The following is a 1,153,433-nucleotide window of genomic DNA, read 5'->3' on the forward strand; positions in this document are numbered from 1 at the left end:
AGGGCAGGTGATCTCGAAGCACAGCGGGAGTCCCTCAGAAGCTTGGTGGGTGTTGGACAAACCTCCCTGAGCCCTGTCACCGCGCCCCGTGCACAGTCCTTGCCCCCATCCTCTCTAGCTCCTGGCTGATGGCTCCGCTCTCGGACTTCTCAGACTCACTCTTGGCAATTTCAGACTCATCTATTTCTCAGGACGGCATCCTCAGAAAAGGGAAAGGATCCCGCCAAATAGCGCAGACAGTGTTGGGACGGTTCCATTGGCTCTACTGGGCTGTGGCAGGTGCTCGTTTTAAATCGTCTCTGTGGAGTGTGGGTGAAGGGGCAGGTCTCAGCTTGGTCCTGGAGACAGGTCTGGTGGGCAACATCAGAAACACTTCCAAGGTGGGGGGTTGATGGAAAAGGGGGAAAAGAGGGCCGTTGCTGGGTCGTAAGGTAATTGAAGGTTTGATTTTATAAGAAACTGCTTATAAAGGGGGGGAATGCAGGGGCAGGAGGGACAAAGGTACAAACTGCCAGTTATCGATAAATAAGATCTGGGGACGTAACGTCCAGCATGGTGACCGGTGTGAACCATGCCACGTTCTACATTTGAATGTTGGTAAGAGAGTAACACTTAGAATTCCCCATTGCAAAGAAAAATAACTCTAACTACACGAGGGGAGGGATGTTAAATAAAGATATTGTGGTGATCACTTTGCAGTTTATACACATATCAAGTCATTATGTTATACTCTTCAGTACAATGTTATAACTCAGTGATATTCAGTAAAACGGATAAAAGAAACTGCTAAATGACATTCCAGAATGGCTGCACCACTTTCGGTCCCCTCTCCAAGGCTGAGGGACGAAGTACATGCACATCCTTATCAGGTGAGGTCACGACTCTATTTTACCCGATCTAGTAGTAGCATTTCACTAACGGCTAGTCCTGATGAGCATTTCCTCCCATGCTGATCGCCGTCTGCGTGTCTTCCTCGGTGAAGATAAGAAGTTTCCAGCACTCCCCTTCATGCCCGCAGTGTGCATATGTCAGGAGCTATTTCAGCGACAAATGGGAGGGCAGCTGCTCTTGTCTGTGTTCTGTCCGGGGCTCACGCACAGACCCCGTGCTGACCACGGCTCGTATACGCGGTCTGCCCGTGAACATGGGATGGTCGGCAGTGCATCCGATTGAGAAGGGTGGCGAGTCTCCTTTCTCTCCGAATCTTCGTCGGGACCCTCGTGGATACTTTGAGGAGCTCCTCAGAACCAGTGTGCACTGCGGTCGTCTCGTGCAGAGAGACTGTCTCTGCATCTCTGCAGTCGTGGCTCTCCTTTGCACTTAGTGACAGGAGGCACTGAGCTTGATATCCTAAACACATGCCTTTTTTTTTTTCCTGAACAAGAACATATAACTGGTTATTGGTTATTAACCCCCTAGTGATATATCCAGGAATCAGACTGTCAGCAAGAACTCCAGATCTGTGGGCAGCAATGAGAGTCACAGGAAGACCAGAGGGAGTGGATGCTGGTGGCTGAGAAAAGCTTTGGTTCAACACAGCAGCCCCCAGTTAGCTTCGTGTCGGTCACACAGTCTCCATCCCCTTCCCGGATCCTGGAAATGGAGCCTGAAGAGAACGAGGGGGTCTGGGGGGCAGTCAGCTGGGTCATCAAGACCCCAGGGAGCTGGAATGGAGGCAGCAGATGGTGCCGGCTTCTCCTGCCCGTTTATCACATCATAAGCATCTGTCTGTCCCTGTTGAGCAAAACTTTTGTGAGTTCATGTGACCCTGACCCTAAATGTGTGCCCTGGGGCAGGAGGGCTCCTGAAATAGGAGGCAAGGGAGGAAACATGGAAAGCTGGTGAAGGCTGTGCAGGTGAACAAGGTCAGAGCCAAATAGCCCTGGGTCCTGAAGATTTGAGACCAGATTTGTCCTGTGTATCCTACGCTTTAGAGACGAATCCTGAACACTAAAAGCCTCTAGGGCAGGACTTCTTAATCTGCAGTCCACTGACCGCTTGGGTTCATGGATACACTTCAAGCAGCCTTTATTAGTCAGGGTTCTCCAGAGAAGCAGAACCAACAGGATATATAGAGAGAGAATAAGATTTTTTTTAAAGATTTTATTTATTTATTTGATAGACAGAGATCACAAGTAGGCAGAGAGGCAGGCAGAGAGAGAGAGCAGGGGAAGCAGACTCTCTGCCTAAGCAGAGAGCCCGATGCGGGACTCAATCCCAGGACCCTGGGATCATGACTTGAGCCGAAGGCAAAGCCTTTAACCCACTGAGCTACCCAGATGCCCCTAGAGAGAATGAGATTTATGATAAAGAATTGGTTCCCATGATCATGAAGGCTGAGAAGTCTCAAGATCTGCAGTCAACAAGTCAACAAGCTGGAGACACAAAGGAACCCAAGGTGAAGTTCAGTCCCAATGGGAGTACCCAAGGACCAGGGGTTAGACCTACATCACCAATGGTCCAAGTTCCAGGCAGGCCCCAGGCCCAAGATGAGCCAAAGTTTCAGTTCCAGTCCAAGGTCGGGAAAAGACAGTTGTCCCAACTAGAAGTCAGTCAGGCAAGAGGAGTTCTCTGTTATTCAGAAGAGGGCCAGTGGTTTGGTTTGGTTTTGTTTTTACCTATATAGGCCTTCAGCTGGCTGGATGAGGGCTGCCCTCATCCAGGGAGGGAGGACAAGCTGCCTTACTTTGTTTACCAGTTCAAATGTTAATCTCACTCCAAATCACTCCCACAGACACACTGAGAACATGTGAACATGTGTTTGAGTATTTCCTGACGTAGTCAAGTTGACACAGAAATTTAACCATCACAACTCAAGTCCTTGTCCACTTGGCATAGGTACACATCCTCTCAAACCATAATTTCCAATTAAAGACAGTAACAATGTCAGAATTCTGCCTAACATGATCCAACTAAGCTGACACAACCAAGAATGCACTAAGGCCTTGTCCAAAGAGGAAATAAGGTTCTTGAGTGGTATTTATCCTCTTCTTGATACCCCATGACTAAAATACTATGACATAAAATCGACAATACCTAAATACTATGACAAAAGTAGTACATCTTATGTTACACGGTAAAGAAATAGGAGAGGGGACAAGACAAAAGATATCTTACACACAAACACATACGTATTCATGACAGAATAGGAAGGAAATGCTCATGATAATGGCAACCCTCATTTCTGGAACTGGTGACGTGGTCTGACATATCTGGTATTTACAACTGCTTCCTTCCACAAGCTCTATCCCCTTCCCCAGTACTGGAGATGGACCATTCTGCATCCTCGTGGACCTCAGCAAACACCTCAGCTGGTCATGATTCTTTACCAGGTGTGGTGACCCAAACCTTCATCTCTTCAGCAGCTTGGGCCATTACCAGTCTGCTGGAATATGTCACTGTAATTTTCTGTTGACCTTAATCACAGATGCCCTAGGTATCTCTTATATTCCAAACATACTCTCCTTTACCTTCATTGTGGAGTAGCAGCCCATTTCTTCTTGGTAGTAAGGATCAGTCACCATAGCCAGCACCATAACTCCCTTCTTTGCTTGTTGACTCAAAAGTGTGAAGAACGTACATGGCTAGGCAGCAGTCTTAACTTCCAGGTCAATGGAATCGTTTTGTATATTCTGGTGGAAGCATTTCTCCTTCTGGAACTAGGACATCCAAGGCAGGAGAGAATAAGGCGATAAGAACAGGAACCATAAATTTTATTAGTGGAGTACTGGGGGTAGTAGTGAGTAGTGACACTCCTGTGTCCACTGTTGAATTTTGGAAGCTTTGAATTTTGGTTATTGGAGAAATAGCACCATACTGAATGCTGATTCAGTCCACATACAGCCTCCTAGACAGCCTTGCCTCAGTCCTGCGAGATACTGCCACCAAGCTGGTGCTGTTACTCGAGTCTTCAAAGTCCATTCCACCATTCTATCCAGCCAGCTGTTTTGCATGTTAGGGAACGTAATAGGACCAGTGAATTCCATGAGCATGGGACAATTGTTGCACTTCATTGACTGTAAAGTGAAAGTCCTTGAACATAGCAAGGATTCCACAATAGACAAAGCATTCTGTAGTGCATGGATGGTAGTTTTGGCAAAAGCATTGAATGCAGGGAAGGCAGGTCTGTACCAAGACTGTCCGTTTCAAGAAGAGCAAAAGGCTTCCCCTTCCATGATGGAAGTCGTTCAATGTAATCAACCTACACCAGGTAGCTTGCTTATCACTCTGGAGAACGGTGTCGGGAACCCATTGTCGATCTTTGATGCTGGCAGATGGGGCACTAAACAGTGGCCATTACCAGGGTACCCTTGTGAATAGAAGTCTGTGTTGCTGAGCCCATGCATAACCTCCATCCCTGCCACCATGGTCACTTGGTCCACGAACCCATCAGGCCATGGGGGTGGGGTGGCTGTGCAAAGAGGCTGACTGCTATGCACAAAATGGGTCATTCTACCCACTTGATTACTAAAATCCTCCTCTGCTGAGCTCTCCCCTTGGCGAGCATTCACACAGTACACAAATTCAGAAAGGTTTTTTCGCATACTTTCCCCCCATATTTCCCTGGACCAGTTATCCAGTCACGGTCCTCCTGTCTTTAGTCATCTTGCCAAACCATGGGACACAGCTCGTGAATCAGAATATAATACCAAGTTCGGCCATATCTCCTTCCAAGCAAAGTGAACCACCAGCTGTGCAACTAGATGTTCTGCCCCTGGGGAGACTCTCCCTTTTCCACTGTCTTTTAGAGATGTCCCAGATAGGACTGTAGGGGTGTAGCTGTCCACTTTCAGGTGAACCCTGTCTGTTGTGCAGAGCCCGCTGTAAACCAGGCTTGAGTCTTATCTTTCTTTGTCAATAGACTGCAGAGAACTCCCAGTGAGGCCATAGGAGCAGGCTGGGTGAGACAAGGCAAGGCTGGGAGCCATGACATTTGGGCTGTTCCCTAAGGTAAACTACTCACACCTTCAGGGCCTGCGTAGGACTAATTGTGCACATACCAATTCCATCTGATGGAGGAGTGCTGCTGTGCATGTCCAACTTTATGGCTTGGTGCATCAGATAACATTCATGCATGATGGGCCGCCCAAGTCACACTGTAACCTGATGGCCTGGGGTTAATTGTTCAGTCTCTACGAAGACTCAGGAGCAGGGAAAGACCTCTTTCTCAAAAGGAGTATAGAGCTTTCCCTCGAAATCCTCAGTGTCTGTGCCGTGACTCCTCTACAGGGGCCTGCCAAAGGCTCCAACCTGCCCCTGCCCTTCGAGCACCACTGACTGTGACCTGAGTGGCAGAGGAGCCACACAGCTATTGCACCTGCGGCAGAGCTCCTCCTGTTTCTGAACCTCAGTCAAAACCAGCCTTATTTTTGGTTACTTGGGAAATAGGTGGGACATGATATTCACAGGAGGACTATGTTGTTTCCAAAATCCAAAGATGCCAAAACCCAAAGGAGACCTTGTGCCTCTTTTTTCGTTTGGGGGGTGAGGGGGAGCAGATGCAATACCATATCCTTCTCCTTAGAAAAGATCTCTTGACCAACCCTGTAACATTGGGTCCCTAGAAGTTTCTCAGAAATAGAAGGCCCTTGAATTTTTGTCTGATTTATTTCTCACCCTCTAACACAAAAATGTCTTGCCAACAAATTTAGAGTCATTGTTATTTCTTGCTCACTAGAACCAATCAGCATAAAGTCATCAATATAGTAAACCACTGTAATATCTTCTGGAAGGGAGGGGCAATCATGATCCCTCTGAACTGAATTATGACATAGGGCTGGAAAGTTGATATATCCCTGACATAGACCAGGGAAAGTGTGCTGCTGGCCTTGCCAGCTGAGGAGTAGACTTTTGGCTTTATGGCATTTTTCTTTAATAAAACAGAAAACTGGGCCATATTCTTCAGGTTATGGGGGGTTTCTGACAATTCCATGGTCCCTACCTGAGGTATGGAAGTGATGGCCTTGCCAGCTGAAAGCAAGCTGCTTCTGGTTGGTCTTATGGCAGATATGGAAAAAGAGGCATTCGCAGAGACCAAAGGTATAAACCCGTACCAGGGGTGTGTTAATTTCTTTAAGCATGACAACCACGTCTGGTCCAACACTGTGATTGAAGTGACCACCTGCTTAAGCTTATGATGGTCCACTGTTAGTCTCCAGGGTCAGTCTGTCTTCTGCACAGGCCAAATGGGAGAGGTGAATGGGGATGCGGAGACCATCACCACTCCTGTGTCTTTCAAGGCCTTGATGGTGGCACTAATAACAGCACCTTCTCCAGGAATGTGGCATCACTTCTGGATTACTACTTTCCTGGGGAGAGACAGTGCTAGTGGCTTCAGCATCGCTTTCCCACTGTGATATCCCTCACTTCATAGGTCCGGGAAGCAATACGAGGATTCTGCCAAACACAGGGCTCAGTTTATCTATTCCAATTATGCATTCCAGATCAGAATGGGGTTGGGGATCCACTGGGCCCACTGGAAGATGGATTTGTGCTAAAACTCCATCAGTGACTTGGTTTCATCCAATGACTTGGACAACAGTGACATTTTGGGTCTCTTGGAATCAGTGTTGATTAAGAGCGAGTGTCTGATTATTTCCAATGTGGTTACCCTGATCAAAGTCAAAGGTACCTTTAGGAAAGGCTGGAGAAAGATTAATAGGATTAATCTTTTGCTGGTTACCAAGATCCTTCCTCTAGGGGAACTGGACTCTCCTTCATTCAAGGGTCCTGGGTCTATAAACTTGCTGAAGTCTGGGAATTGATGAAGGGATGCAATTCTCTTTTATGGCTCAGATTGGACTTTTGTTCATTCTACCTGGAACTTCTATGCTTAGTTAACATTTAGGAGGCTTCCAATTTATTTCACATCCAGGAAAACTGTGACCAACCAGCCAGCGCCACAGGTCTTCATGAGTCAGACTCTTCTCACTGGTGCTTTGACTCTGCTGACCATTACAATGAGCATGCCCTCCCTGCCTAGGGCTGTTGAGTGCAGCACTTGGCCCCTCACAAATTCATTTCTCACAGAGTGGTCCAAAGTATGTCTTCTGCATCCTCCCAGTGTGGGTGAGACAATGACAAGTTGCAATGACAAGTCCAATCTAACATTCCAATTGCCCTTGCCTGTAAATCCCTTCCTCTACATTAAACCAGGGCAGCCTGGCATTTCCAGCTGGCTCTCTGTGAGCCACCTTTTAGTCCATGTTTCATGACCAAACAACCACACCATTAGACCCTTTCTGAGTCCCCAGGATGCAGCATTAAATGCAGAACCTCTTCTTAGGGAGCCCATATCTACCAATCCATCCTAATCCAAGTTCATGTTCTCCTTCCCACTGTCTCATACCTTAATATCCATTCTCATGCACGTTCCCCAGAGCTGTTTGTATAAGTTAGAAAACTCAAATAGTTCCTTTGGAGTGTAGTGTACCTCCGTGTGGGTCTCACTTTGAGCCTCAGCCTCTACGGGCCTGTTGAGAACTGAGTTTAGCTTTAGCAAGGAGGGGAGGTTGGGGTCCTGTCTTTGTCCACGTGGGCTGCCTTAACAAAATACCATAGACTGGGGGGCTTAAGGAACAGAAATTTATCTCTCCCAGGTCTGGAGGCTGGGAGTTCAAGATCAATGTGATGGTTGATTAGGTTTCTGGTGAAACATCCCTTTCTGTCTTACACATGGCTACCTTCCTGTTATATCTTAAAAATGGGCTTTCCTTGTGTGCATGGGGAGAGACAGAGATCAGTTTCTCTATATCTTCTTATAATGCTACTAGTCTTATTAGATTAGGCCCTCCCCCCTCCCCGCGATGATCTCATTTAACATTAATTACCTCTTAAATGCTCTATATCCAAACACAGTTACACTGAGAGTTAGAACTTTCATACTGAATGGTGGGTGGTACACCATTCCCGGCAGAGTCTATGACTTTATAAAATGGAAAACATCTTTCTTTTATTTTCTAAACTTTAACCAAAAATTTGCATTCCTTTCAAGTATGTATGTCACTAACAGACAGAATATTAGCAGTACTCATGACTTTGTCATCATGAGAAATCAGTTGTTTCTTATCACATTACAGTTGGTCCATGTATCTTAGGAAATCGCTTACGCTTGTCACTATTTCAAAATTATAACATTCGAAGATCCACCACTGCAGACACACATATTATCATGTTACCAATATATTTGTATTTTGGTAAATGTATTTCAATATCCGATCACCTTGTAATTTCCTGTATTGCAAACATTTAACAGCATTATCATGGGACAGGGTCTGTGGGCATCATCAGATTGCCAGAGGTGTCAGGGCTGAACGTCTCCCGTAGAGGGAAACCTGTATATTTAGGTTTTTGGACTCCGGGTTGTGCTCCACTGGTTACGAGTTCTTCAGGATCACCCAGGATTGTCTCAGAACTGAGAGGTGGACAGCTGAGCTGACATGTCAACCAAGAGGTCCCTTTGACAAGAAAGGAGTTTAGTGACCAGACTGTTAAATTCAAACTTGTAGGGCACTATGCAATCATGGCCAAGAATTCTGCAACTACGCTGAGGATTATTGAAGCCTTGAAAAGAAGGCTAAGTTTGACCAATCTTTAGCTAGAATTATCAGCAACCAACTTTTCTGATAGAACCCATGCTCTGTGGCATAGTTTTACATTCACCTCACTTAACAGAAACCTGTCCTAAAATAAACAGGCGATTTTTTTCTGGATTGTGGATCAAAGGCTAAAATGTGTCCTCTTTTGAACGGATACTTCTCAAAAATGGCCACTAAACACATGACAAGTTACCCAGTATCATTAGTCATTAAAGAAATACAGACTAAAATCACACTGAGAGCCCTCATTCTACCCACTAAGATAGCTAACATTAAGAGGACTGACAAGATCAGATGGTGGGGATACGAGAAACTGGAAATCTTACGTTGCTGGTGGGAGTTAAAAACAATATGTCCACTTTGGAACACCGGCTGTTTCTTAGAAAATTAAATTATAGGTGTCCCTCATGACTGAGCAATTCACTCCTGGGTATTTCTTCAAGAGAAATGAAAGCAGGTTTCCACGGGACAGATTACTCTAGAACGTTAATAGCAGCTTTATTTGTAAGCGCCCAAAGGAGGAAAGAATCCCAACGGCCATCAACAGGAGAATGCCTGGATGAGTGTGGATATCCGTGCCCTGGAGAACCATCCAGTCACGAGGAGAGGGAATGGCTGACAAGAGCAACACCGTGGGTGATTCTCATTGACGTTATGTTGAGTGTGAGAGCAAGACACACACAAGAGAGCCTACAGTGTGATTCCACTGATGGGAATGACTAAACATGCTCCAGAGATCTGTGGTGGAAGAATCCAGCAGTGCTTGCCTCAGAAGGTGTGGTGGGTGGACATGGACTGGAAGAGCAGCTCGATGGATGGTGCTGGTTGGCTTGGACGTTCTACCATCTGAGCTTGATGTTGTTCATACAAGTAAATGTGTTTATTAAGACTCATCCACGTGTAACATAGACCATTAAACGTGTAGCACAACTAAAACAAAATGGCACCTGGATTCTCCCATATAGTAAACATATGGGAACATTTCTCATGCCAAAATTTTTTTTCTCTCTGTAAAATTAGAATTAATATACATGCATAAATAAAAGACATGTCTATCTGGTCATTATGGCCAGAGTGTCAGCCCCGAAAATGTGCTTGATGGACAGAGGGAAAGAGAAGTGCTAGGTGGGGAAAGGGAGGAAGGCAGGAGGAAGGGCGTTCTCCAGGAAACCTGCCCCAACTTAGAAGAAAGGATTAAATCAAAAAGCACACAGGCTGATGTGTGGAAGGTTGTTGAGATGGGTCAGAAAGAAATCACTTTATGTCATTAAAAATGAAAACTGATATTAATTTTTTGCAGGAGAAATAGTCGTAGCCATATTTTTCAGACATATTTTGCCCAAGAAATTTCCCCTATGAGGTGCGAGTTATTTTCTCCTAAGGAAAAATGTTTTGTTCGTGTTTTCTTCTTAATTTAGTCTTCCCAGCTTTAGAACATCTAAAGATGACTGATTTAGCATGTAAAATATTAAAAAAAAAAAAAGAATAATGGAATCCTATAAAAGTCTCGGCATGAAGTGTTTCTGGAATGCAAGGAGGAATTCACACTTCTCCTCCAGGGAACCACAGAGTTGACTGGGGCCAGAGGCAATTCTGATATTTCCATAAACTACTACAAAACAAAACAATGACATTCCACCATTCTGCCCTGTTCCTTAGGTGTGGATGGGTGATAGCATTCATTCATTCAACAAATATTTATGTAAGACTCATTAAATGCCATGTGAGTGGTGGACACGATGGCTCCAGGCAAGGGCAGACAATAATCAAATGAATAAATATGTAGTAATTCAGGCCACTGATGGAGGAATTAAACAATTCTGGGTTCAAATCTTGATTCTGCTTCTTCACAGCCATATGACCATGGGCAAGACCCTTCACCTCCCAGAGACTCCATTTATTTCCTCTGTGAAAGGAGATTAAAATTGCCTACTTCTGAGGGGATGGTGAGGGTCGTAGAGGATACGTTATACCTTGGTGAGCATACAGTCCCTCGCATGTGGCTACTACTGTTATTCCTAATGATGTTCTGGAATTTATGAGGGCCCTTAAACCATCAGAACACCCTAGCTGGGGTCATACTTTAGATCAATTACTGAAGATTATAGAATTATCAGACAACACAGAAAAATAATGGAACATGTGACAAGGCCTTGAGGTCTGGAGACGGCCAAGCACGTGAGGTCACAGGACCAGCAGAGACCAACAGAGGATTAAGAACACGAGACCACAACTCTCAGCTGGAGCCTCATGGGTGCTCTGTGCTCCAAGTCCGATGGAGAGTCAAGAACTAACGTGATCGTGGAGTCTCTCAACCAAACAAGCTTCCATCATCATGGCTTCGCCCCCGGCATCCCCTCCCCGCTGAACTCCCAAATAAACATGATGCACTGAAATAGGTCATGTGGGAAGACTGTTGGCAGAACCAATGCTGTGTCCAGGCCTAGCCCCAGTGAACTCTGCTAATCCGTGATCCATCTGGGAAGCTGGTGTTCTTCCCGCTCTTCTCTTGCACGTTCTCAGAAATCCAAGCCAAAAGCAACTTTGGAGACTTCCAGTGGCTTCACTCTCCAAATGGTCCTGGCATATCGGACTTGCCAGAAAACATGACTTAAATGATTATCTTAAAACTTCAGTCTCTATGTCCTGGGCCTATCCATAATCTAAAGGGAATGCAGTGGTTTGTTGTAAAGGTGGAGAGTGTGAATGTTTCTCTACCAGAGGAACAATGAACCAAACCAGTTACCTGGCTCGTGAGCAACAGGGTCACACTTTCCCGTGTCATGCTCCTGGGGATGGGACAATGATGCACCATTGCCCTGACTTGCCTCCTCCCCTTAGAGTTTTCCTGAATGACTTAGTAGTAGCTGCATTCAAGGATTCTCAGAGGATGATGGCCATTGTCCTTCCAGCAGTTTCTTCTGTTCCTTTTTCTTATTTTTTTAAAAAACAAAACAAGTGATCATTATGAAAACTTTAGAAAGTATGAGTAAGTAAAATGGAAAAAAACATGCAGCCAACCTCCCATCCACCTCCTTGTGGGCTCTTGAAGCCAGTGGACAGCTGGGACATAGTCACAAACACTCTGCTTTGGGTGATGGCCTTTGTGCACCATAACAGCCCTTATCCCATGTTCCAGATGAATGAACCGAAGCTTCGAGGGGCCTGGCAGCTTCCCCAGCTGGGGAGCAGGGAGCAAGGGTTTGATCTCAGGAGTTGTTACTCCAGACAAGGCAGCACACAGGGCTGGACCAGACCTGGGATGGAAGCCTGGCCATCAGCAAAGATCATTAAAGAGAACTGCAGAGGACAACAGCTAATGTTTCATGCTTCCGTCCTGGGGACAGCAACCAAGGGAACACACTCCTCCCTGGGGCCCCACGTCATTACCCCAGGCACCATTGCCAACCCTCTGCCACTGTTCAACACTTCTGGAAAATTCTTCCTGTGCTCTGTGACTGTGCACTGATTTCTGGGGATACTGGGGATTCCTTCTCTCTTCTCCCTGCCGGAACCACCACCCCTGGCAGAAGACACCCCACTCCTGAGTTATTTCCTCTAGAGTAGGTTGGGGTGCAGTTGGCAGGGCTGTGGGGAGACTGTATTTAGATGCTGAGGGGGCCCTATAGCCACCTGCAGACCTGTGCCATGTGTGAGGCAAGGGGAGTGATACTTTCTGAATATGTCTGAGTTCTTCTCCTGTTTGTGCTCCATTTCTAGGGACTTGTCCACTACTTAGCCAGGGACATCCTTGTCTCAGGGATCATCAGGATTTCAGCAGCAGGAATGCAAAGAGAAATAAGAGTCACTGTTTAGCACCTGACAACCCAGTTAGAATTCCTGAGTCCACAAGGACCCTGAAAGCCAAACTGAGAAGAAAAAAAAAAAGATTTCCTAATCCCAGGAAGAGAGAATTCCTCCCACTAGTCCATTGCCTGGAGGAGTGGGGGGAAGAGGGAGAAGGGTCTCCCCGACACTGGGAGAGGAGCAGGGGTTTCTCAAAGGCTGAGGGCCATAGCCTGCTCTAACTCAAGCTTTGTGAGGCTGGTCTGGGGGCAGAGGGAAGGATCCTGAGGCTCTGGAGGCTCAACCAAGCACAACCATTGGCAAGGAAGGGAGAGATCACACATCCTGGGGTGACTAAGGGCTGCAAAAACACAAATTGTTATAAAACCCCAGGACCCTTGCACAGCCCTGGGGTGAAAGAGAAGCTCATGAATGAAAGAGACTAAGCTTGCATTGGGGGGGCTCCTAATCACAATTATTTTAAGAAGAATAAAGGAATATGACAGTCATCGGTGTCATGGAGAGTGTGGAGAGTAATTGTGCCCAAAGTCTGGGTTACAGTCATGGTTGAGTATGAAAAAGTCTGATTAGCTCACAGAAAATGGAAGGAAGTGGCGGACGGTTGATGCACTCTGGGGAACTGAGGTTTATATAGGTTCTCCTTAGGCTTGTCCTATGATCCAGGGGCATCACCTTAACTTCCAGTCCTTCTCAGATGCTAGCAAGGATTAGGGTTAACAAACATTAAAGTCAGAGTCTCTCTAATAGTTTAGGACATTTGTCTGCATCAGCCACGTGCCCTCAGATGTTAGTTTCTCAGTCCTGGCTGGGGAACTGCTTCCCCGCGCCCCACTCTCCTCCACCTGAGCTGTGTGCACTCCTGCAGCAAAAGACAGGAATGTTCTAGGTTGAGGACCCCTGATTTGCTTAGTACAGAGTTCACTGAACTCAAAATCCAAGCCGTCTGGGCATGAATCCAGCCCAGGCCGTGCCAAACGGTGTTACTAGAATGGTCGGGCTTGGTGCCAAGGATCACTGGTGCAGGAGAGGAGCCTGGCCCCAGGAGCACAGGTCTTGGGTTGGACGCAGGTGAGACGTGAGTCCACGGCCTCTCCTCCAGGCACCTAGGGCAGTCTGCACAGCGCTCAAGCTGCCGCAGGTAAGATACTCAGCCCGCTCCACCTCTGCTTGCTGGAGCGCAGGGGGAGGACAGGCGGGGCCAGCAGAAGGTCCTGGCTGGCTGGTCACACTCACAGACTAAGGGCATGGACAACGGGGATATCCCAGGGGAAGGAGAAGAGCGGGAACGCTTATTCTCTAATGTACTTTTTTCTCTGATTATGAAAGTGGGACACTTGCAAACAGGAATGTAAGACAGACAACGTAGTCAGTCGGCTTTTCGGTGTATTTCTTTGCAGACTGTTAGTCCAGCCTGACAGAGGCTGCGAGGTTGCAGAAGAACGAGCTTGTCTGCTTTGCCGTGAAGCCTATCAGAGCGACCATGGTCAGGAAGAGACTTCCCTAGTGACCGTGGGCTCCTGCTCGCCGAGAGCAGACCAGATTGCGCATGACAGGTCTTCCTACACCGCCCGGAGTTTTCACCGTGAGACTGAGGATTAGAAGAGATTTATGTGCAGCACCGTGAAAACAGTCATCTCGCCGGGAAGCCAAGTCTCAGAGGGAAACCATTCATCGTTGCTAACTGCTGACCCCTAGTGGTGGGAAGCGGCAGGCCGGGTGGAGCAGCCCCCTGGGCACCCTGAGCAGAGACAGAGCGCCCCTGTGCTCCTCTCTGGGGACCGCAGGCCGCCTCCCCTGCAGCCTCCTCCTGGACACCCGCTCCCCCTCTGCTCTGGGTATATCTTTCCTGCTGCAGCCCCACAAGGCCACAGCCAAGACCCTCGCTGGCCGCAGAGCGAGTCTGGGTGTGGCCGCCAGACAAGCCACGTGGGGAAGACCCAGGGGCCCCAAGCAGGTGCACACTGAGCAGCCGGAATCCACACGTGCCCCCGCTCCTGCGTCCCACCGGGTGGCTCGGCCCTTTTCCCCCTGCACCTTCAGGAGCCGACAGTGCCAAGGGCCAGGCGTCTAAGGCAAACCCGCAGCCTCTGTCTGAGTGATCTGTGTGTGGGCCTTTCTCCTGGGGATATGAAATAGTCCTGGCCCTTCTGGAGGGGTTGGGGTGGGGAGGGACCAGGACTGTGGCCTGGGAGGGAGCAGAGCACGGCCCCCCAGGCACAGCAAAGCCTCTGTGCACTGACAGAGCTGCTGTGTCCATAACCACACCTCCTTCCTCAGAGCCCACAGTCAATCCAAGGAGCTTGTCCCCTCCTCCAACCCGGTCTCCCCGAGGCGGCCCTCCTAGCCTGCCCATTTCCCTCTCTCGCTCTCTCTTAGGGCCCCCAGATGTCTCCAGGGGACAGGGGAAGCCCTATAGTTTGCTTTGGGGTGAATCGGGGATCTTGTCAGTCAACACACCCCAACCAGGAATTCGTGCCAAACAGCCTAGGTCCTTGCTGACATGATGAGCAAAGGCCTCAGGGTAACGGTTCCCATACTTCCCTGCACACTGGAACCCTGGGGTGTTTAAGAACTCCAGCGGGCTGCACGCACCCACCCCCTTCTGGACGTTCTGCTTCCCTCAGTCTGCATGCGACCTGGACACTGCGGTTGTAAGCGCTCCCCGTGATTCCGACGTGTAGCCACGTTTGGGGACCCCTGTCTTTTTGGAAGAAATCTGAGCCTTGACTAAAGTTGTCTGATTTGGGCCACAACACTGCTGTCAGAGACCCAGGATCTGCTCGGTACACAGGCAGAGGACCTTCAGTGACAAAGGTTCCTGTCCATCACGGAGCCTCTGCAGTGACAAGTAAACCACCAGCAACCAAATGCCCCCCGTTTGCCCAGCACTTTACAGTTTGCCAAACACAACTCAAAGAGACACTCTTCAGGCTCCCAAAAGAAAGTCTTGCCAGTGTCGTGGAAAGTTTGACCTTTGGCATCAGAAGGATGAGGTTTACGTCCTGAATCTGCGCCCCCACCAGCTGTGTGGTCTTCACTGGGCCTCCTGGAACCTGGGCTTCTTCATCTGCAAGGCGGACACGGGGACCCTCACCGCACAGGCACTTGAGCGGATCAGAGAAAACCAAATGGAAAGAACCAACAAAGCGGCAGGCACAGAAAAACCAAGCAGCGGTTATTATGAATAGAGCGCTGAGAATTTCCCGGAACTCGCTGGCTTTCAGTCCAAGAGGGAACTGGCTGGGAGCTGGATGTTTACATTCTGGCCTTGCCCGACCCTGTGCCCCTGAGCCAGGTGCTAACTCCCCGGTAGCTTGTCACAAGGAGAAGGAAGGACCTGCAGAGAAGGCCAAGACAATGGATTTGTGGGGAATTGTAACTCATGTCATCTGGAGGAAACCACCAGAGTGAAATTCATACTTTGGGGCGGGTAAGACTTCCCATCCTTGTGAAACATGAGAACCCCAAGCAGCTCATGTCATCGCCTCCTCTACCCCCCATTCATTGTGAAATTTAAAAAACCACCTCTACCCATTTCCTGACACTCCGGGGGGAGCCACCCTCTATTAGACCCCCTCATGTGGAGCCTGAATACATTCTTGGGGAGAAATCTGTGTCTGCACAGCAGGGGGGAGGGGGCTTAAATTGCCTTGTCAGTCCATACGTTTGCACGCAGGCCAGATTCTCAACAGAAGCACCACCTTGTTTTCACCTCCACTCAGTTGACAGGTCTAGGAGCATAATTTTAAAGAAAGTTTTCTAGGGAAGCCATGGGCTTCCTGTTCCAGAAACACAACCACAGTCCCTCTGGGGACAGCTCACCTCCTGGGGCCACAGTGAGATTCCATCAGTGCAAGGTCCCGGGAGCCTCAAAGACAAGCCTCGTGGGACATTTTTCTTAGTGTCACAGCGAAGGGCACTGGGGAACAGGCTCCTCACCCGCTCTGGGCGGTGCTGTCCTTGGTACAAAGCCCCCTCCTCGGCTGCCCTGTGGGTCCCGAGGTCTCCATATGGACAGGAGCTTCCCAAGGTCCAAAGCCTCTGTGGAATGTGCTGGAGGCCACCATGGGAATTCTGATTGGATCCAACTCTGGACGGCACATTTTGAAAAGGAATCAAACTATAGGTGGAGATTCTGGAGGACAGTTTGCAGAAGAGGTTTAATTACAACTTAGGAGTCCCTGAAGTAACAAAACCACATTTGGCCCCATCGATGTCGAGAGTCCACATGGGTTTTACTAAACCTTAATGGTGTGGCCCTAGAAAAGCCCCTCCAAAGTGAAGGGCTGAGTTCACTCTTCCTACATGCACAGCAGCGACGTGCCTGTCAGGTGGGAAACTTGAGAGTGTGGTCAGGAGAGCTGAGCTTCAAGAGGAAGGCCTTAGTGAAGGGGAAAAGATAGTTCAGTTTGGAAGATGAAAACGATCTGGGGACTGATGGTGAGGATGGTGCCCAGAGCTGGGCGTGTGCTCGCTGCCCATGTGCCGCACAGGGAAATGCGGCTCAAATGAACAATGTTTTTTTTTTTTTTTAAAAGATTTTATTTATTTGACAGAGAGAGATCACAAGCGGGCAGAGAGGCAAGCAGAGAGAGAGAGAGAGAGAGGAGGAAGCAGGTTCCCTGCAGAGCAGAGAGCCCGATGCAGGACTCGATCCCAGGACCCCGAGATCATGACCTGAGCTGAAGGCAGAGGCTTAACCACTGAGCCACCCAGGTGCCCCCGAACAATGTTTTTTAATTTAAATAAAATTAAGGGGTGCCTGGGTGGCTCAGTCAGTTAAGCGGCTGTCTTCGGCTCAGATCATGATCTCAGGGTCCCCAGATTGAGCCCCTCATCGGGCTCCCTGCTCAGCAGGAAGCCTGCTTCTCCCTCTCCCTCTACCTCTCCCCATGCTTGTGCGCTCGTTCTCTCTGTCTCTCAAATAAAATCTTTAAAAATAATAATAATTAATAAGTAAATACATTTAATTAACATATAGTGTATTAGTAGTTTCAGAGATAGAATTCATTGATTCATCCATTCTATATAACGCCCAGTGCTCATCACATCACGTGCTCTCCTTAATGTCCACCACCCAGTTACCCCATCCCCCTGCCCACCTCTCCTCCAGCAACCCTCAGTTGGTTTCCAATGATTAAGAGTCTCTTATGGTTTGTCTCCCTCTGTGATTTCGTCTTGTTTCATTTTTACTTCCCTTCCTCCATGCTCCTCTGTTTTGTTTCTTTAATTCCACATATGAGTAAAATTATTTTTCTCTGATCACCTTATTTTGCTTAGCATAATGCCCTCTAGTTCCTTCTACAACCTAGCAAATGGCAAGATTTCATTTTTGATGGCTGCATAATATTCTTTTTAAAAAACTTATAATTTTTTTATATTTTTTTGCTTCAGGGGTACAGGCCTGTGAATCGTCAGTCTGGCACAATTCAGAGCACTCAGCATAGCACATACCCTCCCCAATGTCCATAAAACAACCACCCTCTCCCTCCCTACCTCCCCCCAGTAACCCCCAGTTTGTTTGTGAGATTAAGAGTCTCTTAGGGTCTGTTTCCCTCTCTGGTGCCATATTCTTTCATTTTTTCCCTCCCTCCCCCCATGGCCCCTGGCCCTGCATCTCAAATTCCTCATATCAGTGAGATCACATAATAATTGTCTTTCTCTGATTGATTTATTTCACTTAGTGTAATACCCTCTAGTTCTATCTATGTCATTGCAAATGGCAAGATTTGGGGGATTTGATGGCTGCATAGTATTCCATTATATGTATACATCACATCTTCTTTATCCATTCATCTGTCGATGGACATCTGGGCTCTTTCCATAGTTTGGCTATTGTGGACATTGCTGCTATAAACATTCAGGTGCACGTGCCCTTCGGATCACTACATTTGTATCTTTAGGGTAAATATCCAGTAGTGCAATTGCTGGGCCATAGGGTAGCTCTATTTTCAACTTTCTGAGGAACCTCCAGTTTGCATTCAGTGTAGGAGGGTTCCCCTTTCTTCGCATCCTCGCCAACATTTGTCTTTTCCTGACTTGTTAATTTTAGCCATTCTGACTGGTGTGAGGTGGTGTCTCACTGTGGTTTTGATTTGTATTTCCCAGATGCCAAATGATGTGGAGCACTTTGTCATGTGTCTGTTGGTCATTTGGATGTCTGCTTTACCAAAATGTCTGTTCATGACCTCTGCCCATTTCTTGATTGGATTATTTGTTCTTTGGTGTTGACTTTGATAAGGTCTTTATAGATTTGGGATACTAGCCCTTTATCTGATATGTCATTTGCAAATGTCTTCTCCCATTCTGCCAGTTGTCTTTTGGTTTTGTTGACTGTTTCCTTTGTTGTGCAAAAGTTTTGATTTTGATGAAGTCCTGATAGTTCATTTTTGCCCTTGCTTCCCTTGGCTTTGGCGATGTTTCTAGGAAGAAATTGCTGCGGCTGAGGTCAAGGAGGTTGCTGCCTGTGTTCTCCTCTAGGATTTTGACAGATTCCTGTCTCATCAGTTTTGATTCTATTTTTGTGTGTGGTGTAAGGAAATGGTCCAGTTTCATTCTTCTGCATGTGGCTGTCCAATTTTCCCAACATCAATTATTGAAGAGACTGTCTTTTTTCCATTGGACATTCTTTTCTGCTTTGTCAAAGATTAGTTGACCATAGAGTTAAGAGTCCATTTCTGGGCTCTCTATTCTGTTCCATTGATCTATGTGTCTGATTTTGTGCCAGTACCATACTGTCTTGATGATGACAGCTTTGTAATAGAGCTTGAAGTCTGGAATTGTGATATCACCAACTTTGGTTTTCTTTTCCAACATTCCTCTGACTATTCGGGATCTTTTCTGGTTCCATATAAATTTTAGGATTATTTGTTCCATTTCTTTGGGAAAAAACTGAGGTATTTTGATAGGGATTGCATTAAATGTGTAGATTGCTTCAGGTAGCATAGACATTTTCACAATATTTTGTTCTTCCAATCCATGAGCATGGAACGTTTTTCCATTTCTTTGAATCTTCTTCAATTTCTTTCATAAGTGTTCTATAGTTTTCTGAGTTCAGATTCCTTTGCCTCTTTGGTTAGGTTTATTCCTAGGTATCTTATGGTTTTGGATGCAATTGTAAATGGAATCGACTCCTTAATTTCTCTTTCTTCTGTCTCATTGTTAGTGTATAGGAACACAACAGATTTCTGTGCATTGATTTTATATCCTGCCACTTTGCTGAATTCCTGTATAAGTTTTAGCAATTTGGGAGGTAAAGTCTTTTGGGTTTTCCACATGGAGTATCATGTCATCTGCAAATATTGAGAGTTTGAATTCTTCTTTGATGATTTGGATGCCTTTTATTTCTTTTTGTTGTCTGATTGTTGAGGCCAGGACTTCTAGTAAAATGTTGAACAACAGCACTGATAGTGGACATCCTTGCCATATTCCTGGCCTTGGGGAATAGCTCTCAGTTTTTTTTTCCATTGATAATGCTATTCCCTATTGGCTTTTCATATATGGCTTTTATGATATTGAGGTGTGTCCCTTCTATCACTATACTGTGAAGAGTTTTAATCAAGAAAGGATACTGTACTTTGTCAAATGCTTTTTCTGCATATATTGAGAGGATCATATGGTTCTTGTCCTTTCCTTTATTAATGTATTATACCACATTGATTGATTTGCAGATGTTGATCCAAACTTGGATCCCAGGAATAAATTCTACTTGGTCATGGTGAATAATCCTTTAATGCACTGTTGGATCCTATTGGTTAATACCTTGCAGCTTTTGAGGATGAGAATGAAAATGGCAACCTCCCAATCTCTGGCCCCCAAGTCAAAATCTCAGGGCCCCACTCCTCAGTGTGCCCTCCAAGAAAAGCAGTCATCCATCCACTCCTGTCTCCCTGGTCTCCAACTGCACTCTGTGTTCACCAGCCTGTGATTGAACGCTTCCCTGTGAAGCACACAACCCCATTTTGAGTCTCCATACCCTGAAGGTGATGCACTCCTGTGCCACTCCTCCCAGGGAAAGAGGGGGATGTCGCCGGTTCCACACTTGTTGGTCCCCAGCTCATAGAGCAGTGGGCCATCTATGCCACAGTTCACAGTTTGTTACAACCCGGAGCTGAGAGCCCACTCCTGGACTCACTCTTTGAAGGTTCTCCACTCCGTTGCCTGAGAGCTCTGCCACACTCAAGCATCCCTGATGCTTGACATTCCTGTAACCCCAAGGATCCTGAGACCACAATGTCCCAGCTAGGGTTCCACCTCCTGCTTAGCAGCCTGAGCCATGTCCCTCACCAGAGCAGACTTCTAAAAGTTCTGATTTTGTGCTCTGCTGCTTTATCACTTGCCAGTAGCCGGCTGACAGAGGCTCCCTTCTCCTGCGGTCTATCTTCCCATATATTGCTTCCAATTCACTTCACCACACTTCCTAACTTGCTGACAGTGGTCACTTTTCATTGAGTTTCACAGTTATACTTTTCTTAGGTGTCTGGTTGAGTTTGCAGGTGGTCAGAATAATTTGATTGCTATCTAGCTGAATTCCTGGGACCAGACAAAATTAAGGTCTCCTATTCCTCCACCATCTTGGACTCTCCTTCTCAAATGCTTTTTCTACATCAGTTGAGAAGATCATAAGATTTTTGTCCTTTCTTTTATTAATGCAGAGTATCCCATTCATTGATTTGTGAATATTGAACCAAACTTGCAGCCCAGGAATAAATCCCACTTGGTCGTAATGAATAATCCTTTTACTGTACTGTTGGATCCCATTGGCTAGTATTGTGGTGAGAATTTTGGCATCCATGTTCATCATGGATATTGGTCTGTAATTCTGCTTTTTGGTGAGGTCTTTGTCTGGTTTTTCAGATAAAGGTAATGCTGGCCTCATGGAATATGTTTTCCAAACATATTTTTTTTAAACAGTTTCAGAAGACTAGGTATTAATTCTTCTTTAAATGTTTCGTAGAAATCCCCTGGGAAGCCATCTGGCTATGCGCACTTGTTTTTGGGGAGATTTTCGATTACTGCTTCACTTTCCTTGCTGGTTATGGGTCTGTTCTGGTTTTCTATTTCTTCCTGGTTCAGTTTTGATAGTTTATAGGTCTCTAGGAATGCATCTGTTTCTTCCAGATTGCCTAACTCATTGGCATATAGTTGCTTATAATATGTTCTTATAATTGTTTGTATTTCTTTGGTGTTGTTTGTGATCTCTCCTCTTTCATTCATGTTTTTATTTATTTAGGTCCTTTCTTTTTTCCTTTTGATTAGTCTGGCCAGGAGTTTATCAATCATATTTATTCTTTCAAAGAACCAGCTCCTAATTACATTGATCACTTCTACTGTTCTTTTGGCTTCTGTTTCATTGATTTCTGCTCTAATCTTTATTAATTCTCTTCTCCTGCTGGGTTTAGGCTTTATTTGTTTCTCTAGCTCCTTAAGGTGTAGGGATAGGTTGTGTACTTGAGACTTTTCTTGTTTCTTGAGAAAGACTTGTATTGCTATGTACTTCCCTCTTAGGACTGCCTTTGCTGCATCCCAAAGGTTTTGAACAGTTGTGTTTTCATTTTCATTTGTTTCCATGAATTTTTTAAATTCTTCTGATTTTACTAGTTGACTCATTTGTTCTTTATTAGGATGCTCTTTGGCCTCCATGTATTTGGGTTCTTCCCCAAGTTCCTCTTGTGATTGATTGAGTTCCAGTTTCAAAACACTGTGGTCTGAAAATATGCAGGGAATGATCCCAAACTTTTGGTATCTGTTGGGACCTGATTTTGTGACCCAGTATGTGACCTGTTCTGGAGAATGTTCCATGTGCACTTGAAAAGAACATGTATTCTGTTGCTTTAGGCTGGACATGTATTCTGTTGCTTTAGGCTGGAATATTCTGAATGTATCTGTGAAATCCATCTGGTCCAGTGTGTCATTCAAAGTCCTTGTTTCCTTGTTGGTCTTTGGCTTAGATGGTCTGTACATTGCAGTGAGGAGGGTTTTAAGTCCCCTGCTATCATTGTATTATTATCAATGCGCTTCTTTACTTTTGTTATCTCCCTGGTCTCCAATTATAGATTGGACAATACTATATAACTATATAGTTATATATCTAACAATTATAGATACTTATAAATTGGTTTATAAATTGGCTGCTCCCACGTTAGAGGCATAAGTATCTATAATTGTTAGATCTTCCTGATAGACTCTTTAAGTATGATATAGTGTCCTTCCTCATGTCTTATTACAGTCTTTGGTTTAAAATCTAATTTGTCTGCTATCATGATTGCCCCCTAGCTTTCTTTTGATGTCCATTAGCATGATAAACAGTTTTCTACCCTCTTATTGTCAATCTGGAGGTGTCTTTGGGTCTAAAATATGTCTTTTGCAAATAGCATATCGATGGTCTTGCTTTTTTATTCAATCTGATACCCTGTGTCTTTTGACTGGAGCATTTAGGCCATTTACATTCAGAGTAACTATTGAAAGATGTGAATTGAGTGCCACTGTATTACCTGTGAAGTCGCTGTTTCTGTATAATGTCTCTGCTTCTTTCTGGTCTATGTTACATTTAGGCTCTCTCTTTGTTCACCGGATCCCTTTTAATATTTCTTGAAGGGCTGGTTTAGTGATCAAATTCTTTTAGTTTCTGTTTGTCCTGGAAGCTCTTTATCTCTCCTTCCATTCTGAATGACAGCCTTGGTGGATAAAGTATTCTTGGCTGCATGTTTTTTTCTCATTTAGCACCCTGTATATATCATGGCAGTCCTTTCTGACCAGCCATGTCTCTGTGGATAGGTCTGCTGCCATCTAATGTTTCTACCCTAGTAGGTTAAGGAGCTCTCATCTATAGCTGCTTTCAGGATTTTATCTCTGAAATTTGCAAGCTTCACTATTTTATGTCAGAGTATTGAATGATTTTTATTGATTGGGGGGTGGTTCTCTGGGCCTCCTGGACTTGAATGCTTGTTTCTTTCTCCAGATTAGGGAAGTTCTCAGCTGTAATTTGTTCAAATAAACCTTCTGTCCCTCTCTCTCTTTTCTCATCTTCTGGGATCCCTATTATTCAAATACTATTGAACTTTATGGTATCAATAATTTCTCAAAGCCTCTCCTCGTGACCTAGTAGTTTTTTCTCTTTTTCTCAGCTTCTTTATTTTCCCTCATTTTGTCTCCTATATCACTGACTCTTTTCTGCCTCATTTACCCTAACAGTTAGAGCCTCCATTTTTTACTGATCTTAGTAATAGCATTTTTAGTTTTGACCTGATTGGATTTTAGTTCTGTTATTTCTACACTAAGGGATTCTCTAGTGTCTTTTATGCTTTTTTCAACCCAAGCTAGTATCTTTATAATCATTACTCTGAGTTATAGCTCTGACATCTTATTTACATCCATATCTGTTAAATCCATGGCAGAGAGTATTACCTCTGCTTCTTTCTTCTGTTGTGAATTTCTCCTTCTAGTAATTTTGTCCAGAAAGGAAAAGAGGAAAGAATGAGAAAGAAAAAGAAGGGGGACAAAAGGGAAAAAAAAGCAGCAATAATCAACAACATCTTCAGGAAGTGATTCTGGTGTACACTGTGTACACTCTGCTATTGTGTTTTGGCTGCCCTTTCCCACTGGTCCTTCCTCTACAGAGTTCCTCCTTGTTTTGGGGGGAGGTACCTTTAAGTAGGGATGCTTTGTTTTTTTGTGTGTTTTTATTTGTGTGTGTGTGTGTGTGTGTGTGTGTGTGTGTGTGTGAGGTTAAGCCAGAAGCTGATGTTTTAGAGTTTTCTTTAATTAGTAGACCTGGTATATGCTGGGGTTTGTGTTTGTCTTCTTTGGGAAAGGCCTGCTGTGCTGGCGTACAAGCTGACTTGCCCTTAGAACTAGCTCCTGCCAGGTCCAGGGGTGGGGTTTAGTGTAAGGGATTCAAGCGTCTACCAGAGGTGCTGTGTTTCTCTCTGGAATCTGTGCTGGTGGACAGGAAGAGGGCGTCATGTGGAGAAGGTAGAATACGGTGTCACCTCATCCTTTGTCCCCGGGGGGAGGGGCAGAATCCTCAGCAGCTGTTGCTCAGGAGGCCCTCCCAGAAAATCCAACAATCTCCTGTGGCCTAGGCTTCATCAGTTTCCTGCCCTAACCTATCTATGTCCAGGTCATTAGCATGCCCAGAGCCACAGATCTACTGTATTTTATCTCAGCCAGTGGTTGGGATTCAAAACTCTAAGTTTTAAAGTGCCTGGTAAGGTGTGCATACCCAATGCTGTCCCCAGGCAGGGAGGATCGGGCTGTGTCCAGCACGATTCCATCCATGAAAAGCCTTCATACAGTATGTGTGCAGAGGCTAGAGTTTATCATAACACTGATGGAAAGCTGGGGCCAGGCTATCAGCCATCTGCACTACTCCCTATTCCCTTTTTCCTAGAAAAGCCATCACAGAGGCTTGGATCTATTGTGGCAGACAGTAAAGCAACAGCCATGTTACCTGTCATTGGCTCCAGCCTCCGCACTGTCCACAGACAGTCCAAGAAAAGTGACTACTGGCACATGCACGCAGAGGTTCAAGCCTATTGTGGCTCAGAGCAAAAACTTAAGAGGTTTTCTCTCCTCTGTGCACCCCTCTGACCCTGCTGGAGAGCTCCCCTCAGTGGCTCCTTGGCTGTCCCTTTGGCTCTGGAGAGGACAAATAATCCTCAAATGCCCTCTGGAAAGGGGAGCAATTTTTCCCTGAGCAACCCAGGGATCCACTCAACAGCTTCTTAGGGGGTCACAAACTGCTGCAATCTTTCCGATTTCCTCTCTCTTCCTGACTTTGTTCTGCAAACCGGGCTTACACCACTTCCCCACTCCACGGCTTCCCAATCCCCCAGTTCAGAGCTGTGAACCACACTTAGGCCAAATTCCCTCACCCCATACTCCTCCCATCCTGTTCCTAGTTTTTCAAAAACTTCAAGGCTAGTCTAGTTGTATTCAAAACAAAACAAGTTCAGGGTCTGCCTAGTACTCTGCCATCTTGGAACCAGCCTCCACTAGGTTCAAATTTTAAGCCAACCAAGATAAATTCTTAATTGATCTCTAAACCTTTTGCCCAAAAAATCCATAGATGCGAATTCGCTGGCTGGCAGACTTGGAACTCTAACCCTATTAGCTGTTGTGCTTGAGAGAAGATAGATCAAATTTGTTCTTTTCCAAATGTGGGTTTTTACTTTGAGCCCTTCACATGGAGCACAGAATCGCCTCTGGCTTCTGGAGCCCAGAGGAGCCCTTCACTGCTGCTCTTCTGGGGCTGACTCAGGGGTTTGTCTTTTGTGACTCATCACCACTGTTTACAATGATCGTTTATTTAGGGCCCTTAATAGAAGGGACATGACAAAGAAAAGGCAGCATTCCGGGTGAAACCCACTACCTGCCTGCCTGGCTTTTCTGTACACAGGTGAGGTACTCCTTCACATCATCTGGGGACCCCAGAATGAGGGGGACTCGCTGGTGGATGGACTCCGGCTTCACGTCCAGCACGGGCTGGGTGCCTGTGGTCGCCAGGCCTCCAGCCTGCTCTATGATAAAGGCCATAGGATTGCACTCGTACAGGAGCCGGAGCTGTGGGAGAAAGAGAGTCAGGTGGACAAGTTCTGCAAGTGGCCCCAAAATCCCAAAGCCACACCCCTAAAGCTTGATGGGGAATTCCAGCAGCTGAACTTCTGTGTCTTGTTAGCACGACTACGCCAGGTTCATGGCCATGTCTTTGGGGCACTGCTGGTCAGTCTCTACCTGTCTTGTGACCTTTGTGCTTATGAGAGGCCTGCCTCCCCCCTTAGGAGATGAGACCTAGATCCTTGCTTGTGCTGTTGGTTCAGCAGGGGGCCAAACTGATGCTGAGCGCTGGACAGGAGCCCGCATATGTGAGGCCTTATGGCAAGGGAGCCATCCAGCTTGGGTGAGATGGAAGGTCACCTAGAGAATGCTAGGTGGTCTCTCAGGATAACTTCAGTGTTCGGGATCATGGGGAAGAACCCCACATCATCGACCTGACTAGGTAGTTTGCTGGGGTTTAAATGGCCTTTTCTCTTGGCCCCCAAGACAGAGTTAATGTCCCCTGCTTGCATTCCCACAGTATCCTGCACATTCCTCTTCCTATATTTGTCACACAGAGGTGTGTTTCATATCTGTCTTCCTCCTTACACGCTCGCCCTTGAGGGTAGGGACAGAATCTGTCTGGGTTGGACATTGTGGCATCTCCCTTCCCAGTAATGTCTGACCCAAGGGAAGTGTCCAAACAAGGCTACTGTGTCCCTTGCCCAAGGGCTCCCAGTGGAAGGCAGAAATGGGCAGGGTGGGGGAGGGTAAAGTCAGCTTGTGCCCTGCTTTCCAAGTCATGCCCGTGGACCCAGGCCTGAGCTTATCCTGAGCAAGGACTGCTTCTTCTAACAGGCACTACAGGAACCAACAGGTGTCTGCCCTGCGTCCTAATGAGTGCCTGGGGAATTGAATAGAAATGGGCTGGACCCACTGCCTTTTTTAGGCTTATTTCTGTGATTGTGTTGTGATGCACTCCTCACCAACCCACCCCCTGCGAAAACACACACACACATCCCATTAGATTCAGGGTGACAGGCTAGCTGCATGTTCCAGCCCAGTATCATACTATCTTTTCCTTCCTTCCCGATAGGTGCAAACCCTATATTTAAAAGATAACAAGTTCCTTCCTGTAATCAGCTTACAGAGTGGTTGTGCCAGCTTTCTATAGCCTTTTCTTTCCCATTCTTTTCTTCAAACCCTTTCTGAAGATCATCTGAAACTCTTTGAGAAGCAGTCATAGCTTGTGCTGATTTTTGAATCATTGTTATTTCATGGTGAGAAGCAAAACATCTCTGGTCTAGGTTAGAGAGCCAGGCATTCAGGAGAGAGTAAGTTAAGATTCTGGGGGCATTTACTGGCCCTTTGGTAAAATAGTATACACTGCCCTCCGCCCTAGACCTCCAGGGTCCAAAGAAGCCTCAATGGGTGTGGACACACTTGGATCCACTAGTTTGGTCCCTGTTCACCCCGAGGAGGGACACTGGTAGCCAGCTGGTCCTGCACAGCTACCTTTCAGCTTCTAGAGTTTGGTTCTTTCTTCCCCCTTTCCTTGCTCTGGGTGCTTGAGGATGAGGGATTTGGGATGTCAAAGTCTCAGACTTTGTTAGCCATGTTAGCCATGTTGGTTCAGATGTTTAAAAGAAAAAGAAAAAAGCACAACATCCTCATATAAAGTTTGTCTTTGAGCCAAGGCTGCCCTTCACCTAAAGTTGTCCTTATAGTAAATTCATCTTAAAACACAATGTGCAGGTCTTCATGTTGCTTTGACCTGCAGCCCATGTGATCTACTTTTTTCTGCAGTTAAAATCTAAACAGACACACAGAGAAAAGCACACACAGGAGAAAAGGTGTACGCATCTACCCCACCACCAAAGCACATACCAATGCACTCACAGGGACCACCAAAGCTAAAACACAGAGATCAGAAACCAATGGTATTTTCAATAAGGATGGTGATGGTGTCATGAATATAGATCTATACATGGAATTATATGTCTTTACAGAAATGTCTCATAATTCCACGTGCATATTTTCTGACTCATTATAAATCATTTTCAATAATTGGTAAGAAATAGACTAATGTTTTCTGTGTTGGAACTGAGTAGTCAGCAAGCATGGTTCTATGCAAGCATTCCACAGGTTATAATATACCTGAGCTCAACACTCACATGAAGAGAAATTCCTGACACACTAATCTGCATATTAAAAATCTTCCCACTGGTCTCATGTGCTCTTAGATTTCTTTTTTTTTTTTTTAGTTTTAATTTTTTTTTTGACAGACAGAGATCACAAATAGGCAGAGAGGCAGATAGAGAGAGAGAGAGAGAGGGAAGCAGGCCCCCTGCCGAGCAGAGACTCAATCCCAGGATCCTGAGACCATGACCTGAGCCTAAGGCAGAGGCTTTAACCCACTGAGCCACCCAGGCGCCCAGATTTCTTATCATGGCTTTGAATCTGGGATTCCAAAAATTCAAATTGCACACCCTGGGAGACAAATACACACACAGCCAGTTGTGGGTATGTCTGAGAATACAGTAGATCTTTGTTTTGATTTGTCTACTTACCTACGATTTCTGTGGTTAGCTAAAAAATCAGACACGTTTCCATGGGAGGGTCTATTCAGGATAGATGCATTTGGATCTTACGATTCCCATCTGATCATACAAGTATTTTGGGGTTTGTGTCATAAAGTTGCAGTAAGATCACCCAGAGGCTACCTTTCCAGAAGTATTAAATAAGTTCTGAGCAGAAGTTCTTACTCTGAAGTTTGGGAACTCTCTGGAGGATTCATGGGTAGACTTCAGGTCATCTGTGAACCCCTAAAAACATACGTAATGTCTGCTTATGTGTATTTATGTGCATATGGAAGTGGATCCATAGCTTTCATTAGATTCTCGAAGGGTCTCTCATCCAGAATTAGGCGTTGCTGAAGCTACAAGTCAGGCACAGCACGTAGAAAGTGGCAGATGAACACAGCTGACTCATGGTGAATGACAGGCATGAGACCAGGGAATGCAAAGACCAGTGAAAATGGCCATTAACATCTTCAGCCTCTACCACAACCTCAAAATCCATTAATGGGAAATACACCTCTTTTTTCTTCCACCTGCACACTCACAAACAGTTGTGAAAAGGACAGAGCAGTAGCCAAAAAGCAGGCACGAAGAGAAAGGGAACTCCAACTGGCTTACTGACCAATACAGCCAGGGGACAAACGAGAATTACCTTGCCCTTCGGACTTTTCTGATTCGCGGGGTACAGGAAGATCCCTCCGTAGACCAGGGTGCGGTGCACATCGGCCACCATGGAGCCCACGTACCGGGCCCCATAGGGAGCACTGCCATCCTAGGAGGCGGAGAGAGAGGAGACAAGATGCTTGCCTGGATTAGATACTCTGTTACCCACGTACCCTGCCTTAGGAGGTTTACAGAACAAAGCAAAGTAACTGTTAAACCCTTCTAGGGAAAGACAGTGACATCAGCAGCATTTAGGCTTGCATTAGACAAGCTGGAAATAGTCACCTCCCACCAAAATGAATTGAATTGCAATAAAAGCAGGCACTACCAGTGATCCCAAACTCTGAATATTAGGTGGAATGCAAAATGTGCCAATTACTCTCCTAGTTAAAAACATGAGTAGGACTGTTCACAAATCACGTGTAAACTCATCCCAATAAGTAATTTTTCAGCATCTTATTTATGCCTGGCACCAGGCCAGGCCCTGAGGATGCCAAAAACAGGAAGATAGTCTCTGCCCCTAAGGAACTCCCAACTGAAGGGAGGGACTAACATACATAAATGAATAAAAATAAATGAATTTACAATTTTATGATAAAAAGAGGAATAACCCAATTTTAAAGATAGACCAAAAACTTAACCTACACCACATGACAAGTTAACTCAAAGTGGTTGGAAGACCAGCACATAAAGAGCTAAGGCTATAAAACTCTTAGAAAATATCAACAGACTTTTTGGGGAAGAAACTTGAAAGAATTGGTATTAAAATTCTCTGACAAAGAAAACAAGAACATTTGTGAAAATGAAGAACAAGGAAAAAATTATCTCTACCAAATCTAAGAGCACACAGTGAACAATATTTACATATGCAAGGAAGAAATGCAAACACTGACCAGAGCTCAGAATAGAGCCCAGTTATGGGCCTAAAGATAGATAAGAATTTCATTTATGCTGAACAGGACCTTTCAATCAGTGTGGGAGAGGACTACTGGGGAACAAAGAGCACTGTGCTAACTCCTTAGAGAAGAGGTGTGTAGGATCCCTACCTCATTTTTTACAGCCAAATTATTTCAAGATGGGGAGAGACTTAAAAAGGAGAAAATAACAAATAATTTAGAACAAGGCTGTCCAGTGAAATTCTTTGTGGTGATGAAAACACTTTTTTTTTAAGCTTTTATTTATTCATTTGAGAGAGAAAGAGAGACAGAGATATCAACAGAGCGTAAGCAGGGAGGAAAAGGAGAAGCCGGCTCCTGGCTGAGCAGGGAACCAGATGTGGAACTTGATCCCCGGACTCTGGGATCATGACCTGAGCTGAAGGCAGATGCTTAACCACCTGAGCCACCCAGGCGCCCCAGGAAAACACTTTTTATCACCAATGTCCCACTCAGCAGCCACTCACCACTGCTGAGCTCTGGTAACAAGACAAGTGTAGATGAAAATAGGATGATTTACATGTTATTTACTGGCAATTAATTTAAATTTAAATAACCACATGTGGCAATTAGCTATTTATTGGACAGCACTTCTATAGGATCCAAAGCTGAAAGTGTATACATATTTCTAACATGAATAACAGACAAAAGCTAGTTTCCTTCATTTACTAAGTGCCTATCCAAAGCAACAAGAAAAAGATAAATAACACTAAGTAAGTATTTGCTAAGGATAGAATTAGGCAATTTACTAAGACAAAAGTAGGTGCTTGATAAATACATAAATATGCTTTATGACATAAAGCATAATTAAACATGTGCAAATTGAGCCACAAGGTTCACCTTTTCACCATCAAATGGACAAAAATTTTAGAAGATTCACCGTATCTCACACTGGCAAGGACATAGGGAAATGGGTACTCTTTCATATGGTGCCGGAGACTAGAAATTGATGCAACTTTTCTGAAAGACTATTTGGTAAAAAAAGCCCGTGAAATGCTCATATCCTTTGACCCAGCACCTTCAGTAAGACATGTGCCCTACAGATACACTTGCAAAAGGTCATGAGTGTATACATTTGGGATCTCCATGGCAATTATGTCAATCTCTAAATCATGAAAAAGAAAATCAGGTGAAACTAATATGGTCTACCTAATGTTCTAAAAGGGTAGTGGTATAGATATGGAGATGAATGTGCACAATCCTTCCCCCCATCCCAGCTCAAAGAATAAAAGCAACACTTGGCAGTGGTCATCCATGCAAAAAGCTCCTTGGATAAGGGAAGGAGGAAGGTTTCACATTTAATTTTGTATATTTCTGTATGTTTTACATTTCCTAATCCTAGATTATATTTTTTTAACTGAAGTAAAATCTACATCAGATAAAATTAACAATTTTAAAATATACAGTTCGGTGGCATTTAGTACATTCATAATATGGTGCAACCATGACCTCTATCTGATTACAGAACATTTCCATCGTCCAAAGGAAAACATCATACCCATTCAGTAGTCTCTGTCCTCCCTTCCCCCAGACCCTGGCAACCACTAATCTGCCTATGTCTCTACACTTTGACCTAATCTTAGCAAATGGCTTTTTCCACTTAGCATAAATGTTTTTGAAATCATGATATCGATCAACATTTCTTTCCTTCTTATGGCTTGTAATACTCCCTTGTATGGATGTACCATCTTTTATTCATCCACTCATCAGTTGATGGACATTTGAGTTGTTCCCACCTCTGGTTATTGTAAATAATGCTGCTGTAAGCATCTGTGTGCAAGTTTTTTCTGAATATATTGTTTTGAGTTATTTGGGGTATATACTGAGGAGTGGAATTGCTGGGTCATACGGTAACTCTATGTTCAACTTTTGAGATATATTACTTGTTAAATTTTGTTAACAAGAAAAGATACTAGTTTCAATCAAGTGGAAATATTACAGACTATTTATTGACTTCTTCTTTGGGCCTTTCTTTATTTAAAAAGAATTAAAAGTACTTAATAAAAGAAAGCAATGGCTTCATGCCAATATCCCCCAAGCTAGCCTCTCCTGCTGTCATCTCTGTCCTTCTCTCTTCTCAGAGAATTGCTGAGGGAAGGGCACACAGATTCTTTTCCCTAATTTCCTTTTAATCTTTCTAAGGGATCACTGCCAACCTCCACCATAGCCAGGAGGATGCCCACCACTCTGTTGAGGATATCCCCCTTTGTCCAAAGTCAAAATTCCTTTTTGTATCTATAGGAGGAAATTCTGGAATCCAACTTAGGGTTTCACTATAGCTCTGTTTGTCTTATCAGTGAGAATTGGAAATTCCCAATACAATCCAGCACTTCCATCAAAATGATCATTGTTTTTTTACCTCAAGAAGAAAGTCCCTCCCTGGACTATGAAGCGTGGCCTGAGGAAATTATCAAGCATTCACACCAGTGTCCTGCTGTTACATGTAGACTAAACTTTCTGGGCCAGAACCAACTAATACCTAGTTTTCAGTTTATGGAAATTGTAAGGGATTTTATGTAAAAAGTAAGCAAAACCAAAATCTTCTAGAGACAGAACAACTCCTTTTATGCTAGGGGAAGATGTATATTAAATCTGTAGTTACACATTAAAAAACAACTGTAGGATTCTGGAGCCTTGCTTTATGTGGGGAATATGTGTCCTCCTTTGCTGTTGAAAAAGGTCTCATCTTTGAATCGATACGGAAATACTGATTAATACATTGTGCTCAATAGTCTATCATTTCCATGATGAGTGAACACTGACTTTCTGTTTTCTAGGAGGGATTGCTCCACTGAACAGCTGTTACAGAGCAAGGAGGAGATCAGAATAACCTGCTGTTTAGATCCTACTGCACGAGTCCTACCCATTTGCATACTGGATGCAATAATGGGCAGCCATCCATGGGCTATTTGAGTGACATTAACCTGTTCTGTATGCAATGCACACACTCCCCTTTATTTTATTTTTGTCTCACTGTCTCCATTCTGAGAATCTGTAGATTACTTTTATGATCAAGTGAGATTTCTTTTTTTTTTTTTAAGATTTTATTTATTTATTTGACAGAGAGAGATCACAAGTAGATGGAGAGGCAGGCAGAGAGAGAGAGAGAGGGAAGCAGGGTCCCTGCTGAGCAGAGAGCCCAATGCGGGCCTCAATCCCAGGACCCTGAGATCATGACCTGAGGCGAAGGCAGCGGCTTAACCCACTGAGCCACCCAGGCACCCTCAAGTGAGATTTCTAAGAAGCTGCCCAGCACAGTACACTTTTTCAAGTGTGGATGAAAATCCATTCATGGATCATAAAATCCATTTAATGGGTCATTGCTAAACATGTTTTTGAAAGGAATGAAATGCAATCCAAACAAATGGACTGGAACAGAACAGACCAGATCCGATCAGAACAGAATAGAATTGAATAAAAAGCAAAAACAAAAAAAAATGAAAACATATCTTAGAGCACAGTAGACAGTAAGGCAGTTTACTTCTGTTTCAGTGTGCGCGTGCATGCTTGCACAAGTGTGCTCTGAATTAGACATAAAATGCATTTGTTATTAATGGTCACAGTCAAAAATTCTTCAGAACCTCTGGCCTGATGAACTTCTCTTACTCCTGGGACATCTCTTGGGAAACTGTATAGATCCTCTTAAGGTTATTTACTCCATTTTGCAAAATTACAGTAGGTAGCTTTACCTTAGAACCTAGTGTCTTTCTTCTAGCTGTAATCAAACCATCTAAGCTGGACTGTGAGAAAGGAGACAAGAGAAACCCCTTTTTTTTTTTTTTTCTTTTAAAGAGCAGAGAGCATTTCCTGAGAGGAGAAAAAGTTAAAATGGAATTGAGAAAGGTCTTAAATATCTCCTAAGAGTTCTGGTTTTACTGAGAGGGTGAGGGATTCATGTTTTCTCCCTGACTAGCATAATAATCATGCCCTTTGAGTGGATTTCCACTTGGGAGCTCATCCTGTGGTAAGATTTACAAGGGATCTTCGTGTGTTCAGACTGTTGACCAGCTGTCAGTCATTCATGGGCTGATGCCTTTTTTTCCTCACCTGAAACCCCTCCTTCAAAGAGACATATGATATTTTTCGTGCAGGACTTGTATTTTTTAGTGGTACTTGTATTTTTTATGGGCTCTAGAGGAGGCACCTTTTAGCTTAGAATGGGGGCCACTTTGAAACATCTCCAAGACCAGAAACATGTAAATAATTTTGAATTTATCACCTTACAATTCACATATTGCGACTCTTGCCCTCAAGACATTGGATGGGTTTGTGAGTGTTGGCAAAATACAACCCTATGAAGGAGAGGTACAGGAAATGGCACTTTTGAGAATTTCACTTAAAAAATAAATGAAGGGGCGCCTGGGTGGCTCAGTGGGTTAAGCCGCTGCCTTCGGCTCAGGTCATGATCTCAGGGTCCTGGGATCGAGTCCCGCATTGGGCTCTTTGCTCGGCAGGGAGCCTGCTTCCCTCTCTCCCTCTCTGCCTGCCTCTTTGTCTACTTGTGATCTCTCTCTGTCAAATAAATAAATAAAATCTTTTAAAAAAACAAAAAAATTAAAAAAATAAAAATAAATGAAAAAAAGTAGAAAGTTCTCTATAGCTTCACCTTGGGCCTGCAAACGCAGGTCCCAGGATCCTGTTAACTGACTGCCTCTTAGTCCTGTGGCATCACAAGCTCTTTTTCCAAGGAGTTCATGAGGACTTCCAGGGACAGCCAGGCTGGCCCACCACACCACTGCCTTCCCACCACAGGACAAAGGGAGTCTCTTATGGAATTCCCCAGAATTCGGTGAAAGATAGTCCCACTTGTAGACAAGCTTGCATTCCTCTTCCAGTTTAGACCAGACTTTATACAGTTGACCTGGAAATTCTTTGACTCTACCCTCACACCTGTCTTAAAAGTTCTCTTAGAATGATGGACATGTTGAATGGATCTTGAGGACTTCATTACACATGAAGTCCAGAACTTGGTAATCCCGTTGAGAGAAAAAAAACATCCTAAAGCTTGGGGCAAACACAAGGTCTTGATATTAGGGCATATGAATGGGACTTTCAAATATAATTACTCCACCTAAAAGCAAATAAAAGTGAGTGAGCAGAATCTATACACGGTAGCTCAGCAAACAAATGACCTTACAGGTTCTGGCCTGAATCCCGAATTTTGAAAATGTGGTCTGTTTCCTAGAAAAACTAAACTAGGGAAATAAACTAGGGAGTATTATCTTGAGTAGGTAACTTTTAGCTATAAAAGACGTTGCTTGTTTATGAAGAAAGGCAGAGCCCATCATTCTCATACTGATCAGATCCATAAACAGTGGCATCAACCTCTTTCAGCCAGACCCCCAAAGCCGCCACCCAAACAGGAACCCACTGGGGCAGCATTCTCCCTGCTACTGCCTTAAGCTTTCTTCACTCACCTCAGGAAATTTCTTTTTCTGCACATATTCTGTGGTGGCAGCATCAAAATATTTGGCATAGCCCTCATTGAGACTGTAAATCTTCCCTTTCTGTTTTATCTTGACATCTTTTTCCACCAGGACAAATTCACCAAGAGCCTAGAAAGATGAACAGAAACACCAGGAAGGAGAGAGATACCAGGAAACAGAAGCCAACAGCGCTGCCCCCAACAGAGAGTATCAGAAGGTGTGGGCCTCCTCGAGGACCCAGCTGGTCCCTGTCCTTCGGCAGCTCCAGTCGTGCTCCAGCAAGAGATGAAATAATTCAAAGGAAAGAGGGAATGTTTCCTTGGTAATTTTCACTGCCTGTCAGGTCACTCTTTCATTGGGAACTTCGAAGTATTAATACCCCCCAAGTTCTCATCCCTAGTTAATTCCTAATGTTTCCAGGAAGATTTGGGCCATTGACAATGAGAGGAAGAAGTTCCATGGAAGGGATTCGTCATAAAGTTGGGGGATGTAGTTACCCTACTAATGTGTGGTCCATTGATTTTAATGACTCGGTCTTAGAAATCATGAAAAATTCCCAGTATCCCAGTGACATTTATACAGGGTAATGAGGAAATCCCTTCGATCAGAAACTGTATTCACTTGGCATAAAGAATAAAAAGGATAAAAATGAAAGAAATCCTCAGAATTATTTAATCAGATTATACCCATGGCCCCCACTGTGGTCACTCCGCAGGACACCCCTCAGGTACCATTTATCTGAGTGTTTATGGGCGTGATCAGCTGGCTGCAGGCATCGCCTGAAAGGCTGGATGTCTAAGTCACTAGGATAAAAACCAGGCTTGGAATGTAATCAGTTTTAATGAACTTTGAAGACTAAGAAAATGAAATCCCCCGGGACAAGAGCTCACAGCAGGCGGCTAGACTGGAAGGTTCCAAATAAGCAAAGCAATTTATAATCCCAGAATATAAAGAGGCAAGACCATGCTGACCATGTCTGAAGTAAGACAGTGATGAGAATACTCAGCAACCACAAATGTAGCTAAGCATCCTTCCCCTCTGCTGCATGTGAGGGACGACTTCTTCTTTACCAATGAATCTCTACCTTCACTTTAATCTTCCTACCTCCTAGATAAAAATTACTGATACACAATCATTTATGGTATCCACTCTCAAGCCAGAACGGACCCTCTCTTTCTTGAATCCTCCTGAGATTATCAAGCAAAAGCCCATTTGCTGTAGACTAAGTCCATCCCAGCTCCCTCCTGGCAGGACTCTCTACTGTCCTTCTAGAGCACAGCCATCCTTGTTCATTAAGCCCAACTTCTTTTTGTTATAGGAAAGTTCCTGATAGTCTCTGGCTCCTGAGCTTTAAGAGCTTGCTGTGGACATTTGTGGAGTAACACTTCTTAAAAGCAGCCTAACTCCCTTTGAAGAAGTAACTCTTCTCATTGGATGCCAATCTAGGAAGACTAAGCTAAGCCTCCTCCAGCCCAAGGTCAGGCATGTGACTTAGCTTGGCAAATGAGATACTCCTCTTTGGCACTTGAAACCTGAGTGAGAGACACAGAATCGGGGGTAGGGTCCAGGCCAGACTGGCCATGCTGCAAGCCCGTTCCTGGGACTCCTGCATCCCGGTCCTCAAGACCTGCCCATCCCCAACCTATGTCTTGAGCTTTACCATTAATATGGTAACATCTTTTACTTAATTGGGAAGAACATGTACATTAGCAGCAGTCCCACAAATCCATGCTGTCCAAGAGGGTAGCCACGAGTCACATGTGGCAATTTAAGTTAATTAAAATGAGACAAATTTGGGTTTTTTTTTAAAGGATTTTATCTATTTATTTGACAGAAACAGCAAGAGAGGGATCACAAGCAGGGGGAGTGGGAGAAGGAGAAAGTTTCCCACCAAGCAGGGAACCCAATGTGGGGCTTGATCCCAGGACCTGGGATCATGACCTGAACCGAAGACAGATGCTCAACGACTGAGCCACCCAGGTGCCCCAAGACAAAGTTTTGAAACCAAGTTTCTTGTCACACTAACCACATTGCAAGTGTTCAGTAGCCACAAGAGGCTAGTGTCTGCCATATTGGACAGCACAGATAACAGAACATATGCTGGGTCGTAGAGAGTTCTATTGGAACGTGCTACTCTAAAAAAATCCATGTTTCTGTCTAGACATTAGGCTTTTTAAAGTGATTGTATTTCCATAAGCCAAAGAGGTTGAATGCATTTTTGGATTAGGAAACTCCTCGGGCGCCTGGGTGGCTCAGTGGGTTGGGCCTCTGCCTTCAGCTCGGGTCATGGTCTCAGGGTCCTGGGATCAAGTCCCGCGTCGGGCTCTCTGCTTGGCGGGGAGCCTGCTTCCTCCTCTCTCTCTCTCTCTGCCTGCCTCTCTGCCTACTTGTGAGCTCTCTCTCTCAAATAAATAAATAAAAATCCAAATATATATACATATATATATATTTTTTAAAGAAAACTCCTTAAAATAAAAAAATAAAATCTTTATAAAAAAAGGGGGGGGGCGCCTGGGTGGCTCAGTGGGTTGAGCCGCTGCCTTCGGCTCAGGTCATGATCCCAGATCCTGGGTTCGAGCCCCACATTGGGCTTACTGCTCAGCAGGGAGCCTGCTTCCTCCTCTCTCTCTGCCTGCCTCTCTGCTTACTTTTGATTTCTCTCTGTCAAATAAATAAATAAAATCTTTAAAAAAAAAAAAAAAGGGACGCCTGGGTGGCTCAGTTGGTAGGACGACTGCCTTCAGCTCAGGTCATGATCCTGGAGTCCCGGGATCGAGTCCCGCATTGGGCTCCCAGCTCCATGGGGAGTCTGCTTCTCTCTCTGACCTTCTCCCCGCTCATGCTCTCTCTCACTGTCTCTCTCTCAAATAAATAAAAATAAAATAAAATAAAATAAAATAAAATCTTTAAAGAAAACTCCTTAAGGGCAGAGCCTGGGCTGATACGACAGACCCCACAGAACCCTTCAAATGCCCTCTTGGGGGGGACATAGGTCATTAATGTTTATTGATGTCGGTGTTGATTCCCCAACCAGATTCCCTTGTCCCAAAAGCAGGTATTAAGTATGAAATTATCCCAGCCAACTGGAATTAAAGCACAGAGATACAGGGAGTCCTCAGTACTGACATGAACACACTGGCACCTACTGGATCAAGCATGAAGAGGTCCACTCCTTGCCCAGTGGAAAGAGCCACCAAGGTTGCACTACCATAGAGGGCATAGCCCGCAGCCACGATATTTCGGCCTGGCTGCAGAGCATCCTTTTCAGAAGGCTCGTCCTCTGAAGTCTGTGGAAGAGAAAAGAGAAACATAGGGTGTTATCGTCTCTGGACAGAACACTCTACCAGAGGCCTGGGCTTCAGATCTCCTTGAACCACTGAAGGAAATGCACTCCTTAGAATTTTGAGCTGAGGCCAATGCATCTGGAGGGAACGCATTGCCATGGTAACAAACGGTTCGAGCCAAGCCATTGCAGAGACCATTCTTGGACTCCTTGCTGTTTTCTGAGCACATCCATCAGCATCCTGCCAAAAAGCACCCCAAAATGCTAAAACCACAGGCCCTCTTAAAAATTATAAGCCAGGTCGCACTGCATGGTATCTGCCCTCAGCAGCTCATTCCTGCTGAGTGTTCAAAGGACAGTGCCATAGAAACTCAGTATCTGGCATCGTTGGTTTTCTTGGCTTCGTGCATGTTAAACCTGGTATTTTTATTGAAACAGTATTCTTACAGTTTTTCATACTGTTCAGCTTGAGATAATTTTCAAGAGGAAGTAATGCTTCTCTTTTTCTAGGATGTTTGAAATTGAGAACCAGGCAGATCCACACTCAGACCCTAAACAGGGCCCTGAAGTAAAGACATTGGATACCAAAGATTACAGGTGGGGAGTTCTTAAAGTATGTCCATATTCAAATGGAGAAGCAAGAAACCCAGCTGAAAGAACTCTGGAGTGACAGTGACAACTGTGGATTGATCAAGTTCTTTTTAAAAGGGCTGTTTTGAAGATTATGATTCTAACTTTGGAGGAACTATGGTGATGAGCAGTGACTGGCAGTGGAAGAATCACATGTAAAAACTCCTTAAATAAAAATTTATTGGCTTTAAATAAAAAAAAAAAAAAAAAAAAATTATAAGCCAGGCTCCTTAACTGTTACAGCAACCAAGGTCGTGAAGCTCTGATCTTGTGCCCTATCCCATTGTATGTGCTCAACAGCCCTTGGAGGGAAACATCTTTATCATCTGGATTGTGTAGATGCAACACTCAGGCCTGAATGTTTGAACAACTCACCTGATTACTTTGGAAAAACGAGTAGCACACTGTTGGGCTCTGCTGTGAGAGCTGAGTTGGGGAGCGGGAAGGAGAGGAGGCATGCCCTGCTCTTTCCTCACCTTCATCCGGGCTTCTGGCTTCACAGCAAAGCCTTCAGGGATGGGGGAGAATTCTGGACTAGCTCTGGGGCTGGCCCTGGCCCCTAACATCCCTGTGGTGGCAGATGTGACAGGAGCTTGGAAGGAGAGGCGAATGGGCAGACTTCGATCAACTCTTCAAATCAGAAGACCCAGATGGATTCAGCTCACATAGCAAATAGCTGTGACAAATGTGACAAGCTGAGGCTCCAAACTCACTTTCCCAGAGCCTGTCATACCCAAGGAGCGTGGTGCTCGGTGTGCAAGGCTTAAATACGAACGGTTGGCCTCGCTGCTTCTGAGCCGTTCTATTCCCCACTTTCTGTTTTCCAGCACAGCTTCCTCTGCTGTTTAATTAGATGCTCTGTTCTCTCTAGATGCAAGTGGATTTAGGCTAAAAGGCCAGTCCAGAAATACTGCCTGGAGATTCCCTGCTGAGCAGAAAATTCCAGAGAATTGCAAAGCGGTGGAGGTGAAGGAAATACCATTGAAGTTATGAAGACACACTGGTGATTATGTAAATAGGAACCAGAACAACAATATTGAGCCAGAATATTAGACACACATCAAAAATATGTCAATTATGCTAATATTTAGCATAAATATTATGCTGAAGAACAACTTCTTCAGGGTAAAATAGTAATTTATATTTATATGGGGCTTTATCTTTTTCAGAGTACTTTCCCATCCTCATGCTTTTGTGAAACAATGGAGACTCTCCCTAGTCCTCATTTAAAAGTGAAGGGATGGAGGTCAGGAGGGGTACCCACACATTTTGAAACAATTGAGTGATAAAGCTGGGATGGACCCACATCTCCCAATGCTAAACCAGAATCCTTCTCCACACTGTCATGGAATATGGGTGGCTCAATCTGTTAAGTGTCCTACTCTTGGTTTCTTTTTTTTTTTTTTTTAATATTATGTTATGTTAGTCACCATCTAGTACATCATTAGTTTTTGATGTAGTGTTCCATGATTCATTATTTACATTTAATACTCAGTGCTCATTACACTACGTGCCCTCCTTAATACCCATCACTGGGCTACCACATCCCCCATTCCCCATCCCTCTCCCCTCTGAAACCCTCAGATTGTTTCCCAGAGTCCATAGTCTCTCACGGTTTATATCTCCCTCTGATTTTTCCCCGTCTGTTTTCCCTCCCTTCCCCTAATATCTTCCATGCCATTCCTTATGTGTCACATATGAGTGAAACCATATGATAATTATCTTTCCCTGCTTGACTTATTTCACTTAGCATAATCCCCTCCAGCCCCATCCATATCGAAGCAAATGGTGGGTGTTCATTCCTTCTGATGGCTCAGTAATATTCCATTCTATATATAAGCCAACTTCTGATTTCTGCTCAGGTCATGATCTCAGAGTCATGAGATCGAGCTCCACATCATGCTCTGCACTGAGCACAGAGCCTGCTTAAGATTCTCCCTCCCTCCCTCTCTCTCTCGTGTGCAGTCTCTATCTCAAAAAAAAAAAAAAAGCTAATTTCCTTTTTTTTAAAGATTTTATTTATTTATTTGACAGACAGAGATCGCAAGCAGGCAGAGAGGCAGGCAGAGAGAGAGGGAGAAGCAGGCTCCCCGCTGAGCAGAGAGCCCAATGCGGGGCTCGATCCCAGGACCCTGGGATCATGACCTAAGCCAAAGGCAGAGACTTAACCTACTGAGCCACCCAGGTGCCCCAAAGCTAATTTCCTTTTAATAGTCTTTATCTTCCCATCTTACATTCTTTCAAATAACTTTTTTTCTTGCAACTAATTACATTTCCACCTGACTTTCTCATGTGTTCAATAAATTGGCCTTGTTTTTAATTCCTGGCCATGTACGCATTCTGAGAACCAGGCCCTGGAGCAGACTCTCAGAGAAGAACAGCAGCATCAGCATCCCCTGCGATCTTGTTAGAAGTATAAATACTAGTCCCCCCACCGCTCCCCCAACCAGGCTATGGAGTCAGAAACTCTGGGCCTCCGGAAAGCTTGCAGGTGATTCTGGGGCATGCCAGTTTGGGAACCACAGCTCTAAAGCATGAGCTCTCAAGAATCTTTAGAAAAGTGGAAGGTTTGTTTTTTTTTTACTAAAATCTTTAGTCTTCACCATCGAAGCTTCTGAAACACCTTCACTCGGCCACCAGAATGACCACATTTTCTGTGTAGGAAACCAGAGTTCTGTCCTGCTGATTTCTCCCTGACCACAGGCTATCCTTCCTCTGAGCTGGGGTCTTGCAGTCCCCACACAGCCTAGCACCCTCCCTGTGGCCCTCTGGGCTCTGTGCTGGGGCTTGAAGGGAACCACGCCTTTCCCACTGGCTTCACTGGCTTCTAATAACAGGTGGAACCCTCTGGCCCACAGAAATAAGAAAAATACTTTCTAGATCTCAAGACTTCCCTCTAGCCATTGCCCTATCTCTATTTTCATCTAGGTCTGTGAGTCTAGAATGCCTGTCTACACTAGCTATCTGTCTTCTGCCCCCACTGCAGCCTCCCAGATATGACCCATCTACCACTTCAGGAGCACAAGGTCCAGTCCTCCTTACCCTACCTCTGGGCAATGTGGGGTCTCTTGGCTGCTGTCTCCATCTTGATATGGGTCTCTCCTGAGCATCTGTCCACCTCCCTCTTTTCCGACTTCCAATTTTGTGATTTATAAGAAATATCTATTTGCACATTCAGATGACTGAAATGCATTTCTCCTATATATTTCGTTTTCACCCACAGTTCCTGGCTCACAGTTTCCAAAACCCTCAGACTTCCCTAAGTGTTGAGAATGATAAAATGTCTTTGTCATGCTGATGAATGACTTTCCGACGCCACTGGAAGGAAGCTGGCTTGTTGCCAGGAGAACCAAGCTCTGTAATTATTAGAAAATTGGAACTTTCGACCTCACCCCCTGCAAAGGTGGTAAGGGATGGAGATTGAATCTATTGCCAGTGGCCAATGATTTAATCAGTCAAGCCTATGTAATGAAGCCTCCATAAACCTGAAAAGGACAGAGTTGGAAGAATTTCTGGACTGGTAAACACCCAGAGGTTCAGGGAAAGTGGTGTGCCTAGAGAGGGCAGGGATACTCTGCACCCTTTCCCCATACCCTCCCCTAGGCATTTCTTCCATCTGGCTCTTCCTGAGTTATATCCCTTAATAATAAACTGGTGATCTAGCAACATATTTCTCTGAGTTCTGTGAGCTACTCTAGCAAATTAATCAGACCTGAGGAGAGGGTCTTGGGAACCTCTGATTTCTAGCTAGTTGGTCAGAAGCACACATAATAACAGGGCTTGCAACTGGCATCTGGATTGAGTGGCAGGGGGGTGGATGAGGCGGAGGGCGGTCATTAGGACTTCCAATCTATAGCACGTTGGTCAGAAATACAATACAGATAATAGCCTGGGGTTGCCTTGTAAGAATGAGCCCTTCGCCCCTGGAATCTGATGCTATCTCTGGGTAGATAGTGTCAGAAAAGAGTTGAGTTCTTGGACACCTGCCAGTGTCTGAGAATTGCTTGGTGCAGTGTGGGGACCCTACCTCACCCCCATGTTGGAATTGCATCCAGGAACCTTTCATGGCCTTTCGAACTCTCTAGCTGTGCCTTCTTTTTTTTTTTTTTTTAAAGATTTTATTTATTTATTTGTCAGAGAGAGAGAGAGAGAGTGAGCACAGGCAGATAGAGTGGCAGGCAGAGGCAGAGGGAGAAGCAAGCTCCCCGCCGAGCAAGGAGCCCAATGTGGGACTCGATCCCAGGACCCTGGGATCATGACCTGAGCCGAAAGCAGCTGCTTAACCAACTGAGTCACCCAGGTGTCTCTAGCTGTGCCTTCTTACTTGCTTTTGCTACCTCCTATTTCTCTGATCCCTTAAATGTAGGGGCTCCTCCTGATTCCTGCCCACCCTTGGGGTATCTAACCAGTGCAAGACACACTTTCTTATCCAAAGTGGGTACTCTAAGTTGCTGTGAGACAAATTCAATGAGGGCTGGGATGAATGTCTGACTCAACCTGGCCCAATCAGAGTCTGCTCCAGAAATCCAGACTTGGGGCTAGAACACTCTGGTTCATGTCAACCTGGTGTAGCTGTGGGCTCCCATTAGCCAGAGAACCAGAGAAAATTTGATTCACAGAGAGAGGAAAGAGTAAAGTGGCCACATGGCAGGAAGGCAAGATAAGAGACTCTTTTCTGGTCCCAGCCTTCTCTGAAGCTGCCATATTCCTGCCTTAGAGTTTCCTAATCCACTCCTGCCATTTATACCAGAACCCTAATCAATGAAGCTCTCTTCTCAGTCTATGCACTCCTTGGAGATCTCACCCACAACCAGAGTTCAAAGCCCTATGCACCTACCGATGATCCCTGAGAGCACAGCCTTGGAGTCACTGCCCACCAGACAACCCTAGTCAGTATCCCGTAAATACCTCCAACTCAAGATGGAATTTGCCTGTCCCATCTCACCCCCCAAATCTCTGCTCTGCTCTCATTACTTCTTGTCTCAGCAAATGGCACTGTCATTTGCTCAGTAGAAACCCAAGAGTCGCCAGCCCCTCCCTTTCGCTGACCATCCTCCTTGCCCTCACCCATGCCTTCCTCTCAAGTCACGAAGACCAGTCATTCCTAGCACCTCCCTTCTCAGCTCCATGGCCCTCTCTCCATCCTCCCACCACCACTTCACCCCAAGTGACCTTCACCTCCTGCCTGGTCCCCCAACTCCACCCTTGCCCCATCTGGACCCATGTCACTTCTCTGACTGTCTTGTTCATGCCTGTTTTCCTACCACTAGGTACAATCTGGCCCATGGTTTTTGCACTCAGTTGAGAGACACACACAAATACACATGCAAGTTTATACACATGCATATATATAATATATGTACCTATATATACATACACACATATATATATAAATATATGTAAAATATATATATAAATATAAAAAATATATATAAAATATACATTTTTAAAAGTATGCATACATACTTTTTCAGGAGCAGGCTGGGCAGGCAATTGCATAGGCATTTCTAAATTTAATCAACCTCTTATTTAAAATTTAGATTTTTTTTTCCTGAAATTTTTTAAACTTTGTTTTAAAATGATGATAGATTCGCAGGAAGTTGTGTAGATAGTACAGAGAGCCCCGGTACCTTTCACCCAATTTCCCTCAGTAGTTTCATGGCATACATTTTACTACGGTACAATATCAAAACTGGGAAACTGACATTGGTATTAAGTCCATGTGTCACTCTTTGCCATTTTATCACATATGTAGATACAGATACAGATACAGATACAGATACAGAACTATCCCACCACGCAGAGAAATCTCCCTCATGCTACTCCTTTACGGTCACACCCAACCTCCTCACCCTGCCATTCCTAACCCCTGTTAGCCACTGATCTTACTCCAGCTGTACAAGTATGTATTTTTTTAAAGATTTGTTTATTTATTATTAGAGATAGAGGGAGCATGGGGGACGTGGGGAGTGGGACAGAGGGAGAGAATCTTTCAAGCAGACTCCCTGCTGAGCCTGAGCCAGATGCAGGAGATGATCCCACAACCCATGAGATCACTACCTGAGCCAAAAAGGAGGGCTGGATGCTCAACAGACTGAGCCACCCAGGTGCCCCTGTGCAAATATGTCTTTTAGAGAAGGTTACATAAATAGGATCATACATTTTGTGAACTTTCAAAATTACCTTTTTTCACTCAGCATGATACCCTTGAGATCCACCCAAGTTGTTACATGTATGGATAGTTTATCCCATTTTATTGCTGAATGCTTCCTCATGGTAGAGATGTATCATTGCTCAACCACTCACCTATGGTAGGATGTTTGGGCTATTTCTGGTTGTGGGCGATTACAAATAAAGCTGTCACGAACATGCAGGTTTGTATGTGGACATAAGTCTTCATTTCTCTGGAATAAATGAAGAAACTGCCAAATTTTTCCCAAGTGGCAGTGTCACTTACATTTCCACTAACAACACATGAGGGACAGCATTTCTCTGCATCCTTGCCAACATTTGGTATTGTCACTATTTTATATTTTATGGGTTCTATTGGGTGTGTAGTGATGTCTCATCATGGTCTCACTTCACATTTCCCTAATAGCTAGCGATGTTGAACATCCTTTTATGTGCTTATTTGCCAAAAGACTCATTTTCACCTGCTTGGTGATATGTCTCTTCATGTCTCATGTTCTAATTGGATTGTTCAGAGTTTTTTACTATTGAGTTTTGAGAGCACTTTTATGTTCTAAAAAGGAGTCCTTTGTCAGACTGGTTTACAAATATCTTCTCTCATGCTGTAGCTTGTGTGTTCATTCTCTTAACAGAGTGTGATTTTTGAGGAATTGCTCCATTTCATCTGAGTTGTCAGATTTATGTGTGTGCAGGTGTTTACAGTATTCCTTTATTTTTCTTTTGATGTCTCCTCATTTTTTAAAATACCAAAACAACTTTGAGATGAACAATCTAGTATACAAATATGTGTTTCCCTAAAAAAAAATTTAAAAATTTGAAAATTTAAAATAAATTTTAAAAATGTGTTTCTCTGATTATTCTTTGAAGAGAAATTCCAAATAATGAAACTATTGGGTAGAAGACTATTAATACATATTGAAGAGTTGACCCTCAGAAAGGTTGCATTAACTTGCAACTTTACGATCAGTGATAAAAGCATTTGTTGTTTTTTTTGTTTCTTTGTGGTTTTTTTTTTTTTTTTTTTTAGAGAGAGAGAGAGAGCACATGCACATGCACCAGTGGGAGTGTGTTGGGGTTGGAGGAGGGGCAGAGGAAGAGGGAGAGACAGAATCTTTAGTAAGCTCCACGCTCAGCACTTATGACCCGAGCCAAAATCAAGAGTCAGATACTTGGGGCACCTGGGTAGTCCAGTGGGTTAAGCCTCTGCCTTTGGCTCAGGTCGTAATCTCAGAGTCCTGGGATCGAGCCCCACAACAGCCTCTCTGCTCTGCAGGGAGCCTGCCTCCCCTCCGCTCTCTGCCTGCCTCTCTGCCTACTTGTGATCTCTCTCTCTCTCTCTCTCTGTCAAATAAATAAAATTTTAAAATCTTAAAAAAAAAAAAAAGAGTCAGATACTTAATTGACGGGCCATCCAGGCAACCCAAAGCATTTGCTTTAATCCAGTCTGATGACTATAAGAGAACACTATCTTTTCAACTTGGTCAATTCGATGGCTAAAAAAAATTACATTTCTTTTGTTTAATTTCCATTTTTTTATAGTTAACAATGTAAACTCATAGGCTTCTTAGCCATTTTTATTTCTTATTTTGTAAGTTGCCCTTTTCATGTATTCGTGCATTTTTCTCCCAGTGTAGTTGTCTTTGTGTTGATTATTGTAATACATTTTTACATATGAGAGGTAGTAATGCCTTATATGTGTTAAATCTATTTTCCTCAAGTGCCATCTGTCTTTTAATTTTACTTACAGTGCCCTTTTCTTTTGCAGTGCAATTTTTTGGTAATTAAAATTATTCAGGCACCTGGGTGGCTCAATCAGTTAAGCATCTGCCTTTGGCTCAGGTCACGATCCCAGGGTCCTGGGATTAAGTCCCACATTGGGTTCCCTGCTTAGTGGGGAGCCTGATTCTCCCTTGCCCTTTTTCCCTCCCCCACTGCTCGTGCATCCTCTCTCTCTCAAATAAATAAATAAAATTTTTATAAATAAATAAATATATGTATATATATTATTCATTACAGCCCAAATTATTTTCTTCTCTATCTTTTTTTTTTAATATTTTATTTATTTATTTATTTGACAGAGAGAGAGATCACAAGTAGACAGAGAGGCAGGCCGAGAGAAAGAGAGAGAGAGAGGGAAGCAGGCTCCCTGCTGAGCAGAGAGCCGGATGCGGGACTCGATCCCAGGACCCTGAGATCATGACCTGAGCCGAAGGCAGCGGCTTAACCCACTGAGCCACCCAGGTGCCCCTTCTTCTCTATCTTTATGGTTAGATAGGATTTCTCCTACATCAAGACAAAGCCAGTCAAATAGTCTTCTATGTTTTATTTCTCCATGAAATTTGTTAACCCATCTATAATTTATTTAAGCTCATGAAAAAAAGAAAGACTCATTTTTTTTTCTGGCTTTGAGACTTCAAAGATCTACTTCACATTAGTCATCTCTATTGCTATGACACTCTTCTCAGGAAATCTCGGAGTAGTTGGCAAACAATTTAGTGTTATCTTTCTCTGACCTTTTTATTTCTATCCCAATAAAACATCTAAATCTGTCACATGTAAAGGAAGGGATGCATCCTATGGCCACTTACCAGTAAAGTTAATGGGAATTGCAAAGGTTCACTCTGTTTGGTGGTAGTGGGTATGGAAAAGTAGGCCATTTTTCTTTTTATTGAGGTACAACTTACACATAGCAAAGCACACACATCTGATTGTATAGTTCAATGAGTTTTTACATACATGTAATATACACTTATGCAACTACCAAGATCAATTTACAGAACATTTCTTTTTTTTTAAGATTTTATTTATCCATTTGATAGAGAAAGCAAGAGCATGCACAAGAAGGGGGAGCCACAGGCAGAGGGAGAGGGAGAAGCAGGTTCCCCATGGAGCAGGGAGGATCCTGGGATCATGACCTGAGCCAAAGGCAGACAACTAACTGACTGAGCCTCCCAGGTGCCCCATTACAGAACATTTCTAACAACCTAGAGAGACTCTTGCACTCTCCTCAATCACAATCCAAAGGTAACCTCTACCCTGCCCTTTATCCTGTGGATATCAAAAGAATAATCACCTTTGCCTGTTTTGGAATTTCATTTAATGAAATCCTAAAGCAAGTGTTCTTTTGTATCTGGCTTGCTTCACAACATTATGTCTTTGTAATTTTATCTGTGTTTTTGCACATGTCAGTGTTCTGTTCTTTTTCATTGCTATGTAGTTTTCTGTTGTATGAATACATCACAATTCATTTATCCGTTCTAATGCTGATACACAGTTTGGCTCTGTTTGCCCACCAGGGGCTATTACGGATTACTTATCCGTGTCTTTGGGTGGACACGAGCACTCACTTATCTTGGGTGCGTACCAGGAGCGGATTTGTTGGACCATAAGGTATGACTCTACGTTAATCATCAGCAGGTACCATCCCAACTTTCTAAAGTGTTTGTGCTATTTTTGCTCCCACCAACAATGTACGATTCCCAGTTTCTTCATCAACGCTTGGTACGCACTTTTCATTTTAGCCATTCTTGTGGAGTGAATGATGTCTCACTGTTTTAATGTTCATTTCCCTGATGACCAATGATGTCGAGTATCTCTCTTGTGCTTATTATTAATCAGTTGTGGAAAAAACTCTCTTCAGTGAAGTGCCTGTTCGAATCTTTGCCCAGCACTTTGATGAGATAATGGTATATTTAATTCATTTGTAGAAGTTCTTTACTTATTCTACATAGAGGTCTCTTTTTGGAATGATGTCTTGAAAATCTTTTCTGCCAGTCTGTGGTTACCTTTTCACTCTCTTAATTTTGTCTTCTGATGAACAAAAGTCCTTAATTTTAATGAAGTACAGTTAATTAGCCTTTTCTTTCATGGTTATTGCTTTCTATCTCTTGTTTAAGAAATATTTACCTTCCCCAAAAGCATGAAGATATTCTCCTGTGGTTTTTTTCTAGAAACACTGGTAGTTTCCAGAGGCAGGGGCAGAATGGTGAGGGGCAGAGGGTTGAAGGTGACTAAAAGATACAAACTTCCGGTTTTTCGATGCATAAGTCCTAAGGATGTAGCGTACAGCATGGTCACTATAGTTAACAATAGTGATTGTATATTTGAAAGTTGCTATGAGAGTGGATCATAAAAGTTCTCATGACCAGAAAAAAATACATATTTATTTTATGTATATGTATGTATGTATATATGTATCTGTATGTATATGGACATATATACATACAGATCTCAAATCACTATGTCGTTCACCGATTCTAATACAGTGTTATATGTCAACTGTATCTCAGTGAAGCTGGAGGGGGGTGAGAAGCTATGTAAAGCCTGATGGGAGGAGCTGGAGAGCCCGTTTGAACACCTGACTTGCTGAGTCCCGACTGGCGATTCTCTCTGTGCTTCAGTTTGTTCACCAGTAAGAAAGTGATGGCAGTATGTGCACCTGCCTCACGGGCTGAGGCGAGGGCTGAGCCAGGGGCTCGGTGCTTATAGGTGGGCAGAACGTGGCCAACTCATGATCTGTAGTCCATAGTATTCGCCATAATGAAAAAGTCAACGCTTAAAACCACCTCAAAGGTACAACTGGTATCTTTTTTTGGCATCTCATGAAGATCACACCACCCATCCCTTTATTTTTCTCTCTAAGCTGTACCTTAAAGGGAGAAGCAAAGCTCCTTTATTCACCAGCTCATTTTTGCTTGACCTCAAAACATCACCTTAGTCTTTCACTCTCTCAAATGCCAGAGAAAGTGTCTGTGGTCATTCTTGCCTGCCCCCTCAACAAAAGTCTCCTTTGCTCTCTTTGCAGGAAAAAAAGAGAGAAGCACCAAGTGGGAAAACAAAATTCTCAGAGGTTCCCTCCAGTCCAGGCTGGCTTGGCCTCCATTTGGTTCTCCAAGACAGGAGTAGCAGAGCCCACTCATGCTCCTCGACGTACTCCTCAGAAAGAAGCTTAGACTAATTCACATATCCTGCTAAGGTTAGTTTTCTGCTAAGTGTTTGCCCCTTGAAAATCAAATTCTGGCCTCTTTCTTTGAACAACCATCGGCCAAGTAGAAATATCTTCAAATAGCAGTATCTACAGACAACACATTAGATGACATGGGACAGACCCAATCTTTCCCCCACGTTTATCATCAAGAGCAGTAAGGAAAACACTCAGAGAAAGTGAATCACATGCACATTACAGAATTAGAGCCGAATCGTAGCACAGAAAGTCAGTGATGCCCGCGATTTGATCACAAGTAGTTTAGTGGACAGAATGTGTGCTGTGGAGACAGCGGCATGGGTGGGGGCCTCCACAACCAGCCTGGGGGGAAGATTACCCAAAAGAACAATCCTTAAGACCATCCAGCAGCCTTGGTCTCCCTTCTGCCTGAAAGCCCCCAGGGCAGAGCCCAGCCATCCTGACTGGAGTGAGGACTGATCCTCAAATTGTGATCCGGTGTGGGTTATGCGGGTCGCTGTGAAGTCTCTGGTGATACAGGATGGTCACAAACCAAGCCATCAAATCCTCTCTGTTGTTGGGTATGTGCAGTAGGCAAAGGCCCCAAAGAGATCCTAATCCCCAGAATCTGTGACCGTGTTGCATTATTTGGCACAAGGGACTTCCAGATATAATTAGGGCCACCAATTTAAAATAAATCATAATGGATTACCTAGATGGGCCCAATCTAATCTTTTTTTTTTAAAGATTTTATTTATTTATTTGACAGACAGAGATCACAAGCAGGCAGAGAGGCAGGCAGAGAGAGAGGAGGAAGCAGGCTCCCTGCTGAGCAGAGAGCCCGATGCAGGGCTCGATCCCAGGACCTTGGGATTATGACCTGAGCTGAAGGCAGAGGCTTTAACCCACTGAGCCACCCAGGCACCCCAGCCCAATCTAATCTAATAAGCCTTTTTTTTTAAAAGATTTTTTATTTATTTATTTGACAGACAGAGATCACAAGTAGGCAGAGAGGCAGGCAGAGAGAGAGAGAGAGGAGGAAGCAGGCTCCCGGCTGAGCAGAGAGCCCAATGTGGGGCTCGATCCCAGGACTCTGGGATCATGACCTGAGCCGAAGGCAGAGGCTTTAACCCACTGAGCCACCCAGGCGCCCCTCTAATAAGCCTTTAAAAGCAGGGAACTTTCTGTGGCTGAGGCCAGGGGAGATGAAGCAAAGTGGGGATATCAGAGAGATTTGAAGTCTGAGTAAGACTTGGCCTGCCTTTGCTACCTTTAAGGACACAAGAGTCATAAAACACAGAATCTAAGAAGCTTCTAGAAGCTGAGAATGGCCCCAGCATCAGCCAGCCAAAAAAAAAGCTGGGGACTTCCATCCTACCACAGAATGGAACTGAATTCTGACAACAGGCTAACCAAACCTGAGAGCAAACTGCCCCACTCCCAGCTTCTCAGGAGGAGCCCAGGCTGGCTGACACACAGATCTTGGCCTTATAAGATGCGAGCAGAGAACCCAGCCATGCCCGTCAGACAGCTGACCTACAGAACAGTAGACAATAAGTGGGCGCTGTTTTAAGCCTCTAAACATGTGGCCAATTGTTACAGCAGCAATAGAAAATCAATACAATAAGATTTGAGAAACATAACGAAGAAGCAGAGTAGTCCTCAAATGCCACCAAGAACCTAATACCACGTCTGATATTTGTGTCACAACCAGATTTTCAAAACCAGGCCCCATCTGTCCTCTGATGTTACCATCCCACCGAGGCGGTGAAGAGGGTAGTAGGAAAGTACCAGCTCAGTTCTTCCAGTGAGGATCCCAAGACCGAGTGAGCTATGGTTTGCCTACAGTGGCCTGACTGGTTAGTGGGAGGACAGAGACTAGAACTCCAAACTCGTGGCTCCCAGCCCAGCAACCTTCCAGAAACTCCTAGAGGGAGGAGACATTAAAGATCAGACCAACTACTCACCTTCCTGTAGATGGCAAAAATGGTTCCAATGGAGGCCAGGCAGTCGATGTTAGAAGATCCATCCAGTGGGTCAAAGCAGACCACATACTTCCCCTAAATGCACAGAGAGAAGAACCACCTGATTGGTCCCCTTTCAAACAACACACTCCATGTAAATGACTGTAAATGGCAGGTAACACTACATCAAAAAGTGATTGAGAGCAAAGGGTTATCCTTACCAAAAAAATGCAATTACTAAGGGTGGCAAAATATATCGGCATCTATGAATCCTAAGCCCAGGACCAACCTTCCCGTAGACCAATGCGTTGATGCCCATATGGGGCGATCCAGGTCCCATCCACCTCCTCGCTTCCTCTGGCTCTGCCCTCCCCGGCCCCCTGGAGACTCAGGGCTGCCAAGGGTGTAACAGGAAACCTAGTCTGAAACTGACAACTGGCCCAGAGGGGTAGAGAAGTGGAAGGTGAACCCCGGGCCAGCTCTATCCATAGCCGTGGTAAGGTCGGTTATAGATTTATTCATGACTCTTTCTGAACCTCTCTGCAGAAAGGCTTTCCTCCTTTTGGAGCATTTTTGCCAAAAGACTTTGGAAAACCTCAGAACAACATTCCAGAGCCTCTGGATCTGTCTAAGAGAACTAGTATCCATAAATAGTCATAGGAATGAAAATACTGTCCCAGGTTTTGCTGCAGCCGACCCACCTGACCTACGTGAAGACCAGAAGACAGAGTGGGTGGGATCTTTGTAGCTCACCCCACTGCTGCACAGGCTGCTCCAGCTGTCACTCCATAGAAAGAAATCACCAGATACTTTTTACAGGCCTCCTATGTGCAAGGTTCCAGGGGAGCTGTAGTGATAGGGATCGGAGTCTCCTGGCTAATTCCACATGGATAGTAGAACATCAAGGAAGATGGGAGTCATTTCTCTCACCACTAAAATTACTTCTCCCTGACTTTCTGCTGAGTAATGCCTTAGCTTAAGCTGACCTTTATTTCTTTTTTATTCCTTGCTCAGTGGGGGTGAGGGTGGGTAAAAAGTGGGATAATCCATAAATTTGGAAATTCCCCATTCTCCCTGTACATAATTCAAGTGAGCCCATTCATTCAGGCACGCATGCTTTCCACAAATATCTGCTGAACGTCTGGAACATGCTGGAAAATGCTCAAGGAGCTGGCATGGAAGTAGGCATGGAATATTCAAGAACTAGCACTAAGACCTGTATGGCTTGGGTCAACTGGTGGGGAAAATGATGAATTAGATTGGAGAGATCATTGGGGGGGTTTCAGTGGGAGCTGAACATTGAAAATGATCGGCGTGGTTTAGTTTAAATTGTGTGACACAGGGGCGCCTGGGTGGCTCAGTGGGTTAAGGCCTCTGCCTTCTGCTCGGGTCATGATCCCAGGGTCCTGGGATCAAGCCCCACTTCGGGCTCTCTGCTCGGCAGGGAGCCTGCTTCCCTTCCTCTCTCTCTGCCTGCCTCTCTGCCTACTGTGATCTCTGTCTGTCAAATGAATAAATAAAATCTTTAAAAAAAATAAAAATAAAAATAAATTGTGTGACACAGTGAGAGTAAAATACTTTGCACAGTCCCTGGTATACAGCAGGTATTTAATAAATTTGGCTTTACCTGCTCTGTCCTCTCAGCTAATTATGAAGAAATGTTCTCCAACACCCAATGTATAAAACGAGGACCAGTCCCAGTATTTATTTTGTTTAATAGCTGAGCATAAGTTGAATTTTTGGCCACCAGCAAACCTCTATCTTTAATGAACTGTTTGTGAAACCAGAATGACTACAGACCCTCCCCAGTCATGTCCTGCACTGACCAGGTTTGCCATTGTATTAAGGCAAGAGCACACAATCCTTATGATTTCTTTCCTACATGAATCTAACGGTTTGTCAGGCGCAAAGAGATCTCTGCCGAACCCAGAGCTCCCTTGGAGAAGAAGTGTGTGTTGGGGTAATGGGTCATAGAAGTGGGATGGGTGCTCTTCCCAGGAACTCTACTTTTTATTGGACTTAATGACTCTGAAGCCACAAAAAAAAATGCAACACTTGTTCCGGGCACATGAAAATACATGAACCCCACCCACTGAGGCATTTCCAGTAAATTACTGTTTTACTTCCTGAATGAATCACCCCCTGTCATAGAATTTTTTCACTAGACAGTGTAAGACTTCTAGCTAAAGAAGTATGCAATCCTTTTTTTTTTTTCAGAAAACAGAATTTAAGAAATCAAGGAAAATCCCAGAAACTAAAGAAAAGCAAAGCAACAAGATTCTTCCCGACTCGGTAGTGCCATCTGCTGGTGAAGAGGGGAACTGCATTCCAGCCCCGCACTCACCCTCTTCTCCTTGGCGGTGATAATCGCGTCTTTATTCTCCTCTGAAACCAGGACGCAGGTGCTGTAGGAGGACTGGAGCATATTGATCACCAAAGAATTGGATAACACGTCCAATTTCTTCACCTCATCCCCGGTCACATTCACGCTTCCTGCAATTCCATACCTAAAAAGAGGAAAGCCTGAATTAAATCACTAAAGGAATCCAAACTCCAGCAGAGAAGCCCAGAAGCCATTGTATCCCAGCTTTTCCCCTCATGGCTGCAGAGTCTCCAAATTATACAGATTATACAGACCAAGTGTAACATGACTCACAGTGGGGATTCTCAATTTTGCTTCCTTTACACCTCGGGGATATATGGTCCTATCCACTTATTTTTACAAAAACCCTACCCAGAACTCAGTCTTAATAAAACACAAACCAGCATTCGGCAGTGGGAGGAGAAGGGAAAGGGCTAGTTCATAAACTCAGACACATTGCTGTCATTACTGACTCCAACAAATAAAGGCTCATGGCTTTCCAGCCCGGAAATTTCAAGTATCTGTTGATTACCCCAAATAGTGGACCAGTGAGTTGAATGAAAAATAGCCCCGTGACAGCTCTGTGTTCCTTAAGAAGGAAAGTCGGGGACACAATTAACTAGTTTAATTTTGTTCTTCATTGCCATTTCAAGCAATGTAAGAAAAATTCTATCTAGCTTTTTATTTTAGAATATCCATATGCAAGGTCTCCCAGTTCCCACCCTCATGGACAGGATTCTTCTAAAATACCAACCAGATAACTCTGGTCTCACCCTGAGTTCCCAGGTTCCCCACGGTGGACTTGAGGTCCCACCAAGGAAGCCCTGTCCCACTCACCTCATTCAGCCAGTCTCGCCTCCAGAATCCACCAGACACACACTTGCCTTACAGGTACCCCTGAGTTTGCCCTCCTACCCCCACACTCTTCCACACTCATCCCTCTAAAAGTGGAATGGCTATTACCCCGCTCAAGCCTTTTTCATCTCAACAGTGCAAAAGTCCTGTGGCCACCAGCACCCAGCAAACTGTTCCTCTCCTTTTCACCTTCACTCATGGTGTTTCTCCACAGGAATGCTCTCTGCCAACCATCAGCTTCTCACTAGTCTCCCTCCTGATCCCTTCTGGAAGCTTCCTTGGTCCCCCTACATCCCTATCATCTCTCCCTCCCACAACAGTTCATGACCTATTCATGCAAAAACCTTTCCTACTGGACTGTCTGTTTACTGAATGCTAGACTGCTGGCCTACTGTACTGGTTTCCATAGTGCTCAAGGACATAGTAGATGCTCAATACACATTCAATGAATTATGAAGAAGGCATGGCAGGAAAGTAACTTCCCTACTTCTCCTTTATTTAATGCCATTTATTTGTTGAAGGAACCTCAAGTGGTTCTAACAGGTAGCCAGGGTTGAGAACCACTGATCTACCCTCAGCAGGAGACAACTCATTTCCCACCCTCCTTGACTGACAGCCTTCCTCCAGATGCCGTCTACCCTTAACCACCAACAACACCCCTCCTTCCAGAAAGAATGAAAGCTCATTCATACTGAGATCTAATTGTCTGACAACTGCTCCAAGTTAGGTCACAGATGCAAGAGAGCTTTATAACCCACAGGACAATATCTTTTACCATTTTAACTAATACTAAAACTTTACTGACAATTTTGGGGGCACCTGGGTGGCTCAGTTGGTAAGCATCTGCCTTTGGCTCAGGTCATGATCCCAGGGTCTTGGATTTGAACCCCACATTGGGCTCTTTGCTCAGCGGGAAGCCTGCTTCTCCCTCTCCCACTCACCCTGCTTGTGTTCCCTCTCTCACTGCGTCTTTCTCTGTCAAATAAACAAATAAAATCTTTAAGAAAAACGTTACTGACAATTTTTAAATGGGATATTCCACCACTGACAGTAGAAAACCATGAAGATGTTTCCAGAAGAAGCATTCTAGCATTCCCTTCTTCTTACACCCATGAGAGGACCAAAAAAGAAGAAAAAAACCATGAAAATTTCTGATCCCTTTGGCATTCACTAAGTTTGTGCCTAAAAATGTCTTCCCAGAAAAATGAAGCAAAAGAATGAGGGGCTTGAGGTCCCCTAAGTGGGAAGGGACAGAAATATATGGAAGTCTCATTTTCATGAGCAGAATTGCTCCAGGACAGAGTAACCCCCTAGCAATATGAGAAGCAATTCCCTTGCTGTTCCATTGTCCTGTTAATTAATCTCAGCATTTCGTTAGAAAGAAGGAATTTCCAGACAATGGGCTTCTCACACTGCCACTTTGGTGTTTCTTACTGAGGGGCTAGGGAAGGATGTCGTCTGAATTAGCAAGATGTGGGGCTCCTGCCAGCCTGAGGACCCCTGTCTCACCGCCTCTGAGAAAAAGGTGGAGCCTGACATCTTGATTCGGTGGTCTGCACCTGCCACCTAGTGGACAGTCAGCAGCATGGCCCAGCCAGCCGCAAATTTCCTCAAATCTGCACTTGGAACCACTGTAATCATGAGAATTTACTGAGCATTTATTATGGATCTGGCCTTTTTGAAATCTTCATCCCATGGATCCACTAAGCCTTACAACAACCCTGTAAGTTAGGGGCTGTTAGCATCCCCTCCAGTTTACAAATGAGAAACTGAGGTCCCAGCAAGTGTAGATAATCACATGGAAGGAAGAGCCAAGTTCAATGAACCCCCTATTCCTCAGTTCCTGAGTCTACTTCATCTGGACGCTCAACAGCCACAAAGCTAAGAGTTCTGAAGCCGATTAGTACAACCCTACCACAGCCGCCATTGCCTAGCTAAGCATCCTGCAAAGAGGAGAAGCGCATTAAGGTGGGTAGAAAATACAGAAATGTCAGCAAGCAGCGGAGATGCCCAGAAAATGGCTCTAAGCATAGCAGGGCCCATATGCAGGGACAGGTAAAGTCCCTATTTAGTGTCACTCAGCATAGCCCATCACCTCATAGGAGCAGGACAGAGGCAAATGTCTTCACCTCGCATTCAAGAAAGTTCTTAATTGTAGAGCCTGGCCATTATTGCTGGATGACACAATAATACAGTTATAACAATACACAGAGAGTGGGGAAAGGCGATCATAATACATCTTTTATTATTATTATTATTATTTAAGCAGGCTCCACTCCCAGTGTGGAGGCCGATGAGGGTTTGAACTCATGATCCTGAGATCAAGACCTGAACTGAGATCAAGAGTCAGATGCTTAACTGAACGAGACACTCAGGTGCCCCATAACGCTATCAATTTTTTTTTCTGTATTATAAGTACTAAATTGTTAAGAATTAATATTTTAAATTATTAGATTTTGTTATTTCTTTCTGTTATTTCATTTTTGGAATAATAATAATGGGTCCTTTCAACTTTGAGAAGACCTCCAATGGACTTGCTACAAAGAAGATGGAACCCCAGAGAAAGTCAGCTTCTTTTTACCACAGACTTAAACTGGACCCTTGGCTGTGTGGAATTTTATTAAATAAAGGGAAACCTCACTAAAATTGAGTCAGAGGCCAGAAGGGGGAGCCCTCACACCGGACCACTGGAGGTCATTGCCGGAAGTGTCAATTCCAAACCCCAACAGAAGAATCCTCCAGGAAATCATCAATTAATTACAGACTCCTACAAGAAAAGATGTAGGTGGTATCTCCTCCAAGAAATTGACTAGCCCAGCAACTCAGCCAGTAAAAAACCACGTTGGCCCTGAACTCTTGTTTGTCACCAATGGGCTTTCGTTCAAAACAACCCCTGCCAATTTCCTCCTCTGTAAAATAACCTTCTTCTCCTTTGTTAGACCAGCCTATGGTTTTTGGCAGAGCTTACTTGTCCCAGATTGCAAGTCTCTACTATTCCCTAATAAACTCATTTTTGCTGGCAAAATAAACAACTTATTTTTAAGGTCAGCAGCTATGACAGTCAGCAGCTGTAGCATGAACTTGGCCTCATTCTGTGCTTGGAAGGAGTACAGAAGAGAATAAAGTGGAAGAGCGCTCTGCATTCCCTCCTCCTCGACCCAGAACATCCCAGCTTCCTGCACACCACGCAGAGAAGATAAAGAGTCACAGAGAAGAAACAAAAGATTGTCTTAAAAGCAAAAAAGACTCCTTGCCAAAATAAGACTGAAGCTTCAGGGCAGGGAGTTATTTTGTAAATGATTCTTAGCTCCTAGCACGTTGGCAAAGTTCATGGCAATAAAATGCTCTTATCTGCTAAGAGCTAAAGCGAAATCTCAAGTCTTTCTCACTGTTTCTTTGCGCAGCAAGAAACAAATCATGATAATTCAACCTATATTAAATGCAACAAGCCCCTGAGCTGGTCATCATTATAATACATGGCAACTGGAAAAATTACACATTTTTTTTAAAAGAAAAATTCTTTTTTTTTTCCCTCCATACCATCTCTCCCAGTATTTTGTTCCTTTCTTGAAACAAGTCAAGAGCCCTTCATCAGAGACAGAAACTTTAAAAGCACCTTCCCTCCAGACACAGAGGTAGCTTCCCCGAGCACCTGCAGGTTTGCGCATGCCCCCCCCCCCCCATGCCTGAATCCCTGCGTGTCAAGGGCGGGTCTGAGCACCCGCACCTGCTCCCCCCGGACTCACAGGTGGGCCAGGCCGGCCTTGCGCACAGCCGAGGATATGGCTTTGATGGCCGTCAGCATGGAGTTCAGCAGTTGTGTGAGCTCCCCAGTCCCTTTGGCCTGACGCCCCTTTTCCATAACGTAGCGGGTCAGGGTGAGCATGTCCGTTTCAAAGGGGCTTCTGTCCGACATCGTGGCGGGGAACTTTGCAAATCCTTCTTTTCTCCCAGGAAGCCCTGTTTATCTCGAAAGGCTATAGCTCAGTCGGTATCAGAGCTGGTTCCTGCGAGCCCTGCCAGGACCTTTAAGGAAAAAGTGCCCCGACCCACGTGGTTAAGACAACTGGGCAAGCCCTCAAGGAAATCTCTCTTGGCAGGCTGATTTGGAAGGCTGCCAAAGCACCATAAGCGGCTGCAAATAAAATCAGGCAGCCCAGAAACACACACCTCATTTTTCTTGATGATCCCAGGAAGCAACGCTTCAGTAACTGGTGGGAGAAGAGAAATCTAGCCACTTAAAAAAAAAAAAAAAAAAAAATCCATAAAACCCTCTCCTTCCAGGACTCAGGATGCTTTGCATACATCTACTGCAGAACCCAATTCCCCTGTGCCTATGGGAGGCACGCTGGCAGGTAACTTATCTGGGTTATAGGTCAGATGATGAAATAATCCTGGTTCCGCTTAGCCAGGGGTTTGCAAAGGGGGCTTCTTATTTCCAAAAGCACGTGTGACTGAAGGGGTATCCATGATAGATAACCAAATCTAGAAGAAGAAAATTACCCTCCTAGCGCAGTGTCTCACATCAGGGTTGTTTTATCAATTCCTCTAGATTTGCAGTTTCAATTCAAAAATGCTATTTGCTTACTGAAAGGAAACATTACGGAAATATATAAAAAAAAAAGTGAGGGGCACCTGGGTGGCTCAGTCAGTTAAGCGTCTGCCTTCGACTTGGGTCATGATCATAGGGTCCCTGAGATCGAGCCCTGGGATCAAGTCCCCCATGGGGCTCCCTGCTCCGAGGAGGGTCTTCTGCTCCTCTCCCTGCTCGTGCTCTCTCTCAAATAAATAAAATCTTGAAAGAATGAATAAAGAAAAGAAAGAAAGAAAGAGAAACCTCACCACCAGCCCAGCCCCCAACCCACTCTGTAGGACTAACTGGGTTGGTGGGGGGTCTATATGGGTCATAGGCACTGGTGGGGGCCTGCCTAGGGTGGACCAAGAAGGTTCTGTAGGGGCACACACACCTGGCACTGAGTCCCAAGCTAGTTAGTTACCTGCTAGATGTCCCCGGGAAGTTTCCTGAATCCTGTTTTCTCTCTTATAAGTGGGAATAGCAGTAAAACATCTACCTTATAGAGTCATTGTCAGGGTTAAAAACAAAAAGATGAGCCTGGCACATAGTAGATACTTAGTACCTCTGAGCTATTATAGATATATATAACTATTTTAGATGTATATTTTTTAGATGTGTATTTAATAATTACGTGTACCTATGGTTTAGATGTATATATGACTATTGTTAGAGTTTTTATTTTATTTTTGTTGTTGTTAGAGTTTTTAGATGTATATTAACTATTATGTATATATAACTATTTTAGATGTATATGAACTATTATGTGTACATATATAACTCCATTTTGCAAAATAGAATATGCACATTGCTCTGTCGAATATACATGAAGACGCTGCAATGGAATTTTTTTCTGACAATTAATTCAGTCAGAATGTGTTTAGCTGTAAGCAAGAGAAAACTCAGACGACTTGGATATGCGGGAGTTTATTTTTCTCATGTTTTCTCATGAGTTCACTAGGAGGTGGCTGCTGGCATTTATTTAGCTACTCAGAGTTTCCATGAGGAGCCCCTCTGTCTCTTCTGTTGTCCTTGGTCAGCTGGCTTCTGCCACCAAGCTAAGACACCTCAAGAGCACAAAATGGCAGCCACCGTTCTGAACATCTAGCCCACACTGAAGACCCAAAGAGGGGAGAAGGGCGCTCCCATCACATCGGTTGCCTTTTATTAGAAAAGAAGTATTTCCCCAGAACACTCTCCCCCGCCCTCTCCCTACACACACACCAGTGGACTTCTGCCTACATAGCTTTGACCAGATTTGTGTCATATGAGGACCCCTTGCTATGGAGGTTGAGCACTGGTATTCCATGGACCAGCCAATCTCAAGTGGCTGCCATAGCAAAACATCTCAGAAATACACATCCATGTTGGTACACAGAGATATACTGCAATCCAATGTGTGGACTGTTTGATGATTCTGGAAATGTTCACTCTCGAAACAATGTTTCAACGAGCTTCCATATCTTTGTGCACCTGCTTGTGTGAGCCTTTAGTAAGATACAGCTGTGGATACCTGCTCTGTCAGAACACTTTAATTTTGACACCACCATCTAAACCAGAAAGCTCTCTTTTTTTTCTGCGAGCTTCGGGAAATGGTGAGAACTATGGAGGGAACCTTCTTTACTTGCCGTGTCATGTTGCCATTAACGAATAACAAGTTTTGTCTGATCAACAATAATTCTTCTGACACGTCTATAGGAGGAGATGTAGCCGGGTGTAAGGAGTCCTGGGCCAGTAAGTGAGTACAAGAGAAAAGAGTATCCTGGTTATTGGTTTCCAGATCTCCTTTGAAGTACAACATTGTCATCAGAGGATTTCCCACGTGACGGTGCGAAAGGATGCCAAGTCAGCGGGCCTTCACATCTTCCCTGGAGAAAGGATTATGTCTATGCACACTAACACCGCTTCATGAATATTTATAGCAGCTCTATTTATAATGGCAGAGACTGCAAACCCAAGTGCCCCTCAGTGAATGGATAAACAAACTGGGGTAGAGCCGTAAAATAGACTAGAGTTCAGCAATAAAAAGGAACAAACCTATTGCATGCAGCCCCAGGACGAATCTCAAAGACACTGTACTAAGTGAAGGAAACCAGTCTCAAAGATTACATGTGGTATGATTCCACTTACATTTTTAGAAAACAAAATTAAGTATAAAGAGAACAATTCCATAGTTGCCAGGGCCTACAGGTGTGGGGAGTGTCAAGACAAGGACTGTTGCCTGATGGGACTGTTCCTATCCGAATTATGGTGATGGCAATTTGGTTTTTTTGTTTTGTTTCATTTTGTTTTTTAAGATTTTATTTATTTATTTGACAGACAAGTAGGCAGAGAGGCAGGCAGAGAGAGAGCCAGGGAAACAGGCTCCCTGCTGAGCAGACAGCCTGATGTAGGGCTCGGTCCCAGGACCCTGGGATCATGACCTGTGCCGAAGGCAGAGGCTTCAATCCACTGAGCCACCCAGGTGCCCCAGTGACGGCAATTTGAATCTATACGTGTGTTAATCTCAAATAGCTGTACACTTTTTAAAAAATTCATATTACTATAGAACAAATACAAAATGGATCATGGACAGTCTGCAAACTGTACCAGTCCATGACAAAGTTAGTAGAAAAATTGAAAGTATTTAGAAATTTCTATAGCAATTGTCCTATGTTGTATTTGCTCTGTCTGTATTAAAATATTATTTAAATCTAGCAATAAGGGGCGCCTGGGTGACTCGGTCAGTTAATCATCTGCCTTTGGCTCAGGTCATGATCTCAGGGTCCTGGAATCAAGCCCTGCATCAGGCTCCCTGCTCAGTATGGAACCTGCTCTTCCCTCTCCCTCTGCTTCTCTCCCTTGCTCTCTCTCTCTCTCTGGCTCTCCATCTATCTCTCAAAAAAATAGTGAAATCTTTAAAAATAATAATAAATCTAATAATAAAATGTAATTTAAATTTAAATGAAATTACAATCGAATACTAAACAATCAGGGACTGCATTTTATATGTAATTGTTTTTTATTTCATTTTTCCAGGTTTTGGGGTTTGTTTTTTTTTTACCACTATAACAATTTTTTAAGCACACAGTGCAGTGGCATCAAATACATTCACAGTCTGCTGCTGTGACCTCAGCTGAAACTCTGCTTAAAGAATAACTCTCTTCTTTGGCCTTTCCTGTAATTCTTTCTGTTTTATAAAAGTATATGTTAGTTGGGGCGCCTGGGTGGCTCAGTGGGTTAAGCCGCTGCCTTCGGCTCAGGTCATGATCCCAGAGTCCTGGGATCGAGTCCCGCATCGGGCTCGCTGCTCAGCAGGAAGCCTGTTTCCCTTCCTCTCTCTCTGCCTGCCTCTCTGCCTACTTGTGATCTCTCTCTGTCAAATAAATAAATAAAATCTTTAAAAAAAAAAAAAAAGTATATGTTAGCAAGATTGGAAGTGAAACCAACCAACCAGTACCTCGAGGCAAACTCCCAGAGAAGCTCTGCGCCCAGGCACACGCCCATGTTAAGAATACGCAGAAGACTGGAGACCTTGGAGATGGAGGAGGGAGTGGTATTGGCTAGTGTCGTTTGTAAGCGGTCAGTGACTCATCCACAAAGGGAACAGGGGAGGGTCTGCTATTTGTGCCACCACCTGGCCCTGGCTGATAGCTGGATGCAGCGATCACACCCCTTTTGCAGCTACACTTAAATGTTACAAGTTCGAGTTACCCAGCGGTCTAAAATTGCAACTGATGACCTTTCAGCAAATGCCAGAGTTCCTTCAGGGCACACAACAGGGTGGAAACAGAGCAGCCATGGTGGAAGCTGGCAGAGAGGGAGAGCGGTACCCAGCTCTCATTTAGCTCAGTGCCACTGATCTGCCAGTGACCCCAAAGCTGCCTGGAGCCTCGCTCTGCTTGATGGTGGATGCTCACAGCCCTGAGTCTGAGTACGGACAAGCAGACCCTCCTGACAGTCGAGGCAATCTCGCTCTTGCATCAGGATCTGAAGACAAGGATCTGGAATGTGACTCTAGAGGATCAACCAAGGGACACTTCTTCGTTAGCAAAACCCTGCTAAGAAGATTTCCATTCATTCCCCATGTAATCCCAACATATGGGGTTGCTTTTTAAGGTGTCAATCAGAGAAGATTTTATTATAAGAAACAGTGCCATCAGGCAAAAAAGAAGAAAAAAAAAAACACGATTGTGGCAAAATGTTTAAAAATGTGCACACATTTGCCCCTGTAGGACTGTAGTGTTTGCTGTGTATCCGAGTGGAACACCAAGGCCGTTGTAAGCTGTTCCACATGGAGAATCTGGTTGTTTTTTTAAGATTTGAATTTATTTATTTATTTGTTTGTTTGTTTGACAGAGAGAGACATAGGGAGAGAGAGAACATAAGCAGGGGGAGTGGGAGAGGGAGAAGGAGACTCCTGGCTGAGGGGGGAGCCTGATGCAGGCTCTATCCCAGGATCCCGGGATCACAACCTGAGCCAAAGGCAGAAGCCTAACGACTGAGCCACCCAGGCACCTCGGAAATCTGATTGTTTGGGGGATCACCCTATTTTTTCTCACACACCAGTGAAATCAGCTTAAGCTTTAACTTTGCAGGATAAAAGAAAACAAAGATGGGAAATCAAGAATCCAATTTCTACTCTTCTGTAATATACTAAGTCCATTTTTCAGTGCATAAAAACTATATGGGAAAGTGCTATATACATTCTTCAAGTGGAAAAAACAAAGTTAAAGTGGAACGAGCCCATGTTAGAGCTATTTTTTAATTCAGTGGTAACTGCTGTGCTTTTTACTCTTATTCTCATCATGCTATGCATTTTTTAAAAAACATTTTAAGACTTGGGATGCCTGGGTGGCTCAGTCAGTTAAGCATCTGCCTTCAGTTCAGGCCATGATCCCAGAGTCCTGGGATCGAATCCGACATGGGACTCCCTGCTCAGTGGCAAGCCTGCCTGCTTCTCCCTCTGCTGGTTCTCCCTCTGCTGGTTCTCTCTCTCTCTCTTTCTCTCTCTCTCTCTGACAAATAAATAAATAAAATCTTAAAAAATTAATTTTAATGAACTATTGGGACTTCATCAAGATCAAAAGCTTTAGCACAGCAAAGGAAACAGTTAACAAAACCAAAAGACAATGGACCGGATGGGAGAAAATATCTGCAAACGACGTATCAGATAAAGGGCTAGTGTCCAAAATCTATAAAGAGCTTAGCAAACTCAACACCCAAAGAACAAATAATCCAATCAAGAAATGGGCAGAAGACATGAACAGACCTTTCTGCAAAGAAGACATCCAGATGGGTGCCTGGGTGGCTCAGTTGGTTAAGCATCTGACTTCAGCTCAGGTCATGATCCGGGAATCCCGGGATCAAATCTCACATCGGGCTCCCTGCCCAGCAGGGAGTCTGCTTCTCTTGCTGACCTCTCTCCTCTCATTCTCTCTCTCGCTCTCTAATAAATAAGTAAGAAAAATATTTGGGAAAAAGAAAAAAGAAGACATCCAGATGGCCAACAGACACATGAAAAAGTGCTCCACATCACTCGGCATCAGGGAAATACAAATCAAAACCACAATGAGATACCACCTCACACCAGTCAGAATGGCTAAAATTAACAAGTCAGGAAATGACAGATGCTGGCGAGGATGCGGAGAAAGGGGAACCCTCCTACACTGTTGGTGGGAATGCAGCTGGTGCAACCACTCTGGAAAACAGTATGGAGGTTCCTCAAAAAGTTGAAAATAGAGCTACCTTATGGCCCAGCAATTGCACTACTGGGTATTTACCCTAAAGATACAAACGTAGTGATCCGAAGGGGCACGTGCACCCGAATGTTTACAGCAGCAATGTCCACAATAGCCAAACTATGGAAAGAACCTAGATGTCCATCAACAGATGAATGGATAAAGAAGATGTGGTATATATCTACAATGGAATACTATGCAGCCATCAAAAGAAATGAAATGTTGCCATTTGCAGTGATGTGGATGGAACTAGAGGGTATTGTGCTTAGTGAAATAAGTCAATCAGAAAAAGACAACTATCATATGATCTCCCTGATATGAGAAAGTGGAGATGCAATGTGGGGGGTTTGGGGGGTAGGAAGGGAGGGAGACAAACCATGAGAGACTCTTAATCTCACAAAACAAACTGAGGGTTGCCAGGGGAAGGGGGTAGGGAGAGGGTGGTGGGGTTATGGACATTGGGGAGGGTACCTGTACCCCTGGGGCTAATAATACATTATATGTTTATTAAAAAATTAAAAATAAAAATAATTAATTAATTGATTGATTAATTGATTTTAAGACTTTGGGGGTTTTTTTCTTAAAGATTTTATTTATTATTTGACAGACAGAGATCACAAGTAGGCAGAGAGGCAGGCAGAGAGAGGAGAGAAAGCAGGCTCCCCGCGGAGCAGAAAGCCCGATACGGGGCTCGATCCCAGGACCCTGGGATCATGACCTGAGCCGAAGGCAGAGGCTTTAATCCACTGAGCCGCCCAGGCGCCCCCAAGACTTTGGGTTTTGGGGGGTTTTTTAGAGCAGTTTAGGTTTACAATAAAGTCAAGAGGAGATGCGGAGATTTCCCTTTTCTCGCTGCACCCTACACATGCACCGCCCCTGTTACCAACATCACTCACCAGAGTGATACATTTTTTCTTTCTTTCTTTTTTTTTTTTTAAAGATTTTATTTATTTATTTGTCAGAGAGAGAGAGAGGGAGAGAGAGCAAGCACAGGCAGACAGAATGGCAGGCAGAGGCAGAGGGAGAAGCAGGCTCCCTTATGAGCAAGGAGCCCGATGTGGGACTCGATCCCAGGACGCTGGGATCTTGACCTGAGCCAAAGGCAGCTGCTTAACCAACTGAGCCACCCAGGCATCCCAGAGTGATACATTTTTTTACAAAGAATGACCTTCATTGACACATCACAATCACCCAAGGCCCGTAGTTTGCCTTAGGGTTCACTCCTGGTGTTGCATATTTTATGGGTTTAGACAAACATATAATGACATAGATCTATCATCATGATATCATACAGAGTATTCTCACTGCCCCAGAAATCCTCTTTGCTCCGCCTGTTCCTCTCTCTCCCCATCCCCCTCCCCCACCCCTCACCCCCCCCACGCTGACCTCTGCCAACCACTGATCTTTTTACTACTCCCATTGTTTTGCTTTTTCCAGAATATCATATAGTTAGAATCATACACCATGCAGCCTTTTCATTTTGGCTTCTTTCTCTTAGAAATACACATCTAATTTTCTTCCATGTCCTTTCATGGTTTGATAGTCCATTTCTTTTAATCACCGAATAATATTCCATTTTCTGGGTGGACCACAGTGTGTTTATCCATTCACCCACTGAAGGGCATCTTGGTTGCTTCCAGGTTTTGGCAATGATGAATTAAGCTGCTCTAAATGAATTTCTGCAGATTTTTGTATGATTTTTGTATGATGTATGATGATTTTGTATGATGTAAGCTCCCTTGGGTAAGTATCAGGTCCTGTGATGGCCGGGTCATACGGTGAGCGTGTTCAGTTTTTCAAGAAAACTGCCAAGCTGACTCTCAGAGTGGCTGTACCACTTGGCATTCCCACCAGCAGTTAAAGCTCCTGTTTCTTCACATCCTCATCAGCATTTGGTGTTGTCAGTGTTCTGAATTTGGCCATTCTAAAAAGTATGTAGAGGTGTTCCTTTAATTTGCATTTCCCTGATGACATATGACGTGGAGCATATTTTTGTATGCTTATTTGCCATCTGAGTATTTTCTTTGGCGAGATGTTTGTTAAGGTCTTTGGCCCTTTTTTAAGCAGTCATTTCCTTATTGGGTTTTTAAGAGTTCTTTGTATGTTTTTGGGTAACGATGCTTTATTAGATGTGTCTTTTGCAAACATTTTCTCCCAGACTGTGACCTGTCTTCTCATCCTCTTGACACTGTCTTTCACAGAGCAGTTCTTCCTCTGCATGAATCCTGCCTTATCAATTACTTCTTTCATGGATCAGGTCTTTGGTGTTGTATCTAAAAAGTCATTACCATACCCAAGCTCATCAGGTTTTCTCCTATATTATCTTCTAAGAGTTTTGGGGTTTATATTTTGCCCTACGATGCATTTTGAGTTAGTATTTGTACTGGGTATAAGATCTGTGTCTAGATTCACTTTGTGCATGTGGATGTCTGGTTGTTCTAACATCGTTTGTTCAAGAGACTATCTTTGCTCCATTGTATTCCCTTTGCTCCTTGGTCAAAGATCAGTTGACGATATTTATGAGGGTCTATTTCTGGACTCTCTATCCTGTTCCATTGATCTCTTTGTCTGGTCTTTCACCAATACCACACTGTCTTACTCTAGATTTTAAAAAATACCTTATTTACTTGTTCATTTATTAGAAAGAGAGAGCAAACAAGAGCAGGGTGAGGAGCAAAGGGAGAGGGACAAGCAGACTCCACACTGAGCATGGAGCCCAATGGGGAGCTTGATCCCACAACCCCAAGACCATGACCCGACCAGAAATCAAGTTGGCCGCCCAATTGACTGAGCCACCCAGGCTCCGTTAATTTCTGTAGACTTATAGAAGTCTTGTAGTTGGGTAGCTAAGTCCTCCAACTATGTTTTTCTCCTTCAATATTGTGTTGGCTATTCTTTTTTTATTTTATTTTATTTATTTATTTGACAGACAGAGATCACAAGCAGGCAGAGAGGCAGACAGAGAGAGAGGAGGAAGCAGGCTCCCTGCCGAGCCCTGTGTTGGCTATTCTTTTGTCTGCCCATATAAACTTTAGAACTAGTTTGTCAATATCCATAAAATAACTTTCAGAATTTTGTTTTGGTTGCATTGAATCTATAAATCAAGTTGGGAAGAACTGACATTTGACAATATTGAGTCTTCCTATCCATGAACATAGAGTAATTCTCCATTGATTTAATTCTTTGATTTCATGCATCAGAGTTTTGTAGATCTTGTATTTTGTTAGATTTGTATGAGTTTCATTTTGTTGGGTGCTCCCTCTGGAGCTCTGGGATGAATCGTCTAGCTTCTGGTGGCTGTTGGCATTCCTTTGTTTCTTTGGCTTGTGGACACATCAGTCTAGTCTCTGCTTCCATCTTCACACTGCATTCTCTGTGTCTCTTAGAAAATCGCGTTATCGGGGCGCCTGGGTGGCTCAGTGGGTTAAGCCGCTGCCTTCGGCTCAGGTCATGATCTCAGGGTCCTGGGATCGAGCCCCGCATCGGGCTCTCTGCTCAGCAGGGAGCCTGCTTCCTCCTCTCTCTCTGCCTGCCTCTCTGCCTGCTTATGATCTCTGTCTGTCAAATAAATAAATAAATAAAATCTTTAAAAAAAAAAAAAAAGAAAGAAAATCGCGTTATCATTCGATTATGGACCCACCCAGGTAATCCAGGATAATCTCACCTCAAATTCCTTAATTCAGTCTGCAGAAGATCCTCTAAGTAAGGTAATGTTCATAGGCTCTAAGGATTTGGATATGGACATGGCATTGGCGGGTTAGGGTGGAGGGAGTAGCAACAGGTTGCCACAATAATCATTCTGAAATTTTGAGAACCAATGATGCTCATCTGGAGTTTCTACCCCCTTCCTGGTCACAGGGTGTCCCATTACCCAGTGGCTTAGTATGGTGGCAAAGCCAGGCCAGCCAGGTGCTTCAGGTCAAACTGGACTTAGCTTTTGGTGACAAACGAAACAGCAAGCATGTCATTGTGTAGAAACTCCTCTGCTGATATACTTTAAAATATTTAGAATTTAAGGGGTGCCTGGGTGGCTCAGTGGGTTAAAATATTTAGAATTTAGGCTTATGTCCTGGCATGATTTTAACTTGGAACTTGAGCTATGGAACCTCTAGGAACCAAAGTGAGACCTGTAGCTGGCAGCAGGGAGGCCTGGGGAAACTTTACAAACCCTGCTGATGCTGTTACTGAGGAATCTAATAGAAAATCCCGATGAATGGTGAAAAGGGGGTGTTTTCCTTTGCAAAGAGAATACTATGTGTTTTAATAGTAGGACTGAGCTTCCATTTTAGGGACAGCAGGACACATGGAGCCTTAGATCCAGCAGACCTGAGTTCCCGCCACACCACCTTGTAATGCTCAGTGAACACTCTCCCTTAGTCCTCATCTGTGAAGGGCATCTCAGCATTTCCAAGGTCAAATCCAGATTTGAGATTCCACAAATCATCAGAGAATTACTGTTCATGCTGCTGATTCTTTAAGTCTCTGACTATCTTCCTCAGTGTTAAAAAAGACTGGATGCATCCATCCACAGCGAACACCAACAAATACCAGTTGAAAACTCTGAAACCAATGGCCTCATCCAAAGTCACCACATAGAACATACGAACGGTACAGCAAAGTTATCTGTGATTTTGGTTTCATTGTGGCACTGAGTAAGGGAGTATCATTTCCCATCCAGCTCTCTTAACAGTAAGAAATGGCTCCCAGACCACCACATCTCCCCCACTGCTTTTAGAACCAGGAGTTACAACAAAGCTACAAGGTGGTTAAAAATCCAAAGGTGCGGGCGCCTGGGTGGCTCAGTGGGTTAAGCCTCTGCCTTCAGTTCAGGTCATGGTGTTAAGGACCTAGGATCAAGGCCCACATTGGGCTCTCTGCTCAGCGGGGAGCCTGCTTCCCCTCCCCTCCCACTCTGCCTGCCTCTCTCTGCCTCCTTGTGATCTGTCAAATAAAAAAAAAAAAAAAAATCCTAAAAAAAATATATATATATATTGTAAAAGAGCTACTTTAAAAAAATCCAAAGGTCCTTTTTGAGTTCTGGAGACTTGAGGCCTAGACATAGGTAGAGTTGGAAAAATATTGGCTTTAGGTGCAGTCACTGGACAAAAGCCCATCCAATGCTTAACATCAAACCAAGTTTCCCATTAGAAAACACTAAATTAGCAGGGACTGGAGGAAAGAAAGATTTACACATATACATATTTAAACTCACTATATAAACATACTGATACATTAAATATACTTGATTTAAAATATTGTTAAACCTGATTAATGTATTAATTTGTATTTCCTATCTATGTAGATATATATGTATGTATCATTTGTCCAAATCTAGAGCTCAAAAAATTCCAGATGCTTAACATGTAACCTGCTTGGCCATTTTAGCCCAGGGTAGGCTGAGAGAGAAACTGCTTATATGGAGACTCTAGCGAGAACTATACTAGCTTGCAACGAATTTCCTTGAATCTTGTTTTTATGCGCTTTTTCCTTATGGTCATTAGGCCTTAGGAATGCCTAGGCTTTGCAGTCAACCACTGAGTAAGCAAGGCTTCCCTTGCGACTCAGAGGGTTGCACCCACATGTGAGGCCAACAGGCCATAAATGGGCAGCCCTTTACTTCTCACTGTCCAGTGCCCAGGAAGGTGTGAACATCTCCGCCCAGGTTAGCTCTGCGTGCTGACCTCAACAGCAACACGCAGCAGACGCAATACAGTAACTGTTCCCTGGCCAGAGGCCGCTCGCTGGCTGGAGACCTTGGGCAAGTAACTCCCCCTCTCCATCTTTGGGGGAGATAGTACCCAATTCCGAAGGTTCTTGTAAGAATTAACCGCGTTATCTAATGGGTGGGGCATTCGCTGTTGTTATCCTTACTGCTATTTGACACCAAGCAGGATTTTTTTTTTTTTTTTTTTTTTTTTTTTTTTTTTTAGGAAAAGAAATGTTTGTTTCTCCCCATCCACTCAAAATACGCCCTCAGCAGCATTACTGGGATAGGAAGACAGCACCAGGCACGACACTGCATTTGATAGTGAAAATACCCATGCTTTTTATTTCTGCTGTCTAGGACTGTGGATGTAGTCAGAAAGGGGCAGCACTGTGCAAGACGAGAGGTCCAAGATAAATGGCGATTCTTTTTTGTGCTGGCAAGGCCAGGTCTTCATCTGGCAGCGTGCTTCTTACAGATCTCCAGGAACTCCTTCACGTCTTCAGGCGACCCCAAGATGACTGGCGCCCTCTGGTGGATGTCAGTGGGAACAATATCCAGTATAGCTTCCTTCCCAGTGGTAGCCAATCCTCCCGCCTTCTCCATGACGTAGGCCATTGGGTTACCTTCGTATAGCAGTCTCAACTGGGGGGAAAAAACAAGCAAACAAACAAAAAGCCAAGAGCAACACGCTCACACCAGCAATTACTAAATAGAATAAGGGATGCACTCTGTAGCCAACTAGTACAGAGCTGGTCGGAGTTTCCAAGGTAACCGATATTCTCCCTTTCCGTCTTTGAGGTTCTAACAGTCCTCACCCTCACTCTGAAGGCTGCCTCTTAAGACCTAATGCTTAATTTAACCACTTGGTTGAATTAAGCCATTCATCAAGCCATAGCCAACAATAGAATGTCTTATGCAAACGTTGAGAAAGACCACCTGGACTCAGGACTGAATGACATTTTGGCAGAACTAATGGTTCCCTTCTCTTTATAGCACGGAAACTGGACCTAATGAGTGACTGTGTGTTTTGGATGGAGCTTTGCCTATTCTAAAAGCATTAAACGTCCATGGTAGTGTCTGGCTGCAGACATCTGGAATGCAGATTGGCTCCTCCAAACAGTGTAATATTGTTTGCAAACCTGTACACATTCATTTTACAATTCTCCGAAGGCTTCAGGGTTGGGATTTAGTTTGTTATCCATCTTGGCATTTACTTTAAATATTAACTTTTTTATTATCTGCATTTTCATGCAGTCTGCCTACTGAGGAGACAGCTTCTCACAGGTGTTTCCTGGCTGTATTTGCATACAGGTGTCATGGCCAGATTTGCAAAATAGGGCGGAAAAAAGGAGGAACCTCAGTATGTGCGTTAAAACAATTTTTTGAGGCATTAAGGAAAGCACTATAGAGTAGGCTAATCACACAGCTTGAGAGTCCCGAGGTGGTGATGGCAAGAGCAGTGGTTTAAGTAAATAAGACGGCCTTCAATGACCTTCCAACGACTGTACACAGACACGTGAATGTTATCTGGAATATACACATTTCTATCTGTATCTTGAAGGGATTATTGTTCCCATTCCTTCTCTCACATACTAAAAAAAATAAAAGACAATCTATTGGGGAAAGCAAAGGGACAGTATTTGGGAAGGAAAGACTCTATCACAGAGAAGACGAAGTGGGCTGTCCCTTAGCCAGCGTACGCAAGCAGAGCCCCCAACCCCAGCCTCCACCCCAGCTCCCACGGCTTCACGACACAGTGGGCATTTATCAGCGCAGTTGCTGGTGAACAGCTCACCTGGAAGCTCTAGGTTTCCCCAGAGATTCTTTCCTTCCCTAGGAAGGTATCGTTTCCAAGCAGCCCATGTCAGCTCATTAGTTATTTCTATTTAACGCCTTTTGAAAGCTATCAAAGGAAACCTCTATTTAGATACATACTTTATTTTCTGCCTTGGTAATGAAGCTGAACGGTTTCATTTCACACTGTGAATGGCATTCCTTTTGCCCAAGCCCCCCAGTGGAAGCATCCATCCTGACCATAACACTGTGATGTGGCTTTAGTGATGGAAGGGCTCTCCCCGGACCATTTCCCACTGATTATCACCTGCCTTTAAGACAACCTCCAATCTAGAAATGATGCCCCAGACATCCTCCGCATCGTACTACCGAGTTTAACAGCAATGTCACAGCTCCTCTCTCTCTCTTTCCAAGTCAAATCCCCTATGCTACAAAATGGACCCCACTGCTTCTCAACCACTCTTCAGGGTATCTGATTACCTTTCCATTGGGGCTCTTCTTGTTCGCGGGGTACAGAAAGATCCCTCCATAGACCAGGGTGCGGTGGACATCAGCCACCATGGAGCCCACGTACCTGGCACCGTAAGGGGCTGTGTTGTCCTGCAAGGTGAAGACCAGCAATAATTAGGGGTATGGAAGAAAGTGTGTGTGTCCTCTCTGTTCATCCAGTTCAACGATCATTTAAAGAGCACCTACCATGTGCGCGTTTGGAGCTGTGCCAGGAAATGTGATGAAAATCCTGAGCCCCACATGCAGAGACAGATAGCCTCTTACACATCTAATATGCTCAAATTAACATGCAGAAGCCTCCAGGAGGTGGTTGATTCTGACTACCGGGTGAGGACAGACATCACAAACCCTGCCGGCTGAGGAGGACTTTGCCAAGCTAAGGAGCTGGGCCAGGGGGTGGAACTGTCTGAGCAAAGCCTGCAACCCACAGGCACCCGCTGTCTACCTGGGACCTGGGGCCTGGGGAGGAAGCTGGTGCACTGCATGGGCCCAGGTTCAGGGGCAATGCAGGCCAAGGTAGGAGAAGAGAGAAGCAAGAGGGAGAGCGTGCCTCGGGCCAGCCCAGAGGCCCCGAATGTCATCCTAACAAGGTCTGGGCTTCCTCCTCGTCACACAGTGGCTTTCAATGGCCTTGAGTAGTAGAACAATGAATCAGATGTTCCTACAAAGAACAGGCTCTGTGAACAACAATTTCCTCTCTTTGTATTCGGTGATTTGTAACCTCTTCAGAAAGTACCAAGATGGACACGCTCAGTCTTGAGACAGCTGCTAGAAATCCATCGGCCACCCCGGGGAAGGAACCTCGGTTCAAGAACTATGTTCTGTACCATCTGAAATCAGGGACCACAGAAATGGAAATGTTTTACTGCCATGGGTTCATTCATCTGGCTGACCTCGTTTTCTGATTTTCTTCTGCCAGGAGAAAGCAGTAGAAGCTGCAACAGACCCTCTTGACTTTTGACATCCAAGAGCAGGAGTTCCAGTCCCCAGGACAAGGTGGAAACCTCACCATGGGGTCAGTGCACAGCGGACTCCAAGCTCTGGCCATTCCTGCCACCTGTAGCCTCCAGGGTAAATCATGAACCAACAGATTCCTACGTAACTTACCGGGGCCTTCCACACAGCCCTCACTTACCGAGGGAAACTTCTTCCTCTGGACATACTCCATGACAGCAGGATCAAATTCCCTGGCATAACCCTCATTGATGCTGTAGATGTTCCCTTTCTTCTTGATTTTCACATCTTTGTCCACCAAAATAAACTCTCCAATAGCCTGAAAAAAGGAAGGAGATGGAGGTGATGAGCCAGGCCTGTGTGGGGGCGGGGCAGGTGCCCCCGAGGCTGCAGGCAGAGGGTGTGGCTTCTCCGGACCCTGGGACACTATCCCTGGCCTGCCACTCCACAACTGTGAACAGGCCCAAGGAAGAGACAGCGGGCAAAAAAGGAAAACAGGAGGAGAAAAGAGGCTCCGCAGATGTTGTCAAGTGATGGAAACCTTTTGACTTGCCTTTCAAATGTGAAACGAGAAAGAAAACAGATGAAGGGGGGGGCAGAAATACATAAACAGCAGAAATACATGAACAGCAGCAAAACCTGAGGAAGAATAAGCATTGTGTCCACTCATGTGGAATTTAAGAAGCAAATGAGCGAAGGAAAAAAAAGAGACAAACCAAGAAACTCTCTTAAGTGCAGAGAGCTGCTGGTGACCAGATGTGGGGGGGGCATGGTGGGGGGAGGACGGGACAGGAGCAGGGATTAAAAAGTACACTCATCATGAGGAGAAAATAATAATAATAAAATAACAGAAAATAAACAGCTGTGCCCTCAAGGCGGGGAAGGGGGAGAAAATGTGTGTGCAAAGCAATAGACCATTTTGCAAAAACAAAACAAAACAAAACGAACCAACTGTGGTGGGCACGGGAGTCACACCAGCGTTTCCCTTCTGTGTGCTACCACAGGAAAGAATCCGGAGTGTGGACTCACAGCCTCTCTTAACTCCATCCAGGTGCTCTTGCTCGGGATCTGCAAAACATCTCTCAGAACTCAGTCCTGCCACCAAGTTCCGCCGAGCTGATGCCTTCAGGGCTGAGGGGCTTTAGAGGAGACTGGAATCTGGGGAGAGTGTGTCACCTAACTCCTGCTGCTCTGGACTGAGGACAGTTTGGGGTTCCCATGTGCCCTTGAAGCTCTGCCTTGGTTGGGAGGGGGCTGCACCCAGCAAACAAGAGTTAAGAAGAAAGAGGTGCCACACACCTCTCCTGAGCCATTTACCCCCATCGCAGAGAGTGCTTCCTGCAGGTTGGGACTATGATCTAGAGAGGGAGGGAGAGGGGACAGACAGGAGGAGGACAAGGAGGGTAGGAAGGAGGATGGAGGAGGAGGAGAAAAAGGACACTAGAATTAACAGCAGCCCTTGAAAGGTTTCACATGAGTAATTTTTTTTTTTTTATTTCTAAATATTCTGACCGCAGTTCTGTAGAAACGTTTTTTTATAATCAGAAAACTAGGTATCTTTACAAAAGTAGTGTCGAAAGCCAACCATCGCACAATGGGTGCTGCAGGGGTCCCAAAACTGTGCTCCCCCAAGACGGCCCACCCTGGCACCCAGCCAGAGCATCCAAGATGTGAAGGAGCAGAGTCTCCTGCACATGCAGACAAGAGCCTGAAAGCCTTCTGAGAGTTCAAGCCTGCTGGAGATGCAGAGAGCTGCCTCCGTCTTTGGAGCAGAAACCGCCAGCCAAAATTAAAAGAAAGTGCTGAGGGGGTCCAAGGTTCGCCCCCAGGCAGGGGCCAGCGGTGGGCTAATGAGCAGTGGCCCCAGCAGGGGACTATTACAGCAGACCTGCGCTGTTCTTCCAAAACACTGTGGAGCCATTACGTCTCAGGACGGCCAAAGCCCATTATGTACACAGAAACAAACGGACTCCCAGACACACCAGTCTACGACCTGGAAAAGATTTCATTTCTTCTACACGTCTACCAACTCGAAGGGAACAGAGAAGTCACCAGAAGAATGCCTGGGGAAGCAGTAAATCTTCGGCAAACCAGTACATCTACAGACTTCAGTGATTCCAGAAACAGTACACTGGACTCAGGGTGAACTTTGCTCTGGTGCTACCACTGTGTTCCCCTGAGGTAGCTCCATTTGGAGGCTTAATCTAGTGTTGTTCCCCTACCCTTGTTTATTTATTAAACGCTGGTACTTCCAAGGAGCCAAAGTCCAGTTGTGCAAGAGTACAGGGGGCCAAGGCAGCCTACATCCTCATCGCTATGACCTGCCACATACGCAAAGCCTAGAGCTACCTGTCTCCTGCCAACTCCTGCCGTTGTCTGTCTCCCGCCAGCTCTGTGTACCCTATGTTCAGTGTGTCCACAAAAAGCACCCCGTTAAGGTCTCATTACTGTCCTAGGAGGACATGTCTAAAACTAAAATTGTTTATAAACCCAGTTCTTTTCCCTTTGGGGCATTGAATCAAGTTCATGATGAACATGCCCATGTACTGAATTCTATGTTCAATGGGAGGTTGACTTGGGCCAAATAGTCAAAGTGTTTCTGCAATTCATTGGCTCCGCTGAAATTATCATCTACCTGAGTAACTCCAAGTAACAGACACATGGGAAGAAATTGCCCATAAATTCCAGCTGTTAATGAAGATTGTTCACGGCACCCTGGGCTCCTCTCCACTAAGTAGCTTTTCTCTATCACGGGAAATGAGGACTTATCCTCATTTCCTTTATTTTCTCTTCCTTGAGTTTATCAGAGCCTCATCAGGCGTTCACAGAGCCTTCATGGCGTACCCACAACAGCCACTGATCTGGTAGCTCTGTCTGAAGGAACAATGCAATCCACTCCCTCAGCTGGGTCACCCATTCACCTCTGCAAAACGAGCTAGTCCTGGACACAGTGGGTGGCACAGACACCATCTACAGGCCTCATCTGGTCCATAAATGCGTTTTAGTTGGCTAGCACTATGTTTTACAAATCTAGAAATACTTTTTTTTTAAATCCAGTGTTTCTCGAGCCATTGGAAGCCTTGGCTAGACTGGGCCCCCTATTACCCAATAGTAACAACTGCTAGACCTCTCCAGGTTACCCTGTCCCCACCATTGCATTTGGCCTTCCTTACCCCCATCCCCCACACCTCACTGATTTACATGGCCTGCCTGGACTCAATGGGAATTTCAGTCATTTTAATAATGTCTGTTTTAAAGAATTAATCGTGGAACAAAGACTCCCTCTTATGCTATGGAGTATTATTCTTCCACATTATTGTATTATTTCTCACCTCAGTCATCTTCTCATGATATACACATGGTTCCTCCATCTCCTTCAGCCCCTTGCCCACTCCATCTCTGGCCTTCTGTGGGCCTCATTTCCCACCTCTACATACCGCCCCCCCACCCTTCCACACAAGTTAACAGACAACCTTGCAAACAGTCACCAGCCAAACACTCAAACTCCCACAGGTCTCTCACCGGGTCCAGCATGAAGCAGTTGACGCCATTCACCATGGCCAGGACCAACATGGTGGCACTGCCATACAGGGCATAGCCAGCAGCTACCAGGTTCCTGCCAGGCTGCAAAGCGTCCTTCTCAGAAGGCTCATCAGTTGAACTCTGGGACAAGAAAGAAAACAAAATAATGTTTTTTTATTTTGTGTCCTTTTTCCAGTTCAGAGATTATCAAGGTGCCCTCTCCTAATGCCACAGGCCATCTTCCCAGATGCGGCCTTTCTCCACACATCAATAATATCCTGATTGTATTTACCATGGCAGCCACCTCCCGCCCCCGCCCCCTGTCCTCCCCCGCCACCTCGCCCCCTGCCTCCACCGCAGACTTCCTGCATCTGGATCCTTCTTTCCAATCAGGGTCCTCCTCCAGTTTTACTAATTTGATGATTCCTTCATTTCTCCATTATCACTTCCAAAAAAAAAAAAAAAAAGCACTCCTTTTGCCAGGTCCCGCTAATTAAATCTTATTACAGGCATCAATGTCTTCCATCTGCCTACCCCATCTTTGTTTAAGCATATTAACACTGGGGCTGCAGGACTGCTCTTGTCTGGCCAGGAAATCCGTTTTATGAGCTCTCACCAGCAGTGGCACGTGCCACAGTGGGCACTCCCACATCCAGCCATTCTCAGAAATGCAGGGACTTGGAATTCTCTCTCTGGTGTCAGAGTACAGGGTAGGGCAGTTGCTTTCCATTTTTTTGGCAACACCCACGGTAAAAAAAAAATACATGCACACCACAAACGAGTACCAATACACACACACACACACAACTATACCAACAGGAGAAAGCAACGCTTACACATAGAACATAACACGCACTGTCATCTTTCCTGCTTCATTAAAAACACAGCCCAGTGGGTCATGTGACCATAGTTTCACACTAAGGAAGGGGACACTTTAAGAGGATGACTCCTAAGCAACGTTTACTTGATTGACTTGTCAAGCCTCAAAACAAGCCCAAATACATCTTTCAGCTCAAATACTCTCTACTTGAACTTAAACAGAAATGAAAATGGGCAACTTCTGCCAATTTCATTTATTCTTCTCCCCAGCCAGAGATTCCAGTGGCCGAAAGTACGTACGGGAATCTGTATCACAGCCCTGGGGATGGAGGTCATCCCCAGCAAAAACATTCCTGGTAATTTCTTCCTGCAACTTCTGAACACGTATCCTAGGAACAGAGCCTAGGTTTACTGAGCCTGACTTTGTGAGGAGGGGGATGTTCCTGCGAATCTGCATTTTACTGTACCCCACCCTGACTCTAGCACTAAAGTTTATATAAAAAGCAGAATCCTAAGGACCTTTCTCTCCTTTCCCCCCTCATCCCCACTCCTCGGTTTGATAAATGGTTTTCACATAAGGTGGCTGGCTGGTTGGGTTAGGTCAAGTTATTTGATTTAGTTTGCATTCATGAACAGGGCACTGCCTCTGAATACAGACTACACGTAGTATCAAAAATGAGTTGTTACCCGAACTCCAAATTTTACCAATGCCCAGCCTGAAAAAAAAAGAACCAGCTTCATTCAAAGCTGGTGACATACGGGATGACTCGGGCTTCCAACTAACTATCCCCTCTATCCGCAACTACTTAACCCTGCCAGGGCGCTGAGCAATCAGACCAGCAATATGTAGACCAAGTTGACTGGGAGCCACTAACGACTCGGAATATCACTTCTCCACTAAGAAAATCCCCCAGGAGGTCCACCTCACCTAGAACCATCCATGCCTGCCTCTGTCAAAGATGCCAAGAGTTAACAGGCTCTCCTGAAATGTTGTCATGTAGTCATTTTATCCTCTGACTTTTAAAAGAAATGGTACCATAGTCTAGGATCCACACACTCAAGAGAAAAACAATGCCATGGAATCATGGATGAGGCAGCAAATTCTTTCCTAGCCTGGTTTTTCTAATCCATGAACTCCTTCCTTCAAACCCCAGCAGGGAAGGCCTTTGCTCCAAAGGATCCATCACATGCCCATGCAGAGGCTCACGGGATGACCAAGTCACATAAAGCCCTTGGCCAAAATTAGAAAGCTCCCAGATCCCGCCTTTCTCTGCCTTTCCCAGGCCACAACCCACTGGAGATTATTGGTTTGTCTTACTCCCCACCAAAGGGTCTACAGGTAGACACCATGGATCCTGGAGACCTGAGGTGGTGGCGGTGGAGTGTTATCTGGCAATGTGGGGACAGGCTGTCACTGTCACCAGATGGTCTTTCCCCAGAGTAGCCAACCCTCCTTGGAAGGGCTCATAGAGCATTCCAAGTGTCCCCATAACTCAGCCAATACTGTTCACCAATCATCATGCTACGCAATTAGCCTACAAAAAGTATACATATAACGGGATAGGGTCCCTGCATTTATGATCAGCGGTGAAGATGGGTTGGCTTTTGCCTGGCCAGCATCCACTACTCTTCGCCACACATCGGCACATTCATCTCCTGAGATACTGCCTCCCTTGCCTCTCAGGTGGCCACATGACCCCTTGGCCAACCAAATCATTGCATGTCTCAGGCCACAGTGATTGGCTATGGCATGGCCACATGACCTAAGCTAAGCCAAGCCAATCAACTCCACTGAGATGACACTCCTATTGGAATTGTGGGGAGAGAGGCTTGCATCTTCCACTGAACTCACTGAGAGCTGGGTGTGAGCCTGGACCTGCTCCACCTGAAGGGAGGAACATAGTGGACAGAAGTGTCTCCTGATGGTGTGGTCTGAGTCCCTGAATGCAGCAGCACCTGAAGCACATCTATCCACTGGGCTTCCTAATTATGAAAACCAGTAGTTTTTAGGGCATTATTTCTCATTTTCAGTACCTCCCCTTTACAGATAAGGAAACAAGAGGCAGAGTTACTTTGCCCGGGGTCCCATAGAACTGTGTCAGGGTCAAGTAACAACATTCCATATGGTTATTAATTAATAACTCTCCTTTCAGTTAAAGGACTTGGATTCTGAAACTGCTAAAGCACTTTTGCCCTAAACTAAACTGTGTTTACTTGTGGGGACTGGATATATTTAAAGGATGTTGCAAATCAGAGTATGTCCAGTATAGGCTGACCACACTAGGGAGAGATCTAGAATCTCATAGGTGACAGATGTTGACCTTAAAAAATGTTTTAAAGGGTGGGAAGTCAGGGCAGGAAAGCCAATTCCGAACACTTAAAACAAACACAAGACCTTATTTTCAGATGCTCTAAAAGGCCAAATGTGCATTAGGGAGATAGGTTGATTCAATATATGAACGAACATTCTAACCATGATGTTCACTCAACCTCAGGAGAATTCTCCCTCGTTCTTGGTGTCTCCACAGCAGAACTACCTGGGACACTGAACCATGTGCCTTTTGAGATACCTTTGGAACCAGTTTCCAGGCATCACGTAGGCAAGACCTGATCACTAGTGCCAGGTTCAGTTACCAATGCTGTGGCCCACGGAGATGACCTCTAGCCCAGAACCAGAACTGCAGAAAGCATGAAATGTGTCCTCTGAAGCATCAGACAGAACAATCGTTTATGCCCCATAAGCCCTCAAAATGGTTTCAAACAACCAGTAACGTTTAAAAACTGCGATGGCATAAACGTGGGGGTCATACTCTAAATGTTTCAGAGAGCCACTTCAGGTTTCTTAAGATAGCACGAAGACTTGAGTTCTAGCATTCGTAACTCAAGCTTCTATTGCAAGCTGGTTTGATTTTTTTTTTAGTTGACAGCTAGTTTTCTGGTCCAGATCCAGGTCTTTATTGAGGAGGCTTAGGGGTAGAGACGGGGGCCAGCCAACATCAGCAGCCCTGTAGTTTTTGGTTAAGTCATTAACGAGGAAGGCGGCTTCCCTCACAGAAGCATTTTGCTAGAAACCTCTCTTGCACTACTATGGATCTGAAACTTCGTAGGGAAAATGACCTCCCTCCGTGTCTGTTAACACGAATGGTATGTTTCATGGTCTGACCTGGAAAGTAAGCTGAGTTGTTGGCTTTGCCTTTTTGTTTCGAGCCCTAGAACCTTCTATGACTCGACCTGTCTTGATGTGGATCTGCCTCTTGGCCAAGACAAAAAAGCAAAATGCACTTTTTGTGAGTGCAGAGGGAAGAGAAGCATCCCGTGGTGGACCATGTGTCTAGAAGGAGATTCCGTGCCACACTGGACAACAGATCACTCTGGAAAAGGAAGGTAGAACTGCGGTCTCAAGCTGTGGCCTCCATCTGAAGAAGAGGGCTGGGAGGAAATGCACAGGCCCGCTGAACTAAGCTGCCTCATACACTGAGATGAAGAAACGGGGTCCGGCTCAACCTCATCTGTGAGGTTTTATTTCTAAAATACACAAGGGCTGAAGCCGGGATGACGGACTTTAGATTTCAATGTTTACGATGGGCCCATGGGCCTTCATTCTGTTTTTCACTTATCTGTGTACCTGAGTTGTTCCAAATGCACACGCACTGGGCGCACAAGGAAAAGGCAGGCAGGAGGCGAGGCGCTCACACACAAGAAATACCCGGGGCCGGAGTCCCGTCCCCATACTGCACCACCGCACAGCAAGCTCTCCAGAGGACAGACAGTAAAACCTTCAAGGCTTTGCCGTCACCATTCTACCACAGCTACTTTACCTGGCACGGCGCAGCCCAAAAGCAGCCAAGGGCAGTCTGTGAACAAGTGGGTGGACCATGCGCCATTAAAACTGTATTTGTGGACAGTGAAAATTAAGTTTTATATAAATGTCATGCGTCATAAAACTTCGTCTTTAGACTTTTTTTCAGCCATTTCAAAATAAAAGGGGGTATTTTCTGCTCCCAGGCCATACAAACCAGGCAGGAAGCTGGATTTGGCCCCAGGGAGTCTTCGTTTCCAGACCCGATTCAGAGGATTTAAAGGACAATTTTGACAATCTCTTGTTAATAGTCATAAGTCGCAGTTTATACAGTATGATCACTATAACTGATCTATACTTGACTCTCTTAAGAAAAAGCAACAGAGTTAAAAAGGTGAAATATTGGGCGCTTGGGTGGCTCAGTGGGTTAAAGCCTCTGCTTTCCGCTCAGGTCACGATCCCGGAAGTCTTGGGATTCATCCCTGCATCAGGCTCTCTCTGCTCAGCAGGGAGCCTGCTTCCTCCTCTCTCCCCACCAGAACTCTCTGCCTATTTGTGATCTCTGTCTGTCAAATAAATAAATAAAATCTTAAAAACAAAAAAAGGTGAAGTATCTTTCTCTTCCCACCCATGTTTTACTGTATTTTCTTTTAAACCACTTAATGGATCATCAAGCAAGCTGGAAAAGTCAGAACCTGAGATACAAACCTATGTCAAGCCTCAGAGTTTCATGACATACGTTCTGCTTACTCCACCAAGAGTGAGAGAGTACTGCATGTCAGCCTTAACTTTTTATCTCAAACCAGGGCTTGATTATTATTACATTTCACCTTTTTGTAGATGCCAAAAATTGTTCCGATGGACGCAAGGCAGTCGATATTGGAAGATCCATCAAGGGGATCAAAACAGACCACGTATTTACCCTGAGCAAAGGAAAAGGAAACAACTTTACAATATAGAACTTTTCAAATTATAACAAAGCAATGTATATACAAAGATGATAAAACAAGGGAATCTAGGAGAAAGTTCAAGAAATAGTCTGATTTATACTCTGTAATGGAAGGTGGCATACAGAACATGAACAGTTTATTTATCCCAAAGGATCACTAGGCAGAGAAAACATAATAGAATAGCAGATACAAATGAAGATGATGAAATACAGAAAAGTCAGTCAGAATTTCCTACACTGTTGATATAGATGAATCATGATTTTGGTTTGAGTTTCCTGGCAGCCAAAGGAAAAAAAGAAACAAGCCTGGTCACTAATTTCTCTTTATTCATAAAAGAAAAAAAAAAAAAAAACATGAAATACTTTAGCTGAAGCAAAGGTGACATTAAGGCTATTTAAAAGAACTTCTTTCATGCACGTCTTACAGATGCCATGAGGTTGCAGCAGTGCAGAGTTCCCAACAATAGCCCTACTGCAATTCCCAAATGGATCCCAGTGTCTTGGTGGGACTACCAAAATTTCATTCTTCAAACCAGATTTTCAGTGACATGCTGGAGCTGGTTTCTATAGTGTCCAAGTACTAATGTGCACATCTCTTCCCAAAACTCTGCCTTTAGGGGTGCCTGGCTGGCTCAGTGGGTTAAAGCGTCTGCCTTTGGCTCAGGTCATGATCCCAGAGTCCTGGGATCAAGCCCCACATCAGGCTCTCTGCTCAGCAGGGAGCCTGCTTCCCTTCCTCTCTCTCTGCCTGCTCTCTGCCTACTTGTGATCTCTGTCAAAAAAAAAAAAAAAAAAAAAAAAATTCTGCCTTCAGTGTGATGTCATGTTGGCAGCTTGAAATACTATGGGGCTCATTCACATGGCTGAAATTGTCAGAACAAGTTTTTTTTTTGAGAGCAAATGCACAGATTTGGATGGAAGGAGAGGCAAAGAAGCAGGTTCCACACTCAGCGCACAGTGAGATCAATCTCAAAACCTGGAGATCAGGACATAAGGAGTCCCCTTTTTAACTGAGCCACACAGGCACCCCAGAGGATTTTATGGTTTTGGGTTTTTTGTTTTTGGTTTTGGGGTTTTTTTTTTCGTTTGGGTTTTTTTTTTTGTTTTTTTTTTTTTTTTTTGGAGAATTAACCAGTACACCACTGGGGATTTTCCATCTCCAGATTAGCCACTATAAGATGTGGTTTTTAGATCTTCTGCATCAAATTAAGAGGTTTCCCTGATTCCCTGACCTATAGCTCTTAACAAATCACCCTCCCCATGCAGAAGAAACTGTCATCTGGAAAACAGAAACATGCCTATTATCAAGGCGCATTCTAGTCAGGGAAGTTTGGGGTAACTGATAGAGGATATTAAACAAAATTCAATCCACATGCCTAAAACTGCCAACTGCCTTGAGAAACCCAGCAGAGAAAAACATGAACTTTAAATCATGAAGTGGTATTTTAGGAATGATGTAAAACAAGCTCATCAGATGTGGCTCCCTACCCCTCTTACAAAGGTCAAAACTGGGTTACCAGGCAACCTCTTTAAATTCATCTTCCAATTGGTGTTTTTTTTTTTTTCCCCCTAATGCTCCTCCTTCCTGTCCCCATTCATCTCGAACAGGGAAAGATGGTAAGCCCATAGAACTGCACATCCCATCTCCAACTTTTTTAGTTGTAATTGTTTTTCTTCAAAAGCTGACTATACTTTCACTTTTTCCACACTTTATTGTCAAGCCCATACAAGCAGCCACATACATGCTAGATGCTAGGATGCAGAGAGAATATAATCCATACCTGTCTTCAAGAAGCAATCAAGCTAATGGGATCCCAACAGACTGTAATGAATGAATCAGTGACGAACTGAAAGTTTAGACTTGGCAGGAAAGGTGAATGGAAGGCTGACTATTTGGTGGGCAGAGATGAAGAAGAGGCAGTTAACAGAAGTCAGACTTTGAAGAACCTTGAACATGAACACAAAAATTTAGGGGTGGGGAGGAGTATGAGTGTATGAGTCTAACTAATGCGTGAGTATACAGGGGGCAGGGCGATAATGCACTTAACTATAGTGGTAGCGTGGACAGTAGAGGACAGACCTGAGATATGGTAGTAAGGTAGAATCTGTGAAAAGGTAACTGATGGACGTAGGATGATTCCTAGGTCTGAGCTTGGCTGAGCTGAGTCATTTACAAAACTAGTGCAATGATTACATTAAAACCCCCACCCCCAGGAGACATTCAGACCCACCCTTTTCTCTGGCTCCACTATAATGGCGTGCTTATCTTCTTCTGACACAAGTACGCAAGTGGCAAATGATGACTTTAACATGTTAATAACCAGGTCATTGGAAAGGACATCTAGCTTCTTCACTTGATCACCAGTCACATTGGTAGAGCCAGCAATTCCATAGCTAGAGGGAAGAAAGTCACAAACATGTAAGCCATGACCAACCGAATAGACACCAATGCACCTAACAAACCCACTGAAAGCAGGTGTTTAGCAGGATTTAGGAAACAGGATGACGAGGGGTCTGGGAGACACAGAAAAAGAATGGTCATCCCCCCGACTGACTCCTAATTTCAAGAGCAGGTATTTACCTGTCAAGTACCTGTCAAGTACCCAGCACACCTTTGTGGGTAAATCCACGCTTCTCAACCTTATCTTCAATGGCCTCTGAGAAGACTTTTTGGCTATTGTTCCCTAATCACACTCCTCCATGAAATTTTAGTTTTACCACAAATATAGTGTCGATTTGTACTTCATTATAAAAGACTGATTCCTTTTTCACCAACCCCCAAAACCAGTTTTTCCCCTGAATGCACAGGTTAGCCCAGAATCAATCAGCTGAGAGGTACAGCAAGCAAGGAAACTACTGGATAGGGCGGCACCGGACATGTGAGCTAAGCCAAGGGATGCTATGATTTTACAGCTTGGAAAGTTCATAAGAGACAATACAGACTGGCCCCACCACCTCATTCTATAGAGGAAAACAGGAGGCTCATCTGCAGATCTAACAGGCTTGTCCAAACCAGAGAAGCAGAGCAGAGGTGAGAAGCCCGCTAGACTTCCAGGCCAGGCCTCCCTCGCTGGTGTGCTACCACCCCTGGCAGGAGTCCTTGGGCTGCCAGAGAGAAGACTCTGGAGTCTCGATTCTACTTTCAAGGCATCTGTACCTCAGCTGTGATTCCCAGAACTGGAGTGGCTTGGGCAAACAAAATGCAGCCTAGTTTGTGAGAATGGAGAAGATGCAGGTTGTCCTAGCCAGGCTTGAACAGAACACTGGAAGGAGGGTGAAGGTTTAGAGAAAAGAAGCACAGGCCAGGAAGAGAGACTGGGTGTGGGAAGGGAAGGTAGGAAGTGAAGATACCGCCTGACAGCTAGCTGAGGGTGGCTGGCAAGGGAGGTTCCAGAGGCCTTGGCTGAGATGGCCAGGAGCACTCGCCTGAGAACTGGCAGTCCCAGTAGCCCCCGCTTCAGCTCCTGCAAGCACTCACAGACAGAACTCGCTTGTCTCTGGCTGAACGAAAACGCAGCCAACACCAGAGACTGTCCCATCCCAAACACCTCGCCTGGCCTGACTGGCTCCAGAAGGTAAATCCGGCATCACAGCAAGCCCACCTCCGGTGTCGCCTTCACATCGTTCCCTAGCCCACCTGGAAACCGCATCTCCTGCACCCCACCAGCCCTCAGCCCACTGCTCCTCTTCCCACCCTGTCGCTCCTCGTTCCTGAGTAAATGACCAAGCCATCGGCCACACTTGCAGCTGTAGCCCAGTCCCCTTTACACATTATCTTTTTCTCACTCAACTGTGAGGCCGATGCTGGTGGACAAAGACAGGCAATTCTAGGTGGAGAGTGAGCTTGGCAAGGTCACCAACCCAAACAAATCTCCCTCGCTGGCCCCAGAGGCCCTAACTGTCACTCCTTCTTAGCCTGAGATGTCTTCACTGAAGTCACTACTAATTCAGGCAGGCAGACAGGCTGATGGAAAGGACCCTGAGCTTTCTGACAGGGACCTGTCTCAGACCTCACCACTGCCAAGCTGCTTGTCCTTTGTCTCCTCTGACACGTGTGCCCACTGAGGCAAGGATACTTTGTGCTGTGCTAGAGGATTCCATGAAGCGACCCATGCAAGCGGTCAGCACAGCCTTTGGCACCTACCAGGGGAGGGTAAACATGCATCACCTTGTCTGCTCTCTCAAGGGAGCCCTTATTAGGATGCTGCACCTGCTGCGGGAGGGGAGGGTGGGTCTCGGAAGACCCCTAAGCTTCATCCCCACCCCACCCCCATCATGTCAGCATGGCTGGTTGATCTTTCATTCCCATGAGGAAGACAGAGGCTATGCTTTCTTCCATTGTGTCCCAGGACATAGAGGCCCTCAATAAATTACTCACAGCATGAATGAAGGCCATTCACCGAGGAAAGCAAAACCCTGAGTCCAGAGGAATGAATATAGAAGCAACCAACTTTAAGTCATTCCACAACTTGGAGAGCTGGGAGAAGCTACTGGCATGGTCCCCAGAGGGGCAGGCCTATGGAGCCTGCCAGGCCTGGGAGGCTGGGGCAGAGGGACAGGGCACCAGAATCAGGCATGGAAAGGCCTATTTCACACTTCCGCCCATGTCCCGCCTGCTCATGTTAAGTGTCTCGTCCAGCAAGATGGGCGAAGAGGAGACAGGCCACAGCGCCTTTTCTCAAAGGCTTCCTAGAGGTCTGTGTTGAGCTTTCCTTCATTTCCCGGTATCTATCATCCTCCAGAACTGTTCTCAGGACTGGGCTTACAGTGCAGAGCAAGACAGCTGAGATCCCTGCCCTCCCAGAGCTGGATCCTGGTGAGCAGACAAACCAGGATGTGCTGCAGAACAGTGGAGACCACCAGCCAGGTTCCTCACTGCTGCTCCAGGGTCCTGAGCTCCTGTTCTGGGTCACAGAGGGTGGCACCCTGTGTGCCATCGAGGTCAAGTGCACGATTTAACACACTGCGGATGAATACTCTGGGGACCTCGCTACACCTAGCACCGGAACAGCCACTTTCCCTGCCCAGCTGCTACGGATCTCTAGCCACTTCTCCCATTCAAGTCCCCTGCAAGGCCAGGCAGTTACCTCTCGCTCCTCCTCCTGACCCCATGGAAGATCCCTCCTGTTCTAACCAAAAGGACCCTTTCCCAACTATCCTCCAGTTGCTTGTGAAGCATTTAAAAAAAAAAAGGGGGGGGGGTGCCTGGGTGGCTCAGTGGGTTAAGCCTCTGCCTTCGGCTCAGATCATGATCTCAGGGTCCTGGAATCGAGACCCGCATCAGGCTCTCTGCTCAGCAAAAAACCTGCTTCCCCCTCTCTTGGCCTGTCTATCTGCCTACTTGTGATCTCTGTCAAATGAATAACTAAAACCTTGGGAGAAAAAAAAAAAAAAAAAAACCACAGGAGAGAATATTCTGGGCCCCTCAAACTCAAAATTCAGTCACTTTGTAACTTTCCTGGGATATCTGGTGGGAGGCTTTCCCCTGGTGAGACCTGGTGTTAAAAAAAAGTCTTCAAGGCACAGGAAAGGAATGCCAGGTAGAATCAGGGTTCAGGAGAAAGAGTTCCCAGATGCCATGTCCTTATAATTACAACCTAGTATATTCCTTGCATTTCGTCTTGGGACGAGAAGTCAGCCATGACTCGTGTCTGTCCCCTGTGTTACTTGCTTAGGGATGAGGAGCCAGACAAGGCCATGCTCAGTCAGGCTTCTCCAACACGCTCCAGGAGGGGCCGGCGGAAGAGCTGTACAGCGGCCCTGAGGAACAGGTTTCCACAGCTCAGTGAACAGCTGGATGCCAGCAAGTCTCCAGCAACTCTGACAAGAGGAGCAAAACCTCCAGAAACACCCTCCAGGAACTAATTAGCTGAAGAGCACATGGAGTTTGTTTTCTCCCCGAGTTCTCAGAAACCCCCTTGAAACAAGAAATTTCTTCATTCTCAGTCACTGTTACTCAAAGGCTGCAAAGGATAGATGACAAGGGCCTTCGTTATGTATTCTGATGGCCACGAGGGGAGAGCAGTTTTCACCTGCCGACAGACTGGTCGCAGATATGGCCCTTGGCTTCCAAGCAGGCAGCCCAAGCGTGTGCCCGCGCCTGTGTCCGGCCACTTGAACTAGGGCTTGCAAGGCAGATCAGCTGGAATCCCGAAAATGGAATTCTAGGCAGACCTACAGGATGGCCCAGCCGAGGCCAGAAGCCTGGCCTGGTTTAGAAGCAACTTCTGTGCCAGCTGCTGTGGCACCAACCACCCTTTCACACACCATCAGGCTCTTTCTCAGATCGGTTCCCAATGTCTGTTCCCTGGGGTCCGAATCAGGCAGCAACGGAGGCTGCAGGGCTGTGGGGAAACCATCACACCACTCTGTCCAAAAAGCCTTCCAGAGGCCAACCCTGCCTTACGGTCAGTGGGGAAAGAAACACTCCAAAGAGTGAAGGAAATGGGTTGACTCAAGCAAGTTGTAAACTTTAAAGCTTCCTCCTCCACACCACCCAGGAGGACGACAGAGTACCAGCTGGGCCCTGATCACACAGGGACAGACATTCCTTTGCTAACTTGATCAGCTGAATCAAGTGACTCGATTTACCAAGGAAGCTTTTCCTAAGTTCAAGTTATCCCAGAAGGAAAGGGAATATTACTGGCTTTACTCCAGAGGCTGGGACACTCCGTCATTAAGTTCAAATCCTAGCTCTGTCACATGCTAAGCCAGCCTGGAAAAGCCACTTACCATCTCTGACCGTAAAACGGGAATTAAGTTAACTGTATCTACTTCGTAGTATATGGGGAGGCAGGGCTTAGAACAGAGCCTGGCATATATAGGCCAGTGAGCAAAAAATGTAATCATCCCACTCCCAATCCAATTTTCCTTGGCAACAAGACAACCATGCTAAGAAGCAAGGCGGGTCCTAGCAAGGACAGACAGCTGGGTCCAGTCTGCCTTTCCCTCTTACGGATTCTGTATCAAGGTGTCTCAACTACCTGGTTCTTTCTGCTTCCAGATCTTTAAGGATGAGGTTAGTCTCTGATGCCACCGAACAGCAGCCCTGTTGTCCCCAACAGAGCCCCACAGGCATCCACTAAGTAAACTCTGGTTGATATAGGGGAGAGAGAAACCACGACCTCTAGACTAGTTTGACAGGAAACTTCTGGAAGTCACCCAGGGCAGAACCGTGTCACAGGTAACTTCACAAAGAAAAGTACCTGAAGTTTACTTTTGAGCCTAGTCCTACTGAGGAGGTCTTTCATTTGAAATGCCTAAACTTTCACTTCATTTTTATTCAAATTAGTTGGCCGGGCAATCCCAGCGGTTCAAGGGTGGGAAGCATTCCTGTGAGGGTTTGAGCCCTTTTGAGTGTTCCCTTTCATGCCCCTTTCTGAAGGCTGGGAGCAAAAATCAGTTTGAAGACCTGCTACCACAGTATCTCTTCTTTCCTTTGTATTTCATAAACCTCACCGAAAATTTGAAAAAGCTACACTGCTTTTAATTCATACACAATAGGGAACTCCTAAATGAATAAAAAGCCTAGGTTAAATTTGACCAGTGTTTTTAAAAGCCTTAGAAATCTGGATGAAATTATTGGCATTGTTTCAAATTTGCACATTATTTCTATGATGGATGAGCCATCGAGTTTGCAATTTCATGGTATCAGGGGAAAGCCACCTTGAGCAACATTTCCAAAGACTCAACAAGGGTTGGAGGCAGGCAGCGCTCCTCCCAAGGAAGAAAGCTCCCTTTGCATTTCCTCCCAGCATCAACAAGGTAGCGTGAAGCAGGCAGCACACCACCAGCCACCAGGCAAACAGAAGAACCAGAGATGGAGCTCACTTTCAGAACACCCAACTGAAGAGAAAGGAAGGTAGATTATTATGTAATCCTTATCACAAATGTCAAGGGTAACATGACCTGTTATTGATTCCGAGGTAAATAACCAACCGTTCACCCAGACAGAAATATCCAAGGGTCGGAGCAGAAATTCCTTGAGGAAGAGATGCCAACCAGAGCAGCTTTCAAAGGTCACAAACCCCAACCTTTGCTTGTGTTCATGCCAGCTCGAGGTGGGCAAAGGATGCCCTGGGGCAGGCTGTGCTTCTGGCATGGAAAGGAAATTACAAGTCACTCTTTGGTAATATAGAGAAGATAATTCAAGATTATATATAAAACATCTGATGACGTTCCAAGAGTTTAATGTCAAACTCGGCAAATTTGGAAATAAACATGTTACCCGATCTGCTAATTCCAAAATTAAAACTGAAGTGATTATTCCCTTCCATCAGACCACTAGGAGAGCCCCATACATAAAAGCAACTTTTCTGGACACATACAGGAGGAGGTTTCCTGTAATTAATCTGATGGTACAACATTGCTTTTATATGTAACATTCTATTCTGGAAATTAGGCCTGGAGATGTACAGGGCTGTATGGGGCAACTACTAAGGACTAAAAAGCAAACAAAGATGTATCAATTTACAAAAATATAATCATAATCCTGGGGCGCCTGGGTGGCTCAGTGGGTTAAGCCGCTGCCTTCGGCTCAGGTCATGATCTCAGAGTCCTGGGATCGAGCCCCGCATCGGGCTCTCTGCTCAGCAGGGAGCCTGCTTCCTCCTCTCTCTGCCTGCCTCTCTGCCTGCTTGTGATCTCTCTGTCAAATAAATAAATAAAATCTTTAAAAAAAAAATATATATATATAATCATAATCTTCACCCTAGGAAAATGACAACCCTATGGGCACCTGTTTAACGAACTCGGTTCATCCTCACCCAACTCTGAGGTTGAAAACAAACAGTGGTCTCCATCTCACAAGTGAGGACACACTGAGGTTCAGAGCTAGGACATCCATCGCCAAAATCCTCACAGAATTCAATGGCAGAGCCAGGACTCTGAGCCTGGCTCCACTACTCCCTAAAATGTGCTCTGAAAACCCTGTGTGTACCTGTTCTACAAAATCCGGTCCTGATTTTTTCTTCTCTTCCTCTCCTGCCTCAGGGCGAAGGTACCAAAAGCTTGTGTCCCAATCTTGAGGCAGGGCTTCATGGCCTAATTCCCCCAACTGCAGGCTGGACGTGATACCTTGGACTGGGCAGAGCTCCAGCAACCCCTCAAGTTCACCATTTCCAAAATGTCGGGATCTTGCCATCCATCCCCAGCCTCTAAAACCAGCTTCTGCTTTGGAATTCTGTTTTTGGTTTTTGTGTTGCTTCATGTTTTAATGGTGTCCTTGCCCTTCTCAGTCCACACTCTAGACTTCCCCTAGGCTCTCTTTCCCCTAGGCTATCGCCTCCAATTCCTCACCCCTCCACCCTGAATGAGTTCACCCCATGTTTCAGCTTTGTCTCCCAATTTTGTACTTCAGCCATATGCTCCCCAGATTAGTCACTAATCATACCAATGACCTACTCAGAAACTTGTACTCTGCCCCCTATGTGTACCCCCCAAAATATCTTCACCCCAGCCACTGGATGCTCCCCAATGCACTCACAATTTGACACACACACACACACACACACACACTCTAGGCTTGAGTCCAACCAAATAAGCATATTTTCCAGGAATGTTTTCCCACCCACCACTTTCCCTTGCACAACTTGCCCAGCTCAAAACACTCCAGAGCCACCAGGCCTTAGGACTGTTGCCCACTGCCAATGCTTACTTATCTCGATGCCCCACAATCCTTTGCATCCATCCACACTGCATTTTTGGAACCTCTGTGAAAGCACCTTTCAAGATCTTTACTGTGTTTTGTAACAAATTCCATCCTGGTCTAATAGCATAAGCTGTTCTCATCTCCATTCTAGAATTTTGTACATTGCGGGTGTTCAACACATTTTGTTTAAGTAAAAAGAACCAGTGAATTCTTCAAGCAGTGATTTGGTGACACGTACAAAGCAAAAGCCTAAGCCACTGGAGAACCACGTTCTCCCCCGAAGGAGTGAAGACGAAGATATAAGCAACAACTTCATTTGAACCAGGAATTCATCAGATCCACTTAACAAGCTGCTGTCCGTTCTCCTGGGAGAACAAAATGCTGGTCGCCCATTGTAGGCATCAGCATCCCTTCCCTCTGGGGAGTGGGTAGAGGGGAACCAGAAACAAAGAAATAATAAGGCTTCAAGAACAAGTTTTCTAGGTCAATTGCTCCTTGAGGTTTAATTCTGAATTTACCTCAAAAATAAAATAGGTGACGGGGCGCCTGGGTGGCTCAGTGGGTTAAGCCTCTGCCTTAAGCTCCGGTCATGATCTCAGGGTCCTGGGATCAAGCCCCGCATCGGGCTCTCTGCTCAGCCGGGAGCCCGCTTCCTCCTCTCTCTCTCTGCCTGCCTCTCTGCCTACTTGTGATCTCTGTCAAATAAATAAATAAAATCTTTTTTAAAAAAATAAAGAAAAATAAAATAGGTGAGATTTAGAGTTGTATGAATTTAAGTGACTTCTGAAAAATATGTGTAGTATGTCCCCAGCCTGGGCAATAGGCCCACTCACCTCATCTCCCCTGCCCTCAGGGTCCTAGGCTGTACAAAGGAGGGCTGGACAGGGTGACTTCTCAGTCTTTCGGCTTAAACTCTAGGATTCCATGCCTGTATTTTTTTTTTTAAAGATTTTATTTATTTATTTGACAGAGAGAAATCACAAGTAAGCAGAGAGGCAGGCAGAGAGAGAGGAGGAAGCAGGCTCCCCGCTGAGCAGAAAGCCCGATGTGGGGCTCGAACCCAGGACCTGGGATCATGACCTGAGCCGAAGGCAGCGGCCCAACCCACTGAGCCACCCAGGCGCCCCTCCATGCCTGTATTAACAAGAAAAACTGGCTACAATATCAACTGTTGGTTGACAGAGAGCTAGCGAGCAAGAGCAAGAAAGCGAAAGGATACTCCAGGCTCTACTCTCAAACTGCTGATGCTGTGGTCCCTGGTTGAGACTTCATGGCTGAGCTCCCTAAGCAGGTCCCTGTGAGCTTCCTGCAAACCTGCAACCTTCTTTTGCCATCTGGATATGTGGCCTTCCAGTGCAAGCCTCCAGGCGTAGTTGCCAAGTCACTTGCAGGCACACTGGCCTTTTCCAATAATGAATGTGATCTGGAGCCCTGGCTTGAGATCTTGTCTTACTGCTATCTGCCCAACTTACTACACATCATACGAAGATAGACGAATTTCCCACAGGAGTATGGAAGGGTCCAGATGCTGGGCCATACCCTGTCACTACCCACACAACCAGGCATCGAGCCCTGTTTCATAGGTACATTACTGGAAACAAAGATCCGCAAACAGCCAAACCTAGAGAAGAGTTGAATAGATCATGTAACCCTACAGAACCCTTACAGAAAAGGAAATGGATTTAAGTCCCGACACTGAAATGTTCACGATTTCAATGCTGTTATGTTACTGAATGATGAAAGTGAAGTGCAAATGTATTACATGCAATGCCATTTGTTTGTTATTTACATGTAGGCCTATGTAATAACATACCCATATGTAAGTTTAGATTGAGTATGAAGTAGTAGATGGGAAAATGGCCAACAAATTAAAAGTTGGTACCCCAGCAAACAGAAATGAGGGGGTGCTTTCCCTTTTTCCTTTGTGTTCCTTTGAGTGGTTGGAACTTTCACCAAGGACTGCAACTTTTTAAGTAAAGTTAACAGCAGCACCAGTATTTTTTTTTAAACCTGGTATTTACAACTATCTAGCCTAAAAATACGCATTTTATTTAGCCAAAATTGGCCCTCTTTGTCCAGATCCCTGTACACAAAATCCCCATATCTGAAGTTACTTAAAAGGTGGGGAAGTGGGGCGCCTGGGTGGCTCAGTCTTAAGCATCTGCCTTCATTTTGGATCATGGTCCCAGGGTCCTGGGATCGGGGTCCCTGCTCAGTGAAGTCTGCTTCTCCCTCTCCCACTTCACCCTGCTTATGTTCCCTCTCTCACTCTGTCTTTGTCAAGTAAGATCTTTCCCAACAGCAAAAAAAAAAACAAAAAACAAAACAAAACAAACAAAACAAAAAAGAAAGAAAGAAAAAAGTGGGGAAGATACACCTCAGACCAGATCTTGTTATGTCTGAGTCCTTTGGGGATGGTGAAAGGTACTGACAGTTTTTAAATAGAAGAAATGCCAAGCGCTCACTATAACAAAGCTCCCTGATTCTCCAAGGCAAGGAAATCAATGAAACACCTATAATCCTTTTGAATTAAATCTGAACTCAGATTTTAACCCAGTGTACTTCCTAAAGCCCAATCTCCATAGGAATGTATTACTAAGAAGGGCTCTAGACGAAATAGTAACGTAGCCACCACCTTCCTAACATACTCATCCCAATCCCAGCAAGGCCTGTCTGTGCTTGACATCTGTAAATAAATGTCATCAATACTCCTTTAAGGGTTAGCTCCACCAACCCACAGCGTGGGGCTGAAGCAGAACGGCTTTCCAGAAAAGCAATCTAGGTTGTGTGGGTCATCCTTCTCCAGATCAGCTGAGCATCGCAGACTTTTCCGTAGTGTTCAAGAGCAGGAAATGTTAGGAAGCTGTGTGGGCAGTCAAACTCCTTTAGCTTCAACTAAAACGAAGATCAGTCTAAGTGTTAAAATACACGTGCACATCAAAGTGAACCAAAATGTATGGTGTTACCTACAAAAAGCCTTATAAGATGCCCACTGAATCCCCACATCCCACAACTCCTTTACTACTCACAACGTGATCTGCAAAACCTGAGCATCTGCTCCACCTACCACAGAAGGTGGAATTCTGCATTCATAGAAATGCAGAATCCAGGCCCCACCCCAGACCTACCGCAGCCCTTTGCACATGAACACCGCTGTTCCTGATCGCTCTGGGCGTGCAGGCTTCCTCCCGGCTTGACTTAGGTTTCCTTTGCTCCTAACGGGACTTGTTTAGGGTCAAGGAGGTACTAAATAACAAACCCGACTTGGAAGCCCAATTCCAGAGGGAGTGAAGGAGGTCAAGGCAGAGAAAGGGAAAGGAAGCACCGCTGCAGGCACTTTTGGGGCTGGAGGGGGGGGGGGGCTCCCCACAATGTTTCACCAGGCGGCGGCTGAGAACGGGTGCAAAAGCAGCTTGCTCAGCCCAGGAGCGAGGACTGCAGAATGGAGGCAGGTATCAACCGTGAGCCAGGTGCCGCCCCCCGCCCCGGCCGTGAGAGCACTCCCAAACTCAAGGGCGGGGGAACCAGGACTTGGGTGCAATTGGGAAAACTTTGTCAGAGAAGCCACCAAAAGAGAGAAAGTTAGATTCCCATCGGACAGGCAGGCTGACAGCAGGACCAGGAGACCACACGGACTCCCAAGACAAATCCCCAACTAGACAGACAGGACGTGGTCCAATGGCCTGGAGGCCTGACTCACAGGTGCGCAATGCCCGCCTTGCGCACGGCCGTGGAAATGGCTTTGACCGCCGTGCAGAGCGAGTTGAGCAGCTGGGTCATCTCGCCCGTGCCGCGGGCCTTCCTGCCCTCCTCCATGACGAAGCGGGTCAGGGTGACGATATTCGTGTCGAAAGCCGCCTGGTCCGTCATTCTAAGGCCGGGCTGCGGCGCGCTGGGCGGCGAGTGCGGGGCACAGGTGCGGGACACAAGTGGTAGCGCCTGAACACAGGCAGCGGCGGGGGAACGCAGCGGAAGAACAGAAAGACAGCGACCAACCTCCCTACGGCTCACAGGCTCACCGGCCAAGGCCAGGTTCCTCCGCCCTCCCCGGGAGCTTATAGGCGCGGGTCGCCGCCCACCCCCGCCCTCCGGAACACCTCCGCGCCGGGGCCTCGTCCCGGCTGTCCGAGTGCGGCTCCGCCCACGCCGATCCCCGCCGCAGGCATTGCCCCCGGCCGCCCCCTTCGCCCCCCTCGCCGCTTCCTGCTCTGCGCTGTCGCCCTGCCACGCCTCGGCGCCGGCTGCCCACGGCCCCCGGCTCGGCGGACTGGTGCTCAGGGTCACCTGCACGACCTCCTTCAGTGCCCACCGGGACCCCGCCTCGGAGGGTCGGCCCTCACCCCTCGCCACGAGTTGTAAGACCGAAGTTCGGCAGGTTACGGCAGGTTTCCCAGCGGCGCGGGGTGCTGGGAGGCCCGCACTCCAGCCTGCCCCCAGGGTCTCAGAGCTCGCGCTTCTGGCCGCCGACCACCGTCCCCGCGGCCCCTAAGACCCGTCGCCGCCTACCCCTGCTCTCTGCTCCCCGCCAACCCCCGTGGCCTGCCACCGGTCTCTTCTCATCAACCTCGGGAGAAGTGGCTTCCCTTTGCCTCACTGGTCTGATGGCCTGTGGCTGGAGTCTTCATTCAGGCCTCCTCTTTTCATGATTCCTAGAAATCCAGAACTATTGGAGACCACAGTTTTCTGTATCTGTGTTGGGCAAAACACACACACACACAAACAGTCGCAGAGACAGGGAACTGTCCCCAGAATGCCACATTGAGACCAGAGACTCCGTAGACTACATCCTGATCTCTTCACAGTCACCACACCGTTGTCTTAAGCCGGTTAATACAATGATTCGTGGAACCACATTTATTGAAGACCTACCATGTGCCAGGCACTGTCCTGTGCTGCACTAGGGACAGAGCCTGAACAAAACAGATAAAATGGACTTTGGGGCCCTGGGTGGCTCAGTCATTGGGTGTCTGCCTTCAGCAGGTCGTGATCCCAGCATCCTGGGATCAAGCCTCACATAGGACTGACTCCCTGCTCAGCAGGAAGCCTGTTTCTCCCTCTCCCATTCCCCCTGCTTGTGTTCCCTCTCTTGCTGTCTCTCTGTCAAGTAAATAAAATCTTAACACACACACACACACACAACTCCTGCCTTCTTTGACCTTACATTTTAACAGAGACAATAAAAAAATAATAATAATAAACCAAGCACAGATTTGTATGTTAAATGAGCTGTAAGAGCTGTAGAGGAAAATGAAATAGGAAATGGGGACAGGGAACATTGGGGCGAGGGGTTAAAAACTAGAATAGTGAAGGAAACCCTCACTGAGGACAAAAGTCTCCGAAGCAAAATATTTCCTTAAATATAACATCTGAAATGTAATGACGGCTACTCTGGCCTAGAAACCAGTAATAGTAGCTCCAGTCAAGAGTTTGCCCTTTCATGTGTCAGACATGTAGTGCCTAAGGATCTCAGACGAGCTAGGACCCTGAAGGCTGCCTCCTCCAGTTCAGTCTCCCTGAAGTGTAATCCCTTGGAAAACAGCCCTGGTAACCTTGCAAGAGCTCAGGATTAGAGTTAGGCAGGCCTGCTGGATTCCCAGCTCCAGCCTCACTGGCCCAGAGACCTAGGCCAGTTACCCAGTCTCTCTAATTCCAGTTTTTCTGTACAGTGAGATGATTATTCTAGCTGGGTGTCATGGGTGCACCATGAGATGATGTGGGCAGAGCGCTCATTTCCAAGCCAGGCACAGAGGACACATTGAACAGATGCTGGAGACCTCTGTATGGCTCTGTTATTGATCCCTGTCACCCCCCAGCGATGGAAAGCCCACAGCCTACAAGGCAAACCAGACACCTTACACGTAGGCCGCTTTGCCTGGATAGGGCAATGAGGTAGGAACTCGTCAAGGGAATATTTCTTAGGAACTGACCTTTCCTTCCAGACTGAAGAAAAAAAGGAATGGGGTAGGTGAAGAACTCACAGAAGTATAGGCAAAGAGAGCAGCAGGTGCAAAGGCCCCGAGGAAGCAATGGGCTGGTGTATTCAAGGAATAGCAAGAAGATGGCCAGTGCAGCTAGAAGGGTGGGTGAGGGGAAGACACATAAAAGATGAGGGGAGAAAGTGAAGCGAGGACCAGATAATGAAAGACCTCCGGATCATTAATAAGATACATGTGTTCCATAAATAGTATGGTGAGGAGCGACTGGAGGGTTTTAAGCTGGAGTGATATGACCTGATCTAAATGCATGGGAATGAACTGCAGGGATCAAGTGGGAAACTCAGCTGGAGTTTGACCCAGCCTCTACTTGATTGCCTGTCAAAGATGAAGAATGCCATCGTAATCCTCGTAAATCTTTCCGTCTCCAGTAAGTATTTTCACTTCCTTTAACTGTTCCTCATAGGGTATATCCTGCTTTGGGCCCATTGACTTCTCGGAGCTCCTTCCCACACCATGTTCTATTTTTGTGATTCCTTCTCTACTCCATCAGCCCCACCCCATGCCCCAGTGGTCTGCTCTTATATGAAAAATTAATCCTATTTTCTTTCCCCTGCTGATAATCTTAGCAACAGGCTGGTTATTACAGTAGCAGGAGGGGGCAGAGGGGGAAGCTGAGCCAAGGTACCATAGCAGTAGAGAGCTTACCCAGCCCTGCCAGGAGCTCTAAGCCGGGATGGTCCTTCAGAGTTGTCCTGAGTTGGGGCAAGGGGGTCAGCCTTCATACCCCCATATCAACCCGGCATTAGCTATAGGCAGCCCTGGAAAGGGGCATGACACAGGATAGGTGGCTCTCTTCTGCTAGGACAATTGTCCCAGGAGCTGGAGAACAAGGCTTTTGTTCTCAGTGAAGAACTAAGTGGCCTACCTCAGCATCCACCATAATAAGCAAAGAGGACTGGAGCTGTCCCTACATCTCTTGGCTTTCCTCTCCTCTATGCATCATCACTTTCAGACATCCCTCCTCTCTCAGGAGCAGGTATGACCACAGGCATTTCCAGACCTTTGTTCCACTGGCTCTGCTCTTCCCCCTGGTCCCAGCAAAAATCCAGGGTTGAGCTCTTACTGGCCTAGATCGATGACCTTTCCTCTGCCAATAATTGTTATAGCGGTAACGGGATCTGCTCTAATGTAGAGAAGGCGTTACAAATGTTAGTACTTAGCTGTTACTCAGAACCAATGCAATCGTGAATAAAAGCGTAGTGCCTGAAAATTGGTGGATGCTCAGTCTACAGGGTTGCTGGGGCTGCTGTTAAGAATTAGATGGGTATTCAGGGTTGGTAGCTGAGATGGAACATTCTGGGGCCAGGGGAACATAAAATAGCATGAGAAAGACAAAGATGAGTTGAGGGACAGTGAGCAAATCAGGTTGACAACTTGGAGTGTTTCAATGACAGACCAAGAGCCGGCAAGTAGGTTGGCAGAGACTACAGAGGGTTTGAATAGGAGAACGAGGAGTCTGCAGATTGTCCTGCCGGCCACTGGCACTCTGCTCTGCAAAATCACCTGTCCACGAAAAATACCAAAACAGGAGAAAAGAAAAAAAAAAGCTATAGCAATTGGACAGAACAAATGTATGCCTGTTGACTCGAACAATAAATCTTTGGGAACTGTATTTTTCATCTTTTCTATTCCATTTTTTAGAAATTAATTTTTATAAAAACAATGGTCCATGATGGATTGGAAATGTTTTTGTTGTTTTTTTTTAATTAGTCCTTCCCCCCAGAGAGTTTGAAAAGCACCACTGAGGCCCACGGAGGGCCATCCGAGTTTTATGACAAATGACATGTACGGGATACCACTTTTCCTAGATTGAAGTCGAGAAGAAACAGAGCTCCCATGACCTTCTGGGGGAGCATCTCTATAGGCCAGTGGCAGCAGAGACCTTGGCAAGGAAGGAATCAGGACAGGGGTTCCGTTTCTACTGGGGGCTGGACTCCACAGGGTGTCCATGTGCAGGGAGAACTGTGATGCAGGTGGGTACCAACCTACCAAGAGGCCCCCACGCTCAGACACCACAGGGAATCAATCTGGGACTCCAAACACAGTACTCGGGCAAGACGACGTTGCCACCTGTCTGATCACACAGACCGCCATCTCGGTGTAGCCTTGGCCCTGCTGCGTTCCTGGGCCCCACCCCCAATCAGGTCACATTGGTTCTGCTTCTGAAACAGCTCTACCATCCCCCCACTTCTTGCCGGCCCCATTTCTCTCACCTCCCATCTCTGCCCTGAATGCCTTATCTCCCCTGAAAGCACTTAGATTTTGTTACTCCCTAACTCTAGAACCTCTTCTGGCTCCCCACAATCTGGGGAAAACACCCAACTCTTGAGTGGGGCATTTAAGATCACCACCACCTGTCTCCAAACCCCAACTTTCTACCGAAATGCCCTCTTCTCCCTCTCCTAATGTTCCAGCTGCTTCCCACAACCCCTTGCCCTTTTGCCTTTCCTCCCACATCATGCTATACCATGAATTAGTAACTACTACAAGGAACAAACTCTCCAAGGCCACTCCCTGAACCAAAAGATGTAAGGGACAGGGGACCCTCCCATGGTCACCTGGGGGCTCATCCAAGACCTGACTGCCCTGTGATGCCCTCTCATTTTAGCAAATGGGAGGAAAGATCAGAAAGCAGGCATAAGGAAGTGACCTTGGCGGAGTTTTGTGCTGGTGTCCCAGGGGCTAGCTTAATCCCTTCTTGAAAAGAAAAGGATCAGGGTGAGGCTCCTTTTTCACCTGGGTTTTGGCTACGTAAGAGCCTGGATGTGTAAGGGGAATTACAGTGACTTGGGTACACAGGTACTGATCCACTCAGTAGGTACCCACAACCTACTGGGGTGTTCAACCCCGTTTGTAGCAGAAGTTAGACAAGTTTACTCAGGTGTCCAACGCCACAGAGTAGTCAGTAGCAGTGTGGGAATCTAGACCCCAGCACTAGACAGGGGTCTAGATTGCTTCTTAATCTCAGATAAGACCAAAAATGGAAACACCCAGAAGCCAGGACGAGGTGAAAGCTGGGGCCAGATGAAAACCAGCCCACTTGAGGAATGTCACTTAATCTCTTCTAGCAGACTGGGGATTTGAACCCTGGCACTGAACGCAATTGTTTCTTTATCGATAAGACCGAGAAAGTGAACACCCAGATCCCAGACCCGCTCTTCTAGAAACCTGCTCACCTTAGGAAGGTCACTGAATCTCTTTGAAAAATGTGGTAGAACTAGATGTTTTTGCAAGGTTCCTCCCTTCTCTTAAGTTCTTTAACCCTGAGTAGTAATAACAGCTGATATTTGTTGAGTGCTCGTTGCACGCGCTGCTATCATGCTAAGTGCGCTTTTAAGCCAATTATCTCATTTGATCCCACGTGCCCTTATGAATAAGTGCCGCTGTGATTGCCCTTTGACAAAGGAGGAGGCTGGGGTCTGGAGAAGTTAAGTTGCTTTTCCCACAGTTCCTTAAGCAGGGGAGCAAGTTTCTGGCTTCGACGAGCTGACTTGAGAGTCCACAAGCGGCCTATCGGGCTTCCAGAATCGCCAAATCCAGGTCTTCTGTGAGGCCTGGCTCTCTCCAGCCTCAAGCCTGGGCCACCAGCTGCTTCCTCACCGAAACAGTCCACCCACCTCCCTCAAGTTCACTTGTCCTTGGTAATTTCTGGCCACCAGACAAGTCTCTGGAGGGCCAGCCCCCTGCGTCAGGCCAGCTAGCCTCCCCCAAGGCCTTCCTGCTGCCCTGAACTTCTCCCATCATCTCCCTGCTCTTTACTTTCCCAATTACTTTTCTGCTGTCCACACTGGGCTATAAGCTCTAAGAAGGCCAGGAACACCCCCGCCAGCCCCAGCCGCCTACTTCCCGAGGGCATAGAACAAGGCCCTGCACCCTGAAAGGAAAATGTGTTCACTCAGAGCAGCACTCGCTGAGGAGACGCCAAATGTGAATGCTGCCTCACCTCAACCGGTTCTAACCGGCTGAAGCAACACTGGTTGCTAGGCCCATCCCAGAAGCCACTAAAGACTCTTTCGCGACAAAGAACAATGGGACTGTTTTAAACCATCCTGTCCAGGGTGCCTGTTGTCAGTCCTTAATTAGGATAGCCACCGTGAAACCTGTTTTTTCTAATTCTTAAAAACACAAACCCTGAGTTTCTTTCTCCCAGAAAACATGTCAGTGAATTACTTCACTGGCATGTTCGCCCTCACCCGGCAAGTAAAAATCACAGCATTATTATTATCATTTTATTTGTCAATGGCTCTGATAACTCTGTCTTATTCTTCGACAGCACATAGTGGATTCAACGAAGTTTTTGTTGAGCAACATAAATACATAAATACATCATAAATACAAATACCCGGTGAGGGAGGATATGTCCATGGCTGCCTGAGGAACCAGGAGGAAGGCAAAATCACTTCTCCCCAAGATAACAAGGGGGACGTTCATAGAGCAAATGACCTGGGTTTTGGTGGTCATCATTACTTTTTTCTAATCCAGTGCCTTCTTAGTTCCAGCCTGCCTTTTCCAGCACAGATCCCACAAGGCATCAGTTCAATGTCATTCTTAGCAATTGTCTCAATGCCTTGCCCTTCTGGCTTCCATCACCTCCCCACTAGACGTACCCAACCATCTGCTCTCACCCCCAGACACTGCTGGAGAAAGTCACATCAACTGGATACATGGGGCCCTCCACAAATTCATAAAGTCGTGCTTTGTTCTCAACACTGTTGGACCTTTCTCCACTCAATTCATTCCCCTATTCTAAAACTTCCAGACGCTCACCTCCTCCTTCACTGATTAACTAAAAGCCTCAGGTAGGAGCTCTTCAACTTCTCCTGCCTCAGCTAGAAATCTAGCTACATCGGTCCCAACCAATTCTCCTTGCCTTCTCCTAAAGCCAATCCCGTATCTGAGCTTGGAGACCATCCACCTGCCTTTTCAGCAGAATGCCCTAACTTCCCCGTGTCCTTCTGGCTCATTCAGCTACCCTCCTCTCAAATGGATCCATCCCATTATCGGTTAAAAATATTCAAATCCTTCATATCTTAAAAGGAAACCAAATCCTTCTCTCTCTCTTGCTCTTTCGTTCTTTCACTCTCTTGCTTCTCTTTCTCTTTGTTTTAGTCATCTCTACACTCGATGTGGAGCTCACACTCACAAACCCGAGTTCAAGAGTCACATACTCTACTGACTGAGCCAGTCAGGCATCCCTTAAAATCCTTCTCTTAACTGTCTTACTCGTCTCCAGCTACAGCCTCACAGTCAAACCTCCTGAGAAGATGGAAGAAGGGTCATTGAGTATAATAACTCCCTTCATTTCATCACCCTACTGGAGGTTAGCTTTCACTTCCATTTGCTCTTAGAAAGAACCCTTGCCAGGGTCACTGATGACTTCCATGTTGCTAAACTTAACAGATAATTCTCAGTTCTCCTCTTGACTTCTTAGGAACATGTATTCGACCGCTCCCTTTTTCTTGCAACACTCTGGGTTTCTTTGTCACACTCTTCTCCTGCTCTGCCTGTTACCTCTTGAGTTCTTCATGGACCCTCTCCGTGGGTAGTCTCCCAAGACCAGCTCATGATTTTAATTACCATCTGCTTTCTAATGGTTTCTAAATCCAATCTCCATCTTAGATCATCCCTTAGAGTTCCAGACCCATATATCAAATTCCTTCCTTTTTTGTTAAGCCTATTTTAAGAGCAGTTTTAGGATCATAACACAATTGACAGAAAGGTATAGAAATTTCCCATATACCTCATGCCCCACACATGCCTAGCCTACCCCATTATCAGCATCGTTCACCACTTGTCACTAAGGATGAACCTACATAATCACTTAGTTTACATCAGGTTTTACTTTTGGTGTTGTACACTTCCTAGGTTTGGACAAATGTTTAATGACATATGCCCGTCATTACAATATCACGTAGAGTATTCTCACTACCCTAAAAATCCTCTGTGCTCTGCCTATTCATCCTTCTCCCCAACCCCATTGCTGACAACAACTGATCTTTTTTAGGGTCTCCATAGTTTTGCTTTTTCCAGAATGTCATAGTGGAGTCTACAGGATGTAGCCTCTTCAGATCAGCTTCTTTACTTAGTAATATTCATAGAAGTTTCCTCCATGTCATTTCATGACTTGATAGCTCTTTTCTTTTTAGTGCTGAGTAATACTGCATTGCCTGGAAGTAGCACAGTTTATTTACCCATTCACCTACGGAAGGACAACTTGATTGCTTTCAAGTTTTGACAATTGTGAATAAAGCTGCTAGAAAGTCCTTGTGTAGATTTTTGGGTGAATGTAAGTTTTCAGCTCCTCTGAGTAAACACCAAGAATCCTAACCGCTAAGTTATATGGTATGAGTATGGACAGTTTTGGGATGCCTGGGTGGCTCAGTCGGATAAGCATCTGTCTTTGGCTCAGGTTGTGATCCCAGGGTCCTGGGATCGAGCCCTATATCAGGCTCCCTGCTCAGTGGGGCCTCTGCTTCTCCTGCTCCCTCTGCCTCCCTCCACCCCCACCACCCGTTCATGCTCTCTCTATCTTTCACAAATGAATAAATAAAATCTTTTTAAAAAAGAGAGAGAAACCACTAAACTGCCCTCCAAAGTGGCTGTGCCATTTTGCATTCCCACCAGCTATATATGAGAGTTCCTATGGTTTTACATCTTGTCAGCATTTGGTGGTGTCAGCTGCAATTGCTTCTTGACGTCCCTACCTAGATGCCTCAAAAGGCATACCAAACTCAAGACTCGTGGTCTTCCCACCCCCTCCACACCAAACCAAATCTTCGGCCAATATTTTATCTTTTGGATGATAACATCACCAACCAGACAGAAACCTAGGATTCTTCTTTGATACCCTCTTCCCTCATTCTCTATATTCACCTCACACTCGACTTTCGTGTTCATTTTATCTTCCTAATGCCTTCTGGATTGGTGTGGTTCTCTTCAGCTCCTCTGGTGCCGGTCCAGCTCAAGTTTTCATCTTTCACCCAGACTATGGCAAAAGCCCCTAACTCTCCTACCTACCTTATTCCCTGTGTTGCAGCCAAAGTAATGTTTCCAAAACCTTGAAATGATCATGGATCCCCTTGTTTCTTCGTCTGTTTTAAATAAAGACCTAGCCTTCAGAGCCCAGGCCATCTGATCCCCCCACCTCTCAGGTATTGTTTTCCATATTCCATCACTAGTCCCTCCTTCCCTCTTTCCAGTTCAGACACATTGTGCCTCTCCCTCCACAAGACCTTCACACACAGGGTTGCTTCTGAATAGGATGCCCTTCTTCCCCTGCTCTTTGTCTGGCTGGATCCTACTCACCTTTTTTTTTTTTTTTTTTTTTTTTTTAAGATTTTATTTATTTATTTGATGGGACGCCTGGGTGGCTCAGTTGGTTAAGCCGCTGCCTTCGGCTCAGGTCATGATCCCAGCGTCCTGGGATCGAGTCCCACATCGGGCTCCTTGTTCTGTGGGGAGCCTGCTTCTCCCTCTGCCTCTGCCTGCCACTCTGTCTGCCTGTGCTCGCTCTCTCTCTCTCTCTCTCTCTCTGACAAATAAATAAAATCTTTAAAAAAAAAAAAGATTTTATTTATTTATTTGAGAGAGAGCACAAGAGGGGGGAAGGTCAGAGGGAGAAGCACACCCCCCACCAAGCAGGGAGCCCAATGTGGGACTCGATCCTGGGACTCCAGGATCATGACCTGAGCCAAAGGCAGTCGTCCAACCAATGGAGCCACCTGGGCACCCCACCTACTCACCCTTTTACATCAATAGTATCAGGTCCTCAGCAAAGCCGTCCCTGACCTGGCTCAGACCAGGTTTTTAGACATTATGGAAACAAGTGTTCCCTTCAGAGCTTTCCTATCAGTTTGTAAAACATACACACTGATGTAATTATATGACGGATGCCTCTTTCCTCCCAGTAGCCTGTCCTCTTGCTGAGAACAAGGGTATGTCTATTTTACTCATTGTTTGATCCCCACGTGTTATTAATATAGGGCCAGAAAGACTGTAAACCCTTAATAAATATTTGTTAATTATGACTGAATGTGGGGGGAAAAGCTGCTGGTTGTGAGTTTTCTGAAGGAGTGGACTGTGATGAATTCACTAGTGTACCTTTGGAACCTGGTAAATGACTGACTCTGGGCCTTGCAACTAGTAGGAGCTTAATAAATGCTGGTAGGACTGAATTGAATTGAATTGAATTGATGCTCCATATCATCCATCAGAGTGCCATCCCAGCTCCCCTCTGAAATAAGTCTTGAGCTATCATTTACTGAGCAGAAAACTATGTGCTCATTATTACGCTGAGTGCTTTTTGTGTGTTATCCCATTTAATCCCAAAGACATCATGAGATGGATATCAGTTTTTTTTTAATTTTTATAAATGAAGGAGCCACATCGGTTAAGATCTCTATCGGAAACAGATGACACACCCAGCTCAGGATGATTTCAGAAGAACTGCGTGACGGTTCTCTTAACAAGGCTTTGTGCAGGGGGAGAGTAAGACACAGGAGAGGATGTAATACTCCAGAACAAGTAAGGGCTGAGAGGAGTTCATTACTATTTCTAGCCTTGAAGGTTACCAGAGCCCATATACATACACAGGGAGCAGGGAGGAAGGGGCAGCCAGCCAGGACCTGAGACCATGGATGGAAGGATGTGGCCAGCCATTGATGGCCCTGAAGGAACATGAATAAAATGCCCCGACCTCACTTTTCTCCCTCATTCTGCAGCACTGTACTGGCTGAATCCAACGGGGAGCCAGAGAGCAAGGGAATCCTTGATGCCATCCCAGAGTCCAGCTTCCCAAGGCCTACAGCAGCTGGGGAAGGATGGAGAACAGAGATAGAGATGCAAACTAGAAACACCCAGCATGAGTCCCAAGACCACCGCACTCAGAGACAGAGCTCTCTTCCCCAAGGTCCCCACTGCCCACCTCTAAAATCCTCATAAAACATAGACTTGCTGTGCATGTAAACACTTTCTTGGAACGGAGATCGAGAAGTTAGGGTTCTTCTACTTGCCAAGCACTGATGACTAGATATTCCAAGACTGAGTCATTGGCTGGGACAGCATGGGGCGGTGGCCCAGGGGATATTGGAAATACAGAGAGGACACAACAGGGTCGTCACCAGTCCAACATCTTCCCACTATCCATGCCCAGGAGGATCCAGAAGAAGGGAGAGTCTGTCCTGAACTTAATTCATGCACAGGGTGAAGAGAATATAAAATCCAGCCACCTTTAAGTCTCATGGTTTGCATCTACTCCTATACTTTAAAACAGATCATCTGAGGGGCATCTGGGTGGCTCAGTGGGTTAAACCTCTGCCTTCAGCTCAGGTCATGATCCCAGGGTCCTGATATCTAGCCCTGAGTCGGGCTTTCTGCTCAGCAGGAGGCCTGTTTCCCCCTCCCCCTCTGCCTGTCTCTCTGCCTACTAGTGATCTCTCTCTCTCTGTCAAATAAATAAATAAATCTTTAAAAAAAAATAAAATAAAACAGATCATCTGAGAACAGGCTAACTCAACTAACATCCACTTCACCCTGATTTAAATCTGGTGGTTATAGCTCTAATGACACATTCCGTGTTCTTAGACTTCCTCAGTGGCTCAGTCTCTAAAATGAGGACCAGAGGACATGGAGACATCCCACACTTGCATAATTTTAATGACTATCTGCAAAGGAAGTACAATGAGCTACTGTTATCTATTATGAACATTCTTTCGAACATCTTCCCCTTTCTATCTTCAACTGAAGCTTTAGACTAGTAGATATCTACCAGCTGAAGGAGAAATCCAAAAGTCATTACCCAAGAAGCACCAATTCTAGCAAACTTGACTCAGCAGGGACAGATGTTCCTCCTGCTTCCTTAATAATTAAATCCAGTTCCTGCTGGCCAAGCATTTTGTTGTTGTTATTACGGTACCACAGGCTGCTTGAATTTTATTATTTCTTTGTCCAGTTTGCATGAATTTGACTTCAATAAACTTTTATTCTCTATAAAACCCCTATTCCCACCATACAGAGCAAATTATTGGATGCGTTTTTTACATGGAAATGCTGAAAAAACACATTTTAAGACAATATGAACATGTCAAAATTGGTCATAGCTTTTATACTACTCAATAACAACTCAAGCTTTTTTTTTTTTTTTTTTTAGAGAGGCATGGAGCCCAACATGGGGCTCGATCTCTCAACCCTGAGCTAAAATCAAGAGTCAGACACTTAACTGACAGAACCACCCAGATGCCCCTCAAACTTGTTTAAGTTTGGCCAAAAGTTGACATCGAGAGCAAGATAGAAGGAGGACAAAGGTAAATGTAGTGAGTTGAATGGTGGCCCCTTCCAAAACATATGTCTGCCCAGAACCTCCGAATGTGACCTTCTTTGGAAAAGGTTCTCTGCAGATGTAATGCTGAGATGAGATCACTCAAGATTACCCAGGGATGTCCTAAATCCAAGGACAAGTGCCCTTTAAGGGAAAGACAGAGAGAAATGTGAGACACACAGAAGGGCCAAGGTGATGTGAAGAAAGGAGGCAAAACTGGAATGATGCAGCCACCAAACCGAGGACCGCCCAGAGCCACGAGGAGCGGAATCCTTCAAGGAAGGATTCTTCCGTAGAGCCATCAAAGCAAGCACAGCCTTGCTGACACCGTGATTTCAGGTTTGATCTACAAAAATGTGAAGGAATGCATTTCTGTTGGTTTAAGTCATTCAGGTCATGGTACCTTGTGATGGCAGCCACGGGAAACTGACATAAGGACCATTCAAATCCCCTAATTGAATTCCTTCATTACAGATGAGGGAAATAATAGCATTTGCAAGTATGAGATGCTTCATACAGCTGACCATGTTCACTCTTTATCGCAGCTCTGTGAAGTGACTGTTACAGCTCAAGGGAACGGAACTTAAGTCCAAGGAAGTTCAATGATTTGTTCAAAAAGTCTTTGAGCAATGGTAGTGTTGGTGGCTTCTTCTTGCACAACTGGTCTTTTCCCACAGATCCTCCCTGTCTGTGGCGTGGAGAGCTCCAGCAACTTGTCCACATCACACAGGGGATGAGAAGCAGTCTAGAACGCGGATCGTTGTTTTTTGTTTTTTTTTTTTTGTTTTTTCCCCTCCCCATGTCCGCTGTGGGAGTCTACCCTGTACAGCAGGTTGAATCATAAAGTCAAAACCGTTGAACAGTTAACCTTCAATTGATAAACAGGATGACCTCAAAGCCCATCACCTAGATCCCGGGACTAAATAAATATTGATGTCTCCAAACACAGGGGTAGTAAGCTGTGGGTTATTTGAATGGGCGGTACAGGCTGTTCATTTGTTCATGAAATATCCTTTAAGATTCTCCAAACACTCAGAAAATCAACATAATCAACAGCTCCCCAAGGCCAAGCTGGTTTGGGGACCCTCCTTTCTGGCCTACCTTGTAAAATGCTTTATTTATAGGCTGCAAGGGCCCCACTTCAAAGTCCCAGTGGTTCCAATGGTAATGAGTGAATAATCCAGTTGAGCAAGTAATCAAAGAACAATAACAATTGTTCTTACCATAAAGCCCCCTAGTTTGCAATTACTTAGCCATTTAAATTCACTTCATTTAGAAAATTTTGCCTCTGAGGCAGACTGAGGCTCTGTCAGAGGCTAATTAGATTAAATTAGGAGTGACACATTAGCTGAGGAGACTTAATTCATGTGGGGTTCTGTGCAGCTTTAATTATAATCCAGATACAGCCAGAACCACACTTTGGAACATTTTCTCACCTCTGCCGGTGCTGGAGGTGATTGGATCCCGGGAAAGATGATCTGGGTGGTGGGTGGCCAGCCAAGTGACCCAAAGCTACTTCATCACCAGATTCTGCTCTAGACTTCCTCTCTCAGCTGCCACTGAAGAGTCACAGGAAGTGACTTCAACAGATCTTCCTTTTTAAAAAGTAGCTTTATTAAGATGCAATGAACAAACAGCCCACATTTAAAATACACAATTTGATAAGTTTTGACTGTATGTATACACCTGTTTAACTACCCTCACAATCAAATAAGCAACATATCCATTGCCCTCCTCAATTTCCCCATGTCCCTTTATAATCTCTCCAACCTGGACCCCACACAAACTCAGGCCAATCACTCGTTTGCTCTTGTTACTATAATTCGTATTTTCTAGGATTTCATATAAACAGAATCATACAATATGTACTCTTATTCTTTCACACAGCATAATGATTTTGACATCCATGTTGTTTCTAGTATCAGTAATTAATCCCTTTTTATTGTTCAGTAGCATTCCATCGAAGGGATGTACCACAATCTGTCTATCTATTCAGATATTGAGAATTGTGGGCTGTTCCCCATTTGGCGTTGATACAAATAAAGCTGCTACAAACTTTATGTGCATATGTCTTCATTTTTCTTGGGAAGACACCTAGGAATAAAAAGGCTAGCTTACATGGGAGTTACATGGTTTGCTTTTTCAGAAACCACCAAACTGTTTTCCAAAGCCTTGTACCATTTTACATTCCCATCAGCAGTGTATGAAAATTCCAGCTGATCCATATTCTTTCCAGCACTTGATATGGTTAATTATTTTAATTTTAGTCCTTCTGATAAGAGGGTAGTGGTATCTCATTGTAATTTTAACTCACATTTCCATTATGACCATGATATTGAGCATCTTTTCATATGCTTATTTGTCAACATGTGTCTTCCTCTGTGAAGTGTCTGTTCAAATCTTTTGCCCATTTTTTCTTCTGCCCATTTTAGAAATTTAGTTGGTTGTGTTCTTACTGAATTTTGGAAGTTTTTTATATATTATGCATGCAAGTTTTTTATCAAATATATGATCTGCAAATATTTTCTCCCAGACTGTGGTTTGCCCTTTCTCTTAATAGTCTCTTTTGAAAAGTTGAAATTTCTAATTTTGATGAAATTCTGTTGACCATCTTTTTATGGATTATGGTTCGGTGTCATATCTAAGAAAATCTTTGCCTAACATAAGCTCACGAAATTTTCTCCAGTTTTCTTCTATATGTTTTACAGTTTGAGGTTTGACTTTAGGCCCCATTATAGTTTGAGTGCATTTTTCTTTGTGGTGCAAGTTATAGATCCAAGTTGAATTTTTGGCGTGTGGAAATTCAGCAGTTCAGCACCTTCCTTTCTCTATTGAATTGCCTTTGCAACTTTGTCAAAAATCAATTGTCCATGTATGTGTACATCTCATTTCTGGACTCCATATTCTGTTCCACTGATCTATTTGTCTGTTACATCAATACCATATATTTTGACTATTATAGTTTTAAAGATTTTATTTATTTTATTTGAGAGAGAGCTTGAGCAAGGCGGGGGAGGGCAGAGGGGGAGGGGAAGGGTGGGGCAGAGGGAGAAGCAGACTCCCCAGGGAGGTGAGGGGAGGAGAGGGAGGAGGGCGGGGCAGAGGGAGAGGGAGAAGCAGACTCTCTGTTTAGCAATGATCCCAGGACTCCAGGATGGTGTCCTGCGTCAAAGACAGACGCTTAACTGACAGCCAGCCAGGTGCCCCTGAATACTGTAACTTTAAAATAAGTCTTAAAATCAGGTAGCATTAGTCGTCTGACTTTGTTCTTGATCGTAAAAGTTTGGCTTTTCTAGGTTTTTACATTTCCATATGAATTTTATCAGCTTCTACAAAATCCCACAAGAATTTTATTTGGCATTTTGACCCACGAATACAGCATGTTTCTCACTTTATTTAGATATTCCTTTATTTTTGCCAGCAATGTTTTGTTTTTTTCAGATGTACCTATCTTGCTCATCTTTCATCAGATGTAGTTCTCAGTATTCTATAATGATGTTGTAATAAATAGCATGTTTTTTGAAGTTCAACCTCTGTTAGTTCATTGCTAGTATGTGTAGAGAGAAAAACTGTTGTGATCTTGTATCTGACACCTTGTTATTTTGTCCAGCTTTTTCCAGGTATTTCAGATGGAACGGCAAACCTAGTCCCTGTTACGCCTGTTGGCTTAGAAGTCCTAAGGCTCTCTGAAAATTCCTAATTAGAAAATCCAAATTAGAATTTGGATTCCTGGGCGCCTGGGTGGCTCAGTGGGTTAAAGCCTCTGCCTTTAGCTCGGGTCATGATCCGGAGTCCTGGGATGGAGCCCCAAGTCAGGCTCTCTGCTCAGCAGGGAGCCTGCTTCCCATCTCTCTTTGCCTACTTGTGATCCTTCTCTCTTTGTCAAATAAATAAATAAAATCTTTTTTTAAAAAATTTCTTATTTGTTATAATCACGCCCCAGAGTCAGGGCAATTGGTAGGCACCTTGAGAAGGAATTTTCTGACCAGGAAAGAGCCTTGACTTTTCTAGCCTCTAAATTCTCCTCTTACTGAAAATTCCTATAGGGTAGTTTTTCTCAAATTCTGATGTGCATTAGAATCATCAGAGGAGCATATATTTATATATATATGTATATATGTACATATATATATATTTAAATGTTTTATTTATTTATTTGAGAGAGAGAGAGAGTGAGCAAGCAAGGGAGAGAGAGCAAGTGAGTGAGAGAGCAGGAGCCGTGGGGGTGGGGGGAGCAGCAGAGGGAGAGGAAGAAGCAGACTCCCTGCTGAGCAGGGAGCCTGATGCAGGGCTCGATCCCAGGACTCTGGGAGCATGACTCGAGCTGAAGCCAGACGCCCAACCTACTGAGCCACCCATGTGCTCCCAGAAGAGCATATTTTTAAAAATATAGATTCCCAGCATTCCCTCTACTCAGCCCAAGGAAGCTGAATCCAGGAAATCTGTAGCATATTTTTAAGCCACTCCACAGGAGATTCTGTTATATACCTAAATTTAGACACCTCTGTTATAACCAAGTCTTGTGAACCACCCAGTTCAGCCACTTGGAAAATCCCAAAGCTGTAAAACTTGCCTTCTCAGTGTTGCTATTCATTGTTTTCTCTACTCAGGCTCTTAGGTTCTACAGATCTCTCCCTAGCAAAGCAAGTTGGGCAAATTATTGTCAAGTTGTTCTAGGGATATCATATTGGCATGCTTTCTCATACTTCCTTCCAAGAGAAATTGCACAGTCAACAGCCTGTCCTTCCTGGGAGGCCCTGTGATCCTGCCTCAGTGCCGTCCCCCGGCCACCACAGCTTACTGGTCCAGGGTCAAGCTCACTGGAGCGGTAAGAGCAGGGTATATGCTGGGGCAGTGCAATTCCTTCATTCTCTGCCCACATGTCCAGAATGGGTAAATCTATAGAGACAACAATCAGGTGGTGGTTGCCAGGGGATGTGGGGAGAGGGGATGGAGTGGGGCTGCTTAGGGTAATGGGGTTTCTTTTGGGGGAATGAAATCCTTTGGGACTAGATAGGGGTGGTGGATGCACATTATAATTGTACTAAATGCCACTTTCAAATAGTGACTTTCCACTAAAGAACAAAAATTTCTGAGAAGTGGGTGCTGCGGTGATGTGAGGCCCTCAGAGCCCCCAGAAAATGGTGTTCCTCAGGAGATCCTAAGGGACACACTTTCTGTGTCAGGAATGGGCTGGTGAGGGGACACCAGTATCACTCCAAGTTCTATGTGGGCACCTCTGCAGGCAGGCCAATGGTAGAGAGACAGTCGCAGAGCTCAGCTCTCTGAGAGCAGTGGGGATTGCCTCTCATCCTGGAAGCAGGAAGTCAAATGGCAGGCCCCAAGTGAATGGGAGAGGGAAATTCTCTGTGTCCTCTTTTCCTTGGCCTGGATTTTGAAGAGTTAGCCTACTTAAGGACATCCCTGGATGACAAGGGGTATGATCCCAGCCATATATGGGCAAACTAGCAGCCAGACCCAGAGACTTCCCTGTGAGGCAGGAGGTCCCGAATGTGGTGTGGGTCCAAATCTCCTGGAAGCTTTAAAATATTACACCTGCTCCCGGGCATGGCCCCCAGAAAAGTTCCATGTCAGAAGGTAGAGGAGAGGAAGGGCAGGTGGGAATCATATTTTCAAACATCAGTTCAGGGGATTTCAAGGTACACTAACCAGATGAGAGCAACTGCAGTAGGGAATCCTCTGGTGCATAGAAGAAGAGTCAAATATAGACCAGCATGAATGGAGTCCTCGGTGGTGAGGGGGAACCAATGCAGAGCCACGATAAAGGGTTTGGATTTATCCTATTTGCAAAAGACAGCATTGGAGCATTAAAACTGGGAAGTGATGGGATCTGACTCACATTTCAAAAATTATCATCTCAGAGCAGTTCAAATACCATAATACTAAAGGGGTCCTCTACCCTCATAAGAGAAAATCAAATTGTCAGCTTTTAGGGTCCTGCAGGGTCTCTTCCCTTCCTATCTCTACCGTCTTTTGAGTTTTTTCTTAAAGCAGGTGTGAGTTAGTCTCTCTAATATTTTGCCATGGAATTAGAAAACTATTGTCTTGGCAAAGGCCTCAAGAGAACATCCAGCCCAACCTGCAGACTTCTAGGCAGGTGCATACGTAAATCATCTCAGAGAGATAAAAGTCCAAATTACATGCCAATGCTGACCCTGAGAGCCTGTTTCCCATCTTCTCTAGTGTGCCAAGAGCACTCACCACTACCGATGAGAGGCTTGAAAATATTCTGGTTGTTCTAAAGAAATGAAACAATTACACAGGAAATTGAAAAGGTGTGGGGTACCTCTGCATACTCAGAATCTAGTTTCCTTATATTCTTATCCCCCCCCCCCGACTATTCCAGTCTACCATTTGACTTTTTCCATTGAATGCATCAATTCAATTCGTGTCCATTCCTCCAGTGTTGGCAGAGCACCTAGTAACTGCATGGCATTCTGCAGGACACAGGGGAGTCAATGACACCTACAACAGTGTTAAAAAGGAAACTTGGATCTCTTTTTTTTTTTTTTAAAGATTTTATTTATTTGTCAGAGAGAGAGGAGAGCGAGCGAGCACAGGCAGACAGAATGGCAGGCAGAGGGAGAAGCAGGCTCCCCGCCAAACAAGGAGCCCGATGTGGGACTCGATCCCAGGACGCTGGGATCATGACCTGAGCCGAAGGCAGCTGCTTAACCAACTGAGCCACCCAGGCGTCCCAGAAACTTGGATCTCTTAAAAATCACTTTAAAGGCAACACAAGCACGGAAGCATGATCACAATATATTGCTAAGTGAAAATAGTAATAACACTATCTAACACTGTTTTTGTAAAATAAAAAAAAAACAGAGAGAAGGACTGGAATAATTTTCAAGTTACAAGTTAATATATTATTTTAAGATTTTATTTATTTACTTGAGAGAGAGAGCAAGTTAGAGAGAAGACGAAAGGGGGAGAGGAGTAAAGGGAGAGGGAGAAGCAGGCTCCCCACCAAGCAAGGAATCTGATGTGGGGCTCGATCCCAAGACCCCAGAACCATGACCTGAGCCAAAGGTAGACACTTAACCGACTGAGGCACCCGGACACTCCTCAAGTTACAACTTTAAATGAAAAACAAATAATAAAACGTACAACAGTATGCACAGCATCCTTCAATTTGTGTTTAAAGGATAGTATATATAACTGATTGGAAAAATCATATCACAGAACTTCTAATTTAAATCACTTGCTTTTATAAGAAAAGGCAACATAATAAGGAGAGAATAAAATAGAATAAGGAAGCCTGTTTGTGGAGGAGAAAAGAAACATTGGAAAAAATCTGCCAAGATCCACAACATCCTGCTCTTCTCAGCCATTTTCAAATTATCCTCCGAGTAGTTTTGCTGTCTGGGCACAAATCGACACATGCCGGTAATGGGAGCGTATTAGAGCAATAGGACTCTGAGGAATCCGCCCGGTTTTTAAATGTGGTTCCATTATGGGATTACGCGGCGCCTCCAAGTCCAATAGCCACGCACAGAGGATGGGAGACGTGACCCAGGGAACCAGAGCAAAATGACAAAGGAGACCATTCGGGCTCTATGACAGCGAATAACTTTTTCTCCTTCCAAGGAACCACACAGCCTTTTAAAAAACAAATGGAAGAAAAATGTGGGCAGAAGTACCCCTCCCTGGGGTAAACAGATGGGGAGGAAGAAAGTAGAAAGCAGGTGAATTGCCAAAGAAAAGGCAGGAAAGTGAAAAACATCAAAATTTCCGAGTTAATTATATATCACTGCTCAAGAAATGAGAGATAAAAAACCAGAAAAACAGTAATTTAGGGAAGGTTGAACAACAATTCTTTTCCCAGTGGCAAAGAAAGGGAGAAGCAAGCGTCTCAAACGCCGGCAATTATGCAGATGGCGGAAAGAAAGAGGATGAAATGTCATTGACGTTGCAAGCCCACATAATAAGGGAGAGTATTAGGAAGACAATAGCAGTCTGAAGTGTTTACTCTCGGCCGGAGCCAGCCGCTCAGCCCGCACTTAGAAGGCATTATCTGAGTTGTGAAAAATTACCCTCAGAAATCATGGAAATTAATGGAGAAGTTAAACATTGATTAAAAACAAGATTAGAGATTACAGGAGAAAGGTCGAGGCTGCCGGGGCAAAGAAAGCTGCATCAGCTTCTTTTCTGCACCACCCACTGAGCCGGTCGTGTTTGATTTGGAACCTCGAGGTCCAGATGTAAGTGGAGCTTCCGGACACCCCGTCCTCTTTGGGGACCTCAAGTCTGCACGGAGGGAAACAGCCGGTGGTGTCAGCTGTTCTTGCAAAAAGCCAATGATGTAACCGTTGAACGACGAGGACCCCTGACCCCTCCCTGACGTGGGGACCCAGGGAAGCGAAGCCAGCTTTTGTTTGTGTCCAGGTAACTGGTTGGCTTCAACAGTGGCCAGCATTCCAAACGGAACCCAGCCCCTCTCAGCACCCGGTTTGCGAGGCGTGGACTCCAACGCGCGGGTGAATGAGGCACCTTGCTGTGGACGGCAGTTTTGCCTCCCACCCTTTTTGCCAGAAACGTCGAGCAAACAGGAAAGCACTGGAATAGACAAAGGAGGGGCTGCTGTGTTTCTTGGCAGGGAGCTGGAGATGAGGGAGGTTGCCAGAATATGCACAGAACCACTTTGGGGGTGCAGGTGAGGAAGATGGCTTTTCTTGATGACTCATGAGTTTGTACCAGGTACCCGTCTGTGTGTGAGTCCTTTTCACACCAAGACTGAGATCCAGCTAGTGTCAGATCCTCACGAAACTTCGTGAAAATATGAATCCTCAGGCAGTCGAGAGAGAGACAGAAAGGAAAATTTCCTGTCCTCCTCCTTTGATCTGATTTTTTTTTTTTTGTGTGGGTACGCGTGACTGGCTCCCTTCCCTAGAACGCCATGAATTAAGACATATATAAAAATTGTACATGACAAAAATTTTCACCAGATTTCACTAAAATATTCTCATGTGTCTTAATTCATGACGTTCTAGGGAAGGGAGCCAGTCACACGTATCCACAAGAAAATCAACTAGACCACAGGAGGAGGACAGGAATTTTTACCAGGAAGAAGATTAAAATTTTTGAAATAAATTTTTTCTCTAAATGGTTAACTTCAAACCTTTATACGGGCTGTAATACATACCACCTTCTGGGCCAAATGTTCCATATGGATAAATGCATGCTTTCCTGTGACAAAGCAAGAAAGTACTCAGCATCAGAAATGTCTCATACACATGTTAAGAAGAAAAAAATAAAATGTTCCTTTGCCCAGCAACTCTCGAGTCAGTTGCGTTCATTCCTGTAGCCAGCACCCCAATTTCAAATTGAATGAAACCTCTGGCATTTGTCCTGATGCCCAGAGTTTTGAGGTATGACAGCGTTGATACTCTAGTACCCCATAGTTCCAGGAAGTCAGGTGATGACATAATATAAATTCCAAAATGAGAATAAGCTGTGAAAAATATTTGTGTTTCAGATCACATGCATTAGTATTCAGAGAGAAAAGAGCAAAAATGGCTCTTCCCAGAGCTCTCCCAGAACGTGACTGACTGTAAATTTATGCCTCGCACTTAGGAGAGTGAAATGTATCAGTCAGCAGCAGAAAATAGAAGGGCCCTAGGGACTTAAAGCACAAAAGGGTTTAATAGTACGTGAGTTTCGTGCTTACAAAATCATCAGAAAGGTTGGAGGGATCGCCCTCTAAGCTGTTGGTCTGACTCCCTTGTCATCAGAGAGCTGGGGAATCGAGAAGCTGTCCAGGAACAATTGCTTTCTGCTTCAGTGCAGGTCAGGGATCAGAAAGCCTCGTGGTCTCAGCTATTCCCGCAGAAGCCCATCTCTTGTCCTGCATGTGCACTGGCAAAACTGAGTGTCCTTTCCTGCCTCCTGACTCCAGGGGGCTGTGCTGCCTGTAGACATTCTCAATTTCGTCCCCAGGTCTGCCTGCAGAAAGAGCAGAAACATGGTTCGTGGTCATTTCCACCTCCCAATGTCTCGGGAAATGCAAATCATATCCAGACCCCAAAGGTGAGAGTCTGGAAAGGAGCTCTCTTACTTCTTTTTTTTTTTTTTAAGTTTTTTTATTTATTTATCTAACAGACAGAGATGACAAGTAGGCAGAGAGGCAGGCGGTGGGGGGATGGGGAGCAGGCTCCCTGCTGAGCAGAGAGCCCGACGTAGGATTCGATCCCAGAACCCTGAGATCATGACCTGAAGCGAAGGCAGAGGCTTAACCCACTGAGCCACCCAGGTGTCCCAGGAGCTCTCCTACTGCTGAGGCGGGTGCCAGAAGGCACCCTGGGGGCAGCTGGAAATGATGGCAGCAAACCATCCTGGCATCACAGGTGGAGTGAATCAGGACCGGGCCTAGAAGCTAAAGAGCCGAATGGGATCACTGACTCTCCCCTTGCCAGTAGCTATGTGATGGCCATGAAAGCTCTTGGTTCCCTCATGTGCAAAACAAGGAAGTTGGACTACACCCTTTCTAAGAAACCTCTCAGTTCCTGAAATAAAAGTGCACTTCGATAAACTGGATGAGGAGAGACCATCTCCTGTCACTATCCTCCTGCCCTTTGTTCCCAAATGTAGCATCGTTTTGTCTTTGTGGTTCTCATCCTTTCTTGGAGGATTACTGTGGCAGCTGGAGCTGAGCTGTTTTCTGTTTAGAGGATTCCTCTAGAAGCCCTCCAACAGCCCACCTTGGAACCTGACAGTCCAGTGGAGTTGGGTGTAGTTAGAAGTAGGAACAGAGCGGGAAAGAGAAGTTGGCAGAGCTGAAGTTCTCTGATCCCACGTCTGAATTTCCAAGAGTCCCTGGGGGCCTCTACCATCCACCCACATTCCTCGAGTAACTGTTGTGAACAGAACTGAGCTGGAAGACCCATTTTGTGGCCCATTGGTGCTGCATTGGGCTTCTACACAACCTGAGAAAAATCCCTTCTTCTTAAGAGACTTCAGAGCAGTGCTTCTCAGACTTTGATGTGCATGCAGAGCCCCAGGATCTTTGCAAAAATGCAGATCCTGAGTCAGTGGGTCTGAGGAGGGGTCTGAGATTCTGCATGTCTGACAAACTCAGGGGCCATTCCCATTGCTTGGTACCCTGCACTTGGAGTAGCCAGGTCTGCACTTGGAGACACCACACTCCGACCCAACTTCACCCCAAATGGATTGAGACAAGAAATAGAACATCACCATTACCTTAGCATCTCACTTGGTATCCTTTTCTCATCATATTTCCCTTCTACCTTTCTACCCTGGAGATTTTTTTTTTTTAAGTGCTCTACAGATTCAACACAATTCCTATCAAAACCTCAGCTTTTTGCAGAAAGTGATGTTGATCCTAAAATATATGTAGAAATGCAAGAGATCCAAAATAGCCAAAGCAAACCTGAAAAAGTGCAAAGTAGAAGCACTCACATTTCCACTATGATGCTATAACAATCAATACAGTATAATACCAGCATAAGGATAGATACATAGATCAATATAATAGAATTGAGAGTCCAGAAATAACCATTCATTTATGTCCAACTGGTTTCCAACAAGTGACAATAAAATTCAATAAAGAAAGGGTAATTTTTTCCCAACACAAATGATGTTGGGACAACCAGATATCCAAATGCAAAAGAATGAAGTTGGACCCGTACCTCACACCACATATGAAAACTAATTCAAAATTGATGAAAGACCTAAATATAAGAGCTAAAACTACAAAACTCTTAGAAAACATAAGTGCAAATTTTCATGACTTTAAATTAGGCAATAGTTTCTTAGCTATTACATCAAAACACAAGCAATTTTTTTAAAAAAATGACAAATTCGACTTCATCAAAATCTTAATGTTCTTTTGCTGTAAAGGATACTACTTAAAAAGTAAAAATATGATGCACAGAATAGGAGAAAATATTTGTAGATCGTATATTTGATAAGGACTTTGTATTAAGAGTATGTAAAAAATTCCTACAACTCAACAGGAACAAGGTGAATATCCCACATAGACAAATAGGCAAAGATTTGAAAGATATTTCACCAAAGAAGACATAAAAATGGCCTATAAGTACAAGAAAAGGTGCTCAACATCATTAAACACTAGGGGAACAGCAACTTAAAACCACAAAGGGACACCACTTTACTCAAGTCATGATAATTATAATAATGAAAAAAAAAGGCTGACAATAATAAGTGTCGGCAAGGTCAGGAGCTTTCATGCACTACTAGGGGATATGTAAAATGGTATAGCCTCTTTGGAAAACAGTATGACAGTTACTCAAAAGGTTAAACAGAGTTACCATATGACTCAGTAACTCCACTCTATATATCCAAAAGAATTGAAAACATATATCTACTTAAAAACTTGTACACAGGGTGCCTGGGTGGCTCAGTAGGTTAAAGCCTCTGCCTTCAGCTTGGGTCATGATCCCACAGTCCTGGGATTGAGCCCTGCATCGTGCTGTCTGCTCAGCAGGGAGCCTGCTTCCCTGTCTCTCTCTGCCTGCCTCTCTGCCTACTTGTGATCTGTCTGCCAAATAAATCAATAAATTCTTTTTTTTTTTAAAGATTTTATTGATTTATTTGACAGAGAGATCACAAGTAGGCAGAGAGGCAGGCAGAGAGAGGCGGGGAAGCAGGCTCGCTGCTGAGCAGAGAGACCGATGTGGGGCTCGATCCCAGGACCCTGAGACATGACCTGAGCCGAAGGCAGAGGCTTAACCCACTGAGCCACCCAGGCGCCCCAATAAATAAATTCTTTAAAAAAAATTTTTTTCTCTCTCAGTGGTCTTAGCAGCACTGTGCATTCCCAAGGTTTGTGTGTTGACCCCAACCGTCTCCACCTCTGGGGTCCCCTAGACCATGTTAAAACATCTTTGTTGGTGCTGTGTGCCGTGAGCTTGGTGGATTGTGGTATTTTATAGAACTACAAACTCTCTATTTGTAACCCTCTTTCTGACGAAGAGCAGCCCTGCCCTTGCTCATCTCTCTGCCAGGATTCCTACATCTGTGTTTCCATCCCTGACCTTGGAGTCTTCTCCGGCCCCCAGGAGCATTCACAGTTAGCTGTTCTGTCACTTTCTCTACCCACACAGATTTGGCATACTTCATAAAACCACGTGGTGAACAGAGCTTCTCTTCCTTCTGTCACTGCTAACAGCCGGTATTTCCTCCTTGCTGCAAGTTTAGTAGGCACTCACACAACCTCACTTCATTCCCACAAGACCTTTGTGAATTGCTCTTACTGCTATTTTCCATTTTACACACACATTTGAGTCTTTGAGACTCAAAGAGTGAAGGGTGTGGCATAGCCAGGACTCAAACCCAGGTCTATAGCCTCCAAGCCTCTAAGGAAACATTGTGTCCTCTGTTTCTTCTGTTCCTCCACAGCCAGTCAGTTACCAAGGTGCAGGCTGTGTGAAGGACTGAGCTGCTGGAAAGTTTAGCACTGATAAGGCTCTTCTGCTAAATCATCCTTCATAACATTTCACCATGTGGCTCTCACCATGCCCACTTCCACAGCTAGGTGATTCTCCGGTTCCATCATGATCTGGAGGGTCTGTTAAAACACAGAATGTTGGGCTGCGTCCCCGCACTCCATCCTGCATACCACCATTCTATTAATTGGCCATCTTTTTTAAATTAAATTATTTTTATTAACATATAATGTATTATTTACCCCAGGGGTACAGGTCTGTGAATCATCAGGCTTACACACTTCACAGCACTCACCATATCACATACCCTCCCCAATGTCCATAACCCAACCACCTTCTCCATAACCCCCTTTCCCCCAGCAACCCTGGGTTTGTTTGTGAGATTAAGAGTCTCTTCTGGTTTGTCTTCCTCCTAATACCATCTTGTTTCATTTTTTCCTTCCCTACCCTCCAAACCCCACACTCTGCCTCTGAAATTCCTCATTTGATCGGCCATCTCGTTTCTTTCTTCCAACTAGCTTATGAGTCTGAGGAATGAAGCTCATCCCTCCTTGTAATTTTTCTGCCTCACCCATCACCCTACTCTGGCCTAGCATGCTCCTCCGGGTCTCACCTGAGCCCTCATCCTGAATTCTAATCCCTGCCTGTGGCTAATATCATGACCTTGGATAGTCACTCAGCCTTTTCAAAGGCAGTTTCTTTCTTTTTTTTTTTTTTTAAAGATTTTATTTATTTATTATTAGACAGAGAGAAATCACAAGTAGGCAGAGAGGCAGGCAGAGAGAGAGGAGGAAGCAGGCTCCCTGCTGAGCAGAAAGCCCGATGTGGGGCTTGAACCCAGGACCTGGGATCATGACCTGAGCCGAAGGCAGCGGCTTAACCCACTGAGCCACCCAGGCGCCCCTCAAAGGCAGTTTCTAACTCTCTAAATGGTATGATGGGAATGCGTGTATGTGGGGTTACTGAGAGAGCATTGAATGAGAATGATGTTGACAGGCTTAGCACAACAAGTGGACAGTAGGTGTTCAATAAACCCTTACTATTATTATTTCCCACTCTGCCCCTTGACCACATTATCCATCTTTGCCTTTACTCATAACTGCCCTCTAGCCTAGAATATTAACTGTCTTCTGCCCCTTCTCTCCATCTAAGCCGCTCCCATCCTTTCCAAGTCTACCTCTCCTCTATACCTCCATTGATTTGTCCAGCCTGTGGGGACTCTTTCTCTTAAATTTGGAGTGCTTAGCTACCTTTGTCACTTGTTAGTCCAGACTCTCAGACTGCCTTATAACATCCTTTTCACAATTGTATTAGTTAATTGTCACATATCTGCAAATAAATTGTAAGAAGCTCATGTAATGTTTGCATATTAATGTCCATAGCCCCAACCCAAATCTTGAGGAGCATTTGCTGAATGAGAATTTCTGTTCTTAACAAACTCAACAGAGAATTAAGGTATTGAGTAACAAGGAACATGAGAATACCGATTTTTAAAAGTCTTGGCTTCAGGGTTTAATTTGGCTGTGTTAGCACTGGATCTCTTTTCATTGGGGCTTAGAATATTGTTTCTTAAATGTGAGTTTCTTGGCTAAAATGCAGGGGGTTGCCAGTCTGTAGTGAAGCTTTTAACCCTTCAAAATAAGTGAGTACCATGTGGGGGAAGTCAAGAGCCAACTCTGGGAACTTTGATTTCCTTCCCTCCCAGATTTAAAGAAACAACCCTGCCCAGTCAGACAACAGATGGAGATACAAAATTTGCTCTTAGTCTACATGATACTTTAAAAAAAAAAAAAAAGGTAGAAACAAGGTGGAATAAAGATTTTCACCATTCTCTGGATTCCTGAAATAATGTTGAAATAGACCTTTTCCTAAGGAGCTATTATGAGCTATTGTGTTTGGCCACTACAGAGTGGGTCTTTTCCATTCAGAGTTATTCAATTTTTGCTTATTATTATTCTGCAGAAGTGTTTTTGGATCCCATCCTTTCTCTCCACTCTCATGCTACAGTCAAATTAGCAGCACATCACCGTTGGACCAGGTTTCAAGTCTCTCACTGCACCCAGCTGTCTCCAGTGTCTCTCCTTGTGGCCAGCTGATGGCAAGTTCTCATCATTTCATAGATGAATACAGATCTCTGGCCAATGGCTGAGCACTGCGGATTCCCCATCACGTTTTCCTTTAGCAATCATTTATTTGAATACCTGTGATTGCTAAGGTTTTAAATTCGTTATCCTGTTTAATCCTCACAAAACCTTATAAGGAGGTTGTATAATCTCCCTCTTCTTCATCAAAGAGCTGGAAGCCACAAGCCAGAAGCAATGGGAATTTGGCCAACCAGGGGGTGTACACTGACCACTGAGATACGGGAAACAGGAAGGAGGTGGGCAGTGGATAGATACCTCCTCTGCCATGGAGTTGAAACCCTTCCAGAGTTGTTCCCCTTGGACACTGGATATGCCAGCTGTACAGTCTGCTGTTTCTCTTCATGGATCACTGTTAATGCCATTATATCTTCTCTTGCCTCACAGTGCCCCCCTTCTTTGCCCCCACTGCCCTGGGTTTGCACCTTGCAAATAAGATTTCAACAACTCAACTTGCCTCAGCCTCCACTTTCTTTCTTTCTTTTTTTTTTTAAGATTTTATTTATTTATTTGACAGAGCTCACAAGTAGGCAGAGAAAGAGGAGGAAGCAGGCTCCCTGCGGAGCAGAGAGCCTGATATGGGGCTCGATCCCAGGACCCTGGGACCATGACCCAAGCCAAAGGCAGAGGCTCAACCCACTGAGCCACCCAGGTGCCCCTCAGCCTCCACTTTCTTGAGGACCTGGGTTAAGGCAATTATGTTCTATTCCCAATTTGCAAAATTAGGTTATTATTTTTTTAAGATTTTATTTATTTATTTGTCAGAGAGAGAGAGGGAACACAAGCAGGAGGAGTAGGAGAGAGAGAAGCAGGCTCTCTGCTGAATGGGGAGCCTGACTCGGGGCTCAATCCAGGACCCTGGGATCATGACCTGAGCTGAAGGCAGATGCTTAACAACTGAGCCACCCAGGTGCCCCTAGGTTATTGTTTTAAAATGGTTCACTGAGGCACAGAAAGAAAAATGAACACAGTAACATAAACCACAATTCAGAAAAAGCATTCCACATATAAGCAGTGGGCAGGATTCTCTTGTGAATACAGAATATAAGTCTGTGTGGATCAAACAAGTGATTACTTCACGTAAGAGAAAACTAAAAGTCAAGTTGAACATGTATTGTATTCTTTGAAGCTTTGTTAAACTTCCACTTTATTTTCACATAAAACACTCTGAGCTCTCCAGCAGAACAACTGAATTTTTCTAGGATGACTTTAAGACAATGCTTTCCAGTATGCAATGTCGTTGCTAAGGTCTAAGAGGAGACAAAAACTATAAAGACATCCTTCGAACTCCTACCCCTTTTAGTAAAAACAAGTAGTTTACTTTGCTGCCAGGATGCTTATAAAACCAGTCCGAATTTACAAATGTTATGCAGGAGAAAAAGCAGAAAAATTGATTCACAAAATTCCTGTATAAAACATCTCCGTGGACATCACATAAATCCAATGGCATAAAATGTGGAAAAGCCATTACTATCATATGTATATGAGCAGATATCTTACTTTATAGCTGGAGAAAAATGCTCATGTCCAAAGTATGAATCAACTTTTGGCCTATATATAGAACAAGTTAGGCTGGACTACATAGCACAACAAATAAACCCAGAAACCACACCTTTGTGAAGTTTGATGCAGCTGGGTGAGCCCCTCCTGCATTATACTCGGCCCCTGTAGAACAAGGGCCTTCCAAGATCATTGCAGCATAGAAAGAGTTGGCAAAGGCGCATCAGCTCTTAAGTACATTGGCCTGGAAGTGACACCGTGGGAAATGCTGGGAGGAAACAATGCGGTGACATCATAACACTGTTCCTGCCATTCTACTTGTAGGAGGGAGAAGAATTAATGACTTTGTTACAGCTAACTACCAAGAAGAACCCATGCTATCCGAAAATGATGTGTGTGTGTGTGCGTGCGTGCGTGCGTGTGAGTTTGATTAAATAACCTGAGCAGTATCAGGGGACCTGGAAGAGCAGTCACGTGATCACTACTGAAGAAGGGTTAGCTTTGTGTCCACAAGAGGGGGCATAGCTAGGTAAAGAAAAGAGAAATGGATAAATGCCTAGAGACATACAATTTCCCACAACTGAAGCAGGAAGAAATGGATTATTTGAACAGACCAATTACCAGCAATGAAATTGAATCAGTAATCAAAAAACTCCCAACAAACTTAAGTCCAGGATCAGATGGCTTCACAGGTGAATTCTACCAAACATCTAAAAAAGAGCTAATTAACACCTATTCTTCTCAAGCTCCTCCAAAAACACAAAAGAGGAAGGAAAACTTCGAAATTCATTCTGTTAGGCCAGTACCACCCTGATACTAAAACCAGATAAAGACACCACACACACACACAAAAAAATGTGAACCACAAGCCAATATATCTGATGAACATAGATGCAAAAATCCTCAACAAAACATTAGCAAACCAAATCCAACAATACATTTAAAATATCATATACCGGGGCGCCTGGGTGGCTCAGTGGGTTAAAGCCTCTGCCTTCGGCTCAGGTCATGATCTCAGGGTCCTGGGATCGAGCCCCGCATCGGGCTCTCTGCTCAGCAGCGAGCCTGCTTCCTCCTCCCTCTCTCTCTGCCTGCCTCTCTGACTATTTGTGATCTCTGCCTGTCAAATAAATAAATAAAATCTTTAAAAAAATAAAATAAAATAAAATAAAATAAAATAAAATAAAATATCATATACCATGATCAAGCAGGATTTATTCCCAGGACGCAAGAGTGGTTCGGTATTCACAAAACAATGAATGTAATACATCACATCAATAAGAGAAAGGATAAAAACCATATGATCATATCAGTAGATACAGAAAAAGCACTTGACAAAGTTCAACATCCATTCATAATAAAAAATCCAACAGCATATTTCACAGACCTAGAACAAACAATTCTAACATTTGTATGAAGCCAAAAAAGACCCTGAATAGCCAAAGCAATCTTGAAAAAGAAAAACAAAACAGCAGGTATCACAGTTTCAGACTTCAAGTTAAATCACAAAGCAATTAGTTACATAGTAATTAAAACAGTATCATTCTGGCATAAATATAGATAGGTCAATGGAACAGAATAGAGAACCCAGAAACAAACCCACAATTCTATGGTCAATTAATCTTCGACCAAGGAGGAATGAATATACAAGGGGGCAAAAGATAGTCTCTTCAACAAAATGGGAAAACCGGGCAGCTACATGCCAAAGAATGAAACCAGACTACTTTCTTACACCATACATAAAATTAAACTCAAAATGGACTAAGGACCTAAAATGAGACCTAAAATCATAAAAATCCTTGAAGAGAGCATAGGCGGTAATTTCTCTGACATGGACCATAACATTTTTTTTAGACATGTCTCCGAGGCAAGGAAAATAAAAGCAAAAATAAACTATTGGGAATACATCAAAATAAAAAGCTTCTGCACAGTGAAGGAAACAATCAACAAAACGAAAAGGCAACTTATGGAGTGGGAGATGACATTTGCAAATGATATATCCAATAAAGGGTTAGTAACCAAAATATATGAAGAACTTATGAAACTCAACACCAAAAAACCCAAATAACCAAATTAAAAAATGGGCAGAAGATATGAGCCTTTTCCAGAGAAGACATCCAGATGGCCAAGGGACACATGAAAAGATGCTCAGTGTCAGTAGTCATCAGGGAAATGCAAATCAAATCCACAATGGGACATCACCTCACACCTGTCAGAATGGCTAAAATTAAAAAACACAAGAAACAACAAGTGTTGGCAAGGCTGTGGAGAAAAAGGAACCTTCATGCACTGTTGGTAAGAATGCAAACTGGGGCAGCGACTGTGGAACACAGTATGGAGGTTCCTCAAAAAATTAAAAATAGAACTACCCTACAATCCAAGAATTGCACTACTGGATATTTACCCCCAAAATACAAAAACACCAATTCAAAGGGATACATGTACCTGTATGTTTATTGCAACATCATTCACAATAGCCAAGACATGGAAGCAGCCCAAGTGTCCATCAATAGATGAATGGATAAAGAAGACGTGATATATATATATATGTATATATATAATGGAATATTACTTAACCATGAAAAAGAACAAAATCTTGCCATTTGCAATGACATGGATAGAGCTAGAGAGTATAACGCTAAGTGAAATAAGTCTATCAGAGGAAGATAAATACCATATAATTTCACTCAGATGTAGAATTTAGGAAACGAAACAAATGAGCAAAGGAAAAAAGAGAGAGACAAACCAAGAACTAGACTCTTAATTATGGAGAACAAATTGCTGGTTACCAGAAGGGAGGTGGGTGGAAGGATGGGGGAAATAGGTGATGGGGATTGAAGAGCACACTTTTCATGATGAAAAAAACAATAAAATAAAACAGGCCACATCTGAAATTCAACCTACACTCGGATTTATCCCCAGAGAATAGCCAGTAGTCGATAGCATATTCCTGATCTTGAATCAGTATTTAAAATGGAGAAAATGGCACCTGTAATCCAAATCCACATACTTTCTTTCCCCGTACCTGCTTTTGGATTACAGGTGTCATTTTCGTGGTGACGAGAAAAGAGCAACAAATACAAGACATTGCTTTTCCAAAAAGAATTATGACAGCTGTCAAAGTGAAGAATGCTCACACGGGGTTTTTGAAATGAAGAATGATAATTTCAGTAAAGGTCATTGCTATGATTTCAAGATGATTGTTCAAGGGACATCTGACAGCAATATTTTCAGTCTCTTGAAAGACCTGAATCAATCACTTCAGGCCCAAACTATAAAAATGTTTAGCGTTGAGAATAGGTTATCCAAACTTGGTGAGGATGGCCAAGCTCGGGTGCCTGAGTGGCTCAGTTGGTTGGGCGACTGCTTTCAGCTCAGGTCATGATCCTGGAGTCCCAGGATCGAATCCCACATTGGGCTCCAAGCTCCATGGGGAGTCTGCTTCTCCCTCTGAACTTCTCCCCTCTCATGCTCTCTCTCATTCTCTCTCTCTCAAATAAATAAATAAAATCTTAAAAAAAAAAAAAGGCCGGGGCGCCTGGGTGGCTCAGTAGGTTAAAGCCTCTGACTTCAGCTCAGGTCATGATCTCAGGGTCCTGGGATCGAGCCCCGCATCGGGCTCTGCTTCCCTCTCTCTCTGCCTGCCTCTCTGCCTACTTGTGATCTCTCTCTGTCAAATAAATAAATAAAATCTTAAAAAAAAAAAAATGGCCAAGCTCTGTTGCAAACAGCTTAGTTCCTGAGAGCTGGACGCTCCTAACTGTAGGTGACTTCCTTCGCTCATTGGTGGAATAGCTGATGGCATACTGTTAGGCATACATAAAAACTCAAGCTCCAAAGTTGCAACAGAACATGAAGAAGTTATTTCCAGGAATCTACGCAACCCAAGAATGCATTAGACACCCATGCATTCAAGGCTACCTCCAAGAAGAAAATTCCATCTTTCAGCTTTCAAGCAGGACAAGCCCATCCTAGCCGCAGCTGCAGGATGCTAAGAGGTGTCCCTAAGGAGAAATCTCCGCCCAGAGAAACTATTTGGAAAGGTTCCCCATACTTGTCATTGGTAATGACCTATGCCTTTGAGGTAGGATACTCTCAAAATAAGGAATAAAAAAATAACGAATGAGGAGCCTCATCTATGCATCAATCCATTTACTTTCTAGCCAGATACATATTTTTGGTGAAATATCATAAACATAGTATCCTTGTCACTAACATGAAATGTATTATTTAAAATATTAAACAAATATTTTTAGTTAAAATTGTGATGAATCTTTTAAGTTCTCCTGAAATTGCCCGAGTGCACACTGCACATCATTGAACAGCTCATAAATGAAAAAATGTTCCAGGAACATCCTTAGCTGCTCCTGTGAATGGCCACTGGGGAGCTGGGGGACTGAGGGCTTGTCTCCTGGCTTCTGTTGGCTTCTAGGCCCCAGGGGGTGCTGGGAGGAGGAATGTGATGCCACAGTCCCTGAGCCCCTTGTGATCCCTTTACCTGCCTCTCTTCCCTTTGTTTCCTGGTCTGCAGGTCTGAGCAAGGAAAGCCAAACACTTAGGGTCCAGATGGTGAATTTCTATCCAGATATGAAGAGACAGTCATTAATTAAAGGTCTGGAGAACAATAGCAACTATTGGCCAATGCAAAAGATCTCTACACAGTGACTTCTAGCACCTGGAAGGCAGGAAGATTTTGCTGGTGTTGCAGGTTGTCTAATATCATGGTGTTTCTTAATTTTTTTGCCTATATGTCTCAGTAAATAATATATACTTATATTTATAAAGGTGGGCATGTAATATATAATATATTAATATACAAATTCACATACAAATATATGAGATATATATAATGGAAACAAAAGTTTCCCAGATCAGTATTTTCCCTTCTCCTTTGAAATACACTCTGATAGGGACACATGGGTGACAGCCAGTTAAGTGGTAAGCATCTGCCTTTGTCTCGGGTCATGATCCTGGGGTCCTGGAATCGAGCCCCACGTTGGGCTCCCTCCTCAGTGGGGAGCCTGCTTTTCCCTCTTCCCAATTGTCATGTATGCACTCTCTCTCTCTCTCTCTCTCTCTCTCGCTCAAATAAATAAAATAAATAAAACCTTAAAAAAATACGCTCATATTTTCTCTTCTCTCATTTTCCATTCTGCTCTATTCTACTTCATTTTTAAAATGCTGTTCAAACGGAAAACAGGTCTGTGGTTTCCAAGGGTAATGAACAGGATGACAAGGAGGGAGACAGATGACTATAAAAAGGTGACACTGACTTCCGGGGTGAGGGAGAGTTCTGTATCTTGATTATGGTGGTAGTGGTCACACAAATATATACATGTAACTGAATTATACACACACACAGATAGGCAAGCATGTAATCATTTGAAATCTGAGTCAGGTCACTAGTCTCTAGTAGTTAAATGTGTGGTGTCAGTGTCAGCCTCCTGTTTTGGATAAGGTGCCATTGTCAGGGAAGGTGCTTCCACTGGGTGAAGCTTGGCGATGGGTACATGGACCTTCTCTGAACTATTTTTGCAACTTCTTCTGCATGCCTCATTATTTAAAAGCAAAAATATTTTATTTTTTATTGTTGATTTTTTAAAGGTTTCATATATTTATTTTATTATTTATTTATTTATTTCTTTGACACAGAGAGAGAGATCACAAGTAGGCAGAGAGGCAGGCAGAGAGAGAGGGGGATGCAGGGGGAGGAGCAGAGGGAGAAGGAGAAGGAAGGGGAAAGAATCTCAAGCAGACTCCAAGCTCAGTGAGACTTGGGGCTCGATTTCATGACCCTGAGGTCATGACCTAAGCCAAAACCAAGAGATGGACACCCAACCAATTGAGCACCCCCAGGCACCCCCAAAACAAGAATGTTTTCAATGTTACTCAAGATGCATTAAAATCATTTCATGAGGTCACAATCCATAGCTTGAAAGCGAAGCCCTCGTTCACCGAGAGTGGATATTAGATCAGTAAGTGGCTGTGGCACATGAACTTGTCCATCCAAAGCGGGGCATCAGCCTGCACAGACCCGTGTATCTGAACAGGCTGGAACTCTACAGCCTCAGCTTTATTGGGAGGCTTGAGAAATTTGCTGAAACTAGACATGTGACTATGTGGGACGTCAATTAAAACACTGGACGTGGATTTGAGTTAAAAAGCTCCTTTTGGGGCGCCTGGGTGGCTCAGTGGGTTAAGCCGCTGCCTTCAGCTCAGGTCATGATCTCAGGATCCTGGAATCGAGCCCCGCATCGGGCTCTCTGCTCAGCAGGGAGCCTGCTTCCTCCTCTCTCTCTGTCTGCCTCTCTGCCTGCTTGTGATCTCTCTCTGTCAGATAAATAAATAAAATCTTTAAAAAATAAATAAATAAATAAATAAATAAATAAATAAAAAGCTCCTTTGTTGGCATGGAGGTTTCTTTCACCTTTCTCTTAGTCCTATGAGAATTTCTCATTTATCAGTAAATACAGAGTTTAGGTCAGTGAGAACTGTGGATACTTAGATTGTTGCCATAAATTAATCTGTTAAAGGTTATATCTTTGTTTTAATTATAGTATCTATTTCATCAGTGTATGAACAGAATAAATTAAGGTTTCTGGGAAAAAAAAAAAACTCCTTTGTTGTGAAGATAGGATTTCTGAGGGTAGCTCTCTCTTTCCAACTTACATGATCCTTGAGCAATAAAGTTTCCAATGTTGACACATAAGTCATGTTTCCTGCCCTTTTTTTGACATAAACACTACTTTAGTGACTCAGTTTCTCCAAATGTGAGGACTAAAATTCCAGTAATCTCCCTAATTCATAACACTTCCGGAGATAATGACCGTTTGTTCTCAGATGGAAGTAATTTCATTAGCATAACTGGATGCATATTTTATAAACACAGGCCCATGTGTTTCATATTCTTCTCATATTTATTTACACATTCTGTAAACACATGTATACACAGAGCCACATGGACATTTTTAGAAGAGCACATGGAACATTTTGCACATGTAAATACCACAGTTGATGCCTCGGGGGCTTTTTTTCTCAGGTGGCAAATCAGTTACCACTCAGAGGCTCTCGGTTACTACCTTTTCCCAAGTAAGAATGTACCCTGCAGTGCGTCAGCCTCTTGGTTTCTTCAACCTCCTTCCTCCCCTCAGGATATCCCGGCCTCTAGAGCTTCTAATTTATAGGGAAACTGATGTATCCTGAAATGGTAATGATTTCTAGTAAGTCAATATCATGGTGTTCCCAGATAACGTCTCCAAATATATCCAGCCTTAAAGAAGAGTTTAATCAGATTGACAAGGTGGCGACTTTTCCCTGAGTAGATCTCATAGCTCCCTTCTATGAACACCAAAAGTCTCCGACATACTTGGAGTCAACTTAAAGTGAGCCTCATTCTGGAAAGTTAGGCCTGCCCACAGCTGGGTGGGGAAGCTCGTGGGATGGCAAAGGTAGCAAAAAGCAACTCTTAGATTTTATTATTATTTTTTTATTATTATTTTTTTAAGATTTTATTTATTTATTTGTCAGGGACAGAGGGAGAGAGAGCGAGCGAGCACAGGCAGACAGAGAGGCAGGCAGAGGCAGAGGGAGAAGCAGGTTCCCCGCTGAGCAAGGAGCCCGATGTGGGACTCGATCCCAGGACACTGGGATCATGACCTGAGCCGAAGGCAGCCGCTTAACCAACTGAGCCACCCAGGCGTCCCGCAACTCTTAGATTTTAAAATATTTTCTTTCGGGGACCCTGGCTGGCTCATTGGCAAGAACATGTGACTCTTGATCTTAGGGTTGTAAGTCTGAGCCCCAGGACAGGTGTGGAGATTACTTAAAATGAATATATAAATTAAAACTTAAAAAACAAAAATAGTTTATCTCTACTGAGCCTCCCACATGAGGCTGAAACAGACCCAAATGTTATCTCTCGCATCAGAAACAATCAGTTAACTATAACCCAATGTCTCTTGAGCTCAATTTGATTCTTTACTAGATACTAAATATGTGGGCAGGAAAAGAATGTTAGGTAGAGAAGGTACTACTCCAATAATCTCTTGATTTATTTTTTTATTTTATTTTATTTTTTTTTAAGATTTTTTTTTTAAAGATTTTATTTATTTATTTGACAGAGAGAGATCACAAGTAGACAGAGAGGAAGGCAGAGAGAGAGAGAGGGAAGCAGGCTTCCTGCTGAGCAGAGAGCCCGATGTGGGACTCGATCCCAGGACCCTGAGATCATGACCTGAGCCGAAGGCAGTGGCTTAACCCACTGAGCCACCCAGGCGCCCTTTTTTTTAAGATTTTTATTTATTTTTTTGACAGAAGGAGAGAGATCACAAGTAGGCAGAGAGGCAGGCAGAGAGAGGAGGAAGCAGGCTCCCTGCTGAGCAGAGAGCCCGATGTGGGACTCGATCCCAGGACCCTGAGATCATGACCTGAGCCGAAGGCAGTGGCTTAACCCACTGAGCCACCCAGGCGCCCTTTTTTTTAAGATTTTTATTTATTTTTTTGACAGAAGGAGAGAGATCACAAGTAGGCAGAGAGGCAGGCAGAGAGAGGAGGAAGCAGGCTCCCTGCTGAGCAGAGAGCCCCATGCGGGGCTCGATCCCAGGACACCGAGATCATGACCCGAGCTGAAGGCAGTAGCTTAATCCACTGAGCCACCCAGGCGCCCCAATCTCTTGATTTAAATGGCATGTTTTGGTCCCAAGATGGTGTGATCCCCCCCCGACCCTTTAAATTTGTTAAGGTTTTGTTTTTGGCTTTTTTTTCTGATAGTGAAAGCAAAAGTAATAGCTCTTTCCTGTTAAAGACTTATGTTGCACCAGAAACATGCTAAGCTCTTTTACATTCATCCTTACAAAAGGGCAATGGGGTTGGTATTCTTTTCTTTTTTAAAGATTTATTTATTTGTCAGAGAGAAAGAGACACAGAGCACAAGCAGGGGGAGTGAGTGGCATGCAGAGGGAGAAGCAGACTTCCTGCTGAGCAAGGAGCCCGATGCCTGACTTGATCCAAGGACCCTGCGATCATGACCCTTTACCCAATGAACTGAGCCACCCAGGCACCCCTGGGGTTGGTATTCATGTTATAGATGAAAAAATTGATGCTCAGAAAGAGCCAATAGCTTGCTCAAGATTAAACAGCTAATTAGTAGCTACGATGTGGAGCTAACGCCCATGGGCTGGGTTGGATAGTGTCCCCCCAAAGTCATGTACTCCCCAGAACCTCAGAATGTTACCTTACTAGGAAATAGGGTCATCCCAAACATAATTAGTTAAGGGCATAAGAAAGTAGGATGGGCCCCTGCTCCAATACGACTGGTGTCTATAAGAGAAGAAACGCAGAGCTCAGGGAGAATTCTGCCTGACAACAGATGAGACAGAGATGGGGGCCATGAGGATGGCGGGTAACGCCTGAAGCTCAGAGAGAGACACAGACCAGATTCTTTCCGAGAGTCTTTGGAGAGGGGACGGCCCTACTGACAACTTGCTTTCAGACTCCCGGCCTCCAACATTGTTGTTGAAAATTCGTTGTTTCAAGCCACCTGTTGTGTGGTACCTTGGCCCTAGGAAACTCACACTGCCCACGATACACCCTACAACCTGTTTACTGTGAAATTTTGGAAAACAAAGAAGAAAAATTACAACGTGCTTTTGATCTCAAGTCCCAGAGCCAACCACTGTGGATTGTTACATTTCCAGGTTCCCGTCGCTTCTTCCCCAAGGCTATTCCATCCATTTCTACCTTTTAAAAAATGGTACCTTCACTTTGTGCCTTTTGTGTGTTTTCTTCTCTTTTGTTGTTTCATCAGCTGTACTCTCTATAGGATATGCTTTTAAAGTAGTGAGAACAGCTGTAAACCCCAGCATTCTTTGTATTTTATCATCATCATGAACAACCTCGTTCTCGTCCTCATTTCAGCTCACTGGGATGGGTCCCATTGAGAAAGAAGATGGTCGGACCCATCTTTGACTTCGAACGTTGGCCCTAAAAAAGGAAAAGCTGGCAATGCGCGAGATCCCCAGAAGATGGCAGTGTGGATCACAAAAACCACACCATCCACGGGGCCCCTCAGCCACCAGCCTGATAGGTGGCAGGTGACAGGCTTCAGGCGACGGGAGGGGCCTTTGTGAAAAACACTGGAAAGAAACAGCAGCCACACCACTAACTGGCATGAGGCCCCTTGGAGTGAATGTTTTCCAGCCTTGCGGGGTCCTTTCTTCTTGTTAAAGAGAGACATTGAACTGCCACTCTAAGCCTTTCACCTGAAGAAACTTCCAGTTCTGACATTGGGGATTGTTGTCACCAATAGTTTGATGTATCGACTACAACCTCTAATTTCTGTCCCTTACTGATCTGAGGGTTTAAGGCAATCATCTCAGTTCCCCTATATAGAGACTGTGCCTAAAAGAAGGGAGGACTGAGAAAGAATGAAGCAGAGAGAGCTTGGGAGGAGCGAGGAGACAAAACACCTGAACAACGCCTACTAGCTGTGTGATTCTGGCATACTCACATAACCTGTCTGAGCCTAAGTATCCTCTCGTTTTATTTGTTTTGCTTTGTTTTGTTTTGTTTTGTTTTTCATGGGGATAATGTCTGCTCTGCTGACCCTCCACTGCCAGAGCACAGCTCAAATGAGAAATGACTACTAAAGCTACAAAATATTTCTATCAGCAATTATTTTCATAACTATAGTCTAGCAGTAATTCTCAAGCATTATCTTGGATCAGAATCACCCGCAGAGCTTATTAAACCACGGAATGCTGGGCCCTGTCCCAGAGTTTCTGATTCAGTAAATCTGGGGTGAGTCAGAGAATTTGCAGCCCGGGCAGATCGTGTGATGCTGGTGTTGCTTGCAAGGAAGGTATCTCGAGAGTCACTGGCTAGAGCGAGGGTACAAGCAATTTGGTACTCTGGAGGCCTTGTACATTTCTTGGAACTTCCTAGGCTACTACTTAACGCAAAATTAAAGAAACCCTTTTCAAAATATTAGGAAATGTTGTCCTAGTCTTTATACTGTGCATATGGGTGGTCAGTAGCCAATGATGTAACTGTCTTTTAGATTGTGTCACTTTCGCTGGTCTGTGGTTTGCAGGAGCAGGTGTTTTCTGCCTTATGGTGACTGCCATAGTCCACTCACCATGGCTGCCACTGTGAGCTGGTGGCTGCCACATGCATGGTGGAATTGATGTGGCCCAGGGTATTCCCCTCAAAGGCCAGAAGGGAAGCTCAGTGAGGACCAGGATGTGTCTGGGGAAGGCTTCGAGGAGTGGCTGGAAGTGTTTGGGTTACTGATGGCTTTCCGGCCCCTTACCCTGCTCTATTTTTGCTGTAGTGCCCAGTGTCTTCTAAATATATTTTTCTTTCATTTATTTCTTGTTTGCTGTCCTTCTCTCTGCCCACAAATGTAAGGAGCAGCAGTTTTGTTTAGTTCAGGATATAAGTACAGGCACACAAACATTGCACTGAAGGAAGAGAAGATAAATGCTGGCCATTTCCTGCCTTTCCCAGCTGCTCATGATTCCTCCTAGCACACACGAGTCTAGTTACCTCCTTCCAGAATGACGGGAGGCCTGCAGCACTGTTGTTTGGAAACATACCAACCATAAGGAACCATAAAACCCAGGTACTCAGTTCACTCTCAGAGCATGAGGTAGGGCTTACCTACCGTGCTCTTGCATGTTCTATACCTCATGGATGCCAAGGTCGAGACTGGGTAGCTATTCTCGCAGTCTGATGTTCTGGTTTTTTCAATCCTGTAACTCGTGACTTGGGCTTTTGAATGAGACCAGTCGTGAGTTCAGAAACATTGGTTCAGGATGATGATCAAGGTTCTGCCTTGAGAGAGACTAGAAAGGTATACAGAGAAGGCTCAGGGGAACTAGAAACTCAGAAAAGGTGTAATCTGAAGAAAACAGATATGCACGCCTGAATAAGTGCTCCCAGAGTACTACCAGCTAAAAGGGCCTTAGTAGAACCAACATCCACTGAACACTGACAACATGCAGGTGGCAAGCCTAGTGCTTCATCTTCAGGACCATCTCATTCCCTAGCAACCCTATAAAATATATGCCGGGCTGTGCCACATGAAATTGGCATCCTTAGAAGTCAAAAAAGGTTGAGTGCAGCAATACCATTGGACTTGAACTAAAAGTTATCAATCCCATTTTATAGATAAGGAAAATGAGCCTCAGAGGGGTTAAATAAGCTATCATCAGTCATTTGGGTAGAAAATGATGGAGTAAAAAGATTTTGAACCCAGATCTGGTAGGCCCCAAAGACCATTCTCTCTCCACTCTATTATAAGGCTCTTGGAAGAAGGTTAAGCTTAGGAAAAGCCCTACAAAGTCAGTTTGTATAGTGCTGGTCAACATTTCTTTTAGTAACTTACAGTTCTTTACTCTTCCTTCATAGTCATAAATAATGCACTTTAGGAGAACTGTAAGTACTATGTTGAAGGAGCCCTGGGTACTGAACGAACCACAAATGGGTGTTTTCAGGTTATCAAATTTTAATAACATTATTTTGTTGCAATGCTGCATCTAGCCTTTTAAAGAGAACGTTCCAAGAACTCATTACATGATTATAAAATAATAAGACTCTTTTCACAGAGTGAGCAACAAAAGCCAGTCCCTCCTTGTGGCAACACTCAGAATGCCCTGAAACTTTTTTTAAATCCTAAGCATATAATTCTCAAACAAGAGTAGGTAAAGCACAAAGTAAGGATAAGGGGGGAACTAAATAGAACAAGATCAAAATTAATCTGGCACCTAATGATGACATTCATGATCATATCTCCAAATGGTAATAGTCCAGGGGTTGGTGATTTCTCAAGCAACTGTGATGGGAATGACTTTTACACATGACAAGTTGAGTCTTTGGGGTTTTCTCTTCTTTAGTGTTCTGGCCTCATTGTTGAAAGTTTTCCCTTATTGTGGGTTGTTTAATCTTAAATGTATACACTTGCATCACACAAGTAGAAGCTTAATAAATGTGGAACAAATAAATGATATTGAAAGATGAACATCTTTATATCATTTTATCAAACAGTTTGGTTACCACTGATGAAAATCAAGCAGTGGGGCACCTGGGTGCCTCAGTTGGTTGGGTGTCTGCCTTTGGCTCAGGTCATGATCTCAGGTCCTGGGATGGAACCCCACATCGGGCTCCTGAATCAGTGGGGAGTCTGCTTCTCCCTCTCCCTCTGCCCCTCCCCCGGCTCCTGCTCTCTCTTTCTCTCCAATAAATAAATAAAATCTTAAAAAAAAAAAAAGGCAGTTTCTGGTTGCTTACATTGGATGTCTTGAGATGAAATTTTTGTGATCTGACACTGATTGGTAGATGATGTATAAACAGACCAGAAACAGTTCCTGAGTTCATGAGCTTTTGCCACTACAGCATTAAGAGGGGTAAAAACGCGAGGGTGGCACTTTAGCTTTCCTCACTTATGCACAATCGGTAGAAAATATTATTTCCACAGTAGAGACAGCCACTCTCCTATAACTGGATTTTTTCTATTGTAACAAGTTGTAACAAGACATAATATAGACACACAAGTGGCTGTACCAGAGGTTTAAATTTATAAAGATTGTGGTAAACTGGGGGTGCCTGGGTGGCTCAGTCAGTTAAGTGTCTGACTCTTGATTTCTGTTCATGTTATGATCTCAAGGTCTTGAGATGGGGCCCTGAGTCAGGCTTGACCCTGGGCGTGGAGTCTGGTTAAGATTCTCCCTCTGCTCTTCCCCCCAAAACAATCCTTCCTGCATGTGTTATTTCTCTCTCTCTTAAAAAAAAGAAAGAGAGAGAGAGAGAAAGAAAGAAGAGAAGAGAAAAGAATGGGAAAAACTGATTATATGAGGATTCTTATGTCCAACTTCACTTAATTAAAGATCTTGATAAGAATCCAATATATATGATGCTCCATGGTATCTGTGATATCTGGCATCACCTTGTTTAAGAGGAAACTTGTTTCCTAGAATCTCCCCCTATGTGGTTACAGGTTAGAGTTGTCCAAAAGAGGGATTTGCATGAGGAATTGAAGCAAGAGCCATACATTTTGGAAGATCATGGCAGTTAGACGCAGTGACAGACATTCTTACAGGTGCTGGAAGGTTCCAGGTTGTTCCATCTCCTATACTCCCTATCTCACTCTTCTTTCTGACTTCTGGCCCTGCTGACTAATGGCAACTCTCAGGCCCCTCACCTGTTGCCCAGCTGTGGAGCCCCAAAGACAACAGTTTCTCCCCGAGCTGCTTCTTGGTGGTCCTACTTGAGGGACTGGATGTGCTTGGCTTCTGGGCCTGATGATGCTGACTCCTTGATCCCTGAACCCTCCTTTTAAGTCTTCACTTTCCAACACCTCCCACCATTTTGTAAGGTCTACTTCCTATAACAGATCCTGTCTTTCATAACTCAAGGTGATTCTGTTTTCCCAATTGGACCCTGAAAGAAACAGTAACAATTTAATTTGTAATAGTTTTATTGTTTTTTTTAAAGGTTTTATTTATTTATTTGACAGAGAGAGTGAGAGAGAGGGAACACAAGCAGGGGGAGTGGGAGAGGGAGAGGGAGAAGCAGGCTTCCTGCTGAGCAGGGAGCCCGATGTGGGGCTTAATGTGGGGCTGGATCCCAGGACCCCGGGATCAGGACCCAAGCCGAAGGCAAACACCTAACAACTGAGCCACCCAGGCTCCCAGTTTTGTTGTTTGAAACTGAATACATACTCATAATTTTAAAAATAGAGCAATACCGAAAAGTGTAAGGAAGAAAGCCAAGAAACAACCCCAAATCCCATTTACTTAGTCTCACTAACCAGAAATAGATGCAGTGTTAATTTTTCACAAATTTGTCTTTGGGGTTCTACTCATGCACAGAGAGACGGAGAAAATCATTGTAATGGATCTGGTAAATAATTAAGTTTCATGCCATTGCCACCTTGAGTTCTATTTGTGGTTTATTGCTTGAATTAAAAAATAGATGTGTTTACTTCCCATTCCACAAGCCTGATTCACAAACATATATGTAGAAAATTTAAAGTGGCATTTCTGCCTCAGTTTAGCTAGGGTCCATATAAAATGTTTTTGCTCCATTTATAACTATAACTGCCCTTCTTCAACCAAAGAAGCAGAGTTGAGTGTCATTTGTGGCACACTCCATTTCTAACTTGAGTATCGTTGCATTTTTTCCCAGAAGAGCAATCTCTTGGGAAAAGAGTCAGGGTACTTTGGGTAAAATGTCATAGCAACAGCTTAAATGGGGAAAAGATTGTGGAAATATATCTTCCCACACTTTCCAAACCCAGACTTATGCTCCATTCATGCTTTTAACCATGAAAGACCCAAATACAGCATGAGAAATTGACATCATTTGTTTTTTTTCTAAAGCATCCCTGAATTTCTTCTCCTGAAAACATGTTGCAAGAGGAAAGTTTGGCCCTTGGCCTTTTGCCATAGATAGATCTCAAGATCTTCCAACTCTGCAAACCCTCCAGCATGGAGGGATGGAACAATGGAAATGAGCTGAGCTGTGGTTGCTGGACAAGTGGTCAGGATCGCGCAATAGCTTGAGGGCTCCCTCCTGCAGACCAGCCTCCCAGAACAGAGGATTGGAGTCTGCGCCCAGGCATAATGGTCAAGTTACTTGAGCTCAGGTATTGAATCTGCAGCCTCCTGGACTAATGCAGTAATGCATTTGACTTTCAGTCTGAAGATTCATAGTTGAGCTCTAGCTCTGACACACACGTGATCTTGGCTAAATTACCCAACCTCTCTGTCATACAAGGTGAAGATCAAAATGACATAGTGTCTGAAAATGTTTTGGGAATTATAGAATGCCATATGTATACAGTGTATTACTGCAATCCAAGTGACTGGGGTGCAGAGTTCGCTCCAAAGCATTTCCCGAATTTCCTACAAATTCTCAGGGCTCTGTATTCTCAGGGTCATTCCTGGCCCCATCCTTCTACTTTCTCTGAGTCTTATTTCTGGATCACCTCAGGTTCCCTACTTGCTGTCCCTGTGCCATATGTGGCAACCCATATGTAGAATTCGGGTCCTTTCCTCAATTTCCCTCCCCAAAACTTCACACAGCGCTGTGCTTGTAGCAGACTTTGCTCAAGTTCGTAAGGAAACAGAGTGGGTTTTTCAGACGCTCCAAACACCATAAAACTCGCGTTGGTGGTATAGTGGTGAGCATAGCTGCCTTCCAAACACCATAAAACTGAGTCATTGAATGAAGTTTCCCTCCCTGCTCTTTGATCTATTTCCCTCAGAAAACCAACATTGCCTGCACTCCCCCTTGTCTCTTGCTACAACCCCCTAACAGGCCACCTTCTGCATATTTAACAGTGCTCCCTGCGCTGGGTCCAAGCAAGCTGCCATCACCAGGTGTCTCCCTTTCTTCTTCTCCACTCCCAGTCTCTGGGGGGGAAAGGGAGTGATAAAAACATTTTATCTTCTCCTGGAGAATAAATTGTGTTACCATCACCCTTCTGCCTTAAAAGGCAGAAACAGCTATAGTCCACTTGCGTTTAACAATTTTTTCAATTATTCATTCATTCAACGAGTATTGATGTCCTAGATGCTGAGATGAAGCTACTAAAGACAAAAACCCTGCCATTGTATTCTTTTTTTTTTAAGATTTTATTTATTTATTTGACAGAGAGAGAGAGAGATCACAAATAGGCAGAGAGGCAGGCAGAGAGAGAGGGAAAGGGAAGGAGGCTCCCCACTGAGCAGAGAGCCCGATGCAGGGCTTGATCCCAGGACTCTGAGATCATGACCTGAGTTGAAGGCAGAGGCTTAACCCACTGAGACACCCAGGTGCCCCCTGCCATTGTATTCTTGAGACAGGGGGTGGGGAAGACAATAAACAAATGCACAATTAAAATGAATGTATATCCAAGTACAAGAAGTAGAGAAAGATAAAGCAGGATAGGGCAATAGGGAGAAAGGATACGGGAAGCTAGCTTGCAATTTTATACTAAGCAGTCAGGGAAGGCCTCTTTGAGAAGGGGCCATTTAGCAAAATCCTGCAACATCCTGGGGAGTGGGTCATGAGATTGGGGGAGGAAGGGAGATGTTGCAGGCAGAGAAAGGGCCTGTGCAAAGGCCCTGAGGCAGCTTGCGATCACATCTGTATTCTATCTGCCCGAAAGAGATTTCACTTTTAGTTTAGTTCAGTGTTAGGAGTTCCTTTAGGGTTAGGAGTTCCTTTAGGGTCCCAGAAATTCCTCAAATTTATCCTTACCTTCCTTCTGTATTTCCTTTTGGTTCTACCATCTAAATACATCTTGAATCCATCCCTTCCTCACCATCTGACATACCATTGCACGTGTTTGTGCATTCATGAGTTCTCCCTGGGTTACAGACACAGCTTCCTAACTGGAGAGTCCAGCTGCCTTCAGTTCCTCTCACAGTAATTTATAATTCCAATACAAACCCGGTGCTCTGTGACATTAAATAGCTCAATCAACCCCTTCCCACCCCCACACACTTAGAACAAAATTCTACCTCCTCAGCATTGCTGTAGCAAAGATTACCAGTGCCCCCACTCATATCCTCTAGCACTGGCTGTTCCAGGACATGCCCAAAGCATGCTATTGTAAGCACCTGCTTAGCTCTTCACTTGAGGGATTTCTTTGTTATGAGCAATGGGCCATAAGTGCCAGGAAATTAATGCTCCTGGGGAGGAACCCTCAGTCAGTGATAAATGGGAATTGAAGGATAAATTCTCCATCTTCCTGGCCCCTGGGGCAGAGAAGCAAGGGGAAGAAGGAGAGAATAACTTTGAGATATTTTCCATAGTATCGCCCAGATTTTCCCAATGGAATTGACCTCAACTGCCCACAGTAGCAATCTGTTCCATAATGCATATTATTTTTGCTTCCTTCCTTTCCCCATCTTGCTTCTCCACGCCTCTACCAATGCTTCCTAGAATCACCCTCCCCCGCCCCAGATAAACTACTTGTACTCAGATCTTTGTCATTTTGTTATTGTTGCAAATTGAATTGTGTTTCCCAAATGATATGGTGAATTCTTAATCTGCAGGTACCTGCATATGTGACCTTATTTCCTGATGGATGTAATTAAGTTAAGATGAGGTCCCACTTGATTAGGGTGGGCCCTAATCCATCCAATATGACTTTTTTTTTTTTTTTTTTTTTTTTTTAAGAAGAGAGGAGAAGGCCATGTGATGATAAGAGCAGAGATCGGAGGGATATTTCTGCAAAGCAAGGGCTCCAAGGGTTGCCAGCAACGTCACAGGCTAAGAGCAAAGCATGGAACAGATTCTCCCATAGAGCTGTCAAAGAAAGCAGGCCCACACACTGGTTTCAGATTTCTGGCCTCCAGAACTGCAAGTCAGTAAATTTCTGTTGTTTGAAGCCTCCCAGTCTGGGGTCCTTGGTTACGGCCACCCTAGGAAATTAATGCTGCTAGCTCTTGCTATGCATGACTACTGCCTCAAAACCTAGTGACAAAAACAACAGCCATTTTCTTTAATCTCCCAACTTTCTGGGTGAGGGATTTGGGAAGAGCTTAATGAAGTTTTCTGTCCCATGTGCCACTGACTAAAGTTACTCACTGTGATTCAAGGCCAGAGTACCTGAGACAGCTTCTCACTGTGTCTGAGATCACTGTGGAGGGGCTTCGGGGATGGCTAGAAGGCTGGCCTCAGCTGGGACTGTTGTCCAGAGGGCCTCCATGTTGTCTCTCTAACATGGCAGGTCTAGACGTGGCAGCTCAAGGCTCCCAGAGAGGATGTCCCATGAGACTCAGGCAGAAGTCCAAAGGCTTCTTGGGACTTAGTCTCAGAAGTCCTGAAGGTCACGGGTGAATAAACAAACAAACAAAAACCAGCATCAGACCCATAAATACAGAGAACAAACAGATGGTTACCAGAGGGGAGGGGGTTGGAGAGATGGGGAAAATAGGTGAAGGGGAGTAGGAGATACAGGCCTCCAGTTGTAGAACGAATAAATCACAGGGATAAAAGGTACAGCATAGGGAATACAGTAAATGGTATTGTAACAGCGTTGTATCGTGACAGATGGTAGCTACGCTTGTGGTGAGCGTAGCACAACGTATCCCCTTGTGGAATCACTATGTTGTATGCCTGAAACTAATGTGACATAATGTGTCAACTACACTAAAAAAAAAAATTTTTAATGATACTTCTACCACATTCTGTTGGTCCAGTGAATCACTAAACTCATCGTAGGTTTAAAGCATTGGGAATAAGACACCACATGTCTCAAGAGAAGTAGCAAAGAGTTACATTATCTCTAATCTACATCATATTGTCTCAAGGTCAGCTGTTGGAGGAACCCAACCTAAAACAGCAGCCTATAAGGGTCTTGGCCCTGACTGTCTCCAGGGGCATCTCTTGCCCTGACATTCAGCTTTGCTACCTGATATGCCAGATTCCTCTCTATTTTCTAACACCCCATGTTCTGTCTTGCTTCCATGCCTTCATATACTTTATTTTTTTAGACACAAAGTAAAAAACAAACAAACAAACAAACAAAAACCTATCTTTCTATCTACAATTGATGTTTATGCTCTTCCCTGCCTAGAACGTCCTTCCTCTGATCTTTGCTTACCAGGCAGGTGGACTCGTCCTTCAAGACATAAACTACTGGAAGGCTCCACCTTCTCTAATCCCAGCAAGGTCACATGCTTCTCCTCTCACTTCTGTCTCAACTGCTGGCTAAACATCTGTTTGCTTGTCACTAAGTTCCTCAGGAGAGTGGACTAGTCTGTTCTCTATCTGTGTATGCTCTCGTCTATTGATGGATGAATGGGGGGGAGACATAGGTGAGAAGATAATCAGATGCAGTTATTTGATTTAAAACGATGGGGCTGGGCCCTGGGTGGCTCAGTTGGTTAAGCGACTGCCTTCAGCTCAGGTCATGATCCTGGAGTCTCAAGATTGAGTCCCGCATTGGGCTCCCAGCCCAACGGGGAGTCTGCTTCTCTCTCTGATCTTCTCCTCGCTCATACTCTCTCTCACTGTCTCTCTCTCAAATAAATAAATAAAATATTTTAAAAAAATAAATAAAACGGTGGGGCAGGTTACCAGAGGGCAGGTGGGTGGGGAACAGGGTAAAGCAGTGCTGGGGATGAAGGAGGGCACCTGTCATGATGAGCACCAGGTGATGCACTGAAGTGTTCAATCATCATATCATACACCTGAAACTAGTATTCCACTGTATGTTAACTACACTGGAGTTAAAACTTTAAAAAATAAAAATCAAACAATGATTTTTATTTTAAAAAATAAAAAATCAAACAATGAGACAATATATGTGCTTGATGTCTCTGTACCACCATTTAACTCTCCTTGTTCCCTAATAGGCTTGACTGATATCTTAATGGAGTAGATCTCTTTCTTGTCCCATGTCCTGTTCTTGCAGCTTTTATAAGAAGTTACAAGGGCTCCCAACAGGGGAGCTTTTGTTCATAGACTCTGTCAGAGTTCTACTGCATATAAGCTGGAACAAAGCATAAAGGCAAGTGCAGGGGTCGGTAAAATCTTTCTACAAAGGGACCATCAGTAAATATTTTAGACTTTGTGGGCCAAGAGGCAAAAAAGAGGATATTTTGTATGGATGCTTATATAACCAATTTCAAGGTAACCTTTGAAATACTTTTTTTTCAAACATCCTTGAGCTGCCAGACAGTGGGCCAGATTTGGACCACAGGCCATGGTTTGTCAACCCAGGGTGTAGCAGATGGAGAGCTAGAGTTGAGGCAAGGAGAGCTGGTCTCAAGCCTCACCTTGTCTCATGTGATCTTCAGCAGCCTCCTCCAGTGCAGAAGGCCCCGCAGAGATTCTGAGAGGATGGAGCAGAGTCAGGGATCCTGGCTAACCTCCTGTGTTCCAAAGCCAAAGGGAATGCTAGATACTTAATCCTTGTGGAGCAGTGTTCAGAAAGGAACATGCTTAGTGCACTGGGAACAACTGTGAGCGCAAGCCCCACCCTAACACCACACAGATGGCCTTGTGATGCTGGACCATGAATAATGTGAAGGGACCTGTGTGGCGGACCTCAAGCCAATGCAGAGACAGTAGATCTAACTGGAGGCCCCTGTCCAACACCCCATCCATTTGCATGAGTGCCCCAAAAAACATGTCTCTCACCATCAGGGTTCCAGTTCCTCATACTCAAGTCCCATTATCCAGGAATGAAATAAGCCTAGGGTTCTCAGCCAAGGGCTACAGTGTGTTCCTAGGACATCTAAAAATATATAAAGCTATTTCCTCTCAGCCCACTGAGCATATTTATGGAAGGGCATTTTCCAGAGAGGGTACAGGTTCTGCAATTCCTGGAACAGACCCACAATGAAGACGTGTCCTGACCAAATGCCATCAGTGCCTCCATTGAGAAACTTTGCTACTGAGGCACTCTGGTGTCCCTGGGTTATTGGAATGGGGACAGAAAAGACATGCTCCTCCTTACCTTCTTCATCTAAACACAAAGGTGCTTGCAAGAATCAAGAGATAATGGGGCCGGCGCACCTGGGTGGCTCAGTGGGTTAAAGCCTCTGCCTTCGGCTCAAATCATGATCCCAGGGTCCTGGGATCAAGCCCCTCATCGGGCTCTCGGCTCAGCAGGGAACCTGCTCCCTCCTCTCTCTCTGCCTGCTGCTCTGCCTACTTGTGATCTCTGTCAAGTAAATAAATAAAATCTTTTAAAAAGAGAGAGAGTTAATGGGGCAGCTGGATGGCTCAGTCGGTTGGGTGTCTGTCTTTGGCTTGGGTCGTGGTCTTGGTCACGTCAGGCCCCCTGCTCAGGGGGGTGTCTGCTTGTCCTTTTCCCTCTGCCCCTTGCTCTGTTCATTCTCTCTCACTCAAATAGATAAATAAAAATCTTTTAAAAATTATTAAGAGTCAAGAAATAATGCATATGTAACTTTTTTGTAGACTGTCAAATGTTAAAAATCTGTTACTGTTACAAACAAAAGTGTCCTCAGGTGGCTCCAAAATGTGATGCCTTTTTGAAAAAGTAAATGGGATATAACTTGCATTCAGTAAAGGGGACAACTCTTAAGGCACAGTTCAATGACTTCACATGTGTGTATATACTTCTCCACCACCCAGATCATGCCCCTTTCTAGTCAATACTCCCTTCCCAGAGGCAACCTGTCTTCTGAACTCCCCATAGATTAATTTTGCATATTCTTGAACTTTGTATAAATGGAATCATACCATATATGCTCTTTTGTGCTTTCTTTTGAGATTCAGTCATATTATTGCTCCTATCAGCAGTTTATCTCTTTTTATTTTTTTTAAAGATATTATTTATTTGTTGGAGAGAGAAAGCACAGAGAGAGAATGAGAGGGAGAAGCAGACTCCCTGCTGAGCTGGGAGCCCAGTGTGAGGCCCAATCCCATAACCCTGAGATCATGCCCCGAGCCAAAGGCAGATGTCCAACTGATTGAGCCATCCAGGTGCCCCAGTCTATCCTTTTTATTGTTGTGTCATGACATAAGTCTTTTTGGGGTCAAAATAAAATTTTTCTTCTCACACTTATAGCAGAAGCAACAAAAAAATCATTTCATTCCCCTCATGACTTCTGATCCTGGTCTCTTTACCAGCCTCACTCCCATACTTGGGGAATTACAAAGTCAATTAGCTTTCAGCTGTGTTGGGTTCAGACCAGACTGTCATCCCTAACAAGGACAAGATCTTAGAGGAGAAATGGATCTGTTAGCTGAACATTCATTCATCTACTTATCTGTCCTTCCAATCAAAATTTGATTGTTTCATAATTAACCATTTTATTTACATAGATATAAGAAAGACAGACTAGTCTCTCAACTTGGGAACATGGTGCTTTAAGACAAAAAGTACACATTCTTCAAACAAGACGTGGAGAATGGAATGGAAAACTCCACTGAGTGCTTTCCTGGCTTCTTGCCATTCTGTGAATACTTAATGATATATATTTTTTTAAAGCCAACTGTTCTCACATTTAGGCCAATTTTTCTTTTGCTAATATGGTCTTTTCTTGTCTTCGATCCAAAACAGATTGAGAATCTAGGAAGATATATTCTATCTACACTTTGATTTCACCAATAGTCTGTTCAGTTTCTACTAAGGACAATTATTCATATGTCTTTAAATATTAATATTGGTGCTAAAGAACACAAGGCGATGCACACTCAGAGCCCAAATCGAGTAAGAATTCCCGCAGAGATGCAGGTGAGGTGGCGTTTTATAAAATTGGTCAGTTGATCTGGTAATGCCCATTGCTGGAGGTGATGTGCCCCTCAAGAAAATGAATGAGCCCACAGGGACCAGTGTCTGTCACCAATCTGTGGGTTTTGGTATATGGTGTCCAAAGCATTTTCTGAAATTGTCAATGGTGCTATATTAAGTTGAATCTGGACTTCCTTAGAAGCTGAAAAGAAACTCAGGGAGAAGGGTGGGGTACTCCCCACCCCTGCTTCTTGTCACTGGCATCACTGTACCAGTCAACATTCTCAATATGAGCCTTTGTATTTCGGTCCCAGAGTTCACCCAAGTTTCGTTCTTAGATTAACCAAAGAGGTAGTTAGGAAAGTGTTATTGCCACCCTGAGGAGTTTATGAGGCTAAATGAATTCTGTAAGTAATGCAGTTAGTAAGTGGAGGCTCTGCCTCTTCTCTTCTTCTGCCTCCAGGTCATTTTAAACGCTGCCCTAGAAGGAACATCAGAATAAGCCCTTCAGAATATTTCATAAAGGCTAATTAAAAGGTAGGATCCTGGTTGCCTGGGTGGCTCAGTTGGTTGGGTGACTGCCTTCAGCTCAGGTCATGGTCCCGGAGTCTTAGGATTGAGTCCCACATCGGGCTCCCGGCTCCATGGGGAGTCTGCTTCTCCCTCTGACCTTCTTCTCTCTCATGCTGTCTCTCACTCTCTCTCAAATAAATAAATAAATAAATAAATAAAATCTTAAAAAAAAAAAGGTAGGCTCCCTATTTGCATTCGATTAAATATAAATCTTGTCTATAGAATCAGAATTAAGTTGCTTCATTTGTCCCACTGAACTGACTAAAAATAGTCAGGTATTATGGCTTCTTGTCTGTCTCTATTCTGCTCTCCCCCCATCAAAAACTGCTCCCTGAGGGCAGTGACTTTGTTTAGTTCACCTTCACATCCCTGGCACCTAGACCAGCACCTGACACACAGAAGATAGTCTACAAATCCTTGTTGAATAAACAAGGGGATATAGAAAGGAATGATGGAAGGAAGGAAAGAATAAAACTCAGATAAGTGGCTTGCCCAATGCCTCACAACCACAGTATCGTGGATATTCAAGAGATCGATCATAAATACCACCCCTTTGTTACATCTTTTTACTTTTTTTTCATATCTGTTGGCAGTATTCATGGTCTTTATGAGGGCAAAGGGGATGAAAGGGGTGAGAGGTTGCCATTTCTCTAGATGGACACTCGTAACAAGTCATCAGTTACTGCATATCCTACATGAGGAAAAGAGCAACAAAGATGCTTTGGGAGTGGATGCTGGTGACTGGGTAGGACCACCAACCAGCCAGGAGTAACTTGCTGACTTACAGCATATGATTCCAATCCACAGATGACAACATATCAGAGAACTTAGCGAGGCTGTGACATTCTAATTCCACAAATATTAAAGGTCTGGACAGTTAGTTGCCCCACAGGCCTTCTAGCCAATCTTTTTTTTTTTTTTTTTTTGAAACCACATCACCTAAGATCCTTGTGTATCACAAGACATATCCATAGAAAAGGGAGAGTTGATACCTGATGCTCTTTTCCTTCATGCTTAGGGCATACTAGAGAAATATATCTGCTCATGAATATGCAAATAATTGATTTAAAGTCTAACTGAGTCGTAAGAAAATTCTTGAATAACCTCCTGGTGTTCTAGGAATTCAGTATTTCTCAGTGCAAATATCAGACTCCTACTCAGATACACCAAATGGAGACTTGGCTGCTTTTGAAGCATCTATTTGCTTAGGAGAATAAAACCCACACTTAGGAGAAAATGTGCCTTATTCTATTTGATGTTCCAAATGCTTCTTTGCCTAAGGATTACTCCACAGGGATGCCAACACAGACAATGCAGCTTCATAGTGAAAGGGGGATCCCATCCAGCTCAGTATTACCTATTGATGTTTCACAAAATTGTAAGGCTCACGGCAAGAAGGAGGAACCAACGCAGAGAGACAGTGGCTCATGCTCTCTAAAAAAGAGATGTCAAAACGGGGTGGTACCACATAGCACACCGGATGCCTTTTAAAAAAATTTATGCGTGTACCTTTCTTTCTCCTTCTAGTCTGTATTTTCCAGACAGAGAGCCAATCTGCGGCTTAACAATGTTTTCTACCAGCAGAAAAATCACAGTAACCAAGCATACCTGAAAGCTCATAATTTTCCTGGCCGGCCATCTTGAGGTTTATTCCTTTCATTACATTAGAAATGGAGGCTAATTAAGGCACTGTGGCTAGAGCAAGCCAAATTGGATTTTTCTTATAGCTCTCCCTTCATCTTACAAAATGATGTCATTGAATGTTCAGACTATGAAATGCTAGGGACAGCCTGTTTCCACTGCACGATGGGTCCTGCTGGAACGCCAGGGAAATATGCCACAGAATGTCATAAAGCTTTACAGAAGTACAATAAAAACCTACATGGAGGCCAAGCAGAACACGGGCATTTACTTCTCTTTGTAAATAGACTCCACGAAGCCAGCAGGAACCTAGGCGGGAAGCCATGCAGGAAACGGTGGAGTGGACCGCATCACAGAGCCACTCTGCGGGCTGTTTGGTCTGGGGGCCTCCTGAATGACCAGTCATCACTCAAAGGCTTTCCGTAGAACACAGGACCAGGACTGCCAAATCACATGCCTTCTTGGCAGATCTGCCGGACCACAGGCAGCTCTTGGGTTATAGGGCTATATTACAAGGCCACCTGATACCTGTTTATAATTGAGCAAGCTCCAGTGGGCTTTCATAAGAGAGATATATTAGTCAAATCAGTTTACCTCATTTGTTTGCATGAACCCTGTGACTTGAAGAATTAAGTGTTACGTTATAGTCCCCTTACCCAGTGTGTTCCATATAAATGGTTTTCTTAAATTGGAGTAGCCCTATTTCACTCTGAAGTGAAAATTATTTTGTCAGACTCCTCTGGTGTTATTCTTTTCATGTGTCTAAGTGGTATTTGAGTCCTTAACCTTACCCAGACATAACCATTTATGCTGACGTTGATCAAAACATGTGACTATTACCAACTATCCAGAACATACTACTAATGCCTACTCTGGGTAAGGCATGGTTCTCGGCACTGGGAGGTGGCCATTGATCAGAAAGGTATTATACCTGCTCTCAAAAAGATAAGCTAAACACACAGTAAGAGGATTAACAACATAAGACAGCATATGAAAAGGGCAGAGAAATACAGCAGTTGAAATTAATAACTGAAAGAATATGAGGGAAAACAAGGTCAAAAGAGATTAATATAGCTTAAGAAGATTGGGGAAGGTGTAAAATTTAAGAGCAGTGACCTTTAAGGATGGGTAAACAGAGAAAAGCAACAAATAAGTGGGAATTGTTACGAGCCGTCCGATTAGAATAAAAGGTTGGCCATGCTCCACTTATGGACTATCTTAAATGAAAAGCTTAGGAACTTGTTTTTATAGACAATGGGGGAAATACAGAATTTTCTTAGTAAGGGACTTACACGACTTGGGACTGTTTTATTACAAGCAACAGAGAAGCCAACTTGACCTGGCCCAAGCAATAGAGTGAGTTTCTTAGCTTACATAACGGAAATACCTACAGGTGATGCTGGCCTCCGGTGAGGTTTGATCTAGCTGTCCCAACAAGGACACCATGGGACTGGACCTTCTCTATGTCAGCTCCATCCTCAGATGCCATATTGTCCCTCCTTCCCAGCCCATCCTCCCCTTTGGGAGCTCCAGGCTCTCCACCTACAGTAGCAAAATGGCTGTAGCGATCCCAGACCCCAGATCTCCTCCTCCTTCCAGAGGAAGAGTGAACATCTTTCCTGGTAGCATCCATGGAAGAAAGAGGATGTTTTCTTTTTCAGCGGTTTCGAGCTCTCCTTGTGTCTTGATGGATCTGACTGGGTTACTGGCTTATCTGGGAACCAGTGGAGGAAGTGAGTCAGTAAATGAAAAAAGCTGATGGGTTTAAGTAAACCAGGGTCCACACCAGGAGAGAAGGTGGGGAGTGAAGGGTGCAGTCAATCCCTTTTTAAACCACAGAGCTCAGAATGAGGAAGAAGAGATTTTCTTGAAGGAATATACAAGTACTGTTAGAACAGAGAACGGCCACTGGGTGGCCAGAAACTGACCGATGGCCACTAGAAGGAAAAGCATGATAAAAGTAGGATTATATGATAGGCAAGACCCATCTATCACGTTATAATATTGAAGAGGTATGATTTAACTACCTAGCTAGCCATCTCTCCCACTTTTGCCTAACCCATGTGTGCACACCTTGCCCTTTCATTTCAGAAAGTCTTAGAAAGGCATCATCTTGTTCCATATAGACCCAAGGGTATTTCTCAAATAGAAAGAATTCTTAAATTTTTATTGGAAATAAAAAAATATCTCTCTAGAAACACCAACATTTTTCAGAAATCACATCTGTGGTTGTCAAGTTTGTTCTGTATACTGACCAGCCAAGAGAAGATAGTAGGCATTCAGAATTCATGAGAAAAGTGTGGTCGGCCTTGAATGCTGTCTTTTTGTGTGTGTGTTCCTTTTTTAAACCACTGGGCTCAGCCCTTTGGCCCTGACAAAAGCAAATTTTGACACTGACTTCAATGGAGAGAAGGAAGCCACATTTTCAATAGAAGGGCATTTTTTTGTCTGGCTTCAGTCACTGCAGCCGGAACCCATTGTGAACTACAAAGCTATCTGTGCACAAATTAGGAGCACACCCACTGGCCTTGCCAGCTGTTCTGCCTTCTTCAATGAAGTCACAACTGTCATTGCCACCACAGTTCAATGCCACAGCAACAATTGTAAGGGCTTAGTGTCTGTATTGCTCAAAGTTTCCGGGGGTGGGAGAGAGAGACAGGTGTCCCCCACCTGGCTTCCTCCATCACAGGTTCACACCTCCCCCTGCCCCACCCCAACACTTACTTCTCTGCCCTTTGCAAATGAATGCAGTTCCAGAACGTGTGAAACTAGGCAGTGCTGGGAGGAAATCCTTGAATGAGAAGGAAAGACAGAGAATTCAAAAGAAGGCCATTTGACAGTGACTCCAGACATCCCCTTATCAAGCGCATCTGAACTTGGCATGATTCTCTAACCCTAAGAGGGACTCTTTTATGCATGGAAGACTTTGAATTCACATGAGCTGGCAGAACCATTACAGCTCTCGATGGGGAAGGAAAATGCAAGTTCAAGTCAGATAGAAAAATGAAGAGCAAAGCAGAAGTCTTCCATTCCCAGCCCATGCTTATTTGTACTCACCCAACAGCTGGACAAAGAGGGATTTATTCTTATCCTCTCTGGCAGTGAACTTACTCAGAATGCGAACGTTAATTTGATGCTGAGACCTAAGGCTCCAGGTTTTAAGAAAAAAAAAAAATCATCTCCCCCATGGGGTGGGGATGGCACACCCTTTCTTAAATGCAGCAGCTGATGAATGGCCCATGGGAGATAATACTGCATGACTGGAAAAATTTGATACAGATGAAAAGTGAAGAGAAATGAAACACTGCAAATTGCTTCGTACTGAGTAGACAGGGCCTTGGTATAGAGAGTCAGAGAAGGAGAACGCAGGAAGCCACAGGGCTGGGGTGGGGAGACACCGTAGGATGTTTTCCCCTCCCGGGGGAAGCATTTGGGTCACTACTAAGGTTCTTGGCATTTAAAGCTGGTGGGATCTATTTCTGCTACTGATGGCACCAAGGAAGTGACCTTGGACCCGCTTTTTTCCTTCTCTTTCTCCTCCTCCTTCCCTTTTCTAAAATACCTCTTTGCAATGTAAGTAGTTTGGACTTTGCCAAGTAGTTTCTAAGGCCCTTGAGCACAAAACAGAGGTAAACAACTCTAATTCAGTTTTTTTTTCTTTTTTTTTTCAAAGGTTTTTATTTATTTATTTGACAGAGAGAGACAGAAAGAGAGAGGGAACACAAGCAGGGGCAGTGGGAGAGGGAGAAGCAGGCTTCCCGTCAAGCAGGGAGCCTGATGTGGGACTCGATCCCAGGACCCTGGGATCATGACTTGAGCGGAAGGCAGATGCTTAACGACTGAGTCACCCAGGCATCCCTTTAATTCAGTTTTCTGAAAGCTCACCAAATAAGTAATACTGAGGATATTGCTCACTTTTGCAAAAAAAAACCCAGGAGGACCATATCTTTGTGCCACAATAACCCCATCTTCTTCTCAGCTTTTTTTTTTTTTTTAAGATTTTATTTATTTGACAGACAGAGGTCACAAGTAGGCAGAGAGGCAGGCAGAGGGAGAGGAAGGGAAGCAGGCTCCCTGCTGAGCAGAGAGCCCAATTCGGGACTCGATCCCAAGACCCTGGGATCATGACCTGAACCAAAGGTAGAGGCTTTAACCCACTGAGCCACCCAGGCACCCTTCTTCTCAGCTTTTTATCAGTCTGTGTTCACAACAGGGAGTGACATAGACCAGCTCCTGATGAAATCAGTAGTCTTCCCCACAGTCCCTGCACTGCCCACGTGCCGCCCCGTTTCAGCCATTGAAAAAATAAGATTTCTGTGTTTAGTTCTTCTGGAGGTTTCCATCACAACTCTTTATTTTATGCTTATTTCTCAATTTCTTGACTTAACATTAGACTATTTTCTACCTCTGATAAGAAAGATGATGTTTTAGTTGACTTTGGTCTCTCCCATCTCTTCCTTCTGCTTCTTTAGCACTTGAGAGTTAGATGATGATTATTAGATTTTGCTACGGTTGGCTGCTTAATTATAAATAATACACTATACTTAAATATTATGTCATAATACTTATGTACTATGTTAAATATTATACTTAAATGTTATAATATTATATAATATAAATAGCATACTTGAATCTCTAGTTGTTCTTCCAGCAATTCCTCCTTTCATAAGATGAAGATGTTACCTAATTGGATGGGGTTTATTTCCTTCTCTCCCTCCTCCCTGCTCCCCACCTTCTGTTGGCTACGCCCTTTCCATTACATCCTAAGATGCAGCCTAAACCTCCAAGTCCTCCATGCTTTTGACTGAGACGAGCTCTTGAAGTGGAAATCCAACGCACAGAGATAACCACTCACTTACCCTAGGTCACTGCCAAAGGGATGTATTCCTTTCCAAAGTCAACTACATTACCAAGCACCAGCTCAGAGAGGCACCTATTTGATTGGGAGACATAATCCTAACAGAGGGTTTTAGCCTCCTACTCATTTTCTTGGCCTAAGAAATTTAAGATATAACCTCCTTGAAGCTTGCTGCTTCAATCACTGTATTTGCGTAATTTAACACTTCAACCTGTGAAGCAAGTGATTTCTTAACAGCCTTTTTTGATGCAGAGAACAAAGGACCCAACTACAAATGTACAGAACTTTTGGCAGCCAAATGCCCCATTTGGATTGTTAATGGTTTCAAAGTGTATTCATCCGCAATTAATGGTCCCCTTGAGTGGGCTTCTAAACATGTAGAACTCAAACACCCTTCTTTCCAGTAATGGAGATCGAAATGTAACTAGGGTTAATAGGAATAACTTTGCTTCTTGAAATATAAACTGGAAAAATTTCCATAGCAACCATATTTCTTCATAATTGACAGAAAACAATCCCCATATACAACTTAAAGCTTAAAGTAAGGGCAGTAGTATAGCCATACTTAACTTTCTCTGAGCAGCCACTAAGATGTCCAACTGTCCTAGTTTGCTTGGAACTTCCTCATGTTTAGCACTGAAAGCCCCACATCCCAGAAGATCCATCCCACAGTCCTGGAAAAATCTGAGATGACTGATGACCCTACATATGGTAACAATGATGACAGTAATATTATTTGTGCTCATTACGGGCCAGGTACTATATTAAGTGATTTAGATGGCTTAAAATTTAACCTTCATAGTAACCATACAGAGTGGGTATTATTAGTATCCCCATTTTAAAGATGGGAAAACTACCGCTTGACAAAGTCAAATTACTTCCCTAAGTTCATTTAACTAATAAGTGGCTGAGCTAAGAGATTCAAACACGGGTTATCTGACTCCGCATTTTTTTCCTGCATTAAAAAAATTCCATCACATTTCGGATTAAGGTTGTCAGGTAAAACACAGGGCCCCAAATCAAATTCAAATTTTAGAAAAGCAAAAAATAATTTTTTAGTATATTCCCAATTGCATGGGACATACTGACACTAAAAAATTATTCATTCATCAGAAATTCAAATTTAACTGGGCAGTTTGTAATTCATTTGCTAAATATGACAGCCTTAATTTGGGGCAATCACCTTTTCCAGTAAAAATAAATTTTTAGGGGTGCTTGTGTGGCTCAGTCGGTTAAGCATCTGACTTCAGCTCAGGTCATGATCTCAGGGTCCTGGGATGGGGCCCGACTTTATGCCCCACCCCTCAGTTGGGAGTCTGCTTCTCCCTCTCCTGCTGCCGTTCTCCCCTGCTCATCCCCGCCAAGCCCATGAAAAAATAAAATCCTTTTAAAAGTAAAATAAAATAAAAATAAATATTTATCAGGGCACCTGTGTGGTACAGTTGGTTAAGTAGTTTCAGCTCAGGTTGTGATCTCAGGGTCGTGAGATTGAGCGCCATGTTGGGCTCTACGCTCAGTGAAGAATCTACTTGAGTTTCTGTCTCCCTCTCACCCTGCCCACCCACCGCTCTCTATTTCTCTCTCTTCTTCCCTCTCTCTCTCCCCCTCTCAAAAACGAATAAATAAATAAACAAATAAATAATTTTTTATTGGTGTTTTATGTGGCCCAATATATTTATGGGCTGGTGAGATCTAGGGAAATAGGTTCAAATTAAAGGAAACCAAATAAATTAGAGCAAAAATACATCCATGTGTTGTTTTATTTGAGAAATCTGGTTGATCTAAATAGGCTCTTTCTGAGCTAGGGTAGTAATTCTGATATATTTGACTCTGAGAATGGAATGAAAGTAGGGGACATTTACTCGTTCATTTAGTCATTCATTATGTATTGAGTGCCTACTGTGTTCCAGGCACTATTCCAGATACTAGGTTACAGCCAAACAAAAGAAACCCCTAGTCCTCCTAGAACTCACATTTTCTCGGGGGGAAGTGGGCACTAAGTCGATATACTAGCAAGTAACATAGCTTCTGGGAGTGCTATATGCCATGAAAAAGAATATAGCAGGGAAAGTGGTCGAAATAAAGGAGGATGTTGTAATCGATATAGTCAAGAGAAGGTACCCAGTGAGGGGTAAAATCCTAAACGAAGAGAGCAGAGCCACGTGGATGTGTGGGAGGAAAGAGGCCAAGTAGAAGAAACAGCGAGAGCTAGGGCCCAGAGGTGAGAGTGTGCGGGCTGTGTCAAAGGCATAGCACAGAGGCTGCAGGCAATTAAGTAAATTGCAGAGTAGGAGGCAATGAAGCCAGAGAGAAAGAGGCAGGGGTTAGTCGCTTAGGGCTGATTGGCTGTGGTCATAACCTTGGATTTTATTCTAAGTGTGAAAGTTTATGAGCAGGATGATAAATGATCAGGTTTATACTTCAAAGGCTCCCGGTGGGTACTGTGCAAAGGAAATAGTACTGCAGAAGTAGAGGCGAGAGATGCTTGTGGCCTGAAGTGAGACGGGAGCAGGAAAGAAGGGAAGTGTTGCATTTGGGATATATGCAGACAGTGTGGCCCAGCCAAATCTCTACTCGTGTTGTCTCAAGTGACTCTCCAAGATTAAGGAGCACAGCTACTTTACATTATGATCAGCTATGTGGACCATCACTTCCGTGCTTTTCAACGTGGCTGCACTTAGTAACCACCCAGGGCACTTGAACAATACTAATGCTTTGGTCCCACCCTCAGAGAATCTAGAAGTACAAGCGCGGACGTTGGGGTTTTTGAAATCTCCTTGGATGAGTCTCACATCAGCCACGGTGAACATGTCTGATCTAAGAATGGTGGGAAGGCTGGGGTGTGAGGTAGATGACGTTTCCAGGCATGGGGCAGGAAAGGAAGGAGGGTAGATAAATGAGGGCCAAGAATTCATCAACAGTGCTTTCCTTTTAAACAAGTTCTATTAAAAGCCCTCAGAGATGGCCAATAACATGTGTGGTTGCAAATGCCTCTGGCTCCGGAGAGATCGCAGAAGTTCTTCGTGATTACATGCGTTGGGGCTGCCATGGCCTCCCACGCTTCCGGCTTCCCTCTCCCATGTGCACTCAGAAGCTGGGCCGCTTGACAGTCCTATGGTTGCCTAGCCCTCAGGGCTTGCCATGGCCTCGGTAGGGACCTAAGCTGCTAGTGTCATCTCCTTCATCCATTTCTGCCTAAGACAGCTCAATTTCCAAGGCACTTCAAGGTCTTAGAGATTGCAAGATAAATTGGGAGGTGACCAGAGAGCAGCTCTCTTTTGTTCCTTTCCAGGGAAGGCATATGGCGAACATTCCCCTCTGCTCAGGAGCAGCCCTGAAATTCTCTTGCAACAAAAATCAAAGTAATAATCAATGTCACTTAGTGAATTAGTGATGGAGACAGGAACAGAATCCAGACTTTCTAACTTGGGGATCCCCTGCTTTTAAGTCTAAATGTTTTTTATTTTAATCCAGCTGTGCTGAGTTAATAAGACTTTGACGAAATCCAGCCCTGTATTTTGTAGAGTTAACATATTTGATATTTACCTCAGCTATTTGTTGTCTGTTTAATAAGTTTTGTTTGTCTTCCCAGATGCACATTATTCGGCAGTGTATAATCACATACAATTGTTTACACCATTTACTGTTTGCTTTCAAGTCTTGCCAAGAAGGACTTCGTGTAAACTAGCTGTCTGCAGCAGCCACACTAAGTTCAGCCTTTAAAAGGGTCTAATCGAGCCTATGTAAATAAACAAAATGATATGGAAAATAACCCTGTACAAATTTACTACACGGCTGCCCAGGTGGTAAATATGCAGACCTTTTCTCCTAGGGAACAGATCAGATTAAATCTTACTCAGGACAGCACGGTCCCTGTAATGATTACAGAGCTATTTAAGTTTTAATTCAGAACTCCATTCAAACCCTGCACACACGCATGTGCACACACACACACACACACACTCCTTTCAGTGGCAATAAATTTCAGGCATGTGGTTAGCAAAGTTTCACTCTTTCATTTTCAGAGAAAATGCTCAGTGAAGGAAATTTCATATCTGACCATTAGAAGGTCATGATAGCTAGGGGGAGCACAGGTGGTTTGCTCATCTTTTAAACTAATAAAGGAGATCAGCAAAATTCACCCACTAACTACTTAGGCTTACAAAAGAAACTAGAGTATAAGGAAAGTGATCTCTTTCTGAAAATGTCCAGTATGATCCATCTGGCTGAGAGTTAATATTTATAGTCACTTGGGTAAAAAGTGAATTTGACATTCATTTCCTCAGTAAATGTTCGTTGGATAGGCACCGTGTGTCAGGCAGAGGGTAGGCGTCACAGCCAAGGCAGCAGACTGGCAAAGATGGAAGATCTAGTCTTTGCTCTTGAAGAATAACTAATATAGGAGATTCTGTCTTCTTTATGCCTTTGTTCATGCTCATTCCTCCAGTAAAAAGGCCTCTTCTGACACTTCAGAAGAGGCACACATCCTTCAGATTCTAAGGAATCATACTACCTGTACCCTTCCTTATTTGTGCCCGATTCCTCCTGCTTTGAATCCCGTGTACTTATAGAGACACCCACACTCCAGAAGGCCTCATCTCCTCGGTCTTTGTATCCCGTGCCTAACAAGACAGGCATTCAAGAAAACACCTGTTGAATCAATGAGTGAGTGAATGATGGTAATGTTTCTTTGAACGATGGCAAGCTCTTTGAATACTTGATTGGAGCATTTAAATTTACCTTCTCTGAAGTGGTAACAGAACAGTATTTGAATTTGTCCACATTGTTTAATTAATAGCAGAAAGGTTTCTGTTCACTAACATCCTGGGAGAGCATTTCTGTTTCATCTAGCAAATTTTATTTAAAGCACCTTTTTTGAAATTATTGTTGATTTTGGAGCGTGTGTGATGAGGGCATTGTGGTTATGTTTAAAGGGGAGAGTCCTTGTGTGTCAGAAATACATACTGAAGTATTTAGGGATGAAATTAGGTGAGGTCTGGAATGTGTTTCACAATAACTGGGGAGGGATAAAGAGTAGGAATTAAGATGAAGAAAGACCAGCCTTGAGGTGATCCTTGTTGGAATGACGGATACGTGGAGGTTCATTCAACTATTCCCTTTACTTTTGTATATTCACTTTACTTTACTTCTGTTTAAAATTTTCCATATGTAATTAAAATAATTTTTCATTTACAGAAGAGAACAATCAGACGTGAGGGTCACAACTGGACAATAAAATGTAAAACTGTAGGCCAAAATTGCTTCTGTTCAGAATGCCCACAACACTATACTTTTTGGACAAAGTAGAAAATCACAGACTGATACAACCGTAAATATTCTCACTACAGAGCCAAAGACATTATGACAATCTTTCTTTCTTTTATTCATTTTTCTAGACTTAAGAATTTCTTTGTTTTTCTAGTTGAATATCCTTAATTATTTGCATATGTTCTATTATAGTGCAACTCAAAGTATGGCCCCATAGACCAACGATATCAACATCATGTTGGAAACTTACCTAAAACTCTAAAAAAAAACTGGATTTCCATACACACACAAAAAAGTAAAGAAATTGCCAAACTTTTTCCAAGTATTGCACCACTTTAAATACCACCAATACTGTGTAAGAATTCTAGTAGCTCTACAACCTTGCTAACATTTGCTGTGGTCAGTTTTCTTTTAAATTTTAGCCATTCCAGTAAATTTGTAGTGGTATAATGTTGTGATTTTAATTGCATGTTCCTAATGACTAATGATGTCAAACATATTTTCATGTGTGCATTTGCCATCCCTATATCTTCTTTAGAAGATTCTGTTGAAATCTTTTGCCCATCTTCTACTGGGTTGTTTCCTTTTTATTGAGAATTCTTCATATATTCTTTCATAAGTCTTCATTGCATATATTCTTTGAAAATATTTCTCCTAGTGTGTGGCTTGTCCTTCATTATTGTAAAATTTTTCAAAGAGCATAAGTTCTTAATTTTGATAAATTCAAATTTTTCCATTTTATTTTCTTCTATGAATCATGTTTTTGAGCTCAATTCTTAAAAAAAACAAAAAAATTAAACGTATGAGCCAGGCATTCCTTCCCAGTATTTACCCAAGAGAAATGAGAGGGTATATCTACATAAAGATTTGTACATGAATCCTTGTAACAGCCTTATTTAGCAATACTAAAAACTGGAAACAACCCAATGTCCTTAACAGATGAATGAATAAATAAATTGTGGTATGTCCATATAATGGAATTCTACACAGCAATAAAAGAAATCATTACAGTTGACCCTTGAATGACATGGGTTTGAACTATGCTGGTCCACTTAAATGTGGATTTTTTTTTTTCAATAATACAGTACTATACCATAAGTGTATTTTCTCTTCCTCATGACTTTATTTTTTTTTAAAGATTTTATTTATTTATTTGACAGACAGAGTACAAGTAGGCAGAGAGGCAGGCAGAGGGGAAGGAGGAAGCAGGCCCCCTGCTGAGCAGAGAGCCCGATGTGGGGCTCTATCCCAGGACCCTGAGATCATGACCCAAGCTGAAGGCAGAGGCTTAACCCACTGAGCCAACCAGGCGCCCCTTTATTTATTTATTTATTTATTTAATTTTAAAAAAGATTTTATTTACCTCATGACTTTCTTAATAACATTGTCTTTTCTCTACCTTGCTTTATTGGAAGAACATAGCATATAATACATAAAATATACAAAATATGTGTGAATCAAATGTTTATGTTATCAATAATGCTTCCAGTCAATGGTAGGCTATTAGTAGTTCAGTTTTGGGGGAGTTAGTGCCCATAACCCCTGAACCACTACTGACACACACTACAACATGGCAGAATCTCAAAATAATTATGCTGTCAAAGAAACCAGACCAAGAAAGAATACATATTGTAGGATTCCATTTATGTGAAATTCTAGAAAATGTGCACAATCTATACTGACGAAAAACGATCAGTGGTTGCCTAGGGAGGGGGATGAGTGTGAGAGAAGAAAGCATTACAAAGGGACAAGAGGAACTTTCTGGGATGATGTTATGACGTCACAGGTGTAAAATTATCAAAAACTACCAGATTTTACACTTTAAATTATGTGCATCTACATATGTCAATTATCTCATGCTACAGTTGTTAAAAAATACTGACATAATCATGGTGTTATGTGTGTTGAGGGGAATGTTGGGGAGTGCTTCTCTTAGGCAATTTCACAGCAAGGGAGATGGCTTTTACATCTATTAGAAGCATGCTGGTACCATCAAGAAACTAAAATATCAAAATAAGTTCATAGAAAGGGCAGTGTACATTGAGAACGGTTAGGTACTGATTTAGTTGGTCTGCAGCAATGCAAAATTGCAAATTTTTCATCAAGATAGAAAAATAATGCTGTGAGCTATTTGTGTGTTCAGTTGGTGGTGACTGTCTTGCTGTCTATGTGGCCTGATCCACTCCTCCTTTCACGTTGATCTGTTGCAGCATTTTGTCAGTTTTTCATCCCCCAGTGCATGGTTTTCATCCTTCTTTGGTTGTTTCAAAGTGTCATCATGATCAGTTCGTTTTTCTTGGAAATGTCAACCAGTTGAGTAGGATATCAACAGAGAAATTATTCCTTGCAATCTCTCACTGCCTTCACCTTTCCATGAGTTATCTCTGTCTTTCCTCTTTTCTACCATTACCTCTTCCCTCAAATGATCTAGGATATCTAGAATGGTTGCATTGGCTGGTTGAGGACACTGAACCTGTGACTTTGTGCCCTTGTCCCCATGCCACCTTTCATGCTATGCTTTTCCTGTGACTCCAGAATACTTAGTTTTACCAGAGATTTGCTGCAATATAAACTGATTTCAGAAAAACTCTCCCTGGGGTGATCATAAGTGATCTGGATCCTCATGGGACATTAAACACTCCGAGGACACTTATAATTGGTATTTTGGGCTATTTCAAGGTGACAACAGTTTTGGAGTAGCTTGAGGTGACAACAGTTTTCCTCTGCTTCTGGGCACCTCAAAAACCCTGCCCTACATCAGAGAATTCCCTAGGACCACCACACGCTAGGAATGTTGACAATATGCCGGGACATTCTAGATCTCTGTGTGTTCACACACAGACAGAATTATGCAGATGCCGCTTTAATTAAAGCCATGGGGCTTATTTGAATAAAGTTCAGAAATCAGTAGAAATTCAGGACTGGAATAGTCAACATGTCTTCGATCAACTGTGAAGTAAACTCTACTCGTTTCTGGAAGCTGGCAGGGCTCAAGCCAAGCCATCTGGTGTTCCCTCCAAGAACGGCTAAGGCCACCCTCACTGCATCTGCAGAAGTTAAAGCAGATTTGCAAACCTTACAAATGATTTAAGTAGGATACTACATTGTGTCACTGGGTAGGTACTTTTAGAAAAGCCATGAAGTGTGTGCCACTTTTAAAGACTGGAGCTCATGCTCAAAATATAGTTTGAGGCATAAAGCCCACCCATGACAAGTTTGCCAATATACGGTCTTTTAAACAGAAAATGTGAAATAAAAAGTGGTGAAATTATTTATGACTGTAGCTAGAGATTTGGCAAACTTTACTTCATATCTTGATAAATCATCCAAACACTGAACAGCATTTGTGTTCAACTGAGATAGAACTGGAATTAATAGGGTAATGTCATCCGAGAGTGTATATTATTAATTCTTAATGGCATGACATTATTTTCCCTGATGGAGACATTTAATGTCCTGGAATCAGAGTGAAGGGTAATGTGTTAGGAAGCAAGTATTGTTGCTCCATCACACCCCTACACGGGGCTACCTACATCCAAGATTGTCATCTTTCTTTTTTATCATTTGTTCCTGTTTCCCTCTTTGAAGTTGTCACCTCTATCTGAAGTAATGGACCAAATAGGAGTCATAAATGGCTCCTTTGTACCCATTGGTACGGGGCCATGTACTCATTAAATGCTCATTAAATTGATCTCAGAATAAGAGAAGTTTTTGGAAATTCTCCAACTGTTATTCAGGGAGGCAGTAGACTGTACTGGTGAAGAGTTGTCCTAGTTTGGGTTCCCCCAACCGCAGACTCTGAGACAAGGATTTGGGTGCAAGTAATTTATACCAAAGTTGATCTCAAGAGCTACTGAGGGAGAATTAGGGAGGGAGGAAGGCCAATAAGGGCTAGATGAAGGATGGAGTTGCCTCTGTGGGCAAGTGAGGTTAATTTCTGCCAAGGACTCTCTGAGAGACTTTACACAGCATATCTCAGCACCATGAGTGAGGGATGAGGAAACTGGCCTCTTCATTTACCAACTCTTGTCCTCACTGGTAAGTATAACTTCTATGAGTTAAATCTCTGGGCACAGGTCAAATGGATGCCAGAGAAGACCCTCACACAGAGATATCCAAGAAGTGTGGACATAGAGGGAGACTATTTGCAAGTGACCTCACAGGTGGGCATGTGGAGGGCTGTCTGCAGGTGACCTTGCAGGTGGACATGAGGGGGATTATCTGCAGGTGCCCTCCTGGATGGGCCAAGGGGATATAGGTGCAGAATTAATCACCTCTGCTACAAGAACTCCAGTGTGGCAGACCTCAATTCAAATCCTCACTCTAACACTGACTAGATGTTTGGTCTTGGACACAATCTCTCTAATCTCTCTAAGCCCTGATTTCTTCCTCTGGGAGAATAGTAATAATAATAGTGCACACCTAGTGGCAGTTCCAGATTGAGGCATGTTAGGAAGGAGTGCTTAAGGACTTGTCTAGAAGCTGCATTTCCACAGTAAGCACACTGTTGTATTAGAAGAATACATGTTTCTTTGCAGTGCCTGATAAAGATTATAAGTTTGTTAAACTTCCCTAAGCTAGTCCCCTGAGGTTGCCATTGTACTTACCATAGAGAAATATTATAAAGATAAAATGCCTATAAGGCAAATGTGATTACATCACTCCCCTCCTTAAAACTCCTCAATGGCTTTGCACAACCTTCAGGAAAAAGACCAACATCTTTTAACACAAGATGTAAACCCTGATACCTCCCTATTACTCAAATCTTTCCAACTTTTCTCCTTTCTTCTGTAAGTTTCTTGGGTGTACCATGTACGTGTTTGCCACCGGACCTTTGCATGTACCATCCCTCCTGGGATGCGACTCAGCCCTCATGTCCACAGGCTAACCTGACCTTCCACCTTTTAACTCTTTAGGTTAAGGCTCCCATTCTTCTCCTTGCTTGGGCCAGCTCTGCCTCCACCCTACGCTACTCCCACTCTCCATTATCTTCACTGGATGGCAGGGAGTTGATTCCCAGGTGACTTAAACTTTAGCTTCCTGAAAGAAAAGCTCTTCCGAGGCTAGGGAAATAAAATGCAGAACACAAAGACTTCTTGGGACAAGGAAAGACAGCCACTCCCCCTTCTCTCCCACAGCACTAAGAACAAACCCCAAATTAATATCCTACCATATATTTTCTCATCAAAAGCTGGTTTCATATTTCACCCATATCCATTCATTATTAATATAGGAAAGCATTGCTTAATGCTTGAAATTCCTCACATACACATAGTATCTTTTCAAGATATTACTACATTTCCGTTAATGAAAAACTTCGCAGTCAACAACTGTTTTGACTATCTGCCTTTTCTGAGTACAATTCTTTCTTTCTTTCTTTCTTTCTTTCTTTCTTTCTTTCTTTCTCTCTTTCTTTTTTAAAGATTTTAGCCATTTTTTGACAGAGAGAGAGACAGCGAGAGAGGGAAGAGAGAGGGAATACAAGCAGGGGGAATAGGAGAGGGAGAAACAGGCTTCCCGCTGAGCAGGGCTCAATCCCAGGACCCTGGGATCATGACCCCAGCCGAAGGCAGATGCTTAACGACTGAGCCACCCAGGCGCCCCTTCTGAGTTCATTTCAATGAATGAAACTAATTACTAATGTCTGCTCTTCTTTTAATTCAACCAAACAGAAAATATTGAATTATCAGTTTCTCTGAATGAAAACCAAAAACACTGATGGAGAACAGGAGACATTATGGTGGAACATATTAATGTTTTTTCCTGTGTTCAAAAGAATCTCCCAGGGGATTCTGAGCTATGACTCCACCCTGACTCACGCTCTCTAAAACTTAGTTGGCAATAGGAAGCTACCTTTTTTTTTTTTTTAAATACATAAACACTGGCGACCCAAACAGTGAGGAATGGTCAGGTTGTCCCACATGCAACTTCATCATAGAGTATCTTCCTCTGAAAAGTTAAAGATGGATAAAGAAAGAGAGAATGGTTAGGATTCTCCTCTACTGATTTCATCTTTTCTGTTCTTGAGAATTAAAAAAAAAGTTTTCTCTGAAATTAGGTCTTAATAACTTAAAAGAGACTGCAGTTCATGAGAAGGAACATTAAAAATAGGCCAGACTGTATCATCTCAATGGATCTCCATGATGTGATTAATCACATTAATTTTCTGGCAGCAGAAGTAAACCTTACTGAAATGGTTGTGCTGTCGTCATTCTTATAGACCAACAATTACCCAGAGCCAGGTGTCTAATTTCATCTAAAATTTTGCATGATTAGCATAGAAATTTGCTTCATCTGCTGTGAGGGGTACTTATACACTCTTGGCAATAAAACACGAGACTCGGGGACCAGCTCTCCCCTCATCCTCTTCTAGAGAAGGCTACTGGCAGCCATGTTTGTGTCACATGACTTGTTCTACGGCCAGAGATGACTGGATTAGGGGTGGACACTTGACCTAAAATGGTTTTAATCATGTTCCTTCTTTCAGTGATTTGGAATTGGAATTAGGAGATCTGCTATCTTTTAGAAGGAAGAGATATAAACCTGAGTCTTCTGAGATAACCATCTTTGCTTATTGCATATCTACAGACTTAGACAAAATAGATCTAGGAAGAGAAAAAAGAATAGTGCAGAAATACTTTTTAAGAGAAGGGAGAAGAAGAGAGAGTTCTGCAGGCTTCCCATGGTTCCTCTGACCCAGCTGCAGTCACTACTGTGTTTTTATAATAAATTCCCTTACAGGATACTTGAAACCAGAGTCACAACTAACACAAGCAACCAGCCAGTGGTAACCTTTTGTTATAAGACAAGAGATTAATGTTTATCAATCCTTTTATGGAAGTGTTTGTATTTTAAGTGGGTTTAAAAACCAGATTCCTTAAAACATTGTTATTACTGACAGTAATGGAGCTAGAAAAATTCAGTGACTTTTGAAGGACTTTCAATCAAGTTGAATCCCACAGATTCTTAGAAATATCTCTGTAGGTTGAGACAAATAGCACATTTTTGCTACTGCTTGTGAAATCGTTGTGTGTGGTTTTTGTTTTTTGTTTTTTTTTTTTTTGGTGGGTAAGTGGCCCCTGATCCTGCCTGTTTCCAACCCTATCATCGGTGAGCAGTGAAACTCACTACCAACTGCATAAACATGACTAGTATGAGGGGACCTCCTATAGGGTGATTTCCTGGGTTGCCAGGGCCCAACCCCTGGTGAGAAGGCCCCACCAGGCAGAGCTTTATTGGTGTCTTCCCAGAGCTATATCCCTGGGTTTGTGCCTGGATAAAGTATTACCTTGTGCTGTGTTGACTCCATGTCTGTATATAGATAGAATATGCCTTTTTTCAGTCCCACATAGAGAATGTTTATCTTGTGTCCACTTCCCTGCCTCCCAAAAACGTGGCACAAAAGTCATATGAATCTTTTCTTGAACTCACCCAATTCTTTTAATAAATAAACATCCTGAGCACCTTCTGGACCAGTCAGAGCTGGGTGTTGAGACCAGCTGCCCACACTAATCTGAGGCTGGCAAACCACTTAGGGTTTCCCATTCTGTTAACCACAATGACCATCCTAGGGACACCCCATGCTATATCCGTTTGACCTGTTGCACTCAATCTTGTCTTCAGCTTTCTTGGTTTCTCAAACCTCCACTCCTCTCCCCAACTTTTTCCTTGTTTGTCTTTTCTCATCATCCTGGCTTTGCTATCTGGGACCCACCTAGGATACAGTTCCAGAGCTCTGACCTGTAATGGAATAAGCCACTTTTATCTCTACAATAGCCTGAAAGTAGTTTGATGTCAGGGACATATTTGTTCATCTTTGTATCCTCAGAGCCCAGAAATGTACCTATAAATGGCAGTGCTCAGGAAGTGTTAAAAGAGAAACAATGAACGTAATGCTCTGTCTCACATACCCCCTTTTCCACTGAACGTGCTCCTGCGTTAGAGAAGAAAAGAGAAACCAGACATGAGTGTAGAGGGGCTTTCTTTTCTAGAAGCCAGAGGCTCTATGTAGTCCATGGCTGAACCCCTAAAGGGATTCTCTGGAATCCTTTGAAAACTGTTGTTTCCTCCTCTAGTTAAAATGGGTATGTTATCATGAATGCCACTCTCTTTCTTTCTAGATGTTCCCATATCCCATTCTCTTTGGCAACAATACTTTGATGGTTCCCTGTGCCTCTTACTTATTTTTAGTAAAAGGAGCATCATTTTCAGTTTCATTGCCCTTGGAAATGACCCTGTTGCTTTAAGCCACAGACACCCTTCTCCATTTACTTCTGGCATGAACCACCAGTATGGTGATAAGATCTGTGGCTCAAACTGCTATATGACTAGACAGTTAACCCTTAAACAGCAAGGGAGTTAGGGGCGTTGATCCCCTCCCCACACTGTGCAGTAAAAAATACACATATAACTTGGGACACCTGGGTGGCTCAGTCTGTTAAGCATCAGACTTTTGATTTCAGCTCAGGTCATCATCTCAGGGTCATGAGATTGAGCCCTTACTGGGCTTTGCACTCAGTGTGGAGTCTGCTCGAGATTCTTTCCCTTTGCCCCTCCCCCTGCTCTCTTGCTTTCTCTCTCTCTCTCAAATAAAAAAATTGAATCTTTAAAAAAAATAATAAATAGGGACGCCTGGGTGGCTCAGTGGGTTAAGCCGCTGCCTTCGGCTCAGGTCATGATCCCAGGGTCCTAGGATCGAGTCCCGCATCGGGCTCTCTGCTCAGCAGGGAGCCTGCTTCCTCCTCTCTCTCTGCCTGCCTCTCTGCCTGCTTGTGATCTCTGTCTGTCAAATAAATAAATAAATAAAATCTTAAAAAAATAATAATAATAATAAATAAATCTTAAAAAATACACATATAACTTTTGACTCCCCCAAAACGTAGCTATTAATAGTCTACTGTTGGCCAGAAGCCTTACCAATAACATAAATGTATTACAAACTGTATTCTTACAATAAAGTAAGCTAGAGAAAAGAAAATGTTATCAAGAAAATCGTAAGGAAGACAAAATACATCTACAGTCCTGTACTGTATTTATAAAAAAAAAAAAATCCATGTGTCAGTGGACCCACACAGTTTAACATCATATTGTTCAAGAGTTGACTGTATATAAAATCTATGAAAATCTCTTCAACCCATGTTGACCAAGTCATTGAGATGACTTGTGGCTCATGGCTGTCAGGCCAGTCATTACATTCAACTTTCATTTACCAACCACCCTACTCTGGTATGATTTTTCTTTTAGAAACTTGCAAATATTTCAAATCCTATGTTTACATTTTGACACATTCATTCCACCTGTCTCTCATCAATCCACAAGGAGTTTTGTTTTATTTTATTTTATTTTTTTAAAGATTTTATTTATTTATTTGACAGAGAGAGAGATCACAAGTAGGCAGAGAAGCAGACAGAGAGAGAAGGGGAAGCAGGCTCCCTGCTGAGCAGAAAGCCCGATGCTGGGCTCCATCCCAGGACCCTGAGATCATGAACTGAACCAAAGGCAGAGGCTTAGCCCACTGAGCCACCCAGGCACCCCCACAAGGAGTTTTAGACAGATTTTTTTTTTTTTTTTTCCCCCGTAACTCCTGCCTTAGGAAATCATGGCATGCAACCCATACTGGGTTCTAACATACTCACTCCCTTTGGTGTGACATGTGGGTGGATTATGGTGACATCAAATGGGCCAGAGACAAGCAGACAGGCTTTAGGCTAATTTCCTTATTCTTAAGGAAATTCTATTAAGAGCTGAGGGGCTTATGTAACTATGTTTGGTATTTACACTTAAGTTCTTATGGGAACTTAGAAAAGTAGAAATTTGAAATTTTTTTTAAAAAGGCCATCATAAAATCATTTAGTGACATTCTCTCATTATATAATGAGAAAAATGTGAGCTCAGAGAAATTGAGTGAGTTGCTAGGGCCATGTAAATAGTGACAGAATCAGGAACAATTATGGGCTTTCCTATAGTGGATGGGGGTTTAGCAGACCACTCATACCCAGAAATCCTGGGGCCTCTTGTTAACAAGGCAAGGCACAACTTTATTTTCTAGGGAACACGAAGACTCATTTCCTTGCTGTGAACTCATTACAATTCAGCCTAAAACAATGGTAATGGCATACCCCAAATGGCACTGGTTAGAGGTAGGCAAAGGATCATTTAAATCTACTGTACAGTAGGGTAAATCGTGGAGAAGGGATTATTAGCACATTTGAAAGAATAAGAGAGTAGCAGTGACAAAAACAAGAACAGGAGTAAGAACAGAAGCCTCAGCAGTGAGTAATATTTAAATATGGGAAGAAGGCTTGGTACAGAAAAGAGTGAAGAGAGAAATCCACGTTGCCCAAAATGCTGGGATTCTTTTTTTCCTTTTTTAAAAAAATTGCACGCAACAAAAATTAATTAGCATCAGCAATAACAACAAGCCTTACTAATGGGCAAAAACCAGAAGCAGTATTGTTTACTAAGAAGTCCAGAGATAGCTATCAGGGTCAGCATCTCAAAAATGTCAGCAATGACTCAGGATCCCACGCTCCTTCTCCCCCTCCTTTCTCAGCATGTTGATTTTTCATCCTTATGCTTACCATCCATGGTCAAGATGGCTGCCGAACTCCAAGTATCTTTTCCCTCATGCCAGCTAGCTCTTCTTTTATGACGTTTTTTAAAATTCCCTTTCTATATTTTATTTATTCATGAGAGAGAGACAGAGAGCGAGAGAGAGCGAGCATATGCAGGGGGAGGGGCAGAAGGAGAGTTGCCATGTGTCCTGCATATGTAGGATATTCTATTATCTAAAATTTGATAGCTTGGGGAGCCTGAGTGGCTCAATTGGTTAATCATATGACTCTTGGTTTCAGCTCAGGTCATGATCTCAGGATTGTGAGATGAAGCCCCTCATCAGGCTCTGTGTTCAGCAGGAAGTCTGCTTGAGATTCTCTGCCTCCCCGTTTCCCTGTGCCCCCCCCCAACTCGTGCCCTCACGCGCGCTCTCTTTCTTTCTCATAAAATAAATAAAATCTTTAAAAAATAAAATTTGGGGGGTGCCTGGGTGGCTCAGTGGGTTAAAGCCTCAGGTTTGGCTTTGGCTCAGGTCATGATCCCAGGGTCCTGGGATCAAGCCCTGCGTTGGGCTCTCTGCTCAGCCGGGAGCCTGCTTCCTTCCCTCTCTGCCCACCTCTCTGCCTACTGTCTGTCAAATCTGTCTGTCAAATAAATAAAATCTTAAAAAAAATAAATAAAAATAAATAAAATTTGAGGATTCTATTACTATGAAGAAAAGAGACTGGATATTGGGGGTAACCAGTAGTCTCTGTCTTCCCCTCCTCTATCATATGTAGTTCACCTAAGTCAACTCAGAAAGGCTCTTGAAAATGTTCCAATGCACTAAATCTCAGTGGGGATATGAGCAGATTTCATGGGCTGATAGCATCAAGGGGAAAAACAGTCATTAATTAAAGCATATCTCATGCATGCACTCCAGTTACACCAGAACTTAGGAAATACCTCTGCTTGTGGCATGAATAAATAAATACTCACAAGTAAGAGTTTTAGAAGTGAAAGACAAGCTAAAGATTTTCAGGAGTTACTGAGTAAATATAAGATGTTGACTCTGTCATTTTGATTCTGTGGTGTGATGATTTTGTGTATATGAACATAAACATTTAAATCAAAATTATACCTACATCAACCATTTTCATAAAACAACAGTATTTTCTAGAATTTTTTTTTTAAGAGAAAGAGCACATGCCTCATGTGGGGGTGGGGAGGAGCAGAGGGAGAGGGAGAGACAATCTCCAGTGGACTCCACACTGAGCATGGAGCCCAACAGGGGGCTTGATCCCACCACACTGAGATCATGACCTGAGCTGAAATCAAGAGTCAGATGCTCAACCAACTAAGCCACCCAGGTGCCCCTTAGAAAACTATTTTTTAAATGTATGATGGCAGCATTAGAAATAAAATTCCCAAACACTCTTGGACCCAATCAAAATACTTTCCTTCTGTGAAAAATTTCTTTAAGAAATTATCTTTGATATACCTTTGAGATTTATCCTTAAGAAGTAACACACAAGTTAAGGTAAACCAAAAGCATGGGTCAGGTAGACTTTACCTTCAATTTGGTGGCCTGGATATTTCTTTCTTTCTTTTTTTTTTAATTTTTTTTTTTTTAAGATTTTATTTATTTGACAGAGAGAGAGAGAGACATCACAAGTAGGCAGAGAGGCAGGCAGAGAGAGAGGGGGGAGGAAGCAGGCTTCCTGCAGAGCAGAGAGCCTGACGTGGGGCTCGATCCCAGGACCCTGGGATCACGACCTGAGCCGAAGGCAGAGGCTTTAACCCACTGAGCCACCCAGGCGCCCCTGGATATTTCTGATTTAAAAGCTGAGGGATTCTTTTCCACTGATAGACAAATAGTATATTTAAAAATGTCTAAAGGCTGAAGCTACAGATGTATAACTAAAGATAGGGAGTTTTTAAAAAAACAGCAGTGGAGTGCCTGGATGGCTCAGGCAGTTAAGCATCTGACTTTACACATCACGATCAAGGTGTCCTAGGATTGAGCCTCACATTTGGCTCCACACTTGGTGGGGAGTCTCCTTGTCCCTCTCCCTCTGCCTTTCCCCGCTTGTGCTCTCTCTCACTCTCTCTCAAAGAAGTAAATAAAATCTTAAAAAAAAAAACAATGAGTTTTAAATTCTTTAAATTCAAATTTTCATTTTTAATCTGTATTTCTATAAAGAGTGAAAGTGTTGACATTTGCAAAATTGTATTTGAAAGAAAACATGTATGATATTGCTGTTTTGTGAACAAGGAATAGAAAATGACTTAAAATTTTTCTATGTTTTTGTGATACAAGAAACTGATGTAAAAGTATCAGGAATTTTTAATATTTCAGATTTAAACCAAAGCATCTCCTCTGTAGGAAAGATGGCACTCAAATAATTATAGTTTTAACTGTTGTGCAAAAAGTCTTCACAGAACATACACCGTATTTGACATAAGCCAGAGCAAATCCTAGAAATCTACTCCTTTAAAAAAAAACAAAAACATGTTTTTCATTATTATCCAAATAACTGAGAAACAAGTGGAAAGAGAAAAAGACAAGGGAAGGGGATCTTTATCCTTATGAGTAACAAACATAACAATATAAAGTGTCAGCTAAAGTATGAGCGTGATCCGTAATGAATGAATAACTCAGAAAAACAAGATAGCTCTTACCAAGTGTTGTTGTCTTTGCTTGAGTGGCTGTTTAATTGCCATATATAGAGTTTCAAGTGTGTACTTTTCCAGTTTTCCAAGTTCTTTTTACCCATTTATCATCAAAATGAAAAAACTCTTGCATGTAAACTAACTTTCAATAACTGTTAATATGAGAAATCACCATACTCTTAACTTCAAATCCAGGTTTTAAAATTCTACTTGAAATTTTTTAAATATATATTAAATTCTTAAAAAAAAAAAAAAAAAGCATGGGGCACCTGCCTTCAGCTCAGGTCATGATCCTGGAGTCCTGGGATCCAGTCCCACATCAGGCTGTCTGCTCAGCCGAGAAGCCTGCTTCTCCCTCTCCATTTCCCTGCCGCTCCCCCTGCTTGTGTTCTCTCTCTCTCTGTCAAATCAACAAATAAAATCTTAAAGAAAAAAAGAAAATGAAATAATAAGAAAAGCAAATTTCATTATGCCAATGAAATGTCATGTTTGATTTTATATTATAGTTAAACTGTTACTTGCTTTTCCATTTTACTAAAATTATTTTCACTGGAATCAGTTCCAGTTATTCTACATAAAAACTTCACACTGAAGTGATATAATTCAGTGTTACTTTTTTCTTCATGAAAAATTAAAGCTATTAGAGCTTCTGATATTATGAGCTTTCTTTTCTGGTTAATTAACCAAGACCAATTTTTTTTTTTTGGTGCACAAACCTTGTAAGTTTTATTTTGTCAAGCAAATTTGATTCTCCCATCAGTTTTCAATAAATAACAACTTCACCATGTCTTTCTCAATTTTTCCAGTTTTCAATGTTACCAACCAGTAGTTCTTTCTCATTTTTTATTCTATAGCAAAACTGTGCCTAGTTTGAGCCATTGCTAATTTCATTTTGTATTGATTATTTTTTATCAAGTCCAGTTTTTCCTGTTAACCTAGTCACAGTATCCTTGGTATTAAAACAACCATGCAAGAACCCCCCCAAAATTTGAGAGAATAATTGTGGTAAGTTTGGTGGCTTTAGAAAACAGAATTTTACAAATGGAACAGATCTTAGAAATCAACTAGCTCAATTCTCTCATTTTACAAGTGAAAAAACTGAGGTGCAGAAAGGTTATGTGACTTTCCTAAAGAGAGATACAAATGCTTCATCAAAGGCAGTGGTTAGTTAAGAATGGAGGTGATTAAAAAAAAAAAAAAGAATGGAGGTGATTAAAAAAAAATGGAGATGATGGGCAAATGTGATAAATATTGAGGAAATCAAGGTCAGGACGTGTTTGGTTGGACTGTGAGATAAGGGAGAGAGATGAGCCTGGGATCATTCTGGGTTTCAGGCTTGGGTGCCTGGGTGGATGTTGATACTGTTAACTGAGACAGAGAATAAATGAGTGGGTTAGGTTTGAGGGTGGGGGCAGATGATGAGTTCAGTTTTATTTACTTAAATTCAATTTAATTAACATATACTGTATTATTACTTTCAGAGGCGAAAATTCAGGGCTTAATCAGTTGCATACAACAGCCAGTGCTCATTACATCACGTGCCCTCCTTTGTGTCCATCACCCAGTTACCCCATCTCCCCACCTACCTCCCCTCTGGCAACCCTCAGTTTGTTCCTATAGTTAAGAGTCTCTGATGAGTTCAGTTTTAAAGGTCAAGCCTGAGATGCCAGCTGGACATCAGGTGAAGTTTGAGTATTTCAATAGGAAATTTTGAAAAGGTTTGGGTGGAGAGGCAGAATTGGGAGTTATCAACTTACTGGTGGTAGTCACATGAAAGTGGATGAAGTCACTGTGTGGGGAAAATACCCACCACGGAGGCAAACTTGGGGCCTGCAGATGTGTTTTGTTTGGTCTAAAATAAAAGTTTAACAAAGTTCAAATTAGTGACCAACATTTAAAATTTAAGAAATTTTATGTAAGTATTGATTTATCTTTGAAAATGAGGGTCTGACAGCACCAAGCCAGCACTCTTGGTTGGCAAAAATCTTCCAGAGCTGAGTAGGGACCATGAACTCCAGTTCTCCATAGTCTCTAATCATGAGCTTCACTCTTTTGTGTTCAGTGCCTGAGAAGGTCTAGGCTTTTGGGTTTCCAGCTTGATGCAGCATAACAAGATCAAGGAAGAAAGAGTTAAGGAAAAGGGAAAGAAAGAGGATCCCCTCGAAAACTGAGAGATAAGAAAAGAACCGAGAGGGCTTGGTAACAAAGAGGCAAAGGAATCAGGGTGGAAGGAAGGAGAAGCAAATCTTGCAAAACATTTGAAATTGTTTCAGCTGCATTATCTGTTTTTTTTCTAGGCCCAAAATTGAGGAGTAATTTTTGACATCTTTCCTTTCCTTTATTGCCTTACATAATCCATCTCCAAGTCTGTCATCTCTAGCTCCAAATTATTCTTTAAATTCATTTCTCTCCATCATTTCTTACAGCATCAGTGCAAAAGCAACTTGCTCTCTTTGCATCCTTTGTCTCCCAATAGTTCATTGTATACACATCTAGGGCGGTTTTACAAAAACAGATCCTGTCACTTGCATGTCTAACTCTTCACTGGCTACCCATCACTGGCTACCCACTACAGTTCAGATGAAACCCATGCCGTTTATGATGACGCAGAAAAGCTCTACAAGATCAGGATTCTACTTGCCTTGCCGATCTCATCTTCTATTCTTTCCCTAGCCTCCTTTCTCACTTTCTTTCATACCCTCCCCATAGCTTTCAAACATGTTGATCCTTCTCTTCGTTGTTCTTCCTCCATCTCTTGACAGAGCTGACTTCTCTGTTCAACAGGCCTCTTCATAGTTACTTCCTTAACATCTCAAACTAATGGGGCACCCTCCTTCCTTTAGTTTCTGAGCAACTTTTCTCCTTCCACACACTTCTGATCTCTGGGAACGCATGTAGATTTGTTGAGTTATTCACCGTTTACTTTCTTAACTAGAAAGTAATCTTCAGAAGATAACTGTTTTGTTCACTGCTGTACACCGCCCCCCCTCCTCCTTCCGTTAACACTGCTTGCCGGGCACACAATAGGACTTTAATAAATTGTGGAATGCATATGCACACTACAGTTATATATACCAGGTACAGGGTAAAATAAGGAATAAAAAGTGCACTATTGTTAATTCAGTAATTTTTTTTTTTTCTTAAATGCCTATAAGATTTTGCAGTTAGAAATAACCCGGTAAAAAGGTAATCCTGCAAGGAAAACCCAAACCGCCCCCATCAGACCACGCTCGCCCGCCGCAGCTCCGCGTTTGCGCAGACCTCTCCAGGGCGACTCCGCCCAGCTTTTCCGGAGGGGGCGGGCCGGACAGGCTGCGGTCCAGGCGCGCTTGGATGACGTCACTAGGCGCGGCCCGGGTAGCCCTTGGTAACCCGGAGTCTGCGGAAGTGGAGACCGGTGGGCAGGCGGCTAAGACAGGTAACCTGTACGCTCCCTGTTGGGTCCATGTCTTCGTCTTCTCTGGCTTCTTGATGGCGGCCAGCACAGCAGCTTCCCATTTGAAGGCGACCGGGAACCCTCTTCAGTCCTCATCTTCCTTCGGTGGGGTCCCCTTTCCCTCTCAGTCCTCCCAGACTGCTGAGGCTGAACCCGTCCTGGGGACTTCGGCTGAGCGGCCACTTTTTTCCGCCTCAGCACTCCCGGTGCCGATGGACACTGACTTTCCTCTCCCCCGTAGCACAGACCATTCTTCAGCCTGCATTTGCCTCGTTCTTGCTCTCTTGCCTCCAGGCCCACTTCGCCCACCCCTCTCCGGTTCTTGCCCCACAAGACTCCTATCCAGGCTTGTTTAAGGAGATACAGTTTACGATTCTCTTAAATTCCAGTTGGAGTGAAACCCAGCCGCCTTCCCTGCCCCCGCAACTGTCTACTTCCCAGCTCCTAGGATCCTTACTGAGAACACCAAGCTTTGAGTTTTGGTGTCCCTAAAGAGCATTCGTACTGGCGGAGTTTTGTCCTTAACGCATGTATTTGTTGAGTAAGGAAGTAGCGTAGTAATGTGAAAATCTGTTGTAATAATAAATGATACACATGGGATCCAATCAGCTGTTGAGATGGATGAAACTGCTACAGCATTTCATTAAAATGTTCCTTGTTTCTGGCTTTCAAGCAGTGGTAACAAGTACCTTTGCAAAAAGCCGTCAAAATAAATAAGCAACAGAACCCCACTAGGAATGTTTAGACAGAAAAAAAAAATTCATCTTGTTGTTAAAGGAATGTGGGTTATTACAAAACCAACCAGGATCGATATGGGAGGAAAGGAAGGGTTCTGAAATCTTCGGTCCATTGAAGGTTTGGTTTTGTATTTTTTTGTATTTTGTGTTCCATTTTTGAATAAAGCATATCTTCCTATAATTTTGAGAAGCCTGCTAATGACTTGCTAATTGGTAAGATTAGATTCTTCTAATATTAGGGGGACAAAGTAGAGTAAGATTAGGGAATAACAGTCACTTATTGTTAACCATATTCTGTATCTCAGGGATTGTGTTTGACACTTTGCATATGTTTTCTTCTTAGCTCACACAACAGTCTTGTGAGTTAGGAATCTTTATCCTCAATTTACAGAGAAGAAAACTGAGGCTCAGGTATGTGAAGATAGCTTGCCAAAAACTCATAGTTACTGAATGGTGGAGGCTTTAAGTTCAGGTCTGCATGTGACTTAAGTGCCTATACCTTTTCTTTCTTTCTTTCTTTCTTTCTTTTTTAAATAACTCTACTATAAATGATCAAATTCTAGGCTTTTCTCAATAGTCACACATAATTCTCTGAGTTTATTAAGTGATCAGTCTAAGTGATGAGTTTATTCTCTTGATCACTCTAAATGATTTGTATTATCTTCAGTATACTAAAGTTCTTACATACCTGGAATTAGAACGCCCAGAAAGCTTAATTTATGATCCTCCCCACCCACCCACACACTATCCTTATCTTTAAGATTGAGATAAGAGGCAAGCACCATTGCTCAGTACAACCCTTTTTAGACCCCTCAGGGAATGAGTAATTCTGTATTGTTGAAAGTTTTACCCTTTTAGAAATGAAAATCATACTGATTGTTTTGGATGGAAAAATTTTTAATGCCCTAAAAAATTCCTTGCCTTCTTAAATACTAAGTATACTGACATATTTTAACCTTTTTTATATCTCAGAGCAGTCATTCTAAATATCACTTACTGTCCTGTGTTGTGATATAGTGATTTTCTCAGAGCTTTTATTGTATTTGACTGCCCAGACTGCTTTGTTTCTTGAGTTTGCCTGTACTTTTATGTATTCCATTCCTCAGTGTCACCAAAGGTTAGTAAACCACAGTGATTAAAAGCAGCGTTTGGAGATCCACACTTCCATTATTCAGGTTCTAGCTTTCCCGGTTACTAGCAGCTCAGTGAGCCCGGACAAGGTAGTTGACCCCTCATTTGTAAAATGTAAATAATAATTTTTTTTTTCAGAAGATTGTTGTGAGGTAAGGTGAGTTAGTGTCTGTAACAAATCAGGCATATTGGAAGAACCATGTAAGTGTTTGCTAATATTGTTAGTCTGGTTTTGGCCTTATGTATCATTCCTTGAGTGATATTTGATATATGGTATTTATGAGTTTACTGGAGAATTAAATTATCCCAACTAGAGTGCCTTAACCTTAGCCATTCTGGGAAAATGCTAATTTATTAAATTAACTTTTGTTGTGCCTTTGAAATGCAATATGCCTTTTGGTTGTGGTGTTTGGAATGGAGACTTCAAATATTTCATGTTTTTATGTGTCAAAATAACTGACTTTTTTTTTTAAAGTTATTTCTTAAGATCTGAGCCAGTGGTTTTTTTTTTTTTTTTTTTTTTAAGATTTTATTTATTTATTTGACAGACCGAGATCACAAGTAGGCACAGAGGCAGGCAGAGAGGGAGGGAAGCAAGCTCCCTGCTGAGCAGAGAGCCCGATGTGGGACTCGATCCCAGGACCCTGGGATCACGACCCGAGCCGAAAGCAGAGGCTTTAACCCACTGAGCCACCCAGGCGCCCCAAAATAACAGACTTTTAATTTCTGTTTTGAATTTGGAGGATATTTCAGTGGTTAAATTATGGTTTACCAGTATATGGGAACCCCCTCTACTTTTGAATTGAACACGGGTTGATTTACACATCCATTTATGGTGCCCTGCACAGGTATACTGTTGCACTGGTGTTATTATTCTGTGTGGATAGATGCCTCATCATAAAACCACCATTGTGCATTGGCCACATATAAAGGCATTTTCTCATACAATCGTCTTTTTTCCTTTTCAACGAGCTAAAAAAATGACTATCATCAAAATGAAATAATGTTCCTTTTTGAATTTGCGAAGTATGTACCCATTTTCAAGCATGTGTTTTAAACCAAGTACAGCTAAGAGTTGATATTGACTCCTTTGGTGTCCATAGTCAGGAACTTGAAAATAAGTGATCTTTTTTTGTTTTTTTTTTAATGTTATGTTAGTCACTAAGTGATCTTTTTTGAAAAATTTTAGTACCATTAAGACTGATGCTTATGTTGAAGGTTACTGTTGAAAATACAGGTTGTATTTTTAGAAGAAACTTTTTTTTTTTTTTTTTTAGAAGATACTTTTTGATTGTGGTAAAATACTCATAAGATTTACTATTTTAACCATTTTTAAGTGTATAATTCATTGGATTAAGCACATTTGCACTATTGATTTAATTATCACCATTATCCATTTCCAGAATTTTTTCATCTTTTCCAAACAGAAAACTCTTCACCCATTAAAAAGTAATTCCCTATTCCCTTCCTTCCCTATCCCAGCCCCTAGTAACCTCTGTTCTACTTTCTGTTTTTCTGAATTCGGCTATTCTAGGTGGAGTCCTGCACTATGCTTTTGTATCTATTTGATTTGGTAGATTTTCAGGGTTCATCTGTAGTAGAGTTCATTCATGTGGTAGCATAGATCAGAATTTCATTCCTCTTTATGGCTGAATAACATTCCATTGCATACATATAGCATATGCTATACTTCCAACGCATATTGAATTATGCTTCTATATACTCACTTCATATGGTATGAACTTAATACTTGGTGATTTGATTTGTGAAATTCTAGAGGATGGGGATGGAAATATCAGTTGAAATAATGTTATTGAACAGTGAACAAAATACCTGGTAACAGCGTTAAACTGGAGCTTGAGCCTGTATTACAGTGTGATTATTCTTCTCACCTAATATTTAGTCTCAATATAGTAAGAAAATAATAATCATGATAACATCACCTGGTATTTCAGTAGTGTTTACACTGTGCCAGACATTAATCCAAGCACTTTACCTGTGAAGTAGGTACTATCACCGTTCTCTTTTACAGATGAAGAAACTAGGCACAGAGAACTTAAATTAATTGAATTGTTAAATTTACAAGGCTGGTGGGTGGTGAAATTGGGATCTGACCCCAGGCTGGGTGGCTCTAGAGTTGATTTATCCTATGTTTGATGTTGACACTTGGCTCAGTATCAATTTTGCAATGTAAATTGTTTTGCCTGCCACATTCTTCCTCTACCCTCTCTTTTTTATACTGTTTTAAAAATAAAACATTACTTCCGAGCTTAGTTAGCAGTGGAAGAATATCTGAACTCAAATTGTCAAAAGGGTGACAGGTGCTTCTCATTTGGTTGGGGCGATAACATTTGAATGGCATTCAAACTGCATTTTCACAGCTTGGTTCATATTTCTTTCTCTTTCTCTGAGAGCCTGTGTTTGAAAAAGCAGAGCCTGAAATGTTTTAAGATCTCATATTGCATATCGTGTTGGTGTTTGACTTTAGATATTGTACAATTCCCACATCCTATTTCTGTGGGTAAAAAGAGCTTTTTGTTTATAATCCTGTTTCTGACTGTCAGAATGGGTTATGGTTTATGGCACATTTATTTTGTTGCTAACTCATTACTCTGTATCGCTTGATTCCTGAAGAAATTATCTTGAGATAGCATTTTTAGATACATAATCAATTTCACTCTCATTTTTTCTTGGCTTTTTCCTTTGCTTACATTTTATTTCTTTGACACTTGCAATTGAAGGTTTAGTTTCTGAAACTGATGGGAATTGGGATATGCTTGATAGTTTTGGCAGCAAAGGAGAGACATCTCAGCCTATTTCTTTTGCACTCATGATATTTTGTGTGTGTAGCAAGCATGGTGCATATTTGGAGGTGTGAACCGTCTGAGTAATGTCTGGCAGAAATCAAACTATAGAATGAATGTTGAGGATGCAAAGGGGCCTTAGGTATTTCTCTCATACCCTTCACTCAGCAGTCGGGAATCTGAAGCCTGTGATGATTAAATGATTTGCTTATATTCAAACAGAATCCATTTAAAAAAAAAAGAAATCCAGCATTCGCTGTTCTTTTGAATCATACCTCATTGTGTTTGTGTAGCATCTCTATTTGTAAGAGGAGACTCCCTTTTTTTACTCTTAGGTACTTAATATTATATATGTTTTAGGTGAGAGAGAATGCCCAGAATTGGCTAGGTCGCCAAGAGAATGAACCAATATGATGGATCCAAGTGATTTGTAGGTTAAGTCAGTAGGGCTTTGCAATTGTTCCTTTGTGGGTGAGAGTAAGAAATCTGGGGTATTTGGGTACCGGAGAAGATGGTGGTGTCGTTCATTAGGAAAACTTAGAAGAGGTTGGGATTGGTGTATGCGTTCAAAGTGACCAGAGGATGGATTTCATGACATGTTAGAAAAATTGAAGCTAGAGCTGGGGGGCACATCAGCATCTAGGAAGGGGGAGATGAAGCACCAAATCAGTAGGAGGAGATGGAGTGGTATCACAAATATCAAAAGAAGAGAGAATTTTAAGGAGGGTATAGTCATGTATGTTCATACTCTGAAATTCAGAACTGGAAGAATCTGCTAAAGTTGATATATAGGGAGTCATTTGCTTCCACTGTGGAGTTTTCGTGGCATGGGAGGGGTGTGCAGTGGCCTGGGCAGGAGATGGAGTGACAGGGATAGGGAGTGAAGACAATTCTTGTAAGGAATTTGGCTGTGTGGGGAGAGAGAAGAGTTAGAGAAAGATGTGGAAGTAAGGAAGGGTTTTTGTTCAGTTGTGTTTTTTCCCTGTAAGAAGAAATTGGAATAATCACTTGTTTCTGAGGTGAAAAGGGCTGAGAAAGAGGAAGAGGAGGTTGAGGGAAGGAATTTAGGGGATGGATGAAGCAGGGTCCCAGATGTCAGTGGAAGATGATAGAGCACAGGCCACGATCAGGGAGTGCTGGGACAGGAATGATACCCACTGCACCTCTCTGGGAGGGCTGGCTTGAGGAAGGGTGTGGAGAGATATGGGTAAGTTTATAGGATGGGGAAGGAATATGTGCAAGTTCTTGTCTGATGGTGGCAAGATTTCTTAAGCAGGTAAATTTGCTGATATTGAGTGCTGATTTGGTGAGGTGAGGGAGAGGTAGAAGCTCAGAATAGTCACTGAGGGGAAAGAACAGGAGTTAAGGGGGCAACTAGAGAGAGACACGAAAGGTTACCTGCCTGGTAATGCGGGAGGTCCCGTTGAGGTTGGAATCTGTGAATATGTAGTGTCTGCCTTTTTCATGGTCATGTGATATTTATTTAACTTTTTTTTTTTTTTTAAGCTTTGATGAGTTCAGTACACTGAGTTTAGAAGTAGAAAACTTGGGTGGTTCAATTGTTGAAAGTTAGGTTTTATAGAACAGGTGTCAGAAGGATGAAAGAGCAAGAGAATTAAGGTTAAAATGTTCTAAGAGTGATTGAGAAAATGAATCACGTTATCCAAAGAAGGCCACAGAGAGATTCTCAACTTAAGAAACATTATAATTCTCCCTCATAGGGGCTGCCCTGTGCATGGTAGAGGTTTAGCGTCCTTGGCCTCTACCTACCAGATGCCAGTAGGCAACCTCTCCAGTTGAGACAATCAAAAATGTCTCCAGACATTGCAAAATGTCCTCTGAGGGGCAAAATCATCCCCCAACTGGAACTTCTACCCTAGGGCCAGAGGGAGCAGATGCATTGAAGATCATGGAAAAGTCGAGGGACTGGAGTTCCAATGTAGTAAGAGTTGGTGAGTAAGCAAGAGAAAGAGTAGGAAGAACAGGAGGGCATGCTCTGATATTAGATTATTAGATTATGGAAGTATTTCAGTGATGGAGCTGTTCCAAGTAATGAAAATGTCAAGAACGGACCATTGGTTTGCTGAGTGGAGTGAAGGCAAAGGTTGTTGGCACTGAGTGTAGGTAATTTTGGGAGAGGGAAAATAGCCAGCAGATAGTGATGGAGCAAGCTGGGGAAGCAGCTGAGTAACAGCCTGAGTTTCTGAAATGAGAACAGAACTAAGATTTTCTGAATGCTTGTTTCCTTACTCTATCCATTCAGTGTTTCTCAGCTCCTTTTGTAATGTTATCAATTCCCAGATCTTGAACCTCCCTTCTGTAATGTTTTAAAGGTGTGGAATTTATCCAGTTTAGTTTCTGTAGTACTTTTTTTTTTTTTTAGGTGAGGAGTTCTTTTTTGTTTCTTTTTCCATATTCTCTTTTTTTTTTTTTTAAAGATTTTATTTATTTATTTGACAGAGAGAGATCACAAGCAGATGGAGAGGCAGGCAGAGAAAGAGAGAGAGGGAAGCAGGCTCCCTGCTGAGCAGAGAGCCCGATGCGGGCCTCGATCCCAGGACCCTGAGATCATGACCTGAGCCGAAGGCAGCGGCTTAACCCACTGAGCCACCCAGGCGCCCTCTTTTTCCATATTCTCTTGATCTGATTTTGTGGTCCTTTACCTCTAAATATAATACTGTCCAAAAGGCCCTGGTTCTGGGCTCTGTGACGTATTTTCAGGGTATTTCTTTTGCATTTGGGGATCTCGTTATGAAGTCTGCATTTTGGCAGAAGTGTCAACGTATCCTTAAGTCTTACAGCCTCTTAGAGCTATTCTTTTCCCTTGCTTTCCCCGAGCCCCATTGTCTTCTCTTTTGTTCCTTATTGTTTCATATTTGTTTTTAAACTGTAATTATATGTATGTACAGTGTTGATTGAGAAGTAATTTCAGTGGACTCGGTAAGCTGGACCATAAACTACTTGTAGAATATGCCTTTGACTGCTTTCTCTTGTGTTCAATAAATCCATACTTCAGTGGAACGTTTTTTGTGTGTTGTTTTTTTTTTGTTTTTTTTTTTTTACTTTATTTAATGAACTTACCTTGTGTTATTCATCAAGAAAGACTGGGCACTAACTCCTACCTCTTTTACAAAGCATTGAAAAAAAGATCTTAATCTACAGATACAAGCTAATGTAGGTTTTTTATTATATCATAAGTGCTGTCATTGCAAAATAGGAAGTAAGTAGGTGGCATTAAAAGCCTTGACGTTTTTACTTGATTCTTATGTGAATTATTTTTTGTGGATGCTGATCTATTTGATCAATATGTTATACTATATTTGGTAAGGAATAATAAGTAGCTCTATTAAGGAATATGTTGTGATGGCTAAATCCTCTAATGGTGATTAAGAAATGATATTTTATGACTTTATTTCCATACTTAACTATGAGGATTTCCAAGAAAAAGATTAATTGGTTACCTCAGTAAAAAGTGATGACCATTTTTTCATAAGGATTTGATCTGTCTTGGTGTATAGGAGAAATGAATTGTTCTCACCAAACCGCAAAGACGGACTTTCATCCGAAATAAAAAAGCATGCCAGAAGACAACATATTATCACAGAAGCTGTGCTTTAAAAAGCAATTGCATCCATCCCATCCATTGTTCTCTAGTGGCAAATGACAGTAAACGATTTTTGTGCTCAGTCTGCAACCACACTCAGTATGTGGACAGATACAGGATTCTTTACGGGTCACATTGGAGCACACGTATGCCCAAGGACTTTGACTGTTGTTCGTGACAAATCATTCTGATTGTGAACATGGTTAAAGACTTTTTTAATAAAGAGAGTGTTTTAGGTTCTGGAAATCCAATGATTATGTTGTGTTTCGTCATGTTCTTACAATAATTTAAGAAAGTCATATTTTTCACACTTCTTGGTAAATTGTTAATGTTATGCAGTATTTGCAACATTTAACCAGCTTACGGCTAACACTTTAAAAACACATTTCCCTGTTGGTGTTGTTCTGTATCATTCGCCAGGTTTATTCTGTTTCCTTACGTGTATATAGGAAAGTCTCAAAGAAAAATAAACTGTTTAACCTTACTTTTTAATCTTCCTAATTAATTTTAACATGCGTCCCAATTACATATGTTCAGTTGTATATTCAAGTTGGAAAGGTAATGGTGACTGTGAAGATCTTCTAAAGATAACTGAAGCTGTATCAAATGCATTTTTTATCTTGCTCCCAAATACTATTCAATTTCTAGGAATTACTTTAAATCTCTTCTCTTGGAAGGAATAACTGCATACATGTTCAGTTCACCACTTAGAACCTGATGCTAGAGTATATTTAAAATCTAATGGGATGGATTTGAAAGCTATTTATAGGGAGTGGAGCACCCATTTGTAGTGTGTAAATTCCAGACCTATCTCTCAGTGGAGAAATCTGTTATATATTTATTCCCATGGAGGACCAGAATGTAAGTTATGAGATCTGAATGTTGCCAATATTTCTATTGAATCTAATTTTGCCTTTAGACACAGTACTCCTCACCAGAGTTGTCTGTAGCTATAGCCCTGTGACAGTCACCAAATAAATCACTAAATGGAGGGAGCCTGTCTTGATTTCTGGCTAAAGGAAATGCAGTTTCCTAAGACAGGAACAGAGGGACCTCTTGCCCTTCCTACAGCTTTCCTGCTATAGGAAGTATGGTTTCCTATAGAGGAAAGAAAGGTTATCCATGCAGGGTAGGATGTGGGGGCTATAGGTTCAGACAGAGTTCAGGAATTAGGAGAGGGATGGGAAAGGTGTTCATCTCTGCAGTTGCCAAGAAAGAACAAGTTTTTCACCCGTACTGCAAGTTTTGAATGACAGGAATTTCTTGAAGAAACTGAGCCGAGCCCTACACAACAAGCCCTGTAGAAAGTGGTTAGAGAGTTTGCCAGATGGAGGCTTTTTTTTTTTTCCTTCTTCCAGCCTCATTGAACTTCACAGTGAATTTTTTTTTTTTTTAATTTGACAGACAGAGATCACAAGTAGGCAGAGAGGCAGGCAGAAGGAGAGAGAGGGGGAAACAGGCTCCCTGCTGAGCAGAGAGCCTGATGCGGGGCTCGATCCCAGGACCCTGGGATCATGACCTGAGCCGAAAGCAGAGGCTTAACCCACTGAGCCACCCAGGCGCCCCTTCACAGTGAATCTTAATAATGCTGGTTGTGAGGAGACCCGAGTTAGCTTAAACCACTGGTTCTCAAAGTCTAGTTGCTAGACCAGCAGTGTTAGTATCACCTGGAACTTGTTAGAAATACAAATTCTTAGAGGCCACTAGTTAGTATTTTAATAGGATCTTCAGATGATTCAAGTTTGAAAACCACTGGCTCAGGCAACTCAAAGTGGTTCAGAACCACTTTGCCTAATTGTGGTGTCAAAGTGACAGTGTTGAGAAAGAATGAGTAAAAACTGCATTGCATACTGACTGGAACATCCTTTAATCTTTATTAGGGATGAAGTTCTTTTTACAGAGTATGCTTTTCAAGTTGTATGTGTTTTCTAGTTGAAGGGCAGAAGAGATGTGGTTATCTACACTATAGATTTAACAGGCTTGTTCGTGGAGAATATTCCCTGTTCATGGCTGCAGTTCATGCTGGAATCTAAATTCTCCCAGACCGCAGTAGAAGACAACTTTTCACTTTGCTTCCTTTTTCATTTTAAATATTTATCCCTTGATTTCCTTTTTGTACTTTGTGTAGGCAGTGACCTGTGAGAATCTTATTTTCATGGCTTTTTGATAACAAGAGTTCAAGTAGCTAAATGGATCAGAAGCATTAAAGTAGAATTGGCCCCGTCCCTAGAGATTCTGATTTAAAACATCTGACACAGTGTCCAAGAATCTGTACTTTTTTAAAATTAGACTTTTTTTTTTTTTTTTTTTTGAGAGGGAAGGATTGGAGGGAGAGGAGGAGAAGAGAGAGAGAATCTTAAGCAGGCTCCACACCCAGCGAGGAGCCTAACGCAGGGCTTGATCCAATGACCCTGAGGTCATGACCAGAACTGAAATCAAGAGTTTGATGCTTACCTGACTGAGCCACCCAGGCGCCCCAAGAATCTGTATTTTTAACAAGCACCACTCTCATTAGCCTGCCCCTCACCGGTTCATTCTCAGGCACATGATCTTCAGACCACACTTTAAGAAACACTTTTTGGATTACAGTTTTACCCTTGGGGAGTTCTGAAATATGGATGTTTTCCCAAGTTTCTGAAGATACTCACAGATATGAATCTCTTAACTGCTAGTAATGAAGCTATCTGCATGTTTAATATCCACTGGGAAAGTGTACAGAGATGCTTGGGGTAAAATTCTAGAACTCATGAGTATTCTTCCTGGGTTACAAATGCCCCTAAAAGACCAGTTTGAGGGACACCTGGGTGGCTCAGTCGGTTAAGTGGTTGCCTTTAGCTCAGGTCATGATCCCAGCATCCTGGGATCGAGTCCCACATCGGGCTCCTTGTAGGGAGTCTGCTTCTCCCTCTGCCTCTGCCTGCCACTCTGCCTGTGCTCTCTCTCTCTCTATGACAGATAAATAGTCTTAAAAAAAAAAACAACAGTTTGTAACGTTATAACACAAAACCAGTCAGATTTAAAAATTTGTTGTTCTGTAATTCATGTTTTCTAAATAATCCTAATGAAGCCTACGTTTACATTTATGGGGCTGCATATTAAAACTTCACACAGAAAAGGAATGAACTAAATTGAGAAAATATTGGAAAAGTATATCTTTTCAGTCTCCAAGCCATATGCTAGAAGTCCACAAGGCATCAAGAGTGTTAAGAAAATACTATGTCAGTGAGCCTACAGGCTAATACCCTAAGTTCACTCTGAGGGGATGGCAGAGATTTGTCTAAAATGATTTAAGATTTTTTTTTCCTGCATAGAATGATATAAAAAAATATTTTATCTGGCATCCAGGAAAATGATTCAAGACCAGGAATTGGGGCAAGAAGCATTTCTCTCTCTCTCTCCTTTCCCCCTTACCCCCCAGTTGTCTTTGGAGAGAGCCTCTCCTTACTGTCTTTCTCTATGCCTCACTATCCAGGATTCAGCTAGGGCCTCTTGGAATGGATAAGAATAAAGGCAGTGTCATGTAATTGTTTCACCTATTTAGGATGGATAACTACAAAAAGAGGTAGTCCCCTTTGCAGTGAGAAAAGGAAGTTTTTAAAAAAGAAGTGATTAAATATTTCAGTGTCTTCAGTGTGGTTTTGTGGAGAGGTGTGGGGGTGTTGTATCATGACATTCTCCATCAGGAATGGGGGTAAGCTGCTCTTAGGAAGCTGTTTCAAAGCATCCACAGTACTAATATTTTAAAGTGAAATCTAACCCGTATTTCTTTTTAGAAGGGAGGAACAGGTGTGGTAGAGCCCAGACCCTCTCTACCCCAGAGTACTACTTTAGAAGTGGGCCCTTTTGCTGGCTTTCAGTACTGGTGTTGGCAGGAAGGAAGCAGGGTCAATAAGAAGCCTTCCCCACCTGTCCATTAGGAAGTTGGCCTTCAGCCAAGTTCAGCTCTGTTTGACAAGCAGAGCATGGCAGTAGCACCTGAACTGTACCACTCCATGCCCAAGAACTTGTAGAGAAGACCTAGCATCCTTGTTCTTTCAGCTGCTTCCCTTATGGAGACCTATTGCCAGTCATTTTCTCTACCATCCATTCCAGTATTACTCTCAAATACCTTTTCTTGGCTGAATGCCAGCCCTGTGGTGCCCACTGCTAATGGACCTTTATAGAGTAGGATAGTCCTAAATTTTGCTGTAAAGTGGCTTTCTGAACATTCTGATTTCCTTCCTTATCATTTTTTAAAGTGTAGCTATAGATATGTTACCAGGCTCAGCTGTTGTTTTTTTTTTTTAACCAGTGTTTTCTGGATTTGTATGCAAGATAATTTAAAGTGGTACATGGATAAGCATCTTTGAATTTTAATAGTTATGTATCTCTTTTAATATATGTGGGGAGATGCAAGTTAGCCATTTAAACTCATGTTTTCATGGATTTTATAAAAGGTGAGGCAATGGTCAAGTGGATTGAAGAAAAAGTATTTAATAAATAGTAAGATGATGGTATGAGGATGGCAAAAATATGGTGGTACATATATGACTGAAGTTTGCGAGGTAACTCGGGGCTTACACTTTTTGTAATAGTCTTTAAAATAATGTACAAGAGGGCGCCTGGGTGGCTCAGTTGTTAAACATCTGCCTTCAGCTCAGGTCATGATCCCAGGGTCCTGGGATCGAGCCCCACATCAGACTCCCTGCTAGGCGGAAGCCTGTTTCTCCCTCTCCCACCCCCCGTGCTTGTGTTCCTGCTTTCATTGTCACTCTCTCTCTCTCCCTCTCTCTGTCAAATAAATAAATAAATAAATAAATAAATAAATAAATAAAATAAAATAAAATATAAGAGGTGGGTGGGAGGATGGGGTAATTGGGTGAGGGGGTTAAGGAGGGCACATGATATGATGAGCATTGGGTGTTATATGAGACTGATAAATTATTGAACACTATATCTGAAACTAATGATGTACTATATGTGGGCTAATTGAATTTAAATAAACATTAAAAAAGAAAAAAATAATATACAAAGTAAATTCTAAGGTGGAAATGCCTTGCCACATTGGAAGATGTGTACTTGGCGTAGCATAGTTCTTTAAAAATTCCTATTCATATCGATGTGCATCTCTTTTAAATAGCCCTTTTAAAACACTAAGCTTGGGTGCCTGCGACTGCCTTTGGCTCAGGTCATGATCCTGGAGTCCCAGTATCGAGTCCCACATTGGGCTCCCTGCTCACCGGGGAGTCTGCTTCTCCCTCTGACCCTCTCCTCTCTCGTGCTGTCTCTCACTTTCTCTCTCAAAAACAAAACAAAGCAAAACAAAAAAACTAAGCTTAAAATAATCCTTGCTAATATGTTTTTACTGAATCTTTTGTTGTAAATTATATGAGATTTTCTATCCTCTATGGGACGTGGGTAAGAAAACGACTATAAAGCTTTGTTTAAATGGTTTGGTGTTCTTTATTTTTATTTTTATTTTTTGCCACTTTTAAAAGTAATAGCTTTGGGGCATGGGGCTGGCTCAGTCAGTAGGGCATGCGACTTTTAATCTCAGGGTTGTGAGTTCATGCCCCATGTTGGGTACAGAGCCTACTTAATAAATAGCTTTATTGAGATATAATTTACATACCATAAAACTCACCCTTTAAACCGTATAATTCAGTGGTTTTTAGTATATTCAGAGTTGAACAACCATCCCCTGTGTCCTATTTTCGGGTATGATCACTCCAAGAGGAGCCATGGGCAGTCACTCCCCATTCTATCCTTTCCTCAGCCCCTGGCAACCACCTCTGTCCCTGTGGGTTTGTCTACTGTGGACAATGGAATGGTATATTATGTAGCCTTTTGTGTCTTCCTTTCACTTATCATGATGTCTGCAGGGTTCATCCACATTACAGTATAGAGCATGCTTCATTCCTTTTCATGACCATATAATATCCCATTGTATGAATATATCACATTTTATTTGTCCATTCAACATTTGATGGATATTTGGGTTGTTTTGCAGTTTTCTTTCTTTCTTTTGTTTGTTTTTTTCTTAAACAATACTTGAAAATCCCTGGGGTCTTTGAAGCCATTACTGAATGACTTTCTGGGTGTGTTGTAGAGGAGACTCATGCAGTGAGTGGGAACAGGATTTTGAGTACTTTGTTATCATGGATTCAAGGAGTCTATTTTTTTGCTAGTAAAATATATTTTCCTGTGAGCTGGAGCAGTGACTATGTTTCCATAGCAGAACATTCATTAATAAAGAAACTATTTTCATAATACCTCTTTAAGGACTGAATTTTCAAAATAGCTTCTATTTAAAAATAGTGTTTTTCAACAATTTTAGAAGAGGAAATGTTACTGAAAAAGCTGATATTTTTGTCTATATTTTCTTTTCCGATTTCTTTATTTTTACCCGACTGAACTCTGTAACCTAGCTCTATTAATCCAGATCCTGTTTCCGGTATATGAATATTTATAGACAATAATAAATTATATTCTCTTAATGGTGTTTGAAAAGTTTTGTTAACTTTTATCCCAGCACAAGAATTCCTGGGTGGTCTGATTAAACCCTCATCTTTAAATATTAACTATCAAGTCAGTTCTTTTTATTTTTAAAGGTTGTATTGACTGAATTATATCCATGAAAGTGTACAGTAGTTATTTTTCTTGGGCCTGTGGTGTGCAAAGCACTTCATAGAGTAATAACCCTACCTTTTGCATCTGCTGAAGTCATACCTGATTTCAACATTGTATCAAATTCTGCAGTGAGGACAGTTGGTGAACTTGAATGTGAACTGAGATAATGAAGGTTCTAGAAACTTTGTCGTGTGAGAATCAGGTGAAAGAACTGAGGTTGGGAGAGAAGACTCAGGCAAGTGTGTCATTACGGCTCTCCCAGACACTCAGAGCTTGTTTCGTTCTGGAGAGTTTGGGTGAAAGAAGCATACATATGTCATCAGGGCTGGTACTCCTGCCAGCTGAGGAGGCCTAAAACAGGAGTTTGTGTTCTAATTTTCCATCCTCATACACCTTTCCACCATCTTCCAGTTCTGGGCATGTCTTGTCCAGTGTCTGAGGGTGAGAATGATTTCTGGACAGTATCTTGCCTACTCAAGAATATGTGGCATGTTATATTATTACATGAATACACGACTTTATCTTAAACACATAGAATACAAACATGTAGTGTTGTTTAGTATAATGTGGTTTTATTAGGTCAGGATTTAAATTTACCTTCCATTTGGTGTATGTGGAAGGTTTTGCCACTCCTTAAAATGCAGGGACTTGTTAAATAGTAGCAGCAGAATATGGTGTTGTTTAAGAGTGGTGGGGAAGACTGGTGATGTTGGGGGTCCATGTTTGTATGGGGATGCGGGGGGTAGTTCTTGAGCTTTTTCAGTGTTGCTGGTCTCATTCAACTTATGATTTCGAATATAATGCACTTTGCTGTACTTTAAATGAGCATTTTTGATTGAGGCTTGGACTGTACTTGAAGCAGTAGACTGTAGTGCTGAGTCTAGGGTCTGGAGGCAGAGCCTATGAATCTAAATTTCATAATATCAAATAATTATATCAAATATCAGATAATCAAATTCTGCCATCTAATAACTGTGAACTTGGAGAAACATCTTAACCTCTCTACGCTTTAATTTATTCATCTGTAAAATGGAGATGATAGACCTACCTCACTGGGTAGTGAGGAGTAAATGAAATGTACTGATTGTGCCTTGCCTGTCTGATAACAAGCACCCAATAGATGTCGGATGCTGTTGCTAATTATTGCTCATGGTTGCTAATTATTGCTCCAAGTATATAAAGGTCCAGTACTTTCTTGAAGATTTCTCAGTAGTCCAGAGGAGTTCTGAATTGACTGAATCTCTGAAGGGGAAAGACTCTGGTCTCCCTGCTCTCACCAAGGCATTCTAGGTTCATGATGCTTGCTTGGGACCAGCACATTCTAGGGAGGTTTGGGGTGAATGGCATTTTCCTGGCTGGCCATAGTCTGGATCTCTTCCACACTTTGTTCCCGGAACCTCTGAAACGTGGAATGTTTGTGGAATGGGTGTTTCTCTGGCATTTTTTCAGAAGTTCATGGCTGAATGTGCAGATATTCCATAGAAGCACTGGAATGTCAGAGGACTTTGAAAAATTGTACCACCTTATGTTATAGGAGAAAAACAGTATATTTGTCTCAAGGGAGATACGGTAAAGGACACGAAAAAAGAGTTTAAGTTAATAGGATGACGGAGTGTATTATATCTAAGTCTTCATGAGTGTCATAAAACTATATTCAGTTTTCTATGATTGAGGCATCCATTCAACTAGTGTCTTTTAAACATTTATTCATACTGCCTAGTTTTGTCCAGGAGAGAGAGTATTACAAAACCCCTTGGTTTTTGTTCCCGACACTGCTTCTCAAATCCAGATAGGATCTTCATCCTCTTTTCCTGGTGGCAGATTTCCAGGGCTCATCCTGGTTTTCTCTCCTCTCCACCCAGTCCTTTCCTGGGATTTTATTTTTCCCAAGACTGGCTGCAAATTGGCTACACTTGCTTTAGCTTTTACCTTTCCTTGTTGTCCCCGTGGTTATCTTCAGATCCTTTTGGGATTCAGGATTTTACTGTGAATCCTTATGGAAAAAAATAGAAAAAGGCTAATAAATGCAGGGTCATTTAAAGATTTGGAGTTTTTACAATGACAGTTACCAATTCTGTGCTAAGACAGTAACTGCTAAAATTGTAACGGAAAGACAATGAACAACTGGGGCTTCTGTCTTCCTTGTGCTGAACACGAAGCTACCATATTCTGTCTCTGATTCACCTTGTATCTCCCCCTATGCCCCCTAAAAGTCCTCTCCAACACTAGTAGAGATTGATGAAATCAAGAAAGAGCCATCATGATCTTCGGTGACACCAAGTAGGTAGTTTGCATTTCCGAGGACCTCCTGCAAGGATGATAGTCAGTTTTAATATGTACCCAGGATTTGCTTTATTAGATGACAGACATAGAGACAAACTGCCTTTGAAAGAAGAGTTTAAGGGCACCTGGGTGGCTCAGTGGGTTAAAGCCTCTGCCTTTGGCTTGGGTCATGATCCCAGGGTCCTGGGATCAAGCCCCGCATCAGACTCTGCTCAGCGGGGAGCCTGCTCCCCTTCCTCTCCCTCTGCCTGCCTCTCTGCCTACTTGTGATCTCTGTCAAATAAATAAATAAAATCTTAAAAAAAAAAAAGAAAAAAAGAAGAGCTTATTATTTACAGTTCCCAAGAGGAGGGGGCACACCAGCAAGGAAGCACCAGGGTTGGTTGGGAGGCAGAAGGAGCAAGGGGAAAGCATGAGCCTGAGTCTTTATTGTGGTTTCTGGGGGATGACAAGGCAGGGCGAAGTATGCAGACTAGGACTGGCTAGTTTGAGTGATTTTGGAGGGCTCTGGGCTATAATGATGGTCCCTAGTCCTTGGTATCTTGTCCTGGGAGGGATTAGGGTAGGGGAATATTGGCTTGGTGTTTGAGAATTAGAGGAGGGGTTGAGGGTATGAGCTCTGGATTGGCTGGTTTGTTCATTAGGTGGCCCTGGTAGGGCTTGTCTGGGATCAGCAAGGCCCCAAGATGTCAAAGCATCATCAAATACAGAAAGTAAACATGGTGAACAGACATTCTATCCAATGGAGCTGTATTTATCACAAAAGGGTTCTTTCAGCAGCATTTTTTTATTGAATGATACAAAGAATAGTAAGCTGGCTGCCTGCACTCTAGGAGTTTATAGTCTGCTTAGTAGATAAAGCTATCACATATAAAATAGTGACTACTCACGCAGGGCACAAGACTATGTGCCAGAAAGATCTACAGAGTGCAATGGAAGTTCAGTGGAAGGAGAGACGGAGTATCCTAGAAGCAGTAGACGGTAGTGGTTAAGAGCACAGACTGCTGGGCTCATCTGGCTTCATCATTCGTTTGCTGTGTGGTTTTGAACAAGTTATTTAATCCCTGTGTTTTAGTTTCCTCATCTATAAAATGAGTTTAATAATAATAGTCCTCATCTCGTAGAGTTACCTGAGGAGTAAATGAGTTAATACACAAGAAGTGCTTAGAACAAAGCCTAGCACTTAGTATTCAGTGTTCACTGTTAGAACTGTGGAGAAAAGTTCGGTGCAGTGGATAGAATTGACTTTTACCTTCAAGAGAAGAGAGAGGGGCAATGTTCCCTTTCTGGGGCCTGGGTCGGTGGGTGGCTGGAAGTGGCCTGACAAAGTCAGGAAGTGGGAGGTTATTCTGGTAGGATGAGACCGAAGAAATAGTTGGTAAGAGTTTTGAATGCTGAGGAGTTTACATTTTCCTTTAAACAATAGACATTCATTTGAAGTGCTTTTTTTTTTTTTTTAAAATAACAAAGACAGGATGTTAAATTTGTGCTTCCAGGAATCAGTCTTGGTAAGCAAGGTTTTGGAGAGAGGTGAGGCTTGGTACAGAGTGTTTTAGTCAGGGTAGGTTAAGTTAGCATAGTAACAAACAACTCTAAAACCTTTGTGTCTTTAAAAAAGTAAAGGCATGTTTCCTGCTTATGCTGCATGTCTGTCGCAGCTCAACTAGGGGCTCTACTTACAATCATTCAGAGGCGCCCCGGCTGATAGAATAGCTACCTAGCCACCATTTCATATTTGTTTGCTTTAGAGAGGAGAGAGCACTCTGGAAAGACATGTACTACCAGTTAAATATTAGGCAATCACAGGCTTCTGAAATTGCCATCCTCCCATGTTTGAGGGTTAGAGACCCAGGAAGAACTGGAAATATCTGTAAATAGCATGAATGACTGCTCACCACATGGGAGACTCATTTCGAAGGCAGTATCGTAGTTCAAGTACATGGTCTTGGTTTCTGGATCCAGGTTGTTTTAGGCAATGTGGAGAAGAGCTGGATAAAAGAAAGAATTTGAAGGAATAGAATTTAAAGGTTCACAATTGGGTAGAGTTATAAAGGTGGGAAGAGACAAGATGAGACAGAACTTTTAGACCCAGTGGAAGGTGATGCTTCCATGACAGAAATCGGGAAGCCGCTGTGTGTTAGGGAGTGATAGGGGGTCAGTTGGATGCCCTGCAGGCCACCAGAGCCGTGCTCCCCAAGGACGAGTCGGCCGTCCAGTGTCACGACACACTGTGGTTGGTCTACAAGGAGATAAGGACAAAAATAGAGAGTCATCATTCATAAACTACCATAGTAATTATTTTTTTCCCTCGTTATGGTTTATTCTTTTTGTGCTTATGTTAAATCTGATAATAAAATTATCAAGCTTGTATTTTGTATGTTTTTTTTTTCCTTTTCTTTTGTGATTTGTTTTGGTTATGTTTTACAAAAGTGTTGACCTGTAACAGGGTCAAAATAACCAGCCCTTCACCACAGAGAGTTTGAGACACATTGCTTTGGAAGTGACAGGGACTGCTGGAGGTCAGGAGGTAAGTCCTTTCCATAAGGAGATTAGTTGAGTACGGGACATGTGAGCACAAGACAGACTCCAAAATGAGAAGACGGCGCAGGACTGGGCTTTGGGGGAACGTCCATTGTTTGGGGGCAGATAGGTAAGATGGGGTATAGACTGTACAGTCTCCCAGGAATCATCACAGGTGATGGGAGATTAGTAGTGACAGATGCCACAGAGAGTCAAGGAAAAGAACTGAGGTCAACCTAGATTTGGCAAGAAGGAAGTCACTGTGGATGTTTAAAAATAAACTTCTAGTGAAGTGGTGTGGTCAGATACCAGATTTCAACTGTTGTAAGAAATGTGTGTTCATAAAATAGAAGAGGGTATGAATTGTTGGCTGGAAAAGTTTGATAGCAAAACAAAGGCAAAAGCTGGAATAGTAGCTGTTGGGCCAAGGACAGGAAAGCACATTTTGCTGATACTGGATTTTTGGTTTTTTTGTTTTTGCTGTAGGAGAACCTGAGTAGCTTTAAAGGCTCCTGTCAGCTGGGAAGTGGGGACATAGATATAGGAAGGAAGGAGAAGGTGGCAGTGGAGAACAGGAGGAGTGGAGGAGTGGAGAACAGAGGCATGGAGGGAACCTGGGGGGGTGGGAATGGGCACTGCCTGAAGAGGAATGGTGCCCTGACCCTGGTAACTGCTGGGAGGTAGCAGACTCTGGTTAGTAGGGGAGATGGATGAGAATTTGGAAATCTCAGTGGATTCAAAACAGGAAAATGAATGGCGGGGCATTACTGGGGTGGAGCACTGATGCGGTCCGAGTTCAGTTAGCAGGGACTTGGAAACCCTAGTAAGAGCATCGGTGAAATGGCGCCCAGCCTGGGAGATTCAGCTTCTTACTCTAATCAACACTCAGTAAATACCAGTACTGAGTGACAGAGTAATGGGGGGAGAGTAGGGAGGTCATATAATCCCCAATTGTGGTTAAAAGAAGAAGAAAACTATGGTAATAAATGGACTTAAGATAAAATTTAATTAAACATCTAATATTTAGAAACAATCATTATTTAAAGTATGAAAAGAATACAAGTATGATGTTTTAGTTACTCTAAACTTTGTAAAATTTGAAATGTCTCTCAAAACTCCTACCTGTCAAAATCATCTGTTAACCAATTTCTCATTTTCATTGAGTACTCTCTTCTAAATATTAGAATGGGAGAAGAGCTGGGCAGAGATGCAGTGTCTCTTGTTTGTGCCCGCTCGTCCCTTCCCTGACTGGATTATTCTCCCTCCACAGTCCTGACCCAGCCCTCAGTTACCCCCTCACCTTTGCTCTTGTCTGTGATGGGCCTCTGGTTTTCCACACATCATTGATACAAGGCAGCATGTTTTGGTTACTCTGTAGGATTGCCATGCAGTAGAGGCCATAAGATAATAGTTAAGAACACTCTTCAGTAGAGCTACTTGAATTCAAATCTTAGTAATAATCTTGAGGGGCACCTGGGTGGCTCAGTTGGCTAAGCATCTGCCTTTGGCTCAGGTCATGATCTTGGGGTCCCAGGATCAAGCCTTGCATTGGGCTCTCTGCTCAGCTACCTTTCCCTTTCTTCCTTTCCTTCTGCCTCTTCCCGTTTGTGCAAATGCTTTCTCTCTCTCAAATAAATAACATCTTAAAAAAAAAAAACTTGGTAATCTTGTATACTTAGCCTCTCTGAATATCATTTTCCTATCTGTAGAAGGAGATAGTAAGAATAAAAAACATTGCCAGGGATTAGGAGAGTTTCAGATACATAAGTAAGCCCTCAATAAGTATCAATTATTTCTTCTTCTAGATAAAGTATCTCTAACAGATGTTTTCACTAGCTTTTAGTTTTTCATAAAACCGATAAATCAAGTTATTTGCCTCTGGATAATGGAGAGTTGTTAGTTAGTAGGTCTTGTGCCTTAAACAAGATGGCAAAGAGGGAAGGATAAAGGGAATCCGTGAGGACAAATCCTCTGGAGAGGTATACCCACAGCAGTGTTAAAATTGTTGAGTTCTTTCTTGCGCACTATTGACATATCAAATGGTTTTGATACAGATACGTTGTTTTCTAGTTTATGAAACCTTTTTTTTTTAAGATTTTATTTATATATTTGACAGAGACACAACGAGAGAGGGAACACAAGTGGGGGAGGGGGCATGGGGCGTGTGGGAGAGGGAGAAGCAGGCTCCCTGCTGAGCAGACACTGAGGCGGGACTCTATCCCAGGATGACCTGAGCTGAAGGCAGATGCTTAAGGACTGAGCCACCCAGGCGCCCCTAGTTTATGAACCTTTAATTGTTGAGAGTGCCAGGAAGCAAAACAGTGTTGATGAAGACACATTTAAGGAGGAATCAGACCTGTAGTTCACCAAGTAAATAACCTTTCCAGTGCCTTCGCTGGTCAGCTGCCATGGGGGCAAGAATGACTTCTTGAGAAAGGGGTAGAAAAGTGAAATTTCCCATTTTCTATAACTGTAATGCATTCTCCCAGGAATCCTTTTGCGATCACTCTGCTATAATTTAGTTTAAGTGGTACTCTGTAGAAAACTGAAAAGCTCTACTTTGCAAGCAAGTAGCAATCAAAGGGATAAATTCTTTTCTCTTTGAAAATAGAGTGAAATCACTTCCAATCTGATCTTTGCAACCCAATGCCTGCTGATAATGGGAGCATAAACACATTAGGCACCAAAGAAGAATGGCATCTGGATGCTGAGATGGGATCAGAAGAGCCAGAATAAACACAAGCTGCCATCAGGGAGGCTGAATTCCATCATATCACATCACGTTCAAGCATAATTCAGGCTAGTCATACACTGATGTGAGTAAAATCAGTTTTTGTTTGCAGTTTTCACATTTTAGACCTGCCCCCCCTTCACCCCCACCCTTGACTGGTTATAATATATAAATCAAGCCACAGCTGATAGTGATTTGCTTTCTTTATCTGGAAAAGGCCTTTGACTCTGGTTCTGACTTGGCTTCATTGGCCTGATCTTCATCACAAGCACTTTCTATAATTCCCACAACAACATTAACTCCAGTTGTTGTGTGTGTGTGTTTTTTCCCCTGTGTGTTCTTTCATTACATGATCACAAATTATATGCAGTCACCCGTCTATGCTTCATGAAAGCAATACATTTTAAAGAAAAGAGAGGCTATTTAAAGCAAGATCAGAGGCTACAGTTTATCTTATTTACAGTTTGGCTTAAAGATTGGTATTTAAGTTAATATCATACCACATGTGGTAATCCTGCAAAGTGCTACATATTTTTATTTATACTTAAGGGACTACAGCAAAATCCCCCTTTCAGTATGTTATCTTGCATTATTTACTCAGTGATAAATGACATTGCCTCGCAGGTATGAGTTTTGCAATGAAAGACCCTATTGTAGCATATATTTGTACTGGAAGGGGGGGCAGTGCAGGCTGTTAGAATTAGGGTTCCAGAGGGAATTTAAACTCTGAATATTCTGGTACCTGTTCAGTTAAAACATATAGCTTAATGTTGTTTTAACACTGCATTTTTACTCAAAGTAGAACAAAAATAAATAGAAATGAACAAAAGTTAAAATGCTAGAAACCAAATAAAATGAAGGCATGTTGGCATAGCCTAAACTCAAAGATCAAAACTGTAGCAGAGATAAAGGTGATTATCTGATTGGCTTGTTTCTGCTGTTTAAAAATAACTTCAACCTTGTCTGTTACCTGTTTCAGACACTGGTGAACCATTTCTATCAAATTGGTGACATATAAAAATGAGGAGCCGAAAGAAAGTTCTGAGGGGCCAGTTTAATAATCACTCAAACCTTTGAGTAGAAAACCTGTTCCGTGCTATGTCAGTGGCTCCATGAGTCATGAGGATTTCTACTGAGTAGGGAAAGAGCCATTTATTTTGGAGAGTGTTAATCTTTTAGAGTTTGTATTTGTTTTGAAATATAAATAAAAATTTAAAAATAAATAAGAGGAAATAACCAATTTTGAATCAAGTGGAAATTACTTCAGGCTCCGCTCATTCAGAAATTTGGAGAATTTAAGCAGCTGCTGTTTTACTAAGTACAAAAATATAAGGAGACTTTATAGCAAATTATTATAAAATAAATAATATCTTAGGACTAATATATTTGAGGCCAATGTGCTCCCCCAAATTCACTTAACACTTAAAAGATAACCATTCCATTATTTTCTGGGCCTCCATTATTTCTGATTAGAAATTTAGTGTTATTCTGATGAGAATCCAGCTGTTATTTGTATCTTTTTCTTCCTGCATGTAATGTCATTTTGTACTTGCTATTTTCAGGTTTTTATCCTTATTTTTGGTTTTTGGCAGTTTGACTGTTGTACCTAGGTGTGGTTTCCTTTGCATTTATCTTGCTTGGGTTTGTTCTCAGAGTCTTGGATCTTTACATTTGTATCTCTCACATTTGAAAAATCTTAGCTATTCTAAAAACAGGTAGTTTCTTTTCCAATATGTTCAGATTTACCAAGAGATTTGCAAAGGTAGTATAGAGTTCCCATATATGTATGACCCAGCCTCCCCCAGTATTAACATGTTACATAATCATGTCATAGTCGTGAAATTATAGAAGTAAATTGGCAAAATGCTACTAAGAACAGTTTTTCCACTAGTGCCACCCCCCTTTTTTTCCCCTGTTTTAGGATCCAGTCTACGATACCACATTACATTTTATCATACCCCAAATCTCCCTCAATCTGTAACAGTTTTTCAGATTTTACTTGCTTTTCATTGACTTGACATTTTTGAAGAGTACTGGCCAAATATTTTTTAGAATGACCCTCAATGTGGGTTTGTCAGATGTTTTCTAAACCTTAAACTGAGGTTATGGATTTGGGGAAGAATACTACAGAGGTAAGCTGCCTTTCTCATTGATGGAATCACATCAGGGGATAACAATACCAACATGGTTTATCCCTGGTGATAGTAACCTTGATAATGTGGTTAAGTTTATGTCTGCCAGATTTCACTACTCTAAACTTAGTATTTTTCCTTTCTTTTCTCTATTCTTTGGAAGCAAGTTACTAAGTACAGCTCATACTCAAAGGGAAGGAAATTAAGCCCTACCTGCCTTTTGGAAGAGGTCATATCTACTTATTATTTGGAATTCTTGAAGGAAGGTGTACCCTCCTTCCCCATTTATCAATCATTTTTTTTTTATCAGAATAGAGTTATAAGTTATTTATTTCATTCTTTAATTCTAATCCAATGCCATCATTATTTTCTAGCTCAGATTGTTCGTCTTTGGCCATTAGAAGCTCCTACAGTTAGTTCTTGTATCTTTTTTAGATGCCCAGTCCCCACACCTCACCTGTTCTTTTGTTTTGTTTTTGTTTTTTGTTTTTTAACTTTCTTCTTTTGGGGCCTATCTGATGCTCTGGGCTCATCTTGCATTTTCCCTGCCACACTCCTAGAATCAGCCCTTTCTCCAAGGAGGCCTGGTTCCTTTCATTGGAAAATGGTATTTAGGAACCATTATCTCGGTGCTGGTTGTTCTCAGTCTCGTTATTTTTTAACATATTTTTTGCTGCAGCATTCTTGCTCATCTGAGCTTCTTGGATTTAAATTCTGTGTATGTTAAACCTTTGTTGCTTAGGTACCTGCAGCTTTGTTCATTGATTTCACACTTTTTCTCTCTGTTCTTCAGATTGTGTAATTGCTATATAAATATTTTCAAGATCACTTACTCTTTCTTCTGTAATGTCTAGTTTGCTAGTAATGTCAGTGAATTTTTAATTTCAGATATAGTATTTTTCAGTTCTTAGAATTTCCCTTATTTTTTTTTTGGCAATTTCTGTTTCTCTGCTGAGTTTTCCTTAGTTCATTCATTATAGCATTTATGTCCTTAATTATAATACTAATATACTATATTAAATTCCTTGTTTACTAATTCTGATATTTGGGTCCACTCAAGTCAGTTTCCATTGATTGCTTTTTCTTTAAGTATGGGTCATATTTTCTTATTTCTTTTTATATCTAGTAATTTTTTACTTTATCATAGACATTGTTATTGCTACTTTAATAGAACCTGGATTTATGTTCCTGTGAAGAGTATTAATGTCGTTCATTAGCAGACATTTAATTCCAGTGAACTCAAACTTCCACCTTTACCTTCCCTGCAGTGGGCAGCAACAGGAATCCTATTTCAGTATATTTAGCCATACTTGGACTATTTGGTCTCCCCCATGGTTCAGGGTTTCATTAGAAAATTGGGCAGTATAGGGGCGCCTGGGTGGCTCAGTGGGTTGAGCCGCTGCCTTCGGCTCAGGTCATGATCTCAGGGTCCTGGGATTGAGTCCCGCATCTGGCTCTCTGCTCAGCAGGGAGCCTGCTTCCCTTCCTCTCTCTCTGCCTGCCTCTCTACCTACTTGTGATCTCTGTCTGTCAAATAAATAAATAAAATCTTTAAAAAAAAAAAAAAAAAAAAAAAAAAGAAAATTGGGCAGTATATATGCAGAATATGGGGCTCATAACTTCTGAAGTTTTCCTTCTTTACCATCCAGGTGCTGAGTCAGTCCTGAACTCTGTTCTCTGATTTTTTAGCCACTAAGATTGTAGGTTTCAGTCTGAATTTTAGCCGCACATGTCCTACTAGAGCATGCCCTCAGATGAAAAGCTATGACACAGGAAACTCAGTGCCATTCCCTTCTCCCAAGTGTCAACTCCCTACAGTTTTTGTCAGCTTTTTGCCCACTCTCATGTGCCTTCAGATTTTTGTTGTTGTCTGGAGTTTATAAGTGCTGCCAGTAGGAGAATTGGTCTGATATAAGTTACTCTGCTATTACCAGAAGTGGTATTCTCCTTCATTTAAGAGGAAGAATAATACTAATTAAGTGATCAAACAAAAAATGTAAAATGAAAACTATTGTACTGTGAAAAAGTACTCAATGCTATGAGATCTAATGATAGGGAAATTGACTTAATGAGGTCAGGAAAGATTTCCTCGAGGACATGGTCAAGGGAGAGAGAGTTAATAAAGAGAATAGAAGAGGATTCCACATATTTGTTGAATGAATGGGTAATATGGTCCAGCTTTCTCTGCATCTTGGCTTCTTTCTTTGCCAGTATTCTTATCCTCTCCATCTTTTTTTTTTTTTTTAAAGATTTTTATTTATTTATTTGACAGACAGAGATCACAAGTAGGCAGAGAGGCAGGCAGAGAGAGAGTAGGAAACAGGCTCACCGCCAAGCAAAGAGCCCGATGCGGGGCTCGATCCCAGAACCCTGGGATCATGACCTGAGCCAAGGGCAGAGGCTTTAACCCACTGCGCCACCCAGGTGCCCCCTTTTTTTTTTTTAAGGTTTTATTTATTTAGGGCGCCTGGGTGGCTCAGTTGGCCAAGCAACTACCTTTGGCTCAGATCATGATTCTGGAGTCCCGGGATCAAGCCCCACATTGGGCTCCCTGCTCGGCGAGGAGTCTGCTTCTTCTTCTGACCTCTCCCCTCTCATGATCTCTCTCTCTCTCTCAGATAAATAAAATAAATCTTAAAAGAAAAAAGATTTTATTTATTTATTAGAGAGAGAGATCACAAGCTGGGGAGAGGGGTAAAGGGAGAAGCAGACTTCCCGCCGAGCAGGGAGCCTGATGCAGGACTCGATCCCAGGACCCCAGGATCATGACCTGAGCGGAAGGCAGACACTTAACTGACTGAGCCACCCAGGTGCCCCCTCTCAGTCTTTTTTTTTTTTTTTAAAGATTTTATTTATTTGAGAGAGAGAGAGAATGAGAGAGAGAGCATGAGAGGAGAGAGGTTAGCGGGAGAAGCAGACTCCCTGCTGAGCAGGGAGCCTGATGTGGGACTCGATCCTGGGACTCCAGGATCATGACCTGAGCCGAAGGCAGTTGCTTAACCAACTGAGCCACCCAGGCACCCCCCCCCCCCTCAGTCTTTAATCATCTCTCTAGGCTTTTGTGATGATGAAAGGGAGTGTACCTATGGTGCCTATATAGTGATACAGCAAAGTATGTCCTACATGAACGCTGTTTAAGCCAGGGGACTTGTGAGTGTGGACCAAGTGTGGACCATTTAATTGGTAAAGCAGAGTTCGTGGGTTTCTGGTCAGTATGATTAACTGAATTATAAGGAAATCCCCCTTCCCACTTCAAGTATTTAGAAATGCTGGATAAAGTACAACAACATACACACACACCTATGAACACATACACAAATTCGCAACAGGGAGGAGTTATCCTACTTGACCAAAATGGAGGTCAATCCTGACCAAAGTCAGGATGATGAACAGGAGCCTAACCTGAGAGGTTGTGACAGAGGAATGAGAACAGGTTTAAATAGCTGGGCGCCCCGGGGGTGGGAAGTGTTGGGGAGGGGTCAGGGCCCTGATATCTATTCAAGGAAGAGGTACCTGGCTGTAGACCTAGCATATGTGGAGACTGAAACTGAGTTATCTGTGTAAAGCTAGAGGCCATGAAGGGGTGACTGGAGAAAGATAATTCCGTCACACTGTTTCAGTAGAGAGGCAAGGAGATTTGCTATGTCCTCAGAGTTATACACAGAAAGAATTCCTCAGGCTGAAGGAGCACACTGAATCTTGAGCAAGCCAAATAAAAATAAATCCACATTTAGATACATTGAAACAATAGACCATCAAAGATAATGAAAAAATATAAATGCTATCGGGGAAAAAAAAACATACTTATCAAGAAATGCAGATTGATACCAAACTTCTTATCAGGAAAAAGAGATGTGAGAATATAGTCATGGATTCGAGGTACTAAATGAAAATAACCATCAGCCTAAAAATCTGCTTAAGTAAAAAGGAAATTATATTTTCCCTAAATGACCGTAATAGTATCTGCCATCTCACAGGCTACTCTCCAGTGCAACCTAGTGACTCCCCCATTAAGACGTGAACTTGAGTTCCCTGTCCTTGAATCTGGACTAGCTAGCTGTACAACTCTTTTGAAACCAATAGAATGTAGTTGACTTTTGAGGCTAGGTTAGAAGTCCTTTGGGACACTTGCTTTGGGATCCACCAGTTGCCATATAAAGTGTCCAACTATTCTTAGGCTTCCATGTTAGAGGGGCTTTGTGTAGCTACTCTAGTCATCAGAACCCCCAGATAAGCCCATCTTCTAGCTGAGTACCACTGAGTGCCATAGTCATATTCATAAGATGGCACAGCTGAGTGTTACCCAAATTCCTGACCCACAGAATATAATCAAATGGTTGCTGTTTGAAGCCACAAAGTTTTGGACTAATATGTCAGGTAGCAGTAGTTAACTAGAACAGAATCAAACCCTGATAGAAGGAATGGACTGGATGAATCAGTCATGAGAAAGGAAGCTGGTAAATAAATATACATAAGTATTGACTTTGTTTTTTCTAAGTTGGGTGAGGGTTGTTAAAAACAATGTGATACTGAGACATTGGCAACAATAATCTGGATGCGGATGACGGGAAAAGGCGAAACTGGTAATAAAACTTTCTAGGGTCTTTGTATTATTCAGAAGTCTACTAGAGATTGACCTGAAGTAGACATGTCAAAGAAAATAAGTGGATTGTTTAACTGATGAAACAGTACAGGGAAAATACAACTTGGAAAAAATGTAACAAAAAGCAGAAAAAGTAAAAGCTAAGTAGCAAAGAAAATCATAGTAGATGGAAAACACAAAATAATTGGCTGAGAGATCAGTGCTATTACAACAGCAATCATGATAAATTAAATAAATTTACTTCAGTTATTAAAAATGATAATTATATTTTTAAAATGCAGCCAAATGTTTCTTTAAAAAGATATCCAAGGCAAAACAACCCAGAGAAGTTAATACTAAAAACAAAGGGATAGAAAAGATATCAGGAACAAAATAAACCAAAAGAAAGCAGGTGTGTGACAATACCAATCTTAGGCCAAATGGAATTTCTAGGTGTTTCATCCAGCAAACACTTGTCCATGTGCACCAGGAGACATATATAAGGGTGTTCATTGCAGCATGGTTTGTAATAATGAAAAAATTAAAAGAATTTAAATATTAGCAGGGAAATGCATAGACAAATTGTAGTAGAATATTCGTATAGGGACACTAAGCAGCAGTTAAAGGAAACGAACTAGATTTATGTGCATCTGTATGGCTGTATTTCAAAACCATTGCTTGAAAGAAGTAAGTTACAGAATAATATGTCAGTGTGACACTTCTAAATACAAAAGAACACATTTGTACTTCTAAGATTCCTTCTAGTTCTGAAATTATTTTATCAGATTTCACAGTAATAAGCTATGTTCCTATGATTATATGGATTTGAATGTCTGAGGAACTATGCCCAGAAACAGTGTACTTTTCAGTAAGTGAACTGGCTGTCATTAAGAGCAATCACGGTATCCTACAGAGTGAATACACTTGGAATAGCAGAAAGCTATCTTTCTCTGGACAAGCAGTCTGTAAAATTAAATATTTTGTAACTACTCATAGTGTGCTCAGTACTATATAGTAAACTTATGTGCAGAATTTCTCCTTTTCCCTTGAGCTGCTTATAGAGAAAGAGATGTGGCTTAGAGTAACAGGTGAAGACATGAGAAGAAAAAATGAGAGCTATTTGGAGGAAGATGTTGGTTAAGCTTGATTTTTCACTAGACCTGTGCAAGTCAGAACCCCTATTCTGTGGATAACTAGAAATTATAAAGGCCCTCAGGTCATGTCAATTCCACAGATAATTACTGAGAACCTGCTATGGATAGGGCATTCTGCTCACTGTGGTCATGCACACAAAGGTGAATCAGGAATCCCTTGTTGGTTACAGACCATTGGAAGGTACAGGTAGCTGCAAAATGAAGCAGATTAAGTTGAGGGTCATGAGAATGATACACATGGCTTCGTAGCTTGAAAGGAGAATGAAATTGTTCTCTTTAGAGGGATCTGGAATGGCTCTCCAGGGGCTGTTTTACACATTTGTAGATGTGTACATTTCTGTCTGGGTGATTGAAAGTGGCAGGGCGGTTTCTTCACCATGCCCTAACTCTGTTTAGTATTTGATCCTCTCTTCTCCCGCCTCCTCCTGCCTTTCTCAAGAAAAATACTGCTGTACATTAATTCTTTTGAAGCCTTTAATGGTATTGCTGAGACAATCATTTAAGCATTTAAAATACATACCACGTAGTACACTTATTTTAGAGGCAGCAGTGGTTAGCCACTGGAAACTAACCATTGGCTTTGATAAAGGGAGGGATTTTATATGTTATGGCTTATGACAGAGAATGGAAAAATGCTTCAGCGAGACAGGCTGGCATTTTAAATTGGAGCACAATAATAGCAAAAAGTGCTGAAGTCAACAGACTGCTCAGAAATATGGTTACTATTTGCTGAGAGAGGCCTTACAAGATGGCCACGTACAAGCATTTGGAACCACAGTTAGTTCAGTTCTTCCTTAAATGTGGGATTGTGACCCTGACTGAGGTCAGTGACAGTTGTATACTTGCAGAGAAAGGAGATTCAGGTCATCCAAGAATCCAAGGCAAGGAGGAAATGGGTATAATAAGCAGCGAGTTGTGACAGACGTTCACGTTATACATAACTTAGGCTGGAAGCCATGCGAGGTGGCCGTGATCTGAATCTCCTGGGGCTGGCCTAAAAATTCTCCTCCCCCCCCAAAACTATTAGAATATGAATTGAGTCTTGTCCACACAACTTGAAGACAGTAGACAAGGTAGAATGAGAATATAGAAGACAGTCTTATGAGGTGACATTTGATGTATGACTTGGACAGTATGAGGAAAATGGCCCCAAGAGCTGGAGGATGAGAATTCTCCTCCTCCTCCTCCTCTTTTTTAAGATTTTATTTATTTGACAGAGAGAGAGAGACAGGGAGAGAGGGAATACAAGCAGGGGGAGTGGGAGAGGGAGAAGCAGGCTCCCTGCTGAGCAGGGAGCCCAGTGCAGAGCTCAGTCCCAAGACCCTGGGATCAGGACCTTAGCCAAAGGCAGATGCTTAACTAACTGAGCCACCCAGGAGCCCCTGGAGGATGAGAATTCTAAGGGAAGAACCCGCAAGGAGGAAAGCATCAGAAATGAGTGACCTTGCCAAATTGCTTTACCTCTCTGGTCCTCTTTGTCATCATTGGTAAAAGTAGAGAGTTGGACTAAGTGAGCCCTAAGGAATTTGTGAGCTCCAAAATGCAAAGAAATAAGACTTAGTTAACATGGGCAACAGGGCTAATGTTTTTGTTTGTTTTCTCCTGGTTTAATTGAGATATAATTGACATATAACCTTGTATTAGTTTAAGGTATATAACATAATGCTTTAATAGATGGATGTACTGCAGTGTTTGTTTTGGAAGATGGTAGCCCTGGGGGGTGTTTGAAACATTAGGAGCAGGACGGAAACGTTGAGAGGAAGTAAATGTTGGCAAGACAAACATCTGTCAGATGCAACAAGATTCCAAATTAGTGGGAGAAGATAGTGTTTGGGGGAACAGCTCTTTCTTCTTTCTGATGTTTCCTGTCTTGTGAGGGGAGCTTAATTACTGTAACATTGCTGATCACTTTATTTCTTCTGCCCTAAGGGAGGTGGAGTGGGAAGAAGAAATTGAGCATGTTCTACTCCTTTCAGCTCTTCCCTTTTGCTTTTGGGCAGCAATCCTGACCTTAGAGGGCTTTTCTCCTTACTTCTCCAGGCCCTAATTCTTGGCCAGGAATGGTACCTTCTCCTCTGGGAGCTTTGACCTGATCCAGTGTTTCTTGTGATCCTGTGGGTAAATCTTTTGAATTTGGGGATTCAATTTTCATGTACCTTTGGCTGCCACGCTGAATCATACTGTCCAATTTAGCCTTCGTCAGTAATGATGGTGATATTTTGGTATCTTTCTGCCACATCCTCGTCTTAGTTTTTGGTTATGTTCAGAATTTGGATGGGCAAGAAGAGGGCCATTCGTTTGGCCCTTTCAGACCCCCAAAGCTAGGATTCAACAGGAAAGGAATTAGCTTTGTTGAGAAGGGATATTGTTTCCTTTGAATCCGATGGGAGAAGGCAGTAGTTGTGAAGAACTACAGATACTTGAGCTGTGATGGAGTTTCAGAGATTTGAAATCATCTCAGTAAAGTAGGAGGGCAAATAATCAATGGAGAATGAGTCAGCAGGCGTGGAACTGGAAAGTTAAGAGAAGAAAAGAGTGTGGGGGGTGTATTTAAGAATCTACTGAAGAGAAGAAAACTGTTGCCAGTTAGGGCAACATGGTGATGTTAACAGGCTTGGATATGGTTGGGGCTTGAAGGCCACCTCATTATCTGCCACCAGTCACAAAAGGGGTGAAAACTGGTCTGTAGAATATGTTTTAGTCTTAAATTATATTAATTTTCACAAACAAATGAAAAGATCTATTAGGGTTAGACAATGAACAGTTATATTGTTACAGAAGCTAAATAGTTCTTCAGACATGGTTTACACAGCCACTAAGTTAACCCTTGTCTCAATGGATTCAGATTTTCTTCTTGTCTGTGTGTGTGTATGTGTGTGTATATACTCAGGTTTAAAAAAAAAAATACTAAGTAAGGTATTTTTAACCTTACTTTCAACAAAGACTGCATATTAGCAGTGCCCAGCATCAACAGGATGATGTTTTAACATCCGTTGTTTTTCATTACGTAGATATACCCAGTGGCTTTATTGAAGGTTACTGTTCCTTACACGACAAGTTCAATTGCTTTCATGCAGAAAAGAAAATACTCTGCTTTCTTCCCTTTGCCCATTGATTCTTCTAGAACCAAGGGGAGTGCCAGCTTCTTTATAAAGTAATCTCAAAGTATTCTTTGCATCCCTGATTTCTCTCAATTCCTATTACTTTAAAAATCAGATTGTGTATTCCCACATGCAGTTTGGTGGAGGGTGGGAGAATAGGGAGTAAGGAAGGATTGCGGGAGGTGACTGCACTTGAACTGGGCGTGGAGAAAGAATAGAATTTGGCAGGTGATTATGGGTGCATGCCAAGTATGGCACATAGCTTAGTCCAAAGAGTGTGGAGGCCTGGGGTCAGATCGTCTTTAGGGAGCAGAGTGTTGAGCAGGCCCTTTGGCTAGAGGACAAGGATGCAAAAGGTGTATGGTCTCTACAGTTGGGAAAGTAGCATGAAACAGGATTGGACAAGGCTGTAAGAAGCCAGATCCCCCCCCCCCCCATTAGGGTAGGTAAGATTTTTCTGAGAAAATAGGCGATGGAGGTGTAGAAAGTGAAAATTCAGTAGGTTTGATTTCTAGAATTAGATTCTAAAAGGAAGAGAAATAAGAGTCTAGCAGATGGACAGATAAAATCTGAGCGGAGGGGAGGAGGAGTTAAACAGAATGAAAAGGGAGAGTTCAGTTCTACTTGAAAAGCAGGTGATACTGTTTTGTAGTTGATACAAGAATACCTCCTGTTACTTAGAAATACAAAAATTATTTTAAATATATCTACTCTCTCAGGGGCGCCTGGGTGGCTCAGTGGGTTGGGCCGCTGCCTTCGGCTCAGGTCATGATCCCAGAGTCCTGGGATCGAGTCCCGCATCGGGCTCTCTGCTCAGCGGGAAGCCTGCTTCCCTTCCTCTCTCTCTGCCTGCCTCTCTGCCTACTTGTGATCTCTCTCTGTCAAATAAATAAATAAAATCTTTAAAAAATATATATATATATCTACTCTCTCAGCGTTGTTATTCCCCTCCCCTTTTTCATTTTTGGTAAAAGAATAAAAAATAAAGAACAGCATATGCTGAAAGAAATCAGGTACACAACAGAGACTGAAATAATTTCAAATAATTTTTCTTTTAGGCAGATTGCTATTATAAAATAAGAATACATTTTGATTCAGAACTTTTATGAAGAACTTGGGCATTTTATTACAACATCTGTTTCTACATTTTAATTTCTCCTTTTCCTTTTATAGATATTTGCATACTTTTTTTTTTCCAAATGAGAAGACCTTTTTGTTTGCCACAAGAAGGCTATTATCCAGAATGTTAATGGGTTTTCAGCTATTAAGATGTAATGATATACCTTGAGTATTTAACTATAAATTTGAAAAATCTCCATGAACAATCTCAAAGGAATACTTAGAATGCACTCCTGGTAAATTGGCTCATTTTCCTGTAATTTACTGGAAGTGCTGATATGAGAGCAGTCCTAATGTGAAAAGTACATTAATCCCTGGAGTTACATTTTATGTATTAAATTATTACTCTCAAAGAATAAAACGTATGAGGCCATTTAGCCTTCATTCACATTTGTTACTTAGAATCACAGTAGAGAAACAGTCACTTATCTCTGATGCACAAAATTAGAAATGATGCATTTAATATCTTTTAAAACAAGAGGCACAGTGATGCTCAGTTATGCCTTTGCATAACAATTGCTCTTTTCCCAAACAAGGGCTGTTCTAGTTAAGAGCAGGATTCTTCAGGCTTTGTGGAGGCCCCTTTCATTCCATTGGTAATTGAAATATTTTTAGAAACCCATAATGCAGCTTTCTCTGATGTCAGTCAGAAAGATTAGTCTGCCTTCTAGCCCTGAGCTTCTACCACATTGGGGGTTATTGAAGGAGGTAGTCAGTTTGCTGAAGCAGTGGTTGTAGGAACACTTAGGGTCTTATTTGGAATTTTGTCTAATTGTGTTTTTCTTCTTTGCCAGGGGACTGAAAGTTGTGGAACCACAATTTGTGACATCAGGTGTTTTTTGGGTAAGCAGCCATTTATGATTCTGGAAGATTAAGGCAGATAGGAAGCCCCTTCTGAGACTGTAACAAAGCTCTCGAACAACAGCCGGCACCATGGACCTAAAGCTGGACCCTTCCCGGGATGACCTGCCTCTCATGGCCAACACCAGCCACATACTGGTGAAGCACTATGTACTGGATTTAAATGTGGATTTCGAAAGTCAAATCATTGAGGGCAACATAGTGCTTTTCTTTGAGTCTGGGAACAGATTCGAGAAACAGAGTGGTTCTACCAAGGAAACCTGCCAGTCAGAGTCCAGCGAAGCCTGCAGATTTAGGATGCCTGAACCCTGCCATAGTCCTGGGACAGATACAAGGACCTTCTCACCTAAAACAGGATATAATGATTTTGCAATCTGTGGTAAAGGTGAAAAAGATACTTCTGGTAAAGATGGTAACCATGACAACCCGAAACAGGCTTCTGGGATTTCTAGCTCAAAGTACTGCTGTGACACAGGGAATCACAGAAATGAGGAGTTTTTGCTGGTGTTGGACTGCTGTGATTTATCTGTGCTAAAGGTTGAGGAGGTGGATGTTGCTGCCGTGCCAGGTATTGAAAAATTTACAAGGTCTCCCAAGCTCACAGTTGTTTCTGAGGAGCTCAGGAATCAGATTGTACATGAACTTGTGACTCTGCCGGCAGATCGTTGGAGGGAGCAGTTAGACTATTATGCTGGCTGCAGCCAGGCTCCTGGCTGTGGGGAACTCCTGTTTGACACTGACACTTGGAGCTTACAGATCAGGAAGACAGGGGCTCACACAGCTACTGACTTTCCTCACGCCATAAGGATATGGTACAGCACCAAACCTCAGGGGCGATCAGTTACATGGACCTCAGACCAGAACGGCAGGTAGGTTATCTGGGCGCTCCACGGCCCCCTGCCTGGTAATCGGCCACACTGGGAGGTGAGCCTTTGTAGGGATGCTCTTCCACAGGGGACAGTCCCGGGGCAAAGATGCTCCTCTTTCTTCTGTGGCATTACCCATGTAGCCTCAAATCCCTAGGCCCACAGTGAAGCAGGTCAATTCCCAGGCCTGCTCAACTCTTAATAGGATTATTTCCCTTAAGTCAGGGTGAAAGGATTACTTTGTCAAGCCCCTGTATTTCTGAGTTAGGAGATTGAAATGCAAGCCTAATAATGAAATCCCGAGCCTAGCTCTCCATTGGGATCTCTGCTGGCGACTTCAGTGCGGTAGATGAGAGTGATACTGGTCTCTGAGCAAATCCTTTCTCGAAGTTCCTTCCTATTCCTCCTGAGGGAATCAACTGCCACCACGTTGGGTGGGTCTGAAGCCTGGCCAGGTCCTTCTTCCAGATAAACTCAGCTCTGCTTTGTGACTTTCTTGCCGTACCTGTCCCTTGGCAGCCATGCTTCCCTGGACTTTGTCAGTTGTCATATAGTGCGAATCCTGAAAATACTGGGAAGGACTGGTTCTGAGGAACGTGGCACGTCCTGCCAAGGCTACACACTTGCTCCTTTGGCCGCTGTTCTTCCTATTTGACACCAGGAGACTCCGTTTTTTGTTTTTTGTTTTTTTTTTTAATTCTATTTAGTTACTTGAGAGCGAGCACATGAGCCCGGAGTTGGGGGCACAGAGGGAGAAGCAGACTCCCTGCAGAGCGGGGAGCCTGATGTGGGACTCGATCCCAGGACCCTGGGATCATGCCCTGAGCTGAAGGCAGCCGCTTAACCGACTGAGCCACCCAGCTGGAGGTGCCAGGTTTTGAGTGTGGAGAGAATTGATGAGGCATCGATTGCCAGGGGAGGTGTTAGCGCAGCCCTTTGTGCTTTTCTTCTTGCCCTTCCTCCAACAGTTGTTCAGGGTTCTTGGAATTTGAGAATTTTAAAATCAGACTTCATTGATTCGTCATTATTTTACCTGTTTGTGCTAATATACTGCAGGTCGGTACAGTAATTATTGTAGAGCTTGGCTAGAGAAATGTTGATCTCAATGACCTTTTTTTTTTTTTTTCACAGTCATATGCCCATTTATTACATATTAACTGGGACTGTTTTTGCATAACAATGATAGAGTCAGGTAGCCGTACAGAAACTCTGTGGCCCACAAAGCTAAAAATACTTTCTATCTAGCCTTTACAGAAGAAGTTTGCCAACTGTCAATGACCTTATTCTGAGTGACTCCCTTGACAGAGTGGTGGTCTTAGCAAATTGCTTGGATCTCTTCCCCAACTTATCTCCAAAAACCTTTTAGTTGTTTTTTTTTTTTTTTTTTTAAGCATCACTTTGACTTTGAGCTCTAATTATACTTTTCCTTCCCTCCAGTCTTGCCTCTCTGCTCTGGTCTTCCACCCCACTGAGAATGAGTTCACTTCTTATTTCTGTTGGAGTCTGAGGCAGCCTTTGAGAAATTGCAGGATTGGTGCAAACTTACACTAGTACAAAAGCATACTGATTTATATATAGAATAACATTGGATATTCTTGTGAAAACAGGAAAAGAAACAGGTGTTCTTACTGTATCTTTAAATTTTTTTGAAATTATTAAGGGTACGGTTTCAATCAGATCTAACAAAATACGGCTTCTGAATACTTAATTTAGGAAATCATAGTTTTTAACACTCCCAGGTATTTCATTTTTGAATTAGAATATTGGGGAAGAAGAATCTGTTGACAGTAGTTGGAAGAAATACTCATTAATGGCTTCAAACATGGCTTTCTTCTCAGTGCTCATTACATAGAAAGAGATTAGACTTGTGAATTACATTACATGTCAGGTGTTGAGTAGGAATGAGTTATGGATAAATGCTGATTTTCATTAAGAAACCAAAGAGGTGCTTGGGCACATCTTGTTCCTGCAAAGGTTGACTTGGCAAAATTACTTGTGATGTCTTTTTTTCTGATAATTCAATAAAATGCTTGATCACAGTAAGAGTTTAAACTGTATCCTTGGAAGTTTGTGATTATATGTTAGTAAATAAATGGCGTATATGCAGCCTTACAAGAATAATAAATTTTGTTTTAAAAAAGAAACCCTTAAAAGATATTTTCTCTCCCTTTTGCCTTTTTTGGGGGTAATTTTATTACACTCAGGATACTTTTCCATGAATGGCCACCAAATCTTTCTAAACTCTCCCACATGCTTACAAATAAATCTAGGTTTATATTGGTAACCGTTTGGATATTTTAAGGACTTTTTTTTTTTTTTAAGATTTTATTTATTTGTTTGAGAGAGACAGAGTGAGAGAGGGAACACAAGTAGGGGAGTGGGAGTGGGAGATGCAGGCTTCCCACTGAGCAGGAGCCCGATGCAGGGCTCGATCCCAGGACCCTGGGACCATGACCTGAGCTGAAGGCAGACGCTTAACGACTGAGCTACCCAGGCGCCCCAACTTTAAGGACTTTAAGATGCCAAAAGATCCCAAGTTGCTAGACAGAAAAAAATTCCTTAGTGATAAGAGCAGATAATAATTATTAGGGCTCCAGGGGTTTATGAATATTATTATGTGAAAATATATAAAATTTTACAATTGTGTGAAAAATATAATTGGGTAGAGCTTATTTTCTCCATGGGATAGAGCCTGCATTTACTAAGACCAACATTTTATTCTTGAGTGACAGAATACCGTCAGCATACCTACATTCTTAATACTGGATACAAAACATTTTATTCTCATTTTACAACTAGGAGAAGTGAATGAAGTTACTGAAAGTGCCTTGGAAAAAATCCATGTTTCAGTTGTAAAAGGGAGCCACATTTCTTATTTTTGATCTTCAGCATGTCCCTTATTGTATGCAGAGATTTCAGTACATTTTAAAAATATATTAGCTTTCAATAAATATCTATTTTTAAGGAGTTATTAGATGCAAACTTAAGAAAATCTCTAAATTGGTACCTTCCAAGTTCCATCAGTGGCTTCTCCCCTTGTGACCTTCACCTGACCCTGTCTTGAAAATAAAACTTAAATTATTTAGTTTGATAATAAATAAGAGATCAAAGGGTCCCAGGATGAAAAGCAAATTGTGACAAAACAATCTAATTGTATTAAAAATGTACGAAACTGGGGCGCCTGGGTGGCTCAGTGGGTTAAAGCCTCTGCCTTTGGCTCAGGTCATGATTCCAGGGTCCTGGGATCGAATCCTGCATTGGGTTTTCTGCTCGGCGGGGAGCCTGCTTCCTCCTCTCTCTCTGCCTGCCTCTCTGCCTACTTGTGATCTCTGTCTGTCAAAAAAAAAAAAATCTTAAAAAAAAATGTATGAAACAACCTCATTGTAGGGGCTTGGGGGGCAAAGGTGCCTAGCTAAGTCGCTTTGGAAATGTGTGGAGTTTGTAAGACTGAAGGCAGAAGGAACTGCACCTAAATACTGTGCTGTAGTTGATAAAATTATTTCCTATGGGAGTACAGGTTAACAATTCTAGTACCACTATACGTGTATACTGAAACTGAGCAATTAAGTAAATTAAGTAAATCTGGGAGCCAGGTTTCTCACTGTTGAAGTGGGAGGTTACAGATGAGCAAGAGGAAGAGGCTAGAATGATCTCTGTGGTAACAGAATTGGAGACATCACTATAAACTCATGTTTAATGTTTAGTTTAAGATGGTTACAGGGGGTTGCATATAGAAATAATTATAAATAGGTGTTTCCCAAGGATCAGTATGCACATGTAGATTTCCTTGCTTGTCATCTGGGAAGGTCTAGAAGCACAGTGCCTGGGTCTTGATTTCTAATACCATCCTCCAATAATGAAACCAGGGCTTCTTAGAGGAATGGCTAGGACTACGGGAAGTGCACAAGATGAGCCTGGAGCATCTTGTAGTGCCAGAAAATAAGGAAGTACTCAAACAATAGGAATAGTAGCCGGCAACTGAAGGCATATGCCCAAGGTCCAAGGAACCATTGGAAAGAATTCCTAATGACCAAAGCTGAGCAACAATATGAAATGGTCTGGGATGATGACCTAAAGTATAAAATAAATAGTCATGAGCTCACATTGCTATAAATAAACACATGGAGAATTGACCTATCTAAGGTACAGAAGTTGTCCAAGTTATTTAAATACTCCATCCTCAAGGAGGTGAAACATGACTCTGCTCCTTACTAAGTAATGGGCTAAGAAATAAGAGTAACTTTACATCGTAGAAACCCGACAAACATGACCTCAGTGAGGAGATCAAGGTTAGCATCAAAGTGAGGAGTCATGTTGATAGTGTGTACCCTTAGTATGATGTGATGAAATGACATCTTTGTGATTGTCCTCCCCCAAGCCCATAACCCCAGTCTAACCAAGAGAAAAACATCAATAAATCCCGACTGAGGGACATTCAACAAAATACTTGACCAGTACCCCTCAAAACTCTCAAGGTCAGGGCTCTCAGGTAGCTCAGTCGGTTAAGCATCTGCCCATCTCGGGTGGTGATCCCAGAGTCCTGGGATTGAGCACTGCATTAGGCTCCCTGCCCAGTGGGGAATCTGCCTTTCTCTCTGGCCCTCTCCTAGCTCATGTCCTCTCTCACATAAATAAATAAAATCTTTAAAAAAAAAACAACTCTCAAGGTCGACATAAACTAAGTCTTAAGAAACAGTCTCAGTGAGGAGAAGCCTAAGGAGACATGACGATTAGACATTAGCAGTAATGTCGTGTCGACGTGGATGGAACTAGAGGGTATTATGCTTAGTGAAATAAGGCAATCGGAGAAAGACAACGATCATATGATCTCCCTGATATGAGGAAGTGGAGATGCAATATGGGGCGTTTGGGGGGTGGGAAAAGAAAAAATGAAAGAAGATGGGATTGGGAGGGAGACAAACCGTAAAAGACTCAATGTCAAAAAACAGACTGAGGGTTGCTGGGGAGAGGGGGGACGGGAGAGGGTGGTGGGGATATGGACATTGGGGAGGGTATGTGCTATGATGAGTGCTGAGAAATGTGTAAACCTGGTGATTCACAGACCTGTACCCCTGGGGATAAAAATACATTATATGTTTATTTTTTAAAATTAAAAAAAAAAAAAAGAAGAAGTAATGTCGTGTCCTGGAACAGAAAAAGGACATTAGGGAGAATGAAAGAAATCTGAATAAAATACAGACTTTAATAATGTATCCATACTAGTTTATCAGTTGTGACAAATATACTGACAAAAGGTGTTAATAACAGTGGGTATGGGGTAAATGGGAAATCTGTGTATTATCTTTGCACATAAAAGTAAATCTAGGGGCACCTGGTTGCTTGGTGGGTTGGGCCTCTACCTTTGGCTCGGGTCTTGGTCTTCGGGTCCTGGGATGGAACCCCATAACGGTCTCCCTGCTCTGCGGGGAGCCTGCTCCCCCCTCTCTCTCTGCCTACTTGTGATCTCTCTGTCAAATAAATAAATAAAATCTTAAAAAAAAAAAAGTAAATCTAAGACTAACCAAAAATAATGTTTATTAAAAAAAATAAACTTCAAATCTGGAAAACAGTCACCATCTTTCTACCTTGAAATCCCTTACAAAAGTTAGGACTACCTTGTCAGTAATTTCTTTCTCCCCATTATTATTCTCCCCCCCCCTTTATTATTCTAGTTCTAAAGTGATGTGTCTGATCTTATAAAAGCTATCTTTTCCTACTGGGGCTTAGCCATTTTGGGATTATGGAAGTTCTTGAACTGAAAAGATTTTTTTTTTTTTTTTTTAAGATTTTAGTTATTTATTTGACAGAGAGAGATCACAGGTAGAAAGGCAGGCAGAGAGAGAGGAGGAAGCAGGCTCCCCGCTGAGCAGAGAGCCCGATGCAGGGCTTGATCCCAGGACCCTGGGATCATGACCTGAGCCGAAGGCAGAGGCTTAACCCACTGAGCCACCCAGGCGCCCCTGAAAAGATCTTTCTTTCCTCTATCGTGTAGATACTGGATTACAGGTAACATTTAAAAAGGACCACCAAAACAGGGCCCCTGGGTGGCTCAGTGGATTAAGCTTCTGCCTTCACTCAGGTCATGATCTCAGGGTCCTTGGGATTGAGGCCGCATTGGGCTCCCTGCTCAGCGAGGAGTCTGCTCCCCACCCCACTGCCTCTCTGCCTACTTGTGATCTCTCTCTCTGTGTCAAACAAATAAATAAATAAAAATCTTAAAAAATTCTTAAAAAAGAAAAAAAAGGACGACAAAAACAGACACATATATGATAGTCTGATACAACAGGCTTCTTGGAAAGCCTGTTTACTTCGTGTAGTGTGATTCTTTTTTCTGCCCTCTAAAAATATTTTGAGAACTATTTGAGAACATGGATAGAGTCAAGAATGTGTTAAGGGGTTGTTGCAAACCTAGGAAGGGAGGGGACTTAATATCTTTTTGGTTCTAGATCTTCAGTATGCTTAAGAAAAAAACTTTTAGAAATGAAAATCTTTAATTCAAAATTTATGTACTTTTCTCTTCCAATGAATAAAATGTTATTTAAAACCAAGAGCATTCTCCTGTTCCCTTTTCCCTTAGGATCATTATAATAGTTGTGGAACCAGCCCAGTGGTCTAGGGAACCTGGGTTTAAGCTAATGACATCACTGAACATGAGCTGAATGGGGTGGAAATTCAGTTAAATATAGGAAACTTATTTTTGAAACTCCACTTACTTGGATCATCATTAAAGATAAGGAAACTGACTAGGAAAATACATTATAATTTAAGGTAATACTAAAAATTTTAAATTCCTTAAATCAGTATGATATTGTTTTGGACAAGACCAGGATGAAGTTGGCAAAATACTAAAGAAAATCATTTTCTCTATCATGTTTCTTACTTAGCTGTTGGACCAAGGAAGATGTAGACTTTTGGAGTATTTTTAGTTTGACATCAAAACCAGATGTTAAAACATGTCTTTTTTCTTCCTCCATGAAATTAGTTTCATTGTTTAATATCTCACTATAAAGGAAAGTTTGAAAAGAATAAGCAAAGAGATTCTCTTTGGGAAGAGAGTCCAGGTCTAAAAGGAACATTTCTACAGTTAATCCTTTTTTTTTTTCCTTTCCTGCTTCAAGAAACCAACACAAAATTCCTGAGAACTGAAGTGGAAATACACATTAATGCTATAATATCATTTTAAGATTACAGGAGGAATTGATAATCCCAAACTTGAAGCTGTTTGGAAGGATTCTATTTTAACCTGTTTCTCCCCTTGATTATAAATCTGCCTCTATTACCAGAATCCCAGGTGAATCCTAGTAGAAAAGGTAATAATGATGGACAGTCTTAATTTACACAAGTAACCCAAATGACTAACCAACCAAATAGAAAAACCCTGAATAACTAAACATCAACAGAAAATAACAAATCACAATTTTGGAAAGAACCTGGAAAGTGAGAGCCAGGTGACCAGAATACTTGTCTGAGCTGTGCTGCCCATTAGCTGTGTGACTTCAGATAAGGCCTTTTATATCTCTGGAGCTCAATTTTCTCATGTGTTAAAAAGAGGTTTCATCTTAGGATCTCCAGATGAGACTTCCAAATGAGAAATACTGTCTTTGCCTTTATAAACAGCTTGCCTGTGTGGTTTTTTTTTTTTTTTTTTTTAAAGATTTGTTTATTTATTTGGCAGACACACACACACACACACACACACACCCCACCACCACCACCACCACCACCCCCACCTCCCCACAAGTAGTGGGAGCCGGAGAGGGAGAAGCAGGCTTCCTGCTGAGCAGGGAGCCTGATGTAGGCCTCTATCCCAGGACTCTGGGATCATGACTTGAGCCGAAGGCAGATGCTTAACGACTGAGCCACCCAGGCGCCCAACAGCTTGCCTGTTTTGCACCCAAAACACTTGTGCTGAAAAGTGGTGAATTTCTGACTCAAAGCCACTTTCATTCAGTCTTGTGCATTTTGTACACAAAATCTGAGTCAAAGCAGCATTCTCCTTTGCACCTGCCATATGTCCAGTATGATTAAGAGGGATCCCAGTTTTGGTAATTGTGCCATGAAGGAGAATTTATTAAGGAAGGTGTGTGTGTGTAAAGTAAAGTTGGGAGGAGAGAGTGAGTCATAGTTGACATTTCCTGCTTTAGTAGCCTGCCTCTTGGTTTTTGTGGCGCAAGAAAGCAAGAGGGTTGCTTGCTTATAATTCAGGTTTAATGAGAACATGGAGTCTTACAAAAGATCAGGTGCAGGAAGAAGAGATGATAAGGAATTGGAGGAGGCCTGAAGACTTTGTAACCCTGGCCAGTTTTCTAAAAGAATCGGACTCATGGAAATGTCCCATCTGTGGCCTCCTGGCCTCCAGAGACCAGATCAGTACTTCACTGTGGGAAAACATCCCAACAAGCCACACCATGGCAACTCTGGGCTCATCTTATCACCTGCTGCCCGCTTCTCCTAAGGCAGCCCTCTCCCAGGTCACTGAATGGTGGTACCAAATATCTGAAAATGAGCGGTTTTATGGAAAGTGGTGGGACCTCAAAGATTTTTTTTTTTTAAAGATTTTATTTATTTATTTGACAGACAGAGATCACAATCAAGCAGAGAAGCAGGCAGATAGAGAGGAAGGGAAGCAGGCTCCCTGCTGGGCAGAGAGCCGACATGGGGCTCGATCCCAGGAACTCAGGACCATGACCTGAGCCGAAGGCAGAGGCTTTAACCCACTGAGCCACCCAGGCATCCCTCAAACATTTTTTAAATTAAGAATAACCCCCTTTTGGGCGCCTGGGTGGCTCAGTGGGTTAAGCCGCTGCCTTCGGCTCAGGTCATGATCTCAGCGTCCTGGGATCGAGTCCCGCATCGGGTTCTCTGCTCGGCAGAGATCCTGCTTCCCTCTCTCTCTCTCTGCCTGCCTCTCCATCTACTTGTGATCTCTCTCTGTCAAATAAATAAATAAAATCTTTAAAAAAAAAAAAAAAAGAAGAACCCCCTTTTCACACTGACTACAAAAAGACAAATGCATGTAGTTGTCAACTAAAGAGATAATATGTATATAATGTGTGTGTGTATATATATATATATATACACACATATATATATATTTAATATTTTATTTATTTATTTGAGAGAGAGAAAGCATTAGAGGAGGGAGGGTCAGAGGGAGAAGCAGACTCGCCACTGAGCAGGGAGCCCTATGCGGTACTCTGTCCCGGAACTCCAGGATTATGACCTGAGCCAAGGCAAGTCACTTAACCAATTGAACCACCCAGGCGCCTGCCCAAATAAAATACATTTTGGATTAATCCCCTGCAAGTTTTCCTTTACGGATGGCTCCTTAAGAAAATGAGCAAGCATGTGAGAGTTGACCAACCCCTAACCTTGGAAGGTGTATGTTTTAGTCCATTTGGACTATGATGACAAAGTACCACAGATTTATCTCTTAGTGTTCTGGAGGCTGGAAGTCTAAGATCAGGGTGCCAGTGTGGTCAGGCTCTCATGAGAGCCCTCTTCTGGGTTGTAGACTGCTGACTTTTGGCTGCGTCCTTAACGTGGAGGAAGGGGCTAAGGAGCTCTGTTGGGCTTCTTTTATAAGGGCGTCAATCTCCTTTATAAAATCCTTGTCCTCATGTGACCTAAGAACCTCCCAATGGGTCTACCTCCTAATCCCAACAGTCAGATGGGCATTAAGATTTCATCATAGGAATCTGAGGGGGACACATTCAGCCATAGCAGCATAGTTAGTGTGTCTCATCCTTGTTTAACCCACGGCACAACACACAAACATGTATGAAGCTGAGGGAGTAGCCATTCTGGCAAGTTCTTCCTCAGTTTAGAAGTTCCGTAATGGCAGCAAATCATGATAGGTCTGCTTTCATGCTCTCTTTCGATCTTCTTACTGATTTTCAGTGTCCTTCTCCCCACCCCCACAACTCCTGTGCAGTTTAACTGGACTCCCCAGGGAGCCTTTCACTGGGTGGCTATCCCAGTGCATGTGGGATGAGCCCTGGTGTGAGAGAGTTTTCCTGCTGGAAGGAATTATTGAGTCTGGAAATAAAGTTCTGCGCATTGGAGGCTGGCGCCTTCACATCTGTCCCGTGAGCGTTTTAGCAACATGGCCAAGGTGCAAGGCTGTGCGTGTTGAATAAACACAGCTGCATTTACTTCATGATTACACATCCAGATAGCTGCAGAGCATATTTATAAATGTGCATAGATTTTCCTCCCCTCTTGGGGCACAGGGTATGGGGACAGGAAATCAACTCTCTGTAGTTGTCATTTATAGGTGAGTGTGGTGGGAGCCATCTTGATTCTTGAATCACCATGTGGGCAGTATGATTTTCATGACTCCCCCCCATGCCCCAATTTTTGTCACATGCCCCAAATTCCATCACTAGAGTTTTATCCAGGGGTTAAGTTTTCATCTCTTTTAAAAATATACTCACTTGAGATGCCTGGGTAGCTCAGTACAGTTGAGCCTCTGCCTATGACTTGGGTCATGATCCCTGTGTCCTGGGATGGAGTCCCATATTGGGCTCCTTGTTCAGGAAGGAGCCTGCTTCTCCCTCTGCCTCTGCTCCCCCTGCTTCTGCTCTCTTTCTCTCTCTCTCTCACACACACACATAAATAAAATAAAAAAATAAAAATAAAAAAAAATATATATATAGTCACTTAACTTTACATTGTGTTAGATGTTTGTGCTAGGATGTGTGACATGCATAAGGATATCAGGTTGTAAAAGCTCCAAAGGCTATTGCTTATGAAGTCATTGGTGCTTGGTGTGGGCTCATTGGGAAGGAAGGGGGGAGGCTGCATCTGAGAAAGAAGAAAAGTCCAAGAATGGAATAGGCTGGGAGCACAAAGATAATCTGTGTTTTCAAGAAATTTTGCCTAGATGATGGTTTCCCCATTTGTGAAAACATTCCAATAAGAAAGCGATTGTGTCTTGTATCAGATGTGGCTGTATTTATAGATAGGGCTTTTACACGTTCAGAGTTACAGCTCTGGAGACCAGAAGGAAGTGTGGTGTCTCTCCCATTTGGATGGGGACCCCCAAATGTGGGACACCCCTTTCAGATGGGGGCTGGCAGCACAGGCGGTGCAGAATTCTCTGGAAGCACAACAAAGGAGCAAGAAGTTTATTGAATATACTGCAGGGGTGAGGCAGGCAAGACCACAAAGGAGAGCCTGTCTGCCAGGAGGTGGTGGTAGTGGTGGTGGTGGGGGGGGTTGTACTTAAAAGGGGAAGGTGAGCAGGTATGGGATGTATGGAATTTTCCATTTTGGGGTACCTGTGCCTCATTGTAAAGTAGCCCATTGGTTTGTTAGGGCTTATGTGTATTTTGAGGTGGGTGGCCTGATGGGTCAGATGGTCACTGTGGGCCCTTTTGCCTTGCTCCATTGCTCCAGCCTGTTGCCTAAAAGTGCCTCTGCGGAAAGCAAGAAAGAAAACACAGATTTTAGCAGCAAGGTTGCCTCAGTGTAAAGAGGAGGTAGCAGAAGAGACTTGTGAGGACAGTAGGGGGGTGGTAGGCAACAGCTTCTTGGGAGCCTGGCCAGGTAACTAATCCCCACGGTGGGAGAATTCAGGTGCCCAGGAACAGTCTGGTAGAAAGAGCCTTTGAGAGGATGCCAGGGGGCGGGGTCAGGACAGAACTCTAGAATGAAATATCTAGAGCTAGACCACTTAGAGGGGAAAAATTGAGAATGAGAGAGGAAAGGATGGTGATAACTTGCTTTTCAAATATCCAGCCAAAGGGAGGATTTCCTTCCACACACACTCCCGGATTTATGGGTGGCACCCAGACTCAAATCTGCCGGCAACATCAATACTTAGTTCATAAACCTCCCTTTCCTCAATGTTCTGTGATCGGCCCAATTTCAGACACAGTCCCATTGCTGAATGCTCTACTGTTTGTGCTTTAGAAAAATCATGATCTCTGTGTCCATACAAGTGTCCTCTGCCATAGTGTGTGCAAAGAAAGCCCTGTATGTGCAAATTAAATAGGGACTCTCCTTCTCCCTTGTCCTTTCCTATGATCTTGCTTGTCATCTTGACGCTCCTGTTTAATTGCTTTGCAAGCCCTCTTATCGCCTGAGCCAGAAACCTGAGAAAATTCTGTTATCTACTGCTGCATACAAATCACCCCAAACTTAATAGTTTAAAAGAATGAACATTTATTATCTCACGTGGTTTCTGAGGGTTAAGAATCCAGGAATAGTTTAACTGGGTGGTTCTGGCTCAGGATCTCTTACAAGGTTGCAGTCAGCTATCTGTCAGGGCCACAGGCCTCTCAGGGCTTGACTCTAGATGGAAAATTCTTTTCCAGATGCATTTGCATGGTTGTTGACAGCCTCAGGTCCTCACTGCCTGTGGGCCAGGTCTCTCTTTCTGCTGCATGGGCCCCTCCATAGCCTGTTTGAGTACTGTCTTGACATGGCAGCTGGATTCCCCCCAGAGCAAGTGATAGAAGAACCCCTAAAAACCAGATTTTAAAATTCTCAGTTCTCAGGAATAACATCTCTTCTGCCACATCTTATTGGTCATATAGACCAACCCTAGTACAGTGTGGGAGGGTACTTCGTAAGAAAATGAATACCAGGAGGCAGGAGGCATTGGAGGCCCACTTAGAAGCCAGCTGCCTGAGAGAGGCTTTCCTTCTCCCCCTTCTTCAGCAACTAACTCGGTCCATCTGATTCTTCCTCTGCAGTCTTTCTCAGATGTGACCTCATCTTAAGTCTGATTGTTTCTTCAGGGAACAGGTGTGGAGGCTGATGGGGAAGCCTTGGGGACCACATACCTAAGGGCACAGACCAAATGCACTTCAGAGGGCGAAGGAGAGCAAACCTCTTGGCAAGCCAGTCTTTTGGGGAGGATTCATTCCCTGTGCGGGGAAGGGGATATCTATAACATCAGAGTCTCCCTACAGAAACCAGGTGCTGAGCACAATAGCAAGAGAGCACAGTTGCTTTCAGACTTGACCTAATCTGGAAATGTTGGGGTTCAGGGCCAACTGCCAAGGAAGAATTCTGACCTCTTTCGTGCAAAAAGGTGGTTTCATTAAAGTACAGGTACAGGGGCCATCTGGGTGGCACAGTTGGTTAAGTGTCCAACTTTTGGTTTCAGCCCAGGTCTGATTTCGGGGTTGTGGGATCAAGCCCTGTGTCAGGGCTCAGTGTGGAGTCTGCTTGAGTTTCTCTCCCTCTCCATCACCCCCCTCCAATAAATAAATTGATTTAAAAAAATAAATAAAACACAGAGATAAAACCCTGGGCAGAAAGGGCTGCACTTGAGTAGTGAGGACCGGCTGATTATATACTTGGAGTTGGGGTTATTAAAGACAAAGGGAAGTTTCCAAAAGGACTTTCATATGCTAGAGAAGACTCACAGGATCCTGGAGGCCTAGCTGGTGTCAAGCTAAGGTTGTTTTTCCCTCTAGCAAAGCATTAACATTAAGACGGTTGGGAGTTTCTGGAGGAATGTCATACTCCGCCTGTTTCAAGTATTTGTCAATGGGCTGCAGGTTATAAGGACACTTAATTTTATCTATATTTCCTTCTGTCTTTGTTCTCCACATCACTAGGACTTAAGACCATGATATGAGGTCAGCTCCCCTTTTTTGCCTGAAAGTCTTAGGAAATCTCTATCTAGGCAAGGGTCTGCAGCTTCCTTGTAAGTATCACAAATAGTTTAACTCCACAAGTCTACTTAGATCAGAAGTGGCTACTTAGATTGGAAGAAGGCTCTTGAACTGACGAAAGTTGTGGGATCCATTCTGCTTCAGTGAGAAAGAAAGCCTTGAGTCTCAGCATCTGCCATTGTCAGAGGAAGCAGGAGTTATACCCGCCATTTGGCCAGTGGGAATACACCCTGTTTCCACTGGGTGAGACCTTCTCTAAGGTGGGCTTCTGGGGAGAAAGCAAAACACTTAATAGGTAGGATTTTCAGAAGTAGGCCTATCTTCATTACTTGAGCTGCTACGGCACTCTTCCCATCGGGTGCACCCACCACTACCAGCCCCACCTGGGAGGAATCAACCCTAAGTAGGCTTCCTCATTAGGTTCTTCAACAGCCTGAGGCTGCGTGGTTAACCAAGATTAAGTCAATTGACCAAGGCCCCAGGGGACCAAGGTGGGCATTGAGAACTCATTGGTGGGAGATTCTGAGCCTTCTATGAAAATTTGCTTTTGTTCTTAGATTTATCATCTTGGGATCAGAGGGATAGTTTTATGGCCCAGAATAGGGGTCTGCTGTCTGCCCCCCACTGCCATTTGACATGTGACTCAGAGAGGTCAAGTCATTTAACAAGTTGGCCAGGACTACAGTCTCCTGAATCTTTCCTTGCCCCGTGTTAGACCTGCGAGTTATTATAGCGCGCACACTACTAGGATAGGTAGGCTGCAACAGCCTGTTTGCTCTGAGGTCCAGTTTTCTGCTCTTGTTGTGATCTCTGGATGATAAGGAACCTCATTTCCCAGGATCCCCTGTCTTCTGCTTCCTACTAAGTTTGGCCCTTGTAGGGCAGTGGGAGAAAATTTGAGAGCAGGAGTCAGTGGAGAAACAAGGTATTTCTTCCTCCCTCCCTGTTTCCTTTCGCATCTCCAGCAGTGACTGAGTCTTCTCTGATCGCAGCACCCATGGGACAGTCCCTACTGTGACTCTGGCTTCTGTCAGATGACCCCTGCTGCTGCAGCCCCTTAGCTCCCAGTAATGCCAGCTCCTTCAACCAGAGGACTCACAGCAGCTACTTACCACTGTGGCTAATCCCTGGGTTGCCTCACTTTTCCCTGTTTGGCTTCTCACCTCTTCTATCACTTAGATCACCTGTCCCCTATGTTAAATCACCTCTACTTGTTAAGATCCAGACTGGTGTGTCTTTTCCTTACTGGGCCCTGACTGATGAAGTTGGACCAGCATTCTGGATATTTGGGCACTTTGTAGGAACACAGTAAGTGTTGAGTCATAATGATGCTAATGAAAAAGGAAAATCAGTTTACCCAAGAGAGTTAGTGCTCTGCTCTGTTGATTTACTCTGTAAGTCAGGCAGATTAAAACTATATCATATTTATCATAGTTCCTGAAAAGCAAAAGGTGGAGACGTTTTCTTAAGACATTTTCCTGGGGTCACTCTTGTGCCTTCAGCTCTGTGGCATCAAAAGAATGGATTCTTTCAATCTCAGATCTTTTCCATTGCTGCCCTCTGACTTAATCACAGAAAGCATCATTCTTGGTATGGGTGGGTTTGTAATTTTTAATTATAGCAGAATGAGACTTAATGTCATACCATTTGGTTTCCTACACTCGCTTTGTAATGACTCTACACTTGGCCTTCCCATCACAAGCCCCGTTGTTGTGACCTACAGTCCTGTTTATATGCCAACCCCAGTTCTTGGCCTCCACACAAGGATTCCCACAAGGGTTCCATTTGAGATGGTGGTTTCCAAGATTGGGGATATCTGCCCGCCAGCAACTGGATTTGAGACCACCAGCTTGTTTTTCCAAACATTAATATCTCGGTGATCTCCAAACATATTTTCTTTTCCAGAATGTTTTCCAAAAGGTTTGTAAGAATGTCTCTAAAACTTTTTTTCTTTTGAAGGTGTAAGGGCCTAAGGGGAAGGACAAAGTTTGTATAAATTTTAAATTGGCAGACTAGCATTTAAAACTTTATCCAAAAAAATATTTTTCCCTTTTAAAAAAAAACCCTCTCTTTACATATTTAAGTAATTCATTCGGGAGAAATTACTACTCGGCTGTTCACATAGCCAGCCCTTGGCAGTTTCAGTTCAAAATGCATTGAAACCAGTCAGCTACAAAGCTTTAAATGTTTTCTCTTTGAAAGCTCAACTTAACCTTCACTACCATAGTGGTGAGAAAAGTGACAACTCATTTAAAGATTCCCCTGTTTTGTTTCTTTGTCTTTCTTCTGCAGGCCATGTGTTTATACTATGGGATCTCCCATAAACAACAGGGCCCTTTTTCCATGCCAGGAGCCACCCGTTGCCATGTCAACATGGCAGGCTACGGTTCGAGCAGCTGCATCTTTTGTTGTTTTAATGAGTGGGGAAAATTCTGCCAAGCCAACACAGCTTCAGGAAGGTACTGTACATGTGTTCTGTGCTTCTTTCTGTAGTGTGCGCATGCTGGACCCAGGGATCTAATACGCGATGTTTTCTCAACTTTAAAAGAGCTCCTTTATGAGTTGGGTTGAAATGAACATACTAGAAACATTTTGCCAGAGAAAATAGCAGGGGATGGGGAGGGGCCCTTGGGAGACTGGACAGGGGATGGGGGGCTCTTCATGCCCGAGTTATCAATGCCTAAATTATTTTAGGGGTTGCTTTCACCTGGTGGTTTGTGGGCCTTAAGTGGGTGGTCCTGGTTGAAGACTTTGGGACAGGCAAGTGTGTCACGGAAATGCCGTTCATTACAGTTCACTTGTCTGTAGTTCAGTAAGGTTATTCAGTATGCGGGGTGATAGAGCTACTGTTGGCTGGCCCGCTGGAGTTGTCCTGCTAAGGCATGTCTTCTGCACACCACTGGCCCATTTGGCTCTTAAGTAAAGGTGTGTAAAAAAGATGGAAGGCAAGTGCTAATGCATCGAGGTTTTGTCTTGCTTATGGCAATAATTAACTTTTTCAGTTGAGATCTGGAGCGTGTTAGTGCCAGGTAAATTCTTATTGTGTTATTTCTTCGTTTAAAATATTGTGTCTTCTCCCACGTACTTATTGTCGAAACTTTAACATTTATAGAAAAGCAAAAATAATAAAAAAATTATTTTTGAGAAAATGGTTGTTAACATTTGCTTCCTTTCCTGCCAGTATTTAAAATCTATATGTATACTACATGCTACCAACTACATGTTACCATTTCAAAATGTTCATCCTGGCATAGAACAGTTTTATATTCCATTTATTTCATTCTAGTATATCTTGAATGTTTTCCACATCACTATGTATTTTTCAAAAATATGATTTTATTTTCTGCGTAATAATTTTGTTGTATGAGCATATCAGCTTTTATGTAATGTTCCCATATTATTAGACATTTTTATTGTTTTCAGGGCTTTTTTCCCTCTATTTTATTGCATTAAATTCCTGAGAAGATAGTTTGTTTAAAATGAGAATTAATGAGTCAAAGAGTTTTGAACATGTTTAAGGGTGTTGGTACATTTCTCAAGTTATTTTCCAGAAAGGTACCAATTTACACTCCTATGAGGGTCCCAGTTACTGAGAGTGTCCCATGTCTGTTGGGAAAGAGAAAGTCTCTCTTTAATTGGATTATTTCGATTATCAGTAGGTCCCACTTGTCCTCCAAGGATTCTTAACCATTGTCATTATCTCTTCACTTCCTTTGCCCATTTTTATTCTGAGGCCTTAGGGAGGCTTTCAAAAGTTTGTTTCATCTTTTAATTTGATTGGCTCTTTAAAAAATAAAGATCTTGGAGCTTCTAGGTTGCTAAACATGAAGATGCTGGGAGAAAGTGCAGAAGCTCTGAGCCCTTCCCCACATACCTTCTCCCCACATCTCTTCCCTCTGGCTGCTTTTGAGTTGACTCTCCACTGTTCATAAAGGCAGTAGAAAAGTGCACTGGCGAATGGTTTCTTTGGGGTTCGTTTCCTTCCAGGGGCTCCCCTGGTCACAGACTTACATTAAGTAAATCTATAAGCTAGTCTCATATATAAAACAATAAAATAAAATAAAGATATTAATCTCTTAATGATGTTTGTGGAAAGTATTGTTCCCAGTTTATAGTATACCTTTTAATTTCATATAATGTTTTTGATTTATAGGAGATTTTAATTTTTATGTAATCAAATCTGTCAAGTTTCTTTTAGAAAGTTTTGCTGCTCTGAGATTCACCATTTTGTTCTGATATTTTTATTTAAGTTTTAGTTTAATTTTTGTAATTTGTTGGTTAATTTGTTGGTCATTTATTCTGGTCAGTGTTGCAAAATGAGAACTAAACTCCGCCCCCCCCATAGGAAACCAGTTGTTCCAAGATCATTTATTAGATCTTTGCTAACTTGTAATATCTCCTTTTTTTTTTTTTAAGATTTTATTTATTTATTTGACAGATAGAGATCACAAGTAGGCCCAGAGGCAAGCAGAGAGAGAGGAAGGGAAGCAGGCTACCCGCCGAGCAGAGAGCCTGATGTGGGGCTCCATCCCAAGACCCTGGGATCATGACCTGAGCCAAAGGCAGAGGCTTTAACCCACTGAGCCACCCAGGTGCCCCTCTCCTTTTTTAAAATTAAGTTTTTTATTTTAATTCCAGTATGGTTAATATATACTGTTATGTTAGTTTCAGGTGTATAGTCTAGTAATTCAGCAATTCTGTACATTACCCAGTTCTCTTCATAAGTATACTCTTTTGATTTGTGATATCTCCTTTGTCGGAAACTAGATTTATGCATGTACTAGAGTCTTCAGTGAGTGTTAACTTGATTCTCAAAAGTCAAAACAAAACAAGACAAGTAATATATTTAAAAAAAATTTTTTTTAAAATAGGTCACTAATACATGGCTCCTTTTTTTTTTAATAAAGATTTTTATTTATTTATTTGACAGAGAGAGAGAGATCACAAGTAGGCAGAGAGACAGGCAGAGAGAGAGGAGGAAGCAGGCTCCCCGCCGAACAGAGAGCCCAATGTGGAGGTGGATCCCAGGACCCTGAGATCATGACCCAAGCTGAAGGCAGAGACTTAACCACTGAGCCACCCAGGTGCCCCAATATGTGGCTTCTTTACACATGAGCAAAGGCCAAGAAAATTGCAATAAAGTCTTCTTTTCACTCCTTATTTCCAGCTACCCAGGAACTGCCCCCTAAGGCAATCAAGGTGACCAACTTCTTATGTATATAGTATAGTCTTTCCTTTTTGTTACACAAATCATCACATGCTATGCGCATTGTTTTGTATTTTGCTTCCTTCTTTAGAATAAATTTATCTTATAGCAGATTTCATAACTGAACATAACGAAAAGCTTCCTCATTATTTTTATGACTACAGAGTATTCCATAAATGGCTGTTTCACAGTTTAGTTAACCATTAGCTCTTGACTTCGCTCTAAATTAAATAATAAATTTAATGGGCATTTACTTCTCTCATCTTCCCTCACTCACATTCCCCAGTTTTAATTAATACTCACAGATATTATCTTTATACTTTTTTTTGTCTCCTGTCTTCTCTTCTAGGAATTATAATTACTGTTTTATATTTTCGTTCAGTTTCAAACCATATTTGTAATAAGTATTTAGACTTTCTTTATTTTTGAGCTCTTAAGTTTGAATTATCTCTCACTTGGGAAATGACATATATACACACACACACACATATATTTTTATCATATATATATATATTATTTTTTTTTAGGGGGGGAAGGGGCAGAAGGAAAGGGGGCAGAAAGAATCCCAAGCAGCCTCCATGCCCAGCAAGGAACCCAACATGGGGTTTGATCTCACAATTCTGAAATCATGACCTGATCCAAAATCAAGAGTCAGATGCTCAATCAACTGAGGCACCAAGGAACCCCAGTATTTTTTTCTAGAAGCGTGGATATTTCTGAGCCCTCCCATACTTAGGTTGGCTTTTTATTGTATTCAGTTATGAGCAATCCTTGGCTAGGTATTCTTTTTTTTTTTTTTTTTAAAGATTTTATTTATTTGACAGAGAGAGAGAGATCACAAGTAGGTGGAGAGGCAGGCAGAGAGAGAGAGAGAGGAGGAAGCAGGCTCCCCACTGAGCAGAGAGCCCGATACGGGGCTCGATCCCAAGACCCTGGGATCACGACCCGAGCTGAAGGCAGAGGCTTTAACCCACTGAGCCACCCAGGTGCCCCATTGGCTAGGTATTCTTAGGATTTTTTTTCCCTCCTAAATTGACTCTAAACCTTTTCATTATTATCCCTTAGTATTTCTGAGGAGAAATCTGATATCATTTTTTAAAAATTCTTTAAAAGTAGTCTGATTTTCCTGCCTAGAGACTCACAGATTAAATTTTTTAATTTATGTAATTCAAAACTTCCTAGAATGTAGCTAGTTGTGGGGTACCATTTTTAAAAAATCAAATTTATTAAAGTATGACTTAAATATAATAATGTACACACAGTTTAAGTTTTGTTCATGAGGTTTGGCAAATATATACACCTATGTAATTAATCAGCACTCCTATGAAGATGTAGACTATGTTTGGTACCCTGGAAACTGCCCGTGCCTCCACCATCTGTCTAGTCAACCACTGATCTGAGTTCCATATCTGTAGATTACTTTTACCTCTTCTATGGATTCATATAAATGGAGTTATTCCGTTCATATAAATGGAGTTATACTTTTTTGTGTCAGCCTTCTTTGGCTCTACATGTTTGTGACATTTATCCATATTGTTATAGGTAGCAATAGTTAATTCTCTTTTAAAAGAAATTGATGGGGGCATGTAGCTGGCTCAGCATATGACCCTGATTTCAGTGTTGTAAGTTTGAGCCCCATGTTGGGGTAGAGTTTACTTAAAAATTTTTTTTTTAAGAAATTGATGAATAGTTGCCCATTAGATGAATAAACTGCAAGTTTTTGTTGTTGTTGTTGTTTGTTTTTTAATCTGCTCACCTGTTGAGGGAAATTTGCATTATTTTTGGCCATCGCAGAATATATGCTGTGGATATTCATGTATAAGTCTTTTTGTGGATATCGATTTTCATTTCTCTTGGGTAAATACCCAACAGTGCAATTGCTGGATCATATATGTATATTTTAACTCTGTAAGTATCTGCCAAACTAGTTTCAAAGTGATCGAATCATTTTTTATTCCACTAGCAATGTATGAGAGTTTAGCTGCTGTGTGTCCTTGCAAACACTTGGTGTTGTCAGTCCTTTTAATTTTAGCCCTTCAACTGGGTGTAAAATGCTATCTCCTTGTGTTTTGATTGCATTTCTCTGATGGCTAATGATCCTGAGCAACTTTTCATGTACTTATTGTACATTCGTAGATCTTCCTTTAAAAGCATCTCTTCAAGTCACTTATTCATTTACTTAAAGTGGATTTTCAAGTTGTTCTGTTATTAGATTGTATATACTGTATATATATTGTACTTTATATGCTCTAGATACAAACCCTCTGTTGGATGTGTGTATTGCAAATATGTTCTCCCAGTCTGTATAGTTGGTCTTTTCATTTTTTTTTTTAAGATTTTATTTATTTATTTGACAGACAGAGATCACAAGTAGGCAGAGAGGGAGGCAGAGAGAGAGGAGGAAGCAGGCTCCCCGCTGAGCAGAGAGCCCGATGTGGGACTCGATCCCAGGACTGGGATCATGACCTGAGCCGAAGGCAGAGGCTTTAACCCACTGAGCCACCCAGGCGCCCCGGTCTTTTCATTTTTTACTTATACTCTCTACCACTGATTTTCTAGACATTCTGTTCTTTAGTAATTACGGTACAGATTTAAGTTGTTACTCTAACGGTTTCTTGTAATTCTTCCTCATCCTTTTTATCATGTTGCTTTGTTGTCTTTTGATCTTACTCTGTTACACTGTCTCAGACTGATGTCTTCTCATGGCTTTTTACTATTTTTTCATAGAAGTCATGTCTTCTTGTATGATAATGGGAATGCGAGTTTCCTAAGCTCATTTTCATTTCTGTAGTAAATTGATTTCTGAGGCTTGGAGAAAGTCTATGGATTTCCCTTCTTTCCGTTCACTGCCCACTTTCACTGCATTCACTGCGGCCTGAAGCCCTCTCTCTGTTCATCACATGCGAGGCTACTGAAGTGCATGGCTCCTTTATCCAGGCTCTGGTGTCTCCTTACCAGTTGTCTAATGAAGTTCTGCTGGACTCCCATAGGATCTTTTTCTACCCTCCCTACTAGGTTTCATGACATGCTGACTTCATTGAGTACGTCAAACACTACAGTCTCAAACAGGCACTGATACCCAGACTCCGCCACCAGACTCCATTGCTGTTATTGTGGTTTACTTGTGATGACTGCATCTCCCAGGATGCTGTGTGGCTCTCCCTACCCCCACCTCACCAAGGCTACATACTTCCTCATTCATGATTTGGCCCTGCAGTTATGAAGTAAAGGTTTAGCAGTGTTTCTCAAAGTTGAGCATTATTTATCTTTGCGGGGGGGGGGGGTATCTCCAGATTCACTGGAGTTCACTTAAATTATTTGTATTAGAATGATATTTTAGAAAGTATAGATATAAGACCAGGCATAAACTCTTATATATTATATGTGTAATATTACACATTATAATATTATATAATAACTCTTATACATCTCTAAAGCCAAAATTAAATATAAATTAAACATAGACCAAACTATTAAATCAATAAAATTCAAATAAGCAACTCAGTTTTAATGTAGAGATGAATATTTTGCTGCGATAAAATTGTCCCTCACGATATGAATGTAGAGCTGGCAGCTTCATGAAGGTTCTTTTGAGATTATTGTGCCTCTTCTACCCTGAGCCATATTATGATATTTTTCTCCACCACTTTTTTCTTTCATGTGTTGTCAAGCTTTTGTTTACACAGCATACTGTGATGTCATCTAACCTTTACTCACCAAAACGACATCGTTATGTTCTTTTCTCATTATCTCTCAATAGTTAAAGCAGCACTGCATGTCCCTGTGCAGTCATTTGCACTAATGCAGATGTGAACTCTGAAATTGTTTGGTAGTACCCAGTTATATCTGCATGATCCAACCTGCTTGCGAAATCTGGCCCACTGCCTGTTTTTGTAAATAAAGTTTTATTGGAACATGGCCATTGCCTATGGCTGCTTTCATGCTGCAGTGGCAGAGCTGAACTGCAGCAATAAAGACTGTATGGCCTGCAAAGTCTAAAATATTTATTAACTAGCCCTTTACAGAAAAAAAAAGCCTTCTGACCTCTTTGATATCTGTCATTGTCTGTCTCTTTGAAGATTATAAAAAAATCAATACAAGAGTTGACGTTAAAATTTCCATGGAAAATGTTCATACTTGCAGAAATATGTCTGTGGATCTCTTTTTCAGAATTAGCAATTCAGGGCAGAGTTGTAACAAAGCAGATGCTAAATTGTGATTTGCTTATGTTCATACCACTTACGCTTATGTGATAACATGGGCTTCCATTCATACTACTGACACTTACGCGGTACGGAGCAGACTTTACCAATTTAAATGGAGGGAGGATTGAGCTAGATGAGGAAAAAACTCTATGCCTAATACTGCAGTTCCCCTGCAGTCCACAGCTGGGGTTTTTCAAAGGACAACCAGGAAAGAGTACTAACAGAGCTCTTTGCCAGACCCAAAATGGCTGTCCTGACGATGGAATAATGTCTCCAAATGTCTCTGCACTCCTTAGAGAAAAAGGGTATGTGGCTACAAGATGATACTACTTCCTTTCCAAGTTATGTTTTCTAGATTGTAGATTGGTCTCCTAGGACCTCCACTCTGTTGTGCACAATGCCCTTTAAAACGATGAGCCCTCCTTGAAAACACTAGCGGAAAACCCAACCCACAAGTCACAGTTTCCATCACAATGACACATCAACGTGATTAGCACATTTGCCAGGCCCCAGCTGATTTCTCGGAAGAAGCAAAGCACCTGGGAGCAGCATAATGTGATGAAGAAGATACCAGCTACAGAAATGACAGCAGCCCTTGGGTAGGGGACAAAAATCAGAAGACGGACCTCCGAGTCCTTGCTACATGGGGAAATCCTTCCTCCTAGCTGTTTATAAAAAGAAGGCTGATGGTTTAGATTGTAGCTTGATGACCATCATAAGAATTTTATTAGCTCAGAAGTCACCCACCTTTTTTTCAAGAAGGCTACGTCAAAGCTATAGATTTAGATTGACTTGTTTGGCTCCTTTATTATTTAACTTCCTTAGCATAATTGAATTCTGGCAGGCAGCAATGTTAGCCTGTGTGTTGTCATCGGCCTCTATTCCCTGCCGAAGTGTAGCTCAACTATTAAGCACAGAGACCCCATGCCCAAAAAAGTGCTCTGTATGTAATAGGTGCTTGATACTTGGTTGAATAAATGTGTTCTGTATGATCGGGTAGAAGTAATATGTTCATGGAAGGAACATTTAGAAGCACTATTGAATAGTAACAAAAATGATTTCGGGGTCATTTCTGTAGTTAGGCTTCTGCTTAGAGTTTATGCCTTTTCTCTATGCTCAATAAATAGATTTTAAGAGAAAAAACTGGCGTACTACATTCCTGTTTTTCCCTGTTTGGCAATTCTTTTGTTTAGTTTTATTTATTTTTTTCAGGGTCTAATTTAGTATATTCCTACTTCCTAGAAAAATAAAACATTCCACTTGTTTTTCATGGAAAGCCTCAAGTAAATAAACAAAATTAACTTAAGCTCCTTACAAATGTAAGAAAAGAAGCATATGAACAAGTGAAAGGTGGTAAAAACTATATGTGCCCTCACAAAGTATCTGATTTCATTTTTGTGCAAAAGTAAGAGACTGTAGACATTACTTCATCCTGGGCAAAATGCTACTCTGGCCTGCCCAAGACTAACTCTCTGACATTCTCTCTCTTGACTCTGTGTGGGAAATTCCAGGAAAAAGCCAAGATTTCAAGATCCAGACCCTCCTGTGTGCAATTGAAAGCCAACTTTCTTCCCTCTTAATGGTTCAACATGAGCAATACTATTTAGACTGCTCCCACAGTATGCGAGCAGGAATTACGTAGAAGGAAATGGTAAAGTAAAAGACATTTAGGAATGGTTATGATTAAGAGTTTTCACCACAAAGAGAGAATGCAAAGTAGAGAAAGCTTCTTGTTTCAGAACTGAGGAAACTTTATTCTGGGCACAAACATTATATTTCATGGGGTAGGAGTATAGAGTGAATGCATTCATCTTTTCTCTTTGGAAAGCTACTGGTGATTGAGACAGTGTTCTGCTCTGTTAACCTCCCTCATAAAGTCTCAAATTAGGCCCTGGCACTTTCCAAATCTTTGTCAGTTTGTGATTTGCTTTTGACTAGTTCTTGCTTGCCCTCTTCCTGTTGCACTTAACCATATTTGCCATCCAGGAAGGTCATCATGATTTCTTTTGGATAATGATGATTCCGGCAGGCGTGTTCCACTTCTTTTTGCTATGGATTTTTGTCTTGGGCTTGGCATTCATGGATTTTCTCCCGTGAGTGAAGTTCGAAAGTGTACCTGTGACCATCTGGAGCAGTAGGATTTGGTGTCTGGTTTGCTGACCCACTTGGTACTTAAGGTTAAGGGGAACCAGGTAATTTGTGTCACAGGTCAGAATGGTGCGTGAGATTTGGAAGAACAATCTCGGAGCTGCATATGCCTTTAGGAATTCATTAGCCACGAGGGAAAACCTCCAAATTTATGGAGGTGCTTGTGCTCTCAGCTCGGTAGGTGGCGCTCTTTTACCTGGTTCACAAGAACGATCTTGAAGGTCATTCTCTTCTGGGTCTCCTGTGCCGCAGGCGGTACCATGTTGCCGGGAAGGAAAGCTGAAGCCCTGCTGGGTGGCATCGGTGCTTGAGAAGCAGTGGCATGACCTGGCACATGGCCTCGGTTAGGCAGTCCCGGCACATACCAGTCCAGAGCATTCTTACTGTCTCCTTTGTTCTGGTGCCAGTTCCCGCCCTTGAGCAACAGCAGAGAAGAACTAACGAAAGACAGTCACGCCATGGGTATTCAAGAGGGTGGCACTAACTCATAAAACCAGAACGTGTAGACTCAGCAACTACAAAGTAGTGAAAGAGAAAGGACTGGGGTTTGCTGAAAGACCCGAGCACTGGGCTAGGAAGCCAAGGGAAGAAGAGCAACCCAAATTGGGACCTTTACCTCTTTTTTGTGTGTCTGTTATTATAAGAAATACATAAGATGTATAAAACGTGCACATTGTGAATGGTGCGACTATCTACATTTATTTATTAATACACATTTTCTTATATACATATGTTCCTGTACATATTAAACATCTTGAATATGTGATACAAAGATATGCCAGAATCATGAAATAGCTTGTTGTATGGAATGGTTTGGGCTGCAAACTCAAATTAAGAAGAGTGGCGAGAGAAGGATTCAGTGTTGAGGTAGGAAACAAGCAGTGACTACAGAAGAATTGAGGAAAGAAATCTGATATGTTAAGTAAAAGCATGTATCAATTCGATGTTTCCAAATGCTTCATGTTATTTGTCTAACCTACAGTGCAAGAGTTTAAAAGATAAAGTGAATGCTTTTAGTAGGAAGAATTTAAGAGCCTGTCTCAATTTTCAGTGAAAACAATAACTCTTTACATACAGAAAATTATGTGAGATGTTTAACTTTGCAAAGATAAATAATCTGCTTTTGCCCCTTGCAGAAGCAGAACGGTTATGGGTGCTGTGGCTATATTTTTGCAATGTGTTTTGTGAGTATTTCCAAGACTCCCCTAGAAACAGGACAGTGACTTTACATACATTTTGTATTTCCTTTATTATTCGTAAATAGTTAAAATATATATATATATATTTTTTCTTTTTATAAGAATGATACTCCCAAATAATTGGCAAAGTTTTTCACAGAAAGTTTTTTCTTTTTTTGGCAGAAAAAGTTCTCGCTCCCTGCTGTGGACTGATTCCATCATGTTCTTCCTTTTTCCTCTTCAGTCTTCCTCCCTTAGAAGATAGAATCTTCAAAACTATTCATAGGGCAGTTTTGTTTTTTTTTTAAATGTGATACATAAGAAAATAATTACGGCAATTGTTTTAACACTGTCTGGTTAGAAGAATTTTTCAGAGCTAAATTTTAAACTGCTCTTGTGATTGGAAAAGTAACCCATTTCAAATCCTTAACCTACCCTACAAAAAATACAGTGATCTTGTGTTTTTTCTGAAGAAAATTTCAGGCCCGTTTTGGTCATGAACATGTCTATTTGGATCTTGTAGCAGCTGTTATTGTGATTATAAGAACAATCCTTGATACGATGTATCTCTGTCTTTCTAGTGAGGCAATCAGAGTATAAGAATTTTCCACCCTAGGGGCGCCTGGGTGGCTCAGTGGGTTAAGCCGCTGCCTTCGGCTCAGGTCATGATCCCAGGTCCTGGGTTTGAGCCCCACATCGGGCTTTCTGCTCAGCAGGGAGCCTGCTTCCTCCTCTCTCTCTCTGCCTGCCTCTCTGCTTACTTGTGATTTCTCTCTGTCAAATAAATAAATAAATAAAATCTTTATTAAAAAAAAAAAAGAATTTTCCACCCTAAATAAGTTCCAATTTGAGAAGGTGGTGTAGGGGTATTCAGGAACTTTCTGAGGCCCAGAAGGGAGGCGAGATGGGTGGCTGCTCAAGCCTGTTGGGTTAGGGAGTGCCACTTCCTTTAGGCCCCTTCCTCCCTCACCCCTCCCTGTTAGTCTTGCTAATGAATCCGGCCTGGCAGTGAAATCATCCAGTGGTGTGATGGGCTTCTGGCCTTTGCAGAGGAAAAACTCTGGGTTAATTCAAGTACAGCGTGTTCTCTTTGTTTTGCAGCTGGTGTAGCAAGGGAGTCTAGGGCAAGTGGATTGAATCAAAAAGGAAAATGAAGGCATTCACTGTCTATTTCATCGAGGATGGCTCATTTAAAGTAAACACCATTTAAATAGTCTCCAAATGGCCCATTCTATATGAAGTCATACAGGATGCCCCCTTTGGGCTGTCATTCTCCTTTAAATGGATCGCTTTGTGTGCACTGCGTTTTAATGCCATTCAACCTTAAACCCCATATGTGGGCCTCATCAGGCCACAGGCTTCAGTGCACATGTGGCAGCCATACCTTCAACATTCTTTGTCTCTGCCTCCAGACAGTCAGCCCAAGCAACAGGGGGAGGGAGTTGTAAAGACAACAGCAGTTAACATTTCTTCAACACTTATTATGTGCCAATTACTGTGTCTAGTGATTTCTCTGTATATTATCTAATTTAATCCTCACATAACCCTAGGGGGCAGGTACTACAATGATTCCCTTGTTACAGGTGAGGGGATTGATGCACAGAGGGATTAAGCAGTGTGCCCACACTGGTAAGTGTGGCTCTAGGAATTGAACCCCAGCAGTCAGATTCCAGAGCTGGAGCTCAATCAGTGGACACATTCAGGAGAAATAAGCTCTCATCAATTCTCTTCTCAGGGTAGGCTTATCCCAAACAATAGCTAATCCAGAAATTATTTCTCTTTGTCTTTGGAATGCATGCTCTGCTTTCTGCGGGCAGAAGTTCTACCTTGTTACTTGCCTTTTTTGCAGTCGGGTTTGAGGATGAGATCAGGTATTCCTTGAGCACCCAGCTCTCGGTGGCAGTGGGCGGTCTTCATACAAGATTGGGCTCAGTGGAATAATCCATCAACAGACAACCCAAATGAGGCTTTCCTACCAGACATGCCCTCATAGTAAGAAACTAGTAAAAACCTCCCCCAGAGAACTGGAAGCATTCAGTTGTCACAGCAGTGGCTCCAAATGTTCACCCAGGGTTGGGCAAAAAGCCCAGGGCTGGACAGCTTTGGGGAACTTCTGTGAAGGGTCCAAATAGGGTCTCTGGGAAGTGTGTTCCTGGCCAGTTCCTTTTGGGTGGCACCCCCCCCCCCCATGGGCCCGTCCCTGTTTAACTGGCCTTGGTAACCTAGAAAACCTTTTTTTTTTTTTTTTTTTTGCTGTGAAAGCTTCAAGTATAAAACAGTTTACTCCACATGAGCTCTACTAAGTAGAGGAGCTTCAAGAATCTTAAAAAATAGGGCGCCTGGGTGGCTCAGTGGGCTAAGCCGCTGCCTTCAGCTCAGGTCATGATCTCAGGGTCCTGGGATCGAGTCCCGCATCGGGCTCTCTGCTCAGCAGGGAGCCTGCTTCTCTCTCTCTCTCTCTCTCTGCCTGCCTCTCTGTCTACTTGTGATCTCTCTGTCAAATAAACAAATAAAATCTTTAAAAAAAAAAAAAAAAGAATCTTAAAAAATAAAAAAGTCTTGAGGGTGGTATAGAAGAAAATCATCTTGAACATTTAAAATACGGGTTTGGGTGATGTTTTCCATACGTGCCCCCCACCCCCATCCTTTTCTTTCCATTGTTTAAATTCAGAAAAGACAACAAGGGAGCAGTGGGAGTTCTGAAATATTTTTGTTGGACCTAACTGAGGTTCTGCTACCACTTTTGCTATCTTACTCCTAAACTTCAGGTCATTTAAGGTTTCTGCCTTGAAAAGAAAAGAGAATAGAATAGAAGAGAAAATTAATGTCATTAATTTCTTTATGGCATCTTCTTCTTCTTCTTCTTTTTTTAAAAAGATTTTATTTATTTATTTGACAGAGAGAGACACAGTGAGAGAGGAAACACAAGCAGGGGGAGTAGGAGAGGGAGAAGCAGGCTCCCTGCTGAGTAGGGAGCCTGATTTCGGGGCTCGATCCCAGAACCCTGGGATCATGACCTGAGCCGAAGGCAGAAGTTTAACAACTGAGCCTCCCAGGCGCCCCTCTTTATGGCTTCTAATGCCCTCCCCACATCTCCTCTAGGATACAGATATTCTGATAAAGGCCCTGGGACAAGATATGATTTGGGCACTCTGTGACCTTGTGCAGGCATCTAACAGATACCCCTTATTCCATTAGCACTGTCCACTCTGGAAAGCAGTTCTGGTTCCTGCTGTTTCCACAAATCTCTTCTTGCCCATGTGCCAGATGTACGGTACAAGAACTGGAGGACAGCAAAAATCAGATCAACACTTTTGATGCAAACTGTAGGGAGAAAGCCTACTGTGTACACGCTTTCATTCTTTTCCCTCCCAGCTTTTTTGAGATATAATTGACATATAGCATTGTTTAGGGGATACAGTGTCATGATCTGGTGTGTATATGTTGCAAAATGATTAGCACAATAAAGTCGGTTAACACATCCATCACCTCATGTAATTATAATTTTTTTGTTTTGTTTTGAGAACTTTTAAGATCTAGTCTCTTAGCAACTTGCAAATCCATGATACAGTATTATTAACTAGAGTCACCTGGCAGCATATTACATCCCTAGAACTTATTTATCATATAACTGGAAGTCTGCACCCTTGGACCCCCTTCACCCATTTCTCTGCCACATCCCCTGTTGTCAGTCACCAGTAATCTGTTTCTATGAGTCTGATGGGTTTTTAGATTCCACAAATATGTGAGATCATTCACTATTTGTCTCTCTCTGACATATTTCACTTAGCGTAATGCCTTCAGTGTCCTTCCATGTTGTCCAAGTGGCAGGATTTCCTTTCCTTTTTTTTAAAAGATTTTATTTATTTATTTGTCAGAGAGAGAGAGAGCGAGTGAGCACGAGTACAGGCAGACAGAGTAGCAGGCAGAGGGAGAAGCAGGCTCCCTGCCAAGCAAGGAGCCTGATGTGGGAGTTGATTCCAGAACGCTGGGATCATGACCTGAGCAGAAGGCAGCAGCTTAACCAACTGAGCCACCCAGGTGTCCCAGGATTTCCTTTCTTTACGGCTGAGTAGTATTCCATTGTGCATATATACTGCACTTCCTTTATCCATTCTTCCGCTGATGGACACGTTGGTTGTTTCCATGTCTTGGCCATTGTGAATAATGTTGCAGTGAGCATAGGAATGTCGAAATCGCTTTGAGAGAGTGATTTCATTTCCTTCGGGTGTATACCCAGAAGAGTCATTGCTGGATCATATGGTAGTTTTATTTTTAATTTTTTGAGGAACTTTTGTACTGTTTTCCATAGTGGCTGTACCAGTTTACATTCCTAACAACGGTGCACAAGGGTTCCTTTGCTCCACATTCTCACCAGCGCTTGTTTCTTGTCTTTTTGATACCAGCCATTCTGACAGGTGGGAGGCAATATCTCCCTGTGGTTCTGATTTGCATTTCCCTGATATAATAAGTGATATTGAGCACCCTTTCATGTACCTGTTGGCAACTTGAATATCTCCTTTGGTAAAATGTCTGTTCAGGTTCTTTACTCATTTTTAATCATATCTTTTGCTATTGAGGTGTATGAGTTCTTTATATATTTTGGATATTAATTCCATATCAGATATGTGGTTTACAAATATTTTCTCCCATTCTGTAGGTTGCCCTTTCATTTTTTAAAAAATATTTTATTTATTTATTTGACAGACAGAGATCACAAGTAGGCAGAGAGGCAGGCAGAGAGAGAGGGGGGAAGCAGGCTCCCCGCTGAGCAGAGAGCCTGATGTGGGGCTCGATCACAGGACCCCGAGACCATGACCTGAGCCGCAGGCAGAGGCTTAACCCACTGAGCCACCCAGGCGCCCCGCCAGCGTTTTATTCTTTTTTTTTTTAAATATTTTTATTTATTTTATTTGAGAGAGAGACTGAGAGAGAGCATGAGCGAGGAGAAGATCAGAGAGAGAAGCAGACTCCCCGTGGAGCTGGGAGCCCGATTCGGGACTCGATCCCGGGACTCTGGGATCACGACCTGAGCCGAAGGCAGTGGTCCAACCAACTGAGCCACCCAGGCGTCCCCAGTGTTTTATTCTTAAAAGGGTTTTTTAATAGGCTGTTGTCTCTTACTTATCTCTAAATTGTCTCTTTCTTCTGAGGTATATTTTATCATTTTCATATTACCTCAGGACCAAAAATATTATTCTTTTTTTCTTAAGATGAACTTAAGAAATTAATTGACTGATTATTTTAAATTTTTTATACTAGAAAGGCACATGTTCAAAGAGTCAGTTCTATTGGGTTTATTTTAATTTAATTTAATTTTTAAAAAGATTTTATTTATTTACTTGAGAGAGAGATTGGGAGAGAGCGCAAGCAGGGAAGAGTGGCAGGCAGACAGAGAGGGAGAGAGAGAAACAGGCTCCCTGGCCAGATGCGGGGCTCGATCCCAGGACCCTGAGATCATGACCTGAGCCGAAGGCAGATGCTTAACCCACTGAGCCGCCCAGGAGCCCCAGTTCTATTGGGTTTATTATACTCCTCCCCAAAATAGCAGTCCTCAGTACCTCTATTGTATTTCTTCTGTTTCAGAAGTAACCACTTTTACCTGTTTTATTTAGCTAATTATCTGGTGTATATGTCCATGTTGTTCAGTAAGATGCATGATGTTTGCATCATGCAAGTAAGTAAGATGTTTGGGGATAATAAGGCTTTAGCTCTCTCCACCCTACCATCACACACATACCCCTTCCCAAATCCCATCATCCTGATATAATTAATATCATAACCTTGATTAGATCAGTATTCTTTTTTTTTTTAAAGATTTTATTTATTTATTTGACAGAGAGAGATCACAAGTAGAGAGAGAGGCAGGTGGAGAGAGAGGAGGGAGCAGGCTCCCTGCTGAGCAGAGAGCCCGATGCGGGACTCGATCCCAGGACCCTGAGATCATGACCTGAGCCGAAGGCAGCGGTTTAACCCACTGAGCCACCCAGGCGCCCCAGATCAGTATTCTTTATATTATTGTATCTATGCTGTTAAAAGTTGAGTCTTGTACAACTTTGATTAATTACTTACAACTTTGATTACTTTGATTACAACCTTATTATTTCTGTACATGTTCTTTTTTCATGGGGGTTACTCATTGTGTTATTATTTGTTTTTCCTATTTGCATGGTTTTCTAAGTATTTACCAACCCCAGAGGCTTTGACAGTTGTTTAAATCTGCTAAGATGCTCAAATACATCAAGTTTTCTATCAGTTTGCTCCTCCTAAAAAAAAAAAAAAAATTTGCTCCTCCTGAAGCAGCCTCTCCCCAGGCTCTGGAAGGTCCTCTGAAGAGTAGGGTTGCCCTCTCTGCTGGGCTGTAGCTGGCTCCTGGGATCTCGTTTCTCCATTATTCTACAGGTTCCCTTTGCTTCTCTCCTGTGTTGGCTTGTCCGCCTTCCTCTTGGTTTACTATATCTTTTTGAAGCATATTTTACATACTTAAGTAGCTTCCAGAGAATAGAATACGTGGGAGGTGAATTTTTGTGAAACTGCATGTCTGAAAGTGTCCTTATTATATGTGATTTTCCCCCCCTCTTTCTGGAAGCTTGTGGAATCTTGTCTTTGTCCCTAGGGTTCTAAATTTCATAACGATACATCTCAATGTGGATTGATTTGTATCCAGTGTCCTGGGTGTTATGTGCCCTTTTGAAGTTGGAAGCTCGTGGCCCCTTAAATTGGGGGAAATTTTCTCAATTTTTTTAACTGACGCTTTCCCCCCTTCTATTTTCTCTGTTGTCTTTTTCTAGTACTTCTATTACTTGGATATTGGACCTGCGGAGCTTTTCTACTTTTCCCTCTTTTTTTTTTTTTTTTTCTTCTTTTGCTCTACTTTCTGGGAGACTTCTCCAACTTTATAGTCCATCTCACACCTTTATTGAGTTTTTCTTTTCTTCTGTCACGTGTTTCATTCTCTTTACTTTGGAATGCTCCTTTTGTAAATTATACTATTTTTATTTCAGCACGGCAATATTCAGCTCCTACTGGGTATGTGTTTGGTGTTCTCTGAAATTTTCTTCTCCTTGCGTGACCAGTGACCTTTAACTTGCTTGTTTCTGTTTGTTTTGGTCTCTCAGTGTCACAGCAGCGGCTTTCTAGAGGTCCTGGAAGTGCTTGATTTGTCTGTAGGCAATTAGGAACGGGGACTAAAATGCTGATGGGAAGCTCTGAGTGCCCGTGTAGGGCTTCTCAACTGTGAGTTTCACCACAGGCTGATCATAGGACACCTCGGAAGTGAGTCTCCTTAGTTGTCTTCTCAAGGACTATTTAGCGTTTTTTCGTTCCTCTGCCTGGAGGGCAAAAGCCTGATTGCCTGCATTCAGGGAACCAAATAAGAGAAGATGGCTGGTGGTCTCAGCATCTGATATGCATATGTTCATCTAATCCCATTCATTTGCCGTCCACTGTGCTGTTTTCCCCGCTCCTCCCCCTCGCACCGCCCCCAGTCTGGAGGCTCTCTCTCTTACTCTCTTTAGAAAATGAGTCTCCAGTTATTTGCTGGGGCTTTGGGGGATGGGGAAATAGGCCATGTTAGCGGTAGAGATTACTTAAAAATAAAAATATTTTAAAAATCCCTTTACTATCCTTTAATTGGGTTTGGGGAAGAAGCAAACATAGCCTCATGTGTGCAATCTTCCATTTATACCTGAAAGCCTCACCATTGCTGTTTAGTTACTGATGCCCAAGTGACCAAAGCTTTTAAAAGGGAAATTCAATGGCCCATGGTAAACACTCCAAAATATCCTTCAGAGAAGGAATGACCAGACCACAGCGCTTTGAGTAAGAGAATTCGGTTAGTCAAGATTTTTTCTTTTAAACCGAGGCTGCTCAGAAGGTTTAGTTCCTCACCCACAGCTCCTTTCTTCTTCCATCTGCACCCTCCCCTCAGACCTCTCATTGTGTTGTCCGGTCCAGACTGAAGTTCTTGTGGGACAACCGTCGAGAGGCATCAGGCTGCAGAGGATGAGGTCCTGAAGGGAAGGTGGAAAAACTGAGGGAGGGGGGCTCGGGGCAGTGCGTCCTGTGGGATCCACGTCACGCTTTTATCAAGACTGCTGTGACTGTCTCTGTGCCCTTCATACTGGCTGGGGATCAGAGCGGCAGTGCTCTCTATGGCTTTCTTTCAAGCTCCGGAGAAACTACACACATCACTGGACTGGCTCCAACATCACCGGATTTGGTTGTCTCTTTAAAAAGGAGCGTGCCTTCAGCTTCTTAGTTGTGGTGAGAGGGATCTTAAGTGTGGGGGCTCTGACTCCAGAAACAGGATGACCTCACAAGCAAGCTGGAGAGCATGGCTGCCTCTGGGATGGGTGTTCAGTAGTTTCGAGCCTGCCCTTCTATAGTCCTTCAAATATCTCCTCTAGTGACTTCAAACTTGATGTCATGTCGTATTGATTCAAACTTGATATCATGTTTTTTCCCTTATGTTTAAAACTTCGTTTCCTATTGAAAATTTTGTTTTTCCTTTCTTTTCTTTTCTTTTCTTTTTCCCTTCCTCCTTTCCCTTTAATCTTTCTTTCTTTCTTTCTTTCTTTCTTTCTTTCTTTCTTTCTTTCTTTCCAACAAATATTTATTGAGGAGCCATATCTGCTAGGTCTGGGGATCGACATAGTCCCTGCCCATGTGGGCTTAGGTCCTGGCAGAGGCCCAGTGGAAAGTCTTGGGGTGGTGAGATGCAGCAGTGGGAGGTACAAAGGGTGTCGGATGCTTCCTAGTTTTGGGCGAAGAGGCCTGGGGATGTGAGGGGTGATGGCCCGAATCACAGTCATGCCCTTTCCGGCTGACGTCTCCCTGCTGTGTCCATGCAGCCATTAAAATTTTGTTTTTCATTGGAGGAGTTCTGTAATGTATTTCTTTGGATCTAAGTTAGTATAATTTCAGGAGATAATAAATAATGACCCCTCCACCTTCCTGAGTTCAGAATTAGTTGTGAGACAAAGAAGATAAGCATAAGGAGATAAAAACCTAACCTTTATTATTGATTTTTACTGCTAAAAGATTTTGAAAAATGTCACGTTAGGTCTGTTGGCCAGTATGGGCATGTTATTATTTCGACCCTGTGTTTGACCTCTTATCTACTCACTGACCAAATTGGCAATCATCCATGAGTGTCAGACACTCACTCCATGAGTGTCTGACCATCTAAAACTTTTTAACAAGAATAAGAGGAATAGCTCCTGTAAAGGAGTTAGTAAGAAGCTGAAAGAGAGGCTTGAGGTATTTGTGTAATAGAAGTTCCCTCCATGGAAAGTTCCTTCCCTCCATGAGGAGAGGAGAAGTATGTTCCATAACACGTGGTGATACCAGTTTCCCTGAAGGCATACCATCAATTTATAGCAGATGCTCAGGAAGAAAAAAAAATACTGTATTAGATCAGGTTGTATGACACATTTAGATTTCAGAAACATTAAAAGCATTTTCCCATCTTCGAAGTCCGGAAGGGTAGTGTTATAAGCAATCAATCATTTGTTCTTTTGGTAAACACCTTCACTCCGTTTGGCCTGAGTGGTGTGCACACCCTCGGCTGGGGCGGGGAGCTCCTGATGAAATTCCAGGCCTGTTACAAACGAGCTGGGAGTCCTTGGCTCCCCTGAACCTCTCTAGGCCTGGTTTTCATCTGCTTAGTGAGGAATGGGGGACCAGCCCAAAACATGAACAGAGAAAAAGAATAAAAGATAAACCTGAGCTTCCACAGGTAATTAGTTTCAGAGTTGGGACCAAAATCCAGGTATCTTCCTTTTCTAGTCTCATTGTTCTCTACCATGTCCAGTTGAGACTGATTCTTAAATCGAATGTATACAAAACAGTTTAGCACCACAGAAGTGATCGCTCTTTTGTTCATTCATTCATTCATTTACTTATTCATTCAACAGAGCATCTCTTTTGGTGCCAAATACTGTGCTAGGCAATAAGTATGAAGAAAACATGGTCTTGGGGCGCCTGGGAGGCTCAGTCAGTTAAGCTTCTGCCTTCACCTCAGGTCATGATCCCAGGGTCTTCGGATCGAGCCCCGCATTGGGCTCCCTGCTTCTCCTGCTCGCTCTGCCTGCTGCTCCCCCTGCTTGTGCACACACACTCTCTGTCAAATAAATAAATAAAATCTTAAAAAAAAAAAAAAAGAAAATATGTTCTTGTCTCTATAGCAGCATACAGCCTCTGCCTTTACATGTTTGTAGCCCTTAGGTGACCACCTCAAGTACCACATTTTACTTATAGCCTCACTTGAAGCACTTCAAACTGATCCCAGGTCTTCGAGGAGTTACAGACCTTGTTGGCTGCCCCGAAATAGTCAGCCCTTTGTGCTATCCCCAAGACCTGCAGTGATGCTACTGCCGTAGATAAGACCCACCCCCAAGAATAGCTCGTACCATCATAGCACACAAGTTCAAGTGCCTAAAGAGAAAAACTATAGAGTGAGGTTCAGAACCCTTCCTTGGCCTCATTATGGTTGTTTCTCTCCTTCTGCTTCTAGGGTGCACAAGCTGGCATTACTACGTCACCATGCCAATGCCAGCCTCCACCTTCACAATCGCAGTGGGCTCCTGGACAGAAATGAAGCCAGAGATCTGCTCGCCCAAGGATCTGGCAGCAGAGCGATCCCTCTCACCTTCTGAGACTGACTCCAGGTTGGTATTTGGGATCTTGCTGAAAAACAAACACTTAAGGGACCAGTATGATGCATTTATTCCAAGCACTGGGAACGTGAGTCATCCCTGCTGAGAAGCTAGACAAAAATATGATTAAGCAAAGCAGGAAAAACCCTACTGGGAGGGAAAGAGTTGAGAGGCAGAAACATGGACATATTATTCATGCAGAAAGAAAGAGAAAAGAAGGACATATGAAGTCCTCTGTGAAGTCAAGTGACATAATTTTATGTGTTGGGGTAGGTCAACAGAATCCTCAGACTCAACATTTTACCTCCTTTATTTTTTAACTTTGGTCTTTAGTGCTTAGTTGGTCAAAAACACAACTTAATGAAAAGGGGGTGCTTGTCTGTTGGATCACTTTGTGGGCCACCTGCTGTTTAGGTTCCCGGGACTGCTGTTAGCTGTTCATTCGTAGGGATGCCCGCTTCCCCCACCGCCCAGTGGGGCTAGTCAGCCTGCTTTGGGGCACCAGACACACGGTAGCTGTTGCAAGGTCATGGGGCTACGAGTAACCTACTGGCTCAGGACCTTTACCTTTGGTAGCGATTTCTTCTTTTTTCAGACTGATCAGAGCAAAATCTGTTTCAAGTTTTTTTTTTTTTTTTTTTTTTTTTGTTTCAAGTTTTTAAAAAGCAACACTGGCTACTGGGTATTCACTTGCAGCCTCCCCACGCGTCTAACTATTTCTAACTTCGAAAGCCAGAAGAGAGGAGGGGAATGTCTGTAGGAGGTACGAAGTGTTCAAAGTGTGCGGCGTTGCCTCATATTCATCTCTAGGACTTTTATACCCAGCTCAGTTTAATCACTTTTCCTGTTTACACAGAGTCACTAGGTCCAGTACCTTCTGGAGGAGAAAGCCCAGAGTAATGGTACAGATGGCTAGCTCATCCTGGAAGACCAACTAAGACATGCTTTGTAGCTCAAATTCCTTCTGTGCCAGCTGTGTTTTGCCATGTTGCTTTCCCTCCTCTCGCAATGGCTGCAGTGGCCAGTTGGTACTGTGAGGACAGAAAGCCATTAAGCCCCCTCCTGGGACAGGCATGTCTTACTGCTTGCATTTTGCTTTTTGGAGGAAGAGAGGTAGTTTCCACTTCCTGCTTAGTAACTTGGCTATTTTGGACTATCTTCCCTGAGCCATATAGAGTATCCTAGGGTTTTATTAAAATCCTTGGATTTTATTTATGCACACTTGAGAGAAGAGGAGAGTTGTGGACAGAAGTGATACATGTTACTTTCACATGGAAATATTTAATTGCATGTAAGACCCTAAGTGATCCTTCCCCTGCCACTGAGCTCAGAATAGGCCTCATTTTGCAATTTCGGGTAGCCCAAATTTCTGTGTGGGGAGGACAGGTGCCCTGGAGAGTTACTTGGATCCTCAGCGGACTTGTTATGAGCAAGAAATAAACTTTTTTTTGTTAAGCCACTGAAACACTAGGGATGTTTGTTATTCAACATATCCTAGCCCATCCTGAATTGATACCAAAATCACTGGATGTTTGAAGTCAGGGAAAGTCTTTTTTTTTTGTTTTAAGATTTTATTTATTTATTTGACGAACAGAGATCACAAGTAGGCAGAGAAGCAGGCACAGAGAGAGAGAGGAGGAAGCAGGCCCCCCACTGAGCAGAGAACCCGATGTAGGGCTCGATCCCAGGACCCTAGGATCATGACCTGAGCCGAAGGCAGAGGCTTTAACCCACTGAGCCACCCAGGCACCCCTCTTTTTTTTTTTTTTAAAGATTTTATTTATTTGACAGAGATCACAAGTAGGCAGAGAGGCAGGCGGGGGTGGGGGGAGCAGGCTCCCTGCTGAGCAGAGAGCTCGATGTGGGGCTGGATCCAAGGACCCTGGGATCATGACCCAAGCTGAAGGCAGAGGCTTAACCCACTGAGCCACCCAGGTGCCCCAAAGTCAGGGAAAGTCTTGATCTAAGTGTCATCTTGGTTAGTCCTGAGGGTATGCCTATAAGATAGATAAGTTTTATGTTCTGTGTTTATAGATAAAGGTACTGAGGCTTTAGACAGCAATGTGTCCGGTTTCATAGCTCTACTGAGTTATAACACCTGGATTCCTATCTGGGCTTAACTCCTTACAGAGGTGATTCAGAATCTTACCTGGGGACATTCTTTTTTTTTTTTTTTTAAAGATATATTTATTTATTTTAGAGAGGGCAAGCAGGAGCAGCAGAGGGGGAGGGAGAGAGAATCTTAAGCAGACTCTACGTGGAGTCCCATGTGGTTCTTGATCCCAGGACCCCAAGATCATGGCTTGGGCCAAAACCCAGACTCAGACGCTTAGCTGACTGCGTCACCCTGGTGCCCCTATCTGGGGACTTTTAAAAACTGTGTATAATGTCCACGCCTTGCCTGGAGTCCAATCCAGCTTCCTATCTGGACAGTCAGTCCCACGACTGAGTCACTGTTACTGATTGTAATGTGTTGCGCTGGTACAGAGGACAGAAGTTGAAAGTTCTGCCTTTGAGTGTGAAGGTGCCGTCCGTGCTGCTTGGGTAGGTTTCTTGGGGCAAAGCTATACTTTCCTGCTCTGTGGAATAAAGATAAATAATTTTAAATTTTATTTAAATTGTAAGATTTATTTAAAGATAAATAAAGATAAACAATAAAAAATTGGCTTGTGGGTCTCCAATTCTTCATGGTAAAGAAGCAGCTTCGGGGCTGCTTGACCATCAGAGGACGTGTGCCGTTGAAGTCCGTGCGCCTCAGGGGAAGGCAGAGGAAGAAATGTGTTCTTTTGTCTTTCTAGCTGTATTCCCAGGGATACGAGATTGGGGAGTAGGCAGCAAGCATTTCTTATGTGTTCCCTCTGCTGCCCAGAGGCCACTGAGGTGGCTTTTCATGTTATTTGCATCCATAATTCTGAAGGAGGAGGCCATGGCCCCTTCACGTTGGCATTCTGGGAATTCTGAAATTCTGAAATTCTGGTTGGGTTTTAGGAGAAGAGGTCCAGTATGACTCTTTTCATGTCCTTTTGAGTTGACAACCAGCTGTGACACAGGCAAAAGGAGAGCATAGGAAGTTTCATAACTGACAGAAGGTGAATTCGGGACAACTCAGGGGTACGGCCTCAGTGGGCTTTCTGATACTCTGTTCCCAAGCTAGACGGACTCACCCATCCAGTTACCTCCACAACCCAGGCCCACACAGCCTGCCTCATGTCCAAAACGTCCCCTGTCTGTGGGCAAGCAGATTAGAAAAGAGGAAGCCCTGTGTGGCCAACCCGATCAGAGCAACTCAAGCCAGGTCAAAGGTGCCAGTCCAGGGAGGCACGTTCTCATGTGGGAACGCGAGGCCTAGGGCATGGAGTCCTTCCCACACACTCTTCCATGTCTGACATGCTATGACTAAGTTTTCCCTTCATTTATCACCGTGCTTGTCCATCAGAAATGTACTGCTGATAAAATAATAGCTTGCATTTGCTTAATCCTCCCCCGGCTGTGCGCTTCATGTGCGCTGTCTTTAGTCATCAGAGGGTAGCTTTGTGCTTTTATCCATTAAATCTCTGGCTCTGTGCTCAGTTTGCCAACAAAGGTACTCTGAAGTGCCAACTACAGTCGTGTTTTTGGTTATGTTCACATCTGGTCCCCTTGCCTTCCCCACCCCCCTCTTCCACTTCAAACCTTCCTGAGACCACCAGTTCAATTCACGTAAATGTAACTTTTATAGGGGCCTTATATACCACAGGCTTTCGTTTGCCTAAAGTGTTCATCTGGGTCCCAGAAATTTGGCCAAAGTACTGGTCACTGAACTTTTGAGCATTGTTCATGCGGGCTAAATTATAGGAAGAACATTCCCTCTTCCAGCTCCAATTCCACATGTGCTCCGGCCCACTCTGGGGGAACGTTTTGGTAAATATGTTAATTAGAAGGCACTTAGGTAAACCGTTGAAAGTTTATTAATTTTCTTCGGCTGCAGCATAACCATCTCTAGCCACAGAGGAATCTTTGTATTATGTTTAACCTCTGGAGACCTTTGGTAAAGCATTTTATTACTTTGGGCCCATACAGTTTAAGCACGACAAGGAAACTTGGATAAAGTCCAGAGGAACTCAGCAAAAATGATTAAAAGGGTGGAAAATACATACCATGAAGAAGAAGAGGCACTGAGGTTGCTCATCCTAAAGAAGGGAACGGCTTGGTGGGAGAAGCAGTCTTCTTGAGCGTTGTGAAGTCTATGGAAAGTGGCCTGTGGACCTTGCAGGATGAGGCCCTATTTCTGTACTTTGAAAGGCTAGGAAAGAAGGAATGATTTTAAATCATGAGGGAAAAACTGCCAATTTCCAGTACACCCTTTGCTATGAGAGAAGCCTTTCCAAATCTTCCTGGCTTGGTGTGATTTCTCCAGCCCTGGCTCCCTGGTGTAGTTCAGCCTTCTGGTTTTTATAGCACATACTGCATTTTGCTTTATAATATCCTAGAATGCCCTAAGGAAACCCATCCAACTTTCAGACACGACCACATCATTGTATATGTTGACATCATTGTCAACGACTCATTGGGGACTGGTGGTGGCATTTTGAACACTTGTGATTTTTACGGTATCCAAGCATCTACTCTGCTTGCTAAAATATGTTAAGAAATTGTCTAACCATCTTACTGTGTCACTGTACTCATCAGAATTTTAAATTTTTTCTTCCAACCAAAATATAAACTCCTCAAAGGTAGGGTTGGAAATTTATTCATATGTGTGTCCGCGGCATACCTTGGGGTGCCTTGAGTAGAGCATGAATACAGGAAGTAATTACAAAAGTGTCAGGTAGAACTATGAAAAATGGACATGCATTCCCAGGGGAAACTTCCAGTGATTCCTTTTGAGCCTATGACAGGGAAATGTCTGTGTCAGCTACTTTCAATACATCTCGTTCTTGAAACAAGAGGAGGACTGAAGGAGAGAACCTCTTTAGGCAATTTCCAGCCTTGTGATTCTGAGTAAAACGTGGTCAACCCTTCTTCCATGGAGAGATCTCTTATAAAAAATTTCAGCCCAGCAATCATAGGAGAGGGAACCAGTGATCTGGTTCCCATCATTTACCAGCCTAATATTTATTTTACCAGTTCTTCCCACTCTTGGCAGTGTTAATGGGCAACATTGACAAGGAAGAACAGGAAACCAGAGAACCACAGAGCTGAGCTAGCTTCTAGAAAAATCCAGGACCTAAATTTACTCAAGAAGATTAATGCAGTACTTGGGAAAGGAAGGTTGGGAGGGAGGAGCTTATGATGACTCACGATGTGATGAAAAGAATAGTTCTTATTCCTTAGGAATGTTGTGTGGATTAATTGGGATAATGCACGTGAAGTGTTCAGAACAGTTCTTGGCACGTAATAAATATTCAGTAGCATTTGTGGGAGGAGTTATTGTTTATTATTCTCATCCCCAGTGCAGATTATTTATAAATAACAATCAAGCATTATTATTAATCTTAACTATTACAATATTTACCCTGATTATGAGTGTAGGCATAGGGAATAGTGATTTACAAAGGTCTGATTTGCTGATGATACTGCGAGTAGGTTGGAGTGGGCACAGATACAGAAATGAACAGCTGAAGGTTAGTGGGAAAGGAAGCATCTTTGAGTTAATTCTGGCTTCATGGGGGACTATTCATGACATTATAAATGTACAGTATTCCCTCACCACTTCAGGAACAAGGCTGTTGGCATGGAGAGGCGACGGCCTCATGTGGAGAGCTGCCATAGAGTCACAGTGCCAGAAGAAACCTTAGAAACCATTTTTTTGGTTTGTTTTTAATTAAAGTATAATTAACATACACTAAAATGCACAGATCTTAAGCATTTGGCTTGATGAGTTTTTGACCATTGTTTACACCCTAAACTGACAGAGAACATTCTAGCACCTAGTAAGTACCCTCTAATCAATTCCTCCCCTGCCCCTGCAGCCTTTTTTGTGAGACCACGTTAGACAAGAAAGAGACTGCAAGTAGTGGGGGGCTTGCCTCATATCACAGTTAGCCTGCCTGAGAATAGCACTAAGCCCAGCTTTCCTGATCCTGACGTCAGAACCTTTGTGTCATCTTTCCTGATGCCACTTCCATTTTTTAAAAGATTTTATTTATTTATTTATTTATTTATTTATTTATTTGAGAGAGAGAGAGAGAGAGATCACATGCACGTGAGCTGGTGGAGGGGAGGGGCAGAGGGCAAGAAAGAGATCTCAAGCAGACTCCCTGCTGAGTGCAGAGCCTGATGCTGGGATCCATCTCAGGACCCTGAGATCATGAACTGAGCCGAAATCAAGAGTCTGATGCTTAATTGACTGAGCCACCTGGGTGCCACTTCCATTTTATTGGGAGCCTTAATGGTCTCACTTATTTATAGCTTGATTACATTAAAACCCCGCATTTTCTCCCAGGCTTTGATCATGAAAAACGGTGCTAATACACCTAGCTGGAGTAAACTTCTTTCCCCTAGCTAGAGCCGTTCATGTCCAGAGAGAATTTAACTCACCTTTTCTCTTCCACAAATTGGCTTTTTTTTGGGAGAGAGAGTGTGAGCACTTGAGCTGGGGAGGGGAGAGGGGCAGAGGGAGAAGGAGAGAGAGAATCCCAAACAGGCCCCATGCCCAGTGCAACCCTGATATCATGACCCAAGCTGAAATCAAGAGCCAGGTGCTCAACAGACTGAGCCACGCAGTGCCCCTCAAACTGACTTTTTGTTATACCTCCAACTATTCTCTGACCTCTCTTGGCTGCAAGAAATAGTGGCCCCGTGATGCATTTCTAGATAGGCCCATGGAATGCCTCTTTGCGAAATTGTGCTTTGATAGAATTTAAACTTAAGCCTCAACTTTGTTCTGAAGATGCCTCCATACCTGCAGTCTCTCTGTTATTTCATGTGCTATGGAAGTTTTTTAGTAGAGTGTGAGCTTAAATTATTATCGCCCATTATACACCTATGTAAATATATTAGGTGGTTAACTCAATAAATGGCTTTGTGAGACCTTTGAGTACTTGTCATGGGGTAGACATTTGCAACACTTTCAGTTAAATGTTTACCAGCAGGCACCTTGCCTCAACTTGAGAAAGTTGCTTTATGGAGACATAAAGCAAGGGTATCAGTCCAGGGGTATTGGCTAGCATTCAATGTCAGTCATTACCATTGAATGGTCAGTTTATTACCATTTTTCTTACACTCACTGGGGGTGAAATGTCTCTGTGCTAGAAGCCATTGTTCTACACACCAGGCTGGGGGAGGGCAAAGCTAATCTCCATAGCTGTGTGGATCTCCTTGGGCAGTGCCGGCCTTGGATGAGTGAAAGGCACTTCAGAAATCTGGAGAGGAGTTATTGTTGTGGTGCGTCCCTCTTGGGACATGCCAGCATTTTAAGGTTTTTCGTTATTCACTGTGCTGTGACTCCAACAAGCACTGGTAGTTAGAATTATAATTTGTAAATTAAAATTAGAGGGGCTTTCCATTGTGTTTGAATAAAGGATGTGTTAACAGGCCAAAAAAGAGGGTTCCCTTTGATGTGGGTTTCTGCGGGTAGATAAGTTCTCTGGAGGCCTATGAGTCAGGTTCTAGGAATTCTTGTTCAGCTCCACCTTTGACAGAATAACTGGTGGCTCTGATGGTACCTGCTGGGCTCTGATCTGTTTCTTAAAAGGTTGATTCAGTTCCATTTGTACCGAAAGAGCACTGGGAAAAGTGTCATTTCAAGAATGCCTCCATATTATTCCCTAAGAACACAACTTCTGATGGCCTTTAGTAAGAGCGCCTAGATAACTTTTTAGTAAAATGGGTTGTGTTCTTTTGAAAAGTTGAAACCTGTCCTGTCATTTGGTTCATTATTCTTCCTGAGTCCACATCTTTTATTCTAGGATATTCCAGAATGGGATCCCAAATTTGGCTTTGTACCATCCTTAATGTTCTGAGTTATGAATTGTTTCTGATTTGGAGATTTTTTTTTCCATGTGATATTTGAAAAGCCCATTTCTGAGGGCAGAAATTTTACTTTTTATTTTCAGGAGGGGGTTGTTTTCGTTGTTTTGAGTATTGAAGGGTTTTCCCCTGTTATTCTAAAAATAAGTAGTAAAATCTACTTTCACTTAGCTTAGATTGAAGCTACTCAGAATTTCAGCCCGTCAATAAGTATTTTGACCAATAGGTTTTCACTGCTGCACAGAAACAGACAAGCCAAGAATTCAATTGAACTGCCTGGATTGTGAGCCCATCTGAGCCACTGTTTCTTAGAAGTTGTGCACATCTGTGAGAGTTGCTCACCTCAATGGCAACAAGAATAAACCTGATTTACCATACAGCGCATCTCTTTATTTCATGTCGTTCTCAGGTATGTTGGCATTTGTGGTCACGTGGAGTACCCCTGCCGCTTCCAGAATCCTTCTGCTACCACCCAGGAAATTATTCCTCATCGGGTCTTTGCCCCACTGTGCCTCCAAGGTGCCTGTCGAGAGACCCTCCTGCATCTGATCCCTCTTTGCCTCTCGGCAGCATACTCGGTCCTGGGAACACACCCGTTCTCCCGGCTGGACATCCTCATCGTTCCTGCCAACTTCCCGAGTCTGGGGATGGCCAGGTATGTTGTGCCATGGCGGCACTTGGACTACACGCTTCGAAATTTCTTTGATGATTTTCTGCTTTCCCTGAGCACTGTCAGAGCTGCCATTTGACTAGGGTGGTCATGCTTGGACATCTCTTCGCTACCTTGAGAGGTGGTTTGTGTGTGGACTCCACCACATGGGAGGGGGCCGTTAGGCGTCATGGGCTCCATCAACTGCCTTGAAAATAAAAAGCTCATGTTGTTGCCCGGATTGAAAACACATTGTGCCCGCAGAGTGATGTATGTTGGATCGTGGCTGACGAGTGGCTGGTTAGCTTGGGTGGTGAGAGCATAATGCTAATGAGCCCAAGGTCATAGCTCTGGGCAGAGTATACAACTTAGTTCCAGGGCCACAGGCTGCTCACCGAATCCTGACCAGCTGTCTCATCCATTCTTGCCATTGGTCACAAGGGCAATGACTTGAGAGCCCCTGTGTCAGAGAGACTGTGGATGGATCAGTGTAAATCCATCACCACTGCTGGAAAAACAGCTCAAAGCAGATGGCTTACTTGGGGGGGGGGTGAGAGGAGTCACTTGTCTTGCTACTATTTTTTAATATAATAAATGCATTAGTCTTACTGTGACCTCAGTTTGGCTCTCATGGAAGATCAAGACATGCAAGTTGAACCGTTCCCTCTATATTATTTTCATCTAAAACTCATTTGTTAATGCTGTTGTTTATTCAGTAATAGATACCTGCGTTTCCCCTCAGCATTTTACTTGTTATGTACTCAGGATTTTACTCAGTTATATTTCTGTTTGAAAATCTTAATCATTAACAGCGAATATGCTTGACTAAGGATAGGAAAAATAAGCTCATCAAAACATGTGACTTTAAGTTTTTCCCTATTAGTCAAGGAAATTCCTGCTGCCAGTTAATCTCCATGCTTTCGAACAGCTGTCATTTGTGGTGTTTTCCCTGAAAACTGCATACATTCTTCGTAAAACCCATGAGTAGAAAAGAACTGACCAGAACATTTGCTTTTGATCTTTACTACATACGTATGCTTTTTAAAGCTGGCTGGCTATTCTTAATCCTTGAGGAGGTCTGAGAAAGTCATTTAGGCTGATTTTTTATCCTGTATTTATGAAGATAATGGGAATGTAGAAACTAAGATAATTATATATATTTGGTAATGTGCATCAGTATTGTTTGGGATGTCTATAAATAGAATTTGTCTTAACAAGGGGGCTTCTTTGGTCCCTTTGAAGAGTCTGCTGGACTTAATTTAAGCAGAATTATTGGCGAAGAAAGGGTTGTTCATTAAATGTTTCTCATTTGTACCAAGTTTTGAAGGGCTGTGTTTATTTGGGAGTTTTTAACACTTGATGAGAGTCGTAGTTTTTCAGGGCATGTTTACTAAGAGTTCTAAGTTCTGACCTGAGGGAACCAGAGGCAGAGTATTTTTCATACAGAGGACCTCATTTTCTGTAGCTCCTTCCCGAGAGCAGTCTGCCAAAACCAGAATTTGTTGACCTGCGGGCCATTCTGCAAAGCCTCTCTTTGCAGCTTTGCGTGCCCAAGCAGGTAGGCAGTGGGTTTGCTGCTTTTTGAGATATTTAAAGTGACTTAAACATGCTTAACTCTGTATTTTGAAAGTAAGAAGCCTAAGAACCCTAAGGCCAAATGGTACTGGGCACCAATGTCAGAAAATATGGTGATAATAACTCAGCAGCAACAAGACTGCTTTTATGCTTAAAAACAGAAGAACCGTACATTTAAAAATTTGTGGTTGGTTGTCAAATATCATTTTCCTCCCATTTTTTTCTTCCGTTTTAGACTGTGGAGTAGTCTGCCCTGGTCTAGATGTTTTCCTGGGCTTAGTTACTGTTCCCCGTATTTGAGCTGCAGAGGGGGATTGTGGTATCTTCCACTGCGGAGGGGGGACTGTCGGTGGTGGGGGGGAAGCGCTCTGTTTTTCCTAACTCGGGCCTAAATTGATTCCACTTGCTTGGCTTGACTCTCGTGGGATCCCAACACCTTGAGCCACATGCGATTGAGTGAGGTTTATGACTCAGCTGGCTCCCGGGGCCCTTATTTATGGTCAGGGTTTTGCTTAGGGCTCTGTAAAAGCAAAGCTGGAACAAAAATTGACAGTCTTGTAGGTCAGCTCTGTCCCCTAAACAGGAACAGAGAAATCCCAAGTCTAGTAGGAGCCATCCCAAAAGACCTCCATACTGAAACTTGTCATTGTTTTGTTCATTGTAATGCACTAGAGATCAAAGGATTTCTTGGTAGATTAAATGGTTCTTTGCCGAGTCCACATTTTATAAACATGTATGCAAGATCATAAATTCCATACCTCTGGACTTCTTTAGTGATTAGTTCTTAATCATAATGAATACCATTTTATACCAGTGTAGTATTCATTTTTGGTGAATGGCATTAAACATTCCCACATGAACTAAAGTGGGTAAATTGTTAGTGACCATTTTGAAGAATTTTTTAAATTTTTAGATGACATCCGTAAAGATTTCACTGTATTTTAAATATTACACATCAGAGTTTGTATGGCTAAGCATAAAACTCTCCTCTCTCTTTGGAGCCCAATTCTGATATTTCAATAAAGTGGGGAGAAACACACTTGTATAATTTGAATGTATGATAATGACCAATCAGTTTATCAGAAGGTAAATGACAAAAAGACAGCGTTTTAGAACTTGGAATGCTTTTCCAACATAACAGTAACTAGACTGGGGCGCCTGGGTGGCTCAGTGGGTTAAGCCGCTGCCTTCGGCTCAGGTCATGATCCCAGGTCCTGGGTTCGAGCCCCATATCGGGCTTTCTGCTCAGCAGGGAGCCTGCTTCCTCCTCTCTCTCTGCCTGCCTCTCTGCCTACTTGTGATTTCTCTCTGTCAAATAAATAAATAAAATCTTTAAAACAAAAACAACAACAACAAAAAAACAGTAACTAGACTATCTTTCAAGACTGCATGTTGTGGTTTTTGGTCACCTTTTTGTATAAGAGGAACCATAACTTATCAACCTCACCCTTCCTTTTTTTAGTCACTGTTCCAGGGGAGAGATACTTTCATTCCGTTCTGATTCTGAGAAAAATCCCTAGTTTGGCTTTAAGACACTACCGACTAGTTCTGGTCTGTAATTTTCTCATTTAGTGCATGTAGGCTCTTTGTTTTTGTTTCGTTTTGTTTGTACCTTCCATGGAGGCCGAGTCTGCCATATAAGGAGCTGTGGAGTGTACCTTTTTTCAATTGGGTAATATGGTGTCGAGCCAAAGATATGAATGCATCTTATGTGAATCTCCAGAACATATAGACACACTCTCTTCATATTGGTATAATCAGCATTCTGCCATTTTCATTGTGTTCTCATAGTTTCTCAGGTGTCTCAGCTAGGGATGGACGAGTAAGCCTCATTTCCCAGGTATTGAGAAATACATGAAAGGAGCTCATCATCATGCTTACGTTCTTTGTTATAATAATAATAATGTTAATGGAATAATATCCTGGAACCAGATTTATGACAGTTGCTTAAAAATTAACACCTCAGTCTTACCTCTTTCGTGTTTATAATAAATGCTTTGCTTCGCCATTTGTCTTTCAGCAGCTCACAATTACATGTCACGGGGCATAATTAGGTTGGCAGAACTACTTTGCTGACATCCAAATACATTCTTTTTTTTTTTCCCTTCCTCTGTTTGAATTTCAAGAATCTCCTGCAAATCATTTCAGAGCAGTTTTATGTCTAGAGCACTGACTAAAAAAAAGCTGTGTTTTCTGTGACTCTACTTCCCAACTCTACCATTCACCGGTAGCTTCACCCCTGGTTCCACTTGGAAAATAGGGGGGAAAAAAAAAAAGTGGCAGCGTGGCAGACATTAGGCGACAGTTCTGCTTTGACTCGTTTTTCCACTGGTTTCATACCAGATTGTCTTGTTCGTCTGTTCATTGTTTGTTTATTTATTCATCTATTCATCCGTCCAGTAAATTTCTATTAAGCCCATACTGTGTGTGCCAGGTAGGATTTAAGATGCCGAGTCTGCAGGGGAGAACAAGATTGATGCGATCTCTGTCACCAGGGAACTTGTGTACTAGTCAGGGGAGAGAATTGTGTACTTAAAAATCAGGAACTAAGATGTATGCTTTGAACAACAAAAACGAAGTCAGTGACAGAGTGGTTTTTAGGGTCTGGGGTGGTGGCGGGCAAAGGCTTCTTTAAAGAGTGGCAGGTACCGTGAGACTTGAAGAACAGAAAGGATCCAGCCTCATGAACAATCTCGGGGAAAAGAAAACCCAGGCTGAGGGAGTTCAGGTCCAAAGGCCTCTAAGTGGGAACCCCTGAGATGGGCCGGAGGAGCAGAAAGAAGGGCAGCGTGGCTGGTGGGCAACGAGCTTTTAGCGTGGCTTTTCTTAGTTCCTTCCTTACACTCATTTTGGGTGCCAGGAGGTCCCACAGTCCCTCAGGTCTTAAGTCACCGAGCCACCTGTGCACCAGCACGAGGAGAGTGAGACATGGCAGCGGTTCAGCGAGGATTGGTGGTTCCAGGCCATCAGGTGTTATGGGGAGAGGGTCGCAAGAGAGGCCAAGTCTTTTCTCAGTTAGAGGACCAGTGGTGCCATACCATCTTGTGATTGGCTGGTGAGAACCTGCCTTGGCTTAGCAACTGCTGTCCTTGAGCAGAATTCGCCACTGCAGGAGCCTCAGAGCTCCTGGTGCAAGGACCAGCAGCTCTCCATTTGGGGAGCAGGGAGAAAGCAGGCCCAGGGCTCCATGTTTTCCTTCCCCGCTAGCGGCTGATGGATTCCTTCCCAGCTTTGCTGACATGGCGGGTCACGGGGAGGGAGGCAGTGTTTCCATGATTGCTCATCCTAATTTTTAAGTTTCTCAAAGACTGAGCACAAATAGGATTGATAGGGAGCAGAGAGAAATCATCATCAATTACTTAAATACCTTCTGTGGGCTTCGCAGCGGAGAAAGACTGTGAAGCTCCCTATTATACATGGCTTGTTCTAAAAGATGTGATTGTGCAATAAAAGGCTTCTGGGTGCTTATACTAGTTCCTGACTGTTGTAGGCACAGTTTTCTCAAGTACCTCAATTTGGGAATGAACGGTGTGCACATACACGCCCAAGAATGACGGTCACCAGCTTTCCCTCCGCCCCCTCCTCCTGGGGTTAGACAGGGTGTTGTCCTGTTTATTCTTATCTCCCAGCCAATGTGTAATAGAATAAGCAAAACATAACATGCTGGTACAAAAGGCCTGTTGTTTGCAGCCTTCTAATTGTGTTCCTTTCTGCCGGGAAAGGAAGCAGTCATAAATTTCTGTCATTATCTTAAGTAGTAAGGTTTCACAGCTTTGGAAATTTTTCTGTGCTTGTTCTTTGTTGGCTTCTACGTGAATTTTTTGTCCCCCACCCCCAACAGACTGAAAATGCCATATTTTTAAACAGTCCTTTACTTTCGGGGGGCTGTGACTTCATGGTTTCAATGCAGGATGCAACCAAAAGTGATTCTCTCCTTTGGGAATCTGATTTGAGCCATGAACAAGTGTACCTTTCTCTTTGCAAGGGTTGCCAGCTCTTCTCTCTCTGACGTGCTAAGGATTTGGGGTGGGGGTGGGGAGTTGTCTACATGTGGGTTTTGTTTCTTTGTGATTGCTCTTTGTCTCCCAAACTCTCAAATTCTAAATTTCTTTCCGAATGGATTGTTTTCAGAAATATTTTGAAGGGGCATTTCGTTCTGCTGTTTTCGAGAGTAATTCTCCTCTGTTTTTTCAAGTAGGTGGGGTGAATGCTGGAAAGCAGCTCATACCATCCTTTTCTTTTTCCTGCAAGATTCTTGTTCTTTGTTTATTGGCATCCCTGCCACTGCCATAGTGATGAACACCATACCAGGAGGCTGAACTCACAAGCATCCCCTTTGTCACTTTGTTTGGGTTCATGTCTCCATTTTGGTTTTGGTCTCTATTTTTCTTCTTGGGAAAATTATCTGACTTATCTTACAGAGAAGGTTCTCGTGTGTCTCCTATCTTATAGAGAAGGTTCTTGTGTTTTTCTTTCTTTAAACAGAAACTAGTATTCCTAAGGTCACCTTCTTCTGGGACCCTGAGAGTACCTGGCTTTAGTTTTGACAATACCAGTTTATACTGAGCGAGGCAGGTAGCGCGAAGGTGGACGTATGCTCCATTCTTTGTGGTGCAGGGGCAGGAGGGTCTATGATGTCCCCACGTCACGTAGAGCCAGCAACATGGAGAAAGATGTAGAAGGGCCTCATCCTGGGATGGCTCTTGGTATCTGGGGTTCAGACTTAAGCGAGTGTTTTCTGTAACCCTCTCTGAGGTTTATGTGTTTACTTCAGGGTCTGTCCATGGAAATCAGAGTGTCATGGAGTCTACATGAAGATCAGCATTCACCACGGGCTCATTAGGAGGCAGCCACAGAATCTGGGTACCAGGCAAATTCTTGGATCACATGAATATGCTGGGGCCAGGTTCAGTCTCTCTCTCTATTCTGTTGGAACAACAGCAGAGTGAACTCACAGCTTTTGGCTTAGCCATAATCTTCTTCTTGCCATCTAACAGCTGCGCTGCTTGTCAGACCCAGAAGTAGCATTTTATCATCATTACGCCATGATTCCTCATGCTCTGAAAGATTATGCTTAAGTGTTTTGTTTTCTTTGAACTGTTCTCCACACACATAGACTGACAGTCCTACCTTCACAGAACACTGCTGGGGCCATCCTTCAAGAGAAGTTGTCAGGCCTTTGAAAGGCCTTCCTGAAGCAATCATCCCTCTGCCTACATTTGTAATCTTCTTCTCTCCATAGGCCCCTAATCTCTTCCAGCCCTTGAGCCTGAGATGGCCAGTTGGCACTACCTTTCCCTTTTTCCATTGCAAAGAAAAGCCTTTTATTCCCCCCCCCGCCACTTATTTCTCCACAGAAGCATTATTACTGAGTAGAACATCCACTCTGTGGGTGAGAAAGAACAATGGAATTCAATGTGCAAAGTTGCCTGAGTTGGAATATTCCCAATCTTGTGGGTTCTCACTCTTCAGGCCACTACGCAGAGGGAGAAAATGCTACCAGCTTCTGGACCGTGTTATGTATATACGTGGGCATGGAGCTGTGTACGTATTTCTTTGGAAGCTAGACTCCTTTGGGGGAAAACGCCAACTCTGGAAACAGTCCTCAAGCAAGGTACAGTGTATGAATAGCTCTGCTCGGTGGAAACATTGCCTCTGTTGTATCACAGCCCATATGCACCTGGAACCCACTGACATCTGAGCCACAGAGGCCTGTGGGCATAAAGTGGGTGAGAAATTGCCTTGTCACTTGACCCCACCTCTGAAATTTAACTGGAAGAGGGTAGCAGCTACCTTTTGTTAAAAAGTAATGTTCACCTTAAAAGGCCATAGATGTAAGGAAGCACGCCTTAAAAAAATGGATTACTTTTTAAGAAATTGATTACTTTGTGGGATTTGCAGGTATAATGCAAAAGTTCACCCTAACTTAACCCGAGTGGAGCTCAGAGGAGAATGTGTTCTATTTCTTGGTTAACTAACCATGCTATTTATAGAGGTGACTCCTCAGAAAGTCTAGACATTGTTCCGGGAAGACAGAATGCCAAATCTGCCCTTCACTTTCCCAGTTAGCTTGCTGAAAATAACCACCTCCCCTTCTCAACATAAAATGGAAATCTTAGAATTCCCTTTCAGGAGAGTGTGAATGATACTAGGGCTCCCCGACCAGGACTTGGGGTGGGCGAGGAGGAGAGGGTGCTCTTGTGATCCTGGGGACCCACTCCCGCCTTTGCTCGCTAGAGGCCAGCTTGATGAGTTGTGGGGACTGTGGTTGGCAGATCCTTATTTTTGAGGTGGTCTCCTCTCAGAAGAGACCCTGAGGACCTACTCTGAGAGTGAGCCAGGTGCAGTTTCTGGCTTTTACCACACATGTGCCATTTCTGAACGTGCTATGGAAAGCTGGCAGTTGGAAGGGGCTGGATAGGCAAAGCCAAGAATTCATTCGGTAGACGCGTATCAGTGGGCAGGTGTGATGAGTGCTGATGATTCTGTGGCTGCAAGGAAATAGGAGACCTTTAGTCTGAATTAGGGTTTTCTGCAGCAGGTTCCAAGGAAGACTAGTTTTGTGGAATGTTAATAATGTGGGAAAAGGAACTGTGACTTAATTAATTCAGGAAATGAATGGATTAAGCAGAGTTAAAATGGAGTCTTTGCTGGAGAACTTCTAAGAAAGCCTTTAATATCCTTATTATCCTGATTTAATATCCTGGTGTATATGTGCCTTTTGAGGACAGGGCCAGAAGAAGGTGCACTATTCCTCTGTATGCCATGTCCAGGGATCCCCCCTTGGCAGTGTGGCTTCCATGGGACCATCATGGTCTTGAAGAAACCAACCCTTAAAACAAACTTTGAGAAATAATTCTATTCCAAAATAGCCTGGAGTCTGCTGTACAGCCGACCGTGGAGTCCGCTGTACAGCCGACCGTGGAGTCCACCTTTCATGGTATCAGTGTTACTTGAAGGGCTGTCGTGTGTCAGGCCTGGCAAGGGCCTACCTTTATCACAGTGAGGAAGGTGAGCCCACAGTGCAGGAGGCCCCACGTTTTTCTGATTATACATCTCTTTTTGAATAGTCACCCCTTCCAGATAGTTCTATGTGTTCATAAGTTGTATACATTTAGTACAGTGTTAATATCCTGGGCACACTACAAAATACACACAAAAATAGAAATTTAGAAGGATGAGAAAAAATATTTTTTAAAGAACATGTTGAATGTTATGTTGAACAGGGGTGGAGGTGATTGAATTTCATTTGGCAATTTTGAGAGAGAGAGAGAGAGAGAGAGCATGATCGGAAGGGGCAGAGGGAGAAGGAGAGAGAGACTCTCAAGCAGTTGCCTCACCAAGCCCAGAGCCTAACACAGGGCTCAATCCCATGAGCCCAAGATCACAACCTGAGCTGAAACCAAGGGTCGGACACGTAATCAACTGTGTCACCAAGGCACCCGGAGGGGAAAAAAAATTTTAAGAATTTCTACCTCTTCTTATACCCCAATGGATGTGCTAGAACCCGGGGATCCCTTGAACCTGTGTCCCACTGTGGAGACTCTGATTCGGTGGGTGAGCAGCAGGATCTTGGTATCTGCAATGTTAACATTTCCATGCCAGTGCTTCTGCTCAGGTGTTAGAGGGCAGTGTGTTTGGTGGTGACTTTGTGGAGGGCGCACCTCTGAACGGGTTAACTATCTTCCTGGGGACTCTCAGACTCTGTACCCTGCCATCTTCTCTCAGGTGAGACTGTCAGATTGAGGAAAGAGGATGGTGTGGAAGCTCCGTGGTGATGCTCCTTGCATGTCTGTTACTCTGAAGGAAGATGTGTTCCTGAAGGGCTGGGCCCAGTGACAGGCGGGGACCCCAGGCAAGTTTTCCTCCCTGGCCCAGTTTTCTCCTTTGAAAAAGTAAGGGGCTGATTTGGAATTGCCTGTGAGTGTCTTAGAGCTTTAACATTCTTTGATTTAATTAAACTGAGTTTTTTATGTTGAACAGGGGTGGAGGTGATTCAGTTTCATTTGGCAATTTACATCCACGTATATTTTCTTTTTGATGTAAGGGCTAGTTAGATCATAAGCCTGGGATTTTCTTGTACTCCTTGGGCAGTGTACTCCGCCTAGGCAGTGGGCGTTTAAATTTTAGGCCCGCAAGCAGAAGGTTCAGAAGGGGCCTCTCTTCCTCCTGGTTAATTGCAAAATAAACAGATCTCAAGGGCAAGGGCCCCTTCCTTTCATAATAACCGCCTCTGCTCAGTGCCCCATCCGTGCAAAACAGCATTTCCAAATACCACATCGGGAGCACGCTCCGTGGATGAAGGCCTTCATCCTCCAGCCCAGCCATTCACAGCCAACACCCCCTCCCCTTACCCCCTCCCCTTGCCCCCTCGGAAATGGCAGCTAACTTGGCCCCCCACCCCCCACCCCCGTTTTTAGCCTCCAGATACCTCCATTTGCAAGCTAATAAGTTGCACGTACATATGTTTGAACAGTTGTCAGGCTTGTCTGTGGCTCAGACTGTGCCTTGGTTTAAAAGAAACAACAGAGAGCCCAAAGGAGGGCATGGATGAAGATATTTTAGTTGTACCTGCAGGTGGTGTTGTTTTGACCTTGACAGTCAGTTTTAAACGACCTGTCAAGCACCTTTGTGTGCTCCTGGGCACACCCACCTGGAAGATATTATATCCCCTAAGCTTTATGTGCCCCTGCAGGCAGGCACCAGGTCCCTGGATTTTGTTTTCATCGTTGGAAGGTTAATGCATGCATGGCAGGACTTTACGGAGGGGGCCCAGCTACAAGCGCTGTTTTCATTTAATTCTGATTTCTCTTCTTGCTGGGCCTAACCCTCCCTGCCCTCAGGCCCTTCCCACCACCACCCCCTCCATCCCCTCCAGACTCCCTCCATCCCCCAATCAACCTTCCCTGCTCTCTCATCCCTCTGTTTGCCTTCAAACCATTTCTTCCTGGCTTTGATATCTTCTTGCAGAGCTGTAAGCAATCAGGAAGTTATGGGCCCCAGAGCTCAGCAGGGCACATTGCCTGGTAGGGGGCTCAGGCCCCAGGCCACCGTAGAAAACCGGGCCCAGAAAGCCTGCCAGCCTCCAGGACCCTCCCTCCCAGCCCCTTGCCCCTTCTGGTAACCAGTTTCCCTGGGGTAGGGGGCAGGAACACCTCCTCAGCCTCAGTGCTGTCTGGGGAGACAGGTTTGGGAATGATTTTGACCTTACCTATGTGGTCCAGGGTCACCTCTGTTGCAGCTGTTTGAAATCTTTTTCAAGCTTGAGTGTCCCCTCTGCTCTCTAAGCCATACATGGTGGTGCTGGAAAGTTGGGGTGAGAAGAGTGAATGGACAAACGCAAGGAGTCCTTTGGGTTCAGCCAGTGCCAGGATAGTTCAAATTCTTCGAGAATAGAGATGATGGCTCTTTACTTTCAAGTTATTCGAGGATACAGATGACGGATTTACAGGCAGTGCCTCTTCCTCGGCATCCATGTCTAAGGCCTCAAGTTGCTGAAGGAAGTCTGTTCTGTATTTCTAAGAGAAGAGATGACAGAGAAGGTGCTTGTTCTCGTGACCAAATGTATATCTTACACTCTTATAAGACTTCCTTCAAGGTCTGAAAGAAATAGGCCCAGATCTAGCGACTTAACCGACATTGCCACGGGCGCCTGTGTTCACAGAGGTGGCGGGAGGAAGCAGGGGAGGGAGTCTCAACCGAGATCTGACTCAGGATCCAAGAGGAGACCAGTGCTTGTCAGCCTGTCCTCCTCAGACCCCGGGAACCTTCCCAGGCCATGGCAGTGCATCACACCGTTTCCCTCCTGGGGATGCACGCCACACACACTTCCCGCACACTGCCACAGGGGCACCTGTTTACCAGGACCCTGTTACTTAAGATTGGCACAAGTCCCAGGTGGGAATGAGGGGTAGAAGAAGCTGAGGATTGTGTGGTGTGGGAGACTGGACTGGGTCTCTGAGAATGGAAGAGAAGCAGAAATATGGGTGAGGAATGACATTCACGTCCCCTTCTCTTCCCATGGGTCTGTGAACCTTCATGGTCCAAGCTGGTTGAGTTGGGTTTCTGTCATTAAAATCCAGGGTCCTGACAAATGTACAAGGGCTCCTTCTTTTTCACCTGTACAAAGAAAAGCAGCATTAGACCTAGGATTGGAAAAAGGAGTCATGGGGCACCTGGGTGGCTCAGTCGTTAAGCATCTGCCTTTGGCTCCAGTCATGACCGCAGAGCCCTGGGCTTGAGCCCTACATCAGGCTCCCCGCTCAGCAGGAGGCCTGCTTCTCCTTCTCCCACTCCTCCTGCTTTTGTTCCCTTTCTCTCTGTCTCTCTCTCTCTCTCTCTGTCAAATAAATAAATAAAATCTAAAAAAAAAAAAAAAAAAAGGAAATTGAACAGTGGCTTTGAGCTTCTCAGGATCCTTTTCCTCCCAGTTCGTTAGTGGTGATGCGACCTGAGCAACTCTTCACAGCTTAGACAGTCTTCATGTATGTTCTCCCTCATCTGAACCTCCCAGACAAGCTCTCAGCCCGGCCATGGCCCAGCTTCCTTCAAGCCCAGCCTAGCCTTGGCTCTCCCTGTGGAATCCCTCCTACCCAGAGAGGCACTCCGCTTAGGCCCTGCCTCGATTTTCCATTGCCCAAGCAGGGCAAGCTCTGCTTTCTGTTCAGCCCCCTAGTTTATCTTGTGGGAAGATGAGTCTCAGCAGATGTTGACAGCCAGGATCAGGGTCGAGGCCTCTGACTCTTGCCCTTGGAGGCATAGGGCAAGTGGATTCTAATGACGGATTGTTTGCTGGAGTTGAGGAGTAGAAACATGTAGACCCGAGCATGCATGGGTTATGAGCGAAGCAAGGGCAAGCCCCAGCCAAGGGAGTGCACTTACTAGCCTTTCCTTTGGTTTTTTCCTCCTTAGTTAGCCTTTTGAACCATCGTGCTGTTGCCGCTTTTCAGACCCTCTATCCGTCCTTCCTCCCGTCGGGATGCCATGTGAGATGATAGGAAGAGGCACAGGTTTCAGAGTGAGAAAGACTGGGTGTTGTGCAGCTGGGCCATGGACTTGTGAAAACTCAGCCCAGTTACTCATTTGTGAAAATCTCTGGGACCGCTCACCACCGAGACTCATGTTTGCATTAGATATGATCATGTGAAACATACCTGCTCCATCATAGGCTCTTGGCAGATACTGGTCTCCTGCTTCAGCAGCTTGGAGAAAAGTGGTCATTTTGTGAGTCCAGAACCACCCGAGATTGGCTGCTTATTAGCGTGGGTCACAAACTCTGAGGTCCCTACCAACCCAGAATGTCCAAGATTCTCTGAAATAATAGCTCCAGGGAGAAAATAAAAATAGGTATGACAGGTTACTATGGTAGCATGAAAACATGAATGGTTTCTTCGAAAAGTCAGTGAGTCCAGATCACTCAGATTGTACAAATGGAATTTCTCAATTCAGTGAAGGTGCATTTTAGAGTAGCACCTACATTCCTGTTGGCTCTTCCTTTAAGGATGTAGGTTGAACTTTAGTAGTTTACATACGAACTTTACCAACCCCTCCCCCACCTCCTCCATTAAAAAATTGAAGAAGGCAGCAGAGTAAAACTACTGGACATCTTTGGTTCATGTCAGATGCCTTTTGTAGTTCCTTTTCTACATGTAAAAGAGTTCCTAGTCATCTGGGGATTTGGGATACCACCTGGAATCACCTGGACTCTCCAAGCCCCCCGGAACTCTGCGTCTGTGACCTTGACCTCCTTCCCTGTCATGTATGGGTCAGAGATGGAGCCCTGTCCGCTCCTGAGGCAGCTGTGTCTGATCTGTTCTTGGTGGTTTCAGAGGCATTGTCTGACATGTGCTTAAAAGGACTGGGTGATGGAAGCTTCCAAAGAAACCCAGTGTCACCACACCTGCCGCTTCCAAATGGAGCCAGACAGGCTCCACATCAGGAGGAAGGCCAGAATGGAGGGGCACGAGCCGTGGCGGGGGTGGGGTGGGGGGGTGGGGGGGCAGGGTGACGTCCTGCTCCGCTCTGATTTGAATGCCAGCCCTGCTCAGGCTGCCTTCCCAGGGGCTCTCTTCCAGAAGCACACATAGTGTGTTGTAAATAGTACACACCTGTGTTGGTTCAGATGCTCCTGTAGGCCAGAATGGGAATGGCTTGAGACACTTGGGCAGAGCAATCAACCTTAAAGGGCCTTTGAATTGTAAGTTTCTTTAGTGAAATTGTTTTCCTATTTTTGTTCCTTACCTCTGTTCCCATCTACCCTACTCTTCATTCCTTAGGTACTTTTATTAGATTTTTATATAACTTCCTATGTCTCCTCATGCAAATGCAATAATAAATATCTCATAAAACTATATAGATTTTACTCCTCCTCCCTTTTCTTATACAAAAGGAGGCAGAGCACAGACGCTGTTTACTCTGTGTCTTTCATCACGTAACATTACAGCCTGGGCTTCTTTTTACTAAGTCTTAGTGAATTCTCTTTCTATTTCTCTCTCCCCCACCCCCTTTCTTTTTAATTTAGTGGCATGGTGTTCTGTTCTGAGGATGTTTTGAGTTTATTTTTCCAAAATATGGATCTTTGAGTTTTTTCGCCCAGTGTTTTACTGTTGGCAACAATACTGCATGGAGGGCTTTGCGCATCTTGAGTCCGTAAATGCACAAAACTTCTGTTAATATACCTGCCAGGTCATGGGAATTAGGGAGGTGCCTGTCTCTTGCTTATCCCCCACTAGTGCTGTAACTGCAGGTGGAGCCCCAGGACTTCTCTGTTTGGAGAAATTTCACGAGCAGTCGAGTATCAGCCCTTCCCTATGGCTCACCACAACGTGGAGGAACCACCATGCTGAAAAGCGGGGATGGAAATAAGAGTAGTCAGTCTTCACCCCAAACCGAGCATTTCGTTGTGAGGCTCTTGCTCACTTAGATCCCAGTCTTGCCAAAGTCACAATGGATGATCCTCTTCTCGGGGTTTGGTAATGATGTTTTTCTTCAGATTTCTTAATTTCAGCAATTGTGAAGTTGTGTTCTTCCTGTTCTCAGTAACTTCAGAAATTTAGAGAGAGCCTCTTCTTTCCAAATGAATGTACGTATTTGACATTTTTAAATAGCATTAAGAAATGCCATTTATTTTTCTGGTTAAGAGAAAGAACTAAATATTATTGATAACGGTTTGGGCTGTTGGTTTTATTTATTTGGGTTGCGCCGTGGTGTCGAGTGAGCGGTTGTAGCTGGTGGAGGGACCCGCAGCCCAGTGTTTACTCCGGAGATTTGGAGGTAGGGAGGCAAGCATCGGGGCTGAGCCCAGGCCAAAAGGTCAGCAACCAGTCTTACAAAATAATGCCGCTGTGCAGGTTTCAAATCAGAAGGTTTGAAAGAGGAAAAGGGAAAATATTCTTTAACCTCTGTAGAGAAAACAAGTGAAGGGGGAGAACTAATGCCGTGTCTTTTTTTAAATAGGAGGATGTTGAGAAGACAGAGATTTTTAATGGTTTTAATCTTCAGACTTGGGCAGAAGGCCAGGCATGATCTGAAAACAGAAAAAGTGGAATGAAATGCCAGAAAGGGAGGTGGGAAGTAGTGGGATATGGAAACAACCAAACGTGACCAAATTTCCAGTCTTCTCAAGGAATGGGTTGGATTGTGGCAGAGTTACTGAAAACATTTTTTTCTTTTTAAGTTCAGATGAATGTCCATGTGCCTCCCCCACCCCATAATTCTAGAGCATATCACCCAAAACTCAATTTTAAACAGTAAGCAGAGCCTAGGCTGCTACCCCATTATGGTTTCATGTTGGCTACAATAATCAAATTTATTTTTCGGTGACATCAATGGGAGGTAAGCAGGGGATGTGATTTATCTCAGCTTTAATAAGGCATGACACTAAAGAACAAATTCGGAAAATGTTCTTTATCAGCATAGCAAATAATTTTTTTTAATCTCTAAAGGGTAACCATTTTAGTGGATACAAAATTTATAGAAGCTGTAGGCCTTGGCACTGTGTGTGTGCAACCCCACACACATACACATACACACAGACAAGCATTCAGCCTGTTGACCTCCCTGGTATGGAATTACCAGAGATACACACACAAAATACAGTGATCCTGGTTTAGCAGGACAGTCATCACTTAGGGGGAACAAAGAGAACTATCGCAGAAAGGCTCAGGGGCTCAGGGAGTGCCATGGGGGAGCTGCTGGTTATTTGCGTCACTTCCCCTACCTGGCAAGACCCTTGAACCCCTTTAAGGATGTGGTGATCTTGTTAGAAACTGAAGCAGCAACTGGAAGGTCATTTTTCCTATGCTTTCGAATGGATGCCTGATCTGATGGAAAATAGACTTGTGCTTTTCTGACTCTAAGGCCAAGGGAAATGGCTCTTCATAAAAAGAAAATTATAAGGAAGTCCTTTTTTATAGCTAACCCTTGCTCCTCTTGCTGCAGCAACATACCTTCTCCCATGGCCCCAGTCCAGCAACAAAAGAGCTGGTCACCTCATGCTGAAGAATGGGGTGCTTTCTCGCTTATTTGCTCTGTTGCTAAACCTTCCAGCTTTTCCTTTTCCAGGCTAGATAGTCCCGACAGTTTTGAGCTTGTTTTTGTGGTTTCTGTTGGCCTTTTCTTTAATCATGTCACTTGCTTCTTCCGGATCACTTTCTAATCCTCTTCATTGTCCGGAAATGGAAAAGTCCAAAGCAGGCACGGGAAGATACAAAGTGTATGTCCTGGGTGACTAGAGGCTTCGTTTATGGAGCACTTCATTCTAGGCCCAGCACTGGGCTGGGACACTCCATGGGTTGTCCCTTGTAAACCCTACAGCTGCCATAGGGTGGAGGTGAACATTACTGGTATTTTGTAGATGAGGAAGCCGAAAAGAGTAGTCATATCTTGCTCAATCTCCCAAGTGACACAGCTGAAACTCAAGCAGGGTCTCGGACTGTGGAACCCCCAGCCTGAACCATGTCTCCCTGGTGCCATGATTTCATTCACCAATTCCAAGTTCTTGTATTTCATAACTGTGCTGGACCACTGACTCGTTTTCCATTTAAGGACTATTACGGCTCCCTTTTGCTACTTACTGACGCACGGTTAGTCATTCCTTACTTCAGACTGGTCTGCGTGTGTTCCTGGAAATTCATTTTATTTAACCGCTTTTCTGAGTTCTTTGATTCTCCTCGAATTCGAATTCAAGCCCTTCGAGAAACTGTTAGCCCTCTTAGCTCAATGCCCTGGAGGATCTAATGAGGTGTCTTACCTGGTAAGCCCAACCCCGACTCCCCGTGGGAATCTTGGGTGTCCAGTGCCCACCCTGAGGTCATCCCCAACACTTCCCTTGGGCCTTCCCTGGGTTTCCATGGTAAACAGAATGGAAGGAGGTGTGGAGTGAGCCACAGTGTTGGCTGCCCAGTGGCTGTGAATTTTTAGGTATTGTCTATTTATTCAAATTTGGAGAATTTCACAGTAACTTCAGAACTGGGGAAATCTAACTTGGATTTTGTTTCAGGGCCCGGGTTATTGTGCGCTCATGGCTCTCACGGAGAATCCAGGACACTGCCAAGATGTCAGTTTGTGCAAGCCATGCCTTTGGAATAAAAAAATAAATAATAAATAATAAAATAAAATAATATAAATGTATAAATATGTATATAAAATAAATAAATAAATAAATAAATAAATAAATAAATAAAAATCTCACCTGATGTTGAGTTGTAACCCAGCATGCTACACAGTACCAGGCGTGTAGATGACATTCAGCTTATTTACTGATTATTTATAAAGTGAGGGAAAGAGGGCATGTAGGGATAGCTACAGTGATGAAGGTAATTGGTGATTGCCCCGGTGTCTGGACACCAGTTTAAGCGAGAGATGGTAAGACAGGAATCACCATTCCAGTTGTCCTCCAAATTACAGTTAAAGTTCTCTCATGACACATTTTTTTGGAATCGCAGCAACAACAACAGCAGGGGCGCCTGGGTGGCTCAGTCCGTTGAAGCCTCGACTCTTGATTTCCCCTCAGGTCATGATCTCAGGGTCCTGCGACCACGCCCTGGGTGGGGCTCTGGCTCATCCGGGAGTCTGCTTTTCTCCCTCTCCCTCTACCCTCCCCCCTCCTCGAGCTCCTGCTCTCTCTTTCTCTCTCTCTCAAATGAGTTAAAACAAAACACCCAGCAAAGCAATGTTGCAGAATCTCACGCCCCTAAAACAAGGATTTCAAGAGTCTTTGGTCTTTAGCTTTCCTTTCCTTCTCTCCTTTTCTGGTTCTTGCTCAAAGATGTTAAAACCAGCCAAGGATGGTCTCCTGCGAGTTGCTTGCAATTATACCCATCATTACAAGTGTAGTTTGGCATCCAGTGCATTTAAAAACTCAGAACTACTTGGATACACTGCTGAGAATAGTCGCTAACTTTCAGGTGGAACCAGAAAATAAATTATTTCTGCCTCTACGGTGATGCTCCTTCAGCCGTTTGTCAAATTCAGCTCAAAACAGGATCTTGAGTACAGAATATTTTTTCTGGTTGCCGTGTAGCTCAGCGAGTCTGTGAACCATGGGAGTGTTATTGAGAGCATTTGCAGAAGGGTGGGATGGGGAGCTTCAGCAAGAAAAATGTTTCATTATTTACAGAGCAAGGCAGTGAACCCCAGACACTTGAGTTCCCTATCTCCTCAAGGGAATTGGTGATGCATTCCTTCACCTTGACGGAGGAAAAGAATTAAACAGAGAAACAACCATTCTTTTACATTTCTTTTCCCACTTTCGGTTTTGCTCTCGAGTTTTCGCAATGTACCCTTCTCAAGTCTTGAAAATACAACTGCTTCCCATTTGGTAAGCTCTTTTTTTCCCCCTTTCCATTTGGCAACAGCATTTTCCTGTGTTTTCAATGGCACCAAAATTAATATGGCTGTTTTTATTTAACAGGAACAACTTCAAGTTTTCTATTACACGCCCAACCAAAGAATCTTTGATTTTGCCCTGGCATTTCCCAAGATGTTAGCATGGCTTTGAAAACAGGGCTGCTCCACTGCTGTTGCAAAGACAGGCAGGGGCAGCGGGGCAGATTGGCGAGGCAGGAGTGAGAGGGAGAAGGGAGGAGGTGAGGGGAAATTTGCCTCCCCCAACTTGCTATTTTTAAAGTGTGCTTGCCTACTGAATAACTCAATTTACAAATCCTACTGGATATCATTTTGACCTTCCCCAGTTTTCTTCCCTGTTGAAAGCGTGATGGATGCGTGGGTGGGACACAAACCATTTGCTCTGTAGATTTTGCCATGTGCACGCTCCCTGATGAGCACCAGACCCTCCACTCCCCTCAATAGGGGATACCCACATGGTCAAAGGCATCGTGAGTGCCGGAGGTATCCAAGCCCAGAATTTCTTAGGAGGTGGGATCTCAAACCCCAATTAGAAACACTCCAGGAAACACACATCTTTATTTGTTAAACAAATAGTCTTATGTGAGCCTTGGCAAAGACACTCACTTATTTTAAATAAGCGAAGTAAACATTACCCATGCAGGGGAGTGCCTCCTTATTTTAGACTGTAACTTTGAAGCCGAGTTTTAAGGTTTTATGTTGGAACATGCACTGTTCTTTTTTCCTTGGCTTGGGTTCTAGAGAATGTTGTTTCCTCATTTAGTAATTGGAGAGTTAATGGGGTTCTTTGTGATGCTACTGTAGAAGAGAGACTGTTTTATTCCATTATGGGGCTGTAATTAAAGTGGCGCCCATCGGCGTGCTTAGAGTTAAGGTTGCTTCAGCTTTTCCAGTATAAACTCATATTTCAGGGGTTTATAACCAGCTATAAAAATTTGCTTCTAGCTACAGACCTGGCATATTCCTTGTCAGCCTAGGAATAACCTTTACTTTTGAAAAAATCTTTTACAAAGGATAATTAACAATTCAGTTTACCTGCTTGTAACTGTTACAAGGATACACGGAAGTAAAAACAGCTTCTTCTTCTTCTTCTTTTTTTTTTTTTAGCAAAAAGGTGTGACCCATTTTTTTAAAATATGGGCAGGGTTCTTAGATATTTGTTACTCCTTCAAAGGAAAATACAGCAAAATCTCTGTGAAAGCTATTTTAAAAGGATATTGTTTCGGTGTTCCTCATGGCGACAGGCAGGGCACTAGTAAATGCCCGCCTTGTTCTTCCAAGACATGAACCTCCCATAGGAATACTGGCAAAGCTGTTTGTCAGTGAGCTTCAAGTCATTGTAACAGAACTCCTAGCCAAGGAGCACAGAGCAGCCTCTTCCTGGCAGATGGAAATATGGCCAGCCCTTCCGGTGATGAGGCCACGGCTACTCATTTATCCCACCCAGCCCTAGCCTTCTGGGCCCTAGCCTTCTGTCCCAACTAGCATGTTGGGACATAGTGAGCAGCCCAGGGACAAAGCCATGTTAGACACCCACCTGGGAGGCTTAGAACCTTCTCACAGCTCTTGCTCTGAGTCTCACAAGAGTAGGGAAGGAAAAGAGGGAGTTGGCCTCTCCAGGAATCTCTCTCCCTTCAGCCCAGTGGCAGCTGCTGCCTCAAGGAGATTTTGGTGAGGCCATTTTTGTACCTGCTGAGGGATGGGTGTGACACTGTTTGCACCCGTGATTCAGAAGGTCTCCAACTAAACCTTCTTTAAGGCTTCAGGTAAAGCAGATTTATCTGCAGCTGTTCCTTCTCTAGCAGCTGGAGTTTTGATTGAGGCCATGTGGTGATACTGATGGTAGCGGTGGTTGGGATGGTGGGAGGCGAAAAGGTATTCGTAGTCCTGATGATGGTGTTGATGATGTAGCTGGTGGAGGTGGGGGTAGCCGCAGTGGTGATCATGGCGGCACCCACTGTGCAAGTGGAGGAAGTCATAGCGGTGCTGGCTGGTGAGGGTGGTGATGGCAGCCCTGGGGGGGTTACAAACTTCTGCCTGCCCAAGCTCTTTGCAAAAGCCATTCTTCATCTTCGCAGAAGCAGCTGCTTTAAGAATCTGCTTGTTGTGGCTTCCCAACACACAGTATGCCAGGGGAGCTAACAATTGGCTTTTGATAGATCTTGCCTTCCACTGAACTGGTATGGTTTGCAGGCGAGGTGGGTACCTGTCCTTTTTAAGAGGCAGGTCTCCATTTGAGAGCTGGAGAACAGCCTGTCTTCTTTTCTATGTCTTCCAGTTTAGGACCAAGGAACATGGTGCTGACCTGAAGCTCTAGAACCCTAGAGCCATTAGTAGAGACAGAGTGGGACATACCTAATGTTTTTACCAAAGTTGAATTGCTGGTATGTCCCAGAAACTGTGCTCTGAGCTTTACGTATATGATGTCTGTAAATCCTCTCAACACCTCTGTAAGGCAGGTTTTTATCATCTTTGTTCTGCAATTTAGGAAAGTGAGGCTTGCCTCAGAGGGAGCAAAACTAGGGTTTGAAAATCATGGTCTTTGTGACCTCAGACGCTTTTTACTTCTTCCTCCACGGTGGCCACTGAGCTTTTCAGTCCTCCTAGAACATTCCTGGAAGGTTTCTTGTCTTTACTTAGGTAAGGGTATGGGAAGAAATTTATAAGAGAATATTCTATATTTGGTTTTCTGCTCTAACTTAGCATGAGTGCAGAGAATGTCCTTTCTCCCTACATATTTCCTTACACTCATAGTGTACTTGGATGACCCTGTTAAAATTCATATGGGAACTGTTTGGAGGCTCTTCCCGCATGTTTTCAAGGCTGGAACTGTGGAGTGATCTTTTCCTGACCTGGCTGGTCTTTGGCCAAATAGGACATTGAGCAAGCCAGAAACCAGGCCCCAACAGAAAAAAAGTAAATAGAGATAAATATTTATCCTCATCCCAGTGGGATCCCTACGTCTTGAGGATCAAAGGCCTACTTTGTGTGTGTCTGTTCGTAAGCCTTGGATAAGTATACAGAAGCAGGCGACCTGTAGTATAGCAAAGACTCTATGGTACCCAGGCTCTTTCACCTTCAAATAAATTCCCTGGTGATGTTTGAAAACAAAACAGAACAAAAAAACCCAGAATCCCATTTACATAAATAAAAATATAAATTGTATTCCCTAGACTCAGAATAAGGAAAAGGAGAAACAGAGTGGGAACCAAAAGAGAAAAAAAAAAGAGGAGGAGACAGAAAGTAAGCAAAGAAGGGGTGGAGAGCCATGGTTCGGGGCTTGATGCTGAGGGATCTTTTTTATAGGAAGCATGGAAGCAGATGATAGATGTGTATTCCTCTTACTGTGTGAGTCTTCTCAGCTTTCTTGATAGTGTCTTTTGAAGCATAAACATTTTGTTTGGATGAAGCCCAATTTATCTGTTTCTTCTTTGGTTGCTTGCTCCTTCGGTGTCGTATCTGAGAGACTGTTGCCTAATCCAAGGTCATGAAGATGTGCACCTATGTTTTCTAATAGTTTGATGGCTTTAGCTCTTATGTTTAGGTCCTTAATCCATTCTGAGTTGAGTTCTGTGTGTGGCATGAGAATGTCATCCTTTGCATGTAGATATCCATTTGCCCCAGATTTTTATTCCTTAATTCAGCAAACATGTGTGATACACATGTTGCATGCCAGGCATTGTGATAGATGCCAAGGATACAAGTGTCAACCCAACAGTCATTGGTTTCAGAGTGTTTCAGAACCTGGGGACAAAAAAAGCAATTTAAGAAATTTGGGGCTAAGATTGACTTTCTGAGAATTTAGACTTTTGAACAGCATTTGTTTTTGTTTTGTTTAATCTTCTTTTCCCCAAGGAAAACTGGGAAATGAGGAAACCTGCGTGAGGATTACCTAGAATGCTCGTTAAGAGGGCAAACGGAGTGATTTTCTACGTATGTGATTCTTGTATAACTAAGATAGACTGCTTTATATCAAAAGCCAGGTAGGCCTGGTTATTGTTTCCTCTAGGATTATTATCAAATATCTGAACAACACTGATTTATATTTTTTAACATTACAAAAATCAGACCTCTTCTGTGGTCCTATTTTGAAATCCAAAGAAGTGAGGCCATTGTCTAACCACATACCAGACTGCAGTTGTGGAAGTCATTCTTCCAGAAGCCTATTGAGGAAGAAATGTTTTAGATGGGAAACATGATATATGTCTGGAAAGGGATGTTAGAAACTGTTCCCCATTGCTAAATTGGATGCGCTTCACAAAATAGGCCATGCCCATGATGCCAGGGCATTGGGCAGAGTTTCCCTGAGCAGCTGGCTGCAGCTGCTCTCACAACCAAAATTCTTCTTTCTTTCTCAAAAAAACACCCACAGAATGACTGTGTGAGTAACCCCCGACTCGCCCTGGCCGCATGGCAGGTGCCAGCTGGCCCTAGGTAGCATCCATTACTCCCTTGAGCCTAGATTTCCTTTGCTGTTTGTCCTCTGAATAGAGAGGGAACAAAATGACTTGACTCTAGTTCCCTCTGGGCATTTGAGGTGGTTGGTGGGTTGGCGCTCACCTGACACTATGACTGCAGATGGCACAGGGGAGTTCTGGAAGGAGAAACACGACGATGCATTCACATGCTTGTCTAGCTGCTTTGCCTGTACCGTCCAGGGGTTCATGTGTGTGCAAGAACAGCGTTAGCAGAGTGACTACATGAACTGCATCTGATGATTGACTTTTTTTTTTTTTAAGATTTTATTTATTTATTTGACAGAGAGAGAGAGAACAAGTAGGCAGAGAGGCAGGCAGAGAGAGGGGCGGAAGCAGACCTCCTGCTGAGCAGATGCTGGGCTCCATCCCAGGACCCTGAGGTCATGACCTGAGCCGAAGGCAGAGGCTTTAACCCACTGAGCCACCCAGGTGCCCCTCATGTTTGACTTTTAAAATGGGAAATGAGGGGCGCCTGGGTGGCTCAGTGGGTTAAAGCCTCTGCCTTCGGCTCAGGTCTTGATCCCAGGGTCCTGGGATGGAGCCCCCCATCAGGCTCCCTGCTGAGCAGAGAGCCTGCTTCCCTTCCTCTCTCTCTGCCTGCCTCTCTGCCTACTTGTGATCTCTGTCAAATAAATAAAATCTTTAAAAACAAACAAACAAACAAATAAATAAGATGGGAAATGAGCTGCTTTCAGCACGTTAATTGACTGGACCTAAGACTTTTTCTGTATACTTAAAGGGACTGACAGGGCCAAGGTGAAGATCATTAAAATTATTACGTTAAGTTCTAGAAGAAAATATGAGTGAGTTCCTAGTTTAGCCTCAAACTGAAGAAAACTTCTGGATTCAAAATCTAGAACCAAGAAAATTAAAGTTTGATAAATTAGGGCACATGAAAGCAAAATACTTTCTGCATGTAAAAAAAATAAGCAAAACAAATGACTCATGGGAAAAAAAATATCTGCACTTTATGCCATAGACAAATAAATAATGAGCTTCTAAAAATGAAAGAGGAAAAAAAAACCCCAATAACCATATAGAAAACTGAGCTACAGATAAAAACAGTTCACAGAGAAGAAATGCAAATATCTCTTAAAGCGTGAGAAGACGCTCAGTTTTGTTCATCAGGAGAAATGTAAAGTAAAACCACTGTCATTTCTTACCTATCAGAATGGCAAAGATCCCAGAGTCTGACAACATACTTTGTTGATGGAGCTGCAGGGAAATAGGCAATGTACATTGCTCATAGAAATGCAAAATAGTTTAACCTCCATGGAGGGAAATTTACATATCTAACAAAATTAGGTGGTTCTTTTATTCGACAGTCCAGCTTCTAAGATCCTATCCTAAAGAAACATTGGCAAACACAGGAAAATACTCATGTATAAGGTTATTTGTTAGCACAGCAAGAGACTGGAAATAGCCCAAATGTCCATCAGTTAGGGCTGATTTAGAGAAACTATAGTGCATTCACATAATGGAGCTCTATGTAGCTGTAAAAGTGCACACTGTCTCTAAGGCCGTGTATTCTTTTTTTTTTTTTTTAAAGATTTTATTTATTTGACAGAGAGAGAGATCACAAGTAGAGAGAGAGAGAGAGAGGAGGAAGCAGGCTCCCTGCCTAGCAGAGAGCCCGATGTGGGACTCCATCCCAGAACCCTGAGATCAGGACCTGAGCCGAAGGCAGAGGCTTAACCCACTGAGCCACCCAGGCAGCCCAAGGCCGTGTATTCTTTAGGATGTATTGTTACGTGAAAAGAGCGAGGTGGAGAAAATGTGTGTAGTATGAATTGTTAAATTGATACTAAACATCAGTTCCTTTGGTGTTTAACAAAAACAATGGAAATAGAAATGAGAAAACTTTTTAAGGTGATTACCTATAGTGGAAGAGAGTAGGGTGACAGAGACAGAGATCGGAGCTATACTTCTTTTAACTATACCTTGTGTTGTAGATTTGCCTTTGGAACCAAGAAAATGTTCTACATGATTATAAAACTAGGTATTTTTTTAAGCAATACCTAAAAATTAAAAGCAAAACAAAACAAATGAACTTAACTGTGTTTCAGATTGGCAGCCTCACTATATACAGTAACTATTCCAAGTGCTTTAAAGTACAGTAATTTGATTGCCTACTTCTAGTGGAAATACTGTGGTCTATCATAACATGAGTGGTAGTGATGCTATTATTAATATGAGGTTTTGTCTATTTTAAGATAAAGCAAATGAGTAATTAGGCTGGGATTTGGGGGGACAAAGATTTAAGCCATGGAAGAAAGAAGATCCAGATGTAAAATTAAGTAAATGAAATTAAGTAAAAACTCTGTAGTCATGAATTTGACATCATGTAGTTCATCCTGAGAAAAACTATCTCCTGTTTGTGTCAACTGAAAAACTGAGGGATAGTGTAGCAATGCATCTCTAGCACAGTTTTGTGGTTTCTAAATACCATTTCTGACTAAAAGGAACTAGGACTCCGTAAAGAAATGATTGTTTCCAAATCTGGCGCAGAAATTGCACCACTTGTGTTGGAGGTTTTTTTGTTGTTTTTGTTTTTGTTTTTGTTTTCTTTTTGGTCATACTAGAAAACAAAGAAACTGTCAAAGACTGCTGGAGCCACAACCAAAGGACTCAAGAACCAAACTAAAGAGGTTTCCTGGCTGGGCTCGGAGGCCCAGCCACTCCAACATCCTCATGGGCGCCTGGGTGGCTCAGTCGGTTAAGCCTGTGCCCTTGGCTCAGGTCATGATCCCCGGGTCCTGGGATCGCGTCCTGCGTCGGGCTCTCTGCTCAGTGAGGAACCTGCTTCCCCCTCTCTCTCTGCCTGCTGCTCTGCCTACTTGTGATCTCTCTCTGCATGTCAAATAAATAAATAAAATCTTTTTTAAAAAATTAAAAAATAAAGAGGTTTTCCACTGGGGCAGTGTGTCAATAGGATAGTAACTGCAATGGTTTAAAATACATCAAACATGTTTAAATCCCTGAGTTAATAATAATAAAAATAAACTTACATAATTGCTCACCTTCTAATGGTGCCAGAGAATGAATTCATTATTTTGAAAACAGATAAATAAAGAGAAAGAGTCAAGCACTTATCCTGTCTTTCCTGTGTACATTGTCTCACAGTGTAATCAAATTGTTAAGAAGGGGAGTCTCTCTTTATAGAAGAATTCCAGCTAATAAATTAAGAAGTGATGATAGAATGGAGTATTAGCATTTTGCAGCCCCTAGTTAATTAATGGGTCTAGGCAACGATCGTTTGTGTCTACCAAGGGTTGGGGGGCGGGGTACACAGCTCATCTCTGTTGAAATTTTCTTGGCCATCTAAAACCAAACAACCTGAATCTGATCCAGCCTCTGGAGCTGATTATCAATTTACAGGAAATACAGAGGACAGGGGCGCCTGGGTGGCTCAGTGGGTTAAAGCCTCTGCCTTCGGCTCGGGTCATGATCCCAGGGTGCTGGGATCGAGCCCCGCATCGGGCTCTCTGCTCCGCGGGGAGCCTGCTTCCTCCCGTCTCTCTCTCTCTCTGCCTGCCTCTCCGCCTACCTGTGATCTCTGTCTGTTAAATAAATAAATAAAATCTTTAAAAAAAAAAAAAAAGGAAACATAGAGGACAGAGAAACAAGTTAAATGACTCTACAGACCTATAATGAGCAAAATCCGGGCAATCTTATAGACCAAAACCCTGTCTTTTGCAAATAAATTGCAAGGAAGGAGGAGCATTGGAATCTAAAAGAAATTTAGAGAAATACCAACCAATTCTAATTACGGGCCTTATTTGGATTTCAATGTGGACAAAATAACTATAGATAAACATTTATGAGAAAATCAAGGAAATTTTAATACTAGATAGTTGATTATATTGAAGAATTATTATAACATTTAAGATATAATAGTATTGTGGTTTTGTTTTATTTTATTTTTTTAAAGATTTTATTTATTTATTTGACAGAGAGAGATCACAAGCAGGCAGAGAGGCAGGTAGAGAGAGAGGAGGAAGCAGGCTCCCTGCTGAGCAGAGAGCCCAACGCGGGGCTTGATCCCAGGACCCCGAGATCATGACCTGAGCTGAAGGCAGAGGCTTAACCCACTGAGCCACCCAGGCGCCCCTGTGGTTTTGTTTTAAAAAGAGTCCTTTTAGAGCTATATTGCAGTTATTTGAGGGATACAAGATGTACATCATGAAACCGTTACAACATGTTATAGTGAATCATCTAAGAAAATATATATTGAATTATTTTTGTCTATTTACGTGATTCTTTCCTTAATAGTCTCTAAGTCTCTGGGCAATGACCCTTTATTTTCATTTCTCTATTCTCAGTGCCTACTGCCATGCCTTGACACTGTAGAGCCTCAGTAGCTCTTTGTTGAATGAATATTGAATCACATTTAAGGATTAAAGGGTATGATAGTGGCATGTATTTAAGTATAATGAGAGCTCTAGACTGAGAGAAGAAAGAGATCTTTGACATATACAATTATCAAAGAATGCTTCATGGATGAGGAAGGATAGACGATGTTTTAAGGATGGTAGGAAGAGCATCCTAGCATGACAGGAAGAATGGCATGAGTCCCCAGGATGATAGGGCAGCACTGATAATGGTGTATTCAGGGAATACACCTGGGAGGAGGGGGGAAGTTGAAGTAGGTCCAGCTGAACTAGGAAGTTGTTGAAGTAGTTTGAATGTTAGAATAGAAATTTTATACTTGTTGTAATGGGCAGTGAGGAGCCATTACAGATTCTTTAAAAAGGAACAGGCATGGGGTGCCTGGCTGGCTCAGTGGGTTAAAGCCTCTGCCTTCGGCTCAGGTCATGATCCCAGGGTCCTGGGATCCGAGCCCCACATCGGGCTCTCTGCTCCACGGGGAGCCTGCTTCCTCCTCTCTCTCTCTTTGCCTGCCTTTCTGCCTACTTGTGATCTCTGTCTGTGAAATAAATAAATAAAATCTTAAAAAAAAAAAAAAAAAGGAACAGGCATGATAAAGAATACAGATTCTATAAGAAGATCCACAAATATACGGTCAATTCATTTTTTACAGAGGCGAGGTTAGTTCATGGGGAAGGGACAGTCTTTTCAACAAATAGTTCTGGAACAACTAGATAGCCATTTATTTATTTATTTATTTATTTATTTATTTATTTAATTTGACAGAGATCACAAGTAGGCAGAGAGGCAGGCAGAGAGAGAGGAGGAAGCAGGCTCCCTGCAGAGCAGAAAGCCCGATGTGGGGCTCGATCCCAGGACCCAGAGATCATGACCTGAGCTGAAGGCAGAGGCTTTTACCCACTGAGCCACCCAGGCGCCCCTAGATAGCCTTTTTTTTTTTTTTTTTAAGATTTTTATTTATTTATTTGACAGACAGAGATCACAAGTAGGCAGAGAGGGGGGGGGGCAGCAGACTCCCCGCCGAGCAGAGAGCCCGATGCGAGGCTCCATCCCAGGACCCTGGGATTATGACCCGAGCTGAAGGCAGAGGCTTTAACCCACTGAGCCACCCAGGCGTCCCTCTAGATAGCCTTTTTAAAAAAAATTAATATTTTGGGGGCGCCTGGGTGGCTCAGTGGATTAAAGTCTTTGCCTTTGGCTCAGGTCATGATCCCAGGATCCTGGGATCGAGCCCCGCATCGGGCTCTCTGCTCTGCAGGGAGCCTGCTTCCCATGCTCTCTCTCTGCCTGTCTCTCTGCCTACTTGTGATCTCTGTCTGTCAAATAAATAAATAAAATCTTTAAAAAAAAATTAATATTTTGGGCACCTGGGTGGCTCAGTTGGTTAAGCGTCTGCCTTTGGCTCAGGTTATGATCTCAGGGCCCTGGGATTGAGCCCTCTGTTGGGCTCCCTGCTCACTGGGGAGTCTGCTTGCCTCTCTTCCTCTGCCCCTTTTCCTGCTCAAGCTCTCTCTCGCTCTCAAATCAATAACATATTTTTAAAAAATTAAAAATCTTTCCTATTTGAAAGATGAGTGAAGAAAATTAAAAAGGGAAGCCAACAGAGTGGGAAAAAATATTCATAATATATGTCTTACAAAATACTTTCATTCATAATAAATAATTCTTATAATTCAATAAGAAGACAGTCCAATAAATAAGCAACAAAGATTTTTTAACAGATACTTTAGAAAAGTGAATATGCAGATTGCCAACAAATAATTGAAAAGTGATCAACATCCTTTGTCATTTTGACCCTCAGTGACACCTCAGTTGACCTCTACATATTAGAGGAGATACGATTAAAAAGACTGACTGGCAATATCAAGTTTGGCAAGTATATAGAGCAACTGAAACACTCATACATTGCTGGTGGGGATACAAAATTGTACAATAATTCTGGAAAATGGTTTGGCAGTTTGTAAGTTCAATATACATTTTCCAAATGACTCAACCATTACACTCCTAGTTAGTCCCCCAGCAAAAATTAAAATTGTGCATATGTCCACACAATAACTTATACACAAATATTCGTTGCCGCTTAAACTAGAAACAGCCAAATGTATGCCATTATGTGCATGGTTAAACAAATTGTGGTATATCTGTGCTGTCCATATAATGAAATCCTACTCAACAATAAAAAGAAATGATACGCCTAGCAACATAGTTGAATCTCAAAAACATTATGCTGAAAGAAGCCAGACATGTAAGAGTACATATGGTATAATTCCATTCATATGAAACTCTAGAAAAAATAAATCTTTGGTGACAGCAGATGAGATTAACTGAGTTGGAGCACAAGTGAACTTTTTGGCAAGATGGAAAATATTCTGTACCTTGACCATAGTGGTGGTCACGTGGGTGTACGGATTTTTTAAAACTCATCAAAATAGACCCTTTAAACCAGTGTGTTTTATTATATGTAAATGAAGCAAGGGGAAGGCCCCCGCAGCACATACAAGAGTGATTTTCCCCCCAGCAGGGCTGATGTAGTCCAGGTTTTGCTTTGGCTCAACTCTTGTCTGCTCTGTGGTCATCCCTGGTGTGTGCCTTCCTGACTTTGGCCAGTATTTTCCTTTAGTCTCTACATCACTAGAAACAGCAAGAGCATTGGAGAAAATACTGGTTGATGGAAGAGGGTGCAGAAGATACTCAACCATCCAATAAGCCTCTATTTTTTTTCCTTTAAAGGAAATCTAACTACTCTCATGGTCTCTAACTTGCTTTCCTGCATCCCCCAGTGACTCAATTTAGAGGTGTAAAGCCTCCTAAGAAAATGCATTGAGACTCCTGTTTATTTTTAAATTTTGCTCTGTTAACCAGACAAGAGCAAAGACTTTAACAGAGTTTGTAGACCAGTGCTTGAACTTTTTTTTTTCTTTCTGCTTCAGTTGAAACTCTGTGTAAAAATCAATAAAGCAGGTGAGTGGAGGGAGTGGAGGGCCGAGGCAATTCTGTGTTTATGGCTAGTCCCAGTGTCTCTTCCGGGCAATGAGTTCAAAGGCTCCTTTGATTGTTTGATGTTTTAGTGGGATTTTCTGGATTCTTCTGTCTTTCTTTGTTTTTGTCTTTGTTCTCTTTTCACCCCCAAATCAGTCAATCCCAGATGAGGGGCTCTTGAGGTCAGAGATATAGGGTACAGAGTAGATAGAGGTGTGTAGCTGGGTGTGTTTATCCACAGGAGAAAGTGCCTTGATAAGACTGCATACATTTGGATGACTTTTTCTCCCCCGGCTAGTTTGTGTACTTGTGCACATGCGTCTATGCATGCAGCCATATTTGCAAGTGTGCACTTGCACTTTTTCCAAGGAAAATGTAATTGCCACGTAACTTTAGACATGTATAGAACTCCTACAAACATTCATATACAGGTTTTGGTAGGAACATAAGTTATCGTTTCTCTAGGGTAAACATCTAAAAGGGCTACTGGTCATATGTTAAGAGTATGTTTAACATTAAAAGAAACCCAACTATTCTCTCAAAGTGGCTTTACAGTATTACATTCCCATCAGCAATGAACACGAGTTCCCCTTGCTCCACATCCCAGCCAACCCTTGGTATTGTTAGTTTCAAAATGATTAATCATTCTGTTAGGTATGTAGTGGTATCTTATTGTGGATTCTCATTGCATTTCCCTAGTTAATGATGTTAAACATTTTTTCATATGCTTATTTTCTTTTGTGTAGTATGTAGTCACATATTTTGCCTATTATAAATTGGGTTGTTTGTTTTCCTACTGTTGAGTTTTGAGATTTCATTACTTATTTTAGATGTCAGTCCTTTGTCAGATATGTGATGTGCTAATATTTTCTCCAGCCTGTAGCTTGTCTTTTCATTCCCTGATATTTTTCAAGATACTGTTAAAGTCTCTCTCAAAGACCAAGTGATTTTAATTTTGATGGAGTCCCAATTTGTCAATCTTTTCTTTATATATTGTATTTTTGTGTTATGTCTAGGAATTCTTTGCCTAGTTCCAGGTCATGGAAATATTCTATTATGGTTTTTTCTTTTTTGGAAGTTAATAGTTTTAATGTCTTATATTAGATCTGTGATCAATATTAAGAAAAATTTTAGGTCAAGGTTCATTTTTTGTCTATGGATACCCATAGACATGCACATCATTTGTTGAAACACTACCCTTTTTCCATTGCATCTTAGCCCAAAAATCAGTGACCATATTTTTGTGCCTCTGTTTCTGGACTTTCTCATCTCTTCCACTGATCTATGTGATTTTCCCTTCTCCAATAGCATACCTGTTTTGATTACTGAAGATTTTATAATCTTAAAATTGGGTAGTGAATGAATCTTCCAACTTTCTTTTTTGTTTTGACTAGTTTGATTCTTTCAGCTTTCCATATAAACTTTAGAATTAACTTATCTACCAAAAAAATACTGGAATTTATATTAGATTTGCATTAATCTAGAGATATATTTGGAAAGCTGACATCTTTACTGTAAGTCCTTACTTTCAGTCTTCCAGTTCATGAACATGGCATGTCTCTCCATTTATTTAGGTCTTCTTTGATTGCTTTCATCAGTGTCTTGTAGTTTGCAGCATGCAGATCCTATACTTGTTTTATTAGATCAAAATCTAAGTATTTAATTTTTTTTAGAGTTACTATAACTGGTATTCTTTTTAAATTTTGTTTTTTGGTTTTCAAAGCTAGTATATATACATATGATTTATTTTTGTAGGTTGACCTTCTATTTTGATCTTATTTCTCATTTATTAGTTCTAGGAGTCAGAAAAAAAAAGGACAGTTTTATTTCTCCTTTTGTAATTTGTTTGACTTTTTCGTTTTCTTGCCTTATGTGCACATTGATGTTGAATAGGACTGGTATGAGTAAACATCCTTGCCATGTTCCTGATCTTAAGGAAAATGCATTTAGTCTTTCACCATTAGGTAGAATGTTATCTGTAGGTTTTTGTAAATGTCCTCCCCAGATTGACTATACTCTCTTCTATTCCTAGTTTGCTGGGAAATTTTAACATGAATGGATGTTCAACTTTGTCAGATGATTTTTCTGTATTAGCCGATATGATTATGTGGGGTTTTTTCTTTAGATTGTCAATATAGTGGATTACATTGATTTTCAAATACTGAACCACCTTTTCATTTCCAGGATAAACCATACTGATTGTGGTGTATGATCCTTTTTTCTTAATTCTTCATTTAATTTACTAATATATTTTGAGGATTTTTTTATCTGTTTATGAGGTATATTGGCATAGTTTTTTTTTTTTTTTTTCTTTTATAATCTTTGACTGTTTTTGACATCAGGGTTATTCTGGCCTTAGCAAACTGAGTTGGGGAGGGTTGTTGTTTTGTTTGGTTTTTTTTTTTTTTTTTGGTTTTTGTCTGTTCTGTTTTCTGCAAGAGATTGTGGAGATTTGGTGTTATTTGTTTTGTATACATTTGGTAGAAACCACCAGTGAAACCATCCGGGCCTGGAGAATTTTCCTTTTTATTTTTTTATTTTTTGATGGAATTATCTGATAAATGTCTTATTTTTTTTCTCTGCACCTTTTATTTTTTATTTTTCAATAGATAAAATATATAGCTTTATATTTTTGGTTTAGTGATTCATCCCTTACTTATAACACCCCATGCTCATCATAACAAGTGCCTTGCCTTGCTTATTACCCATCATCCATTTAGCCCAACCCTCCACCCACCTCCCTCCATCAACCCTCAGTTTGTCCTTTGTTGTTAAGTCTCTTATGGTTTGCCTCCCTCTTTCTTTTTTTCCCCTTCCCATATGTTCATCTGTTGTTTCTTAAATTCCACAAATATGTGAAATCATGTGGTATTTGTCTTTTCTCTGACTGACTTATTTTGCTTAGCATAATACACTCTAGCTCCATCCATGTTATTGCAAATGGCAAGATTTCATTCTTTTTGATGGCTGAGTAATATTCCATTATGTATATATACCACACCCTCTTCATTCATTAGTCAATGGCCATTTGGGCTCTTTCCTTAGTTCGGCTATTGTTGATGGTGCTGTGATAAACATCAGGGTGCATGTACCGCTTCAAATCTGTAGTTTTGTATTCCTTTGGATAAATACCTAGTAGTGCAATTGCTGGTCATAGGGTGGTTCTATTTTTAACTTTTTGAGGAATCTCCATACTGTTCTCCAGAGTGGCTGCACCAATCTGCATTTCTCTGGGACTTTAAATGACACAGTGTTAACTCTTTTAGTGGTATTACATAAGAACCTGAAGCTTTAAGCATTAAAAAAATTTTTTTTCTTCTCTCTGCTGTTCATCCTAGATTCTGTCACTATATCTTCAAGTTTATTGAGTCTTTGTCACTTTTAATCTGCTACTGAGCCTATCCAGTGAGGACTTTTTTTTTATCTTGGTTCTTATACTTTCCAGTTTTAAAATTTTCATTTGGCTCTGCTTTGTATCTTCTGCTTCTTTGCTGAAATTTTCTATTTATTTCAAGAGTGTTCACTGTTACTTCCTTGAACGTTTTTATAACTGCTTTAAAGTCTTAGATCATTTCAACATCTCTGTCATCTCTTGGTTGTCATCCATTGACAGTCTTTTCGCTTGTGACTAACAATTTCTTGATTCTTTTTGTGCCAACTAATTTTGGATTATATTTGGGACATTTTAAATTTTATGAGATTTGCGTCTTATTTAAATCTATGACTAATTTTTTTTTTTTTTTTAAGCAGGTAATCAGTGCAATTGGGTTCAGGCTAGAAATTTTGACCAGTCTTCTGTAGACTATGGTTTTAGTGTCTGCTTTGTTTTAAAAATCTTTGTATTGCTATTTGGATTTGTCCCTTCTGTGTACCACTCTATGGGAAACCTAGTGGTCTTTCCCTTAGGGCAGTTCTCAAACTCTTCGGAATGCTGTTTATGATCAGATCGCCATATGCATGGCTTGGGAGGGAGCTTGAGAGTTTTTAAACAATGTTGCTGGATCCTGAGTGCCAGCCTTCCCCCCACTCCCTCCACCCCTTTGCCCTGTCTCCCTGTTACTATCCGGTTCCCTGACTCTCCTCTTTTTTGGTCTTCTTGCCAGAAAGCTGGGGCTTTAGTTGCCCCCTCTGTCATACACTAACCACATCCATGTTCTTGTCCAGGGCCAAGCAGCAGAAGTACTGACGGGGGAGGGGGGGAGCATGCGTATTTACCCTAGCCTTTTGGGACCACAGCTTCAAGTGAAAAAGAAGTTTCCCTCCCTCAGTTTTAGGTGCTTTCCATCTGACTGTCTGCACTGCCTGTCACCGCAGCCACTCAGGATTGCCTGGGCCTGGGGTGTGAGCAAATAGAAAAGAAAAGAAGAGGAAGTAGGGGATTTCTCTCTGCTCTTTCTCTCTCCCCCCACTTCCCTTTCCTCCCTCTCCCCTTTCTCAGAGCTTTAGGTATTCTCCTTCTGCATCCCATTCCCCCTTTGAATTAGAGGATTTCTTCTGGAGTTCTCTTTTTCTTTGCCTTAGTACCTATCATTGTTTTGAGTCCAGTCTGGGCAATATTGCAGGGAAAATGGGGATTTCACTGATTCCATAGTATTTTGAGTTCTGGTCTTTATCTATAACTTTTTTGTCACTATTTATTTTTCAGTCTTCAAACACTTGTTCCATGTATCTGCCAGTATTTCAGGTTTGCCTTCATTGAGAGACAGAGGGTGAAGTGGGCTTATTCTGTCTTACTCACAGCCAGAACTCCCCTGGACCTTTATTCTTTTAATTGACATTTGGTGCCCCTGCATGGACCAAGAGTTTTTCTCAAAGGACTTTACAGTATTCTTAATTTTTGCTCATAGCCTGCATTATAATGACACTAATAAAAGTTTACTGAAATTTTTATAGTGGTAGTTTAAAAAGTTAAAAACTCATCAATACATTTTTATTCACCAAAACTGGATAAAGTTCAAAAACATTTTCATAGTGTAACTGGAATGCTTATCTTATATGGAAGTAATAATAAGGAAAAATAACCAGAAGTAGTAAGACAATGTTCAAGCCTTCAAAAATGCCCATGCTTGCCTTCCCAAAACTTATTCATGTGCCAGTAAACTTACTGTATTGTTTGAAGGCTGTGGGGAGCCAAGTCCTGTGGTTTTTCATTTTCTGTCAGCGGGTGAAGTCAGTTGTGTCCCCTCTGCTTTTATATACTGTGGCCTTTGTGTGGTCCAACAAGTAGAGGGCCACAGTGCCAGGGAAGCGACGCCCTTGACCCTGCAATACCTAGTCTCTCCAGAGAGGCCAGAAAGGCAGGGCTCTAGTGCCTGATTTCTCCTCAGGCTGGCTTTGGAAGTTCCAAGAACAACCCGAGTGTAATGGAAGCCCTGCTGCCGCATTCTGGCCCAGGTAAAGTGCACAGATGCAGCCGATTTCTTCCTAGTCGTCACCCTCCTCCCTCCCTACCTCCCCACTTCACTCTGTGTTAGTGGCACTGCCACTCATTCAGTGACTTAAGACACAAACCTTCACATCAGTCTGCCCTCTTGCTGACTTCCCACTCACTCCATCCATCACCAGGCACTGCCTGTTTTTCCTCCAAAGTATCTGTGAGTCCTCTCTTCTCCCTTCTGAGGGTACGTCCTGATTAGAGTCCCTGTCATTTCAGTGGGCTTTTGAGAAGGCCTCCTCCTGGGTGCTCCTACCTCTGGCTCTGCTCCCCTCAGATTTGTTTTCTGCACTGCTGTGAGAACCATCCTCCTAAAATACAAACCTGATTATCCAGCCTGCCTGAAAAGCAGCTAGAACTGGCTGCTTATCACCTCAGCACAGCACACAAGGCCCTTTCCTGCCTGGCCCTGCCCCAGTCTCAACATGGTGCGCCTCAGCAACACAGATTTCTTCTCAGTTCAGAATCTTCCACCACTGGAGCTTTTTTGTGCCTCTGCACCTTTTCTCATCTTGTTTCTTTTGCCAACCTTGTCCTCCCTATTCCCCCACATCCCCCCTCCTTTGCTGCCTGGCCAGCTTGTACTCTGACAACTCACTTCAGGAGTGTCATCTCTGGTGGTCCATCTTCGATCCCCCAGCGTAGTTCATCCCATCCTCTACTTTTCTCATGGTACATTCCGTATATTTCTCTCTTGTACTTTGTGTTCTCTCTTGTGATGGTCTGTGCATGTTTCCTTCTCTTAGACCCAGTTCTCAGGGAACTCACAGTCTACTGTGTCTGATTCGGACTTCTGTCCCCAGCACCTGACACTGCATCTGGCGTCTAGAAGAGGTTAAACCATGAATGGCTAGTTTGTTATTATGACCATTCTTGCTCCTGTAGCTTCCTGGGTGAGTTGAATGCCAGACATAGAATGCCTATGAGCCTTTGAAACCATGTTTTTTAATGGAAATCATAGGTAAAATTCATTCTGTTTAACCAGGACTCTCCTTTTATCTTATCTAGTATTACTAGACAAGTAATTACTAATGACTCTGGCTTTTGAATACTCTTACTTTTCAGAACAGAGAAGATTATATTTACACAAGCCAAACTATAGATTTTGCACTTGGCTCTTTGTTTCCCTCTAATATACCTTCCCATCTATTTTTATATACGTCTCAGTGTTATTTTTTCAATTATTGTGATCTCAGTGTTGGTAAGATCTATGCTATGGAAAATAATGTCTGATAAATCTAGGTATAGTTATTGCTTTATCTAACTATAGGTGGGCTGTTATAGCTTTCCTCCACACAGTTGCTCAGTTATACCTGGCATACATACTCCTTACATCCATAAGCACACTGCCACTTTGTGCCAGAAGCCCTTAACATGGGGGATGCAAGTTAATCCAGAAAATGTGTCCTGGAAGAACTCATGGACCCAGAGGGCAGGCAAGCCCTCAGGTAGGAGCAGCCCAGCTGGGGACTGCCTCTGGGAGTGTCATGTGAAGCCTGTTAGGCTAGGGCATAAGTTACCAGAGCCAGTCGGTGAATACCATGTGGAAATTAAAAAAAAAAAAAAAAAGTCCATTTTAGGGGCACCTGGGTGTGTAGTCGGTTAAGTGTCTGACTCTTGGCTCACATCACCATCTCAGGGTCGTGAGATCAAGCCCTGTGTTGAGCCTTGTGTTGGGCTCCATGCTCAGCGGGGAGTTTGCTTGAGACTCTCTCTCTCCTTCTTTCTCTGCCCCTACCCCCTGCTCTCTCTCTGTCTCCCTCTCTGAAATAAATAAATAAATCTTTAAAAAAAAAAAAGATAGTGTCCATTTCAGGAAAAAGTGAAGAAGCCCAAGAATTTTTTTTTAAATTTTATTTATTTATTTGACAGACGGAGATCATAAGTAGGCAGAGAAGCAGGTAGAGAGAGAGGAGGAAGCAGGCTCCCTGCTGAGCAGACAGCCTGACATGGGGCTCGATCCCAGGACCCTGGGATCATGACCTGAGCCGAAGGCAGAGGCTTTAACCCACTGAGCCACCCAGGCGCCCCAAAGCCCAAGAATTTAATCACTCACGCAGTCTGTCAATTAATAAATATTTCTTGAAATCTTACTATGTACCAAGTACTATTTTAGATATTCCAAACAGACAAAGTCCATTCCATTATAGAGCTTAAGTTCTGTTGGGGAGACATAATACATGTGTGTCATAATGTGTGGCAAGATAATGAAAGTGCTATATAGAGTCAAGAAGGGTAAGGGAACTAAGAGCATAGAAGCTTGCTATTGTGCAAATGGTGATGGTCTGACGTCTTCCTTCACTACTTGGATACCTTTTATTTCTTTTCTTCCCTAATTGCTCTGGCTAGGACTTCGTTTGTTGAACATGGTGCTGTGAATGGGCATCCTTATGTCTGATCTTTGAAGAGGAGCTTTTAGCTTTTCACCATTGAGTATAATGCTAGCTATGGGGGGAACTTGCTATTTAATATGGCCAATTCAGGTGGGACTTTCTAATAATGTGATACTTGAGCACAAACCTGATTGAATCGGGGAGTGGGCCAGATGAGGCAGAGCCACTGAAGTAGGAATGTATTTAGCAAGTTGGAAGAGCTGTAGGAAGGCCAGGCTGCTTATGTTGAATGAACAAAGGAAGAGTGGTAGGAAGTGTACATAGAGAAGTTGCTAAACACCCAGTTGTGTAAGGCCTTCTAGGTTTTTTATTTTGAATGGTATGGGGAACCACCTGAAGGTTTTGTGTGGCTAGTAAGAGGATTTGATTTATATCTTGAAATGGTCATTCTGGAAGGATGCCTGATATTTTGGTATAGGGGATTTGGACAGGTAAAAGCGGAAGCAGGCATATAAATTAGAAAGCAAATGAACAAATTAATGTGAGAAAAAAAGGTAGCTTGGTTTGGTAGTAGTGGGGTAGTAGTAGCGAATGAGGTAAGAAGTGTTCACATTTGGGATATTTTGAAAATAGAGCTGACGAGATTTTGGAGCGGGCTGTGTGTAAGATGTGAAAGAAAGAAGAACCACTTCAAGATTTGTGGCTTGAATAAAATGTTGGTGCCATTTTATTGAGATGGAAACAGCAGGAGAAGATAAGGTTGTAGGAGAAAATCAAGATAGGTTTTAAATTAACTGATTTTGAAACATCTAAGAGTAACTGTAGCTGAAATTCAAAGGGAAACCTGTGGCTAGAGATAGAAATCTGGAGTCTTTAGGATACAGATGGTATTTAAAGTCATGGGACTGAAAAAGCACATTGTGGAAGGAGATAGAAAGAGAGGATAAAAGGTGTGAGGACTGACACCCGGTGGGCAAGCGTGTGAGCCACTGAGAAGTGGGTTATATGAGGACTGATAATGGACTGTGGGATTTGGTCCAGTGGAGGTCACTGATGACCTTGAAAAGAACAGTGGTGGTGGAATGGTTGAAAAGGAAGCTTACTTGGAGTGAATTCAGAAGAAAATGGGACAGGAAGTTGAGACATCAAGTACAGGAAGCTCTTTAAAGGAGCTCTATTGTAAAGGAAAGGAGGGGAATAGGGAAGTTGCTGGACAAGCTGTAAAGTCAAGTGAGCATGTTTTAAGGACAGACTATATGAGAGCACATGTCTAATGCTGATGAGAATGATCTGAGTAAAGATGCAGAAGTGATGAGAAGGGACAGGTGATGATGGCGCATGTGTCGCCATGGCCAGAGATTTGGGGATCTAGAGTTTAGAGCAAAGTGGGTCTTTGATGGGAGCAGCAAAAGTTCACCCCACTGCCAGTGCAGGTGACATGCACACATGGAGGTGGGTGCAGGTAATGTGGTAGATTTGGGGGTGGAAGAACTGGGGAATTCCATGTTGGTTGTTTCCCACACTGGACAAGGTGGAGAAAGCCTTGGGTGAGGAGGACATTCAGGGACTATTGCTTGGAACGGGTGACATCTCTCTTTGGTTCTTTATGCTGGTGGTTTCTTGTTAACATCTACTTTTTTTTTTTTTTTTGGAAATTGACTAGATTCTTTTAGAAGATTGAAGAAAATGAAATTCATTCAAGAAGTAATGAAGCAGAACAGTGTTATTAGGTGCCAGGCGAGTAGCTGATTTCCTTAATAGGTTGAATCATTAATGGGGTGGGAGATTGGGCCCTTCTGTGTGGTAAAAGAGGAAACAGATATGAGTGGGAGAAAATTTGAGTTATGTTGAAACCGAAACAATCTCATTAGTTACTCTTAATATCCTTAGACATTCTGTAGGGACAGTTGATACCTTTTAGCAGATGAAGAATGAGAGCACAGGGCATTTCAATAACTGCTCATAGCACCCAGCAAAGTCGTGGTAGATTGAGGATTTAAATGGTTTCCATGAATTCCCAGTTCTTCATTTGGTCCCTGGACTAAAGTGAAGTGCTAAATCTTGACTGTAAGCCACCTGCAGGATGAGGGACATAGCTTTAGTCTTTAATGTTCAGGCCCTCACTACTTCTTGTAATTTCTACAATTAAAGTGGGAATTATTTGGCTACTGGCTCCAGGAGAAACGTAATACTGCAATTAGTTGTTTAGTTCCCAATTTAAGGCTCTCTGTGGAAGAGAGCATCTCATCAGCATACATTTGGTTAATGAGGGTTAATGAGTAAAACATGGAGCCTGCCTCCGTGATGGCTGTAACTGCTGTGCTTCCTGCCTTCTGCAAATGCATTTCAAAGTTCATGACTGGGGACGTGCACACACACATTATTACAGTAAACATGAACATCCAGTCTAAGATGCATCCTGATTTCAGCAGGGGTAGGAAAGTTAGGCAGAGGAGAAAACATGTGTTAGAACTAGAAATGAGATAGGTCACATTTTCACTTGACATTGTATTTTGGAAACATTTACACATTGAAGGTAAATCTGTTTTGTTTGAAATTAGTTTTAAGAGTGTTTCACTGCTAAGCCTGACTCCATAGACTGGTTTTAGGATTAAAGGAGACAATGCATGTAAGGCATTGATAGCAGTCTCCAGCACATAGTAAAGGTTCAGGAAATATTCATTTCAAGTAATAATAGTCGTAATTGTATTTCTCTGAGTATATTTTCTGGGGAGCAATAGATTTTCTGAAGTATTTCTAATGATAAAATGTTACCTTTTAGTCAGGACCATCTTTTTGCTAGCAATAAGAAGAAATGGACCTTTTAATTAAGTTATTAATATGCAAAAACCCCGCAAATGAACTTATTGAACACCTAATTGAGCATGGCAGTGGCTCAGTGCTAATCAGAGAGAGCCCTTCACCCCCACAATCTGGTCCCTGCCCATTAGCTGTTTATAACCTATGACAGATGTCATGGAGATGAAGATGATCACTAACATTGACTAAGCCTTACTGTGAGCCAGAGTCTGTTCTAAGCACTAGGCATTTACTCCTCCCAGCAGTCCTTCTTAGCTAGGGAGTCTGGTCATTCCTTTATCAGAGAGACGATTGAAGCCAGCACACCCAGTTAGTTGAGGATATAGTGGGATTTCAGCCCACTGCCCGGCTCTCTTAAGCACTCTGCTCTACAGACTGTTTCTAAGATGAAGTAAACTGAAGTGGACCCCATTGCTTGCCATTAGGCCAGTGGGACTGGACTAAAATCCAGTCCCACTCTCTTGCTTGCCGGAAGAGCCTTGATTTTGTTTGGTTGTTTACCCTGCCCTGTGTTTCTCAGAGAAGGCGAATCCTGTCTGCATTTTCCTTAGTTAATCCTGGTTCATCTGACCCCTTCATGGTGTCCATTTCCCCTTGCCAAGACTCTGGTTAGGCAAGGGCATTTGACACGATTCTGGCCACGGTAATATGAGGGATAACGTTTTGCAGACTTCTGAGAAAGAGAAATGGGTTTCTTCACTGAGAGAAGTAGGCACATAAGGAAGAACATCTCTCTTTTTTCTCTTGATCTTCCCTGATCACATTTGGATAGGAAGCCTAGCAACGTGGCAGCCATCTTGACACGGACGTAAAAAGGAAGCCAGTACTCAGAATAAGGCACTATAGAGACAGTGGTGAACAAGTAGGCTAGGACCCAACGTAATATGCCTGGAGGCACTTAGCTCCTGCATGTGTAGGAGAGAATACAACTCCTCAGTATTTAAGCTAGCTTGAGTTGGGCTTTCTGCCACCAATAGCTAATGGTATCCCCATTTGGAGCATCCCCACACGTGTGCCTTGGCATGCCAGTTCTGCAGATGTGTTGCAGAGATACTGAGATATAGATGCCCTCTGCCTTCAGGTGTTTGGGAGGGACCAGGGACACCCAGAGTCCCAGGCCTGTTATCTTTAGCCACAGGCAGGCTTGATGTTTAATCCAGAAAATTTACAGATCTTTTCTATGTGTGTTACGGCAAGGAGAAGGTTGGGAAGATGAAAAGAAGCTCCATATCATATGTCACCAGGAAATGCATATTATAACAAAGACAAGGCCTCACTATGTGTCCCTAATGCCTAAATCCTAATGGCCAAAATCCAGGATGCTAACACCAAATGCTGGTGAGGATGGGGAGCAACAGGAACTCTCATTCATTGCTGGTGGGAATGCAAAAGTGTGCAGCCATTCGGGAAGTCATTTTGGCAGTTTTCTTCCAAAACTAAACACACTCTTACCATGTGATCCACAATCATGCTCCTTGATATTATCCAAAGTTGAAAACTTATGTCCACACAAAAACCCGCACACTGATGTTTATAAAGGCTTTATTTGTAATTGTCAAAAGTTGGAAGCAACGAAGATAGCCTTCAGTGGGCAAGTGGATAAATAAACTGTGGTCTCTCCAGACAGTGGAATGCCATTCGTCACCAAGAAGAAATGAGCTTTCAAGCCCTGAAAAGATGACAGAGAAACCTTAAGTGCATATTACTAAGTGAAAGAAGCCAATCTACATACTGTATGATTTCAACTCCATGACATTCTGAAAAGAACTATGAAGACAGTAGAAAGATCTGTGGTTAGCAGGGATTGAGGTAAGGAGGGCTGAACAGGAAAAGCACAGAGGACTTTTTAGGGCAGTGAAACCACCATGTATGGTACTGCAGTGGTGGGTACATATCATTTTACATTTGTCCAGACCCATAGAGTGTAACACCGAGAGTGAGCCCTAATATGAACTGTAGACTCTGGGTTGTAGTAATAAATCACTGTCATTGCAATAATGCGATGTTCACAGTCATCACTTCTAACAACCATCCCACTCTGGTTGGGGAGGCTGATAGTGGGGGAGGCTATGCATGTGTAGGGGCAAGAGGTATAGGGGAATCTCTGCCTTCCATTTAATTTTGCTGTGGACCTAACTCTGCTCCTAAAAAGTCTATTTTAAAAAGTCAAAATACACGAAAAGCCCTATGAGTAAGATGAAAATGTACCCAGGGCTGTTACAGTTAGCTCTGTTGGCTGGCAAAAAAGGTTGGGAAACACTGTCCTAAGTGATCAAAAATACATAATAGAGACATTATGTGTCAGTGTGTGTCAATAATAAGAATATTTTAAAAGGGAAGTGTAGGTTCCTAAGAAAACATCCTTTTTCCCGTCACTCTTTCAGTCTGATGACCCTCATGACCCTGTTGAAGTATAATTTCCTCTGAGAAGCCTTCCCCAACTTCACAGGTCATTAATTGCTCCCTCCTCTGTGTCCTATAGAAAATTTTTCATATTTCCATTATAGTACTTACATCACTGTGATTTAAAGTTTGGCTTTTCAGGTCTGTCTCTGCCAGTAGACTCTAAGTTCTTGAGTGAAAAAGAGTTCCCTATTGAGAATGGCTGTCAGGAGGCCAGAACTGAGCTCACTAGCAGTAGCTAAATGAAGCTACATGTGGTGGTCATAGAAAAGTAGGTCCCAGAGTATTGATTCTCAATCTTGACTGCTTTTTAGCAACATTCCTGCCTGGTTCCCATCTCCAGAGGTGATGATTTATCAGGGGTGGGTTGTGGCTTGGATGCTAGTACTTTAAAGGACCCTGTGATTCCAAAGTGCAGTTAAGTTGAGAACCACTGTCTTGGAGGGAGAGAAGAACAGAGCCAGAGGGAAGGATGACAGAGACCATTTGAGAGCTGTGATGACAGTAGATGTAAAAGGCACCAGCATCAGAAGATCTACTGGATCCAAAAAATCCAACAGGGAGCTTGTCACCATAGCCCTGATGAGAGGTGGTGATCCTAGCAGGTAGGTGGGAACCCACCTGGGACTACCTAGGAACTACCATGCCAGATCCCTTCTAGCAATGCCACCTTATGGCAGTGATTCTCATCCTGCCTACATGTTAGAATCACTGGGGAAGCTTTGTAAAACCATAAGTACTCAGACCCCATCCCAGAGATTTTAGTTAAACTGATGTGGAATGGAGTCTAGGAAGTCCTACTTCTTAATTTTTTTAAAGCTCTCCAGGTGATTCTAATGAGTTGCCAATATTGAAAACTACTGCCTTTAAGAAGAGCGGTAGAACTTGACCCTACTTCAGTAGGAGAAGTTGAGCAGAGGTTATCCTAAGCTTCTGGGCTTGAGATGTTGGGGGTAAGTTTGCATAGACCAGGGGTGGTGAGAGGCCTGGCTGGAAGTTGCACATAGGGTCACGGATGAGGGGGAAAGATAAGAAGATAACTTTTTCATGAGGTTTGGCTTGAGTGGACAGTGGGGTCCGAAATCAATGACAGTTTTTGGCTGGGTGTTACACCAACCGCTGGGAGGCTGGGAGCAGTTCCTCAGTGTGGCTCATATGGATTCTACCACCACCATTTTCCTATCAGGTGGTCTGCAGGTACGTTGGCAGTTTTGGGGGCTAAATCAATGAAGTCATTTTCTTCATACACATTTTACTTATTAGAAATAATATTATCTTCACAGGAATCCTGTTATTAATAATCTTTATCCTCTTAAAGTTGGTGTATGTGCTAGAAAGACTGTCAGTCACTTCGTCTCGGATAACACTTGGTCAGCTGAAGGAAGTTCATCTCAGCTGACATGTTTTTACACCATCCACCATTATTGTTCACATAAATTTTCATGTATCATAGCTATACGCCAATTTGAAAGTATAGCTCAGTGGTGAAGGGAAAAACTAGAATGGAATGAGTCAGGAGATATTAGCACTCAGAGTAATGTTAGAACTATTAACAGTGAACAGGACACCAGTGAAAATATAGAATATGTATCTGTCACTGGTGGGACAAATGATTCCTTGATAGGATGATTTAATATAAGCAGCCAAATAAAAAAGGAAGAACAGGTGAATATCTAAAATTAGATTTCATTGAATCAGGAATCCACTCAACCCCACCTCACTTGATACTGTCCTTTTATCAGATAGTGGCATTGAAGTCATTGAAGCTTTTCTGTCACTTTTAAAAAATATTTTATTTATTTGACACAAAGAGAGAGAGAGCACAGCAGGGGAGTGGCAGGCAGAGGGAGAGAGAGAAGCAGACTCCCCACCAAGCAAGGAGCCGGAGGTGGGGCTTGATCCCAGGACCCTGGTATCATGACCTGAGCCAAAGGCAGATGCTTAACCAACTGAGCCACCCACGTGCCCCTCTGTCACTTTTAAACACAACAGAGATAAACCTATTACATTTCTCTAGAACAAATCCATAATTGTGCTTTTCAAAATGAGATTGATGAATTCTACAGTGAAATCAGAGGACAAGCCAAAATGAAATAGTATTCAGCGGTATACTCCACAAAGAGGTACTGTCAAAGGGTTCCTAAGACTGTCTCCAAAGTTAGTGACAAGCAGAATTCTCCAAGAAGGCAGGCTCGGAGATTTGGCAAAATTCTCTCATGGATGGGAATTGCGTAATATCCATGGTACAAGTACGGAAAAGCAGTTACTGTGGATGTATATGCTAGCAGATCTTTTACTTTGCATTGGGCCAAATCAGTGATGTGCAGGTTAAGCATCAACTCTTGGCATGTATGCAGTCCTTCTATGAAAAGAATTGCTTGAAGAATTTTTGTTCAGGAAAACCCCTGTCATCAGAAAAGGTGGCTTGGTTTGGTGTGGTTAGGTTTGGTTAATGATTATGTTGTGACCCGTGAAGGAGAATGCAAAAGGTAAGGTGGGACCAGTAGTGACAGATAAGGAAGGAGAAAGAACATTGCTACATGAATAAAAGAAATTGACACTAGATGAGTAACAACATTATTCTCAGAGAACGGTTTGTGGTCTGTCAGGTGCCTCTTGATCCTGGTTATAGTCGAATGAGTAAAAAGTATGACAATTTCTCATAAATGAAGAAAAAGGGGAGCACATAGCATAGTGGAGGCAAAGGTGCCTCACAAAAGAATTTGGAACGTGGTATCTTCATATCTTCATGACACTGATTAGTGTCTGTAAAGGCCATTTCTATTGTTTAGGTGGCTTTCTCAAATGATAGGCTATTTGGGGGCTGAACATTAAGATATTTACTGTTACGTACAAGAAATCCTGTTATTGTGTGTGTGTGTGAGGACAGAGACCCTATCTCGTTTCCTACTGTATCCCTAGTACCCGGCAGTGTCCACAGTTGCTCAATAAATAGTTGCTGAATGAATGGATCTTCATTCCTAAGAGAAAGAACTGATGATGTATTTTTTTTTTAACAAATTTTTTTTTTAAGATTTTATTTATTTATTTGTCAGAGAGAGAGAGAGAGAGATCACAAGTAGGCAGAGAGGCAGACAGAGACAGAGGGAGAAGCAGGTTCCCCGCCGAGCAAGGAGCCCGATATGGGACTCGATCCCAGGACGCTGGGATCATGACCTGAGCCGAAGGCAGCCGCTTAACCCACTGAGCCACCCAGGCGTCCCCTGATGATGTATTTTAACTTATGTTTTATTATCTTTTTTAAAAAAAGATTTTATTTATTTATTTATTTATTTGACAGAGATCACAGGCAGGCAGAGAGGCAGGCAGAGGGGAGGAAGGGAAGCAGGCCCCCTGCTGAACAGAAATTCCAATGCAGGGCTTGATCCCAGGACCCTGGGATCACGACCTGAGCCAAACACAGAGGCTTTAACCCACTGAGCCACCCAGGCGCCCCAAGTTATGTTTTATTATTTTTTAAGGATTTATTTATTTGTTTTAGAGAGGAAGGGAGAGAGCACTTGTGAGCGGGGGTGGGGAGCAGAGGGGGAGAGACAAAGAAAATCTCTAGCAGACTCTGCACCAAGCGTGGAGCCCGAAGTGGGGCTCAGTCTCATAACCCTGAGTCAAAACCAAGAGTCAGACATTTAACACTTAACGGACTGATCCTCTCAGGGACCCTGTAAGTTATGTTTTAAAACCACACCCAAATGCTGTTACATGGTTGCCAAGTGCAACCACAAAAAAAGATTTCGCATCTATGGGTTGCTTTCTGCCCTGATGGAAGGAACATGCAGTTCTTGGATCTAACCAAGCCCCATTTATGTTTCCTCGGTGAGAAATCACCCCATAATCACCAAACACTTACAGCCCTTTCTGACAATCTCTACATGTAAGGTTTCTAGTTTAGTAGAAATAAAGACTAAGAAATTACCTAGAAGACAGCTCCAACTATTTGTCATTATATGTATGACAAATTAGTTTGTTGTTACAGATAGGAAGTCCGATATACATTAGCTAAATACTATAACACCAGATCATCCCTCTCACTGATATGAACTTATTTAAAATAATAACTTTGTAATATGTTTTAGTTTATCACTTAAAAATTGTGAGGAATCTTTTTATTAAAATGTGCCTGGAATTGTTGGTTGACGTGTGGGTCAGATGCCCGTTATGTTTGACGAATAATGGCCTAGAGATAGACAGAATGTATTTGCAAATTATCCTTATAAAAACTATATTATATAAAGTCCCAGGCATCCTCTTCTTGGACTTTGGGGTGAGACGCAAAGAACATATGACAAAGGAGAGGCACGCTCCTGTCATCAGATGTTCACAGGTCACCACTGAGGAAGCATTAGAATATAAACCTGGCAACATGGGGTTCATATCTTACCTGTACATGGGGTTCATATCTTAGGACCTACTCACATCCTGAGAATTCTCTCTACCAACGGCCAAGAAGCAACCTCTTGCAGGGGAGGCTGATATTCTGGGCATTAGCTCTGGGGTTGAGGGGTGTGCAGAGCAGCAGGGAGGTTAGTGCCCCTGAGTGCCATGGCTGGGCACCCATCACATCTGGTGCCTTTGACTCAGGCTACATGCTCACAGATGAGCCCGCACGAGCACACCCACCCGACACCTGCTCTCAGCAGAAGTACAGCGTCATCATGGGCTGCTGTCTTCACGGTGGCTGATAACGATTGAGGTGTAAAAATAGGGTGGGCTCTGTGAAAACAAATTCTTTGGCCAAATAGCTATTTACCACCAGGGACATTAAGGGGAGGAAAAGGGGAAGGGAAGAGGCAGGAAGATGATGGGATGCTACATCTGTTTGAATATCATATCAAAAGAACTGATAAAGGGGCGCCTTAGGTGGCTCAGTCGTTAAGGGCTTGCCTTCCACTCAGGTCGTGATCTCAGGATCCTGAGATCGAGAGCCTCATCTGGCTCCCTGCTGGGTGGGAAGCCTGCTTCTCCGTCTCCCACTCCCCCTCCTTATGTTCCCTCTCTTGCTGTCTCTGTCAAATAAATAAATAAATAAAATCTTTAAGAACAAAAAGAACTGATAAAAAAAAATCAGCTTGAAATAGCTCATCATGGAATAGGTTTACAGTGCTTAAAAATGAATTTGCCTCTAAGAAATACAAGGTAACTTATTTTTTAAGCTAGCAGATGCACCTCTCACGTCTGAAATCAGTGTGGAGAGGCAGAGCACATAGCGCCAGAGGAGGGCCTCACAGTTTGAGTCCCAGCTTGGCCCCTTGTTGGTTGACGGTTCTTGGGGAAGTGACCTCACCCCTGCTGGCCTCAGTTTCTCAGGTATAAAATGGGGCAGTTGAGCTAAATGATCTCCAGAGTTCTTTTCTACTGTCAAAATATTCTGACAAGTGATATGCTTTTTTCATATATCTGACTATTTCTCAAATATGCTCTGGGCTCTGTGAGAAGCATCTTTGCTCAGGAGATTTTCTTACATTGAAACGTCCTCACCTTCCTGCCTTGCCCTCTGTCAAGACTCAGCAAACTTGAATCACTGCACCTAATTGCCTCAACCGTATTTTCTCGCTCCCTCTCATCTGGAGCTTTCTTTATGCTCTCTTACAGCAGTTCTTATGATCGTCATTTCTTCAACCAGATTTTAACTGCTGTGAATTCACCTCATGTATGTTCATCTTAAACTGCAGAGCCATATTGACAACAGCTTTGAAAATTTCCGATTTCCTTTGGCAGGATTAATTTCCAACGACTTAATATCCTTTTCGCATCTGGAAGCTCTGAATGGAATAATAGCAAGATGGCTGCTCCAGCAAGAGGGCTATTATTCCTGTCCTCTGGGTGGGAATACTGAGGGTGTGTTAAAATGTATTTCTTCACAGTGTGTCTCACCTCATAAATATTATTTGACTTCTTATGATGTTAAAATGAGTCATTGGAAATTTATATTTCTAAGCATCTTGTCTTATAAAATTATAGATGGTCTTAAAGTGGAGTGCATTATCAGTCTGCCAAATCCAGACCTTAATATGTGAGGCAGAACTAAGACCAAGAGGTAGGCTAAAAGATGAACTTGAAAGTACAATTCCTTTAATTTCGTGGAATATGATTCTTTAGCTATTCTAAAGCAGTTCTTTACCTCTTACAAATTATTTCCTTTATCATGGAAGTGAAAACAGAAGATCTTCGTGGATCCAAAAACATTTTGGAAGCAAGGTGAAGACATTGTTGCTTTGGTTTTTATATAAGTCCTGAGCTTTGAAACGTTTTTACCTCTACTGGTCAGTGGTTTCTTTTGTCTTGCCTTATAATTTTCTCATTCCTCATTGCTGATTCTTGACTTGGGGAATGCGTGGCAGGAGTGGTGCTGAGAATGAAGACATGATGGTCACCTGTGGCCGAACAACGTATGGCAGAGTAGAGATGGGGAATGTTGGGAAGGAGTAAAACTTTTCCAGATGTAAACCACTATGTTTTAGCAAAATAATGTTGTGGACTCTATATTAGTTTCCTATGTCTGCTGTAACAAATTACCCCAAACGTAGTGGCTTGAAACAATGGAAATTGATTCTTTCACGGTTTTGGAAGCCAGAAGTCTGAAATCAGTATGACTGGGCTGAAATCAAGGTGCTGGTAGGGTTAGACCCTCTCCCAAGGCTATAGGGAGAATCTGTTCCTTGTCTCTTCCAGCTTCTGTTGAATGCATCTAGGACCTGTCTGGGTAATCCAAGATCATTTCCCCATCTCAAGATTCATAGCTTAATCACTTTCCAAAAGATCTTCCTTCCTTCCTTCCTTCCTTCCTTTCTCTCTTTCTCTTTCTTTCTTTCTTTTTTCTTTTCTATCCTTTTCCTTCTTTCACTTCCTTTCTTCCCTCCCTCCTTCCTTTCCTTTCCTTGCCTTCCTTCTTTTTTTGCCATATAAGGTAACATCCACAGGCTTCAGGAATTAGGACATGGATATCTTCTGGGGGACCATTTTTTAACCTATCCTAGGCTCTAGGTTCCTATATCTTCTATCTTCTGATATAATCTGGTAAGTGTTAAGAGGATACATGTATTAATATATTAATTCAACACATATTTATTTAGGACTTAACTATGTGCCTGTCACTAAATTCTGTGGCTATAGGGATGAACAGATAGACATAGTCCCTTGTCCTCATGGGGCTTATAGTCTGGTTGGGGAGACGATCATTAAATACTTGAAAAAAAATACTACAAATTGGTAAATGCTACACAGAAGAGGTGGCTTCAAGCAGGGTCTTGAGGAAGGTCCATCTGGAGAAGTAATGTTTAAGCTGAGATTTGAAAGACAGTGGGACATGAACCAGGCTAGGAACAGAAAGGAGAGCATTTCATGCAGAGGGCCAGCCTATGGCTGGAAGGAACTTGGAGTTTGGAGGAACTGAAAGAAGTGTTGGAGAATTTATAGAACTTTGGGCAGACTGGGGTAAAACAAGACTGGAGATGTCATCAGGGGCCAAAAAAGGCAGGGCCTTCTAGAATTGTGCGCTTCATCCCAAGTGTACTGGAAAGACCGGGGGCTTCAGCAGTGGCAAGATGGGAACAGAGGTGGGTCTGACATGATCTGGTTTATGTCTTTACAGAATTATTCTGGCTTCTGGTTGGAAGGATGGGTTGACAGGAACAGAGTGGTAACAATGGCTTGGTGAGGTCCAAGGTGTGACCATAGTCCAGACAAGAAGCAGAGTTGGTTTGGATCAGGATTGAAGATTCTGCTGGTGGAGAAAATTGGAGAGAGGCAAGATAGGCTCTGGAGAAATGACAGGAAGTTCTCAGAAATCAAGAACTTTATGTGAGGGAGTCATGAGGAAAGTAGGAGGACGAGAGGAGGAGCAGATTTGAAGAAAAGATCCTGAATTCAAGTTTGTACATGCTAACCTTTGAGAAGTCAACGGGCACCGTGCCTGGCACAGACACACCATAAATAGTAGCTTCTGTTTTAGTCATTTCAGAATCATAACTGGCCTTTGAGTCTGTACATTTAGGTTCTAGTTCTGGCTAGGCCACTTTAGGTAAGTAAACGTCTTGGGGCATTAGCGTCCTCCTCTGAAAATTGGAGGCAGTTGAAGTGGATGCGTTTTGTGGTCCCTTTCAGGTTTAATATGCCTACGATGCTATGAAATTCTTTCGTCTTGACCACCTGGAATGCTCCTCCGGCCAGCTGGGTCTGCTTCAGAGAAGCTGATGAACTAGAACTCTGCATATGGGTGGCAGTTTCTGGTGGAAGCTGACGCAGAGGGAGCTCTGGCCAAGGCAAACTGTGGCTAGCGAGGAGGCCTCATGACGAAGGGAAGGATGTGGTTTGAGGAGAGCAGCAGCTGCTGCTGTCACCAGACAAGCATGAAATTCGCTGAGCTGCAGAGGAGAGTGCAGCCGAGGATGGCTGTTTATTAATTGACGAATTAATGTGATTTGGGGCATATGGAGAAATGGCAACGGGCAGAAAAGAAGACGAAGTTAGGAAATCTTATTTCCTTCTTTCCTGGGTGCTCATCTGTTACCGGCAGAGTCATTGTTGGAGCCAGAGTGGGTTTCGGGGATAGATCATCTCCAGTCCAGCCCCTCATCACTGACAGATACAGAAACCCAAGGTCAACGACAAGTTCCACAGCAGCAGAGTTATGCTAGCCCTCAAGTCTTTTCACCGCCTGGCCCGTGCTTTCCTGTTCCACCAGGCTGCCAGGAAGGGTTCTTGGGAGCCATCTTAGGCCCCATTTTGGAAAAAGAATCAAGTTTGGTTTCATTTGCCTTAGAGCAGACCCCCAGAGAGATGGTTCATTCCTCCTCACCTCTAGACATAAAAATACCATGAGGTAATTCGTTACATTTTGGGCCCTCTCCTCAGTCTGTGCTTTATTACTCAAGGTAAAGCTGCCTGGACCCTGATTCCATCAAAATCCCTCTGTTCACCTGATTTCATCTGGGCTCCTCAGTGGAATAATGACACTCGCTCTTCCAAAACACATTCTGCCTGTGCCCAAGTCTCTCCTTAGCGTAGACAGCGCCGTCCTTTTCCTCAGGTGTTGATTGGTTGATTTTTAGAACCTGAACAATGGCTTTGTTTATGAGGAACAGCTGAAAGGGAACTTATGAGAAAAGTTGCTCCTTCATCCTGTGACTGTGGTTAGCTTGTGAGTAATCCAATTCCCTGGCCTCTTCTTTGGAAGCAGTGACTGCTCAGTCTGTGGCTTTGCTGTTGTTTCACAACGTAGGAGGCAGAACACCCTACCTCTGCCTAACAGTTGAACTTAGAACACCTCATCGGGGAGGTGAGCAAGACTTCACATGTGTCCGTTGCCCAGTAAGAAGCACAGTTCTCTAGAAGTCAGTCGGGCTGAGCGTGGAGCAGGATCCCTGAAGAAAAGCAGGATGCTGGGCCTGAGGCATCTCGGAGAGTAGGCTCAGGGAGGTCGTCTGCAGTATCAGGCATGTGCTGTGTGTAAGGCAGGGACAATCTGGAGCAGAGGTTCCTCTCCTGAATGGGGGTGTGAATGGTGAGGTGAGCCATCCTTTATGAGACTCTCTTCAAGGCAGAGAGACCACATTCTGAGAAAAGGGAGGGCTTGATTTCCAGAGGCCACACATCTGGTTGACCTCCTTCCAGTCTCCTTGAACATGCTGTGCTCATTACTGAAACAGAGGTTTCCCTGCTGTCCATCCCCACCCTGGGGACACCCAACCAGTTTCTACGGCTGCTGTGGGTTCAGCCCCTTTTGTGAAGCTCACCTCAAGGGCCAGATCCTCCCTGGAACTTTACCCAAGAACCTAGTCCTCATTGGCCCTTTGGTTTCTGCATTCCTTCCACAATTGCAATCTCATTGCACACTCTTACTCTTTGTTCTTTGCTGCTGTGTGTTGTTTCCTCTGGGTGGGTGTGTTGGGAGGGAGGATGGACAGTTTTTTCACTGGCTAAATCACTAACTTCTTAAGGATAAGAACTCAGTCTTAAATTTCTCTATATTCTCTCATAGTATCAGACTTAATTCTGAGGATAAAATATGTGCTGACAAATACTTCCCTCTTGTTGGAAAGAGTCTCAGTGTGTTTGTCAAATAATGGATTTTTGAAAGACACATGTTAAGTCTACCTGTGCCTATTTTTCAGATTATTTTCAAAATCATATCACTAAAATTTAATGTGGCTTCACAAGACAGAAAACTCAAAATATAATGACTTAATTATGGTTGGACTTTCTTGGGGTTCCTGGGTGGCTCAGTTGGTTGAGTGTACAACTCTTGATTTCAGCTCAGGTCATGATCTCAGGGTCATGAGATCAAGCCCCATGTCAGGGTCTGTGCTGAGTGTGGATGGAGCCTGCTAGGGGGATTCTCCCCACCCCCGCCCCCCATTCCCCTCTCTCTCAAAAAAAAAGAAAAAAAGATAGGACTTTCTTTCTCGATGGGACCAAAGGGAAGAGGGAGATTGTCCAGGGTGGGTGGGTCTCCACAGGGCAAGCACCCAGCCTTAGCGTTCTTTCTCTCTTGCTGCTCTGCCGTCCTAACAGCTGATGTTCATTCTCAAGTTCAACACATACTCTACAGTGGCTGTTTGAGCTCTAGCCATTACATGCACAATTTAGGCAGCAAGACGGAGAGTGGGAGGAGGAGGAAGAAAGGACACAGGGCTTGCATCAGCTATCTCTCAAGGAGCTTTCTCAGAAGCTGCTGCAAAATGCTTTTGTTTGCATTTTATTTATACCTCCTGACACCTAGCTGCAGGGGAGGCTGGGAAATGTAGTCTTTATTCTAGGCGGCCATGTATTCAGTGGAAACTTGGGGGTATTCAAGAAGAAGGGGGAAAACAGCTGGAGATTTGGACACATGGGATCAACTGGATAAAGTGAGGTACACTGGAATAACTGAGTCTTTTTTTTTTTAAGATTTTATTTATTTATTTGACAGAGATCACAAGTAGGCAGAGAGGAGGGTAGAGAGAGAGGGGTGGGGTGGGGGGAAGCAGGCTCCCTGCTGTGCAGAGAGCCCGATGATGCAGGGCTCCATCCCAGGACCCTGGGATCATGACCTGAGCGGAAAGCAGAGGCTTAACCCACTGAGCCACACAGGCGCCCCTATAACTGAGTCTTTTTAGCTTTGTCTCATCAGACCATTCGTGAATTCTCCAGTGAGCCACTCTTTGCGTCTACTATGTGCCTGGTACTATGGTATGTGTTAACAATAGAGCAGAGAACAAGACAGATGTGGTCTTTACTTTCAGGAAGTTTACAGTTCAGGTTGGGGAGACAACAATAAACAGGAAAGCAAATAAGTGTGCAAGATGATATGAGATAATAGTAAGTACTAAAAAGAAAATAAAATCACATGGCCTTAGTTGGTTTCAAAAACTATCCATCTACTGGGTGTGCTTAGACTTGTTTACTACATCAATGAAACATTGGGTCTTCCTTAAAGCTATTTTGGTTTCTCTCTTGGATTGTGCTTCTAAATCTCTGTGAGCTTTTTAGGTGAAGAAATGCATTAACAATTGCTTTGCTACATCAGTCCTAAGAGGATTTATTTAGACTGGATAGTTTTAAGCTGACATTTCTAAAAAGTTTATATCTGAGTATGTTTATATTAATTAAGGTTTTGTTTATATAATGTAAATGCACATTTTCAGGAGCCATTTATTTAAACATGTAAAGACCATTAAGAAAAGTGTTGTCAGTTATAGGAGAGACTTCTAATGGTATGTGTTTAATAAAGCTGTGTAATTTATATAATACTTAGAAAAATGTTAATGTTTTAAACTTTTTTCCCAAGGGAGGAATTTTTATTTCCCTACATTCCAGACACAATGGTATGATTCAGTTATTTAAATTTTATAATAGGTTGCTATTGGAGTCAGATATGTCTTTGCGAAGTAGTTTTTGGGTTTTTTTTTTTTTTTTTAAGTGAATAAAACCAGCAACACTTCTGTGGCTTTGATTTGATATGCTTTGTCCCAGTCCAAGCTGATTTCTGGAATTCTGGAGTAAAATTGCTGAGGCTGAAAGAGACATTTCATGAAACTTTCATTTTGTGACTCTCATTAACCCATACCCGAATGACTTTCTACTTTCTAGTGTTAATTTTCAGCTATTTCAGGCCATGGCTTATCATCTCTCAGTTATGGTGGAGACCACAATCTGGAGAAGAAAGAGAGCATCCACGTTGTTTGGAGTATGTTTAAGTAAGAAGGTCCTGGAGAGCAGTTCTGGACTGGCCAAGCAGGAATGTTACTCAGCAGCAGAAAACTGTGCGCTGAAGACGTGTTGAAAACAAACCAGGGCTTAGGGAAAAACAGGATATTTGACCAAACAGCTCTTCCTAGTAACAGGTTTTGTGTGTCTTTGTTAAGATCTTCACAGCTTCTTTTAATTCTTGTTTAACTTCCTTTCCAAAATTGGGTGTTGTGTTTCTTTGCAATTTTATACACAGCTTTCATTTCATAAAGCACTCCTCCCTTCAGACCAACCACGTTCCGATAACCGGAATTGCACACAAGAGAACTCCGTAATGAAATTGTGATGCTGCGTATTCGTCCATAGGCAAATTGGTTTTAGAGACTACTAACTAGTGGGGCTTTTGCTAGCATGGTGCTTAAACAGCCTTCCAGTCCAATTTACAAGTGGTGATATTATCTTGCATTTGGAAGAATGGACATATGTTTTGATTACCATTCTTAGCCTTATTCTTATACTCTGAATTTTAAACTTGACCCTTCGTTGTCATCGTAATGCAAGAAACCATTCCCATTTAATCTGGGACAGCTGCAGATGTTCAGAGACTGTAATGCGTAAGTTCTCACCGAAATCTGACCTAAAACGGACAGATGTTTGAACTCCTATGTAAAAATCTATTCTAAACATTCTGGGCTACTGCTAGACAGGAATGCCAAACATTCCCAACCACAAATTATGCTTGATAATAACCACCTTGATAACAGAGCAGCAGACCCCCAGTTCCATTCCATGATCTGGAAGAAGATAACAGGTCATTGGCATTTCAGCTCAGCTCTGCTGTATTTACTGATGATTATGGCCAGTGCAAATTGCATCGTTGTGAAACTGTTAATTCATACACAAAAATTCTCCGAGCACAAAGACGTAGACTCTCTTCTCCGTGTAACTGGGCGGGAGCCGAGAATTGCTAACAGTGAAGCAGGAGCCAGCTGAAAACCAGGGAGGCTGAGTACACAAAAAGCCATATGGCTCACGGGAGGAAATGGCCACGCGTTCCCTTTTCAAGGTTCTGAAATCAACGTATTCCTGAAGAACCATTTGAATAAGCTCACCAGCATGTTTTATTTTATAAACCGTGGGGAGGGCTGGTTATGAAACGGGAAGCCTGAAATGTGATACATCCATCTTAACCAGCTCAGGGTTTGATTCAATTCTTCAAGCTTTAATCCTATTAACTTTCAGGCACAAAGGAAATGCAGGGCTCCTCTCAGCCCAGGCCTCATGGCATTTGTAAACCAAGTCTTGAATTTTACAAATAAAGCTCCTTGGTTGACCGAAAATATAACAAGCATCAGTGGAGCCACCTTTCAAAAAGAATATTTTAGATTGTTTACTTTAAGAAAAGCCCTTACAAGGGATTGATAACTTCAATCTGTGTACAGATTTTGAGTTTTTGTTTTGTTTTGTTTTAAGAACAGCTCACTTGGATATGCAGATTTTTGGTGTGAAGCACACTGAATATGTGGCTTTTTTAAACCAAATCTCTGGTTTTACGACCAAAGCTCATTGGTTGATTAAAAATATAAGCAGCATCAATGTAACCACTGTTCAAAAGAATGTTTTTTTAGACTGTTTGCTTAAGGGGTTTTGGAGGGTTTGGTGATTCACCATCAGTTTATAAAATCGAGGATTTTTTTTTTTTAAAGCATCTTTACTTAAGTAAGTCAAAATTTTGGTGTGAAATGCATCACAGTTATTTCCGGCCGTATGTCCTTTGGACCCAGAGCTAACCCAGCAAAATACCAAGATCTGATTATGATGTTGTTGGGAGTTAATCTCATTGTAGTGAACATGAGCTAATAACACATTAGTCCATATTATATTATACCCTTTTCAGCCTGTGGCCTGCTGTTTTGATTAAATTTGGTTCCTGCCATTCAGATTTGAAACCGCAAAGTCTCCCTGTTACCACCTATCCCCTTTACAAAGCCTTTCTCTAAAATTTTGAACTATTTTAGATCTCCATTACTTACAGAATTGTGGCCAATGTAAAATGTTATCGCTAATGTAAAATCAGAGAGGATGTTTCCCTCCATCCCCTTTCTGTTCAGAAAAACTTGCTATTTACAGGTGGCGGGCTGTCATTAGCACAGCCTGCTCTGTGCTGTGGTGGCCTGGAATGGCTAGTCATTTTGGTTTACATAACAGTTTCCCTGGGGTGTTTGCTTTCAGAGGTCATGTCAGTGTCAACCTCAGCAGCACACACACAAGTCTGCCTGTTCCATGCAGTTGGCCAAGGAAAAGAAAATATTCTATCCAAGCATTCCCCCCCTACTTTGTTTCCTTAGCCGAAATTATTTGAATATACATTGAAAGAGTGGTAAAATTCACTTCATATTCTGAAGAACAGGTTTATTTTTCTGTCTGACTTCCTATCCTGTCTGACTCTCTTCCTGCCTGAGAGGCACCTGGCCTATTAGCTGGGACGGCTGACTGCTCCCTTTCCAAACACCTTGGCCTGAGTTAGGAATGACACTGGGTCAGTAGCCCTGCAGACCCTCACCAGAGTCCTCCCCGCTCTGAGAGGATGCAGTCTGATTCAGAACATCAAGGAGCATTTCCTTGGTGAATGAAGTTGGCTTCTTATGTCCTAGTGCGTTGACTTCCCTAGAGCTGAGTAATTTAAGCCAGTTGCCTTTTATTTCAACCATGTCAAAGTATCAAATAAAGGTATAAAATCAGACCAGCTAGGAAAATGAGAGTAACATGTTTATAATATAATATAATATAAATCTAAAGTAACATGTTTATATAAATCCTTCCTGTTTTCTCAACCCTTGCTCCCCTGGCTGTTTTCCATTCTGACAGTCAGAACACTCTGGAGATTTGCCTACAGACAGTGGCCACCAATTTAAGGATTTGTTGATTATTTATTAAGGAAAATTGCAAAGCTCAAATAAACAAACCCAGTGCTGGGTAAAACGGTTGACCAAAATTAGCAATTCCCAAGATTCATTAGCATTAATGACCCTGAACCACCAGGTTGGGCAGGCCTTTGTGTCGCTCAGTCCCCAGGAAAGCAGTTTGGAGGTCTTCTTCTTTCCAGACCCAGATACCCAAGAGGTAGCACTGTTCTCCAAGTGGGGAGGCCAGTCTGCTGCGAATGAGAACACCCGCCCGTCCCTTGATCTCTGGGATTGTGCTTTCTGACCTTGGAGAAAATCTGTTTCAAAACTTTGATCTTTCCAGCTATTGCAGTTACACATCACATGTCTCCTGGGCTTTTGAGCCATTTGAGGAATGCTCGTGAAATGGTTTAAAGGTAAAACTAAAGTCCCTGGTCCCTAACGGGAAAACTCAGGGGGAGCCCTAAGGAGTTACCAGCAGCCCAGAACTAGGCCTCTAAGCTGTAGTCTGTTGAGTGTGTAATGATGAGCTTTCTTCCTCTCTCTTTCTCTATTTCTCTCCTTCTCTCTCTGTCACACATACACACACACACAGGTATTCAAGGCACCTTCACCAAAAAGTATGACCATATCTACCTAATGATATTTGGGGAAAGGGCGGTTCCAGAAGAGAATGTGGTTAACATTACCAAATAACATTAGGAAAAGAAGTATATATTCCAATTAGATTCTCACCTTCTCTTTAAAATGGCAGACTTGAGGCACCTGTCTGGCTCAGTTGATGGAACACGTGACTCATGGTCACGGGGTTGTAGGTTCAAGCCCCACGCTGGGTGTAGAGATCACTTAAAAAAATAAATAAATAAATCTTGGGGCGCCTGGGTGGCTCAGTGGGTTAAGCCGCTGCCTTCGGCTCAGGTCATGATCTCAGGATCCTGGGATCGAGCCCCGCATCGGGCTCTCTGCTCGGCAGGGAGCCTGCTTCCTCCTCTCTCTGCCTACCTCTCTGCCTGCTTGTGATCTCTCTCTGTCAGATAAATAAATAAAATCTTTAATAAATAAATAAATAAATCTTTAAAAAAGTAATAATATGGGGAAAAAAAAGAAAACAAAACTAGTAAAATGGTAGACACTTCAATCTTGCTTTCTTTCAAAGCATGTATTTGAAACTTATGCAATTCAAGATGCTATTCAGGAGATGAACCTAAATACACATACTGTCAATTAATTGAACACTCATTTCAGACTACTGGAAACCATACCTCGTTGGGAGAGAACTCAGTAGTTAACTTTTCCCCGGACTGGCTACATAATTGGCTGGGCTCAGTACAGAATCAAAATTTGGGGCCCCTTATTCAAAGGCAAGGAAAAAGGTATTAATATAGAGGGCTTTACCTTTTATTAATCAGTCTCTCTCTCTCAACTTGTTATGATATGTTTTATTTACCATCTAATGTTATTTTTATGTAAAGAAAAATTTTAAAATTAAATTATTAGTGTGAATTTTACAACTCATCTTTATATTATGCCAAGGCTTTTTTTTTTTTTTTTTAAGATTTTATTTATTTATTTGACAGAGAGATCACAAGCAGGCAGAGAGGCAGGCAGAGAGAGGAGGAAGCAGGCTCCCCGCTGAGCAGAGAGCCCGATGCGGGACTCGATCCCAGGACTCTGAGATCATGACCTGAGCCGAAGGCAGCGGCTTAACCCACTGAGCCACCCAGGCGCCCCATGCCAAGGCTATTTTAAATGCAAATATAAGAACATTTAACTCACATCCAGAATCATTGAAATTACACAGTTCTTTGTAGCACATACATACCTGTTTTTTGGTTTTTTGTTTTTTTCCTTACTGGAAGTAGCAAGGTTGTAGAAAACTAGCTCACTGTTTTTATTTCACTTCTTGATACATGCCCATTCTACCAACACTCTCTACTTTTGACTTCCTGATGACTGAGGGAGAACTAAAAAGAAAATGAGCTATAATCACTCTGTCCTTCCCTTTCCTTCTGTCCCATCATTTTCAGCATATGTGGGTGACTAGTATAGAGAAGTAACAGCAGTAAGAAATGATTGTTAGTGTTTCTTAGAACTCTTTTGCCTTCTTTCTGCATTTGAAGAAAATTCTGGTTCAAATGGAAAGCAGAGCCTCTTGGGCTGTCTGTTGGCAAGCCTGCTTACTCAGTTTCAGACATTACACAGCTATCTCATGCCACTTTGAGTTTTCCTGAACTCCCATGCAGTGTGGATCCACCAGAATTCTTTGTTCATGGGCATTGCGACTGCTATGTATGGGTAGGGTGGCAAGGACCATTGGCTGACACATGTGATGCACATTAATAGCTTCTCTGCTCATGTGTGTGCTCCATTGTCCCATCCATCTTTCCTTACAAAACACAAGTTCAAAGATAACATTATGAATTTCAAGATTGAGACATTAAACTGGAGCACCAGGAACTCAGGGTCCTGCTGTGACTGCATAGGTTACATGCCAGTGAAGTTGGCCCTGAGTACTCCTGGGCTTTAGCTGACTTCCAGTGTAGACTAAGATCCGAAAAGGTGTAGGGCTTCAAGCTTCACTGGTATGATCTCCTTTGGCCTGCTGGGAAGGTCTTGAGAGCGGGAATTAGCCACAGACTGATGCTCTTCCCTGACCCAGGTTGGCTTTAAATCCTCTTGTCCTATCAACAAGTGGTCCAAAGGGCAGGAGTGGGTCTTCTTACCTTTAGCTCAGCTCCCTCTTATCAAACCCTCTTCCAGTCCTTCCTCCCACCCAACCCAATGAAATGGAAATAAGAGTTGCTGGGGTCCATTTCATTATCACTTAAGGGTTCACAAATATCATCAGACTTTATTTCTCTCACAGATCAACAGTTTTCCATCAAGGAATAATAATAATAATAGTATTTTTATAATAATATAATATAATAGGATTATATTATATCATTATTATTATTATTATTTAGAGAGAGAGAGAGCCAGGGGGAGGGGCAGAGGGAGAGAGAGAGGGCCAAGCGGGCTCCATGTCTAGTGCAGAGAGCCCAACACAGAGCTCGATCTCACAAGCCCAAGATCATGACCTGAGCTGAAATCAAGGGCCAGATGCTTAACCGACTGAGCCACCCAGGGCCCCCATCATGGAATTATTTTTATTTTTTATATTTTCTTAGTGCGAAATATTTCAGACATGTAAGAAGATTTAGAGAGGTACATCAGTATCACCCAAACAAGACCTAAAACGTTACAAATATAATGGCAGTTCCCTGTGTTCCCTCCCCGCCCCTCCCTCCAGCAACCACTGTTATTTTTAATCTTCTGCATTTCTTTATAATTTTATTTTGTATTTTTAGACTCTCAAAACACTTACTTAGTATTTCTGGTCATGTTTTAAAGCTAATGTGAATGTGACTTCAGTCCGTATCCGGCAGCTTGTTTTTTAGCCTCCACTGTATGTTTTTGAAATGTGCCCATGTTTTGTGGCAGGAGCCTTTGTGTCCAGTTTAATTTTCTGTTTCCGAAGTTCCAAGTGTTTGATCTTGTACAGAATTGTTGATTGTTAGTGAATGCCCCCTTTCTAGCTTGGGTGGATTGCATCTAGTGATTAGCCTTTGAGGCTTTATTTAACCAAAAATTTGTTTGGAGACTTGAGTCATCAACCCTTATCTATTTCATTGAGTTTCCATTCAGCCCATTGTCTGGGCAAAATATGTGTTGGAAAAGTTTACTAGTGTTTCTTGGCAATCATTAGCTGTGGGATGGCACAGCCATGCAGAATGAGTTGGGTATTGTTTTTTTTTTTTTTTTTTTTTTTTTTTTTTTTGGTTACACCATTTACCTTTAAATTAGACTGAATCAGTGTAAAAGGAAGCCTGTAGAGATATAGAATCCAAGCCAGGTTAGACTCATCTTACCCAGAAGCAGAATGAATGATTACTCATCTATAGAACACCATTTGGGGACAGCCTATTTGCTGTGAATATTTCTCCAAAGGTTACTCCTTTATGTAACCATTGCCCAATACCATTATATTCATTGCTTTTTAGAGTCTGTAGTATTAAGCATCGCAGGTTGATATGAGTCACATTATCAAATTGATTCCTCTCTTGATAGGAACGATGGGGTACATTAAGGACACTTTGCACTTGGGCAGGGGAAAGCTATAAATTTTTTTTTAAAGGAAGAGGAAATGGCCAAAACATGATTTTTTTTTTTAAAGGAGAAGAGTATAAAGAATTAATAATAACCATTTCCATTTCTAGAATACCAATTACATGCCCAGCACATACTAAGTACTTTGCATACATTCAAATCCCACTCAGTCGTCAGCAATAACCCTGCGGAACCAATGTCTGTTTTATCATTTTATAAATGAAAGAAGTTCAAAGCCATGAAGACAGTCCCCTCACAGTCCCAGAATTGCTAAAGGAAGGGCCAGGATTGGACCCAGATGTGGCCACGGAGGCAGGGCTCTTACACACTCCGGGAGACCCGGCTTGCTGATGCCACAGTTGAGCTGACAAACCAGCCCCTCCCTGGCCGGAATCGCCACTGAGCTTGGCACAGCGTGACGACGCATGCGTGCTGTGCCTCTTGTGGCTAGGGGATCTAGAAGTTGGATGTGGGTCTGCTCAGTGGGAAAAGCAGTAGAATGTTAGTGGTTATGTGGTTTCTAAGGAAGAGCCAGAAAAACTAAAAAGTCACCGTGATTTGGGTTTTTACAGACCCGCCTTTGGCCTTGAAGGATCCCTGCCCTACTTGAGGTCTGTCTGTGGCCGGCTGGCTTCTGAGGGGTGGTCAGGCCATCACCCGCCTCCCTCTGCATGGATTGGGTTAGACCAGAGGCCACGGCTCTGGCGCAAGTAATTTTCTTTTCTCAGTGCACGTGGCTGCCTGTTCCTCTTTCTCTCCATCACTCTCTCGGCCTTCTGCCCCAGCTCTTCTGAAACATGGGCGTAACTCCGAATTCCTTTCTCTAAAAAGGTCTGTGCCCTGGAGTGCATTCTGATGCCCCACCCTGACACCATATTTTGGAACCTGTGTCAGCAACTTTTCTACTCACTCTCATTAGAGCCCTTTCAGATGACCTTGATTCATCTTGCTATCTTTAGCTTTTCTCTCTTAACCATAGGCACAGGTAATGCTAGGGCCCAGGCTATCACAGTATCTCTGCGCCTTGGTTGCTTTTCAGCCTTTCTGTTTTAAACGTGTCTTTTATTTATCATCCACCCAGGAACCTCTCTGGGTTGATGGCATAATTTTCAGACTTCCTGACATCTGAATGCAGCACATACACTCCTTCCTTAATGTTGGCTGATTTTAATCTTCTCGGCCACAATAAATCTGACACATACCTCAAGCCAATGGCATGCTTGTCTTGATATTTTGATCCTTTTTCCTTTACCACAGTGATTGCTTGATTTAAGAAAGTAGCTCTGGCATGTACTGTTTTTACTAACACTGAAGTGTCAGGTCGGCCTTGACTTTATGCAACCCGTTACCAACCTGATCCTTCCAGACTTAAAAGTATTTTGCTTATCTGGTATTTGCTGGTATGGAGAGCAATTAGGGTTTTGTTTTGTTTTGTTTTGTTTTCTTTCCTGTCTTGTATCTCATAGAATCAGAAGAAATATGACAAAGACTTTTTTTTTTTACTAGTTTTTTTAATAGTCCAACAAGATACCTATTGGAAGTGAGTGGTCCTGCGACAGGAAAAGTAGGACCTAGAATTTTCGTATCACTTCCCCTCTTTTCTTCTCCAGGTCTTATTTAGGTGGCATTTCTTTGCATATCTGAAAAACCGGTCCTCCAAGTGGGGCATTGTTTAGATAAATATCAGTGTATGCTGGTAAAGATCTAAACGAGGGTACTGATTCTTTAGTCTTGTTTTTGTTTGGCTTGTTTAGTTTTTTTTTTTTTTTTAAGATTTTATTTATTTATTTGACAGAGAGAGAGAGAGAGAGATCACAAGTAGGCAGAGAGGCAGGGGGAAGCAGGCTCCCCACTGAGCAGAGAGCCCGATGTGGGACTCGATCCCAGGACCCTGAGATCATGACCTGAGCCGAAGGCAGTGGCTTAACCCACTGAGCCACCCAGGCGCCCCGGGCTTGTTTAGTTTTTAAAGGTCATTATCCAAGTGAAACCTCACTTCCACGCAATACTGGGTCTCTAACTGATGAAGCAATAGAAACGCCTCTTTGAGGCCAAAGTTCTGTGTTGTATTATTTTGCCTCTTGAAGCCATGTGTTTGCTGTACTCTTGAGTAAACTTAAATATCTAAAATTCGTTTAACCTCAAATCCTATTATCCCCCAAGAGGCTATCCCTTATTTCCATGAGCTATTATGTCCACCACCCAAACTCAATCAGTAACTATTTGTCGAAGTTATACTGCATGTTTTCTGAGGCTTAGCTGTACTATTCCCGGTGCTTGAGTAAGCTGCCTGCTCAGCTGGGAAAAAAGGCAAAAAGATTATCTCACAGTAATAAATGCTAATTGTGTGGTACCGATCATTAGTGCTATGGAACTTTAAGGGAAATGAAAATCGCTGGAAGTTGGAGCAGTCGGGCGGCTCCTGGAGAGGTTTCTCAACTTGCAACATTAGTTAAGCTTTCCGCGAATTAAGTAGCAAGACAGGAGGACTCATCAAAGAGGAACCCAGAGGTCAGGAGAGGCGACAAGAACAGAAAATAGATCCAGGGGCAGTGAGTTAGAACACAAATAAATAGATCAAGAAGGCTTGTAGAGCTATGGATGATCCAAAGAAAAACCAACAAGGAAAGGGTGGGAAAAGGAAACAGGAAAAAAATGGGGAGGGAAAAAAAGATGAAAATGAATCACCTAATTAATGGGTGGGAATGCCGGATGATGGTTTCCAGGGGCACTGTTTCCAGGCCAATTATCTGTCAAAAATGCTTTGGCGTCCTGGCCAAAGGAAACCGAGGCGAAAAACTCCCTGCTAAAATACTGGAATGCCTTCCCCAAAGCTCGACTTTTATTTCTCTTATTTGAAAGAAGGCATTATACTATTTGCCCCAGAATATGCTTTTAAAGCCCTGATTCTAGAATTCTTTGGAATTAACATACATGTGGTGTGGTCTTTATCTCATCACTTTGGGAAACACCTGACATCTTTGGAGCCAAATCATAACTTAATAAATTACAGTCGCCTGGGTGGTTAGGAGGTAACTCCGAGAAGCAGCTCGGGACTTCGGCCAAGTTGGAAGAAGGAACAAAGAGGAGGGGAAATTGCTGCTCTTCATTTCACTTTTCTCTACCATATTTGGTTTGTTCATCAGAATTCATCAACTTGCAGAATCCAAGCCATTATTTAGGGACCCTAACATTTTTGTTTGTTTTCTTCATTCTATTTTTTTTTAAGATTTTATTTATTTATTTGACTGACAGAGATCACAAATAGGCAGAGAGGCAGGCAAAGAGAGAGAGGCTCCCCACTGAACAGAGAGCCTGATGCGGGGCTCCATCCCAGGACCCTGAGATCGTGACCTGAGCCAAAGGCAGAGGCCTAACCCACTGAGTCACCCAGGCACCCCTCTTCATTCTATCTTTTTACTTCCATGTTTAATACACTGACTTAATAAAGTGTGAGACAATGCTTAGTATAATTTTTTTTTTCAAAACGCTTCTTTAAAACAGTAAAAACTTCTCTGTCTCATCAGCAGGGCTTTAAAAAGTTGTAGGTAGTGGGGCACCTGGGTGGCTCAGTGGGTTAAAGCCTCTGCCTTCGGCTCAGGTCATGATCCCAGAGTCCTGGGATCCAGCCCCACATCAGGCTCTGTGCTCCGTGGGGAGCCTGCTTTCTCCTCTCTCTCTCTGCCTGCCTCTCTGCCTACTCGTGATCTCTATCTGTCAAGTAAATAAATAAAATCTTAAAAAAAAAAAGTTGTAGGTAGTAAATGATAAATTCCCGATGTAATTCAGTAGAGTCACAGCCACTGTGCTCCGTGAAGTGAGAAGATGACATGTCCTACTTTCTGTGGGGGTTGAGTCCATTCTTAGTAGGAGACTAGGTACATTCCATCTTATGTGCCACCTGGATGTGAGACACAGCCTCTCGTCAATAAAAAAAGAGGGAATAAGCCAGAGCGTGTAAAGAATATGAGAGAATTATGTTTGATTTTGTGATCATGGAGAAATACAGGTTCTCTTTAAAACTAAATAGAAAAAGGTGGAAACTGTGATTAGAAAATTGCCTGTTATAGGTCGTTAATACGATTATTTAAAAATTTTTAAGTATATTATACAGTTCTCCTGTGTCACCATCCAGGCAGAACCCTGAGTGTTCTCAAAGGCATGGCTCAACCACCTACTCCCTTTTTTTAATCCTAGAAAAGTACTGATGATTTAATGTTCTTCTGCAAGGATAGCTTCCTTTTGGTGGTTTTTTTTTTTTTTTTTAATTGGTTACGGACAGCAACCAAAAGAACATTCCCTTTTTAAAAAAATAACCACAGGAAAATAGCGTTATTTTTATAATGATAATACTTTATACAGATCTGTGGTCTTTCAACTCAGAACTTTCAAGCACTTTTCAAATGTTGACTCATCAATCCATGACACACTTAGAAGATTGGGCAATAATTCTGCTTCCATTTGATTTCAAAGAACTCCCTGTGTCCTAAGACATGTGGACTCTCTCTTTACTTTTTTTTCTTCCTTCCTCCCTTTCTTCCTTCCCTTCCTTCTCTCTTTCTTTCCCCTTCCTTTCCCCCTTTCCTTTCCTTCTCTTTCCTATCCCTCCCTTCCTTCCTACTTCCTTCCTTCTTTCCTTCCTTCCTTCCCTCCCTCCCTCCTTCCTTTTTTTTTTTTTGTTTGTTTGTTTGTTTAAGGCCAGAAGAAAAGTGGCTTTATCCCAACCCACTAGGAACTCAGTGTGATGAAGGAAGGAACTGCGGAAAAGCTCTACAGATTCTCAGTAACACATGCTACAACTTAAAAACCAGAGACGGAAGTCTCTACATATTTTTGAAGGTCCTGAAAGGCGTTCAGAAGATTTCGAGCCCTAAATTATTCCAAGATACAGAAGGCAGACTTACTTTGCTGAGTTGACATTTTAATCAGTATTTTTCTTATTTATTTTTTTAACAGAGCAACTATGTTATTTCTAATGTCCTTGCCGAATATGAAGTTATGATTTTCACCTATGTAGGGAAAGATGAACAAGGATGGATTGAGTCTTGGCTGAATTCACAATTAAAAATTTCTCAGGCCAAGAATAGGAAAGTAGGCTGTCAGTAATTAAATGTTTTATGAAGTATCCATTAAGATTTTGTTGATTAATGGTCTCAAGATTTAGCCTTTATTGTCTTACTGACTTCCTGTGGTAGGTCGAGTTCAATGGCCTTTCTAGCTACCTTTGAGTTGTTAAAGTAGAAGACTGTATTAAGGGTTTTTTATTTTTTATTTTTTTCAACTCAAGGGCCGTAAATTCTCACCCACATGCTTTTTAACTCCTCTACTTCCAGTTCAAGAATGCTATAAAAATATTTTTAATGAGGGGCGCCTGAGTGGCTCAGAGGGTTAAAGCCTCTGCCTTCGGCTCAGGTCATGATTCCAGGGTCCTAGGATCGAGCCCTGCATCGGGCCCTCTCCTTGGTGGGGAGCCTGCTTCCTCCTCTCTCTCTCTCTGCCTGCCTCTCTGCCTACCTGTGATCTCTCTCTGTTGAATAAATAAATAAAATCTTTAAAAAAAAATACTTTTAATGAGTATGGATCATTATGCACAAAAATAATAAAGTTATGGGAATAACGTAGCTGCTTCTAAGTATTGGAAAAATATGTTTCTCTGTCTCTCATGTATGTATCTAGCATAAGTGTACTCCTATGAAACAATTTGGGTTGATCACAGAAGATATTAGTTAAAACTTTTAAATGTGAATTGAGGGTTGAGAAAGAGATACTAGAGACCGTATGGAGAAGGTGAGAGAGAAGACCCATAGAAAGATGGGTATTTGGGACCTCCAGCCCAGGCAGAGTTTCTGAAAGCTGGGACCAAGGGCAGACCTCTGGCTACCACTTTATTTCTCAGAACTACACCTCAAGATGGAGTCACTTCCTTGAGTGTCTCCATTTTAGGATTTCATGAGGCGCATCCCTAGCTCATGCTCTTCTGCTCTGGGATGCGAATTGCTATCTGGATCTCCTTTGGGGAACTCTGTCTTCAACAGCCCCAAGCAGGCCCCAAGCCTAGGGGGACTTCCTGCCCCTCTTGGTCTGGAGAGAGATGGAGAAAAGAAGACATCATGAAATTCCTTTTACTGCTGCTCTTTACTTCTTCTTTTGTCTCAGATTTCCCCCATATGTTAGCAGGTAAATTGTTAATGAAGAATAATTAGAGATGCTTCAGTGAGGCTTTGAAACCCAAACCCCCACGATAGCTGTTCTACCAGCTAAAGAATGAATTCATAAAGAATTGGCTGTGATACCCCAACCTGACTGCTAAGAAAGCTGAAGGTGAGATTCTGTTAGGCAGTTAGAACTTTCTGACTGGACCCATAGTTAGGCTAACCTTGAATTAGCATAAAATATGAAACACATGTCACCAGCCCCAAAAGAATCAGACTGTGATGGCCTCAGTATTGCAGAGAACACACACTCTAGAGCTGGGACCGCAGGGTGCTGACCCCAGCCCTGCCACTTGTGATCTCGGGCAAACTGCTTAACCTCCCTGCACCTCAGTTTCTTCATCTGAAAAATGGGAACGATATTATTATAGTATCTCACAGGGTTGTTAAGTTGAAGTAAATTAATAATACATCAGTAGCTCTGTAATCAGGGACTGGCACAAATATGCTACGGTAATATTTGCTGCTATTATTGTTGTCATTGTTCTGTGCTAAAAAATATAAAAATAGCTTATACTGTCTAACATTCAGATGGTTGAAGGGGAAAAAGCATGGAGGAGTACACATTAACGGGAAGTATTTATGAGCCTGGGCCTGGTCATGGCTAATATCACCCCATCCACGTTCCATTGGCTAGAACTCAGTCACATGGCCACACCTAACTACCCAGGAAGCTAGAAAATATAGCCTAACATTGGGAGTCCAATAGCAAGAGGAGAATGTGGATTTTGGAGAAGAGAACCCTCTACCCCAACCCTGAAACCCATCAGTAATCCCCTAGCTTTTTCCTTCTTTCGAGAGATCAAGTGGGCAAAACACATGTGATACATGTAATAAAATACATATTTTGCTAGCTGAACAATGAAATATGTGGCCCGAAGTTTTATTTTCTGACTTGTGAAACCTTTTTATTTACTGTGAAAGTCTTACAAAATCATCAAAGTTCAGTTAGTTTGGTTGTATATTTTAAAAGTTATCTTAATTGAAAAGGATATTGCTGTGTGAAATCCAAGCAGTGCTCAGTGACAAACAACTGACCCGTTGTTATAGAATCTACATTCATTTCATTGGTTCGGCGGCCCGGGCCAGTGCCAATATAATCCCGAGGTTAGTCCAGATGAAACCAGAAAGCGTTGGTGAAAATTAAAACCACAGAGCATTGTGGAAAATTGAGAGGTTTGGATGGGATACAAGGGTGAGAACAATAGAAAATTATCTGATGAAAAAGTTAACCCAAAGGAAAAGCAAAAGTAATATGCATCTATCAGGTGGTGGGCACTGGAATTTCCTTGGCATTTTTTAAAGTATACAAATAAAGTATAGCCAAGGGTCAGATGTGCTTTGCTGGATTGTATAAACGCTCTTGAGAACTGAGTCTGTAGAAATTCAATTTTAATGCTTTAAAAAAGATACCTTTGTAATCTAGCCCTATAGAAAAGGCTTAAACTCCCTTTTAATTACATGGTCTGTAAGCCTAAGTAGTTATTCTTTTTTTTTTTTTTTTTTTTTTTTTTTTTAAAGTAGATCATCCCACCAGGTCACATTATATATGTATGAAAGCAAACTTGTGATAATTTTAAAAATCCAGGATCAAGGGATGCCTGGGTGGCTCAGTTGGTTAGGCGTCTGCCTTTGGCTCAGGTCATGATCCCAGAGTCCTGGGGTCGAGTCCCACATTGGGCTCCCTGCTCACCCGGGAGCCTGCTTCTCCCTCTGCCTGCTGCTTACCCTGCTTGTGCTCGCTCTTTCTCTCCCTCTCTGACAAATATATAAATAATTAAAAATCTTTTTAAAAAATCCAGAATAGAAATGGGCTAACTTTATGCTTTCCCCACCCCCAAATGTATTTCTTCTAAGGGAAAAGTGAAACAATGATATCATGCAAGGGTTTTTTAGAAAAGGGGTTTAGGGGCACCTGGGTGGCTCAGTGGGTTAAAGCCTCTGCCTTTGGCTCGGGTCATGATCCCAGGGTCCTGGGATCGAGCCCTGTGTTGGGTTCTCTGCTCAGTGGGGAGCCTGCTTCCACCTCTCTCTCTGCCTGCCTCTCTGCCTGTGATCTCTGCCTGTCAAATAAGTGAATAAAATCTTTAAAATAAAGAAAAAGAAAAGAAAAGGGGTTTAGACTGATTTCCTACAGTGGGATTGTTCTTTGTTCCTTAGTATTGTTGAAATGTGGGGCAGTGAGGTTCAGTTTTATACAGGGTTATTGCAACATTTTAAATGAAGTGCCTAAGTCCCAATAGTTGAAATTATCTTTAAAATGCCTTAAAGCATTCACAAAATATACTATATGTGGATTTGTTAATACAACCTATTATGTAATATGAATGTATAGCATAGATTAGTGTACAGCCGTGATGAAATATACATACAAGTATTGTCTTATGGCACTATTTAAATTATTATTCTCTGTTTTTTTCTTATGAGTGGGTTTGGTTTAGTCCATGCAAGTTAAATCCATGGACGATGGCATTCCCTGATAGGAACAAACACTGGACTTGAGCTGGAAGTCCTGGCATTTTATGACCTTGGGCATCATTTGATCTTTCTAAGCCTTACCTCTGTTGCGCATAAGATGAAGCTACTACTTATTTCATAAGTTTTAGTCAAGATCAAATGAAATGATGTGTAAACTCTAACATGCTGTAAATATCAAGAGGTTCCCACTAGATTGAGAGTACCAAGAGGACAGGCACCATATCAGTCTTATTGCTAGTGAATTTTCATGAGTCTCTATAGGAAGTCCTGTTGGATGACCAAACCAGGGAAGAAGTGCAGTCCTATGTTTTCTGCCCAGAGGCAGACACACTCAGATGGACTTATGCACAGAGTAGTGTTAACATATCTGAAGTAATGAAGGCAAATTGGCTCTCTCTTACACTTAAGCCTGTATAAAAGAGAAGCTAGTGCTATTCATGTTTAAGTGAAATAAGCCCATAGTGAAATCTAGTATAAACACTAGAAGTTTCCCTCATTAGGCAGTGAGCAGTGAGTTTTATTGGGAACGGATTTGTCATACTGAATTTTTTCTAATTATAAGGCCATTGTTTGCTTTGACTATCGAAAATATGTCTGTTCACCAGACTTTTTCCTTTTTTCCAATATTACATCTTAAAAAGAGAATTATTTTAATTACAGTAGCATATAAATAATTTAATGACAATGAAAGGAGTAAAAATGAAACTGTACAAAAAAATCCATTCTTAACAGCTGAGGTGACAGCGTCAACCAATTAGAATTTTATTCCCTTCTCCATAAAAGTGAGACTTTAAGCATGTTCGACCATAGTGCTCCTATAACGTTAATCCATCATAGAATAAATTGAGACTGTGCATGTGTGAGCATGCATGTGCGTGTGTGTGTGTGTGTGTGTGTGTGTATTTTTTATTTTGGAATAATTATGGAGTCACAGAAAGTTGCAAAGAAATGTACAGGGAGGTTCCATGTACTTACCAGTGTTAACATCTTGCCTAACTGTAGTAGGATATCAAAACCAGGACATCAACATTGGTACAATAAACAGAGTTTATTCAGATTTCAGCATTTTACAGTTGACCCTTGAACAATGTGGGAGTTGAGGGCACCGACCTTGCACAGTCAAAACCCACATGTAACTTTTGATTCACTCAAAAGTTTACTAATAGCCTTCGGTTGACTGGCAGCCTTGCTGATAACATAAATAGATTAGATAATTAACACATATGTTGTATGTTATATATATTATATACTGTATTCTTACAATAAAGTAAGCTAGAGAAAGAAAGTGTTATTAAGAAAATCACAAGAGAAAATACATTTACAGTACTGTAATGTATTTACTGGAAAAAATCCACATGTAAGTGGACCCACACAGTTCAAACCACTGTTGTTCAAGGGTCAGCTGTACATACATTTATTTCTCTCAGCATTTTACATGTGTGTAGCTCTCTGCAATTATATTCTGTATGTAGCTGCTCTTCAGAAGTTTAATTATGATGTGTCTAGGTATGGAGTTCTTTGGTTTTATCTTATTTGGAATTTATTTAGCTTCTTGAAACTATAGGCTTATGTCTTTTTGCCACGTTTGGGAAGACTCCTATCATTATTTCTTTGAATACTTTTTAAAAAAATATTTTGTCAGTCCCACACTCTTTCTCTTCTTCTGAGACTTTGATGATAAGAATGTCAGATCTTTTGTAATTTTCCCACAGAGCCCTAAAGTTCTGTTTATTTTACTGTTGTTCAAATTGAGTAAATTTTATTGCTCTGCCTTCAAGTTCACTGATTCTGTCCTCCATTATCTCCAACTACTGTCAAGTCCATCCAGTAAGTTGTTGTGTTATTGTGTTTAACATTTTAGGTATTGTGTTTTACAGCTCTATAATTTCCATTTGTTTCTTTTTTAAAACTCCCTTTCTTTGCTCAGATTTTCTATTTTTTTCCATTTATTTCAAAAGAATTTTTAAAAAAGATTTTATTTATTTGTCAGAGAAAGAGAGCACAAGCAGGCAGAGTGGCCAACAGAGGCAGAGAGAGAAGTAGGCTCCCCGCTGAGCAAGGAGCCCGATGCGGGACTCGATCCCAGGACCCTGAGATCATAACCTGGGCCAAAGGCAGCGGCTTAACCAACTGAGCCACCCAGGCGTCCCTCAAGAGAATTTTTAATTGATTGTCTAAGCACTATTTTATGATACCTGCTTTAAAATCCTCGTGATTAATAAATATTAATCTCACGATAATAATAATATTATATTATTACAATAATATAATATTATATAATAATAATAATAATAAATATCATCTCACGATAATAAAATTAGCGTGAGATAATTCCAGCATCTAGTTTTTCTTGGAATTGGCTCTCTTGGAGGGAAATTAATAATCCCAACCTCAAAACATTTTAAAGTCAGTGATGACCTGAATCAAACTAAAACAGCAACAAAACAAAGCCACTGTTAGACTACAGGTTGTTATTGAGTTGGCCTGACAAAGGAAAGGACATATCTTTTCCTAGAATAAATATTATCTACTTAAGTCTTTACTTTTCTTATACTCTCAGGTGAACATGCAGTAATAAACAAAAATTGAAGGAGGGAAGGAAGGAAAAAAGATAGAAAGAAAAAAAAGAAAGGCAGACACATGAAGAAAGTGGAATATGTGACCCAAAATCAAGAAGAAAATCAGTCATTAGGAACAGACCACAGAACAGCCAGATGTCAGATTAATAGACAAGACCGTTAAAATGACTATGATAAATATGTTAAAGGATCTCATAGAAAAGGTAGACAGCATGTATGAATAGATGGGGAATATCAACAACAATAACAACAAAGGACACTTTAAGAAAGAAGTAAATGGAAACTCCCAAAATGAAAAAGATCATAAATGACACATTTATATAATGGGATAAAGAACAGAATAGACACAGAGGAAAAAAGGATTCAGTGAACTTAAAACAAATCAATAGATTTTATCTGAAATAAAATGAAGCATTTTTTCATTTTATGAATGGGGCATCTTAGAACTGTAGAACATTAGCAACTGGTCTGACACATATGTAGTTGGAACTACAGAATGAGAAAAGAGAGAGAATACAGAAGCAAAATACTTGAAGTGATAAGGGCTAAAAATTTTATAAAATTTACTAAGAAATCAATCCACAGATTAAAGATTCTCAGCAAATCCCAAGCAGGATAAGAAACTACAAAAAAAGTACATCTAAGCATATGATGTCAAAATGCTAAATATCAAAGATAAATAGAAAATCTAAAATGCAGCCAGATTAGAAAGAATCATTACAATCAGAGAAACAACATTGAAAATGATGACAGGGCGCCTGGGTGGATCAGTAGGTTAAGTGTCTGCCTTCAGCTCCGGTCATGATCTCAGGTCCTGGGATCAAGCCCCTCATCGGGCTCTCTGCTCAGCGGAGTCTGCTTCTCCCTCTCCCTCTGACCCTCCTCCCCAATTGGGCTTATTCTCTCTGTCTCAAAAAAAAAAAAAAAAAAAAAAAAAAATGACAAACCTCTTCTTAGAAACAATGGAAGCTGAACACAAGGTAGTTTTGCCATAAGCATGACAGATCAGCAGAGCAAAATACAGAATCTAAAAACTGACCTGTACACATACAGTCAAATTGTTTTTCACAAAAATGCTGGGGAAATCAGTGGGGAAATGGGACTGAGAAAACTAGATGACACTGTAGAAACAAATGAATCTAGACCCCTACATCACTCTATAAACAAATATTAATTTGAGATGGATCGTAGAGCTAGATATGAAAACTAGAGTCCTAAATCTTCTAGAAGAAAATATAAAATATTAGCTGGAGGGGCGCCTGGGTGGATCAGTGGGTTAAAGCTTCTGCCTTCAGCTCGGGTCATGATCCCAGGGTCCTGGGATGGAGCCCCACATTGGGCTTTCTGCTCTGCAGGAAGCCTGCTTCCCTCCCCTCCTCTGCCTGCCTCTCTGCCTACTTGTGATCTCTGTATGTCAAATAAATAAATAAAATCTTGAAAAAAAAATATTCCCTTGACCTCTTAGTGCAAACAGATTTCTTAGGACATAAAAAACACTAATCATCAATGATAAAATGAATAAACTTAAAAATTCTGATTATGAATTTTTGGAAATGAACAAGTTAGCCATAGACTGGGACAAAATTATTCACCTTATAATGGACTTATATTCAGATATATAAGGAAGACAAATAACTCACTTTGATAAAAGGCTTGAGTAGTCACCACACACACACACATACATGAATTAGAAATGGTCAATAAAAACATGAAAAGAGAGGCGCCTGGGTGGCTCAGTGGGTTAAGCCGCTGCCTTCGGCTCAGGTCATGATCTCAGGGTCCTGGGATCGAGTCCCACATCAGGCTCTCTGCTCAGCAGGGAGCCTGCTTCTCTCTCTCTCTGCCTGCCTCTCTGTCTACTCGTGATCTCTCTCTGTCAAATAAATAAATAAAATCTTTAAAAAAAAATAAAAACATGAAAAGATAAAAAATCATCAGTCATCAAGAAAATGCAAATTCAGACCATTCTGAGATAACATTTATACCCACAAGAATGGCTAATGGGTGGATAGGATTATGTTAGCAAGTATGTGGAGCATCTGGATCTCTTGTGTATTGTCTGTGGAGCTGTAACATTGGAAAGCCACTTTGAAAAACTTTTTGGTATTTTCTTATAAAGTTAAAAATACACCTACCGTATGACTTAGCAGTCCTGCTCTGAAGAACTTATCTAAGAGAAATAAGAATATATCTATATCTATAAAAAGACTTGTACAAAAATACTTATAGTAGCCTAATACTTAATAGCCCCAAACAGAAGCAACTTGAATGTCTCCTAACATCAGAATGAATAAACAAGTTGCTGTCTATTAGTACAAAGTCAATCAGTACTTATCAAGACAACACAGATGTCAAAAACACTATGTTGAGCAAAATCCAGGTACTAAAGAATACATATGATGTGATTTCATTTATATGAAATTCAAGAACATGGAAAATTAATCTATGTCCTGGAACTCAGTGGTGGTCTTTGGGGTAGGGTAACTGGAACAAGGCATGAAGGAACTGTTTGGGCAGTGGAAATATTCTGTATCTTGATTTGGGTGGTGGTCACTTGTGTGTATTCAATTATCAAAACCTATCAAGCTGTTTAAGATCCATTCATTCTATTGTATATAAATTTTAATTCAATGAAGAAAAAAGAAATCTCACCAAATATCTTAGAGAGAATGGAGTTCTAGGCCTCAGCACTACCATTTACTAGTAGTTGCACCTTCAGGAAGGTGTTTAACCTTTTTGAGGTTTGTGTCCTCATCTGAAAAGTGAGCATCAAAGCAGTATCTACCCTATGGGGATGCTTGAGGTTTAAAGTAGTTTAATACATATAAATAACTTAGCATAGTGCCTGGCATATAAAAAAATATTCATTAAGTATTAGCCATTATTTTTTATTGTCCTTTTTTTTTTTTTCAATCGGAGAAACAGAATGGTTTACTACTTTGCCCAGGGACACTGGTAGTATTTAACAGAGGTGGAAAATTAATACAAACAGTCTCACTCCAGAGTGAAATTTGTATATCAAATTGTTTTAGAAGGACATGGAGAATTACTTGTGATTGATTGATTCTTTGGTTGGTTGATTGGTTAATTAAGCCAACACAGAAACATGATAGGCAGCTAATCAATCTTGTAGTATTGAACCATACTGTAGGAAGATTAATCTGGCAGTGTTTTCCAGGATTGACTGGGTCATACAGAAACTGGTTAGTTATGAAGCAGTTAGAGTTGTCCTGAGGAGTGGGTTGATGCAAGCCTCAGTAGGGTAGTAGAAATGGGAATAGAAATGAAAGAATGGATTCTAGATGGTAGGTAGGTGGATTCTTGATGACATGACAACGTTGAATATGGACGTTGGGGGATAGGATGGAACTGAAGATGACTCTGAGAAGAATGGTAGGGCCAAGTAAACAAGTAGGAACATCACAGGAAGGAATTGGTTATGGGATCAAGGGTAGGGGAGTCAAGGTCTGAGCAAATGAATGTGAACAACCAGTACAACACCCAAAAGATACATTGTGGGTCTGTCAGCATAATGTCTGATAGATAGTTGGATCTCTGTAGCTGCTCTGGAGAAGTGGGCCCGGAGGCTCTCTCAGAGCAGATCTAAGAGACACATGTTAGTGACAGTTGGCCTTCTCTGAGTGAGCAAAGCAAGGAGAAGTGAGAGCTAAGGATGGCAGCAGTTGAAGAGTGGGGAAGAAACAAACTATGGAGCTAGGTGGTTGTTGATGGCTGTGTATAATGACAGTGCTGTTGTTGCCTGACCAACAGATACATGTTTTGTGCTATTTCTTAATGTGGTTGTTTCCCTTTCTCCTTCATAGAATCAAAATATTATAAAAATTATTGCATTTCTTAAATTTTGAAAGACCTTGGTGTGCCCTTTTAGAAAATTGAGCTCCAGGGGCGCCTAGGTGGCTCAGTGGGTTAAAGCCTCTACCTTCAGCTTGGGTCATGATCCCAAGGTCCTGGGATCAAGCCCCACATCGAGCTCTCTGCTCAGTGGGGAGCCTGCTTCCTCCTCTCTCTCTCTCTCTCTGCCTGCCTCTCTGCCTACTTGTGATCTCTGCCAAAAAATAAATAAAATCTTTAAAAAAAGAAAAGAAAAGAAAAGAAAAAAGAAAACTGAGCTCCAGAGATTTAAAATTATAGCTAAGATCACAGGACCATGATGAGGTAGAATGTCAACCAAAGTACTAGCTTTTCTTAATTTTCCTTTTGTTGATACAGCAGGTGTCTACTGAACATTCTTCTGGGTACTCTCTAGGATAGAAACGAATGTAAGATTCTCAAGGACCTTATTGTTTTACTAGGAAGACAAGAGATATATTAAACAACTGGGTTACAGTATAAGACCCTTTAGATAACATGCCAAAACACATCTGTCTAGTCAATGAAGGTCACAAAAGTAGAGACACTCCAAGAACTCAGCCCGATTTTATATGTGTCAAGACTTGAGCCTTAAAAGATGGGTATAACATGAGCCAAGGAGAAGACATTTAAGAAAAGAGAAGAAGGGTCATCTGGGTGGCTCAGTTGGTTGAGTGTCCAGCTCTTGGTTTCAGCTCAGGTCATGATCTCAGGGTTGTGGGTTTGAGCCCGGAGTTGGGCTCCATGCTTGGCACAGAGTTTGCTTGAGATTCTTTCTCCCTTTCTCTCCCCCTCTGTTCCTTCCCCTGCTACATGCTCTCTCTTTCTCTCTTTAAAATAAAAATAAATAAATAAAATCTTAAAAATAAATAGAGGTTTTTAACAGCCTATATATCAAATCCTGTTTTAACCTTTTTATTGACTCATTTTACCATGGATAGCTATGAAGTGAATGGCTTATTATCAATTAGTCTTCTGTCAGTGTGAGGAGAAACTGCCTAGGGCCAGTTAACCCCAGAAAAATAAACCCATTGAATACAGGCAGCATTTATTCATGAATTCATTCATTCAGCAGCCGCTTACTGAACAACTCTGTCCCGAGCATAGTACCGAGGTGTTAGAGATACAAACACAGATCACATAGGTCTCCTTCTCTGAAGAAACCAGTCATGCAGAAACAACTCTATACTATTCTTAGACAGAAAAACGTAAAGTGTGTAATTGCCTGCTTTAAAAAATATTCCTAGTTAATGGATCATTTATAGAAATTAATCACATCAGGACCTACTAAAAATGTTATCCAGTTCCTCAAAAGAAATAAGATTATCTCTGAACCCAGTGGAGTAAAATAATAAATTAGGAAATAAGAAAAGACCAATATCCCTCTCCCCCAAAGTCTTCTCTCTTCATCTTTACATCAAAGAAGAAATTAAACCTAAACTGGGAGAATATCTAGAGAAAACATAAAACACCATCTAGCCCGATCTATGGGGTGCCACTAAAATTGTTCTTGATGAAAAATTCATAGCCCAAATCAGTTCTTAAGCAGTTGGAAAACAATGATAAAATCAACCTCAAGAACACAGAAAAGGTAGAGATCAAAGCAGACATGAATTAATTAGAAAGCACGAAAAAGAAAACCAGAATTTATAAATGCATCCAAAAGTTGATTTTTTGCCAGCAGCAATAAAACAGAGATAGCTTAATTAGGAGGGAAAGGGAAGAACTCATACAGAAGATTAGAAACTAAAAATGGCAAACAACAGCAGATGGCAATGAAATTTTTTTAAAAAATCATAAATACTACTTTGTGAACTTTTCAGCAAATAATTTTGACAATCTGAGTGAAATAAGTGATTTTCTAAGAACAAATGAATCAACAAAAATTGATACCAAAAGAACTGTTACTAGACAACTGAAATAAACAATACCCACAGAAGAAATGGAAAAGGTTACTTGAAATTCTCCTAGGGAAAACACCAGACCCTCGTGGTTTTATAGATGAATTTGCTCAGATTCTCAATAAACAGATAAGTCCTAGCTATAAAAATATTCCCATAGAAAAGAAGTCTTTCAAATTATATATACGAAGCCAACAAAATACTAATTCCATAATCTGACAATTTAAAATAATAACATACAAGCTATTCTTATTTGTGAATATCAATGTAGAACATAACACAGACTATTGACAAAAATAATGGAAATACTTAACATATCACAAGCATGATAAACCAAAACCAGGTGAGTTTTTTACCAAAAGTATAAGAATGGTTACATCTTTTTTTTTTTTTTTAAGATTTTATTTATTTGAGAGAGCAAATTGAGAGAGAGAGAGAGCATGAGCAGGGGGCAAAAGCAGAGGGAGAGGGAGAAGCAGACTCCCTGCTGAGCATGGAGCCTGATGCGGGGCTCGATCCCAGGACCCTAGGACAACTACCTGAGCCGAAGGTAGATGCCCTATCAACTGAGCCACCCAGATGCCCCTAGAATGGTTACATCTTTTTTTTTTTAAAGATTTTATTTATTTATTTGACAGAGGTTGCAAGTAGGCAGAGAGGCAGGCAGAGAGAGAGGTGGAAGCAGGCTCCCTGCTGAGCAGAGAGCCCGATGTGGGGCTCGATCCCAGGACCCTGGGATCATGCCCTGAGCCGGAGGCAGAGGCTTTTACCCACTGAGCCACCCAGGCGCCCCTAGAATGGTTACATCTTAAGAAATGTATCAACAGGGGCGCCTGGGTGGCTTAGTGGGTTAAAGCCTCTGCCTTCAGCTCAGGTCATGGTCTCAGAGTCCTGGGATCGAGCCCCGCATCGGGCTCTCTGTTCAGCAGGGAGCCTGCTTCCTCCTCTCTCTCTGCCTGCCTCTCTGCCTACTTGTGATTTCTGTCTGTCAAATAAATAAGATCTTAAGAGAAAGAAAGAAAGAAAGAAAGAAAGAAAGAAAGAAAGAAAGAAAGAAAGAAAGAAATGTAGTAACAGGGGCACCTGGATGGCTCAGTGAGTTAAGCCTTTGCTTTTGGCTCAGGTCGTGGTCTCAGGGTCCTGGCATTGAGCTCCGCTTCGGGCTCTCTGCTGGGCGGGAGCCTGCTTCCCCCGCCCCGGCCTGCTGCTCTGCCTACTTGTGATCTCTCTCTGTCAAATTAATAAATAAAATCTTAAAAAAAAAAAAAAAAAGAGGAGCACCTGGGTGGCTCAGTGGGTTAAGCCTCTGCCTTCGGCTCGGGTCATGATCTCAGGGTCCTGGCATTGAGCCCCCAGTCCAGTCAGGTTCTCTGCTCAGTGGGGAGTCTGCTACCTGACCCCCCCACTGCCTACCTTTCTATCTACTTGTGATTTATGTCAAATAAATAAAATATTTTAAAAATTAAAAAAAAAGAAAAAGAAATGTATTAATATAACTTACTATATTTATAGGTCAAAGATATCAAAACTCAGTAGTTAATAAAATTCAACAATATTCCTATAAATGCTCTTAGAGAAAATAAGGAAAGGTGGATTTTTTTAACATTATTTAAACTGTGTGTGTGTGATATCAAACACTGGCATTATGCTTAATAGTGAAACAGAATAGCATTCTGTTTAAAATGAAGATTAAAACAAGGCAAGGTACCCACCAGCATCATCATTATGTAACATAATTTGGATTCCAGAACAGTGGGCCATCTGCCTGTTTTTGTAAATAAAGTTTTATTGGTAAACAGTATCTCCCATTCATTAAAATTTTGTCTCTGGCCACCTACCCACTACAATGGTAGAACTGAGTAGTTGTGACAGAGGCTGTATGTGATAAACCCATAATACTTACTGTTCGGCTCTTTAAAGAAAAAATTGCTCATCTCTGTTCTAAATAATACAAATAGACAAGACAAAGAAATAAGATCTATAGATATTGAAAGGAGGGAGCAAAATTATCATTATTTGTAAAATTCAGATAGGAAACCCAAGACAACTGAACAGAAAATAAAAATAATAGGAGAATTCAACAGGATGGGTGGTTACAAAATACATTTCTTAAAAATCATTAATTTTCTACTTTAGAAGCCATAAAAAGTTATAGTGGAAGAAGAGCTTTAAAAAATCATAAAACAAGGGACACCTGGGTGGCTCAGTCCGTTAAATCTGCCTTTGGCTTGGGTCATGATCCCAGCGTCCTAGGACTGAGTCCTGTATTAGACTCCCTGCCCAGCGGGGAGTCTGCTTTTCCCTCTACCCTTCCCTCCTCCTATGCTTTCTCTCTCTCTCAGAAATAAATAAAGTCTTTATTTAAAAAAAAAAAGGGGGGGGGAGCCTGGGTGGCTCAGCCGTTAAGCGTCTGCCTTTGTCTGAAGTCATGATCCCAAGGTCCTGATCCTTCCTGTTCTGTGGGACGCCTGCTTCTCCCTCTCCCACTCCCCCTGCTTGTATTCCCTCTCTCGCTGTGCCTCTGTCAAATAAATAAATAAAATCTTTTAAAAAAAAACACAGAAAATTTTTTTTCTTGAAATTTGGAAACATCTGAAGCAAAACCTAAACTTTCTTGAGGATCGTAACAGAAGAAAAATGATAGAAAGTCTTACAAAAATATTTCTCATTATCACTTACTTTACATTAAGCTCTTGCAGAAAGACTCACCAGCTCTAAGTAATCTTTAAATTCAATTTGATACCAATTAAAGTATCAGTAGGATATGGGTTGAAATGGTGCGGGAAGAGCGACTTAAAAATGGTATTAAGTAATGTAAATACAGATGATTGCATACAGAAAATGTATAAATATGTGTATATACATGGGTTAGTATACACACTTCTATTTCATTATTCTGTTAGCTCCCAAGACCTAGAAGCCAAGAAACCCTGGCAGCAAAGATCATACCCAGCACCCAGAGTTTGACATTAGTAGTAATATTTTCCAGTAAAGGAAACCAAGATTCCTTGGAGGAAATGGCTGATTCTAGGACTTGGGCAGGGAATATACAAGGTAAACCTGTAGAACCTTCTAATACCAGAAAGTGAAGAAGTACTGAAAACAAAACCCCCGACAGTGATGTGGTAACCAGTCAGTGGGATGCAGGAACCAACTGAAAGAATTCTCACTGGCCAAACCTGGAGCAGTTTGGGCGATAAACAAATAATGCAGTATTAGAGAGTAACCCTGGTCATGATCCCACATAAGTGCCTATGAATCTGCACTAAGTAAACGATTGAGTAAAGAAATAAATGAGGGAGAAGAGACAGGTCTCCTGTGCAAAATTCCAAATACTGTATGTAGAAATTTCCCACTGAAGTAGCTGGATCATAACGCCCAACCTCTTAAGTGTAGGCTATGCATAGTGACTTCCTTCCAAAGGATACGGTGTGGAAAGGGGCAGAAGTAACTTTACAGATGAGAAACCTGACAGGTACTCCTACCACTTTAACCCGATGATCAAGGTCATTGTCAACAGTGATAAGTCATGTTGATAGCATATTCTTCAATGTGATGAGAATAGCACTTTACAGCTGTGGTCTTTTTCCCCAAAACCTGTTAACACCTCACTATGAGGAAAACATTACACAAATCCACATTGAAGGACATTCTGTAATATAACCTGACCAGTACTCCTCAAAATTGTCAAGTTCATCAAAACTGAGGAAAGTCTGAGAAACTCTCACAACAAAGGAAGATGAGAAGACACGACAACTAAATGTAATTATGGTCTTGAATCAGATCTTGGGACAAAAAAGGGGGACATTTGGTCAGACTGAATAAACTATGGACTTTAGTAATGCTGTGTTAAGGTTGGTTCGTCATATAAGTATACATTTGGACAAATGCATTTACCTCTACATAGACATTTTGACAGATGAATCATACTGATATAGGATGTTAACAATAGGGGAACCTGGATGTAGGTTACACCATCTTCACAACTTTTCCATAAATCAAGCAATTCTAAAATTAAAAGTTTAAGTAAAAAAGAATACAAATTGAATGTAAAATATAATAAGGTATAGAACTCAGCCTCAATAAATTTCCCATATAAATATATATTTTTAAAAAGTAGAAGAAAAAAGCCCCAAAATATCATCTAAAAAAAAAAAAGTGAGAATGGATTGAAAAACATCTTTTAAAGATTAATAACAGGTAACGGGTTCTAGTTCTATCATACATGAAAACCCGTTATGAAGATACATTAATCAGAGCAGTCTGTTACTAGGAAGGAATGAAGCCCTTGAAATGGAATAGAATAGCCCTAGGAACTAGATTCAAATACATTTAGAATTTTTCATATGAGAAAGGTAGTGTGTCAAGTCAGCAAGGAAAAAATGGATAAGTAAATGTTATTGAAATAACTTACAAGCAGTTTGGGGGGTACCTGGTGGCTTGTCAGTTAAGCGTCTGACTGACTCTGGTTTCAGCTTGGGTCATGATCTCAGGGTGTGGGATTGGGACCCACGTTAGGCTCTGTGCCCAGCAGGGAGTCTGCTTGAGATTCTCTCTCCCATTCCATTTGCCCCTTCCTGGTTCTCTCTCTGTCTCTCTAAAATAAATAAATAAAATATTAAACACACACACGCACACACACACACACACACACAAACTTACAAGCAATTTGGAAATTTAGCTGCAAACCATATTTCTTTCACAAAAATCCAGATCAAACATTAAATGTAAACAAATGAACAAACCACAGCAGTAAACAAATATGAATATTTATACTCTTAAGATGTGGGGATTCTTTTGTAGACAATAAAACCCAGAAACCATAAAGAGAAATGGTGATAAATGGGTTTACGCTAAAATTTTAAACTTCTTTATTGAATGAAATGCCATAAACAAGACCAAAAGCAGTAAAACAAATGGGGGAGCAGAATATTCATAACACATGACAAATATGGGGCTTGATTCCTTATTTTATAAAGTGTTCTAACAAGTATTTTTTTTTAAATCTCTCTCCTCAAAATGAAGATATAATGTAACCCAACAGAAAACTGGGCAAATGAATCTGGCATTCTCACTTTTTTTTTTTCTTTTTTTGTGGGAGGAGAAATTGCTTTTAAGGCAATTTGGCAATATTTACCAAACTTTTAAAAGCGTGTTCTCTTTGACTCAGCACTTCCACTGCTGGGAATGTCACCAAAGTATGGGTGGATGAATGGGCAAGAATGTTCTAGAATTGCCGGTAAAAACAAAACTCCAGAAACCATCTAGGGCCAGGTGGGTGCAGTTGGCCACAACAGTCAATGGATTTCTCTGTGGCCTTCAAATGGAATAAAGTAGAAGAACTACATGTGGGAGGTACAGTATCATCTTAAGAAACAAGACGCAGGGGCACCTGGGTGGCTCAGTCGTTAAGTGTCTGCCTTCAGCCCAGGTCATGATCCCAGCCTCCTGGCACAGAGCCCCGAGTCAGGTTCCTTGCTCTGTGGGGAGCCTGCTTTTCCCTCTCCCACTCCCCCTGCTTGTGTTCCCTCTCTTGCTCTCTTTCTCTCTATCAAATAAATAAAATTAAATCTTTAAAAAAGGAAAAAAAAAAAAAACCAAGATGCAGTGGGCATCACGCTTTTGTCCTCTATACCTGAAAATATTTTCTGGAAAGATTCATAATAAGCTTTTAACACTTCATCTTGGCAAAGAAAGGCTCAAAGTGGAGGACCAATGAGAAGAGCATTTTCCTCATCATTTGCTTGTTTTTACACTGAGATCTTTTCACTGCACATGTTTTTAATTATTAAAATTACAAAAACAGAAAAGGAACAAAGTAAAGACAACCTTTTTCGATAAGCATCACAAGATTTTAGAGCTGACATTGCTTGAGTCCCAAATTACCATCTAACTAGAATTAACAGAATTATAATAAATTTAACCAAAAGCAGAGACTTGGCGCTTGAATCTGTGTTGCCTTTTTTTCCCCCAGCAAATATGTAGATTGATTTGAACTTTCTGAAATACTGAATATAGGAGGCGCCTGGGTGGCTTAATCAGTTAAGCAGCTGCCTTGGGCTCAGGTCATGATCCCAGGGTCCTGGGATCGAACCCCATATGGGGCTCCCCGCTCAGTGGGAAACCTGCTTCTCCCTCTCCCAATCCCCCTGCTTGTGTTCTGCTTGTTGCTTGAGTCTGATTCTGCCCCTCCCCCCCGTTCATGCTCTCTCTCTCTCAGTCTCTCTCTCCCTGTCTTAAATAAATAGATAAAATCTTTAAAAAAAAAAAAAAAAAAAGAAAGAAAGAAATACTGACCAATAGTTCATTCCCATGGACTTACAGGACTCAGAGGGGTCCAGGGTACCCAGGGTTGCTATTATAATACAAAGAGCACTGGACTGGGAGTTAGAGCATGGATGTCGCCACTAACTTGCTCACTGTGGGACTTTCCCTTACCCTTTCTGAGCCTCTTTTCTCCTTTGTAAAATGAAACTACTGGGTAAAATGTGGTGGCAACAGTCCCTTGTTATCAAAGTCTGTGATTTATGAACATTCTACTCTGTAAACTCCTAGTGCCACCAAAGCAATTGTGATAACCACAGTAGCTAGCTAATGTAAATGTTATTCTTCAAAATACATCTTTAAGGACCCAACAATACTATCCCTGGGTCCTGCCAATATCTTACTGAGGGCTGGTGGTTCTCCACCCCTTATGGAGCTGAGTGCAGAGCTGCTTTTTCTCACCATTTCTGAGCCTTTCAGATCTTCCGTGTGCTTCCCTCTCTGTCTAGAGAATCTCTTGCATTATCATCATTATCTTCCCTATTTCTCACTGCTCCTGCCCCCAGACTGCACTAAGAAAATGTTTGATGGTACTTGGATAGGAGATATCATGGGACATGAGCTATCCCTTCTGGAATAGTATTCAATACTAATAATTCTCTTTGAAACATTTTTCTCTGCATGTCTGTATCTTTGTCAACTTTCAGGTTTCTCCCTGAGGGAGGAGAATGGGGAGTGTTGATAATCCAAATGTCATCTATATTTGGCTTCAGCGTGTTTTCTACTTAGCTTTCGGTTCTGGATATATCTGGGATTCTGGGAACTGACTTTTAAAAAAATCACGAAGCTTTGCGGTGAGGATACATCTGACTCACAAGTTAAGTGGGATGCTTCCCTGGTGCCCCATTTCTTAGACCTTGCTCAAGTCTTTCCTACAGTAAGTCTATGCTTGGATTAGCTCACTTTCTCTCAGATCTTGGCAAAACTGACCTTTCCATATTCCCTAAAGTCAGGAGTGGTTACCATTTGGGTTTCTGTTTCTAATCCATGCAAAGTAGAGTAAATAGTGTGAAACATCATTGCAGTAAGTAATTAGATGGGAGATTTACCAAAATAAGTAGAATGTGATACCCACTATCAATAACCAGGAAATCAAATGCTCATAATCTCCCCCCTGACTCGTGTGGACTTGACTTACACTTATGGCAACTTCCACCTTTTAATGGGGAATGACAATGAATAGAGTATTGGGATTTGTTCAAATTAAAAAATAATTGATTGCTTCTTTCTGTGCCCCCATACCTCCCAATATGTTCTTTCACTGTGGCAATTTTAATAAACTAGTATAGTAAAGTGTAGTTTATTTTTATATTACATTTTTAACAGATATAACTGACGTAACATTTTGTTAGTTTTAAGTGTGTGATCTAATAATTACATATTTGTATATATTGTGAAATGATCACCACAATAAGTCTAATAAATGACCATCACCATAAATAGTTTAGCATTTTTTTTCTTGTGATGAGAACTTTTAAATAAAATCTAAATAAAATAAAATAAAATCTAAATAAAATATTTATTTATAATAAAATAAAAATGGGCAGAAGACATGGACAGACATTTCTCCAAAGAAGACGTCCAGATAGGTGACATATGGTCATCATCACTCATCATCAAGGAAGTGCAAATCAAAACTACAGTGACGTATCACCTCACACCTCTCACAACAGCTAAAATCAAAAACACAAGAAAGACAAGTGTTGGCAAAGATGTAGAGAAAAAGAAACCGTCATGCACTGTTGATGAGACTGCAAATTGATGCAGCTATTGTGGAAAACAGTATGGAGGTTCCTCAAAAAATTAAAAATAGAACTGCCCTGTGATCCAGTAATCACACTACTGGGTATTTACTCCCAAAATACAAATACACTAATTCAAAGGGATTCATGCACCCTGTGTTTATTGCAGCATCATTTACAATAGCCAAAGTGAAAGCACCCCAAGTGTCCATTAATAAAGAATGGATAATTGCCATTTTCAACAACATGGATGGAGCTAGAGAGTATAATGCTAAGTGAAATAAGTCAGGCAGAGAAAGAGAAATACCATATGATCTCACTCATACATGAAATTTAAGAACCAGAACAAATGAGCAAAGGAAAAAAAGAGAGAGAGAGAGACAAACCAAGTAACATACTCTTAACTATAGAGAATAAACTAATGGTTACCAGAGGGGAAGTGGGGGCAGGGGGGTGGGGATTAAAGAGTACACTTTTTATGATAATAAAGTGAAATGATTTAAAAACATTTTTATTTTATTTGTTTTATTAGGTGTTTTATTCTTTTTGATATAGTTGTAAATGGGGATTGTTTTCTTAATTTCTCTAAGAGTTTGTTATTAGTATCTAGAAATGCAGTTGATTTTTGTATATTGATTTAGTATCCTGCAACTGTACTGAGTTTATTGATGAGCTCTACTAGTTTTTTGGTGGAGTCTTGGATTTTCTTCATATAATATCATGCCATCTGCAAATATTGACTGTTTTGCTTCTTCCTGTCCAATTTGGATGCTTTTTTTTTTTTTAATAAATTTTTTTTTTAAAGATTTTATTTATTTATTTGACAGAGAGAAATCACAAGTAGGCAGAGAGGCAGGCAGAGAGAGAGGAGGAAGCAGGCTCCCCGCTGAGCAGAAAGCCCGATGTGGGGCTCGAACCCAGGACCTGGGATCATGACCTGAGCCGAAGGCAGCGGCTTAACCCACTGAGCCACCCAGGCGCCCCAATTTGGATGCTTTTAATTTCTTTTTCTTACGTGATTGCTTTGGCTAGGACTTCTAATATTATGTTGACTAAAAGTTGTGAGAGTAGGCATCTTTGTCTTTTTCCTGATCTCAGAGATAGAGTATGATACTGTAGAGTATGATTTAGCTGTGGGCTTGTCATATATGGCCTTTATTATGTTGAGGGAATAGTGAGTGTTTTAAATGGGAAAAGGCCCTATGCTTGTCATCCTTGAACCCCCTCCACTTGGCTCAGTGTTCCACATATGGCCAGTGTTCATCCGATAACTGTGGCTTTTATCTTTTGAATGTGGGATTAACCCCGATTCCTTAGGACTACCCTCTGCTTCTCAGTGTCCCACACACATTTTGCAGTTCACAAGAGGATAAAAAAAAAAATTCTGACTTTTTCCATCATTTTCACTTAAACACAGGAAAGTGCTTCTGAAACTTTAACGTGCATATGAATCAACTGGGGATCTTATTTCAAATTCAGATTCTGATTTGGCAGTGCTAGATGAGTCCAACAGTCTTCGTTTCTTGTAAGCTCCCAAGAGATGTTGATGGTCCTGGTCCCAGACCACATTTTGAGTATCAAGAACTTAGAGTTGACTTATGTGTGCTGTTAATTGACTGTTTAAGTAGGGAAGAAAGTCATGTTTCCAGTGAATATGTTATTTTGTGTTTCTTACTCACACATGTAGAAAGGGGTGAATAGGGTTTAGTGTGAATGATGTTGAGAAAATGAGAAGGAATATAATGAAGCTGGTTGGATCTTACTTGGTGTTCTGTGCTTCAGCTCAGCAAATGAATCCAGAGTAGGGTGAGCAGGTCAACTGTTAAAACAAAGGTTACTGTGTAGGTGAAACTCAGCTGCTCAATGTTTTACCCTCCTGCATGCCCCTTTTTAGGACTGGAAGCATAAGCAGGTCATGTATCCAAAAGAAATGACAAGGACTGGCATTTTAGATAGGTGGGTGGCAATTGCCCAATTGGGAATTTACCCAAGATAGCAGTGGTGTGATTTGTGTGACGTATCTTCTACAAAGTTGTGTTTGACTACCTCCATCACAATTTAGGTGCATTTTCTGGCGCTCGGTTTCCTACCATTTTCTTAATGTGTATTGTACGTGCACACACCATTTAAAGAAGAAAATTGGAAGCTCGTTTTTATCTTTCTGGGATAACTTTTGGCATTTCCATTCCTTGAAGTAGTTCTGCTTGTTTGCTTCTGCTGTAAAGATTGTAACAGGGCAGCAGACCCCGTGCTGGGGGAAAATGGTAGCAAATGGATCTATAGTCAGACGCAGCAGGTGTCGTCCTCACCCTCTCTTTATGGTAATTGAATTGATTGAAGATACATGGAAATCCAAACTAGATACACTTTTAAAAAATATCACTTAAATACTTGTGATTACCATTTGATTGCCATTTGATGCTATTTGACTGTGCACCACAACTACACTATTTGGCCTTCTTCTTGTCTGAAATGGTGCTCTTTGCTACATCTTCAGCTGAGTGCCCACAAGCCTGACTAAATTAATCTCTCTGAAAATATAGAGGGTGAAATCAAATGATTTGAGGGAAGTCTGGCTGAGACATTCATGTATCAAAATTGTACATGACAGGGGCGCCTGGGTGGCTCAGTGGGTTGAAGCCTCTGCCTTCAGCTCAGGTCATGATCCCGGTGTCCTGGGATCGAGCCCCACATTGGGCTCTCTGCTCTGCGGGGAGCCTGCTTCCTCCTCTCTCCCTCTGCCTGCCTCTCTGTCTACTTGTGATTTCTGTCTGTCAAATAAATAAAATCTTTAAAAAAAAAAATTGTACATGACATTGGAAATCCTTACAGCTTCCCTGCCAGAGTAGGTATGATGTCTGTGTTAGAGATAAGAAACTGCAGCCCAGAGAGGCAATGAACTTGGCCTAAAGTCACACAGTTATTGTGCACTCAGGCCAGGATTCGCACTCAAGTTATGTCTGGCCTTGAAGCTTGTCAGACTTGCTAACCCTCTGACTATTGCACTACTTGGGTGGCTCAGTTGGTTAAGTATTTGCCTTCAGCTCAGGTCATGATCCTGGAGTCCTGAGATCGAGTCCTGCATCGGGCTCCCTGCTCATTGGAGAGCCTGCTTCTTCCTCTGCCTGCTGCTTCCCCCTGCTTGTGCACTCGCTCTCTCTCTCACTCTATCTCAAATAAATAAATAAATCTTTAAAAAAAAAATCACAGGAAACATCAATGGCTCTCCCTCTCACACTGCAGATAGAGCCCTCAAAATCACCCGTCCTCCTGTTTCCTTCAGGCTTCTCTTTTTAAAGCCTGCCATGATGTGAAATATGACAGCTTCAGTTAAAATATCCTTCTCATCATGATCAACAATGAAAATCAGAAAGATCCTTTCATTGTACATTTCATACCCTGAAGAGTTTCGTTTTGCTCTAAGTGGTCTTTTTAAACTGAGTTCTTAGTCTTCCTGAGGACGTCAATTTTATTTTCCAATATTCTTTTTTTTTTAATCTACCTGAAATCCATGTATTTGGGTCATTTAGACCACCAGTCTTTATTAGAAATAGGTGTCTTCGCATAAATTCTGGTAGTTTGGAAACAGTTGAATGTACTAGAATCATAGCACGGATTTCAGCTGCACTGTTAGCATCCTTGCTAAGGCGAGTTTATTGTTCCAGTTTTAGTCATTGTAATACAGTCCTGTTTAATATTGCATGATCCGTGGGTTGCTATAAACTTGGTACAAATTGGAGTGCTGATAGAACATGAAATGAAGCGCCTTGTCTGAATGTTGCTTTTGTTTTGCATTTAACAAATTAGTATGTTGACATTTGTCACTGATGGATTTCATTATTTGCTGAAAGGGTTTTAGGGGGTTTGACAGCATGAATGGTTGGTCCTACAGACTTTTGAGAATTGATAAAAGCATCTTTGTTCTTTGTACAAAAGCACAACAGATATCTTATTGATGGATACACAAAAAGGGATGGCTTGTGTAGCTGCAACATAAAATAAACCAAGAAAATAATTTTTGAGTTGCTACTTATGCTTTTATGTGATTTTTTTCCCCCCTTGTCCTTTTTTTCCTGATTAAAGAATGCATTTCATTCATCTCGGTACCAAGCTCAAGAGCAGTCAGTGATCTTTTGGTAAATTTAAAATATTGGTTTCTTTATGCTCCACTTACATTTTGTTTAAGAAAGTGGTTGTAAAATGTTATAAAAACAGAGACGCCTGGGAGGCTCAGTGGGTTGAGCCTCTGCCTTTGGCTCAGGTCATGGTCTCAGGGTCCTGGGATCGAGCCCCGCATCCGGCTTTCTGCTGGCAGGGAGCCTGCTTCCCCCGCCCCCTCTCTGCCTGCCTCTCTGCCTTGTGATCTCTCTCTCTGTCAAATAAATAAATAAAATCTTTTTAAAAATATTATAAAAGCAATTATTGTGTAGGGATTGCATTAAATAATGGTCCTAGGCCCTCAGATAGCAGAGAGGTGAGATGGAGTCTGCTTGTGGATCAAGAAACTAAGAGTTATAGGGGTGCTTGGGTGGCTCAGTGGGTTAAAGCCTCTGCCTTCGGCTCAGGTCATGATCCCAGGGTCCTGGGATCGTCCTGGGATCGTCCTGGGATCATCCTGGGATCAAGTCCCGCATCAGGCTTTCTGCTCAGCAGGGAGCCTGCTTCCCTTCCTCTCCTTGCCTGCCTCTCTGTCTACTTGTAATCTCTGTCTGTCAAATAAATAAATAAATAAATAAATAAAATCTTAAAAAAAAAAAAGAATCTAAGAGTTACATACGGAAAAGAAAAAAAAGACAAAAATTTAATTTCAAAGTCTAGTTTAATCAAAACAGTAAAAATTTATGTTCTGTCATTTCTTGCCTATCATTATATTTATGGGGATAGCCTTGTCATTCAAATGTACCTTCCTTCTACATGTCATTGAGCACTTATTGGAAAGTTGCTCACCTCACTCTTTTGCCCCAACCGTCTTAAAACCTACCATAAAATATATTCTGGAAAGCACACATACACACATGCACACACATGTGCGCATGCACACACGCGCACACACACAGGCTTCCAGTAAACGCCATGATAGAAAGCTACGCATAATGAAATCTATCAAGGATCAGATAATAACGCCCATCACTAACAACTGACAACACTCAGACTAACTCAGTCAGACACTGTGCAGAACCATCCATCACCGCTGTCATTTCAGCAGGGAGTAGAGATCAGGGCCCGGGAGGGAAGGGCTGCAGAAGCCCTTGAGTGAGCAGAGCACCAAGCAGGTTGAGGGTGGGGGGAGGATGTGCAGATCTGAATTCGTAAACAAAAACACAGGAACCAAGAGAGGGAGAGAAGTGAGTAACTGAGCACAGAAGTAGAGTTGAACTTCTGGCATGTTGCCCCCTGCTAGACTGTCATCTCTCCGACCACCTTAGTTAGTCTCTGCCCCTTTTGTTTGTGAATGTATCCTGAGCACCAAGCACAGAAGCCTGGCACTTAGCAGGCTCTCAGTAAATGTCTGCTGAATGAATGGATGGTTCAGCTCCAGTATCTACTCTCTGTGTCCTTTTTGTCCAACCAAGTCTTGTACCAAGAATTTACATTCTCAGAATGAATTCACTTTGTGAACCATGGAACCGAAGCTGGCCCCGCTGTGCGTGTGTCCAGAGTCCCGTTTGAAGAGGGCCTGGAACACAAGCCTGCTACACACGAGCTTGATGGCCCAGGTCCGTCTTTCCCTCTTTCTGAGTCTTCATTTAATCAGCCGAACGGGGAAAAAAATCCACAGCCCTCAAAAAGCTGTTGAGGTTCAGTTAAAAAGAGAAAGAACAGCTGGATGAGAAGGGCCTTTTAAAGTTATAAGGTTATTACTATTTATTAATTGAAGAATTTCTCTTTTGGGAGGTCACCGATGGGAGATTTAATTTACTGAAGGAAATACAAACACATTTGTGAGTGGTGTAAATCACTCTGATATATGAGTGATTTAAGAGCTGAACCTGCTAGCCACGTGTGGAACGTGTGGACAACCCTGCTGGGTGACTTCTGCATGCTGCTTCTCAGTTGTCCCTTAGCGGTCACCTCAGGGTCCTCTCTGCAAAGGAGAAAGCTGAAGATCTGAGAAGTCTAGTGGTTGGCCCCAGGCCCCCAAGCAGTGTGGTTTCCCAGAGTCCCAGGGGGCAGGGTCAGCTGCAAAGTGCGTTCGACCCTACACATCAGGTTGTTATGGGCAAAGGCGTAGGGGGAAGGGCCTATTGTGTGCCCCTTACACACACACACACACACACACGCACACGCACACACATACATACACACATATCCCAGCCTCTCCAGGGCTTCCTCTCCAGCAAGATCTTGGGCCTCAGAGCATCAGTAGACAGGACATCTCTCCTTTCGGCCAACCATGGACCTCCGTTGTAATAACCCCTCTGCAAACTAGAATGCAAGGTATTTTCTCCTTTGAGCTGCTGATAAAGGTGTAGGTTCTGTGACAGTCTAGAAAGTGAGCTACCCTGGCCAGCCAGGGACCGAGACGCAGTCCTCAGCCTGTTCGGAGCCTCAGTTTCCTTCCTTGCTGTTTGGAAGTGTCGGTTACACCGAATGACCATTAAGTGCCTTTCCAGCTCTGAAACTCTTTGAACTCTGGGCCTCTTCCTTTCCAACTTATGGAAATTATTTTCCCCACTTTTCCTGAGAGGGGAAGTATAAGACCCCAGGCTGTCTCTAACGACTGCCAAAGCGGCTGGTTTTTAATGGAAAGTCAGCTTCCTTCTCAGGTTGCTTAACATAGCAGAAGCTTCTCGAGAACAGAGAAGCCCAATGTTTCCCCCTAGCTTTTTGACGTCATTTGCCTGTGGGTGGGTTCCCGTCCGCCGCCACCTCTCCAACCACACCAAATTTTATTGCACAGATTTAAAGAACACACCTCGGTGTGGCAGGCCACCTAAAGAAGCAGTTTAGCTCGGGAGCCCTGCTGCTAAGCTGTGGCCAGGAGAGCTAGTTTCGGTCCAGCCGAGGACTGTGCCAGCATCCCGTCTGGAGGAGTAAATTAGCCATCCTCTCCCTCTGGGCCCCCCGCCAATACAAGCGGACTGTTCCCTTTACACTATCTCATGGGGGATTTGAAGAATCAATTCTAAACACAGACTTGAAAGCACTTAGCAGTCTAAGAGAGAGCATAAGAAGGAGGGACTCACATTTGTGTTTTTCCCGTGTGCTGGTACAAGTCAAGGCACTTGACTTGTATTCTTTATTTAACTCAGCTAGGTAATCATCACATGCAAAACTGTCAAACAGTTGCTTTTGAGGCCACTGAGAACCTAAAGCTTATCAAGAAGAGAGTGGACAGAGGGAGAAAAGGAGAAACCAGACCTACCCTAAGCCCCTAAGAAGCTACAGGTCTTTGCCATAGTTACACCGTGCATATGGAATTTAAAAATCAAATTATGTTCATTTGCAACTCGTAATTCTGAGGCCTTAGAAGTACATCCGTAAACATAAATACTTTGCCCTTTTGGTGCTTTCAGATGTCAGAGAGTTCAGCCAAGTGATTGCATCTCTAGCTGCTGATAAATAACCTAGAGATGTTCATCTTCTTCCAGTATTTTCCTTTTTAAGCTGAAACTAATTTTGCCAACCCTCCTAGTATGTGTTTAGGTGATTCGTCTTAAATGTGCACTAGGTGGTAAATCCAGGAGAACTGAACTCGGTCGCCAAAATAAGCAGCGTTGCCCATGACATTATGGAATAAAAACACACACTTGGCTTGGTCTCGCCTGCTTTGAGGTTTCTATGGCCTGGTAACGTGAGCAGTGTTCACGGTGAGGCACATGTGTGGAGATCACGCCACACGGATGATGTGAGTCAGGTCTGTTCTCAGAAGGACTGAGGTAATGGCTATTAATATTTTATTTCATACATTACAGTGTTTGCTTTTGCAAACACTGTAGTTAAGGTTACCTGCATTGACGCTCCCGTATAACCTAGTTTTTCTTTATGCCAGGTTTTCTTTCCAGAGATGTGTTCAACCCAAAGGTCAATTTGCAGAGCCTTAAAAAAAAAAAAAATGAATGAAAGAACAAGAGAGAAAATTCTAAAACAGGTATACTGTTAGAGTGATGCAGTGAAGATGTGACACTTTTTCTACTTAGAAAATAGTGTGGAATGTTTCCTTTCTCTGCTTTGTTATTTTCCTCCCATGTGAAACCGGTGAACGATGGGGGGAAAAAAGGGGGTAATGTGGTTGAAGCTCTCGTTTGGGGTAGCCTTCTGTCAGTGGGAGAAAAGGCCAGATCTCCCCAGAGGGAGCATCCCAGTAAGCAGCTGCTGTTACGGCGTAATGTTCATCTCAGAAGCATTTTGTGGCAGTGGCTGTGGAGGGTGGCATACAGGGATTTCTGCCCTCAGTCGCCACAAGCTTTTAGCTTTGCCTCAGCCACCAGTTTTAGGCATGGGGCATGTGCTGGTTCTGCTGTGACTGGGATTTCGTGAAACGGTTTTGAACAAAATGTCTGTCAGACCTGGGTCTGATGTGAATTTGCTGTGGCACAGAGGCAGCTCCCAAAACGGGGAATGAATGAGCTAGCTCTCTGGGTCATTGTTTTCTCATATGTAGAATGAGGAGGGGTGAGTCTCTAAGATCCCTTTTGGATGAACTGTCCAGGGATTCCAGAACCAGTCTCTTACCTAACCCACTTTGGTGTTAGCTTATCTCCCTGGCCCAGCCCATCTCCCACCTATAAGCCAGATTCTACATAGGCCTTTGAACCCCATGTCCCTGCCCAAGATCCACTCTTCTTACCCCACCCCACCCCCAATCCCCATGGGCTAATTTCTTTTCCTTGACAGAGCTCCCTACGCTCATCTTTTCCTCCTCACCTCTAATCCTCCATCAAAATGAACCCGTTCTCTTTCCCAGCGCCCTTCCTGGCAGCTGGCTAAACAAATGTGGCACGCATGTTCCTCTTGTGGGCAGTGGCTGTTATCTCCCTCTGGGCCCTGGGACCATATAGTACCCAAGTCTAATGGGGGTTGACTCTGTTATGGAAGGGTCAGGCATCTATGCGAGACTGGGTTGCTGAAATCACACCATCCGACTGGGGTTCCAGCTTCTCTGCTGTGATGTTCTAGGCTCATTCCCTCTGGCTTGCAGGTGCAGACATGGGTCTTATGTGGTCACAAGCTATGTGGCACGTCAGCTGCACATCAGCTCGGCCTCCCTCCAGTCTCCCTGCTCTGGCCACACCTGCTGCTGCTTTTGACTTCAGGATCTGTTCCTGACCTGAGACACCTGGCTGCACACTGATCCGGTGCAGGCCAGGATACGGGGGGTGGAGGGGGGCACTGATCAGGGGCACCACTTTCTGAGGACAACACACTGTCATTGGCCCTGGACCTATCTTCTGTACTTCGAGGGTGGGATGCAACGGTGTTTCTAATTCTCTGCTGTTTAAGAAGTATGGAAATTTTCAAAGATCTTGTGGCAGCTCCCGACATCTCTGCACAGAAGGATCTTGGGTCGGGGAGGGACAGTCTATAGGACGAGCCATATGGGATTGCCCATTTTGGGGTGTCGAAAATGCTTAAGTATCAGCAGTTTCATATGGGTCATTTCAAAAGTGGAAAAGTTGGAGGAGAGTCAGGGCCTTGTCCTAATGTATTTGCTTAATCAGCATGCTGGATTTTGCTTAGAGGACGTCAGTATTCTACATCAAAGAACATTATTGTAGATGCTATTATTACTACTACTGCTTATGCTATTATTATGACTACTACCACTTGAGGCTCCTTTAGAAACAACTGATAGTAGTAGAGGGACGGTTAACCCACCCCCATCCCCCAGGAGGCACTGCTGCCCCGGCCCCAGACCCTGGTTTTCTGCCTTTGGAACTAGTTCTTTAAAACAAGCTTTCCGTTTCATGTGTGTTGAGTTTGAGGAGTTCTTTATAGATCCTGGATATCAGCCCTTTGTCTGTAGTGTCATCTGTGAATATCTTCTCCCATTCCATGGGTTGCCTCTTTGTTTTGTTGACTGTTTCCTTTGCTGCGCAGAAGTTTTGATCTTGATGAGTCCCAAAAGTTCATTTTGCTTTTGTTTCCTTTGCCTTTGGAGACATATCTTGAAAGAAGTTGCTGTGGCCAATGTCAAGGATCTATAAAGAACTCCTCAAACTCAACACACATAAAACAGATAATCATGTCAAAAAATGGGCAGAAGACATGAACAGACACTTCTCCAATGAAGACATACAAATGGCTAACAGACACATGGAAAAATGTTCATCACCACTAGCCATCAGGGATATTCAAATCAAAACTACATTGAAATACCACCTTAACACCAGTTAGAATGGCTAAAATTAACGAGACAGTAAACAACGTGTGTTGGAGAGGATGTGGAGAAAGGGGAACCCTCTTACACTGTTGGTGGCAATGCAAGTTGGTACAGCCACTTGGGAAACAGTGTGGAGATTCCTTAAGAAATTAAAAATAGAGCTACGCTATTACCCTGCAATTGCACTATTGGGTATTTACCCCAAAGATACAGATGTAGTGAAAAGAAGGGCCATCTGTACCCCAATGTTCAGAGCAGCAGTGGCCACAGTCACCAAACTGTGGCAAGAGCCAAGATGCCCTTCAACAGACGAATGGATAAGGAAGATATGGCCCATATATACAATGGAGTATTATGCCTCCATCAGAAAGTAATGAATACCCAACGTTTGTATCACATGGACGGACTGGAAGAGATTATGCTGAGTGAAATAAGTCAAGCAGAGAGAGTCAATTATCATATGGTTTCACTTATTTTGTGGCATAAGAAATAACACGGCGGACATGGGGAGATGGAGAGGAGAAAGGTGTTGGGGGAAATCAGAGAGGGAGACAAACATGAGAGGCTGTGGACTCTGAAAAACAATCTGAGGGTTTGGAGGGGAGGCGGGGTGGCAGGTTTGAGTGAGCCTGGTAGTGGATTATGATGGAGGGCACATATTGCATACGAGCAATGGGTGTGGTACATAAACAATGAATTCTGGAACACTGAAAAGAAATTTAAAAAAAATAAACTAACATTAAAAAAAAAAGTAAAACAGCTTTCTCCTCCTCCCTGTCTCATCTTGTGGGCCACATGGTTAGTTTCAGCGATAAGGGAAGTTAAGTGATCAATGGGCCTCCAACAATGTGGCTGCCACAGTTTCATTTTTGAAATGTCATGGCAATAAAAAAGCCATTTGCTAATAAAAGGTGGGATTCATTGCCGAGTGGCGTTCTGGCCCATGCTGTCACTGCCTCACCCAGATTTCTCAGAGCTGCCGCTGGCTCGGTGTCATAGTTGTATGATGTCATTCAGTCATAACGTAATTTTCCAGCTGGCCAGGATAGAAAGGGGGGTTTGTTATAGTGGCATGTTTTCCACTATGTCTGAAGGAAAAATGAAGCCGCATGGATATATGACAATATCAGTTCTGTTTTTACAGGTGTCTGGAGGGTACAAGGTACCTTTCACTTGCAATAGAAATGTGACTCTAAGGCAAAAGAATTAAAAAAAAAACACACCTTTTCCTCAAGAGATTAAAATTTAAAATACACACGTAATTAGTGTTGGAAACTGGCCTGGAGTCACTCAGCTTTAGGGACTAGGGGAAGGCTGCCCTATCTCTGGTCTCCTTCCTGTCCCTACCAATGGGGCTCTGGCTGAATCTTGCCTTGATTTTTCCAAGAAGAAATGACCACCTCCCAACGTGCTTGTTTGTCTCTCTCTTTTTTTACTTTTCACTGAAGTTCACTACCTTGCAGAAGAGTACGCAACTTAAGTGTACAGCTTTGTTGAATGTTCATAAATTGAATATACCTTTGTAACTAGCACCCTGATCATGAAGCAGAAAGTGGGGCACCTGGGTGGCTTAGTCGTTAAGCGTCTGCCTTGGGTTCAGGTTATGATCCAGAGTCCTGGGATCGCCGCATCAGGCTCCCTGCTCAGTGGGAAGCCTGCTTCTCCCTCTCCTCCTGCTTGTGTTCCCTCTCTCGCTGTGTCTCTCTTTGTCAAATAAATAAAATCTTTAAAAAAGAAGAAGAAGAAGAAGAAGAAGAAGAAGAGGAGGAGGAGGAGGAGGAGGAGGGGGAGGGGAGGGGGAGGGGGGGGGGGGGGGGGGGAGGAGGAGGAGGAGGAGGAGGAGGAGGAAGAAGAGGAAGAAGAAGAAGAAGAAGAAGAAGAAAGAAAGGAAGAAACAAAATGTGACCTATGCCCAGAAGACCCCCTTTCTGCCCCTTTCTGGTCACCTCCCACCTGACACCACACGAGACCCAGTGTCCTGACTTCTAAAAGCAGTGAGACCGGGTGTCAAACTTCTGACCTGCAGAACTGTGAAATGATAGATTTGTGGTCGTTTTAAAGGCACTGCATTTGTGTCATTTGTTAGAGCAGCACTAGTAAACACCGATGCAGTTGTTAATGGGAGAGCCACGAGTCAAACCCAGGGCCTCTGTCCCTAAAGCCTGAGTTCTTAAAAACAACCATAACATAACAGCATTGCCTTTAGCTTTAATGGGTTTTCAGTCTTTCCTGGAGGCCAAGAAGGTAAAAAGAAAAAGCCCAAATGTCAACCAGCATCAGGTTAAGTTGGGAATAGGTAGACTGTATCCTTGAAGGACATCAGCTTGCCCATCCTACAAGTCCCCATCTTCAAATTGCCTCCAGCTAGAAAAATACGAGATACATTACTAAAACTTCCATGTGAATTCTTTTTAGTACATTATTTCTTCTGAAAGAATTTGCATTCTAAGACCCTCTCCGCAGTGCTGCCTTACAGCTTGGGGTAACCAGTGAGAGGGAGTCTGCTATAGACTTTCTAGGGCACATTTTGCTTTCTTGATTAAAGGGATAGGTATTGCTGGCACAGCACCCCTTTTCTCCCACCTTTTTGTTCTATGTTAAACATGAACGTGGTTTCTGGAGCTGTGGTAGCCAACTTGGGACCAAGAGGTGGCAGGCCTGAGGATGAGAGTGAACACAGTAAGAAAGGCTGACAGAGTGGGATGATAGAAAGACCCAGAGCTGTGATGGCATGGCTGAGTCACTGAGCCAACCCCAGCAACCACCCTCTCCTGGGGTCTTGTTATAGAAGGACGAGAAACCTCCCCTTGCGTTTGCCAGCCTGCATTGTCTTTTCTGTTGCTTGCAGCTAAACATACTAACCGAACAGATCCATGGTGTCTTTTCACAAGACCAGAAGGTAACCGCCCAGGAATGGGCCCATGGGCACCAAGAATTACTTAGGAGAGGAACTCTTGTGACCCTCCCCTACACTTCCAGCATGGTGAACACATCGGAGAGAAATGGGAACATTAACTATAGATATCCAGTAAACACAAAAACTTCCATTTGGAAAGAAGAAAGGGAAAGACTAGGAATTTTAAACGAAAAGCATAGTTAAAAATCAGGAGACTGGAGAGGGAAACCTTTTATTTGTTATTATTTTGTTTCTGGTGCAGTTTATTACCTTTTAAGGGAAATGCTGTTAAGTTCAGTACTTTTTTTTTTTTTTTAAGATTTTATTTATTTATTTGACAGAAATCACAAGTAGGCGAGAGGCAGGCAGAGAGAGAGGAGGAAGCAGGCTCCCTGCTGAGCAGAAAGCCCGATTGTGGGGCTCGAACCCAGGACCTGGGATCATGACCTGAGCCGAAGGCAGCGGCTTAACCCACTGAGCCACCCAGGCGCCCCACGTTCAGTACTTCTGAGAAGGACTGCCCCATACTTCTGAGAAGGACTGCCCCATACTTTCTAGGACCACCCTGGAAAATATGAGACAATTGTCCCTTTATATCCTTAGGCATGCTGTGTTAGTCTATTGTGGAGTCAAACTAAAGATGAAGGGATGTGGCTATTGTTCTTAAAGGCACAAGTTATTTATGAAACACCCCCCCAGCAGGTGATCCCTTATCCTTATGGCACTTATTGATGCAGATGAGTACTTTCAAAAATTCAGAGAGCCATTGACTCTGTAAGCGACCACCAAGAAGATCTCTGACTGGATACAAGATAACTCAGGCAGGCTAATCCTTTCAGCAAAGTGGTGATATATATTGTGGCAGCTGAATGCTTCTTGACAGCCTAGCAAGAACAATCAGCAAATTCATTCATTTAATTCATGAATTTCCCTTCTATTTACACTTTCAACAAAACATGCCAGCTGTTTGCTTAGCTAACAAGCTCTGCCTTCATTATAAGCCATTAGTGACTAGTAATAATTGAAACTGTGTTTGGATTTCAAAAATACAATAAACCTAATTAATGCCATGCTTAGTAGTATGGAATTTGTAGTGACTGACTTGAGGGGGGCTGAAATTTGGTTTTGACTTGGCCCCTCTGTGGAGCAAGAGTTTGCTAAACTGTTTTCTAGACATGAACCAGGTTGATAGACTTTTTCATAAGGAAACTAAATAAGAGATTAAGTCTATAGCTTCTAAGGAGTCAGGCCAGCAAATTTAAATGAGCACGTGGCAGAGCATCTCTTAGAACACTTGGCCTCTCTGCCCACTTTTAATGGAGACACGGGTAGGAGAAATATTTTTGCGGGACCCCTGGGTGGCTCAGTCGTTAAGCATCTGCCTTTTGCTCAGGTCATGATCCTAGGGTCCTCGGATCAAGCCCCAGTTGGGCTCTCTGCTCTGTGGGGAGCCTGCTTCTCCCTCTCTCACTCCCCTGCTTGTGTTCCCTCTTCGATGTCTCTCTGTCAAATAAAATCAAATCTTAGAAAAAAAGAAATATATTGCTTTTCTCTTAATCCTGCTAATAAGAAGGAGGAGAAGAAAACACACCTGATTATAAATAAGTGACTGAGCCAGTGGTGAGGAGACAGAAAGGGGTGGGGAGATGGAGTCTGAGGGCCTGGGGCCCCCTCTGAAAGGGGCCAGCTGCTAATCAGCTGCAGCCTCTGACCCAGACTCTGCAGGTGGGGACCCAGTGATCTGTTCTAACAAGCCCTCCAGGTAGGGTTGCCAGGTTTAGCACGTATTGCATGGGACAGGACATACACTAAGAAGTTATTCATTTTTATGTAAATCCGGATTAACTGGGTGTCCTGTATTTATCTAGCAACCCCGCCTCTAAGTGATTCGGAAACACACTGATATTGATCAAGGGAAACACATAGATGAGCCAGGCTGCCTGCGTTTGATCCGCTTCGTCGCGGATAACCGGATTAACCGTGGTATCTTTGGACAAGGATGGACTTCTGTAGCTTAGTTTATTTGTGTATAAAATGGGGTTGATGATAATAACAATACTGGTGCATCTTGGCCTTGTTGTAGAAACTGAATGCTTAGTCAAGGTGGAGTAAGCAGAATGGTGCCTGGAGAGATGAGCTGTCTTAAGAGTTTATTGGCATCGTAATAGTTGTTTTTCCCTCTTCTTCCCTCCCCCCACCCTCCTTTTTCACCACCATCGGACAACCATTAGAGACAACATGAACTCTGCTTCCTCTAATTCTGTCTTCCTGGATCTACCTTTGGTCGTTAGAGATCTGATTCTGTTAAGCCATGCCCAAGGCAGCTCGGCTTTGAAAGCTAGCTGACGGTGGGCGTCTAGAAGGAGGACCCTGTCTTCTGCATGGACCTCTGCTTCCAGGACTCACCCTCGCCCGTCTGTCTGCGGTGCCCTGCCATGCCTGGGCCTCTGACCGTCCAGACCCGCCTTTCTGCCTCGGTGTGCTCTCAGCAGTCCCCGGCACAGTACTTAGATATCTTTTCCGGCCACATCTTGAGATTTCAGATTCCGGAGTGCCTCTCGGTTGTGGAAGCAACGGGTGACCTCCCCACCCCAACACCCACCAGTTAACATTTCTGTGTATTCTTTGGGAAATCCCCACCTTTCTTTTTCTAGACAAGGAACATGGAAGACATGATTGTGGACCTAAAGAGTGTTCACACCGTATTTCAAAGGAAACCCGTGACCACACACTTCTTATGGGGGTTTGGCAAGCCGCCTGAACATGTTCCTTCATGAAGCAGCTTCCCATCCTTCCACATGGCCACAAATGACAGACTTTATCTGCACAGCGAAAACCAACCAGATGAGCTATTATGGTTCTCAAGCGCGCCATTTTGTTGCTATTCTGGGAATGAAGCAAAATGCGTTATTTTATTAAATAAAGATTTCCCCTGTATCACAGGGAAAGCTAATTTTATTAGCTCTTTTTATGAGAACAAACAACATCACCCTGGTGGGGAGGACGGGAGCAGGAGGGGGACGAGGGAGTGGAGGGAATCACATTTTGTCATCCGTGTGCTCCAGTGGAGGCTGCCAACGTGTTTTCATTGGTAATTATTTACCAGAAGAGTTCTCCAGATCCTGCAGATAGTGCACAGCTCTCGGTTCTTAAGTAATTTTGTGATTCAAAAGACATGCTCGGCTGCGGTAAATACTGTTCTTATAGTTTTGATATGGGTGGGTCCGTGGTGTCCAACACCCCGTGTTTGGTAACTTCAAAAAAAGTTGTCTCTGTGTTCTCCTCTGTGAGAAGCAGAGACCGCTTTGGTGCATGCTATGACTCAGAAGGAAGAAGTCCAAATACAGTTGGATCATTCGAAAACTAGCCTCTGATACCTTAGCTTTAAAGCCTGAGACATCCACTTGTAGCTTTATTTCGCTTTTTAGAAGAGCTGAACCACTGGATACCTATGACTACCACCATCCTCAGGCCGGGTGGCCCGAGCTAGAGGTAGCCGATTCTTAATAATGGGGTGCTAGTGCTGCCCGCATTTAGCATTGCAGGGCTGAGGTCTAGATAGCGTTCGCAATGGCGATTTGCCCGGTGGGGTGGAAGGGCAGTGTCCATGCTCTGCTTTTTGATTAGCGAAGCACTCTGCAAAGATGGCCTGTTTTCTTGAGTCAGAAGTGGTCTCTGTTTTGTCGCCGCTGTGCTATTATTTTCCCCATTAGCAATAGGCCTAAGGTCAATGCTAAACCAAATTATGAAGCAGGCAAAAATGTTTTGGTGTCACCGAGTGCCACCCCTTCTTCCCTCCTTGTGCCTCACTAGGAGCCCCCTCTCTCCTAGCTGTCATCTGTGCTCAGCTTTTGAGCATTTCCCCATTTTCCATGAGCATCCATCCTGAACCCTGGTAGGATGCAGATCTCAGTCATTACCACCTCCGTGTGCAATGAAAGCATAAGCTTCTTCCCTACGATAACTGCTTTAAACCAGAGATGAGAAAATTGTAGCCCCTGTCCATAGGTTGGTTTGTTTTGACATGGTGTTTGTAAAAATTGCTGCGCATTTCCTCTATTGTTTTCTACTTCCCTGTTATAGTTACCTGTTGCCCTACATCCTTATCACTCCCTAATCTACTTCCTTCATCTTGTTATTCACCTCCCAACTTGTTGTCTACTTCCTCCTTCCTTTTGTTATCTGTTTTATGTTTCCTACCTTTCCATGTCTCCTTCCCCATTTCCATGTCCCTTTCCTCTTCTCCTTGTCTCCTTCCCTACCATCTCCTTGTCTCCTTCCCCCCTCCTTATCTACTTCCCCCATCTCCTTGACTCCTTTTCCCTCTCCGTGTCTATTTCCCCCTCTCCTTGTGTTTCCCCCTCTTCTTGTATTTTTCCTCCTCTCCTTGTCTGTTTCCCTCATCTCCATGATTCCTTTTCCCTCTCCTTGTTTATTTCCCGCTCCCCTTTTCCTTCTTCTATTTCCTCATCTCCTTGTCTACTTCCCTCATCTTTTTATCCACTTCCCCCATCTCCCACATCCCTCATTTTATTATGTTCTTGACTCCTGTCAACCCTGAGTTTGTGATCTGCTTTAAACCAGAAAAAATCAGAGGATTGTTCAGGGCAGTGAAACTACTCCCTGTGCTGTGTGATACTGTAATGGTGTTCACATTCATACATTTGTCCAAACCAATAGAATATAGCACACAACAGTGATCCTCAATGTAAACTGTAGACTGTGATAATGATGCATCAGTGTAAGTTCATCAATTGCAGTAACAAATGCGCCATTTTGGTGGGGCATGTTGATAGTAGGGGAGGTTAGAAATGTGTGGGTAGAGGGAGTGTATAGGAACTCTCTGTATCCTCTGCTAGTTTTGCTGTAAACCTAACACTGCTCTAAAAAATAATGTCTTTTAGGAAAAAGAAACGTTCGGCTTTTAGTAAAAATGGGTGGGAGATAGAGGCCAGGGAAAGTCTGGTTCGTTGCTCTTCTTAGACTCCTGGGGAATAGCCTCAGCACCTTTGCACCTGCTTGTCTATCTAAGCATCCCCTTGAGGTGATCCATGAGGAACTCCTGGCCTAGGACAGAGTTTGGGGGAATGAGGTGTTACTTCAGGAATTTAGGTCCTTTGAGGACATCAGAAGTGGAGTAGTGAGGTTTTGCTTGCTTTGTCCCCTATCCCTTCCATCATCACTCTCCTTCCCACAAGGAAGAGGCTGAAGCTCTGTGATCAAAAGGTCTGGTAACCTTGGGCCAGTCTGGCTCTGACGTAGATATAGGGAACAGAGGTCCCAGGGCATGGCTGGTGGCTTCCCTTGGGTGGACCGTGAAGATGTAGTTCCAACAAGGGCCTCATTGCATCACTGGGCTTGAGCTGGCACAGAAGGATGGGAGCCCAGAAGTTACAGGTCTAAACGCAATGACCCTGGGCCACTGGATCAGAGTAAGGCTTCAGGGTCAAGACCTTATGAGTAGAAAAACTCCATTACTTGCCAGCTATGTGACCTTGAGCTAGTCACCTTTCTCTACCTCACTTTTATAATCTGTAAAATGATGATAATAAAATCTATCTCCTGAGGTCATGAGGTAGGTCAAATGGGATGATGTGTGTTACAGACTGTGCTCAAACCCAGCAAATGCTCAAGTGATAGGAGTCTTTAGAAGGAAAGTGCATTTTTGGTAGAAATCTCTGGAATGTGGCCCTGGGCGTTCTCTTAGTCACTCTCTGCTGGGTTTATGTTGGCAGTTTCAGCCAAAATCCATTTAGGTAAATGAGTCGATGTTTTACTGCCTATTTGCCATTCAGAATTTTTAAAGGAAAACTTATACTTAATGCTACCCTTTTCTTTCAAACCTAGATCTCACTGTTGATTAGATATAGTGAGTTTTCTTCCGAGTTTTTAGAGCTGGTTTCTACCTCAAACTCCTCAAAGTCCCTGTCCCCGAAAGAACATTCCCTCATCTTACATAGCTCCAGTTTGAAGACAACCCTGTGCAGCCCCAGTGGGATGCCAGATGGGGCAAATGGAACGAAACTAGTTCCTACTGAGCCATCTCGGAGCCAAGTGGGAGCAGGGGCCTCTCGAGGTCATCTGGGGCACCCCTTTGCCTTTGGGACCACAGATGCATCCCCTACATTAGGTTGCATGTCGGAGTGGGAGACTACAGGAATTCACTGCAGAGAAGAGGGGCCCCAAGTTGAGCATTTTGGTTTGTAAACACATTGGTTGAAGTGCTTGACACGTATCACAGCACAGCTTGAGAAGAGAAAACCCATTCTGAATCTTAGGGAGTGGTACCTAACTAAGATTTGTCCTCCCTTGCCGATTGCCCCAGGCTACCATAAGTCCTACTTTGAATTTTCCAAATTAGATTAGCAAGTAATTAAGTCATGCAATCAAAAGTTGCTTTCACAGGATCAGGAGACACTTTAAGCTCTCCAGTTTGACTCTGGGGGAGCGGAAAGGAGCCCGTTCCCCTTGTTTCCTGATTCATCTTTCCTCTCCATAATGGGATATGGGAGTCCGTGTATTGTTGAGATTGTGAAAAAGTTTGAATCACTAAAAAGTTCAAGCTTGAGGAGCGTAAAAGTCCTGGATGCACTTCCCAGAGATCTGTACAAAAAGTGAATCTGCACTCCCCCAGGGAAATTGGGACCAGCTCCAGTATCATGGGAGGGGTGGCCTGGGGCTCTTTTTGTCCTCAACCAAAAGCCCTTTCCTGTCCTCCTGGTTGCACCCGCCGGCTGAGGCAGCAACACGGAGCTGGAATCAGTAAGTGCTGGATCTCTCCCTGGGCAGCAGGATGGGCCGCGCTGGTCGCATCTCCCTGGACAAAGCTGAAATAAATCACAGAACAGCCCCTGCTTAAGATCTGATGAAATTCTCCATTTCCGCTCCAAATTGAATTCCTCCCAAAGGATTGGAGCGGCTCTTGAGAGTAATGAAGGCACTCCTTCCTCCTCTGCTAGAAGCATGTTTTAAATTAACAGACACAGCCTTCTAATCTGGGTGGGGAGGTAGCTTTAGGAACAGTCTTGAGAAGCTGTTTCAGGCCAGAAATGATATTTTTTAATCTCGAGGGGCGAGGCAGCAGACATCCAACACCACGTGTACTCCTCTGGAAGGAGCAGCCCTGTTGGTGGTCTCCTGGGAAAGAATGAGAACACGTGTCCTGCTCTGTCCCGCTGTCCTCCTCGACCACTTGTAGCAAGAGGGAATTTATGATGGACAATACGAACTCCGGGGGCTGGTGCTTTCTGCGAGTTGAAAGTCCATCTCTTATTTGGGAAAAGTGATAAATTCTGTGAATTTAAAAAAAGAAACCTGTTTTTAGGATGAAGATATCATTGAAGTGATTATCTTCTATCCTCTGCAATGATGAATCGACAATTTGACATTTGTAGAGGCAGCCGTCACAGGCCCTTTCAGGGGAAAACAAGAAAACCTGTTTTCCAATGGGTCTTGTCAGAGTGAAGACGGATGACCTGCTGGCTGATTAGGACCATGAATAAGGCTCTGAGAACTCGAGAATGTGTGAGGAACCCAGGGGTGAAACTTATAAATCAAGGTTAAGGTAGAAGTAGAAAATTCTAAACATCCATTCTATCTTGAAGGTGGGCAGGAAGTAGATTATCTGTTCGTAAAGGAATATTTAATATTACTCCTTGAAATGAGCTTAAGAGCATTATCCTTTTCCCCACTCACTGTTGAAAAAAGGCAGTGTAAAAAATCCTACTTGACAGGAGAAATTCTGACTTTTAGGGTCGAAAGGAGAGGAGGAAATTCTCCTTGAAAATAAATTCTATTGGTTCTTTTATGTCAGAATTTTGTTAATAGCCCTCGAGAAAGGTTATCAAAACCTGACTCCATGTTTTTAATTTAGTTTTAAGAAGGAAGCCATTTCCTTCATAGGGAAATACGACCCCAGAGTAGCCCACAGGTAAAACCCAGCCTCAGAGGGCGGACTCCACTGAAGGAGGATTTAGGGTCTGGTTCTCAACTGGAAAATTGCTTTTCAGGGAGAAGGCCGTGTTTTCCACTGATAATAGGGTCCCTTATATCAAGTGAAACACCCTTCCTTCCGACCCAGGAGGACATTTCAGCTTTGATCTTTCTTAGAAGACAGTAGGAAGTACAGTTATTCCCTGCTAGAAAGAAGGGACTGGGGATGGGAAGTGAGAGTATGGGATTCCAGCCGTGCGGGTCCATCCTGAGCCCAGCCAAGACGCACTGGGGCACGGGACCTGGTGGCGTCCAGGCAGGTGGGGAGAGAGGTCTGATGGAGACAACAAAGGCCGTTGGAGGGAAAAGATTAAAGGGCAGGAAAATGCACAGCCACCCCCCCCACCACCACCACCACCACGCAGCTGCTTTCGTGCATCCCTTCAGGCTCTCTAGACTTTGATATTTGCATAAATGGGCCTTGGCTAGGTTTTCACTCTGGGACAGAACAGCAAGCAGTCACCGCGGATACGGGAGGCTTTCTCTTGGTGATCAGTCTGGCTGTGATTTCAGCCAGCAGCTTGTGTAACCTGTGTAACCTCCCTGGGTTGAGCGGACGGGTCAGCCCTCCAGTCCTGTCACTGGGTGCCACCATCTGTGTCTCTGGCCTGGAGACCCTTCGGCCGCAGGCAGGTCTCGGAGCCTGTTTACAAGGCCTGCAGTTACTTCTGTTTTGTTTTAGCCAAAAAGGGTGAAGTGCTGCCAGCAGTATGTCTGGAATGTTATTTACTTGGTACATTTCTGTGGCTTTTCTTTGTAGCGCTGCACAGGCCAGAGCGAGGGGTCATTGACTTGCAAATGCCAGGTTTCGCAGTTTGTCTTCTCCGCAGTTTGTCTTCTCCGTGGGGTGACTTTCTCAGTAAGAAGGAGGTTAGCTCCTTTATCTCTCTGGTCCTTCCTCCCCACCTGCCTTCTTCCATCTGTCCTTCCTTCCACCAGTGCTCCCTCCTGTCCTCCCCTCTTTCCTGCCTCCCCTTTTTTGAGTGAGTGCGCTGAACTACTGTACTTCTCCCCTCTCCCCGTGTCCTAAATGCCCCTAGTGCACTTTTAATTCCTGGGGTTTCTGGTGGACTGCTGAGGGCCTGGCAGGCGCATTTCATTTGCGTGCCTGCCCTGTTATTATTTCACATGAAAGCTGTCTCTTTTGGCACGCGTGGCTCCTGTGATTTCAGGGGAGCTTTTGGAGCTGAATGGGCGATGTTGTGCAAGGGAAGTACAGGTGGGGCATTCTCTACTGGTGGCCGTGGGGGCGGATGATAGATCCACGCGAGGTCCTGGCTTGTGCCGAGCCAAGGTGAGAGCAAACAAATGGCTTCTAAAGGAAGGAACCAGGGTGCGTGGTTTCTTAATTCGGGAGGTTTCACAACTGTTTGAGTTCAATTGATAGAGGAGAGGTTTGTTTTTGTTTTTGTTTTTGTTTTTAAGAGCAAATCTTCATTTAGTCAAACTGTAAACAAGTCCCAGATCAATGAGCAATGTGGAAGGGGGACGCACGGAAGGTTTTCTGTCCGCCTCTTATTTTCAGCCTCCCTTTCTCCCACTTTTATGCAGTTCTAATCGTGGTATTTGGGGCTTTAAAACAAGGTATGGAAAATGAGATTAGATAAATCTCTCCAGCTGGTACCAGCCCTGGGGCCGTTTGCACACCTGGGTGGGTTACCTTCCCCCTACCCCCTGCCCAAATTTTCTTATGTCATATGAATGTATAAGCATCTACAGAGAGATGAGACCTTTGAAAGCTTTGCCTTACGGAGACTCGGACTTTCTCCGAGTCTCTGGGACACCTCGCCCATCCACGACACCTGTTAGCATGTTTACTCCGCAGCCAGCCCCAGTCTGCCATGGAAAATTTTGGTCCCATTCTTCTCGGCCTTTCCTGTCCTTCTGCATGACTTCTCCATTTGCTTGTAAGCTGCCCGGATTTTTGGCTGAAGGGGCTTCTTTGATCACTCTCTTGACAGTATGGGCTTCACATTCTCACACCTGCTCTTCTTTTACAGTCCAGATTTCAGGGTAAATGCTTCCATCGCCTTGTCATTTCTTGGGTATAAAACTTGGGTGCAGGTTACTGATTACGGGTAATAGCCGTTGGATGACGGAGACGACTGTTTGGCACAAACAGCCCCCTGAACCGCTGCCAGAAACGTAAACTGCCACTTTATTTATTTCTGAAAGCATCTAAGCTGTGAGCCGATCGGTCATGATCTAGCATGCACATGATAATAACAGGCTCGCGGGGCTGAGAAAGCCGCCCCATGGGGCAGCCACGAGGGCAGGCTCTAACAAGACTCCCGTGTGTTTTCTCCCCCATTATCCACAGCCCACACATCATCTTCCTCTCTCAGAGCGTCTTGACAGGAACGAGCCATCTGTGTGGGACCCGGCTGTGCCATGAAATCGCTCACGCCTGGTTCGGCCTAGCCATCGGGGCCCGGGACTGGACGGAGGAGTGGCTGAGTGAAGGGTTCGCCACTCACTTGGAGGACGTGTTCTGGGCCGCAGCACAGCAGGTGGGTTTACAGTGACCCTAAGCATTTCCCGACCCGGAGTCAGAGTCTGTTCACAGGCATCTGTTCATATTCCACAGATTAGGAGAGGGCTTCTTGTGTACTAGGACTATGCTGGATGCTGAGCCACCGGGGGTGGGGGGGTGGGGGGAGGTTTCTCCCTGTAGGGATGGGTGAGAGGTCAGCAAAGCAGACAAACACGTCCCTACCACGTGGGTGATGAGCGCTGTAAAGGCCAGTGAGGCTGGACAGAGAGTCGGGGGTGATCTCAGTTTTAGAAGGCACCATGAGAAGGCCCCTCTGAGGGTGGACATTTGAACAAAGACTAGAATAGAAGGTCATCCCGTGGCCTGACCACTGGTTATGGTTGTGGTGACACCACCAACTTGTGTCTAGTTTGTTGGTTTTTTGTTCTGTTTTTTTTTTTTTTAAGATGAAAATTTACATCAGGAGGCATAATCTCAGATGTCTTCCGGCATGTAATGAAGAATAAAGTGGCTGGTGTCATAGGTTAAGGCGTGCCTAGGGCTGAGATGAGCTGGCAGTCTCCTCCGAGCTCGGACCAAGGGTGGCGGGGCTGGCGGGAGGGCGCGGTGGAGCCTGGACTCCTGGTTGTTTAAGAGGAAGTTCTAAATCTGGATTTTTACATGAAATTTAGTAATTTAAAAAATCCTATGCCAACTGAACAAACAACCTCTACTTTTAAAGAACTGACTGCCAGTTCTAATGAGGATAAATGAGGAGGCTAAACCGCCACCTGCTTATTTTTCTGTTCCTAATATTTGATCAGTCTTTTCCCTGCCATCCCCACTGTTTCCATGCTGGATTCGTTAACATTCTCTGAAATCCTCAAGTTTGTGCATACCTGTATGCTTCTGTTCAAGCTCCTCCTGCCTGTTGAAATCCTGTTTCTTTCTCACCAACCAGCTCAAGGTCACCTTCTCTGGGTAGCCCAGGCCGATCATTCCACTCGCAATACTTACTCTTCTAGAAGCTTTGAACTCCCACGGTATCTAGTACTTACCTCTCTTGCCTCACTTCTTCCTTCTCCCTCCTGTCCTCACATAGACTGTGACCTCTTCCAGAGGGGAGCTGCAGTTTTACTCATCCTCTCACCGTGCCCCTCTGCACCTTGGCCGGCAGCACGCGCACCTGTGTCCCCTGCCACACAGTGAAGAGAGGCCATGTGGCAGATTTAGGCAAGGTGGTGGGGTTTGGTGTCGAACCAGGCTGGGAAGCCCAGGCCTGCTGTGGACCAGCTCTGCAGGTTTGGGTGGGTTACATAGCCTCCCTGGCCCTCGGTTTCCTCATTTGAAAAAACACTTGTAAGAATGTGCAAACTGGCACAGCGAATGGGATAATGATGAATGACACATGGAGCTTGTGCAGGAAATGCCGGTTCTCTTTTTCTCCTCTTTCTTTTCGCATTTTCCACCACCTGACTGATGCACAATAGGCATTGAGCAAGGGTTAAATAGGCCAATATAAGCAAGCCCCTATCGTCATCCCTTCTCTGGGATGCTTCTGTCCTGAGACAATCCGATTTGTGCTGTTCTTGGTAATCGTGAGTATTTTTCAGGCATCTAACGATGATCTCTCTGTCCTTTACCTGCCGTCTCCCCAAAAAGCACTCCTTGTCGCCTTGGCCCCTGCCCACATTTCCAGAGGGTCAGTCCTGAGTCTCATTGCTTAGGTCCTTCTTCTTACTGCCCTGAATATGGCCATCTTCACTAATAGAGGCATGAAGCTGGTCTGGCTTCATCCCACAGCTGCATACCTTCGATGTGTCTGGTTCCGTGCCAGACCTGTAGGGATAAAAGGATGAGTGAGACCCAGCCCTGCTCTGAAAGAGGTCAGAGTTTAACTGTGAAGATAAGAAAAGCACACAGCAGAAGGAAGAAGAAAATAAGTTGGGAGAGAGAGGTAAATACCGAATATTGTATGAGTTCAAAGGTGGGAGAGCTCAGGCCTGAGCAGATCCAGAAAGTCTTCTGGGAGAAGGTGACTTCTGACATGGGCCTCAAAGGTAAAGTAGGAATTGAGGTCTCTCTGCTGCTCCTTTTCCCTTAACCTGGCATAGGGGACAAGCCACCTCACTATCCTTTAGGGTATAGGCAGTATCTCTTCAAGACGTGAAAGCACTTTGGTCTGAAGTCAAGTGGCCATTCTGGATTCCAGCACAAAGTTTGGAAGCCTTTCCAGAGCACGTCAATCACTCTAGCCCCTTCCTTGAAGGGTGAAACTGAGATGCTGTTGGTTCCTGATGAGTGTCTGCAGCAGACCTTCCAAGCTGGACAGAAGGGCTCTTCGGGGCAGGAGAGTGTGGGCTGGCTCACGAGACTCTCCTGGTCAGTGGCGAATACCACCAGGGAAGAGGGAGTGACGCACATCCGACACTGGGCAGCCCAGACAGACTGTGCTCCGTAGCACTGAATGGTAGCGAGCACAGCAAAGTGAGGGAGTGGGAAACCGCTGAACGAGGATAGAGAGTGGCGTTCCATAGGGAGAAGGGAATTGAGTTCATTGCAAGATTACATCACATAACTTGTCATCAACCTGGGTAAGGTCTGACCTCCTTCACAGGTGTCTTAGCTCAGGCTGCTGTAACATAATACCACAGACCGGGCAGGCTTAAACAACACTTGTTTTCCCCTAGTTCTGAAGGCCGGAAGTCCAAGATCAAGGTGCTGACAGGCTTGGATTCCCGTGACACCTTCTTCCCTTGGCGTGGTGGTGGTCACCTCCTCTCTTTGTTCTCCCATGGCCATTCCTCTGTGCACATATAGAGAGCTCTGGTGTCTTTTCCTTTTCTTGTAAGGCCACCTGTCCTATTGGACGAGGGCCCACAATAATAACCTCATCAATCTTAATTACCCCCTTAAAGGTCCCATCTCCAAATACAGTCACATTCGGGGTTAGGGCTTCAACATACGAATTTTCCACTCATGATTCGTTCCCTAGCAACAGGGAACACAGAACCTGTGGCTCATCTGGCCGCTGCTGGCTACTTGGCACCTGTCTCTCCCGAGATAATAGCTTCTCCCTGCCTGACTACATCCCTCACCATCCTCTAAACACAGCACGCTCTTTCCAGGCCCCTTGAACCTTGCACATGCTTTCCTTCTTCCTGAAATTCCTCCTCCCCGGGCTGACTCCTGCTTCCCTTGGGGGGACCGGTACAGGCCCCACCACCTCCTCAGGGAAGCCTTCTGACTCACCTGGCTGGCCAGAGAGCATCTCTTCCTTAACCTCTACCACCGTTGCACTCTGATGGCCTGTGTTCTGACAGGCTCTGTCCATAATGGACCCAGGGTCTGGCAGAGACTCAGTAAAAACCTGTTGAATCAACTCTTAAGGATCGTTCATTTCCCAGAAATGCTTGTTGAGACTGACATGTCCCTCCCAGGTGGCTGTTCTGCTGTCCTCCCTTACGGAGACTTGAGCTGCGGGGCCTCATGAGCCCGGCTGCCGTGGGCCATTCTCGCCAGCAGGCCAGGGTGCGATGGCGTCCCCCTCCCCCAGAGTGAATCCAGGCTGTACACTTGGGTTATATGCAAACAGAATCATCTGGGCCGCATTAGCAGGCTCCACTGTAAACAGCCCTTAACCAAACTGAGGGCTGGGAAAAGTAGGAGGTAAATGGAGGAGCCAGTCCCCACCCTGTGCAGCAAGACAGAGCGGGAAAGGGCTGGAGGGACTCAGTGGAAACGATCCTCTAGGGAAGCCTGCCTTTTCTGGGCCCCCCGGGTGTGTGAGGCAGACAACCCGGCCCAGAGCCATCACCGGCAGAGCGAGGGGCTGAGTCTTCGTGTGAGGACCTCCCAGACCTCCCTTGCCCCCTCTGACTTTTCTGATGGGGTGCCAGGCACAGTGGGGAGGCCGCCGGTGTTGTCACCCTGAAACTGAGCAAGCTGCTCTGTTGGGCGGCTGCGACCCTGCACGAGGACAACAGTGACTGTGTTCTGTGCGCATGTGTTTGTGTGTCTGTGGCCCCCGAGCAGCTGGCCCCCCACGAGGCACAGGAGCAGCAGGAGCTGAAGGCGTGTCTGCGCTGGCTTCGCCTCCAGGACGAAGTGCGGAACTCCCCCCAGGAGATGCAGGTGCTGAGGTAAAGCGCCATGAGCTCTCTTCCCCTTCTCCCCCTCTGTCCCCCACCTCTTTTCCTTCAAGACGGGCATCCGGGCCATCTATTAAATCTTCTGTGTTTCCTTCTTAAATCACGTTGTGTTAGGTCACCCATCCTCCCAGGGACGTGATTGCCATGTTTGAAGTCCTTCAGGGCGGGCTTTTGGATTTGCCTTCTGAAGTTTCCTGGTGTCTCTGCTGAGGAAAAACGGACACAAGGCCATTTCCAGAACCAGGACTTGTTTGAAGTTCTTTTTTTTTTTTTTTTTTTTAAAGATTTTATTTATCCATTCGACAGACAGAGATCACAAGCAGACAGAGAGGCAGGCAGAGAGAGAGAGAGGGAAGCAGGCTCCCCGCTGAGCAGAGAGCCCGATGCGGGACTCGATCCCAGGACCCCGAGATCATGACCTGAGCCGAAGGCAGTGGCTTAACCCACTGAGCCACCCAGGCGCCCCCTTGTTTGAAGTTCTAATAGTCACTTGGTGTGGTGACTGAGGACTTGGACAAGGCGGGGGTTTGGTAGCCTGACAGACAATAACCCTTTAAAGCCAAAAGAAACAACAGCAACAGCTACAACAGCCCTTTAGGAAAATACTGATTCGAAAGTGTTTAGTAGTAACAGATGTCGGTGTCAGTGGGCCCTTTTGTTTCGGGTTCTCCCAGCAGGAGGCCACTCCTGTGTGCGGGGAAGCTTCTACTCCTGGCTCCTGTGTGTGGTGTCCACGTGTGTCTTACTGCACTTACTTGTAGAGTTGCTTCTTGCCGTTTTTTCCAGTTCTGCCCCTCTGCTTTGCTTGTTTTCTTCATTTCTCTAAATAGTTACTTATCTGCCAGCCCAAGCCTAGGCCCCAGGAATACTACGATTGTTGTGACAATAGAAGCTTTGGTCCTGCCCCCTCTCCACAACAGGCAGGGGTGTGGAATCTGCCCTCAGACAGGTGGGGAGACAGCCATCTAGCAGTGGCCCCCCCAGTGTAGATGTCAAGGCCTGTCTATCTTTGGGGCAGAAGCCAGCCTGAACCGGTTCGGTTGTTTGTTTTTATTTTTATTTATTTAGTTAGTTAGTTAGTTTTTGTAAAGATTTTATTTAGTTGCTTGTCAGAGAGAAAGAGCACAAGCAGGCAGAGTGGCAGGCAGAGGCAGAGGGAGAAGCAGGCTCCCCACTGAGCAAGGAGCCCGATGTGGGACTCGATCCCAGGACCCTGGGATCACGACTCGAGCTGAAGGGAGACGCTTAACTGACTGAGCCACCCAGGCGTCCCAGTTGTTTATTTTTAAATAAGCACCCCCCACCCCCGTTCACAGGGACTGCCCACTGAGACTGAAGTCTGAGGACAATGCACGGAGCCCAGCCTGACTCCAGGGACGCTGGCTGGTGCTTTTGTGCAGCATGGCTGCGTGGGGTGTGGCCACTCTGGTGGGTCTTTGGTCATCGAGTGTGGCGAAGAGGGAGATGAGAGCATCCGGAATAATTCTAGGCTTTTGACTTGAGCCGCTGCATAGATGGTGAGGCCATTTGGTGAGACCACCAAGACATCGGAAGGAAAAGTGAAAGTCCCAGTTTTGTTAGACGTTAAGTTTGGGGAGCTCGGGAAATCGGTGTGGCGAGAGGGTGGGGTGTCGCCGTGAACGTTAGTTGATGAAATGTGCTCTCGGGTTATAAGCAGGCCAGCCGCACACGGGGAAGTCAGTGTGCACATGCCGAGAGCCTTCTCTGTGGACTGGGTGGAGCTGTGATCAACCCGGCCGGCCTCTGATGGCCAGGAGCTTTTCCTGTGTGTGTAGAGCTGGGAGAAGAATATGCTATTTTTAGACCCTTGTGCTGGAAAGCTTATTATGGCATTTGTTTTTCTTTTTCTTAGTATTCAGAAATTGTGTTTGCCTAAATTTAGGCTAACCATGAAATGACTGCATTTGGAAGATTTGTTGCACATCGGTATGGAAACTCTTGTTATCGGCTGCGCTTACAATGAAGAGGAAATGCTTCTGAACCTGCACCGAATTATATAGTCAAGGTTTAGTTTACTCCCATCCTTTAGAATTCTCCCTTAAATGGGCATAGAGAGCCTAGAAATTAATGAAAGTGAGAGAAAAAAAAAAGAATGAGAGTTATAAAAATTTATCCTCAGATTTTATTTTGGCATAATATGCAAATAAGACCTTGGGAAAGAAGTCACTTATAACAAGACAGTAAAAGATGCTGTTTTCCCCCCCTCCTCTTAAGATAGCCCATGGCCTTGAAAGGATGGACCAAGAACAATTTACAAGTCTTGGTTTCTGTCTTGATATGCTCCTCATTCCTTGGTGTTGACAGAGAAAATAGAAACTTCTCTTACTCATCTTTGTAGCAGCTTTCAACATGGTCGACCACTCCCTCCTTCTAAAAACACTTTCTTCTTTGGGCTTCTGTGTCACACTCTCCTGGATTTCCTTCTGCTCTGCTGCCAGTCCTTCCCCATCCCTCCTGCTGGCTAGTCAGCATCTTCACTTAGATGACTCATAGCTCAGAAAGAGGGATTAAGGGGTCCAGCATCATGCAGCCGATCTAGAACAGAACAGAAATTGGAATCCAGGGATGGAAACGACCTTCTTTTCCCTACACACTTTCTCTCTGCCTTTAAGGAACTCCGTTAAAAACAAAAACAAAAACCCACTGCAGGTATCTTGAACGGTGGAAGGATGTGAAAGCCAAGGTTAATGAAAAGTATCCTTGGACCAAGTATCTTTGTCTTTTGACACATGAGTGCATGTGTCTGATTATTTTGCTAGCTATCAGGGAAAAAAGAAACCTGACATTGTGTTGATTACAGATATTGGAGTATTAACAAAGTGAGAAGAGGAAAAACTAAAATTGCACTTGGCTCTGGCTTGCTAATTTTAGTCATTTACAAGAACTGTTTCCCAGTCGTGTCTTCCATATATCCAGTGTTGAACATGGCTCTCATCAGATGTGTCCTGGATTGACTTGGTTGTGAGATTCATTTGGTTACAACAGTTCCTGTGTTTTCCTTCTCAGCCTTTCTTGGTTGGGAAGCCTTTAACGTGGCTGCAGGCTCTTGAGGCCTGGCGATTTGCTCAGAAGGTTAGGGGGTCACATTACTGACTCCACGCCTTTTCTCATTTGTTAATTATTAAAGATGCTTTTCCCGTAGATCAGACCCTAGTGGCTCTCCTCCGACTCTCCCTCACTTGTCCACTGACCCTGGGCACAACTGTGTGCCAGGCGAAGCTGATCTTGCTGCTATCCTACTCTGCCTGGCTGCCACCACTCTGCTCTCCTCTTGTTTCCACCCCCACCCCACCCTTGACCTTGCAGCAGTGGTGACTCTTGCCCGGGAAGATGCGAAGGGCCTTCTGCAAGGCTCTCGTGCCTCTGGTCCCCGGGGCACTGTAGGATTCCTGTGTTCTCTCTCTAAAGTGCTTTACTCTGTGTTAGCTAGCTTTACTCTGACAGGCCTGTGGTCTGGAAGAGCTACCGTGGCAGGGTCAGAAGAAATTGCTGTTGGTTTTTTATTGTTTGTGATTTATTATCACTTCCCCGGGCTCATGCTGACAAAAATGTGAAAATACATCACGTTGAGGGGCACTGACAGGCCCCAAATCCAGTGTGGCTCTTTCTCCTAGCTACTGCTTTCATAAGACGACAGAACTCTGGAGAAGCGCAGAAAGCTTCTCCTGCCTTCCTCATAAGTGCCTCATTCCCTGGTCATATTATGATTCCCAGGGAAGCCCCAAGTAGGCAAGTCTCCACGGACAAAATGTGATGTGCATGCCACAGGCTCTGTGAGTTTGCATGATGCCTAAGCACTGTATGTTCCACTTAAAACTGTAAGACTTTAGGGGCGCCAGGGTGGTCCAGTCATCTGCCTTGGCTCAGGTCATGAACCCAAGGTCTGGGGATCGAGCCCTGTTTTGGGCTCCCTGCTCGGTGTGGAGCCTGCTTCTCCCTCTGCTCCTCCCCCTGCTCATGCTCTGCACCCCCTGCCCACTCTCTCAAATCTTTAAAAATAAACAATAAGACTTTTGAAATTAGTCTACGTGTATACCTCTAGTATACATGAAGCTTTCACCTTGGAAGTTTTTCTCAAAATTTTTATTTCTGATACTTGAAAAACACAGCAGTATTTTCCCACCCACATATGGGAACTCATCCACTCGCAGCCACCCAAACCTTCCTCGTGGGAAAGCTCCTCTCCTTTGAGAGTCCCTTGTCGCTGCCACACACCCACCTCTAGCCCAGAGGCTCAGGCCCTGCTGCTCCTCCATCCTGGGGTCCAAGAGTCCCAGTATGCCCACTTCGGGCTCCACCGGCCCTGCAGGCTGGGAACAAATCCTTTCCCTCTTCCCTAGGCAGCTCCCTTCCCCATGGCCTTTAGTATCCATCCTCCCTTCCCCGCTCTTCCTTCCCTCACTTGCCTCTCGTCCCCCAGGGAAAACCAGAGGCCATCAGCCATGTTCTTCCTTCAATTCTATAAACACATCAACATCCACAGCTCTCTGACTTCTCAGAAGCCCGAGAGACAACTTGTAGGTCTCAGTATAACTAGAGACACATTTCTAGTTCCAGAGGTGGCAGTGGAAATGTGCACACATTGACGCAAATCTAGAACTTATATATATCTAAGTGAGCTTTAAACCCTCTGCTCATGAGGAAGAAGGGAAGGAGGGATCCATATATGAAGGGAGAAGGAAGTTCCCATCATTTTGGACCAGGGGCCAGGGTCATGAGTCTAGGGAAACTACTTTTTTCCTGAGGTCATTTTGCCCTTCTGATCACCAGGTTCTGTAAACATATTCCAGTCTTTATATTACTGGAACTCCTCTGCTTTGTTTGGTACTATTCATGACTCTTCTGTTCTGGGAATCTCTGTCACCTGGCTTTCCTGAGCAGGGAGAGAAGCAAAGGGAGAAGCAGGCTCCCCACCAAGCAGAGAGCCTGAAGCAGGGCTCGATCCCCAGACCCCGGGATCATCTCTCTTGCCATCGTTTGCTTTCACCCCCTAGCTGCCTACAGTATCGGTTTTCCAGGGCTTCTGTAACAAACTACCACAGGCCAGTATGTACAAATATACTTGGTACACTTCTGGAGGTTAAAAGTCCAAGATCGAGGGGTCAACAGGCTTGCCTTCTTCTGTAGCCTCTCTCCTTGCCCCTTCTCACTGAGTCCTCATGCAGTAACCTCTCGGTGTGTCTACATTCCTGGTGTCCCTTTGTACATCTGCATCACCTCTTCTTGTAAAGGGTACCAAGGAAATGCCTCATTTTAACTGACCTCACTCTTTTAAAGGCCTGTCCCTAAATGGAGTCACTTTCTAAGTACTCAGCATTAGGGCTTTCACGTAAAAATGTTGAAGAACTGTAATGCAGCCCGTAACATCTATTGTCTAACCTGTTCTTTCTTACCCCCTTGTCTTGTCTTCAAGTTGTCTCTATTAGAATAGCCTCCCCTTGTCACATGACTCCGAATCATCACAATTCAGCACACATATCACTGTGTTCCGGAAGTCTCAGGCTCTCGCCTGACAAGATAAGCACATGACCCTCATCTCTACTTCCTAAATGCTCTGGTTATACCTCCATCCCCGATCGTACTATGTCATTAGACAATTATATTTAGAAAGAATCACGTTATGTTGCCAATATTTGACCATTTTTAACCTACGGAAACAGCAGTTTCATATGATCTAACCTAATGCATCTTTCTTCTGGGTCATGAGCCTTTTGAACCCAGGGACTATGTCTTCCTTACCTTTGTTTACCACAGGGTTGGGCACTGAATGGGTACTTGATACATGTTGAAGAAATGAATGTCATAGATGACACAGCCTCTGTCCCTGAGATTTCTATATTATTTACATAGAGTTGAAATACTGGTCACAAGACAGTGGATAGAAAAACCTTAGGCTGTGTCCTCAGAGTTCTTAGGACCGAGAGGTTACTATTGGTAGGCATAGCTAGAAAGGGCAACTGGGAAGGTGTGAGGTTTGAGCTGGGATGGTAAGAAGGGCTAACATTGAGACTGGGAAAGAGCTGGAAGGAAGAAAATTCAAGGAGCAAAGCCTGGCAGGCATATACAATAGATTATTTGTGGAAATGCGCCATTAGTGAGAATGAACTTCCTGGAGAGGATAAACGTCAGGAACCCGTGAGACCGAAGGAGCCAGGGAAGGACAGGCTAAGTAATGGAGTTCCCTAGAGGCCAGATTCAAGATTTTGCATGTGACCGTCCAGGCATTGAGGAGCTATTTTCAGTTCCAGGAATGACATAATGAAATGGGAGTTCTGGGAAGATTACCGAGCCTGTGAGATCATGCATGATCAGAGATACAGAGTCTCCAAGCCAGATGGAATTGGGTGGCCATTTCAGGAAGCCACACCTGGGTTTAGAAGAGCTTGGGATGCTCTTCCCAATTGGCTCATTTGGTGATATTCAAAACTGGTTGAAGTGTCAATACAGCTTCAAAGAAGGCTTCTAATAATATGATGTAAAGCATTCTCTGATGGCAGATAAGGACTGACCCATGAAAGGAAGTGGTTGTATTTGTGGGCTTTGTGAAGTTTGTTATGTGTGACTATAACAGAGTGGAAGGCAACAGTCCCAGTTCCTTCTTGGCCAAAGCCTGATCTGTCCTGCCTCATTTTAGAGAAAAACCGTCTGAGAATGCAGACCTGGGCTCTCTCCAGAGCTTGTTGGTCTTCAGATCTCAAGCCAGGAGGGTAGTCTAGGGTTTAGAGACCAAGCTTGGAAGCCGGAGTGCCTGGATTTGAGTGCCATCTTGACACCTCAACTTGCTGTGTGACCTTTGGAAGTTCCACAAGCACAATGAGCTTTGGTGTCCTCACTATAACAGGGGAATTATAACACAACAGTCTTCTTCAGAGGTGAGTGTGGAGGATAATGTGATGAATACACACAAATCAGAATACATGTATTGGGTTGAATCACAGAGAAATGCCTTTTTGGTGGATCCAAAATGGGTCAGTACTGTCCATTTCCAGTGGTTCATCCTATAGTAAATACTCAACACGTGTTAGGGGCTGGCATCTAGACCCTCCGACACCTGGTCAATGTTTGCTGAGTGAAAGAGGTCACAAGGACCCAGCCCCCGCAGCCAGCCCCGATCTCTCTTCCGGTTTATTCTGGTTTCTATTTCTTCTTTCGATGTTGCTACCCTCCCCTGGCGACCACACAGGCACCCTGCTCCTCTCTCTTTACCCACCAGAGCCTGGAAACACCTACCTTTCCTCTTGACAAGCTTGCAATTCACTAGACTGCCCAAAAAGGTAGTTTTCTTAAGAAGGTAAGAGGATGTTTAAAAAGGGAGAGGGTAAGGGAGGCAAGAGTGCCTGGTTACAAATGAAAAGATGGGATTAAAAGCAAAAACAAACAAACAAAAAGTTTGAACATTAAACAAAGATGCTCAAACTAATAGCTTGAAGTAAGAATTAACTTGGCAATGCTTCTGAGACAAATGGAATCTTCATACCTTCCTGGAACGTACTTCTGGTCTAATCTCTACATTAGGGCCCTGCTGGTGTCCAGTCTGGCTCCACTCCATACAATTTCCCCGGCATTCTATACAGAATCTGACCATGACCCTGAGAAGAAAACACTCCTTACCTCCTCTATGGCTTCTAGAGTTCTTACCTGGGTTCCAGCCACTGAAACTGGCCTGCGTGGTTCCTGATGTCTCTCCATGTGTATCTGGCACTTCTAACCTCCACTCTCCATCCCTCAGGCCCGGGATCCCCTTCACCCTCATTGTTTCTGTCTAGTTCTCTTTTTTAGAACTACACTCACTAGCAAACTAGTTATGTAGTATGCTCATTGTGCTTGTGGAACTTCCAAAGTTCACACAGTATGTAGCTATGTTCTACCCTTTCGTGACAGGACAGGGCTGTAGCTGTGCCAGCATTTTCTGAAAAACTTGAAGGCTCTCAGCTAGCCAGAAACAGAATCTGCGCTTTCCTGTTGTTTCGAAGACCAGCTCTATCCCCCTGAGCTGCCCACTCAATTCCTGTTTCCTGTTGGAGGGACTCCCTCAGTTCTCACTTCTTTTACCTGGCAAGGATGACAGACATGTCCTGAATATTTGAACTCAAATAACACTCCCTGTTCATTTTTCTAGACCATTCCCTGGTTACTCATCACTCAGGTATTTCTAAGGGAGGGATGGAATTCTCCTTGATAGGCCTTTAATTACATATTTACTATACACAGTGTTTCATTTTTGCGATTATATTTGGTAGGGTTTTTTAAGTCTAAAAAAAATAAAAAATAAAACAGTTCATAATCACTGCTTAGTTAAAAGCACATAATAGGAAAATCCAAACAAGTTTAGAAAGATGTAAAATCTCATCCCCACCATTGGAGTCTTTGCCCTAAGATAATCCCTGCTAGCATTTTCTTGTGAATCCTTCTGAAAATTATTTTGTAAGTATATATGCAAACTTCTGTATTGCCCTGTGTGGCACTGATTCATTATAACCCCACTTGCCTGTGAAATATTTTCCTTAAAAAATAATTCAAATACATAAGCTGATCTATAATAATTCACTCTTATTTTGCCCGTTCTCTGAGGACATTTCATTCACCAGCCGGTCCTAGCATGATATACATTACATTCTTGGCTAATGAATGTTAGTTTCCCATTGAGAAAAACTCTCATCCTCAATGAATCCTTCCCCCTAACGTGGCCATTTTGTTTGTGTTTTGGCCAATAGTTCTGAACCAGAATGGCTGACCAAAAAATAATGCAGGTATTTGCCTGGACCTGCTGCAAAGACCCAAAAGAAGAATATTCTGCTACACGTTAAAATGTACTCTTTTTTTTTTTCCTCTTTGCAATATATCTTAATTTTATTTTTATAAACATATATTTTTATCCCCAGGGGTACAGGTCTGCGAATCACCAGGTTTACACACTTCACAGCACTCACCATAGCACATACCCTCCCCAATGTCCATAATCCCACCCCCCCTCTCCCAACCCCCCTCCCCCCATCAACCCTCAGTTTGTTTTGTGAGATTAAGAATCACTTATGGTTTGTCTCCCTCCCAATCCCATCTTGTTTCATTTACTCTTCTCCTACCCCCTTAACCCCCCATGTTGCATCTCCTCTCCCTCATATCAGGGAGATCATATGATAGTTGTCTTTCTCCGATTGACTTATTTCGCTAAGCATGATACCCTCTAGTTCCATCCACGTTGTCGCAAATGGCAAGATTTCATTTCTTTTGATGGCTGCATAGTATTCCATTGTGTATATATACAACATCTTCTTTATCCATTCGTCTGTTGATGGACATCTAGGTTCTTTCCATAGTTTGGCTATTGTAGACATTGCTGCTGTAAACATTAGGGTGCATGTGCCCCTTCGGATCACTACGTTTGTATCTTTAGGGTAAATACCCAGCAGTGCAATTGCTGGGTCATAGGGTAGTTCTATTTTCAACATTTTGAGGAACCTCCATGCTGTTTTCCAGAGTGGTTGCACCAGCTTGCATTCCCACCAACAGTGTAGGAGGGTTCCCCTTTCTCCGCATCCTGGCCAGCATCTGTCATTTCCTGACTTGTTAATTTTAGCCATTCTGACTGGTGTGAGGTGATATCTCATTGTGGTTTTGATTTGTATTTCCCTGATGCCGAGTGATGTGGAGCACTTTTTCATGTGTCTGTTGGCCATCTGGATGTCTTCTTTGCAGAAATGTCTGTTCATGTCCTCTGCCCATTTCTTGATTGGATTATTTGTTCTTTGGGTGTTGAGTTTGCTAAGTTCTTTATAGATTTTGGACACTAGCCCTTTATCTGATATGTCATTTGCAAATATCTTCTCCCATTCTGTCCGTTGTCTTTTGGTTTTGGTAACTGTTTCCTTTGCTGTGCAAAAGCTTTTGATCTTGATAAAATCCCAATAGTTGATTTTTGCTCTTGCTTCCCTTGCCTTTGGCGATATTCCTAGGAAGATGTTGCTGTGGCTGAGGTCAAAGAGGTTGCTGCCTGTGTTCTCCTCAAGGATTTTGATAGATTCCTTTCTCACATTGAGATCCTTCATCCATTTTGAGTCTATTTTCGTGTGTGGTGTAAGGAAATGATCCAATTTCATTTTTCTGCATGTGGCTGTCCAATTTCCCCAACACCATTTATTGAAGAGTCTGTCTTTTTTCCATTGGACATTCTTTCCTGCTTTGTCGAAGATCAGTTGACCATAGAGTTGAGGGTCTATTTCTGGGCTCTCTATTCTGTTCCATTGATCTATGTGTCTGTTTTTGTGCCAGTACCATGCTGTCTTGATGATGACAGCTTTGTAATAGAGCTTGAAGTCCGGAATTGTGATGCCACCGACTTTGGCTTTCTTTTTCAATATTCCTTTGGCTACTCAAGGTCTTTTCTGGTTCCATATAAATTTTAGGATTATTTGTTCCATTTCTTTGAAAAAAATGGATGGTACTTTGATAGGAATTGCATTAAATGTGTAGATTGCTTTAGGTAGCATAGACATTTTCACAATATTTATTCTTCCAATCCAGGAGCATGGAACATTTTTCCATTACTTTGTGTCTTCCTCAATTTCTTTCATGAGTACTTTATAGTTTTCTGTGTATAGATTCTTAGTCTCTTTGGTTAGGTTTATTCCTAGGTATCTTATAGTTTTGGGTGCAATTGTAAATGGGATGGACTCCTTAATTTCTCTTCTGTCTTGTTGTTGGTGTAGAGAAATGCAACTGATTTCTGTGCATTGATTTTATATCCTGACACTTTACTGAATTCCTGTACAAGTTCTAGCAGTTTTGGAGTGGAGTCTTTTGGGTTTTCCACATATAGTATCATATCATCTGCAAAGAGTGATAGTTTGACTTCTTCTTTGCCGATTTGGATGCCTTTAATTTCCTTTTGTTGTCTGATTGCTGAGGCTAGGACTTCTAGTACTATGTTGAATAGCAGTGGTGATAACGGACATCCCTGCCGTGTTCCTGACCTTAGCGGAAAAGCTTTCAGTTTTTCTCCATTGAGAATGATATTTGCGGTGGGTTTTTCATAGATGGCTTTGATAATATTGAGGTATGTGCCGTCTATCCCTACACTTTGAAGAGTTTTGATCAGGAAGGGATGCTGTACTTTGTCAAATGCTTTTTCAGCATCTATGGAGAGTATCATATGGTTCTTGTTCTTTCTTTTATTAATGTGTTGTATCACATTGATTGATTTGCGGATGTTGAACCAGCCTTGCAGCCCTGGAATAAATCCCACTTGGTCGTGGTGAATAATCCTTTTAATGTACTGTTGAATCCTATTGGCTAGTATTTTGGCGAGAATTTTTGCATCTGTGTTCATCAAGGATATTGGTCTGTAGTTCTCTTTTTTGATGGGATCCTTGTCTAGTTTTAGGATCAAGGTGATGCTGGCCTCATAAAATTAGTTTGGAAGTTTTCCTTCCATTTCTATTTTTTGGAACAGTTTCAGGAGAATAGGAATTAGTTCTTCTTTAAATGTTTGGTAGAATTCCCCTAAAATGTACTCTTTTATAATGACTTCTTCCTCTTCCATGTCAGCAGTTGAGGAGAGAAAGAATTGAAAAGAGGGATTATGCTTCCACTCAAGATTGCACTGGAGGTTCTAGCCAAGGCAGTTAGGCAAGAAAGTGAGATAGAAGGCATCCAGGTTGGAAAGGAAGAAGTAAAACTGTCTCTTTTCGTAGATAACATTATATTATATACAGGAAATCCTAAGAATCATCCCTGCAAAAAACTCTTAGAACTAATCACAAGTTCAGTAAGGTTACAGGATACAAGATCAATAAATAAAAGTCCATTGTGTTTGGACAGCTATAAATAATCTGAAAACGAAATCAGGAAAACAAATTCATTTATAATAACATAAAAAATAATTAAATACTTAGGAATAAATTTAACACAGAAGTGTAACACATATATTGGAAACTACAAAACATTGCTAAAAGAAATTAAAGAAGAACCAAATAAATGGAAAAACATCTTGTAGTTCATGAGTTGGAAGACTGAAGATTGATAAAATGGCAGTACTCCCTATACTGACCTATGGAGCCAGTGTCAGAATTTCAGCTGCCTATTTTTTTTGCAGAAATGGACAAGCTGGGACGCCTGGGTGGCTCAGTTGGTTGAGCTGCTGCCTTCGGCTCAGGTCATGATCCCAGGGTCCTGGGATCGAGTCCCACATCGGGCTACTTGCTTGGCGGGGAGCCTGCTTCTCCCTCTGCCTCTGCCTGACACTCTGTCTGCCTCTGCTCCCACGTGCTCTCTCTCTCTAACAAATAAATAAAATCTTAAAAAAAAAAAAAATAGAAATGGACAAGCTGATCCTGAAGATCATACGGAAATTCAAGGGATCCAGAACGAATAGCTAAAACAGTCTTGAAGAATAACAAAGGGTGAGGACTCACCCTTCCCAATTCCAATACTTAGCACAGAGCTACAGTAATCACCACAGTGTGATACTGGCATAAGGACAGACATGTAGGCCAATGGAAGAAAATTGAAAGCCTAGAAACAAACTCTTCTTTCTTTTATGGTCAGTTGTTTTTGACGAGTGCCAAGACCATTCAATGAATGAAAGAATAGTCTTTTCAACAAATGGCCATGGGACAACTGGATATCCACATACAGAAGAATGAAATTAGAGCTTCTGCTTCATGCCACATACAAAAACCAACTCAACATGGATCAAAGACCCAAATGTAAGAGCGGAAACTATAAAATTATTAGACAAAAATCATAGGTATGCGTCTTCATGGCCTTTGGATTAGGCACCAGTTTCTTAAACTAAAGTACAAATGACCAAAAGGGGGGAAAAAAATCAATAAATTGGCCTTCATCAAAATTAAAAACTTTCATTTTTTCATTGTTTTTCATGTCTTTCATTGTTTTCATGTCTTTCATTGTTTCAAAGGGTTCCATCAAGAAAGTGAAAAGACAGCCCACAGAATGGGGGAAAATATTTGCAAATCATATATCTGAGGGGACTTGTATCTAGGATATATAAGAGACTCTTAGAGTTCTGTAATAAACAGACAAATAACTCAATTGGGCAAGGGGAGAAAAAATGGGAAAAGGATCTAAATAGACGTTGGAAAAAATGAATGGAATTGAATGTCAGGGGTGTGGGATCTTTTTTCTGGGGTGATGAAAATGTTCTGCAGTTGGGTACTGCTGATGGTTACACAGCCTTATGAGTATACTAAAACCAGTGAATTGTACTTTTTAAAAAAATGGCGAATTTTATGATATGTGAATTGTATCTTAATTTTTTTAAAAAAGAGGGATCTATGGAAATCATTGGATATTTTATAACATCTCATAACATCATCGCAGCTTTAGCAGGGTCGGTTAGCAATGCCTGAAGGAGAGATGGAAGGTGAAATTATGGCAGGAGGCAGCTGGTGTCCTCAAGGCACTGGGTGGGACCCAAGGCGCCACTTCTAGCACTGGAGGCCTGGAAGACATCTCCACTGTGTCTGTGGTGTAACCACGCACCTAGAGATGATTCACTTCCAAGAAAGCATCCCTCAAGCACAAGTATATATGCATGAGTGTGTGTGTGTGTGTATGTGAATTTGTTTCCACTAAATGCTCTACCTTCCATTTTTCTCTTAATAATACAATCCTCAGTGTTGTTCTGTTATCAACACATGTAGGTTTTTTCTAAATGTTCCACAACTCACTATGTAACTACCTGTTAACCATTGGACATCTTGGCGATTTCTATGTTTAGCTTTTCCAAACAATGCTCTGGTGAATGGTCTTCCTGTTACTGCACAGCCTGTTAAATAGAAGACCTAAATCGTACACTGTTGCCTGTGAGACTGGGTAGAGAGCTGTTCTCCCAACTACTCACCCTGTTTTCTATCCTGGTAGGTGTGGGACTGCAAAGCCAGGCAAGGCTCCACCCCCTGTGGCTTCCAGTCCCCAGCACCATGCCATCCTCCGCCCAGGAGGGAAAAGTCCTTCCTCAGCTCTCACAGACCCATTTGCTCCTCTTGGATTCATGAGATGAGCCCTTCCGCTGCCTCGGCACACAGCACCACACGTGCTGTTGGTGTTCAAAAAGTGCCTCTGGCCTCCGTTACAAGATGAAGCTGGTGTTTGTCTCATTTGCCTCCTTCCAGGAGGAATCATGGGGTTTTTTCAGGGAAGTACCAAAAGGTTTTCTCTTGCTCCCTTTTCTCCAAGTTCTTTGTATTCCTGTGTTCTGAAAGTGTGTGGCCGACTGACAGCTTGAGATTCGTTATGATCCCCCTTGCCTTTTTAACCTGGCTTATGAGGATGCGCACTCTGGCTTACCACATATGCACCTCTCCTTCACCCTCCCCCCCAGATTACAACACTGGAAACAGGATAAAGGAAGCAGTAAGAACTGCTTTAATCCTATATACTTGGGCTCAATCTCCCTTCGGTTATATGTGGTTGAGTAAACTTCAGTTAAGTTTCCTCTAGTTCATTTAGGTATTTGTTGGTTGGTTGGTTTTAATCAGAGTCACCCTTGATGCTCATTTGGCATGACCAAGGCTGCAGGGCAAACCTACTGACTCCATTGCAGGGAATAATGCTGGCTTACATCTAAATGCTGCAGCTGAGGGGCACCTGGGTGGCTCAGTTGATTAAGTGGCTGCCTTTGGCTTGGGTCATTATCTCAGGGTCCTGGGATCGAGGCCCTGCTCAGTGGAGAGCCTGCTTCTCCCTCTCCCTCTGCCTGCCACTATGCCTATTTGTGGTCTCTCTCTCTGTCAAAAAATAAATAAAATCTTTAAAAAAAAAATGCTGCAGCTGAAATTACTCTGGGCCATTTTATCTTCTAAAATCATAGAATATTAGGGTCAGAAATGACCTTTAAAGTGATTTCACCTAACCTCCCATATCCCTGAAAGCCAGCCACCCAGGTTCTACTGAAGATTTCCAGGCCAGTTCTCCCTATTCTAGAAAGCAGCAGTTTCCCTGTTGGGTACACTCATCTTACAGGGGCTTTCCTTGGACCGGGCTGGAACCTGCCAGCCTGTAAGACCCTTCAGGTCATCTCCTTTACCTCCCGAGTTGCATGGGATTTGCCTTGTTCTGCCCGAAACAAATCCACATATTTGAAGACCATGGTCTTTCCTTTCCTGGTCACTAGGTCACAAGTTTTGAAAATTCACCGTACATAACACAAGGTTGGGAGAACCCTTGCCTCCTTGGGTTTGGTCCTTTGTTGTCTTTGTTGACAGTAGCCTTCTCCAAATGTGACACCTGGACTGAACACAGCACTCAGTTTGAGGTTCAGCCTGTGAAGAATGCAATGGGACTGTTACTGCTTCTCTTATATGGCTGGGCCGGAAAAGAATGGACCAGCACCATTCAAGTTGGGTTCGCTCACACATACACCATATTTCATTTTTTAAACCACTATGATCTACCTTCTCATTGTGGTCTTACTGTCCCAACCCCCTCGCCTTTTTCTTTCTTTAGTAACATTCACTGAGTGGTTCCAATGTGCCAAACACTGTTCCAAGCACTCTATATATGTTATCTCATTTAGTCCTCAAAATGGCCCCATGAGACTGCTATTGGCTATCTTCCTTCCCGTGTGATAGATGAGGAGACCGATGCGTAGAGGTGTTAAGCTTTGGGCCACGTTTCCACAGCTAGTAAGTGGCAAGCCGGGATGAAAATAGAGGAAAGTATGGCTCCAGAGCCCAGTCTTGACCTCTGCTCCACACGTTGTCTGACCCCCTCCCAGCAGTCCTTCCCGCTACATTCTCATTGCTCCTGTTGAGCCCATCTACCAGTGTGGTTGTTATTTTGGAAGCCACATAAATCACCTCTGGCTGTATGATGAGTTTACAGACAATTTAATATACTAAGTCTTCTACATAGGCCAAGGCTTAATATTTTTAAGACCTCTGTCCTTATTAACAATTGTCATATTAATTTTCGATCTTCATTGCAGCCTGTGCTTGCTATTCTTGACCATGGATGCTTCAACCAGCTAGACTCCCAGCTTGGACTGAAATGCAAATCTGTTACACCAGAACATCATGATTCTTTGGGCTCAGCCCTAAGTACTGCTCCGTCCTGGTTCTAGCAAGTAATTAATGAACAGCCTTGAGTTCTGTTTTTTAACCTACAAACCATGAAACAACCACCGTACACTTACCACTTATACATCCATTCTGCCAGCTGCCCTGTAAAAGTCTGGGTGCATGATGCCCGCAGTGAATTTCTGCATGTGGCCTTCTAGATCTTATGCTAACTCCTGTAGTTCATCATCTTGTGTTCTAAGCACTCATGAACTGTTTGTTCAATAACTCAGTCTCAAATTTTGCCTTCCTTCCTCTTATCCTCTCTTCCTTGGCAAATCAGAAGAGCATTGGTCTGTCCCCACCAGTCCCTTCCCCATTCATTGTCTCCATGATGGTACTCCCAGAGGTTTGTATTGCCTGTGGAAGCTTTCAGAGCTATGGCAGGTCAGAACTCTGGAAGGGAGTCCCCTTCCCCTGTCCTAGGCATCAGTTCCCACAGAACAATGCTCACTCCGCCATGTACATCATTCTCCCTAGCGGGAAGGTTGGAGCAAAGTCGGAGTCAGGTAGTTATGTTGGTTCTATCACCTCTTAACAGCTGGTCTTCTTTATGTTCTGAACATGATTTCTAAAGCCCCTTTCGTTGTCCTGGACATTCTCCATTAGCATCAGTTCATTTTGACTTTTTACCTTCTTGGCAAGGATTTTACAGCTTCTCGGCTCTTGTATTTATCTTTGGGTTTTTGTTTTTTGTTTTTTTTTCTTTCTCCAGCATAACCCCCTCGCCCCCCCGCTTCCATCTTTTGAACATATCCTCTGAAAATTCACCTTAGGGAAACATCCTGCGCAGTCATAGTGGGGTCTGTGCCCTCTATTTTCTTCTCATCTCCTTTGAAAACATGTCCAGATTCTCCCTTGCTATGTTGAATATGGTAATATATAGCTCAGACCATTATATTCATCTGTTCTTTGTTTTTTCTCTGGGATTATGTTTCTTAGGAATATCTTATTTATGACCACTCAAAACCTGAGGACTGTTTTGGTTTTGTACTGATGCTCATTACCTCCTACTTTTCTGAATTTCATCTTTCACGTTCCTACGCTGCTTATCAAAATTTGTGGACTGTTCGTGTTTTCTACAGTTCTGCTAACTACAGAATCTTTCCTTGTCACCTTCTTCAGCAGCTGACATCTCCAACCACTGGCTCCTTTCACCGTCAGGGGACAGAATATACCGTTGTCACTTTCCTCTGGCTCCTCAGAGGGAAGCCTCCTTCTGTCTTATATCATCTCAGCAATTGCCTTTTTCAACACCAGAGCAATACCTGCTGTGTCGGTGACAGGATAATGGTCCCTGACGGGGAAGAAGTTTCAGGCTGGATAACTGTTAAATCCATTGTGAAAAGCACACAGATAATCAAACTTGCCAAACAGTAGCCCTGACACGATACAATGTCATTTATTAAAGATGTGCATGACTATCTCTCCTTCTCTCTGGTAGTCAGGTCAGTGGCAAGGAGGCATATTTTACAGAGGGGAACATTGTTGCAAGAACTAATGGAGGATATAATTGATTCCTGTACTTCGAATCATTCCGCCTTCCTTTTCCTTTTTTTTTTTTTTTTTTTTATACCTGGAAATGTAGTATAATCTTCTCACAGAGTGGTGTGGACTGTGGGCATGGGTGTCAGGAATCTGCCCACGCCTCGCTCTCTAGAACTTTAGGCAACACCTGAAATTTGTTCTTTCTTTCTGTTTGTTTTCTGATGATTCAGCAGGGAGCAGCTTAAAAGACCAACCCCTGAAGGGTTTAAACTCAAAGTTCGGTTTCACAAAGAAGGGCACAAGGGCTCATGTATATGCCACGTCTTCTTTAAAATACTTATTTTGGAATGATTTTAGGCTAACAAGAAATTACTAAAATAAGAGGTCCTGTATACTCTTCACCCAGCTTCCCGTGAGAATAGGTAGCGCTGCAGAGTGAGGTCTTGTGCATGGTTTCTCCTGTCAGAGGCAGGGTCAGCGGCATTCCCTGAACTCCACTCAGAACGTGTGATGATCAAAACAGCAGCATATTCATGCTGTGCTTACAAAATGCTAACAGGAGCTCTGGCAAAGTGCTGTTGGGTGCTACGGCAGCCTGATGAGGTGTCATGGTCACGACCACTATCCCCTTTCCACAGACGAAGGATCGGGCTTCATGAAGTTGTGTGTTTCATATGGTACTTAAGTGGCAGAGTCAAGATTCACCCCAAACTCTTTTTTTTTTTAAAGATTTTATTTATTTATTTGAGAGAGAGACAGTGAGAGAGAGCGTGAGTGAGGAGAAGGTCAGAGGGAGAAGCAGACTCCCCGTGGAGCTGGGAGCCCGATGTGGGACTCGATCCTGGGACTCTGGGATCATCACCTGAGCCGAAGGCAGTCGTCCAACCAACTGAGCCACCCAGGCGTCCCAAGATTCACCCCAAACTCTTAACCGGGGTGTCGGATTGCTTTCCCCATAGGTCTCACCTGTGTACTTAGGGCTCAGCTAAGTACCGTGAGACCCGTTTCTGCACAAGGGTACTATTGAACTTCCTCCGTCGTGGTGGGGTGAGTGAGGACCTGCTCTTGGCCCTTCACGCCGTGTGCTTCAGCCATGATTGAGAGACAGACAAGTGTGTTGAATCACAGAAAGGATATTGTCTCGTTTCTTTCTGTCTCATGTCCGGGATGCTTAGTCTCTGGCTCAGGCACTAGAGTAGCGAATTTATAGATGAAGATATCTTGTGGCTCTCGCTTCTGCTGACAAGAGGTAGGAGATTCAGAATGCTGGCAGACGGCCCGTTGGGGCTGTGGCAGAGCCAAAGGTGTTCGGACCCAAGCGGACACACCTGAGCACCTTCCTGAGGCATTTTCCCAAATCCCACCTTTGGTGACCCTCCTGCAGAATCAGTCCTTTCTTCGGGAGGTTTGATTCTAAGTCAGATCACTGTGTATCAAATACCACTGCTATCTGACAGCTCTTTCGATGTCCATATTGCTTCTGAGCACAGTGGAAGAGTAAGAAGGCAGGAAGGGAAAGGTCATGCTAATCTTGGTTGTTAGAGTTGGTGCCAGGTACAACAGAAACCAGGGGCATTTAAGCACAAACGACCTTGGTAACTTGATCTCTCACATTCCATGTATTCCAGCCACAGGAATAAACACTGGTGTGTAAGTTCAAGAGATGCTTAACACTTTTGTGTTTACAGAGTGCTTCCAAATGATCTGAGCCTCCTCACACTCTCTGTAGGTAAGGAGCTGAGCTTTGGGGAGGGTAAACAACTTTTCTCAGTTTCTCCACTTCTCTCTGGCACAGCCACTCTGGGGGCTGGGGTCTTGGGGAGGTCTCGGTGTTCAGCAAGGACTTCGGTGTTCCATGAACTTGGGTTCCAGCCTCAACTCTGCCACTAATTAGCTTTGTGGTCTTTTCCAGGTCTCACTTTCCAGTGCTTTAAATGGGCATAATCATAGTACCTGCCCCAGCAGGTTCTTCGGAGGGTAGGACAGGATATATGTAGGAAGAGCTTGGCAGAGTACCTGGCACTGGGGAATAACAGGAAGTGGGAGCTGATAGTAATAGTTCAGTTCTTCATCCATTAGGAATGAATCTGGCTATAATTAATAGACTAGTAAAGCAATCTTGACTTAAACAAATGAGAGTTCCTTTACTTAGACAATAAAAGGTTTGAAGGTAGTCAGTCTTGGGCTGGCCAACAGCTGAATGATCATTAAAGACTTTACTTTCTTTCGTTTGATGGATTCTGGTCTCCATAGCGTAGTGACTTACTGTCTCCTGGTTGCAAGGTGGCTGCTGTGCCTCCATTTACCAATCATACTTCTGTCTATTGTAAGGAAAGCAAAAGCTTTCCCAGAACCCCATCTCAACTACAGTAGATGTCTGCTTTTGTCTCATTGGCCTGGACCATGCCTTTTGACTATTCATAGCTGCCGAGACACTTGGAAATTGAGCATTTTGCTTTTCAGATTTAATTGTATAAGAGGCAAGAAAGAAGGTAGATGAGAATGGGGCTGGGCCAGGTGTCTGTGTCTGCCACAGTTCTTTCTGCCTCTCCTGGCATCATTTAAAATACATACTGAAAAAAAAAAACCATACTTCACTAGTGCTCAGGTGCTCAGAGGGCTTAGTTAATCCTCGTCTTATGTTCATGGTACGTGAACAGCAAAGCTCCTTTCCTAGACTAATTCTCTTTCATTCTTCACAAAACATGTACTGCTTTGCATGCATCTATTTTTTCTTAACTTTCTGATCTAAATGTTACGTACATAAAGTACATAGGTATTTCTAGATGGCTCAGCAGATTTTTATTCTGTATCCTTGTGAAAGCAGCACTGAGATCAATATATAGAACATTCCCAGTATCTCAGAAACCTTCCTCTTTTTCCCTGCTCTGTCAGTACTCACCCCCAAGGATAACCATTATTCTGGTTATTCTGGTCTCTGTCCCCATCAGTCTCTTTTGCCTGTTCCTTGACCATAATTATTTAAATGGAGTCATACATTGGCATGTTGTCTTTCTGGGCAAGTCATCTGTTTTTGCATGAAGGGGGAATTGATTTGTTTCCTGCTTTGTGTCCGTGCTTTGTCTCTCTGCCTAGACCTGGAATGAGAGGCATCACGAGAGATGGAGTAGCACAGAAATGGAAGTCACCTTTTTCCCATTCACGGAGTATTTTTCCTTGTAAAAACCACTCCCTTAGATTTCTTATAAAGCTTCCCTGCACACTGCTCTCTCCAGCTCGACGCCTACTTTAAAAGGAATCTTTTGGGGACTTGTATATTTGCCTTGGATGCTGTCAGCCTTAAAGAATTTTCTTGAGCACTTCTTCATTTGGAGAAGGTGAAAGAAGAAAGAGAGGGACGCTTTCTGGAAGGACATATTTAGGCAAAGGGGAAAAAAGCACCAGCAACAGGCGTCACTAGGAACTTGAGCTAGAAGCCAACCTTTGGAGCCGAGATTTACGTCGGTCCTCTGTGTCCCTCCCCTTCTGATGGTCTCAGTACAAAGCTTAAGGCATAAGAGGCTCACAGCAAGTCTGTTCCTCTTGGGGCTGGGAAAGCTGGTTTGGATTTAGGCTGACTGAGAAGCCGTCCTTCTGCCAGGGCTGTGGGTGGTGGACTTTGCCTGTCAACGCCAGGGTGGTTTTCTTCAGAAAAACCCTTAGTCCCAGGACACACTGGAGAGCAGGAATAAAGCTGGTGCTTTTCAATGGAGTCTTAAATGAAGATGAAAGAGACTAGTTATCGTTGCAAGTATGGTCATGTATGTAAGTCAGGGATCAAGCACAAAAATGGAAACTATGCAGTTAGCTCTGGTGGCCGGTTGTTGTCTCTGCTTTAGGAATCTGCTGGTCCCGTGCCTTCTTTCTGGTGAGATAACCTAGAATACTCTGCAGAGACCTAATCAGAGGTTCTGGCTAGAACACACTGCAGAGGTCCTGACTGGCAAGGTGGGCCATCTTCAGGCACTTCCATTTGGGTCCAGCATTGCCACACGTTGGTATCTGTGACCATATGGAATTAAGTGGATGGGCCACTGAAACCCATTGCCTCTAACATCGGATGAACAACCTTGAATTTAGCAGTATTAATTGCTAACAAATTTAGACTATCCTATTAAGTTTATTGAGTAATTTTTGTAGCTCTGGCCCTTGCTAGGGGCTTTGTATAGTATCTCAGTTATTCCCCACAGGAACAGGGGAGTTGGGTGGGATTATTCCCCATTTGCACATGAGTCAATTGAGGATAAGATAATTTAAGTAATCTGCCAGTGGGGTTGAGATTCAGCACCGGTTCTCTTGGATTCTGAAGGCCACGTACCTTGTGACACCACACTACTTTTGAAAAATAAGCTCCCGCCCTTTCTGACGTGCCGCTCCGCTGGTCAGCTCTTGCCTCTCCTCACCCCAAATCATACTCTTCAGTCTGTCTGTCCAGTTAACGACTGGTTTTAGAACAGCTGAAAGCTGTAAACACCTTGTCGCTCATTTAGATTTTCACTAGTTGTTGAAGCTTCATTATTACCCAATTATATTTTTTAAAGGAATTTTTAAAAAATACTTAAAGTGATAGGGTCACCTGGGTGGTGCAGTTGGTTAAACGTCCGACTCTTGGTTTTGGTTCAGGTCACGATCTCAGGGTCATGAGATCGAGCCCCGCAATCGTGCTCTGTGCTCAGCCGGGAGTCTGCTTAAGACTCTCACCTTCTCCCTCTGCCCCTTACCCCCAGCTCTTCTCTCTCTCTCAAATAAAAAGATAAATCTTAAAAAAGAATACTTAAAGCTATAGAGCAAAATGGAAAGCACCCTGATAGGTAAAAGTAGACATTGGTTACAATGCTGATGTCACCATGACTCAAAACAAGCTATGAGACTTGGGTTGCAGACTTATTTCTGTGTGCCTCAGTTCCCCTCATTTGTGAAAGGAACAGGTTAAAGTGTATGCTGTTAATGCCTCTACCTGTTCTGAAAACATGGGCTGCTATGACTTTTGTTTTTGCTTTTGATATTCTAAAATGGCTTCAGGGGCACCTGGGTGGCTCAGTGGGTTAAGCCTCTGCCTTCAGCTCAGGTCAAGATCACAGGGTCCTGGGATCAAGTCCCACATCGGGCTTTCTGCTCAGCGGGGGGCCTGCTTCCCCCTCTCTCTCTCTGCCTGCCTTTCTGCCTACTTGTGATCTGTCAAATAAATAAATAAAATCTTTAAAAAAAATAAAATAAAAAATAAAATAAAATGGCTTCAGAGTACAAATATTTCTTAAACTTTAACTGCTTAAATGCAAATTGAGAGAAGTGGATAACATTGGGGCTTTCAGAAATTTTTTTTTAAAGATATTAGTTCCTTGCCCTTCTGAGTAAAGCTGTGTTTTCCATTGCATTTCCCAGTCCATCAGTCCCACTAAAAGAAAAGCCCTTAGGTTCTTAAATAATTCATATTGGGACTCAGATTCCTTGAGGGTCTGGAAAGCTTTCATCTTGGATAAGATGATGTAAAATATTGCCAATAGTCAACCTCAGGTTGCCAACCCAAATATAAATCCCTCCTTGTTTAATATATGAATTTATAATATAAACTGTTTTAAATTATACCTGGTACAATTGAATAGACCTCAGACACTGTTGACCAACTTTGAAAATAAGAAATAAGATGATATTAGGATCTAATTATGAAAAATGTGCATACTGAAACAAAATTTTAACCGCATCATTTTAGACCCAATAAAGAGAAAACTGGCCATGTGAGTGACTCAGGATCTTCTGTCATCAAACACGGGCTCAATCCCGAGAAGGTCTTCATGCAGGTTCATTACCTAAAGGTAAGTGCATCAAAGGGGCAGAAGCCAGTTGTTATGGGAGAATACTGTTCAGGTTATACATATAAACATATAAATAGGGCTGGGGCACAACAAAGAGGCTTTCCACATTGTAATGTCATTTGACTGGGCAGGTATCTGAGAGTCCAGAATTTAAAACACTCCATACCCCCAAAATGATGCATGAATACAGTTTCCCAGCCCTGTACTTCCCTTCTCTCTGTTTCATGTCAGTTTTGAAGAGCAGAATCTTGAAATTGCTGTTAGGTTCCAAGTGGACAACAGAAGGAATAAGGAAATATTTTATGTTGCGAAGGCTTTTCCTGCTAGCTGAGGGAGACAGGAGCTGGGCCCCTCCTCACTTTTGGTCCACGATAGACATCAGGCTTCATGTAAACTGAGGAAAACTGAGATGGTGATACCATTAACAGAAGGGTTGAAAGCAAAATAGTCATTCCCTAATTTCCAGGTCCAGCCTTACTGGGAAGAATCTGAAGGGCAGCCCCTTACAGGTCAGGCAGAACATTCTCTATGTGCAAAAAGCACTGGTGGGAGGTTAGAGTTGGCTGCATAGTAAGTAGCTTTCTCATGAACCCATGATAGACATCCTTTTTTTCCCTTCCTTTCTTCTAGGGCTATTTCCTTCTCCGGTTCCTTGCCCAAAGACTTGGAGATGAGACCTATTTTGCATTTTTAAGAAAATATGTGCACACATTTCATGGGCAGTTGATCCTTTCCCAGGTAATTTGTGAGTCGTCATGAGTCCATGATATATAATTGGGGGGTATGTGGCGAGTGGGGACTAGTATCAAAAAGTATCAAAAGTATCAAAAAGTAGGGAGAAGATTTACAATTTAATGCACTAAGAAAAGTATGGAGTTAATGAGGTGAATACAGGGAAGTGTTGTTTCGGGGAGGGGGATCTCCCTATAGCTTTGGGACAGACTGTAACCCAAAGCTGTCCTGTGCACAGGGATGTGGATAGTCTCACCTTACGTGACCTTAAAAACAAAAACAATGCAAGCCTGCTCTTCCCTCTATCTGGAATGATTTTTGCAAGGTTGGCTTCTTCTTATCCTTTTGTCTTAGCTTGAATACCATAATCTCAGAGTCACCCCTGCTGAACAGATAATGTACCCGCCATGTTATTTTTGCCCTTTGCCCTTTTCATTGCCTTCATTGTCATTGCCATGATTCATAATTATATTGTCATTGGTGGATCCATTTGTTCTTTTTCTATCTCCTCCATTCTGTGCATGAGCTCAACAAGGTCAGACCATGCTCTTTATCTCACCACCAATATACAATTGGCATACCGTATGTGTGGCGTACATATTCAGTGAACGAATTGATTAATAACAAGATACACTGAAATATTCAGACAGCCTGGCCCCCAAACTATCAGAGAGAGACAGTCAGCTTATACTGATGTCGGGCCAAGCTGCACATAGCGAGAAAGTTCGCAAAGAGAGAGAGGCTCTGAAAACAGTGCTCATAACTGACAGAATAGAGGATGCAGCCTCAACACAGATTGGTCCACTGGGTGTTCTTGACATTTGACAGTGGTGCTCATACAGTTTTGAAGTCGTGTTGTCCACAGTGTTAGATGTGACATATGGGTGTGTACAGCCTGAACACATACGGTGGGAGTAGCATGAGTGTAACAAGACTATTCCTTGCCCCTACATTCTTTTTTTCTTTTGGCTGGGGGGAAAGGGGGACCTTCCTAAACATATATTTGGAAAGGCATTTTGAAAATAGGCTCAGAAGTTTTACATGCTTGGTAGACCAATTAGCCCAAACTCCCACTGGCTAAAACCACTGTGCACTGAACTACTGCAGTGTTAAATGAGCACGTTGCCCATCCCTTGACTTCTGAGGTGCTGATGTCAACTTCCCGTTGGAACACTTAGTGCCCTGTCTACCAGGTCGCTCAGGTTTTCTTTTGTTTATCTTTTCTGAACAGCAGATTTATTTGTTTTTCATGACAGCTTTATAGAGATAAAATCCATATGCCATAAATTTCACCCTTTTAAAGTGTACAAGTCAGTGGTTTCAGTATATGCATGAGGTTGTGCAACCCTCACCACTTTGCCATTTTCAGAATATTTTCATCAGCCCCACAAGAAGCCTCATATCCATTAGTTGTCACTGCCCCATTTCCACCCCCCGCCCCCACCCCCGCCCCAGCTCCAGACAACTGCAAACCTAATATCTGTGTCTCTGGGTTCGCCTCTTCTGGACATTCCACATAAGTGGAATCATAGAATACGTGACCTTCCGTGATGGATTCTCTTATGTAGCACAGTGTGCTCTGGGTTCATGTGGTAGCACGGAGCAACACTTCATTCCTTTATTTTGAATTTTACTTTTTAAACTTTGGTAAAACATATGTAACAAAACTTACCATTTTAACCACTGTAAAATGTAAAGGTCAGCACATTAACTACATTCACATTGTTGTGCAACCATCAGCACGAGGCATCTCTAGAATGTTTTAATCTTCCCAGACTGAAACTCAGATCCATTAAACAATAACTCCACCTTGTTTCCTTCTCTCCCAGCCCCTGGCAACCATCACTCTACTTTCTGTCTCTAGGAGTTTGACTGCTCCAGATACCTCATATAAGTGGAATCGAACAATATTTGTCCTTTTGTGACTACTGGCTTATTTCACTGAGCATAATGTATTCAAGGTTCATCCATGGTGCAGCACATGTCAGAATTGCCTTCCTTTTTAAGATTGAATATTCCGGTCCTCTCTGTACTGGGAACAGCTCTCCTGCTACAGCCCTTCATTACCTGAAAATGTCAACCTGTGCAATGCTCTTCTCCACCTCTTCTTGGTCAGGAGCACCTCTCAGCTATTGAGCTGATAACTGTCTGCAGTGGTGCTAAAACCACCGGGGACACTGACAAATGAGAGGCTCAGCAGCCTGGCAGCCCCACATTCCCTGACCTCACTTATTTCTAGCTGCAACTTCCGCATTTCAAGGGACATCTGCTGCGGCCAAGTTTTTTGGGGCTGGAGCTGCCATGGTAGGGGTGGCTAGCTCTGGGGCTGGAATTGGGACTGTGTTTGAGAGCTTCATCATTGGTTATGCCAGAAATCTTTCTCTGAAGTAACAGATCTTCTACACCATTCTTGGCTTTTCCCTCTCGGACACTATGGGGCTCTTTGGCCTGATGGTGGCCTTTCTCATCCTCTTCGCCATGTTAAGGAGCCGTGTCCACCTCCCGTAGGTCTTTCTCCTGTGTCTCATCTGCCCTGTATGTTCCTTTTCCTATACCTCTCCAGACAGCCTGGGGAAAGTGGTTGGCTCAGGGTTGGACAGATAAAAGACAAATAAATACTGTATTAATAAGAAAAGAAAAGAAAAACTGAATATTCCATTGTCTTTATGGACATTGCCACATTTTTTTTTGTGTGTTTATCCATTCATCCATTGATGAATGCTTGGGTAATTTACACCTTCTGGCTGTTGTCAGTAATGCTGCTCTGAACATTTGTGTACAAATACCTGTTTGAGTTCCTGCATTCTAGTCTTTTAATTGTATTTGAGGAACTGCCATACTGTTTTCCACAGTGACTGCACCATTTCACATTCTCACCAGCAGTGCACAAGTGTTCCTATTTTTTCACATCCTTACCAGCAGTTGTTTTTTTAATAGTAGCCATCCTTGTGGGTGTGAAGCGGTATCTCACTGTGGTTTTAATTTGCATTTCTCTGATAGCTAATGATGTGGAGAATTTTTTTTTTTAAGTAGGCTCCATGCCCAATACTTGAACTCATGACCCTGAGATCAAAGAGACTCAGGTTCCACCGACCTACCAAGCCAACCAGGCGCCTGGATGTTGAACATCTCTTCGTGTGTTCATTGGCTTTTTATATATCTTCTTTGGAGAAATGTCTGCTTAGCTCCTTTACCAATTTTTTATTTGGGTTGTCTTTTGTTTTTGAGTTGTAAGAGTACTTTATATATTGCAGATTCAGGTCCCCTATCAAATATATGATTTGCAAATATTTTTTCTCATTTTATGGGTTGCCTTTTCACTTGATAATGCCCTTTGTGGCACAAAAGTTTTTAATTTTGATAAAGTTCAATTTATCTTTTTTTATCCTTGGTTGCTTATATGTTAGCTATCTTATGTAAGAAAACATTGCCTAATTGAAAGTTATGAAGATTTACTCCTGTTTTCTTCTAAGTGTTTTATAGCTTTAGCTCTTATATTTAGGTCTCTTATCCATTTGAGTTCATTTTTGTATATGATGTGAGGTAGGGATCTAACTCCATTCATTCATGTGAATGAATATTCAGTTGTCTCATGACCACTTGTTGAAAGATTATTCTTTCCTTCCATTGAATTGTCTTGGAATTATTGTTGAAAATCAATTGACCATAAATGTAAGAGTTTATTTCTGGACTATTAATTCTGTTCCATTAATCTGTATTTTTGCAGGTACCACAGTAAGTTTGGAAATTATTGCTTTTCAACTGACACATACTCATTATAAAAAAAAATTCAAGCAATACATAAAAGTACAAAGAAGAATATGAAATGCTACTTAAAATCCCACCACCTATAAATACCCATAATTAATGTTAGGTGAACTTCATTCCAGAAATTACACTATTCTCTCTCTTCCTGTATGTTTCATGATAGGTATACATGCATCTGTATGTATTTGTGTACATACATGTAAAGATACAAAGGTATATGTAGAAGTAATTTTATAAAGGTAGGATTATATTATATGTGCTTTTTAATTAAGTGTTTTCAATTTTATTTTACCTGAATTTTAACAAATGAAAAAGAAACTAATGTGAATGCAAAGAACTTTTCTGAACTTCGGATAAACGTAAGAGAAATCACTTTCTAGAAGATTCTTCCATAGTCAAAAAGGATGATTACAAAAAAAACTTTTATTTTTTTTTTCCTCTTTAGCTATTTATTCCATTTTTAGAAAGCATTAGTTTTATTCACTTCTGCAAAAGTTTGGGAAATTAGCAGTTATGTACTTCTACTACTTCTCCCCCAATTCAAAATTTTTCATAATTAAATATTTTTACATAGTTAAGGTTTATATCATTTGTTGTATGTGCTGTAATCATATTTTTCATACTTGTATAGACTTAGCTCCAGATTTAAAGGACTTTGGTTCACCACCAGTCATTTTGCCATGCTTCTATATTAATGAATGCCTTATTTTGATTCCACTTTTTGTTGGCCGAGTTTTGTTATCAAACTGATGTTCAAGTTGCAGACTCACTGCTTTTGTGATTTTTGAATTCTTAGGTGCTTGAGAATGTTTATCGGTTGCCTTTATATTTGAATCACAGACTGGCTAGGTATAATATTCTTTGGTCACATTTTCATTTCCTCGGAACTTTGTGGCTATTGCTTAACTGCCTTCTGATTAATAATGATGTAGAAACATTTTTTAGAAACATCTTATTTATTTATTTAAGAGAGGGAGAGAGGGAGACAGTGGGGGAGAGAGGATTAGAGAGAGAGGAGCAAGCAGACTCCAAGCCAAGAGTGCAGCCCGACTTAGAGCTCTGTCTCTAAATCTGGAGATCATGACTAGAACCAAAATCAAGTCAGATGCTTAAGTGACTCAGCCACCCTGGTGCTGCTCTGTAGAAACTTTTGAAGTCAGCCTAATTTTTCCTCTTTATGCTACTCAGATGACAGAAGAATTCTTTATCTTTGACATTTAATAGTTGACTTAGAAAATAGCTTGGTATTATGATTCTGCATCAATTTTTTTTTTTTCCTGCAAAGGAGTATGCCCTTCCAGTCTTAACTTCTGTTCTTCCTTCTTTCAGCAAAATTGTCTTAACTGTATGTTTGAACACATTCAGGTTTTTCTCCCTTGCAGGTCTCTGGATTTCAAGATTGCCAGTTATCCTTATGTTATATCATCTTTGTCCCCCATACCTTTCACTTTCTAATTGCTTTCATCTTTTTCTTCTTCGTGGCATGTGTTTATCTCAAGTGACATTATTTTTATTCTTAATGTTATTATAACATTATTATTAATTTTTTTCTTTAATGTCTATATTTTTCTTCCTTTTTTGTTATTAATTGTCCTGCACTGGTATTATTTTGGTCCTTAATTTATTTTCTTGGCTTTGAAATCTCTCTCTTCATCTCATTTTGTTGTTTTGTCATCCAGTCTCTGAGCTTTCATTTTATTGACTTTATGTTCTTATATGATCTTTTGTTAATATATTTTATAGTGCAAAACATTCATAGAAAATTTTCATCTGTTCCTTGGGTTACGTTTTCTTCAAGACTGGAGTCTTTGTCTTTTGTCCTATGCTTCTGAGTTCTGTCTCTCTCTTTATGTGGGTTTTTGTTACATTAATTTGCATAGTTGCCATACTTTCCTTCTTGCTCTCTCTCAGCATGAGTAGCCTGACCTTCTATTTATTCTCATGTGTGTTGGAACTTGAGTCTTGATTTCTATCCCAACTCATTATAGACATGTTTTCTTTTCCTCTGAGCTACAGTTCGAAGCTTGGATGTTGTGCAGGAGGGGGTGGAGGGGAAGAGCTCCACTGGAGCTGCATACAGCTCTTGTTGCAAGGATTCAGCTCCCCTGACTCTTGAATTCTGTTAAATATTCTAGCCATTCTTCTCACCTAATTTGGGTGCAGCTTTTTCCCCACTGCAGGTACTCTCTCAATTAATATTCTTTCTCCTGTTTAGCATGGAGCTTTAGAAGCTCTACAGCTCATTAAAGAGCATCTTTCTTCCTTGTTTATTTCCCAGCTTTTGCTCATCTCTCTCCAGTAAACATTTCTAGTCCCTTCACAGTCAAAAAAAAAAAAAAAAAAAGGAGGAAAGATATTCCTGTTTCTTTCCAAATGTGTGGGTATTCATGAGAATTTGCAGGGTTTGGGCAATTCACCAGTCCCACTACTGCTAAGCATGAGGTTGGGGGTGGTGCAGAGGGAGGGCTGGAGGCTGTTGGAATCTTATGTTTCTTTCCTTAGTTGTCTCCTTTTGAAGTTTATGCCATGAGGCTGTCCTTCTTTCCTTTTTTGGATGTGTCTGGTGACATTTCTGCCCCCCCCCTTTTTTTAGTGGATTGGGTTTTTGTTTATATTTCTTGTTAGTGATGAGGAAGGCTGTGATCCAGTTTCTTTGCTCAGAAGTCCTTCAGTTTCTTCTTTTTCCAGTTTGCTTCTTAATCTTTTCCCATGTGAATACCCCACCCCCCCAACATTCTGGTTTATCACTGTCCCCATCCCCACTGCAGGTTAACAATGGCTTCTTGCTGGACAGTTCATGTCTCGGTTCTTATCCTGCCAAAACTGTCCTTGCTTAAATTATTTGGTTATTTGTTTTGCCTCTTCTACCTCTTCCTCCCCATGACCATGGTAATTACTAAACCTGTGCAATTATTAAGCCATTGCCAGTTTATCCCATAAATCTATGTGTACCTCCTTTTTATTGAATATTTTTACCAAGACTAAAAAACAATTACCAAATTAGCCATGTGCCAAAAACCAGTGTAGTTTTTAAAAAAATTATGTTTAATTTAGTGTCGTTAGGTATTAATCAAAATAAACTGTCTGGGACTGACCTGATTGGTGTATAGATTATTAAGAGAGTAGGAAATGGAAAAATTTTCTCAAGGAATGTATTTTTTGATTCGGGTGAGGGCTTGTAATAATTTCTAAGGATCCAGATAAAATTTTACCCTAGCCCATTGTCAAAACAGCAGGAGGCCTTTTTTGGTTTTTGGGGTTTTTTTGTTGTTGTTTTTTGTTTTTTTAATCTTATTTGCCTTTGGTTTTAATCTCTTTTCAGACATACTGTGGAGGTGACAAACTGGGGCTCTGGCATTTATTGCTAGCTAACTTTGTCTATGATCCTAGAATCGGCCTTGAAGGAAAGCCCTCCTTGTCCATTTAAGATTTATAAATTGCCTTTACAAAATTGCCAACATGCTGAAGGGAAGAGGAAGGTGGATGAAAGAATTGAAAAGAGGTGGTGAGGGAAGGAATAATAATGGGAGGCATTTTTCTTTTTAAAGATTTTATTTATTTATTTGACAGAGAGATCACAAGCAGGCAGAGAGGCAGGCAGAGAGAGAGGAGGAAGCAGGCTCCCCGCTGAGCAGAGAGCCCGACGCAGGGCTCGATCCCAGGACTCTGAGATCATGACCTGAGCCGAAGGCAGCGGCCTAACCCACTGAGCCACCCAGGCGCCCCCTTAAATTAGTTTTATATGTCTAATTAACACTCCCATCAAAACATATCATATATAATAGGAGTTTTCAGGTTGACTTACAGAAAATTTTGTAGAAAGGTTTTGCTACTCTTTTGTAGAAAGAAAGAAAAATCTTTTCCTAGAATAACAGAGCCTGTCCTTGATCCCCTACTCTCTTTGACCTTCACCTGGGCATTTTTCTTTTAATGTCCTGTTGTGGAGGGTGGGCAAAAGCTTCTATCATGAGTCCACTCCAGGGGTGTATGCCAGTTTACAAAAAGAGCCAGGAAAACTAGCATGTCATGGTAAATGATTAGGTCTATGAAAGGAGTAAGAAAGGCCAGTAGGGTTGAATCCACTGAGAGCTGGTACAGCAATGGGGCCAAGAATCTCTTTGGATTGGATGGAGCCTGGACAGAACATCTAGCACTGTGGATGGGCATTCACATAGCCTCTGAGAATACAGGCACCATGACTTAGAGGTGCTTGAGGTGTTGGGGTTTTGTGATCCATTGTGATCCTCTAGACTCATTGTTCCCAGCATTGGTTGAGAGCCTCCATCAAGCTGCTGGGTGGCCTCCAGGTCTCAGCTCTAAGTCAGGAGAGGCAGATGGCCACCTACTAAGAGGCAGGACATGCTTTCTTAAAAATGAAGCAAGGTTTCTTGGGGACCTCCTGTACTTTTCCTATATTGACACAAAATTCTGGAACATTGTGCTCTGCAGTCCTATAAAGAAAGATCCATTTGTAATTGGAAAATGCAACAGGGCAGAATTAAGGTTAACTCTGAATTTCCAGTTTCTCCTACAATTCAATTCTCCCCCTTGTCATTGAGTTAAAATCATTCCCCCCCAACACACACACATAATTGAGCATAAATTGCTGGACAAATATGGGATAAGTTGATATGGACTATAAAGAGATAATGAAGCAAATTTAGTAAGAAATTATCAGTGCAGCACTCAGATTTTTTTTTAAAGATTTTAATTTATTTGACAGAAAGAGAGAGAGAGAAAGCATACAAGCTGGGAGAGCTGCAGACAGAGGGAGACGGAGAAGCAGGGAGCCCGATGTAGGGCTCAATCCCAGGACCCTGGGATCATGACCTGAACAGAAGGCAGACGGTTAACTGACTGAGCCACTCAGGCGCCCCAGCACTCAGATTTCTAAGAAGCAGGAATACTGTCAGTAAGCCAGTGAAATATTTGCAAAGTCATCAACATATCAGATTGCGATAAAGTAATTTCTAATTTAGCCTTTTTGCAAAATAAGTGTCAAAATAATAAAAATCATGACTTTAAGAATGTCAAACAAAAATAATTCTTCACATTCTAGATATTACTCATTTCCCTTTTTTCTCCGTATACCCACTGCAGGTGCTAGAAAGAACTCTAGATGTGAGACATTATTCTATCTGGAGTTGTCCCTTTCCATTTTGACTGCATGATCCATGTTTTTAATATTAGTTTTGTTACTCTTTGTATCATTTATTGTAGGTGAAGCAACAGTAGACAAATAATGACTTAAAAGGAGAAAAAAGGTTAGGAGAAATAAATCTTTCATTAGCAGTCCTAACAGGGAGACTTCGCCTCCAGAAGACCCGGCCCTAGCCACGTGTAAGCACACAGAAAGGGACGGTGGCTCCGCCCAGTGCCATGATAGGGCGAGAACACCTCATCATACAAATTGTTTGCAGATTCCCATTCCTCTCTAATTCCGGCTGTTTGTAATAGGGGGTTGGTGCTGCTGCTTCCATCTTGCATTGGGTCCTCACTGGATCTCATCAGATCCCCTTGCTGGGGCTGACCCTGGATCTGCAGACCTGGGTCTTGGGGGTGGGGCAGAGGGTGTGGCTTCTTTCTGTAGGGATTCTGGCTTGGTAGCATCTTGTTTGGTTATCTGGGCTTAATGCACAGGCCCCTCTTTAAAGGACTTGTTTTAAAAGATTATTTTCAGCTTATTAAAAGGAAAACTTCAATTGTAGATCTTATTGAATGTCCAGCATCAAGTCCAGAAAGTTAAATGTTGTTCTTCTCCGTCTCATGTTCTGTATTTGTCCATAAAGCTTCTTCTCAAACCCTTCAGATAACTTAGGGTTAACACTGGCCTTCGGTCACTTGGCAAATGAAAATGGACAACTCCCACTTAAATTCAAATTTCAGATAAACAACAAATAATTTTTTAGTGTAAGTATGCCTCCAATTTAACTGGGCATCCTGTAATTTATCTGACAAATCTGGTTGACACCAAATCAAGATTCCAGAATTAGATGGGGTAAAAAGATTGGTCACAATACTCAAGGTGCCGATTAAATATAAATGTGAACTTGAACATTCATATGTGAATATTTTAGGCCTATGGTATTGTGGTTATGTTTTTAAACGGTCCTTATCTTTTAGAGATATTTATTGAAACATTGATGGTGTTATATAATATTTGGGATTCACTTCTTTTTTTTTTTTTTTTTTTTTGGTATTCACTTCTGAATAATACAGGAGACAGGTAAGAGGTTAGGACAGATTGGCTGTGGGTTGATGGGTAGATGAAGGTTAATTATATGCTTCTCTACTTTTGAGTGTGTTTGAAATTTTCCATAGTACAGGAAAAAAAATAGGTGTGTCTGAGTTATACAGTTTAGGTTGAAAAAAATCTATTATTGAAAGATCCTAAATGTGGACCAATAGGAGATGGCGGTATCACTAGAAGCAGCTTCACACTGAGGCAGGGGTCCACGAACCATTTTGTAATTGTGACATCTTTGTTCCTACACTGGGATATGAATTGTCTTGATTTTTGTCTTCATCTTTAGTTGTTGTTGTTTTAGGGGTTTTTTTTTAGGGATTTTATTTATTTTTTCGACAGAGAGAGATCACAAGTAGAGAAGCAGGCAGAGGGGGAGAGGGAAACAGGCTCCCTGCTGAGCAGAGAGCCTAATGCTGGGCTGGATCTCAGGACCCTGAGATCACGACCCAAGCTGAAGGCAGAGTCCCAACCCACTGAGCCACCCAGGAGCCCCTAATTTTTTTTTTTTTTAAGAATCTGTATACCCAACGCAGGCCTCAAACTCACAACCCTGAGATCAAGAGTCACAGGCTCTACTGACTGAAGGAGCTAGGCACCCCTGTCTTTATCTTTCCATAGAACAGTGCAAGAATGTTGCAAGGTAGTTCCTAGCCTTTTGGAGTTGAGAGTGTTCAGGTGTCCCAGGATCTCTAGGGAAAGCTTGGGAGGTGGAAAACCTGATTAAGTAGAAAGGAGATAGTGCTTTATGCTATGGGCAGCCTTTTGAAAATAGTTAAACATGAAATAAACTGTTGGTTTAGGTCAAAACAACAAATAGTACATTTTTCAATTTGTTTGCTGTTTTTACAAAACAAATCTCTTTAACTGATTGGATTGAAGCCCTGGTAAATTAATAAATAAGGTATATAGTCTAATAAGTCAACACAGGCCTAGCTTCCCTAGCAGGTAAGCTGTCAGCAGCTGGGAGCACTCGGGCTCTGGCAGGATTCCGGACAGTTATTTATTGATGGACATCTTTAATGGTTTGCTTTTTTCTTATTCCAGGATTTCCTTCAACTGCTGTTGGAGAATATCCCAGAAGAAGAAAGGTGAGGACCAATTTAGGAATTAAGAGCTCGGTTTTACTTTTCATGTTAAAAAGGACCCTGCCATTGTTTGGCTTGTTACAATCTAGAAAGTTCAGTCTTCATCTCTTGACAGAAATAGGGACCTGGCCCAGGACAATGAACCAGACCTAGAGTTAGGCCCCTGTGGATATTGGGAGCCAGGGGGCATGCAGCCTTGAGAGGACCCAGAGTCAAAAGTCCTGAAAGTAACGTGAGAGACAAGCCAAGGACACTTTGTGGCCTCAGATGCTGTAAAAAAAGATTGGAGGAGAGGAAAATTCTAAGTGAGGGTTCTTTAGTTAACATGGCTTAATATAAGGAAGTACTGTTTCATTGAAGGTCAAAGTGTCATGTAGTAATAAGAGCCTGGGATTTGAAGTCAGACTCTCCTAGGTTCTTACCCCAGCGGGGCTCCTTTCCAGCTCTGAGATTCGGAGCAAGTTACTTCATCCTTCCGAATTTCAGTGTTTCAGTCTTGGGAGGAGTGCAGGAGATAACATCTGTGTAAAGTAGGTGTTCAATCAATGACTGATATGGTTATAACAATAGTCATCTTCTGGGCCTTAGGCCATGTATACAGGGTCTATATACAGTAAATCACTTAATCCTTATTACGGTGCCACCCCCCAACTACCACTGTCTTCATAGTGGGTATTGGAAGCCCGCACTTTCTATATGCAAGCCGCCAGTTAATCCTTCAACCAACACTATTTAACGCATGCCATGTCTGTCCCTATTTTACTGGTAAGAGCACTGAGGTTCTGGGGGCTGACCACGTACAGGAGGAGGAGGTTTAGGACCTACATCAAACTTTACACTGGATTCGTTCCAACCCTCTCCTTCTCATTTCTTATCTTAATTTAGACACTAAAAAGAATACCCTGAAATATAATTCCCAGTAGCAAAATTGGTATGTAATGTTAAAGGGGGGCATCTTGAGAAATTAAATATTACTTTGAAGAAGAGCCAATTTTCTTCTCTTTTCTGATCCACAGGTTTAACTATGTTTTTATGCTCACAGTAGGTTTCCAAATGTGGAAGTGAATTCTTTCATGCAGACACTGGCTTGGACCTGGGCAAGGCCATCCTCCGTGTAGGTGGGCCAGCATCCTGGGCAGTCCAAATGGAGTGTCTTCTAGCGAAGGTGGCAGGGTTCATGCCACCAGGAAATGACATGCAAATTCAGGATAGGGGGAATCCAGGGGCCATGAAGACACGAAGATTTTTTCCCAAGTGTTGGATTTTTGCCTGGCCTTTTCTTTCAACTCCTCCTCTTCCACCTTCTACTTCCAATTCTTGCTCCAACAGTTAGAAGTGTTATTGTTAGCCACTTGTTTTTTAAAATTAGATGTGAACACACACACGTAAAGCAAGCCAGTGCATCATACAGAACGAACATACCCATCTTATTTGATAAATTCCTTCATTTCTACCTCTTTGTGTTCATGCCTTTTGATGCCGAAGGCAGTCTTATACAGGGAGATTGCGTGGGGGCATTAGTAATCGCCCGAGATAACTAGCTTTTCAGGAGGCTGCTTGAAGGAAGTGTGGCTTGTTTTGGAAAGTCTGAAGTGTTTCAGATTTACCATCCTTTCTTTTTAAGCAGACATATGGGTTTTTTTTTCACATGCAAAGATCATATCAGATGTGGCTATTATTCCTAAGGTCAGGAACAACAATTTACCTGCAAGGTTTGTTTGTTTGTTTGTTTTTTTTCCCCTTTTTCTTCTGTACCTGCCCTGGAATAACTTGTGAGGTTCTCTGATAAAATGGAGCAGTTTCCTTAGAAACTAATGCAAGGGGAAAAAAAGACAAGACAATTATTAGAAATAGCATATTCCTATTACGAAAGTTTGTTACTATACGTTCTTTTGGAAGAACTTCTTAGGGTACAAGTATAGCAAATTTCAGGGAAGCTACAAAGTGCATTTTTCGTTTAGGAGGGCTTCTTTCTTTTTATCCACTTCCTAAGAAAGTTATGAAGTTCATGGGGATGGCCCTGAGCCCCCTGGCTCCAGGGAGCCTGGATCTTATAATTGTGAATATTTATCGAGGGACACACTATTAGGCCCACAAAGAGACTTCTGTTGCAATGATGGCAGAGCAGAGTCAGTCTCTGTTTAAGGGTGGCCACTGACCACCAACCTTCACCCCCTGAGAGGACGGCTTTCCCAGTTAGGGTCATGTTTTGGCTAGCAGGTTTAAGCTTCCTTTTAAAATTCCCCTTAAAAGTTAAGGCGATTTCCTTCCTGCAATGCATCTATTTCAGCAAGCACACCAGAACCTTTTTTGAAACTCAAACATCTTCTTTCCTGCTAACTAATGTCAGAATCGAATTCAGCTATTAAAACAGATCGTTTGCCCTTTTACCTATGCAGCATATTGTACCAATTTTATCTGGGTCTCCAAAGGCCCCACACCTACCCCCGGAGCCTCTAATCTGTGGCCTGGCTGCAAACTGATCCTTGGGCACATCTGTCAGGCACGTGAGCCATTGTTAGTGGGGCAAGGTTCTTCACATTAGACCAGGCACTTAGTGTTCAGGGGCCGGTATCCTCCATGTCACACTGCTTTGCGTTGTTCTCTTGCTTCGATTAATTTAACATTATCTATTGAGCCCCTCCCCTAGCAGGCTTTATGCTGGACGCTGGGGGACAGAAAGGAGTAGGTTCCATGTCCAGTCTGGAGAGAGCTCCTCGTCAAAATGAAGATATGTGTGAAAACAGATCATTATGTCTCAGTGTTGGAAGCGCTCTGGGGAGTTTCAGAGTCCTCGGTACCAAAGAAAAGGCCCATGTGTCCTAGCCACGAGCCTTCAGGCAGAGAGGTACCCCTCAAGGTTCTCAGTAGGAGAGTGCCATCAGCAGATTGGAAGGCTGCTCCGGGGGACGCTGTGGAAGATCCATGTGGGCTGGGAGGACTAGAAGTCATGAGACCAATGAGAAACCAAGAGAGCTGTTCACTCACGAGATCTAGAGCCCCCCGCCCCCCTGAGGCGGGAGTGTGGCAGGGGCAGGAGGGTTTGGGAGTAATGAACAGATCCAAGGAATGTTCCAGAGGGGCCACGGTTTAAGACTTGGTTGGTTGGTTTTGAAAGGTACATGGAGGAGTGCAGCACAGCCTGGCCTTCCTTCTGCACCACTCAAGGGACACTCTGGAGTAGCACCGGAAGCAGAGCAGGCCGGGAATTTGTCTTGGGAATCCCTACGGGGCAGAAGGAGTGGGAGGGAGAGCATTTGGAGGTAGAGGGGAGGGAGGTGAAGAGCTGTGTTTTAGACCTCTTCAGTGTGAGGTTTCTGTTTACATGTTGATGTTTTATGAGACCAAGGGAAGGAAAGCTAAAAGTGCTTAGAAGGAAATCCAAACAGACCCTGGGTGCCAGCCGGCCCTGCCCACCTCATACCTCCACCCTGTAAACAGTGGCTTGCTCTTTCTTTCCTTTTTAAAGATTTATTTATTTGAGAGGGGGGAGGGAGAGCAGGGGGAGGAGCAGAGGGAAAGGGAGAGAGAGTCTTAAGCAAATTCCTCTCTGAGCATGGAGCCCGATGTGGGGCTCAATCTCACGACCCTGAGATCACGACCTGAGCCAAAACCAAGAGTCGAACTCTTAACTAGCTGTGCCACCCAGGTGCCCCAACAGTGGCTTTTTCTTTGCTCATCAGTTATTGTGTCTGTGTGCACATCCCTGTGTTTGGTGTCATTCACTGCCTTCCTTCCCCCCCCCCCCCCCCGGGGAGCTAGGGAGTGTTTGCTCAGTGACCTCAGCCATCTTCATTATCTGCCCGAACACAAATGACCCCTTTTGATTGAGAAACAAGTAACCCTGGGCACAGTTCTGAGATGCTCACTATTTGTATCCACATGTAGAGAGGGAGCTTAAAAACCTAAACAATGAAAATTTTAAAAATCTGTGAAGAATGTCGGTGGCACTGCCGAACGAGGGTCTTTCCCTTTCAGACCCTGAGTGTCGAGGCCCCCAATGCTTGAGCTCATCCAGTACCTGCACCTGCAGAGTTCCTTCCATCTGTGGTTTAGTTCACGTGGCAGTTGTGGGGGGGGCTTTAGGAAGTTGCGCTTTCCTTCAGAGGCGTGGACAGAACGTGATGCTTAGAGTCTCCAGGGGAGCAGGTGGGAGCCGAGATGGTGAAGACCTTTCTTCTGATCGGCTGCAAGGTGATAGGCACAGGTGGCAGACACATCTGAGAGTCAGCCCCGCATCCTCATCCCTCTGCCCTCGGAAATCAACTGAGCAGGTAATACAGCAAGTATAATACCATTTTCGCAGGAGCCTGAGTCTGTCCCTAGGCATGCTAACATCACAAAAGGAAGAGCCCCCGCCTTGCAACTTTCTCAGCTTTAAACACAGCTTATCTCTCTCACCAGCGTCATGCCACGGTGTCCAGCGTGTTCTGTCCCCTGAGGTGTTAACTATGTGTGACTAGGTTTATAGCTCAGGGGACCTGGAGACAGACGCCTGAAACTCAGAGTTGCCTTACAGGATGTAGGAGTGCCGAGAGGGAATTCTGCAGCCAGCGGGTAAAACAACCTGCTGTTCCAGATGCCCAGGAGGCTTGGGTAATGAGGCGGAAGTACTGCTCACGAGTACAAATGGGGGGCATGCAGTTATGGGTCTGTGTACTTTTAGCTATCTGTATAAAATCAATTTCCATAGTGATCAGACATGCAGAAGAGTAATTTCCTGTAAGTCCTGGGTCCCAGCGAAGTGGAAATGCTTCTGCTTGTCATTGTGATTATTTAAGCCACATGATCTCAGAGGGGAAACATTCACCATTGGCTTAGACCCTGAGTGTCTTGATTTGGAAAAGTCAGCTTTTGCTTTCCCCTGGCTATCTATCCAAGTCCAGACCTAAAAATTCACCTGCACCGTCATCTCAGTTATTATGATCAAAATAGCAAAAACTACATAATTGTACTTATTCCCTCCAAACTTGAAGCTCATTTCTTCCTTGCAGATTAAGAATTACTGGGGCACCTGGCTGGCTCAGTAGAGCATACAACTCTTGATCTTGAGGTTGTGAGCTTGAGGCCCATGTTGGGCATGGACCCTACTTTTAAAAAAAATTCGGCATATCACACATCTCTCATAATTTCCTTGGGAAGTAAGGTCACTTACAGTACCTTAAAAAATTTTTTTTTCCAGTAGCAGCTTAAGTTATTGTTTTTATCATCCTCTCATAGTTTAAAATCTCATTCCCTGTTAGCAATCCCCAGATAGGCGTCAGTACAGTTCAATTCCAGCAGTGGTACTGGGAGTCTAGAAACCTGGGTCTTTCTTTAGCTTTTTGTCTGGCCTGACTTTGGCCAGTCTTCTTATGCTACAGGGTCTCCATCTGCTCAAAGCCAGACAACAATTGACACCCACTTCATGAGGATATTATGAGAAATGAAGTGATAATGGTTATAAGATGCTTTGAACCTTTCCAAAGGAAAGTGATCTGAAAACACATGTTCTTTTCATTCACGAGAGACTGTCTTTTGCTCCTGAATGCAGCTGAATGATGAACTCTCCTGCCCTCACACTTTTGCCCCTCCCAAGGGTCTCCACATCTCTTCAGAACTATAATCGAAGGGCAGACAAACCGGGCCACCACAGCAGGGGCCAGGACACCTTCAGCAGGAGAGATGTGATCAAGAAGGAGAAGGCAGGGCTGTTTGGAGCAAGCACAAGCCCTCCTTTTCCACAGGCTCGCCTGCTCCCCAAAAGCACAGCCAATGTATCATGATGCCTGAATTCAGCATAGGAGGAAAAGTGGGGGCTTTGCAGGCAGGCAACATAGACTTGGATCTGTGTCGCCTTCCCGGAACCTGCATTTGCTTCTCTCTGACATGGGGATAGTGCCAATATCGTAAAGTTTAAATGAGACTTTCTCTCTAGTGCCTGGTACACAGTAGGTACTAAGCAATAGCTACTACTTTTATGCCTTTACTTGGAAATGGGCAGAGGGGTCTTGGTTTGCTTTGGTTTTGGTGCCACTCTATAACAGTACCCATGTGTGCAAATACTAAATATGGCAAAGCAAAATTTGCCTTACTACTTTGCAAAGCAATAACCGCACAGGTGGCCCGGCCAGCTGTTCAGGTCGTAGACTGTAGCACAAATTGTTTATAGCCTCCACTTTGGTCTCCCTGCCTCCGGCCTCATTTCCCTCAGTTACTCTTCCTCGACCCCCTTTCTCCTTTGCGCCATTCTGCAGCCATACTCAGAGCCTCCTCAGTGAGGCCAAGGCTCAGTGGCAGGATGTCAGGGTTCTCACAGAACACCCCTTTTTTCCCCCTCACCTCATTCTGTGTGCCAGCCCAGTTGACCATGGCTTTGGACTTGCCTGCTTCTGCTCCCTTTGCCCTGCATGCACTTTCCTTCCATTTTGCTGGCCCTGCCCCATCACTGGGGACAGCACGGCCTTCCTCCATGACATGGTTCAAGCTTTGCTTCCTTTAAGAAGATTCCCCTGACACACCTCCCACTGTCCTTCTAGCTGAGCCACCTGAGGCAGCCCGTGCCTCTTGCACATGTAGTCCCACAGCTCTGCATTAGCGCTAGTGGCACTGTGGGCATGCCTATCATGTGTCCCTGTCAGACAGTCACGTCCTGGGGGTTCCCAGCTCAGCCCTCCACAGAACCTCGTGCCCTGTAGGCACCCACTGAACCGATGCCACAGGGAGAATCGTGGCCTGTTCTTCAGTTTTCCAGGGCTCAACTCCCCGGCCCCTCCTCATGCCACCCTTAAAGTTGTCGTATTTCAGCTAAGATTCCCTGAAGGAAATTTATGTCCGCGTCCTCTTACTCGCTCCTCCATGGCTCTGCACAACAGCTGTTGGTCCTCCTTTGTAAAATCACTCAAAAATGGCCGTGAGGTCATCCCAGACTTCTCTTGTTCAGGACATTGAACCCCGGTTCCCTCAACCCCCATCATGGACCCAGGGCACTCGCCCCTTTGATCCTCACTATGACTCTTGTCTAAATCCTTTCTTAATCCCCTGTCTTCCTCTCGAGTTGTGCAAGCTTTAAGAATGCCTGTTTTCCTAGAACCACAGCACAACAAAGCTCTGGTCAGAGTCTGCCTCTTGCTTTGGCTTTTCTGAGTTCGCGGGAAGGAGGGTGACGGGAGCCCTTGGCCCCAGGGCTCTGGACACCCAGAGTGTCCCTCTCTGGCTGGAAAGGAAGCAGATGAATGGGCGGCTTAGGAAAAGCTTCAGGGAAGGAAGGACCTGGAAGAAAGGCATGCCTCTCAATCAGGACAGACAGCTCAGAGCACCAGCTGATCCCCCCAAGCTGTTGAGGCCCCAGGGCAGGAACCCAGCACCACCAGGTGAACCCCCCTCCTGGGTGCCAGACAGCAAGGTGGGGATGGTCTGCGTCCTTCCCATCAAGAGCGGGCCTTCCAGGGAGCCTCTTATGTTCGGTGGAAATCGTACAGTCTGTCTGCCCCTGCAGCCTTGCACATTTCATTACAAAGTGAAACAACTTTGAGTTCTTCAGACACTTCTGTAAGGGCCGCCTTCAGCCCCGCTCTCCTCCTCCTCCCAGCCTGTGAAGGGCATTGCCCGCACCTCTCCGTGCAGCCGACTGGGCTCAAAAAACAACAGTGCTCTGGATCTAAGGTGCTCTGAGAGCCACCTCCTCCCCTCCAGTCACCCACCCACCCCTGCCCCACGTGCTGCACATGCACTCACGCAGGTCCACGAGTGCACACGTACACACACACGCATGCCTCACGCTCTGTGTTTCAGCAGGAACCAGGCTGCTTACACCTGGGTTGATGCTGTTAAGTGGCCACAGAGAAGTAGTGGGGCGAGGCAGGGGGATGGTGACACCTGTGAGCACCTGCATACAAGGCATGCCCAGTAATTCCACCGAGTTGGGGAACCCAAGGAGCCCAGTGCAAGCGTCTTTGGGAGGTCATCATTCTCCCCTTTTCTACTTCTGGCCTCTCCCACACAGGGGCATCATCTTGAAATGAATCCAAACCATTTACTCTGCTTAGTCCCTCCGGCCCCCCGCCGCCCCGTTTTCTCTGGAAATACTGACAGTTGCTCCCTTCTGCAACCTTTGCTTCTCCTCTGGCCCAGGAAGACTAAGGCCCATTGGTGACTGGCTTCTCACTGGGGAAGAAAAGGTCGCAAAAATATTGGTCAGCCCCTACTTCCCCAACCCCATACAGGCCTACTTCTCCCTCCTCCCTTTCTCACTATTGCCCAGCCTGGAGCAGAGCCCAGGAGGTGAGGGAGCACTGGGTTCGGCACCTTAACAATGCTGATGGACAGAATTTTATCTTTCCATAGCTTCTCTGCAGCCCCTAAAGGGAGGGGGTGTTAGGGAAGGGATACGATTTATATATGTTTGTTTATTTGTTTATTTATGATGTAGTATGTAATATATAAAATTTTTATAGGTTTGGAGCTTAACACATTGGGAATCTCTTGCTGGGAAAGGTGATTTTTTTTTAAGATTTTATTTATTTATTTGACAGATCACAAGTAGGCAGAGAGGCAGGCAGAGAGAGAAAAGGGAGGAAGCAGGCTCCCCGTTGAGCAGAGACCCCAATGATGCAGGGCTCAATCCCAGGACCCTGGGATCATGACCTGAGCCAAAGGCAGAGGCTTTAACCCACTGAGCCACCCAGATGCCCGGGAAAGGTGATTTTAAATTTAAAGGGAATACTTCTTATTGAAACAAAAGTAAAATGTGTTTTCATTCATTCAAGTAAAAAATATCTATGGGAATCATCTTTTATACCAGGAACTGTTCTCTCTTCTGGATTTAGAGAAGCAAGTCGAACAGCCATAGACCCTGATCTCAGTTTCAGACCAGTGGGGGAGACAGTTAAAGGGCCAGTAATGGAATAAACGGCAGGCACACACTGCTGGATGCTGTGGCACAAAGGACAGGGAGTGAGGTGAATGCCACCCACACAGCCTGGGAGAGGGCTCAGGAGAGGCCTCTGGGGGCGGGGATATGAAGCAGGAGCTGGGGTTATCTAGAAATGGGCTGGGGTCGCTTTAAACGTCATTAGCCCAGGAAGACAGGAAGACCCAACCTGAGGTCAGCTGACCCCAAACAGACTGGATACTTAAGGAATGTAAGGAGTATTCAAATCAGCAGGCCACGAAACCAAAAGAATTTCAGCTGACTTTGGGTCAGACTTAACGAGCAACTGTCATATTTCAAACAAAGCAGCCCATGGGCCTGCTTCAGAGGCGTGCAAACCATGCGTGGTCCCTGCTGCCGGGTCCCTCTGCGCTCTCACAGTGGGTCGCGCCATTTGTGCCCATCGCAGCCCCTCGTCACGACCAATTTCATTTTGGTGTATTAAATGCTGGGGCCTTCCGACTTCACTCTGCTGCCTACTGCAAGGAAGCAGTTGTGCCTGATGTGTCCTGTGGACATGCTTTGTCCTCCCTGAATTGTCCAACCCAGCAGCCCCCTCGGGGCCTTAAGAGCACCTACTGTGGTGTGCCTCTGGTTCTTAGATTCCACCCTGCACATTCCTGTTGACTGAAGTGGTGCTGTGTGACTGAGCGCCTTCTGCACTTGAACCTGGGACAGCCTTGCTTTTTCCAGAGAGTGGCTACCTCTCTGGAAGATCCGTGCTGTGATGTACCTGAATGTTTAGAGGAAAAGATGCTGTGTATGCAGTAGGTGCTCTGTAACGTTTTGATGCTTGCCTTTTTGTTTTATTTTTAAAGGCTTGAGTTGTCTGTGGAAAACATCTTCCGAGACTGGCTGGAGAGTTCTGGAATACCACAGGTACGCTCAACAGAACTGCTCGGGAGGGTCTGTGGGGGATCGTGGAGCTTGCTGCTTAGCAGCTCGATTTTGACAATCATTTGTTTGTAGGTGTAGATACTAAAGTAATCATTTTACTGAGTTGGAGTATCCGTACATCAGGAAAATGATGGTCTCCCACCCTTTACATCTGCGATCACGGTATATGCCTCCGGCCTCTGCCTCAAGGGACTGTGGTGCCGTAGTGGGCGTGCTGGTTGACCTCGAACTATGTGTTAAGCAAGGTCTTGAAAAGTGTGGTGTGTATTTTAGGTGGTGTCATCAGGCAACACTTCAGGCCATCAGTGGGTTGAGCAGGTGCCTCTGGCTTTGGAGACAGCCAGATGAGTGAGTGAGCTGGCTTGCCTGTGGCTCTCCTCTGACCTGTCATGCCCTTAGTTCTCTATCATTTCCCTGCTGCAGCTGCCCCTCAATGTCCTCCCCTGCTTCTGCATCCCTGCCTCTAGCTGGTCTTACTGAATGAGCCACGTAGATTCATTTCTCCATCCTACAGACCAGGACCTGTCCCCGCTGGAGGTGGTTCTACTGTCTCCCGCCCTTTCAGCCCAGGGGCACGCCTGAGGGAGAGATGTTCCCAACCAGCCCCAGCTCCGTGGGAACTGCCTGGCCTGGAGCCTCCCCTCCCTCCACGTTGCCCAGGTCCTGTGCTTCCTGGAGCCTGACAGGCAGCCCCTGAGTGCTGACCCTTACCAGAGCATAGGCCCTGGGAAGTTGAGGGTGGCATCCTGCGTGGGGCTGGTCAAGGTACCCTGCAGGCCTGGAGTTTCCCAGTCTGGCCTGTACACCCTCCCTGCTGCCTACTCTCCCTCCCAGCCCCCCGCCCCCCAGCAGCTGCAGACCCATCAGAGTGAGCCCCAGTGTCTGGGAGTGGACCCCCATGGCTGTGAGAAACTCTGCCCTAGGCCCAGGCAAGCAGCCCCCTTAGCCTGCTCGTTTCCAGTTTCATGGCTGGTTATATGAGCTTCCCCTTGGGAGTGTCTGAATGTCACTGAATGTCTGTGAACCATGAAATTAAGGAACAGGAGGGGCTGCTTTCCATTACCTTTTCATCCCTCTCTTCACATCTTTGTCCCAGCTATCAAACGGGAAAATGTCGGCCTCCAGCTGCCATGAACTCTTTCCTAAAAAGGATGCAGTGCCTTCTGTCCAGGGATGTGTGTCACCTGTTACAAGTTATTTGTTTGGACCAATCATTCTGGGAGCAAAAAAGAATAAAACCCTGAGGTCTTAAAGAAGCAAAACAAAACAGGTGGGTAAGGCAACACCTGGTCCTGGGAGGCAGCGCTTTCAACGTGTAGGTATTACAGTGAGGTCCTGTGATTTCTAAGACAGGGGGCTTCCAAACCCGGCCATTCACTGAGGAGAAGAATCTCAAAAACAAAGTTAAGGTTTGTCTGATCCCAAAGAGCCAAGCATTGTCGTCTTGTTTTAGATGGGGGCAGAGGGCATTCGCCAAAGCTGTGGGCCTTGTGTTCTGAGGCAAGGCTGTAGCAAGGCGTCCAGACATTCTTTCCCTGGCCTGGAAGCTGGGAAGAGTGGGGAGCTCAGAGAGCAGAATCCCGAAATTTCCTGGCTCCAAACAACAAGGCCGCTGTGTTCAGCAGTTAGCCCCGAGGGAAGAGAAAAGAAAGAGTCCTTAATCGAGTGCCCAGAAGCAGGCGCACCCCACTTGGGCTGTAACACTGGGGCTGACCCTCTCAGTCCCGGGAGGCTCCCTAATTTCCCCTGAAGAGAAGGAGGCTTTGCCACCAGCGGGAGCTTTTTGCTTTTCATTAAAAGGGGGAGGGGCGCGGCAAAGGGAGAGGTTTGCCTCTGAGCGGTACATTTTTTCCAAGGTCTAGTTGCATTTGTGACAGCTTATAGTGTAGACAAGAATTTCTGCTATAAACTGACGAAACCTGCTGTCAAAACACAGCCAGGTGCAATGAGGCCAGCCTAGCTATAAATTGTCTTTAAGATCCAACTGGTATTTCCTTGGGCGCTTAACTGTTCAGTAAAAACAACAGCGTCAGACAGAAAGGACCCTGATTTAGTGCACATCTTTCCATTGGTGAATGATCAGAAGGCGCCTTTTCATCTCCATACCCATTCTCTGCCATTATTTACATGGTTGATGATGATTTACTTGCTCGCGGTCCTTTCTGCACTCCTTGAGAGTTCCTTCTCTGTTCCACTGCAGTGAAAGGCTCTGCGAAGGCCTGGGACCCTCTGGGTGCAGCAGCCTGGCAGTGAATGGGACACCTTGTTCTTTGTCCCCATCATTATAATATAAAGTTACTAGTGTGCTTGGCCGGGATTGACAAGCAGAGTACTGAAATCGCTTCGATGCTCTTTGTTCTCGTTAAAAATTTCTGTCCACCAGCGATTGAAGTCATTCATGACAAAAGAGTCACGTTCTTCTGGTAAAGTTTTCATTCCACAGGTTACAGAGGCTTTTTGTCTCCTCTCAGGAAGGCTTCCCTTGTGGTTGGCCTCGATTTTCCTTTTTGGCCGCACTGAATGGAAATCATTAAAAAAATGTGGAAATCACTTCAGCAGCAATAAAAGTAAGCATGAGCCCCAAAGAGGTAAAAGAAATTGGATCCAAACCTCTTTAAAGAACACCCAACCCTGTAACCTTTGGCTTTGCAAACAAATTTAAAATTGATTGTACCATCGGTATTATAGATTATTTCCTTTTATGACTCCCCCCCCCCCCCCCCGGTTATAGAAGTATTACGTATTTATTTTAGAATATAAAAAAGTTCAAAATAAGAAAATTAAAATGGTCCAGAGATAATTTTTTGATATAAATCCTTTCAGTCATTTTTCTGGAGGTCTGAATACATGGTTTATCCTTTCCTTTGTCTCCCTTTTTAAAACTCAAATAATGTGTTCTCTGTAGCAAGTTCAAGCAATAGCAAAATATAAAAAGGAAAGGCCATTGTTCCCTTCAGTCTTTCTCTGCAGAAATAATCCATGCCTGCTAACAGCGTGGTGTGGGTCCTTCCACACATTTTCTGTGCTATACAGAACATAGGTGCGTATCCTTTTTAAACAAAATTGGAATCTTATTATCCAAGCTGAAAGTTCTCATTTAAAAGTATATCTTAAGCAGCTTTCCATATCCCCTTTGATATAATTTAAGAGCGGTAATTTTCAACAGCTGCCTAGCTTTCTAACGAATAGTACTGTAATTTGATTTACTCAGATTCCCTCCTTGCCCCCCCATAGTATACATTATTTCTAAGAAAGTCGCCCATTCTGCTAATTTGACCGTTCTATAAATAGATACTGACATCTTTTCATGTCTGCCCAAAGGTCTCTTCCAACCCCCCACCAGCTTATATGCGCATGTATTCCAACTCCTTTTAAAACATTTATGTGCAGATACATTAGAAATAACTTTTCCCATCCAGCCTTTCATCTGTACTTCCTTATTTTAGTTGCTACAGAATTCTCCGTCTCCTCTTCTTCCTTGAGTTCCTGGCCACATTGCCAAGTCCTGGTATTCTTTTACCCATATTTATTACATTTTGAATTTTCTTTCCTTTCCTACGGCCTCCCCATTTTTCATTATATTTGGCTTGGACTGGTTCGGTAGCTAATTGGTTTTTTAGCCGCCAAGCCGCCCGCATCAATACTAAGTGGATCTTTCTAAAAGATTCCTCCTCACCAGAAACTTACTCCCCATTAACTGTGGATTGAGAATAAACTCTTTGGCTTGCTATTTGAGGCTCTCAGCAGAACTACCCCAGGCTGTCTTCTTAAACTTTAATTTCTACCCTCCTAGGCATATGCTCAGCCATATTTACCAATCTCTAAATGTTTCTTTGCCGTGGGCCTTCCTTTGTGCATTCCCTTTTCTCCTTGGAATGCTTTCCTTTCCATGTATTTAGCAAGTGTCATGACCCACCTTACATTGTTGCTATTTGTATATGGGTCTCATACATAGGCTTCCCCACCCTGGGGAAACAAGGACTCTGTCTGACTCATCCTAGTCTTACTGCTGTGATGCGCACAGTAGGTGCTCCGGGTCTCGATGTCCAATATGGCGGCCACTAGCCACACGTAGTTATTCAGCGCTTGAAAAATACCCAGTGGCCCGAAGAGCTGAATTTTTAATCTAATCCAAATCTAAATTTAAGATCTAATAATCCAGTTTTTGTTTGGAACAACTTTGGATATGTGAATGCATCTACTTTTTTTAACCTTCAATTTTACAAAATCTAAATATAGATCAAGCATTTCTGGTTAAAATTTAGCACTTGAGGTGGACTATGAAAACACTCAGATTTAGAAGATTTATTACAAAAAAAGGAAGGCAATATATCTCTTTAATGGTTTATAAAATACTGATTACAGGGCGCCTATGTGGCTCAGTGGGTTAAAGCCTCTGCCTTCCGCTCATGTCATGATCTCAGGGTCCTGAGATCAAGCCCCCCCCCCCCCAGCATTGGGCTCTCTGCTCAGCAGGGAGCCTGCTTCCTCCTCACTCTCTGACTGCTTCTCTGCTTACTTGTGATCTCTGTCAAATAAATAAATAAAATCTTTAAAAATAATTGGTTACATGTTAGAGCGATAATGTTTTGGCTACATCATAACGTAGTGTATATGTGCCCAGTAAAATATATTATTAAAATTAATTTTAGGGGCACCTGGATGGCTCAGTTGGTTGCATCTGCTTTTGGCTTAGGTCATGATCCCAGGGTCCTGGGATCGAGCCCCCGAATCGGGCTCCCTGCTCAGTGGCGAGCCTGCTTTTTCCTCTCCCTCTGCTGCTCCCCCTGCTTGTGTATGCATGCATGCCCTCTCTCTTTCTGTGTCAAATAAATAAATAAAATCTTTTTTTTTTTTTTAATTTGTCAGAGAGAGAAGGAGAGAGAGCGAGCGCAGGCAGACAGAATGGCAGGCAGAGGCAGAGGGAGAAGCAGGCTCCCTGCCGAGCAAGGAGCCCAATGCGGGACTCGATCCCAAGACGCTGGGATCATGACCTGAGCCGAAGAAGGCAGCTGCTTAACCAACTGAGCCACCCAGGCGTCCCAATAAATAAAATCTTTTAAAAAATTAAATTAAATTATTTTTAGCTGTTACATCTTTTTAAATGTGGCAACTAGGACATTGTAAATGACAAATGTGGCTCGCATACATTCCTAGTGAACAGTACTGCTCTAAAACTATTAGTTGCATTAAAATCTAAGTGCATGATGCCTTAAAACCCCCACCAAATAGATATAACTGAAATCATCTGTATTTTTGTCAAATGTGTGGATAAAGATAGAGCTCAGCCCATCCATAGTCAGCGTTCACTGTGCTGTGACAGCGCTGATGATTATAATACACGGATGGGAGTGCTTATTCACAGTGGGCATCCAGAGAGCATGCACTAATTACCAGCCTCACTTCAGCTCTTAATTTCACCTCCCTGGCAACCCGTTTCCCGAGGTACTAACGAGTAGCTTACTGGCACCAGTGAACCTCACGGACCTTCTGTGTCTCTGTCCGCTCTTCTGGGGAAGCGCTCAGCAGATGTGAGATGGCAAGATCTATGGGCACTGGGGGCACTGATGATGATAGAGAAGATGGGTCATAGCCAATCACCTCGGGTGTCTCGGCAACAGGCAGGAAGCACCTCGAGCCCCAAGATTCACGCCTGCACCCCCACCCCAGGACAGCAGGTTCTTGCAACATCTTGGAATGTGCCACTGCTTTTCAAGCACACACCTGCAGGTTGCCCACGGCCACACAAGCAAATGATGGACGACTTCAGTCTCATAGGGAAAATGCTGAGGTCACAGAACTGAGGAAATCTGATAAGATGGGATGCTTTTAGCGCAGAGAGAGCCAGTGGTTTATAGAATAACTCGTAAGCTTCTTTTTTGCAGTTTATGTAATCACATCAACATAAGTTTAAGGCCCATTGGGATACTCCGTCTCGGTGGTGTCTATAAGAATTCTACATTTAACGGTCATTCCAGAAAAGTGAGACTGCTTATTTTGTAAACTCCAGAGAAATGATATTTTTCAAATTACATGTGCTATGAGATCCTGGCTTCTTTTTTTTTTTATCAGTAGTAGCGGTGGCTATAATGGGGTGTGTTTTTTTGGCTTCTAATAATTTGGCTATCTTTTTAGTCCAGTGGTTCGGCTTACATTTTCTGAGTGACTGAATAACTTGTCAGGGGATCTTAGAGATACATTGACTAGATTTTCTGGTCTCAGTTGGGGCAGGGCCCATAATGTCAATGAGCTACCACAGTTCACTGAAGAGCCCACAGATCCCTCAAAGTGATACACTGCTCCTCAGTCACCAGAGATGGGGAGAGAGTTTACTGAAGTCCTTTCATCTGTAGCCTGATTTCTTTCATTTTTGGCATCTGTGCCTTCGTGCTCATATTAGTTAGCTCAGGCTGCCATAACAAAATCCCGCAGACCAGGTGGAATTTTGCAACAGACATTTATGATCTCACAGTTCTGGATGCTGGAAGTCCAAGGTGAAGGTATGGGCCAGGTTGGTTTCTCCTGAGGCCTCTCTCCTTGGCTCGCAGACGGCTGCCTTCTCCCTGTGTCCTCACATGGTCTCTCTCTTGTGTGTGTAGAGATCTCTGTCCCAATCTTCTCTTTTAAGGACAACAGCCAATTAGATTAGAGCCTGCTTCTGTGATCTCATTTTACCTTAATCACTTTTTTTAAAGTTCCTGTCTCCAGTATAATCACATTCTGAGATATTAGGGGGTAGGACTTCAACATGTAAATTTGGGGGGAGGGGAATTCAGCCCATAACAATGCTTATTCCCAGCACTTCCCTAATTCCACATTTCTTGTGAATCCCTTCAAAATGCCCAATAAAAATCACCCAAGTCAACCTATTGCCCTAAGGATGAATAATTTTGGGGTCTATGGATTTTTGGGGCCCCAAGCAACATTCTGTCTTGTGGAATGAGAGAGACAGATATGTGGGAAGGAAGGGTCTATTCTGGAGAGTACGAGGTAACTGAAGGTCTGTGCTGGGCATCTGTATTTTGGGGGCTATCTGATCTGACACTGTCTAAATGCACTGACCTCTTAGGGGTGCCTGGGTGGCTGAGTGGTGGCTCAGAAGGCCTTCAGCTCGGGTCATGATCTCGGGGTCCTGGGATTGAGCCCAGCGTCAGGTTTTCCACTCTGTGGGGAATCTGCTTCCCCCCTCTCTCTGCCTGCCTCTCTGCCTACTTGTGATCTTTCTCTCTGTCAAATAAATAAATAAAATCTTAAAAAAAAAAAAAATGCACTGACCTCTCCAAAGCAAAAGGCACCACAATGTACCAGGAGGCATTTTCCTCTGGTGCCCCAAATGAAAGTTCTGTGTCCTTTCTTTCTTCTCTCTCTCTTTCAAAACACAATTTCCAGAAAGAATATGAATCTAACTCACAATGGTCTAAGATGAGACTCCCAAGTGAATAATAAGGATTAAAAGTGTTTCCTCTCCCTTGAAGATTTCCTTTGTAACTGTGTCAGAGCTTAGACATCTAGGGAACTGCCAAGCATCCCAGACCAGATGGATGAGATTTGCAAGGGGAAACTTCCAGGATCTGAAATTGTACCTCCTTGTCCAGTGCCTCCCCACCCCATTCCTTCCCTTTGTCCCACGAATATAGCTGGTACTCTCTATCCTTTCTGAGGGACTATGGATGGCTCAAGGATGAGAGAACATGGGCTTTGCCCTCAAGATGCTTAATAATTAAGTGGGGAAAGTAGGTACACGAGTAACCGACCCAAGGCAGAATGCAATAACTTGTGAAAAATGGACTAGCTTCCAGCATTTGGGAGAAAGAGGTCGTTTCCCATTGTGGGAGCAGGGAGGGTTGAAGTACCATTGGAAGCCAATCTTGAAAGACACATAGGGGAGAAGGCCATTTTAGACAGGCAGAGAGTCAGAACCAGCATCTAGGGGATCTAGGGGCTAGAAAACAGAGTATGCATGTTTGAGCAGCATTGGATAGAATCTGAGCTCCATGGGCAGTGGCTGAGGAACCAGTTGGTCATAAGCATAATTAAGGCTCAGTGGGTAATGCCCCAGGACCAGAGGAATGGCTGCAGCTTCCTTGTGGAAGGGCTGGGGGAAAGCGCCCTACCAGCCAGCCTCACTGTCACTCCCCTCTCCCTCCCCAGCCTCTGCCACACTCTAACCAAGGTCATCTGCCCCCCCGCCCCGATAATAGAAGGGTCAGTGTTGTTTTTTTTTTTTTCTTTTTTTTTGTAGCGATAAATACATCAGGTGAATGCATTTTGACCACAGCTTGGAAGAGTGATCTTTCCTCTTGTTGGGATAGGCTGGTTAGGAACAGGTGTATTGTTGCCTGCTTTGCGTGGAGAGCAGGAGCTGCAAAGGTATTGATTAGGAACACAGGACACTGCCAGACTACACGGGAACTTGGATGTGACCCTGGAGGGTTGCCACAAGATTCAAGAGCCACAGAAGTCTACCAGAGGCCTGTAAAAGGGTGCTAATACTTGAATGGCAATTAGGTCCCTGGGCAGGTGGCCCAGCAGCCTAGCTAGCAGGAAGACTCCTAGATGAAAGGACAGGGCCCTCCCCACCATTCAGGTACTAGGGAATCTCCAGAAGCGGGAAGAACAGTGAAAGAGATCTTCACCCATTGGTTTTCAACTTTGAACTTTCAGGTCCCGGAGCTGTTCGCTTACATGGATGCTTTTTAAAAGCATCATTAAGTATCTGGATGGCTGGTGATATCTCCCTAGAAGGCACAGCAATGGGCTGAGGAAACTCTACAGGTGCTCTCAGAGAAATACATAGGAAGCCATGAGAAACAAGTACAGATTCGTGTAATGCAGGTGACATGCCTGAATCCCGCTCAGTGAGGAGGGAGAACAGTCAGGATACTGATCTCGACTAAGGCCTGGTACCCTTCAGGAGCTCAGACTGGACATCTGTTTTTAAAGATTTTACTTATTTATTTATTTGACAGACAGAAATCTCAAGTAGGTGGAGAGGCAGGCAGAGAGAGAGAGGAGGAAGCTGGCTCCCTGCTAAGCAGACAGCCCAGTGTGGGGCTCCATCCCAGGACCCCGAGACCATGACCTGAGCCAAAGACAGAGGCTTTAACCCACTGAGCCACCCAGCTGCCCCTGGACATCTGTTTTTAAAGTGAGCTCAGGGGGGACATGTAGGCCTGGCTCTCTCACGTGGATGAAGAGCATTTGAGAACTTGTTTCTTTTAAGAGAATGGAAATTCTGAACCAGCCCAGATGGACACAGACATGATTGGGGTGTGACACCATGGAGAGAAAAACAATATTTGCTTGCCTTTGGAATCAGAAGGAAAAGGAAGCAGGAGCCACTAGCTTTGAAAAGTCTACTTGGTTCCATCCAGTTGATAGAGACAGTTGATAGTGGCATGTGCACACATGGTTTTCTTTTTTTTTTTTTTAAGATTTTATTTTTTTATTTATTTTAGAGAGTAGGCGGGGGGAGAGAGAGAGAGAGAGAGAGGAAGTGGGATGAGGGGCAGAGGGAGAGGGAGAGAATTGCAAGCAGACTCCATACTGAGTGCAGAACCCGACATGGAGCCCAGACCCATAGCCCTGGGACCGGGACCTGAAGCAAAACCAAGAGTTAAATGCTTAACTGACTGAGCCACCCAGGTGCCCCACACATGGTTTTTAATAAGGAGATAAGTGTAGGTATTTTCTGGAAGCATAGCCTTGCAGACTTGGATTAGAGGCCTTTAAGGCCATCTAACCCAGTTATGCTGAGATCTGGTTATCAGAATCACCCAGGAAGCTGTTTACAACTACAGGTCCTGGAAGCATCTGGGTATCTCAGTCAGTTAAGCATCTAACTCTTGATCTCAGCTCAGGTCTCAATCTCAGGGTCATGAGTTCAAGCCCCAGATTGGGCTCCACATTGGGTGTGGAGCCTACTTAAAATATAAAAATACTATAGATCCTGGACTCAAGCCATTCCCAGTGAATGAGGATCTCTGTAAATAGGACTGGGACCAACTGAGAGAATCCATAATCATGTCACATTCTGCAATATATTGAATCAACAGAAGTTTTCTTATTCCTTGAGTATAATCTAAACTCTTAGAATCGTTTAGTTTTATGTTCCTCCAAATATTTGGCTTTATGGTTTGGTTTATTTGTTCAACCCTTATGCCAGGCACTATGTGCTGGGCAGTGGGCTTACAAGGCTGACAGGACACAGCCCTGCACATGAGCACATGGCCCATGAGGGCATCGACAACCAACTGTTGTTCAAGGTGTGCCCAAAGGGCCTCTGCCCTGAGCTTGAGACCTGAGAGGATCCAAAGAAGTTGACTTTTCTGTTTGCCACAGTCAGCTGGAAGACCAAGTCCATTGGAAGACAGCACACTTGGAGGCAGGAGATTTGGCTGTGCCCCACTGGGTCACAAGTCAGCCAGCTCATGTGCAAGGGAGCCAATTTAATAGTCCTTAAGGTGTAAAGTCTGGCAGGTCATGTTTGGACATAGGGGTGTTACCTGTTTTTCAGGTTCATACATATTGTGTGCCCACAAGAGAGATTCACTCAAGTAAGGACATTACCGCAATCATAAAGAATAATACCATTTGGGGCACCTGGGTGGCTCAGTGGGTTAAAGCCTCTGCCTTCGGCTCAGGTCATGATCTCAGGGTCCTGGGATTGAGCCCCACATCGGGCTCTGTGCTCAGCGGGGAGCCTGCTTCCCTCCTTTCTCTGCCTGCCTCTCTACCTACTTGTGATTTCTCTCTGTCAAATAAATAAATAAATTCTTTAAAAAAAAAGAATAATACCATTTAACAGGACTTCATTGTAATGGTGCTTTGTCTTTTTCATAGAGATCTTTGGAAGGAAGAAGTAAACTTAAAGGATTAGGACAAAGATATCAGCATCAGGTTGTAAACCTATACATCAATAGGAGAACATCTGCTTCTACTTTAAGAACTGCCCCTATTCTCTATTTTATTACCCTGAAGACATATTCTGGCAGACTCTTCATCAAAGGCAGATTCTTCTATGCTTGCATTATGCTCTTGCCACCCCCGGGAAAAGCCCTGGGACCCAGCGGTGCGGCAAGCTGTGCACATGGGTGCACACGCACACAGGGCCCCTTGGCACTCTGACGTGCCACAGTATTGTTGCACATATGATGTTCAGCTCTGCATCTCCTGCTTCTAGACAGCGACTCTGACAGTGGCCCTCCACCAGGCTCGCGGGGACTTTTGCCAGCCCCCGCTAGCAGAGCACCTGCTCACAAGGAAAGCTATTAGGAACACTTGGCTGATTTTATTTTATTTTATTTTTTTAAAGATTTTTTATTTATTTATTTGACAGAGAGAGATCACAAGTAGACGGAGAGGCAGGCAGAGAGAGAGAGAGAGAGGGAAGCAGGCTCCCTGCTGAGCAGAGAGCCCGATGCGGGACTCGATCCCAGGACCCTGAGATCATGACCTGAGCCGAAGGCAGTGGCCTAACCCACTGAGCCACCCAGGCGCCCGAGGAACACTTGGCTGATTTTAGAACATGGGGCTTTTCCCCCTTCTCTTTTGTGGAGAGCATTTATGTCGAACAAAATAGGTTGTATGTTTACTATGTGCATGGTATAGAACTCTTGGGTGTGGCCCCTATTGCTTCCTGGTTAAATATTAGTCTTTTCTGGTGTTGCACGACTTTCGGTCTGCTTTAGAATCGCAGGCAGGACCAAATCTTGGTGAGGAGCTCATTTTCTGTCCCCAGGAGTGGTGGCTTGATCTGCCCAAGCTGGGAGCCCCTGTTAGAGGTAGAGCCACAGGTCAGATCCAGGACCCTCAGCCCTCTGTCCATCCAGCTAAGGTATTTTGTGTTTTTTAGCAAGGTTGCTTTTAATTCAAATCAGCTTGAACCCATCCTTGCCTGCATTTTTACAAGACCTATGAAGAGATAATAAATGAATACAGCAGGGAGCTCTGAGCAGTGATGATTTTTGATGTAATTAATGACTGCTCTTTTTCCCCAGATCTGTTCTTCACTATTCTTTAGTGGGCAAAGCTGTGCTTTGTGCATGTAGTAATATGAGCCTCACTTGCCAAGACTTTTCATAAATACGTGTCATGGTCTGTACTTCCTTCTTCCATGTGGATATCTCTAAATGGTAGTAGCCTGCCGATCTGACGGAATGTTTTACATAGGAAATTCTGGGCTTTACTGCATTGAAAAGTTGGAATCTTTTTTGGCGTGAATGAATACAAGTGTGTGTAGAGGTCTTTGCTTTTAGAAAGACACAGCTATTCCTCCCTTGAGATGGAAACTAAATTAGATAATAAATATCAGGTCACCCAAACAACAAATGAGAAAAAGCAATTGGTCGAACAAAGAAATGTCTTTATGTGCCATCTAAAGCATTTAAGGGACGCCTCCTTTATCTTCTATTTGCATTCAAAAGCCAATTCCAAGTAGAGTCCCTGCCTTTTGCCCTCATTTTGCCCTCTCCACTGACCCAGAGCAGGAGAGCTTCGAGGGCACGGCCCAGGGGTGGCCCAGCAGCAGGTGTTATCACATGGGTCAGGATAACAGTGATTGTCGAACTGCCCAAATCCATCTGTCTGTTTCTAAACAGGGCAGCATGCCTGCCACACGCGTATCTTTGTATGGCAGTTGTCTGTGATGGTGCTTGGTAATGGGTGTGTTCAGCTCATTCAATGGAAGACCCTGTCCTCCAGGTTGGTCCTCCAGCTTGGGCCTCTGCAAGCTCAGTGTTTCTGCTTCTGATCCTATCTATTTATAACTGTGACCACCACATCTAAGTATGGTTCAGACGATTTGATGCGTAAAATGCAAGGCCGAGTTATTTGGAGGTCAAAGAGCAGGAGTAGAGGCTGGGTGGGAAAGGGGAGTCAGTCCTGTGCGACCCAATTTGCTGTTTTCACAGAGGACGCTGTAGTGAACTTTTGTTCTGCAATCTTAATCCTATATTGGATGAAGGAGGTAATTGATATATTAGATGCGGCTTTGGAAGCTGTGTGGCCTTGGGCGAGCTGCTTGCCTTCTCTGAAGCCTCACTGCTTCTTTGGGGAATGAGTGGGGGTTGGCCTGGGTGAAGGCCAGAGCCGTTTTTTTGCCTCACGTCACTGTATGCTATGACTGGTAGCTGAAGTGTGCGCTCTATCTAGATGAGCCTGGTCACTCTGAGAGGAGGGAAGTCTGGATTTACTTTTCCTCCAGGTATCTCCCTTTCTAACCTGGGAATCTGTGGACTTGCCCACAGACTGGAAACTTGCCCTTGCTTTGGAGAGGTATTGGGAGAGTTTTCATGTGTTTCCTCCTGAGTGGTGTTTTACAAAGGTACCTATCAAGAAACCTTGTCTGTGCATTTCTTTTCTCCTCAGCTGGAAAATTGTTATATGAAAGATTATTGGGAGAAATCACAGGTAATAATCAACCTGCAAGAGCATTTAGCCTGGTTGATCATTGAATAGGCATTTGCTTCTATTGCAGATCAATTATTCACAGATAGTAACCTGTTTGATCCACTAGCAAGAGATGAAAAAAATTTTGCTTGGGTTGTCAATGCCTTGAAATGCCTGTAGATCAGTAAAAGCTGAAGGCGAGCTTTACCTCGGATAGTGGCAACTATTATTTCTAGGATATGTTTTGGGACATAAAAGTAAATACTCATTTTTGTCTCTTGTCCAGATGATCCAGTGAGTTCTAGCAGGGGAAGACATTGGGGCCAAATGCTCCAGAAGCAGCCCCTCATTTTTTATGCTGATTTTATATTTAAATCTGTAGATTATTTGCCGCTTTAAAAAGTGAAACCAAGCAGAGCCAGTAATGAAATGTTTGGGAGAAATTGCTACAGTGATCGCTGTAGAGCTTGTGGCCGAATGTTGCCATGTTCCTTATATTGAGAAAGCAGAACCTATTTGGCATTGAGGTATAACAAGAAATGATCAAACCCAGATGCTTTCCTAAAATTATATTTTTGGTGCATTTATATGTCTGTTACAAAGTGTGCTACATGCTAAAAATATTTTCCTTTGTAGGCTAAGGGAATTTCAAACCACATCGAGGGCTATATAGATCAGATGGTTTTTCTTAAAGAGCATTAAGGGCATCCTGGTTGTTATTAGCCCCGACCTTCCAGTATGACATTATTTATGCCCCAAAGCTCCACAATTCACTTCTTAATTTCAGCAACTTACTGGCATGAAAATGCATGGAATGGAGGCTAGAGTCAATACATCAGACTTGGGGCCCGTGACTCCCGGGCAATAAGTGATACTAGGGTTGGACTAGAGAGAATGCCTTCACCCCCCATGGCCTATTTCTATGGAGAAAGGTCACCTTCCACATCTGGTGGCTCCTCAGCCTTCCCTCCAGAGGCTCCATCTCCCTTCTCTGTATTCTCTTCCTTTTTCCTCCATCGTGCATGCTGTCACTTTTCCATGCGGCCAGCCAAAGATACATTCTCTTTAAGACTGTTCTCTGTTATACTTGTTACAAGGTTGGCTTCTCTAGAGTTCTCATGGAGTCTGTCCTCCTCAAATTGTGTTTCTTCATCACTGTTATTGATTTTATAACTGAGGGATGTCTGCCTGGGTTTTGCATAAGTGCTTCTAGCGAATGAAATTATAAATGGGTAAATCCAAGAACATGGAAGTCGGGTAGCTCTGTACAGAATTGTATTTGTGATTTTAAGCCTTCTCTCTTCTTAATTATTACATTGGTTTTAAATGCATGTAGTTACTATTAGGATTTTATATGTTTTTGTATCTAGTGCCTGTCATGTTGGTACCTTCAGAAAACAGTGTCAAAATATCAAATTTCAATTCTGATATTCTTAGGACAACAGTGGGCTTATTGTTTTGAATGAGGTGGGACCAGAATCAGAATGATCTCCTTTATCGTAAAGCAAATGAGAAAGAGAACTTGCTTCCTTGTGTCCCCCGGTCCTTTGGAAAGAGACAGGCACTTGTCTGTCACACCTCGGCCATGCCATATCACTGTGGGCTCCATGAGAGGTGTCACATCTGTGTGGTGGTCAGGTGACGCTTTTTGTTATGATGCCACAAGTCATTACATAGGTTCAAAATATAAGACGGGCTTTTGTTTCTGGGGGGTAAGAGGCAGGGAATCAGTATCTACTGGTTTACTTTGTGCCTCTGGGTTTATGGGCTGTCTCATTTCATCCTCAGCACTGCTCTGCGAAACAGCATCATCTGCTTCTAATAGGCCCAGAAAGGTTGTGTGACATGCCCAAGGTTGCACAGCTTCTAGCTGGTAAGGACCGGAGGGTGCCTAGGTCTAGTTTCTGAACTGTGTATTTCTCATGACACATGGCTTTGTACAGAGCTTGCTAAACCACATGCACAGGACAGCACTTAAAAACAACAACAGCGTATTTAGTTGTATGTTAGCATGATTTCCAATGCCCTTGAACCTCAGAGAGCAAGGCAGTGAGATAAGAAATGCTCAAATAGAGGGGCGCCTGGGTGGCTCAGTGGGTTGAGCCTCTGCCTTCGGCTCGGGTCGTGATCTCAGGGTCCTGGGATCGAGCCCCGTATCGGGCTCTCTGCTCAGCAGTGAGCCTGCTTCTTCCTCTCTCTCTCTCTGCCTGCCTCTCTGCATGCTTGTGGTCTCTGTCTGTCAAATAAATAAATAAAATCTTAAAAAAAAAAAAGAAAAAAAAAGAAATGCTCAAATAGAAAGCAAAGCTAAAGTGAACTGCTGGATCTATGCTTTAAAGTGAAATCCATAATTATAAAAGAGAAATGACCAGTGATTGGTAGGTTTAAGAGAGTCTAACATACCTAATATTAACAGGGATATAAATTCACTGGATAGATTCTCAAAGTCCACATATTAGGTGTTTATGATGAGTCTAATAAAGCTTTAATGTTCTTGGTGGTTCTTTTTCATCTCTCATACTCCTGAGCACAAAAGCCGTGTTGTGTGCAGAATGGCTGGGTTTATCCCTAGTAGAGAGAAGTTATGTTTGGTATCTAAAGAACAATGAGAGTTTGCTGCTTGGCTGATCAATGCTGGATCAAGTTCACATTCCCCAGCTCCTACTCTCCCACCTACACACGCAGGGGGTGGAAGCAGAGCAAAAGAGGGAGGATGGATCCTTTTTTCACAGAGAAAGAGATGTGAGCTTGGGCTTTCCTAATATGGACACAGCTGGGCCTGTGTAGCATTAAACACTGATTTAATCCACTGCTGGAGGAAACATCCTACAAAAAGTAAAGAGATTAGCAACCAATTAATTCTGGCCCTTCCCGTTGTTGTCCTGGAATGCCTTTTATATAGATTTAAATGTTTGATGAACAAACATTCTGGAAAATAGATATTTCTTATATATTATTTATATTGGGGACAGCCCTCCCCTGGACCGCCCCCCCCCCCCCAGTTGTGATGGATTTTACTTTCCCCACTCTCTGTGTTCTTCTGAATAGAGGTGGGACGGTTTAGGCCCATTGTACTTGTTTGCAAATTGTGACTTCATTGGGTTCTCTTGGGAAGCCAGATGACAGGCAATCCAGTCTGAGTGCCAATGTTTTTAAAAATAGACATGCTGGAAAAAGAAGAAGAGACATGCCGGGGTCCCAGACTCCCAAAGCATAGCTTCCTTTGAAGGCACCGTGAAGCAGGAGGCACTTACAGACACCGTATCCACTCCCTCTTAGGGAATAACCAAAGGGACCTAGACATGAGTATTTGCTTTTGAAGCTACTGAAATGTTAACATCCGTGTTTATACTTTTAACTAATTAGTAGCTAATATCTTTTGTAAGGCATTTTGCCAGAGTAGTTTTCCTATAGCATCAATGTAGTGTGTTTTTCTAAATAAGGAAGCCCATTTAGTTAAAGCATGGTGCCTAGCACTAAGGAAGATCAACCTGGGTTGCTTCCTGTGTGGAACAGTAGCTTCTGCAAATAACAAAGGGTCTTTTCCATTGGTACACACTGTCCCTAATTGCAGCCAGCAGTCTTCCAAATGCAAAATAATTTGTTTCCAGGGAATCTGTGGCAGCTATCACATAAGTAGAACAATGTCTATTAGAACAATGTCAAGGGCATGAGTGGGAAATAATACCTCATATGTATGTGAGCTTCTAGATTCCCCGAAAGACAAGGATCTATGCTCTTTTCATTCAGGATCCAGAATTGTATTACCCATGAACCTGGAAAAAACTCTAAAAACTCAAATATCCATCCATCCTTGCCTCCCTTCTGGTTAATGTTGGATCTTCCACTTCTTTTTAATTCGTGTGTGTGTGTGTGTGTGTGTGTACACTTAACTAATCTTGCCCAGAAGTTTATCCCTAAGTGTAAGCTATAGGAATTGCTAGCTTGGGTCAGGCCAGCAGCCCATTCTGCCCAGCATTGTGTCTGCTGTTTACCCAGAGACTTATTGAAATAGAACTTGATAGATGGCTGTTCTCTGTGGCATTGACCTTGAAATTTAGATGTCTCCCAAACATCTGGAATGTCTTAATAGTAACTTGTGAGAGATGGGTCGTCATTAAAATTATCTAAACCGGTGGTTCTCAACACTGGCAGTACAGTGGAATCACTGGGGGAGAGATGGGGGTGGGAAACGCTTTTAAAAGGACTGAAGCAGGGTCCCACTCTTGGGACGGGAATTTCAGTGATCTGGAGTGCCACCTGGTTAATGGGATCTATAAACCCTCCCGGTGATTCTAATAAGCAGTCAGGGGACCCTCTGATTTAACGCCACCCCTACATAACTTTGTATTTCACCTGTGAAACTCTTTAAGGTCAGAATGTCCATGAATGTTAAGCTCCTGTAAAGAATTGCAGTCATACAGGTGCTGAAGAGGGTGTACAATATCTGTTTTCTGAAATGGCTGTTGCAATAGACTTTTATGGTATGGGATAATATTTTATGGGCTGTGTTTTGATCTGAGGTTGATCTGATCCACATAACAAGCAACTATTTTAAAGTGAGACAGTCATGCTAGATGTTCCCTAAGCTCTCATGCTGGAGTAGAAAGAGTACTGCACTTCCAGCCTGGAGATCGAAGGGCCACCCAACATTAAGTACTAAAGAAATGAAATTTGGGGGACCTGGCTGACTCAGTCAGTAGAGCATGTGACTTTTGATCTTGGGCCTGTGAGTTTGAGCCCAATATTGGGTGTAGAGATTACTTAACAAAATCTTTAAAACAAACAAATAAAACAAATGAAAATTCCCTGAGACTCAGTTTCTTCATCCTGAAAATGGGACCGTGTGAGAACAATCAGTGCAGTCTGTATGTGGAAGCCCTTGGTGGACCACTCAGACCTTACAGAATTGGCCACTCTGCTTCTTTCTTCCACTTCTGAGGTCCCATGTCTCTGATACACATAGCGGGTGGGTACTTTTTATGTCTTAAGCTCACTTCCCTCCAGTTTCTAGGATGTTGCTTTGCTTCTAGAATTTGATAAATAACAGCTGCCTCGCCTCGTATGCACATCGCGTGTGCCTGGATCTTCGCAGCTCTCTAAGAAAGGAGGCATAGAGAGATCACATGACTAATATATGGCTGAGCCCGGATTCAAACCCAGCACGCTGCCCATGTGCTCCTTATACTATGCCAGCTTATTGTCTGGTCACACGAGTGTCCTGAGGACAGGGATGGCGGCTGACTCATCTGTGTTCACTAAGTCTAGTGCTCTGTTTTGCAGTAAGCTCTCAGTATGCTTGTTAAATGACTAACCTGTCTCTAGTTTACATTCTTGTTCCTGAGGTCAAAACCTATTTCCTCTGGTTTTGATATCAAAAGAAGTAAACTACTTGGTTGGTTAACATTTTTTTATCGTAGTTTAGCACCAAGTTTGTATAATATTGCATTTATTTTTATTTTGTTTTGCAACAGTTCTTTTCCTTGAATTTTACAAGTAGGGCATAATCATACGTCCTTACCTTTTGTGCTTGACTTCTAAGTGTTTTTAATGGAGAGAAATATTAGAACCATGACATTTAACAGAGCCCTTTCCTCTCCCCCAAAAAGAAAAAGAAAGTTAAAGAAAGAAAAAATAAACTCAGAATATTTTTATTTATTCATACTCTTCCTTGCCCAAAATGGAGTTAAGACAGCTTCTAAAGCAAGATAGAGCATGATAAAAATAAATTAAAATATATAAAAACAAAGCAATGTGAAAATAATAGTAGGAAAATAAGATGGTGCCAGGAATTAAATTGTCATACAATATGCACCCCTTGAAGTTCTTATGCTTGGTTTAATGTAGGGGCACAGCATTTTCTAGAAGAGGGAAAAGGGATCAATTTGCAATGTTCATGAGGTAAAATAAACCAGGTGCCTGAGTCCCCCATTCCTGATGTTGATACCAGGCTCCCTGTGGGGCCTCTCAGAAAATTACTATTTAATGTAATAAACAATCCTCTGAAACTACCCTTACGGTAAACACTGGGATGGGTTTTATGGGACTGTTTCTTATAATGCACCTCAATAAAGGTTGATGGCTTCTTACCAGAACATAATGTGATAAAAGGAATTTCACAGAGCACCAGTAAGACGTCGTCCTGTGCCAGCGGTATGGTGGTCTGCACTAAACCAAGAGGATCTTAGAGTATCTAGCGCAGTCAGGAAAGTCTGTAAACCTCCTGACAGTTGATGCATGTGTGGGAAGGGAGTAGGGGACTGTTCATGATTGTAGGTGTATTTCTGTCCAGGGAGCCAAAAGCTGATAGCTAATGCTTCATCAGATTCTCTGAGGGGATCTAGAAATGGAAGAACTGAGGGTGTTCCCTCAGGCAGGCTCTGCAGAAGTTTCTGAATAACAGTGAGTTTGGGGTTATGATGCCTGAGAGGAAGAGGTTCTCTTAGCCAGTTCAGGACAGAACAAATGTGGGAAGGATTTCCTTTTTTGAAAACTATGCTTTATAAGGATTCCACCAAGGGCTCCATTTAGCAGGGCCAACATCCTCTTGAGAAAGAAGAATTAGGCATTTATTCTAACAGAGACACAAAATAGTCAATAATAGAAATGATAATTTTTCTAAAATCAAAGATATCATAAAGGAATGTTATCTTCTAAAAGGGTAGAACAAAATTTAAAGGCCTAGACATTTGAGAACGTTGACCCTAATCAGGATTATTTCCTTGTTACTATTTGCAATTTAAACTAATCTTGATTTTATTTCCAGTTTTGTATAGGTGCTTACTTTTTAACTTACCCTCAATATATGTTGGCTATAGAGCCCTTCTGAAACAAGCAAAAGCTTCTGGACTTCTCTATAGTGTTTGGTATTAAAAGATCTTCTGACTTCTTATAGAAGATAGTTTTTCCTCTCCTGTGCCTGGGGGAGTGTAATTTGCCACCTGAGGCTGTTTGGACTAATTAAAGGGCTCCCCTTGTCTGCCCTTTCAGCTTTCTGGGTGACTAGGAAGGCGTTCTGCTGCTTCTCATTCCTCCGGATTGTAGCTCACCATGAAGCAGAAGCACGTGTCCATATTAACAATATGAAATTGATATCACTACCATATTCCAATGAAAAGAGTCATTTCCGGGCGCCTGGGTGGCTCAGTGGGTTAAGCCGCTGCCTTCGGCTCAGGTCATGATCTCAGGGTCCTGGGATCGAGTCCCGCATCAGGCTCTCTGCTCGGCAGGGAGCCTGCTTCCCTCCCTCTCTCTGCCTGCCTCTCTGTCTACTTGTGATTTCTCTCTGTCAAATAAATAAATAAAATCTTTAAAAAAAAAAAAAGAAAAGAGTCATTTCCTCTTGACAAGAAGAAGAAGAAGAAAGAAAAAGGTTTTCTTTCTAAAAGTAATCTCCAGCCACTAGATTAAGTAATGCTTTTATTCTAAAGCAATGGCATTTTCCTCAGCCTCTGAAGTGTCTATTATAAGCTGCATTGACAAGAAAGTTTCTTTTTTTTTTTTTAAAGATCTTATTTATTTATTTATTTGACAGAGAGAAATCACAAGTAGGCAGAGAGGCAAGCAGAGAGAGAGGAGGAAGCAGGCTCCCCGCCGAGCGGAAAGCCCGATGTGGGGCTTGAACCCAGGACCTGGGATCATGACCTGAGCCGAAGGCAGCGGCCTAACCCACTGAGCCACCCAGGCGCCCCGACAAGAAAGTTTCTTAAAGCAACTTCCTTTCAAAACTTGCATCTCTATTAGACGAAACATTTTTTAAAACATAATTTAAATAGAAAACATCTGTTTTTAAAAGATAGCTTTAAAGTGCTCTTACCACTTTCTTAAAGATAGCTATTAGAGTACCCATCCCAGGCTACAGAATTCCAATTTTATTTTTTTTTAATTTATTACTTTTTTAAAGAGAGAGAGCAGAAGAGAGAAAGTGTGCATGCATTCTGTTGGGGAGGGGGCAGTAGGAGAGGAAGAGTTTGAGAATCTCAAGCAAGCTCCACACCCAGCACGGAGCCCAGCTGGTTGGGTTTGGGGAGTTGGATCTCACCACCCTGAGCCTAAATCAAGAGTCAGATGTTTAAACGACTGAGCCACCCAGGCACCCCCAGAATTCCTTAAATAAATACTCTTCCTCCAGTTTTTCTACGCCCTACCTTTATTGGGGCCACCCCATGAAGAAAGGAAGATTTAGACAGGCAAAAGGAGAAATGTGTGGAGGTTATATTGAACATAATAAAAATAATTAATATTTTCCTGATAAAATAGAGCACGTGGGTAGCTTAGTCACTTCAGTGTCTGCCTTTGGCTCAGGTCATGATCCTGGTGCCCAGGATCCTGCTCAGTGGGGAGCCTGCTTCTCTCTTCCTCTGCTGCTCTCCCTGCTTGTGTACGCTTTCTCTCGCTCTCAAATAAATTAACAAAATCTTTAAAAAATGTATCTTTCCAATAATTTTGAAATGTGTTACTATTTCCTTCTAGATCAAACTCAGCTCCAAGCACTGCATTTTGGAATACAATTTTCATGATTAATATAAGAGGGAATTAAGAATCTTTATTTCTCGGGGCGCCTGGGTGGCTCAGTGGGTTAAGCCGCTGCCTTCGGCTCAGGTCATGATCCCAGGTCCTGGGTTCAAGCCCCGCATTGGGCTTTCTGCTCAGCGGGGAGCCTGCTTCCTCCTCTCTCTCTGCCTGCCTCTCTGCCTGCTTGTGATTTCTCTCTGTCAAATAAATAAATAAAATCTTAAAAAAAAAAAAAAGAATCTTTATTTCTCACTTCTTTTTATTTTTACTTTTTTTTTTTTTTTAAAAAGAGGTCATTTCAGAAGTACCCTGGCAATATAACCGATGTCCCATAGTCTCTTTCTTAGAAAAAAAAAAAAAGGCACAATTTTTTGCTCTTTACAAAATAAGGTATTTTAGTGGAGAAACAAGTAGGAGTTAATTAGATCTTCATCTTGAGACTCTACCCCTTGAAATTTATGTGCTATTCATTCAGTCATTTGCTCCTATGGCTTCCATTTACTTAGTTCACATTTATTTAGCATCTACTATGTGCCAGCAGTATTTTAACCAACCTGACAGAAATCAAGAACTAAAGAGACAGGATCTCTTTCTTCCTGGACTTTAAAGTCCAGCTGGGGAGATAAACATTCAACAAATTAATAATTTTATTTTATTTTTTTTAAAGATTTTTTATTTATTTATTTGACAGAGAGAGATCACAAGTAGACGGAGAGGCAGGCAGAGAGAGAGAGAGAGGGAAGCAGGCTTCTCGCCGAGCAGAGAGCCCGATGCGGGACTCGATCCCAGGACCCTGAGATCATGACCTGAGCCGAAGGCAGCGGCTTAACCCACTGAGCCACCCAGGCACCCTCAACAAATTAATAATTTAAAAAAAAAGGTGTAGGGACGCCTGGGTGGCTCAGTGGGTTAAGCAGCTGTCTTCGGCTCAGATCATGATCCCAGCGTCCTGGGATCGAGTCCCACATCGGGCTCCTTGCTTGGCGGGGAGCCTGCTTCTCCCTCTGCCTCTGCCTGCCATTCTGTCCGCCTGTGCTCGCTCTCTCTCCCTCTCTCTCTGACAAATTAAAAAATAAAATAAAATAAAATAAAAAAATAAAAATAAATAAAAAAAAGGTGTAATAGAACTGTACAACACAGAGTGAACCCTGCTGTAAACTATGGGGCTTTGTTTAATAATGATGTATCAAACATTGCTTCCTGAATTGTAACAAACATACCACCCTAATGGAAGATGTTAGTAATAGAGGAAACTGTGTGTTATGTTGGCACATGGGAACTCTGTGCTTTTTGTATAAATTTTTGTTATCTGCTCTAAAAAATGAAATCTCATATTTAAAAATAATTTTTGATAGCTCCAAAATGTAAGCAATTTAGAAGAAATAAACAGGATGCTATTCGAAGGAATCGTGGGGCTGAAATAATTTGGAATGGGGAGTAAGACCTTTCTAGAGTTGTTCAAGGCCAGAACTAGAGAATAAGTAGGAGCCAGCCAGGCAGAAAAGAGAAAGTGCATTCTTGGTAAAGCAAAGTGATATCACTTGAAATACCTTTCGAAATATTATTCTGGCTTCTCAGTGGAGGATGGATTGTGGGAGTGGGTGCGAAGGTGCAGGAGTACAAAGGAGAGGAGTTAGGAGGAAATTAGAGTGGGCCATAGCTTTATGACCTACACACAGTAGCAGAGTGACAGTAGGATTCTTTCCTTTGCTCAACTTCTGCCAGAAAGCATTAGGTTCTCCATGAGCTACAGAGTAGGAAGAAAGGAGACTGTCATTGGCAGCACGACAGGGTTCTCAGGTCTCAATTCCTAAGATTTTTCAATGACTTAATGGGATTTTTAGTGTGAAGAATAATCATGTGTGTGTGTGTATTTGAGACTACAATCAGATGAGAATTACAATGGAAAACAAGCCTTCAAATACTAACTATCCATCTGTAATAACAGATTTTCATAGAAGTCTGTATATGATTAATTTTCAATAGTTTCCTATTCCCGCTACTGGATTGTTGGAAATTATTTTGTTTTTTTGTTTCTTTTTAGGCTACATGTTAAAAAATTGTTGATAAGTCAACAAAAAAGATACTTAAGGAAGGTCTATTTAAGCAGGATGCTGTTTTGGTACATAAGTATTGGAAGGTGTTTTGTTTTGTTTTTAAAGATTTTATTTATTCATTCGACAGACAGAGATCACAGGCAGGCAGAGAGGCAGGCAGAGAGAGGCAGGCAGAGAGAGGAAGGGAAGCAGGCTCCCTGCTGATCAGAGAGCCTGATGTTGGGCTCGATCCCAGGACCCTAGGATCATGACCTGAGCCGAAGGCAGAGGCTTTAACCCGCTGAGCCACCCAGGCGCCCCTGGAAGGTTTTTATCAGAGTTCTTAGGGGTGGTGAATTCCCAAGGAAGAAAAGTCTAGTGGGTAAAGGGAAGTGTCTATCAGTGATAGATTTCTATTGATTCTGGAGCTGTTCTTAGTAGCAGGAAAGCTCAAACAGTTCGGGGTTTTATTTCCATTTGAAAGTAAATAGCTCTTCAATTACATAATCCACTTCATAATTTTAACTTTTACCTAGCTCTGTATATGTACTGGAGATGTGCAAGGCATAACTACTTTTATGCATTTGTTTTGCAGTGGAAAAATTGTATATGATAGTTGTACATTATATATATAAAGATTTGATACCACTTCGAAAAATCTTTAGCAAATGAGCATGCATTTCATAGTCCTTAGCTAATAATAATACAAAATGGCTAATCTGCCTATCTAACTCTATAAGTACCTTTTTTTTTTCTTTTTGTATTCCTGGGAACACAAAAACTTAAGTGAAGAATTCCCCATTTGAGCAGACCTGTTGTTTATTTTAGAACCTATAAGTGCATCATCAATGTAATTTTAAGTAGTCCAGTTATGAATATGGGATGAAGGGATAAAATCAAGTTTTCCACTCTGATGTCTCCATTAAGAAGCTCCTCTTTGTGTAAAATACTCCGTGGCAAAGTTGCTTCTATTTAAAGTACTGAGTTTGATCTTGGCTTTGATCTAAAGCTTTTGATCTTGAAAGAAGGATGGAGTAGCAATAAAGAGAGGGCAAGACAGAATTTCTTTAAAGAAATGCGATAAAGTTAAAGGGATGGTCAAGATCAACAAACGCGAGTGCGACCCGACTCTTCTCCCCAAGCGCTCACCCCCATTCTGGTTCAGCCAACTTCTCATGCGGATGGGCAGAAGTGGTGTCTGAGGAAAAATTTGGAGCACGGCAGACTTTACAAACTAAGTGGAAACTATCCCCCTAATTATGAAGACAGAGGGTCGCCTTTCAAATTCTCCCCAGTAGCTGTGGGGGTCCGCGGGCAGGGCGCGTGCGGCGCCTACGGCACTTAGAGCGCACAGGCTCCGTCAAGGCGCGGGCGGTACGCCTTCTACGCTCTCCGGGTTTCTCCCCGGGGAGGTCACCTGCCACCGCCCGGGAGTCCGGAGGGGCCACTGGAAAACGTCTACTTAATGGCGTCTAATCCATTCCCGGAAAAAAATCCACTAGGAAAGTTCCTTTCCGCTCCGCGAAGGCCATCTGGACACTTAGGTTTCTGACCCGAGGAGGGAGTTCGGCTGGCCACGGGGGTGGGGGCGCTTCTCGAGCTAAGCCCTGTCGCCAGCGGCCGGGCCACGCTCTTGATCGCACAGTGGCGGAGAAACCCTTGCGCGGGTCCCCAGGGGCCAGCGGAGTGGGTGGGGGCTGGAAAGGTAAGGCGTGCGCGCCCAGGTCGATCCGCGCGTGGGAGGGCGCGGGAGCGCGGGCGCGGGCCGGGCGCGGGCCGGACGCGGGGAGATGAGAAGAAAGACGTTCGTAAAGAGAACAATAAAACAGCCCGCTCGCCGGCGGGGGCGGGGGCGGGGGCGACCTGCGGCGAGGACTGAAGGGCCGCCTATACCTTTAAGGCAGGCCCCGCCCCCGCCCCAGCGCCCGCCCTCCGCCCGCGCCGCCGCCCCGGCCCCGCGCCGCCCCGCCGCCCGCGCTGCGCCTTAGGTGTTGCGGGCTCCGCGCGCCCGTTGCTCTCTGGCGGGCCGGCCCGGCAGCCGTCGCTGGCTGGGCGCGGGCGGCGGGGCCTTCGCTCCCACCCTCACCTTCCGCGGGCGAGGTAGTGGGTCAGCGCGCCGAGCTGGTGGGGCGCGGGGGAGGGAGGCTGGGGTGGCTCCCGGGGTAAACTTGACTCTTTCCCCTTCCCCCGCAGCCGCTGCAGAGGGAGCGCCAGGCCCGGGCGGAGTGCGGGCTCGCGCGGCAAGTGAGCGCCGAGGTGAGTGCGGGAGGCGCGCTCCCTGCGCTCCCCTCCCTCCTTCCCTGGGGCGGTGGGTCGGTCGCCGCATCCCCATCGCGGACTCCCCGCGGCGCCGACGCGCGACAGCGGTGGGTAAGATGGCCCCGTTCCGGGGCTCCGGCGCGCACCGGCGCGGGGGTGGCCGACCGGGCCCGTGACCGGAGGGAGCGGCCCGGGCGAAGGTCACGGCCTCGGCGCGCCGTACACGCGCGCGTCTCTTGGGCCCCAGGCGCTGAGGCAGCTCGGCGGGCCCGGAAGGTGCTTGTGGCTTCCCCAGGTGAAGCCCTGGAAGGCAGCGTCGCGAGGCCGTCGATCGTTTCTTTCTCACGCAGAGGGACGGCCCTCAGGACTCGTCGTCGTGTTTAAATTGCTCTGTGGTTTTTGAACTTCAGGTCGAGAAATGGATTCGAGTGAACCGGAGACCCCGAAAACGGAAACGAAGGGAGGCTGAAGAAGTGTTTGAAAAGGTAGGGTCCCCGAAAGACAGCACTGGGTGGAGTTCTTGAGAAATCTCCCTGTCCGCCCCTGAGGACTTGGTGGTAACAATAGAGTAGCATTTTTTAAGTTTTAATTCGGTGTACAGTAAGCCAAATAAACGTGGGTGGTTATTCAGAAATACTGGTTGATATTGTTAATAATCATGGACATGCTATATTCTCAGGGAGTAAGAGAATGACTCGGGGTGGAGATCTGTTTTATACCCATTAAATAGAGCATAAGCGGATTCCATTATTTTATTAGACTCCTTGGTAGTTATTATGGCAGTTGTACCTCTAAAAAGGGGGGTGTTCTGAATATATTGCCCCCAATATCAGGTTTCTCTGGTTGTGATAGATACAGTGGCATACTTACTCATTTAACCTTTAGACTTTAAATTAGAGTAATCTTAAAAAACGGAGGGAGATAAAAGAAGTGGATTTCTTTTGAAACACTAGGAAGGGATTTTACTTACTGTAAAGCAAATGTTTTTCTAAATTTAGAATTTCAGTGTGTTACTTTGCAGAAGTTTGGATTACCTATTTTCTCCTGAAATTGTGTTAAATTAAAACTTGATTCGTCATTGTAATAAATATTATGAAATAAGGTAAGTCATGTGTTGTTTTCTGAATAATGTTTTACCAGTGTTACAGCAGGTATGATTTTTGTTGCATTTACTTAATTACTGTTTTTTGATTCTTGATAGCACCAAAGGATTAAAATAGATGTGTGTTGTTTTTCTGCTGCTAGAATGTATGATGAATCACTCCTGATTCTGAAGCCAAATTCTTGCTGATAGCATTGCTGCCAACTTCTCTGATGTGTTGCCTTAGTATGGGCATCGCAGCGTCCGAGAATGTGCACAAAGCACATCATAATGAAGGTGATTCCAAAGTTTCAGAGTGCACGTAAGGATACCAAGGGCAGCTTCTAAGAGAATTGGGAAAAAAACTGACCTAGGATCCTGGTCATTTGTAGGGAGACAGTCAGTGCATGAAAAGCGGTACCCCAGCCCTACCTTTTTAAACAGTCATATCTGTCACTTGAGTTAAACAGTAATAGAAGACGGTTTCATTTTGAATAGACTTGAGTTTTCTGACCATACCTCGGCATGCCATGGTAGGTTGTGTTTGTTTAACTTTCATGCTCCAGGTGTTTTAAGAAATGTCCGTGAGGTGATGAATGAGATCATAAAATGTCCAAAGAAGGGAAAAGTTTTATGGCTTGCTTACTATTTAAAAAGAGTATTTTCTGGCTCTTATTTTTTTAAGCCAAAAAGGATGGTTACCCAGATGCACAATATGTCACGCTTGAATGAAGGGAAGCCATTACCTTTGTGGATTACTAGGTACCATCGCTCAACATCTGAACTTGAAGGAACCACATGTGTGACACCCACAAGCGTTGCCTTCTGAGAATGAGAAGGAGGGCACTGAGGATTTCACCTCCCAAGAAAATGGGGTTCTTTGCTGAGCCTTTCTTCGCGATAGAGGCTGTGTATGAGAGCTTCTGAGTACGGTGCACGTTTGGTTTTTCTTCTTAGAAATGTACAGAAATAAAGTAGGTTGGGACCAACGAGCTGAACTTCCTTTCAAGGAGCTAAGCTTAAGGCTGACTAGCTTTGAGGGAGGAGGTGGAGAGGGCCGGAAGATAAGATATTTCAGAGTTGGATCAGAGAATATTAATTATCAGCATGTCCAGTCTTTCTTCCTGGCTCTGCCCAGCAGCCAAGCCCTTTGCCCCCTGTTTTGCCTCTGTTGCATCCAGGAGAGGGGTTGGAGCTCTCTGAGGCAAAGCATGCGATATTTTCAAGGGCAGGGTGAAAGGGAGTGTGATCAGTGACCAAGGGCATTAGAGCAAGTTCTGAAAGGCACAGAAGCCACCCTGCAGCTGGTGGCCGAGGTGCCGTCCCCTGTTTGCCCAAGTGTCTATTCCGAAGTACAGATCGAATTCTGTGTGGTAATGAGTAATTAAACCGAGGTCATTTGTTAACCTTTTGCTACGATTTGAACCTGTTATTAGTAGGAATCTCAGTAGTTTAAATTCACTGTTGAGTTTCATAAATGTATTTAAATGTCTGCCACAGCACAAGTAGAAGCAGATTAGTCAATTTCTCCTTTTTAATGCGTCCACTATCTTTTTTTTTTTTTTTTTTTACATCACTGAAATAAAACTGTGGTATTTTCGCTTTTGTTCATTTTCTTTTACTGTAAAATAAGAAAATGAGTTTAGTCATTTCTGGTAGTCCTAATTTTAAGTCTGCCCCTTGCCTTTATTTGCCTACTTTGTTTTCTTTGCCCCACTTCTCCCGCACACTGCCCTTCCTCCATCCTCCCAGTCTCTGTTTATGTCTCACGCAGGATTCAGCCCAGATGACTGAACTTGGTTAACTAGTCTGTGTTTAACTGTGGGAGGGTCGGAACATTTTTCCTCCAGTATTTACTGACTTGTGGAAAGCAGAGTCGTCTGAGCTGCCCGAGGAAGGAAAATAGAACAGCAGTGCGAGGCCAGAGTCTGGAAGCGGGCAACAGGGCAAGGAATTAGAGGTAGTGAATGTGATCTTACAGGAGATATTTGTTTTCCCCTTAAAGAAAATCACGAAGGTGTTAAGTGGTCAGCACAGGCTGATCTATGGGTTGAGTTTTTCAGTGAACTCAGAAGGGGAAGCAAAACAAACTTACCCTGTTCTCAGCTGTGGGTTAAAATAACGAATAATGAAATAAAGTAAACTGGGGTGAGTGAGAGGTACCACGCGGAGAAGTGATTTAAAATGTTCTCCTGGCCCTTCCAGGCTCTTCTGCTTACTGTGCAAGTCATTCCCACCCCTCCACCCATCAGGTAGCCGTGCTTACAGGTTTTCAGCTCTCCTCTTCTTGAAGCTACATCGGTCTGCCTGGCGCATCTCTTGTCTTCTCTGACATTTACTTTCATTTTATTTTTCTCTTCACATCTTTGCCCCCTTTCCAGTGCTGCGACTCAGTTTCTTCCTACTGGTCTCTGTTTCCTTCATTTCAGATGACAAAACTCACCTCTCTTTTGCCTCTGGTGCTCAGGTGTATTCTCCTTACATTCTGACAGTCTTTCTTCTTAAGTGTTTCACATTCCTTTCATTTAGTTTGAATAACTCGTGCGACAGAAAAGGCAAGGAGAACACGAACAGCTACACAACTGCCAGGGGGGAATGGATCCGCCTGCTCTGCAAGGGACCGTGAAACAATGGTGGTGGCAACGGCGAATTGTATAGCGTGTGTTTTTAACAATAATGTTACTAGATGTTGCTGAGTGGCTGTTGGTTTTAGAAGAGGAACATAATTTTTTTTCTGCTTTTATCTTTAACTACTCGAAGATAAATGCAAATTATCCATCACATTTAAAGATTAAAGGATAATACACTTTTATACATGAAATACGAAGTTTTTAAATCTTATTTTTTATTTTAAGGGTTAATAATACTGTAGTATAAAGAACAAATTGCATATTGAGGAAAATATATGAATGACGTATGATTCCTTTAGAAGAAGAAAATGCCAATTTTGAGATTCAGAAGAAGCATCTAAAATCCTGTTTGAAGCGTATGTGATGATGTATGGAGAATAAATTTTAAGATACTAATTTCTGGTCATCATCAAGTACATATGATGATGTCACGAGTATGCATTGGCAAACTTTCAAAACACTGAAAATTCAGTAATAACAAGGTTGGCTATTACTATTAACAGGCTGTCCCTACGTGTGTTAGTTTCCAAGCTGGTGGTTTTGGCGAGGGTGGATGTCTGGCCTGTGTTATGATTAGCTATAAGCAACACTAGGTGAGGTGCAAATGGTTTCTAACAAAAGCACCCCTTAAAGTAACCTAATTGTTCTTTCCTGCTGGAACCTGAAAAATAGTATTTTAGAGCACGAAATTGTTAAAAATTTGGTCAAGTTTTCCTTGAAATATCAAGCGAAACAAAGGTTGTGAAAATGTGGACTTCATATCATATTTAATGGCCATTTCAGTTGGAGCCAAAGGATAAATTCTGCTTTCTGAGTCTTGGAGAAAACAAGCGAGGGCACTGTTTTCTTTGTGATAGTATGCTTCCTAGATTCTGAAGCATTTTCTCTCACTTTTATTTCATTTGCTTTTTCCATTCATTTGATTCTGAGCTGCAGTGATCATCTTGGTATGAATAATAATTTACGGATTTAAAAAATTGTGTATAAAACCCAATTTGGTTTATGCATTTTCCCACATTTATTGCTGCTTTTAAAATGTTTATATGTTCGAAGAAAATGCTTTTACTGCAATTCTCATATTGAAATGTTCAACATGTTAAAGGTAGGTACAAATTTTAAACTATTTAACAAAGTGCTTTACTGCTGTTTGTCTTTTGTGACAAAGATCTGTTTTATATTAAGTTTATGATTTCTGGAAAACGATTTAAGACTAATAAAAATTATCTGGCTCTTACTTGGACCTGTGACAGCAGACGGTCACGGTGTTAGGCTTGACTCTGGAGCCGTCAGGATACAAAGCTTGGCAAAATGGCACAAGATGAATTTAGAGAGGGCTGAACCAAGGGTCCCTTCACTTTGTAGGATCTACCCCACATTCAGCAGAATGGTAGGCTTCAGGCAGCCACTCTTATGTAACTGAGGCGGCTTTGGTGTTGAGTGGTTTCCCAGGCATTGGTTCTCTTGCTTCTTTTCGAAAATGCTCTTGCCCTGTGAGAATTCATAACTAGTCTACATTTATATAGCTGTAATCGCTTACAATAGCTTCATTGATACTTGATCTCTATAGAAAAGCTTTATGGGTTCTAATGAGTCACTGCTCTTGAGGCACCAGCCGCCTTCCCTATCTGTGAATGGCTTTGTGTCCTGTGTTGTACTGATTGTGCCTTTGGATGACAACTTACTTGAGTGATGGGGAGAGGCAGAGTAATTTATTAAAAGTAATTACAAAGAAACCAAACAAAAAGAGTAATTACAGTGCTGTTAATATGCAATTCGTTATTTTATTGCTGCAATATTTAGAACTGGGTCTTATTTGTGGGTCTCCCTTTTTTCCTTGTAAATCTCTAGCAAATACATAATTTATCAAATTCTCTGTACCCAGGTCTCAAGTTAGATCTGGTCTCAAAAGATCTTGGCTTTTTTTGCCCCCTCCCTTTTTTTTTTTTAAAAGCTGGACCAAGGAAGAATTGCTGATAAAATGTATTTTTGGTAGCCTCAGGAAGGAAGTCTGATCTGTGTGATTTTATACCATTACGTTTTCATTTGTTTTGTAGATTTATTTTCTTAAGAGTCCGCCGTTTATATAAAATATTCTAAGAATTCCGAGTGTACTGAAATCCCTTCCATTTTCAACTAGCACAACTCGGAGAATTAAAGTATAGTCATCCACTTACCCTCACACACTTATTCACGTATTTTAAAAAGAATCTGTGAATGGAACTATTAATATAATAATAGCTGACACTTGTCATGTGTCAGGCACTGTTCTAAGTGCTTTGCGTGTATCTGCTCATGTAAATGCGCCCTTAAAGTGGTACCACAGACTGGCAGTATGCTGTGAGGGTGTCGTAGACCGGGGCAGAAGCTCTGGCAGTAGGTGAGGTCTAAACAAGTCAAATAATTGCTGCAGAAAAGAATGCTTTGGGCAAGATTTAAAAAAAATTTTTTTTAACCCAAGCCATTGACAGCCCTAGACCACCAGCATAAAGCATACATTTCTAAATGAAGAAAATCCCACCCGGCGAGTATTTTGAAAACACTTGAAAGTGTGCAGATAATTACACTGTTGTTGATTTTAGCAGATTCGATGCCAGCAGCCAGCAGCTCTTCTATGCCATGAAAGATGAAAGCCATTTTAATATAAAACACGAGTTTGGCTGGAAAGGGGAGGCGGGCAGAGAACAATTTCATGACTTTTTAGTTACTTTTATAGGAGGCATTAGTTACGTTCCTGTGATAGAATGCTTTACTTGGCAATTATTCTCATCTGAGGCATTTTAATGACTTCTGCTCTGTGCCTGGTATCATCTGGCACTAATGAGATGCATTATTTTAGTAGCACCTACCAGTGTCAGTATAGTTGAGGGCCTGTTACCATTTCCATTCATCTTCTCTTTTAGGAGGCAGGCACTATACCTTCAAGTATAGCCAACCTGTATTTCGTTTGTATTTTTGGGTATCTGCATACAGCAAAAAGGACACTCAAGCCTGTATCTCTAGCACTTAGAGAAGGGCCTGATCACACACAGCCTCGAAAAGTAGTTCATTGAATTAGGTGAATGAATCCTACTCGTGGGACTTACCTTATTAAGTCGTACCTAGCTGTTACGTGTTTAAGAAGTTGTAACGGTCCAGCTTTTCTTTATTTTGTTCTTTGATGACAGAAGTTTTCATGAAAGCACATTTGGTAGAGCTGTCCTAGTTGCCATGGGTCATCTTGTTCATCCCTCCTGTAAAGAGATCTCAGAGCCAGGAAGGCCTGACCCTGGTCCCAACTCTGCCACCTAATTGTGTGCTCCTTGAGGTTGTCACTTTTGCTTTCATCTGAAAATCCTTTCATTTAAAAGGCCAGTTAAGCCAATGTACAGTAATTATAAAGTTAATGAGTATGTTTGGTCTTCATTCTTTCATACAGTTTTATGATACATTTTTTTCTTTTGTCTGTTTTTTCTATTTAGACGGCTTGGATTTTTCTAATGGTTACTTTGACATAATAATACATTTTGGTCTCTCTTCACTTTTTTTTTCTCCTCTTGTGTTTTGCTTTCCTACTGTGAGCAATAGTGAAGTTAGATATTATAATACCTTTTCTTGCTTCTCCTCTCATTATTTTTTATCATGTGACATGAAATAGTTCTTTTTTGCTTCCAAATAAATACCTTTAACATGGTCAGTAAACTGTATTATTTATATGTTCTTCCCATTTCCTCCCTTTTTTGGTAGTTGTATTAGATTTATGATGTCACAGCATGTAGACATTTTTTTTTTTAAGATTTTATTTATTTATTTGACAGAGATCACAAGCAGGCAGAGGCAGGCAGAGAGAGAGGAGGAAGCAGGCTCCCTGCTGAGCAGAGAGCCCAGATGCGAGGCTCGATCTCAGGACCCAGGATGCTGGGATCATGACCAGAGCTGAAGGCAGAGGCTTTAACCCACTGAACCACCCAGGCGCCCCAGCATGTAGACATTATATACTAACTACCATATGCTTTATAAAATCACATAATTTTAATTCTGCAAGTAAATCTATAATGTTCATCAGCCACCCCCATACAATTGATCTTCAGGGATTTTGGTTTTTTGAAGCTACTTCTAGAGCGGATTTCTCAGGAAGAGCATGGGGGCAACTGTATTCCCTGAATGTTTGCATGTTTTTAAGATTGTGCTCTTTCTCCATGAAGGTCAGTTCATCTAGATGTAAAATTCTTGATTCATGTTTTCTTTATTTAAATATCTTGAGCGTGATACTCCATTGTCTTTCCGCTGGTCTCATTTCTTTCCCTCAGAGCGACCTGGTCTTGACTCCTGGACACCCAGATTTTTTTTTTCTTTAAAGTCCAAAAATGTTCTTTGAATATGTTTCATTGTGGCTTAGTTTTCCCAGTTGTCAACTGGCTTTTGAACTTTATTTTCCTCATTTGTAAAATGGAGAGTAATGGTAACCTCAAGAGAGTGGATTTGAAGACCAGCTAGGATACTGTGCATTAAAGTGCTTTAAATTTATTTTATTTCCTTATTACTCTTCAAAGTCCGTGTTGTTAGGAACTTTAAAATTTAGAGTACTTCATTTTATGGGCATTTGGATTTGACTTGGCTTTATATTTGTGAAAAATCTGAAGTGGGTCCTCTGAAGTCTTTTGTGTACATCTTAGTGGTATATAAATGCCCGCTGATTCCATGTGGTAAACAGGCTTTCTGTGCCCATGCATGGGAACTACTGGCCTAAAAGCAGTGGTGCTTTCTGAAAGTCTCTCACGTAGAAAACTCCTTCTCCATTTTATTCTTCATACCCTCTTGCCCAAAATAAGTTACCTTCCCACACAAAACTGGGTTTACGTGATTGTGGTTTGTGCACAGTACAATACACAGGAAAAAAATTAAAGGACTCTGTTTTTCAGATAATGAAAGCTGAAAACCCAAGTCAGTTCTAATCAGCCAGCATGTCTTCTTGGATTTGTTATACATAAGACCTGTGTAAGAAGCTGCTGGAAAATACCAGAGAAACAGGAGATGTCATTTCTGGCCATGGGAGATAAAACACACACATATCAAAGATCATTTACAAAGCAGCATGTGATAAGTAAATTCAAACCAGTATGGCATAAACTAAGGACATGAGTATATGATGCATTTTACCGGAGGCCACCCTGGATTCGAGTTTCCACGCCTGGGCCTTATTTGGATAAAACAACCCTTTACACATGCAGCCTGGAAGTTATGGTGGGAAATTGGGTAACTGAATTAACTGAATCCATTTTAATGCTTTTACCTGATTTGTAAGCACAGATAAGGGTTTGAATGACATACATGTAAATAATGTGAGTGTCTTTATTTGCATATGTGATTTTTAAAAATAAATTCATCCATGTTTTGCATGTAAGGCTGGAACCTATCATAGAAATTCTGCTGACACAAATCAGGATGATTTGAAAACCCAAGGCTAGAAATACAATACTGCCTACAATTCCCTGTATAACACATTCTGTATTAAATTCTGTATTTATTTGAACAATTTATTTACTAACTTCACTGCATATCCACAACATACTAAGCCCTGAATAAGGAGTACAGAGTACAGAAATGAATGGAAAACAGTCCTGAAACAGTTTACAGTTGAATGTAGAAAACTGTATAGAGTAGGAAACAGAATTGAATCCAGCCTCTATCAGTGGTACAACAGGTGTGTATATAGAGCATCTTGGATCTCTGTAAGGAGAGGGAGTCCTCTCACTGTGGGCTTGCATTCTCCATAAGTCTTCTCCAGGATGATTTCAGGATGCAAATATTCTAGCTTAGTCAACTTCTGTTATTTTGTAGAATTGAGGAGACCATCATTTCAGTTCTCAAAATTCTGATCGTCTTCATGAGAACATACTGAAACTGGGAAATTAGTATTTCCTTTTGGCTCTTGTGCAGTCAGAGGCCTGCAGCGAGGTCCGGCTACCAAGCTCCCTCTGGGCTTGAGGGATGTATAAAGTTTTCAGCCTCTTTCACTGTTTTTTCCCTTTAATTTGCATTAAGTTTTTTTTTTTTTTCCCTTCCCTAAACATTTGGTTTCAAGGCAAAAGGAGAAATGAGAATGTTTCAGAATTAGGGGTGGTGACTGCAAGTTCTGGAGCCCTTCGGATTCCTCTTGTGATTTTGGAATGTTGTCACTCAAAAAGCATCCCACTCAATCTCAGCACCACAGATCTAGCATGACTTCTGTTTTTTAGAAAAAAGTTATTAAAAAATAATTGTGCACCTCTTTTATCTTTCTGCTGATGAGCACAAATAGACACACCAGGTGGACTACAGAATGGCAGTAAGCACGTTCACAAATCCTTTTAACATTTTACATCTCCTGTCAATCAAGAAATGTTTGTTTTTCAGAGTGTTAAATTCTAAATCATAGGTATGAGAAGGTGCAGACTTCATATATATATGAAGCAGGAAAACAAACTGATTTGTTTTAATTAATATCAAACCGTGTAAAGTAGGAAAAGATCTTTTCATAGAAAAGGCAACAGTTGTCATTTTATGTGACCTCGTTTGTAACTGAGAACCATAGAGTTGATTTTCTGTGGCAGTTGATTTGGTGTCCAAGAAAAATTCATGATCTCCGTCAAGGAGGAGTAGCAGGAAGAATCTAGAAGAGAAGCCAGTCACAGCTCTGGGTTTGTGTTCATGCACAATTTGGTTTCTGAGTTTTTCTCCTGAAGTATCAGCTACAGGACCTTTAGTTTTCAGTGTTAAAGGCACAGCTTTTAACAGTAATGGTAAAGGTCGCTGAGTGCTCTCACACACAACAGAAGACAGTGGTTCTGATTCTCTCTTGTAGCAGCTGTACCAAGTTTTATGTACTATGTCTTTTATATGCCATGAAATGCACCCATATCCAGTTTCTTTAGTTTTAAGACACACCGTTGTGCAGCCATTGCCACAGTCCAATTTTAGAACATTTCCATCACCAGAAAGTTCCCTTGTATCCATTTGAGGTCAATCCCCATCCCCTACCCCTAAGCCCCAGACAACTACTAATATGCTTTCTGTTTTTAGAGTTTTGCCTTTTCTGGAAATTTCCTATAAATGAAATCATACACACTTTAATCTTTTGCACTTGGCTTCTTTCATTTATCACCCCGTTTCAAGGTTCAGCAGTATTGCATGTCCCGGTGTTTGTTCCTTTTTGTGACAAGGTAGCGTTCCATTGTGGGGATGTGCTGCGTTTTGTTTTTCCGTTGAGAGGTTGACAGATGTTTGGAGTTTTTGCAGTTTTGCCTTACTATAACTAGTGTTTAACTGCCTTCATGCGGACATATTTCTCTTGGGTAGATACCCAGGCCTGGCATGGCTTGGCCATAGGGTAGGGGTGTGTTTAACTTTCCAAGAAGCTGCTCAGCTGTTTTCCAAAGTGGCTGTAGCATGTTACATTTCTACCAGTGGTGCCTATGGTTCCCAGTTCCTCTGTCTCCTCGTCAGCACTTGGAATTGTCAGACTTCTTTATTTTAGCCATTTTCATGGGAGTTGAACTGTGCTTTCTCCACGTAATTGCTTTTATTTCTTGTGAGGATCTGAAAGTTTCTCTATCCCCTAATGTGCTTTTGTCCTCCATTTTATAGATCCGGAAGGCAGTGGAGCAGTTACTGGAAAATCTAAATGTCTCACCCAAGATTCCCAAATGAGTCACTGAGCCTAGAGTCCTCACGGCATCAGTTGGAAATAGAGCAGCCTGTTTTTGTTCCAACTCCTGGCTCCCTGTGACTCAGACTCCTCTTTGTCCTCATAGCCTTGTTGGGTGTGGCTGTCTTTTGATCTTTGTTGAGTGATCCATTCTTATCCTCTCGGAATTTGGTCTGATGAAATCCAGTTGTTTTCTGCGGAAATGGGCTAGTGTCTTCTTGGAAAGGTGCTCCTTAGCCACGGTACGCAGGCCTGTCTGCCTCAGGGGTGGTCCCTGTTGACTGAGCCAGTACTTGTCTGTTGTCCTGTTGAAGGGGGTAGATCCCTTGCCTCACCAGAGCTTCGTGGGAGTTAGGTGAGGTGACTTATCTAAGACAGCTGGCATGTACTAAATATTTTAATATGTTTTATGGCACCCCTTCTAGTGCCTGTGAAAGGCTGATTACTTTCTGACATGGACAGTAACACCAGTCATTGGGTTTTTCTTCCCTGTGATCCTGAGACAGGAAAACATTCTTAAATTTATTTCCTAATTAAAAAACAAAATTCAGCCATGGTTTCTTCCTGTTCTTGGGTCGCCGGCAAATGTAGTAGTAGTACTTTTACAAGTTTCTGTACGTGCCCCGTCTTCTGGCTTATTCTAGAAGACTCATCCTGCTTCTCAGAGCTACTGTAGCATTTCATCAGCATTTCTCTTCAGTTTGTCCAGATTGGAAACTCTCAGAAGTGCCTTTCTGGCTGTAAACTGTAGTCTAGCAAAGCTCCATTTTAGATCATTACCTTTCTTACTCTCAGAATGTCATTGCTTTTGCACCTTTAGGCCAAACTGTTTTGATACGAAGTTCCTTTGAAGGCTGGTAGGGCTTATACAAATGCCCAGCCAATTAAAGCCACTTAATATGGGACACATCTTGGCCTCCCTGGTCATTTTGTAGGGCCTGGCCAGTTGAAGCGAATGTTCCAGTTACCTCTGTTACCTTTCTCTAGATAGGGTCGCAGTGTTACATTTATTTCAGGACAAAAAGTGAATTCTAGTACAGGTAGTTTGTCTGTGAAATGATTATTTTCTCTGAAATGATTCTTGGTCACGTTGAGTTTCTAAATGTTAAAGGGAACATGAGGGCGCATCTGGGTGGCTCAGTCAGTTAAGCATCCCGACTCTTGATTTCGACGCAGGTCCTGATCTCAGGGTTGTGAGGTGGAGGCCCGTATTCGGCTCTGTACTGAGTGTGGAGCCTGCTTAGGATTCTGTCCCGGCCCCTGCCGCCACCCCGTGTTTGCTCTCTCCCTCCCTCTCAAAAATAAATAAATAATAAAGGGAACATGGCTTTTAGATCTATGAAAATCTCCTCTTGGTCTGATGCTGCCGCCCAGCACGTGGGGAGGAGCTAAGAGGTTGGGAACTTCAGAAAATGTAATGCTACCACCAAGGAGCTTCTAATTTTTTTTTAAATTTTTTATTAACATATAATGTATTATTCGCCCCAGGGATCAGGGAGCTTCTAAAGTACCTGCTGGAGCTGTCAGTCAAGCACCTGGCGGAGTGTGCTAGTCGCTGTGGTGTTAAGAAAGTTGCTTGAGGTCCTAATTCTCAGGGGTGCTGGACTTCAAGAGAGGAAATGAGGGGGAACATGTCTCATGGAAAGTTGAACAACTCTGGTTTCACTTCAGCGCTTTATTTGGGAGGTTGTATGGGACAGAGCTGCTGGACTCAGGGGAAGACCTTGCAGCTTCTCAAAGGCCAGCGGTTCACTTACACGTGAGAACATGGAGGCCCCAAGAGCTTCGGGTCCCAGGCTGGAGAGCTGGCCTAGGACCAGAGCCCAGGTCTGCCACCCACCACTGCCCGTTTTTTTTTTTTTTTTTTTTTTTTTTTTGGCTCTTTTCAATTCTGCCTCCACCCCCTGCTCCTCCCAAAGCAGGGGGTGGAGGCAGAGTAGCCTTGGGTTCCAGGTGAGGAGAAATGGGTCACACTGGTCTTTGTTATGTTGGAGGGCAGGGACACCTGTGGGAGGCCCAGAAAGAAGGTTTGGGAGACTTGGGATGACCCTCCACGGTCATCCCTTGTCACCTAGGAACACATGCAGAGTGAGGGCCTTTTCCTAGTAGACGGAGGCTTGGTGGGGCATTGACCGTGTCCGATTTTGAAGGCTCAGTAGTTTCCGAGCACAGAGTAAGACTTTGTGGAGGGGCAGCTAGGGTGTCTGCAAGGGTTGATGTGAACTTTTGCTTTTCATGTTAAATTAGTGAATCCTGCAAGGCACAGATTATTTGAATTTTTGTGATTCTTATCACAGTCCAAGCAACTGCAACATGAAAATGTGGTGGTGGTAGTTTTTCAATCCAATGTGAGTGTGACCAGATAAGTAGTCATTTTATTTTGGATCCACCGAGGGTACACCTTCAAATTCCTTTTCTTCAGTCTGTGCAGGTATCTTTTATGGTTACGTTATTTATTCTGAAATGCAAGGCTTCTTTCCATGTTTACATGTATTCCTACCTTGCTGTATTGCACATCTAGAGTCACATTTTTCTTCAGTCTCTCTCAGCTCGTAGTTTACAGGTCAAATCAAACCACCTCCACTCCCAAAAGCAGTATTGGTAAACTAATGCTGAACTTGGATTATGAAAGGTTTAGTTCCCAGAACTCACTGTACTGTTGGCAGGGCGAAGTGAGTAGGAATATTCTGATTTAGGGAAAAAACTGCTTGTATTTTATCTGTAACACAACTGGTAAGATACAGAAGGATAGTGCCCGAAATGAGCAGGTGAAAAGGGAATGTAGCTACTGAGTGGGTCAGGCTTGCAGACGGGGCCCCTCTCCCGCCCCCCCAGCAGAGTGAAAGGGGCAGGAGAGAAGGCCCAGGATGATACTCCTGTGTCCTTCATCTGGCATACTTTGAGTCTTCTTTAGAGATTAAGTCACCGAGTTGGTTAGCAGTAGCGTTACCCAATCTCAAAGCACCACATTATCGTAAGACAAATCTAAAGAACCCTGAACTGCCTTCAACAAAGGATCCTGTGTAGCAGCATGCACGTACAACTTGGGTGGGTGTGTGCAGACGTACACACTCACGTTTGCCTGTTCCATCGGCCTTTCACCTGCAAACGGGGAGGTGAGGGGCGAGACCTGCTGGTGTGACCACTGTCTCTCATCTCAGAGGGAAGCTGCAGGCGCTATTTCCAGAGCTGGCGCTGTTTGCCTCTGACTCTGACTCATGCTCCCGGAGAATTGCCCTGTGCATAATGCAAAGTCATTGTCATCATGAGCCATCCTAGGGAGAGGTTCAGTGGAAAAAGTGAAGGTGGAGCAAACCAGGCTCTGGAACAGGAGGCGAAAGATTTGGTTTTTGTTTGGTTTTGCTGAACGTCATAGTCATGTCTTTGAAAACTGCAGTAATCCTGGTGGGAGTTTGTGATAACAGAAGGGAGGAAATCAGGCTTGTTGCTGCAGGACTCCTCTTGTGTTCAGATTCTTAAAGCAGGTGGAGAGAAGAGTAAAATAATCCTGAGATTGTTGTAGATTTTGGACACATTCATAATTTCTCAGTTTTTCATTTTTTGTGTTTAAACCTATTTTTTGATGATGAACTGTTACAGAGAAGAGAAAGGGATGTATTATAAATATATGTAAACTGCAGTATTCTAATTACTTGTCTTCACAATGATCTTCCGATAATCGGGAGGGTGAGGCACGTCATTTACATGAGGGTTAAGAATAAAGAAGTTATCTCTATGCTAGTCTTGGTGGGACTTTTTCTGTGAAAAACTATTGCCAGCATATCTGGAAATACTTCTTCATTATTTTAAGACCGTTTTTTATAGTAAATCTTAATATCAGAAATAATTGAAAATTGGGGCGCTTGGGTGGCTTGGTTAAGCGTCTGACTCTTGGATTCGGTTCAGGTCACGATCTCAGGGTTGTGAGATCAAGCCCGGCACTGGACTCCACATTTGGTGGGAATTCTGCTTGGGATTCTCCCTCCTCCTTTGCCCCTCCCACTCACTCTTTTTCTCTCTCATAAATAAAATCTTTTTTTAGAAAAATAATTGAAAATTAAAATAAAGTAGCTGTTGGAACAGTAGCTCAGTAGAAAGAGTTCATGTGTTGAGAGCATTTATTTCCAGGCAGTTTTTTTAACTCTAGTTTCCTTAGCAAGAAAAATGTTAATCTTTTGTGGATGGACCCCTTTTTTTTTTTTTTTAAAGATTTTATTTATTTATTTGATAGAGAGAGATCACAAGTAGGCAGAGAGGCAGGCAGAGAGAGAGGGGGAAGCAGGCTCCCTGCTGAGCAGAAAGCCCGATGTGGGGCTCGATCCCAGGATCCCGGGATCATGACCCAAGCCGAAGGCGAAGGCCTTAACCCACTGAGCCACCCAGGCGCCCCAACCCTTTTTTTTTTTTCTCTTTTTCCCAGAGCATGTGTGGTTTCCATTAACTTCTTTTTTTTTTTTTTTTTAAATTTGACAGACAGAAATCAGAAGTAGGCAGAGAGGCAGGCAGAGAGAGAGGAGGAAGCAGGCTCCCTGCTGAGCAGAGAGTCCGATGCGGGGCTCCATCCCAGGACCCTGGGATCATGACCTGAGCCGAAGGCAGAGGCTTTAACCCACTGAGCCACCCAGGTGCCCCTCCATTAACTTCTTTTTCCACCGAACTGTGGTGATGGCTGTAGCTGATGCCTGTGGGTCATCTGTGCTCCTAGAATTGAACTGATACTGTGTCATCATATGCCCTCGCCGCTGTTGTCCTTCACAACCTGGAAATAATAGACAGGTAGCTGGAAATCCCATGTTTATCCCTTACTGGTTTTTTCATCTTGGACAAACTAGTCTGTGGAAGCCTCAGTTTCCTCATCTATAAAATGGTTACTATAAAGCATTTAGCAACGAGCTGCCACTGAATCGTTGCTCACTGACAGTAGTTATTAATGTTATCGGGAATGGGCTTCTCTGGTACCGTTGTCATGGGTGAAAGTCATTTATCATCTGCGGTGTACCAAGAGAACAGAAGGCTCCCTGAGAAGCAATAGGATAGATCCAGAAATGTAGCTGCAGAAGAATGGCCATGTTTGGAATATCTGCCTGGTGTCTGTGGGCCAGCTGGAGTGTCCCCAGCGTGAAGACCAGGGAGGCAGCCCGGTTACTTCTGTGACAGGTCTCAGCTACGCCTAGAGGTGCACCTCTCTCCTGAGCTGACCCAGGGATCTTCTCCGTGGGGCCGCTCTACCCCAGGCAAATACTATCTGGGGTTCTGTTGGAAGTTTCCATTAGGCTCCTCCAAGAAAGTTTTAGTTGAAGTCCTCAGGTGTGGTTCTGTTAATTTGGGTTGAGGTCTTAATTAAAGTTATCTCAGTTGGCAGAAGGTCTGGCCAGCCAGAAATACAGTTCTTGCTGGTATCTGAGTGCAGTAGAATTCCAGGAAGTGTTCAGAAATAAGTGTTGAGATACCCCTGCCCCCCAGCAGCAGCAGTATAGAGGGCTGAGTTTACAATAACTATTCTTCTTATGTAGAGCCGGCTCCGAGTAGTGAGTTTCCCCAGGCGCGGACTTACTAATAGAAACCCACTTAGACCCTGAAGAAATGGGCCCAGTGTTCGTCTCAACTGTGAGTAATGTATTATGCATGATTTAAAAAGGCTTCTCAGAATGTCCTTGCTTATGTAAATCAAGAATCAATATTTTTTAGAAAGAAGTTTTTATAGATAAGCCATCACATTATTTGATAATCAGACATCATTTTCAGGTAGTTAAAAGGGTCATTGGACAAAACCCAGTGGGCTGACTTTGCTCCCTAATTGCTAAGGATTGAAACTCCACATGCCCTCTAAATTATGAACAGGCTTGAATTTTTTATGGAAAAGAAATTATTTTTTTATGTAGGATAATTTTCATGTCAAACGTTGTATTAGCCAGCGAGCTCTATCAGATTATACAGGTTGCTGCTTTTCCTCACCTGATGCCTACTTTTCGTCTGTGAACTTTATTTTAAATAGAGATGAAAGAATGAGCGAGAAAGTAGGTTTGGAATGAGGGGAATGAATCGTGAGAAAACACTGCTGGTCCTTCTCATTCGTTCTTGGCATTCTTGGAATATTCTTACCTCTGTTGACAGAGAGCAGCAGTTCAGTGGCAGGCTTGCTCACGGTAAGGGGCAACGTGGGCCCCCCTGAGGAGGAGGTTGCTGGAACATTCTCCCCGTTTTCTCCCAGGCAGTGCCATAGCTCTCCATGAGTGGTGAGAGCCACTGGAAGGATTTCATAGGCCCAGGGAGGGCGCCTCTCAGCGGATAGCTGCAGCAGTTTGCAGACGTGTGTCTGTGTGACCCCATGTGAGTGCTGACTGCCCCAAAGATGGTGTGTTTCTCCATTCTGGGCTGGGCAGGGCCTCGCCATGGCAGCCGGGGCTTGCTGGCCAGTTTGTCTGCCTGTGTCTCTTGAGTCAGGGAGAATGCTGGTAGGGAGAATAGTTTTATTGCTTCTGAAAATAGAGGAAATACTCAAGAGCGCTGGGAGAGAGGAGGATAAATATAGCATTTCCGTTTTCTTGCCCATTCTACTGTTTTCCACAGCATTTCATTTTTCGTAAGATGGATTTTTATCCTGCCAACTTCAACAGAAGATAATTGCATACCATTTCTATCAGACTGGCCCTCTTACCACTTCATGTACTTACTATTACTATTTTTTTCCTGCTCGAAAACTTTTGTAGGGGGACATATAAGGTGGTCCTAAGATTCTTGTCTTCTAGACATGGTGCGTGTGCTGTGGCTTCTGGTGGGACCTCTTGTGAGTAGATGGCCGGGGCAGTCTTGGCTATGGGTGGTCAGAAAATTCCAGATACTGACTAGCTCGTCCTTGCTCTTACTCCTTGCATGACCCATGCCCTAGAGGGCCGTTCCATGTGTTTGTCATCCTTCCCCTTTCATCCATGGGCACTGTCTACCCACAGCGCCCGGGAGCAGTGCCAGAGACCATCCAGTCCGTTGTCCTGCTGGGAAGGGGTCCGTCATGAGTCTGCAAGGCAGAGCTCGCGCACTGGCTGTAAGTCCCTGCCCAGATGAGTGAAGTAGGGAGTTTGCTTGACAACAGTAGACTCAGTAGGAGATGGGCGAGGAAGCCTAGATAGGTCATCTCGGGGCATTGTACATGGTGTGCCTCTTTGTTTACCAGACTGAGGTTTCTCATCATGTGAAATGATTAAGTTGATACCAATTTTAGCAAATAAAACCTAACTTTGAGTTTTGGGAGGTAAGTGGCTTGTGTTACCGAATACAACCATTTCCCTGGTTTCTCATTGCTTGAGTGTTTGGAGTGTCCATTAGCATGCTTAGCCTAGTGCCTGGCCTAGGTTTGCCCATGACAAAGGTCCTATGTTCATAGGGCAGTGGACTCTGCATTCCCAGGCCCCATCACTGCTCCCGCCGGCAGTGTGCAGTAATAAGTAAGCTACTCGTGGTTACCGGCTAATAGGGCCGTGACCCGGGTTGAACTCTGTAATGAGGAAAGAGCAGATTTATTTGCTCCCCTTGCGCGCCTCCCCCCCGACCATGCTCCTTTATTATCTTTAAGAGGAAATTGAATAGCAAAATTCTGCATTCTCATAATGTTAATGGCATGATGTCATCTTTTCCAGTCTGAAGTCAAGAAAGAGGGACAACCAAAATACAGATATAACATCTCCTAGCTGCCCAGGGCTTCAGCTGTGGAGGCTCTGTATATGTGTGTGTTATGTGTATGTTTTTAACAGTGTGTGTAAGATATAAGGTATAGAGTATAAAATCCAGTGAACAATTCATTGGTTTCTAATAAATTTGCCAAGTTGTGCAGTCATCACCAGAATCCAGTTTTAGAATGTTTCCGTCATCCTGGAAAGATCCTTGGTACCCATTAACAGTGACTCCCTGTTTACCCCACCCTGCAGCTGTGGGCAACCCATAACCTTTCTCTTTCCATAGATTGACCTTTTCTGGACGTTTCGTATCAGTGGAGTCGTACAATATGTGATCTAGTGCGTTTGCCTTCTTTCACTTAGCATACCATACCATTTTCAGGGTTCATCCATGTTGTAGCGTGTACCAGTGGTTTGTTCCTGTTTAATTCCCGAGTAGTTTTCCATTGTAAGGCTATACCACATTGTGTCTGTCTGTTCACCAGTTGATTGATATTTGGATTGTTTGCAGTGGGGGGCTGTTGTGGATGACACTCCTGTAAAGGCTCACCAGGTTTCTGTGTGGATGTGTGTTGTCAGTTCCTTTGGGTAGGCACCTGGGAATCTTAACAGTAAACTTATGTGGAACTTACTAAGAATCTGCTGGATTGTTTTCCAAAAAATTATACTGTATTACATTCCTACATGATGCGTGAGGGTTCTAGTTTCTCCATACCCTAATAAGGCTCTATTTAAGGAATAACCTTAATCTTTTACTTTTATTTGATACTCTTATACAGAAAAGAAAGGTAGAAACTGTTTTAGTTTTTCTTAGATTTTTTTCAAGCATTGTTAATCATGTTAACCAAAATTGTAGTCGTTAGTACTCTGTCCTCTCTAATCTCTAATTATGTGGGGTTTTTTCCCTAGACTTGATAAAAGTATGGAGGGGTGGGTGTGTGTGTGTGTGTGCGCGTGCTTGTGCATGTATGATACATTGTTTCAACATTAAGTTAGTTTACTTTGAGAAGGGATTTTATTTTTTGTGCTTTTCTTTTTGTAACTTTCTCTTTTGTTCATACCAAAAGTTGTAAGTTTATATTTCTAATTATACACACTGTCTTAATGTAGAGTTAGATAAATGTATGTAGAACCATGTTTTATGGTGCTTTAAATAACCAAATGGTAAGTTTTCTAGTTTATAGAATTAGGTAGCTTTTAAGAGTTCTTTATTAAAAATGCAAGTAGGGGTATTTGCATGAACCTGGGCTATTTCCAAAGGCCTCACAAAAGTTGTACAGGAAAAATTCATCCCATCATTTGACATGACAGGGATTACTATGCACCTTTACAAGTGATGGAAGTTGCTTATTCTTTTTGTTTATTATCAGATTTACAGGTGTATTTTATTCTGGCAGTGAGCTTATCAAATAAACATTTTTCTAACCAAGTCCTAGTTAGTCATGACCAAGCCTCCTGGGTAAGATCTGTGGCCACTCCTTAGGTGCCCCAGGACACCTGCTGCAGGCCTGCTGGTCTTTGGAACAGTTTGTGCTTGTCCAGGGTTGGTTTTAGCAGTGACAGGGTAAAGATGATGTTCTTTCAGGGGCGGGAGCACCTCACCTCCCAAGAGGAAAGGATGAGGGGTACCCAAGTTCCCAGTGATATTTATGCATGGGAGAGAAACAGCTGCAGAGATGTTCTCTTACGTTCTGATAACTGAGGAGACAGCCACAGCTGAATAAGGTCTGTGGCACCTGGCCTGGCCTCCGTTTCTGTTCCTGCGCTCTGAATTGTGGGTGGAGTTTGGTATAAAGGAGCAGTTCTCACGGGGCAGAACCACTCCCATGGGGTTGATATGGGCGTCCCAGTGACTGGGGGCTCTAGGCTTGTAGCAGGCTGAGCCCAGGAACAGGGTGCCTGCAGTGCATAGCACTTCCCAGTGTGGTCCGCGGTATGCTGCTGCTTGCAGTCTTCAGGTGCCTGCTCGGGAGTTAGGTGAGAATCATGGCGCCAATGTCAGAGCTTAGCCCTGACTTACATGCACGGTTTTAGTATTTCCTGATGTCTCTAGGAATGTGACTGCCAGGTAAATCTGGGAGGATTGTATTTTGCTGAATTTTCCCCTAAATACTTGCCATTTTTTCAGAAAACCTTGTCCTCTGTGGGAATGCTTTTGTGTCTGAGTAACTTACACAGCATGCCTGATTCAGTTTGCACTAATAGCTGTGTGTTTATGGGGATTCTTCAGGCCTCTTATTGCTTCATTATGTCTTCTAGGGTTCACAGGCTTGTAAATACCGAAATTCACATTAATGCATCCGGACCCAATCTCCTTTTAATTCTCCTTTATGTTACAGATGGGGCATTCTATTAAGGTTTCCCTCTCATATGTATTACATATGTGAGGATATCTAAGAATTTCTTTTCAAGGTAGTTCTGAAAGTGAGGTGTTATTTCAGATACTGTGAAAGCCGAGGTGTTATTTCAGATACTGTGAAAGCTCCACATCCCAACAGGCTTTCGGTCCACGTTACAGCAGTGTGTGGAAGGGAGTGGCAGAGCTAATGGGAGGTAGTAGCAGCTCTCAGAGGGTGCGAGGAAGGGGGGTTGGTGGGGGTGGGGGTGGAACAAATATTCAGATACCTGTGGGGGGCAAGTCACTGAGCTGTGTTCCTTTGCTGTAAATTGATTATCCTGTGGGCTCTGCAGTACTCCCTAGGACTGCTTGCTGCCTTCATCACTGCAGAATCCTCCCTGTCACTGTGTACACCCTCAGTGGGGAATGGGGGGCCCTTATGAGCCTAGTCACATATTTCTGAGAAGAGATATGGTAGGATGAAGAACTGAGCTGTCGGGCCTCATGATGACATTACTGAGTTCCTGAGGGCTGTTGCATAGATGCACACATTAAATCATCATACCAGTCTCGGTTTTCGTGGCCTTTGCCCTTTTGTCTGCGTGTGTTCCTGATGAGGAGCCATGCCCCTGATCCCCCCGGGGCAGCCCTTCCAGCCTGTGCTTCCTCAGCAGAGCAGTTCCTCGGAGCGCTCACATCTGCATGTCCTCTGTGTGTGCAGCATTTCCCCGTCCTGGGCCCGCAGACACCTGACATCCTGTCATGACTCCTGGCCATTTTGGTTCCGTGCCAGTCACTCTTCATCCTTGGGTTTGAGAGACATGGCATTCTGCCAGCTCGTCACGATTTTAGCACTGATTCCGGTTTGCAGATTTTCCAATAGTGCTTATTCTTCTTCCATTTGTTATTGATATTTTGGACATTTCAGTGTTTAAAAGCATCTTCTCCAGCAGCTTATCAGGGACACACCAGGAAGAAAAAAGTGTTAACTCAGCCTTTCATAGAAGCAAGCTCCTGAGAAAGGTTTACTAAGGGGCAGGGAGTTGGAACTAATTTTAACTCCGTTTCATTTGTAATAACCAAGTCCACTGTTAGTGTAACAACTTGAGTTTCTCCTAAACCTCGCATGGGTCTTTGAGAGTTTCTTGGTCAAATTGGAGCAACACCGCAGGGTGGCAGCCCGCCCCATGGGGCTGATTGGGGGAACTCACTGGAGATCCTGGTTTATGTTGCTCAGGTGGTTGAAATCTACACTGAATGCTGAGTTGACTGGCGCAGGGTGGTAAGTTCCTAGTTTCTGCATAGAGTAAGTTTGTTTTCCTGTGCGGTACCTTCCCTGTATTTTTACTTCAGTTCAGTGTGTTTAGCTCCCGTTCTAGTTTCAAACCAACTTGAGCCAAGATAATTAACATTTTTTAAGTGATGTACTTAAAACAGCACCTGGGTGGCTTAGTCAGACTCAGCGTACTCTTTGTTTCAGCTCAGGTAAAGATATCAGGGTCCTGGGATCAAGCCCCACGTCAGGCTCTGCATTCAGTGCTGGGTCTGGTGGAGATTATATCTCTCTCCTTCTGCTCCTGCACGGTCCAGTGTGTTCTCTCTCTCTCGCTTGCCAAAATAAATACAATCTTTTTTTTTTTTTTAAGTGATACACTGTTTATTAGAGAAAAATTAGAAAATATAGGGAAGTATAAAGAAGAGAATGGAAGACTGCCTATGATCCAGTCATCTGGAAAGCTGTAGACTCTTACTATTCTGGTGTTTGTCTTTCAGTCACTTAGTGGGGAAAAAAAAAAAAAAAAGCTATTGAAAAAGAAGGGGAGTGTGTTTTGTATTTGTGACTTCAAAGGTGGTTCATTCAGGCTACTTTTTATTTTTTCTAATTAGCTGAATTCACTGATTTTGAAACTTAGCCTTTTTGGAAAGACCTGTTTTATACCTTTCATAAAAAGGTACTTGATTGACAGTGAGTACTAGAATCCTGGCTTTCGCAGAGACTTGTGTACCTTAACTGAATCCATGTGGAAACGATCTTGTGTGTACCAGAGTAAACTTTACAAATGCAGACTGTGATCTAATGTCATGATCTCACAAGTGGATGCCAGGAGCGGGCACCAGGGCTAGGGATTACTCCTTTTACCTTTGACTTTCTGCGTGCGACTTTTGGTGTAAAAAGTGGCACCAGCCATGCTGTGTCTCCTCCTCCTCTCTCATGGGGAATGCAGGGGCCATGCAGGAGCTGAGGGCATGCTGCCAGCTCACCTTGTGACCTGTGGGTTGCGCTTGCAGTCACAATAAGGGAATCATGGAAGATGAGCCTCTGTTCAGCAGTTAACTGTGGGGGCTATTTCTGTTCTATTTCAAGAGGCTGAAATTGATCCTCCCAGCTTGTTTCTAAGGAATATGCAGTCACACAGCTGGCCTGTCTTTTCTGGCTTCTATTAAAATGCAAATAGTCTTAACTTCAGAGTAGTATAATTGAGTCCTGAAAGGGGTTATAACTGATGCCTCCCTCTTCTTAAGTATTTTTGTGTTTTTGTGCTGCCGGGCTGGCTTTTCTGGCTATCTTGCTGTGTACATGGGTGAGAACCCCTCCCAGAGAGACTTCGTCCCGATCTAGTGGAAAGTCTGGCACTTGCCGTGCTCCGTGCATCCCTGGGGTGCGCAGGCATACACACCCGCTGTGGCCCACACAGAGTGAATGTCGTATACAGATTTGTGCGGGTAAATAGCGTGAATTGTTTTGGTAATAATAGATTTTTCTGCGTTTACCGGTAGTGACTTAAATACAGTGGAGTCGGTGCATCTGTCTCCTTTTGCTCATCACGCATCTGCTCTTTTTTAGTTTAGAATGCCGTGAATCGTAGGTAGGCTCTCTTTCGTCACAAACCTGCAACAGCAGGACCTGCTGGTTAGGCATGCTGTACGTGTCCCCTGAGTGCCAGCACATGGTACCATGTGGGTCTTCGTTTTCATGGGAGAAGAAAGTAAGTCCCTTAGAAATTCTTTCTAACAACTGATACTTGACTGAGCCCTCCCCTTCCATCAAAGGCCAGAGGCACAGCTCATCGCTCGTGCCCTTCTGACAGCCAGCTGGCGGAGCCGTATCATCAGAGCTGCATGCTTGTGGAGACCAAAGGGGGCCACTGGGTTTCCCTCCCACAAGGAACCAAAGAATTGCTGCAACTTCCCTGTACCTCTTGAATCCTCATCCCAGCCCAGCTCCCAGAGGGTGGGAGAATGAAAACATGAGTGTCCTGAACTGTTACTGGATCATGTCATTTAGGGTCATTTTTGGAAGTGTATCTCAATTCTGAGAAGCGAACGCTATCCGCTCCTCTGTCTTTCAACTTGTCCCAGATATTTGGAGCATTGTCCTGTTTGTGGAACTCATGCCACACTGAGGGACTCTCATATTCTACAGCCCCCACCCTTTCTTTTGATTCCATGTGTTTCAAGATGTCTTCTTCCAGTGCTCACGGAGGGGGCGGGGCATGAATAAGTTGTTCAGGCCCCCGTAGTTTTTTGTACTTTGTGGTTTCTCTCATCCTGTTGTGTTAACCATAACATGGAAAGGGGCCTGATCAGAAGGCACATGTCCGAGGATATCAGACTAATGTGTGGTGGCCCAGAAACCCTCCAGTGTGGTGGTGAGTGGGCCAGAAAACACCTTTTATCGTGTATGTCTGAGAGAACCCCATTGGTCCTGACCAGCCAGGGCCGGCTGCTTCTGGGAGCATGCCTTTCCTTTTTTGGTCACCTTGGTGCTTTAGGTACACGTGCTGGCCCTCCTGGGGCCCCGGGCTTATCGGATGGCCTATCCCTTCTGGACAGAGCGAGCTTTTTCCTCTACGGAAACAAGCAAGTTCTATAGCACTGTTTTTAAAAGATGCCTCTTGGGTATGTTTTCAGTTAAGTAAGTTCTGCCACTCAAAGATATTTCTGTTGACCCAGAAGCCACAGGGCAAACTCTGGAGATGTTTTTCTCTGTCCTTTGAAAGACAGCGATGTTCACCCTTACCGTGGGTGTCCGGTGGGACTGGTCAGAAGAGCTGATGTCCCGCCAGCATCTGCTCTGCTGTTGGCCTCTGAGAGGCCCATGATCCAGTTGCGGCACATTTTGGTAGCACCAGAGGCCGAGCTTTGTAACTAGTAAACCTGGGTGTTACTGAGGAACAGATACACGTTCCCTGAAACAAACTGGTAAATACATGACTGAATAAAGTCAGGGTAGGGTAATCTGTAGTTGTCCTCACTTCTGATGAAATAGCCTTTATTCTATGATAAAATAACCTGACCACTAATTTTATAGGTTGTGCTGCCCTGAAGCATTCTCAAGTTCTTTACCAACTGGGGACGTGTGTGTGTGTGCAGTGGGGATAAGGATCTGCCTGATACTGTGCCAAGTGCTAGAACACCCAAGTTCATTTTAGGATGACTGTTTTTAGGGGACCCTGGGCGGCTCAGTCAGTTAGGCATCTGGTCATGATTTTGGGATTATGAGATCGAGTCCCATGTCAGGCCCCTCTGCCCTTCCCCTGCTCTCACACACACTTTCTCTCTCTCAAATAAATAAGAGTTTTGAATGGCTATATTTAGAATACCAGTACAACTTCTGAGGAGATTTCCGTTAGAGTGGTGGAGTTGGAGGCGCACCTTACATGGTTTGAAGGAAGGGACCTCCAGCTTCAGTCAGCAGAGACAGCTAAGAACAGCTGCACTGCCATGGGCTGTTAAATCTCTGAGGCTGTTCTCTACCACAGGGTCACGGAGGCCAGAGGTTGGCACATTTGAGGTGTCAGCCTCGTGTGTCCTCATTAAACCCCCTTTTTTGATACCTTTTTCTTCCTGCTGGTGCTGGTCTCTCCCCTACCTGTTGATTCAGGTGCCTTATGCCCTCCTAAGTGCCCAGCCCGTCTCTTCGTTCTCATCTCTTATCCACCCCCTCCACACCCCACATGGTGACTTCTTCTCTCCTGAAGAATCTGCTTGTCCAGTTTCCCTCTCCTTCCACTCAGACATGGTCCTCCACACAGCTTTTCTACCAGAGGTAATGCGTTAAACCTGTGTGTGGGCATCCCTCCATCGGTCAGTGATTCTTCAGGTTAAGAGAGACTTAACTGGAAAAAAAAAAAAAAAGAGAGAGAGAGAGACTTATGGTACGAGTTTATAACTCACAGTTCCCCATCTTCAGAAATGAAATACTAGGTTAATTGTATGACACTCTAATTAATAATAAAGTAAGTCTCCTTAACATGCCTCTCCCCAAAAAGATCACATTGGAATATTTGACATTTAGAAATAGGAGCTTTGTGTGATTCAGCGAATCACAGTGATGTTTTTTGTGTTTACTTTGTGCTGTTTCAGAAATGGGAATCAAGAATGAATTACATAATTATTCTGCATATGGACGTAGTAAAAATCATAGTGTATAGCCAAAAGTTAAATGCCCATAATTCTGTGTACCAGGTGTTAAATTTGGCATACTCTACATAGAAAATTGTAATCCTCATTTGCTTAACCGAATAGTGATTATAAGATGTTGTATGTTCTCTGTCCCTGTTTTGCTGCCACCTCTGTTAGTGCAGATCTCCCATTGAAAATGAGAGAATTGCTTTCTAACGGACCTGTTGATGACCTGTCCCTGCTTTGTCTCCTGAGATTTGGTTCTGAGTCCCAACATTCATGTTGTTTTGTTCTTAGGATACATTCATGAAAACCTGGATTTTCAGTTACATTTGAAACTTATCATATTTTTATTTCTTGCTCAAAGCCAAGATGTAAGTAGCGATTACTTCAACTTTCGTCTTATCATCCTTTTGAATAATAGCTTAGACTGGTATATTCATAAAGTGGATCCTTAATAAAGGAAAATACATCCAGACACCCACTAAATCATTCTTTTTTGCCCCCATTTTCTCCTTCCTTGCAATATAAGTCGATTTGATAGAATAGCATCAGGATACGAAAGGACAAAACTGGTAAAATACAAATCGAGTTCTCTGACAGATCACAGATCACAGAGATGAGAGAATTTGAGACCATGCTCCTTATAAGTTGAGATGATAAATGGGGGCAGAAATGGCATGAGGGGTGAGGATGAAACAATTTAAAAGTAAAGATGAGCTAGTGTTGGAACTCTACTTGGGTATTAATAATTTTCCCCTTAAACCACACACTGTGGCCTGTGAGGCCTCCTTTGGCTCATCAGTTTTTATGTGGGCTAAAGGAGCTTGTTTGGAAGATGTAAATATCCTCATGTTTTTTTAATGGAGAAAGGTTGGAACAATTATGCTTTCAATTCTGATCAACTGACAGTCCTTGATTTGACATGAGCCACACTGAGAGAAAGCACATACTGTTTCGGTGATGTAATACGGATCTCTAGAAAGAGAAGCTTGACAAGCAGGCCTTGCTGTGATTCTGGCTAATGGTTGAATTGGATTGATTGAAATGTTTCTGGTTTTGTTACGAACCTGGGAGAGAGGTAAGAAGACATCCTATACACCTAGCATTTCATTTAATAATCTGGAAGAAAAACATTTCCAACAGTAATCACACATCATTTTTTTCCTGAAACTGGACATTAACTGTTGGCATATTTGAAAAATCTGCCCCAGTTATGCATCCTGTGGGAGCTGTCCATAACCAGAGCTAACCGTTTGCCTCACGTTGAGGATGAGTTTGAGCATCTTGAAGATCTAAGCAGTAGTAACTCTCTAAGGAATTTCCTTTGTACTGTGCTTTGCTGTTTTTTAAAATTAATCCCTTTGACACCAGATTCATACAGTATTTTTTTTTTTTTTTAAAGAAATTGCTACGTGGCATAGCTTGTCAGGAAGAGTAGGCACTGCTCCTTCATCATTCATTTGCCCAGACTTACCTCCTACCACACACTTTCAGATGCTTCACCCAGAAAATAAAAAATGAACACGAGAGATTGCAGACCCCAGGGAGGGAGATGCTCCTGCGACATCGGTCACAGTGAGTTTTCTTGAATACAAAGGATTGTACAAATATTCGTGTCTTAAATCTCCCCAAGTTTTTGCTGTCTAGTAATTGAGACATCTTTAAGAATTCCTGCTGTGGGGTGCCTGGGTGGCTCAGTTGGTTAAACGACTGCCTTCAGCTCAGGTCATGATCTTGGAGTCCTGGGATTGAGTCCCACATCGGCCTCCCAGCTCCATGGGGAGTCCGCTTCTCCCTCTGACCTTCTTAACTCTCATGCTCGCTCTCTCTCACTCTCTCTCCAAAGAGTAAATAAAATCTTAAAAAAAAAAAAATCCTTAAAAAAAAAAAAAGAATTCCTGCTGTGTTTAAGGGTTCCTTTATGAGGATGCACCTGTGATTCTGTGGGAGCACATTTCCTTTAAGCCTAAGCTTCTCTAAGCTTCAGGGCAGTTGGAATCTTCTGGGGAGTTTGATTGCTTTTGAAGATCTTAACACTGGTTTTCAGAAGGACATTTAATTTAGTTATTTGAAGTTGTAATTCATGAGGATGGAATTTACCTGGTAGGCCCTACTTGCTTTCGGTCCTCACCTGTGTGGGGGGGTAATAAAAAATTAAAAAATTAATCCCAGGTTTTACATAAATTTGTAAGAGTAGCAACCCATTCAAAAAGTGTGGCTTTTATATGCCTTTCAGCAGATATCAGAATGGTGAGGGTTTTTTGTTTTTTTTTTTTTTAAACATGGGGAGAACACTAGTTTGTTTCACATGTCACCAGGTATGACATAACTGAGATAGAGAGGAAAGCTGTCCTGTGAAATCCATGTCTGACCTGGAGACACAGGGCTTGAAGTCAGCTGGGAGGTGAGGGTGGGGGGCAGTGGCCCTGAAGGCCCTTTGATCTCCTTCTTCCAGCCTGGCCTCAAGCCTGCCTTAGCTGTCAGGGCCCCAAGTGTCATCTCTTGCCAGTTCAACTGTGAGGAGATCAGATGCACTGGAATTTGGCAGGTCATACATTCTGAACGTGCCACTTACAGAAAGTAGTAGCATCTTTTCAGCTTCGATTCAAAGCCGGTATGCTGCTCCTCTGTTTGCATACCACAGATGTGTGAGATATTCCCAGCCTAATTGTGGGCATGAAAATTGTAGAGAACCGTAGAGGCGTTCACAGTGTTTCACCAACATGACCTCAGAACGGTGTTGGTAGTTTCGTTATGAATAACTCTTCTATGAAGTTTCAGGAATAATGTATTTTTTCTCCACCTTTTAGCCTTCATTGTGACTTGGGAAAAAAAGGATTTTCCTTTATCAATCTCTAACCATTTTATCTTAGGAATTCTTTCTGAAGTCATCCTTTATTTTACCAGAAAGCCGATTAGAGTTCATTGATAGAAATGGTAGGCTGTACAAATAACTATGGAAAATATCTTTGTCCTTGGCACCTGAGAGTCATTGGAAGTATTGCTGCATTCAGTTGTAAAGGGTGTACCGGGTTTCAGTGTTTGAAATTATGATATTAAAAACACAGCATCTTGGGCACCAAAGCTCGATGAATTCAGGTGTTCTACAGAAATTTAACTTGCATTTTTTTTTCCCTGTGATATTCACATTTCTTCTCCACCCCTCAGTTTCTGGAGTACATAAGGTATCATCTTTGTTCTGGGCACAGTGTCTCTAGGAGATTACTGAAGGACTGGGACAGACCATTTTAAGATGGTGAAAGGTTCAATTTGCTCAACTGAAAAGCCTACAAGCACTGTTCTTTTCTCTTCAGCTGTTTTCTACAAGTCTTCAGACACACTGGGAGAAGGAAGTGCTCAGTTCTGAGAACTGTGGTAACATTATAATTGATTAATCTGCATAGTGTAGCCCATTACCTGGCAGAAGCAGCTCATAAATTCCTAATAGTTATCTGGCTTCACTTGGTGATTGATAGTGGTTCTGACTGAGCCCCCACTTACAGAATGTGATCCAGGAGTGTGGTGACACGGTGGGGAAGTGGGCATCTCAGTTGTGTACAAAATACATGGAGTTCTCTAGGTGAAAATTGCTCAGTGCGGAGAATGCTTTTAGTGTGAGAAACCTCCTTCCTTCCTTCCTTCCTTACCTCCATCCATCCATCCTTGCTCTGTGTGGAGCAAGTTCTCTGCCACTTAGGGCTGTATCTCTCTCTGGTGTAAAGCTACACATATGTACTACACAGGAGAAGGGACCTGAGTTTCCTAAAGAATTAAGTGAATTTAATCAGGGTGAAGAAAACACTGATTTCTCTCGTTATACCAAACGTGATGGTGTAATGAAACCAAACTCCCTGGAAAACTAGATACCATCAACCTTGAATGACAGGGATGGATAGGAATGAGCCCAGCCGGGAGTGTGCTCTGGAGAACATGCTGTTTCCAGCAGCTGCCATTTAGCATGCATCAGGCTGTGAATTCTTCTGTGCTTTGGTTTCTAGGCAACTTGCACAGATTTTAATTCTGAATATAAACATATACACACACTTCCTCCTCTCCTCCCCAATCAAAAAAACTGAATAAAATGATACCAAGCCTAATGACATAACCCATGTTTGCCACAGCTGTTGGTAACTACAGCAAACAAATGCAGGCCACTACCTGGCTATTTAGAGATTCTGGTGGTGAAATCTAGGAAATGAGGACTTCTTTTGTTGCAAAATGGTTACTATTTGTACAGTACAAACAAATTGTGGGTATTTTGCCACCAAGGTACCCTGCAAGAGAAAGGGTCTCCTCATGAAAATGGTTTCTCTCATTAAGGGAGATTTCTTTTCCTGTATTTTTAATTAGTCTTGCATTAAGATTGTTCGAAGCTCTAGATCTCCTTATTGACAGCAGCAGGTTCTGTTCCTGAAGGGGTACTGGATGGTTTCTTGAATACTGGCCTGTCTCCCCTTTTCCTGTGGGCAGCTCTCAGGACTCACAGAGCCCTGTTTGGTTGAATCAGTGCCTCCACTGCCACCAGGAGGGAGATGGTAGAAGCAGCCCCAGAGTCAGTGTGGCTTACTGTTGCCCTGGGGGATTGGAATTGAAGATAACCGTGGGGAGTTTATAGACGAGGCGGTTTTCAAAAGGTTGCCAGTAAATTTGGCAATCGAAGTGATCTTGTTTGACCAGGCACTGTTCAGATTCATGGCGAGAACTGCGAGCTCTGGGTTTGAAAGCAGGGTTATTGTGGATTCCTTGGACAGACAGAAGTCGAAATGGGACACCTGTGGGACTTTGTCCGTTGCCTTTAAATATTTCACAGTGTAGTGGCAGGAAGGTCTGGGCAGGGATCAGCCAGGCTGCTTGATGCGCTTTGGGAATCTGCACCTTGAGGAGTGTGGATCAGTTGGGAAAGGTCCAAATAAAGGTAAAGTTAGAGGTTAAAAAGTAAAGTCTGTGAACCAGTTTTTTTAAAAAAATGGATTTGTTCTGTTTAGTAGCAGCAGCGTTTGGGACTTTGGGGATGAGCTGGCCGCGGGGTTCTAACCTTTGTGCGTCTAGCCAGACAAGTCAACTGAGTGCCTCTCCACTTAAAACTCTCCTATAATGAGGAAGCCAGACATCCTGCCATAAGGATTTTTTTTTTTTAAAGATTTTATTTATTTATTTGACAGAGAGAAATCACAAGTAGGCAGAGAGGCAGGCAGAGAGAGAGGAGGAAGCAGGCTCCCCGCTGAGCAGAGAGCCCGATGTGGGGCTTGAACCCAGGACCTGGGATCATGACCTGAGCCGAAGGCAGCGGCTTAACCCACTGAGCCACCCAGGCGCCCCAGGATTTTTTCCTGAGTTCAGGACACAGCACAAAATAAAGTGACTTAAATTGTACTTGTGGGATTAAGAATTGTATTTTTGCAAATAACAAATCAATATATTGTGCTCCTAATAGAAACAGTTAATAAATTCATGTATTTTTTTACATGGCTGTGTCTTAAGTGCTAATTATTTGTGGCTTCACTAAAAACTGGGTCACATTTCCAGTAAGTCCCATCCTACAATTACAACACAGCAGTTTTCTTTAAAAATACTTCTCCTAAAGGTTTTTAGGGCAGGCTATACAACAGAAAGGACTTAGGAGTTTACTAATTTGTTTACCCCTGCTACGAACATCGTGTTTGTCCATTGTCATTCTTTCATTTTTCATGTTACTACCTTTTAAAAATCTTTACAATAGCCACTGGTATTATTTAACAGCAAGAACAATGATTTGTGGGGCACCTGGGTGGCTCAGTGGGTGAAAGCCTCTGCCTTCAGCTCAGGTCATGGTCCCAGGGTCCTGGGGTTGAGCCCCAGATCGGGCTCTGTGCTAAGCACAGAGCCTGCTTCCCTCTCTTTCTCTGCTTGCCTCTCTACCTACTTGTGATCTCTGTCAAATACATACATACATACATACATACATACAATCTTAAAAAAAAAACTATGATTTGTAACAGCAGACTAAGATTGCTCATATATTTTTTTTTCTCAGAGGATGTTAGATTTTTATAGTTATTATATGATTGATATAGTTCCTTTTCCCACAGAACTGAAGAATGTTAAGGATGCTATTTTAATTCTGGGAATATAATAAGAATAGCAGTAGGGGCCTGTAGGAGGGGCTAGAAGAGGAAACTCAGGCCTTGTTAGCCCCCTTCATGCATAAGCAGCGGCACGTGGAGGATGGTTTCTCCCGAGTCCCAGAGGACAGCCAGAGGGGAGAGGTGCACAGGGTCAGGCAACTTTGAGGCCACAGCTTCACCAGTGGGCTCTGCTTCCCCAAGCCCTTCCCACAGGCTTGTGCCTGCATTGATAGGGATTATTTTTCCTGTGCTTTGTAAAATTTAATGCCCAACCTCTTTTTTCTGTCCCCCTCCCCTTTAGAATTACATTGCTATCAGGAATGGGTTTCTAAGAACTAGAGATGAGGGAGGGCTGTATTTCACCGTGTGCAGTTCTGCTAATGAAAATGTATGGTCAGGTCACCTTGGTTACTCAGTCAGTTAAGCATCTGGCTCTTTGATTTCGGCTTGGATCGTGATCTCAGGGTGCTGGGATCAAGCCCTATGTAGGGCTCTGTATTCAGCGTGGAGTCTGCCTGAGATTCTCTCTCTCTCTCTCTCTGCCTCTCCCCCTGCTTGCATGTGCGCGCAGTCTCTTTCTCTAAAATTAATAAAGATAAAATCTTTAAAAAAAAGAAAGGGTGGTCGAACACAAAGCCAAGTTTAGTTTTCAGACTTAGACCATTGTACAGAAACATAAGTACTTTTTTCTAAAGGGAAAATGTCACAGCTGTGGGCCCAGGTTTGTTTCCTCTTGGGTTGCTTCCCACTGTCTGAGGCTCCACATTTTCTGTGGCTTCTCCAGAACCTGTCTCCATCCCTGGGATTAAAGAGAAGAACATAGAGCTCTCTTTCACTTACTTTTGACCAGGTGCTCCAAGAGACATCTACTGGTGAGATGTTTCACATCTCACATTCCTGTTCCCTCCTTCACTCCTGGTGGTGTGTTCATGGAGGTGAGGCCATTCCTAACAGAACCACCTCCACCTCAGTCTTATGTCTCGTTAGGGGCAGGGTCTTACTTTGGATATGATCCTTGCTCCTTTCAGGCCAGTTCAGCTCCACAGACAGTAATGCCAAAGGAGAGCCAAAAATAACAAAAAACACTGATCCAAGTAAGGTACACTTGAAAAAAAATTGCTTTTTAAAATACAGGACATGACAAAGAATTGCCCTTCCTCCCTCAGTGAAGAGTTTGTCTGGAAAGATACGGTTGGTTAATTGTTTCTCCTTGGAAAATATAATAGTGTGAACTTCGGAAAACATCAAAATCGGGCAGTTTCCTTATAGTCTGTGCATCATGAAAAAAAAAAAGCAATGACACTGATCTCATGGACATGTCGATTGCTCCAACCTCTTACCGTTTCTTTTACCACTTAGACGTTTCTTCTGGCTTCCCAACCACAAGGCCCCATGCTCTTCAGGAACTTGGCCAGCTTTAGCACACCCAAGTAAAACATCTGGGGGCAAAGGAAGACCCCTTCAACAGCAGCATTGTGCCCTTTGAACAGCAGCATTGTGGAGGAAATGGCCCCAGGAAAAGATTGTTTTGTGCTAGAAAAATAGAAAATGCGGGGAACTGTTCAAAAATTAGTTTGTGTTTTAAATCAATTATGTAGTCACCTAAAACCTGATAGAGCCCAATTGTAATTGCAGCGCCATGTGTATCCAGAGTCCTCATTTGTGTGTGTATGTTGGGCGGGGAGGGGCGGGGGGAAGGTGACGCTTCAGAAAACTACAGTAAACTGGGCTGTGATCTCACCATATGTGTTGAATTGAACACAACTCTTCTGCTTTTAATGAAGACTTTAGCCTTTAGGGGTAAATAAAACATCACTAAACAGGGATGGCCTGAATATTTTTTACTGGCTGTAATAATTAAAGCCATGAAAAAGGTGGTGGGGTTATGTTACTTATTAACTTGAATCGCTCTTAGATTTGATCAAGACGTGGTTGCCTATGGCGTTTTGTTTCATGTTTGTCCTTTGTTTCATTGACATGCTCTGCCTTGGCCTCCATGGTACCATAAAAGCAGCAAAGCGGTTAGGAACCAGACCCGGAAGGGCTTTTGTTTTTATTTTTTTATTTTTATTTTTTTTTAAAGATTTTTTTATTTGTTTATTTGACAGAGAGAGATCACAAGTAGGCACAGAGGCAGGCAGAGAGAGAGGAGGAAGCACGCTCCCTGCTGAGCAGAGAGCCTGATGCGGGACTAGATCCCAGGACCCTGAGATCATGACCTGAGCCGAAGGCAGAGGCTTAACCCACTGAGCCACCCAGACGCCCCCGAAAGGGGGCCTCCTCTCTAGTTTTCTTCTCCGCTCAGACTACCAACCCCAGCAAACTTCTCAGACCTTAGACTCGAGCCTCAAATTCCCTGTGAAGCTGTGTGCTTGGGGATGAGAGGAGGGACCTGGAAGAAGTTCTCCCCTCTTAAGAGGAAACAGATCAGAGTGTAGGTGTAGCTGAGGGCTTTTAAAGGATGTTTTTTTTTTTTTTTTAAAGATTTTTATTTATTTATTTGACAGAGAGATCACAAGCAGGCAGAGAGGCAGGCAGAGAGAGGAGGAAGCAGGCTCCCCGCTGAGCAGAGAGCCCGACGCGGGGCTCGATCCCATGACTCCGAGACCACGACCCGAGCCGAAGGCAGCGGCTTAACCCACTGAGCCACCCAGGCGCCCCTTAAAGGATGTTTTTATTTTGAGCAGCAGTGACATTGATTATAAGGGGAACTTGGAACCCAGATGTATTGGTTTTCTATTGCTGGTGTAACAGATAACCAGGAATTCTGGGACTGAAAACAACACGGATTTATTATCTACAGTATCTGGAGATAAGATGTCCAAAATCAGTCTCTCTGGGCTAACCTCAGGGTGTCAGCAGGCCTCTCTTCCTTTCTGGAGGCTCTGTGGGAGCATCTGCTTCCTCACCTGTTCCAGCTTCCAGAGGCCCCTGCAGTCGTTGGCTCATGGTCCCTACCTCCACCTTCAAAATGGGCAAGGCCAGAGCCGCTCCTTCTCATACTGCTATCTCTCCCGTTCTCTCTTCCCTGCCTGCTTTCTTCACTGCTAAGGACTTTGTGATTACCTCGGGCTCGCTTGGATAATCCAGGATTATTCCATTTCTAAGTCATCTGATTAACAACCTTAATTCTCTTTTGCCAGCTAATCTAAAATACTCACAGGTTCCAGGGATTAGGACGTGGCCATTATCCTGCCTCCCACAATAGAGAGTGTTGATAGTGTAAAGGTTAGTGAATTGGGAGTTCTTAGGGTTGGACAATAGACAGATACAGGCTGTGTGGTATTAGAAGTAGGTTTTAGGGGTGCCTGGGTGGCTCAGTCAGTCAGGCATCCAGCTGTTAATTTCGGCTCAGGTCATGATCTCAGGGCCCTGGGGCTCTGAGCTCAGTGGGGAATCTGCTTCAGGATTCTCTCCCTCTGCTCCTACCCCCATGCACGTGTGCTCTTTCTCTTTTTCTCTCAAATACATAAATCTTAAAAAAAAAAAAAAGAAGTGGATTTTCATAGCTTCTTACCAAGGTTTCTTAAAACTACTACCTGGAAAAATTATGTATGTATGTACATGTACAACAGTAGAAAAAGTCATGTATTTTTAGCATAAATGGGTTTCTATTTTACTGTAATATCTAAGGTCAGCTACTGAATAAAGAGAAATTTTAAGTCTGACATACAAATATTTTAATTTTAGTTTGGGGGAAAATGGCATTTCTCTATTCAAAAGAATGATCCAATTATAGTTTTATTGACTTAGGAATAATTGAATTATTTTTTGTCTTGTGAATTTTTTGTGCTTTAATTTGTTATTAACATCTAACCTCATGGGAAAACCTCTAATAAAAATGATACTCTAGGGGCGCCTGGGTGGCTCAGTGGGTTAAAGCCTCTGCCTTCGGCTCAGGTCATGATCCCAGGGTCCTGGGATCGAGCCCCGCATCGGGCTCTCTGTTCAGCGGGAAGCCTGCTTCTCCCTCTCTCTCTCTGCCTGCCTCTCTGCCTACTTGTGATTTCTGTCTGTCAAATAAATAAATAAAATCTTTAAAAAAAATGATACTCTATTTTTGACACTCTAAACATCCTTTTTGGTACTCACATCTGTTAAAATTTTACATAGTTTTTAAGCACTGTGCGTTTTTCTTGTATCTTAAGTGGCTCGACTTTTCTGCGTCCTCTTTCCCCAGCCATCTCTTTTAAGGCTCTGGATGGTGTGTGCCCAGGTCTGCAAAGCCATGGCAAAGTCAGCTGAGATCACAAATGTGTGCAGTTCTCTGGGAGAAAAGCACCATCTGCATTTGCATAAAGCGGAGCAGCAGTGGTTAAGCTGTCAACAGCTTCCAAGTAGAAAATGTCCCTGAAGTAGATATGACATTTACCTGTAATGGCTTTCTTTGCCTGTGAAATTAATGGTTTGAGGCTTAAAAAAAAAAAAAAAAAAGGTATTATCTTTGAATTTCTCTTTTAAAGTTGATCCTATTTTAACAAATTTTCATCATTTTAGTTGCTAAAATTAGTGCTAATGGGCACAAGATTGAAACTTTGATCTTGCCACAAGACATGTGACATCAATTCGAAATTGGCTGTGCTCAGTGCTGGGTGGGGAGATTGAAAGAAAAGACAGTGCGGCCTTCTAGGAGCTCAGACACTCGGGGTGTGCATAGCAGAACTCCCATAGCTCTGTTGCATGGCAGCGTGGGACCGCCTGCCTGGGGATGGATGAGAAGACAAAACCCAGAAAGCCCAAGGTGTTGCTGGAAGGATTCTTGACAAAGCCCCTGAAAAGTGATTAGGAGAGTTGAGGGCATTCCAGGTGAAGGGACTGGTATTAGCAATTCTTATCAGTTTGACTGCAAAAATAAGTTTGAAGGGCTGAGAGGATTGGGACTGGCACTGAGTGCATTGGATGACACACACTGGAGCTTACCGGTCACTCACTGTGTCAGAGAACAGAGAGCAGAAAAGGCCAGAATCAGAGTTGTGCGTTAGCAAAACTCACCTGTCCCGGTGGGCGTGGACAAAGTGGGTTTGTAATCCAGGCCCTCGCCAACACGCAGGCCTAACGAGGCCCTGGGACGCTCATAAAGGGAGGAAGGTGCTGCCGATCAGGAAGGGGGGGGAGAATGGAGGGCTGCTTTGAAGACTGCTTGACACTTGGCGGTTACTTTAGTAGGCTCGGCGGTCTCCGTCGGCGCTCCACTCCATGGCGGCACAGTTGGTCTTTGGGGAGCATGCGGGAGGAGGGTGGGCGCTTGTAAAGTCATGCCCAGGACCAAAGTCGGTTCCTAGCCCGAAAGGGCACCGACGGTTTCCTGGCACCCTTGAGTTGGATCGAGTTCTTTGGGCTGGAGAGAACAGAAGTCGCGGGGTTTCCGCCCAAGGTCACCAGGTGAGTAGACCCGGCTTCTAGGTGACTCGCCTGCTGAAGGCCCCTCTACTGCCTGCTATTTGTGTTCGGAGGAAAGGGCGCTGTTTTTAAAGAGAGGCAGTCTTATCCTCCGCACCAGGCAAGACCCTGGCCCCGCGCGGCGCGGTGCGGCGCGTAGAGTGTGCGGCGGCCCTGTGGACACCTGCGGGGCTGAGGGGCGGGGCAGGGGCGGGGCCAGGACACCGCCTCCTCCGTGGGAGCCCCGGCGTCCCGCCCACCGCCCGCTCCCTCTGCAGGTAGACCCCTGCGCCGCGTGCCCCACTCTCTGACTGCGAGGCCGCTGGGACCCTGGCGCGCGAGCGGACCTTTATTTGGGGGGTTGGTGGCCGGTGTCGGTTGAAGGTACGAGGCGACGAGGGCGAAGCGCGGCCTGTGGGGCCCCAGGGCCCACACGACTTGATTTGGTTGAAACTTTCTTGCCTTAGGTGTACTCCCGCCTTTAGAGCCAAGCATTTGGTCACACCTGGAATTCCCTGAATCCCTCTCGTTTTTCGTCTCCCCTTTGAGGACTGCCTGCGCCTTGCTGGTGGACGCTGTGCGCGTTGCCCTCCCTGCGAAGGGCTTGTGGGAGTCCTGTGGAGGGATCCTGCGCACTCACCCAGGCTCTCGGCTTTGGAGCCCGAGAGCGTCGTTCTCGTCGTTGGTTGCTGCGCGAGAGCCGCAGTCTCCTAAGAGCTTGGTACTTTAATTTTGTTCTCCGCCTTTCATACTCTATTGTCCTTGTGCTTCTAATTAGATCATTCTTTGCTTTTCAGAGATTAAAGTGCTCCGGGGACAGGTGTCAGTGTAGTTCTACCCGCCTTTAAACTTAGGTGAAGCTGGTTAAGAGCACGGAGCGAGACGTGCAGATCGATTTAGGGCAGCGTCGCCCGGCGGGCCCCGTGGAGTTGATAGTGGCCTTTGGGGATCTGCTTTTGAAAAGCCTTGGAAAGGTGTCGTCGCCCCTGCTTTGGAGAGAGGTGGGGCACACGGTGCCGCGCCAGTGGCTCTGTAGCGCGGGCCTGCGGGAGATTGCGCTCTGCTTTAGAAAAGGGTGGGGAGGGGGTACCCGAGATACGGCTTCTTTCAAAAAGCAATAATCCTAATAGTAATTTCGTGGGGGTAGGGCTATTGATTTGACTAACAAAGGGGGAAATGGTACTTGTAATAGTAGCTTGAGCAACTACTATTGGAATCAACAAGAAATGAATCTCTGATGTTGAGAACTCGCTCTTACATGGAGATACTTTCAGGACGTTATGTGATATTTTATCTTAACTCCTGGTGTGTTTACCTTTCAGTTTAAAACAAAATTGCAGGTTTGACCAACAGCTTAATTGTCAATGAGTTTTTTGCTTTTAAAAGTAAATGTTAAAATAAGTTTGTGTCCGGGATGAGGCGGATAGCAGCATGGGTGCTTGGCTGTTAGATGTTAACTCTTAAAAGGCATTTTGGTATATTTTTAAAAATTTCTTTATTCTTGTCTGATTGTCATTGAAGAATATTTGTTGTTTATTATCTGAAGGAACATAACATGGATTTTTCATACTGAAACTTTTTAAAGAGCTACACTGAATTTTTGTGTTCTTATACATTTGAAAACATGCAGAAAGCTTATTAATGTTCTTAACATTTAAAGGGAGCTGTCTTGTCTTGTACACAAAGAGATTAACTTAGCCAAGAAAACTTTAAAGCCATTTGAAGATTTAGATGTTGAGTTAGTGGGGAATTTTGGAAGGATAGGTTTGGGGGAAATACTGTATTTTCTCTGGAGGAGGTTTTTCCGTGTGTTCTCAATTGCTTGCTCTGTTTATCTGCAGAACAAGTGTTTGGAAGTCCTTTCTCTACTTTTATGTCTCAGGCACCTGGTCTTCTTAATTTAAGCATTTAAGAATATCTTATTTTCCCGGCTTTAACCTTTTAAAAGAGTTGGATACATTAACATTTGAAAGTGTTTCCATTTGGTTTTGTTTCTTTCTTTCTCTACTTGTTTTAACCTGAAATTAGTTGATTTCCTTGTTTTAACTTGAAATTAGTTGATTTTCTTGTTAAGAGATTGACTTTTTAAGTGGTTACTACAGCGAAACTAAATTGTGTTCAGATATTTGTCCTGTTAACATCTGGAAAGGCAAACAGCTGCTAAACAAAAATTGCATTTGTAACAAACTAAGGTAGTACTAAATTCATTTTTCATAACATGAACAGTTAAGATTTCCTTCATTTGAAAATGGAGAAATTTTCAAGCATATCCTAGTAAGTGCACAGAGTGGGACTGAACACTATACTACTTAAATTTTGAAAAACTTAAAATCTGTGTTTGTGGAAAAATATATTTAAAGGGGAGGAGATGTATAAGACATGTAACCTCTTTTGTGCAACATTTATGTAATGGTTGTTTTTATTTCTGTACTTAAGTAGTTCATTGCCTTTTTTTTTTTTTTTACTCTTTCACATAAACTTTTGAGTGTTGAGTAATTCTTCTAAAATGGATGCATATTGCTTTAAAGATCAAGCCAGTACTGGACAATAAAGTAAGAAAGGACTTCTTTGTTTTTGATGGTTTATTTTTCTAACACATATTTTATGGTTATAATTTTACTCATCCTGAAAATTCCAGTATACATTTAAAATTAGAACAAAGAGTTTCATACCCAAAAGAGCTGTGAGTGGACTATTTTAATTTTCTAGGGAAAACAGACTGGATCACATTCCTTCCTGAGGGTTCCTTGGGTTTGGGACCATATTTATCTTACTGGTTTTATTGTGAAGTGTATCTGTCTTCAAGAAATGCCTTATTCCTGAGAAGTAAATTTCCCCAAATCTTTGAAATAGCTATTCTGGGTGGTGGTGGTTGCAATTTGATTTTGTTGAAATCGATTCTGGTGACCTTTATAGACTGGGATTGCTGTAAGAGTCTTGGAAAAAAGACTGGCCTCGTGTGTGCTGTTGAAATATTCTGGTTGTTTCTGTGAAGATGCAAATCGTTAGGCATTAAAGCTGTTCTTGCACCCAGGAAACTTGAGTGCCCGCATGTGGTGTTTTCCTTCTTGGACTGGCAGGTAACCATTCAGCTGATGTTAGTGTGAACAATTAGCAACCTCCACCCATGCTAGTTAAGAATTGCGCAGATTGGTTACTAGAAAGATGCCCCGGGTAGTGTGTTTCCCTTTTATTCACATAGTCTATAAACTGTAAGAAAACAGTCCTCCCACATCTCTGTTCATCTTGCATCTTTCCGCCAAGTGATCCAGGAATATTCGTACTGCAGGAGGGACCAAACTTAAAAGTTTAAAAAATTTTTTTCTTTTAAGGGTGGTTTTCTTTTTTCTTTGTTACATGTATCTGGTGTGTGCTGGTGTCTTTCCACAGAAATGCTGATATCCTTTGTGAAAGAGCATGTATAACAGGTTAAACTTTTTTTTAAGTACAACGTGCAGTGAGAGAAAGTCTTCACATTCTATAAATTAGAGGAAAAATTGCTACAGCTGTGATTGCCTTTGTTCTCAAAGCCACTTGAATTGCAGGCTGTGTTGGGACTGGTTCTTACATTGTTTAACTGCTGAGACTAAGACTTCTAATTAGAGTAATTACCGGGTGGGAGCTGACTGGCGGGGCGGGGTGGGGGCCAGGGGTGTGGCCGGGCCGGGGCGCCGCGCGCTGGGAACGCGGCAGCCTCTAGCCGCGTGGGGTGGGGCGGGGCGGGGCGCGGCGCGGCGGGCGGCCTCTCCGGGGATTGGCCGGGGAGGAGGAGGCGGCGCGCGGGGCGGCCGCGGGAGATATCAGCCGGCGCCGCGCCTGGGCCGGGCGGACTCCACGCTCCGGCCCGCGCGCGCCCCGATGGGAACCTCAGTAAGTAAGACGTTTTCCCCTCCGGGCAGACGGCTCCACCCGCCTCCCGCAGCCCTCCGCGTCTGACAGCTGCGGGGGCCCGGGGCCGTCAGCTGGTGTTCGTTAGGGGAATTAGAGTGGTTTCTTCTCTGTCTACCGAATCCTTTTCTCGTTTTCTTCCTTTGAACCTCAGTATTTGCACCAAATGAGCTTTAACGGGAGGGAAAGCCAAGTTTGGTTCACTGTTATTCGTTCTGCTTCATAATCCTGCCCTTCCTTATTTGCTCATAGCTAACAGCCCGTTCCGTGGAGTTTGCGTTCCTACTGCCGTGGTGATACCATTTGATGTGAATGGGGGCTCTCGTTGCTTTAGGAAATACTATAGGGTGCTTCTGACGAGCTGTTGCCTTTGTTTCCACGCTTTTGTAGTTGTTGTCAAGAGTTTAACTTGCAGAGTGTGTTCGAGGGCCTGGGCGTCGATGTTGTAATTTTGGTCGTGTTGTATTGACCAAGCCTTCAAGGAAAAAGACCAGGTAAACAAGTGGTTCTGATGGCGCACAAGAAAGCTCGTTTAAAGGACAAACCCAGCAGGAAAGAACAACAAAAATTACTGCTTCTAGCTGGAGCCGCCTTTAGAAATATTGCACAGAGTAACTTTAGAGAACTCTCTAGGGAACTGCTCTCCTAAGGGTGTGTGCTGAACTAGAGGGGTTCTGGTCGTTGGTCATAATTCCTACCTAGCAAGAACGTTCTTGGATGGAAACGTAGACATGTAGACTTACTGCCTGACAGCTAACCCAGACAAAGCAAAAAAAAAAAAAAAAAAAAAAAAAGCTGCATTTTAAACTTTGACTCTAAAGAGAAGTTTGTTTGGCTTACCCGTGATGGAGTAGCCTCTTCGTTTTTTGTCTCAACTATTACAAGGTTTCCAGATGAGTCAAAACCCTACATTGTGAAATCAGTGATGTGGTTCTCAACCTGTGAGATTGTCTTCAGTCGTTTTAAAATCTGGGTATCCATTTTTCATTTTGGGGGGAATCCATGATCACTGGTTTTTCAAGTTTGTTTATTTTAAATAAATCAAGCTTCACTTTGGTATAGAATGTATAGATTATAATAGGTGTGCTTTAACTTTGATATATTGTAAAAGCAAAATAGCAAAAATTTTGTTAAAAGGTGGAAAGTACCATTTTTAAAAGTACTTTTTAGTTTTAATTAAAAAAATTTAAAGATTTGTATAATGGAAACTATATTTCATTACTCCCCCCCCCTTTTTTTTTTTGGTAAAGATAAATTTCAAGTTAATTTACACAGATGATTCGGGATACTGAGGGGAGGGAAAGTTTGCTTTTTCCGGTGGACGATTCTCCATTAAAATTGAATGAGCAGAAAACTTAGAAACGTCTTAACATTCCCTGTAACTTTCAGAAGTTCTGTGCTGTTAATTTTTTACATAAGCACATTATACATACATAAAGGAAGATATAAAGTTAATTGCTAAAACTTAACTACAATTTTTGTGAAATTTCTTTAGGAATCTGTTAGGAATAACATGCACATCCTTGAGATTTTAGATTGCACCTAGAAAGCACATCATGGGTTTAGTCATATTTGTGCTTACATCTCTTAGAAAAGTGTTAGTAGGTCTCTGACCTACCAGGATTTTAGATCCATAGTTAGCAGTTTTAGGATTTTAGATGCATAAATTTTTAGATCCGTAGTTAGTAACCATGTGTTTGCATCTTTGAAGACTTACTTCTGTTGGATTGACTTTCAAGTACTTGAATTCAGATGAGAAAATATTTCCATGGCAGCAAACAAGGCCGCATTTCATATTTCCTGTTACTCTATCAGCTTCAGGCTGCTACAGGCCGTGAGTCCCAGCTGGAGCTCACAGTAGACATAAGATTATAATGTATGAACTCTTCTAGCAATAATGTGGACATTTCACTCCCAAAGAATATTTTTATAAAAATTTCTATTTTAGTTTACTTCTTTAGCTGGGAATAGAGTCTGTCACGATGGGAAGTACATTAATTCGTGAATTATTCAACCATTTGTACGTAGCATGCAACTTGGGAGTAAGCATATCTGGCCTCGAACATGTCTGTGTGGTTTTATTCCATTTTTGTTCACCTGTTTTGCCTTTTCACATGATGTGAATCCACAAGGCAGCCACTTCTCTTCATATAGAATGCTGGCCCAGTAGGAGCTTTCATTCCCTTCAGGTGAGCTGGTGTTGAGGTAAAGGAGAGAGAAGTTGAAAATGGAGCAAACATTCTTTGAAAGTACGTGAAACTTGTTCCCTACCTTTCTTTCTCCTGAAGTTCTTAAATCCACATCTTTTTCAATAATCCGAATTACTGTAAGTGTCAGAGTGACCCTTCCCAAGTTAATCCTTTGCTTTGTTCCTCATGAAACTTTCCAGAGTTAATCCTGGATATAAATTGTCTCGAATTCTGGACTCGAATCCAGAAGTGTGCAGAATTTGAGCGAAATGTGACTCATGTGCTTTATATATATTCAGTTCTGTGAAATAATCCCCAGCCGTTGGACAGTCAGTGGAACCACACTCTCAACGTTTATTTATTAAGTAAACACAACTTTCTTGTTTTATTGCCCACAGTCACTCATGCGGCTTGACTCCTCACCCTCGTCTGCCCTACCCCCACCATGCCTCCTTAGTTGTGGTTGACTATACATGTATTTAGGGGTATTTCTCCTTGTCAGCATTATGATAGAAACCACAACACATTTTAGACATGTGGCTAAAGTCATGCTTGGTTTGGATTTGGTAGAAAATATAGAAAGAATATTAGAAAATAAAGTCTAACCCAAAGATGTTCTTGTTGTTTTGACTATGCCCCTGGGAAGAAGAAAGGGTGGGAACCAGGAGTGATGGAATGTCAGCATTCTAGGCCAGAGTAGACACCCAAGAATGAAATTTGTTTATAAATTATGTTTTGCATTTAAAAACACGTTGAGTGTGTGTGTGTGTGTGTGTGTGTGTGTGTGTGTCCATCTGTGCCAGAGTCCGTGTCCACGCCGAGGCCAGTGATTGACTTGGTTTCTCCTTCCTCCTGTTTCTGGTCTTTTTTTCACCTTACAATCTTTTTAGGACCATTGTCTAAAATGCTTTTGTGGCTTACTTTCTTTTTAGCAGGTAATTTCGATAATTTGAAAAAATTTAATCTTGAATACCAAGTTTTTTTTTTTTAAAGATTTTTTATTTATTTATTTGACAGAGAGAGATCACAAGCAGGCAGAGAGGCAGGCAGAGAGAGAGGAGGAAGCAGGCTCCCTGCTGAGCAGAGAGCCCGATGTGGGGCTCGATCCCAGGACCCTGAGATCATGACCTGAGCCGAAGGCAGTGGCTTAACCCACTGAGCCACCCAGGCGCCCCTTGAATACCAAGTTTTAACAAGGAGACTCTGGAAAGCAAAGGGCAGGTCTCTCTCAGAGGTACTATGAAGTTTTTGCACTTAAAGCCGGATGGTTTGCTACAGCTCCTGGTACAACCGGACTTAAAATGTTATTAGTTCTTTAAAAACATCATGGAGCCATCATTTCGTTAAATACAGTTGATTACAATTGCAGAGGCATTTCAGTTATTTTACCATTAGCTTTTAAAATAAGAACTCTCTACCACATCTGTTATTAGAATGCTTATAAAACTTTTTAAACTGATGTATTTAAATGTGTATAGTTTTTGGATTTGTTTTAGTTGAGAAGTGAGAATCCCTTCTGGCTTGAATTTTCATTTGTAGCTATAAGTTTTCTTGTAATAGATTTAAATTGGCAAATCGTTGATTGCCAACTGTTCTTGCAGTCCTTCTTACTGTATTACAGCACCTGCTGTATTGGACATTAGTTCCTTTGTTTGAATTTGATAAACATGTGAATGTCAGACCAGGGGTAAATGGCCCAAGAAGTGGGCACTGTTGGGTTACAGTCCATAAGGAGTTACCTTAAACTTTTTCCAGAAGTATAGTTTTGTTTGAACTCTGTTCTTTGTTTCCACTTAAGAGGATCCTGTTTTTGTCCATAAGATACTGAAGAGTGTATTTTCAATAAGAGCTTCGTTTTTGTTTTTGTGTTTTTCCCATTTGTTCACTAGTTGTTTAGAGGGAAAAGTATGTTTTTAGACTAAATGTTCCTAAGGGTTATATATTTGTGCTTATGAACACTTTTGTGTATGTTCTGTAGCTCACTCTTTACCAGGGACATAGGGCTACATGAAATATATTCACCCAGATATTACAGAGGGGAATCTAAATTTGATACGGTTATTGACTCAAGTGTTTAATTTGTAATAATGCCGCACAGACTATGATTTTGATATTTGGGGGGTAATATAGGAAGTTAGAGAAAGAAAGGAAAATTCTGAATTTTAATGAAGTTACAGTTTACTGTTTTTTTTTTTTTTCCCCTCTTGGAAAAAACTGAAAATATTTGATCATTTATATTGTAAGTGATAACATAAAAATCTGAGGATGCAGCTGTTTGATGCAATGCTTTATATATGCAAAGCATTCAGAAAATGTAGGATTTATAGCAATGTTTGAGCGTTGTGTGCACAGAACTAATTTCTTCTATCTGATGGTGTTAGCATCTTTATGGAGAAGCATGGAAATCTGAACTTTTGAGACCTGTGTTATTTTCAGGTATTGTTGTTCTAAGACTAGAGAGATGCTGACAGGTTTCTTATGACACTGGTGCTAGAGACTCTGTCCGTACTAAACTAGACCTCTCCACAGAAGCCCGCCCAGTTGCCAGGTGCTAGCTCAGCACTTCGTTAGAGCACGTGCTTTAATCATTTACACATTTCAGTGCTTAAATTAGATTGCAGTATTGAATTTCTTCATAAAGTAGATCTTCTCTTTATTAAGTAAGTTATTGGGAAATGTTTTTGACGTGATTTAAGAAAAATAGTTTACAGTTGGAGGCAGGAAAAAAGGAAAAGACCAGGCAGCTCATGTCCTCTACTTTTGAGCCCTGGGTTGGTCGCAGTACTTCCAGAAGTGACACCACAGAGACTAAAACCAACAACCGTCATTAGCAGAGAGGATTCTGATATAACTGACTGGCGCATCGATCATTCTCATGTTTTCACATTATATAAGGGTCACAATTTCATCTGCTAACTTAATTTCCCCAACTTTTGTAGAAGTATTAACCAAACTATATGTTGACACAAAGCCCGTTATTTAAAGTACATGTGAAATACAACCTCTTGTCAGCTCTTATGGCCATGTGTACATTAATGGTTTATATTGTGATACATTTTGGAACATAAATCTTTGTAAACACTCACGTTGGAAATTCTCAGAATTTTACCAGAGTACTTAGGATCTTTGTGTCTGTTTCGCTTACCCAGCAACCTGCCAGAACAATAGCCAAAGGGGCCAAAGGGACACAATTCCTGATCTGAATTTTATGCTTCTCAAGAAAATCATCACTCATGAAGAAAAAACCTATAAATTCCTAAGTGATCAGTCCATTCACTCTGCCATGACAACAATGGCATGCTCAATGTCAGGCTTGTTTAAGACTTTCTAAAGAATTTGGAATGCTTGCAAGTACCAGAGAGTACTTCTAACTTTTCTTGGTTTGCAGGTTTTTTTCTAACAGGAATCTTAGAATTAATAATACTGTCTATATTTCAGTGCTTAAATTAGATTGCAGTATTGAATTTCTTCATAAAGTAGATCTTCTCTTTATTAAGTAAATTATTAGGAAATGTTTTTGACATGATTAAAAAAATAGTATTGTCTATAATTCTGATGTGTTAATAGACAATATTAATTATTATTTATAGGCAATAATATTGTCTATAATTCTGATGTATTTATCTTGAATAAGAGTATATGTCTTATGAGCTGGAGTTCCTAACTTATAACTATAATATTTTCTAATTCAAAATTCTAGTTGCATACTAATTTATGGCCCCATAAATCCAGCATGTGTATACCTTTATTGTGAAAACTGTCAACTGGTTTTGTATGTCAGATTGTAGCCATGGTATAGAACCACATAATGGAATACTACACAGCTATTAAAAAAATGAGGGGGAGCTATTTCTGTAGTATGGTAAGATGGCGAGAAATGTGTGCAAGGGGAGTTTACTATATTTTTGTTTCCCAAAATGTTTTGCAGTTTTTTTTCCCCTGTGAAATGAATTATATGAATATTTGCTTCTGCTTGAATTTTCCTACTAAAATTTGACTACAGACATAATCCTTAAAGATGTTTGATAAATCACAAAGGACTGTGCTGGCTAAGTATGTCTGTTGATTGCTTTCTGTATTTTGAAGGAAATTATTTTCACTCTTAATTATTTTATTTGGTGACTTTCATTTGTTGGTAAATGGAGTTTGTGCCCCCAAAATACAAGACCTGGGACGACTTTTCTTAAATTTGGCAGTTCTTTAAAGTGTATTAAGTTTTTGTGTTAGCAGGTAGGGATTGATTGTTCTTTTGTAAGTTTTGCTTTTAGTTTGTTTTCAGTAGCAACTCAAACCAATTACTTTTTTCTCTATACAAATTACTGAGTTTAAACCAAGAATATTTTAGTTATATCATGATACCTTAGTTGACAACAGCTCTTAGGCATACACTTGTCTGTGTACATATTAAGTAATTTAATTTTTTCACTTAAAAACATTTATCGTTAGGAAAATGACAGATGACGGAAGATCATATTCTGACATCAACGTGAAGACCATAGTCCTGGCCGGTGTTTGGGGTCTGGAAGGTCAGCTGTAAGGTCCTTTGTAAGGAAGGAGAATTCCTCTGTTTTGAGGAATATTTTAAATTATATTGTAATTATATCCCATTTTCAAAAGTCATGATATAAAAATTTATATAACTTAAAGGTTTTTACTTACTTTGTTTTATTTTGGGTCAGAGCACCGTCTGAAAGATGATCTGTTAAGGCTTGACCTTGTGTCCTGTAGTCCGTTCCTGTTGCCCATAATGAGAAGAGTACACGAAGGGGCACTGTCTGTTCTCGCACTGTGGCCTGGGGGGCCACCTGAGGCTGTATGGTGTCATGTGTGTTTTCTGGGAAGAGCAGAAAGGAATTTATTCGACTTTGGGGAAATTTTCTAGAAAAGACTTTTTGTATTTATGGGATTACCTTTTTAATCCGAAGGGCACAGAACTGCTGTCTCTTTTGTGCCTCTACGCCTGAAAGCCTGTGACTTTGAAAGGTCAGCTGCTTCAGTTCTGGTTTGGACCCCGCTCCTGTTGAATTTCAGCCAGCAAGTCTCCAGCATACAGGAGAATTTGAGATTTTTCTCCCTCCCCCATTTCTTCTGTTTTTGTTCAGTGTAAACAGTTCGTGCCGTAGTAACATAGACAAATATAGCAGAGAATGCTTTTCTGGAAGAAGAATGCTCCCTAAGCATTTTTTAACCATTTTTGGGAAGAATTGATCTTTCTGTGTATTTCAGACAGACTGAAGGAGGGAGGCTGTTGCTGTAAATTGAAGTGACATCATATGTATTGCCCCCATTGATCCGCTTTTAGTCTCCAGCCAGGATAAAAGGAAATGGCAGCAGGGAGGAAGCAGGCTTCATTTAGGCACAGATCCAGAGTGATAATGGGGTAATAATAGAACTCACGCCACCATCAGTCGGTGGCTGCCTCAGTCCCAGGCTCATTCCCCGTCTGGGAGCCTCTCGGAGACTTCCTCCGTGCGGGCAGCCTGGGCCCCGAGGGGAGGCGCCCTCCTCCTGAAGGGCTGCAGGCAGTGGTGGCACTGCATTCTTCAAGTCGGTTCCTGCCTTTAGAAGGTCAGTGGTGGGACGTGTTGGTGACATTTTTCTGATCCAGGCAGCGAGCTGGCCTGTACTGCGTCCTGCTAATGGCAGACATGGTGGAGGGGCTCAGTTGTGTGGGTGGTCCTCTGGGAGCCGGGAGTGAGTGATGCCCCTCTGACAGCAGTGAGGGGCTTCTGGAAGAGTCAGGGCTTGTTTGCTTTGTGCTGCTTGTAGACTAGGAGGGTGGGTTTGGAAAATTCATATTTTCTTTCTAAGGGCCTGTGTGGAAACTCTTTAAAAAACCATTCAGAGTTGTGTAGCTTCCCTCAGCTCTTCAGTTGACTGGGGAAAATACCAGGTAGACGTCTTTCTTTTTTTGTACGATTCTGGGTAATTTGCGACTCTGGAATCCTCCCTCTTCAAAGCAAGAGTGCAGACTTCTAAATCCTGAACAAACAGCATTTGTATTGACTGACCCCCTTTAGCATTTTACGTTTTTTATTTAAGTAAGTTTTACAGTGCCTTGAAGTTCTCTTTCACGCACACAGTACACACATGGCTTTGGCACCCCGTTGTCTTATTTGTCTAAGTTTCTGAGGCAGATGAATTCATAAAATGCCATGTGGTTTATGGAAAAAATCACCCCATCATGAAGTCCTTGTCTGTGCAAAGGAAGGGACCTTCTATTCCTGTCACTGTGAGACTGCGGGCGCGAGCACATCAGACCCTCAGGAAGAAAGGCAGGTTCTCGTATACTGTTCAGAGGAGCTGCTTTCTCAGGAGATAACGTTCTGAGACGCGCACTTTATTTTTCTTAATCACCCCATAGTGTGACGGAAGCTCTCAGTACTGCTGCATTAAAACACAGTTGGCCTAGAAGTCATGTGAAATTTAATTTGATTCCTATGTGGGTGGGAGAGGACTGACCCACGCATTTCCCGTCGCCGCGGTGCCAGCTGCTGGCGCGGGGGTGGGGGGTGCCCAGGACCACATTTTGAGCGCGTTCACTGGTGTACGCTCACTCTCTGCTGCTGTGCGAACATTTTGGTGTATTACATAGTACTTTTTCATCGTAGGGTGGCTTTACAGGGAGTAAATGTTTATTTTATAAGAGAAATGTACTGTATTAAAGGGAGCTGCTTACCACATTTTTGCTTTCATATCCTCTTTTTTCAGGGTCTGTAATGTCATGTAAAAAAAAATGTAATGTTTAGTTATTTGTGAATGAAAGCTACTGAATCAGTGTATTTGTCTGTGTACTAAAATAGCATTTGATCGCTGATTTTCTCTACTTTCCTCATTGTTTAGAAACTGCATTTTTCCTGGTAAATTGGAAGAGTTGCAGTTGGAAGCCAGATGGCTACAGGTTGTTTACTAAGAGAGAAGCATTTCTGCAAGCCTGCTCTGAAGCATAGGACTAGCAGAACTCCCGGCATTCCTTCCAGAGAAATGGTCTCAGGCCTCTGTGTGGGTCCTCCTTGCCTTCTGCCTGCCCTGAACAGGCGGAACAGGCCGACCCTCCAGCAGCACTGCCGGGGTCAGGGGGCTCTCTGGCGGGGCATGTGGCTTGCTGTCTGCCTCTCCTGTTAGAGTAAATAAAACGTGTTCAAGAGCCCTAAGGGTTTGACCCCCCTGCCATCCATCTCTGCTGTCCCTCTTCAGGCAGGGGGCTTGGCTTTAAATATTTTTCCATTGTGGAACATTTGAAAAGGACAAAGGTCTTCAGTGATCCTTTGGTTGTGTTTCTCTGTGAGGATGTGTGACCTTTCTGCTCAGAAGAAAACTTCAGGATATAAAAGTATGAATCCGGACATCTTGATTGGTTCACAAGCTAGTAATTCTTTGGTTTTAAGCTGGAGTTGTGTTTGTTGATTAAACCCAGTTGGGGTAAGTTAAGGACCAGGTGAATTAGCTTACTCAAGGGCTTCTTCCCTCCTTGGGTCTCTAGTTTAAAGCAAGTCCTAAACTTGAGTTGTAACAATAGGCTTCTTTGTAAGTGCATACACGTAATAGGGAGATGCTTTCCTTCCTGCTCCTTCCTTCCCTGTAACTCCGAAGGTTGGCAGGGCCGGTTCCTGCTGGGTTTAGTTAGCCAGCAGGGCCTGTGCCCCCAGCTGATGGGGGTTCTGTGTTCTGTCGGGTGGGCTCTTACCCAGAGGCCAGCTTCCTGCATCTAGAGTAGCCTCGATGTCTAGTGCTTACTCCTGGGGCTGGCTAGCTGCAGAAGTGCTGGGCACCAGTTTTGAGAGCGCCCGTCAGGGCGTCACAGTGTAGGTAGGGCTGGATGGGCCTGACTCCTCAGGGGCTCTCCCCTCCACAGCTCCTGCAGAGGCAGAAGCCAGGCCACCACCTGCTGGGGGCAACTGGGACACATTTTATAAAGGGCCATGGTGAGGTGTGAGAGACCGTGATGGCGGAGAAAGGCCGGCTCTGTGAAGAGGGCTCAAGTGCAGGAGGACAGTTGGGGAGTGATCTAAGGGCACCTGAGGGGTGTATTAAGGCCGGGGCTGAAGGATGAGCCTCTACCAGAGAAATGCCTCTCTTGGAATGTAAGAAAGATCCGGAGAGGGAGGCCGCAGGATGCTGTGGGTGGGAAGGAGGGCTGAGGCAGCCTGGGCTCCAGGCAGGGCCTGAGGAGATTGCTCGTGGTGTGGACGGAGAGGAGGTTCCCTGGAGGCTCCCTAGAGCCCTGGATTTGGGCTGTTTTTATATTTTTGAAAATATAAAAGCCTCATGTGTCGGAAACTATAAAAAATGAAAAACTGGCATTTTTGTTACTGGTTGTTACGTAGTAATTTGATACCTTCAAACATCTTAAAGGCACATGACTTACAATGGAAAGAAAATGAAGTGTTAGCTGTTCTTTGAGTCCTTCTCATGGGTCCGTGCTGGTTGTAACCCTCTATTTCTGCTAAAGACACCTTGTTTCAGCCCTGTTAACCTGAGAGAGGATCCACAGCATTGACTCTAAGGGGGATGAAGTGATGTTATAAAAATGCCCAGGAATCAAGTGATGTACATCCATGTTTGTCTCTAGGAAAGCAGTTTTACTAGCATTTAGAAGGCCACTGTGAGAAAGCACAAGAAATGCTTTCACTGTGAGAAAGCACAAGAAATGCTTTCACTGTGAAAGTGCCTGGTGAATATTGTGCATGTTCTCTACTCCGCTTTCCTCCGTGTGTGATGGGAAGTGTTTGTGTGTGTGTGTGTGTTTGTGTGTTTGGAAATGGGGGTGGGGCAGAGTCCACACTTGGGGGACAAAAGGTAGAGAAGGTAGCAAGAGAAGCCAGTGATTCTTAAGTTTTCTTTTGAAGTGACAACGTGGGGATTAAAGTCCAGGTGGTATGAATGTTCTGTTGATGGAGGATTGACTGCTAAACCTTTAAAATCGAGTTATCAGATAGGGACTATCTGGTCATAAGCAGGGATGGAGAAAAAGCTAAATGTAGAGAATAATGGAATTCAGAGTCATAATTTTAAAACCTTGATTTCAGAATATTTTTTTTAATTTTTTTTTATTTTTTTTCAGCATAACAGTATTCATTATTTTTGCACCACACCCAGTGCTCCATGCAATCGATTTCAGAATATTTTTCAGTTTCTACAGTTCCCACAAAATGTATCTTAAATTTGTTTTTTCCTCCATTTATAGTTTATTTGAGCACTGCCCTGTGGTTGGGGCTGATCCCAGTTCAGTAGTGAATAAGACCTTTTAAGTTCTGGGATTTCACAAATACTGTTGGCTCATAAATCTTCGTTGTTTTTTATGTCCTATGAAAATATCTTCCTCTCTTTGCCTTTAAGTAATAAACACCATTTTTTGACTGTATGAAAACTCAAGAGTAAGAAGAGTGACCTTGTGCATTGTGTGTGTGAGATTATACATAACACACATGTATAAAATCACCTGTACAGTCATTTTAAATTTTTTAATGGAAGAGTAAACTTTAAATTTTTATAATGAAGGGATTGTGAGACTGGTTCTTGTTTCGCCGTGTGCCCTTTATTTCTTGGTGTGCACTTGCAAGGCTCAGGTGGTACAGGAAATCTGAAAACTGCTTCTTACTTCTTTTCCATGTATTCACTTAAGATCAGATGGCTTCTTGAATCTTTATCTGCGTGAAATGATATTTTTTGGCATTTACATGCCATAAAGAAAGAACTCTAATGAACCATGATAATGTTTTATGAAGTTAAGTACAGTTTTTATCATTTCACAGCACATATGTATATTCAGTCATCATGTTGCACACCTTAAAAAAAAACACATTGTACAACCTAAAAATAAAAAGATAAACATTGGATCTTTTGATCTGCTCTAAATATAGAACTGACCTGAAAAGCCATGGAGAATGGGGCTTAATCAGGCCCCAGAGTGCAGTGTCTTTGGGGATATGGTGTAAGCTCTGAGGTTTTACCAAGGTCAAGTCTCTAGTCTTTTCACAGACTTTTTGCTTTTGCCCTCAGCTCCTCCCAGACCAGCTCGTCTTGCTTCTGGAGCATCTCTTGGAGCAGAAGACTCTGACCGCCCGAACTCTGCACAGTCTCGAGAAGACGTACCACCTCCCCCAACAGGACGCAGAGGTAACCAGGATGGCCCTTGGGGTTTAGACGGTGGCCCCTGCTGTTGGTGACCATTGAGGGTCCCATTGCCTCCCAGGCTGTCGAAACTGCTGTTTTCCCTTAGCAGTGTCCGTGCTGTGCGCTCCTGAGTGCGGAGCAGGTACTAACTTCAGTGAGCAGAGTGTGAACTGCTCCCTGGTTGTGCTCACTCTGGGAGGGGCCTCTGATCCTGGCTGTCACTAGGGTCTCTTGAGGTCCTGAGATTTTTCCCTTTTACTCCTTAAATCCTAAAGTCAGACATAAGTCTCCTAAAGGAATGAGCAGACAGGGTGGAGTGTTTTTGAATTACAGACTCAGGCGGGTCGTTCTGTGCATGGTCAGGCCATCCTGCTGCACATTAAGGAAACTTGGCTCAGACGTGCCAGAACTTCCTGGTTGCATTCAGTTAGGACAGGAAAGGAGCCATGTGTAAAGGAAATGAGAACTAAGTCTAACAGCCATGGTTTGAAAAGCAAAACTGGATGCTTGTGGGAAAGCAATATGATGTGGTTCGTAGTATCTAAAAGATACAATAAGCTAAAGCTTATTGTGAAGAATGTGGTGTGAATCCCAAGATGAATTCCAGGAGTTTTTATATACATAAAATAGTAAATATTTATTGTATTAAGTCATCTGAAGTAAAAGACAAGCACATGGTCACAGCATGAAAAACTCTGTTATATAAAACTCCTAAAATGCAAGCAAGTTTGGTTTGTGTTCGGTTGAAGTGACTGAACATTTGAGACCCGTCCAGGGCCCAGTGGCAGCCTGTTGGGGACACACGGCTCTTGAGTGTGTGATCCGTGGCTGTCGTGAGTTGAGATGAGCCGCGAGTGTGAGAGGCATCGTGGATATTGAAGACATGGTGTACAAAACAAATTATTTCATAATTTCTTCTTATGGATTACAATTTTGAAATATTTCATGTATGTTGGGTTAACTATGAAAAGTTACACAGTCACTAAAATGGAGTAAATCGGGAAAAGCTCACTGTGACATTGTTAAATTAAAAGGTAAGATGGACATTGTTCCCCATTTTAAAGCCCCATAAATTCAGGAGTTAATGGAAAAACTTCAGAGAAGACACATGTGGCTTTTTACCCACCTGAGCTTAGATCAAACAGTCTACTGTTGCTCTTTATTTCAACTCTTATATTTTTGTTTATGGGAGTTTCCAAATGCCAGCCTGTTATTTTTAATTAGTGTGTAAAAGACATTTTATTTATAGGCATGAGGTTATGTTTTAATCAGAGCTGAATTCTTCTGAAATGCCAGGCCCCTGTGACCGGCAGCGGACAGGCGAGGGCAGGCGGATCAGAGCAGGCGCCGGCACCTGTCACTCTGTGCCTGGAAGCTGCGAGGCTCAAGACCCTGTTTTACCCCCTTGTTGTTCCTTTTAAATAAAACTCTTTTAAAGAATACACAGCACTCCTAGCTGCGGGCTGATTTGGTCTGCTTTATCTGGAGTTGGTTGACCCCTGCTCTGGGGCCTGCTGGGTTGAAGTCAGGGGTGGGCTGGGGGCCAGATCGAGGAGAGCCTTGAGGCCGTGGCATGCAGTTGGGATTTTTTTCTAACAGTGGGCCTCCACCCGGCTCCCTTCCTAGGTTCTCTGAGGTCCTGGCATGGAGTTAGTTACACTGACAGCTCGTCTCACTGTGAAGTTTCCTTGAAATGTCACTCAGAACCAGAAAAGCAACAAGATTTTGGCCAAGCAGGCTGTTTTCTAGAAACTTTATTAGTTAAGTGTGATTTCTTGTGACATTGATTAGTAGGAATTTAGTTGAATAACCATCTGCCTTTATCTTAAGTGACAGTACATTGCATGGGTGAATTATTATTTGATGGGAAGGTCTGGAGGATTCTGACTTTATTCTCGGTGCTTGTCCTTGACCTAAATAAGTAAGGATCGTCCCTTTCAGTCATTATCAGAGCTTTGAAATATGTCGTAAATAACAGTCTTCGGAAAGCTGGCTGAATTTACTGGAGGGTGGCAGGCTGTGTCTGGGGCAGGCTGTGTCTGGAGCATGCCTGTGGGAAAGGGCTCTGGAGTGACTTTCCTGGCAAGGAGCAGTGTGAGTTATGGCCCTGCTGCTCTTTGTTCAGGGTGCTGGGACTTGGGACCAAGACTTCAGCCCCAGAGACGACAGGGCTCTCCAGCACAGAGCAGGGAGTGTAGTTTCCCCATGTCTCCAAGGTGTACGGAAAGACCGTCCTTACTGTCCTCGAATGGCCACCGCGTCGCCGCGGCTCACTGAAGCGGAGTCTCCAGCTGCCGGTGGCCCAGCCTGCTCGGGGGGCTGCAGCGCTCCTTTGCTTTCAGAGCAACACGTTCTCGATGCGTCCCACCCGAGTATGCTCAGCTGTGTGAGAGGCCTGTCCTGCCGTGAATCAGGGCCGTCTGTCCGGCGGCTGCTTCACCTTCCGTGCTCTCACCCTCTGGGCCCTTCCCTCCTCCCTTCTCTGTGTGGGCAGGCTCGTGCAGTCCCCCTGGGAGTTTTATTTTTAATGATTCTCTAGGTAGCTCAGTGTCTGGATCGGCTCTTGCTTCAGGGCTGCAGCTGTGTTTGCAGAGCGTCAGGCCTGCAGGTCAGCATTTCGGCGTGTGGCACCCAGGCTGCGGCTGCTCACGGTGTGCTGCATGTCACTTGGGTGGGTGTCTGCCTTCTGCACGCCAATCCAGGTTATGGGCCCCCTGGCTTCCTGGTGCCTGCGTGTCACCCATGGCGTGGGAGGGATGCCACGTGCTCCCAGGCTTACGGGAAGAGCGCTGGAGGACAAATGTTACCAGAAGCTGGGCAGAGTCCCACGTGTCCTCCTAGGTCATTATGTGCCTTGCCTGCCCCTTCTCATTGCCACCACCTGAAACATGGGGCGGTGGTGGGGGAGTGTTTGCCTTTCTTAGCCTGGAAAGTAACCCTGAGTACAGGAGTCCCCCATCTTTTACATCCTGAGCTACGAAACTACTAACCATATGTGGGGCTGCTTTTAACCAGGATGGAGAATGAGCTGAGAGGAACCTCCGCTCACAGAAATCTCTCGTCTCCAGTTTTGAGCATATTGCCTCAACTAAAGAACCGTGAAAGTTAAAAAATAGAAGTTTAACTGATTTTGGAACAAAGGCTGTTTTCTAAGATCCCTTCTAAATGATGACTTTCCTGCCCTCTTTAGCAGGTCTCTTGAACTGTAGCAGTAGTTGCTGTGGTGGGGGGAGGTGAGGATTCACGCAGCTTGGCTCTGGGACCTTTTTCCCCAAGAGGTCCCCAAGTGACCTTGAAGTTAATTTCTTTCTATGGACTACAGATGAGCCCTTCAAAATTAGGGGCAGACCTCAGGTGAGTTTTCAGAAATTCAGAATCAGTAGCTCAGCATCTTACTTGGCTTAGATGGGAACAGAAGACATTGGTCTGGAAGGTCCCCAAGGTGTCCTCTCTGCTCTGGTGCTTCAGTTGGTAGATTGAGCCGGAAAATTAATTCTCTGAGAGGCCATTACCAGCATCAGCTCCTCCCCGCATTGTGTTCAGGAAGTACTGAGGGCTGAAAGGGGAAGTGTCCTGGGTTGGATTGGGTTGGAGTGGGACAGCTGGGCACCAGCCCTCTAGTCTCCCGTCAGGGGACACGCCTTCATGGCCGGTCACAAGGAGGGAAGGGATGGCGCCTGCTCCTGGTCTTGGGAGCTCCTCATCCATGCCTTGCCCGGCCGAGCACCTGGTCCCGGCCAAGGCACTGCTTTGGTAACTAGCTCCACTCTAGTCCCAGACCCCTGAATGACTGGTGACCACAGCCAAGTCGACCCCTTTCTGGTGCCATTTTCCTGTCTGCACAGTCTTTGCCTGGACAGGACTGTAGACTTCTGGCTTTCATGGTCACAGCCAAGTGGCAAAGAGAGTTTCACAAAACCAGTTTTACTCTTACACTTACTATCGTTTCCTACTTCCTATTTCATTTTCTTTAAAAACATGCATTGTGATGCAATAAATTGATTTTATGACCCACCAAATGGGTCTCAGCCTGTGGTTTGAAAAATGCCAGGCAGGGTGACATCAGGGTTCTCCTCACCAGCTCACCTGGTTCCTCCCTGGGAACCATGGCCGAGGATCTGGAGCCTCTATCTCCTCAGGATTAAAATGGAGCCCTAAACCCCTTCTTTCTGGGACTGTTAACAACACGATATGAGAAAATGTCTGCGAGCATTCATGGCTTTCATGTCATTTCTGTTCATGTCAAATTCACAGTCTTTGATTTGTTGTGAAATGGTCAGATTTTGTTATTTATCTGAAACAACCTTTATAGGGGAGAGAAAAGCATAAGCTACCTGTTAGGAGCCCTAAACATCAGATGACAGAGTTCTTGATTGGGGGGATAGGGTGCAGGGGAGAACTTGCTGCTAATCACTGTTTCCTAACCTTGGCACTTCAAACATTTTGGACCAGGTAATTCAGTTGTGGGGTGGCCTGGGCCTTGTAGGAAGGTCAGCATTGCTGGTCTTTACCATGAGACGCTAGCAGGAGCGCCACCCACCCCCAATTTGGCAATCAAAAGTGTCTCCAGACGTAACCAAATGTCTCCTGGGGGCAGAGTCACCCCCATTTAAGAACCCCAGCTCAACAGCAATGGCTGATTCACAAAAGGCAATTTTTTCCTTTCATCTAATAAAGTACTTGACAGTTGGTTACAACACAGCATGGAGGAACTAGAAAGGTAGTTAACGTTTAAAGGCCATCCTGAGTCTGCTGTACTTCTGAGGCTCCAAAGAATGTAACCTTGGGAGAGGTGAAAACAAAATCTCTCACCAGGAAGAAAAAGAAAGAACTTAAAACTAACATAGTAGTAGCAAGCAAATCTGAGGAAGCAGATTAGCAAAGAGGGACAAACCTGTTTTACCACTAGAACACAGAAGAAGCCATGCCGGCATCTGACTACTCCGCTGCGAAAAGGGCACGTTCAAGGTTGATTGCAAATGGAAAACATCCAACAGGCCTTTCCCACATCACTGCCTTTCCTCCTCTTCCTGCTGAAGAGCCCTTGAAAACCCGATAAATGGCCCCCTCCCATGGTGGGCTTCACATATGTGGGGAGGGCATGTATTTGAGTAGGTCGGAACTAGGAGAACTCATTGTTTGCTGGAACAGAAAACACCACAGCGTGTCTTTGAAGTCCAGAGGGGATGATTCCAGGAGTGTGGTGGTCTAACAGCTCTGGTGCTGATTTCTGATTTTGTTTGGGTCCAAAGCATAGTTTTTGTCAATTGAGAGAATTTCATGTTTCACAGATCTTGGCATGTTAAAAAGGCAGAGAATAAAAGCGTAGTCCGGGGGCACCTGGGTGGCTCTGTGGGTTGAGCCTCTGCCTTCGGCTCTGGTCATGGTCTCGGGGTCCTGGGATCGAGCCCCGCATTGGGTTCTCGGCTCCGCTGAGAGCCTGCTCCCCCCCCCCCCCCGCCTCTCTGCCTGCTTGTGATCTCTCTCTCTCTCTCTCTGTTGGGTGAATGGATAAAATCTTTAAAAAAAAAAAAAAAAAGCTTAGTCCGTTGCTGCATCTCTGAATTCTAAAGCTGACCCATTGCTCTGATTCTGCCTGTTCCTTTTAATGCTAACACTCCTTCCATTCAAGGTCACTGTCCTCTTCCGAAGTGTTCCTCTCCCCCTTTCCCTTCACTCCTCTGGTTGCTTTTCCGCAGCATGCCAGCTACAAAATAAATAAAGCACATCTATTTTGTTTTCCTCACAGAACAGTTTAGAGGAGAGGTCAGTTGTTGTCTCTTCAGGCTCTGTTGCCACTTCAGAATGCTCATTTGGTTACGTTTAAAATGCTGCGTCCTGGGGCGCCTGGGTGGCTCAGAGGGTTAAAGCCTCTGCCTTGGGCTCAGGTCATGATCCCAGGGTCCTGGGATCGAGCCCCGTATCGGGCTCTCTGGTCAGCAGAGAGCCTGCTTCCTCCTCTCTCTCTGCCTGCCTCTCTGCCTACTTGTGATCTCTTTCTGTCCAATAAATAAATAAAATCTTAAAAAAAAAAAAAAAAAAAAAAAAAAATGCTGCGTCCTGAGTCCCGTGCTGCCTCCTGCTCAGGTCAGCCTCCACGCAATGTACCAGCATAGCGATGCCGTCATCTGGCCGGTGTGGGGCCCGTGAGCCTGCTGCTGTGGGAGGGCGGCCCGGGGCAGGGGAGCCTCTTCCTCCCTCCTCTCAGAGGCTGTGCACACACCCCAGGACCTCCCCACATCCTTAGCCAATTGTCTGGAGGTGCTCTCCTGGCCTAGAGTCCCATGAGGCAGTTTTGGGATTAAGCATTTAAAAAAAAAAAAGACCATTGTGGAGAGTCAGAATGGTGTGTGGCAGCTAGCGAGGTGGTTTTTCAGGGTGAGTTATGAGGTGGGAGTTTCCCAAAACACCTGCCATATCCAGCACTGGGCAGTTTGTCACAATTTCTTCGCAGGGACGAAGGGTCCGACTTGGTGATTTGGTGACATGGTTAAGCTCAGGTTGCAAGTCAAGAGGTCAAAGGCTGTCGAACCCCAACTTTTGGATGTCAGCTATAGAGTGAATTAATACCCAGTTTTTTAAAAAAGCCAATACAGTGCTTTGGAGCCAGTGGAGGGGGCGGTGGTGGTGCTCAGCCGTCTCTTTGACTGGGTATTGTAATTCCTTTTCTAGAGTTTTGAAAGCTTGGGCGGGTACAGATTGAAAAAAGAGATTGGGGTAATTTTCTTCAGTTGCTTTAGACATACCTGTCTTTTGATACCTTGTGCCTTTTATGATGTGGGAAAGAACAGAGCTCTTACATAATTCTTTAGTTATATTTGTGTATTTTTCCTTTGTTGTATTTGGTTTCTGAAACTGTTTTTAGAACATTTCCTTCCAAGTCATGAAGATATCTCTAGGTCTTTCTTGGAGTTTTCTTTCTTTGTTACTCAGTTCGGTGCCCCTAGGTTTTTTCTATGGAAATCTTAAATTGTCCCCTACTATATTATGGTAAAGGAATTTTTTCAGAACTTACCTAAAATGACAGAGTTTAAAAAAACTTTTATGTTTTAGATTAATATTCCTTTCTTGTTCCTGAACCCAGGGATTTGTGTTCCATTTACCTTGAATCGTTCTAGCATTCTGGGGCTGTTCAAATGTGTGTTAAGTGATGAAGATTAAAAAATGAGCCATTAATGGCACAATCTGCTCAGTGTTCCTTATATGGACGATTTAAATAAACACTTAAAATCAGTTGATGGTATTTATAATTTATCTGTAAATAGAAAAAAAAACATTTATGTTGGTGCTTCTGGGTTCTTTATTCTTCCATCAGTAGATTACGTATTTCATATTCTATTTCTGTGCTGAAATCCGCAGCAGAAAAGCACACTGTTGTCTATGAACACTGGCATCTTTTTCACACAACTGTGAACGGAGCCATATTCACATGTAAAGTGTCCCGTAAATACCCTGAAATGGAGGGGGCACTTGTTCCAGAACTTTCCGTCTTTCCAGATTGCTTTTCTCCCCCCTGGTGCCTCTCCTGGACACGTCTCCTGCTCCCTAGTTTCCCGTCACACTAGGATTTGAGGGTTGGGGGAGTCTAGCTGTGGAAGCCACGTACCACCCATGGGATGCAGGTTCTGCCTGAGGTATGTGGGGGGGCCCCCTCCCCGGGGCAGCTGCTGTGGGGCGGGGGGCAGTGCTCTGTGGCTCCCACACTGTGTTGTGGCCACACACGCTCATATGTGTGAGTGTTTGTACTGGTCCCTGAGAGCAAAGGGAAAATTGGATTTAAATTGTTTAAAAAATTAAAGAGCTCCCACTTACATGCAAATTGTGGCATTTTGTGCGTGGGTCAGTGTGTGAAATGTAAGGATCAGCTAAACTTTGTGGGGTGGCGGGAACATTGATTTTTTTTTTTTTTTTTTTTTTTTTTTTTTAAGCTACTTGGTCTGCACGTTGTTGCACTTGCACCTTGAACCACATGGAGCCGCGTTCCGTAGCCCGAGTGGTCTTGCCCGTCTGTGGGTGGGAGCAACCAGCTTTGCTGTCAGGACACCAGGTAGTTTCCTCCAGAACAGACTCTGTAGAGCAGTGCCCTTTGCTGAAACCGCCTTCCCAAGCTTGACTCCTGGGTGGTTTTTAATAACAGCTTTGAGAAATAATTCAGAGGCCGCTGGAGTCACTGTTTTAAGTGTACAGCTCAGTGGTTTAGTGTCCTCGCAGAGTCGTGCGACCATCACCACAAATGATTGTGGAACATCATCCTCCTCCTTCAGAGAAACCCCAGTGGCCTGTGGCTGTCCTTGCTGTTGTCCCCGCCCATACCCCCGGTCCTGGGAACACACTCATCTGTCTGTCTGTCTAGATTTGCCTGTTCTGGACATTCATACAAACAGGATATGTGACCTTTTGTGACCGGCTTCTTTTCACTTCGCGTCCTGTTTTCCAGAATCCTCTGTGTCTTAGCATGTATCAGCACTTCATTCCTTTTGTATTGCCAGATAGTTCGATCGGATGCATTACAGCCGTTATCCATCCATCAGCTGAGGGACAAGGGACTGTTTGCACATCTCGGCTGCTGTGAATAGTGGTTTTGTAGGGAGGGTATTGAAAGAAATAGCCATTAAAAAGCAGGGAAGGGAGGGTGAAATGTTCGCAGCATGTGTGGTATGGCTAGAAATTGGGCTCAGGAGGCCTCCTCGTTCCGGAGCTGGTGTCTTCCTTCTGCGCTGCGGTCGTGCAGCTCCTTCTCAGAGTCTTCTGCTCCCCCCACCCCGCCTTCCCCTGTGGCACCCTGTTACGTTCTCTCACGGGGTTTCTCACAAAGGTATTGTTGGTTTCCTGGATTTTTCTTAGACTTTCTGTTGACTACAAGTTCCAAGAAGAAGGGAGTTGTCTGTTTTATTCACTACTTTATCCTCAGCGTCCGATACTTACCCTTCCTGAGTCTCCAGGTCTTCTGGAACAGCAGCTAGCACCAGATGTGACTAGATGATTGGAGTAGGAAACACCTCCAGGAGGGAACGGTCCTTTCTGATGGAGTCAGGGAGGCCCTCCAGCCTCGAGTCTGCCTCTGAGGAGAGGTAAGAGAAGGCACCGGTGTCCCTTCTGAGCTTATCGGAATGAGGTTACCCATGGTCCCGCTTTCTGCCAACTTTAGTAAAAGTCTTCTTTTCAGTACAGGCTGTGTGTCACATGGTAACGAAAGGAATAAAGAAGGTGGAATGTGTTTCTTCCTAATCACAGACTTACGCATTAGAACAGACTGCCATCCAGTGCTCAGTTTCGTTGGGAAAGGAAGGCAAATTGTGCCATATTTCAAGGCGGACCCAATATGGGCTCCCGAGTTCTGCTTTTTGAAGCCAGTTGCCCTGAATAGCATGAAATAGGTCCACAGGAGAAGGAAGAAAGGTTAGAACGTGCCCTTGTGAATTATGTCAGGCTGCGTCTTCTAGTCCTTGACGTTTGTCATCCCATTTATCCTCCCAGGGGCTCTGGGTGGACATGTCAAGTGTGAGGCGGTCCTGAAGGATCCGGGTTTGCCTGTTGCTGCAGCTCTGGTTACATTTGGCTGTGACCGGTTACAGCCAGTTGTCCGTCCCCGGCTGACTCAGGCATGGGTAGTAAGAGCCCTGAGAGAGCAGACAGCCTGGTGCTGCATTTGTTGTCCTTACCCTCCCCACCCGGCTTTGTGACAGCAAATGCGGGAACTTCTCGTTCCTTTTTGTTTCAAAAAAGTGCATGAAGGTGGCGGCTGTTTGGAGTAGGGAGCAAAGAGGAGAAGTGCTGGAGTCACGGTACAGATGTGGCGAGTCTTGAGGGGACAGCCACATAGCTGAGGGGTCTGTCCTCTTCTCTCGTGAGTCACACCAGACCGTCACGCAGGCCGCAGAAGGCAGCACTGGCTGGAGACGCTGTCGGTCCTGGAGCCACGCTCCGCGAGGGCCTTCCTGCCGCCAGGCGGCCGAGCCGGCTTCCCTCGCCCACAGGAAAGCCGCTTCAGAGCAAAGTTAAATCTAATTTCAGACACAAATTGAAAAAGTAGGTTCATTTATTGCAGTGTTAGACTTATTAATTCCCACAAGCCGTGAGCCTTGGTCTTTCTGTTTACAGATATAAAATGGAACTCTAAATGAGGTTTAATGGGCTTCCCAGATCATGTTCCCTAGATAGATTTTTTTTCCCCTTTAACAGTAAATTTTGAAATCAAAAGGACTGAAAAGAAAGGGGAGTACTTCCTGTCATAAATAGGAATGGGTGACATTCTTCAAAGCATTTTACAGCTTCCAACTGTGCCTTATAATTTCCAAGTAGCTGGAAAGCATTCTGAGTCTTTAAAAGGGCTACATTCGTTCAGAAACATTTATCAAACATTTGTCAAGCCAGGCATCGAGACGGGGCCTGGAGATGACCTGAAGGTGCCGAGGCCCCTCTGCTCTCCCCAGGCTTGTGTTTCAGGGTAGGTGCGTACATGGGCAGACAGGGGAACACGGCCTGTCTGTGAGCACTGGGGACGGAGCAGATCTCAGACACAAGCTGAAGAGAGTGGCCAGTGGGCGTGGAGTGCTGCTGGGCTCGGCCGAAGGGGTGAGATCAAGGATGTGCGCGGAGAAGATCCTGGGCCCAACGCCGGTGTTGCTGGGTGAGGCAGGGCTGTGGCAGTGCCAGCTCATGTCACAGCCTCCTTGTTAAAAAGCCAAAGGCAATTAACATACTTTGGGACTTTTTGGGGACACACAGACTTTAATGGAGCTGTGGTATGTTAACAGAAGGGCATCCCCATCACTTTTTTTAAGATTTTATTTATTTATTTGATAGAGATTACAAGTAGGCAGAGAGGCAGGCAGAGAGAGAGATTGGAGGAAGCAGGCTCCCCGCTGAGCAGAGAGCCCAATGTGGGGCTCGATCCCAGGACCCTGAGACCATGACCGGAGCTGAAGGCAGAGGCTTTAACCCACTGAGCCACCCAAGCGCCCCCCCCATCACTGTTTTTGAGCAAAGGTTTGGGGGCTACGCTACACTAATAAGCCCGACAGCGGCAGGCAGAGAAAAGGAAAAATGCAAAATAATATATCCATGTTGAACGCTGCTGTGAAGATCATCAACATTTGAAGATAAAGCAAGGGAAGCAGTTCCCTCCAGGAGCCACAGCTGCTTTTTCAGGCTTGGACACTGATGTGCACCAGACCAAACCCTGGCTCCAGAACGACAGTGACAGAAGCAGCGTGGCTGATTTCCTCTCTCTGACCTGTGCTCTTGTGTGTGGTGGGGGCGGCTCATGGCGAGAAGAACCAAGCCTGGGGGCATTAGCTGAGTTACCAGAACTAATTTTTTTTTTTTTTTTTAAAGATTTTATTGATTTATTTGACAGAGAGACACAGAGAGGGAACACAAGCAAGGGGAGTGGGAGAGAGAGAAGCAGGCTCCCCGCTGAGCAGCGAGCCCGATGCGGGGCGATCCCAGGACTCTGGGGTCATGACCTGAGCCAAAGGCAGACGCTTAACGACTGAGCCACCCAGGCGCCCCCAGAACTGAACTCTCGTTTTTACGTCTGCAGCAGTGTCTGCTCAGCCTTTGTGAATCCACTTATTCTTCAGGCACAACAATTCTGAGTCACTGGTTTTCAAACTCCAGCTCTGAGGAACCCAGGGCCCTGCAAGTTTATGGTTTATTTTAGAGGTGTTTCCTACCCGACGAGGTTTTTAAACTGCTTGAAGAACCGCTAACATTATTTTCTCTAATTTGTCTTTAGAAGGTTTCAGAGTTCACTTTTACTGAAAGTTAGAAGAATTATGTTCAAGAAAAGTTTGAAAACCACTTTGGAAAACTAGTCTGTTAGTTAACAAGCAACTTATGGGGAGCATTCCCATAAAGAATGTTTTATTTCTTTGAAATAGCTTCATGGAAAACATAAAAATTGAGGGAAAAAAGAAGAAACTTGAGGTAAAAGCTATAAAACAGCCTTAAGAATTGTGAGGTGTTACTAAGCATGGGATCTGGGGTGTGGTGATTCAGAGGGAAGCTCCAACAATGTGGGGAGACTAGGAGTGAGCTGGTGTAGGGGGTCACTCTTCCCAAAGACTGCATTTCCGTGATGTCAGGTCACCTGCCCATGCATGATGCCTTCTATACGCATTTGTGCTGGGCCCACTGGCTCAAGAGTCACTCTGTTTCTGAAAAAATTTAACCCACAGTGAGAAAAGGACTCAGAGGCCCCACATTCAGGAATGTGCTAGATTTCCCGGCAGGACCAGGGGCTGAAGGAGGCCTGAGCCAGCTCACAAGGACCTCCCAGCTCTGTGTTCTATGACCTCATGCAGATAGCTTTGGGGCTTGAATGTTTACCAGCACCCCTTCACCTCGCCTCACTCGGGGACCTGGGGGGTAGACTTCCGCCCTACTAAGCAGGGGGTCAGCAAAGTATAGCCAGGCCAGCCCCGCCCACCCAGATAAATAAACTTTTATCTGAAGATAGCTATGCCCACCTACTTGTAGACGTCTAGGCTGCTTTGGCAGTACAGTGGCAGATGGGCAGCAAAAAGCCAGAAACACTGACTGTCTGGCCCTTGACTGAGAAAATTTCCCAACTCTTGTTCCAGAGTTTGGTAGGAAACTGGTTCTGGATACATGAAAATTCTCAGGTTGAAAAGACATTGGGGTGGGGAGTGGACTTATTCTTCAGCAGTCTCTCTTCTGTTTCCGGGAGAGAACAACTAAGTAAGGGGGAGCCCCGGCATGTCCTGATGAAGGTTAGGGTCGTATCACACAGAGGCCCCGTTGGGTCATGGGACTTGTCCTCTTGAATCTGAGACATGGACTGGGAATACAAATGACCCCTATGAGGCAGGTCCCATTTTTTGAGCACCACTGGAAGTGAGGGGAGCGGGCCAGAGTTAGTTCAGCCTAGCTGAGCCTTTGGGTAGTAAGGACTTCCTTGAAGTGGCAGAAACGCCATGGGGCTGGGGCTGAGGCATGGCTGAGCTGAGTGTTCTGTCTCCACAGGTGGTTTGGGAAATTCCCAGGTGCCTGGCCCCTGGCCCCCAGGCCTCTCCGCCCCTCTCTGGTGGCACCCTTGCTGCTCCTCCCACAGGGAATCTCAGACTCCTGAAACCAGTTGCCGGGTAGGCAGAGCAGGGGCCCACAGGCCTGGGGACCTCGTGCCCCTCACCCCCTCTCCACCCGAGAGCCCAGCCCTGTCTGCACCTTCCCTCGCAGGCTGCCTCACACAGCTTCCAGGCCACCTTCTGGACCAGCAGCCATCTGACAGGCACCTTGCTCTGTCATTTCACCAGTTAACAGTACTTCCTTCAGATGATATTCCGAAGGTTTTATAAACTCAATAAATAACAGAACTTGTGAAGTGAAAAAGCCAGAAATATACCACTTCTGCTAAGATGACAAGCACTCACTATATGGGACTCTTAGCTGCGCCCGCCATGGGCAACCTCAGTCCGTCTCCACAGGAGCCACGCTCTTCTTACCCACCCTGGGGAGCAGGGCCGTGCTGCTGGGGCTGAGTGGCAGACCTCCGGCCTGGGGCCTTGGGCCCTGTGGCTCAAGGCATGGTGGGTCATGAAATCAATTGAGTAGATCGTTAACCAGCATAAAGAAAAAGAAAATACCAGAGTGAGGGAAAGGATTCTGCGTGTGTGCATGTGTATCCACAGGTATACGTGTCAGATGCAGGATACCTTTTGGATACCCAGGCCCACAAGTCTGCCAGGCCTCCCAGGGGCTCAGGCCTCCCAGGGCTCAGGCCTGTTGCTTCCCACACAGCCCATCTTCCTGGGGGAGTTCCTGCTGTGAGTCGGGGAGCCACCAGCCTGGAGCAGTTATGTGGATTACTGGAGGGTTTTCATTCTCTGCCACCAGAAGTAGGTTCCACATGAATCCACTTCTGCACACCTACCCACCTCCGTTCTAAGACCTGCCCATCTGCACCCAACCCCCAAGAACCAGTGTGGTGGTGGGCACCCCAGGGAGAACATTAATGTCTGTGTACTTAACACCCTTTGTTCATGGAGACTTTGGAAACCTGGAAGCTTCTGGAATGCATTCCCAGTGGTGCATATTTACAGCATAGAGGGCAGCACCCACATTGTTTTTCTGCTGTGCATATCCCTTGAGCAGAACTCTGAAAAGCAGATTCTCAAACTAGCTTTTGCTGGACTGAGGATATATGGGCGCACACCTGTATGTGCATGTCTGTATGTCCGCTGGTGGGACCTAATGACCCCTAAATTCTCTTTATCAATGTAACTCAGTCGTGTGCCGCACGCTTTGCCAAATGGTTTGTGTGTGCGAGGAGCCCCTCAAGTGGCCATGGCAGGGGGCACATGCTTGTCCCTTGAACAGCATGGGTAGGGGAGGCGGGGCTGGGACCCACACCGAAGGTGCCGCAGGGAGAGGCCTCCAGCGCCCTGCCATGTGCACACTGGCAGAGCAGCAGGATGGAGGAGGGTGTGGACCTGGGACTATGCTCTCTGTCACTTGAGGCAGCTCTGCCTCTCTTCACTTCTGAAATATGCCCCTTTTCTCATCCTCATTGGGTTCTGGTTCTTCTGCTCCCCTCTTTTCCTCCCTCCCCAGTGCTGCCTCACCTCTTCGCTGTCCAGCTGACCACACTGATGGGCTTTGGGACTAGGGTGTTGGCTGCCTAGGCGCTTCTTGATGATTTCCCGGCACGAAGTTGGAGTGAGGTGAATTTGAGTCCTAGTTCAGAGGGTCATTCAATGTTTTCAACTCTTGACAGAACTGAACTACAATAAAACGTGGATCTTTAAAGTGTGATTTGATCCATGTTGGCCTGTGTGAGCTCCTGCAACACTGAAACTCAGGCGAGCGCGGGACCCGGGAGCCACAGAGGCTGTGGCGGCATGCGAGGCGCAGGCGCTGTCCGGTGCGTGCACCATGCTCGGTGAGCTCACTGCGGAAATTACAGGGTAACCACTACCCCATTATTTAATTAACTAAATAGAAAATGAGGAAGAGCGGACATACAGGATGGACCACTTTTCTCCTCAGAGGCCTGCCCCAAATTCCCTGGCCCCCCAGCACAGAGAGCCTCACTCTCTCTAGTTTCAGTGGGGAAAGGAGTGTGAGACACCTATGTGACGGCCTCTGTCAAAGATTATTCAGGTTTTTCGGGGATTTGGAGAGGGAATATTCTCAGTACCACTTTTGAAATATTGCTGGGAAAAAGAGACAAATGTCATTTTGCTGCCAGTTTTTTGGGAAGACCCCCCCCCCCCCCCATTATGTATGGTGACAAGTGGCCATGTGGATTGGGTCCTGGAGTTTAGGAGCTAAAAAAATGAGGGTTTTCTTTGTGAAAAAAGTAGAAAGAGAGGTAAAAGCCCTGTGTGTGAGCAAGAAATATCCATCAGTCCCTCAGCCTCACGCAGCATCTCTGTGATGTCTTTTAAACATCCTGTCACTGAAATATTGAAATGCACTGAGCTCTTCTGTAAAGAAAAGACTCATTGGTTTTTTTTGCTCTTCTAGGGGAGGGGATGCCGGACTGTGCTTCCTGGATGCCATGTTGGCTTTCGGGGGTCAGAAGACTAGATCTCTTATTAATTGTGACAGTAAACTATTTTTAACAGTAAGAAGTGAAAGTGCTGGCTTCATGTTGGTGTCGAAGAGCCTTTCGCTTGGGCCTCCTGGACCTTCACCCCCTTGCGATGGGACCGCCCCACCTCCTGCTTGCCTGGAGGCCTTATTCTGCCATGAAATAGGCCCCCATTTAGGCGTTGTTATTCCCGTCCATGTGCATCAGGGAGAGGCGAGCACCCATGTGCAAGGGTGGAAAGGGATGCTCTTTCCTGAGGGCTCTGGGTGGGGGCAGAGCCGCGGTCTGTCCTGCAGGGTGGTTCTTGCCGGGGTCCTTCTCCTGCCCTTGCCGAGCTCGCCCCCATTTTCCGCAAGCTCACAGGGTGCTGCAGTGAGGACTGTGACTGGAGAAGACCGCGAAAGGGTGTCCAGTGGGACTTGGTTGGGTGCTTTCTGGGGCTCGCGAGTGTGGGGGTCTGTGGTTCTGATTGGTGTAGTGTGACGAATTGGCTTCTCAGAGCTCCGTTCACTTGTCTTTTCTGTGAGAATATTTTAGGGCTGCCCTTTCCCTTTTATGGTCTGTTCACTTCCGTTGGCTGTGTAGGAAAGAACAACTTGTGGAAGATGGAAAGATTGCCAAGACCCATCCAGTCCAGGCTCTTCCCGTTTGTTGTGATGCTCAGAGGCTATTAGCTCATTTCCATGCGCCTCTGAAATTCCTTCGTGGATGTAAAGATCGTTGGCGTCCTGGCATCCTGTCCTTAGAAGTTCAAAGGGCTTGCTGCCCACAAGCAAAGGGCAGCCCCACCAGAACCCCGGAGTTAACACCCAGTCTTGGGGTATACTGTACCCCAAGGGAAGGGTTCTTCCCCGAAGACTTGTTTCTTCATTTCGACATGTCTTTTGTGTACCTGTTTATAGTACATTAAAGGAGAGATCTGGCCAGCAGTGGGTAATGATATAATTTACAGGGGCCCAGCCACAATGTTGAAATTGCTTACATTATCCCATTACCACAGATGGATTACTATGCAGGGTCTCCCTCCTTCAAAGGCAGTAAAAACAAAGAGGGAAGGAAGGAAGCTTTTTCGATGCTTGTCATCACTTCCGTGGAGGGCTGATGTTGAGGAATAGAAAGTGGTGGACTGTTCGCTGTGTATAATTGGGAGGACTTGGGGCAGTGGACCTGGGCCTGCAACTGGATTCTGAAAACCAAATTCAGGTAGACTTTCCACCTAAAGAATGTGCCAGAAGTGCCAGGAGATGCTGGGGCTCTGCCTCTACCAGCAGAGGCCACTAGTGCTGGGACCAGACTCCCATAATGTCTGGAGGGGGCTGGGTTTCCTGGCAAATTCATTCTGGGAAACCTTGAATCAGGTGGATCTGGACTGAATGGCCCCCACAGTCAGCTGGGCTGCTCGCGGCAGGCTGTGTAGACGTGTGGCACTCCGCGGGCATGCCTTGGGGGATACTGCTTGCAGCAGGTGCCCTGCTCTTTCCTGGCCCCACGTGCGCCCGCCCCACGGACTGCAGGGGCGTGCTGTGTGTCTCCTCAGCAATGTGGAGGACCATGGCTTCCTGCTTTCCTTGTGTTTATTGTCATGATCAGCAGTGTTGAACCGAATTGGTCATCGCTGGAAATGAAGCTAGCTGTGGTTTTGAAGAGAATATCTGTTGACTGCGTGTTGCAGCCAGAGCTGGGCTGTCTGGGCTGGGTGCTTCACTGCCTGGTTATCTCTTGCCCGGTTACATCTTGGTGTCTTGCAGAATTGTGTTTTAAAAACATCAGATCACCTAACTGAACCATGTCCCTTCTTCCCCTAACGTTGACAGCAGGCCAGTGAGAAACATGGTTCCTTTCTTTGTACATGAAATTAAACTAAAAATTTACAACAACATGTCAGCAACATTAATACAGTTGAGAGAGTAACTTTTGCTACTACAAATTCTGTCGTTAAGACAGGCTGAGGAAAGCCCCGGTTTGTTGCTTACTGAACTTTCTCTCCTTCCTTAAGGTTCGCCATCGATGGTGTGAACTCATTGTTAAGCACAAATATACAAAAGCCTACAAAGATGTGGAGAGGTTCCTCCAGGAGGATCAGGTAAGTTTCCTTTTTCAGCAGTTGGGAATTCCTTTAATGCTGTCCCGATTGTTCCCTGCACTCACTCGCACAGGGACCCAAGTTGGGAACTTTTCTTGCATAACAAATATTTAAACATTTTCCAAAGATCTTTAAGGACTAGGTAGGAGCTTCTCTAACACATTTTGGAGCTGATTTTCCCCTCTCTCGGTGTCCCTTTAAAGCATGAATCACACCCTTAGAAGCCACATTGGTTTGACGTGGCTGTGGGCCACTGTCCTTACCACGTGATGCACATGCAGACCTCACAGCATCACCAGGTCTCGAGCCAGGCCGCGGCTTAGCTGTCCCCCTGTGTGTCCGTGTCTGCAGAATGGGGCTAGTCAGGGGGAGCCCCAAACACCCAGGACAGTCTGCTGTGTACCTGCGCCAGCCACGCCCTGCCACGCCCATTTCCAGTGTCCTTCCTGCAAGAACTTTCCTCACTATTTGCAGGGGAAGGTGGTCACCTTCCCAGGAGCCCGCAGGAAGCACTAAGGCGCACGAACATGTTTGGGGGTGCCTCCCTTGCCCCCTCTGCACCAGCATGGCTGTGGGTGGTGGTGTGCACGCCACGGATTCTGTCAGCTTTTGGAAGGCGGCCTCCAGCTCCTTGCTGTTAGTGTGACCGTTGTGTGGCACCGAGCGAGCTTTGCGCCGGGCACTGTGGGCTGACAGAATGGAGCCATGCTTCGGTGGCGGTGGGGCAAACAAAGGGACTTTTGAGAGGGCCCGGGTATGGGGGGGCAGCCAGCAGGGAAGGGCTCGTTCTTCCCACAAAGAAAAATACATGACTTTGTAGCAGAAGAAATGTCACATTTGCACAGTTGGAGCAGAGGTGTTTAGAAACACAAACAGGGACAAAATGTAAGAAGCGACTTAAGGTTTCTTCTGAAACGGAAACTGCTGTTTTAGAGCCAACACCTTTGCCGAATAAGGATTGCCAAACTCAGCTTTTTCAGGGAAGAATTTTTGAGCCCTGGACTACCAAGTTTTTATCTTGCGATGAAAACTTCATCTTTTTTTAATTTGCTCCAGCAGAATGCAATCCATGGCATAACTGCTTAGAACGAGCGAAGAGGCAGAACCAAAGGGTTCTTGTGGTCTTCCAGGATCTAACTGGCCCTTTTCCAAACTGCAGGAGAAATGCAGGGGTAGTGTTTGCTGCCTGGGCAGGGGCGGCTGAGGGGCTTGGACGGGCCGGGCTGAGGGAGCGGGCACTTTTTCCCGGGCGGTGGGACGGTTCTCCCTCCCATGGCGCGTGTTACGTGCTGGTGTTTGTTCCCCAGCTGCGGCTCAGGACGCTCTCCTGGGAGGAAGGCCTGTGACCGTGTGGCAGGTGCACGGTGCCTCGGGGGCTGCTTGCAGCCGTGCGGGTTTTTGTGGCAGGCGTTGTGGGGACCTACCTGCCTGTCCTCATGTTTCCGACACAGTCATCCATGGAGAAATGGTTAGGTCACCAAGGTTCCGCTGATGGAACGGATAGCTAAGGATTCTGCGGGGCGGGGGGGGGTCAGTGTGAACAAGAGAGAAGGGATGGAAAACTGTAGGTCGCAGAAGTACAGCTGGTCAGCTGTCTCGTCTTTCGAGGGTCTTTGTAATTTCCAGGTGGGCGCACAAGCAGCACGGACTGTGTACGTGTGGACATGTCATTTCTCTCCCTTCCTCGCTGTGCCTCTGCGCCCTGCAGGCCATGGGCGTGTACCTCTATGGGGAGCTGATGCTGGGCGAGGATGCCAGGCAGCAGCAGGTCGCCCGCCGGTGCTTTGAGCTGACCAAGGAGCAGATGGACAGATCCTCAGCCGAGGTGGTGGCCGAGATGTTACTCTGAAGAGGTGATTCTCTCCCTTCCCTTCCTCCGCTGCTCAGCTCTAACCAGAGATTCCGCGTCGGAGCCACATGAGGTGATAAGGAGACGCGGAGCCATGGTCCTCTGCTCTTGCCTCGTGACCAGTGGCCTGGGAGTGCGGGCAGCACGAGGCCGGTCTGGCCAGAGCCGGCCTGGAAGCAGAGGCTGCCACCCTGGCAGAGTAGCTCTCCTTGGCGCAGTTTGGGCAGGTTGGAGTTTTGTTACTTATCGGGACAAAAACACGGGAGAGCACTTGGAGTAGGTGTAGGTGGTGGGCTGGGGAGGCCAGTGGAAGGACTAACGCAGTCATCCAGGTGAGGGCTCACACGGGCGCAGGTTCCCGTTATGCTGAGCACTCAGCTCTGTGCAGGTGCAGTGTCCGGCCCCCCATATCCGGCCCCCGGCTGCAGAACTTGAGGGGCCTCCCGCCACAGTGCGCCTCTGGGCAGCTCCGTGCCTGGCTTATGTCTGCCCTTGCATTGGAGCAGAATTTCTCTCTGGTCTGCACGGGAGCGGGAGTCCTACTAAAGTATTCAAACTGCTTCTGATTAATACTGCTTGGAATTGACCTGTTAGATTTACATCCTAGAAGTTCATTTTTAACTAGGTTTCTGCATTTTAAAAGTCATCCCAGTGGTCTGGGCAGCTTTAGGTGGAACGTGGGGTTGTGAGCCCAAGCTGGTGACGGCCGCCGTGGCTTCTGTTGTCTTCTCAGCTGTTCTTCAGGCTTTTATGTGATAGAATAGGGCCAAAGCGGACATCTTTTTTAACTTCACATCAAATCTCAAGCATTTTTGATGTTTATACAGCTTCTCTACATGTAGAATTCTTAATGGTTATTTAATATTTTATGTAGATATTCTAAACCTGTTGTCAGATTTTCAGTGCTTCTGATGTTTTGCTGTTAACAAAACGATTTCTAACATGTTGAAGTATCTTATTTGAAAGAACTCTTGGTACTAAGAAGAAAAAAGGGTTCTGAAAAGTATGATCCTGTTCTTCCAGAAGAGTCCAGGAACCATGTTTGCCAGGAAAAGGAAATAGTTGGGAGTATTTTCTACGATTGTACATCTTGTAGTGAAACAGCTGTGTGCAGTCCTTCTCCCCACACTGTCCCCACGGTGGCAGCGCATCCTGGGCCGAGCCGGGCCAGCGGAAAATACAGCCTTTCCTGCCGCCACCCTTGTGTAGCCGTAGTATAAATCTATTTCTCTTAGACTTTTATTTCATGGAGAGTTTGGGTTTCTTGAAGACTGTGCATACAGTGGGGTGGTTCCCCCCGCCATCCCCTTGCTGCAGCTGGTGGGGAGCCATTGTGAGTTTTCAGGGTAGCCCTGGTCACAAGTCTGCTCCCTTCTGTCCCTGCCCCTTGTGGATGAATGCAGGGTCACGTGCACACCCCTTCTCCATAGCCCCTTCAAGCAGGAGACTCCCCAGCCCCACTCGCTGAGAACCCGGGCCCCTGGGTGGAAGTGGCGAAGCACATGGGGGCAGCTGGTGGTTGCATTTTTCATTTCATGTTCTGAAGCTGCATGGGTGTGTGTGTGGTTGCTTCTGAGTCCTTGTGCTGTCGGCTAAGCCTCTAGGACACCAGGTAAAACGCCCAGCAAGCCAAAGTCAAGGCCACGCAGTAGCTAGCGGGTGGACGGCGGCGCCCGGCGTGGGCGGAAGGCGGCGCGTGCAGTGTGGGCTGTGAGCAGGCACGGTGCTGCTCCGAGTGCTCTGGCTGCTTGGGTTCCTGGCATGCTGATTTGTGACTTAAGATTAAAATCACATTGCCAGGGATTACCACGCAACCATGACCTTGGCTGCTCCTCCAGAAGCCATAGTTCTCTCTCTCTGCAGTTCGGAGAACAGATGCAACTTGTAGCTCTTCTCCGGAAACAGAAGAAGCAACAGCCGTGGAAGATGCTCGGCAGCCTGTTCCTTATGCCCAGCCGACGACCTCTCTGCCGAGGTGCAGAGCTTAGCTGATTGGTGAACAGTGACTGGTTTCCGCTTTGTTCACAGTGGCTAAGTTCTGCACCTGAAGAGAAGGTGAGATGGGGACAGTTAAGTTGGAGCTGCTGGGGCAGAGGCCGCCCCTGAGTGGCCTGCTCGGTGCCAGGCGCGATTCTGGAGGATGCGAGACCCGCTCGGCTCTGAGGATGCACTTTCTCCTGTCGTGAATGCACGAATGTACCAGAAGTCTGTGGAAATATAAGTCAACTAGTTAGACATCTGTCTGAAAAGTCAAATGTGTTGAAAGCTGCATAAATTCTTCTATAAAAACTAAAGCCAAATGCATCACCAAAAAGTCCAGTTAAAACTATGTCAGCAGTTGGTTGCATGTGAGTAGGGCTGGTGCTTTCCAAGGCGGCCCCTGGTTTCAGTTTCCCCGAGCACGGTAACCTCTGTTTTGTGTCCACAGCCCCCTGCAAGACGGTGCCGCGCCCCCAGCTGGGGCACTGCTTCCCGGGCTGCCGATTGGACCCGCCCTCCGGTGCCTACTGAGCTGATATCAGTTCTCATTTTACACACTGGCTCAGTTCAGCAGGAACAGGAGTCGAGCCCTCGAGCAAAAAGCCTTCCTGTTTGTAAGTGCCCAGAGGCTCCGGAGCTGGAACCGCGCTCACACGAAGACCTCGCGTCGTTGGTGGCGACGGCGGCGCCCGTCTGTATGTGGCCCCGGGGTGCGGATGCTGGTGGAGTCCTAGCACTGAGTGGACTCCGGGGATGAGCTTCCACTCCTAGAGGCAGAATGCAGTTAGTGCTGCGCAGGACGCGGGCAGGGCCGCCTCTTTGTGGTGCGGAGTTCAGGCTGTGGAAGCAGGTGGAGTGAAGGGGCCTGAGCTGTGTGGTGGAATGAAGGCTGGAGTACGGCCGCTGGCACCCCATTGGTGGGGTCGTGAGGTGCAGCCGGTCTCGTCTCTCCTCCCCCAGGGTCCTCTCCGGAGCGGAGAGCAGAGGCATGCAGAGGTACAGGTTTACAAGAATTCCTTCGTTGTTACCAGGCAGTAAATTTTATTGGTGTTTCCTTTGCAGGAAAGATCACAGTGAGATTCTTTTTCATGCATCTACGCCTAGCCCTGGTGGAACCAGGATCGCGTTGACCCTGGACATCAAAGAGAGGGTAACGGGGCTGCTAAAGCCATCAGCCAGCAGCATCCACGCCTTGGTGCTTCTCTTTCCGGAGGCTGCTCTCCCTGGAGCTCACGGGCCACGTGGTGCCTTCGTCCCTTGCCCTGAACTTGCCACCTCAAGATACTGAATCTGCGTTGGCTCCCTTCCATGAGGTGAAGGCACTTTCACAGATGCTGAGAGCTGTCTGAGACACACTGGGAAAGCTGCTGGTCATTTCGCATGGATCCCCTCAGCATGTGGCCGACCTGGAGATTTCCAGAATTCTCGGAGGTCACAGTTTCTGTATCCTGGGACCAATGATGATAATTCTCTAGATCATTTCAGAAAGATTCTGCAAGATTATTTTGATAGATCTGTTGAGATTCTTCCAAAATGTTAATACTCTTGGTGTAAAAGGGCAGGGTAAGAATCCAGGACATCATCAAAATAAAACCTAATGGAGTATTCTTTTTGTATTCCTGTGTGCTTCTGAATTTAATGGTTCTTAAAGTGAGAAACGGTGTCACCCAAGGGGTATTCTTTGCAAGCTGGTCCCATCCCCCTCCTACCCACTCACCACCTCATCACTGTCCTGGGGGGTCGCTGTCCCGGGGCGGCTGCGGGAGACCCTGCTGCTGGCACCTTTCCCGCGTGTGCCTGGAAACCAAGCTGCGGCACCACCGTGCAGCCACAGTCCGGAGATGGTGGCCCCAAGCCCGGCTCCCCGGCCGTGTGCGGGACCCCGCTCTGCATCTGGCCTGTGGGAGGAAGCATGGCTTTAACACATTTCTTCATCAGAAGCTCTTGGTCTTCAGAATTCTTTAATGGTTACTGTTCTTCTATAAGGTTTCCTGGGGGGCTGCTCTTCGATGGCCTCATGTGCTCCGCATGTGCTTTGTATACCGCAGTGGCGCAGGAATCATTTTGATTTTTGAATCTGAATAGAAGAACGCTGCTTCCTCTGCAGACTTGGAATAAATGGTCTGCGTGAGCGTGTCTGGCCCTGCCAAGTGGGGCAGGAAGGGACGGGGGGGCACAGGCCGCACCTGCCCACGTGCACACAGCTGCTGGGTATGTCCATGTGGCTGTGAGCAACCAGTCGGCCCAGTGGTTAGGTGATGCTTGTTTTTCTAGAAGCCACTGAGGCAGGGCTGAACCACCCATCCCATGCATGGGATTTTACACAGAAACCACGAATTCCCTTGCTCGCGTGATCCCAAGTCAAGGAGTTACCGGTGGTAGGTAGGTGGTGGCCCGTTCCGGGGCGAGGGGGGGGGGGGGCTCACCTGAACTAACGCCCCTGTCACTACCTTGGCTGAGTCCTACGCGGTGTCTGTCTGCTTGGCCTGTGGGCACCAGGGTCCTTGCCTGTGCCTGGGGTTTCCCCCACAGGAACGGGGTTGGGGTGAGCGGATGCTCCGAGTTTCCTCAGAATCCTGAGTGGGTTTTCCTAGCTCAGCCCTCAGCCGCTCCTCCAAGGGCTGTGCCTGAGCCTGGCCCACACGGCGGGATCCCTGGTTGTCTGCCCAGCGGCGAGCAGACGCTCGGACGAGCGTGCTGTTTTCCCCATGTGCCATCTGATTGCAGAAAAGCAGCTTTACGCTGGTAGCCGTGGCGGACCACTCGGGCCGTGTAGGAGGATTGGAGTTCGCCCACTGCCCTCCCGGGTTGCTTTTCTCCACAGGAGCACTGAGCAGCTTCCCCAAATGGCCTTGGAGCGGGCGGGAGAATATACAGGGGGCCCAGGAACCCTGGGGACAGAAGATGGGCTATTGTGGAGACCAGGGTCAGGGTGTGCCAGTGAAGGAGGGAGGCTGCATGGCCCAGGTTCCCATGGCAGGACCGCCCCCCCCCACCCCCCGCCAAGTGCCCCCAGACAGGTTTAACTAGACAGATCCCCAAGGTCCCCTGTTAAGTGACAGGATGTGAATGTGGGTCCACATGGCTCAGGATGTCCCTCCCTGTGACAGCTCCTCATGGCCTGGACAGTTCACTCTTATGCTCCCCAGGGACAGCTTACCTGTCATCCTGCGGGCTGAGGTTAGGCCTGCACTCCTAATCCGATTCACTGTAAGGATGGGCCTGGGTGAGGCCAGGGTCAGGTGACACCTGCTTTGGGAAAGAGGCATCTGGAGTAGGGCACAGTTACATCATCATGGAGACAGCACAAAGACCTGTCTGCCTGGCAGTCTTGTACCTTTCTGGGTAGCAAAGGTCCTGATCTCCGCTCCCCCAGAATGCCTTTCTGGCCTTAGCGGTTCCCCAACCCCCTGCTGTCGTCCTTACGTTAAGCAGAAATGGAGGGCTGAGTTGCCCCCCAGAAGCAGCGTGAGAAATCAATAAGCCTGCTTCCCAAAAAGACGGTGTGCCCCCCACAGAGGGCCCGGGACAGGAGGGGCCACCGGTCACCATAGGTCCCTTGGCTCAGTGAGAGCACTCCCTTCGGTGTTACGTCAGTCTGACCCTGAACCACACTCAGCCTTTCCTGGCTGTCTGGAACCCGGCATTTCACAGGGATGGTTTGGGGGCCCCCACCGCTAGCACTAATCCCTTAGCAGGCTTGTTCCTTGTGAGGTACCCCTGGCTCGCTGAGACCTTCCTGGGACATGGGGACCACTGAGCAAGCCTGCTACCCCCCCAGCCAGGCCACCTAGCACAGAACTGGTGGGGTGTTAACAGGTTTATTAAAAAAACCAAGCAGCAGCAGCCTTGTCCTTTGAGGGAGTTCATTGCTTACCTGCCAGTCAGCTGTCCCCAGAGCCAAGGACTCCAGAATGGAAGCGCTCCTCCACCCCTTAGGGAGCGGACCCTGTGTCTCTGAAGAGCAAGTCGCCCTGGGGACAGGAGCACAACTGCTGGGAGCGAGGGGCCAGGCCTCCGATGTCCCCGGGGTGCTCCCCACTGTGCTGCCCGGTTGGGCTGAGGGGCTGAGCTTCAGAAAGGGGAGGGTGAAGGGACATCCCCAGGATCCCTTGCTGCCCGTCCGGCTCCCACCACCTGGCCTCTGGGCTTTGGGCAGTGGCCGGGGCAGAAACAGTGCCAGGTGCCCAGGCCGAGGGGAGAGAAATACAAGGGAAGAGGTTTCAGTTCTCCCTCTTGGCCTCTATTTTAGGATGACAGGGTTTCAAAGCACTTATTTTTACTAGAATTTCAAATCAAAACATAGAAATAATAGTCTCCATCCTAAATGAGGTACAGACATGGCGCAGTAGCAGGCAGAGCCCAGTGCCCCAAGTATAGGAACCAGAAATAGTAAACTATGTCCCTAATCTTCATCCTTTTAAAATGAAGAATAGAGCTCCAAAAGAAAGGTCTCAGACAGATGTTTCCAGAGCATGCTGTCTTCCTCCCCTGACCTGCTTGGTTCAGCGTGGACACTTGGTAAAGCCCGAACACAGGGCGTGCCAACATGATCAGAGCTGTGTTCTGGGCCAACACTTCATAGTTCTGTAACTGAGTGGCTGCGTGGGAGAATGAGGGGCATAAGAGGGGCTCTGCCCAACCCTTCAGCAGGGCCAACCCTCACTGGAGAGGGAGCAGCCCGTCCCCACACACCACCTCTGCTGCCTCTGCTGGTGGCCTGGAACAGCAGGGTCCATCCCACTGCATTCCTGAGAAGTCAGGGGGAGGCTGCTTCAGGTGCCACGGGCAGGTGACAGTGTGCAGCTGCTTTGGCGTTGGATGGTCCCTTGGAGTGTCCTCTCCCCACGGCACCTGGGGCTGAACTGCCTCTGACTGCAAAGAGTGGGGCGGGGACCCTCTGTGTAGGACGCAGCTGTGGCAAAGACTCCATACCGACAAGAGCCTCGACTTCCTGGAGTCTCTTCAGCTGGAGGTCAGGGCTGGGTGGGTAGAGACAGCCTGTGTGGCTGAAGCTTCAGGGAGGTGGGGGTTAAAGGGCAGTCTGGACCTCCCAGGGCAGTGCTGGGGGTGCGGGGGGGGGGGGGTTGAGCTCAGTGGGGAAGGCATGAACTCTTAGCCCCCCAGGCCATGGTCCTGAGGACAATGACCTCGGCCTTCCCATCTGGGCCCTGGGGGTTTACAAGGTGGAAAGGAGGAGAGACGGATTGGGGCTATTCACAGGCAGGGTTTTATAGATCTTTTCCCACCCTTTGGTGCTGTCTGGGAGATTGATCGGCCAAATAAGGCATTTCTGTTCCAGTCCAGAGGGTGTGAAAAGAGGGAGGAGGCCATTGGCCCAGACTGGGGGTGGAAGGAAACCGGGAGTTCCCAGGACCAGGACCGGCCCCAACCTTCTGCTGGGATGGTGGGCGGGCATCGGGCACCCTGGGGTCGGAGCAGGGCACAGAGGCAAACAGGGCCCTCAGGAAAAGACAAGCCGGAGCAGCCCACTCTCGGGAGCCGGGCTCGGAAAGGGTTGGTGACCGCACCAAAAACGTGTGTGTAGTGTGCGTGTATGCGTGTGTGTGTGAGAAATGCAAAGCAGAATGCAGAAATGCAGATAAAGTCCTCTCTGATCACATATTTCTATCTATTCCAGACAGTGCACAGAAAACTGACCTGGTTCCTGAAGCGTGTTGGAGAGAACATGAGTTCAGGCCTCTGGCTTCTCAGCCCCAAGGACTGGGATGGGACAGGCTGAACTGCTGGGGATCTCCCCAGCCTCTTCTGGCTGCTCGCCACTTCCACTGTCACAGCCGGGGGGGTGTGGGTGCAGGGCTCCCCACCCTGGCGGCTCCTCTGGGCTTGGTCTGGAAGCAGAAATGCAGGGTGCACGCCACGCTGTTTCCCTAAATCTTCTTGGCGCTCCTTCTGCCGGCCTTTGGCGATGGGTCCACCATTGTGAGGCCCAGTTCCAGTGCCGTGGGTGGTACCGAGTCCCATGTTCCAGAAAGTTCTTTCCGGCTCTAAGAGTCTTCCCTTGTCCTAGGCCTGGCAGAACAGGCCACGGAGGCAGAAGTGAGTGTCCTGGCTGCTCCTCAGTGTTTATTTTTCCATATAAATTTTGGAATCAGATTATCTAGTTTTCTTATTAGGATCCTCTTGAGCCTAATTTATATCTCTGTAACCGTGTTTCTATAAGGACATCTTTCCAGAAATAATGAACCACCAGCTAGAGCAATGGTTCTCAATTGGAGAGTGGGCGGGGAGGTTCCCTGAGACATTCTGGAGAAAGTCTGGTCTCTTCTGGCTGGTAGGTAGCAGGGAGAGGCCAGGGATTCTGCTCCCCGCCCCCACAGCGCGCAGGATCCCCGCCACAGGCTTACCTGCTCCACACGGTTCTAGCGCCGCACAGAGAAACAGCCTCACGTGCCCACATGCTTTCTGCCAAGGGCTCTCCTCTTCCTTTCCCTGCTGAGAGGTTGGACTGTTTCATGGGACTCAACCATCTCTACTGCTCTAGAAGGGCTCTGAAAACCTCTATCAGGTTCATCCCAGACCCAAGCTTGAGGTCTTGGAAGGACTTCCCACACTCCCCTCGGGGCTGCCCCCCAAGGGCGCAGGCCACACTGCTGCTAGGCCACAGCCCCTGGGGGCGCTGACGGTCTTTGGAAGCTTTCCCTTCACAGTGACTTCACTAGACACTGAAGTGATGCTGAGCCAACTCCGAGTCCCCTGGGCACAAGGCCAGCCCCACACTGCAATGGAGAGGGGGGCAGCAGGAGTGCACAGAGACATCGTTGCCAGTGGCAGTTAAATTCTCTCTAAAAACAGATGATCACGAGTGTGGTGCTGGGGCCGCTCCCAGGGCCTGTGAAGGGCCAGGGAGTGGAAGGCCCTGAAGCTCACAGCCCATCCGTGTCCTGATAAATCTGCCCATGGTCTTAGCAGCCCCATTCTGCTGTGGCTGGGTCTGCCAATGACCTAAGAGCAGGTCTGGTGCAGGCTGGTGGGAGAGACGGGAGAACCGGATGTCCTTTTCCTTCTTGGAGGCTCATCAGGCACGTCTCCACTCAGCAGCTTTCTTGAACTTGCAGAGAAAAGCCCGAACTCCACTAGAGCCAACCCCGTTGTTGAGCGGCTGACTTAGCCACTTCTCCGGGTTTTCTGTGTCTGGGACCGTTAGGTGTCCTCCTTGTGAAGCCACTCGTCAGTGGCTATTCTGCTGGTGGGAGCTGGAGGCATCTGCCTGGCACAGACAGCCTCTGGGTCTCAGTCTCAGGGCTGGATGTTGCCTCAGGCCTCCGTGCTCTGAGCGCTCCAACGGTGGCACAAGGCTCGGCTGCCTGCAGGGCCTTCCCCTGCATTCTCACCAGATCCCGTTTATAGCTCGAACCCTACTTCTTTGAACTTCAAAAAACTGAAAGAACCCACATGTCCACACTTTCCCCCAGTCCAAGGCAACTGGACGAGGAGGTGGCATTTACGAACTCCTTCTCAGCCTGCTCCTGAGTTTCTCTGCCCTGACTCCTGTGGCCGCTGGGTGCGGGCTTGCTCAGGAGTGGAGGGAGCACAAGGCTCCTGGCTTCCTGGGCTGTTGAGGGGAGGGAGGGCATCTGACCCGTCCACTGTGCATTCCCCCTCCATCTGCACTTTAGGAGACTCCTTCCTCCTCAGCGAAGTGAATGCAATGATGCACAAGCCCTTCTGAAGAGGTCGGCTCGTGCCCTGCTGAAGATCAGGGCCTGCCGGCGAGGCTGCACAGCTGTCCCTTCGGTCTGGGGAACAGTCCTGCTTCCCTGTGTTTCCCCCTGTGGAGCATTTCTCCCCTTGTTAGTGACTTTATCAAGGGGGGAAGGGCAAGGGGAGAAAGTAAAATCAGTAAACAAACCAGTACCTGCTCTCCCCTTGATGAAAGCCCTCCCAGTCAGTGGGGGGTCACTCCAGACACGAGAACCACCGGGCTGCCAGGAGCTCACCAGGGCGAAGACTAAAGCCCCATCAGATCAGATACTCTGGTAGGGCTGGCTCAAATGTCCAGGGCTTACGAGAACTTAGAGGCTTTGTAAAGGAACTGGAGATACTAGAAACAGGCTGAGATAAGGTCAGGACAGGAAGGAACCTTCCAGAAACGCAGCTTCAACAGTCTGAGGTGGGTAAGTCTTGCTGATACTGTTTGCTGTGAAATACAGCACGAGTGAATTTCCACCACAGGAGCTGGATTCCTGACAGGCACTCACGGTAGGGAATATCCAGGCTCCCACATGACGGTCCCCTTCTTCATGCCCACAGAGGCTGCTCACAGCTTCCATGGCAAATAACACAGATGTTCTCGACTCCAAATGAAGTCTACAACTCATTTTTCAACTACTGCACATTTTGATATGAAAGTAATAATGGTGGTAGTTGCATCTATTTTACAACACTGCTTTAATTGCAACATTTCTCAAAAGGCAGGCTCAGGTAAAAAATTCTTGAATTTTCTAGATCTTTAGGTGGATCCATATACCAAAACAGTAATGCCCCTAAAACCACAACCTCTAATCCAAAAAATGTTACTCCTACCTCAAACAGGAGCCCAGACTAAGGGTGATTCAGAGATTACTAACACATATATGAAGGTGGACAGAAAGTTCTGACTGACTCAACCACCAGAATGCACACAGAAAAGCACATAATCAATGCATATCAAGAATAAACCTGAAAGGGGAAACATTTTTCAATTAATGTGAAGAAATATTGGGGTTACCAATTCTTTATTAGAAACTTCTAATTCCCAGGGCACCTGGGTGGCTCAGTTGGTTAAGCATCTGATTTAGGTCATGATCATAGGTTCCTGGGATCAGGCACCTCATCGGGCTCCCTGCTCAGCAGGGAGTCTGCTTCTCCCTCTCTCTCTCTGCTCCTGCCCCCCCACTCATGGTCTCTTTCTCAAATAAATAAAATCTTAAAAAAAAAAAATTTTTTTTTTGAATTCCCACTTTGGTTAACTAGACAACTGATACATAATTGCTTCTAACGTTTCCAGAACATGTCCTATACTCTCCCGTCAGCCATCCTTGAGGTCATACAAGCTCCTTTGGTGGCAGCATTTAGCAAACAGAAAGCAAAGAGAGGTAGCACTGGAACCGGCTTTACCCCGTTGGCAAGTACCGTCCTCCACAGCAGGGCTGGCTCGCGTGCCCACCAATGAGCAGTGGTCCCGTTCACTACCACTTTGCTATCAGTCTCAAGTGGACTCTGTTTCCCTTCTAAGGTCCCCGAGAGGCTCCTCGATGAAGAATTTCTCAGGGAAACAAGACAGTGTGGCTTCATCTCAAATCCCTGCAGGTCAAAAGAAACACCAATAACAGTAACACGATTTCTAAAAAAGAGACCTGTGCAAAAGAACAAAGTTACTTTCTGAATTGATCAGTGGTTCATGAATTTCTTGGTCCAAAGACTTTGAACTAATCAAGTCACAGTTGCCTATCTTGGTTTGATATGAGGGAAAACAGAAGTAAAAATCTGTTCTCCGATGCAAGCCTTTGGTGATTCTCTGACAGCTGGGCTGAACAGGTAGGGAATGCTAGAGGCCACAATCCAGTCACGAACAATAAACTCGACTGAGTTTGGGCTAAAGGACCTGTCTTTTCACTTCATAAAATATGTACCAGTAAATCATGCCAAGCTCTAGGGCTCATTCTCACTACTCATTCCATGAAGAGACGGTCTCATTACCTCACGAGGCCACAGGGAGCCCGGTGCCTACACGGCAGTGCCAGCTGGGCGCAGCTCTGCGAGGAGTTCTCTGGCCAGCTTTCTCGGCCTTGTGGCTTCCATGCGGAGATGATCCCATCTGTACAAGGTCTGGTCGAGAAAGCCAGTCATCTCGTGGGCTAACTCATCAGTTGGAGCCATCTGCAATGAGGACAGAGGAGAAAGAAAACTAAAACACTAACCAGGCAGATTCATCTCTTAGTCCAGTGAACCAACCATACCCCTCCTTCCCCGAAAAGCAGCTGCATTCCTTTTAGCTTCGAAGGGCTCTTGTTTCGTTTGCAAGGTGATTAGGGAGCAAGTCTATTCTCAGAGGTTGGCCATCCAGTGGGCAGTATCATTTCCTAGTGACCACCCTCTTCGGAGGGCAAGGCCGAGCCTCACAAGGGCTACAGAAAGGCTCCACATTTCCCGGAATGCCCTCACAAGCCCCGCCGTCATCCGCCGCAGGGAGCGAAGGCAAGTGGACGTGCTATGGCCTGACTGCCTGCACACAGCTCACACTAACACGAGAGCTGGAACCCGCTGGAAAGAAAATGCCACCTGTTTCCACACGAACAGCTTTATAAATGGCATTCTTGGGCTAGCAACCTGGGCCCACTTGTTTTTTAATAGCCATCTAAGGTTTTAACACCCGATTCTCAAGGGAAGCAGGAAATGAGGAATTGTTAGCTCTGCTAAATATAGCCTCAAGGCATTCTTAGTTATTGGTGCCTAAGTATTTTCCCAAGAATTTCAGCTCAGCAAAAAGGGAAGGGTGAGAATCTCACGATTGAATTGTGTGAATAATTTCCCGTGATTTTTTTTTTTTAGACACAAGCACATGAAGAAGCCCTGATTCTGGAACTGATCTATAAACTCATTTTGTGTGGGACACTTTATACAGACCCTTCAGTCAAACAGCAGCCGAAGGTCAGCTTCCCACCCATGTCCACATGGGGCCTCTGACAGGGTGACCGCCTGCCCTGGGGCACTCGGACAATCCCACCACCCCGGAACCCCTTCAGCCCAGGGCCGCTGTCTGCCGTGGACCAGGCGCTGAGGCAGCCGCTCTGGCAGCAGAGGATGCTGGGGACACAGCGCAACAGCATGACTCTTCAACTCCGGCTGACAGGGGCTCTGCCAGGGTGTCAGGGGCAGACCACTGGCCAAGGGGGGCTTCACTGTGGCTCTTGGTGTCCATATTAACCACTGTGTGGGGGGTTTTTTTGTTGTTGTTTTTACTGTGTTATTTTAGTCACCATACATCATTAGTTTTTGATGCAGTGTTCCAAGATTCATTGTTCACATACCACACCCAGTGCTCCATGCAGTCCGTGCCTCCTTAACACCCACCACCACGCTCACCCCTACCCCTACCCCCCAAACCCTCACTTTGTTTCTCAGAGTCCACAGTCTCGCGTGGTTTTCACTCAGAATCACAGATGCTGTGGATGACCTCTGTCAGATATAGTCTGTCTTTGCGGAGAAACTGCATGAGCCTTCCTGGAACACCTTAAAAGAGCCAATCTACTTCCTAGGCCCTAAGTGTGGGGAGAGTGCCAGTGACCCCATGGGCTCCCCTGGGCTGTTAGTACAGCAGGGGCGTAGCCATAACAACTGACTGTGGAGGCCATCTGCCCTGACCTTGTGTCCCCAACCTTGTGTCATCTCCACGAGCCAGGTATGGTCTCTAGTCCTGCATGCCCGCCTCCCTGCAGCCCAGGCAGGCAACCTGCACTGTGGGCTGACGTGCATCTGTCTAGAGATGAAATTCATTTGAGTTCAACAACTATAGATCTGAACTCTCTATTTCAGATGTGAGCTTTTACCTGGAACTTCTGTGGTCCAGCAACAAAGATGGCAGCAGAAGGAGAGAGAAACATGAACTCAGGACAGGACAGGAGGCAGGAGAGAGTGACCCTCAAGGGCAGGAGGAATCCCAACACCACCTGAGCTGCTTCTGCCTCATCCTAGTCAAAGGGGCACAGAGGAAGTGAGCAGGGCAAGAAACCTAGTAGCCAGAAGAGCAGAACACCAGGCACGAAGGGGCAGGGCTTCCGCAGAAGTTGTTCAGTGGAAATTCTCAGAAGCCCAAGGTGGGAAGAAGCTGATTACTGGGGCCTGTGCAGGAGCCCAGGGGAGTAGTGTGTAGGGAGGAGGCTGGGGTGTGGGAGGCCACAGCCTTTAGACAGGGCTCAGACACACAGCCCCTGCTGTGTTGCAGCCTAGAGTGTGCACAGCTCCCCAAAGTTGATGCGGGGATAAGAAGGGTAAGACCAGGAGCTCAGGAGCTGTTCTGCTCGGGCCTGAGTTCACATCAAAGCTGGGTCAGGGATGGGGTCCTGAGGGCTCCTGGAAGAGAAAGGCCATTTCACCACAGCCAACACCTCGACCATTTGCCACCACCTGCTCCCAGGCCAAGCACACCTAGCCCAGGACTCCTTCCAGGGCGCTTTCAGAGAGAGGAAGTGATGCGATGGGGGATGAGGAGAAACCCAAGAGAGGCTGGCACTGTGCAGAGGACTCCTTCCATCTGTCCTTCTGTAGCTGCATCAGCCAGGATGCCTTCACCCTGTCATGAGCCACTGCAGGAAGCCTTCCAGTTAGGAAGTCTGATATATTACTAAAAATAGTTTCAAAACACCCACAAGGACAGTGTCCAGGAGGTTCTCTGGATCGTGATGGATGGGCTCCAAGGTGCCTAGACCGCTAGCACCTACTAAAAAGCCAGTGTGTAAAGAGAACTACTGTGTTTTCCCTTCAGTGAATTTTTTTGCAGCCGAGCAGACTTAGGATATTTTATGAAGATTCACTGGAATTTTCCAACTTCACTTAGCCCCCGGTGTAGGTCAGCAGCACTAATGTATGTCTAGGACTGGACTGTTTAGTGGGAATGGGCTGCCGAGGAGAGGCAGCAAGCATAAATTTGTGATAATACTCTATCTCCTCATTCACAGCATCTTCTCTATGGGGTGACTTACGGATGATCCAATCTGAATGTGGACTGTTGCCCCAGAATGGGTGGATATGTGATCGGGATAAACACGAGTATTCTCTGGGCCACTTTTCTTTTTACACCCTATGGGCAGGGTCAGGCCTGCCGTCATCTCCATGGTTTGTGAAGCAGGGCAAACTCCAACATGGGCCTGCTTCTCCATTCCCAAGGTAACAGGATAGAAGCAGAACAGGAGCTCCCTGGGGAGAAGGAGAGCACAGGCTCCGGGAGAAAGAGCTTGAGTACCAGCTGCCAGGCTTGAGAAAGCACCCTCAGGGCAGAAGCCCCATCCACAGGAGGTCAGAGATCAGGTCACAAAAGTACCACCAGTGTTCTCATGATTCACAAGTGCCTGCTGTTGACTTACCATGTTGAGAAATAATTGCAATATCTTATTAGTTTCAGGCTTATATCATAGTGACTTGATATTTTTATATGTTACGAAATGATCCCTGTGATGTCTAGTTATCAGGTCATCAAAGTTATTACAGTAATACTGGCTATATTCCACATGTTGTACATTATGTCCTCACGGACTTATTTTTGTTCACTTGTTTTGTTTTTTAGACTCCATATGTAAGCGAAGTCGTATACTTGTTTTCCTCTGCATGACTTCTTTCACTTAGCATATACCCTCTTAGTCCATCCATGTTGTCTGCAAATGGCAAGCGCTCATTCTTTTCTACAGCTGTGTAATATTCCATTACGTACATACACCACCTCTCCTTTATCCATTCGTCTACTGATGGACACTTAGGTTTCTTCCATATCTTGGCTATCGTAAATGAAGCTGCAATCAACAGGGAAGCATATATCTTTTCAAATTAGTGTTTCCGTTTTCTTTAGGTAAATACCCAGTAGTGGAATTACTGGATTGTATAGTAATTCTATTTAAAAATTTTTGAGGAACCTTCATACTATTTTCCACAGTACTTGCACCAATTTACATTTCCTCCAACAGTGCAGGAGAGTTCCTTTTTCCACATCCTTGCCAACACTTGTTTTTCTTGTTTTTGATTCTAGCCATTCAGACAGGTGTGAGGTGATACCTCACTGTGATATGGATTTGCATTTCCCTGATGATCAGTGATATTGAACATCTTTTCTTCATGTCTGTTGGCCATCTGTATATCTTCTTTGGAAAAATGTCTATTCAGGTCTTCCACCTATTTTAAATGGATTATATTTGTACTTTTGGTGTAGAATTGTGTGTTTTTTAAAAAAAGGGATTTATTTATTTATTTGACAGAAAGAGAGACATACTGAGAGAGAGGAAACACAAGCAGGGTTCCTGGGAGAGGGAGAAGCAAGCTTCCTGCTGAGCAGGGAGCCAGATGCAGGGCTCGATCCCAGGACCCTGGGATCATGACCCAAGCCAAAGGCAGACCCTTAACAGCTGAGCCACCCAGCTGCCCCTTGGTGTAGAGTTGTGTAAGTTCTTAATATATTTTGGATCTTAACCTTTTATCAGATGCTATTTGCAAATATCCTCTATTCAGTAGATTGTCTTTTCATTTTGTTGATGGTTTTTCTTTGCTATGAAAGCTTTTTATTTTGGTGTGATTCCAATAGTTTATTTTTGCTTTTGTTTCCCTTGTCTGAGGAGACATATCTAGGAAAATGTTGCTAAGGTCAATGTCAAAAGGATTACTTCCTATGTTTTCTTGTAGGAGTTTTATGGTTTCAGGTCTCACATTTAGGTCTTTGATCCATTTTGAGTTTATTTTATTATGGTGTGACACAGTGGTGCAGTTTCATTCTTTGGCATGTAGCTGTTCAGTTTCCCAGCACCATTTGTTAAAGAGGCTGTCTTTTCCCCATTGTAGGTTCTTGCCTTCCTTGTCATAAATTAGCCATAAAAGCATGGGTTTATTTCTGGGCCCTCTATTCTGTTCCACTCATCTGTGTGTCTGTTTTTGTGCCAGTACCATAATGCTTTCATTATTATAGCTTTGTAGTATATCTTGAAATCTGGGACTCTAATACCTCCAGCTTTATTCTTTCTTAGGATTGCTCTGGCTACTCAGGGTCTTTTGCGGTTCCATATAAACTTTCAGTTTATTTGTTGTAGTTCTATGAAAAATACTGTTGGTATTTTGATAGGGATAGCACTGAATCTACAGATTGCTTTGGATAACATGGATATTAATTCTCCCAACGAACATGGTGGATCTTTCCTTTTGTGTCATATTCAATTTCTTTCATCAGTGTTTTATAGTTTTCAGAGTATAGTCTGTCCCCTCCGTGGTTAGTTTATTCCTAGGTATTTGATTTTTTGCAGCTACTGTAAATGGAATTGTCTAATTTCTTTCTGCTACTTTCTTGTTAGTGTACAGAAAGCAATATTAATTTTGTATCCAGCAACTTTACTGAATTCACTTATTCTAATAGGTTTTCTGGTGGAGTCTATGGTTTTCTATGTGTAGCATCATGTTATGTGCAAATACTGAGAGTTTACTTCTTCTTACCAGTGTGGATGCCTTTTATCTTTTTTTTTTTTCTTGTCTGTGGACAGGGCTTCCAGTACTGTGTTGAATAAAAGTGGAAGAGTAGATGTCCTTGTCTTGCTCCCAATCTTAGAGGAAATCTCTCAGTTTTTCTCTATTGAGTATGATGTTAGCTGTGGGTTTGTCATATACAGTCTTTACTGGGATACCTTCCATTTAAACTTAACTCTGTTGAGAGTTTTTATCATAAAGGGGTGTTTAATTTTGTCAGATGCTTTTTCTGCAAATATTAATATGATCATATAATTATTATCCTTTGTCAATGTGGTGTGTCATAAAGATTGATTTGCAAATACTGAACTATCAACCCCAGAATAAATCCCATTTGGTCATAGTGAATCATACTTTTAATGTATTGCTGAATTTAGTTTGCTAATATTTTGCTAAGCATTTTGCATCTATGTTCATTAGGAATAGCAGCCTGTTATTTTTTTTGTTTTGTTTTATTTTTTGCAGTGCTTTTGGTTTTGCTATGAGGGTAATAGGTACTAACTTTTCTTTAAATGTTTGGAAGAATTCACCACTGAATCTGTCTGGTTGTAGACTTTTGTTTTTTGGGAGTTTTTGATAACTGATTCAATTTCATTACTAGTAATTGTTCAGATTTTCTATTTCTTTCTGATTCATTTCAGGAAGACGGTATGTTTCTAGGAATTTATCCATTTATTCTAAGGTTGTCCAATTTGATCTCATGTAATTTTTCATAATAGTCTCATCATCCTTTGTATTTCTGTATTTCTCCTCTTTCATTTCTGATTTTATTTGGGTCTTCTCACTTTTTTTCTGCTTAAAGGTTTATCAATTTCATCTAACTTTTCAAGGAACTAGCTCTTATTTTCATTGATCCTTTTGGTTTTCTTTTTTCTTTTCTTTTTTTTTTTTTTTTTTTTTTGGTATCAGTTTCATTTATTTCTGCTCTGAACTTTAATATTTCCTTCCTTACACTAACTTTGGGCTTTGTTCATTTTCTCCACTTCCTTTAGGTGTAAGGTTAGATTGTTTGAGATTTTTCTTGTTTCTTATGGTAGGCCTGTATTGCTATAAACTTCCCTCTTAGAACTGCCTTCACTGCATCCCAAAGATTTTGAACCACTGTTTTCATTTTGTCTCTATGTGTCTTTCTGATAGCCTCTTTGATTTCTTCATTGACCCACTGGTTCTTTAGTACCATGTTGTTTAGCCTCCATGTGTTTGTTTTTTTCTTTTTTTTTTTTCTTGTGATTGAGTTCTAGTTTCATACCATAAGATGCATGTGTGATTTCAATCTTCTTAAATTTATTGAGATCTGTTTTATGGCCTAACATGTGGTCTATCCCAGAGAATGTTCTGTGTACACCTGAAAAGAATGTGCATTCTGGTGTTCTGGGGCTGTTCAAAGACACTGTTTCCTTATTGATTTCCTGCCTGGATGATCTAGTCATTGCTATAGGTGAGGTGTGAAAATCTCATACTGTTATTGTATTACTGGCCATTTCCCCCTTGAACGTCTGTTCTTTTTGCTTTATGTATTTAAGTGCTTGAATGTTGGGTGCACAGATATTTACAATTGTTATATCCTCTTGGTAGATCAATGCCTTTTCATTATATAATGCCCTTGTCTTTTGTTACAGACTTTGTTTTAAAGTCTATCTTCTCTGATATAAGTATTGCTACTCTGCCTTTCTCTCTTTTTTTGGTCTCCATTTACATGGATTATCTTTTTCCATCCCTTCACTTTCAGTCTGTATGTCTCTTTAGGTCTGAAGCAGAGTGTCTTGTAGGCAGTATATATATATATATATATATATATATATATATATATATATGGACAGTACATACACACACATATGTATATATACATATGTATGTGTTTATTGCCATTTTGATCATTGTTTTCTGGTTGTTTTTGTAGTTCTTCTCTCTTTTTTCAAAGATTTTATTTGTTTATTTGAGAAAGAGGATGAGCGGAGAGAGGAAGAGGCAGACTCCCTGCCAAGCAGGGAGCCCAGTGCAGGACTCAATCCCGGGAACCCTGAGATCATGACCTGAGCCAAAGGCAGACGCCCAACCGACTGAGCCACCCAGGTGCCTGAAGTTCTTCTCCTTTGTCTCCTGTTCTTTTTCCTTATGTTTGATGGCTTTCTTTAGTGTTATGCTTGGCTTTTTTTCCTCTTTATTTTTTGGTATCTATTAAAAGTTTTTGGTTAGTGACCACCATGAGGTTCATATGTAACATCCTAATTATATAGCAGTCTACATTAAGTTGATAGTCACTTAAGTTTGGACACATTCTAAAAGAACTTCATTTTTACCTTCCCACCCAGTGTTATATATACTACTACTTTTTGCTACTTTTGTCTCTTAACCTTCATACTAGCTTGGTGATTGTTTTACTATCTATATGTGTTTCCTTTTACTCATGAAATTTTTTTCATTTTTATAATTTTTTTACTTCCAATTATGGCCTTTTCCACTAAGAGAATTCCATTTAACATTTTTTGTAAAACTGATTTCATGAAGATGAACTCCTTTGAATTTTGTTTATCTGGAAAACAACCTTTCAATTTTGGATGATAATCTTGCCAAGAGAGTATTCTTTCTTCCTTCCTTCATTTATTTATTTATTTATTTATTTATTTGACAGACAGAGATCACAAGTAGATGGAGAGGCAGGGAGAGAGAGAGAGGGAAGCAGGCTCCCTACTGAGCAGAGAGCCCGATGTGGGACTCGATCCCAGGACCCTGAGATCATGACCTGAGCCGAAGGCAGCGGCTTAACCCACTGAGCCACCCAGGCGCCCCCCAAGAGAGTATTCTTACTTGTATTTTTTTTCCTGCTCATTCCTTTGGGTCCCTCATATGTTATTAATTGATTCTCTCTTTCTGCTTTTAAAATTTTCTCTTTATCTTTACTCTCTGACATGTTACTTATTACACGTCTTGTTTGAAACTCTCTGTGCTTCTTGAACCTGGATGTCTATTTCTTTCCCCAGGCTAGTGTAATTTTCAGCTATTATTTCTTCAGGTAAGTTTTCCGACCCTTTCTCTTTTCTCCTCTGGGACTCCTACAATGCAAATGTTTGTTCACTTAATGTTGTCCAAGACACCCCTCCCCTTAACCTCATTTTTAAAAACTCTTTTCTCTGCTCAGCTTGGATGTTTTTCCATTACCCTTTCAGATCATTGATCCATTCTTCTGCATCCTCTAATCTACTGTTGATTCCCTATAGTGTACTTTTCATTTCAGTTATTATATTCTTGATCGATTCTTTTTTATATTTTCTATCTCTTTGTTAAAGTTCTCAGTAAGTTCAGCCACTCTTCATTCTGAGGAGTATCTTTATGATTACTTTGAACTCTTTAGCAGGTAGACTGGTTATCTCCATTTCATTCAGTTTTTTTTCCCTGAGGTTTTGTTCTTCTGTTTGGAGCATATTCCTCTATGTCTTCATTTTTCCTGACTTTCTGTGTTTGTTTCTAAATATTCAGTGGTACAGTTACTTCTCCTAAACTTGAAAGAATGGTCATTTTCCATGTAGAATGTCTGTGCCTGGTGACTTTGACTGGATGTCTGTGTCTGTGTCTGGTGTAGGCTGGGGGTCCCAGGATGCTCTGTGCAAGGGGCCTATGACGGAACAGCAGAGGCCAAGGTGGGGAAGGGCTGGGAGGGCCCAGGGTGCTCTGCACTGAGGTTATCTCAGCAAGTCACATGGAGCCGAAGTGGTGCTGGCCTGCAGTTTTGTCCCTTTGATGAGATGGCTGGAGCTAGAGTGAATGCTGACCAAGGCTTGGGCTAGTATAGGCTAGAGGCCCAGGCTCACTGAGGTGATAGGCTGACTGGGGCACCTGAACCCCACTCCCATCCATGCTATCAAGGTGGGGGGAATGTAAACCATGGTGCTTGCCAAGGCCTTTGATCCAGAGGGAGTCCTCCCTTGCCCAATGACTGGCAAGGTTCTAGGGATGGATCCTTTATATTTTAGTTGCTCTTTTAAATCACATTTTTCTGTTTCCCAAGGTGTCTGGGGCTATGTGGGCTAGACGCATGGGGCTTGCTGGCTTTGGTGCCCAGACCTGCCTCATGTCTGCATTATGAAGGTGAAAGGAGAACATAAATCATGGTGCTCAGCAGTCCCTCTGACCCAGAGAATTCCAGCAGCTCCTCTACTGTTTAGCAGGGCTCTACGACTGATTCCTTTATATTTTAGTTGGCTTTTTAAACTATGGCTTTTTTTTTTTTTTCTGTGCCCCAGGGCATACAAATCTACTCATGGTTCCTCAGTACTATCCCTCTCCAATATAGTTCCAGTGTGTGTGGGGGGGGGGGGCGGGGGGGCAGAGGGTTTCCCTTCGTTACCGTGTTTCCATCTTTCTTGCCATTCTCTATGTGGTCTATCTTCTGTTAGGCAGAAGATGTTCAGTCAGCCCTCAGTTCTTCAGAAGGAATTGTTCCATAAATAGGTATAGATTTGGTGTGTCCATGGAAATAGGCGAGTTCAGCATCTTCCTAAATAGCCATCTTGGACCAGAATTCACGACTTAATTATTTTATAACTGGAAGCTTGTTCCTCTTAATCCCCTTTACCTGTTTCACCTCTCCCACCCCCAACAACCACCACTCTGGTAACTATCAATTTGTTTACCTTATCTATGAGTCTGTTTCCATTTTATTTTGCTTTTTCATTTGTTTTGTTTTTAAGTTTTAATTTTATTTTTTTAAATAGTCAGGGACATTTTAATTTTATCTATCTATCTACTTGAAGTAAGCTCTATGCGGGGCTTAAACTCATGACCCTAAGATCAACAGCTGCATGCTCTGCCAGCTGAGCCAGCCAGGTGCCCCATTTTGTTTTTTAGATTCCACATATAAGTGAAATCATATGGTGCTTATATTTCTTCTTTACTTATTATTTTTTAAAAAATCTTCTCTTTATTTTACTTAGCACAATACCCTCAAGGTCTATCTATGTTGTTGCAAATGGCAAGATTTCATTTTTAAAAAATTTTTTATGGCTGAGTAATATTCCATATACATACCACATCCTTTTTATCCTTTCATGTACTAATGGACATTTACGTTGCTTCCATATCTTGGCTATGAAAAATAATGCTACATTGAACACAGGGCTGCATATTATCTTTTTGAATTGGTGTTTTCATTTTCTTCAGATAAATACCCAGAAGTAGATTTGCTGGATTATATAGTAGTTGTATTTTTAACATTTTAAGGGACTTCCACATTGTTTTGTATAGTGGCTGCACCAATTTACATTCCTGCTGTAGCGTATAAGGTTCTCTTTTCTCCACAGTCCTGTCAACACCTTGTGTCGTTTTGATAATAGCCCATCTGACAGGTGTGAGGTGATAACTCATTGTGGTTTTGATTTGTGGTTCCCTAATGGCTAGTGATGATGAGCATCTTTTCAAACATCTCTTGGCCATCTGTATTTCTTTGGAAAAAAATGTCTAAGTCCTCTGCTCATTTTTAATCAGGTTTTCCCCCTTATGTTGTATAAGTTCTTTTTATATTTAGATATTAACCCCTGATCAGCTGTATGATTTTCAAAAATGTCCTCCCATTCAGTAGGCTATGTTTTCATTTTGTTGATGGTTTCCCCCACTGTGCAAAAGCTTTTTAGTTTGAGGTAGTCCCATTTATTTTATTTTAGCTTTTGTTGCCCTTGCCTGAGGAGACTAGTAAAAAAAAAAATATTGATGTTGAAGATGAAGAGCTTACTGCCTATGTTTTTTCTTCTAGGAGTTTTATGGTTTTCAGGTCTTATATTCAAGTCTTTAATCCATTTTGAATTTACTTTTATATGTGGTGTAAGATAGTGGTACAATTTTCCCAGCACCATTTATTGTCTTTTCTCCATTGTATATTCTTGTCTCCATTCCTGTAGATTAACTAACCATATATGTATGGATTTATTTCTGGACTCTCAATTCCATTCATCTGTGTGTTTTTTGCAATACCATACTGTTTTGATTATGATAGCTCTGTAGTATAGTTTGAAATCAGGGCACATGTCACCTCCACCTTTGTTCTTTCTCAAGACTGTTTTGGCTATTTGGGATCTTTTTAAACCACAAATACACAAACATAAAAAATTTAGATTTCTTTGTTCTAATTCTGTGAAAGATGCCATTGGTATTTTAGTTGGGATTGCAATGAATCTGCAGATTGCTTTGGGTAATAATTTTGAGAATGTTAATTCTTCCAAACAATCACCATAGAATATCTTTCCATTTATTTGTGTCATCTTCAATTTCTTCCATCAATGTTTTATAGTTTTCAGAGTACAGGTCTTTCATCTCTTTGGTTAAATTTATTCCTACAGGGTGCCTGGGTGGCTCAGTCCATTAAGCATCTGCTTCGGCTCAGGTCATGATCCCAGGGTCCTGGGATCAAGTCCTGCATTGGGCTCCCTGCTCAGCAGGAGTCTGCTTCCCCCTTTCCTTCTACCCCTCCCCCCTGCTCATATGCATACTTTCTCTCTCAAATAAATAAAATCGTTTTAAAAAGCAAATTTATTCCTATATATTTTATTCTTTTCAATGCAATTATAAATGGGGCTGTTTTCTAAATTTCACCTTTTGATGCTTCATGATGCTTCACAATAGAAACATAACCCATTTCTGTATGGTAATTTGTGTCCTCTGACTTTACTACGTTCATTTATTAGTTCTAATAGTTTTTGGGTGGAGTCTTTAGGGTTTTCTAAATATAGTACCATGTCATCTGCAAACGGTGACAGTTTTATTTCTTCCTTACTAATATAGATGCCTTTTTTTTTTCTTGCCTGATTGCTATGGCTAGGACCTCCAGTGATATGTTGGATAAAAGTGATGAGAGTAGCATCCTTGTCTTTTTCCTTCCCTGATCTTATGAAAAAAGCTTGCATCCTTTTTTCACCATTCAGTATAATGTTAGCTGTGGATTTGTCCTATATGGCCCCTATTATGTTGAGGTACATTCCTTCTATACCCACTCTCTGAGAGTTTTTATCATGAATGGATATTAATTTTGTCAGATACCTTTTCCGCAGCTATTGAGATGATCGTATGATCCTTACGCTCTGTTTTGTTGAATTTGGTTTGTGACGATTCTGTTGAGGACTTCTGCACCTATAGTCATCAGGGATTTTGGTCTGTAGTTTTCTTTTTGTGTGTGTGGTGTCCTTATTTGGTTTTGGTGGCCTCACAAATATGTTTGAAAGCATTTCTTCCTCTTCAGTTTTTTGGAATAATTTGAGAAGGACGGTCATTAACTCTTATTTATTTATTTGTAGAGAGTGAATGGGGAAGGGGCAGAGGGATAGGGACAGAGAGAATATTAAGCAGGCTCCACACCAAGCATGGAGCCCAGTGCAGGGCTTGATCTAACAACCTTGACATCATGACCTGAGCTGAAATCAAGAGCTGATCGCTTAACCAACTAAGCCACCCAGATGCCCCATTAGTTCTTTAAATGTTTAGTAGAATTCACCTGTGAAGCTGTCTGGTCCTGGAATTTTGTCTTTTGGGAGCTTTAAAATTATTGATACAATTTCATTACTTGTAATGAGTCTACTCAGATTTTCTACTTTGTATTCAGTCTTGGATGGTTGCTTGTTTCTCAGAATTTACCCGTTTCTTCTAGGTTTTCCAATTTGTTGCTCTATAATTGTTTGTAGTAATCTCTTATGAGCCTTTATATTTCTGTGGGGTCAACTGTAATTTTGTTCATTTCTGATTTTATTGATTTCAGCCCTCTTTTTCTTAATTAGTCTGGCTGGAGGTTTTTCAGTTTTATCTTTTTAAAGAACCACGTTTTAGTTTCATTTATCTTTTCTTATGTGTTTGAGAGAGAGAGAGAGAGAGTGTGTGTGTGTGTGTGTGTGTGTGTGTGTGTTTGGTGCCTCTTTCATTTATTTATGCTCTGATCTTCATTACTCCCTTACTTGTACTAACTTTAGGCTCTGTTCTTCTCTTTGCAGTTCCTTTAGATATAAAGGTAAAAGTTAGGTTGTGTATTTGGGGTTTCCTGTTTCTTGAGGGGAGCCTGTATTGCTGTGAACTTCTCTTTCAACTGTTTTTGCTGTATGTGATTACTTTTGGAAAGTTGTTTCCATTTTCATTTGTCTCATGGTATTTCATTAGTTTCAGGTGACAAAAATACCTCCAACACTTTCATGATTCAAAAGTGCCTGCGGCTGACTTTTTGAAGTAACTTTTAATATTAGACCAGTTTTAGATTTATAGTTTACTGAAAAGATAATACAGAGAGATCCTGTATCTTCCACATCCAGTTTTCCCATTGTTAACCTCTTAATTTTATAGTACATTTGTCACAATTAATAAACCGATATAGATATACTTTTATTAACTAAAGGCCAAATTTCATTCTGATCTCCTCAATTTTTCCCTGATGTCCCTTTTTGGTCCCAGGATCACATCCAAGATACATTATATTTAATTTTCAAGTCTCCTTATGCTCCTCTTGGCTGCAACAGTTTCTCACACTTTCCTTTTTTTGATGGCCTGGACAGTTTTGAGGAGTACTGGGTAGGTATTTTGTTGAATGCCCCTCAACTGGGGCTTGTCAATTACTTTTCTCAATATTAGACTGGGGCTACAGGTTTTGGGGAGGAAGACCACAGAAGTGCCATTTTCATCACATTATCCTAAAGTTAGCTATAATCAAAATGACTTATCACTGTTCTCGTTGACCTTGATCACTTGGCTGAGGCAGTGGCTGAAAAGCAACTATTACACTTATACCTGGCCAGAGAGAAAATGTTAGTTGGTACTGAGGTCTATGGACACGTGGGACATTTTTTAGCTTTCAGCTACGAAGTTCAGCCACCGTAAACAGACTTAAAATTAAGTGAAATATGCATTGTATAAAAGTATACAATAGAGTTTGTGCTGGGGTGGGTGCTGAGGAGAAGGCACCTAGCATGTGTAGCAGGTGAGTCCTTTTCTACCCTGGCAGTGCCCAGGCTCTTGAGAGGACTTCTGCCTGAACATGAGAGGCAGGACTGACAGGCTGGCTGCTGCAGCCTGACTGCTCCATGCTGACTGTTCTACTAGGACTGAGGAGACCCTCCCTGGTGCTGGCTTCTGAGGTTCTTGGCAGTCCCACTTACCACTGGGACTCCCCTCATATTCACATTCAAACAGAACCTGCCCGGGGAAGGGAGCAAGAGGGGGCTCTCTGGGTGCTGGGAACATTCCTTTCTTGAGTTGGTTGCTGGCTGCATAGTTATTTTTGGTTTATGAACATTAATCAAGCTATTCATGTTCTGTATGTATATTACAAGTTAATAAAAAATAGAAACAAAAGCAAATAAAAATTCTAAGAGCCAGTAAGTGGGTGCTTTTTAAACTTGCTCTTTTAACCATTTTTAAGTGGACAACTCACTGGCATGAAGTAAATTCGTAATACTGTACAACCATCACTATCATCCATTTCCAAAACTTTGTCTTTATCCTAAACAAACTCTCCATCCCTCTCCCCTGCCCAGCTCTTGGTAACCTCTATTCTACTTCTTGTCTCTAAAAATTTGCTATTTTAGGTACCTCCTATAAATCAATCATACAGTATGTGACCTTTTGTGTCTTACTTCAGCATAATGTCCTCAAGGTTCATCCATGTGGTACCATGTATCAGAACTTCATTCATTTGTTGGGCTTAAAAATATCCCCCCGTATACACCAACCACACTTTATTCATTTATCTGCTGATTGACACTTGGGTTGTTTGCACCTTTGCTATTGCGCGTAATGCCATTATGAACAGGGGTGGCTAAGTTTCTGTTTAATTCTACAAATTCTTTCACAAAGAAATAGAATTGCCAGATCATATGGTAATTCTGGTTAATTTTTTCAGGAACTGCCAAACTCTTCCACAGTAGCTGTACAATTTTAATATTCCCAACTGGAAATATGAGACTTACAATTTCTTTTTTTTTTTTTTTTTTGAGCGTTCCAATTTCTCTACATTCTCACCAACACTTGTTCTTTTCCATTTTGTTTTGTCTGTAATAGCCATCCTAGTGGGTGCGCATCATTGTGGGTTTTGTGGGTTTTGATCTGCACTTCCCTAATGGCAAATAATGTTGGGCATTTTTTCATGAGTTTAATGGCCATCAGTATATCTTCTTTGGAGAAAAGTCAATTTTGATCTGTTGCCCACCTTGGATTTAGATTTTTGCTATTGTTGATTTGTAAGAATTTCCAATATATTGTGGATACTAAACCCTTTCAGATATTTGATTTCCAAATGTTTTCTTCCCATTCCATGAGTTTGTCCTTTCACTGTCTTACTAATATCTTTTGATGAACAAAAGGTTTTAATTGTGATGAAGTTCAATTGACTTATTTGTTGTCATTGCCTGTGCCTTTGGTGACATTGTCCAAGAAGTCACTGCCTAATCCAATGCCATGAATGATACTCACTTTGACTTGGACGATTCTTTATCCCTCACATCAGCTGGGTTTCAGGAAGGAATTAATTGTAAATCGCAAACATACATTTTTTTAAATTAACAAACAAAACTCTTTGGGTTGCTACAGTGAACACACCTCACTGAAGACTTACTCCTCTTCATGAGGGGAATGGAGTCATGCAATGTAACTAAAAGAATAAGTACATGGGGACACATAAGACCTAGCTTTGGCTATGGGCCCTGGTAGCAAGCTGTGACCTAGAAGAAGTCCCCTTCTTTCTCTGAGCCTCCATTTTCTCTTCCATGTCATGAAGGTGTTGCAAGGGGGCAGGCTCTGGGGTCCCAACTGTCCCACCCATCCATGTTTGGATAGCACCCTGGTACACAACACTTGTCAAAGGCCAGACCCTTGGCCTCTTCCCTGGAGACAATGCACCTCTTCCTTGGAATGTGAGTGAGACTTAGCGTGCTACAGAAGGGGAGACTTACAAGGGTGAGGACTTCCCAGGCAATCACATGGGCTCTAGGAGTCCAGAGCAGGAAGTTCAGGAGGAGGCGCCTGATGAGCTGTTGACACAAAGGTGGTCTGGGGTCTCTGTCTCTGCTCTCTGCAGCTGCTGCCTGAAGATCTCTTGCTGAGAGATTTGGACTTCTAAGCAGCTTTTTGAGGCGGACGAGCACTGCTTTTACCTCTACCTGGGAAGTATAAGGTGAAAGATTAAGGAAGAGTCAAGACAGGAATGGTTCTAGGATTTACTTGGGACTTTGAAGCAAGCCTCCAGAAAGAAGAGAGGACTGGTGCCTGAGGGAAGGCAGACAGAGGCTACTCATGTCTGAGCTTACACACTGCTCCACACAAACCCAAATGGGCGTAATGGAAATTTCTTGACTTTTCTTTCGTCTTGCTCACTAAGCAGCCAAGGCACCATGCCAGGAATTTTTTTTTTTTTTAAAAGAAAGGAAATGGAGAAAAGTCCTCAGCAGAATGCAGTCAGATTTTTATATTGTGGGAAAAAGAACAAAAAGCTCCTTGAAGACTCGCTCACTATCACAGCCACAAATCAATTAAAGCCCCATGCAACTGGACCTCCACTGAGCCAATGTTCCGATAAGAATGAGGTTTCCCTTTTGCCTTTTGCTATCTTTGAGCGGGGGAAACACACACACATACCCCACATTTGTTTTGTTTTAGACACTAGGACAGTCTGTTCATACATGTTTAAAGCCCGAGCAGAGGTCACAAGTCTGTGGAATGCACATAATAACGGTGATTGTTATAGATCTGTGGGTTGTTTTGCATAAAAAATTCTTATTTCATGCTGAGACTTCTGCTTGCTATAATGGTACATCAAGTTGTGACTTGGAAACAAAGAAAAAACTGAAAAGCCATAGATCCAAAATGCCACATGGCACTCATGAACAGCTATGTTCCGTCACTTTCGGAAGAATACTTGGGCCTATTCTGAGAATTCCCATGACCAATTTTATGGATTTTGTGTCTTTTTTTTTTTTCCCCTGGAAGTTAGGGCCTCATTCAATGAAGTCTGTCATAAACTCCAGTACACTAGGAGTGCTGTGTGAGCTATTCTGACCACAGTCCAAGACCGTGAGAAACTGTACCATGGGGCTCTTCCACGGAGAATGGCAGCATTCCAGCAGGAGAGGGCTACTCTCTCACCACCTGCTTCTGTCAGCTGGGCCCAGCCTGCCCTCATCTGATGGCATCTATGGGAGCCCAAGACCCTCCTGCCATCTGAATGGTGTACAAAAATGTCAGAGCTTAGGAAGCTCTGCCTTCATATCCATTTTCTTCTTGACTGAAAAATATCTTCTTGACCTTCTACCTTTGTCCAGTACTCCCTAAAAACTGGTCTTCTTCATCCCAGACCATCTTTCCCTTTAAATGCCTTCCATGTCCATAACCTTCTACCTGACAGGCCAAAACTTTAAACACTTTTTAATTTGTTTTTAGGTAAAAGACATAAGCTTTCTTTTCTAAGTAATACTTTTTATCCTGCATTATGAAAATTTACATATGCTCACGGTAGAATTAGAATAAAAAGTATATAACCCCACTACCCAAATAAAAGTTCTGATCTATCTTAATCTCAGACTGGTCGTGCTCCATTTTCTCCAGAGGAGATGGAGGAAATCAGGTTCACATCCTTCTCATCTTCTTCCCATGCCTTGTGAACACAGCACTATGTTTTCTTACAGTTTGCACAGTGCACTAGAAGCAATGTCATGTATCTATGGTCTTTGAGAACATGATTTTTCACGGCAGAATGCTAGTTCATGGTTAGAATATGTCACAATTTATTTAGTCAGTTCTTTACTACTGAAAGTTTAGGCCATTTGTAACATCTATAATTGCAATAATGCTCACGTCTTACACATAAATCTTTATATGGCTCTCTAATTACTTCCCTAGGATAATTCCTCAAGGTAGAATGACAAAGTTAGAGAATGGCCTAATTCTTAGGGATATACAAACACAGGCATTTTTTGTTTTTATCATGATCCAATTCAAAGTCAGCAAGAGAAGATGGACACCGGTCGGCAGTGAACATGGTCTGCAGAGAGCAGGACGGGACTTTGTGCGGCAGTTGCTCTTGCTTCCTCATTACTGAACCTCAAGGACGGCCGGGAAGACAGTGCTTCTAGCCATGGTTTACTATCAGGGCTGAGCAATTAACCGGATTTAATGACACATTTTGAGGAAAAGGCACAGATGTTGTCAGGCTCATTCAAATCTCCCAATAATCACACGTTCAAAGGCAGCTCACAGTTTGTTTCTCAAGTCACCCAACAGACCATCAAAGGGATTAAAGCTCGAAAAACCCAGGAGAGCGAGAGGTATGTCTTACTAGTTAAACTAGGAAAACTGGGCCCATTTGCTCCTCAGGACATCACACACACCAGCGCCTCCAGCTGGGCACAAAGGAGGAAGAAAGAGGCTTTGGGATCACAAACTTGAAGTGTGGCTTCAATCACAAGATGAATAGCCACCTCTGACAGAGTAGCTAAGACCGAAGCAAATATGCTGGCCCTAAACTACCCTGAGTGAACAAATTAATCTATTTTTTTAAGAGATTTTATTTATTTGAGAGAAAGCAAGAGAGAGCATGATCTGTAGGGGAGGAGGCAGAGGGAGAGGGAGAAGCAGACTCCCTGCTGAGCAGGAAGCCCAAGATCATGACATGAGCTGAAGGCAGACGCTTAACCAACTGCACAATCAGGTGTCCGGAGCTAATCTATTTTTATCCAGTATGCCTAAGCATCCTGGAGTAAGAACTATGCACAGATTTCATTTAAAAAAAAAAAAAAAACAAAAACAAAGTATTAGAAAGACATGCCAATGCAGAACTGTCTAGAAATTACATTTTTTGGGGGGACAATTTATTTCTCTATAGTTCAAAAGTGAACCTCTGTTAGTTTCTATGATCAATACAGAATTTAACACATAACCTTCCAACTTAGCTTATAAACAACCAAAGTATATATAACAGGGCTTTGCAAATCCTTACTGCTACATACATTTTAACTACTACTATAATTAAAAATAAGGATCTCCCTTAATTAGAATTAGGAGTTCCCGTAATTACTTTAATTGATATTTTAAAAGGGAAATAGAAGGCTTTCTTTTTAATCATACAGCAACCCTCAGATACATTTTGTGGATTATGATAATTTCTTTAAAATGTTCTATTTTTGATCCAAAATAAATTATCACCAAATTTCAAGTTTCCAAAATCCAAAACTCTTTCTTTCCTCTACCATGCAAGCCTTTAAACAAGTAAAATAAATATACTGACATATCTGTATTAGTCTCTGCTTTTTTCCAACAACGGAAAACATCAAGCAAATAGGAGCACTGTTCTCTATATAAAGAAACCTGCTCCCTTTAATTATTGAAATTAGCAAAAAGTGCTAGCAGTTAAAGTTTTAAAAACTGGCAAATAAATGTATGCGAGGGAGGTGCCAATGCCTTTAATCAAAGCGTGGCTTCCTGTAATCATTACACTCCACATAAAACAACAACTCTCTTTGCCACAGACAGTCAGTCTAGCACTTAGTGGCTCTGTTATTTATGGAATGCCCAAGACCTTTTTCAGAAGCTAAGGGGTTAACATCAGATTACTTTAATAAGAGTTCTAAACAAGGCTGGTAATGTGAGGACCTGTTGACTGATCCAAAAAAGCAGTAAGTCAAGACAGGCGGGGCTGCTGATCAGAGAGAGGACTGTGCTCCTCAGAAAAGCAGTCAGACTCTGCACAGCAAATGCTAGAGGACCCAGGAGCATCTGTAAACGAGGGCAGAGGTGGCAGCTGAGCAAGAACAAATAAAACGTGGGGGATAGAAGGGCTATGCCTCGTCTACTCGATGCCTCTGAGGAAAGCAGAGTGGCAGTGTCCTGTCTCTAGTTGACTCTGTGAGGAAAGAAGACGTCTCCGACCACACACCCAGCACGCACACACCTATCTGGGTAGACATCGACTTCCTTCCACAATGAACACAGTGAACACTCAGCGCTTAGGTGCCTGGGGGTTAGTAGAAGCCAACCCCGCTACAGGGCCCTTTCCCTACAGGATCCTTTCTGATCCCGAGACGGACCCGGAGCCCTGTACGCAGTGGGCCTTGCCACCCACCATGGTCTGTGCTCGCTGCAGACTCCCGTCACGTGGGCTGTAGCTGAATGCCAAGAGCCAGAGCAGGGCCTCAGGGGGTTCAGCTTCTGACATCACTAACTGCTCAGCCGCCATATCAGCCCATCCTCCAAAGTGAATGAACAAAACCAGCACTCAAAGGGGCCTCCGTAGGACCTGGAACAGAACCAAAACACATGGCAGCCGGCAACTTGATTTCTTTCACTTTTTGGTTCTTAAAGCTACTGTAATGTTTGTGAATGATTGGCTTAAATTGTTCTTATGCACTGAAGTACAACTTGCAAGGAATACAAGTTAGACTCAGAAAAGTAGCTCACAATGAACTCATCACGCTGAACTCATCACAGGGCCATCAAAGGCAGGTCTTTCAAAACACCAGGTGCCCTGAGAGCTTCACATATTTAAATCTTTATATCCAAGGACCATGAGTGAGTGCAGGCCTTTGACAAAGAAAGATTCAGGACCATGACCAACAGGAATGCTACAAGATGAGAACCTGCAGGCCCCCTCTGCTTTCTAGTTGGCCTGCACTGCTGGGCTGCCGCAGAAAGTGGGGCCCCCAGCCATGAGGTGGCCACCCAGGCAGCTCCAGAGCAAGAAATGAGGGGGCTCCTGTGGGTCCAGATGGAGACCAGGGAAGGGACGCAGACAGAAACATGCATGATTTCCTTTCTGACAAAACACAAGGTTCTGGTCAGTATTTTGGCAATTAGGAATTTTGAATGGGCTGCATACTGTATTCTTTCCTGTCATCATATGTATGTCTGAGCTGAAAAGTTAGAAGCTTTTGTGAAGCTATCCTTTTGTCATGCTGGGAACTGAGAGGTGCACTGGTTGTTTAAAGGGTAGACTCTGCTCAAGGAAATGACTCATTACTATGCACAGTGACAGTGTCAGCAGCTTAATATCTCCCCTGGAGAAAATGGAGCAGGATTGGCCTGAGATCAGGGTAGATCAGAACTTTCCTTCTGAACCAGGGAAACTCCTGGAACAGGAGAGTTCTGCGCCTCCCTTGGTTGGATCTGGGCCTGCTGTATCTGTTCTAAGAACAAGTGATTAAATGTTGTAAAATCAAGCTTGTGGAACAGTGGAGAGAAAAGAAAGGAGGGTATTAATCTTACTTGTCCCATAGGAGGGAGATGTGGTGTTCTGTGGGCCACCTCAGTGGTCGGCTGGGTTATGATGTCTCAAAACAAGGGACAGGCTCCACAGGGCCTCTCCCCTACAGACCTCACTATAACATGAGCACCAGGGCTCTCTCACACTTCCTGCTCACAGGTGGGCATCACACCTGGATGAGAGTTTAGAGTGAGGCTTGCACAGATGGGCCTGCTCCTTGCTGTTTTCTGCCAGTAACTGAGCATGTGAGGCAGTCCCAGTGGCCAGCTAAGAAAGCATCTAAACCTGTTCACCCACTCCTCTCTGCAGGTGGAGACTGGGACCTACTTAAGGCAGATCTAGGTTAGGTAGGAGTCCCATAGGGTTTGGGGGCTAGGTCCTGCTCTGCAACAGAGACAACCTAAAAGGATGCACATGGGGCTGACAGGTGTTACAGGTCATTACTATGGCCAAAACTCTATCCCTCCTTGGCTGCTAGTTCTTTTTGTCTCATTTATTATTGGGGAGGGGTAGGTGAGTAACTGGCACAAAGCCTTCATCAGTGACTGTGAACATAAGGAGGACCAATCAGACTTTGTGATGGCTCAGTGAGGAGATAACAGAGGATTTCAAGAGGAATAGTGGCAGAAGAACAAATAAAGACAGTTTCAGTAGGTTAGTAAAGACAACAAATAAAATATTTACACTCTACAAAAGTGTAAGTCAAGAGGAAGCAGAAGGGTATTATGTCACAAAGAACATAATAAAGCCTAAATGTGATTGCTTTTAGGAAAATAATGTGAGAGGGTACTTAATATCATGTTAGAAATTAATTCATATTAGAATGGACTTTCTAACTTTAGATACACAGTTATTAAAAAAGAGGAGGAAAGGGGGGCATTTTACCCTACTGTGCAAGAGAAGAATTTCCTTCCCTTGAGAGTAAGAGGAAAGGAGAAGCCAAGGGACCCAGAGGGCACTGCCCTTCTCCTTTTGCGTGGCTGGGGGCGAGGCAGCATGTAGGCACCGCCTTTCTTACAGGGTCTATTCTTCTTATTGTTATGCTTGTATATTTCAAAATCCAACACCAGTCATTATTGAGGACAGTTTCTACACAGGTATTTAAGTATGTACCTGTTGATTCTGAGCTGCTCAAAGTGATAGGTGTAGCTGGCTATGTGTTTCCTCCACTTCTCAATCAGCAATGTGCTTACCTCTTTGGGAATGGTCGGTAATGCCAACCCCTGTCAGCCCTCTGTGAAGTAAAGATCAGGATCAAGAGAAAACACTACGATGCAGACCTAGGAGTCGTCAGGGTTTGCTTACCTGTGAGTCTGGTCTTCAACTATTTCTCTGAGCATTTCGGAAATATGTTTCAGTGGCTGGTGCCACAGTTCTTGTGGGATTTCTGTGGGCAGAGAGACACACCAGAGGGAACTGAAGAAAAGTCAAACCCATTAGGACTATCTGCTGCTAAGACCAGAAGGGCTTTGGAAAAAGGCCTTATTTTTCCTGGTCCATGGGACCCATACCTCTGGCCTCATGCTATTCCCAGCCGATATCCATCCCTTAGGCCTGGGAAAACCCTGTGTTACTTAGAACTAAACTTCACAGGCTCTTTAACTCACGTACACGGAAAGAGACAAACCGCATAAGCAGCCTGCCCTCGGACTGGAAATGTTGTAGGGCAGATAGCCCAGGTGTTTTTCTTTTCTACCCTCCACCCCATCACTGACAATTCATGATTTCAAAGTACATGGAGCTGGTGATAAAAGTCAACAAGGAACTAAGGATAGGCTGCCCAACTGTTTTTCTATGACTATGATGAATTCAAAATATGATTTCAGGTTTATTTATTTATTTATTTTTTTAAAGATTTTATTTATTTATTTGACAGAGAGAGATCACAAGTAGACGGAGAGGAAGGCAGAGAGAGAGAGAGAGAGGGAAGCAGGCTTCCTGCTGAGCAGAGAGCCCGATGTGGGACTCGATCCCAGGACCCTGAGATCATGACCTGAGCCGAAGGCAGCGGCTTAACCCACTGAGCCACCCAGGCGCCCCTGATTTCAGGTTTAAACGAAACAAAAGGCCAGGAAAATAATACACGGTATCCTACAAACAAATGTCCTTTCTTGAGTTAGTTTTTCTGGTTTGACAATTATCCTATAATTTTAGACACATCTGAACCTGTATGTTTCTGCAGTTCTAAACAACATCTAAAAAAGTTACCACTTTTCCATGAGGTGACAGATTCTATAATTAAATGCATCAGAGGATAATGTAAGCGACGGGGTAAGCACTGCCAGCGACTCCACAACTGTCATGGGTACAGGATCATACGTTATCTTTCCCTCCTTGGAATGTCCGTAACTCTTGACTGGTAGCCTCTGAAGGCACGTTTCATTTTCTTCTTCGTATTAACTATTTAGACCCTTATTTCATGTCCCCCTCTACTTGTAGCTCTTGGATAGTCAGGGCTCATAAGTGATCTTTTATGCCCCACAGGACTTTACAGTGGGCACAAAATCAATTTCTGATGAATAGAAAATTCTACTATTAAAAAATACTTCAGGGACATCTGGGTGGCTCAGTCAGTTAAGCGTCTGCCCTCAGCTCAGGTCATGATCCCGGGGTCCTGGGACTGAGCCCCACATCATGCTCCCTGCTCGATGGGGAGCCTGCTTCTCCCTCTGCCCCTCCTTGTGCTCTTTCTGTCTCAGGTAAGTAAATAAAGTATTAAAAAAAAAATACTTCAATTTGTGAACTTAACATTTTCCCCCCCAAAAGTAATATGCTGAAAAAAAGAATAAGAGGAACTACTGCTAAAATGCACTTACTTATTTTTGGACATAAGTCTGGGAGAGTCACACAAAGGAAAAGGTAAATGGCTGACTTCATGCCCAAGGTATCACCTTAGTCTTTTGTTTATAGATTTCCCAACTTAAAAACTAACAATTCCCGTATTTTTACTGGAGCTCATTCAGCTTTTCACACAGGTTGAGCCCAGGCTTCTCTAATCTGACCTAAGCTGTAAAGTGTACCCCTTGAAAGAGAAATGCTGACTTTTCTGTCTCGTTATCAAGGTTTTCCCATTGTGTTCCCACAGGATGAGTTTCACAACACTGTCGACCACAGGTTCCATCAGCCTCATTATCACCTCTACTACTTGCATCTGAGTGGAGGGGCTCAGATGGGTCACTCTGGGTGAGAATCTACAGCTTCTGGAAAAAGGAACAAGAACTGGATTTTGTAAAATGCTCTGAAACTTTGAATCATCTACTTTCCTTGAATAAATCAATTTACTCAAGTCTCGGGAAAAAATGCAAGCAACACGGACATAAAAAAGTATTACCAGCTCTTTCTATCTTCTTTTTCCCTCCACAGTTAAAAATGCCTTCTTCTCTGGCAGAGTCTCTGCCTTTCCCTCAGATGCCAGGCTTCCGTGGGAAGGACTTTTTTCTCTATGCCTGAAATGTAGCCTAAACACAAGTTCCCTCGCATGCTAACAAGTCCACCCCAGTTGGGTTAAGGATGGAATCATCACTTTCCCAACTGAATGTGGCCAATGGAAGGCTGGCAAATGAGATTAGAGAAGGCCATGATCTATACACTTAACTGAATTCTTTCAAAAGTCTTCCCTTGACTCAGGAGAAATTTCCCCTAAATTTCCTAGGCTTTGTTCATCATTTTATCTTTCCTTCTGTAACAAGCGGCACAGAGTAGAAAGAATGAAATACAAACATCTTCCTCAGCCAAATCTTAGCCTGTTCCTGGCATTCAGGTGGATCTGGCTAGCATCAGTAGAGGCCTATGTTATCCGGAGCAGACTATCAAAACCTATTGAGAGGACGATTTTTTTTTCTTGCTTTTGGTAAGTGATGACAACTGGGAAGTCCAGAAAACTCTCATATCAAAATCCCACAGAATGTGAGACCCTGAGAGGTTGAAGGGATGTTAGAGATGACCAAGTCCATTTCCCCTGTTATATAGATAAGGGACTGGTAGTGAAGGGTCATGATGTGTCCCTGTTCTTTCTTAGAAATTATTTAATATGATCAGAATATGATTTAATATGATCAGAATCAACTTTCACGTACCTTTTGGGTGTTGTAGCAGCACCATAACAAGGGATGGAGAGCCATAAGGAAAGTAGGTCTTGAATGTAAACTTCAGCTACAATAGAATAAAAAATTCAAAACCACATGAACATTTGGGTTGAAAGAGATATTAAGAAAGAACAAAATATTGCATCATCTGCCCCAAAAAGACCTACTAGTACTAACATGGTCAGAATGTTTACTTAAACATTTATTTTTTAAAAAATGCTTCTAATAACCTTGTAAATATGTTCCAGAAAAATGAACCTTTTTGAAATCACCTTCTGGGGCTTAAGAAAAATAAAGTTATGTTCCTGGTGTCTTTATAGCAGTTCTTTACCTCACATGAACCCAATTATGCACATAAATCTCCTATTTAAGTGAGAGTTTCCAAGGCAGTTGTGAGATGCTAGGTATTCCAGCATGATTTTTTAACAACAAAAAAAGCATGAAACAACAATGGTGCTCACAATACTTTGAGGGCCAAAGTGCTATAGTTCTTTATACCCTCTGAAGGCAGAGTGGCTTTTAAGTACTTTTATAAGAAATTAAACGAAAATCTAGAAAGAGTGAAGTGCTCAGGCTTTGATGAGTTTTGGTAAATCTGTAAATCCATCACCCCAGTCGAAACAGAGAACATTTCTGTCACCCCAAGAAGTTCCTTTGTGGTTCTACCACTCCCCAGCAACCAATATTTTGATTTCCGCAAGAGAGTTTAGTTTTGCTTATTCTTGAATTTCATATAAATACAAAGAGTACGCATTCTTTTGTGTCTGGTTTGGCTCAACATCTTTTTTTGAGATTCATCCATGTTACTATGCTTGAGTCATTCATTCTTAGATTCTTTTTTATTGTCTGGAACAATCACTGTATGAATATACTGTAATGTTTATTCATTCCCCTACTGAGGGGTATTTGGGTTGTTTCCGGTTTGGGGTTACTATGAAAAAAAGCATCAAATTAACATTCATATTTATGTCTTTTTGTAGACATGTGCTTTCATTTTTCTTGGGTAAATACCACAGGAATGGAATTACTGAGTAGATGCCTGTTTAACTTTATTAAGAAAACGCCATGTAGTTTTCCAAAATGGTTGTACCATCTCACACTCCACCAGCAATTTATGAGAATCCCAGTTGTTCCACAGAGCAAACCTTTGATATTGTCAATCTTACTAATTTCAGCCACTCCAATGGGTATGAAATGTCACCTCTTTATGCATTTACTATGCGTCTCCTTGACAGCAAATGATGCTGAGTGATTTTCATGTGTTTACTGCCAATTTATAGATCTTTTTTGAAGCATGTATTCATTTCTTTTGTACATTTAAAAAAAAAAAACAAGTTGTTTCTTAGGGAGTAAGAGCTTTATGTAATCTAGACACAAGTTCTCTGTTAAATGTATGTATTGAAAATATTTTCTCTTGCCTGGTGGCTTGCTTTTTCACTTAACGATGTCTACCAAAGAAAAGAAGATTTTCATTCTGATGAAATCTATAATTTACCTATTTTTTCTTGTATGGTTTATGCTTTTTTTCTTTTTTTGCATCCCTTGTAAGAAATCTTAGATGGTTCCAATGTAAAAAGATATATATTCTCCTACGTTTTCTTCTAGGAGCTTTATAGTTTTAGCATTTATGTTGAAGTCTATGACCTATCTCAAATTAATTCTTGTATTTGTGAGGTAGAGGTTCTTTTTTTCCATATAGATATTCAGCTTTTTCAGCCCATCTGTTCAAAATGTTCCTTTCCCCCGCTGAATTGCCTTTGTGCCTCTGTCAAAGACCAACTGACTATACACGCACATACACATGTATATATAAAGGATGAACTATATGGATATGTATTTCTAGACTCTTCACTCTTCAGTTTTACCAATCTATCTATCCTTTTGCTGATACCTCACAGTCTTGAACACTGTAGCTTAAAGTCTTGAAATCAAGTAGTATGAGTCTGCCAGGTTTTGTTTTTTGTTGTTTTTCTTTTAATTTTTTTTTTTAATTTGTTTTTCAAAATTGTTCTGGATATTGTTCTGGAATTATATGGGTTCTCTCTTCAAATATTTGTTTCTTTAAGCAGTGTCTGTAGTTTCCAGCATAGAGGTCTTATACATCTTTTATTAAATTTACTTCTAAGTATTATTTAAGATTAATTTATTTATTCTGGTAGGGGGAGGGCATGTGGACAAGGGGCAGAGGGAGAGGGAAGGCAGATTCCTCATTCAGCACAGAGCCCGATGCAGGCCCAATCTCAGGACCCCGAGATCATGACCTGAACCGAAACCAAGGGCTGGACACCCAACTGACAGCGCCCCCCAGGCGCCCCTTAAGTATTTTAAGGAACTGTGCATTTGTCTTTCTCTCTTTGCGTCTGTCAATTTTGGCTTCGTGTATTTTGGAACTCTGTTATTAGGCTCATACCCATCTATAATTGGTATTTCTCCTGACGACCTGACCGTGGTGCCATTATAAAATGTCCCTCTTTATCTCTGGTCATACCTTGTCTTGAAGTCTATGTCATCTGCGGCTTGTAGTGCCACACCAGCTTTCTGTGCTTATTATCTGTATAACCTTTCTTTTCTTTTACTTTACTCTACCTCTGTCTTTATAGTTAGAATGGATCTCTTGAAAACAACATAGAGTTGGATCTTGTTTTTTTTATCCAATCTGACATTTGTGCCTTTTTACTAGCATATTTAGCTAATTATTATTTAATTTTTGTAATTAATATACTTGTTAGTATGTTGGGTTTAAGTCTACCTTTTGATGTTTTCTTTTGTCCCATTTATTTATTTTTTGTTCCTCGGGCAGCTAATAGTACCATCTTAATGACGTCTCAAGTCCATCAGTTCGTGCCTTCATTTCTGGGCATCCGTGACCCTACAAAACCCTCTCCCACTTCTCATATAAGAGATCTAAAGAGACAGTTAGCAGAGACCCCAATGTAGTTTCCTTTTTTCAAGGCTTAAATCTCCTCCAATTTCTATGTACTTTTTTGGTTGCTCTCTAGTACCTTCAAATTGTTTTTAAACATATTTTGCTCAGAGTTTATAATTTTTATGGGAGATTTAGTCTAATACATTATTGGACTCTGCCACAGCTGGAACCAGAAACTGAACTGATAGGCAAGTTTAGAAAAAGTGGCTTGTTGTGGCAACACTAATCCAGCTGGGCACGTTGATGGAGCTGCACTGTACTTGCCAAATACAACAAGGGTGAGAGGAAAGGATAAAAAGAGAATGCGAAGCAGTGAAGACAAACATTTCTTTTTTTTTTTTTTTTTTTTTTAAGACAAACATTTCTGACAATGGGAAAGAATGTGGATGAATGGGATTTCTCATAAACGTTGGGGGGAGTATAAATTGGCCCATCTACATATGAGAACAATTTGGCAGTATCTACAGAAGCTAAATCTTTGCATACCTAATAACCGGCACTTCCACCCCTAAATATATATCCCAGAATGTTCAGAGCAACCTTATTTCTAAAAGAAAACAAAATCTGGAAACAACCCAGAGGCCTACCACCACTTTCCCAACAATATACTGTACAGCAACACCCCACCACGGCTACACACAACATAGGGCTAGCTTGGTGAATGGAAAAAGCAAGGCTCAAAAGACTGCATATAGTATGCCACTCTTGTATGTTGTTTGTTTTATGAAGTGCCAAAAAGTATAGAAAACATGGGTTAGGAAATCCCATATATGTGATCACACTATTTTCAGAAAAAGCAAAGGAACGATAAACATAAATTCAAAACAATGGCTATGTGGGGGAGAAAGTCCAGGCTATGTGGATACAGATAAATTATTGTTACTGGTCCAGGTCTCGTTTGGCTATCAGATTCACAGATACTCATTTTATTAAGAATAAATGCATGCATGAATGAATAAAACATAGAAAGGAAAGAGAGTTATTCATGGATCACACAGGACACGGGGTGTTATGCATTAAGGCTTATGATTAATCTAAAAATGGGCACTCAAGAAGGCAGGAGATCAATGATGAGAAATGTTGTCAATTAAAAAGGAAGGCAATCAGGAACAGCCCTACAAAGGGAAATGACATAATACATTATATGAAGGTCTGTGCAAAGATAAGAGGTTACAGCTCTCTTATTCTGAGCCCAAAGTCAGGGCAATGAATTGTTCTTTCTTTTTTGGATCGCTGCCCTGCTTTCCACTGGGACTCAGTGTGTACCCCTTTATACCACCAGAGCCATGTAGCCTGAGCAGGGTAATATTCTAAATGAAAAGCAACAGAAATAAAAAAAGAAAAGAAAAGCAACAGAAATAGAACAAACAATCCTAAAATTTGTGTGGAACCACAGAAAACCCTGAACAGGCAAAGTGATCTTGAGAAAGAACAAAGCTAGAGTCAGCATGCCCTCTGATTTCAAGCCTTATTACAAATATATGGTAATCAAAGCAGTACAGTACTGGCATAAAAACAGACCTACAGACCAACAAAACAGAACAGAGGGCCCAGAAATAAACCCACACATACATGGTCACGGAACCAAGAATATGCAAAGGGGAAAGAAAGGACAGTCTCAATTAATGGTGTTGGGAAAACTGGACAACCACGTGTAAAAGAGAAGCTGGACCCCTATCTTAACAACATATACAAAAAATAAACTCAAAATAGATCAGAGACTGGAACATTAGGACCTGAAACTATAAAAATCCTAGAAGAAAACACAGATGGGAAAATCCTCAACAATGGTCTTGGTGATGATTTTTATATCTGACTCCAAAGGCAAAGAGAACCAAAGTGAAACTAAGTAAGTGAACCACATCAAACTAAAAAGTTTCGACACGGTAAAAGATACCATCAGCAGAATGAAAGATACTATCCAGCAGAATAGGAGAAAATATTTGCAAACCGTTTTTTTTTGAAAAGGGGTTAATATCCAAAATATATAAAGAATTCATACAATGCAATACAAAAAAAATCTGATTAAAAAAAAGAAAATATGAACAGACATTTTTCTGGAGAAGACTACAGATGACCAACAGGTACATGAAAAGGTGTTCAATGTCATTCATTACCAAAAAATACAGATCAAAACCACAATGAGGCATCACTTGACATCTGTAAGAATAGCTAGTATCAAAAAGACAAGAACAACAAGCGTTGGCAAGGATGTGGAAAAAAAGGAACCACAGTGCACTGTTGGTGGGAATGTAAATTGTGCAAACCACTCTGAAAAGCAGTTTGGAGGTTCCCTGAAAAAGTAAAACTATAAGTACCAAATGATCCGGTATCCCACTACTGGCTACTTACCCAGTGAAAATGCAAACACTAACTCAAAAAGTAATTAACTAACTGCACCCGCTATGTTCACGTAGCACTGTTTACGGCATCAATGACATGAAAACAACCTAGGTGTCCACTGACAGATGAATGAATAAAGGAAATGGACTATTATTGAGCCGTTAAAAAAAAGTGCTATCTTGCCATCTGCAACAACATGCATGGAACCTGAGGGCATTATGCTACGTGAAATAAGTCAGACACAGACAGATAAATACCATATGATCTCACTTATACGTGGAACCAAAAAAAAACCAAAACAAAGCAAACAGCACATGGGTTCAGAGATACAGAGAACAGATTGGTGGTTGCCAGAGGCTGACTGGGGGGTGCGTGAAATGAGTGAAGGGGATCAAAAGGTACAAACACTTCCAGTTATAAAATAAGTAAGTCTCATGGATGTAACGTACAGCATAAAAACTACAGTTAATAACACTGTATTGCATATCTGAAATCTGCTAAGAGACTAGATCTTAATAGTTCTCACTATAAGGAAAAAAATTTGTAACTTTATGGTGACAGAAATTAACTAGACTTATTGTGAACATTTCACATTATACACAAATATTGAATCATGTTCTACACCTAACAGGGTATTTGTTAATTAGATCTCAATAAAAAAAATCAGAATAGACAAATTAATTAAAGCAACTGCAACTCCAGTCCAAATACACAGTGCCCTAAGCCAATAGCCAGGAGCAAGGCTGATAAGCACATTTAAGCTAATGCTTTAACCAGTGCCTTCTGCCCCAGCCTAGGTGTTGTTCAGGAGTCAAAGGGACAGGTCTTCTAGAGGCTGGTTCCTAACTGGGAATACAAAGAATGCACAAGAGAGGAAAAAGGATATTTGTAATCATGCCTCAAAATGGGTGTGAGGGCCAACGAAAACCTTTCTGCAGAGCTCTCCTCCTTCCCGAATTCCACGCTGGGTACCACTGAAACATGGTTTGCTACATTCTATTTAACCTCCTTAGGGAAAAAGGATGGGAGAAAATACATCATAAATATTTATGATTGCCTTAAAAAGCGGAAACATCTGCTAAAACCTGAGAGGTTTCTTTGGTGTAGGGTGAGCAGAGCTAGTGTCACAGAGCATGGCTGTTTTCAGTCAGGTTGCAGAAAGCATGTGAGGGACCGGGGCCCATCTCCTGGGAAGCTGCAGTGGACCCAGGTACCTGGACAGGCAAAGCACCACACACGGTACAGGTCACTTAACATGCCCGAAAGTGAAAGCTCTGGTAGAATGCTTCCTATTTCACAAGGTCCCTCTAATCAGTTCCCGGCCCTTGGCAGGGGTGGTCTGGCTTCTACTGATGTAGCCCCACAGTGTAAGTCTTCCTACAGCCCCCACGCTTGGTTTCTTGATCGCTGATGTGTCTGACTTGCACCTCTTAGTCACTGCCATTCCTAGCTGTATCTCTATAATGATTCAAATCTCTTCTTGTCACTCTCACTGGCTCCTTTCTCTCCTGGAACCCAGTTCACATTTGGGTCTCTCCTAGTTAGGCAAGGGAACTCTAGTAATTAAGAATGTTGAGTACTGCTTTGTAATATGTGGCATCTCCCTCTTAGCACATGCCATATAGACTCCGGAATGCCTGGGCAGGGCAGAGGCCCGCTTGGCAGACAGCAGGCAACCCAGGGCCTAGAAAATGCCTCCTCCGGGTGGCACGTGCTGGCATGACAGTTCTCTGACACTACAGTAGGTAAATGCTTCTGGGTACCAGGCACAGGGCAGACAGGAACTATCCTGATTCATTTTCAATTAAAATGGTTTTACCTTTGCTGGGGCATTCAATTGGAAGCGTTTTTCATAAGCAAAACAGTCCATCAACATTACTAAAAATAAAGTGCTCCTTCCTGGTGATTAGCTAGATACTCTTAACAAGTCTTTTCTGTCCTTGGGGGAATGAATAATATATGCAATATAACAAACCTGCTTGTTTTTTTTTTTCCAGAGCTTCCACAAAGCACCCTGTAAACACTTGAATAGTGGCTATTACTTCTGGGGCTCCATTGGTTTCCAGGAGTGCATACCTGAGCAATGCAAAGACAGATGACAACACATTTAATGATTAATCTGGCAAACACGTGAGGCTGATTTGTAAAAGGAAGAGTGGAAACATTTTTGTGCCATAAGCTTCAGCAGTATCTTAGCTCATCAGATTTCAGTCCTTGTGTGAAAGTAGGAGAAATTTATCATTCTTTTTCTAAGTTCTTTCCTTAAAATAGCAATCTGTGGAGCTTCCTTTCTTGGTTTTTAAATTATTAAGCACTGAATATCCCTTCCATACAGGCCTGAGTGCTCTTTAGAAATACTCACACGCTGTATGCCCAGGCATGCAAAATCAACAGACCTTCTGCTTTTTCAGGTGGAGAAAGAGCTGCCCAAGGGGTAAAATGCCTTGGTCAAATCCACCCAGCAAAGCGGTAGAAGAATCTGTGGGAGAATCTGCATCGTACCTGGATTGGTTTCTGTGCATCTTCTTACATCTAACTTTATGCTGAAACAAAAGGTATCACCTCAAACTTTGCTCGCTTTAAGCTAAAAAGATCATTCTGACTTACTCCCATGCTCCCTTATTTAGCCTGAAGTTGGTGTGCTCGAGCACCGACTCAAGGGCTGGGTTATTTGCTGTTGTAAAAATTTCTCTCCCCAGTGTTGCTGTCTGCCCAGGAGGCTCTGCTGCTGAGGGGAGGAGGACGGCTGGGGGAGGGTGAGCCCCGCCCCAGGGCTGCACCAGCACCTGGGAAAGGGGACGGAAACCCTCCCTGGGTAACAAGCTCCCACTAACTGCCAACCATAACCCTACCTGCAATCCAGTGGTCTCCCATCTCTCATCATCTGGAAATCCAATGAGCTTCCTAAGAAGTACTCATATTTGCAAAATTAATGTGTTGCAGGATAACATGCATAACTGATTTTGCCTTTCAGCTCTCTTAAGAATGGCATTATTTATTTATTTTTCTTGGTTTCTCCTTAGCTTTAAAATCCTTTAAAAAGATTGGTCAGCCCTCATGTGGTGAAGGAAGTACACTGCTATGCTTTATTTTGAGCTGAGAAAAACCCAACATGAACATTTAATGATTTAATACCTAATTCGATTTTGCCTTTCTATTATTATTAAAATTTTAAATAGCTTTCAAAAAGTTATTTTAATTCTTAGGCATTGGCTTTTAAATATACACTGATATTTCGGTTTTACCAAATAGCTCAGAGCGGTAAGACAGAATCAGAAACTAACTTCTCCATGGTAGAGCCAGAGACTATCACAAAAATTTTTATTCATATTTGGAAACTGAGCTTTTCTGGATCAGTTATTAGTAAAAACAGCACACCATTTACCTGAACGTTTCATCGACAACTCTGAATATGGCAGGGTGGCAGGCTGCTTCAGGCTGTGAAGGAAGAGACCAAAAGAAAGTAAAATATCAGAAGCATTTCACTGATAACATATGACCGGTAATTATCAGAGATATGAGTTGTCCAGAACTGCTGGTGTCTAGAAAATGGGCATATCTCTTCGGGTTAGATAAAAACAAAAACAAGGGGCCCCTGGGTGGCTCAGTGGGTTAAGCCGCTGCCTTCGGCTCAGGTCATGATCTCAGGGTCCTGGGATCGAGCCCCGCATCAGGCTCTCTGCTCAGCAGGGAGCCTGCTTCCTCCTCTCTCTCTCTGCCTGCCTCTCTGCCTACTTGTGATCTCTGTCTGTCAAATAAATAAATAAATAAAATCTTTAAAAAAAAAACAAAAACAAAAACAAAAACAAAAACAAACAACGCTGAGTACATGGGAAAAGGTTTGCATTACAAACACAAACTGGTTCTCTAGGAGCAAAGAGATTACGGGCAAGCTTTATTTCCTCTTTATACTCCTGTATGTTCCACATTTTCTCCAATGGGCCAATATGATCCAGAGAAAGAATCAATAAGTATCATGGGAAATTTAAAAATAACCTTTCACCAGCATGCTGTAGTAAAGGCAGAGCCTGCCTGTGTAGCTAGTTTACACCTGCCCATGTGTCCGGCTATCGCGCCGTGGCCCAGAAGTGTCCCAAGGTCAGGTCTGGGTCTGCTATCTTTTCTTTCCTCCTTATTAGGCAATGAGTACTAGTAATTTAGAAATATTATTAAGGATAACAGTGACTACTACCATCCTGGACTAAATAATACCACATCTCAGTGCACTATGAATTTAGCAGCTTAAATTATTTAGGATGACAAAAGGGCCCATGAAAATAAAATATAGATACCATCACCTTGAACAAGAAAAGTAATTTATTCTGTGAAGATTTTTGTGATGATTTTGATGATTTCAATATGTAGAAGTTGACTTACTGTGGCCTAGGTGGGCTTTAGTGGGTCTATCCCAGGTTCTCTATCTTTTCAGCTAGAACTCAAAGCATAAGATTAAAGCCAGATGAAAATGCCATTTGGGGTGAGGGGGCGGGGGTGTTGGGGGGGTGCCTGGGTGGCTCAGTTGGTTAAATGTCTGCCTTTGGCTCAGGTCATGATCCCAGGATCCTGGGATTGAGTTCAGCATCAGGCTCCCTGCTCAGCGGGGGAGCCTGCTTCTCCCTCTGACTGCAGCTTCCCGTGCTTGTACTCTCTGACAAACAAATAAACAAAACCTTTAAAAAAAAAAAGAATATGCCATTTGTGTTCTGAAATAGAGATTTTAGAGGAGCATCCAAATGTGAGTAGATTAAGCTCTACAAGGGACATTTCTTTGAGTCCTACTGCACTTGATATGACCAGCTTCACAGCCCCCTCAACAAAAAAGAAGAAAAGATATGCTTTGCCTCCTAAGTTTTCTGGGTCATGCTGAAGAATGGAACCTATCTCCATTGATTTTCTTTCCCACTTTCCAGGATGCACTTTTGAATTGTAACACTGAACGTATGCCATCTAGTGTTCACATCCTGCCACTACAGGCTGTCGCAGGAGGCTCCCGGCAAGAACACGGCCACTTGTTCAAAGGATGGGAAAATTTCCTTTTAATTACTGGAAGAGAGATTTGTTCTTTACAAATTACAACTCTTTAAGCAGAGTAACCCATATTCCCTAATCCTTCACTCATATGCATGTTTAACTAAAAGAAGCCAACTAAAAATTCTCATAGATAAATTCATTATGTACTCAAGAAATAATTTGGCAGGACCATGGTTCAACAGAAGGGAGGCAAATTATTTCTTGGCTTTGATCTCAGGCAAGTCAGTTAATCTCCCTGTGTCTCGGACCCACTGTAAATAATAACAGTTATTAAGAGGTCACTGGATAAATGCCCAGAAAATATCGTAAGTGTTTCTACATATTCATAATGGAAAAATCAAACAAGAAGGGAAAAGCAAACTATATGTCTTACAGCGATTCATCAGATTTTCCAAAAATTTTCAAACGTTCATAGATGGACAATATGCCTGAAAAAGTGTTTAAGACCAAACAACACTGTCGCGTGCCCACAAGCAGACAGACATACGGAGCCTGAAAATGTACTGATAGAAAACCAAAATTGGAAATGGTAAAATAGTACTATTCTTTTCAATCCCCAAATGGTCTAATTAATCCAGAGCCACTAGGTAAATTTGATGTTAGGAGAAAATCATTCAGTACTAATTACAGGGGGGTGCCTGGTTGGCTCCAGTCAGTTAAGCATCTGCCTTCAACTTAGGTTATGATCCCGGAGTCCTGGAGTGCTGGGATCAAGCCCTGCATCAGGCTCCCTGCTCAGCGGGGTGTCTGCTTCTCTCTCTGCCCTTCGCCCCACTGGTGCTCTCTCTCTCTCAAATAAAGAAATAAAATCTTAAAAAAAAATACTAATTACAGGGATTTCTAAATGGCCAATGAAAAGATAATCCAATGGGTAGCATAGGGGGAGAAGCAAGAATGTTCTAACTCAGTTTGTTAAGAGAGGACTAGAGTTTGGACATACTTTCTTTTTTTAAATTAAGATTTTATTTATTTATTTGACAGACAGAAATCACAAGTAGGCAGAGAGGCAGGCAGAGAGAGAGGGGGAGGCAGGCTCCCTGCTGAGCAGAGAGCTTGATGCAGGGCTCCATCCCAGGACCCTGGGATTGTGACCTGAGCAGAAGGCAGAAGCTTTAAGCCACTGAGCCAACTAAGCGCCCCATGGACATACTTTTATGCAGTGTTTTCTATCAAAACCGCTCAATCCAATGTTTTAAATGTCTCCAGAATGTGTGGGACCGCCTGCTCTCTCCATGCCAATGGACTCTCTGCTTAGATTTCCTTCTGTCTAAATATTTCAGACTTTTGTTTGCTCTCAGCCTGCTTCTACAACTCATTTTAGCTTTTACAACAGATAAAATGCCAGGAGGCAGGAGAACCTTGCTGAAACAGCAGTGGCGGAGATTCTGATTTAAAAACCAGTCTTCCTTGCTGCCCCAGAGCTGAGAACAGCTCTTTCTCATCCGTAGCCTTTACTGACGGCTTTTAAAGTGAGACTCTTTACGCTTCCCGAGCACATAAATTCAGGGTCAGTGAGTTCCCTCACGAGGCTGGAGTGCTCACAGGCCAGGCATGTGTCCCAGTGACATCAAATCACAAAAGCAAACTTAAGCTGCTTTTCTTATCAAGAGAATCCTCCAAATAGAATTAAAGTCTTAATTTATGCTTCTTTGGAAGCCATAAATTCCCCACCCCCCAATTTTTATAGCATCCTTGTGAGGAAGGAGCCAAACATTTAACCCCTCTGTGCCCTGTCATATTTGTAGAATGGGACCCTACAGTAACCCACCACAGGCCACTCTGCAACCCAGGGCTGCGAACCCTAGCTCTAAAGCCCTACAATCCGGGTGATTATCTTTCTTGTAAAAATGAGGGAAAAACTTTCTTGGGTTCCATCTGTTTGTCTGTTTTTCTCCATCCTACCAAAATCTGTTTCTTCTCAATCTCTGCTCTTCTCCATCTGGCCTAATGATTTCCATGTACAGATTATTTCAAGTCTAGGGAAACTATGTCACCAAGAGGCCATCAATAACACACGTTTTGCCCTGCTCCCCTCCCCTCACACCACCCCCAACCTTTCACTGAATGTCGGAGGGTGAACAGAAGATGATGATGGAGAGCTCTGGACTCCAACTTCCTTTTCTTATGGACCAGATTGTTCTGTTGGGTGTGCATCTCCTTCCCATCTCCCACAGCTACCCAGAAATGCACCGTTTATCTCCTCTCTGCCTAGGACAGCCCATTCCCAGCCCTCAACAAAACAAGGGAAGTCAACACAGAAAAATGCGCTGTGGCCGTGTGCTGTGCTCTTGGCCTGTGTTGTGCGGGAAAGGTGAGAGAGAGGCCAACTGTACAAATAACATCCATGCATATGCTCTGCCCCTGATGCCTAATCTGTTAGTTTCATCCCAATTCATCAAGGATTATTACAAGCCACTTGTCACTTGAAAGAGGCCTGAGAGCATGGAAGAACAGAATTCTCATGGAAGAAATCTTTCCTCTTTCCTATGATTTTCCAATTCCGTGTGTGTGCTCAATAGAGTATGGGGAGAAGGGAAAGAAGAGAGAGAATACAAACGAGAAAGGGAAATTGTATTATGATTCAAGGTAATTCACAGACAAAAGTGAATGCCTCATGAAGAAAGGGCAGTGAGGAAACAGAAAAGTTCTCAAGCCTTTTCCATTTATCATCCTTCATATCATCCTTAGATATTTTAATCTAAAAATCTAAAACATCCTTAGATATTTTAATCTAAAAAATAAAGAGGGAAATCGGAGGTAAGAGAGAAGATGAAATTCAGGAAGCCAGGAACAGATTTTAAGATAGTTAAATATTTTACTCAGGAATGGTCATTCTCTTTACAAAGAAATGGCTGACAAGAAGCTTGCCCTCCAGTGTATGCAGGAGCCAGCAGTCCCAGCCCACTCCTCTGAACCCCTGATGGGTGGGAGCCCCTATAGGGTGTGATTACGTGATACACGTATATAATTAAAGGGTAACTATATTTATCAGAAAATAACTTTCCTCTTTTAAAAAAAGGGATTCTCCAGGTGATTCATTCTAATAGTAAACTCCTTTATGGAATTCAAAAAACAGTTTGGTTTTTAAGATATCGACTTATATGAAATATTTGTATCTATTGTGTAAGGTAAAGCACCTTTATTAGTATGTATGTTTTATTATACCATTTTCTTCTTTTCTGCTTTCAGAATGCTAAACATAAGACTGTAAATATCCCTTTTACATTTCAGGACTTATTTTGTTTCAAAACACTCAAGTTTCTTTCAACAAATTTGAGCTTGGAAAAATTATTCTTTCTTTTTAATCTTTACCAGATGTTGTTTACACTACAAGCAATTTTTTTCAGTACTCCATAATGCAATTATTGTTTAATTAGTGATAAATGTATCATTTCTGGGCTTAACAGAAAAACAACAACTTAAGCACCAAATATACTTCTTTTAAATTTACCCGTGATCTCCAATGTCAGCTCTGGATGCAGAACTAAGATCCCCCAAACCTAAAGTTCCTTCTACCCTTGCCCAGTGGCTTCTACCTAGTGAGCCTGTGCAGTTTGAACAGGAAGATAGCCCGTTAGCTTCCTGCTGCTTCTTGGCTCAGTCACTAAGTGCACTGAAACCCCGAACACTGCACTGTCTTTGTTTTTTGTTGGTTTTTTTTTTTTTTTTTTTCTCTCCCTTCACTTGTCTGGTCAGTTGCAAAGTCCTGCATCCCCAACAGTAAGAATCCTCAGCACTTGCAATCTGGGCCTCCTTCTTTGCAGAGATGAAGCTTAGAGCGGGGGAGGGGTTGTGTGAGTCTGGTGCCCCCTAGAGGTCAATGCTAGGAAGTGTAGCTACTGTCTCAGATGCAGATTCTCTTTTTTTTCTCCCAAAGATTTTATTTAATTCACAGACAGAGATCACAAGTAGGCAGAGAGGCAGGCAGAGAGAGAGGGAGAAGCAGGCTCCCCGTCAAGCAGAGAGCCCGATGCGGGACTCGATCCCAGGACCCTGAGATCATGACTTGAGCGGAAGGCAAGAGCTTTAACCCACTGAGCCACCCAGGTGCCCCTCAGATGTAGATTCTTTACCTTTTTGCTACAAGCATAAGGCACCACCACACTTTTCGATCTGACCACTGCTAAATTACATGCACCACATTAAAGAGCTGGAAAGAAAGAAAGAAAGAAAGGAAAGAAGGAAGAAAGAAGGAAGGAAGTGCTTGAAAGACTGCTAATGAAAAAGCAGGAAAAGAAAACCCTAGAACATTAGTAAGAAGTTATTCAAGCACAGAAAACTGACATCATCTGGGATGTAGAGTTAATTCTTCAGTATAATCTTTTATTAAAGGGGAACTGTGCTAGGAATGTTGTGCAAACGAAGTTCTTCTTTTTGAAGTGGCTACAATTGCTCTTTGGAGAATGAAGACAAGAACACATCCCATCTCACATCAGAGAGGACACTGAGGTATCTGCATGTTTTTTACTCTTAAACTCTTACTAGATTAAGAACCAATTCCTCCCTGCCCACCCCCCCCGCCCCCCCGCCAAGATTTACTGAGGTGTACTTGAAAAGATAAAGGAATTATTTTAATTGAGTTACAAAGACTTTCAGGTAGGACGGAATATGAGGAGTATTTTCCGATTCAAATCTGAATAAACAAAACAAAATGAACCCCGTCGCCCTTTCCCCTCTCCTCCCTGCTCTTTCCTGGGCAAATCTTTCTGTGAAGGCGAGGGAGCAGCTTCTCTGGATCCAGCTGGAGGGGCAGGCGGCGTGCGTGGTCAGCCAACGAATGAGTGAATGAAAGGGCATGGGAACCAGGGTACATCCCAGCCCTGGCATGCAGCAGGGTAGCCAAGCACAGTGCCACCATGCCACCCAGCCAGGGCTTCTCATTCAAATGTGGAATAGAAACAACAGCTTTCTGGGCTCCACAGACAGAACTGTAACTGGAAAACATACCATTCTTCTGATTCTGCTCAGTCTTGGGAAACCAAACAGTGTCAAAAAACCTGCATAATTAGCAAGCGGCTTTCACTGCTTTGGTGACATCAGTTTTTAAGGTAGGTCTGAAGCTATGAATTACGGTCTTACAGTGTGTGTTCTGCCAAGGAAAATACAAAACTATCTGCTTTGAAAAGTTTCGGTCTGCAGAGTAAATGACAAACTGAGGCTAATACTGCAATTTATTTAGAAGCCACCAGATGTGGCAGGTAGCCATGAACTTGGGGGCAGTTTAGCCCATGGAACCCAATGGGTAAGTCTCAAAAGTAAGCAGGTTTTGAAAACTGGTTTTTATTTTATTTTTTTAAGATTTTATTTATTTGTCAGAGAGAGAGAGAGAGGGAGAGAACATGCGCATACAAGCAGGGGGAACAGCAGGCAGAGAGAGGAAACAGGCTCTCCACTGAGCAAGAAACATGATGTGGGACTCAATCCCAGGACCCTGGGATCATGACCTGAGCCGAAGGCAGACACTTAACTGACTGAGCCACCCAGGTGTCCCTTGTTTTTATTTTAGAAGTCAAAAAGATATATATGCATTTAGAATTAAGGTAATATTAGATGGGTGCCTTATTCTTAGTCTTCAGGCCTTACAATCTGTACATTTAATGCAATCTGTATCAAATTACCACCAGCAATTTTCACAGAGTTAGAACGAACAGTTCTGAAATGTATATGGACGAAGACCCCAAATAGCCAAAGCAGTCTTGGAAAAGCAACGCCAAGCCGGAGGCATCACAACTCTACACTTCGAGTTATATTACAAGCCGTATTAACCAAAACAGTATGGTACTGGCACAAAAGGAGATACGAAGATCAATGGAACAGAATTGAAAATCCAGAAAGTCCAGAAATAAGCCCACAATTAATCTGCAACAAGGCAGGAAAGAATATCCAACGGGAAAAAGACAGTTTCTTCAACAAACGGTGCTGGGAAAACAGGACAGCAACATGCAAAAGAATGAAACTGCACCACTTTCCTACACTGTACACAAAAATAATTTCAAAAAGGATTAAAGACCTATATATGAGTCCTGAAACCATAAAGATTCTAGAAGAGAACACAGGCAGTAACTTTTTGGACATCAGCTGTAGCAACTTCTTTCTAGATATGAAACTTCTTTCTAGCTATGACTCCTGAGACAAAATAAAAGCAAAAATAAACTATTGGGACTACATCAAAACAGAAAGCTTCTGTACAGCAAAGGAAATAGTGAACAAAACAAAAAGGCAACCTAGAGAATGGAAGAGGATATTTGCAAATGCCATATCCAATAAAGGGTTGGTATCCAAAATAAATAAAGAACTTATAAAATTCAAACCCCCCAAAAAGAAACAACAAACGAGCAAATGGAAAAAGAGAGACAAACCAAGAAACAGACTCTTAATTATAGAAAACAAACTGATGGTTACCAGAGGGGAGGTGGGTGTGGGAAGGGGTGAAATGGGTGATGGGGGTTAAGACTAGACTTATCATGATGTGCACCAGCTGATGTATGGACGTGTCTTATCACTACAGTATACAGCTGAAACTAATATAATACTGTATGTCAACTACCGGGAATTAAAATAAAAAGTTAAAATTAAAAAAAGAAGAAGAAAAGAAAATACCAGGCTTACAAGTCCCTGAGAGGCCAAAGCACATTTGGGGAGATCATTTCCCTGTGTACAACCTATACCACACTTTTATCTTTTGTTTTTGCAACATCTTGTAACTATAGAATTTCCAGGGCTATTTCTGGATAGTCCCAAGAGATGGAAACATAATTAACAGTGCTCCATATAAAATACAAGTTACGTAGACCATCACACTTTAATTACTCTCAGAATCCAACTCTAATGTAATAGGTATCAAGTTTCTTCTGGAGGAAAACACAGCAGGCCACTGCTATCTGAGTCTTCCAGATCTCTCTGATACTTCTGCACCGCCTTGTCGCTGCACCAAGATACTGTACTGCGATAAATCAATCAGATGATGCAATTAGGAAGCAGGTTCTTCAGGTTGCCCGTGTAATCACTCAGTCACGTCACAGGCATCTTCCAGCCGGCCTGGTTTTCTGGCACTACAGACCCAGGATGCCTGAGGAGAGCAGCCCACGCCAATCAGGGGCTTGCAGCTCTGTATTGTAATTACCTTCTTGAACCACAAGGCATACAGAGGTCACATCCTGCCAATGCCATAATGAATTAAACCAAATAACACCCTCTGGAATCCTCCTTTAACCATAATGGAAGCTCCAAATCCCTACACACATGAGCCTGATAAATACTTCTGTAGATCAACGGACTTCGAAGCTGTCTGCCTGGGGGACATTAAACTATGAAAGCTGGGGACTGAAGGCTCTGCTGTGCAGTGTTCAGTGTGGGGGCCTGCCTGCTGGCTCTCATATCCCTGGCGATCCTGTGCTTTCTGAAGCGCTTTCAAGCCGGAGGGCCACAGGTTTAAAAAGGACATGGGGGAGGTTCAGAGAAGAACCACAGGACCAAAGAAAGCCTTCAGAATCAAACCGACTCAGAAAAGCCGAAGGAAGAGGAATTTCTCCATAGGGACAAGACCTAAAGAAATAAGGACCCTGAAAGCAAGGAAATAACTCAGTTACTGCATTTTGTCCCTGAGAAAGGACTAGGGAAAATTAAATTATACCGAGTACATTTAAGTTAGAAATACAGATTCACCTGATAATAAAGGTAATGTTTGGAATGGGCTGCCAGGGACTTCTAAAAAACCTTTGTTCATTCTGAATTTTACTCAACTATTTTTATGTAATGTATGTGCATTCTTATTTCTCAACCTTACTACGCAACTCTTTTGAATGGTGAGGTCAAGCAGTAATTTTCCCCAAAACAAAAAAACCTCTCGTGCTCTCTCAGTCTTTTGTATCTATCTTCTTTTCGTCCTTCTTTTCCTGTCAAACACTGTAAACGTCCACATCAGCTGGGCTCAGTCTGTGCCACTCAGCTTGTAGCCATATGGCTATGGGCGATGGCAGCACCATCCACAGCCGCCTGGGAGGCCCCAGAACACGAAGGCAGACAAGAGCCTGCAGAGTAAGGGAGAAGGCCTGGCAGTCACACAGGAGAGCCGGTGGGGACCTAAAGGAACAATGGGATGGAGGAAGAAGGCAACTGATTCAACCAGGATTCCCTAACACAGCCTCCAATTCGAAAGAGAAAACAAAACAGTAAGTTCCAACTAAATTAAAAAAAACAAAACAAAACAGAAGGTGTCTGGGAGGTGGGTGTTGTGTGAACTCAGCCAACCTCAGAGCTCCCCCCTTTCCAAATCTCAGCTCAAGTGGGGAGGTAAACACTTTCTCTTGCCCAGTTTTCCTAGCCCCCAAGTGAAGATCTGACCGTTCACCATCTCTGAAGTAATTTTCTCCACCTGTACAAAAGGAAGAAAATCTCTGCGCCCTATGTTCCCAGGTTACGAAAGCTAATGAGAAAACATGTTAGAAACCACTGAGGTTCTCGTAAAACAGATGCCCAGGGAGTACGGCACCTCCTGTCGTTTTTGACTTGTTTTTTCAGGGTGCATTGGTCTTTATTCCTGCTCTCACAAAAATGCACATAAATTCCAGAGTTGCCTCCCACGAAGGGAAAACCCCCATGGTGAGATTCTGAGGACTGCCTGTGAGTCCTACCATCTGACCCTGGTTTAGGAAATGAAGCCACTCCATTTGGCCCACCGAGCCCCCAAATTCCCAGGCCTGAGCCAAGTGCAAGGGAGGGCAGGTGAGCCACCACATGGAGGGAGGGTTCAAGGCTAGAAGGCTTATAGCAAAAGAAAACTTACAGAATTCTTAGTTGTTTTAACCTTTCTTCCAGGATTTTGTTTTATACCTCCTCTCATTTGTAAGGTCTTCATTTTTTAAACCTTACTTTTCATGTGGAAATAAGAAATACTGTTTTAAAACAGTGTGCCTTAATATCAATTCTTGTGCATCTGCACTATACGCTGTGGTGCACCGATCTAGTAAGTCTCACACCTCTCCCCATTTTCGAGACATGATCCAACGATGCAGAAAAGCCCCCTGTGCTGGGTATTTCTATAACAAAAGGCAGTTTAAAAGGTGCCAACTGCTCTCTTGTTTACATTTCCCCTCGCTTTGACAAAAAGAGATGATACCCAGGGTCCTCTTTAAGGATTTTTCTCCTCATCAAAGCCCAGCACGTACCAGTAATGAATCTTTCAAAAAGCATTCAATCCTTCTCAGGAAATTTCTCGCACTGGAGATCAGCTTTTCAAAAAGATGCAGTGTTGCTTTTTCAAGGCTGGGAAGGTGCCGAAGCCAGAGGCAGACTACAGCGGACTCGGGGAGAGAGATCTTCTTCCTTTCAGAAAGAATAAACATATTTTAAACAGAAATGGGTTACTAAGAAAGTAAGATTGAGAGAGATCAAAATGCAGTAATGAGTCCAGTTTGCGAATCTTCTTTTCATCATGGCCGTATAGCAGTTAACATTTATAGTAATCAATGAATATTTACCAAGCGTCATTTGCAAAATAATGTGAATCTGCTTCCAATTCAAGAAATTAGAGAAATGCCCAAAATAAGAAACGCTTTCCAAAAGGAAAAACAAGCAGTAGTGATGGAACAAGTGTTAGTGAGGGAAGATTAGTGATAAAGAATAAGATGGGAAAAGGCCTTTAAGTATACAGTCCTGAATTTAAGAAATAGTTCTGTTTGAATGTACATTGTAAGGATTTCAAGTATGTAATCAGACTTGGGTTTGAGTCCCAGAGCCGCCACCCACTAACTCAGTGGCCTTGGGAAAGTTACTTAGCCTCTAAACCTCAGTGCACTTGATGAAGTTCTAGAACCTAGGTGAGGTTCGGTGGGCTGAGGCCCAGCGCCAATGACCAAGAAAGAATTCTTGAGACATCTTTGGTGCAAAATGGTGGTTTATTAAAGCACGGGGACAGGACCTATGGGCAGGAAAAGCTGCTGCCCCGGGTTGTGAGGGATGGCAAGGTATGTACCCTGCGGTTGGGGGAAGGTTAGGGGAAGGAAGGTTTCAAGGGAGCTTTCATATGCTAAAGAGGGCCTACAAGGTGCCGGGATACCGGAGGCCTTGTGACTTGATCAATGTTGTCTTTTGGCAAGCCATTCACATTTCTGCTATCAAGCGTCTTTGTTAGTGAGTTTTGGGTTTAGAAGAAATTTAACTTTATTTCGGGCTTGAGGAACTGAGTTATTTGCCTCTAGAAATTGTGCTATTGATAAGGTAACTTCTTTGTTTGTAATCTACAAACATAGGATATTTGTAAACCAAGGGAGAATCCTGTCTTGTAGGATTGTGATCTCTGCAAGTTAACTATTTCTTAAGGTGGTCAGGAGTGCCTGAGGAATGTCACACACATTACCGAGGGGAGCGGGTGGAGAGGGGGTGCAAGGAGCCAGCTTTTGCTTTGTCTTCAGCCAGTCTCCTGCTCCCTCATCACACTCACGTGTCAAGTGGGCCTACCTCCCTCACTGTGTTCTCAGAAGGATCGAATGCAATAATACATACATGTTCAGAGATTAGGACAATGCTTGACATCTAGTAAATATTCAGTGACTGTATTTGTCAATCTGTTGCTTGAAAGTTAAAAAATATTTTCCTTTAGTAATAATTTCAAAAATGGCAGTTATGGCCTGGTAGAGCCATAGCTCATCCCCACCATGATACTCTGTAGGCCCCCAATATGTATGTTGGGGGTTTCCACATACATACAGCTATGTTTCCACAGGAGAATGTATTTGGAGGTCCTCCTGAGTCAGGTCAGTGAATCAGGGGTTGTACTCCCTCCCCTGGGAGGTACCACGAGGGCACACCTAATTCTGATCCACCAGAGGCCCTGGGACAGCAGTAGAGCTGTCGCCCCAGGGCACTCCCTGTGAACACTGGGTCTCTTTAGGTCTAGGGAGACTTCTCTTTGTTCTTTCAGCCCAGCTTTCCAAGGCCTCCCTCCCTCTTCACCTGTGGCACCACAGACAGCAGAGTGCTTTCCAGGTTCTGCCCAAGATGTTTACTGCCTTTACTAAGAAAAAGAAAAGCTCAGGGCACAAAGGCTCCCTATTAGCCCCAAACCCCGTCAGGCTTTTCCTTCACCATTGCTTCTGGGCCATTTCTCTGCAGGAGCTGGCACGAAGCCCAGAGCATGGGTGCAGGGGCAGGAAATGAATAGGCGAGTCACAGTGCAATTTCTTGTGACTTCTCTTTTTTCTTCTCCCTCAGCGTAACTCCTGTAGACCTTTGTCTTGGATTAACTCTGGGGCAAGGCCAGACAAAGCTGAAGAGTTGGAAGGACTCTCACAAAGCAGAAGCGAGGCCCTTCTGACCCTTTCTCATCTCACATTCTCACCCTGAGCTTCAGCTCCTCTGGTAAGTCTTGCAGGGCCCCTTCCCCTCACCTCCCCACACCTGGCCGGGGGGGGGGGGCCCCTCTCCTGTATCACCTGGCACATCGGAGGGCCATGCTACGGATGTCCTCTCTTATGCCACTGGGGCTTTGGGCTGCAATTCCCATGCCACCTCCCCTCTCATCCTGGATGACAAGGAGCTGGTGGGCATCCATGCAAGGAAGAGTGCCAGGCGCAGGCCAAGCAGCTGGGAACAAAACAGACCTAGTCTGTACCCCTAGCACTTGGGGCCCAGTGGGAAGTACATGTACACATACCAAACTGAGGAAAAGGCAATGAAGGAAAAGGACAGGCTGAGGTAAAAGAGAGTAACAGAAGGGGCCTGACTTGGATCGGGTGGTCAGGACGGCTTCTCCAGCTGAGTTGAGATTAGCTAGGTGAAGAGTAGCCGGAAGGGCATTCTGGCAGAGGGAATGGCAGCCTTGATGGTCCTAAGCCAGGGAAGAGCAAGGTCAGAAGGAGAGAGAAACCCCAGATGAGTGAAGGTGAGGTAGTTGTAAGGCTTTGGGATTAGAAATTTTGGGAAATTAGAAATTTGGGAATAGGGACGCCTGGGTGGCTCAGTTGGTTAAGCAGCTGCCTTCGGCTCAGGTCATGATCCCAGCGTCCTGGGATCGAGTCCCACATCGGGCTCCTTGCTTGGCGGGGAGCCTGCTTCTCCCTCTGCCTCTGCCTGCCATTCTGTCTGCCTGTGCTTGCTCTCTCTCCCTCTCTCTCTGACAAATTAAAAAAAAAAAAAAAAAAAGAAATTTGGGAATAGAAATTCAGTGATTATTCTGGTCCGAAGGACTTTACAGAGAGGAGTGCCAGGATGCCGTTTACAGTCAATGATCAGTCCAGCTGCAGCAGAGAGAACTGAGTATGGGCCTAGAATGGGTGTGGGGAGCCTGGGGTAGCCGGTGCTGGCCTGACCTGGGCAGCAGTGGAGGAGTGAAGGGTACTGGCACGTACCTCAGCAGTAACATCAAAAGAAACTGGCAATGAATGTGCTGAGAGGTGGTGAAGGTGAGGTAGGAATCAAGGCTTCCCAGCTTTCTTGAGCAACTGAGGTGGATGGAAAGAAGGAAAGATAAGATCTGTGAAGGATTTACTGAGAGCTCAGTTTGGGTATAGGAATTTAGAATATCTGAGGTACACTCAAAGAAGAGCGACTAAATAGGTCCTTGAATATCCAAGTTGGAAGTTGTGGGGAGAGGCCTGGGCTAAAGATCTACATTAAGGAACCAACAGCCAGCATGGAGTGCATGGAAGTGGAGAACTCCCAAGAGAAGTCTGTGTGGGAAAGAAGAGGGTCTAGGTCTGTGCCCTGAACAGTGCCAACAGGCCGATAAAGATGAGGTGTTGCAGGTGGAGGAGGCGGGAGACACACCAGCAGGGAACAATGTCACCAAGAAAGAGAAGGCCTGGCTCTGACCAGCACTGCTGAGACTGAGGACATGGGGAGGGAACCACATGCATGACACTGGGCAGGCCCTTAGAGACCTCCCCAAGGACATGGTTTTCACAGCATGACAGAATCCAAGGGCAGTCAATAAGGAGAGAAAGTGGAAGTGCAGCCATTATTGAAGAAAGGTCTTCAGATGGACAGCTATGATGGGAGTGACAGCAGGAGGCTGCACAGTGGTGGCCTGTGTGCGGGGCAGTATGGCCGACTGGTGAGCCGGGGGAGAGGAGTGAGAGAGGGTGAGGCCTGGTAGCTGTCATTTACTAATCACTTACCTGAAACCATGCTAAAGCATTTTACTTGTATTTTAATTCTGCAAAACAGGTACCTTAATTATTCTTATTTTATAGACAAGGCATCTGAGGTCAAAGAGGGACCAAGGACTCACAGCTATGATCTGCACCCAGGAGGTCTGAGCCCGGAGCTGGCTGTACACCTGTTTTCCACTCTGTGGACTGGAAAGTGGAGGGTGCTGCTCAGAAGAGGGGCCCTGGCCCAGGGGAGTGAGCAGACAGCCTTCCTGGGTAAGCAAGATGCCTGGCCCTATGTTCACTCCCCTCAGTGTTTGGGAAAGTCTTTTCAAAGTCTAGGCTGTCAACCAGTTTTAGTCACATTAATAGACCCTCGGGAGATTTCCATCCAGCTTTCTACAGGAGAACATCCCTGGATAACAAGGGTTATCTGTGGCCTCTGTCATGAACCACAAAGCCCACAAGAGGCTGGGATGCTCTGAGTGGCAGAGGAAACTTGGCTGCTCAGTGGCTCCTTCCTTCCCAAACAGCAGGGATGTCTTTTGACCTGCATTCACCACATGTTATTTTATTTTTTTCAGGATCCATATGAAATAACTATGTACAGCATTAGAGAAGTTTCTCACTTCAGTGAGAGTTTGTTTTTTTTTTTTTTTTAAGATTTTATTTATTTGACAGACAGAGATTCCAAGTAGGCAGAGAGGCAGGCAGAGAGAGAGGGGAGAAGCAGGCTCCCTGCTGAGCAAAGTCCTATGCGGGGCTCGATCCCAGGACCCTGGGATTATGACCTGAGCTGAAGGCAGAGGCTTTAACCCACTGAGCCACCCAGGTGCCCCTTCAGTGAGAGTTCTTCATGCAGCACCATTCCCAGGACCTCTGAGCAGCCATGTGCATCAAGTGTGACTTTTACCTAATGGTCACAGTGGCCGAGTGATGCCTGGCAGCACAACGGTATGAGCTGTTGAGAGTGGATGATGAGCTGTTGAGAGTGGATGAACATGAGCAAATCTAAAAGGAAGCTAGTGTAAAATGGTAGTTCCATCAAATATCTGAAATAGAAGATATTGCTTAGTTAAAAATTTACATAAGATCTGCAAAATTATATACTCAAGTCAGTAAGTATATAATATTTCTGTTCTATTCTCAAGACACAGTTCTATTCTCTGTATTGTATGTTGGGCTCTGGGAGGCTTAATCGGTTAGTGGCTGCCTTCAGCTCAGGTCATGATCCCAAGGTCCTGGGATCGAGCCCCACATCTGGCTCCTTGCTCAGCAGGGAGCCTGCTTCTCCCTCTGCCTGCTGCTCCCCCCTCTTCACCCCCATCCCCTGTGTCAAATAAATAAATATTTTTAAAACACAAAACATAAAAAATAAAAAATGTGTATGTTAACAATTACTTTTTTATTACCTTTTATTCAGAGTATGCTCTATTATTTGCTGTGATTAAATTTATGAACCCAGGTTTAGTATTTGAACAAAACAATCTATTTTTCTCTAAAACATCAAAAATTTAACTCTTTATAATCAATACTGGTGAGGAAGAAATCATCAAAACAGTATGATCTTAATATACTTGCATAACAGAATTTGGACCAACACATTCATATCATGTAAAATGTTCTAGAAGTGTACCAGGTTGGTTTTGAAATAAAAAAGGCAAATTACATTATATGTCCATTATATCTCAATAAAACCAGTGGCTGGGGAGAGGCAAATTATGAAAGAAGAACGCAAATGACCAAAAAAAGTATGCAGATTTTCAACCTTATTAAGAGTAAAGGAAGGTAAACTAATACAGCTATCATTTTTTGTCCTCACACATCAGCAAATGTTTAGGACAACATTCAGTGCTAAAGTAGGTACAGGGGACATATGTTCTCAGAGGTAGATGGAATGGCTCTGCTCTTTTGGTTATGCATACCACCTAACGAATTGTAAAGCAGATATCATCCTGGCCTTCATAACCATACTTTCGTGAATCTGCCTGGCAGAAATACAAGCATCAGTTGGAGGATAGTCACTGTAGCAATGTTATAAAAACAAAATTAAAAACAACTTGAATGCACATAAAGTACCTGAATAAACTAATGTCCATTTCATATCCCGGAATATGGTCCTATTTTATAAAAATGAGCTGGATTTATATCCCTTGAGGGCTAGTCAAGATGTGTTGGTGAAAAAACAGGTGTAATGCTGTTTTTGGTTTTTGTTTCTAAAACTACTTAAAAACTTCTTAAAAAACTATTTTAAAAAAGAGAAAAATTGTTTTATATAGATTCCTATGTTTATAAGAATATAAGGTATTAAAAAAAATTAAAAAAATAAAAAAAAATAAAAATAAATAAAAAAAATTTAAAAAAAAAGAATATAAGGTATGGTTATCAGAAGTACTAGAGGGTGATAATGAGGATAATTGACATTTTCTGTCTATGCTTCTGTATTGTATAGTTTGACCTGATAAAATGAATATATATATTTCTGTGGAAATTTAGAGAGCCAATAAAGTCACAGAAGATAAAAATGTTTTAAGGGACACTGAAAAATTTCATTCTACTGAACATGTGTTAGTCATAGAAACACTAAGGCTGTCCTTTTTCTACTCTAACTATACCTACTCCATCTATCTAGCCTACACAATGATCAAAAGTTGGTTCTCCCAAATTCCTAGCTAATAATCATGGCGTGTTTTCTGCATTATAGCTATGTTTTAGGAAAATGAGATTGGGTGTTTGGGACTTATATGTAATACATTAAAAGTTTCTCATTTAAGGGGCACCTGAGCGGCTCAGTCATTAAGTGTCTGCCTTCGGCTCAGGTCATGATCCAGGGTTCTGGAATCAAGCCCGAAATGAGAGCTTTCCGCTCAGCAGGAAGCCTGCTTCCCTCTCTCCCACGCCCCCTGCTTGTGTTCTCTCTCACTGTGTTTCCCTCTGTCAAATAAATAAATAAAAATCTTTTAAAAAATAGTTTCTCATTTAAAATAGGAGAAATAGGCTACCGGTCAGTGCTTTCCTGTAGAACATCTGAGTCTTATTACTTTTTTTAAAAAAACATTTATTTATTTATTTGAGAGAAAGAGAGAGAAAGAGAGAGAACGTGTGTGTGAAGTTGGGGGGAGGGGGGAGCAGAGAGAGAATCTTCAAGCAGACTCTCAGCCGAGTGGAGAGCCTGACATGCGGCTCCATCCCACGACTCATGAGATCATGACCTGAGCTGAAACTAAGAGCTGGACACCCAACCCACTGAGCCACCCAGGAGTCCCAAACATCTGAATCCTAGTAACAATTTCTGACACAAGGCAGGAGAAGCCTGACAGGATACTACGTGTCCAACATCTCCTGCTATTAAAGTCTACTTGATAAATGCCTCCTTGGCATTTAGAAAACTGTACTTTGTTTTTCCAAAATACTGAGGCTGTTGTTTGTCCCATCTTTTCCAAAAAGAGACAGTATATAAAGAGACTGGTTCAGGTGCTCAATAATTTTGGCTCCAGTTTTTTTGTGCGCTACAATAAAAACAGAATGTTCAATTCGATTCTTTGCAAGAACAGTTCCAAATGAGGGCAGGGCCTGTTGGTAGGGAATGTCAGAGAGGCAAAGGGAAGGAAGAGGCCTCCTCACTCAAGACAAACATAGGCAGTATTCCACCTTTCCAAACCAGAAAGAGATCAGGGGTGTTTGGGTTGCCAGAGAAGCCCACAAAAATTGGGATCAGCTTTTCTGGAGAAGTACTTAATTCCAAGGAATTGGAAAGAATACTCTCTATTATATCCCAAAGGATATGATATGTATTTCCATGTATTCCATAATATGCACTTCATGTATTTCCATGAAAAGTTGATTTAAGAAGTATAACGAATTTGAGGACTGTGCCATCATTGCCACTTACATGTTCAAAGAAATCACTTTTCAAAACAAAGAGCAGAAACACCAAGCAAAGGAAATGTCCAAACCCAAACATACTGGAATATCTATTACAAATCAGAATCAGGTTTTTATTTGAAAAGTAAACTTTTTCAATGACTAATTTTGTGACCATATCTTATTAAAGTTTTTAAAAAAAGAGGATCTCAGGAAGTCTAAATAAATGAATAAATAAAGTTTGAGTTATTACTACTCTTCTTTGCTACCTTTCTGTCCTTGGTATTACCCTAGTCTTTCTTCATTTATAGACATTTGCCTTTATCATTTGACAACACTTGAACCCTGTTTTTCTTATCTGAGCTGAAAAAGCAAAGAACCAGAAGCTTGGCAAAAGGTCAGGCTTTTTTTGCAATATAGTTTCTTTTACTCCAAAGGTAAGCACCTTTGGAGGCTGTATTAGTTCTTTCACCAACAGGATTTAAAAAAAAAATTTAATAGGGAATAAAATATATATATGTGTGTGTGTGTGTATAGGTATATAAATATATACACATACACACACACATACATATGTATGTATGCATAAGGAATTTAGCTTACATTTGGTCTTGGCTCAGTAATATTTCCATTAGAAGGAAAAGATGTAAGCTTGAGAAAACATAATAAAACATTATAAAAAATGATATAATTACTAAAGTCAACAGTAAAAGCACCATGTGAACAGTTACGAACATTTACTCTGGGTGCGAGGCACCACGCTAAACATATTACAGACATGAGACCTGTTCAAATACATTTCAGTGTTCCTTATGCCGGTTATCCCACCACAGTTATAATAGGCAGCGCCCTTTGAGCTCTCCAAAGTGTTTTTGGTGAGGATTATGAACGGTACGGTAACACCGTGAGGCCAGTTGGTTGGTCAGTCCTGCATTCATTCTTCCTTTCATTTGCTCAACTGACTTACTCATTCTAGTATGTAGAAAAAACTCTCTACCCGGTCATGAAACTCCTCAATAGTTTTGAAGCAGTGGAGTTAGATTTACCTTAGAGGCCATGTCACATTGAGTCACTTACACTCCACAGACCCCCGGCAGGATTCCAGCAGCCCTCCCAGAAAGGTTGTATGCAGCCAGCAGCCTGCATACAGGCTGTGAGGGCAACTCCAGGAACAGACCTGGGAAGTTAGGTTTGACATGTAGGCCAATAAATTAAATATTTCCTCTAGGTTATCTAAACTGCAGAGGGGGGCAAGAATCTGCTGTTTAAAAGAAGACAGGCAGCCCTTTTCTGAAAATACATGACTGTGTCTGGAAGCCAAGGCCACAGACTCCCAGCCAATAGTAAAACAGATGAAATGCCACTAGTGTATTGTGGTAGGCAAACAGCTGGAAGTCTAAACACAGGGCAGGGTGCTCTGGTCAAAAAAAGTACGTGGTTTCTAAATGACCACAGAGCACATTTGGGGAACTGCTCAAGGGGCTGGAGGGAGAATAGTGCTGGGTGTGGGGTGGTAACTTGCACTGACCGACTGAATCAGCCTCCCCATGTCAACTTGTGGCTGGGATGCTCTGTCCATGGGAAAGTGTCCATGGAAAAGTGCCAGCCCTTACACCACTACTTGGGGAACTTGCTGAGCTGAAGCCATAGGAATTGGACAAGTTGAAGGCCACCCAGCATTTCTGGACTGTCTGTCCCCCATAGATTAGCAGATATAATTTTCCAAACCAAATAAATTTTATTAGTTGCTGAGGGAGAACATGCTATCAGAAGTAAAATAAACACCAAAGGAGTTCAGGCCTACCCATGAAGTCACTGCACTCAGCATTCTGCCTGAGCACTGCGGGTGGAGCAAAAGTAGCCATTTTCTGAGCATGTCTCTTCCTCACCAGTAATTTCTGAAACAGTTTTGAGAGGTTTCGCACGGGATAACAAGGGGCGTTCTCCTCCCACTTCCCTTTAAGTCTTGCTGAAAAAGCTTGGAAGCACAGGTCGCTAAGACCTTATAATTTGATAAAATGTATTACTAAATAAATCAGAAATAGAGCTGCAATGGTGAAAGGCAAAGAGCATTTTACTTAAAAGTAAATACTTTGAAAAACTGCTTTGGAGTATGAAAAATGAAAGTTGGTAGGGTCAGCCACCAGAAACTGAAGTATGTACTCAGGTAAATGATGTGAAGCACATTTATTACATTATACAAACTTTTTTTTTTTTTAAAGATTTTATTTACTTATTTGACACAGAGAGAGAGAGATCACAAGTAGGCAGAGAGGCAGGCAGAGAGAGAGGGGGAAGCAGGCTCTCTGTGCCCCACATTATACAAACTTTTAAATTGATTATTACTTAGTATCTTACGTAAATAACAAATATAATTGATCAGGGGCACCTGGGTGGCTCAGTGGGTTAAGCCACCACCTTCGACTCAGGTCATGATCTCAGGGTCCTGGGATCAAGCCCCGCATGGGGTTCTCTGCTCAGCGGGGAGCCTGCATCCCCCTCTCTCTCTGCCTGCCTCTCTGCCTACTTGTGATCTCTCTCTCTGTCAAATAAATAAATAAATAAAATCTTTAAAATATATCTATTTGATCAGACTCCTCAGGAAATTCAGACTTATTAGGTAAACTCTGACAGGTTTATAGTAAGTAGAAAAAGACTATATTTTTTAAACATGAGAATTCGGTTTTGCTTTGTTTCAACATCAAATAATTTAACCTATTTTCTAAATCTTACTTCAACAAATTCCTGCATTATAACATTCCATGTAAAATGAAATTAAAATTTACGTTTTTACATTAATTTTTAAGAGTTATATATGAAAAATAGCAAATACCCTACTGGTAATTACTTCTCTGAGCTAACTGAAAGAACAATAGTGATTTTGAGATGTTCATTTTCCAAAAGCAATGATATAATAAAAATCAATTTAAAGATGGGGAGAAGATATGCTTACCACAGATAAAAAAAAAATTCAAAGAAAAAAAATCCCAAAATACAATAAAAACCTTCAAAGTAAAAAAAAATGTCTAAAACCTATATGTGTGGAAAACATTAAAACACTCTTTTAAGACCAAAAAGTAAACCTGAACAAATGGAAAGATATAAGTGTTTTTGGACAGGTGGGCACAAAGCCTTCATGTCAGAAACAGCCAGTTCTCTCTCAGTTAACCTATCTATTTCCCAAGAGCCTCCCACAGACAACATTAGGTATCTTTCCTGAAGCTAGACACAATGGTTTCAAAGTTTACTTAAAAGATAAAACAAGCAAGAATTGCCAGAAAAACCCTAAAAAGCTAGAGAAATGAGGGAGAACTAGCTTTATTTTATTTTATTTTTTAAAAGATTTTATTTATTTGACACAGAGAGAGATCAGAAGTAGGCAGAGAGGCAGGCAGAGAGAGAGGAGGAAGCAGGCTCCCTGAGGAGCAGAGAGCCCGATGCGGGGCTCGATCCCAGGACCCTGGGATCATGACCTGAGCCGAAGGCAGAGGCTTTAACCCACTGAGCCACCCAGGCGCCCCTAGCTTTATTTTTATATTAGGTATATTTGAAAGGCTCCATGATTAAAACAAAGTGGTACTGGTATGTGACTATACAACAGGCCAAAAAAAAAAAAAAAAAAAAAAAAACCAACAAAAACCCAAAACCAAAAAACCAACCCATAGAACAGAAAAAAACAAAATAGGCCCAAATGTATACAGAAATTGGAAGTGTCATTAAGAGGGCAAGGAGTTTGCACACTTTATCATACTTGAAATGGCAGAATACTCTGCAATCTGAGAGTGGGTAAAGCAACCATATTACTTCTATAAACACTTTGCAAAACCAAAACAAAGAGAAATTGGGAACCTAGAGATTGAAAGAGACTTTTGAACCTATCAGTGAACTTGGGACTCTGATTCCAAAAGAACCAACTGTTAAAAAAAATTTCTGAGACAATCAAGAGAATTTACTGTCTGACTAAATATGTGATGGTGCTAAGGAATCAGTATCAATTTTTAAATATAATAATGCTATTGTAGTTAGTTATACAATATATATACATATTTTGAAAATATACATATTTTCAAATACACTCTATGGAGACTTCCAATTTCCTGTTGCACATGAAAGGAGCTTGGAAGTCATCACCCTATCTTAACAACAAGTACAAAGCAGAGCACACTGAAAAATCAACAACTCTTCTTGTATCCTTAAAAGAGGGTAGGACATAGGACAAATCTTGGCCCCCAAGACTGAAAAGACAAATAAGCAAATACAAGAAATCGTGACTTACTCAAGCAGAAATCTGTAAGTAGAATCTGCCCTAGGAACCAGTGCCAGGTAGGAAAACCTGAACTAGAATTAGTGAGTGGCTGGAGGTTCAGTGTGGACAACTCTGAGAGTGAAAAACTTCTGTGGGGTCCAGTCACAGAGGGTCCCCATAATATTATGAAATTTGCCTCCAGGAGGTTAACCAGGTTCTTACAGTAAACGTTGGGAGTAAATCTACTTCTGCTTTAGGTTTTCAATATGATAGAGCACTCCATTCTTAACAAGGTCTGCCCTCAAGGAAAACTAGTTTACCAGAGCCTAACCTCATGTCATATGCTCAGAGCCTAACAGACCTGTGGGAAGGCAAATAACCAATTCCAGCCAGCTCTGGGCATCTGTTCTAAGTAAGGGGAAGGAAAAAAAAAAACAAGAAACCTGTGTGAGGTTCACAATTAGAAGCATAAGCTCACTAAAGGACTGAGACCTAATTTTAAGACCATAGAACACTTTCCCTGCTCTCATATCTCACCATCAAACTACAAAAGCCTATTTACAGCAGTCTTGTTACACAGTACATCATCTCTAGCTATCAAGAAAAGAGTGACAAAGCATATCAAAAGGAGACAAACCCCCACAATTTTAAGAGACAGAGCAATAACCAGAACCAGGCATAGAGAGATGTTAGAATTATCAGACTTGGAATTAAACACAACTATGATTAATATGCTAAGAGCTCTAACAGACAGCATGCCAGAACAGATGGGCACTGTAAGCAGAGATGGGAATCTTAAAAAAACAAAGAGAAATATGAGAGATCAAAACCACTGTAACAGAAATGAAGAATACCTTTGGTGGGCTAAACCATAGACTGGCTGAGGAAAGAATGTATGAGCTAGAGGATATATCCACGGGAACCTTAAAACCAAAAAGAGAAAAAAAAGATGAATAAAACAGAAGAGAATGTCCAACGAATGTGGGACAACTATAAAATATGTAACATACGTGTAATGGGTGTACTAGAAGAAGAGGAAGAGAGAAAAAAAATTTTTTTGAAAGCAGTGACTAAGAATTTTCCCAAATTAATGTCCAGTACCAAATCACAATCCTAGAAGTCCAGTGAAAACCAAGTGGGATAAATGACAAAAGACTACACCTAAGCATATCATTCTGGAACTAGAAAAATATCAAAGATAAGGAAAATATCTTGAAAGAAGCCAGAGGGAAAATACAACACTTAAAAATTTTATTTATTGGGACGCCTGGGTGGCTCAGTTGGTTGGACGACTGCCTTCGGCTCAGGTCATGATCCCTGGAGTCCCGGGATCGAGTCCCACATCGGGCTCCCGGCTCCGCGGGGAGTCCGCTTCTCTCTCTGACCTTCTCCTCGCTCATGCTCTCTCTCACTGTCTCTCTCTCAAATAAATAAATAAAATCTTAAAAAAAAAAATTATTTATTTATTTACTTACTCCTAGAGAAAGTGGGAGAGTCTGAGTGGGGGGAGGGGCAGAGGGAGAGAGTCTTCAAGCAGACTCCCCCTGAGTGTGGAATCACATGCAGGGCTTGATCTCACAACCCTGAAATCATGACCTGAGCCAAAACCAAGAGTAAGACACTTAACCAACTGAGCCACCCAAGTGCCCCTACATCTTAATTATAGAGAAAAGAGATAGGATTATATCCAACTTCCCAGAAACCATGCAAGCAGGAAAAGAGTGGAGTGAAATATTTAAAGCATTGAGAGAAAAAAAATACACCACCTGAAATTCTGTACCCTGTCAAATTATTCTTCCAAAGTGAAGGAGAAACAAAGGCTTTTCCAGAAAAAACAAAAATTGAGGAGTTTTGTTGCCCGTAGACCTACCCTGTAAAGAAATTAAGGGAAGTTCTTCACAGAGAAGAAAAGTAACATAGGTCAGATATTCAGTTCTCCATAAAGAACATCAAAGAAAAAAATAATGAAGGCAAAATAAAAACTTTATCTTATTCTTAACTGATGTAACAGAAAATAGACTGTTCAAATAATAAATAGGAACAATGTACTTGATTATATATGTTCATGTGTGTATATATGCGTAGGGTGCTTACATATAAGTGAAATGAATGATACAAGAGACAGAAAGGAGGAATTAGGATTATTTTGTTATTTAAAGGTACTCATTGCGGTGCCTGGGTGGCTTGGTCAGTTGAGCGTCTGTCCATCTAATTCTTGGTTTCAGTTGGGGTTGTGATCTCAGGATCATGGGATCCAGCCCCGAGCTGGAATCCGTGCTCAGCAGGGCGTCTGCATGTCCCTCTCCCTTCCCCCACTTGGACTCTCTCTCTCTCTCTCAAATGAATAAATAAAATCTTTAAAAAATAAAGTTCTCACTATCTGTGAAGAGGTATAATATTATGTGTAAGTGGATTTGGATTAGCTATAAATGTATATTGTAAACTCTAGGGTATTTACTAAAAAAGGTAAAAAAAGAAAATGTAATGAATATGCTAAGAAAGAAGATAAGAATGGTATCATGTTAAATCTTTAATTAAAATCACAAAAGGCAGAGAAAGAGTGGAAGACAAAAAGGAACAAATAACAAGGGTAACAAATATAAAACAGTAAGGAATATAATAGATATTAATACAACTATGTTAATATCACTTCAATCACGATCCATCATCTAAATGCACCAATTAAAAGATAGAGACTGACAGAGCAGGTCAAAAAACAAGATCCAACTATATGTTGTCTACAAGAAACCAACTTTAAGTATAAAGAAACATACAGATCAAAATTAATGGATGGAGAAAAATATACCATGCTAACACTAATCAAAAGAAAGCAGGAGTAGCTGTATTAATTTCAGACACAGTAGGCTTCAGATCTAGCAAAGTTACCAGGAATAAAGAAATTCATTACATATTGATAAAGGCATAAATTCTCCAAGAAGATATAATAATCCTTACTTGGTATGTGCCTAATCATGAAGTGTAAAATTACATGAGGAAAAAGTAACAGCATTGCAAAGTAGATGAATCCACTATCACAGCTGAAGACCTCAACATCCCTCTATCGGAAACAGACTGATCCAGCAGGCAGAAAATCTGCAAGGACACAGCTAAGCTAACAACATCATCAATCAACTGTATATATTGCCACTTTTGTATACTTCATCCAAACACAGCAGAATATGCATTCTTCTTAAGTTCACACGGAATATTCACCAAGATAGACCACATTCTGGGCTATAGAACATATCTTCATAAGGTGCCTGGGGGGCTCAGTCATGTAAGCATCCAATTCTTGACTGAGCTCAGGGCATGATCTCAGGGTTGTGAGATCTATCCCCACAGCTCTGCTCTCAACATGGAGCCTGCTTGGAATTTTCTCTCTCCGTTTCCCTATGTCCCTTCCCTCTCTGCTCATGCTCTCTCTCTCTCTCTAAAAAACAAGCAACCCCCGCCAAACCTAAATAAATAAAATACATCCTCACAAATTTAAATGAGTAGAAATCATACAATGTCTGCTCTCAAGATCACAATTCAATTATAAACTAGAAATCAGTAACAGAAAAGATAACTCGAAAATCCCAAATTATGTAAAGATGCAACAACACACTTCTAAGTAACAAATGGATCAAGTAAGAAACCTCAAGAGAAATTGAAAATATTCTGAACTAAAGAAAAATGAAAACAAAATTTATCAAAATTTGTGGGATGCAACAAAAACAGTGTTTAGAGGAAAATTTATAGCACTAAATACATACTCAGAAAATCAGCATTATCTAAGATCAATAACCCAAGTTTCCACCTCAGGGAGGTATTTAGAAAAAGAAAAGCAAATTAAATCCAAAGTATACAGAAGAAAAGAAAAAGTAATAATTAAAACAGAAATCAGTGAAACAGAAAACAAAAAAATCAACAGAGAAAAATCAGTAAAACCAGAAGGTGGTTCTTGGAATTGATCAATAAAATCAATTAAGTCTCTACCCAGGCTAACTTAAAAAGAGAGAGAGAACAGAAATTACTAATGTCAGAAATAAAAGCAGAGACATCATTATAGAGCTTATGGACATTAAAAGGATAATAAAGGAACTGTATGAACAACTCTATGCCAATGCATTTGATAACCTAAATGAAATGGACTACTTCCTTGAAAGATAACATTCTAACAGAACTCACATAAGAAGAAACAGGCTGAGTAGGCCTATACCTATTAAAGAAATTAAATGAACATTTAATAACCTTTCAAAAAAGAAAGCACCAGGCCCTGCTGAATTCTACTAAACATTCAAGAAAGAAATTATACCAATTTTCTACAACCTCTTTCAGAGGAGAACAGCAGAGGAAATACTTCTTAACTCATTTTCTGAGGCCAGAAATACATTAATACCAAAAGCAGGCAATGACATTATAAGAAAACGTAGAGATCAAAAACAAAACAAAACAAACCTTGGAGACCAGTATCTCTGATTAACACAGAAGTAAAAATCCTCAACGAAATATTAGCAAATTGAATCCAACAACATATAAAAAGAATTATACAACATGACCAAGTGGAATTTGTCATAGGTATGCATGGCTGGTTTAACTTTTAAAAACGAGTTAAGGGGCGCCTGGGTGGCTCAGTGGGTTAAGCCGCTGCCTTCGGCTCAGGTCATGATCTCAGGGTCCTGGGATCGAGCCCCACATTGGGCTCTCTGCTCAGCAGGGAGCCTGCTTCCTCCTCTCTCTCTCTGCCTGTCTCTCTGCTTGTGATCTCTGTCTGTCAAATAAATAAATAAAATCTTAAAAAAAAAATAAATAAAAACGAGTTAACGTAATCAGTTACATTAAACAACCTAAAAAAGAAAAGTCATGTGATTGTATCAATAGATACAGAAAAAGTATTTGATAAAATCCAAACCAATTCAATACAAAAACTCAGTAAACTAGAATGGAGGACAACTTTCTCAAATTGATAAAGAATATCTTCAAAAACCTAAAAAGAATATTGTTTTTAAAAAAAGATTTTTATTTATTTATTTATTTATTTATTTGAGAGAGAGAGAGAGAGAGAGACAGCGAGAGAAGAAATACAAGCAGGGGGAGTGTGGGAGGGAGCAACCTGATGGACGCCCCCGACTATGACCTGAGCCTGAGCAGAAGGCAGACGCTCAAGATTAAGCCACCCAGGTACCCCAAATTAATATTGTTAAAATGTCCATATACCTAAAGCAATCTATAAATTCAGTACAATTGCTATCAAAATTTCAATGGCAGCTTTCACAGAAATAGAACAATCCTAAAAAATTTTTCTGGAACCACAAAAGTCCCCAAAGAGCCAAAGTAATCTTGAGAGAGAACGAAGCTGGAGTCATCATGCTCCCTGATTTCAAACTATTTTACAAAGCTACAGTAATTAAAACAGTACGGTATTAGCATGAAAACAGGCATACAAATGAATGTAATAGAACAGAGAGCTCCAAATTAAAGCTATGCATATATGGTTATTCTATGACAAAGGAGACAAAAATACACAATGGGGAGAGGACAGTCTCTTCAATAACTGAACTTGGGAAAGAACTAAAAAAAAATAATATTAAAAGTTATACGGCACCACAAAAGACCCTGAATAGCCAAAGCAATCATGAGAAAGAACAACAAAGTTAGAGATATCACAATCCCAAATTTCAAGATCTACTACAAAGTTACAGTAATCTGCTATGGTACTGGCAGAAAAACAGACACATAGATCAGTGGAACAAAATAGAGAGCCCAGAAATAAACCCATATTTATATGGTCAATTAATCTGACAAAGGAGACAAAAATATACAATAAGTAAAAGACAGTCTCTTTGACAAATGGTGCTGAGAAAACTGGACAGCTATATGCAGGAGAATGAAACCGGACAACTTTCTTACACCATGCATAAAAATAAACTCAAGGGGCACCTGGGTGGCTCAGTGGGTTAGGCCGCTGCCTTCGGCTCGGGTCATGATCTTGGAGTCCTGGGATCGAGCCCCGCATCGGGCTCTCTGCTCAGCGGGGAGCCTGCTTCCTCCTCTCTCTCTGCCTGCCTCTCTGCCTACTTGTGATCTCTCTGTCAAATAAATAAATAAAATCTTTAAAAAAAAAAAAACAAAACTCAAAAGGATTAAAGACCTAACTGTGAGACCTAAAACCACAAAACTCCTAAAAGAAAGCATAGGCGGGGACGCCTGTGTGGCTTAGTCAGTTAAGCTGCCTGCGGCTCAGGTCATGATCCCAAGTTCTGGGATCAAGCCCCACATCGAGCCCCACATCAGGCTCCCTGCTCAGTGGGGAGCCTGCTTCTCCCTCTCCCTCTGCCTGCTGCTCCCCCTACTTGTGAGCATGCTCTCTTTGTCCAATAAATAAGCAAACAAAACAAAACAAAAAGCATAGGCAGTCATCTCTTGGACATCAGGCTCAGCCACATTTTTATGGATATGTCTCCTTGGGCAAGGGAAACAAAAGCAAAAATAAACTATCGGTACTATACAAAAATAAAAACTTTTGCATAAACAATGAATTGTGGAACACTGAAAAAAATTACATTAAAAAAAAAAAGCTTTTGCACAGCAAAATGAAAACAACCTGCTGAAAGGGAGAAGATATTTGCAAATGATATATCTGATAAGGGGTTAATATCCAAAATATATAAAGAACTTCTACAACTCCACACACATACTACACACACACACACACACACACACACACACACACACACACACACACACACACCACATCTCACAAAAAGTCCAATTAAAAAATGGGCAGAGAACCTGAATGGACATTTTCCAAAAAAGAGAGATGGCCAACAAGTAAGTGAAAAGATGCTCAACATCGCTGCTTATCAAGGAAATGCAAATCTCCACACAATGAGGTATCACCTTATACCTGTCCAAATGGCTAGAATCAGAAAGACAACAAATAACAAGTATTGAGAAAAGGGAACCTTTGTGCACTGTTGGTGGGAATGCATATTTGTGCAGCCATCATGGAAAATTAAAACTATCCTATAATCCAGCAATCCCATTTTTGGGTATACATCGAAAGGAAATGAAAACAGGATGTCAAAAAGATATCTGTACTCCCATGTGCAATGCAGCATTCACACAGTCAAGATATGGAAACAACCTAAGCATTTGTAAGTAGATGAATGGATAAAGAAGATGTGATATATTTATATAGTAGAATATTATTCAGCCACGAGAAAGAATGAAATCCTGCAGTATGTGACATGGATGGACCCAAGGGCATTATGTTAACTGAAATAAGTAACAGAGAAAAACACAAATACTGTATGATATCACATAAAGTGATATATATCACTTTATGTGATATCATACAGTATTTGTGGAATCTAAAAGAGCTGAACTCATAGAAACAGAGATTAGAAAGATGGTTACCAGGAACTAGTGTGTGGTGAAATGGGGAGATGTTGGTCAAAGAGTACAAATTTCCAGTTGTAAAATGAATAAATCCTGGGGATCTAATGAACAGCATGGTGTGATTATAGTTGATACAGTATTATGTATTTGAAAGATGTTAAGAGTAGATCTTAAATGTTCTTACCACAAAAAAGAAATGGTGATTGTGTGACATGATGAAGGTGTTAGCTAAGTTATGGTGGTAATCATTCTGCGATATAAAAAGTGTATCAAATTAACTTGTACACCTTAAACTTATAAAATATTATATGTCAATTATATTTCAATAAAGCAGGTGGGGGAAATGTAAGTAAGAAATAAGTAAACTAATATTTCCTTTTGTGCCTCCACGGAAACATAACAAGAAGTACACTTTGTTGTTTAATTTTGCAATAATACTTAAAAATTTTTTGGAAAGGGGCACCTGGATGGTTCAGTCAGTTAAGCCTCTCCTTTGGCTCAGGTCATGATCTCAGGGTCCTGGGATCGAGCCGCACAGTGGGCTCTCTGCTCAGTGGGAAGCCTGCTTCACCCTCTCCCTGCTTCTGTACCCTCTCTCACTGTCTCTCTCTCTCTCTGTCAAATAAGTAAATAAATAAAGAAAAATCTTGAAAAGTCTAAATTTTATCTAAATTATTGTAGATCTTAAGTATATTTACATATACTTCACAAATGCATTAACATTTTAATTTTCTTATAATTTGCTATTTTACTCAAAAATAAAATTCATTTATAATATATTTTCTTACATTTAAGAATGGATCACTGACTTTACAAAGGAGAATTAAGATTTGCTTTCTCAATCATACCTGTTTCACTGGGAAAAGATGAAACCAATATACCAGAGATTTCCCTGACTCATGACCACGAGACATCTACTCCAAAGGAACTGGACTAACGTCTAAGTGAAAGTAAATATGAAGAAAGCTATTTCCCCCTAGGTTTCATAGATGTTTCTCATTTACCTTATTATGCCTTATTCGACAGAATGTTTTCAAGTATTCTTACTGAGCTAGCTAACTGTGGCGTCCGTTTGATATCAATCATTCAGGGTCAAAACAAAAAGGAACTAAATAATTCAAACACAGATGTAATAAGTAAATATTTCATCAAGAGAATTATACTTCTGCCTTAAAACGGAACCTCTAGATACGGCTGAACTTAGCTGTGTAGCTTGTACTCATCTCGTTATCAACACTAACTGAGAACAGGGGTTCTGTTAAAGGAGCTGGGCAGTGCACACTTATGGTAGAGAAATACTTGAAATGTTGAGTAACTCTTTCGAATCTCGTGGTTTTTCCTGGAACAGCTGTGTTGACCTCTGCACTCCTAGTATAACAGCACTAGTGAGTAAAACTACTACGCCCCACACAAGCCAAGCAGAGGAGCTAGTCACTGTATTCTTCACCACTGCCTGCAGTCATAACACTGCCAGTCTCGCACAGAAATGTGTTTGAGGAAGCAGCATGAATATTAATTTTACTCAATTTTACACTTGAAAATACTTTTTATAAAAAAACGGTCTGTGTGGTGAAAAGGAAAGCATGCATACTGCATTTCCGCTGCGTAACAGATCAGGATAGCTGTCCGGAGGAAAAGCACTTGCAACTGTGGAGCAGCAAGATCAACAAGCTGCCTTTTGTAATGGAAATTTACTTAAAAGAATGGCAGACAGTGGGTACTCAGAATTGAGTATTTGGCACATACTTTCTCAAAAATTAGTGAAATGACCCCTTTACCTCAAGGCAAACAAATGACAGCATTTTGTAGCCAATGATAAATTTGAGTTTTTAAGCCCAGATTTGAATCTTGGAAAATTTGTTCCTGTCAGTGTGAGCTGACAGCTTCCTAAGACCTGAAGACGTTTCTGATGAGATTGCTGCTGATGAGAATGAAAGTGCTGATGCTAAAAAATAAACATGACAGGGCCAGAAGATCTGCATAACTTAATAAACCAGTATCTCCCAAATGAAGCATGTGTTAAAAAACCAGCCTACAGGGGCACCTGGGTGGCTCAGTGGGTTAAAGCCTCTGCCTTCGGCTCAGGTCATGGTCCCAGTGTCCTGGGATTGAGCCCCGCATCGGGCTCTGTGCTCTGCAGGGAGCCTGCTTCCCCCTCTCTCTCTATCTGTCTGCCTCTCTGCCTACTTGTGATCTCTGTCAAATAAATAAATAAAATCTTTGAAAAAAAAAAAAAAAAAACCAGCCTACAAAATCCTGCTTGGGCAGAAGAGCTTATCAAAAGTATACCACCAACAAAACCCCAACCAAACAAAAATGTATCCCACAGACAAGCTCATTGTTGTAATTTCAGATTCTGTGTAGCAACTAACCTTAAAACACTACCATTTTCAAATTTTGGTGAGGTATCTATCCAAGGAGAAAATCCACAATGATCTGAGATGGCTACTGCAATATTCTTGTCTTTTCCAAGTATAAATCTGTGTGAGGCTGAGTTTTCATCATATACTTCAACCAAAACAACACATCGCACCAGACTGAACAGAACCTATGAGAACTGGCTGTCTTATGTCAGGTAATAAAGGGTGCAAAAATGAAAAACAATGCCACTCTTGTTAAGTAATTTTCTTCTTGGAAAAGATCACTTTTTCATAAAAATATGCTATTTGTGTGAAGATGTAATCAATTATTTTTAAATGAAATAATATTTTAAAAATTTGTTTTAATTTTAAACATGGTAAAAAAATATTGATAAATAGGGCGCCTGGGTGGCTCAGTGGGTTATAGCCTCTGCCTTCGGCTCAGGTCATGGTCCCAGAGTCCTGGGATCGAGGCCCGCATCGGGCTCTCTGCTCAGCGGGGAGCCTGCTTCCTCCTCCCTCTCTGACTGCCTCTCTGCCTACTTGTGATCTATCTCTCTGTCAAATAAATAAATAAAATCTTAAAAAATATATATTGATAAATACAACCTACATTAAAAAAAAAAAAGTTCATTGGGATCCTCAATAATCTTTAAGATCATAGTGGTGCTGAGACCAAAAGTTTGAAAACTGTATTTCTAATATAATGAAGCATTCTAAGAAACAGAAAAGCAAAGGTGGCTGAGAAAGTAAATGTATATCACTTACAGCAGAAAGGCCTCATTCACAGCATCAAAGAACTCAGGCCAGAGCACTTCCTGAGGTTCATGTCCATGGTAGGTGAGAAGAGCCTCCACCAGTGGTTCAATATCTGGCAGAGTTACAAGTGGTATACAAATTCGTGACAGGAGCCTTATTTTTTCAGGAACTATTCTACAGAAAAAATAAGAAATAATTATCCAAATCTTAGAGCCATGTGTAATTAAAGACAAAATCTTCATGCTGAAGACTGATGAAAGTTACTTGCTTTGTCTCTCACATAAAGAGGGCTAACACCACTGATGAACCTTTCTAAGAGAAATCTTCTTGGAGAACTCTCCAAGAAGAAATCCTTCAGCTGAAATTTCCCTTTCAATGTCACTTATTGTCAGGACTTTGGCATAACTATCTACAGGCACTTCCAATTTACCACCCTTAAAACAGAACTCTTGAATTCCTTCCCCAAATGTTCTTTTCCCCAGTACTGCTGATCTCATTTGCTCAGGCGAAAGCCTTTCAAGGACATCCTTGATTCCCCCCGCCCTTTCTCATGCCCCTTACCTAATTCAGCATTGATACTGTCAATTCATTTGACAACTTCTCTACACTCCGTCACTACCCAATAATTCATCATCACCTGTGGTCTGAGTTACTGTAGGAGCCTCTTCACTTTCTCCCCAGTTCTGCCCTCATCCCTACTGTTTATCATAATAATAGTTCTCACAACCTTTAAAAATTCAGATCACTTCACTTGTCTGCTCAAAGCCTTGCAATGGTTTCCCACTTCCAAGAAAAAGCAAAGTCTTATACTGGCTGCTGTGGCCTTCCATGATGGGGGTTGCTTCTGTTTCTCTGGCTTCATTTCCTTCTACTCTTTTTCTTACTCATCATGGCCCAGCCTTATAGGCCTCCTCCAAATTCTCCAGATGAGATCCTGCTTTTCATTCTGTCTGGAACCTATGGTTAGCTCCGTCATTTCATATAGGTTTCAGCTCAACTGCTGCCTTATGCTGATGGCATCCCTGACCATCCCATTTAAATGCACTGACCAATATGGTAGCAGTGAGCCACATGTGGCAATTTAAATTTAATTTAAATGAAATAAAATTTGAAATTCCATTTGTCTGTTGTGCCAGCCACATAACAAATGCTCAACGGGTACACGAGGCTAGTACCTTACAGTATTGGACACTGCAAATTTCCGAAACTTGTCCATAATGCAGGAAGCACCACGGGATACCAGAGCTTAACACAGAAAGTGCCCACCCACCCCATCTATCTCTTTTATAGTTTTACTTTCCTTTAGAGTACTTTTCATTACCTGGCCTATAATGTATTTTTTTGTTTATTGTTCATGGTCTGTTTCTTCCTGCTAGGATGTCAGCTTTATGAGGACAGGTACTTTTTTCTATTTTGCTCTCTGCACCATTCCCAGCATGCAGGAAACAACTCCTTACATATACTACATGCTCAAGAAATAGATCTTAAATGAATAAACAAACAACTAGAGATCAATACAATGAGAATTTGAGATGTAGGCTATTAGATCTTTTTCTAGTTATATTCATGTATAATCATAAATGGAGAAATTTAGTCTTGTGTTTTCTGAAACACAAATGGAACCACAACAGAAAACAAAAAGCTGTCCCCCATTTTTTTTACTTGCTGCCTATTATTAAACCAATATGTACGTTTTGTAATTTGACAATGTCTTTATTTATAGGCATTTAGGTTATTTCTAATTTATCATCATCATAAACACCACTAAGGTAGGACCCTTGCACATGCCTATCTGAGACCATGTGTGAACATTTGCATATTGAATTGCACTCCGAAAGACAACAATTTTCCTTTTCCCAAACTCCAACCCAAGTGCGTAATCTCCTCACAATACATTCAAATATATCTGACATTTTAACATTTTCGTCATCTTAAACAAGTTTCTCCTAAAACCCTCTGACCTGTTACAACCCAGGCAGGTCACTTTTTTATTCCCTCTGTAGAGTTAGCATCTTGGGATCTCTGTCCTGGGGATTTCCTTTACTTCTCTCCTAAACCCTACTTCTTTTTCTTTCTTGGTTCATTCTTCTTAAGTGGGAAAGGTACAAAAAAAAAGTATTTGAGACCTTGGGAAAAGGTACAAAAAAAGTATTTGAGACGTTGTATGTCTCAAAATATCTTTATTTTATCCTCTCACTTGGTTGATACTTTGAGTATAGAAATCTTGTAACTTTCCAACAAAACTGTGAAGGTGTGGTCCTATTGTCTTCTAGCTTCTAGTGTTGTTCCTGAGAAGGTCCATACTATTATGAATCTTTATCCATTATGTAAGTCCTGTTTTTACTCCCTTGAGGGTTTTGGAAATCCTCTTTGAAATTTCACACTGATGTGCTGGTATAGGATTTATTTTTATTCATTGTGCTGGGCACTCAGTAGAGTTTAAATCAGAAAAGTTCTCTTGATTGTTTCTTTGATAATTTTCTACCCATTCTTTTATCTCTTCTCTCTCTATGAGAACACCAATCTTTTTGAATATTGAACTTCCTGGACACTTTTCTGTCCTTTATTTTTCATTTCTTGGTCTTTTTACTCTAGATTTTGAAAGAACTGTTCAAATTCATCCTTTTTTTTTTTTTTTTTTTTTTTTTTAGTATATGTGCTGCCAAAGTGAGCACTCATCCTCCTTTTTTAAAAAAAATATTATTTATTGAGAGAGAGAACATGAACAGGGGGAGAGGGGCAGAGTGAGAGGAAGAAGCAGACTCCCTGCTGAGCAGGGAGCCCAACATGGGGCTTGATTCCAGGACCCTGAGATCATGATCTGAGCTGAAGGCTCACTGAGCCACCCAGGCGCTTCCCAATCTTATTATGGTTTTCATTACTACTCTCTCATGATTAATTTACAGGAACTTTTTTTTAATAGCCTTTTTTAAAAAATAGCATTCTGTTTTTATTTAATGGATGTAATATTACCTTTTATTTTTATGGAGGCACTAATATTAATTTATTTGAGATATTTTCTTTGAATAATCTTTTTTATTTGTATTGCTTTCTATTTTTTCATATTATACACTTAGTATGATTTCCTTAAATATCTGGTGACCATTGCTGCTCTGCTTATATACACATTTTTTTTTTTTTTTGAGCTGGGTACAGAACACTTTATTGATGATACAGCACAAGATAAGTCTCCCTGAGCCTTTCCCCTTCTTCAGAAGGTCTGGGATAGAAACTGTGTAGAGATCTGGAGATTCTCAGTGTGTTGAAGTTTAAAGATTAAACTTTAAAAATTATTGAGAATACCAAAGGGCTTTTGTTTATGAGGTTGTCACTTTCAACATTTATGATGTTTGAAATTAAAGCAGAGACACCTGACAATACCAACTCAGTAAAAGTAACAATGATAAACTCATTAGATGTTAACTTAACAATTAGATTTTATAAGACAAAGAAATAGTAAGAAGAGTGGCACTCATTTATATGATTGTAAATCTTACTATAATGGTCTGAAGGAAGACACTTGGATTCTTTTATACATTTCTGCATTCAATCTGTTGCACTATGTTTTGAACAAAGTCTATGGAGAGAGATTAGCCCCACACAGATATGTAGTTGTAAAAGGCAGAAGTATTTTAATAGCCTCCTCATATAACTACGCATATTATCTTTGACAAGACCAAAACTCAAAAAGCACTGCCCACCCCCTCACTACAAGCCTGTCTATGAATGCAGGTACAGTTGCCCGTCATGGGTCTAGGGTACTGGAGATGGGTAGTCTTTACCATGGTAACAGCTGAAATTTAGTGTCAAAGGCATCCCCTCAAAGCAGCAAGTCTTCAAGAGACTCCAGAGTTCCAAAACAGTTACATCAGGCAGAGTGTCTCAGTAAAATTTTGGTCTAGGTAAAGAGGTGGACTCCAGGCCCTTCATACTCCATTATCTTCCCCAACATCCCCCTCTAATCCCTTGTATTAAAATGGAAAAACAAGGGACACCTGGGTGGCTCAGTCGGTTAGGCATCGGGTCAGGATCCTGGTGGTCCTGGGACTGAGTCCCGAATTGGGCTCCTTGCTCGGTAGGAAGCTGCTTCTCCCTCTGCCTGCTCTGCCTGCTGGTCCCCTGCTTATGCTCTCTCTGACAAATAAACAAAATCTTAAAAATAAATAAATAAATAAATGGGAAAAACAAAACCAAAATACTCTACCTTCTTACTTTCCACTTCTCTGTCCTTTTGCACTTTATCCCAGGAGAACTATTTGGCTCAGTCTTTGAAGTCATTATTTGCTATTCAGCTCTAGCTCCTATTCAGCCTTTTATTTTTTCCTCTAAGTCCTTTTTTAGAAATGTAACCAATTTATTAGTATTTCAAGAATTTGGTAGTTTCTCTTATTATTCTTAGGGCAATTAATTTTATCCTTTTAAAAAAAAACACTTGCCCAACGTAATGCATTTAATTAGTATATTTGTATCTTCTGTTTCGTTGCATTTAGTTCATTTTTCTTCATGGTACTAGTTCTCCATGAATCTCTGGTGATTTTTGTTTGTTCGCTCTTTCTGGGATTTGGGATTCCCCATTAGCCTCTCTTTTTACTATAGCCTCCTCTGGTACTTGTGGGGAAGGTCAAGATGTAGTGCTGGTTGGGGTTGCCAATAAACCACATTCTGCACATCAGAGCATCCTCAGAACTGTTGGAAATTAATAGCCATTTGGTGCTTATTTCTCCAAAATCTTTCTCCCTCCTTCCTGTTAGAAACAGGACATTTCTGTCATCTCTTGTTTGAAGGCAGTGGATAAGGAGGAGTGTAGGGAGCCAGCTTCTGTGAATTCCAAGAGTCCAACAAGCTGTTTTGTTGGCTGCCAAATGCCCTGCTGCTCCATGAATCCACCCTAACGTTACTTGTACCTTTGTAGTAATATTCTCCTGCAAGCTTTTTGGGCTGTGATGTTTCCCTTCAAAAATATCCTATCTGCCATTTGAAGCCTTTCTTGTAATTTGTGGGTCACCAAATGCTCCCTTGTTTTACAGTATTATATAATTAATTGTTAAAATTCACCCATGATTTCTAGGAGTTGGAGTATAAAGTGAATGCTATGCCACATGTGCACCTAGTTCATCACCTGATTTATTCTCCTGCATTACATTTTCATCTTATTCTCTCCTGATTATGAGAGCCACTATTCTTCAGAGGTCTTATGTTTTATTACTTTTAAAAATTTATTTATTTTTATTTGGGGGGGGGGGAGAAAACACAAGTGACAGCATGCACGTGAGTGGGGAGAGGGGCAGAGAGAACTGCCAAGCAGACTCCCCATCGAGCAGAGCCAGATGATGTAGGGCTTGACACCACAACCCATGAAGATCATGAGATCATGACCTGAGCCGAAAACAAGAGTCAGATGCCTAACTGACTGGGCCACCCAGGTACCCCAGGTCTTGTACTTTAATCTTCAGAATCTGGCCAAGTACTCTGCATCAGAGCTACTCCAAAAATACGATCCTCAGAACCAGCAACATCAGCATCAGCATCCCTATGAGTGGGGCCAAGAAAACTGCTTGTTAACATCTTTCTTAAAAAATTTTATTTATTGGGGCACCTGGGTGGCCCAGTCATTAAGCGTCTGCCTTCGGCTCAGGTCATGATCCCAGAGTCCTGGGATCGAGCCCCGTGTCAGGCTCCCTGCCCAGTGGGGAGCCTGCTTCCCCCCCTCTCTCTGTCGAATAAATAAATAAAATCTTAAAAATTTTTTATTTACTTTTGTGAAATAGAGTGTGAGAGAGAGTGTGTGTGTGTGTACAAGAGAGAGCTATGAGCAGGGGGAAGGGGCAGAGGGAGAAGCAGCCTCCCTGCTGAGCAAGGAATCCCATATAGGACTCAGTCCCAGGACCCTGGGATCATGACCTGAGCCAAAGGCAGATGGTTAACCAACTGAGCCACCCAGGCATCCCTCTGCTTGTTAAAGGCTTAACGTAATTTGATCCTCATGCATACTGAAGCCCGAGAAATGCTGCTCTACACTACTTCTTCAGTAGCAGTCCCTAGAATAAGATATCAATCTCTAGTAATAATCTGAATACTTTAAGGAGACATGATAGAACTGTATTTAAGATTTTTATGTTCGTTAATTCTTATAAATTTTCTGTTGAGCTGTATTATTTTCTTGGTAACCAACTGTAAAATTCTCACAGAAATAAAGTTTTGTCAAACTACACAATGACTTATTCTTATGTGAACATTTTGTCTTTTTTCCTCAAATGATCACCTTTTCTAAAACTCACATCTTGTTCTGTTCCACTTTCCTAAATGACCCCAGTCTCTTCAACAACAGATACCTTCCTCAGTGCTCTACCATCTTTCTCTAACCCACTGCCAAGGTGGATTTAGATCTAAAAATAATTAATGTTTTCAAGTTCATCATCTAAGTTTAACAAAGAGAGGGATTTACCTAAAATTTCTGGAATTTATGAACTTACTGGGTAGGATAGAAGAAAGGGGAGTTGGTGTGTATATGTGGAATGTGGAATGTTTTTTGTGTGTATTTTGTGCAGAATCTAGCAGAATATTTTGCATAAACTAAGGGCTCTGTGAATGTTTGAGAAATGGAAAAATAGTTTTGTATACTTATAGAAAATCCAGAACTCAGAAATAAAGAAGCAGGGAGGCAGTGCTTCTATCTTCTACCCTTCAGCAATCTTCCTCTCTAAAAGACCTATATGTGCAACTTCTCTCTCATTATTTTAAAAGTCTTACATTCTCGGGGCACCTGGGTGGCTCAGTCAGTTAAGCTGCTTCCTTCAGCTCTGGTCATGATCCCAGGGACCTGGGATCAAGTCCCATATAGGGTTCCTTGTCCAGCAGGGAGCCTGCTTCTCTCTCTGCCTCTGCCTGCCACTCTGCCTGCTTGTGCTCTGTCTATGACAAATAAATAAAGAAAATCTAAAAAAAAAAAAAAAAAAAAAGTCTTACATTCTCTAGTTACCTTAAAAGAGAGGAGTCAGAGTCTATCACTGGCTACTAGCTGTGTGGAAAAGACAATCCTGGCACCAAGGGCATTTATCAAGCACTGTTGTTTATAGGCTACAGATTGAATCTATCAATTAGGCTGAAAAGGTCCAAGAGAATTTTCCTGAAAAATTCTAAAGTCTCATATAAATTTCAGCAGCTCTTGGTTCTACCAAAATGTAGGCAAGGTCAACTGATGATCTTCTGAAGGGCTTTCAAAGTGCTCACAGCCTTCATGGCTCCCTCTTTCGGTCTGAAGCTTGCCAGAGTGTGGAAGTCCCACTTCGTCTATAGTTATGCAACACTTTCCAGACTAGATTACGCTAAGCATTATGTCTTGATTGATTGCCAGAGCAGCACTTCCAAATGATTTTTGCACAAAAATTCAACTGCAGAAGGCTCAACAGTAACCATATACTGCTGGAAATATCATTCCCATGTGGCTATACTGAAGCTTCCAAGCCATCTGCAGCAAACCATAGAATTACAAGATAAACTGATGATGCTCAGAAAAACCAGAATGTCACTCCTTCTGGACGGTTTACAGCAAAGAACAGGAGAGAATTTAAACATTCTGTCACTGAATTGTTGATTTTGGTTGGTGGCAAGTGAAATTCTATTTAAAATGCTATGACAAGACCATTTATCAGGCCTCTAAAAATAATGTAAAAGAAAACCAAACAGATTTTCCTATTTTTTTGTTCCTCTGACATTTTATGCATTGAAGTTATGAGCTTAATTCTATATTTTCTATAAGACTTTTGGGTCTTTTGAAATGAACTTTGAAGATTTAAGTAGTAGGTGCCTGGGTGGCTCAGTCAGTTAAGTGTCTGCCTTTTGCTCAGGTCATAAACCCAGGGCAGTGGGATCAAGTACCATATCAGGCTCCCTGTTCAGCGGGGAGTCTGCTTCTCCCTCTGCCCCAACCCCCACTCGTGTGTGCGCTCTCTCTCTCTCTCTCTCTTGCAAAAGTAAATAAATAAAATCTTTTAAAAATTTTAAGTAGAAAAAAATGAAAAAAAAAAAAAAGTACAGATGCCCTCTGTTAAAAACAAAGAGAAAAACAACTGCATTGCTTATATGGTGTTTAAGTTTGAGAGGCTCTTGGTGGCTTGAATATTTAAGTCTTCCTAGGGGAAGGAAAGTAATGAGCAAATTTGTGTCTCATAAATAGGGGAATATCTACATCCAAGTACACCAGAAAATACTGTGCCTAATATATTATATTCTTACTCAACTTTTTTGACTTTTAAATCTTAAAAATGTACAGAAAACTTCAGGTATGTATATAGTAGGAGAAATTTATATATTATGATGATACATATTGTTGTTATTATTATAACTTATGATAGCAACAACTATAATGGCTTCAGCATGTTTGGCAACTCTTTCAAATGTTATCATGATGCCATTCCACTACCTGATTTCATGAAATGTCTCTACTTGATACAAGAAAGTACACTTGGTTGGACTTAACAATTCACTAGAGAACTGTAGATGTGGAGTTCTGAGTCTCACATAAGCTTTAAGGGACCCAGGATCTTTTATGGATGGAGAACAGAACTTCCTGATTTGAGGTCTTAAAAGTAGGACTTTAAAAGCTCATAAAGAAACAAAAAGAATGCTGAACATCAAATTGCTTTTTAAATTCAATCTTCTGATAAGTATAAATTAACTTAATTCAAGAGACTGAATTTCTCTAAAAAACTCAACACATTCAAAAAAATACCTGTAAGACATTTCTTGCTGAATTCTAGAATTCATTCAAAAATTAAGACTCCATAGTAAAAATTATTCAAAAGAGCAAATTAGGAATGTATGAGATGTGCCAGTGTCCAGAGGACATTCTACTAATGGAAGCATCTCATACTCTTGGTAAATTCAGCTAAGAATTTTACTAATTACATCACTAACTTGCTTTGACTAAAGTTAGAGTTTTTAAACTACTCATCAAGTTAATCACTGCTGTATCTTTGCCACTACTGCCAGCTGGAGTGCCAGTGTGGACACCCTTCAGTAAACTTTGCTCTGCACCAGGGAATATGGGGAATATGTGCATATTGTTTTTGAAGAATACACATCCTTACTGAAGAAACAATCATAAATTTGGGAATGAACATGCCCCACAAAATGATCCAATCTGGCACAAATGGAAATTTCTCAGATGCAAAGAGAGTATTAGCTAATAGCTTCCAGCAGGCTTTCCTAACTGTGGTCAGTAGAGTTTAGATGCCTTTCTGAACGGCTACCCTCTCCTGTCTGAGGGTGAGAAAATGAAAAGCACACATTCTGAAGAAAGAATCTGAAAGACCAGTAAAAGGAAATAATGGGTAAGTGTAAAAAGATCTAAATAAAGGGGAAAAACTCCAGAGAGGAATAAATACTAAGCAATCTGAGGATGATTAAAGATGATTGTTTTTTCATGAACTACACCTGCTATTTTGGAAATAAGAACCTGAGGCAGGAAATTATTTTTTTATTATGAATATTATCTTTTAATTTTCAGGATTTTACTAGCTAAAACTGTATTTACATTTTTTAAGTTTAATTATAAAATTATAAGAAAAACCTAGGGAATTATTAATAACATTTACTGGGTACTCATTGCCAAGATTTTACAAAGCTAACATTTTATTGGTATTTTCAGTTGAGGTTTTAAAGAAATAAAAATGTTTCAATTACAGTTGAAATACCCTTCTCCTGTCCCATTTCCTCTTCTCCCTTCTAGGAGCTGGCAATCCCCTAATGTTGTGAGTCCTTTCTGTCTAGTTTTAACACTTTTTTAGGACATTATGGATATCTTTTTGCAACTTCCTTACTATTCTGTTCCATGGGTCTATGTGTTTGGCTTTATATCAGAACCAAAGAGACTTAATGACTATAGCTTTGAGTTATGTTTTCAAATCCAGAAGTGTTAGGCCTCTATCTGTTTTTCTTTTCAAGGTTTTTGGCTGTTTGGAGTCTTCTATATGAATTTTAGGGCCTTTTTTTTCCATTTCTGCAAAAGAAAAATGCGATTTGGATTTTAATAGGACTACACTGTATTTATGGACTGCCTGGGGGTAGTATGGACACTTAAACAATATTAAGTCTTCTAATACCTCAACACAGAATGCCTTTTCATTTATTTGTGTCACACTTAATTTTTTTCAGCAATGTTTTATAGTTTGCAGCATACAAGTCTTTTATATCCTTGATTAAGTTTATTCCTAGATATTTTGTTCTTTTTGATATTATAATGGGCTTTTAAAAAAATGTCTTATTGGACTGCTGTTAGTGTATAAAAACACAACTGAGGGGCGCCTGGGTGGCTCAGTGGGTTGAGCCTCTGCCTTCAGCTCAGGTCATGATCTCGGGGTCCTGGGATCAAGCCCCAGATCGGGCTTTCTGCTCAGCAGGGAGCCTGTTTCCCCCTCTCTGCCTGCCTCTCTGCCTATTTGTGATCTCTCTCTGTCAAATAAATAAAATCTTTTTAAAAAACCCCACACAATTGATATTTAAGTATTGATTTTGCATCCTGTAACCTTACTCAAATCATTTATTAGTTCTAACAGTTTTTTTCTGTGGAGTCTTTAGGTTTTTCTATGTATAAGATCATGTCATTTACAAACGGTAAACTGTCCCTTAAAATTCGGATGCCTTGAGGGGTGCCTGTGTGGTGCAGTTCATTAAACATCCAGCTATTGGTATGGGCTCAGGTCCTGACCTCAAGGTCATGAGATCAAGCCCCACAGGGCTCCATGCTCAGTGTGGAGTCAGCTTGGGACTCTCCTCCCTCTGTCCCTTCCCCTGCACACGTTCTCTCATTTTCTTTCTGTTTCTAAAATGTTTTTAGAAAACCTCATTTTCTTTCTAAAAAAAAAAAAAAAAAATCTTAAAATCTTAAAAAATCTTAAAAAAAGTTGGGGGGGCACATCTTGGTGGCTCAGTCGGTTAAGCATCTGCTTTCACCTTAGGTCATGATCCCAGGTCCTGGGATGGAGTCCCACATCAGGCTTCCTGCTCAGTGGAGTGTCTGCTTCTCCCTCTCCTTTTGCTTCCGCGCCCCCCCACCCCCGGCTCATGCTCTGTCTCTCTCTCTCTTTCTCTCTCTCTCAAATAAAGAAATAAAATCTTTAAAAAAAAAATTAAATTTTGGATGCCTGGGGGCACCTGGTGGCTCTGTCAGTTCTAAGTATCCTACTCTTGGTGTCTGCTCAGGTCATGATCTCAGGATGATGGGACTGAGAGTCAGGTCTACCCTCAGCTCAGAGTCTGCTGAAGACTCTCCCTCTCCCCCCATCCCCACCCTCCTCCCATGTGCACTCTAAATAAATAAATAAATAAAATCTTAAAAAAACAAACAAACATAAAATAAAATTTGGATGCCTTTTGTTTCTTTGTCTTGCCCCATTTCTCCAGTACTTCCAGCATTCTGTTAAAAAGAAGTGGTAAGAGAGGGTATCCTTGCTTTGTTCCTGATTTTAGAAGGAAAAAATTTTGGTCTTTCACCATGAAGGATGATGTTAGCTGTAGGCTTCTCACACATGGTCTTTATTTTGTTGAAGCAGTTTCCTTGTATTCCTAATTTGCTGAATGTTCTTATCATGAAAGGGTGTTGAATTTTATCAAACAGTTTTTTCTGATTTAACTGAAATTACCATGATGTGGTTTTTTCCCATCATTTGGCTAACATGGTGTATTACACTAATTGCTTTTTGTATCTTGAATCATTTTTGCATGCTAGGAATAAATCCCACTTGATCATGATGCACAATCTTTTTAGTGTATTGCTGACATTGGTTTGCTTGTACACTGATGAGGATTTTTACACATCATCAATATTCATCACAAATATTGGCCTATAGTTTTCTTCTACTGTCTTCATCTGCCTTTGGTTTCATGGTAATGCTGTCCTCATAAAATGAGTTTTGCAATGTACCCCTCCTCTTCCATTACTTCAGACAGTTTGAGAAGGACTGGTGTTAATTCTTTAAATATTTGGTAGAATACTCTAGCGAAACCATCTGGTCCTGGGCTTTTCTTTGTTGGAAAGTTTTTGATTGGTGATTTAGTCTCCTTCCTGTACAGATTTGTTCAGATTTTTAAAAATTTATGATTCACTCTTAGTAGGTTTTATGTTTATAAAAAAGATAACCATCTCTTCTAGGTTATCCAATTTGTTACAATATAATTGTTCATAGTAGTCTCATTCTTTTTTTTATAAATTTCTTATTTAAATTCAATTTAATTAACATATATTGTATTCTTCTCTGGGAACTCACCTCCCCGAAATCAGGGAGGACCCTGTTAGGGCCGCTCTATGGCCCTAGTCTCAGACCTTCCCAGGGGACATGGGGTAGAGTGACACAAGGCACTCAGTTCGTGGCCCCACTGATGAGCTTCCCTCCGCCCTATCATATATTGTATTCTTAGTTTCAGAGGTAGAATTTAGCAATTCATCAATTGTATACAATACTCAGTGAGCATTACCTCAAGTGCCCTCCTTAATGCCCATTATCTAATTACCCCCATTTGCCCACCCACCTCCCCTGCAGCAGCTCTCAGTGTGTCTCCTATAATTAAGTCTCTTACGATTTCCTCCTTTTTTTTGGTCTCATTTTAATTTTTTCCCTTCCCTTATGTTCATCTGTTTTGTTTCTTAAATTCCACATATGAATGAAATCATATGGCATTTGTGCTCCTCTGACTTATCTCGTTTAGCATAATGTCCTCTAGTTCTATCCACATTGTTGCAAATGGCGAGCCTTTTTGATGACTAATATTCCACTGTATGTATATATGTATGTATGTATATATGTGTGTGTATATATATATGTATATATATATACATATTCTTTATATATAAATTCATCTCTCAATGGATATCTGGGCTCTTTCCATAGTTTGGCTATTGTGAACATTGCTATTATAAATACTGGAGTGTATGCACCACTTCACATCAATATGTTTGTATCCTTTGCATAATACCTAGTAATGCACTTGGTGGATCATAGGGTAATTCTAGTTTTAATTTTTTTTTAAGATTTATTTATTTATCTGACAGACAGAGATCACAAGTAGGCAGAGAGGCAAGCAGAGAGAGGAGGGGGGAGGCAGGCTCCCTGCTGAGCAGAGAGAACGATGCGGGGCTCCATCCCAGGATCCTGGGATCATGACCTGAGCCAAAGGCAGAGGCTTTAACCCACTGAGCCACCCAGGTGCCCTCTATTTTTAACTTTTTGAGGAACTTCCATACTCTTTTCCAGAGTGGATGCACCAGTTTGCATTCCCACCAAAAGCGTAAGACAGTTTCCCTTTCTCTGCTTCCCTGCTAATATCTGGTGTTTCCTGACTTGTTAGATTTAGCCATTCTGACTGGTGTGAGATCATTTTGGTATTGATTTGTATTTCCCTGATGCAAGTGATATTGAGCATTTTTTCATGTATCTGTTGGCCATTTGTATGTCTTCTGTTAAGAAATGTCTGTTCATCTCTTCTGCCCATTTCTTGACTAGATTTTTTGTTTTGGGGGTGTTGAGTTTAATTTTTTATAGATTTGGTACACTAGCCTTTACCTGACAAGACACTGGCAAATATCTTCTTGCATTCAGTAGGTTGCCTATTAGTTTTGTTGACTGTTTCTTCTGCTGTCATGAAGTCCCAATAGTTGATTTTTGATTTTGTTTCTCTTGCTTTTGGAGATGGTCCGGCAAGAAGCTGCTGTAACCTATGTCAAAAATTCCTCTAGGAATTTGATGGATTCCTACTTCGCAATTAGGTCTTTCATCTATTTTGAGTTTATTTTTGTATGTGGCATAAGAAAGTGGTCTGGTTTCATTCTTCTGCATGTGGCTATCCAGTTTTCCCAACACCATTTGTTGAAGAGACTGTCTTTTATCCATTGGATATTCTTACCTACTTTGTTGAAGATTAGTTGACCATAGATTTGAGGATCCACTTCTGGGTTTTCTACTCTGTTTCACTGATTTACGTGTCTGTTTTTGTGCCAGTACCATACTGTTTGGATGATTACAGTTTTGTAATATTGCTTCAAGCCCAGAATTGTGATGCTTCCAGTTTTGATTTTCTTTTTCAACATTACTTTGGTTATGTGAAGTCTTTTCTGCTTCCATACAAATTTTAGAATTGTTTTTTCCAGCTCTGTGAAAAATATTGATGGTATTTTGTTTGATAGGGATGCTCTGGAAGTATAGACTGCTCTGGGTAACATAACATTTTAACAATATTTATTCTTCTAATCCATGAGCATTTCTTTTGTGTCTTCCTCAATTTCTTTTGTAAGTGTTCTACAGTTTTCAGAGGACAGATCCTTTACATCTTTGGCTAGGTTTATTCCTGGGTATCTTATGGCTTTTGGTGCCATTATACAATGGGATCGATTCCTTGATTTCTCTTTCTTCTGCCTCATTGTTATTGTATAAAACTGCAACTGATTTCTGGGTATTGATTTTATATCTTGTGACTTTGCTGAATTCCTTTATCAGTTCTAACAATCTCTGGACGGAGTCTTCAGGGTTTTCTACATAGAATATCATGTCGTCTGTGAAGAATGAAAGTTTGATTTATTCTTTGCCAATCTGGATACCTGTTATTTATTTATTTATTTATTTATTTATTTTTAAAGATTTTATTTATTTATTTGACAGACAGAGATCACAAGTAGACAGAGAGGCAGGCAGAGAGAGAGAGGGAAGCAGGCTCCCTGCTGAGCAGAGAACCCAATGCGGGACTCGATCCCAGGACCTTGAGATCACGACCCGAGCCAAAGGCAGCGGCTTAACCGCTGAGCCACCCAGGCGCCCCCTGTTATTTATTTTTACTGTGTGATTGCTGAGGGTAGCACTTCCAGTATTATGTCAAACAACAGGGTGGGAGTGGACACCCCTTCTCTGACCTTAGGAGGAAAGGTCTCAGATTTTCCCCACTGAGGATGCTATTTGCTGTGGGCTTTTCATATATGGCTTTCATGAAACTGAGATATGTTCCCTCTATCCCTGTACTGCAGAGTTTTTATCAAGAAAGGATGCTGTATTTTGTCAAATGCTTTTTCTGCATCTATTGAGAGAATCATATAGTTGCCATCCTTTCTTTTATCAATATGGTGTATCATGTTGATTGATTTGTGAATGTTGAGCCACCCTTGCAGCCCAGGAATAAAACCCATTTGGTTGTGGTGAATAATCCTTTTAATATATTGTTGGATCACATTAGCTAGTATCTTGTTGAGAATTTCTGGATCCATGTTCTTCAGGGATATTGGTCTATAATGCTCCTTTTGGGTGGGTTTTTTTTGTTTTTTTGGTTTGGGGATCAAGGTAATGGTGGACTCATAGAATGACTTTGGAAGTTTTCCTTCCATTTCCTTTTTTTGGAAACAGCTTCAGAAGAATAGGTATTAACTCTTCTTTAAATGATTGGTAGAATTCCCCTGGGATGCCATCTGACCTCTAGACTCTTGGTTTTTGGAAGATTTTGAATTAGTGATTCAATTTCTTTGCTGGTTATGGGTCTGTTCAGGTTTTCTACTTCTTCCTGTTTCAGTTTTGGTAGTTTATATGTTCATATTTAAGAATACATCCATTTCTTACAGACTGCCTAATTTGTTAATTGTTCATAATATTCTTTTTTTTTTTAAGATTTTATTTATTTATTTAACAGAGAAAGATCACAAGTAGGCAGAGAAGCAGGCAGAGAGAGAAGCAGGCTCCCTGCTGAGCAAAGAGCCCGATGTGGGGCTCGATCCCAGGACCCTGAGATCATGACCCGAGCTGAAGGCAGCGGCTTAACCCACTGAGCCACCCAGGCACCCCCATAATATTCTCTTATAATTGTTTGTATTTCTTAGATGTTGGTTGTGATATCCCCTCTTTCATTCATGATTTTATTTATTTGGGTCCTTTCCCCGTTCTTTTTGATAAGTCTGGCTAGGGGTTTATCAACCTTATTCTTTCAAGGAATCAGCTACCAGTTTCTTTGGTCTGTTCTTTTGTTTTTCTGATTTCTGTATCATTGATTTCTGCTCTAATATTTATTATTTCTCTTCTCCTGCTAGATTTAGGCTTTATTTGCTGTTCTTTTTCCAGCTCCTTTAGATATAAAGTAGGTTGTGCTTTTGAGATTTTTCTTCTTCAGAAAGGACTGTTTGCAATAAACTTCCCTCTTAGGATCACCTTTGCTGCATCCCAAAAGTTCTGAACTGTTGTTTTCATTTTCATTTGCTTCCATGTATTTTTTTAAAATTCTTCTTTAATTTCTTGGTTGACCCATTAATTATCTAGTAGGATGCTCCTTAACCTGCATGTATTCACGGTCCTTCCAAAATTTTTCTTATGATCGAGTTCAAGTTCTAAAGGACTGTCATCTGAAAATAAGCAGGGTATAATCTCAATCTTTTTGTACCAGTTGAGACCTGATTTGTGACCCATTATGTAATCTATTCAGGAGAATATTCCATGTGCACTCCAGAAGAATGTGTATTCTGCTGCTTTAGGATGAAATGCTCTGAATATACTGTAAAGTCCATCTGATCCAGTGTTGTCATTCAAAGTCCTTATTTCCTTGTTGATCTTCTGCTTCGTTGACCTGTCCATTGCTATGAATAGGGTGTTAAAGTCTTTTGTGTCTTCCTCAATTTCTTTTGTAAGTGTTCTACAGTTTTCAGAGGACAGATCCTTTACATCTTTGGCTAGGTTTATTCCTGGGTATCTTATGGCTTTTGGTGCCATTATAAATGGCAAACCCTGCAAAGGTTTGTGGTTTATGGCAACACAGAGCAGAATAGGGTGTTAAAGTCCCCTACTGTTACTGTATTATTATCAATTAGTTTCTTTAACTTTGCTAGTGACTGGTTTATTTATTTGGCTGTTCCCATTTTAGGGACATAAATATTTATGATTATTAGATCTCCTTGTTGGATAGATTCTTTTATTATGACATAGTGTCCTTCTCCATCTCTTATTATACTCTTTGGTTTCAAATCTAGTTTGTCTGATATGAGGATAACTACTCGGGCTTTCTTTTGATGTTCATTGCATGATAAATGGTTCTCCAACTCTTCACTCCATTTAGAGGTATCTTTGGGCCTAACATGTGTCTCTTGTAGACAGCATATGGATGAGTCTTATTTTTTTGTTTCTGTTTTTGTTTTAATTTTTTAAAATCCAATCCAATACCCTATATCTTTTGATTGGGGCATTTAGCCCATTTACAATCAGAGTAACTAGTAAAAGATATGAATTTAGTGCCACTGTATTCCCTGTGACATTACTGTTTCTGTCTGTTGTCTCTGTTACTTTCTGGTCTTTACTACTTTTGGACTCTTCTTTCAAAGGATCCCCTTTAGTATTTCTTGCAGGGCTGGTTTAGTGCTTACAAATTCCTTTCATTTTTGTTTATCCTGGAAACTCTCTATCTCTCCTTCTGTTCTGAATGACAGCATTGCTGGATAAAGTATTCTTGGCTGCCTATTTTTGTCATTTAGCACATTGAATATATCGTACCAGTCCTTTCTGGCCTGTCAGGTCTCTGCAGACAGTCTGCTGCCAACCTTATGTGTCCACCCTTATAGGTTAAGGACCTCTTGTCCAGAGCTGCTTTCAGAGTTTTCTCTTTATCTTTGAAATCTGCAAGTTTCATTATTATATGTTGAGTTATTGACCTATATTTATTGATTTTGGGGGGGTTCCTCTCTGCATCCTGGACTTGAATGAATGCCTGTTAGCTTCCCTAATCTGGGGATTCTCAGATATACATATAGTTCTCAGCTGTAATTTGTTCAAGTAACCCTTCTGCCCTTCCCTCCCTCTCTCCATCTTCTAGAACCCCTATTATCTGGGTATTATTTCACTTTATGGAATCGCTGAGTTCTCAAAGTCTCCCTTCCTAATCCAATAGTTGTCTTTGTCTCTTTTCAGCTTCCTTATTTTTCATCATTTTATCTTCTGTATCACAGACTCTCTCTTCTTCCTCATTTATCCTCACCTTTAAGGCCTCCATTTGGGACTACATCTCAGTAATAGCATTTTTAATTTCAGTCTGACTAGATTTCAGTTCCTTTATTTCTTCAGTAAGGGATTCTCTCGTGTCTTCTATGCTTTTTTCAAGCCCAGCTAGTATCTTGGTAATCACTGTTTTAAATTCTAGTTCAGACATCTTACTTATATCCATACTGATTAAATTCCTGGCAGTGAGTACTACCTCCTGTTCTTTCCTTTGGGGTAAACTTCTCTGCCTTATCATTTTGTCCAGAAAAGAACAGAACAAAGAGAGAGAAAAGACAATATAAAAACCACAGAAAAAGAAAAAAGAGAAGAAAACAAAAAACAAAACAAGAAGAAAAAAAATCAAATAAGAAACAAAACAAAAAACTAGATCCTGGGTGTATTTTGGTCTGTTTGTTAAAAGAAACTAGATCCCAAAATAGGAAAGAAAGAGAAACATATATATATACACAAAAATAAGATACAATGAAAAGAAGCAAAATTTATATATATATATAACATATACACACACACACCATATATATATATTTATAAATAAAAAGTAAAAAAAAGAATTGAAAAAATAAAATAGCTAAACAACAACAACAACAAAACCCTGAAAGACTAAAGAATTAAAAAACATATGTTTTCTCCAAGAGCTGAAGCTTTGCAGTTCTCTATGATGAGTAAAGGGTGCAGCCAGTTGTTCCTGATGGTCTTCTGTCGAAGGGGCCCGTTGGGCTAATTTTCAGGTGCTCTTCCTGGTACAAATAAGTCTCTCTTGCCAGGGGGCCCTGCTCAGTGTAAGCAGCTCCAGATTACACAAGATTGCACTGTTCTGCTCCCTGAGGGCTTTCATCACAGATAGGCAGGATGAATATGGTGGTGCCCCACTCTTTACCCCTGGAGCTAAAATTTCTCGGCCTCTAGTTTTCAGTGAGCCCTCATAGAAACATAGTCAATGACTCTTATCTCCCTGGTTTCTGTCAGAACTCTGTGTTCACCCAGACTGTGACTGAGCATTTTTATCTAGGCAAACTCTGAGTTTCAAGTCTCCAAATTTTATGTACTCCTGCAGCACAGACCCATGCTGTTCTTCCTCCGGGACGGAGGGGAGTAGTCTCCCTATGCCTCTGCCTTTGCTGGGCCCTTGCCAAGGGAGTGGCTGGAGGACCCTGCAAAGGTTTGTGGTTTATGGCAACACAGAGCAGAAAGCTGGCACCTAGATTCGCTGTTTTCAGCCAGCTTCCCCGTTCCAATGCCTGGGAACTCTGCTGCCCTCAGGTATCCCGATTCTTCTTCTAACACCAGGGATCCTGAGACTATGCTGTCCCACCTGGGATTCTGCCCCACTTTACTACCTGAGCATCTTTAAGCCAGGGGTCTCCCTGACTGAGGCAGACTTCCAGAAGTTCTCATTTTGTGTTCCACTGCTTATAATACTTTGCAGTGGCCTCCTTATACTGGTTCCCTCTCCTCCACCTTATCCTCCGATATATCACCCTGGATTCAAGTCTCCACTACTTCTACCTTCCAAAAAGCAGTTGCTTTTCTATTTGTAGAATTGCAACACTTCTTTTCTCAGATGTCCAATTGATTTTGCAGGTTTCAGAACAATTTGATAACTATCTAGCTAATTCTAATGACCAGACGATCTTAGGGTTCCCTACTCCTCTGCAATCTTAACTGCTCCTCCATAGTCTCTTATTCTTTTTATTTCTGTGCCACCAGTTGTAATGTCTTCTCTTTCATTTCTGGTATTTGTTGAGTCTTCTCACTGATTTTCTTAGTCTAGTTAAGGGTTTGTCAATTTTCTTGATCTTTTAAAAAGAATTTTTTTTCTATTCTCTCCTTAGTTTATTTCTGTTGTAATCTTTATTATTTCATTCCTTTTGCTATCTTTGGGTTTAGTTTGTTCTTTTTCTAGTTCCCTGAGGTATAAAATTAGGTTGCTGATTTCAGATCTTTTTAAAAGAAGGTATTTACTGCTACATACTTTCCTCTTAGTACTAGTTTTCTCTCATCCTATTCTTTTTGGTACACTATGTTTTCATATTTCATTTGTCTCAACATATTTTCTTTTTTGTTTTTAATAGATTTTATTTATTTAGGCACCTGGGTGGCTCAGTTGGTTGGGTGACTGCCTTTGGATCAGGTCATGATCCCAGAGTACTGGGATCTAGTCCCACATCAGGCTACCAGCTCCGTGGGAAGTCTGCTTCTGCCTCTGACCTTCTCCCCTCTCATGCTCTCTCTTACACTCTCTCTCAAATAACTATTTATTTGAGAGAGAGAGAGACACAGTAGGAGAGGGAACATAAGCAGGCGAAGTGGGAGAGAGGGAAGCAGACCTCCCACTGAGCAGACAGCCCACTGATGCAGGGCTGGATCCCAGAACCCTGGGATCCTGGGATCATGACCTGAGCCAAAGGCAGACTTTTAACTACTGTGCCACCCAGGCGGCCCTCAACATATTTTCTAATTTCCCTTGTGATTTCTTCTTTGACTCACTGGTTGTTCAAGAATGTGTTATATAATTTGCACATATTTATGAATTTTTAAAAATTTCTAATTTCATAACTCTGTGGTTGAAAGAAACACTTGGCATAATTTCAACCTTACATTTCTTAGAGGACTTGTTTTGTGGCCTAACATGTGACCTATCCTGGAGAATGTTCTGCATGTGCTTGAGAAGAATGTATTTTGCTGTTATTGTATAGAGTGTTCTGTATGGATCTATATGGTTCAGTTGTTCTGTTTTTCAAATCCTGTTTCCTTATTGATCTTTGGTCTGGTTGATCTGCACATTATTGAGAGTAGGGTATTAAAATCTCCTATGATTATTGTGTTACTTTCAATTCTCCCTTCAATCTTGTCAATGTTTGCTTCATATATTTCAATGCTCTATTAGGTGCAGAGACATTTATAAACTGTTTTATCTTCCTGGTGACGTGAACAGTTTACCATTATACAAGGTCTTTCTCTCTTATAAGAGTTTTTGATTTAACATATTCTACAGAAGTAGAGCCACTGCTGCTCTTTTGTGGTTAAAATTTGCATTGGCTATCTTCTTCCATCCTTTCCCTTTAAGCTTCTATACATCCTTATATCTAAAATGAATCTTTTGTAGGCAGCACATAGTTGGATCTTTTTTTAAAAAAAATCCATTCAGCCATTCAACATCTTTTGATTGGAGAGTTTAATCCTTTTACATTTAAAGTAACTGCTGATACAGAACAATTTACTTTTGCCATTTCATTATTTTTTTACATGTCTTGAGGTTATTTTGTTCATTTTTCCTCTCTTGCTGCCTTCCTTTGTGTTTCGTTGATTTTTTTTTTCTTTTTTCTTTTTGTAGTGATATGCTTTGGTTCCCTTCTCATTTTCCTTTGTGTAACTTCTATAGGGTTTTTTTTTTTTTTTTTTGGTCTTTACCATGGAGATTACATAAAACATCTTATGGTTACAACAATCTATTTTAAACTGATAACTTCAGTTACACACAAAAACTTTACTCCTTTATATCTCCTCCTCATGCTTTATGTTATTATATCTCTTTGTTTTATACCCATTAACACAATTTTTTAAAAGATTCTATTTACTTATTTGAGAGAGAGCGAGAGAGTGTACAAGCACACCTGCAAGAGTGGGGGTGGGGAGAGGCACAGGGAGAGGGAAAAGCAGGCTCCCAGCTGAGCAGGGAGCCCCACATGGGGCTCAACCTCAGGACCCCGGGATCATAACCTGAGCTGAAGGCAGATGCTTAACTGACTGAGCCACCCAGGTGCCCCCATTAACATAATTTCGTGGTTACAGTTTTTTCTTTTGCTTTTATTGTCTAAATTTTACCAGATTTAAGAGTAATTTATGTATCACCATTATAGTATTAAGGATTTTACATTTGTTTATATATTTACCTTTACCAGAGAGTTTATATTTCAGTATGCTCTTGTGTTCCTGCCTAAAGTCTTTTGGTTTCAACTTGAAAAACTCCCTTTAACAATTCTTGTAAGGCTGGTCTAGTGGTGATTAACTCCCTCAGCTTTTGTTTATTTGGGAAGGTCTTAATTTCCCCTTCATTTTTAAGGATACTTTGCAGAATATAATAATCTTGGTTGGCAGGGGTTTTTTTTTTTTTTTTTTTTTTTTTTTTTCTTAAGCACGTCTGAATATGTCATCTTGTTCCCTTCTGGCCTTAATGTTTCTGCTGAGTAATCCACTGATAATCTGGAAAACTTCCTTGTAGGTGTTACATTCCTTGTGTTCTTTTTTTGCTTTTTCTTGCTGTCAACACTCTCTACCTCTTAACAGTTTGATTACAACATGTCTTGCTGTAGGTCCTTCTGGATTTATTCTAGTTGGGAGTTCTTTGAGCTTCTTGAATTAGGATGTCCAGTTCCTTTCTTAGATTTGATAAGTTGTCTTTTTCTCATTTCTGTGACTCCTGCAATACATATGACTCGTGCACTTGATGGTGTTCCATAAACTCTAAGGCTTAATTAACTTTTCTTCATTCCCCCCCTTTTTTTTTTACTTGATTTGATAATTTCAAGTGACATGTCTTCAAGTTAACTGCTTGACTAAGACTACTGCTGAACCCCTCTACTAAATTTTTCAATTCAGTTACTATGTTCTAGCTCCAGAATGTCTATTTGGTGTTTTCTTCTAATTGCTATCTCTTGATATTCTCATTTTGTTTATGCATCATTTTTCTGATTTCATTTAGTTATTTATCTGTATTCTATTATAGTGCATTTAGCTCCTTTAGGATAATTATTTTTAATTCTTTGACAGGCAGTTCATAGTTCTCCACTTCTTTAGGGTAGGTTTGTGCAAATTAATTTTGTTCCTTTGTTTGGGCCATGTTTTCCTGTTTCTTTGTGTGCATTATTTTCTTGTTGCATTTTCTGCAGCCAAAGAAATAGCCACTTCTCCCAGGCTTTATGGACTTCCTTTTACAGGAGAAGACTCTCACAATTCAACCTAGTGAGAGAATCTGGGGGTCCTCTGAATCTTATCTGGGGATATGTCTTCTCTGGGATTGTTTATGGAATAATTTCCCAGAGAGCTTGCCAGTTTTCAGGAGTTTGCAATCTCTTCCTCCCTCTGGTGTTTGTCTTTGGTACTGCAGGTTCTCTGGTGCTACAATAAGCCACTAGCTCTGTGGTTCTCTGCAGACTTCTGACCTCCAAAGCATGCTGGTTCTGTTATTGCTTCAAGTCATGGGAGACTGAAACGAATCCCTAAAGTAGCCCCTTCTGAAGATGGAAAATTAGATGCACATTCCACTCTTTTTTTCTCAGCCCCTGCCCCATCTAGACCTTAGCTGGGAGCTGGGTGTTTCCTCCCTGAGCCTACCTCCACCGGCAGCGCTGCCGGTTTCCCGGTGCTGCAAGCAGCAGCTGGGACGCTCGACCGTTCCTCAGTACCCAGGCACTGAAAGTCTGCGGGTCCCGTTTGTGGTCAGAGTCAGGCAAGTGAGACACCAGTGCCTCAGGTGATCTCCCCAAAGCAGGAACACCGAACATATTCCATTCTTTTGTTTCCCCCTCAAAGGAGAAACTGTAAGCTAGCGTTTTCCTCCCAATCCCAGGATACAGAGCCAGTTTAGGGGAAGGGGTACTGTGGTTGATACGAAATGGCTTTCTTACCCATTTCAATATGGTTGTTTTTAACTTTGGGTTTGCCTGGGTATTATAGCATCTTAATTGGTTTCTGGAGTTCTCATAAAGGCTCTTTGGGTCATACACCATTGCTAAGTCAGTGTTTCTGTATGGAAACAAGGACTGGGGCTTCCTATTCTACGGTCTTGCTGACATCACTCTTGAATTTTTTTAAATGTTTGTTATTTATTGTTTTCCTTTCTTAGTAATAACTTACTTATATTTCTTGCCCATTTCTATACTGGAGTGTTTGCCTCTTTATGATTGATTTGCAGTAGGCATTTCTATATTTCCCATACTGATCATCTGTTTTATAGGTTGCAAATATCTTCCAATTCTCTGGCTGATGTTTTTCACTTGTTAATAGTGTTTTTGTTTTGTTGTTGTTTCTTCTCAGTTAAGTTTTTAAAAAATCATTAGTTTGACATAGCTCAGGATGTTGGTGAAGGGTGTACATATACATTGTATCCTACTGATGTTTTAAGTCCATTTTAATAAAGCTCCAATTCTATTATTCAACATTCATCTCAAGGCAAAAGTAAAGTTTCTACCTGGCATGTAAATAAATTATTGTAAATGCTTTCCTTGCCTTCCCAGGGACTCTTCTCATTACTTTTTAGATATAATTTATATCCCATAAAATGTACCTATTTGAAATGTTCAATTAAAAGATTCTTAATAAATTACTAAGTTGGACAATCATTACCACTAATGATCCACTTTTAGGACGCTTCTGTCACTTCAAGATCTTCATTTGCAGCAAATCCCTCTTCCTACATTTAGCTCCAGGCAACAGCTAATCTACTATCTCTATAGATTTACCTATTACGGACATTATAAAAATGGGATCACATAATATATGGTCTTCTGTGACTGGCTTCTTTCACTAAGCATAATGTTTTTGAGGTTCACACACGTTGCAACATGGATCAGTAGATTGTTCCTTTCTTAGTGAGATACAGTATTCTACGGTATGGACATAGGATATTTTGTTATCCATTTGTGAGTTGATGGTTATTTGGGTTGCTTCCACTTTTTGTTTTTTTGTGAATAATGCCGCTACGAACATCTGTATACAAGTGTTCATGTGCTTATCAGCCATTTGTATATATTTTTTGATGACCTTTTCCAATCTTTTGCCTACTTTTTTAACTGGGTAGTCTTGTTACGGAGTTCTTTATACATGGGTTATTTGTTTTATTACTGAATTCTTTAGGTATTCTGGGTAGGAGCCCTTTATCAGATACATAATCTGAAAATATATGCACACAGTTTGTCTTGTCTTTTCATTTTTTTTTAAATTTTTTTATTTATTTGACAGACAGAGATCACAAGTAGGCAGAGAGGCAGACAGAGAGAGAGGGGGAAGCAGGCTCCCCGCTGAGCAGAGAGCCCGATGTGGGGCTCTATCCCAGGACCCTGGGATCATGACCTGAGCCAAAGGCAGAGGCTTTAACCCACTGAGCCACCCAGGTGCCCCTTCATTTTTTAAGTGGTGGTAACAGACAATACTTATTTGTTTATCCATCCAGTTAAGGTGGTCCTTTGGATCATTTCTGGTTTTGAACTACTACAAAATTGAGCAACTGTGAATATTTGTATAGAAATATTTATGACTACCTATGTTTTCATTTATTGTGAGTAAATACTCAAAATGGAGTTGATGAATCATATGGTAAGTGTGTGTTTAACTTTACAATAAACTACTACACTGTTTACCAAAGTGGTGATCCCAAGTCACATTTTCACAGAGAGTAGATGAGAGATCCAGTGGTTCCATATCTTCTCTAACACATGTTAATGTAAGTGTTTTAGTTATTTGAGGGAGTGTATAGTTGGTATCATGTTTTTTTTTCCTTGCTTTTTTTAAACTGTGGTAAAACATACATAATTTTTATTTTTTTAATCATTTGTATTTGGTAACCATTTAGTAGCATTAAAGGCATTCACATACTGTGTACCCACCACCACAATCTATACTCAAGGCTCTTCATTATCCCTAAGCCCTAACAAAACCTATGGAATCATTAAGCAGTAACCCCATTCGCTCTAGCCCCTGATAAACTCTATTCTTCTTTCTATCTCTTTTGAGTTTTCCTCTTCTAGGTACTTCATACAAGTGATATCCTACATTATTTGCCCTTCTGTGTCTGACTTATTTCACTAAGCTTGATGTTTTCAAGGTCCATCCATGTTCTTGCATATATAAAATTTGTATTCCTTTTTATGGCTGAAGAATATTCTATTGTATTTTGTTTATCCACATTTTATCCACTCCACGTTTTGCTAATGGGAACTTGGGAGTGTTGCCACCTTTTGGCTATTGTGAATAATGCTGCTATGTACGTTGGTGTTCAGATATCTGTTCAAATCCCTGTTTTCAATTCTTCTGAATATATACCCAGGAGCTGGTCTTATGGTAATTCTATGTTTAATTTTTTGAGGAACTGCCAAACTTTTCCACAGTAGCTGTACCATTTAACATTCCCACCAGCAAGACTATCCTTTCAGGAATCACTTCTATAGTTTGTTACATTCCTACCAACAATGCACAAGTTCTACTTTCTTAACTTACTTGCCAACATTTATTATTTTTCATCTTGCTTGTTTTTTAAATTAGAGATCATGCTAATATATGTGATGTGGTATTCCACTGTGTTTCTGATTTGCATTTCTCTAATAATTGGTGGTGCTGGACACTGTTTCATGTGCTTACTAGCCAGCTGCATATCATCTTTGGAGACATGTATAAACAACTCTTTTGGCCCATTTTTGAATTGAATATTTTGTTGTTGTTGAGTTAAGGGAGTTAAATCCTTATTGGATACAAGACTTCCAAATGTCTTCACTCAATCAATGAGCTGTCTTTTTGCTTTGATAGTATTACTCATAAAAATTCATAATTTTAATGAAGTCTAATTTATCTACTTTTCCTTTGTTGCTTGTGCTTATGGTGTCATATCCAAAAAAAATCACTGCCAAATCAATAAATGAAGATTTTCTCTGGTGTTTTTGCTTAAGAGTTTTATAGTTTACTTTAAAGTTCAGATGCAAAGGATCATATAGGCTGAGAGCAAAGGCCATTTCTGATAGAGCTTTAATTGACAATAGCTTTATAAAAACAAACAAAAAGCAAAAAACAAGGACAAAAGTCCCTTATCCCCAGACTCTCTTGTTAAAAATTTGTTAAAAATGAAATGCTCACCAGGGCACCTGGGTGGCTCAGCTGGTTAAGCGTCTGCTTTTGGCTCAGGTCATGATCCTAGAGCCTTGGGATGGAGACCCCACATCAGGTTCCCTGCTCTCAGCGGGGCTTCTGCTTTTCCCTCTGCCTCTGCCCCTCCCCCTGCTCATGCTCCCACCCTCTCAAATGAATAAATACAACCTTAAAAAAAAAACTGAAATGCTCACCAATGAAGACGACTTTGAATTCTCTGAGAGTGAAGAATATTTTGTAATGTGATTAATTGCCTTTTAATTTGTCTGAATCTATTTGATTTGTTTAGTCTAGATTTTGGAGTATTATGTTTCTTAAAATAAGTCATATGTCCACATCAAATATCTGTTGCCTTGTAAATACTGTTTGTGTGTATTTTTAAGACACACACACACACACACACACACACACACACACACTCTGAGCTGAGCCTTTCCTTTGTGTTCTCTACTGTATATGTAGGGTTTTTTACTCAATGGGTCACAAGAGATGCTGCATGATTTATTGCCCTATAGAAGTTGAAAGAATAGTGATTAAAAAAGTTTCATAAAACTCACCAATTTGCCGTGTATAAATAATCTCTCCACACAGAATATAACTCTAACTATGAACATGCATTTCCAAAGAATTATAAAATTTTTCTCTCATAACCAGACTGATACATTTTGAAACTTGAGAAGGGGGATGTTTAGTTTAACACCTACCGCCTTTGAGTGTTAAATCCATTAAGATGATTCTCTCGGAGTTCAGACACTAATGATAAAACCATCTGTAAAACAAAATCATTTGCAGGTTAACTCATACTGCAAAACAGGATTACATCAGTTCTATTTTTCTTGGTGTGAGTGATATTTCCGTTGAGATTCCCTCCCCTCCCCTACCCGTCCTCTCCTTGTTTTACTTTGTCAAAATGAAAAGAAAGCAGTGCCAAGTCCATTTACTAATAACTTGGATTTTATTTTTAATGTCTGTTATTCCACATTCCAATTTAAGCAAATGAACAATAGACAGATCATTAATTTCCTAAGAAAATCAAACTTGTTAAAAATAAAACCACATTGAAATTAACTTATTTTTTCCTTCCTAATTTAGTTCTAGTAATTTTTTAAAATGCTATTTACATATAAAATTTCTAAAACACCAGAGCAGTTAACAAACATTAAAAATCTTATAACAGTATTTAGAAGATCATAAATTAAAATTTCTTGAATTTGGCCAAAATTCAAGGCAGAAGAAAACAAAACTTTAATACTAAGATGTGAATCTATATTACTATTTACAACATTGTTACTTATTGAATTTTTTGCTTTAATGTAAAATTCCTTAAGGTTGTCTTAAATACAAAATTTGTCCAACAGTAAAAGGGTGTGTTTATACTGGCTAAGGAAATCTCTTCTCCCAAAAATCTTTGAAAGAATAAACGAGATCTGTTAAGAGAAAAGAGGGGTTGGTTGATTTAGAATAACCTCTCCTGGTTTCCTTCGTTTTTCTCATAATCTCCCATCTCACGTTTCTTCCTTACATGGCTGTAAGTCCACCCAAGGTAAGAAGAGATAAACAGAGAAAAGTTAAACATCTTTCCTGGAAGAGTGAGGTGTTTCTTACCCTTTTTTGCCATGGTACATTAAGCAACAAAAATTTCAATACTAATAAATTAAAAATACTCACATTTTTAAGCAAACCAGGATAGTAATCTGCAGGTGTAAATTCAAGACCTTGAGTAAAAAGACCAACTTCTTTTGTATCAAATCTGAATGCCGAAAGTATATGAGATAACAACCCCTAAAAACCATAAACAGACAAAGTTATTAAAAGTGAGTGCAAGTGCCTATTACCTATAATGCCTGCAGTCTAGGTCATCCGTAAATGCACTCATCTCTGTGAAATGATTAATCTTAAATTGTCCAAATACCCTGTTCGCATGGATTCATGGTATAAAGAATAAGTCAGCATTAAAATTATCACATTAAAAATAGGTCGATTTAAATAATTGTTAACAGTGAAGCAAAAATATATCATGAATGAACAGTGCCTTAACCATATAAAGAATGTGATCATGGGATGCCTGGGGTGGCTCAGTTGGTTAAGCATCTGCCTTGACTCATGTCATGATACCGGGGCCCTGGGATCGAGTCCCGCATCAGGCTCCTTGCTCAGCAAGGAGTCTGCTTCTCCCTCTGCCGCTCCTACTGTCTGCGCTGACATATAAATAAATAAAATTTATTAAAAATAAAGAATGTGATATTTATTGTTTTTAAACTCAGCAAAATATTTTTATCAAAGTAGCTATAATAATTTAACACATAACAAGAAACAGACCACAAATTACTAGGCAAAGATGATGCAATAAATGGTGTTACACGGGATGGCTATTTGAAAAAAAAATTAGAAATGTTAAACATCAATGTAAAGAGATCAATGTAAAAATGAAGTAATAAGAAGAAAACGTAAGTACTTTTCAGGCATCTGAATGGGGAAGAACTTTGTAAACTGAGAATCAAGAGAGCAAATTATTGGTTGTTCTAAACAGAAATAAAACCTTGTGCTTTCAGAAACTAATACAAGCACAATCTAGGAAGAATATTACTAACAAATAACAGATCATAAATAATGTGCAAAATACAGCACTAAGAACATAAAAATGAGTATGAACAGATAATTCATAAAAGGAAATACAAATGTGCAAGAAACAAACTTATAAACGTTCACCCTCATAAACTCTAAGGGTGAATTTAAACATCAACATACTATTTTTCACTTAATGAATTAAAGATTTTTACAAACCTAAATACCGAATGTTAATCTGGGTTCTCTGAAACAGGTACTCTGTGTGAGCTACTGTAATATAAATGGGTATCCCTATGTCCTGCTGCTCTGAACCACACTGAGGCACCCCCAGAGGGTCTGAGTGCGTGTAACACGGCTCCCTACCCACCCCACGCTTGGATTGCCAGGGCTAGTCTGCCCAGAGGTTATAACCTGAACAAAGGTGCCTTATAGGTTAGTAGAGGCCTGCCTTATAGAGAGCAATTTGAAAATACATATTAAAGGTTTTTTAAACAATTTTATTTATTTATTTATTTATTTTTAAAATTTATTTATTTGACAGAGATCACAAGTAGGCAGAGAGGCAGTCAGAGAGAGAGGAGGAAGCAGGCTCCCCACCGAGCAGAGAGCCCGATGCGGGGCTCGATCCCAGGACCCTGGAATCATGACCTGAGCTGAAGGCAGAGGCTTTAACCCTTTGAGCCACCTAGGCGCCCCCATATTAAAGATTTTTAAAAGCATTCATAACTTTTCATGTATCTGGCACATGTTTAAGGATAAATCCAAATATGATGATGGGGATTATACTCAGAGATGTTCACTACAATATTATTTCTCACAGTGAAAAATGTCTAACAGCAGGAACTGATTAATTTATAAAACCCTCATTGTAAACCATTAAAATGTTTACAAAGATTTCATGAGAGCATTTTAAATGGTTATATTACAATGTCAAATGAAGAAAGGAAGATGCAAATGTTAATACACAGCAACAATCTCATCAATATAAAAAATAATCCATACATGGAAATGAAAAATATTGGAAGAAACTATCACCAAATGTTAACAGTCTCTGAGGTGGTGCTATTATGAGTATATATATTTTTTCTACTTTAATACATTTTCCAGTTTCCTATGTGTGTACGTGTAATATTACTATAATAGAAAAAAATTACTTTTTTTTTAAGATTTTATTTATTTATTTGACAGAGAGATCACAAGCAGATGGAGAGGCAGGCAGAGAGAGAGAGAGAGAGAGAGGGAAGCAGGCTCCCTGCTGAGCAGAGAGCCCGATGCGGGACTCGATCCCAGGACCCTGAGATCATGACCTGAGCCGAAGGCAGCGGCTTAACCCACTGAGCCACCCAGGCGCCCCGAAAAAAATTACTTTTTGAAAAAGTGTTGTATTTGGAACTATTTTTCAACAGCAGCTTTACTGAGATACAATTCATATACTATAAAATTTACTCTTTAAAGTGTACAACCCCATGGTTTTTAGTATATTTACAGGGAAAGAGCCATTTTATTCTTTTTTAAGTCCTGTACTACATTTTATAAGTACAGATTATGACATAAAATAAACTATGTGCATCTAAATGTATGAGTCCACACACTTGGTCCACAAATACTTGGAGGACCACTGAATCCAGGGAAAGAGGATGTTATTACCTCAGTCAAGGGTAGGTGACAACAAACTTACCAGTAATGCCCAGGGTCAATGGCATCATTTCAATTTTATCATGAACTATTTCACATACTCAAAAAGACACAAAATAATATGACAAATTTCACCCATCATCACATTTAACAAGCATTAGAAACACCAAGGAAGCCTTCTGTGCCATCTCTCCTTTTCCCCACCAGTTCTACAGCCGTCCTTCCTTCCAGGGAGAATTCTACCCTGATTTGGTATGCATCCTTTCTTGTAGACCATGTATTTTCTCTCTGTGAGCTCAGACTTGCCTCACGATCCTCAAAACAGGACTCCAGGCAACACTACTAAGTCATGCAGGTTAAAAACTGCTGTCCCTGCATGCGATCCCATTTACTATTTCCAAACTGGAAAAACTTATAGCAAGTTAGGGGCGCCTGGGTGGCTCAGTGGGTTAAAGCCTCTGCCTTTGGCTCAGGTCATGATCCCAGGGTCGTGGGATCGAGCCCCACATCTGGTTCTCAGCTTAGCGGGGAGCCTGCTTCTCTTCCTCTCTGCCCGCCTTTCTGCCTACTTGTGATCTCTGTCAAATAAATAAATAAAATCTCTGGAAAAAAAAAAAAAACTTGTAGCAAGTTAAAGTGCCTTTGATAAATTACTAACTACTTAGCAAAAAATACTGATGATATTTTAAAAACCCAACAACATGTATCACATGACTTTACAAATACAAGTCACTGATGGGGGAGAAAAATAGATATATAGATGGTTAAAAGTAAACTTCTTATAAGGTATAAAATATTTAAGAGATCAGGGCACCTGGATGGCTCATTGGTTAATGTCTGTCTTCAGTTCAGGTCATGATCCCAGGATCCTAGGATCGATGCCCACATCAAGCCCCACATCAAGCCTCACATCAGACCCCTGCTCGGCGGGGAGCCTGCTTCTCCCTCTGCTCTCATCTTCTGCTCTCTCTCAAATTAATAAAATCTTTAAAAATAAAAATAAATAAATAAATAAAATACTTAAGAGGCTTTTTACCAGAGTGAAAAAGAAAAGGCTGGATGGAAGCCATTTGCATATTATTTTTCTTTTTCTCTCTTTCAGTTCAAAGCTGTCCTTTAAAATACAGAAAGCAAACAGGAACTGAGGACAGCCCAGTTGGTTTCAACCATCAAGTGCAATCTGGCTGAAAGTCATGGTTAGGCTGGCAAAGCCAGGGGAGGTAAATTACAGCCAGTGTGCCATCCTTTGAGGAGCGGTGTGTACAAGTGAGTTCTGCATAGCTCACCCCAGCAGGAAGCCTACAATCGTGTAAGTGGAAACTGGGACCTGACTATGTGAAGTGCCATGCAGGTGCTCCAATGAAGAAAAGGCCAGCCAGGCCTGGCCAGCATATGCACATCCATGTGGAGGCACCCACACCAGACCCGACATGGGGAGGGAGGAAGCTGGGCTTGGTTTGGAAAGAGGCTGGGCCAAGGACTCAGAGCTGGGGGCAGTCTGGGTTTTCCATGGTGGAGGTAAGCTAGACAGAGGGATGGCAGTACCGGAAGTGCTTAACTTTCTGCCATCAGACTTTCAGCATTCTATTTAACAAACATTTAAAGCACCAAGAGCTGTTCATATGACAAATAACAACTCACAGTTTATGCTATGAGTATATTATTAAATCTGTGTTGGAGATGAAGAAACTAAAACACACTTAGCTTAAATAACGCGCCCAAGGCTGGTTACTTATTTTATGGCCAAACCTTGTATGGAACTTCCCTGTAACCACTCTCCACAGGTGGATGGAATAGTTTTCTTTTTTTATTCTTTTTTTTTTTTTTTTGATAACTTACAGTTTTTTGGTGTGTTTTTTTTTTTAAAGATTTTATTTATTTGACAGAGAGAGATCACAAGCAGGCAGAGAGGCAGGCAGAGAGAGAGGAGGAAGCAGGCTCCCTGCTGAGCAGAGAGCCCGAAGCGGGGCTCCATCCCAGGACCCTGAGATCATGACCTGAGCCAAAGGCAGCGGCTTAACCCACTGAGCCACCCAGGCGCCCCTAACTTACAGTTTTTTGGTTTTTTTTTTAAAGATTTTATTTATTTGTCAGAGAGAGAGAACACAAGAAGGCAGAGTGGTAGGCAGAGGCAGAGAGAGAAGCAGGCTCCTCACCAAGTAGGGAGCCTGATGCGAGACTTGATCCCAGGACCCTGAGATCATGACCCGAACCAAAGGCAGCCGCTTAACCAACTGAGCCGCCCAGGCATCCCTGGAATCATTTTCTAACATAACAATGTAAATGTGATTGTTGGGCTTATGAGCCTTTATGGCTCTTAATTAGTCTCCAGGTAAAGCCTAAACTTACTCCCAAAGCTAAGTGCCCCACTAGGGCTGACTTTCCCTCACTAGCTTGTTTGGAGCCACACAGGGCTACAGGCTCTTTGGCCCCTAAGGACTTTAGGATGTTCTAGTCCCTCTGCCATGATGGTTCCTCCAGATCTGGTTAAAAGCCACTTCTTGAGGGGATTCTAACAATTAAGACAACTAAGATTTATGGAATGCTTTCCATGTGTGAAATACTGTGCTAAGTTCTCTAAGTATGGCATCTCACTTAAAATCCCATAAATCAAGTTTTTAATAAAATTTAATTAAGCAAGTTTCAATTAAACCACCTATAAACAGGTGGCTGCTGTCATAATTCACATGACTGACCCTTAAAGAATTAAAGCACAAAATACTACAAGCTTAGTTTGTATAAAAAGTAATAGTGTGTGTACAATAGAAGGAAACCAATTTCAAGGCTGTAACAGAGATCAGTTAAGATTGTAGATCTTAAGGAAAAACCTGCCAAGGCTTTCCCCTATAAATCCAGTGCCTCCCAGAAGCACTCACATCCTGGGCCCTGGACCAATGCATGAAGGCTGGTTTCCTAAAAGTGCATGAGTCACTTTGGCAGCTGAGCCAATGAAAGTTAAAAAAAAAAAAAAAAAAAAAAAAAGGGAAAGAAAGAAAGTAGAAAGAAAGAAGAAAAGAAAGGAAAGAAAAAAGAAAAGAAGAGAAAAAGGAAAAAAAAAACTTAGAACATTCAGTAGATTCAGAAGGTACGACTAGGGATTGTGAATAATTCCTGAGTAATGTTAAAATAGCCATAAACAGTTCCCTCGATAGTATTCACAATGCTTGCATTATGTAAGCTGACTATAACATTTAAGATCTTGGAAAAATGAAAACAACTTAATTGGCAGACCTGTCCTGGCCTAAATTCCTAAAATGATATGGTTAGAAACTGATTTTTAAAAAAATCAAATGCTATAAGTATTAGTTCCCTGCCCCACCTCCTGTTTAAAAAACAAAAACAAACAAAGAAAACCCCCAAACTATACTACTCAGTGTTGGCAAGGATGTGGTGAGAGGGGCACTTTGTCCCTGCTCAGAGCACAAATATGTAAAGCCTTTCTGGGAAGTCACTTGATGATAGATGTAGCCAAAGCATTACGGTTCATATCCTTTTACTCAGTAATTTAATTTCCAAGAATATATCTTAATGAAAATTTTAGGTTCACAGCAGCATTACTTATAACAGTGAAAAACTAGAGGCAACCCAAGTACCCCACACAACACTGGATTGGTTGAATTCATCATAGTCTATGCAACAGTGTGAATTATGTTGAAAAAGATATTTAATCACACAGGAAAAGACTATGTAACATTAATTTAAAAAGCAAGGTGTCAAACTGTATGTTCAACGTGATTTTAATTGTGTATGGAAAAACAGTGCTGAGAAGAAATATAACAAATAGTTAATACAGATTTTTTTTTTCTAGCAGTGATTTAAAATTTCTTCTTTCAACTATCTGTATTTCCAAAGTTTCCACAATTACCAAAGGTGGTTACTTACTCTATGGCCAAAACTTATATAAGGAACCTCCCTATATCCACTCTACATGAGGCAACAGCAATAGTTTTTTGTCATAACAATGCAAATCTGATTGGTTCTCAGCATAAGTCTCTTTATGGCTTACTTTTTATCACAGAAAATGTTTTGTAACAACAAAATTACATGCTGTAACTTATGTCTGTTTTTTCCCATAATTCCCTAGTAAGAATTGCTAAGGAGGGCCACAAGAGTTTTATCCCTGGTAAAATAAGCATAGGTCCTCAGAAACAGCATACTGAGGCCTGGATATGGTCACATAACTTCAGAACAGACACCTCAAACCCTAGACTTTCAAATATCTCTTTGAAAGTAAACTTAAAATTTGATAAGCACTTCTCCTTGCTAAGGATTCTTTTTACCGCCACCTAGTGGCTAATAGTCTAAACAGAAAACCATTAAAGATACTGTGGGCACCCGACCCTTGGACAAAAATTTATTCCTACTATAATATGCTAATTGATTATTTTGTAAATATTGACAGAGCAATCTTGGAAATCCTCTATTTCAGTCCTCTCGTTTTACTAATGAACTGATGAGGAACGGCGTTTCTGAATACAGAAATCAGCATCCACAAAAAGGATGCAAATGCAAACACGCAGGTTCCGACTTGAAGGGCATAGAGAAAACGTGCAAATACATCCGCCTGACTTGTGATCTAAAATCCTTAAGGGTGGAGGGTGTAGGAACAAACACATAGGTGTACAAAACATTTGAAGCCCAATTTTGATTCATGCAGGAGTTTTAAGAACTGCTAATGTTTGAAAAACCATTTTAAAACTGCTTATACCATGAAGGTGAAGTTTCATAAGGAGAGAAATTTTAAATAAATCAGAGGAAAATCCACTGCCCTTGTTTTCAGGTGTTCTCTTCTGTCCTCACCTCACTATATCTGCTCCATCTTGTAACAGGCAGCACATTTACAGGCGGGTTAGGAAAGTTGGAGCAATGAGGCTGTGGTTTGGCACAGGGTTGGCTTATGGAAGAACGACTGTGGTTTCTGCTCAGGCTAGGAGAGCCAAACTGTGGTCAATCTTCTTGAACTGAGATAGAGCACATATTTCATGCTTCTCCAAACAATTTCTTCATCTGATCATTAAGTCTTTTAGAATTTCCAACACTTTGGTCTCTACTGCATCTAGCTCTTTATACAAAATATAAATAAAAACTGTTTGTAAACAAGGATCCTTTATTCATTCAACAAACACACTGAATGTGATGTATATTCAAGCCATGCTATTAAGTGGTTGGGATAAGAAGTCCCTACAGCCCAAGGAAGGAAGATGGAAACAGCCATAATATAAGACAGAATGCAGTTGAGTGCTACAACAACGGGGTAAGAAAATCACTGTGGGAACAGAGGAAATAATGTTTAATTCCAACTGTAGGGTTTCAGAATGCTCCCAGAGATGATGACTTCTGAGCTGATTCTGACAGCTGGGTTCGGACAGAAAGAGTGAGGGGAAGGAGGCAGGGAAAAAGAGAAAGAGAGGCTGTGTGATGGGACAGACAGAGAAAACCACTAGGGAAGGAGCAGAGAGAAGTAGAGTGAAAGGGGCCATGGTAGGCAGGGCAGAGACACCTGGGGAAATGCTCCTGTCACTCCTCCTGCTCTCAGCCTTTGCTGCATGCCTAAGCACAGCCCTGCTGCCACCCCCTCCCCACCTTGCCCTGGGAGGGTGGAGGCTCAGCCCACCTGGTCAAACTTCTCTCTCCTGGTCCTTTAATCCCTGCAATTTGGCCAGCCCTGCCGGTCACCACGTTCCCACCTCTGGACCATTTTTTTTCTCCTAAGAAAATGCACAACCTCCACACATTTCTGACTGCCAAAATCACACATCTTTCAAAATCTTCTTTCTCCAAGACTCCCGATCCAGTTCCTCACAGAATGAGATCAGATTCTCCTGAAATCTCCATGGCATCCTATCTGTATTTCTTTGACAGTGCCTACCAAGTTCTGCCTCACACTGTAGTTATCCTTTTCCTCCTCTACTCATTAGCCACAGGCTCCCCAAGAAAGGGTCTTTCTACCTTCATACTCCCTACAGCAATTGTAGCAATACTCCGCTTTGCACACACTAGGCATTCAATAAACACTTGCAGAATAAAAATAAATAGAATGGATTGCTCATTTATAGTTACTGAACAATATAATTACTGCAGGATCCCTCTGTGACCTCGTTACAGTAGAAAATGATAAATTTTCCTTTTCACAATTTGCTTTCCTAAGTTTCAGCCCATAAAATACCCACAGAAGAGTGGAAAAAACATGACATTGCTTAAGTGCTTTTACTTCAAAGGGGTTTACTTAATTTGGTAACACTGACTGGAACCTGGCACACCACTGTGAATGTAGTTTCACTGAATAATATGCTGCTTTGGGGCTACTAAGCTTGTGACAATCTACAAGTACCACAGGATGAGAGCACCCAGAAGGGACAAGGAGAAGCAGCAGCAGGGACTATCTCTGCTGAAAGGGGCACTGGAAAATCACAAATCTGTCTTGACTATCCTTGAATAAAAACTGTAATGCATAGCTACACATTTAAAAAACTTCTTTCTGCAAACTTGAATGGTAAAACAAAGCTTTTACTAATTCAGTCCAATATATTTGGTTTATTTTTTACCAAAAAATTTAATCCTTGAGCTATAGCACGTGTTTAATCTTCTCTTAAGCTTGTACAAAAGCATCCAGTCTATTCAGTTGTTGGCCAATAGAACCGATGCCATTTCGAATACTGGACAGGTTCATTTAACATATAAAATACCTGTGCCCAAATACTGAATTAGTCACTTCTTTTTTCATATTCTCATGGCATTTTATATAAACATCTAGAAAAACATTTTTGTTATTATCCTGTTTGTTATATTAATGTTAAAATTTCCAATTAAATCCCTGAAAGTGATTTATATTTTCCTACATTAGATATTATATTGAAAACTAGCTAATTTTCTTAAACACAATCTTAAATCATCATTTCCCTTGACAACAAACACCATCTAGAATGCAGACCAACATATAAGCACTGCCTAAACATATTACTTCACTGAAAAAGAAGAAAAGTTGCCCTCTATAAAGCAAACTGGACCAGCAGTGCTCTGTGCATGGCACTACATGACAAAACAACAAAGAAGATAAATGTCACAAAATTTCAAGACATATATTAAAGACCTGCCTAAATGGAGAGAAATACTGTGGCCTCAGCAAGAAAAATTCAGTATCATAAAGATGTAAATTCTCTGTCATAGAGACTCAATGTAGTCTCTATGTATGTAGTTTAATAATCCTAAATAGGTTTTTTTTGGTGGAACTTCAGAAGCTTCTCTAAGACTTACATAGAAAAGCAAGCACAGCACATGTTAAGGCAAGGAATAAAATTATAGAAATAAACACACAGCATGACTCCACTTCTCTGAAGTTCAAAAGCAGGCACACTAAACAAGGTGTTAGTCAGGGATACATATACAAGGGGCAGAACTACGAATTCTGCAAATTATTTCTGGATGAAGGTTCTAAGAGACAAAGTGGGATAAAGCAAATTAAATATTTTACACCATCACAATTATTCTGTGCCTGTTAGTCTGAAGCACCCATAATACTGACACTTCTCAGCAAAAAAGTACCATTACAGTGATGTAGTTTCACTGCTAACTCTTCTAAAATTTGAAATCCTTAATATCTAAAATTATAAGGAAGACTGTTTTCATGTTATGTTATAATGCATACCCACTGCTCTTCATAAAACTATAAAAGAACTAAGATATAAATTGCTTGAAAAGTTATTTAGAATTCTGTAAATTAAAAATATTTTCTAAGTCTCAATAGTATTTTTTTTTATTTCTATAAATTAAGGATTTAAAAATATTTCAAAATGTAGCTTGCAAATGTAACTGGCGTACCACCAGGTACTAGAATAATCTGCAGTCCAAATCAAGAATAAATGATATGGTTTTATTTCTACTATGTTCCTTCTAAAAATCAGACATGTTTAATTTAAAATCATTTTGAGGAAAAAAACCCCTCATTTTCATTGCAAATATTTGTGATTATGCATACTTCAGCAAAGTGATAATAAATAGACTTTTTAAGGAATGAAAACAGCATAAGCTTAGAACTTATACATTATTTCCTTCAACACAAGATAGCAGTCTAAATAAATTAGCCTAAATAATGCCAATTCCCAATCTGGAACCCAACAATTTGTTTCCACCAGTCTCACTTATTAGTCTTATTTGGGCATGGAAGGTTCAGTCTAACAGATCTGCAATTACCACAGTTCCTTTTATTTCAATTTAATATTGAAACTGCTAAATGATTTCTAATTTTATAGAATCAGTATCTACTCAAGCCAAAGTGGACAAAGTTGAATTCAGAGCAATTTACTACAGAAGGGAAACTAACCACATAAAACGTGTTGAGAAAGACCCTTCGCTGCTACATGGGGAAGCATGGTTCAAGAAATTAGGGTGCAGGGACGCCTGGGTGGCTCAGTTGGTTAAGTAGCTGCCTTCGGCTCAGGTCATGATCCCAGCGTCCTGGGATCGAGTCCCACATCGGGCTCCTTGCTTGGCGGGGAGCCTGCTTCTCCCTCTGCCTCTGCCTGCCATTCTGTCCGCCTGTGCTTGCTCTCTCTCCCTCTCTCTCTGACAAATAAATAAAATCTTAAAAAAAAAAAAAAGAAATTAGGATGTAATATTCAATAACTAGTCACTGATCATTTTGCCATTTTCGTAAGCCACACACTGTGAGGTTTAAAAGTTCAAATATGACTGCAAATCAGGGAAGAGGCCAGAGCATACTTGCTTTCTTCCTCAGAAAACTTGAAATCCTACCATTTAAAACAAATGGATTTATTACTGGGCACTCTTTTAAGTAAAGGTTAGCGCTGAGAAACTATGTATCGATCAAGCCCTCCAGGAGACCGCTGAAATACCCTTAAGATGAGTGTTTCTCTCCGTCTCTGCACTGTTGACATTTTGGGCCCGACAATTCTTTGTTGTGGGGGGTTGTCCCGTGCTTCCCTGGCCTCTACCGACTATATGCCAGTAGCAACACCCGCCCCAAGTTATAACCAAAAATCTCTCCAAACATTGCCAAACCCCCTTAAGAGCAAAACAGTCCCAGCTGAGAAGCTCTGGCTTAAACACACGCCTGCTTTTTAAAATTAGTTTGGATTACAGTTTGTGCATGTTCCTGCTATTTCTGGTACAAAGATGCATACTGGTAATATAAAGAAGACTCTGTAATTGATATGGAAATAACTACAGGAGTTAGTATTACGTGAAGAAAGTAAGTTACAGAATAATACATGCAGCGTTATTCCCTTTATATGAAAAGAAACCAAGAAATTAATGTATTTTCATATATAAATGCAAAGACTAGAAGGATTTATAGATCTTCCACAACTTATGATAGGGTTTTGTTCCAATAAGCATATCATAAGCTGAAAATATCCTAAGTTGAAAGTGCATTTAACATCCCTAATCTACCCAACATCACAGCTTAACCAGGGCAACCTTAATTCACTGCGTTTGGAACACTTACATTACCCTGTGGTTGGGCAAAATCACCTGAAGCAACGCCCATTTTATAATAAAAATCGACTATCTCATGTAAATTATGGAATGCTGCACTGAAAGTGAAACGCAGAATGGCTGTGTGGGTACAGAATGGTTGTCAGTGTTACGGTCCTTCACCCTTGTGATCGCTGGCTAAGGGGAGCTGTGGCTGCTTAGCATCATGTGAGAGGATCGTACACATATCCTTAGCCTGGGAAGAGATCAAAATTCAAATTCTGAAATATGGTTTCTACTGAATGTGTATCACTTTTGTACCATCATAAAGTCAAAAAATTGTCAGTTGAACCATTAAAAGTCAGGGACTATCTGTACAGTCTGTTGATACCAGAGATTACTTCTGTGGAGGGGTATGGGATTGGGAGAAGCCTCCTATGTTTGGATTGATTTTTTTGGTTTATGAGACTATATTTACGTATTATTTGTGTAATTTAAAAATTAAAGGAAAGAAAAAGGTTGTGGGATTTTAAAATTAAACAGACTTTGATTCTAGTTATATGATCCTGGGGTAATTTTTTTCTTAAACAGTGTCAGACTTCCCTAATTCCCATTTCTATAAAATGTTAGGTGATAAAATTGATGTTTGTTACAAAACTAAGTGAGGCGCACGCATGAGTGTCGGCTCGCAGCACATCCCTGATCGTCAGCAGCTGCTCTGCTCAATCTCAGCTTGAGTAAGGAGAGACTAGGACAGCCAGCCACGTAACCCTGCTCCTGGGTTTGGGGTAACTTTAACCTTCTCTCTCTTCATTATCATGGTCAAGGTCCACCTCCTGCCCCAGTCTTGCATATACTTACCTGACAGTGGGCCTACCACCTCTAGGCGCATCATCTCATGATCAGGTGAGAAATGAATGAAGAGACCAAGGAAGAGCCAGTGGAAACAGGATGATCTACCTCAGTGTTTCTTCTGGCGTGATGTGGAGACACACAGCTCAACCAGAATCATCTGGGTTCTCATCACCATGTAGACATTCCACTGAATCAAAACCTCTGGGTATGGAGCTTTTCCAGCAGGACCAGGACCCACCTCACTGCATTGTGAAGTTTAAGGATCACTACCCTAGCACCTGCCCACGCCCAAACACTATGTATATTTATCTCCCACGCACTGGGGAAGAAATCAAGACAGAGAGCCCAGGTCATCCTATCACTTCCCTACCTTTGCTGGAGTTAATCCTTCTCTGGTCCAAAATCTACTGTAACAGTTAGCCAAACAAGCTTTAGACCATCCTGTACAAGATTACTTGAGAAGCTGAATAAGAATACTTTGGAGTGGAAACATCCTAGGACTCGGGAATCGGACATTCTTAGGTTCAACTGGCAACTCTTGCTCACTGGAAAACATCACTTACTGTCACTAAGCTTCAGTTTCTAAATTATCTCTGAAATGGAGAAAATAATACCTCTCAAGGCTAGGAGGACTGAAAGAAATCTTGTACGAAAATCACCTGGCTAGAGATCTGGCTCACAGTAAGTGCTAAATAACTGTTAATTCTCCTGGTTCAGTGCCAGGGCTGACTGAATTTCTTTGCGACAGGCCAAATGTCTAGAAGTCACCCTTATTAGGGAGAGAGAGAGAGAGAGGTCTTTGGTGCATTCTGTCTCACAGTCTGTTTGCCTACAAATCAAACATTAAAAATCATTTATATCAAAGTTAAATATTTGCAATGTTCCCAAATTAGAGACACAAGCTGCACTCCCCAGGAAGGCACGTGTGTTGTCTCTGTGGCCACAGCTCCAGGATGCAAACCAGCTGATGTTGTTCATGTGGTCCTCGCCATTAAAAAAACTCCCCTGGCTCTTGCCCCTGCCTGCCTCCTATCAGGACCTCATTTTCAAAACACCCTCCTTCCCACTCCAGCTGTCTTTGCTTCTGGGGAGAGGACATTGTCAGGGAAGCCCACAGGCCCAGTGAAGAAGGTCAGGATTCCTGGAAGGCAAAAATTCCCGCCCACTGAAAGGCAAAACATTAGTCTTCTTTGTACTTATTATGCCTGTGCATGTGTTTAAATCTTCATAATCAGTTCACCTTACAGCCCCAAGACTGTTGTTGCCTGGTACATTGAAACAATCAAGTGCTGGGTCTATGTTCTCTACAGACGATCTCTGTTTCCCACGAACTTCTACTCCCTCAAGTGTTCCACTGTGTAATGTTTCTAAGTCCGGCTCTCATACCCCAACTATTAATCTTCCCCTGTACGACTTGTGGTCTCTTGTCTTAAAGCTTAATCTGTCCTAATCCTTTTCTCATTTCACTCTGAACGCTCAAAGTTATCATCTTCACAATTTTTTTTTTTTAAGATTTTATTTATTTATTTGACAGACAGAGATCACAAGTAGGCAGAGAGGCAGGCAGAGAGAGAGGAGGAAGCAGGCTCCCTGCTGCGCAGAGAGCCCGATGTGGGGCTCGATCCCAGGACCCTGGGATCATGACCCGAGCCGAAGGCAGAGGCTTTAACCCACTGAGCCACCCAGGCGCCCCATGCCTTCACAATTTTAAAACATAATACTGTAAATAAGAAATTATGAATATACTGAAAATCAACTTCAACAGGAAAATTTCTTTTACTGTAAAATTTGGTATATGCAATATTCTCAGCCTGGCACAGTATTCGGACATTCTGGTGTGCTATTATTCAAATCCTTTGTACATCAATTAAATGTAGCAATTGCTCTCTCTCAAAAGATGAAACAAAGTTATTCACATCTCTTTTACACTTTCACATCCACAGCCAAAACAAACTATGGCAGACTTCTGTAGCTTTTCCTTCAAAATCCTGCCTTCACTGCTTTTTTTTTTTTTCTTAAACTTTATGTGTCCCATTGCAGTTTAAATGAAATGATCCACAATAAAAACCTAACTGGCCTGGTATTTTTAGAGGCCTTTTTACTATGAAATAAACACTGAGAAATCTGGAGAATTGCAGTGGTTAAGTATGTAAGCGAGAAGGAAGGCAGCTCATTCATAGAACTGTGCAACACCCATTGTTTACATAGCCTATTCCATGAGCAGGATGCTGACATAACACAATTCACAGAATTTCCAAACACAGGTCCAATCATAACAAAGTCCGCAACTTTTACTTTTGCTTACAGAACCTCTTGCTTTGCTCACTCATTAGTTCCGGGGTGGGGGGGGGAATACAGTTGGTTTTCCAAAAACTAAAATCAAAAGGCTTTGGAAAATAAGCCTGAACTAAAAGAGCAGTATGAATGATTCAAACAACAGCACTAAAATATACCTATGATCACATGATATAGAAAGACAGAGAGAGGCAGGCAGACCTAGAAATGTATGCTTTACATTTACCGTAAGCAGGTCACGTGCTTCGTAACTACCTTGCCAAGCTTAAACAATCACTCCTTTGCAAGCACCCTCAGCTCCCTGCTTGCCACCCCCACCCCTAAGTGCTGTGTGCCTGCCGTGTGAAACCCCAATCCTGTGAACCCATCTCTACCTTCTCTTCCCCAGTGCCCAGACAGCCAACACTGGTGAGAACATCAGACATGGGAGCCACCTGCTCTGGCTCGGACTTCATGACCACAACCCTTGAAAGGGCCTGGCATTGCCGCACGGCTCTCCTATACTTCCTGGTCGATTTGCTCCACAACTTTCTGAGTAATTATTTCATATCTCCTCCACTCTCATCACACCACAGCCTGACGGAGGACCTCATCTCATCTACAGCTGGGAAAAGGAGTTCTCTCATGTCATCACCAACCAGTTCATAAACTCACTTACATGAACAGCCCTGTTTTCTGTCTTTCCCCCATTCTTTTTTTTTTTTTTTTTAAGATTTTATTTATTTATTTGACAGACAGAGATCACAAGTAGGCAGAGAAGCCGGCAGAGAGAGAGAGGGGAGGAAGCAGGCTCCCTGCTGAGCAGAGAGTCTGATGTGGGGCTCGATCCCAGGACCCTGGGATCATGACCTGAGCCGAAGGCAGAGGCTTTAACCCACTGAGCTACCCAGGCGCCCCTCTTTCCCCCATTCTGATGAAGAAGTGTGTCTCTGCTCCTATAAAGCGAGTTGTCCACTTGGGCTCTGCCCCCCTCTCCTCCCCTCCTTGCCAGGACTCTCTATAGCAGCGATCCTCGTTGTCTCTGGCACCATCATTGGACTGTTCACACCGGTTTATAACCATGCTCTGAGATCTCTAACTTGAAAAAAAAAAAAAAAGTTCTTGATCCAACACCTCCCTCCTTCTAATTACTGCCCATTTCTTTGCTCTGCATTTAGCAATTCCCTGAGAAAGCTTTCTAAACTTGCCTTCTCTATTTCCCCCTTGCATTCACTCCCCAATCTTCTCTAACATGGCTTCTGCCTCTACCAATTCACTGATCCCAAGGCCATGATGAAACCAATGGTCCCACCTCTACTCCCATGCTGCTCACCACCTCAGTGGTATCCTAGGTGTTGACTCTTCTCCCAGCGCCGCCATTTTGCATGCCTCCAGAACACACTCCCCTGCCCCACACATGCGGTGGTGCTGCAGGGCGCACAGGTGGGCGTATGGTGTCCCTGGCTTCCATGTGCCTGAAACCTTTCTGTCTTAGCTGGTAGCATACTGTAGTATAGTTTCTCTCCTCATCCAGTCTCATTTGCTGGTACTTCCTCAAGTGCTGGGAGTACTCAGAGCTCAGTGAACCTCCAGGAGATCTTTTCTTTGTTCTATCATTTTAGATACTGTTAATTACTTAAGTCTTCTTTTATAAAGCCTTTAAATCTACTTTTCATGTCTGTTTGCTGACAGCTTTCAAGTCCCACTGCTTCCCTTCCCCCCTTCTGCCCCCCACCTGGACAGCTGACAAGAAGGCCTTTGTGTTCCTTCCTGTGACCCCCGTGCAAAGTGCAAACCTCAAAAGGCTCAGTCCACACAAGACAACTCCTGCCCAAGCTCATCCTATAACTACCATAAAAGCCAAACCAGCCTCCTCTTCAAGGTCCCTCAAGTCACTTCTGGAACAGCTGGGGAGCCAGTGCTGATCTCCCTAGAGAGCCCCGTTATATACATTTTAAACCTCTCACACCCGAAGGGTGTGGTGCCCTTTTGGTTTCAGTGTGAGACCACTGATCTATTACATCAGAACCAGGGGTGTTAGGAGGCCCATCTTACTCTTGTTGGGTGGCTACAACACATTCCAAAATTCTAGCTCCCACCCTGTTCCTTCCCCTATGCTCCAGATTCAAATACGCAACCAGCTTCCTTGGTATCTTTGAATGTGGAAGAGAGATCTCATATTTTACAATTCTAAGATTACTGTTATTCCAACCTTCCCCAAACCACGTTTTCATTTTTGTCGTCTGAGTAAATGTCACCATCCACATGGTTGTTTAAGTCAAAATTTTAGCTGTTACCGTCAATTTATCCTTCATACCCTCCTCCTCATCCTCCATATCGGATCAATCAGCTGTCAGTTATACTCACATACACTCTGCCCCGTGTACTTCTCTCCAGTGCCACTGTTCTCCCTCTGATCCTTTTTTTTTTTTTCCTTCAAATTAAATTATAATTAAACAGGTTTTTTTTTTAACTTGTAAAACAAATTCCAAAATTTAACAGAACAAATAAATGTATAAGAATGGTGAAGAAAATTTAGAAAACAATGGGGCAAGTTTTGTCTCATCAGATAATAAAACATTTATAAAGCCATAGTAATTTAAACAGTGTGGGTCTCCTAGATAATGTTAACTTCAAAAAAAAGGATGGAGGGGCGCCTGGGTGGCTCAGCGGGTTGAGCCGCTGCCTTCGGCTCAGGTCATGATCCCAGGTCCTGGGTTCGAGCCCCACGTCGGGCTTTCCGCTCGGTGGGGAGCCTGCTTCCTCCTCTCTCTCTGCTTGCCTCTCTGCCTACTTGTGATTTCTCTCAGCTGGGTTGACTTCTGCTTCTCCTGGTCAACGCTGCCCTCCCCACGCTTCACGGATACACTCCTGTGCTATGACCTCTCACCTAATGTCACAGCCTCCTATCTGCTCTCCTTCTTTTTATTCTTGCCCCCCACCCCGACCCACTTTCCATAGGGCAGCAAGAAGGAGTGCAGGATGTACCTCTCTCAGGGGCAAAACAATATTACAGTGAGAAATTCTGTGAATTGGAGCAAATGGGTGGCTCATTCAATTAAGCATCTGCCTTCAGTGCAGGTCATGATAGTGGAGTCCCAGGATCAAGCCCCACATCCAGCTGCCTATTCAGTGGACAGTCTGCTTCTCTCTCTGTTCCTCCCCCTGCTTGTGCTCTCTTTCCTTCTCTCCCTCTCAAATAAATAAATGAAATTTAAAAAAAAAAGAAATTCAGTGAGTTTTGAATGCAGTAGTAGTTCTGATGAGGCTGGTCTAATGGAGCGGCGATCCAGGGAACAATGGGATCAGCCGCTCGGTAGCTATCGCATGGTTGAGACCATTGACGTGGCAGCATTACCTTCACTTACTTCAGGATTTAAGGACAAGCAAGTCTGTTCAGTCTCTAGTTCCTGCCACAGATACTTTCAGCTGAAACTCAATACCCCTGTGATGCGAAACCCAATAATGAAACAGACCTATGTCCTGGTTTTATAACCCAGCCAGCTTTCTAAATGTTTCTTAACATTTAGAGTGTCACTTTCTCATTTTCAAAATGAAGATATATTTTTTATAGGGGATTGTTAAATAAATTTATGTATGAACAAACTATACAATGAAACACAAATTTAAGTTGTGACTATAACCTTTTCTGACATGCCCTTTAAACAAAAAATACTGTTAATTTGACTGAATTTTTTAATTACTAATAATTTTAGAACAGATAGAGTAAAGATCATTATGGAAATTTCAGAGATCTAGAGCTATGCTCAAAAGGTAAAGGTTATTGGAACTTGCACAATTATAGATTTCTGTTCCCAGCTTGTATTCCCCCAGATGTCAGTCTTTTTCCTAAACAGTTTCATTTTCTACCACACTCCCTGACCTCCATTCATGCATGTTATATGTGAGAATGGGAATAGGCAGAAGGATTTCAGCAAAAAACAATAAATTCATATACTGTTTACACCAATGGAAAAAAAAAGTCTCTTGCCAGAGAGTTGTTTTACTATACAACCTTTATCATTGCGTATCTATGTTCAAAATAAGTGGATATTTATTGAGCACCTACTGTGTACCTCACTTTGGAGATGTAAGAGTCAACAAGCCAGTGTAGGCTGCTGCACTCGCAGTTTACCTTCCAGTGAGGGGAGGAGGAAAAGGGAATGAGTGAATAAAGAAGCACACGATAATGATAAGAGATGTGATCAGGATGCTGTGACTAGAAAAAGCAGGGAAGAAAGAATGGGTTTATTGTTGAGAAGGAACTGAGGCAACTCTAAAGACAGCATATGACCAAGACCTGAAGGAAAAGGAAGGAAGAGCATTCCAGGCCTTGGATGAGCAAATTCAGGTCATAGGCAAGAAAGAATGCTGCTGAAGAAACCCTAAGAAGGCCAGTGATGCCAGGCCGTGTGAGCAGGGGTAGAATGGTATGCCACAGGATGGAGATAAAACAGGCTTCCAATCACACAGGATCTTACAGGCTGTGGTAACAGCAACTAGGGATGCTACTGCAAGCAAAAGAGGATGAAACTGAAGGGCATTTAGAAGGAAAATGATTTGATTTGTATTTTTAACAAGTATTAAATTGAAGCTTTATTTTGTAGATGGTGAAGAGCAATGACAATGTCTCTGAGGAGGGCAGTGGCATCATCTATGCTCTACGACGATAAGGTTAGCAACACCGTGCACGACGGACTGGAAGAAGAGACGACACTGAGCCCGAGACCAACAGCCAAGTATCACGTGAAGTCACAATGTGTCGAGTGCCTGAACTGCCCTGACAGCAAAGGACTGAAAAGAAAAGATGAAAAGGAGACAGACTACATGGGTGGCAGGGACAGAACCTGGTTTGAACAGGAGAAACTATAGGAAGCTTTCAACTAAGACACACAAAGTGTAAAGGTGGAGGCCCAGGAAAAGGAAAGAGGTAGTTATTCAGTTTCGGCCATGATGCCCCTTGCTTTTCATTCTACAGTTACTACTCTGCTACCTCACTGCATTATTCTAGTCCAGTGTTCTAGTTGTTTCTCACCCAAGGCTAGGTACCAGTATCATTAGACCCCAAGCCACACACCAAACCTACTGAAAAAAAGGACATAGTGGTTATTTTAAAAAATTCCACTGGTGATTCTGATGTGCAGCCAGGGCTAGAACTCACTGGCACAAGCAGAGTATAAAACCAGAATCGATTTCTTCTATTTTTTCAGTAGAAGATTATTTTGGTCATTTTCCTTCTTAAAGAGCAACTTTAGCATTTCCTTTACTGTGGGTCAGCTGGTGATACATTTTCTTACTTTTTGTCTGAAAATGTCTTATTCTGAAAAGAATGACAGCGTCCCCACCCCCACCCTCTGGCATTTAAAGATCTCATTATACTGTCTTCTAGCTGTCATTACTTCTAGGAGAAGTCAACAGTCAGTGTAATTGTCAAAGCTGGTATCAGAGGGACAGAGTAAGGCACTTGCCTTTGGTGTGAAAACGGACGCACTGTCACATTCTTATCAGAAATGTATAAGCGGTCCAACCACTCGATATCCTCACCAGCATTTAGTGTTCTATTTTTAATTTGAACCATCTGATAGGTGTGTGCTGATGTCACACTGTGATTTGATTTTTGGCATTTTTCTGATGGCTAATGATTTGACCATCTTTTTATGTGCTTATTTACCATTTATACGTCCTTTTTTGTAAAATGTCTATTCATATCTTTTGCCCATTTTTTAATCAAGTTGTTTGTGTTTTCACTGTTGAATTTTAAGACTTTTGTTCTTTTTTTTTTTTTTAAGTAGGCTCCACGTCCAGCATGTAGTCTAATGTGGGGCCCAAACCAAAGACTCCAAGATCAAGACCTGAGCTGAGATCAAGAGTCAGACGCCCAACTGACTAAGCCACCCAGGTGCCCCTAGATTTTTTTCTCCTTGTATGTACTATGCTTTGGTATCAAGTCTAAGAACTCTTTACCTAGCTCTAATTTCTAAAGATTTATTTTTTCCCAGAAGTTTTATAATTTTACATTTTATACTGAAGTCCCTCACCCATTTTCAGTTAGTTTTTATGTAAGCTGTAATGTTTAGGCTGATGCCCAAGTACACCAGCACCACTTGATGAAATTTCTCCACTGAACTGCTTCTATACTTGTCAAAAATCAGTTGAGCCTATTTGTGTGGCTCTGTTTCTGGAGTCTGTCCTGTTCCATTCACCTATGTGTTTATGCCTCTAACAATATCACCTGATGTAATTATTGTGGCTATTAGAGTAAGCCTTAAGATTGAATAGAGTGATTATTCCCACTTATTCCTCTTTGTCAAGATGGTTATACCTATTCTAGGGCCTGGGCCTTTCCACATAAGTTTTAGACTAAGTCTATGTGTACAAAAAAACCTTGCTGGGATTTTGACAGGAAATGCTTTAAACTTACAGATCAATTTGAGGAAAACTGACATCTTTATTATGTTGAGTCTTTCAATGCATGAATGTCTTTCTGCTGATTTAGGTATTTTTAAATTAATTTCATCAGCATTTTATTACTTTTTTATTTTCATAGTTTTAATCACTTCTGGGTAAAAGTTATAAGCATATGTTAAGTATATATCTACAGTTTTCATTTTCTTTAGGGGTGACTATAAGTGATACTGTTTTTAATTTCAGCTTCCACGTGTTGTTAGTATATGGATATATAGTTGATTTTTGTGTGTTGGTCTTTAATTTGATGACTCTGCTGAACTTACTTATCAATTCTAAGAGTTGTTTTCTTTTTTGTGATTTTCCACATAGACAATTATATTATTTGCAACTAGGGACAGTTTTATTTCTTCTTTTTCAATATAGGCCTTTTATTTCTTTCTCTTGCCTTATAGCAATGGCTAGAACCTCCAGTGCTATGTAAACAGATACCCTTGCCTTGTTTCTGATCAGAAGGGGTAGCATTCAATCTTTCACAATCAAGTATGATATTATTAGTTGTAGGTGTCTGGTAGATGCTCTTTATCTAAAGTCAAGGTAATTCCCCCTTATTCCTAACTTATTGAGAAATTTTTGTCATAAATGAATAATTAGATCTTCTCAAATACTTTTTTTGCATCAACTGATAAGAAAATACGATTTTTCTTCCTTTGTCTATTAATATCGTAGGTTACATGGATTGACTTAGTATAGGTATTTTAAAGTCTGAGACTTTTAATGCCAGTATCTAAAACTCCTATGTGTCAGTTTGCTCTCTGTTGTATCTACTGATTCTATTTTGCTGTTTTGGCTCTTTGCGTGCCTAGTTATTCATTTATTTTTTGTGTGTGCCAAATATTACATTTACTACACTCCTGGTAGAAATAATAGCTTCTTCCAAGGAGGCTTCTACTAGACCTGAAGCACTAGGAATCCAGAACCATCTTAATCTAATTTCAGAAACTAAGATGATCTGAAACTAAACTGACTTCTTATGAGGGCCTGTCCACTTCAATTTACTCTTAAGGTCACTCATTCAGGGTCCCAACCTACAGTGAGGGGTTCACCAGGGTTTCCTCACTGGTAAGGATATAGACTATAATTCTTATCCTCCTGCAGTGCTGTTAAAAGCACCTTGCTTCTTGTAAGGTTGGTCCCCCTGGAACTGGTAGACACCTTCAACCCCAAACAATGGATTTACCTCCCTTAGCCTCTCTCCTTACCTGGATCCTGACATGGTAAGCTTTTACTATTTTATGGACTTTTTCATGCCTTTAAGCATGTTTTTAATACATCCTCCAGACTTACTCCTTCTCAGGAAGAGGGTTTTTGAGTTTGCAATAGCTAGAAACAGAAGTCCCCTACAACCTATTCCAATTATTTGATGAAAGTTATGAACCCCCTTCCAGGAAACCTCTCCATACCAATAAGATTTTAATACAATTTCATGGAATTTGCTGACCCTCTGAAGCTCATTCATAAACTTCAGGGTTCAAAGTCTTCAAGTTAAAAAGCCAAATATAGTAAAAAGAAAAAGGAACTGTATACTAACCGGAGTGCAGGGGTGCAGACCGCTTTCTTTGTGTTAGTCCTCATGCTAAAAGAACAGCCCTATAATCATGCTTATTTTTGCACACACTCCTTACAGTCTCTGCAGGAAGCATGGCTTGCTGGTACTAAAAGTGCTGGGCTGACTCCTGAGGCAAGCCTATGGTGCACAGACAGGAGAACTTTCTACTGCTGCTGCTGGCTGTGATGCTAAACCCTGAGAGGCTACTAGGCAGAGGCCAGAATGTTTTGTCTAAATCTGCACATGTTTTAAACTGATGGAGCCATCTAAAGAGGCTTTCCTGGTGGGTGGAACAACATAGCAGAGATTCCCATAGGACCCCAAAATTGTAGTGAAGTGGGCAACAGTGACCAATTTCCAGAAGTCCCTAGGAGATAGGCCAGCCTCAGCAAGGAAGATGGCTTACAAGCAAGAGTATAATCAGAGGTTTGAGACTGAGACCCCTAGAATAGGCATGTGACTCCGTGCCAGATGTAATGGCTGTATCCTGGTCGGCTTAGAGATGTTCTGAAGGCACCCAAAGCCAGCACTCACAGAAGAAAGACATGCTTCATGACTTAGAAGGAGCCAGGGCCAATGGAATTTCTTAAACGTTACCACACTTGACTGGAACTAAATGTTGAAGATATTAGGCAAAAAAGGGCTGTAGAGAAGAACAACAGTTCTCAATGGGACCAATCAAAACCCATTCCCTTCCCCCTACCCCAAATTTGTGGCTCTATTAGCATTTGCTAGTCAAGGAAGACTAGAAATACATCTTATACTGGTGAATGGTCAGACACAACTTTCAAACGTCCCACTGTTTTTAGTCAGAACTCTGTCAGGAGTTGTCCACCATTATAGAAAATTACCTCCCCAGAAGGCAAGGCCACTCATGGTATTTTCCTCACCATCACATCACCCTCCTTTATCAATCTACACTTGTGGTGGTCACATTCTCAGAGAACCTATGTGTAGATGCATACATCAGATTATTCATTACGTCTTCTAGGGTCATAAGTCCAAAGCACTTACATTTTGAAATGCATATTATTTTATATACTTATCTTCATTTTAGTTTTCTTTATATTAAAGGAAACATATGGATTTCTTTTTTTTTTTTTTTTTTTTTTTTTAGGAAGAGTATGAATTTCACTTCAGGACAGCTAAGGGGACATTATAAAATGTTCTTTAAAAAAAATGGGTATTGGGTCTAAAAGTGTTGAGAATTCTGCTATGTACCATTGTCTTTAAAATAATCTATACCACATACTCCACTCAGGCTACACTTTGAAAGTCCCTACATCTCTTAAGGTCCCTTTCCAGTAAGTAGGACTTTTATTTCATTTTCTTGCCTGATAACAGTGGCTAGAATTTCCAGTGCTATGAGAACAGATGTCCTTGCCTTGTTTCTGATCAAAAAAGGGTAAAACATTCAACCTTTCACCATTAAACATGATGCTACTAGTTGTAGATACCTGGCAGATGCTCTTTATAAAGTTAAGGTAATTTCCCTCTATTATTAACTCATTGAGAAACTCTTGGTTTTAGCTCAGGTCATGATCTCATGGGTCGTGGGACAGAGACCCCAGTCCAGCTCCACTCTCAGGAGAATCTGCTTGAGATTCTTTCCCTGTGCCCCTTCCCCCAACACGTACACACACACACTCTCTCTCTCTCTCAAATAAATAAATAAATTTTTAAAACTGAATAAAATAAAATAAAATAGTAATTGAGGAATTAAAGGCATCTATCTTAACTTCAAGATATTTACTTGAAGAATAAGCCTATCTCAATTATGAACATAAGAGTAAAGTGTTCTTTTAGATTTAGACAATCAAAAGGTACTCTCTAGAACAAGTCAGCTGAGATGATGCCAAAGTTGCCGTGTACTACATCTCCCAACAAAAAAGCAAATCCATACAATGCAACCTAGTACTTTGCAATATAAGAACACAATGAAAAAGAGTCCATCTTTGAAAACTTTTAACTATACAGCATTAAGCATTTTAGAACTGATTTTTAAAAATTTTAAGTATGTATGTATGTATGTATGTACGTATGTACGTATTTAGGCTCCACACCCAGCATGGAGCCCAACACAGGGCTTGAACCCACAACCTTGAGATCAAGACCTGAGCTGATAAAAGGAGTCTGATCCTTAACCACTGAGCCACCCAGGCACCGTTGGAATTGTTTGTTTCCTTTTTAAGCAACAAGCAAATGTTAACTCTGCTAAAGCATGTTTTTCAAATAAGGTGGGAGGGAAAGGGCTGCATCTAACACACACAGGCCCCCTGCACTCCTCATCTCTCATCCATCCCAGCTCAGTGAACCTCTGTGAAAGGAGTGTAGGAAAAATAAACCATGCTGCTACTGTGGCTCAGACCACACAACTCTCTAATGGAGCCATTCCAAGGTTTGAAGTTCCATTTGAAAGTCATTAACGAAATCTTTGGAAGTTAAAGGGAAACACACACACACACAGACAAACAACAACAACAACAACAACAAAAGAAGCCAGAGAACTGGAGGCCTGACGAGCCTTGAAGCCTATGCTTATCCACACTCATGAAAAGTAATCACAGGTCCAGTCCAGTTCTGTCCCTCCTTCTGCATTCCCTTCAAAGCAATCCACTAACAAAATTGCTATTTCTGTTTTCAGGGGGGAAAAAAACAGGGATGAAGGAACAAAGACAGACTCCACATAAACTAAATGTGGAAAGAAACCACATTTATGCCACCACGTAACAAGAACGACAATAGTTCTTGACTAATCCACTTTGAAATCTGTTGGTTTCACACCCAGTGATTTAAAATTTGTTCCCTTTGCGTAAGAAACACCACACTCTAATACCAGCCAAGACTCAGAAGGCCACCTACTTAGACAGTTGTAGATTCCTTTTTAAGTGATAGGTAATAGCAGGTTTAAAGGTTTCCAAGTTTAAAAAGATTTCCAGAAACCAAGTCCCTTAATATACTCCAAACCTCAGATTAGCAATGTTGCATTACTTTCCATAATAACATATACACCTACATTTTGCTTACTTAAAGAAGCGTTTGCAGCTGTACCATGTAATACAGAAGACAGATGGCTCTTGACTACTATAATCTTGGAAGAAAACTGAAAAAATCAACTAGGTATTTGGCAGAACTCAACAAACAGCATAATAAGCTCATTATCATGCAAATCACCTACAATGCCAAATATAAAATTGCCGTATTAAGCTCAGAGAAGGAGGAAAACTTTCTCCCCATCCATGTGACTAGAAACTAAATGGAAGACTTCAGGGGCGCTGAAGTTATGAAAAGAACTGGGGAAACTTCCCCAGCAGAAGTGGGGATGTCTAAGCACAGAGGACAGGGTGTAATGGGTGAGAGGCTGGTCTGGAGAAAGAGCCAGCTCTCCCAGCATGGAACAGAAATTCTACAACTTCCTACAGACAGTGGATCAAAAACCCCCACCATAAGTTGTCAAGGCATACTCTCTGTTTCTGGAGGTACTTCAAAGATAAGCAATCACTTGTTCTAAAGATTTAAGATACATTTAAGGAGAGGAGAAAGAGCCATAACATCTCTTACCTGTCTCCATTTCCAATATGTAAGTTTGGTCCATAGGAAAGTTAGCCTCTTCCTAGTCAAAAGTAATCACCTTCTAAAGGGTTAGTTACAAAGCAAGACAAACTAAAGAGAAGTAATAATAAAGGCAAAAATAATGGTTATTTTGCCAGTTACCTTTTTAAATCCTAAACTGTAATTCAAAAGAAAAACAAAAAATATTAGGTAACTTAGGCAGATGTGGTTAGAAATATCTGAAGTACAACTAAGATTGATGTATTTTATGCTTGTTACAATTTCCGTGGATTTTACGATTGCCGTAGAATCATGAAAGAGGCAATCTATAATGCTGGTTACAAGCCATGCATTAAAATACAAATGGGTACAGATTATGTCAAACTAGAAAGAGGCAGTTAAATAAGTAAAAGCAATCATAATTATGCAACCTATGGCTCCTTCTTAAATTTATAAGAGGACATTGGACGTTTGGCTTGATAGAACTTCATTTCTTTTTTTTTTTTTTAAGATTTTTATTTATTTATTTGACAGAGAGAAATCACAAGTAGGCAGAGAGGCAGGCAGAGAGAGAGGAGGAAGCAGGCTCCCCGCCGAGCAGAAAGCCCGACGCGGGGCTCGAACCCAGGACCTGGGATCATGACCCGAGCCGAAGGCAGCGGCCCAACCCACTGAGCCACCCAGGCGCCCCTAGAACTTCATTTCTAAAAAGACTTATCATGGGGCACCTGGGTGGCTTGGTGGGTTGAGCCTCTGCCTTCAGCTCAGGTCATGATCTCAGGGTCCTGGGATCAAGCCCCGCATGTGGCTCTCTGCTCAGCAGGGAGCCTGCTTCCCTCTCTCTCTCTGCCTGCCTCTCTGCCTACTTGTGATCTCTGTCAAATAGATAAATAAGTAATCTTTAAAAAATAAATAAATAAATAAAAAGATACATCATGGGTGCCTGGGTGGCTCAGTCGGTTAAGCGGCTGCCTTCTGCTCAGGTCATGATCCCAGCATCCTGGGATAGAACCTGGCATCCAGCTGCCTGCTCAGCGGGGAACCTGCTTTTCCCTCTCCCTCTGTCTCTCCTCCTGGCTGTGTTCTATCTCTCAAATAAATAAATAAAATCTTTAAAAAATAAAAAGATGGGGCGCCTGGGTGGCTCAGTGGTTTAAGGCCTCTGCCTTCGGCTCAGGTCACGATCCCGGGGACCTGGGATTGAGCCCCGCGGCAGGGTCTCTGCTCGGCAGAGAGCCTGCTGGCTCCTCTCTCTCTGCCTGCCTCTCTGCCTACTTGTGATCTCTGTCTGACAAATAAATAAAAAAATAAAAATAAAAAATAAAAATAAAAAGATACATCATGGAAATTATTCTAGAAATGTAAAGTGGACAGGTAACTAAAACCTCATGGTTGTGGGCTAATTTCATACATTTATAGGCTCATTTGAATCCGACTCTCAGAGAAGCCAACAGAACACTGATTTGAGAATATTAATAGTCCCAATATATATAATAGCAATTCTTAGATTTTCAGGTCCTAGGACCCTAACAAGATTTTGTTTATATATGTTTTATCTTTTAGTATTTACTGTATTGGTAATTAAACCTCAGAAAAATTTACAATATTATTATTACCATAGTCATTAGAAATAATAAACCCTTTATATGTAACAATATTATTTATGAAAATAAGATATTTTCCAAAACAAAAAAATTATGAGTAGAGTGGCACAGTTTTACATTTTTTGCAAATCTCTTTGATGTCTAGCTTAATAAATGATATCTGTATTCTCATACCTGCTGCTGCATTCAATCTATTGTGATACGTTGTTTGCGTTCAATATTTGAAGAAAATCCAGCATCACAAAGATACAAAGTTGGAAAAGACATGGCAGAACCTTTAGAGACCTGAGGGTCCATGGACCACACTTTGAGAGCTACTAATCAATAACACAAAACACAATGATGAATATTTACAGTTAGGGTGGAATGAGGATAACATAGAACTGCAAATATAAAAAAAATTTAAAAAAAGAAAAAAGAACTGCAAATATCATTGGGACCATATAAGTACCATGTTGGTAATATGTCAATATGTTCTTCATAGACCCAAGACAAGGAAAGGAAATTAATTTCAAGAAAAATAATCTGAATTCATATATTTGTTTTAATTTCATTCAAAAAAACCACAAAAAGTAATATGTAGCACATTCAGTCATCTAGTTTTCCTATTACTTCTGTCTCTCATATTGCTAAGTATCTTTTTTATGAAAGGAGTTAAAGGGGTTACATCTAAGTAAACCCATGACTCCCTGTCATGAGGATAGTATCAGCTTAATTACATATTGGTAACTTGGGAAATGTTCTGAAAGCACCTCTATGAAAAGAAACCTGCTGAACCTTCATTGAGTCTCATGCAGCCCACTCTATGGGAACCACAACATGTACCTGAAATGAGGTATTAAGAACTCTAAGGTGTGTTTTCTGTGGAGGAGGGTTTACCCTGGTGTCTTAAGGCAAACTCTGAGATCCATCAGGAAGCTCAAGGAAAGGCAGACTGAATACTCAGTCTTAAGTATATGTTAACTGGTACTATTAAAAAAAAAATGTCAACATCCCTGCTTTTGATATGGTTACTAAACTCCAAATGGTAATTTCTCAAACCAAAACCAAACTGCCTCACCCCTACTCCATTTAAATTAAATGTAATCCTTCAATTTATAGATGAAAGACAATTCTAAAAGAAAGTTAAATTCAGCATCGTTAACTTGTCCCAGTTGCACCCAGATTCTCAAGTTCCAATCCCCTCTGCCAGAGGGTCCCACATCAAACACAGGATGGCTCCCCATAAACAGACTGTAACATAACATAGAACAAAGGGTGCCCAAAATAGCTTCAAAATACCAAAGGGGATTAGCCAGCAATTTTTTTTCTTAAATTAAGCCGTTGTGATCTAAAGCTTGGCAAGTAGCATCAGAACAGAGAATTAGATTTATCATAAATGAAAAAGACTAAAATATTTTGTAAGTGCTTTCATGAACAACAATTAAATTCTCCAAAGATCTATGTATAACACTGGATTTTTTATAGGTATGACTTTAAAAGGAACTTACTCCTGGTTTTGACAATGTCATTAAAAATGTGAGCAGCTTATTTATGATCAGTTTATGGAAAAAGTACAGTACAATATGGCTTTATTAGGGACTGTATCTTATGAAATATAATTTGCAAACTATTTTGTTTTTAAAAAACTTCCTTTATATTACTCAATTATATATGCTAATATAAAATATTATAATGTCATGTCTTATTAAAAAAATCGATGACCAGGAACAGCCTGTTTATAATTTTAAGCAATAAGACATTATCCCCTTAAGGAAATCAATAGGGGTGAGGAAATAAGGGTATATATTTGTAATATTAACTGGTCTTATATTAACATATCTATATTTTTCCAAGTCTTTCTTTTAAAAATCACTCTTTTTTTTTTAAGATTTTTATTTATTTATTTGACAGAGAGAAATCACAAGTAGGCAGAGAGGCAGGCAGAGAGAGAGAGAGAGAGAGAGAGGAGGAAGCAGGCTCCCTGCTGAGCAGAAAGCCCGATGCGGGGCTCGAACCCAGGACCTGGGATCATGACCTGAGCCGAAGGCAGCGGCTTAACCCACTGAGCCACCCAGGCGCCCCTAAAAATCACTCTTTTAGGGAGAAAACATTAAAGCCTCAGACAATACATTATCATCTGTATACTTTGTCATTTAAAATAACTCCTCCCCTCGGGGCGCCTGGGTGGCTCAGTGGGTTAAGCCGCTGCCTTCGGCTCAGGTCATGATCTCAGGGTCCTGGGATCGAGCCCCGCATCGGGCTCTCTGCTCAGCAGGGAGCCTGCTTCCTCCTCTCTCTCTGCCTGCCTCTCTGCCTGCTTGTGATCTCTCTCTGTCAAATAAATAAATAAAATCTTTAAAATAACTCCTCCCCAGAAAAACTGACCAAAAGCTTTCATAAACTCTATAATTCTCATAGACAAAAACTAGTGACTTTGCATTTTTATCACTTGCTTCTTTTGTTAATATTCATAAACATAAAGGGCTAGGATAATAAAAGTTTCTTAAAGGGGGGGCACTTGGGTAGCTCAGTGGGTTAAAGCCTCTGCCTTCGGCTCAGGTCATGGTTTCAGGGTCTTGGGATCGAGCCCCACATCGGGCTCTCTGCTCGGCGGAGAGCCTGCTTCCTCCTCTCTCTCTACCTGCCTCTCTGCCTGCTTGTGATCTCTCTCTCTCCGTCAAATAAATAAATAGATGTTTAAAAAGAAAAAATTTCTAAAAGGGGAAAATGGATTATTAAAAATCAAAACAGGGGCACCTGGGTGGCTCAGTGGGTTAAGCCTCTGCCTTCGGCTCAGGTCATTTCGGGGTCCTGGGATGAAGCCCCACATTGGGCTCTCTGCTCAGTGGGGAGCCTGCTTCCCCCTCTCTCTCCGCCTGCCTCTCTGCCTACTTGTGATCTCCCTCTCTGTCAAATAAATAAATAAAAATAAAATAAAATAAAAATAACAATAAAAACAGGCCAGCAAAGACATTCTTTAATAATTAAGAAAAAACTCCACAAATGATTCAGATTTTCATTCAGTCAAATAAACATCAAAAGTAACAAGGGGAAGAAGTTAAATGTTTTTAAAAAATGAAATAAGGAAATACATTGATGAAATTCATTCTACCAGGGCTTACTACGAGAAGTTCCTAACTTCTAATGATCATAGTATCCTATGGATCATTTTCAGCTTTTGTGTTGAAATAAAATTTTGAACATATAATTTTCAAAGAAAAATCTTAAAAACCACTGGACAAGGAAGGCAACGGCATATGCAGTAAGGCTTCATCTGATAAAAGCAAGCAATTTAAGCAATAAACATTTAGAGGAGGAGTCTAAAAGAGGAGGAGAGAAAGGGGAAAAGCAACCTAAAAAGAAATGCAATGCTTTCTCAAACTGAAAATCCTGAAAAGCCTGTGGAATGCTGTTTACTTGTGTTCTGCTCACAATCCCCCTTGCTCAGGGACTGGACTGCCTGAGATGTCTGCGGACCGTGACCACCCACACTATGGGAAGCACTGTGATTAAAGAGTGCTGTAGTCCAGTATCTGCCAGCACAGTCTGTGCCATGTTGTGATTATTAAATTTGCAGTCTTTTTGTAATCTGTTGCATGTGTTGTGGCAAGTCCCCTACATTGTCTAACAAGAAAACCACTGAACATGAATAGCAAGTTATTTTTAACATGCACAAATAGCTAGAAAACTGGATACTTTATATATTACACTTTCAACTTTCACAAAAATGGTTTAACTAACCAGATATTTAACACTACCATGAAAACAGGGATATGTTACTCCAAATTCCCTTTCAGTCCTTTTAAAGAAGATAACTGGCCCAAGTTAAATTTCTTAGTAAGTAGCTAAGATGTAGGTTAAACATATACCAAGAAACAATTCACCCTTTCAACTATCCAATGATTAAATAAACAGAAGTATATTAAGGAATACAGGCATAAAATTCTGTAGGTTTATTTACTCCAAAACTTCTGTTTTCTATCAAAAATTTGCTTTCTGTTCTAATTATGTTCACCAACAGTAATATGGCTTTAAAGATATACTCTTCAAGGAGTATTATCACAGGTGATGCTTAAATGTGAGCCAGGACACCTCTGGCTCACCAACTTCCCTGACCTCACCCTCCCATCCTGGCTGAGGGAGCTGTCACCTAGGCACAGCAGGTCCTCTCTGTAGGAACTAAGACAACACAAAGTTTTTTCTAAGGGATCTTGGGTAGCTCAGTCGGTGAAGCATCCATCTGATCTCAGGGTCATGGGGTCAAGCCCCACATAGGGGTTCGTGCTTGGCATTAGAGCCTGCTTGGGATTCTCTTTCACTCTCTCCTACCCTGGATCCCACTCTCTAAATAAATAAATACATACAGACATACATAGATAAATAAATACATAAATAAACACATAAACAAATAAATACAAACCAACCAACCAAAACCCAAAGTTTTTTCTGAATTTTTTAAAAAGCTCCACTAGAAAATAGCAGGCAGACCAGCCCCAAAGTAAGACCTCCAAACCTCTACCTAAACCCATCTACATAGGGGCCCCTGCCTTGGGAGGGGTGTGTGAGTGAACTCACACAGGCAGCTGGCCACGGATTCTATCACTAAAATGGAAGGAAACCAAGAAGAATTAAAGAAAACAAAAAAACATAAGAATTTTTTTTAAAAGATCCTTTCTAGAAAAGCATAAAATCAAAACAACCAAAAAATTGTGACCCATCTCTCTACGGCTCCTGCCAAGACAAGTCTTTCGTCTGGAGGACAGATGACAGTCTCGTTTCCCTCTTCCTAGTGATCAAAGTCCTTGAAGATTATTTGCATAGGTTAAACAAGGAATGAGGATCCTTCTTTCCCAAACATACCTCAAAAGGCCATAAAATCCCCTAAAACCACAAGACCGAGACTGAGAAAACCAACTTTGAACGGTGCTGCCCTCCAGGAAGACTTCACATTTCCATCCCTCTCCTTGGACATATGCTCCTGTGGATTGCGGATGGCTTCACCATTCAGTGCTGGAGCAGGGAGTATCCCTCACACAGCTGCTACAACCTTCCCCTACACCTACCTTATTATATACATTATATAGTTTACCTGTGGCAAAATGCTACAAAGTAATAAGCGACACAAAGCTGTGTGAGCTATGAAATGATCTTACAACCAAAATGCACTTTACGCTTAGAGGCTTAAGTTAGCAAAATTTACCTTGTTCCAAAGATTAGGAAAACAAATACATAGACGGATAGATGGATGGATGGATGGATGGATGGATGGATGGATGGATGGATGGACGGACAGATTAAGTTTATAAAGTTATTCACTTAAACTCCTCTGGTTGATTTAGAGTTCCTTTTCAATGCTATTTCAGAATTTTACTAATAAATTAGGTGTTTATGAGTATGACACAAATGGCTCTAATTGCAGCCAGGCTCTTCATGTAGCTGTCTGGCTTTTTATCGCCATCTTCGAATAAACTTTTCAGGGAGGAGGGAAGCAATTCAGAGAGATCAGAGAAGAGAAACGTATTAAACTCTTTAAAAGACTTGCGCTAACCCACAGCCTTTCAAGAGAAAAATCACCCATATATGCCCTTTACTACATCACTGCCGTTTTATATGGAAGCCATGTACTTTTCTTTGATTAATCCGACACAATTTCAAATTTAAGAAGTTTGCAAGAGAGCCACACATCTTGGGCTCATAAAGTTATTGTTCCCAGCCTACTTAGCTTAAAAAATAAAATGGGGTTTAGAGCTTACATATACTTTAAATATCTCATTTATACACATTATATAGAATACACTAAAATTCATACACATCTCCTGAATTTTAAAGTGCCTGATTTAGGGACACAGAGATGAAAGATTAAAGCGGATGTGCCTGTGTTTTTCTGTATTATATACTGGCTTCAGTGTAAACTAGAACAAAAATAATACCTGCAACATTTGCAAATCGTTTACTTTTTAAACAAGTACTCCAAAATATAAAAATAAAAACTGTTCATTTAAATCTGCAGGTGATGGCATCGTCATCACTGTTGTTTCATAGATAAGAAAGCTGCTCAAGTTGCCAAGGTGAATGGCCTGTGAGCACCAAGTTCATGGTAGGTGTTTGTACATGTACACACATGTCCTATTCCCTGGAACCTATGTTACTTTACACGGCAAAAGGGAACTGAGGCTGCAAATGGAATTTAAGGGGCAAATCAACTGAACATAAGATAGGAAGATTATCCTGAATTATCCAGATGGGCTCCATATAATCATAAGGGTCTTTAAAAGTAAAAATATGGGTGCCTAGATGGTTCAGTCGTTAAGCGTCTGTCTTCGGGCCCAGGTCATGATCTCAGTGTCCTGGGATGGAGCCCCGCATCAGGCTCCTTGCTCAGCAGGGAGCCTGCTTCTCCCTCTCCCCCTCGCCCTGCTTGTGTTCCCTTTCTCACTGTGTGTGTCTCTCTCTCCCTCTGTCAAATAAATAAATAAAACCTTAAAAAAAAAATAAAAATAGGCAGAAGAGTGAGAACAGAGAGAGATGGTAGTTTTGTGAAGGACTTGTGGCTCTGAAGGTAGGGGAAAGAGCCACAAGCCAAAGAAAGTGGGGTAGCCTCTAGAAGGTGGAAAAAGCAAGAAGATGGATTCTTTCCCAGAGCCTGCAAAAGCAATGCAGCTCTGGGGGAACCTGAGTGGCTCAGTCAGTTCAGCATGTGACTTTTGATCTCAGCTCAGGTCTTGATCTCAGGGTCGTGGGTTTCAAGCCCTGCACTGGGATCCACACTGGGTGTGGAGCTTACTTTAAAAAAAAAAAAAAAAAAAAAAAAAAAGAAGGAATGAAGCTCTCCTGACACATGATTTTAGCTCAAAAATATTCATTTGGTCTTTGGACTTCCAGAACTACAAGATAAAAAAATGTATCATTTAAGCCATTAAATTTGCAGTAATTTGCTAAAGCAGAAATAGGAAGAAACCTAGTACACAGCTTGTCAGTGCTAGGGCAAGATTCAAATCCAGAGCTTTAGACTTGATATTATTTGCTATGTCCCTTAGCATATAAATTACGAGTTTTTTAAATCTTCAAATGTCAAATGCATTTAAACTTATATAAACATGGACAAAAGGCCTTAATGGGATCATGTTATCTATCTAACTTACCTAATTAGTAACTTCCACCCACACACCTCAGTACTGGATGTAATCAAGAGATAAATCCAAATCTCACGGTATTCCTAAGAAAGCCTCTTGAGTATTTATTTATTCAACGTCATTACATATAATTGCAAACCATTTAGTTCTTACTATGTTTAGATCGGATCAAAAACACCGTAGGAGAAAGAGAATAATGCATTCTACAGGCAAGCACAATGACATTAGGAATGGCAGTTAATGAACTATTAAAAGTGTAAAAAAGGAAAAGCGAAATACCCACATATGAATTAAAGCAAAATAAAATGTCTCAACTGCTGGGAGAAGTACCCATTTCAATAAATGCACCTCCATTTAAAATTCTGGGAGTTATCCTTGATATTTCCTCACTCCATCCCCACTTTTATGAAATACATCGCCAACACCTGTTGATTATATTTCCAAAATGAGTCTGAAATTACCTGCTTCCCTCCATCACTTGATAATCATTCTGGTTCAAACTCCCATAACCCTTTGCCTGGAATACTGCAACAACTCACTTCCAATCTCTTCTGTTTCCACAGGGAGTCGGTTAAAGATTACTACCTCAAATTTATGTTTCTAGACATATATTTAGAGAAACTCTAGCACATGTACATCAGGAGACATGTACAGACATTCACGACCATACTATGTTTTTAAGGTAAAAACCTAAAAATAAGGAAAATACTATACAGCAGTGAAAATGAATGCACGGGACGCCTGGGTGGCTCAGTTGGTTAAGCAGCTGCCTTCGGCTCAGGTCATGATCCCAGCGTCCTGGGATCGAGTCCCGCATCGGGCTCCTTGCTCGTCAGGGAACCTGCTTCTCCCTCTGCCTCTGCCTGCCATTCTGTCTGCCTGTGCTCGCTCTCTCTCCCTCGCTCTCTCTGACAAATAAATAAATAAAATCTTTAAAAAAAAAAAAAAAAAGAAAATGAATGCACTATTGCTAAACGTACCAATGCAGATGAATCTCAAAAAATAAAAACAAAAAATCACTGAGCAAAACAAGTGGAAGAATGTCATTTACATAAAATTCAAAAAACATGAAAAATTATATGTTGTTTATGACTAAATAAATATGTAGTCAAACTATTTTTTATAAAACAAGGCAATCATAAAAAGAAAATTCAGGATCAGAGATAATGGGAAATGTGAGGGGGGTGGAGTTTGTATGGCTGACTTTGAATGTAACAATATTCTCTTGCTAATGCCGAATGGTAGATGTGTTATTTATTATTCTTTAAATTCTACAATAGACATGTTTTAAAAAAAACAAGTGATGTTTCTATTAAAATGGTAAAAAACAATTTTGAGGTTTAGAGGAATAAATCTTAATCAAATCAGAAAGTCAGCAGGACAATTACAACAATGACAATAATAATGAACATTAGCTGAGCACTTAACATCAAGCATTGCTCTTAAACCTTTACACTTACACACATCACATATAATTATTTAATCCTCCCAACAGAACTATAAGGTGGCAAAATTATTTTCCCTTTGCGGATGGAAAATTTTATTTCTGAGAAGTTCATGACTTGTCTAATATCAAAGTAATACTTGGTAGACTCAGGATTTAAACCCAGGCAGTCTGTTGCAGAGTGCCTGTGCATAAATATTCCAAAACACACAGTCTCAAAGTGCTTTAATTCCTGTCTAATCTGATCTAGAAGCCCAACGATTTTTTTAAAAATTTTACAATCTTAAATTAACCAAGGACAATTATTACACAACAAATAATCTTATTAAAGTATTTCATGTACATTCTGCTAACTCTTACAATTTATATGCTAATAGGGCAGATTACAATAGAACTTTGTAACCTGAAAATGTTAGCTATACAGAGGACAAGTAGCATATTAATATATATGCTAACCTATGAAACTGACTTAACTTCCTGAAACTCTATTAATTTGTTCAAAGGTTTTTAAAGCACTCTCCAGTTATCTTCAAGACTTCCAATCCTAGCAAGCTACCGCAATTATCTTCTTCCCTATACAAAAAAAGGGAAACTGGACAAAATGATTTCAGACATTTGACAAGAGGCAGCACCAGAATGCCCGATCCCTGAAAGTAGACAAAACCAATGAGGTGAGTCCTATGATCAGCCTGGCTTTCTGACTGGATGCACTTTCTGAAGGGTGGAGCAAAGAGAGCCATTGCAAGCAGAGCACAGAAGTATCACTGAGGTAAGGAGACTGATCCTAGAGTTTGGAAAGACAAAGGCAGCTGGAATTTGAGGGCAAACAGGGAGCTAAACAAAGAAAAAACTCCAGAAATCAACATGGGGGTTGTGCCTTCAGCTGACTAATAATCCATGTAAATCCATGTATGTATATGGTGAAATTCCACAACAACAAACAAAAAACTGCCAAGGAGTGAGAAACTAAACAATTCCCAGAAATCACACAGGACTAGCAGACACTGGAATTCTGTGTTCAGGCAATCATTAGCAACCAAGAAAGAGTCACATCTTAATAGCAGGGTAAAGTTAGCCCTAGAAGAAGGTTACTCCAGACCTACCCAGCACAGTTTCAATTCAAGCCTGGAAGGGACTAACCTTTCTTCAAGGATCATAAATGTCTGCCAAGATAAAACTAAACTAAAAAGACAACATCATCAAAAAATTCAACAATTGAACAGTCACAATATCTAGCATCAAACAAAAGGTTATTAGACATGCCTAGAAGCAGCAAAGTATGACACATAACCAAGAAAATTAAAGAAAGAAGCTGAAAATGACAGAGATGATGCAATTAGCAAATAAAGACCTTAACAGGTATCTGTATATATTACAATTATATATGTTAAGGAAAATTATGACTCTAATAAGGAAAGAAATGGCTGGTAAAACAAACAAACCAAACAAACAAATCCAAACAGGCATACCAGGACGTCTGGCTGGCTCAGTTGGTAGAGCTTGCCACTACTGTGTCAGGGTTGGGAGTTCGAGCCCCACATTGGACACACAGCTTACTTTAACAACAAAACAAAATACCCACAGGCATACCTTGAAGATACTGTGGGTTTCGTTCCAGACCACTGCAATAAAGTAAATACTATAATAAAGTGAGTTAGGGACGCCTGGGTGGCTCAGTTGGTTAAGCGGCTGCCTTTGGCTCAGGTCATGATCCCAGCATCCTGGGATCGAGTCCCACATCGGGCTCCTTGCTTGGCAGGGAGCCTGCTTCTCCCTCTGCCTCTACTGCCACTCTGCCTGCCTGTGCTCACTCTCTCTCTCTTTCTCTCTCTCTGGCAAATAAATAAATAAAATCTTAAAAAAAAATAATAAAGTGAGTTAAATTAATTTTTTGGTTTCCCAGTGCATATAAAAATTATATTTATGGGGCGCCTGGGTGGCTCAGTGGGTTTAAGCCTCTGCCTTCGGCTCAGGTCATGATCCCAGGGTCCTGGGATCGAGCCCTGCATCGGGCTCTCTGCTCGGCGGGGAGCCTGCTTCCTCCTCTCTCTCTGCCTGCTTCTCTGCCTACTTGTGATCTCTATCTGTCAAATAAATAAATAAAATCTTTAAAAAAAATATATTATATTTATACTACGCTGTAGTCTATTAAATGTGCAATAGCATTAGCTCTAAAAAATAATGTACATGCCTTAATTTTAAAATACTTTATTGGTAAAAATACTAAACATCATCTGAGCTTTCAGCAAGCCATAATCTTTTTGTTTGTGGAGGGTCTTGTGTTGCTGTTGACAGCTGCTGACTGATCTGAGTGGTACACACTGAAGGCTGAGGTGCCTGGGACAAGTACTTAAAATAAGACAACCATAAAGTGTGCTGCATCAACTGACTCTTGCTTTCATGAACAACTTCCTGTAGCATGTAATGCTGCTTGATAGTATTTCGCCCACAGCAGAACTTTCAAAACGGGAGCCAATCCTTTGCTTTATCAACTAAATTTATGTAATATTTGAAACCTCTATGGTCATTTCAATAATCTTCACAGCATCTTCACTAGATTAGATGTCAAGAAACCACTTTATCTGCTCACCTGTAAGATGCAATCCCTCTTCCTTTCAAATTTTATCATGAGATTGTGCCATTCAGTCACCATCTCCAGGCTCCACATCTCATTCTAGATCTTTTCCTATTCCTCCCACATCTGCAGTGACTTCCTCTACTGAAGTCATGACACCCTCAAAATCATCCAGGAGGGCTGAAATCAACTTCCAAACTTTTGTTAATGTTAATATTTTGAACTCTTCTCATAAATCATTAATGATATCTAGAATGATGAATACTTCCCAGATTTTCAATGGACTCTGTCCAGATCCATTAGAGGAAACACCGTCTCTGGCAGCTATAGCATTACAAAATGTTTTTTTTTTTTTAAAGATTTTATTTGTTTATTTGACAGATAGAGATCACAAGTAGATGGAGAGGCAGGCAGAGAGAGAGAGAGAGGGAAGCAGGCTTTCTGCTGAGCAGAGAGCCCGACGCGGGACTCGATCCCAGGGCCCTGAGATCATGACCTGAGCCGAAGGCAGCGGCCCAACCCACTGAGCCACCCAGGCGCCCCAAAATGTATTTTTTTTTAAAGATTTTAATTATTTATTTGAGAGACGGAGATCACAAGTAGGCAGAGAGGCGGGGTGGGGGGGAACAGGCTCCCTGCTGAGCAGAAAGCCCGATGTGGGGCTCCATCCCAGGACCCTGGGATTCTGCCCTGAGCCGAAGGCAGAGGCTTTAACCCACTGAGCCACCCAGGTGCCCCACAAAATGTATTTCTTAAAGAGTAAGACTTGAAAATTGAAATGACTCTTTGATCCATAGGCTACAGAATGGATATTGTGTTCACAGGAATTAAAACATTAATCTCACTGTACATTTCCATCAGGGCTCTTAGGTGAACAGGTGCATTGTCAATGAGCAACAATATTTTGAAAGGAATCTTTTTTTTTTGAGCAGTAGGTCTCAACAGTGGGCTTAAAATATTCAGTAAACCAGGTTGCAAATAGATGTGCTGTTATGAGGCTTTGTTGTTCCATTTATAGAGCACAGACAGAGTAGAGTTAGCATAATTCTTAAGGGTCCTAGGATTTTTGAAATGTTAAATGAGCACTGGCTCCAACTTCAAGTCACCAGCTGCACTAGCCCATAACAAGAGATTCAAGCCTGTTCTTTGAAGCCAGGCATTGACTTCTAACTATTAAAGTCCTAGATGCCATATTCATCCAATAGAAGAAGGCTACACTGAAAATCTGTTAAGTGTACCTACCTTCAAAAATTATCTTTGCTAGGGATGTCTGGGTGGCTCAGTCAGCTACCTTTGGCTCAGGTCATGATCCCAGGTCCCAGATCCCAGATCCCAGCCCCACATCAGGCTCCATGCTCAGCAGGGTGTCTGCTCGTCCCTCTCCATTTGCCTCTCCCCCAACCCCCAGCTCCTGCTCTCTCTCAAACAAATAAAATCTTTAAAAAAATAATAATTACCTTTTCTAGACCTTCTGGATAGCTTGCTGCAGCTTCTACAACAGCACTTGCTGCTTCAGCTTGCACTTTCAAGTTATGGATATGGTATCTTTCTCTAAACCTTATGGACAAACCAACCTTGGTTAGTTTCAAACTTTTTTCTTTCTCACTTCTCTCTGTGGTCATAGAACTAAGAGAGTTAGTGCCTTCCTTGCTCTGTATTAGGCTTTGGCTTAAGGAAATGTTGTGGCTGGTTTGATCTTCTGTCCAAACCAACAAAACTTTCTCCATATCAGTAATAAGGCTATTTCACTTTCTTATCACTTGTGTGTTCACTGAGGTAGTATTTTTAATTTTTTTCAAGAACTTTTCCTTCGCATTCACAACTTGGCTAGCTGTCAGGTGCATGAGGCCTAACTTTTGGTAAGCCTCAGGTTTTGACATGCCTTCCTCACTAAGTTTAATCATTTCTAGTTTCTGATTTAAAGTGAAGACATGTGACTCTTCACTTGAGCACTTAGAGGTTATTGCAGGGTTACTAACCAGCCTAATTTCAATATTGTTGTGTCTCAGGCAATACAGAGAACCAAAGTGGGGAAGAAAGATGAGGAATGGTTGGTCATTCGAGCACCAGCACCAGTAGAGCACCACTTAATCTATGAAGGTCAGTATCATATATGGACACGGTTTATGGAGCCCCAAAACAATTACAATAGTAACACCAAAGGTTAATAATCACAGACCACCATAACCAATACAGTAGCAATGAAAAAGTACAAAATCTTGCAAGAATTACCAAATCTGACCAAAAACATAAGTAAGCAAATACAATTGAAAAATAATATTTAAATGGTATTTAAATTAAAGCAGATTAAATACTGCAAAAGAAAGATCACTAAACTAAAAGAGAGTACAACTGAAACTATCCAAAATGAAACAGACAGAGAGAATAACGGATAACATATGACAAGAATATCAACGACCTTTGGGAAAATAACAAGTGACTTAACATATATGTACCTGAAAGCCTAGAAAAGAAGCAAAGGACATGATACGTATTTAAAGAAATGATGGCAAAACTTTTTTCCAAATTTTATAAAAACTGTAAAAGTATAAATATAGGAAGCTCAAAATATTCTAACTAGGAAGAATACAAAGAAAACCATAGCATGACACATCATAATTAATTTTTTGACATGTGTTAAAGAAAAAAAAATTTTAAAAGCAGGATGGGGGAAAAAGATATAGATGAATAAAAAAGATAAAAATGACACTAGCTTTCTCAAAACTATACAACACAGTCAACCGATTTACATCTTTAAAATGCTAAAGGACAAACAACTTACCAAACAGAATTCTATATTCAGTGAAAATATCATTTAAGAATGAAGATGAAATGAAATCTCTACAGAAAAACAAAAGTGGAGAGAATTCTCAACAGCAGACATGTATTCCACCCAATGTTAAAAGAAGTTTTTCAAGAGAAAAGAAAATGTTATGAAATGGAAATGAGCATTTACACAAAGAAAGAGTGCTGACGATAGCAAATATATGTGTTAATATTAAAGATTTTTTCCTTTTCACTTTTGTTAAAAAAAAATAACTGATTAAAGCAAAATTAATGACAATGTACTGTGGGTTTATAAGACTTTCATTTAAGTATAATCTACCATAATAGTAAACAAAAGGGAGAAGAAAAGAAATGGATGTAAATTGCTATAATGATCTAATATTATACACATACATACTATACATATATACTATAAGGTAATAAACTCTTATATGATACAAAATACAAGTATTATAAATTGTAGAGTTGTGTTGCCCTATACATTAGCCAATGGCCACTTGTGGCAAATTGGAACTTAAAACATGACTTGTCTAAGTTGAGATTTCTTATAAATAACTTATATTCTGAATTTTAGTGAGTTAGTATAGAGAAAAAGAATGAAGTATCTCATTTTTAAATACTGACTACATGTTGAAATAATAATTGGATGTATTGTGTAAAATAAATTTTTTTTTTAAGATTTTACTGCACTTTCACAAGAGGGCACAATCGAGGGGAGGGGCAAAGGGAGAGGGAGGATGCAGATTCCCCACTGAGCAGGGAACCTGGTGTTGGGCTCAAACCCAGGATGCTGGGATCACGACCTGAGCCAAAGGCAGATGATGCTTCACTAACTGAGCCACCCAGGCACCCCAGATATATATTTCTGGGTTCTCTATTCTGTTCCATTGATCTGTGTGTCTGTTTTTGTTTGTTTGTTTTAAAAAGATTTTATCCATCGATTTGACAGAGATCACAAGTAGGCAAAGAGGCAGGCAGAGACAGAGAGAGGGGGAAGCAGGCTCCCTGCCGAGCAGAGAGCCCGATGCGGGGCTCGATCCCAGGATCCCGGGATCCCAACCTGAGCCAAAGGCAGAGGCTTTAACCCACTGAGCCACCTAGGCGCCCTTGTGTGTCTGTTTTTCTGCCAGTACCATACTGTCTTGATGGTTTGTAATAGAGCTTGAAGTCTGGAAATGTGATGGCACCAGCTTTGCTTTTCTTTTTCAACATTCCTCTGGCTATTCAGGGTCTTTTCTAGTTCCATACAAATTTTAGGATTATTTGTTTCATTTCTGGAAAAAGGTGGATGATATTTTGGTAGGAACTGCATTAAATGCGCAGGTTGCTCTAGGTAGCACAGACATTTTCACAATATTTGTTCTTCTAATCCATGAGCATGGAATGATTTTCCATGTCTTTGTGTCTTCCTCGATTTCTTTCCTGAGTATTCTATAGTTTTTTGAGTACAGATTTTTGCCTCTTTGGCTAGATTTATTTCTAGGTATCTTATGCTTTTGGGTGCAACTATAAATGAGATCAACTCCTTAATTTTTTTCTTCTGTCTTGTTGTTCATGTATAGAAATGCAATGCATTTCTGTGCACTGATTTTATACTCTGACACTTTAATGAGTTCTTGAACAAGTTCTAGCATTTTTGGGGTGGTGTCTTTTCAGTTTTCCACATAAAGTATCATATCATCTGCAAGAGTGAGAATTTGACTTCTTTTTTTGCCAATATGGATGCCTGTTTTTTCTTCTTATTGTCTGATTTCTGAGGCTAGGACTTCTAGTATTATGTTGAATAGCATGGTGACAGTGGACATCCCTGCTGTGTTCCTGACCTTAGGGGAAAGCTCTCAGTTTTTCCCCATTGAGAATGATATTTGCTGTGGGTCTTTTATTTTTATTTTTTAATATTTTATTTATTTATTTGGCAGAGACACAGCAAGAGAGGGAACACAAGCAGGGGGAGCAGGCTTCAGGCTGAGCAGGGCACCCCATGCAGGGCTTGATCCCAGGACTCTGGGATCAAGACCCAAGCCGAAGGCAGACACTTAACTACAGAGCCACCTAGGCGCCCCTGTTGTGGGTTTTTCGTACATGGCTTTTATGATACTGAGGTATGTTTCCTCTATCCCTATACTGTGAAGAGCTTAGTCAAGAAAGGATGCTGTACTTTGTCAAATGCTTTTTCTGTGTCTATTGAGAGAACCATATGGTTTTGTTCTTTCTTTCATTAATGTAGTATATCTCACTGATTGATTTAAGGATGTTGGACCAACCTTGCAACCCAAAAATAAATCCCACTTGGTCGTAGTGAAAAATTCTTTTAATGTACTGTTGGATTCTATTGGACTAATATTTTGGTGTGAATTTTTGCATCCATGTTCATCAGGGATATTGGTCTGTAACTCTCCTTTTTGATGGAGTTTTTGTCTGGTTTTGGTATCAAGGTAAAGCTGGCCTCATAAAATGAGTTTGGAAGTTTTCCTTCCATTTATAATTTTTGGAAGAGTTTCAGAAGAATGGGTATTATTTCCTCTTTAAATGCTTGGTAGAATTCCCCTGGGAAGTTATCTGACCCTGGGCTCGTTTCTTGGAAGACTTTTGATTACTGCTTAAATTTCCTGGCTGGTTATGGGTCTGTTCAGGTTTTTCTATTTCTTCCTGGTTCAGTTTTGGTAGTTTATACATCTCTAGGAATGCATCCATTTCTTCCAGATTGTCTAATTTGTTGGCATATAGTTGCTCATAATATTTTCTTAGAATTGTTTTTATTTCTTTGGGGTTGGTTGTGATCTCTCGTTTCATTCATGATTTCATTTATGAAACCTATTTCTTTTCTTTTTTTTTTTCCTCTTCTTTTGGTAAGTCTGGCCAGAGGTTTATCAATCTTATTAATTCTTTCAAAGAATCAGCTCCCAGTTTTATTGATCTGTTCTACTGTTCTTTTGGTTTCTATTTCATTGATTTCTGCTCTGATCTTTATTACTTCTGTTCTCCTGCTGGGTTTAGGCTTTATTTGCTGTTTTTTCTCCAGCTCCTTTAGGTATAGGGTTAGGTTGTATATTTGAACACCTTTCCTGTTTCTTCAGAAAGACTTGTATTGCTATATACTTTCCTCTTAGGACTGCCTTTGCTGCACTGCAAAGGTTTTGAACAGTTGTGTTTTCATTTGTTTCCATGAATTGTTTAAATTCTTCTTTAATTTCCTGGTTGACCCATTCATTCTTTAGTAGGAGGCTCCTTACTCTCAATGTATTTGAGTTCTTTCCAACTTTCCTCTTATGATTGAGTTCCAGTTTCAAAGTATTATGCTCTGAAAATATGCAGGGAATGATCCCAATCTTTTGGTACCAGTTGACACCTGATTTCTGACCTAAGATGTGGTCTATTCTGGAGAATGTTCCAGGTGCATTCAAGAAGAATGTGTTTTCTGTTTCTTTGGGATAGAATGTTCTGAATGTATCTGTGAAGTCTCTGGTCCAGTGTTTCATTTAAAGCTCTTTTAAAGTTTCATTTAAAGTTCATCTTTTGCTTAGAGGATCTGTCCATTTCAGTGAGGGGGGTGTTAAAGTCCCCTACTATTATTGTATTATTGTTGATGTGTTTGATTTGTTATTAATTGGTTTATCTAATTAGCTGCTCCCATATTAGGGGCATAAATATTTACAATTGATAGATCTTTTTGGATAGCCTCTTTAAGTATGCTATAGTGTCTCCTTTCTCATCTCTTATTATAGTCATTGGTTAAAAATCAAATTTGTCTGATATAAAGACTGCCACCCCAGCTTTCTTTTGATGTCCATTTGCATGGTAAATTGTTTTCCATTCCCTCACTTTAAATTAGGAGGTGTCTTTTTAACGAAAATGAGTCTCTTGCAGACAGCATATCAATGGGTCTTGTTTTTTTTTTTTTTTTTTAAGATTTTATTTATTTATTTGTCAGAGAGAGAGGAGCTAGAGCGAGCACAGGCAGACAGAGTGGCAGGCAGAGGGAGAAGCAGGCTCCCCGCCAAGCAAGGAGCCCGATGTAGGACTCAATCCCAGGACGCTGGGATCATGACCTGAGCTGAAAGCAGCTACTTAACCAACTGAGCCACCCAGGCATCCCAGGTCTTGCTTTTTTTTATTCCATCTGATATCCTGTGTCTTTTGACTGGGGCATTTAGCCCATTTACATTCAAGGTAACTATTGAAAGATGTGAATTTAGTGCCACTGTATTGCCTGTAAAGTGACTGCTACCATATACTGTCTCTGTTCCTTTCTGGTCTATGTTACTTTTAGGCTCTTTGCTTAAAGGATCCCTTTCAATATTTACTGTAGGGCTGGTTTGGTGATTGCAAATTCTTTTAGTTTCTGTTTGTCCTGGAAACTTTTTTTTAATCTCTCCTTATATTTCCAATGACAGCCCAGCTGGATATAGTATTCTTGGCTGCATATTATTTCTCATTTAGTGCCCTGAATATATCATGCCACTCCTTTCTGGCCTGCCAGGTCTCTGTGGATAGGTCTGCTGCCAATCTAATGTTTCTACAATTGTAGGTTATGGATATCTGGTCCCAAGCTGCTTTTGGGATTTTTCTCTTTGTCTGAGATTTGCAAGCTTCACTATTAAATGTCAAGGTGTTGACCTATTTTTATTGATTCTGAGGGGAGATTCTCTGTGACTCCTGGATTTTGATGCCCATTTCCTTCCCCAAATTAGGGAAGTTCTCTGCTATAATTTTCTCCAATATACCTTCTGTCCCTCTCTCTCTTCCTTCTGCTTCCAGGAATTCTCCCCTCATGATCCAGTAGTTGTTTCTCTCTCCTTTACTCAGCTTCTTTATTCTTCATCATTTGGTTTTCTATATCACTAATTTTCTCTTCTGCCTCATTTATCCTAGCAGTTAGAGCCTCCATTTTTTTTTATTGTACCTCATTAATGGCCTTATTGATTTTGACTTGGTTGGATTTTATTTCTCCAGAAAGGGATTCTCTAGTATCTTCTATGCTTTTTTCAAGCCCAGCTAGTATCTTTATAATTGTCATTCTGAACTCTACTTCTGACATCTTACTAATGTCCATATTGATTAGGTCCCTGGTAGTCTGCACTGCCTCTTGTTCTTTTTTTTGAAGTGAGTTTTTCCATTTTGTCATTTGGTCCAGAGAAGAACAGATGAATGAGAGAAAAAAATGCTAAAAGGGTAACAATGATCCCAGAAAAATATACACTAAACAAATCAGAAGAGACCTGCAATGCATCCGGGGCGGGGGGAAAGAAAGGGTAAAAGAAAGAGGATATGATGAGGCTGCTAAACAGAATAGAGCCACACACACTAGATTTTGTCTGTTAGAACAAACTGCCTCCCAAAATTTTAAAGAAAGAGAAACTTACATATATACAAAAATAAGGGTAAATACAATGAAGGAATGGAATACAACTGTAAAAATGAAAATTAAAGAAAATTTTAAAAAAGGAATTGATATGACAAGAAGTTGATTCAAAAAAGAAAGAAGAAAAATTAAGGAAAAAAAAAGAAACGGAGAGAATGTGATTAGGCTGGTGAATAGAACAAAGCCGTACATTAGATTTAGGGTACATTTTGGTCTGTTAGAAGAAACTGCATTCCAAAATTTTAAAGAAATAAAAACATGTATATACAAAGAATAAGGTTAACTATAATGAAAGGATAGGATATGACTTTAAAAATTAAAATTAAAAAAATTTTTAAAAAGGAATTGATAATATAAGAAGTTGGTTGAAAAAGAAAAGAAGAAAAATTTAAAAAATAAAGAAAATTTTAAAAATTAAGTTTGTAAGACTAAAGAATTACAAAGAAAAAACCATGAATTCCAGGTGCTGAATTCCCCTAGTGCAGAAGTTCTGCAGTTCTCATTGATCAGTAAACTTGCTCTTTAGTGAATGTTCTTGCTGATCTTCTGGGGCAGGGGCCTGTTGCAGTGATTCTCCAATGTCTTTGTCCGAGGTGCAACTGTGCCCCCCCTTGCCAGGGGCCAGCTAAGTAGTCTGGATGGGTTTGCTCTCAGTAGCTTTTGTTCCCCAAAGGCTTTCAATGCAGCTTTAGAGGATGAGAATGAAAATGGTGGCCTCCCAATCCCTGGCCCCAGAGGAGCAGGGAGCTCAGGGCCCCACTTCTCAGTGCACCCCCAGAGAAAAGCAGTCAATCACTCCATACTTCTCTGGCCTGTGACTGAACATTTTTACCTCTGGTAATGACCCTGTTTGGAGTCTCCAAATGCAGCAGATTCCTGGGATGTGCTCCCACACCACTCCTCCCAGGATCTGCTGTTTGTTGGGCCCGTACTCAAAGAGCAATGATCTGACTGTGCCAGGGATCAAGGTTTATGGCAACCCCATGCTGAGAACCTCCTCCTGGGCTCACTCTTTGCGGCTGGCTTCCCTGCTCTGATACCTGGGAGCTCTGCCATACTCAGGCACCCTCAGGCATCCTGTGACCCCAAGAGTCCTAAGATCACACTCTCCCAGTGAGGGTTCCACTCCCTGCTTAGCCATTGGAGTGATGTCCCTCACCAAAGCAGACTTCCAAAACTTCTGATTTTTGTGCTCCGCTGCTCTTTCACTTGCTGGTAGCCGGCTAACAGAGGCTCCCTCCCGCTGTGGTCTATCTTCTCGTATATCGCCTCAAATTCACTTCTTTGCATCATTCTACCTTCCAGAAAGTGGTAGTTTTTCTTTCATAGAGTTGCTGCTATTCTTTTCTTTGATATCCTGTTGAGTTTACAGGTGTTCAGGATGGTTTGATAACTTACTAGCTGAATTCCTGAGACCAGATGATATTTAGGTCTCCTACTTCTCCACCATCTTGCTAGACCTCCCAAAATATTTTTTTTAAGATTTTATTTATTTATTTGACAGAGATGATTACGAGTAGACAGAGAGGCAGGCAGAGAGAGAGGAGGAAGCAGGCTTCCTGCTGAGCAGAGAGCCCAATGCGGGATCCCAGGACCCTGAGATCATGACCTGAGCCGAAGGCAGAGGCTTTAATCCACTGAGCCACCCAGGTGCCTCCCAAATTATTTTTATAATTAATTTCACCTGTTTAATTTTTAAATGTGGCTACTGGATAATTAAACTTACATACGTAATTATGGCTCACATTATATCTCTAATAAGTACTGCTGTGCTACAGCAAGCCTTATAAGATAAAACAAGAATGTCTAGCTATTAAACTAAAGTAGAGATGAAACAGAATAGCAAGAATAAATATTTTTTAAGTTAGGAGTATAGGAAAAAATAATGAACAAATGAGAAAAACAGAAAATAAGACCATGATATTAGATATGGCAGTCTTTTTTTTTCTTTTTCTTTTTTGATGTTGCAGTCTTAAAAATGGTCCTAAATATCTTTGATACTCTTCACATTGAAGATGGGGCTTCTGTCTTTTTCCCTTGAACCTGGGTAGGGGCTTGTGTCTACTGCTACTTTAGTGAGTACAGTGAAAGTGTCACTCTGTGATTTCTGAGAGTAGGTCACAAAGAATAGGTAGCTTCCACCTGGTTCTTTTAGAGACGGTTTCTTGAAACCCAGCCACCATGCTGTGAGGAAGCCAAAAAGCCCTATATAGAAGCCATGGGTACGGGGTGGGTTCTAGCCAATAGCCCTAGGTAAGGTACCAACTAACAGTCATCATCAACCACCATTAATGGAGTAAGTCTTGAGTGACTCTAGCCCCAAGTCATTCCATTATGACTAGCATTCAAACCTCCCCATCCAAAGCCCCTGACATTGAGAAGTAGAGCAAGCCATCCCCAAAATGTCCTATCTGAGTTCCTGACTGATGGAATCCAAAAAGGCATTAAAATGATTATAATTTTATGCCACTAATTTTGGGATGGTTTGTAACACTTAGCAATAGTAACAAATACAAAAGATTTAAATCTAGCACAACAATAATCACATTAAGTAGCAATATTTTAACATTCCATGAAAAGGCAGCAGCTGTCAGACTGGATAAAAACCAAGAACCAATTATATGTTACCTATAAGAAACCCACAGTTAATTAATTAACTAATTAATTAATATCTCAAGGGAGATTAAGAGAGAACAAGCAGGGCGGGGGGGAGCAGACTCTCTGAGGAGCATGGAGCTGGCTCAATCCGACCTGAGCCAAAGGCAAATGTTTAACTTTCTGAGCCATCCAGGTGTCCCACAAGAAACCCACTTTAATAAGACATATTAGGTTATAAGTAAAAAGGATGAAAAGGATATACCATGCAAACACAATCATATAAAAGGTAGGGTGTTTTTGTTTTTCTTTCTAATATCAAAGTACACTTCAGAACGAAAATTAACGAAAATTATTACCAGGAAAATAAAGTCACTTTATTAATAATAAAAAGCTTGATTCTTCAAAGATGTCACAATTTTAAACATGCTTACACCCAATAACAAAGCTTCAAAATAAATGAAACAAAAAAAGTGACAAAATTGAAAACAGAAATGGATAACTCACAATTATAACTACAGACCTCAACATCATCTATCAGTTAGTAATTGGTAGAAAACAGAAAGTCAGTAAGGCTGATTGAACAAAAGATTTGAACAGTGTTATACGGAGATAATTCTCTATTAGTCTCTTGCATTTCTGCACATTTTGTGAGCCAAAGCAGTGACTGCCTTTGTGTCATACTATCTTTTCAAGGATGCTTCTATAACAAATACAACTTTGGAAGAGAGAGGTAAGGTCTCAATCAGAACCAAAAGACAGCTTTGTTTACTATCTAATATAATGTTTCTCTCCAGGGTAAAAGGAAGTTTGCCTGCCATCTATTATATATTTAACTACTCCAAGCTGAAGGTTCTTCAGATATGACTCATACCCTCCTATTTACCTGGGACTCTCTGCACCTCCTAGAGAAAACGGGGGACACAGGGAACAGACATACACACCAAAGTCATACTGTTTACTGTGTTACTTTGTTTCTACCAGCAGGCATTAAAACATGAGACTAACCTCCCTAACATGCAAGGAGGAAAGAAATCGGAGACCTTCACAGTCTCCAACAACTATCAACCATGTTGACCCAACCCACATCTACAGAATACTCCATCCAATGTTACTTCCTTTTTTTTTTTTTTTTAAAGATTTTATTTATTTATTTATTTGACAGAGAGAGAGATCACAAGTAGACAGAGAGGCAGGCAGAGAGAGGAGAAGGGAAGCAGGCTCCCTGCTGAGCAGAGAGCCCGATGCGGGACTCGATCCCAGGACCCTGAGATCATGACCTGAGCCGAAGGCAGCGGCCTAACCCACTGAGCCACCCAGGCGCCCACCAATGTTACTTTCAACTTAATGTGGAAGTCACCATAACAGACCAAATTCAGAGCCATAAAACACATCTCAGAGAATTGAAAGGAACTAAAATAATACAAACATTTTCTCAGACACATCAAAATTAAATTATATATCACTAAAAGAGATATGAAAAATCCTCACATATTTGAGAATTAAACAAAACATTTCAAAATAACCAGAATCGAGGAAAAAATTATGAGAAAATTAGGAAATATTTTGAGGAAAATGAAAACACAATGTCCCCAAATTCAAGAGAAGCAACTAAAAAGTAAATTATAGCTTTAAGTTTTATGTTTCAAATGAAGAAATGACTCAGATCAAGTATTTAAGTTCCAGCTTAAAAGTTAGGAAGCAAATATCCAAGTAAATCCAAAATAAGAAAGGAAATAACAAATATGAAGGCAGAAATAAAAGAAATAGAAAAATGCATAAACAAGAGGTAAAAATCAATGAGGCCCCAAACTAGGTCTTTTTAAAAACTTAGTAAATTTGTCAAACTCTAGTCATGGTAAAAAGGGAGAACAAGTTCCAAAAAAAAAAAAAAAAAAAAAAGCATGTTCTAATGTCAGAAGTGAAAGTGAGGACATCCTACAGATGTTAAAAGCATTATAGAAGACATTATGTCAACAAAGTTGCAATGAATAAATTCCTTAAAAGGCAAAATTACTAAAACTGACTCAAGAAAAATATAGAAAATCCTAACAGAATTCACCTATTAAAGAAATTGAACCAATAATTTAAAAACTTCCCCAAAAAAAACATTTCAGGACCACATAGTTTCATTAGTGATATTAAGCAAAAATTAAAAAAAAATTCCTACATTCACTTAGAAAACAAAGGTGAATTTATTTACCTGATATCAAAGTCAACAAAGGCATATTTGGGAAACTACAGACCAATATTCCACATGACCATGGATGCAAAAACTTTTAACAAAATTTTATTTATTTTTTAAAGATTAATTAATTAATTAATTAGCGAGAGAAAGAGACAGAGAGTACAGGGGGTAGGGGCAGAGAGGGAGAGAGAGAATCCTAAGCAGACTTCATGCTGAGCCCAGTGCAGAGTTTGATCCCACAACCCTGAGACCATGACCTGAGCCAAAATCAAGAGTTGGACACTCAACCAACCGAGTCACCCAGGTGTCCCTTAAAAAAATTTTAGCAGTAGAAAGCAACAATATATAAAAAGAATAACACCACATTACTAAATGGGGTTTATCCCAGTAATGAGAGGTGGGGTTAACAACCTAAATTGCAATAAATGCCATAATGACTGTCTTAGTGTTGACAGTATAAAGGAAAAAAATCATACAATTATTTCAACTAATATGTAATCATTTAAAACATTCAATATTTGATAATGTAATGTCAACAAAATGCAGACTAGAAAGTCTCAGACCCTTGTTCTCTCAATGGAAATATCAAGAAAACAAACACAGACTGACTGACAAAAACAACTTTGCAGGAATTCTGAACAGCAGTCCAGGATTTGTAGCAACCAATTAAACACCCAATCAAGAAAAAGCTGCCCTCAAAACAATGTGAAATTTCATGGCATTTTTGCTTGCCCTTGTCCACACCTCCTCCCCACCCCCATGTAGTTCAGAAGGAAGGGGCCCAATTTCTAGTCTCCTCCCTCCTAACAACAGAAAAAGAGTGAAACTTGTTTGTAATATTAAGGGCTGCCTGTAGCCTGCCCAAGGGACTGCTTTCTCTGTTGCCTGACTTGGAGCTCCAATGCAGATGGTGGCACAGTTTGGATTTCAGGCCTTAAGTCACAGAAGGCAGTAGTGAGTGCTGCAGTGTGTAAGAACTACAGGGGTTGGAAAGACCAAGAGACACCTGGTGTAAGATTATAGGCAAGAAAAACAGTAGGACACCCAACACCATATAAATAGACAGAAAAGAGACTCTTTAAATAATTAGGATATTTTAGTGCTTGCTTCAACAGCACACATAAAAAAAATTAGGGTATTTTAAGAAAGCCATGTATACAGACAATTTGGAAAAAGAAAACGTACAGGCCCAGGAAAAAAGTCATCCAGAAGAGGCCTGAGAAAACCTTAAACCTTCATGTCAGGCTAACTAGGAAAGTTTCTCTCACACAGGGCAAACCTGTTAAGACTGAGAAAACTGGATTTTTAAATAACGAATTTTCAACAAATACAACCAGACATGCAAAGAAAAAGGGAAACATGGACTATTCGAAATAACAATATGAATCTCCAGACTGATCCTAAAAGAAACAGACTTTAGACTTCCTATGAGAAGACATAAAACTATCTTAAATACACTCAAGGCGCTAAGGAAAAACACAGAGAACTAAAGAAATTCAGAAAAATTACATCTGAACAAAATGAGAATATCAATATAAAAATAAAAATGTCTTTTAAAAAACTGAAATAGAAACTCTAGAGCTGAAAAACAGAACAAAATTGAAAAATTCACTGAAGGGATTCAATAGTGGGTCAAACCATCAGAATGCAGAATAATGAATTTAAGGAAAGGTCATTTGAAATTATTGAATCAAAGGAACAACAACAACAAAAAGAATGAATAAAGTAAAGAAAGCCTATGGGACTTAGGGAATCCATGAAGAACACCAATATATTCATTATGGGAGTCCCAGAAGGGGACAAGTGAGAGAAAAAGGCACAGAAATTATCTGAAAAAATAATAGTCAAAAACTTTCTAAATCTGAGGAAAGAACTGAACATCCAAATTCAAGAAATGTAAGGACTCCAATTAGCATGAACAAAAAGAGGTCTACATTGAGACATACAATCAAACTGTCAAAAGTCAAACACAAATAGAAACTTGACAGCAGCAAGAAAAAAGCAACTCATCACAAATAAGGAAGCCCTGGAAGATTATCAGTGACTTACTTAGCAGAAACACTGCAGGCCAGAAAAGAATGGGTGATATATTCAAAGTGCTAAAGAAAAAACTGCTAACAAAGATTATTGTATCTGGCACAAATGTCCTTCAGAAATGAAGGAGAAATTAAGACCTTCCCAGATAAGCAAAAGTGAGGGGAATTCATTACCACAAGACCTACCATACAAGAAATACTACAGGGAGTCCTTTAAGTTAAAATGAAAGGATGCTACACAGAAACTCAAAACCATATGAAAATATAAAGTTCTGTGATAAAGTTAAAATAATTCATGTATTATTATAACTGAGTTGTGTATATCCATTTTAATTCTTTTAGGAAATTTAAAAGAAAGAAGCATGAAAAATAAATCTAATTTAATGGGTACATGATATATAAAGATGTATTCTGTGACATCTATTTCATAAAGTAAAGAGGCAGAGTTATAAAGTAATTTGATTGAAGTAAGTCGGTAGCAAACAGAATCTAAACTAAAGGAAATAAGAGAGGGAATCAGAACATGTCATTACAAAAAATCAACTAAACACAAAGGAGGAATAAGGAACAAAAACTTATGACATCCAACAAAAACATAATGGCATTAGTAAGTCCTTCCTGTGATTACTATAAATGTAAATAGAATAAACTCCCCAATCTAAAGAGAAATTAACAGAATGGGTTAAAAAACAGAAACAAAAATAAACAGCAGATCCAACTATATGCTGTTTAAAGTGAATTCACTTTAGGTCTCAGGACATGCATAGATTAAAAGTAAAAGCATGAAAAAATATTTCATGCAAACAATAAGCAAAAGAGGGTAGAGTTGGATATACTACATTAGACAATAAAGACTTTAAGTCAAAAACTAATATAAGAATCAAAAGACATGATATAATGATAAATGTGCCAATTCATCAAAAACCTATAACTATAAACATACATATACCAAACATCAGAGCTCCTAAATATATGAAGAAAGCAAACACTGACAGAATTTAAGGGAGAGAGAGACAGCTCTACAATAAGAATAGACTCCAATATCCCACTTTCAACAATAGATGGGATAACCAAACATAAAAGCAACAAGGAAAAAGAGGACTTTAAAAAAAAAGCACTACAGACTAACTGGACTTAAGAGACTTATAACATTCTACTCAACAACAGTAGAGTGCACACTTTTCTCAAATGTACATACAGTATTTTCCAGGATAGACGATATGTTAGGCTACAAAACAAGTCTTAACAAATTATAAAAGACTAAAGTCACACAAAGTATTTTCTCCTATTACAATAAGACAAAATTAGATGATAATGGTAAAAGAAATACTAGAAAAACCACAAATAATATGGAAATTAAATGCTACACTCTTTTTTAAAAAGCACACTCTTAAACAACCAGTAGTTCAAAGAAGAAATCACAAGGAAATTAGAAAACATCTTGAGACAAATGAAAGTAAAAACAAAATATATGAAAACTTATAGGATACAGCAAAAGAAGTGGTAAGTAGGAAATTTATAGCTGTTAATGTTTATATTAAAAAGAAGGATCCTGGGATGCCTGGGTGGCTCAGTCAGTTAAGCGTCTGCCTTTGGCTCAGGCCATCATCCCAGGGTGCTGGGATCGAGCCCCACATCAGGCTCCCTGCTCAGCAGGGAGCTTCTCCCTCTGCTGCTGCTCCCCCTGCTTGTGCTCTCTCTCTCTGACAAATAAAATCTTTAAAAAAAAAAAAAAGAAGGATATTAACAAGCTGACTTTAAACCTCAAGACAAAAAAAGAGGGGGCACCTGCATGGCTCAGTCGGTTAAGCGCCCAACTCTTGATTTCAGCTCAGGTCATGATCTCAGTGTCGTGGGATGGAGCTTCACATGTCCTGGGATCAAGCCTCACGTGGGACTCCACACTCAGTAAGGAGTCTCCTTCTTTCCCTCTCCCGCTGCCCCTCCCTATCACTTACATGCACATGCACTCTCTCTCTAAAAGAAACAAATCTTAAAAACAAACAAACAAACCCTAGAAAAAGAGGCACTAACTCATAGTTGCCAGAAGGAAGGAAATAATAAGCATTAGAGAACAGATAAACTCTAAAAGAGTAGAAAAACAACAAACATCAAACAAACTTAGGTTTGCTCTATGAAAAGAATACAGAACAAAAATTGACAAATGTTTACAATGCCTGAATGAGAGAAAGAAAGAGAGAAACAGAGAGTGCAAAGACAACACAGTAGGAAATGAAACAGAGGACATGTGACAGAAATAAAAAGGATTATAAGAGTGCTCTAAACAACTAGATACCAACAAATTAGATAATGCAGATAAACAAGTTCCTACAACAACATAACCTATCAAGACTGAATCATGAAGAAATGAAAAAACCAAACAGACCTATACCTAGTAAAAAGATTGGATAAGTAATCAAAAACCTCCCAACAAAGAAAAGCCCCGGACCAGATGGCTTCCCTGGACAATTCTAACAAATTTAAAGAATTAACACCAATCATTCCCAATCATTTCCAAAAAATTAAAGAGGAGAGAACTACATCACTGTATGAGGACCAGTATTATCCTGACATCAAATCCAGATAAAGACACTTAAAAAAAAATTATAGGCCAATATCTCTGATGAATAATGATACAAAGAAAATACTACAACAAAATACTAGCAAAGCAAACTCAGGAACACATTAAAAGATTATAACCAAGACTAAGTAGAAGGTGTTCCTCAAATGCAAAGATGATTCATCATACAAAAATCAATCAGTGAAATAAATCACATTAACAGAATGAAGGAAAAAAAAAACACATGATCATGTGAATTGATACAGGAAAACTATCTGATAAAATTCAATACCCTTTAATGATAAAAACACTCAACAAACCAGAAATACAAGAACACTATCTCTTAATAAAGACCATATGTGAAAAGTCCACAGCTAACATCATACTCAAAGATGAAAAACTGAAAACTTTCCCCCCAGCATGAGGAGAAAAGCAAGAATACCCTCTCTTGTCACTTCTTTTCAACACAGAACCGAAAGCTCTATTCAGGGCAATTTATTAATAAAGAGAAATAAAAACTATTCAAACTTGAGTAGTAAAATTCTTTCTGTTCAAAGATGACATGATGTTATGCATGGAAAACCGTAAAGATTCTACCAAAAACACAATAACAAAAAACAAAAACAAACCCTGTTAGAACTAATAAATGAATTCAGCAAAGTTGCAGGACACAAAGTCAACACAGAAAATCAACTGTGTTTCTCATTACATGAACAATAATCACCAATAAGGAATTAAGATAACAATGCCATTTATAATAGCATCAAAAAGAACAAAACACTTAGGAATAAACTTAGCAGAAAGAAGAAAGACTTAAAAACCAAAAACTACATATGCTGGAAGAAATTAAAGAAGATGCCAATAAATGAAAAGGCGTCCCTTATCTATGGGTTGGAAGACTTAATATTATTGTCAGTACTACCCAAACAACCTACAAATTCAACATAATCCCTACCAAAATCCCAATGATGTTTTTCACAAAACTAAAAATCTACCCACCATTCAAATGGACTCTCAAGTGTCTCTAAATAGACAACACAATCTTGAAAATGAAGAACAAAGTAGAGGCCTCACACTTCCTGATTACAAAATCTACTACAACCATGCAGTAATCATATGGTACTATGAAACAGACTAAGAGAACAGACTAGAAAGCCCAGAAATAAACTCTTGCATATATATTCAAATGACTTTGAACAAGTGTGAAGTGCATTCAATGGAGAAAGGGCAATCTTTTCTACAAATGGTTTGGGAAAATTGGACATCCACATGCAAAAAAAAAAAAAAAAAAAATCCCTGCAGTTGGACACTTACCTTATACCATATACAAAAGTTAACTGAAGAAAGATCAAAATTCTAAATTTAAGGCCCAAAACTACAAAACCATTAGAAGATAACATTGAGGAAAAGCTTCATGACTTTGTATGTGGCAATGATTTCTTACATACAACACCAAAAACACAGACAACAACAACAAACTGATAATCGATACTTCATTAAAAAATGTAAAACTGTGCATCAAATGTAACTATCAACATAGTAAAACACAACCACCTAATATGAAAAAATATCTATAAATCATGTATCTGAGAAGGGGTCAACATTCAGAATATATAAAGAGTTCTTACAACTCATTAACAACAAAACAAAACAACCTGGTTAAACAGTGGGCAGAAAATTGAACAGACATTTCTCTAAAGATTTATAAATGGCCAATAAGCACATGAAAAGGTATTCAACATCACTAATTGTTACAGAACTGAAAATGCAAAACCACAATGAGAAACTACTTTTTACCCCTAGAATGACTATTACTAAAAAGAAGCAAACAGAAAATAAGTGTTGGAACAATCTGAAAAAAGTACACTCCTGGTGCCCTGCCATACACCGCTGATGGAAATACACTCCAGACAATATGAAAAACAGTATGGCAGGGCACCTGGGTGGCCGAGTCAGTTAAGTGTCTGCCCTGGGCTCAGGTCATGATTCCAGCATCCTGCTCACAGAGAAGCCTGCTTTTCCCTTTCCCTCAACCCCTCCCCTCTGCTCGTGCTTTCTCTCTTAATAAATAAATAAAATCTTAAAAAAAAAAAAAAAAAAAGGAAAAAAAGAAAAAGAGTATGGCAGTACCTCAAAAAAATTAAGAGTATTACTACATGATCCAGCAGTTCCATTTTTGGGTACAATCCAAAAGAATTGAAAGCAGAGAGTCACAATTATTTATAATATATAATATATAGTAAATAGTATATAATATATAATGATTTATAATATATAAAAATAATAATTTACAATATATAAAAAGTAGAAGCAGCCAAAATGTCTCTTGACAGGTCAAAGGACAAATGAAATGTGGTATATACATACAATGGAATATTATCTACCCTTAAAAAGGGAGGAAATTCTAACATGTATCACAACCTTGGAGACATCATGCTAAATGAAATAAGCCAGTCACAAAATGACAAATATTGTATGATTCCACTTACATGAGAAACCTAGAGCAGTCATATTCATGCAGACAGAAAGTTACACCTGGGGCTGGGTGGGCAGGTGGGGAATGTGGAATTATTGTTCAATGGATACAAATTCCAGTTTTGCAAGATGAAAAATCCCCTAAAGAGGGATGGTACTGATTGGCTGCACAATAATGTGAACATATGTATGCAACCAAACAGTTCACTTTAATATGGTTAAAATGGGAGCCGCCTGGCTGGCTCAGTCAATAGACATCCAACGCTTGATCTCAGGGTTTTAAGTTTGAACCCTACATTGGGTGTAGATGTTACCTAAAAAATAAAATCTTTCAGAAAAAAATATGGTTAAAATGGTAAATTTTGTCATGTATATTTGACCACAATTCTTAAAAATTAAGTAAAATGAAAAATAGAAAATACTCAACATTCATTTATCATAAAAACTTTAAGTAAGTTATAAATACAAGGGAATTCACTCAACATTATAAAGAACACCTATGAAAAAATCCACTTAAAGTCATGCTAATACTAGGGGTACGTGGGTGGCTCAGTAGGTTAACCATCTGCCTTTGGCTGAGGTCATGATCTCCAGGTCCTAGGATTGAGCCCCACATCAGGCTCTCTGCTCAGCGGGGAGTCTGCTTCTCCCTCTGTGATCTCCCTCTTTCTCTCTCTCTCAAATAAATAAAATCTTAAAAAAAAATAAAGTCATGCTAATACTGAAAGTCTAAACGCTTTCCCCCTAAGATCAGGAAACAGGCCAGGTGTCTGCTCTCAAAGTATAATCAACATTGTGCTAAAGGATTTACAAGTTCAATTAAACAAGAAAAAACATTAAGGGCATATAGATGGGGAAATAAAAATTAAGATATGATTCTGTACAAAATCCAAAGGAATCTATGAAAAGCTGATAAATTCAGCAAGACCCCAGGACACTAAGGCAATAAACAAAAAGTATATTTCTATGTATTGGCCACAAAAGACTGTAAAACAAAATAAATAATAAGCATCCCAAAACATAAAATATTTAGATATAAATTTAACAAAATAAGTGCAAGAAATGTACACTATAGACTTCCGGGAAAGATGGTAGACTAGGAGGATCATAAGATCATACTGCCCCACTGACACAATTAGGTAACATCCACATCAATGTAAATAACCCAGAATACAACTTGAAGACTGGCAGAATGTAGCTAAATGTAGTGAAGAGGCCACACTGAAGAAGGTAGGAAGAGCAGAGATGCAGATGGGAGACAAAGACAACCATGGGATATCTGCAGGAGGGACGCAGCAGGCACAGAGTGGGGCGAGGGGCAGATCCCCGCCAGACACAGCAGGCATGCGAAACCCACGGGGTAAGATGAATCCCTGTATCATTTGGCTTTGAAAGCCAGAGGAGCCTAACAAGCAACATGGCTTAACATCTGCAACTTTAAAAATCAGCAGATTTGACTCTGGGAGAGCCAGAGGAGTGGAGTTCCACTTAAAGGGATAGCACAACAAACATCCCCCACTGATACACAGCACAGAAGCAGCATTTTAAAAAACACCTGGAGTATATGGGAAGGAGATTTATTTACTAATTTTGAAGTATATGCTGGAGGGGCAAGGATCTTTGAAAGACCTCTCCAGGGATACAAGAGCTGATGGGCACCATTTCCCTCTCCTTCCCCCCAGGCGAGATACATGGAAATCTGTGGGAACCAGCATAGCTCCAATATACTCTACCTAAACTGCTAACAGCAAGCCCCACCACTGTTGCTCTTTGGACTCACCCTCTCCACCTTGGCCATGGCAAGAGTTTTTCTTGGTGGCTGCAGGTCCCCTCCAACAGTGGATCATCACAACCTTGCTGGCAGCACACACCCCGCCCCTACATTCTCCTACGGACCCATCCCCTTCAACCTCCCAGGGGCTGGCAGGATTTTTTCTAGGCAGCTGTAGGTCCCCACCCAGAACAGGCCAGAACAATCTTGCTGGCACCTATTAGTCTGCCCCTGTGTTTTCCTATGGACTTGACCCCTCCAATATGCCCTTGGCCACAGACCATCCAAAGCAGTGCCACAAGCCTGGCAATGACCAAGCACCCCCTACAGGGTCAGCACCACTCCAAAGTGACTCCTGCCCCAGAAAGGGGTGGGAGATAACCACACACACCAGTCCAATTGCAGTTTCAGAAGTGGGATGGGGGCAGATATCAGATCCAACTGTATGCCCTGCCCACCAATAAAAGCTCCTCAAAGGACAACAAAGGGAAAGAACCCTACAATTTGGTGCTACTGCATCTCTGACAAATACCTGGTATGATTAAACTCAAGCCCAAGGAAACCCCAGACTGGCCCACTAATAGAGGGACCAAACCATGCCTACAACAGGCAAAGAAAGTCATTGTAGATGGCTGGACTGAAGGCAAATGCAGCTCAGCCACAACAGTAGGGTGTATACAACACACAGGAAACACCCCTGAAGTGCCAGGTTGTGGTAAAGGACCTCTTCTTCATAAGGCCACTACTTTCAAGAATAAAAGACATAACTGACTTTCCTAACACATAAACAGAGACTTAAACTAAAAGAGGGGAAACAGGAATGTGTCCCAAATGAAAAAACAAGACAAAAATCACAAGAGAGCTAAACAAAATGGAGATAAGTAATATGCCTGATAGAGAATTTAAAGTAATGGTCATAAAGGTACTCACTGGATTTGAGAAAAGTGGAGGACCCAAAGGAGACCCTCAACAAAGAGACTGAAAACATTAAAAAAAAGAACCACAGATGAAGAACTCAATAAATGAAATTAAAAATATACTGGATGGAATAAACAAAAGACTAAAGGAAGCACAAGAACTAATCAGTCACCTGGAAGACAGAATAATGGAAAATGATCCAGCTGAACAGGACAGAGAAAAAGATAATAAAAAATGAAAACAGACAAGGAGAATTCAGAGACACCATCAAGTGTAATAACATTCGCTTGAATCTTGGAACGCTGAAAAAATAAAATTAAATTTAAAAAATAAATAGATAAAGGGATCTCAGATGGAGAACAGAGAGAAAAGGGGCATAAAATTTAGGGGAAGGAAACAGAAATCCAGATCCAGGAGTCACTGAAGGCCCCCAACAAAATCAACCTAAAAAGGTCCACACCAAGACACATATGTAATTAAAATGGCAAAACATAGTGATAAAGAGAATTTTAAAAGAAGCTAGAGAAAAGAAAACAGCTACATACAAGGGAAACCCCATAAGGCTCTCCACTGATTGTTCAGCAGAAATAGTGTAAAACAAGAGAAAGAAGTGACACAATATATTAAAAATACCGAAGAAAACAAAACAAAACAGACCTGTAACCAAGAATACTCTATCTAGCAAGGCTATCATTCAGAATAGGAAGAGAGATAAAGAGTTCCTCAGACAAAAAAGTTAAAGGAATTCATGACCACTAAACCAGCCACACAAGAAATGTTAAAAAGGACTCTGAGTGGAAATAAAAAGACAGTAAGTAGAAGTAAGAAAAGTAGGAAGCATAAAACCTGAAAAATTAAGTAGCTCTTAAAAAAAAAAAAATCAGTCAAGGGATTTACATAATAAAAGGATGACAATATGACACCATATATCTAAAATGTGAGGGTGGGAGGAGAAAAGAATGGATTCAAACTTAAGCTACCATCAACTAAATATAAACTGCTATATGCATAAGATGTTATATATAAACCTAATGGTAACCACAAATCAAACACTGGTAATAACATGCAAAACAAACAGAAAGGAATCTAAGAATATCACTAAAGAACACCAGCAAACTGTAAAAAAATAAATAAAAGAGCAAGAGAAGAAAGGAAGAGATAAGAATTACAAAAACAACCATAAACAAGTAAAAAGTGGCAAAAAGTATATGCCTATCAATAATTACTCTGAATGGATAAAAAAGCTAGACTTGGGGGTGCTTGGGTGGCTCAGTCATTAAGCATCTGCCTTCGGCTCAGGTCATGATCCCAGGGTCCTGTAGAGCCCTGCCTCAGACTCCCTTCTCGGTGGGAAGCTTGCTTCTCCCTCTCCCATTGTCCTTGATTGTGTTCCCTCTCTTTCTCTTTCCCTGTCAAATAAATAAATAAAATATTTTTAAAAAGAAGAAAAAAGCTAGACTTATCTACCTATAAGAGACTAATTTCAGAGACTCTTATACTACCTATAAAAGAGACTAATTTCAGATCTAAAGTCACACGTAGACTGACAGTGAGGGGATGGAAAAGCATTTATTATGCAAATGAAAGTAAAAAAAAAAGTTGAGTATTGATACTTACTTTGGACGAAAACAGACTTCAAAACAAAGACTGGTGTGCCTGGGTGGCTCAGTCGGTTAAGTGTCTCACTCTTGATTTCAGCTCAGGTCATGAGATCAAGCCTTGCATCAAGCTCCCACTCAGCAGGGACTCTGCTTGAGCTTCTTTCCCTCTGTCCCTCCCCTGACTTCCACTCTCTCCTTCCCTCTCACTCTCTCTAAAATAAATCTTTAAAAAAAAAACAAAGACTATAACAAGAGACAAAGAATGACACTATATAATCATAATAAGATCCCTTCATGACAAAAATTCTGAACAAAGCAACTTTAGAGGGAACATAATTCAACTTAATAATTAGGCCATATAAGAAAAACCCATAGCTAACATCATATACAATGGTGAAAACTGAGAGCTTTTTCCTTGAGACCAGGAACAAGACAAAGATGTCCACTCTCATCACTTATTCATTATAGTACTGGAAATCCTAGCCAGAACAATCAGACAAGAAATAGAAATAAGAGGCATCCAAATTGGTAAGGAAGAAGTAAAACTTTTAGTATTTGCAGATGACATGATACTATATATAGAAAACCTAAAAACTACCAAACTACTGCAACTACCAAAACTACCAAACTAAAACTTCCGAAAACTACCAAAAAACTACTACAACTGATAAATGAATTCAGAATGAATTCAGAATGGTTACAGGACACAAAACTAATTATACAGAAAGCAGTTGTATTTCTATACACTAATAATAAAGTGCCAGAAAGAAAAATTAAGAAAACAATTATATTTACAATTACACCAAAAATAATAAAATACATAGGAGTAAGCATAACCAAGGAGGTGAAGGACATGTACTCTGAAAACTATAAAATATTGATGAAAGAAATTGAACACAATACCAACAAATGGAAAGATTTTCCATGTTCATGGATTGGAAGAACAAATACTGTTAAAATGCCCATACTACCCAAAGCAATCTATATATTTAATGCAATCCCTATGAAAATACCAAGAGCATTTTTCACAGAACTTGAAAAAATAATCTTAAAATTTGTATAAGAACCACAAAAAACCATGAATAGCCACAGCAATCTTGCAAAGGAACAAAACTGGAGGTATCAAAAATCCCAGATCTCAAGTTATACTACAAAGCTCCAGTAATCAAAACAATATGGGACTGGCACAACAAAAGACACAGATCAATGGAACAGAATAGAGAGCCAGAAATAAAACCACAATTATATGATCAGTTAATCTTCAACAAAGGGAGCAAGAATATGCAATGAAAGGGCACCTGCGTGGCTCAGTGGGTTAAGCCTCTGCCTTCAGCTCAGGTCATGATCTCAGGGTCGTGGGATTAAGCCCTGCATTGGGCTCTCTGCTCAGCTGGGAGCCTGCTTCCCCCTCTATCTCTCTGCCTGCCTCTCTGCCTACTTGTGATCTCTGTCAAATAAATAAGCAAAACCTTAAAAAAAAAAAAAGAATTTGCAATGAAAAAACAATCTCTTCAACAAATGATGCTGGGAAAACTGGGCAGGTACATGCAAAAAAATGAAAGTGGATCACAAAAAGGACAAAACAAACAAAACGCAACCTGAAAATGGGTTAAGGACATAAATGTGAGACCTGAAACCATAAAAATCCTAGAACACAAAGGAAGTAATCCCTTTGACACTGGTCTTAGCAACATTTTTCTACATCTATCTCCTGAGGCAAGGGAAACAAAAACAAACTATTGGGACTACATCAAAATAAAACGCTTCTGCATAGCAAAGGAAACAATCAACAAAACTAAAAGGCAACCTACTGAATGGGAGAAGATATTTGCAAGTGACATATCTGATAAAGGGTTAATACCCAAAACATATAAAGAATTTATACAACTAAATATACATACAAAAAACAAATAATCCAATTAAGAAATGGGCAGAGGGGCGCCTGGGTGGCTCAGTGGGCTGGGCCGCTGCCTTCGGCTTGGGTCATGATCTCGGGGTCCTGGGATCAAGTCCCGCATCGGGCTCTCTGCTCAGTGGGGAGCCTGCTTCCCTCTCTCTCTCTTTCTCTGCCTGCCTCTATCTACTTGTGATCTCTCTCTGTCAAATAAACAAATAAATTCTTTAAAAAAAAAAAAAAAAGAAATGGGCAGAAGACATGAACAGACAGAAATGTCTATTTCTCCAAAGACAGAGACGACCAACAGATACATGAAAGATGCTTAACATCACTAATCACTAGGAAATACAAATCAAAGCTACAATGAGATATCATCTCACACAGTCAAAATGGCTAAAATCAAAACAAGAGCAGGAGGAGTCAAGATGGCGGAGAAGTAGCAGGATGAGACTACTTCAGGTAGCGGGAGATTAGCTAAATAGCTTATCTAAAGATTGCAAACACCTACAAATCCAACGGGAGATCGAAGAGAAGAAGAAGAACAACTCTAGAAACAGAAAATCAACCACCTTCTGAAAGGTAGGACTGGCGGAGAAGTGAATCCAAAGCGACGGAAAGATAGACCGCGGGGGAAGGGGCCGGCTCCCAGCAAGCGGCGGAGCAACGGAGCACAAAATCGGGACTTTTAAAAGTCTGTTCCGCTGAGGGACATCGCTCCAGAGGCTTAATCGGGGTGAAGCCCACGCGGGGTCAGCGTGGCCTCAGGTCCCGCAGGGTCACATAAGGATCGGGGGTGTCTGAGTGTCGCAGAGCTTACAGGTATTAGAACGGGGAAGCCGGATACAGAGACAGAGCCGAGTAGTGAGCTCTAAGCTCGGGGTTACCTTGAACCGGTCGCAGGCTCGGTCAGCTCGGAGCGCGGCCGGAGGCCAGGGTGACGGGAGTAATTGGGCGCTGTTCTCTGAGGGCGCACTGAGGAGTGGGGCCCCAGGCTCTCGGCTCCTCCGGGCCACAGACCGGGAGGCCGGCATCTTCATTCCCGCCCTCCAGAACTCTACGGAAAGCGCTCAGGGAACAAAAGCCCCCGAAAGCGAACCCAAGCAGATGACTCAGACCAGCCCCGAGTAAGGGCGGTGCGACTCCACGTGGGGCAAAGACACTTGAGAATCACTACAACAGGCCCCTCCCGCAGAAGAGCAACAAGAAACCCAGCCAGGACCAAGTTCACCTACTAAGGAGTGCAGTTTCAATACCAAGGAGAGCAGCGCAATTCCAGAGGAGGAGAAAGCAAAGCACGGAACTCATGGCTTTCTCCCCATGATTCTTTAGCCTTGCAGTTAATTTAATTTTTTTAATATTTTTTTTCTTTTTCAATTTTTTCTTCTCTTCTGCTAAATTTTTTTTAACTTTTACCGTTTACTTTTTTAACGTTTTTTAAATAGTTTATCTTATATATATATTTTTTTTCCTTTTTATATTTTTTCTTTATTGGTTTTCTGTTTTTAATTTCTTTCTTTCTTTCTTTCTTTTTTTCTTTCTGAACCTCTTTTTATCCCCTTTCTACCCTCTCACGATTTGGGATCTCTTCTGATTTGGCTAAAGCATATTTTCCTGGGGTTGTTGACACCCTTTTAGTATTTTACTTGCTCCTTCATATACTCTTATCTAGACAAAAGGACAAGGCAGAAAATTCACCACAAAAAAAAGAACAAGAAGCAGTACCAAAGGCTAGGGACCTAATCAATACAGACATTGCTAATATGTCAGATATAGAGTTCAGAATGACGATTCTCAAGGTTCTAGCCGGGCTAGAAAAAGGCATGGAAGATATTAAAGCAACCCTCTCGGGAGATATAAAAGCCCTTTCTGGAGAAATAAAAGAACTAAAATCTAACCAAGTTGAAATCAAAAAAGCTATTAATGAGGTGCAATTAAAACTGGAGGCTCTCACTGCTAGGATAAATGAGGCAGAAGAAAGAATTAGCGATATAGAAGACCAAATGACAGAGAATAAAGAAGCTGAGCAAAAGAGGGACAAACAGCTACTGGACCACGAGGGGAGAATTCGAGAGATAAGTGACACCATAAGACGAAACAACATTAGAATAATTGGGATTCCAGAAGAAGAGGAAACAGAGAGGGGAGCAGAAGGTATGTTGGAGAGAATTATTGGAGAGAATTTCCCCAATATGGCAAAGGGAACAAGCATCAAAATCCAGGAGGTTCACAGAACCCCCCTCAATATCAATAAGAATAGGTCCACACCCCGTCACCTAATAGTAAAAATTACAAGTCTTAGTGACAAAGAAAAGATCCTGAAAGCAGCCCGGGAAAAGAAGTCTGTAACGTACAAAGGTAAAAATATTAGATTGGCAGCAGACTTATCCACAGAGACCTGGCAAGCCAGAAAGAGCTGGCATGATATATTCAGAGTACTAAATGAGAAAAACATGCAGCCAAGAATATTATATCCAGCTAGGCTATCATTGAAAATAGAAGGAGAGATTAAAAGCTTCCAGGACAAACAAAAACTGAAAGAATTTGCAAATACCAAACCAGCTCTACAGGAAATATTGAAAGGGGTCCTCTAAGCAAAGAGAGACCCTAAAAGTAGTAGATCAGAAAGAAACAGAGACAATATACAATAACAGTCACCTTACAGGCAATACAATGGCACTAAATTCATATCTCTCAATACTTACCCTGAATGTTAATGGGCTAAATGCCCCAATCAAAAGACACAGGGTATCAGAATGGATAAAAAAACAAAACCCATCTATATGTTGTCTACAAGAAACTCATCTTAAACCCAAAGACACCTCCAGGTTTAAAGTGAGGGGGTGGAAAAGAATTTACCATGCTAATGGACATCAGAAGAAAGCAGGAGTGGCAATCCTTATGTCAGATCAATTAGATTTTAAGCCAAAGACTATAATAAGAGATGAGGAAGGACACTATATCATTCTCAAAGGAACTATCCAACAAGAAGATCTAACAATTTTAAATATCTATGCCCCTAACGTGGGAGCAGCCAACTATATAAACCAATTAATAACAAAATCAAAGAAACACATCGACAAGAATACAATAATAGTAGGGGATTTTAACACTCCCCTCACTGAAATGGACAGATCATCCAAGCAAAAGATCAACAAGGAAATCAAGGGCTTAAATGACACACTGGACCAGATGGACATCACAGATATATACAGAACATTTCATCCCAAAGCAACAGAATACACATTCTTCTCTAGTGCACACGGAACATTCTCCAGAATAGATCACATTCTTGGTCCTAAATCAAGTCTCAACCAGTATCAAAAGATTGGGATCATTCCCTGCATATTTTCAGACCACAATGCTCTAAAGCTAGAACTCAATCACAAGAGGAAATTTGGAAAGAACCCAAATACATGGAGACTAAACAGCATCCTTCTAAAGAATGAATGGGTCAACCAGGAAATTAAAGAAGAATTGAAAAAATTTATGGAAACAAATGATAATGAAAAACCAACGGTTCAGAATCTGTGGGACACAACAAAGCAGTCCTGAGAGGAAAATATATAGCGGTACAAGCCTTTCTCAAGAAACAAGAAAGGGCTCAGGTACACAACCTAACCCTACACCTAAAGGAGCTGGAGAAACAACAAGAAAAAAACCCTAAACCCAGCAGGAGAAGAGAAATCATAAAGATTAGAGCAGAAATCAATGAAATAGAAACCAAAAAAACAATAGAACAAATCAACGAAACTAGGAGCTGGTTCTTTGAAAGAATTAATAAGATTGATAAACCCCTGGCCAGACTGATCAAAAAGAAAAGAGAAAGGACCCAAATAAATAAAATCATGAATGAAAGAGGAGAGATCACAACGAACACCAAAGAAATACAGACAATTATAAGAACATACTATGAGCAACTCTACGCCAACAAATTTGACAATCTGGAAGAAATGGATGCATTCCTAGAGACATATAAACTACCACAACTAAACCAGGAAGAAATCCAAAACCTGAACAGACCCATAACCAGTAAGGAGATTGAAACAGTCATCAAAAATCTCCAAACAAACAAAAGCCCAGGGCCAGACGGCTTCCCCGGGGAATTCTACCAAACATTTAAAGAAGAACTAATTCCTATTCTCCTGAAACTGTTCCAAAAAATAGCAATAGAAGGAAAACTTCCAAACTCATTTTATGAGGCCAGCATCACCTTGATCCCAAAACCAGACAAGGATCCCATCAAAAAAGAGAATTACAGACCAATATCCTTGATGAACACAGATGCAAAAATTCTCGCCAAAATACTAGCCAATAGGATTCAACAGTACATTAAAAGGATTATTCACCACGACCAAGTGGGATTTATTACAGGGCTGCAAGGTTGGTTCAACATCCGCAAATCAATCAATGTGATACAACACATTAATAAAAGAAAGAACAAGAACCATATGATACTCTCCATAGATGCTGAAAAAGCATTTGACAAAGTACAGCATCCCTTCCTGATCAAAACTCTTCAAAGTGTAGGGATAGACGGCACATACCTCAATATTATCAAAGCCATCTATGAAAAACCCACCGCAAATATCATTCTCAATGGAGAAAAACTGAAAGCTTTTCCGCTAAGGTTAGGAACACGGCAGGGAATTAATTCCGTTATCACCACTGCTATTCAACATAGTACTAGAAGTCCTAGCCTCAGCAATCAGACAACAAAAGGAAATTAAAGGCATCCAAATCGGCAAAGAAGAAGTCAAACTATCACTCTTCGCAGATGATATGATACTCTATGTGGAAAACCCAAAAGACTCCACTCCAAAACTGCTAGAACTTGTACAGGAATTCAGTAAAGTGTCAGGATATAAAATCAATGCACAGAAATCAGTTGCATTTCTCTACACCAACAACAAGACAGAAGAAAGAGAAATTAAGGAGTCCATCCCATTTACAATTGCACCCAAAACTATAAGATACCTAGGAATAAACCTAACCAAAGAGACTAAGAATCTATACTCAGAAAACTATAAAGTACTCATGAAAGAAATTGAGGAAGACACAAAGAAATGGAAAAATGTTCCATGCTCCTGGATTGGAAGAACTAATATTGTGAAAATGTCTATACTACCTAAAGCAATCTACACATTTAATGCAATTCCTATCAAAGTACCATCCATTTTCTTCAAAGAAATGGAACAAATCATCCTAAAGTTTATATGGAACCAGAAAAGACCTCGAATAGCCAGAGGAATATTGAAAAAGAAAGCCAAAGTTGGTGGCATCACAATTCCGGACTTCAAGCTCTATTACAAAGCTGTCATCATCAAGGCAGCATGGTACTGGCACAAAAACAGACACATAGATCAATGGAATAGAATAGAGAGCTCAGAAATGGACCCTCAACTCTATGGTCAACTCATCTTCGACAAAGCAGGAAAGAATGTCCAAAGGAAAAAAGACAGCCTCTTCAATAAATGGTGTTGGGAAAATTGGACAGCCACATGCAGAAAAATGAAATTGGATCATTTCCTTACACCACACACGAAAATAGACTCAAAATGGATGAAGGACCTCAATGTGAGAAAGGAATCCATCAAAATCCTCGAGGAGAACACAGGCAGCAACCTCTTCGACCTCAGCTGCAGCAACATCTTCCTAGGAACATCACCAAAGGCAAGGGAAGCAAGGGCAAAAATGAAATATTGGGATTTTATCAAGATCAAAAGCTTTTGCACAGCAAAGGAAACAGTGAACAAAACCAAAAGACAACTGACAGAATGGGAGAAGATATTTGCAAATGACATATCAGATAAAGGGCTAGTGTCCAAAATCTATAAAGAACTTAGCAAACTCAACACCCAAAGAACAAATAACCCAAACAAGAAATGGGCAGAGGACATGAACAGACATTTCTGCAAAGAAGACATCCAGATGGCCAACAGACACATGAAAAAGTGCTCCATATCACTCGGCATCAGGGAAATACAAATCAAAACCACCATGAGATATCACCTCACACCAGTCAGAATGGCTAAAATTAACAAGTCAGGAAATGACAGATGCTGGCGAGGATGCGGAGAAAGGGGAACCCTCCTACACTGTTGGTGGGAATGCAAGCTGGTGCAACCACTCTGGAAAACAGCATGGAGGTTCCTCAAAATGTTGAAAATAGAACTACCCTATGACCCTGCAATTGCACTGCTGGGTATTTACCCTAAAGATACAAACGTAGTGATCCGAAGGGGCACGTGCACCCGAATGTTTATAGCAGCAATGTCTACAATAGCAAACTATGGAAAGAACCTAGATGTCCATCAACAGACGAATGGATAAAGAAGATGTGGTATATATACACAATGGAATCCTATGCAGCCATCAAAAGAAATGAAATCTTGCCATTTGCGACGACGTGGATGGAACTAGAGGGTATCATGCTTAGCGAAATAAGTCAATCGGAGAAAGACAACTATCATATGATCTCCCTGATATGAGGGAGAGGAGATGCAACATGGGGGGTTGAGGGGGTAGGAGAAGAATAAATGAAACAAGATGGGATTGGGAGGGAGAAAAACCATAAGTGACTCTTAATCTCACAAAACAAACTGAGGGTTGATGGGGGGAGGGGGGCTGGGATGGGGGGGTGGGGTTATGGATATTGGGGAGGGTATGTGCTATGGTGAGTGCTGTGAAGTATGTAAACCTGGCGATTCGCAGACCTGTACCCCTGAGGATAAAAATATATGTTTATAAAAAATAAAATAAAAAAAAAAAACAACATAAGAAAAACAATTATTGGCTAGAATGTAAAGGGAAGCCTTCTGTACTGTTGGTGGGAATGCAAACTGGTATAGCCACTATGGAAAACTGTAGGCATCTTTCTCAAAAAATTAAAAACAGAACTACTATATGATCCAGTCATTCCAATACTGGTATTTACCTCCCAAATATGAGAAAACAATTCAAAAAGATATATGTACTCCTATGTTTACTGCAACATTATTTACAATAGCTAAATTATGGAAGCAAACTGTGAACACCAGTAGATGAATGCGCAAGGAAGAAATTGTACATAGGTACAATGGAATATTACTTAGCCATAAAGAAGAATAAAATCTTGCCATTTGCAATGACATGAATAGATTTGGAGGGTTAAGAGTTAACAGTGTTAAGTGAAATAAATCAGAGAAAGACAAATACTGTATGATTTCACTCGTAGAATTTAAGAAGCAAAATAAATGACCAAAGTAAAAAAAGAGACAACCCAAGAAAACAGACTCTTAACTACAGAGAACAAATGAATGGTTACCAGAGGGGAAGTGGGTTGGAGGATGCATGAAACAGGTAAAGGGGATTAAGAATATACTTATCATGATGAGCACTGAGTAATGTATAGAATTGTTGAATCACTATATTATACATTTGAAACTAATGTAACACTGTATTAATAATTAAAATAAAAATAATATATATTTTTAAAATTTTAAGAATTAAAAAAAAGAAATGTATACTATAAACTATAAAAGACTGGTGAGAGAAGTTAAATAAATACAAATAAATGCACAGCTAGGGGAGCGTGAGTGGCTCAGCTGATTAAGTGTCTGCCTTCAGCTCAGGTCATAATCCCAGGGTTCTGGGATCAAGCCCCCCATTAGGCTTCCTGCTCAGTGGGGAGTCTGCTTGTCCCTCTCCCTCTGTCTCTCACTCCTACCTGTGCTCTCTTTCTCTCTTTCGCTTTCTCTATTCTCTCTCAAAAAAACAAATAAAAATCTTTTTAAAATAAAAATTAAAAAAAAAAAACAAATGGACGGCTATACTATGCTCCTGAGTTGAAACACTTAATATTTGTTAAGATGTCAATTCTCCTCAAATTGATCTATAGATTCCAATCAGAATCTCCTCAAACATTTTTGAAAAAAACTGATAATAAATATATCTGGAATAACTAGATATCAATTTAGAAAAAAACAAACCTCTACCCTTGCCTCAAATACACATAAAAAAGTTAACTCAAAGCGGATCACATATCTAAATGTAAATAGAAGCTAACACTATAAAATTTTTGGAAGAAAACACAGAGAAAATCTTTATAAACTTGGTATAGCCAAAAATTTCTGAGGACACAAAAAGTTTGAATCAGAACGAAAAAAATGGACAAATAAAGATTTCACCAAAATTTAAAACTTAGGCACTTGTATATTATTAAGAAAAGGAAAAGGCAAGCTACAGATGGAGTGAATGCCCCCCCAGATACACATATATTATATATAAAACATATGTGTGTGTGTGTGTGTATAAAATGTATGTAAAATATATATATCTGGCAAAGAAACAGTAGCTAAAATATTTTTATGAACATATAATGTATTATTTGCCCCAGGGGCACAGGTCTATGAATCATCAGAAAAAAAAATTTTTTTTTTTAAAAAGCACTCTTACATTTAATGAGATGGCAGTCTACGGTCATACCACCCTGAACGCGCCCGATCTCGTCTGATCTCGGAAGCTAAGCAGGGTCGGGCCTGGTTAGTACTTGGATGGGAGAGATGGCAATATTTTTAGGAAGCAATTTTTAAATAAGCAAAATATCTGAATAGACACATCACAAAAGAAACAATAAGCACATGAAAAGATGCCTTAACATCAAGTGATGAGGGAAATTCGTATTAAAACCACAAAAGAAGGGGCACCTGGGTGGCTCAGTGGGTTAAGCCGCTGCCTTCGGCTCAGGTCATGATCTCAGGGTCCTGGGATCGAGTCCCACATTGGGCTCTCTGCTCAGCAAGAAGCCTGCTTCCCTCTCTCTCTCTGCCTGCCTCTCCGTCTACTTGTGATCTCTCTCTGTCAAATAAATAAACAAACAAACAAACAAACAAAAAACCCACAAAAGAAGACTGCTATACAACCACAAGAATGACTAAAACCGAAACAAACTGAGTATACTAAGTGTTGGTGACTATGTGGAGCTACTCGAACTCTCATGCATTGCTGGTAAGAATGTGAACCATTTATGTTACGTATAAATGTATTACACAATCCAGCAATTCCAATCCTAAGTATCTACCCATGAGAAATTAAAACATGATTATGTAACTCTTATACAAGTATGTTCACAGCAACTTATTCGTAATAGCCAAAAATCAGAAATAATCTAAATTGCTATCAACACATAAATGGATAAACAAAATGAGTGTTGATACAAAGAATATTCAATACTAAAAAGGAACCAAGTACTCAGATAAGCTACAACATGGAAAAATCTCAAAAACACTATTCTGGATGAAAGAAACCAGACAGAAGAATCAATACTATATCATTCTGTTTATATGAAATAATAGAAAAGAGAAAAGCAAATCTGTGGTGACAGAAAACAGATCAGTAGTTGACTAAGGCCAGAGTTGAAAGAGTGACTGTAAAAGGGCAATACAGAACCTTCTGTGACAACAGAAATGTTTTATTTCTTGATTGTGGTGGTGGTCAGAAGGATGTATACATTTGTCAAAACTATCAAACTACACACTTTAAAAGGATACATTTTATTTTATGTAAAATTTGCCTCAATAAAGTTGATTTTTTAAAAAAGATAGTGTTACAGCCACAATACATTATCGTAATTCAATGAAACAAAAGCATGCAAATTAAAAGAAATATTAAAAGGAACAATCCACCCAGACCCCACTATCCTAAAAAAGTTTTTCCATTTCTGCTTATAATCTTAGTCAGAGGATATATATTTTGCACAGCTGCTATTGTTTTGTATAAATAACTTTACATCCAACTTTATATTTATGTTATATACATTTTTCACATTTCACAAGCTATGCAAAATGGCATTATATTTCTTCAAATAGATTTGCTATAAAAAAGTAGATATGCTGTAATTTAGTTAACCACTAATCTTCAGACATTTGCATTGCTTCTCATTTTTTCCTATCATAAAAATTACTGTAATGAACATCATATATAAAGATCCTCTTTTAATTTGAATACTATTTGGGATAAACTCCCAGGAATCACGGCTTTTTTTTTTTTTTTTTTTAAGAAATTATGTATTAGTTGGCTAGGGCTGCTATTAACAAAGTACCACAAACCGAGTGGCTTAAACCACAGAAATTTATTGTCTAGGGGTTCTGGATGCTAGAGTTCTGAGATCAAGGGGTCGTCATCAGGATTGGTAGTTTCCCAACAATTTTTGGCATTCTTTGGCTGGCACCCCAATCTCGGCTTTCATATTCACATGGCATTCTGCCTTTGTGCATGTCTGTGTCCAAATTTTCCCTTATTATAAGGAAACCAGTCACACTGGATTAGGGGGTCCCCCTACTTCAGCTGACTTCATCATCTTAACTAATCAATTCACATGCAAAGATCCTATTTACAAATAAGATCACATTTTAAGGTTCTGAGATTTAGGACTTGAACGTATGAATTTAGGGAGAACACAATTCAACCCAAAACAGAAGTTATACTTGTTATTAAAAACTCAAAAAGCAGGAAAAAAAAATATGAAAGAAATAGTAAGGGCCCTTCTCAGTCTCTACTTTCCACAGACATTATAGCGATTAACCCCTTAACTATTCTAACATTTGAATTGACATCTTGGCCTCCCATAAAGGCATTTGCTGTTCCTGATGTATCACAGACTAAATCTAGCATGCAATTTTAGTTCAGTATAAATGATAGTGGGGTGATCTCTGAACACCTGAACATTTGAACTTTCTTTTTACTCACTTGAAGGATCTCTGCAGGGTCCCTAGGACATTTCGGAATCCTAGAACCACAGACTCCAGATCTCTGCAGGGTCCCTAGGATATCTCAGAATCTTAGAAGCACAGACTCCAAAGCAGTAGAGATAGACGGGCTTAAGTTTAGCTGGCAGCAATGTATTTTTTGAATGGCTTTAAAGTCACACCTAGGTCCAAAATGGTCTGCCACTTCTAGCTAGTAAATTACTTCTCCAAGTCTAAATTCTCTTATCTATGACACAGGGTAATGAGATCTGCCTTCATGGAGTCATGAATACTTAATAAGATAATTCATCTAAAACACATACTAAACATCCAATTAACAGTAACAGTATCCATCAAAATTTCTTTAAATTTTTTAAAATTGTGATTAAAAACATATAACATGAAATTTACCATCTTAATCATTTTTAAATACACAGTTCAGTAGTGTTAAGAATATTCACATAATTGTGCAACAGATCTCTAGAACATTTATTTCTTCTTGCAAAACTGAACTCTATTAAACAAATCCCTTTGCCCTTCTCCTCTAGCCCCTGTTCTACTCTCTGTTTCTATAAATTTGACTACTTTAGATGTCACATGTAAGTAGAGTCATACAGTATTCTCCCTTTCTTAAGATGGGGAATGAAATATGTAACTTCTATAATATCTCAGTAGCAGAGCCAGAAGAAATCTTAACTTTCTGATTCTTAAAAGAGGGACCCAGCTGAGGGTTTTTTGTTTTTGTTTTTTAGTTTCAGTTGAGCTATAAAAGCTGCCTGATAGCTAGCATTTTTATAAGTACTGCTTGTGTCTACTATGTAGTAAAGGACTATTTAAACCAAAAAGCCTTTAAAAGACCTGGAAATCAAGATTTATGGATTTAAATATGTCTGGTTCTTTTGCCAAGCTGCTAATTTATAGAAACTCCAATGTTGTCAATATTAAATAGAACCAGATCTGATAGGAATAGTCAAACTAAGATAAAGTGTAACAATGTCTAGGTCAAAGAGAGTAAGCCAGTTATAGTTACCAGCTTATAATGCCTGAATCCTGGGAGGGATGAATGTCAGCTCCCTAAAGAAATGCACATGTGGTCTGGGAAACAACTGAACTTCAAAACAGATGTAGAGATCATGTCACCACATGTAGTGCAGACATCCACATGGCCCTCAATGGTGGCTATTCACTATGAAAGACCTCCACAACAGACATTACTGTTTAAATTTACTTTTCACAGGAATTTTTCCCAAAATAGCCCAAGGAGTGCTGCCCAGGCAATTTAGATTGAAATACAGTGAGCCTATGTCTTAGAAACATATATTACACCTGTAACACATACACCTAAAAATTCCCTTTTTACCCCAGGATGAGGTTGGGGCACAACAGGAGAACTGGGTGAAGGAGTTGTAATAAGGAGAAGGCTGGGAGTTATAGAAGGGGATCTGGTCAATGTTCTATTAACGAAGCCAGGTCAATTAAAGTTATGGCTTAATGGAAAAGCCAACATGATCATAAAACAAAAATAAAACAAAATAAACAGAAAACATAAAACAGGTCATCCGGAGAACATCACCAAACATCTCAAACATCCTGCTCCTAATTGGCAGTAAATGCCTAAATCTGGCCCATTTGAGCAGTGGCAACTTACTAAAAAATAATCTGACACAATTTAGAATTAAAATAAGCAGAAATCCACCTAGAAAACCCATTCAAGAACACAAATGGTATCCCATTTTGCCCTCTCAAGAGGAAACAAATGTTTATTCTAGGAAGTTCAATAATAAGTTCAGTGTCTTCACATTAATGACTCAGGAGTTACCAATCCCCAAAATATGCACAGAAAGAGACATAAACATTCACAATTCAACTTCATGTGTAGAATGAATGCTGATTACACTGAATGGCTGTAAAATACTCGGGAATGAGAAGAGCAGTGTTTGCACATTTTCTAGAACCCTGCAAATACTAACTACCATATTTATACTGCAAAACTATGAAATGCTGAGGACACTTTATCAGGCTAAATAAGAGCATGATATTTAGTTAGGCAGATGCTATTCCATGGAGTTACCGAAGTGTGCTGATCTGGGTAGCCTACTACTAGACACTACTGCCCTAAAACAGTACGGCAGACAGCTTTGGTGGTTTCCAAAGCCATGGGGAAAACACATTTACAAAACTATAAAGAAATTTTCTATGCTTTCCTTTTTTCCAGCCAGTTCTATTCAATAACAGACAAGAAAAGGAGAAGACTCAACTTGTATTATAGTCTCTGCTTTATGGGCCCAAAAGGAAAACCAAAAGGCAGTGAGAAAACAGGGCTCTGCATTCCACTGTTCTGGAAGATGGCACAGAAGACAAATATTGGACAGCTGCTGGGCTGACCTGATGTCCTCCTCCTTCCTCTTGTACTTTTACTATCCACCATGATGCTCAAGTCAAAAACCTAGGAGTTCTCTCTTAGATTAGAGGAAAGCAAATTGCCTGTCCTCATGTTTCCAGAGAAGACGGAATGTCCACCCCACTCCCAGGAGGGAAAAGCAGAAAAGGAACAGCTTTGGCATCTGTGAAGGAGGTTGTGATGGCACATTTGTCTCATTAGCCATCTCTGCCTTGCCCAAGATCAGACCTCCTTCCCTGAGTGGCCACATTCCAATGTCTAACAGAGGCACAGGCATAAAGGCCCAGCCCTCCTGTCCCAAAGCAGGAAAGCTCTGAAGGGTCTCCCATCTCTGTCCCTGTAGGCACAGCAGAAGTTTCCATTGAGACTGCACTGTAGCTGAGCTTTTTCCTCTGCACGACCCTGTGTCCTTCCTTCCCCCGCGGCAGCTGTCACTCCCTGCACATTATCTCTATCTCAAGGCCAGATTTCTAGAAAGCCCAACCTATGACATCATCTGTCAGTCCTGTCACTCTCTTTTCCCCTGGAAGAACTGAGCTAATTGGTCAGTTTGGTAGAAGAAACTGAAAAAAAATTCCTCTCCCAACTCTGTCTTTCTGACTTGCTTCATCTGCAGAAAGGATGTATTCTAATTTACCACTGCACCATGCTTAGTCGGGCAGGCTCATTCCCTGCCGGGTAGGCCTACTGTAGTCCTGCTAAGCTGGGACTGGCTCACTTGTCTACCACAGGCAGATGGGCCCAAGTGAACCATTGACAGACAGAGGCTACAATGTTAAATCTGTTTTAAGAGTTAAGGGACAGATGTTCGACATCCATCTACCTAACTGATACATCTCAATAGTTCCTAACTCAGAAGACAGAGGTGTTATTTATTAGTTCCCTAAAATCTTTCAACACTATCCTAAACTGCTCCCCTATCCTTTCCCACCAAACTACTCATCCATACCAAGTCCTGCTCTCCTGTACTTTCAAATGTATTTTCAGCACTGAAGCCACTAATTCATATTTATATAATATAAGTGCCCCCCGCTCTCCTATTTAAACCCCTCTAATTAAAATCCTTGCTTTCTAGGTTAAGGACACTCTTTACTAGGGGCCATTTGAACCCTCAGGATCCAGCCCTGTCTGCCTCTCATGCATAGCCAGTATATAATAGATGGGATAGCCCATTCTTATTATCATTACCAGGAAAACTTTTCTACCTTTTTCTCTGCCTACTGTCCTATATGCACCTCAAATCCCTTTCAGTTCTTCCAGTTCCATGAACATCCGTAGCCTTTGCCTCCCAGGGAATGCCTATATCATGATGCAAGCTCCACTGTCATTTTCTGAAAGCCTTCCTGACCAGCCCTGCAAACCTCCCCAACTCCCAATGAAGCTTTTTCCCCCCTTTTCACTGGGCTACCACAGTACCTTCAATATGCTGTCCTTCTACTCCTTCACATCTTACTTTGCAATGAAACCACTTGATCCTGCAAGGCAAGATCTTCATATCCCCCAATATCTGCTTGTACATGGTAAGTACTCAGGATGTATTTACGGAATAGATGAATAAAGGACTGAGAAAGACTAGAGGAGAGCAAGGCAATCACGACCAATGCCCTTCTCCCAATGCCACAGTTAAAACTTTCAGTAGCTCCTTCCTTTGTCCTATGCTACTAATTTATGAACTCACAAACTGGTATCCATGGCCCTCCAAAATTTTTCCCAAACTGTTTTTTTCTAATCTTAATTTCTACTTTTCTCGATAAGTACCTTACTCTCCAACCTAAATGGAAAATCATTTTTTCTTGTCTATACCCAACCTTCTGTCTGTTCACTATCTTCTTTCCAAGTGGAATCCACCCTGCCCCCAGCAACACACACACCAGGGTTTACCATCTAAAATCATACTCCTTTATTTACTCATTCAGCAAATAATCACTGCATTCTTACTATGTGACAGATACCATTCTGTACTTTTAGAACAAAGTCTCTACTCTCATGGAACTTGTAGCCTAGATGGGAGGGAACAAGCAGACGGTGGGGCAGGGGGTCAGTATGTCGGGGAGTGATCAGCACTAAGAAAAATCAGTCAAAATAAGGAGAGTTGAGTGCCTGAGATAGGATGATGAGGAAGGCCTCTCAGATAAGCAGTGGCCTGAGAGAGATTCTAGAAGGAGCCATGTGGCTCTCTGAGGAAGAACTGTAGAAATAGTTGCATACACTCTAGGGAGGAGGTTGCTGGGTCCAGGAAAGTCACGCTATATTTGAAAGTTTCAAATGTGCAGAATAAAGAAGTAGACAGTTCAAATGCATTTAAAGGAGAATTTTCATGGGGATGAAAATCAAAGAAACAGATATTTTTTAAAAGATGTGTATATGACCAGTCCTTTGTTATTTGGTAAGCTTTAATACCAAAAAAAGGCGTTACTTGCAGACCAGTCTCTTTTGCTAAGATCCCGTGGTGGTGCTCAACTACTGGGCTTATGCTATTAGTGTGCAACCATGGAAATGAGTGTGAGGTGACCAGCATATTGGGAATTTACCGCAGGATTGTGCAAAAAGGTAAAACAGACTTGAGGCTATGAAGGACTCCTTCTTTATTTCATTCATTTTTAATATATTTTAATGTATTCGTTTAATTTAATCCATTGAATGAAATGGATTATCTCCTTTAATCTTCAAAAAAAAAATTAAGTAGGAATTGTTAAAATCTCCATTTCTGGTGAAGTAAGGCTCAAATAAATAACTTCAGTGAAGCTAATGAGATGGAGGGGGATGTCACAGCATTCCTGCAGGTCTTAAGGGTTAACTTGCTTCAAGTTCCCACAATCCTCACATGCTGACTTAAAGTCCTTGATCTGTTAACAGAATTAATTTACTCTGAAATTTGCAGACCACTGGCCTCAGGGAATAAAGGACCAGAACATGCCTAGGCCACAGTGGCCAACAAGTCTGTTTGAAGCTACCTTAGCTTTCTGATTAGCCCAGCAATCTTTCAGCAAAATGTTTTTCATTTTTAAGGTTATACAAATGACTTCACTGACCTCCCTCTACACATCTGTAGACCTCGCCCTCCTTTGCAGAAAGAACAGAGCACTCTCACACAACGCCTGGATACCAAGGACTCAGATGTTCCCACACAACCCCCTCTGGGCACTATGGAACTAGAATTTCTTGCACAACCTCCAAGCACCAAGATAACTCTGTAGCTGGCATTACTGAGTCTACATGTAATCAAGAAATGTCACAGACCACTGCACTCCCTTTAAAAATCTCTTGGCCAAGCAGAAAGCCTGGAGTTGGCCTTTGGACAAGAGCCCACCTTCTCCCCACGTGGCCAGCCTGCTGAATAAAGCTCATATTCCTTTACCATAAACATTCATCTCTTGAGTATTGGCCTTTACAGCAACGGGCAGACGAACTTGGCTTTCAGTAACAGGGAGGCAAATTAGGTGGGATTTGGTATCATTCTCTCTCAGGTCTCCAAACATTATGTATGCTTGGCGACAGAATACAAAGAAAGTATATTTCAACTTATCCATAAATGTGAATGCTAGAAGTTTCCTAACTTTTATAAGAAAAATAATATAATTTATATTCTAGGAGAACTATGTGACCTATATATGCTTTAACATTTTTCTTTCTTTTTTTTTTTTTAAAGATTTTATTTATTTATTTGACAGAGAGAAATCACAAGCAGGCAGAGAGGCAGGCAGAGAGAGAGAGGAGGAAGCAGGCTCCCTGCTGAGCAGAGAGCCCGATGCGGGGCTCGAACCCAGGACCTGGGATCATGACCTGAGCCGAAGGCAGCGGCTTAACCCACTGAGCCACCCAGGCGCCCTATGCTTTAACATTTTTGTCCAATTCTCCTCCTATAAGCTCTGCAGGCCCTGACTCTACTGCGTGTGACACACCTTCTGTTACTCCAAGTGTCCGGCGTATGAAATCATAATCCACAGCAATGTGAAATGAGTCCGCCGGGGTGGCTGGGCTGCGGCATGTGTTTGGAGCTCCATTCTCACCTTGTTCTTTCTCACATGAGCCAAGAAAGGAAACAGGGCCCATTTCAAAGTGTCCCAGTTGTATTACTATTCCAACAGTGTGCTGGAATGTCTCCTCTAGAAACCTGGACTTGTACAAGGCTCGGGCATCTGTGGGTATCTGCCCAAGTCAGCGCTTCCCAGAACCTCTGCTGAGAGGCTGGAGCCAGTTCACAGGCTCCAGCCAGTTCGACAGCCTGAACTGGGGTCTACCTGCTCTATTACCTGTTGCAAAGGTGGGCAAGATGCCTCCCGGGTCCCTCGGTGTATGCTGCTGGATCCCACAGCTCCCACATAGGCATTTCTCTTTGTGGATGAATGTTAAGTTTTAAATGTTTAGCAGGGACAAAAACAAGAATATCATGCCACCACGCTGCTGCTGTCCCTCTCCACGGAGGCCTTCTTTAATACACATCTTCATCATAAGTGGTGGTGGAAAAACAACTCTGAATCAACTATGCAACTTTTAAGTAACTGTAATTATTTTGCCAAATTCACTGTTGATTCATACTATCCTTTGAGTAAATAAGATTTTTTTTCTTTTGCAATTGCATATGTGTACACCTGAGTTTTGAAACCCTTCAAAAAATATTTAAGCCCCCAAATAAGTCTGTTTTCTCAAGTAGGATGCTGTTGGCTGCTAGTAAAAACTACTCTAAACCAAACTGGCTTAAACAGGAAAAGGAAGTACTAGAGCACTGAAGTCCAGAAGAGGCTTGGTCTAGGGCCCAAACAAAACAACCTGAATGTGACCCTCTTTCTCTTTCTCTCAGCTCTGTTTCCTCAAGACTAACTTCACTCCCAGGCAGGCTGTCCTGCCAGACCCACAGTGACTAACAGCAACTTCAGGGACTATGTGCTACCTAATTCATGTTCAGCAGGAAAGATAAAACCCATCTCCCCAATCAGTCACACAAAAGTTGTAGGACTGAATTTCCAGTGTGGGCTATATGTCCATCTTGGCCAATCTCTGTGGCCAGGGACAGGGAGAGGTGATCCTGGTTAAGCCAAGCAGGACTAACCCCAGGACCGTGGTGTGGTAAGTCTCACCCAAGATGCACAATGCACAGCTGAGAAATGCATGCTACTGTAAGAAGGTAGGAAAGGAGGGAGATGGATACTGGGAAAGCAATTAATAACCATCTGCCAAACGTGTAAATATAAAAATTCAAAGAAACAAAGAAACTGCAGGTTTTAGAAAGTCAAGCAAATAGAATACAGGTAGGAAAAGAAACTAGTATTGTGTTTGTTATTTCAAAAGTAAAATCGAAACAATCATACAGGACTGCCAATGTTTTGTCAGGGTAGAGCTGTGAAAGAGAAATCTCCTGCATCCCCGGCCTTGTCCTGAATTTCACCTTGCCTCTGCTGTGTTTCACTAATTGCCCTTAAGAAATATGCTATTTTCCCTTTTAAATTACCATTCAAACTTGGACAATAATTCTTCCCCTACGTTTCAACATCTGAGCTGAGCCAGGCTAGTATTTTCAAATCCTAAACAACCCAAAAACAAGTAAAAATGGAAACTACCAACAGTGTAGAATAATCCTGTTTCCAAAGCATCAGTGTCTGTCCCTGGCTGACCAGTCTTTAGTGCAGTTGTTCAAGCACCAAACCTACTGTCTCTTCTGACTCCCTTGCCTCACGAGTTGGTATACATAATACCATCATTTCTGAAACCACTGGTTTCCTAAAAATTCAGGACACTCCCTGTTGAATACCTTGACAATGATGTATTACACCAAAAATAATAAAACATACAACTTGGGGTTCACTCAAAACCCACTGTTTATGAGATTTCAGTACAGAGAAAACTCTCGTGGAAGGGTTCAGCCTTTTTGGCTAATTGAATGAAATACCCACACATTAAAGGGGATGATCTACTCTATCCAATCTGTTTAAAAGTTGATCACATTCAAAATTACCTCGCAGAAACTGAGACTAATGTATGACCAAATATCTGGGCACCACATAGTCCAGTCCAGTTGACACAAAATTAACCATGAGAGATAGATGAAACCAACACAGAGATTTAGGATTATATCTGCACATCTATATAGAGACACTTGACTTACGACGAAGATAGCACCAAACATGAGTGAGCAAAGAACTTTTCAGTAATGGTGTTGGGACAATGGGTATCCATGCAGAAGTGAAGTGAAAGTGGATGCCTACTTAGACCACACAAAAAACAGTCACACCGACCTAAATGGAAAAAGCAAATCAGTATTCTTTTAGAAGCTAATATGGAAGGTTTTCATGACCTTGAAGTGGGGGAAATTTCTCTTACACTAAGACGTAACATGTAGATACAAAGTTTAAATGTGACACACACAACGGATTTCAATGATTTAGTATGAAAAGAGAGCATAAATTAATCTCAATAACTTTTTTATTGATTATATGTTTAAATGATAGTATTTTTGATATACTGGGTTTCATAAAATATTATTAAAATTTATTTCACTTATTTCTTTTTGTCTCTTAAAGCAGCTACTAGAAAATTCAAATTATCTATGTAGTATGTATTTTGTGTTGGACAGTCCTGCACTAGAGCATTAGATATGAACGGCCACTCATTCCTTTTTGAAATGCTGCTGGTTTTCTCCTTCTACACCTCTGACTCTGTTTCTGACCCGCAGGGTAGCTTATTCCTGCACTCACTCCCTAAATGCCAGTGTCTCCCAAGGTTGCCCCGAGGCTCTTTCCCATCCTCATGCCCTCCCTGGGCAATCTGATCCTCACCCAAGGCTCCAGTGTTCCCAAGCCCTGAGGACTGTCAGCCCTCTTATGTGTAAATCAGCTCACTCTTCCAAGAACAGTACATTCAACTCCACCTACACTTAAGTACATCTGCACTTAACCTGCCATTACATCTTTTGAATATTTACCTTATTCATATCATAAATCTGGCTCCTCTTCTCCATTTCACTCAGGGCTGCATGATTTCTCACCTTCATCACTATAGTAGCTTCCAAAGTGCTATCCCACTCCCTTCCAAATCAATTACCTTTTGCTGTTAAGTTTCTAAATTCAGTCCAGGCCAAACAATTTCTCTGTTTAAAATACTGTTTTCGGGGGCGCCTGGGTGGCTCAGTGGGTTAGGCCGCTGCCTTCGGCTCAGGTCATGATCTCAGGGTCCTGGGATCGAGTCCCGCATCGGGCTCTCTGCTTGGCGGGGAGCCTGCTTCCCTCTCTCTCTCTCTCTCTCTCTGCCTGCCTCTCTGCCTGCTTGTGATCTCTCTCTGTCAAGTAAATAAATAAAATCTTTAAAAAAAAAAATAAATAAATAATAAAATACTGTTTTCGGGACGCCTGGGTGGCTCAGTTGGTTAAGCAGCTGCCTTCGGCTCAGGTCATGATCCCAGCGTACTGGGATCGAGTCCCACATCAGGCTCCTTGCTCATCAGGGAGCCTGCTTCTCCCTCTGCCTCTGCCTGCCATTCTGTCTGCCTGTGCTTGCTCTCTCTCCCGCTCTCTCTGACAAATAAATAAATAAAATCTTAAAAAAAAAAAATTAAAATACTGTTTTCAAAATAAAGTAAAAACTGTTTCTTTTAAGATTTTATTTATTTATTTGTCAAAGAGAGAAAGAACACAAGCAGGGAGAGCAGCAGGCAGAGGCAGAAGTAGGCTCCCCGCTGAGCAAGGATCCCAGTGCCGGACTCGATCCCAGCACCCTGGGATCATGAGCTGAGCTGACCGCAGATATTTAATCTGTCACCCAGTCGTCCCAAAAACTTCTTATAATCATACATTAGGCTTCATGCTTCATCACCAGCCCTACAAAACCCCAAGCTCAGCCATTATCTGAGTACCTGCATTCCTTGAAAGGGGTATTGGCTTTTTTTTTTTTTTTTAAGATATTTATTTGACACAGAGAGAGAGATCACAAGTAGGCAGAGAGGCAGGCAGAGGGAGAGGAGAAAGCAGGCTCCCCGCCGAGCACAGAGCCCACGGGACTCGATCCCAGGACCCTGAGATCACCTGAACCGAAGGCAGAGGCTTAACCCACTGAGCCACCCAGGCAAAGGCAGTGGCTTTCTTAACACCATCTTTAGGTGTGCTCTTTCTGCTGACAGGAATATCCTTCCTAAAGCTCTATCCCTGCCCTCCTAGTCACCCTTCCAAACTCAGCTGGTGATATCACCTACTGTAGGACACATCTATAGAGCCCCAAGTCTGAGCAAGTGTTCTCTGTATTTCTATCACACCTGTACATAGCTCTGGTCACCAGTCTATAAATTCCCTGATGGCACGAGTTAAGATTTTAAGTTAACTTTCCTGTGCTATATTTTATACGTACCTATTGATAAATGGATGCAGTATTAAATAAGAGAAATCCACAGAATAAAATGCAAGGCTAGAAATTTTAAAATAGGCCAATAAAGTCATGCGTTTAAATGAAGAAAGTTGACCCAATGACCCTAAAAACACTTTATTGGGTGGCCTATTTCAGGACTTAATGAACTAGCCAATACAAAAATATATCCAAAGTAATCATTAAAACATCAAAAGTAACAATTAAAAAAACTAAAGACTATATATGTTATTCTATTTCTATAGCTTTGTTTTTCAGACATTTTCTTCGCTAATTCTACTTACCAGTTCCTTTCTTCAGCTCTTTAGTGTAATTTACCTTCCAGTTAAAGTTTGCATCTTTCCTTCCCCAACCCAACCCTTTTTCACTTCTACCGTCCCTTCAATTCTGCTTTTAAATCTAACAGAAAAATATAAACATTGTCTTTGTCAGCTCTGTCAGCAATTTTGTATAAAACAAAGGAACGGTTAAAAAGCAGTGAATGGAATGATATCACCAGTCAGACGGATAGACAAAACTGTATGCATTAATCTGGGTGGGTGATTTCATAATACTAAGCAGCTAATCTGAACCATATGCATACTAAGTGGAGTCTGACAGGCATCAGCTAGTCCGTGGGGTTATTACAGCAGGACAGTGGGGGGTATGAGAAAAGAACAGGCGAGATGCTGGTGGTGAGGGCAGCCACAGCCCAGCCTTACAGAATTCGCCAACTTGTGCCTGCCCTTCAAGAGAAAGCAGAAAGAGACAGGGGGAATGCAGGACGCTGTCAGCTATGCGGTCCAGCACAGCCAAGGAAGGGATGTGACGTTGTGAGCAGCGGCCGCCAATGATTTATTCTGTGGTGCTAGTCTGAACACCCTGGCCTGGATACCAACTTCAGGTATAAAATAAAGACGGCAGCTCCCAGGGCACTTCTGAATTTTCATTTTACTACAGATTAGATCCTGAGAGAGAGAGAAATACTTAGACAGAAATTACGAAAGTATTTAAACTAGGTTGATAAGGAGGAGCAATTTTTTTGAAGGATAGCAAATGCTAGAAGGAAAGAGTGAACATTCTTTACATTACCTGAAAGCAACTTTTCAAAATCACACAATATTAGGTCTTCCAGGTATGAAAAAGTTCACCCTAAAGACTGCTATCTTCTGGAACTCACAATCAAGCAAAAATGAAATCTCTTGAATAACTACACCCAGCAAGATAATGGAACAGCGAAGACTGTATTTGAGAAAGTTCTAAAACATCACAGAACTGGACTGTCAAAGAAGCACCTTTTTAATCAATTCAATGCAAAGCAGTACAGGGCAAGATTTACTCTTACCCGTGTCCAGGAGTTAAGTTTCGATTCTTCAGAATTCTGTGGTTCTTTATTAATTAGACAACATAAGCACCATATTAGAATTTTCTGGCTTTCATCTGCAAAAAGGAAAACTAAAATAAGTAGGTTTTATCAAATAGGAAGAAAAGATAATCAGTATAAAAATTCTTTAAACACTGTATTTAAAGGAAATATATGTATTATATTTTAGGAAAATCTCAAACTACTAAATTCACGGAACAAACATCTAGGACCATCTGCGAAACTTCATGGGGTTTTTTATTCTTGTGGTTTGGGGATCACTTATGCTTAGCCCTTGTGTGGTCAATTCCCTTCTCATACAGCAATAGTTTTTAAAGCCAAAAGAGAATGAAAGAAACAATTAAAAGGACTGCACTTTTCCCAAGATCAGTTCTCTTAAAGCATATTTCAGACTGATAGTAATTTCAACCTTTTAAAGGCAATATAACTGTTATAGGCAGTAGTAAGGATTTCTGTCTTAATCTTTTAATCTTCTAGTTTCCCAAAACACCCTCACTTGTTAAAAACAAATTTAACAAAAGGATCGTTTTAAAACATATTCTGTTTTTCTAAATGGTTTGGACAAAATAGAAGCCTCTTACATGTTCCTCATTCTTTAAAATTTAAAACTTTACTAAATATGTGATGAAAATGCTGAACTTTGAAATCTTATACTTGGCAAGAATATCTACTCAGTGAGCCATTTTCTTTTTCCTCGTTTGGTAACAGAGTCCATTCCAGTTGGAGATTTTACAACACAACTGAGAAGCAAGAATGATGCATAAAACTGAAGACATCAGTACCTACAGGAGAGCCAACCAACCATGGCCTTCATCTAAAGGCCATGGAGTAGCAGCTGAGGAAGGCCAGCACCAGGAACCAATTATCTGCAGAATCACCTGATACCCCTTACCCTCTCATCTTCTATGGTCTAAGAAACACAGCATTTCTAAGAACTATGGGGACAAGAAATAAGGAAAATATCAACAAGAAATAAGGAAAATACAACCTTTTATAAAATATAAACGCTACCCCTGCATTTTCAACCATACACTAAAGAACACTAATAGTAAATGTTTATTAAGCCTACTTTTCTCCCCAATAAATGTCGTAAGTTTCTGCTCCCCTAATAACATCTCTGGGCAAACTTTATCAGGGATTATTTTGAGGGACATTCATTTTTTTCCTAGTTTTTTTTTTTTTTTAAAGATTTTATTTATTTATTTGACAGACAGAGATCACAAGTAGACAGAGAGGCAGGCAGAGAAAGAAGGGGGAAGCAGGCTCCCTGTGAGCAGAGAGGCTGATGCGGGACTCGATCCCAGGACCCTGGGATCATGACCTGAGCCGAAAGCAGAGGCTTAACCCACTGAGCCACCCAGGCGCCCCATTTTTTTCCTAGTTTTTAATGAGCTCAAATGTCTCACCGGCTTGCCTATTACAGGTTTATTTCATGAATCACGTCATTTAACCTCTGAAGATCCTAGAATTCTTCAGGCTCAACCAATGCCACTGATTTGAAATTTGACCACTGCACTTCTTGCGCTTTAAATATTAGAAGAAAGTCTATCTTCATGTCACAGAGTGTCAGACACATCCAATGATATGCTTACTACACAAGTGGCTTCCCCTGTTAGGAAAAAAAAGCAACCCGATGGGACAGGAGGAGGAGGGGAGGAGGAGAAAAAGAAAGAAAATAGTATTTTATGGAACTTAAGTTATCTAAAAGATGGAAATTTTCCCCAGGTGTTGAGTGAATCTGCACATTTAGTTCAACAAGTATATAATTTTTCAAAATTGTCCTCAAAACAAAACAAAAACAAAAACAAAGCGCAACCAGAGAAATGCTCTCCCAGTCTTTAGGAGGTGCCTTCCCTTGCCCAGGGTCAATGGACTGAAATGCACTGAAATGCACTGAAATGTACTGCTAATGGGCTTATTTTGTTTTAGGGATTTATAGCCGCAAGCCATCACTTGTTGTTTTTTTTTTTTTTTTAATAAAGATTTTATTTATTTATTTGACAGACAGAGATCACAAGTAGACAGAGAGGCAGGCAGAGAGAGAGAGGGAAGCAGGCTCCCTGCCGAGCAGAGAGCCTGATGTGGGACTCGATCCCAGGACCCTGAGATCCTGAGATCGTGACCTGAGCCGAAGGCAGCGGCTTAACCCATTGAGCCACCCAGGCGCCCCAAGCCATCACTTGTTATTCATGAGTGCCACCAACACTCACTGCAGGGGAGAAGGCATCTGTCAGGTTCCTCTCTGAGGCTCCTAGATTCAGAGTGGACATCCTGCAGGCCAGTTGAGTGAGATGGGAAAACACCTGGGATTCATCATGCAAAGAGTCACTGCCACCAGGTCTTCAAGAAAATTTGGATTCTAAAAATGAGTGGAAGGAGAAAAAATATGCCAGCATATATTTGACACCTAGTATTTTTTTTTGTATCCTGAGCTAGTATTCCAAATGAAAACTAAATTAATTCTTCAAAATTCTTTTAAAATTCTTTAATCTACAATTTAAAAGTATGAAGGTAGCACTTTTTTAAGACAATAAATATTTGTTATTTTAAGCTGCCAAGTTTAGGGGCAAATTTTTATATAGCAATAAATACCAAATAGTGAGGTTATAGCTGTTATGCTTAATCCTGAGGGCAGCCATAATTCCAAGGTGAAAGCAGTAAGCTTATGTAGAGAACACCCCCGAATAAAAGGTAGTCCCTCCCTTTCCATTATCTGTTTTTTTTCCTCCTCTTCATGGTGTCTTTTCATTTCCAAATCTTTCCTCCTTCTTTATTATCCTTATTTCTGATCCAATTCTCACCTAGCATTATCAGAGACTTAACTTCTTTCTTTGATGGAAGCTGTCACCTTTCTTGTATTTAAGGTTACTTTGATATTATAAAACCATAAGAAAAGACCCTTTCCTGGCCAAAAGTACCCAACTAGCAAAACAACAGTAGTAACACAGGCAAGATTCTTAATTCATCCCGGAGTTCTGTTGCCTGTCAGTCTTCACTAAGCTCAGAACCCAAGGCACACCAAACAGGAAGCTGAAATTTAACAGGCAATTCAAAACATAACAGAGGCACTGAAACAAAAAGAGATGAAGGATTTGTTTCTGGCTGTCAGAGGGGGCCAATGTAATGGGGACAGGTGCTAAGGAAAGATCACAGACAGATACAAGTTTAAGGCTATAGGGAGAAATCAGTCCAGTCTCCTGCTTTTACAAATAAGGAATCTGAAACCTAGCGAGTCTGGTGGCTTGTCTCAGAAAGTCCCATCTCATCTACTGTTCCCTAAGAGTCAGCCCCAGTTTGACCTCCCATGAAAAACTCTCCTTTAACTCTCAGCTCCCTGTTCAGAGCTCCATAAACACAAACCATTTCTGAGTCAGGCTGATCTGCTGGGGTCTCTTTTTTCTCTGTGACTGGATGCTTCCAGTGAGAGAAATCATAGTCATGTTTTCCTAGGCTTCGCATATTTAAAAAAAAAAAAAAAGCTTAGTAAGTATCTGTCCAGTGAATATATATATTCATGTGAGGCTGGTTGGTGTTAAAGCAAGAACTGGGCCACTTCAACCACAACAGTGTGATCCTCAGAACAAGTTATTATAACAATGCAGGCTTTAGAGGGGTGGGATCCTAGCTTTTATTAGTTTTACATTATGGGGAAAGTGATTTCTTTGCTCTAATCCATAATTACCTATCCTGCAAAACTACCGTCAAGCAAATATTATACTAGCTAAAAATACGGTCAAGTCAAGGCAAAAACCTCGACTGTACACCTTCAGATGTGCCTGCTCTCCCCTATGCTAGGCCCTGGAATGACAAAAACAAGTAAAACCACAGTCCCTGCTCTCAAGAAGTATTCAGTCCTCCAGGACATCAGACAGGCAAACCGATAATTACAAAACGGTGCAGTAAGTGTTAGAATTCAGGGAGATGTGATCAGCTATGGGGACACTAAGAGAAGTTCCTAACTCAGCTCCAGCAAAACTATTTCAAAGAAAGTTTAAAAGGACAGGAGATGAAAACAGAGCTCCAGGCAAAGGAGTCACATGTCACAAGCCCTAACATCACGTGCCTTCAAGTCACTGTTAGTAACTCAACTCAACCTGACTACCATGTGTGTGGTGTGGTTGTGGAGGATTACACAGGAAATGAGACTAGACAGGTATGTAGGAGGTCAAGAAAGGAACATCTACCCCAAAGTGTCCCCAAATTCCTCTTCACCTTGGGTAAAACTACAGTGTCATCCATAAAGAACATCAGGGCCATGGGAGGATTAGGACACTGAAGAATGATTTTATGCATGGAAAAAGGTAGAATGTGAGTTAACATGAAATTGTGAAACAAGAAATTATTTCATTATTATAACCATTTCACAATGAATTAAAAGTGAGGTTTGATAATCATCTGGAAGAGTCTACTCTATAACACAAGTTCTATTTTCTTACTGATATGCATGTGTATAGGTGTGTGTATATAGTAATGTACATGTGTGTGAGATAATCTATGTGAACATATATGGACAAGAAAAGAATGTCATCTTTTTTTTTTTTTTAAAGATTTCATTTATTTATTTGAGAGATAGTGAAAGCAAGAGAGCACAAAGGGAGAGGGAGAGGGAGAAGCAGACTCTCAGACTTGCCGCTGAGCAGAGAGCCCAATGTGGAACCCCATCCCAGGACCCTGAGATAATGACCTGAGCCAAAAGCAGATGCTTAATTGACTGAGTCATCCAGGCGACCAGGATGCCATCTTTCTAATGGAACAATGAATAAATCTTAATAGCTATTTTGTAAACAATGGGACAAAATTTATCATTTGAAGCTCTGTATTTTGCATAGATTAAATGCATGATTAAAATTATTATTAGAAGTTTGTACTTTGAGAAGACAGGCTTTGGAGTCTTACCAAATGCTAAGATAAAAGGATTCCAGCAAGTTTTTGCCAAGAGTTGACCAATTGTGGGGAACCTTTCAATGATCGTATTTGAATCCTATAAAAGAAAAATATGATTTGGTCAATAAAAGGACACCACACAACTTAGAGAGTTAAACTGATACTATAGGTTGAAGGAGTCTGAATATTTAGTATATTTCAGAAAAGTGGGAATTTCAAATAAAATTTAACAAGTAACCACCTTACTTCATCCTTAAACCATACCACCAAAACTTGAAGATGTACAGCACATTTACATAAAATCAAGCTTGTTATAAAACTACCTTTATTTTATTTATACTTAGGAAAGGCCAATTTGTTTAAAAATATCAAAGAATGTATAGCAGTGAACAAAATATTGTGGGTTTTTTTTTACTCCACCATAAGAAAGGTTCCTAACTCAACTTTAGTAAGGCTATTTCAAAGAAGGCTTGGGAGAACAAGAACTCTAGAACTTGTAAAAAGAAACAAAAGCAGCTAAAGCATAAAGATATACATCTCTGTTTATGACTGTTTTGGTTACTAAATGCGAAATGACATCATACTTACTCTACAACAATCTGAGACCAGATCAACCAAATAGAAAACAGCTTAAGATTAAACAATCTACATGCTATTGTAGCATGTACAACTGGCCCTCTTCCCACTTCTTTACCTTCCAAAAAAGTTCAAAAATAAGACCTAAATGAGGTAACATGTATATAAGCTGAAATGTAAGCTGCTGCACCAATAAATTCTTCACATTTGTCTTAGCATCAAGGCCAATCCTAGACTTTCTGGGACCAATTTAAAGCCAAGCTGCAGAAATCCAATTACAGAAAAACAATTTTAAAAGGTAGTGTCAGTTGCTCATACAGATCCTATCTTTCCTTCTAGTTGCTAAAAACACATGAACTCATATGGTCAACATGAATAATTCTTCAAATTTCTGACTTGCTTTTTTAAGGGAAGTTTTCCTTTGTTCTATTTTTTATAACAAAAGAATATCTATGTTAAATGAAAATTTCACTTTTCATTTTGAATTTAGAAACTATAAAACCAATAATATTTTCATAATATAAAAGCATGTTAACTCATAAAAATATCCATTGTAGTAAAAATGAGAAATGTCAAAACAAAAAAAAATCAAATTTGAACACATTATAAAACAGCAGTGAAGACACGCAAAATCTTAATATTCACCAGAAAAGACCACTTGAAATATTCAAAAGAAGAGATCTTATTTACCATCTCATGGTAGAACCAACCTTAGGACAGCATTAAAGAAAGGGTAAGCACTGGGGTGCCTGGGTGGCTCAGTCAGTTAAGTGTTCTACTGATTTTGGCTCAGGTCATGATTTCAGGGTTGTGAGGTCAAGCCCACCATTGCGCTTCACCCTGGGCATGGAGCCTGCTTAAGATTTTCTCTCTTCCTCTCCCCATCTTTTCTCCCTCTCTTAAAAAAAAGGTGGGGGGGGGGGTGGTAAGCACTTTGGAAAACTCTTCAATATTTAAAAAATGCAAAGGCCTTTAAAAGAATCCCAATTATTACCTGACAACAAGTGTCAAAATCTTGTGTTTTGTTTGTTTTTTAAGATTCTATTTATTTATTTGACAGACGGAGATCATAAGTAGGCAGAGAAGCAGGCAGAGAGAGGAGGAAGCAGGCTCCCTGCTGAGCAGAGAGCCCGATGCAGGGCTCGATCCCAGGACTCTGGGATCATGACCTGAGCTGAAGGCAGAGGCTTTAACCCAATGAGCCACCCAGGCGGCCCACAAAATCTTTTTTTAAAAAACAACTTTACTGGGACGCCTGGGTGGCTCAGTTGGTTAAGCAGCTGCCTTCGGCTCAGGTCATGATCCCAGCGTCCTGGGATCGAGTCCCACGTCGGGCTCCTTGCTCAGCAGGGAGCCTGCTTCTCCCTCTGCCTCTGTCTGCCACTCTGTCTGCCTGTGCTCGCTCTCTCCCCCTCTCTCTCTCTGACAAAAAAAAAAAAAAAAAAAAAAACAACTTTACTGGTCAGGAAGTCCCATATGACAATGTAACTAATCGAGAAGATTGAAATCATAAGAAATCAGAGGTCAGGAAACAGCCCCCTGTCTGTATTACCTATGGATAATTGGTCTTTCCAACCCAACAATATATTGGGTCAATACCACAAGTCCCTGACCCTAGATAACATTCAGGCTTAGCTGAATGTAGTAGAGCTTTGTTATTTTGGTCTACCACTTACCATCTCTTTCAAGACTTCATACATCTGCCTCAGGAACTCCTGAAATCGAGGCAGGTGAAGGCAGGCATCTTGCCAGGTTTCCAGAGTAGAGGCCTGGTCCCACACAGAAAGCTTCTGCATCCAAAACTGATAAGCAGAAAAAAAGCCTACTGAATCTTGAGCCATCCTGGAGAAAGGGAAAAGGTGATGGACCTTCACAGCAGCCTGCCAAGCACTGAAAGAAACAGTGAGCACACATCAAATCTAGAAGAATGGGGAAAAATGAAACATTTTTAAAAGGATTTTTATTGGTGACTTCATATTCCACTGACGAGTGAAAGGGGGAATATAAGGGACTAAAATAGAATGCCTTCGATGGAGTCATCTTTGAATTATTTTAAAACATGTCACCCAGCTGTAGCTCCAATTTTCACCATCTGAACTTTTATCATGAGGAATATTCCACTAGAAGTCATTATACCTTCACAGACACATGCTAATTATGTGCAGAAAGCACACAGCTGATAATACTTTATATCTTCTTTTTAACATTGAGCTATTTTTAAATGTTCTGAAGTTCATTAGGGTATTTTAATGTAATGGGAAATCAAAAACATCCTCGGGTGTTTAATAATAGGCTGTGTCTAAAAATGTTTTTGAAGTTTTCATGTTTTCTATGCATTTCTGGCTTCTCATTAAGGTGTTCGAGAAAATCTCTAAGTATTACTGTCTACTAAAATTTCTTTCCAGTCTCTCTTCACTTTTTAGGAAAAAGTAAAATAATTCATTCCATATGCATCAATTTGAGCAACCTATTTAATTAAAGACTAGTATATATGCTTGATCTCAATTAATTCACAAGAAATCATATTTTAGTAAAATATGAAAAACTGCAATTACTGAGGAGGAGTCCTAGTCCTAAAGGACAGAACATCGCCCATAAACGTGACTTACCACACCTGAAGTACATGTTAGAAAGAACTGGGGAGTGGCGCAGTGAGAATGGGCGTCAGGCAGAGTTGGCTAAATAAACTCAGGTGTCCCCCCACCATCCTCACCCATAAGAAGCACACCAGGCAGAAGAGGGAGGGCTGCTTCTCAACTGGGCAGGCTTTTACAAGGTCTCTGATTTTCTTGGGACAAGGATGATACTCAGCTATATGATTTCAAAAAAGACAGCTCTGCAAAGGTGAGTTTAAACGTTCAGCAGCAATAATTAACAGATAAAATGATCCCAATTAAGTGCCAAAAACAACAACAAAGGGGGTTTCATTATTAAAGAAGAAAATCAAAATACTTACAGGCGGTCATACAATTTGGTTGCAGTACACAAAACTAGAGCAGGAGGGGAGGAGTCAAGATGGCGGAGAAGTAGCAGGCTGAGACTACTTCAGGTAGCGGGAGATCAGCTAGATAGCTTATCTAAAGATTGCAAACACCTACAAATCCAACGGGAGATCAAAGAGAAGAAGAACAGCAATTCTAGAAACAGAAAATCAACCACTTTCTGAAAGGTAGGACTGGCGGAGAAGTGAATCCAAAGCGACTGGGAAGATAGACTGCGGGGGGAGGGGCCGGCTCCCGGCAAGCGGCGGAGCAACGCAGCACAGAATCAGGACTTTTAAAAGTCTGTTCCGCTGAGGGACATCGCTCCAGAGGCTTAACCGGAGTGAAGCCCACGCGGGGTCAGTGTGGCCTCAGATCCCGCAGGGTCACAGAAGGATCGGGGGTGTCTGAGTGTCGCAGAGCTTGCAGGTATTAGAACGGGGAAGCCGGCTACAGAGACAGAGCCGAAGAGTGACTCTCAGCTCAGGGTTACCTTGAACCGGTCGCAGGCTCAGTCAGCTCAGAGCACGGCCGGAGGCCAGGGTGATGGGAGTAATTGGGCGCTAGTCTCTGAGGGCTCACTGAGGACTGGGGCCCCGGGCTCTCGGCTCCTCCAGGCCGGAGACTGGGAAGCCGCCCTCTTCTTTACCGTCCTCCGGAACTCTACGGAAAGCGCTCAGGGAACAAAAGCTCCCGAAAGCGAACCCGAGCAGATTACTCAGCCTGGCCCCAGGGAAGGGCGGTGCAATTCTGCCTGGGGCAAAGACACTTGAGAATCACTACAACAGGCCCCTCCCCGAGAAGATCAACAAGAAATCCAGCCGGAACCAAGTTCACCTACCAAGGAGCGCAGTTTCAATACAAAGGAGAGCACCGGAATTTCAGAGGAGGAGAAATCAAAGCACGGAACTCATGGATTTCTCCCCATGATTCTTTAGCCTTGCAGTTAATTTAATTTTTTTTTCTTTTTCAATTTTTTTTTCTCTTCTTCTGCCAAATTTTTTTTAACTTTTACCCTTTTCTTTTTTAACGTTTAACTAGTTTAATATATATATATCTTTTTCTTTTTTATATTCTTTCTTTATTCGTTTTCTTTTAATTTTTTTTTTCTGAACCTCTTTTTATCCCCTTTCTCCCCCCCCCCCATGATTTGGGATTTCTTCTGATTTAGTTAAAGCGTATTTTCCTGGGATCTTTGCCACCCTTTTAGTATTTTATTTGCTCCTTCATATACTCTTACCTGGACAAAATGACAAGGCGGAAAAATTCACCACAAAAAAAGAACAAGAGGCAGTACTGAAGGCGAGGGACCTAATCAATACAAACATTGGTAATATATCAGATCTAGAGTTCAGAATGACGATTCTCAAGGTTCTAGCCGGGCTTGAAAAAGGCATGGAAGATATTAGAGAAACCCTCTCGGGAGATATAAAAGCCCTTTCTGGAGAAATAAAAGAACTAAAGTCTAACCAAGTTGAAATAAGAAAAGCTATTAATGAGGTGCAATAAAAAATGGAGGCTCTCACTGCTAGGATAAATGATGCAGAAGAAAGAATTAGCGATATAGAAGACCAAATGACAGAGAATAAAGAAGCTGAGCAAAAGAGGGACAAACAGCTACTGGACCACGAGGGGAGAATTTGAGAGATAAGTGACACCATAAGATGAAACAACATTAGAATAATTGGGATTCTAGAAGAAGAAGAAAGAGAGAGGGAAGCAGAAGGTATATTGGAGAGAATTTCCCCAATATGGCAAAGGGAACAAGCATCAAAATCCAGGAGGTGCAGAGAACCCCCCTCAAAATCAATAAGAATAGGTCCACACCCCATCACCTAATAGTAAAATTGACAAGTCTTAGTGACAAAGAGAAAATCCTGAAAGCAGCCCGGGAAAAGAAGTCTATAACATACAAAGGTAAAAATATTAGATTGGCAGCAGACTTATCCACAGAGACCTGGCAGGCCAGAAAGAGCTGGCATGATATATTCAAAGCACTAAACGAGAAGAACATGCAGCCAAGAATACTATATCCAGCTAGGCTATCATTGAAAATAGAAGGAGAGATTAAAAGCTTCCAGGACAAACAAAAACTGAAAGAATTTGCAAACACCAAACCAGCTCTACAGGAAATATTGAAAGGGGTCCTCTAAGCAAAGAGAGACCCTCAAAGTAGTAGATCAGATAGGAACAGAGACAATATACAGTAACAGTCACCTTACAGGCAATACAATGGCACTAAATTCATATCTCTCAATAGTTACCCTGAATGTTAATGGACTAAATGCCCCAATCAAAAGACACAGGGTATCAGAATGGATAAAAAAACAAAACCCATCTATATGTTGCCTACAAGAAACTCATCTTAAACCCAAAGACACCTCCAGATTTAAAGTGAGAGGTGGAAAACAATGTACCATGCTAATGGACATCAGAAGAAAGCAGGAGTGGCAATCCTTATATCAGATCAATTAGATTTTAAGCCAAAGACTATAATAAGAGATGAGGAAGGACACTATATCATACTCAAAAGATCTGTCCAAAAAAAAATTCTAACAGTTTTAAATATTTATGCCCCTAACATGGGAGCAGCCAACTATATAAACCAATTAATAACAAAATCAAAGAAACACATCAACAATAATACAATAATAGTAGGAGACTTTAACACTCCCCTCACTGAAATGGACAGATCATCCAAGCAAAAGATCAACAAGGAAATAAAGGCCTTAAATGACACACTGGACCAGATGGACATCACAGATACATTCAGAATATTTCATCCTAAAGCAAAAGAATGCACATTCTTCCCTAGTGCACATGGAACATTCTCCAGAATAGATCACATCCTCGGTTCTAAATCAGGTCTCAACCGTTATCAAAAGATTGGGATCATTCCCTGCATATTTTCAGACCACAATGCTCTGAAGCTAGAACTCAATCGCAAGAGGAAATTTGGAAAGAACCCAAATACATGGAGACTAAACAGCATCCTTCTAAAGAATGAATGGGTCAACCAGGAAATTAAAGAAGAATTGAAAAAATTCATGGAAACAAATGATAATGAAAACACAACGGTTCAGAATCTGTGGGACACAACAAAGCAGTCCTGAGAGGAAAATATATAGCGGTACAAGCCTTTCTCAAGAAACAAGAAAGGTCTCAGGTACACAACCTAACCCTACACCTAAAGGAGCTGGAGAAACAACAAGAAAGAAACCCTAAACCCAGCAGGAGAAGAGAAATCATAAGGATCAGAGCAGAAATCAATGAAATAGAAACCAAAAAAACAATAGAACAACATGGGGGGTTAAGGGGGTAGGAGAAGAGTAAATGAAAACAAGATGGGATTGGTAGGGAGACAAACCATAAGTGACTCTTAATCTCACAAAACAAACTGAGGGTTGCTGGGGGGAGGGGGCTTGGGAGAGGGGGGTGGTGTTATGGACATTGGGGAGGGTACGTGCTATGGTGAGTGCTGTGAAGTGTGTAAATCTGGTGATTCACAGACCTGTACCCCTGGGGATAACAATATATGTTTATAAAAAATAATTTAAAAAAAAAGATTTTATTTTTAAGTAATCTCTATACCCATTGTGGGCTCGAACTCACAACCCTGAGCTGAGATCAAGAGTTGCACGTTCCACCCACTGTGCCAGCCAGGCACCCCTCAGCTCGCTCTTTAATTCTGTCCACTACCCAGGGCTTTCTGCAAAATCCTTTTTTTCCCCCTTAAATTAACCACTGTTGATTTCTGTGGTTTCAGGGAGGAAAAAAAAAAAGGCAACTACAAACTGATATAGTCTCATATATATATATATATATATTTTTTTAAAGATTTTATTTATTTATTTGACAGAGAGAGATCACAAGTAGACGGAGAGGCAGGCAGAGAGAGAGAGAGAGGGAAGCAGGCTCCCCGCTGAGCAGAGAGCCCAATGCGGGACTCGATCCCAGGACCCTGAGATCATGACCGAGCCGAAGGCAGCAGCTTAACCCACTGAGCCACCCAGGCGCCCTAGTCTCATATATATTGATATAACATCTAATATAAACCAGATAGTGGGCTGCAAATTAAAAAAAAAAAAAAACTAGAGCAGGAAGGTGGAAATTTTTAAATAGTATTAAAAATTTGATCTTAAGTAGGACCATGAGGGGAAAAAAAGGTTTAATCATGGGGGAAATACATGCATCCTGTCGAATGGCACATAATAACCAAAAATTTATTCCTTCTCCCTGAATCCTCCCTTTCTTTCATTGTCCTTCTTATCCAAGCCATCACCAACTGTCAATTCTACTCCTAAAATAAAAATTATTTATTAATTCATTCAACTTATCCACTTCTTTCTAATTCCACTGCTGCATCCCATCCCGTTCCCATACATTTCTTCCCACCCATTCCTCTCCAATTCTTTCTCTACAGTCCACAAAAAAAAACTTTCCCAAATGAGAATCACACCCAGCACACTCCTGCTTAAAACCTCCCCCCAACTTCAAAAGCTTCCTGGGAAAGAAATCCTGACTCCCTGTAGAAAAGATCCTAGCTCCTTCCTGCAGTCTTTGAAGTCTTGCAAAAACCTAGCTCTGGTACCTGCTCTCTTTTCCCATGCTACCACTCCTCCACTGGGTACCATCTGGTCCAGGCCTCTCATCCGTTCCACCAACACATGGAACCCTTCCCTGCATTACTGCTTTCTGCTCCTTCCTCCACACCTCTTATCCCATCAGTAGTTATTTGCTCACTTAGTTACTGCTTCCTCTATCTGTATATAAATTCCCTGTCTCCTAGAATTTAACAAATGCCTGGCAAACAATAAATATTAAAGAAATGAATAATTCACTAATATTTCTCAAAGTATAGTTCTAAGCTAAACACCATAACAAAATGCCTTTCCAGATATAGCAATTTAACTTTTAAAAAGTAACTTCCCCAGAAAAAAAAAAAATTTAAGGTATATCTATGTGAAATTTTATTAATATTCCATTTTAGAAATATAGTAATGGCTTATACGCACATACCCTTACTATGCTCTTGACAATATGTTAAATGGTTTACACACAGTAGCTAATTTAATCCTGTAAGCAACCCTATGAAATGGGTACTATCATTATCCTCATTTTACAGAGGCACAGAGAAATTACATAATTCCCCAAAGTAAGATTACATAAAAGCCCAAAGGAATTAACTGCTAGGAAACAGCAGAGCTACAGGTTGTGGGATTTGATTCACAGAGTCTAGCTCTAAAGTCTGTGCCCTAAACGCAGAAAGAAACCGAAGAAACAAATTAATGAATTTCTTACATTGTTCACACATTTCTAGGTGAGGCCTTTTTAGATATCTGGAGACACTACACTGAAGACCTTTTTGGTAGAAGAGACAGAAAACATCATTTTATTATAGCCAAATTACAAACAACCTTTTGCTTAGCAATGGGAATACATCTGATGGTTTTAAATGGAAACAGCTTTAGGGATCATACAGCCATGGTCCTGAGGGGCTGTTCTACAGCCTGTCTGGGGGGAGGTGGTCATGACTGGGAAACAAGGGTGACCTGATTGTGATGCTTAGCAGTGGGAGTGCTGCTGGCATTGAGTGCCCAGGAGCCAGGGATGCTGAGCATACTGCAATGAATGCATCGGTTCAGCAGTGCACGAAAAATGGCCTTCCCCCAAAGGCCGATGACACCCCTACTGAGAAATGATGACCTAATCCAAACACTCTGGAATGGGCATCTGTTGACTATGCCTGTTGAGCATTCCTCCTCCCTTCTTTTGGTTACAACAACTTACTGTCCCTTGAGGAAAGAACAACTCCTCCATTCCCCAAGTCTTGGTGAGCCTATTAATCAAGGCACCTTGTGCCATCCGTGAGAGGTGAAATTATGATTCAAGTTAGGTAAACCAGACCCTGTGCTGGGAATCTGAATCTTGAATAGAATGACATAAGGATGGAACTAAGTCATTTCAAAGACTCACTCAGTCTAGGTCCAAGGCCACCCTACATCATGTCCTTAACAAAGTATAGCCTTCTAGCTCTCTTTTTTTTTTTTTAAAGATTTTATTTTTGGAGTGCCTGGGTGGCTCAGTTGATTAAGCATCTGCCTTTAGCTCAGGTCATGGTCTCAGGGTCCTGGGATCGAGGTCCGCATTAGGCTCCTTGCTCAGCAGGGAGCCTGCTTCTCCCTCTCCCTCTGCCTGCCGCTCCCCCTGCTTGTGCTCTCTCTCTCTTGCTCTCTCTCTCACCAAATGGATGAATAAAATCTTTTAGAGGTATCAACTCAGAACACAGTGTATTACACTAGTCTACCATATTGAAGTTATCAGGCTGACAGAACTAAGAAGAGATTAAGAAGACACAGGTGCCTTGCATGTATTTCAGATGGTGGGATATAAATTCCATGAATATACAGGGCCTGCCACTTCAGGACATTTCTTGCGATCCAAGCATCTGTACCAAGTCAGGATATGCCCTTTAAAATAAGGATAAACAACAAACTAGTACCAGTGGTTGCCTCCAATGTGGAGACCTAGATAGCTGGTTAAGTGCAGAAAACAAACATGGGTTTTACTGTCCACCTTTTTGGCATCTTTTCGAAACATTTGGCTGACATCTCTGGGACTCATGAACATAAACTCACATGGGTTTTAGACCATTTATCTGCTTCTACCTATTTTCTGACAGTGAGAAATATGAGTAGGACCCAGAGCAAGAATCACCACACAGTTGATTCATGCTAAAGTGCTCTGCCACTTGGCACACATGTCCCAGCAGATCCAATGGTGTTTAAAGTGTGTGTGGAAGATCTGGATTCTGGGCAGAGCCAATAGCAGGCCTCAGTGACTGGACTGACTGTCCAAGCCACGGAGCTGAGTGTGCCCAGCAGTACTCTATCATCATGTGCAAATTATGCCTTCTTGAGCAAAATGCATGAGTGAGGTTTTTGGATGCTATCTGTGTATGTCTTTCCTGCTGTGTCATATAATTTTTTAAAAATTCCCTTCCCTTTCATTTTTCCCGCTCCTACTACTGTATATATAGAGTATATTATTAGTAGATAAATTTTCTAAAGTCTATAATTTACCAACTATCACAGAGATGGGAAGAGGAACTGACATTATCCAGAAATCTTGGGCCTGAAGCCAGAAGCATTAACCAGGCATTACTTCAGATATCTCCATTTTTGAAGGGAAAGCTAAATTATGTTAGTTGGAAGTGTTTTAAAAATTCTTTGTGTAGGGGCGCCTGGGTGGCTCAGTGGTTCGGCTCAGGTCATGATCTCAGGGTCCTGGGATCAGGTCCCGCTTCAGGCTCTCTGCTCAGCGGGGAGCCTGCTTCCCTTCCTCTCCCTCTGCCTATCTCTCTGACTGCTTGTGATCTGTCTTTCAAATAAATAAATAAAATCTTTAAAAAAAAAAAAATTCTTTGTGTAGACAGCAGTAGGTCTGAATGTCCTGAGTAACAAGCAAGTGCAAAGCAGTCGCCCACCTAGCAACCTTTTCCTATTCCTTTAATATGAATGCACCCCACTTTTGCTCTGAAGAACTGCCCTTCATCCATTCCATATAGTCTTACTAAGACTATGAATCAAGTTGTGCTTCTTTTTTTTTTTTTTTAAGATTTTATTTATTTATTTGACAGACAGAGATTACAAGTAGGCAGAGAGGCAGGCAGAGAGAGGGGAGGAAGCAGGCTCCCTGCTGAGCAAAGAGCCCGATGTGGAGCTCGATCCCAGGACCCTGGAATCATGACCCGAGCTGAAGGCAGAGGCTTTAACCCACTGAGCCACCCAGGTGCCCCTCAAGTTGTGCTTCTTTAAGAGTGAGAGAGTTACATAGGTTTCACAGATGAGGCTAACAGAAAAGAACGCTATGCAAATAAAATAGAGTTTATGTCTCTTTATCTGACACCACTCATAAACAGCCGACTTCTACCCAACAGAGAGAACAGCTTGTAATAACCTCACTTAAGGCACAGGCTTCGTAGTACAAATGAACTTTTGTTTATGTTTTTTTTTTCCTGTTTAATGAGTATTTTTAAATACACCAAAAAGCAGACAAAACAGCCAAAAGAACCCCTATGTACCCATTAATTAGTTCAAGCAAATCACAGACATCATACCACTTTACCCCAAATACTTTGATCTATATCTCTTTTTTCTAAGGACTCAAAAAAATAAAAGAAAGAAAAAGAAACTTAACTACACTATCTTTCACACCCAAAAAATCCAGAAATAATCATCTAATAACCCATCCATATTCAAATTTCTTTAAAATTATCCTTTAGGTTGGGTTATTTAAATTAGTATCCAAACAAGATCCACACACTGCATAGGGCCAATACTGATATCTCTCCTTTAATCTGTTATAAAATAAAATAAAAATATGCCTCCCTTGGGGCGCCTGGGTGGCTCAGTGGGTTAAGCCGCTGCCTTCGGCTCAGGTCATGATCTCAGCAGGGAGCCTGCTTCCCTCCCTCTCTCTCTGCCTGCCTGTCTACTTGTGATCTCTCTCTGTCAAAAAAAAAAAAAAAAAAATCTTAAAAAAAAATTAAAAAAAAAAAATATGCCTCCCTTAATCTTTAATAATTACCCCTTGATTTTCATATCATAAAACAACCAGTAGAAGAGGCTAATAGAATCTACTGTACCGACTAATAGAATCCTTCACACTTGTGCATTTGGCTGATTGCATTCCTCTGGTGTTAGTTAGCATGTTTTGCTAACCCCTATATTGCCTACAAACTGAGAGCACAATTTATAGGTTTTTTTAGGTCCAGGGTCAATCTTTTTCCAAGAATACTTCATTTGTAGTGGTGTGTGCTTTGAATCAAACAAGAAGACACATACTAGTTGTCTTATGTACCATAATGTGGAAACTGATCAGTTGTTTCACATACAGTCAACCTAATCCATCCATTATAAAGTTCACCATCAACACTTTCCTGAATGGTCTTCTGAACTGACGATCATTTTAGAATCTTAGGGGATGAAAAACAGTGATTTTGCTATTTTATCCACTCTCCTGCTTTTATGATGTTTCTTGACGTATTAAAGCCTTACAGTTTTAGATAGTAAGAATAACAATCTTTTCCTATGGCAATCCAACGTTACATCTCTCTAACCCCGTGAAATTGCCAAAAGCATTGTTAACTTCGCTGACCCCCCTCCTGCAGGTTCTTGGTCTCTCCCAGCTTCTCAAGAAATGGCAATGCCCTGAGGGTGAAAAGCTGCTAAAGAATCTGTTCAGAACTCCCGCACTTCCTTTCATGCCAGTGTTAACCCCTTGAGTACTGAGTATCTCTGCAGTTTTCCAATGGCTTCAAAAGATGCTTTATCTGGCTCTTCTTGGCACTGTAAATAGCTGGAAGTAAAAGTCTACCATAAGTTCCAAGACAGGTGAGGTAAACAAAAGTACAAAAGTACAGTACAGAATATATTTAGTGTAAACATAATTAAAATTGCATCCTATTTCAGTCCTACGTCAGATAATGGTAGACTATACAGTTGAGACCAACCTACCTGCTAAGCATTATTCTGTAAGGCTACATGCAATACAAAAACATAATTTAAAAATCATCAAGGAATCAGAAAAACAGTGTTAAATTATAGAGAAAGATCTTAGCACATGGGTTACATAGGCCTAGGGATGCATTTCTGATCCTGAAGATGCAGTTAAAACGCAAAGGTTAAAAAGCTTTTCCAGGAGCCTGGAAGATACAAACAAAACACCTCTTTGAAGGAAAATAACATCTAACTATTCCTAAAAATAATTTTTCAAATACAACAAAAATTATATAATGAAAGACAATCAAGCACATAGGAAGAAAAGAACACATGAAGAAAAACTCCAAAACAATGGACAAAAATGAAAAAATAAAACAAATAAAAGAATACAGTAGAAATTCTAAAACTGAAAAAACAAGACAAAACAAAACTAATTGAAACTAAGAATTCAACAGATGGGTTCAATAGCTGATCAGACCCAATTGAAAACAGAATTAGAGAACTTGGAATATATAGAAGAAGAAACTATACAGAATTCAACATGGAAAATAAAACAATGGAAAATACAGGGGAATGGATAAGATACAAAAAAATACAGCAAGATAGCCAGAAAACATACCTCCAATACAATAAAAGTGGGGCAGGGGGGCCAACCCAGAATACTATACCCAACTAAAATTTTAAGATAAAGTGAAATGAAACATCTGACACGTCAGAGAATCTGCCACCAGTAAGCCTGCTCTTAGATGAAAAATGATCCCTGACAGAATTCTGGAGGCATGAGAAGAAATGACAACAAAAATGGTAGATATATGGAAAAATTTAATTTAACATTTATGATATAAAATAAGAATAATATCATTGAAGTTTTAAATATATATATAGAAATTAAGATATATAAAAACAACAGTATACAAGCCTGGAAAAAAATAGTTAAAGGGTTCTAAAGTTCCGTATTTTCCAGGAAAATGAAGATAAAAGTGTTAACATTAGGTTTTAATAATTCAGGAATGCACACTATAATTTCTAGATATCCACTAATAAAATATCAACAGGTAGTATATAATTTCCAGGTTATCAGAACAGAAAATTTACAATTAAAAAAAAAAACCCAAAAGGGGAAGAATGGAAAGAAAAAGGAATATAGAATAGACAAGATTAAAAAAAAGCAGAGTGAGATGGTAGATTTAAACTCAAATAGATCAGTAATTATACGATATACTAATGGCTTAAATTTCTGAGGAAATCCATTTCTTTAAATTCCAGTTAGTTAACATACAGTGTAATAATACTTTCAGGTGTACAATATCATGACTCAATACATCCATACATCACCTGGTGCCCATCACAAGTGCAGGCCTTAATCCCCATCACCTATTTCACCCATTCCCCTTCCCCTCTGGTAACCATCAGTTTGTTCTCTGTAATTAAGAGTCTGTTTCTTGGCTTGGCCTCTTCCTCTCTCTCCCTCCCTCCCCCCTTTGCTCATTGTTTGGTTTCCTAAATTCAACATACAAGTGAAATCATATGGTATTTATCTTTCTCTGACTGATGTATTTCATCAGTTTCATCATTTACTTAACATAATACTCTCTTGCTCCATCCATGCTGTCACAAATGGCAAAAGTTCATTCATTTTTATGGCTGAGTAATATTCGTGTGTGTGTTTGTGTGTGTGTATGCATACCCCACATCTTCTTTATCCATTCATCAACTGATGGACATGGGCTGTTTCCAAAATTTGACTATTGTAGATAACGCTATCAGTTTTTAATTAAAAAAAAATATGTTGCTACAAAAAGACACATCTAAAACATAAAGATATGGTGATTCAGAGAGGCTAAAAGAATAGGGAAAGAAAAACCATACAAACCTAACCAAAGAAATCCAATAAACTGTACCAACTCAAATACACTTTGGGACAAAAAGCATTACCAGAGGTAAAGAGGGTCACTTAATAATGACGAAGTGTTTGATTCACCAGGAAGATTAAACAATTCTAAATTTGTATGCTCCGATAATACGGAAATTGAAAAAAAAAAAAAAACTATAAAGCTCAAAATATAAAACAGAAACTGACCTAACTGCAAAAAGAGACAATCAATTCCAATCATACTGGGAATTTTCACACATCCCTCTCAGTAAATCATAATAATGGAAAAATGCACAAATTACAAGCTCTCCCTCAAAGAACACTCCAAGCTTATTGGTTACTGTGCACCAGCAGAATGTTCATAGCAGCACTGTTCATAATAGACCCAAACTGAAAAGAACCCAAATGCCAGTCAAGAGTAGAATGAATTAAATGTGATATAGTCATACAAAGCAATCCTATAGAGCAATGAAAATGTGGGATCTACCACTACAGGCATAGAGATGAATTTTCAATGATAATATTGAGAAAAAGAAAGCAACCCATAAGAATATATAAGATATGATTCACTTACACAAAGTTCAAAATCAGGTAAAACTAAACTGCTGTGGTTACCCTGAAAAGTCAGGAATCCTATTACCATTAGAGGAAGAAAAGAAGTACAATGGCAATCACGATGCTGGCAATATTCTATTTCTTGACCTGGATGCCAGTAACATGTGTATTAACATTTTAATAATTTATAAAACCATGAGTCATGTTTATGTGCTTTCCTCTATGTGTTACTTTCCACTAACCCCCCCCCCAAAAAGCTACAACTTCTAAATATACATTTACCATCCAGATATTACCCCAAAGGAAAAAACGAAAAAATGTTATAGCTTATACTTCCTAATCATTAAAGTATCTGAATACAATAACAATTTTTAATTATTGAAAGAATCTATAAATATTTTATATTTTCTAGCTGAGTTCTCTGAAAATATTACAACTGTCAGAATTGGCCAGAGATACAATCTTAGTGCTTGTTTTCTTTCTCCTTCCCATCCTCAAATAATGACTCCACTTTCCTAGTCTTGGCTCTCAGGAAGAGAAAATCCACAGCTTTCTCTACCTGCCCCTCTTCCCCGTAGCTAAGTGGCTACTACTTTGCCCTAAGAGGGCTATTGTCATAAGGTGGAAGAGACATCCAATTCATCACTCAGGGGAGAGTAACCAGTGAGAGGTCCATGCTCAACCAGACAAAATGAGGCTGTCCATGAAGCTAAAACAAAATGCATGCCTCATAAAAGAGAGGATTCTTCAGTTTCACGGTAATTTCAACTTTTTTCACAAATGCATTAATTTTTGTATCCCAGTTAATCTGCACACTTACTAGACAACAGAGATATGAATTTACATCTTTTGATTGATACCAAATTATTGATCTTGCCCCAAACGTAAATCTTTGACTTCCTTATGAGTCTGCTTAGTTAGTGTGCATGCCCTCACATGGATGTCTACGCCCATATTCATTTCATTGGAGCAACTGAAGAAATAATGTTTAGCATCTTTTAAAAGCATAAAAGAAAGGTGGATATCAATGACATTAAGTCAGGATTTTAACAAGAATTTTGTACACAAATTATATATGCTTATGTGGCAAAAGCAAATGGCATGGAAAATTGGAAGGACATCCTCATTTTCCATTTTTTATTTCTCTTTTGGCACATTTACCCTGTCCTAAGGAATCAAAACCATGATTTCACCTTCTCCACATACACAGACTAAAAACAACAAAAGTTCTTAGTCCTCTCACTATATATTTCCAGGGGAAAATAAAATGACTTCAGAAATAGCCATATAGAAGAGACTAAAGAAATGTCTTATGAGCACAGAGAGCTTAGACACCCAAATGCAATTGACTGTCTAGTAAAGGATCCCCATGTACTTTTCATGTCTCTGCTTCTTGCTATCAGAGGAGATCCTACAGAGGAAGGAGGCAGAAGTAAGAGGGATAAAGTAGCGAGGGAATCCAGCCATCAGAGCCAGCAAACATCAGATATTGAAACAGGGCTAATTCAAAATGGTGTCAGCTCTAGGGGTGACCAGATGGCTCAGTTGGTTAAATGTCTGACTTCAGCTCAGGTCATGATCCCAGAATCCTCAAATCGAGCCCATTAGGCTCCCTGTTCAGCCAAAAGCCTGCTTCTCTCTCTCTCTGCCTACTCTTCCCCACGCCCCTGCACTTGCATTCTTGCTCTCTCTCAAATAGATAAATAATCTTTAAAAAAAAGTGGTGTCCGCTTTGGATCACTGCCTCCCCTTCTTCTCTCATTTATAAACCGCTTGAAAGTTACTCTGCTACTTGCAAAGTACTATTGTATTAACTCAGATCACGATGGCACAAAGATACACCACTATCCATGAGGGTTCACAGTGTTAGCTACCAAGACAACATGGCCTGGATTCAAAAATACAGCAAGTGAAAAAGAGGTAATGCTTTAGTGCTAAAAGGTTCCCCATTTTGGTGATTTCTGTTCTTTGGGAAAAGGATATACTCAAAAACGTAATGGAAATGTGCTTCATAAAGAATATGGATTTTACCAAACACCATTCATGAGAAGTAATGAAGGAAAGAAAAGTATCACAACACTTAAGCAATGTCTGAAGAACGATGATGAAGAGGAAAGAAACAAGTAGGTAACAGGCTGGGGCAAAGTATCCTTTAAACTAATTAAATTAAAATTAATTAAATTAATTAATTCATTAAAAAACAAAGCCATTTCCCTTAATTTAGATATCAAGTGTTAAAAGCCTGGCAAGGGACAACCCCCAGACCAGTGGTTCTCAAATTATCTTTCAGAAAGCAAGGTGGGTTCCCAAAGTTCCATGTTGACACCTGAGTATTTAAACAGCCCTGACTTTAAAAAGTAAACCCTGCAGGCCCAGGCAAGAGCACGCAAGATGTTCCATCTACCATAGCACTGGGAGGGATCAGGAATGGCATGAGCCAGCAATTCCAGCCTCTCATTTAACATTACGTGACAGTATTATCCTCTCTTAATCTACAAAGTTTCAGGACGGAAAATCCCTTCTATAATTTAACCTGCAATTTTCTGATCCTCCATTAGTACTGCTGTTGAAAGGCAACTTACTATCTCAAAAGGGCTGTCCCATCTAGAGACAACTCAGAACTCAACTGATTTTAGATTTTCTGAAAAATCTAAGAAGAATCCTTACTCAGATATGATGAGACATCTGGTGCCTTTAAAGTCCTCTCAAAGGCTACAACTGGCACAGATGTAAAGGAAAAATATTTTAAGAATCACTTCATTTTAATCATTATTGTTTTCTTTCATGGCAAACAGTTGGTAATATATAAAGCCAACTATGCAAATAAGAGCAGCCAGGGCTACATTTTGAACAGTGTGAGAAATTCAAAAGTAGTTATTATAATTTAATTGTGAGCACTGAGTAATTACCAAGTTCCTACCATCTGTATCTTCTAAATCAGTACAGTGGGTAAACATCTAGGATGAAGTCACCAAAGTGAAAATGATCACAACAGTGATATAGAACTTTAAAGTTTTTAAAAAATTGTTTAATGAAATGAAACCTTGTGTAAAAGTTCAACACGTAAAAGGGACAGACCTGTGCAAATCATGTATCAAATAAGGGATTAGTAACCCAAATATATTAAGAACTCCCATAACTCAATTACAGAATGGACGGAAGGACCCCAGTTTTTAAAAAATGGACAAAGGACTTGAATAGATCTGTCTCAAAGATATACAAATGGCCAATAAACACATGAAAAGCTGCTCAATATTACATTACATTACATAACATTATTGTTATAGAAATGCAAATCAAAACTACAATGACATACTACTTTACACCCATGAGGGTGACTATTTAAAAACACAAAAAATAGCAAGAGTTGGTGAAGATACAGAAAAACTGGAACCCTTGTACATTGTTGGTAAGAATACTAAATAGCATAGCTGCTGTGGAAAACAGTATGGTGGATCCTAAAAAATTAAACAATGAATTACCATACGACCCAGCAATTCCACTTCTACATATATACACAAAAGAATTCAAAGTTAAGAGCACAATGGGTATTTGTACACCCATGTTCACAACAGCATTATTTACAATAGCCAAAGGGTGGCAATAATACAAACGTTCATCGAGAGATGAATAAATATACAAAATAGGTATATACATACAATGGAATATTATTCAGTCTTAAAAGGAAGGAAATTCCAATACATACATGGATGAGCCTTGAAAAAATTATGCTAAGATAAACAAGCCAGACACAAAAGGACAAGTATTATTTCACTTACAGGAAATACCCAGAGTAATCAAACTCATAGAAACAGAAAACAGAATAGCAGTTGTCCGGGACTAGGTGGAGAATTATTATTTAATGGGTACAGTGTTAAAGTTTGGGAAGATGAAAAAGATCTGGAGATGGATGGTGGTGAAGGTTGTACAACACCATAAATATAATCAATGCTGCTGAACTGTACATTTAAAAAATAGTTAAAATGGTAATTGTGTTTATATACACTGTACTACAATTAAAAAAAAGAAAAAGAAAAAGAAAAAAGGACAGACTTGAGCGTGGCTCTGGTCAAAGCAAAGATAGAGCCTAGAGTATACACTATGTCCCTGCCACATTCTCCTCTCCAAGGACCCCTCATGAGAACAGTCCTACCTACACTGCGAGTGGTCTACCTGACAGTTATAACTCTTGTGTTGCTTCTTTGTTAACAAAATCAGTTCATCCAGGAATCTCACAGCCATGAGTCTTGAGGAAGGTGGGATGTGCCTCAATGCCATGGGCAAAGGTGTTGATTAATGGAGACCAAGAAATAGGAAACATTTTTAGGACTCCTTTATTCTTAAACATTGCTGAGGACATTACTGAGAGATTTTGTTTATGTGGGTTATACATACATTTACCACATTAGAAATTAAACCTGAAAAAAATGTAAGATCCAAAAATATACATACACACATTTCATTAGCTGCCAGAGCAATGATACCATCATACATCATGTAATCTTTGACTCCACTGTAGATTAGGGAGAAAATAAGAGTGGATGATGTAAATGATGTCTTAGCATTATTATGAAAATAGTTTTGCTCTTATGATCCTTGTGAGAGGGGATCAGGGATACCCAAGGGTTCTTGAGCCACATTTTGAGAATGGCTGATGTAGACCAGTCACGGTATTTCCACCTCCCCCCTACTAACTGTAGGAATGGCCCATGTTTCTCTACTTGGGACAATGACAACTGAGCTTCAGCTGAAAGGTTTCTGACAGGGTCTTTCTCAATCTAAAATAGATTCACATTTTTTCATATTAGACACTGCAGTCTTCATCTGACACTTAGGATGGCAGGAGTTGCCTTGGGATCCAGCAGTAAATATGCCTGAGCGGACTGGCCAACAATCTACAAAGAACAGAGCAGAGAGATAGACCTGGGTCCTCTCACTAACACAGCTGAAGCAATTAAGTAGCCAACCTACTCTGAATTTTCCTTTGGGATTAGGACACCTTTTATTGGGTTTTCTGTTACCTGCAGTCAAACACATCCTAACTGGCACATATCCTTAGGACCAAGTTTGCTAAGCCCATTCGGACACCAATGCTGTGCATGGTTGCTGAACACAGAAACTCAATAAAGATTTGTTGAACAAATGTGTGATACATAAATAAACAAGTCTACTAAGGCTGATGTAGAGGAGAAACTAGATAGATAAAATTTGAGAAGATTTTGTGTTGACAGAAGCCCATGCAGCTCCCAGACTGTCAACATTTCAAAGTTCCTTAGAAACTTCATAGTCTCAAACTGGCTATGTATCATGACTGTCAGGGACCCAGAAAGTTAGAAATTGCCTTCCTTTGGTCTATTCCATCTCTAGGTTAGAGGTAGGAGAGGTAAATCTATACATACCAAATATGGCCCATTACCAAAGTGCCAGCCTGATAAAAAGTACTATTTTTTTTTTTCATTTCCCCTGAGCATGAATCAACTGAAGTCACTTCTCCCATGAAATAAGCACCAGAGATTTAAGGGCAGAATGCTGTGAAACACTCCCTATGAAAGAAGAAAAAGACAAATTAAATACTTGGCCTCCAATCAATGTCATCAACTAGGGGCACAATGGCCTTATCAGAAAATATTTAAGGATACCTGGCTGGCTCAGTCAGCAGAGCATGTGCCTCTTAATCGCAGGGCTGTGAGTTCAAGCCCCACACTGGGTGTGGAGCCTACCTAAAAAGAGTGAGTAAGAGAGAGAGAAACAGAGAGAAAATATAAACCTCTAGGAATATAATCAAAAATAAAATTAAGAAATGTATATCCACCTATGCTTAAGGTTGACAACACACCTCCTCAGCCTTACTGAATGTCTGATACCATTTTCTTTTTTACTAAAAAGTAACGTTTCTTTGCTTCATTATTTTAAATAAGACTGGCCAATTCGCCCGTGTTTGTGAGTCACAAAAGTCACAATAAAATATTCTTGTTTCCACATAAAGTGCTTAAGAAAAAAATTATATCTTCCCCTCTAAAAACAATGAGGTTTTAAAAAAAAGTTCCACTAGGAGGAGCTGGCTTTTTCTCTGTTGAGTTTCTCCTCGGAAATAGTCTAATCAAAAGCCAGACATGAAATTTGCAGATAATTTCAAACAAACCTCAATCGTAAACAAAATCTAGATCTAAGGAATCAGAAGAAGTAACTGCAATCCAGGAGCACAGTGAACACACTTTTCAGATGACTTTGAAAGAATTAAGGAAATTTAATCTAGCAGATAACTCTGCCTAAGGATTTATGGAACTCCACTCTCTAGTCTATGTCCCCGTGTGTGAAGAAAGTGCTGCTCTCTGGACCAACTTCCAAGGAGAAGCATCCCTTCGTGATAGTGCTTGTTTTGGGAGCTACCAAGGCCAAGCCCCCTGACCTTGGTCTCCATCAGGCACCAAAGAACAACCACTGAGCTCAAAAACAAAACAAAAACAAAAACAAACAAACAAATAAAAACCAGTCTTCCTACATAAATTCTGCTAGAAATAGTGGTTACTTACTTTCCTTGAATTCTTCTTAATTTTCTTAGAGTAGACTATGACATTTGGTGAGACCAGAAGTTTGAAAAATGGCCTGAGGAGCACAGTAGATACTAAAATATTAGTAATCTTACCTTTGTCACTGCTGATTTGGCTCCAAGTTATTTCTGCCTCTTTCCACCCTTGGTTCTACTCATAATTTACTACTAAGTAAACAAAAACAAAAAAAATCCCAAACAAAAAAGTAAAGTGTAGGGAGCCTACACCTTATTACAGAAACTCTCAAGAACACCACAAGTAAAAAGATGGCGGTGTGTTCCTTGCTCTCAAGCAACCTGTGGTTAATGAGAAAATCAGGGTCTATAAACAGAAAAAACACAATCCCTTGTGGGAAGGACCGGGAAAAAGAAAACAGAAGGTGCTGCAGGGAGCACTAAGAAGGGGTACCTCACCCAGCATGGGGGGTGTCAGACACTTCCAGAGAGAAAGGATGCTTATGCTGAGTAAAAACATGAAGTATGAGCAGGAGTGAGCCAGGCAAAAACATAAACAAACAAACAAACACAAAAACCCCCACAGGATGCTATTACACTGCACAGGAAAAGTTAAGCTACCCTTTGATCCATGTTTCTCAAACTCGAAGAAAAAACTGCTGAGTGTTCTCAGAGCCATCTAAAACCATTTTTAACCTGTTAAATACAACTGTAAAACTATTATGCTTATAACTCTCATTCACCTACAAAACCTGACATGTACAAATACCAACAAATCAAAAAACTGAATAAAATTTCAATTGACAAAATGAATTCGGTGTGATCAGGACAAAGGTTACTAAATCTCACTTGGACTGGTCATGTAAATCTGGTACTGGCCACCAAAAGCTAGCAGCAGCTTCTGTCATTTGTTACCATGCGTGGGGATGGCTAAATTCATCCTTTTCTCTTTTAAACTACGGTGAATCAGCAATCTCTCACTGAGCTCAAATATATGATTTACTTTCTCACCTCTATTCATTTCTCATGATCTAAAAGTAGTGCTACTTGACACCAGTACGAACATAACTGCAGGCACTGACATCTTAAGACACTATTTAGTTAGAATTGTGGGCATTTAGGTGTTTGGAAACAACCGAATTTTTAAATTACCATCAAAATGAAAAATAAAAGGTGAAATCCTTGTAGGGAACCATGGAATCCTAATAAATCCCACCTGCTTAATCCCACTCATCTTCTTGGGGCTGTAAGCCTCTGAAGGAAGAGCTTAAATAACTGTATGCTACGGGTCACTGAACTCACACAAAAAAGCATTTTTGTGGTTAGCGTTTAGTACTATGTAAAACCAAATATCTCACTTTATTTCCTTTAAACCCCCAGTCCACATGACTTCCAGTTAAGATGGCACAGTAAATTCACTTTGATGGAACCTCTCTACTCCAAACATACAGCAATGAGAGGGGAAACATAAGAAGAGAAAACCAAAAAGATGTAGGCAAGCTCAAAAATAATATAAACATTTCTGTGAAACAGATACGGGGCAGAAACTCAAAGGGGGAAGCCCTCAAAGTTAAAGCCTTGAGCCTCCTAAGTTCAGGATCCAGGAACCAAAGCCAGAAGTATCAGTCCTACAAAGTTTTGAGGCTAAACATAATTCACAAAAGACAGAGTCAGACCTAGCATCACTGTGTGACAGCACGGTCAACATGGTAACTGGAGGAGGCCTCCCATTCCTAAAAAAAAAAAAAAAAAGGCTGTAAGCTCCTTAAGCCATACAGACCTGGGGCATAGGGAGGAAGGAGGACACGGGCCAGCCAGTGGTCAGTAACCCACTAGGACAGCCCATGATTGCCCAAGTATAAACTACCACTGTGGTTCTAGACTGAGGTTCCAAGGAAGCCACCCAAGACAACTCTAAAATAGCTACCAAGAATGAGTAGAGAAGAAGAGAGGTGGAAAATGAATAAATGAATGAAAACAATACAAAAGAGATCTCATTTAAAACATGCCATTCAACCAAAGTTCTAAAGTACTTGAAGAAATCCAATGCCCATAAAGGCATTGGATGAACAGAATCAGTCATCAGACCACCAATTCTCTTCAGATGAAATTAATATTATGAAACAGTCCAACAAAATAAGCATATTTAAGATGTTTTTAAAAAGTTAATTGAAAAAGAATTAAAAATTATAAAACAAAAAGGCAGAATTAAAACAAGAGATGGTTAAAAAAGAATCAATCAGAAATTATGTGGATGAAGAATATAGTCATTAGAGTTTAAAACTCAGCACACAAGACACTTTGGACAAAATTGAAGAAAGAACTGGTAAACTTGAAAGTAATATTAATAAAGAATTCACTCAGAATGTAACCCAGGGAAAAAAAAAAGAAAGAAAGAAAGAAAAGCATGTAAGAAAACTGAGCAACAGCTTCACAAACATCTAGGAGGTATCACAGCAAAAGAAAGCAAAGAAAATGGAAAAGAAGAAACATTTAGAGATAAAAGCTAAGAACATTCAATTCTTGAGTTCTCTAGATTAAAAGTACATTCTGGGGGCGCCTGGGTAGCTCAGTCAAGCATCCAACTCTAGATCTCAGCTCAGGTCTTGAGTTCGGGATCATGAGTTCAACCCCGTGTGTGTGTGGGGGGTATATTCTGAATACTAAGAAAGATAAGTTTAAAAAACAAGCAGATAACAATAGGAATACCCAGGTGACACGGAGTCCAGCAAGCACTTGCCCCCTCCTTAGCAGCTGGTAAATACGAGGTGAACCAACTGTCTTTCACTGCAGAGCAACTTCCTGAGAAAACAGACCCCTAAATGTTTTTGGCAACTTCTAGCAAAAAGAAATTTGTCCTGTTTGGAATGAATACTCGGTGGATTTAAATTTCTCTTCTTGCCCACTACACTTCTGCCAGTAGCACCAAACGTGGACTTTACTGGATGCCTTGTTCATGGTCATAATATCGCAACCAACTCTGAACCAAAGTACTCTCTATGCAGCAAAAGAAGTGAGGCAAAGGGCTGATGCCAACCATGTTCACTGTCAGCTGTGGTCGTTACTGGCACTGCTTGAACTCAATGTTCTTCATCTATATTCCTTCATCATTTGTCAGTTTCCCTCCCATATATTAATTTTATTCTCCTCCATCTTCTCTGAAGCTAAAGGAAAGGAAAACATAAAGAAACCAGAATGACAGCCTGAGTTATCTGGAAAGGAACTTGATTGAGAACTTCATTGATGATTTACAATAAAAAAAGAATGGTCATGGGGAACCTGGGTGGCTCAGTTGCTTGAGCGTCTGTCTTCAGCTCAGGTCATGATCTCAGGGTCCTGGGAACAGCCCCCCATCAGGCTTCCTGCTCAGCAGGGAGTCTGCTCCCTTTGCCCCTCCCCCGGCTTGTGCGCTCATGCCGGCGCTCTCACTCTCAAAAGTAAATAAACAAAATCTTAAAAAAATAAAAAAAGAATGGTCATAGAAAACTGGTAACATACAACACATCACAACTGTTTAGATAAAAACTAGAGCCAAAAAAATTTTTAAAAAGATTTTATTTGAGAGAGAAAGAGAGAACGAGCACAAGTCGGGGAAAGGGCAGAGGGAGAGAGTATCCAAACAGACTCATACTGAGTGGGGAGCCTGAAGCAAGGCTGGATCTCACGACCCAAGAGCTCAGGCCCTGAAACGAAACCAAGAGTTGGATGCTTAACTGACTAAGCCACCCATGGGGGCCAAGCCATGAAATTTTTTAAAAGCTTAGTAAACCTCTCAGTTAGGTTCCCCTGGAAAGCAGAGCTCAGGTAGCTTTGGAGAAGGTAAAGACACGAATTTACATCATTTCCAGAACAAAACAAAACAAAACAAAACCCTCTCAACAAAAACACCCATATAGGGGCGCCTGGGTGGCTCAGCAGGTTAAAGCCTCTGCCTTCGGCTCAGGTCATGATCCCAGGGTCCTGGGATCGAGCCCCACATCGGGCTCTCTGCTCAGCAGGGAGCCTGCTTCCTCTCTCTCTCTCTCTCTCTCTCTCTCTCTCTCTGCCTGCCTCTCTGCCTACTTGTAATCTCTGTCAAATAAATAAATAAAATCTTTAAAAAAAAAAAAAACACCCATATGTTGCTATCCAACTGATACGCCTGGCCATGACCCACAGGATCAATGGGGACACCCACTGTGGTCTCAGAACCTCTCTAAAAACTATGCACAAGAGCACCCCCTACTGAATTAGTTTCAAGGGAGAAATTAGTCCATTTGTTAAAAAAGGGCTATATACACCTATTTCTACCCAACTGTTTACCCTGGCTTCAAAAAATATGACTATGGAGGGACGGGCTTCAAATCATTTCAACCTAACTAGCTGTCTCTTTCTCTTTTAAAACTAGGCCCTTGCTAAGATCTCCTGAAAAAGAAACAGCATACCTTCTCCTTATTACCCCCATTTTTGCTTTAATAACCACAGCAAACCGAATCTTGCTAGAACAATGTCCTCTTCCCTCCTATGCAGTTTCAGTTATCTTAGTGAATACTGTTAACTTGTAGATCTCTTCACCTATCTGTTTTTGAAGGTGCTGAGAAAACTCAAGGGGAGAAGCTGTAGGAGTTCTAACAGGTCTGGAAAGGATATACAAAGAGTCACTCAGTCAAGTCTTTCAAGTCTTTCAAAAGCCCAACTGGGGAATTGTGCTTTTTCAACTCACTTAAAGATGATTATAATATAGTCCCCCACGCCCACCCAGAAGGAATTTAAGATGAACATAAAGGTTCTATACCAACAAAGCTGGAGGTCAAATGATCTGTTAGTAAAACAGAAAATGGTCACTAGGGAAAGATAATTTATGGGATAAGTAACAATTAGGACAGAATAGGTTGTTTCTCCTATGCTGTATACATACAGAATACAACTAAAGCCAGGACAAAAACAGAGTTCTTTCTAGAGCCCTTCACGGCTTGTGTGAATGAAGCACCAACGTATTGCCAGTGACAAAAACCCCAACACAGACTCACTCACTTGAACAATTTGTATAAATTCTAGCCTGTATGTCACTTAGCTTTATTACATTTTATTGGTCTGCTGGGGGTACTCTATTTATGAGCCACTGTATGTGTAAGCACTACTATGCTTCAGTTGTGATAGAAAAGCAGCAGCTCGTGTTTATTCCCAATCATGCTGCATTCCCTCTCATCCAGTACTAGTCAGGCCTTCCCTTACAGTCAGAGCACTTGCATGAAAATAGAGAAAGGAGCCTCCACGTAGCACAGTCAAGAAAGAATTAACACATATCCCCCCACACACCAGTCATCTGATGCCTAACAAAGTACAGATCTGTTCATTTGTAAATCAGAGAAACTTCAAAACAAAATAAATGTGCCTGTATTCTATATCAATTACTTTGCAAGGGAAAAAAAATGACCACTTAGAAAAATTCCAATCACAGTTCTCTAGTGCATAAATGGCAACGCTAAATGCAGTCTGTACTACGCTGTGTGTTTGCTATTACCCCATGGCAAGGGGCAAGAGACACAGTGTCACAGGGAGGGTAAATCCCACTGAATGTGACAACCTCAGGGAAGAGACCTGTTGAAAAAGAATGAAGTTATGCAGGGACAAAACTCCTAAGCTGAAAGAGCAGCTCTTCGACATTTATTAAGCAGAAAAAACAACCTGGGATTCGTAGCCCCATGGAATTTTTTTTACAGAAGTGTAATACTAGGTTTTACTTTTCTAATATAAAAGATCATAATGTTAGAATATACCAACAGGGATTTAGCAAAAATTTAGCAAGGCTGCCAGGTTTGACCCATTTTTGGGTCCTTATTAGAATTTCAGGTGTAGTAGAATTTTGCAGTTACCTCTCCAGCACCCATTTTTCTACCTGCTTCCTTCCTAACAAGACTTGAAATTTTCTAGCCAGCAGATTCTGGTGAAAGAAAAATGGGCTCTGATTGGGTCAGAGCAGTGGTTCTTAATCAGGAACAATCTTGACACACAGGGGACCTATGACATTGTTTGAAGACATTTTTGGTTGTCATGACTGGGGAAGACAGTGCTATTTGCATCCAGTAGAGAGAGGCCAGAGATGCCACTACACATCCTACAAGCACAAGAAAGTCCCCAACAACCAAAAATTATTTGGCCAAAATGCTACTCCCTCACCCATGCTAAAGTACTCTACCTTCTCACAGAAGGGCTACTGGAAAAAGGCTCTCCACCAGAAACAAAGAAGGAAACAAGAGCTCTAGTTGCTGCTGGAAACCAATTCACAACACAAAGAAGCCAGCTTTAGGATGAAGTGTGGAAGGCAAACAGAGTTCAAGCGATGGCTTCTTGCCATAAGACCTCTTAAAAAGATGCACCACTTTGGACAATGATTGCTTTTTCCCCCTGTCACTATATAACCTTTTCAGGCTATAGCACACTAAGTACATCACTATCAGCTAGTATTTTAACATAACTTCAAATAAAGAATGGCAGTTTCTTTTTAAGAATATCCTATGGAGGGACGCCTGGGTGGCTCAGTTGGTTAAGCAGCTGCCTTCGGCTCAGGTCATGATCCCAGCGTCCTGGGATCGAGTCCCACATCGGGCTCCTTGCTTGGCGGGGAGCCTGCTTCTCCCTCTGCCTCTGCCTGCCACTCTGTCTGCCTGTGCTCACTCTCGCTTCTCTCTCTATGACAAATAAATAAATAAAATCTTTAAAAAAAAAAAAAGAATATCCTATGGAACAAAAATGTTTAAAAATTGCTTCAAATATGCCATCTCATTTGTAGTAGGCTAAATGTGGCCCCCAAAATATATCTCTACGTCCTAAGACCCCACAGCCTGTAAATGTCTCCTTTAAGGAGACAGGAATTATAGGCAGACATCTCAATGATCCAGGGAACCCTTTCACTTCATAGAAGAGGTAGTAGGGTGGCAGAGGGATGACGTACCTTCCTTAGACTAGCCATTTGGTTAGAATCTCAGCCAGAACAGAATCCAGGTCTCCTAACACCTACTTCAGTATTCTACTTGAAGTTATATAAAGAAATTGAAGAAAAATGTGATAATGAAAGAGGGGAAAAACAGCAGAAATTTTTACTATTTTGAGAAAAGATGAAATGACATAGGCATTCTTTAGCCTAGAAAAGGGAAGGGTGCTGAATGAGTTAATAAATGCCAGCAGGTAAAGAAAACAATGCCAAAAGGCTACCCACATACACTTATTTTGCACTGATAATCAAACCTTGGTTCTCCATCTTTCTGTGTTTATCAACCCAGAGTCTTCAAGATTTTTAATTCTATAAGAATCTATTTGACTACTGGCACTGTATCTCAGCTTGTAGAACAAAACCCCACACAACTAGCTTGAGTCAAATGGGGAGAGAGGGGGGCGCCTGGGTGGCTCAGTGGGTTAAAGCCTCTGCCTTCGGCTCAGGTCATGACCCCAGGGTCCTGGGATCGAGCCCCGCATCGGGCTCTCTGCTCAGCAGGGAGCCTACCTTCCACCTCTCTCTCTGCCTGCCTCTCTGCCTACTTGTAATTTCTGTCAAATAAATAAAAATTTAAAAAAAAAATGGGGAGGGAGGCATTCTGAAAAGGCTACAAAAAAAGATCTCACAGATACTCAAGGAAAGAAAACAAAGTTAGCTGGATCAAGTGAAAACTGGGACTAGAAGCTCCTGCCACAATTCTCATGGGTCTGTACATGTGTCCTCCACTATCAGCTCCTCTCTGTAGACTACCTTCCTCTCCTGACTCATGGCTTTTCTTGTTTCCCCTGGCTGGCACATGATGTAAGTTATGTAAGTATATGAGATAGTTCAGAACCTGGTCACAACTCAAGATGATCTTTCGCCCCAAGCATTCATCATCATCTAATTAACTCAGTATCTCAAGGTCCCCATTCTCAGGGAAGAAGAATCTAATGGGCTCAATTCAGCCGATCGAGTCTCTAGACTGGTTTCTACTAGATCGGTTGCTCATCCTGCCAAGATTGGTGATCAATTGGGTAGTAAAGTCTGGGAAGATTCTTCCAAAAGGGGTGCAGGAAGGAGAAACTGATCAGCATGTGCATTAAGGCACCCAAGAATTATAAAGCTGTGTTAGGTAAGACTACACAGCAAGAACATGTCATTTCTGTATTTGAGATCTGTGCAGGAAGTGACCATAACCTCTAAACAGAGAATAGTAAACATGTTTTTTAAAGAATTATTTATTTATTTATTTGGAGGAGAGAGAAATCACAAGTAGGCAGAGGCAGGCAGAGAGAGATGGGAAAGCAGGATCCCTGCTAAGCAGAGAGCCTGATGTGGGCCTCAATTCCAGGACCCTGGGATCATGACCTGAGCCGAAGGCAGAGGTGTAACCCACTGAGCCACCCAGGCACCCAAGAATAGAAACCATTTTTAAGTTTTCTTCTACCTCTATGGGGCTAAAGCAAAACCTTACAACTTAGGATTGTATTATCAGATTTTATCATTTGTCCAGAAGTATCTCCAATTAGCAGATCAACAAGGAAATCTCAAGAAATAAAAGAATATCTCTTTTACACAGTATGGTCGCTGACATGTCATTAATAGGAGAAAGAAAGGGAAGAAAGGAATAAAAGGAAGGTATCAGCAGTCCTTACATAAGTAGAAATTACTGAACTATATTATAGTCAAAGTACATGTAGTTCAACAGTTCAGTAAGGAGTGGAATTATAACAGAACTGATTCCTTAAGTAATTTTAAAAACAAAAGAAAAAGTCTCACAGAGATTGCATTGTGGAAGATGAAAAGGCAGAGTACAGAGGATTTTTAGGACAGTGAAACCAGTCTGTGTGATAATATAATGGTAGAGACTGTCTTTATACATTTGTCTAAACCACAGAGGTACCACCTCAAGAGTGAACCTTAAGGCAAATGATGTAACTGGATGATTATGATTTGTCAACGTAGGTTCATCAGCTGTAACAAATGAACACTCTGGTACAGGATGTCAATAGTGGAAGAAGTTGTACAACTGAGGGGAAATGGGATATACAGGAACTCTGTGTTTCCTGCTCAATTTGGCTATAAATGCAGGCCCACCCACCCACCCCCACTGAAAGGAAAAAAAGGCTATTTAAAGAGGCCATGGTGGCATAAGCAACTTTGGACCCACAAGATTCAAAATTACTCCAGGCTGTGGACATAAAGAACAGAAATATCAGGAGAGTGAGAGAAGCAAGAACGGATCTCAACTACATCTGGCAGCAGCCACAGCCCTTACACCCTATATAATAAAATTAATCAGTTCTCTGAGCTCCAATTTCATACAACCAGATGCTTGGTTTATCCAACAGGGTAATTCCTGTTGGTTGCACTATGAGGTATTATCTGCTTCCAAGTCTAGTATGTGAACTCCTCAACCACCAGGAAATTAAATACAAAAGCTTTTATTGCTTCTTCCCCTAACGCTCCCCTTAAGATAATATGCATTTCCAATGTCAACTAAAAATTTCATAGGGGCAATCTCTCACATCTAACATATGAAGGGTTTTTCTTGTTGTTGTTGCTAGGTTTGTTTGTTCGTACAGAAGTTCTCATCTTGACTTAGACTACAGGATATTCTAAGAGTACCACATGGCCTCTGGCATTATTAATTCCGTATGCTGACTTTTCCTTAAACCTTTCCTCTAACAGATGCTCCTCTTCCTGCCACAGGGAGCCAGTCTTTCTCTTACCCTCCCTGCATCATCTTCCAAGACGACTCATTTAGGGGCAAGATAATCTTAAGTAACAACATGATTATATATATATGTACCTAGCCTAAATCTTAATAAAGTACCACTGCTCATTCCTTGTTATGCCCCAAGAACTGTATTTGGTCTGGCAATATTCAAAAGGTTTAATTACATCCACGTGGGTGGGATTTCAAAAAGAATAAATAACTCAAAGAAACTGCATGACTTATTTTGCCTACTAACTGTTAGGAACGATCTCAACAAATGTCCACTAGCTTAAAAAGCACAATTGTGGGGCACCTGGGTGGCTCAGTCGGTTAGGCGTCTGCCTTTGGCTCGGGTCATGATCTCAGGGTCTTGAGATGGAGCACCATATCGGGCTCCCTGCTCAATGGGGAGTCTGCTTCTCCCTCTCCCACTCCCCCTACTAGTGTTCCCTCTCTCTCTGTCTCTGTCAAATAAATAAATAAAATCTTTAAAAAAAAAAAAAAAGCACAATTGTAACATTTGGTAATTAAAGTTAAGTTTTGAGAATAAACTAGTCCACACTTAATTCTGTCATGCAAAACTGGTGAAAATTATTAAAACAACAACTATTTAAAGCTTCTAGAAACGGTCCCAAAGGTAAACAGCAAATGAAAAAAAATACCTATTCAAGAAAACCTATGCAAATTTGATAAGAAAGAGAGTGTGGCACTTGAACCAAGAACACTCCCCTCTCTCTCTCCTCTCAGCTGAGCAAGAGTACTCCACACTGCAAAAGCCAGAATAGCTCCCTCTGCCTCCAGCTACTAGCCAGAGGGGCATTCTTCCCAGGAGGGGCAGGACTGCCTCCAGCTGCCGGTTGCGGTTGCTGAGGCTGTTAAAAAGGAGTATGACTGACAGGTGGAGGCTCCCTTCTCCCCCCTCCAGACCCCACTGTGGCATGACAGCTCTAACTTGAGTGTGTCACATCAAGAATAATGCGGCCCTGAACGTTCCTGCCACAGTGGTTCCACATCAGGAGCGGCAGCTGAGTAGACCTCGGGCTGCTGAGCCTCCACCAAGCATTCCCCAACCAGAGCAAGAATGCCACTCAAAGAGAAGCTTTTCACTGTCACCACCCTAGCTCCAGAGCAGCTGACTCAAAGACTTTGCCAGAAGGGGGAAGCAGGCCATAACAGATAGCTTCTAACCTCTACCCAAAGAAACTTTTCTTTGCAACAAAGTGTGGAGAAGTTCAAGCCTAGTGTGTGCTCTCAAGGACAGTGAAGACTGTGGTGAAAGGCAACTGGGAGGAGATTCAAGAAACACGCTAAACTGCAGGCCAGCTGTTTGCGAGAGAACTGGGAATTGGTTGAGAGAAGAAGCGCTCCTGGGGTTGAACAAATGTCAAACACTGACCTCAGAAGTCATTCCTTCAAAGAAGACATAATTTGACTAGATTCATTTACAGAGCAATTTATATCTCAGAGCATTATTAAAAACAATAGAGTAATTATCCTGCAATCAGTGGAGCTCAACAGTTGGGTATGATCAGAGAGACAGCTGAGAAAAACCCTGCCAGTATCACTGTCATCCCAAGGTAATTATGGGCATATGCAAAGCTTCCGAGGAGCAACATCAGAAGCTTAACACTGTTGGAAGAGAAACAGACTGGTCAGTTAATAGAGAAATAAACAAGCAAATAATATACCAAGGCCTGAAAGGGGGCAGTAGAGGACAACCAGTGCCCAAGGTTGCTACAGTATATCATATGAAATGTCTAATTTCCAACAACAACAACAACAAAACATGAGGAAGCCCATAAATAAGAAAGTATGACCCATTTACCAGGGGGGGAAAGAAAGCAACAGAAACTGCCTGTGAGAACAATCAGATGTTGAATTTATCAGAAAAAGATTTTAAAATAACAATTATGAACATAGTCTCACAAATACAGAAATCTATAACTAAAGAAGTAAAGGAAGGTATGATGATAATATTGCATCAAGCAGAGAATATCAATAAACAGAAATTATTAAAAAGAACCAAATGGAAATTCTGGAGTTGAAAAGTACAACAGAAAAAAAGAAAAAAGATCTCACTAGGGTGCTTCAATAGATTTGAACTGACAGAAGAAAGAATAAGCAAACTTCAAGAAAGATACAGATCAAGAGAGATATCAGAAAGAAAAAAGAATGCGGAAAAATGAAGAAAGCCTCACAGAAATATGGGACATCATTAATTGCACCAACATACTTATAATGAAAGTACCAGAAGGAGAGGATAGATAGGAACAGCAACAACAAAAAGTCATTCAAGAAATAATGGTTAAACTTTCTCAAGTTTATTGGAAAAAAAAAAAAATCCAAGATCGACTACAGCAGACTTCTCAGCAGAAACAACAGAGACCAAAAGAGAGTGGGTAACACATTCAAAGTGCTCAAAGGAAACTCTGTTAAACCAAAAATCTCATATCCAGCAAAGTTATCTTTCAAAACTGAAGATGAAATCATAAATTTCCCAGATAAACAAGAACTGTGATAACTTGCTCCTTAGAAGACCCACCTTACAAAAAATATGAAAATAAGTTCTTTTTTTTTTTTTAATATTTTATTTGTTTATTTGACAGAGAGCTAGAGAGAGAGCACAAGTAAGCAGAGTGGCAGGGAGAGAGAGAAGCAGGCTCTCCGCCAAGCAGGGAGCCCGATGCCGGGCTTGATCCCAGGACCCTGGAATCATGACCCGAGCCGAAGGCAGCCGCTTAACCAACTGAGCCACCGGGGTGCCCCTGAAAATAAGTTCTTAAGACTGAAAGCAAGTAACCACAGAAGGTAATTCGAATCTACATAAAAAAACAAAGAACATCAGTAGAAGTCATTATAAATGCACATTCTTCTTGCCTATCATAACTGACAAATATCAACTGTATGAAACACTACATAATAACATGTCATTAGGACTATAACATACAAACATGTAAGATATATGTGATATATTTGTCAATTACCAATACAAATGAGGTACATGGGAGCAAAGTTGTATTAGGCCAAGGAAATTACTACATATGGTAAAGGAGTATCTATAACAATATATTTTTGGATCTGTAACATTAAAAGTGCAATATGTATACTACAAAAAGTGGGGAGGAGAAGGCAATAGTGCTATATAGAATTAATGTTTCTATATATCACTGCAATTAATCTGGTATAAATCTGAAGCTGATTCTGATACATTAATATATATATGGTAAGCCCTATAGAACCACTAATAAAAATACTCTAAAAGTATAGTGAAAACATCATTAAAGAAATTAACAGGATAAATTTTTTTTTACTTTTTTTTTTTTAATTTGACAGAGAGAGATCACAAGCAGATGGAGAGGCAGACAGAGAGAGAGAGAGAGAGGGAAGCAGGCTCCCTGCTGAGCAGAGAGCCTGATGCGGGACTCGATCCCAGGACTCTGAGATCATGACCTGAGCCGAAGGCAGCAGCTTAACCCACTGAGCCACCCAGGTGCCCCTAACAGGATAAATTTTTAAATGTTCACTTAAGGCAAAAAAAAAAAAAAGCAATAAAAAAGAAAAAAAAAAGACAATACAAAGAATGAAAGTAAATAAATAAAAAGTAAATGTGTCAAAAATAAATCTAATTATGGTTGACCCTTGAAGAACATGGCGAGGGGGGTACCACGTGCAGTTGAAAATCTATGTATAACTTTTGACCCCCAAAAGACTAAAGTACTAATAGCCTACTGTTGTCCAAAACCCTTATAGATAACATAAACAGTTGATTAACACATATTTTGTACGTTTTATATATTATATACTGTATTCCTATAATAAGGTAAGCTAGGAAAAAAGGTTATTAAGAAAATCATAAAGGAAGAGAAAATACATCTATAGTACTCTACTGTCTTTATAAAAAAAAATCCTACCTATAAGTGTACCCATATAGTTCAAAGTCAATGAGTATATAGATAACATCAGTAAATGTGAGTGGAATAAACAACCCAACCAAAAGACTGAGATTATCAGACTGTATTAAAAAACATAATAAATTTATATTTATACTTATACAGAAAATATACTTTAGATTCAAAGATACAAATAGAAATGGAAATAGAAAGAGAAAAAGATGTATCATGAAACATGCAAAAACAAGAAAATTGGCACGACTATACTAATATTAGAGAAAACAGACTTTTTTTAGCTTTTATTTTTTTAAGTAACCTCTGCACCCAATGTGGGGCTTGAACTTACAACCCTGAGATCAAGAGTCACATGTTCTACTGACTGAGGCAGCTAGGTGCCCCAGAGAACAGACTTAAAAACAAAAAATGTTACTAGAGATAATGGAGGGTATTTTATAATGATAAAAGGGTCAATCCATGAGGAAGATAAAATAATTTTAAAAATGTGCAGCTAACAGAGCACCAAAGTACATGAAGCAAAAACTGACAGAAATGAAGGGAGAAATAGAGACTTTAATGTTAAAAAAAAGTCAAAACCTCACATTCAGTAATAAACAGATAAACTAGACAGAAGATCAAGGAAATAGAAAACTTAAAAACCAACTAAACCTGAAAGACATCTCTAGAACACTTCACCCAACCATAGTATGTTCTTTTGAACATTTCCCTAAAAAAAGATATACAAACGGCCAACAAGCACATGAAAAGATGCTAGATATTATTAACCATAATAATATCACCACTTGATATTATTATGTGAAGTGACACCACTTCACAACCACTAGTCATGGTTAGAATCAAATAGTCAGATATTAACAAGTGTTGATGAGATGTAGATAAATCAAAACAACCATACACTGCTGATAGGAATGAGAAATGATGTAATCGCTTTGGAAAATTCTGGCAGTTCCTCAAAAGGTTATAGAGTTACTACATGACCCAGAAATTCTACTACAGTATACACTCAACAGAACTGAGAACATACATTCATATTAAAACATGTACACAAATGTTCATAGCACTGTTTTTAATAGCCAAAAAGTGGAAACAATCCAATGTCTATCAACTGATAAATGGAAAAGCTCAGATAGAAACATGAGAGTGACTACTAATAGATATGGGGTTTCTTTCTGGAATGATGAAAAAGTTCTATAATTGGGCTGTGGTGATGGTTGTCCAACTTTGTGAATGTACTAAACTACAATGAAATGTACAACTGAAATGGAGGAATTTATGGTATATGAATTCTATCTCAATAAAGCCACTGAAAAAGAAACTATGAGGGGCACCTGGGTGGCTCAGTCAGTTGAGCATCTGACTCTTGATTTCAGCTCAGGTCATGATGTCAGGGTGCTGGGACTGGGCCCCAAGTCGGGCTTCATGCTGGGTGCAGAGACGGCTTGGGATTTTCTCTCTCTCCCTGTGTACCTCCCCCCAACATGCATGCTCATTCTCTCTCTCTAAAAGAAAGAAAAGAAAAGAAACTATGAAAGAGTATAATGTAGAATAGCAGTTTCAGAAACAATGCCCTAAAGAATTAATTTTACTTCTAATGCGTTAAGGGTCTATAGTGGAGTCACAGAAAGAGGTGGTTTTTCCTTTACTCTAACTCTCTCCGAAAGCAGGAGAGTCAAGTTTGGTATTAGATTCAAAGAATTTTAGGCAATGTCTGAAGCAATCACAAACTGTACTAGAATTACACATCTAGGACAAGCAAAACTGGGTGTTCTATGACCACTGAAGGCTGAATAGAGGCACTTGGTTAATTCCCTCAGGTAAAACCCTGGGCTTACCCTAAAATAGGCTGAATCAAAACTTTCCAAAATTTACACAAAATCCTCAAGATCACCAAATTTTTCTCTGGAATAAGTAAGAACTGAAATTAATCCTGAATATTCTTTAAATTCCAAAGTCAGATGGAAAAACCTGCAATCCAGAGCTGTTCCCCAACTCCATTATTTTCTTAATTATGCTTGCTTTTATTGTATTGATTTTTTTTTTTTTAAACACCTCCAACCTGCTCCAGGAATATATAAGGTGGTTAACCTTTACTCATTCAATTAGGCCCTGTAAAATAAAACCTAAGGCAAATGGATGAAAAATAAAACTTAAAATGTCCAATATCCCAGAACCTGTGAATATGTTATCTTACATGGCAAAAGAGACTATGCAGAGGTGATAAGTTAAGGATCTTGAGAAGGGGACATTATTCTGTATTACCCAGGTGGCCTAATATAATCACAAGAGTCCTTATAAGGGAAGGAGATAAGGCAAGAGCTAAGGAATGAGGGCAGGCTCTAGATGCTGGAAAAGGCAAGGAAAAAGATTCTCCCCTAAAGTCTCCAGAAGTAATCAGCCTTAGCACTCCTTTATTTTATCCCAGAGAAACTAATTCTAGAATTCTAGAACTAATTCTAGAATTCTAGAAGGCCCTTCAACAGTGTAACACAGGAAATTTATGTTCTTTTATACCATTCAGTTTGTGGTCAACTATTACAGAAGCATGGGAAGAAATAGAGGTTAGCACACAAAATGGCACCAACTAGCTCTGTATGTTTTCATGGCCAACCCCAAACTGGCAGACAAATCATGAATCAGTTTGGCCAAAAGCTAAACAGAAATCAACTGTAAAGAAGAACAATTGTTCCTGACACTGTTTCAGAGGAGAAATTTCTTAGGCTCTTTATAAAAAGATGTCCTGCCAACTCAGGTAATAAAGAAACTACCTATGTACACAGATTTCCAATCTAAAAAGTTCTAATAATAAACAGTTTCTACAGTTGGGTTGGAGATAGCAGTGTAGCGAGATCCTGAACTTACCTCCCCCTATGGACACAACAAAACTATACTTGCATATAGAATAATTCCCTCTGAAAGGAATTTGAAAAACAAATGAAGAGAGCCTCCATAACAAAGGATAAAAGGACAGCACTGAGACAGAAAGAGAGGCAGAGAACAGACTCACCAGGAAACAACCACCTCCCAGCCACAGCCACTCACAACTGGGAAAGATAGCAACAACACGGAACTTTTCCCTGAGGAGCAAGGGATTCAAGTTTGTGCCACACAAGGCACACCAACTCAGATCCTACACAAGAGGAAAAAACTTCAAAAACACTGGGCTTTGAAAATCAATGAGGATTACATTCAGAAAAACTTAAAAAAAAAAAAAAATGCAGGGAACAGAAAACCTGCTCTTAAAGTCCTCCTGCACAGACTCACTGAACCAGGACACCAGTGCAAAACTATCAGTTTGAAAGGTGCATAGACCATAAGTAAATTCAACCCATTTACTAATCTTAAAGTATTTGCTGTAAAGTCAGAAAACAGCAAGGACTCTCCCTTGGAACTGGACGACTGGTGGGAGGAATTTCTGCAATCTTAGCCTACATTACTAATACCAGCACTGGTGGGTGCCATTCCGGAATTCTCCCTCCAACTTACTGGTGCCAATGGGTGCACCCTACTGAGAACCCCACACACCAACTCACCATAGTAGTCACTGACTTGCCCTATAGCTGCATGGAGGGTCAGCCTTATGACCAGTGGGCCACAGCATTTGCAGTCAGGTCAGGAGACAATCTCAACCATCAGTGAGCCACAGCAGTCACAGATGTGCCCCACCCACCAACATGACAGAGCCATGGCCCCACCGCCATAAGAGGGCACACACAGCCTACACAGAGAACACCTCATGAACTCCTGGCTCTGGTGACCAAGGAGATTGCACTTCTGGGCCCCACAAGATATATCCTACATAAGACCACACACTTTCAAGACTGTCAGAGTTAGCTGGCATATGTACTATATAGAAACAAACACAGAAAGTTGGCAAAATGTGGAGAGAGGGGAATATGTTCCAAACAAAAGAACAAGACAAAACCTCAGAAAAAGAACTAAATGAAATGGACAAAAGCCATCTAACTGACAAAAAGCTCAAAGTAATGATCATAAAGATGCTCACTGAACTCAGGAGAAGAATGAATAAACATAGTGGAAACTCCAGCAAAAAGATTTAAAAAATAAAAGAAAGCACCAAACAGAAGTTATAACTGAACTGAAAAACACTACAGAGGGTTTCAACAGCAAACTGAACGAAGAACAATCAGCAAGCTGGAAGACAAAGCAAAAGACTCCCTTAGAGCAGCAAAATCAAAACAGAATTTAGAAAAGTTAAAATGCCTCAAGGAATGTTTGGAACAATATAAAGTGGAATAATATTCACATTATAGGGATACCAGAAGAAAAGGAAGACAAAGGTCAGTAAAATTTTTTGAAAAATAATAAATGTCCAATTATCCTAGGGAAAGAATCAGATATGCAGGTCGAGGAAGCCCAGAAAGCTCCCAATAAGATGAACCTCATGAAATCCACCCCAAGAAATATTATAATTAAAGTGGTTAAAATTAAGAATAAAGAAAGAATCCTGTGTCAGCAACAAAACAACTCATTACATATAAAGCAAACTCTATAAGACTATCAGGAGATTCTCAGCAGAAACTTTATTGCTGGAAGGCAGTGGCACAACATATTCAAAGTGCTGAAAGAAAAAATTTCTAACCCAGAATTGTCTACCCAGCAAGGTCATCATTCAGAATTGAAGAAGAGATTAAGAGCTTTCCAAACACACAAAAGGTAAGAGTTCATCACCACTAAACAGGTCCTACAAGAAATGTTAACGGTCTTCTTTAAGTCAAAAAGAAATGGTTCTAGTTAGTAACAAGAAAACATATGAAAATAAAAATCTCACTTTAAAAGGCAAATATGTAACGAAGGTGGTAAATCCCTTACAAAGCAAGTGAAAAGGTGAAAAGACCAAGACTAATCGTGAAGAAAATGTGAATGGACCCATTACTAGTAAGAATACTGAAACAATATCAAAGAATTCCCAACAAACAAAACTCCAGAACCACTTTCATTGGCAAATTCTACCAAACATTTAAAGCAGATTTAATACCTAGCCTTCTCAAACTCTTCCAAAAAACTAAAGAGGAGAGAAAGCTTCTGAACATGTTTTAGTCCAGCATTACCCTGATACCAATACCACACATAGACACCACAGAAAAAGAAAATTATGACCAATATCCTTAATGAACACAGATGCAATAACCTTCAATAAAGTAAACCAAATGCAACAATACATTTAAAGGGTCATCACCACAATCATGCAGAATTTATTTCAGGGATGGAAGGACAGTATAACATCCACAAATCAATCAACATGATACATCAAATTAACAAAATGAAAGATAAAAATCATATAATCATCTAATAGGTGCAAAAACAAAAACAAAATACTTGAAAAAAAACACTTGACAAAATTCACCATCCATTTGGGATAAAAACTCTCAACAAAGTGGGGATAGAGGAAACATACATCAACATAACATAGACCAGATATGAGATACCCACAGGCAACATCATACTCAATAATGAAAACCTGAATATGTTTCCTCTAAGAACAGGAACAAAACTAGGATTCCCCACACTTACCACTTTTATTAAACATAATATTGTAAATCCAAGACACAGCAATTGGGCAAGAAAAATAGAATAAAATAAAATAAGCATCCAAATTGGAAAGAACTAAGTAAAATGTTTCTACCTGCAGATGATGTGATATAATATATAGAACACCCTGAAGACTCCACCAAAAAACTATTAGAACAAATAAATGAATTCAGTAAAATTGCAAGACAGAAAATCAATATACAGAAATCAATCCCATTTACAAGTTCATCAAAAAGAATAAAATACCTATGAATAAGTTTAACAAAAAGGCAAAGACTTGTACACTGAAAGATCTACAACTACACAAACTACACAAAAAAGCTAAAACTGTAAGACAATGAAGAAAATGAACAGATACAAATAAACAATAACTTATTTCATGGTCATGGATTAAAATATTATTAAAATGTCCACAGTACCCAAAACAATCTATAGATTCAATGCAACCCCTATCAAAATTCCAATGGCATAAACTAGAACAAATAATTCTAAAATTTGTATAGAACTATAAAAGAGTATGAATAACCAAGTAATCCTGAGAAAGAACAAAGCTGGAGGTATCATGTTCCCTGATTTCAAACTATACTACAAAGTTACAGTAATCAAAACAATATGGTTTTGGAACAAAAACAAACACATAGATTAATGGCACAGAACTGAGAGCCCAGAAATAAATCCACATATATATGAACAATTAATCTGTGACAAAGGAGCCAAGGATAATATGATGAGGATAGTCTCTTCAATAAATGGTTCAGGGAAAACTGGACAGCATGTGCAAATGATTGGAACTCAACCACTGTCTTATACTATATACAAACATTAACTCAGAATTGATTAAAGACTTGAATGTAAGACCTGACACTGTAAAATTCCTAAAAGAAAACAGGGAAAAGAGGGTTTTTGCATCTGTGTTCATACATATAAGCTCTCTGACACTGAAGTGATATATGACTCCAAAAGCAAGGGAAACAAAAGTAAAAATAAACAAAGGGACTACATCAAACTAAAAAGCTTCCGCACAGCAAAGGAAACCATCATCAAGACAAAAAGGCAACCCTCTGGTGGGAGAAGATATCTGTAAACCATATAACCAATAAGGAATTAATATCCAAAATACATAAAGAACTCATACAACACAATAAGAAAAAAAAAATGACTAAAAAGGGGCAGAGGATCTGAATAGACATTTAGCCAAAGAAGATGTAGAGATGGGCAACAGGCACATGAAAATACATTCAACATCACTAATTATTAGGAAAATACAAATAAAAACGAAAGTAAGATATCACCTAACACTGAGAATGGCTATTGTCAAAAAACAAGAAATAGGGATGCCTGGGTGGCTCAGTTGGTTGGACAACTGCCTTCGGCTCAGGTCATGATCCTGGAGTCCCGGGATCGAGTCCCGCATCGGCTCCCGGCTCCGCGGGGAGTCCACTTCTCTCTCTGACCTTCTCCTCGCTCATGCTCTCTCTCACTGTCTCTCTCTCAAATAAATAAATAAAATCTTTAAAAAAAAAAAAACAATAACAAGTGCTGACAAGGATGTGGAGGAAAGGGAATGCTCGTACATCGCTAGCAAAACTGTAAATTGGTACAGCCGCTATGTAAAACATTCTTCTAAAAATTAAGAAGAGAACTACAATATGACCCAGGTATTCTACTGGGCATTTTTCCAAAGAATATAAAAACATGAACTCAAAAGCTTACAGGTTCCCATATGTTCATTGCAGTATTATTTACAATAGCTAAGATATGAAAGCAAACTAAATGTCCACTAATAAGTGGATGGATAAAGAAGATATGGTATATTTACACAATGGACTATTACTCAGCCATAAAAAAAAAAAAAAATGAAATCTTGCCATTTTTTTCAACATGGATTGACCTTGAAGGTATTACAGTCAGCAAAGTCAGTCAGACAGAAAAAAGAGAAATACCATGTGATTTCATTCATACATAAATCTAAAAAATCAAAACAAAAGAATAAACAAAACAAGACAAAAACAAACTCACAGATACAGAGAATACATTAGTGGTTACCAGAAGGGAAGGGAGTAAGCAAAAGGGATGAAGGGAGTCAACTGTATGGCAATGGTGGTATTAGACTTCTGGTGATCACTCTGTAGAGTATACAATGTTGAATTATAAAGCTGTACACCCAAGACCTACTTAATTTTTTAAAAAAAAGATTTCTCTCTGAATGTGTTATGTTATTTAGTAAATATCTAGTATTCATTCTCACATTTTTTATCTTTGGCCAACAAATTTTTTATTTATTTCACTTTCTGACAGATATCAAAATTCTATTTATTTTTTAATTTTTTTTTTCTTTTTGCTTTCCCCTTTGCTCCTTGGCTCAGACTCTCTAGTTTCTTTCATTGTATTTGTAGGTGGGAAGAAGAGGGAGTCTTAAAATTCAAAGAAATGATAATCACTACAATGTCAAATTGGACACAGGCCCGTGAGCCTGGACTATCATTAATTAAAAACATCAGTTCTTTAACAAAGTCTCATCCACAATCAACAGCCAAATATGTGGTATTTGAGCAAATGAAAAAAATAGTAAATCTGTGAGCATTTCTTATGTATAAGGAATATAACTTAATTTTTAATATCTTGAAAGATGACCTATTTACCAATATATTTTAAGAACAGAGTCCAAAAATTACCCCGAAGAGTTCAAACAATAATCATTTGCAACACATCACAATATAGAAGAGAAAAACTAACCACATTAACCTTTCATTAAAAAAAGCAAATGATGGGTGCCTGCATGGCTCAGCTGGTTAAGCATCTGCCTGATCCCAGGGTCCTGAAATCAAGCCCCCCATTGAGTCCCACATCAGAATCCCTGCTCAGCGGGAAGCCTGCTTCTCCCTCTCCTCCAGGCTCATGCTCTCTGTCACAATCTCTGTCTCTCTCAAATAAATAAATAAATCTTTAAAAAAAAAAAAAAAAGGAAGAAAGAAAAGGAAAGGAAATAAAACTGGTCTCAATTTCTATGCATTACCAGTATCAAGGGTGGCCTATACAAATTATTAGATCACAAAATCAGTTTTTGAACTGTCAAGGGTGGCCTATACAAATTATTAGATCACAAAATCAGTTTTTGAACTGGAAGCAACTTTAGGGATTGTCTAAACGCAAATTCCCCAGTTCAAAAATGAGGAGATTCAGACCCTGTATCAGTCAGTTACCCAACTAAACTCAGAATGATTTAAGGACTCTCAAAGGCCATATTATAGAAACAATAAAAACAAATACACTGAAGAAAGCGCAATGACCTTGACCCAGCCCTGCCACGCTTCCAGTCTTTGTTCTGTACTACTGTCTTAACTTTGAGGTGTACTTTCTAGTGGTGATATACAAAGATTTTCTAAGGAGTACACAGGCACAATTAGTTTTAAGATCAATTTCTAGATCTTCAACTTTCTTAAGTACTCTTAGTCTGTTCAGGCTGCTGTTAAAAAACACAAACTGGGTGGCTTTTAAATAACAGAAACATAATCCTTACAGTTCTGAAGGCTGGGAAGTCCAAGTTCAAGACACTGCAGATTCAGAGCGCCTGGGTGGCTCAGCTGGTTAAGCGACTGCCTTCAGCTCAGGTCATGATCCTGGAGTTCCGGGATCCAGTCCCACATCAGGTTCCCAGCTCCATGCGGAGTCTGCTTCTCCCTCTGACCATCTCCCTTCTCATGCTCTCTCTCTCTCTCTCAAATAAATAAATAATCTTAAAAAAAAAAAAAAGGACACTGCAGATTCAATGTCTAGTAGGGACCTGTTTCCTAGTTCATAGACAGCCGTCTTTTTGCTGTGTACTTACACATTAGAATGGACTATGAGGCTCTCTGGGTCCTCTTTCATAAGGGAGTAATTCCAGTCATAAATGCTCCATCCTCATGACCTAATTGCCTCCCAAAACCTTACTTCCAAATACCATCACTTTGGGGAATAGGTTTCAAACTATGAATTTGGCATCATTCTCTTTCCTAAAAACTATTTAAGAACTGAAGTCTAAGCCTCTGTTTTCCTCCCTCTCCTGTCATAATCATTCCTCTCTCACTTTGTAGAAGAAAGCTGTGATGCTCCACTGTGTAGTATGTAGTAAGAAATATGTGTATTTTTGGTCTTCATCCAATGTTCCTGGCTCACAACTCCCAAACCCTTGGAATTTCCTAAGTGATAAGAGTAATGGGAACATCTTCTGTTATATTTGGTCTCAAGTTCTCAGTTACTGAAATAGCTTCACAGCCATGAAGGTGAAATGGGTGTCCTGTTATTTATAACAAGCCATTTTCGACCACACTTGAGTTTATGTTAATGCATTTGGAAAGCTCCTAAGGATGGAGGCTGGTTGTCAGGGGAACCAATCCACGATTCATGGGTTGGAACTTTCAGTCTCACCCCCTCCACGTACACCTCCAATGAGGAGAGAGGGGCTGGAGGCTGAGTCAGTCCCCAGTGGCCAATGATTTCATCAATCATACCTACATAACAAAGCCTCCATAAAAATCCCCAAACTTTGGGGTTTAGGAGAGCTTCTGTGTTGGTAAAGAATGCATCCACGTTCAGGACGGTGGTGCATCCCAAATCCCACAGAGATCAAATCTCCTGCACTAGGAACCCTCTGCCCCCTTCCTTTCTGGCACTATCTCTAGGTGGTATCAGAATGAGTTAAATTGTGGACCCTAGCTAGTACGCACAAGTGTGAGAAGCAAAACAAAGTATTCTGTGAGCAGACGATTAAAAATAAAGGAGAGGTACCAGAAGGGAAGTGGGTTTTTCCTTCTTTAAAGAAGCCGTTCCTGACTCTTACTCCACCTGACTCTCACCTTGGTACATGATAGTGCTAAGATGCAAAACCCAGGGCTCCAAACAGAGATCACTCAAAAGATCTGCCCTACTACATTTCTCAACAGAAATATCTCTACCCTCCCCAATCTACCCATCAAGAACTGCAACTGGCATGAAATTTTACTTTTATGTTTAACAGATTTTTACATTTGTCAAATGTTTACATCATTTTAATCAACTGTATATTAGGAATAATTAAAAAGATAACTCAATTCCGGAGCACCTGGCTGGCTCAGTCGGAAAAGCATGCAGCTCTTGATCTTGGGGCTGTGAATTTGAGCCCCATGCTGGGTGTACAGATTACTTAATAAAGTTAAAAAAAAATAAAAATTATAAAATTAAAAAGATAACCCAATTCAGAAAAAAGATAAATTATAATCTTAAATTCTATGCATTTTTATTGTAGAATCTTTTGAAACTCTATTACCTGTATTCTTGTATTCGCTGTACTCAGTCAGAGGCAGTCTCTCCCCTTTCAAACTATGTCTAGAATGTCAACTTCCCTACACTTGCCTCATTGTCAAATGAAACTGCATCCTTTCCTGAGGTCTCCTGGACCCCTCTCTTTCCCCACCCAGGCTACACCCCTATCCCTTCCCATCTCATTTAACACTTTTCTCCATCCACTGTTCTCCCCATCCATCACCTCCTTTTCTTTTGGCCTATTAAAACAAATAAACAAACAAACAAACAAAAACAAAAAAATCACTTTCTTTCCTCATCCTGAAAAAGAATAAAGTAAAAAGCTTTTCCTTGATCGTATCATCCTACACCCTTATTTACTTTCACAGTCAAGCGTCTTAAAAGAATAGTCTACACAGTCACTCACTCACTCACTCACTCCATTTCCTCAGTAATTATTCATTCCTCAGTTTCCAGAAATGACTTTGGTTCCCACCATCATGTTGAAGATACCTGAGCAATGGTCAACAGCAACTCTGTGCTACCTACCAAGCCTCCTGAGACAAATGCAGTATTAATTGTTCTGGTCTTGTTTGCCTTCTCTGCAGCATCAAACAGTTCAGTGCTTGCCCTACACATGCCCTCCTCCCTTGGTTTCATGGACATTACTCTTCCTTTCTCCAATAGTACCTTCTAAGCCAGTCCTTCTGAGAGCTCTTCCTTTGGCCATCATGCAACGCACATGCTTCTAAGGATTGATTCTCTGTCCTTGAAGATTTTCAATTGTATAAAACATCTCACCTACACACACAAACCACAAAAGCCTATCCCCTTGCCATTTAAAAAAACCTAGGCTGACATTCTCACTATATCCCTGCCCTGGTAGATTGATCTTGACCATTACCAAGGAAAAAATTCTAATTCTAAGACCAAAGGGACAATAAGAGAGGCTTCTGCAGAAGATGAAAAATAGGGAGAGATTTATGCTTCTAGATCCCTCTACCCTTCACATGTTGATCCTAACTCCATATTGATAACTCCTATATGATCCTAACTCCATATTGCCCCCTAGGCCAGCTAGTGATCCCTGAACTCAGACCAGTAGCTGATTCCACCACACGCTACTACTACCTTAGGGACAAACAGAGAAGCAACTGTGCCACATCTGAACTGACCAATTAATTCTGACCAAGAGACACTCTTAAGTGACAGCTTTCTAAATTGGCCGAAAACTACACAACTACTTCCAAAAATTGGGTCAGAATTTTCAGTTTAATTTCCCTAATTCATTCACCTCAGTAGTCCTGATGAGAGGCAGTGAGGAGGAATGGTATAGAACACGGGGTAATATTAAATGCCCAAAAATGATAAACCAAGTTTTCATTTACTCGTCAGTTTTCAACTATGGGAAGAGGGGGAAGGTGAGATTAAAACGGTGCTCTGCAATGAATCACTTCCATCATTCACCTTTAGCAGTATCAGTCATCTCACCAGTGTTAAATTGGGCCACCCAAGTCTCCTTCTTGAGACCTAGACTTGGCAATAGAACAAGACAGACTGATGACAGAGAGACAAAGATGAAAAGGAGAAACCTCCTCAGCTTCAGGAAGGAGTGAAACAAATCTCAACAGTAATATAGCCTGGCCTCTGACTCTTTTATTAAATGCAAATGCCCTCCTAAGAAAAGGCACACCATACTTATAAATATTAATATGACTATCTAAGAAGGGAATTGTTGACAATGAGTAAAGTAGTTGCACCCCACCTAGTATTGGGAAAGGCAGAGATGACCAAGTGCCAATGAAAGGTGAAATGAGAAGGTGTCAAAGACAAATTCTGCCTATAGCCAGCCTGGGCAATTTCAAAATATTCAGTCTGCCATTTCTGAAATATTCATTATAAAGAATAGAATGCAAGACCAATAAGGCATGGTCTACATTATCAGAGAGTATTAAACATTGATCATTGATCATTCTGTGACTGTTACTATGATTCTGAATCTACTCTCCAAAGCTGTTTTAAACATTGTCTTTCTAGAAGAACATTTTGTTTAGGGGAAATGCAATCTTACCTACATCTGTATAAACACAAAAGAATATGCTTGACTCACTGTGTCCCACCATAATATCAGGTGCAGGATGACTCATTTTACGAGTCAAGAATTTAATGAATGGCAACTGTTTAACTATTTTGAGCTGCTACCAAGCATCAAGTCAGCCCTTCCAAAAATATGAATGTCTATTTCTGAGTCACCAATGCCTCCCTCTCTCCATCTAATAAATGTTAGTGTAACAGAGTGACGAAGGAGGCAGACTTTGGAGGTAGCTGCCAAGGTTTGAACTCCCACTCTGCCATATATAAGCCCTGTGACCCTCAGAAGTTATTTAACCTGTCTGTTCTTCAGTTTTGGTATCTGTAAAATGGGGAAAAAACTAATAGGGCTACAGTGAAGCTTAAAATGGGTCAATATACAGAAAGCACTTGGACCTGTGCCTGGCATTCAAGAAATGTTAAATACTATCACTAATAATTGTATTTCTAATAAAAAGAAGCTGATGGCTTTTTCTAAGATTTCTCCGCTAGGAAGAAATAATCTCCCTTAGAAAGCCTAAATGTTGACGACACTGCTCATGAAAGCCAGGGAGTCAACAATGAGAATAAGCATCAATGGCCTGGACAGGCTGTGCACCACATAAACCTAAAAGCCCCAAAATTGTTTACTGTACCACAAATATTGGAGTCAGAGGTTTCAAGATTTTGTTAAGCCAGTTCCTGCTACATTCAAAATACGATAATGTAAGACGGTTTAGTCAAGTGTCAAGTCATGGGTTGTACAAACACTAGTTTACAGCAAAAATGACTATAAAAGTGGTATGGTTTTATTGGCTTTATTAAATTATATTTGAGGCCTTCTATTTTTCTAGCTGCCAATAATAGGGAGAAGAGTCCACTTGAGAACAAGAACCAAATTTAAATTAATTATAAATTTCAACATAACTTGGAAACCTCAGGTCAGCCTCTTTCTACATGCAAGACCAAACACAGTATAGTTTACAATTTAATATCCAAACATATCACTAGCAAGCTAGGTTCCAATCCCAGCTACCACTATTAGCTGTATGGCCCACAATATTTCATCTCTCTATAAAGGAAAAAGATAATAATCTCATAGAACCAAAAGAGAAGATAACATGAGAAAAATGTTAACAATAAACAATAGTTATAATTATTAATAAATAACACAAGAAAATGTCACTTACTCAAGCTCTGAGACACCCCCCCACACACACACACAATTACAATTAAAAAAGAAAAAAGAATCCAGCCAAGGAGTAAGAAAATAATTTTAATTTCTTTCTATACAGTGGAAAACAGATTTTGATACCAGGAGAATATGAAGATAAATAAAATGTTATGTTGCCAAAGCAAAGAGGTGTGAGGAAGAATCATAGACAGTTACTAAATAACATAAAAGAATTTGGAAAGAAAGAACTTACTTTTCATTAGCTATCAAAGGTGAAGTCTATTAGGCGAGAGGATGTATGATGGAAAAACTCACCCAACCAGAGTAGGCTCTGAGATACTATAATTTAAAATGATTATATCATAAATTAGGTAAATTAATATTTGGAATAGCCAATTTAAAATAGATTATCATAAATTTATTCTATGTAGTTTTACACTTACCTTTAACATACTTTATGTTCTGTATTTTATGTGTATCACAATAAAAAAGGAAAAATGTAAAGGATATGCATAGATAATCTACACAAGAAACACACATTTATTCTTTCATTCAATAGGTATCTACTTTTGCTAATATTCAATACTGGCAATCCAAAAAGCAGAGAAAAACAAAAGAATACCACATTTTGTCTGTAAAACTAGCAATTACAAAATAATTCCCAATGCTGACAAGAACACAGTTAAATAGACACTCACATACACATTTGTGGAAGTGTAAATGGCACAGGTTTTCTGGAAGGTAACCAGAGAAGTACACCAAAAGCTATGCAAATATTTATGCCCCTTCACCCACATTCTTTACCACAGATGTACACAATGACTGATACTATCAGGTCTCTATCATATACATAGTAAAAATTTGCTGATGGGGGTGCCTGGGTGGCTCAGTGGGTTAGAACCTCTGCCTTCGGCCTCTGCCCGGGGTCCTGGGATCGAGCCCGGAGTCGGGCTCTCTGCTCGGTGGGGAGCCTGCTTCCTCCTCTCTCTCTCTGCCTGCCTCTCTACTTGTGATCTGTCTGTCAAATAAATAAATAAAAATCTTTAAAAAAAAAATTTACTGATGATCTCAATATCTAACAATAAACAATTATTTAAATAATTTGTAACATAGCCATATGAAAGAACACAGAAGACCACTCATCTCATGTGACATGAAAAAATCTTTGTGTTGTGTTAGATCACTAAATTTAAGACTATAAAACACTATGGGGGTGCCTGGGTGGCTCAGTCATTAAGCATCTGCCTGAGGCTCAGGTCATGATCCCAGGGTGCTGGGATTGGGCCCCGCATCTGGCTCCTGCTCAGCAGGAAGCCTGCTTCTCCCTCTCCTACTCCCACTGCTTGTGTTCCCTCTTTTGCTGTGTCTCTGTCAAATAAATACACAAAATCTTAAAAAAAAAAAAAAAAGACTCTAAAACTACATATAACATGACTACAATTTTCTAAAAAATAAAAACTGGAAAGCTAAACACCACAATGTTAACAATAGTTATCTCTATGTGATGATAGTTTTAAAAATTTTATACTATACTTTTTATTATTTTCCAAATTTCCTATGATAATCATGGATTATTTTTATAACCAGTGCAGTGGTCTTTCTGGTTTACACCCAAAACACCTATTTCACCTAAATCAATCCTGGTAATTCCACTCCTCTTGTCAATGACTGTATCCTGGGGCCAAAGAGGAGAGAGAAGGAGACACCTAGATTGGGGGCTTCCAGGAAAGGCTCCCTTGCTCCTGAGAAGGAAAGTAAGAGCAATATTGCTTTCTTCTAAATAAGGCTTCATCTAGATGATTCATTTATCTATCATTCAATACACATTTACCTGAACATCTAACTATGCAGTTTTCAAGCTATCTATAAATATGGAGATTATATTTGCTATTATTTCTAGGAGTCCTAATATAATAACTTTAATAGCTAAACACAAAAATCGTAATTATCACTGATAAAGGAAATTTTCAACCTTTAATATTTGTAGGTCCTCCTTCTAGGCTCCCAGGGAAGCTATAGTTATATTTACTAAGGTCAAAATGACTCCACAAAACCTCAAAGCATGTGCCCTATTTGGCCCCTGTGTGTGTGCTGTACATATGCTTCATTAAAGAAAATAACCAAAAAGGAGCATTCTGAACACAACAGATAAAAAAAAAGGGAAACTTCCCTATTCCCTTAAGATTAATGTCACACTGCCCTGCATATGCTAGAAACCTAAGATAAGGTCTGCAACTTTCTTGAAATGTCTTTTGTCTAATGATTCGTAACTTTGTATGTAAAAATGTATATGGCCCTAAACCAAATGCTCCTTTGCAAGAGCATTCTCTTCTTTGTGAAGACTGTGCATCCCAGGCAGCTGTCCTAACTTGGGCTCAAATAAAACTCTCTAACTTTTTTTTAGAAATTCTAGAAGGTTTGTTCATTTTGCATTGACATCCTCCATCTTCCACTTTATTTTTCACAGGAAAGAGACTTTGTTGGATAAATGATAGTACTGTGTAAGAAAACAAAACAAACACACTTACCACAACAAAAACCCCAACCGATCACATATAAACAAAACAAAAACAAAAACAAAAACAAGATAAGATAGTTTCAAACCATCATTGCCATTTAACACATTATGGACAATAGTAGAAAAGACAAGAGGAAAAGGGAAACTCTGGAAGGAAAATTAAGGGTTCTATTTCTCTCATACTAATTTTGAGGTTGTAAAAAACTACATGAATCTTTCATTCCCATGCACCCAAGAATATACTAAAGCTAATGGCAGCTGTTAAAATCAGAGTAGGATGCCTGAGTGGCTCAGTTGGTTAAGAGTCTGCCTTTGGCTCAGGTCCTGATCCCAGAGTCCTGGGATGGAGTCCCACATTAGGCTCCCTGCTCAGCAGGGAGTCTGCTTCTCCATCTCCCTCTATCCCTCCGTGCTGCTCATGCTCTCTCTCTCATACACGCACTCTCTTTCTCTCAAATAAATAAAATCTATACAAAATAAAAATAAAATTAAAAAAGAAAATCAGAGTAATTTTAAGTGTCAAAACTTGCTTTATGTACTCATGATGGAAATCTTTTTCAAAAGCAATTACATAATTCTCTGTCTTTTTAAAAAAACATCCTAAAATTTGGATGACTCAGGGGCTGCCTACCACTGAACATTACTGTACACTTTTATAATATAATAATGCCCTTAGGGATCACAGAGGTGTATATACTTCTTTGCCCCTACACTAAACAGCCCAGGTGGTTATGTTTTTTTATGTGACATTTGTTGGCTCATGTTTTAATTTGGAAAAAATGCTATGAAAATAGAAATCATCCACAGTTTCTAATATTTTTCTTTTTCTTTTTTTAATTTTATTTATTTATTTGACAGAGCTCACAGGTAGGCAGAGAGGCAGGCAGAGAGAGGAAGGGAAGCAGGCTCCCCGCCGAGCAGAGAGCCCGATGCGGGGCCCGATCCCAGGACCCTGGGATCATGACCTGAGCCGAAGGCAGAGGCTTTAACCCACTGAGCCACTCAGGCACCCCTACTAATATTTTTCAAAAATTGTTTTTCAGGGGCATCTAGCTGGCTCAGTCAAAGGAATGTGTGACTCTTGATTTCAGGGTTATGAGTTCAAGCCCCATATTGGGGGATAGAGATTACTTATATAAGTAAAACTTAAAAAATTAATTTTTCAAAGGTAACACAGACATAAATCACCTTAAATGCTAAACAACTCATTATTGATTTGTTTATATAAATATATGCATATATTTAAATATTTTATTTATTTATTTGTTGGAAAGAGAGAGCAAGCACAAGCAGGGGGAGCGGCAGGCAGAGGGAGAGGGAGAAGCAGACTGCTCGCTGAGCAGGGAGCCCAACGTGGTACTTGATCCCAGGACCCTGGGATCATGACCTGAGCTGAAGGTAGACATTTAACCAACTGAGCCACGCAGCTGTCCCCTGATTCGTTTATATAAAAAGACATCAAATATACTAAGGTTATGCAAGGAAGCAAATAGCTTCTTCCTCAAAAGGGTCTCTTAATCTACTAAAATAAAATGGTGATGGTAATTATTATTATTTCAGCACCTAACACTTACATAGTGCTTACTCTATGACAACAATTATAAACGCTTTACACAAAGCTCAATCCCCACAATCCCATTTTACAGATGAGGAAACTGAAACAAAAAGCTGTTAAAGATCTCGCCTAATGTCACAAAGTGGGTGAGATAGGGCCATTCCCTGAGAAACACATCACATGCTCATCCACATCACAAATCACTGATGACATGTCACAAAAGGAGATGAAAGTTAAATATGAAGAGTAACTTTTGTTTGTTTTTATCCATATCCAAAGCAAAATTTTTCAGAGCCCGCAACCTGAAATATTTGGCTTCTTTTCTTAAAAACTATCATGTTATTCTGAACAGTCCCATTCCTCTCTTCTGTCCACACTGCTTAATTCCTCTCTTAAGTCTAACAACCCTATCCTGTCCCATCCCATCCCACCTCCTCAGTGCCTGCAGTCACATGCTAAATGCTCAGTGGGTCCTTCCAATAGGCAGAGGCTATCTCTCTATCTGTTTACACATCCTAAGTTTACCCAACCAAACTTCCAAAGGGAAACCACAATGTCTGCCTCTGCCAAAGGAGAAAGGGAGCAAAATGTTTTCCACACAGTTTAAAAGAATTCTATTTGTCAAACCAATCTGATGATGCTGGATGAACTGAATACTTCCATCTGACTGCCTCACCATCCACTATTTAATATGAAATTGTTATGATTTCCAAATGGAAATCATTCAAATTGCCTTCAAGGAGTAAAACTAGAATTTTTACTTTTTTGTCAACAACAAAAAAGGAGGCAGCTTTAAATAAGAGCCACATATCTGCAATATGCTTTTTTTCTGTATAAGAATTTAATTCTATCCACCTCATATAAAAATTCAAGACAGATCTCCAAAATAAGGGTTGGAGTCAATTTTTTTTATTGTTATCTAATAGTAAAATTAGTTTTTCCATCTGATAACTTTCACCCATTCACCCAAGTTCAGTGCACAGTTTCTCTTAAGAGCTCTGAAATTTTCATTCTCAGCTGCAGATTACTGTGTCAAATTCTTAATAATCTACGTATTAGAAAAGGGATATCAGAGAGAAAAGTAAAATGATTGGCATTTAATATTAACAAGTGGGATAAGAAATTGTTTCTTCTTTTCTAAAAACATTCTTAACTTTCTCTAAAACATAGGCTAATGTTCAGCAAGAAAGTACAATTTGTAAAGTACTGTTTTGTTTATAATTTCATTGTTCACATTGATCATGTCTTTTTTATATAAGATAATCTGTCTTTGCTAAGACCATATACAGAAGAAAATTCAACTCGCTATGGCTGGTGTAATAACTATTGTTCCAGAAGACCTTCGTTATAAATGCTGATGTATTCTATCTGGCCATGCAGCTGAAAGCTACTGGACCATTTCAAGGCAGTGGTTTAATCTTAGTATGCACTGATATAAACTCTATTGGCAAGTTGTAATTTAATACATATACCATATTTATGGTTGTGCTTCCCATAAATGTCCCTTTACATGTTCTCATAATAGCTAATAGTTACAACACTTAGCACATGGATTCAGCGTTACGTCTGGTCCCTGATATTCTGCATTACCAAGCTCTTGCCATGACACACATTTCCTGTGCTCTTCCACCTTGAGTACAGTTTGTTATTTACATCTCATGCTTCTGATTAATCCTATAGCATTTCACTCTTTTCCTTATTTCCAATTATACTTCCTTTCACTACCCCTTTCACTATTTTCTGTTTGTCTTAGAGTTTCATTTCATCTAAGAGTTTCATTTTAATCTACGGTTTATCCTTTATATATATTATTAGTGTGTCTTCTACAATTTCTCACAGGTACTTCAGTTCTTCTTTTTCTAATTTTCCAAATCTTGAAAATATCAGTCGAGGTAAATGTGCCGATGCATACAAAATTCTTATATATAGCATTATCTATGTGTCTCCCAACAGTTTAGTATACATAAGTTAACAAAGTATGGTTTTCACACAATCACTAAGTGTCTGCATATCCACTGGGTTGGAGTGGGAAACCTATAAACTACATAACCAAACCTTGAGGATATTATAAAGACAGCACTCTATAAAAAGGTAGCAGCTTTTCAGAGGGGAATAATAATTTCATGCATTAACACCAGTAAGTTAAAGCTTATGATCATACTAAAATTCATAAATCATCCCTGTTCACAAAATTCACATAAATCCCAATATTCAGGGATGCCTGAGAGGTTCAGAGGATTAAGTGTCTACCACTGGCACAGGTCATCATTCCAGGGTCCTGGAATTCAGCCCTGCAATAAGCTCCTTGCAGAACCACTTCTCCTTCTCCCTCTGCTACTCCCCTTGCTTGTGCTTTCTCTCTCTCTCTCTCAAATGAATAAAATCTTTAAATTTTTTTTTTAAATACTAATGAATTCTCTATCATCCTTTCAAATTAAAAAACATTATTTTAATTTTAACCTTAAATGTAAGATACATATTGCAGAACTTAAACATGCCTAAAGTTTAGGCTTGCTAAGAGACTGCTCCCAGAAAACTGGTCTTCGTGTATATCTAATCTTGCAGTAAACTCTGAAGACCGTCAGGGGATTGCGGTGCATCAGTTACTCCTACTGCCTGAGTGGGCAGGCATATTACTGGGTTCCAGAACACTAACACTCTAGCAAGGGGAGAGGGATGACCAAAAACATATAAAACCTCATGAGAACTGCTAAAGGGGTTTCTCATGCAAGGTAAATCCACCAAATGGGAAACTCTGGGGCAACTGAGAAGCCTATACTTCGGTCAGGGATCATGCATGCTCTCCTCTTGATCCAAAAGTTTCAAAACTTTTGCCATTAAGAAAACCAAACATCTCCCAAGTTTATCTTTTTGTCACCAGTATGCACATTAACCCACAGATCTTAAAGCCTAATTAATTGCCAGAAAGATAAATGCCTTATTTTGGGTTCCCCAGAAGCAGATCACGAGAAAACAATTTGAGTAGAGATCATTTATTTGGACGGTAAACACTATTAGATAAGTCGAGGTGACAGAGGGAACAAAAGGGAGCTAATAAAGACTTATTAAGCCAACTACCTGGGTCAGTAACTGGAGTTCAGTCCAAGAGCATTTTCTGGGGAACGGTACCAAACACACTCCTCAGAAACAAAATATATAGTAAAACTGCAGAAAACTAAAGGCACAGAGGAAGCATACAGAGTCTCAATGTTCTGGATGAAACTGGTAACCCAGAATTCTATAACCAGCAAAAGTATTTTTTAAGGATGGGGGCGCCTGGGTGGCTCAGTTGGTTAAGCGTCTGGTTAAGCGTCTGCCTTTGGCTCAGGTCATGAACCCAGTTTCCATTGCACTCCTTGCTTGGCGGGGAGCCTGCTTCGCTCTCCCTCTCTGCCCCTCCACTTGCTTGTGCTCTCTCTCTCAAAGAAATAAAATCTTTTTTAAAAAAGTATTTTTTTGGGAGGAGTCAAGATGGCGGAGAAGTAGCAGGCTGAGACTACTTCGGGTAGCGGGAGATCAGCTAAATAGCTTATCTAAAGATTGCAAACACCTACAAATCCAACGGGAGATTGAAGAGAAGAAGAACAGCAATTCCAGAAACAGAAAATCAACCACTTTCTGCAAGTTTATCTAATATATATTTTTTTCCCCTCTTTTTATATTTTTTCTTTATCGGCTTTCTTTTTTTTAATAGTTTCTTTTTTTTTTTTCTTTCTTTCTGAACCCCTTTTTATCCCCTTTCTCCCCCCTCACAATTCGGGATCTCTTCTGATATGGCTAAAGCATATTTTCCTGGGGTTGTTGCCACCCTTTTAGTATTTTACTTGCTCCTTCATAAACTCTTATCTGGACAAAATGACAAGGCGGAAAAATTCACAACAAAAAAAAGAACAAGAGGCAGTACCAAAGGCTAGGGACCTAATCAATACAGACATTGGTAATATGTCAGATATAGAGTTCAGAATGACGATTCTCAAGGGTCTAGCCGGGCTTGAAAAAGGCATGGAAGATATTAAAGCAACCCTCTCGGGAGATATAAAAGCCCTTACTGGAGAAATAAAAGAACTAAAATCTAACCAAGTTGAAATCAAAAAAGCTATTAATGAGGTGCAATCAAAAATGGAGGCTCTTACTGCTAGGATAAATGAGGCAAAAGAAAGAATTAGCGATGCAGAAGACCAAATGACAGAGAATAAAGAAGCTGAGCAAAAGAGGGACAAACAGCTACTGGACCACGAGGGGAGAATTCAAGAGATAAGTGACACCATAAGACGAAACAACATTAGAATAATTGGGATTCCAGAAGAAGAGGAAACAGAGAGGGGAGCAGAAGGTATGTTGGAGAGAATTATTGGAGAGAATTTCCCCAATATGGCAAAGGGAACAAGCATCAAAATTCAGGAGGTTCAGAGAACCCCCCTCAAAATCAATAAGAATAGGTCCACACCCCGTCACCTAATAGTAAAAATTACAAGTCTTAGTGACAAAGAAAAGATCCTGAAAGCAGCCCGGGAAAAGAAGTCTGTAACGTACAATGGTAAAATATTAGATTGGCAGCAGACTTATCCACAGAGACCTGGCAGGCCAGAAAGAGCTGGCATGATATATTCAGAGTACTAAATGAGAAAAACATGCAGCCAAGAATACTATATCCAGCTAGGCTATCATTGAAAATAGAAGGAGAGATTAAAAGCTTCCAGGACAAACAAAAACTGAAAGAATTTGCAAATACCAAACCAGCTCTACAGGAAATATTGAAAGGGGTCCTCTAAGCAAAGAGAGACCCTAAAAGTAGTAGAGCAGACAGAAACAGCGACAATATACAATAACAGTCACCTTACAGGCAATACAATGGCACTAAATTCATATCTCTCAATACTTACCCTGAATGTTAATGGGCTAAATGCCCCAATCAAAAGACACAGGGTATCAGAATGGATAAAAAAACAAAACCCATCTATATGTTGCCTACAAGAAACTCATCTTAAACCCAAAGACACCTCCAGGTTTAAAGTGAGGGGGTGGAAAAGAATTTACCATGCTAATGGACATCAGAAGAAAGCAGGAGTGGCAATCCTTATAGCAGATCAATTAGATTTTAAGCCAAAGACTATAATAAGAGATGAGGAAGGACACTATATCATACTCAAAGGAACTGTCCAACAAGAAGATCTAACAATTTTAAATATCTATGCCCCTAACGTGGGAGCAGCCAACTATATAAACCAATTAATAACAAAATCAAAGAAACACATCGACAAGAATACAATAATAGTAGGGGATTTTAACACTCCCCTCACTGAAATGGACAGATCATCCAAGCAAAAGATCAACAAGGAAATCAAGGGCTTAAATGACACACTGAACCAGATGGACATCACAGATATATACAGAACATTTCATCCCAAAGCAACAGAATACACATTCTTCTCTAGTGCACACGGAACATTCTCCAGAATAGATCACATTCTTGGTCCTAAATCAAGTCTCAACCGGTATCAAAAGATTGGGATCATTCCCTGCATATTTTCAGACAACAATGCTCTAAAGCTAGAACTCAATAACAAGAGGAAATTTGGAAAGAACCCAAATACATGGAGACTAAACAGTATCCTTCTAAAGAATGAATGGGTCAACCAGGAAATTAAAGAAGAATTGAAAAAATTTATGGAAACAAATGATAATGAAAACACAACGGTTCAGAATCTGTGGGACACAACAAAGCAGTCCTGAGAGGAAAATATATAGCGGTACAAGCCTTTATCAAGAAACAAGAAAGGGCTCAGGTACACAACCTAACCCTACACCTAAAGGAGCTGGAGAAACAACAAGAAAAAAACCCTAAACCCAGCAGGAGAAGAGAAATCATAAAGATCAGAGCAGAAATCAATGAAATAGAAACCAAAAAAACAATAGAACAAATCAACGAAACTAGGAGCTGGTTCTTTGAAAGAATTAATAAGATTGATAAACCCCTGGCCAGACTTATCAAAAAGAAAAGAGAGAGGACCCAAATAAATAAAATCATGAATGAAAGAGGAGAGATCACAACGAACACCAAAGAAATACAGACAATTATAAGAACATACTATGAGCAACTCTACGCCAACAAATTTGACAATCTGGAAGAAATGGATGCATTCCTAGAGACATATAAACTACCACAACTGAACCCGGAAGAAATAGAAAGCCTGAACAGACCCATAACCAGTAAGGAGATTGAAACAGTCATCAAAAATCTCCAAACAAACAAAAGCCCAGGGCCAGACGGCTTCCCGGGGGAATTCTACCAAACATTTAAAGAAGAACTAATTCCTATTCTCCTGAAACTGTTCCAAAAAATAGAAACAGAAGGAAAACTTCCAAACTCATTTTATGAGGGCAGCATCACCTTGATCCCAAAACCAGACAAGGATCCCAACAAAAAAGAGAACTACAGACCCATATCCTTGATGAACACAGATGCAAAAATTCTCGCCAAAATACTAGCCAATAGGATTCAACAGTACATTAAAAGGATTATTCACCACGACCAAGTGGGATTTATTCCAGGGCTGCAAGGCTGGTTCAACATCCGCAAATCAATCAATGTGATACAACACATTAATAAAAGAAAGAACAAGAACCATATGATACTCTCCATAGATGCTGAAAAAGCATTTGACAAAGTACAGCATCCCTTCCTGATCAAAACTCTTCAAAGTGTAGGGATAGACGGCACATACCTCAATATTATCAAAGCCATCTATGAAAAACCCACCGCAAATATCATTCTCAATGTAGAAAAACTGAAAGCTTTTCCGCTAAGGTCAGGAACACGGCAGGGATGTCCATTATCACCACTGCTATTCAACATAGTACTAGAAGTCCTAGCCTCAGCAATCAGACAACAAAAGGAAATTAAAGGCATCCAAATCGGCAAAGAAGAAGTCAAACTATCACTCTTTGCAGATGATATGATACTATATGTGGAAAACCCAAAAGACTCCACTCCAAAACTGCTAGAACTTGTACAGGAATTCAGTAAAGTGTCAGGATATAAAATCAATGCACAGAAATCAGTTGCATTTCTCTACACCAACAACAAGACAGAAGAAAGAGAAATTAAGGAGTCCATCCCATTTACAATTGCACCCAAAACTATAAGATACCTAGGAATAAACCTAACCAAAGAGGCTAAGAATCTATACTCAGAAAACTATAAAGTACTCATGAAAGAAATTGAGGAAGACACAAAGAAATGGAAAAATGTTCCATGCTCCTGGATTGGAAGAATAAATATTGTGAAAATGTCTATGCTACCTAAAGCAATCTACACATTTAATGCAATTCCTATCAAAGTACCATCCATTTTTTTTCAAAGAAATGGAACAAATAATCCTAAAATTTATATGGAACCAGAAAAGACCTCGAATAGCCAAAGGAATATTGAAAAAGAAAGCCAAAGTTGGTGGCATCACAATTCCGGACCTCAAGCTCTATTACAAAGCTGTCATCATCAAGACAGCATGGTACTGGCACAAAAACAGACACATAGATCAATGGAACAGAATAGAGAGCCCAGAAATGGACCCTCAACTCTATGGTCAACTCATCTTCGACAAAGCAGGAAAGAATGTCCAATGGAAAAAAGACAGCCTCTTCAATAAATGGTGTTGGGAAAATTGGACAGCCACATGCAGAAAAATGAAATTGGATCATTTCCTTACACCACACACGAAAATAGACTCAAAATGGATGAAGGATCTCAATGTGAGAAAGGAATCCATCAAAATCCTCGAGGAGAACACAGGCAGCAACCTCTTCGACCTCAGCCGCAGCAACATCTTCCTAGGAACATCACCAAAGGCAAGGGAAGCAAGGGCAAAAATGAACTTTTGGGATTTTATCAAGATCAAAAGCTTTTGCACAGCAAAGGAAACAGTGAACAAAACCAAAAGACAACTGACAGAATGGGAGAAGATATTTGCAAATGACATATCGGATAAAGGGCTAGTGTCCAAAATCTATAAAGAACTTAGCAAACTCTACACCCAAAGAACAAATAATCCAATCAAGAAATGGGCAGAGGACATGAACAGACATTTCTGCAAAGAAGACATCCAGATGGCCAACAGACACATGAAAAAGTGCTCCATATCACTCGGCATCAGGGAAATACAAATCAAAACCACCATGAGATATCACCTCACACCAGTCAGAATGGCTAAAATTAACAAGTCAGGAAATGACAGATGCTGGCGAGGATGCGGAGAAAGGGGAACCCTCCTACACTGTTGGTGGGAATGTAAGCTGGTGCAACCACTCTGGAAAACAGCATGGAGGTTCCTCAAAATGTTGAAAATAGAACTACCCTATGACCCTGCAATTGCACTGCTGGGTATTTACCCTAAAGATACAAACGTAGTGATCCGAAGGGGCACGTGCACCCGAATGTTTATAGCAGCAATGTCTACAATAGCCAAACTATGGAAAGAACCTAGATGTCCATCTACAGACGAATGGATAAAGAAGATGTGGTATATATACACAATGGAATACTATGCAGCCATCAAAAGAAATGAAATCTTGCCATTTGCGACGACGTGGATGGAACTAGAGGGTATCATGCTTAGCGAAATAAGTCAGTCGGGGAAAGACAACTATCATATGATCTCCCTGATATGAGGGAGAGGAGATGCAACATGGGGGGTTGAGGGGGTAGGAGAAGAGTAAATGAAACAAGATGGGATTGGGAGGGAGACAAACCATAAGTGACTCTTAATCTCACAAAACAAACTGAGGGTTGATGGGGGGAGGGGGTTGGGAGAGGAGGTGGGGTTATGGATATTGGGGAGGGTATGTGCTATGGTGAGTGTTGTGAAGTGTGTAAACCTGGCGATTCGCAGACCTGTACCCCTGGGGATAAAAATATATGTTTATAAAGCTGTAAAAAAAAAAAAAAAAGAAAGAAAGAAAGAAAGGATGAATACCCAAGTTTTGTAGCAACATGGACGGGACTGGAAGAGATTATGCTGAGTGAAATAAGTCAAGCAGAGAGAGTCAATTATCATATGGTTTCACTTATTTGTGGAGCATAACAAATAGCATGGAGGACAAGGGGAGATGGAGAGGAGAAGGGAGTTGAGGGAAATTGGAAGGGGAGGTGAACCATGAGAGACTATGGACTCTGAAAAACGATCTGAGAATTTTGAAGGGGTGGGGGGTGGGAGGTTGGGGGCACCAGGTGGTGGGTATTGTAGAGGGCACGGATTGCATGGAGCACTGGGTGTGGTGCAAAAATAATGAATACTGTTATGCTGAAAAAAATTTAAAAAAAATTAAAAAAAAAGTATTTTTTTAAGGATAAAGATGCAATAAAAACATTATCAGGTAGATTTTTAAAAGTGGGAGAGTTTACCAGTAAACCAGCAAAGAAAATTCTGAGGAAAGTTCTTTTGGTAGAAGAAAAATTACCCCAGCAGGCAGATGGAAGGCAGAAGTAACAGAAGAAAAAAGCAATTATGTATAAAATGTAAACAACTGACAACAGCAAAAGTGCATAAACTAGGAGTTAAACTGTTATAAACTCTTTATATTGTCCCAGAGAAGAGGAAAGGTAGAGTTATGCAAATTAAATATGTATGTTGCAATTTCTAGGCTAACCATTAAAAAGAACAGAGTACGTAATTTTGAAACTAACAGAAATAAACTATGAAATGATTTTTTTTAAATCACCAAAAGAATCCAAGGAAGGAAGGAAAATGAAATACAGAGTGGTTGAAGCTAAAAGAAAAAAGGAAATAAAAGGCAAACTTAAATCCAACTGTATCGCTGGTCCCATTAAATATAAATATACTAAAGAATCTAGTTTTAGAAAGATGGTTGGATTGAATTTTTAAAATTCAAACATACACTGTTTATCTGAGTGACAACTAAAACTTAAGGATAAAGAAATGCTGAGTATAGCTACAAACATTAACAAAAAGAAAGGTGGTGTAACTATTTCTATTTAAATCAGCTTTACAGCAAAATCATTACTCATTTAATAATTATAAAAGTCAATACACAACCTGTTGAATTGCTATAATTGCTATAATACTGCTATAAGGACTTTTATTTGGCATATACCAAATAATATAGTATCAAACCACATAAAGCAAAAACTAATAAAACTCCAAGAAGAAATAGAATAGTTCCATAATCAAAATAAGTGGGATGGAATTAAAGCATTTATAGCTGTGAATGTGTTTATTTTTTTTAAAAGACTTTAAAATTAATGTACTCTAACCTTGTACTACCACTCAAAATGGATGAGAACTTTAGTATAAAGGCAGAAACTATAAAACTCTTCGAAGAAAACCCAGGGGAAAGGCTTCATGACATTGGATTTGGCAAATGATTTTTTTTTTCATTTTAACATCAAACTTACAGGTAACAAAAGAAAAGTATAAAGAAACTGGACTTCAGGGGCATCTGAGTGGCTCAGTGGGTTAAGCTCTGCCTTCAACTCAGGTCATGATCTCAGGGTCCTGGAACTGAGCCCCGCATCAGGCTCTCTGCTCAGCAAGAAGCCTGTTTCCCCCCCTTTCTCTGCCTGCTACTCTGCCTACTTGTGATCTCTCTTTCTCTCTGTCAAATAAATAACTAAAATCTTAAAAAAAAAAAAAAAAAAAAGAAACTGGACTTCATAAAAATTAAAAACTATATAAAATTAAAAACTTTTGTGTAGCCATCATGGAAAAGTTTAGCAGTTCCTCAAAAAGTTAAACATAGAATTATCATATAATCCACAATGCTACTCCTAGATACCGACCCAAGAAAAATGAAAACAGGTATCCAGACAAAAACTTGTGCACATACATTCACAGCAGCATTATTCATAACAGCCAGAAAGTAGAAGCAACCCAAATATACATTAACTGATGAACAGATAAAATACAGCATATCTATACAATGGAGTATTATTCAGCCTTTAAAAGGAATGAAAAACTGATACACGCCACACTATGGGTGAACCTTAAGAACATGGTAAGTGAAAGAATTCAGCCACAAAAAGCCACATACAGCCCAATTCCATTTATATAATATATCAGAAAAGACAAATCCATAGAGACACAAGCAGATTAGTGGTTGCCAGGGGCTGGGGTGAGGGAGAGGTTAAGCAGGGATGGGGAAGTGACTCCTTACTGGGTAAGCGGTTTCTTTTTGGGGACAGTGGAAATGTTCTGAAATTAGGAAGTGGTAATAAGTTGTACAACAACGTGAGTACAGTTAAAGCTAATGAATTATATGTTTCAAAATGGTTAATATAGTGGTCTTTTTAAATTTAGCCTCAAAAAATAAAAGCCAAATCATATAAAATTCTGCCATTAAAATCTACTCAATGTTACGTATCATCACTACTACAGAAGGATGGAGCATCCATTCACTGAACTAAGAGGTACCAAAGTGATTCTAAATGATGAGTGACAACACTTTAGAAGGCTATTCATGCCTTATAGCTGCACCCAAGATGAAACATCCGAAAGAGCATGTTATAACCTTGCAGTGAGGTCCTTCTGACCTTGTGGTGGCCATCAGCAATAGTATCAGAAACAAAATAGGTGGTGGAGGGACGCCTGGGTGGCTCAGTTGGTTAAGCAGCTGCCTTCGGCTCAGGTCATGATCCCAGCGTCCTGGGATCGAGTCCCACATCGGGCTCCTTGCTTGGCGGGGAGCCTGCTTCTCCCTCTGCCTCTGCCTGCCATTCTGTCTGCCTGTGCTCGCTCGCTCTCCTCTCTCTCTGACAAATAAATAAAATCTTAAAAAAAAAAAAAAAATAGGTGGTGGAAAAAAGACAAAGGAGACAGTTTTAAATCAAAATGTGGGAAGCTTGAAGGAGAACCAAAAAAGTGGTAGATGGTTTTTTAAAGAATACTTTATAACTATTTTTCCCCTTTCTAGCTTTTCTATAAATTTCTTTACATGAGGCTAATGAGAAATTTCCTGCTCAGGCATTCTTAAATCTCCACTTCATTACTACATCACAAGTGAGGAACGTGTCATTTAGTGACCCTAATATTAAACTACCTCACTGGAGTTAGGAACATCACACACAGCTTCTTCATATTCCTCATCACCATCTCTGTCTCCATCTTTGTCATCTGTGTGGAGACATTTCCAGTCTATAACACCTTCGCCTTCTAGAATGCAGGAGGAAACTTTCCCCTAGCATTGTGATTGGTTAATGCTTCACATTAACTTTGTGTTACACAAAGAAAATCATGTCTAAAAATTAGGAAGTCAAACTGGACTCACACGAAAGGTTATTTTAGGAACTGACAAATATCTTCAATATTGGATATTTCCTATCTGTTATCCAGCTCTGACCTTTTACAGAATATCTCCATAAGAATAATGAACTCTTCATATCCTCATCGCACAAACTATTCATCTACCCAACTTCTTCATTTTCTCATTCACTGGAGCAATATTCACACTGGCAAGCATACTCACTGAAACAGGCTCACCAACTTGATGACTTTCATGGACTCATTCAGGTTATAGTTCACAACTGCAATTTAATTAGACAACGTAGTCTTTATCCAAAACTTTACGGTTTACCAAGAACCAGCATTTTCTTAGATTGTAAGGTTTTCTCTTCTTTTTCATCAATAGGACTAGCGGTTGGCTTTCTTTATGAAACTATGAAAAAAATGCTTTATTACTTCATGAGAACTAAGGTACAAGCTCTGATGATGGGTGGATAGTAAAGCTACCCTGAGACGCAGGTTATGAGGGCGAGATAGGTTTACTACGTCAATGCCTCATGCCCCCAACCTGACTCACAGTACCTACTACTCAAATATGAGTCTCAGCAAAACCACAATTCAGTGTATGTCATCGATTTTTTTAGACCAATTGTGAACAGTCAAAACTACACAAGCTAAATCTCAAAATACCAAGTCTGCTGCATATTATATTATAACCCCTCTATATTAATTCCAATTTAAAATGACAAAAGGATAAAAATACACTGATTTCACATATGAGGAGGCTTCATTTCCAGAAAAAAAACAAAGAGCCAGATGTCTTCTGGATGACAAAGACGACTTTGGTAAAGTAAGTGAAAAAAACATCATATATGAAAGAACTATACTTTTTTCATTGCTCCTTTACATAGTATATCAAATCCATAGTCCTTTGTTAAGACTTTTTTTTTCTTATTCAAAGGTAATTCATTTGCATTTTTCAATAGGTTTTTAGCCAAGTATAAATTAGGAAATGACATAGCCTTTGTGGTACAATAATTTGGGCATATTAAATTCTCCTGACTATAGAAATAAAAGTATTCTCAGAAACAACAGTTCCAGACAACACTGCCTTAGGAAAAATACATGGTTAAGGAATCTATCAGGAAGGAAGGTAAAGCCTAAGTGTTAAAGATGCTAAGAAGTTTTAGGCAGAATTTGGGTATTAGAAAGAGAAAACGCAGGGTATATTAAGATAGCCAAATAAGCACACATCCTGTGTTAGGACAAGACTGGACTGGCTTGACAGGTGGAATATAAACCAAAATAAAAAATATCAAACATGAACACTGGCATTCACATTCAAGACATTCACAACTGGACTATGGCCAGCCCCTCTCATTCACAGAATAGCTTATGGCATGCTGTATTACAAATATTTCAAAATTGTAATTAGGTTCAAAGAAAATTCATGGCTTTAGTGGTTTCAGGAGTAGAAAAATGTCTCATGACTCAATCCTCTTGAAAACACTCCTAAAAACCCCTTCATTCCAAATGATAAAATTAGCTATACTCACTGAACTTAAAACGTAAGGTTGTAGTATAAGAAGCAGTCTGTGGTACAGGAGATTCAGCAGAGCACTTAACCCAGACTTAGGGTGTCAAAGAAGGTCTACAGGGAAAGAGATCTGAACCATACGCAAAGGTTCATTAAGGAAACAGCAGGTAGAATGTTCCAAGCAGAGGGAAAAGCATTTGTAAAAAACTGACGCAAGAGGACCTGTCTTTAGACAAAGCATAGACTAACAAGATACAATGCAACTCTTTTTAGAATCTTGCCAAAATCAGGGATTACTCTCTTCTCTGGCCTACAGCTGACTTCTTTTTCCATAGTGAAAACAAACATTTTAGGGTATCTAAGATAGAGACCAGCTGAACGATTACTCTATTAATGCTTTTGTATTTTTTAAAGATTTATTTATTTTAGAGAGAGAAAGAACACGTGCACACGTACACGCACAAGAGTTGGAGAGGAGCAGAGGGAGAGAGACTTCAAGCAGACTCCCCACTGAGCATGGAGCCTGACATGGGGCTCAATCCCACGACCCATGAGATCATGACCTGAGCTAAAACGAACAGTTAGATGCTCAACCAACTGAGCCACCCAGGCACCCCAATGCTTCTGTATTTTGACCTCACCATTTTTATCCCTCTACTGGTGACATTCCTTCCTTTGTTCCTTCCTTCCTGCTTCTCTTCCCAAGACTTTCAGGAATCCCATTCTCTTAGGGAGTAATATTCACATCTCAAAGCCAACCTCTGCTGGCCTGTTTAGAAAACAGCTTCAAAAGGAGCAGATGGGGGCACCTAGGTGTCTCAGTCAGTTAAGCATCTACCTTTGGCTCAGGTCATGATCCCAGGGTCCTAGGATCAAGCCCCACGTCAGGCTCCCTGCTCAGAAGGAAGTCTTCTTCTCTCTCTCCCTCTGCTATTCCCCCTAGCACCCTCTGCTTTTGCTCTCTGGTTCTATCTCTTTGTCAAATAAATAAAATCCTTAAAAAAAAAAAAAAGAAAAAAGAAAAAGCACAGATGGTTAACTCCTTTATTATCAGTTCTTTTTTTTTTTTTTAAGATTTTATTTTCTTATCTGAGATACAGAGCAAGAACAAGCATGAGTGGGTGTTGGGGCGGGGGGCAGAGGGAGAGGGAGAAGCAGGTTCTCCACTGACCAGGGAGCCCAACACAGGGCTCAATCCCAGGACCCTCAAATCATGACCTGAGCCAAAGGCAGATGCCTAACCGACTGAGCCACACAGGACCCCTTTTATGACCTATCCTAGTTATTACCCCAAAATGACAGGCTGTGATGGCATCCGATCACCTCTATTACTTTGTCTGGCCCAGGATCAGTAGACAGGCTCTCTACAGTTTGTAAAAAAAACATTAAAACAACATCAAGCGTAACTTCTAGATGGAGACTTCTCAGAGGAAGCTGCCAACCAATATAACTAACTACCTTCTCCACCATGTATGATGGATCTGTAGGAGGAGGGGTGCACAGATCTGACAGGGGCTTACTAAGGAACAACAGACCATAGTAAAAAGATCTTCTTCTCATAAGAAAAGAAAGTATCATGAATAGTGTTAGGGGGACTTCAGGCTATAAAAGTAAATCTAACCAAGGCTGTCACCTTGCTCAGGCAAGCAACAGATGAATTGAAAGGAATTTATAAGATGTGGTCAGGACCTTGGACTTTCCTGTAAGAGCAACAGGAAGCCACTGAAGAATTTTAGCACCAAAGTGATATCATCAGATTTGTGCTTTAGAAAGATAATACAAAAGCAGTGTAGAAAAGGGGCTAGAAAGGGAGACAGGAAGACTGTCTTCTAGTTAGTTACCTGAGGCCCAGTCAAGTGGCATGAAAGAATGAAGAAAAGTTTCCAGATGTGAGAGCCACTTAAGAGGTAGAGTTTATGATACTGACTATCTGACTGAACACAGCAAAAATGGAACAGGGAGGAAAAAGGATGGTGCTCAGGTTTCTGATTAGGGAACGAGGTGTACAGTACCAACATGTACTGAAGGAGCGAACTGGGAACTAAGGACTTACTTGGCTAGTAAGATGAGTTCAGTATAGGGCACAATGAATACAAGACACTTGGGGCATCCACTCGAAAACATCCAATTAGCAACAGGATATAGGAGTATAAAGGTTTAGGAGACAGATCTGAGCTAAAGACATAGATGTGGGAACCATCAACACACAGAAGGTAATTAAAGCCATGGAAATGGATGACATAATCCACAGAGGATGAGAAAAAAGGACTGGGCCACGGACAAATGGGATGTTAAGAACTAGGGAGGGTTTAACTGACCTGTGGACATTTAACTGAAGAAACACAGAAGGGAGGGGGACTAATCATGACAGTAGTTTTGTTAGGGAGCAGTCCTGCACTAGGTTCTCCTGGGAAAAATTAGCAGACGTGTAGTACGGAACAGGAGGAGCGCCCACCCACTCTGTTCTTGGCTCTAGTTTCCAGGTTCAGTCTGCCACCTTTACAAAGACCACAGTCATCCAAAATAAATAAAAATCAGTAAAAACGAACTGGCAAAATCATTGTTGTTCTAGTTTTCTTTTACTTAGTAGATTCAAAACTGATACCATCTGTGCAGTCAAGCAACGTATGTTACACTTAAATACAAGACTCATTCTTGTACCACTAATGCAATCCAAAAGCTCTATCAGGACAGCACAGACACAGAGTAATATCAGATGTAGTTTTAAGTGCTATAAAACAAAATGATTCTACATTTTGGTTCCAGGCTTTAAAAGTACTATAGTATATGTGGTTTTGTGTAAGATTCTAAACTGCAGTCAAGTTCTTAAACTAGTTTTTTTCTACTCAAGTGCTGACAGGAAAAAATATAGTTTCAGTCTGACCTTATAGGCATATAACATTTACCCTACTTTTAACTTGATTTAAACCTTAAGGGTACTCTTGCAAGACAACAAAAATGTGCATAAGTGAGGTCAATTAATAACCAGTTTCTAAAATCTACTGAATTTTTTGTTGGACAATATCAAAATCCCTATAATTTGTAATGAGTAATAATAAAACTTGAAATTTTTACAGTTTTAATTAAGATTTCCCCAAAGACAAAAAAACCACATTATTTTTAAGAAATTCTGACTCATCTGTATATCTCTGTATATCTCTTTAAGTGCTTCATTAACAACTATATCTAGCAATAGCTAGATATAATAAATATCCACAGACCACATCTTAGTAAAAAGTTATCCAATTCAGTACTAAAGTTGTCAGCCATGTTTAACTGTCTTCCAAATATAAAACCTTATTTTACAAGCCCCAGAACAGGTTCTATTCCTTAGTCAATATTTTTTTTTTAGGATTTTATTTATTTATTTGACAGACCGAGATCACAAGTAGGCAGAGAAGCAGGCAGAGAGAGAGGAGGAAGCAGGCTCCCTGCTGAGCAGAGAGACCAATGCGGGGCTCGATCCCAGGGATCATGACCTGAGCCGAAGGCAGAGGCTTTCACCCATTGAGCCACCCAGGCGCCCCCCCTTAGTCAATATTTAACCTTTCTTCAGTATATGTGCTGCTGAAGCAAGCACTATTTAACCTTTCTTCAAATAAGTTAACACTGACATAAAACACCTCTGTATACTGAAGACTCATATGCTTCTGAAAGTTTTTCCATTTTTCTCTATCATCCATTCACAATGTATGTGTCTGATAGTAGTTTCTTATTGTCATGTTGGTTTACCTTTGCTGACATATTTTTCTCACATCTCCTATGTGGGCTGGTCTTTCTACCCATGACGTGTGCTGATCTCCTAGGAAGTAGGGACTTAGCAGTCTTCTTTTTGTAAGACTACACATACAAGCCATGTGATATTAGTGTCCAGCTGATTCTATGGTCTTCCAAATACAAGGAATCAAAAAGGAATTAGGCTCCTTAATACCTTGTTTTATATTAAACACAGAGTAAGTGGCATATTTACCACCACCTTCCTCACCTCACCCTCCCTGTCCCCATCCATTGAAAAATCAGATTAGATTTGGAAGGAAAATCTGATTAGCATAAGACTAATTTTAAAAAGGGAAGAAGTCTGAAGAATCAGAAGCAGAAAGGTGAAGATAAGAAAAAATGATCAAAGAAAAAGGACTAAAAGGAAAATGTGAGCCAAAGATAATAAAAGGGAATAAAATAAATAATAATGAGGCAATAGTATCCAACGATGACCAAGAAAAAGAAGCCTGTAAGAAATAAATTCAATCTCCTGCTTAAGTCGATCACTAAACCACAGCTCACAGGACAACTAGCAACTTTTAAATCCCAGGCCAGGGACGTGTGGTTATCCCACCCTGGTACTTGTTATGCCAAGTATTACTGCTGACTTGGGATGCTCCTGAGTCAACGGAGAGGACCACCATCATTTCTGTTCCCTGCCAAGAACACATCAGCGACTGGGGGCTGGAGGGAGAGCCAGTGGCAAAGACAGCACAACAGCAGGCCAAGGATTGCACACAAGTCTGGTACTGAGGTTAAAATTAAATGAAAGGAAGAGAAATAAAGACAAAGGAGAATGAGAAGAGCAAACACAGCATCAAACTGAGTTCTTTCTATATGCAGGGAAAAGCAAACATCTGGAATTATTTGGTGTTAAGTGCCACCAAATTTAAGACTTTGTTCCAGTCTTTCAATTGTTTCTTAGTAACACCACACATACACACACACAAAAAAAACAAACCTGGAGGCTAAAATGAAGAGTCCTTAAAGTGGGTATAACAATAACCATTTAAAAAACAAAATGCATTTTTAAAGCAACAGAGCAGTTAACTACACAAAGACATATTCATGACAACTTGGAGAGACGTTCATCCTAAATTTGTAAGTAAAATGAGGAAGCTGCAGACAGATATGTATGATACCTAACATTTTTTATAAAACCATGTGTATATAAGCACAGGAAAAATCTTTAATGTTCCAAAATAAGTTCTGGTATTATGAGTGATTTCTCCTTTAGAAAAAAGAATTTCTGTGTCTATAACATAATTAAAATAAAAATAACAACAATCTCTTCAAATAAAAGGAAAAATATCCCCTTCTAGGTCATACAGTCTTTACCTTGACTTAAGTGTGTATAGAAATTACAAAAAACCCCTTTCACATTGAACACAGCTTTGAGAGACCTATTCTCACCCAGTGGGGAGATGAGGCCACTCCCCAAGCCCAGCTGCATTATGGTGGAAAAAAACACACAAGCTGTGAAGACCAACAGAAAGATCTGAATCCAGAATCTCTATTTACTAGCTCCATGACCCAGGGCAAATTATATGAAATTTCTGAGTGCTGCCTTCACTTGGCTTCAGCAATGAAATAATATCTACCTCACAGGGTTGTTTTAAGGATTCCTGAGAACAGTTCCTACATACAACAACGTGGATGGGTAGAATGGGTACCAGGGAGAATTAGAACCCTTCTGACCACTATTATACTTATTATCTCATGAAACAATCTGTTCTGAATAATGCCAGATTGTTTGCAGCTTCCACTGACCTCCCCTTGGCTTGTGATTCCTCAGACTAATCAGTGCTCAGCAAAGCAGCCTGGTAACTGATGTGTCCTTTTATAACATCTGTACTTACTACCTCCAGGAGAATAAAACAGGAAAGGAGGTGTCAGAGAACAAATGTGTGCTTATCCAAGTTCTATGTCCTACACATATACAAGCAAACCCAGTAGGGGTAGAAAACACCTCTTCTAAAGGCACATACTGCAGAAGAGTGACCAAATGAATAGAATGATAATTGCAGATATTGTTATAGGTTCTGTTTGACATGTTATGCTTTACCAGAATTTGCACTACAACTATTGTTCATTTCTTAGTGTTGTTTTACCTTTAAGGATGCCCACCAAAAATTTTAGTATTCATAAGTATGCCTTGAACCAGGAAAAGTTCAGAACCACTGAGACAGAAAATAAAGGAGAGAGGAGAGAGGTGCAAAGCCACAATCTAGAAGAAGGCTGCCTGGCAGGACTTTATGCAATGATGGTAATGTTCTATCCATACCTATCTCATCCACTATGATAACCACTAGCCATGTGTGGCTACTGAACATATAAAATGAGGCAGGTAATAATGAAGAAATGATTTTATTTTATTCTAATTTAAATTAATATGATCAAATGTGGTTATTGACTATGGTACTGGACTGCAAGATCTAGAACCCTCGCTTAATAATTGTGCTATTCAAAAAGGATGGTATGCAGATGAGTCAGCTAAAAGCAAAGACAAAATCAGAATCAACAAAACAACCAAAAAACCAACAAAAACAGACACCCAGTGCCATGTTAAAATTCTCTTGCTCCACACAAAGTATCAAAGTACACTTTGATAACACCTTGATAAAGCTGAGGTCCTCATCTGATCCCAAGCTGCCTCAGTCTGCTCAGGCTGCCATAACAAAAAACCATACAGTTTGGGTAACTTAACACAAATTTATTTTCTCAGTTTTAGAAGCTGGAAAGCCCACGATCAAGATTCTGGATGACTCCGTTCCTGGTGAGGAACCTCTTCCTGGTTTGTGGATGGCCACCATCTCTCTGTACGCTCACACAACCTCTTATTTGTGCACATGCAGAGAAAGACATCTCTCTTTAAGGTACCAATTCTTACACTAAACCAAATTAGAAGCCCAACCTTATGACCTCATCTAACCTTAATTACCTCTGTAAAGGCCCTGTGTCCAAACACAGACACTTTGGGAGTTAAGGCTTCAACATATGAATGGGGGGGGCGGGGATGGGCAAGCAGAATTCAGTCCATAGAACCCTCCATTAAACCATAACTAGCTTTCTTATCATGAGTTCCAATATTCCACAGAATATATTTCTCACCCTTAATTCATAATCTCCTAGAGGCTTGGTCTTCTACCTACTCTTACCATACCACCAGTTTACACCCGTGTAAGATTTTAACCCTGCCTTCAGACACTTCTGCAATTTACCAAGATTAAAATATAACTTTGAACCTCAAAAATGACTTCTTAACTCCTAAAATGATTGTACAGAAAAGAGTTAACACAGCAGGCCTGAAACTGCTCTTCTCAGAAAGGACTGTTTGGGGGCACCTCGGTGGCTCAGTGGGTTAAAGCCTCTGCCTTCAGCTCTGGTCATGGTCCCGGGGTCCTGGGATCGAGCCCCACATCGGGCTCTCTGCTAAAGCTGGGAGCCTGCTTCCTCCTCTCTCTCTCTCTGCCTGCCTCTCTGCCTACTTGTGATCTCTCTCTGTCAAATAAATAATTAAAAAAAAAAAAAAAAAAAAAGGACTGTTTGTAACACCGGTGCTTGGCTAGACTCTGCAAACTTGGATAGTGCAAGACCTCTCTAACTACTAAGAGGGGCTCACAGTGCCTAAACTGTACAAACACTGTGATTTCTGCTGAACATCTGCTTTGCCTCTCAGGGTCTGGAATTTGGTACCTGCTAGGCAAATGATGACTATGTGACCAGCCCCCAGTAAAAACTTTGGGCACCGACTCTAATTAATTTTTCTGATGGATGACATTTCACACATTACCACAATTCTGCTGGAAGAAATGAGTCCTGTGTGACTCTACAGGGAAAGGACCGCTAGAAGCTTGTGCCTGGTTTTCACCTGACTTCATCCTATATACCTTTTCCCATTGCTGATTTTGCTTGGTATCCTTTCCCTGTCATAATCATGATGGCAATACATGCTGAATTATGTGAAGATTTCCTAGTGAATCATCAAAGTTGGAGTCGTCTAGAAGACATGTGACACTTCAATCCACTTCTTAACATCTAACCTAGTAAAAGTAAAAATCAAACATCTACCCTAGTAAAAGAACCCCATATTCCTCTATTTTAATCTTCCCAAGTTCCACTCCACCCATAATTCTCCCAGCCCAGGCCTTATCCAGTCAACTTTCTACAATTATCACAATCACTCAGGTTAAGATAACCATCAGCTCTCTGTGTATCCGTGCTTCTGTCAGTGGGGTGTATATGCTCTAAGAGATAGCAACAGGGTTTTTTTTTTTTAATACAAAAATGTTCATTTCCTAAGTCTTTTAGTAAAAAAGGCATTCCCAGGCATTTCTCCATGTTGAGCTTCATTTTACTTGATCTTTCTGCAAGGGAAGAAGCTGCAGAGCACTTCTTCTATCTGCCTATAAGCTTCTTTCTCCAAACAGCCTTAAATGTCAGCTCTCCACAGGTCTCCATGTTCTGCCACTTTCATCTCATTTCCCACAGATTTTCCATCTACTTCCCTAACCTGAGTTTCTACTTACATTCCCTACATCTTTGACTTCAGCTTTATCGCCTGTCCTAAGCCCCAGAATCTTAACCTCCAACACCTACAGGATAAATATTTCTATGGATCCTACTGATCACTCAGACTGATAGTCTTCTTGACACTTCTGTACAAAAAAATCATCTAGGTCTGTTTGCTTTACAGTTCCTTTGGTATGTCTACAGCTACTATATCACAGCAATCCCAAGTTACAGAAGATTATTTGAATTCTTTCCTTAACATGTCTTTTTTATATTCCAGCCTACACTGTTCCCATTTAGTGATTCACTATTACAGTAGAGCCTGGTGCAAAGTTATGCACACACCAGACATTTAATAAATTTTCAGTCAATAATTATTATCATCTCCCATCTATCAGACCTGTGGCAAACAGAATGGAACACCATGCTGGTAGCCCAGCTGCATGTAGAAATGTCATTCCTGGTAATCTCAATTTATTAGTTCTACATGAATCACAATTTTTAAAGAACAGTTTAGAATAACCAGCTAGCCATTTTAGGGATAAAATGTGTATGAAGCTTTAAACTTTAAAAATTAAATCATTAAAGAAAAAAAAAAAAAAAGAAGAGGGGTATTTGCTGGAGGAATTTCCAGATAAGGATGGTAGATTGAACATAAACATAGGTTTCATTCCTCCCTGAAACTGTACAAAGATGAAAATAAAGGAATTTACTTTTCATTCTTTTTTAAAGTATAACTTATAAGGATGAAGAGATAGAAAAGGAGAAAACAGCAATAGAATTTTGACAAGCTAGAAAGTGATAGGCCAACGGTGACTAACTTAATAGACTGGAGAAACAGGAAACTGAGAAGGACAACAACACAGCTAGAGCTGTGTTTTACACATCTAGCCCATTTTACATCCCTTTTTATACCACTGGACTCCTAATAGGATCAGGAAATGAAGAAATCTGACATCTAGAAATAGGGATGAAGGGAGACCTAAAATAAAGTCAACTGGTTTAAAGGTTATCTAAGAGGCAGTTAGAGCTCCACAGCCTCATTCCAACTCGTGGCAGCCCAGCCCCCAACCTGACCAAGAAGAGGTAGTTTATTCTCTGGAGATGATAGAACAGAGGCTCTCTGGATTAGAAGTCAACAGACACAGCTAAGAACAGAGCCACAGTGCCACAAATGGGATAGAATGCAGCAAAGGTGCAAGGTTGGGAGTTAAACAGCAATGTGTAAATGGGGATACTGAATACTGAAATCTGTACCCCCTGCTCTGAGTTTTCTACTCCACTCAGGCTTTAGAACAGTGGTAGTCTGGCTTACAGATGACAAGCAACTCTAATAAGCCTAAGAGTAAAGATTTAAAAATATGGATATGGGAGAATTCCCCAACATTCGGCCCAGCCTCATCATAACAGGAATCTCAAGTCAGTTAAGTATCTCCCATGCACTCAGAACTTCCAAGGAGACTTTTAGTTCCCTGTTCTAAATAAAATCATACAACCAAGGACTGATTACTAGACATCTGAAGAAACCTCAAACACAAAAGATGAAAACAAAATATACAGATAGGTCTGACTTGTCAAGGTGGCAGAGAAGTAGGGGACCTTAGTTTTGTCTGGTCCCAGGAATTCAGCTTAAATACCCATCGAATCATTCTGAACAACTGTGAACTCAATCAGACATCTAAGAAAAGAACAGCTGTAATTCTACAAATAGAAAAGCAACTGCTTTCTGCAAGGTAGGAGCTACAGAGAAGTGAAACCAAGGCAACACACAGCAAGGGAGGGAGCTTCCATCAGCCAGCTGCCAGAAAGTGATACAACAGTGGAGAGCAAAATTGGAACTTCAAGTCTGCTCCGATGGGGGATGTCCCTGCCTGAAATGTGCTCAGGTGGTAAAGTGGGGCAGAATCCTAGATGGAACAGTGCACTCTCAGGATCCCTATGTTCACAAAAAGAATGGGGGTGCCTGACAGCAGCAGAGTTCCTAGGCAACAGAATGGGAAAGGCAGTTATAATCAGCGAGCCCAGGAGTGGGCTTTCAGCTCAGTGGTGCCATAAACCACAAACCCTGGCACTATCTGGCAACCACTCTCCGAGGAGGGGCCCACCAAGCAGCAGAACCACAGCAAAACCCCTGTCCTTCCCCCAGGAGAAGCAGCTTGCCACAGGAGTTCATAGGGTTTGGAGACCCAAGACAAGGTGCCTGAGATAAAAATTCTGGGTCACAGGCCCTGTAGCACCAAGTGTGAACGGGTGTGAACCAGGGAGACAGGAGTGACTGACTGCTTTTCCCTGAGGGCACACTGAAGGTACGGACATGAGCTCTCAGCTCTAGCATTAGAGTCTGGGAGGCCACCATTCATATTCTCATCCTCAAAAATGTCATGGAAAGCCTTCAAGGGAACAAAAGCCACATACAATCCAGAGCCACTTACTTAGGTTTCTCCCCCCCCCACCCCCCATGCAAAGGTGGTGCAGTTCTGCAGGGGGCAAAGACACCTGAGAATCAGTGCAACAGGCCCCTGCCTCAGAAGATCAGCAAAAACATCTGGAAAAGACCAAGATTACACATGGGACTATAAAACACCAGTGCAAGGGGGAAACAGTATCTAGAAATCATGGTTGTGTTTTCTCATGATTCTGTAGTCTTTTAATTTTTTTTTTCTCTTTCCTTCTCAACCAATTTCTTATTTTATCAACTTTTTAAAAGTCTTTTTTAGGGATGCCTGGGTGGCTCAGTCCGTTGGGTGGCTGCCTTCGGCTCAGGTCATGATCCCAGCATCCTGGGATTGAGTCTCACATCGGGCTCCTTGCTCTGCAGGGAACCTGCTTCTCCCTCTGCCTCTCCCTGCCAATCTGCCTGCCTGTGCTCTCTCTCTCTCTCTCTGACAAATAAATAAATAAATAAAAGTCTTTTAAAAAAAATTTTAAAAAAGGCTTTTTTAATTTTCATTTTTACAGTTACAGTTATATTCTATCTGTTCATTGTATTAAATTTTATTTTCATAAATATATTTAAGTTTTTCTTTCTTTACAATTTTGGGATGCAATTTCTTCTAAGAAACAGAACAAGATACACCCAGAATCTAATACATTTCTCTATTATCTTTACCTGTGTAATTTTTTTGTTTTTTTAAGACTTTATTTATTTATTTAACAGAGAGAGCAAGAGAGCACAAGCAGGGGAAACAGTAAAAGGAGAGGGAGAAGCAGGCTCCCCAGTGAGAAGGGAACCTGATGCAGGACTCAATCTCAGGACTCTGGGATTACAACCTGAGCTGAAGGCAGACCCTTAACCATCTGAGCCACATAGGCGTCCGTTATTCTTTCTTCATTGTTTTTTTTTAAGTCTCTTTTAATTTTCATCTTTACATTCTTTTTTTTTTTTTTAAGATTTTATTTATTTGACAGAGAGAGGATTACAAGTAGGCAGAGAGGCAGGCAGAGGGAGAGTGAGAAGCAGGCCTTCCGCTGAGCAGAGAGCCCGACACAGGGCTCAATCCCAGGACCCTGAGATCATGACCCAAGCCGAAGGCAGAGGCTTTAACCCACTGAGCCACCCAGGCGCCCCTGGATACATTGTTTTTTGTTTTTTTTTTTGTTTTGTTTTGTTTTGTTTTTTTTTTTTATTGGAGAGACAGAGAGGAGAGAGCACAAGCAGGGAGTGTGGCAGGCAGAGGAAGAGGAAGAAGCAGACCCCCCACTAAGCAAGGAATCTGATGCAGCACTCAATCCCAGGACCCTGCGATCATGGCAAAAGGCAGATGCCTAACTGACTGAGCTACCCAGACACCCTTTACAGTTACATCCTATCCTTTCATTGTATTTAATTTTATTTTTGTACATATATAAGTTTTACTTTCTTTACAATTTTGGGATCTAGTTCTTTAACAAACACACCAAAATACACACAAGATCCAGTGTATTGCTCTGTTCTATTCACCTGTCTGTTTATATTTTCTCTCTTTTCTTTCCTCAATTTTCTTTTTGGTTTAGGGTCCCTTCTGATTTTGTTTAGTGTGTATTTCTCTGGGGTCATTGCAATTTTAGTACTTCTATTCTCTGGACAGAGTGACAAGACAGAGAAACTAAGATCAAAGAACAGAAGAGGCAGTCCTGACTGCCAGGGACCTAATCAGTACAGATATAACTAAGATGTCAGAACTACAGTTCAGAGTAACGATTATAAAGATACCAGCTGCACTTGAAAAAAGCACAGATGACACAAGAGAATCCCTTTCTGGAGAAATACTTAGAAATAAAATCTAATCAAATCAAAAATAAAAAAGGTTATTAATGAGAGCAATAAGAAATGAAGACTCTGCTAGGATAAATTAGGCAGAAGAGAGAATTAGTGATACAAAAGACAAAATGATAGAGAATAAAGCAGCTGAGAAAAAGAGAGATAAACAACTATTAGATCATGAGGGGAGGATATGAGAGATCAGTGATACCATAAAGCAAAATAATATAAATTAATTGGGATCCCAGAAAAAGAGGAAACCAAGAAAGAAGGGCAAAAGGTATATTAGAGCAAATTATAGTGGAGAACTTCCCTAAACTGGGGAAGGAAATGGGCATTCAAGTTCAGGAGGCACAGAGAAGCCCCCTCAAAATCAATAAACATAGATCAACACCTTGGCATATAATAGTGAAGCTATTATTACATGTCAAAGAAACAAAGAAAAAAATCCTGAAAGCAGCTCGGGACAAGAGGTCTGTAATCTACAAGGATAGAAACATGAGACTGGCAGAAGACCTATCCACAGAGACCTGGCAGGCCAGAAAGGACTGGCATGATATATTCAGGGAGCTAAATGTGAAAAATATACAGCCAAGTATACTTTATCCAGTAAGGCTGTCATTCAATAGAAGGAGAGATAAAGAGCTTCCAGAATAAACAGAAAATAGAAGAATTTCTGATCACCAAACCAGCCCTTCAAGAAATAAAGGGGATCCCGTAAGTGAACAGAGAACCCAAAAGTAACATAAACCAGAAAGGAACAGAGACAATATAAAGAAAACAGTCACTTTACAATGGCACTAAATTCATATTTTTCAATAATTACTCTGAATGTAAGTGGGCTAAATACCCCAGTCAAAAGACACAGGGTACCAGACTGGATAAAAAAGCAAGACCCATTGATATGGTGTCTGCAAGAGATTCAGTTTAGGTCCAAAGACATCTCCAGACTGAAAGTGCAGGGGTGGAAATCCATTTATCATACTAATGAACATCAAAAGAAAGCTGAGATAGCAATCCTTATATCAACCAAATTAGATTTTAAACCAAAGACTGTAATAAGAAATGAGAAAGGATACTATATCATACTTAAAAGGGTCTATCCAACAAGAATATCTAACAATTATAAAAATTTATGCCCCTAACATGGGAGCAGCCAAATAAATAAACCAATTAATAACAAAGTTAAAGAAATAATAATACACAATAATAATATACTAACAGTAGGGTACTTCAAGACCCCACTCACTGAAATGGACAGATCATCTAAGCAGAAGATCAACAAAGAAATAAGGACTTTGAATTACACACTGGACCAGATGGACTTCACATATATACAGAGTATTCCATCCTAAAGCACAGAACATATCTTCCTCTCAAGTGCACATGGAACATTCTCCAGAATAGATCACATCCTGGGTCACAAATAGGTCTCAACCAGTACCAAAAGACTGGGATCAGTCCCTGAATATTTTCAGACTTCAATGCATCGAAACTGGAACTCAATCACAAGAGGAAATTTGGAAAGAACTCAAATACATGGAGACTAAAGAACATCCTAGTAAAGAATGAATGGTTCAATCAAAAAATTAAATAAGAATTAAAAGAATCCATGAAAACAAATGAACATGGAAACACAACTGTTCAAAACCTCTGCAGTGCAACAAAGGTGGTCCTAAGAGGGATATAGCAAACAAGCCTTTCTCAAGAAACGAGCAAAGTCTCAAATACACAGCCCAACCTTACACTTAAAGGAGCAGGAGAAAGAACAGCAAATAAAGCCTAAACCCAATAGGAGAAGAGAGTAATAAAGATTAGAACAGAAACTAGTCAACAGAAACCAAAAGAACAGTAGAACAGACTAATGAAACTGGGAGCTGGTTCTTCAAATTAGTAACATCAGTTCACTTTTAGCCAGACTTATGAAAAAAGAAAGGGAAAGGACCCCAAAACATAAACTCATGAATGAAAGAGAGATCAAAACCAACAGGAATGAAATACAAACAATTATATGAAAATATTATGAGCAACTAATGCCAACAAATTAGGCTCTCTGGAAGAAATGGATATATTCCTAGAGATGTATAAACTACCAAAACTGAAACAGAGAGAAATAGAAAATGTGAACAGACTATAACCAGAAAGGAACTTGAAACAGTAATCAAAAGTCTCCTCATAAACAAGAGTCCAGGGCCAGATGGCTTCCCAGGGGAATTCTACCAAGCATTTAAAGAAGACTTAATTACCTATTCTTCTGAAGCTGTTTCAAAATACAGAAATGGAAGGAAAATTTCCAAACTCGTTCTATGAAGCCAACATTACCTTGATCCCAAAAACCAGACAAAGACCCCACCAAAAAGAAGAATTACAAATCAATATCCCTGATGAACATGGATGTCAAAATTCTCACCAAGATACTAGCTAATAGGATCCAACAGTACATTAAAAGGATTATTCACCATGATCAAGTGGGATTCATTCCTGGGCTGCAAGGGTGACTTAACATTTGCAAATTAATCAATGTGATATACCACATTAATAAAATCAAGGACAGAAACCATATGATCCTCTCAATAGATGCAGAAAAAGTGTCTGACAAAGTACAGCATTCTTCTTTTGAATAAAACTCTTCACTGGGCACCTGGGTGGCTCATTCGGTTAACCATCTGCCTTTGGTCATGATCCCAGGGTTCTGGAATCAAGCTCCACATTGGGCTCCTTGCTTGACAGGGAGCTTGCTTCTCCCTCTTCCTCTCCCTCTGCCTGCCTGCTTGTGCTGTCAAATAAATAAAATCTAAAAAAAGAAAAAAAACTCTTCACAGATAGGAATAGAAAGAATATACCTCAATATCATAAACGCCACAGATGAAAAGCCCACAACATATATTCTCAACGGGGAAAAACTGAGAGCTTTCCCCCTAAGGTCAGGAACTTCAGATGTCTACTCTTACCACTGTTGTTCAACAAAATACTACAAAATACAACAAAAAGAAATAAAAGGCATCCGAATTGGCAAAGAAGTCAAGCTCTCATTCTTTGCAAATGACATGATACTCTATGTGGAAAACCTAAAAGACTCCACCCCAAAATTGCCAGGATTCATACAGGAATTCAGGAAAGTGCCAGGATATAAAATCAATGCACAGGGGTGCCTGGGTGGCTCAGCGGGTTAAAGCCTCTGCCTTCGGCTCAGGTCATGATCCCAGGATCGAGCCTACAGCAGGCTCTCTGCTCAGAAGGGAACATGCTTCCCGTTCTCTCTGCCTGCCTCTCTGCCTACTTGTGGTCTCTGACTGTCAAATAAATAAATAAAATCCTAAAAAAAAAAAAAAAAAAATCAATGCACAGAAATCAGTTGCATTTCTATACACTAATAGTAGGACAGAAGACAGAGAAATTTAGGAGTCAATTCCATTACAATTGCACCAAAACCCAAAAGACACCTAGGAATAAACCTAACCAAAGAAGCAAAGAATCTGTACTCAGAGAACTATAGTACACTAATGAAAGAAATTGAGGAAGACACAAAGAAATGGAAAGACATTCCATGCTCACAGATTGGAAGAACAAATATTCTGAAAATGTCCGTGCTACCTAAAGCAATCTATACATTCAGTGCACTCCCTATCAAAATACCATCAATTTTTTTTTCACAGAAATGGAACAAATAATCCTAAACTTTGTATGGAACCAAAAAAGACCCCTAATAGCCAGAAGAATGTTGAAAAAGAAAAGCAAAGCTGGTGGCATCACAATTCCGGACTTCAAGCATGGTTACAAAGTTGTAACCATCAAGACAGTATGGTCCTGGCACAAAAACAGACATACAGATCAATGGAACAGAACAGAGAGCCCAGAAACAGACCCTCAACTCTAAGGTTTACTAATCATAGACAAAGCAGGAAAGAATGTCCAATGGAAAAAAGATAGTCTCTTCAACAAATGGTATTGGACAGCCTCATGCAGAAGAATGAAACTGGACCATTTCCTTACACCACACACAAAAATGGACTCGAAATGGATGAAAGACCTCACATTTAGATGGGAATCCATCAAAATCCTTGAGAATACAAGTAGCAACCTCTTCAACCTCAGCCACAGCAAATTATTCCTAGGAACATCGCCAAAGGCAAAGGAAGCAAGGCCAAAAATGAACTATGGGGACTTCGTCAAGATCAAAAGCTTTTGCACAGTAAAGGAAACAGTCAACAAAACCAAAAGACAACCAACAGTCTGGGAGAAGATATTTGCAAATGACATATCAGATAAAGGGCTAGTATTCAAAATGTATAAAGAACTTCTCAAACTCAACACCCAAAGAACAAAGAATCCAAACAAAGAAATGGGCAGAAGACATGAACAGATAGTTCTGTGAAGAAGACCTACAAATGGCCAACAGACACATGAAAAAATGCTCAACAACACTCGACATCAGGGAAATACAAATCAATACCACAATGAGATACTACCTGACACTAATCAGAATGGCTAAAATTAATAAACCAGGAAACACCAGATGTTGGTGATGATGTGGAGAAAGGGAAACCCTCTTATACTGTTGGTGGGAATACAAGCTGATGCAGCCACTCTGGAAAACAGTATGGAGGTTCCTCAGAAAGCCAAAAACAGAGCTACCCTATGACCAAGCAACTGCACTACTAGGTATTTACCCCAAAGATACGAAAGTAGTGATCCAAAGGAGCATGTGCACCCCAATGTTTATAGCAGCAATGTCTACAATAACCAAACTATGGAAAGAGCCCAGATGTCCACAGACAGATGAACAGATAAAGAGGATGGTGTATGGGACGCCTGTGTGGCTCAGTTGGTTAAGCAGCTGCCTTCAGCTCAGGTTATGATCCCAGCGTCCTGGGATCGAGTCCCACATCAGGCTCCTTGCTCATCAGGGAGCCTGCTTCTCCCTCTGCCTCTGCCTGCCATTCTGTCTGCCTGTGCTTGCTCTCTCTCCCTCTCTCTCTCTGACAAATAAATAAATAACATCTTAAAAAAAAAAAAAAAAAGAGGATGGTGTATGTGTGTGTGTATGTACACACACTCAATGGAATACTAATCAGCCATCAAAATAAATGAAATCTTGCCATTTGCAACAATATGGATAGAACTAGAGGGTATTATGCTAAGTGAAATAAATCAATCAGAGAAAGACAATTATCATATGATCTCATTCATATATGGAATTTAAGAAACAAAACAGAGAATCACAGGGGAAGGAAAAATAAAATAAGACAAAATTAGAGAGGGAGAAAAACCATAAGAGACTCCTAGTCATAGGAAACAAACTGAAGGTTGCTGGAGGGGAGGGGATAGGAGATGGGGTAACTGGGTGATGGATATTAAGGAGGGCACATGATGCAATGAACACTGGGTGGTATTATATAAGACTGATGAATCAATGAGCTCAACCTCTGATACTAATAATACACTACATGTTAATTAACTAAATTTAAATTAAAAATATACAGATAAAAAGCAACAAGGAAGTCACAAGGAGGAATGAGAGACTTTAAAAATTTTTTCAAAAAGTTGTCAACATTCATATCTTTATAGTACAGAGGTGTACCTAAAGCAATCTATACATTTAATAAAATAAGGAGAGAGTATTAACATGAAATAAGGAGAGAGTATTAACAAAATGAACATGCAGAGGATGATCTTGGAAATTAAACACATAACACTAGAAATAAACTCAACAGAAAAGAAAATTTAAAGTTGAAAAAAATGTCTCAAAAGTAGAGCAAAAAGACATGTGATGGAAAACAGGAGAAAGATAAGAAAGATTATCAGTCCTAGAAGCCAAATTCCAAATAAAGGGGTTCCAAAGAAAATGGAAGGGAGGTTACAGTGAATACAGATTTTCTTAGAACTAAAAAACAAGAGTCTCCAAACTGAAAGGGCAAGCCAAGTGCTCAACACAATGGATGAAAAGAGCATCACTGTACATTATGGCATATCATCAGATAATTATAAAAGCTCTAGAAGGTAGAAGGAAATGGAACAATGCCTTCATAATTCTGAAAGAAAATTATTTTTAATGTGAAATTTTATGCCCATCAAACTATCAAGATCAAGCGTAACTAGAATCACAACACATTCAATAGGCAGTGACCAGAAAATACTTCACCATCCACACACCCTTTTCAGAAGATACTAGAGTATATCAACCACCAAACCCGGGGAATAAACCTAGAAAGAGAAACAAGAAGACATAAAATCAGGGAAAGGGTAGAAGAATGGATGGTAATGAAGGAAAATCCTACAATAAGTGAAAAAAATTTTTAAACAAAAAGAGGCTTTTTGTATGTGCTCAGATCTCCTTCTCAAAATACAGAATTTTATGTAAATGCTGAAAGAGTTTACAAAACCTCCACAAACTCTTATATTGCAGGGGTGGGAGGGGAAGGAAAGCAGAAAGAAGGGGGAGACAAAAACAACAGCAGTCATTGTGGTATACCAGTCTTCCATACTGTTAGAAAAAGCCAGTTCTGATCAGCTCTGTGCTTCCAGTTACCAACTTTAGGTTACAACAGGGTACTTGACAATGGCTGGCTTCAGTTCTTCGGGTCAGAAAATGTTTAACAGAAATTAAAGAACAAATGTAAATAAGGGAGACTCAACTGCCTTCTTTTAATAAATGTTGCCTCTTTTTAATCACGGACTAAAGATAGTTTAGTAATAGTCATTCAACTATTTTACTACCCAATTTAAAGGCTTCCTCAACAGTCCATTGGAAAAATTCAGTAAAGGTAAATGGAATTTTAAAAATATGGTCACCAGGGGCACCTGGGTGGCTCAATAGGTTAAGCATCTGACTCTTGGTTTCAGCTCAGGTCACAATCTCATAGGTTGTGGGATCAAGTCCTACATCAGGTTCCTTGCTCAGCAGGGAGTCTGCCTGAAAGATTCTCTTCCTCTGCCTCTTGCCCTGCTCCTGCATTCTCTCTCTCAAAATAAATGAATCTTTAAAATAAATGAGTTCATCAATAAACAAACAAACAAAAACAAAACAATCACATCCACTCCTAGAACTATCTCACCCATTCAAAAGAGCCTCTAGCAGACTCCTGTATACTCTTATTCATTCAAAGAGCCTCCAGTGGACTCCTGTATACTCTTACATTTGACACCCCCCAAAAAAGAAAATAAGATTTCAAAAGAAATCAAAGCACAGAACGTAGTTCTAGAAAATACTGAATTGCTTAACTGATACCTCACCAGTAATCATACTAAGTGGAAAATGAGGAGAAAAACAAATTGAAGTAGTGCAGGTTTATTGAAAGAGAAATTCACAAGAAATATGCTCAAAATTATTTAGATTAAAATTCTTTCCTTAAACACAGCATTTTAAATGGTCCACCTGATATGATTCTAAAATATCAACTATTTACTTTTTAATTGACTAATGCAATTGGATTCCTTTAACAGCTAATTTTTGCCAAATTTAATTCTAAGAAAACTCATTTAAGTTAAAAGAGCATAAAGAATAAAATACTGTATTTCTGGATTCCTACAATTCAAAAGGAACAGAATCAATTTTTTTCAGGATGTGAATAAACATGCCATACTTCAGGTTAAAAGCATATTCTATTCCAAAATGACCAGTGAAAATAAGCTCGAAAAGAAATGACTTCCTAGCCTTGAATTCAGTGGCATTAATATTAATGACAATCCCACTCATTTCAAAGGCATGTCCCAGAATGTTTATATCTTGAAAAATGGCTCTGGAATGTCATCTTCAGTAAATTTTAAATTGTTTAATCTGAGGTTTTGCTAGATTTTTAACAGCTGCACTTGTGTTTATAACTATAATAAGATCTTTACAGCATGGCACTCCTTTATACATTTTTTAGATCTGGTTGGTAGAAACATGTTGTACTGATCAATGGAGAAATGAGTTTGGTATCTCCTAATAGCTACAAATTTGGTCAGAATAAAGTTTTGTTTTGGATTAACATTGTACAACAAATGCATCATAGACCTTCAGAAGTTTTACGGTATTGGTTACAGAAGGATAGGACAGAAACTTCCATTCATATACAAACATTTGGAAAATGACTCAATTTGTGTTTGTGGAATTCAAATTTTGTTTAGGGAGAAGATATGCATATCGAATACACTGTGGATTCAATTTGTTTGCTGGCATTCACGGAGGGTCTCAGGGCAAGTTACCAAGCAGAAACTGATTAGGCAGTATTCAAAAACCTACATTTCTTCTAATACCTTTATTTACATAGTAGAAAAATGCAACAAAAAAGCCTGCCAAAGACTTGCTTAAGAATGTTTCAACAGGGAGCATCAGCAGTCCTTGGCCATGGGGCTGCTGGTGCAATGAAAAGAGCACCAGACCAGAGTCAGTTTCGGGGATAACAGTCAACAGCTTTGCCACTAACCTAAGTTTCTTCCTCTGTAAATATTTCAAAGAGAAGTTATTATTGAAGGTGAAGGTTTTCTGCTAAAATAAGTTGAGTCTGGGCAACCAGAAATGCCCAGCTCTTTTAGAAACTGAAACGATCATCATCCCATAATAATTAAGACATATTTAAAAGTTGCACAAACAGAAGTAGCCCCAAAAGTTCTTCAGCACTATCCTCTTTGGGCTATCTCTCAGGAACTCCTAATCCTGGTCAAAACTAATTTCTTGAAAAGCTTTCACTCTATTTTTCCTCCATTTTAAATGCCTCTCTTACCTTGGCACATGTGGTTACTGTGAGGATCACATTCAATCTATACGAGAGTAACTTGGAAAGTGCAAAATACATTTAATGGGTCTTATGACCTAAGTGCTGCTACAAATAAACCAGGAAAACAAAAGAAGTTTCAAAAAAAAAAAATCCATGCTTATAAAATCGATAATTTTTTAAAAAATCAGTAGGACCAAAGCTCTGATTTCTAAAGGATACACAACATATTATTGTTCAGGAATAATAATAAACTTTTTTCTATAAGCATGAAACTTCAAACTCACCAGAGAACAAAGAATACTGTAGTACTTTCCATAAGAAGTATGAGAAATTTGTTCAGAATTGCCCATTTTCCCCCCTAGGTATTACTTTGACAACTAAATGCGTTTCAAAATGATTCAAGTGTTACTAAATTACTTTAGACAAAGGTCATAAATTCAAATGTCCAGAATGGATAAGTTAAATGAGTAAAGTAATCAAAAGGGCTTAAGGCTACGGGAAGACAAACCACCATCCAAAGACAGGCACAGAACTTAGCTCCTGCCAGCTGCTGCCAAAGGAGAAGTCAGAGTTAGTTGTCCTACTGCCTTAATAAAACTCACAATATATGGATTTTTAAAGGTGAAACTGCTTAGTGTTTAAATGTTAATGAATGATCAAAAAATTTTAAACATCATGCAAGCCATACAAAACTTAACTGCAAAGCAGATCTGTTCTCTGCTTTATTATCTCTATCATGTCTGTTTTGCATGGATGTATTTAAAATACCTTTACAAGGTAGAAAAAAAGTTGGTGACTTTTTTTAATGCTTCAATTATACTACGACTCATGTCGATATATTCAACAGAGTTCATTTTTTCTTTTTTTCTTGAAGTAAAACTTATTTCCACTGTGGTCTTCATTATTTCATCCCTTCAACTATTTTTGGGCTTCGTTTACTATTCTTTTTCAAATTCCTTTAAGTGAAAAGTTAGATTGTTTGATAATTTTCCTTTTTCTTGATGTGGACTATATTGCTATAAACTTCCCTTTTAAAACTGCTTTTGCTGTATCCCATAGATTTTACAGTGTTCTCTTTCCATTTTTATTTGTTTCAAGGTATTTTTTCATTTCTGCCGTTTTGATTTCTTTGTTGTTCAGTAGCATACTGTTTAATCTCCAAATTTTGGTGTTTTTTTCCTCTTTTTTTTCTTGTAATTGATTTCTTTTTTTTTTTTTTTTAAAGATTTTATTTATTTATTTGACAGAGAGAGATCACAAGCAGGCAGAGAGGCAGTCAGAGAGAGAGGAGGAAGCAGGCTCCCTGCTGAGCAGAGAGCCCGATGCGGGGCTTGATCCCAGGACCCCGAGATCATGACCTGAGCCGAAGGCAGCGGCTTAACCCACTGAGCCACCCAGGCGCCCCTTGTAATTGATTTCTAGTTTTATACCATTGTAGTCAGAAAAGATGCTTCATGTGATGCCAGTCTTCCTAAATTTTGACATTTGTTTTGTGACCTAAGATGTGATATACCCTGAGAATGTTCCATGTGCTCTTGAGAAAATGTGTATCCTGTTGCTTTAGATGAATGTTCTGCATGCAAGTATTAAGTTCCTCTGGCCTAATGTGTCATTTAAGGCCAATGTTTCCTTATTGATTTTGGGGGGTTCTGGATAATCTATGCATGAAGTCTGTTAATATTTGCTTTATATTTGTAGGTACTCCTATGTTGAGTGCACAAATATTTAAAAGTTATATCTTCTTAAACTGATCCCTTTGTCATTATGTAATGCCATTTCTCCCCCATTTGAGAGCAGTCATTTATTAATTGGCCAGATTATAGAAATAGTCATGGTAGATACCTTAGTTCATCCTTCTAATAACCCTATTGAGTTGGTCTTCTCTGTTGCCAGCATCTCCATCTTCTACACAATGGGTGGTCTTTTTCTTCATTTCCCCTCATGAAGAAGATAATTTGAAGGGCCATAAAAAGTTGTTTGCTTCTCTGAAATGTTTTCCAACAGTATAGACTTCGTGAATCAGATCCTCCGTGCAGATGATGCCATATTTACCAAGAGACTGGGCAATCAATGTGTTATCTGTCAGGGCAATTCACTTCTTGTTGATTTTGCCATAACTTCGCTTGTAGATCAATTCATTCACCAACTTCATAGCATGGTACACCCATGCTATGTATGGTCCACAATCCTTAGCTTGTTAACTGAAGCCTTGTTGAGCTTAACAAAGGTGCCATTGAAGATCTGACGAAGAAACTGCAACACTTTCCGAACCTTTGGGCTCACACCATTGATACCTCTGATCCTAAAGACAAATGCCAATTTGGGTTCTGCAGGTACACAGAAGTTGTCAGCTTTTCTTACCATCCTCACCATTCAAATCTCAGTTCTGTACATCTGCCTATATTCTTTGTGCTAATATTTAGCTTGATCATAGATAAGCTTCCTCTTCCCCTTTCGAAGAGGAAACTTTTGAGCAAACTTCTTCCTCAGACACTTGATCTTCAACTCTGCAAAATTCTTTCGCTTCTCTTTAAGGGTTTCTGGCACAGCAGGAACCTTCTTTTTCTTCTCTTCTGCACGCTTCAAGGTTCCAGGTGGAAAAGAGCTGTAATGCCCTTCTTTTTCCTTTATTACAGTTTGTTTTAAAATGTTCTTTTTCTGATATAAAGTATAGCTACAGCAGCTTTCTTCTTGTTTTTATTTACCTTCAGTCTGTGTACGTGTTTAGACGTGAAGTGAGTCTTTTAAAAAAATATATACAGATGAGTCTTGTTGGGTTTTTTTTTAAATCCATTTAGCCACTCTACACCTTTTGATTGGAGAATATAATCCATCTTTGGAGAATATAATCCATCTACATTTAAGGTAATTATTGATACATATGCACTTAATACCATTTTGTTAACTGTTTTCTGGCTGTTGTTTTATAGTTCCTCTCTTTTTCTTTCTTTCTTCTCTTCCCATGCAGTTTGATGAATTTCCATAGCGTTATATTTACATTCATTTCTCATTATCTTTTGTACATGTATATACAGGTTTTTGCTTTCTGGTTACCATAAAGTTCACATATAACAGCCTGTACATATAACAGTCTATTTCATGTTGGTAGCAACTTAAGTTTGAACGCATTCTAAAAACTCTCATTTTCACTATTCCCCCCTCAACATTTTGTGTTTTTTCTTTTTCTTTTTTTTTAAGATTTTATTTATTTATTTGACAGAGAGAGAGCACAAGTAGGCAGACAGGCAGGCAGAGAGAGAGAGGAGGAAGCAGGCTCCCTGCCAAGCAGAGAGCCCGATGTGGGGCTCGATCCCAGGACCCTGGGATCATGACCTGAGCTGAAGGCAGAGGCTTTAACCCACTGAGCCACCCAGGCGCCCCAACATTTTGTGTTTTCATATCTTCTTCTACATCTCTTTATTTTGTGTATCCAACATTTATTCATGATAAGAACTCTCAGCAATATAGGAAGGAAAGTTCTTCAACCTGATAAAGATCACTAATGAAAAACTTACATCTAACATCATACCTTTGGTAAAGTTAGCTGCTTTCCCCTTAACACCACAAACAAGTCAAGAATGTCCACTCTCCCCACTTCCATTCAGCAATGTACTGGAAGTTTTAGCCACCCACACCCCTGCAAAAAAAAAAAAAAAAAAAAGTACCCAAATTCAAAGGGAAAAATAAAATTGTCTATATTGACAGATGACATGACAGTGTATGTAGAAAATTCTAAGGAATTCACAAAAAACCTGCTTGAAGTAATAAACGAGGTTGCATAATACTAGGTCAAATAAACTGTATTTGTATTTTCATATACTACTAATGAACAATCCAAAAATGAAATGCAAAAAACAATTCTATTCATAATAGCATCAAAAAGGAAACACTAAGAAATAAAATTAACAAAAGAAGGGCAAGACTTGTATAATGATAATTACAGAACAATGCTCTAAGACATTAAAGATCTAAACAAATGAAAAGACATTCCATATTCATGTTATTACATTTCTCCCCCAAAAGAGATCTAAGAGTCAATGCAGTTTCTATCAAAATCCACCACAGCAGGCTTTTTTGGGGGAAAAAAATGACAAAATGATACTAAAACTTAACATGGAAATATAAGGAACCCAGAATAGCCAAACCAATTTGAAAAAGGATAAAAGCACTGGAAGACTTCTATTACCCATTTTCAAAATTTACTATAAACCTTCCATAATTAAAATAGTGTGGTGCTGGTATAAAAATATAAATACAGGTCACTGAAACAGAAATGAGAGTCTAGTTATAATTATGGTCGACTGATTTTTTTTTTAAGATTTTATTTATTAAGAGAAGCGGGGGGTACCTGGGTGGCTCAGTGGGTTAAAGCCTCTGCCTTCGGCTCAGGTCATGATCTCAGGGTCCTGGGATCGAGCCCTGCATCAGGCTCTCTGCTTAGCAGAGAGCCTGCTTTCCTTCCTCTCTCTCTGCCTGCCTCTCTGCCTACTTGTAATCTCTGTCAAATGAATAAATAAAATCTCTTAAAAAAAAGAGAAAGAGAGAGCTTGTGTGCATGTGGGGGGGGGTTGGGGAGCAGAGGGAGAGGGAGAGAGACTCAAGCAGACTCTGTGTTGAGCATAGAGCCTGACACAGAGCTTGATCTCTTGACCTGAGCCAAAACCAAGGGCTGGACACAACCAACTGAGCCATCTAGGCACCCCTATAGCAAATTGATTTTTGATAAAAGTAGGGAAAGGTCAGTTTTCTTTCAACAAATAGTGCTGGCACAACTGGATAAACACGTACAAAAAAGGTAAATTTGGATCCATATCTCATGCCACACACGAAAGTTTATGGAAATTAATCATAAACCCAAGATATGATGGAAAAAAAGAAAAAATCATAAAATGGACTTCCTCAAAATTAAAACTTCTGTACTTCAAAAGATACCATGAAGAAAATGAAAAGACAAGTAACAGAATGAGAGAAATTATTTGCAAAACATGTGTCTGATAGTGGGCTCCTATTCAGAATCTACACAGAATGGTTACAACCCAGTAATAAGACAATCAACTGTGAAAAATGTGTTAAGGAAACCTACGTCAAGGGGCGCCTTGGGTGGCTCAGTGGGTTAAGCTTCTGCCTTCGGCTCAGGTCGTGGTCTCAGGGTCCTGGGATCAAGCCCCACATTGGGCTCTCTACTCAGCAGGAAGCCTACTTCCCCTTCTCTCTCTGCCTGCCTCTCTGTCTACTCGTCATCTCTCTGTCAAATAAATAAATAAAATCTTAGGGGAAAAAAAAAAAAAGGAAACCTAACTCAAAATTGGAACTGGGAAGCCATGAAAGGAGGGCTTTCACATAGACCCATTTATTGCAGCTTGCTTGGTCCAGCAAGAAGAAAGATTCCCTCTCTGCACAACAAGCTACAGGCCCCCAACAACAGCAACCATCCTTAACTGTAGCCAATGAGAGGCTGTCATCACTTCAGTCGCCTACAGCCAATGAGTAACCACCAACACTGTGAACTCTCATATTCTTCCAATGAACTTTGTCCAAAAAGACCCCCCCAAATTCCTCCTTTCCTCTATAAAAGGATGTTCCTCTCCATAGTTCTCAGGATTTGCCTATCGTTCACCATAGTTTCCTTCTCTTGAATTGCGATTCCTCAGCTATTTCTAAATAAACTTGATTTTTTTAAAGATTTTATTTATTATTTATTTATTCTTTTTTTTTTTTTAAAGATTTTATTTATTTATTTGACAGGCAGAGATCACAAGTAGGCGGAGAGGCAGGCAGAGAGAGGAGGAAGCAGGCTCCCTGTTGAGCAGAGAGCCCGATGCGGGGCTCGATCCCAGGACCCTGAGATCATGACCTGAGCCGAAGGCAGAGGCTTAACCCACTGAGCCACCCAGGTGCCCCTAAACTTGATTTTGCTGGCTATTCACTTACATTTTTCTTTTAAAAAGGTTGACATTTCATGGTGTCAGAAGTGGAATCCAAAGGCAATGAACCCAAGAGGAACTAACAACCCCTAGAACTACATGTGGCACCCACTTGCACCCCTTATTGCTCTCTGCTTGATTTGTCTTCTTCTTTTCAGTCCAGAAAGTCTTCTCTCAGCTTCAAGCTCCCTCCTTTTTGTTGAGCTCTCGAATTTAATTGGCGATCTGTTTTCTTGAAGGTATAGTCCTTTTAGTGACATTCATTTATATTCTGAACCTCTGCTTTTGAAGTATGAGAAGATCCCAGTCCTGTAAATTCTCTCAAGACAGTCCTCCTTCCGGGATGCCAGTCAGTTTTATGTTCAAAAACTACAGTCCCCCCTCTTGTACATCCTTAACTAAGTGGGATAACTTACAACTCCAATGGCCATTGTGGAGAACCTTCAATCACCCAAACTTTTATTTTTCAGAACCAAATTAGAAGACCAGAGCTCTGAAATTAAACAGACTAAAAGGGATCCCTATCTTAATTGGTACCTGGAGGCTTTCAAATGTACCCAAAATACCTTCAGAGATACCCATCCTTTTCTCCTTAGTTTCTCTGGCCCTGTTCATTTATTGGGCCAAGGTTTCTTAGAAAAATATCATGCTGGGATTTTTCTTCCAAAAGGTAGAAATAATTCTAGAATTTGACAGCATCAACCGAAATAGCAAACTGGATAAGACAAATGACCCTTCAACATCTCTTATTTGCTCCATCTCTGATATCAATATAGCTATTCCAAGGACACTAATCATTTGTCCCTAGTGGATCAGCTACCATCCTCTCTATTGCAAAATCCTCAACTGATATTTACAGGATCCATAGTGCACCTCCTGTTAAAGATCCAAACAGATTCTTCAAAATCTCTACCCAGAACTAACCAATACCCTATAAACAAAGAGGCCCTTCAAGGCATTAAGCCAATTATAGAAGTCTATTAGACCCGGGGCCTCCTTATCCCCTGCACCAGGCACTGCAACACCATTTTAACTGTGAAGAAACCAAATGGCCACAGAGGGAAGCTCATCACGACTCCTGAGCCATAAACAATATTATTGCTTTGCCACTCTGTTGTCCCTAACCCCACCTTATTAGCCTCCATCCCTACTGAGAGCAAATTTTCTTCCATGGTTGATTGATGTAGTGTTTTCTTCAGTATCCCAGTAAATAAAATTAGTAAGTATCTTTTTGCCTTTACTTGGGAAGAACAGCACTATAACCTGACCAATAATGCCCCAGAGTTTCATGGAAAGCCCTTATTTCTCACAAACCTTAAAGCTGAGCCAGATGATACCAAATTCCCTGGAGACTCTACTTTAATAACGTATGTGGATGACTTACTTCTCTGCTCCTCTTCCCAAGCCTCCTCATAAGAAGATAACGTGTTTGCTAAAACTCCAAGCCAAAAAGGGATAGAAAGTCCCTTAAAAAATAATAATTTGTTCAAATTTAAATTTGATACTTAAAACATTTAACCTTAGAATAAGGACAGCTTCTAGATCACACAGGCTTGATGGCACCCTGAACTTCTCAAAGCCCAAACACTAAATATCAGCTATGAGGTTTTCTCAAGTTGACAGGCTATTGTTGCAACTGGATCCCAAACTTTTCCCTTATGGCCCAACCTTTATAAAACTTGTTTAAAAACTTCTAACCTAGGAAGATTGCGATGACATGATTTTTCAGATCTTGAAAAATTTGGTTTAATAACCATCTCCTGGCCCTTGGACACCCCAATTATCAACACCCTTTCTTGGCTATATATGAAAAATGGAATGCCCTTGGGATACTCACCCAAAAACATGAGGAGCACCACCAACCCACAGGATATTACAGTCAACAACTTAATCCTGTAGCCCAGGGATATCCCCCTTCCTCCGTGCTATACCTGCTACTGCCCTTCTTGTAAAGGCCACTGAAGGAACAATCATGGGATCCCCTTTAACCATCTTTGTGCCACATGCTGTCAAAGCTCTTCTTAACTCTCATCATACAGAACATCTTTCATTTAGCCATTTCACTTCCTATGAAATCATCCCATTAACTGCCCCTTGTATTACTCTTGTTCACTATAGTAACCTTAATCCTGCTAATCTTCTCCCCTCCTCTACTGATGAAAGCCCCCCACAACTACTAAATACTGACAAATCACCTGCTGCCCCACATGATGATTTACAGAAAACTTCAGATAACACTGACTTTTCATGGTTCACCAATGGTTCTTACCTGAAAGATGAAAATTGTAAATATTGTGCTGAGTGTGCGATATCAACTTTCGAAATAATTGAAGCAGCACCTCTGCCTTTGGCTATTTCAGCCCATGAAGTCAAATTATATGCACTCTTTAGGGCTGTATCCTCAGCAAGGGCTTAGGATAACATTTTCACTACATGTTCACTAAGAATAGACATGCCTTTGGAGTGGCTCAGGATTTTGGAATGTTATATAAACAACATGGCTTTTTTACTTCCAGCAGAGATAAAACTGAAAACGGCCCTTACCTTCAGTAATTACTGGATGCTATATTCTTACCTGCTGTTTTGGCTAGTATTAAGGTCCAGGGGCATTCTAAGCTTGACTCTGAAAGGTAGAGGAAATCACCTCACTGACTTTTCCACAAAAAATCCTGTTCTCATAGGGTCCAAAAGTCAAACCTCTATTATGGTCCAAAGGAACTCACCTCCAAAGGGTAGCCTGGAGAGACTGACTAGAGACACCAACAATCAGCACCAGAAAAGGAAAAACAATATTGCCAATCAAATGGTGGCTGGTGTGATAAAAAGAGAAACTTGTGTTTTGGGCCAAATAAAAACTCAATCCTGCCAGAAATTCTGTAATTCTAGTTCTTTCTCCCCTCCCTCCCCCCCTTTTTTTTAAAGATTTTTATAGCCCGACGCAGGGCTCGATCCCAGGACCCTGGGATCATGACTGAAGCCGAAGGCAGAGGCTTTAACTCACTGAGCCACCCGGGTGCCCCTCTTTCTTCCCTTTTTAAATTAACATACAATAAACAACTAGTGTTATGTTCATTTCAGGTTTGTAACACAATGATTCAACACTATTATACATTCTTCAATATTCATCAAGATAAGTATACCTCTTATTATTCTTTATTTATTTCACCCATCACTTCATCCACCTCTCCTCTGGCAACCACCAGTTTGTTCTCTGTATTTAGGAATCTGGGTTTTTTGCCTCTTTTTTCTGTCTGTTCATTTGTTTTTATTTCTTAAATTCCATGTAAGAGTAAAATCACATGTGTGTCTTTTTCTGCCTTATTTCACTGAGCATTATACCCTCTAGGTATATCCATGTTATTGTAAATGGAAAGATCTCTTCTTTATGGCTGAGTAATATTCCTGCGTGTGTGTGTGTGTGTGTGTGTGTGTGTGTACACCACACCTTCATCCATTCATCTATCAACGGACATGGGTTATTTCTATATCTCGGCTATTGTAACTAATGCTGCAATAAACATAGGGTGTATATATCTTTTCAAAATATATATGCTTTCATTTTCTTTGGGTAAATAGCAGCAGTGCGATTACTGAATCATGATAATTCTATTTTTAATATTTCGAGGGGTACCTGGGTGGCTCAGTCATTAAGTGGCTACCTTTGGCTCAGGTCATGATCCCAGGGTCCTAGGACGGAGTCCTGGACCAGGCTTCCTGCTTAGCGGACAGCCTGCTTTTTCCTCTCCCACTCCCCCTGCTTGTGTTCCCTCTCTCGCTGTGTCTCTCATTATCAAATAAATAAATATTTAAAAAAATTTTTTTCAAGGAAACTCCATACTATTTTTCACAATGGTTACACCAATCTGCATACCCATCAACAGTGCACAAGAGTTCCTTTTCCTCCACAACCTCACCAACACTTGTTATTTCCTGTGTTTTTTATTTTATCCATCTGACAAGTGTAAGGTGATATCCCAGGGAGGGTTTGATCTGCATTTCCTTGATGGCTAGTGATGTTGAGCATCTTTTCCTATGTCTTTCAGCCACCTGTATGTCTTCTTTGGAGGAATGTCTATTCAGGTCCTCTGCCCATTCTTCATTGGATTTTCTTTTTTTTGGTGTTCAATTGTATAGCCTCTGTATGTATTTCAGATATTAACCCCTTATTGGATATGCCATTTGCAAATACCTTCTCCCATTCAGTAGGTCGCCTTTTGTTTTGTTGATGGTTTCCTTCACCGTGCTAAAGTTTTTTATTTTGATATATTCCCAATAGTTTATTTTTGTTTTTGTTTCCCTTGCCTCAGGAGACATATCTAGAAAAATTTTTTATGGCCAATGTCAAAGAAATTTCTTCTAGGAATTTTATAATTTCAGGTCTCACATTTAGTCTTTAATCCATTTTGAGTTTATTTTTAAAGTTCCCATTACTGACCACTGTACATGCTCTAAACCAGTGGTCTATGGATAAAATGATAAGGTTTCTGAATCAATACCAGTGGGGAAATATTAACAAAGCCACAACAAAGGCCTACTCTGCCTACCCAACTTACCCAAAACACAATCCAGGGAAACCTAGCCTCACTGCTCCTGGGTACTTTAAATTGCCAAATGAAGCATTCGAGGTTTGGAAAATAGACTTTATTCAGCTACATCCATTTCATGGGTACAAATATGTCTTGGCAATGATTCATATGTCTTCCCACTGGGCCAAAGCCTTTATATGTAGACAAGCAACTTTCCTCTTCAGTAGCTAAAACCCAACTGGGAAAAAAAAAATCATCCCTACCTGAGGAATCCCTCTTAAGCCCTACAGTGAGCAAGAAACTCACTGTAGTGGTCAAATATTATGGTGAGTCTGTGATGTCTAGCCGGCTCTGTAGCTTTCACTGTCAATTATCATCCTTCACATCCTTCCTTCACTTATCATCCTCATTCTTCAGGACTAACTGAATAAACCAGCAGCAAAATCAAAACTCAACTGGCAAAATTTGTGGAAAACTTTCAAATACCCTGGCCAAAAGAACTGCCTTAGTCCTTCCTAATCTCAGATCCACCCCTTTGGATCACAAGTTCTCACCTTTGAGATAATTATTGAGTGCCCTATGCATCTAGCTTCAACATTTTTTGACCCACACCTAATAAAAGGAGATATACTTCAGTACTGCAAAGGTCTAATTACATCCCTTGAAAACAGTAATGCACTAACAGAACAATCTTTTCACAGCATGTTCCCAGGAGATGAAGACCCCAAGCACAACACCCTGTAACCTCGGGATGTCCTTTATTAGAAAGGACAACTTCAAAAAGACTCCTCAACCACACTAGAAAGGTAATTATTGACTAATTCTAATGCCAGCAAATTCCATGGAGTTGACTCCTGGATCCATGGGTCTCATCTAAAGAAACCCTCAAACCCAGACTAAACATGCACACCAAATGGTGACCTAAAATTAAGGAATTCCAGGAACTGAAGCAAACAACAGCTAGAGCAGAGTTTTCCCAAGATGATGAGGGTAGACCTGTACATTCTCTCCATTCTGCTTTTTCTCGCCTTATTTTCTTCTTCTCTATGCTGGAGAGACAATGACCTTGTCTGCATTTTGTAGAAGCCATTTTTGGCCAAAAGGTTTGAGCAGTCGAAACTTTATCAATGTAAAAGGGCCCACAGCAACCACATGGCCACCCACCTCAAACACCCATAAGCCCTAACTGACCAAATGGCTACTTACAACCAGGCACAGTTACCAAAAAAGGGAAACTTCCATGTCCCCATACCTCCTCATCTTCCACCTTTAAAAACCTACTACCGTGGCAGACAATCTCTCCTTCCCTATCTTGCCTCCTACTTCCTTGGGTGTATTAAATAAATTTCTATCACCTTTGTTCTGCCTCAGGTGAATCCTTTCATCGCCCACACTGCTGGCTTCCACCCCGTCAGGTCACCCCATCCAACTGGGAGAGACACCACACATTTCCCTTTCCCTGGCAAAAGGGGAAGAATTTCTGTGTTCGATCTGTCATCAGAAACCCGGATCTGTCCACGACAGCTGTGAACTTCTAGTCTTCCCTGCAGCCAACTTTGCCTTCATCTCTAATGCAACCACTAACTATATCCTCATCCTTCAGGGTATTTCTTTCATTTTTTTTCCCCAAGCAAACTTTTTAAAAAATTTAAATCCAATTAATTAACATATAATGTATTATTGGTTTCATAGGTAGAGGTCAGTGATTCATCAGTCTTATAATAATACCCAGTGTTCATAACATCACTCTTTTACCCCATCCCCCCATGAGACTCTTAATCACAGGAAACAAACTGAGGGTTGCTGGAGGGGAGGGAGGTGAAGATACTTCTTTCTGAGTCAAATTTCTACAACAGTTTCTACAGGTTTTCTCTACCCTCTGTCCCATCATAACTCTCAATGCAACTAATTACACCCATTCCACTCATACAGTTCCCCATTCTCACTACTACCTCACAGCTGCTTGCTGTAGCAAAATAACCCCTGTCTGTACGGCCTTCAAGAACAGAGTCCACAGAACAAGACAGTTTCTCCCAAATTATTCCCTATAACCAGTGACCCTGGGCTCAAAAGGGCCAACTGAATAATCCCAACTAATACCATTATTAATAATCAAACCACAGTAGGAGTCCTATGTGCAGTATGCGGTTTTATCTTTGTCTGTGGTGAATCACTGGGCCTATGAATGTTTAGACCACCAGGGGCAGCCAGTTCATACTTGGATTTCTAACTGCCTCCACGGACATCCACAAGAAATCTGAAGCCTCACATAGGTTTTCCCAACTAAAACTTCATTGCCACATTAAAAAGGTAACTCCCAGGAGGTATATGTGACTCTGGATTTGCCTCCATCAGAAGGGCACTCACCCTTTTTGTGGACTTCCATGACAATGGACAAAATGAACGAATGACTAGAAATCTCCCTCTGGAACTGGGAAAACTTGCCAAGCCCTGCCGTAAGACAACAGGAGCCCAACAACAAACACTCCATCACTTGCTAAAGCACAGGCATTCCTTATTTAACTGTGCTTCACTTTATAGCACTTCGCAGATACTCCAATTTTTTTTTCACACACTGAAGGTTTGGGGCAACCTAGAGTTAAGTCTATTAGTGCCATTTTTCCAAAAGCATTTGCTCACTTTGTGTGTCACCTTTTAGTTATTCTCATGCTATTTCAAACTTACTCATTATTATATTTGTTACAGTGATCTGTGATCAGTGATTATAACTTGCTGAAAGCTCAGATGGTTAGCATTTTTTAGTAATAAAGTCTTTTTAAATTAAGGTATGTATTTTTTAAGACATAATGCTATCATACACTTAATAGACTACAGTATAGTATAAACATAACTTTTATATGCACTGGGAAACCAAAACATGACTCGCCTTATTGCAATATTTACTTTACTGTAATATTCGCTTTATTACAGTGTTGGAATTGAACCCACAATATCTTTGAGTTATGCATATAGCCTTTGATTACCTACTTGCTGAAAAAGGAAGCATTTATGCAACAGCAAACACCACCTGTTGCACATGGATAAATCCTCCAAAGTGGAAACCCAATTACATAAAATTAGGGAACAAATACAGGCGCCTGGGTGGCTCAGTGGGTTAAGCCGCTGCCTTCGGCTCAGGTCATGATCTCAGGGTCCTGGGATCGAGTCCCGCATTGGGCTCTCTGCTCAGCAGGGAGCCTGCTTCCCTCTCTCACTCTGCCTGCCTCTCTGTCTACTTGTGATCTCTGTCTGTCAAATAAATAAAAATAAAAAAATCTTTAAAAAAAAAATTAGGGAACAAATACATTAGCTACAATAAATTCCACCTGAAGATCTAGGGTGCTTTGCTCTGTAGCCAGTCACTTTCGGGTTTGGGCTCCTGGTTCAGGACTATTATATAAACTGATGTCATTATTCTGCTCCTCATATCATTCTGTATAATCATTTTTAAGCTTTGTACCTGTTGTCTGTCAAAACCTTATAGAAAGGACATACCCAACTGGGTGATGCAGCCTCAACACTTCAAGAGATCTCCAATGCTTATAACCTTGATAAGATACAGACTTTGAATCAGAAATACCTGAGAGTTCTCCTTCCCACTGTTCCTTGTTACTCAAAGGTGGCTTCAGTGGTTTTCAATCTGTGCACCTCCCTATGCTGTGGGACATGAGGTACAGGAAAGGTCCTTCCTAGCACCAAAAGACAAAAACAATTCTAACAAGGAACAGATGGCTCAACTTTTGATCAATGATACTAACAAAGGTTTGAAAAGGTGTTAAGGAAATCTAACTCAAAATTGGAATTTTGAAACCATGAAGAGATGACTCACACACATATCACTTGTCCCAGCTTACACAGTCCAGCAGTAAGAAGGAAGGTTTGCAGGGGCGCCTGGGTGGCTCAGTGGGTTAAGCCACTGCCTTCGGCTCAGGTCATGATCTCGGAGTCCTAGGATCGAGTCCCGCATCGGGCTCTCTGCTCAGCGGGGAGCCTGCTTCCTCCTGTCTCTCTGCCTGCCTCTCTGCCTGCTTGTGATCTCTCTCTGTCAAATAAATAAATAAAATCTTTAAAAAAAAAAAAAAAAAAAAAAAAAGGAAGGTTTGCTCTCCGCCCAGCAACAGCAAGCTGCCCTCACTTACAGCCAATGAGAAGCTGCCACCGTTTCAAATTCTCATTTTCTTCCATTAAATTTCTGTTCAAAAAAGACCCTCCCAAACTTCCTCCCTTCCTCTAAAAAGGACATGCCTACTTTGCTCTCAGGACTTTTATGGTTCACCACAGTTCGCTTGTCCTGAATTACGGTTCCCCTGCTGTTCCTAAATAAACCTGATTTTGCTGCCTGACTCACCTACCTTTTACCTTCAAAAGGTTGACATAACCCAATTAAAAACAGATATTTCAAAACTGACAAAGAAATTGCTAATATGCATATGAAAATACATTCAACATCATTGGCCAATAGGGAAACACAAATTAAAACCACAATGAGGGACACCTGGGTGGCTCAGTCATTGGGCACTGGGCATATGCCTTCAGCTCAGGTCATGAACCCTAGGTCCTAAGATTGGCCCTTGTCCGGCTACCTGCTCAGCAGGAAGCCTGCTTCTCTCTCTCTCCCAATCCCCCTGCTTGAGTTCCCTGTCTCACTGTCTCTCTTCCTGTCGAATAAATAAATAAAATCTTTTTTAAAATAAAATAAAACAAAAAACCACAATGAAATACTACTTTCACAGCCACTACAATGGCTATTTTAAAAAGACACAATAAATGGTGTTCTGGAAAAATTAAAACCCCCATACACTGCTGGTGGGAATATAATATGGTACAGCCCCATTCGAAAAGTCTGGCAGTTTCTTTAAAAAGTTAAACATGAACTTATGATACAACCTTGCAACTCCACTCATAAGTATCTATCCAAGAAAAATGAGAACATATTTCCAAAGACTTGCACATGAATGTCCACACCAACATTATTCCTAATAGCCAAAAAGTAGAAGTAACTCAAGTGTCCACCAATTCCACAAACAGATGAACAGATAAATAATATACAAATAATACATATATAAATATATTTATATTTATATATAAATATATTATGATATTTAAATATATATAAATAATAATAATATACAAAATACGGTATATCCATACAATGGGATACTATTTTGCAATAAAGAAGAAGTACTGATACATGCTACAAAATGGGTAAATCTCAAAAACATCATGCTAAGTGAAAGAAGCCAGAGATAAGACAGCACTTACTTTATGAGTCCATTTATATGGATGCCCAAAGACTAATCTATAGAGACAGAACACAAATCAATGGTTGCCAGATTTCCTAGCTGAAAGCCACAGCTAGGATCAACTACGAACTTGCACGTGCAAACTTGTTAGGGTGGTATAAATGTTCTAAAAATGAATTGTAGTAATCACTGCACAATTCCAAAAAACTAAATTTACTAAAAGTTACTTAATTCTTTAGAAAACAGAGTATACAGAGTCAAAAAGGTGATTTCCATATGAACTTGGCTTCCCTATAACTAGAGAAAGGTACCAGGAAGATTATAGATGTTCCTGTATCAGAGACCTTAAGAGGGAAATGATTTCTGCATACCTAGCAGAACTTAAGAAGAGCCTAAGAGAATGGATCAGTTAACACTGCAAGGTCTCTTCCAAACAGAGTAATAAAAAAGAAAAAAAATGGTATCTAGTAGAAAATAAAATGCTCAAGATTTGTAGCTTTATCTAACTTTTCTGGTAAATTAAGTTTTTTCTTCTCTACTACAGTTTTGTTGAAGCACTGTTAACTCAAAGTACTTCTCCCATAGGTGTTCTTTCATATTAAAGTAAGTCATTCAAGATCCATAAACAAGAACAGAGAATGTACATACCCCAACTTAAATTTTATAAATCCATTTGGTACTGATTTCCAGCCTGCTTTGAGGCTCCACTACTACCAATTTGGAACTGCCACACCGTGCGAGATTTTTCTACCCATATGGCCTAGGTAATCAATCCAACTTTCTACTGGCCAGGCTGGCCTCCTTGATGCTGGTTTTCATAAACACAAAATTTGTATAATTGTTACTGGAACTACTTGCTGAAATATGGAACTGGTTTAAAATACGATTTATTTTTAAATGTACATGCACAGTTTCACATACATGCAGCAACACATCTTCCACACCTAGTTAATGCTTTCCATTAGAGAACAAAAAATTCCAAAATACTTTGCCTTTCTTTTCTGGAACCTTAGTAAATGTTTTTCAAGAAATCAAGAGAAATACGACTGAATAATGAAAAAGATTAATTAAAATGTAATATATACTAAAGTAAAATTAGCCCAATTCTAAATAAGCAGGACCTAACTTTAACTCTGGGGAAAGAGGTCTTTAATACAACGAGGAAAAGCAAATTCTGTTTTGATGCATATAAAGGCTTCTTTCCCTGTGAATCTGGCACAGTCCATAATATTGAAACGTTTGATTTAAGTTTAATGGATAAAGTCACAATGAACATGTTTTCTATCTAAGTTTATGTAATAAATGATCCCAACGCATGGTATGAATTCAATCATTTGTAACAACCTTTCCTCCCCTCTTTAAGGGAATAATGAGAAAAGGTTCTGAGCTGCACATCACTGAAGGTGAGTGACATCCATAAATAGCTGAAGTTGGGTGGCCCAACAGTGCCCTCCTCATGTGATAAATGGTAAGTCAATCACATCACAGTTAACATGCACTAAATGGGCAGGTTATTAGGAAACCGGCAGCCAGGGATTCTTCCAACAGTTTCAGATTAGGAGAAAAGCACTGGCACATACAGGTCTTTGCTGGAAAAGTCCTCGGCCTCTTTCCTTAAAAATTCTGGTCCCAAATTTCTCATGTTTCAAAAAGTCCTGATCTTTTCCTCCTCCAGACTTCTAACCCATACAAGATGACCACAGAAGGTTCATGGTTGTAAAAGCGCCCACGTAAATACAAAAAAGCAAGCCAAGAAACAACACCTCCCCCCAAAATCTCTCAGGGATTTGGACGCGACTAGGCCTGGCGTTCAAAGAAAGACTGTTGCGAGTAGACGGTCACCGATCAGAACCTTCCTCCCAGTGTACGATGAAGGGCCTGGAGGGCAGGAAGGGGTAAGAGCCCCGCTCCCTCCCAGCGCCCTGGGGGCAGGGGAATGGAGAGCAAGCGGCCAGCTGTAGAGGGTGATGGGTTAGAAGAGGCGAATTTTCACAGCTCCCACGGATCCGAGGTGAAGAAATTCACCTTTGCACCTCTCCTTTTAAGCAGACTTAGCTGCCAGAGTTCAATGAACAAAAAGAACCGAAACGCCCATTCCGAGGTCGCACCGCTCCGGGGACTCCCTTCCGCGTGACCCCTGCGCCGGCTCCACCCCCGGGCCTGCCCCGCCCTCTATCCCCGCCCCCCGCCCGCCGCCCGCCGCCCCGCCCCTCCGCGGATTGGCGCCACCTCAAAACTACCCACCGCCCTTCTTCACCCCTAGCACACGGCGGGGGCTCCGCTCATCCACCTAGACGCGCAAGGCACGGCGAACGTTCTCGCGAGTGTTCCCTCCCTGCGCTCCCCCTCCCCACCCCCATCCCCAGGCTGACGTGTCGGCCAGACCCCCGAGGGAAGCAGCCGCCTTCGCTCTCGTTCTGCGGCCTCTCTCTTACCGGGTGGTCTGCGCCAGAGCTGCTTCAGCAGTTTGGGCAGTGGCAGAAAGGACGCCTCCGCCCGGGTTCTGTGGCTTGCAAATTTGGCTTTGCCCCGTACTGGTTTTTTGTTTTGTTTGACTTTTTTGGAATTTTCCCGCGGTCGCCCGGCAGTGGAGCGGCGCTCGCGCGCTCTAGACCCGCAGTGCACTCTGGGGCCCGGCGAACGGTGCCGCGCATCGCCGCGGCCTCGCGGGAAAATTGCGATGAATCTCGCGCTCTTGGAGGAGGGAGGGGCGTCTGGCTCCGGCCGGGCCGGAAGTCGGCCAGGCCTGGCGCGCTCCAGGGATGCTGGGGAAGCTGCAGCTACCTTAGCTTTCAGAGCAGTGGCAAGGACTAGATGGCGGGAGAGACCCGGGGAGGAGAATCCTGGGGTTTTCAATCAGGTTGTTGCCCAAGTGTTGCAGGATTCAGTCCAAAATGCAGAGGACGTAAAATGGAGATGAGTTTTTTAAAAGAAAAATTGAGGCTTTGTCAAGGAGTAAAACCTCTAAACAAGGCCTAGCATTTGGTTTTGTAGCTGTGTTCATACACAAAAAGGGAATCTTTTGGGGGTTAGTAATCCTTTTCTCTCCCAATCAACTCCATGCAGGGTGAATGGGTTTCAGATAAATTCAAAGAAACTACCAAAATAAAAGAATTTTCTGTAAAGTTCCATTCCTGTTAATAGCATTAGCTTGTCTTGGTGATTTTTTTAAATTTAGTGCATGGAGGTTTTTCATAGATGTTTCAAAGAAAGAATCTGTGGAACCTAACCAAGCTTTTTAAAACATCTTTTGAAAAATATCAGTGCCTCATAATTTTTTTTATTTTAAGAATTTAATCATTTGACAGAGACAGAGACAGCAAGAGAGAACAAGCAGGGAAAGTGGGAAAGGAAGAATCAGGCATCCCGCCAAGCGCGGAGGCGTCTGATATGGGGCTCCATCCCAGGAACATGGGATCATGACCTGAGTGCAAGGCAGAAGCTTAAGGACTGAGCCACCCAGGCACCCCAAGTGCCTGAATCTTAAAACTACAACTTAATGGGTGCTTTCAAAAAAACTTATTACAAGGCAGTGCATGCATGTCATAAAAATATTCAAACACTTCCAGCTTCCGGTGATGAAGGAATACCCATTTTCTACAAGAAGAGATTGAATACAGGGATTAGGTTACATCAAGCTTACACAGGTCCTAAGTGACAAACTTAGCCTGTAGGTGAGTGGTAGCAACCATCTTTTTTTTTCAAAAAGGGAGATACAAAAGTAACCCAATCCAGAATTTGAGGCAAAAAGAGGGAGGATCTGCAGCTGTATTAAGGAATCAGGTGTTAAATATATTCTTGAAAATATCCCTTGCCAACTAAAAAGGTCTGTGTTGTATTGATGGGTACATAGCTCATTGTGCATAAATCTAAAGCAGAACCTGTGTAGAGAGATACATACTTGAGTGACACTCATCATGGCACCTTGGCTATAGGGAGAAAGTCATTGTGTTTGTGGTGACAAATGTGAGCAAGTTAATATTTAAGACTTGGCCTCTACCAGCAAAGGAAAGAAGCCATTTATTTCCCTAGAGAAAATGCTATTGTGGTACTCAGGTCCTTTTACATATTTGCTAAAAAATTATTTCCGGCATTTGTAGCATTAATAATTGAGGTCTCGGAACACCTGGGTGGCTCAGTTGGTTAATAAGCATCTGCTTTCAGCTCAGGTCATGATCCAGGAGCCCAGGGTTGAGCCCTGCATAGGGCTCCCTGCTCAGTGGGGCGGTTGCTTCTCCCTCCCACTCTGCTCCTCCCCCACTCATGCTCACTCTCTGTTTCAAATAAATAAAATCTTTAAAATAATAATAATTGAGGTCTTGCCATATTGCAGTTATATGTCTTTTTGATTTAGTGGTTAATAAAGATTTGCTAGACTAATTCAACTTTACTATAGATAAAAGGATGTCATATTTAGGCCTAGTTTAGACCCAAATTAGTAGCATGTATAGTATAAACACATATAAATATAAATTTATGGAGGTTTATAGATACTTATTTTTTTGGCATCCATATGCATGCAACTATCTTAATACTTTAAATCAGTAATGACATGAACATTTTGTAAAATGCTTGAAAAATTTCCTGAGAAATACCTAGATACAAATCCTAGTTTTGGGGCACCTGGGTGGCCCAATCAGTTAAGTGTCAGCCTTCAGCTCAGGTCATGATCACTCTGGGTCCTGGGATGGAGCCCTGCATCAGGCTCTCTGCTCAGCAGGGAGTCTGCTTCTCCCTCTCCCTCTGCCCCTCTTGCCCATGTGTGCTCTTTCTCTCTTTCAAGTAAATAAAATCTTAAAAAAAAAAAAATTCCAGTTTTAATCAGCTTATAAAACTGAGTGTGTGTACCTCTAGAAACAGTTTTGGTTATGGTACAGAGTCTAATTATATTTAAATAATGTAGCAAAAATGAAAAGTGGCCTGTGTAGGTGAAAATTATTTCATTCTTAGAAATAATTAGAATTTATTCTAATGGAATCTATCCATTAAATCATTATATTCTAGAGGGAAAAACATCACAGGTGAGTGCCACAGAGTACCTGATATCAAATATTCTTTTAAAATTCAACTAACAAATAGAATCAACTGTCTCAGAGTCTAACCATTGTAGTAAGACTCCTATTTCCAGAATTAGTCCAGACACCCAAGTAGGTTTCAGCTTTCATATGGTATCTCAACACTGGATTGTCCACAGTTCTGATACTCGCCTGTGCTGTCTCAACTGTGAATATTTAGTGAGTATTTCTTAAGGTCAAGCACTGGGCTGATGCCTCGAACTGATTAACTATTACAGTGATCTTACGTGGTTGGTAATATCCCAATTTCACAGCTATTGAAACTGATGCATAGAGCAGTCTTTACTAATAATAAAGGAGTACCTTCAAATCCAGATAGATGGACTCTGGTGCTTTGCTTCTTACCACTTGCTATGCTCTCGCTCATTCCCCAGGCTTGGTACTAGACCACTTCCTAAGTTCTTGATGGGGCAGAAGTTGGGGAGGGGGTTATATGACTCTAGAGGCTTATGTATGGTAATCACCACATTGCTTTCCTCTTAAAACATTCTGTCTGAAGAAATGTGCATGGAATTAGAGAAGGAAACAATAAGAATGTTTGTGCACAAATGCTTTAAGAAATGGTGCAAGTAATAGTGATAATAGTGAAGGTCTTCGATCTGCCACCCTAATGGGAGAAAAGGATCTGACATCAGGACTCAGAGGGAAGCTGGAAGTGGAAATTAATGAAGGAAAAAAGAATGTACTATAACTGTGACACATAACTTTCCCTCTCCTCACATGCTCACTCTCTAGGGGCTGATGAGAGAATATACTTTAGAAGGACATATTTGTACTAATTGCCTTACTCCTTGCCACAGCTATTTGAGCTAGGAATGGTAACATGACCCTCACTGAATCAATGAAGCTATTGCTGGGGAATCTGGAATGGCAAAATAGAGATTGTACCACAGGAGCCAAACCCCCATGCCAACAAAACTTACTGGGGGAAGAAAAATATATAAGTAGTAAAGAAATTTGGTTCACAGAGAAAAGCAAAAAGAACTTGAAAGGCCATGTTATTCCATGAGAAATAGAGATAGCTTCCATTCCCAACTTTTAAAAGCCCTACTTTAAGGCAAACTGACTATATTTTTCTGTTCTTGGCTGTCTGTGAGATTCCCCTACATCCTCATAACAATTACCCCTTTATATCGTCCAATGAGTTCCCCTTTTTTTATTTTAGAGAGAGAGCATGCATGCACACAAGTGTAGGGGGAGGGGCAGAAAGAGAGAATCCCAAGCAGACTCCCTGCTGAGCTAAGAGCCTGATGCCTGGCTCATTCTCACACCTCTGAGTCCATGACCCAAGCCAAAATCAAGAGTTGAACACCTAACCAACTGAGCCACCAGGTGCCCCAAAGAGTTTTTCTCTCTTTCTGCAATGTGTTAACTTTGCAGAAATTAAGAAATAAAACTGTCAGTTATTTGACCAGCAAAAAATTGGTTTTATTTGAGAATAGCAAGAGAATTGCAATTGCGGACTTGCAAGCTTCTGCAAAACCAAAGGCAAGTTTGGAGAACAAAGGAGAGGAATACTGTCTCAAAGGGGAGGGATTTTGAGGGGCTGTTATAAACAAAAAGTCCAAATTGGGAGTTCCAAATATAGTTGCTTTTCATTGGTTGAGTTGGGGCAGTCTCTCATTGGCTGCGCTGTTGTTGGGGTAGGAGAAAATCTTACTGCCTCCTGCTGAGGTAAGAATCTATAGGCTTCTTCCTGTTGTGGGGGTGGTGGTCTGCAAGAGGACAAGTGTTAGGGTGAGATCTCCCCCTTCTGGCCTCCTGACTCCATTTTAAATGAAGTTTACTTTATTCAATTTCACAAAAGCAAGCCCTGGCTATGGACCTGGAGGTGGCAACTCTTCTTTGTGTCTCTAGGTGTTAGCACTTTGGCTAACAGGGGAGATACTTGATAAATTAGCCAGTGTATTACCTAGCAAGAACTTCTAAGCAGAAGGCATGAAGCATATAGGCTGTGTTGAAGACACAGATCCATCTGTGTATCTTGGAGTAGGGAGAAATCTTACAGGTCACCTACGCAGTCCAAGAATTCCCTAGATTTTGAATTTCTTGTACCAGTAAAATGTCAATAATATTAGAGGACTAACAGAGTTAATAATTCGTTATCTGGTCAGGTAAAGACTTTAGGAGGGGGAAAAAAATTTAACATCATTTCAATTAAAAAAAAAATTTTAAGTTTAAGAATAGATGGGGTGGGTGGGGGTTTGAATCCAAAGACTAGTCCTATAAACAGAATAAATTTGCTTTACAGAAAACTCATTACATTGTCCTTATTGATCTCATTTACCACTTTCTCCCCTTGTTAGTATGAGAACACTACTTCTACTTAGCATGGCTAATGTGCCCAATTAAAAAAAATTACATTTCCCAGACTCCCCTGTTATTAGGCGGCCCTCTAACTTAATTGTAGCCAGAAAAACATAAGTGAAAGCTGTTGGATGGGATTTTCAGAAAGGCTTCTTAAAAGGTAGCAAGACAAGAGGAAGGAACTCTTTAGCCCATTTCCCCTTTCAACTGCTTCCTACCTAATGTGGGGCAAAATGGCCAGAGTTCCAGTAGTCTTGAACAATAAGTTACCCCCAAGGATGATAGCCATGGAACAAGGATGGCAGAGCAAAAGAAATGGATTCTGGGTGTACAGTAATCATAGGAGTCAACTAGTTTGCCTAACACTGAGCTTCTTTTACAATAAAGAAAAATCTGTTTTGTTTCAACTAGCATTTTGGATCCCTGTTGTTAACAGCTGAACTCAGCTAAGGCACTATGGTAGGGTCTGGGATTAACGTAGTGAAAAAAAGAAGAAAAAAAAAACATATTCTCTGCACTTGTAAAATTTATTCTAGTGAAGGGAGTCTGTCTTTGATTAATCAACACCTTTCCTTCCAGCAGCATAGATGAGTAGACATAGATTTGTTAAAATGAGATAAACTCAAGAGAATAGTAAGTTTCATTCAATGAAGGTAGGGGAGGAAGCCTAAACCACACCAAGAGAGAGGAAGGCAAGGGACTCTGTTAACCATTTCTAAAATTCTGTCAACAATGTAGAATGGGAAAACAACTTTATCCTTGTACAATCTCTAACACAGAATTTCCAGAAAACAAAAATCTGTCATTTGGGGGCACCTGAGTGGCTCATCTGGTTAAGTGGGTGCCTTTGGCTCCGGGCTCCAGGGATTAAGTCCCACATCGAGCTTCCTGCTCAGTGGGGAGTCTGCTTCTCTCTCTCCCTCTGCTGCTCCCCCTGTTTGTGCTCTCCCACTAATGCTCTCTCTCTTTAATAAATAAAATCTTTTTTTTTAACTGTCCTTTTTTCATTGAGCAATGATACACTCTGTTTCAAAAAATATATACATATTAAGGCAGTGTTTGTCTGATTTTCTTTAGTTCAGTAAAAAATGCATTCCTATTTAGAACATGCATTCCCACCAATCATGGTGTGTTGTAACTAATATAGCACATTTTATTGCCTGCAGAAAGTACTAAATTATATTTTTAAATGAGCACATGGTTTAAAAATATTTTTCCTCATAAGTATTTCATAATGGTTCATTTAACATGAAATTAAAATTAAAGAACTCTAAGAATAAGCGCTTAAAAATTCCAAATGAAAAGAAATTATGCACATTTATGATCTGATTAATTCCGGCAACTATGAAGTCAAAAATAAGTAAGTTTCATCCCATTCCTGTGTCTGTTTCAGATTGACCCTTTAATTGCCTACTGTTTTCCAATAAGACTGCATCTTTCTGTTTATTCATATACCAAATTAAGGTTTCAGAACATTCAAGCTGCACAATAAAACAATTGTTTGCAGTTGGGGTAATAAGATGTTAGTCAAAGTATGCAAACTTCCAGTTGGAAGATGAGTAAGTTCTGGGGATCTAATGTACAGCTTGGTGACAATGTTTGACAATACTGTATTATATACTTGAAAACTGCTAAGACAGTAAATCTGAAATGTTCTCACCAAAGAAAGAAAGAGAAAAGGTAATTATGGGAGGTGATGGAGGTGTTACTGAACCCTGTTGTGTGTAGTAGTCATCTCACAATATGTATGTGTATTGCATCGTCACGTTCTACACTTTAAACTCATACAATGTTCTATCTCAATAAAGCTGGAAAAAACTGTTCCACGTTAAAGGAACAAACTTCAAGCATGACATCCACATGTATATATATTATGCTTTTATTACTCAAGATCTAAAATCTATATGGGCAAGTAGGAAGAATTAGCATTTAATGAGCACCTACTATGTGTTAAGCATTTTGCTAAGCCCATTACCTTTATTGTCTTGATTTAGTTTCTCTGACATAATCTCATTACATGGAAGTATAATGAACATATCACTCCCATGTTCCATGTAAATCAACAGAGATTTGGTATATCTGAAGAAATCATTTTATATATAGCAAGTATATATTTTATATATAGCAAGTGACAGACTATCATTAATAGAAAACCACTTTCCTCTGCTTATGTTTGGGACTCAAGAAATTTCAGAAGCTTTCATACTTCTTGTCCTCTGTATCCCTCCGTCATCTGTATTTATTTCCTATTGTTTCTGTAATGAAGTGCCACAAACTTAGTGGCTTAAAACAATACAAATTTATTATCTTATACTTCCGGAGGTCAAAAGTTCCAAATAATCTCAATGGACTAAAATCAAGGTGTCAGCAGGGTTATGTCCCTTCTTGGGGTTCTAGGGGAAAATCCATTTCCTTGTCTTTTCTGGCTTTTGGAGGCTGGCTGCATTCCTTGGCTCATGGCCCCATCCTCTAATTTCTCCCTTTCTGATTCTGACCCTCCTGCCTCCCTCTTATAAAGACCCTTGTGATTACATTGTGCCACCTAGATACTGCAGGATAATCTCCCTACCTCTAAATCCTTAACTTAATCACACCAGCAAAGTCCTTCTTGCTGCATAAAGTAACATTCACAATTTCCAGGAATTGGGACATGAACATCTTTGGGGGAGGAAGCATTATTTAGCTTACCATACCCCATCTGTTTATTCAAATGAACTTTCATGACTTCATTTCAGATAATGATTCATTAAATGCCATTTGTATGTTATCTCCATAGTACCAAAGGCAGTTGGAAACAATATAACTATTAGAAAATCTTTTTCTTCCTGCAAGGACTCTCCTTCTTGTAATATTCGTGGCAGATTCCACTAATATTTGAATGAATGATGAATCTATTTCTCAAACCAGAATTGTCTCAAGCCCCTGTTACCTGCTTAACTATCAAAGTTGGCACTGAACAATAATAACTTCACAGTCTACCCATCAGCACTAACTAACCCACTCAGACCAGGTAAAGATCTATTTCCCACCCATAGGGCATTTCTGCAAATCACAAGATTCAGTGCTGGGCTAGTATCTGCAGTCTCACTGGGGCTTGTTTTCATGGCTTCCTCAAGCGGCTCACAGTTGCAGACACAAATCTTTGTGTTGCTTCCTGGCTACTCCATATGCACCCATCATAACTCCCAACAAGACCACACTCATCTGAAGAGCTGAAATCAAGTCCTCTTCTTTTATAGCTCTCAAAGGCCTAGCAAAATACTGGACCAGAGAGAGTAAGCAAGCACCCCAAAGTCTGCATTTGGCCAACAGAGTTAGTTAAGCTTAACGGGTGCTTGGGAAAAAATTAATTGAAAATATTTAGAAATCAGAAGATTTCACGGAAAATTGTATATCCCCAATTCCCTTTAAGAAATTGGGCAGTATAGACATACTAGGCCAGCATTTCTGCCTGGGAACTATTAGCTGGAGTTCAGGAGCAGAATGCCCTGTCCACAGGTAGAGCTTCTCCAGCCGTATGGTTTCCACTGAGCCCTGACTGACCCATAGAAGCACTTAAGTCTGAAACTACCACACTGGGTACCCTTGTAGAAATCTTTAGTGATCTGCCTCCTAATAGTATCCCTTCATTTTTCAAGCATGGAAAATGCTTGTTAAACCCCTGTTTGGCCCAGGAACTACTTGAGGGTATATCCACAAAAAGTTTTTTAATGTATAAGCTGTCCTCTGAAACCTTGCTATTCAAAGTATAATCCACAGACCAGCAGCATCACTGTAAACTGGGAGCTTGTTAAAAACCTCTACTGAGGGGCACCTGGGTGGCTTAGTCAGGTTAAGCCTCTGCCTTTGGCTGATGTCCTGATCCCAGGGGTCATGGGATCTGAGCCCCGCTATGGGCTCCCTGTTCAGGAGGAGTCTGCTTTTCTTTCTGCCCTACCCCCACACTCATGCTCTCTCTCTCTTGCTCTGTATTCTCTCTCAAATAAATAAAATCTTTAAAAAAAATAAAAACAAGCATATCTTTGTGACCTAGAAATTCCAAATCAGGCAATATATCTGAGGGTCTAGAAAAACTCTCACATCTTTAGTAGATGGGTACACCAAACAAATCATTGCCTTGTAGCTTGTGATCGTGAAAAATTAGAAACAACCGAAAGCCCATCAGTCGGGGACTGGCTAAGAGAACAGAGGTCTGGACATCCCCATGACTGTCGGGCAGCTGCAAAAAAGGGAAACACAAGAGCTCCGAATCAACGAGCATCGCCAAAGCGAGGTAGCAGATTGCAGAATGACACGCATCTAGTCTGATACCATTTATGTTCTTAACATGTAATGCTGTGTAGTTCACAGAACATACAGAGAAGGTTCTGGAAGGCTACTCAGCATATCATAGTAGTGTACACTTTGGAGGAAGTGGAGAGGAAGGGGGCCCAGCCTGGGAGAGAAGGGGGATAGTCAGAAGAGACTTGAGTTTTATATGTGGCTGTTTTAATTTTTCTTAAGGAGAATATATTTATGTATTTCTTCTATAATTTTTTTTTTAAGATTTCATTTATTTATTTGACAGAGAAAGAGAGATCACAAGTAGGCAGAGAGGCAGAGAGAGGAAGAAGCAGGCTCCCACTTCTATAATTTTTTTTTAAGATTTTATTTATTTATTTGACAGACAGAGATCACAAGTAGGCAGAGAGAGAGGGAGAAGCAGGCTCCCCACTGAGCAGAGAGCCAGATGCTAGGCTCGATCCCAGGACCCTGGGATCATGACCCGAGCCAAAGGCAGAGGCTTTAACCCACTGAGCCACCCAGGAGGCCCCTATAATATTCTTAAAAGAACAAGTTAAAGGAGTGCCTGGGTGGCTCAGTCGGTTAAATATCATGATCCCGGGGTCATGATCCCAGGGTCCAGGGATGGAGACCCCTGCTGGGCTCCCTGCCTAGCAGGGAGTCTCTTTCTCCCTCTGCCCCTCCCCTGGCTTATGCTTTCTGTCTCTCAAATAAATAAATAAATAAATAAGCTCTACTGAAGCAGGATTATACCCAGGTGATTTGAATATATATTAAAATTTGAGAAGGGCCACTCTAGACAGAGCTTATGGTTAACACTCTCTCTCTCTCTCTCTCTCTCTCTCTCACACACACACACACACATACACACACACCCCACACACACACACCCCCACACACACTAACAACAAGACCAGGCCTAACTCACTCATTTATGTGTCATAGAAATACTACTCTGAAAATTATTACCATGTCATTCTCTTACACTTGTTTAAATGTAGAATCAGGGGCACCTGGCCAGCTCAGTCGGTGGAGCATACAACTCTTGATATTGGTGTCATGAATTCGAGCCCCACCTTGGGTATAGAGATTACTTAAACAAATGATTAAAAAGATAAATGTAGAACCAGAGGCATCCTTATGAATGGGTAGGAAGAGATTTAAAATACCAAGAATACTCAAAGGAAAAAAAGGAGGTAACTTGTAAGGTTAAGGCCAGGAGAACCTAACTTACCTATAGAATTTACCTGTCGTTCTTGACGACAGAAGGAGGGTACATTACAGGGAAAGGAAAAGGAAAGTACCACCTTTTTTAGCAGTGAGAACAGAGGAAAGACTATAGAGGCAGGAGAGACACTCAGTCCAGGATGTGAGTGTACAGAATCTATGGGGCTCACGCTCAAGGCACAAGGGTATTTTGTCCTCATTCTTCTCTTAAAATCTGCCTCTGACAAGGGGAGCCTGGGTAGCTCAGTGGGTTAAAATCTGCCTCTGACAAAAGGACAGGTGACACAATTTAAAAATGGGCAAAGAACTTGAAAAGACATTTCTCCAAGAAGATCTGCAAATGACCAATAAGCATCTGAAAAGGTGTTCCACTTCATTCAACAGGGAAATGCAAACCAAAACCCTGTCATACTTACTAAGATGGCTATTATGTAGCTATTATTATTATGGCTATTATTTTCCACAACGGAAAACAGCACTTGTTGGTGAGGAGGTAGAGAAGTTGGAACTCTCCTGAACTGGTAGTCAGAATGTAAAAACGAAGCAGCTGCTGTGGAAACCAATTCAACCGTTCCTCCAAAAGCAAAACAGAGAATGACCAGATGACCCAACAATCCTCTGCTACCCCAAGGAATTCTCACCCTGGAGAACTGAAACTGACGGCTCAGTCAGGTCGTGTACACCAGTGTTCGTGGCAGCATTATTCCCAACAGCCAAAGGTGCAGACAGTCCAAGTGTCCACCAAGAGATGATGGATAAACAACATGAGGTCTACACACAACAGAATATAATCCGGTCTTAGAAAGGAATAAAGTTCTGTCAAGTTCTGTCATATGCTACCACATGGATGAATCTTGAGGACGTTATACTAAGTGAAATAACCAGACACATACAAGTACGAATATTGTATGACACTACTCCTTACATGAAATATCTAGAATAGGCAGATTCATAGAAATGGAAAGTAGATTAGAGGCGACCAGGGGCTTAGGGAACGGGGTAATGAGAATTTCTGTCAGGAATGTTGAAAATGTTTTGGAAAGAGTGGTGACAGTTGTCTAATATGACAAATCGCAAAATGCGATACAATGGTTAAAATGACAAATTTTATGTTGTATGTGTTTTTCCCACAATAAAAATTATTTTTTTGCCACCACAAATAAATACATATTTTTTGCCTCTGGAGCTTCCCACACCAGTGTGGGTGACTTAAGACTTGATGGTCAGAGTGAATGGATAGTAAAGAAGCCCAGGGCTGCTGAGCCCAAAGGATGGAGGATGGAGGGAAACCACGGAACAGACCCGTGTCTATAGTTGGTGGCCGCTAACGTTATGATGCCAAATCTGGAGGGAATCACTCCACACTGTGATCAAACTGACAGAGACCAAACCAGGGGTGAATGACATCTGGGGAGCTACTAACAGACGTGACTAAGAGCCATCATTCCGGAGGCCAGAGAAATCAGCAGACACCTCAATTGCAGCCCCCAGCCCTTCTCTGTCATCCCAGGAGTTGTCTAAGACATACCCTCCATAGCTCAAGATACCATCTTAGGAAGAGAAGCAAGGGGGGAGGGGAGGGGTAGCTGAGAAGATAAACATTTCTGAGAAGGCCTAGCCACAACTAAAGAGACCGATCACATTTAAGTGAACAGATGAGAATCCTTAAGTCAGATAGAATTAACAGTTAATTTTTAAACTCCTTCTGTACTCTCCACTCCCACTATAAACCAATGGTAGGGATTCACAAAGAACAGCCTGAGTCGAGACAAAGAAATTGCCTCCAGCCCCCGTTACCTCTTTTGGATTCTTGGGGCTTTTGCATTCAATTTCAGGCCCTGCAGTGATCTGCTTTGGAGAACTGGACTTGGACTCCTGGAGTCACCTGCCTTGCAGGTGCAGACTCTGACACTGAACTTTGCTTGGTTTCTTCCCCTCCTTTGTCCTTCCTGTCTCCTTCCTGGAATCTTTAGGGGGTCCTCCCTAATAAACCACTTACACACAAAAGCTCACCTCCAGGCCTGTTTCTGGGTTACCAACCTAAGATGTGCCTTTTTTCTACCCTCCCAAGATTTTCAACCTTGCCACATCTGTTGCTTGGCTGACGCCAAAAGCATTTGAGTCTGTGGTCCTGTTCTAGACGTTCTGCCTTGTTTGTGGGAAGCACTGAGCCAGCTCTGTGCTGGGAGCACCTCGGGGAGGGAAACTTTGAGTAAGGTCTGCAGAACCAGTTAATGAGCAAGATCACAGAGGTGGGCTTCCACCTCCTTCCTTCTCATTTTAGCCACCCCCTCCCCTCAAACCTGATTCTGCCTCTATATGTCCAGCTCTAGGCAGGTGAGGTGGCTCCAGGGGTTCAAGTCCATTTTTCCAAAGTGACTCACAACAGAACCTGACCCTAAGGGCAAAAGCAAACTCTTTAACATTTACAAGGTCACATGGATTTCTTAGAGGAAATATGGACCAGTCCGAAATAAATAAAAATAAAACCAACATATTCAAAGCTTCTATTATATATCCCTGAATCCATTAACTTTGTTCTCTTTCACTGCTTTCCATTGGATGCTTTGAGATTCCTTCTGCTAGTTTCAGTTATGCAATATTTTTGCTCAGCGATGGTTGTACTCATATTTATTTACCCCTATGGATTTCTCAAGTTTATCGCCATTGGCATCTTTCCCTAAGAGGACCACTCCACAGCTAGTAGTCTGGTCCCAGGTATCATGGTTTCTCACCTGGATCACTGTGATGCCTCACCCTTGGATTTCTCTGCTTCCGCCTTATAGCCCCATTGTCACTTTAAAAGCCAAAGTGGGGCGCCTGGGTGGCTCAGTGGGTTGGGCCTCTGCCTTCAGCTCAGGTCATGATCTCAGGGTCCTGGGATCGAGTCCCGCATCGGGCTCTCTGCTCAGCAGAGAGCCTGCTTTCCCCTCTCTCTCTGCCTGCCTCTCTGCCTGCTTGTGATCTCTCTCTGTGTGTCAAATAAGTAAATAAAAAAATCTTAAAAAAAAAAAAAAAGCCAAAGTGGACCTTCATTCCCCTGCAGAACATCCTCCAGAGGTGCCCTATCTTGACTCAGGGTAAGAAGTCCACGTCCAAGTCAAAGCTTGGCCCACAGGGACCCATCGGGTCTGAACTCCTGCTCTTGCTTTGCCACAGCCCCTATTCATCCCCTCTTAGCACACCGGGCTTCCGAACACTGGGATTTTTCTCCTTCAGCGTGCTATGGAAGGTCCTACCTTAGGGCCTTTGTAGTAGCTGTTGCTTCTTGTTTCTCTCGCCTCGTTCCTGTCTTTGCTCAGATGTTCTTCTTAATCAGGTATACCTTCTTCATTCTATTTAACACGAAAACTAGAAACAAAGCAAAAAAAAAAAAAAAAAACCTCCTATGCTCCCTATACCTTTACCCTGCTCTATTCTCCTCCTCCTCCTCCTCCTTCTTTTGACCGAAGCACCAATTTTCTCCTAACATTTTATAGAATCTACTTATTTATTACATTTATTGTTTATTTTATGACTCCTCCAACTAACACGTGAAGTCTTAGAGGGCAGGGATCTTCTACTGGTTTGTTTACTACTGTAGCCTGAATATCTAGGCCAGTGTCTGATACAAAACAGGCAGTCACTGAATATTGATGGAATGAATGAATGAGTGTGAACGATGCTCTACTTTTCTCATAATCTGTCTTCCAATTTTCTTTTCTTTAAAAAAAGATTTTTATCTATTTGAGAGAGGGCATGAGCAGGGGGAAGGGCTTGAGGCAGGGAGGAAGGAGGAGAGAGAGAATCTCTTTTTTTTTTTAAATTTTATTTATTTATTTGACAGAGAGAGACACAGCAAGAGAGGGAACACAAGCAGAGTGAGTGGAGGAGAGAGAGAAGCAGGCTCCCCGCTGAGCCCAGAGCCTGATGCAAAGCTTGATCCCAGGACCCTGGGATCATGACCTGAGCTAAGGCAGACGTTTAAGGACTGAGCCACCCAGGTGCTCAGAGAAAGAGAATCTCAAGCAGACTTCAGGCTGAGTGTGGCCCCCAACACCAGGCTCTATCTCACAACCCTGAGATCATGACCTGAGCCAAAACCAAGAGTCTGACGCCTAACCAGCTGTGCCTTCCAGGTGTCCCTTGTCTTTTAATCTTCTAATTGTGTTTTTCCTTTTAATTACCAGGATACTTCATCATCTTTAGTTTTGAGTATTATGTTAAAATTTACGTAATTCTGGGAGCACCTGGCTGGCTCAGTGGGTTAAAGCCTCTCCCTTCGGCTCAGGTCATGATCTCAGGGTCCTGGGATCCAGCCCCGCAATGGGCTTTCCGCTCAGCGGGGAGCCTGCTTCCCTTCCTGTCGCTCTCTGCCTGCCTCTCTGCCTACTTGTGATCTCTGTCTGTCAAATAAATAAATAAAAATCGTTAAAAAATATTTATGTAATTCTGCAATCATATATGATTTACAAAATCTCTTTCATGTTTTCCAAACATTCCTTGTTTATGACCGGTTTGTATCACGGATGTAATACCTTTTCTTATTTTGAAGTTGTCTTGAATTATCTATGCTTTCTCTGCATTTCTGTTTTTCTTTCCCAAAGGAAAATGTTTCTTCAAATTTATGACGAACTTCTATTTATATTTAAGATTGAGGCATAAAAGCCTCATTGGAAATACCACATACCTGGGTAGAACCTGTCAGCGGGGTGGCCTCACTGGGTGGTGATAGGTGTCAGCCTTGTATTTTCTGGAGGGGAACCCCAAATATCAGTATCTATAGAACTTGGGAAAGGGGGACTGGTTGTTTCCCAGCAGAGGAGAAAGCTTAGCTCTGGCCTGGGACCATACTCCTGGCTACCAGTGTTAAGGGACCTGAGCAGATACACAGGGCTTCGGGTGTCCCAGCTCAGTGTGTAGGCGTGCACTTGTGATTTTCAGGACAAACTTTATCCCTGTTGGACCGTGTATCCCCAGAATCAGAACCCAGTTGCTTAAATGGGTCCTATCTTCTGCCTGTGAAGGGGCGGGACTGTTCTCGGGCTGTGTGGTGGGTTGGCGGTGGAGTGCTGCTGGAGGGTCTGTGTTTGGCTCCACTCTGTCCTCCTGCTTCTGAAGGACCCAGGACTTCCAATTCCAGAACCATCTTAGGGTTAGGAGTGTAGATCTGCTCACTGCTGATCTTCCCAGCAGGCCGAGACGCTCTGCTTTACTGAGACAGACGCCATCCATGGATCTGCTTGTCAGCTTCCAAAGTTTTCTTGAGTTCTCCCCTTTGTTGCCTCTTCTTTCTTTATTCTTTTGGGTTCATGCCTGTTTAACTTATTTTGCCTTGTTTAGTGGAGTATTGAGAGGGAGCAAAAATTAAAATTTATTAGTCACTGTATTTAATTGTAGGGGATTTGTGTTATGTTCAGTATAAATAATATTTATGTAAAAATAAAAGAAATACTTCAGCCATAGAATAAACTTAAAGTAGAGCAGTAGTGGGGCACCTGGGTGGCTCAGTGAGTTAAAACCTCTGCCTTCAGCTCAGGTCATGATCCCAGGGTCCTGGGATCGAGACCCACATTAGGCTCTCTCCTCAGTGGGGAGCCTGCCCCCCACCCCTCTCTGCCTGCCTCTCTGCCTACTTGTGATCTCTGTCTGTCAAATAAATAAATAAATCTTTAAAAAAAAAAAGTAGAGCAGTAGTTGTAGTAATTATTTAAAAAAAACTACTCGAAAAAAATTCGTTTTATGAAGATGAATCACTGACTTAATTAAGATTAATATCTGTGTTTAAGGTATTATGTAATTTTTAGTGCATAGTTATATATAATGACCCAGGGATTATGGAATTGAGTTTATTTGAGGACACTGATTATCAAATAAAACCGAGTTTTACTCCGTTTATACCAATTTGTGTCATACTATCTTTTTTTTATTAAATATTTTATTTATTTCTTTGACAGAGATCACAAGTAGGCAGAGAGGCAGGCAGAGAGAGAGAGAGGAGGAAGCAGGCTCCATGCTGAGCAGAAAGCTGGATGTAGGGCTTGATCCCAGGACACTGGGATCATGACCTGAGCCGAAGGCAGAGGCTTTAACCCACCGAGCAACCCAGGCGCCCCTGTGTCATACTATCTTTTAATATTATCTTAAGCATGTACTTCTTAGAGGCATATAAACATGTTTAAATGATGGGTGGAAGCAATGTGATTTGAACGTTTATAACAATTATTTACTCTACTGAGACACTGTTTCCAACATTTTAAACCTCACATCTCTTTTGGACAAATACCAAATTCACCATTTCTTCCATCCTTGCCATTTTTGGTGAATTTCTCTCTCTTTATCCAAGCATAATTAACATACAATGTTATATTAGTTTCGGATAACAATATAGTGATTCACCAGTTCTATACATGACTCCATGCTCATCACGATGCTCATTCTTTTTTTTTTTTTTAAAGATATTTTTAAATTTTATTTGTCAGAGAGAGAGAGAGAGAGTGCACAAACAGGGGGAGCAGTAGGCAGAAGGAGAAGCAGGCTGCCCACCTATCAGGGAGCCTGATACAGAACTCAATTCCCGGACTCTGGGATCATGACTTGAGCCAAAGGCAGACGCCTAACGGACTGAGCCACCCAGGCATCCCATCCAGGATCCTCATTCTTTTTTTTTTTTTTTTTTAAAGATTTTTGTTTATTTATTTGACAGAGAGAGATCACAAGTAGACAGAGAGGCAAGCAGAGAGAGAGAGGGAAGCGGGCTTCTTGCTGAGCAGAGAGCCCGATGCGGGACTCGATCCCAGGACCCCGAGATCATGACCCGAGCCGAAGGCAGCGGCTTAACCCACTGAGCCACCCAGGCGCCCCCAGGATCCTCATTCTTAATCCCCTTCACCTTTGCACCCGTCCTCCTTCTGACGTGTTTCTCTTAAGAGCCCAGAAGATATTGGTTAAGATTTATCTCTTATATTTTGAATTATAAAACTAAGATTTTATTTTTATTTTCAAATATAAAGTATTGAATATAAAGTACTTCAAATCACATTTTCTCACTTTCCCAGATTTTAATTAGGTCCCCCTGCTGGGGGTGGGAGGAAGGACAGGTGAGCCTTCCAGGTTGGCAATTCTATGTTGAGAATAATTTTAGAAGCAATGTGTTTTTCCCCCCCTTATTCATGAACATAAATGTTCTGTGAAATTTGGGGCAGGGGAAAAAATTGTCAAATGCTCTAAGTATATTACTACATACAGTAATTTCCAGAGGGGGACCCTTCCCTTCCAGGCTTGACTAAGCCATTGTGATAATTGAACTGCTGATACAATGTGCTTCTGAAAACTGAATGACTAGATATACGTCTTCATCACGAAAAGCAGTCCCATGATAAGTTACCATTGCAAAACTAAATGGATGGCATTTAACATCTCCATAACCACAACACAATTGTTATTTCCTGCTTTTAGTAGCTTATTTAACTGCATCAAATTTATTGGTGGGAAAGTTATTTTTAAAATCCAATTATAGAAGTATAGAGAAAAATACAAGTGAAAAAAGAAAAATTGTATAACTAAGGTTTCACCAAAATTTAAAACTTTATGCTTCAAATAATATCATTGAGAAAGTGAAAAAACAGCCTTGACAGAATGGGAGAAAATACTTTTGCATGATATTGCTGATGAGGGACTTGTATCCAGAATGTATAAAGAATTGTTACAACTGAATGACAAACAGATAAAAAGACTGATATAAAAATCAAGCAAATTAGGGATGCCTGGCTTGCTTAGTCATTAAGTGTCTGCCTTCAGCTCAGGTCATGATCTCAGGGTCCTGGGCTTGAGCCCCACGTCAGACTCCTTGCTCAGCGGGGAGCCTGCTTCCCCCTCTCCCACTCACCCTCCCTGTGTTCCCTCTCTCACTGTATCTCTCTCTGTCAAATAAATATATATTAAAGAAAAAAAAAATCAGGGGGGCCTGGGTGGCTGAGTTCTTGGGCATCTGCCTTCAGCTCAGGTCATGATTCCAGAGTCCTGGGATCAAGTCCTGAGTCCAGCTCTCTGCTCAGCGGGAAGCCTGCTTCTCCCTCTCCCTCTGTCTGCTTCTCTGTCTACTTGTGATCTCTCTGTGTCAAATAAATAAATAAAATCTTAAAAAAAAAATCAACAAACTATTTGCATAAACATTTCTCTAAAGAAGATATACAAATATCCAAAAAACACATGGAAAAATTCTCAATACCATTGATTATTGTGGAAATGCAAATCAAAACCGCAATAAGACACTACTTCATATTGACTAAGATGTTTGTAATTAAAAGGCATGACAGTAAGTGTTGATTAGTGTATGGAGAAATCTGAACCTCCCCACATCACTGGTGGGGTGTACAATGTACAGCTACTTTGGAGAAACGGTTTGGTAGTTCCTCAAAATGTTAAAATGGAGTTACCATATGACCCGGCAATTCCACTTTTAGGTATCTACCCCCCAAAACTAATAACATATGTCCATATAAAAACTATACATAAATGTTCATAGCAGTGTTACTCATAATAGTCAAAAAGTGGAAATAATCCAGATGTCTTTCAACTTCTGGTTGGGTGGACAGAGGTGGTGTATCCATACAAAGGAATGTTATTCCACCATGAAAAGGAATGAAGTACTGATACAATGTAACGTAGATGTACCTTGAAAGCATTATGCTAAATGAAAGAAGCCATACACAAAAACCCACATAGTGTCTGATTCCATTTATATGAAATGTCCAAAAAAAGCAAATCCACAGGAAGAGAAAATAGATTAATCCTTCCTAGGGGCTGAGGTGATGGGAAAAAAGGGCAGGGACTGATAATGACCATTGGGTGTTTTTTTTGGGGGGGGGAGTAATAGAGAGTTCTGGAATTAAATAGTGGTGAGTGGTACACAATATTGTGACTATACTAACATCACTGAATTGTACACTTTAAAAGTGTGAATTTTTTGGCATGTGGAGTTATGTCTCAGCAAAGCTATTATTTAAAAAAAAGTAATTTCCCTAAATATCTCAAAAATTCTTTGATTTACCAAGTAGTTGTTGGAATCAAGATCGACCAAGATCCACATGATTTGGTTGGTTGATAAATCTTTTAAGGCTCTTTTAAAACCCATCCATTTCCCATCTCTTTCTCATGTCACTTATTTGCTGAAGAAGCCCCTTAAAAGCTACATTACATTAGTGTTATCCTTGTGTTGGAGTGGTGAGAGTATATAATAGTGAATTTCCTTTATTTAAAAAAATTTTCTAATCCCCTTTAACATTCCATTTTCTGGAAAAAGCAAGTCTGTTCCCCTGTTACAGGAATCTCCTGAGCTTTCAAAGACTTAGATTGTCATTAACCCGCTTCTCTTACCATCCCCCCTAGTCATCCCCTCGACCTCCCTCGTAGCTGACCTCTGCCTGTTCTCCATTACCCTCCGGCCCAGCCTGGCCTCCCCAGGGTAGCATACAGAATTGCAACTCCAGATGTGGACTGACCAGAGACGCACCCATTGGGATGATTATTTCCCTTGATCTGGATGCCATCCTTCTGTTAATATAAATTAAGGTCTCATTACGTAGTTCACTTGCCAGCTCATACTTTTGACTCATTTTCTCCTTGAAATCAACTGAAACACCTACAGTGTGCTTGCCTGTGGCTGGGTACATTTTTTCACATAAACTTCTTATGCCCGTTTGAGTACTTTACCATGGCATTTGTGAGCCTAAATGCAGGTTTTTAGTTTTAATTGGTTGCATTCAATTTCATCTTGTTGATTTCTGTCCATCTGTGTGATCTTTAGAGATCTTTCTGAATCCTGAGTTTCATACACTTTACAAATATGAGAAGCATACCTCTCGGGTGCAAGGTCAAATGCAGAACCCTAGAGCTGTTCTTTAAAGACCTTCCCTTCCATGTAACATTGATACATTGCCCCTTTGACCTCTTTGGTGTAATCAGCTACGAATCCACCAAATTGTACCATTATCCAGGCCTTAGTTCTCCGTGTGCTCCACAAGAATATCATGAAAGGCTTTGAGAAATGTCTATCTGAAACCAAGAAACAGTTCATTTATTTCCAGACCCATTTCATTTTTCCTTATCTTTCATTATAGTTTGCTGAAGAACACAGGGGTTTCCTTGCTCTTAAGAATGAAATGAGCCCCCTAGATTCTGAGACTAGCTTATTTTGCTGAAAATTTTGATATTCATATTACTCTGCTCACAAATCTATAATTTCTAGTCTTAGATATGTAGTCTTTAAAAAAGTGATCACTGAATTGTTTTAATAGACTTCTGTTCTAAAAGACTTACTGATAGTTCCCTTCTTTCACCTTGTCTGTCTTAGAATTCTGTGTTATCCACGTGACATTTTGGATAAAATATTTATTGACTTCTGTATTTTCTTTTCAGAAAAATATTACCTAATTTTCTAAATTTCTATTTATTTAAGCTCTCTGAGATGAGTCTCAGGATAAACAGCATATGTATGTAGTGTAATATCTTAACTACTTATTCATTTTTATATCCCATAGTAGGGAACAGCTTGCTTAAATCCATATACTACTCTACAGAAAATCAGAATGCAAAAAGTAACCACTGAATCCAGCCATGAATGCAGTGAAATCAACTCTAAGGTAAGCTGAGAGTCTCAGAGACTACTTCTTGCCATGTTCTTAAAGAAAATCCCAGACTCCCAATAAAATGATAGGTATTCATGAGACATCCCCAGAATGGCTGGAGAATCTTTCATTTCTGTGACGCACCCTTGCAGGACCATGTTAGGCTCTGTGGTCCTCAGCAATGTGAATGTGGCCAGGTGAACTTGATGCTTTGCTGTTTTCACTGTCACTCATCCAAGGAACATTTGTGTTTGGAAAGCGTGAGTAGGTTTAGGATTACAAGGAACTGGCAGCGCTCCCTCTGCCTGATGGAGTGATCCCACTGTAGGAAGATCTCACGTTCTTTCTCAAGTGGGGCTGCCGTCCGTGCATTCCGAATGGAAAACAGCCAAACTCTGGACATCAACACATGGTTTGGTCTCTGCAAGGTGCACGCTTGATCCTGCTCAGAGAATTTGTCTCCTGCTAAGATAGTAAACAAAGCAGTAAATAAAGCAAACATTCTGTGGGAATCTTATGTGGGGGTGTGGGGATGGGTGCTCTGTCAGAGCTGACATTTCAGAAACATCTTCAGCCTGGAAGAGACATATGGGTTTTAAGTTACTCAGCCCAGTAATGAATGGACTGTGCTTCAGGGAGACATTCTAAATGTAACCATATTAATGGAGCTCATAACTTTACTAGTAGATTAATGAGGATCTGAAAGATAGGCTAAGTCTGATCTGTTACTGGATAATGTGGTGATTAATGTTCGTGATGTAATGAGGAAGCCCTAATTAGGAAACTACAGCGGGAAAACCCCAACAGGCTTTTTCACTTAACCAGAGTTTCCACCATCGAAAGAAATTTTGAAGTGTCATTTAATAAAGTTTGTGGACTCGGGATGTAAAAATCAGAGGAAAGCATATTAAATGTTGCACCAGGAGTGAGCAACTGAGACTTCATATCTTTCCTTATGAAAATTCCTGCATCAGAACAAATTATTGTAAAAATATTACTTGGGATTACTGGCCTATTTTGTGATGGTTCATTATACTCCATTCTTTTAAGAATATGGGAAACATACGGCATCATTTTCAAAGGGATGTTCACCTACAATCCAATTTTCACTCTCATTGTAACTTTTAATAAAGTCATTCAAAGTATAAGGGACAAAACCAGGGACTTCCATTTTTTAAAAGTGAAGTTTACACCCTCTTTTCATTGGACTAACAAACATTTTAGAATGCCAGATTTTGGTGATAATTTTCTGTACATACACAGTATATTTATATTAAATTATTCTTTCATGTTGAAAGAAAATTCTAGAAATAAAAACATAGAAAAATTTTAATCTATCATGTACATACATACATAATAAGAGACAGACATTTTCTTACATTTGAGCTATATACATGAAACAATTATACAACTTTTTAAACAATACTGGTAAAATGCTTTTTTGCATCCTACTTAGCAGTTTCTAGAGGTTAATGACCAGATTCTAGAGGTTAATGGCCATCTGAGGACAATCAATGAAGCAAAGCTCTGTCAGAACCATTAACCTCAGCCAATCATTAATTGCTAGAAATGTTTTGGGTCTAGGAGGTTAACTATAGTACAAGATTAAGGCGAAGGAAATAAAAACTCTTAATACTATCTTTATGAGCTATGCTCTTTAATGGAATGTACATGGCAATTATAGGCCTATCAGATAGTTTAAACCATCATTCAGTATTCTGTCCAACAGTGCTATAATCAAAGGTCTTTCATTTAAAAGGGACATAAAGTCTATTAGTTTCTGTCTACTTCAGTTGCTTATGATTAGAAAAGTCTAGCCATTTGTCTGTAAGTCCACTTGGGTCCTCAACATGGTCTGGGACAAAGTCAGGAAGTCTTCTCAAACCACTACAATTTAAGTACTCCCCCACATTTCTCGGGTCCCAGAGAACTCCCCCTGAATCTTTCAACTTCACATTTACCACTGAAGGCTTTGTGTTGAGCCAGGAAAACATCTTGGGTCTGCAGTGTCCACTTTGTCTTCAGCACAGGAGGCCCTCAAAAACGTATATTGATTGGATTATGTAAATGTGAACCAAGTCTCCTTGTACATACCTAACAAAAGGCATTCTTACTTTCAAATGCTATACAACGCAACTGACCAGAACAGTGATGCACATGACATATTATTAAGTGAAAGAAGAAAGTATTAAGGTATTAAACTATTTTTTAAAAAGAATAGAGAATATTTTTAAAGTATTTGAATTAGTAAATAAAGCCACACGATTATGAACTTATGTCATTAGACGACTCTCTTTTAGAAGAAGTTCCAGATTTCTTAGAGAACAGGGGAGTTGGGAAGCTCTAGGCAAACAAAACAAAAATCCTCATTCTACTTAAGCATCCTACTTAACCTTGCCTTACATCAGTCATCCTTTCTTATTAACCTCTCACCCTTAGAAGCTGCTGGGGATGAGGGAGGGGAGTGTGTGGTAGGCTTGGGGAAGAGGGGACAATTATAACATGCAAATTATATTAATGGGGGCTACAGCCCTAATAACCACTCATATTTACTGAGAGCTGTCCTCTGAGACTTTCAAAGCATTTATAAATGCTATCGGCTTAATCCTCTGGATGAGTGGGTGGCAAGATTCTTGATCTTTACTTGATAGATATTTTATTTATGATAGAGAAAAATTAAATGCCAGCAAAAGATCTTAACAGGAAGCAATTGGATGATGAGAAAGATTAATTTTAATGTATGCTTGTAAGTACAATTCAAGCAATCTACACTTCACTCTTGATTTTCAGCTGCATTTCTTCACTTCTTCTAACATGTAAGGTTCCCATGTGGTGAGATTCCAAGAAACTGTTCACAGTGGTTGCCTTAAGGGAGAGAAGTTTGGTAGCTGGAGGGACAGACTGAAGGAGGGAGAGATTTTCACTGTATATTCTTTTGTACCTTTGGGATTTCACTGTATACTTTTGTACCTTTGGGAAATAATATTAATTAAAATTTAAAGACACACAAAACGGTTTTCAAGAGAGCAAATTCAATCAGAAGATCCACTCTCTTAAGGGATGCCTGGGTGGCCCCATTAATTGTCAGACTCTTGGTTTTAGCTCAGGTCGTGATCTCAGGGTTGTGAGATCATGTCCAGCTCTGCACTGATCATGGAGCCTGCCCTCTCACTCTACCCCTTCCCTACCCCTCTGCTTGGGTTCTCTCTCTCTCTCTCTCTCTCTCAAAAAAAAAAAAAAAAAAAAAAAAGAACTGCTCCCTTGATGTTTTCCCTTCACTTGCCAGGAAACTTGGTGGCTGTAACATTGTAATATTATACATTGTAATATTCTGATAGAAATCGTTGCAAAGGGGCACCTGGGTGGCTCAGTGGGTTAAAGCCTCTGCCTTCTGCTCAGGTCATGGTCCCAGGGTCCTGGGACCAAGCCCCACATTGGGTTCTCTGCTAGGCGGGGAGCCTGCTCCCCCCACCCTGCTTGCCTCTCTGCCTACTTGTGATCTCTGTCAAGTAAATAAATAAAATCTTAAAAAAAAAAGAAATCATTGCAAAGAAATGAATACAAAATTTACAGTCCATGTTAAGTGTATAAATTTGGAGATTTAATAGAAATGAGAAATGCAGTGTGCTGGCATATTTTCAAATCACCAAGAGTTTTTAAAGGAAAGGGTCTGATAACATTGAGGTATGTGCCGTCTATCCCTACACTTTGAAGAGTTTTGATCAGGAAGGGATGCTGTACTTTGTCAAATGCCTTTTCAGCATCTATGGAGAGTATCATATGGTTCTTGTTCTTTCTTTTATTAATGTGTTGTATCACATTGATTGATTTGCGGATGTTGAGCCAACCTTGCAGCCCTGGAATAAATCCCACTTGGTCGTGGTGAATAATCCTTTTAATGTACTGTTGAATCCTATTGGCTAGTATTTTGGTGAGAATTTTTGCATCTGTGTTCATCAAGGATATTGGTCTGTAGTTCTCTTTTTTGTTGGGATCCTTGTCTGGTTTTGGGATCAAGGTGATGCTGGCCTCATAAAATGAGTTTGGAAGTTTTCCTTCTATTTCTATTTTTTGGAACAGTTTCAGGAGAATAGGAATTAGTTCTTCTTTAAATGTTTGGTAGAATTCCCCCGGGAAGCCGTCTGGCCCTGGGCTTTTGTTTGTTTGGAGATTTTTGATGACTGTTTCAATCTCCTTACTGGTTATGGGTCTGTTCAGGCTTTCTATTTCTTCCTGGTTCAGTTGTGGTAGTTTATATGTCTCTAGGAATGCATCCATTTCTTCCAGATTGTCAAATTTGTTGGCGTAGAGTTGCTCATAGTATGTTCTTATAATTGTCTGTATTTCTTTGGTGTTCGTTGTGATCTCTCCTCTTTCATTCATGATTTTATTTATTTGGGTCCTTTCTCTTTTCTTTTTGATAAGTCTGGCCAGGGGTTTATCAATCTTATTAATTCTTTCAAAGAACCAGCTCCTAGTTTCGTTGATTTGTTCTATTGTTTTTTTGGTTTCTATTTCATTGATTTCTGCTCTGATCTTTATGATTTCTCTTCTCCTGCTGGGTTTAGGGTTTCTTTCTTGTTCTTTCTCCAGCTCCTTTAGGTGTAGGGTTAGGTTGTGTACCTGAGCCCTTTCTTGTTTCTTGAGAAAGGCTTGTACCGCTATATATTTTCCTCTCAGGACGGCCTTAGTTGTGTCCCACAGATTCTGAACCGTTGTGTTTTCATTATCATTTGTTTCTATGAAAAACCCACCGCAAATATCATTCTAAATGGAGAAAAACTGAAAGCTTTTCCGCTAATGTCAGGAACACGGCAGGGATGTCCGTTATCACCACTGCTATTCAACATAGTACTAGAAGTCCTAGCCTCAGCAATCAGACAACAAAAGGAAATTAAAGGCATCCAAATCGGCAAAGAAGAAGTCAAACTATCACTCTTTGCAGATGATATGATACTATATGTGGAAAACCCAAAAGACTCCACTCCAAAACTGCTAGAACTTGTACAGGAATTCAGTAAAGTGTCAGGATATAAAATCAATGCACAGAAATCAGTTGCATTTCTCTACACCAACAACAAGACAGAAGAAAGAGAAATTAAGGAGTCCATCCCATTTACAATTGCACCCAAAACTATAAGATACCTAGGAATAAACCTAACCAAAGAGACTAAGAATCTATACTCAGAAAACTATAAAGTACTCATGAAAGAAATTGAGGAAGACACAAAGAAATGGAAAAATGTTCCATGCTCCTGGATTGGAAGAATAAATATTGTGAAAATGTCTATGCTACCTAAAGCAATCTACACATTTAATGCAATTCCTATCAAAGTACCATCCATTTTTTTTTTCAAAGAAATGGAACAAATAATCCTAAAATTTATATGGAACCAGAAAAGACCTCGAATAGCCAAAGGAATATTGAAAAAGAAAGCCAAAGTTGGTGGCATCACAATTCCGGACCTCAAGCTCTATTACAAAGCTGTCATCATCAAGACAGCATGGTACTGGCACAAAAACAGACACATAGATCAATGGAACAGAATAGAGAGCCCAGAAATGGACCCTCAACTCTATGGTCAACTCATCTTCGACAAAGCAGGAAAGAATGTCCAATGGAACAAAGACAGCCTCTTCAATAAATGGTGTTGGGAAAATTGGACAGCCACATGCAGAAAAATGAAATTAGATCATTTCCTTACACCACACACGAAAATAGACTCAAAATGGATGAAGGATCTCAATGTGAGAAAGGAATCCATCAAAATCCTCGAGGAGAACACAGGCAGCAACCTCTTCGACCTCAGCCGCAGCAACATCTTCCTAGGAACATCACCAAAGGCAAGGGAAGCAAGGGCAAAAATGAAATATTGGGATTTTATCAAGATCAAAAGCTTTTGCACAGCAAAGGAAACAGTGAACAAAACCAAAAGACAACTGACAGAATGGGAGAAGATATTTGCAAATGACATATCGGATAAAGGGCTAGTGTCCAAAATCTATAAAGAACTTAGCAAACTCAACACCCAAAGAACAAATAATCCAATCAAGAAATGGGCAGAGGACATGAACAGACATTTCTGCAAAGAAGACATCCAGATGGCCAACAGACACATGAAAAAGTGCTCCATATCACTCGGCATCAGGGAAATACAAATCAAAACCACCATGAGATATCACCTCACACCAGTCAGAATGGCTAAAATTAACAAGTCAGGAAATGACAGATGCTGGCGAGGATGCGGAGAAAGGGGAACCCTCCTACACTGTTGGTGGGAATGCAAGCTAGTGCAACCACTCTGGAAAACAGCATGGAGGTTCCTCAAAATGTTGAAAATAGAACTACCCTATGACCCTGCAATTGCACTGCTGGGTATTTACCCTAAAGATACAAACGTAGTGATCCGAAGGGGCACGTGCACCCGAATGTTTATAGCAGCAATGTCTACAATAGCCAAACTATGGAAAGAACCTAGATGTCCATCTACAGACGAATGGATAAAGAAGATGTGGTATATATACACAATGGAATACTATGCAGCCATCAAAAGAAATGAAATCTTGCCATTTGCGACGACGTGGATGGAACTAGAGGGTATCATGCTTAGCGAAATAAGTCAATTGGAGAAAGACAACTATCATATGATCTCCCTGATATGAGGGAGAGGAGATGCAACATGGGGGGTCGAGGGGGTAGGAGAAGAGTAAATGAAACAAGATGGGATTGGGAGGGAGACAAACCATAAGTGACTCTTAATCTCACAAAACAAACTGAGGGTTGATGGGGGGAGGGGGTTGGGAGAGGGGGGTGGGGTTATGGATATTGGGGAGGGTATGTACTATGGTGAGTAGTGTAGTAGTAGTAGTATGCTGTGAAGTGTGTAAACCTGGCGATTCGCAGACCTGTACCCCTGGGGATAAAAATATATGTTTATAAAGCTTTAAAAAAAATAATAAAATAAAATAAAGGAAAGGGTCACCTTCCTTCTTTTCCAGATCTTATCCTGCCTTCAATTCCTTATCAATTTGGTCTTGATTGAATAAAATGCGTGTAAGGTCTCAGGCTGACTAGTAATGAAAATACAACTTTATAGCAGAGACAAGGAAAGAAAGAAATCAAGGTAACTGGTGTGTGTGTGTGGGGGGTAAGAAACATACTTAATGATTGTGTATATACAATTTCGCACCCACCTTCTAATGTTTGACATTTATTCCAGTAAATCCCAAGGACAGCATTGTTTCCAGACCCTATATTCCAGCCTAGGGCAGAAGAACCCAGGGCCATTTCTGTCTCTGACTTCTGTTGAGTTTCAGGCAGTGCTTCTCCATCTGTGAAGTATATATGTAAACCCCCAGGAAATGAAAGTGCCTAACTCTCTTGTTAAAATGCAGGTTCTGGTTCAACTGATCTGGAGAAGGGCCATAGATTCTGCATTACGGGAGGCACACTTTGAGTAGCAAGGGTTTGATAGAACTCGTGTCCACTAGAACTAGATTCGGTTGCATAAGCTAATTATCCTGACACCGACAATGAAGGGGTCCATTTCCTCAGCGAACAAGTCTAGAGACTGCCAGGCTTGGGTTAACGTGGCATTTCCACAATGCCACCAGGAATCTCAGATCCTTTGACTGTTTGTGCTTTGCTATCTTTCATGTGTGATTTTCATTCTCACGTTCAGAATATAGTGGCTGTCCTTCTGCTTATCACATTCATCTACCATGCAGTTTGAAGAGTTCATGGCAGAGGGCAAAATATATATACCAGCTGAATCTGCTTCTTGTAATCAGGAAAATAGCTTTCATGGAAATCCAAAATGCTACTTCTCATTGGCCAGTAGACTGTTAACATCTCATTGGCCAGGCTATGTCACATCTGCTATATGTAGCTTCAAGGGATTGAAATAAATGTATAAGCGGATCATATTGTCTGAGCGAGCAAATATATGCTCTGTTAGGAAGGGAGAAGGAGAGAATGGATGCTAGGTATATGTGGTCAGCAGAGTAGGCTCCCCAAAGATGTCTGTGTTCCAGCCACTGGAACCTGTGATTGTTACCTTGCATGGTGAAGGGGACCCTGCAGATGGGATTAAGTTGAAGCTTTTCAGATAGGGAAATTTTCCTGAATTATCTGGGTGGACCCAATATAGTCACAGGGATCCTTAGAAGAGGGAGGCACAAGGGTCTCCGAGAAGGAGATGTGACAATGGGAAAAGAAGTCCAGGTGACATGGGGATGCGAGCCAAAGAAAGTGGACAGCTATTGAAAGTAGAAAAAGGCAAGGGAATGGGTTTTCTAGAGTCTCCAGAAGGAGTACAGCCCTGTGAAAGTTGCAGTCCAGAGAAACCTTTGAAATTCTGACCTTGAAAACTATAACATAAATTTGTGGTTTTTTGGAGCCACTTGAGCAGCCGTAGGATCCTGGCCCAGTATCTGCCAGCACTGCCTGCCACAGAGCTCAGAAGGAGCAGGGCTGCAGCGGGGAGAGAGAAAAGTATGAGGATACAGCACCGCACGCGGAAGGGCCATGCCTGGTCACATAACACACGCCATGGGTAGTCTGTATGGGGGCAAATGGCTAAAGATCGAGAAGACAGACCACAAACACATGAGTGCACATGCATCCAGCAAATGAAGACAATTGTCCTGACCTACAGACATTTCCAAGTTTGCTTGTTCTATTTTGTATTGGCAAAAAAAAATATTTCTTCAGTGGAATCATGGAGTATAAGGGAACCAGAGTGATTAGCCAAGCAAAACCCCTCCATTTACATCTGAGGAATCAGACTCAAAGGTAAGAATGTGATCCCCACAGTCATGTCCTGCCTTCTCTGAGAGTGCTTCCTGCACACCCCGCTGCTGCCATGTCCAGGAAGGTTGCCACATACAATACACGACACTTAAATGAAATTTGAATATCAAATAACAACACATAATTTTTTAATATAAGTTTTGTATGAGTTTCCTTATGGCTCCTGTAACAAATTACTACGCACTCAGTGGTTTAAAGCAACACAAATTCATTACCTGATAATTCTGTGCTTCAGAAATCCCACTGGGTCTCACGGGGCTAAAGTCAAGGTGTTCGCAGCACTGTGTTCCTTCTGAAGGCTCTAAAGGAGCCTTGCCTTGCCTATTCCAGCTTCTAGAAGTCACTTGCATTCTTTGACTTGGGGTCCTTCTCGTATCTTCCCACCTAACATTGTAGCCTCCTGCAATCTTTCTCCCTGTCTCTGACCCTCCTGCCTCCCTCTTATTAGACCTTTGTGATTGCATTGGGCCCTCCCAGATAATCCAGGATAATCTCTCCATTTGAAGAGCCTTAATTTGATCACATCTGCAAAGTCCCTTTTGCTAGTTCAGATAACATATTCACGGGTTCCAGAGCTTAGAATGTGGACATCTTTGTGGACCATTTTTTCTATCATAAGTATGTCCCAAGTATTCACGGGACACACTTACTCTAAAAATTTATTCAGTGTTTTCTTGACATTTGAATTTCCTGGGCATATTGTATTTTTATTTGCTAAATGTAGTGATTCTGGTTTTAGGGGGTGTCGATGGGGTAGATCTTCTATGGCATGATAAATTTTACACCTAAGACTCTAGTAATAAACAAAAAAAAAGTTGTTTGGACTGGTGAGCTGCTTTTGAAATAAGTGCTTCCCACTTTGTAAAAATGGATATTAGCCTCTTAATATTTGGTATCATATTTTTAGGGAAAAGCTGCTAGGCAATTTCTATGAAGTTAATCTTCGATATGGACATTTTACTCCTAAGAATAACTGAACGTATCGCAGCAGTCAGAGAGAAAGGACGCCAAGGATTTATTTCAAACATTTCCAATTTTTCCAAACACCAAATGGTTCAATTCTCTCAACCAGATCATTAATAAATCTGTTATCCAAAAATGTGGGTCTAAACATGGCTTAGCTTGGGTGTACTTAATTATTGAGTGTATAGAATGTCTTTCTTTTTTAACCAAAACACTTCATGGGTGAGAAAGGGACCAGGAGGTGGGATTACTGTAGCCCAGTGTGGGTTCAGAATTGATGTCTCTTGGACTGGCAGTGTTGAAACAGGCCCTGATTTCCACTCCAGTTGCTTTCTGGATAACCCCCTGGAAAAGTCGTGTCTGTAGATGCCAGAGGCCCCAGGCCATCTCCTTTCTACTGGCTTCTCTTGTCTCTTCTCTAGTCTGAGGGTAGCAGGGGACCTCCCCTTCTAGTGAATTTAACCACTTTGGACTCCAGAAATCAGTCAAAATGCCTTTCTTTGAGCAGACTTCCTGACACCTCTTTTATTTGTTTTTTTATTTTTCAAATAGATTTTATTTATTTATTTATTTATTTATTTATTTATTTATCAGAGAGAGAGAGAGAGCACAAGCAGGCAGAGTGGCAGGCAGGGGCAGAGAGAGAAACAAGCTCCCCGCTGAGCAAGAAGCCCGATTCAGGACTCAATCCCAGGACCCTGTGATCATGACCTGAGCCAAAGGCAGCATCTTAACTGACTGAGCCACCCAGGAGTCCCCTCACACCTCTTTTAATGACTAATTAAAACTGATTATAATTAGCAGTATGCATTGGCATGCTAGTTCAATAATGTTCAAGTCCGTTCAAATTTTAGAAAAGTCCCAAACTGTCTTAAATAGATTGCTCTGATGTTAGGAAAAAAGTATCCAAAACTTAGAAAGGAAGCCAAGAAGATGACCGCCTTTTTTATATCATACTAAAGCATTGTTTAACAGAAGCATTGAAAGATTATTTAATTATCTGGGTCTAGAAGGTTGTACTATTATTTTACTTTGTTTGCTACCATTTTTTAAAGACTCAGACTCTATGCAGACTTAAGTATAAGTTGTGTCCCATCCAGGAGAAATGCAAGTTATTTCTCTCAGGTAGAACCCCAAGGGTTAGGATTTCGTTGCTCTGAAGCACATGAACCAGTTTTATTTCTACTTTAGTAATGTTCTTCTAATATCCTATTTATTTATTTTAAAGATTTATTTATTTATTTATTTGACGGAGAGAGATCACAAGTAGGCAGAGAGGCAGGCAGTGAGACAGAGGAGGAAGCAGGCTACCCATGGAACAGAGAGCCCGACGCGGGACTCAATCCCAGGACCCTGGGATCATGACCTGAGCCAAAGGCAGAGGCTTTAACCCACTGAGCCACCCAGGTGCCCCTCCTATTTATTTTTTTAAGTGCCTTTCTTGATGAGCTATATAATCCCTTGTACCACAGAAGTTCTTTAATCCAGCTTTACACTCTTCACATTCTTAGCAGATTCCTCATAAATTAATGAATTGAATAAATTTTTTGACATGTACTCATCCTATATTTATATGACAGTCATGTTTTTAACTTTTTGAAAATTATGCTTTGACACTGGCTAAGTCCATGTGGCTTATGCTATGGATTTGCTTTACCACCTTCTTTCTGCATAGTGTGAAGGTCCGAATTTCTTAGCTTGGCAATCAAAGTTCTTCATATTTTGGTCCCACCTGACATCCCTTTGGTGAAGCACTCCCTCAACCCTCCTTCTCCCACCCACATCATCCTCTCCTCAGGAGGATTTAGAAGTCCCCCCCCCCAATCTTTTTCACCAGCATCCCCAAACAAGTATTTATTGATAAATTGAACTATTTTCTTACCCTTGTGGTTGACATGAACCTAGAAGATATTCAGATAACACATTTCATCTCTTAGTCACAGTAATTGTTTCTTCGGGTGGGGGGGTCATATGACCTATGCTGCTTCAGTCAGCATTGTTCTCAGGACATTTAGGGGAATGGTGTGACAACATCACTCTTTTTTCCCTGCTGACAATGGATAAAACTAGCCCTGGGATCTGGCAGCAGCCATTTTGGAACCATGAGAGGACCTGACCTCAGGATAAAGCAGAAAGCAGCTTTGAGAAAAGGAAAGAAGCTGAGGCCTTCGTAACATGGTTTAGTTTCTGGATCAAGCCTTAAGATAGCCCTCCTTCTGGATTTTTCAATTCTGTGAGCCAGTAGATTTCACTGATCTACAAAATGATCACATTTTGAATCAGGCTTTCTAATATTTCCAGTCAGAAGCATCTGAGCAGATATACCTGCTTCAAGCATTTGTCTATCCATCAGTGTTTCCTCAGTAATTTTGTATCTGCTTAACTTCCGCCAGAAGAGAAACATCTCTGTGATCTTGGCACCTCACACAGCTTCTGGTTCAGTCAGACTCAATGAGTGTTGCCTGAATTCCTTCTAAGAAAAGGCTTTTGGAGTCTCTATCTCGACATTAATACAAATAATGAAATAAAAACCTATTTTCCTCCCTTTCTGGCGGCTCCAGTGTTTCTAAAATTCCAAGGCTCAATAACCTTTCCCGGCATCCCATTCGTCACACCTGTAGACACATGAATCTCTCCATACCCCCCACCTCACTGTGCCTACTCCTGCCCACTTCCTCTGGAAATTTTCAGAGAGGAAATGCCTGGGCAGTTAGCCAGGTTGGCAAGCTGTGGGGCTAATAGAGCCCTACATAAATATGCCCACATCCTATGTCAACAAGATGCCCTTGGACACTTCGAACGTGATTGTGGAAACTCAGCATGCAACATGGAGACCTACTCTGGAAGTTGTGTGCTCCACCCTCCAAGCAACCACACTTGGCGACCAGGCTAGGAAAATCACCGGGAAACACATCGTACAGGCAGATCCAGAGGGCCCGAGATTGAGTCTTTTCTCAAGGACCAGGCACAAATACTCTAAGACACTTTGGAATCATCTTTCCCAACCAACACTCACAATGTCTCACTCACAAGTGCACTTGTCTTTCCTGAGTAACCACTTTTTGACAACATGCCTTGTGTGAAGATTGACTATTCAAACTATCTTTGGGAAGCACGAGCCGGGAAAATTATTTTGTACTTCGTATATTTTCATACATTGACCGTAGCGAGGAAAAATCTTACTTTGAACAGGTTCAAGGAGCTAGGAGCCAGATGGATTTGGTTACTTAACCTTGAAATTAAGTAAGTTCTTCAACATCAAGGGAGGGGATTGGTAAAAAGTGCCGATATCAATTCTAAAAGTATTGAATGACATGAAGCACTGCGTGCTGGTTCCATAATTGAGATGTTACTGTTGTGTTGGTCTCCCAGAAGCCACTTTGTCTGGGACAAATGGTTGCTGATAACCTATATATCATTTACCATCTCTCCATGTTAAAATAGAATGAAATAACCAGTATCAATCAGGTTTTTATATCACAGGCCAGAAACTTCTTTCCTCCTTACCACCTGCGGCCCTTTTGGAGTGTGGTGTTTGGCCACTTAAACATGCTGTTTCCTCAATCCCTATATTTCTCTCTCTCTCTCTCTCTCTCTCGATTCAGGAAGCACCTAGAGGTAAGGATAATAAGTAGATGTGTGAGTTAGTCACCCACAGAAGGAAGCAGAATTTATGATTTGTATGACCTGCCCCACAGGGTCATTGTGGACTTGGTTTTGAAAGGTGAGCCTGAACCTTCATGGTGTTTGACTGCATTCACATTTTAATGAATGTTTTCTGCACCCAAATTGAAAATGTTTAAAGGAAGCAAGATTAGCACTTTAATACAACAGAGGGGCAACCGTTATCTCTATACTGTCTGAGATGCCCTTGAATTTCTAAATTTATTTTATTTTTTAAAAAGATATTATTTAATCACTTGGCATGAGGGAAATACAAATCAAAACCACAGTGAGATACCACCTCACACCAGTCAGAATGGCTAAAATTAACCAGTCAGGAAATGATAGATGTTCTCGAGGATGCGGAGAAGGAGAACCCTCCTACACTGTTGGTGGGAACGCAAGCTGGTGCAGCCACTCTGGAAGACAGTATGGAGGTTCCTCAAAAAGTTGAAAATAGAGCTACCCTATGACTCATCAAATGCACTACTGGGTATTTACCCTAAAGATACAAACGTAGTGATCCGAAGGGGCACGTGCACCTGCATGTTTATAGCAACGATGTCCACAATAGCCAAACTATGGAAAGAACCTAGATGTCCATCGACAGATGAGTGGATAAAGAAGATGTGGTATACATACACAATGGAATACTATGCAGCCATCAAAAACCTGAAATCTTGCCGTTTGCAATGATGTAGATGGAACTAGAGGGTATTATGCTGAGCGAAATAAGTCAACCAGAGCAATTATCATATGATCTCTCTGATACGAGGAATTTGAGAGGCAAGGCAGGGGTGTCGTGGAGGGAAGGGGGGATGAAACAAGATGGGATCGGGAGGGAGATAAACCATGAGAGACTCTTAATCTCAGGAAACAAACAGGGTTGCTGGGGGTGGGGTTGGGGAGGGAGAGGGTGGCTGGATTATGGACATTGGAGAGGGTATATGCTATGGTGAGTGCTGTGAAATGTGTAAGCCTGATGCTTCACAGACCTGTACCCCTGAAGCAAATAATCCATTATATGTTAATAAGAAATAAATAAAAAAATTTAAAAATTACACGTATATATACTTGTGAAGCCATTACTACAATCGAGACAATGAACATATCCGTCACCTGAAATTCTTCATGCCCCTTGGTCCTCCCTCCACCAACTCAGCTGCCTTTGAATTCTGGATTCACGGAAACCGTGTGAGGTGATATTTATTGCTGTTTAAAGCCACTAACTTTTGAGGTAATTTGTTACACAGCAATAGGTAATCAATACACAGTCTAATAAAGCTCACTCAGATTTGCCTCAGCTTAGAGACAATTTTTTTCTGACTCTTCTTATTTTTATTTTCCTATAGATCAGCTCCTTCTGGACCATGATTGTTAGATTCTTCATCTTTTCTGAATGAATTACATACTTCTGTTCCTAGTCAGAGTCCTGTTACCTGAACGCTCTTTGACTCTGGTGATATATGATACCTACTTCATTTCTCATAGCAAGCAGACCTCCAGTTCTGTAGTCCTGAACTATTCCCACACTCCATTTAAAAGTTTCTTTTCTCCCTGTCCCAGTCCTCTCTTCCAAGCAACTCTGTCCCTTGCATTACACTTTTCTTGTATCGTCCATTCTTTTTGTCCTAACAATCTCTTTTTCTCTCTTTTCCAATTTTATAGTTTTCCAAATATACCATTCCCTAAATGTGCCTACTTTTTCACAATACTGGTGGCTTTGCATATGTGATTTGTTACAACCATCTATTCATTCATTCATTCATTCATTCATTCATTCTTGTGTTCCTACCACGTGCCAGGCACTAAGCTAGGTACTAAAGGTACTTCTGCCTGAAACACCCTGGCTTCCAAATGCCTCTTCTCTACCAGAACTTCACGTAATCAGTTTATCTTTGATTAAGGGCTCATTCAAGGTCAGACACTGAGTTAGATGTGCTTTAAGTCTCAGTTCCAATTACCATCTCTCACAAGACTTCCTTTTTCCTCCAGCCAGAGTTAATTGCTTCTGCCACACTCTATATGGGTACCTTGAACAATGTTTTGCTTGTTCATTTGTTTATGCATTCATTATTTCATCAGATATTTTTGAGAGCCTGCTGTATGCCTGACACTGTTAGAACCTGGAGAAGCCGTGGTGTGAGGTAAGTGCCAACAGACATTTGTGCCTAACGCAATGGAAACTCAGAGGTGGAACCACTAATTGTGTGTTCTAATTGTTTCCTTTAGTTCTTGTGTTCTTCATAGACCTTGAGCTACCTGAAGGCATGGACTACATCTTCTTCTTGCTCTCTCCAGTACTAGCAGAACTTCTGGAAAAGGGAAGATGCCTATTAAAGATTTGTTGTGTGTTGGAAGCCCTCTACTATGCTATCTGGTAATTGGGAATCAACCTGCTTTGGATCATTGTATAGCCCCTGATCTCTCCTGGCCTCCACATGTTTTGCTTTGTGCCTGTTCTCGAAGTTGATTTATAACAAAAGCTCACCTACAGCTCAATTGCATGGCAGATGCCCTGCCCTGGTCAGGCTGGTGACACTCCAAACCCAGATTTCTGGGAGATTTCTAGGAGAAGGCAGGTAGCTCATGAGGGGGTGGCCCAGGAATATAGGGATTTGAGAGAGAAATAAAGGGAAAAAAAATAAGCTGTTGGAAGAGGAGATAGAGGCCACACACAAGGCTCATCTCTCTCTCCATTTTCCTAGGGCCAGTTGGCCCTGGAAAAGCGCAACAGGTAGTTGCAGACTGGGGTCTGAAAATAGATGACCTAGAAACAAAAAAATAACTGAGTAACATTTCCAAATATGCCCCCAGCCCTGGGTGAAGGCCTGCGGTTGCCAGCCTGCTGAGGTCCACATTCCTGCCAGCTTCAGACTGAAGCATGGTTACTGCTGAGAGATGTATTAAGAGCTGATGAAATAACTTGAAGCTTTTACACCGAACAATGCAAATATTCCTTTCATTCCTGGATAGTCGGATATGCTGAGCAGACTCTCATGAACTAGTTTTGGTGTGCCATCAGATTTCGTGGTTTAGAATCTATCTCCACTTACTGTGGTGGTCAGCGAGGCTCTTCTCCAGGCCCATTAATTCATGATAGAAAATGAGATGATGAGATCACAGTAAGCACAGAAATATTCCGCTGTTTGGAAGACTTGCATTCCAGTGTGGATATTAAGCTAATTTGCTTATCTTAATCCCATCTTTGTGTTAACCTGTATTTCAAAATGGTGACGTGTTCTGGAATCTCAGACCTCCCGGTGGAGGAGTTCGGCGAAACCGAGGGGTGAGACACCCTTAAGGCACTGCCACTTTGCTAAAAACAAAATATCCCTGTAGTAAATATACTATGGTAGAAATCTGTTATGTCACAGAGTCTCAAATGAAAGCATTGATCCATTTATTTCTCTTATATTTGATAAAAACAGGATTCATCACCAAAATAATTACATTGGTCATAATTCAAAAGTTATCTCCAAATGTCTAATTCTACATCAGTAAGTTAATTTATTTTATTAAAATGGATTGGAACAGACACAGTTTCATTCAAGCTAAGTTGATCTGATTACCCCTGTTCTTGGTTGATTTCTTTTGGAGGCCTTTAGGCACCCCTGGAAATACTAGTTAGAAAGATAATGTATGCTGAGCTGCTGCTGCTGCTTCCTCCTCTTCTTCTTCTTCTTCTTTAATCCCTCAGTAGACAAGTTTGTGTACCCTTCTGGGAGGAATACTTCCTCTGATTCAATGCTTTTTCTCTCTTTCTTTGTCCATCTGGAGAACATCCACTCACCTTCCAAGAATCAGGCCAAAGGCCATATTATCCATGAAAATGTTCCTAATTCCCTGCTTAACACTGGAAAAATTACACTCCTTCCTCCGTGTGCATTTCTGTCTCCTATTACCATGTGTGTGCACAAATATTTTAAAAATTAACTTCAGCTCTTAAATTTTGAGATAATTGTAGATTCATGTACAATTGTAAGAAATAATACAGGGAGATTTGTATAGTGCTTATCCAGTTTCTCTCAATGGGAACATCTCTAGAAACTATGCACAAAATCACAGCCAAGGCATTGACCCTGATACAGTCAAGATACAGAATAGTTCTATCTCCACAAGGATCTCTCATTGCCCTTTTTAGCTCCTCCCTCAACCATGCACAAGTGCCCCCTCCCCTCATCTTCAACGGCTGGCAGCACTTAATCTGTTTTCCATTTGTATAAATTTTGTCATTTCTCGAATGTTCTATAAATGGAATAATACGTTATGTAATCTTTGGGAACTGATTTTTTTTTTTCACTCAGCGTTAATTCCCCGGAGATTTATTCAACTCATTGCATGTATCAATAGTTCCTTCTTATTGAGCAGTTTTTCATGATAATGATGTAACCAAGTTTATTTAGGGGCATACACACTGGCAATTACAAATCAATCTGCTACCAATATTTGTGTACAAGTTTTTGTGTAAATATAAGTTTTCATTCCTCTGAGGTAAATGCCCAAGGCTGCAATAGATGGCATGTCCAATTTTGTAAGAAACTACCAACTTGTTTTCTAAAACAGCTTTACAATTTTACATTCCTGCTAGAAATGTGTAGGTGATTCCAACTTCTCCACATCCTTATCAGCATTGGGGTGCTCACTATTTTTTATTTTTATTTTTAGATTTACTTATTTATTTGAGAGAGAGAGAGAGGAGAGGAGAAGCTCAGAGGGAGGGGGAGATAATCTAAGTAGATTCCCCACTGATGGAACGGGATGCAGGGACCCCACAATACGAGATCCCATGACCCTGAGATCTTGACTTGAGCCGAAATCAAGAGTCTGACACTTAATCAGCTGAGCCACCCAGGAGCCCCTCACTATTTTTCATTTTGGCCAGTCTCATAGGTGTATAATGATATGTCACTGTAGTTCAAATTTTTGCATTTCTTCGATGGCTAATGATGATGGCATCTTTTCATGTGCTTATTTGCTGTCTGTATACCTTTTTTGGGTAAAATACCTGTATCTTTGCTTATGTTCTAATTGGATTTATTTATTCATTCATTCATTCATTTTATTCTTGAGTTTTGAGACATCTTATATAGTCTAGGTTCTTGTCCTTTGTCAGATATATGACTTGCGAACATTTTCGCCCAGTCTCTAACTGTCTTTTCATGCTCTTCACAAAGGCTTCACAGAAAAATGGTTTTGATTTTGATAATGTCCAACCATCAAAATTTCCCTTAGTGTCTTGTTCTTTTACTATCAAGTGTAAGAATTCTGTGTCTACCTCTAGATCCTAAAGACTTTCTCAAAAGTTTTATTGTGTTACGGTTTACATTTAATCCTCTGATGCACGGGGGCTGATTTTTGCGTCCATTACCAGGTTTATGCTACGTCCAATTGCTTCAGCACCATTTTTTGAAAAAAACCATCCGCCCTCCATTGAGTTGCTTCTGTGTCTTTGTCAAAAATCAATTGAGTATATTTATGTGGGTCTAGTTCTCTATTCTGCTCTATTCACCTGTGTGTTTATGCCTCTACCAATATCACATGGCCTTACTATAGCTGTTATGGTAAGCCTCAAATTGAGTGAATCCATCCACTCTATTCTTCTTTGTCAAGATTGTGTTAGTCCTTCTAGGGCTTGTGCCTTTCCATATAGTTTTTATAACACACTTGTCTGTGTCTACAAAAAAATCTTGTGGAGATTTTAACAGTATTTCATTAAACCTACAGGTTGATTCAGGAAGAAATAACATCTTTACTATGTTGTTCCAGTTGGAAGCAATTCATGAAATAGTGTGTATTTCTTTTTATTTATGTTTGCTTTGATTTTTAAAAAGATTTTATTTATTTGCTTGATAGAGAGAGACACCGCAAGGGAGGGAATACAAGCAGGGGGAGTGAGGGAGGGAGAAGCAGGCTTCCTGCTGAGCAGGAAGCACGATCAGGGGCTTGATCCCAGAACCCCAGGATCATGACCCGAGCCAAAGACAGATGCTTAATGACTGAGCCACTCAAGCACCCAAAATGTGAGTTACTTTTTTTTTTTTTAAAGCAGAGAACATGTGAGAAAACAGGTACCATGAATGAAAGTCAGCAAAACAAGACACAATAGAACCAGACTAGCAAAGATACCAGAATGATCACACAGAGATACACAATGAATATGTTGGATTATATTTGAAGAACTAGAAAGGGCTATTATATGTATGAATAAAGACCAAAAAACTTCATAGTGATCAGGCAAACACAGCAAGGAAGTGAGAAGTGATGGGAGGTGAGCCTCTGAAGCACATGCTGGTGTTACTGTGGAAGACCCTGATGCCAGGTGAAGAACAGAGGCCTTTGTATAGAGACACAACTGAAACACTGAAATCTGTGAAAGGGAGACTGCCGCATGCTGCGTGGGGCTTAACTGGGACTAATCTGGTACCTGTGTGTAGAAGGAACTCAAGGGGAGAAGAGGGACAAAAATCAATCAACAATTCCGTGGCAGGAATGCCAGCATGTGATCCTAAGAAGAAAATGGAAAAAATGTGTGGAAGAGAGAGAAGCATCATGATGGAGAAACCAATGGTATTTGGTGCCTGGCTGTCAAGGGAGTGGGGAGGAGTCTAGTCTAGGCCTCAGAGTCTCTGACATATTTTATTTCTTCCTTCTAGAACTTTCCCCAAACCCAAATCATCTGGTTTACCCTCAGCTTTCTCTCAGTCTTCAAGAGTGCCTATTGCTGGGTATGAGCAATGCATGAACAGAGGAAAGCTGAGGGACCCTGACCGTTCTGGAGGCATCAAGATGTAGACCCATCCTCTTACCTACCAGACACATGTGGACGTCACACCACTCTGCTGATACTAGGGTTATAATAATCATGGGTTAAATATTACAAAGCCCATTTGTATACCCTGTCTCATTTGATCCTTGAAACAATCCTTGACATGGGCTGACAAGACGTTTTATTACTTTTATTTTATGAGTGATGAAGCCGAAGCTCAGCGGGGTGGCAGGGACAGTCCCCACGTCACACAAGCAGTTTGGTGGTAAATCCAGGACTAGAATCTGCTAGGTGAAAACTCTCAATTTTTCTGCATCTTGGAAGGGGAGATCTCAAGATGGAACCTGTTGGTTTTTGTTATATTCCATTGTGTTTGAGTCCTTATATAGGTACTGGGTAAACAAAGAAGAGAAATTACTGGAAATTTTAGTTCTAGCTGGTTCATAGCTATAAAGAGGGAATTGTGGAATGCAATAATGCATTTTGCAATTTCTCTGATGCTTTTGATCATAAGAAAATGGGATATGGGGGAGGGGCTCCGTTGTGGGGGCAGGGATGAAAGAGAGGAACAGAGTTGCTTAGAGAGATACAGTTGTAAACGGGGATGGCAGCTGAGTTTCTGACACTAAATTTTTTGGTGCCCTATGGTGTTAATTAGACATTTCTTTTCAACCTGATTGACAGTGCATTTTAATGAAGAAATAACAGAGCCCAGCAGAGCCTGGCAATATATTCTTTTCTTACAATTTACAAGCTGAACTTCCCTTGGCAACCTACATCTGGTTTGCTCTGCTAGTAAGTCTGTCAGTAGAACAATGTATAGGCTCTTTCATTTCAATAGGTTTGCTGTTATTAAAGCCTTCTGCATTTTCCTTAGCTTAATTCATTAGAGTTGTTAAATTTCATCAAATTACTTTCTTTAAATTACACACACACACACACACACACACACACACACACACACACATATATATATATATATGAAGTACAGTTTTGACCAGTCTGAATAAAAATAGGATAGTATGGAAATGTGTGAGCTTTGAAAGGATGAGACTGTATGTTAAGGATTGTATAATGGAAGCTTCATGGAATTATTAAGGTTTTTTTCTTATTAAGGTATTTTTTTCCTCCCTTTAAATGGGATATTTCCTGGAAAATTAGAATAAATCCTAAAGGATCCCCTAAGCCTTGTGTGACCAATTGGAAGCAGAAGTTCTCCACACACTGAATGCCTTGGCCACCTAGGAGTGCTGATACTTGGCTAAGTGCTTGGGAATACTTATTTTTTAAGATTTCACTTTTGTTTTACATTTACAAACAGGTGTTTGAAAAGAAATACATCTTTTTTTGTGTCTGTTTCTACCTAGGAGTAAATGCTCATCTCTACCAGAGACTAACAGGGATCTTTCCTTTCTTTCGATGGGCCAGACACCGTTAAAAACAGGCAGGAGAGACTGGGTTGATGTACCATCCCTCTGCTTGAGGACAGGGTTGGGAGCAGGGCTGAATCTACAAATGAGGGGTTAAGTGACTCTGGTAGAGGGCCGTAAAGCCAGAGAGCCAAGCAGATTGTTATAAGCTACTCCTCCAGAAAAATGGAATCCATTTAAAAAATTCCGGGAATAGCTTGGAACATGCAGTGTTCTTAAACAAAGGACCTTTGTGACACTCAGAATTACCAAATTTAGGAGAGGAAAAGACTCACACCTCACCTGCCTCCCTTCCCTTGGTCTACTGCTACTGCTTTGTCTAGATCAATTGAAAAGACCCCCAAATTTGGAATCTAACCACAATTCTACATTTTTGTGATGAGGGCAAAGGGGGGCTTGTACCTTATTAAAGATTCTGTCCCATATGCTATTTCCAGGTGTTTGCCCACCTGGCTTTCATGATCTTTAGTTCTGTATTAGATGGCTTAGGCAGGAAAAATGCTTGAATTCTTGCTTCATACAAACTTCTTCTATTGCTACAGGCATATGATAGAAGAGGATCATAGTAAGAATGACATTGAAACCCATCCAGTGACTTCTGTTCATATGTTATCTATTAGAACTGGGTTATGTGACCATCCCTAAATGCAGAGGAAAGTGAGTGATTGCTGGGCCCACTGCTGCCCCAGATAAAGTCTAAGGCTGGTGGTAAGGAGAAAGGAGAGAATGGATCTTGGAGGGATACCAGCAGGTTCCGCCAACTCTTCCAATTCTCTTTTGGAAATTTTGACATTTCTTTTTTTTTTGAAGATTGATTTGTTTGAGAGAGAGTGAGTGAGTGGGGGAGGGACAGAGGGAAGACTAGAACCACAGGACTATTCTTGGCTTCCCTGAGTTTGATTACTTGAGATAATCATGCATATTTTTCTGTGACTGGCTTGTTTCACTGAGCATTTTATTCTGGGTTCATCCAATGTTGTCACATATTGCAGGATTTCCTCAATTTTTAAGGCCTAATGATACGCCACTGGAGGTATATACTACATTTGTTTTGTCCACTCAGCATCGATGGACATTCAGGTTGTTTCTGTATCTTGGTTAGTGTGACTAGTGCTGCAGTGAACATGGCAGTGTTAGTATCTTTTCAAGATCCTGGTATCAGTTCTTTTAGATAAATATCCAGATGTGGGATTGTTGGATCATATGGTAGTTCTGTTTTTAATTTTTTAAAGGAACCTCCTGTTTTCCACAGCTGTGTGCCATTTTTCATTCCCTCCAACAGAATGCAAAGTAGCCCCCCTCTCTCATGGCGGTTTGGTTTGCATTTCTCTGATGATGAGTGATGCTGAGCATCTTTTTACATACCTGTTAGCCACCTAGGTGTCTCCTTTGTTTTGTTTTTTGAATATTTTATTTGTTTATTTGACAGAGAGAGAGAGAGAGAGAGTGCACCCATGTGGGGGTGCACATGAGCACCAAGGAGGAGCAAGGGCAGAGGGAGAAACAGACTTCTTGCTGAGCAGGGAGCCTGATGAGGGACTCGATCCCAGGACCCTGGGATCATGACCTCAGCCAAAGGCAGATGCTTAACCTTAACCGTCTGAACCCATGCAGACACCCTGGATGTTTTCTTTGGAGAAATGTCTATTCAAGTCCTTTGCCCATTTTTAAAATTGGGTTATTAAGGTTTTGGGGTTTTTTTTGTTTTTGTTTTTGCTATTGAGTTATAGTTATATATATTAGAACTAACCCTCATTGGATATATAATACACAAATATGTCCTCCTATTCTGTAGGCTGCTTTTTTACTCCTTTAATTATTTCTTTTTTGTGCAGACATTTTTTATTTTGATGTAGTCCCACTTGTCTATTTTTGATTTTGTTGCCTGTGCTTTTGATCTTATTATATCCATGAGATGATTGGCCAAGGCCAATGTCATGAACATTCCCCTACATGTTACTTAAAGGCTCAGACCTCAATTCCACAGATGCTGTGACCTTGAGGTGCCCATTAAGGTGAAGGTGAACAGTGGGATTTGAATCCCTTTGCTCCTTGCCCCAGGGATGGAAAATTGGCCTGAGTGATGATCTCTGAGGGCCGGGGCTTGTGCCAGAAGAATGACTGGAAATAAGAAGGGTGCCTAAACCACAAGTGAGAAAGGGCTGGAAAGACTGGGAGACCAGAAAAGTCCAGGGGTCCCCAAATGGAAATGGGAGGCCAGTGAGGGGCCCTGGTTGCCCAGGCTTATGGTGGGTGGCAGAGGCAGGGCTAGGGGAACCGGGCTGCTGTGCTAGAAGGCTCTGGGCTCAGGGGAAAAGGCAGGAGCCTCCACTCCAGGTAAAGTTCCTGGGCCCCTGGTGATTCTGTTTACGAATGTCTGCCGGAATTATGCAAGTCTGCTGTAGTTAACGTAGCCTTGACTTACAGAGTTTTTGATGTTTAAAAGCTAGTATCATCTGCTTTGAAATTATGTTAGCAATGCTGTTGTGGGCACTTTCTAGTTTTTTCAAAAGACTTTGATGTGCTTACATGTTTGCTTCATGAACTGCCTGGTGCGGAAAGGTCTCTGTTTCTCTCCCTAGGAAACCAATGTGGAGGAGTTAGATCACTTGCTTAAGGCACTGCGGCTGCCCATGTGCAGGCTCTCCTTTCTCAGGGAAATGAGCATGACGATCGTGCACCGTGCTCCCATAGATATAGCTTATCACTTATCACAGCTGTTCCCCCAAAGACCAGGTCGACCAGAGGCTCCGTGGTCACAATGATTGGCCAAATCTGTTGTCTGGGTCCCTCCCTCTGGGCCACCCACCCCCTCAGCCCCCTCCTCAGGCATAGGGTGGCTTCATTCAATCAGCAGCTGGATCCCCAGCTGCTGTCCTGATCCTGAGGACTCAGTGGTGCTGGGGGTGGGGCGGGAGGAGATGGGCGCTTGGCTGCGGAGCATGAAGGAAAGGACCCGGTGGGACCCACGAAGTTCTCTACTTCTGAAAATGAGAACAGGAATGCCCAACTCAGAGTAAATGTGAATATTAGAAAACGTGATGTTATGAAGTTAATTTAGAAACTGAAAATGCTGCAAAGCTAGAGGGTAATATCATAAGAATTATTTTTGTTGTCAGGGTTAACAGTAATACTAATATTTCTCTTTTTTTTTTTTAAGATTTTATTTATCTATTTGACAGACAGAGATCACAAGTAGGCAGAGAAGCGGGCAGAGAGAGGAAGAGAGGAAGGGAAGCAGGCTTCCTGCTGAGCAGAGAGCCCAATGCAGGGCTCTATCCCAGGACCCTGGGGTCATGACCTGAGCCGAAGGCAGAGTCTTTAACCCACTGAGCCACCCAGGCACCCATCACTAATATTTCTTGAACACACACTATATGCCAGGCACTGAGCACAAGGTACACATGAATGATCTTATTTAACCCACAGAATAAGCTCGTGATATGGGTATTATTATCCCCATTTTTATAGATGATGATACAGAGGCAAGGTTAATTAACTAGTCCAAGGTCAAAGATGGTAAGTTATAGAGCTGGGCCGGGAACCCAGTTCTCCTAGCTAATCTGGGAATGAGTATTTTGTATGATTTCCAGATCTTTCATTTTTCAGGTTGTCGTCTTTGGATGATTTTTTAATTTGTTGATATCTAGTTTAAAATCCATCACTTAAAACTGAAAAAAATGCTTCAAATAGGGCCTTGACCATCAAAGAGTACGATGGGATCATTACCTCCTTTGTTTGAGACATTAGGCTTTCATTAATGCATCCCAACATTTTATTGGCTGTTTGAACGACGAGGTGACACGGATGGCTTATCTGGATTCGAAGTCTCCTAAATTCCCTCAGTCCCTTTCTCTTGACTTGTTGGTAAACCCGCTCTCCCTGTCTCTAAACTTACACAAATGAAATTGAATGTCAGTCTTTGATATGTTGCCTTGATTGAAGCTGCAGGCAGAGTGTGAACTCTGAAGGAATCATAAAATAATTCTGCTGGGTGTTCTAAGCAAGATTCTTCAATGCTAATTATTATTGTTAAATGGGTGAGTCATCCGAAAGAGTTTCCTTTTCAAGTTACATTGCATCACATGGGAGCTGTTTTAAATAGACCGCCCTTTGCACAAACATTTTCATCTTAAAGCATTCAGGCGCCACTTCTGTGTAGGAAGAGATGACCTGTTCTCCCTACCTGGCAGACGGGGATGACTTCACAGCACACCACGAGGGCCGCATTGAGCCCTGAACTCCTGGTTCTCCTCCCGCTTCATTTCCGGAGGGCTAGACTGTATCTCTTCATAAAAGGGAAAATCTAGCAGGAGAGAGAAAAGGGACTGAGCAACCCAACCAGTCTTCTTCCGAATTAAAAGCAGGCCACTCACATAGCAAAGGGGTTTCTTTAAAATGGGGTCAAGAAAGGGGGACAGATGGGGTAAGAAATCGAATTCAAGTATTTTAAGTGCTGCTTTTAACAAGGTAGGGCAAAACCAGAATTAATTCCAAACAGTCCTGGAGAGAGAGAGATTGATCCTCGTATACAGAGGATGATGGGGTAGAGAGAAACAAGGGCCTCGGCTTGCAGAAACTGAGTGAGCCACGCAGGGATTCAAGCTAACTGCTTAATTTGCAGACAAATAAGAACAATATGAGTTTCACTGTTTGGAGGAGGGGGAAATCTCTTCTTAGGAAAACAAAACAAAACAAAGCAAATCTTCACCTCTCCGTGCATATTTTCCTTCTCTGCAGTGATGAAAGTGTTTGCACTAATTTTCCAGGGAGACCAGAAAATATGTATGGTCTGTTTTGTCTCCAGTGGCATCCTGGGTCACTGAGCACCGTCATTCAATGCGATTTGTTGATGGATAGATGGAAGAATCAAACCTTTCAGCATTTGGGGGAAAAAAAAATAACCAGAACCCAGCGTCTGTAGAAGCCCCCATTAAACATAATTTGAAATGTTAAATCTAAAAGGTACAGAAAAATGCCATGCCACGGGAGGAAGCCCACTGTCACGGGAGAAGACAAGACAGATCCATTTTGCCTGTGTTGGATAAGATCATGTTTCTAGAAGCTGAGTGACAAAAACAGAGTGTTCCATGTGATGTTTGAATGGGCCAGATTTGGGAGCTCCATGTCAATTGTGTGCAGAGAAAGGCCCAAACTGCTAACCAGGGTTGCCCAGAGAACTGGTGGGCTATGAGTTGACGGGGTGGGGGGGAGAAGGGGAGAGGGGCAGGGGAGGAGCAGATAATTCTCCTCTTGGAGGGGAAAATTCTCCACCAGCTCATTCCCAGCTGAAAGCAGAAAGGGGACACACCCGGACACCCCCTCCAGTTCCCAAGGGAACCAGAGGCAGCCTGAGCTCTCCCCTCAGTGCCTCTTGGGTCATTGAATGCAGTGGCGTCTTCCCTGGAGCTGGAGTGAAACCCAGGCAGCAACCCGCATGGGCTGCCGCCCCTTGAAAGGTTTGTCTGGTTGACTCCATCCTTCACTGCAGGCCCCATATGTCGTCATCCTCTCTGAGCCAGGCCGAGCCCATTTCCCTGACCCTACATAGGATATTCAGAGCAAAGTGGATGACTGGGAATGGGAAAGAATGTTCCTTGAGCCGCTCCCTGCCACACGCCAGGCCTGTGCTAAATCCTTTCTGGCAATTTTCTCATGTACCCTAATTTTACACAGTAGGACACAAAGGCTCAGGGACAGTAAGTAATGTGCAGAAGTCAGGTGTCACAAGAGGACGGTAGCCTGGCTCTGTCTGAGTCACAGCTTCGGGAACCCAGAAAACGGCTTGGGCCCAGAAAAGTACCAGCCCTGGGCCTTTAGGACGTAAGTCAAAGCTTAAGGTATCATGCTTTCATTTCCATGCTGAGAGGGATGACGTTCTCAGGCCTAAAACCCTTAAGCGCCAGGAGAATCTTACCTTCAGCATGAAGGGAGGGCCCAGAGGCTGAATTTCAACTTTGTCCCAGGTTGGCATCCCAGCAAGCTGGCTTTGAGGGATTTCCAAGTCGGCGGAGTTCTGTTGGGGAGCGCGCTCAGGATCTAAGTCCACAGAGGGGATCCTCTAGGCAGGACTGGGCAGAAGGAGAAGCTGAGTTGCCAGGCAGGCTCAGCAAAGGCCTCAGCCTACCCTCAGCAGCTCTGGAGCTGAAGGGGCTCTCAAATCCTGAGCTTTCATAACCCTGGCCCACCACTCATCGGATGAAAGCTTTTCCAGGGAAGGCACGTGAACTGGGGATAAGTGTCTCTTCTGAGCCAAAAGGCAAATCACAGGGAAGGTTTCCCTTAGAGCTGTTGGCAACCAAGCCTCAATAGAACTGAGGGAACCAGAGGCTCCCCTAAGGGGTAATGAATGTGGGTAACGCACCCACCACACAGCTGTATAAAAACACTGAAATCAACAGGCCCCGGACAGGACGTGTGGACCGAGACCAACAAACAGGGTAGTTAAAGCATCTGGTCTTCACATATGAACATTTCTGAAATCGGGGTGCATTCATGCCAAAGCAGGCTTGCCAATCCTTCTCCCAACCATGCCTGCCCCAAAGCTGTTATTAAATTGATAGTGGGGGGTGCCTGGGTGGCTCAGTGGGTTAAGCCTCTGCCTTCGGTTCAGGTCATGACCCCAGAGTCCTGGGATCGAGTACCGCATTGGGCTCTCTGCTCAGAGGGGAGCCTGCTTCCCCCTCTCTCTCTGCCTGCTTCTCTGCCTACTTGTGATCTCTCTCTCTCTCTCTTTCTCTGTCAAATAAATAAATAAATAAAAATCTTAAAAAAAAATTGATAGTGGGAGTTAGAATAGGTGACCTTAGAATTGAGGAAATACTGTATTTGATTTACTGGCTGCTGGGGGTAAAGGGATCTTCCAGTCTGTAAACTGCCTAAGCAGAGAGAAACCTGCATCACTCGCAGCAGGGTGGTAAGGGCTGCCCTTGCTTCTTTGCCACTGAGCTGCTTTCCCCGTTTTTTTGTTCATTTATGGTTTTAGCTTGAGCCCCTGAAACAAGTAAACAAATAAATGAGTACAGATACGTTGCAGTGTCTGTTGTGGGTGCCCGCAGGGCCTCTTGAACTAATAAACTACCTTAGTAAATGGCTTCAGATGTCTTTTTCAAATTACTCTAAAAACCTCCCTAGGAGGTTGAGAACTCTGTTATTGGAAAAGGCTAATGTTAAAATACAATTTAAAGTCCACAGCAATTTTTAGGTAATTATTATTTTATCATTACAGTACCTTTATAATATTTATAAATAGAAATAGTATTCAAGAGATTGTGCCAAAGCACAGTGTTTTCTGCTTTCTTCATGCTCCATTCCTTTCCTACAAGCAACTTCTTTCAACTTTTTTAGTCTTTTTTTCCTGGCACTTACATGCCCATAATTCTAAGTATTGTGTGTACCCTGACCTCTTTTCATTCACCCATTTTATCTACTCACTTGATATTACTGTAGAGGATCCATCCCCTCAGCCTTCCCTCCTCTGTCCCCCAGTATAATTACGTCACGAATTTTAGAATTAGTTAATATTTAGTATTTACATTATTTTTTAAAAGATTTTATTTATTTATTTGACAGGAAGAGATTACAATTAGGCAGAGAGGCAGGCAGAGAGAGAGGGGAAAGCAGGCTCCCTACCGAGCAGAGAGCCTGATTCCGGGCTCCATCCCAGGACCCTGAGGTCGTGACCTGAGCTGAAGGTAGATGCTTAACCTACTGAGCCACCCAGGCACCCCTAGTATCTCCATTATTATGGTTATATAAAAATTGTTCTCAGCTGAGTATTATAGGGTACTCTGATCACAGTACCTTCCTTCCTTTTCTTTTTTCAGCTAATGATTGCCTTTCTTTTTCTTTTCCTTAGTTTTCTTTCCCATACCTTTTAATAACCTGTCAGTACAACTTTCTTTCTTTTTTTTTTTTAAAGATTTTATTTATTTATTTGTCAGAGAGAGAGAGAGAGAGAGAGAGCGAGCACAGGCAGACAGAGTGGCAGGCAGAGGCAGAGGGAGAAGCAGGCTCCCCACAGAACAAGGAGCCTGATGTGGGACTCGATCCCAGGAACCTGGGATCATGACCTGAGCCGAAGGCAGCGGCTTAACCAACTGAGCCACCCAGGCGTCCCTCAGTACAACTTTCTACACACAGTCCTCAGGCTTTCTTGTGAAGCCATCCATCTGTTCTGTTATTTACTTAGAGACTTACTTAGAAACTTCTCTCCTGCAGACCTCCATTCTCCCTCCTTCTGGGCCTGTGGCACAGCTCTTATCCTGACACGTCTTTTCTGTCATCCTTGGACTTGCCATGCCTTTCTCTGGGATTGTATTATCTAGTTCCTAGATCTTATATCTTCTCAAGGGGTGGGGGGACTGGAAAGGGGTGGGACAAAGAACAGATATACACACACACACATGCACACATGTATTTGTATACATGCACATACATATATCATCTGTTAAGTTTATTGTGGTACCATTTGTATTCAGTAAAAGACACAGATCTTAACTGTATAGCTCAGTGAATGAATGAATATCCCTGAGTAAGATATAAAAATTTCTACCCCCCAGAAAGTCCCTTGTGGGGACTAGCCAACTCCACCCCATACTCGGAAAGCAACCACTGATCTGATTTCAATCACAATAAATTATACTTGTTTTGCTAATTTGAGAACTTCATATAAAAATAGTTCTGGAAATCTGGCTGCTTTCACTCCGAGTAATATTTTTGAGATTCATCCTTGTCGTTATGTGGTTTGTTCATTTTGATTGCCAGAACAACTATACAGATGACCTTGAACAACATGGAATTCAGTGACACTGCTCCCCAGCCCCACCCTGTGCAATCAGAAATCCACATATAATTTTGGCTCCCCCACAACGTAACCACTAATAGCCTGCTGTTGATCAGAAGTCTTACTGATAACGTACATAGTCAATGAACACTTGTCCTGGGAGGATAAGCCTTCCTAACAGTGGAGGGGGCATGAAAATTTTTAAAAATTGAGCAGAAAGAACCAAGATTTCTCATGTACTCCTTGCCTTCACACATGCAAAGTTCCCCATAAACAACTTCCCCCACCAGAGTGGTATGTTTGTTACAATTGATGAACTTGCATAGATACATATTTTGGGTTTGAATTTGCTTCTCTACACACCATATTTCTTCCAGCAATTGCAGTAATGGACTTATTGAATACCTTATGCATCTTTGTATTTTTGACAAAGGAGCTCACTCCAGGAAGAAGTAAGGCAATGGAAAAATGAAAGTAAGTTTCACTTCCCACATATGCATTTGACTTTGCAACAAAGAAGCCAATTAAAGATTAGGTGTGTTACAAATAACACCTTGTGGAGTTGGCATGTTGTCTTATGGGATATATTACATACTTGGAATCAATGACCAATAGTGTGGTTTCTCCCATTGCCAGAGTTAATGAGTTGAAGAGGGCATGACACCTCTCTTTATTGGATTTACCATCTACTTAAAAATTTTTTCCTTATTACCACTTGCAAAGTTTGTTTATTGGCTCTGTTATTTTAGGGTTTATTGATTTAGGATCTTAGTATCCAAGAAAGGAATGTTCCTAATGGGCACACAATCAGTGAATTAGAAGCTGTGACTTTCCTCTTGATCATTTGAGGCTCCTCATACCACTAAGTAATCAAGAAAAAGTTGGACTAAGCATTGGCTAGGGTGATTTATTCTGCTTCTCCAGGAGAATAGGGCTTATGTCATATAACAGGACTAGGGAAGAGTATGAGTGAAACTCAGAGGACCCAGGTGGTTTGACCATGCTCAGTGGTAAAAATTAGTGGAAGACCACAGCAACCCTGTTCAGTGAGACAAAGGGCTCAAATTTCTGTTAATAAAGATTTGGGCCAGTCCATTGGATAAATAACCCTGAAAATAAGCCCCCAATTAAAGGGGAACACAGAATGAGTAGTGGAATATTTAAATTAAAAATTGACAACTGAAATGAGAAATGTATACACCATAATCATGGAGGAAATTTAAAAACATGTCTCTCGGTAGCTGAAAAAAAAAAAATCATGATACAGAAGATTTGAGCAAAGGGGAACCTGGCTGGCTCAGTCAGTAGAGCAGGCAACTCTTGATCTCAGGATTTTAAGTTTGAATCCTACATTGGATGTAGAGACTGCTTAAAAATAAAATCTTAAAAAAAAAAGAAGATTTAAGCATGACTGACAAATTCGACCTAAATTATACATAGAACATGTCTCCAGAAACTACAGAGTACGCAGTCTTTTCAACCAAACTGGGGCCATATAAAAATTGACAATCTAATAGGCAAAAGCAAGTGTCAGTAAATTTTACAGAGGAATGTTCTCTGACTGCCGTGAAAGTATGTTAGAAACTGCTCACTAAATCTAAATGCCTAATCAAAAGAAAACATTATTCTTTGGTTGGAAATAAGCACAAAGACACCTAAATATATCGAGTCAAATAAGAGATTATAGTGGAAATGAGAAAATATTTAGGCTGAACAAAAATAATACATATTAAAACATATGGAACATAAAACATATAAAAATAGAAAAAAGTCTAAAAATAAACAATTGAAATACATAGCTCATGAATTCAAAAAAGAACAACAGAATAAACATCAAGAGGATTGCAAGACGAAAGCCGTAAATATAGGAGCAGAAGGTACTGCAATACAAAACAAACATATAAAATGAGGACCGATAAAGTCAAAAGTTGGTTTTTTTAAAAGATTAATAATTGAGAAATTCCTTGCATGACTGATCAAGAAAAAAAGACAGAAGTCACAAATAAATCCAAGTCAGGAATTTTATGAAGAGACATCTAAATAGGTGTTGTAGACATTAAAAAGATTATAAGAGGATATTATGAACAACTTCATATTAATACATTTGAAAATTACAAGGTGGAACACTTCTAGGAAAAAATATAACATGAAGTTTGATTTTAAAAATAGAAAAAATAGATTGTTCTAGAATAGTGCTGTCCAAGAGAAATATAATTTGAGCCAAAACTGAGAGCCATGTGTGTAATTTGAAATATTCTAGTAGGCACATTTAAAAAAGTAAAAAGAAACAAGCATGAGTAATTTTAATAATGTATTTTATTTAACTTTATATTCAAAATATTGTCATTTCAACATGTAATCAATATAACAATTATTAACAAATATTTTCATTCTTCTTTGGTACTAAGTCTTTTGTACTTAAGTGTATTTTAGACTTAAAGCACATCTCAATTTGAACTAGCCACATTTTGAGGACTAATGTGGCTAGTGGCTACTATATTGAACAATGCAGATTTAGACCAAGATTAGAGAAACTGCTAGACCAGATATCAAGATTTTATTTATTTTTTAAGTAGGCTCCAGACCCAGCATGGTGCTCAACATGGGGCTTGAACTCATGACTCTGAGATCAAAGCCTGAGCTGAGACAAGAGCTGGACACTTAACTGACTGAACCACCTAGGCACCCCTTAATTTTATTTATTTGCTTTTTGTAATGTAGTAATTAGGACAGTGTAAATTTTGTGCAGATCTAGACAAATACACCAAGGGCTGTTTTATTAATATCAGGAAATGCATATTAACACCAGATTTCCAGAAATGGAAATTTCTGATAATACCAAATGTTGGTAAGAATATGTAAAAATATGTTTTATTATTTATTTATTTATTTATTTATTTATTATTATTTATTTGCCTGGGATGCAGTTATATACATGATCAATTTACTTTTAAAAAAATATTTATTATTATGGAAGCAACACTGAAGAAAATCAGAAAATGGAAACAAGCAAACCAAACCAAAACTAACCCAAATCCTGTTTCTACTACCTAGAGATCACCAGTACGACACTTGTGTGTGTCTGTGTGTGTGTGAATTTTGGAGGGAAAGTGAGAAAGGCTTGCTTTTCAGAAGCCTCAGAGATGCCATGGTTTGCTGAAAATATTAAAACAGTCAAGAAGGCTGGAAAGGTCTGAAGTTAAATCTTTACATTTGTCAAGAAGGTTTATCTGAAATGGAATATGTAACAATGGGAATCTAGAGGATAAAAGATCAGAATTTTTAATACTGCATTATAATGCTTATTGATTTTCATAAAGACAAATGTTTTGGTAGTTCATGGACAATTTTTGTATATAATTGTTCTACTTTTAAAAATAACATTTAGAAAATATTAAAAGCATGCAGAATATAAAAATCTCCCCAACTGCCATAAATGTATCATTTTGGTATGTTTCCTGGTGTGTTTTAAATAAATTTGATTGTGTGGCTTTGAAAAAAGTAATATACATGCACCGAAAAAAGTATAGAAACTATACAGAAGTATTTAAAAAATCATCCATAATCTCAAAAGCCAGTGGATCCCTTCCAGCTTTAATCATCTTGCTTCTTTATAAACTTTTAATACAAGCCAAGCAAAGTAGCTTTGAGGCTGCACATTTAAGATGAGGGGTAGTGAAGCATTTCTCCACTTCAATGAAACTAGGAAATCAAATGGGGTCTCCCTCACCCAGTTGGGCGAAGGAAGCTGGAGCCACATAATAAGGCTCTGCCGCGGCATGTATAATTAAGGAGGTATGTTGGTAAATGTATCATGAGCAAAAAAAAAGTCACAAGATCTAAGGAGCCGAGCGTGATGGATTGCTTCCTAGCAGGTTGTTTACCAGAGTGGCCTGTATCTTCTGCAAGACAAGCTCTGCAAAGAAAATCACATTGTTGAGGATCCAAAGGGTGTATTTAGATGGACATAGACATTTAAAAATCTCTTGGATGGACGTCTGAGTGGTGCTGCCCTCTTTCAGTTTCAGAATTTCCACCTGGGAACTTACTTTGCCAAACCAAACTACCCTAGGTCCAGTTAATTTGCAGTCTATATTTTCCCCCATGGTCACCTTGACCTAAGATCTTTAAACCATTGTCATTTTTCTCCACATGTATTTAACTTTTCCCACCAAAACAACATATTACAGTCTACAAAAGTTCTTTAAGATAAAATTCAGATTCTGTCAGTTTCTGTGCTTGGTGGTAAGATGTTCCATTTTAAGTCAGAAAAGTGAATTTTTCTCCAGGTCTGTAAAACTGTGGTTATGCCTGTATCAGAACAGAGGAACGAAAGTGAACTTGGATCATCGTAGTGACATATCGTAGTGACATAACTCAAAATGGCAAGTTGATTCAGTATCTGAATAAAAATATAAAGACACAGACAGAATACATAGGAGCAGACAATAAATTGGATTTTCAAATTTTTATTCAATTCCTTGAGTATTATATAGACACGATAAGTGTCCAGAATTAAAATCCAAATTGGAGGCAGGAAGGCAGCAAGGAACTGAGCATCCAGCTCTCCCAGGTCAGGGTCTATGTCAGAGGCACGTCATCTTCCTACCATCCTGAAATCAGTTCCTGGAGCTTGTGCTCAAAATATGTTTGTTGATGGACTGACTGACTGAATGAGTGAATTAGTGTGTGAGCGCGTGGAGTTGTAGCCTCTGCTGTAGATTGTGTGTTGTAGCCCGTGTGTTTGCCGAGTCATTGAGATTATGACTGTGTGGGAGCTCAAAAAAACAACCAAAAAACCTTTTAAAATATAAAATCAGCAGATCAACAACTTTACTCATGGATCTGTGCTAGAGACTATAAGCACAAAGATGGGTAAATCTTCACGTGGGGAACATGCTGGATTGAGATTCAATGACAAATAAATATTAAATGCGTTTGCAAATACTGAGAGCCATAGGAAGAGCAAACAGCTTTTAACTGAAGATCTGCCGATTCCCAACCCCAAAATTAAAAATAGCTTTAAATGCTTCTTCTTATGAAAACAGAGAAGAGACTCTTAACTATAGGAAACAAACTGAGGATTGCTGCGGGGGAGGAGGGCTGGGGATGGGGCAAACTGGGTGCTGGGCATTAAGGAGAGCACTTGAGTTAATGAGCACTGGGTGTTGTATGCAACTGATGAATCATTAAATTCTACCTCTGAAACTAATAATAGAGTGTATGTATATACTTCATTAGACTGAATTTAATATAGATTGAACTTAAATAAAATTAGATTGAATTTAAATAAAAAATAAAAAATAAATTCAACACATGCACACAAAATTCTTATTACTGTTTTTTTAAAGATTTTATTATTTATTTATTTATTTATTTGAGAGAGAGAGAGAGAGAGAGAGCGTGCACGTGAGTGGGGGGGAGGGGCAGAAGGGGAGAGGGAGGGACAGAAGCAGACTCTATGATGAGCATGGAGCCCCATGCAGGAGCCCTGAGATCGTGACCTGAGCCAAAACCGAGAGTTGGGTACTTAACCGACAGAGCCACCCAGGAGCCCCTACATTCTTCTAATTTTGTTTTAATTCACTCCTTCTCCCTGTATCACTGCCAACAAAGGCCAAGTATATCTACCTAATTGGTATATGTTGGGGTCAGACTAACATCATGAGGATGAGACTTGACCTGAAGTTTTGATTGGATCAATTTTCTAGCCCCACTGACCCAGAAATGTAGAGATGATGTCTACCACTCACACATTAACCATTCTGCGTGAATATTAAAATCATGCTTTACTGGGACACCAGGGTGGCTCAGCTGGTTAAGTGCCTAACTCTTGGTTTCAGCTCAGATTATGATCTCAGGGTCGTGAGACTGAGCCCCATGTCAGGCTCTGCACTCAGCAGAGAGTCTGCTTCTCTTCTTCACCTTCTTCCTGTGCCTTTCCCCCCACTTGTGTGCACATACTCTCCCTCTAAAATCAATCAATCAATCAATTTTAAAAATAAATCATGCTTTGCTTACTGGAGCACATAGATTTAGTCTAACAGGCTAAGCTCACCTGAAGTGAGGTAAAGTGAAAAGCTCACATCCTATATTGACAGAACATTAAAAGAGTCAATGAATTTGGTAATGTTAAGTCAAGCCAGAAGTGTGTTCATGTCTGGGAGGTAATGATGGCTGCCTGAATCCAAATCTCTCTCTTTCTATCCTTATACATCTATTTCCTAAAACATAAAACACCAAAGAGTGCAAATAAAACCATGCACGACCCACACCCTCAGCATTACTAGGACACAGAGAATTCCATGACCTTCAAATTACCTGTAAACAAAGAAATAAATACCAAGTTCCACTGCAGCAGATTTTGAAAGCAGAGAGAGGGAGACTTATGTGACCCATAAAAAATAAGAGAGGGAAGGAAAAGATGCAGATGAAGCATGGGCAGAATCACTCCAGAAGAGTCCAACCAACAGGAGGTGTCAAGATAACAAACACATGTCTGGGACTTTGTAATTCAAAGCACCAGTGACAGGAAAGGAGACTTAAGATAAGCAGCACCAGAAGAGGCATCGTTGAAGAAGAATTGCTGCTTCCATGGAAAAATCAAATAGAGAAGGGGTTGTTGCCCCTGAAGATGTTGCCAAGAAGGACAAGAAGGAAATAAGAAGGGGAAGTTAAAGATCATGTAAAAATAAAAGAGAAACAAGGTGTTCAGGAGACATAACGGCCCACAAAGACTAACAGCATCTCTTCCCAACTCTGTGTTCAGTGACATCCCATCGGTAACTTGAAATCCACCATGGAGGGAGGATATGTACCACAGCTACAATTCAGCCTACTTTTCCCCCTGGAGATCTGGTTGCTAAGGATTTATCAGCACATCACTGGCCCAATCAGTTCTCTCCCCCTGCCAACACAACTGTCAACATCATCTATCAAAGAAACTGTGCTTTAGTAAGCTGGCATAAGAAGGTTTCGCTAGGAACACTACCCACAAGATAGCTAGGAACTGAAAGATCAAGATGACTTCTTTTTTTTTTTTTTTTATTTTTTTCAGCATAACAGTATTCATTATTTTTGCACCACACCCAGTGCTCCATGCAATCCGTGCCCTCTACAATACCTACCACCTGGTGCCCCCAACCTCCCACCCCCCACCCCTTCAAAATTCTCAGATCGTTTTTCAGAGTCCATAGTCTCTCATGGTTCACCTCCCCTTCCAATTTCCCTCAACTCCCTTCTCCTCTCCATCTCCCCTTGTCCTCCATGCTATTTGTTATGCTCCACAAATAAGTGAAACCATATGATAATTGACTCTCTCTGCTTGACTTATTTCACTCAGCATAATCTCTTCCAGTCCCGTCCATGTTGCTACAAAACTTGGGGATTCATCCTTTCTTTCTTTCTTTTTTTTTTTTTTTCAAGATGACTTCTTATAAGACCTTTGTAAAAAGAAAATGAACATGTTGGTGGTCACATTTGCACGGATAAAAATTCTCCTCCCAAAACCCATTCACAAAGCAGAAGAAAACTTAACAGAACTCTCTAAATTGAATTAAGTATCCTAAAGCAAATATATGGAAATAGATTTTTTTATTGAATCACAAATTTTTAAAACCCCCAAAGAATAGAAATGGTTGTAAAACAAGAAGAAATGCAACATGAAATTGATTGAGAGATATTAAAAGAAAAAGATATAATTATCTGATAAATTAAGAACAAATTAAAAGTCCCAAAGGAGAATAAATTTCAATAGAACTGTAATAAGGGGTATCAAAAAAGAGTAGACAAGCAACCAAGAGAATTAAAATGAGATACAGAAGTTAAAAAGATCTAAGAGAAAGTGGTTAAAATGGAAGGCAGATGACAAAGGTCCAACACATGAATAATGTGGTCTCTGAAGAAGCAAACGAAACATTGGAATGGAACTAGTGTTTAAATTTTTCATCCAAAAATTTCATCCTGGAAATTAAAGGACATTTCAGTCTACATATAGAACTACAAGGTAACTTTGAAAATTGACATGAGACAATTATCCCCAAGACATATCTTAGTAAAAGCATTAGACTTTAAGACCACAAAACAAACAAACAAACAAAAATAAAAACAAAAACAAAAGACACCCTCAGAGCCTCCTGGTGAAAAGGCCCACTAACTTCCAGGTCAGAAATCAGGCTGGGCATCAGCTTCTCATGAACACATAGGAAGTAAAGCAACAGTGTAGTAGCATTTTCATGACCTTCAGGAAAGAAAGTGCTAGTGCTAGTCAAGGATTTTATACCCACCTCAGCTATCTAAACCATGGAATACTGTGCCCTTCCTGAAGAATACAGGAGAGAATGAACTTCATCCAACTAAGTAATAACAGAGGAAATTTTAGCAAAATAACCAATGGTGAACATGTAATATAGTCAATTGCTGAGCTAAGAGTAAAGCAAGGAAGCAAACATGGGTGGAAAACAGATAAATGTATGTTCTCACAAAGTAGAAAGGAAAGATCCAAAAATGTGAGGAGACAGGATAAAGGCAGGGAGAGCAGAATATAATCATTGCCTATTGTAGTAAGTGAATGTCAGAAGATACCACACATGGGTCAGATAATAAGAAGATAAATACAAATAAAAGGACTTATGGAAACTACAATATATAAAAACAAAGGTAATAACTAGAAGAAAAAATTCTTAAATACCAAAAAAAAACCATTTAAAATTAACATACATGATAGATTTAGTAGAGAAAGAAGGGTATCAAATACAGTATAATATTCACTGTAATTATAACATACAAACTATGACAGAGTTGAGACCAAACGTTGGTCATCTTGTTAAATGTGAATAGGTTTCACTTGCCTCTATGTGAAAAGATCTTCAAATTGGCTGATATAACAAAACCCAACTCTATGCTATGATTGAAAAGACATACCTAAAACACAGTGAATCAAGCAGTCTAGAAAGAAAGAGATGGGCAAAGATTTACCAGGCGAAGGACACAATAAGAATTCAAGGATCATATATATAAAATACAAATATAAATATCATATATTATAAATATATATAAATATAAACATCATATATGAAATATAAATATAAATATAATTTTGATATAAAACAAAGTAGAATTAAACCCCAAAAGCATTAAACAAGATAAAGAAAGACACAGTAAAGTTAAAACCCTAACTCACAAAGAATTGGAACCTGTACTGGAGGGGAAAATACTATAAAGAAAACTATCCGGATAAAACTGTCAAGTTTGGAATATGGACTGTAGTTTAGATTAATAGTGTCATATCAAAGTCAAACTTCTTAAATAAGAGAATAACCTTGCTCTTAGGGAATTCACAGAATTATTAAGTAGTAAAGGTACATGATATATGCAACTCATGCCTAGTAAAAAAAAATAGTAGTGAACCTGGGTAAAGGGCAAACGAGAGCTCTTTGTATTATTCTTGAAACTTTTTATTAAAATTGAAATCATTTTTTTAAAAAGGTAATTTGTGGGGGCACCTGGGTGGCTCAGTTGGTTAAGCGGCTTTGGTTGGAAATGATGATAAAGACACGTAAATATATTGAGTCAAATAAGAAACTATAATGGAGCGGCGCCTGGGCGGCTCAGTCATTAAGCGTCTGCCTTAGGCTCAGGTCATGATCTCAGAGTCCTGGGATTGAGCCCAGCATCGGCATCGGGGCTCCCTGCTCAGCAGGGAGCCTGCTTCTCCCTCTGCCTGCTCTGCCTGCCATTCCCCTTGCTTGTGCTTGCTCTCTGTCTCTCTCTTACTCACTCACTCTGTGAAATGAATAAATAAAATCTTTAAAAAATAAAAAATAAAAAAAATTTTTAAAAAGGTAATTTTTGCATTTATGCATTGGTTATTATGCATTGGGTAAAACTCATCCGAAGATCCATTTGAGATTTACGCATTCCTCTGTATGTAAATTTTACCTAAAAAATTCCACTAACCATAAACAAACGTTAAATTCCAATTAGTAGGTGCACACTGAGGTGCTCCAGGGGGAAATACACCGTCAGTGACTTCCAAATCCTTGCAGAATAAGAGGGCCTGTTGGACACGTTCCGGGGGATGGATGGACGGTTTCACATGTGATAAAAGCAAATAGAGCAAAGTGTTCGTCATAGAATGTAGGTCGTGAATATTCGGTTCTTTCAACTGGCTCCATGTGTTTAAAAACGTTCGTAACAAAATAGAAGGGAGAAAAGATAACTCAGTAGTGTGATGTTGTAGATTTTATCAATAACTAGAGGGCTGACTAGATTTTCTACTTTCCAGCACTTTCTCTGTTTACTTGGCTTCTGTCAGCCTTTGCCATCCTGGTCTGGTCAAACAAAGTCTTGGAAACCTCAGGATCACCACCCCCGGTTGTGTCTCACCTGGGTCTGCTGTACTGTGGATGGGCAAGTTGGTTCACCTACAGAATTGGGCCACACAGATCTAGCTGATTTTCCTTTTTCTCTAGCTTGAGATAAATCAGGCCAAGGCTCTTCATACTCTGAGTTTTGTTCCCTTTAAAACACACACGCACACAGTCCCACCTGTCCTCGCCTGGGTGAGGCCAAGCTAGTTCTTGCTGCATGGAAGTCTGGTTCTGGTTTATTTTTTAGGGTTAAAAAAAAAGGCCATTAAAATTCTCTCTGATGGTTGCGTCGGCCCCTGTGGGGGGAGGGGAGAGACGGAGCCAAGGGAAGAAATGTCCTGGAAAGCACAAGCCCCCTTAAAAATTTTCCCTTTCTTTCTTTTTCTTTTTCCTTTTTTCCCTCTTGAAGCCGCTCTCCCTGGAGTCAAAGCATTTTACAAAAACAAACCACTCCAAAGCTTTCAAGTCCAGGGAAAGCTCAAGCAAAGTTAATTAACATGAAGGTTCTCACAAAAGTTAATTAACATGAAGGGACTCACAAAAGCTGTCTGTTGGCATCTGCTCGCCTCCCATGTGCAGCAGTCTCTTTGTCTGATGGCAGACCCCAGCCCGGCCCTGCCCCACAGCATCTCCCAGAGGCCAGGCTGCCTTCGCTTCTCCCAGAACACATCCGAAGTCTTCACGACGTACTAGGAGGCTCTTTGCTTCCGTGAGGCTCCGTGGCTGCTTGCAGGCCGTCCCTGAAGAAAGCTAGTTTTCAAAATGCGAGTTTCAAAAGGGAAAGGAGGAGAGAAGGGTTGGGCTGAAATCTCTCGTCATCAGAGGACAGCTGCTTCTCACAGAGTAATGAACACCATAAAATATAGAATCACCAGGGACAACGCTCTACTCAAACAACATAGTATAATGAACAATGAAAAATGCAGCACATTAAGTGAGAGCGTAATTAGGAAACAATATTACATTGATATCAATAAGTAATATTGAAAACTATTTGTAAGAATCCCATCACAAAAACGTACACCCTCTCTGCCTTTGCCTCTGCTCTATGACAGCTACTTTCCTCCTGAAAGAGGAATTTAATGTAGCTAATTTTTTCGTAATCTGTGGTTTAATTGATCAAGAGATCATGAAGTTTTTTCAGTGTCAGTAAACATGTAGTTTCTGCAGTCCCACGAGTACTTTTCTGATCTTGCAGAAAATCAAATTGTCACGAATAAATATGCATAAAGGTCTTGCCACATCACGTATCAGGCCTCTTAATCTGTACTCAGCCAAATATATGTGTGTGGGATTTATTGAACAAACCACGTGAAACAAGCTTATTTCTCTTAAACAAAGAAAGGCTGACTGTGGGGATTCCCCCCAGAAAGCAGTTGTGCAATTGTGCCAGAAAAATCCATCAGTTTGGATTTATGGAGTTGTGTGTCATTGACCTAGAACTTTGATATTGGCGATGTTGGCTCGGAATGCTGATTTGGTTCTCTCTAGAGACTTTAAAATGTCTATTTCAGAGTTCCTAGTGGTTACAAATCTTTCTTCATTCATGAACTGCCCACGGGGAACCGTCACAGTTCTTTGATTATCCAGAATTCACTGGGATTTATTTAGGACTTTTTGGGGTGCAGGACTGATGTGACCAGGACGCAAATAGAAGATTCAAGGAAGACTTGATTTTCATGGCAGATATTTCCTTTTGATGTTGCCAGTTTTGTTTTCTCAGTTTTTGTTTTGTTTTGTTTTGATTTTTGTTTGATTTTGCAAATGCGTCTTATAATTTCAAGTATCACTAAGACCACAAGGTTTAACTGCTGGGTGACTGCTTGGATAGCTTGCATAAGTAGAAGATTCTGAAGTGACTGGCTCAGGAAGAGGAAAGAGTGCCACACACTGGAGCCTTTCCAGTGCTTGAGGCCATGGGAACAGGTAGAAACTCAGTGGCTTGCTTTTATTTGCTCCCGTATATAGGGGAGCTCCGGTTTTAGGTGCAAAATTAGGTAGTAGAGACCAGAAATGTTTCTAGATAAGTCCCAGACAGAAAAAAGTCCCAAATCTGAAAAAAAGAAAGAAAGAACATTCTGGACCACAGGAAGTGTACTGTGCGGTTTGAGAGCCTGTCGTGGATTTGAATACTGGCTTTGCTTCCTCATGGCTGGAGCACGTTGTGTATTACTGTGGTGGATTGATGTTCTTACCTTTCAGAGGTGAGGAACTAAAAGCATTTCCTAACTCCCTTGCAGCCAGGAGTTAGGATCTGACAAATCACCTCCCGGCCATCCAGTGTAGTCAGAGAAGGTGGAAAGTAGAGGGGAGTCTGAGGACATATTGTGTTGCTTCTGGTGTTTCTCTTAGTTATGGTGGCTTGGTTCAGGACCTGTCAAGAAACTTTCCAGTGTCACTCTTGGCTTCTCGATCTTCAAAGAGGCAGAAACCCTCTTGGTAGTCTGCTTCTGTGGCTTTGACATTACTCCTCAAAACCCAGCCCCCAGTTTTTTTCTCCAGCCTTCTTGGTAATTCTGTTATTGTATTCAATTGTTTGGTACCTTGTGGTGACTCTTTTTTTGCTTAAGCCAGCAAGAATGGATTCTGTTCTTCATCACGGAGTCAACAGAGTTGATTATGTTCTTCATGGTGGCTTCTGAAGGTCTCCTTGGCTAGGCTCAACGATAGTCCCCAGCATTCTCTTTCATTAGTTTCTGTTTAGGGTTATTTTCCTTTGAGGACTGGGGGGTTGGAAGGGAAGCAGTGGCCATTTTATAAGAAGGTGCATGCACCTTTCCCAGTATTTAATCAAATCCTAACACGAACATGCTGTGAAGGAATATTACAGCTGTGATTAAAATACCTAATCAATCACATTTAAATTGACCAAAACGGAGATGATCGTGGGTGGGCCTGACCCATCAGTTGGAAGATCTCCAACAGAGGTTTCAAGCTTTCCTGGAGTTAAAAGATTCTCTTCCTTTAGGTAATGCCTCTGGAGTTCCAGCCTGCTCATCATCGTCCCTTCCTGTCTGCCCTAAGGAGGGCCTTGGACTTGCTTAACCAGCCCCCACAACTGCATAAGCCAGTTTGTTGTAATAAATCTGTCTATCTATCATCTATCTGGCATTTCTTTTATTGACTCTGCTTCCCTTGTTGGGCCCTAACTGATGGACTCTCTGAGCCTCAGTGGGATTAGTTGCGTGGTGGGACTTGATGTCTCATTCCAGGCTTGCTCGAAGGGTTATATAAGGAAGTGAATGTGAAGCCAGTACCTGCAGAGATGTCAACTCAGAGACAGATGTCAACTATCTCTGCTCCCATCTGACCCTGGATATTTATGCACAGAGTGCCAATAGCTCTGGCAGATAGGTAATCTCAAAAACCGGTTCCGTCTACCACAAAAATATCAAAATGACCCTGCCAGTTCATAGTGACGCTTCCCGCTTCTGAATTTCTAGGTTCTGCTTACCTGTTCCTGAAGCTTAACCCCATTTGCCATTTAGCATCCTTTAACCATCTGACACAGAGCATTATGCATCATTTACTGCCTCCCACCTCCCACCAAGGTACTCCAGATTAGGCATATGCTGGTTAAATTGACTCCAACTCAGATTCTATCCTAAGCTACATAATATTCTTTGCACATAAAATACCTACATGATTAGGATCAAAGGACCCATTTTTGTCTTCCTTTCCTCAGCTCACCCCCAAGAGCAGGTGATGATGGGAAAGGACAGGGGTACAGCTAAATCCATGGCTACTCTGAGATCAAATGGGGTATCTCTTTAGTATGGAAGACTTGACAGCTGAGAGGTTAGGTCATTCCTTAGGATGGTCATTTGTTTGCTTTTGTTATTATTTGTATTTGCAGGTGGGGAACGCTCCCAATATTCCTGGAAGTCTCTCTCCTCGAATAATTAAACATAGATTTCCCACACGGACTCAGCAATACCCAAGAGAAATGAAAGAAGTATGTCCATACAATAATTGGTACATGAATGTTGATAGCAGCGCTATTCGTTATTGCCAGAAGGCGGAAATGACCCAAATGTCCATCAATGGGCCAATGATGAACAAGATGTGCTGTAGCCATCAGTGGAATATTATTTGATTCTAAAATGGAGTGAAGTGCTGATTCATGCTATAGCCTGGATGAACCTGGAAAACATTACGCTAAGTGAGAGAAGCCAGTCACAAAAGACCATGTACTATGTAAGTTCATTTGTATGAAGTGTCCAAAACAGAGCGGAAAATAGGCTAGTGGTTGCTGGGGGCTGAGGGAGGTGGGGAGGATAGGGAATTAACAATGAAAAAGGAGATGAAAATGTGCGAAAATCGACTGTGGTGATGGTTGCACAAGTCTGTGACTGTACTAAAAACCACTGAATTGTATACACTTTGAATAGGTGAATTGTATGGTATGTGAATTATATCCCAATACCACTTTTAAACGAAAACATAGAGTAGGGATAAAATTAAGTCAGCAAACATACTCTTGTTTTTGAAGACTTTTATGTTTTAGCCAGCAAATACACATGCTTCAAGTACACCTGTCCCATCCCCAGGTTCTTGATTCTTCTCCTAATTTAAATGCCTATCAACTGATTAACCCCCACCCAACTCATTTGCCATCACCTTAAGTTCCCTGGCCAGTGAAGGTTCACAGCCATATTTGCTATCGTGACTACTATCTTGGAATTTGCAGCACTGCCCAATTCTGCTGCCTCTTTAACTGCTCCTCATTTCTCCCTTCATGGGTTCCTTTTCTTTTTGTCCCCTAAGTTTCATCCTCCCTCCTTTCCACCTCCACTCTCTCGTGGCAGGTGCTCCTCAACTATGCTTTTTATTCTGACGCTTCCCAGATGGATGTCGGTCTGGACCTCTGGGAGCATCTCCTCAAGTGTTTAAGCACCATCGGTCCAGAATTGCCTCCGCCCTGTCCCAGCCTGCATCTGTTCCTCCTCCCTCCCTCATTTCAACTGCCAGCATCCCTGTCCTCACACCTGCACACTCAACCAGGAAACCTGGCTGTGGTGAAGGCTGGGCTGCTCCTGCCAAAAGGGGACTCAGCGTTCTTCCCAGCTGTGGGGTTGTTGGTGGCTGACAGCTCAGCTCAGTCTCTCTTTGGAGTTGCACTTGGTGGAGGAAACATGTCTGGCCCGATATCCTGCCCCTTTCCCGGTGGCAGCATGAATCCTGTGACTGGTCAGTGTAAGAGTGTAGACATCTATAGCCTCCTTGCTCTAATTTGATCTGACTTGGAAGGGCCATCTCAGCCCCCACAGGACCAGCAACATGGCAGTTCAACTTCTCCCTCTGCCCAGCACTGCTTCTTCTACTGTCCTATAGGTGTTGACCCTGGGAGTGCTCCCCAGTGAACCTTCTACACGTCTTCTTCTCAGAGTCTGCTTCTCATGGAATCTAACCTGCAACACCATCAATCACCTTTGACTTCCTCAATCTCTTCTCCTCTCAGTGAAAATCCAAAGCCTGTCCGTGTCCTGTGAATCTGTGGCTCCCTTATCAAGCCCAATGTCATGCTGAATTTAGGTCATTCAGGACAAAACGAAAACCTGCCTCCAGTTGGCCAGAACACAAAGATTTTCAGAACCGAAAATTTTGAGAATGGGTTGGCTGTAGGTACAGCTTGATCCAGGGTTCAAATGATGTAAGCAGTTTGTACTTCATCTTCTTGTTTCCTTGGCCCTGCCTTTTGCACTATTGGCTCCTTTCTCATAAAAGCTCTCTGCCCCTCCAGTCACACGGAGGCTGCACATTTCTCATTGGAAAGCAAATCCTACCAAAGCACATCTACTCTTAGATGTTTCACATGGAGCTTCAGAACATCAAAGAGATTCTGATTGATTCATGCTCCCATCCTTGAACCAATAACTGTGGCCAGGAAATGATGCTCTTATTGGACAGTCTGAGTCACATGATCAACCTTGAAGCCTGGACTGCTCTACCTGAAGCAGATATACTGAGGGTTGGGAAAAGGGTATCTTCCTCCAGAAGAAACTTGGGCTGGGAACCCAGGCAGTGAAGGGATGTTGGGAAACACAAGCAATAGGTTGCTGCTGTAATTGCATTTGACAGCCACTGCGACAGCCTATGTTCTTCCTGCTTCAAGGTTCTATTTCTGTACCTCTCATCCATCCTTCAGAGCTCTAAAACACAGGCACAACCAGGTATCTGTTTAACAGTCTTCAAGAGGGCAAGATAAGGCTATATCGCCAGTAGGCTAGCTTTTTGCCTACATGTGCCCTTCCTAAACTTCTGGGAGCTTAACAATCACCTGCAGAGGAGGTGCCTGGGTGGCTCGGTTGGTTAAGTGTCTATGTGTCTACCTTCCCTGAGGTCATAATCTCAGGGTAGTGGGATGCGGCCCTTTATGGGGCTCCCTGCTCAGTGAGGATTTGTGTCTCCCTCTCCGTCTGCCCCTCTTTCCACTCGTGCTTTCTCTCTCTCAAATAAATAAGTAAAATCTTAAAAAAAAAAATCACCTGGAGAAGAGCACTTCGCTGGCTCAGTTAGAAGAGTATGACCACTGATCCTGAGTTTGAGCCCAATGTTGGTGTAGAGATTGTTTAAATAAATAAAGAAAAGAATAAAAAGAAAAAAAAAAGGTAAAGAATCACCTGGAGAACTTATTAAAACAGATTCCTGGGCCTCAAACCCAGAGATTATGATTTGATAGGGCTGGGGGTGGGGGAGCCTGTGAGTTTACATTTCTAGCAATTTCCCGGGTCATGTTGAAGCCACCAGACCTAGGACCACACTCTGAGAACCATAGTTCTTGGGCGGCATCTCCAACATAATAGACCTCACATTTTCTAGACACACCCTAAATTTCTTATCTTCTGTGACTTAACTCAGTCTCTTTCTTTTATTGGTAATGCCCTACCCACAGTCTCTACCTACTGAAATCCTATCCACAAAGGCCAAATTCAAATGCCATCTCCTTCATGACATCTTTCCTGATCTAGTCATCCCTTTAAGTCCCATTTTGCTTGAATTACTCTTTTTTAAAAAACAATTCATCATATTCTATATTATATTTAGTTGTACATCTATCTTCATTTATCTAACATATTTCTTTTTAAGATATAAAAAAAATTTGTTGTTTTTTTTTTGTTTGTTTTTAAAATTTATTTATCTAAGCAATCTCTACACCCAACGTGGGGCTCAAATTCCTGACCCTGAGATCAATTCCAAGACCCTGCATGATCTTACCAACTGAGCCAGCCAGGCACCCTGCTTTTTTGTTTTATTTTGAATAATTATAGAAATGGTGAAATGCTTGAAAAAATAGGAGAAAATAAATACACGCGCACGTACACACACACACACACACACACACAAGTCAACTTTGGGACAATCGCCGGGATTTGAATATGAATTGGGTATTATGCGACATAAAGGAATTATTGTCAGTTTGGTTTGGTGTCGTAAAGCAGGGTGGTTAGGATACCAGAGGGGGAGAGAGGGAGGGAGGGGGTTGGGTAAAATGGGTGGGGTGGGCAGGATGGGCTTTCCGTTATGGGATGCATAAGTCACAGGGATGAAAGGCACAGCCCAGGGAATATAGTCAATGAGGTTGTAATAGCATTGTACGGTGACAGATGGGAGCCAACTTGTGGTGAGCCCCACGGAATGTATAGACTTGTCAAATCGCTCTTTTGTACACCTGAAACTAATGTAACATGCTGTGTCAATTAAACTTCGTAGTGAAGTATCTGTCGGTGGAATGGGATGATGTCTGGGATATATGTTCAAAGATCCCAGCAAGCAAGGGGAAATTGGAGCACAGACAAAACAGAACGGGGAAAAGTTACCAATTGTTGGAACTGGATACATGGGGGTTCATTACTCTATACTCTATGTGTGTGCTTGAAATTTTGCTATAATAAAAAGCAAAGTAAAACAAAACAAAATGCACCTGTATGTGTCATTATATTTATATATACTTGTAGGGAAATAGAAAGAATCAGATTTTAAGGTTCTTTATATCAGGGACTCTGGTCCTATTATTCTTTTCATCCTGCCCAGAATCAGGAATGGTGCCTGGATCCAGATAGGGTTCTATGCTCAGTAACTAGCTGTGATGGGAATGCACAGGAGAGGCAAACAGTAGCATTGAGTTCCAGTGGTTAGTGCTTAAGGCTTGTGGGTCAGAAATTGTGACTCTCATTACAATTTCTAGCAGATCTTGTAACCTTCTAGTGCTCTCATCTGTAAAGGGGGAGAAATTAGAGTAGGTACTTTGTAGGGTTTATTCGCTTAACAAATGCTGTACGTAACTGTGTGCTATGTTCCAGGCATGATTCTAGGCTTTGGGGAATACAGTAGTAAATACCATAGCAAACATCCTTGTCTTCAAAAAGCTAACATTCACTAGGGTGAGATAGACCATAAACTAATCAGTTGGCTAAATTTAGAGGATGTTAGAAAACACTAAATGCTATGGAGAAACTTAGGCAGAAGAGGGGGATGGGGTACAGGGATAGGGGTGTAGATTGTATTTGCGGTTTTGAAGTGGGGGAGGGGCAGGTAGCCTCCCCCGGCTCCAGAAGGCAGCCTTTCAACAAAGACCTGAATTTGGTAAAGGAGTGAGCCATGTGTCCATCTGGGAGACAAAATGTGCTGTCCTGATGGAGGGAAGAATTAAGCACAAATATCTTGAGGGAAACCACGGCCTGGTATGTTTGAGAAATAACAAGAATTAGCCCATTCTGTACAGGGGCCAGAGTGTATACATGAGTTAATGCAGAGACATAATATTCTAAGGGGTGGCAAGCTTTTTCCATAAATGGCCACACAGAAAATATTTCAGGCTTTGTGGCCATATGGTGTCTGCCGCAACAGCTCAGCTCTGCCCCCTGTGCCATGAAAGCAGCCTCAGACCGTACAAAAGTGAGCATGTACATGTCGGGGTTCCAATAAAACTTTATTTACAAAAACAAGTCCTTGGTCTGGATTTTTAGTTTGCCAGCTCTTTCTCTCAATACATTCTCTCCCTTGAAGATTTTGGAAAATAAATGGAAGAGAGAGGGAAAAACTAACACGTAAGACAAAGGAACCCTTCCTCTATTCTGTCTTCCTCTTTGGTGTCAGATCAGCACCATCTCCGGAAATTCCTCTGGTGTGGGGCCACAGCCCCACTGTACTGGCCTCAACTTCCCAGAGCCGCTTCTTCCTCAGGCTTTGCCCTTGTCTCCTCTTACCTCACCACGGTCATTCCTCTGATCTCTGCTAGTGCTCCTGCTCCCTGGGGCAGTGCTCCAGCAGTCTCCGGACTCTGGAGAGGCTTCCCTTTGGCCTTGATGTTGAGTCTGCCTTGACTATGTAAGGGAGCATGGACAAGCTTCCTCAGGTGAAAGAGAACAAGTGAGAGAGGAGGAAATTCGGAAGGGGTCACAGTGGAGAGGTCGGGACTTGTGACACAGTTGGGTGTGTCTGGGCAAGCACGAGCATGCCCGATGGTGTTCTGTGGCCCTGGGTGGACGGCGGACGGCGGCCGTGTCCTCTGCCTTGGAAGGATCGTTCACAAATTCAGCCATCCTCCCTCGCTTGCACGTTGAAAATGCCACCTTAATTGTGTGTGCCTTATGATTACGAGCCATTAGAGACCATTAGTGAATGAACTATGAAATTTCAATCGTGAAATGCAAACTCTCTTGTGAAATGCAAACCTAGTTTCACATATTAATTGCTTCTAATTAAGGAGGAACATTTTAGCCAATTAGCTTTTGGAATTTAAGTGTAATCAGAAGGATAATTCAGAGGTTTGCTAATTGCTTCCTCCACTGTGGCCGTTTGCCTTTAGTGCAGATATATACTCTGTGCACCTGGTTGTGGACCCATGCCACGGCTGAGGGGCCCCGGAGCCCTGCTGCACATCAGTGGTGTAGAGGACAGGCACTCCTACCTTTGAAATTAACATGTAAAACACATGGCGAGGTGGCGGTGAGGGGGAAGGGAGGTGATAAGGGAATAAGAACATCAGACTGCATTAGATTCCGGTCCTAAGTCTGACTTGACTCCGGAAGTTGCTGGCCAACGTTGAGAACGTCATAGCACATCTCCAGCCTTTCTTAGTCTAAGATGGCCAAGGCCTGGGACAGCTTTGGGCTTCCATGATTCTGGACAAATTCGTATGATTCATCATGACCCTCCATGATTCCATGTAAGGTGGGAGCTGAGTAAGACAAGAAAAATCATCCATCCGATGGAAGATCCCAGGGTGCTTATTGATGTTTTGGGCCCAGTAGAAGTATTATGGGCTGGCAATGGCTCTCACAGCCCGTGGATGTTTTGTCTCTTGGCATTCTATTCCATTCTTTTTTCCATGCCTCTTCCCCAGCTGAATGGTCTTTTCCTAGTTTTGGTGGCAATTTGTCTATTTCCATGGTATCGGCCTCATTCTCTGGACATCTGAGCACGTGCCCTGTGGCAGAGCCCGCAGCGGACCGCCTCATGCTTTTCTCCCTTCCTGCCCCGTCTTGCTTCTTGTCTTGCCGCAAAAGAGCCTCTCACCAGGAGTCCACCTACTGCTGCCGCTGATTGAAATTTGTAATTACAAAGATTATCCTTTTGGCATCTTCATGTGGGCTCAAGGCTGCAATCCTCACCAGTCAGAACTTGCTCGTCAATGTCTCCTCCATCTACGTGATTTTTCTCTTTATAAAAATAAAACCGGTTCTTGTCCACCACCCCCTTTTCCACGAGAATACAAACTGTTGTCCATTGTGTACAAAGATGCTGCTGTTGACAGAGGTATTTTCTGGGTTTGCTTTCGTGTGAACTCTTCTCTGGGTTTAGTTTTTGCCTCAGTGAGACCTAATATCACACTCCAGTGCCTTCGGTCTTAGGTCCTGGATGGGACACCAATGAATGAAGAGAACCCGCTCCAGGAAAAAGGAATGCAAAGGGGTTCAGTTGACTCTGAGGAAGATGAGGCTGTGTATGCCTGTTCGAGCTACACTGCTCCCTTGTCTCCTTGTCAGCGCAAAGTCTCCCTCTCAGTCGAAAGGCCCCATTCTCTTGGCCCCAAGAAAGGGAATTCCTAAAGGGTAGGCGGGAATCAAAGATCACCAAAACACCCTGCCACGTAGACGTCACACCTGCTTTGGCCAAGCTTGATTTGGATCATCTCTACTGCTCCCTTCTTTATGTACCAGAGAGCCCCAGGTCCCTCTGCTTTCCTGAGTTCTACCAAGTTCCTAAGAGATCAGAACGTTCCTTCAAGATCCCTAAGATGGCAGTTGTCATTTCCTGGAAGGGAGCCTTCGCAGAAAATGGCATCCACCATGCTCTCCATCGCGACAATGGGAACCATGAAGCAGATTTGTGTTCGAGGCGTATTCTCATTAGGCACAACCTTCATTAAATGCGATTAAAACTTGGCAGATGTTCTTTCTGGATGATTAATGGGCCATCTCCACTTCTCCTTTTGGGAGGTCAGTTGCCAGTTACCAAAAATGAAACACCTGCCTTCACATCGACGCGGCTTCTGCACGAAATTTAGCAGCGTGCAGCATTCCCAAAGCTGTTAAATATGCCCATCGTGCCAAAAATAATGGGGCCTTGTGTTTACCTAAGTCCTGAATAAATATGGTGGATTTTGGGACACAAATCTGATTAAAAACTTCTCCCCAGGCCAACATGAAAAACTAAATTAGCTTACTTAGTTAGGTATATGTAATTTATAAAGAATATAAAATTGGATGGCAACGAACGGTCATTTTGGTGGTGTAAAACTCTTCTAAAAGAAAGCGCCTCTCAATCTGAATTCCAATTAATGCAATTAATATTTTCCATGCTCAGTTTCAGGGGGCACCTATTCCCCATGACCAAGTGAGCGTTATGTGTGAAGTTCACCACTGAAGGGTTTTAAGAACAGACTGTAGATTAGACCACGAGAGAGGAGGATGAGGTTTTAAGACAGGAAACCCCGCTTAACACTTGATGACTATGGTGTTCAGATGAAGCATCCATTAAGGAGGACATTGTATTACCTGAGCATCTTATTCAGTGTGGGGTCCACGGAGGTTCCCTCTGGGCCAAACCTCATCACAACCATCACTGCTTTTGACCTTCAGAAGTATGCAAAGGACACATATTATCTTTAGTTTATATACAGATGAGGATATGGAAGCTCCAAGGTTTCAAGGGACTGGTCCAAGTCAGAGTGGGTCCCTTGCAGCCCTCTTAGCGGGAAGGCGGACAGGGTCTGGCCCGGAGTGACCATCCTCCCCTGCTTCTGAGGTCAGAAGCTCACGCCCTTCACTGGGATCCTGCCCCACAGCAGTGGCAGAGCACTGAAAAGGAACTCCTCTCTCTGGGCTTCCAGACACAAATGCTGTTGACAGGTTTCCACTCTTCCCCCTGGAGGAACACGTGTTTTTTGTGGAAAGACCAAACAGAGGAGTCGGCATCTCTACGTTGTTTCCAGATCTGGCCTGCACTGGTTAAATTATAGAGCTGCGGTCACACGCAGCAAGAAGGGGTTTAGGGATGTTAGGGATGTCGCTGCTGGTGCATCAGAACTACCAGGACAGCTGGTAAATGCACGGATTCCTGGGTCTCACTCCCAGGAGTCTGACTCAGTAGGTCTGGGGTGGCCCTGAAGATTCTGCTGTTCTAGAAAGCTGCTGAGGTACGCCAATGCTGCCAATCCATGAACCACACCTGAGGATCATTGGCCTACGGTAACCCTATCTTAAAATGGGTCAGCGAACTCTATCTTAAGGGCCAGTTAGTAAATCATCTTAGGCTCCATGGGCTGTACACCAGGTCACAACTATTCAACTCTGCCACTAGCTGGAAAGCGGCCACAATCTGAATGTCGCTGCTCATGTCCATCTTGTGAGAAAACTTGACAAGAACGGGAGGCCTGTGGACTGACCCCTCACCAGGTGTTTGGAACAATTTGGGCTTTGAGTTCTTCCCCACCACTCCTTGCTTTCCGTTGGGTATGATATTCCTGGTCTTATTTTTTCTCCACGGCTACAATGAAAATGAGATATAATCGTATCATAAACACCCAGAAAAAGCCATTCTGTATCAGGTTCAACCAGTCCCAGGTTGTCAGCTACCCTGAGTTAAGTATGATACCTTCCTTTATTTGAATAATCATCACATTTGTCTTGATCAGTGTTTCCTCTAATTATTAGGCATCACATAAAAAAAATAAGAATGTTAAGAGAGGACAGAGGGGATCATTTTGAATGGTATTTAGGAACTTTCTTGGTGTCAGAAAATAAAAACCTAGAGTTCTTCTTATATTAAGAATGCTTCTGTGAGGGAGAACAAGAAAGCATTCTTTAGCAAGTTTCCTAAAACAAAACAATAACGTTTTTGGTGGCCTGACATGCGAACCGCCTTTGTAAAACATTCTGTTAATAGAATTAAAAAAACATTCTATGGGCGCCTGGGTGGCTCAGTGGGTTAAGCCGCTGCCTTCGGCTCAGGTCATGATCTCAGGTTCCTGGGATCGAGGCCCGCATCGGGCTCTCTGCTCAGCAGGGAGCCTGCTTCCCTCTCTCTCTCTCTCTGTCTGCCTCTCCGTCTACTTGTGATCTCTGTCTGTCAAATAAATAAATAAATAAATAAATCTATCTTTAAAAAAAAAAAAAAACATTCTATGACTAGGGGTGCCTGGGTGGCTCAGTGAAGGGTCCAACTCTTGCTTTCCGCTCAATTCATGATCTCAGGGTCCTGGGGTTGAGCACCACAATTGGGCTCCACACTCAGTGTGGAGTCTGCTTTTCCCTCTCCCTCTGCTCCTCCCCCTGCTTGCACGTGTACATAGACACACACACACTCTCACTTTCAAATAACAAATAAAATCTTCAAAAAACAAATTCTATGAACGAAGACATAACCAACAAGTTATATTATTTTTTATTCATGTTAGAATTTCTATCAGTGTTTGAACATTAATATTTAGAGAGTTTGTACATTTTTGCCTTCCAAGGTTTAAAATGAGAACCACACTAGGTCACAAATGGTAACTAATACACATTTCACAATTGCATGAATATTTACTCGATCTCTCACTCTCTTAACACTGTTAAACATTTTCTTTTCCTTGCTGTACTTACAATGAAAAGTGTGCCCCACTCATGTCTCAGCAAAGTTCCAGACATTATGGATTCATCACATATAAATTCTTTAAAAATATACTTCTGTCAAAGACTTGATGACTACTATGTACACTACAAAAATAAATTTTCATATAAATAAATTATATGGCATACTTTTATCTTTGTAATTGAAATGACACAAACCCATTTCTGCCAAAACTGGCAGACAATGAGACCCAGTTTGAATATTTATTTCCTTTAAACTCCTTACACTAACACCTACCATGAGTCTTTAATGAAAATGTTATATACTCTGAACTATTTAACATTAGTAAGCACTCTATACAAATAAAAATTCTGTTCAAAAGTAAAACATAGCTGTAATAGTGTTTCCAATAGAAATAAAATCCCTGCATTTTTTTGTTATAAACTGGCATGACAAATACTGTAGGAAAACATTCTTATGATACAAAATTATAAATATCAGCAAAGATTTAAAAAAAATTAAAACATCCAAATAAACAAACAAGACAGACAAAATAAAACTATTTTTAAAAAGAGAGAGAGATAGAGAGAGAGATAAATTCTGGCCGCCTGCCCGCCCCCGGGTTCTCCCTTTGCCAAAGTGACTGTGGGAGAAAGTTCTACACTGTGCAGAAAGCAGAGCCGTGTGAGCTCTCATGCACCACACAAGCTGGGCTCAGGAAAGGAGCAAGGAGGGCATGCCACGAGCCAGAGAGAAGCAGACCTCAGAATTCTGCACCATCTCTCTCTTGAACGCAGGACATAAGTTTTCTGAGCAGAGCTGGGTATTAGGTGGACAGACAGTGTGGCTGACGGAGTCACTGGACAGTAGATGCAGGCCCCCCGGGACCCTGGCACGTGAACACACACACCTGGTGGCCACAGGGGGCTTCCAATGAATATCTTACAGTTTTGTGGCAAGGTTTTGGGTCTGAGGTCACTATGCTGCTGGGTACTACCGGGAGCCCATTGCCTCCTGACTGAGTTTTTCTGTGGTGAACAGGAGGGCACTGTGGGAGCTGCCACTTGCGTGCTCCCACAGAGCCAAGTCTGGGTACTGACCATCTCCCTGACACACACCTCAGAGCAAGACGACAGAAGCAAGACAGAAGCAAATCTTTAAAAATCACACCTGGTTGAGAGACCTGCCTCCAGACACGTTCTTCAGTGGGGTATTGAATGAACATCTCCCTGCTCTTGGATCAACATCCCGTCGAGGGAACACTAATGAGGCTGAGAGGAGGGACACGGTCTGTTGAGGGCACGTGGGCCCATAATGGGAATATTCACACACTGAGAAGGATCCTTCGGAAGCTCCTACCCTGCAGAACTTCTGACTCCACATCACCACACTGGAGGCTCACTATTTATTTTTCAAGAAGATACAAACAGACCCAGAAAGTCCCAGCCAACTGTGCAATTTAGGAAGAAGGGGGAGTTTAAATTGTAGGGACTCAAAACATCACCTCTGGGTTGACTGTGGTAAAAAACCAGAATCAACAGGTTTTTCTACTCATAGCAGGGTCATGGTCTCTGAAAGATTTCCAATCTGCCCTTATGTTTTTGAGGGTGCGTGTATGTGTATGTGTGTGTGCACGTGTGTGTGTCACGAGAGGTACAACGAAGGCTGCATAGTCTAGAGTATATGTTCATGGCCCAGCTGAGGCATACCACTGAGCGTGTTCTATAATAACGCTTTAATACCAATGAAGATGAGCGGATGTTAGCTCTAAACCCTGAGGTTCCACCGTCCACCACAACGATCCATGCAACGGAGCCCGTCTCCTCTGAGGCATGAATTGGGAGAGTCTGGATAGCAGCCAATGATCGCAAGAGAGCCCTGGGCCTGAAGGGAGTCCGGCGAAAGGGTAAGGCGACATTCAGGGCTAGCTTTCCACCAGCACCAAGCAATAAAGACATCCTGACTCTTCCAGCTCAACTAGGGCAGAGCCCACTGAGGGTTACAAGACAGTGAAAAGAAACAAAAAGAGAAAAAAAAATAAAATCACAGTACAGTACATTGGGAATCCACACACATGTTCTCACACACACACACACACACACACACACACACACATACACACAGCCAAACGAAACCACATCCCACTACACCTGGAGAAGCCACCGGGGTCAGCGTACCTTCTTCATATCTGCTCATTAAACAACAAAATTATCACGCATAGCGTGTTTGAAAGTTAACAGTAACATTTCATACTACCACAGGGTTGTGATATGCAAATTTAAAATATTTTAAACAGAAACCTTTACAAAATAATCCTATTACATAAGCAATATTTGCATAGAATTATACAGGTAAATTATACAATATTTAAGCAGCAGCAACATATGCTGAAATTTAAGACTAAGTTAGGCTTGTTTGTGGCACAGAGACCCATGCACAAATCGGGAGGGGCCCCGCGGCAGCCTCCCCACCACCCACTCTGGGGGCGGGGGTGGAGAGAGCCCAGATCGCACTACTGTACATCCGTTCCTTCGTATATTACATATGTGTACACCTCTTAAATATTTATAGAACTATTTCACAAAATAATACAATCGGTTACAGTAACGCGGAACTGCTCTCCCGGAGCGCACGCCTGTGGGACTCTAAGCGGTTCTCTTCAAGCAGTTCGGGGGTAGAGGGGATTGGGGGAGTGGGGGGCTTCCAATCTTTGGCCTCTGCTTCAGATTTTACTCACCCTTTAAAAGAAAAAAAAAATAAGTCAAACGAAGCCACGGGTGTATGAGTTTGTACTTAGCACCAAATCAAGGAAACTGGTCAATGGTACTAGAAATCAGGATGGGGGTGCTGGGTGAGCGCAGGAGGGGCTCCTCGGGGTGGGTCACGAGACCTTCCCCGATGTGAGGGTTAGGGTTAGGGTTCACCGAGCCGTGTATCAATCACACCTGTCACGGGGCTTTAGGGAGATCGAAAGACAGGTGGAAGCCAGCTAGCATCCCCATGAACTTGCAGTAATTCTCAATAAGGCCACAGCAAGGGAGGGATCCAGTTTGGGACTGGACCGGTTCCCCAAGGATGACAGAGCTTGGATGTGGTAGAGATCAGGGGTCACCGGTGTTTGGTTTGGGCCACACCAATGCCCAGGGGATCCTGGAGGGGGTGGCCTGAGAAGCCCCAAGGAGCTCTGCTCTCGGTCCCCGCCCCCCGAATGTCCCCCCACTGCTGCGGAGGGGCAGCGACTCGTGGGCCAACACCCTCCCACCCCGCACATACCTCAGTTGGAGCTGCTGCCCCGGGGCCTCTCCTCACATTCCACGTCCTGCAGCTCTATGACTTCCACCTTGGAATCCCTCCTCTCGCACCGGACATTAAAAGGCACGTGGGGGTCCTCAAATAGCCCGTACTCAGTCTCGGGGTAGTCCCCGTAGCCCGGGCACAGTCCCCCTCGGGTGTTCCACGTGGAGCCGGGCCCAGGGGCAGGCGGGGGGTGCACGGCCACAGTCACGGACGCCGAGGCCGTCACAGTGGTGATGGGCTGGCAGTAGCTGGGTGCCGAGCTGCCCATGGCAGTGAACGCTGGGTGCCGAGGGTTGTTCGAACGGGCTCCCCGGGGGCCCGCACGGTCCCTATTACTAGGGCCAGGATGCCCATCAGTAGAAATTTCGAAAGCGTCTCTGCGCGGTCTGTAGGGGGGTGGCCGCAGGCCTTCTCTGGGGGGTTCCCTCCGGGGCTGCTGGCCTGGTCGTCCAGGAGGCAAAGACTCTGTGTCCAGGGGGGGTTGCTGGCGAGGGTTTGAGGGTGGGTGATGTCTCGCTTCAGGATGGACCACCTGCGGAGGGTGAGGACAGGTTAAAACAGGCAGGACGCCAGCCCCGGGCGGGGCGTCACCCCTCACTGCGCCCCGCCTTCCCTCCTTGGCTCGGGCTCCCGCCGGCCACCCACACACAGCTCTTCACCAAGTGCTCAGTCAACCCCACAAATGGCTGGGAGAGGCCCCCGGGGAGCCAGCGGGGCCTTCTACCCACAAAAGAAAAACTTGTTCTTTTAGAACCTCCCCAACGTGGCAGAGGAGGGCCTTATTTGGAGCCTAGGTCTAGGCTTTCTCTAGCGCAGCTGGCTGGGCACACATGGCTGTGGCCCCTAAATGCAGGGTTGTGGTCACAGAATCCCCACCCTGCGCTGTAGGTCCAATCCCAAGCTCCTCCTCTTGGAAAACTGCTAAGCATCTGGCTCTAGCTCACCCCAATGCTGCATGCTGGCAGGATGTCTATGCCTACACCGTTGACTACGGCAGCCACTAGGAACACAGGGCTCTTTGCCCTTAACTGAACACCAATTCCAAATGCGGTTCCTTCGTTGTACCAGCCACATTTCAAGGGCTGAACAGCCACATGTGATCAGTGGCTACTATACAGGCGAGCACAGAGGGAGCATTTCCATCATCGCGGAAAGTTCTATGGGGCAGCGCTGCTCTGTCTGGTTGTTAGGAATCTGGTTTCTGGGTCTCTATACAAAGCGTGGAGCAACACAGTGGCCACATCAATCAAAAGGACCGTGACCAACTTCAAAGTCGTTCAGCTTGTACCTATTTTTAGGCTCCTGCTGAACAAAACCAGATTCACACTGCAGCTCAGCAGGCATCGTCACGGGGGGTAAGAGGAGGAAAATTTAGGTTATTTGGTTGGCCTCTCTCTCTTTCATTCGAGGGCTGCTCTGGCCTGGGACTGGAATACCCATTTCCTGGAGGGACAGCAGGAAGCCCTCAGTTGGAGCAACACGAGTCTTAGAACCTTCCTTGGGTTTTGTGTACTATGCTCTAGGCCTGAGGGGGGCTGAGCACTTCCTGGGGAGCAGAGAAAGTGCAGGACATGGCCGGGGCTCTTGGAGTCTTTCAGAAGGGGCTCCTGGGCTGCTCATGGCTTTCCTAAAGGCTAAGCTTCCCACTTCTAGTAAAGTCTTAGACATCAACAATTGAAATAATTTTGTACTGGGGCATTTAAAGGTAACAGAAGTGGGAGGGGAAAAAAAAAATCACTGTTGGCAATAAAAATACCACTATGTTTTTAAAAAAAGTATTATTCTAAAATGACGTGCAGCTTAAAAAAAAACAAAAAAAAAAAGCAGCAGCAGGAAGGCAGGCCTTCCCTCTGGGCCTCAAGCTCCAAGTGTGCTACGCCCGAGTAAGATACATGCCAACGCTGCTCAGAGCTGGGGATACTGGCCCCCGCCCTTTGTAATCCATAGGACACCCAAACACACGGAACTAACGTTTTTATAGTTTCAGAGGCAAATATAGGCAATTTCATATGATTCTACATAATCTCTATTTTAAAATCCTATCTGTCTGGGATTTGCTGTTCACAGGAGATAGGGGCTACCCCCACCCCCACCCTGTCAGGGTGACTTACAGTGGAGCGGGCAAAGACAGGGTTTTCTGTGGCTTCCACGATCACTTGGTGGGCAGGGCCTCCGGTGCCCTGCTGGGCCTCGTAGTGCCGAAGCTCTTCGCTGATGCCCGACACTGTTGTCTGAGAACTGTACTCCGAGTCAGAGGAATCAGACCCATTGTTTGCATGACCGGGGGGCACAGCAAAGCGGACCACGCTGGGGGGCGGCTCGGGGGAAGGGGTGGGCAGTCGGTTCAGCCCGTTGGCTGGAGACACCTGTTTAAGGAGATTCCATATCAGAAGTGTTATCATCCATTTACTGCTGGTCACACTCAGAGTGCAAAGCACTGTACGGCTCAGTGGTCTCTGTACCCGTCCCCCTATGGCCCGGCCTCTCCCACAGCCCTGTGCTCACCTCCCCCACTCTGCCCCTCGACAGCTGGGGCCCAAGATCCAGCCTCTGCTCTTACGCTTTGGAAAAGGCAGGCTGTGCCCTTTTTACTTATTTTCAAGCCCAGATATTCATCTTGGGTGTTAACTGCTTCATGGATACAGAACTACAAGACGCAGACCGCCAATCACTTGGTTTAAGACACAAACAAAACAAGTACGACATCCCCCCAACTATTACGTTGAAGAGAAAAAAGCCATAGTCATGGAAATGTTTACTGAAAAAGCACATAGTAATGCTGAGATACCTAAATATCTAAATTCACAGGGACCCTGGGACAAACAGCTTTCAGGTGGCCTTAGGGGTGTACGTTATAGCCTGGTATGATTACTGACCTCGGGGTACGGTCCAAAGAAGGACAGAAGGACTGGGAGCAAAACCAGCCCGTTGAGAACACCCAGGATTGTTAGGATTGCCAGGACAGCAAAGAAATACCTTGAAGATAAAAGGGAAACAGGAACATTCACTGTGGCAAAAGTAAATGAAGCCAGGCTTCACATGCCCAAATATTACGTAGCACATCAAAACACAAAATTAACGAAGCCCACACGGTTGCAAAGGCCGTTACAAAACTGTGGTTCAAATTCAGCATGAGATTAGGTTTTTTCCTTTTTTGCTTTCTTTTTTTTTTTTTTTTTACCTTGTGACTCTCAAGGACTACATTCCACAACCCAAAGTGTTAGTTTGTGAAGGGACGAGAGAAAAATTAGTTTGTTAATTTGCTGAAATCTCCTGGCATGTAATGTTATTTATGAATGTGTTACACAAACACAAAAATATGGAATGTGAGCTGAATGGCTGAGCAGATTGGAAGCACAAACACAATGCAGAGGGGCCCCGTCCGTGAAAACCCAGCAGAAGCAAACAAATGAAGTGAAGGGTGTAGAATTTAAACAATTTAGCTCAGGAGGAAAAGCAGCCCACTTCTGCAGGCAGCTAATCCACTGTGAAATGCTGCTGCATCTTAGAGCAGAATCTCTAATTAAGTCTCCAGCGTATCAGGTAAGGCTTTCCCTGGGCTTTCATTAATCACAACTTTCTGCCGAGAATTCTGTGAGTTCCAGTTTTACCAAATGGCTCCGATTGCAACCTTTTTAGAACACAAGAACCAGCTTTCTGCAAAAGAAAGCACTGCCCATTCTGTGGTTGCTGGGGCATTTGCGGGGGAGGGCGGCCCACAATGAGGGGGCTGCTCTGTGGGCCAATCTTTTGTTGAACAATTTAGCATCTCTGAATACTCTTGTTTTGCGTCAGCCAATTCAAACATAAAGGCCTCAGCACCATGAAGAAGAGGAGAGTGCGCAAGTGGCCCTGCTTTCCCACCATTGAGGGCTAAGGTCTGGGATCCTTCATGAATACCAAGGTAAACCTGTCAGCTCGGGAGAGCTGCTGGCCGAGGCTGCGCCCAGCTGGAGGGAGCGGGCTCCACGCTAGTGTACGTTTTCTGGAACTAAGAGTGTCTAGGGCAGCTCTGCTGGAAGGAGGCTGTGGTGGGGGAGAGCTCAGGATGTGCCGGGAAGAGGGAGGGCAAGATATCTATTGGTTAATGGTCCTCTTGATCATAAAACAGAACAGGCACCCAACTTCGCCATGACTCTATATGTTTCGACATTAGATGAAAGGAGTGAGAATCCCTATAAAAATACAAATACCTCGCAGCTATTGTAAACACTAGAAACTTCTGAGCTGCATTAGTAAAAAGCAAGCCGCCAATGTCTTGCTCTAATGTAAACTGCTGGAACTTCAGGCTGAAGCATAGGTCAGCGGCAGCATTACAACATTTGCATCCCATCCATCTAACTGTAGCATAAACAGACCAATTAGATTTCTGACGGCTTAGCGTATACAATGTCTGCTCATGCAGTTGACCTCAGTGAGGGCTTTATCAGGTTAATCCATCCAGTTCTAGAAAATGGGAAGCCCTTTTAAAGTGCTTGGAACAAGAACCCTGATATCTCTGGGAGAGAACAGGGAGCCAGGGGTTAGATGAGAGCCAGGACTCTGCCCTCCATCCTGGTGCCCAGCTAGTTGCTGGGATTCTGGCAAAGATCCCCTCTGTGGCTCACTGGGCATCCCCACAAGGCTGAGTGTGATCCTCTGAGATCCCATCCCGCCCAGAGCTTCTCATGCTTCTGAGATGCCTGTGAACTCCCTCTCCCCACTGCAGACTGTAAGCCACATGGAGGGGGATAAGGTCCACGTTACTCGCTGCTGTGTATAATGGCGCTTATGAGGTGCTTGGTACATTGTGTCCAGGGAGAAGTCACGCAAAAGAGACTCTCCTTGACACTGGGGTTTTGTGCCATAAAGAAACATCAATTAATGCCCGAATATGGGTAAGCTAAGGAAATAAAGGAAAAGCCAAAGTCAAGTTAAGAGCTGAAAATAAAACTCTGGCCAAAAGCTTGATCTAATTTAGGCATACATCTACCTGGTATTGGCAAACAAGAATGTACTAATTGGCTTGTGAGCTGATTAACAGTGTTGTGCCGAGAAGACCAGCAGCATGGGTATCACCTGGGAGCTGGCTGGAAATGCAAACTCGGCTCCACGGCCTCCCTGCCCCCAGCGAAATCCAGGCTGCGTCTGCAGAGCCTCGGGTCAATCATAAGCTCGTTGTGGTCTGAGGAGTTCGGGTCCGCACTGTGATCATGGGCCCACCTCTCCATTGGCACGCACTGACTACACCCAGGGAACGCTGGGCCTCCTTCGGGGAAGGCTTAGTCTCTGCTGCCCAACTGCCCAGTGGGGTAGGCCACAGACCCACGGGATCCTGATCTGGCTTCTGCAACAAGGGAACTTGGACTGAAACTCAAAACCCTCTTCTTTTCACTTGAAAACGCGAGACCTATCACAGGCCCACAGAGCGAGAAAGCCTGTTTAGATTCTCCCTCCAGATTCCTGAAGCGTCCCAACCCAGACAGTCACGTCTCATGTTCAGTTCTACTTTAGCACGGTTCTAATCCTGGACTGTCTTCCTATGGATGGTTCTGGCCTTGCCTGTCCACGGAGCAGCAGCAGCATTCCACCCAGGAGCAGCTATTTCCCAAAACCATGGGGGCTGTTGGGAGCAGAGAAGGGTCTTTCCCTGCAGAAGGCAAATTTGTTCTCCTTTTCTACGTCACGAACTCATTCTCTTCATAAAGCCCCCAGAAACTGCTTGCCTGGGGATCCAAAAAGAAGGATCCAAACTAAGTCTGGATTTCTGACATTTGACACCGAAGTTACACATTTAGCGCTCCCTAGATCTTACTTAGAACTTCAATGTGAAGTCTGGGTGTGCTACCTTTGCTTCTTAGAAGAAGAAAATGTAGGTGATAATTTTAGGTACTTGTAAATTTTCTTTTCTATCATTTTGAAAGAAAAGTGAAGGTCAAACTCAGTCAGTGGAAGGGAACCAAGGTCAGAACTGGGGGGTACTGGGCGGTCCCCTGGCTTCACGCTGTGGAACTCTGCTGCTTGTCACACTGTCCATCTCTCCTCCCCAAGATGTTCCCTAAGACAGCTCTAGAAGAGAGCTTGTCCTTCTACCTCCCCGCAGATCTCTGAGTTAGGAAACTCAGCAGAAGAGGAGTCACGGACTACGGTGATCGTTTCACAGTGTATTCACAGGGCAAAACATCGTGTTGTATACCTTAAGAAATATATAATTTTTACTTGTCAGTTACACCTCAATACATCTGGGGGAGAAGAGTAGAGTCATAATGAGGATGTGCTGCTATCCACAGGACACAGAAAGGAATATGCAACAGAGATCGTAAAGATGATAGGGATTCTTGGAAATTAAGAACCGTTTCCCCTCCTGCTTACCTGACAATGAAATCGAACTCCGATCCTGCAAGCATCAGCACTCCCAGCAGAGTGGAAACAGCGCCATCCAGGACGGGTGCGAACATGTGCTCTAGGGCGAGCACAGCCCTGCGGTTCTTATCACCAATGGCCGTTAGAAAGGCCTGTGCAAGGAGAAGAGGCGGGATGAGCAGGTTCCTGGACTGAGTGCGGTCCATGGGCAGCTCTGTCCAACACGCTATGAGCTGTCTTACTCGGTCTGTGCAGACCTTCTCACACCTTCCTTTCTAGCTCCTGGAATATTTAACCTGGGGTGCTCAAGTACTAAATCTGGGCTTATGCTAAAGGGGCCTGCTCGTGATACTGTGTCATGTTTGGCATTGATATAAATCTTGAACCACCACCAAAAAAGACAGCAAGCATATTTACTTTAAGTTAAAAACCAAACCCAAACTATACAAACAAGAGCAAAATGTCCCCTTCTTTTCACTGTTGCTCCCTGGGGGTTTCTTCCCCAACCCATGCAATCCCACGGCTTCTGCATGGGAGGCCCACGGTGTGAAGAGGATAGCACCCTTCCTGACTTTGTGGGAGGTCAAGATCTTTCTTCCAAGTGGGCTTAGTTGAGGGGCGCGTGCAACTGGGTGCACAGGCTGATGCAGGGTTCAAGCTAATGGGTCTGTTGTACCTCTAAGCACCACGGAAGTCTCACAAGAAAAAATACAGGACTCGAAATTCACATCGCGCCTGTTCTAACTCCGTGTGGTCATATCACCCCCTCCTTCACTTCCCAAAGCCCTGCTAGGTGATGAATACTACCGATGCCAATGGCAACATTACAGAGTAAGCCCCAGCGTATTGGACTGTTGGCTTGACGGGGTGACCATTTTGATGGGAGTCAGTTCCTGTCATACTCTGCCTTGCCCTCAGGGGGGGCCCTGACAGGAGCTGGCACAAGTCCTTTGTCTGCCTGAAAGGGATATGCTTTCTCTGCAGACCATAGCTCCTGAAAAACAAGGCCTATCACACATCGGGCGCACTCCTATTGCTTGTGTTGCTTCTGGAAGAACACTAGGTTGTTCTCTTGAACAGATAAAGAAAGAAAAGCATACAAAAATGTGCTATGAGTTTCCGTACCTTTCTCTAAAGTACATTTTCTCTAAAAAATGCACATGCTTTCCCAGGGTGGGGAAGGGTATCAGGTCAACAGAATTGCCTTTTTGTCTTGGGAGGAAAGCAACAAGACAGTCTGGAACCATGTTACTTTGTGCCATACTTGGGCCATGAGGCTGTAAGAGCTAAGTAGGGTTTTATCATCTCACACCCAACTTATACTGTGGGAATAGTGAGCTGACAGGAACCCACTGATTCCTTGAAGAGAGTTCTTCACCAACCTTATTCCATCATTTTATAAAGCTTGAAAGAGCAGTACCTGCCTGCTTCCAATAGACCTTCACACAGAGGCCGGGTAAGAACAGCACATCCCGCATGTGATGGTCCCATGAGGAAGGTGTGGGCCACAAGCATTTAGCAGGGGTGACTGCTCACGAAGCCAAGCTGCCTCTTGAGCTTCCTTAAATTCTTGGAATTAAACCTTGCACGAGTGGCGGAAGCATTCCTTAATTGCTTAGCCAGCACTGGTGTGTGCATTTACATTCATGTCACCGCACGTGTAAGGCCCACGGTGCCACCACAGGTTACACTTCTCATTTCCACTGTAAAAACCTGTTCTAGAATGTTCTTGTTTGCCATGCTAGCTATCCCCCCAAAAAGTGGTTTTCCTTCGCATCAGAATAAAATGACCGGGTGGATTCTTAACTCTTATGTCAAGTTTGCTCCTTTTTGAAGAAATGATATTAAGAATTAATTATGTTCTAAGCTGTAGGCTGGTGGGCTCTTCCTTTTAAAAAATCCCCTCTCCCTCCTCCTGGCTCAATGGAGGAAAAGAATTTGGACAGGTTCAAAATTTAGAGAATTTTGATTCTATATTATCAGCTTTTTGTTGAAAATGGGACAACCTCAACAAAACATTCCTTCTGGAACCCAGAAGTTTACAGTCTCTAAACTGCTTAAGAAGGCTCCTGAAAGACTCCTCGCGGAGAAACCAGGAAGGCACAAGACAGAGCCTATGTGTAAATCCACGCATGTGCAGACATGCATATGCCGTGTGCTAAGCCCCAGGAAAATCAACGCTAGTAACCCAAAAGGCAAGGCTAATAGTAATTTGGCCCAGGCTCAGTGCTAGGTTTCTACCTAGGGCATTCCAAACATCAGTTATTTCTTCAGTCAATAAATGTTTATTGAGTGCCTAATAATAACCCCAAAGACTGAGGTTATAAGCACGAGTGTGGACAGAATGTAAGTCACATACGGCTAGGAGGTTTTGGAATAAATTCCTGATAAATGTACACGATGGGCTTGTCTCTGGGTTTAAAGACTCCTCCTGATGTTTAACTTCCTCCAACAAACTGCGCACAGGACTGGACACAGAGAAGAGGGTGGAACATTCCGCTGAGAGCCACCATGGTCCTCTTTTTCTTCTCTCATGAATTTGGAGGCAGGGAGATTGAAGGAGCTGGGTGGGCTTAGCAGGAAGAACCAGTTCCTCTGTCCCACTGGCTCCGGGCTCTGTCCTTGGCTGCTGGCGGGCCCCACCATGCCTGTGAGTGTGGTCTCACTTGATCTCTGCTGTAGAATTGTACTTTTACAAACTGCATGCGCATTTGTGTGCTCACACATGTTCATCTATCTAACTTAGGAACAAGGTTGACAACTGACAGACCTGTCATGACACTAAGGTCACCAAATAAGCACCATCATTCCTGGTCCCCCGCTGACCCCAAGAGGGAAGCCTCCTCACTAAGGCCCGTAGTAGTAGTACGTGTGTTCCTTGGTGTTGGAGAAAAACAAAAAGTCCCTGACCTGGAGATTACCAGAGCTAAAGGAACAGATGTTGCCTTTCCATCAAGTTATCGATGAAGAGGTCTCCCATACCAGAGCAACGTGGACGGTGAACTCCACTCCAATGCCAACGGAAGCGATCAGGATGACCACGGGCACGGCGCTCAGCTTGATCCCAATGAGGCCCATCATGCCAAAGAGCTCGACCGTCATCAGAGCCAGGACTGTCACCTTTAGGAAGATGCAGGGGATGAGTGGATGGGCACAAACACTCCAAGTGCTGACAGCAGGGGAGGGGGGTCCCTCCAGATCAAGAGTAGAGAAAACACCTGGGACCCAAATATAATGAACACGCTGACTAGCTTTCACTCTGGGCACCTGTCTTTACTTTCTAATTCACCATGTCGCTGCTGAGAAGAGAGACTTCAGGACAATTTGGGGATAGCTGCTTTGGGCCAGCAGCCTGTTTAAGGAGTACAGAAAGGCAAAGCTTAGTATTACTACTGCAAGCTGTTTTTCCAATATATCTGTTCTAGAAAGCAAAAAGTACAATAAAAAAAAAAAAATTCACAACTATTCCCTTTGAGTCATCTAAGAATTACACAAACACGGACTGGTCCCTAGGTACAAATTTAATATACTTTAAACCAAGGTATTTCCTTCTGTTTTGATAGTAATCATCAGAAACTGTCCTTGAATTTACAACAGAATTGAAACTTGCAGAATTTTTGGTTGCCTGCCTCCATCCTAAAGAAAGCAGATAGGACGGGTGAATAAAAAGTTCTTTCTTTGACGTAAAGGCAGCTCTGCTTTTGTTTGGAGAGCGCACGGGTTAAGAGAGGATGCGGAGGGAGAAAGGGGACTTCTGGTCAGCTGACACGGGTCAGGTTACAGGCGCCTTCACTTTGAAGAAGTGAGGAGCAAGACGGGTGGACAGAGCAGACAGCTCAACCCAAGGAAAAGTCCTGTTTGCCTTCCGTTGGCCTTGTAAACATTTGCGCAGAGATGGAAAGAAAATCTGCAAGGTAGCTTATGGAGTTTCTTGGACCAAAGGGAAGAAAACACAAATGAAACAGTAAACTTCCCACAGATGGAAGAGAAGGAGTGAATGAGCTTTCCGGATCAGGGGTGGGGCAGTGGACAGCGGTGTCAGGGAAGGACGAGTCCAGAAACAGTTCCCTTTGCTTTCTTTTAAGAACCTAATGAAAGATGGACGACATCAGTGACTTAAGTACCATGAAAACCCCTACAGACTAAACATTTACCTTTTAACATACCTGCTGCACAGACGTATGGTGCAGAAATGAGACCTGGTCTCTGTTTTTATAATTGTGGCATTTTGAAGGCTATACCACAGTTCGTGGAATTTAAACACTGCCATGATTTTATTAGACTCCACATGAAACTTACTTCAGATCTGGGAGTATTATACTTGGAAAAAGGATGCCAAAAACTCGGCTAGTAATACTGGTTCATCAACGTCCTTCAAGCTTTAAAACACGCACAACACACAAAACCATCTCAAAAATCATTTTACCCATAGACCACTATCCTAACTTCTCTAATTACCTCCCCCACCCCTTTTCTAGAAGAATCTTCTCTATGTTAGGTCTGGGATGTAGTCACAAAAGGACCCTTTAGGTTAAAAAAAAAATTAGTTACATTTGTATTCAATAAATGCTCAGAGTGTTTGTGTTTAATAAATGCTCAGAGCGGTTATAGAGAACGTGTTTTAAAAACTTCCCTGTCTTTACACAGACAGTTGAAAGCTGTAGGACAAGGGACACAAGATGAAGGCCATTAATGGCTCTACCTGGCCATGAACCTTGCCACCTCCCGCAGTATAAATATAGCAAGGGTGATGCAATCTATACCCTCCTCCAGAGGCCCAGACATAAACACAGCTTCCCGGCTGCAGCAAGAGCTAGGCCGAAAGGAATCTGACTTCCACAAAAACCCTGTGAATGAACTCACAATGATCCCAGCCGTCCAGGGGTTCAGGAGGAAGACAGCACACACCAGGAACGTGCAGGCCAGCACCACGCTGATGGACAGCAGGAGCCAGTGGCGGAGGCCGATGTACTGCTCCCAGAAGAGGAAGGGGTAGCCGTTGGGGTAGCTGGAGAGCCCCAGGCTCGTGTAGTTGTTGCAGATGGTTCTGACCTTTTCAATGGCTTCAACGAAGTCTGAGGTGTCCCGCAAGCCGTTGAGGTAGAAAGGGAACTGAGCGTATTCGATGGGCTCTGCTGCTGGGACTGGACAGGGAGACAGCGGGAAGAGGCCACAGCTGAAGGCTCGAGGCAACGGGACGGGGGCGAAGGGGCGTGACCTGGGTACCGGGGAGCCACCGCACGCCCCAGGGCCGGCCCTCCCAGACCCACAGCCCGCTGCTCTGGGATGACCAGAGAAGGGACTCTGCCACCAAGTTCCCTGACTGTGCTTCTTTCAATGAGAAGCACAGACTGTACCGGGACGGCCTTCGGGTCTTTACAATCTTAATCTCTGGTTTAAAAGAGTTTTAAGCAATGATCAACATTTGATTTTTTTTTCCGGTGGGGGAGGGGAGGAACCTGGGGCCTGTGTATTTATTTAAGCTTTGATTTTAATCTTCTAGAAGCAGTCACTTTTGTGATGGGTCTAAACAAGAATTCAACGGGGGAGCATTTTTTGTTTGACTGACACACGGGAAAATACTAGGTTCAAACTGTTTTCCTCAATCACTTACCAGAACAAAATAACTCAAAAGTCATGCTTTCCTGCGAAAAACGCTTAACTTTCTTATCCTTTTAGTGATCTAACACACTTAAACCTTGCATGCTTCTTTTTTAATGCAATGCTAAGTCTTCAGCAGCAGGGGAAGAAATCCTTACACAACAAGCATTTAGTTACTGCCGTTGTGTGTTCCAGACCCTTTGGGGTCATTCAGTTGACTTGCTAAACATGATTTGCCCTATTATAATCTCAACTATAAATTTTCATTAAGACAAGCCTTGGCTGCTTGCCACAAGGCTCTGGGGTTTAGATACAGAGAAGCACAACCCACTTCCTCTCTGGCCACGTTTGCAAAGGGACCCGTCTTCTTTGTCACGTCCTCCCTCGGCCTCCTCTCCAAGGTGGAAGCTACTAATATCTCTAACATCAATGCAAATTAAATCCATACTGGACCACCTTTCAAAGTCAGGGCTGAGAGGGGAAAGGAAGAGGACGCTGCTGTATACAGGCTATTCTGCTCGGGTTTAAACAGCTTTGACAGAGTACAGGTGCTTGGTGGCTTATAGGAATGACCCAACTTGCCAGAAATTCCTTCAACACCAGAGTTGACAAAGCTAAGATAAACATATAATCCCCAGCGATAAAACTGTGCAATAGTAAAATAACACTCGACCTGGAGGCGTCCCCAGCTTTCACATGGAACAGCTGGCATGAAAGAGAGCTGCCTGGTGGGCGTCCTAGGGTGAAAGCTACAAGCGGAGATTAGGGACTCTCATTTCCCAATGTGATAGAGCACGGGTTGTATTCCATTACACATCCTCATCTGTCTCCCAGAGTTTTCAACTCAAAGAAATATATTGTTCTGTTTACACTTTTGAACCCTGGGTAGCGTCAGCAGACGAGGGCCACGGCCGAGCCGGGGAGAACAGGGCGAGGCCCCACGTGGCGGGCCCCCACGGAGGCTACTCACTTCTGAGTCTGGTTTCGGGCATGTAGTCGGCTTTGTCGTGCACCCACTCGGGACGGTGAGGCCGGATGTTGGCCTGGGAGGCGGCGTACGCCACAGGGTCGTTGCTGACCCAAGCGGTCAGGTAGATGTAGAACGCGCTGGGGTTGATGATGCCGTCCGCGTCCACCAGGCGCCGTTTGGTCAACTGCAAAATGGGAAGAAGAAGGTCCTTCAGAATGGGGCCGGGGAAACACAGTCCTGTCTGGAGATGGAAGGGAAAGCAGAGCCCGACACCAGCATGTGCAGCACAGCGGAGGATGCCCCCGCTTTGAACATACAAGAAAGCCCCGTCAGAACACCTTTGGTTTCTTTCAAAATGCACTTATCGGAGGATGCCATAACCGGTGTGTTTGTGACACACACACAGTTCCGCAGATGGTCCGGGGATCGACTGAACCAATTAAATCTGAATGCTAAAAGACGGTCTGCAGCCAAGGCAGAGAATGAACAATCTGGAGAAACATATTTATAGGAGGGGAAGGGGGTAAAAAAAACCTGGCAAGAATCCCCATACACGTCTGTGTGCAGTTAACCTCTGCTGTTAACACTGAAGGAAATGCCACCCAGTAAATGGAGGAGAGCTATAAAAATAAAACAACATCTGTATAAATTTTGCTAACACTAGCCTCCTATGACCTGTGTATTCACAAAATGCCCATCACCAGAAAGTGGAAGGGATTGGTGCACAGCCATGGTCCTCTGGGTACCCCGATTTTGGAGAGAGGTGGTCCCACTCCGCACAGCCCATCCCAGGCCACGGAATACTATGCTCCCTCTATCTAAAGTAGGTCTTGGGGCTCTGCTTAGGTGCAAACACTGTGAGACACACACACACACACACGCACACGCACACTCATCCACAGAAATATATTTTTCCTGTTTACTTTAGATTCAGGCCTGACTCCAGTGCTTTTGGCCTTCTCAACAAAATGAGAAACACCAGTGACAGCAGTTAATAGAGAAAGAGTAAAGGAAGAAAGAGTCGAGTGACAAAACGAAATTTCAGGGGTCTGGATTCAATTAATCCCCAGGATATGGAACAACTGCATGTCTTCAAGCCGTCTCTGGAATTATAGAGCACAGCCCATGGCCTCCGTGCATGCAGCATGCTCTTCTCCCTCCCAGGCGCAGGAAGTGATATCCAGGGGCCGGGCCCAATCCCATTTGTTCCACGGTGTCCCTGGTCCCCAAGACCCGGCCCGGCCACCGTGTATCCCCGTGCTATCTCTTCCACAGGCTCCTCTGCCCACATCCTTGTCAAACCTGACAGCCTGCTGCACGGGGCCATAAAGCACCAACTTCACACTCCATAATAACTCTGAACAATGTACTTTGTAAATCTGTCACCTTTAATGCCAACAAAAAAGGGGAGACAATAAACAGTGCTGCTGGGAAGATCATTAGCATGATGGTTTTCTGCCTGAGGGGGAAGCAAGTAAGCTACGAGCCGGTAGTAGTGTTGGACTCTGAAGGGTCCAAACACACTCCCCAACATGCCTGAGGAATCAAAAGGGATACGCTGGAATCTGAGCATCACAGCGAAGATGCAAGTGCAGTCGGAGATTACGAAAGAAAGAGTCTTATTACCCAGGGGAGTGAGCAGAATGGCAAGGGCACTCAGGTTCCAAGGACTGGCATTTCTGTTTGCCCCACTCATGACAGAGCCGTCTGTCTGTCCTCCTTCTCCACCTGCTGGGCCAGGGGGACTCCAAGGAATTGAAGGCAACCGAACCTCCCATCCTTCTAGTAACCTCTCAGATCTCCTAGCTCATCTACCCACCCTAAATTCTGCTCATTCAAATGACCAAGTTTGAACAGAATTAACACCAACACGGTAATGAGTACTGGAATTCAAAAGCGAACAGTACAACCCAGCATTTCTAGTATCTGAGAGAGCCTGCCCTGCCTCAAGGGTTCTCACGGGGAACAAAGGCCCCACGTGGTGATCCACATGTCCCCACTTGACAGAGGAGCAGACTGAGGCACTCAGTTAAGCTGATGGGATGAAGTAAATCAGAGCCAACTCAATATTCTCCCAGTCCTTGGTGTCTCGGGTCTCCAGAGGGCACAGGCTGGGTGGGCAGGTGTTCTCTGCTCAATGACGCCATGGGAGCTTCCAGGGTGTAGAGGACAGGGAGAGTACCTGGCTGATGTCAATGGGTTTATCACGGCTGCCAGTCTGCACCAGGAGTTTGTAGGCAAGGACCGCATCATCTGATCCATTTTTGTAATTGTTTGGCATGATTTTCCCAGTTTCCCAGTCACTGTCAAATGCATCCTGAAGTCCTAGAAAAGGCAAATGTATACAATGTATTAAGATTCTTCACCGTTATGATCCAGGCCATAACTGGGCGGGCTGAGGACAAGGAGCCGGTATCAACCTTAAACACTCTGTGTGCTACTTGTTTTATAGTTCAAGTTCAAGTGACACCCTTAGATTTTTCATGAATGAACTTCAGGTTGCTAATAATCACTGCTTCAAAGGTGGAAGAAGGGAATACTTGTTTCTAGGAAACAAATATACATGTTTTACCTTTACACAGAAAAGAAACCCCCTCTTCTCTCCCCAAGGCTATTCCGAAAGAAAGGAAGGGAGAGAGCTTGGGGGAGCGGTGGGCTGGGTGAGGAGGAAGCCGTACAGATTCATCAGGCAGTTCACACCGCCGTCAGGTGCTAAAGCCGTGGGTTCTTCAGTACAACCAGAAATCCACTCAGAGGGGGAAACGTGCCTTCGAACTCCCAACTTCAAACAGCATCTCAGCTGCTTCTCCAGCCCAGGGTGAGTGAACACGATTCTGTCAATTTGTTCCATCTGTTCGACTTGTGGAGCTAATACAAGCTGTGGGATCGGCTGCCAGGTTGTGTAAAGATCACAGCCAACACCTATTCACTCTCCACTGTTCCTCTTTGCCACCCTTCCTCAGAGGGGGGGTGTGCAGGAGGGTGAGGGAGGGATCTTGTGAGCGCCTGTGTGAGCAGGGAAATGCCTCACGGGGTAAATTTGGATCAGATTGAGAACAGGAAGCCACAGGCCAATACAAGGGGGCTCTGTGAGAACAGATGACAAACCGCAAGCACAGGGAGGGGAAGGAAAGGGCTTTCTGGGTGTGGGGGATGGGCGAGCCCACCAGCCCACCACACACAGCTGCGCTTGGCCTCTGTAATCAAAACCATCATTACAGACCTGATGGTTTGGCTACAGCTGTAAAGAGATAAGCGTGCTGGAAGAGAAAACAGGGCCCTGGTGACCCGGCCTTAGGGGCTGAGTGATCCCGTGTGCACACGCTCTCCCCTGACTCCCCCACCTCCTTTCCTCGGCCCTGCTCCCCGCCCTCCCCAATTCCCTCCCAAGTAGAACTCCCAAGCCCCAGCAGCTCAGGAAACCACATCTTTTGAAACAGGCTACATTCGCAGAGGTTAGACATGGCCAGTAAGAAGGGAAAAGAGTTCATTTCATGACATGCCTTGAGTGACTTCAAAGACACCCCCCCCAGTACTGGTCCCCTCAGTGCTTACAATAATTAAGCTCTGGGGGTTTGAAGCAGGAGGAGAGGGAGCACAGGACCCTGTCTCTCTCTTTAAACCTTCCTGCCCACATTGCCATGGGCATTGTTTTTACATGAACAATGTGGGGATGAGGCCCCGAGGCTCCGTGCTGAAAGAAGGCCGTGTCTGGGGCAAGCGTGGAGGAGCAGTGGGCGGGAGGGACCACCGGCACAGGCCGTGCTCCCGACTCTCACACAGACTGTTTTTCACAGCAAGGCAGGCACACAACAAGCTGTACGGAGCAGATGTGATTTTATTACCTAAAACCTTTTTTTTGTTTTTGAAAAATAAACAGGAGAGGAAAAACAACCCCTCCTCCCTCCCCACTCCTCCAAAAGAGACCTGGTCTGTTTTCCCCACCTTAATAGAATTTTCATCACTTCATGGCCTGTGTGGGACTTTAACCCTTTCCCTCTTGACCCGTCAATCCTAAGGAGCAACTCACGCTCAGCGAGCATGAGGCTGTCCCAGCATTTTACACTCATCGCCCTTCTTACAACTACCTCATGAGACAGCCCTGTTAGCCTCACAGTTCTCGCTTTACAGATGAGGAAACCGAGGCACAGAAAGCAACGTGACCAAGGCCACCCAGCAGGGCTCCAGGGCAGGCTTGAACCATGGTTGCTCTAAATCACCGGAGCACACAGAGGTACTCAAAGTTCTCCGCTGAAGACGTGAATACGGTCAGCCAAGTTACCATGTGCACCGATGATGTCTAGTGGTAAACAGGGTTCCAAAAATGTGAGTGTAGTTTTAAGATATGTATGCACTAAGAATGTGGGGACACCCTAGAGTGAGCCAAAGGAAGAAAGATTGGATCTGGGGAGGCCAACCCTGTGGGCGGCTCAGCTCAACTCATCACTGGCACCGCCAGGCTCCCGCGCCATTTGCCGTACTGGGAATACAAACACGAACGAGAAATAGTCATTGACCTTATGGAAGAGTGAAATCCTTCTCATCAGATTATTTTATTTTCTGACTAATTACCAAAAAGCTCAAGGAACATTGAACTGGCGGCCTAAGAGTACACGTACAACATGGGATTCTATACACAAAACGAGGGACACGGATTTGCCTCCGCTGCCCGTTGGCCAACATTTTATGATCTAACACACGCACACTGTAGAAGAGATTTGTGACATTTTACCTACTTTACAGCAAAACGTGAACGTTTCAGCTAGAACTTTTCTCATTGTAAATTTTTTGCTAAATGTTATTTTCTAGGGCAAAGTTCTCAGCTACTTATTCCAATTGTCAATTTCTCTTTGATAGGGGACCCTAAGAAGGAAACATTAATTTAAATTTTATCTGGACAGTTCAGTGTGAAACACAAACACCACTGGCTCATGATACGGTGTGGTTTTTATCTGCAATTTCGCCCTACTGTCATGTGTGTTTCAAGATGACCTGGGGTATTGCCACTATTTTTATGAGTTAACCACCACCCCCGACCCCCAAACTAGTGGGATGTTGATAAAGACCAATAGCATGATGTGGTTTTTAGTGATAATTCCACCAAAAACCAATGAGGCGTCCCAACACTTAACAGCCACACAAAATGTTTTCGAACAATTCAAGGACAGCTGATTCCTTGCAGGAAGTGTTCAAAGACCCAATCTACCCCTTGACAGGCCTGAAAACCCTCTAGGCAGCCCAACCATCCTGTTATCTGGCCATTCTGTGTCTAGTGCTCTCTGGTGCACCTCGTAAGAGTCATACTCAGAGTTCTTGGGCTGGCTGGGGCCCTGACTTGGGAGCACAATTGGGTCTTACTTGGTCTACGTGGGTGCTATTTGCTTAGCAATCAAAAGAACATGATTCAACTGCACCTTTAAAAAAGTGTGGTTCTCGAGTCCAACTGCTTTAGGTCTTTAAAGGGATGAAAGCATAGGGATAATTTATAATACACTATAAAAAGGTTAGCCCTCGCCACTGCCTGAAGACAATACCCTCTGCCCTCTTCCCAAGCTCCGCCTAACATGCCATATTGAGCGTCCAAAGGAATGGCTGAAGACACTGAAATCAATTCTACAATAACCCTCCTTTGCTCAGATACGGGCCCTGCAGCCGATCTCTTTGTCACTTGTGGCAAGCTATTTGCATGTCTTTGGCCAATGGGGATAAAATGAAAAGCAGGGAATCTCTCAACTGTCTGGTCCTGTTTGGACTCATTATCTGAAAGACACAGCCTCCCAAACTACTGTAAAAAAATAAGACTTGTAACAAATTCACATTAATCTCGGGAGCATGTTAAAAAAATAACATTAACGTAACGTAGTTCTCTTTGCCTTCATCAAAAGAAGAGGTCAAATCTGGTATACGTGTATGAACAAAATTCTAGCAACAGAACTCAAGGCCAGCAACTATATTGAAGAATTTTCAGTCAGACTCAAGTTGTTTACCATTTCATACAAACTCCCAGGGAAATTGGCTGCTTAATCTTTACCTACAAGTGTATTGACTTAAGACCAAAAAAGGCACTCGAATCTGTGTTTAAACAAGCCTAATTAAGTGGGAAATTAAGACAATCATTTGGATAACTTAAGCCAAAAAATGTTGGGGGCCATAATTATTTGGGTATTTCACTAAAAGCATTTTTGCCTGAATTGTGTGGATAATTACCTTGATTCCCCACTTCACTTTGCATGTGACAACATGGAATAAATGAACAGATGTTCTTGGAATCACTGAATACATTCATATTCAGTCAGCAGTTAGGAGCAAATTTAAGCCTTTTTTTTTTCCTCCAGTTGACTACTATTTCCTAGAAACGTTTCTAAGGACAAGGTAACAAGTTAAGAAAGGCATTTTAAAGCAGAATTTGATTATGAAATACTGTGAGATGTGATTAAGCACTGATAAGTTTATTTCACATGCCAAGTCAAAAGATGGTCAAAATATGGAATGTTACATTTATATTCACAGAAGATGCAAAATTTACCGGTGTAAGTAAAGTCATAATTTGTCAATACGTCAGTCTAGAAATTCCACTGACGCTCTGATTTCACTTGATCATCAAACTAACCACCATCCAAAAAAAGAGCACTAGAAGCATCCAGCTCCCCATTTTATAACACACTTTCCCATTTCCTAATGTGCACCCATAAATTCTTTTAACAGAAGTTCCCGAGTCCCCCATCTGAATTGTTTGCATCATTTTATAGGTAAAAGCCAGATTTGGGAGGCTGTCCCAGAAACAGTCTATATAAGAATTTTAAGCAACACTTAGAAGTCAATGAAACATGTCAGTGTTACGTTATAATCTAACGCTTTAATAGTGAACAAAGGGAACTTGTGGAAGCTGAACATACCAAAGACTGAACAGTGAAAGTTTACAAACGGCGCACAGCCTCTAGCAGCACCTCACCTTGGAGCCAGTCTCTGAAGTAGTGCAGCCACATTTTGGGAAGCTGTTTATTTTCTTCCAACATGACATACTTCACATTGCTGAAACTCTTGTGAAGGTCGTAAAGTAAGTGCTGGATATTCGGGTAGTCTGCTTTCTGGGTGACTATATACATGTTGTAGAAAGAAAAGTATTTGAATTGTGCAGCAATAAAGTCATATTCTCTTGTTTCCCGAGGCACAATGTCTGTAAGGTCCAGCCCATCGCGCACTCGGGTAGTCCCATAAAGGCTGACACCCAGCAAGCCCAGGAAAAGGAAGATCACCACGACCTGTAACACAGTAAGAGGCACAAGATCAGACCCAGAGGACAGGACCAACTGTCCCTTGACAAAAGGAAGCTGTTTGGTACAGACCTCACTTTTACCCCCACAACGGCCCTGATGAAGCATGTAGGGGTCATTCTCCAGAGAGAAAAATAAGTAATTATAGCAATCACATTTTATTTTATTTTTTATTTTTTTTTAAGATTTTATTTATTTATTTGGCAGAGAGAGATCACAAGTAGACGGAGAGGCAGGCAGAGAGAGAGAGAGAGGGAAGCAGGCTCCCCGCTGAGCAGAGAGCCCGACGCGGGACTCGATCCCAGAACCCCGAGATCACGACCCGAGCGGAAGGCAGCGGCTTAACCCACTGAGCCACCCAGGCGCCCCAGCAATCACATTTTAAAACAAGCTCATGAAAAATAAAATGTTTACAATTGTTGATCTAAATTCACAGAAGCATTTGCTACATAGAGATTCCCTCCTGTAGATGAGCTCATTAAAATGGCCCCACATGCTAAATGGACTGACTTTTTAGGAGGCCTGAATACATCACACCCAAAGAAGCAACCTGATGAATTCTAAAGGAGACTGTTTTGTTATTTCTTGAAGACAGGAAGAATCCTGTGTTGGTAGATTACCTTGGCTTTTGGTTTCAAGAGGAAAGGAGCATAATGTTTCTCGGCAAAAGATGAAAGTGTCCACTTGGTGCAGGGGGGCTCAAGGCAATGGAGGCTGGAGTCGGAGAACTGGGAGAGAAGGTCCCTTGTGGAGCTGGTGCTCTCGGGGCTCTGGCAGCTGAGGGTATCCTGGGTCATGGTGACGGGCTGCACGGAGATCTCGGAGCGTGGCTCGGCAGTGGTATAGTACACGTGAGTGTGGGGGTCGTACTCTGTGCGGAGCTGCACTGTGGATTGCATGGTGATCTGGGTTTCATGGGTGAAGCTGTGGCTGCTGTAAGGGGGTGGGGGGCTGTAGCGGGTGTTATCATGAGTCTCCGTGTAGGCCTGAGGTTCAACCTGAATCACTCTGCTGACGCAGGGGCTAAAAGGGGAAAATATGTTGAAATGGTACAACTGAAACAGGGATACAGTGCTTTCATTTTTGCCAATGACTGACAGTATCCATTTTACATAGTTCTAATTTAGAAGAAACATATCATACTGCTGAGCTCTGTAAACACCACCTGATTTAACCATCTGGACATAGACACTAGTAAGTCAAAGGAGGCCAAATGGATGGCCAATTCTGAATGTGACTGAATCAAGTTGCACGCTGATGAGCCCCTTTCAAAGCGCAATTCCTAAAAAACACACAACCCCTCCCCTCAAAACCTCACAACACCCCAAAGGCTGCATTTTTTTCTGGATGGCTGGTTTTCAAGCCTTTGTTCTGCCTGAATCAATAGAGATATGAAACACTCCCAATAATCAGCCAAAGTGATCCAGAATAGAAATAGCGAGCTTGTGGATCACAACCCCAGAGCTGTGAGTCTTTAGTCAGGGAGGGGAGAACCCCAGTGATGCGATATCCCCAACAGAGCATCCTTTGTCCATCACATCCTTTGTCCTCTGCCTCCATCACATCGGTACAAGCCCAGTAAACTATACTTTCTTCCAAGTCGACAGATGAAAGAGTTCTCTAACCCTACCACTCTGTACCCAACAAATAAAGGCCACAGTAGCTCATGAAATTGTACCTTGTAAAACAGCAGAAAATATCCAACCTCCGGTCCTCACGTCGATACAAATCCATGCTGAGAATCGCAGGAAAAATTAGCAGAACCATAGCAAAATTGAATACCACTACTACAGCGGCCTGGAAGCAGGGGGGAAGAAAAAGTAGAGGTCACCAGTATGTCTCCTCCCAGTCAGAGGACTGCTCTAAAAATAAAAGAAGTTTTCAACAACATCCTTTCAGTTCTCTACTGAAGTGTTTAAACTTGAAATAGATGTTGGAGTTTCTCAACATTTTGCTTCTCTTCCATCATTAAGAGGCCATTTGACAGGAACAGGCCCCGTCATTCTGATCCTTTCCATCTCTTAGAATTTCATGAACCCATGATGTACAAACACAGGAACGAAATGAGTCTTGCTCACAACCTAACCAAACCAAATCTACAAAGGCAGAATATGGAATATACTTGAGATGTTTTAATTGAAAACAAACATTCTCCTTTCAGAATATTTCTAAGAGTTTCACGCAACTCTGATTTTATACTCAGAGTATTTATACGTCAAGTGGATTGGGTATATCAAAATGTCACCTTTAAAACATGAAATAAAATTTCAAACACGTCCCCTGAGGTTTTTAATAGGCACATTCCAAATAGCCTCGGGAGTAGCCTGTGGGGTGTGCGAGCACAGTAACATGAAAGGTCAAGGAGAGTGAGGCAGAAAGAAATTCCTGTGTGTGATTATAGTATGCAGAATAAATAAGTACAGATTCAAAAGTCACTCCATAACCTAGAATAAACACGGGGCTAGATTCTGTAGTGCTTTGGCAAATCTCCTGCTGACCTAGTAAAAATTACACAATTGGGCTGTTAATAGGGGAAAGTCAACAGAGGACAGTTGAAAGGGCTCTCCCATTCAGACAGGAATGGAAAGAAGTGGCGTGCACACACACACACACACACGCGCACACACACACACACACACGCGCACACACGCACGCGCGCACACACACTCCAACTGGAATGCTAAGTAACCAAGAAATCATCAGAAATTTTTTTGAAAATTAAAAAGTCTCAGGAAGTTTTCCAAAGAACTACTCAGTTCTAAAACATCCTCCAACTGGGTAAATGTCTCTGGGGGAGAAAAGAAAACCTGCTTATAAGAGATACCCAACAGAATCAGAAGAGACCTTTGCAAAGGGCTTCTGATAATAATTGTGAATTTATGCTCAAGGTGAAAGATCAAGGATGAGGTCTGGAAAGGTACCTTTCAATAATTAATTCCCTCTCAAGTCTACAAAACCAAAAAATCATCAAGAGACTTGTTCTAAAAATTACCTAACTCCTCTCTTCTTAGTCTGCTTTGAAATTCCTCACCAACTTGAAATATTTGAAACCTGTGAACTTAACCACTCTAACGAATGGTCTTTAAAGGCCTGCTGGATTGACTTAATACGAAAATCACTATTTTGACTAGAGGATTCATCTTAGAGACAAACACTTTAAAAAGGAAAGTGAGGACATGGTCCTGGGAACTGGAGACACAGAGAGAAATAAGACAAGGACTGACCTACCAAAAACTACAATCCAGGCTCAGAAATGTAGTAATAGGGGTGCCTGTGTGGCTCAGTCATTAAGCGTCTGCCTTTGGCTCAGGTCATGATCCCAGGGTCCTGGGATCGAACCCTGCATTGGGCTCCCTGGTCAGTGGGGATCCTGCTTCTCCCTCTCCCACTCCCTCTGCTTGTGTTCCCTCTCTGGCTGTGTCTCTCTCTCTGTCAAATAAGTAAATAAAATCTTAAAAAAATATATAGTAATAAAAGCTTGCAAAGGGTTCCAGAGCAGCTTAGAGATGGAGGAGTTCCCGGGTAGGGGTATGCATAGGGGTATGTGGAGGCAGGGGGCAGAGGGCGGTGGGTGGTCAAGGGAGGTTCTCAGGGAGGTGTAGAAGACAAAACAGGCATCTGGTGGGGCCCAGGAGGAAGGATGTGCCATGTGGAGGAATTCCACAAGCGGTGTCTAAGAGGGAGACCCAGAATTTTGTTGTGGGCAGAGAAAGGACAAAGGGGGAGTCATGGGAGACCAGGTAGTTAATACACAATTCACTCAATCCCCCACGGCAACCAGGACTGCCGTAATCACTGCTGTTGACACTAGTCCCTAACAGAGACTCCACAGTGCAAAGGATGGTCACCAGTCTGTGGTTACTGAGTAAATCACATTTAGACACAGGCTTGATGTTGAAGCCCTCAGCCTGACTGAGACCTGGGAGCTCTTGTCACCTGGTCACCTCCTGAGGGGATGGACACAGACTGGGCTGGGTCTCCTGACCAAGCTGACCACAGGGATGCTGGCAGGGATGGGTCTGATTCTCAAGGAGATTTTTCAGGAAAACTCAATCCTGAAGGTGGAATCCTTTCAGCTTTTCTTTCTATGATCAGCATGTTTAGAATTTGGGGGTGGAATGCGACAGAACACTCCCGGGCATCTCACTCTGGACAAAAGTTCCTGAGGCTGCAGAACCCAAGCAGCCCAGGTGCTCTGGCAGGAACAGCACCGAGGCTTCCACGCTGGCTGGGGACACATCTGCTACCAGCTTTATCCCCCGGAGGAATCTGTGGAGGACATGAAGAACCCCCAAACTCTGAAGAGTAGCGTCCTGTCTGCACTCGCTGTCAAGTGGCATGTTGCATACCTAGGGAGGACATATCCGGACAGGAAAACGGCACAACTTCCACGTCCCATTCAAGTGCACCCAAACGGTAATGACCAGCAAGCAGCAAGGACTTCTCAGCAAGGGAGAAGTGTCATTGCTGGTGCAAAGGGGAGTCTAAGACATTGTAAGAAAAGATGAGAAGATGATGGGGATGATTTGCACTGTCAATCGATTCTAATTACTGTGCTTGAAGGAAATGTCCCCACCCACTTGGTTCCCCCCCCTCTTCCCGACCTGTGGCAGAACACCCACCGGCGCCCTGCTGAGACCCTTGCAGAGCAGAGACAAACTGACCCTGCCCAGAGGGCCCTCATCTAGAACTCCTCACTGTGTGGAACAATACAGCGTTCTGTTCTAGGAGTTTCCATTGAAGAACAAATCCCATTCAGGTACCAGCAAAGCCCCAGTGCAGGGCACTGGTACCCAAAGAATTCGACGGTGCCATTGCTTTCTGGTATAGAGGTGGCATTTGGACAGATGGATGGAGATTGGTAAGGAAGTCTAAGACAGTTTCTTTGGGAAAAAATAATTCTATTTATTTTGGTAAAGTTAGATAATTGCTAAAGTTCCAAAAAGACAAATCCTAAATTAATATGGATTTATTACTGGACAGAACCACTGTAATCTCTTTCTTTTGAGGCTTAATCTATAGTATCCTGAGAACACAAACGCAAATGGATACGTGGAGGCACAACTTAACCCAATTCACTAAAAGAAAGAGAAGCTATATCACGATCAACTTTGAATGTCAATATATTTAAAAGGAAACCAGTGTAAATTTCTGATGGCTACAGCAAAAAGCAAAGCACATTCACTCTCTTTTCTTCTTACATTTTCTTTTTCTTTCCTTTTCCTTATTTATTTTTTTAGGTTGTTTTTTTGACAGAGAATAAGCCAGTAATATGGGAAGCCAGTCATTAATACATGAGGACTCCTGGAAGGCCTCAGTTTTCTAAAGTGGTACCCCAGGGGCTTGGAATAGAAACGCAAAACTCACAGTACTCATTTCATCTCGGTAAGGTGCTTGCTTACCTTGGGAGAACTTTAGCGTACTGGATTTTCTAAAAGGCGTAAGGGAAACTCATGTAGCTTTTCAGACCACCACACCATAGGGTATCATTAAAGGACAGTATGCCTTGATGAATCATCAGTGTACTGAGAGAGGAGAGGACAAAATGAGAGAGAGACACAAGAAGAAATGAAGGAGTGTGAGGCGGAGCAGAAATAAAGAGCAGCGAGGAAAAGGCGAGCGGAAAAGGAGAGAGGCGGGAGAGGGTCTCACTGTTACAGGAGGGGGACAATTTCTCAACACTGGCGTCTGCTGCAGGTGAAGGCAGGAAGATTGGGAGACTGCAGACAGGTGTACAGATACCCATGCAGAAAGGCATTCTAGAAAGGTAATTGTCCCAACACTTAAGCGGGCACCTTTCACTTGTCTTCCACATCACTGAGCAGTTAGGCAGCTAGACATGTTTTCATTTTCTTATTCAGATTTAACTTTATCCATTAGTTCACTTACTACTTCTACTTTTAGATATTTATAATAAACCCTTTATTCTTTTCTTTTTTTTTTTTTAGTATTTTTTTTTTTTTTTTCGGGGATGATGGTTGCAGTAATTGGTACAAAAATCTTTTCTCGTGTTCTGTCTTACGCTAAATATTAAGTAAGTCTAATGTCCCAGACACAGCAGGATCATTAGCTGCTCAGGTCTTCATTAGCCATCGCTGAAATGAAATTCAAATATGAAGACTACGAAGGAGCGAAGAGTGTGGACAAAAGCATTAAGAGAAACCAAACTTATGAATTGTCAGTTTCTCTTCCTGGTCACAGGAAATCGAAATCACCCTTCTGGTGATTAACAAGAGTAAAGCAGTAGGAAGATGCTGGATATAACAACAGCTTAAAAAGTGACCCCAAGGGGCACCTGGGGGCGCCAAGGTGGCTCTGTTGGATAAGCGACCCCAGCTCTTGATTTTTGGCTCAGGTGACGATGTCAGGATTGTGAAATAGGGCTCCACGCTGAATGTGGAGCCTGCTCTCCCTCTCCCTCTGCCCCTCCTTCTTAAAAAAAAAAAAAAAAAAAAAAAAAAGGTGATACTGAAAGTATTTTCCCTTAAAAACCTGGCCATCTCATAAATTATCATCATACTGAGAGATGACAGATGATATCATACTGATAGAGAACAAGGGGGGAATGCCGCCGCTCCTCTCTTGGAAAACAGTTGAAACTTTAAAGTGTGAATTTAATTCACAAAACTTCGGTAACATCTTTGCAATACCAAAACCTGAAACCATTTGGGGCTTAGGAGGACCCTATCCCAAACCGGTCAGTTAGCGTTCTTCCTCCGCTTTGCTGACCGGTGTCAGGATTCCTCAGAGTTTTGAGCAGCCGCAGAGCCCTGCCAGCACTCCAGACCAAGCACAGAATGGACCAGAGCTGTGTCCCCAGCCTAGGGAGCTCTCCATTCTTACCGTTCGTATAAGCTGGCTCTCTGCGCCAAAGAAATATCTTGGTGGCCTCTAGGTGTAGAAGGGTCTGGTTTGGGAAGAGAGAGCAGAACAATGCAGGAGCCACACTGCTCTGCAGGAGGGCGGAGGCATTTTGACTTTTCTTTGCAGCCTGAGAGGAGAGTAGGAAATCAAAAGAAGAGAGAGGGCTGGAAGAGACTGTGGAGGAGCTAAGGGAAGAGGTGGTGAGTGCGGGCCCACCGACAAACCCCTACAGGCGGAGGATGGCCCCTACATTTGGATGGTGGGAGCTAGTCCAGCGGACCCTCGAACAACACGGGTTTGAACCTCACGGGTCCACATCGAGGCTGACTGTTTCCAGGAAACACACTGCAGCACTCGAGATGTATTTTTCTCTTCCTTAGGATTTTCTTTTTTTTTTTTTTTTTAAGATTTTTTATTTATTTATTTGACAGAGAGATCACAGCAGGCAGAGAGGCAGGCAGAGAGAGAGGAGGAAGCAGGCTCCCTGCTGAGCAGAGAGCCCGATGCGGGGCTCGATCCCAGGACTCGGAGATCATGACCTGAGCCGAAGGCAGCGGCTTAACCCACTGAGCCACCCAGGCGCCCCTTCCTTAGGATTTTCTTAATAACGTTTCCCCCTAGCTTATTTTGTTGTAAGAAAACAGATGGATTAGGCATGTGTTAATTGATTGTTTATGTTATCAGTAAGGCTTTCAGTCAACAGCCGCTATTAGTAGTTAAATTTCAGGGGAGCTCAAAGTTATATGAAGATCTGACTGTGTGGGAGGGGTGTCAGCACCCCCAAACCCCATGTTGTTCAAGGGTCAACCGTACACAATTCTAAGTGATCACCTGGCCTGGTCTATATTGTAGCCTCTTCCTCTTGGTCAGGAAAATCTGCTCTGTACAACTGTCTTGTGTTGGTGCTACTTTAGGGAAACAGAGAGGGTGGGTGATGCTTTGGGGCTGAGGCAGCCAGCAGGGAAGCCCAGTGGGCACTGGCAGTAGGGATGGCCAAGAGCTAGCCACACTGTGGATGAAACCAGAGGACTTCTGGCTGTCCAGAACAGCGGGGCTTCTCAGAACCCTATACAGAGTGGCCCTTGTGTTGTTTTAGTCTCACTATACAGCGAAGGACCACTCCCTAAGGCATCAGGTCCTGGGGCTACCTGGGCCCCAGGCATCTGGGCTCTAGAACTGAAAGAAGGGGAAGAGCCCTGGGATGTATTTTAGAGGGAGTGTTGGGTTTGTTGCATCAGGAAGCTTCTACCGGAAGAGCCCCAGATGCGGACACGCTACCTAGATTCTGGCAGCAGTACCGGAAGCACGTTAGAGGGGGAGGGGAGGCGGGCTGCTCGGCCTCCGTGCGGTGCTCGCAACACGTTTCAGCACTGCAAACTCACCTGGAGGGAGAAGGCTCGCAGGGCGGGGATGGGGATCAGTGCGGCCATAAAGAAGGCAGTGACGTTGCTGATGGAGGTGAGGGCCACGCTGGCTCCTGTGCGCTTGAGGCACTCTCCAGTCCTGTCCTGAGGACGAGAAACCACAGTGCTGAGAGCTGCACAGCGTGGGGTCCCCTCATGCCACAGGTCGGGCTGACAGTTCAAATTCACGACACAGGGAGACAACACGTAGTTTATCATGCTGATGTCAGAATGGAAGAAAGGGTTATCTCTGCCCACCCCTGATACTGGCATCGAAAATGCTTTCAGGACTACCTATATAGTCCTGTACCGTTCCCGACTACTGCATCCAAAGCACAGAGCTGCGAGACAATCACTGAAGTCAATTTTTAGGATTTAAAAGGGGTGTGTTGGGAGAGGAGGGAAGGTGGGGACAAAGTGATCCAAAAACCCCACAAAAAATCCAGAAAAGCAAATATGGGCTTTGAAATAGGTGTTCTGCAATTCTTCTCATTCTTTCACTCATATAGAGGCAGTAACGTGTCATTGACTTGGTCTACTAGGCCAGATTAAAGAAAATTAAAGGACAAATACTCAAGAACGGAGGTGATTTTGGCTGGCTCCAAAGCTTTCTTCTTTTGTTTTTCTATTACCTCAAAAGGGATTCTTTTATTCTGTCCTGTTTCACTAAACGCATGTGCCAGAAGGAAAACGTCATCCACGCCAACGCCAAGAGCAAGAAACGGCAAAACCTGCAGTGAACGCAAAGGGCGGTGCGTTAGACACATGAAGTCCAATTTGGTTCCTTCTAGAGCCATGGGGAACATTGCTCCCAGCAGCTACCCTGCGGACAGCTTACAGCAGCTCATGGTGAAGAACCTAGTTCCCAGGTTAAAATCCCCTGGATCTAGCCCTCTGGCTCACAGGAGGTCTTATCCATTTCTATTTTTAAGCCCTACTGTTTTTTTTTTAAGCTAATAAATGAGAAGGAAGCTAACTCATCAGAAGCAGTGGTTCTCAGAACACGATCCCTGGATGCGCATCATGGAGAGCAGGTAATTAGAAACTCCAGGAGCGGGGCCCAGCAGTTGGAGATGTCACCAGCCCTTCGCATGACTCTACCGCACACTCATGTCTGAGAACCATGGCTCTAATGAATGACCTTCATTCACTGCGTTGATAAGTGAAGCTTCTCTACCACCACCAAGTCCCCACAGAACTTCCACCCAGTGCCAAGGGCTCCACTCAGAAGATAGCAACCCCCCCGCCTCCCAGGAAGTGTGGCATCTTGGTAGTAAAGGTCGGAGGACCCTGTAGGTGACATGGACACGGAGGAGGCCACTGGGCCAAGCCCGGGGAGGGGTGTTTGTCGACAAACAGTGGACAGATGGCTCCTTGAGTACCTGAGTTGTTGCAGCGTTAAAGGAAATCCCGATCAATGAGCACAGGCCCAATCCTGCAGCCACTGACAGTGCAACCAGCAGGACGCCAGCCAGCCCCACGGCACCCTGGGACTTGGAGCAGTCCCAGCGCAGCATGGTTAAACAGGCATAGGCAAGCTGCGAGCAGAACAACGGGGTGGGGGGCAGGTGAAGGAGTGAGGAGGGGGAGACAGGGAGGGGGAGACACAAAACAAAAGCCAAACATTAGAATGTGTAAGGATTCTAATGTTTTCCCCCACCCATCACCCCAAATCAAAAGGTAGAACTTATTAAATCCAACAACAACAATTTACACTACAGACATCACACGAAATGATACAAGTCAAAGATGGGCAAACCGCAAATGGGAGAAAATGCTTTACACGACCACTTCTGAAATCAAAGCCGAGCTCTCTCTGTCTTGGATGCATGTGTGTGTTAAGAGCAGTTAAAAAGCAGGGGCGGTCATGGAAGAGATCAAACCCAAAAACTAAACCAGCTCTCCGCCCGTGCTCCCCCAGGAGAACTGAACTGACTGTTACCATCAGTAGGTAGCCACTGGCCACTCGGATGACACTGACATCAGAGAAGGACTTCAGGATGTCGTCCAGGGTCGTTGTGGTAAAGGAAAGCACCTTCTGAGTGGAGTTGGGAGCAACACTTTGATGAACCACCTGTGGTCACGACATAAAGTTCCAAACAGAATGGAAGTGTCAGTGAGGTTCAAGAGCACAGACCTTGGGGGATATGTCCCCTCCACTCAAGCCTCACTTTTTTCTGATGCACTAAAAAGAGTTCTACATGATTCCGGTTTGAACTTGGGACTGATGTGAAACGACCCTGGTCCCGGGACAATGAAGGCCACTGCCGATCAGCTGGCAATGTGGTGCCATGGGTGAGCCGGTGCCCGACGCCTACGGTACCTCTAGGTCCCATGCACCTGAGGCCAACCTTCTCCTCTCCGTGGCTCTACAACAGACCTGTGGTCCCATCGGCTCCCCCCAATCCAAAACAACTCATTCTTGTGGCCACTCCTCCCCCCTTCATTCGCTGGCCACTTTTAAAAGGTCACATGCAGCTCAGCAGAGGTCACTGCTTGGGAAACAAAGGCCAGCTCCTGTCACATGACCTAACCAAGGGGGAGTGCAGCTGTGAACAGATTCAATGCTTTGCTAATGTTTTCCAGACACTTTTTCTTGCTAACCCAGTGTTTTTCTAAACACTGTTACGCCTTTGCTCTGGAGTTCACAATTGGTAACTCAAAACGTCTTACGCATCCCAATCAAAATTAGCCATCACCCACACAGGAAGGTTTTCCATATCTAGGAAAGGAAAAAAAGTTTTCACTCCACCAGGTTCCCAAAATGAGGATTTGTTTTGAAAACAGGTTCCAGTGAAAAGACAAAACAAAAAAACCTGTTTTAAAACATGGCAACAACGAAGCACGGAGTAACTGAGGGGTTTGTACCCAGATTCAAAGGTGGGCATTGGAATGTGCCGATTTACCTCCACGTATGTCCTCTGCCAAGCCTCCAGGATGGCTGCTGCCTTGTCCTCGTTCCAGTTGATGTGCGAGACATACTCGTACCCCTTGAAGTGCTCGTACATTTGCTTGGGAGTCATTAACTGAAACATGGTCTGCAAGGCGTGGGCACTGTGACAAGGAGGCAAAGACACGACATCAGCATTCCCAGGAAGCTGTCCTCGCTGCTTAAACTCCCGAACGCATGCCCCCGCCTCACTCACGGCCCTTCTCTCCTACATGAGCACATGTTTCCATTAAACGGGACCTGGATGGTGATTTTATTTAATAGATGGATGTACCATATTAAAGGTGTAACCTTACAAACCTTTTACAGATATACTCCAAAATTCAATTAATAAGCAATTTCCTTTCTCAGTTTCTAGTCAGTGAGACAGGAAGGGTAGGGGAGCAGATAGCTTGACCAGATACGCTGGGCTCAGCAGTGTGCACTCGCCTGTGCAGAAATCCCAGCCGACAGCCCTCCCCAGGGAGAGATCTCAGATGGAGAGCCTGACGCTTGACCGAGGGGAGTCCGTGAGTGCCCAGAGGACGATTCTTGTTCAGGCGTCGGCTGTCGGCCAGTCTGTGACAGAACTGAGCTCCTACCGCTCCTCCCTACTCTCTGTGACCACTGCCGCCCGCCTGCCTTACACTTGCCCCATTTTCTACATAATAGGTCTTCTACAAACCTACAATCACTAACTACGGTCCCGATGAAAACAACAAATCTCCGCTTGAAAAATTCCCCACAAGGTGGTTTTTCAGGCTGGTCTGGTCCACTACTATTTCCTAATATTCTATTACACCAGATGGCTAGCTAGGATAACAGTTAGGTATTAGTACAAATACACTTGCAGATGTCAGGAGGGAAGTGGTTTCTGAGGAAAGGACAAAAAAAAAGATGGCTTGGATTTTTCCTCCATGTGCTGGATTACCTGACAAGCTTCCCGGTGCTATTCCTGACTGTGCCACCCACAATCAGTTCCTCCTGCCAGTGCATATACTTTCTGGATAATCCATGACATCCACCGTTCAAAACAAGGGCCACATCAAGAGGCTAAAATAAAAAGACAGCCACATAATTACGGGAATTAGCAGGCAGGTCACATGCCTTGTTAAAATCCAGTGCATTAAGGGCTTGTTTGTTTCAGAGAGAACATTAATAACAAGGCTAATGAGAGGCATACGGCAAATCTTCCAGCAAAATTTAGCTCTATAAACAAACTTAGCTCCATAGACAAAAAAGGTGGTTGGAAATCAAATCTTAAAAATGAAAATAATAGGACTAGGCATGGGGCGGGGGGAAGACAGCAAGCTTTGCTCTCGGTCCCCGGGAGCAGAATCAATGACTGTACTCACTTTGGTTGCGTTCTTGTTGGGGGCTGTGGCCGGGCAGTCTGGATCAGCTGGGTTGAGGCAGGGCCGGTCCATATAACCATGACCAACTTCGGCCTTATTCAGCATTTCCTCCCAGCTGTCCACTTGATAGTTTATTTTCTTTAACTCTTCCAGGAATTCCAAAGGGTCAAAGTTTGTCCACTGCAAAGGAGGCTTACCTCTGTGAAAGAAATCAGAAGGCGAGAGCATGAAAAGAGGCTTTTCCAAGCCTCTGAGCCTGTGCAGATCCATGTATACCGCGTCTGGGCTGCACGAGGCTTTCTGGGAGTGCTGCAGCGTGGGGACCCTGGCATGGAAAACGAGTGCTCCTTTCCCGGGGATCTGTATGCAAACCCAGTCAGGAAAGTAACTCATGAATGGACATGGCAAGCAGAGAGCTTGTAAGTTAACGAAGAGATCAAAGGCTCGTTTCTGGCTAATATGTCCTCTTTAGCACCTGAAATCAAAATTTGCCGAAGGGTGCTTCTTAGCAGAAGACTGAAATCCAAAAATAAGGGTTGGGGGTGGTGGGGCAGTGGCGGGGGGCAGGGGGAGAAGAGGGAATCATGATGCCAAATTAGCACTTGCCAGCCTTATAAATGCTTTGTAAATGTCATCAATCAAAATATTTGATCTCCATTACCTTCAATAATCCCATACTTATGAGCTCTCTCTGACAGCCTGGCAGTGGACCCCGAAAGCCCCCTGCTGCCTCTGCCATCACCACCATCAAGGCCACTTCCCCCCACACTCACTTTTGAATCTGTGCTGTTGACAGACCAGAAAGGCTTTTGGCTGCCTGTTATGTGGTTCAAACCACACTGTAGCTGCTTAACCAGGCTGAAGTCATTATTCAGAATCTCCCAACCAGAAAACACAAAACCCCTTATTTCCCATCTAAAACTGTACACTGAAGGTCAGGGTATGGCCACTGCAAATTGCTTTTGCAGATATGCGTAAGCTAGGACAGAAACAATAACCCAAGCACGAACTCTTGCATAATTAACTGAAAATGTCTACACTGATTAACAATTATTCCTTAAACAATGCGCAGTATATAATATCCAACTGGTAACCCGTGAGGCATCCCCTACCATGGCCTTCAAAGATAGCGGATTTCCCCCTTCAATGTCATTACTGTGATCTCAAGAAAGGTTAGTGTTTAACTCTGCAGGAGGATCCTGAACTTTAACTCAATATATTTAATTCTGACATGTACGCACTAATACATTCTCTTTCCTTACAAAATAACTCAAACCTATGGCAGTGCCTGGTTAGCAAAACTTTGAACACTTTATTAAAGAGTTAAAAATCATACATACTCTGAAAGAATTTGCATTTTATTTGCATATAAATAGGTTGGTAAAAGTGAATGAAATTTAATGGTGCCTTCAGAACTTTTTTTTTTTTGAAAAGAGGAAAAACATTCTGCTGCTCTCCCCCAACTAGTCACTCAAAAAATGCCCGTGGAATTTCAATGTTTTTATTTCTTGTTCAAAACTGAAATAGAATAAACAATGATCCAGTAACATCCGAAACATTCTAAAGTTTAGAAATCACAGACATCAGAAAATAAGATCACATACTTACAGTAGGTATGCTGTCCCAGATTGTAACTTTGCCCCTTCCCAGAAGCAGTCCAAAGGTGTAATAATTAAACAAGGGTAAAGATATTCTATTATCTGTCAGAGTTAAAAAGAACAGGCCACACGTTAGGATAACACATACCACTGAGGAATTTTTGAGAATTTCTTGCAAAAAAAAAAACAAAAGGAAAATATACCTGATCCATGTAACCTGTTTCTGTGATAAGTTCTCCGGATTTGTAACACAAGTGTTCCAATTTCCACTGTCTAGTGAAATAGAAAGCAGAGACAAACATTCTCACTGTAATAACCTAAGGAAATCAGTGCAAGATCGGAACTATAGAACAACTAGAAAGAACTCCAATTTCGATCCCTTTTAAGTATCTGTCAAAAGGAGCACAACTTTTGCCAAGTAAAGACTCAACAGGCTTGCTTTAATGAATAGATAATACTCAATTGTAACTAACATGTGGGTGTTTATATGAATGAATGCTACCAAAGTACTTGAAAAGTCTTGTTTTCTTAAGTATCCTCCCAATAATCTTGTTTACACCATTAATCTGCTTTTTCCTACATACATTACAATTTCAGGGAAGATAATTCAGAGTTGAATTATTACAAATTCAAAATAAATGGAGACTAATTAGTAGGGTTTCTAATATATTAACATATATTCAGGTGGGAAAATATTACTGACTTTTTTTTTTTTTTTTTTTACTGGCAGTTAATGTCCTTATTAACAGTTAGTGTTCAAAATGAATTCTCCTGCTCTTAACCATGAATGCTGTAAACAACACTGCCAGGTGGCCAGATTTCCTACTTTCCAGCTTTTTATTCTTGTTCTATAGACATGACATTAAATATACTGATCCACAATTACCTTATTATCTATCACCTATCTCTTATTCTGTCATTTCTACAAAAATGCTCTGTAAACCCATGCCTTTCCAAGTGTCTCAGGGAGATAAACTTACCTTGAAAAAAGAGGTATGGCAAAACCAGAAGAAAAAAACATTTTTAAGTCTCTCTAAACCGCTCTATTTTATTGGTCTCCTCTTTTTTTTGTATCGGTCACCCAAAGGAACGTTCTGGACTTAGCCCACTTCCCTATGGAACCTTCACATCTATCCTGCAAGGTCCCCAACAAAATGCCACCCCTTCCCACTAGGCTGTTACTGCCCAGTGCTACTGAAAATCACCCCTTTCTCTTGAACTCCAGGGCACTGCTGGTCCGATCTGCTTCATACCTGGAGTACCTGGGCTAGGAGTGCCTATGCTTGGCTTTGGATGTACCCATCTACACTGATGTCTTCCCTCTTTCTAACTAGACCATCAGCTCCTGAGTGAAGGGCTCAAGTTATTCATCCATCCTTCCATCCACCCACCCACCCACCCACCTACTGATACATCTATGTATATGTTCATTTTGAATTCCACACAGCATCAACATAAACTATCTGGCCTGAGGAGGTCCTCAACATCACTTGGTCAGTGAACTCACTTCCTTGAAAAGGGCATGGCTGTGCATTAGAGAAACCTCCAGGGGATCATGGAGCCAGAAGAAAGCATTTGAAACCTGGCTCTAATGTTTAATAATTGTAAGACCTTGGACAAATGCTCTAATTGATCTACTTCCTGATTTTCTTGCCTAAAAAATGAGAAGGGTTGAACTAGGTGTTCTTTAAAGCTCATTGCAATGCATACATGTTCTCTGGTTCCATCACACATAAAGAGTGTAATTTTATTGTACAGACACCCACATCTTCTCCTTAAGTGTGTGACAAGTCCCTTCAAGATAGGGTCCCCCTATGTTAAAAATGGGTCAGCATGCTTGCAGTGGCCCTAGAATACCCATTTCCACGTTCTTTACGGGGCCTCTCCTTACAAACTGTGCAAAACTGCATTGGGTAGTTGCTTCCTCTACAGAATGGGAGGGATGTGCTGATTGAGCAGGGTGTGCTCACTAGTCAAGTTTGCCTGACCAAAGTGCCAGAGTATCTCCTTACGTTTTCCCTTTTATCCATTACATGTATCTCATTTTGTTCTCAGAACCCCCTGAGGATAGTAGACCACATGTGATCAGTAATTTTCAGATGAGGCAACAAGAACATGTGACTCATGCTGGATGCTAGGGCTTGGTCTCCAGCAACATGGGTCTTAGCCCATCCAGTTGAGCCCATGGAGAGAGGAGGTTACCACATTAGGGATAAGTCCAGATTTTCCTTTTATGCTTTCCCTTCATTCTCCCTGGCCACTGAGTATGTCTACAGGGCCACTTACTCACCTCTCCTGTGAAAAACTGTACTATCAACCACTCAGTTAAAAGGTGCTGCAAAGCAGTGCCTGGGTGGCTCAGTTGGTTAGGCGTTTGACTCTTGGTTTTGGCTCAAGTCACGATCTCATGTGTCGTGGGATCGAGCCCTGTGTCAGGCTCCACGCTCAGTGTGGAGTCTGCTTGGGATTCTGCCTCTCCCTCTCTCTCCCCTCTCCCTCTTCCTCTGCCTCTACCCCCACTAGTGCTCTCTCTCTAAAATAAATAAAAAAAAATAAAATCTTAAAAAAAAAAAAAGAGGTGCTTAAAAACCTTGGTGAGGGACAGGATAAGGTTAGGTAAATTCCAACTTAGTGGTCCCCTGAAAAGAGGGTTTAGTGATAGTCTTCTCAATAGCTCAGGGAGAAGACCCAGTTCAAATTCATAATCTAGGCAATTTAGTCAATCAATAAAATGCAAGTGCCCACTGTGATCTAAACGCTGGGGTGCAAGGATGGACAAGAGATGTGGTCCCTGCCCTGAATAACTCATTGTTTCAATAGAGAAGAAAAAGGACTGTCAGTTTTGACCCAGAAGTCTTTGTATGTTTTTACTATACCCACAGCATTGTTAAATTAGCTATGAAGCTAAGGGATAATATTTTGTGAAGCAGTATATGACTCCTGTCAGTAAGAGTTCACCAGAGTGGCTCAACCTATTGGACACTTTGTAACACATACCAACTGCCACTAACTGTGGGGAGTACGAAGTAACCAGAAGTAAGTTCTTACTTTTTCTTTCCCCATTCTTTTAAAGTCGACTAAAGGCAATTCCAACGGTAACTTCTCCAAAACCATCTTAAGCAATGGCATGTCTTCAGAATGGGTATATAGCCCCACAAACAACTGCTTGAAGGATCAGATTCATTTTGGGTTTAGAGGGCCTAGATACTTACTGAAAATACATTAACATGTATTTGATTTATCACCAATCTCTAGAAACAAAAATTAAGAATTTTTTTTAAAGAATCACTTCATTAGAAAACTATTTGAACTAACACTCTAAGCATATTTCCAGGGCAAGGTAACTTACTAAAACCAGCAGCTTCTTCCTACCAGCTTACCTGTTATACATATATACATGGACTCGGCTGGCCTGGAGGGCTGAGTCCAGGTGTTGTCGGAGGGCTTCCGGGGTCAGGACATTAGCACCGTCTTCTTTCGGGGTCTGAATCATGAGTTGAGGATTAAACATAGCCTCTTCTCCAATCTTCTGGCGAGTATAATTTAATTCACGACTTACTCGTCCACCAACTGACAAACATGTACAGGCTTCAATTAGAATAGCAACATCCCCACAAATTCATGTTCTGTTATCTCACCAGAGGTGCAGGATACGTGATAAATGATCTTTGGTCATGAACACGTATGGCAGACATTTGAGGGTGGGGTGGGTAACATTCACCATTATTATTATTGGCGATGTTCATTTTACCAATAAAAAACATAAAAAATATTCACTAAACCCGTGAACAACTGTCCTGCCCATTGCATATGCAAACTTAATGCATACATGTTTGTGCACCTCCTAACTAAGACACCATCTGTGTGGAGGGGGAGGGAGAAGGAAAACTTGAGATACCTTTTCCCTGCAGTCCAGACCAAACACCCCTGTTACAATTTCTTTCACTTGTGTAAACAATGTGCCCCTGCAGCCCAGTTCAAGAGAAATGGCTTCAATTTACAGTCTTCTTCTAAATAATCTAGCAAAAGAAACAAGGAAAGGTGGCAAATGTGTGTTCAGCACAAAACGTGCCAGGAGAAGATAAATAATGTGATTCACATCAGCTGGACTTGAGAGGAACCAAATGTCTCCGCCATGGCCCGGACGGCCAGTCTCTGGGTCCTGGCTCCACCAGACTCATCTGGTCAGCATCCTGGAAACAGAGGTGCCAGGTTCTGAGCGGCCCGGAAGCAGGCAGCCTGTGTTCCAGAAGCTTCCCATGTGATTCTGAACCTGCTGCAGAGGCCAGAACCCCGGCCCCAGGACCAACCGGCTCTCCAGCAGGCCGGCCACAGTGGGGCAAGCCACAGGCCAGGGCAGCAAGGTATGAGGCACATTGTTACTACAAACTGCTTTTTTGCCTTCTTTCTTAGGTCCTGCGTTATATTTTAATTATGGTTTTAGAACAGGCCAAGTGCAGAATGCTGCCACCTGGCTGGGAGGTATAGGGGGAAGGGAGTTTCACTTCTCAACAGGGTAGATGTGCGGGGATACCGAAGGAGAATGCTCTTGGAGAGGAGGGTGCTTTGACCCAATAGAGCCACAGGGAAGGGGTTGTTCAGGAAGGGGGCAGGAGGGCAGCAGAGAGAGAATCCTAGAACAGCACCCCACCCCCTTCTCCCCTTCCCTACACACACACTCCAAGGCCAGCTGAAGAATCTGAACAGTGAGTCTGAATAGTTCCTGAAGTCGCTGGTAAGTTGCATGTTTACTCAATAACAGGCCTTCAGCAGCAGTGTAGAGAGACCCTTCAACAATCATCCTAAGCTTTCCCACGAGGAGGAATCCTTTTTCTTCAAATTTAGTATTCAAGGACATAAACATTTGGTTTGGGCAAGTAAGTAAGTACTGGGAACAGCGGGTTGTTTAGCTCTCTTGGCATATTTTATAAACAAGGGGGCAAGCTAAAAAAGCAAATAATGCCCTCATTAGGAAAGCTAGTGCAGATTCACAGACTGGCAGGATCATCTGTGCAGGTCCACGCAGATGGTCAAGGCCACTGAGGACTACTGTGAGGTGAGGCGGAACATACTGTGGGGTGTGTCAAAGAGGAGGAGAACGGTGGGGGGCCGGCATGGGGGAGAGAGGAGGGGCAGAGAGGGGGAAATTATCAATCGGTTACAGAACCTATTAACCCTCCTGGGGTAGAAAACCTTAACAGATGCCCTGGGGAATTGCGAGGACCCTGCCACCATTCTGAAGTTAAAGAAAGACCACATAGGAAAACATAGGAAACTTGCAACAAAGGATAAATTTACAAGAAGTCCCAGGCCTTTTCAGGATGCTCTTCTAAAGCTGCCTGCAGGCAGGGTCTGGCTCCTTCTGGCAGGAATCACAATGCATTATTTCAACCAATTAACTAGTGAACTGAATTAGACTCAATCCACATTCTCTGGAGATAAAAAGGCTGTTCGAGGCTAAAAAGTCAATTATTAGTCCAGAGGTCACTTCTGAAAAGCTACAGAGCTCCAAGCCAAGGAGCTCCAAATAGCCTTTTTTGGGGGGGGGGGGGGGGGGACTCCTTCCTTCCTCTTTTTTGGCCATATGACATCAATGCCCCACACCTATAAATCATAAATATTTCCACCAGCTCCTCAAGCATTGGCATAGTATATGATCCCTTGTTCTGCTTGCAAAGTCCTGCTTCCTTTTATCTTTCCTGAATCTTAAGACTTCAGGTAAATTAAAACCATGAGGTACAAACAAATGAGTAACGACAAAGTGGGACTACAGACAACCCCCCTTCCTCTTCCCTGCCTAAGAGCAGCTGCCTGCGACTATAACGGAAAAAGGTGAAGCCCCAAGAGAAGAGCGCATACAAAAATAAAGATCACATCAAGGTTCACGCTCCTGGAAAGAACTTTCTACGTGCTTTCAGACCAACCTTACAATAGGTCAATTATTTTATTACAGGGGGTGTCAGAAAGGATGCTATTTACTATAAGATACAAAATGTACTTCATAGGCTTTATAGGGTCACTTTTTAGATGGTTTAAGGTATACATTTTAAATAAACGGAAACATTTTAATAAAGGTGTGTGTCTGTCATGTCTCTGGAATTGAAAATCTTTTTATTTGTTCATCTCTGTGCTCTAGGGATAAATTTAGTATTTTGCTAACATAACAACTGGTTTCAACCAAGACCAGACTATCACTGTGGGTAGACAGAACAGCTAGAGATGAAAGACCCTTAGGTGGTTGAAGTGTCTTCAACTACCTAAGCTGTATCCCACTTTTGAGTACTGTTAAATTCAACTTCTTTTGAATTGAATACTACATGGCCATATTTTATTTAGTATTTCATCTTATATTTAACCAAATATGAATGTCTTTGCAAAATTATTCAGTCACTTTAAGAAAGTCTCACTGACATCCACTTTCCTTGACAGACAGCCATACCACAGTTCATTCACCTGACGAGCAGATGAAGACGCCTACTGTGCGCTCAACAGTGGGGTGCTACGGTGGGTGAGAACAGCATGTTCTCAGCTCCAAACAGCTCACTGGCCAGTGAAGCACAGGGCTGACAGACAGACACATCAATAAGCTAACTTCATGGCAGGATAAGTGCCACGGCAGCAATCAAGGTGGTGATGCCACGCTAGTCACTGGGTGGCAGGGAAGGGGAAAGACCACTTCAAATGGAGTGGCCCAGGGAAGATCTAAATGGAAGGAACATTCAGCCTGACTTTGAAGGGCTGGGGGAACAGTGTCTGGGCAGAGGAACCAGCCCCTCTTTTGGCTTGCAACAGGAAGAAAAAGGAGGCCGGTGTGGCTGGAACGCGGTGAGACTATAATTATGTCATTCACTTGGTTGCGCTGGTAGACTTAGCTCCTTCTCGGGTGTACCTGTGTCATAAACTGCGCGGCATTCATACGCTCTTACATCAGTATTCACCCAGGGGGCTCTGGAATGAGCTACCAGAGACAGAAACCTCTCTGGAAGGAGTGATTTTACGGACTCACCTGACTTCTGCTACCCTGCAAAAGCCTAGCCTAAATCACAGCTGAGTGACAGCCCAGAGCTCTTCCTAATCTAGCCCATCTTCCCCATCAGGCATCGGTGTGAAGCTCCACGGCCAGGAAGCCCCACAGAACCCCTTTCAAATGGCTAAAATCCCAGGTGCAGTCTGGGAAATGGTTTCTGACTACTGAGCAGAATGAGCCATAATTCTCAGTATTGGTGATGTAGATATGGGTACATACTGACAGCTAGGAGGTTTATGGAGAATATTTACCCATTTCCCTTTGGGGAGGTTTATTGCTATTTCTTAATTTTTCTGCACGGAGCTAGTACAATGAAAGACTTCCACATGACAAAAGGGGAAAAATACGAAGGCTACTTGGTAGGGATCTGAATGAAAAATAAGCTCAATGCAAAAATAACATGCATATTCCTCGTATTCTAAAGTCCTCTTATACTCTTTTCCTTCTTCCAAACGCAACAACTTTTAACAATGAAATAACAACCAAACTCTTTGAATGAGATGCATAAAAAATGTTATTTCAGGATCCCGGGACACAAAATAGCCTTTCAAATTTGTGTGTTTTTCATTTGCAAAGCCATTTCACATGCATACTTTACCTATTTATAAATATTTTGCATGGTGCTGCTTCCCCACTGAGCTGGGGCAAGCTGGACTGGACAGTCACGTGATGAGAACCAGGATCAGAAGGGCTGGGTTCTGAGTCGAAGCTTTGCAACAAATCCCCGACACAGCTGGGCCTCAGTAACCTTCTCTGTGAAATGGGATGAAAATGCTACTACTAACCTCATAATGTGGTGTGGTATTAACAATGTGTGAGAAATGTCCCAAACCCTTAACCAGGAGCTGAGCAGGCATCCATTCATCTGGTCACTTATTCATTTATCACAGGCCATGGAGCATCGCCCTTATTTTACAGAAAAATTGCTGCAGTGTGGGGGATTTGCCCAAGCTCACCCAGCTGACAGGAGGTAGAACCAACCCTCAACCCAGCATCCAACTTCCCCGAGAGAACCTTGTGGCTCCTGAGCACTTGTTGAGGACACAACTCTTAGAGAGCCAAATTCCACACACCAGACCATACCAAGCTCACAGCTAGAGGTTTTAGAATGCTCCAAAGTATTACAAGGGACAAACAACTGGTATTTTTTAATTTGAAGGACAACAACATTGTCTCCCAGAGTGTTTCCTGCCACCGAGAAGATAGCTTTTCCAGTAGAGCCCCATGGGTGGCTGCCAACAGGCCCCCATTTTCCTTCTGGTCCCCAGCGGGGGCCTGTTTTAGAGGGGGGCAGAGAGATGAGGGCATACAGAAAGCAAGCTGTCTTATGCCTCTTTACCTGCAAATTCTCTAGAAAACAATTCTTTGAAAGAGGTGGGGTAAAAAAGCATCACTTGTGCAAAGAAGTTCTTGTTCAAACTTTGCTGATCCTTTCCTCCTGAAATCAAACCATTATGGCTTTCCAAGGTGAAGAAGGGTCAGCTCAGGTGGGAAACCATTCCACCCAGGGGTCCATACCTCAGGGCCAATGCTATTCCAATCCATGGCCAAAGAAAGATGCTGCCCTCGTGCCGCTCTCCCGCCTCATACCATTCCTCAGCACAGCCTCTTTGCAGAGCTTAATAAACGCCTGTGGCACTCATGCAAAAAGCTTTTAGCAAAAGCTTATTGTGATCCACATAAAGGTGATCTGAGGGACCATACGAAGTGCTGTTCCCAGTAAATTCCAAGTCCTTTCAGGGAGGCACTGCCCGCCGCCCACTTACCTCGGCACACCAGGCACATGCGCACACCCGGCGCGTCAGAGGAATGAATGAATGAACAGCCTCAATACAGAGCCTTGGGAACAGGCAGTCATCTGTGTAAGATATTAATTCTTCCCAAAGCCTCAAAAAGTCAATCAGTCAAAACAAATGACCCTTTCAGCCTGAAAAGTACCCACTCAGAGTCCAATTAGGAAAATGGGGTCTGTGTATATGCAAGCTGAGCATTTGCATTTGATTAATCCCATGAATTCTCTAACAGCCTCTAGAGAGATTTTTTTTCTTCCCCTTTAGTTACTTCAGGTCCTTCTTTCAATGTTGCGATTAGTTATTGTGAGGGTGAAAAACTACAAATCTCCAAAAGGGTGTAACTGCAAAATTATTAGCACCAGCTCATTTTCTAAATTGAAAAAAATGAAGATTCAGTAATTTGGGCAATTGGCTGAAAAGTCCTGAGCTGTGAGTTTTAGTCACTCTTCCAGCCATCTCTTTTATTCATGACTAGCCAACTGCTGCTTAAGCTTCTGGGCTGTTTTTCTCCTCGTGGGATTGTGCCCTTGGGTGTTGCCATGGGAAAATGCTAGAATCAGATAGCCCAAAGAGAATTTGCCTTCATGAAGTGAGCCCAGTGAGTGAAAACCACGAAAACAAGACAAGAGCAGGACACCTCCCCACACCTCCCCACACCTCCCCAGGGGCAGCCTAGGGCAGGAGGGGAGGAGGGGAGGACCCAGGGGAGTGGTAAGGAGGGCGGAACTCAGTAGAAGAGGTAGTGGGCCTGAGCTTGCGCCCCCACCACAAGCCCCCATACCAGCTGTTTGTGGTGCCATCTGTTACCGCCCAGGCTGCTTCTCTGAATGGCTTTCCCTGAAGCTGCCCGCTCACCCTGTCGGACACGATCAGGTCAGCCCAGCACTGTGCCCACCCCAGACCTGCCGCCTGCCACAGCTCCCCGCACCTGGTATTTTCTTTCTCCAGGGCCACCGGCTCCCAAGATGACACTGCGTCTATCGGGAGACCCATTCTTCCCCAGTCACTCGCTGCTGTGGCAAATGAGGGCTGCGGTCAACCCCACCAAAGCCAGGCCAGGTGAAGTCGCAGCTGCAGACTCAAGGCTGTTCCTGGAAGTCCTGCTGGACGTAACAGAATGGAGCTCTGCTCTGTCCCTGGCTGTGTGCTTGCCCACTGTGAAGTGCCCCAGGCCCTACGATGCTGTCACCTGAATGCTCAAGTCCACAAGCAAGTAGATGCAAACCCAAGTCCGTCCTTTCTGCAGGAGCCACAAGCCTGGGAGAGGCAGAGGGAGAGCCGCTCAGTCAGAGGCAGTGCCGGCCCAAGAAGCAGAACCCACGACGTTAGTGCTGTGATCAAGTCCTAAGTTCTTAGTTAAGACCTCCTAAAGTCTTCATTAAAAAAACAAACAATAAAAACCACACAACCCAACCACTACAACAAAAGCCAAGTGCTTGCATGGTGGCGGGGCTCTCTACCCCAGCATTCAGGCCGCTGAGTAACATTAACCCCAGCTCCCTTCTCCTAGCTTCTGCAGGGCTGACATCACCTTTCCGCTCTGGATAGTCTTCTTGCCATTATCCAGCCCGGGCCTCCTCCTGGAGCTGCACAGGGGCGAAAACAATGAGAATCCCCACCTCCACAGGCAGGCCAGGGCCAAGGAACATCACGCCGGCCTGCTTTATCTCCCACACCCTCGCTGGGGGCTACCCTTGGGGGATTCTGTTGCCATCAGGATTAGCTGGATTAGGGGTTGATGCATAAGGACCCCCTGGGGCTGGGAGGAAGTTTCATCACCAGGTCAGCATGGTGTGAACTCTGTTCTGTCACCACCACCACTCCTTACAGCTACCAACTGGAAAAGGGGAGGGGACAGCAGGAGAAGCGCTTGGAGTGCAAAATGCATGACCTCGGCACAGCTAAAAATTCCCCCATCATGCATTTCCAAGGGCGTGGGCCATTCAAGACGGTCCTCCTGTCAAGCAGGAGCCCAACCGAAATGGGTCTGACAGTGGCGGTGAGCGGAGTGGTAAGCCGAGCTGCCCCAGAAACACAACACAAAGAAACTTGTAGTCCTTTGCTAAAACCAGTCAAGCAATTTGGGAAAAGAGCTGCGCTGTTGGAACCTTATATCATAGTCCTTTCCCTTGTTGGGGGGCGGGGGTCCCACTTATTTGAAGGAAAACAATGGGGGGCAGGAGTGGAGGGTGGGCAGTGAGAGGCTGGCCTAAGCCAGAGGACCTACTCTTAACTCCTTTTCAAAATTCAGTGACTGAAACTTTTCCTCCCAAGAAATCACTTGGCCCTTTTACCTACCTGTCTCTCATGTGCTCTCTGCATGAAGCAAACACAATTTATAGAGAAAGCAGTGGGATTTCTGCAAGGGTGTGCGAGGGTGTGTGTGTGTGTTTTATAGAACAGTCCCTCTTGCACAGAACTGGGCTGTTCCATCAAAGCCGTATCTGTTATATTTCTGTCTTTCTCTTCTGTTTGGCGTATTCACCAACAAGAGAAAAGGAGGTAAGCTTTGGCGGCCCTGACCTGCAGCTGGAACACAATACTTTCGCACAGCCCTGCCGACCCCTGACATAAATTTTACACCGCAGCTGGCATTTACACACTCAGCATTACCATATGTATGGCTGCTCGGTGCTAATTATGCTAATCACCTGTCTAACTCGCTGCTGCGAAAAATGGTTGTATTTAGCACTCCAGTGCCTACCAATGCAGCTTACTGTGTGGCTGAAATGTACATTCAGACGGCCCTGAATGGCAAGATTTTTCCACGTTGCTGGCTACATTCAGGCCTCAGAAAAATTTATTCAAGTCAACTGGTTTCGGTCCGCAACAAAAAAGTTACGAGAAAAAAGTGAGTGTGTTCTTGCCCTAACATTCTGGATCTGCTTGCAAGCAAAATGATAAATCAATTGGTGTGGGAAACAAAAAGGGAGAGAGATTTCTTTTGGGAGCCATGTGAAACTGTAGCCTATTTAAAAAAAAAAAAAAGAAAAAGAAAAAAAAAGGAAAAAGAAAAAAGGGTCATCCTATTCCCCAAATCTCTAGAAAGAGCAGTTAATAGATATTTAGCCCTAATCCCAATTCTCTCAAATTGCAGGCTTTGTTTGCAATTAAGCAAGGTATTAAACATGTGCAATTTTTTTTTTCTGGATCATGTATGGACTAAAATGATGGCATCATATTTATTGTTTTTAAAGTTACTGCAACAATGCAAAAAAAGCATGGGGGAAAATTAGGTAAGAGGAAAGAAATAATTTCTTAGGCAGCAAGGGAAAATTCTTTTGTTGTACTTAGAAAACTTCTATTTAAAAAGACACTGTGTCTTTTTTGTGAAGTTTTCTGGTTTCTCCCCTAAAGGAGCAAAGGAAATCAGGGAGTGGAGTGGGGAAATGGGAGAATTCAAAACAGAAAAACAGACGTGCTGGGGCAGAGTCAAGAAGCCTACATTCTCCTTAATTTCAAAAATTCCCATTTTTACCATCACTGTTTCTAAAAGCAACGTTCTCAGAGCCCTCTGTAGTATGGATCTCTAAAATCGGGGTAATATTATTGCAGGTTGTTTAAGCAATTCCCCAAGTTCAAACTGAAACCCCATTTCCTCCTAACTCACAAAATATCTTCATATTAATGTTTAAAAACCCTCAATTTCGTCAGTCTAAGGACTGCTTAGTACTAGATTATTTGGACGTACAGATAACGTCTAGGCAGTCCAATTTCCTCAAATCGCCGGCAGCACTATAGAAACACGTTTGACTGATCCTTACCTTCCAAGGATCATCATTAGTAGATGTTTTACTGAAATCTAGACACTGGGAGCCAACTGGAAGGTCATTTATTTATAACATATCTTACAATACATCCATATAATATATCTATATAGATAGAACATACCTATATAATATATCTGTAAGATATCTCGGGCTGGCCCCCCAGCGCTACCACACAGCTGGGCAGCTCTGTGCCCTAGCTTAGGTGTACACACAGAAGGGACACCGACCCAGCAGGTTTTCTCAGACCCAGGAGAGCCTGGTGGGAGAAGCTGCTCCCTCCTCTTGCTTCACCCCCCTTGCCCTGTAACTCACAGCAGATGAAAAGGGTGACGCTCACAGATGCTACTGGGAAAACAACAGCTTGGTTCCTATCAGCCCCTCCCCATCCTGTTCAACATTTTATCAATTTATCTGACCCAGTGAGGCAACAGGATCCAAGCCCACATCTTGCTCTCTTTGGCATCCCAATTCAAGTGGCTTTTGTTTGCCAGTAAAAAGTATTAATTCCTCTAGGTTTTTGTAGTTCCAAATCTTGACTGTGCCGACAAAAGCCCAAACACCATGACCACTACCACCGCTGTAGAGCCCAGGGCATACCTCTCGGCCCCTCCCGGTCTCTGGCTCTTCTTTAATAGGAGCGGACCACCCTGCCTCATGGCACAGAGCAGTGTTTACATTGCAGTACTTGACTGTGTAATACATCTGGCATTTTTGGGCAGGATTCCTGAGCTAGGGGCCAGAAGCCCTTAAGCAATGATTTAAGGGGAAAAAAATCGTGGGCATTGACTTCACAAAGCCCACTTCTAGTTCCTTTTGCTTACTTTTGTAGGCGTTTCATCAGCAACTGAAAACTCTTTTGGTTCATAAACTGGGGAAACTGATTCTTTTCATTTATCTTAACGACAATACATCAAGCTTGTGTGGTGGTACTTGCTTTTCACTAGCCTCACCTCACCACACCTCACCAGTGGTACTGTGGGACCCACAAGCTGAGTGGACGATTTGGGCCAACTCACACCTGGGTTTCTAGAAATAAGGTCCTACCTCCACATGATAAATCTCTCCAACAACCAACTTGTCATTCATTCACAGGTACCTGATTGCCCGCCAACAACAGTTTCCCTAACACATAGTTTTCCCAACTATGCTATAAACCCAAATACAACAAAATAGTTATAGTCTTGAAGGGACTGGGGACAGAATGCATCTTTCCCATATCTTTCTCTACAACAGTCAAGAGGTTTCTCAATGGCAGCATTCTCCTGTTTTCAATTTTTTTTTAAAAATTTAATTTATTTATCTGACAGACAGAGATTACAAGTAGGCAGAGAGGCAGGCAGAGAGAGAGGGGGAAGCAGGCTCCCAGCTGAGCAGAGAGCCCGATGTGGGGCTCGATCCCAGGACTCTGAGATCACGACCCGAGCTGAAGGCAGAGGCTTTAACCCACTGAGCCACCCAGGCGCCCCATTCTACTGTTTTAGAAGACGGAATTATTCGTGTCAAACCTAAAGATACACACAAGTAGAAAAATAGGTATTATCATATAAAGGAAAAAACAACAACAACCCTAAATCCAGTTTAAGGGAAACAAATCCAGAAGGTTTTATCATGAAGGACCCAAATTCAGAGTTTGGGAGCGGAGAACAAGTAAAAAAAGTGCTTATTATATCTTGATGACCCTGATGATAGCTGTGCCTTCAAGGAGGGTTCCCACTAAGAAAATCCCAAGGAGTTTCCTCCTTATGAACTGCTGGAAGCGTCTTCATGAGCAAAACCATCTGCTTTCTGGGACCTCTCATGTGGATGGTCCATCTAATGTGGCAGAGTCGGCCAAAATCTGAATAAGGAACTCTGCCCTTTTCGGTGTTCCTTTTGCCTTTGGAGGGAGTTCCATGCAGGGAGAACCTGAAGTATGGTGCCTGGGTTAGAATGTCTTGGTTTACATTTTACTGAGCACCTCAAGGAATGCTAAAGGGCCCAGTTCTTCTGTATTTCACACAACACATTCAACACAGGGGACCAAGACGAATTTCACACTCCATCTGTTGGTGAATTCTAAGGCACCTCAAAAGTCCAAAAAAATGCCATGGCTCTTCAATAGGGGAAGTGCATCTTCTGCTGACGAGACCCCATCAAAGAGTAAGGTCGGGTAACCAACCCTTACTAAGATAAGAAGGCCAAGGATGCAAACGGCAGCTTTGCATGTGGTATCTCCCACAGCTGGTTTGAAATAATACATTTTCTAATTCCCTCCTGTCAGTTTGTGATTAACCAGATTTACTACCATTTCAGATTTCACACTAGTAACTCCAGAGATCCACTGGGAGGAAATGATTAGGGCAGTTTAGGAGTAGATGGGGGGAAAGAAGGATGGGAGAGGGGAAGGGGAGGGAAGGAGAAGAGGTTCTGGGAGCCAGTGAGGGGCAAAGGAAATAGTATTAGGATCACACGGGTCTGGTGATTATTTAGGGGTGTCTTTTTTCAAAATAGTATCAAACTAGCGCTGAGCTAAAATACTATACTTCTGTAAAACAGCCTCTATTAAATATGGTCTCCTGTATAATGCTTTTCAAATATTTCCGTATTTGTTTTCAAAGCTAAAAAGACCTTTAAAATCAAGCCCCCTTCATCTTCCCTACCTCCCACCCCCACAAAATAGACTACTCTCTGGGTCTAAAATTGGGCAGACAGCTGGCATGAAGCTGGGGCAGGGAGGGGGCGAAAGGCAAACCACGAAAGCAGCCCCTTCCGCTGCACAATTGTGACCACCACCACCCCTGTACCCCCAGACACGTACACATACACACCAGGAGAAGAGGGGCAGACAAGTTACAGCTTGGCCTGAGTGGACAGAGCTCTGGGGGTCACAGGGAGGTCAGCTTTGAAGGAGAAATCCCAATGAAATATAAACACAGCATTGTGGAAACCAGACAAATCTCCCATAGCTTGTCCAGCCAGCGTTAATCTCGCCATCAGCTGTGGTGCATAATCCAAACAAATGGATCCGGCGGCTCGTACATCTGGAAGCTGTCATCTTCTGGAGCCTCCAAGCGGCAGTCCGTGTATCTGATACAGCCCGTCGCCCAACCTTGCTTCGACACTCCTTCGGAGGGTCAAGAATGGTGGGCAGCAAAGAGACACGGGGGATTCGGAGGGTCAGGTGCCCTGGGAAGAAGGCACCTGAGGCTATTTGGTGTTTTCAAGCAATTATTGTTGGGTGTTGATTTTTCAGTCATTTTTCTCCAAATATGAAGAAAACCAAAACTCCTTGCACCTACATGGGGGCACCCACTATTGCAATCTAACCTGATAAACATCTTAATTTTTCAAAGTGCACAGGGGACCAAGGAGAAGAAAGGAGCTGCATTTCAGCAGGTCTTTCTATCCCTTGTGAAATGCCCCCAAACTGACAGCCCCAGAGAGCAGAAACTGGGGGATAATTTTGAAAAGGGGAGGTAAAGTTAGAACCCACTGGGCCCATACAGGCTCAAGGCCTCAGCCCCTTACCGTGTGCTTTTGGCTCTGCCGCGGAAGGGCACGGGGAGGGGGTAGAGGGAGAGGTTTGTGACAGGAGCATCTGGAGGAGACCTAGACCACGGAAGAGCTAATGCACTGCACGGGCTTCCAAACGGAGCTCTTGTTTCAATGTGAACTAAGTCCAGTGGTGTCTTTTCCTGCTTTTGATAAAGTCACGTTCATGCTAAACCTTCACTTTACTGTTCTTGAAATGCAATGAGGTCTGCCTTCAAAATTAAATTACCCAAAGGAAGAAAATATTCGAATATACAGCTTTTTCTCTTTCTTCCATGGCTTGCCCTTCTATCTCTCTGTCAACTTGTCAAGCTGGGTTTTGGTTTTTTGTTTTTGTTTTTGTTTTTTTTAAATTGGACACTTAATGTAATTCTAAGAAAACAAACTTAAATTATTAGAATAAAAAAAATTAGTTACCATTAGTTACCTAGGCCTAGTTACCTAGGCCAGTAGGAGGGGGCATTACCTTAAAGAAAATTCTTTTGCACTTATGGCAGTGCCTTTGCTGTCACAACTCCATCATAATAAAAGCCTTCCCTCTGCACAGCATGGGTCTTCCAATTGGAATCTATTATCGAAACCAGGGCTTCTCAATTGGAGTGAGTTTGTACATTCTCTCCCCTCTCAATTTGGCAATGACTAGAAACATCTTTGGTTGTCACAACTGGGAAGTTGCTACTGGCATCTAGTGGGTAGAGTTCAAGGTTGCTGCTAAACATCCTACGAGGCACAGGGCAACCCCCATAACAGAATTATCCAGCAAAATGTCCATAGTCAGAAAACTTGCTCTAAACGGAAAGAAAGGATAGTGAAGTTCATGTATTCCTACAACTGCCTGAGTTCAAGAACGCTAAAGGCATCATACTAGCAAGGAACAAACTTGAGAACACTTATAAACATCAAGCAGGCATTAAAAACATTTTAAAAAATTTTTCTAAAAAAACAAAGTCAAAACTTGCATCCTCTTCTCTTGCTAGCCCTCCAGAGATGTTAATAACCAAACACAAGGCAATATAGATTCATTTCAAGGCTATTATTACCCTTTGCAGTAAAAGATGCCAGGGGCTGGGCAGAGCTTGAGGGGAAAAAAATGCTCAAAGATATAAATGAACATTCTGTCACTGGAGAGCTGTCACAACAAACTTGTGTCTGAGACAGGGCTGGAGTGGGGGAGGGTAGATATTAAACAGGACAGGAGGATAAATGTGTTAAGCAAAAAGAAAAAGCCAACCAAGAAAGGGCAAGATTACCAAGTTATTTCCATTCTGTGCCCAGAAGGGTGAAATCCAGGTGAAGCATGCCAGTAGCAGGGAGGGCCCTAGAGGCCAGATATGCCAGTACAGAGAATGAAACAGGCAAAGAAGGGCTAAGAGGGAGAGCTAGCAGCCACTCACCCAAACGGCCTGCACACACCAGTGACCTTCCTGCCACACAGCTTGGCCTTCCAGGCCTCTGGGGTCCCCACCCCGTGACCTGAAGTTCCAACCAGAGGCAAGTATTTGGGAGTTCTCCTGGAGGCCACAGCCCAGTCCGCTGAGCCTTGCTCCTGGAATGCCCCAGCACCCTCAACTCTCCAACCCCTGGTGCCTGGCTCAGTCCCTCCCTGTCCAGGCTTTCCTGGAAGGTGTTCCTGCCATCCTGAATCCGGTCTGTGTGCCCCCTGCTGGGTGGAAGTCCTCTGAGAGCACAGACTGTGGCCTTTCACCAACACCTCTCTGGAACTGTGTGCAGTGCCTGGCACAGAGCAGACAGAGAGCGTGAGCTGAAGGGATAATTTTGTATTTAAGGAACAATTAGTCTCTCCCTGACCTTGCCGCCACTGGCACGTGTTTCAGGAACAGCAGATGTCCACTACATCATTCCACATACTCTTTTCCTGAACCTCATGAGTTCGGTCACAAGTGAGCTACATTTGATATTTTTGACTTGCAAATACTATAACCCTCAGACCTGAGCTAGTACCCAATGTATATTGAGTTTCTTAAAAGAAACCGGTTGTTGTTGCAGTGATCGCAGCGATCATTGTATGAACATTTTGACGACAGAGTCAAAGAATTCTTATCACCAATGTGATAAAAAATATAAGAGAATCTTCCTTCCTCTAGCTTATATTGGTCTGCTCAGTGTGAGCAATGTATTCAAACTGCCTTTATAAAGCCACATTTCCCCAGCATGCCGAAGCTGAAAGTCAAATCAATGATACAGCCTATCAAGTGGACCCCTTTAACTTGCTGGGTACACTAAAAAGACATTTATTTTGGCAAATATAAGGACATATGTAGTAAGTCTACATGGATACATAAATAGTGGAGATAAACACAGTTGAACAACACAGGTTGGAACTGTGCAGGTCCACTTATATGCAGATTTTCTTCAATAAATACAGTATAGTACTGTAAATATATTTTTTCTTCCTCCTGATTTTTGCAATAATGTTTTCTTTTCTTCAACTAACTCTCTTCTAAGAATACAGCATTTGATACACGTAACATACAAAATATGTGTTAATCGACTACTTATGTTATCAGTAAGGCTTCCAGTCAACATAGACTATTAGTAGTTAGGGTTCTGGAGAGTCAAAAGATACAGATGGATTTTCAACTGTGCACAGGTCGGCACCCCAAACACCCCACACCATTCAAGAGTCAACTGGTATATCCATGTATTTGTGTAGAGATACATAGATATACACATTTCCAGTTGCCTTTGTCTATTTATCTATGTGTGCGACATGTCTTTAAAAGAAAAAAAAAAAAAAAACACAGGGTAAATAAACATTTTCCCAAACTGTCCCTCAGCATTCCTCTCTCCTTAAAAATCTCCTATGGTTTCTCAGTCTGTTCCTTTTTACCTAGGGAAATAGGCAACCTCTATACATTTGGTTTCTTTAGTGTAGCAAGCACCCTTGTTTATGTTCAGAACATTTATAGTCTCCCTTAAGAAAAAAACATCTAACAAGCTTCTTTGCTGATAGTGATGAAGAATTTATCAGAGATTAAAGCACAATTAACCTGCATTCCAAGTTTGCTACTCAGAGCAGGGAAATTCCAACTCCTGAAAACAAATGCTTACACTACCTACTGTTGATATGAACACTAACCTCACTACACATCATGAACAAGAACTCCCTCACTTGTTACCTCTTCTTTGAACTTAAGTTAAAATTATAAAAATGGGGGGCCCCTTGGTGGCTCAGGGGGTTAAAGCCTCTGCCTTCGGCTCAGGTCATGATCCCAGGGTCCTGGGATCAATACAGGGCTCGATCCTGTCTAGGGCTCTCTGCTTAGTGGGGGGGGCCTGCTTCCTCTTCTTTCTCTCTGCCTGCCTCTCTGCCTACTTGTAATCTCTCTCTCTGTCAAATAAATAAATAAAATCGTTAAAAAAAACTTATAAAATGGTATGATGGCCTCATGTGAAACCCTGGTTGAGTTTACTTGTATTTATGAAACTATTGCTTCTTCTACATGGGAAGAGTCTAGCACCCAGTGAATGAATATGAATGAATGAATGACAAATCAAGATGTCAGTCATTAGAAGGCAAAGTGGACATTTTTGTAAAATGGAATAATGAATCAGTTATTATAGGTAAACACATCACATATACTATTATGTCATAAAAATAAGGAAAGGAAAAGTGAATTGGGGGAAATCGGAGGAGGAGATGAACCATGAGAGACTGTGGACTCTGAGAAACAAACTGAGGGTTTTGGAAGGGAGGGAGGTGGTGGGATGGGTGAGCCTGGTGGTGGGTATTAAGGAGGGCCTGGATTGCATGAAGCACTGGGTGTGGTAGATAAGCAATGAATCTTGGAACACTGAAAATTAAATTAAAAAAATAAAATAAAAAAATAAGTGTAATAATAGCTACTTTATTGAGTTGTAAGGCATGTGCAAATAGGTAATAAACAGTAATGATAGTTGAGCAGCAAGTGATAGTATTAAGTAAATAACATTTAGTTAAATAACATTTGGTTAAAGAACCCATGAGCAACGCTGAAATTACCAAAACAGAAATGGGAAGAAAAATAACTGAGGCCCAAAGTTGGCAAAATGACACCTGTCTGAGGTATCACTCCTTCACAGTCTCTCACTAACTAGAGCCCAGGGGAGACTGCCACGTCCTTCCAGGACTTGAAATGAATTGTCTCATGCAGAAACACAGTTGCTTCTAGAAATATACAATGTTAAGAAAATAAATCACATTATTTCTCTTTTCACTTGGGTCTACTGAAAAAATCTTGCTCAAAACAGCAAAAAATTATCTTCTGTCATCACCACTGATACTAACAAATGTGCTGGTCTGAGTGGTGTAAAGTGAACGGACAGAGCTGGGAAGCCCCTCAGCTCATCCCTTGCTCTCCCCTAGAATCTGGTAGCCAATCACATCATTTCCCAACTACAGCGCTATTGTCCTGGGCACACCTGCGTCATAGCATCCTATTCCCACCACACCAGGAGCCTCCACTCAGCTGGGGCCTCTGTTTGACTCCCTATCCCAGCTCCTGCCCAGACATCCCTCCCTCCTTCTCTCTCTCCAGGTCATCCTAATTTACTTCACCACTTCCATGGAAGCTTTTTTTCCCATTTGACTTTCACGGCCCACTTCAACGGTGAGCTCAAGTTTACTGCAAGCCCACTGAACTCCAGTATTTCTAATTGCGAGCGTTTGTGCACAAGGAGTGTCTCACAGACTTCAGCGACCCTTACGGTACCTAGCACAGTGCTAGGGGATGATAGGTACTCAGTAAACTTGGGGCTAATGTATCATAGGTACTCAATAAAACTCTTTTATCTACCAAAGACACAGAAGTGCTCAACTGTGGTAAATTACCCCATGGATTCAATCCAAGGAATAGTTTGTATTAATTACCAACCTACTTAAGGCAAGAATGTTTTCTGGTCTTAATTATTTGGACTATTATTTTAATTGTCACTTCTCAATTAAAGACTCCACCATATGCTTGCAAAACACTGACAGCTGAATTTTCACAAACAAGGTAAACTTAACAAAATATTCTCCAAGGTTAGTTTTCCAACAGCATTCTGAAAGGGATCACTGACGTCATCATACATAAAACTCAGGCTTCCAAATTTTGTGTTAGGTAGCTCTCACTAGGAATGCTCCAGATTCTCTGGTTTGAAATGTCTACATAATTACCTCAATCCTTCCTTCCCATCTCATTGTAAGAGATATCCAAAAGCAGTATGTAGGGGTTAAAATGCTTCCAAATAGCAAGACTGTTACTTTCCAGAAAAAAGAAAAAAAAAAAAAAAAAACCCAAAAACCAAAAAATCCGTATCACCAAAAGAATGTAAAATGTTTCCTTCGCGAGGGGTGAGTGGGATCTATTTTAAATTTACAACTGCTTTAAAAAAAAAAAAAGGCTTCAAGAACCCCCAAATTGAAGAATGTTGGATGAAAGACTGGCAGAGCCCCTTGGAGAGCTCCTGTGTGGCCCCTCCCTCCAAACCCGAGTTCTTAAAACACATTTCTTCTTTCAGGCTGCAAAACGCAGCCCTGCCCCGAAATCATTCCATTTAAAAAGCCCCCACCCTCGAGGAAACATTAATCTACTTTGCAAACATGCGTTCCAGTCTATGCTTTGCCGTTTTTTTTTCAATTCCTTTCCTCCCCACCCCCACTTTTTTTTTTTTTTTTTGTACCTTGAGACAAATGTTTTTTTTCCCCCAGAGTTGAAAGCTGTCCAAAAACAGGACCACACACGCCGCCGCCTCCGCAGGCCCGCGCTGCGCCCGCCCCCCGCCCTCCCCGGCGCGGCGGCCGCGGCCGCCGGGGGCGCGCACACTCCTTCCAGCCGGAGGGGTGGCCTCTCTCTGCACCCCCCCTTCTTTCTCTTTGGACGCGGTGGGTGGGGGTGGGGGAGGGAAGGACGCCGAGGACGAGCGCCAGGAGCCGAGAGGCCTTCCCCCAGCAGCGTCTCGGGCGCTGCAGAGGCGAGCGGCGGCGGCGGCAGGCCCCGGGGACCCCCGGGCGCGCGGAGTGGTCCGGCCCGCGGAGGGGCCCCGCGCCCCCGCCGGCCCGCCCTCGCCACTCTCTCCCACAACACCTAGCAAAGCGCAGCGCCCCGAGTAGATTACAGCGCGGCCTTTGTCGGGCGGGCCTGGCTCCCGGCCAGGCGCCCAAACAATAAACAATTCCCCCTGGTGCGGGCAGGGGGTTCTCGCTCACCACAGAAAGGCTCTAGGTGTATGCTGGCAAATATCTTTATCAGTTGGAAGGAGGAAGGGAAAGGGGCCCGGGCTGGGGGGACGAGAGGGCGCTGCGGCGGGCGCTGGATCTCTTACCTTCCACCCACAGCTCCTCCACGTTGGTCTCGAGATTAGCTGCCTTTAATCCCACAGCGAAGGCCCCAAATATGAGAAGGCCCACAACCAAGAACTTGCCGCAGTTTTTTTGAATGTAACAACCCAGTTTAAATAAGAGTCTCTGAACTTCGCTCTCAGCCACAGCGGCGCTTTCCGGCCAGTAGCTTTCCCCTGAGGATGAAGCAGAAGGGAGGAGTGAGCGCTGGGGAGTCGCGGCCCGCGCGCCCACGCCCGCTTGCGCGCACCCGCCCGCGGATCCCGCGACAGCCGTGGGGAGGAGGGGGTGCCCTTGGGCCTGGATCCCAGGTCCCCCCGGGGTAACGCGAGTGGCGTGGGGAGGCCTGGCCGTAAATCAAAGTCGGGATGCAGCGTGGGAGCTGCACCTTGGCGACAGCAGGGGCGCCCCCACGCACGACCCGCGTAGCCTCCCCGAAGGTGTCTTGGGGGTACCGGGGAGAAGGGCTGCAAGAACAGAGGGAAGGGGAAGCCAAGGCAAACAGGAGAGAAGTAACTCAACAGAGGCAATCTTCACACGGGAGCTGGGAAGGGAGGGGCTGCGGAATCTCTGCGTTGGAGCCCACCATTTAAGAACCAGCAAACCACGGGTCGCTTCCCCTCAAGTCGAGGGCCATCCCTCACCCCTCTCCGGGTGCCCCCGCAGGGAAGGGGGCTGGGGGACGAGCTCGCCCTGTGAACAATGTATTGCGGGCTTCCCGACCCTGACCCCCGCCCGGCGTGGTAGTAAGTGGGGATCCACGTGGTGAGCGCGGCCGCCGGAGCTCACTCGCGACGCATTTCCAAAGCGTTGGGAGACGCTGTGTGAGCTGAATTAGGAAGTGGGGCAGCCATCTGTAACTTACGACAATATTTGTGATCGGAAGAGGGCGGCCACATGGATCTTTCCCTCCTCTCCCTTCCCATCTGGTTAAACGTAAAAAGTAGCCAAGTGCACAGGGGAAGGGCCCAGGCCGGCGCAGGCGGGGGTCCGGGCTGGGCTGTGGCTGCTCCCGGCGGCGGCGTTTCCCCGGCGCTGGCCGCTGCCCCGGCGGGCCCCCGTCTGGGTGCTCGCCTTCCCCGGATTCCACACATTTCAGCAAGCCTCGTAAACACAATGAACCCGGCCGCTTGGCAGACCCGCACCGCGGATTTAAGGTGGCAATTTGTTTACAACTTTCCCTTTCCCCCCAGGCTCTGAGAAGAGGTGGCTCAAAAACTAAAAAGGAAGACGGGAGATGCCCTCTTCCAAGGATAATTTTTAAGGGGGCCGAGATTTCATGCTCAACAAAAGCAAAACCCTCTGCCAAAAAAGGAAACCACCTTTATTTCGGCTCCCTCCCCCCCCCCCTCCTTTCTCCGCCTCCCTCCACTCCGCCTCCCCCTCCAAGATGTTAAGAAATGTGGCAGCATTACAGGGGTTTAGGTTGCAAATAGGGGCAGGGGCGCGGGAGCAGGGGTCTCTGGGGTTGGGGGCACTGGGCAGTGCCGTGCTGTGGCCACCCTCGAGGTGGTCCACTGTGGACCGCTTTCCAGTGCTCCGGAAAAGGCATGCCGGGGAGGGCGCGTATACACACACACACACACACACACACACACACACACACACACACACCCTCCACCCCCTGCGGACCTCAGACAGCCCTTTCCTCCGAGGACCGGAGGGAGGGTTTGAATTTTTCAATCCCCACTTGTCTGCCTCTTTTCCTGGAGAGGTGTGTGTGAGTGCTAGCGTGCGTGCGTGCGCGCGTGCGTGTGTGTGTGTGTGTGTGGCGGGGGTGATCCCAAAGAGGAAGAGGAGGGAAGAGTGGGAGGAGAGGAGAAGAGTCTGAAATGCACCTTGGAAATCTGCTCCAGAGCGAAGGCGGCGTCGCAGTAGCTGGGCCGGTGCAGATAGTCCCGGTCCAGCGCGGCGTTGCGGCGCAGCCCCCCGGTCCGTCTGCGCCTCCCGCCGCCAGCCGGCCGACCCGGGGGCCCCGCTGCAGCTGCCGCCGCCGCCGCGGTCCTGGGGCTCGGCGGCGTTACCAGCCGAGCCATGGTGCCGCCGCCGCCGCCGCCGCCGCCGCCGCCGCGGGAACCGAGGCTTCCCGGGCGGCCCGGCGCGCTGCTGCCGCCGCTGCGGGCTCCCGGCGCGCCCGGGCGCTCGGCTGGCGAGGACGCTGCTGGCCGCCGGCAGTTCGGGCTGGGGCTCCGGTTGACAGACCTGCTGCTGCTGTTGCTGCTGCTGCCGCTGCTGCTGCTGCTCACACGGCGGGCGCTGCTGCCGCTGCGGCCGCAGCCGCTGCCGGGGAGTCAGACCCTGCGCCTTCCATTGCCACATTGCGCGGGGGTCCCGAGGTCTCTGTGGCCGCCGCTGCCCACATCCAGTTCTCGGGAGGGCGAGAGCCGGCGCGCGGAGCCAGCCTGTCCTTCCGACGCTCGCGCGGCGCTCCTCGAGATCCCCAACTCCCCCTACCCGCCCCCCGCCCCGCGCCGCGACCCCTTCACTGCAGAAAGCGCCAGCAAATCCCCGCCGCTCCCGCCGGCCTCGCCGGCTCCCTCGGCGCCTCCCGGGTCGCTCGAGCGGCCGCGGAGGGTAAGCGCAGAGCCACCGCCGCGGGGTCCGTGGGTGCCCAGTGGGTCTCAGCGCTGCCGGGCGCGGGGCAAGCCGCCGCCGCCGCTCTCTCGCGGCGGCGCTTTCTGGCGGTGGCGGCTCCTGAAGCTGCTGCTCGGGCTGCTCGGGCTCTGGCTGCTGGGTTCGCGGTGGCTGTTCGGTCCCGGACTCTGCTTTCTTGTGCTCCTCGCCGACCCGCTGGACCATTCTGCCCCAGTGCAGCGCGCCTCACTCGCTCCCGGGACTTGGGGACTCCGCTCTGTGTGTGTGCAGCGGGCAGCGGCCGCAGCAGCTCCTTGATTCAATAGATGAGATGGAAGAAGAAAAAAAAGAACTCTCTCCATTTGGAGAAAGAGGAGGAGGAGGGGAGGGGGTGGAGGGGGAGAGACCGAGCGAAAGAGAAAAAGGCTGGAGCTCCCGCCCCCGGGGCTGTCAGATGGCTTGGGTTTCTGCGACGCGATTGGCTCGCGGAGGGCAGAAATTACTCAGCAAACATGACTATTATTAGCTGCTTAGCAACAGCTCACCAAAGTAGAGAGACCACCCAGGTAGGCAACCCCAGTGTGTGCATCCCCGGCTTCGGGGGGAGCCTCCGAGAGCGCCAACCTTCTCGCATGCAATACTTCCATTAAGGAATGCTCCCCCCCTCCCTTTCCTTTCTTATTCTTTTTCTTTTCAACAGTGTCTTCTTTTTGTAAGACGCCTTTTGCGCGCGCACGCACACTCACACACACACATACACCCACGAGCATTTGCCTCGCGATAGACACGGGGGGAAATGTAATATTTTTTTAAGCGCTTAAACAATTTCTGAAATTCCTCAAAGAAAACCCTTTCAGAGGCACCTTGGCCTCAAGCTGCAGCAAATACTGGGAGGTCCGGCTTGAATTCCCAGGCCTGCACCAATAATGACAGGGTGGTGGATAGGGCGGCAGTGTGTGCCAGATTTTTTTTTTTTTCTCCTCTCTTTTCTTTTCTAACTAAAGAGAAGACTTAGGCTCTCGCAGGGAACAACGCCTCGCATTAAGATAAACAAAATGGAAAGTTAAAGAGGAGAGTAAGGACGTTGGGAAAAGCCACCCTTTCTTAAAATCCTCCCCCCCACCCCACCCCAAAACCCAAGGCAGCACAGTCCCCGTTTGAAGTAGTCAGTTTTTTAAAAATGTGGAATCCAGACACCGAAGCAATCTTGTGGAGGCAGAGGCGTTTTATTTGAATCTTTATGTGACATATGTAAAAGAGAAACACAGAATCCTTTTTAACAACCAGGAGCAACGGAATTGTTTCATTGAGAAAGAGAAAAAAGTTTCCTGACTTTTCGGGGTTCATTTGGACTCCCCCTTTTCTTACCCGTATGTCCTTGTTTAAATTATTTAAAGTCCGTTTTAAACGCCCCCCCCCAAACTGGTACGCATCCTGTTATATTTAATAATAGCGTGACGTTGGGGAGAATAAAGGCTTTGATGTTGGATTCATTCGAAACAAATTGTGCGCTGATTGCGAGGACTTGTCAGTACACTGCGGCCAGTGTCACCGAGACATCCCGGGGATTCGCTTCCCGTTGGGGAAGAACACGCGACCCTCTGAAGTGGATCCTGCGGCCAGAGACAAATTAAACTACCTACATAGTTTCGCTTTTATTTAAAAATGTTATTTTTGAAGAGCATAATTTGTTTTTCTTGTTTGCAAGGTATGAAATCCACCCTGAGATAGGGACCAGACCCACAAGAGTTTGTACTCTCGATTCTGCTTCATTTTACTATTTTTCCTTTTCTTTTTTCAAAACGTGGTTGAACTGCAGAGGGGGACCCGCGCAGTTAGAAGCCGACTGCAGCGGTGAAATGGGGCAGTGTGGCTTTAAGATGCACACGGTGTGTGTTCATTGAAAAAAAAAGAAGAAAGGAAAGGAAAGAAAGAAACCCAGATGGAGGGAAAGGGGGAGGAGCGGGGGGAGAAGGCGGAGCCCAAGCGACCACGTGACCCAGGGCCGGGCCGGGGCTGCGCGCGCTGGGCGGCCGGCAGGCCTGAGCGCGCGCGCGTGCGTCCGCCTGCGCGCGCACCCGAGCTCCGGACTCCCCGCGCGGCCCAGGCGGAGCAGGTAGGGAAGTCGGTGCGCTTGGCTCGCGCTGGGCGGACTCCAAGTCTCCAGCGCGGCCTCCCGGGAGCCCAGACGAGGCTCGCGCCCCGCCGGCGCGGACGGACGTGCCGGACGCGCCGTAGTACATTCCTGAAGGCGGTCCGGCCCCCTTACGTTGCCCAATGTCCGCGCGGCCTCCCCGCGGCCGGCCAATGGCCGAGCGCACGGGTCCCTTCCCCTTCAGCGGCCGTGTGTCCACGGTCCCGGCCCGAAGGGGACTGCAGCGGGGCGCGCAGGCCACCGGGGCAGCCCACGCGGCTCTCTCGGGGGGCTGGTCGGCAGCCCTCCCCGCCCTCTTCCTCCTCTTTAGCGGTTCCCCTCCCTCCTTCTTTCCCTCTCTCCTTTCTCCTTCCTCTTTCACCCCTTTCTCCTCCCTCTCTCTCCAGCCTCACCACCTTCCTTCTAGCTTTTTCCTCCCTCCTGGTTTCGTGGGAGGCCCTGTCTCCTGAATTCCAAACCAGCGGAACGTGTGCGGTACCCCGGGCGGGGAAGGGTGTCCCGTAGGATGGAGACAAAGACAGCAGAAGTGTCTGAGGGTGTTTAAGAGATCAAGAGGAGGACCGGAGTACCGGGCCAGCGCGGAAATTCAAAACTCAAAACTCCGGAGGAGCACGTGATTGTGTGCGCCGTTCTGGGAGGGCTATTAAAATCCAGAAGCGAAGGCAAGCACCGTGCAATTAAAATGACACATTAATAAATAACATCGCAAGAGGTTGGGGCTCGACACGTAGCAAGTTTAATCTTGAAGCGATATCCTGATTTTTGTTATGTTTGCTAAAGAACATAAAGTAGGAAAGGAGATTTATTCCAACTTTTCTTACTGAGTGGTTCTGCAGACGTTTCAAGTCAAACTATTACATGCTTGCCGCTGGAAATTATTTTTTGGAGAGTTGGGGGTTGTACCCCTAGTTTTACGTGTCAGTCTGTTTGTATTTACATCGAGCTGTATATAGCAAGGTAATCATGTTAGTCATAGGTTGCTACGTTTGTCTCTTCAAATTCCTTTGCAGCATTTTTGACCAAAACATTAGTTGTGCCTCCCAGTCTTTTATTTACAGCAATTTCAGTTTAGCTGCTTGGATTATGGAATTCTAAAATGAAATTATAGGCTGTGTACTCATCATAGTTCCTTATTACTCTCTGCACGCAGCTGCATATCTTGTGCTGACTGCTGCTACGTGTGCACCATTTCAGTGGCAAAGCCTTTTCCACTCGGGCTCATTTCCCTTAGTTGACTTATTCCTAAACGTTTTGAACATTGATCTCCCGGGTTCTCAGCGCCCTCAGCCTCCTCACCCGCTGTTTGATAGGTTAACTTTTCAGCATCTCAGACAATAGTCCCGGCCTGTAAATTCTGCCGATCGGTTCCAGGACGCAGTCCCCAGCCTGGGCTCTAACAAGCGCTATCTTAATCTCCCCACCCCCACCCGCCGCTTCCCTGTGGTCTGCTTTTTTCATACACAGAGATGAATTACTTGAGGATCTAATTGGCCTTGTTTCTGTAACGTTTTAGAAAGGGAAGAGGAGCCAGTGTAAAGCCTGCTCGACTTGGGTGGTCAGGGCTGAGGCTGCCCCCAATTTGCCTCATTGCTGATGCATGCGCTAGTGCGACATTCCCAGCGATAATGTTGTTCCTAATCAATCTGCCCTTATTTACATTTGTAAGCGTTGCCGGCTTTAATATGCATGCCCTGTGCAGGGGACCGCTGCGCCACACCGGGTTTGTTAACTTCAACTAACCAGAAGAATGCTCCAGACCTGAGATGAGGCTGGCTGGAGGAGCCAGGCCTGCGAAGGTGTCTGCTGGGAAGAGAGTTCCTTTACTGGCCTGTCTGCAGCATGGCTCCCCTCCTGAGAGTTACCAAATAAGAGAGAGCTTGGGGCCTTTTCAACCGGTAGGAGTTGCTGGCCCTCTTTGGAGCAACACTTGAGTGTTCTGTTTCCCCTTTCCAAGTAGAGGGGAATGGATCATCTCAATGCATCACTTGTCACTTAGGTCTTCCCACCATGCTCCAAGACTTCATAGGACTCTGTAGTTTTCAGATTTGCTTAAACTTTTAAAATATGAATATGAAAAATATTTCCCCTTCTCTGCTCCAATACTTAAAATATCTGTGGCCACACCACACACATCTCAAAAATGACATCCGATTATCCGAGTGATAACACTGAAATGAAACATCTGCCCTTTGTATTTGGACATTCCAATGATAAGCAATTGTGGGAGCTGGACTTGGTTGACTAATGAGAAACCATTGTGAGATTTCACTTTTCACTGGTTTCTCAGATCCAGCTAAATGGATCTTTAAAATCTAGTGTAATTTAGCTACTTTTTGCAAAGTTGAAATGAATAAACAGGTTAATGTATTCTGGTAAATTGACCTTTGGGCATTGTTATAATTTTGCCCGAGTTTAATATTCTTTTCCACAAATGCAAAGAATTGCAAATGTTACATTAAGTCCCACAGTGTGCCTGTTGAGTGTGCCTGGGATGGGGAGAGGAACTGGGGATTTGATGTAATAGTCTGTTTCTGGGTGGGGAGCCCAGGGTAGAGGATGTGAGTGATGGGCCAGAGCCTGAATGGTTGAAAGCAGGTACTTTGGATAAGGAGTCTAGACTTAGTTCCAGCCAGTATGCCACCATCCACCACATTTTCTTGGCTCTCTAAGAATGCCTTATTATTTTCTCATTGGCAGCTTTTGTATTTACTTAAAAGGTGATGGTAGAAAATGAGTCTAAAAGGTTTTTCAAGGGGGAGGGGGAAAAAAAGATTCAGCAGCCGCAGAATGAGAAACCCCTGAGCATGACTCCCCTTCCCCTTTCCCTTCTACCTTCTGTTTCCTCCCCCTATTCCCTCCTCCCCAGGACTGGAGGAAAGGGAACAGCTCTAGCCAACTTGTCAAAATAATGCTGCTAATTACCCCTGATCTCCTTTAATGGGAAGCTGCTCCCAATTCCACAATGGAGTAAATGAGGGGTCTACAGCACAAACTCAGGAGCACTGGCATTTTTTGAGCCTGCAGTGAGCTTGGGATGGGGCAGAGGGTGGCAGAGGAGAGATGTCCTGAGAAGGTCCCAGAAATCTCTGCATTTATTACTCCAGGTTCAAATACTAGCTTGAAAAGGGGAATTAGACTTTATGCGGTGCCAAAGCTTTTGGTCACCAACTACAGAGAAAATGTTTAGAGCCTAGAGTGAACTTGAAAGAAAACATAGCATTGATCCTTGTACCAATTTTCCCCCTTCTCAAATATCTTCTTAGCCACATTACTCCAGTAGGTAGAGATGTAGTCTAGAAAGACCCAGACTCTGAACATTTTTTTTTCTCCATCTCTCTCTTGCCTCATCTCTATCTCCCTATCTAATATATCTATATCAAGCTTTCCATTTGGCAGAAGGCACACCATTCATTTCAGTGATCTCTGCCATTGGGTCTTGCATGAAAAAGAAGCTGAGCAACATGATCCCTTTGACCCACTGCTGGAGCAACAAATTTATTAGAGATATAGGCATGAGAAATGAAAGGGAAGTAAAACAATTCCAGCTTATTGTGTGTCTTTCTTTCATACTGCTAATCCGGTTTACACATCACGCCTACATGTCTCAATAGGGCTTTATACACTGTGGCAGAGGCGGGAGAAAATAAAAGGTGTGTGTGTGTGAGAGAGAGGGAGAGAGGAGAGGAATGAGGATAAAAACAGGGAAGACAGATATTTTAATCCATATTGAATTGCTTCATCAGTTTTTCTATCTGTAGAAAGTTGAAGACAATTTATAAAAACAGTCTCCCCCCCCCCCCACAAAATAAATCCAAATGGTGTGAACTCCTGTTGAAATAGCTTGTTAAATTAGGACTAGATTATAACCAGAAACTAGATACACTTTTCACAATGAGTTCGAAATGAAGCTAATACCCCAAATTGAGAATGGGCCTATTGGTGTCCACCTTAATTCAACATTTTAATATAAAAGATCTTGGACTCAAAGGCATTTTACACCCTTGTGGAAGAAAGCTGGGTGACAGCTGGAACACACACAAACTCGCAATTGAAAGCCCCTTGTTTTACAACATGGGGGCACAATGCACCTGAGGCAACGATTTATCCTGAGGTACCACCCAGAAATAATAAGTTACAGTAACAAAGGATGACACCAAAAAGCATTGTCTTTCTTTGTGAAGGCAATTAATTGCATGTTGAACTACTGGCAGGAAAAAAAAAAAAAAATTGAACACAAAGAATGCTGAAAAAGGACTATTGTAGTTTAAGACCTCAGTTATACAATTATTAAATATTTAGGGCCGCCCATTGTGGGTCTTTATTAATAATTTATGTCTGGTTCTTTTAGATTTCCCCTCCCCAGGGAGGAAGGAGGGATAAAAATGAAGAAGACAGTCTTCTCTCCCAGGTCTAGAAAAGAGAGGTCTCTCTGGGTGTCTTCCACAGACAACAATCCTTATGGTTCTTCTTAGGTGTTGGAAACTGAGATCTGAAAACTTTGGACTGATTGCTCATCTACACACTAGGCGTCATTGTTAACACGGACTAAAATATCTGGAGGCATAGCATGTCATCCCAGAGGTACAGTCTCTGGAAGTCCTGTGGGCCCCGGGTTGGCATCGGTCTAAAGGGGTCTGAGTCAGCCGGCCCCACCTCAGGGCTCCCCTGAGGCCACACTCAGCACCAGCTAGCCGCCGACCTCTTTAATGGGTGGCAGGCACCAGAAGGCTTGGTGTGCCGTGGGCGCTAGCGCCAACACGTACCTCTCTCCCACCCGTGGCCCCTTCCTGAACTCAGAAAAGCACCCCTGGCCTTTTTCCCCACCAACGGCGGCGGGGGTGGGGGGCATGTGTGCGCTCCGGGTTTCTAAGGTGCTGCTCGGCTAGCCCCGGGTGTCGCCCTGAGGCGTGCGGGTGCGGGAGCGTGCGCCCGTGGCCTCCTGCAGGTCTCCACGAGCGCCACCGAGACGAGAGGGCTGGCTCCGGTGCGCGCGCGCCCTCGGCCCCCACCCTCCCCCCAGCGCTGTCACTCTCCGCACCAGCCCTTCCGACCCAGCTCTGCCTCCGCTGGCGAGTCGGGAGCCACCAGCAGGCTGAGGAGCGGAAGCCAAGGTGGCGACCCTTTCAAGCGTGAAAATGGGATCCCAGGCGACCCCCTCCGTGAGAACTCCCCCCGGAGCCGTTCCCGGGCCTTGCCCGCCGCTGTCGGCCCCCTCCCCGCCCCGCGGGGCCGGCCTCGGGGGGCGGGGGCCCGCGGCGAGCGAGCGAGCGAGCGCGGAGACGCGGGCCGGCGCTCCCGCGCCCCGGCGGCGCAGCCCACCCAGTCCCGCGGCCCCGGCGCGCCCGCCCCTCCCGCCGGACCCTCCGTCCGCCGCGCGGGGCGCCCGGCCCCGCAAACCCGCGGCCCCGGGGCGCACGCGGCGCGAGGGCGAGGCGGCGGCGGTCGCGCCGGCTGCACTCACCATAGCCGGCCGTCAAGCCCTGCCCGGAGCGCGGGTGCCGATGGCGCGGACGCTGGGCTTGGGTTTCACATCAATTCCTTTTTTGCCCTCGCCCCCCTCTCCTGGTGCTCCGCTCCTCCGTCTTCTCCCCGTCTTCCCTCGTCTCCCCCTAGCCTTGTCGCTGCGGGTCTCTTTGTCTTCCCTGTCGTCGTCTTTTTCTCCGTCTTCGTCTTCGTCTTCTCCTCCTCCTCCTCCGTCTTTACAAAAGGAACGGAAAGTGTAAAAACCCCGGCGCGCTGGGCCGCCGGAGGCTTTCGGCGGAGTGCAGCGCGGACTCACAATTACAAGCCTGTTTCTATTAAGCAGTTCCATGGCCCTCGGCGTGGGTGGTCTGCCGCTCCATAGGCAGGACCTGTCAGGGTCACGTGACAGATCCGAAAACTTTACCCCTTTACAATAAACTCAAGGAAAGCAAAGTAAACTCGAGGAACGTGCTATCAGCACAGCCCTCCTGGGTAAACAGGCGCTCCCCTCCCCGCCTTCCTGGGAGGCGCCCAGCCGCGCGAGCTCCGGCGAGCCCCGCTCGCCCCCTCCCCGCCCCCCGAGGCCCGGTCTGCGGGGGGCCGCCGGGCGGGGGGTCTCGGCTCGCCACCTCGCCTTCCCCACCTTGCGGTCTCCCACCGCTGCCCCCCACCCAGCCCCACGTTCTTTGCTAACATTGAGCCGCTTGCCCGAACCCGGGGGCGGGGGTTGCTAGGGGAGCAGGGAAGCTCACTGCAGCATCCCCAGTGCTCCGGGAAATGCGGGGAGCCCAGAGCGCTGCCCAACACCACCACCTTGCCTGTCCTCAATTCTCAAAGCCCTTTCCTGCTCACATTCCCACGGAAGTCCTGAGAAGCTGGGAGCATTCTGGTTGACAGGCCCACAGGCTGACAGGGAGGCAGGGAGCCAGGGAAGCCGGGCCGATAACAAGAGCCTCCCTGGGGAAACGTTCAGTGCACCAAGATGTGTGTGGATTCGCGTCTTTTCTGTCTGAGGTCCCTGGGAAGCTGCTGCTTCTGAAGAGACCAAGGTGGAGTCCCTTGGAAACCAAGATCGGTAGCTGGCTGAGGAATTACTAATTGATATTTGCTTTTTTTCCCTTCCAGTGACTGTGGTTTTTGGGGTATGCCACCCAAATGCTCCCACCCACGCTGCCTTCCCAAACGAGGCAAAGCTTGGGTGATGGGGTTAGACGGAAGTGCCTCGGTGCTGAAGGGCTCTCAGCCTCTTGCCCTAATGGAAAAGCCCTACTCTGGAAAGACCCTGCCACAGTGTTTAACATTTCATCTGCTCTATCCTGCAGGGTAGACTTGTGTTTCACACATAGCTGCAAGGTGCTATTTTAAATGGTCCACATTATGAATATAGATGAATTACAGATGGGGGGAGGGTAAGATAATTTATTGAAAATATAAAGAGTTAACTAGCTGGTCTTTTAGGTAAAGCCAGCCTTTCCTCATGTCGTTCTGGGCTGACAGTGTTATTAAAACACACACACACACACACACACACACACACACACACAACCTAGGAGTCACAATTTTTCTCCCTCCCCCCCAAAGATGATATACCATTCTTTAATTGGGTTATTTGAGTTTCCAGAGGGCATATGTTTGAGATGCATTAAGTAATTAAGCATTGGAATGCTGGGCAGCCCTGTGAATTAGGCTGGACCAGAAAGTCATTTCATACCAATTGACTTTAGTAAAAAATGGTCTTAAATGGATATTACCCATTTATCCAAGCTGAGCATGGATTCTAAGAGTCATAATAATTAGAAAAACAAACCCACCAACGTTTCTTTTAAGAAACGCTACATTTTGGGGCACTTGGGTGGCTCAGTGGGTTAAGCCTCTGCCTTTGGCTCAGGTCATGATCTCAGGGTCCTGGGATCGAGCCCCGCATCAGACTCTCTGCTCAGCAGAGAGCCTGCTTCCCCCTCTCTCTGCCTACTTGTGATCTCTGTCTGTCAAATAAATAAATGAAATCTTAAAAAAAAAAAAAAAAAGAAACGCTACATTTTGGTGTCATATCAAAGACTTTATTCATACCTTGGTATAAACTTGGGTGGTGTGAGAAAGAGGAAGATAAAAATACATCTCCAAATAGAGTAGTCTAGACTATGAAAGAGAAAGGGGGGATAAGAAAAAAAGAGAAACAGCTTAGCAAAAGACATTTAAATGGCCCACAATATCAAGTTGATAGGTATGCTAATTTTGCAAAGAAATTCCAGCAGACCTGTGGAATTTGCTTTTCCTAATTAAAATGACACCCCCCCACCCCAACATCCCCTTCCTCTGCCCTCTGAAAATAAGCATGGCTACAGGCTTCTTGAGTACCCTGCCAAGGTTGATAATCAGAGATAGATCCAGGTTTAGCGGGGGCCTGATGCTTATGTAGTTTGGGATTGGGGGAGGAGGGTGATGTGCTTCTTTAGGAACTCAAAATTACAAGCCCAAAATCAGTACTTGGCTTTGGAAGGGGTCTGTTCAGGATAGAGGCCTGAAGCCCTGTGAGCTTCCTGTCCCTCTTTATAGTGAGGAACAGGGAGATTACAGAGCCCCCCAGATTTTGTGGTCTTGCATCCATTAGTTAAGACTGAATGTGTTCATATTATGTCCTATTTCAGTCAAATGCTTTAAAACTGGGAGCAAAGATGGCTTGATTTGAGTGCAAGTAGTTGGAGTTGGCCTGTGGAGATGTAAAGAATCAGGGAGAACACCTTTGGTGTTGGAACCTAAAAGGTCAGTAAGGAGGGGAACTCACTGGAAATCCTTTCTCCCAGGAGCAGCCTGCCCTTTGCCTTCCTCTGAAATCAGTTTTTGAAAATAACCTCAGCGCTGTGCCTCTCTTCTGTCTACTCTTAGATGCTAGAAACCTTAAAACATCAAGTCTGAGATACGTGTTCTGCAGGGCCCAGAGCCCCATGTGTCGTTACCTTCTGGCATTTCTCTGAGACTCCCCACCGGGGCAGGCTCTTTCTCATTAAACAGCTTCCTCCGCCCTTCTGAAGTTGCTTGTGCCCCATCCTTTCCTGCAAAACCAGCTATGGCGCTGCTCAGTCTGATAACCCACTTGGCGTGGAGGTGTCCGTGACTGACAAGGCTTCCAGGCAACAGAGCTCAGCTCTAGCCTCTGAGTCTGATAAGCCAATTGACATCAAGGTGTTAACGGCTGACCAGGGCTACCTAGGCAGCATTTTTGCAGGTTAACTTGGACTTGTGGAACCAAACCCCGAGGAATAATTCTGAAGTTGGAGATTTCGGGGCATTAGGCAGGACCTGATGGAGCCACTAGGGACATATTAAAAGAGGGGACAAGAGAGGGACTTCTTGAAACAGATCTGAAACAAATCGCATGGGTGTAACCAAGTCTGTGGCGGGGCAAGGTCATCCCTTGGCTCTTCTCATTTTTGTGAGTAGCTGTTGCTACCTGAGAAAGAATTGTTACTCTTGTTGCACATGTACACAGAGAAGCGCGGGCATGCACATGGACACAGTTTTCATTCTGCGTCCCCCTCTTCCCTGGCTCCTGCCAAACACTTTCACTCAATCCCTCTCTCAGAGCAACCTCCAGCAACTGGAACCCTTCACATGGATAACTGAGGGTTCAGAGGAAACACTTGTCCACATCTAAGAAGCCATCCACCACTCTTGCACACACTCATCTTGGGTGCATCCGTCCTTTGATCTTGGATCAGACGGAGCGAGCTCTCATAAAAAGCAGTTTGCTCAGTGTCGGGATTCCAATTCTAAAATGATCACCCAACTTCACCTCCTGCCTCCTTCCTGTCAGGAAGATACCCCCAGCCAAGCCAACTTGGAGAATGAGGGCTTTGAAGACTGGAGGGGTAGGGAATATTTAAAGGTGGTTGGTTGGAATTAGGAGGCCGGGTGACAACTGAATAGCAGTGCTGAGATACACTGAAACAGTCGAAGGGGAGCTGTCTGAAGCGAAGAGGTAAAGCAGGATTGCAGCACGGAAAAATCTTAACAAACAGCTTGCCAACAGAAGGGGTGGGGTGAGATCTGGAAAGTCTGAAACTGAAGGCTCCATGGGACCCCATTGCTGAATGGGGAGGCTCACAGAGGCACTGGCATGTCCAGAGATGGGACAGCAATCTCAGGACAAGAAAAAACAGGAAGAGAAAGATACCAGTGGAACCCATACCTCAAAAAACGAAACTTAAAGCAAGTTGCTTACTCTTGGCAACTGATGTCCACGTAGGACTTCTTCTGATGACAGTCCCCTATGTGGAAGGTCCAGAGGGGACAAGCCTTGCCTACGATGAATGTGGTAAGAAAGAAAATGCCAAAGAGTTGTAAACCATGGGAAGCAGGTGTGGCCAGGCAGGCCAATGGGGACAGGGACAGTGACAATGACGGTATGGGGTCAGGGCCAGGAGAAACAAACAGCATATCACAATCAAGCAGGTCAGAAAACTTACTACAAGGTTCTAATTGTACCTAGGAAGGCTAACAAACATAGTCAATGGAGTCAATGTTAAAAAATAGCCTCTGCCTGACCCAAAATGCTGTTTTACAGACTTGGCATTCTTGCCACTCAGAATTCCTCATTTGTCTTGATTGAGATGGGTGGGAAGAGGCACAAACCAGAACGTGCTTACCTGTGCTACCTGATGGAAACTCCGGGGAGGTGAGCCAGGATTCATGTTCATGCTGTGAGTGAGAGGAGTGTGAGAAGCAAAGGCTCCATGTGGGTGAGATTTCAGGGGGAAGGTTTGAGGTGGGAAAGGTGAAACAGCCTTGAGCCTTGTCACTATACTGTGTTCTGGGGGCTACTCGGCCACTTGAGCGGGACTGTTGGTAGCTCTGAAGACCCCTCACATATACAGAGAGTTCCCTTCCTTGTGTCTGTGAGGAAGACCTCTCTGAGGAGCACGGGCCTGGAGAGATCCTGGCAGCCCCATGGGGAGGGCCCTGGGGCCAGGGGCACCTTCTCCTGCAACTCTGCCCAGTCCTTGATAGAGGCCTGTGTTTGTGGGAGTGGGGAGTGGAGACCCGGATCTTTCTGCCCTGCCATCTGACCCCAGGGGTGACGCCTTCCCCTCCGTACCTGGATTAGCTTGCTGGAGTTGCCATAACCAAGTACCATAGACTGGGAACTTCAACAACAAATTTATTTCCTCATAGTCCTGGAGGCTAGAAGTCTAAGACCAATGTCTTATCAAGGTTGGTTTCTTCTGGGGCCCCTCTCTCTCTTCTTGTGTCATTACATGATCTTACCTCTGTGTGTGTCTGTGCCCACATATCCTCTTCTGGTAAAGACCCCAGTCATATTGGATTGTGGCCCACCATATGACTGCATTTTCATTTAATTGCCTCTTAAGACCTTAATGCCAACAGTCGCATTCTGGGGTACTGGGGTTAGAGCTTCAAGGTAAGAATTAGGGCACGGTATACAGTACAGCCCCCTAAAAATTCACCCAGACGTTGAAAGGAGCTGGCAAGGATCTGAAGGACAGGTTCCTGCGACATTCAGAGGGAGGAGTGGGATGGACAGGACCTGGGTGCTTCTTGGCTTCTGGTGCTAGGAGGACCTGACCTGCCACCTCCCAGGAACACCTCCACAAATCTGACACGGGTGACACATTTCCTAGGAATGCTGGTGGTCTAAGAAAATGGCTTTAGGCACCCAGCAGAACTTTAATCCCCCCACAAAGAATGAGACCTGCTAGGCTAATTATAAATCTGTCTTCTTTATTTATTGCAGCGAGTTCCTTCAGGCAATGGTTTCCAAGGCTGGCTGCTCATCAGAATCACCTGGGGAGTTTAAAAACAAAAATGAAGAAACAAAAATAGAGTCTTTGCTCCCATCCCAGAGCTATAGAATCAGAATCTCAGCCCTGGGGAACTGACATTTTTTCAAAAGAATCTCCTTAGAACACATGTAGTAAAATGCCACTGGTAGGATCCCGGTTGGGTATTGACTGTAAAATCTTTCCAACTTTGCTGCATGTTTGAAGTTTTTCATAATAAAATGTCAGTGAGAAATAAAGGGCTACCTGGGTGATCCTGATATGCAACTAGCTTGGAAGAATTAAGAGACGGTTAATTTACAAATATGTTAACATTCTCCTCTCTAACGGTACTTGTCACATTGCATTATTGCTGTTGATTCATCAGGTAAAAGATTCTCGAGCTCCTACGACATGCAGTCTTCTGTTAGGTACTGGGGAATGGGGAATGAAAAAAAACCACCTTCCTTAAAAACACCGTGAAATACTATTTCATATCCATCAGGTTGGCAAAATTTTAAAGTCTGACCATAGCAAGTGTGAACAAGATTGAAACAATGGGAACTCTGGGGCACCATTGGTTGGAGTTCAGGCTGGAAGATTGCTTTTGGAAAGTAATTTGGCATTGCCTAGGAGTTTGAATCCCACTCCTGGATATATGTCTAAGAGAAAGATGGCACCCCTGAGGGGCATCCAAGAACATTACAGCGTCAGCATTTGTAATGGTATAAAATGGACACAACTAAAATGTCCATCAAAGCAGGTGCTTGGGTGGCTCAGTTGGTTAAACGACTGTCTTCAGCTCAGGTCATGATCCTGGAGTCCTGGGATCGAGCCGCACAGCAGGCTCCCTGCTCAGCAGGGAGTCTGCTTCTCCTGCTGACCTCTCTCCTCTCATGCTCTCTCTCTCATTCTCTCTCTCAAGGAAATAAATAAAATCTTTAAAAAAAAAAAACAAAAAAACAAAATGTCCATCAAAGTAGCAAAGATAAACTGTGGAGAATGCATATAATGGAATTCTACCAAGAAGTGAAAATAAATGGGGGCCCTAGCTACCTTATAGCAACAAGGATGAATCCTGCAAACATCTTGGGTGAAATATCTGGGTCAAGAACAAGTCTCATAAAAGTGCATATGTAAATTCCCTTTATGCAAATGGCAAAACCAGGTACTACTTACAAAAGCAAGAGCATGACAAACCCACTCAGGGAAGCAATTACTTCTGGGGAGAGCAGGAGGCAAAGGGATTGGAAAGTCAAAAATAATTCATTCTGGAGCACTGGGCTGGCTCAGTCAGTAGAGTGTGTGACTCTTGATCTCAGGGTTGTGAGTTCAAGCCCCACGTGGGGTATGGAGGCTACTTAAAAAAATAATAATTCATTTTATTGTTGTTCTTGAAAATGTACATACAGGTGACAAACACACTTTTGAATGTATGATCTATTTCATAATAAAACACATTTTTTAAAAAGACACCATCATAGTCCTAGACAGACTCCTGGTCTAGCAGGGTATGAAAAAGAAGAAACGACAGGTACGGGAACAGAGGGAATGTGAGCCCAAGCCCTTCTTCTGGAAGGGCAGAGTGTGGGGAGGGGGCTGCTGAGGAAGGGAAGAGAGGGTCTGCAGACCAGAACAAAGAAAGACAGAAAGGCCATTCTCCTGGAAGGGGGAGGAGAAGACCCAGAGGCACCCCCAGGGCAAATCCTGTCCTTGGAAGCCCCTACTTCCGGACCCCAGCTCGGCCAAACTCTATGCTACCACCTTCGTGTTTCCCTGTATCAACACGACACCCTAGGGACGGACTAGAAACCCCGAGTAATCTTTTCCAAGGGAAAGAGGCTGTCTGAGCTGAACATCGGGGCAATGTGTGAATTCGATGGCACTTCATGGGCCCAAACCTGGGTTTAAAAAAAAATCAGTCCTTCCATGGATCATCTTACAATGACATTTGAGTTAGTCTTCGTGTGTAGAGCAGTATTATTCATTTACTACAAACACTAGGAGGAGTTATAAATGTAACAGTAAAAATCCATAATATGGCAACCTTAACTCTCTGCCCTTGTGGATTTGCGTGTGATAGGATGTTTTATTATAAAGTCAGTTAGCTATGGGTGAATTGACAGTCTGCTTAAGAAATGTTCAGTTACAAACAAGTGTTGACCTAGAGGAAGTCGAGAAGGCAACTTAAGAAGCGCAGCTCGTTATTTGCTTATACAGGTGAACACTTCTGTTTAGCCGTTGTGATTTGAAATAGGCTACCAGGCTGCCCTCCACAGAGTGGCCCACTCAGTTCAGTGCCCCCCACTTCCGCAGGCATATATTCTATCTGCTTCATCAATCATTTCTTGGTACCCCCTCTGCTGGTGTTTCCAGTGCTTTCTAACTTTTTTTTTTTAAGATTTTATTTATTTATTTGACAGAGAGAGATCACAAGTAGACGGAGAGGCAGGCAGAGAGAGAGAGAGAGAGAGAGAGAGAAACAGGCACCCTGCTGAGCAGAGAGCCCGATGCGGGACTCGATCCCAGGACCCTGAGATCATGACCTGAGCCGAAGGCAGCGGCTTAATCCACTGAGCCACCCAGGCGCCCCCTTTCTAACTTTTTTATGATGTGATACACGTGGGAAGAATGATAATATTGGTATAACACAATGGACTAACCTAGAGGGGATTTGAAAGCAATCACCTGGGGGGAATTTGGAAATTTTACCTCTTTTTCTATTATAAAATTATAACAAATATAAGTAAAATAGATAAATAAATAGGCGGAGAAAATATTAGGTCTGAAATTTGTGTAAAATTTCCAAATGAAACCTTTTCAAGTGTTTCATTGAGAAAACCGAACTGCTTCCAGTTTTTTTTCTGTCAGCTTTTATACCTAAAATGACTCTGAGGAAACATCTTAGAGTAAGATGTGAATAATAATCTCTTCAAGATGTTTAACCGATGAGCTCTTGAAATTCTTTCAGGGTGCCATGATTTGAAACTTTGTATGAGTGGTTGATAGAAATTGAAAAACATTTTTTTTCTTTTTTTTAGATTTTATTTATTTATTTGAGAGAGAGACAGTGAGAGAGAGCATGAGTGAGGAGAAGGGCAGAGAGAGAAGCAGATTCCCTGTGGAGCTGGGAGCCCGATGCGGGACTCGATCCTGGGACTCCGGGATCATGACCTGGGCCGAAGGCAGTTGTCCAACCAACTGAGCCACCCAGCCGTCCCAAAAACATTTTTTTAAGCATGCAAAATTTATACCTGTTGAAATGGAAATCAAAAGCACACTGAGCTATCTTCCTCATACATGATAGAATGGCTGTTATCAAGAAGGTAAGACATGGGGTACCTGGGTGGCTCAGTGGGCTAAGCCTCTGCCTTCAGCTCAGGTCATGATCTCAGGGTCCTTGGATCAAGCCCCGCATCGGGCTCTCTGCTCAGCAGGGGACCTGCTTCCCCCCATCTCTCTGCCTGCCTACTTGTGATCTCTCTCTCTGTGTCAAATAAATAAATAAAATCTTAAAAAAAAAAAAAAAAGAAGAAGGTAAGACATAACAAGTGCTGGGGAGGATGTGGAGAAAATGGAACCCTGGTGCACTGTTGGTGGGAATGCAGACTGGTATAGCCACTCTGGAAAAAGTATGGAGCTTCCTCAGAAAATTAAAGGTAGGAATACCATGAAATTCAGCGATCCTACTTGTAGGTTTATATGCAATGAAATCACTGTCTTGAAGAGATATCTGTGCTACTCCCATGTTCATTACAGCATTATTTGCAATAACCAAAGTATGGAAACGACCTAAATATTTATTAATGGATGAATGGATCAAGAAAATGTGGTGTGTATCTATACATATACACACATAAACAATGGAGTATTATTCAGCTTTTAAAAAGAAGGAAATCTTGCCATTTGGGACAACATGGATGGATCTTGAGGGCATTATGCTAAATAAAATAGCCAGACGGAAAAGAAAGACAAAAACTGCATAGTAGTGCTTATCTGTGGAACCTAAAATAAATAAATAAATAAATGAAAGTGGGACTCCCAGAAACAGAGGAGGTGGTTACCAGGGGCTGGTGGGTGGGAATAATAGGGAGAGACTGGTAAAAGGATACAAACTTTCAGTTAAAAGATGAATAGGTCTGAGGATCTAATGTATAACATAGTGACTACAGTGGAGAACACTGGATTGTGTAAGTGAAATTTGCTGAGAGAGTAGAACTTACACGTTCTCTCACACACAGAGAAAGTAAATATGTGAGGTGGCGGATGTTAATTAGCTTGTTAGGGTTTATCTTCACAATATATTCCTATATCAAATCATCACATTACATACCTTAAATATGTTACCCTTTTATTTGTAAATAAAGTTGAAAGAAAGACAAAATTTACATTTGTTGAAATTATACTCAAAGAATCTAACAAATTCCTTGGACAGATTTCCTTTTTTTTTTTTTTTTTCCTTTGATGAATATCATACTGAAATGTCATATGATAATGTAAATGGATTTCTAATTTCCTATGTGTGTTTTTTTTTCCCTAGGGCTGTCATAACAAAATACCACATAGAAGATGGCTTAAAAAAAACAGAAATTTATTCTCTCACAATTCTGGAGACTAGAAATCTGAAATTAAGATCTTGGCAGGGTTGTTTCCTTCCACAAGCTCTGAAGGAGAATCTGTTCCAGGCCCCTCTCCCAGCTCCTACCGATGGCCAGCAATCTGTGGCATTCCTTGGCTTGTAGATGTGCCCTTCCAGTCTCTGCCACCATCTTCACATGACATTCTCCCTGTGTGTCTGTCTCTGTGTCTGTTGTCTTCTTATAAGGATACCAGTCCTTGGACTAGGGGCCCACTCTGTTCCAGTATGACCTCATCTGAACTAATTACATCTGCAATGACCCTATTTTCAAATAAGGTCACATTCTGAGGTACTGGGGATTAGGACTTCAATATCTCTTTCTTGAGGGACACCATTGAACCCATAACATCATGGAACTTTTGAAGCTCTAATTTGCAGAATATGCCCCCCGAGTCAATTCAAACACCATTAAAATAGCGCACCAGCTGCAAAAAGGAGAGACACATTCAATATCACGAAGACAGAGATTTAGGATTCCTGGAGTCTGTTTTCTGTCTTATACCCTCAACACCAACGAGCTACAAGTGAAACATGACCCTCCCCCAGGCAACTCATGGAACCTTCTTCAAGGTGTGCCACTGCAGCTGGCCCCAGACATGGGGCACCGCCAAGGCTACGCTACACTGTCATGATGGAGCAGCAAGTGCTGGAGGCCAATGGGGACCCCAGTAGTCTAATCCCACTTCACTCTGCTCCTGGAGTTCCAGCTCAGGCAGCTTTGTGGCTGGAGACAATGTTCTGGGCTTCAGCCTCCTTGGCCAGCAGGGCTGTGCTGAGTGAGGACTGACGGGTTGTTACCTTGAAGCTTTTCTGACAGTCCTTGGTTGATGCACTCATGCATGCAACAGAGTATGTAGTGGAAAACTTCTCCTCTCCTGCCTTGGCCTCTGTTCTGTTTCTACTTCTCTGACTGTTCCTCCCCAGCTTCCTTTGCTGATTCCTGTTCTTCCGTCCACTCCCAAAAGATTAAAGTTCCCAGGGGCCGTGGCTGGCCTCAGTTCCTTTTGCGGCTTCCTCTTTTACTCCTGTAGATGGGACAGTGAGCCCACTGGCACCCCAATACCTCTCTCAGCCATTTACCCTGAACGTCAGACTCTACATCTGGCTGCCTCCTGGACGTGGATGCTTCCCAGGTGCCTAGAACTGAACATGTTCTGCCCACCTGCGCCGGCTGAATTCTTTGTCTCCAAACCTGCTCTTCTGACTCAGTTAATGGCTCTTCCATTAACAAGTGGTCCAGCCAGAAATTACCTTTGATGATTCCCTTTCCATTATCCAAAGGAGTTTACCAACACCATGTCCATATTCCTTGGTGTGGTTTATAAGATCCCTGGTGAATCGGTCAGTTGCCTTCCTCTCCAGCTGTAACTCCACACCCTGCTGCTCTTTCTGAGCCAAACAGAATTATGTGTGGTTTTCTGATTTTTTTCACTTTCCTCTGCTTCTGCCCTTCCCTCTCTTTCCTTCCTATACCTTCTACCAGTACATACATCCTTGAAGGTGCAACTCAAATGTCCCTTCTGCCACATGCACAGAGATGACATCAACTCTGCATAAGGGATCAGAAACTAATTTACAAATAAGTTTTTAATGTTTTAATAATTTAATGTTTTAAATGTCTCTGGCATTGTTGGTCATTTTGCAGTTAAAGGATTAGCCATTAGTATAATTATCAATGATTTTGGTATTAAAGTCTAGAGAAGTGGTCCTCAGAGTAGAGTGTCTGGATCAGCAGCATCAACATCCCCTGGACATTTGTTAGAAATGCACATTCTCAGGCTCCACCTCGGACCCACTGAATCAGAAACTCGGGGGCTGGGGCCCAGCAATCTGTGTTTTTAACAAGTCCTCCAAATGATGCTGATGCCTGCTAAGACTTGAGGGCCAATATCTAGACGTGGCCTAAAGGGAAAGGGAAGAGGCCTGGGGAGCTTGGTCTTTGTAGGTAGCTACATGGGGCTATCCTTGGCCGTGATCTGCACCTCTCTCCTGTCTCTTTCCCAGGTTCAGCAGCTCATCTTATTGACTCATCCTAATATTCCAAGTTTGGTTGCTTACCTAGCAAAGAAGACTATAAAATGCTCCCCAAATGGGACAGAAATTGTCTCAGTATCAGAGAGTAGGTGTTTATGGCCCAGACTCTTCATTTCCTTTTCTTCTTCATCTCACAGCTCAGGCTCTCCTGGTTTTGAGTTATTGGCCTCCTGTTGGATCAGTTGTTTTCCTGACTTCTCATCAAACTGGCTGGTACCATATGGCTACTTCCCAAGAATATGAAACACCACATCACCCAAACCGCCCCGTTTTCCCACCTCCAGACTAGTCACAGGTGTCTGATCCTCCGTCGTCCTCCTTCTCTTCCCATAAAGGACTGAGAGACAGATTCTTGAGACAGAGCCTGGGTTCATGCTTATGTTCTAACTTGCTTTTCAAGCTTGCTTCTCCTAATCATAAGGAAAGTCATATAATTTACCAAAAAAAGAATCAAGAACACAGAAATAGGGGCACTTGGGTGGCTCGGACTGTTAAGTGTCTGCTTCAGCTCAGGTCATGTTCCGAGTCCTGGGATCAAGCCCCCCATCGGGCTCCCACCTCAGTGGGAAGCCTGCTTCTCCCTCTCCCACCCCCACCCCCCCGCTTGTGTACCCTCTCTTGCTGTGTCTCTCTCTGTCAAATAAATAAATAAAATCTTTTTTTTTTAAGATTTTATTTATTTATTTGACACAGAGACCATGCATGACCTGAGCGGAAGGTAGAGGCTTAACCCACTGAGCCACTCAGGCGCCCCAAATAAGTAAAATCCTAAAAAAAAAGGAACACAGAACAAATTCTTGAAAATATGAAAGTTTAATTTCTGGCAAAGGTGATAACTGACTTTGGTGGGAAAGACTTAATGTGATGGTGCTGACCCAAGTGGCTATCTCCTGGAAGAAAATATAGTTGGGTCCCTATCTCAAGCATTTGTAAAAATGAATTCTAGACAGAGCATTTACATATAAAAAGGAAAATAATAAAAATAATATAATTTAGGGGACATAAAACATGACCTAGGGACTAAAGAAAGCCTTTTTTTTTTTAAAGATTTTATTTATTTATTTGACAGACAAAGATTATAAGTAGGCAGAGAGGCAGGCAGAGAGAGAAGGAAGCAGGCTCCCTGCTGAGCAGGGAGCCCGATGTGGGGCTCAATCCCAGGACCCTGGGATCATGACCTGAGCTGAAGGCAGAGGCTTTAACCCACTGAGCCACCCAGATGCCCCTAAAGAAAGCCTTTTAACAGAAGTAGGAAATTCAGTCTGTAAGAGAAAAGAAAGGCATACTTTAACCCAAAAACGCAAATGTTTTTTTAAAGGGCAAGGAGCACTGATCTTTTTTTTTAAGATTTTATTTGTTTGTTTGACAAGGAGACAGTACTAGCAGGGGGAGTGGCAGGGAGAGGGAGAAGCAGGCTCCCTGCTCAGCAGGGAGCGGGATCCCAGGACCTCGTGATTACTTCCCTAGCAGAAGGCAGGTGCTTCACCAACTGAGTCACCCAGGCACCCCTAAACATTTTTGAATGGTAAAAAATATAATAAACTAAGGGGCGCCTAGGTGGCTCAGTCAGTTAAGTGTCTGCCTTCAGCTCAGGTCATGATCTGAGGGCTCTCTGCTCACACTCATTGTCTTCCCCTCGAAGGAACCTTTGGCCCCAGGCTCTCGGGGACTATTATAATAGTCTTCACCCTGGTTCCTGTGCAGGAGAACAAAGTCCCATCCCTAAGGCTCAGTTCCTTTCCACCAAGCCCTAGGCCAGGAACCTTCAGTAGGTCCCCAGCACTTACTGAATAAAGGGTGAGTACCTAGCCTGGCTGCCAGTACCTTCCCATCAACGTCCTGCTTTCTCACCTGTGCTCATGCCCAGAAATCAGTAATCACTGCCTGGGTGTGATGCCACAGCCTATAATTTAAAACAGAACTCAAAGACTTCCTGGGGTTTTCTCAGCGTAAAGGACAAAGGAGCTGGAGTAGATCATGCAATGGTAGCTTCTCCCCAGATTGTTAAGCATTGGAAGTGTGTGCAAATTTCACTTTCTGGTTTCTGCATTCCTGCAAAGTGTCTCCTCATAGGAAAGAAATTTCCCATATTAGCACATAAAACCTTGCAAGAGCTTTGCAGACAATTTTAAAAACAATTAGGCTCAAAGATATTTAAACACTTTTTGAAAATCTTCCTTTTTAGAATTGTGGTAAAATACACATTAAATAAATTCACCATTTTAGCCATTTTTAAGTATTTGGTTCAGTGGCATAAAGCACATTCACACTGATAGGCATGAAGCACATTCACACACACCATCCATCCCCAGAGCTCTATTTCTCTTATGAAACAGAAACTCTGTGCCCATGAAACACTAACTCCCCATTCCCCTTTCCTCCAAGTTCCCAGTAACCACCATTCTACTGCTTGGCTCTACAAATCTGGCTACTCTGTATGTATCTCATATAGAAGCAGTCATACAGCATGTGTTCTTTTATGACTGGCCTATTTCACGTAATAATATTAATATAATATCCTCAAGGTTCATCCATGGGGTAGCCTGTGATAATTTCATTCCTTTTTAAGGCTGAATGGTATTCCATTATATGGATTTGCCACATTTTGTGGATCCATGCAACCATCGATGGACGCTTGGGGTGCTTCTACCTTTTGGCTATTGCTAATCACACTTCTATGAGCATAGGTGTGAAAACATCTCTTTGTAGGCTCAAAGATTTTACATGTTCACCCATGTTAGTTTGGGTCAGGCCAGTGTTTGCTGGTGACAACTCCTCCATAATAAAGCTAATTTTAGAAGGTAGATTCTGACTCAATCTTCATATTGGAAGGAGCTCTGTCTACTTCACACGCTTAGATGACTTTATGATTAGAGAGTCTTCACAACGTCTAACTAGTCAAATCTTTATTTTGCCTACTTACCCAGAAACAACTTTGGTAAAAAGTTTATGCCACTTTGTGAAATTAGGATTCCAAAAATTGCACAGGTTCAAAAGAATAAGTGAGATGGCATGGAATTGGGATTCACTTGAGGAAAAATTACGACACTGACAAGACGCAATAAGGTTGTGGGAGGCAAAATACTGGTTCCCCAAGAGACTTTGCTGATATAATTAAGTTAAGGCCTTGAAATGGGGATTTTATCCTGGATTTTTTGAGTGAGTGGGTCCAACATAGACTCTTTAAAGTAGAAGAGGGGGACAGGAGAAGAGGTCGAATGCCATCTGAGAGGAACCGCGGCTGCCCTCACTGGCTTTGATGGAGAAAGGGGCCATAAGTGAAGAATCACAGGCAGCCTCTAGGAGCTGGAAAAGGCAAGTAAGCAGATTTTCCTGAGTTCACAGAAAGAAACACAAACCTGGTGACTCCTTGATGTTTGCCCAGTGAGACCCACCGTTAGACTTCTAATCTACCGAACGATAAGATAATACATGGGTGTGGCTTTAAGCCACTAAATTGTAGTTGAAAATTTCAGAGCCAGTTTTGATAGCCTGAGAGTGGAGGATTCTGAGTCAGTTCAGGTCAAACAGGGAAAGTGGCATGATGGAGCAGAAGTGTCTGCTGTGGTGGGGTGACAGCACGTGGATCTCATGTTTGCCACAGCTTTCCAGCCTCACCATTCATCCTCTCTTTCAATCCTTTCACTTCCTTCGTTGCTTTCCACAGAGCTCCCTGTAACAAAAGCAGAAGCAAAGCTCTATCTGGTCAGATGCAAGACCCAGGAATGTTAGGAACCATTTCAAAGGCAGCTGCCAGAGACAATCCATGATGGTTGGTGGCAGGTTGCTCTAATGACCCTGAGAGTGGGTGCCAGCAGTGTTCATGTGCTCTTCTGGTTTCCAGCCACTAGAATCCACATCTCTCTGTGTGATATTGCACTGAGGCACATTTGGGCTTTGCCCCCAGTTCCTTGCCCAAGAGCTTCTAGAACGCTTGGAATTTCCTGAGTGATAGTGGTGAGAAGACTGTTTATAATAAGCCCTTCTCAACCACACCTGAGTTTATGCCAATGAGGTGACTCTTCGTGGGCCCCCCAGAGAGCTTTAGGATGGGGGCTGGTTGTTAGAGGAACCAACCATGTGATCAGAGGGGTGGAAGTTTCAGACCATCCCACTCTACATCTTCACTTGTATCAGTAGTGTTTTACCATCTCCAGGGAGCGGAGAGGGGCTGGGGATTGTGTTCAATCACCAACAGCCAGTGATTTAATCCATCTTGCCTTCCATAAAACCCCTAGGAGCTGGGGTTCGGGGAGCTTCTGGGTTGGAGCTATATCCATGTGCCAATTCCATGGGAATAGAAACTCCTGCACTTGAGACTCTTCTGGACCTTTCCCTGTGTACCTCTTCACCTGGCTGTTCATTTGCATCCTTTGTAATATGCTAGAAATAGTAAGGAAAGCAGCTTTCTGAGTTCCAAGAGCCAATGTAACAAATTGTCACACCTGAGGATAGGGCTGTAGGAACCGCACACAGGGGTGTGTTTATACACAGTCTTATGGGAGTGAGGGTCTATGCTAATTCTGAGTAATTAGTGTCAAGATTGAATTAACTTGTAGGACACCCAGTTGGTGTCCACAGAAAATCAGAGAACTGCCTGGTGTCAGAAGTGTTGCGAGTAGAAGCAGATTCTAGTACTGTGCCTGAAGATTCTTCTCCCTCCCGAAAGCCAAATCCATACTGCCTCACAGTACCCAGGAATCAACCCTACCCTCACCTCCACTCCTGCAGCAGGTCAAAACCAAGTCTAACTGTTATAGACGGACTCCCAGAGGTTAGTGCTATGACACCTGACTCCCTCGGCTTGGGTTGGATAATTCAGAGGCTTGTGCTTTGTGCCCAGTTTCCCTGAAATATTAAGCTTCATTTCTCCCATCACCCACCCACCCACCCAAGAAATAAACTCCCCATCTCAAAGCCTTAACTTAATTACGTGGGCAAAATCTCTTTTTTCCAGGTAATGTAACATATTCACAAATTCACAGAATTAGGATGTGGATGACTTTGGGGGGACTAGTATTTTGCCTCCCACAGCCTACCCCCCTCGATAGTGTTTTATCAGTGTTTTAAATTTCCTAAATGGAATCCCACTTCCACCACTTATTCTTTCTAATCCGTGTACCTCTCTAACATTCATGAAGCTGGATCTTCTGTTTCTCTGCTCCTGCTTTCTCAACCCACTATGCATTTCCAAATAATCAGTACTTAAAACGAAGAAATACATGCTAACGATAAAAAGCCAAGCAGCCTGACGGGTATATATACAGAATGGAGAGTAAGTGTCCTTGTTCTACTCTTGACCTCCAATCCTCCAGATCCTCTCCAGAGGCAGACGTCATTTTAGGATTTTTGTTTCTCTCTTAAGATTTTCTTAACTATAATTAAACCTGTATACATATCAAACCACCACTCTATTTTCTACTTCAAAAATTTTTAAAATATTCCTTTCCATATCAATATACATGGTTTTTAATTTTTTGCATTATCCTGTATCTGCCAGGCTTGAAGATAGGGAATTCCTGTGTCTCTAGGTCTGAGATAAGCTGCAATTTTACCCTCACCCCTTTTAAAAAACAGCGAGTCTCTTGTTTCTAGGGTCTTTTTAGCACAACCTAGTGCTTTCATTACCACATCTGTGCTAACATGAGCAGGCGATACAGTTTGCCCAACAGGAGTCATGATCGAGATGTCAGCTTGACAATGACAATGCTAATTCCTTGCTATTTTCCTCTCAGCGCCAACTCTTCACGCCCATTTACTTTTTCTGATCGAGTTTTTATGAGTCAGGAATTATTATTACATGTGAAACCTATCTCGTTTACCTCACAATTACAGCTGTTCCATTGCTTTAAGGAGGAGAACATTTTAGTAGAGAAAGGGCATGGACCACAGTGCCTTTGAGCGGGTCTTCAGAGGATTGTGTCTCTCAAGGAAGCCCACTGTGGCTGAGGGAAAAGGAGATGGTGGTTGTTGAAATGGGAGGAGACAATACAGGAACCTCAACACCCCCATCACTGTGTTTACAAAACAACCATTCCTCCGAGGCCATGGTTTGGTGGTTTCCTCTCAGGGGTAGCTTGTTCTTTCATGCTATTTTAAACTGGCCTTTTTACAACGTCTATGTTAAAAGAACAAGAAACTGGGGTGCCCGGGTGGCTCAGTGGGTTAAGTGTCTGACTCTTGGTTTCTGCTCAGGTCACGATCTTGGGGTCCTGGAGTCAAGCCCTCACCGGCTCTGCACTTAGCACAGAGTCTGTGTGTTCCTCTCCCTCTGCACTTCCCCTCGGCTCTTTCTCTCTCAATCTCTCATTAAAAAAAAAAGAAGAAAGAAAAGAAAAGGAACAAGAAACCAAATTCCCTTTAGAAGAGGTGATCTCAGGGGACTCCTTATCAGCTGGAATATGGAAGACCCTCAAGTTTCATGATCTAATTTGATTTTCAAGTTGTTCCAAAGCCTTTCTGCGGCAACGCTCCTTGTAATTAATTGTTGCAGACAGTGGAGTCAGCTTACACTTTTTTTTTTTTTTGTCTCTGGAGAATGCAAACCCTGGTAGAAACTTTGCATGATAGAGAAAGTTAACAGTATGGGGCAGAACCTTGAAGATTTGTTGTGTCAGTTGAGCTCCTAGCTCCTCCATCTCCTGAACATTTGATCTTACATTTGTTACAGTGATCTCTTTAGTTGTCTTTTAATAGTTTTGTAGTTTTAAAAAGGATTATGGGGTCAATGATTATTTTTTTCCTAGTAGTGGGCTTTCCATAGAGTTAGGGAGATTCTTTGAACAATAATAAAAGAAAAAGTGAGGATTCTGAGAATTTAGAACTTTTAAATAATTCAGGTTTTTCCCAAAACAAAATAAAAATGCTATCACTTTAATGTATAAATGCATAGGAAGTTATTACCATCCGTTCTCGGAAGGATGGGAATTTGGTTGGTCCTAACTCACTTGGAGTATACACAGCAAGTTCCATCAAATAAACCCCTTTATTACTCTAACAGTCTATTCAGGGGAAGTTATTTTAGATAGGTGGATTTTTCTCTGTTGAGGGGAAAAACTCTGAAAACAATTTCGTGGTCTAGATCAATGCCCTAACGGATCCAATTTTGTGTCGTGATCGGAGACTGAGGGATAGCAAGCTTTTATGATGTGATTCATTGTACAATTACCAGCTATTTCAGGAAATTCCTTCCCGACTTCAGATAACAGTTACTTTGTGCCCGGAGCACTGGGACGAGCCCCTTATAATTGTGTTCAAGCTCGGCTGGTTCAGGCACTGCCTTTAGTCACACACCACGGAGATTCATTAGACCTTCTTTCTCACCAAGCACTTAGCCACATGGAATGTTCATTTGGAAGTTTCAGTGAAAGGCCCATAGAGCTCCGCTCTCCTGCACAAAGTTGTCCTGTATTTGGTCAACTGACTGTTGAATAATTGGCACAGCTCTCGATGCCAATGTGAAAGAACTAGGAAAGGCAAAGAGTGCAAGGGCCCGGGAGTTGGGAAGGCCACGCTGGTCTTGCGTGAATTCAATTGTGTGTGGAATGGGCGGTATGTATGTATTTATTGAGCGCAGGGATAGTCCCTGCAGTATAGGGTGGTGCTTCAGAACTTAGACTCTGGAGCTGTGCATTAGTGCATGACCTTGGGGACGTTAACTATCCTCTCTCTTTAGTTGTAAAATCATCCTAATAATATCTACCTCCCAGGGCTGTGATGAGTTGGGAAGTGAAATCATAAATGTAAAGGGCTCTGCCCAGAGCAAGCACTCAGGCGATGGGAATTATTTCTGTGCAGTCCATCAGCATGACAGGTGCTCCTGGGGCGCTGGCCATACCCCCATTGTCCCCACCATGGCAGCCCCTGCCAGCCCAACTTCCAGCTGTGGGTAGCAGCATTTCTGTGCCCCGGGGCTTTTCTCCAGTATCCAAACCCTCTCTGCGGCCCAGGCTGGAGGAGCTGAGGAATGAACTCTGGAAGGAGCCTTCAGGTAAGGTTTGACTGGCGTATACATACCCCAGATCTCCCGCCTGTAACTGAAAGAAATCGGAATCCGGAACCTTCCACAGGCTCTGGAACTCCCCGGTGGGGCTGAGTCTCAGTAACACCCGGGGATGGCTTTTGTGAGGATGAACCTTTTGTTGGTTGTCTTCCCCTCTCTTCTCCCTACGGCATTCCCCCACTTTTCAGTCCCGAACAAGCTCCTTGCACCCAGATCCTTCCTCAGAGTCGCTTCTGGGGCAACATACAGTAAGACATTCCCTTTGAACATGAGGAAAGAATTTTCATTGTTAATGTTGGACTCAGTCATGCCTGTTTATACGGGTTCAGGTCCCGAAATTCCTCCAAGGAATCTTTTTTGCCGGCAGGATTTGAGGCCTTTTAACCAACTGAGTCATAACTGTTTTTTTTCTTAATCAGTACAATTGATCTAAGGGGCAGCTCTCCAGGAGCCGCTGCAGCGAAAAGACTAACCATCTCTCCCGGATTTGCTTCTCCTGTTGCTGGAGTAGCCACTCATTCTGCCTTTCAACAGAGGTGTCTGTTGTCACGCAGATTCAATCCCAGAAGGTGACAAAAAAACATCACAGCTCTCTCTTTGATTACAGGGGCATCCTTTTTTGAGGCAGTTAAGAACAATAATACCTCTACATGTGGGTGATTCCACCTCTGGACACTGTTTTGAACTGAATGCTTCCTAGATATTTTTGCAAAAGGAGAAACACTTAATGAAAGTTTTGAAGCTGGCTGTTATTTATTCCAGGAACATTTATCGCTAGTGGGTGGTGAGTACGGAGGCCCGAGCCCTGGTCATAAAAAGATCAGGGAGTCCTGCTCCCACCACAGTTGAGGAAATGACCCTGTGAAACACTGACTAAAAACACAGGTCTGAGTTCTTTAAACTATTTTTACAAAGCTTGCCTAACACTTTTGAAATTCTATAATATTTAATCAGCAATATCCTGATTAACTTTCCATAAAATTACATGGGTTGTTCAAAGTGACCTTTAAAAACTATTTTTGTTTTATTTTTATTTCATTATTTATTAACTTTGAAGATTTTTCTCTATTTATTTTAGAGAGAAAGGAGTGGGAGGGGCATCGGGGAGGGAGAGAGAATCTCAAGCGAACCCCGCACTGAGTACAGAGGCTGACCTGGGGCTGATCTCACCACCCTGACGTGAGGACCTGAGCTGAGATCAAGAATCAGACACCTAACTAACTGAGCCACCCAGGTGCCCCTTATTTTTATTTTAAAAAGTGTCCACATTATATGTTACATGAAGGATGGGATGAAATGTCTTTTGATTTGCCATTTCTAGTTGATTCCTTCTGTTTAGAAGGGGCGCCTGGGTGGCTCAGTTGGTTTAGTGTCTAACTCTTGATTTCAGCTCAGGTCATGATCTCAGAGTTGAGAGATTGAACTCATTTAGGGCTCTGCGCTCAGCGGGGCGTCTGCTTTGGATTCTCTCTCCTTTGCCCTCTGCCGCTCCACTCTCTCTGTCTGCCCCCACATGTGTGCTCTCTCTCTCTCTCTCAAAAAAAAAAGTGTCTAGGGAGAGGGACTCTGATATTCTTACATGAGCGTTGTACTAGTTTTTCATTTCACCTTGAAAAGTTATATCAGATGAATCAGCAATAAAGAAATATTCTGTCAAGGGTTATATGTGAACATAGCTCGTATAATAATGACTGAGGTAGCAAGAGCCTGTGGAACTTATGTTTTGGGAAATATTTTTGGCTAATAATTCTTAACCCTTCCAAATATCCAAAATAGATATTTTTAGAGAAAAATGCATACACCTGCTTGTACATGTATTTATTACTTCAGCAGGTATTTTCTGAGTACCTACTATGTGCACAACACAGGTCTAAGAGCTGGGGGTATAATGTTGATCCAAAACCAGATATGAAACTCAGGGTCCAAGAAACAGATATCATTTAATGAAACAAATGAGTGTATAATTACATAGTGAAGAAGATGTATAGTTATAAAGTGAAATGTGTTCTGAGGAATAGCTATATAGTTCCATGAAATCACCTAATAGTGGGATCTGACCAAAGGTGAGGAAGAAATATTGTGCTGAGATATGAAGGATGAGTGGGGTTAACAAGGTCAAATGGGTTAGGTTACAGAGTGGGGGCTAAGAATGTTCCAGATGGAATAGCGAGTGCAAAGATCCTGAGATAGGAGGGAGTCGGCATAATTTGGATCTGAAGGCAAGTCTGAGCCAGAGCAAACAATGGTCAGTGGGTCAGATGAAACTAGAGAGAGAGGCTGAGGCCATGTTCTGAAGATTTTCTAGGCCATTTAAGGAGGTCTGTCCTTATCCTGTGAGCCTTGGGAAGTCAATGAAGGGCTTCAAACAAGAGAGAAATGTGATCAGGCTTGTCTTTTGAGAAAACAAAGATATTCAGATTGCCATCAAATATACTAAGGTGGGAGTGAGGGAAGGTCAGAGAGGATAATGGGAGGGATGGGTACTTAGTTGGCTACAGTGGAAGTCCTGGGGGAGAGATGGCAGTTCCTTGGAGGAGGGTAGTGTGATGGGGAGAGAAAGTGACTAGGTTCCACAGGTAGGTAGAATGTGAAGTTGATAGCACTTGGGAATAGCATAGCTGTGAAAAGCCAAGAGAGAGGGAGGTGTCAGAGATGGCGCCTAGTTTTCTGACTTGTATTTCTGCATGGAGGGTGGTGCCATTCACTAGGATTTGGGGGAAGATCATAAATTCACTCTTCAACATAAAAATTTTGAAGTGCCTTTGGATCCAGAGTTGTTGAGTTGCAGTAGTATATAGATCTGGAGACCAAACTGTTCAATTTTATTATTACATAGTTCATTCTTTCCAAGTTTAAAAAATTAAATAAAATATGCCAAGTTTGTATTTGCAAGGGCATATGTTTTTCCCATCCATTTATATTATCCACTTTAAGTCATAAAAATCAGCTGAAAATACAAAGGATGGAGTTTTCTCCCCACCATAAAAGATTTAAAAAAATGTTCTTCTTATGTTTTCTTACTCTGGAGATAATTACATGAAGGTAAGTCCTGGAATTGTGATGTGTAATTTTAACTGACAACTCTTTTGTAATTTCTACTGAACTTGAAATACAGAGAGTTGGTGTTGGCAGTGAAAGTGGTGGAAATGCCCACCAATGATCTGTTTTGATGTGCCCCTCTGACCACTTCTTATTCTGTGTCTCTACCTAGACAATTCTCTCACTCCCATGAACTTCCTGCTCTTCACCTAATAGTTACTTACAGTGTAACTTGGTCCAGGGGCGGGATGTACAGCAGTGAATAATACACATAAAAACAAACAAAAATCCACACCTTTATAATGCTCGAATATGGAAATGACTCCCAAGTCCAAGTTCAGCTCTGACTTCTCTTCAGAGATTTAGACACATCTACACACAATGATCACCAGGGCCCTTCAAATTCAAGATACTTGACTAAAATCGAACTCCTTATCTTTTTTGTTCTGTATCTGCTCTCTTGAATTCTCTGTCGGTCCAACAGTGTGTGCATCCATCCTTCCCCTCCGCCCCCCAACCCGTTGCCCAATCCATTGACCTGGGAACCATCCTTAATTCCTTAATTTCTCCCTGTCCCTCACTCCTAAATCCTATCAGTAATCTAGTCCCCCTATTGCTTCTACAATAGTTCTCACATTTGTCCCCTCATGTGGCCCCCAGGTGCCCCTGCCTAATGAAGTTGGCACTCACCACCTCTTGCCTGAACTCTAAGAACCACCTTGCTGGTCTCTCTGATTCTGTATTGTGTCCTTTAAATTCCTTCTCCATGCAGCTGCCAGAATGACTGGTCTAAGAGCAGCTCTGGCTGTGATCCTCTTTAATGACTCTAAGCTCCTTAAGGTGCCATTCAAAGCCCTTGGTGGTTGCCTTCTGCCTACCTTTCCAGTTCACCTCCTCTGGCCCTGTCCTTTCTTTCAAATACAACAAGGAGGGGCCTGTGGTCACCATTGCCCAAACCCGGACGGTCATTCCCTGGATTCTTCATGCATCTCCTGCTGCTTATCCTCTAAGACTAGGCTCATGTGCCATTTCTTCCATGATTGCTTATCTCGCCTTCTAACTCCCTCCCTAGGACCAGGCAGATGGTCTCCAAGGCATCATGCCAGCGCTCCTTTACGTGCTGTCTTGGAATTTCCTGCCTTGCATTGGGGTTGCCTGTTTCCTCGTGCTTTTTGTGTCTTAGTCAATGAGTGTAGCCTGAGCGCCTGGCCCAGTATCTGGCCCACAGAGGGCCAACAATCAATGTGTTGGACTTGTTGCTGAATGTGTGTTAGAAGTCTTTTCTACTGGGGAAATTTCCAGAACATAACGTGTGGTTTTTCTTTTCATGGAAGTACTAGGATAACATAGAAGGAGCCCTTTAATCTAAACTATTCTTGAAAGAGATGGGGAAATAGGACTCTCCACAGGAGAAAGCTCTTGTCTGAGGCTAAAAAAGAAAAAAAAGGGCGAGACCATGAAAATGCTGTGGTACCTAGAAGTCTCAATATGCAATTGTTTTTCTTTAAAAGAAAATTGACTTTTACAAATGTCTCAAATGTAATAACAGCAAAAGATATATGGAGCAAGGGAGTCACTGATTATTTTACATTCTGGAAGCTTCGGCTTACAGACAGGCTAATGCTGTGTTGAATTTGGCGTCCTCTCTTGACAAAGATATGTACACAATTGATTCTATCACCTAGTTCTTTCCTGTCTTCAACTTATTTTCCTACAACAAAGGATGGAAAATATTCACAACTCAGAACATATGTATATTTGGAATAGTTGGTCCTTTCTTTTTTTTTTTCTCCTCTGAAAAAATGTACTTTGATCTTCAGCGTACCACATGAAGGTCCTTTGAATGTACTACCTAATGGGGAAAATAAATAAGCCAAGAGCTGCTGTAACTTAAGATGTTTGCCTTGAGAACTATTGGTCTTTCTGTCAGTCTGTCAGCCTGCCTGTCTTTATGTATGAGACTCTCCATTTTGACTGCCGGTGTTTTGTGTAAGTACCTTCGAGGTTTTCTTTTAATATCTAAACACGAGCTTCTCCTGTTCTTGCCAACTGCTGTAGAATTTTTTCATCATGTAGCGAGGGTGAAGTTTCTTTGTTTCTTACTCAGCTTTGCTTGCTAAAGCTCTTAAACATCTAAAGAAGACCTCACCAGAGTACAAAGGATGATTTTTTATCTCTTAATTGATTTAGTAAAAAAAAAAAAAAAAAATCCCCAAATTGTACATTCATTTGGTGAAAATGGAAACATTCAAGGTGTAGTGGATGCTGTAGTGTGTGGCCCAGATTCCGACTTCAAGACAGGGCACTCACTCTCCAAGCTGCCAGGAACAGTGGCTGATAACAGCTCATAGCCAAGTCCCACTTTGGGAGTTGACGTCAGCCTAAGAAGACTGCCCGAGCAAGCTTCCTGGCCTGCCCCACATACAGCAGAGTCCCCGAAATCTTCCCCAGGAAATCCAACCCAAGACGTAGGAATTCAACAATGAAGCAGTTCAGGGAAAAGACTGCTGTATTAGCCAGAGTCTTCAGAGAAATATTATCAATAGGAGAAATACATATATATCCTAATATATAAATCATATGATAAGTATACCAATATATTTGATATATAGCCTTAAAAATACCATATAATATATATCCTTACATATGTAAATAGTGTTTATTCTTATATATCTCCTATTGGTTTTGTTTCTCTGGAGAATATACAGTTGACATTTGAAGAACACGGTCCCCTAATATGTGGATTTAAAAAAAAAATACAGTCTTGATAAATACAGTACTGAAAATACAGTACTCTATTGTATTTTCTCTTCCTTCTGATTTTCCTAATAATATTTTCTTTTCTCTAGCTTACTTTATTACATATAATATGTAAAATATGTGTTAATCAACTGTTTATGTTATCAGTAAGGTTTTTGGTCAGCAGGCTATCAATAGTTAAGTTTTGAGGGAGTCAAAAGTTATACACAGTTTTTTGACTGAGCAGGCAGTGAGTAACCCTAACCACCTGTTGTTCAAGGTCAATTGTGTATATACATGTAATGTATACATAAGAAAATATGTATGTAATGTATTATATACATAACACATATATACATATATATATGTAAAATAAATCAATCTCTGTCTATCGAGCTTGTTAGCTATTTATCATCTATATAAATTCCTTGCCTGGAGTAGAGGATGGCTAAGTGGGGATGAGGAAGACTGCTAGTGTGTACAGGATTTCTTTGAGGGGCATTTGACAGACATGTCCTAAAATTAGATTGTGGTGATCTAATTCAGCGTATCTTTGAATCAGTTTAAGTGTCGTGTCAAACACAAGTGCCTTTTTCAGCTTAGATTTTTGGAATGTTTGGATACAAACATGGCCTTGGAGATGATCTGGTAGCTTTCGGACTGGAGACAGACCACCGATTGAGAAAGCAGCAACTCTGTTGATTGGCTGAGAAGAGAGCACTGGAGACTGAAGAGTCCATAGTTTTAAGAGTGTCCATTCACAAAAGGACTACTTCTTCTTTATTTTTTTAAAATTTTTATTTATTTGAGAGAGAGAGAGACAGAGACAGAGATAGTGAGAGAGAGCCCAAGCTGGGGGGAGGGGGAGAAGTAGACTCCCCACTGAGCAGGGACCCCAAAGAGGGGTTCCATCCCAGGACCCTGATCATGACCTGAGGCCACCTAGGCACCCCTACAAAGACACTTCTAACTCTGAATTTTCTCCAGCTCCTTCACTTCTCTTTGTAGGTACATAGGGTGGAGGTAGAAGTCTTGGTGGGATAGCCACATAGCATGGTGAATAACGCACAGCCTGTTCTAGGTTAGGAATATGCTATTTTGCTTTATTCCATTTCCCAGTATCCTTTTAGGCCAAACATTTGAGCCATTGTTGGTCCTCTCAGCTGTAACAGTGTTTTGGACCACTGTGTTCAGGGAGTAATCTACTATAACAAATATTTATTGAGCACCTACTGTGTGCTAGGTACTGTTCTGGGTGCTGTGGATTTGAGATGAACCAATTTATAGTCAACATTTGCTTACCCTAAAACCATGTACTGAGCACCCACTGTTTTTCATGGATTGTGCTAGGCTCCAACTAGTGATGAAAACTCAAGAACAAAATTGCAAGTATAGAAAATCATGTTTTAATGAATCGTGGAGTCAAATAAATCCAGGTAGGCAATCCCAACTTCCACCTCTTACAAGTTGTGTGACTAAGGGAAAAATCATGTAAGCCAAGAAACTTCAGTGTTCTCAGCTGTAGAAGGGACAGAGAGAGTGGAGGAATCACCTGTGTCATATCTCGTAAAATTTTATTGAGAAAACATATTTCACTAAACACCCAGCTCAATGCTGGTCCTCACTAAGAACAAATAATAGTTCCTTTCTGATTTTTAGCTCACTCCCATGGATTTGGATTATGGTATAAGTAGAAAGCCATTTTATCTATCTACTACCTATTTAATTACCTACCAACTTATCTATTATTGTAAGGGTCTAACACAATTCTTTTATTTATTTTTAATGAAGTATAATTAACATAAAGTGTTATATTAGTTTCAGGTATACAACACAACGATTCAACAATTCCCTACATGGCTCAGTGTTCTCCTCTGGGACGCCTGGGGGAGTGGGGCCCCATTGGGTCAGTGTCCGACTCTGATTCTTGATCTCAGCTCAGGTCTTGATCTCAGGGTCATGAGTTTTAAATGTTCTGAGATTCCACAGTGAAATACCCAGGTTTAAAGATCATGCTAAGCCCTCCTAAAAATGCAAGTATAACAGAGACAGAAAACATACAAAGCTCGTTAAGTTACTGGGCTGCATCAGAAGAACGCTAAACCAGAAGCTGAGTAGCGGGCTGTCTCTCGGTGCTGACCCCGTTAACTACTTCTGCGACCTTGGGTGCAATTTGGGACATTTCCAGGACACAGATTTTCTCACCTATAAACGAGGAAGTTAAATTATGAGTTATTGAAATGGCTTTCTGCATTAAGAGGCACAAACTTAACTTTATTTACAAGATAAATAAGTCATGGAGATGAAAAATACAGCATAGAGAATACAGTCACTAAGACTATAGTGATGTTGTTTGGTGACAGAGGGTGACTATGCTTCTTCTTCTTTTTTTTTTTTTTTTTAAGGAAACACAACCACTGCATTTGTGCAGAAGGAGATGGAAAGCAAAATCGGAACAGTGTGTATTCACAGCGGGTCTTGAAGCTGGCCTGGCGGCAGGAGCCAGGCTGAGATGATTGTGTGAAGGGAGTGCTTAAAACACAGTAAGAACAACCTCAGTATTATCTCTGGGCCATGGCCCATCCCCAGGGAGAGGTGGATTTGCTTGTCCCATGAAAGCATCAGACCCTGGAGGAAAACCTGGGGCTTGGGCCGCTTCCCCCACTGCTCTTTTGGCTACTCGTGTTCCTCCACCCTAGTTGCACGCCAGGATCCCCTGGGAACCTATTAAAAAAAAAAACCCAATGCCTTGGCACCAATCCAACCCCATTAAATCAGAACCTCTGAGGGAGGGGCCTGGCTTTTAATATTTTTTAAAGAAGTTCCCAGGTGGGGCGCCTGGGCGGCTCAGTCAGTTAAGCATCAGCCTTTGGCTCAGGCCATGATCGCAGGGTCCTGGGGTGGAGTCCCACATGGAACCCCACATGGGTCTCCCTGCTCAGTGGGGAGTCTGTTTCTTCACCGGCCTCTACCCCCCCTACCCCCACCCCCATGCTGTCTCCCTTTCTCTCAAATAAATAAATAAAATCGTTAAAAAGAAAAAACCCAAAAACAGAAGTTCCCAGGTGATTTTAAAGTGCAGCCAGGGTCCCAGACCGCTGTGCCACACCCAGCCACTGTGTCCCCGGTGCCAGCTTCCTCCTTAACCCTCTCCCATGACTTCATGAGCCTTCACCTAACTCTTTGCTTTCCAGCTCCTGGCTCCTTGCTGTTTCTGAATGGCTGCAACCCTGTTCTCCCCTGCTTCCTACATGTTTGGAGTTGTATTCTAACTGTGTGCAATTACTCTGTACTGGACATTACACTTTGTCTTGGCAGTCCCCTCTGGCTGCATCCTTGCTTCTCCCTGGTGGTGGAGGCCATAACATCTACCACTGATTGTGGGTTCCAGCTGGCTCTAGAAGTGCCCATTCCAGGAGTTCAACTGTGGTTCCCAAAAAGATCTGTCATATTTGGGAATGTGACCTTGTTTGTAAAGAGTCTTTGTAGATACAATTAAGTGAAGTTTCTCCAGAGGCAATCATCCTGGGTGTCTCAAGTCCAATATGTCTCAAGTCCCTGGGTGGGCCTCACGTCCAACAAGTGATCCTAATAAGAGACATCTAGGGAGAAGGAGAAGGTGCTGTGAAGCTAGAGGCCAAGAATGGGACCACAGAGCGAGGAACGTCCAGATCTACTGGAAGCTGGAAGAGGCAAGGAAGGATTCTCCCCATGAATCTTTGAGGGGGAGCATTGCCCTACTGATACCTTGATTTCAGACCTCTGGCTTCCCGAAGATGGGAGAACACATCTTGCTCATTTCAACCCACTTGGTTTGTGGCATTGGTTACGGTAGCATGAAGACACTCCCAGAGATGCTTTCTCCATACCCTGTTTGTGCTTGTTTGTGTCTGTGACAGACAACCATCCAATTCAACACGCTTCCTTTGGACTCACCAAACTTTGCTTTTTATTATTATTAAGTCCAGAAAGTTTTGGGGGTGTCCACAAGACAAAACACCTCTTTTCTTCTCTCCCTTCCAGCCTTCTCTCTATCCAGACTGAACAGCACCCACCAAGGACCACCTCAGAATGGCCACATCCTGGCATCTTCCAATCATTTCATAGGTTTTAATTCTTCCATATCATGATTCCTTTAAAACAAACAGAATTTATGCCTGGTTGTTGTACACAGTTGCAACAATTTCGGAGTATAGTTTTGCCTTCTCCTGCTGGTTTCCTCCACCCACCTTCCCACACCCACCTACGGTGGCCACGGATAACCAAGGGCAGTACAGTGACGATTCTCTAGCCCTTTTTCCCAGGCAGATATTTTGCAAGCGATAACTGACTGACAGGACACAGAAGCTCTGGGGATGCCAGGCTGGCTCAGTCGGTAGAATATGAGACCCTTGGTCTCGGGGTTGGGAGTTTGAGCCCCATGTTGGGTGTGGAGATGACTTAAAAATAAAATCTTAAAAAGAAAGAAAGAAAAGAAACAGAATATACTTGCTGAAGCAGGCAGAGGTGGGTGCTTAGAGCCCACTGATCACTTCTCTGAGGATCTGTCTGAAGGATGTTCAGGACACAAGGAGCAAAGGTCATTTGGAAACCACTGGCTGTAAGGGGTCAAGTTCCAAACTAAGGTAAGGCAGAATTAAGGAGATGCTCACTCTCAGGGCTATGCCTACCTTGAATCTTCAGGTTGAGTGGAGAAGACCCCATCAATGGCAGAGGAGGGGGTCCCAGATCTCTCTGTTTGTGGCTTCTGGGTGTTTCAGAAGGAGGAAGAAGCTGCAATACTTATTTCCAGCTACATACATCAGTCCCACTGTGCTTGAAAGCCTCCAATGTCTTCCCATTTCATCTACAGTGAAAGCCAAAGCTCTTGGTGGCCCCACACAGTCTGCTCTCCACACTGTCCCTGACATGATTCCTTTCTGATCTCAGCTCCTGGTCACTGGCCCTAGCACTTACCTGACTCCAGTCACATTGCCCTCCTGCCTTTTCCTTCAACACACCAAGTGTGCTCTACCTCAGGGCCTTTGCACTTGTTGCTCTCTCTGTGTGTGCAATGCTTTTTTCAGGGATCCAGAAGACTCGCTCCCTTACTTCCTCCAGACGTCTGCTCAGATGCCACCAGATCAGAAAGGCCTTCCCTCACTATTTTATGGGAACAGTTCTGGCCAACCCCACCACGCATTGTCCCCCTGACACCGCTTCCATTTCCTGTGTAGCACTGATCGCCAGCTGACTTCGTAGCTTCGGACAGCCAGACTGCCGCAGGTTTTGTGAGAAATGGTACAAAACAAACCAGATGCTTTCTCCCACTGATTTCATTGAGCGCTGGCCGCTGAGTGCAGGATCTGCTCTGTTGATTTTGGTTCCCATACGTAAAGCCCCAGAGGTGTCTCTTGGAAATGGGGTGTAGGGAAGCCACACATCCCTGAAAGTGTTGGTTCATGTGTTTGTGAACTCTCCGTTCCAAGGTGCTAATTGTGTATCTGTAGGCTGCCTTTTTCTCTTTGGCTTCCAGGAAGTTTGGGGCCAAATTTGAAACAGAACTATAACAAAACTCTATAGGACTTGAATGTCTCAGTCTCTGGTTGGGATTTTCCAGACTTATTTACATTGTCCCAATGCTGGTTATTTGTTTCTGTTTGGTTATACTCTATTGTTCGTTCTTTCTGCAATCCAGGGATGAGGCGGGAGAGAAGTTAGTGAATTTTCGAGGGCACAGATGATACACATGTGTGACGAGCAGGTGGACCTCTGGCCAGCAGGTACTGCTGGAAATGTAGCATTACCCTGGATGGAGAGGAAAAACATGGGTAGCACAGTTAAGTCTTGAGGTCAGGGTTTTGCTCACATAGTCCTTAAACGTAATATAACACGAATAATGTGGACCCGTAAACTTACAGAATCTCTGAGCTAGAAGAAGTTGGTGGTAAATCCAAATACTTCCTTGTAGAAATAAGGAAACTGAAGACCAAGCAATTTGCGTAAGGCCCCAAACTATTTATTGGCAGAAATGAGAAGAGAATCCTTTTCTCTCTCCTCCTGGCCCGAAGCTTTTTCCATGATACCACCCACAAAGCTGCAGTTCTTCCCATTTTGTGTATTAAATTTTTTCACTTGAGATCCTTGGAAAATGTGTTAAGAGGTTAGGCCTGCATATGTATAATACTTTTTCCTCCACAGACTTTCCAAACTCAATAAAGTCATGGCAGCCTAGTGCCCCCTGATCATTTTCCTCAAAGCCCACCCTGATTTTAATGCTCCAGCTTAGGAATAAACTCTTTCCATCAGCCTCCCTTTGCAAACGGGCTCGGAGCTGGGAGGGGAGGTTGAAACACAGAAGGTGCTCCTCCGGCTGGTGGGAACCCATCGGGGCAACAACAGAGCTCTGGGACCTGGGGGCTGGGCATCAGTGGTGGGTGGATGTCAGGTGGCAGGTGGGATCATCAGAGTAGGGGGTTTTGGGGGAAAGCTGCCAGCTCGGGCCAGGAAAGGAAAGATAGAGATTCCAGATGTGTCCCAAACATGTCTGGTTTCAGTCAACATTGGAGGAATCCTAAGTGTAGTTTCTCAAAAAATCATAGAACCCAAGAGGGGTTGAGGATAGGCTAAAAAGAGAGAAAGGGAAGACCCCTTGCATTAAGTATCACAAGTGTCCAAGGAGCTGAAACGCAACCCAATCCAACCCAACCCAACAAAACCCAACCCAGCACAGGCTTCTTTGGCAGGCAGCATTAGTAAGGGATTAGGACCTAACTTTAAGAGGCAAGTTGTTCTGATGAATGGGTATATTTGGCTAGTTTTGGCTGAGTGGTTTTCAGTGGTGACTTCAGCCTAGTCTCCAGGGACCATGGCTTCTTGTTTACCAGTCAGGCAGGCACAGAGCCCTGTGGATTAGGGCAGAGGCGAGTGGGGAAGGAGCCTGGGGCCCAGGAGCTGCTGCCCAGAGAGAAAGCTCTGCAAACTTCTCTGTTAGAAAGTCAAGGGAACAGTGGGTCTGCTCCTTCCGTGCTCCTGCATTTTGTGAGTGTGTCTCCCTAGAAAACCAGTCTTTTTCTGCAGGGCACACTTGCACTGCACACGAGCACTTAGGGATTTCATGGCACCACGGAGACTGGGCCTGATTTTCTCTATCACACATTGCAAGATAATGGCCTTTGGCCCATGATAAATAAGCAAAACGATTCCAATGATGATCAGATAGCCGCTATTTTAAAAGCTAAGAGAGTGATCTATGTAGTTTAGAAACTATGCAATGGTCAGTTCCCTTGTGAGACACACAGCTGTGATCTTAGAGACACTGCAGTGCAATTCTGAGCTTCTTCTTCGCTTTGTTTCCAAGTTTACTTAAACAGTTGCTGGGTTGCAAGTGGTCTTTGTATCTCTGTCCCCTACCAATGGGCTCCATGCCTGGATCAAAAGAGCTCTTGAAGGCACGGTTTTGAAGCCCCCAGCTCATCATGTCAAGGCAATAAGTTGGGAATCTGGGGAAGCTTTCTAACTGTCCCTTAAAATGCTTCCCAGCTATGAGGTTGTCAGTCTTTATTCCGCCAAGCCTGGCCTGAGGACTACCTGGATTAGAATCTCTTGAGTTCTTTGTTAAAAATATAGCTTTGTGGGCCTGACTTATACCCATTGAATCAGACTCTCTGGGACTTGGGCTCAAGAATTGGTACTTTCAATAAGTGATACTTACTCATCTTTAGTTTTTTAAAAAATACTTTGATATTAACCCTAAAGTAAACATGTATGTAGCTATCACCTTGGTCAAGAAATAGAACTTTATCAACCATGCAGAGACCTCCTCATGCCCCCACAGCTCCCCAAAGGTAACTAGGATCTGAATTTTATGATGATCTCTATTTTGCTCTTTCTTAGGATCAGTGATTTCATGTTTAGGGATACCTTTAAGCATGTCTCCTTAAACACTGTAGTTTAATTTTGTCTGTTTTTTTGTTTGTTTGTTTTGAGTTCTATATGAATGGAGTCATACACACTGTAGCTTGGGCAATGGATTTTTTCCCCCGTCTCGCCATTATGTTTATGAAACTCACCTATGTTGCTGCCTGTGGTTGTAGTTGTGTTATATCGCATAAGCTCTAAACCATAATTTATGTATCTAGCCTACTGTCGGTGGCCACTGGGTGGTTTCCGGTTTAGGACTGTTATGAATAATGCTGCTGTCAACATTCTTTTTTGTTTGTTTGTTTTTAAGATTTTATTTATTTATTTGACACAAAGATCACACATAGACAGAGAGGCAGGCAGAGAGAGAGGGAGAAGCAGGCTCCCCGCCGAGCAGAGAGCCCGATGCGGGGCTCGATGCCAGGACCCCGAGACCACGACCCGAGCCGAAGGCAGAGGCTTAACCCACTGAGCCACCCAGGCACCCCTGCTCTCAACATTCTTGCGTATGTTTTTGTTGGTTATACAGTAAGTGTGGATTGCTGAGTATGCTTATCTGTAACATTAGTAGATAATGCAAACTGCTTTACAAGTCCAATTACAAGAACCTTTATCTATATCTATATATATTTTTAAAGATTTTATTTATTTACTTGAGAGACAGTGAAAGTGAGAGGGAGAGGGAGAAGCAGACTCGCCCTGAGCGAAGAGCCCAATGAAAGTCTTGATCCCAGGACCCTGAGATCGTGACCTGAGCCAAAGGCAGACACTTAACCCACTGAGCCACCCAGGCGCCCCAAGAAACTTTATCTATATTTTTGCAGAGTGGAAGGTGGAAACAACCACAGTGAGCTTTATATGTAATTCATTATTATTTTTCCTTCCCCCAGTTTATAGAGGTACTGGAGGGATTTGTTTTCAACCAGAGTTTTGTTGATTTAATTCCCCCTTTGTTGTAACTTTCTGATCTGTCTAGAAATGAAAATGGATATACACAAGAACCTGCTATGTGCCAGGCATAGTGTTAGGTTCTAGGAACACAATGGTGAACAAAATAGGGAAGACCTCAGTCTTTGAGAATCTTTAAGTCTAGTGGGGAAGTGACATAAACCAGAGAAGATAGGAGAAAATATATAACTACAAACTTTGAGACAGTTTGCACGAAAAGAACCAGTGCCGGGAGAGTAGGAAGGGCTGGGGGTGGGATGTACCATGTAGGCTCACGGGTATGGGGAGGGAGTGGGAGAGAGCCTGGCTTGAAAAGTGGCAGTTAGCTCAGAGCTGAGTAAATCCCACGAAGAGTCAGTGAAGGACATTACAGCAGATAAGATGTTCTCTTGTGTGGGCTCTGAGAAAAAGAGGAGGTTGGCCTGTAAGGAATTGGAAGGGGGACATAATGGAGCATGGTGGAGGGTATGTGAGATGAGCCTGGCAGGGTGGGCAGGCCCCTGGCATGGCGTGTCAATGTGGCTCGGCCTGCTGCCCCGTTGAAACGTTGGCTCTGGCTACTACACAGAGAATAGCTTGTCCGAGGCCAGGCATGGAAGCAGGCAGGCCAGTCAGGAGGCTACTGCAGAGACCCGGCCAGAGATGATGTCCAGCTGGACTCGGACGTTGCCAGGAGGCTTGGAAAGATGTGGATGAATTTAAGAAACATGTTGGAGTTGGAATGGAGAAGTCTGGTAATGGACCATCTCTGAGAGAGAGGGACAAGGGTGAAGAATATAATTCCCAGGTTCCTGGCCTTAGTACCTGCATGAGAGGAATTGTCCTTGACTAAGAATGGGGACATCTTTTTCATGGACATCAGATTCCTGTTATAGTGCTCAAGACCTACTCTATCCCCGTCCTCCTGACATTTTTCTATACTCAGTCTCAAAATAAAAGAGATCTAGTTTTGGTTAACCAACTTTCTTTTACCCTCTTCCATCATTATTTCTTATTGACTGAGTAATTATTTGTATGCTCATTGTGTCCAGAGTTTCTCAGTCATGGTTTTCATGTGTGAATTAGTCAATGAGTTTTGTGTATAACTCAACCTCCAGATTTAAAATAAGAGTAGGCTTCCCTGACAGGGAAACCAGATCTAGACCTGGTTCTTGGAACAAAAGCAATTGCTTAAAAATTACCTTTTTAAAATTTTTTTATTTTTTAAGGGGACTAGTTAAGAAACATGGAAAACTTATGTTAAAACCTAATTAAAAAAAAGGTCTGAACGGAGAGATGTAAAAGAAATGACAGAAAAAAACCCAACTCAAACTCTTCACTAATGAATTGGACTACACAACATCTTCCATTCAAATTTCTTTTTCTCAAAAGAATTTTAGCTATTTTGAGGCCATTTTAAGTGGGCCTCCTGTATAAAACATAGGATATATTTAATTTCTTCAAGATGAGCTCCTTTGAACATAAAGATATCAGAAGTGTTTTTAGGGTAGAGTTTGTGAGGAAATTCTGAACTTTTCAGACTGGCCTATCTAGTGTATTTAAAAAATTTGGTTTAGGTTCCTTAGCTGGACCATCAGAGTCGTCCTTTGGACCCTGGAGTCTTAGCTGGTCATTTGGAAGCACTGGAGAAGAGAGAAAAATATGAACGGATTGTGTGGCAATCTACCTGCGGCTCATTGCATGTAACCATGAAGAGGTCAGATTTACTTAGCGGCGAACAACAGAACCCACTCAGCTAGTTTCAGGAGAGTTAGGATAGAATTTGCAGGAGGACCAGGGAGCTAAGCTTGGGTACTATGTAGGAACAAACAACCAGAAGAAGCACCAATCCCACAAGGAGACTTTTTTAGCAGAAACCTCACAGCCCCCACTGCCAGCTAATCAGACCACATGTTGCTGGGACCACAGAGAAGCCCTTGGCCTCTAGGAGAACAGACACCTCCATTCTCCATGCTTGCTGCAGATCCCATGTCCCTCACTCCGTGTCACCTTCCATCACTCTTTGCTGCTTTCCAAGTCTCTCATGGATGCATCTGTTTGGTATAATCTAGAACGCTTGCTTACTCCCAGAAGAATGCAGACAATAATCCGTTCCAACTGGAGAGCAACAAGTGCTTCTTAAGGGAGTCTGGAAAGGACGGATTTCCCTTTTTTGGCCTCTCCAGATCAGGGATGTATACCAGACAGTGTTGGAGGTGATGTTTGAAATAATATGCAGTATCTGCCACAGACGACGAACAAAATCACCAAAAGAAATGATCTTCTCAAATCGCTGGTCTCCTTCTCCCAGCACCAGTTCCACTCAGAAGATAACATTTACCTGGGTCTTGCGTCCATTTCCCAAACATGTCCTCGCAGGCGTTCCCTCTGTCAGCATGAGCTCCGCGCCACTCTGACAGAGCACGTGGGGACGCGTCCATGCGCAACCAGGAGACTCGGACAACCTGACCCCTACTTTCCATGAAAGGCCCCTGGACACCAAACGGTCAAGCAGTTTTTTGTTTTTTGTTTTTTTTTTTTTTTTTTTTTTACGTCCATGGCCTTGCTCCTCCCTAACATCTGTAAGGTATTTCAGTTTAGGTCAGATCATGGACCAGAGGCTATTTCTCATTTTTGGAGTATAGTTCTAGAGTTTACTCTAAGATAATATAAAATGTTAGGTGTAATGGAGATAGCTATTTGCAGTGATGCTACTATGATTTTAAAAGTCGAGCTTTCCCATTCACTGCAACTTCCCCAATATGTTTCAAATAATTAAATTTTTTTAAAGATTTTATTTATTTATTTGACAGAGAGAAATCACAAGTAAGCAGAGAGGCAGGCAGAGAGAGAGGAGGAAGCAGGCTCCCTGCTGAGCAGAAAGCCCGATGTGGGGCTCGAACCCAGGACCTGGGATCATGACCTGAGCCGAAGGCAGCGGCTTAACCCACTGAGCCACCCAGGCGTCCCCAAATAATTAAATTTTAAAGAAAAAGGGATAACGTAAAATGTGAATGGTGGCCAACAATGCTCGCTGTCTTGTTTCGTGGTATTGTGGTGGAGACAAAGGGATTTTAAAAACTTCTTGGGACTTTCTGTTTTCCAGTTCGGCAGGTAAGGAGCTTGGGACCACCACTCTGTCCTCACAGCAGGTAAGAATGTGAACACATGGAAAAAAATCAACAATTCTTCTTCTTCCTCTCCTTCTTCTCCTTCTTCTTCTTTTCTTCTTCTATTCCCCCAAAGATTTTATTTATTTGTCAGAAAGAGCACAATGGGATGCCTGGGTACCTCAGTCAGTTAAGTGTCTGTCATGATTCCAGGGTTCTGGGATTGAGTCCTGCATCAGACTCCTTGCTTAATGGGGAGCCTGCTTCTCCCTCTGTCTGTTGCTCTCCCTGATTGTGCGCGCTCTCTCTCTGACAAACAAACAAATAAAAAAGAAGGTGACATTAAAAAAAAAAAGAAAGCACAAGCAAGGGGAACTACAGGAAGAGAAGTGAGGACACAGGGTGAACCACTGCCCCAGGTCTGGGGAGACAGGTGAACATAGGAGGTCACGGCTCACCGGCACAGAGCCGAGCAGAAGCCGTGTGAGAACCAGTGCCACATGGGAGAACAGCAAATGTGACTGATACATGGTGGGAAGCTCAGTGTAGACAAGTCTGAGTTCAAAACTCCCCAGGGAGACCCTTCACACATTTGTGAGATCTACCTGCACGAGCTTGACTAGGTCCTCACAGTAAACACCAAATATCCGGAGTGGGGGTGGGGGGAATTCCCTTGTCTGGCAGGGGAGGAGAGAAGGAACCATTTTGAAATGTGCCATGGCCCTTAGCTCTTCTAAACAAGGCCTGCTGTCAGGGGAGACTACTTTACCAGAGCCTAACCTGGGAAAGGAAATACCCAACTCCAGCCCACTTGAGCCATCCTGTCTTACCTAAGAAGAAAAAAAAAATGAGCAACACGTGAAGTTCAGAGTCCAGGGGCATCTCCATGTACAGTCCAGTCCTCCCCCCATATCTCACTACTGCATTACTAAAGTCCTATTTACAGCAGTCCTTTGTACCCAGTACCTCACATCCAGCTATCAGGAATAAATTACAAGGCATACGAAAAGGTTAAAAAAAAAAAAAAAACAATTTGAAGAAATGGCGCAAGTATCAGTACCAGACGTGGCAGGGATATTGGAATTCTCCAGCTGGGAATTTAAAACAATTATTCTGAGGGCTCTAATGAATGAAGTAGACAGCATGTAAGAACAGAGGAAGCAGAGAGATGGAAATCCTTAGAAACAACAACAACAAAAACAAGTCAGAGATCAAAAACACTGTGACAGAAATAAAAAATTCTTGGATCCAAGATGGTGGTTGCTGTCCCAGACCCTTGTGTTGGAGAACCCAGTGCTGCCGCTGTGGGTGTGGTGATTTAAAGCAGTACTAGCATCCCGTGTGATAGGAAGAGAACAGCACTATGTGGACAAGGATTGATTTCAACTGGAGTCCAACCAAGAAAGATCTTGATGGCTAAAAATATAAATACTCCCATGATCTCCTCAAGGATGAGTTTGATGTCTGGTTTGACAATATCATCATATACCCCAATACTGCCCCAGAAATTGCATTCCATGAAGTAGATGGGACAACAGCAAATGTCTAATTGATGACTTCAAGCTTTTGAACCAGGAACCTGATCATGTTTATTGGCTCATCTCATGGCTCTGGGCCTGGGCCCTTGGTTAGCAGTCGAAATCCTGGATCTGATTTAGAAGTATGAAGAAGGGGGTGGCTGGGTGGCCCAGACGGTTAAGAGGCTGCCTTCGGCTCAGGTCATGACCCCAGGGTCCTGGGATCAAGTCCCATATTGGGATCCCTGCTCAGCGGGGAGTCTGCTCCTCCCTCTCCCTCTGTTGCTCCCACTGCTTGTGCTCTCTTGCTCTCTCTGTCAAATAAATAAATAAAATCTTAAAAAAAAAAAAGGCAGCAGAAGAAGGATAAGACTAGTGAAGATCCGAGCTATTGAGACAGGAGAGACCTTTGGTAGCCTTGGTACTGACTTCCTAGGTCTTATTCGTGGTTCAGCTTCTAATAAGACGAGCTCTAACATACCTCCTCCCACCCTAACCCAGTTTCCCTGAAGAGTTACAGGCACTGATGCAAAAACCAGATTTGCTGCTGGGTTTCACATTGGGGTGCCCATGGAGGAAGCAGATAGGACCGGGCCCATCAAAAACAATAAAGTGACTTATAGCCTCTCCTTGCTTAGGGGAGTGGAGAATTCTGGAGATAGGTGGTAGTTGAAAGTTAAGAGAGAGCCTTTTTGGCTTTGGGAAATAAACTGCTGATAAAAGCTACTTACCAGTTCTTGTTTTTGTTTTTGTTTTAAAGATTTTATTTATTTATTTGGCAGAGAAAGAGAGCAGAAGCAGGTGAAATGGCAGTTAGAGAGAGAGGGAGAAGCAGACTACCACCGAGCAGGTAGTCCTATGTGGGGCTTGATCCCAGACCCCAAGATCATGACCTAAGCTGAAGGCAGATGCTCAACAGACTGAGCCACCCAGGTGCCACAAAAAGCTGTTTACCAGTTTAAAAAAAAAAAAAAAAAGGAATTGGAGGAGGAAGAGGAAGAAGAGAACCCTTAGCAAATTATTAATAAAATTGTGGCTCTCTGGTACGTATTTGGTGTGTTCTCTCCCTAATAAAAAGTCATAGAAATAAGCCAGGGAGAACTTAGGAAAGCCAACATATCATATATTTTTGTTGGAGAAAGTCATTTATTTATTCACTACCTTTTAGAATGTGTTTGATTTTAAAGTCTGCATTTTTAAGAAGGGCTTTCATATTGGTGCAAAGGGGGAAAACGTCAACTCTTCTAAAAAATCTATTCCAGTAGAAACTCTGAATTTCCACACCATTTTTAGAAAAGCAGATGTGCTTAATCTGCCACAAATGATTCTTCATAAGCCATTCCTGGCTCTTCTGGTCTGATTTTTCTGTTTTAGAATCCAGCACAAAATGGAATCAAAGTTCACAAGGTGGTTTTTTGGACCCCAGGTCCAGAGGTGCTCTCAGGCTGGCTCAAGTAGAAGAGGGGTGTTGAGCCCCCCATGTCAGCAAAGGAGCCAGGCTCTCTGGAGGTGACACAGGGGATCTGGGGTACACCTGGGGCTCCTTCCCTCATGTAGCATCGCTCCTGAGAGTGCTGGCATCTTCTCAGGAATGTTCTACCTTCTCCTGGGCTTGGCTTCTCTCTCAGCCTCTCCTACTAAGAAGTAGTTGTTCTCCTTGTTCTTCTTTTCTTTATTAACTGGCCCTTCTCCGTTCTGCTCATGTTGTTTTCTTCCTCAGTACGTGGCTTCTTTATAATTTCAGCGTGCTCATGGCCTCTTGTGGCTTCTCCTGTATTTCATGTGTCTCCTCTTTCTGCATTCAGCTTGGGTCCTCTCTTTTCTCAAGTAAAGTTTGCGAGAGTGAGAGTGGCCATTGGCCTAGCTCATTCTCACCTCAGTCTGATCATGTGGGTGGCTGGGAGCGGGCCCATGATTGAACACATGGTTCCTAGGTCTTTGGAGAGAGCAGGGCTCGTGTGAGCCCTGGACTCTGGGATTCCTGAACTCACTATTGCTTTTAAGCTGAATCCATAACACTCCCTGGATCCATCTTTGCGATAGAAAGGAAAACCAGACAGCAAGCACTATTTTCCCAACCTAGTTGAAAAGGAAGCAAATGGTAAGGTAGAAATATTGATTGCCTTATTCTTGATTCCTGGAGAATTTGGGATAAAATCAGTCTCTTTACTTTGCTGGGCTTCAGTCTAGTTCCAAGAATTCACCCTCTTCCATGTTCATTGGGTCAAACTCAAAGTGTAGGTCTGTTGACCTTCTCCTAGGCACCACAAGTCCTCTCCTGGAAGGGGCTGGAACCCTTCCCCCTCCACATGTCACCTTGGCACTTTCCTATTGTGTTGACCCAGCTGAGGACACTGCATTGGAAACTCCCTGAGATTGGGCTGGGGGAATCTTGACCTACGAGTGTCTGCAAAGGGAGAGTATGGCGGGTACCCCATATCATTTAGGTTTTAGGTACCTTCATCTGTCTGTGGCTCACTCCTGAGACACGCAGTCACTTGATGCTGTTTCTTCTTTGTGAGCATTTGCTTTCCCCAGTGTCTCCTAACCTTGTCCTGTCCTTTTGTTGCTGTCAAAGTCCCCTCCGCCAACCTGATGCATAGTTATTTCATTGAGGGAGCAATGAGCCTGCTACGTTCAGCCCAGCAGGGAGAACCTGTTATGGGGTATATGATGGGACAGGGAGGAACTTTTATGAGGCATGCATAAGCTTTCATCTCTGCTTACCTCCTGAGCTTCTCCCCTACATTCCCATCTCCTGCTCCCCCTGAACTACTTGTGTTACTGGCTACCTGCCGTGTCACTTGCTCCTGAGTTCCGTCTGGGACACATTCTCATTCTACTTGCCTTTTTTTACTCTTAGCTGTTGCTTCTTCCGAGCAGCCTGTCCTGATTCCCCTCTCTCTGGGACAGGCCTGAATTCTCTGCCAGCGACAGCCATGTGCTCCTGAGGCATCCAGTACATTTCCTCTTTGCTGTCATTGATGCTCATTCCCTGGAGCGAGGACTCCTGGAGCGCTGTATCTCCAGTGTTTGGTGCATAGAAAATGCTCAGTAACCCTTGAGAATGGTGGAGGGTTTGAGTGGAATCTTCTCATTCATTCTGGATTTGGGGTGATATTATGCATTCCGGTGAGAAACACTTGTGGTGCTTCTTTAATAACAATAGCTAGAATTTCTAGAACGACACATTATATCCTCAGCACCCATTAAGTGCTAACGTGTATCACAGGTTCTTATCTCTGTCACTCTTTTCAACCAGTGAGGTAAATACTATTTTTAACTCCATTCTACAGACTGGGAAATCTGGGCTTGGAGAGGGGAAAGGAAAAGCCCAGACCACCCAGCAGGTGCATGGCCAAGGGGGAGTAGGAACCTGACCCAACCCTCTCTGCACGCTCTGACTTCTGTTGCCATCAGGCCCTGGGGCTCCTCCACTCAGCTTAGGGGTTAGGGACCCATAAGAGACATGCGATGAAGCTCTTGGTGTCTTGGAAGTCCCTTTGCTTTCCACTAGTAACCTTGAAAGTGTCTTCAGCTTACACAAACAAGCAAACAAACAAACAAAAACAGCAGGGTGTCCTGCCAACTGAGGTGTGGTATTTTTTTAAAAAAGTTGTAATTCTTATTAATTTCTTATTCCCCTCCTGTTTTTGGTTGCCTTTTGTTGCCTCCTTATGCAAGTAATACCAGAGTGCATTTTTCTTTCTCAGGGATTCAGATGAATTAGGAATACATGGAGAAAACTGGGAAAAGCCTTTTCACCACTGGCTTCTCCTCACTGGGATTCCATTTCCTTTTTCGGAGATAACCATTGTTAACAGTGTGGAGCGGGTCCCTCAAGTCCCTTTTCTGTGCGTTCGCACACATAGATGTGGCCGTGGGGTAAAGTTCTCTTTCCACAGAAGGGGCGTGATGCTCTGTGCTTGGTTTTGTCACTTGATTTTTTTTTTTCTTGCTGGACGTTGTATGTTGGAGATCAATCTCACTGTATTTAAGAGCTCATAGTACTTACCATCTTTTGACTCTTCCCTTAATGATGGAAATGTGGGGAGTTCCCAGAAAGATGGCAAATCACAGCTTGCTTCTTCTCTGAAAAAGTGTTTATTTATTTTGCTTTAAAAATGCTCAAGAAGAATGCTTGTTTCTTACTGGGCTTTACTGCTCCTTTCACACACTCATACAATTGGTGCCACTCACACTTTCTAGAATGTGGAATGCAGTCCACTTTGTTTTGGTAAAATTAGTGACTCACAATGTCTTCCTCCTAGCCTTTCCCCTCCCGGCTGAGAGAGGCCCAGTCTATTGTGCTCCTGGAAGTCACACAGGATGTTGTTACACTTGGCTACCCAGTGGCACAAAGGTCTCCGAAATTAGGCCCAGCACTAGCTGAGCCCGTGTTTGCTTTTCAGATACCGACTATTGACTGGCACGGGGTTGCTACCTGCACAATCAGGGCTTCCACGCACGTGTGGGTAGATGTGTGGTGTGTATGTGTGGTGCATGTAGTGTGTGTGTATGTGTGGGGTCTGTGGTATATGTGTACATGTGGTATGTGTGTAGGTGTATGTGTGGTATGTTTGGTATATATATGGTCTATGTAGTGTGTGGTGTGTATGTGATATATGTGTGGTATGTGTAGTGTGTGGTATGTATGTGTAGTATGTAAAGTGAGTAGTATATATGTGTGTGGTGTGTATGTACATGTGGTGTGTATAGTGTGTATATGTGTGTGTGGTATATATGTGTAGTGTGTGTGATGTGTATGTGTGGTGTCTGTGTGTCCAGTATGTGTGTGTGGTGCGTATGTGCATAGCATGTGTGTGCTGTGTGTGTGTAGTGTGTATGTGTAACATGTGTAGAGTGTGTATGTATGGTGTGTATGTGTGGTATGTATGTGTGGTGCATGTGTGGTGTGTGTAGCATGTGTATGTGTAGTGTGTGTATGTAGAATGGTGTGTGTGGTGTGTATGTGTGATGTATGTGTGTGGTATGTGTGTGGTGTGTATGTGTGGTGTGTGCAGTGTGTAGTATATATGTGTGTGGTGTCTATAGTGTGTGTGCATGTGTGTGGTGTGTATAGTGTAGTGTGTGTGGTGTGTGTATGTATGGTGTGTGTGGTGTGTGTATATGTGTGTGTGTGGTGTTTCTGTGTGGTGTGTATGCGTGGACGTGGACAGCAGCCCCTCCTCCACAGGGGCACACTCCTATGAGGGGCTGGCTTCAGGGGAAGGAAGTTACACAGGAGTGAAGCAATAGAGGGACGTTGCTCCAGACCCACTCCATCTCGTCACTCTTTTAACAATTATTTCCAAGTCAAGAAGTTAATGAATAAGTATTTCCCATTCTGTATAGCATGTTCTGTAAGGATACTAACACTGCCTAATGAATCTGCAGGATCTCCTTGTGAGAAAAGCTTGAGAAAAATATCTTGCTAAGAGGTACCGCTATGGAGAAAACACTAGGTAACACGTAGCTTGCAAATGAATTTTGGGGATTAATTTCATGCAAATCCCTGATTTGTACATTTGGTTTCAAAGGCCTGTTGGCTGCACTGTTTTCTGCGATCAGAGAGACACACACCGTTGATGTAACAGCCCGATGTTGATCTTTTTTCTTAATTTGGTTCAGAGTTACAATTTTCTCTTCCATTAGCACCTAGAATTTTCCATTAGAAAATTTCCTTTCCACTGGTGTCCGGAGATGTCCAGACGCTTGTTCCATTAATATTTAGTGTCTGGAAACCACAGTTGAGTTCATGTGCTGCCGCAAGGCCGTTACTTAAAGCTGGCTCACCACCTTGGGCTCTTAGGATTCTAACTCTGAGATTCGATCCATTATGACACCAGAGCGATCAACCTGTTCATCGAAAAGCTATTGAGAATTGGACTTGGGAATTATAGTCACACAATTTTTAAACTTTCCTTTCCTCTCTCCCTCCTAACTTCAGGATACTGTTTCTTTTCCCCAAGTGTCCAAGTATTTCAAATTTTATGTATTGCTGTTTTTTCATTTCTTTAAACAATTTTTTTCATATTACATAAGGAATTCACCTCATTGTTTTTAAAAAATTGTAGAAACACATAATAAAGAAAGTGAAAACCCCTCTCTCTCTCAGAGATGAGTTTGTTGTTCTTGGGTCTTATGTACTTCGGTTTCACTTTTCTCAGACAATGAAATTTGGAAATAACCCCTCAAAAATACAGAGGTGAATTCACGTATTGATTTAAATATTCATAACCCATAGTGCAAGTTTCTAGGGCGTGACTAGTTTCTGAGACAATTATCAAGAGGAAAAAATAGTGTACTGAGGTTAATTTCAGGGACCTTTCGGTAAAGAAGTACATAAGGTTTCTTTTATCCTTTGATTGAGGAAATCTGAATTCTTTATTCTATTCCCTTTGGGGCTGGTAACTGAACGACAACGGACAGCAGAAATCAGAGGGAGGCGAAAGAAAGGAGCAGTATCAGCTTTTAGTCCTCAAAACACAGGGCTCCTGGAAATCGCTTTTTTTTTTTTAAAGATTTTATTTATTTATTTGACAGAGAGAAATCACAAGTAGACGGAGAGGCAGACAGAGAGAGAGAGAGAGAGAGGGAAGCAGGCTCCCGGCTGAGCAGAGAGCCCGATGCGGGACTCGATCCCAGGACCCTGAGATCATGACCTGAGCCAAAGGCAGCGGCTTAACCCACTGAGCCACCCAGGAGCCCCTGGAAATCACTTTAAATGCAGCTTCTTGGGGGAGGACAGGACCCTGGCCACAGAGTTCCGCCTCCTGTGTGGAGGGTCTCTGCTGGACGCTAGGGCCACATGTAGACACGCAGAGCTATCCAAGCCTTGGCTCTGCCTTCGGAGCCGACTCCCCACCTGCAAGCAGAGGGGCCTGTCTACTGACTCCCTGCTCCTGTCACCCAGCTTGCAAGCCAGAGCTTCTGGACCAGGGCCTCCAGGGGCCTCTGGGGAATGAGAAGTCTTCTCTCCTGGAGGGTCCCAGGAGCAGGGCAGGACAAGGCCCCCAGAGGTATGGTCTGGTTTATCAGCAGAGTCAGAAACAAGCAACTTCACCACTGAGGACCTGATAGCAATCTCTGATTCCTCCAGCTTGGCTGCCGGGCTGAGCGGGTAGCTCTTTCCTCCCAGAGCGCCTGCATTTTTTGAGGATGGAGTGAATGTTTGTGTTTTCATGAGGCCATGCGAAAGGAATGTGAATATTAGAAAAGAGCCCTATTTGTTAAAATGATAATTGCTCGAATGCTCTGGAGCCGTCCATATTCGCTCTTCTATGGTCTCATGAAAGCCCGAGGAATAGGGCAACATCTGACCCTGTTGACTTGGACTTGCCGAGGCCCTTCCAGATGATAGAAATCTGCTGTCATTTCAGTCATAATTTTCACTAATGACTTGGATTTCCCTTTGGCCACCAAATATTTCAAAGCAACTGTTTTTTTTTTTACAGCATCCAAGAGCTGGCTAGCCCCATGGCAGTTGCCCAGGCTAATGACGTGGGGTGAGCGTGTGAATAAAATAATAAACGAGTGTATAAACATGCATAATTTATTTGAATCAATATTCATGCCTGATCACACCGTGGGCCGCTTCAGATGTTTGAAAGCCAGGCCTGGCCGGCCCCCGCAGACACCCCCTGCAGTAATTCCCTCAGGAAGTGAGCTCACCTCCCCTCCTGGAAGAGCGTTCATAAAATGCTTGTGTTCCTCCCGGTGCCAACTCTGCAGGGTTGGGGTCAACTACAAGTTTCAATTACTCCTTCACACTACTGAGCGAGTCCTTGGGAATAAGCTTGCCTTTAAATTGGCTTCCTATCTTGCAGATAAAGTGTGGTGCCTGGGCCTTCCCACCAAGAAAAGGGGAAGAATGGCAGACTGTGCGGGCTTGGCCTCTTGTCGTGCTCTCTCTGGGCCAAGCGAAGAGGGGTCCGTGCTCTGGTGTAGGGGGGATGCTCAGTGGATTCACACATCTGCTTGTCTTGGCTTTAGTCATCTGAAGGTGCCAGGCTCCATTAACAGAGATTTCCACGCTGAGCAGCATCATGGGCCCAGTGGTCAAGCGTCAAGTAAGGACAGATCAAATCAGACAGACCTGGTGTGAATCCTGTCTCTACATCTTACCAGCTATGTGGCCGGGGGCTACTTATTTCATCTCTCTGTGCCTTTGACTTCCTGCCTGTAAGATGAGGATGATGGGAGGGCCTTCCCCAGCATATTGAAAGAGTTGAGAAGAAGGCTGGACTTGTAAAAGGATGAGTGGGGAAACTACCAGAATCAGTGAAATCCTGGCTCTGTGAGGCTCTGTGTGCGGACACACTATGTGAAGTGCCCTGAGAGGAGGAGGAGAGCCCCTCGTATTTATCCGCGCCTGGTTCAGAAGTTTAACACCAGCTAGTGTGTTCTTTACGCCCTGGTCAATCTCCTGGCCAAATATTTTTTACATTTCTTCTACGGCACATCAGGTGCAATAGACAAGCTCTCGTCTTTCAGCAGGTCCTGGATTGGCCCGGGCTAGGCACCTAGACACCCGAAGGCTTACATTCTATCCCCTTCCTGGGTCATCCCAGCAACCCATGTCTTCCCCCTCTTGCAATAACACAGCAAAAACACCTCTGGTAGGCCTAGAGGTCCTAGAGACCATAAAAAGAGACCATAGAAAATGGGACCATTCTGTGTGTGCGCGTGTGTGCGTGTGTGTGTGTGTGTTGGGTGAGTTTTGAGTTGCAACTTGAGGAAGATTAAAGGGGCTGTTTCTTTGTTCTCTTACTTCCCCCTTCTCTTTCTTCTCAGTGTGGGTGGCGAGGTAAGACTCTGAAGAGAGTTTCTTCAGCTCTCAGGAGGCCTGACTGGGGCTCTGAGGAGCAGAGCAGAGAGTGGGCAATGTAGGCAGGCTCTTCCCTCACTTTGTCCCTGCCCGGAGCCGGTTCTGACGGGGGGACCTCCATCAAGATGCTGGAGGGAGCGCCCTGCCTCAGAGAGTTTCCATAACCTGGACACATGGCCACCGGAGCAGATGCTGTCAGATCAGAGGTGCAGTGGGAGTTACATGGAGAAGGGAAGCAGCAAAGTGCTAGTAGAGGGTGGCGGAAGCAGACACAGGCCTGGAGGGAGGACGAGAATGAGAAGCCATGAGGCAGAGAAGTCATGAGGTGCAGATATGGGGCGGGGGAAATAGAGAGTAGAAAGTAGAAGCAGGGACTCTGGAGCCAAGTATGGTGACAAGTGGCTTTGAGAGTCCCTTTGGACCATTAGATCGACTGTGAGTGGGGACGGGCAGGAACAGGATTTCATTTCTCACTGAGGTTTGATTAGATGGATGCATTCTTGTAAACTCCCCCTGCTTAAATCACAGCTTCTCCAGCTGCCATCTGTGCACCTCTGGAGGTCCACAGGCCTGGTCTCTGCAGTCTGCAAGCTTTCTGAGAATAAGCCTGGCTTGGAGGCAAATTGAAATAATTAATATATTCACATTCTGGATCATTTCGACTTACGCGAATACTGTAGCCACTGGCTGCATGTACCTATTGAGCACTTGAAATACAGCTAATAGAAACTGAGCTGTGCTCTAAATGTAAAACAGATTTCAGCGTCTTAGTAAGAAAGAAAAATATAAAATATCCCATTGGTAAGTTTTTGTACTTATTATCTCCTTGAAATGATAACCTTTTGGCTATATTGAATTAAATAAAATATATTATGAAAATTAATTCTGCCCATCTCTTTTTATTTTCTTAATGTGGCTACTAGAAAATTAAAAAAATTATATGCAGTATGTGGCTTGTATTATATTTCTATTGGATTATGCATTCTCAAAGGGGATGATATCGTTCCTTATGGGGCAGGAACTAATTCTTATGGAGTATGGTGAAAAAAAATTATAATCTCTTAAAATCTTTTTTCTATATGTAAAGCACAGATACACATAGAGCATATAAACAGATACAGCATATGTCTGTGGTATTAAAGTTTCATGGGGGTAATTTGGCAAAAAATGTCTAAAGAAGCTCCTTGAATGGATAATAATGAAAAAATTGAGAAGCAGTGATCTTAGATGAACATCTTATAACCCAAGAACTGCTATGTATGCATAAGCTTGTGTCTGCATTTATGTCTGGGGTCATATTAGTGCCAAAAAGATATTTTAGTTATCTTGAATTAATAGGTGAAGAATTGAGGTAGTGTTCCGCAATGATGAATTTGTCCTCAGTGAGGGCAAAATGATACCAAGGTGTACCTTTCAAGGAAAGTTTCAAGTCAATATCTTAGGGAAGAATGGGGGTGGGGGGTTAGTGAGCTGTCCCTTGGCTCCTTGGGGGCCATATTCACAAGATCACCAGCAGGTTCATGTCTAGGAGACAACAGAATCCATCTGTCACATCGCATTGACTAGTGGATGCCACCTTGACTTCCATTATTTTTACAGATATTTTAAACACGTAATTTGTTAATCTGTGTCGGATTTCTACAGCACCAGGAGCTCCCAGTTCAGCAGAGGACGAGAGGTGTGATTCGCACCACTAAAACCCAACAAGTATAATTAAATAAAGGAGGAATCAGATAGAAGAAGATAAAAATGTCAGCTCTGTAACTGATACAAATTAGCTGGAAGGTCATGGCGTAGATGTGTTACATGTCACTCCAGAATGAAACTTGGCCACCTGGCCTTAGACCGAGCTGGACAACACCACAGATGCATGGCAGACTGCGGAGCAGCAACTGAACCCTGGGTGACACTGCCAGCCTCAGCCAGGGAGGGGGCGGGCGGGCAGCACGGAGGATGCCCAGTTCCTCTCAACCAATCAAACCTCTCCCCCCTCCCCGCCCTAGTTAGGGACTCCAAGTTTTAAGCTAATAGATGTTCCTCCTCATGGAATCATGAGGAGAAGGGAATAAATATTTCCCTCTATCAGTTCCTGGTTTTGTGCTGGTACTTATTCAGGTAATGTAAAAAAAGGGATTTAGGTTGACATTGAGGTTTGTAAGACCTTTAAAAAAAATTTTTTTTCCCCTGAAGCATTTATTCAGAGCCACTGACCTGACTGTCACACGGAAATCTGAGTATACTTCCGACAGCGTGAACCTGCGTTGACTTACTTCTCCGTGGAACAAGTCCCACCTGCCTTGCTCTGCATCCTGGCTGGCGGGGTCTGCTTCTCCTCTCTACCTCTATGATTGTCTACAGCCTCACCCCTTGAAGCCTTTAACTCTATAGCGGAGAGGAAGGCAGAGGGACAAGCACACATGTGTTTGGAATTGACAGCTTGTTGTTCAAATCTGGGGGTTGCCATTTCCAAGTTGTGTGACTCTGGGCCAATTACTTAACCACTCCCTGCCTCGCTGTTCTCACCTGGAAAGTGGGCTGATGTCTCTCTGCCAGAGCTATTAACAGGAGATACACACTTAAACTCATTCAGTGTTCAAAACCCTTCCCTTTCCCTCTTTGGTTTAGTTTTCAGGCCTTTTCTAGTGCGGCATCGCTTCAATTTTCAACTCTTTGAATGCCCATTTGCTTTACATAGTTATCAAACAGAGCAGCAGTAGAAGGAAAGGTCGATGAGATCAACCAGGCATGAGGCTTATGCGATTTCAAAGTATAATTTTCAAAAAGTTAAAGGACTCTCGAACACATATTGAGTGATTGTGTAATCAAAGACTTATTTAGCATATTAATGAGAGAACCAAAGATAGTAAAACAGCTCTGAGGGTGCATAGGAAAGACTGGGGGAAAAATGCTAAAATCACATGGCCAAGTTAGCTATGAAGCTGGTTATTGTCCCACGGCACCGTTAAACTGCAGCCTGTGGCGGTATCTTCTCTCCCAGGAAGAAATAATCTGCCTTCTTAGTGGACAAACATAATTTTCCACTCTACGATTTAATATCTCATGTTACAGAGTCTAGGCTGTAACCAGTAGTAAATATTGAGACAAACAAAGATGACCAACTCTAGAAGTCAGGTGACTCTTTGGACTCCTTAGACAACACTCTGTTATGACACTGAAAGGATAGGGATTTTGCTCTAAGTCCACATTGTGGATAATTTTTTAAGAAGTGTAAGTAAGATCTGATAGCAAATATCGATGACAGAGAGGCTACCTATTCTGGATAAGGGTCGGCATGAAACCTTCAGTTATAAGTTTCAGTTATGCCTAATGAAAACTCTTCCTTCAAAACGGAAAACCCACCCAGCTACAATTTGAACTAAATTTCTCTATTGGGCTCAGCGATTCTAGCATAGTTTATTTTCTCGTTCCAATTATTTTCCACCATCCCAAGCAATGAGTATCTTTGGATAGTATCAGAAGATGTAGTCACACCCCACACTTGACAATGATGCTTTAGGACAATTTCTAACCACTAGAACCTCCTGGGTGTAGGATCTTGTCTTGAACCATATTTGAACCTTTTGGTATGAGAACCCTGCTGTTGGCTGGCAAACCATAAGCTTCCTGCGTTTTAGGGAAGAAAAAAAAAAAAAGCTCAAGAGAGGTGCCTTGGACTTCAAATGGCTATTACAAAACATTTTGATGAGTTAAGTGTAAATGAATCAGAAGCATATGGATTTAATTAGCCTCTAAACACAGCCATTTCAAAATGTGGGGAAGGAAAAAAAAGCGTGCTTGTGTCAAAACACATTTGGGGTTTTCCTGCTAAGTTCAAAATGATGAAAAAACAGATGGAACCATCTGCCCAGCCTTCAGGTTGTACTCTCCACTCGGACTGTCTTATTGGGAGCTCAGAGCAACGGGAAATTTCTACCACAGAAATGGACAGCGTTTCGGCGTCGTGTTTGCCGGCCCGTTTGTGGCCTACAGTTAATTAAACCAGGCCTACGCATGGCTGCAGAACATGCAACTTCCATGTTTTTGAAGAGGGTCCAGGGCGCAATCCACATGGGACCATGTGTGTGGTCTTCTTTTACAGCTGAAAACCCCCATATTATTCTCCTCATGCCCCTATAAGTTTTTCCATGTTCCTCCTGAAGCCGGCCGCGGAGGCGTCCAAATGCTGGATACAGGCTACTCCTGTTGCCTGTTCTTAGTGAAGCCGAGAGGCGTCAGGCAGAGAGGCAAGGAACAGACATGCGTTTTCACTTAAACGTGGAGCTGCTCTTGCTCCCCAGTGAGAAAGGTGCTAAAAGTTCAGGGGTCAAAAGCCGCCCTCACGTCGAGTGAAAGGAGGGGCCTGGTCATCTGAAGGAGGACCTGCCTCAGGAGGAAGTCAACAGAATGGAAACATGGGGGCAATTTTTTCCATAACTTTTCCAGAAATCATGTATCGGGTCTCTGCTTTTTTTCTGCATTGAGGTTGTCCATATTACTGCGGAACAGACCCATCGGGACACCGCCACACATTTGTTGAACAAGAGCTCACAGTGACCTTGTGAATAGGGCACAGTCATGCCCATTTTATTTTTCCCCCTAAGATTTTTATTTATTTATTTGACAGACAGAGATCACAAGTATGCAGAGAGGCAGGCAGAGAGAGAGGAAGGGAAGTAGGCTTCCCGCTGAGCAGAGAGCCCAATGCGGGCCTCGATCCCAGGACTCTGGGATCATGACCTGAGCTGAAGGCAGAGGCTTTAACCCACTGAGCCACCCAGGTGCTCCAGTCATGCCCATTTTACACGAGAGGAAATCAGGGTGATTGAGATAAAGAGATCTGCTCAAGTTCTGTCAGTTAGGAAGCGGTACAGCTGGATTTGGATGCAGGTTTTTTTTAAGTCTAAGAGCACGCATTTCCTGCTATTCCATATCTACCAAGGAGGGATGGGGGACTTACCAGTGTTATTTAAGTGCAGATCCTAAACTTCAGCTTGCTGGCCAAACAGGCCTTCCAACTGAGGAAAGAGAACATATCCTGGGCTTCTGAACTCATATCACAATCTGCCTGGGACATCTGGTTTATGCCTGTTATTATTATTATTCATATTATTATTCATATCATTTTATTATTAGTAGTAGTATTAATTATTCATGGTGTCCTGTTTCCCTCTCAAAAGTGTCCTGGTTTAGATGATAAATTATTTGGATACTCTATTATGAACCCCATCTCATAGGTTTTACTTGGATAAGTCATTGAACCTTTCTCTATCAGGTGTTTCCTGTGTTTTTCAAATCAATGTTTTTGTGTATGTAAGAGGAACGTCTGTATTTTTAGAGAGTTTGGGGATCCCCAGATATAAACACCTGTTGTAGAATTGATACATTGGTTAGATACCCACACAATTTACGGTCTAGTTCTGACCAGAAATCCCCACAAATTGTGCCTTACTGAAAAGTTAAGTAAGGTTTTTCTCAGCTCTCTCAAGGAAGTGTGGTAAGGCATGCTCTCCCCAAATTCCCATATAGGGAAGCTGGTCTTTGGCCCCTGTACGTTTCCCTATCTCTGTTCCTCCTCTGCCCTCACGTAGTCTCTCCTTATGCCCATGCACACAGTGTGCCCCAAGTCGTCCTCTGGGTTCCTGTAATCTCTTTCATTAGGCCTCATTAGATCTCTCACTATATCCCATCAATGTTCAAATTCTATCAACCTTTCCATCCTCAGACACATCTCAGGAAAGTGACCAAATGCCCTTTTCTGTTAATCCTTCTAAGCCCTGTTAGTGGAGATATTTGGGGCAAGAGGACATTTCATTTGTTCATTAAGTCACAGAGTTCACAGGTAAGGCCAGTCCCTGTGGGGGATGGGATATGAAGAAAGAGGCAGAGGGAATAACGTTCTTCTTCCAAGGGCAAGAAATTCCACAGAGAGTGAGAGTCACAAGTGAGAAGTGGAACAGAGCTGCAGTATGGCTTCCCTGATGACACAGTTCTCTTTGTGTGGGCTTGTCCCGTTCTCTTCCACGGGGTGGCCTCCTCTGTGGCTTCGCCATCATGTCCCTCTATGGTGCTGGCTGGCACTGGGACACTGTGGCTCCCATACACTCTCTCTGTCCCCTTTCCACATTCTAGCACTTACTGTTCATTGCTTATAAGCAAAAGAAAGCAACAATAGTTAACTTACCCAAGAAAGGAATATTTTGGGAGAATATGGGCTATGTGTTTGGTGGGTTCTATCAGAAGCAGACTTTCAGAAAAGGATTTGGTGCAACTTTTTAAAAAATTTTTATTATCGAAGAACAGCTGACATACAACCTTATATTAGTTTCAGGTATATGGTATAGTGATTTGACGACTTGATATGTTACGCGATGCTTGCCACAGTAAGTACAGCTACCCTCTGTCACCATGGAACCTTATTACAACATTACTGACGATATTCTCTATGGTGTACTTTTCATCTTTTCTTTTTAAAGATTTTATTTATTTGAGAGAGAGAGTGCACACGAGCTGGGGGAGGGGTCGAGGGAGAGAGAGAAGCAGACTCCTCGCTGAGCATCCCAGGATCATGCCCTATGCCAAAGACAGATGCTTAGCCCACTGAGCCACTCAGGTGCCCCCATGCTGTACTTTTCATCCCTGTGACTTATTTATTTTAAATGATTTTTTAAAGGATTTTATTTATTTATTTGAGAAAGAGAGCACAAATGAGTATACAAGCAGGGGAAACGGCAGAGGGAGAGGGAGAAGCAGGCTTCTGACTAAGCAGGGAGCCTGAGGTGGGCTCAATCCCAGGACCCAGGGATAGTGACCTGAGCAGAAGGCAGATGCTTACCTGGCTGAGCCACCCAGGTACCCTGACATATTTTATAACTTAAAGTTTGTACCTCTTAATCCCCTTCATCTATTTTGCCCATGCCCCAGACCCCTTTCCTCTGGCAACTACCAGTTTGTTCTCTGTATTTTTGACTTTGTTTCTGGTCTTTTGTTTGTTTGTTCATTTGTTTTTGAACTTATATGGTATTTCTCTGTCTTATTTCCCTTAGCATAATATCCTGTAGACCCATCCACGTTGTTGCAAAGGCAGAATCTTATTCTTTTTTATGGCTGAGTAATATTCCATAGTGTATCTAAACCACATCGTCTTTATCCATTTTTCTATTGATGGACACTTGGGTTGCTGTCATATTTTGGTTATTGTAAATAATGTTGCAATAAAGGTAGGTATGCATATATCTCTTTGAATTAGTTTTTTTTGTTTAGGTAAACACCCCAGAGTGGAATCCCTGGATTGTATGGTATTTTCTATTACTTTTTTGAGGACTCTCACCAGTTTATATTCCCACCAGTAGTGTATGAGGGCTCCCTTTTCTTTCCATCCTTGTCAACACTTGTCATTTCTTGTCTTTTTGATACTAGCCATTCTGACTGGTGTGATGTGATAGCTCATTGTGGTTTTGATTTGCATTTCCCTGATAATGAGTGATGTTGAACATCTTTCCCTGTATATGTTGGCCATCTGAATGTTTTCTTTGGAAAAAAATTATTCATTAAAATGTTCTCTGTCCATTTTAATAGGATTATTTGTGGGTTATTTTGGTTTTGAGTTGTATAAATTCTTTATATATTTTGGATACTAACCCGTTATCAGATATGTCATTTGCAAATATCTTTTCCCATTCATCAGGTTGCCTTTTGTATTGTTGATGGTTTTCTTTGCTGTGCAAAAGGTTTTCATTTTGGTGTAGTCCCATCTGTTTATTTTTCCTTTCGTTTCTTTTGCCTTGAGGAGACATATCCAGAAAAATGTTGCTGCAGTTAATGTCCAAGAGATTACTATGTTTCCTTTTAGGAGTTTAATGGTTTCAGGTCTGACATTTAGGGCTTTAATCCATTTTGAATTTATTTTTGTGTATGGTGTGAGAAAGTGGTCCAGTTTCATTCTTTTGCAGGTAGTTGTTTAGTTTTCCCAACATCCTACATTGAAGAGACTGTCTTTTCTTCGTCGTATATCCTTGCCCCCTTTGTCATGGACTAACTGACCATATAAGCATGAGTTTACTTCTGGACTTTCTATCCAGTTCCATTGATTCGTGTGTCTATATTTGTGCCAGTACTTTGCTGCTTTGATTGCAATAGCTTTGTAGTATATGTTGAAACCTGGGATTTGATTTCTCTGTCTTTGTTCTTCTTTCTCAGGATCGCTTTGGCTATTCAGGGTGTCTGGTGATTCCATAAAAATTTTCGGATTATTTGTTCTAGTCCTGTGAAAAGTACTACTGGTATTTTGATAGGGATTGCATTTAATCTGTAGATTGCTTTGTGTAGTAAAGACATCTTAACAATATTGGTTCTTCTAATAATGAAGATGGAATATTTTTCCATGTATTCATCTCATCTTTAATTAGATCTGAGATTTCATCTCAGATGAAAATAATTTCATCTGAGTTCTAGTTTTCAGAGTACAAGTCTCTCACCTCCTTTTTGGTGCAATTGTAAATGGGACTGTTTTCTTAATTTCTCTTTCTACTACTTCATTATTAGTGTATAAAAATGCAGCAGATTTCTGTATATAAGTTTTGTCTCCTGCAACTTTATGGAATTCATGTATTAGTTCTAATCGTTTTTTGGTGAAGTTGGTTTTTTATTGTTGTTGATGTTGTTGTTGTTGTTTTTGAAGAGAAGATCTCAGGAGGCCTAGAGAGAAGAGTAGAGAAGTTGGGGAAGGTAAGGCAGCCACTGTAGGTATGGCAATTAACAGATTTCTATTCTGGGTGATTGGGGCTCTGATTTAATCTCTGTTTTAACCCAGTCAGGTGTGAGGAAGCTGGAGCATTTAGACTCCCTTTGAGCTGTTGCTAAGAACTGCTCCTGGGAGTGTTACCTCTCTGGAATACAGTCTACCACAGGCCGACAGAGTACACTTCCAGTCAGAGAATGTCTTCACATAGAGTTGCAAGCACTTGAAGTAAAGAGCTAGTAGCTACGTGAAGGTTTGTCTTCAAGATGGCTACCACACATCAATTTGTCCTCTTCCTATATGCATACATTTCCTCATTGAGACATGGAAGTTACTCCTCAATCCCTTGAATCTGGGTAGGCTGGTGACTTTTGAGAAATAGAATACAGGGGCGCCTGGGTGGCTCAGTGGGTTAAGGCCTCTGCCTTCGGCTCGGGTCATGGTCCCAGAGTCCTGGGATCGAGCCCCGCGTCGGGCTCTCTGCTCAGCAGGGAGCCTGCTTCCTCCTCTCTCTCTGCCTGCCTCTCTGCCTACTTGTGATTTCTGTCTGTCGGGTAGATAAGTAAAGTCTTAAAGAAAAAAAAAAGAGAGAAATAGAATACAGCGAAAGCCATGCCTCACAATTTGTGCCTGACTTTCTTGGAACACTCGTTCTGGGAGAAACCAGCAACCCCGGAAGAAGTCTAACTTCTGCAAGACCCCCTGGCTGTGAGGAAGCCCAAGGTAGCCATATGAAAAGGCCACATGGAGAGAAAGTGAGAGATGCTCAGCCAGTCTTAAGCTCTTCCAGCCATTCTAGACCAGGTGAGTGAAGAAGGTTTCAGAAGAATTTAGCTGCAGCTGTAGGCTGGCTGCAACTGTATGAGCAACCCCAAGTGACAGGCAAGGTGGGAAGGCTCAGTCATATGTTGCCAAAACCTCAGCATGTCTCCTGTCAGGGCCAAGGTGGGGCAGTGACCTACAGAAGAGGGCGTGCCCGGACAGGCATTCTACGTTGGCCACACAGGAAGAGGTTATGACCCCAGACCTTAGGCTGAGATCCCAGCTTCACCAGGGGCAGGAGAAGCTACTCAGACTGCGATGGCCAATTAGCTTCTCTGAGATCATAGTACCTGCCCATAGGCTTGTTGGGAGAACCAAAAAGAAAGCATGAATACTGCCCGATACAAAAGCTTTTAGTGGTGGTAGGACATCATTTTATCTAAAGTTTGAGATCAGCCACCATATCTGATGCTCAGTCATCAGTGAAAGGACTAGAACCCTCCATGCAGGAGGTATAGGTGTTGCCGATTGTACCCTACAAATACCCCTCACCCTTACCTTTTCAGTGCAAGCTGATTTTGAACTGCCATCCCCTGCATCTCTTGGTTTGAGGGCTTTCTTGGTCTATAGGAGTAAGCTCTACCCAAGCAGGTCCAAGTGCAGGGAATTCATGACCACTCTTCTCCCCCAGCAGCTCCCAACCAATGACTGTTAGGAGTTGGTGAATAAAATACCCCAGTACCCTTACCCATCAAGTGGGATGCTTTGGAATCATGTGTTCTCTCTTATCTTCCAGAATTCTCCAGAGACATCAAGCTCCAATTATCCCAAGTGGCACCTTGCTGGATTATGCTCCCCTAATTGACGGCCTATCCTACCCCATGTCAATTACCCACTCCTAACTGGTGTTTCCTAGGATCCCATATCAAGTAAATGACTTGCATGGGAATTCTTGTCCTCTGGGGGAACTCAAGCTAAGAGAGAGAGGAAGATTCCCTGGTCTATGACCAAAAAGGTCCTGACTCCTGCTGTGTATCTTGTCATTGCTCCTGAACCTCACGAGGATAGTATTCGAAACACCCAGACTCCAATCTTGGACCCTGTGGTCCTCTGACCAGCTCCTTTGTTGTTTAGCTACTCCCCACTCAGACCTCTGAAATATTAGCATCAATTTTCTTCTTTAGGCCCCACTCCTTCCTGACTCTGTTCTTAAGAGATGGGCTCTGCCCCACTAAGATGCTTCTAACACTTGATTTGCAGAAGAGGGAACGTACCTAGAGGCTGTGGGATTTCTAAAGAGGCAAGTTCAAAATTCATTTCATTGTTCTTTCTCTCTATAAAGGTTCGCAAATTTTGCATTTAACACTCTTTTAATGTGCTCGATCAAGGTACATATTAATATTTTCAATTGCTTGCTGTCAGATAAGATGGATGGCTCAATAAGGTGGTCCATGCTTATTCTTGGAATCGAGGGTTTTCTGGTAGTTCCTAGGTTCTTATCTTGACCTGGTGGGGAAACATGGGTCACCAGGTAATTTGGAACCTAGGTCTTTTCTAGGGTATTTATTGTCCCCAATGAGAGCTAGATGGGACCCAACCTGGGCCAGAGTGGGGTTTCTCAGTTCCAGTTTGGCCCCACGTTGGGAGAGCTGAGCCAGGTGACTTGGTTTTGGGGACACCAATGGGGGTGCATGACTGAGTCCTTCCAAGTCTCAAAGTCAGCTCTTTGCTCCAGGCAGACATTCAAAGCATGAAAAGTAACGAAGGTCTTGGTATTTCCTCTTTTCAGTATCTTCCATCTCTTGGAACTACTCTCCTCCTTTGAAGAGCATTGGGAGATGAAAAAGAGGAAAAGAGAGTGTGGTTTCCTTGGTGACCCAGTGATGCTCTCCGTGCATCTGCCTTCCTTCAAGACCTTAGATTAGCTTCCCTGAAATGGGCTCTTCCGAGTTAGCCCACTGTTGCTCTTCTTTGGAGATGTATAAAAGGCTCCCTTCCTTCTTTCCCTTTCTGAACGACAGACACCAGGAAAATTTAGTATTTGTTGAAAAAGACATAAATAAACTCACAAATCCCTTGTCAATGCCTGGGTGATTGGGAGAAAAAGGTGAATGGGCAGTGTGCCTCAAAACGTCATGGGTGTGTGGGGAGTGTTAAACCAGATCTGGGGGCTTGAGAAGGGATCTTGTTACTTAGAAAATGCACCAGACAACATGTTTAACTGAAGTCATTACCTTTTAAAATTAATCCAAGAAGTTAATGGGATTTAATGTCATGTGATCCTTGCAAAGCCAGTGCCCAGTCCTCTTTTTTCCAGTTCTACCCCAAATTTCATTCAAACATAATGTGCCGATGGAGACAAAGGACAAAGAGAGAGGGTAGGGCTGGCGAGCAAATTAAATGGCCTTTATCCCTCTAGCAGGCGGGCTAATTTACAGCCGAGGCTTCACAACAGGCACATTATTGCGACAACATCTGTATTTTATAATGCGCCCTGTGACAGCGGTTCTGCCATTATCTGCTGTGTGTGTTGGAATCCGGGCTGTGCCGAGTGCCTAAGGCATGGTCTGGGAAGGCCTTCTTTGCACAGTGATTGGATTTATGGCCCCAGTCTCCATCTGAGGAGAGATTAGCAGGACTAAGGCTGTTTAGTTTGGCAAAGACGAGAGGAGCAGGGGATGTGATAGGTACATTATAGAAAATGATAAATGAAGAAAGGGAAGGCTTTGGGGGTCCCTTATTTGCCATTGCAAAGACACTTAACACACTTCTGTCCCCACCCCGAGCATGTCATTAACACGGGTGGTTGGAGGCTGTAGAGGGGGCAGAGGCGGGAGAGCCGGCCTGGGGGAAAGGCGCTGCGCTGATGGGAAATGTCTGGGTGGATGTATTTATATGAAATAGCACCTATGGTTACATTAGCGAGGATCGGTTTACCGGGGCCATCCATCCTACTTTAGGGCATGGTGACAAGGCTGGCTGTGCTTCCTGTTTCCCGAGGGAGGGGGCCCCAGACGACTTGGCACCAGTCCCCTCCACGGGGCGTCTGGGTTTCCAGCAGCCTTTTCTCTGTAGGAGGCGGAGAGGGAATCCAAGCACTGAATGGATGCAAATCTTTGGGGGGCTGCGGGAGGGCATGGCAGGATGTTGCCAGTCCTTAGGAATTTAGTGAGGGTCAGTATCAAAGTGGGCCACGGAGACAGCCCGCTCTGGATGGAAGGGACCTGGAAACTACTGGATTTTATGGTTCACCTGGGACTTCCTGGATCTCTGGCCCCAAAGAAAACTGTCTCCTTTAAAGCCTGGGGCGTGCGGGCCAGTGACCTTGGACCGCTAATGGTAGCCATGGGTCTTGGCAGAGTCTCTGTGGTATTCTGACTTTTTCCACTGGCTCCTTTTTCTTCCTCAGTTTCCCCATTGAAGACTGCCATCCTCTGAGGCTCCCCGAGGTTGGGGGTGGTCTGGGGGGATGGGGGAGATCAGCATTCAGTGTCTGGCCAGCACTTTGAAGTCTGCTCAGCTTCTGGGGGCGGGGGGGGGGGGCACTCGCTGTAAACAATTCTGCAGTGACCCCTGGGTGGGGAGGCAATTCTTCGCCTTCCACCCTCCCCCTCCCAGGGGCTCCTGGAACAACTAAAATGCGACCTCCTTTGCCAAACAGCTTTCCGTGACTTCCCCTGCCATTCTTCCTCCCTTCCTGCAACTCTCTCCGCCGCTTGCCCTGGTTCTTCTCTCTCTTTTCGTCTTCTGTCATTGTTTATTATTATTATTTTTTATTAAGATGTTTTGTGTAAGCATCATAATTCAGAATTCCTCCTGTGTCTAGAAAGCTCTTTAGGTTGTGCGGAAACCCATTTCGGTTGCTGAAATGGAAAATGCAGCAAATGCAAAACCCGAACGGGGGCTCCTCACACCTCCAATGTTCTGAGGACAGCAGAAAGGACAGTAGCAAGAAAGCTTTTTTATTTTTATTTTTATTTATTTATTTATTTGCTTTTATTTGGTTTGTGGCCTTGGACAAGTCGCCTAACATTCTGGGTCACTCTCTTCAGAAGAAGGCAAACCTAAGCCCTACCTGACACACGCACACACATACACACACACTCACAGGGCACCTGGGGGTGTGTGTGTGCTGCTGTACCTGTTCTGGAAAGGCTGAAGAGAACATATGTGGGCAGTTAGGATGATGACCGGTGGAGGGACTGGCAGACCCCTGGTGAGAGCAGATAAGCCGGAGTATCTGGACAGCAGGCTGCTGCTGAGAGCTCAGTGGCTTGGGGAATATTATTTTAATGTATACCTTGATGTGTTATTTATACTAATTAACCACAAAATAGTATGCTGCTGTGCTTTTATAAACGACAGAATTGGAGGAGGCAATAGTAAAGCAGATTTAACAGGTATCTCTAGCCAAACTTAAAAAGCTGAGTGAAACGCATAGTGTGAGGGGGAGAAACCAGGACACGCCCAAAACGGAGTCTGCATTTGCTGGTCGTGGGCTCTCGGCCTTGGGAGGGCCTTTATCATCTCTTAGCCCTGGTCCTGTCTTAATGTATTTGGATGCAGTGTGTAAGGTCTCAGACTCTAGGGGAATATGACAGAAAGTGCCTTCTTTTAAGGGACCTGCAGAGAGGAAATGTGAATGTCATTCCTGATGTCTTCTGTGTAATTGTGAAGGTTTAAGGGGAGATCAGAGTCTCATTTCCAAAATAGCCCAGGACAGTATCCTGAGCCATAGTCCACAGGTCTTGGCTCTTTGGTTTTGAATACTTGGACATTTTTTTAGACATCTAGAATAGGCACATGTTATGAAGAGCCACTATAACTTCTCATTTAAAAGCCGTGGTCCAGATCATGGTTAAATGTCAAGTCAAGGTGCGCCTGGGTGGCTCAGTGGGTCGGCTCAGGTCATGATCTCAGGGTCCTGGGATCGAGCCCCACATCAAGCTCTCTGCTCTGCGGGGAGCCTACTTCTCCCTCTCTCTGCCTGCCTCTCTGCCTACTTGTGATCTCTCTCTGTCAAATAAATAAATAAAATCTTAAAAAAAAAATAAGTGTCAAGTAAAAATGACAGGTTGTGTTAGACTCTATGTCCACGGCAGGTGTTGTGTTCCTTAACAGAGAGGGACAGTATTTCAAGAGACACAGTCCCCTTTTCAAGACATTTTGACCTCCCCCTTCTCAGTTCCATGTGTCCATCCTCTTCTCGTTCATCTCTGGGGCCCTCTAACCAGCAGTCCAAGGGAGGGCAGGGTAATGGAGGTGTGACAGGGATTGTTGGGGCCAGCTGTCACCCCGCCCTGTTCCACTCACAAGGGGGTGCAGGGCGTCCTGGGCCACCCACCCTGGTTTTATTTACTTCCAAGCCACTGTGAGGTCTGGGAGTCACTCCCAGGCAGGGCCCTCTCCCTGGCAAGCGAGTCATCTCAGGGGGGTGGGAATCGCCCAGGGCAGTGCCTTTGAGAGATGTGGCTGACTCTGTCTCAGTTCTCCAGGGTGGTCAGCCTGTAATTTCAAGATTTACTGGCCTCACAGAGATAGCCACAAATGGGGCAACAACAGTAATTACAAGAGGCCTCTCTGCTAATCCCCAGTTACAAATGTTAGTTAGAAGTGAAAGAAGCTTCATGCAAGCATTTCCTGGACTTGCATGGGCCCTGTGTCCTTTTAGCTTTTATTTTCCTCCCCTTAAAGAAGGGAGAAAAGGGAGAGAGAGACAGAGACAGAGAGATTCAGGCAGAGAGAGAGAGAGAGACTGATTCTTACTTAATTTCATTGTGGCCACTAGGAATTAGAAAGAGTCTTTGAAGTTCAAATTATTTTAATGCTGTTTCGGTTTGTTTTATATTTGGAATTGGAAAAAATTAGGAAGCTGGATTTTAAAGCTCATGAGAACCATGTTGTAGGTTCTGCCAGTTTGTGGCTGAACATGGGCTGAACAGAATGATTTTAGGGAAAATGTCTCCAGACTGAGCAAAAGCAATGAAACTTCTGGGACTCTTGCCCTCTTTGGAGAAGCCTGGAACGTGAGTGAGTCCTGGTGGCTGTTCCCCGCCTCCAAGCCCTGTTGGAGGGGGCCCTGTTTCATATTGTGCTCATTATCCTTAGAGAATCTTCCCTGAGTCAGTAGGAACTTTAACCCCATGTGCTGTGTAAAGTAACAAGAGACAGCCCAGGCTTCTGGAGACGGTTCATGCCCTTTGCCAGACCATTTGCCCTCCTGGTCTTGGCCTCTCTAGAGGCAGTTAAAGGTCATTCCCTGAACCCAGGAGGGCTCTGAAAATGGAACTGACCCCAGAGGAAGAGAAAAGCATTCAACTGTTTGCTTCTGATTCTTATCTTAGTTTCCAAATGTTTAAACTCACCCTCGGCTCTTTTGATGTGCTTCTGAGGGCTACACACACCCACGGCTGAGGCTGCTTCATAGCACAGGGAACAGAGGGAGGCCATGGTCATAGGTCAGGCCATCTGCACTCTCTTCCCTTGAAAGGCTCATTTCTTTAAAAGGCCTGTGGTTTGAGACTTACCCTTAGAATATCTCCTGTGCCCACCTTCTGCCCTGGAAGTGGCCATCTCCTCCTCTCTGTCTGTGGGTCCTCCTCTCCAGAGTGAGGAAATTCTGAGTTCAGGTTTTCTTCTCTCCCACAGAGAGCTCCTATGTGGGGAGGAAGGCAGTGCAGTTACCACAGCTGGTGTGACGATAAACCTCTCCAACCCGTCCCTCTGCTCTTAGAGTCAAGCAAGCACTCAGGAGGGGGATGGAACTTCCCGCAGGGTTTTCTTTTCCCTATTCAGACAATACTCTGACAGACTAGAATAAGAAAAACATTTTTTACTGAAATAGCCGACACTTTCCCTCTGCTCCAGTGAGCAGGTTCCAAAGTGGTGATTCCGAAAAGTTGAGCCCAAGCATGTCTTTTCAAAACCAGAAGTCAGGTGAGGCCACTCCTGCTCTAGCCCCTCCAATCCCAAGATTCTATGTGGGATGTCCTTGGTCTTCTGCTCCAGCCACAGTGGCTCTGGCTGTTCCTAGAGAACCTGCCTGTCACATTCTTGCCTTGGGTCTTTGCCTTGACTCTTCCCAGGGCCTGGACGTCCAACATCCATCGCCTGCTTCAGGTCTTTCTTCAGATGTCACCTTCTCACTGAGAGGTAATTAAAAATCACAACACTAACCTCCAGGAACACCCCCCCCCCCAATCCTTATCTGGATTTGCTTTTTCTCTTCTCCATTGTGCATGTCACCTTCTAACATACTATATTACTTACTTTTTAAAAGTTGGGGTGCCTGGGTGATGAAGTTGGTTGAGCATCTGACTTGGTTTTGGCTCCGGTTGTGATCTCAGGGTGATGACATCAAACCTCACGTCAGTCACTGCACTCAGCGTGGAGTCTGCTTGAGATTCTCTCTCCCTCTGCCCCTTTGCATCATGCACTCTCTCTCTCAAATAAATAAATAAATCTTTAAAAAAAATTATGTTTGCTATAATTAGGCAAGACAAAGAAAAGGCATCCAGATAATAAAGGGAGAAATAAAAGTATCTCTATTTGCAGATGACACGATATACAAAAAATCCCAAGAAATTCACTAAAAACTATTAAAGCTAATAAATGAGTTCAGCAAAGTTGTAGGATACAAGATCAATATAAAATATATTGTATTGAAAAATATATATATATTGTATTGAACAATTCAAAAATTAAATTAAAAAACAATACCACCTACATAGTATCAAAACGAATAGCATGCTTAAGAATGAATTTAATAAGGGGCACCTGGGTGGCTCAGTGGGTTAAGCCTCTGCCTTCAGGTCAGGTCATGATCTCAGGGTCCTGGGATCGAGCTCTGCATCGGGCTATCTGCTCAGTGGAGAGCCTGCTTCCCACCCACCCCCCGCCTGCCTCTCTACCTACTTGTGATCCCTCTCTGTCAAATAAATAAATAAAATCTTTAAAAAAAATGAATTTAATAAATTTAAATTTAATAAAGTGCAAGGCTTGTACACTAAAACCAGAAAGCACAACTCAAAGAATTAAATGGAGAGAGAGCTTGTGTTCATGTGTTGGAAGACTTCGTGCTGTTAAAAATGGCAATACCCCCCGAGTTGATTTACAGGTTCAAGGCAATCTCTATCTGAATTTCAACAGCACTTTTTTTTTTTTTTTTTTTTTAAGAGAGTAGCAAGCGGATTCTAAAACTTACATAGAAATTCAAGGGACCCAAAATAACCAACACATCCTGAAAAGGAAGAACAAAGCTGGAGGACTCTTACTTCTAAATTTCAGAACCTACAGGGCTATAGTAATCAAGACAGTGTGTTATAGATATAAGGACAGACTTGTAGATCAAAGGGATAAACTTGAGAGTCCATATATTTATGCTCCATTGATTTCAAGGGTACTGAGACAACCAAATGATGAAAGAAAAATCTTTTCAACAAATGGTACTGGGACAGTTGAATATCCACAGCCAAAAGCCTGAAGTTGGACCCTTACCTTATACAATATACAAAAAACTAACTCAAAATGCATCATAGTCCTACCTACCTGTAAACACTAAAGGCATAAAACTCTTAGAAGAAAATAGAGCGGGGAACCTGTGTCGTCTTGGGTTAGTAAAGCTTTCTTATATATGAAATATACAAGCATAAGGGGCAAAAGAAAAATAGATGAATTGTATTTAATCAAAATTGATAAAAGTTTGTACTGCAAATGATATCATCCAGAAAGTGAGAAGACAACCCAGACAACGGAAGAAAATATTTTCAAATCATATGTCTGATAAGTATCTGGAATATATATAGAATTCTTATAACTCAACAACAAAAAGACAAACAATCTAACTCAATAATGCAGAGAAGACCTGAAGAGCCGTTTCTCCAAAGAAGGCAGACAAATGGCCAAGAAACACATGCTAAGATGTCTAATGTCATTAGTCATTGCAGAAATAGACATTAAAAATCCCAGTGAGATACTACTTCTTACCCACCGAGATGGCTGTAATGGAGATGAAAAGGAATGTAAGAAAGTGTCAGTGAGGATGTGGAGAAATAGGGGCTCTTGTGCATTGCTTGTGGAAGTGGAAACTGGTTCAGTAACTGTGGAAAACAGTTTGATGGTTTCTCAAAAAGTGAAACACAGGGTTACCAATTCTACAACTGGGAATATACCTGAGAGGTTTGAAAATCAATACCCAAACAAATACTAATCTATGAGTGTTCATAGCGGCACTCTTCATGACAACCCAAAGTTTACCCCTACTTACAACCTAAATAAACATTAGCTCATGAATGAGTAAATAAAATGTGGTACATCCATACAGTGAGATATTATTTGGCCCTAAAAGGAATTAATCATACGTACTACAACGTGGATGAGTCTTTAAAGATTATTTATTTATTTATTTGACAGACAGAGATCACAAGTAGGCAGAGAGGCGGGCAGAGAGAGAGGGGGAAGCAGGCTCCCTGCTGAGAGACCCTGAGATCATGACCTGAGCTGAAGGCAGAGGCTTAACCCACTGCACCACCCAAGTGCCCGGATGGGTCTTAAAAACATTAGGCTAGGTGAAAGAAGTCAGTCACAAAAGGTCCCATGTTACATGAATCCATTTATATGAACTACTCAGGCAAATGCATAGGGAAGGAACGCTGAGTAGTGGTTACTAGAGGCTGAGGTAAGGGGGGGCAGTGGAACGGGGACCGGCTGCTAATGTGTTTGTGGTTTCTTTTTGTGGCAAAGAAAATGATGGTTACACAACTCTGGGTATAATAAAAACCATTGAATTGTACACTTTAAATGGACATGTTTTCTGGTATATGCATTATATCTCAATAAGCTCTTTGAAATAAATTATGTTTATATATTGACTGTCCTCTCTAACAAGAATGTAAGTGACATAAGAGCAGGAATCCTTGTCTGTCTTCTCCACTCACGTATTCTCAAGCCCAGAGGACAATGCCTGGTGCTTGGGAGATATTTACCATGTGAATAAATACAGGACTGTTTTGTGCTGACCTTTTCATTTCCAAAAACCATAAATACCCCTGCATTAGGCAAGACTGCTACCTATGGCTCATTATATAAACCTATGTGTAAAGGAATTAATTTGCTATTTTTTAAAAAATTATTTTATTTATTTATTAGAGAGAGAGAGTGAGACAGCACAAGCAGGGGGAGTGGCACAGATCGGGGTCTGGGGGACGATCAGACTTCCCAGTGAGGAGAGAGCCAGATGTGGGACTTGATCCCGGGACCCCAAGATCATGATCTGGGCTGAAGGCAGACACTCAACCAACCAAGCCGCCCAGGTGCCCTTATTTCCTACCTTTTTTGGATGGAATTTGGAACAGAAATAGTGGAGAAAATAAGAGAACTCTGGAGGATGCCTGGCCTCCATGGGAGAGGAGGCAGGACAGGTTGTGGCAATGAGGGTTGGGCCTCATTCCATGACAATGGCCGGCTCTAAATCAGAAGGTGTAGACTGGTGACCCAGGAGCCCTTCTGGCCTCGGATACGTTTTCATGCCTCCTGGCAGTACATCTGATATCTATATGTGAGTACCAGAAAGGTGCCCTGCTCTCTGGCTAACACCACTCTCAGTCAGCCTGCTGTTAAGATGCAGGACTTGGTGGGAGAAGCTTGACTGGATTTTATCCTCCATATATCCCCTCATGGGCGTCCTTGAGAAGTGGACTTGCCATACCTTATACAGCGGCTTGGGCATTAAAAAGATTATCACTAGGTTTCAGGATTCAAGGACACACAGCTTCTAAGGGAGGGGATGCCAGGAAATGCCAGCAGAGGAGTAGAGACCAAAGAGAAGACAGGTTAAGGTCCATGATCACACTTGTTAGTGATGGTGCTTTCTCCTGGTGGAGAGTCCGGGAGGCACTGTAGGGCGCAGGCCTCAGAATTATCCCAGCCTGGAGAGAGGGAGCTGGGGCATTGACACACCAAGTCCTATCAGCTGGTGAGGCCTGTTCCTGGGCATTAATTCCCTGGCCAGTCCAGACTTTGCATTCGGGCAGCAGAACCTTCCAGTGCTTCAGAGAAACCACCAGGCCCAGAGATGCTGTTATGGGGCCCTGGGAAGTCAGCTTGCACACACTGAAATGTCAGGCCCTAGGATTTGAGCCCAGTACCCATTTTTTTTTTTTTTTTTTTTTTTTTTTTTGGTTGGCAACATTTTAAAAGTGAGAGCTCTTATGCAAAAAGATACATTTCTGGTTTCTTGAAGAAAAAGTGTGACAAGGGGCGCCTGGGTGGCTCAATCATTAAGTGTCTGCCTTTGGCTCAGATCATGATCCCAGGGTCCTGGGATCGAGCCCCACGTCTGGCTCCCTGCTCGGCCAGAAGCCTGCTTCTCCCTCTTCCACTCCCCCTGTGTGTGTTCCTTCTCTCACTGTATATCTCTCTGTTAAATAAATAAATAAATGAAATCTTTACCAAAAAAAAAGAAGAGAAAAAGAAAAAAGAAAAAAAAGTGTGACAAGCTGGCAAATGTAGGCTGACGTTCCCACTTGTGGAAGGGGCCTCTGTCACAATTCCTCAGAGGCCCCTTCCAGCCTCCTGCCCTTGATCACATCTCGGACATGGCCCTGGTGATCGCTTACATCTGTGATTCTTGCCTGAGACCACACAACTCCTAGCCCGGGGTGCATGGGAGACGGCGAGCCAATGTGCCCTGTGAAAAGTGGCAAAAAGGAAAACAAGATATAAATGGATTTTTTCCCCCATTTCTCCCCAAAGAGCTATGACCCACACATGCTCGGCTTGTGAGAGTGTTGAAAACTCTTGCCAGTATTTTCATCTGTGTTGCTCCTTCTGCCCTCCCCCAAACCTAGGAGGGGCCAGGAGTTTGATCCGGGGCCCCTTCGCGCATGACCGACCCCTGGACTCGCATGACCAAGCCTGAGACTCTTGAGGACTCAACAGGCCAGCCCTTGTGTGGAGTCTCTGGTCTGGGCCTGGCCTGGGGCCAAGGCTTGGTGGTGCCGCCTGCTGGGGAAATCTGCTGATACTGGAGACTCGGGGCCCACGTAGGGCAGAGAGGGGTCAAGCTGGGGCTCTCAGACCAGGTTCCAGGATGCCTGCTGGTAGCACCTCCATAATCCGTTGTCATGGAAAGCAGTGGGAACAGTGGCTTTCATAAACTCCGTCTCCGCTCCTCGAATGCAAGACGGGCCACCATCAAGGAACAGCAAGACAACTGTTGCAGAGCCAATCTTTGAACTTAGTGTCTGCAAATACAGAAAATCTGATTGTGGGCTCCTGTGGTTTTTGGCACTGGCCTCTATCTGTGCAACCCTATCCCGGGTTATGTGTCAATTCTATAAAGGTGAGTTCTATCCTTAGGCATCTCTCTCTATCTCTTTGTGGTCTCTCCACAGGGGTCTCTCTAGCATGTCCATGTCAGAGCCATGGGACTTCTTAGAGGCAGGCTTAGGGCTCCCATGGAGTGTGTCCGCAGAAGAAGAAGAGAGCCCCCAGATGTTCCGTCACCATTTATGATCTAGCCTTGGAAATCAAGGCGCATCACTTCCACAGACTCTACATGTGGGAGAAGTCACAAGGCCTGCCCAGGATCAAAGCCTGTCCATCTCTTGATGGGGGAGCCTCAAGGTCCTGGGAGAGCTCGGAGAAGAAAAAATAGTACTATTTTCGGAAAGTGTAACCTGCTATGGTCTCCTGCTATGGGGTGGGGTGCAAGCCCAGGGTTGCTGGAAACTCTGGGGCTCTCGGGGGCCCTTGGCATCATTTGCCAGTGGAATTAGCCAGTGGAAATGAGACCACCATATTATGACAGCTGCCTTTGCCCCTGGGTGGTATTTGGGGTTTGGGTGAACTACCAGTAACTTCTGCTTCAGAGATTGATACTAGAATAAATGGAAGAAGTGTCAGATCACAGTCAATATTCATCAAATTTCTGGGGTTTACTAGGTGACAGGCCTGCTCTTAAAATGTTAAAAAATGTTAAAAAGGGTTCAAGGCAAGCATACATCTGGTGGCCTATTTACAGATGTCTAACTATTTACAATGTACAAATACAGACATTGTAATTACAAAATTTATGAACTAATTCTCAAATAAATCTCTCACCTTGCCCTCTTGTCAAATGCTTTTCACAACGACCTGGTAGGATAAATTTGAATTGGGATATCTTGGATTTTGGGGAGTCCCTGAGTGGGAAGCCCCCAGCCAAAGTCTGCCTGCTTCACCAGCCGGCTGTTCACACCTCAAGGGTTTGAATATGCCGGTCGGCACACTCAAACTCTATCTGCACAACCTTTAAACAGCCCCCTCTCGGTCAGTTCTTGGGCCTACCATGCAGACCTTGGAAGTACGAGCCATCATGGGAGGTAGATCGGGACATGAGGCCCTCCAGCCCTGGAAGCAGAGAAACTGGATCCCAGTTACTGCAAGTGTAGATTAGAAAAGAAGATCCAGGCTCCAGGTGGGCCTATCCTGAGCTTGTGGCCTCCTCACTCCATATGGAGGACGGGGAGTGGCAGAGAGGCAGAAGAGGGCCAGACGAGTCCTCTGGAAGTGGGGGGTGGTGGTGTATAGGGAAGGGCTTTTCTTGCCCAGGCCCCCTGATGTCCAGCTTGGTGTCTAGCCACCCTACCCCACCCCCCCGCCCCCACCGGCTACTGGCCACGCTCACAGCCTCAGGGGTGCTTTCTTTGGGTAGATCTGGAGAGATTTCCCCAGGTGGGTGGCATGTAGCCCTTGTATGTCCTCAGTGTTTATGAAGATGGTCCATATTTTGTTTTTAGTTCCAGTAAAAGCAGAGGAGCCTGGGAATTAGAGGGATTCTTACACAGTGGTACCTGCAATCACACACACTTTCCTTTAGAACTTCCTAGAAATAATAACTGCTGGGTACCCACGCACTGTATGGATGCTGTTCTACGAACCATTTCCTTTCATCCTTACTGGGCGCGAGTAAGTGCCTTATGAGGCACTTCCCTTACTTTCTACCTCCTACAGGTGAGAAAAGGGAGGGGGGATCAGAGAGGTTAAGTAGTGTGCTCAAGGTCACACAGCTAATGAGTAGCTGTTTAAGGATTTGAACTCAGGTTTCCTTATTTCGAAAGCACACGCTCTTCACCATGACTCTTGAGGAGAGCTTATATAAACAATGAAATCATTTCCCCTTGAATTATTGCCTAGTGGCTCCTGGGAGCCTCTTTTTCTAGGGAGAGGATATCCCTGAATGCAGGAAGTGAGCCACCAACTAGTTTTCCTGCACACCTCCATCTGAAACTTGCATTTCGCATCCTGGCTTTGCCTTCAGCAGGGGCATCCGTGAAAAGAAGCTGCGGCTGAATCAGACCACACAATGCTTTTGTGATGTGGAAATACGCCAGCGAAATGGGGGAAGGGATTTTTTTCTGTTTGGTCCATTGCCAAACCAATTCAAAACATACATAAAATTTAAGTCTTTGATTCCTCTTACTTTTGTTTCCTCTCTGCATTTGGCTTTCCCATGAGCAGTCTTTCATTCCATTTACTACTATCTTTGATTGATAGTAGTAATCAACACCGGAAGAATTTGCAGAAGTAGCCAGAGTCAATGGGTCTTGCTAATCCTGTGGTTAGCAGGTCGAATCAGCAAACACTTGGGTGTGAAGTGTCCAGGGCCAATTTCATTATGGGCCCCATTTGGAAAACGCAGGTGAGAAAAATTATATTAATAACCAGAAAAGGAGACCTTGAGTGGGTTTCCCTATGTCACTTATCCCTGGCTGCCATATGGTACGCTGCAGAATTCCGACTCTCCCGTAAGGAACCCATCTATGCCTAGGACCCTGCTTTCTCATCTGGAAACAGAACTCTTTATTCAACTTCACAATTGCTCTTGGTGTGGTAGCAACTGAGGTCCAAGGTAGCAGCTCTGCTTTCAAAAAACAGAGTTCCCAGGCTGTATTCTATCTTGCGGCTGCTGACTGAGGAAGTCCGTGAATGTGTGTATGCTTGATTGCGAAATAACCCACCACTGTGGGGCATTGTTCTAAAGAAGTCAGAGAAAGGTTGATACGGTTGATGGCAGGGTTGATCTTGATTTTTTACCCCTCCTTCTGTTTATGTCCTTTTCTTTTTGACTGGGCATGGTGAATATTTTCCTGCTCCAACTGATGTGGGGTTTGGCCACGTGGCTTGCTTGCTAGCTGGATGTTAGTGGATATAACACAAACGAAACGAACACTTGAAATGTGCGTACGTGATTAGGTCTGTCCTCTTTTCTTCATTTGCTGACATGATGATGTGCTCTGGAGATCTCCTTTGTCCCCAGAGACAAGGAAAGGTGAGGAGACCCAAACCACATCTGCAGCCTGGGGTCAGACTCAGCACCAAGCCTGGCTGACCACAGAGGTGTGAGCTTGGAGGCCTAATAAATCCTTATTGTAGCTGCCGGTTTGCGGTATTCTGTTTTGCAACAATATTGCAAAAACTCATGGATACGGTCTATCAGAGTTCTTGAGAGAAACAGAACCCATTAGATATACAGAGATATACAGAAGGAGGTTGATGATGACAGATTGGTTTGGGTGGTTATAAATGTTGAGACCTGCTACTCTGGCTGTGTGTGACCTGGAGGCTCCAGAAAGCCCGGGGTGTATGTAGTACCAGTCCGATTCGGAGGGCCCAAGAACCAGGAGCACCAATGTCCAAAGGCACAGGGCTGTGAAGTTCATGGCTGAGGTAAAATCATGAAATAAACACTGAGAGAAAAAAAGGAACATTGTATGTATACTCGTCAGTACCAAATTTCTCAAGACTACCTTCTCAGAGATGAGTGAATGGTTTGTGCGTGCATAGATGGGGCTCTTTCTGTTGACTCTTTTCACTCTCTGGGTGTGGATTTGTTGGAAAGGATTACTTCTTTTGTAAACCAGTATCTGAATGACCTCTTAAAGCCACCCTGGGACAATATTTCTGTATCCACTCTCTGGGCGATCCCACTCCGTTCCACGGCTGTAGACCCATCTTGAACCAGATCAGCTGAAATTCGATCTTACACAGGTGTTAGCTGGAGGACTTCACTGATCGGTAGAATGGTTACCACCCATGAAGCATGTCTGACATTGAACTGATGTTCACCCTCCAAAATGATCCCTGTGTCCCCTTCCATCTTGGTGAACAAGAGAGTTCATCCTTCTGATTGCTCAGGCCAAAATCAAGGAGTCCTTCTGACCTTTCCCATTCTTTCATTCCTTATGTTCAATCTGTCTGCAAATCAAGTGGACTCTGTTCAGTACATATCCAGAATGAAACCATTTCTCACTGCAACCAAGGCCACTTCACTGGCCCAGGCCACCATTAACCACTAGCTGTCTTTCTGTTTACACCCTGGACAACTTTAGTCAATGCAGTGGCCAGAAGGATTCTGTTAAGGTGGAAGTCACCCATGTCAGGCCTCTGCTTCTCATTTCACTCATAACAAAAGACAAAGTTCCTGCTCCAGCCTATACAAAGCCCCCACTTCCCCTCTGACTCCACTCCTTCTGCTCTCTCTTCCTCACCCCACTTAGGTGGGCTCCTTGCTTTTCTTTCTTTCTTTTCTTTTTTTTTTTTTTTATATTTTATTTTATTTTTTTAAAGATTTTATTTGTCAGAGAGAGTAAGAGAGAGAGAGACAGCAAGTGCACAAGCAAAAGGAAGTGGCAGGCAGAGGGAGAAGCAGGCTTCCCACTGAGCAGGGAGCCTGATGCAGGACTCGATTCCAGGACCCTGGCACCATAACCTCAGCCCAACGCAGATCCTTAATCGACTGAACCACCCAGGTGTCCCAAGATTTTATTTATTTTGGGGGGTAGGAAGGGGCAGAGGGAGAGAGAGGGGGAGGGAGAATTTCAAGCAGACTCCATGCTGAACCCAACACGGGAATGATCTCATGACTCATGAGATCATGATCTGAGCCGAAATCAAGAGTTGGAGGCTTAACCGACTGAGCCACCCGGGCACCTCTCGGCTCCTTGGTTTTCATGAAATATGCTGTGTTTTGTGCTTGTTATTTCTGCTGTTGGGAATACCCTCCCCACCCCCCTCCCCCACGACTCAGTGTAGCTCCCTCTCTTCTTCTTTCAGGTTTTCACTCAAAGTCATATTCTCAGTGCAGAAGGTACATAATAAATACTTCTAAGGTGAGAGAATGAGACAGATGCTCAGGGAAACGATATTCAGGTGAACACCACCCCCAGTTTGTCACACTGGGCCCACAGCATGGGCTCCAGACGACCCATACCGCCTTTGTTGGTGACACCCCACTTACCATGTGTCAGGTCCTGTGCCCAGCGCTTCCTCTGCTCCATGCCACCTGCTTCTCCATCCTGCTCAGGAGCCAGATGCTGTCACCCCCGACACTGGGGGTGCCCCATGCCGAGTCCTCGGGTCTTCCAAGGCCACCTCCTGAGCTCATCTTGCACGAACTCATCTAGGCTTGGAGAGTGTTTCCCCTGCACTATGACCCCAGTTTAGAGGGATGGAGGGTTTTCCTCTAATCTGACCCTCCAAGAGCCCCGGGCCATTTGAAGTCTTGGGGCAGCTCAGGGAAGACGGACCCAGGACTGGACGTGACTCCCAATAGGCCACAAGAGCCTCGCTCAGCACCTGGCTCTCTGTTTGCTGACTGAATCAGTGAGGGACCTCTTGTCAATGCCTCCTGGGGGCCGCCTCAGTATGGGACAGCAGAAAATGAAACAAGTCAAGGGGACGAATAGGCTTAGGTCGTTTTTATAGCAACAATATTTGGTCAAAGTTGGAGTAATATAAAATCTAGCCCAAACAACCAGAGGGTCCTGGGTGGTCTCTGAGCTCTGAGGGGTATAACTACATGTAATGGGGAAATTGAGCAAAGGAAAATGCTCTCACAGGGAAGCTGATTATATGTTGCCACTGGGTCCTAAGGAAGTGGTAAAATCCCCTCACTGAAGTCAATTTTGACTACTTTGGGGAAGTACTCGTCAGGCACAGAATGAGGGTGGGGGCTGCTTTGGGGGAGTGTGTGGCTTCCTTCATCCCGCAGAGCCTCTAGAAGGCAGCAGGATCTCCTTCATCAAAGAACCTAGTTTAAGACCAGGGTTGGAAAGTTTGATCTGAAAAAGCATTTTGAGGAGATTGTGTGGGAACCTTTAATATTTCCTGAGTTTATAATCCGTAGATAGGAATGAGTTTGTTTCTCATCTCTCAGAACAATCTAGAAGTATCTCAGTGTAGATGGGAAAACAAGCTTTCTGGAGGCCGACCGACCCCCAAAGTCTGCTTCAGAAACTCAGATGGAGTCTGCATTTTAAATTCCTCTTATGTGGATCAGAGTCTCATGGAGGTCAGGGGTTTCTGGTCAGGTTTGGGGCAAGGACAGGAGACAATGGCAAAGAAATGTCCCCCCTTTTGGCAAGTATGTGGAGGTACGTGGTAGAGAAGATCTTTTTTTTTCTTTTCGTTTTCCCAACTTGTTCAAGAAAACAAAGGACTTGAAATGACAGCTTTCAGGCCAAACTCAGTCACAGATGTGTTTTGCTTGGCCCATTAAGGGTTTTTAGAAAACTCGGAGCCAACATTTAAAAATCGGGTGATTTCACATAAATATCTGAATTTTGGAATGGCCTCACAATTCACTGGTATCTCAGTCCACACCCCAGTGCGGGCAGAGGCCTCCGGTGCCCCTTTGAGATGGGGCTGTTTTTCGCCAGCTAACCGCTGTCCTCACCACTGTGGGCCTTCTGTATCGCCATTCGCTGTCTTCTGGATTTTGGATTTTGCCACTCCTGAGATAAAGTCATCTCTTCTTTCAAGAGGCAAGCCTGGGAATTTGAAAATTAAAGCAATTGCTTCATAACACAAATAAATTGTACAGCAGTCTGAAAGCTATAAACCTCACGAAGAGTAATGCCTTACGAGAGTCTACGCGGGGACGGAAAAAAAAATCATTCCTTGTCTTCGTTTGGGTTTCCTAGAAGTAGAGCCCAAGCCAAAGATTCTTGTGCAAGGGATCTGTTGTGCTGGTGCTCCTAGAAGAGGGAGAGCCAGGGAAGCTGGGCCCTGGGGAAGGAGCTGGACTCCAGGGGGCTCTGGAGCCAGAACAGCACCGCAGCCCTGGTCCCACTGAGGCAGGGGGCATCCTACTGTCTTTCTTGGGGGAGGTTGGTGGTGGGGGAACCTCCAGGCCAGAGGCTGGCAACCAGGGTGAGAAGGCTGTGAGCAGTTAGCAGACGGCGGCTGGGGTGGGAGAGTGTGCCCTTGAAGGATGGGATCCAAGTTACCACACCTTCTGCCACCAGTGGTAGAATTCTTACTACAGGAGAATGAACAAATACAGGAAAGTTGTTTTTTTTTTTAAGATTTAATTAATTTATTTGACAGACAGAGGTCACAAGTAGGCAGAGAGGCAGGCAGAGACAGAGAGAGGGGGAAGCAGGCTCCCTGCTGAGCAGAGAGCCCAATGCAGGGCTTGATCCCAGGACCCCAGGATCATGACCTGAGCCAAAGGCAGAGGCTTTAACCCACTGAGCCACCCAGGTGCCCCAAATACAGGAAAGTTTAAGGAAAAGTGAGTACTTAACCCACAGCTTGGAGATAATTGTTCATCTTTAGACACCGAATTATCCTTTCCTCTTTCCTTTAACTCTGAGTGCTGTCACTTGGGTTTGGTCCCCCTAAACTGTGGGAAATCCAGTGCCTTTGTCAGTGTTCTTGCCCATTCTGCATGTGAGACCGAGAAGGGGGAGCGGAACTGGCCAAAGGTGGCCCACCTCTGCGGGACTCTGAAATCCAGCAAGTGGTGGTGCAGAGGGGGCCTCTGGGACTCCGCAGGGCCGACCTGTCTGGAAACATCCTGACAGGGGCACCTGGGTGGCTCAGTCTGTTAAGCGTCTGCCTTCGGCTCAGGTCATGATCCCAGGGTCCTGGGATGGAGCCACATGTCCAGCTCCCTGCTCAGCGGGAAACCTGCTTCTCCCTCTGCCTGGCACTTTGCCTATTTGTGCTCTCTCTCTCTCTCTCTCTCAAATAAATAATAATTAAAAAAAAAAAAAAAAGAAAAGAAAGAAACACCCTGCCTGGCTTGAAGACTTCCTGAAGGTCTGGCCGGACCTCCCTGGGGCTGCTCCCACCCAGCTCTCCTTCCTTCCCTCCCCCTCTCTGAACCGACTCTCCCAGCCCCTCTCCAGCTCAATTTTCTCTCGGGGCATTTCCCCTAACGAAATCCTTGCAGGTTCCATCCTGTCTCGGCATCTGCTTCTCTGACCTGCACCAACACAGGTACTTATGTCCTCTGAGGGGTAACTGCTGCTTCCCACACAATTTGGGGCTGTCTCTGGCCATCTCAGCTTTCGCCCCAGCTGGAGCATTCTGTGTGCGAGGGGTGGAGTGTCCAAAGGGAGAAAAGAAAGCAGAGAGAGAACCCCAGGATTCATCTGGCTGCTTGACAACTTTTCCAGTACCTTCCTTTTCTTTAGGATTCCTCCTTTAGGTGCTGAATCCTGGGCTCACTTGGAAGCCCACCCAAGAGGCCAAGGGAAGTGTGGGACCAGGAAACAGAGGCTGCGCCCCCACACACCAGCAGACTGGGGAGGCCGTGGCAGGTCTTGACCCTGACCCTGCTGATTTTATCTCTTCTATTGTTTCCCAGGCTCCTTGTTCTCCATCTTGTACTGGTAAGACTTGATCTCAGGGTCACAAATTCTTATTCTCTGTCCCCCATGGCAAGCTCCTGACCTAGCTTTCTGATTCTGGCACTGATGTTTTGGTTTCTTCCTAGAGTGGATGCTATCCCCGGTCCCCCTGCCTTCTCTTGACATTCATCTCCCCACAAGGAGTCTGTTCACAGCAGGCGCCTCTGAAGTCTTTTTCTGGTCACAGGAGATGCTTGGCCTGATCTCAGGGCCAGCCAGAAGTGCCATGAGGTTGGTGTCCCAGAAGCAGCTCTGGCCAGTGATGGACAAGGTGTTGGATAAATGCCCTAGCTTCTTGCCTCTTGGTTGAGATTGCTCTGAGGGGGCTCTATGCGGTCTCCAAGGTTCCCCAGAGGACTGCCTTCTGGAGTACCTGGGTTACACAAACCTTTTACTGCCTTCCCATTTCCCAACCAGCATTTCCTGGAATTACCTCCCAAGTCAAACACTAGCGCTGGGATCCTTATCTTTTTTTTTAAGATTTTATTTATTTGACAGAGATCACAAGCAGGCAGAGAGGCAGGCAGAGAGAGAGAGAGGAAGGGAAGCAGGCTTCCTGCTGAGCAGAGAGCCTGATGCGGGGCTTGATCCCAGGACCCTGAGATCATGACCTGAGCTGAAGGCAGAGGCTTAACCCACTGAGCCACCCAGGCACCCCTGGGATCCTTATCTTGAGGTCTGTTTCAGGACAGTGGCCGTGCTAGCGCCCGTGGCTCCCTGCTGCTCTGGGTTCAATATCAGGATAAATGGGAACCCGAAGGATCAGTGGTGAGAGAGGCCCATGAGGACCTGGGCCACCCTGCAGGCCTGTGGGGTCACTGCTGAGAACACTGAAGAGGAGCCCTCCTCTTCCAGAGGCAGAAGGGGCAGGGGACTCAGCCTAAGGATCCAGATGCAAGGGTGGAGAAGAGGACCCTTGGATTATATTTAGCCCACAGGATGATTTTGTTTGGCCCATAATTTTTTGAACTTGAATTAGTTGCCAAACCAGAAGAGTTCACATAATAATTCAGTGTGTCCTGCCGGAAAAAGTTGGGAGCTATAGCTGATGATGCTGGCCAGGATCTCCCCCTCGTGCCAATGACCCACCCTAACTGACCCTTCAGATGGCACTCATGTGTTCCATTTCTATACCCCCAACCACCTGGTTTGGTTTCCTTGGCTTGCGGTGGTGCCGTGGTCATTTGGGTTTGTGGCCCCGTGCTGGGATTGCTGGTCCCCTAGAACTGGAGCAGAGGCATATGGCCCCTGTGCTAAATCACACAGAAGGATCAGAAATGGTGGGGCTGCTGAGCCCTGGGCTTACTAGAAGCTGATGGATGGACCACGATTATATCAGGAGCCCAGCACCTTCCTAAAAGAACAAAGCCAAAAAGGCCAAGGAGCTCCTCAATATGAAGCTTCGGGTCCAATGATTCTGAACCTTTGGACCTATTTGTTAAAAATACTAAGATTTGGGCCCCATCCCCAGGAATTTTGGTTTGACTGGTCCAGGGTTGGCCTGGGGTATGGCTATTTTGAAGAGAGCTGGTGTATGCTGGAGTCGGCTTGTACAGCTCTGGTGTGTATCTCTTGTTGAAATTGACGGATGGGAGACTTTACACCACGGAGACCAGCGCTTGCTCTGCCCCTCCAGGGAGCCTATTATTAGACATTAACCAGTGCAACCCTGAAGAGCCCCATGTTGGTCTAATGGGAACTGTGACATGAGCTGTGGCCTTCGCAGGGATTAGTAGCCCCAACGTGGGATTTGTTGGCCAGTTTGGGGCAGAAGGGCTTTAGGTCCAAGCTGGTGGGGGCCCCATGGAGTCTTCCATTTGACTTGAGAGTTGGAATTTCCGTTCCTCTGATCATTAACTGTGTGACCTTGGATAAAATGTCCTCACCTTTGGGCTCCTGGCTTCCTGTGGATTCGGTAGGAACAGCACTATCCACCTCTCAGGAGGGTTGTAAGAATGAATGAGATCCCACAAACCAGTCATCGCCACCGTGTCTGCCATAGAGTCACACTCCATAAATGCCATTTGTCTCTCCCTTTGTCTGAAAAGGTACAAAGTACACAGTGTAGCTTCTCAAGCTTCCTTCAAGGAGCCGTGTCATGACTGACCACCGATCGGAGTGGGTGTTGGAGAAGATCCGCTTGGAGGCCTTCTGGGGAGAAACACCATGGACCGGTTCTTCTGTGGCCGGGCTGGGGCCCCCGGGGGTGGTGGAGTTAATTTTTCAGGTGGAAATGACTCTTCCAACTATGACTGCTTTCTTTGATACAGGAGAATCGAGGGCTGTTGTCTATTGAAAGAAAAAAAGAGCTACATTAATTACAGTCTCACCCATGACATTCACTCTGACTAAAATCTCACCACTCACCGTTTCATATGATCTCTTTTAACCTGAAAAGCAGCTTTTTTTTTGCTCCCTTTCTAACCCAGACCCAGTATTTAGCAGGGTAATGGGATTTATGATTTTGTTTACATCAGTCTCCGTGGCGATCCACCATAAAAGATCAGTTGCTTGGCAACTTGGCATTGTGGCGTTGCAATGGAGGGTGGAATTTTTTGTCCCTCTGAAGCGAGGGCTTAAGGAAGAATGAAAACTTCTGCTCATACTTCTTGTGAATGCTTTTATTTTCAAGGTCAACCAAATGTTTTTTTCAGGGAAGACTAATGCACTTTTCTTCAAGCGATACACCGTAAAATGTTTCTTCAAGATTATCCTGTCTCTGAGCTGAGGACAACGGGCTCTCCATGCTTTTATTCTGTACTTGATGTTGCAAAATTAGGTTTGAGCAACTCTGGGACCATCATAATGGAGAAGGTCCCTCTCATTTACTGGCATTTTCTACACTCATTAGCAAATGCTTTTTTTTTTTTTTTTAATGAGCTGCTCTACACTCTGAATCACTTCTCCTCTTAGAAACCAGTTTCGTTTGGTTTGCAATTGGTTTACCACGATCCCTTTGATGAAGGGGTCAATGTTAGCCGAAGCCTAGAGGGCACAAAACAGGACCCCAATTTCCCTCTGAGGTTCCTACTGATGATAGGCGTTTCTTCCAACGATCAAAGGGCCTGTTTTAAAACATGCAAAAGCCCTTCCCTGACCTCTTTCTCAACACGGGTGCACACGAAGGGGAGAAGTTGATTCATACAGATATGCATGGACACAGCCCGTGTCAGAGTATGAAGCCTGTAATGGGAATCACAGTGAAGGTCATAGGAGCTAAATGAACACCTGCCAAGTGCTTTACTTATAGTACCGGGCATCATTCTTGCAACAACACTCAGCCATGTGTAATCTGCTAGGGGGCCAGTCGCGGTGATCCTAGCAATCGAGACCCCCTCTGCCGGGCGATGGCTCCCTCATCAGCAAGCTAAACTCAGACCTCAGCTTCTCATGGTGAGTGATCCCTGACTGTCCTGGTCACAGGCCCATCCTCACCCTGAGTTGTTTAACCTCAAGACTCTTCTGGATCCCTGTGAGGTGTGTTCATAATCCACTGGGTTGTCACTACTGTGAAGTATGCTTCTCGCACCTGAACTTGTGTGAGAATCATGTGTGGGTCTTGCTCATGTGCACATGCTGAGCCTTACCCTAGAGCCTCTCATTTAGCGGGTCTCTGGGTTCAGGAAATATTTGATGAGATACTTTATGATGCACTGTTTTCTTCTCACTACTTGCCAAGGACATGGCAACATTACGTTTGTCGACTATTGACAGTTTACATGCATTGCGTAACATTTGTGGAGTGATTTGTAATTTACATGCACTGTGTCATTTGGCCCAGTGGGGTATGGTTTTGCCCATTTTACAAATTAACCAGTGGAGGCTGAGATGGTTCAAGGGCTGGATATAGAACATAAACCAGGCCTTTGGGTCCTAAGTCCCTGTCTCTTCACGCCACAGGAGCTGCCCAGCTGTGTTTCTGGTCATGAAGTTGTCTCAGTGCTGTGAGGCAGTGGGACACACACTTCCTGAAGAGACAAGATGGAACCCTGGGGAAGAAAGGAGTCCCAAAATAGAGGCTGAGAGTTGAACTCTGACCACTCAGTTGGCATCCAATTCTCTGTCCATTAAAAATAGAGATAAGAGTATTTCTATCTCAGAGGCTGTGCAGAGAATTAAATGTGTGTAGTGGGTTTGTCCCAGAGTAAGCTGTTACTAGAATTCCCAGTAAATCAGAAAAGATACTAGCAGTATGAAGATAGAAAGACCATTGCTCACATGGATTCTACATGTTTCATAGGCAAGGACACACTCCTGCGATTTCTGATTAACTCTGAAATGCTCATAAAAGTTTCAGAATGTTACTTTGTGGTAGAATTAAATCTTGGTTCTGAGGCAGTCCTTATTTTGGAACATGACAGCCCATGGCTGGATATCATATTGTTTCTTTTCTTCCTTTGGCTCAAACTAAAGCACTTGAAAAGGGGTTAAAGAAATTGGTTGTTCAGTCCACTCATGTGTAAGCATGTTACTGAAGAGTCAGGGATGGCTAGAGAAAAAAACTAATGAATTCTACTTATCAAGTATTATGCGCCGATCCCAGTGCCGGTGTGTGGGGGTAGGAGATAGGAGGAAACCCTGCCTGAAGTTTGCATTGGAGCTCATTCAGCTGTCTCCAAAGCTGGCTTCTTAACCACTCTGCTGTATTGCCATGCCCCTCAACCCAAAACCCAAGTCTACCACTGACTTAAAAAACAAAAAAATCTAAATTTGGGAAGAGAAGTTTCTACCTTCTTTCTTATCCAAGCTCGGGTTGTTTTCTGAACTGGTAAGTCCAAGTGCATGTTTCATTTCATTTTGAGTTTCTTCTTGCCTCTAAAGCCCAATGCTTAAGTAAGGGGCAAAGGGACATTTAAGGCAGAGAAAGATGGAAGACAGAGAGCCCAAGCCACTGATGCTTTAGGAAAGGGGCCCAAACTTGTGACACCCAAGGCCAGCGTCGTTAGACTATAGTGTGGTTGGTTGGAAGGCCATGGATGGTGGGCACTGCATGGACAATGGGCTTCCCTGGTGGTCGCTTGGGTTTGTTGAGTGGCCCTGGTGCCAATAAGGTAAACTCTCAAGCTTGCTATAACCTTGGAGTGTCTGTGGCATTGCCTGCAAAGTTCCCTCTCCCAGGGCTGGAAAGTTCCTGATATGACCCCCTAAACTGGGTAACTCGACCTCCTCAGCCGATGCATCAGCTCATGATGTCATCAAAAGAGCAGCTAGCTCTTTACAGCAGCTGGTATAAGGAGGCATCCTGCGGGGTAGCTAGAATTAACTGCATTTTCCAGACATGGAAACTGGGCTTGAGGAAGCTCAGTAAAGGGCCCAAGAACACATAGCTAGTAAGTAAAGTGTTCTGTGAGAGCATCCACACCTGAATCTGCCAATTTGAAAATACACGTCCTTTTCACTGTTCTCTGGGGCCTTTCATAGGAAGGCCCAGCTCCTGGGAATCTTCTATAGTAAGAATGGGCCATGGGGAGAGAAGGCTCTTATAGAGTGGCTGTGGTCTCCCCAACCCACCTTCTCCTCAGGCCACCTGGCAGAGAAGCTGGTGGGCTTTCACAGGTGCGGGAGTGTGCTGATAGACACTCATGGACCACAAGTAGGCATGTCCTTTCACCCAGATTTAACTGGGACCCAATGTGGCTTAAGTAATGATGGTGAAGGAATGTCGACCTGGCCTGAGGGAAAAAGAAAGTACAGGAGTTGGGGTGCCTGGGTGGCTCAGTTGGTTAAGCGGCTGCCTTCGGCTTGGGTCATGATCCCAGGGTCCTGGGATTGAGCTCCCTGTTGGGCTCCCTGCTTAGCGGAGAGCCAGCTTCTCCCTCTCCCTCTGCCTGCTGCTCTGCCTACTTGTGCTCTCCAATAAATAAATAAAATCTTAAAAGAAAGAAAGAAAGAAAGAAAGAAAGAAAGAAAGAAAGAAAGAAAGAACAGGAACAAAGTGAATGGATGGGCTAACAGCTCAATTTCACTGTATTTGGCTCTGCTTCAAAAAGTCCAGGTGGAAGGTGTAGTGGCTTTCAACATGGATGGATCCCCAGGAAGCTTCTCTGAACAAAAAAGACAAATCCTTGAAGTCTATCATGCCATTTATGTAAAGACACATAATTCCCACAAAATACTATGAAGTGTCTGAGAGCACACACTTGTATGTATACATGTGAGCCCACACGGATCCAGCAGGAATTCCTCCTAACTTTGGCTACCTCAGGGACTGGGATTGGAGTGGTAGATTTCAAAATTAACCAAATGTTTGAATTTTTGAAAGTAGAGAGGACTTGTGTATTATTTTTGCAATCAAACACTAAATTAAAAATAATGGTTAAGAAAGAGAAAGTGGCTCATTGTAAGGATTGCTTGAGGGGTGACACTTTGATGACTCTGTTTTGGCCGTCCCCTGAATAACTGAGGCTCAGAGGCTCCTTGCTGCAGTTCTGTAACTTCAATCTTACAGATGGAGGCTCCACGAAGTTCCCATTGCCCTTAGGGTTTGGGTGAGCAACAGCCTTAGTATAGAGTAGGGAAGCCTTTCCCCCAGGATTGATGGCCCCTCACTTTCTCATAGGCCTTTCCATTCCCTCCTTTTGAAGTGTCTTTAATCAGTTTTGTTACAGGAAAACTAAATGGTGAAAGCTTAAGGGGTCTTTCCTTCCAGGCACATCTGGATTTTACTAGGGAGTAAAGAAAGCGTTCTGGAGGAAATGATGAGCGCAGTCTGGGGACGCTGGCAACCAGGCTTTATGCGTCTGCTCCCATAGCCGACCAGAGACTCTAATTTTGCCTCAGGCCAAAGGGAGAAAGGAGACTTGTGGTCTGTAAAGCAGGCAGATTCGTTTTAACAGAGAGTTCCTTCTCAACTCATTAGCCACAGGATTAAACAGGTACTCTTTTTTCCCCTCGCCTTAATCTCTGATAATCCCAGATAATCTCTGCACTGAAGATGACACTCCTCAGTGGGGTTGACTCATACATCCCAAGGTCTGGGAAGCCAGATGCCTGCTGAAGTGCAAGCTGTCTTCCTCTGGGGCCGATTCCACTGTCTGGATGGGATCTTGGAGTTGGCAAGTAGATCTGTTGTCAGAGTACAATTTTCACCTTTCTCTTGACTGGGTAATAGAGCTGCAGTCTTAATCCAAGAGTCCAAGCCACACAGTCTAAGAAGTGTGAGGGACCTGGATCTCATATCCTTTTCCTTCCTTCCTTCTGGAACAGCATGAGAGGCCAGACTTCCTTGTTGGGTATTGAAATCACACAGCATAGTCAAAAATTTGGTGGAAATTGGACATGACTGATGAGTGTGAGGAGGATTTGGGAGACCAAAGGGATGGTTCAATTAAAAATAACTACATTTTATTTTGATACAATCGTTGACAAGCCAGTCATGCCCAAGAACAATCTTTATTCCTTGCTGTCAGTATGTAGCAGTTGTCCTTTCCTTGATGAGACAGTTGGTGTAGGGAAAAGAATATGGATTCTTGAGGTGAGAAAACCCGAGTTCAAATCTCGTTTCTGTGACTTATTCATGGTGTAATCTTGGACAAACCATTTGCTTCTCTGAGCCTCAGTTTCCTCCAGGAAAATCAGACTTATAATGCCCTTTGTCCACGGCTGTAGAGTTTAGAAAGAATATATGTTTAGTCTGCCTGGCACATACTATGTGCTTAATAAAAAGGGAATTTATTGGTTTATCTAACTGAAAAGTCCAGAACTTCAGCTTTGACTTAATCTAGTTGCTCAAGCTGATTTTCATGAGGAATCAGTCTTTCTTTTTCTCCACCTCTTAGGCTGTTTCCCTTTGAGTTGGCTTCCCTCAAATGACAGCAAAGATGGACATTGGTAGATTAAGATTTATATTCTAATAGTTGAGCAACCTTGGGAGAAAAAAGACATGTTTTCCAATTGCTTAGTATATTCCCAAATTATTCTAATGGGAGTGATTTAGGTAAATCATCTTCCCACCCTTCAGCCAATTATTGTGTCCAGAATATTGGAATATGTTAGTCATGCTACGGTCATGTGTCTGACCTGGCATCTGGTAAACACACGTGAACCAGAAGGAGGGTTAGGGGGATGATCCTAAGGAAAACTGGGATAGGCGCCATTATCAGAAGAAGGGATATTAGATATTAGGCAGGGACAAACAAGAGACCCCAATTACAAGGGCATGTTTTTAATAGATTCTCTAATTGTGAGATTGACAGCCTTGGAAGATTACTGTTCAACAGACAGTTGCCATTAATTTCCTTAGCTGCTTATAAGTTTTTTGATTCTCTAGTTTTTCAGAAATACAAAAGAGTGAGCAAATTAACAACTTCTTAATGGATATGCAGGATTATAATTTGAAAGTGGCCAGTGTCCTAAATGTCCATGGGAGTGATCATGCTGGAGTTGTTTGTTTGTTTGTTTTAAGTAAGCTCTGTGCCCAATGTGGGGTTGAACTCATGACCCCAAGATCAAGAGTCACATGCTCTACCAACTGAGCCAGCCCCTCACCCCATACTGGAGTTTTAAAAGTAATTAAAATGGACTTCTAGAAAATGTTTTCAGCTCTTACTATCAATGTGGAGGGAACTTAGTAGACACCCCAGCCCCGCAAACTGCTTTAGGCATATTGCCCCAGGACATATGCTATTTTGTCTGTATTAACTGAGTACCTTTGAGAGTGGAAATTCCTAATACACTAGAAGGTTCTCTTCAGAGAACCATCAGAAAACACTGGGTTTGGTTTGCTCCAATTTCACAATCACTGAGCAGCATACCTTGAAGACAAAGAGTCAAAAACCCTTACCACAAGGACACAACAAGTGCCCCAAAGACTGGATGCTATTGAAAATATACAAAGGGCTATGGGGGATCCAGACAAGGATAAATATTTGGGGAGCTTAAAACCCCTTCATGAAGGACAGCAAATGGAATGGATTTTGAAGGGTATGGTCATGTTGGCAAAAGCTCTACCTGGCAGTAAGAACCTGAGCAGATATCATGATGGGTTGTTTCCTGTTGGTCTCTGCATATAAATAGTGTTGCTATCAGCTAAGAATGCCTGGGAGTCCTGGAGAGTACATAGCATGCTTACAGGTCAGTGAGGCTTGGGGTGGGGTGAGGGAAGAGAGAGAGCAGACCTGGGGTTCAGCAGTTATTGGGGCTGAGAGGTGGGTGCCTAGGTTTTGCAGGTTCATTCTTTATTGGTGAATTTAAAACATAAGAGTAGAATTAGGCATGGGAAGGGAAGACTGGGGTCACTCAAATGGTCACTTATCTAGGTCACCCCAGAACTTTCTAAAAGGGGAACTTCGTGGGTATGCGTGGCCTACCTCCTTATTTGCTTGTTTTGCTAGTAGCTGTGTTACACAGCTGGCAATATGTTGTCTTTTTTTTTTTATTAAAGATTTTATTTATTTATTTGACAGAAAGAGATCACAAGTAGGCAGAGAGGCAGGCAGAGAGAGAGAGGAAAGGAAGCAGGCTCCTTGCTGAGCAGAGAGCCCGATGCGGGGCTCGATCCCAGGACCCTGAGATCATGACCTGAGCCGAAGGCAGTGGCTTAACCCACTGAGCCACCCAGGCGCCCCAATATGTTGTCTTTTAAATGGAGGCCTTGGCAATCCAAGTTTTTTTTTTTTTAAAGATTTTATTTATTTATTTGACAGAGAGAGATCACAAGTAGACAGAAAGGCAGGCAGAGAGAGAGAGAGGGAGAGAGGGAAGCAGGCTTCCTGCTGAGCAGAGAGCCCGATGCGGGACTCGATCCCAGGACCCTGAGATCATGACCTGAGCCGAAGGCAGCGGCTTAACCCACTGAGCCACCCAGGCGCCCCGGCAATCCAAGTTTAATGACAACCATTTACACTCCAAGGATTGAAGCCTCCAGAGGATTTCTTCTTTCACAGCCCAAAATAAGAACAACTAGATTTCAAAGAGTGCTGTTGAGCTCACAAAATGCCCTCATAAGCATTTTCTATGGATCTAAGAACAAAGTCTCTCAAGCAGTACACATTCTGGTTGCTTGCTTTGGATCTGGGATTGTGGTTCTGAAGTATGACCTGCCTTATAAGGAATGCATTTCTCTGCCCCCAGACCTGGCCTTCCTGCTTTTCAACCTTTCTTTGAGCTCTGTGTGTAGGCTTTGTAGCTTGATCTGGGGGTCAGATCAAAAGCATTGCAAATTTCAGAATCTTACCATTGTTAGTGCGTTAACATTATATGTAAATGGATTATAATTCAAAGGCAAAAAAGACGGGATTCTCTCCTTCCCCAAGCTGATGGGAACCCAGTGTCCAGCAAGGCTCTCCCTGAGAGCAGACTCTCTCAGAATCATACAGACAGGAATTTTCAACAGCCACTTAAATTGCTTCCTTCACCTCATACATTTTTTATCATGGCCCATGAATTTATGCCCTGGAAAGTCTTTTAAAGATTAGAAAAATTTTGCTTGGCTCCTGTTCTGTGTTATAATTTAGCTGGAAGGCAATGCAGAGAGCAGGCTGTTTTAAAGGTCTAAGACAGGAACTGGGGTCCTGGGCCACTAGATTCTAATTTATACCATGCATGGTTGCCCATTTCTGTCTTTGGTCGGGTTACCTTTTACTCTCTTGGTGGCCACCTCTCCATTTCTGAAAAGAGACCCTTATTCTGGAAACAGACTTATTAACAGAACAGGGACACTTTCCTGCTCTTGGCTTTCTCTTTCAAAGGCACTGAGTTTGGTTCCCATCTCTTGGATGCTATCCAAGATGAGTTTCAGAAGAGGAAAAAAAAAAATCCTCACCAGGGCGCCTGGGTGGCTCAGTGGGTTAAGCCGCTGCCTTCGGCTCAGGTCATGATCTCAGGGTCCTGGGATCGAGTCCCGCATCGGGTTCTCTGCTCGGCAGAGATCCTGCTTCCCTCTCTCTCTCTGCCTGCCTCTCCATCTACTTGTGATCTCTCTCTGTCAAATAAATAAATAAAATCTTTAAAAAAAAAAAAAATCCTCACCAGGTCAGTGGGTGATTCAGGGCCCCCCAGAGTCTTCCCTGGGGATCATGTCCTAACATTGGTCTTTAGCAAGCATCTTCTCTTCCCTCCTTTACTGGCCAGGCCTTGGCTCTGAGAACCACTTCCCTCTCTACTCAGTGCGTCAGTATTTACTTGAGGGGGAGATAAGTCATGTGACAAGGGAGGTGTTTATTGCTCCCTATCTAGATTTAATGGGAAGGGAGCAGTAGAAGGTGTCTGGCATCTCATGTAGTGTCTGAATTCATGGACCCCGTTGCTACCCGAAAGGGGAGAACTGGTTTTAGAATTGAAATTGCTGGCGTGCCATTTGTGACTGTGCCAACCTAAACACTTTTCATATAGAAACCCCAAACATTCTACCCATGAAAGCCACCAACCTAAATAAGAAGGATTAGAGACCTCCTGATATTTGGAGAAGTTTGAAAAGAGAGAAAAGTGAAAGCCATGTGCTCAGTGGGTGCTGGCCCCTGCAAGCTCTAGCCACAATAAGGTGTCAGGGTGACAGGATTACACCAGGAAGAGGAACACATCTGTACCCACGGACTGAACAGGAGAACTGTCGAAGGAAAAGAGGAAGTTTGTGATTGGAGGGGTCTTGGCCAAGTGGGGAGTCTGAAATAAATAGCTTTGCTTGGCTATTCTTTATTTCTCCTGTGGGCAGAGTTTGGGAGTAGGGGGAGTGAGCCGGGCTGTGTGAGGAGGGGATTACTGCAGACTGGCTTGTTCTTGGATGCTCCATCAGTGGCCACCTGTGAGTGGAGGGTCCGGCAGTGGGCTTCCCTGGGAGAGGTCCCCTTTGTTCCACTAGGAAATTTCTGTAGGAGTGATTAGAAGGATAAATTATCAAGAGGAAAATCAAGAATACAGGATGCCAGTTTTATTTGGCTTTCTGTGTATGTGTGTGTGAGAGAGAAAGACAGAGAGAGAGGAAGGGGGTGGGGGGACATGCATAGATTCCTCTTCAGCGAGTGAACCTCAGCTGGTGATGGTTTTTCCCTGCCTTGTTCAAGGAGACACAAACTGAGGTTATGAAGTGTCAGGTTGTTTACTAAAGGCCTTGGTGAGCTCTGGGGTAAACCGTGCTCTGGATTCAGTCAAGAAAGCACAACTTGCAGGCACAGGTCATGAGTGAACTTATATCAAAAGTGGGGAGTACAGTTCTGAGCCTTTCCCAGACCTGATTCCGTTTGATCCCATAATACCTCCCAGAGTGGGCAAGGCAGACATTTTCATTTTTTTGTTGTTTTCCCATAGATGGGGAGACCAAGGTGTAGAGAGTTTGGGTCTCCAGCCAAGGGTCTGCCTACCCTTTGGCAGAATCCTGTTCTCACCTCCTTTATAGGTTATGAGCTCATGAAACAGCTTTGCTGGGGGCATTGGAGTTACTTGAAAGGTAGCATCTTAACTAGCAGTTGTGATTCCAGTGGGTCCATCCTGAAGGCAAGGAACTGACTTGCCCACCTCTCAGGGAAGGGCAAGCTCAACAAACACAAAGCTTTGGCTTAAGGTATGCAGTGTTATGGGAATAAATCCCAAATCTTGGACCATGGGAAGTCACTCTCACTAGGATTGGGCAGCCCCTCTCAGCAGTCCTGCAGCATGACTACTTCCTCAGCCTCTCTTAAATGCCCGGCCCTGGAAAGAGAGCAGTGCCCAAAGCAGACAAGAGCTCTCTGTCTCAATGGCAGAGGAAGCAGGGTTAGTAAGTAAAAAAGTGTGGAGTGTCACATGGTGGTAAGTGCTGTGAGGAAGAATTAAGAGCAGGGAAGAGGGATGGGGGGAGGCATGGGAAGGGAGGGACAGGGGGAGGGACAGGAAGAGCAAGAATTGCCCTTCTGAACAGAGTGGCTGGAGAGCTGTTGCTGGAGGGGTACCATGTGGTAAAGATGTGAAAACTGTGAGGGGTGAGTCAGGTAGGTACCTGAGGGAGAACATTCCAGGCAAAGGGAACAGCAAAGAGGTCATATTGCTGGGACCATGGGTGAGGGCTGTGGAGGCAGAGTGGGTCCATGATGCCCACTGTTGAGGGCCCAGTCGCCAACAGAGAGGAGTCTGGCTTTTCCTCTCAGTGAAAAGGAAAGCCATTAAGGGTTTGGCCAGTGGAGTCCTATGCTTTGCAAGTTCTCTGGTATTGAGAATAGACCCAGGAGAGAGGCAAGGACAGAAACAGGGAGACTAGGAGCCAGGGCAATAATTGAAGGGGAGATGACAATGACTGGGTTCTGATAGACTTGATGGATTTTGGGTAGGGTGTGAGGGAAAGCAGAAGTTAAGATGAATTGGGGGTGCCTGGGTGGCTCAGTCAGTTAAGCATCTGACTCCTGATGTTGGCTCAGGTCATAATCTTAGGGCCCATGAGATCGAGTCCCACGTTGTTGGGTTCTGTGCTTAGCAAGGAGTCTGCTTGAGATTCTCTCTCTCCCTCTCCCTCTGCCCCTCCTGCTCTCTCTGTCTCTCAAATAGATAAATAAATCTGGGAAAAAAAAAAAAAAAGAAGTCAACATGAACCTAAACTTCCCCAGAGGATAGAAAGATGAAGTTGCCATGAGTTGTCTGTGGAAGGATGGAAGGACCAGGCCTTTGGGGAGGACTTTGGAACCCTCTTTTGGACATGTTAAGTGTGCCCTTTAAACACCCTAGTAATAATGTTGAAAAGGGCTGGTGGATATATATGAGAGGAGTTTAGGGGTGAAGCTGAGGCTGGAGATGTACTTTAGCATATGATGTCATTGAGAGAAGAGCCATGTTCCTCCAGCATTAAGAAGTCACAGAGAAAAGGGGGACCTTGGGAAACATTTTCTGCTAATTTGGAAATGAGTTTGTCTGGAGAGAGCTACATTTTAAGTGGCTACTGAAATTTTTACTTCTAATCACCTGCCTGTAGATGAGGTTCCTTTTTAGACTGGGACTTTGCAGGTGACACTGGCCTATGACTTCATTCTGTTAGGGCAGCATGGACTGTGGTGCTTTGAAGAGCCAGAGAAGGACTCTCAATCCTCAGCATCTCAGATAGAGTCAGGTGAGAAACGCAGCCAGGTGGGGGTTAGACACTCTGCTCCCTTTAACCTGCTGACAGAGCAGCCTCAAGCAGCTCCTTGAAATCTCCAAGCCTGGATTCCTCCTTTGTAAAGTCAAGACAATAATGGCATGTGAGTCATAGGATTGTTTCAAGGAGTAGGTAATAATGAGTGTTAAAAGCACTTAGCTGAAATATAGTAAGCTCTCAATAAGTATTAGCTTTTATTGTTATTTAATTTTACCTTTCTTTAAGGTATTTTGAGATTTGAAGTGAAAATTGGCAAAAAGGAGAAAAGTACCATTGATTACCAGGAGTCTGAGATGAACTTAAAATAAGGTGGTATTTTACTAACTCAGTAAATAAATTATTTACTAAAATCTCTGCTTGAAAATACCCAAACTAAAGGGGGAAATTCTTCGTGCTCCAGTATTTCTCCATTATTTACTTCAGTTAAATATAATTCTATTTGAGGAATGCCTGGGTGTCTCAATTGGTTAAGTGTCTGCTTTCAGCTCAGGTCATGATCTCAGGGTCCTGGGATTGAGCCCCACTTCTGGCTCCCTGCTCAGTGTGGAGTCAGTTTCTCCCTCTCCCTCTACCCCCCATCCCCACCCCAGCTCGTGCTCTGTCTCAATCTCAAAAAATAAATAAAATCTTAAAAAGAATACAATTCTATTTGATAAGCAGCTCACAATGGTTACTCTAAGGGGACATTGAGATTTCAAAGGAGTTAAAGTAATAAAAATCATTATTTTCCTTTTTCAATATGGCTGAGTCTAGATCTGCTTTGATTCTCACTGCCTCTACGTCACTGGCTTCTTTCCACTCCCCTCACTTTTCCTTACAAAAGAAGGATCTCTCTTACAAAACTTCTCTTACAAAACTGTGAGCTTCTTGGGGACAGCGTCATCTGTATTACGTAGATGTCAGGTGTCACTCACCTATGTACCCTCAGCATACAATGAGTACTCAGGGCATTCTTGTTTAAAAAAAAGTTATTGATGACTGATTAAATGATTGACTAACTGAATGAATAAATGAAACTCAGTCCTTTCCAGGAAATTCTCCATGAGATGGAGAAGAAAGGTGTTCATGTAGATCAATTAAAATACAGTGTGTGATTATTAAGGCAGACAACTTGTATAGGCAGGAGTTTTGAATTGGAGTGTGAATCCAAAGACCTCCCAGGGTGTACGTGGGCTGAGCTGGTTTTAAGGGATCAACTTCAGATGTTCAAATTCCACAATGACTGAGAAATGGCTGTGATGGGGTAAGCCCATCACCTTTCTCAACTCCCGATTCACCTGGTTAAAGAGAGCTGTGGGCTTTCACTCATTATGAGCCCCTCCATGGGGTCTTACACAGGGGTGTAAAAGTCTTTGGGGCAATAAAATTATGATTCAACATATTGGTGTTGGCAAAACTTTTGTAACTGGACACCACTGACCTCCTGAGAACCTAGTGTCTTTCTGTTACAGGTTGAGTTCTCCAGAAGCAGAAGCTGAAAGAGTATTTGGGGTGCCAGATATGTTTAGGGATCAACACCTGCCAAGGGAGAGAGGCAGAAGAAGTCAGACTGAGATGCAGGCCTGACAAAGGCTTGACAACCCATGGGGAGTTAAGCACTGGCCACCAGAGTGGTCCTCAATGGGCAGGAAAGGCACACTGGTTGGCTTTCTTGAAGCCAAGGCCAGCCCCAAAGGAGTTAACTGTTGGAGGCCATCTGCTGGCTCACCTCCCACAGTTGGGCAGGGTTTCTTTGGAGGGGATCTTCATAGCATATCATTATGTCTACCACCCTTTCACTGTGTTGTATGCAATTCTGCCATGGGTGAAATGTGGTGCCCAGAAAGGAGGTATCTGGCCTGTGAATTCAGATGTTTGTAGAGTGAGGCAGTGGGAGTGATGAAGATTTCTGTTCAACAATCTCTCCTCTTCCATCCTTAAAATAACGTCAAAGAATATATACCTCCTAAAGGAAGACTCTCAAACATGTAGTAAAGAAGGCACCAAAAAGCAATAACAAAGGTCTACTTCATTAAACAATTAATTCACAATGTGGTGCTGTGCCTTCTTGATATCTAAGACAGACAGCTGTTCTACCACTCATTTGCCTGTGCATTGATCTCTCATCTCAGAATTCAAATTCAGAAGTAAGGTGGTTGGATAGGGTTGGGTATTATTAACACATATATTTGAAACTGAAATCAGTTTTTCTCTAACTGAAACTAAATCTGGTTTGGCTGCTTGGCTTGACAATGTGGACTGCTTTGCTAGATAGGTTATAGAGCAGACATTTCCCTGAATTAGCTTAATCTGAAAATCCAAGCTTTAGATGAAAATATACTTAAAGCATGTGATGAAATAAAATAATTTTATTGAAAATTGTGTTGGGTGGAGGTGGGGGAGGGAGGTTGAGGAATAGTACTCATAAGTGCCGGAGTTCTTTTTTTTTTTTTTTTTTTTTTCTTTAAGTGCAGGAGGTCTTAACTGGGGTGATATAAATGTTCTGAAATTAGATAGTGGTAATGATTGCATAACTTTGTGAATATACTAAAATCCACTAAATTATGCACTTTAAAGGGGGGAGTTTTATAATATGTGAATTATATTTCAATTTAAAAAGTAAAAAATAATATTGTATTGGCAATGTTGTATTGAAATAACAAGTATTTTAATTTTCCCAAACTTTTCAGTTTAAACAGGGGACCTCTAAGTAAATGAGTAGCAGGTATAATTAGCAGTCATCTGAGAAGTTTGGGTATAGCCTTTTTGGTGTCTTTCCCAGAATTAGGAAAGCAAATGACTAATGACTGGGTAACAAATATATTTTCAGCTCTCATGATTTCTAATTCTCTTCTTTCAACAAAATTGAAGGTGGACCAAACTGGTTTGCCAGCTGATAGGTCACTACTAACTTTAGAGACTATTATGGAATTTTTGGCATCATAAAACTCCTTTCCTTCATGTCTTATTTTTGGGAGAACAAGATTTCTCAGAGTTTTCTATCTAGAAGTGTTAAATAGGAATAGAAATGACTCTGGACCCTATCTCATCTTAGCAATGAATAATTTTCATTCATGGATACATCTAATTGAAAGTCTATAACATGTATAGATCATTTATGAAAAAATATATGCATAATATATTCTCTTGATTGTGTTCTGATAATTATTAAAGATTTTATTTATTTATTTGAGAGAGAGAGAGAGCATGAGAAGGGGTAAGAGGTAGAGAGAGAAAAGGACAAGCAGACTCTGCTCTTAGCACAGAGCCTGACCTGAGGCTCAATTCCACGACCCTGAGATCATGACCTCGGCTGAAATCAAGAGTCAGAAGCTTAACTGACTGAGCTACCTAGGCGCCCCTCTGATAATTATTGAAGTTATAAGTTGGTCTAGAAAAAGCTGCTTAAAACTTACAGACTTATAGTGATAATGAATTAAAAATTCAATGTATTTACATTTTCTGTTGCAGAAAAGAATGGTGTGATGTTCATTTGTGAAAAAAACTTTCTAATGTGAAAGTATATGACAATTGCTAAAATGTACAAGGAGTAAGTAGAATGGAAATGTGAGTTCAAGGAGAAAAGGACCAATAATTTGATAAAAGAAGACTTTTCATAGGGTTGCCTGGCTGGCTCAGTCAAAAGATCAAGTGACTCTTGATCTTGGGGTCACGAGTTTGAGCCCCACATTGGAAGCAGAGATTACTTAAAAATAAATAAGTAAATAAATAAGCTTTAACAAAAAGGTGGACTTTTGATGTATTTTTTAAATTGATAACTTTCAGAGTATAGAGTGCTCCGGTACTTAGAATCCACTGGCAACATTTAAAGAGCGATGTCATAATTTTATTTTAAAATGCTAATATTTACAATGCTAAGGAAATGACATCCTCTGGAACTATTTAAACTTCCAGTAAAAGTTTTTCTACGTCATCTTAAAACTGTGCAAGAGGGTGTATGGATTTTCAGACCACTTCTAGGGAGCATGCAAACCAAAAATTTAGACCATTGCTTTGCGGGGCCAGACAAGGGGCAACTAGATCTGCTCAGATGGGTGGAGCCTTAAGAGGGAGTGATGTGTGGGCTGGACCTTGACAGATGGCGGAAGGTGTCAGCCAGGCGGAGGAGGGCTGCCAGCCTGGGGAGGCTGATGTTTTAGGGGGACGAGCCAGCTCCTGGCATTCTCACCAGTATGCCCATTACTATAACCTTGAGCCCCATGAATCTGACAATTAAGACCTTGGCCATCTTATAGGGACCTGAGTGAAAGATGGAGCTAAGTGATGCATCCACATTTAGCCTCCAGGTGACATGGCCATAGACTGACTCCTTGGCAGCTGTGCTAAGTATTAGCTAAGTATTATTCTCCACTTCCTCGGCCCATTGGCCAAACTGTAGCTTGCCTTCAAAGCTCACTCTTGTCCTTGCCCCCAAGTGCATCTTAGGGTCCACAATGTGTCAAAAGGGCAGCCTACTCATCCTCAGCCTTCCAGAACTCAGACTGGCATTTTCCATCTCTGTCATCTGTGAGGTCAGTCTGAGACTGGATTTGGACAATGGACAAGAATAAGCTTGCAAAGAGCAGTCTTTGTTTTTTGCCATCTTAGTGAGAAAAAAAAAAAAACCCTTGGTGAAGTTGGGACGTGGGGATGGGTCTTGGGTTGGAGGGTTTCCAATGAACTTGAGAAGAAACTTGGGCTTTTTCACCCTCTGAGCCGAGTTCAGAAATTTGTAGATGTTTTTTTGGGGCAGAAAATTTTGTGCTGCAGACCTCAAAATTGTGTTTGTGTTGAATAGGGAGCTACAAAGCAGGTATGATATTCGAATGAGTTCTCACACTTCTCGAAAATGCTACAATTAGAGCCTGTCCAGGATGGCTCTCCTGGGGTAACAGAGCAGCTCTGGGGCAAGGTCCACCCGGAGAAGAATCTCAGAGGCCCTTCCCACCCCCCACCCTCAGCTTGGATTCTGCTTTTATGCATATTTATTTTAAAGTGTGTATACAGATGTGTGGGTTTTCTGGAAGGAATCTGAGAGGAGGGAGGCAAATGCGGCTGTGCTGAATGTTTTGAGCTCCAGCCATCGAGACCCAGAGGAAACGAGTTTACTTTTTCAAGCTTGCCCAGATGGGCCATGCGTGTGGGTTGTTAGCTCTGGCACCATCCGCCAGGCTCTGTAAACACCGTGTGGCCTCTCCCCCAGGACGTGTGTTGACTGTCATGCCTTACCGCCTAATTGGCTGTCACTGAAGAGCTACGGGCTGTTTCTTTCTGGTCTCTGTTGTTCTGCAAGGAAGCCTTGGGGTTGGCAATGGGCATCAAGTTATTTGGTTCTGTCCCTTTGTTCATTTGTTCATTTCCTAGTGGACCCAACTTAATGGCTGAGAGGAACTTGCTTTCTTTTCAGAAGACCTTTGTAGCATCTGTCCTATGTGTCTTTTGGGATGGAAGGCAAGTTTAATTCGCTGCCATAAGTCAAGTCTTAGACGGGCCATGGGAGGCTCATTACCCTCCAGCCATTTTCTCCAGCTCCCCTTCCCCACAATCACTATTTTTGTTCCTTTCTGGGTTCCATTTTTTTATTTCCCCTCTGGATGAGTGCATTTTCTTTCTGCTCTTTTCATTCCAACCGCCCAGAAACTGCTGCGCGGGGTGGTGGGGGGGTGATGCACGTGCACATGCACGCTAAGTCAGCATGGACGAATGCCAGGTGCCAGGCTCCACAACCAACAAATCACACCCTCTCTCCAGCCCTGCTACAGCCCTTCAGAGACTTGTGTCTATAAATTGCGCCAAGACAGGTCTCCTGGAAACTTCCTTTGCCGCTGGCAGCTCCACACCCATGCATTTCCTTTTTCCTGTAAAAGATCCATTCCCAGCTCCAACTCAAGACAGAAGGTCAGTTATATTGACACCTACTGCACACAGACGTTGTATTTTCAGGAAAATATTTTCACCTTTGAAATTTTTCATGTTGGGTCCCTTCCCCTCCACAATCCACTGCCCAACCACCCCTCAAACTCCTGAGGTAAAAGTCAACCTAAAGGCCAGCCCTCCAGCTGCACATTCCACTCCTAGGAGGATGTGTGCTTTGGGAAATGTTTCCAATGGCAGCAAGGAGCTCCACAGAGATACTCATGAATTCTCCCTTCAGTGGGGAAAAGACACTTGAGTTCCTTGGCTCATGGTAGGCTTTCTGCTTAGCTTGATAATCTTGGGCAGGGTTTCTCTCTTCCCTGCCTGCCTTTCCTACTTTGTGAAATAGGAGACTAATGGTTTCCCAGGAGGAAATATACATACAGGTAGCTTGTAAGTTTCCAGTGTTGGGATGTTTTATGGGATGGTGCTCCCTCCTTTATGATCAGGCCAGGGGGCCCTTTCCTGCTTTTCCACAGATGTCAATCTGTCTCCAGGAGCCTTGGGTTAAAAACCAAATATATTAACTTAGGGAGGAGGTGGGGTGGACATTTGTTGTTTTTGCTGTTCCCCATTCATACTAATAGCACCCCATTTCCTTTCCAGGAAATTACCTCATCCCCATTCTGTGCATTCCAGGGAATTAGCTCACCCGACTTGGTAGACTGTCAATCATGGTGCCCCACTCTCCCCAGCCAGGCGGTGAGCTTGTTGTTCAAACGGGGCTGGCTGGATTCTCCTGGTTAGGCATCAAATTTGGATCAATGTCATGAGTGAGGACATGTGTTGGAGCTGTACATGCTGGTGAGCTCCCTACCCAGCAACCATGGATCCTGGTTCTTCTGGGCCAGGAAAGACCCAACTTTATGTTTCCTACCAACCTGGTGCTAAATTAACAGGAAGTAGAGTTTTGTTTTGTGTTTTTTTGTTTTGTTTTGTTTTTTACCTATCTGATTTGGTGAGCTGGGAGTAACAAGTTAATTCATAAATCCTGACAGACTGAGGGAGAAAATGAGTCAGAAACGCTGGAAGAACTCTCTACAAATAATGGGATACTGGATTCCACCCTCACCAAACATTCATGTCTCTCTGTATTTGTGTCAAATAAGGAAGGAAGGGCACTCCCCCTTCTTTCTGCTCTTCTTCCTCTTTTTGTTTCTTCCTTTTATTGGGCAAAGATGGGTCTTTTTCGTTTGAGGATGCAGTTTTTTCTCTTAGTTATCTATCTAAATGAGTTGAAGATCTCTATATCTAGATGATCAGAAGTTTAGGGGTTCACTTTCTGTAACTGGAGTCTGAAAACCAAATTCAACATTCTGAAGTGGCTCCTATGGAATTGAAACTAGTACTTCAACTATGTCAAACCAGTTGAACAAAACAAGCAGAAAGACCGAAGTCATGGCTTCCCTCTCCTTCTTCCATCACCTAGGGCAGACAGCATAGTTTTCTTGCAGTCGGGCGTGAATCTTCTTTTGTTCCACCTGGGCTTTGGAGAGACACTTTTCTTTCAAAACAACTTTTCATTGCCTGAGCTCACAGGCAATCTTGATGTGAGCTGTACTTTCTTAGCAGAACACACAGGGCGTTCCAACAATGTTAAAAGAAACTGTGATAATCATGTGAGTTTTTCAGTGGAGAGCCACATTAAGATGTGTCTCAAAGACCTGCAAGTCTGGATAACACAATCCCAGAGATAAGGTGGACATTGTCTCAGGACCTGGGGAGTGATTGTCATAAGTTGCACTTTTTCCTGTATGGGCAGAATAGTAAATAGCTTCCATTTTCTGGAACTCAACATAGGGGCTACTGGAAGGCTAAGGGGTAAATTTTCTCTAGTCTTTCCATTCCTCTTTGTATTAGTCACAGAAATTAAAGATAGCTGTTATAACAAATATCCCCAAGTTCCAGTGACTTAATACTAGTTCTTATTCACTTCATTTTATGGCAGTTGTCCTCCAAAGCAGCTACTCTGGAATCATTGTGTGACTTTGCTATCTGAGCCAAATGCTTGCAGTTGTGTGGGCAGAAGAGAGAGGATGAAAGGAGGACCAGATACATAACCACTTCAACAAGAAGTGTGAGTTCGTCGGCCCAGACTAGTAATGTAATCAACTTAACTGTGAAGGAACAGGGGAAACAGGAGGGTGAAAACGGCTATCAGTGAAATGCCTTCAGTTCTGAAGTGAATGTCCTTCTCAAGTCCTGGTGAACTGCTTCCCTGCCGTAAGAGTTCCAGGAATGGTTTGAAACGGGCTCGTTGCTAAAGTACATGAGTATCATGACCTTTTCCAATATTGTAACTTAGGGCAGGCTTACCTTCTTAACCTAAAGAGATAAGGGAAAGGACTTTTGCTAGCTTTCCTGGTTAACATTGGGGCTTTCTTAATTTCCAGGTCCTAAAATTCAGGTGAATGCTTATAAAGAGAGCCTTGCTACACTTACGTGGTCCCCAGATTCAACCCTTGCTTGAACAGCCATCATTCTCAGAAATAAACACAGAAGGAGTTTCCACTGGCGATACTTATGTGAAATGAGGAAGAACTGCTGGGCCCCGGTTCTTTCCTGCCCAGAGCTTGTCTCATTTGCCTTTTCATTTTCTAGTCAGACTTATGCTTGGGGCTTTTCAGTTCACAAACAATGGGACTGATTTCCATTGGGTGGATCTGTCATCTGGTAGGTCACCCTGGAACTTTATGCTTTGTGCTCTGATTGAGAACAGAAACAAGCTAAAGAAGGAAAAAGGGCAACAAATCTTGACTCACAATTATAATGTGAATCAGTAACAAAGCTCTAAGTTTGGTGTGTGGGATGAAACATTGCTTTCTGTCCATCTATCTCCTGGTTCTAATTTCCAAGAACCAAGAAAAGAGCTTGAGAGAATCAGGAGGCAATAATGCAATCATGGGGAACTTGAGAGACATAATCAAAGGGAGGGTGAACTCAGTACGAAAACATCGGACCAAGGTTACAAAAGGGAAGCCGGGGGCCATCTCCAGTCCTCATACGTATTTTGATGAGCTCCTGGTTGGTTGGTCCACTCAGCTTTGGGTAGACAATCTGATTTTGTAGCCAACATTTTAAAGACTCAGGTATTTCTCATAAAAAGCCAGATTATGACTTCTTTTGAAATATCAAAATTTGTGGCAACATTAAGCCTTACAAGAATAGGATTGTAAGAATTGGACTATAACCAATAAAGCAGTTGACCTTAACTAGTCAGTAGCGGTCCCCTTCAAATAGGACAATGGCCTTGCAGTCAGTTGAATGTGGTTCCACTATTCCCTCTTGTACCCCCAACGCTAAGCTCGTGTCAATCTTTATCCATGACTTGATTCTTCTAGCAGTCTCATTCATTCACACCGGCTGTCTGGGCACTGCAGGTATATGGAAGGCATGACGACAGGGGCTTCTGTGCCTCAAACTCAAAGCTGCTGAAAGGCATTTAAGACAAAGAAGTACTGGTGGTGACAGATATTTAAATGCAAAGAAAGAAAAGGAGGAATGAGGACCTTGCAGGCAACAGGAAGAAAACTCAGGGAGTCTAATCGCATCCCAGAATTAGAGCCTCTTGGTGGTCATGTGATAATGATACACTGGGACTCCTCCTCTCTTGGCTGTGACTGAAGCCCAAAGGTCAAGGATAGAGGCTAGAGGAAGTGCCAGGTACCACCTTGTTGTAGGTGAGGGGCTGGCCATGGCCTGTGCCTGGTTTGTAAAAGGGAAGACAATCAGATGGGGGGGAGGGAGGTATGAAGAAAGTGAATATAAACTACTTTTTGAGGAATTTTGCTGCCAAGCGGAGCAGAAAGCTTCGGGCAATAGTTGGAAAAAATGAGATCAATATTTGTTTCTTAAACTGAAAGCCCAGTATTTGTTTATTGATTGAATTATTTCTTAGAAAGGAAACTGAAGATGCTTTAAGAAGCATGTTAAGTGAAGGTTTGGGGTCTCTGAATTAGTGAGAGGGAATGAGATTGCACAAATGATCTATACGTTAAAGTAAGAAAGAGGGAGAATATATGGAACAGGGGAAGTGACGTTTGATAGATGATTAAGTGTGGCATGTTCTTTGATAATTATAGTCCAGTTGTCCTCTTTTCAGCTATTGGTAATAAACGTACTGAAATTGGACTTAATTTAATGTATTGGGTCTTATTTTCATATAAGGTTGTGTAAGTTGTTCACAGCACAAGGGCACCTTGGCAAGAGGATGAGACAAAAATCCCATCCATGTTCTCTGCGTCCAGCAGCATACTTGGAGCAGCGCTAAAAACCCTTGGAGTCAGGGGCATCTCTGTTCTCCAGTTTGCACAAAGCATCAGATAGAAGGAAGAAGGAACTCTCTTTATTTTGTTCTCTAGTTTTGTGATGTGAGTCAATCCTGCTCAGAAATGAAAGTGTGAGATCCCTGAAGGAAGAGGCTGCCTCCTATTTGTTACCACCAACAGCACCCAGACCAGCATGTGGTTTCCTCTAGAATGATCCATGGAACATTGCTATAATATTGAAATAGATGTTCTATAAAAAGAAATGCATGCATAAAAAAAAAAGGTGTTGCGGGGGAATCTGCACAGTGAAGACAGTCGCTCAGTGTCACAGAACAACATTGAGAAACATAGCACTCACCCTCTCTGGTCGTGTATAATTGGGCTGAAAGGTGCCCACTGTGGTGGTCCTGGTGAGGCCTCTGCATGGAACACCAGCCCACCCCCAACCCCAGGTCTGTTGTGATGTCTCAGGGAATTCAGGCCCACAGGCAAAAGATGTTCCTCTGGCTAATCTGAGTACTCCAAGGGATGTACATTATTTCCAAGAGTGAGGTTTAAGCCCTGGAGCAATCTGACTCAATATTTTCCTTTACCAGGAAGATAGTGTCTGTAAAATTCACTACATCATTCTTGCTCCATAGAATTATCAAGAGCTCTTTCATTACATTTTCTTTAGGCTTTAAACTCGTCCCAAGATTATTTCCCTCAAAACCAAAACCACTCCTTTTTTTTTTTTTTTTTTTTTTTTTTTTTTTAGAGAGAGAGAACAAAGTACTTAAAGGGTTTGGCTCATAGGAAATGCTCAGAAAATAGTGGTGATGTCACTGTCACCATCATCATCAACCTCATCTTGATACATTGATATCTTTGATGCAAAATTATAATCACATCCAGACTGCACTCCCTCTTTCCATCTTTTTTTTTCACTTAAAAATCCCTCTTTCTATCTTGTAAACTTTTACCTGTCCCCTCCCTCCAAATGCCACATTTATCTCTCATCATATGACATATTTTTCCCAGATAGAATTTCTCCCCAGCAGAATGTGAGAGCTCATTAACAAACTATGGGAGAGATGGACTTGGTTCATGTTTATTACCCAAGACATCCCTGAGTGTGATTCGAGTCCTCATAGGTACTAGGTGTAAGATTGTCTGCGTGCACCCTTGCTGGCTGCTCCTGCTCAGAGTACTGGAGAAACAGAAGGAGGGATTAAGGCCCAAGTTTGAGAGCCTGTGGTGCACCCTACTTCCTGGAAGGTAGAGGATAGTCAGAGCTACTAGACACAGGCAGCTTTGTCTTGTTTGGAGATCCATGGACAGCCTCATTCTGGTCATTTTTATAATTCCTCCCAGTCTCAGTTCTCCAGGCAGAGCTGTCGGCCTCAACCAGAGTGCCCCAGGGAGGCAAAGGCCAACAGTTGCCTTTGGAGAGAGCTGCATTCTCTCTGTAGGCCTTTGAACTTCCCGGGAGCATTGCTCTGGCCTGTAGATCTTATCTGAAATGTTTTCTTCAAGAGGCCCATTCCCTCACCCGCAGCAGTGGTGTGACACAGGCCACTCTCTCATCTGGTTCCCAGCAGCTGGAAATGTGAATGTTTTCCTCCCGGCCAGCACACACACAGACTGGGGCTGCCCCCCACATGTTCTTGGAGAACTGGCACTCAGGCCCCTTTTCTTGATGCTTTGTTAACACACACTTCAAATGAGTGGGCAGGGCTTGATCTTAATCAAATGTCTCATTAATATCTGCCCTTGGCTTCCCTCCAGTTCCTGAGTGCCGTGTATGAGAGGCATTTGCATAACACACACATATACTCACACATGTGGTCATACCACCCACCGTCATAACATGAAGGTCTCAAGCATATGATGAGCCTATTTTTTCAGCAGAGATGGTTTAAATAAATGGATAGAATAAATACTTCCTCTCCCAGCAGTACGTGCTCAAGGTCACTCAACAAGGAAATGGGATAAAAGTTCTTGAGGTGAAAGTCAAGAACAAGGAAAGCCCTATTTGCAACCTGTCTTGTCTGTCGTTCTGTCTGTCTTTCTTTCTTTCTTTTTGTCATGAGTGTAGGTACAATCCATGAGTGTAGGTACAATCCGTGAGTGTTTGGTTGGGAAGTATCTGGATATGTCCGCTGACCCAGATTGCCATGGGACATTCTTCTAGTCCATTAAGTAAGATGGTTGCTCTGGCTTATAGATCTCATTTGAAATGTTTTCCCCAAGAGGCCCACACAGAGACAGAGTTTGAGGTTAATATAAGCTTCAGGCTCTGAAGCTAGGTTTTTCCATGCTGAGTTCTCACAGTTCCATGTTGTTTCTCTCATTTTGGTGGGCATGCATGGGAATTAATGAGGGTAGCCATGGGTGAGTTGGGGTCCTTTTAAAATGTAGGTTCCTGAGGTTCACCTCCAGAGGTGTCACTCCAGCAGGTCAAGGGTGGGGCCAGGAATCTGTACTTTGACAGCCTACTCCCCATATTCTGATGTGGCTGGTTCTCAAAGATGGGGACCCTTTGAGAGCATTTGTGGATGTTCCCTCCCCTCCCCCAGAGTTGCCACCATCGTGAGGCCCCCTGAATTCCCTGGGGAATGTTGCTGCTCCTTTGTATTTCTCATTCTTGGCAGCCTTAGCACAATGAGCACTGGGGACAGGTGCTGTCTGTTAACGTGGACATGTTCTGCAGAGACTCTTCCAGGGGATTCCAGGGCATGGCTTGTCCTTCCTTTTATCTGAGTTTTCTCTGATAAGATGATGACAAGTGCCAAAGAAATGTATAGACCACAGATTCTGAAATGAAATGAAAATGTCTTGAAGCAATTTTAAATTTTTTTTTCTTTTTCTTTTTTTTTTAAGTAAGCTCTATGCCCAAGCCCACTGTGGGGGTTGAACTCACAACCCTGAGATCAAGACTCACATACTTTACCAACTGAGCCAGCCAGGTACCCAAGATTTTCTGCAATTTGAAGCCTAGAGACTTTTGTTGTTACTGCATTAAATCAGTGTGGGGAAGGGAAGAGGCTACCTCTCTGATGCTTTTGTTGTTTCTGATCATTTACTATTTGCTGGGTTCTAGCAACAGACATACCTGTTCATTAAGGACAGTTCATTATCCTGTCACACCTATCCTAAGCAAAGATTTAGTTGTCCCTTTTTATAACATTTTTATTTTTCAAATCACTTTAAATTTTTACCAAAGTAATATATGTACATACTTGTGGGACTCAAATAGGACCATAAGGCTTATAACAAAAAAAGCAATCCCTCCTGGAAAATTTTCTCATAGTGATTCCTTGTGAATTTCCTGCCAACATCTTTTCTAGTCTTATTCTTGAGCTCCTTCGTGTGTTGAATCTCCTGGGTTGATCCTCTGATTCTTTATCTTTTCTAGTGTCCATCTCTTTATCGTTACTCTCATCTGAGGGATTACTATGTCTTTATGATCCAACCCTCTATGGACATTTTTACTTAGCTACTATATTTTCTAATTTTCAAAATGTCTTATTAATTTTTACAGTATCCTGGCATTGCTTTATGAATGCAATACATTCTGTTAATTCTCTGGAGTTTATGATTTCTGAAGTTTTGATGTAGCCCTCTAAATTGCTTTTGTTTCTTCTAAGACCCCAAAAAGGACCCAGTGTCTTGAATTGGGGGCCAGAGAAGAGACTGATGCCTGTATTCTGGTTTTTGGGTGAGAGGGCTGGACTGCAGACTCTTACTTAAAACTCCTGTTCAGTTCAGCCGTGGACCCCAGACTCTTTCCTGGGTCTGTGTCTTTGCATTCAGGGCCTTTTTGGTTCCATTGCTGTAGATCCATGCTGTCTAATACAATAACTCTTGGCCACATATGGCTGTGGAACGTTTGAAATGTGGCTGGTCAGAATTGAAATGCGCTGTGAAAGTAAAATATATACCAGATTTTGAAGACATTTTGGAAAAAAAAGTAAAATATCTCATTACAAATTTTAAAAGATATTGATTACATATTGAAATAATAACATATTGGGTTAAGTAAAATGTATTAGTAAAATTAATTTTACCTCTCTTAATATGGCTACTGGAAAATTGGAAATCACATCCATGGTCCGCATCCTCTTCCTATTTCACAGAGCTGCTCTTCTGTGGCTGCGGGATGGGGACCTGTAGCTGCACTGTTCCTGTCTCACCCCCACGCGTCAGTGGGAGCTGCTGCTTCTAGTACCTAGTTCTTTCTGGGCTCAGCACGACAAATCACTTGCTTCTCCCTGGTGTCCTATGCAGGCTCTTGGTTTCAACTTCCCCTGCTTCCTCGGCTCTGTTTAGGTCAGTTATCCCTCATCTGCTTTATACCTTTAAAAAGTTGATTGACGTATCTTTTCTCCCATTCTCTTAGCAATTATTTGCCTCTGCTGTCATTTTAGTAGGGTTTTGGAAGGGAATGGCTATAAACGCATGTGATCATTCTGCCTTTTTTGTAAGTTCTTCTTCTTCTTCTTCTTTTTTTTTTTTAAGATTTTATTTTATTTGACAGATAGAGATCACAAGTAGGCAGAGAGGCAGGCAGAGAGAGAGAGGAGGAAGCAGGCTCCCTGCCGAGCAGAGAGCCTGATGCGGGGCTCGATCCCAGGACCCTGGGATCATGACCTCAGGTGAAGGCAGAAGCTTTAATCCACTGAGCCACCCAGGCGACCCTTCCTTTTGTAAGTTCTAATGGCTGCTTGACTCAAAATAAATTGGCAACTTGCAGGACCATCACAATTTCCCCTAAGGTCTGTGTGCAGGTCAGCCAAGACTATAATAACCAATACCACAGACTGGGGGGTTTAAACAACAGGAATTTATGTCTCAGAGTTCTGCAGGCTGGAAGTCCAAGACCAGGGTGCTGGCTGATTTGGGTACCTGGTGAGGATTCTTTTCATGGCTTGTAGACAGCTGCCTATCATTGGGTCCTCACATGGCAGAGAGAGAAAAAGGGAGCAAGCTCTCTGGTGTCTCTTTTTACGAGGGCACTGATCCCATCATGAGGGCCCTCCCCCCATGACCTCATCTAAATCTAATTTTCTCCCAAAGACTTGATCTCCAAATACGATTCCCACTGGGGGTTAAGGACTTCAACATATGAATTTTTGAGGGGGACATGATTCAGTCCATAGCACTCTCCCTTCTGGCTCATGGCCCAAGTTTTTAACCAAGAAAAGCTTCTAGACATACAAAGAGCCAACAGACATATGAAAAAATGCTCAACATCACTCGACATCAGGGAAATCCAAATCAAAACCACAATGAGATACCATCTCACATCGGTCAGAATGGCTAAAATGAACAACTCAGGAAACAACAGACAGTAAGAATGTGGAGAAAGGGAACACTCTTACACTGTTGATGGGAATTCAAATGAGTGTAGGTATTCTGGAAAACAGAATGGAGATTCCTCAAAAAGGTAAAAATAGAGCTACCCTATGACCCAGCAATTGTACTAATATGTATTTACCCAAAGGATACAAACAGTGATTCGAAGGGGCACCTGCACCCCAAAATTTATAGCAGCAATGTCCATAGTAGCCAAACTATGGAAAGACCCCAGATGTCATTGATGGATGAATGCATAAATAAGTGATACACACACACACACACACACACACACACACACACACACACACACACACTGGAATACTGCTCAGCCATCAAAAAGAATAAAATCTTGCCATTTGCAATGCTATGGATGGAACTAGAGGGTATTATGCTAAGCAAAATAAGTCAATCAGAGAAAGACAAATATCATATGATTTCACTCATATGTGGAATTTAAGAAACAAAACAGATGAACATAAGGGAAGGGAAGGAAAAATAAAATAAGTTGAAAATAGGGAGGCAAACCATAAGGGATGCTGAACTTCAGGAAACAAACTGAAGGTTGCTAGGGGGGACGTGGGTAGGAGGATGGAGTTAACTGGGTGATGGGCGTTAAGGAGGGCATTGATGTAATGAACATTGGGTGCTATATGCAACTAAATTCTACTTCTGAAACTAATAAAATAAAAATCTTCTAATTATCTTCTACACAAATGTTATTTGCTCCCCCTGTCCCCACCCAGATGCTTGCCACCAGGATATTCATCTCAAAGTTTTTTTTAAATCTTTTTCATAGCAAAGCCTTTTCGTATCAACTTTAATATATAGCTTGAAGGCTTTTATTATGAAATTGATAGGACAATTATAAAATTTATTTGGACAAGCAAAGGACCAAGAATAGCCTAAAAAATCTTGAAAAAGAACCAAGTTGGTAGACTGATGCTACTTGACTACAACACTATTAATCAGATAAGTGTGGTATTGATGACAGACTGGACATGTAGATCAATGAGGCAGAATAGAGCATCCAGAGATAAATCCGCAAATATATGACTAAATACCTTTTGATAAAAGTGTCAAGGAAATGTAATGGGGAAAGGATACTGGAACGATGAGATATTTTTACATATGTGAATATTCCATTGTGTGTGTGTGTATATAGTGTGTGTGTGTGTGTGTGTGCGTGTGTATGATGAATCTCCACTCCTACTTTATGCAGGACAATCAATCAATTTAAGATGGATGTAATATATAAATGTAATATTTAAGACAATAAAACTAATAAAAGAAAACCTAGAGGGATATCTCTATGAACTCCGGCTAAGCAAACATTTATTGGAAAGGATACAGGAGGCACAAGTCATAAAAATAATGTAAGTTACAAGGAACATGAAGAAACATTTTGGGGAAAATGGAAATGTTCTGTGTCTTGATAAACATTTTTCATATTGGTTGAATGGTACATATTAGATCAGGACATCTATAGTGTGTAAACTATGCTTTAAAAAAGGAAAATAATTAAAATATAAAATGCTGCATAAAATTCATTTACTGGGGGCATGTGCACCTGAATATTTATAGCAGCAATGCCCACAATAGCCAAACTATGGAAAAAGCCAAGATGTCCATCCACAGATGAATGGATAAAGAAGATGTGGCATATATATACAATGGAATATTATGGAGCCTTCAAAGAACCCAAATCTTGCCATTTGCAACAACATGGCTGGAACTAAAGGGTATTATACTAAATAAAATAAGTCAATCAGAGAAAGACAATAACCATATGATCTCACTGATATCATGAATTTGAGAAACAAGACAGAGGATCATAGGGGAAGGGAGGGAAAAATGAAACAAGATGAAACCAGAGAGGGAGACAAACCATAGAGACTCTTAATCTCAGGAAACAAACTGAAGGTTGCTGGAGCGGATGGAGGTGGGAGGGATGGGATGGCTTGGAGACGGACATTGGGGAGGGTATGTACTAATGTGAGTGTTGTGAATTGTGTAAGACTGATGAATCACAGACCTGTACTCCTGAAACAAATCATACATTATATGTTAATAAAAAAATTCATTTACTGTGTTCCATTTTATCAGAAGAACCTTAAGAAATTACTCAACTTACTTTACCTACTTCATTAATTTACACATTCTTCTAACTGGTGTAAGTTGAAATGTTTCTCAGTTTGCTATGAAATTTCTTTCTCTAAAGATATATCTTTCTTTTCAAAATTATTTTTTACTTTTAAGTAACCTCTACACCCGATGTGGGGCTTGAACTCACAACTCTATGATCAAGAGTTGAATGCTTTACTGACTGAGCCAGCCAGGTGCCCCAAAGATATATCTTTCTAGATAAGATGCTTGACCTACCTAACTGGTGACTTGGAACTAAAAACAGAGAAAACACTTGGAGTGTCAAGAGCTGAGTCACATACCTTTGCCTATATTTTCCTTTATGGCCAAAATTCTCTTTCCAGAATTCTTATTCCATTGCATCAGCTAACTTTGCCAGGTCTTTAAAGAAGCATTTTTGTCTATATATCTGTATCACTCAGGAAGCTTTCAGTAAAAAATTCATGGAATGGCTTATTCTTTAAGGAAAATGTATTATGTTATGAGAAGTTTGGAGGAAAGACAGTTCCAAAATGGATTACATTAGCAGCTCCATGACTTCCTCAAAGTCTTGGGTTCTTTCAATCACTTTTCAGTCTTTCTCAGAACATCCAGCTTTGTCCTCAGATCCTAAGTTCTCATATTCATGATCTACCTCATGGTTGCAAGTGGGCTGCTACTGTTCCAGGTATTATATCAAGAAAGAAAAGTCTTCTAGAGGATGAAGATCCATTTCTTCTTGTGTCTTTTTTTTTTTTTTTTTTTTTTTTTTTGGTAGCTAGCATATCTTTCTCAGAAGCCACTCAACAAACTTCACTTAGCCATCTCATTGACCAAACATGCAAAGGGAAATGGGACTGCCACTGCTGAGTTAGACCCATCAGGTCCTTTCCCTGAGGCCAGTACTTGGCCATTCTCCTTGAAGTAATGGGCATACATTGTAGGGTTTATACCTGGCTGTAATCAATGTCTGTTAGAAGACTGGAAATGGCAGTCTTGGTGGATATTGGGTTGGCAAGTAACAATGTCTGCTACAGGAACATTTGTGTTTGTTCCGTTTTTCCTTAAAAATGTAAACTTGAGGATAGAGATTCTTTGCGCCACTTCCCTGTGTACATGGTGAATAGTATAAGGGTGTACTCACAGTAGGCTTTTCATAGTATACAATTTAATTCTGCTCAAAAGGCACTCAGCAAATACATGATCTCACGTATTCTAACTAATGGGACAAGTTTAAGAGTGCAACCCAAATGTTAGAAAAAGTGATGTATTTTAAGGCAAATGAGATTTTATTATACAACCAACTTGAGTGTCCTGTTTTGAGGGGATTTTCCTAGGTTCCCAAGTTATCCTGCTTATCTTGGTCTTCAGCGTGACCATTCAAGAATAGGAAGGAACTGAATCAGGAGAAATTTGACTTTTTTAAGGGCTCTCATTAAAAACTGATGTTTTTGCTTAAAAGGAGACTTGTGTAGTGGGTTTGATGTCTACTTCTCCTGGCCTCCATTAGTGCTATCACCTGTCATCTAGAATGATCTGACTCAAAGGATACTTCCTTGATGGTTTCACCATATATGGGCCCAGATGTTATTTGAGCTGGGAGCTGGTTTTTCTCGGGAGGCAGGGGGAGCTGGTAGCTTTCAGAGATGCCCGGAATATCTGGGGGGCCCAGTTTACAAAGTGCTTTATGACAGCAGATGGAGTGCTTGGAACAGGGGATTCGAGAGTGGTTCGATGTCAGCACCCCTGCAAGGAGGGGGATCTTGTTAATTGACCTAAGAGATTCCATTCTAATGTGCTGAAGATGGATTTTAGGCCTGGCCTTTGCTGAGGCTAAGAAAGATTCATTGCAAATTTCTGTTTACTTGTCTGGCTTTCGTGGGATAGCCAGTGTTTTCCCTTGTCTTAGGTTATCTTTGGCTGGAGGGCAAGAAAAATAGTCAATGATGTCTTGGAAGTTTAAGTCTATATTATACGGCTCTTTTAAAAAATATTTGGTTATCCAGCAAGATATTTCTTGTGTGTCTACATCTACAATTTCCCTGTGGTTTGGCAGACCCATGGCTTTTCATGGCTGCCAGTCATATCTTAATTGGATCACCTTGTGGAAACTTCGGAGACATTTCCTAGAATTTGTTTCCAATTTCAGATGCCAACCCAGCTTTTATTATTTAAGGTGAGACAGACATGACAATCTTCTCATTTCCTTTTCTTTAAAAGAACTTGTCGCATTTTCCAAAATACCTCCCGGAGAGTGCTCACTGGGGGTAGCATTCTCCTTTCTTGGCAAAAAATGCTCTTGCTAGCTTTGTGACCCCTCAAATGATGGTAAGGGATTTTTGTTTTTGTTTTTTGTTTCAAATCTGATTGTTGAAACTTCAAAGGGGAAGAAAAACATTACTTTGTACTCATCCCTGAGCCCTTTATATTGTTATTTTTAAAAATCATGCTCTTTTTGAGTCCACCTTGTATTATGAATGACAGATGTACTTGCCTTTCTAAAAAATTTTTGTGGTACCAAATTATAAGCTCCTTGAAGGCAGGCAAAACATCTAATTCCTCTTCCACATTTTCAACATCGGCCAGAAAGTCTGATGTGTAATAGGTGCCTGGGACATACTTACAGAATTAAAATGCTTGAAATATATCCATGCAAAACACTGGAGTGGGTATTAAAATTTTTTCCCCCAAATATTTAATGACACGGGGAAGATGGTTTTAATGAAAAAAGCAAGACACAAATTTTGCCTGTAATGGGATTTCACTGTTGTTATAAATGGGCATAAATGGGGGGAGGAGTCAAGATGGCGGAGAAGTAGCAGGCTGAGACTGCTTCGGGTAGCGGGAGATCAGCTAAATAGCTTATCTAAAGATTGCAAACACCTACAAATCCAACGGGAGATTGAAGAGAAGAAGAACAGCAATTCCAGAAACAGAAAATCAACCACTTTCTGCAAGGTAGGACTGGCGGAGAAGTGAATCCAAAGCGACGGGAAGATAGACCGCGGGGGGAGGGGCCGGCTCCCGGCGAGCGGCGGAGCAACGGAGCAAAATCAGGTCTTTTAAAAGTCTGTTCCGCTGAGGGACATCGCTCCAGAGGCTTAACTGGGGTGAAGCCCAGGCGGGGTCAGTGCGGCCTCAGCTCCCGCAGGGTCGCAGAAGGATCGGGGGTGTCTCAGTGTCGCAGAGCTTACCGGTATTAGAACGGGGAAGCCGGCTGCAGAGACAGAGCCGAGGAGTGACTCTCAGCTCAGGGTTGCCTTGAACCGGTCGCAGGCTCGGTCAGCTCGGAGCGCGGCCGGAGGCCAGGGTGACGAGAGTCATTTGGCACTGTTCTCAGAGGGCGCACTGAGGAGTGGGGCCCCGGGCTCTCGGCTCCTCCGGGCCGGAGACCGGGAGGCCGCCATCTTTATTCCCGTCCTCCGGACTCTACGGAAAGCGCTCAGGGAACAAAAGCTCCCGAAAGCGAACCCGAGCGGATGACTCAGCGCGGCCCCGGGTAAGGGAGGTGCAACTCCGCCTGGGGCAAAGACGCTTGAGAATCACTACAACGGGCCCCTCCCCCAGAAGATCTACGGGAAACCCAGCCAGGACCAAGTTCACCTACCAAGGAGAACGGCGGAATTCCAGAGGAGAAGAAAGCAAAGCATGGAACTCATGGCTTTCTCCCCATGATTTTTTAGCCTTGCAGTTAATTTAATTTTTTTTTCTTTTTCAATTTTTTTTCTTTTTCTCTTCTTCTGCTAAATTTTTTTTAACTTTTACCGTTTTCTTTTTTTTAACGTTTTTTAAATAGTTTATCTAATATATATATTTTTTTTCCTCTTTTTATATATTTTTTTTTATCGGCTTTCTTTTTTTTTAATAGTTTTTTTTTTCTTTCTTTCTGAACCCCTTTTTATCCCCTTTCTCCCCCCTCACAATTCAGGATCTCTTCTGATTTGGCTAAAGCATATTTTCCTGGGGTTGTTGCCACCCTTTTAGTATTTTACTTGCTCCTTCATAAACTCTTATCTGGACAAAATGACAAGGCGGAAAACTTCACAACAAAAAAAAGAACAAGAGGCAATACCAAAGGCTAGGGACCTAATCAATACAGACATTGGTAATATGTCAGATATAGAGTTCAGAATGATGATTCTCAAGGTTCTAGCCGGGCTTGAAAAAGGCATGGAAGATATTAAAGCAACCCTCTCGGGAGATATAAAAGCCCTTTCTGGAGAAATAAAAGAACTAAAGTCTAACCAAGTTGAAATCAAAAAAGCTATTAATGAGGTGCAATCAAAAATGGAGGCTCTCACTGCTAGGATCAATGAGGCAGAAGAAAGAATTAGCGATATAGAAGACCAAATGACAGAGAATAAAGAAGCTGAGCAAAAGAGGGACAAACAGCTACTGGACCACGAGGGGAGAATTCGAGAGATAAGTGACACCATAAGACGAAACAACATTAGAATAATTGGGATTCCAGAAGAAGAGGAAACAGAGAGGGGAGCAGAAGGTATATTGGAGAGAATTATTGGAGAGAATTTCCCCAATATGGCAAAGGGAACAAGCATCAAAATCCAGGAGGTTCAGAGAACCCCCCTCAAAATCAATAAGAATAGGTCTACACCCCGTCACCTAATAGTAAAATTGACAAGTCTTAGTGACAAAGAAAAGATCCTGAAAGCAGCCCGGGAAAAGAAGTCTGTAACGTACAATGGTAAAAATATTAGATTGGCAGCAGACTTATCCACAGAGACCTGGCAGGCCAGAAAGAGCTGGCATGATATATTCAGAGTACTAAATGAGAAAAACATGCAGCCAAGAATACTATATCCAGCTAGGCTATCATTGAAAATAGACGGAGAGATTAAAAGCTTCCAGGACAAACAAAAACTGAAAGAATTTGCAAATACCAAACCAGCTCTACAGGAAATATTGAAAGGGGTCCTCTAAGCAAAGAGAGACCCTCAAAGTAGTAGATCAGAAAGAAACAGAGACAATATACAATAACAGTCACCTTACAGGCAATACAATGGCACTAAATTCATATCTCTCAATACTTACCCTGAATGTTAATGGGCTAAATGCCCCAATCAAAAGACACAGGGTATCAGAATGGATAAAAAAACAAAAACCATCTATATGTTGCCTACAAGAAACTCATCTTACACCCGAAGACACCTCCAGGTTTAAAGTGAGGGGGTGGAAAAGAATTTACCATGCTAATGGACATCAGAAGAAAGCAGGAGTGGCAATCCTTATATCAGATCAATTAGATTTTAAGCCAAAGATTATAATAAGAGATGAGGAAGGACACTATATCATACTCAAAGGAACTGTCCAACAAGAAGATCTAACAATTTTAAATATCTATGCCCCTAACGTGGGAGCAGCCAACTATATAAACCAATTAATAACAAAATCAAAGAAACACATCGACAAGAATACAATCATAGTAGGGGATTTTAACACTCCCCTCACTGAAATGGACAGATCATCCAAGCAAAAGATCAACAAGGAAATCAAGGCCTTAAATGACACACTGGACCAGATGGACATCACAGATATATTCAGAACATTTCATCCCAAAGCAACAGAATACACATTCTTCTCTAGTGCACATGGAACGTTCTCCAGAATAGATCACATTCTTGGTCCTAAATCAAGTCTCAACCGGTATCAAAAGATTGGGATCATTCCCTGCATATTTTCAGACCACAATGCTCTAAAGCTAGAACTCAATAACAAGAGGAAATTTGGAAAGAACCCAAATACATGGAGACTAAACAGCATCCTTCTAAAGAATGAATGGGTCAACCAGGAAATCAAAGAAGAATTGAAAAAAATTATGGAAACAAATGATAATGAAAACACAACAGTTCAGAATCTGTGGGACACAACAAAGGCAGTCCTGAGAGGAAAATATATAGCGGTACAAGCCTTTCTCAAGAAACAAGAAAGGTCTCAGGTACACAACCTAACCCTACACCTAAAGGAGCTGGAGAAAGAACAAGAAAGAAACCCTAAACCCAGCAGGAGAAGAGAAATCATAAAGATCAGAGCAGAAATCAATGAAATAGAAACCAAAAAAACAATAGAACAAATCAACGAAACTAGGAGCTGGTTCTTTGAAAGAATTAATAAGATTGATAAACCCCTGGCCAGACTTATCAAAAAGAAAAGAGAGAGGACCCAAATAAATAAAATCATGAATGAAAGAGGAGAGATCACAACGAACACCAAAGAAATACAGACAATTATAAGAACATACTATGAGCAACTCTACGCCAACAAATTGGACAATCTGGAAGAAATGGATGCATTCCTAGAGACATATAAACTACCACAACTGAACCAGGAAGAAATAGAAAGCCTGAACAGACCCATAACCAGTAAGGAGATTGAAACAGTCATCAAAAATCTCCAAACAAACAAAAGCCCAGGGCCAGACGGCTTCCCGGGGGAATTCTACCAAACATTTAAAGAAGAACTAATTCCTATTCTCCTGAAACTGTTCCAAAAAATAGCAATAGAAGGAAAACTTCCAAACTCATTTTATGAGGCCAGCATCACCTTGATCCCAAAACCAGACAAGGATCCCAACAAAAAAGAGAACTACAGACCAATATCCTTGATGAACACAGATGCAAAAATTCTCGCGAAAATACTAGCCAATAGGATTCAACAGTACGTTAAAAGGATTATTCACCACGACCAAGTGGGATTTATTCCAGGGCTGCAAGGCTGGTTCAACATCCGCAAATCAATCAATGTGATACAACACATTAATAAAAGAAAGAACATGAACCATATGATACTCTCCATAGATGCTGAAAAAGCATTTGACAAAGTACAGCATCCCTTCCTGATCAAAACTCTTCAAAGTGTAGGGATAGACGGCACATACCTCAATATTATCAAAGCCATCTATGAAAAACCCACCGCAAATATCATTCTCAATGGAGAAAAACTGAAAGCTTTTCCGCTAAGGTCAGGAACACGGCAGGGATGTCCGTTATCACCACTGCTATTCAACATAGTACTAGAAGTCCTAGCCTCAGCAATCAGACAACAAAAGGAAATTAAAGGCATCCAAATCGGCAAAGAAGAAGTCAAACTATCACTCTTCGCAGATGATATGATACTCTATGTGGAAAACCCAAAAGACTCCACTCCAAAACTGCTAGAACTTGTACAGGAATTCAGTAAAGTGTCAGGATATAAAATCAATGCACAGAAATCAGTTGCATTTCTCTACACCAACAACAAGACAGAAGAAAGAGAAATTAAGGAGTCCATCCCATTTACAATTGCACCCAAAACTATAAGATACCTAGGAATAAACCTAACCAAAGAGACTAAGAATCTATACTCAGAAAACTATAAAGTACTCATGAAAGAAATTGAGGAAGACACAAAGAAATGGAAAAATGTTCCATGCTCCTGGATTGGAAGAATAAATATTGTGAAAATGTCTATGCTACCTAAAGCAATCTACACATTTAATGCAATTCCTATCAAAATACCATCCATTTTTTTCAAAGAAATGGAACAAATAATCCTAAAATTTATATGGAACCAGAAAAGACCTCGAATAGCCAAAGGAATATTGAAAAAGAAAGCCAAAGTTGGTGGCATCACAATTCCGGACTTCAAGCTCTATTACAAAGCTGTCATCATCAAGACAGCATGGTACTGGCACAAAAACAGACACATAGATCAATGGAACAGAATAGAGAGCCCAGAAATGGACCCTCAACTCTATGGTCAACTCATCTTCGACAAAGCAGGAAAGAATGTCCAATGGAACAAAGACAGCCTCTTCAATAAATGGTGTTGGGAAAATTGGACAGCCACATGCAGAAAAATGAAATTGGATCATTTCCTTACACCACACACGAAAATAGACTCAAAATGGATGAAGGATCTCAACGTGAGAAAGGAATCCATCAAAATCCTCGAGGAGAACACAGGCAGCAACCTCTTCGACCTCAGCCGCAGCAACATCTTCCTAGGAACATCATCAAAGGCAAGGGAAGCAAGGGCAAAAATGAACTTTTGGGATTTTATCAAGATCAAAAGCTTTTGCACAGCAAAGGAAACAGTGAACAAAACCAAAAGACAACTGACAGAATGGGAGAAGATATTTGCAAATGACATATCAGATAAAGGGCTAGTGTCCAAAATCTATAAAGAACTTAGCAAACTCAACACCCAAAGAACAAATAATCCAATCAAGAAATGGGCAGAGGACATGAACAGACATTTCTGCAAAGAAGACATCCAGATGGCCAACAGACACATGAAAAAGTGCTCCATATCACTCGGCATCAGGGAAATACAAATCAAAACCACCATGAGATATCACCTCACACCAGTCAGAATGGCTAAAATTAACAAGTCAGGAAATGACAGATGCTGGCGAGGATGCGGAGAAAGGGGAACCCTCCTACACTGTTGGTGGGAATGCAAGCTGGTGCAACCACTCTGGAAAACAGCATGGAGGTTCCTCAAAATGTTGAAAATAGAACTACCCTATGACCCAGCAATTGCACTGCTGGGTATTTACCCTAAAGATACAAACATAGTGATCCGAAGGGGCACGTGCACCCGAATGTTTATAGCAGCAATGTCTACAATAGCCAAACTATGGAAAGAACCTAGATGTCCATCTACAGACGAATGGATAAAGAAGATGTGGTATATATACACAATGGAATACTATGCAGCCATCAAAAGAAATGAAATCTTGCCATTTGCGACGACGTGGATGGAACTAGAGGGTATCATGCTTAGCGAAATAAGTCAATCGGAGAAAGACAACTATCATATGATCTCCCTGATATGAGGGAGAGGAGATGCAACATGGGGGTCGAGGGGGTAGGAGAAGAGTAAATGAAAGAAGATGGGATTGGGAGGGAGACAAACCATAAGTGACTCTGAATCTCACAAAACAAACTGAGGGTTGATGGGGGGAGGGGGTTGGGAGAGGGGGTGGGGTTATGGATATCGGGGAGGGTATGTGCTATGGTGAGTGTTGTGAAGTGTGTAAACCTGGCGATTCGCAGACCTGTACCCCTGGGGATAAAAATATATGTTTATAAAGCTGTAAAAAAAAAAAAAAAAAAAAAAAAAAAAGAAAGGATGAATCCACAAGTTTTGTAGCAACATGGACGGGACTGGAAGAGATTATGCTGAGTGAAATAAGTCAAGCAGAGAGAGTCAATTATCATATGGTTTCACTTATTTGTGGAGCATAACAAATAGCATGGAGGACAAGGGGAGATGGAGAGGAGAAGGGAGTTGAGGGAAATTGGAAGGGGAGGTGAACCATGAGAGACTATGGACTCTGAAAAACGATCTGAGAATTTTGAAGGGGTGGGGGGTGGGAGGTTGGGGGCACCAGGTGGTGGGTATTGTAGAGGGCACGGATTGCATGGAGCACTGGGTGTGGTGCAAAAATAATGAATACTGTTATGCTGAAAAAAAATAAAAAAATTAAAAAAAAAAAATAAATAAATGGGCATAAATATGTAGACACAGAAGAAAGACTAAAAGGAAATATGACCAAATAGGAAGCACAGTAATTTTAGGGTGATGAGATTAAGAGGTAATTTTTAACTCTTCTGTGATTTCACTCATTTTTAAATTATCTACAATAATAATTTTATAGTTAGAAAACACTAAATGTTAAAATTTTGTGCAGTTATTTTTTATTTTTTTTTAAAATGTTATTTATTGGGATGCCAAGGAGGCTCAGTTGTTAAGCCTCTGCTTTTGGCTCAGATCATGATCCCAGGGTCTTGGGATTGAGTCCCGCATTGAGATCCCTGCTCAGTGGGAAGCTTCTCTCTCCCTCCCCGCTTCCCCTGCTTGTGTTCTCTCTCTCTGTCAAATAAATAAAATCTTAAAAAAAAAAAAAATCATTTATTTATTTATTTATTTATTTGAGATTTTATTTTTAAGCCATCTCTACACCCAACGTGGGGCTTGAACTCACAAACTCCAGATCAAGAGTCACATGCTACACTGGCTGAGCCAGCCAAGCGCCCTTGTGCAGTTGGGTTTTTAAAAGATCATTTTCCTTAGGGTATTTTAAACCAAGACATTGCAAAATTTATTCGATTATGGCCACATTTTTTATTTAGTCTGACTGTGTGCCAGGCACTGTGCAGAGTGTTTCACATTATTATTTCTTGTTCTTGTTACTTAATGACCTTGTTCCATGTGTCTTACTATCTTCATTTTATGGATGAGGAAATTGATGCACAGACAGGCTAAGTGGCTGCCATGCAGAAGAGGGGATCTGGACTGGGCCCCGCTGATGTTAAGCCTCAGCCATAACCATACACCCCACTTGCTCTGAGCTGGACTCCACATGTTGATGCTCCAGCATGGACCTTTGGAACCTGTCAGACTTAACGCTATTCTTTTTGCCCTTGGCTCATAAATTAAAACATGTCATGATTGTACCATCTATCTGAAGTTTTTAGTCCTCTCTAATTTATGAATATTACAGACTTACCAAACACTGATAACATGACTATAATAGTAAAGGTTATCCTATGTGTAGAGAAAAAGAACAAATGGGAAACATACCCCAAACTTTTGATGATAGTTGTCAGGGGACACTTGCTTTCTAGGTAACGTAGTTTTGCAATGTTTTAATTTTGTATAAAGAACATGTATTACTTCTGGTCCAAAAGGGTAATGAAAATATGAGAAAAGATGGAAATAATTTGTAGCTGAAAGCTGGGTCAGTAAACTTTTTCTGGAAAGGGCCAGATTGTAAATACCTTCAAATTTGAAGGCCATGTGTTCCCTTCACACTACTCAACTCTGCCAGGGTAGCAAAAAGCAATCACTGATATTTCAGAATGGAATGGACAAGGCTCTGTTCCAATAAAACTTTATTTACAAACAAGAGGCAACGGGCCAGATTTGGTCCATGAGCCATCATTTGCCAACCCTTGTGTATTAGTGTCCTCTTAACATTATAGCAAATGACTGCAAATTAGTGGCATATAATAGCACAATTTTATTTTCTCGCAGTGCACGAGGACAGGTGCTCAAAATGACTATCCCCAGGCTGAAGTCTCCTGTGGGTTCTAAGGCAGCAAGCTTGGTTTGTGGCCTCATCACTTCAAACCCTGCTTCTGTTATCACATTGCCTTCTCCTCTTCAGTAGGCACAGCTCCTTCTGCCTTCCTTTTACAAGGACACCGTGATTGCATTCAGTGCCCACCTAGGTAACTGAGGCGAATCTCTCTATTTCAAGATGCTTGACTTAATCATATCTGCAAAGTCTCTTTTGCCATGTAAATAAATACATCTATAAGTTCCAGGGATTAGGATGTGGATATTTTGTGGGCCATTATTCATTCTTCTATAACCCTGTTTAAAGTAACAGGAGTTTTGCAGACTGCCATAAAAAAGAACATTGATTTAGGATCAAGCTCATATGAATTGGGGCCCTAGTTCCAGAACTATATATATGGCCTTTTACCTCCCTGGCTTCTAGCTTTTCTCATTTATGATGTAAGGGCATTAAACTATATGACCCAACATGCCTTCTTAGCTCTGTCATCTTTAAATTTTATAATTTGTATAAAGAATATTTTTTTAACATCTGCTATATGTCACAGTAACCTTTATCATAAGTAATATAAGTCCATTTTAAGCAGGTTTGTGTTAACTTATATCAGGGAAGATTCAATGTTTATAAGCAAAATGAAGAGAGAAATTTTAACTATTCTCAAGTTAACATAAGTATGGGAGAATTATAGGCCAACCCTCTCATTAAGAATGAAACTTAAAAATTTTTCTGTGCCATTCTGTACAGAAAAGCACTTCAAGAGTCCTCAGAAGTACTTTCAGAACTTGTAGATAAAGAATAATAAACTCAGAATGGTGAGGGAGATGGGATTGAATTATTATATGGACCTAGGTCAAGGGAAAATACAGAAAAGCATACACTTGGGCCTTGTGCAATTCTTAAAGGTAGGCTGTAATTCTGTCTGTGAGTTTCCTAGTGGCAAAAGCAAAGAGGGAAAGATGATTGTGTAAGAATATTAATAGAATTTTGAAAATTGCTAAAAGTTCCACAACATGAGTGCTATTTCCCAGGTGTATCTCTGAATAGGGCCACCAAAGTTGTTCTAACAGTATCACGTCATTTACTCATACATTCAACAGTTATTCATTGATTGCTTACTACCTACCCAGCACTGTACTAGTCAATTAGGGAGATGGTCATGAGCTGCATAGAAATGCCTCTGTGTTTTTAGTGCTCACAGTCTGGCACTGGGGCAAATATTGACAAGTGCAATGAGTTCCATGAGAGTGGGAGAACAGCAAGGCATAGGGGTTTATAACAGGGAGGCTTAACTGCAGGTTATTAGAAATGTTTTTCTGCAGAAATGACATCCAAGGTGCCTATGGGATGATGATAATTATCCAAGCAAAGAGTGGAGAAGGAAGTTTCTGGGTAAAGTGGAGAGAATGGCTTGTGCCCATGTTGAGGATTTCGGACTTTGTTTTATAGTTAATGTAAAGTGTATTAGAGTAATGTCAGCTGCTGTAGTGAATAACCCTCAAGGTTTCAGGGGTTCCATGTATACCACAGTTTATTTATGACTCTTATAGTAGTCTTACACCGTTTTTCTGGTAGGTGGGCAGCTTTACCTCAGGTGGTGATTCTAGTGTCTCCTCTGCCTCTAGGGCCTTCTTGCCAACAGTGGAGGTGAAAGAGAAGAAGAAAAGTGGAGAGAACACAAGTAGACAGGAATGTCTTAATCACCTTGGCCTTGAAAATGACTCATACCACTTTGACATCATTCACCGATAAGAAGTAGTCCCAGAGCCTCAACTACCTGCCAGTGGTGGGCAGGGAGGGGTGGGGGGATAGAAGGATCGTGTCTGGCTGGGCAGCGCTTGGCAGCAATACCTTGATTCTGGAAGGGGTCGTGGCGTTTACAGGACACTTAGTTGTTTCTGCGGCAGGAGGTCCTTGGAGAGCTGTTAGCAGGATCTTGGTATGATTGAATTCGAATTTTAAACGGCTATCCTGACCACAGAATGGAGGATGGTTTGGAAGGGGCAAGACTAGACACAGAGAGACAAGTTATGTTGCTCAATAAAATCAACAGTGGCCATTACAGCAGAGTTACTAGGGGTATTTCACAGTGACAGCCAAGGACATGATGCCAGTGTGCATGTTCATGAACTCCATTATGTCAGGGGGCTGTCAGGTGGAAATACACTCAACTGTGACAACCAAAGGATTCATTTGCTTTTTATAACCAGAAGTCTGCGGGTAGACAGCTGATTGGTTGATGCCTAATGTGACCAAAGGTGGTCCCAAAGGCTGGCTTCCTTCTGTCTGCTGCTTCACTGTCTTTAGTATGTGGTGTTTATCCTCATGGTCCTGGGATTGTTGCTGCACTACTTGGTAGGGACAAGGTGGGACAGATTGACCAGCAAGAACTATTTCCTCCTGACATTTTATTCAGGAAGGGAAGCCCAACCCAGGGACCTCCACATCTCATGGGTCACATGACTTCCCTGGAAGTCTGGGAAGGGAGTCTGGGAAGCTGAGTATTTCAGCAGCGTATGTGTGCATGTGTCCGTGTGTGCGTGCTCACACATGCACATGGATGTATAGGAGGGATGCTTGACCAAGAACTGTAGGGGACATACTGGGAATGAGTGATGAGACGGGAGAAGCAGAGACTTCTACTCTAGGACGAGCCTTGCAGCAGAGGGTGGTATTCTCTATGGAAAGCAATTGTGCCATCGTGGCCAGGAACACTACAAGCTTTATTCTTGTGGGGCCTCTCTGAAGACCTACAGATGGTTCAGGAGTGATCTTCCCTTCTTATTCCCCTCTTATTCACAGCAGGTACCAGTGCTTGCATGTCAGGGACAGACATCTGAGCCCTGTGATCTGGATGGTATTGGCTCAGTACAGCAATATGTGTCACCCACGTCCCAGGCTGGGCAGTGACACTGGATTGCCTAGCTTCGCAGAAGCAGGAGAAGGGGGGGTATGAAGATGAGTTCAGCCCTGGGTTGCTCCCTCCCAAACCACTCCTGCTGTTGAGAGGGGAGTGAGCAAAGAAGCAAAGAAAGGAGAGGAGAAGGTGTGGGGTGGTGAGGAGATCTGGAAGCACTGGACCCCAAGAGTTCTCTTCTTCACACGACCACCAAGGTAGTCATCATGCCTGGTCATCATGGCTCCGGCCAGACCCGTGGTGTTAACGTCTCTGCCTTGTAATACGTACATGGCAGTGACTTTCAGATGTCTTCTTATGGGATGGTTCCTCTTCAAAGGAATTTCAGGTGTTACTAAATGTGTAAGAGGGGTATTTGGGGGCAACGAACCTCTGAACCTCTGAAACAAATTCAACATACAATGACAGACTCCTGTTTTTGCAGCCCTGTGCTTATACATGGTTTCCCTCCCACCAGCTGTGGTGGCTGTCCTTGAGATGGCATTTCAACTCCCTGCCCCTTCACAGGGCGCCCCCTCCAGCTGCCCCCCGCCCTTCACTGGCTTCCATCTACTCCCTATGATGTTTGTTGCTGACTGCACCTGCATTCTGGCTGCTTTGTTTGGAAAAAGGGGTTATGATTTATCATGCAAATGATCACTCAGTTCGCCTACTTTAGAGGAAGATGAAAAGGAATTTTACTTTTGTCTCATTTACTTCACTTACTGTTCAGATTCCCTGAATGGCATCCTAGTTTGGAGTGCAGGCATTCTTCCTCCTCAGTAGCCCCGCCTCAGATGGGATTTCCTCCAGTCTCTGAAATTGAAATGATGAAGCATCTACCAGAAGATGAGCTTGACACTTTCTTCTTTCAAAATGGGTGACTGGCCATGTTTTTTAGGAAGACTTGAGTTCCTGATGTCTTCCGTGTCATCAGGCTGCAGTTACGCTGCCAGTGCTGACCCACATTCAGTGACACCTCCACAGCTCTGTCCTGCACCCCCACTTAGTCTGAAAGGCTGTGTAAATCTCTATGTTGCCAACATATGGGTAGGAGGTGTTTATCAAGGCATAAGCATCAATTTCTTCTTCTAACTGACTGTGAGCAGAAACCCAAAGAAGTAAGAGGACGCAATCTGAATTGGAAGAGCTACAGATCATTTCCTTCATGATACGTTTTTTTTTTTTTCTGCATGAACTGAAAGAGAATTTTTAATTCCCTGGTATGCAATTTGGAACTGAACACAGTAGCAGCAAGAGGTAACTGGGAAAGGGAAACGAGTTTGCCCTGGTAAGAGGCACACGGGTGGGTACCTGCACCGTGGATGGAGAATATGACTACATACTTCCGTGCCTCCGCCGGAAGAAAGTTTTCCTCTGCAGCTACCATGACTGCTAGTTTTGGCTTTTTAAAATGTCCCATTCCGGGGTGCCTGGGTGGCTCAGCGGGTTAAAGCCTCTGCCTTCGGCTCAGGTCATGATCTCAGGGTCCTGGGATTGAGCCCCACATCAGGCTCTCTGCTCAGCAGGGAGCCTGCTTCCCTTCCTCTCTCTGCCTGCCTGTGATCTCTGTCTGTCAAGTAAATAAATAAAATCTTTAAAAAAATAAAATAAAATAAAATAAAATAAAATAAAATAAAATCTTCCATTCCAGCCACCTGACATTATGTGTGCCTCCTGATGGAAGCATGAAACACCGCCCATGCAGTATTTTTGCCAGAAATTCCAACTTGAAATTTGGTAAAGTCTGGATTTAAGTATCAAATTATAGGATAGGAGTGCCGTATAATGAACAAATATATCTCGTGTTTGTTCCTGCTTCCTGTCTCAGAGCTTCAAAATCTCTTGGAATTCACCCATCGGTGGGAGCATTTTGTTATGCTAGTGAGGAGATCTTGGTGGCTTTTAGATGGCTTCAGGATGGGGCTGGTCACCAGAAAGACCAACACTGGGATTAGGTTGGACCCCTGCTGTCCTCTCTAGTGGAGCTTTCCTTTTTACATTGGCATCCTTAACCACATCTGAAGGCTTTGAAAAGCCCTGCAGAAATGAAACCCCATCAGCCAAGTTGGATTCAAAGTTTCCCAATCTACTGGCCTGTGGAGCACTTTCTTCTTATCACACATATTAAACTCCATGGAATAGAGTTCTCTAAATTACCCGTTTGGGAAACAAATCATCCATTTGGTTTAGCACAGAAATTTTCTTTAAAAGATCTTTTCTGAGAGAATTAAGAAAAAGAAAATACAGCGTTCTTTTAGCTTTTATGAATTACCAAAAAATGAAGTGCACTGAATTAGAAGAGATTTAGGAAGAAATCAGCTTTTTCAAAAGAATGTCATTTCCTATTATATTCTGTTGTACACTGAGCAATGTATCCTTACCTGAATAATTTGGAAATGATTTACTAAATTTACAAAACAGTTTTAAATTTTTAGCCATGGCTCTGACTGATTTTAGGGGAAAGAAAGGAATCAAAACTTGATTAAGAAAATTGAAAAATTCTTTTATGTCCATCTTGTTAGTTGGCCCTCTGGTTTAACTTGAGGTAATTTTGCACACTGGTAGTCTGTCTACCCATCATCTGAATTTTTAATAAATATGTAGTTTATATTTTCATTCACATCATTTAAAAAATGTGGGTTTTTTTCCCACATCATCAACAAATGTTGAACAAGGCAATTCTCAAGTCTGAATCCTGTGACACATCACTAATGAACCGAATGAATTAATTGATCCAATCATACATCAACCTACCCATGTTTATCCCTGTTCAACCACATTGCCTACATATTATCAGGATTTTGTCAAACGTTTTTCTGATATCAACATTTTCTGCATCAACCGCATTTCTCTGAGCTACTAGTCTAACAACCATTCCAAAAAAGGAAATGAGGTTAATCTAAAATGGCTTGTACTCAGTGAGCCTATCAAAGCTCATAGCAATCACACTGGTCTTAAAATAATCTATTCACGTTAGTTGCCTGAGATTGAAATCATATGGTACTCAGAATATGCCTCTTCCTTCTCTAAGGAAAGTGAAATAGCATTTGCCCATTTTTTTTTGTCTTTTGATCCCTCTCCTGGTCTCTATTATTCTCCAAGGTTGTTGCTAGGGGTTGATTCTACCATTAGCCTCAGGTATGATTTGTCCAGATCAGGGAATTAGAATTCATTTTAGAGCACTCATTATTTTCTTACATTCTATCTATATCAAGGTCCAGTCCCCTCTAACTAATATGCATTGTGCTTTTTTTTTTTTTTTTTTTTTTGGTTTCAAAGTAATGTCTTTGAAAGAGAATGCAAACTCCATACTTGCTTTTTGCCATCCATCAACATTACAATACAGGTTTCCATAGCAGATCTATCTCTTCTTTATAGGTTTTTCAAATGAATTTGATATGATCCATCCTATAGCTTGGAACTGCAAAAAAATGGTCATGGCTATTTTTCAGAGTCAAATGCAATATGAAATTAGCAAGGCACACAGTTCTTCTTGAACACCTGCCCAACCCACATTCCTGCCCCAGGGTTTTATACAGGTAAAGGGTGCTATTTTTGTTTCATGTAGACGCTTTTGGAGAATCTTATTTACCGACTAGCTCCACCTGTTCTTAACACTGGTTTGTTGCCCTTATGCACTGCTAGGATGGTGCTTCTGCTAGTTCAGTGTCTCTGGGATGGACAATTCTGGTTCTTCAAGTGTTGTACTCCATTCTTGGTCTTCCAAGACTAGAGTCTTTGGATTCATCTTCATAAACCATGCACTGTCCAAAGAAGTCTGCAACAGCTGGATCAGATGGTCCATCTGAGCTAAGCTACCTTTTAGGCCAGAAAGAGTCCTTTCCTCAAGATCCCCCAGACTCTGGTGTGAGCCCAGATCTCTAGCCACATTCCCTTCCCTCATGATGAGTTCTCTTCTAGACCCTTCATGCTTTTCTTGCAGACATCAGTCAGAACATGCCAGATCCATGCCTGAGCTCTTGCTCTGGTCTCCAGGACAAGTTGACCAGTATTTTAGCTCTGCAAACCACAGGAGAGGGGGCACACTTTGCCAGGACACAAAGGCTCCAAGCCACTCACTCCCAAGGCAAAGGGGGCTTGGACTCCATATATCTGAATGACCAAAACAGTCATGACCATGAGATCCTATCTTGCTCAAAGGGATCTTCCAGTATCTACCTAGAAGGCAGCTTTTGAATTGGAGTTTCTCTAGTTAAAGTTCTGCCTATCCAGCACTTGCTGTTTGAACATAACTAAAGGCAGACATTTAAATTGCCTTCAGTGTTGTTGTTGTTGTTTTTAACAAGCTTAGCTCATTTGAAAGTTTGGCTTTCTTCCTTCTCTTCTTTTAGAACTCTGATAGAGTTCTATCACACACTAGTGGGAGAAGGAGGAGGACCATATTAATCTGGGTAGGCTAGGCTATGCTAACAAAGATACCTAAACATAAAATGGCAATAATACAGAAGCTTATTTCTCACTCATGAGATGGTACTAGGCTGGTCAATAAGTCATTGGGGCAGTCCTCCTCCACTTGGCCACCTGGGGACCAGGCTTATGGGGACTCTCATCTATAATGTGTGGCATGTCAAGAATGTATCTTATACCTTATTTTTTATATGTGTGTATATATATAACTACTTATTTTGAAATAATTTCAGACTCACAGGAAATTGCAAAAAATAGCATAGTGAGTTCCTATACTTCCCTTAGTGACCCTTAGTGAATATATATTACTTAAGCATAGTACATTATCAGAACCAGGAAACTGACAGTGATACAATACAATTAACTCAGGTGTAGACCTTATTTGGCTTTCACCAGATTGTACATACATTTTTAAAAATCTGTCTTACTTTAACCCAATGAGACATTATTGTATGTAGGTGCCTGAGAGTATGTGTGTGTTTCAGCCCACTGTAGTGGGCTCCCAGGGGCTGTCTGGATAGCTGAATGGCCTCTATCACTCCCAAGTGTTTCTTCCATCTAGCCAGCAGCTAACCATATGATCTCACTTCTATTCCTGCCTCCTTATAGCTTCATCCAAATTCATTCTAGCAGTATTCACCCTTGACTCACATAGATCAGAGGAGATAATTTTCTCAACATCCGGTAACCAGTTTGTTTAAAGACGATTGTGTCTGATGTACAATAGACACTGTTTCCTCCCACCAAAAGTCTGATGCCAATTGAATTGGAAGTTAATGTTTGCATTTTTCAAAATTTATGTTCAATTTTTTCTTCTTCCTCTTATCCAATGGCCCAATAACCCCGAGAACAGAATTGGTTCCTTTTGAAGCCTCTGGTGGATAATGGCAGCATTTTATTGGGTTTTAGTTTTCATTTTCAGTATAATATAATGATCTGGAAAAAATACTTCCATCTGTATTTGCAGCTCTATGGCACCTCCTTGCCACTGAAAATACTTTTCTTGAACTGCACAGGAGAGTTTAAACAATTGTGCAGTTCCTAAAACTGCCCACTTTGTTGCCAAGAAGTCTTCTTCTGGCTGGAGTCCAAAGTGGTGGCCTCAGCTACCTTTCTGGAGCCCGGTTTCCGACATGGCACTCTCTCACTCTTAATAAATGGTTTGAACATCTAAAGTAGCCACAAGGATTCCTGGCATTTGTCAGAGGCGGAAATCCGCATGGCAGACTGAGAGAGTCATAAAATCTTTGTTTTAGTTTGGACTCGTTTAAAAACTGGAATGAAATTAAAAACTTTTTTTTTTTTTCTTATGTGGTAACGGAGGTTTCCTCTTAAGAGGTGGGAATTCTACCAGGATGTGATGTATAGGGAAAATGACCATTGGAGTTTTGTTTTTATGCTTTGTTTGGCTCATCTGTGGAAGTGTGGATCTGCTAGACTTCTTCTGAGTGCGCGTGAGCCCCTTCCCTCCAGTCAAAGCCCTGTGTCTGATATGAATTCTCATCAAATATTGAGAAACATTTAATTAAGCGGTTGGCAAATGCACTTTTAGAACGTGCCTTCCGTTGTGTGCAAACATCCATCCCTACATTCTCATGTTTGTGGATTCTCTTTGTTTTCCAGAAACACTAGTGTCTGTCCAAACCTTTCAGACCCAAGGGTGTAACTTTTGGTTTGTGGTTTCATCTCTCAGTGTCTCTCATTTCAACAACACACAGAAGCTCAGAAAGGTCTGCTGGAAAGGGAAGAAACCGTTCCTCCCTTCTGCTTCCCAAGTTGCTGTGTTCCAGACCCAGTGGAAGGCATGAAATTCGTGGCTTTGGGGTGTGGTGATCCCCGCCTTGCTGGACAATATGAATTGATGGATTAGAGACCTGCAGACTATTTATAAAACCATAGTTTAAACTAAGAACGATGTCAGCAGACACAGCTTCAGGCATTAAATGAAATTGATCCTGAAGTTCCATGAGACGTGATTTCTTAAAATGAAAAAATTCCTTTGTTTGGAGCTTTAATCTACCCAAAGTCAGCTAACAGTATGATTAAGACTCTTTCATCCATCAGACCCTTCCTGAATGTCTCTGCCTTGGGCTAGACTATATGTTTGGTTCTGGGGATACAGTCCTGGGAGCCAGTCCTTGAGAAGGTCCTGGTCAGGGGTGACAGGCATGACAGAATGTGTGCTGAGGTCTGTGAACAGATGTAGGACAAGCCAGTGGGGGAACAGAGAGGGACTGGGGGTTGGAGATGGGCAAGAGGTGTTGGAAGCTGTTTTTAAGATGAAATAAGGCACGGCCTAAATCTTGAAGGTCAGGGAGGAGTTAGCCTGATGGGAATTTAGAGAAAAGGAGAGTACAGAAAGCTCGGTTGTGTGAGAGAGGAGCAGTGGTTTGGAGATGGAGAAGGTTGAAGCTAGCACGAAGTGCCAGCCTAAGGATGTTTAATGTTCTCTTCTGTAGGCACTACCCGGTGACTAAAAAAGTTGAGGCCCAGGCATGATGTGGGCCAATGTGTAGTTTAGAATTACCCACATGTGCATTCTTTATGGCAATTAATAGATGGTCCATGTGATGTAAAAACAGGAAGTCAATTAGGTCAACCTGGTCTTATGGATGAAAGCTTATCAGTTAAAGCACCCTGACAACCTTCAGTGGTTTATTCTTTCAACATAGGAGTTATGGATGAAGATGTGCTTCTAGAAGAAGTGTCTTTGATGTTCTCTTGTGCAACAGGGGAATCCACTCCGCTAGCTCTCCAATTGCTCCTGTCCTATGGAAATGGAAATCAGTAAAACTTTGAGTGAGGTAAAAAAGACAGAAATTATGAAAGTTTGAGTGGAAATACTTATACACTTCCTGTACAGAAATCAGAATAGAATATTTTCTAGGTAGCAGAATTTATATGCCTCTGTACCTGTACAGAAAAATTTTTCTCAATAAAAAAATCTTACAGTCTGGGGGCATCTGGGTGGCTCAGTAGGTTAGGTGTCTGCTTTGTTTCAGGTCATGATCCCAGGGTCCTGGGATCGGGCCCCATGTTTTGTTCCCTGCTCAGTGGGAAACCTGCTTCTCCGTCTCCCTCTCCCTCTGCCCCTCCACCTGCTCCCTCTCTCTCTCTGTCTCTCTCACTCACTCTTGCTCTCAAATAAATAAAATCTTTAAAAAAATATTATGGTCTATTGAAATGACTGTTGAGAGGATGCTAATGCTTTAAGATTTGTTAACCATAAAAAGTGACCTTGAAGAAAGTTGCGGTATTTTATAAAAAAGATAAAAAGGTAACAAGACCAAATTAAAGAAAGTGTATTTTTTAGAAAAAAAATATTAGTGGTATGACATTCAAGAGAGACCTAGCTAAGGAACTAATCAGAGCAAGTGGATATGATATGATAAGAATATGATTTAAGAATAATTCTATTTATGTTACTTCTCAGCATTCCGATAATCAATATAAAGAAGGTTTTAGGGCACCTTCATGGCTCAGTCGGTTAATCATCTGCCTTCCGTTCAGGTCATAATCTCTGGGCCCTGGGATGGAGCCCCTCATGGCATCAGACTCCCTGCTCAGTGGGGAGTCTGCTTCTCCCTCTCCCTCTGTCCTCTTCCCTGCTTGTGCTCTCTTTCTCTCTCTTTCTCAAATAAATAAATAAATAAATTCTTTTAAAAAATAAAAGAAGGCTTGAGTTTGATTTATACTACATAGGTATATATTACTTACAATTTTAGAAAGTTTATTTTTGAAAGTAGTCTTTGAATTGAACTATTTGGCAGATCCAACAAAACAGTAACACCAATTTGCTAGTCAATAAAAAAATAGTTCAACAAGACATAACTTTGATTGTTTTAATGACCATTTCCTTCTAAAAGTGTCCCAGGTAAGGGTGATAAATTGCTTCAGAATTTTTTTCCCTTTTCTATTACTAAGGTTTAGGTTTATAAGGGTAGAAACTCCCGACAGTACCAGCTTCAGCAAGGGGTCATCTTCTGTTTTTCTTTTTTGTAAAGTCTGGGATCAACTGTCCGGGGCCTGCGTGCAAGTCCTGCCCCTTCCCCTGACTCATCCAGTGTCGGGAATTTGCATCACCAAGTCTGGTTGTTCCAGCTGCAGCCATGTGAGGAAGTTGCAGTCCACCAGAAGGAGGGCAGAGGGAAAGGAGACATGTGCCATGTGCCAGTTGTCTTTTAAGGAATTTCCAGAAATCATCTCATTACCTCACTGTTTGCTTTCATCACCTTGGCCAGAATTTAGTCACAGGGGCATGGTTAACCTGAAAAGAAGTCTGGGAAATCCAAAATTGGTCATGGCTGGTGGTGGATCAAGGTTAAAATAAGGGATTTATTACTCTGGAAGAAGGATAGTACTTAACAGTGGTCCTGCCTCACACTCTCCCTGCAAATTCATGCCACCCTCTGTCAACCCCACAGGCTGACTAGTTTGGTTAGGGAACACTCTTCATCTGTGCTTTCTAAGTATGCCAAAGATCGGTCCTTAATACCCCAGGATTGCATTACTATTCCTTACAATAGTTCTCTGAATCTCTCTTTTCATTTGAAGATTTATGCACATTTTGATATTATTCTATAATATTTCTATATTTGATTTAAAATACAAATTGTGTCAAAGTTAGGTAGGGGAGAAAAAGTAAACACTCTAGGAAAATACACCTATTTTGTCTGTGGCTGTGTATAACGCTGATTTGAGGAAAAACTGTTCCTCTAACCTTGGACGGCTCAACTATCCAAAGAGTATTCATATGTTAACAGGGCTCTCCAAATCCTTTTTTTTTTTTAAAGATTTTATTTATTAATTTGACAGAAAGAGACAGGGAGAGAGAAGGAACACAAGCAGGGGGAGTGGGAGAAGGAGAAGCAGGCTTCCCGCTGAGCAGGGAGCCAGATGTGGGGCTCGATCCTAGGACCCTGGGACCCTAGGACCCTGTAACATGAGCTGAAGGCAGATGCTTAAAGACTGAGCCACCCAGGCGCCCCAGGGCTCTCCAGATTCTAAAGAAACACATTTCTTCTGGTGGAATACAGGTGACTGGGAAGGTATTGTGGACATGGGACCCCCCAACCCTCTCCTCACACCTCCCAGATAGACAGCCCTTGGCCATGAATTTTATCTGTGTCTGTGACTCATCCAGGGTTTGATGGACAAGGAATTTACTTCTTTAATTCACTGTTTAAAAGAAGAAAGCAGAAGCAAACTAAGGTTCTGAAGGAGGAGGCCTGGAAACCACGTGTTCTCTATGTGTTGTTCGTGTCAATATTTAGAATTCCTGTGTCAATTATTTGGAACTTTGAAGGCCCCTTGCATCCATCCACTAATTATTATCACACTTAGCCACGGCATGCACAGCCTTCCTCACAAGGAAATTGTACAGTAATTATGAGGCAACTTGTCTAACATCCCCGTGTTGAGAGGTCAATGTCAAATCTTAGTAACTAAGACTTCAGCTTCTGTTGGAACCTAATAGATAAAACACAGCGATACCTATGAGGAATCCTCAGTGTGGGTGGGAAATACTTATTCATTCATAGTATCTTGATCACGGGCCTACTTGTGCCACTCCTGCGCTGGGTCTGGGACAGACTGGTGATCCAGAGCGAGCATTGATGTCAGCTCGTCGTAGACCGGACACTCACATGAGATTCAATTAATTAATTGTAATAAAGGCTATGAAGGAAAATACAGCCTCTAAAAGACTGCATAGTGAAGATGCACCCACTCTGGGGGACCGGCAAGGCCTGCCGAGGGTCTTCATCCACAGGGTGACAAGTTTGGGGCATAGTGTTTTCACGGCAGATGGACTGCCTGTGTGGAGGCCTCTGAGGTTGAAAAGACTTTGAGTTTTTAAAAGAACTTCACGCCGGCCACCTTAAAGAATTATTGAAGGGTTTAAGCAGAGAGATGATGTAGTTAGATTTGCCTCATTCAAAGACCCTGGGGGTTGGTGACATTGGCTTGGGTAGGCGGGCACGTGGGCTCAGGTCAAGTGGAAGCTGAAGTAAAGGTGAGGACAGGTGGGTGGAGATGAAAGGATGCAGGACCTAAAATCGACAGGGGTGGAGTGTGGATACGACGGGCGTATGCTGGGAGGAAGAGACGGAGAGAGAATGAGTCGCACATTTATGTAGGAAAATGGCAGTGGGTGGTGGTGCCACGTACCATGATAGGGAGCATGGGGGAGGAGAATGAAGGACGGACTTGATGGGAAGATCATGAGTTCATAGGATTTAAGAGGTCAGTGAACCCAACCTTTCATTTTACAGTTGCAGATTCCCAGGCCCAGAAACAAGAAATGATTCCACCTGAGGCCTTTCTCTTTGAAGTGTGTGCCAGGGACCAGCAGCATAGGCTTTGATCGGAAGCTTGTTAGAAATGCAAATGCTCAGGCCCTCCCAGACCCACTGAACTACATTTTAACAGGATTCCCCAAGTGAGCTGTATAGAAAAGATTCTAACTAAATACATGGCAGAGCTGGATTAATACTAAGCTAAACATATGATTTAGAATAAATATTCTTGTTTATTTTAAACTTTTCTTATCTGCATGGGTTAGGAGTGATACCCAAGTTAAAAAGGTAAGTTGAAGGTGGCCATTAATTTAGGGATACTTTATTTAATGGATGAAGGGTTACTAATGTTTTACCTGTAATATTAAGGAAGGAAGGGGGGAGGGGAGAGAAGGAGAGAGAGAAGGGGAGAAAGAACAGGCAAGATCTTCAAAGGCCATGTACACAATGGATTATTCACAATTTGCGAATTTGGGATGGGAAAGAACTGGCCAAGTCAACTCGGCATCACATATCGTGGGCACAGGCTTTGATATATTCTTAAGAACGGACTTAAAACTTCCAAATTCCTTTTGCTTTCATGAGTTTCTTTTTAAGGAAGGGATATTGGTGATGATGGTGGATTTCTAAATGTTGCTCAAATAACCAGCACTATAAAAACTTCTCAGCAAGAGAGTTCCTTTTGTTTTTGTTATTATGAAGCCCCACTGGGCAGGAATTCCAGCTAACACTTGGCCATGTGCCGGCATGTCTACCTCCTTGTTGGTGCTCAAGTATGAAACCCCAGCACAGGTGTAGAGTTCAGAAATGATGCATAACAGTGTACGTTATCTAGTGTTACATGACAAATTACTGCAAAATTTAATGGCTTAACACACAAACCTTTCTTGTCTCTTAGTTTCTGTGGATAGGTGATCTGAGTTTGACCTAGCTCGGTGCCTCTGGTTTGAATCTCTCATGAGTTTCCTATTGAGCTGTTGGCTGGGGATGAGATTTCATCTGTGGGGGTCACCTGCTCCTAAACCCACTCAGGTATCTGCTGGCAGCCCTCAGTCCCTTGCCACATGGGCCTTTCTATCGGGTTGCTGCCTCATGACATGGCAGCCGGTTTCCCCAGGACAAGCAATCCATGAGAAAGAAGGTACTTAAGGTAGAAGGAAAAATCTTTTTATAACCTAATCCAGACTGGTCACCTGATTACTTCTGTCATATTCTACTTTTAGAAACAGCTCAATGAGTCCAGCCCACACTCAGGGAGAGGGGACTGCCCAAGGGTTGTGGCTATGCGGGGGTAGGTGCTCCAAGGAGCCTCTTAGAGGCTGCCTGCTACACAAGACTATTTTCTTCTTCATATATACTCTTACCAGAGTGATATGATACTTAAAGATTCTTGTCCAATGAATCCTTTTCTCCTGACCAGTGCAGGGTGTTGGGTTTTTGCCCCAAAGTTTCCAAGGAGAGATTGGGTTTACAACTTTTTTTACACGTGAATGGGAGAGTACCAGAAAGCCTGTTGAGGACATCTGAAAGGGCTGAGAGGCGGGGATGCAGGCAAGAGGGAAGGGATGGGCAAATGTCCAGGCCGGCAGGCCTCTGCTTCTCCATCGGCCACCTCTCACAATCCAGGGCCTTGAATCCAATAGGTCTTCTCCTGTTCATTTCTTCCCTCTTATCTGCTTTAATAGCGGAGCAAATTCTGAACTTAGGCAGACCTCTTCTTCTCTCATTCCATTCCATACATTGCTGAAGGCCCGACTCAAAGTACCAGCTCAGGCCCAACTCAAAGTACCAGCTTCCCCTGCCAGGGCTCATTCTAGACCCTGGCCTCTCTCTCCCTGTGCTCCTCTAGACCATCATGACTGCTAGCCTGCACGTGCCTCCCCTGGGCAGGGTGCTATGGACACCACTATAGGCAAAAGGGACCTTTCCCCTGCGCTTAAGGACCTCACAGTCCATTTGGAGAGACAGATACTGATCAAATGACCACATAAAGAAATGTACAACTGCTACAAAAAAAGTGGACCAAAAATGCAGAGACCTAAGCCAGTCTGGGACTTTGGGCAAGGACTCTGAAGGCACATTTATACAGAGTCTTAGGAGGGGAGAAGAGTTGGCTGGGTGTGGCAATGAGGACTTGGGTGGGGGCAAACCCAGGATAAAATTGAGAGTAGTCCTGGGGCAGCGCCTGGGTGGGTCAGTCGGTTCAGCATCTGCCTTCAGCTCGGGTCGTGATGTCTGAGGTCCTGGGATGGAACCCCACATCGGGTTCCCTGCTCAGTGGAGGAGTCTGTTTCTCCTTCTCCCTCTGCAGCCCCCACTTGTGCTTTCTCTCTCTCAAATAAATAAAACCTTTTAAAAAAAGGGGGGGGGGCTTGAGAGTAGCCCTTTAGAAAAAGGAAAGAGGTCCTAGGAGCCTGGAACAAAGATCGGGGGGAGTGGTCTGTGACCCAGAGGTGGGATGCTTCATTTCATGTGTGTTATGGAGTGACAAATGGGAAAGACCAGAACAACCCCTCACCTAAGGCCAGGTTGGGGGTAGAACATGGAATTCCCAGCTTCCCATAAAGGTGGCAGATCTTAGAGGTATGAGGTCCTCCGAGGCTTTGTGTCAAAGTCCGGAAGTGAAGTGGACAGAGTCTTTACACCTGAGTTCACTCCCTGCCCTCCTTCCCTGCCATTGTCCTTTTCCTCCAGAACTGAAAACTCTTCCTGGACTATCTGATGTGCCTCTTGCCTCTGTCTCCGGCTCTATCTCTCCTTGTCCCTCCTTCCAGGGTCTGCCCTGATCAGAGCTTCCCACATTGTCATATTCTGTGTCCTTCTGTGGACACACCTCCTGAGAATCTTCACACTTGCAGCCCTCCCACTCGGAAGGGTCGCACCTCTCCTGCAAATGCCCCTTCTCAGAGTGGGACCAGGGATGTAATTTGTGGGGCTCAGTGCAACATGAAAATGGCAGTCCCCTGGTTTTAAAAGCCTTTCTTCTTGCAATCTCTCCTTTGATCATCGCGGGGTTTTTATTTGCTATTTAATGTCACGCTTCCTTGGGCATGAAGAAAGTTGTAGGCCAAGTACAGACCCTTGCAGGCTCCTGGGGCTCAGGTCCAACTCTGCACCTCCCTGCACTAGTGCCACAGCCCTTGATGGGCACAGACACTGAGAAGGCATCCTCCAACATATGCTCCGTTGCCTGTCACACATTCCTTACCAAATAAAAAGTTGAAGATAGAATTACTAAGAATTTTAATATGGCAACTGCAGAGTAGTAATCTCTGAGTGAGGGCCTCTTTTGAGCGCAGGATCCTACATGACTGCAGGGTCTCAGGGACCTGCTCAGATCACGGGATCTAAAATCACCCCATTCTGTACACATGGTGCAAGGTGCACCCCGTCACATCACCCTGTTGTATGTCCCTGAGAGTAATATTATGTGCCAAAAGTATCCCTTTAATCTGCTTTCTTTTTGCTGTCTGCTTCCACCAGAAAAATGTAAGCTTTACAAAAGCTTGTCCTAATGATCTCCGTGCCTAGTGTGGGAGCTGGCACATACAAGACCGTCAATAAATATTTGTTGATTGAATAAATAAACGTATAAGGGAATTATTGAGCATAGCTTTAAGTAAACTTGCTGTTTCTCCTAGCTCATGCAACCTGGCAACGCGACAGAACCTTCCAGTTAATTGCTTCTCAGTCTTTATTTGGGGTTACCATCGGAACACGGGTGTTCCTGCCTATGTCAAGTTTGACATAAAGGAGTCCAATCTACTTCTGCCTTGAAACTTGTTCCTGAATTCCTCTGGGCCCTGGGTGTTTTCTCTCTTTGCTGGTCTCCTGGCCTTTCTTATCGGCACTGTGCCTCAGAGCTGACAGAAGAACACAAGGAAGCCCTGGTCTTTGGAAGGACCTGCTGTTTCTTAGTCATCAACATCATGACTGGCCTTTCTGGTGCTCCCATCCTCCCCTTCTTGGTCTTTCTGCCCAACAGTCCAGGAGGCTCTGCTGCCCAGGTCACCACCAGGCACTGTGATGACAATCACCTCCCATGTTGCCGAGCAACTGCTGCTCGCCTCAGTGAAGCTGGATTCTTGGAAAGTTCCTGAGTGTACCAAGATCATCCTGTTCCCGTAATGAATATAGGCAGTCATTCCTCCAGATGAATGCTAAGGAGCTTAAACATTATAGCTTTGAAAAGTTACACATTTAGTGCATTATTTATGACAAGTGTGCCATTAATGGAGGCTTAGAAGTTTTTTTTTTAAGAGTTTTTAATATTTAATTTTTATTTATAAACATATATTTTTATCCCCAGGGGTACAGGTCTGCAAATCGCCAGGTTTACACACTTCACAGCACTCACCATAGCACATACCCTCCCCAATATCCATAACCCCACCCCCCCCTCCCACCCCCCCTCCCCCCATCAACCCTCAGTTTGTTTTGTGAGATTAAGAGTCACTTATGGTTTTTTCTCCCTCCCAATCCCATCTTGTTTCATTTATTCTTCTCCTACCCCCCTCAACCCCCCATGTTGCATCTCCTCTCCCTCATATCAGGGAGATCATATGATAGTTGTCTTTCTCCGATTGACTTATTTCGCTAAGCATGATACCCTCTAGTTCCATCCACGTCGTCGCAAATGGCAAGATTTCATTTCTTTTGATGGCTGCATAGGATTCCATTGTGTATATATACCACATCTTCTTTATCCATTCGTCTGTTGATGGACATCTAGGTTCTTTCCATAGTTTGGCTATTGTAGACATTGCTGCTATAAACATTCGGGTGCACGTGCCCCTTCGGATCACCACGTTTGTATCTTTAGGGTAAATACCCTAGTGCAATTGCTGGGTCATAGGGTAGTTCTATTTCAACATTTTGAGGAACCTCCATGTTGTTTTCCAGAGTGGTTGCACCAGCTTGCATTCCCACCAACAGTGTAGGAGGGTTCCCCCTTTCTCCGCATCCTCACCAGCATCTGTCATTTCCTGACTTGTTCATTTTAGCCATTCTGACTGGTGTGAGGTGATATCTCATTGTGGTTTTGATTTGTATTTCCCTGATGCCGAGTGATATGGAGCACTTTTCATGTGTCTGTTGGCCATCTGGATGTCTTCTTTGCAGAAATGTCTGTTCATGTCCTCTGCCCATTTCTTGATTGGATTATTTGTTCTTTGGGTGTTGAGTTTGCTAAGTTCTTTATAGATTTTGGACACTAGCCCTTTATCTGATATGTCATTTGCAAATATCTTCTCCCATTCTGTCATTTGTCTTTTGGTTTTATTGACTGTTTCCTTTGCTGTGCAAAAGCTTTTGATCTTGATAAAATCCCAATAGTTCATTTTTGCCCTTGTTTCCCTTGCCTTTGGTGATGTTCCTAGGAAGATGTTGCTGCGGCTGAGGTCGAAGAGGTTGCTGCCTGTGTTCTCCTCAAGGATTTTGATGGATTCCTTTCTCACATTGAGGTCCTTCATCCATTTTGAGTCTATTTTCATGTGTGGTGTAAGGAAATGATCCAATTTCATTTTTCTGCATGTGGCTGTCCAATTTTCCCAACACCATTTATTGAAGAGGCTGTCTTTTTTCCATTGGACATTCTTTCCTGCTTTGTCGAAGATGAGTTGACCATAGAGTTGAGGGTCTATTTCTGGGCTCTCTATTCTGTTCCATGATCTATGTGTCTGTTTTTGTGCCAATACCATGCTGTCTTGATGAAGACAGCTTGTAATAGAGCTTGAAGTCCGGAATTGTGATGCCACCAACTTTGGCTTTCTTTTTCAATATTCCTTGGCTATTCGAGGTCTTTTCTGGTTCCATATAAATTTTAGGATGATTTGTTCCATTTCTTTGAAAAAAATGGATGGTACTTTGATAGGAATTGCATTAAATGTGTAGATTGCTTTAGGTAGCATAGACATTTTCACAATATTTATTCTTCCAATCCAGGAGCATGGAACATTTTCCATTTCTTTGTGTCTTCCTCAATTTCTTTCATGAGTACTTTATAGTTTTCTGTGTATAGATTCTTAGTCTCTTTGGTTAGGTTTATTCCTAGGTATCTTATAGTTTTGGGTGCAATTGTAAATGGGATGGACTCCTTAATTTCTCTTTCTTCTGTCTTGTTGTTGGTGTAGAGAAATGCAACTGATTTCTGTGCATTGATTTTATATCCTGACACTTTACTGAATTCTTGTACAAGTTCTAGCAGTTTTGGAGTGGAGTCTTTTGGGTTTTCCACATATAGTATCATATCATCTGCAAAGAGTGATAGTTTGACTTCTTCTTTGCCAATTTGGATGCCTTTAATTTCCTTTTGTTGTCTGATTGCTGAGGCTAGGACTTCTAGTACTATGTTGAATAGCAGTGGTGATAACGGACATCCCTGTCGTGTTCCTGACCTTAGCGGAAAAGCTTTCAGTTTTTCTCCATTGAGAATGATATTTGCCGTGGGTTTTTCATAGATGGCTTTGATAATATTGAGGTATGTGCCCTCTATCCCTACACTTTGAAGAGTTTTGATCAGGAAGGGATGCTGTGGCTTAGAAGTTTTTTTAAGTTAGCAGAGAGTTAATACTAAAAAATAATGCAGCATGAAAACTACCAGGAGGGTGTCTCTACCATAGCTACAAATTATTCAAACTGTTCTATTTCATAGATGAGATGAAAAAATATAGAGATGAAATAATCCTCCAGTTTTCTCTTCTTTTCTTTTTAAAAAGGTTTTATTTATTTACTTGACACACAGAGAGAGAGAGAGAACAAGCAGGGGAGTGGCAGCAGAAGGAGAGGGAGAAGTAGGCTCCCTGCTGAGCAGAGAGCCCTACAATTGGTGTCCATCCCAGAACCCTGGGATCATGACCTGACGGAAGCAGACCCCTAACCGACTGAGCCACCCAGCCACCCTAATTCCTCCATTTTTTAAAAAATAAAGATTATTTATTTATTATTGACAGAGATCACAAGTAAGCAGAGAGGCAGGCAGAGAGAGAGACGGGGAAGGAGTCTCACCACGGAGCAGAGAGCCCGAGTGGGGCTCAAACCCAGGACCCTGGGATCATGACCTGAGCTGAAGGCAGAGGCTTTAATCCACGAGCCACCCAAGCACCCTTATCTTCCATTTTTAAAAAAGATTTTATTTATTTATTGAGGGAGAATGAGTGAGAGAGAACAGAGAGGGGGAGAAGGTCAGAGGGAGAAGCAGACTCCCCAAGGAGCTGGGAGCCTGAGCGGGACTCAATCCTGGAAGTCCGGAATCATGACCTGAGCCGAGACAGTTGCTCAACCAACTGAGCCACCCAGGTGCTCTCTAATCCTCCATTTTTAAAAGCAACCTTGGATCTTATTTTTTTTTTCCTAATAAAAACAGCAATATTTTGAGCAAATTCCCACCCAGGGTATGTATGTGTACATGTTTCAATTTAAAGTGTGGTTTAAGAATGATACCCTCTAGTTCCATCCACGTCATCACAATGGCAAGATTTCATTTCTTTTGATGGCTGCATAGTATTCATTGTGTATAGATACCACATCTTCTTTATCCATTCATCTGTAGATGGACATCTAGGTTCTTTCCATAGTTTGGCTATTGTAGACATTGCTGCTATAAACATTCGGGTGCACGTGCCCCTTTGGGTCACTACGTTTGTATCTTTAGGGTAAATACCCTAGTGCAATTGCTGGGTCATAGGGTAGTTCTATTTTCAACATTTTGAGGAACCTCCATGCTGTTTTCCAGAGTGGTTGCACCAGCTTGCATTCCCACCAACAGTGTAGGAGGGTTCCCCTTTCTCCACATCCTCGCCAGCATCTGTCATTTCCTGACTTGTTAATTTTAGCCATCTGACTGGTGTGAGGTGATATCTCATTGTGGTTTTGATTTGTATTTCCCTGATGCCGAGTGGATGTGGAGCACTTTTTCATGTGTCTGTTGGCCATCTGGATGTCTTCTTTGCAGAAATGTCTGTTCATGTCCTCTGCCATTTCTTGATTGGATTATTTGTTCTTTGGGTGTTGAGTTTGCTAAGTTCTTTATAGATTTTGGACACTAGCCCTTTATCTGATATGTCCGTTTGCAAATATCTTCTCCCATTCTGTCATTTGTCTTTTGGTTTCTTGACTGTTCCTTTGCTGTGCAAAAGCTTTTGATCTTGATGAAATCCCAATAGTTCATTAGTGAAATAAGTCAATCGGAGAAAGACAACTATCATATGATCTCCCTGATATGAGGAAGTGGAGATGCAACATGGGGGTTAAGGGGGTAGGAAAAGAATAAATGAAACAAGATGGGATTGGGAGGGAGACAAACCATAAGTGACTCTTAATCTCACAAAACAAACTGAGGGTTGCTGGGGGGAGGGGGATTGGGAGAGGGGGGGTGTGGTTATGGACATTAGGGAGGGTATGTGCTATGGTGAGTGCTGTGAAGTGTGTAAACCTGGCGATTCACAGACCTGTACCCCTGGGGATAAAAATATATTATATGTTTATAAAAAATAAAAATTAAAAAAAAAGTGTGGTTTAGGTCTTTTTCTGTGGGCTACTCAATTTGACTATATATCTGAATCCAAACTGTTTATTGCATCCACACATAAGATTTTCTCCTGTTTTCTTAATGGAGTAAGTATTAATGGCTAATCTTTCTGAAGCAATTTCTCCCCTTGAACATAGCATTAAAATGGACATGTATGTACTATATGTGTGTTGAAGCATTTTTTTTTTTAAAGTAAGTCTCCACAAACCAACATCTAGCTTTGTGGGTTCCCTGCATTGTTTGTTTTCTATTTCTTTGATTTCCTTTTTTATCTATATTTTTTCCTTTCCTCTATTTTGGGTTTACTTTGCTCTTCCTCTTCTAGATTCTTAAGGTGAACACTTAAATCACTTATTTTAAACTGTTTTCTTTTCTAATATGGCATTTACTTATTTTTTTAAAAAAGATTATTTATTTATTTATTTATTTGAGAGAGAGAGAACAGGGTGGGGGGAGAGGAGCAGTGGGAGAGGGATAAGCAGACTCCATGCTGAGCAAAAAGCCTAACATGGGGCCAATCTCATGACCCAGAGATCATGCTCTGAGTGGAAATCAAGAGTTGGACACCCAACTGACTGAGCCACCCAGGCTTCCCTCTAATATAGACACTTAAAAGAACACATTTCTCTCTCAGGATTGTTTTTGCTGCATCTACAAATTTTGACATGCTTTTTTATCATTCAGTGTGAATACTTCCTAGTTCTATAGTGATTTTTTCCTTTTCGAAAAAAAAAAGCCTATGTGGTATTTAGAAATGGGTAATTAATCTTTAGATACTTGGATGTTTTCTGGAAATCTTTGTTAAAAGCATCATATTTTTAATTTTTTTTTAATTTATTTTTAAAGATTTTATTTATTTGAGAGAGAATGAGTGAGAGAGAGCATGAGAGGGGAGAAGGTCAGAGGGAGAAGCAGACTCCCCAAGGAGCTGGGAGCCTGATGCGGGACTCGATCCTGGAAGTCCAGGATCATGACCTGAGCTGAAGGCAGTCGCTCAACCAACTGAGCCACCCAGGTGCCCATATTTTTTATTTTTAATTTAATTCCATTGTGGTCAGATTTCAATCCGATGACATTTATGGAGACTTGCTTTAGCATGACATATGCATCTTTAATGAACTGCCACATGACTTTTGTCTTCAACCCTCACTTCAAATTTCTCTCTCCTCTCTAAAATTAGCATGGAAGTTAGAGTGAATGCTCATGCCCTGAATAGGAACAGATAATGCCAATGCGGGGCCTATTTCTGTTGGAAAGATCTGCTTATTTTGGAATTAGCAAAGATTGGCAAGCTTCTCCTAAAATGTTGACTCCAGGGCACAGATTTCAAACTCTCTCTACTGAAATTGAGTAATGAATACAAGCAAAATGTGGTCATCTCTGTGTTTTCCAACGAGTTACATTTTTAAATTTTTATTTACTTATATATTTATTTTATTTATTTGCCAGAGAGAGAGAGAGATCACAAGTAGGCAGAGAGGCAGGCAGAGAGAGGGGAAAGCAGGTCCCCTGCTGAGCAGAGAGCCCGATGCAGGCCTCAAGCCCAGTACCCTGAGATCAAGACCTGAGCCGAAGGCAGAGGCTTTAACCCACTGAGCCACCCAGGTGCCCCCAGTGAGTTACCTTTGACAAGCAAGAGGCATCCAGTGGGTTTCAGCATAGTCCGAAGTGTAGGATTTGTCACTATCATTCAATACTTAAGTTTCTGTGTCATTGCTCCATTATTGTTTCCAGTTCATTGACATCCCACAGTGTCTCACGGTCTTGGACATGGCAGACACTCAAGAAATTCTATGTAATTGAATGATGGATATATAATAAGCATCCTCCAGCAGTGAAATGGTGACATTGAGAAAACAAATTTGTGAAAATGGACATCCCCATTAGTTAGACAGTGCATTGTTATCTTTAATGGAATTGATGTATTGGATGTTGCCAAATCACTCAAATGGTTGTTAACAAATACCACAACTTCTACACAACTATAAAGTTCTCGTTAAAAGTCAGAAGTGTTGAATTTTAAAGTCAAGTCCCTAAATTTTAATGTAAACATAGCGGGGAGACTTATTTATAAATTAAGAAGTAAAGTGTTGAATATAGCAAAACAGTATAGCATAACAAAAGGCAGATTTAATGAGAGGTGAAGGCAGTGGGGAGAGGTAGTTTTCTCTTTTATAGGCTGTCTGGTATATTCAGATTTGTTGGTGGATTAAAGAAAGGCAATTTTATCCTTGTGATTAAATTTAATGTCCATAATCTTAATGTAATGGGGAATGGTATACCAATTATATTTTTATGGATTGTTTACCAGATTCAAGAAGAATGTGTTGATTCCATAAATTTAATTTTCAAATCAATGAGCATCATGTAGCCAAATTTGCAAACTGTTTGAATCATTCTGCTAATAACTGGTTATTTTGGTGTTGTGCTGTGCCTTGTATATTATCTTATACATAGTAGATATTCAGTGAACATTCTTGGATTTAACTGATTTTTCATACAACTGCAATGGGAAACAAAGTAAAGCCTTGCTGTCATGAATGCATGTCATGAATGTCATGAATATTTAATAGGATTGACTGAAACTTAGAATCAATAGCTAAAGAACTAAAGAATATCCTTTTCCTTCTTCTGTACCAACCTGCATTACTATTCCTTGCTCATTTCACCAACACTCCTTATTCCATTCATTTAACCTTGCTCATGACTTTGTAAAACTGACCTTTCACTGAACTCTCTTGGGTGTGAGGGCATCTTCTGTTTCTGGAATCCTGACTGATAAGGCAGAGTTGGGGTTTTGCTAGATATTGGGTGGGGTTCTCTGGAAGAAGACTCTGAGAGGACATTTGCAAGCAGAAGGTTTACTGGGGAATCTCTAGTAAAGGAGCGAGGGAAGCAGGATGGGAACCCTGAACACAGTTGCAGCCAAGGCCTCAGTCGGTCCCACCAGACTCTGGAGCTGGGAGAGTTGTTCAGAGTTGTCTGGGATCAAGGTGAGGGGTCCTGGCTTCTGCACCGCTGTGATGGATGCAGGCTGCCCCTGGAGAGTGGAGCTGGAGGGAGGCGTGGAGAGTTAGTACAGAACAACTCCCCTCTGCCAAAAACCATTCCCAGAGAGCCCGTGAGTCTTCAGCAAGCAGTGATTCTGACAGCTTCGGGAACTAGGCTCTCCAGTCCAAGGGTAGCACCCCACCTAGCCCGCTGCACCTGTTGAATATAAGGTGAAGCAGGGGCGGGGAGGGCATAATGATAAATCCTGGATTAGCCTCTAATGAGGCATGAGTAAGGGGCAGTGAAGGCAGATCAGTGAACGATAGGCCCCAGTGGAGTCCTGGAGCAACACTACTACAGCAGCCACGTTTAGACCTTCCCAGAGCCCAGCACCGGAAACGGAGACTACGGGTTTCCGGGCTGGTGTGGGTGAGCGCAGAAGACGTGAGGGGCCAACTGCACTGGAGGGGAAGGGAGGGAAGGGGGAGCGTTGTCCACAATGACAGTAAACTGGCCGAAAAGCATGATTGAAAACATTATGAGAATACTTTAAAAATAGATTCAAGTGCTTTCTATTGTCCTTACTTGGTATTTGGGGGAAAAAATGCCATTAAAAAGTATGTGGAGGAAGATAAATACGTTTTGTTTAAAACAAGACCACCAGTTGAGTCAGATTTTAGGTCCTAAATGAGATTTCTTAGGATAGAGGAGGACTTTTCCACTCGAAGGCTGCAGCCTTTTCCTCCTTGGGAGCTGCTGCATCTACCTCGGGTCTTTCTCCAAGCTGTAAACCAGTCTGTCCAGATACTCATCTCTGCCCCGTTTTGCTGCCCTTCTCCTTGGGAGGTTCGTTGGTAACCATCTGCACATGGCTCTGCTCTTCTCTGCTGCTTAGCTCGAGGCCAGCTGTGGCTGCCAGATGTCTGACCTCCTCTCAGAGAGAGAGAGAGCTGGGGTCACCTCTTCTGCCTGGAGGCTTTCAGCTTTTGTGTCATCCTCTGAACCTGGTCTTGGCTTCCAGCTACCAGGAGAAAGCCAACTTTGATCATGCTTGGCTTACAGAACACCATTGAAAATTGGCAAGTGCTATAAATTTTATTTTGGACAAAGCATTTTAAAGGCTAATGAATGAAACTGAATGCGTAGAATTTTATTCTTTTTTATGGGGTAGATTTTTGAAACAAATTCTACTCCCTGGTCATACTTAATAACTAGCAAACTAGATTCCCTGCCCTGGGTGTCTGTTTTGGCCATTTCCATTTCTGGGTCTGACTCTAATTTCCCCCCTATGTTGATTGTTATTTTTTCACCGTGCAAAGGAATCACTATTTGAATAATCAGTAATCTTTTATTTGTCTCTCTTCCTCTTCTCCTCTCTCCTTGCAATATAATATCTTCATTTTTCTAATTCCGTTTCCTGAACAATGCCCATTGGCATTAGAATTAGAGAGAGAATTAGAGATAGAATTAGAGATAACTCCTTCTGTGGCACCTCATTTGTCTTTAGACCCATAGTCAAGTCTTTTTTTTTTTTGTCAAGTTAGTCTTAGAATGCCTTTGTGGCCTTCCAAAAAGGCCACTGAAGCAGTTTTGCTATTGTAAATAGGGACCTTTAGGTGGTCTGAAAGCACTTCCTGAGTTTTGCAAGATAGCTTTTAATTCATCAAATTGGAATGACTTAAAGAATTTAAGTTCAGTTTGTACATGGAATTCATATTACTTGGTCAGAGTATAACGGTTCCCCATGGCTCTAGGAACATTAGCTGAACAGTTATCTATCTCTGCTCTAACAACCTCATTGTCAACCACAAATATGTTGAGTTTCCTTAGCATATGAGTCAACAGAAGGGTCCTTCTCTAATAGCACATACCATGCCCTAGTCAATACTATCGGCAAAAACTGGTACGAAGACTGCAAAAGTTCAAAAATGAACTTTTGTCTAACAGTTCCAGGACATCTTTTGCAAGCAGAGTTTTGAGCATCTATCTTTTCCTTAACTGTTATCCAGTTAATTAAAAATGTAAAGTATTTCTCTAATTATAAAGTGAACAGGTGTTAATTGCAGAAATATTAGAAAATGAAAAGTATAAGGAAAAGAATAAATTCACCTTTGATTGCATTGATTACAGAGAATCACTGTTGACCCCAGGGCAACTGTTTTCCAACTATTTTTTTTCTTTTGCTATGACAAAAGTGGGACCAAAGGAGATATATAGCTTGCAAATTTCAATTCTTTTCACATGATGAACACTTTCCCAAATCATTAAATGTGAGATAATTTTTAAATGACAGCATACTATTTGCTCAGGCGGTTAGTCACAATTTATTTGAACATTTCTCATTTGTCTTATATATTGGCTGTTTTAAATGTTTCGTCATCACAAATTATGTTGCCATAAACACTGGACACTCCAGTAGAAGTGGAATTACTGGGTCATATTATGGTGTTTTGCAATCTGACAAAAGCCTGTAAGATGAAGGCGAAATTTCAAAACCAAATTTATGAAGATTTTATAGTTTTAAAAGAGATTTCATTTTGTTCTGGTGAAGTCTCTCTTTCATTTCTTCTTTTTTATAATTTATAAAGTCATTACAAAGATCTACATGTGGAATATTCATCTCGGCTCTTTTATTGATGCCAAACGGGGCACAATGAGTGCAGACTGAGGAGGGGCTCTGTATCCTCATCAAGCTAAAACCACCAATGCAATTAATATGTCAAATGGTCATGTGTTTTACTGAAAGCCAAGGAAGACCGTCAACCTCAACTTTGTCTGGGCTTGTATTGTTTGACCCAGCAGTCCATAGCTCTGTCATCCAAATCCCAAACTATTGCTCTTCTCTCATGTTTATAAATCTATTTGTCACCATCATTTCTCAGCACTGCATTTGCTCAACTAGAAGTTGAAGACAGAGCTCCTTATTTCCTGTGGCCATTAAGTTACCTCCTCTATTTGCTCAAGGAATGACCCCAGGATGATCAGTTTTTACTTCCCCTTTTAATGTATTCTCATCCTTGTGCAAATCAGTTTATTTCTTCTAGGATACCATCTCTTCTTCCCAGACGATTAACTATTGTCTTTTTCATACTCTCCTTTCTCATTGGATAATAAATTATGTTGTGTGATGATTATTAGTTTACCCTCCATACATCCCTTATCAGAGACTACCTATTCATCCTGATATTCCTTCTGTCTTCCCAGAGCCTGCCAGAGTGTGTGTAATAGGAGATGCCCAAATACTGGTTAAAAGTATGAATGAGTGGGGGTGCCTGGATGGCTCAGTTGGTTAAGCCTCTGCCTTTAGCTCAGGTCATGATCCCAGGGTCCTGGGAGAGAGCCCTGTGTGTTGCGAGTTGGGTTTCCTACTCAGCGGGGTGTCTGCTTTTCTCTCTCCCTCTGTCCTTCCCCCTACTCATGCTCTCTCTAGTAAATAAATAAAATCTTTTTAAAAAGTATGAATGAGTGCTGAGCTTTACTAACTGCCTACTTGTGCATAACTCATGGGATATTTGGATGGGGAATAGACCATATTGAAAGACCATGTGTATGGTGACCATGATCATAATCTTTTTTTTTTTTTAAGATGGCTTATAACTTCCCAGTGTATTAAGATCAAATGCAAAGTCTCTCACTAGGTTTTCAGACTTTTCATACATGGGTTTTTGCGCTTTTATAATATTGTTTTTATCCATGGAACTTTGGCTTATTTTCTACCATGGATGCATCTAAAACTGGACCATTCTGCTCTCAAATTCATGAGAATTGATGGGAACACTTAACTGGATTTATTCCACTTGGTTATGTCCTTGTCTTTCTATTGTTTCTCTGCACTCCTCTTGCTTTTAACTCTGTAAATATATACTATTATGTAAATGTGTCTGTGAACTGTGTCTGTATAGGAGGAGCTCTCCTGGTTTGAAGAAGATGAACCAAGGACAGTCTCAACTACTTAGTATTCATCTTTTACATTAGCTGGGACTCCAAGCACGGTGACAAACACAGCTTCCCCTCTAGCATAGCTCCTGATCCCCTACAAAAGAATGGAATTTTATTGAAACTTTTTGTCTTTGAGATAATTTTTTGAGATAATTTTTAAGTAAAGACAAAAGTATATTTCCTATTTATCGAATCTTCTAGGGAGAAAATTAGCAAGTGGAAATATTTAAGATAAATTAATTGGTTTCATAACTGAGAAAAGTAGAATGATATCACTCCATATTGGACTATCATTAATTGACCAGTAGTTCTTAGAATATTTACTTTGTTTTAGAATATCCAACTTGCAAAATTAAGAAGAAAGATTTTGCTTTTGAGGATGTTTTAAACACATGAGCATATTTTAATTAAATTGGTTAAATAAAAGCACATGGGAGTTTAAGGATTCATTTTAATGTATCCATTTTGGTCTAACTGACAGTATTGCCTTTTTAGACTTATGATATTGCTAAGCAAAACCACTTCGGTCATGCATTTTAAAATGGCCTCTGCAATTTTGACCCAGGTAATCATATATCTGGGAAAACATGAGAGTTAGTTAAATAAAACACACCAAGTGGTACAGGTAGGTTGCTACACGGATCAGGTACAAAATTCTCAAAACATGCTAAAGAACACTGGTATTTCCATATAAAATTATTATAAACAAATAAAACAGAAGGCAATGTAAGGCTTGTATTTTTGCCGGAGTCCAAAGACACAATATTTTCTAGCTATGCGGATAATGCTGCTTTGTTTAGTTATAATTTTTGAAAAGCCCTGTGTTCAAAAAAAAATTTACTTTTGTTTAAGTTTGATCATTAGTATAACAATTAGGCAGCTGCTAATAATCAGTCCTTTTTCTGGGGTTCTCAGAGGAAATGATCTGTTTTCTTGTTCAGCATTTTGAAATAAAAATTGCAGGTCAGGTGGAACTTTCTGGGTCACTGTATTCCTTCTGTGACTTAGGGAAGGAGAAGAGGTGAGAAAATCGTGCTTATTTTACACTAATTGCTCTTCTCATTCCTTCAACACTCTGATGAGCTAAAAAGATTCCAAAAAAGAGCGTGAGCTCTGGCTCAAGACTGCTCAGGACCCACCACTCTGTCCACATTCTGCACCCCTAAGAAGGATGGCAGAGTAATGGATTCCACCTACAGTTTCATTGCAAAGCATCTGTGGACAAACCTTGCTCTCTAACTCATGTGAACCCAGTAGCCACATCTACATGTGGATGGGCACCACTGTTCTCAAAACCGGCTCTGTGCATTGACCCCTGGGGCTGGCTGGTTGCTCTGTTACACAGTTGAGATCATGATGGTTGGGGGAGTGCCTGTGTTTGTTCCATGGCTAGGTCAAGCATGATCCGGTGGGGGCTGTTACCACTCCCCATCAGAGAGAAGGAAGGTTGTGATTCCCTTCTCTCTATTGCCTGTAGCCTTAGACTTTAGGTACTAGTGACTATAGAGCTGCTGGCGTGCCCTCCAATAGAAGATGCCCCCAAGTCATCTCCCCATGAGCTGATTAGGGCTTCATCAACCCATGAAATAGCAGGGAGCATCCACTGATCATGGCTGTTAGATTTCAGCCTGATGCAACTATGAGCTGTTTAGTGATAGAGCTGGATGCATCCCCAGACCTTCCTATAGACAGGTGGTTGTGCTGGGAAGGGCTGAGCAAGGTTGCTGCCATATTTTAATGGCCTTGTTTGCAGGCTTTCTGTACAGAGAAATTATACATGCGTGTCAGATTTAAAGTGTATTTGCCTCTTCATATCCAATTGATAAGGGGCCTAGACATCTCATTTCTTCTTGTTCAAAGCATGTGTCTTAATTTAGCAAATACTTGAAGACTGCTCTTGTAGTATAAGATGTGGCAAAGCATTGAGTAGAAGCATCATGGTTTTTCTCCCTAACTTATTAGACATGACTACTGAGTTTTATCAAATGTCTCTTTAGGAGGCTGACATTGTAATATGCTTTTCCTACTCTAATTTCTTTATATAATGTGTTATGTTGAGAGCATCTCTTATGTTGAGTCATCCTAGAATGGTATATGCCAAGGGAGTCATGGTATATACAGTAACCCTTGAACGACACAGGCTTGAACTGCACGGGTCCACATAGACATGGAGTTGTTTTTTGTGTTGTTGTGTTTTTTTAAGATTTTATTTATTTATTTGACAGACAGAGATCATAAGTAGGCAGAGAGGCAGGCAGAGAGAGAGGAGGAAGCAGGCTCCCTGCTGAGCAGAGAGCCCGATGTGAGGCTCAATCCCAGGACCCTGAAATCATGACCCGAGCCGAAGGCAGAGGCTTTAACCCACTGAGCCACCCAGGTGCCCCAGACATGGAGTTTTTTAAATCAATGTACTGTAGCTCTGTAAATGTATGTTCTCTTCCTTACAACTTTCTTAGCACTTTCTTTTCTCTAGCTTATTTTACTGTAAAAATACAGTGTGTCATACAGATAACATACGAACTCTGTGTTAACTGACTGCTTATATTATCAGTAAGGCTTTCATCCAATAGTAGGCAATTAGCAGTTAAGTTTTTGGGGAATTCAAAATTATAAGTGGATTATCAACTGAGTGGGAGGTTGGCACCCTAAGCCCCACATTGTTCAAGGGCAACTCTAATTATTCTATATACTCCTGGATTCTATTGCAAATATTTTATTTAGAATTGCTGTGTTTATACTAATATGAAAAAAATTTTTGTTTAGAATTTATATTCATGAGTGAAATTATTCTATAGTGTTTGTCCATCTTTACCGGATTTTGGTGTCATAGCTGTCTTAGATTTGAAAACGAGGAAATTTTCTACTGGCCTAGAGTAGTAGAGCAATAGTCTGTTGTCATAAGTTATTTCCTGAGCCTTCACCTTTATCTCTACAAAATGAAAATCACAGATTTCATTGGACACTGTTTTTCAAATTGCCGTTGAAGATCAAATGTACGTGGAAATGTTTTGCAAATTATAACATGCTATACAAATGTTAATTACTATTATTCTAATCCAAAGTTGAATTTGTCTGCATGTTTATAGTTGTATTGCCTTCAAATATCTTTCCCTCCTTCTTTCTCTTTTATGTACTTCTCATGTTTTTGTCTAATTGAATTGGAAATCCAGTATGATTAAGAACTCATTTTAATCTTTGACTCTATACTAATTTTGTGACCTTTCCTCTAACCACTGAATATTTTAAGCCTCAGTTTCTTAACCTATGCAATGAGTATAATAGAACCTACCTCATAGGCTGTTGTGGGGGCAAACATACCTCATCCATTCTTTGAATATACTCATAAAAATCATAGCTTGGTGTCTGGCACAAAAGAAGCCTGAAATAAATGTTAGTTATTATTATTACTATTATTAATGGTACTACTGTTAGAGATTGACTCTGAATTCTTTGGGAGATCTGGGATGGATATATGAAGCAGTTTGACTTGCTGAGAAGCTTGTTACTGTCCTGCCTTTAGTAACTGAAAAGGATTTCAATTCAAGTTCTTACCCCAGATGGCATTCTGATACACATCAAATATTTTTTTTTTTTTTTGCTAAATCTGTACTTTAGCTACTGCAAATTGTGTGCCTCCTTAGACATTTAGGGTAGAATGGGGTGATTTTCCAGTATCTTGGTGCTCTGGGATTTGAAATGCAAAGGTACATATTTGGAACTGTGTTATTTTATTACATTTGGACAACACCCCAAACTGTATGCAACTTTGTTGAAAGAAGGGGGAAAGAAGAAATCTTGAGAAGTCTTTTTCCCCCCCAACTATACAACCCTTCTGCCAATCACTCCTGCCTGATTTGTATTTATTACTCAGATGTCCCCCAACCAGGTCCCAACAGGGTGGAAGAGGAAGCAATCTGAGGGAAGTCGCTTTTTTTTTCAGAGGTCAGTCTTACCTCTAGTGCTAGTAGGTGAGATCTGGACACATATCAACCATGGAAAGTTGGTTTTCCAGAAAAACTTGAAAAAGAAATTTATTCTTATTCCCAAAATACACCCGCGGACATGTCATAACATTTCCACTCAGTGTGCTGAGTAGCTAACTGCAAAGAACAAGCCTAAACCTTTAAGATGTTTTTTCTTAGTGAGAGCTTTACCTTAGCCTTAGCCATTGTGGTTATTTCCTCGCTCATAACAAGTGACCAGTGTTCTGAGTTGCAGTGTTAACTGTGAACCTTGTTTGTGTTCATTCACCAGAGAGGAAATCATAGGGTTCATGTAATTAGCAGTCTAGAAAAATATCAACAAACAGATGTGTCTTCTGTGGCCAGAAAACTTTGAGCCTTGGAGACCACCCTGAGGAGTAAGTGACATCTCGGGGGACGTGGTGTGCAGAAATGCTTGACTGTGCTGCAGTTCATGGGGACAGAGGGGATTGTGACCACATAATTGCTGTTTTTCTCCAGCATTTTATTTAGAGTTAGGAAGACTATTTTAATGTGGCTACAACACCAACCAAATGATGGATCTGCATGCTTTCCATCAAAAGTAGCTAAAAATATGTATATTTTTGACAAAGTGACAAAGATATCTCTTGTAACTGCCCCCACCATCCAATCCCACCCTGATGTTTATGTCTGTCTTAGTTTGATAAGTTTTGAGGGATTTTGCTCTCACTTTGGTGGCATAAACTTTACAAAAATTCTTATGAACATTACTCATTGTCAGTGGTGTGCTGGACCCAGTTTGTACTGGTTTGTCCCAGCTGATGAGGGCTGACTATACCACACACATCTCTTCCCAAACCTATGGTCAATGGCATCATGTTGGTAGGCTGAAATGGACCATGGTGGGAGTATTACACCATGGAAATCAGCAGATGCTACAAATCATCTCCCCAGAAGGCTGGCTGTCCAACACTTCCTAGCACTCTACCTCATATCACTATTCTTATAATATTTGATCAATTAGAAGAGAACTGTGTTTTATTTATTTATTCATTTTTTAACTTATTCATTTCAGACAGAGAGAGACAGAGAGAGAGAAAGCATGAGCAACAGAGAGAGGCAGAGGGAGAAGGAGAAGTAGACTCCCTGATGTTCAGGGAACCTGACCTGGGGCGATCATGACCTGAGCTGAAGGCAGACACTTAACCATCTGAGCCATACTTTTTTGTTTTGTTTTATTTTGTTTTTTAAGAACTGTGTTTTTAAAGCGACTTCAAGGGGGGAAAAAGTAAATGCAAACCCCCTCCCCTAAAAACAAACAAAAAACCCAAAAATTTACTTCATAAATCCATGAAGATACCCTCTATGACCTGTCCTTCTTGGGAAAGGGAAATTTCATTTTGAAGTGAATATTTGGCTTTCTGCCTCCATTTATCTTTTTTGGCTAATAGTAACTCAATTTCCATCTTCAATGTGCACGTTATTTATTTACTCATTCACTCATTCACTTTGGCAGGGCCCAGTCCTGGCTCAGAGTTGGAGTATGTTTTAGTCAAAACCCATCAGAACACAGCCTTCCTTTGGCCAGAGTTCAGGCATGGGCACATAATGCATGTGGCACTGATGAAGCATGAGAGACATTTTGTTACAAATTCTTGAAGAAAAACTTGGTTTTTGTGTTGGAATTGAATTAAGAAGATGTAATATCTGGAGTTGTTGCTACCATCTTGCTACCGTAAGAGCACTGCCACTGAGAAGTAAAGCAGCGCAGAGAAGGTAGAATCAAGGGACAGAGGAACACAATTGGGTCCTGGCAATGTCCTTTTGATATCTTGCCTGAAGTCTGATTTTCCCACTGTCTTTCAGTCATGTGAGCCAGTATATTTTCTTTTTACTTAAGTTATTTGGAGTTTGGTTTTCTATTGCTATAATCCAAACCACATTCATTGGTATAATAAGGAATCTGTCAAATAATTTCTTCTTGATACCATAGAATATTATATTAACCCTGCTGCTAGGAAATCAATTCTAGGTCTATTGTCTGGGATGAAATATTATACTTTATCCACTTTACAAGGGGCTAAAAGTAATTCTTAGACAGTATCATTTATTCATAAATATCTATTACTCCTAATATGAACACAAATGATAAAGAGCCTGGAGAATTTTAAATCATGAACTCCTATTTAATTTACTGTCTCAATCTTTAGAAATAGGATGTGGTTCCAAGAAAAAAGGAACATTTGGACAATCGTACAATTCATCAGTGGTGGATACTCATGACAAACACTCTTATGATATTTGAACAGATCCCTCTAAGCCAAGGAAGAACATAGTCTTTCTGCCATTGCCCAAATTCGTGTGTCATTCAGCCTCATGGGGAAAACGCCCTTCTTTGATCTACAGAGGACACTGTGTTAGTAACCACAGTGTAATTCCCTACATTCTCCTCATTGGGCAAGAAAGATGAGGCTAATCCACTTGGATTCATGCCTTTCCCAAATCTCAGATTTGTCAGCATGTAGTGTGGCCTTGTGCGGTGTCTGGAACAAGGCAGGTTCTCAGTAAGTGTCCTAAATGGATGACCAACAATGAACCTAATAAACAAATAAATTACCTAGTATAGTGAGGCACACAGGGTACAAAAATAATCTGCTTATATTAGTCCACTTACTATGGTGCATTCTGAAATATTATTAAATATTTGTTTCAGCTTCAAAAGAATTAAAATCTGTTATAACATAGGCTCTTTCTTCAATTGAAAATTTTATTTGTATATTGGAAAAAAGGTTTTTGATACCTTTATTGGTACATTTATTAGTCAACTATTTCATTGAAGTTGTAATTTTGCCTATTTCCATTGTTACAGGAAAAAGATAATGTTCTTAACTCGCTGTTGCTGAAATAAATGCATTTAGCATCTCCCATTTTCCCCCAAACCCCAATCTAGATTCCTTCCTGTGGCTAACGATGCTCACTTAATGACTCAATCAGCTGGTTTAATTGCATAGCAGAGTTAGCTTTAAAAAAGAGCTGGTGTGGGGCGCCTGGGTGGCTCAGTGGGTTAAAGCCTCTGCCTTCAGCTCAGGTCATGATCCCAGGGTCCTGGAATCGAGCCCCACATCGGGCTCTCTGCTCAGCGGGGAGCCTGCTTCCCCCTCTCTCTCTGCCTGCCTCTCTGACTACTTGTGATCTCTGTCTGTCAAATAAATAAATAAAATCTAAAAAAAAAAAGGAGCTGGTGGCTTTTTCTATTGAAAATCATAGTAATCACGCTGATCAGAGTGCGGACGAGGTGAAGGCAGTGAGTTTAAACTGGAACAAGGCAAGTAGTTTTAATGTAAAGCAAAACAAGAAAAATTTCACTGTATCCTAATTAGTCACAGAAAGCAACCTCAGACCTGGCAAGTCTAGTGGGTTTTTTTGTTTTGTTTTTTTTTGTCACAAGTAGCCAGGTTAAAACAGTTTAACCCCATTGTCATGTCTTTCTGATAAGGCTTGGGAATGGCAGTTGAATCTGTAGAAGGGTACATTTTATGTTGCAAGAAGCCACCAGTGAGGCCCAAGGTAATAAAACAAGTCCTTTAAACTTCATTTAATTATACAAAGAGTTCTCCTGTTAGGCCTTTACATTTCTGTCTTTACACTAGAAAACTGACAAAGTCTTTGGAATTCCAAAGTATTCATCCAGTGGCCTACAGACAAAGTAGTTGTTAGAAGAGCAACATCACTGTCAATTCAGTGACAGTGTAGACCAGAGATTCGCAAACTTTCTTACTTCATGGCTCCCTTAATGTCACAGTAGTTTCTTTGGTGGCACTCTAGGCCAAGAGAAATACCAAATAATTCCATTTATGAAAATCCAAATATCTTAATAATATTTGTGTCCTAACAACTTAGTAGTTGTTTGAAAAAAATAGAATATATACATTAAAAATTATTTTATTTCATTCTTTAATAACCACAGTTACTGCTGGGATGTATGTACCTATTGACACTGCCTAACTTCTCAGACTTTGGAGTTAGATTGGCCAGTACCCCTTCATTTTGTCTATTGGTTTTCATGCAGTACTGGCTTTTTAATCACAGAAACCACAGAAAACTCAGTTTTGCAAAAATATGGCACCATCAAAAGGATGTCAAGTAGCTCTGCATTTCCCTCAAAAATCTAAAATATTCCATTATGTCCTTGGGTGTTTATGTAGCCATGACACAAAGTTTGAGAACCAGGGGTATAATCAATTAATATTAATAAATACCCTTGGTTCATCATCAACAGGGACAATTTTTTTTATACTTTCAGTTATTTTGAAAACTGTAGAATGTGTTTCATTGTAATTTTCTTTGATGTTTGAATGTTTTGATCATCTGTAATACTTGTCTTGCAAAGTATTTCCAATCTATTCATAATGAGGGTCAACACAAATAATTGTCTGTCTCCTACAGTTTTAAGCATATTTAAGCATGGATGGGTCAATTGTTGTTGTAAGTGTTTATGCTTTTTATAAAAGGCTATATGGGAAAGTTGTTGAATTGAGTTGAAGCTGTAATAAACTAGATGGGTCAGACAGAATTTGAGTAGCTGGAGAAGGAAAGCAGGAAGTAGGAAAGCAGGAAGATGTGGGATGAGCTAGCCTTTCAATGGAAAGACTAGAATCTGCATTCATCCTTGAATATCCAACTCATAGATAATCTCTCCTGAGAGGCGTCCTGACTCACTGTCACTAGGAGGAACTACTCTGTCATACTACTGATCACTATACTATGGCTGTTGGCTCACCCACGGGCCTCACCCACCCCATCAGTAGCTCTTCGCCTTTGTTATCCAAGAACCAAGCACAACACCAGACCATGGAAGAATAGATGAATCGACATTAATAATAAGAGCTATAAGAGTTCGAAAAAGAAGTACTGATAAGAAACAATATTGCTAAGAGAAATTATAGAGGGCATTGAAAGGGAACTGATGTTTTATTCATCACAAAGCAAAAGGAGAGAGTAGCTTGGGGGAGGCATTCCAGGTGGTCAAAACAGTAAGCATGAATTTCAGTGGATATGGATAGAAATGGACTATTTGGAAATGTGTGAGAAGTTCTGAGGGGTTGGAGAGAAGAGTGAATGTCTAGAAATGGTAGGAGTTGAGAATGGAGAGGCAGGTTTGGGCTAGACCATTCAGGGCCTATGGGCTGTTACGGTGAGTGTGGGTTTAATCCACCTGACAAGGGGAGCCAATGCAGGATTCCAAACAGGGCAATGGGATAATCAGACCTGTGTTAGAAATGCAGCATTCAGGCTGCAGGGTTGGAGACTGAATAAAGGCATGCAGATTAGTTAAATCACTTTTATTTTTATTTTTTTTAAGATTTTATTTTTTTGTTTGTCAGAGACAGAGAACACAAGCAGGGGGAGCAGCAGACAGAGGGAAAAGCAGGCTCCCACTGAGCAAGGAGCCTGATACAGAACTTGATTCCAGGACCCTGGGACCATGACCTGAGCTGAAGGCAGACACTTAACTGACTGAGCCACCCAGGCATCCCAGTTACATGATTTTTAGAAAGGAAGGTCCAGAAAGGAAAGTCCAGAAAAGAAAAGAGGTAGATATCCTTCACAGGACCTGGGTCTCTGACTGCCTGGCCTTCATCAGCCTTTTATGTACAATGTGTTGATATGACATGACAGGGACTTTTTCAACCTTTTCATCTTGAAATAATTTTTAGACTTACAAAAACATTACAAAAATAGTAGTTATGGTCCTGTATAGTATTCACCCAGTTTTCCTTAAAGTAAACATCTTACAAATCTATGATACAGTTATCAACACCAGGAAATTAATGTTGACAAAACACCAGTAACTGATCTACACACCTCATTCGATTTCAATTTTTCCCATTAATGTTCTTTTTCTGCTCCTAGATCCCACATTGCATTTAATTTTCATGTCTCCTTATCTTTCCCAGTCTGGGCCAGTTCCTCATCTTTCCTTATCTTTCATGATATCGATGCTTTTGAAGAGCATTGGCAAACTGTTTTGTAAAAAGTCCCTCAGTTTGAGTTTATGTAATATTTTTCATGATTAGATTGCAATTATACATTTTTGGCAAGAATACAAGGTGACATTGTGCCCTTTTCAGTGCATAATATCAGGAAGTATGTGATATTGATATATCTCATTATTGGTGATGACTGGTGAACATTCACCAATTGGCGAGCATCATTTGGGTGAGAATTTTAGGAAATCTTAGTTTTGAGTCTCTCTCCTGTCTTCTCTACCAATTTAGATCCTTTATCGCTTTTATTCATCCTTCTTTCATAAAGAGGGTCCCTGAATTCTTTGGTATAAATTGGTCTCTCTCTTCTCAGATAGCAGTGATGGGACTGCTGTCTTCCCAGTATAATCCTTCTTTTCCTCCTCTTAGTAATAGAATTTCCTAAAGTGCAGCTCAGTATATGACTGCCTAGCCAAGGATTATATTTTCCAGATTCCCTTGAAGCTAGGTATGATCATAGACCAATAGGAAGCTAATGGAATGTGAATGGAGATGATTTCTGCTCATTAGAGAAAGTCCTTTTTTCCTAGACTTCCTCTAGGAGTTATCACCACCCATGTAGACTGGAGCAACCACCATCAACTCTAAGTCACATGACCAGGATGGCAGAGCTGCTCTGAGACTATTTCCTTAAAGAAATAATACCACTGTAGTTGAGATCTTTCTGTTATAGCAGACTAGCCTAGTCTCTATTATAGGTACTTAGAGTTAAGAGAGCACAACCAAGATGACATGTATATTTTTTCTTCATATGTTAGCCTTATTTTCATAGTTATATTCCTATGGAGGGGCACTAAAATTACATAGTATATTTCTTATTATTCTCCAGGCACATCTGCCATAGTTTATAGGCGTGAGTTTTCCAGGCTATTTCATTCTTTTTTGGGAGGTGGGAAATCATGATAAGCTGTCCAATAATTCTTCTGTTTCAGGGAGGGATAGGTTTGCAAATAGTAACATACAGGCTGGTACTTCCCTCTCTTAAACACAAGACAGACATTGCTAATTGATCCCATCACTCTACTCTTGAGTTGAGATGTAACATCATAATCTTTCTCAAATAAAATACCAGCAGCCACTACTTATCCACTGGAACTGATTCAAAACATGGTTCTTGTTTACCCTCCTGGAACTAGAATTTTCATAGAAAAGTTTATCAAGTAGACTATCAAGCTTTCCACTATGAACAATTTTATCACTTTACTATAAACAGCATAGACTATAATTAAGTATAGAGCAGATTGTAACTAAATCTGTAAAAGAGATTTTTCTTATCTTTTTCCTTCATATTTTAGACGGAAGAAGCATCTCTCACTACTTTTCCTCACTTTTTAATTCCCCTGAGACTGGGTTTACCCATCAACCGTGGCTCTCTGCTACCCGTAATTGTTTTGCAGTCTCTCTTCTCCCTGGGGTAGGCATTCTGCAGAACTGTGTGACCCTGTGGTATCCTGGGAGCCTAGCACCATGCTGGGCACATAGTGGACAACTGTCAGTCAGAGGTCCCACTAAGCTGGAATAACAAACTCCCAGATCTCGTTCTTACTGGAAGGTTCTCATCATCAAATGAACAGGAGCCACCTGCCTCCGTGGTGGTGAATGTGTGGAGAAGTGGACGTGATGAGTCACACACCAGCGCTTGGAGCTTTCACATTTCACTGGCCCAAGGAAATCACATGACCACACCTCACTTCAAAGAGGCTTCCAACTTACAATGAGGTAGAGGAGAGATATTTGTGAAAAATCCTAACGACTACAACAGTATCCAGGAAGTTGCTGGAAATGAATGCAGTCATGTCTGGCTCTTGCTTAACAACTGGGATGAGAACCTCAAAGACCACACTTTTCCCTCCCCACAGCTTGAAAAAAACAAAACAGAGAGACAGTAACCAAACAGTGCAGTTCTAGGTCAGCAATATGAAATCCCATCGTTATCATTGTGTCCCCAGTCAGAAGGGTAGTTTTTTTCTTTTCTAAGAGGATCATCAGAAAAAACTTGAGAGTTTCAAAAGGGCTTACATTTATTCTTAAAATACCTAAGCAATGTGTCCTCCACAATTGTTTCAAATTAACTAATTTCAATGAAGAATATCCCTTTTCTTCTTATAGAAATCCAAACCTACTGGAACCTTACTTTTAAAAACATATTTAGATGGAGCATAATGAAGTTTTATTCATTAAATTCTAAACATCAAACATTAAATGTTCATTGAAGAGACAGTGTTCTTTTCCCACACACTGCAGCACCAAACCTAGAGCATATGGGTGTCCAATCAAAATTTGATGTTGAATTGGCTTTTCCCTCTTTAACTTTTAACTTGATGAAAACTCTCTCCTTTTTTGTTTCTTTCTTTCTTTCTTCGCCAGGAAGACATTCTGAGACTATGGAGACTTTATATAATCCTTCCAGTACTTTAAAAGGATTTGCTTAAATTTTTACATCCTGCGTTTCAGTGTTAAATGTAATAATGGTGCAAGTGCTTGTTTTAATTTTGGTTTATTTTTACTAGTGTTTTCACTCATTGTCATTATGGCTTGGCTTGGGAAAAAAGATGAAAAGATTCCATGTACTAGAATTTCTCAAACATAAAAGGCCGTTGCTTTGTTGAACATCCTGTTTCTCATCACCATGAGCAATGACCACTTTGGACCCCAGGAGGATGTGGTGCATCCCCATCCCAAGCCTGTTTTGTAGCATGATGTGGGCAGAGATGGACTGGGAACAGACTTTGGGTAAATACCACCCTCCATGCCATGATATACAAATCTTCCATGATCTGACCCCTGCCCATTTTTCCAGTCTTGCCGCCCACTGTTCTCTCTTCTCCAGAGTAGGATAATAAATGCCCCATGGAAAGAGACTGTGTCTATCTCATTTAGCATCAAATCCCTAAAACCAACTGCAGGAGGACTTAATAAACACCTTTTGGGTGAGGGAAGCTGCTGTTGTCTGGGCATATGACTTGCTCTTTCCTACTTCCATGGCTTCCCTCAAGCTGTTTCCCAATTTGGGACATCCCCACTCTTCTCTCAAGGTCTGACTTAGCCATCACCTCCCCTGTTCACCTTCTTCAGCCCATAGGCAAAATTTATTGTTTCTTTACTTCTGTGATGATGAGGACATCACCAGGATATGTTATTGCTCTATACTTGCCGTCACATTCACTGAATATACAACACCTTAACAGCAGGATAGTGTCCTATTCATCTCATTTTTCCAGAGACCGATTAAAGTGCCTGGCACAGAGCCTTGGTATTTAGGGTTTGTAGGTTAGAGCAGTATTCATTAATGCAGGTCATAGTTAGAATCACACAACCAAAGAGTGAGGTTTATAGCAGACATCTAATGAATGCTTGCTGATGTGAAATGAGAAGCAAGCACAAAATCTGGTAAACCCTATATTTCAGGTCTCAAGACCAACCTGATTGCTCCAGCTCTGCGTTGCTGGGATGAAGGCCTGTGCCCATGTTGCAAGGTGATTATCAACTCCTCCACTGGGAGAGATGCTCCTTCTCCACTCTTGCTGGTTTTTTTCCATGTGGAGGGTGCACAGTTAGCGTAGTACTCCTGGTGTCTCTCTGCCACTTTATTGACTCCATCCAGGGATATAGAGGAACTTACATTTTTTGATAAAGTTGGGAGGAATACCCTGGGCTTGTTCATTTTAACCCCTCTCTTTTCTGTTAGATGGACACAGAAAACGTGTTTTCCTATGTTCCCCCATGTCATAAGTTTTGCCAGATTGGGAATCCCCCTGTCATCCCGTGCTTTGGCTAGGTGATAAAGCCTGCTTGACTAGGTGATAAAGCCTGCCTAATTCTGGGGTTCACGGCATAAGCCCATGAGCCTGTAAACCCTGAAGCCGCATCCTCTCTCATCAGCTTTATCGGAAGGAATGTGAAGTTCCAGTGCCCAGCTCACATACATTGGGGGGATGGGGGAAGGATTTTTTTTCTCAATTTGTTTACAGCCGGAGTGGGAAAAGAGGGTTGCTAGTTACTATTTCTCTTCAAAAGACACAAACAGATTTCATGGTGTGACTGGGGGTTTCCAGGAGACAAGACTGAGTCCACGATCCTCCTTAGATCTGCCCAGAGCCCACCCCGCTGCCAGCTCTGGGCAGTCCTAACACAATGCGGGCAGAGGTGAGGTGGGGAGGTCCTCTGAGGAGCTCACCCTTGGATATGTTTCATTTTTTAGCTGACTACTGGCAGCCCACCACACAAGTACACCCTGGTGCAGGCAATAACTCGGGCCTCAAAAATATGTCTCTCTTCCCCCTTCCCCTCAAGAACCAAGACTCCTATTCCTCCAAAACTCCTAAGAAAAAAATCTAAACCATTTTTTCACACTTGGGTATTAGAGCCTAAAGAAGTCAATTAGATGTCTGACTATGCCCAAGGATACTTATAGCTTTAAACAAGATCTAGAAGGCAGAAATGCATTAACCCACAAGAGTCAAACCAAAGAAGTAAACAGGTGTCCAGCTGGGAGCATTTCTCTCCTCATGTAGTCTCTGACTGTCCACACAGTCTCTCCACATGGTCTCCCCAGCATGGTGACTTTGGGGTGTTTGGACTACTTCCATGGCAGCTCAGCACCCTAAGAGCAAGTGCCTTATGCTGCAGGTACATCCCATGTTGGCATTGGCTTTGACAATTGTAGGGCCTGGGCAGGAGCTGCAAGTCTTCTTGTGCCTTAACCTTGGAAATCCCAGAACATTGCTGCTGCTGCATTCTGTTAGTCAAGCAGCTTACTAAACCCAGCCCACGTTCAAAGGGAGGGTACTTAGACTCTGCCCCTCTATGCATTCATCAAGTGCTTAATTAAGATGATTAAAGCCTTGGAAAATAGCCTTTAAAAATTAAAACATATGGAACATTAAATATAACCGAATTAGATTTCCATATCTAATTCATTCTAATATCATTCTGAATGATTATCATTTTTTATGGAGTTAGTCATTGAAGTTATAAGGCACTCTATTGTTCCACTTATATTCAGTATAGCCATGTGACTTGCTTTGGGTAAAAAGAAAAAGTGATGTGTCATTTCCAGGCATAAGCTTTAAGCTGTAAGAGCCAACACATGCTTCACCAGTCCCTTTTTTTCTTACCCTCTAGCTATTGTGGAATTGTGTGCAAGATGGAGGCATCACTAACCTGGGTCCCCAAGGGATTATGATGGGCCAAGTCCCCCATCAACTTAGGATGTATTTGTAGCATAAACAAGAAACAATCTATTGTTGAAGCCTCTGAGACCATCAGGGTTGTTGTCACTGCAGCATGGCCTAGACTGATCCTGACCATTATGGGTATTCTTCAGAATCTAACAATCTTTCAAAAACACCTATCTTTTTGAAGCCTTGAGTCAGGCATTTATGAAAACATCTCACATCTCATGTAGTCCGTGTTCTCTTAAGCAGTCATCTAGAGAATTCAGTTCTTGTTTGTTTATAACGAGCATAGGTCTTTTATGTTGAGTCCAAAGAGGGACAAAGAGTTCTCTGCCCCGTATCCAAGACAGAAGAGCTTTCTTCGGTTTCTCCTGTAGTATATCAATGAATTGAACACACAGCTACTACTTGTAAGGGATTTTTGTTGAAAGTAGATGAGAACTACCCAATTCATTGTTTAACTTTTAGTTTTGGGAACTGAGAGATGCAGAGAACCTCTGAGAACAAGTCCCCATCTAGCACTTTCAACCCCTGTTTCCCTATATAAATGGTCTGTGTGTGCCTGCAGGTTTCCTCTCCTCAGAGGATAGGTGGACTCACATGTAACCTGGATCAGGGCAGGCCTGGGATAATACAGACAGTCATTTGTTTTCTTATTTTGACCTTATATCCAGTACTTATTTCCTTAGAAATGTTGAGGGAGAAGAACTTCCTATACTCTTCAGGGTCCCTTCCCTGAATTCTGTATATGACTAAAGATACTGTGTTCTTTGGGCTCCATGGCCCCACACCTCTGTTCTTCCCTTAGCCCAAGGACCTTCTCTCTCTCTTGCTGGAGGTAAAGGGAGGGAGGATTCTATTGGCAAACAGAATGCTTTAGTTACAAATTATTATATATACTATGTCTGCCAGGTCTATCCACTCTGTTGTGCCTGGTGTCTATGTGAGTCCTGTAGGTTGGTGGCTGTGACAGACACCTAATGTCTTATTAGTCTAGCTCTTTCCCCCTTTCTTCAGAGAAGAGCTGCTTTCACCTCTCCAGCTTTATGGTTCAAGAGAAGGCTTCTAAGTTTTATTCAATGCCATTTTTTGGGCCAGAGTCCAGACTAAAGAAGTCCCCTAACTGAGTGCCTGACTGGCTCAGTCGGTAAAGCTTGCAACTCTTGATTTAAGCCCCATGATGGGCACAGAGCTTACTTAAAAAAAAAAAAAAAGCCTGACTAACATTGCATCAATCATAGTGTTGCTCCCTTACACATCTGGCCATAGCTGATTGGTTCCACTTGATCTAGTCCTGGCCAATCAGTACCCTTCTCTGGCAGTGTTTTAAGTGAAACTGGGGAAATAGATTCCATTACTCTCTGCTGAGGATGCTGAGAGATAAGAGATATAGAACCTGGAAGGCACATATATTATCAGGTAGAGAAGGCCAACCTGAATGATTTAAGCTGAAATGCAGAAAGAAGCAGAAAAGACAGAGTTGGTATAAAAATCCTGGAAGAGTTCAGCCCTACATTCTAGTTTTTTGAGCCCCAGCTGTTTCTCTGTCTTATGGCTGGGTTGTTCAATTCTCCTGTGAAGTCTGTGAAATAAATCCCCCATTCTTCCTGAGCTAACCTGATTCTTGTGACTTACAACCAAAGGGTCTGACTAATCCAGTGGTTTCCTTTGCCTCCCCCAGCCCCACCAACTCCTTTCTCGGGATACATGATCAGGAATATCTGAGAATTTCCAGGTTTTGAAATAAAGGTTTTCACTCATACAACATATCGATCATAAAGGAAAAACGAACAAAATCATTGCGGAAAAACCCTCAGGTTCATGGTGAATGGGTCTCTTCTTCCCCCCTCCCTCCTTTTGTTGCCCATGTAATGCAGAATTACTTAGGGCACTTTGTCTTCTCTTAAAGGGGAGGAAAATGTCTCAGTGAAACTTATGACTCCACCATATCCATATACTTAAAATTTGCATGTCTGGTGTCCAAGGAGTTGGGATATTTTGTTACCTCCCTCCGGTATATAACTCTTTATGTTCAAGAACTTAAAAAAACCTCAATTTTGGAAACAGCCATAATTCCTAGGATAATGCTGTATACTTTGTGATCACTCCTTTGTGTGTGTCTGCTCATCAAACAACTAAGAAATCCCTACCTTTTGCAGATTTTTAGAAAGTTCTTACCAAATACACTTATGCATCCTTCCTTTCTAAAGGTGAACTTGACAGAGGGCTGAGACTGGGCTCTCACCCCTCTCTTGCCATTATACTCATTGGCTTGAGCAAGGTTTACAAAGACTCAGATTAGGCTTCAAACCATTCAGCAGCAGGACTGAGACAAATCTGGTCGTTTCCTCCTTTGGGCAGGTTTCAGTGGGAACTGCTCATGGGGTTGAACTTCAGCTTATGCCACAGAACCACTGGTCCTGAATTTTTGGGGGACATGGTATAGTTAACTGCAGGTAGGAGCAGCTCAATTCAATGTTGCTGGGTCAAAGTTAACACTGTACAAGGGTTCACTTGGCGAAGAACTTGACTTCTGCCTTTCAATATGTGAATGATTATGTTCCCCACTCTTGTATTTCTCTCTCTCTTTAGTTTCTATTTTGTTCCTACTTTCATGCTGTTATTTTGGAGATTTTATGTTCTTATAAGCCAACTGAAATCCTTCGGGAACAAGGCAAGTATAAACAGATATATACATATGTGAGTGTTTTTACAGAGCGAGTACCAATCAGTATTCTTTGCGGGCTTCAGGACTGGGAAAAAGAGATGGGATTGAAATCCACACTAGGAAGAATTGGTGGGTCAGAGAGAGTCCTGCGCTCTTTGAGAAATAAGCTCATGAGCAGCTTTAAGAACAATGTTTTCCCCAGTGGTTTGTGATTCTTTTCTGGGACACACATGCTCAAGGTCATGAGTGGTTCTTAGTTTTTTGAGATGAGGTCATTTAGATCCTTTCTGACCAAATCCATATGCCAGGGGTACAGAGAGGCAGACACAGTACTGCCTTCAAGGAACTCGTGGTCGAAAGCAGAAGTAGATACATAAACGGATCATTACAATAAAGTGCAATGTGTATGATAACAGAGATGGGCAAAAGAATTATGGGATCCCGGGGGATGCTAAAAGAAGTATTGAAAGGCTGTGTGATAAATGCAATCAGGGAAATGCCAATCAAAACCAAATGAGATATCACCACACACCTGTCAGAATAGCTAAAATTAAAAAAAAAAAAAAAAGAAATAACAAGTATTGGTGAGGGCGTGGAGAAAAAAGAACCCTGATGCACTGTTGGTGGAATGTAAATTGTGACAGCAACTATGGGCAAGTATAGAGGTTTCTCAAAGAATAGAAATACCGTATGATCTAATAATTCTGTTACTGGGTATTTACAAAAAAAAAAAAACCCTAAAAAAAAAACCCCACTAGGTCAAAAAGATAGATGTACCCCTATGATTACTGCAGTGTTATTTACAATAGTCAAGATATGGAAACTGCCCAAGTGTCCATTGTCCATCAATAAGCAAATGGATAAGAAAGATGTCACACACACACACACACAAATAATACACAGCCATAAAAAAAGAATGAGATCTTGCCTTTGGTACAACATAGATGGACCCAGAGGGCATATGCTAAATGACATAAGTCAGACAGAGAAAGACAAATACTACATGACTTCATTCCTAGGTGGAATCTAAAAACCACAACAAATGAATAAACAAACAGAAACACAGAAAACACACTGATGGTTTCTAGAGGAAAGGAGGTAGAAGGATGGGCGAAATGGGTGAAGGGGAAGGGGAGGTACAGGTTTCCAGCCATGGCATGAATAAGTCACAGGGATAATAGGCACAGCATAGGGAATATAGTCCATGACATTGTAATAGTATTGCGTAGTGGCAGATGGCAGCACTCTTGTGGTGAGCATAGCATAATAGAGAAGTTGAATCACTATGTTGTATGCTGGAAACTTATGTAACATTGTGTCAACTCTGGAAAAGAAAGAAAGAAAGAAAGAAAAGAAAGGCTATGAGATAAGTGGAGAGGGCTTAAGCTTAGGTTGGAAGTGCATTGGTTTTAACAGTATACTCTTAAGTCTATTTTCAGGTAAATAACTATTGTCTTAAACACTGCAAGGTTCTTCCCATAAACCTGTTGTCCAAGGCATAGGGTAAAGATGCTACCATCTGAGGAAGGGCATTAAAGAGCAGGATACAGGGGCGCCTGGGTGGCTCAGTTGGTTAAATGTCTGACTCGTGATATCTGCTCTGGTCATCGTCTCAGGGTCCCAAGATCGAGCCTCGTGTTGTGCTCAGCACTGGGCATGGAGCCTGCTTGGGATTTCCCCTCTCTTCTCCCTCTGCCTCCTCCCCGCTGGCCCCATTGTCTCTTTTAAATAAAAAAAGAGCAGGACATAGCAGCACACACCTGCCTTAGCACAAAAGGAGTCAAAAGAGAGGGCAATTAATTTTGTGGTCTCTAAAAAGAGAAAGAAAGAGAGAGAGGGCATCAGGAAGAAACCCATGTGATAAGAAGGTCGGAGGGAGGGATGTTGGGAGAGGAGAGCAAGAACACAGATGAAAGAGATGCTGCCTCTATCTCTTAGGGGTCTGATGCTTGTGACGCCCAGCCAGGGTGGCCTGGTACAGTAGTACAGGCTGCTTACTGCATCACTGTGCTCAGCCAGAGGGGAAAGGTGGCTGAACCGGAGCCTGCATTCTGAGCCATGTGTCTCCATGTGGGGCTGACTCTGCTGGCAGGAAAGAAAGGCAGTTTTCTAAATTATATAGATTTATTAAGCAATGGCCTTGAGTGCAACCCTTTCCACCCATATGTTTCTTCCTTTAAATGATCGCTAGCCTTGGCTCTCATAACTATTTAAACAAAAATTTCATACTACGCTTTTTAAAAACAATGTTTGCTATATGGCTTTAACATCAAAAAAGCAATGCATAATCTTCAAAGCATGGTGGGGAGGAAAGAGTGTGGCTTTTGGAGGGGAACAGATGTTATTTCAAATCTTGGTTCTCTTGTTAACTAGTTTGTCATCTTGGGCAAGTTGGCCAACTTCTCTGTTCCTAAGTCTGTTTACCTGTACAGCAGGGATGAATCTTACCTTGACTTCTGTCCTGGGAGTGAGGGACAATATATGCAAATGGCTTACATTTGTGCCTGGCAGAGATGATACTCAATAAACAGGAGGTATTATTACATAAAATCTGGAAATGGTAGGAAGAAGATGGTGGGGGAGCAAGGATTGTGCTTGATCTTTCTACCCAGTCACAGCCAACTTTAATATTTCAGCATATTTTCTTTTAGTCTTTTCTCTGTGCATTTTCATTTTGGGTATACAGTTGAGATCACAGCGTGTGTGTGCATGTACCGTTTTCGTTACAGTACATATCAGAGCATTTTCTTATATTCTTAGAAACACTACACAAATGTCATTTTTAATTGTTGCACAGAACGGGCATCCTGTGGCTACACAGACTTTACTTAACCAATCCCCTATTGTTGGCCCTTTGAGTTGTTTCCAGTTGTTTTTTTTTTTCTCTCAATTATAAATCCCTTGCCTACTTTTAACTGCTTACAGGTTGCCAACCCCCTAGCATGCTGTTGTGTGGAAGGAATGCAAGATCATTTACAATCCAAGCACCAGACCAATGTTCAGATTATAAATTTACCCAAGAAAGGCAGGGAATAAATAGCTAAAAGGGAGCCCAATCACCCTTGGGGTGGTTGATCAAGAAGATGGAATCTCTAGAGGATGAACAAAGAACCAAATCAACAATGCAGAGAGAAATGAGAAGCATCAGGGCGCCTGGGTGGTTCAGTCGGTTAAGCGGCTGCCTTCGGCTCAGGGCATGATCTTGGGGTCCTGGGATCGAGTCCTCGCATTGGGCTCCCTGCTCAGTGGGGAGTCTGCTTGTTCCTCTCTCTCTGCCTCTACCCGCCACCCCCAACGCTCAAGCGGTCTTTCTCAGCAAATGTCATCAAACATAAGCTCTTACCAGGGAACAGCCCCAGGCGGCTTTAGATAAGAGAGAGACAGAGGAGATGTTGGTGTTCACAGCAGCCTCCTTCCACCAGACAGCATTTTAAACAGCTGGAGGGTAACCACAAGCAGGGTCAGGCGTCAAGTTCCTTTAGAGCAGCGGCTACTGAGGGCCCACGGGCCAGGTGCTCCTGGCAGGCTTTGCTATCCCTCCCAGCAGGGCCAGAAGCTTTTATTACCTGTTTTACAGATCAGAACCTTGAGGCTTAAGGAGATTAGGCAACAGGTCCTCCCAGAGGGGGGTCAGTGGCTCCTCCGTGACACAGCCACACATCCGCCCAGGGGGCTTGCAGGCAGGGGAGAGATGCTGCAAATCAGGGCTTTTTGTTGTTGTGAGAGCTGGCTCTTACCATGCACGCTTCTGCCATGCCACTGGTTTCCTGTCTCCATCAAACCAACACAGACCTTTCTTTCAATGAGGACAGGAAATAAGACAAAGAGAAATGAGGCCTTTCAGTGAGGAGACATCAACCTGATTATATCAAGTCAAACAACTGATAAACTGAATTCCTAACCAGGAAGATCAAAGCCTTGATTGAATTCCTTATCTGTGTCAGTGGTTCTCAAAGTGTGTTTGCATCCCGACAGGCCACAGCACCATCACCGGGGAAACTGCTGGAATTGGAGATGGTCACAAACCCCCAAACCCTGTGTCTAACAGAACTTCCAGATGATTCGGATTTCCCTGAAGTCTTGAGAACCACTGTGTAGGCTAACTCCATAGTCTCCTTCTAATTATTTATTTCTGTCAACAAAGGCGACTTTTGAAAAAACACTGACTAGAACAATTCAGTTACTATAAAACATGGAAAACTATTTTTCTCTATCTTTTCTTAAAAGATAACTCAGTTTTTCTTGTTAATTTATGGTATGCCAAGCAAGATGCCAAAGCAATTCAAGAGCAGCTTGTGCTTATAAATGAATTGATTTTAAAGTTCGGATAAAGCATCAGGTCAACTGATTAGACAGGGAAGATCAGGTAACTGATTAGTGGTTCGGTGTTCACTATGCCAAGCTACTGGTCTGGGTCAACGAGCAGCTGACCTGAAAAGTTGTTGCCGCTAAAGCCAGAGAAGGGCTGGAAGGGACAGAACTTCTAGAATCTTCAGATATGTTAGTGTATGTGGAAGTCCTCCTAAATGATAAAAGAGTTGAAATTCTATATAGCTACTCAGTCAGCAGGCCTAGCCGTTGCCCTCAGCGCTGAGGATCAAAAGTCAGCAAGTCCCAGAGGAAATCAGGGCCAAGTGGCCCAGGCAGACATGTTCAGTGTGTGTCCCCCAGCTGCAGCATGAACGAAGAACTCTGAGAGCCGAGGAGGAGGTGAGTCTGTGTGCCACAGATATGGGGTTAGATGGATATGGTTAAAATATCAAGAGAACCTGGGTCTCCTCCAGCCTTTGGTCTTTCTCTGGGGATCACAGATACAATCATCAACTCCTAATAAGCCCGATGGGCAGCACACTGTTTTATTCCACTCTCCGAAACACTGAAACACACCCAGCAGCACCTTTATTAAGCATGGAGACTTCATTTGCAAGACAATGGAGGCAGAGCCCAAGCCCCGGTTGTTTTTCTTGGAAAGGGCCCTCCTTTGGGTGGCCGCAGTGGGGGAGGTGGAATTTCAGAAGACACGTTTTCCAAAGCGAATGTCTCCATCAGGAAAGTGGAGACTGTGTTTGCTTTGTCTTCGCGTTGTCATTTTGGGGTGGCACACCCTTCCCCCGTCAGTGAACAGAAAGCACATGTTCCCTCCGCACCGCGCATCGCAGGCTTGCTTTTCTCACTCAACCAGAAAGGCCTCTGAGAAGAGGCCAGAGCTGATGGAAAAGTCTTGGGGTAGAAGTAATCAATCTAAGGAATCAATCTAAGGAATACCAGAACAGTATTCCCATGGTTAGTCAAAATATACATCTATACACAGCATACATACAATTATGTCATTTAGATCATCTGCATTAGTGGCTCCATTTGAGAAAGAATGTAGGGGAAATAGCTCCTCTCAGGTTCCATTTGTGGAAAGAAAAATGTTAAACCTCATTTACGGCGGAACAAGCTATTCTTCTTAAATACGAACTATGGAGACATCAAAGGTTCATAAAGCATTCTCGGCAGAAACCAGAAAAGCGATCTAACGACAGAGGGAAGAGAGCTCACTCTTGGTTTATACAATTATTTATAAAGTAGTTTATGAAGTTTATAAGAATAGAGATTGCAGTTAATGAATTCAGCAGAACCATGGAAATGTCACGTGTAAATTGCAGTGACTGTGTCAGAGTAGAGCAAAGACTAGAGTCCGTTGATCGAAAATGGTGTGGACACAATTAGCAAAGTATCTTTGCTCTTGGCAGTCTGACCGTCATCTCAAAAGATCAATCCCCTGGATAATTCTTCTGTCACAATGACTTGCTGAACACACAAATCAAGACTTTTGCTGCTACTGCGGTTATGCTCACACAGCATCACAGCCATGGAACCACGAGAAACTCTCCATCACACACACCACCCCCTGCTTGTCTTTTTCCACCACTAGATTCCTGGTGACGAATTAAGTGGCAGAAGGAACAGATGGCTTGTCATAAGCCACACTGAGCTTGCAATTCATAAACATGAAAATTTGAACCAGAAATTACGTAGAAAAAAAGAGGAGATGGAAAGTCCTACACTATCCCTTTTACAGAATTTCTTCATTTCCCCACCTCTGGCCTCCAAAAGCTGGGAATTACTCTTCTGAATCTTTCTGAGGATGACCCTCCATGTGGGTGAATGTATGCTAAGGGGTGGGTTCTGGGGAGGGGTCTTGTTATCCACGGTTCCAAGCCACTCATGCCTAGACCAGAGGATCTAGAAGCAGACTGTCCTTATTTTTAAGTTGGGCTGAATATAGTTCGGTGGTCAGAACCCCGTGTGCCGTTACACTTGATCGTGCTTGTTGAGGGAGCTTGGATTTGTCCAGAAGTCTGCTTGATGCCCACCCAAATTTATTTTTATATTTTTTCACTAAATAATTGCAAGCTGTTTGTAACGAATTCTTCTTGCTCAATCTTTGCATGAAACCATAAGAAGAAATAACACAAAGGCTCTCCACAGACATGTTTCACATTACAAAGTGATTTAGGGCTCTACAAAGGATGCAAACTATGCAAAGCAGCCCCCTGATCTTTGGGAGGAAAAAGACTATTATTAGATGTTCCATATTGTCATGAAGCATGATAATTGGGCCCAAAGGGAGCCATAGCCCTCATAGAAGACTGCCCCCAGGTGAGCAGTCTATGTCCCAAGGACAGAAGATAGGCCAACACCAGTCAATACTATGGCTTCCTTTGCCCACACTTCTGGGAAACTGGATGACATGGGAAGCCTCTAGATGTACCAATTCCTAAAATGGGAAGCCTCCAGATGTACCAATTCCTAAAATGTTAGGTCCCTACTCAGGAGAAACTGCCATTGAATTGCTCCAGACAATTCTCCTAGAATCTAGAATATCCTAGAATCTAGAATATCTTCTCCTAGAATCTAGAATGGCTCCTAGAAACCAGAGTGTGTCTTATGGAACATTCTTTATGTGATACCACTGGCATTGGCACTTCATATGATTTACCTTGTTTGCCTTGTTTCAATACGCTAACAACTCCACCAGTTGGATATGATCATTTTATAAAAGAAGAAAGTGGCTCAAGGAGTAAGGAAGAGGATGAGCAGGGTTCTCAACCCAGATCTGCCTGATTCCAAAGCCCCTGTACAGTCCCTTTCACAAGAAGACTCTCTTGTCTTCTTTAGGTTCCTTTCTGTACTCTTGCTCCTAAACCTGACGTATGGTAGCCCCTTGATGAATAAGAATTCTATGAAGTATTAGATAGAGCATCTAAAAAAATTGGGAGTGAGGGACCTCTGGGTGGCTCAGTCGGTTAAGTGTCTGCCTTTGTCTCAGGTCATGATCCCAGGGTGCTGGGATCCAGTCCCTCATCAGGCTCCCTGCTCAGTGGAGAGCCTGCTTATCCCTCAGCCTGGTCTGCCTCCCACTTCTCCTGCTTGTGCTTTCTCTCTCTCTGACAAATAAATAAATAAAAATCTTCAAAAAAATTTGGAAATGAGTAAGCTAAGTGAGATAGACTCATGAACTCAGATGTGACCTATAAATCAGCTTTAACAAGAAAATAAGGTATACCTGTGAATTTTCAGTGATTCGTAAATACTAAGAAGGCTTTCAGATCGAACTTTCTTGGTTTCCTGATAGAATTTAAATATTTTAGATCGCAGTTTATTTATTTATTTTTTTTAAAAGATTTTATTTATTTATTTGACAGAGAGAGACCACAAGCAGGCAGAGAGGCAGGCAGAGAGAGAGGAGGAAGCAGGCTCCCGCCGAGCAGAGAGCCCGATGCGGGGCTCAATCCCAGGATTCTGAGATCATGACCTGAGCCGAAGGCAGCGGCTTAACCCACTGAGCCACCCAGGCGCCCCTAGATCGCAGTTTAAAGTGCTGACCTCCACAGTCTAAATCAGATCAGTCTTCTGAGAACAGAGTCAGGTTGCCACAAATAGACAACGATTCCCACCAGGTGCTACAGCCCATCATTTGCTCCTAAATTCACACGCTCGATGCCCATGCTGGGCACATCATCATTCTACCATAGATATGACTGAGATCGTCGCTCGCAATAAAATAGCAAAGAAGATGCGCATGTCCATGTTCCCAGGAGGTACAACTGGGGTGCCCTACACTCAGGTTACGAGACCTAAATCTTCCCTCATCCCACAGAGGCTCATCCACCATTATCACTCAAAGTGATTAAGCCTGTATCAGTTTGAAAAGAATCTTAACATCTTGCCGCTCCTCATGGGGCATTTTTGTTGCTGATGTGGATTGCAAAAGGCAGACAGAGGAAGTTTCTCCTAACGGGTCTTTTACTCTTTATGCCCTCTGTTTCTTCACTGGGGCTAGTAGATAAAAGAAACCACATTTTGGAATGGAAAATAAATCCCTCTCTAGTCTTCACTCATTGTATTTATTGTGCACCTGCTGTGTGCTGGGCACTGTTCTAGTTGCTAGGAATACAGTATTTGGCAAAATCAGGGTTCTTGCTCATGATGCTCATAGTCTAGTTGATAGCAGATAATAAAAAATAAAGATATTATATGACAAGAAGCAACGGGAAGAAAAGCAGGAGCAAAGGAAGGACATTGAAAAGGGTGCTGAGAGGTGTGAGGGAACATTTATCTAGAGGGGTCAGGAAAACAGCCTGTGTGGTTGGTGTTCTGGAAAGCCCCAGGCATGTGGTCCCATTCCAGGGTCTGAGTGGGAACCTGAGCTGTGTTTAGGCCAAGGATCCAAACCAGTTTGGGGGGCTATGGGAACTTGAGGAAATACCCTTGCCAAAAGAGTTGAGGGCCCGGGTTTGGCTCAAGAGCGATGGGCAGCGGAGGGGAGGTGGCCCCGAAGACGCATCACGGAGTCTGCTACTCATGCTGTCCTCAGCCCAGCCCCAGCGACCATTGTTGAGTTTTGG

General features: G+C 42.5%; 5 protein-coding genes, 2 long non-coding RNA genes, 1 other non-coding gene and 1 pseudogene across 32 annotated transcripts; 3 read left to right on the top strand and 6 right to left on the bottom strand.

Moving 5' to 3' along the window:
* Positions 1–25,690: 25,690 nt before the first annotated feature.
* Positions 25,691–59,804, bottom strand: FBP2 (fructose-bisphosphatase 2). 2 transcript variants are annotated; one of them, XM_047700816.1, is made up of 7 exons: positions 59,515–59,802; positions 54,896–55,058; positions 52,555–52,647; positions 38,690–38,830; positions 35,535–35,672; positions 29,172–29,291; positions 25,691–25,967 (listed from the first exon to the last, which is right to left on the bottom strand). In XM_047700816.1, exons 1-7 carry the CDS (start codon positions 59,682–59,684, stop codon positions 25,773–25,775), a joined length of 1,020 nt encoding a protein of 339 aa, XP_047556772.1. In that variant the 5' UTR covers positions 59,685–59,802; the 3' UTR covers positions 25,691–25,772. The 2 variants fall into 2 exon arrangements, with proteins under 2 accessions (XP_047556772.1, XP_047556773.1); XM_047700817.1 differs by lacking the exon at positions 35,535–35,672 and having other exon boundaries at positions 59,515–59,804.
* On the top strand, positions 39,129–39,266 carry LOC125084181 (small nucleolar RNA SNORA8). The gene has a single exon (XR_007122530.1). It is a non-coding gene; the product is annotated as a small nucleolar RNA SNORA8 (small nucleolar RNA).
* Positions 59,805–72,020: 12,216 nt separating the features above from the next.
* Positions 72,021–97,808, bottom strand: FBP1 (fructose-bisphosphatase 1). Its single transcript, XM_047700458.1, has 7 exons — positions 97,465–97,808; positions 86,347–86,509; positions 83,997–84,089; positions 78,549–78,689; positions 75,208–75,345; positions 74,043–74,162; positions 72,021–72,410 (listed from the first exon to the last, which is right to left on the bottom strand). The coding sequence occupies exons 1-7, from the start codon at positions 97,632–97,634 to the stop codon at positions 72,219–72,221; spliced, it is 1,017 nt and encodes a 338-aa protein (XP_047556414.1). The 5' UTR covers positions 97,635–97,808; the 3' UTR covers positions 72,021–72,218.
* An 81,339-nt stretch (positions 97,809–179,147) lies between these two features.
* Positions 179,148–525,452, top strand: AOPEP (aminopeptidase O (putative)). 22 transcript variants are annotated; one of them, XR_007122243.1, is made up of 18 exons: positions 179,245–179,325; positions 214,645–215,580; positions 231,501–231,667; positions 252,462–252,615; positions 260,963–261,208; positions 372,359–372,548; positions 376,547–376,653; positions 399,958–400,060; positions 400,691–400,798; positions 411,852–411,895; positions 421,622–421,682; positions 447,833–447,895; positions 448,309–448,383; positions 502,252–502,368; positions 519,921–520,007; positions 521,634–521,860; positions 523,720–523,911; positions 524,285–525,452. XR_007122243.1 is itself a non-coding variant. In XM_047699681.1 (17 exons), the coding sequence occupies exons 2-16, from the start codon at positions 214,784–214,786 to the stop codon at positions 521,854–521,856; spliced, it is 2,460 nt and encodes an 819-aa protein (XP_047555637.1). In that variant the 5' UTR covers positions 179,248–179,325; positions 214,645–214,783; the 3' UTR covers positions 521,857–521,860; positions 523,720–525,452. The 22 variants fall into 22 exon arrangements, 13 of the variants coding, with proteins under 13 accessions (XP_047555646.1, XP_047555648.1, XP_047555647.1 ...); XR_007122245.1 differs by lacking the exons at positions 523,720–523,911; positions 524,285–525,452 and adding an exon at positions 517,106–517,270 and having other exon boundaries at positions 179,243–179,325; positions 521,716–521,861; XR_007122246.1 differs by lacking the exons at positions 523,720–523,911; positions 524,285–525,452 and adding an exon at positions 517,106–517,252 and having other exon boundaries at positions 179,243–179,325; positions 521,716–521,739.
* A 7,483-nt stretch (positions 525,453–532,935) lies between these two features.
* Positions 532,936–830,173, bottom strand: FANCC (FA complementation group C). Its single transcript, XM_047700445.1, is given in 16 exon segments — positions 532,936–533,718; positions 549,963–550,169; positions 554,123–554,265; positions 554,268–554,296; positions 556,565–556,646; positions 559,336–559,411; positions 566,593–566,689; positions 567,999–568,051; positions 578,812–578,968; positions 601,354–601,518; positions 628,913–628,977; positions 629,877–629,990; positions 718,265–718,359; positions 723,200–723,284; positions 725,440–725,682; positions 830,003–830,173. Coding segments are annotated over 15 exon segments (1,686 nt in total). The 5' UTR covers positions 725,605–725,682; positions 830,003–830,173; the 3' UTR covers positions 532,936–533,565.
* Positions 813,306–819,790, bottom strand: LOC125082963 (60S ribosomal protein L7-like; annotated as a pseudogene).
* A 75,553-nt stretch (positions 830,174–905,726) lies between the features above and the next one.
* On the bottom strand, positions 905,727–968,955 carry PTCH1 (patched 1). Of its 3 annotated transcripts, XM_047699182.1 has the most exons (25): positions 967,832–968,174; positions 966,859–967,132; positions 965,978–966,169; positions 946,931–947,120; positions 943,754–943,823; positions 943,561–943,652; positions 941,953–942,151; positions 941,529–941,650; positions 940,575–940,722; positions 939,611–939,742; positions 939,051–939,206; positions 938,301–938,399; positions 937,648–937,773; positions 931,080–931,198; positions 930,022–930,424; positions 929,080–929,389; positions 924,310–924,452; positions 922,128–922,311; positions 920,420–920,700; positions 918,539–918,676; positions 915,566–915,708; positions 912,091–912,190; positions 911,326–911,580; positions 909,191–909,746; positions 905,727–908,655 (listed from the first exon to the last, which is right to left on the bottom strand). In XM_047699182.1, exons 1-24 carry the CDS (start codon positions 968,027–968,029, stop codon positions 909,192–909,194), a joined length of 4,629 nt encoding a protein of 1,542 aa, XP_047555138.1. In that variant the 5' UTR covers positions 968,030–968,174; the 3' UTR covers positions 905,727–908,655; position 909,191. The 3 variants fall into 3 exon arrangements, with proteins under 3 accessions (XP_047555138.1, XP_047555136.1, XP_047555137.1); XM_047699180.1 differs by lacking the exon at positions 966,859–967,132 and having other exon boundaries at positions 967,832–968,955; XM_047699181.1 differs by lacking the exons at positions 966,859–967,132; positions 967,832–968,174 and having other exon boundaries at positions 905,727–907,910; positions 965,978–966,134.
* Positions 968,956–1,006,485: 37,530 nt separating this feature from the next.
* LOC125083163 (uncharacterized) lies at positions 1,006,486–1,008,227 on the top strand. Its single transcript, XR_007122193.1, has 3 exons — positions 1,006,486–1,007,040; positions 1,007,482–1,007,695; positions 1,008,093–1,008,227. It is a non-coding gene; the product is annotated as an uncharacterized LOC125083163 (long non-coding RNA).
* A 97,605-nt stretch (positions 1,008,228–1,105,832) lies between these two features.
* Positions 1,105,833–1,115,204, bottom strand: LOC125083826 (uncharacterized). Its single transcript, XR_007122387.1, has 3 exons — positions 1,115,010–1,115,204; positions 1,108,908–1,109,048; positions 1,105,833–1,107,716 (listed from the first exon to the last, which is right to left on the bottom strand). It is a non-coding gene; the product is annotated as an uncharacterized LOC125083826 (long non-coding RNA).
* Positions 1,115,205–1,153,433: the final 38,229 nt, after the last annotated feature.

The sequence above is a fragment of the Lutra lutra genome, chromosome 13, assembly GCF_902655055.1.
Source record: "Lutra lutra chromosome 13, mLutLut1.2, whole genome shotgun sequence".
Classification (NCBI taxonomy): domain Eukaryota; kingdom Metazoa; phylum Chordata; class Mammalia; order Carnivora; family Mustelidae; genus Lutra; species Lutra lutra.

What these genes read in the sequence shown, in the direction of transcription:
- FBP2 (XM_047700816.1), bottom strand. Translation starts at nt 59,684, where the DNA reads ATGTCGGACAGAAGCCCCTTTGAAACGGACATGCTCACCCTGACCCGC. An exon ending in AAGGCCGGCCTGGCCCACCT is followed by an intron (nt 55,059 to 59,514) that starts GTGAGTCCGGGG and finishes TCCTCTTTTTAG; the next exon opens with GTATGGAATTGCAGGAAGCG. An exon ending in AGAAAAAGAAATTTCCTGAG is followed by an intron (nt 29,292 to 35,534) that starts GTGAGTGAAGAA and finishes TCCGCCTCCTAG; the next exon opens with GATGGCAGTGCTCCCTATGG.
- FBP1 (XM_047700458.1), bottom strand. Translation starts at nt 97,634, where the DNA reads ATGACGGACCAGGCGGCTTTCGACACGAATATCGTCACCCTGACCCGC. An exon ending in AGAGGAAGAAGTTTCCCTCG is followed by an intron (nt 74,163 to 75,207) that starts GTAAGTGAGGGC and finishes TTCACCTTGCAG; the next exon opens with GACAACACAGCCCCTTACGG. An exon ending in AGAAGAGCCCCAATGGAAAG is followed by an intron (nt 72,411 to 74,042) that starts GTAATCAGATAC and finishes TTTTCCCCCCAG; the next exon opens with TTGAGACTGCTATACGAAGG.
- AOPEP (XM_047699679.1), top strand. Translation starts at nt 214,784, where the DNA reads ATGGACCTAAAGCTGGACCCTTCCCGGGATGACCTGCCTCTCATGGCC. An exon ending in CCGAGTCTGGGGATGGCCAG is followed by an intron (nt 261,209 to 372,358) that starts GTATGTTGTGCC and finishes CATTATCCACAG; the next exon opens with CCCACACATCATCTTCCTCT. An exon ending in AGAGTTCTGGAATACCACAG is followed by an intron (nt 421,683 to 447,832) that starts GTACGCTCAACA and finishes CTTCCCCCGCAG; the next exon opens with CCGCTGCAGAGGGAGCGCCA.
- PTCH1 (XM_047699180.1), bottom strand. Translation starts at nt 968,792, where the DNA reads ATGGTCCAGCGGGTCGGCGAGGAGCACAAGAAAGCAGAGTCCGGGACC. An exon ending in CTCTGGAGCAGATTTCCAAG is followed by an intron (nt 966,170 to 967,831) that starts GTGCATTTCAGA and finishes CTTCATCCTCAG; the next exon opens with GGGAAAGCTACTGGCCGGAA. An exon ending in GCCCGAAACCAGACTCAGAA is followed by an intron (nt 920,701 to 922,127) that starts GTGAGTAGCCTC and finishes CTCCCTGTCCAG; the next exon opens with TCCCAGCAGCAGAGCCCATC.